The 1153433-nt window shown below is 41.0% G+C and overlaps 3 protein-coding genes, 1 long non-coding RNA gene and 2 pseudogenes across 14 annotated transcripts; 4 read left to right on the top strand and 2 right to left on the bottom strand.

Moving 5' to 3' along the window:
- Window positions 1-449758: 449758 nt before the first annotated feature.
- On the bottom strand, window positions 449759-651883 carry LOC148114229 (uncharacterized). 4 transcript variants are annotated; one of them, XR_015733933.1, is made up of 7 exons: window positions 651511-651883; window positions 650979-651038; window positions 558645-558701; window positions 557778-557946; window positions 539232-539299; window positions 451112-451247; window positions 449759-450072 (listed from the first exon to the last, which is right to left on the bottom strand). XR_015733933.1 is itself a non-coding variant. In XM_087892503.1 (5 exons), exons 2-5 carry the CDS (start codon window positions 650981-650983, stop codon window positions 449979-449981), a joined length of 303 nt encoding a protein of 100 aa, XP_087748629.1. In that variant the 5' UTR covers window positions 650984-651038; window positions 651511-651883; the 3' UTR covers window positions 449759-449978. The 4 variants fall into 4 exon arrangements, 1 of the variants encoding a protein (XP_087748629.1); XR_015733932.1 differs by lacking the exon at window positions 558645-558701 and having other exon boundaries at window positions 451059-451247; XR_015733931.1 differs by lacking the exon at window positions 558645-558701.
- Window positions 499181-503493, top strand: LOC148114230 (uncharacterized; annotated as a pseudogene).
- LOC117663351 (uncharacterized) lies at window positions 512203-576196 on the top strand. Of its 2 annotated transcripts, none has more exons than XR_015733934.1 (8): window positions 512203-512361; window positions 544635-544700; window positions 549766-549968; window positions 550900-550967; window positions 560317-560362; window positions 568769-568836; window positions 575573-575624; window positions 575818-576196. It is a non-coding gene; the product is annotated as an uncharacterized LOC117663351 (long non-coding RNA). The 2 variants fall into 2 exon arrangements; XR_004590751.3 differs by having other exon boundaries at window positions 560317-560877.
- On the top strand, window positions 651859-1120840 carry ARPP21 (cAMP regulated phosphoprotein 21). Of its 7 annotated transcripts, XM_087892467.1 has the most exons (28): window positions 654193-654468; window positions 685927-686098; window positions 737578-737619; window positions 748122-748295; window positions 760459-762241; window positions 814415-814581; window positions 816018-816181; window positions 816534-816575; window positions 817228-817311; window positions 820646-820796; window positions 823632-823710; window positions 825991-826050; window positions 827084-827224; window positions 930729-930795; window positions 935208-935413; window positions 938812-938878; window positions 941386-941419; window positions 944118-944171; window positions 953097-953309; window positions 959605-959762; window positions 960301-960405; window positions 961395-961649; window positions 979328-979405; window positions 1001940-1002007; window positions 1006331-1006536; window positions 1007459-1007526; window positions 1082687-1082838; window positions 1120203-1120840. In XM_087892467.1, exons 7-20 carry the CDS (start codon window positions 816050-816052, stop codon window positions 959691-959693), a joined length of 1419 nt encoding a protein of 472 aa, XP_087748593.1. In that variant the 5' UTR covers window positions 654193-654468; window positions 685927-686098; window positions 737578-737619; window positions 748122-748295; window positions 760459-762241; window positions 814415-814581; window positions 816018-816049; the 3' UTR covers window positions 959694-959762; window positions 960301-960405; window positions 961395-961649; window positions 979328-979405; window positions 1001940-1002007; window positions 1006331-1006536; window positions 1007459-1007526; window positions 1082687-1082838; window positions 1120203-1120840. The 7 variants fall into 7 exon arrangements, with proteins under 7 accessions (XP_087748592.1, XP_087748594.1, XP_087748593.1 ...); XM_087892466.1 differs by lacking the exons at window positions 654193-654468; window positions 737578-737619; window positions 748122-748295 and adding an exon at window positions 651859-652740 and having other exon boundaries at window positions 760459-761368; XM_087892468.1 differs by lacking the exons at window positions 654193-654468; window positions 737578-737619; window positions 748122-748295; window positions 760459-762241 and adding an exon at window positions 652608-652740.
- On the top strand, window positions 675533-681720 carry LOC148114228 (lamina-associated polypeptide 2, isoforms alpha/zeta-like; annotated as a pseudogene).
- Window positions 1120841-1128311: 7471 nt separating the features above from the next.
- On the bottom strand, window positions 1128312-1146918 carry LOC148114227 (uncharacterized). The gene is made up of 3 exons (XM_087893674.1): window positions 1146174-1146918; window positions 1137980-1138589; window positions 1128312-1128390 (listed from the first exon to the last, which is right to left on the bottom strand). Exons 1-3 carry the CDS (start codon window positions 1146916-1146918, stop codon window positions 1128312-1128314), a joined length of 1434 nt encoding a protein of 477 aa, XP_087749800.1.
- Between the last annotated feature and the right edge of the window lie 6515 nt (window positions 1146919-1153433).

Here is a 1153433-nt window from a genome sequence, read left to right as displayed (position 1 = left end):
TTGTCTGTTTTTTGGGCTTTTCAGACTGTGGGGTACATGAATATGTGTTTCTTCTGCAAACCTGAGCTCTGTGTCAAAAGTTATGTTTTCTGGCTGAATTGAGCCCCACTGCCAATTCTGAGAGACACTTTGGTCTAACTCCTCAGGGATAGCTCAGATTTGAAAAAAATTGACTCTTTTTTGGGCTTTTCAGACTGTGGGGAACATGAATATGTGTTTCTTCTGCATATCTGAGCTCTGTGTCAAAAGTTTTGTTTTCTGGTTGAATGCAGTCCTACTGCCAATTCTGAGAGACACTTTGGTCTAACTCTTCAGTAATAGCTCTGATTTGAAAAAAATGACTCTTTTTAGGGCTTTTCAGACTGTGGGGTACATGAATATGTGTTTGTTTCGTATATCTAAGCTCTGTGTCAAAAGTTATGTCTTCTGGTTGAATGCAGTCCTACTGCCAATTCTGAGAGCCACTTTGGTCTAACTCCTCAGGGAAAGCTCAGATTTGAAAAAAATGACTCTTTTTAGGGCTTTTCAGACTGTGGGGTACATGAATATGTGTTTGTTTTGCATATCTAAGCTCTGTGTCAAAAGTCATGTTTTCTGGCTGAATTGAGCACTACTGCCAATTCTGAGAGACACTTTGGTCTAACTCTTCAGTGATAGCTCTGATTTGAAAAAAATGACTCTTTTTAGGGCTTTTCAGACTGTGGGGTACATGAATATGTGTTTGTTTTGTATATCTAAGCTCTGTGTCAAAAGTTATGTCTTCTGGTTGAATGCAGTCCTACTGCCAATTCTGAGTGCCACTTTTGTCTAACTGTTCAGGGAAAGCTCAGATTTGAAAATTGTGTCTTTTTGGTATTTTCATACCTTGCATAACATGAAGATGTGTTTCTATTGAAAATCTGAGCTTGTGTCCAAAGTTAAGTTTTCTGCTGAATTGAGCCCCACTGCCAATTCTGATGCCCTTTGTTCTAACTCCTCAGGCAAACCTCGTACTTGAAAATTGAATGTGTTTTTGCCCTTTTTCAGACTGTGGGGAACATGAATATGTGTTTCTTCTTCAAATCTGAGCTCTTTTTTTTTTTTTAGTTTGATTTATATGCCCCCTTTCTCCGGAGACTCAGGGCGGCTTACAATACGTTAAGCTCTCTGTCAAATGTTCCGTTTTCTGGCTGAATTGAGCCCTATTGCCAATTCTGAGAGACACTTTGGTCTATCTCCTCAGGGATAACTCAGATTTGAAAAATTTGTCTGTTTTTTGGGCTTTTCAGACTGTGGGGTACATGAATATGTGTTTCTTCTGCAAACCTGAGCTCTGTGTCAAAAGTTATGTTTTCTGGCTGAATTGAGCCCCACTGCCAATTCTGAGAGACACTTTGGTCTAACTCCTCAGGGATAGCTCAGATTTGAAAAAAATTACTGCTTTTTGGACTTTTCAAACTGTGGGGTACATGAATATGTATTTGTTTTCAATATCTAAGCTCTGTGTCAAGAGTTATGTTTTCTGGTTGAATGCAGTCCTACTGCCAATTCTGAGAGACAACTTTGGTCTAACAACCCAAGGAAACCTCGTACTTGAAAATTGCGTCTATTTTTGCCGTTTTTTTCACACCGTGGGGAACATGAATATGTGTTTCTTCTGCAAATCTGAACCTTTGTCCAAAGTTAATTTTTCTGGCTGAATTGAGCCCCACTGCCAATTCTGAGAGCCACTTTGGTCTAACTCCTCAGGGAAAGCTCAGATTTGAAAAAAATGACTCTTTTTAGGGCTTTTCAGACTGTGGGGTACATGAATATGTGTTTGTTTTGCATATCTAAGCTCTGTGTCAAAAGTCATGTTTTCTGGCTGAATTGAGCACTACTGCCAATTCTGAGATAAACTTTGGTCTAACTGCTCAAGGAAACCTCGTACTTGAAAATAGAATGCGTTTTTGCCCTTTTTCAGACCGTTGGGAACATGAATATGTATTTGTTTTGCATATCTAAGCTCTGTGTCAAGAGTTATGTTTTCTGGTTGAATGCAGTCCTACTGCCAATTCTGATGTCCTTTGGTCTAACTCCTCAGGCAAACCTCGTAGTTGAAAATTGAATGTGTTTTTGCCCTTTTTCAGACCGTGAGGAACATGAATATGTGTTTCTTCTGCAAATCTGAGCTCTGTGTCAAAAGTTCCGCTTTCTGGCTGAATTGAGCCCTACTGCCAATTCTGAGAGGCACTTTGGTTTAACTCCTCAAGGAAACCTCGTACTTGAAAATTGAACGTGTTTTTGTCCTTTTTCACACCGTGGGAAACATGAAGATGTGTTTCTTCTGCAAATCTGAGCTCGGTGTCAAAAGTTATGTTTTAAGGTTTAATTGCGCCCTACTGCCAATTCTGAGAGACACTTTGGTCTAACACCTCAGGGATAGCTCAGATTTGAAAAATTGACTGTTTTTTGGACTTTTCAAACTGTGGGGTAAATGAATATGTGTTTGTTTTGCATATCTAAGCTCTGTGTCAAAAGTTATGTCTTCTGATTGAATGCAGTCCTACTGCCAATTCTGAGAGCCACTTTGGTCTAACTCCTCAGGGAAAGCTCAGATTTGAAAAAAAAATGACTCTTTTTAGGGCTTTTCAGACTGTGGGGTACATGAATATGTGTTTGTTTTGCATATCTAAGCTCTGTGTCAAAAGTCATGTTTTCTGGGTGAATTGAGCACTACTGCCAATTCTGAGAGACACTTTGGTCTAACTCTTCAGTGATAGCTCTGATTTGAAAAAAATGACTCTTTTTAGGGCTTTTCAGACTGTGGGGTACATGAATATGTGTTTGTTTTGTATATCTAAGCTCTGTGTCAAAAGTTATGTCTTCTCGTTGAATGCAGTCCTACTGCCAATTCTGAGTGCCACTTTTGTCTAACTGTTCAGGGAAAGCTCAGATTTGAAAATTGTGTCTTTTTGGTATTTTCATACCTTGCATAACATGAAGATGTGTTTCTATTGAAAATCTGAGCTTGTGTCCAAAGTTAAGTTTTCTGCTGAATTGAGCCCCACTGCCAATTCTGATGCCCTTTGTTCTAACTCCTCAGGCAAACCTCGTACTTGAAAATTGAATGTGTTTTTGCCCTTTTTCAGACTGTGGGGAACATGAATATGTGTTTCTTCTTCAAATGTGAGCTCTTTTTTTTTTTTTAGTTTGATTTATATGCCCCCTTTCTCCGGAGACTCAGGGCGGCTTACAATACGTTAAGCTCTCTGTCAAATGTTCCGTTTTCTGGCTGAATTGAGCCCTATTGCCAATTCTGAGAGACACTTTGGTCTATCTCCTCAGGGATAACTCAGATTTGAAAAATTTGTCTGTTTTTTGGGCTTTTCAGACTGTGGGGTACATGAATATGTGTTTCTTCTGCAAACCTGAGCTCTGTGTCAAAAGTTATGTTTTCTGGCTGAATTGAGCCCCACTGCCAATTCTGAGAGACACTTTGGTCTAACTCCTCAGGGATAGCTCAGATTTGAAAAAAATTACTGGTTTTTGGGCTTTTCAAACTGTGGGGTACATGAATATGTATTTGTTTTCAATATCAAAGCTCTGTGTCAAGAGTTATGTTTTCTGGTTGAATGCAGTCCTACTGCCAATTCTGAGAGACAACTTTGGTCTAACAACCCAAGGAAACCTCGTACTTGAAAATTGCGTCTATTTTTGCCGTTTTTTTCACACCGTGGGGAACATGAATATGTGTTTCTTCTGCAAATCTGAACCTTTGTCCAAAGTTAATTTTTCTGGCTGAATTGAGCCCCACTGCCAATTCTGAGAGCCACTTTGGTCTAACTCCTCAGGGAAAGCTCAGATTTGAAAAAAATGACTCTTTTTAGGGCTTTTCAGACTGTGGGGTACATGAATATGTGTTTGTTTTGCATATCTAAGCTCTGTGTCAAAAGTCATGTTTTCTGGCTGAATTGAGCACTACTGCCAATTCTGAGAGACACTTTGGTCTAACTCTTCAGTGATAGCTCTGATTTGAAAAAAATGACTCTTTTTAGGGCTTTTCAGACTGTGGGGTACATGAATATGTGTTTGTTTTGTATATCTAAGCTCTGTGTCAAAAGTTATGTCTTCTGGTTGAATGCAGTCCTACTGCCAATTCTGAGTGCCACTTTTGTCTAACTGTTCAGGGAAACCTCAGATTTGAAAATTGTGTCTTTTTGGTATTTTCATACCTTGCATAACATGAAGATGTGTTTCTATTGAAAATCTGAGCTTGTGTCCAAAGTTAAGTTTTCTGCTGAATTGAGCCCCACTGCCAATTCTGATGCCCTTTGTTCTAACTCCTCAGGCAAACCTCGTACTTGAAAATTGAATGTGTTTTTGCCCTTTTTCAGACTGTGGGGAACATGAATATGTGTTTCTTCTTCAAATCTGAGCTCTTTTTTTTTTTTTAGTTTGATTTATATGCCCCCTTTCTCCGGAGACTCAGGGCGGCTTACAATATGTTAAGCTCTCTGTCAAATGTTCCGTTTTCTGGCTGAATTGAGCCCTATTGCCAATTCTGAGAGACACTTTGGTCTATCTCCTCAGGGATAACTCAGATTTGAAAAATTTGTCTGTTTTTTGGGCTTTTCAGACTGTGGGGTACATGAATATGTGTTTCTTCTGCAAACCTGAGCTCTGTGTCAAAAGTTATGTTTTCTGGTTGAATGCAGTCCTACTGCCAATTCTGAGAGACACTTTGGTCTAACTCTTCAGTAATAGCTCTGATTTGAAAAAAATGACTCTTTTTAGGGCTTTTCAGACTGTGGGGTACATGAATATGTGTTTGTTTCGTATATCTAAGCTCTGTGTCAAAAGTTATGTCTTCTGGTTGAATGCAGTCCTACTGCCAATTCTGAGAGCCACTTTGGTCTAACTCCTCAGGGAAAGCTCAGATTTGAAAAAAATGACTCTTTTTAGGGCTTTTCAGACTGTGGGGTACATGAATATGTGTTTGTTTTGCATATCTAAGCTCTGTGTCAAAAGTCATGTTTTCTGGCTGAATTGAGCACTACTGCCAATTCTGAGAGACACTTTGGTCTAACTCTTCAGTGATAGCTCTGATTTGAAAAAAATGACTCTTTTTAGGGCTTTTCAGACTGTGGGGTACATGAATATGTGTTTGTTTTGTATATCTAAGCTCTGTGTCAAAAGTTATGTCTTCTGGTTGAATGCAGTCCTACTGCCAATTCTGAGTGCCACTTTTGTCTAACTGTTCAGGGAAAGCTCAGATTTGAAAATTGTGTCTTTTTGGTATTTTCATACCTTGCATAACATGAATATGTGTTTCTATTGAAAATCTGAGCTTGTGTCCAAAGTTAAGTTTTCTGCTGAATTGAGCCCCACTGCCAATTCTGATGCCCTTTGTTCTAACTCCTCAGGCAAACCTCGTACTTGAAAATTGAATGTGTTTTTGCCCTTTTTCAGACTGTGGGGAACATGAATATGTGTTTCTTCTTCAAATCTGAGCTCTTTTTTTTTTTTTAGTTTGATTTATATGCCCCCTTTCTCCGGAGACTCAGGGCGGCTTACAATACGTTAAGCTCTCTGTCAAATGTTCCGTTTTCTGGCTGAATTGAGCCCTATTGCCAATTCTGAGAGACACTTTGGTCTATCTCCTCAGGGATAACTCAGATTTGAAAAATTTGTCTGTTTTTTGGGCTTTTCAGACTGTGGGGTACATGAATATGTGTTTCTTCTGCAAACCTGAGCTCTGTGTCAAAAGTTATGTTTTCTGGCTGAATTGAGCCCCACTGCCAATTCTGAGAGACACTTTGGTCTAACTCCTCAGGGATAGCTCAGATTTGAAAAAAATTACTGCTTTTTGGGCTTTTCAAACTGTGGGGTACATGAATATGTATTTGTTTTCAATATCTAAGCTCTGTGTCAAGAGTTATGTTTTCTGGTTGAATGCAGTCCTACTGCCAATTCTGAGAGACAACTTTGGTCTAACAACCCAAGGAAACCTCGTACTTGAAAATTGCGTCTATTTTTGCCGTTTTTTTCACACCGTGGGGAACATGAATATGTGTTTCTTCTGCAAATCTGAACCTTTGTCCAAAGTTAATTTTTCTGGCTGAATTGAGCCCCACTGCCAATTCTGAGAGCCACTTTGGTCTAACTCCTCAGGGAAAGCTCAGATTTGAAAAAAATGACTCTTTTTAGGGCTTTTCAGACTGTGGGGTACATGAATATGTGTTTGTTTTGCATATCTAAGCTCTGTGTCAAAAGTCATGTTTTCTGGCTGAATTGAGCACTACTGCCAATTCTGAGATAAACTTTGGTCTAACTGCTCAAGGAAACCTCGTACTTGAAAATTGAATGCGTTTTTGCCCTTTTTCAGACCGTTGGGAACATGAATATGTATTTGTTTTGCATATCTAAGCTCTGTGTCAAGAGTTATGTTTTCTGGTTGAATGCAGTCCTACTGCCAATTCTGATGTCCTTTGGTCTAACTCCTCAGGCAAACCTCGTAGTTGAAAATTGAATGTGTTTTTGCCCTTTTTCAGACCGTGAGGAACATGAATATGTGTTTCTTCTGCAAATCTGAGCTCTGTGTCAAAAGTTCCGCTTTCTGGCTGAATTGAGCCCTACTGCCAATTCTGAGAGGCACTTTGGTTTAACTCCTCAAGGAAACCTCGTACTTGAAAATTGAACGTGTTTTTGTCCTTTTTCACACCGTGGGAAACATGAAGATGTGTTTCTTCTGCAAATCTGAGCTCGGTGTCAAAAGTTATGTTTTAAGGTTTAATTGCGCCCTACTGCCAATTCTGAGAGACACTTTGGTCTAACACCTCAGGGACAGCTCAGATTTGAAAAATTGACTGTTTTTTGGACTTTTCAAACTGTGGGGTAAATGAATATGTGTTTGTTTTGCATATCTAAGCTCTGTGTCAAAAGTTATGTCTTCTGGTTGAATGCAGTCCTACTGCCAATTCTGAGAGCCACTTTGGTCTAACTCCTCAGGGAAAGCTCAGATTTGAAAAAAATGACTCTTTTTAGGGCTTTTCAGACTGTGGGGTACATGAATATGTGTTTGTTTTGCATATCTAAGCTCTGTGTCAAAAGTCATGTTTTCTGGCTGAATTGAGCACTACTGCCAATTCTGAGAGACACTTTGGTCTAACTCTTCAGTGATAGCTCTGATTTGAAAAAAATGACTCTTTTTAGGGCTTTTCAGACTGTGGGGTACATGAATATGTGTTTGTTTTGTATATCTAAGCTCTGTGTCAAAAGTTATGTCTTCTGGTTGAATGCAGTCCTACTGCCAATTCTGAGTGCCACTTTTGTCTAACTGTTCAGGGAAAGCTCAGATTTGAAAATTGTGTCTTTTTGGTATTTTCATACCTTGCATAACATGAATATGTGTTTCTATTGAAAATCTGAGCTTGTGTCCAAAGTTAAGTTTTCTGCTGAATTGAGCCCCACTGCCAATTCTGATGCCCTTTGTTCTAACTCCTCAGGCAAACCTCGTACTTGAAAATTGAATGTGTTTTTGCCCTTTTTCAGACTGTGGGGAACATGAATATGTGTTTCTTCTTCAAATCTGAGCTCTTTTTTTTTTTTTAGTTTGATTTATATGCCCCCTTTCTCCGGAGACTCAGGGCGGCTTACAATACGTTAAGCTCTCTGTCAAATGTTCCGTTTTCTGGCTGAATTGAGCCCTATTGCCAATTCTGAGAGACACTTTGGTCTATCTCCTCAGGGATAACTCAGATTTGAAAAATTTGTCTGTTTTTTGGGCTTTTCAGACTGTGGGGTACATGAATATGTGTTTCTTCTGCAAACCTGAGCTCTGTGTCAAAAGTTATGTTTTCTGGCTGAATTGAGCCCCACTGCCAATTCTGAGAGACACTTTGGTCTAACTCCTCAGGGATAGCTCAGATTTGAAAAAAATTACTGCTTTTTGGGCTTTTCAAACTGTGGGGTACATGAATATGTATTTGTTTTCAATATCTAAGCTCTGTGTCAAGAGTTATGTTTTCTGGTTGAATGCAGTCCTACTGCCAATTCTGAGAGACAACTTTGGTCTAACAACCCAAGGAAACCTCGTACTTGAAAATTGCGTCTATTTTTGCCGTTTTTTTCACACCGTGGGGAACATGAATATGTGTTTCTTCTGCAAATCTGAACCTTTGTCCAAAGTTAATTTTTCTGGCTGAATTGAGCCCCACTGCCAATTCTGAGAGCCACTTTGGTCTAACTCCTCAGGGAAAGCTCAGATTTGAAAAAAATGACTCTTTTTAGGGCTTTTCAGACTGTGGGGTACATGAATATGTGTTTGTTTTGCATATCTAAGCTCTGTGTCAAAAGTCATGTTTTCTGGCTGAATTGAGCACTACTGCCAATTCTGAGATAAACTTTGGTCTAACTGCTCAAGGAAACCTCGTACTTGAAAATTGAATGCGTTTTTGCCCTTTTTCAGACCGTTGGGAACATGAATATGTATTTGTTTTGCATATCTAAGCTCTGTGTCAAGAGTTATGTTTTCTGGTTGAATGCAGTCCTACTGCCAATTCTGATGTCCTTTGGTCTAACTCCTCAGGCAAACCTCGTAGTTGAAAATTGAATGTGTTTTTGCCCTTTTTCAGACCGTGAGGAACATGAATATGTGTTTCTTCTGCAAATCTGAGCTCTGTGTCAAAAGTTCCGCTTTCTGGCTGAATTGAGCCCTACTGCCAATTCTGAGAGGCACTTTGGTTTAACTCCTCAAGGAAACCTCGTACTTGAAAATTGAACGTGTTTTTGTCCTTTTTCACACCGTGGGAAACATGAAGATGTGTTTCTTCTGCAAATCTGAGCTCGGTGTCAAAAGTTATGTTTTAAGGTTTAATTGCGCCCTACTGCCAATTCTGAGAGACACTTTGGTCTAACACCTCAGGGACAGCTCAGATTTGAAAAATTGACTGTTTTTTGGACTTTTCAAACTGTGGGGTAAATGAATATGTGTTTGTTTTGCATATCTAAGCTCTGTGTCAAAAGTTATGTCTTCTGATTGAATGCAGTCCTACTGCCAATTCTGAGAGCCACTTTGGTCTAACTCCTCAGGGAAAGCTCAGATTTGAAAAAAAAATGACTCTTTTTAGGGCTTTTCAGACTGTGGGGTACATGAATATGTGTTTGTTTTGCATATCTAAGCTCTGTGTCAAAAGTCATGTTTTCTGGGTGAATTGAGCACTACTGCCAATTCTGAGAGACACTTTGGTCTAACTCTTCAGTGATAGCTCTGATTTGAAAAAAATGACTCTTTTTAGGGCTTTTCAGACTGTGGGGTACATGAATATGTGTTTGTTTTGTATATCTAAGCTCTGTGTCAAAAGTTATGTCTTCTCGTTGAATGCAGTCCTACTGCCAATTCTGAGTGCCACTTTTGTCTAACTGTTCAGGGAAAGCTCAGATTTGAAAATTGTGTCTTTTTGGTATTTTCATACCTTGCATAACATGAATATGTGTTTCTATTGAAAATCTGAGCTTGTGTCCAAAGTTAAGTTTTCTGCTGAATTGAGCCCCACTGCCAATTCTGATGCCCTTTGTTCTAACTCCTCAGGCAAACCTCGTACTTGAAAATTGAATGTGTTTTTGCCCTTTTTCAGACTGTGGGGAACATGAATATGTGTTTCTTCTTCAAATCTGAGCTCTTTCTTTTTTTTAGTTTGATTTATATGCCCCCTTTCTCCGGAGACTCAGGGCGGCTTACAATATGTTAAGCTCTCTGTCAAATGTTCCGTTTTCTGGCTGAATTGAGCCCTATTGCCAATTCTGAGAGACACTTTGGTCTATCTCCTCAGGGATAACTCAGATTTGAAAAATTTGTCTGTTTTTTGGGCTTTTCAGACTGTGGGGTACATGAATACGTGTTTCTTCTGCAAACCTGAGCTCTGTGTCAAAAGTTATGTTTTCTGGCTGAATTGAGCCCCACTGCCAATTCTGAGAGACACTTTGGTCTAACTCCTCAGGGATAGCTCAGATTTGAAAAAAATTACTGCTTTTTGGGCTTTTCAAACTGTGGGATACATGAATATGTATTTGTTTTGCATATCTAAGCTCTGTGTCAAGAGTTATGTTTTCTGGTTGAATGCAGTCCTACTGCCAGTTCTGAGAGACAACTTTGGTCTAACAACCCAAGGAAACCTCGTACTTGAAAATTGCGTCTATTTTTGCCGTTTTTTTCACACCGTGGGGAACATGAATATGTGTTTCTTCTGCAAATCTGAACCTTTGTCCAAAGTTAATTTTTCTGGCTGAATTGAGTCCCACTGCCAACTCTGAGATAAACTTTGGTCTAACTGCTCAAGGAAACCTCGTACTTGAAAATTGAATGCGTTTTTGCCCTTTTTCAGACCGTTGGGAACATGAATATGTATTTGTTTTGCATATCTAAGCTCTGTGTCAAGAGTTATGTTTTCTGGTTGAATGCAGTCCTACTGCCAATTCTGATGTCCTTTGGTCTAACTTTCAGGCAAACCTCGTAGTTGAAAATTGAATGTGTTTTTGCCCTTTTTCAGACCGTGGGGAACATGAATATGTGTTTCTTCTGCAAATCTGAGCTCTGTGTCAAAAGTTCCGCTTTCTGGCTGAATTGAGCCCTACTGCCAATTCTGAGAGGCACTTTGGTTTAACTCCTCAAGGAAACCTCGTACTTGAAAATTGAACGTGTTTTTCTCCTTTTTCACACCGTGGGAAACATGAAGATGTGTTTCTTCTGCAAATCTGAGCTCGGTGTCAAAAGTTATGTTTTAAGGTTTAATTGCGCCCTACTGCCAATTCTGAGAGACACTTTGGTCTAACACCTCAGGGATAGCTCAGATTTGAAAAATTGACTGTTTTTTGGGCTTTCCAAACTGTGGGGTAAATGAATATGTGTTTGTTTTGCATATCTAAGCTCTGTGTCAAAAGTTAGTTTTCTGGTTTAATTGAGTCCTACTGCCAATTCAGATGCCCTTTGGTCTAACTCCTCAGGCAAACCTCGTATTTGAAATTTGAATGTGTTTTTGCCCTTTTTCAGACCGTGGGAAACATGAATATGTGTTTCTTCTGCATATCTGAGCTCTGTGTCAAAAGTTATGTTTTCTGGTTGAATGCAGTCCTACTGCCAATTCTGAGAGACACTTTGGTCTAAGTCCTCAGGGATAGCTCAGATTTGAAAAAATTGACTCTTTTTTGGGCTTTTCAGACCGTGGGTTACATGAATATGTATTTGTTTTGCATATCTAAGCTCTGTGTCAAAAGTTATGTCTTCTGATTGAATGCAGTCCTACTGCCAATTCTGAGAGCCACTTTGGTCTAACTCCTCAGGGAAAGCTCAGATTTGAAAAAAATGACTCTTTTTAGGGCTTTTCAGACTGTGGGGTACATCAATATGTGTTTGTTTTGTATATCTAAGCTCTGTGTCAAAAGTTATGTCTTCTGGTTGAATGCAGTCCTACTGCCAATTCTGAGTGCCACTTTTGTCTAACTGTTCAGGGAAAGCTCAGATTTGAAAATTGTGTCTTTTTGGTATTTTCATACCTTGCATAACATGAATATGTGTTTCTATTGCAAATCTGAGCTTGTGTCCAAAGTTAAGTTTTCTGCTGAATTGAGCCCCACTGCCAATTCTGATGCCCTTTGTTCTAACTCCTCAGGCAAACCTCGTACTTGAAAATTGAATGTGTTTTTGCCCTTTTTCAGACTGTGGGGAACATGAATATGTGTTTCTTCTTCAAATCTGAGCTCTTTTTTTTTTTTTAGTTTGATTTATATGCCCCCTTTCTCCGGAGACTCAGGGCGGCTTACAATACGTTAAGCTCTCTGTCAAATGTTCCGTTTTCTGGCTGAATTGAGCCCTATTGCCAATTCTGAGAGACACTTTGGTCTATCTCCTCAGGGATAACTCAGATTTGAAAAATTTGTCTGTTTTTTGGGCTTTTCAGACTGTGGGGTACATGAATATGTGTTTCTTCTGCAAACCTGAGCTCTGTGTCAAAAGTTATGTTTTCTGGCTGAATTGAGCCCCACTGCCAATTCTGAGAGACACTTTGGTCTAACTCCTCAGGGATAGCTCAGATTTGAAAAAAATTACTGCTTTTTGGGCTTTTCAAACTGTGGGGTACATGAATATGTATTTGTTTTGCATATCTAAGCTCTGTGTCAAGAGTTATGTTTTCTGGTTGAATGCAGTCCTACTGCCAATTCTGAGAGACAACTTTGGTCTAACAACCCAAGGAAACCTCGTACTTGAAAATTGCGTCTATTTTTGCCGTTTTTTTCACACCGTGGGGAACATGAATATGTGTTTCTTCTGCAAATCTGAACCTTTGTCCAAAGTTAATTTTTCTGGCTGAATTGAGCCCCACTGCCAATTCTGAGATAAACTTTGGTCTAACTGCTCAAGGAAACCTCGTACTTGAAAATTGAATGCGTTTTTGCCCTTTTTCAGACCGTTGGGAACATGAATATGTATTTGTTTTGCATATCTAAGCTCTGTGTCAAGAGTTATGTTTTCTGGTTGAATGCAGTCCTACTGCCAATTCTGATGTCCTTTGGTCTAACTCCTCAGGCAAACCTCGTAGTTGAAAATTGAATGTGTTTTTGCCCTTTTTCAGACCGTGGGGAACATGAATATGTGTTTCTTCTGCATATCTGAGCTCTGTGTCAAAAGTTCCGCTTTCTGGCTGAATTGAGCCCTACTGCCAATTCTGAGAGGCACTTTGGTTTAACTCCTCAAGGAAACCTCGTACTTGAAAATTGAACGTGTTTTTGTCCTTTTTCACACCGTGGGAAACATGAAGATGTGTTTCTTCTGCAAATCTGAGCTCGGTGTCAAAAGTTATGTTTTAAGGTTTAATTGCGCCCTACTGCCAATTCTGAGAGACACTTTGGTCTAACACCTCAGGGATAGCTCAGATTTGAAAAATTGACTGTTTTTTGGGCTTTTCAAACTGTGGGGTAAATGAATATGTGTTTGTTTTGCATATCTAAGCTCTGTGTCAAAAGTTAGTTTTCTGGTTTAATTGAGTCCTACTGCCAATTCAGATACCCTTTGGTCTAACTCCTCAGGCAAACCTCGTATTTGAAATTTGAATGTGTTTTTCCCCTTTTTCAGACCGTGGGAAACATGAATATGTGTTTCTTCTGCATATCTGAGCTCTGTGTCAAAAGTTATGTTTTCTGGTTGAATGCAGTCCTACTGCCAATTCTGAGAGACACTTTGGTCTAAGTCCTCAGGGATAGCTCAGATTTGAAAAAATTGACTCTTTTTTGGGCTTTTCAGACCGTGGGTTACATGAATATGTATTTGTTTTGCATATCTAAGCTCTGTGTCAAAAGTTATATCTTCTGGTTGAATGCAGTCCTACTGCCAATTCTGAGAGCCACTTTGGTCTAACTCCTCAGGGAAAGCTCAGATTTGAAAAAAATGACTCTTTTTAGGGCTTTTCAGACTGTGGGGTACATGAATATGTGTTTGTTTTGCATATCTAAGCTCTGTGTCAAAAGTCATGTTTTCTGGCTGAATTGAGCACTACTGCCAATTCTGAGAGACACTTTGGTCTAACTCTTCAGTGATAGCTCTGATTTGAAAAAAATGACTCTTTTTAGGGCTTTTCAGACTGTGGGGTACATGAATATGTGTTTGTTTTGTATATCTAAGCTCTGTGTCAAAAGTTATGTCTTCTGGTTGAATGCAGTCCTACTGCCAATTCTGAGTGCCACTTTTGTCTAACTGTTCAGGGAAAGCTCAGATTTGAAAATTGTGTCTTTTTGGTATTTTCATACCTTGCATAACATGAATATGTGTTTCTATTGAAAATCTGAGCTTGTGTCCAAAGTTAAGTTTTCTGCTGAATTGAGCCCCACTGCCAATTCTGATGCCCTTTGTTCTAACTCCTCAGGCAAACCTCGTACTTGAAAATTGAATGTGTTTTTGCCCTTTTTCAGACTGTGGGGAACATGAATATGTGTTTCTTCTTCAAATCTGAGCTCTTTTTTTTTTTTTAGTTTGATTTATATGCCCCCTTTCTCCGGAGACTCAGGGCGGCTTACAATACGTTAAGCTCTCTGTCAAATGTTCCGTTTTCTGGCTGAATTGAGCCCTATTGCCAATTCTGAGAGACACTTTGGTCTATCTCCTCAGGGATAACTCAGATTTGAAAAATTTGTCTGTTTTTTGGGCTTTTCAGACTGTGGGGTACATGAATATGTGTTTCTTCTGCAAACCTGAGCTCTGTGTCAAAAGTTATGTTTTCTGGCTGAATTGAGCCCCACTGCCAATTCTGAGAGACACTTTGGTCTAACTCCTCAGGGATAGCTCAGATTTGAAAAAAATTACTGCTTTTTGGGCTTTTCAAACTGTGGGGTACATGAATATGTATTTGTTTTCAATATCTAAGCTCTGTGTCAAGAGTTATGTTTTCTGGTTGAATGCAGTCCTACTGCCAATTCTGAGAGACAACTTTGGTCTAACAACCCAAGGAAACCTCGTACTTGAAAATTGCGTCTATTTTTGCCGTTTTTTTCACACCGTGGGGAACATGAATATGTGTTTCTTCTGCAAATCTGAACCTTTGTCCAAAGTTAATTTTTCTGGCTGAATTGAGCCCCACTGCCAATTCTGAGAGCCACTTTGGTCTAACTCCTCAGGGAAAGCTCAGATTTGAAAAAAATGACTCTTTTTAGGGCTTTTCAGACTGTGGGGTACATGAATATGTGTTTGTTTTGCATATCTAAGCTCTGTGTCAAAAGTCATGTTTTCTGGCTGAATTGAGCACTACTGCCAATTCTGAGATAAACTTTGGTCTAACTGCTCAAGGAAACCTCGTACTTGAAAATTGAATGCGTTTTTGCCCTTTTTCAGACCGTTGGGAACATGAATATGTATTTGTTTTGCATATCTAAGCTCTGTGTCAAGAGTTATGTTTTCTGGTTGAATGCAGTCCTACTGCCAATTCTGATGTCCTTTGGTCTAACTCCTCAGGCAAACCTCGTAGTTGAAAATTGAATGTGTTTTTGCCCTTTTTCAGACCGTGAGGAACATGAATATGTGTTTCTTCTGCAAATCTGAGCTCTGTGTCAAAAGTTCCGCTTTCTGGCTGAATTGAGCCCTACTGCCAATTCTGAGAGGCACTTTGGTTTAACTCCTCAAGGAAACCTCGTACTTGAAAATTGAACGTGTTTTTGTCCTTTTTCACACCGTGGGAAACATGAAGATGTGTTTCTTCTGCAAATCTGAGCTCGGTGTCAAAAGTTATGTTTTAAGGTTTAATTGCGCCCTACTGCCAATTCTGAGAGACACTTTGGTCTAACACCTCAGGGATAGCTCAGATTTGAAAAATTGACTGTTTTTTGGACTTTTCAAACTGTGGGGTAAATGAATATGTGTTTGTTTTGCATATCTAAGCTCTGTGTCAAAAGTTATGTCTTCTGATTGAATGCAGTCCTACTGCCAATTCTGAGAGCCACTTTGGTCTAACTCCTCAGGGAAAGCTCAGATTTGAAAAAAAAATGACTCTTTTTAGGGCTTTTCAGACTGTGGGGTACATGAATATGTGTTTGTTTTGCATATCTAAGCTCTGTGTCAAAAGTCATGTTTTCTGGGTGAATTGAGCACTACTGCCAATTCTGAGAGACACTTTGGTCTAACTCTTCAGTGATAGCTCTGATTTGAAAAAAATGACTCTTTTTAGGGCTTTTCAGACTGTGGGGTACATGAATATGTGTTTGTTTTGTATATCTAAGCTCTGTGTCAAAAGTTATGTCTTCTCGTTGAATGCAGTCCTACTGCCAATTCTGAGTGCCACTTTTGTCTAACTGTTCAGGGAAAGCTCAGATTTGAAAATTGTGTCTTTTTGGTATTTTCATACCTTGCATAACATGAATATGTGTTTCTATTGAAAATCTGAGCTTGTGTCCAAAGTTAAGTTTTCTGCTGAATTGAGCCCCACTGCCAATTCTGATGCCCTTTGTTCTAACTCCTCAGGCAAACCTCGTACTTGAAAATTGAATGTGTTTTTGCCCTTTTTCAGACTGTGGGGAACATGAATATGTGTTTCTTCTTCAAATCTGAGCTCTTTCTTTTTTTTAGTTTGATTTATATGCCCCCTTTCTCCGGAGACTCAGGGCGGCTTACAATATGTTAAGCTCTCTGTCAAATGTTCCGTTTTCTGGCTGAATTGAGCCCTATTGCCAATTCTGAGAGACACTTTGGTCTATCTCCTCAGGGATAACTCAGATTTGAAAAATTTGTCTGTTTTTTGGGCTTTTCAGACTGTGGGGTACATGAATACGTGTTTCTTCTGCAAACCTGAGCTCTGTGTCAAAAGTTATGTTTTCTGGCTGAATTGAGCCCCACTGCCAATTCTGAGAGACACTTTGGTCTAACTCCTCAGGGATAGCTCAGATTTGAAAAAAATTACTGCTTTTTGGGCTTTTCAAACTGTGGGATACATGAATATGTATTTGTTTTGCATATCTAAGCTCTGTGTCAAGAGTTATGTTTTCTGGTTGAATGCAGTCCTACTGCCAGTTCTGAGAGACAACTTTGGTCTAACAACCCAAGGAAACCTCGTACTTGAAAATTGCGTCTATTTTTGCCGTTTTTTTCACACCGTGGGGAACATGAATATGTGTTTCTTCTGCAAATCTGAACCTTTGTCCAAAGTTAATTTTTCTGGCTGAATTGAGTCCCACTGCCAATTCTGAGATAAACTTTGGTCTAACTGCTCAAGGAAACCTCGTACTTGAAAATTGAATGCGTTTTTGCCCTTTTTCAGACCGTTGGGAACATGAATATGTATTTGTTTTGCATATCTAAGCTCTGTGTCAAGAGTTATGTTTTCTGGTTGAATGCAGTCCTACTGCCAATTCTGATGTCCTTTGGTCTAACTTTCAGGCAAACCTCGTAGTTGAAAATTGAATGTGTTTTTGCCCTTTTTCAGACCGTGGGGAACATGAATATGTGTTTCTTCTGCAAATCTGAGCTCTGTGTCAAAAGTTCCGCTTTCTGGCTGAATTGAGCCCTACTGCCAATTCTGAGAGGCACTTTGGTTTAACTCCTCAAGGAAACCTCGTACTTGAAAATTGAACGTGTTTTTCTCCTTTTTCACACCGTGGGAAACATGAAGATGTGTTTCTTCTGCAAATCTGAGCTCGGTGTCAAAAGTTATGTTTTAAGGTTTAATTGCGCCCTACTGCCAATTCTGAGAGACACTTTGGTCTAACACCTCAGGGATAGCTCAGATTTGAAAAATTGACTGTTTTTTGGGCTTTCCAAACTGTGGGGTAAATGAATATGTGTTTGTTTTGCATATCTAAGCTCTGTGTCAAAAGTTAGTTTTCTGGTTTAATTGAGTCCTACTGCCAATTCAGATGCCCTTTGGTCTAACTCCTCAGGCAAACCTCGTATTTGAAATTTGAATGTGTTTTTGCCCTTTTTCAGACCGTGGGAAACATGAATATGTGTTTCTTCTGCATATCTGAGCTCTGTGTCAAAAGTTATGTTTTCTGGTTGAATGCAGTCCTACTGCCAATTCTGAGAGACACTTTGGTCTAAGTCCTCAGGGATAGCTCAGATTTGAAAAAATTGACTCTTTTTTGGGCTTTTCAGACCGTGGGTTACATGAATATGTATTTGTTTTGCATATCTAAGCTCTGTGTCAAAAGTTATGTCTTCTGATTGAATGCAGTCCTACTGCCAATTCTGAGAGCCACTTTGGTCTAACTCCTCAGGGAAAGCTCAGATTTGAAAAAAATGACTCTTTTTAGGGCTTTTCAGACTGTGGGGTACATCAATATGTGTTTGTTTTGTATATCTAAGCTCTGTGTCAAAAGTTATGTCTTCTGGTTGAATGCAGTCCTACTGCCAATTCTGAGTGCCACTTTTGTCTAACTGTTCAGGGAAAGCTCAGATTTGAAAATTGTGTCTTTTTGGTATTTTCATACCTTGCATAACATGAATATGTGTTTCTATTGCAAATCTGAGCTTGTGTCCAAAGTTAAGTTTTCTGCTGAATTGAGCCCCACTGCCAATTCTGATGCCCTTTGTTCTAACTCCTCAGGCAAACCTCGTACTTGAAAATTGAATGTGTTTTTGCCCTTTTTCAGACTGTGGGGAACATGAATATGTGTTTCTTCTTCAAATCTGAGCTCTTTTTTTTTTTTTAGTTTGATTTATATGCCCCCTTTCTCCGGAGACTCAGGGCGGCTTACAATACGTTAAGCTCTCTGTCAAATGTTCCGTTTTCTGGCTGAATTGAGCCCTATTGCCAATTCTGAGAGACACTTTGGTCTATCTCCTCAGGGATAACTCAGATTTGAAAAATTTGTCTGTTTTTTGGGCTTTTCAGACTGTGGGGTACATGAATATGTGTTTCTTCTGCAAACCTGAGCTCTGTGTCAAAAGTTATGTTTTCTGGCTGAATTGAGCCCCACTGCCAATTCTGAGAGACACTTTGGTCTAACTCCTCAGGGATAGCTCAGATTTGAAAAAAATTACTGCTTTTTGGGCTTTTCAAACTGTGGGGTACATGAATATGTATTTGTTTTGCATATCTAAGCTCTGTGTCAAGAGTTATGTTTTCTGGTTGAATGCAGTCCTACTGCCAATTCTGAGAGACAACTTTGGTCTAACAACCCAAGGAAACCTCGTACTTGAAAATTGCGTCTATTTTTGCCGTTTTTTTCACACCGTGGGGAACATGAATATGTGTTTCTTCTGCAAATCTGAACCTTTGTCCAAAGTTAATTTTTCTGGCTGAATTGAGCCCCACTGCCAATTCTGAGATAAACTTTGGTCTAACTGCTCAAGGAAACCTCGTACTTGAAAATTGAATGCGTTTTTGCCCTTTTTCAGACCGTTGGGAACATGAATATGTATTTGTTTTGCATATCTAAGCTCTGTGTCAAGAGTTATGTTTTCTGGTTGAATGCAGTCCTACTGCCAATTCTGATGTCCTTTGGTCTAACTCCTCAGGCAAACCTCGTAGTTGAAAATTGAATGTGTTTTTGCCCTTTTTCAGACCGTGGGGAACATGAATATGTGTTTCTTCTGCATATCTGAGCTCTGTGTCAAAAGTTCCGCTTTCTGGCTGAATTGAGCCCTACTGCCAATTCTGAGAGGCACTTTGGTTTAACTCCTCAAGGAAACCTCGTACTTGAAAATTGAACGTGTTTTTGTCCTTTTTCACACCGTGGGAAACATGAAGATGTGTTTCTTCTGCAAATCTGAGCTCGGTGTCAAAAGTTATGTTTTAAGGTTTAATTGCGCCCTACTGCCAATTCTGAGAGACACTTTGGTCTAACACCTCAGGGATAGCTCAGATTTGAAAAATTGACTGTTTTTTGGGCTTTTCAAACTGTGGGGTAAATGAATATGTGTTTGTTTTGCATATCTAAGCTCTGTGTCAAAAGTTAGTTTTCTGGTTTAATTGAGTCCTACTGCCAATTCAGATACCCTTTGGTCTAACTCCTCAGGCAAACCTCGTATTTGAAATTTGAATGTGTTTTTCCCCTTTTTCAGACCGTGGGAAACATGAATATGTGTTTCTTCTGCATATCTGAGCTCTGTGTCAAAAGTTATGTTTTCTGGTTGAATGCAGTCCTACTGCCAATTCTGAGAGACACTTTGGTCTAAGTCCTCAGGGATAGCTCAGATTTGAAAAAATTGACTCTTTTTTGGGCTTTTCAGACCGTGGGTTACATGAATATGTATTTGTTTTGCATATCTAAGCTCTGTGTCAAAAGTTATATCTTCTGGTTGAATGCAGTCCTACTGCCAATTCTGAGAGCCACTTTGGTCTAACTCCTCAGGGAAAGCTCAGATTTGAAAAAAATGACTCTTTTTAGGGCTTTTCAGACTGTGGGGTACATGAATATGTGTTTGTTTTGCATATCTAAGCTCTGTGTCAAAAGTCATGTTTTCTGGCTTAATTGAGCACTACTGCCAATTCTGAGAGACACTTTGGTCTAACTCTTCAGTGATAGCTCTGATTTGAAAAAAATGACTCTTTTTAGGGCTTTTCAGACTGTGGGGTACATGAATATGTGTTTGTTTTGTATATCTAAGCTCTGTGTCAAAAGTTATGTCTTCTGGTTGAATGCAGTCCTATTGCCAATTCTGAGTGCCACTTTTGTCTAACTGTTCAGGGAAAGCTCAGATTTGAAAATTGTGTCTTTTTGGTGTTTTCATACCTTGCATAACATGAATATGTGTTTCTATTGAAAATCTGAGCTTGTGTCCAAAGTTAAGTTTTCTGCTGAATTGAGCCCCACTGCCAATTCTGATGCCCTTTGTTCTAACTCCTCAGGCAAACCTCGTACTTGAAAATTGAATGTGTTTTTGCCCTTTTTCAGACTGTGGGGAACATGAATATGTGTTTCTTCTTCAAATCTGAGCTCTTTTTTTTTTTTTAGTTTGATTTATATGCCCCTTTTCTCCGGTGACTCAGGGCGGCTTACAATACGTTAAGCTCTCTGTCAAATGTTCCGTTTTCTGGCTGAATTGAGCCCTATTGCCAATTCTGAGAGACACTTTGGTCTATCTCCTCAGGGATAACTCAGATTTGAAAAATTTGTCTGTTTTTTGGGCTTTTCAGACTGTGGGGTACATGAATATGTGTTTCTTCTGCAAACCTGAGCTCTGTGTCAAAAGTTATGTTTTCTGGCTGAATTGAGCCCCACTGCCAATTCTGAGAGACACTTTGGTCTAACTCCTCAGGGATAGCTCAGATTTGAAAAAAATTACTGCTTTTTGGGCTTTTCAAACTGTGGGGTACATGAATATGTATTTGTTTTGCATATCTAAGCTCTGTGTCAAGAGTTATGTTTTCTGGTTGAATTCAGTCCTACTGCCAATTCTGAGAGACAACTTTGGTCTAACAACCCAAGGAAACCTCGTACTTGAAAATTGCGTCTATTTTTGCCGTTTTTTTCACACCGTGGGGAACATGAATATGTGTTTCTTCTGCAAATCTGAACCTTTGTCCAAAGTTAATTTTTCTGGCTGAATTGAGCCCCACTGCCAATTCTGAGATAAACTTTGGTCTAACTGCTCAAGGAAACCTCGTACTTGAAAATTGAATGCGTTTTTGCCCTTTTTCAGACCGTTGGGAACATGAATATGTATTTGTTTTGCATATCTAAGCTCTGTGTCAAGAGTTATGTTTTCTGTTTGAATGCAGTCCTACTGCCAATTCTGATGTCCTTTGGTCTAACTCCTCAGGCAAACCTCGTAGTTGAAAATTGAACGTGGTTTTGTCCTTTTTCACACCGTGGGAAACATGAAGATGTGTTTCTTCTGCAAATCTGAGCTCGGTGTCAAAAGTTATGTTTTAAGGTTTAATTGCGCCCTACTGCCAATTCTGAGAGACACTTTGGTCTAACACCTCAGGGATAGCTCAGATTTGAAAAATTGACTGTTTTTTGGGCTTTTCAAACTGTGGGGTAAATGAATATGTGTTTGTTTTGCATATCTAAGCTCTGTGTCAAAAGTTAGTTTTCTGGTTTAATTGAGTCCTACTGCCAATTGAGATGCCCTTTGGTCTAACTCCTCAGGCAAACCTCGTATTTGAAATTTGAATGTGTTTTTGCCCTTTTTCAGACCGTGGGAAACATGAATATGTGTTTCTTCTGCAAATCTGAGCTCTGTGTCAAAAGTTCCGTTTTCTGGCTGAATTGAGCCCCACTGCCAATTCTGAGAGACACTTTGGTCTAAGTCCTCAGGGATAGCTCAGATTTGAAAAAATTGACTCTTTTTTGGGCTTTTCAGACCGTGGGTTACATGAATATGTATTTGTTTTGCATATCTAAGCTCTGTGTCAAAAGTTATGTCTTCTGATTGAATGCAGTCCTACTGCCAATTCTGAGAGCCACTTTGGTCTAACTCCTCAGGGAAAGCTCAGATTTGAAAAAAATGACTCTTTTTAGGGCTTTTCAGACTGTGGGGTACATGAATATGTGTTTGTTTTGTATATCTAAGCTCTGTGTCAAAAGTTATGTCTTCTGGTTGAATGCAGTCCTACTGCCAATTCTGAGTGCCACTTTTGTCTAACTGTTCAGGGAAAGCTCAGATTTGAAAATTGTGTCTTTTTGGTATTTTCATACCTTGCATAACATGAATATGTGTTTCTATTGCAAATCTGAGCTTGTGTCCAAAGTTAAGTTTTCTGCTGAATTGAGCCCCACTGCCAATTCTGATGCCCTTTGTTCTAACTCCTCAGGCAAACCTCGTACTTGAAAATTGAATGTGTTTTTGCCCTTTTTCAGACTGTGGGGAACATGAATATGTGTTTCTTCTTCAAATCTGAGCTCTTTTTTTTTTTTTAGTTTGATTTATATGCCCCCTTTCTCCGGAGACTCAGGGCGGCTTACAATACGTTAAGCTCTCTGTCAAATGTTCCGTTTTCTGGCTGAATTGAGCCCTATTGCCAATTCTGAGAGACACTTTGGTCTATCTCCTCAGGGATAACTCAGATTTGAAAAATTTGTCTGTTTTTTGGGCTTTTCAGACTGTGGGGTACATGAATATGTGTTTCTTCTGCAAACCTGAGCTCTGTGTCAAAAGTTATGTTTTCTGGCTGAATTGAGCCCCACTGCCAATTCTGAGAGACACTTTGGTCTAACTCCTCAGGGATAGCTCAGATTTGAAAAAAATTACTGCTTTTTGGGCTTTTCAAACTGTGGGGTACATGAATATGTATTTGTTTTGCATATCTAAGCTCTGTGTCAAGAGTTATGTTTTCTGGTTGAATGCAGTCCTACTGCCAATTCTGAGAGACAACTTTGGTCTAACAACCCAAGGAAACCTCGTACTTGAAAATTGCGTCTATTTTTGCCGTTTTTTTCACACCGTGGGGAACATGAATATGTGTTTCTTCTGCAAATCTGAACCTTTGTCCAAAGTTAATTTTTCTGGCTGAATTGAGCCCCACTGCCAATTCTGAGATAAACTTTGGTCTAACTGCTCAAGGAAACCTCGTACTTGAAAATTGAATGCGTTTTTGCCCTTTTTCAGACCGTTGGGAACATGAATATGTATTTGTTTTGCATATCTAAGCTCTGTGTCAAGAGTTATGTTTTCTGGTTGAATGCAGTCCTACTGCCAATTCTGATGTCCTTTGGTCTAACTCCTCAGGCAAACCTCGTAGTTGAAAATTGAATGTGTTTTTGCCCTTTTTCAGACCGTGGGGAACATGAATATGTGTTTCTTCTGCATATCTGAGCTCTGTGTCAAAAGTTCCGCTTTCTGGCTGAATTGAGCCCTACTGCCAATTCTGAGAGGCACTTTGGTTTAACTCCTCAAGGAAACCTCGTACTTGAAAATTGAACGTGTTTTTGTCCTTTTTCACACCGTGGGAAACATGAAGATGTGTTTCTTCTGCAAATCTGAGCTCGGTGTCAAAAGTTATGTTTTAAGGTTTAATTGCGCCCTACTGCCAATTCTGAGAGACACTTTGGTCTAACACCTCAGGGATAGCTCAGATTTGAAAAATTGACTGTTTTTTGGGCTTTTCAAACTGTGGGGTAAATGAATATGTGTTTGTTTTGCGTATCTAAGCTCTGTGTCAAAAGTTAGTTTTCTGGTTTAATTGAGTCCTACTGCCAATTCAGATACCCTTTGGTCTAACTCCTCAGGCAAACCTCGTATTTGAAATTTGAATGTGTTTTTCCCCTTTTTCAGACCGTGGGAAACATGAATATGTGTTTCTTCTGCATATCTGAGCTCTGTGTCAAAAGTTATGTTTTCTGGTTGAATGCAGTCCTACTGCCAATTCTGAGAGACACTTTGGTCTAAGTCCTCAGGGATAGCTCAGATTTGAAAAAATTGACTCTTTTTTGGGCTTTTCAGACCGTGGGTTACATGAATATGTATTTGTTTTGCATATCTAAGCTCTGTGTCAAAAGTTATATCTTCTGGTTGAATGCAGTCCTACTGCCAATTCTGAGAGCCACTTTGGTCTAACTCCTCAGGGAAAGCTCAGATTTGAAAAAAATGACTCTTTTTAGGGCTTTTCAGACTGTGGGGTACATGAATATGTGTTTGTTTTGCATATCTAAGCTCTGTGTCAAAAGTCATGTTTTCTGGCTTAATTGAGCACTACTGCCAATTCTGAGAGACACTTTGGTCTAACTCTTCAGTGATAGCTCTGATTTGAAAAAAATGACTCTTTTTAGGGCTTTTCAGACTGTGGGGTACATGAATATGTGTTTGTTTTGTATATCTAAGCTCTGTGTCAAAAGTTATGTCTTCTGGTTGAATGCAGTCCTACTGCCAATTCTGAGTGCCACTTTTGTCTAACTGTTCAGGGAAAGCTCAGATTTGAAAATTGTGTCTTTTTGGTGTTTTCATACCTTGCATAACATGAATATGTGTTTCTATTGAAAATCTGAGCTTGTGTCCAAAGTTAAGTTTTCTGCTGAATTGAGCCCCACTGCCAATTCTGATGCCCTTTGTTCTAACTCCTCAGGCAAACCTCGTACTTGAAAATTGAATGTGTTTTTGCCCTTTTTCAGACTGTGGGGAACATGAATATGTGTTTCTTCTTCAAATCTGAGCTCTTTTTTTTTTTTTAGTTTGATTTATATGCCCCTTTTCTCCGGTGACTCAGGGCGGCTTACAATACGTTAAGCTCTCTGTCAAATGTTCCGTTTTCTGGCTGAATTGAGCCCTATTGCCAATTCTGAGAGACACTTTGGTCTATCTCCTCAGGGATAACTCAGATTTGAAAAATTTGTCTGTTTTTTGGGCTTTTCAGACTGTGGGGTACATGAATATGTGTTTCTTCTGCAAACCTGAGCTCTGTGTCAAAAGTTATGTTTTCTGGCTGAATTGAGCCCCACTGCCAATTCTGAGAGACACTTTGGTCTAACTCCTCAGGGATAGCTCAGATTTGAAAAAAATTACTGCTTTTTGGGCTTTTCAAACTGTGGGGTACATGAATATGTATTTGTTTTGCATATCTAAGCTCTGTGTCAAGAGTTATGTTTTCTGGTTGAATTCAGTCCTACTGCCAATTCTGAGAGACAACTTTGGTCTAACAACCCAAGGAAACCTCGTACTTGAAAATTGCGTCTATTTTTGCCGTTTTTTTCACACCGTGGGGAACATGAATATGTGTTTCTTCTGCAAATCTGAACCTTTGTCCAAAGTTAATTTTTCTGGCTGAATTGAGCCCCACTGCCAATTCTGAGATAAACTTTGGTCTAACTGCTCAAGGAAACCTCGTACTTGAAAATTGAATGCGTTTTTGCCCTTTTTCAGACCGTTGGGAACATGAATATGTATTTGTTTTGCATATCTAAGCTCTGTGTCAAGAGTTATGTTTTCTGTTTGAATGCAGTCCTACTGCCAATTCTGATGTCCTTTGGTCTAACTCCTCAGGCAAACCTCGTAGTTGAAAATTGAATGTGTTTTTGCCCTTTTTCAGACCGTGGGGAACATGAATATGTGTTTCTTCTGCAAATCTGAGCTCTGTGTCAAAAGTTCCGCTTTCTAGCTGAATTGAGCCCTACTGCCAATTCTGAGAGGCACTTTGGTTTAACTCCTCAAGGAAACCTCGTACTTGAAAATTGAACGTGGTTTTGTCCTTTTTCACACCGTGGGAAACATGAAGATGTGTTTCTTCTGCAAATCTGAGCTCGGTGTCAAAAGTTATGTTTTAAGGTTTAATTGCGCCCTACTGCCAATTCTGAGAGACACTTTGGTCTAACACGTCAGGGATAGCTCAGATTTGAAAAATTGACTGTTTTTTGGGCTTTTCAAACTGTGGGGTAAGTGAATATGTGTTTGTTTTGCATATCTAAGCTCTGTGTCAAAAGTTAGTTTTCTGGTTTAATTGAGTCCTACTGCCAATTCAGATGCCCTTTGGTCTAACTCCTCAGGCAAACCTCGTATTTGAAATTTGAATGTGTTTTTGCCCTTTTTCAGACCGTGGGAAACATGAATATGTGTTTCTTCTGCAAATCTGAGCTCTGTGTCAAAAGTTCCGTTTTCTGGCTGAATTGAGCCCCACTGCCAATTCTGAGAGACACTTTGGTCTAACTCCTCAGGGATAGCTCAGATTTGAAAAAAATTACTGCTTTTTGGGCTTTTCAAACTGTGGGGTACATGAATATGTATTTGTTTTGCATGTCTAAGCTCTGTGTCAAGAGTTATGTTTTCTGGTTGAATGCAGTCCTACTGCCAATTCTAAGAGACAACTTTGGTCTAACAACCCAAGGAAACCTCGTACTTGAAAATTGCGTCTATTTTTGCCGTTTTTTTCACACCGTGGGGAACATGAATATGTGTTTCTTCTGCAAATCTGAACCTTTGTCCAAAGTTAATTTTTCTGGCTGAATTGAGCCCCACTGCCAATTCTGAGATAAACTTTGGTCTAACTGCTCAAGGAAACCTCGTACTTGAAAATTGAATGCGTTTTTGCCCTTTTTCAGACCGTTGGGAACATGAATATGTATTTGTTTTGCATATCTAAGCTCTGTGTCAAGAGTTATGTTTTCTGGTTGAATGCAGTCCTACTGCCAATTCTGATGTCCTTTGGTCTAACTCCTCAGGCAAACCTCGTAGTTGAAAATTGAATGTGTTTTTGCCCTTTTTCAGACCGTGGGGAACATGAATATGTGTTTCTTCTGCAAATCTGAGCTCTGTGTCAAAAGTTCCGCTTTCTGGCTGAATTGAGCCCTACTGCCAATTCTGAGAGGCACTTTGGTTTAACTCCTCAAGGAAACCTCGTACTTGAAAATTGAATGTGTTTTTGTCCTTTTTCACACCGTGGGAAACATGAAGATGTGTTTCTTCTGCAAATCTGAGCTCGGTGTCAAAAGTTATGTTTTAAGGTTTAATTGCGCCCTACTGCCAATTCTGAGAGACACTTTGGTCTAACACCTCAGGGATAGCTCAGATTTGAAAAATTGACTGTTTTTTGGGCTTTTCAAACTGTGGGGTAAATGAATATGTGTTTGTTTTGCATATCTAAGCTCTGTGTCAAAAGTTAGTTTTCTGGTTTAATTGAGTCCTACTGCCAATTCAGATGCCCTTTGGTCTAACTCCTCAGGCAAACCTCGTATTTGAAATTTGAATGTGTTTTTGCCCTTTTTCAGACCGTGGGAAACATGAATATGTGTTTCTTCTGCAAATCTGAGCTCTGTGTCAAAAGTTCCGTTTTCTGGCTGAATTGAGCCCTACTGCCAATTCTGAGAGACACTTTGGTCTATCTCCTCAGGGAAAGCTCAAATTTGAAAAAAATTGTCTCTTTTTTGGGCTTTTCAGATTGTGGGGTACATGAATATGTGTTTGTTTTGCATATCTAAGCTTGTGCAAAAATGATGTTTTCTGGCTGAATTGAGCCCCACTGCCAATTCTGAGATAAACTTTGGTCTAACACCTCAGGGATAGCTCAGATTTGAAAAAAATTACTGCTTTTGGGGCTTTTCAAACTGTGGGGTACATGAATATGTATTTGTTTTGCATATCTAAGCTCTGTGTCAAGAGTTATGTTTTCTGGTTGAATGCAGTCCTACTGCCAATTCTGAGAGACAACTTTGGTCTAACAACCCAAGGAAACCTCGTACTTGAAAATTGCGTCTATTTTTGCCATTTTTTTCACACCGTGGGGAACATGAATATGTGTTTCTTCTGCAAATCTGAACCTTTGTCCAAAGTTAATTTTTCTGGCTGAATTGAGCCCCACTGCCAATTCTGAGATAAACTTTGGTCTAACTGCTCAAGGAAACCTCGTACTTGAAAATTGAATGCGTTTTTGCCCTTTTTCAGACCGTTGGGAACATGAATATGTATTTGTTTTGCATATCTAAGCTCTGTGTCAAGAGTTATGTTTTCTGGTTGAATGCAGTCCTACTGCCAATTCTGATGTCCTTTGGTCTAACTCCTCAGGCAAACCTCGTAGTTGAAAATTGAATGTGTTTTTGCCCTTTTTCAGACCGTGGGGAACATGAATATGTGTTTCTTCTGCAAATCTGAGCTCTGTGTCAAAAGTTCCGCTTTCTGGCTGAATTGAGCCCTACTGCCAATTCTGAGAGGCACTTTCGTTTAACTCCTCAAGGAAACCTCGTACTTGAAAATTGAACGTGTTTTTGTCCTTTTTCACACCGTGGGAAACATTAAGATGTGTTTCTTCTGCAAATCTGAGCTCGGTGTCAAAAGTTATGTTTTAAGGTTTAATTGCGCCCTACTGCCAATTCTGAGAGACACTTTGGTCTAACACCTCAGGGATAGCTCAGATTTGAAAAATTGACTGTTTTTTGGGCTTTTCAAACTGTGGGGTAAATGAATATGTGTTTGTTTTGCATATCTAAGCTCTGTGTCAAAAGTTAGTTTTCTGGTTTAATTGAGTCCTACTGCCAATTCAGATGCCCTTTGGTCTAACTCCTCAGGCAAACCTCGTATTTGAAATTTGAATGTGTTTTTGCCCTTTTTCAGACCGTGGGAAACATGAATATGTGTTTCTTCTGCAAATCTGAGCTCTGTGTCAAAAGTTCCGTTTTGTGGCTGAATTGCGCCCTACTGCCAATTCTGAGAGACACTTTGGTCTATCTCCTCAGGGAAAGCTCAAATTTGAAAAAAATTGTCTCTTTTTTGGGCTTTTCAGATTGTGGGGTACATGAATATGTGTTTGTTTTGCATATCTAAGCTTGTGCAAAAATGATGTTTTCTGGCTGAATTGAGCCCCACTGCCAATTCTGAGATAAACTTTGGTCTAACACCTCAGGGATAGCTCAGATTTGAAAAAAATTACTGCTTTTTGGGCTTTTCAAACTGTGGGGTACATGAATATGTATTTGTTTTGCATATCTAAGCTCTGTGTCAAGAGTTATGTTTTCTGGTTGAATGCAGTCCTACTGCCAATTCTGAGAGACAACTTTGGTCTAACAACCCAAGGAAACATCGTACTTGAAAATTGCGTCTATTTTTGCCGTTTTTTTCACACCGTGGGGAACATGAATATGTGTTTCTTCTGCAAATCTGAACCTTTGTCCAAAGTTAATTTTTCTGGCTGAATTGAGCCCCACTGCCAATTCTGAGATAAACTTTGGTCTAACTGCTCAAGGAAACCTCGTACTTGAAAATTGAATGCGTTTTTGCCCTTTTTCAGACCGTTGGGAACATGAATATGTATTTGTTTTGCATATCTAAGCTCTGTGTCAAGAGTTATGTTTTCTGGTTGAATGCAGTCCTACTGCCAATTCTGATGTCCTTTGGTCTAACTCCTCAGGCAAACCTCGTAGTTGAAAATTGAATGTGTTTTTGCCCTTTTTTAGACCGTGGGGAACATGAATATGTGTTTCTTCTGCAAATCTGAACCTTTGTCCAAAGTTAATTTTTCTGGCTGAATTGAGCCCCACTGCCAATTCTGATGTCCTTTGGTCTAACTCCTCAGGCAAACCTCGTAGTTGAAAATTGAATGTGTTTTTGCCCTTTTTCACACCTTGGGGAACATGAATATGTGTTTCTTCTGCAAATCTGAGCTCTGTGTCAAAAGTTCCGCTTTCTGGCTGAATTGAGCCCTACTGCCAATTCTGAGAGGCACTTTGGTTTAACTCCTCAAGGAAACCTCGTACTTGAAAATTGAACGTGTTTTTGTCCTTTTTCACACCGTGGGAAACATGAAGATGTGTTTCTTCTGCAAATCTGAGCTCGGTGTCAAAAGTTATGTTTTAAGGTTTAATTGCGCCCTATTGCCAATTCTGAGAGACACTTTGGTCTAACACCTCAGGGATAGCTCAGATTTGAAAAATTGACTGTTTTTTGGGCTTTTCAAACTGTGGGGTAAATGAATATGTGTTTGTTTTGCATATCTAAGCTCTGTGTCAAAAGTTAGTTTTCTGGTTTAATTGAGTCCTACTGCCAATTCAGATGCCCTTTGGTCTAACTCCTCAGGCAAACCTCGTATTTGAAATTTGAATGTGTTTTTGCCCTTTTTCAGACCGTGGGAAACATGAATATGTGTTTCTTCTGCAAATCTGAGCTCTGTGTCAAAAGTTCCGTTTTCTGGCTGAATTGAGCCCTATTGCCAATTCTGAGAGACACTTTGGTCTATCTCCTCAGGGAAAGCTCAAATTTGAAAAAAATTGTCTCTTTTTTGGGCTTTTCAGATTGTGGGGTACATGAATATGTGTTTGTTTTGCATATCTAAGCTCTGCGTCAAGAGTTATGTTTTCTGGTTGAATGCAGTCCTACTGCCAATTCTGAGAGACAACTTTGGTCTAACAACCCAAGGAAACCTCGTACTTGAAAATTGCGTCTATTTTTGCCGTTTTTTTCACACCGTGGGGAACATGAATATGTGTTTCTTCTGCAAATCTGAACCTTTGTCCAAAGTTAATTTTTCTGGCTGAATTGAGCCCCACTGCCAATTCTGAGATAAACTTTGGTCTAACTGCTCAAGGAAACCTCGTACTTGAAAATTGAATGCGTTTTTGCCCTTTTTCAGACCGTTGGGAACATGAATATGTATTTGTTTTGCATATCTAAGCTCTGTGTCAAGAGTTATGTTTTCTGGTTGAATGCAGTCCTACTGCCAATTCTGATGTCCTTTGGTCTAACTCCTCAGGCAAACCTCGTAGTTGAAAATTGAATGTGTTTTTGCCCTTTTTCAGACCGTGGGGAACATGAATATGTGTTTCTTCTGCAAATCTGAGCTCTGTGTCAAAAGTTCCGCTTTCTGGCTGAATTGAGCCTTACTGCCAATTCTGAGAGGCACTTTGGTTTAACTCCTCAAGGAAACCTCGTACTTGAAAATTGAATGCGTTTTTGCCCTTTTTCAGACCGTTGGGAACATGAATATGTATTTGTTTTGCATATCTAAGCTCTGTGTCAAGAGTTATGTTTTCTGGTTGAATGCAGTCCTACTGCCAATTCTGATGTCCTTTGGTCTAACTCCTCAGGCAAACCTCGTAGTTGAAAATTGAATGTGTTTTTGCCCTTTTTCAGACCGTGGGGAACATGAATATGTGTTTCTTCTGCAAATCTGAGCTCTGTGTCAAAAGTTCCGCTTTCTGGCTGAATTGAGCCCCACTGCCAATTCTGAGATAAACTTTGGTCTAACACCTCAGGGATAGCTCAGATTTGAAAAAAATTACTGCTTTTTGGGCTTTTCAAACTGTGGGGTACATGAATATGTATTTGTTTTGCATATCTAAGCTCTGTGTCAAGAGTTATGTTTTCTGGTTGAATGCAGTCCTACTGCCAATTCTGAGAGACAACTTTGGTCTAACAACCCAAGGAAACATCGTACTTGAAAATTGCGTCTATTTTTCCCGTTTTTTTCACACCGTGGGGAACATGAATATGTGTTTCTTCTGCAAATCTGAACCTTTGTCCAAAGTTAATTTTTCTGGCTGAATTGAGCCCCACTGCCAATTCTGAGATAAACTTTGGTCTAACTGCTCAAGGAAACCTCGTACTTGAAATTTGAATGTGTTTTTGCCCTTTTTCAGACCGTGGGAAACATGAATATGTGTTTCTTCTGCAAATCTGAGCTCTGTGTCAAAAGTTCCGTTTTCTGGCTGAATTGAGCCCTACAGCCAATTCTGAGAGACACTTTGGTCTAACTCCTCAGGGAAAGCTCAGATTTGAAAAAATTGACTGTTTTTTGGGCTTTTCAGATTGTGGGGTACATGAATATGTGTTTGTTTTGCATATCTAAGCTTGTGCAAAGATGATGTTTTCTGGCTGAATTGAGCCCCACTGCCAATTCTGAGATAAACTTTGGTCTAACACCTCAAGGAAACCTTGTACTTGAAAATTGAATGTGTTTTTCCCCTTTTTCAAACTGTGGGTAACATGAATATGTGTTTCTTCTGCATATCTGAGCTCTGTATCAAAAGTTATGTTTTCTGCCTGAATTGAGCCCTACTGCCAATTCTGAGAGACACTTTGGTCTAACTCCTCAGGGAAAGCTCAGATTTGAAAAAATTGACTGTTTTTTGGGCTTTTCAAACTGTGGGGAACATGAATATGTTTTTGTTTTTCATATCTAAGCTCTGTGTCAAGAGTTATATTTTCTGGTTGAATGCAGTCCTACTGCTAATTCTGATGCGCTTTGGTCTAACTCCTCAGGCAAACCTCGTACTTCAAAATTGAATGTGTTTTTGCCCTTTTTCACACCGTGGGAAACATGAATATGTGTTTCTCTCGTATATCTGAGCTCTGTGTCAAGAGTTATATTTTCTGGTTGAATGCAGTCCTAGTGCCAATTCTGAGAGGCACTTTGGTCTAACTCCTCAGGCAAACCTCGTACTTGAAATTTGAATGTGTTTTTGCCCTTTTTCAGACCGTGGGAAACATGAATATGTGTTTCTTCTGCAAAATTGGGGTTTGTGTCAAAAGTTATGTTTTCTGGTTGAATGCAGTCCTACTGCCAATTCTGAGAGACACTTTGGTCTATCTCCTCAGGGAAAGCTCAGATTTGAAAAAAATGTCTCTTTTTTGGGTTTTTCAGATTGTGGGGTACATGAATATGTGTTTGTTTTGCATATGTAAGCTTGTGGAAAAATGATGTTTTCTGGTTTAATTGAGTCCTACTGCCAATTCTGATACCCTTTGGTCTAACTCCTCAGGCAAATCTCGTATTTGAAATTTGAATGTGTTTTTGCCCTTTTTCAGTCCATGGGGAACATGAATATGTGTTTCTTCTGCATATCTGAGCTCTGTGTCAAAAGTTATGCTTTCTGGCTGAACTGAGCCCTACTGCCAATTCTGAGAGTCACTTTGGTCAAACTCCTCAGGGATAGCTCAGATTTGAAAAAATTGACTCTTTTTTGGGCTTTTCAGACCGTGGGTTACATGAATATGTATTTGTTTTGTATATCTAAGCTCTGTGTCAAAAGTTATGTCTTCTGGTTGAATGCAGTCCTACTGCCAATTCTGAGTGCCACTTTTGTCTAACTGTTCAGGGAAATCTCAGATTTGAAAATTGTGTCTTTTTGGTATTTTCATACCTTGCATAACATGAATATGTGTTTCTTTTGAAAATCTGAGTTTGCGTCCAAAGTTAAGTTTTCTGGCTGAATTGAGACCCACTGCCAATTCTGAAATAAACTTTGGTCTAACTCCTCAAGGAAACCTCGTACTTGAAAATTGCATGTGTTTTTGCCCTTTTTCAGTCCATGGGGAACATGAATATGTGTTTCTTCTGCATATCTGAGCTCTGTGTCAAAAGTTATGCTTTCTGGTTTAATTGAGCCCTACTGCCAATTCTGAGAGTCACTTTGGTCTAACTCCTCAGGGATAGCTCAGATTTGAAAAAATTGACTCTTTTTTGGGCTTTTCAGACTGTGGGGAACATGAATATGTGTTTCTTCTGCATATCTGAGCTCTGTGTCAAAAGTTATGTTTTCTGGTTGAATGCAGTCCTACTGCCAATTCTGAGAGACACTTTGGTCTAAGTCCTCAGGGATAGCTCAGATTTGAAAAAATTGACTCTTTTTTGGGCTTTTCAGACTGTGGGTTACATGAATATGTATTTGTTTTGCATATCTAAGCTCTGTGTCAAAAGTTATATTTTCTGGTTGAATGCAGTCCTACTGCCAATTCTGAGAGCCACTTTGGTCTAACTCCTCAGGGAAAGCTCAGATTTGAAAAAAATGACTCTTTTTAGGGCTTTTCAGACTGTGGGGTACATGAATATGTGTTTGTTTTGTATATCTAAGCTCTGTGTCAAAAGTTATGTCTTCTGGTTTAATGCAGTCCTACTGCCAATTCTGAGTGCCACTTTTGTCTAACTGTTCAGGGAAAGCTCAGATTTGAAAATTGTGTCTTTTTGGTATTTTCATACCTTGCATAACATGAATATGTGTTTCTATTGAAAATCTGAGCTTGTGTCCAAAGTTAAGTTTTCTGCTGAATTGAGCCCCACTGCCAATTCTGATGCCCTTTGTTCTAACTCCTCAGGCAAACCTCGTACTTGAAAATTGAATGTGTTTTTGCCCTTTTTCAGACTGTGGGGAACATGAATATGTGTTTCTTCTTCAAATCTGAGCTCTGTGTCAAAAGTTCCGCTTTCTGGCTGAATTGAGCCTTACTGCCAATTCTGAGAGGCACTTTGGTTTAACTCCTCAAGGAAACCTCGTACTTGAAAATTGAATGCGTTTTTGCCCTTTTTCAGACCGTTGGGAACATGAATATGTATTTGTTTTGCATATCTAAGCTCTGTGTCAAGAGTTATGTTTTCTGGTTGAATGCAGTCCTACTGCCAATTCTGAGAGACAACTTTGGTCTAACAACCCAAGGAAACCTCGTACTTGAAAATTGCGTCTATTTTTGCCGTTTTTTTCACACCGTGGGGAACATGAATATGTGTTTCTTCTGCAAATCTGAACCTTTGTCCAAAGTTAATTTTTCTGGCTGAATTGAGCCCCACTGCCAATTCTGAGATAAACTTTGGTCTAACTGCTCAAGGAAACCTCGTACTTGAAAATTGAATGCGTTTTTGCCCTTTTTCAGACCGTTGGGAACATGAATATGTATTTGTTTTGCATATCTAAGCTCTGTGTCAAGAGTTATGTTTTCTGTTTGAATGCAGTCCTACTGCCAATTCTGATGTCCTTTGGTCTAACTCCTCAGGCAAACCTCGTAGTTGAAAATTGAATGTGTTTTTGCCCTTTTTCAGACCGTGGGGAACATGAATATGTGTTTCTTCTGCAAATCTGAGCTCTGTGTCAAAAGTTCCGCTTTCTAGCTGAATTGAGCCCTACTGCCAATTCTGAGAGGCACTTTGGTTTAACTCCTCAAGGAAACCTCGTACTTGAAAATTGAACGTGGTTTTGTCCTTTTTCACACCGTGGGAAACATGAAGATGTGTTTCTTCTGCAAATCTGAGCTCGGTGTCAAAAGTTATGTTTTAAGGTTTAATTGCGCCCTACTGCCAATTCTGAGAGACACTTTGGTCTAACACGTCAGGGATAGCTCAGATTTGAAAAATTGACTGTTTTTTGGGCTTTTCAAACTGTGGGGTAAGTGAATATGTGTTTGTTTTGCATATCTAAGCTCTGTGTCAAAAGTTAGTTTTCTGGTTTAATTGAGTCCTACTGCCAATTCAGATGCCCTTTGGTCTAACTCCTCAGGCAAACCTCGTATTTGAAATTTGAATGTGTTTTTGCCCTTTTTCAGACCGTGGGAAACATGAATATGTGTTTCTTCTGCAAATCTGAGCTCTGTGTCAAAAGTTCCGTTTTCTGGCTGAATTGAGCCCCACTGCCAATTCTGAGAGACACTTTGGTCTAACTCCTCAGGGATAGCTCAGATTTGAAAAAAATTACTGCTTTTTGGGCTTTTCAAACTGTGGGGTACATGAATATGTATTTGTTTTGCATGTCTAAGCTCTGTGTCAAGAGTTATGTTTTCTGGTTGAATGCAGTCCTACTGCCAATTCTAAGAGACAACTTTGGTCTAACAACCCAAGGAAACCTCGTACTTGAAAATTGCGTCTATTTTTGCCGTTTTTTTCACACCGTGGGGAACATGAATATGTGTTTCTTCTGCAAATCTGAACCTTTGTCCAAAGTTAATTTTTCTGGCTGAATTGAGCCCCACTGCCAATTCTGAGATAAACTTTGGTCTAACTGCTCAAGGAAACCTCGTACTTGAAAATTGAATGCGTTTTTGCCCTTTTTCAGACCGTTGGGAACATGAATATGTATTTGTTTTGCATATCTAAGCTCTGTGTCAAGAGTTATGTTTTCTGGTTGAATGCAGTCCTACTGCCAATTCTGATGTCCTTTGGTCTAACTCCTCAGGCAAACCTCGTAGTTGAAAATTGAATGTGTTTTTGCCCTTTTTCAGACCGTGGGGAACATGAATATGTGTTTCTTCTGCAAATCTGAGCTCTGTGTCAAAAGTTCCGCTTTCTGGCTGAATTGAGCCCTACTGCCAATTCTGAGAGGCACTTTGGTTTAACTCCTCAAGGAAACCTCGTACTTGAAAATTGAATGTGTTTTTGTCCTTTTTCACACCGTGGGAAACATGAAGATGTGTTTCTTCTGCAAATCTGAGCTCGGTGTCAAAAGTTATGTTTTAAGGTTTAATTGCGCCCTACTGCCAATTCTGAGAGACACTTTGGTCTAACACCTCAGGGATAGCTCAGATTTGAAAAATTGACTGTTTTTTGGGCTTTTCAAACTGTGGGGTAAATGAATATGTGTTTGTTTTGCATATCTAAGCTCTGTGTCAAAAGTTAGTTTTCTGGTTTAATTGAGTCCTACTGCCAATTCAGATGCCCTTTGGTCTAACTCCTCAGGCAAACCTCGTATTTGAAATTTGAATGTGTTTTTGCCCTTTTTCAGACCGTGGGAAACATGAATATGTGTTTCTTCTGCAAATCTGAGCTCTGTGTCAAAAGTTCCGTTTTCTGGCTGAATTGAGCCCTACTGCCAATTCTGAGAGACACTTTGGTCTATCTCCTCAGGGAAAGCTCAAATTTGAAAAAAATTGTCTCTTTTTTGGGCTTTTCAGATTGTGGGGTACATGAATATGTGTTTGTTTTGCATATCTAAGCTTGTGCAAAAATGATGTTTTCTGGCTGAATTGAGCCCCACTGCCAATTCTGAGATAAACTTTGGTCTAACACCTCAGGGATAGCTCAGATTTGAAAAAAATTACTGCTTTTGGGGCTTTTCAAACTGTGGGGTACATGAATATGTATTTGTTTTGCATATCTAAGCTCTGTGTCAAGAGTTATGTTTTCTGGTTGAATGCAGTCCTACTGCCAATTCTGAGAGACAACTTTGGTCTAACAACCCAAGGAAACCTCGTACTTGAAAATTGCGTCTATTTTTGCCATTTTTTTCACACCGTGGGGAACATGAATATGTGTTTCTTCTGCAAATCTGAACCTTTGTCCAAAGTTAATTTTTCTGGCTGAATTGAGCCCCACTGCCAATTCTGAGATAAACTTTGGTCTAACTGCTCAAGGAAACCTCGTACTTGAAAATTGAATGCGTTTTTGCCCTTTTTCAGACCGTTGGGAACATGAATATGTATTTGTTTTGCATATCTAAGCTCTGTGTCAAGAGTTATGTTTTCTGGTTGAATGCAGTCCTACTGCCAATTCTGATGTCCTTTGGTCTAACTCCTCAGGCAAACCTCGTAGTTGAAAATTGAATGTGTTTTTGCCCTTTTTCAGACCGTGGGGAACATGAATATGTGTTTCTTCTGCAAATCTGAGCTCTGTGTCAAAAGTTCCGCTTTCTGGCTGAATTGAGCCCTACTGCCAATTCTGAGAGGCACTTTGGTTTAACTCCTCAAGGAAACCTCGTACTTGAAAATTGAACGTGTTTTTGTCCTTTTTCACACCGTGGGAAACATTAAGATGTGTTTCTTCTGCAAATCTGAGCTCGGTGTCAAAAGTTATGTTTTAAGGTTTAATTGCGCCCTACTGCCAATTCTGAGAGACACTTTGGTCTAACACCTCAGGGATAGCTCAGATTTGAAAAATTGACTGTTTTTTGGGCTTTTCAAACTGTGGGGTAAATGAATATGTGTTTGTTTTGCATATCTAAGCTCTGTGTCAAAAGTTAGTTTTCTGGTTTAATTGAGTCCTACTGCCAATTCAGATGCCCTTTGGTCTAACTCCTCAGGCAAACCTCGTATTTGAAATTTGAATGTGTTTTTGCCCTTTTTCAGACCGTGGGAAACATGAATATGTGTTTCTTCTGCAAATCTGAGCTCTGTGTCAAAAGTTCCGTTTTGTGGCTGAATTGCGCCCTACTGCCAATTCTGAGAGACACTTTGGTCTATCTCCTCAGGGAAAGCTCAAATTTGAAAAAAATTGTCTCTTTTTTGGGCTTTTCAGATTGTGGGGTACATGAATATGTGTTTGTTTTGCATATCTAAGCTTGTGCAAAAATGATGTTTTCTGGCTGAATTGAGCCCCACTGCCAATTCTGAGATAAACTTTGGTCTAACACCTCAGGGATAGCTCAGATTTGAAAAAAATTACTGCTTTTTGGGCTTTTCAAACTGTGGGGTACATGAATATGTATTTGTTTTGCATATCTAAGCTCTGTGTCAAGAGTTATGTTTTCTGGTTGAATGCAGTCCTACTGCCAATTCTGAGAGACAACTTTGGTCTAACAACCCAAGGAAACATCGTACTTGAAAATTGCGTCTATTTTTGCCGTTTTTTTCACACCGTGGGGAACATGAATATGTGTTTCTTCTGCAAATCTGAACCTTTGTCCAAAGTTAATTTTTCTGGCTGAATTGAGCCCCACTGCCAATTCTGAGATAAACTTTGGTCTAACTGCTCAAGGAAACCTCGTACTTGAAAATTGAATGCGTTTTTGCCCTTTTTCAGACCGTTGGGAACATGAATATGTATTTGTTTTGCATATCTAAGCTCTGTGTCAAGAGTTATGTTTTCTGGTTGAATGCAGTCCTACTGCCAATTCTGATGTCCTTTGGTCTAACTCCTCAGGCAAACCTCGTAGTTGAAAATTGAATGTGTTTTTGCCCTTTTTTAGACCGTGGGGAACATGAATATGTGTTTCTTCTGCAAATCTGAACCTTTGTCCAAAGTTAATTTTTCTGGCTGAATTGAGCCCCACTGCCAATTCTGATGTCCTTTGGTCTAACTCCTCAGGCAAACCTCGTAGTTGAAAATTGAATGTGTTTTTGCCCTTTTTCACACCTTGGGGAACATGAATATGTGTTTCTTCTGCAAATCTGAGCTCTGTGTCAAAAGTTCCGCTTTCTGGCTGAATTGAGCCCTACTGCCAATTCTGAGAGGCACTTTGGTTTAACTCCTCAAGGAAACCTCGTACGTGAAAATTGAACGTGTTTTTGTCCTTTTTCACACCGTGGGAAACATGAAGATGTGTTTCTTCTGCAAATCTGAGCTCGGTGTCAAAAGTTATGTTTTAAGGTTTAATTGCGCCCTATTGCCAATTCTGAGAGACACTTTGGTCTAACACCTCAGGGATAGCTCAGATTTGAAAAATTGACTGTTTTTTGGGCTTTTCAAACTGTGGGGTAAATGAATATGTGTTTGTTTTGCATATCTAAGCTCTGTGTCAAAAGTTAGTTTTCTGGTTTAATTGAGTCCTACTGCCAATTCAGATGCCCTTTGGTCTAACTCCTCAGGCAAACCTCGTATTTGAAATTTGAATGTGTTTTTGCCCTTTTTCAGACCGTGGGAAACATGAATATGTGTTTCTTCTGCAAATCTGAGCTCTGTGTCAAAAGTTCCGTTTTCTGGCTGAATTGAGCCCTATTGCCAATTCTGAGAGACACTTTGGTCTATCTCCTCAGGGAAAGCTCAAATTTGAAAAAAATTGTCTCTTTTTTGGGCTTTTCAGATTGTGGGGTACATGAATATGTGTTTGTTTTGCATATCTAAGCTCTGCGTCAAGAGTTATGTTTTCTGGTTGAATGCAGTCCTACTGCCAATTCTGAGAGACAACTTTGGTCTAACAACCCAAGGAAACCTCGTACTTGAAAATTGCGTCTATTTTTGCCGTTTTTTTCACACCGTGGGGAACATGAATATGTGTTTCTTCTGCAAATCTGAACCTTTGTCCAAAGTTAATTTTTCTGGCTGAATTGAGCCCCACTGCCAATTCTGAGATAAACTTTGGTCTAACTGCTCAAGGAAACCTCGTACTTGAAAATTGAATGCGTTTTTGCCCTTTTTCAGACCGTTGGGAACATGAATATGTATTTGTTTTGCATATCTAAGCTCTGTGTCAAGAGTTATGTTTTCTGGTTGAATGCAGTCCTACTGCCAATTCTGATGTCCTTTGGTCTAACTCCTCAGGCAAACCTCGTAGTTGAAAATTGAATGTGTTTTTGCCCTTTTTCAGACCGTGGGGAACATGAATATGTGTTTCTTCTGCAAATCTGAGCTCTGTGTCAAAAGTTCCGCTTTCTGGCTGAATTGAGCCTTACTGCCAATTCTGAGAGGCACTTTGGTTTAACTCCTCAAGGAAACCTCGTACTTGAAAATTGAATGCGTTTTTGCCCTTTTTCAGACCGTTGGGAACATGAATATGTATTTGTTTTGCATATCTAAGCTCTGTGTCAAGAGTTATGTTTTCTGGTTGAATGCAGTCCTACTGCCAATTCTGATGTCCTTTGGTCTAACTCCTCAGGCAAACCTCGTAGTTGAAAATTGAATGTGTTTTTGCCCTTTTTCAGACCGTGGGGAACATGAATATGTGTTTCTTCTGCAAATCTGAGCTCTGTGTCAAAAGTTCCGCTTTCTGGCTGAATTGAGCCCCACTGCCAATTCTGAGATAAACTTTGGTCTAACACCTCAGGGATAGCTCAGATTTGAAAAAAATTACTGCTTTTTGGGCTTTTCAAACTGTGGGGTACATGAATATGTATTTGTTTTGCATATCTAAGCTCTGTGTCAAGAGTTATGTTTTCTGGTTGAATGCAGTCCTACTGCCAATTCTGAGAGACAACTTTGGTCTAACAACCCAAGGAAACATCGTACTTGAAAATTGCGTCTATTTTTCCCGTTTTTTTCACACCGTGGGGAACATGAATATGTGTTTCTTCTGCAAATCTGAACCTTTGTCCAAAGTTAATTTTTCTGGCTGAATTGAGCCCCACTGCCAATTCTGAGATAAACTTTGGTCTAACTGCTCAAGGAAACCTCGTACTTGAAATTTGAATGTGTTTTTGCCCTTTTTCAGACCGTGGGAAACATGAATATGTGTTTCTTCTGCAAATCTGAGCTCTGTGTCAAAAGTTCCGTTTTCTGGCTGAATTGAGCCCTACAGCCAATTCTGAGAGACACTTTGGTCTAACTCCTCAGGGAAAGCTCAGATTTGAAAAAATTGACTGTTTTTTGGGCTTTTCAGATTGTGGGGTACATGAATATGTGTTTGTTTTGCATATCTAAGCTTGTGCAAAGATGATGTTTTCTGGCTGAATTGAGCCCCACTGCCAATTCTGAGATAAACTTTGGTCTAACACCTCAAGGAAACCTTGTACTTGAAAATTGAATGTGTTTTTCCCCTTTTTCAAACTGTGGGTAACATGAATATGTGTTTCTTCTGCATATCTGAGCTCTGTATCAAAAGTTATGTTTTCTGCCTGAATTGAGCCCTACTGCCAATTCTGAGAGACACTTTGGTCTAACTCCTCAGGGAAAGCTCAGATTTGAAAAAATTGACTGTTTTTTGGGCTTTTCAAACTGTGGGGAACATGAATATGTTTTTGTTTTTCATATCTAAGCTCTGTGTCAAGAGTTATATTTTCTGGTTGAATGCAGTCCTACTGCTAATTCTGATGCGCTTTGGTCTAACTCCTCAGGCAAACCTCGTACTTCAAAATTGAATGTGTTTTTGCCCTTTTTCACACCGTGGGAAACATGAATATGTGTTTCTCTCGTATATCTGAGCTCTGTGTCAAGAGTTATATTTTCTGGTTGAATGCAGTCCTAGTGCCAATTCTGAGAGGCACTTTGGTCTAACTCCTCAGGCAAACCTCGTACTTGAAATTTGAATGTGTTTTTGCCCTTTTTCAGACCGTGGGAAACATGAATATGTGTTTCTTCTGCAAAATTGGGGTTTGTGTCAAAAGTTATGTTTTCTGGTTGAATGCAGTCCTACTGCCAATTCTGAGAGACACTTTGGTCTATCTCCTCAGGGAAAGCTCAGATTTGAAAAAAATGTCTCTTTTTTGGGTTTTTCAGATTGTGGGGTACATGAATATGTGTTTGTTTTGCATATGTAAGCTTGTGGAAAAATGATGTTTTCTGGTTTAATTGAGTCCTACTGCCAATTCTGATACCCTTTGGTCTAACTCCTCAGGCAAATCTCGTATTTGAAATTTGAATGTGTTTTTGCCCTTTTTCAGTCCATGGGGAACATGAATATGTGTTTCTTCTGCATATCTGAGCTCTGTGTCAAAAGTTATGCTTTCTGGCTGAACTGAGCCCTACTGCCAATTCTGAGAGTCACTTTGGTCAAACTCCTCAGGGATAGCTCAGATTTGAAAAAATTGACTCTTTTTTGGGCTTTTCAGACCGTGGGTTACATGAATATGTATTTGTTTTGTATATCTAAGCTCTGTGTCAAAAGTTATGTCTTCTGGTTGAATGCAGTCCTACTGCCAATTCTGAGTGCCACTTTTGTCTAACTGTTCAGGGAAATCTCAGATTTGAAAATTGTGTCTTTTTGGTATTTTCATACCTTGCATAACATGAATATGTGTTTCTTTTGAAAATCTGAGTTTGCGTCCAAAGTTAAGTTTTCTGGCTGAATTGAGACCCACTGCCAATTCTGAAATAAACTTTGGTCTAACTCCTCAAGGAAACCTCGTACTTGAAAATTGCATGTGTTTTTGCCCTTTTTCAGTCCATGGGGAACATGAATATGTGTTTCTTCTGCATATCTGAGCTCTGTGTCAAAAGTTATGCTTTCTGGTTTAATTGAGCCCTACTGCCAATTCTGAGAGTCACTTTGGTCTAACTCCTCAGGGATAGCTCAGATTTGAAAAAATTGACTCTTTTTTGTCCTTTTTCACACCGTGGGAAACATGAAGATGTGTTTCTTCTGCAAATCTGAGCTCAGTGTCAAAAGTTATGTTTTAAGGTTTAATTGCGCCCTATTGCCAATTCTGAGAGACACTTTGGTCTAACACCTCAGGGATAGCTCAGATTTGAAAAATTGACTGTTTTTTGGGCTTTTCAAACTGTGGGGTAAATGAATATGTGTTTGTTTTGCATATCTAAGCTCTGTGTCAAAAGTTAGTTTTCTGGTTTAATTGAGTCCTACTGCCAATTCAGATGCCCTTTGGTCTAACTCCTCAGGCAAACCTCGTATTTGAAATTTGAATGTGTTTTTGCCCTTTTTCAGACCGTGGGAAACATGAATATGTGTTTCTTCTGCAAATCTGAGCTCTGTGTCAAAAGTTCCGTTTTCTGGCTGAATTGAGCCCTATTGCCAATTCTGAGAGACACTTTGGTCTATCTCCTCAGGGAAAGCTCAAATTTGAAAAAAATTGTCTCTTTTTTGGGCTTTTCAGATTGTGGGGTACATGAATATGTGTTTGTTTTGCATATCTAAGCTCTGCGTCAAGAGTTATGTTTTCTGGTTGAATGCAGTCCTACTGCCAATTCTGAGAGACAACTTTGGTCTAACAACCCAAGGAAACCTCGTACTTGAAAATTGCGTCTATTTTTGCCGTTTTTTTCACACCGTGGGGAACATGAATATGTGTTTCTTCTGCAAATCTGAACCTTTGTCCAAAGTTAATTTTTCTGGCTGAATTGAGCCCCACTGCCAATTCTGAGATAAACTTTGGTCTAACTGCTCAAGGAAACCTCGTACTTGAAAATTGAATGCGTTTTTGCCCTTTTTCAGACCGTTGGGAACATGAATATGTATTTGTTTTGCATATCTAAGCTCTGTGTCAAGAGTTATGTTTTCTGGTTGAATGCAGTCCTACTGCCAATTCTGATGTCCTTTGGTCTAACTCCTCAGGCAAACCTCGTAGTTGAAAATTGAATGTGTTTTTGCCCTTTTTCAGACCGTGGGGAACATGAATATGTGTTTCTTCTGCAAATCTGAGCTCTGTGTCAAAAGTTCCGCTTTCTGGCTGAATTGAGCCTTACTGCCAATTCTGAGAGGCACTTTGGTTTAACTCCTCAAGGAAACCTCGTACTTGAAAATTGAATGCGTTTTTGCCCTTTTTCAGACCGTTGGGAACATGAATATGTATTTGTTTTGCATATCTAAGCTCTGTGTCAAGAGTTATGTTTTCTGGTTGAATGCAGTCCTACTGCCAATTCTGATGTCCTTTGGTCTAACTCCTCAGGCAAACCTCGTAGTTGAAAATTGAATGTGTTTTTGCCCTTTTTCAGACCGTGGGGAACATGAATATGTGTTTCTTCTGCAAATCTGAGCTCTGTGTCAAAAGTTCCGCTTTCTGGCTGAATTGAGCCCCACTGCCAATTCTGAGATAAACTTTGGTCTAACACCTCAGGGATAGCTCAGATTTGAAAAAAATTACTGCTTTTTGGGCTTTTCAAACTGTGGGGTACATGAATATGTATTTGTTTTGCATATCTAAGCTCTGTGTCAAGAGTTATGTTTTCTGGTTGAATGCAGTCCTACTGCCAATTCTGAGAGACAACTTTGGTCTAACAACCCAAGGAAACATCGTACTTGAAAATTGCGTCTATTTTTCCCGTTTTTTTCACACCGTGGGGAACATGAATATGTGTTTCTTCTGCAAATCTGAACCTTTGTCCAAAGTTAATTTTTCTGGCTGAATTGAGCCCCACTGCCAATTCTGAGATAAACTTTGGTCTAACTGCTCAAGGAAACCTCGTACTTGAAATTTGAATGTGTTTTTGCCCTTTTTCAGACCGTGGGAAACATGAATATGTGTTTCTTCTGCAAATCTGAGCTCTGTGTCAAAAGTTCCGTTTTCTGGCTGAATTGAGCCCTACAGCCAATTCTGAGAGACACTTTGGTCTAACTCCTCAGGGAAAGCTCAGATTTGAAAAAATTGACTGTTTTTTGGGCTTTTCAGATTGTGGGGTACATGAATATGTGTTTGTTTTGCATATCTAAGCTTGTGCAAAGATGATGTTTTCTGGCTGAATTGAGCCCCACTGCCAATTCTGAGATAAACTTTGGTCTAACACCTCAAGGAAACCTTGTACTTGAAAATTGAATGTGTTTTTCCCCTTTTTCAAACTGTGGGTAACATGAATATGTGTTTCTTCTGCATATCTGAGCTCTGTATCAAAAGTTATGTTTTCTGCCTGAATTGAGCCCTACTGCCAATTCTGAGAGACACTTTGGTCTAACTCCTCAGGGAAAGCTCAGATTTGAAAAAATTGACTGTTTTTTGGGCTTTTCAAACTGTGGGGAACATGAATATGTTTTTGTTTTTCATATCTAAGCTCTGTGTCAAGAGTTATATTTTCTGGTTGAATGCAGTCCTACTGCTAATTCTGATGCGCTTTGGTCTAACTCCTCAGGCAAACCTCGTACTTCAAAATTGAATGTGTTTTTGCCCTTTTTCACACCGTGGGAAACATGAATATGTGTTTCTCTCGTATATCTGAGCTCTGTGTCAAGAGTTATATTTTCTGGTTGAATGCAGTCCTAGTGCCAATTCTGAGAGGCACTTTGGTCTAACTCCTCAGGCAAACCTCGTACTTGAAATTTGAATGTGTTTTTGCCCTTTTTCAGACCGTGGGAAACATGAATATGTGTTTCTTCTGCAAAATTGGGGTTTGTGTCAAAAGTTATGTTTTCTGGTTGAATGCAGTCCTACTGCCAATTCTGAGAGACACTTTGGTCTATCTCCTCAGGGAAAGCTCAGATTTGAAAAAAATGTCTCTTTTTTGGGTTTTTCAGATTGTGGGGTACATGAATATGTGTTTGTTTTGCATATGTAAGCTTGTGGAAAAATGATGTTTTCTGGTTTAATTGAGTCCTACTGCCAATTCTGATACCCTTTGGTCTAACTCCTCAGGCAAATCTCGTATTTGAAATTTGAATGTGTTTTTGCCCTTTTTCAGTCCATGGGGAACATGAATATGTGTTTCTTCTGCATATCTGAGCTCTGTGTCAAAAGTTATGCTTTCTGGCTGAACTGAGCCCTACTGCCAATTCTGAGAGTCACTTTGGTCAAACTCCTCAGGGATAGCTCAGATTTGAAAAAATTGACTCTTTTTTGGGCTTTTCAGACCGTGGGTTACATGAATATGTATTTGTTTTGTATATCTAAGCTCTGTGTCAAAAGTTATGTCTTCTGGTTGAATGCAGTCCTACTGCCAATTCTGAGTGCCACTTTTGTCTAACTGTTCAGGGAAATCTCAGATTTGAAAATTGTGTCTTTTTGGTATTTTCATACCTTGCATAACATGAATATGTGTTTCTTTTGAAAATCTGAGTTTGCGTCCAAAGTTAAGTTTTCTGGCTGAATTGAGACCCACTGCCAATTCTGAAATAAACTTTGGTCTAACTCCTCAAGGAAACCTCGTACTTGAAAATTGCATGTGTTTTTGCCCTTTTTCAGTCCATGGGGAACATGAATATGTGTTTCTTCTGCATATCTGAGCTCTGTGTCAAAAGTTATGCTTTCTGGTTTAATTGAGCCCTACTGCCAATTCTGAGAGTCACTTTGGTCTAACTACTCAGGGATAGCTCAGATTTGAAAAAATTGACTCTTTTTTGGGCTTTTCAGACTGTGGGGAACATGAATATGTGTTTCTTCTGCATATCTGAGCTCTGTGTCAAAAGTTATGTTTTCTGGTTGAATGCAGTCCTACTGCCAATTCTGAGAGACACTTTGGTCTAAGTCCTCAGGGATAGCTCAGATTTGAAAAAATTGACTCTTTTTTGGGCTTTTCAGACTGTGGGTTACATGAATATGTATTTGTTTTGCATATCTAAGCTCTGTGTCAAAAGTTATATTTTCTGGTTGAATGCAGTCCTACTGCCAATTCTGAGAGCCACTTTGGTCTAACTCCTCAGGGAAAGCTCAGATTTGAAAAAAATGACTCTTTTTAGGGCTTTTCAGACTGTGGGGTACATGAATATGTGTTTGTTTTGTATATCTAAGCTCTGTGTCAAAAGTTATGTCTTCTGGTTTAATGCAGTCCTACTGCCAATTCTGAGTGCCACTTTTGTCTAACTGTTCAGGGAAAGCTCAGATTTGAAAATTGTGTCTTTTTGGTATTTTCATACCTTGCATAACATGAATATGTGTTTCTATTGAAAATCTGAGCTTGTGTCCAAAGTTAAGTTTTCTGCTGAATTGAGCCCCACTGCCAATTCTGATGCCCTTTGTTCTAACTCCTCAGGCAAACCTCGTACTTGAAAATTGAATGTGTTTTTGCCCTTTTTCAGACTGTGGGGAACATGAATATGTGTTTCTTCTTCAAATCTGAGCTCTTTTTTTTTTTTTAGTTTGATTTATATGCCCCCTTTCTCCGGAGACTCAGGGCGGCTTACAATACGTTAAGCTCTCTGTCAAATGTTCCGTTTTCTGGCTGAATTGAGCCCTATTGCCAATTCTGAGAGACACTTTGGTCTATCTCCTCAGGGATAACTCAGATTTGAAAAATTTGTCTGTTTTTTGGGCTTTTCAGACTGTGGGGTACATGAATATGTGTTTCTTCTGCAAACCTGAGCTCTGTGTCAAAAGTTATGTTTTCTGGCTGAATTGAGCCCCACTGCCAATTCTGAGAGACACTTTGGTCTAACTCCTCAGGGATAGCTCAGATTTGAAAAAAATTACTGCTTTTTGGGCTTTTCAAACTGTGGGGTACATGAATATGTATTTGTTTTGCATATCTAAGCTCTGTGTCAAGAGTTATGTTTTCTGGTTGAATGCAGTCCTACTGCCAATTCTGAGAGACAACTTTGGTCTAACAACCCAAGGAAACCTCGTACTTGAAAATTGCGTCTATTTTTGCCGTTTTTTTCACACCGTGGGGAACATGAATATGTGTTTCTTCTGCAAATCTGAACCTTTGTCCAAAGTTAATTTTTCTGGCTGAATTGAGCCCCACTGCCAATTCTGAGATAAACTTTGGTCTAACTGCTCAAGGAAACCTCGTACTTGAAAATTGAATGCGTTTTTGCCCTTTTTCAGACCGTTGGGAACATGAATATGTATTTGTTTTGCATATCTAAGCTCTGTGTCAAGAGTTATGTTTTCTGGTTGAATGCAGTCCTACTGCCAATTCTGATGTCCTTTGGTCTAACTCCTCAGGCAAACCTCGTAGTTGAAAATTGAATGTGTTTTTGCCCTTTTTCAGACCGTGGGGAACATGAATATGTGTTTTTTCTGCAAATCTGAGCTCTGTGTCAAAAGTTCCGCTTTCTGGCTGAATTGAGCCCTACTGCCAATTCTGAGAGGCACTTTGGTTTAACTCCTCAAGGAAACCTCGTACTTGAAAATTGAACGTGTTTTTGTCCTTTTTCACACCGTGGGAAACATGAAGATATGTTTCTTCTGCAAATCTGAGCTCGGTGTCAAAAGTTATGTTTTAAGGTTTAATTGCGCCCTACTGCCAATTCTGAGAGACACTTTGGTCTAACACCTCAGGGATAGCTCAGATTTGAAAAATTGACTGTTTTTTGGGCTTTTCAAACTGTGGGGTAAATGAATATGTGTTTGTTTTGCATATCTAAGCTCTGTGTCAAAAGTTAGTTTTCTGTTTAATTGAGTCCTACTGCCAATTCAGATGCCCTTTGGTCTAACTCCTCAGGCAAACCTCGTATTTGAAATTTGAATGTGTTTTTGCCCTTTTTCAGACCGTGGGAAACATGAATATGTGTTTCTTCTGCAAATCTGAGCTCTGTGTCAAAAGTTCCGTTTTCTGCCTGAATTGAGCCCTACTGCCAATTCTGAGAGACACTTTGGTCTAACTCCTCAGGGAAAGCTCAGATTTGAAAAAATTGACTGTTTTTTGGGCTTTTCAAACTGTGGGGAACATGAATATGTTTTTGTTTTGCATATCTAAGCTCTGTGTCAAGAGTTATATTTTCTGGTTGAATGCAGTCCTACTGCCAATTCTGATGCGCTTTGGTCTAACTCCTCAGGCAAACCTCGTACTTCAAAATTGAATGTGTTTTTGCCCTTTTTCACACCGTGGGAAACATGAATATGTGTTTCTTTCGTATATCTGAGCTCTGTGTCAAGAGTTATATTTTCTGGTTGAATGCAGTCCTAGTGCCAATTCTGAGAGGCACTTTGGTCTAACTCCTCAGGCAAACCTCGTACTTGAAATTTGAATGTGTTTTTGCCCTTTTTCAGACCGTGGGAAACATGAATATGTGTTTCTTCTGCAAAATTGGGGTTTGTGTCAAAAGTTATGTTTTCTGGTTGAATGCAGTCCTACTGCCAATTCTGAGAGACACTTTGGTCTATCTCCTCAGGGAAAGCTCAGATTTGAAAAAAATGTCTCTTTTTTGGGTTTTTCAGATTGTGGGGTACATGAATATGTGTTTGTTTTGCATATGTAAGCTTGTGGAAAAATGATGTTTTCTGGTTTAATTGAGTCCTACTGCCAATTCTGATACCCTTTGGTCTAACTCCTCAGGCAAATCTCGTATTTGAAATTTGAATGTGTTTTTGCCCTTTTTCAGTCCATGGGGAACATGAATATGTGTTTCTTCTGCATATCTGAGCTCTGTGTCAAAAGTTATGCTTTCTGGCTGAACTGAGCCCTACTGCCAATTCTGAGAGTCACTTTGGTCAAACTCCTCAGGGATAGCTCAGATTTGAAAAAATTGACTCTTTTTTGGGCTTTTCAGACTGTGGGGAACATGAATATGTGTTTCTTCTGCATATCTGAGCTCTGTGTCAAAAGTTATGTTTTCTGGTTGAATGCAGTCCTACTGCCAATTCTGAGAGACACTTTGGTCTAAGTCCTCAGGGATAGCTCAGATTTGAAAAAATTGACTCTTTTTTGCGCTTTTCAGACTGTGGGTTACATGAATATGTACTTGTTTTGCATATCTAAGCTCTGTGTCAAAAGTTATATTTTCTGGTTGAATGCAGTCCTACTGCCAATTCTGAGAGCCACTTTGGTCTAACTCCTCAGGGAAAGCTCAGATTTGAAAAAAATGACTCTTTTTAGGGCTTTTCAGACTGTGGGGTACATGAATATGTGTTTGTTTTGTATATCTAAGCTCTGTGTCAAAAGTTATGTCTTCTGGTTGAATGCAGTCCTACTGCCAATTCTGAGTGCCACTTTTGTCTAACTGTTCAGGGAAAGCTCAGATTTGAAAATTGTGTCTTTTTGGTATTTTCATACCTTGCATAACATGAATATGTGTTTCTGTTGAAAATCTGAGCTTGTGTCCAAAGTTAAGTTTTCTGCTGAATTGAGCCCCACTGCCAATTCTGATGCCATTTGTTCTAACTCCTCAAGGAAACCTCGTACTTGAAATTTGAATGTGTTTTTGCCCTTTTTCAGACCGTGGGAAACATGAATATGTGTTTCTTCTGCAAATCTGAGCTCTGTGTCAAAAGTTCCGTTTTCTGGCTGAATTGAGCCCTACTGCCAATTCTGAGAGACACTTTGGTCTAACTCCTCAGGGAAAGCTCAGATTTGAAAAAATTGACTGTTTTTTGGGCTTTTCAGATTGTGGGGTACATGAATATGTGTTTGTTTTGCATATCTAAGCTTGTGCAGAGATGATGTTTTCTGGCTGAATTGAGCCCCACTGCCAATTCTGAGATAAACTTTGGTCTAACACCTCAAGGAAACCTTGTACTTGAAAATTGAATGTGTTTTTCCCCTTTTTCAAACTGTGGGGAACATGAATATGTGTTTCTTCTGCATATCTGAGCTCTGTATCAAAAGTTATGTTTTCTGCCTGAATTGAGCCCTACTGCCAATTCTGAGAGACACTTTGGTCTAACTCCTCAGGGAAAGCTCAGATTTGAAAAAATTGACTGTTTTTTGGGCTTTTCAAACTGTGGGGAACATGAATATGTTTTTGTTTTGCATATCTAAGCTCTGTGTCAAGAGTTATATTTTCTGGTTGAATGCAGTCCTACTGCCAATTCTGATGCGCTTTGGTCTAACTCCTCAGGCAAACCTCGTACTTCAAAATTGAATGTGTTTTTGCCCTTTTTCAGACTGTGGGGAACATGAATATGTGTTTCTTCTTCAAATCTGAGCTCTTTTTTTTTTTAGTTTGATTTATATGCCCCCTTTCTCCGGTGACTCAGGGCGGCTTACAATACGTTAAGCTCTCTGTCAAATGTTCCGTTTTCTGGCTGAATTGAGCCCTATTGCCAATTCTGAGAGACACTTTGGTCTATCTCCTCAGGGATAACTCAGATTTGAAAAATTTGTCTGTTTTTTGGGCTTTTCAGACTGTGGGGTACATGAATATGTGTTTCTTCTGCAAACCTGAGCTCTGTGTCAAAAGTTATGTTTTCTGGCTGAATTGAGCCCCACTGCCAATTCTGAGAGACAACTTTGGTCTAACAACCCAAGGAAACCTCGTACTTGAAAATTGCGTCTATTTTTGCCGTTTTTTTCACACCGTGGGGAACATGAATATGTGTTTCTTCTGCAAATCTGAACCTTTGTCCAAAGTTAATTTTTCTGGCTGAATTGAGCCCCACTGCCAATTCTGAGATAAACTTTGGTCTAACTGCTCAAGGAAACCTCGTACTTGAAAATTGAATGCGTTTTTGCCCTTTTTCAGACCGTTGGGAACATGAATATGTATTTGTTTTGCATATCTAAGCTCTGTGTCAAGAGTTATGTTTTCTGGTTGAATGCAGTCCTACTGCCAATTCTGATGTCCTTTGGTCTAACTCCTCAGGCAAACCTCGTAGTTGAAAATTGAATGTGTTTTTGCCCTTTTTCAGACCGTGGGGAACATGAATATGTGTTTCTTCTGCATATCTGAGCTCTGTGTCAAAAGTTATGTTTTCTGGTTGAATGCAGTCCTACTGCCAATTCTGAGAGACACTTTGGTCTAAGTCCTCAGGGATAGCTCAGATTTGAAAAAATTGACTCTTTTTTGCGCTTTTCAGACTGTGGGTTACATGAATATGTACTTGTTTTGCATATCTAAGCTCTGTGTCAAAAGTTATATTTTCTGGTTGAATGCAGTCCTACTGCCAATTCTGAGAGCCACTTTGGTCTAACTCCTCAGGGAAAGCTCAGATTTGAAAAAAATGACTCTTTTTAGGGCTTTTCAGACTGTGGGGTACATGAATATGTGTTTGTTTTGTATATCTAAGCTCTGTGTCAAAAGTTATGTCTTCTGGTTGAATGCAGTCCTACTGCCAATTCTGAGTGCCACTTTTGTCTAACTGTTCAGGGAAAGCTCAGATTTGAAAATTGTGTCTTTTTGGTATTTTCATACCTTGCATAACATGAATATGTGTTTCTGTTGAAAATCTGAGCTTGTGTCCAAAGTTAAGTTTTCTGCTGAATTGAGCCCCACTGCCAATTCTGATGCCATTTGTTCTAACTCCTCAAGGAAACCTCGTACTTGAAATTTGAATGTGTTTTTGCCCTTTTTCAGACCGTGGGAAACATGAATATGTGTTTCTTCTGCAAATCTGAGCTCTGTGTCAAAAGTTCCGTTTTCTGGCTGAATTGAGCCCTACTGCCAATTCTGAGAGACACTTTGGTCTAACTCCTCAGGGAAAGCTCAGATTTGAAAAAATTGACTGTTTTTTGGGCTTTTCAGATTGTGGGGTACATGAATATGTGTTTGTTTTGCATATCTAAGCTTGTGCAGAGATGATGTTTTCTGGCTGAATTGAGCCCCACTGCCAATTCTGAGATAAACTTTGGTCTAACACCTCAAGGAAACCTTGTACTTGAAAATTGAATGTGTTTTTCCCCTTTTTCAAACTGTGGGGAACATGAATATGTGTTTCTTCTGCATATCTGAGCTCTGTATCAAAAGTTATGTTTTCTGCCTGAATTGAGCCCTACTGCCAATTCTGAGAGACACTTTGGTCTAACTCCTCAGGGAAAGCTCAGATTTGAAAAAATTGACTGTTTTTTGGGCTTTTCAAACTGTGGGGAACATGAATATGTTTTTGTTTTGCATATCTAAGCTCTGTGTCAAGAGTTATATTTTCTGGTTGAATGCAGTCCTACTGCCAATTCTGATGCGCTTTGGTCTAACTCCTCAGGCAAACCTCGTACTTCAAAATTGAATGTGTTTTTGCCCTTTTTCAGACTGTGGGGAACATGAATATGTGTTTCTTCTTCAAATCTGAGCTCTTTTTTTTTTTAGTTTGATTTATATGCCCCCTTTCTCCGGTGACTCAGGGCGGCTTACAATACGTTAAGCTCTCTGTCAAATGTTCCGTTTTCTGGCTGAATTGAGCCCTATTGCCAATTCTGAGAGACACTTTGGTCTATCTCCTCAGGGATAACTCAGATTTGAAAAATTTGTCTGTTTTTTGGGCTTTTCAGACTGTGGGGTACATGAATATGTGTTTCTTCTGCAAACCTGAGCTCTGTGTCAAAAGTTATGTTTTCTGGCTGAATTGAGCCCCACTGCCAATTCTGAGAGACACCTTTGGTCTAACAACCCAAGGAAACCTCGTACTTGAAAATTGCGTCTATTTTTGCCGTTTTTTTCACACCGTGGGGAACATGAATATGTGTTTCTTCTGCATATCTGAGCTCTGTGTCAAAAGTTATGTTTTCTGGTTGAATGCAGTCCTACTGCCAATTCTGAGAGACACTTTGGTCTAAGTCCTCAGGGATAGCTCAGATTTGAAAAAATTGACTCTTTTTTGCGCTTTTCAGACTGTGGGTTACATGAATATGTACTTGTTTTGCATATCTAAGCTCTGTGTCAAAAGTTATATTTTCTGGTTGAATGCAGTCCTACTGCCAATTCTGAGAGCCACTTTGGTCTAACTCCTCAGGGAAAGCTCAGATTTGAAAAAAATGACTCTTTTTAGGGCTTTTCAGACTGTGGGGTACATGAATATGTGTTTGTTTTGTATATCTAAGCTCTGTGTCAAAAGTTATGTCTTCTGGTTGAATGCAGTCCTACTGCCAATTCTGAGTGCCACTTTTGTCTAACTGTTCAGGGAAAGCTCAGATTTGAAAATTGTGTCTTTTTGGTATTTTCATACCTTGCATAACATGAATATGTGTTTCTGTTGAAAATCTGAGCTTGTGTCCAAAGTTAAGTTTTCTGCTGAATTGAGCCCCACTGCCAATTCTGATGCCATTTGTTCTAACTCCTCAAGGAAACCTCGTACTTGAAATTTGAATGTGTTTTTGCCCTTTTTCAGACCGTGGGAAACATGAATATGTGTTTCTTCTGCAAATCTGAGCTCTGTGTCAAAAGTTCCGTTTTCTGGCTGAATTGAGCCCTACTGCCAATTCTGAGAGACACTTTGGTCTAACTCCTCAGGGAAAGCTCAGATTTGAAAAAATTGACTGTTTTTTGGGCTTTTCAGATTGTGGGGTACATGAATATGTGTTTGTTTTGCATATCTAAGCTTGTGCAGAGATGATGTTTTCTGGCTGAATTGAGCCCCACTGCCAATTCTGAGATAAACTTTGGTCTAACACCTCAAGGAAACCTTGTACTTGAAAATTGAATGTGTTTTTCCCCTTTTTCAAACTGTGGGGAACATGAATATGTGTTTCTTCTGCATATCTGAGCTCTGTATCAAAAGTTATGTTTTCTGCCTGAATTGAGCCCTACTGCCAATTCTGAGAGACACTTTGGTCTAACTCCTCAGGGAAAGCTCAGATTTGAAAAAATTGACTGTTTTTTGGGCTTTTCAAACTGTGGGGAACATGAATATGTTTTTGTTTTGCATATCTAAGCTCTGTGTCAAGAGTTATATTTTCTGGTTGAATGCAGTCCTACTGCCAATTCTGATGCGCTTTGGTCTAACTCCTCAGGCAAACCTCGTACTTCAAAATTGAATGTGTTTTTGCCCTTTTTCAGACTGTGGGGAACATGAATATGTGTTTCTTCTTCAAATCTGAGCTCTTTTTTTTTTTAGTTTGATTTATATGCCCCCTTTCTCCGGTGACTCAGGGCGGCTTACAATACGTTAAGCTCTCTGTCAAATGTTCCGTTTTCTGGCTGAATTGAGCCCTATTGCCAATTCTGAGAGACACTTTGGTCTATCTCCTCAGGGATAACTCAGATTTGAAAAATTTGTCTGTTTTTTGGGCTTTTCAGACTGTGGGGTACATGAATATGTGTTTCTTCTGCAAACCTGAGCTCTGTGTCAAAAGTTATGTTTTCTGGCTGAATTGAGCCCCACTGCCAATTCTGAGAGACAACTTTGGTCTAACAACCCAAGGAAACCTCGTACTTGAAAATTGCGTCTATTTTTGCCGTTTTTTTCACACCGTGGGGAACATGAATATGTGTTTCTTCTGCAAATCTGAACCTTTGTCCAAAGTTAATTTTTCTGGCTGAATTGAGCCCCACTGCCAATTCTGAGATAAACTTTGGTCTAACTGCTCAAGGAAACCTCGTACTTGAAAATTGAATGCGTTTTTGCCCTTTTTCAGACCGTTGGGAACATGAATATGTATTTGTTTTGCATATCTAAGCTCTGTGTCAAGAGTTATGTTTTCTGGTTGAATGCAGTCCTACTGCCAATTCTGATGTCCTTTGGTCTAACTCCTCAGGCAAACCTCGTAGTTGAAAATTGAATGTGTTTTTGCCCTTTTTCAGACCGTGGGGAACATGAATATGTGTTTCTTTTGTAAATCTGAGCTCTGTGTCAAAAGTTCCGCTTTCTAGCTGAATGGAGCCCTACTGCCAATTCTGAGAGGCACTTTGGTTTAACTCCTCAAGGAAACCTCGTACTTGAAAATTGAACGTGTTTTTGTCCTTTTTCACACCGTGGGAAACATGAAGATGTGTTTCTTCTGCAAATCTGAGCTCGGTGTCAAAAGTTATGTTTTAAGGTTTAATTGCGCCCTACTGCCAATTCTGAGAGACACTTTGGTCTAACTCTTCAGTGATAGCTCTGATTTGAAAAAAATGACTCTTTTTAGGGCTTTTCAGACTGTGGGGTACATGAATATGTGTTTGTTTTGTATATCTAAGCTCTGTGTCAAAAGTCATGTTTTCTGGTTGAATGCAGTCCTACTGCCAATTCTGAGTGCCACTTTTGTCTAACTGTTCAGGGAAAGCTCAGATTTGAAAATTGTGTCTTTTTGGTATTTTCATACCTTGCATAACATGAATATGTGTTTCTGTTGAAAATCTGAGCTTGTGTCCAAAGTTAAGTTTTCTGCTGAATTGAGCCCCACTGCCAATTCTGATGCCCTTTGTTCTAACTCCTCAAGGAAACCTCGTACTTGAAATTTGAATGTGTTTTTGCCCTTTTTCAGACCGTGGGAAACATGAATATGTGTTTCTTCTGCAAATCTGAGCTCTGTGTCAAAAGTTCCGTTTTCTGGCTGAATTGAGCCCTACTGCCAATTCTGAGAGACACTTTGGTCTAACTCCTCAGGGAAAGCTCAGATTTGATAAAATTGACTGTTTTTTGGGCTTTTCAGATTGTGGGGTACATGAATATGTGTTTGTTTTGCATATCTAAGCTTGTGCAAAGATGATGTTTTCTGGCTGAATTGAGCCCCACTGCCAATTCTGAGATAAACTTTGGTCTAACACCTCAAGGAAACCTTGTACTTGAAAATTGAATGTGTTTTTCCCCTTTTTCAAACTGTGGGGAACATGAATATGTGTTTCTTCTGCATATCTGAGCTCTGTATCAAAAGTTATGTTTTCTGCCTGAATTGAGCCCTACTGCCAATTCTGAGAGACACTTTGGTCTAACTCCTCAGGGAAAGCTCAGATTTGAAAAAATTGACTGTTTTTTGGGCTTTTCAAACTGTGGGGAACATGAATATGTTTTTGTTTTGCATATCTAAGCTCTGTGTCAAGAGTTATATTTTCTGGTTGAATGCAGTCCTACTGCCAATTCTGATGCGCTTTGGTCTAACTCCTCAGGCAAACCTCGTACTTCAAAATTGAATGTGTTTTTGCCCTTTTTCACACCGTGGGAAACATGAATATGTGTTTCTTTCGTATATCTGAGCTCTGTGTCAAGAGTTATATTTTCTGGTTGAATGCAGTCCTAGTGCCAATTCTGAGAGGCACTTTGGTCTAACTCCTCAGGCAAACCTCGTACTTGAAATTTGAATGTGTTTTTGCCCTTTTTCAGACCGTGGGAAACATGAATATGTGTTTCTTCTGCAAAATTGGGGTTTGTGTCAAAAGTTATGTTTTCTGGTTGAATGCAGTCCTACTGCCAATTCTGAGAGACAGTTTGGTCTATCTCCTCAGGGAAAGCTCAGATTTGAAAAAAATGTCTCTTTTTTGGGTTTTTCAGATTGTGGGGTACATGAATATGTGTTTGTTTTGCATATGTAAGCTTGTGGAAAAATGATGTTTTCTGGTTTAATTGAGTCCTACTGCCAATTCTGATACCCTTTGGTCTAACTCCTCAGGCAAATCTCGTATTTGAAATTTGAATGTGTTTTTGCCCTTTTTCAGTCCATGGGGAACATGAATATGTGTTTCTTCTGCATATCTGAGCTCTGTGTCAAAAGTTATGCTTTCTGGCTGAACTGAGCCCTACTGCCAATTCTGAGAGTCACTTTGGTCAAACTCCTCAGGGATAGCTCAGATTTGAAAAAATTGACTCTTTTTTGGGCTTTTCAGACTGTGGGTTACATGAATATGTGTTTGTTTTGTATATCTAAGCTCTGTGTCAAAAGTTATGTCTTCTGGTTGAATGCAGTCCTACTGCCAATTCTGAGTGCCACTTTTGTCTAACTGTTCAGGGAAATCTCAGATTTGAAAATTGTGTCTTTTTGGTATTTTCATACCTTGCATAACATGAATATGTGTTTCTTTTGAAAATCTGAGTTTGCGTCCAAAGTTAAGTTTTCTGGCTGAATTGAGACCCACTGCCAATTCTGAAATAAACTTTGGTCTAACTCCTCAAGGAAACCTCGTACTTGAACATTTCATGTGTTTTTGCCCTTTTTCAGTCCATGGGGAACATGAATATGTGTTTCTTCTGCATATCTGAGCTCTGTGTCAAAAGTAATGCTTTCTGGTTTAATTGAGCCCTACTGCCAATTCTGAGAGTCACTTTGGTCTAACTCCTCAGGGATAGCTCAGATTTGAAAAAATTGACTCTTTTTTGGGCTTTTCAGACTGTGGGGAATATGAATATGTGTTTCTTCTGCATATCTGAGCTCTGTGTCAAAAGTTATGTTTTCTGGTTGAATGCAGTCCTACTGCCAATTCTGAGAGACACTTTGGTCTAAGTCCTCAGGGATAGCTCAGATTTGAAAAAATTGACTCTTTTTTGGGCTTTTCAGACTGTGGGTTACATGAATATGTACTTGTTTTGCATATCTAAGCTCTGTGTCAAAAGTTATATTTTCTGGTTGAATGCAGTCCTACTGCCAATTCTGAGAGCCACTTTGGTCTAACTCCTCAGGGAAAGCTCAGATTTGAAAAAAATGACTCTTTTTAGGGCTTTTCAGACTGTGGGGTACATGAATATGTGTTTGTTTTGTATATCTAAGCTCTGTGTCAAAAGTTATGTCTTCTGGTTGAATGCAGTCCTACTGCCAATTCTGAGTGCCACTTTTGTCTAACTGTTCAGGGAAAGCTCAGATTTGAAAATTGTGTCTTTTTGGTGTTTTCATACCTTGCATAACATGAATATGTGTTTCTATTGAAAATCTGAGCTTGTGTCCAAAGTTAAGTTTTCTGCTGAATTGAGCCCCACTGCCAATTCTGATGCCCTTTGTTCTAACTCCTCAGGCAAACCTCGTACTTGAAAATTGAATGTGTTTTTGCCCTTTTTCAGACTGTGGGGAACATGAATATGTGTTTCTTCTGCAAATCTGAGCTCTTTTTTTTTTTTAGTTTGATTTATATGCCCCCTTTCTCCGGAGACTCAGGGCGGCTTACAATACGTTAAGCTCTCTGTCAAATGTTCCGTTTTCTGGCTGAATTGAGCCCTATTGCCAATTCTGAGAGACACTTTGGTCTATCTCCTCAGGGATAACTCAGATTTGAAAAATTTGTCTGTTTTTTGGGCTTTTCAGACTGTGGGGTACATGAATATGTGTTTCTTCTGCAAACCTGAGCTCTGTGTCAAAAGTTATGTTTTCTGGCTGAATTGAGCCCCACTGCCAATTCTGAGAGACACTTTGGTCTAACTCCTCAGGGATAGCTCAGATTTGAAAAAAATTACTGCTTTTTGGGCTTTTCAAACTGTGGGGTACATGAATATGTATTTGTTTTGCATATCTAAGCTCTGTGTCAAGAGTTATGTTTTCTGGTTGAATGCAGTCCTACTGCCAATTCTGAGAGACAACTTTGGTCTAACAACCCAAGGAAACCTCGTACTTGAAAATTGCGTCTATTTTTGCCGTTTTTTTCACACCGTGGGGAACATGAATATGTGTTTCTTCTGCAAATCTGAACCTTTGTCCAAAGTTAATTATTCTGGCTGAATTGAGCCCCACTGCCAATTCTGAGATAAACTTTGGTCTAACTGCTCAAGGAAACCTCGTACTTGAAAATTGAATGCGTTTTTGCCCTTTTTCAGACCGTTGGGAACATGAATATGTATTTGTTTTGCATATCTAAGCTCTGTGTCAAGAGTTATATTTTCTGGTTGAATGCAGTCCTAGTGCTAATTCTGAGAGGCACTTTGGTCTAACTCCTCAGGCAAACCTCGTACTTGAAATTTGAATGTGTTTTTGCCCTTTTTCAGACCGTGGGAAACATGAATATGTGTTTCTTCTGCAAAATTGGGGTTTGTGTCAAAAGTTATGTTTTCTGGTTGAATGCAGTCCTACTGCCAATTCTGAGAGACACTTTGGTCTATCTCCTCAGGGAAAGCTCAGATTTGAAAAAAATGTCTCTTTTTTGGGTTTTTCAGATTGTGGGGTACATGAATATGTGTTTGTTTTGCATATGTAAGCTTGTGGAAAAATGATGTTTTCTGGTTCAATTGAGTCCTACTGCCAATTCTGATACCCTTTGGTCTAACTCCTCAGGCAAATCTCGTATTTGAAATTTGAATGTGTTTTTGCCCTTTTTCAGTCCATGGGGAACATGAATATGTGTTTCTTCTGCATATCTGAGCTCTGTGTCAAAAGTTATGCTTTCTGGCTGAACTGAGCCCTACTGCCAATTCTGAGAGTCACTTTGGTCAAACTCCTCAGGGATAGCTCAGATTTGAAAAAATTGACTCTTTTTTGGGCTTTTCAGACTGTGGGTTACATGAATATGTGTTTGTTTTGTATATCTAAGCTCTGTGTCAAAAGTTATGTCTTCTGGTTGAATGCAGTCCTACTGCCAATTCTGAGTGCCACTTTTGTCTAACTGTTCAGGGAAATCTCAGATTTGAAAATTGTGTCTTTTTGGTATTTTCATACCTTGCATAACATGAATATGTGTTTCTTTTGAAAATCTGAGTTTGCGTCCAAAGTTAAGTTTTCTGGCTGAATTGAGACCCACTGCCAATTCTGAAATAAACTTTGGTCTAACTCCTCAAGGAAACCTCGTACTTGAAAATTTCATGTGTTTTTGCCCTTTTTTCAGTCCATGGGGAACATGAATATGTGTTTCTTCTGCATATCTGAGCTCTGTGTCAAAAGTAATGCTTTCTGGTTTCATTGAGCCCTACTGCCAATTCTGAGAGTCACTTTGGTCTAACTCCTCAGGGATAGCTCAGATTTGAAAAAATTGACTCTTTTTTGGGCTTTTCAGACTGTGGGGAATATGAATATGTGTTTCTTCTGCATATCTGAGCTCTGTGTCAAAAGTTATGTTTTCTGGTTGAATGCAGTCCTACTGCCAATTCTGAGAGACACTTTGGTCTAAGTCCTCAGGGATAGCTCAGATTTGAAAAAATTGACTCTTTTTAGGGCTTTTCAGACTGTGGGGTACATGAATATGTGTTTGTTTTGTATATCTAAGCTCTGTGTCAAAAGTTATGTCTTCTGGTTGAATGCAGTCCTACTGCCAATTCTGAGTGCCACTTTTGTCTAACTGTTCAGGGAAAGCTCAGATTTGAAAATTGTGTCTTTTTGGTATTTTCATACCTTGCATAACATGAATATGTGTTTCTGTTGAAAATCTGAGCTTGTGTCCAAAGTTAAGTTTTCTGCTGAATTGAGCCCCACTGCCAATTCTGATGCCCTTTGTTCTAACTCCTCAAGGAAACCTCGTACTTGAAATTTGAATGTGTTTTTGCCCTTTTTCAGACCGTGGGAAACATGAATATGTGTTTCTTCTGCAAATCTGAGCTCTGTGTCAAAAGTTCCGTTTTCTGGCTGAATTGAGCCCTACTGCCAATTCTGAGAGACACTTTGGTCTAACTCCTCAGGGAAAGCTCAGATTTGAAAAAATTGACTGTTTTTTGGGCTTTTCAGATTGTGGGGTACATGAATATGTGTTTGTTTTGCATATCTAAGCTTGTGCAAAGATGATGTTTTCTGGCTGAATTGAGCCCCACTGCCAATTCTGAGATAAACTTTGGTCTAACACCTCAAGGAAACCTTGTACTTGAAAATTGAATGTGTTTTTCCCCTTTTTCAAACTGTGGGGAACATGAATATGTGTTTCTTCTGCATATCTGAGCTCTGTATCAAAAGTTATGTTTTCTGCCTGAATTGAGCCCTACTGCCAATTCTGAGAGACACTTTGGTCTAACTCCTCAGGGAAAGCTCAGATTTGAAAAAATTGACTGTTTTTTGGGCTTTTCAAACTGTGGGGAACATGAATATGTTTTTGTTTTGCATATCTAAGCTCTGTGTCAAGAGTTATATTTTCTGGTTGAATGCAGTCCTACTGCCAATTCTGATGCGCTTTGGTCTAACTCCTCAGGCAAACCTCGTACTTCAAAATTGAATGTGTTTTTGCCCTTTTTCACACCGTGGGAAACATGAATATGTGTTTCTTTCGTATATCTGAGCTCTGTGTCAAGAGTTATATTTTCTGGTTGAATGCAGTCCTAGTGCCAATTCTGAGAGGCACTTTGGTCTAACTCCTCAGGCAAACCTCGTACTTGAAATTTGAATGTGTTTTTGCCCTTTTTCAGACCGTGGGAAACATGAATATGTGTTTCTTCTGCAAAATTGGGGTTTGTGTCAAAAGTTATGTTTTCTGGTTGAATGCAGTCCTACTGCCAATTCTGAGAGACACTTTGGTCTATCTCCTCAGGGAAAGCTCAGATTTGAAAAAAATGTCTCTTTTTTGGGTTTTTCAGATTGTGGGGTACATGAATATGTGTTTGTTTTGCATATGTAAGCTTGTGGAAAAATGATGTTTTCTGGTTTAATTGAGTCCTACTGCCAATTCTGATACCCTTTGGTCTAACTCCTCAGGCAAATCTCGTATTTGAAATTTGAATGTGTTTTTGCCCTTTTTCAGTCCATGGGGAACATGAATATGTGTTTCTTCTGCATATCTGAGCTCTGTGTCAAAAGTTATGCTTTCTGGCTGAACTGAGCCCTACTGCCAATTCTGAGAGTCACTTTGGTCAAACTCCTCAGGGATAGCTCAGATTTGAAAAAATTGACTCTTTTTTGGGCTTTTCAGACTGTGGGTTACATGAATATGTGTTTGTTTTGTATATCTAAGCTCTGTGTCAAAAGTTATGTCTTCTGGTTGAATGCAGTCCTACTGCCAATTCTGAGTGCCACTTTTGTCTAACTGTTCAGGGAAATCTCAGATTTGAAAATTGTGTCTTTTTGGTATTTTCATACCTTGCATAACATGAATATGTGTTTCTTTTGAAAATCTGAGTTTGCGTCCAAAGTTAAGTTTTCTGGCTGAATTGAGACCCACTGCCAATTCTGAAATAAACTTTGGTCTAACTCCTCAAGGAAACCTCGTACTTGAAAATTTCATGTGTTTTTGCCCTTTTTCAGTCCATGGGGAACATGAATATGTGTTTCTTCTGCATATCTGAGCTCTGTGTCAAAAGTAATGCTTCCTGGTTTAATTGAGCCCTACTGCCAATTCTGAGAGTCACTTTGGTCTAACTCCTCAGGGATAGCTCAGATTTGAAAAAATTGACTCTTTTTTGGGCTTTTCAGACTGTGGGGAATATGAATATGTGTTTCTTCTGCATATCTGAGCTCTGTGTCAAAAGTTATGTTTTCTGGTTGAATGCAGTCCTACTGCCAATTCTGAGAGACACTTTGGTCTAAGTCCTCAGGGATAGCTCAGATTTGAAAAAATTGACTCTTTTTTGGGCTTTTCAGACTGTGGGTTACATGAATATGTACTTGTTTTGCATATCTAAGCTCTGTGTCAAAAGTTATATTTTCTGGTTGAATGCAGTCCTACTGCCAATTCTGAGAGCCACTTTGGTCTAACTCCTCAGGGAAAGCTCAGATTTGAAAAAAATGACTCTTTTTAGGGCTTTTCAGACTGTGGGGTACATGAATATGTGTTTGTTTTGTATATCTAAGCTCTGTGTCAAAAGTTATGTCTTCTGGTTGAATGCAGTCCTACTGCCAATTCTGAGTGCCACTTTTGTCTAACTGTTCAGGGAAAGCTCAGATTTGAAAATTGTGTCTTTTTGGTATTTTCATACCTTGCATAACATGAATATGTGTTTCTGTTGAAAATCTGAGCTTGTGTCCAAAGTTAAGTTTTCTGCTGAATTGAGCCCCACTGCCAATTCTGATGCCATTTGTTCTAACTCCTCAAGGAAACCTCGTACTTGAAATTTGAATGTGTTTTTGCCCTTTTTCAGACCGTGGGAAACATGAATATGTGTTTCTTCTGCAAATCTGAGCTCTGTGTCAAAAGTTCCGTTTTCTGGCTGAATTGAGCCCTACTGCCAATTCTGAGAGACACTTTGGTCTAACTCCTCAGGGAAAGCTCAGATTTGAAAAAATTGACTGTTTTTTGGGCTTTTCAGATTGTGGGGTACATGAATATGTGTTTGTTTTGCATATCTAAGCTTGTGCAAAGATGATGTTTTCTGGCTGAATTGAGCCCCACTGCCAATTCTGAGATAAACTTTGGTCTAACACCTCAAGGAAACCTTGTACTTGAAAATTGAATGTGTTTTTCCCCTTTTTCAAACTGTGGGGAACATGAATATGTGTTTCTTCTGCATATCTGAGCTCTGTATCAAAAGTTATGTTTTCTGCCTGAATTGAGCCCTACTGCCAATTCTGAGAGACACTTTGGTCTAACTCCTCAGGGAAAGCTCAGATTTGAAAAAATTGACTGTTTTTTGGGCTTTTCAAACTGTGGGGAACATGAATATGTTTTTGTTTTGCATATCTAAGCTCTGTGTCAAGAGTTATATTTTCTGGTTGAATGCAGTCCTACTGCCAATTCTGATGCGCTTTGGTCTAACTCCTCAGGCAAACCTCGTACTTGACAATTGAATGTGTTTTTGCCCTTTTTCAGACTGTGGGGAACATGAATATGTGTTTCTTCTTCAAATCTGAGCTCTTTTTTTTTTTTAGTTTGATTTATATGCCCCCTTTCTCCGGTGACTCAGGGCGGCTTACAATACGTTAAGCTCTCTGTCAAATGTTCCGTTTTCTGGCTGAATTGAGCCCTATTGCCAATTCTGAGAGACACTTTGGTCTATCTCCTCAGGGATAACTCAGATTTGAAAAATTTGTCTGTTTTTTGGGCTTTTCAGACTGTGGGGTACATGAATATGTGTTTCTTCTGCAAACCTGAGCTCTGTGTCAAAAGTTATGTCTTCTGGTTGAATGCAGTCCTACTGCCAATTCTGAGTGCCACTTTTGTCTAACTGTTCAGGGAAAGCTCACATTTTAAAATTGTGTCTTTTTGGTATTTTCATACCTTGCATAACATGAAGATGTGTTTCTATTGAAAATCTGAGCTTGTGTCCAAAGTTAAGTTTTCTGCTGAATTGAGCCCCACTGCCAATTCTGATGCCCTTTGTTCTAACTCCTCAGGCAAACCTCGTACTTGACAATTGAATGTGTTTTTGCCCTTTTTCAGACTGTGGGGAACATGAATATGTGTTTCTTCTTCAAATCTGAGCTCTTTTTTTTTTTTAGTTTGATTTATATGCCCCCTTTCTCCGGTGACTCAGGGCGGCTTACAATACGTTAAGCTCTCTGTCAAATGTTCCGTTTTCTGGCTGAATTGAGCCCTATTGCCAATTCTGAGAGACACTTTGGTCTATCTCCTCAGGGATAACTCAGATTTGAAAAATTTGTCTGTTTTTTGGGCTTTTCAGACTGTGGGGTACATGAATATGTGTTTCTTCTGCAAACCTGAGCTCTGTGTCAAAAGTTATGTTTTCTGGCTGAATTGAGCCCCACTGCCAATTCTGAGAGACAACTTTGGTCTAACAACCCAAGGAAACCTCGTACTTGAAAATTGCGTCTATTTTTGCCGTTTTTTTCACACCGTGGGGAACATGAATATGTGTTTCTTCTGCAAATCTGAACCTTTGTCCAAAGTTAATTTTTCTGGCTGAATTGAGCCCCACTGCCAATTCTGAGATAAACTTTGGTCTAACTGCTCAAGGAAACCTCGTACTTGAAAATTGAATGCGTTTTTGCCCTTTTTCAGACCGTTGGGAACATGAATATGTATTTGTTTTGCATATCTAAGCTCTGTGTCAAGAGTTATGTTTTCTGGTTGAATGCAGTCCTACTGCCAATTCTGATGTCCTTTGGTCTAACTCCTCAGGCAAACCTCGTAGTTGAAAATTGAATGTGTTTTTGCCCTTTTTCAGACCGTGGGGAACATGAATATGTGTTTCTTTTGTAAATCTGAGCTCTGTGTCAAAAGTTCCGCTTTCTAGCTGAATTGAGCCCTACTGCCAATTCTGAGAGGCACTTTGGTTTAACTCCTCAAGGAAACCTCCTACTTGAAAATTGAACGTGTTTTTGTCCTTTTTCACACCGTGGGAAACATGAAGATGTGTTTCTTCTGCAAATCTGAGCTCGGTGTCAAAAGTTATGTTTTAAGGTTTAATTGCGCCCTACTGCCAATTCTGAGAGACACTTTGGTCTAACGCTTCAGTGATAGCTCTGATTTGAAAAAAATGACTCTTTTTAGGGCTTTTCAGACTGTGGGGTACATGAATATGTGTTTGTTTTGTATATCTAAGCTCTGTGTCAAAAGTTATGTCTTCTGGTTGAATGCAGTCCTACTGCCAATTCTGAGTGCCACTTTTGTCTAACTGTTCAGGGAAAGCTCAGATTTGAAAATTGTGTCTTTTTGGTGTTTTCATACCTTGCATAACATGAATATGTGTTTCTATTGAAAATCTGAGCTTGTGTCCAAAGTTAAGTTTTCTGCTGAATTGAGCCCCACTGCCAATTCTGATGCCCTTTGTTCTAACTCCTCAGGCAAACCTCGTACTTGAAAATTGAATGTGTTTTTGCCCTTTTTCAGACTGTGGGGAACATGAATATGTGTTTCTTCTTCAAATCGGAGCTCTTTTTTTTTTTTAGTTTGATTTATATGCCCCCTTTCTCCGGTGACTCAGGGCGGCTTACAATACGTTAAGCTCTCTGTCAAATGTTCCGTTTTCTGGCTGAATTGAGCCCTATTGCCAATTCTGAGAGACACTTTGGTCTATCTCCTCAGGGATAACTCAGATTTGAAAAATTTGTCTGTTTTTTGGGCTTTTCAGACTGTGGGGTACATGAATATGTGTTTCTTCTGCAAACCTGAGCTCTGTGTCAAAAGTTATGTTTTCTGGCTGAATTGAGCCCCACTGCCAATTCTGAGAGACACTTTGGTCTAACTCCTCAGGGATAGCTCAGATTTGAAAAAAATTACTGCTTTTTGGGCTTTTCAAACTGTGGGGTACATGAATATGTATTTGTTTTGCATATCTAAGCTCTGTGTCAAGAGTTATGTTTTCTGGACTTCCTGTTTGCTGCTGGCCGCCGCCAGACGTTCCTTTGGGATCGTCAGCTTCCACTGCCTGTCAGAGCCGCCTTCACAACGGAACGGCGGCTCGAAAAAACTCCGTTCCCATGAGGAAACGGAGATAGAGCCGGCAGGGGTGGGTAGAACTCTCTGCAGAGTCCCAAAAGTTTTTCTTTTACTTTTGGGATGGAGCGGATGAGATGCCCCATATCCCCAGCCGTTGCTCCGGGCTTTGGGAGACCTCTGCTAATGCAGAGCCAGGCGTCAAAAGCAAGCTTGCGAATTTGACAGATTACTCAAAGAAAATGTGAGCTGGACCTGTAATACTGAAGCGCAAGTATTTTACTTATCTTTTAAAAATTACTTAAGAGAATAGAGGAAGAGAAAGAGGAAAAAAGTTTCTTTTTAAAATGGCGTCTGCCGCGGCTGGAGAAGAGTTTGAGAGGGAAAGTTCTTACGTTTTTTATTATTACAATGTAGCGGAATAAATACCACTGGCTACATTTGTAGACAAAACTCCGCTCCTGTTTTTGTTTTTCTCTTTTTTCCCTGGAGGCTTGAGTGTTGCTGGCTGGAAGTCTTTTGTCTTGTTTTTTTTTTTTCTTCTTCTAACAAAGCCTGCTTAGGCGGAAACATGGCACTGAGGCTTGTGAAGTCAGACAAACAAATAGGTGGGGGGGATTCCCCCACTAAGAATTTAAAGCAACATGTTTTAACTCTTCAGTCCCAGAAACCTGATTTTAATATAATAGAATTTCTCTTAGAGGAGATTGAAAGAAGGGATGAGATTGTGAATCAGCAACTTGAAAAATTTAAGCAGGAAACTAAGGAATTGGTGAAATCCAAGTTTGACTTTTTGCAGCAAAAAATTTTAAAATTGCCAGAATTCATGATTCGGTTGGATACAAATATTAATTTACTAGAGTCAAAAATGGATGAAATTCAAGATAAATTGGACAATAGAATTCAAAAAATTGAAAATGATTTGTTAAATATTCAGGATTATAGTTCAGAAGAAAAATTTAAAATGGATGCTGACAAAAAGTCTGGTAATGTAGAATATCTGGAACAGAGGATTCAAAAAGAGGTTCTAAAGATACAATATAATTTCACAGAATATGCAATAAGACTTAGAGGTTTGCAGGAAAATAACAGAGATGACTTAAGGAAAATATCTTCTGAATTTCTAGCTGGGATTTTAAAGATTCAACCTGAGGAAGTGTTTTGTAGGATTGACAGAGCTTATCGAATAAACTCTTGGACTGCCAAGCAAAGGCAATTGCCTAGAGATGTGGTAATCTATTTTTCAGATAAAGAAATTAGGAATAAAATTGTGCAAAATTCCTTCAATTCTAATTTGCAATTGTATGGAAGAAAGATTTGGATTTACAAGGAACTCCCACCTAAGATATTAATGGAAAGGAAGAAATTTGGCTTTCTGGTGTCTGAGTTAAAAAGGAGAAATATTCAATTCCGGTGGGACGTCCCAGTTGGTATTATATTGAGATATCAAGGAGAAAGATACCAGTTAAATACTGTTGAAAGGGCGGAAGAATTTTATCAAAATAGGTTGAAAATGAATTTAACGTCTTCAGATATAATACAGGATAAGCAGAAGGAGCTGGAACTAAAGACAGAGACTGTACCAGATAAATTGCCTTTGGATTTATCGGATACCCCAGCTGGATTATCTACAAATTTGAGAGAAGTGCCATCTGATTTTAATGTGATGACTTATCAAGGCAAGGACAAGCATGGAAACCAATTAGAGGATATACAAGGGATAAAAAAGAAATGCGAGACACAAAAAATTAGGATGGAGGTCAAACCCACAAAAAGAAAACAAAAAAAGAAATAGGTTGTACAAAAATAGAAATTTCTAACCCAAGCAACAGTGAAGCCAGTGATTTTAAAATATGAATGATTATGTGAAAACATAGAGGAGGCGACATATTGGTCAATATCATCCTGAGGATAGTGGCAGATCTCTGCATTGCCGTAATTTTGGGACATGGAAAGAGCCTCAAATTGATGGTTTTGAATTATCTACTTTGAAACTTCTTTTTGTGTTGATAAATATATTATAATTATCTTGAATTATAAGGCAAGAGAATCACATTGGGACATGCAGAAGATCGGGTTGTTACCCAATACGATGATGGAAATTAATAATCCTGATGAAACCCACAATTATCATTATATGGAATACAATTATAATGTCACTCGGGTGGTTGTTTTTACTTTTATATATATAAGAAGATGTTTACTACTGATGGGGGCAGATATGATTGGAGATCTTGAATAAACTGTTGCATCCGCAAGCTATGTCACCCTATTATGGATGTTGGTTTTAACAATCCAGTGGAAAGACTTCAAGAAGATATTATATGGACTATAAATTTAAAGTTATTGTCTTTTCTTTTTTTATTTAGATACAATGGAATATATATATATATATATTTTTAAGTAGTGTGGGCAGTGAATTAAAGATATCAAGAATTGTTGTGTATGGTAAATTTGTAAGACAGTGGGTGAATAAGCTAGCTACAGACTGATTAGTTTAAGAAAAGGGATTTTTAAGTGATACATTTAGGGGAGTGGAGGAAATGGATAGAGTGGAATAAATGTTAAATTAGATTTTATGGGGAGCCCGCTTTGAAATGTTATTAAAGTAGGACTTATTGTATAGTTTTAAAGTGGAAGGTGGTTTTGAATTGTTGCAATAATGCATAGATATAAAACACTATTATGCTAAATTAGAGTTATTTTATAATAGTTATAGTATAATGTGTTTGGTTTTTTTTGTTTTTTTTTTTTTTCTCTTCTTCTTTTCTGAAATGTATGGATAAAGGGGGATTTATAATACTTTTAGTAAGTAAAGGTCAGTATTTTGAGGAGGGAGTAAGTAATCTGTTATGAATTAGGGTTTTTTTTTTGTTACGAAGAAGTCACAGGGGGGGAAGGGTGGGGAGGGGGGGTTAGGGAGGGGGGGGAGGGGGGGGAAAAAGGGGGAAAAATTTGTATTTGAAAACCTTTTCAATAAGAGTTATGTTTTCTGGTTGAATGCAGTCCTACTGCCAATTCTGAGAGACAACTTTGGTCTAACAACCCAAGGAAACCTCGTACTTGAAAATTGCGTCTATTTTTGCCGTTTTTTTCACACCGTGGGGAACATGAAGATGTGTTTCTTCTGCAAATCTGAGCTCGGTGTCAAAAGTTATGTTTTAAGGTTTAATTGCGCCTTACTGCCAATTCTGAGAGACACTTTGGTCTAACGCTTCAGTGATAGCTCTGATTTGAAAAAAATGACTCTTTTTAGGGCTTTTCAGACTGTGGGGTACATGAATATGTGTTTGTTTTGTATATCTAAGCTCTGTGTCAAAAGTTATGTCTTCTGGTTGAATGCAGTCCTACTGCCAATTCTGAGTGCCACTTTTGTCTAACTGTTCAGGGAAAGCTCAGATTTGAAAATTGTGTCTTTTTGGTGTTTTCATACCTTGCATAACATGAATATGTGTTTCTATTGAAAATCTGAGCTTGTGTCCAAAGTTAAGTTTTCTGCTGAATTGAGCCCCACTGCCAATTCTGATGCCCTTTGTTCTAACTCCTCAGGCAAACCTCGTACTTGAAAATTGAATGTGTTTTTGCCCTTTTTCAGACTGTGGGGAACATGAATATGTGTTTCTTCTTCAAATCTGAGCTCTTTTTTTTTTTTAGTTTGATTTATATGCCCCCTTTCTCCGGTGACTCAGGGCGGCTTACAATACGTTAAGCTCTCTGTCAAATGTTCCGTTTTCTGGCTGAATTGAGCCCTATTGCCAATTCTGAGAGACACTTTGGTCTATCTCCTCAGGGATAACTCAGATTTGAAAAATTTGTCTGTTTTTTGGGCTTTTCAGACTGTGGGGTACATGAATATGTGTTTCTTCTGCAAACCTGAGCTCTGTGTCAAAAGTTATGTTTTCTGGCTGAATTGAGCCCCACTGCCAATTCTGAGAGACACTTTGGTCTAACTCCTCAGGGATAGCTCAGATTTGAAAAAAATTACTGCTTTTTGGGCTTTTCAAACTGTGGGGTACATGAATATGTATTTGTTTTGCATATCTAAGCTCTGTGTCAAGAGTTATGTTTTCTGGTTGAATGCAGTCCTACTGCCAATTCTGAGAGACAACTTTGGTCTAACAACCCAAGGAAACCTCGTACTTGAAAATTGCGTCTATTTTTGCCGTTTTTTTCACACCGTGGGGAACATGAATATGTGTTTCTTCTGCAAATCTGAACCTTTGTCCAAAGTTAATTATTCTGGCTGAATTGAGCCCCACTGCCAATTCTGAGATAAACTTTGGTCTAACTGCTCAAGGAAACCTCGTACTTGAAAATTGAATGCGTTTTTGCCCTTTTTCAGACCGTTGGGAACATGAATATGTATTTGTTTTGCATATCTAAGCTCTGTGTCAAGAGTTATGTTTTCTGGTTGAATGCAGTCCTACTGCCAATTCTGATGTCCTTTGGTCTAACTCCTCAGGCAAACCTCGTAGTTGAAAATTGAATGTGTTTTTGCCCTTTTTCAGACCGTGGGGAACATGAATATGTGTTTCTTTTGCAAATCTGAGCTCTGTGTCAAAAGTTCCGCTTTCTAGCTGAATTGAGCCCTACTGCCAATTCTGAGAGGCACTTTGGTTTAACTCCTCAAGGAAACCTCGTACTTGAAAATTGAACGTGTTTTTGTCCTTTTTCACACCGTGGGAAACATGAAGATGTGTTTCTTCTGCAAATCTGAGCTCGGTGTCAAAAGTTATGTTTTAAGGTTTAATTGCGCCCTACTGCCAATTCTGAGAGACACTTTGGTCTAACACCTCAGGGATAGCTCAGATTTGAAAAATTGACTGTTTTTTGGGCTTTTCAAACAGTGGGGTAAATGAATATGTGTTTGTTTTGCATATCTAAGCTCTGTGTCAAAAGTTAGTTTTCTGGTTTAATTGAGTCCTACTGCCAATTCAGATGCCCTTTGGTCTAACTCCTCAGGCAAACCTCGTATTTGAAATTTGAATGTGTTTTTGCCCTTTTTCAGACCGTGGGAAACATGAATATGTGTTTCTTCTGCAAATCTGAGCTCTGTGTCAAAAGTTCTGTTTTCTGGCTGAATTGAGCCCTACTGCCAATTCTGAGAGACACTTTGGTCTATCTCCTCAGGGAAAGCTCAAATTTGAAAAAAATTGTCTCTTTTTTGGGCTTTTCAGATTGTGGGGTACATGAATATGTGTTTGTTTTGCATATCTAAGCTTGTGCAAAAATGATGTTTTCTGGCTGAATTGAGCCCCACTGTCAATTCTGAGATAAACTTTGGTCTAACACCTCAAGGAAACCTTGTACTTGAAAATTGAATGTGTTTTTCCCCTTTTTCAAACTGTGGGGAACATGAATATGTGTTTCTTCTGCATATCTGAGCTCTGTGTCAAAAGTTATGTTTTCTGGCTGAATTGAGCCCCACTGCCAATTCTGAGAGACACTTTGGTCTAACTCCTCAGGGATAGCTCAGATTTGAAAAAAATTACTGCTTTTTGGGCTTTTCAAACTGTGGGGTACATGAATATGTATTTGTTTTGCATATCTAAGCTCTGTGTCAAGAGTTATGTTTTCTGGTTGAATGCAGTCCTACTGCCAATTCTGAGAGACAACTTTGGTCTAACAACCCAAGGAAACCTCGTACTTGAAAATTGCGTCTATTTTTGCCGTTTTTTTCACACCGTGGGGAACATGAATATGTGTTTCTTCTGCAAATCTGAACCTTTGTCCAAAGTTAATTATTCTGGCTGAATTGAGCCCCACTGCCAATTCTGAGATAAACTTTGGTCTAACTGCTCAAGGAAACCTCGTACTTGAAAATTGAATGCGTTTTTGCCCTTTTTCAGACCGTTGGGAACATGAATATGTATTTGTTTTGCATATCTAAGCTCTGTGTCAAGAGTTATGTTTTCTGGTTGAATGCAGTCCTACTGCCAATTCTGATGTCCTTTGGTCTAACTCCTCAGGCAAACCTCGTAGTTGAAAATTGAATGTGTTTTTGCCCTTTTTCAGACCGTGGGGAACATGAATATGTGTTTCTTTTGCAAATCTGAGCTCTGTGTCAAAAGTTCCACTTTCTAGCTGAATTGAGCCCTACTGCCAATTCTGAGAGGCACTTTGGTTTAACTCCTCAAGGAAACCTCGTACTTGAAAATTGAACGTGTTTTTGTCCTTTTTCACACCGTGGGAAACATGAAGATGTGTTTCTTCTGCAAATCTGAGCTCGGTGTCAAAAGTTATGTTTTAAGGTTTAATTGCGCCCTACTGCCAATTCTGAGAGACACTTTGGTCTAACACCTCAGGGATAGCTCAGATTTGAAAAATTGACTGTTTTTTGGGCTTTTCAAACAGTGGGGTAAATGAATATGTGTTTGTTTTGCATATCTAAGCTCTGTGTCAAAAGTTAGTTTTCTGGTTTAATTGAGTCCTACTGCCAATTCAGATGCCCTTTGGTCTAACTCCTCAGGCAAACCTCGTATTTGAAATTTGAATGTGTTTTTGCCCTTTTTCAGACCGTGGGAAACATGAATATGTGTTTCTTCTGCAAATCTGAACCTTTGTCCAAAGTTAATTTTTCTGGCTGAATTGAGCCCCACTGCCAATTCTGAGATAAACTTTGGTCTAACTGCTCAAGGAAACCTCGTACTTGAAAATTGAATGCGTTTTTGCCCTTTTTCAGACCGTTGGGAACATGAATATGTATTTGTTTTGCATATCTAAGCTCTGTGTCAAGAGTTATGTTTTCTGGTTGAATGCAGTCCTACTGCCAATTCTGATGTCCTTTGGTCTAACTCCTCAGGCAAACCTCGTAGTTGAAAATTGAATGTGTTTTTGCCCTTTTTCAGACCGTGGGGAACATGAATATGTGTTTCTTTTGTAAATCTGAGCTCTGTGTCAAAAGTTCCGCTTTCTAGCTGAATTGAGCCCTACTGCCAATTCTGAGAGGCACTTTGGTTTAACTCCTCAAGGAAACCTCCTACTTGAAAATTGAACGTGTTTTTGTCCTTTTTCACACCGTGGGAAACATGAAGATGTGTTTCTTCTGCAAATCTGAGCTCGGTGTCAAAAGTTATGTTTTAAGGTTTAATTGCGCCCTACTGCCAATTCTGAGAGACACTTTGGTCTAACGCTTCAGTGATAGCTCTGATTTGAAAAAAATGACTCTTTTTAGGGCTTTTCAGACTGTGGGGTACATGAATATGTATTTGTTTTGTATATCTAAGCTCTGTGTCAAAAGTTATGTCTTCTGGTTGAATGCAGTCCTACTGCCAATTCTGAGTGCCACTTTTGTCTAACTGTTCAGGGAAAGCTCAGATTTGAAAATTGTGTCTTTTTGGTGTTTTCATACCTTGCATAACATGAATATGTGTTTCTATTGAAAATCTGAGCTTGTGTCCAAAGTTAAGTTTTCTGCTGAATTGAGCCCCACTGCCAATTCTGATGCCCTTTGTTCTAACTCCTCAGGCAAACCTCGTACTTGAAAATTGAATGTGTTTTTGCCCTTTTTCAGACTGTGGGGAACATGAATATGTGTTTCTTCTTCAAATCTGAGCTCTTTTTTTTTTTTAGTTTGATTTATATGCCCCCTTTCTCCGGTGACTCAGGGCGGCTTACAATACGTTAAGCTCTCTGTCAAATGTTCCGTTTTCTGGCTGAATTGAGCCCTATTGCCAATTCTGAGAGACACTTTGGTCTATCTCCTCAGGGATAACTCAGATTTGAAAAATTTGTCTGTTTTTTGGGCTTTTCAGACTGTGGGGTACATGAATATGTGTTTCTTCTGCAAACCTGAGCTCTGTGTCAAAAGTTATGTTTTCTGGCTGAATTGAGCCCCACTGCCAATTCTGAGAGACACTTTGGTCTAACTCCTCAGGGATAGCTCAGATTTGAAAAAAATTACTGCTTTTTGGGCTTTTCAAACTGTGGGGTACATGAATATGTATTTGTTTTGCATATCTAAGCTCTGTGTCAAGAGTTATGTTTTCTGGTTGAATGCAGTCCTACTGCCAATTCTGAGAGACAACTTTGGTCTAACAACCCAAGGAAACCTCGTACTTGAAAATTGCGTCTATTTTTGCCGTTTTTTTCACACCGTGGGGAACATGAATATGTGTTTCTTCTGCAAATCTGAACCTTTGTCCAAAGTTAATTTTTCTGGCTGAATTGAGCCCCACTGCCAATTCTGAGATAAACTTTGGTCTAACTGCTCAAGGAAACCTCGTACTTGAAAATTGAATGCGTTTTTGCCCTTTTTCAGACCGTTGGGAACATGAATATGTATTTGTTTTGCATATCTAAGCTCTGTGTCAAGAGTTATGTTTTCTGGTTGAATGCAGTCCTACTGCCAATTCTGATGTCCTTTGGTCTAACTCCTCAGGCAAACCTCGTAGTTGAAAATTGAATGTGTTTTTGCCCTTTTTCAGACCGTGGGGAACATGAATATGTGTTTCTTCTGCAAATCTGAGCTCTGTGTCAAAAGTTCCGCTTTCTAGCTGAATTGAGCCCTACTGCCAATTCTGAGAGGCACTTTGGTTTAACTCCTCAAGGAAACCTCGTACTTGAAAATTGAACGTGTTTTTGTCCTTTTTCAGACCGTGGGAAACATGAATATGTGTTTCTTCTGCAAATCTGAACCTTTGTCCAAAGTTAATTTTTCTGGCTGAATTGAGCCCCACTGCCAATTCTGAGATAAACTTTGGTCTAACTGCTCAAGGAAACCTCGTACTTGAAAATTGAATGCGTTTTTGCCCTTTTTCAGACCGTTGGGAACATGAATATGTATTTGTTTTGCATATCTAAGCTCTGTGTCAAGAGTTATGTTTTCTGGTTGAATGCAGTCCTACTGCCAATTCTGATGTCCTTTGGTCTAACTCCTCAGGCAAACCTCGTAGTTGAAAATTGAATGTGTTTTTGCCCTTTTTCAGACCGTGGGGAACATGAATATGTGTTTCTTTTGTAAATCTGAGCTCTGTGTCAAAAGTTCCGCTTTCTAGCTGAATTGAGCCCTACTGCCAATTCTGAGAGGCACTTTGGTTTAACTCCTCAAGGAAACCTCCTACTTGAAAATTGAACGTGTTTTTGTCCTTTTTCACACCGTGGGAAACATGAAGATGTGTTTCTTCTGCAAATCTGAGCTCGGTGTCAAAAGTTATGTTTTAAGGTTTAATTGCGCCCTACTGCCAATTCTGAGAGACACTTTGGTCTAACGCTTCAGTGATAGCTCTGATTTGAAAAAAATGACTCTTTTTAGGGCTTTTCAGACTGTGGGGTACATGAATATGTATTTGTTTTGTATATCTAAGCTCTGTGTCAAAAGTTATGTCTTCTGGTTGAATGCAGTCCTACTGCCAATTCTGAGTGCCACTTTTGTCTAACTGTTCAGGGAAAGCTCAGATTTGAAAATTGTGTCTTTTTGGTGTTTTCATACCTTGCATAACATGAATATGTGTTTCTATTGAAAATCTGAGCTTGTGTCCAAAGTTAAGTTTTCTGCTGAATTGAGCCCCACTGCCAATTCTGATGCCCTTTGTTCTAACTCCTCAGGCAAACCTCGTACTTGAAAATTGAATGTGTTTTTGCCCTTTTTCAGACTGTGGGGAACATGAATATGTGTTTCTTCTTCAAATCTGAGCTCTTTTTTTTTTTTAGTTTGATTTATATGCCCCCTTTCTCCGGTGACTCAGGGCGGCTTACAATACGTTAAGCTCTCTGTCAAATGTTCCGTTTTCTGGCTGAATTGAGCCCTATTGCCAATTCTGAGAGACACTTTGGTCTATCTCCTCAGGGATAACTCAGATTTGAAAAATTTGTCTGTTTTTTGGGCTTTTCAGACTGTGGGGTACATGAATATGTGTTTCTTCTGCAAACCTGAGCTCTGTGTCAAAAGTTATGTTTTCTGGCTGAATTGAGCCCCACTGCCAATTCTGAGAGACACTTTGGTCTAACTCCTCAGGGATAGCTCAGATTTGAAAAAAATTACTGCTTTTTGGGCTTTTCAAACTGTGGGGTACATGAATATGTATTTGTTTTGCATATCTAAGCTCTGTGTCAAGAGTTATGTTTTCTGGTTGAATGCAGTCCTACTGCCAATTCTGAGAGACAACTTTGGTCTAACAACCCAAGGAAACCTCGTACTTGAAAATTGCGTCTATTTTTGCCGTTTTTTTCACACCGTGGGGAACATGAATATGTGTTTCTTCTGCAAATCTGAACCTTTGTCCAAAGTTAATTATTCTGGCTGAATTGAGCCCCACTGCCAATTCTGAGATAAACTTTGGTCTAACTATTCAAGGAAACCTCGTACTTGAAAATTGAATGCGTTTTTGCCCTTTTTCAGACCGTTGGGAACATGAATATGTATTTGTTTTGCATATCTAAGCTCTGTGTCAAGAGTTATGTTTTCTGGTTGAATGCAGTCCTACTGCCAATTCTGATGTCCTTTGGTCTAACTCCTCAGGCAAACCTCGTAGTTGAAAATTGAATGTGTTTTTGCCCTTTTTCAGACCGTGGGGAACATGAATATGTGTTTCTTTTGCAAATCTGAGCTCTGTGTCAAAAGTTCCGCTTTCTAGCTGAATTGAGCCCTACTGCCAATTCTGAGAGGCACTTTGGTTTAACTCCTCAAGGAAACCTCGTACTTGAAAATTGAACGTGTTTTTGTCCTTTTTCACACCGTGGGAAACATGAAGATGTGTTTCTTCTGTAAATCTGAGCTCGGTGTCAAAAGTTATGTTTTAAGGTTTAATTGCGCCCTACTGCCAATTCTGAGAGACACTTTGGTCTAACACCTCAGGGATAGCTCAGATTTGAAAAATTGACTGTTTTTTGGGCTTTTCAAACAGTGGGGTAAATGAATATGTGTTTGTTTTGCATATCTAAGCTCTGTGTCAAAAGTTAGTTTTCTGGTTTAATTGAGTCCTACTGCCAATTCAGATGCCCTTTGGTCTAACTCCTCAGGCAAACCTCGTATTTGAAATTTGAATGTGTTTTTGCCCTTTTTCAGACCGTGGGAAACATGAATATGTGTTTCTTCTGCAAATCTGAGCTCTGTGTCAAAAGTTCTGTTTTCTGGCTGAATTGAGCCCTACTGCCAATTCTGAGAGACACTTTGGTCTATCTCCTCAGGGAAAGCTCAAATTTGAAAAAAATTGTCTCTTTTTTGGGCTTTTCAGATTGTGGGGTACATGAATATATGTTTGTTTTGCATATCTAAGCTTGTGCAAAAATGATGTTTTCTGGCTGAATTGAGCCCCACTGTCAATTCTGAGATAAACTTTGGTCTAACACCTCAAGGAAACCTTGTACTTGAAAATTGAATGTGTTTTTCCCCTTTTTCAAACTGTGGGGAACATGAATATGTGTTTCTTCTGCATATCTGAGCTCTGTGTCAAAAGTTATGTTTTCTGGCTGAATTGAGCCCCACTGCCAATTCTGAGAGACACTTTGGTCTAACTCCTCAGGGATAGCTCAGATTTGAAAAAAATTACTGCTTTTTGGGCTTTTCAAACTGTGGGGTACATGAATATGTATTTGTTTTGCATATCTAAGCTCTGTGTCAAGAGTTATGTTTTCTGGTTGAATGCAGTCCTACTGCCAATTCTGAGAGACAACTTTGGTCTAACAACCCAAGGAAACCTCGTACTTGAAAATTGCGTCTATTTTTGCCGTTTTTTTCACACTGTGGGGAACATGAATATGTGTTTCTTCTGCAAATCTGAACCTTTGTCCAAAGTTAATTATTCTGGCTGAATTGAGCCCCACTGCCAATTCTGAGATAAACTTTGGTCTAACTGCTCAAGGAAACCTCGTACTTGAAAATTGAATGCGTTTTTGCCCTTTTTCAGACCGTTGGGAACATGAATATGTATTTGTTTTGCATATCTAAGCTCTGTGTCAAGAGTTATGTTTTCTGGTTGAATGCAGTCCTACTGCCAATTCTGATGTCCTTTGGTCTAACTCCTCAGGCAAACCTCGTAGTTGAAAATTGAATGTGTTTTTGCCCTTTTTCAGACCGTGGGGAACATGAATATGTGTTTCTTTTGCAAATCTGAGCTCTGTGTCAAAAGTTCCGCTTTCTAGCTGAATTGAGCCCTACTGCCAATTCTGAGAGGCACTTTGGTTTAACTCCTCAAGGAAACCTCGTACTTGAAAATTGAACGTGTTTTTGTCCTTTTTCACACCGTGGGAAACATGAAGATGTCTTTCTTCTGCAAATCTGAGCTCGGTGTCAAAAGTTATGTTTTAAGGTTTAATTGCGCCCTACTGCCAATTCTGAGAGACACTTTGGTCTAACTCTTCAGTGATAGCTCTGATTTGAAAAAAATGACTCTTTTTAGGGCTTTTCAGACTGTGGGGTACATGAATATGTGTTTGTTTTGTATATCTAAGCTCTGTGTCAAAAGTTATGTCTTCTGGTTGAATGCAGTCCTACTGCCAATTCTGAGTGCCACTTTTGTCTAACTGTTCAGGGAAAGCTCAGATTTGAAAATTGTGTCTTTTTGGTGTTTTCATACCTTGCATAACATGAATATGTGTTTCTATTGAAAATCTGAGCTTGTGTCCAAAGTTAAGTTTTCTGCTGAATTGAGCCCCACTGCCAATTCTGATGCCCTTTGTTCTAACTCCTCAGGCAAACCTCGTACTTGAAAATTGAATGTGTTTTTGCCCTTTTTCAGACTGTGGGGAACATGAATATGTGTTTCTTCTTCAAATCTGAGCTCTTTTTTTTTTTTAGTTTGATTTATATGCCCCCTTTCTCCAGTGACTCATGGCGGCTTACAATACGTTAAGCTCTCTGTCAAATGTTCCGTTTTCTGGCTGAATTGAGCCCTATTGCCAATTCTGAGAGACACTTTGGTCTATCTCCTCAGGGATAACTCAGATTTGAAAAATTTGTCTGTTTTTTGGGCTTTTCAGACTGTGGGGTACATGAATATGTGTTTCTTCTGCAAACCTGAGCTCTGTGTCAAAAGTTATGTTTTCTGGCTGAATTGAGCCCCACTGCCAATTCTGAGAGACACTTTGGTCTAACTCCTCAGGGATAGCTCAGATTTGAAAAAAATTACTGCTTTTTGGGCTTTTCAAACTGTGGGGTACATGAATATGTATTTGTTTTGCATATCTAAGCTCTGTGTCAAGAGTTATGTTTTCTGGTTGAATGCAGTCCTACTGCCAATTCTGAGAGACAACTTTGGTCTAACAACCCAAGGAAACCTCGTACTTGAAAATTGCGTCTATTTTTGCCGTTTTTTTCACACCGTGGGGAACATGAATATGTGTTTCTTCTGCAAATCTGAACCTTTGTCCAAAGTTAATTATTCTGGCTGAATTGAGCCCCACTGCCAATTCTGAGATAAACTTTGGTCTAACTGCTCAAGGAAACCTCGTACTTGAAAATTGAATGCGTTTTTGCCCTTTTTCAGACCGTTGGGAACATGAATATGTATTTGTTTTGCATATCTAAGCTCTGTGTCAAGAGTTATGTTTTCTGGTTGAATGCAGTCCTACTGCCAATTCTGATGTCCTTTGGTCTAACTCCTCAGGCAAACCTCGTAGTTGAAAATTGAATGTGTTTTTGCCCTTTTTCAGACCGTGGGGAACATGAATATGTGTTTCTTTTGCAAATCTGAGCTCTGTGTCAAAAGTTCCGCTTTCTAGCTGAATTGAGCCCTACTGCCAATTCTGAGAGGCACTTTGGTTTAACTCCTCAAGGAAACCTCGTACTTGAAAATTGAACGTGTTTTTGTCCTTTTTCACACCGTGGGAAACATGAAGATGTGTTTCTTCTGTAAATCTGAGCTCGGTGTCAAAAGTTATGTTTTAAGGTTTAATTGCGCCCTACTGCCAATTCTGAGAGACACTTTGGTCTAACACCTCAGGGATAGCTCAGATTTGAAAAATTGACTGTTTTTTGGGCTTTTCAAACAGTGGGGTAAATGAATATGTGTTTGTTTTGCATATCTAAGCTCTGTGTCAAAAGTTAGTTTTCTGGTTTAATTGAGTCCTACTGCCAATTCAGATGCCCTTTGGTCTAACTCCTCAGGCAAACCTCGTATTTGAAATTTGAATGTGTTTTTGCCCTTTTTCAGACCGTGGGAAACATGAATATGTGTTTCTTCTGCAAATCTGAGCTCTGTGTCAAAAGTTCTGTTTTCTGGCTGAATTGAGCCCTACTGCCAATTCTGAGAGACACTTTGGTCTATCTCCTCAGGGAAAGCTCAAATTTGAAAAAAATTGTCTCTTTTTTGGGCTTTTCAGATTGTGGGGTACATGAATATATGTTTGTTTTGCATATCTAAGCTTGTGCAAAAATGATGTTTTCTGGCTGAATTGAGCCCCACTGTCAATTCTGAGATAAACTTTGGTCTAACACCTCAAGGAAACCTTGTACTTGAAAATTGAATGTGTTTTTCCCCTTTTTCAAACTGTGGGGAACATGAATATGTGTTTCTTCTGCATATCTGAGCTCTGTGTCAAAAGTTATGTTTTCTGGCTGAATTGAGCCCCACTGCCAATTCTGAGAGACACTTTGGTCTAACTCCTCAGGGATAGCTCAGATTTGAAAAAAATTACTGCTTTTTGGGCTTTTCAAACTGTGGGGTACATGAATATGTATTTGTTTTGCATATCTAAGCTCTGTGTCAAGAGTTATGTTTTCTGGTTGAATGCAGTCCTACTGCCAATTCTGAGAGACAACTTTGGTCTAACAACCCAAGGAAACCTCGTACTTGAAAATTGCGTCTATTTTTGCCGTTTTTTTCACACTGTGGGGAACATGAATATGTGTTTCTTCTGCAAATCTGAACCTTTGTCCAAAGTTAATTATTCTGGCTGAATTGAGCCCCACTGCCAATTCTGAGATAAACTTTGGTCTAACTGCTCAAGGAAACCTCGTACTTGAAAATTGAATGCGTTTTTGCCCTTTTTCAGACCGTTGGGAACATGAATATGTATTTGTTTTGCATATCTAAGCTCTGTGTCAAGAGTTATGTTTTCTGGTTGAATGCAGTCCTACTGCCAATTCTGATGTCCTTTGGTCTAACTCCTCAGGCAAACCTCGTAGTTGAAAATTGAATGTGTTTTTGCCCTTTTTCAGACCGTGGGGAACATGAATATGTGTTTCTTTTGCAAATCTGAGCTCTGTGTCAAAAGTTCCGCTTTCTAGCTGAATTGAGCCCTACTGCCAATTCTGAGAGGCACTTTGGTTTAACTCCTCAAGGAAACCTCGTACTTGAAAATTGAACGTGTTTTTGTCCTTTTTCACACCGTGGGAAACATGAAGATGTCTTTCTTCTGCAAATCTGAGCTCGGTGTCAAAAGTTATGTTTTAAGGTTTAATTGCGCCCTACTGCCAATTCTGAGAGACACTTTGGTCTAACTCTTCAGTGATAGCTCTGATTTGAAAAAAATGACTCTTTTTAGGGCTTTTCAGACTGTGGGGTACATGAATATGTGTTTGTTTTGTATATCTAAGCTCTGTGTCAAAAGTTATGTCTTCTGGTTGAATGCAGTCCTACTGCCAATTCTGAGTGCCACTTTTGTCTAACTGTTCAGGGAAAGCTCAGATTTGAAAATTGTGTCTTTTTGGTGTTTTCATACCTTGCATAACATGAATATGTGTTTCTATTGAAAATCTGAGCTTGTGTCCAAAGTTAAGTTTTCTGCTGAATTGAGCCCCACTGCCAATTCTGATGCCCTTTGTTCTAACTCCTCAGGCAAACCTCGTACTTGAAAATTGAATGTGTTTTTGCCCTTTTTCAGACTGTGGGGAACATGAATATGTGTTTCTTCTTCAAATCTGAGCTCTTTTTTTTTTTTAGTTTGATTTATATGCCCCCTTTCTCCAGTGACTCATGGCGGCTTACAATACGTTAAGCTCTCTGTCAAATGTTCCGTTTTCTGGCTGAATTGAGCCCTATTGCCAATTCTGAGAGACACTTTGGTCTATCTCCTCAGGGATAACTCAGATTTGAAAAATTTGTCTGTTTTTTGGGCTTTTCAGACTGTGGGGTACATGAATATGTGTTTCTTCTGCAAACCTGAGCTCTGTGTCAAAAGTTATGTTTTCTGGCTGAATTGAGCCCCACTGCCAATTCTGAGAGACACTTTGGTCTAACTCCTCAGGGATAGCTCAGATTTGAAAAAAATTACTGCTTTTTGGGCTTTTCAAACTGTGGGGTACATGAATATGTATTTGTTTTGCATATCTAAGCTCTGTGTCAAGAGTTATGTTTTCTGGTTGAATGCAGTCCTACTGCCAATTCTGAGAGACAACTTTGGTCTAACAACCCAAGGAAACCTCGTACTTGAAAATTGCGTCTATTTTTGCCGTTTTTTTCACACCGTGGGGAACATGAATATGTGTTTCTTCTGCAAATCTGAACCTTTGTCCAAAGTTAATTATTCTGGCTGAATTGAGCCCCACTGCCAATTCTGAGATAAACTTTGGTCTAACTGCTCAAGGAAACCTCGTACTTGAAAATTGAATGCGTTTTTGCCCTTTTTCAGACCGTTGGGAACATGAATATGTATTTGTTTTGCATATCTAAGCTCTGTGTCAAGAGTTATGTTTTCTGGTTGAATGCAGTCCTACTGCCAATTCTGATGTCCTTTGGTCTAACTCCTCAGGCAAACCTCGTAGTTGAAAATTGAATGTGTTTTTGCCCTTTTTCAGACCATGGGGAACATGAATATGTGTTTCTTTTGCAAATCTGAGCTCTGTGTCAAAAGTTCCGCTTTCTAGCTGAATTGAGCCCTACTGCCAATTCTGAGAGGCACTTTGGTTTAACTCCTCAAGGAAACCTCGTACTTGAAAATTGAACGTGTTTTTGTCCTTTTTCACACCGTGGGAAACATGAAGATGTGTTTCTTCTGCAAATCTGAGCTCGGTGTCAAAAGTTGTGTTTTAAGGTTTAATTGCGCCCTACTGCCAATTCTGAGAGACACTTTGGTCTAACACCTCAGGGATAGCTCAGATTTGAAAAATTGACTGTTTTTTGGGCTTTTCAAACTGTGGGGGAAATGAATATGTGTTTGTTTTGCATATCTAAGCTCTGTGTCAAAAGTTAGTTTTCTGGTTTAATTGAGTCCTACTGCCAATTCAGATGCCCTTTGGTCTAACTCCTCAGGCAAACCTCGTATTTGAAATTTGAATGTGTTTTTGCCCTTTTTCAGACCGTGGGAAACATGAATATGTGTTTCTTCTGCAAATCTGAGCTCTGTGTCAAAAGTTCTGTTTTCTGGCTGAATTGAGCCCTACTGCCAATTCTGAGAGACACTTTGGTCTATCTCCTCAGGGAAAGCTCAAATTTGAAAAAAATTGTCTCTTTTTTGGGCTTTTCAGATTGTGGGGTACATGAATATGTGTTTGTTTTGCATATCTAAGCTTGTGCAAAAATGATGTTTTCTGGCTGAATTGAGCCCCACTGTCAATTCTGAGATAAACTTTGGTCTAACACCTCAAGGAAACCTTGTACTTGAAAATTGAATGTGTTTTTCCCCTTTTTCAAACTGTGGGGAACATGAATATGTGTTTCTTCTGCATATCTGAGCTCTGTGTCAAAAGTTATGTTTTCTGGCTGAATTGAGCCCCACTGCCAATTCTGAGAGACACTTTGGTCTAACTCCTCAGGGATAGCTCAGATTTGAAAAAAATTACTGCTTTTTGGGCTTTTCAAACTGTGGGGTACATGAATATGTATTTGTTTTGCATATCTAAGCTCTGTGTCAAGAGTTATGTTTTCTGGTTGAATGCAGTCCTACTGCCAATTCTGAGAGACAACTTTGGTCTAACAACCCAAGGAAACCTCGTACTTGAAAATTGCGTCTATTTTTGCCGTTTTTTTCACACCGTGGGGAACATGAATATGTGTTTCTTCTGCAAATCTGAACCTTTGTCCAAAGTTAATTATTCTGGCTGAATTGAGCCCCACTGCCAATTCTGAGATAAACTTTGGTCTAACTGCTCACGGAAACCTCGTACTTGAAAATTGAATGCGTTTTTGCCCTTTTTCAGACCGTTGGGAACATGAATATGTATTTGTTTTGCATATCTAAGCTCTGTGTCAAGAGTTATGTTTTCTGGTTGAATGCAGTCCTACTGCCAATTCTGATGTCCTTTGGTCTAACTCGTCAGGCAAACCTCGTAGTTGAAAATTGAATGTGTTTTTGCCCTTTTTCAGACCATGGGGAACATGAATATGTGTTTCTTCTGCAAATCTGAGCTCTGTGTCAAAAGTTCCGCTTTCTAGCTGAATTGAGCCCTACTGCCAATTCTGAGAGGCACTTTGGTTTAACTCCTCAAGGAAACCTCGTACTTGAAAATTGAACGTGTTTTTGTCCTTTTTCACACCGTGGGAAACATGAAGATGTGTTTCTTCTGCAAATCTGAGCTCGGTGTCAAAAGTTATGTTTTAAGGTTTAATTGCGCCCTACTGCCAATTCTGAGAGACACTTTGGTCTAACACCTCAGGGATAGCTCAGATTTGAAAAATTGACTGTTTTTTGGGCTTTTCAAACTGTGGGGTAAATGAATATGTGTTTGTTTTGCATATCTAAGCTCTGTGTCAAAAGTTAGTTTTCTGGTTTAATTGAGTCCTACTGCCAATTCAGATGCCCTTTGGTCTAACTCCTCAGGCAAACCTCGTATTTGAAATTTGAATGTGTTTTTGCCCTTTTTCAGACCGTGGGAAACATGAATATGTGTTTCTTCTGCATATCTGAGCTCTGTGTCAAAAGTTATGTTTTCTGGTTGAATGCAGTCCTACTGCCAATTCTGAGAGACACTTTGGTCTAAGTCCTCAGGGATAGCTCAGATTTGAAAAAATTGACTCTTTTTTGGGCTTTTCAGACCGTGGGTTACATGAATATGTATTTGTTTTGCATATCTAAGCTCTGTGTCAAAAGTCATGTTTTCTGGCTGAATTGAGCACTACTGCCAATTCTGAGAGACACTTTGGTCTAACTCTTCAGTGATAGCTCTGATTTGAAAAAAATGACTCTTTTTAGGGCTTTTCAGACTGTGGGGTACATGAATATGTGTTTGTTTTGTATATCTAAGCTCTGTGTCAAAAGTTATGTCTTCTGGTTGAATGCAGTCCTACTGCCAATTCTGAGTGCCACTTTTGTCTAACTGTTCAGGGAAAGCTCAGATTTGAAAATTGTGTCTTTTTGGTATTTTCATACCTTGCATAACATGAATATGTGTTTCTATTGAAAATCTGAGCTTGTGTCCAAAGTTAAGTTTTCTGCTGAATTGAGCCCCACTGCCAATTCTGATGCCCTTTGTTCTAACTCCTCAGGCAAACCTCGTACTTGAAAATTGAATGTGTTTTTGCCCTTTTTCAGACTGTGGGGAACATGAATATGTGTTTCTTCTTCAAATCTGAGCTCTTTTTTTTTTTTTAGTTTGATTTATATGCCCCCTTTCTCCGGAGACTCAGGGCGGCTTACAATACGTTAAGCTCTCTGTCAAATGTTCCGTTTTCTGGCTGAATTGAGCCCTATTGCCAATTCTGAGAGACACTTTGGTCTATCTCCTCAGGGATAACCCAGATTTGAAAAATTTGTCTGTTTTTTGGGCTTTTCAGACTGTGGGGTACATGAATACGTGTTTCTTCTGCAAACCTGAGCTCTGTGTCAAAAGTTATGTTTTCTGGCTGAATTGAGCCCCACTGCCAATTCTGAGAGACACTTTGGTCTAACTCCTCAGGGATAGCTCAGATTTGAAAAAAATTACTGCTTTTTGGGCTTTTCAAACTGTGGGGTACATGAATATGTATTTGTTTTGCATATCTAAGCTCTGTGTCAAGAGTTATGTTTTCTGGTTGAATGCAGTCCTACTGCCAATTCTGAGAGACAACTTTGGTCTAACAACCCAAGGAAACCTCGTACTTGAAAATTGCGTCTATTTTTGCCGTTTTTTTCACACCGTGGGGAACATGAATATGTGTTTCTTCTGCAAATCTGAACCTTTGTCCAAAGTTAATTATTCTGGCTGAATTGAGCCCCACTGCCAATTCTGAGATAAACTTTGGTCTAACTGCTCAAGGAAACCTCGTACTTGAAAATTGAATGCGTTTTTGCCCTTTTTCAGACCGTTGGGAACATGAATATGTATTTGTTTTGCATATCTAAGCTCTGTGTCAAGAGTTATGTTTTCTGGTTGAATGCAGTCCTACTGCCAATTCTGATGTCCTTTGGTCTAACTCCTCAGGCAAACCTCGTAGTTGAAAATTGAATGTGTTTTTGCCCTTTTTCAGACCGTGGGGAACATGAATATGTGTTTCTTTTGCAAATCTGAGCTCTGTGTCAAAAGTTCCGCTTTCTAGCTGAATTGAGCCCTACTGCCAATTCTGAGAGGCACTTTGGTTTAACTCCTCAAGGAAACCTCGTACTTGAAAATTGAACGTGTTTTTGTCCTTTTTCACACCGTGGGAAACATGAAGATGTGTTTCTTCTGCAAATCTGAGCTCGGTGTCAAAAGTTATGTTTTAAGGTTTAATTGCGCCCTACTGCCAATTCTGAGAGACACTTTGGTCTAACACCTCAGGGATAGCTCAGATTTGAAAAATTGACTGTTTTTTGGGCTTTTCAAACAGTGGGGTAAATGAATATGTGTTTGTTTTGCATATCTAAGCTCTGTGTCAAAAGTTAGTTTTCTGGTTTAATTGAGTCCTACTGCCAATTCAGATGCCCTTTGGTCTAACTCCTCAGGCAAACCTCGTATTTGAAATTTGAATGTGTTTTTGCCCTTTTTCAGACCGTGGGAAACATGAATATGTGTTTCTTCTGCAAATCTGAACCTTTGTCCAAAGTTAATTTTTCTGGCTGAATTGAGCCCCACTGCCAATTCTGAGATAAACTTTGGTCTAACTGCTCAAGGAAACCTCGTACTTGAAAATTGAATGCGTTTTTGCCCTTTTTCAGACCGTTGGGAACATGAATATGTATTTGTTTTGCATATCTAAGCTCTGTGTCAAGAGTTATGTTTTCTGGTTGAATGCAGTCCTACTGCCAATTCTGATGTCCTTTGGTCTAACTCCTCAGGCAAACCTCGTAGTTGAAAATTGAATGTGTTTTTGCCCTTTTTCAGACCGTGGGGAACATGAATATGTGTTTCTTTTGTAAATCTGAGCTCTGTGTCAAAAGTTCCGCTTTCTAGCTGAATTGAGCCCTACTGCCAATTCTGAGAGGCACTTTGGTTTAACTCCTCAAGGAAACCTCCTACTTGAAAATTGAACGTGTTTTTGTCCTTTTTCACACCGTGGGAAACATGAAGATGTGTTTCTTCTGCAAATCTGAGCTCGGTGTCAAAAGTTATGTTTTAAGGTTTAATTGCGCCCTACTGCCAATTCTGAGAGACACTTTGGTCTAACGCTTCAGTGATAGCTCTGATTTGAAAAAAATGACTCTTTTTAGGGCTTTTCAGACTGTGGGGTACATGAATATGTATTTGTTTTGTATATCTAAGCTCTGTGTCAAAAGTTATGTCTTCTGGTTGAATGCAGTCCTACTGCCAATTCTGAGTGCCACTTTTGTCTAACTGTTCAGGGAAAGCTCAGATTTGAAAATTGTGTCTTTTTGGTGTTTTCATACCTTGCATAACATGAATATGTGTTTCTATTGAAAATCTGAGCTTGTGTCCAAAGTTAAGTTTTCTGCTGAATTGAGCCCCACTGCCAATTCTGATGCCCTTTGTTCTAACTCCTCAGGCAAACCTCGTACTTGAAAATTGAATGTGTTTTTGCCCTTTTTCAGACTGTGGGGAACATGAATATGTGTTTCTTCTTCAAATCTGAGCTCTTTTTTTTTTTTAGTTTGATTTATATGCCCCCTTTCTCCGGTGACTCAGGGCGGCTTACAATACGTTAAGCTCTCTGTCAAATGTTCCGTTTTCTGGCTGAATTGAGCCCTATTGCCAATTCTGAGAGACACTTTGGTCTATCTCCTCAGGGATAACTCAGATTTGAAAAATTTGTCTGTTTTTTGGGCTTTTCAGACTGTGGGGTACATGAATATGTGTTTCTTCTGCAAACCTGAGCTCTGTGTCAAAAGTTATGTTTTCTGGCTGAATTGAGCCCCACTGCCAATTCTGAGAGACACTTTGGTCTAACTCCTCAGGGATAGCTCAGATTTGAAAAAAATTACTGCTTTTTGGGCTTTTCAAACTGTGGGGTACATGAATATGTATTTGTTTTGCATATCTAAGCTCTGTGTCAAGAGTTATGTTTTCTGGTTGAATGCAGTCCTACTGCCAATTCTGAGAGACAACTTTGGTCTAACAACCCAAGGAAACCTCGTACTTGAAAATTGCGTCTATTTTTGCCGTTTTTTTCACACCGTGGGGAACATGAATATGTGTTTCTTCTGCAAATCTGAACCTTTGTCCAAAGTTAATTATTCTGGCTGAATTGAGCCCCACTGCCAATTCTGAGATAAACTTTGGTCTAACTATTCAAGGAAACCTCGTACTTGAAAATTGAATGCGTTTTTGCCCTTTTTCAGACCGTTGGGAACATGAATATGTATTTGTTTTGCATATCTAAGCTCTGTGTCAAGAGTTATGTTTTCTGGTTGAATGCAGTCCTACTGCCAATTCTGATGTCCTTTGGTCTAACTCCTCAGGCAAACCTCGTAGTTGAAAATTGAATGTGTTTTTGCCCTTTTTCAGACCGTGGGGAACATGAATATGTGTTTCTTTTGCAAATCTGAGCTCTGTGTCAAAAGTTCCGCTTTCTAGCTGAATTGAGCCCTACTGCCAATTCTGAGAGGCACTTTGGTTTAACTCCTCAAGGAAACCTCGTACTTGAAAATTGAACGTGTTTTTGTCCTTTTTCACACCGTGGGAAACATGAAGATGTGTTTCTTCTGCAAATCTGAGCTCGGTGTCAAAAGTTATGTTTTAAGGTTTAATTGCGCCCTACTGCCAATTCTGAGAGACACTTTGGTCTAACACCTCAGGGATAGCTCAGATTTGAAAAATTGACTGTTTTTTGGGCTTTTCAAACAGTGGGGTAAATGAATATGTGTTTGTTTTGCATATCTAAGCTCTGTGTCAAAAGTTAGTTTTCTGGTTTAATTGAGTCCTACTGCCAATTCAGATGCCCTTTGGTCTAACTCCTCAGGCAAACCTCGTATTTGAAATTTGAATGTGTTTTTGCCCTTTTTCAGACCGTGGGAAACATGAATATGTGTTTCTTCTGCAAATCTGAGCTCTGTGTCAAAAGTTCTGTTTTCTGGCTGAATTGAGCCCTACTGCCAATTCTGAGAGACACTTTGGTCTATCTCCTCAGGGAAAGCTCAAATTTGAAAAAAATTGTCTCTTTTTTGGGCTTTTCAGATTGTGGGGTACATGAATATATGTTTGTTTTGCATATCTAAGCTTGTGCAAAAATGATGTTTTCTGGCTGAATTGAGCCCCACTGTCAATTCTGAGATAAACTTTGGTCTAACACCTCAAGGAAACCTTGTACTTGAAAATTGAATGTGTTTTTCCCCTTTTTCAAACTGTGGGGAACATGAATATGTGTTTCTTCTGCATATCTGAGCTCTGTGTCAAAAGTTATGTTTTCTGGCTGAATTGAGCCCCACTGCCAATTCTGAGAGACACTTTGGTCTAACTCCTCAGGGATAGCTCAGATTTGAAAAAAATTACTGCTTTTTGGGCTTTTCAAACTGTGGGGTACATGAATATGTATTTGTTTTGCATATCTAAGCTCTGTGTCAAGAGTTATGTTTTCTGGTTGAATGCAGTCCTACTGCCAATTCTGAGAGACAACTTTGGTCTAACAACCCAAGGAAACCTCGTACTTGAAAATTGCGTCTATTTTTGCCGTTTTTTTCACACTGTGGGGAACATGAATATGTGTTTCTTCTGCAAATCTGAACCTTTGTCCAAAGTTAATTATTCTGGCTGAATTGAGCCCCACTGCCAATTCTGAGATAAACTTTGGTCTAACTGCTCAAGGAAACCTCGTACTTGAAAATTGAATGCGTTTTTGCCCTTTTTCAGACCGTTGGGAACATGAATATGTATTTGTTTTGCATATCTAAGCTCTGTGTCAAGAGTTATGTTTTCTGGTTGAATGCAGTCCTACTGCCAATTCTGATGTCCTTTGGTCTAACTCCTCAGGCAAACCTCGTAGTTGAAAATTGAATGTGTTTTTGCCCTTTTTCAGACCGTGGGGAACATGAATATGTGTTTCTTTTGCAAATCTGAGCTCTGTGTCAAAAGTTCCGCTTTCTAGCTGAATTGAGCCCTACTGCCAATTCTGAGAGGCACTTTGGTTTAACTCCTCAAGGAAACCTCGTACTTGAAAATTGAACGTGTTTTTGTCCTTTTTCACACCGTGGGAAACATGAAGATGTCTTTCTTCTGCAAATCTGAGCTCGGTGTCAAAAGTTATGTTTTAAGGTTTAATTGCGCCCTACTGCCAATTCTGAGAGACACTTTGGTCTAACTCTTCAGTGATAGCTCTGATTTGAAAAAAATGACTCTTTTTAGGGCTTTTCAGACTGTGGGGTACATGAATATGTGTTTGTTTTGTATATCTAAGCTCTGTGTCAAAAGTTATGTCTTCTGGTTGAATGCAGTCCTACTGCCAATTCTGAGTGCCACTTTTGTCTAACTGTTCAGGGAAAGCTCAGATTTGAAAATTGTGTCTTTTTGGTGTTTTCATACCTTGCATAACATGAATATGTGTTTCTATTGAAAATCTGAGCTTGTGTCCAAAGTTAAGTTTTCTGCTGAATTGAGCCCCACTGCCAATTCTGATGCCCTTTGTTCTAACTCCTCAGGCAAACCTCGTACTTGAAAATTGAATGTGTTTTTGCCCTTTTTCAGACTGTGGGGAACATGAATATGTGTTTCTTCTTCAAATCTGAGCTCTTTTTTTTTTTTAGTTTGATTTATATGCCCCCTTTCTCCAGTGACTCATGGCGGCTTACAATACGTTAAGCTCTCTGTCAAATGTTCCGTTTTCTGGCTGAATTGAGCCCTATTGCCAATTCTGAGAGACACTTTGGTCTATCTCCTCAGGGATAACTCAGATTTGAAAAATTTGTCTGTTTTTTGGGCTTTTCAGACTGTGGGGTACATGAATATGTGTTTCTTCTGCAAACCTGAGCTCTGTGTCAAAAGTTATGTTTTCTGGCTGAATTGAGCCCCACTGCCAATTCTGAGAGACACTTTGGTCTAACTCCTCAGGGATAGCTCAGATTTGAAAAAAATTACTGCTTTTTGGGCTTTTCAAACTGTGGGGTACATGAATATGTATTTGTTTTGCATATCTAAGCTCTGTGTCAAGAGTTATGTTTTCTGGTTGAATGCAGTCCTACTGCCAATTCTGAGAGACAACTTTGGTCTAACAACCCAAGGAAACCTCGTACTTGAAAATTGCGTCTATTTTTGCCGTTTTTTTCACACCGTGGGGAACATGAATATGTGTTTCTTCTGCAAATCTGAACCTTTGTCCAAAGTTAATTATTCTGGCTGAATTGAGCCCCACTGCCAATTCTGAGATAAACTTTGGTCTAACTGCTCAAGGAAACCTCGTACTTGAAAATTGAATGCGTTTTTGCCCTTTTTCAGACCGTTGGGAACATGAATATGTATTTGTTTTGCATATCTAAGCTCTGTGTCAAGAGTTATGTTTTCTGGTTGAATGCAGTCCTACTGCCAATTCTGATGTCCTTTGGTCTAACTCCTCAGGCAAACCTCGTAGTTGAAAATTGAATGTGTTTTTGCCCTTTTTCAGACCATGGGGAACATGAATATGTGTTTCTTTTGCAAATCTGAGCTCTGTGTCAAAAGTTCCGCTTTCTAGCTGAATTGAGCCCTACTGCCAATTCTGAGAGGCACTTTGGTTTAACTCCTCAAGGAAACCTCGTACTTGAAAATTGAACGTGTTTTTGTCCTTTTTCACACCGTGGGAAACATGAAGATGTGTTTCTTCTGCAAATCTGAGCTCGGTGTCAAAAGTTGTGTTTTAAGGTTTAATTGCGCCCTACTGCCAATTCTGAGAGACACTTTGGTCTAACACCTCAGGGATAGCTCAGATTTGAAAAATTGACTGTTTTTTGGGCTTTTCAAACTGTGGGGTAAATGAATATGTGTTTGTTTTGCATATCTAAGCTCTGTGTCAAAAGTTAGTTTTCTGGTTTAATTGAGTCCTACTGCCAATTCAGATGCCCTTTGGTCTAACTCCTCAGGCAAACCTCGTATTTGAAATTTGAATGTGTTTTTGCCCTTTTTCAGACCGTGGGAAACATGAATATGTGTTTCTTCTGCAAATCTGAGCTCTGTGTCAAAAGTTCTGTTTTCTGGCTGAATTGAGCCCTACTGCCAATTCTGAGAGACACTTTGGTCTATCTCCTCAGGGAAAGCTCAAATTTGAAAAAAATTGTCTCTTTTTTGGGCTTTTCAGATTGTGGGGTACATGAATATGTGTTTGTTTTGCATATCTAAGCTTGTGCAAAAATGATGTTTTCTGGCTGAATTGAGCCCCACTGTCAATTCTGAGATAAACTTTGGTCTAACACCTCAAGGAAACCTTGTACTTGAAAATTGAATGTGTTTTTCCCCTTTTTCAAACTGTGGGGAACATGAATATGTGTTTCTTCTGCATATCTGAGCTCTGTGTCAAAAGTTATGTTTTCTGGCTGAATTGAGCCCCACTGCCAATTCTGAGAGACACTTTGGTCTAACTCCTCAGGGATAGCTCAGATTTGAAAAAAATTACTGCTTTTTGGGCTTTTCAAACTGTGGGGTACATGAATATGTATTTGTTTTGCATATCTAAGCTCTGTGTCAAGAGTTATGTTTTCTGGTTGAATGCAGTCCTACTGCCAATTCTGAGAGACAACTTTGGTCTAACAACCCAAGGAAACCTCGTACTTGAAAATTGCGTCTATTTTTGCCGTTTTTTTCACACCGTGGGGAACATGAATATGTGTTTCTTCTGCAAATCTGAACCTTTGTCCAAAGTTAATTATTCTGGCTGAATTGAGCCCCACTGCCAATTCTGAGATAAACTTTGGTCTAACTGCTCAAGGAAACCTCGTACTTGAAAATTGAATGCGTTTTTGCCCTTTTTCAGACCGTTGGGAACATGAATATGTATTTGTTTTGCATATCTAAGCTCTGTGTCAAGAGTTATGTTTTCTGGTTGAATGCAGTCCTACTGCCAATTCTGATGTCCTTTGGTCTAACTCGTCAGGCAAACCTCGTAGTTGAAAATTGAATGTGTTTTTGCCCTTTTTCAGACCATGGGGAACATGAATATGTGTTTCTTCTGCAAATCTGAGCTCTGTGTCAAAAGTTCCGCTTTCTAGCTGAATTGAGCCCTACTGCCAATTCTGAGAGGCACTTTGGTTTAACTCCTCAAGGAAACCTCGTACTTGAAAATTGAACGTGTTTTTGTCCTTTTTCACACCGTGGGAAACATGAAGATGTGTTTCTTCTGCAAATCTGAGCTCGGTGTCAAAAGTTATGTTTTAAGGTTTAATTGCGCCCTACTGCCAATTCTGAGAGACACTTTGGTCTAACACCTCAGGGATAGCTCAGATTTGAAAAATTGACTGTTTTTTGGGCTTTTCAAACTGTGGGGTAAATGAATATGTGTTTGTTTTGCATATCTAAGCTCTGTGTCAAAAGTTAGTTTTCTGGTTTAATTGAGTCCTACTGCCAATTCAGATGCCCTTTGGTCTAACTCCTCAGGCAAACCTCGTATTTGAAATTTGAATGTGTTTTTGCCCTTTTTCAGACCGTGGGAAACATGAATATGTGTTTCTTCTGCATATCTGAGCTCTGTGTCAAAAGTTATGTTTTCTGGTTGAATGCAGTCCTACTGCCAATTCTGAGAGACACTTTGGTCTAAGTCCTCAGGGATAGCTCAGATTTGAAAAAATTGACTCTTTTTTGGGCTTTTCAGACCGTGGGTTACATGAATATGTATTTGTTTTGCATATCTAAGCTCTGTGTCAAAAGTCATGTTTTCTGGCTGAATTGAGCACTACTGCCAATTCTGAGAGACACTTTGGTCTAACTCTTCAGTGATAGCTCTGATTTGAAAAAAATGACTCTTTTTAGGGCTTTTCAGACTGTGGGGTACATGAATATGTGTTTGTTTTGTATATCTAAGCTCTGTGTCAAAAGTTATGTCTTCTGGTTGAATGCAGTCCTACTGCCAATTCTGAGTGCCACTTTTGTCTAACTGTTCAGGGAAAGCTCAGATTTGAAAATTGTGTCTTTTTGGTATTTTCATACCTTGCATAACATGAATATGTGTTTCTATTGAAAATCTGAGCTTGTGTCCAAAGTTAAGTTTTCTGCTGAATTGAGCCCCACTGCCAATTCTGATGCCCTTTGTTCTAACTCCTCAGGCAAACCTCGTACTTGAAAATTGAATGTGTTTTTGCCCTTTTTCAGACTGTGGGGAACATGAATATGTGTTTCTTCTTCAAATCTGAGCTCTTTTTTTTTTTTTAGTTTGATTTATATGCCCCCTTTCTCCGGAGACTCAGGGCGGCTTACAATACGTTAAGCTCTCTGTCAAATGTTCCGTTTTCTGGCTGAATTGAGCCCTATTGCCAATTCTGAGAGACACTTTGGTCTATCTCCTCAGGGATAACCCAGATTTGAAAAATTTGTCTGTTTTTTGGGCTTTTCAGACTGTGGGGTACATGAATACGTGTTTCTTCTGCAAACCTGAGCTCTGTGTCAAAAGTTATGTTTTCTGGCTGAATTGAGCCCCACTGCCAATTCTGAGAGACACTTTGGTCTAACTCCTCAGGGATAGCTCAGATTTGAAAAAAATTACTGCTTTTTGGGCTTTTCAAACTGTGGGGTACATGAATATGTATTTGTTTTGCATATCTAAGCTCTGTGTCAAGAGTTATGTTTTCTGGTTGAATGCAGTCCTACTGCCAATTCTGAGAGACAACTTTGGTCTAACAACCCAAGGAAACCTCGTACTTGAAAATTGCGTCTATTTTTGCCGTTTTTTTCACACCGTGGGGAACATGAATATGTGTTTCTTCTGCAAATCTGAACCTTTGTCCAAAGTTAATTTTTCTGGCTGAATTGAGCCCCACTGCCAATTCTGAGATAAACTTTGGCCTAACTGCTCAAGGAAACCTCGTACTTGAAAATTGAATGCGTTTTTGCCCTTTTTCAGACCGTTGGGAACATGAATATGTATTTGTTTTGCATATCTAAGCTCTGTGTCAAGAGTTATGTTTTCTGGTTGAATGCAGTCCTACTGCCAATTCTGATGTCCTTTGGTCTAACTCCTCAGGCAAACCTCGTAGTTGAAAATTGAATGTGTTTTTGCCCTTTTTCAGACCGTGGGGAACATGAATATGTGTTTCTTCTGCAAATCTGAGCTCTGTGTCAAAAGTTCCGCTTTCTGGCTGAATTGAGCCCTACTGCCAATTCTGAGAGGCACTTTGGTTTAACTCCTCAAGGAAACCTCGTACTTGAAAATTGAACGTGTTTTTGTCCTTTTTCACACCGTGGGAAACATGAAGATGTCTTTCTTCTGCAAATCTGAGCTCGGTGTCAAAAGTTATGTTTTAAGGTTTAATTGCGCCCTACTGCCAATTCTGAGAGACACTTTGGTCTAACACCTCAGGGATAGCTAAGATTTGAAAAATTGACTGTTTTTTGGGCTTTTCAAACTGTGGGGTAAATGAATATGTGTTTGTTTTGCATATCTAAGCTCTGTGTCAAAAGTTAGTTTTCTGGTTTAATTGAGTCCTACTGCCAATTCAGATGCCCTTTGGTCTAACTCCTCAGGCAAACCTCGTATTTGAAATTTGAATGTGTTTTTGCCCTTTTTCAGACCGTGGGAAACATGAATATGTGTTTCTTCTGCATATCTGAGCTCTGTGTCAAAAGTTATGTTTTTTGGTTTAATGCAGTCCTACTGCCAATTCTGAGAGCCACTTTGGTCTAACTCCTCAGGGAAAGCTCAGATTTGAAAAAAATGACTCTTTTTAGGGCTTTTCAGACTGTGGGGTACATGAATATGTGTTTGTTTTGCATATCTAAGCTCTGTGTCAAAAGTCATGTTTTCTGGTTGAATGCAGTCCTACTGCCAATTCTGAGTGCCACTTTTGTCTAACTGTTCAGGGAAAGCTCAGATTTGAAAATTGTGTCTTTTTGGTATTTTCATACCTTGCATAACATGAATATGTGTTTCTATTGAAAATCTGAGCTTGTGTCCAAAGTTAAGTTTTCTGCTGAATTGAGCCCCACTGCCAATTCTGATGCCCTTTGTTCTAACTCCTCAGGCAAACCTCGTACTTGAAAATTGAATGTGTTTTTGCCCTTTTTCAGACTGTGGGGTACATGAATATGTGTTTCTTCTGCAAACCTGAGCTCTGTGTCAAAAGTTATGTTTTCTGGCTGAATTGAGCCCCACTGCCAATTCTGAGAGACACTTTGGTCTAACTCCTCAGGGATAGCTCAGATTTGAAAAAAATTACTGCTTTTTGGGCTTTTCAAACTGTGGGGTACATGAATATGTATTTGTTTTGCATATCTAAGCTCTGTGTCAAGAGTTATGTTTTCTGGTTGAATGCAGTCCTACTGCCAATTCTGAGAGACAACTTTGGTCTAACAACCCAAGGAAACCTCGTACTTGAAAATTGCGTCTATTTTTGCCGTTTTTTTCACACCGTGGGGAACATAAATATGTGTTTCTTCTGCAAATCTGAACCTTTGTCCAAAGTTAATTTTTCTGGCTGAATTAAGCCCCACTGCCAATTCTGAGATAAACTTTGGTCTAACTGCTCAAGGAAACCTCGTACTTGAAAATTGAATGCGTTTTTGCCCTTTTTCAGACTGTTGGGAACATGAATATGTATTTGTTTTGCATATCTAAGCTCTGTGTCAAGAGTTATGTTTTCTGGTTGAATGCAGTCCTACTGCCAATTCTGAGAGGCACTTTGGTCTAACTCCTCAGGCAAACCTCGTACTTGAAATTTGAATGTGTTTTTGCCCTTTTTCAGACCGTGGGAAACATGAATATGTGTTTCTTCTGCAAAATTGGGGTTTGTGTCAAAAGTTATGTTTTCTGGTTGAATGCAGTCCTACTGCCAATTCCTAGAGACAGTTTGGTCTATCTCCTCAGGGAAAGCTCAGATTTGAAAAAAATGTCTCTTTTTTGGGTTTTTCAGATTGTGGGGTACATGAATATGTGTTTGTTTTGCATATGTAAGCTTGTGGAAAAATGATGTTTTCTGGTTTAATTGAGTCCTACTGCCAATTCTGATACCCTTTGGTCTAACTCCTCAGGCAAATCTCGTATTTGAAATTTGAATGTGTTTTTGCCCTTTTTCAGACCGTGGGGAACATGAATATGTGTTTCTTCTGCAAATCTGAGCTCTGTGTCAAAAGTTCCGCTTTCTGGCTAAATTGAGCCCTACTGCCAATTCTGAGAGGCACTTTGGTTTAACTCCTCAAGGAAACCTCGTACTTGAAAATTGAACGTGTTTTTGTCCTTTTTCACACCGTGGGAAACATGAAGATGTGTTTCTTCTGCAAATCTGAGCTCGGTGTCAAAAGTTATGTTTTAAGGTTTAATTGCGCCCTACTGCCAATTCTGAGAGACACTTTGGTCTAACACCTCAGGGATAGCTCAGATTTGAAAAATTGACTGTTTTTTGGGGTTTTCAAACTGTGGGGTAAATGAATATGTGTTTGTTTTGCATATCTAAGCTCTGTGTCAAAAGTTAGTTTTCTGGTTTAATTGAGTCCTACTGCCAATTCAGATGCCCTTTGGTCTAACTCCTCAGGCAAACCTCGTATTTGAAATTTGAATGTGTTTTTGCCCTTTTTCAGACCGTGGGAAACATGAATATGTGTTTCTTCTGCATATCTGAGCTCTGTGTCAAAAGTTATGTTTTCTGGTTGAATGCAGTCCTACTGCCAATTCTGAGAGACACTTTGGTCTAAGTCCTCAGGGATAGCTCAGATTTGAAAAAATTGACTCTTTTTTGGGCTTTTCAGACCGTGGGTTACATGAATATGTATTTCTTTTGCATATCTAAGCTCTTTGTCAAAAGTCATGTTTTCTGGCTGAATTGAGCACTACTGCCAATTCTGAGAGACACTTTGGTCTAACTCTTCAGTGATAGCTCTGATTTGAAAAAAATGACTCTTTTTAGGGCTTTTCAGACTGTGGGGTACATGAATATGTGTTTGTTTTGTATATCTAAGCTCTGTGTCAAAAGTTATGTCTTCTGGTTGAATGCAGTCCTACTGCCAATTCTGAGTGCCACTTTTGTCTAACTGTTCAGGGAAAGCTCAGATTTGAAAATTGTGTCTTTTTGGTATTTTCATACCTTGCATAACATGAATATGTGTTTCTATTGAAAATCTGAGCTTGTGTCCAAAGTTAAGTTTTCTGCTGAATTGAGCCCCACTGCCAATTCTGATGCCCTTTGTTCTAACTCCTCAGGCAAACCTCGTACTTGAAAATTGAATGTGTTTTTGCCCTTTTTCAGACTGTGGGGAACATGAATATGTGTTTCTTCTTCAAATCTGAGCTCTTTTTTTTTTTTAGTTTGATTTATATGCCCCCTTTCTCCGGAGACTCAGGGCGGCTTACAATACGTTAAGCTCTCTGTCAAATGTTCCGTTTTCTGGCTGAATTGAGCCCTATTGCCAATTCTGAGAGACACTTTGGTCTATCTCATCAGGGATAACCCAGATTTGAAAAATTTGTCTGTTTTTTGGGCTTTTCAGACTGTGGGGTACATGAATACGTGTTTCTTCTGCAAACCTGAGCTCTGTGTCAAAAGTTATGTTTTCTGGCTGAATTGAGCCCCACTGCCAATTCTGAGAGACACTTTGGTCTAACTCCTCAGGGATAGCTCAGATTTGAAAAAAATTACTGCTTTTTGGGCTTTTCAAACTGTGGGGTACATGAATATGTATTTGTTTTGCATATCTAAGCTCTGTGTCAAGAGTTATGTTTTCTGGTTGAATGCAGTCCTACTGCCAATTCTGAGAGACAACTTTGGTCTAACAACCCAAGGAAACCTCGTACTTGAAAATTGCGTCTATTTTTGCCGTTTTTTTCACACCGTGGGGAACATGAATATGTGTTTCTTCTGCAAATCTGAACCTTTGTCCAAAGTTAATTTTTCTGGCTGAATTAAGCCCCACTGCCAATTCTGAGATAAACTTTGGTCTAACTGCTCAAGGAAACCTCGTACTTGAAAATTGAATGCGTTTTTGCCCTTTTTCAGACCGTTGGGAACATGAATATGTATTTGTTTTGCATATCTAAGCTCTGTGTCAAGAGTTATGTTTTCTGGTTGAATGCAGTCCTACTGCCAATTCTGATGTCCTTTGGTCTAACTCCTCAGGCAAACCTCGTAGTTGAAAATTGAATGTGTTTTTGCCCTTTTTCAGACCGTGGGGAACATGAATATGTGTTTCTTCTGCAAATCTGAGCTCTGTGTCAAAAGTTCCGCTTTCTGGCTGAATTGAGCCCTACTGCCAATTCTGAGAGGCACTTTGGTTTAACTCCTCAAGGAAACCTCGTACTTGAAAATTGAACGTGTTTTTGTCCTTTTTCACACCGTGGGAAACATGAAGATGTGTTTCTTCTGCAAATCTGAGCTCGGTGTCAAAAGTTATGTTTTAAGGTTTAATTGCGCCCTACTGCCAATTCTGAGAGACACTTTGGTCTAACACCTCAGGGATAGCTCAGATTTGAAAAATTGACTGTTTTTTGGGCTTTTCAAACTGTGGGGTAAATGAATATGTGTTTGTTTTGCAAATCTAAGCTCTGTGTCAAAAGTTAGTTTTCTGGTTTAATTGAGTCCTACTGCCAATTCAGATGCCCTTTGGTCTAACTCCTCAGGCAAACCTCGTATTTGAAATTTGAATGTGTTTTTGCCCTTTTTCAGACCGTGGGAAACATGAATATGTGTTTCTTCTGCATATCTGAGCTCTGTGTCAAAAGTTATGTTTTTTGGTTTAATGCAGTCCTACTGCCAATTCTGAGAGACACTTTGGTCTAAGTTCTCAGGGATAGCTCAGATTTGAAAAAATTGACTCTTTTTTGGGCTTTTCAGACCGTGGGTTACATGAATATGTATTTGTTTTGCATATCTAAGCTCTTTGTCAAAAGTCATGTTTTCTGGCTGAATTGAGCACTACTGCCAATTCTGAGAGACACTTTGGTCTAACTCTTCAGTGATAGCTCTGATTTGAAAAAAATGACTCTTTTTAGGGCTTTTCAGACTGTGGGGTACATGAATATGTGTTTGTTTTGTATATCTAAGCTCTGTGTCAAAAGTTATGTCTTCTGGTTGAATGCAGTCCTACTGCCAATTCTGAGTGCCACTTTTGTCTAACTGTTCAGGGAAAGCTCAGATTTGAAAATTGTGTCTTTTTGGTATTTTCATACCTTGCATAACATGAATATGTGTTTCTATTGAAAATCTGAGCTTGTGTCCAAAGTTAAGTTTTCTGCTGAATTGAGCCCCACTGCCAATTCTGATGCCCTTTGTTCTAACTCCTCAGGCAAACCTCGTACTTGAAAATTGAATGTGTTTTTGCCCTTTTTCAGACTGTGGGGAACATGAATATGTGTTTCTTCTTCAAATCTGAGCTCTTTTTTTTTTTAGTTTGATTTATATGCCCCCTTTCTCCGGAGACTCAGGGCGGCTTACAATACGTTAAGCTCTCTGTCAAATGTTCCGTTTTCTGGCTGAATTGAGCCCTATTGCCAATTCTGAGAGACACTTTGGTCTATCTCCTCAGGGATAACCCAGATTTGAAAAATTTGTCTGTTTTTTGGGCTTTTCAGACTGTGGGGTACATGAATACGTGTTTCTTCTGCAAACCTGAGCTCTGTGTCAAAAGTTATGTTTTCTGGCTGAATTGAGCCCCACTGCCAATTCTGAGAGACACTTTGGTCTAACTCCTCAGGGATAGCTCAGATTTGAAAAAAATTACTGCTTTTTGGGCTTTTCAAACTGTGGGGTACATGAATATGTATTTGTTTTGCATATCTAAGCTCTGTGTCAAGAGTTATGTTTTCTGGTTGAATGCAGTCCTACTGCCAATTCTGAGAGACAACTTTGGTCTAACAACCCAAGGAAACCTCGTACTTGAAAATTGCGTCTATTTTTGCCGTTTTTTTCACACCGTGGGGAACATGAATATGTGTTTCTTCTGCAAATCTGAACCTTTGTCCAAAGTTAATTTTTCTGGCTGAATTGAGCCCCACTGCCAATTCTGAGATAAACTTTGGTCTAACTGCTCAAGGAAACCTCGTACTTGAAAATTGAATGCGTTTTTGCCCTTTTTCAGACCGTTGGGAACATGAATATGTATTTGTTTTGCATATCTAAGCTCTGTGTCAAGAGTTATGTTTTCTGGTTGAATGCAGTCCTACTGCCAATTCTGATGTCCTTTGGTCTAACTCCTCAGGCAAACCTCGTAGTTGAAAATTGAATGTGTTTTTGCCCTTTTTCAGACCGTGGGGAACATGAATATGTGTTTCTTCTGCAAATCTGAGCTCTGTGTCAAAAGTTCCGCTTTCTGGCTGAATTGAGCCCTACTGCCAATTCTGAGAGGCACTTTGGTTTAACTCCTCAAGGAAACCTCGTACTTGAAAATTGAACGTGTTTTTGTCCTTTTTCACACCGTGGGAAACATGAAGATGTGTTTCTTCTGCAAATCTGAGCTCGGTGTCAAAAGTTATGTTTTAAGGTTTAATTGCGCCCTACTGCCAATTCTGAGAGACACTTTGGTCTAACACCTCAGGGATAGCTCAGATTTGAAAAATTGACTGTTTTTTGGGCTTTTCAAACTGTGGGGTAAATGAATATGTGTTTGTTCTGCAAATCTAAGCTCTGTGTCAAAAGTTAGTTTTCTGGTTTAATTGAGTCCTACTGCCAATTCAGATGCCCTTTGGTCTAACTCCTCAGGCAAACCTCGTATTTGAAATTTGAATGTGTTTTTGCCCTTTTTCAGACCGTGGGAAACATGAATATGTGTTTCTTCTGCATATCTGAGCTCTGTGTCAAAAGTTATGTTTTTTGGTTTAATGCAGTCCTACTGCCAATTCTGAGAGACACTTTGGTCTAAGTCCTCAGGGATAGCTCAGATTTGAAAAAATTGACTCTTTTTTGGGCTTTTCAGACCGTGGGTTACATGAATATGTATTTGTTTTGCATATCTAAGCTCTGTGTCAAAAGTTATGTCTTCTTATTGAATGCAGTCCTACTGCCAATTCTGAGAGCCACTTTGGTCTAACTCCTCAGGGAAAGCTCAGATTTGAAAAAAATGACTCTTTTTAGGGCTTTTCAGACTGTGGGGTACATGAATATGTGTTTGTTTTGCATATCTAAGCTCTGTGTCAAAAGTCATGTTTTCTGGTTGAATGCAGTCCTACTGCCAATTCTGAGTGCCACTTTTGTCTAACTGTTCAGGGAAAGCTCAGATTTGAAAATTGTGTCTTTTTGGTATTTTCATACCTTGCATAACATGAAGATGTGTTTCTATTGAAAATCTGAGCTTGTGTCCAAAGTTAAGTTTTCTGCTGAATTGAGCCCCACTGCCAATTCTGATGCCCTTTGTTCTAACTCCTCAGGCAAACCTCGTACTTGAAAATTGAATGTGTTTTTGCCCTTTTTCAGACTGTGGGGTACATGAATATGTGTTTCTTCTGCAAACCTGAGCTCTGTGTCAAAAGTTATGTTTTCTGGCTGAATTGAGCCCCACTGCCAATTCTGAGAGACACTTTGGTCTAACTCCTCAGGGATAGCTCAGATTTGAAAAAAATTACTGCTTTTTGGGCTTTTCAAACTGTGGGGTACATGTATATGTATTTGTTTTGCATATCTAAGCTCTGTGTCAAGAGTTATGTTTTCTGGTTGAATGCAGTCCTACTGCCAATTCTGATGTCCTTTGGTCTAACTCCTCAGGCAAACCTCGTAGTTGAAAATTGAATGTGTTTTTGCCCTTTTTCAGACCGTGGGGAACATGAATATGTGTTTCTTCTGCAAATCTGAACCTTTGTCCAAAGTTAATTTTTCTGGCTGAATTAAGCCCCACTGCCAATTCTGAGATAAACTTTGGTCTAACTGCTCAAGGAAACCTCGTACTTGAAAATTGAATGCGTTTTTGCCCTTTTTCAGACTGTTGGGAACATGAATATGTATTTGTTTTGCATATCTAAGCTCTGTGTCAAGAGTTATGTTTTCTGGTTGAATGCAGTCCTACTGCCAATTCTGATGTCCTTTGGTCTAACTCCTCAGGCAAACCTCGTAGTTGAAAATTGAATGTGTTTTTGCCCTTTTTCAGACCGTGGGGATCATGAATATGTGTTTCTTCTGCAAATCTGAGCTCTGTGTCAAAAGTTCCGCTTTCTGGCTAAATTGAGCCCTACTGCCAATTCTGAGAGGCACTTTGGTTTAACTCCTCAAGGAAACCTCGTACTTGAAAATTGAACGTGTTTTTGTCCTTTTTCACACCGTGGGAAACATGAAGATGTGTTTCTTCTGCAAATCTGAGCTCGGTGTCAAAAGTTATGTTTTAAGGTTTAATTGCGCCCTACTGCCAATTCTGAGAGACACTTTGGTCTAACACCTCAGGGATAGCTCAGATTTGAAAAATTGACTGTTTTTTGGGCTTTTCAAACTGTGGGGTAAATGAATATGTGTTTGTTTTGCATATCTAAGCTCTGTGTCAAAAGTTAGTTTTCTGGTTTAATTGAGTCCTACTGCCAATTCAGATGCCCTTTGGTCTAACTCCTCAGGTAAACCTCGTATTTGAAATTTGAATGTGTTTTTGCCCTTTTTCAGACCGTGGGAAACATGAATATGTGTTTCTTCTGCAAATCTGAGCTCTGTGTCAAAAGTTCTGTTTTCTGGCTGAATTGAGCCCTACTGCCAATTCTGAGAGACACTTTGGTCTATCTCCTCAGGGAAAGCTCAAATTTGAAAAAAATTGTCTCTTTTTTGGGCTTTTCAGATTGTGGGGTACATGAATATGTGTTTGTTTTGCATATCTAAGGTTGTGCAAAAATGATGTTTTCTGGCTGAATTGAGCCCCACTGTCAATTCTGAGATAAACTTTGGTCTAACACCTCAAGGAAACCTTGTACTTGAAAATTGAATGTGTTTTTCCCCTTTTTCAAACTGTGGGGTACATGAATATGTGTCTCTTCTGCATATCTGAGCTCTGTGTCAAAAGTTATGTTTTCTGGCTGAATTGAGCCCCACTGCCAATTCTGAGAGACACTTTGGTCTAACTCCTCAGGGATAGCTCAGATTTGAAAAAAATTACTGCTTTTTGGGCTTTTCAAACTGTGGGGTACATGAATATGTATTTGTTTTGCATATCTAAGCTCTGTGTCAAGAGTTATGTTTTCTGGTTGAATGCAGTCCTACTGCCAATTCTGAGAGACAACTTTGGTCTAACAGCCCAAGGAAACCTCGTACTTGAAAATTGCGTCTATTTTTGCCGTTTTTTTCACACCGTGGGGAACATGAATATGTGTTTCTTCTGCAAATCTGAACCTTTGTCCAAAGTTAATTATTCTGGCTGAATTGAGCCCCACTGCCAATTCTGAGATAAACTTTGGTCTAACTGCTCAAGGAAACCTCGTACTTGAAAATTGAATGCGTTTTTGCCCTTTTTCAGACCGTTGGGAACATGAATATGTATTTGTTTTGCATATCTAAGCTCTGTGTCAAGAGTTATGTTTTCTGGTTGAATGCAGTCCTACTGCCAATTCTGATGTCCTTTGGTCTAACTCCTCAGGCAAACCTCGTAGTTGAAAATTGAATGTGTTTTTGCCCTTTTTCAGACCGTGGGGAACATGAATATGTGTTTCTTTTGCAAATCTGAGCTCTGTGTCAAAAGTTCCGCTTTCTAGCTGAATTGAGCCCTACTGCCAATTCTGAGAGGCAATTTGGTTTAACTCCTCAAGGAAACCTCGTACTTGAAAATTGAACGTGTTTTTGTCCTTTTTCACACCGTGGGAAACATGAAGATGTGTTTCTTCTGCAAATCTGAGCTCGGTGTCAAAAGTTATGTTTTAAGGTTTAATTGCGCCCTACTGCCAATTCTGAGAGACACTTTGGTCTAACTCTTCAGTGATAGCCCTGATTTGAAAAAAATGACTCTTTTTAGGGCTTTTCAGACTGTGGGGTACATGAATATGTGTTTGTTTTGTATATCTAAGCTCTGTGTCAATAGTTATGTCTTCTGGTTGAATGCAGTCCTACTGCCAATTCTGAGTGCCACTTTTTTCTAACTGTTCAGGGAAAGCTCAGATTTGAAAATTGTGTCTTTTTGGTGTTTTCATACCTTGCATAACATGAATATGTGTTTCTATTGAAAATCTGAGCTTGTGTCCAAAGTTAAGTTTTCTGCTGAATTGAGCCCCACTGCCAATTCTGATGCCCTTTGTTCTAACTCCTCAGGCAAACCTCGTACTTGAAAATTGAATGTGTTTTTGCCTTTTTTCAGACTGTGGGGAACATGAATATGTGTTTCTTCTTCAAATCTGAGCTCTTTTTTTTTTTTAGTTTGATTTATATGCCCCCTTTCTCCGGTGACTCAGGGCGGCTTACAATACGTTAAGCTCTCTGTCAAATGTTCCGTTTTCTGGCTGAATTGAGCCCTATTGCCAATTCTGAGAGACACTTTGGTCTATCTCCTCAGGGATAACTCAGATTTGAAAAATTTGTCTGTTTTTTGGGCTTTTCAGACTGTGGGGTACATGAATATGTGTTTCTTCTGCAAACCTGAGCTCTGTGTCAAAAGTTATGTTTTCTGGCTGAATTGAGCCCCACTGCCAATTCTGAGAGACACTTTGGTCTAACTCCTCAGGGATAGCTCAGATTTGAAAAAAATTACTGCTTTTTGGGCTTTTCAAACTGTGGGGTACATGAATATGTATTTGTTTTGCATATCTAAGCTCTGTGTCAAGAGTTATGTTTTCTGGTTGAATGCAGTCCTACTGCCAATTCTGAGAGACAACTTTGGTCTAACAACCCAAGGAAACCTCGTACTTGAAAATTGCGTCTATTTTTGCCGTTTTTTTCACACCGTGGGGAACATGAATATGTGTTTCTTCTGCAAATCTGAACCTTTGTCCAAAGTTAATTATTCTGGCTGAATTGAGCCCCACTGCCAATTCTGAGATAAACTTTGGTCTAACTGCTCAAGGAAACCTCGTACTTGAAAATTGAATGCGTTTTTGCCCTTTTTCAGACCGTTGGGAACATGAATATGTATTTGTTTTGCATATCTAAGCTCTGTGTCAAGAGTTATGTTTTCTGGTTGAATGCAGTCCTACTGCCAATTCTGATGTCCTTTGGTCTAACTCCTCAGGCAAACCTCGTAGTTGAAAATTGAATGTGTTTTTGCCCTTTTTCAGACCGTGGGGAACATGAATATGTGTTTCTTCTGCAAATCTGAACCTTTGTCCAAAGTTAATTTTTCTGGCTGAATTAAGCCCCACTGCCAATTCTGAGATAAACTTTGGTCTAACTGCTCAAGGAAACCTCGTACTTGAAAATTGAATGCGTTTTTGCCCTTTTTCACACCGTGGGAAACATGAAGATGTGTTTCTTCTGCAAATCTGAGCTCGGTGTCAAAAGTTATGTTTTAAGGTTTAATTGCGCCCTACTGCCAATTCTGAGAGACACTTTGGTCTAACACCTCAGGGATAGCTCAGATTTGAAAAATTGACTGTTTTTTGGGCTTTTCAAACTGTGGGGTAAACGAATATGTGTTTGTTTTGCATATCTAAGCTCTGTGTCAAAAGTTAGTTTTCTGGTTTAATTGAGTCCTACTGCCAATTCAGATGCCCTTTGGTCTAACTCCTCAGGCAAACCTCCTATTTGAAATTTGAATGTGTTTTTGCCCTTTTTCAGACCGTGGGAAACATGAATATGTGTTTCTTCTGCAAATCTGAGCTCTGTGTCAAAAGTTCCGTTTTCTGGCTGAATTGAGCCCTACTGCCAATTCTGAGAGACACTTTGGTCTATCTCCTCAGGGAAAGCTCAAATTTGAAAAAAATTGTCTCTTTTTTGGGCTTTTCAGATTGTGGGGTACATGAATATGTGTCTGTTTTGCATATCTAAGCTTGTGCAAAAATTATGTTTTCTGGCTGAATTGAGCCCCACTGCCAATTCTGAGATAAACTTTGGTCTAACACCTCAAGGAAACCTTGTACTTGAAAATTGAATGTGTTTTTCCCCTTTTTCAAACTGTGGGGAACATGAATATGTGTTTCTTCTGCATATCTGAGCTCTGTGTCAAAAGTTATGTTTTCTGGCTGAATTGAGCCCCACTGCCAATTCTGAGAGACACTTTGGTCTAACTCCTCAGGGATAGCTCAGATTTGAAAAAAATTACTGCTTTTTGGGCTTTTCAAACTGTGGGGTACATGAATATGTATTTGTTTTGCATATCTAAGCTCTGTGTCAAGAGTTATGTTTTCTGGTTGAATGCAGTCCTACTGCCAATTCTGAGAGTCACTTTGGTCTAAGTCCTCAGGGATAGCTCAGATTTGAAAAAATTGACTCTTTTTTGGGCTTTTCAAACTGTGGGGTACATGAATATGTATTTGTTTTGCATATCTAAGCTCTGTGTCAAGAGTTATGTTTTCTGGTTGAATGCAGTCCTACTGCCAATTCTGAGAGACAACTTTGGTCTAACAACCCAAGGAAACCTCGTACTTGAAAATTGAATGTGTTTTTGCCCTTTTTCAGACTGTGGGGTACATGAATATGTGTTTCTTCTGCAAACCTGAGCTCTGTGTCAAAAGTTATGTTTTCTGGCTGAATTGAGCCCCACTGCCAATTCTGAGAGACACTTTGGTCTAACTCCTCAGGGATAGCTCAGATTTGAAAAAAATTACTGCTTTTTGGGCTTTTCAAACTGTGGGGTACATGAATATATATTTGTTTTGCATATCTAAGCTCTGTGTCAAGAGTTATGTTTTCTGGTTGAATGCAGTCCTACTGCCAATTCTGATGTCCTTTGGTCTAACTCCTCAGGCAAACCTCGTAGTTGAAAATTGAATGTGTTTTTGCCCTTTTTCAGACCGTGGGGAACATGAATATGTGTTTCTTCTGCAAATCTGAACCTTTGTCCAAAGTTAATTTTTCTGGCTGAATTAAGCCCCACTGCCAATTCTGAGATAAACTTTGGTCTAACTGCTAAAGGAAACCTCGTACTTGAAAATTGAATGCGTTTTTGCCCTTTTTCACACCGTGGGAAACATGATGATGTGTTTCTTCTGCAAATCTGAGCTCGGTGTCAAAAGTTATGTTTTAAGGTTTAATTGCGCCCTACTGCCAATTCTGAGAGACACTTTGGTCTAACACCTCAGGGATAGCTCAGATTTGAAAAATTGACTGTTTTTTGGGCTTTTCAAACTGTGGGGTAAACGAATATGTGTTTGTTTTGCATATCTAAGCTCTGTGTCAAAAGTTAGTTTTCTGGTTTAATTGAGTCCTACTGCCAATTCAGATGCCCTTTGGTCTAACTCCTCAGGCAAACCTCCTATTTGAAATTTGAATGTGTTTTTGCCCTTTTTCAGACCGTGGGAAACATGAATATGTGTTTCTTCTGCAAATCTGAGCTCTGTGTCAAAAGTTCCGTTTTCTGGCTGAATTGAGCCCTACTGCCAATTCTGAGAGACACTTTGGTCTATCTCCTCAGGGAAAGCTCAAATTTGAAAAAAATTGTCTCTTTTTTGGGCTTTTCAGATTGTGGGGTACATGAATATGTGTCTGTTTTGCATATCTAAGCTTGTGCAAAAATTATGTTTTCTGGCTGAATTGAGCCCCACTGCCAATTCTGAGATAAACTTTGGTCTAACACCTCAAGGAAACCTTGTACTTGAAAATTGAATGTGTTTTTCCCCTTTTTCAAACTGTGGGGAACATGAATATGTGTTTCTTCTGCATATCTGAGCTCTGTGTCAAAAGTTATGTTTTCTGGCTGAATTGAGCCCCACTGCCAATTCTGAGAGACACTTTGGTCTAACTCCTCAGGGATAGCTCAGATTTGAGAAAATTGACTCTTTTTTGGGCTTTTCAAACTGTGGGGTACATGAATATGTATTTGTTTTGCATATCTAAGCTCTGTGTCAAGAGTTATGTTTTCTGGTTGAATGCAGTCCTACTGCCAATTCTGAGAGACAACTTTGGTCTAACAACCCAAGGAAACCTCGTACTTGAAAATTGCGTCTATTTTTGCCGTTTTTTTCACACCGTGGGGAACATGAATATGTGTTTCTTCTGCAAATCTGAACCTTTGTCCAAAGTTAATTTTTCTGGCTGAATTGACCCCACTGCCAATTCTGAGATAAACTTTGGTCTAACTGCTCAAGGAAACCTCGTACTTGAAAATTGAATGCGTTTTTGCCCTTTTTCAGACCGTTGGGAACATGAATATGTATTTGTTTTGCATATCTAAGCTCTGTGTCAAGAGTTATGTTTTCTGGTTGAATGCAGTCCTACTGCCAATTCTGATGTCCTTTGGTCTAACTCCTCAGGCAAACCTCCTATTTGAAATTTGAATGTGTTTTTGCCCTTTTTCAGACCGTGGGAAACATGAATATGTGTTTCTTCTGCAAATCTGAGCTCTGTGTCAAAAGTTCCGTTTTCTGGCTGAATTGAGCCCTACTGCCAATTCTGAGAGACACTTTGGTCTATCTCCTCAGGGAAAGCTCAAATTTGAAAAAAATTGTCTCTTTTTTGGGCTTTTCAGATTGTGGGGTACATGAATATGTGTCTGTTTTGCATATCTAAGCTTGTGCAAAAATTATGTTTTCTGGCTGAATTGAGCCCCACTGCCAATTCTGAGATAAACTTTGGTCTAACACCTCAAGGAAACCTTGTACTTGAAAATTGAATGTGTTTTTCCCCTTTTTCAAACTGTGGGGAACATGAATATGTGTTTCTTCTGCATATCTGAGCTCTGTGTCAAAAGTTATGTTTTCTGGCTGAATTGAGCCCCACTGCCAATTCTGAGAGACACTTTGGTCTAACTCCTCAGGGATAGCTCAGATTTGAAAAAAATTACTGCTTTTTGGGCTTTTCAAACTGTGGGGTACATGAATATGTATTTGTTTTGCATATCTAAGCTCTGTGTCAAGAGTTATGTTTTCTGGTTGAATGCAGTCCTACTGCCAATTCTGAGAGTCACTTTGGTCTAAGTCCTCAGGGATAGCTCAGATTTGAAAAAATTGACTCTTTTTTGGGCTTTTCAAACTGTGGGGTACATGAATATGTATTTGTTTTGCATATCTAAGCTCTGTGTCAAGAGTTATGTTTTCTGGTTGAATGCAGTCCTACTGCCAATTCTGAGAGACAACTTTGGTCTAACAACCCAAGGAAACCTCGTACTTGAAAATTGAATGTGTTTTTGCCCTTTTTCAGACTGTGGGGTACATGAATATGTGTTTCTTCTGCAAACCTGAGCTCTGTGTCAAAAGTTATGTTTTCTGGCTGAATTGAGCCCCACTGCCAATTCTGAGAGACACTTTGGTCTAACTCCTCAGGGATAGCTCAGATTTGAAAAAAATTACTGCTTTTTGGGCTTTTCAAACTGTGGGGTACATGAATATATATTTGTTTTGCATATCTAAGCTCTGTGTCAAGAGTTATGTTTTCTGGTTGAATGCAGTCCTACTGCCAATTCTGATGTCCTTTGGTCTAACTCCTCAGGCAAACCTCGTAGTTGAAAATTGAATGTGTTTTTGCCCTTTTTCAGACCGTGGGGAACATGAATATGTGTTTCTTCTGCAAATCTGAACCTTTGTCCAAAGTTAATTTTTCTGGCTGAATTAAGCCCCACTGCCAATTCTGAGATAAACTTTGGTCTAACTGCTCAAGGAAACCTCGTACTTGAAAATTGAATGCGTTTTTGCCCTTTTTCACACCGTGGGAAACATGATGATGTGTTTCTTCTGCAAATCTGAGCTCGGTGTCAAAAGTTATGTTTTAAGGTTTAATTGCGCCCTACTGCCAATTCTGAGAGACACTTTGGTCTAACACCTCAGGGATAGCTCAGATTTGAAAAATTGACTGTTTTTTGGGCTTTTCAAACTGTGGGGTAAACGAATATGTGTTTGTTTTGCATATCTAAGCTCTGTGTCAAAAGTTAGTTTTCTGGTTTAATTGAGTCCTACTGCCAATTCAGATGCCCTTTGGTCTAACTCCTCAGGCAAACCTCCTATTTGAAATTTGAATGTGTTTTTGCCCTTTTTCAGACCGTGGGAAACATGAATATGTGTTTCTTCTGCAAATCTGAGCTCTGTGTCAAAAGTTCCGTTTTCTGGCTGAATTGAGCCCTACTGCCAATTCTGAGAGACACTTTGGTCTATCTCCTCAGGGAAAGCTCAAATTTGAAAAAAATTGTCTCTTTTTTGGGCTTTTCAGATTGTGGGGTACATGAATATGTGTCTGTTTTGCATATCTAAGCTTGTGCAAAAATTATGTTTTCTGGCTGAATTGAGCCCCACTGCCAATTCTGAGATAAACTTTGGTCTAACACCTCAAGGAAACCTTGTACTTGAAAATTGAATGTGTTTTTCCCCTTTTTCAAACTGTGGGGAACATGAATATGTGTTTCTTCTGCATATCTGAGCTCTGTGTCAAAAGTTATGTTTTCTGGCTGAATTGAGCCCCACTGCCAATTCTGAGAGACACTTTGGTCTAACTCCTCAGGGATAGCTCAGATTTGAGAAAATTGACTCTTTTTTGGGCTTTTCAAACTGTGGGGTACATGAATATGTATTTGTTTTGCATATCTAAGCTCTGTGTCAAGAGTTATGTTTTCTGGTTGAATGCAGTCCTACTGCCAATTCTGAGAGACAACTTTGGTCTAACAACCCAAGGAAACCTCGTACTTGAAAATTGCGTCTATTTTTGCCGTTTTTTTCACACCGTGGGGAACATGAATATGTGTTTCTTCTGCAAATCTGAACCTTTGTCCAAAGTTAATTTTTCTGGCTGAATTGACCCCACTGCCAATTCTGAGATAAACTTTGGTCTAACTGCTCAAGGAAACCTCGTACTTGAAAATTGAATGCGTTTTTGCCCTTTTTCAGACCGTTGGGAACATGAATATGTATTTGTTTTGCATATCTAAGCTCTGTGTCAAGAGTTATGTTTTCTGGTTGAATGCAGTCCTACTGCCAATTCTGATGTCCTTTGGTCTAACTCCTCAGGCAAACCTCGTAGTTGAAAATTGAATGTGTTTTTGCCCTTTTTCAGACCGTGGGGAACATGAATATGTGTTTCTTCTGCAAATCTGAGCTCTGTGTCAAAAGTTCCGCTTTCTGGCTGAATTGAGCCCTACTGCCAATTCTGAGAGGCACTTTGGTTTAACTCCTCAAGGAAACCTCGTACTTGAAAATTGAACGTGTTTTTGTCCTTTTTCACACCGTGGGAAACATGAAGATGTGTTTCTTCTGCAAATCTGAGCTCGGTGTCAAAAGTTATGTTTTAAGGTTTAATTGCGCCCTACTGCCAATTCTGAGAGACACTTTGGTCTAACACCTCAGGGATAGCTCAGATTTGAAAAATTGACTGTTTTTTGGGCTTTTCAAACTGTGGGGTAAATGAATATGTGTTTGTTTTGCAAATCTAAGCTCTGTGTCAAAAGTTAGTTTTCTGGTTTAATTGAGTCCTACTGCCAATTCAGATGCCCTTTGGTCTAACTCCTCAGGCAAACCTCGTATTTGAAATTTGAATGTGTTTTTGCCCTTTTTCAGACCGTGGGAAACATGAATATGTGTTTCTTCTGCATATCTGAGCTCTGTGTCAAAAGTTATGTTTTTTGGTTTAATGCAGTCCTACTGCCAATTCTGAGAGACACTTTGGTCTAAGTCCTCAGGGATAGCTCAGATTTGAAAAAATTGACTCTTTTTTGGGCTTTTCAGACCGTGGGTTACATGAATATGTATTTGTTTTGCATATCTAAGCTCTGTGTCAAAAGTTATGTCTTCTTATTGAATGCAGTCCTACTGCCAATTCTGAGAGCCACTTTGGTCTAACTCCTCAGGGAAAGCTCAGATTTGAAAAAAATGACTCTTTTTAGGGCTTTTCAGACTGTGGGGTACATGAATATGTGTTTGTTTTGCATATCTAAGCTCTGTGTCAAAAGTCATGTTTTCTGGTTGAATGCAGTCCTACTGCCAATTCTGAGTGCCACTTTTGTCTAACTGTTCAGGGAAAGCTCAGATTTGAAAATTGTGTCTTTTTGGTATTTTCATACCTTGCATAACATGAATATGTGTTTCTATTGAAAATCTGAGCTTGTGTCCAAAGTTAAGTTTTCTGCTGAATTGAGCCCCACTGCCAATTCTGATGCCCTTTGTTCTAACTCCTCAGGCAAACCTCGTACTTGAAAATTGAATGTGTTTTTGCCCTTTTTCAGACTGTGGGGTACATGAATATGTGTTTCTTCTGCAAACCTGAGCTCTGTGTCAAAAGTTATGTTTTCTGGCTGAATTGAGCCCCACTGCCAATTCTGAGAGACACTTTGGTCTAACTCCTCAGGGATAGCTCAGATTTGAAAAAAATTACTGCTTTTTGGGCTTTTCAAACTGTGGGGTACATGAATATGTATTTGTTTTGCATATCTAAGCTCTGTGTCAAGAGTTATGTTTTCTGGTTGAATGCAGTCCTACTGCCAATTCTGATGTCCTTTGGTCTAACTCCTCAGGCAAACCTCGTAGTTGAAAATTGAATGTGTTTTTGCCCTTTTTCAGACCGTGGGGAACATGAATATGTGTTTCTTCTGCAAATCTGAACCTTTGTCCAAAGTTAATTTTTCTGGCTGAATTAAGCCCCACTGCCAATTCTGAGATAAACTTTGGTCTAACTGCTCAAGGAAACCTCGTACTTGAAAATTGAATGCGTTTTTGCCCTTTTTCAGACTGTTGGGAACATGAATATGTATTTGTTTTGCATATCTAAGCTCTGTGTCAAGAGTTATGTTTTCTGGTTGAATGCAGTCCTACTGCCAATTCTGATGTCCTTTGGTCTAACTCCTCAGGCAAACCTCGTAGTTGAAAATTGAATGTGTTTTTGCCCTTTTTCAGACCGTGGGGAACATGAATATGTGTTTCTTCTGCAAATCTGAGCTCTGTGTCAAAAGTTCCGCTTTCTGGCTAAATTGAGCCCTACTGCCAATTCTGAGAGGCACTTTGGTTTAACTCCTCAAGGAAACCTCGTACTTGAAAATTGAACGTGTTTTTGTCCTTTTTCACACCGTGGGAAACATGAAGATGTGTTTCTTCTGCAAATCTGAGCTCGGTGTCAAAAGTTATGTTTTAAGGTTTAATTGCGCCCTACTGCCAATTCTGAGAGACACTTTGGTCTAACACCTCAGGGATAGCTCAGATTTGAAAAATTGACTGTTTTTTGGGCTTTTCAAACTGTGGGGTAAATGAATATGTGTTTGTTTTGCATATCTAAGCTCTGTGTCAAAAGTTAGTTTTCTGGTTTAATTGAGTCCTACTGCCAATTCAGATGCCCTTTGGTCTAACTCCTCAGGCAAACCTCGTATTTGAAATTTGAATGTGTTTTTGCCCTTTTTCAGACTGTGGGAAACATGAATATGTGTTTCTTCTGCAAATCTGAGCTCTGTGTCAAAAGTTCTGTTTTCTGGCTGTATTGAGCCCTACTGCCAATTCTGAGAGACACTTTGGTCTATCTCCTCAGGGAAAGCTCAAATTTGAAAAAAATTGTCTCTTTTTTGGGCTTTTCAGATTGTGGGGTACATGAATATGTGTTTGTTTTGCATATCTAAGGTTGTGCAAAAATGATGTTTTCTGGCTGAATTGAGCCCCACTGTCAATTCTGAGATAAACTTTGGTCTAACACCTCAAGGAAACCTTGTACTTGAAAATTGAATGTGTTTTTCCCCTTTTTCAAACTGTGGGGAACATGAATATGTGTTTCTTCTGCATATCTGAGCTCTGTGTCAAAAGTTATGTTTTCTGGCTGAATTGAGCCCCACTGCCAATTCTGAGAGACACTTTGGTCTAACTCCTCAGGGATAGCTCAGATTTGAAAAAAATTACTGCTTTTTGGGCTTTTCAAACTGTGGGGTACATGAATATGTATTTGTTTTGCATATCTAAGCTCTGTGTCAAGAGTTATGTTTTCTGGTTGAATGCAGTCCTACTGCCAATTCTGAGAGACAACTTTGGTCTAACAACCCAAGGAAACCTCGTACTTGAAAATTGCGTCTATTTTTGCCGTTTTTTTCACACCGTGGGGAACATGAATATGTGTTTCTTCTGCAAATCTGAACCTTTGTCCAAAGTTAATTATTCTGGCTGAATTGAGCCCCACTGCCAATTCTGAGATAAACTTTGGTCTAACTGCTCAAGGAAACCTCGTACTTGAAAATTGAATGCGTTTTTGCCCTTTTTCAGACCGTTGGGAACATGAATATGTATTTGTTTTGCATATCTAAGCTCTGTGTCAAGAGTTATGTTTTCTGGTTGAATGCAGTCCTACTGCCAATTCTGATGTCCTTTGGTCTAACTCCTCAGGCAAACCTCGTAGTTGAAAATTGAATGTGTTTTTGCCCTTTTTCAGACCGTGGGGAACATGAATATGTGTTTCTTTTGCAAATCTGAGCTCTGTGTCAAAAGTTCCGCTTTCTAGCTGAATTGAGCCCTACTGCCAATTCTGAGAGGCAATTTGGTTTAACTCCTCAAGGAAACCTCGTACTTGAAAATTGAACGTGTTTTTGTCCTTTTTCACACCGTGGGAAACATGAAGATGTGTTTCTTCTGCAAATCTGAGCTCGGTGTCAAAAGTTATGTTTTAAGGTTTAATTGCGCCCTACTGCCAATTCTGAGAGACACTTTGGTCTAACTCTTCAGTGATAGCTCTGATTTGAAAAAAATGACTCTTTTTAGGGCTTTTCAGACTGTGGGGTACATGAATATGTGTTTGTTTTGTATATCTAAGCTCTGTGTCAAAAGTTATGTCTTCTGGTTGAATGCAGTCCTACTGCCAATTCTGAGTGCCACTTTTTTCTAACTGTTCAGGGAAAGCTCAGATTTGAAAATTGTGTCTTTTTGGTGTTTTCATACCTTGCATAACATGAATATGTGTTTCTATTGAAAATCTGAGCTTGTGTCCAAAGTTAAGTTTTCTGCTGAATTGAGCCCCACTGCCAATTCTGATGCCCTTTGTTCTAACTCCTCAGGCAAACCTCGTACTTGAAAATTGAATGTGTTTTTGCCCTTTTTCAGACTGTGGGGAACATGAATATGTGTTTCTTCTTCAAATCTGAGCTCTTTTTTTTTTTTAGTTTGATTTATATGCCCCCTTTCTCCGGTGACTCAGGGCGGCTTACAATACGTTAAGCTCTCTGTCAAATGTTCCGTTTTCTGGCTGAATTGAGCCCCACTGCCAATTCTGAGAGACACTTTGGTCTAACTCCTCAGGGATAGCTCAGATTTGAAAAATTTGTCTGTTTTTTGGGCTTTTCAGACTGTGGGGTACATGAATATGTGTTTCTTCTGCAAACCTGAGCTCTGTGTCAAAAGTTATGTTTTCTGGCTGAATTGAGCCCCACTGCCAATTCTGAGAGACACTTTGGTCTAACTCCTCAGGGATAGCTCAGATTTGAAAAAAATTACTGCTTTTTGGGCTTTTCAAACTGTGGGGTACATGAATATGTATTTGTTTTGCATATCTAAGCTCTGTGTCAAGAGTTATGTTTTCTTATTGAATGCAGTCCTACTGCCAATTCTGAGAGCCACTTTGGTCTAACTCCTCAGGGAAAGCTCAGATTTGAAAAAAATGACTCTTTTTAGGGCTTTTCAGACTGTGGGGTACATGAATATGTGTTTGTTTTGCATATCTAAGCTCTGTGTCAAAAGTTATGTCTTCTTATTGAATGCAGTCCTACTGCCAATTCTGAGAGCCACTTTGGTCTAACTCCTCAGGGAAAGCTCAGATTTGAAAAAAATGACTCTTTTTAGGGCTTTTCAGACTGTGGGGTACATGAATATGTGTTTGTTTTGCATATCTAAGCTCTGTGTCAAAAGTCATGTTTTCTGGTTGAATGCAGTCCTACTGCCAATTCTGAGTGCCACTTTTGTCTAACTGTTCAGGGAAAGCTCAGATTTGAAAATTGTGTCTTTTTGGTATTTTCATACCTTGCATAACATGAATATGTGTTTCTATTGAAAATCTGAGCTTGTGTCCAAAGTTAAGTTTTCTGCTGAATTGAGCCCCACTGCCAATTCTGATGCCCTTTGTTCTAACTCCTCAGGCAAACCTCGTACTTGAAAATTGAATGTGTTTTTGCCCTTTTTCAGACTGTGGGGTACATGAATATGTGTTTCTTCTGCAAACCTGAGCTCTGTGTCAAAAGTTATGTTTTCTGGCTGAATTGAGCCCCACTGCCAATTCTGAGAGACACTTTGGTCTAACTCCTCAGGGATAGCTCAGATTTGAAAAAAATTACTGCTTTTTGGGCTTTTCAAACTGTGGGGTACATGAATATGTATTTGTTTTGCATATCTAAGCTCTGTGTCAAGAGTTATGTTTTCTGGTTGAATGCAGTCCTACTGCCAATTCTGATGTCCTTTGGTCTAACTCCTCAGGCAAACCTCGTAGTTGAAAATTGAATGTGTTTTTGCCCTTTTTCAGACCGTGGGGAACATGAATATGTGTTTCTTCTGCAAATCTGAACCTTTGTCCAAAGTTAATTTTTCTGGCTGAATTAAGCCCCACTGCCAATTCTGAGATAAACTTTGGTCTAACTGCTCAAGGAAACCGCGTACTTGAAAATTGAATGCGTTTTTGCCCTTTTTCAGACTGTTGGGAACATGAATATGTATTTGTTTTGCATATCTAAGCTCTGTGTCAAGAGTTATGTTTTCTGGTTGAATGCAGTCCTACTGCCAATTCTGATGTCCTTTGGTCTAACTCCTCAGGCAAACCTCGTAGTTGAAAATTGAATGTGTTTTTGCCCTTTTTCAGACCGTGGGGAACATGAATATGTGTTTCTTCTGCATATCTGAGCTCTGTGTCAAAAGTTCCGCTTTCTGGCTGAATTGAGCCCTACTGCCAATTCTGAGAGACACTTTGGTCTAACACCTCAGGGATAGCTCAGATTTGAAAAATTGACTGTTTTTTGGGCTTTTCAAACTGTGGGGTAAACGAATATGTGTTTGTTTTGCATATCTAAGCTCTGTGTCAAAAGTTAGTTTTCTGGTTTAATTGAGTCCTACTGCCAATTCAGATGCCCTTTGGTCTAACTCCTCAGGCAAACCTCCTATTTGAAATTTGAATGTGTTTTTGCCCTTTTTCAGACCGTGGGAAACATGAATATGTGTTTCTTCTGCAAATCTGAGCTCTGTGTCAAAAGTTCCGTTTTCTGGCTGAATTGAGCCCTACTGCCAATTCTGAGAGACACTTTGGTCTATCTCCTCAGGGAAAGCTCAAATTTGAAAAAAATTGTCTCTTTTTTGGGCTTTTCAGATTGTGGGGTACATGAATATGTGTCTGTTTTGCATATCTAAGCTTGTGCAAAAATTATGTTTTCTGGCTGAATTGAGCCCCACTGCCAATTCTGAGATAAACTTTGGTCTAACACCTCAAGGAAACCTTGTACTTGAAAATTGAATGTGTTTTTCCCCTTTTTCAAACTGTGGGGAACATGAATATGTGTTTCTTCTGCATATCTGAGCTCTGTGTCAAAAGTTATGTTTTCTGGCTGAATTGAGCCCCACTGCCAATTCTGAGAGACACTTTGGTCTAACTCCTCAGGGATAGCTCAGATTTGAGAAAATTGACTCTTTTTTGGGCTTTTCAAACTGTGGGGTACATGAATATGTATTTGTTTTGCATATCTAAGCTCTGTGTCAAGAGTTATGTTTTCTGGTTGAATGCAGTCCTACTGCCAATTCTGAGAGACAACTTTGGTCTAACAACCCAAGGAAACCTCGTACTTGAAAATTGCGTCTATTTTTGCCGTTTTTTTCACACCGTGGGGAACATGAATATGTGTTTCTTCTGCAAATCTGAACCTTTGTCCAAAGTTAATTTTTCTGGCTGAATTGACCCCACTGCCAATTCTGAGATAAACTTTGGTCTAACTGCTCAAGGAAACCTCGTACTTGAAAATTGAATGCGTTTTTGCCCTTTTTCAGACCGTTGGGAACATGAATATGTATTTGTTTTGCATATCTAAGCTCTGTGTCAAGAGTTATGTTTTCTGGTTGAATGCAGTCCTACTGCCAATTCTGATGTCCTTTGGTCTAACTCCTCAGGCAAATCTCGTAGTTGAAAATTGAATGTGTTTTTGCCCTTTTTCAGACCGTGGGGAACATGAATATGTGTTTCTTCTGCAAATCTGAGCTCTGTGTCAAAAGTTCCGCTTTCTGGCTGAATTGAGCCCTACTGCCAATTCTGAGAGGCACTTTGGTTTAACTCCTCAAGGAAACCTCGTACTTGAAAATTGAACGTGTTTTTGTCCTTTTTCACACCGTGGGAAACATGAAGATGTGTTTCTTCTGCAAATCTGAGCTCGGTGTCAAAAGTTATGTTTTAAGGTTTAATTGCGCCCTACTGCCAATTCTGAGAGACACTTTGGTCTAACACCTCAGGGATAGCTCAGATTTGAAAAATTGACTGTTTTTTGGGCTTTTCAAACTGTGGGGTAAATGAATATGTGTTTGTTTTGCAAATCTAAGCTCTGTGTCAAAAGTTAGTTTTCTGGTTTAATTGAGTCCTACTGCCAATTCAGATGCCCTTTGGTCTAACTCCTCAGGCAAACCTCGTATTTGAAATTTGAATGTGTTTTTGCCCTTTTTCAGACCGTGGGAAACATGAATATGTGTTTCTTCTGCATATCTGAGCTCTGTGTCAAAAGTTATGTTTTTTGGTTTAATGCAGTCCTACTGCCAATTCTGAGAGACACTTTGGTCTAAGTCCTCAGGGATAGCTCAGATTTGAAAAAATTGACTCTTTTTTGGGCTTTTCAGACCGTGGGTTACATGAATATGTATTTGTTTTGCATATCTAAGCTCTGTGTCAAAAGTTATGTCTTCTTATTGAATGCAGTCCTACTGCCAATTCTGAGAGCCACTTTGGTCTAACTCCTCAGGGAAAGCTCAGATTTGAAAAAAATGACTCTTTTTAGGGCTTTTCAGACTGTGGGGTACATGAATATGTGTTTGTTTTGCATATCTAAGCTCTGTGTCAAAAGTCATGTTTTCTGGTTGAATGCAGTCCTACTGCCAATTCTGAGTGCCACTTTTGTCTAACTGTTCAGGGAAAGCTCAGATTTGAAAATTGTGTCTTTTTGGTATTTTCATACCTTGCATAACATGAATATGTGTTTCTATTGAAAATCTGAGCTTGTGTCCAAAGTTAAGTTTTCTGCTGAATTGAGCCCCACTGCCAATTCTGATGCCCTTTGTTCTAACTCCTCAGGCAAACCTCGTACTTGAAAATTGAATGTGTTTTTGCCCTTTTTCAGACTGTGGGGTACATGAATATGTGTTTCTTCTGCAAACCTGAGCTCTGTGTCAAAAGTTATGTTTTCTGGCTGAATTGAGCCCCACTGCCAATTCTGAGAGACACTTTGATCTAACTCCTCAGGGATAGCTCAGATTTGAAAAAAATTACTGCTTTTTGGGCTTTTCAAACTGTGGGGTACATGAATATGTATTTGTTTTGCATATCTAAGCTCTGTGTCAAGAGTTATGTTTTCTGGTTGAATGCAGTCCTACTGCCAATTCTGATGTCCTTTGGTCTAACTCCTCAGGCAAACCTCGTAGTTGAAAATTGAATGTGTTTTTGCCCTTTTTCAGACCGTGGGGAACATGAATATGTGTTTCTTCTGCAAATCTGAACCTTTGTCCAAAGTTAATTTTTCTGGCTGAATTAAGCCCCACTGCCAATTCTGAGATAAACTTTGGTCTAACTGCTCAAGGAAACCTCGTACTTGAAAATTGAATGCGTTTTTGCCCTTTTTCAGACTGTTGGGAACATGAATATGTATTTGTTTTGCATATCTAAGCTCTGTGTCAAGAGTTATGTTTTCTGGTTGAATGCAGTCCTACTGCCAATTCTGATGTCCTTTGGTCTAACTCCTCAGGCAAACCTCGTAGTTGAAAATTGAATGTGTTTTTGCCCTTTTTCAGACCGTGGGGAACATGAATATGTGTTTCTTCTGCAAATCTGAGCTCTGTGTCAAAAGTTCCGCTTTCTGGCTAAATTGAGCCCTACTGCCAATTCTGAGAGGCACTTTGGTTTAACTCCTCAAGGAAACCTCGTACTTGAAAATTGAACGTGTTTTTGTCCTTTTTCACACCGTGGGAAACATGAAGATGTGTTTCTTCTGCAAATCTGAGCTCGGTGTCAAAAGTTATGTTTTAAGGTTTAATTGCGCCCTACTGCCAATTCTGAGAGACACTTTGGTCTAACACCTCAGGGATAGCTCAGATTTGAAAAATTGACTGTTTTTTGGGCTTTTCAAACTGTGGGGTAAATGAATATGTGTTTGTTTTGCATATCTAAGCTCTGTGTCAAAAGTTAGTTTTCTGGTTTAATTGAGTCCTACTGCCAATTCAGATGCCCTTTGGTCTAACTCCTCAGGCAAACCTCGTATTTGAAATTTGAATGTGTTTTTGCCCTTTTTCAGACTGTGGGAAACATGAATATGTGTTTCTTCTGCAAATCTGAGCTCTGTGTCAAAAGTTCTGTTTTCTGGCTGAATTGAGCCCTACTGCCAATTCTGAGAGACACTTTGGTCTATCTCCTCAGGGAAAGCTCAAATTTGAAAAAAATTGTCTCTTTTTTGGGCTTTTCAGATTGTGGGGTACATGAATATGTGTTTGTTTTGCATATCTAAGGTTGTGCAAAAATGATGTTTTCTGGCTGAATTGAGCCCCACTGTCAATTCTGAGATAAACTTTGGTCTAACACCTCAAGGAAACCTTGTACTTGAAAATTGAATGTGTTTTTCCCCTTTTTCAAACTGTGGGGAACATGAATATGTGTTTCTTCTGCATATCTGAGCTCTGTGTCAAAAGTTATGTTTTCTGGCTGAATTGAGCCCCACTGCCAATTCTGAGAGACACTTTGGTCTAACTCCTCAGGGATAGCTCAGATTTGAAAAAAATTACTGCTTTTTGGGCTTTTCAAACTGTGGGGTACATGAATATGTATTTGTTTTGCATATCTAAGCTCTGTGTCAAGAGTTATGTTTTCTGGTTGAATGCAGTCCTACTGCCAATTCTGAGAGACAACTTTGGTCTAACAACCCAAGGAAACCTCGTACTTGAAAATTGCGTCTATTTTTGCCGTTTTTTTCACACCGTGGGGAACATGAATATGTGTTTCTTCTGCAAATCTGAACCTTTGTCCAAAGTTAATTATTCTGGCTGAATTGAGCCCCACTGCCAATTCTGAGATAAACTTTGGTCTAACTGCTCAAGGAAACCTCGTACTTGAAAATTGAATGCGTTTTTGCCCTTTTTCAGACCGTTGGGAACATGAATATGTATTTGTTTTGCATATCTAAGCTCTGTGTCAAGAGTTATGTTTTCTGGTTGAATGCAGTCCTACTGCCAATTCTGATGTCCTTTGGTCTAACTCCTCAGGCAAACCTCGTAGTTGAAAATTGAATGTGTTTTTGCCCTTTTTCAGACCGTGGGGAACATGAATATGTGTTTCTTTTGCAAATCTGAGCTCTGTGTCAAAAGTTCCGCTTTCTAGCTGAATTGAGCCCTACTGCCAATTCTGAGAGGCAATTTGGTTTAACTCCTCAAGGAAACCTCGTACTTGAAAATTGAACGTGTTTTTGTCCTTTTTCACACCGTGGGAAACATGAAGATGTGTTTCTTCTGCAAATCTGAGCTCGGTGTCAAAAGTTATGTTTTAAGGTTTAATTGCGCCCTACTGCCAATTCTGAGAGACACTTTGGTCTAACTCTTCAGTGATAGCTCTGATTTGAAAAAAATGACTCTTTTTAGGGCTTTTCAGACTGTGGGGTACATGAATATGTGTTTGTTTTGTATATCTAAGCTCTGTGTCAAAAGTTATGTCTTCTGGTTGAATGCAGTCCTACTGCCAATTCTGAGTGCCACTTTTTTCTAACTGTTCAGGGAAAGCTCAGATTTGAAAATTGTGTCTTTTTGGTGTTTTCATACCTTGCATAACATGAATATGTGTTTCTATTGAAAATCTGAGCTTGTGTCCAAAGTTAAGTTTTCTGCTGAATTGAGCCCCACTGCCAATTCTGATGCCCTTTGTTCTAACTCCTCAGGCAAACCTCGTACTTGAAAATTGAATGTGTTTTTGCCCTTTTTCAGACTGTGGGGAACATGAATATGTGTTTCTTCTTCAAATCTGAGCTCTTTTTTTTTTTTAGTTTGATTTATATGCCCCCTTTCTCCGGTGACTCAGGGCGGCTTACAATACGTTAAGCTCTCTGTCAAATGTTCCGTTTTCTGGCTGAATTGAGCCCCACTGCCAATTCTGAGAGACACTTTGGTCTAACTCCTCAGGGATAGCTCAGATTTGAAAAATTTGTCTGTTTTTTGGGCTTTTCAGACTGTGGGGTACATGAATATGTGTTTCTTCTGCAAACCTGAGCTCTGTGTCAAAAGTTATGTTTTCTGGCTGAATTGAGCCCCACTGCCAATTCTGAGAGACACTTTGGTCTAACTCCTCAGGGATAGCTCAGATTTGAAAAAAATTACTGCTTTTTGGGCTTTTCAAACTGTGGGGTACATGAATATGTATTTGTTTTGCATATCTAAGCTCTGTGTCAAGAGTTATGTTTTCTTATTGAATGCAGTCCTACTGCCAATTCTGAGAGCCACTTTGGTCTAACTCCTCAGGGAAAGCTCAGATTTGAAAAAAATGACTCTTTTTAGGGCTTTTCAGACTGTGGGGTACATGAATATGTGTTTGTTTTGCATATCTAAGCTCTGTGTCAAAAGTTATGTCTTCTTATTGAATGCAGTCCTACTGCCAATTCTGAGAGCCACTTTGGTCTAACTCCTCAGGGAAAGCTCAGATTTGAAAAAAATGACTCTTTTTAGGGCTTTTCAGACTGTGGGGTACATGAATATGTGTTTGTTTTGCATATCTAAGCTCTGTGTCAAAAGTCATGTTTTCTGGTTGAATGCAGTCCTACTGCCAATTCTGAGTGCCACTTTTGTCTAACTGTTCAGGGAAAGCTCAGATTTGAAAATTGTGTCTTTTTGGTATTTTCATACCTTGCATAACATGAATATGTGTTTCTATTGAAAATCTGAGCTTGTGTCCAAAGTTAAGTTTTCTGCTGAATTGAGCCCCACTGCCAATTCTGATGCCCTTTGTTCTAACTCCTCAGGCAAACCTCGTACTTGAAAATTGAATGTGTTTTTGCCCTTTTTCAGACTGTGGGGTACATGAATATGTGTTTCTTCTGCAAACCTGAGCTCTGTGTCAAAAGTTATGTTTTCTGGCTGAATTGAGCCCCACTGCCAATTCTGAGAGACACTTTGGTCTAACTCCTCAGGGATAGCTCAGATTTGAAAAAAATTACTGCTTTTTGGGCTTTTCAAACTGTGGGGTACATGAATATGTATTTGTTTTGCATATCTAAGCTCTGTGTCAAGAGTTATGTTTTCTGGTTGAATGCAGTCCTACTGCCAATTCTGATGTCCTTTGGTCTAACTCCTCAGGCAAACCTCGTAGTTGAAAATTGAATGTGTTTTTGCCCTTTTTCAGACCGTGGGGAACATGAATATGTGTTTCTTCTGCAAATCTGAACCTTTGTCCAAAGTTAATTTTTCTGGCTGAATTAAGCCCCACTGCCAATTCTGAGATAAACTTTGGTCTAACTGCTCAAGGAAACCGCGTACTTGAAAATTGAATGCGTTTTTGCCCTTTTTCAGACTGTTGGGAACATGAATATGTATTTGTTTTGCATATCTAAGCTCTGTGTCAAGAGTTATGTTTTCTGGTTGAATGCAGTCCTACTGCCAATTCTGATGTCCTTTGGTCTAACTCCTCAGGCAAACCTCGTAGTTGAAAATTGAATGTGTTTTTGCCCTTTTTCAGACCGTGGGGAACATGAATATGTGTTTCTTCTGCAAATCTGAGCTCTGTGTCAAAAGTTCCGCTTTCTGGCTAAATTGAGCCCTACTGCCAATTCTGAGAGGCACTTTGGTTTAACTCCTCAAGGAAACCTCGTACTTGAAAATTGAACGTGTTTTTGTCCTTTTTCACACCGTGGGAAACATGAAGATGTGTTTCTTCTGCAAATCTGAGCTCGGTGTCAAAAGTTATGTTTTAAGGTTTAATTGCGCCCTACTGCCAATTCTGAGAGACACTTTGGTCTAACACCTCAGGGATAGCTCAGATTTGAAAAATTGACTGTTTTTTGGGCTTTTCAAACTGTGGGGTAAATGAATATGTGTTTGTTTTGCATATCTAAGCTCTGTGTCAAAAGTTAGTTTTCTGGTTTAATTGAGTCCTACTGCCAATTCAGATGCCCTTTGGTCTAACTCCTCAGCCAAACCTCGTATTTGAAATTTGAATGTGTTTTTGCCCTTTTTCAGACCGTGGGAAACATGAATATGTGTTTCTTCTGCAAATCTGAGCTCTGTGTCAAAAGTTCTGTTTTCTGGCTGAATTGAGCCCTACTGCCAATTCTGAGAGACACTTTGGTCTATCTCCTCAGGGAAAGCTCAAATTTGAAAAAAATTGTCTCTTTTTTGGGCTTTTCAGATTGTGGGGTACATGAATATGTGTTTGTTTTGCATATCTAAGGTTGTGCAAAAATGATGTTTTCTGGCTGAATTGAGCCCCACTGTCAATTCTGAGATAAACTTTGGTCTAACACCTCAAGGAAACCTTGTACTTGAAAATTGAATGTGTTTTTCCCCTTTTTCAAACTGTGGGGAACATGAATATGTGTTTCTTCTGCATATCTGAGCTCTGTGTCAAAAGTTATGTTTTCTGGCTGAATTGAGCCCCACTGCCAATTCTGAGAGACACTTTGGTCTAACTCCTCAGGGATAGCTCAGATTTGAAAAAAATTACTGCTTTTTGGGCTTTTCAAACTGTGGGGTACATGAATATGTATTTGTTTTGCATATCTAAGCTCTGTGTCAAGAGTTATGTTTTCTGGTTGAATGCAGTCCTACTGCCAATTCTGAGAGACAACTTTGGTCTAACAACCCAAGGAAACCTCGTACTTGAAAATTGCGTCTATTTTTGCCGTTTTTTTCACACCGTGGGGAACATGAATATGTGTTTCTTCTGCAAATCTGAACCTTTGTCCAAAGTTAATTATTCTGGCTGAATTGAGCCCCACTGCCAATTCTGAGATAAACTTTGGTCTAACTGCTCAAGGAAACCTCGTACTTGAAAATTGAATGCGTTTTTGCCCTTTTTCAGACCGTTGGGAACATGAATATGTATTTGTTTTGCATATCTAAGCTCTGTGTCAAGAGTTATGTTTTCTGGTTGAATGCAGTCCTACTGCCAATTCTGATGTCCTTTGGTCTAACTCCTCAGGCAAACCTCGTAGTTGAAAATTGAATGTGTTTTTGCCCTTTTTCAGACCGTGGGGAACATGAATATGTGTTTCTTTTGCAAATCTGAGCTCTGTGTCAAAAGTTCCGCTTTCTAGCTGAATTGAGCCCTACTGCCAATTCTGAGAGGCAATTTGGTTTAACTCCTCAAGGAAACCTCGTACTTGAAAATTGAACGTGTTTTTGTCCTTTTTCACACCGTGGGAAACATGAAGATGTGTTTCTTCTGCAAATCTGAGCTCGGTGTCAAAAGTTATGTTTTAAGGTTTAATTGCGCCCTACTGCCAATTCTGAGAGACACTTTGGTCTAACTCTTCAGTGATAGCTCTGATTTGAAAAAAATGACTCTTTTTAGGGCTTTTCAGACTGTGGGGTACATGAATATGTGTTTGTTTTGTATATCTAAGCTCTGTGTCAAAAGTTATGTCTTCTGGTTGAATGCAGTCCTACTGCCAATTCTGAGTGCCACTTTTTTCTAACTGTTCAGGGAAAGCTCAGATTTGAAAATTGTGTCTTTTTGGTGTTTTCATACCTTGCATAACATGAATATGTGTTTCTATTGAAAATCTGAGCTTGTGTCCAAAGTTAAGTTTTCTGCTGAATTGAGCCCCACTGCCAATTCTGATGCCCTTTGTTCTAACTCCTCAGGCAAACCTCGTACTTGAAAATTGAATGTGTTTTTGCCCTTTTTCAGACTGTGGGGAACATGAATATGTGTTTCTTCTTCAAATCTGAGCTCTTTTTTTTTTTTAGTTTGATTTATATGCCCCCTTTCTCCGGTGACTCAGGGCGGCTTACAATACGTTAAGCTCTCTGTCAAATGTTCCGTTTTCTGGCTGAATTGAGCCCCACTGCCAATTCTGAGAGACACTTTGGTCTAACTCCTCAGGGATAGCTCAGATTTGAAAAATTTGTCTGTTTTTTGGGCTTTTCAGACTGTGGGGTACATGAATATGTGTTTCTTCTGCAAACCTGAGCTCTGTGTCAAAAGTTATGTTTTCTGGCTGAATTGAGCCCCACTGCCAATTCTGAGAGACACTTTGGTCTAACTCCTCAGGGATAGCTCAGATTTGAAAAAAATTACTGCTTTTTGGGCTTTTCAAACTGTGGGGTACATGAATATGTATTTGTTTTGCATATCTAAGCTCTGTGTCAAGAGTTATGTTTTCTTATTGAATGCAGTCCTACTGCCAATTCTGAGAGCCACTTTGGTCTAACTCCTCAGGGAAAGCTCAGATTTGAAAAAAATGACTCTTTTTAGGGCTTTTCAGACTGTGGGGTACATGAATATGTGTTTGTTTTGCATATCTAAGCTCTGTGTCAAAAGTCATGTTTTCTGGTTGAATGCAGTCCTACTGCCAATTCTGAGTGCCACTTTTGTCTAACTGTTCAGGGAAAGCTCAGATTTGAAAATTGTGTCTTTTTGGTATTTTCATACCTTGCATAACATGAATATGTGTTTCTATTGAAAATCTGAGCTTGTGTCCAAAGTTAAGTTTTCTGCTGAATTGAGCCCCACTGCCAATTCTGATGCCCTTTGTTCTAACTCCTCAGGCAAACCTCGTACTTGAAAATTGAATGTGTTTTTGCCCTTTTTCAGACTGTGGGGTACATGAATATGTGTTTCTTCTGCAAACCTGAGCTCTGTGTCAAAAGTTATGTTTTCTGGCTGAATTGAGCCCCACTGCCAATTCTGAGAGACACTTTGGTCTAACTCCTCAGGGATAGCTCAGATTTGAAAAAAATTACTGCTTTTTGGGCTTTTCAAACTGTGGGGTACATGAATATATATTTGTTTTGCATATCTAAGCTCTGTGTCAAGAGTTATGTTTTCTGGTTGAATGCAGTCCTACTGCCAATTCTGATGTCCTTTGGTCTAACTCCTCAGGCAAACCTCGTAGTTGAAAATTGAATGTGTTTTTGCCCTTTTTCAGACCGTGGGGAACATGAATATGTGTTTCTTCTGCAAATCTGAACCTTTGTCCAAAGTTAATTTTTCTGGCTGAATTAAGCCCCACTGCCAATTCTGAGATAAACTTTGGTCTAACTGCTCAAGGAAACCTCGTACTTGAAAATTGAATGCGTTTTTGCCCTTTTTCACACCGTGGGAAACATGAAGATGTGTTTCTTCTGCAAATCTGAGCTCGGTGTCAAAAGTTATGTTTTAAGGTTTAATTGCGCCCTACTGCCAATTCTGAGAGACACTTTGGTCTAACACCTCAGGGATAGCTCAGATTTGAAAAATTGACTGTTTTTTGGGCTTTTCAAACTGTGGGGTAAACGAATATGTGTTTGTTTTGCATATCTAAGCTCTGTGTCAAAAGTTAGTTTTCTGGTTTAATTGAGTCCTACTGCCAATTCAGATGCCCTTTGGTCTAACTCCTCAGGCAAACCTCGTATTTGAAATTTGAATGTGTTTTTGCCCTTTTTCAGACCGTGGGAAACATGAATATGTGTTTCTTCTGCAAATCTGAGCTCTGTGTCAAAAGTTCTGTTTTCTGGCTGAATTGAGCCCTACTGCCAATTCTGAGAGACACTTTGGTCTATCTCCTCAGGGAAAGCTCAAATTTGAAAAAAATTGTCTCTTTTTTGGGCTTTTCAGATTGTGGGGTACATGAATATGTGTTTGTTTTGCATATCTAAGCTTGTGCAAAAATGATGTTTTCTGGCTGAATTGAGCCCCACTGTCAATTCTGAGATAAACTTTGGTCTAACACCTCAAGGAAACCTTGTACTTGAAAATTGAATGTGTTTTTCCCCTTTTTCAAACTGTGGGGAACATGAATATGTGTTTCTTCTGCATATCTGAGCTCTGTGTCAAAAGTTATGTTTTCTGGCTGAATTGAGCCCCACTGCCAATTCTGAGAGACACTTTGGTCTAACTCCTCAGGGATAGCTCAGATTTGAAAAAAATTACTGCTTTTTGAGCTTTTCAAACTGTGGGGTACATGAATATGTATTTGTTTTGCATATCTAAGCTCTGTGTCAAGAGTTATGTTTTCTGGTTGAATGCAGTCCTACTGCCAATTCTGAGAGACAACTTTGGTCTAACAACCCAAGGAAACCTCGTACTTGAAAATTGCGTCTATTTTTGCCGTTTTTTTCACACCGTGGGGAACATGAATATGTGTTTCTTCTGCAAATCTGAACCTTTGTCCAAGTTAATTATTCTGGCTGAATTGAGCCCCACTGCCAATTCTGAGATAAACTTTGGTCTAACTGCTCAAGGAAACCTCGTACTTGAAAATTGAATGCGTTTTTGCCCTTTTTCAGACCGTTGGGAACATGAATATGTATTTGTTTTGCATATCTAAGCTCTGTGTCAAGAGTTATGTTTTCTGGTTGAATGCAGTCCTACTGCCAATTCTGATGTCCTTTGGTCTAACTCCTCAGGCAAACCTCGTAGTTGAAAATTGAATGTGTTTTTGCCCTTTTTCAGACCGTGGGGAACATGAATATGTGTTTCTTTTGCAAATCTGAGCTCTGTGTCAAAAGTTCCGCTTTCTAGCTGAATTGAGCCCTACTGCCAATTCTGAGAGGCAATTTGGTTTAACTCCTCAAGGAAACCTCGTACTTGAAAATTGAACGTGTTTTTGTCCTTTTTCACACCGTGGGAAACATGAAGATGTGTTTCTTCTGCAAATCTGAGCTCGGTGTCAAAAGTTATGTTTTAAGGTTTAATTGCGCCCTACTGCCAATTCTGAGAGACACTTTGGTCTAACTCTTCAGTGATAGCTCTGATTTGAAAAAAATGACTCTTTTTAGGGCTTTTCAGACTGTGGGGTACATGAATATGTGTTTGTTTTGTATATCTAAGCTCTGTGTCAAAAGTTATGTCTTCTGGTTGAATGCAGTCCTACTGCCAATTCTGAGTGCCACTTTTGTCTAACTGTTCAGGGAAAGCTCAGATTTGAAAATTGTGTCTTTTTGGTGTTTTCATACCTTGCATAACATGAATATGTGTTTCTATTGAAAATCTGAGCTTGTGTCCAAAGTTAAGTTTTCTGCTGAATTGAGCCCCACTGCCAATTCTGATGCCCTTTGTTCTAACTCCTCAGGCAAACCTCGTACTTGAAAATTGAATGTGTTTTTGCCCTTTTTCAGACTGTGGGGAACATGAATATGTGTTTCTTCTTCAAATCTGAGCTCTTTTTTTTTTTTAGTTTGATTTATATGCCCCCTTTCTCCGGTGACTCAGGGCGGCTTACAATACGTTAAGCTCTCTGTCAAATGTTCCGTTTTCTGGCTGAATTGAGCCCTATTGCCAATTCTGAGAGACACTTTGGTCTATCTCCTCAGGGATAACTCAGATTTGAAAAATTTGTCTGTTTTTTGGGCTTTTCAGACTGTGGGGTACATGAATATGTGTTTCTTCTGCAAACCTGAGCTCTGTGTCAAAAGTTATGTTTTCTGGCTGAATTGAGCCCCACTGCCAATTCTGAGAGACACTTTGGTCTAACTCCTCAGGGATAGCTCAGATTTGAAAAAAATTACTGCTTTTTGGGCTTTTCAAACTGTGGGGTACATGAATATGTATTTGTTTTGCATATCTAAGCTCTGTGTCAAGAGTTATGTTTTCTGGTTGAATGCAGTCCTACTGCCAATTCTGAGAGACAACTTTGGTCTAACAACCCAAGGAAACCTCGTACTTGAAAATTGCGTCTATTTTTGCCGTTTTTTTCACACCGTGGGGAACATGAATATGTGTTTCTTCTGCAAATCTGAACCTTTGTCCAAAGTTAATTATTCTGGCTGAATTGAGCCCCACTGCCAATTCTGAGATAAACTTTGGTCTAACTGCTCAAGGAAACCTCGTACTTGAAAATTGAATGCGTTTTTGCCCTTTTTCAGACCGTTGGGAACATGAATATGTATTTGTTTTGCATATCTAAGCTCTGTGTCAAGAGTTATGTTTTCTGGTTGAATGCAGTCCTACTGCCAATTCTGATGTCCTTTGGTCTAACTCCTCAGGCAAACCTCGTAGTTGAAAATTGAATGTGTTTTTGCCCTTTTTCAGACCGTGGGGAACATGAATATGTGTTTCTTTTGCAAATCTGAGCTCTGTGTCAAAAGTTCCGCTTTCTAGCTGAATTGAGCCCTACTGCCAATTCTGAGAGGCACTTTGGTTTAACTCCTCAAGGAAACCTCGTACTTGAAAATTGAACGTGTTTTTGTCCTTTTTCACACCGTGGGAAACATGAAGATGTGTTTCTTCTGCAAATCTGAGCTCGGTGTCAAAAGTTATGTTTTAAGGTTTAATTGCGCCCTACTGCCAATTCTGAGAGACACTTTGGTCTAACACCTCAGGGATAGCTCAGATTTGAAAAATTGACTGTTTTTTGGGCTTTTCAAACTGTGGGGTAAATGAATATGTGTTTGTTTTGCATATCTAAGCTCTGTGTCAAAAGTTAGTTTTCTGGTTTAATTGAGTCCTACTGCCAATTCAGATGCCCTTTGGTCTAACTCCTCAGGCAAACCTCGTATTTGAAATTTGAATGTGTTTTTGCCCTTTTTCAGACCGTGGGAAACATGAATATGTGTTTCTTCTGCATATCTGAGCTCTGTGTCAAAAGTTATGTTTTTTGGTTTAATGCAGTCCTACTGCCAATTCTGAGAGACACTTTGGTCTAAGTCCTCAGGGATAGCTCAGATTTGAAAAAATTGACTCTTTTTTGGGCTTTTCAGACCGTGGGTTACATGAATATGTATTTGTTTTGCATATCTAAGCTCTGTGTCAAAAGTTATGTCTTCTTATTGAATGCAGTCCTACTGCCAATTCTGAGAGCCACTTTGGTCTAACTCCTCAGGGAAAGCTCAGATTTGAAAAAAATGACTCTTTTTAGGGCTTTTCAGACTGTGGGGTACATGAATATGTGTTTGTTTTGCATATCTAAGCTCTGTGTCAAAAGTCATGTTTTCTGGTTGAATGCAGTCCTACTGCCAATTCTGAGTGCCACTTTTGTCTAACTGTTCAGGGAAAGCTCAGATTTGAAAATTGTGTCTTTTTGGTATTTTCATACCTTGCATAACATGAATATGTGTTTCTATTGAAAATCTGAGCTTGTGTCCAAAGTTAAGTTTTCTGCTGAATTGAGCCCCACTGCCAATTCTGATGCCCTTTGTTCTAACTCCTCAGGCAAACCTCGTACTTGAAAATTGAATGTGTTTTTGCCCTTTTTCAGACTGTGGGGTACATGAATATGTGTTTCTTCTGCAAACCTGAGCTCTGTGTCAAAAGTTATGTTTTCTGGCTGAATTGAGCCCCCTGCCAATTCTGAGAGACACTTTGGTCTAACTCCTCAGGGATAGCTCAGATTTGAAAAAAATTACTGCTTTTTGGGCTTTTCAAACTGTGGGGTACATGAATATATATTTGTTTTGCATATCTAAGCTCTGTGTCAAGAGTTATGTTTTCTGGTTGAATGCAGTCCTACTGCCAATTCTGATGTCCTTTGGTCTAACTCCTCAGGCAAACCTCGTAGTTGAAAATTGAATGTGTTTTTGCCCTTTTTCAGACCGTGGGGAACATGAATATGTGTTTCTTCTGCAAATCTGAACCTTTGTCCAAAGTTAATTTTTCTGGCTGAATTAAGCCCCACTGCCAATTCTGAGATAAACTTTGGTCTAACTGCTCAAGGAAACCTCGTACTTGAAAATTGAATGCGTTTTTGCCCTTTTTCACACCGTGGGAAACATGAAGATTTGTTTCTTCTGCAAATCTGAGCTCGGTGTCAAAAGTTATGTTTTAAGGTTTAATTGCGCCCTACTGCCAATTCTGAGAGACACTTTGGTCTAACACCTCAGGGATAGCTCAGATTTGAAAAATTGACTGTTTTTTGGGCTTTTCAAACTGTGGGGTAAACGAATATGTGTTTGTTTTGCATATCTAAGCTCTGTGTCAAAAGTTAGTTTTCTGGTTTAATTGAGTCCTACTGCCAATTCAGATGCCCTTTGGTCTAACTCCTCAGGCAAACCTCGTATTTGAAATTTGAATGTGTTTTTGCCCTTTTTCAGACCGTGGGAAACATGAATATGTGTTTCTTCTGCAAATCTGAGCTCTGTGTCAAAAGTTCTGTTTTCTGGCTGAATTGAGCCCTACTGCCAATTCTGAGAGACACTTTGGTCTATCTCCTCAGGGAAAGCTCAAATTTGAAAAAAATTGTCTCTTTTTTGGGCTTTTCAGATTGTGGGGTACATGAATATGTGTTTGTTTTGCATATCTAAGCTTGTGCAAAAATGATGTTTTCTGGCTGAATTGAGCCCCACTGTCAATTCTGAGATAAACTTTGGTCTAACACCTCAAGGAAACCTTGTACTTGAAAATTGAATGTGCTTTTCCCCTTTTTCAAACTGTGGGGAACATGAATATGTGTTTCTTCTGCATATCTGAGCTCTGTGTCAAAAGTTATGTTTTCTGGCTGAATTGAGCCCCACTGCCAATTCTGAGAGACACTTTGGTCTAACTCCTCAGGGATAGCTCAGATTTCAAAAAAATTACTGCTTTTTGAGCTTTTCAAACTGTGGGGTACATGAATATGTATTTGTTTTGCATATCTAAGCTCTGTGTCAAGAGTTATGTTTTCTGGTTGAATGCAGTCCTACTGCCAATTCTGAGAGACAACTTTGGTCTAACAACCCAAGGAAACCTCGTACTTGAAAATTGCGTCTATTTTTGCCGTTTTTTTCACACCGTGGGGAACATGAATATGTGTTTCTTCTGCAAATCTGAACCTTTGTCCAAAGTTAATTATTCTGGCTGAATTGAGCCCCACTGCCAATTCTGAGATAAACTTTGGTCTAACTGCTCAAGGAAACCTCGTACTTGAAAATTGAATGCGTTTTTGCCCTTTTTCAGACCGTTGGGAACATGAATATGTATTTGTTTTGCATATCTAAGCTCTGTGTCAAGAGTTATGTTTTCTGGTTGAATGCAGTCCTACTGCCAATTCTGATGTCCTTTGGTCTAACTCCTCAGGCAAACCTCGTAGTTGAAAATTGAATGTGTTTTTGCCCTTTTTCAGACCGTGGGGAACATGAATATGTGTTTCTTTTGCAAATCTGAGCTCTGTGTCAAAAGTTCCGCTTTCTAGCTGAATTGAGCCCTACTGCCAATTCTGAGAGGCAATTTGGTTTAACTCCTCAAGGAAACCTCGTACTTGAAAATTGAACGTGTTTTTGTCCTTTTTCACACCGTGGGAAACATGAAGATGTGTTTCTTCTGCAAATCTGAGCTCGGTGTCAAAAGTTATGTTTTAAGGTTTAATTGCGCCCTACTGCCAATTCTGAGAGACACTTTGGTCTAACTCTTCAGTGATAGCTCTGATTTGAAAAAAATGACTCTTTTTAGGGCTTTTCAGACTGTGGGGTACATGAATATGTGTTTGTTTTGTATATCTAAGCTCTGTGTCAAAAGTTATGTCTTCTGGTTGAATGCAGTCCTACTGCCAATTCTGAGTGCCACTTTTTTCTAACTGTTCAGGGAAAGCTCAGATTTGAAAATTGTGTCTTTTTGGTGTTTTCATACCTTGCATAACATGAATATGTGTTTCTATTGAAAATCTGAGCTTGTGTCCAAAGTTAAGTTTTCTGCTGAATTGAGCCCCACTGCCAATTCTGATGCCCTTTGTTCTAACTCCTCAGGCAAACCTCGTACTTGAAAATTGAATGTGTTTTTGCCCTTTTTCAGACTGTGGGGAACATGAATATGTGTTTCTTCTTCAAATCTGAGCTCTTTTTTTTTTTTAGTTTGATTTATATGCCCCCTTTCTCCGGTGACTCAGGGCGGCTTACAATACGTTAAGCTCTCTGTCAAATGTTCCGTTTTCTGGCTGAATTGAGCCCTATTGCCAATTCTGAGAGACACTTTGGTCTATCTCCTCAGGGATAACTCAGATTTGAAAAATTTGTCTGTTTTTTGGGCTTTTCAGACTGTGGGGTACATGAATATGTGTTTCTTCTGCAAACCTGAGCTCTGTGTCAAAAGTTATGTTTTCTGGCTGAATTGAGCCCCACTGCCAATTCTGAGAGACACTTTGGTCTAACTCCTCAGGGATAGCTCAGATTTGAAAAAAATTACTGCTTTTTGGGCTTTTCAAACTGTGGGGTACATGAATATGTATTTGTTTTGCATATCTAAGCTCTGTGTCAAGAGTTATGTTTTCTGGTTGAATGCAGTCCTACTGCCAATTCTGAGAGACAACTTTGGTCTAACAACCCAAGGAAACCTCGTACTTGAAAATTGCGTCTATTTTTGCCGTTTTTTTCACACCGTGGGGAACATGAATATGTGTTTCTTCTGCAAATCTGAACCTTTGTCCAAAGTTAATTATTCTGGCTGAATTGAGCCCCACTGCCAATTCTGAGATAAACTTTGGTCTAACTGCTCAAGGAAACCTCGTACTTGAAAATTGAATGCGTTTTTGCCCTTTTTCAGACCGTTGGGAACATGAATATGTATTTGTTTTGCATATCTAAGCTCTGTGTCAAGAGTTATGTTTTGTGGTTGAATGCAGTCCTACTGCCAATTCTGATGTCCTTTGGTCTAACTCCTCAGGCAAACCTCGTAGTTGAAAATTGAATGTGTTTTTGCCCTTTTTCAGACCGTGGGGAACATGAATATGTGTTTCTTTTGCAAATCTGAGCTCTGTGTCAAAAGTTCCGCTTTCTAGCTGAATTGAGCCCTACTGCCAATTCTGAGAGGCACTTTGGTTTAACTCCTCAAGGAAACCTCGTACTTGAAAATTGAACGTGTTTTTGTCCTTTTTCACACCGTGGGAAACATGAAGATGTGTTTCTTCTGCAAATCTGAGCTCGGTGTCAAAAGTTATGTTTTAAGGTTTAATTGCGCCCTACTGCCAATTCTGAGAGACACTTTGGTCTAACACCTCAGGGATAGCTCAGATTTGAAAAATTGACTGTTTTTTGGGCTTTTCAAACTGTGGGGTAAATGAATATGTGTTTGTTTTGCATATCTAAGCTCTGTGTCAAAAGTTAGTTTTCTGGTTTAATTGAGTCCTACTGCCAATTCAGATGCCCTTTGGTCTAACTCCTCAGGCAAACCTCGTATTTGAAATTTGAATGTGTTTTTGCCCTTTTTCAGACCGTGGGAAACATGAATATGTGTTTCTTCTGCATATCTGAGCTCTGTGTCAAAAGTTATGTTTTTTGGTTTAATGCAGTCCTACTGCCAATTCTGAGAGACACTTTGGTCTAAGTCCTCAGGGATAGCTCAGATTTGAAAAAATTGACTCTTTTTTGGGCTTTTCAGACCGTGGGTTACATGAATATGTATTTGTTTTGCATATCTAAGCTCTGTGTCAAAAGTTATGTCTTCTTATTGAATGCAGTCCTACTGCCAATTCTGAGAGCCACTTTGGTCTAACTCCTCAGGGAAAGCTCAGATTTGAAAAAAATGACTCTTTTTAGGGCTTTTCAGACTGTGGGGTACATGAATATGTGTTTGTTTTGCATATCTAAGCTCTGTGTCAAAAGTCATGTTTTCTGGTTGAATGCAGTCCTACTGCCAATTCTGAGTGCCACTTTTGTCTAACTGTTCAGGGAAAGCTCAGATTTGAAAATTGTGTCTTTTTGGTATTTTCATACCTTGCATAACATGAATATGTGTTTCTATTGAAAATCTGAGCTTGTGTCCAAAGTTAAGTTTTCTGCTGAATTGAGCCCCACTGCCAATTCTGATGCCCTTTGTTCTAACTCCTCAGGCAAACCTCGTACTTGAAAATTGAATGTGTTTTTGCCCTTTTTCAGACTGTGGGGTACATGAATATGTGTTTCTTCTGCAAACCTGAGCTCTGTGTCAAAAGTTATGTTTTCTGGCTGAATTGAGCCCCACTGCCAATTCTGAGAGACACTTTGGTCTAACTCCTCAGGGATAGCTCAGATTTGAAAAAAATTACTGCTTTTTGGGCTTTTCAAACTGTGGGGTACATGAATATATATTTGTTTTGCATATCTAAGCTCTGTGTCAAGAGTTATGTTTTCTGGTTGAATGCAGTCCTACTGCCAATTCTGATGTCCTTTGGTCTAACTCCTCAGGCAAACCTCGTAGTTGAAAATTGAATGTGTTTTTGCCCTTTTTCAGACCGTGGGGAACATGAATATGTGTTTCTTCTGCAAATCTGAACCTTTGTCCAAAGTTAATTTTTCTGGCTGAATTAAGCCCCACTGCCAATTCTGAGATAAACTTTGGTCTAACTGCTCAAGGAAACCTCGTACTTGAAAATTGAATGCGTTTTTGCCCTTTTTCACACCGTGGGAAACATGAAGATGTGTTTCTTCTGCAAATCTGAGCTCGGTGTCAAAAGTTATGTTTTAAGGTTTAATTGCGCCCTACTGCCAATTCTGAGAGACACTTTGGTCTAACACCTCAGGGATAGCTCAGATTTGAAAAATTGACTGTTTTTTGGGCTTTTCAAACTGTGGGGTAAACGAATATGTGTTTGTTTTGCATATCTAAGCTCTGTGTCAAAAGTTAGTTTTCTGGTTTAATTGAGTCCTACTGCCAATTCAGATGCCCTTTGGTCTAACTCCTCAGGCAAACCTCCTATTTGAAATTTGAATGTGTTTTTGCCCTTTTTCAGACCGTGGGAAACATGAATATGTGTTTCTTCTGCAAATCTGAGCTCTGTGTCAAAAGTTCCGTTTTCTGGCTGAATTGAGCCCTACTGCCAATTCTGAGAGACACTTTGGTCTATCTCCTCAGGGAAAGCTCAAATTTGAAAAAAATTGTCTCTTTTTTGGGCTTTTCAGATTGTGGGGTACATGAATATGTGTTTGTTTTGCATATCTAAGCTTGTGCAAAAATTATGTTTTCTGGCTGAATTGAGCCCCACTGCCAATTCTGAGATAAACTTTGGTCTAACACCTCAAGGAAACCTTGTACTTGAAAATTGAATGTGTTTTTCCCCTTTTTCAAACTGTGGGGAACATGAATATGTGTTTCTTCTGCATATCTGAGCTCTGTGTCAAAAGTTATGTTTTCTGGCTGAATTGAGCCCCACTGCCAATTCTGAGAGACACTTTGGTCTAACTCCTCAGGGATAGCTCAGATTTGAAAAAAATTACTGCTTTTTGGGCTTTTCAAACTGTGGGGTACATGAATATGTATTTGTTTTGCATATCTAAGCTCTGTGTCAAGAGTTATGTTTTCTGGTTGAATGCAGTCCTACTGCCAATTCTGAGAGTCACTTTGGTCTAAGTCCTCAGGGATAGCTCAGATTTGAAAAAATTGACTCTTTTTTGGGCTTTTCAGACCGTGGGTTACATGAATATGTATTTGTTTTGCATATCTAAGCTCTGTGTCAAAAGTCATGTTTTCTGGCTGAATTGAGCACTACTGCCAATTCTGAGAGACACTTTGGTCTAACTCCTCAGGGATAGCTCAGATTTGAAAAAAATTACTGCTTTTTGGGCTTTTCAAACTGTGGGGTACATGAATATATATTTGTTTTGCATATCTAAGCTCTGTGTCAAGAGTTATGTTTTCTGGTTGAATGCAGTCCTACTGCCAATTCTGATGTCCTTTGGTCTAACTCCTCAGGCAAACCTCGTAGTTGAAAATTGAATGTGTTTTTGCCCTTTTTCAGACCGTGGGGAACATGAATATGTGTTTCTTCTGCAAATCTGAACCTTTGTCCAAAGTTAATTTTTCTGGCTGAATTAAGCCCCACTGCCAATTCTGAGATAAACTTTGGTCTAACTGCTCAAGGAAACCTCGTACTTGAAAATTGAATGCGTTTTTGCCCTTTTTCAGACTGTTGGGAACATGAATATGTATTTGTTTTGCATATCTAAGCTCTGTGTCAAGAGTTATGTTTTCTGGTTGAATGCAGTCCTACTGCCAATTCTGATGTCCTTTGGTCTAACTCCTCAGGCAAACCTCGTAGTTGAAAATTGAATGTGTTTTTGCCCTTTTTCAGACCGTGGGGAACATGAATATGTGTTTCTTCTGCAAATCTGAGCTCTGTGTCAAGAGTTATGTTTTCTGGTTGAATGCAGTCCTACTGCCAATTCTGATGTCCTTTGGTCTAACTCCTCAGGCAAACCTCGTAGTTGAAAATTGAATGTGTTTTTGCCCTTTTTCAGACCGTGGGGAACATGAATATGTGTTTCTTCTGCAAATCTGAGCTCTGTGTCAAAAGTTCCGCTTTCTGGCTAAATTGAGCCCTACTGCCAATTCTGAGAGGCACTTTGGTTTAACTCCTCAAGGAAACCTCGTACTTGAAAATTGAACGTGTTTTTGTCCTTTTTCACACCGTGGGAAACATGAAGATGTGTTTCTTCTGCAAATCTGAGCTCGGTGTCAAAAGTTATGTTTTAAGGTTTAATTGCGCCCTACTGCCAATTCTGAGAGACACTTTGGTCTAACACCTCAGGGATAGCTCAGATTTGAAAAATTGACTGTTTTTTGGGCTTTTCAAACTGTGGGGTAAATGAATATGTGTTTGTTTTGCATATCTAAGCTCTGTGTCAAAAGTTAGTTTTCTGGTTTAATTGAGTCCTACTGCCAATTCAGATGCCCTTTGGTCTAACTCCTCAGGCAAACCTCGTATTTGAAATTTGAATGTGTTTTTGCCCTTTTTCAGACCGTGGGAAACATGAATATGTGTTTCTTCTGCAAATCTGAGCTCTGTGTCAAAAGTTCTGTTTTCTGGCTGAATTGAGCCCTACTGCCAATTCTGAGAGACACTTTGGTCTATCTCCTCAGGGAAAGCTCAAATTTGAAAAAAATTGTCTCTTTTTTGGGCTTTTCAGATTGTGGGGTACATGAATATGTGTTTGTTTTGCATATCTAAGGTTGTGCAAAAATGATGTTTTCTGGCTGAATTGAGCCCCACTGTCAATTCTGAGATAAACTTTGGTCTAACACCTCAAGGAAACCTTGTACTTGAAAATTGAATGTGTTTTTCCCTTTTTTCAAACTGTGGGGAACATGAATATGTGTTTCTTCTGCATATCTGAGCTCTGTGTCAAAAGTTAATTATTCTGGCTGAATTGAGCCCCACTGCCAATTCTGAGATAAACTTTGGTCTAACTGCTCAAGGAAACCTCGTACTTGAAAATTGAATGCGTTTTTGCCCTTTTTCAGACCGTTGGGAACATGAATATGTATTTGTTTTGCATATCTAAGCTCTGTGTCAAGAGTTATGTTTTCTGGTTGAATGCAGTCCTACTGCCAATTCTGATGTCCTTTGGTCTAACTCCTCAGGCAAACCTCGTAGTTGAAAATTGAATGTGTTTTTGCCCTTTTTCAGACCGTGGGGAACATGAATATGTGTTTCTTTTGCAAATCTGAGCTCTGTGTCAAAAGTTCCGCTTTCTAGCTGAATTGAGCCCTACTGCCAATTCTGAGAGGCAATTTGGTTTAACTCCTCAAGGAAACCTCGTACTTGAAAATTGAACGTGTTTTTGTCCTTTTTCACACCGTGGGAAACATGAAGATGTGTTTCTTCTGCAAATCTGAGCTCGGTGTCAAAAGTTATGTTTTAAGGTTTAATTGCGCCCTACTGCCAATTCTGAGAGACACTTTGGTCTAACACCTCAGGGATAGCTCAGATTTGAAAAATTGACTGTTTTTTGGGCTTTTCAAACTGTGGGGTAAATGAATATGTGTTTGTTTTGCATATCTAAGCTCTGTGTCAAAAGTTAGTTTTCTGGTTTAATTGAGTCCTACTGCCAATTCAGATGCACTTTGGTCTAACTCCTCAGGCAAACCTCGTATTTGAAATTTGAATGTGTTTTTGCCCTTTTTCAGACCGTGGGAAACATGAATATGTGTTTCTTCTGCAAATCTGAGCTCTGTGTCAAAAGTTCTGTTTTCTGGCTGAATTGAGCCCTACTGCCAATTCTGAGAGACACTTTGGTCTATCTCCTCAGGGAAAGCTCAAATTTGAAAAAAATTGTCTCTTTTTGGGCTTTTCAGATTGTGGGGTACATGAATATGTGTTTGTTTTGCATATCTGAGCTCTGTGTCAAAAGTTAATTATTCTGGCTGAATTGAGCCCCACTGCCAATTCTGAGATAAACTTTGGTCTAACTGCTCAAGGAAACCTCGTACTTGAAAATTGAATGCGTTTTTGCCCTTTTTCAGACCGTTGGGAACATGAATATGTATTTGTTTTGCATATCTAAGCTCTGTGTCAAGAGTTATGTTTTCTGGTTGAATGCAGTCCTACTGCCAATTCTGATGTCCTTTGGTCTAACTCCTCAGGCAAACCTCGTAGTTGAAAATTGAATGTGTTTTTGCTCTTTTTCAGACCGTGGGGAACATGAATATGTGTTTCTTTTGCAAATCTGAGCTCTGTGTCAAAAGTTCCGCTTTCTAGCTGAATTGAGCCCTACTGCCAATTCTGAGAGGCAATTTGGTTTAACTCCTCAAGGAAACCTCGTACTTGAAAATTGAACGTGTTTTTGTCCTTTTTCACACCGTGGGAAACATGAAGATGTGTTTCTTCTGCAAATCTGAGCTCGGTGTCAAAAGTTATGTTTTAAGGTTTAATTGCGCCCTACTGCCAATTCTGAGAGACACTTTGGTCTAACTCTTCAGTGATAGCTCTGATTTGAAAAAAATGACTCTTTTTAGGGCTTTTCAGACTGTGGGGTACATGAATATGTGTTTGTTTTGTATATCTAAGCTCTGTGTCAAAAGTTATGTCTTCTGGTTGAATGCAGTCCTACTGCCAATTCTGAGTGCCACTTTTGTCTAACTGTTCAGGGAAAGCTCAGATTTGAAAATTGTGTCTTTTTGGTGTTTTCATACCTTGCATAACATGAATATGTGTTTCTATTGAAAATCTGAGCTTGTGTCCAAAGTTAAGTTTTCTGCTGAATTGAGCCCCACTGCCAATTCTGATGCCCTTTGTTCTAACTCCTCAGGCAAACCTCGTACTTGAAAATTGAATGTGTTTTTGCCCTTTTTCAGACTGTGGGGAACATGAATATGTGTTTCTTCTTCAAATCTGAGCTTCCTTTTTTTTTTTAGTTTGATTTATATGCCCCCTTTCTCCGGTGACTCAGGGCGGCTTACAATACGTTAAGCTCTCTGTCAAATGTTCCGTTTTCTGGCTGAATTGAGCCCTATTGCCAATTCTGAGAGACACTTTGGTCTATCTCCTCAGGGATAACTCAGATTTGAAAAATTTGTCTGTTTTTTGGGCTTTTCAGACTGTGGGGTACATGAATATGTGTTTCTTCTGCAAACCTGAGCTCTGTGTCAAAAGTTATGTTTTCTGGCTGAATTGAGCCCCACTGCCAATTCTGAGAGACACTTTGGTCTAACTCCTCAGGGATAGCTCAGATTTGAAAAAAATTACTGCTTTTTGGGCTTTTCAAACTGTGGGGTACATGAATATGTATTTGTTTTGCATATCTAAGCTCTGTGTCAAGAGTTATGTTTTCTGGTTGAATGCAGTCCTACTGCCAATTCTGAGAGACAACTTTGGTCTAACAACCCAAGGAAACCTCGTACTTGAAAATTGCGTCTATTTTTGCCGTTTTTTTCACACCGTGGGGAACATGAATATGTGTTTCTTCTGCAAATCTGAACCTTTGTCCAAAGTTAATTATTCTGGCTGAATTGAGCCCCACTGCCAATTCTGAGATAAACTTTGGTCTAACTGCTCAAGGAAACCTCGTACTTGAAAATTGAATGCGTTTTTGCCCTTTTTCAGACCGTTGGGAACATGAATATGTATTTGTTTTGCATATCTAAGCTCTGTGTCAAGAGTTATGTTTTCTGGTTGAATGCAGTCCTACTGCCAATTCTGATGTCCTTTGGTCTAACTCCTCAGGCAAACCTCGTAGTTGAAAATTGAATGTGTTTTTGCCCTTTTTCAGACCGTGGGGAACATGAATATGTGTTTCTTTTGCAAATCTGAGCTCTGTGTCAAAAGTTCCGCTTTCTAGCTGAATTGAGCCCTACTGCCAATTCTGAGAGGCACTTTGGTTTAACTCCTCAAGGAAACCTCGTACTTGAAAATTGAACGTGTTTTTGTCCTTTTTCACACCGTGGGAAACATGAAGATGTGTTTCTTCTGCAAATCTGAGCTCGGTGTCAAAAGTTATGTTTTAAGGTTTAATTGCGCCCTACTGCCAATTCTGAGAGACACTTTGGTCTAACACCTCAGGGATAGCTCAGATTTGAAAAATTGACTGTTTTTTGGGCTTTTCAAACTGTGGGGTAAATGAATATGTGTTTGTTTTGCATATCTAAGCTCTGTGTCAAAAGTTAGTTTTCTGGTTTAATTGAGTCCTACTGCCAATTCAGATGCCCTTTGGTCTAACTCCTCAGGCAAACCTCGTATTTGAAATTTGAATGTGTTTTTGCCGTTTTTCAGACCGTGGGAAACATGAATATGTCTTTCTTCTGCAAATCTGAGCTCTGTGTCAAAAGTTCTGTTTTCTGGCTGAATTGAGCCCTACTGCCAATTCTGAGAGACACTTTGGTCTATCTCCTCAGGGAAAGCTCAAATTTGAAAAAAATTGTCTCTTTTTTGGGCTTTTCAGATTGTGGGGTACATGAATATGTGTTTGTTTTGCATATCTAAGCTTGTGCAAAAATGATGTTTTCTGGCTGAATTGAGCCCACTGTCAATTCTGAGATAAACTTTGGTCTAACACCTCAAGGAAACCTTGTACTTGAAAATTGAATGTGTTTTTCCCCTTTTTCAAACTGTGGGGAACATGAATATGTGTTTCTTCTGCATATCTGAGCTCTGTGTCAAAAGTTATGTTTTCTGGCTGAATTGAGCCCCACTGCCAATTCTGAGAGACACTTTGGTCTAACTCCTCAGGGATAGCTCAGATTTGAAAAAAATTACTGCTTTTTGAGCTTTTCAAACTGTGGGGTACATGAATATGTATTTGTTTTGCATATCTAAGCTCTGTGTCAAGAGTTATGTTTTCTGGTTGAATGCAGTCCTACTGCCAATTCTGAGAGACAACTTTGGTCTAACAACCCAAGGAAACCTCGTACTTGAAAATTGCGTCTATTTTTGCCGTTTTTTTCACACCGTGGGGAACATGAATATGTGTTTCTTCTGCAAATCTGAACCTTTGTCCAAAGTTAATTATTCTGGCTGAATTGAGCCCCACTGCCAATTCTGAGATAAACTTTGGTCTAACTGCTCAAGGAAACCTCGTACTTGAAAATTGAATGCGTTTTTGCCCTTTTTCAGACCGTTGGGAACATGAATATGTATTTGTTTTGCATATCTAAGCTCTGTGTCAAGAGTTATGTTTTCTGGTTGAATGCAGTCCTACTGCCAATTCTGATGTCCTTTGGTCTAACTCCTCAGGCAAACCTCGTAGTTGAAAATTGAATGTGTTTTTGCCCTTTTTCAGACCGTGGGGAACATGAATATGTGTTTCTTTTGCAAATCTGAGCTCTGTGTCAAAAGTTCCGCTTTCTAGCTGAATTGAGCCCTACTGCCAATTCTGAGAGGCACTTTGGTTTAACTCCTCAAGGAAACCTCGTACTTCAAAATTGAACGTGTTTTTGTCCTTTTTCACACCGTGGGAAACATGAAGATGTGTTTCTTCTGCAAATCTGAGCTCGGTGTCAAAAGTTATGTTTTAAGGTTTAATTGCGCCCTACTGCCAATTCTGAGAGACACTTTGGTCTAACTCTTCAGTGATAGCTCTGATTTGAAAAAAATGACTCTTTTTAGGGCTTTTCAGACTGTGGGGTACATGAATATGTGTTTGTTTTGTATATCTAAGCTCTGTGTCAAAAGTTATGTCTTCTGGTTGAATGCAGTCCTACTGCCAATTCTGAGTGCCACTTTTGTCTAACTGTTCAGGGAAAGCTCAGATTTGAAATTTGAATGTGTTTTTGCCCTTTTTCAGACCGTGGGAAACATGAATATGTGTTTCTTCTGCATATCTGAGCTCTGTGTCAAAAGTTATGTTTTTTGGTTTAATGCAGTCCTACTGCCAATTCTGAGAGACACTTTGGTCTAAGTCCTCAGGGATAGCTCAGATTTGAAAAAATTGACTCTTTTTTGGGCTTTTCAGACCGTGGGTTACATGAATATGTATTTGTTTTGCATATCTAAGCTCTGTGTCAAAAGTTATGTCTTCTTATTGAATGCAGTCCTACTGCCAATTCTGAGAGCCACTTTGGTCTAACTCCTCAGGGAAAGCTCAGATTTGAAAAAAATGACTCTTTTTAGGGCTTTTCAGACTGTGGGGTACATGAATATGTGTTTGTTTTGCATATCTAAGCTCTGTGTCAAAAGTCATGTTTTCTGGTTGAATGCAGTCCTACTGCCAATTCTGAGTGCCACTTTTGTCTAACTGTTCAGGGAAAGCTCAGATTTGAAAATTGTGTCTTTTTGGTATTTTCATACCTTGCATAACATGAATATGTGTTTCTATTGAAAATCTGAGCTTGTGTCCAAAGTTAAGTTTTCTGCTGAATTGAGCCCCACTGCCAATTCTGATGCCCTTTGTTCTAACTCCTCAGGCAAACCTCGTACTTGAAAATTGAATGTGTTTTTGCCCTTTTTCAGACTGTGGGGTACATGAATATGTGTTTCTTCTGCAAACCTGAGCTCTGTGTCAAAAGTTATGTTTTCTGGCTGAATTGAGCCCCACTGCCAATTCTGAGAGACACTTTGGTCTAACTCCTCAGGGATAGCGCAGATTTGAAAAAAATTACTGCTTTTTGGGCTTTTCAAACTGTGGGGTACATGAATATATATTTGTTTTGCATATCTAAGCTCTGTGTCAAGAGTTATGTTTTCTGGTTGAATGCAGTCCTACTGCCAATTCTGATGTCCTTTGGTCTAACTCCTCAGGCAAGCCTCGTAGTTGAAAATTGAATGTGTTTTTGCCCTTTTTCAGACCGTGGGGAACATGAATATGTGTTTCTTCTGCAAATCTGAACCTTTGTCCAAAGTTAATTTTTCTGGCTGAATTAAGCCCCACTGCCAATTCTGAGATAAACTTTGGTCTAACTGCTCAAGGAAACCTCGTACTTGAAAATTGAATGCGTTTTTGCCCTTTTTCACACCGTGGGAAACATGAAGATGTGTTTCTTCTGCAAATCTGAGCTCGGTGTCAAAAGTTATGTTTTAAGGTTTAATTGCGCCCTACTGCCAATTCTGAGAGACACTTTGGTCTAACACCTCAGGGATAGCTCAGATTTGAAAAATTGACTGTTTTTTGGGCTTTTCAAACTGTGGGGTAAACGAATATGTGTTTGTTTTGCATATCTAAGCTCTGTGTCAAAAGTTAGTTTTCTGGTTTAATTGAGTCCTACTGCCAATTCAGATGCCCTTTGGTCTAACTCCTCAGGCAAACCTCCTATTTGAAATTTGAATGTGTTTTTGCCCTTTTTCAGACCGTGGGAAACATGAATATGTGTTTCTTCTGCAAATCTGAGCTCTGTGTCAAAAGTTCCGTTTTCTGGCTGAATTGAGCCCTACTGCCAATTCTGAGAGACACTTTGGTCTATCTCCTCAGGGAAAGCTCAAATTTGAAAAAAATTGTCTCTTTTTTGGGCTTTTCAGATTGTGGGGTACATGAATATGTGTTTGTTTTGCATATCTAAGCTTGTGCAAAAATTATGTTTTCTGGCTGAATTGAGCCCCACTGCCAATTCTGAGATAAACTTTGGTCTAACACCTCAAGGAAACCTTGTACTTGAAAATTGAATGTGTTTTTCCCCTTTTTCAAACTGTGGGGAACATGAATATGTGTTTCTTCTGCATATCTGAGCTCTGTGTCAAAAGTTATGTTTTCTGGCTGAATTGAGCCCCACTGCCAATTCTGAGAGACACTTTGGTCTAACTCCTCAGGGATAGCTCAGATTTGAAAAAAATTACTGCTTTTTGGGCTTTTCAGACCGTGGGTTACATGAATATGTATTTGTTTTGCATATCTAAGCTCTGTGTCAAAAGTCATGTTTTCTGGCTGAATTGAGCACTACTGCCAATTCTGAGAGACACTTTGGTCTAACTCTTCAGTGATAGCTCTTATTTGAAAAAAATGACTCTTTTTAGGGCTTTTCAGACTGTAGGGTACATGAATATGTGTTTGTTTTGTATATCTAAGCTCTGTGTCAAAAGTTATGTCTTCTGGTTGAATGCAGTCCTACTGCCAATTCTGAGTGCCACTTTTGTCTAACTGTTCAGGGAAAGCTCAGATTTGAAAATTGTGTCTTTTTGGTATTTTCATACCTTGCATAACATGAATATGTGTTTCTATTGAAAATCTGAGCTTGTGTCCAAAGTTAAGTTTTCTGCTGAATTGAGCCCCACTGCCAATTCTGATGCCCTTTGTTCTAACTCCTCAGGCAAACCTCGTACTTGAAAATTGAATGTGTTTTTGCCCTTTTTCAGACTGTGGGGAACATGAATATGTGTTTCTTCTTCAAATCTGAGCTCTTTTTTTTTTTTAGTTTGATTTATATGCCCCCTTTCTCCGGAGACTCAGGGCGGCTTACAATACGTTAAGCTCTCTGTCAAATGTTCCGTTTTCTGGCTGAATTGAGCCCTATTGCCAATTCTGAGAGACACGTTGGTCTATCTCCTCAGGGATAACTCAGATTTGAAAAATTTGTCTGTTTTTTGGGCTTTTCAGACTGTGGGGTACATGAATATGTGTTTCTTCTGCAAACCTGAGCTCTGTGTCAAAAGTTATGTTTTCTGGCTGAATTGAGCCCCACTGCCAATTCTGAGAGACACTTTGGTCTAACTCCTCAGGGATAGCTCAGATTTGAAAAAAATTACTGCTTTTTGGGCTTTTCAAACTGTGGGGTACATGAATATGTATTTGTTTTGCATATCTAAGCTCTGTGTCAAGAGTTATGTTTTCTGGTTGAATGCAGTCCTACTGCCAATTCTGAGAGACAACTTTGGTCTAACAACCCAAGGAAACCTCGTACTTGAAAATTGCGTCTATTTTTGCCGTTTTTTTCACACCGTGGGGAACATGAATATGTGTTTCTTTCGTATATCTGAGCTCTGTGTCAAAAGTTAGTTTTCTGGTTTAATTGAGTCCTACTGCCAATTCAGATGCCCTTTGGTCTAACTCCTCAGGCAAACCTCGTATTTGAAATTTGAATGTGATTTTGCCCTTTTTCAGACCGTGGGAAACATGAATATGTGTTTCTTCTGCAAAATTGGGGTTTGTGTCAAAACTTATGTTTTCTGGTTGAATGCAGTCCTACTGCCAATTCTGATGCCCTTTGGTCTAACTCCTCAGGCAAACCTCGTACTTCAAAATTGAATGTGTTTTTGCCCTTTTTCACACCGTGGGAAACATGAATATGTGTTTCGTTCGTATATCTGAGCTCTGTGTCAAAAGTTAGTTTTCTGGTTTAATTGAGTCCTACTGCCAATTCAGATGCCCTTTGGTCTAACTCCTCAGGCAAACCTCGTATTTGAAATTTGAATGTGTTTTTGCCCTTTTTCAGACCGTGGGAAACATGAATATGTGTTTCTTCTGCAAAATTGGGGTTTGTGTCAAAAGTTATGTTTTCTGGTTGAATGCAGTCCTACTGCCAAATGTGAGAGACACATTGGTCTATCTCCTCAGGGAAAGCTCAGATTTGAAAAATTTTTTCTGTTTTTTGGGTTTTTCAGATTGTGGGGTACATGAATATGTGTTTGTTTTGCATATCTAAGCTCTGTGTCAAAAGTTATATTTTCTGGTTGAATGCAGTCCTACTGCCAATTCTGAGAGACACTTTGGTCTAACTCCTCAGGCAAACGTCGTAGTTGAATATTGAATGTGTTTTTGCCCTTTTTCAGACCGTGGGGAACATGAATATGTGTTTCTTCTGCAAATCTGAGCTCTGTGTCAAAAGTTATGTTTTCTGGTTGAATGCAGTCCTACTGCCTATTCTGAGATACAGCTTTGGTCTAACTCCTCAGGGAAAGCTCAGATTTGAAAATTGTGTGTTTTTTGTATTTTCATACCTTTCATAACATGAATATGTGTTTCTTTTGAAAATCTGAGTTTGCGTCCAAAGTTAAGTTTTCTGGCTGAATTGAGACCCACTGCCAATTCTGAAATAAACTTTGGTCTAACTCCTCAAGGAAACCTCGTACTTGAAAATTGCATGTGTTTTTGCCCTTTTTCAGTCCATGGGGAACATGAATATGTGTTTCTTCTGCGTATCTGAGCTCTGTGTCAAAAGTTATGCTTTCTGGTTTAATTGAGCCCTACTGCCAATTCTGAGAGTCACTTTGGTCTAACTCCTCAGGGATAGCTCAGATTTGAAAAAATTGACTCTTTTTTGGGCTTTTCAGACTGTGGGGAACATGAATATGTGTTTCTTCTGCATATCTGAGCTCTGTGTCAAAAGTTTTGTTTTCTGGTTGAATGCAGTCCTACTGCCAATTCTGAGAGACACTTTGGTCTAAGTCCTCAGGGATAGCTCAGATTTGAAAAAATTGACTCTTTTTTGGGCTTTTCAGACCGTGGGTTACATGAATATGTATTTGTTTTGCATATCTAAGCTCTGTGTCAAAAGTTATGTCTTCTGGTTGAATGCAGTCCTACTGCCAATTCTGAGAGCCACTTTGGTCTAACTCCTCAGGGAAAGCTCAGATTTGAAAAAAATGACTCTTTTTACGGCTTTTCAGACTGTGGGGTACATGAATATGTGTTTGTTTTGCATATCTAAGCTCTGTGTCAAAAGTCATGTTTTCTGGCTGAATTGAGCTCTACTGCCAATTCTGAGAGACACTTTGGTCTAACTCTTCAGTGATAGCTCTGATTTGAAAAAAATGACTCTTTTTAGGGCTTTTCAGACTGTGGGGTACATGAATATGTGTTTGTTTTGTATATCTAAGCTCTGTGTCAAAAGTTATGTCTTCTGGTTGAATGCAGTCCTACTGCCAATTCTGAGTGCCACTTTTGTCTAACTGTTCAGGGAAAGCTCAGATTTGAAAATTGTGTCTTTTTGGTATTTTCATACCTTGCATAACATGAATATGTGTTTCTATTGAAAATCTGAGCTTGTGTCCAAAGTTAAGTTTTCTGCTGAATTGAGCCCCACTGCCAATTCTGATGCCCTTTGTTCTAACTCCTCAGGCAAACCTCGTACTTGAAAATTGAATGTGTTTTTGCCCTTTTTCAGACTGTGGGGAACATGAATATGTGTTTCTTCTTCAAATCTGAGCTCTTTTTTTTTTTTTAGTTTGATTTATATGCCCCCTTTCTCCGGAGACTCAGGGCGGCTTACAATACGTTAAGCTCTCTGTCAAATGTTCCGTTTTCTGGCTGAATTGAGCCCTATTGCATATTCTGAGAGACACTTTGGTCTATCTCCTCAGGGATAACTCAGATTTGAAAAATTTGTCTGTTTTTTGGGCTTTTCAGACTGTGGGGTACATGAATATGTGTTTCTTCTGCAAACCTGAGCTCTGTGTCAAAAGTTATGTTTTCTGGCTGAATTGAGCCCCACTGCCAATTCTGAGAGACACTTTGGTCTAACTCCTCAGGGATAGCTCAGATTTGAAAAAAATTACTGCTTTTTGGGCTTTTCAAACTGTGGGGTACATGAATATGTATTTGTTTTGCATATCTAAGCTCTGTGTCAAGAGTTATGTTTTCTGGTTGAATGCAGTCCTACTGCCAATTCTGAGAGACAACTTTGGTCTATCAACCCAAGGAAACCTCGTACTTGAAAATTGCGTCTATTTTTGCCGTTTTTTTCACACCGTGGGGAACATGAATATGTGTTTCTTTCGTATATCTGAGCTCTGTGTCAAAAGTTAGTTTTCTGGTTTAATTGAGTCCTACTGCCAATTCAGATGCCCTTTGGTCTAACTCCTCAGGCAAACCTCGTATTTGAAATTTGAATGTGTTTTTGCCCTTTTTCAGACCGTGGGAAACATGAATATGTGTTTCTTCTGCAAAATTGGGGTTTGTGTCAAAAGTTATGTTTTCTGGTTGAATGCAGTCCTACTGCCAATTCTGATGCCCTTTGGTCTAACTCCTCAGGCAAACCTCGTACTTGAAAATTGAATGTGTTTTTGCCCTTTTTCAGACTGTGGGGAACATGAATATGTGTTTCTTCTGCAAATCTGAGCTCTGTGTCAAAAGTTATGTTTTCTGGTTGAATGCAGTCCTACTGCCAATTCTGAGAGACACTTTGGTCTAACTCCTCAGGCAAACGTCGTAGTTGAATATTGAATGTGTTTTTGCCCTTTTTCAGACCGTGGGGAACATGAATATGTGTTTCTTCTGCAAATCTGAGCTCTGTGTCAAAAGTTATGTTTTCTGGTTGAATGCAGTCCTACTGCCTATTCTGAGATACAGCTTTGGTCTAACTCCTCAGGGAAAGCTCAGATTTGAAAATTGTGTGTTTTTTGTATTTTCATACCTTTCATAACATGAATATGTGTTTCTTTTGAAAATCTGAGTTTGCGTCCAAAGTTAAGTTTTCTGGCTGAATTGAGACCCACTGCCAATTCTGAAATAAACTTTGGTCTAACTCCTCAAGGAAACCTCGTACTTGAAAATTGCATGTGTTTTTGCCCTTTTTCAGTCCATGGGGAACATGAATATGTGTTTCTTCTGCGTATCTGAGCTCTGTGTCAAAAGTTATGCTTTCTGGTTTAATTGAGCCCTACTGCCAATTCTGAGAGTCACTTTGGTCTAACTCCTCAGGGATAGCTCAGATTTGAAAAAATTGACTCTTTTTTGGGCTTTTCAGACTGTGGGGAACATGAATATGTGTTTCTTCTGCATATCTGAGCTCTGTGTCAAAAGTTTTGTTTTCTGGTTGAATGCAGTCCTACTGCCAATTCTGAGAGACACTTTGGTCTAAGTCCTCAGGGATAGCTCAGATTTGAAAAAATTGACTCTTTTTTGGGCTTTTCAGACCGTGGGTTACATGAATATGTATTTGTTTTGCATATCTAAGCTCTGTGTCAAAAGTTATGTCTTCTGGTTGAATGCAGTCCTACTGCCAATTCTGAGAGCCACTTTGGTCTAACTCCTCAGGGAAAGCTCAGATTTGAAAAAAATGACTCTTTTTACGGCTTTTCAGACTGTGGGGTACATGAATATGTGTTTGTTTTGCATATCTAAGCTCTGTGTCAAAAGTCATGTTTTCTGGCTGAATTGAGCTCTACTGCCAATTCTGAGAGACACTTTGGTCTAACTCTTCAGTGATAGCTCTGATTTGAAAAAAATGACTCTTTTTAGGGCTTTTCAGACTGTGGGGTACATGAATATGTGTTTGTTTTGTATATCTAAGCTCTGTGTCAAAAGTTATGTCTTCTGGTTTAATGCAGTCCTACTGCCAATTCTGAGTGCCACTTTTGTCTAACTGTTCAGGGAAAGCTCAGATTTGAAAATTGTGTCTTTTTGGTATTTTCATACCTTGCATAACATGAATATGTGTTTCTATTGAAAATCTGAGCTTGTGTCCAAAGTTAAGTTTTCTGCTGAATTGAGCCCCACTGCCAATTCTGATGCCCTTTGTTCTAACTCCTCAGGCAAACCTCGTACTTGAAAATTGAATGTGTTTTTGCCCTTTTTCAGACTGTGGGGAACATGAATATGTGTTTCTTCTTCAAATCTGAGCTCTTTTTTTTTTTTAGTTTGATTTATATGCCCCCTTTCTCCGGAGACTCAGGGCGGCTTACAATACGTTAAGCTCTCTGTCAAATGTTCCGTTTTCTGGCTGAATTGAGCCCTATTGCCAATTCTGAGAGACACGTTGGTCTATCTCCTCAGGGATAACTCAGATTTGAAAAATTTGTCTGTTTTTTGGGCTTTTCAGACTGTGGGGTACATGAATATGTGTTTCTTCTGCAAACCTGAGCTCTGTGTCAAAAGTTATGTTTTCTGGCTGAATTGAGCCCCACTGCCAATTCTGAGAGACACTTTGGTCTAACTCCTCAGGGATAGCTCAGATTTGAAAAAAATTACTGCTTTTTGGGCTTTTCAAACTGTGGGGTACATGAATATGTATTTGTTTTGCATATCTAAGCTCTGTGTCAAGAGTTATGTTTTCTGGTTGAATGCAGTCCTACTGCCAATTCTGAGAGACAACTTTGGTCTAACAACCCAAGGAAACCTCGTACTTGAAAATTGCGTCTATTTTTGCCGTTTTTTTCACACCGTGGGGAACATGAATATGTGTTTCTTTCGTATATCTGAGCTCTGTGTCAAAAGTTAGTTTTCTGGTTTAATTGAGTCCTACTGCCAATTCAGATGCCCTTTGGTCTAACTCCTCAGGCAAACCTCGTATTTGAAATTTGAATGTGATTTTGCCCTTTTTCAGACCGTGGGAAACATGAATATGTGTTTCTTCTGCAAAATTGGGGTTTGTGTCAAAACTTATGTTTTCTGGTTGAATGCAGTCCTACTGCCAATTCTGATGCCCTTTGGTCTAACTCCTCAGGCAAACCTCGTACTTCAAAATTGAATGTGTTTTTGCCCTTTTTCACACCGTGGGAAACATGAATATGTGTTTCGTTCGTATATCTGAGCTCTGTGTCAAAAGTTAGTTTTCTGGTTTAATTGAGTCCTACTGCCAATTCAGATGCCCTTTGGTCTAACTCCTCAGGCAAACCTCGTATTTGAAATTTGAATGTGTTTTTGCCCTTTTTCAGACCGTGGGAAACATGAATATGTGTTTCTTCTGCAAAATTGGGGTTTGTGTCAAAAGTTATGTTTTCTGGTTGAATGCAGTCCTACTGCCAAATGTGAGAGACACTTTGGTCTATCTCCTCAGGGAAAGCTCAGATTTGAAAAATTTTTTCTGTTTTTTGGGTTTTTCAGATTGTGGGGTACATGAATATGTGTTTGTTTTGCATATCTAAGCTCTGTGTCAAAAGTTATATTTTCTGGTTGAATGCAGTCCTACTGCCAATTCTGAGAGACACTTTGGTCTAACTCCTCAGGCAAACGTCGTAGTTGAATATTGAATGTGTTTTTGCCCTTTTTCAGACCGTGGGGAACATGAATATGTGTTTCTTCTGCAAATCTGAGCTCTGTGTCAAAAGTTATGTTTTCTGGTTGAATGCAGTCCTACTGCCTATTCTGAGATACAGCTTTGGTCTAACTCCTCAGGGAAAGCTCAGATTTGAAAATTGTGTGTTTTTTGTATTTTCATACCTTTCATAACATGAATATGTGTTTCTTTTGAAAATCTGAGTTTGCGTCCAAAGTTAAGTTTTCTGGCTGAATTGAGACCCACTGCCAATTCTGAAATAAACTTTGGTCTAACTCCTCAAGGAAACCTCGTACTTGAAAATTGCATGTGTTTTTGCCCTTTTTCAGTCCATGGGGAACATGAATATGTGTTTCTTCTGCGTATCTGAGCTCTGTGTCAAAAGTTATGCTTTCTGGTTTAATTGAGCCCTACTGCCAATTCTGAGAGTCACTTTGGTCTAACTCCTCAGGGATAGCTCAGATTTGAAAAAATTGACTCTTTTTTGGGCTTTTCAGACTGTGGGGAACATGAATATGTGTTTCTTCTGCATATCTGAGCTCTGTGTCAAAAGTTTTGTTTTCTGGTTGAATGCAGTCCTACTGCCAATTCTGAGAGACACTTTGGTCTAAGTCCTCAGGGATAGCTCAGATTTGAAAAAATTGACTCTTTTTTGGGCTTTTCAGACCGTGGGTTACATGAATATGTATTTGTTTTGCATATCTAAGCTCTGTGTCAAAAGTTATGTCTTCTGGTTGAATGCAGTCCTACTGCCAATTCTGAGAGCCACTTTGGTCTAACTCCTCAGGGAAAGCTCAGATTTGAAAAAAATGACTCTTTTTACGGCTTTTCAGACTGTGGGGTACATGAATATGTGTTTGTTTTGCATATCTAAGCTCTGTGTCAAAAGTCATGTTTTCTGGCTGAATTGAGCTCTACTGCCAATTCTGAGAGACACTTTGGTCTAACTCTTCAGTGATAGCTCTGATTTGAAAAAAATGACTCTTTTTAGGGCTTTTCAGACTGTGGGGTACATGAATATGTGTTTGTTTTGTATATCTAAGCTCTGTGTCAAAAGTTATGTCTTCTGGTTGAATGCAGTCCTACTGCCAATTCTGAGTGCCACTTTTGTCTAACTGTTCAGGGAAAGCTCAGATTTGAAAATTGTGTCTTTTTGGTATTTTCATACCTTGCATAACATGAATATGTGTTTCTATTGAAAATCTGAGCTTGTGTCCAAAGTTAAGTTTTCTGCTGAATTGAGCCCCACTGCCAATTCTGATGCCCTTTGTTCTAACTCCTCAGGCAAACCTCGTACTTGAAAATTGAATGTGTTTTTGCCCTTTTTCAGACTGTGGGGAACATGAATATGTGTTTCTTCTTCAAATCTGAGCTCTTTTTTTTTTTTTAGTTTGATTTATATGCCCCCTTTCTCCGGAGACTCAGGGCGGCTTACAATACGTTAAGCTCTCTGTCAAATGTTCCGTTTTCTGGCTGAATTGAGCCCTATTGCATATTCTGAGAGACACTTTGGTCTATCTCCTCAGGGATAACTCAGATTTGAAAAATTTGTCTGTTTTTTGGGCTTTTCAGACTGTGGGGTACATGAATATGTGTTTCTTCTGCAAACCTGAGCTCTGTGTCAAAAGTTATGTTTTCTGGCTGAATTGAGCCCCACTGCCAATTCTGAGAGACACTTTGGTCTAACTCCTCAGGGATAGCTCAGATTTGAAAAAAATTACTGCTTTTTGGGCTTTTCAAACTGTGGGGTACATGAATATGTATTTGTTTTGCATATCTAAGCTCTGTGTCAAGAGTTATGTTTTCTGGTTGAATGCAGTCCTACTGCCAATTCTGAGAGACAACTTTGGTCTATCAACCCAAGGAAACCTCGTACTTGAAAATTGCGTCTATTTTTGCCGTTTTTTTCACACCGTGGGGAACATGAATATGTGTTTCTTTCGTATATCTGAGCTCTGTGTCAAAAGTTAGTTTTCTGGTTTAATTGAGTCCTACTGCCAATTCAGATGCCCTTTGGTCTAACTCCTCAGGCAAACCTCGTATTTGAAATTTGAATGTGTTTTTGCCCTTTTTCAGACCGTGGGAAACATGAATATGTGTTTCTTCTGCAAAATTGGGGTTTGTGTCAAAAGTTATGTTTTCTGGTTGAATGCAGTCCTACTGCCAATTCTGATGCCCTTTGGTCTAACTCCTCAGGCAAACCTCGTACTTGAAAATTGAATGTGTTTTTGCCCTTTTTCAGACTGTGGGGAACATGAATATGTGTTTCTTCTGCAAATCTGAGCTCTGTGTCAAAAGTTATGTTTTCTGGTTGAATGCAGTCCTACTGCCAATTCTGAGAGACACTTTGGTCTAACTCCTCAGGCAAACGTCGTAGTTGAATATTGAATGTGTTTTTGCCCTTTTTCAGACCGTGGGGAACATGAATATGTGTTTCTTCTGCAAATCTGAGCTCTGTGTCAAAAGTTATGTTTTCTGGTTGAATGCAGTCCTACTGCCTATTCTGAGATACAGCTTTGGTCTAACTCCTCAGGGAAAGCTCAGATTTGAAAATTGTGTGTTTTTTGTATTTTCATACCTTTCATAACATGAATATGTGTTTCTTTTGAAAATCTGAGTTTGCGTCCAAAGTTAAGTTTTCTGGCTGAATTGAGACCCACTGCCAATTCTGAAATAAACTTTGGTCTAACTCCTCAAGGAAACCTCGTACTTGAAAATTGCATGTGTTTTTGCCCTTTTTCAGTCCATGGGGAACATGAATATGTGTTTCTTCTGCGTATCTGAGCTCTGTGTCAAAAGTTATGCTTTCTGGTTTAATTGAGCCCTACTGCCAATTCTGAGAGTCACTTTGGTCTAACTCCTCAGGGATAGCTCAGATTTGAAAAAATTGACTCTTTTTTGGGCTTTTCAGACTGTGGGGAACATGAATATGTGTTTCTTCTGCATATCTGAGCTCTGTGTCAAAAGTTTTGTTTTCTGGTTGAATGCAGTCCTACTGCCAATTCTGAGAGACACTTTGGTCTAAGTCCTCAGGGATAGCTCAGATTTGAAAAAATTGACTCTTTTTTGGGCTTTTCAGACCGTGGGTTACATGAATATGTATTTGTTTTGCATATCTAAGCTCTGTGTCAAAAGTTATGTCTTCTGGTTGAATGCAGTCCTACTGCCAATTCTGAGAGCCACTTTGGTCTAACTCCTCAGGGAAAGCTCAGATTTGAAAAAAATGACTCTTTTTACGGCTTTTCAGACTGTGGGGTACATGAATATGTGTTTGTTTTGCATATCTAAGCTCTGTGTCAAAAGTCATGTTTTCTGGCTGAATTGAGCTCTACTGCCAATTCTGAGAGACACTTTGGTCTAACTCTTCAGTGATAGCTCTGATTTGAAAAAAATGACTCTTTTTAGGGCTTTTCAGACTGTGGGGTACATGAATATGTGTTTGTTTTGTATATCTAAGCTCTGTGTCAAAAGTTATGTCTTCTGGTTTAATGCAGTCCTACTGCCAATTCTGAGTGCCACTTTTGTCTAACTGTTCAGGGAAAGCTCAGATTTGAAAATTGTGTCTTTTTGGTATTTTCATACCTTGCATAACATGAATATGTGTTTCTATTGAAAATCTGAGCTTGTGTCCAAAGTTAAGTTTTCTGCTGAATTGAGCCCCACTGCCAATTCTGATGCCCTTTGTTCTAACTCCTCAGGCAAACCTCGTACTTGAAAATTGAATGTGTTTTTGCCCTTTTTCAGACTGTGGGGAACATGAATATGTGTTTCTTCTTCAAATCTGAGCTCTTTTTTTTTTTTTAGTTTGATTTATATGCCCCCTTTCTCCGGAGACTCAGGGCGGCTTACAATACGTTAAGCTCTCTGTCAAATGTTCCGTTTTCTGGCTGAATTGAGCCCTATTGCCAATTCTGAGAGACACTTTGGTCTATCTCCTCAGGGATAACTCAGATTTGAAAAATTTGTCTGTTTTTTGGGCTTTTCAGACTGTGGGGTACATGAATATGTGTTTCTTCTGCAAACCTGAGCTCTGTGTCAAAAGTTATGTTTTCTGGCTGAATTGAGCCCCACTGCCAATTCTGAGAGACACTTTGGTCTAACTCCTCAGGGATAGCTCAGATTTGAAAAAAATTACTGCTTTTTGGGCTTTTCAAACTGTGGGGTACATGAATATGTATTTGTTTTGCATATCTAAGCTCTGTGTCAAGAGTTATGTTTTCTGGTTGAATGCAGTCCTACTGCCAATTCTGAGAGACAACTTTGGTCTATCAACCCAAGGAAACCTCGTACTTGAAAATTGCGTCTATTTTTGCCGTTTTTTTCACACCGTGGGGAACATGAATATGTGTTTCTTTCGTATATCTGAGCTCTGTGTCAAAAGTTAGTTTTCTGGTTTAATTGAGTCCTACTGCCAATTCAGATGCCCTTTGGTCTCACTCCTCAGGCAAACCTCGTATTTGAAATTTGAATGTGTTTTTGCCCTTTTTCAGACCGTGGGAAACATGAATATGTGTTTCTTCTGCAAAATTGGGGTTTGTGTCAAAAGTTATGTTTTCTGGTTGAATGCAGTCCTACTGCCAATTCTGATGCCCTTTGGTCTAACTCCTCAGGCAAACCTCGTACTTGAAAATTGAATGTGTTTTTGCCCTTTTTCAGACTGTGGGGAACATGAATATGTGTTTCTTCTTCAAATGTGAGCTCTTTTTTTTTTTTTTAGTTTGATTTATATGCCCCCTTTCTCCGGAGACTCAGGGCGGCTTACAATACGTTAAGCTCTCTGTCAAATGTTTCGTTTTCTGGCTGAATTGAGCCCTATTGCCAATTCTGAGAGACACTTTGGTCTATCTCCTCAGGGATAACTCAGATTTGAAAAAAAAATTTTTTTTTTAGGCTTTTCAGACTGTGGGGTACATGAATATGTGTTTCTTCTGCAAACCTGAGCTCTGTGTCAAAAGTTATGTTTTCTGGCTGAATTGAGCCCCACTGCCAATTCTGAGAGACACTTTGGTCTAACTCCTCAGGGATAGCTCAGATTTGAAAAAAATTACTGCTTTTTGGGCTTTTCAAACTGTGGGATACATGAATATGTATTTGTTTTGCATATCTAAGCTCTGTGTCAAGAGTTATGTTTTCTGGTTGAATGCAGTCCTACTGCCAATTCTGAGAGAAAACTTTGGTCTAACAACCCAAGGAAACCTCGTACTTGAAAATTGCGTCTATTTTTGCCGTTTTTTTCACACCGTGGGGAACATGAATATGTGTTTCTTCTGCAAATCTGAACCTTTGTCCAAAGTTAATTTTTCTGGCTGAATTGAGTCCCACTGCCAATTCTGAGATAAACTTTGGTCTAACTGCTCAAGGAAACCTCGTCCTTGAAAATTGAATGCGTTTTTGCCCTTTTTCAGACCGTTGGGAACATGAATATGTGTTTGTTTTGCATATCTAAGCTCTGTGTCAAGAGTTATGTTTTCTGGTTGAATGCAGTCCTACTGCCAATTCTGATGTCCTTTGGTCTAACTCCTCAGGCAAACCTCGTAGTTGAAAATTGAATGTGTTTTTGCCCTTTTTCACACCGTGGGGAACATGAATATGTGTTTCTTCTGCAAATCTGAGCTCTGTGTCAAAAGTTCCGTTTTCTGGCTGAATTGAGCCCTACTGCCAATTCTGAGAGGCACTTTGGTTTAACTCCTCAAGGAAACCTCGTACTTGAAAATTGAACGTGTTTTTGTCCTTTTTCACACCGTGGGAAACATGAAGATGTGTTTATTCTGCAAATCTGAGCTCGGTGTCAAAAGTTATGTTTTAAGGTTTAATTGCGCCCTACTGCCAATTCTGAGAGACACTTTGGTCTAACACCTCAGGGATAGCTCAGATTTGAAAAATTGACTGTTTTTTGGGCTTTTCAAACTGTGGGGTAAATGAATATGTGTTTGTTTTGCATATCTAAGCTCTGTGTCAAAAGTTAGTTTTCTGGTTTAATTGAGTCCTACTGCCAATTCAGATGCCCTTTGGTCTAACTCCTCAGGCAAACCTCGTATTTGAAATTTGAATGTGTTTTTGCCCTTTTTCAGACCGTGGGAAACATGAATATGTGTTTCTTCTGCAAATCTGAGCTCTGTGTCAAAAGTTCCGTTTTCTGGCTGAATTGAGCCCTACTGCCAATTCTGAGAGACACTTTGGTCTATCTCCTCAGGGAAAGCTCAAATTTGAAAAAAATTGTGTGTTTTTTGGGCTTTTCAGACTGTGGGGTACATGAATATGTGTTTCTTCTGCAAATCTGAACCTTTGTCCAAAGTTAATTTTTCTGGCTGAATTGAGCCCCACTGCCAATTCTGAGATAAACTTTGGTCTAACTGCTCAAGGAAACCTCGTACTTGAAAATTGAATGCTATTTTGCCCTTTTTCAGACCGTTGGGAACATGAATATGTATTTGTTTTGCATATCTAAGCTCTGTGTCAAGAGTTATGTTTTCTGGTTGAATGCAGTCCTACTGCCAATTCTGATGTCCTTTGGTCTAACTCCTCAGGCAAACCTCGTAGTTGAAAATTGAATGTGTTTTTGCCCTTTTTCAGACCGTGGGGAACATGAATATGTGTTTCTTTTGCAAATCTGAGCTCTGTGTCAAAAGTTCCGCTTTCTGGCTGAATTGAGCCCTACTGCCAATTCTGAGAGGCACTTTGGTTTAACTCCTCAAGGAAACCTCGTACTTGAAAATTGAACGTGTTTTTGTCCTTTTTCACACCGTGGGAAACATGAAGATGTGTTTCTTCTGCAAATCTGAGCTCGGTGTCAAAAGTTATGTTTTAAGGTTTAATTGCGCCCTACTGCCAATTCTGAGAGACACTTTGGTCTAACACCTCAGGGATAGCTAAGATTTGAAAAATTGACTGTTTTTTGGGCTTTTCAAACTGTGGGGTAAATGAATATGTGTTTGTTTTGCATATCTAAGCTCTGTGTCAAAAGTTAGTTTTCTGGTTTAATTGAGTCCTACTGCCAATTCAGATGCCCTTTGGTCTAACTCCTCAGGCAAACCTCGTATTTGAAATTTGAATGTGTTTTTGCCCTTTTTCAGACCGTGGGAAACATGAATATGTGTTTCTTCTGCATATCTGAGCTCTGTGTCAAAAGTTATGTTTTTTGGTTTAATGCAGTCCTACTGCCAATTCTGAGAGACACTTTGGTCTAAGTCCTCAGGGATAGCTCAGATTTGAAAAAATTGACTCTTTTTTGGGCTTTTCAGACCGTGGGTTACATGAATATGTATTTGTTTTGCATATCTAAGCTCTGTGTCAAAAGTTATGTCTTCTTATTGAATGCAGTCCTACTGCCAATTCTGAGAGCCACTTTGGTCTAACTCCTCAGGGAAAGCTCAGATTTGAAAAAAATGACTCTTTTTAGGGCTTTTCAGACTGTGGGGTACATGAATATGTGTTTGTTTTGCATATCTAAGCTCTGTGTCAAAAGTCATGTTTTCTGGTTGAATGCAGTCCTACTGCCAATTCTGAGTGCCACTTTTGTCTAACTGTTCAGGGAAAGCTCAGATTTGAAAATTGTGTCTTTTTGGTATTTTCATACCTTGCATAACATGAATATGTGTTTCTATTGAAAATCTGAGCTTGTGTCCAAAGTTAAGTTTTCTGCTGAATTGAGCCCCACTGCCAATTCTGATGCCCTTTGTTCTAACTCCTCAGGCAAACCTCGTACTTGAAAATTGAATGTGTTTTTGCCCTTTTTCAGACTGTGGGGTACATGAATATGTGTTTCTTCTGCAAACCTGAGCTCTGTGTCAAAAGTTATGTTTTCTGGCTGAATTGAGCCCCACTGCCAATTCTGAGAGACACTTTGGTCTAACTCCTCAGGGATAGCTCAGATTTGAAAAAAATTACTGCTTTTTGGGCTTTTCAAACTGTGGGGTACATGAATATGTATTTGTTTTGCATATCTAAGCTCTGTGTCAAGAGTTATGTTTTCTGGTTGAATGCAGTCCTACTGCCAATTCTGAGAGACAACTTTGGTCTAACAACCCAAGGAAACCTCGTACTTGAAAATTGCGTCTTTTTTTGCCGTTTTTTTCACACCGTGGGGAACATGAATATGTGTTTCTTCTGCAAATCTGAACCTTTGTCCAAAGTTAATTTTTCTGGCTGAATTAAGCCCCATTGCCAATTCTGAGATAAACTTTGGTCTAACTGCTCAAGGAAACCTCGTACTTGAAAATTGAATGCGTTTTTGCCCTTTTTCAGACTGTTGGGAACATGAATATGTATTTGTTTTGCATATCTAAGCTCTGTGTCAAGAGTTATGTTTTCTGGTTGAATGCAGTCCTACTGCCAATTCTGATGTCCTTTGGTCTAACTCCTCAGGCAAACCTCGTAGTTGAAAATTGAATGTGTTTTTGCCCTTTTTCAGACCGTGGGGAACATGAATATGTGTTTCTTCTGCAAATCTGAGCTCTGTGTCAAAAGTTCCGCTTTCTGGCTAAATTGAGCCTTACTGCCAATTCTGAGAGGCACTTTGGTTTAACTCCTCAAGGAAACCTCGTACTTTAAAATTGAACGTGTTTTTGTCCTTTTTCACACCGTGGGAAACATGAAGATGTGTTTCTTCTGCAAATCTGAGCTCGGTGTCAAAAGTTTTGTTTTAAGGTTTAATTGCGCCCTACTGCCAATTCTGAGAGACACTTTGGTCTAACACCTCAGGGATAGCTCAGATTTGAAAAATTGACTGTTTTTTGGGCTTTTCAAACTGTGGGGTAAATGAATATGTGTTTGTTTTGCATATCTAAGCTCTGTGTCAAAAGTTAGTTTTCTGGTTTAATTGAGTCCTACTGCCAATTCAGATGCCCTTTGGTCTAACTCCTCAGGCAAACCTCCTATTTGAAATTTGAATGTGTTTTTGCCCTTTTTCAGACCGTGGGGAACATGAATATGTGTTTCTTCTTCAAATCTGAGCTCTTTTTTTTTTTTAGTTTGATTTATATGCCCCCTTTCTCCGGAGACTCAGGGCGGCTTACAATACGTTAAGCTCTCTGTCAAATGTTCCGTTTTCTGGCTGAATTGAGCCCTATTGCCAATTCTGAGAGACACTTTGGTCTATCTCCTCAGGGATAACCCAGATTTGAAAAATTTGTCTGTTTTTTGGGCTTTTCAGACTGTGGGGTACATGAATACGTGTTTCTTGTGCAAACCTGAGCTCTGTGTCAAAAGTTATGTTTTCTGGCTGAATTGAGCCCCACTGCCAATTCTGAGAGACACTTTGGTCTAACTCCTCAGGGATAGCTCAGATTTGAAAAAAATTACTGCTTTTTGGGCTTTTCAAACTGTGGGGTACATGAATATGTATTTGTTTTGCATATCTAAGCTCTGTGTCTTTGGTCTAACACCTCAGGGATAGCTAAGATTTGAAAAATTGACTGTTTTTTGGGCTTTTCAAACTGTGGGGTAAATGAATATGTGTTTGTTTTGCATATCTAAGCTCTGTGTCAAAAGTTAGTTTTCTGGTTTAATTGAGTCCTACTGCCAATTCAGATGCCCTTTGGTCTAACTCCTCAGGCAAACCTCCTATTTGAAATTTGAATGTGTTTTTGCCCTTTTTCAGACCGTGGGGAACATGAATATGTGTTTCTTCTTCAAATCTGAGCTCTTTTTTTTTTTTAGTTTGATTTATATGCCCCCTTTCTCCGGAGACTCAGGGCGGCTTACAATACGTTAAGCTCTCTGTCAAATGTTCCGTTTTCTGGCTGAATTGAGCCCTATTGCCAATTCTGAGAGACACTTTGGTCTATCTCCTCAGGGATAACCCAGATTTGAAAAATTTGTCTGTTTTTTGGGCTTTTCAGACTGTGGGGTACATGAATACGTGTTTCTTGTGCAAACCTGAGCTCTGTGTCAAAAGTTATGTTTTCTGGCTGAATTGAGCCCCACTGCCAATTCTGAGAGACACTTTGGTCTAACTCCTCAGGGATAGCTCAGATTTGAAAAAAATTACTGCTTTTTGGGCTTTTCAAACTGTGGGGTACATGAATATGTATTTGTTTTGCATATCTAAGCTCTGTGTCAAGAGTTATGTTTTCTGGTTGAATGCAGTCCTACTGCCAATTCTGAGAGACAACTTTGGTCTAACAACCCAAGGAAACCTCGTACTTGAAAATTGCGTCTATTTTTGCCGTTTTTTTCACACCGTGGGGAACATGAATATGTGTTTCTTCTGCAAATCTGAACCTTTGTCCAAAGTTAATTTTTCTGGCTGAATTGAGCCCCACTGCCAATTCTGAGATAAACTTTGGTCTAACTGCTCAAGGAAACCTCGTACTTGAAAATTGAATGCGTTTTTGCCCTTTTTCAGACCGTTGGGAACATGAATATGTATTTGTTTTGCATATCTAAGCTCTGTGTCAAGAGTTATGTTTTCTGGTTGAATGCAGTCCTACTGCCAATTCTGATGTCCTTTGGTCTAACTCCTCAGGCAAACCTCGTAGTTGAAAATTGAATGTGTTTTTGCCCTTTTTCAGACCGTGGGGAACATGAATATGTGTTTCTTCTGCAAATCTGAGCTCTGTGTCAAAAGTTCCGCTTTCTGGCTGAATTGAGCCCTACTGCCAATTCTGAGAGGCACTTTGGTTTAACTCCTCAAGGAAACCTCGTACTTGAAAATTGAACGTGTTTTTGTCCTTTTTCACACCGTGGGAAACATGAAGATGTGTTTCTTCTGCAAATCTGAGCTCGGTGTCAAAAGTTATGTTTTAAGGTTTAATTGCGCCCTACTGCCAATTCTGAGAGACACTTTGGTCTAACACCTCAGGGATAGCTAAGATTTGAAAAATTGACTGTTTTTTGGGCTTTTCAAACTGTGGGGTAAATGAATATGTGTTTGTTTTGCATATCTAAGCTCTGTGTCAAAAGTTAGTTTTCTGGTTTAATTGAGTCCTACTGCCAATTCAGATGCCCTTTGGTCTAACTCCTCAGGCAAACCTCGTATTTGAAATTTGAATGTGTTTTTGCCCTTTTTCAGACCGTGGGAAACATGAATATGTGTTTCTTCTGCATATCTGAGCTCTGTGTCAAAAGTTATGTTTTTTGGTTTAATGCAGTCCTACTGCCAATTCTGAGAGACACTTTGGTCTAAGTCCTCAGGGATAGCTCAGATTTGAAAAAATTGACTCTTTTTTGGGCTTTTCAGACCGTGGGTTACATGAATATGTATTTGTTTTGCATATCTAAGCTCTGTGTCAAAAGTCATGTTTTCTGGCTGAATGCAGTTCTACTGCCAATTCTGAGAGCCACTTTGGTCTAACTCCTCAGGGAAAGCTCAGATTTGAAAAAAATGACTCTTTTTAGGGCTTTTCAGACTGTGGGGTACATGAATATGTGTTTGTTTTGCATATCTAAGCTCTGTGTCAAAAGTCATGTTTTCTGGTTGAATGCAGTCCTACTGCCAATTCTGAGTGCCACTTTTGTCTACCTGTTCAGGGAAAGCTCAGATTTGAAAATTGTGTCTTTTTGGTATTTTCATACCTTGCATAACATGAATATGTGTTTCTATTGAAAATCTGAGCTTGTGTCCAAAGTTAAGTTTTCTGCTGAATTGAGCCCCACTGCCAATTCTGATGCCCTTTGTTCTAACTCCTCAGGCAAACCTCGTACTTGAAAATTGAATGTGTTTTTGCCCTTTTTCAGACTGTGGGGTACATGAATATGTGTTTCTTCTGCAAACCTGAGCTCTGTGTCAAAAGTTATGTTTTCTGGCTGAATTGAGCCCCACTGCCAATTCTGAGAGACACTTTGGTCTAACTCCTCAGGGATAGCTCAGATTTGAAAAAAATTACTGCTTTTTGGGCTTTTCAAACTGTGGGGTACATGAATATGTATTTGTTTTGCATATCTAAGCTCTGTGTCAAGAGTTATGTTTTCTGGTTTAATTGAGTCCTACTGCCAATTCAGATGCCCTTTGGTCTAACTCCTCAGGCAAACTTCCTATTTGAAATTTGAATGTGTTTTTGCCCTTTTTCAGACCGTGGGAAACATGAATATGTGTTTCTTCTTCAAATCTGAGCTCTTTTTTTTTTTTTAGTTTGATTTATATGCCCCCTTTCTCCGGAGACTCAGGGCGGCTTACAATACGTTAAGCTCTCTGTCAAATGTTCCGTTTTATGGCTGAATTGAGCCCTATTGCCAATTCTGAGAGACACTTTGGTCTATCTCCTCAGGGATAACTTAGATTTGAAAAATTTGTCTGTTTTTTGGGCTTTTCAGACTGTGGGGTACATGAATATGTGTTTCTTCTGCAAACCTGAGCTCTGTGTCAAAAGTTATGTTTTCTGGCTGAATTGAGCCCCACTGCCAATTCTGAGAGACACTTTGGTCTAACTCCTCAGGGATAGCTCAGATTTGAAAAAAATTACTGCTTTTTGGGCTTTTCAAACAGTGGGGTACATGAATATGTATTTGTTTTGCATATCTGAGCTCTGTGACAAAAGTTAGTTTTCTGGTTTAATTGAGTCCTACTGCCAATTCAGATGCCCTTTGGTCTAACTCCTCAGGCAAACCTCGTATTTGAAATTTGAATGTGTTTTTGCCCTTTTTCAGACCGTGGGAAACATGAATATGTGTTTCTTCTGCAAAATTGGGGTTTGTGTCAAAAGTTATGTTTTCTGGTTGAATGCAGTCCTACTGCCAAATGTGAGAGACACTTTGGTCTATCTCCTCAGGGAAAGCTCAGATTTGAAAAAAATTACTGCTTTTTGGGCTTTTCAGATTGTGGGGTACATGAATATGTGTTTGTTTTGCATATCTAAGCTCTGTGTCAAGAGTTATGTTTTCTGGTTGAATGCAGTCCTACTGCCAATTCTGAGAGACAACTTTGGTCTAACAACCCAAGGAAACCTCGTACTTGAAAATTGCGTCTATTTTTGCCGTTTTTTCCAGACCGTGGGGAACATGAATATGTGTTTCTTCTGCAAATCTGAACCTTTGTCCAAAGTTAATTTTTCTGGCTGAATTAAGCCCCACTGCCAATTCTGAGATAAACTTTGGTCTAACTGCTCAAGAAAACCTCGTACTTGAAAATTGAATGCGTTTTTGCCCTTTTTCAGACTGTTGGGAACATGAATATGTATTTGTTTTGCATATCTAAGCTCTGTGTCAAGAGTTATGTTTTCTGGTTGAATGCAGTCCTACTGCCAATTCTGATGTCCTTTGGTCTAACTCCTCAGGCAAACCTCGTAGTTGAAAATTGAATGTGTTTTTGCCCTTTTTCAGACCGTGGGGAACATGAATATGTGTTTCTTCTGCAAATCTGAGCTCTGTGTCAAAAGTTCCGCTTTCTGGCTAAATTGAGCCCTACTGCCAATTCTGAGAGGCACTTTGGTTTAACTCCTCAAGGAAACCTCGTACTTTAAAATTGAACGTGTTTTTGTCCTTTTTCACACCGTGGGAAACATGAAGATGTGTTTCTTCTGCAAATCTGAGCTCGGTGTCAAAAGTTTTGTTTTAAGGTTTAATTGCGCCCTACTGCCAATTCTGAGAGACACTTTGGTCTAACACCTCAGGGATAGCTCAGATTTGAAAAATTGACTGTTTTTTGGGCTTTTCAAACTGTGGGGTAAATGAATATGTGTTTGTTTTGCATATCTAAGCTCTGTGTCAAAAGTTAGTTTTCTGGTTTAATTGAGTCCTACTGCCAATTCAGATGCCCTTTGGTCTAACTCCTCAGGCAAACCTCCTATTTGAAATTTGAATGTGTTTTTGCCCTTTTTCAGACCGTGGGGAACATGAATATGTGTTTCTTCTTCAAATCTGAGCTCTTTTTTTTTTTTAGTTTGATTTATATGCCCCCTTTCTCCGGAGACTCAGGGCGGCTTACAATACGTTAAGCTCTCTGTCAAATGTTCCGTTTTCTGGCTGAATTGAGCCCTATTGCCAATTCTGAGAGACACTTTGGTCTATCTCCTCAGGGATAACCCAGATTTGAAAAATTTGTCTGTTTTTTGGGCTTTTCAGACTGTGGGGTACATGAATACGTGTTTCTTGTGCAAACCTGAGCTCTGTGTCAAAAGTTATGTTTTCTGGCTGAATTGAGCCCCACTGCCAATTCTGAGAGACACTTTGGTCTAACTCCTCAGGGATAGCTCAGATTTGAAAAAAATTACTGCTTTTTGGGCTTTTCAAACTGTGGGGTACATGAATATGTATTTGTTTTGCATATCTAAGCTCTGTGTCTTTGGTCTAACACCTCAGGGATAGCTAAGATTTGAAAAATTGACTGTTTTTTGGGCTTTTCAAACTGTGGGGTAAATGAATATGTGTTTGTTTTGCATATCTAAGCTCTGTGTCAAAAGTTAGTTTTCTGGTTTAATTGAGTCCTACTGCCAATTCAGATGCCCTTTGGTCTAACTCCTCAGGCAAACCTCCTATTTGAAATTTGAATGTGTTTTTGCCCTTTTTCAGACCGTGGGGAACATGAATATGTGTTTCTTCTTCAAATCTGAGCTCTTTTTTTTTTTTAGTTTGATTTATATGCCCCCTTTCTCCGGAGACTCAGGGCGGCTTACAATACGTTAAGCTCTCTGTCAAATGTTCCGTTTTCTGGCTGAATTGAGCCCTATTGCCAATTCTGAGAGACACTTTGGTCTATCTCCTCAGGGATAACCCAGATTTGAAAAATTTGTCTGTTTTTTGGGCTTTTCAGACTGTGGGGTACATGAATACGTGTTTCTTGTGCAAACCTGAGCTCTGTGTCAAAAGTTATGTTTTCTGGCTGAATTGAGCCCCACTGCCAATTCTGAGAGACACTTTGGTCTAACTCCTCAGGGATAGCTCAGATTTGAAAAAAATTACTGCTTTTTGGGCTTTTCAAACTGTGGGGTACATGAATATGTATTTGTTTTGCATATCTAAGCTCTGTGTCAAGAGTTATGTTTTCTGGTTGAATGCAGTCCTACTGCCAATTCTGAGAGACAACTTTGGTCTAACAACCCAAGGAAACCTCGTACTTGAAAATTGCGTCTATTTTTGCCGTTTTTTTCACACCGTGGGGAACATGAATATGTGTTTCTTCTGCAAATCTGAACCTTTGTCCAAAGTTAATTTTTCTGGCTGAATTGAGCCCCACTGCCAATTCTGAGATAAACTTTGGTCTAACTGCTCAAGGAAACCTCGTACTTGAAAATTGAATGCGTTTTTGCCCTTTTTCAGACCGTTGGGAACATGAATATGTATTTGTTTTGCATATCTAAGCTCTGTGTCAAGAGTTATGTTTTCTGGTTGAATGCAGTCCTACTGCCAATTCTGATGTCCTTTGGTCTAACTCCTCAGGCAAACCTCGTAGTTGAAAATTGAATGTGTTTTTGCCCTTTTTCAGACCGTGGGGAACATGAATATGTGTTTCTTCTGCAAATCTGAGCTCTGTGTCAAAAGTTCCGCTTTCTGGCTGAATTGAGCCCTACTGCCAATTCTGAGAGGCACTTTGGTTTAACTCCTCAAGGAAACCTCGTACTTGAAAATTGAACGTGTTTTTGTCCTTTTTCACACCGTGGGAAACATGAAGATGTGTTTCTTCTGCAAATCTGAGCTCGGTGTCAAAAGTTATGTTTTAAGGTTTAATTGCGCCCTACTGCCAATTCTGAGAGACACTTTGGTCTAACACCTCAGGGATAGCTAAGATTTGAAAAATTGACTGTTTTTTGGGCTTTTCAAACTGTGGGGTAAATGAATATGTGTTTGTTTTGCATATCTAAGCTCTGTGTCAAAAGTTAGTTTTCTGGTTTAATTGAGTCCTACTGCCAATTCAGATGCCCTTTGGTCTAACTCCTCAGGCAAACCTCGTATTTGAAATTTGAATGTGTTTTTGCCCTTTTTCAGACCGTGGGAAACATGAATATGTGTTTCTTCTGCATATCTGAGCTCTGTGTCAAAAGTTATGTTTTTTGGTTTAATGCAGTCCTACTGCCAATTCTGAGAGACACTTTGGTCTAAGTCCTCAGGGATAGCTCAGATTTGAAAAAATTGACTCTTTTTTGGGCTTTTCAGACCGTGGGTTACATGAATATGTATTTGTTTTGCATATCTAAGCTCTGTGTCAAAAGTCATGTTTTCTGGCTGAATGCAGTTCTACTGCCAATTCTGAGAGCCACTTTGGTCTAACTCCTCAGGGAAAGCTCAGATTTGAAAAAAATGACTCTTTTTAGGGCTTTTCAGACTGTGGGGTACATGAATATGTGTTTGTTTTGCATATCTAAGCTCTGTGTCAAAAGTCATGTTTTCTGGTTGAATGCAGTCCTACTGCCAATTCTGAGTGCCACTTTTGTCTACCTGTTCAGGGAAAGCTCAGATTTGAAAATTGTGTCTTTTTGGTATTTTCATACCTTGCATAACATGAATATGTGTTTCTATTGAAAATCTGAGCTTGTGTCCAAAGTTAAGTTTTCTGCTGAATTGAGCCCCACTGCCAATTCTGATGCCCTTTGTTCTAACTCCTCAGGCAAACCTCGTACTTGAAAATTGAATGTGTTTTTGCCCTTTTTCAGACTGTGGGGTACATGAATATGTGTTTCTTCTGCAAACCTGAGCTCTGTGTCAAAAGTTATGTTTTCTGGCTGAATTGAGCCCCACTGCCAATTCTGAGAGACACTTTGGTCTAACTCCTCAGGGATAGCTCAGATTTGAAAAAAATTACTGCTTTTTGGGCTTTTCAAACTGTGGGGTACATGAATATGTATTTGTTTTGCATATCTAAGCTCTGTGTCAAGAGTTATGTTTTCTGGTTTAATTGAGTCCTACTGCCAATTCAGATGCCCTTTGGTCTAACTCCTCAGGCAAACTTCCTATTTGAAATTTGAATGTGTTTTTGCCCTTTTTCAGACCGTGGGAAACATGAATATGTGTTTCTTCTTCAAATCTGAGCTCTTTTTTTTTTTTTAGTTTGATTTATATGCCCCCTTTCTCCGGAGACTCAGGGCGGCTTACAATACGTTAAGCTCTCTGTCAAATGTTCCGTTTTATGGCTGAATTGAGCCCTATTGCCAATTCTGAGAGACACTTTGGTCTATCTCCTCAGGGATAACTTAGATTTGAAAAATTTGTCTGTTTTTTGGGCTTTTCAGACTGTGGGGTACATGAATATGTGTTTCTTCTGCAAACCTGAGCTCTGTGTCAAAAGTTATGTTTTCTGGCTGAATTGAGCCCCACTGCCAATTCTGAGAGACACTTTGGTCTAACTCCTCAGGGATAGCTCAGATTTGAAAAAAATTACTGCTTTTTGGGCTTTTCAAACAGTGGGGTACATGAATATGTATTTGTTTTGCATATCTGAGCTCTGTGACAAAAGTTAGTTTTCTGGTTTAATTGAGTCCTACTGCCAATTCAGATGCCCTTTGGTCTAACTCCTCAGGCAAACCTCGTATTTGAAATTTGAATGTGTTTTTGCCCTTTTTCAGACCGTGGGAAACATGAATATGTGTTTCTTCTGCAAAATTGGGGTTTGTGTCAAAAGTTATGTTTTCTGGTTGAATGCAGTCCTACTGCCAAATGTGAGAGACACTTTGGTCTATCTCCTCAGGGAAAGCTCAGATTTGAAAAAAATTACTGCTTTTTGGGCTTTTCAGATTGTGGGGTACATGAATATGTGTTTGTTTTGCATATCTAAGCTCTGTGTCAAGAGTTATGTTTTCTGGTTGAATGCAGTCCTACTGCCAATTCTGAGAGACAACTTTGGTCTAACAACCCAAGGAAACCTCGTACTTGAAAATTGCGTCTATTTTTGCCGTTTTTTTCAGACCGTGGGGAACATGAATATGTGTTTCTTCTGCAAATCTGAACCTTTGTCCAAAGTTAATTTTTCTGGCTGAATTAAGCCCCACTGCCAATTCTGAGATAAACTTTGGTCTAACTGCTCAAGAAAACCTCGTACTTGAAAATTGAATGCGTTTTTGCCCTTTTTCAGACTGTTGGGAACATGAATATGTATTTGTTTTGCATATCTAAGCTCTGTGTCAAGAGTTATGTTTTCTGGTTGAATGCAGTCCTACTGCCAATTCTGATGTCCTTTGGTCTAACTCCTCAGGCAAACCTCGTAGTTGAAAATTGAATGTGTTTTTGCCCTTTTTCAGACCGTGGGGAACATGAATATGTGTTTCTTCTGCAAATCTGAGCTCTGTGTCAAAAGTTCCGCTTTCTGGCTAAATTGAGCCCTACTGCCAATTCTGAGAGGCACTTTGGTTTAACTCCTCAAGGAAACCTCGTACTTTAAAATTGAACGTGTTTTTGTCCTTTTTCACACCGTGGGAAACATGAAGATGTGTTTCTTCTGCAAATCTGAGCTCGGTGTCAAAAGTTATGTTTTAAGGTTTAATTGCGCCCTACTGCCAATTCTGAGAGACACTTTGGTCTAACACCTCAGGGATAGCTCAGATTTGAAAAATTGACTGTTTTTTGGGCTTTTCAAACTGTCCGGTAAATGAATATGTGTTTGTTTTGCATATCTAAGCTCTGTGTCAAAAGTTAGTTTTCTGGTTTAATTGAGTCCTACTGCCAATTCAGATGCCCTTTGGTCTAACTCCTCAGGCAAACCTCCTATTTGAAATTTGAATGTGTTTTTGCCCTTTTTCAGACCGTGGGAAACATGAATATGTGTTTCTTCTGCAAATCTGAGCTCTGTGTCAAAAGTTCCGTTTTCTGGCTGAATTGAGCCCTACTGCCAATTCTGAGAGACACTTTGGTCTATCTCCTCAGGGAAAGCTCAAATTTGAAAAAAATTGTCTCTTTTTTGGGCTTTTCAGATTGTGGGGTACATGAATATGTGTTTGTTTTGCATATCTAAGCTTGTGCAAAAATTATGTTTTCTGGCTGAATTGAGCCCCACTGCCAATTCTGAGATAAACTTTGGTCTAACACCTCAAGGAAACCTTGTACTTGAAAATTGAATGTGTTTTTCCCCTTTTTCAAACTGTGGGGAACATGAATATGTGTTTCTTCTGCATATCTGAGCTCTGTGTCAAAAGTTATGTTTTCTGGCTGAATTGAGCCCCACTGCCAATTCTGAGAGACACTTTGGTCTAACTCCTCAGGGATAGCTCAGATTTGAAAAAAATTACTGCTTTTTGGGCTTTTCAAACTGTGGGGTACATGAATATGTATTTGTTTTGCATATCTAAGCTCTGTGTCAAGAGTTATGTTTTCTGGTTGAATGCAGTCCTACTGCCAATTCTGAGAGTCACTTTGGTCTAAGTCCTCAGGGATAGCTCAGATTTGAAAAAATTGACTCTTTGTTGGGCTTTTCAGACCGTGGGTTACATGAATATGTATTTGTTTTGCATATCTAAGCTCTGTGTCAAAAGTCATGTTTTCTGGCTGAATTGAGCACTACTGCCAATTCTGAGAGACACTTTGGTCTAACTCTTCAGTGATAGCTCTTATTTGAAAAAAATGACTCTTTTTAGGGCTTTTCAGACTGTGGGGTACATGAATATGTGTTTGTTTTGTATATCTAAGCTCTGTGTCAAAAGTTATGTCTTCTGGTTGAATGCAGTCCTACTGCCAATTCTGAGTGCCACTTTTGTCTAACTGTTCAGGGAAAGCTCAGATTTGAAAATTGTGTCTTTTTGGTATTTTCATACCTTGCATAACATGAATATGTGTTTCTATTGAAAATCTGAGCTTGTGTCCAAAGTTAAGTTTTCTGCTGAATTGAGCCCCACTGCCAATTCTGATGCCCTTTGTTCTAACTCCTCAGGCAAACCTCGTACTTGAAAATTGAATGTGTTTTTGCCCTTTTTCAGACTGTGGGGAACATGAATATGTGTTTCTTCTTCAAATCTGAGCTCTTTTTTTTTTTTAGTTTGATTTATATGCCCCCTTTCTCCGGAGACTCAGGGCGGCTTACAATACGTTAAGCTCTCTGTCAAATGTTCCGTTTTCTGGCTGAATTGAGCCCTATTGCCAATTCTGAGAGACACTTTGGTCTATCTCCTCAGGGATAACTCAGATTTGAAAAATTTGTCTGTTTTTGGGGCTTTTCAGACTGTGGGGTACATGAATATGTGTTTCTTCTGCAAACCTGAGCTCTGTGTCAAAAGTTATGTTTTCTGGCTGAATTGAGCCCCACTGCCAATTCTGAGAGACACTTTGGTCTAACTCCTCAGGGATAGCTCAGATTTGAAAAAAATTACTGCTTTTTGGGCTTTTCAAACTGTGGGGTACATGAATATGTATTTGTTTTGCATATCTAAGCTCTGTGTCAAGAGTTATGTTTTCTGGTTGAATGCAGTCCTACTGCCAATTCTGAGAGACAACTTTGGTCTAACAACCCAAGGAAACCTCGTACTTGAAAATTGCGTCTATTTTTGCCGTTTTTTTCACACCGTGGGGAACATGAATATGTGTTTCTTTCGTATATCTGAGCTCTGTGTCAAAAGTTAGTTTTCTGGTTTAATTGAGTCCTACTGCCAATTCAGATGCCCTTTGGTCTAACTCCTCAGGCAAACCTCGTATTTGAAATTTGAATGTGTTTTTGCCCTTTTTCAGACCGTGGGAAACATGAATATGTGTTTCTTCTGCAAAATTGGGGTTTGTGTCAAAAGTTATGTTTTCTGGTTGAATGCAGTCCTACTGCCAATTCTGATGCCCTTTGGTCTAACTCCTCAGGCAAACCTCGTACTTCAAAATTGAATGTGTTTTTGCCCTTTTTCACACCGTGGGAAACATGAATATGTGTTTCGTTCGTATATCTGAGCTCTGTGTCAAAAGTTAGTTTTCTGGTTTAATTGAGTCCTACTGCCAATTCAGATGCCCTTTGGTCTAACTCCTCAGGCAAACCTCGTATTTGAAATTTGAATGTGTTTTTGCCCTTTTTCAGACCGTGGGAAACATGAATATGTGTTTCTTCTGCAAAATTGGGGTTTGTGTCAAAAGTTATGTTTTCTGGTTGAATGCAGTCCTACTGCCAAATGTGAGAGACACTTTGGTCTATCTCCTCAGGGAAAGCTCAGATTTGAAAAAAATTTTCTGTTTTTTGGGTTTTTCAGATTGTGGGGTACATGAATATGTGTTTGTTTTGCATATCTAAGCTCTGTGTCAAAAGTTATATTTTCTGGTTGAATGCAGTCCTACTGCCAATTCTGAGAGACACTTTGGTCTAACTCCTCAGGCAAACGTCGTAGTTGAAAATTGAATGTGTTTTTGCCCTTTTTCAGACCGTGGGGAACATGAATATGTGTTTCTTCTGCAAATCTGAGCTCTGTGTCAAAAGTTATGTTTTCTGGTTGAATGCAGTCCTACTGCCTATTCTGAGATACAGCTTTGGTCTAACTCCTCAGGGAAAGCTCAGATTTGAAAATTGTGTGTTTTTTGTATTTTCATACCTTTCATAACATGAATATGTGTTTCTTTTGAAAATCTGAGTTTGCGTCCAAAGTTAAGTTTTCTGGCTGAATTGAGACCCACTGCCAATTCTGAAATAAACTTTGGTCTAACTCCTCAAGGAAACCTCGTACTTGAAAATTGCATGTGTTTTTGCCCTTTTTCAGTCCATGGGGAACATGAATATGTGTTTCTTCTGCGTATCTGAGCTCTGTGTCAAAAGTTATGCTTTCTGGTTTAATTGAGCCCTACTGCCAATTCTGAGAGTCACTTTGGTCTAACTCCTCAGGGATAGCTCAGATTTGAAAAAATTGACTCTTTTTTGGGCTTTTCAGACTGTGGGGAACATGAATATGTGTTTCTTCTGCATATCTGAGCTCTGTGTCAAAAGTTTTGTTTTCTGGTTGAATGCAGTCCTACTGCCAATTCTGAGAGACACTTTGGTCTAAGTCCTCAGGGATAGCTCAGATTTGAAAAAATTGACTCTTTTTTGGGCTTTTCAGACCGTGGGTTACATGAATATGTATTTGTTTTGCATATCTAAGCTCTCTGTCAAAAGTTATGTCTTCTGGTTGAATGCAGTCCTACTGCCAATTCTGAGAGCCACTTTGGTCTAACTCCTCAGGGAAAGCTCAGATTTGAAAAAAATGACTCTTTTTACGGCTTTTCAGACTGTGGGGTACATGAATATGTGTTTGTTTTGCATATCTAAGCTCTGTGTCAAAAGTCATGTTTTCTGGCTGAATTGAGAACTACTGCCAATTCTGAGAGACACTTTGGTCTAACTCTTCAGTGATAGCTCTGATTTGAAAAAAATGACTCTTTTTAGGGCTTTTCAGACTGTGGGGTACATGAATATGTGTTTGTTTTGTATATCTAAGCTCTGTGTCAAAAGTTATGTCTTCTGGTTGAATGCAGTCCTACTGCCAATTCTGAGTGCCACTTTTGTCTAACTGTTCAGGGAAAGCTCAGATTTGAAAATTGTGTCTTTTTGGTATTTTCATACCTTGCATAACATGAATATGTGTTTCTATTGAAAATCTGAGCTTGTGTCCAAAGTTAAGTTTTCTGCTGAATTGAGCCCCACTGCCAATTCTGATGCCCTTTGTTCTAACTCCTCAGGCAAACGTCATAGTTGAAAATTGAATGTGTTTTTGCCCTTTTTCAGACCGTGGGGAACATGAATATGTGTTTCTTCTGCAAATCTGAGCTCTGTGTCAAAAGTTATGTTTTCTGGTTGAATGCAGTCCTACTGCCTATTCTGAGATACAGCTTTGGTCTAACTCCTCAGGGAAAGCTCAGATTTGAAAATTGTGTGTTTTTTGTATTTTCATACCTTTCATAACATGAATATGTGTTTCTTTTGAAAATCTGAGTTTGCGTCCAAAGTTAATTTTTCTGGCTGAATTGAGACCCACTGCCAATTCTGAAATAAACTTTGGTCTAACTCCTCAAGGAAACCTCATACTTGAAAATTGCATGTGTTTTTGCCCTTTTTCAGTCCATGGGGAACATGAATATGTGTTTCTTCTGCGTATCTGAGCTCTGTGTCAAAAGTTATGCTTTCTGGTTTAATTGAGCCCTACTGCCAATTCTGAGAGTCACTTTGGTCTAACTCCTCAGGGATAGCTCAGATTTGAAAAAATTGACTCTTTTTTGGGCTTTTCAGACTGTGGGGAACATGAATATGTGTTTCTTCTGCATATCTGAGCTCTGTGTCAAAAGTTTTGTTTTCTGGTTGAATGCAGTCCTACTGCCAATTCTGAGAGACACTTTGGTCTAAGTCCTCAGGGATAGCTCAGATTTGAAAAAATTGACTCTTTTTTGGGCTTTTCAGACAGTGGGTTACATGAATATGTATTTGTTTTGCATATCTAAGCTCTGTGTCAAAAGTTATGTCTTCTGGTTGAATGCAGTCCTACTGCCAATTCTGAGAGCCACTTTGGTCTAACTCCTCAGGGAAAGCTCAGATTTGAAAAAAATGACTCTTTTTACGGCTTTTCAGACTGTGGGGTACATGAATATGTGTTTGTTTTGCATATCTAAGCTCTGTGTCAAAAGTCATGTTTTCTGGCTGAATTGAGCACTACTGCCAATTCTGAGAGACACTTTGGTCTAACTCTTCAGTGATAGCTCTGATTTGAAAAAAATGACTCTTTTTAGGGCTTTTCAGACTGTGGGGTACATGAATATGTGTTTGTTTTGTATATCTAAGCTCTGTGTCAAAAGTTATGTCTTCTGGTTGAATGCAGTCCTACTGCCAATTCTGAGTGCCACTTTTGTCTAACTGTTCAGGGAAAGCTCAGATTTGAAAATTGTGTCTTTTTGGTATTTTCATACCTTGCATAACATGAATATGTGTTTCTATTGAAAATCTGAGCTTGTGTCCAAAGTTAAGTTTTCTGCTGAATTGAGCCCCACTGCCAATTCTGATGCCCTTTGGTCTAACTCCTCAGGCAAACCTCGTACTTGAAAATTGAATGTGTTTTTGCCCTTTTTCAGACTGTGGGGAACATGAATATGTGTTTCTTCTTCAAATCTGAGCTCTTTTTTTTTTTTAGTTTGATTTATATGCCCCCTTTCTCCGGAGACTCAGGGCGGCTTACAATACGTTAAGCTCTCTGTCAAATGTTCCGTTTTCTGGCTGAATTGAGCCCTATTGCCAATTCTGAGAGACACTTTGGTCTATCTCCTCAGGGATAACTCAGATTTGAAAAATTTGTCTGTTTTTTGGGCTTTTCAGACTGTGGGGTACATGAATATGTGTTTCTTCTGCAAACCTGAGCTCTGTGTCAAAAGTTATGTTTTCTGGCTGAATTGAGCCCCACTGCCAATTCTGAGAGACACTTTGGTCTAACTCCTCAGGGATAGCTCAGATTTGAAAAAAATTACTGCTTTTTGGGCTTTTCAAACTGTGGGGTACATGAATATGTATTTGTTTTGCATATCTAAGCTCTGTGTCAAGAGTTATGTTTTCTGGTTGAATGCAGTCCTACTGCCAATTCTGAGAGACAACTTTGGTCTATCAACCCAAGGAAACCTCGTACTTGAAAATTGCGTCTATTTTTGCCGTTTTTTTCACACCGTGGGGAACATGAATATGTGTTTCTTTCGTATATCTGAGCTCTGTGTCAAAAGTTAGTTTTCTGGTTTAATTGAGTCCTACTGCCAATTCAGATGCCCTTTGGTCTAACTCCTCAGGCAAACCTCGTATTTGAAATTTGAATGTGTTTTTGCCCTTTTTCAGACCGTGGGAAACATGAATATGTGTTTCTTCTGCAAAATTGGGGTTTGTGTCAAAAGTTATGTTTTCTGGTTGAATGCAGTCCTACTGCCAATTCTGATGCCCTTTGGTCTAACTCCTCAGGCAAACCTCGTACTTCAAAATTGAATGTGTTTTTGCCCTTTTTCACACCGTGGGAAACATGAATATGTGTTTCTTTCGTATATCTGAGCTCTGTGTCAAAAGTTAGTTTTCTGGTTTAATTGAGTCCTACTGCCAATTCAGATGCCCTTTGGTCTAACTCCTCAGGCAAACCTCGTATTTGAAATTTGAATGTGTTTTTGCCCTTTTTCAGACCGTGGGAAACATGAATATGTGTTTCTTCTGCAAAATTGGGGTTTGTGTCAAAAGTTATGTTTTCTGGTTGAATGCAGGCCTACTGCCAAATGTGAGAGACACTTTGGTCTATCTCCTCAGGGAAAGCTCAGATTTGAAAAAATTTTTCTGTTTTTTGGGTTTTTCAGATTGTGGGGTACATGAATATGTGTTTGTTTTGTATATCTAAGCTCTGTGTCAAAAGTTATATTTTCTGGTTGAATGCAGTCCTACTGCCAATTCTGAGAGACACTTTGGTCTAACTCCTCAGGCAAACGTCGTAGTTGAAAATTGAATGTGTTTTTGCCCTTTTTCAGACCGTGGGGAACATGAATATGTGTTTCTTCTGCAAATCTGAGCTCTGTGTCAAAAGTTATGTTTTCTGGTTGAATGCAGTCCTACTGCCTATTCTGAGATACAGCTTTGGTCTAACTCCTCAGGGAAAGCTCAGATTTGAAAATTGTGTGTTTTTTGTATTTTCATACCTTTCATAACATGAATATGTGTTTCTTTTGAAAATCTGAGTTTGCGTCCAAAGTTAAGTTTTCTGGCTGAATTGAGACCGACTGCCAATTCTGAAATAAACTTTGGTCTAACTCCTCAAGGAAACCTCCTACTTGAAAATTGCATGTGTTTTTGCCCTTTTTCAGTCCATGGGGAACATGAATATGTGTTTCTTCTGCATATCTGAGCTCTGTGTCAAAAGTTATGCTTTCTGGTTTAATTGAGCCCTACTGCCAATTCTGAGAGTCACTTTGGTCTAACTCCTCAGGGATAGCTCAGATTTGAAAAAATTGACTCTTTTTTGGGCTTTTCAGACTGTGGGGAACATGAATATGTGTTTCTTCTGCATATCTGAGCTCTGTGTCAAAAGTTTTGTTTTCTGGTTGAATGCAGTCCTACTGCCAATTCTGAGAGACACTTTGGTCTAACTCTTCAGTAATAGCTCTGATTTGAAAAAAAATGACTCTTTTTAGGGCTTTTCAGACTGTGGGGTAAATGAATATGTGTTTGTTTTGCATATCTAAGCTCTGTGTCAAAAGTTAGTTTTCTGGTTTAATTGAGTCCTACTGCCAATTCAGATGCCCTTTGGTCTAACTCCTCAGGCAAACCTCGTATTTGAAATTTGAATGTGTTTTTGCCATTTTTCAGACCGTGGGAAACATGAATATGTGTTTCTTCTTCAAATCTGAGCTCTTTTTTTTTTTTTAGTTTGATTTATATGCCCCCTTTCTCCGGAGACTCAGGGCGGCTTACAATACGTTAAGCTCTCTGTCAAATGTTCCGTTTTCTGGCTGAATTGAGCCCTATTGCCAATTCTGAGAGACACTTTGGTCTATCTCCTCAGGGATAACTCAGATTTGAAAAATTTGTCTGTTTTTTGGGCTTTTCAGACTGTGGGGTACATGAATATGTGTTTCTTCTGCAAACCTGAGCTCTGTGTCAAAAGTTATGTTTTCTGGCTGAATTGAGCCCCACTGCCAATTCTGAGAGACACTTTGGTCTAACTCCTCAGGGATAGCTCAGATTTGAAAAAAATTACTGCTTTTTGGGCTTTTCAAACTGTGGGGTACATGAATATGTATTTGTTTTGCATATCTAAGCTCTGTGTCAAGAGTTACGTTTTCTGGTTGAATTCAGTCCTACTGCCAATTCTGAGAGAAAACTTTGGTCTAACAACCCAAGGAAACCTCGTACTTGAAAATTGCGTCTATTTTTGCCGTTTTTTTCACACCGTGGGGAACATGAATATGTGTTTCTTCTGCAAATCTGAACCTTTGTCCAAAGTTAATTTTTCTGGCTGAATTGAGCCCCACTGCCAATTCTGAGATAAACTTTGGTCTAACTGCTCAAGGAAACCTCGTACTTGAAAATTGAATGCGTTTTTGCCCTTTTTCAGACCGTTGGGAACATGAATATGTATTTGTTTTGCATATCTAAGCTCTGTGTCAAGAGTTATGTTTTCTGTTTGAATGCAGTCCTACTGCCAATTCTGATGTCCTTTGGTCTAACTCCTCAGGCAAACCTCGTAGTTGAAAATTGAATGTGTTTTTCCCTTTTTCAGACCGTGGGGAACATGAATATGTGTTTCTTCTGCAAATCTGAGCTCTGTGTCAAAAGTTCCGCTTTCTGGCTGAATTGAGCCCTACTGCCAATTCTGAGAGGCACTTTGGTTTAACTCCTCAAGGAAACCTCGTACTTGAAAATTGAACGTGTTTTTGTCCTTTTTCACACCGTGGGAAACATGAAGATGTGTTTCTTCTGCAAATCTGAGCTCGGTGTCAAAAGTTATGTTTTAAGGTTTAATTGCGCCCTACTGCCAATTCTGAGAGACACTTTGGTCTAACACCTCAGGGATAGCTCAGATTTGAAAAATTGACTGTTTTTTGGGCTTTTCAAACTGTGGGGTAAATGAATATGTGTTTGTTTTGCATATCTAAGCTCTGTGTCAAAAGTTAGTTTTCTGGTTTAATTGAGTCCTACTGCCAATTCAGATGCCCTTTGGTCTAACTCCTCAGGCAAACCTCGTATTTGAAATTTGAATGTGTTTTTGCCCTTTTTCAGACCGTGGGAAACATGAATATGTGTTTCTTCTGCAAATCTGAGCTCTGTGTCAAAAGTTCCGTTTTCTGGCTGAATTGAGCCCCACTGCCAATTCTGAGAGACACTTTGGTCTAACTCCTCAGGGATAGCTCAGATTTGAAAAAAATTACTGCTTTTTGGGCTTTTCAAACTGTGGGGTACATGAATATGTATTTGTTTTGCATATCTAAGCTCTGTGTCAAGAGTTATGTTTTCTGGTTGAATGCACTCCTACTGCCAATTCTAAGAGACAACTTTGGTCTAACAACCCAAGGAAACCTCGTACTTGAAAATTGTGTCTATTTTTGCCGTTTTTTTCACACCGTGGGGAACATGAATATGTGTTTCTTCTGCAAATCTGAACCTTTGTCCAAAGTTAATTTTTCTGGCTGAATTGAGCCCCACTGCCAATTCTGAGATAAACTTTGGTCTAACTGCTCAAGGAAACCTCGTACTTGAAAATTGAATGCGTTTTTGCCCTTTTTCAGACCGTTGGGAACATGAATATGTATTTGTTTTGCATATCTAAGCTCTGTGTCAAGAGTTATGTTTTCTGGTTGAATGCAGTCCTACTGCCAATTCTGATGTCCTTTGGTCTAACTCCTCAGGCAAACCTCGTAGTTGAAAATTGAATGTGTTTTTGCCCTTTTTCAGACCGTTGGGAACATGAATATGTATTTGTTTTGCATATCTAAGCTCTGTGTCAAGAGTTATGTTTTCTGTTTGAATGCAGTCCTACTGCCAATTCTGATGTCCTTTGGTCTAACTCCTCAGGCAAACCTCGTAGTTGAAAATTGAATGTGTTTTTCCCTTTTTCAGACCGTGGGGAACATGAATATGTGTTTCTTCTGCAAATCTGAGCTCTGTGTCAAAAGTTCCGCTTTCTGGCTGAATTGAGCCCTACTGCCAATTCTGAGAGGCACTTTGGTTTAACTCCTCAAGGAAACCTCGTACTTGAAAATTGAACGTGTTTTTGTCCTTTTTCACACCGTGGGAAACATGAAGATGTGTTTCTTCTGCAAATCTGAGCTCGGTGTCAAAAGTTATGTTTTAAGGTTTAATTGCGCCCTACTGCCAATTCTGAGAGACACTTTGGTCTAACACCTCAGGGATAGCTCAGATTTGAAAAATTGACTGTTTTTTGGGCTTTTCGAACTGTGGGGTAAATGAATATGTGTTTGTTTTGCATATCTAAGCTCTGTGTCAAAAGTTAGTTTTCTGGTTTAATTGAGTCCTACTGCCAATTCAGATGCCCTTTGGTCTAACTCCTCAGGCAAACCTCGTATTTGAAATTTGAATGTGTTTTTGCCCTTTTTCAGACCGTGGGAAACATGAATATGTGTTTCTTCTGCAAATCTGAGCTCTGTGTCAAAAGTTCCGTTTTCTGGCTGAATTGAGCCCCACTGCCAATTCTGAGAGACACTTTGGTCTAACTCCTCAGGGATAGCTCAGATTTGAAAAAAATTACTGCTTTTTGGGCTTTTCAAACTGTGGGGTACATGAATATGTATTTGTTTTGCATATCTAAGCTCTGTGTCAAGAGTTATGTTTTCTGGTTGAATGCAGTCCTACTGCCAATTCTAAGAGACAACTTTGGTCTAACAACCCAAGGAAACCTCGTACTTGAAAATTGTGTCTATTTTTGCCGTTTTTTTCACACCGTGGGGAACATGAATATGTGTTTCTTCTGCAAATCTGAACCTTTGTCCAAAGTTAATTTTTCTGGCTGAATTGAGCCCCACTGCCAATTCTGAGATAAACTTTGGTCTAACTGCTCAAGGAAACCTCGTACTTGAAAATTGAATGCGTTTTTGCCCTTTTTCAGACCGTTGGGAACATGAATATGTATTTGTTTTGCATATCTAAGCTCTGTGTCAAGAGTTATGTTTTAAGGTTTAATTGCGCCCTACTGCCAATTCTGAGAGACACTTTGGTCTAACACCTCAGGGATAGCTCAGATTTGAAAAATTGACTGTTTTTTGGGCTTTTCAAACTGTGGGGTAAATGAATATGTGTTTGTTTTGCATATCTAAGCTCTGTGTCAAAAGTTAGTTTTCTGGTTTAATTGAGTCCTACTGCCAATTCAGATGCCCTTTGGTCTAACTCCTCAGGCAAACCTCGTATTTGAAATTTCAATGTGTTTTTGCCCTTTTTCAGACCGTGGGAAACATGAATATGTGTTTCTTCTGCAAATCTGAGCTCTGTGTCAAAAGTTCCGTTTTCTGGCTGAATTGAGCCCCACTGCCAATTCTGAGAGACACTTTGGTCTAACTCCTCAGGGATAGCTCAGATTTGAAAAAAATTACTGCTTTTTGGGCTTTTCAAACTGTGGGGTACATGAATATGTATTTGTTTTGCATATCTAAGCTCTGTGTCAAGAGTTATGTTTTCTGGTTGAATGCACTCCTACTGCCAATTCTAAGAGACAACTTTGGTCTAACAACCCAAGGAAACCTCGTACTTGAAAATTGTGTCTATTTTTGCCGTTTTTTTCACACCGTGGGGAACATGAATATGTGTTTCTTCTGCAAATCTGAACCTTTGTCTAAAGTTAATTTTTCTGGCTGAATTGAGCCCCACTGCCAATTCTGAGATAAACTTTGGTCTAACTGCTCAAGGAAACCTCGTACTTGAAAATTGAATGCGTTTTTGCCCTTTTTCAGACCGTTGGGAACATGAATATGTATTTGTTTTGCATATCTAAGCTCTGTGTCAAGAGTTATGTTTTAAGGTTTAATTGCGCCCTACTGCCAATTCTGAGAGACACTTTGGTCTAACACCTCAGGGATAGCTCAGATTTGAAAAATTGACTGTTTTTTGGGCTTTTCAAACTGTGGGGTAAATGAATATGTGTTTGTTTTGCATATCTAAGCTCTGTGTCAAAAGTTAGTTTTCTGGTTTAATTGAGTCCTACTGCCAATTCAGATGCCCTTTGGTCTAACTCCTCAGGCAAACCTCGTATTTGAAATTTGAATGTGTTTTTGCCCTTTTTCAGACCGTGGGAAACATGAATATGTGTTTCTTCTGCAAATCTGAGCTCTGTGTCAAAAGTTCCGTTTTCTGGCTGAATTGAGCCCCACTGCCAATTCTGAGAGACACTTTGGTCTAACTCCTCAGGGATAGCTCAGATTTGAAAAAAATTACTGCTTTTTGGGCTTTTCAAACTGTGGGGTACATGAATATGTATTTGTTTTGCATATCTAAGCTCTGTGTCAAGAGTTATGTTTTCTGGTTGAATGCACTCCTACTGCCAATTCTAAGAGACAACTTTGGTCTAACAACCCAAGGAAACCTCGTACTTGAAAATTGTGTCTATTTTTGCCGTTTTTTTCACACCGTGGGGAACATGAATATGTGTTTCTTCTGCAAATCTGAACCTTTGTCCAAAGTTAATTTTTCTGGCTGAATTGAGCCCCACTGCCAATTCTGAGATAAACTTTGGTCTAACTGCTCAAGGAAACCTCGTACTTGAAAATTGAATGCGTTTTTGCCCTTTTTCAGACCGTTGGGAACATGAATATGTATTTGTTTTGCATATCTAAGCTCTGTGTCAAGAGTTATGTTTTCTGGTTGAATGCAGTCCTACTGCCAATTCTGATGTCCTTTGGTCTAACTCCTCAGGCAAACCTCGTAGTTGAAAATTGAATGTGTTTTTGCCCTTTTTCAGACCGTTGGGAACATGAATATGTATTTGTTTTGCATATCTAAGCTCTGTGTCAAGAGTTATGTTTTCTGTTTGAATGCAGTCCTACTGCCAATTCTGATGTCCTTTGGTCTAACTCCTCAGGCAAACCTCGTAGTTGAAAATTGAATGTGTTTTTCCCTTTTTCAGACCGTGGGGAACATGAATATGTGTTTCTTCTGCAAATCTGAGCTCTGTGTCAAAAGTTCCGCTTTCTGGCTGAATTGAGCCCTACTGCCAATTCTGAGAGGCACTTTGGTTTAACTCCTCAAGGAAACCTCGTACTTGAAAATTGAACGTGTTTTTGTCCTTTTTCACACCGTGGGAAACATGAAGATGTGTTTCTTCTGCAAATCTGAGCTCGGTGTCAAAAGTTATGTTTTAAGGTTTAATTGCGCCCTACTGCCAATTCTGAGAGACACTTTGGTCTAACACCTCAGGGATAGCTCAGATTTGAAAAATTGACTGTTTTTTGGGCTTTTCGAACTGTGGGGTAAATGAATATGTGTTTGTTTTGCATATCTAAGCTCTGTGTCAAAAGTTAGTTTTCTGGTTTAATTGAGTCCTACTGCCAATTCAGATGCCCTTTGGTCTAACTCCTCAGGCAAACCTCGTATTTGAAATTTGAATGTGTTTTTGCCCTTTTTCAGACCGTGGGAAACATGAATATGTGTTTCTTCTGCAAATCTGAGCTCTGTGTCAAAAGTTCCGTTTTCTGGCTGAATTGAGCCCCACTGCCAATTCTGAGAGACACTTTGGTCTAACTCCTCAGGGATAGCTCAGATTTGAAAAAAATTACTGCTTTTTGGGCTTTTCAAACTGTGGGGTACATGAATATGTATTTGTTTTGCATATCTAAGCTCTGTGTCAAGAGTTATGTTTTCTGGTTGAATGCAGTCCTACTGCCAATTCTAAGAGACAACTTTGGTCTAACAACCCAAGGAAACCTCGTACTTGAAAATTGTGTCTATTTTTGCCGTTTTTTTCACACCGTGGGGAACATGAATATGTGTTTCTTCTGCAAATCTGAACCTTTGTCCAAAGTTAATTTTTCTGGCTGAATTGAGCCCCACTGCCAATTCTGAGATAAACTTTGGTCTAACTGCTCAAGGAAACCTCGTACTTGAAAATTGAATGCGTTTTTGCCCTTTTTCAGACCGTTGGGAACATGAATATGTATTTGTTTTGCATATCTAAGCTCTGTGTCAAGAGTTATGTTTTCTGGTTGAATGCAGTCCTACTGCCAATTCTGATGTCCTTTGGTCTAACTCCTCAGGCAAACCTCGTAGTTGAAAATTGAATGTGTTTTTGCCCTTTTTCAGACCGTGGGGAACATGAATATGTGTTTCTTCTGCAAATCTGAGCTCTGTGTCAAAAGTTCCGCTTTCTGGCTGAATTGAGCCCTACTGCCAATTCTGAGAGGCACTTTGGTTTAACTCCTCAGGGATAGCTCAGATTTGAAAAAAATTACTGCTTTTTGGGCTTTTCAAACTGTGGGGTACATGAATATGTATTTGTTTTGCATATCTAAGCTCTGTGTCAAGAGTTATGTTTTCTGGTTGAATGCACTCCTACTGCCAATTCTAAGAGACAACTTTGGTCTAACAACCCAAGGAAACCTCGTACTTGAAAATTGTGTCTATTTTTGCCGTTTTTTTCACACCGTGGGGAACATGAATATGTGTTTCTTCTGCAAATCTGAACCTTTGTCCAAAGTTAATTTTTCTGGCTGAATTGAGCCCCACTGCCAATTCTGAGATAAACTTTGGTCTAACTGCTCAAGGAAACCTCGTACTTGAAAATTGAATGCGTTTTTGCCCTTTTTCAGACCGTTGGGAACATGAATATGTATTTGTTTTGCATATCTAAGCTCTGTGTCAAGAGTTATGTTTTCTGGTTGAATGCAGTCCTACTGCCAATTCTGATGTCCTTTGGTCTAACTCCTCAGGCAAACCTCGTAGTTGAAAATTGAATGTGTTTTTGCCCTTTTTCAGACCGTTGGGAACATGAATATGTATTTGTTTTGCATATCTAAGCTCTGTGTCAAGAGTTATGTTTTCTGTTTGAATGCAGTCCTACTGCCAATTCTGATGTCCTTTGGTCTAACTCCTCAGGCAAACCTCGTAGTTGAAAATTGAATGTGTTTTTCCCTTTTTCAGACCGTGGGGAACATGAATATGTGTTTCTTCTGCAAATCTGAGCTCTGTGTCAAAAGTTCCGCTTTCTGGCTGAATTGAGCCCTACTGCCAATTCTGAGAGGCACTTTGGTTTAACTCCTCAAGGAAACCTCGTACTTGAAAATTGAACGTGTTTTTGTCCTTTTTCACACCGTGGGAAACATGAAGATGTGTTTCTTCTGCAAATCTGAGCTCGGTGTCAAAAGTTATGTTTTAAGGTTTAATTGCGCCCTACTGCCAATTCTGAGAGACACTTTGGTCTAACACCTCAGGGATAGCTCAGATTTGAAAAATTGACTGTTTTTTGGGCTTTTCGAACTGTGGGGTAAATGAATATGTGTTTGTTTTGCATATCTAAGCTCTGTGTCAAAAGTTAGTTTTCTGGTTTAATTGAGTCCTACTGCCAATTCAGATGCCCTTTGGTCTAACTCCTCAGGCAAACCTCGTATTTGAAATTTGAATGTGTTTTTGCCCTTTTTCAGACCGTGGGAAACATGAATATGTGTTTCTTCTGCAAATCTGAGCTCTGTGTCAAAAGTTCCGTTTTCTGGCTGAATTGAGCCCCACTGCCAATTCTGAGAGACACTTTGGTCTAACTCCTCAGGGATAGCTCAGATTTGAAAAAAATTACTGCTTTTTGGGCTTTTCAAACTGTGGGGTACATGAATATGTATTTGTTTTGCATATCTAAGCTCTGTGTCAAGAGTTATGTTTTCTGGTTGAATGCAGTCCTACTGCCAATTCTAAGAGACAACTTTGGTCTAACAACCCAAGGAAACCTCGTACTTGAAAATTGTGTCTATTTTTGCCGTTTTTTTCACACCGTGGGGAACATGAATATGTGTTTCTTCTGCAAATCTGAACCTTTGTCCAAAGTTAATTTTTCTGGCTGAATTGAGCCCCACTGCCAATTCTGAGATAAACTTTGGTCTAACTGCTCAAGGAAACCTCGTACTTGAAAATTGAATGCGTTTTTGCCCTTTTTCAGACCGTTGGGAACATGAATATGTATTTGTTTTGCATATCTAAGCTCTGTGTCAAGAGTTATGTTTTCTGGTTGAATGCAGTCCTACTGCCAATTCTGATGTCCTTTGGTCTAACTCCTCAGGCAAACCTCGTAGTTGAAAATTGAATGTGTTTTTGCCCTTTTTCAGACCGTGGGGAACATGAATATGTGTTTCTTCTGCAAATCTGAGCTCTGTGTCAAAAGTTCCGCTTTCTGGCTGAATTGAGCCCTACTGCCAATTCTGAGAGGCACTTTGGTTTAACTCCTCAAGGAAACCTCGTACTTGAAAATTGAACGTGTTTTTGTCCTTTTTCACACCGTGGGAAACATGAAGATGTGTTTCTTCTGCAAATCTGAGCTCGGTGTCAAAAGTTATGTTTTAAGGTTTAATTGCGCCCTACTGCCAATTCTGAGAGACACTTTGGTCTAACACCTCAGGGATAGCTCAGATTTGAAAAATTGACTGTTTTTTGGGCTTTTCAAACTGTGGGGTAAATGAATATGTGTTTGTTTTGCATATCTAAGCTCTGTGTCAAAACTTAGTTTTCTGGTTTAATTGAGTCCTACTGCCAATTCAGATGCCCTTTGGTCTAACTCCTCAGGCAAACCTCGTATTTGAAATTTGAATGTGTTTTTGCCCTTTTTCAGACCGTGGGAAACATGAATATGTGTTTCTTCTGCAAATCTGAGCTCTGTGTCAAAAGTTCCGTTTTCTGGCTGAATTGAGCCCTACTGCCAAATTCTGAGAGACACTTTGGTCTATCTCCTCAGGGAAAGCTCAAATTTGAAAAAAATTGTCTCTTTTTTGGGCTTTTCAGATTGTGGGGTACATGAATATGTGTTTGTTTTGCATATCTAAGCTTGTGCAAAAATGATGTTTTCTGGCTGAATTGAGCCCCACTGCCAATTCTGAGATAAACTTTGGTCTAACACCTCAGGGATAGCTCAGATTTGAAAAAAATTACTGCTTTTTGGGCTTTTCAAACTGTGGGGTACATGAATATGTATTTGTTTTGCATATCTAAGCTCTGTGTCAAGAGTTATGTTTTCTGGTTGAATGCAGTCCTAATGCCAATTCTGAGAGACAACTTTGGTCTAACTCCTCAGGGAAAGCTCAGATTTGAAAAAAATGACTCTTTTTAGGGCTTTTCAGACTGTGGGGTACATGAATATGTGTTTGTTTTGCATATCTAAGCTCTGTGTCAAAAGTCATGTTTTCTGGCTGAATTGAGCACTACTGCCAATTCTGAGAGACACTTTGGTCTAACTCTTCAGTGATAGCTCTGATTTGAAAAAAATGACTCTTTTTAGGGCTTTTCAGACTGTGGGGTACATGAATATGTGTTTGTTTTGCATATCTAAGCTCTGTGTCAAGAGTTATGTTTTCTGGTTGAATGCAGTCCTACTGCCAATTCTGAGAGCCACTTTGGTCTAACTCCTCAGGGAAAGCTCAGATTTGAAAAAAATGACTCTTTTTAGGGCTTTTCAGACTGTGGGGTACATGAATATGTGTTTGTTTTGCATATCTAAGCTCTGTGTCAAGAGTTATGTTTTCTGGTTGAATGCAGTCCTACTGCCAATTCTGAGAGCCACTTTGGTCTAACTCCTCAGGGAAAGCTCAGATTTGAAAAAAATGACTCTTTTTAGGGCTTTTCAGACTGTGGGGTACATGAATATGTGTTTGTTTTGCATATCTAAGCTCTGTGTCAAAAGTCATGTTTTCTGGCTGAATTGAGCACTACTGCCAATTCTGAGAGATACTTTGGTCTAACTCTTCAGTGATAGCTCTGATTTGAAAAAAATGACTCTTTTTAGGGCTTTTCAGACTGTGGGGTACATGAATATTTGTTTGTTTTGTATATCTAAGCTCTGTGTCAAAAGTTATGTCTTCTGGTTGAATGCAGTCCTACTGCCAATTCTGAGTGCCACTTTTGTCTAACTGTTCAGGGAAAGCTCAGATTTGAAAATTGTGTCTTTTTGGTGTTTTCATACCTTGCATAACATGAATATGTGTTTCTATTGAAAATCTGAGCTTGTGTCCAAAGTTAAGTTTTCTGCTGAATTGAGCCCCACTGCCAATTCTGATGCCCTTTGTTCTAACTCCTCAGGCAAACCTTGTACTTGAAAATTGAATGTGTTTTTGCCCTTTTTCAGACTGTGGGGAACATGAATATGTGTTTCTTCTTCAAATCTGAGCTTTTTTTTTTTAGTTTGATTTATATGCCCCTTTTCTCCGGTGACTCAGGGCGGCTTACAATACGTTAAGCTCTCTGTCAAATGTTCCGTTTTCTGGCTGAATTGAGCCCTATTGCCAATTCTGAGAGACACTTTGGTCTATCTCCTCAGGGATAACTCAGATTTGAAAAATTTGTCTGTTTTTTTGGCTTTTCAGACTGTGGGGTACATGAATATGTGTTTCTTCTGCAAACCTGAGCTCTGTGTCAAAAGTTATGTTTTCTGGCTGAATTGAGCCCCACTGCCAATTCTGAGAGACACTTTGGTCTAACTCCTCAGGGATAGCTCAGATTTGAAAAAAATTACTGCTTTTTGGGCTTTTCAAACTGTGGGGTACATGAATATGTATTTGTTTTGCATATCTAAGCTCTGTGTCAAGAGTTATGTTTTCTGGTTGAATTCAGTCCTACTGCCAATTCTGAGAGACAACTTTGGTCTAACAACCCAAGGAAACCTCGTACTTGAAAATTGCGTCTATTTTTGCCGTTTTTTTCACACCGTGGGGAACATGAATATGTGTTTCTTCTGCAAATCTGAACCTTTGTCCAAAGTTAATTTTTCTGGCTGAATTGAGCCCCACTGCCAATTCTGAGATAAACTTTGGTCTAACTGCTCAAGGAAACCTCGTACTTGAAAATTGAATGCGTTTTTGCCCTTTTTCAGACCGTTGGGAACATGAATATGTATTTGTTTTGCATATCTAAGCTCTGTGTCAAGAGTTATGTTTTCCGGTTGAATGCAGTCCTACTGCCTATTCTGAGATACAGCTTTGGTCTAACTCCTCAGGGAAAGCCAAGATTTGAAAATAGTGTGTTTTTTTTATTTTCATACCTTGCATAACATGAATATGTGTTTCTTTTGAAAATCTGAGCTTGCGTCCAAAGTTAAGTTTTCTGGCTGAATTGAGACCCACTGCCAATTCTGAAATAAACTTTGGTCTAACTCCTCAAGGAAACCTCGTACTTGAAAATTGCATGTGTTTTTCCCCTTTTTCAAACTGTGGGGAACATGAATATGTGTTTCTTCTGCATATCTGAGCTCTGTATCAAAAGTTATGTTTTCTGCCTGAATTGAGCCCTACTGCCAATTCTGAGAGTCACTTTGGTCTAACTCCTCAGGGAAAGCTCAGATTTGAAAAAATTGACTGTTTTTTGGGCTTTTCAAACTGTGGGGAACATGAATATATTTTTGTTTTGCATATCTAAGCTCTGTGTCAAGAGTTATATTTTCTGGTTGAATGCAGTCCTACTGCCAATTCTGATGCGCTTTGGTCTAACTCCTCAGGCAAACCTCGTACTTCAAAATTGAATGTGTTTTTGCCCTTTTTCACACCGTGGGAAACATGAATATGTGTTTCTTTCGTATATCTGAGCTCTGTGTCAAGAGTTATATTTTCTGGCTGAATTGAGCCCCACTGCCCATTCTGAGAGACACTTTGGTCTAACTCCTCAGGGATAGCTCAGATTTGAAAAAAATTACTGCTTTTTGGGCTTTTCAAACTGTGGGGTACATGAATATGTATTTGTTTTGCATATCTAAGCTCTGTGTCAAGAGTTATGTTTTCTGGTTGAATTCAGTCCTACTGCCAATTCTGAGAGACAACTTTGGTCTAACAACCCAAGGAAACCTCGTACTTGAAAATTGCGTCTATTTTTGCCGTTTTTTTCACACCGTGGGGAACATGAATATGTGTTTCTTCTGCAAATCTGAAACTTTGTCCAAAGTTAATTTTTCTGGCTGAATTGAGCCCCACTGCCAATTCTGAGATAAACTTTGGTCTAACTGCTCAAGGAAACCTCGTACTTGAAAATTGAATGCGTTTTTGCCCTTTTTCAGACCGTTGGGAACATGAATATGTATTTGTTTTGCATATCTAAGCTCTGTGTCAAGAGTTATGTTTTCTGGTTGAATGCAGTCCTACTGCCAATTCTGATGTCCTTTGGTCTAACTCCTCAGGCAAACCTCGTAGTTGAAAATTGAATGTGTTTTTGCCCTTTTTCAGACCGTGGGGAACATGAATATGTGTTTCTTCTGCAAATCTGAGCTCGGTGTCAAAAGTTATGTTTTAAGGTTTAATTGCGCCCTAGTGCCAATTCTGAGAGACACTTTGGTCTAACACCTCAGGGATAGCTCAGATTTGAAAAATTGACTGTTTTTTGGGCTTTTCAAACAGTGGGGTAAATGAATATGTGTTTGTTTTGCATATCTAAGCTCTGTGTCAAAAGTTAGTTTTCTGGTTTAATTGAGTCCTACTGCCAATTCAGATGCCCTTTGGTCTAACTCCTCAGGCAAACCTCATATTTGAAATTTGAATGTGTTTTTGCCCTTTTTCAGACCGTGGGAAACATGAATATGTGTTTCTTCTGCAAATCTGAGCTCTGTGTCAAAAGTTCCGTTTTCTGGCTGAATTGAGCCCTACTGCCAATTCTGAGAGACACTTTGGTCTATCTCCTCAGGGAAAGCTCAAATTTGAAAAAAATTGTCTGTTTTTTGGGCTTTTCAGATTGTGGGGTACATGAATATGTGTTTGTTTTGCATATCTAAGCTTGTGCAAAGATTGATGTTTTCTGGCTGAATTGAGCCCCATTGCCAATTCTGAGATAATCTTTGGTCTAACAACCCAAGGAAACCTCGTACTTGAAAATTGCGTCTATTTTTGCCGTTTTTTTCACACCGTGGGGAACATGAATATGTGTTTCTTCTGCAAATCTGAACCTTTGTCCAAAGTTAATTTTTCTGGCTGAATTGAGCCCTACTGCCAATTCTGAGAGACACTTTGGTCTATCTCCTCAGGGAAAGCTCAAATTTGAAAAAAATTGTCTGTTTTTTGGGCTTTTCAGATTGTGGGGTACATGAATATGTGTTTGTTTTGCATATCTAAGCTCTGTGTAAAGAGTTATGTTTTCTGGTTGAATTCAGTCCTACTGCCAATTCTGAGAGACAACTTTGGTCTAACAACCCAAGGAAACCTCGTACTTGAAAATTGCGTCTATTTTTGCCGTTTTTTTCACACCGTGGGGAACATGAATATGTGTTTCTTCTGCAAATCTGAACCTTTGTCCAAAGTTAATTTTTCTGGCTGAATTGAGCCCCACTGCCAATTCTGAGATAAACTTTGGTCTAACTGCTCAAGGAAACCTCGTACTTGAAAATTGAATGCGTTTTTGCCCTTTTTCAGACCGTTGGGAACATGAATATGTATTTGTTTTGCATATCTAAGCTCTGTGTCAAGAGTTATGTTTTCTGTTTGAATGCAGTCCTACTGCCAATTCTGATGTCCTTTGGTCTAACTCCTCAGGCAAACCTCGTAGTTGAAAATTGAATGTGTTTTTCCCTTTTTCAGACCGTGGGGAACATGAATATGTGTTTCTTCTGCAAATCTGAGCTCTGTGTCAAAAGTTCCGCTTTCTGGCTGAATTGAGCCCTACTGCCAATTCTGAGAGGCACTTTGGTTTAACTCCTCAAGGAAACCTCGTACTTGAAAATTGAACGTGTTTTTGTCCTTTTTCACACCGTGGGAAACATGAAGATGTGTTTCTTCTGCAAATCTGAGCTCGGTGTCAAAAGTTATGTTTTAAGGTTTAATTGCGCCCTACTGCCAATTCTGAGAGACACTTTGGTCTAACACCTCAGGGATAGCTCAGATTTGAAAAATTGACTGTTTTTTGGGCTTTTCAAACTGTGGGGTAAATGAATATGTGTTTGTTTTGCATATCTAAGCTCTGTGTCAAAAGTTAGTTTTCTGGTTTAATTGAGTCCTACTGCCAATTCAGATGCCCTTTGTTCTAACTCCTCAGGCAAACCTCGTATTTGAAATTTGAATGTGTTTTTGCCCTTTTTCAGACCGTGGGAAACATGAATATGTGTTTCTTCTGCAAATCTGAGCTCTGTGTCAAAAGTTCCGTTTTCTGGCTGAATTGAGCCCCACTGCCAATTCTGAGAGACACTTTGGTCTAACTCCTCAGGGATAGCTCAGATTTGAAAAAAATTACTGCTTTTTGGGCTTTTCAAACTGTGGGGTACATGAATATGTATTTGTTTTGCATATCTAAGCTCTGTGTCAAGAGTTATGTTTTCTGGTTGAATGCAGTCCTACTGCCAATTCTAAGAGATAACTTTGGTCTAACAACCCAAGGAAACCTCGTACTTGAAAATTGTGTCTATTTTTGCCGTTTTTTTCACACCGTGGGGAACATGAATATGTGTTTCTTCTGCAAATCTGAACCTTTGTCCAAAGTTAATTTTTCTGGCTGAATTGAGCCCCACTGCCAATTCTGAGATAAACTTTGGTCTAACTGCTCAAGGAAACCTCGTACTTGAAAATTGAATGCGTTTTTGCCCTTTTTCAGACCGTTGGGAACATGAATATGTATTTGTTTTGCATATCTAAGCTCTGTGTCAAGAGTTATGTTTTCTGGTTGAATGCAGTCCTACTGCCAATTCTGATGTCCTTTGGTCTAACTCCTCAGGCAAACCTCGTAGTTGAAAATTGAATGTGTTTTTGCCCTTTTTCAGACCGTTGGGAACATGAATATGTATTTGTTTTGCATATCTAAGCTCTGTGTCAAGATTTATGTTTTCTGTTTGAATGCAGTCCTACTGCCAATTCTGATGTCCTTTGGTCTAACTCCTCAGGCAAACCTCGTAGTTGAAAATTGAATGTGTTTTTCCCTTTTTCAGACCGTGGGGAACATGAATATGTGTTTCTTCTGCAAATCTGAGCTCTGTGTCAAAAGTTCCGCTTTCTGGCTGAATTGCGCCCTACTGCCAATTCTGAGAGGCACTTTGGTTTAACTCCTCAAGGAAACCTCGTACTTGAAAATTGAACGTGTTTTTGTCCTTTTTCACACCGTGGGAAACATGAAGATGTGTTTCTTCTGCAAATCTGAGCTCGGTGTCAAAAGTTATGTTTTAAGGTTTAATTGCGCCCTACTGCCAATTCTGAGAGACACTTTGGTCTAACACCTCAGGGATAGCTCAGATTTGAAAAATTGACTGTTTTTTGGGCTTTTCAAACTGTGGGGTAAATGAATATGTGTTTGTTTTGCATATCTAAGCTCTGTGTCAAAAGTTAGTTTTCTGGTTTAATTGAGTCTTACTGCCAATTCAGATGCCCTTTGGTCTAACTCCTCAGGCAAACCTCGTATTTGAAATTTGAATGTGTTTTTGCCCTTTTTCAGACCGTGGGAAACATGAATATGTGTTTCTTCTGCAAATCTGAGCTCTGTGTCAAAAGTTCCGTTTTCTGGCTGAATTGAGCCCCACTGCCAATTCTGAGAGACACTTTGGTCTAACTCCTCAGGGATAGCTCAGATTTGAAAAAAATTACTGCTTTTTGGGCTTTTCAAACTGTGGGGTACATGAATATGTATTTGTTTTGCATATCTAAGCTCTGTGTCAAGAGTTATGTTTTCTGGTTGAATGCAGTCCTACTGCCAATTCTAAGAGACAACTTTGGTCTAACAACCCAAGGAAACCTCGTACTTGAAAATTGTGTCTATTTTTGCCGTTTTTTTCACACCGTGGGGAACATGAATATGTGTTTCTTCTGCAAATCTGAACCTTTGTCCAAAGTTAATTTTTCTGGCTGAATTGAGCCCCACTGCCAATTCTGAGATAAACTTTGGTCTAACTGCTCAAGGAAACCTCGTACTTGAAAATTGAATGCGTTTTTGCCCTTTTTCAGACCGTTGGGAACATGAATATGTATTTGTTTTGCATATCTAAGCTCTGTGTCAAGAGTTATGTTTTCTGGTTGAATGCAGTCCTACTGCCAATTCTGATGTCCTTTGGTCTAACTCCTCAGGCAAACCTCGTAGTTGAAAATTGAATGTGTTTTTGCCCTTTTTCAGACCGTGGGGAACATGAATATGTGTTTCTTCTGCAAATCTGAGCTCTGTGTCAAAAGTTCCGCTTTCTGGCTGAATTGAGCCCTACTGCCAATTCTGAGAGGCACTTTGGTTTAACTCCTCAAGGAAACCTCGTACTTGAAAATTGAACGTGTTTTTGTCCTTTTTCACACCGTGGGAAACATGAATATGTGTTTCTTCTGCAAATCTGAGCTCTGTGTCAAAAGTTCCGTTTTCTGGCTGAATTGAGCCCTACTGCCAATTCTGAGAGACACTTTGGTCTATCTCCTCAGGGAAAGCTCAGATTTGAAAAAAATGACTCTTTTTAGGGCTTTTCAGACTGTGGGGTACATGAATATGTGTTTGTTTTGCATATCTAAGCTTGTGCAAAAATGATGTTTTCTGGCTGAATTGAGCCCCACTGCCAATTCTGAGATAAACTTTGGTCTAACACCTCAGGGATAGCTCAGATTTGAAAAAAATTACTGCTTTTTGGGCTTTTCAAACTGTGGGGTACATGAATATGTGTTTGTTTTGCATATCTAAGCTCTGTGTCAAAAGTCATGTTTTCTGGCTGAATTGAGCACTACTGCCAATTCTGAGAGACACTTTGGTCTAACTCTTCAGTGATAGCTCTGATTTGAAAAAAATGACTCTTTTTAGGGCTTTTCAGACTGTGGGGTACATGAATATGTGTTTGTTTTGCATATCTAAGCTCTGTGTCAAGAGTTATGTTTTCTGGTTGAATGCAGTCCTACTGCCAATTCTGAGAGCCACTTTGGTCTAACTCCTCAGGGAAAGCTCAGATTTGAAAAAAATGACTCTTTTTAGGGCTTTTCAGACTGTGGGGTACATGAATATGTGTTTGTTTTTCATATCTAAGCTCTGTGTCAAAAGTCATGTTTTCTGGCTGAATTGAGCACTACTGCCAATTCTGAGAGACACTTTGGTCTAACTCTTCAGTGATAGCTCTGATTTGAAAAAAATGACTCTTTTTAGGGCTTTTCAGACTGTGGGGTACATGAATATTTGTTTGTTTTGTATATCTAAGCTCTGTGTCAAAAGTTATGTCTTCTGGTTGAATGCAGTCCTACTGCCAATTCTGAGTGCCACTTTTGTCTAACTGTTCAGGGAAAGCTCAGATTTGAAAAAAATTACTGCTTTTTGGGCTTTTCAGACTGTGGGGAACATGAATATGTGTTTCTTCTTCAAATCTGAGCCCTTTTTTTTTTTTTAGTTTGATTTATATGCCCCTTTTCTCCGGTGACACAGGGCGGCTTACAATACGTTAAGCTCTCTGTCAAATGTTCCGTTTTCTGGATGAATTGAGCCCTATTGCCAATTCTGAGAGACACTTTGGTCTATCTCCTCAGGGATAACTCAGATTTGAAAAATTTGTCTGTTTTTTGGGCTTTTCAGACTGTGGGGTACATGAATATGTGTTTCTTCTGCAAACCTGAGCTCTGTGTCAAAAGTTTTGTTTTCTGGCTGAATTGAGCCCCACTGCCAATTCTGAGAGACACTTTGGTCTAACTCCTCAGGGATAGCTCAGATTTGAAAAAAATTACTGCTTTTGGGGCTTTTCAAACTGTGGGGTACATGAATATGTATTTGTTTTGCATATCTAAGCTCTGTGTCAAGAGTTATGTTTTCTGGTTGAATTCAGTCCTACTGCCAATTCTCAGAGACAACTTTGGTCTAACAACCCAAGGAAACCTCGTACTTGAAAATTGCGTCTATTTTTGCCGTTTTTTTCACACCGTGGGGAACATGAATATGTGTTTCTTCTGCAAATCTGAACCTTTGTCCAAAGTTAATTTTTCTGGCTGAATTGAGCCCCACTACCAATTCTGAGATAAACTTTGGTCTAACTGCTCAAGGAAACCTCGTACTTGAAAATTGAATGCGTTTTTGCCCTTTTTCAGACCGTTGGGAACATGAATATGTATTTGTTTTGCATATCTAAGCTCTGTGTCAAGAGTTATGTTTTCCGGTTGAATGCAGTCCTACTGCCTATTCTGAGATACAGCTTTGGTCTAACTCCTCAGGGAAAGCCAAGATTTGAAAATAGTGTGTTTTTTTTATTTTCATACCTTGCATAACATGAATATGTGTTTCTTTTGAAAATCTGAGCTTGCGTCCAAAGTTAAGTTTTCTGGCTGAATTGAGACCCACTGCCAATTCTGAAATAAACTTCGGTCTAACTCCTCAAGGAAACCTCGTACTTGAAAATTGCATGTGTTTTTCCCCTTTTTCAAACTGTGGGGAACATGAATATGTGTTTCTTCTGCATATCTGAGCTCTGTATCAAAAGTTATGTTTTCTGCCTGAATTGAGCCCTACTGCCAATTCTGAGAGACACTTTGGTCTAACTCCTCAGGGAAAGCTCAGATTTGAAAAAATTGACTGTTTTTTGGGCTTTTCAAACTGTGGGGAACATGAATATGTTTTTGTTTTGCATATCTAAGCTCTGTGTCAAGAGTTATATTTTCTGGTTGAATGCAGTCCTAATGCCAATTCTGAGAGACAACTTTGGTCTAACTCCTCAGGGAAAGCTCAGATTTGAAAAAAATGACTCTTTTTAGGGCTTTTCAGACTGTGGGGTACATGAATATGTGTTTGTTTTGCATATCTAAGCTCTGTGTCAAAAGTCATGTTTTCTGGCTGAATTGAGCACTACTGCCAATTCTGAGAGACACTTTGGTCTAACTCTTCAGTGATAGCTCTGATTTGAAAAAAATGACTCTTTTTAGGGCTTTTCAGACTGTGGGGTACATGAATATGTGTTTGTTTTGCATATCTAAGCTCTGTGTCAAGAGTTATGTTTTCTGGTTGAATGCAGTCCTACTGCCAATTCTGAGAGCCACTTTGGTCTAATTCCTCAGGGAAAGCTCAGATTTGAAAAAAATGACTCTTTTTAGGGCTTTTCAGACTGTGGGGTACATGAATATGTGTTTGTTTTGCATATCTAAGCTCTGTGTCAAAAGTCATGTTTTCTGGCTGAATTGAGCACTACTGCCAATTCTGAGAGACACTTTGGTCTAACTCTTCAGTGATAGCTCTGATTTGAAAAAAATGACTCTTTTTAGGGTTTTCAGACTGTGGGGTACATGAATATTTGTTTGTTTTGTATATCTAAGCTCTGTGTCAAAAGTTATGTCTTCTGGTTGAATGCAGTCCTACTGCCAATTCTGAGTGCCACTTTTGTCTAACTGTTCAGGGAAAGCTCAGATTTGAAAAAAATTACTGCTCTTTGGGCTTTTCAGACTGTGGGGAACATGAATATGTGTTTCTTCTTCAAATCTGAGCTCTTTTTTTTTTTTTAGTTTGATTTATATGCCCCTTTTCTCCGGTGACTCACGGCGGCTTACAATACGTTAAGCTCTCTGTCAAATGTTCCGTTTTCTGGCTGAATTGAGCCCTATTGCCAATTCTGAGAGACACTTTGGTCTATCTCCTCAGGGATAACTCAGATTTGAAAAATTTGTCTGTTTTTTGGGCTTTTCAGACTGTGGGGTACATGAATATGTGTTTCTTCTGCAAACCTGAGCTCTGTGTCAAAAGTTATGTTTTCTGGCTGAATTGAGCCCCACTGCCAATTCTGAGAGACACTTTGGTCTAACTCCTCAGGGATAGCTCAGATTTGAAAAAAATTACTGCTTTTTGGGCTTTTCAAACTGTGGGGTACATGAATATGTATTTGTTTTGCATATCTAAGCTCTGTGTCAAGAGTTATGTTTTCTGGTTGAATTCAGTCCTACTGCCAATTCTGAGAGACAACTTTGGTCTAACAACCCAAGGAAACCTCGTACTTGAAAATTGCGTCTATTTTTGCCGTTTTTTTCACACCGTGGGGAACATGAATATGTGTTTCTTCTGCAAATCTGAACCTTTGTCCAAAGTTAATTTTTCTGGCTGAATTGAGCCCCACTACCAATTCTGAGATAAACTTTGGTCTAACTGCTCAAGGAAACCTCGTACTTGAAAATTGAATGCGTTTTTGCCCTTTTTCAGACCGTTGGGAACATGAATATGTATCTGTTTTGCATATCTAAGCTCTGTGTCAAGAGTTATGTTTTCCGGTTGAATGCAGTCCTACTGCCTATTCTGAGATACAGCTTTGGTCTAACTCCTCAGGGAAAGCCAAGATTTGAAAATAGTGTGTTTTTTTTATTTTCATACCTTGCATAACATGAATATGTGTTTCTTTTGAAAATCTGAGCTTGCGTCCAAAGTTAAGTTTTCTGGCTGAATTGAGACCCACTGCCAATTCTGAAATAAACTTTGGTCTAACTCCTCAAGGAAACCTCGTACTTGAAAATTGCATGTGTTTTTCCCCTTTTTCAAACTGTGGGGAACATGAATATGTGTTTCTTCTGCATATCTGAGCTCTGTATCAAAAGTTATGTTTTCTGCCTGAATTGAGCCCTACTGCCAATTCTGAGAGACACTTTGGTCTAACTCCTCAGGGAAAGCTCAGATTTGAAAAAATTGACTGTTTTTTGGGCTTTTCAAACTGTGGGGAACATGAATATGTTTTTGTTTTGCATATCTAAGCTCTGTGTCAAGAGTTATATTTTCTGGTTGAATGCAGTCCTACTGCCAATTCTGATGCGCTTTGGTCTAACTCCTCAGGCAAACCTCGTACTTCAAAATTGAATGTGTTTTTGCCCTTTTTCACACCGTGGGAAACATGAATATGTGTTTCTTTCGTATATCTGAGCTCTGTGTCAAGAGTTATATTTTCTGGCTGAATTGAGCCCCACTGCCCATTCTGAGAGACACTTTGGTCTAACTCCTCAGGGATAGCTCAGATTTGAAAAAAATTACTGCTTTTTGGGCTTTTCAAACTGTGGGGTACATGAATATGTATTTGTTTTGCATATCTAAGCTCTGTGTCAAGAGTTATGTTTTCTGGTTGAATTCAGTCCTACTGCCAATTCTGAGAGACAACTTTGGTCTAACAACCCAAGGAAACCTCGTACTTGAAAATTGCGTCTATTTTTGCCGTTTTTTTCACACCGTGGGGAACATGAATATGTGTTTCTTCTGCAAATCTGAAACTTTGTCCAAAGTTAATTTTTCTGGCTGAGTTGAGCCCCACTGCCAATTCTGAGATAAACTTTGGTCTAACTGCTCAAGGAAACCTCGTACTTGAAAATTGAATGCGTTTTTGCCCTTTTTCAGACCGTTGGGAACATGAATATGTATTTGTTTTGCATATCTAAGCTCTGTGTCAAGAGTTATGTTTTCTGGTTGAATGCAGTCCTACTGCCAATTCTGATGTCCTTTGGTCTAACTCCTCAGGCAAACCTCGTAGTTGAAAATTGAATGTGTTTTTGCCCTTTTTCAGACCGTGGGGAACATGAATATGTGTTTCTTCTGCAAATCTGAGCTCGGTGTCAAAAGTTATGTTTTAAGGTTTAATTGCGCCCTACTGCCAATTCTGAGAGACACTTTGGTCTAACACCTCAGGGATAGCTCAGATTTGAAAAATTGACTGTTTTTTGGGCTTTTCAAACAGTGGGGTAAATGAATATGTGTTTGTTTTGCATATCTAAGCTCTGTGTCAAAAGTTAGTTTTCTGTTTAATTGAGTCCTACTGCCAATTCAGATGCCCTTTGGTCTAACTCCTCAGGCAAACCTCATATTTGAAATTTGAATGTGTTTTTGCCCTTTTTCAGACCGTGGGAAACATGAATATGTGTTTCTTCTGCAAATCTGAGCTCTGTGTCAAAAGTTCCGTTTTCTGGCTGAATTGAGCCCTACTGCCAATTCTGAGAGACACTTTGGTCTATCTCCTCAGGGAAAGCTCAAATTTGAAAAAAATTGTCTGTTTTTTGGGCTTTTCAGATTGTGGGGTACATGAATATGTGTTTGTTTTGCATATCTAAGCTTGTGCAAAGATGATGTTTTCTGGCTGAATTGAGCCCCATTGCCAATTCTGAGATAATCTTTGGTCTAACAACCCAAGGAAACCTCGTACTTGAAAATTGCGTCTATTTTTGCCGTTTTTTTCACACCGTGGGGAACATGAATATGTGTTTCTTCTGCAAATCTGAACCTTTGTCCAAAGTTAATTTTTCTGGCTGAATTGAGCCCTACTGCCAATTCTGAGAGACGCTTTGGTCTATCTCCTCAGGGAAAGCTCAAATTTGAAAAAAATTGTCTGTTTTTTGGGCTTTTCAGATTGTGGGGTACATGAATATGTGTTTGTTTTGCATATCTAAGCTTGTGCATAGATGATGTTTTCTGGCTGAATTGAGCCCCATTGCCAATTCTGAGATAATCTTTGGTCTAACAACCCAAGGAAACCTCGTACTTGAAAATTGCGTCTATTTTTGCCGTTTTTTTCACACCGTGGGGAACATGAATATGTGTTTCTTCTGCAAATCTGAACCTTTGTCCAAAGTTAATTTTTCTGGCTGAATTGAGCCCCACTGCCAATTCTGAGATAAACTTTGGTCTAACTGCTCAAGGAAACCTCGTAGTTGAAAATTGAATGTGTTTTTGCCCTTTTTCAGACCGTGGGGAACATGAATATGTGTTTCTTCTGCAAATCTGAGCTCTGTGTCAAAAGTTCCGCTTTCTCGCTGAATTGAGCCCTACTGCCAATTCTGAGAGGCCCTTTGGTTTAACTCCTCAAGGAAACCTCGTACTTGAAAATTGAACGTGTTTTTGTCCTTTTTCACACCGTGGGAAACATGAAGATGTGTTTCTTCTGCAAATCTGAGCTCGGTTTCAAAAGTTATGTTTTAAGGTTTAATTGCGCCCTACTGCCAATTCTGAGAGGCACTTTGGTCTAACACCTCAGGGATAGCTCAGATTTGAAAAATTGACTGTTTTTTGGGCTTTTCAAACTGTGGGGTAAATGAATATGTGTTTGTTTTGCATATGTAAGCTTGTGGAAAAATGATGTTTTCTGGTTTAATTGAGTCCTACTGCCAATTCTGATACCCTTTGGTCTAACTCCTCAGGCAAATCTCGTATTTGAAATTTGAATGTGTTTTTGCCCTTTTTCAGTCCATGGGGAACATGAATATGTGTTTCTTCTGCATATCTGAGCTCTGTGTCAAAAGTTATGCTTTCTGGCTGAACTGAGCCCTACTGCCAATTCTGAGAGTCACTTTGGTCAAACTCCTCAGGGATAGCTCAGATTTGAAAAAATTGACTCTTTTTTGGGCTTTTCAGACTGTGGGTTACATGAATATGTGTTTGTTTTGTATATCTAAGCTCTGTGTCAAAAGTTATGTCTTCTGGTTGAATGCAGTCCTACTGCCAATTCTGAGTGCCACTTTTGTCTAACTGTTTAGGGAAATCTCAGATTTGAAAATTGTGTCTTTTTGGTATTTTCATACCTTGCATAACATGAATATGTGTTTCTTTTGAAAATCTGAGTTTGCGTCCAAAGTTAAGTTTTCTGGCTGAATTGAGACCCACTGCCAATTCTGAAATAAACTTTGGTCTAACAACCCAAGGAAACCTCGTACTTGAAAATTGCGTCTATTTTTGCCGTTTTTTTCACACCGTGGGGAACATGAATATGTGTTTCTTCTGCAAATCTGAACCTTTGTCCAAAGTTAATTTTTCTGGCTGAATTGAGCCCCACTGCCAATTCTGAGATAAACTTTGGTCTAACTGCTCAAGGAAACCTCGTAGTTGAAAATTGAATGTGTTTTTGCCCTTTTTCAGACCGTGGGGAACATGAATATGTGTTTCTTCTGCAAATCTGAACCTTTGTCCAAAGTTAATTTTTCTGGCTGAATTGAGCCCTACTGCCAATTCTGAGAGACACTTTGGTCTATCTCCTCAGGGAAAGCTCAAATTTGAAAAAAATTGTCTGTTTTTTGGGCTTTTCAGATTGTGGGGTACATGAATATGTGTTTGTTTTGCATATCTAAGCTTGTGCAAAGATGATGTTTTCTGGCTGAATTGAGCCCCATTGCCAATTCTGAGATAATCTTTGGTCTAACAACCCAAGGAAACCTCGTACTTGAAAATTGCGTCTATTTTTGCCGTTTTTTTCACACCGTGGGGAACATGAATATGTGTTTCTTCTGCAAATCTGAACCTTTGTCCAAAGTTAATTTTTCTGGCTGAATTGAGCCCCACTGCCAATTCTGAGATAAACTTTGGTCTAACTGCTCAAGGAAACCTCGTACTTGAAAATTGCATGTGTTTTTGCCCTTTTTCAGTCCATGGGGAACATGAATATGTGTTTCTTCTGCATATCTGAGCTCTGTGTCAAAAGTTATTCTTTCTGGTTTAATTGAGCCCTACTGCCAATTCTGAGAGTCACTTTGGTCTAACTCCTCAGGGATAGGTCAGATTTGAAAAAATTGACTCTTTTTTGGGCTTTTCAGACTGTGGGGAACATGAATATGTGTTTCTTCTGCAAATCTGAGCTCTGTGTCAAAAGTTCCGCTTTCTCGCTGAATTGAGCCCTACTGCCAATTCTGAGAGGCACTTTGGTTTAACTCCTCAAGGAAACCTCGTACTTGAAAATTGAACGTGTTTTTGTCCTTTTTCACACCGTGGGAAACATGAAGATGTGTTTCTTCTGCAAATCTGAGCTCGGTGTCAAAAGTTATGTTTTAAGGTTTAATTGCGCCCTACTGCCAATTCTGAGAGGCACTTTGGTCTAACACCTCAGGGATAGCTCAGATTTGAAAAATTGACTGTTTTTTGGGCTTTTCAAACTGTGGGGTAAATGAATATGTGTTTGTTTTGCATATCTAAGCTCTGTGTCAAAAGTTAGTTTTCTGGTTTAATTGAGTCCTACTGCCAATTCAGATGCCCTTTGGTCTAACTCCTCAGGCAAACCTCGTATTTGAAATTTGAATGTGTTTTTGCCCTTTTTCAGACCGTGGGAAACATGAATATGTGTTTCTTCTGCAAATCTGAGCTCTGTGTCAAAAGTTCCGTTTTCTGGCTGAATTGAGCCCTACTGCCAATTCTGAGAGACACTTTGGTCTATCTCCTCAGGGAAAGCTCAAATTTGAAAAAAATTGTCTCTTTTTTGGGCTTTTCAGATTGTGGGGTACATGAATATGTGTTTGTTTTGCATATCTAAGCTTGTGCAAAGATGATGTTTTCTGGCTGAATTGAGCCCCACTGCCAATTCTGAGATAATCTTTGGTCTAACACCTCAAGGAAACCTTGTACTTGAAAATTGAATGTGGTTTTCCCCTTTTTCAAACTGTGGGGAACATGAATATGTGTTTCTTCTGCATATCTGAGCTCTGTATCAAAAGTTATGTTTTCTGCCTGAATTGAGCCCTACTGCCAATTCTGAGAGACACTTTGGTCTATCTCCTCAGGGAAAGCTCAGATTTGAAAAAAATGTCTCTTTTTTGGGTTTTTCAGATTGTGGGGTACATGAATATGTGTTTGTTTTGCATATGTAAGCTTGTGGAAAAATGATGTTTTCTGGTTTAATTGAGCCCTACTGCCAATTCTGAGAGTCACTTTGGTCTAACTCCTCAGGGATAGCTCAGATTTGAAAAAATTGACTCTTTTTTGGGCTTTTCAGACTGTGGGGAACATGAATATGTGTTTCTTCTGCATATCTGAGCTCTGTGTCAAAAGTTATGTTTTCTGGTTGAATGCAGTCCTACTGCCAATTCTGAGAGACACTTTGGTCTAAGTCCTCAGGGATAGCTCAGATTTGAAAAAATTGACTCTTTTTTGGGCCTTTCAGACTGTGGGTTACATGAATATGTACTTGTTTTGCATATCTAAGCTCTGTGTCAAAAGTTATATTTTCTGGTTGAATGCAGTCCTACTGCCAATTCTGAGAGCCACTTTGGTCTAACTCCTCAGGGAAAGCTCAGATTTGAAAAAAATGACTCTTTTTAGGGCTTTTCAGACTGTGGGGTACATGAATATGTGTTTGTTTTGTATATCTAAGCTCTGTGTCAAAAGTTAAGTCTTCTGGTTGAATGCAGTCCTACTGCCAATTCTGAGTGCCACTTTTGTCTAACTGTTCAGGGAAAGCTCAGATTTGAAAATTGTGTCTTTTTGGTATTTTCATACCTTGCATAACATGAATATGTGTTTCTATTGAAAATCTGAGCTTGTGTCCAAAGTTAAGTTTTCTGCTGAATTGAGCCCCACTGCCAATTCTGATGGCCTTTGTTCTATCTCCTCAAGGAAACCTCGTACTTGAAATTTGAATGTGTTTTTGCCCTTTTTCAGACCGTGGGAAACATGAATATGTGTTTCTTCTGCAAATCTGAGTTCTGTGTCAAAAGTTCCGTTTTCTGGCTGAATTGAGCCCTACTGCCAATTCTGAGAGACACTTTGGTCTAACTCCTTAGGGAAAGCTCAGATTTGAAAAAATTGACTGTTTTTTGGGCTTTTCAGATTGTGGGGTACATGAATATGTGTTTGTTTTGCATATCTAAGCTTGTGCAAAGATGATGTTTTCTGGCTGAATTGAGCCCCACTGCCAATTCTGAGATAAACTTTGGTCTAACACCTCAAGGAAACCTTGTACTTGAAAATTGAATGTGTTTTTCCCCTTTTTCAAACTGTGGGGAACATGAATATGTGTTTCTTCTGCATATCTGAGCTCTGTATCAAAAGTTATGTTTTCTGCCTGAATTGAGCCCTACTGCCAATCTGAGAGACACTTTGGTCTAACTCCTCAGGGAAAGCTCAGATTTGAAAAAATTGACTGTTTTTTGGGCTTTTCAAACTGTGGGGAACATGAATATGTTTTTGTTTTGCATATCTAAGCTCTCTGTCAAGAGTTATATTTTCTGGTTGAATGCAGTCCTACTGCCAATTCTGATGCGCTTTGGTCTAACTCCTCAGGCAAACCTCGTACTTCAAAATTGAATGTGTTTTTGCCCTTTTTCACACCGTGGGAAACATGAATATGTGTTTCTTTCGTATATCTGAGCTCTTTGTCAAGAGTTATATTTTCTGGTTGAATGCAGTCCTAGTGCCAATTCTGAGAGGCACTTTGGTCTAACTCCTCAGGCAAACCTCGTACTTGAAATTTGAATGTGTTTTTGCCCTTTTTCAGACCGTGGGAAACATGAATATGTGTTTCTTCTGCAAAATTGGGGTTTGTGTCAAAAGTTATGTTTTCTGGTTGAATGCAGTCCTACTGCCAATTCTGAGAGACACTTTGGTCTATCTCCTCAGGGAAAGCTCAGATTTGAAAAAAATGTCTCTTTTTTGGGTTTTTCAGATTGTGGGGTACATGAATATGTGTTTGTTTTGCATATGTAAGCTTGTGGAAAAATGATGTTTTCTGGTTTAATTGAGTCCTACTGCCAATTCTGATACCCTTTGGTCTAACTCCTCAGGCAAATCTCGTATTTGAAATTTGAATGTGTTTTTGCCCTTTTTCAGTCCATGGGGAACATGAATATGTGTTTCTTCTGCATATCTGAGCTCTGTGTCAAAAGTTATGCTTTCTGGCTGAACTGAGCCCTACTGCCAATTCTGACAGTCACTTTGGTCAAACTCCTCAGGGATAGCTCAGATTTGAAAAAATTGACTCTTTTTTGGGCTTTTCAGACTGTGGGTTACATGAATATGTGTTTGTTTTGTATATCTAAGCTCTGTGTCAAAAGTTATGTCTTCTGGTTGAATGCAGTCCTACTGCCAATTCTGAGTGCCACTTTTGTCTAACTGTTCAGGGAAATCTCAGATTTGAAAATTGTGTCTTTTTGGTATTTTCATACCTTGCATAACATGAATATGTGTTTCTTTTGAAAATCTGAGTTTGCGTCCAAAGTTAAGTTTTCTGGCTGAATTGAGACCCACTGCCAATTCTGAAATAAACTTTGGTCTAACTCCTCAAGGAAACCTCGTAATTTGAAAATTGCATGTGTTTTTGCCCTTTTTCAGTCCATGGGGAACATGAATATGTGTTTCTTCTGCATATCTGAGCTCTGTGTCAAAAGTAATGCTTTCTGGTTTAATTGAGCCCTACTGCCAATTCTGAGAGTCACTTTGGTCTAACTCCTCAGGGATAGCTCAGATTTGAAAAAATTGACTCTTTTTTGGGCTTTTCAGACTGTGGGGAACATGAATATGTGTTTCTTCTGCATATCTGAGCTCTGTGTCAAAAGTTATGTTTTCTGGTTGAATGCAGTCCTACTGCCAATTCTGAGAGACACTTTGGTCTAAGTCCTCAGGGATAGCTCAGATTTGAAAAAATTGACTCTTTTTTGGGCCTTTCAGACTGTGGGTTACATGAATATGTACTTGTTTTGCATATCTAAGCTCTGTGTCAAAAGTTATATTTTCTGGTTGAATGCAGTCCTACTGCCAATTCTGAGAGCCACTTTGGTCTAACTCCTCAGGGAAAGCTCAGATTTGAAAAAAATGACTCTTTTTAGGGCTTTTCAGACTGTGGGGTACATGAATATGTGTTTGTTTTGTATATCTAAGCTCTGTGTCAAAAGTTAAGTCTTCTGGTTGAATGCAGTCCTACTGCCAATTCTGAGTGCCACTTTTGTCTAACTGTTCAGGGAAAGCTCAGATTTGAAAATTGTGTCTTTTTGGTATTTTCATACCTTGCATAACATGAATATGTGTTTCTATTGAAAATCTGAGCTTGTGTCCAAAGTTAAGTTTTCTGCTGAATTGAGCCCCACTGCCAATTCTGATGGCCTTTGTTCTATCTCCTCAAGGAAACCTCGTACTTGAAATTTGAATGTGTTTTTGCCCTTTTTCAGACCGTGGGAAACATGAATATGTGTTTCTTCTGCAAATCTGAGTTCTGTGTCAAAAGTTCCGTTTTCTGGCTGAATTGAGCCCTACTGCCAATTCTGAGAGACACTTTGGTCTAACTCCTTAGGGAAAGCTCAGATTTGAAAAAATTGACTGTTTTTTGGGCTTTTCAGATTGTGGGGTACATGAATATGTGTTTGTTTTGCATATCTAAGCTTGTGCAAAGATGATGTTTTCTGGCTGAATTGAGCCCCACTGCCAATTCTGAGATAAACTTTGGTCTAACACCTCAAGGAAACCTTGTACTTGAAAATTGAATGTGTTTTTCCCCTTTTTCAAACTGTGGGGAACATGAATATGTGTTTCTTCTGCATATCTGAGCTCTGTATCAAAAGTTATGTTTTCTGCCTGAATTGAGCCCTACTGCCAATCTGAGAGACACTTTGGTCTAACTCCTCAGGGAAAGCTCAGATTTGAAAAAATTGACTGTTTTTTGGGCTTTTCAAACTGTGGGGAACATGAATATGTTTTTGTTTTGCATATCTAAGCTCTCTGTCAAGAGTTATATTTTCTGGTTGAATGCAGTCCTACTGCCAATTCTGATGCGCTTTGGTCTAACTCCTCAGGCAAACCTCGTACTTCAAAATTGAATGTGTTTTTGCCCTTTTTCACACCGTGGGGAACATGAATATGTGTTTCTTTCGTATATCTGAGCTCTTTGTCAAGAGTTATATTTTCTGGTTGAATGCAGTCCTAGTGCCAATTCTGAGAGGCACTTTGGTCTAACTCCTCAGGCAAACCTCGTACTTGAAATTTGAATGTGTTTTTGCCCTTTTTCAGACCGTGGGAAACATGAATATGTGTTTCTTCTGCAAAATTGGGGTTTGTGTCAAAAGTTATGTTTTCTGGTTGAATGCAGTCCTACTGCCAATTCTGAGAGACACTTTGGTCTATCTCCTCAGGGAAAGCTCAGATTTGAAAAAAATGTCTCTTTTTTGGGTTTTTCAGATTGTGGGGTACATGAATATGTGTTTGTTTTGCATATGTAAGCTTGTGGAAAAATGATGTTTTCTGGTTTAATTGAGTCCTACTGCCAATTCTGATACCCTTTGGTCTAACTCCTCAGGCAAATCTCGTATTTGAAATTTGAATGTGTTTTTGCCCTTTTTCAGTCCATGGGGAACATGAATATGTGTTTCTTCTGCATATCTGAGCTCTGTGTCAAAAGTTATGCTTTCTGGCTGAACTGAGCCCTACTGCCAATTCTGACAGTCACTTTGGTCAAACTCCTCAGGGATAGCTCAGATTTGAAAAAATTGACTCTTTTTTGGGCTTTTCAGACTGTGGGTTACATGAATATGTGTTTGTTTTGTATATCTAAGCTCTGTGTCAAAAGTTATGTCTTCTGGTTGAATGCAGTCCTACTGCCAATTCTGAGTGCCACTTTTGTCTAACTGTTCAGGGAAATCTCAGATTTGAAAATTGTGTCTTTTTGGTATTTTCATACCTTGCATAACATGAATATGTGTTTCTTTTGAAAATCTGAGTTTGCGTCCAAAGTTAAGTTTTCTGGCTGAATTGAGACCCACTGCCAATTCTGAAATAAACTTTGGTCTAACTCCTCAAGGAAACCTCGTAATTTGAAAATTGCATGTGTTTTTGCCCTTTTTCAGTCCATGGGGAACATGAATATGTGTTTCTTCTGCATATCTGAGCTCTGTGTCAAAAGTAATGCTTTCTGGTTTAATTGAGCCCTACTGCCAATTCTGAGAGTCACTTTGGTCTAACTCCTCAGGGATAGCTCAGATTTGAAAAAATTGACTCTTTTTTGGGCTTTTCAGACTGTGGGGAACATGAATATGTGTTTCTTCTGCATATCTGAGCTCTGTGTCAAAAGTTATGTTTTCTGGTTGAATGCAGTCCTACTGCCAATTCTGAGAGACACTTTGGTCTAAGTCCTCAGGGATAGCTCAGATTTGAAAAAATTGACTCTTTTTTGGGCTTTTCAGACTGTGGGTTACATGAATATGTACTTGTTTTGCATATCTAAGCTCTGTGTCAAAAGTTATATTTTCTGGTTGAATGCAGTCCTACTGCCAATTCTGAGAGCCACTTTGGTCTAACTCCTCAGGGAAAGCTCAGATTTGAAAATTGTGTCTTTTTGGTATTTTCATACCTTGCATAACATGAATATGTGTTTCTATTGAAAATCTGAGCTTGTGTCCAAAGTTAAGTTTTCTGCTGAATTGAGCCCCACTGCCAATTCTGATGCCCTTTGTTCTAACTCCTCAGGCAAACCTCGTACTTGAAAATTGAATGTGTTTTTGCCCTTTTTCAGACTGTGGGGAACATGAATATGTGTTTCTTCTTCAAATCTGAGCTCTTTTTTTTTTTTTAGTTTGATTTATATGCCCCCTTTCTCCGGAGACTCAGGGCGGCTTACAATACGTTAAGCTCTCTGTCAAATGTTCCGTTTTCTGGCTGAATTGAGCCCTATTGCCAATTCTGAGAGACACTTTGGTCTATCTCCTCAGGGATAACTCAGATTTGAAAAATTTGTCTGTTTTTTGGGCTTTTCAGACTGTGGGGTACATGAATATGTGTTTCTTCTGCAAACCTGAGCTCTGTGTCAAAAGTTATGTTTTCTGGCTGAATTGAGCCCCACTGCCAATTCTGAGATAAACTTTGGTCTAACTGCTCAAGGAAACCTCGTAGTTGAAAATTGAATGTGTTTTTGCCCTTTTTCAGACCGTGGGGAACATGAATATGTGTTTCTTCTGCAAATCTGAACCTTTGTCCAAAGTTAATTTTTCTGGCTGAATTGAGCCCTACTGCCAATTCTGAGAGACACTTTGGTCTATCTCCTCAGGGAAAGCTCAAATTTGAAAAAAATTGTCTGTTTTTTGGGCTTTTCAGATTGTGGGGTACATGAATATGTGTTTGTTTTGCATATCTAAGCTTGTGCAAAGATGATGTTTTCTGGCTGAATTGAGCCCCATTGCCAATTCTGAGATAATCTTTGGTCTAACAACCCAAGGAAACCTCGTACTTGAAAATTGCGTCTATTTTTGCCGTTTTTTTCACACCGTGGGGAACATGAATATGTGTTTCTTCTGCAAATCTGAACCTTTGTCCAAAGTTAATTTTTCTGGCTGAATTGAGCCCCACTGCCAATTCTGAGATAAACTTTGGTCTAACTGCTCAAGGAAACCTCGTAGTTGAAAATTGAATGTGTTTTTGCCCTTTTTCAGACCGTGGGGAACATGAATATGTGTTTCTTCTGCAAATCTGAGCTCTGTGTCAAAAGTTCCGCTTTCTCGCTGAATTGAGCCCTACTGCCAATTCTGAGAGGCCCTTTGGTTTAACTCCTCAAGGAAACCTCGTACTTGAAAATTGAACGTGTTTTTGTCCTTTTTCACACCGTGGGAAACATGAAGATGTGTTTCTTCTGCAAATCTGAGCTCGGTTTCAAAAGTTATGTTTTAAGGTTTAATTGCGCCCTACTGCCAATTCTGAGAGGCACTTTGGTCTAACACCTCAGGGATAGCTCAGATTTGAAAAATTGACTGTTTTTTGGGCTTTTCAAACTGTGGGGTAAATGAATATGTGTTTGTTTTGCATATGTAAGCTTGTGGAAAAATGATGTTTTCTGGTTTAATTGAGTCCTACTGCCAATTCTGATACCCTTTGGTCTAACTCCTCAGGCAAATCTCGTATTTGAAATTTGAATGTGTTTTTGCCATTTTTCAGTCCATGGGGAACATGAATATGTGTTTCTTCTGCATATCTGAGCTCTGTGTCAAAAGTTATGCTTTCTGGCTGAACTGAGCCCTACTGCCAATTCTGAGAGTCACTTTGGTCAAACTCCTCAGGGATAGCTCAGATTTGAAAAAATTGACTCTTTTTTGGGCTTTTCAGACTGTGGGTTACATGAATATGTGTTTGTTTTGTATATCTAAGCTCTGTGTCAAAAGTTATGTCTTCTGGTTGAATGCAGTCCTACTGCCAATTCTGAGTGCCACTTTTGTCTAACTGTTTAGGGAAATCTCAGATTTGAAAATTGTGTCTTTTTGGTATTTTCATACCTTGCATAACATGAATATGTGTTTCTTTTGAAAATCTGAGTTTGCGTCCAAAGTTAAGTTTTCTGGCTGAATTGAGACCCACTGCCAATTCTGAAATAAACTTTGGTCTAACTCCTCAAGGAAACCTCGTACTTGAAAATTGCATGTGTTTTTGCCCTTTTTCAGTCCATGGGGAACATGAATATGTGTTTCTTCTGCATATCTGAGCTCTGTGTCAAAAGTTATGCTTTCTGGTTTAATTGAGCCCTACTGCCAATTCTGAGAGTCACTTTGGTCTAACTCCTCAGGGATAGGTCAGATTTGAAAAAATTGACTCTTTTTTGGGCTTTTCAGACTGTGGGGAACATGAATATGTGTTTCTTCTGCAAATCTGAGCTCTGTGTCAAAAGTTCCGCTTTCTCGCTGAATTGAGCCCTACTGCCAATTCTGAGAGGCACTTTGGTTTAACTCCTCAAGGAAACCTCGTACTTGAAAATTGAACGTGTTTTTGTCCTTTTTCACACCGTGGGAAACATGAAGATGTGTTTCTTCTGCAAATCTGAGCTCGGTGTCAAAAGTTATGTTTTAAGGTTTAATTGCGCCCTACTGCCAATTCTGAGAGGCACTTTGGTCTAACACCTCAGGGATAGCTCAGATTTGAAAAATTGACTGTTTTTTGGGCTTTTCAAACTGTGGGGTAAATGAATATGTGTTTGTTTTGCATATCTAAGCTCTGTGTCAAAAGTTAGTTTTCTGGTTTAATTGAGTCCTACTGCCAATTCAGATGCCCTTTGGTCTAACTCCTCAGGCAAACCTCGTATTTGAAATTTGAATGTGTTTTTGCCCTTTTTCAGACCGTGGGAAACATGAATATGTGTTTCTTCTGCAAATCTGAGCTCTGTGTCAAAAGTTCCGTTTTCTGGCTGAATTGAGCCCTACTGCCAATTCTGAGAGACACTTTGGTCTATCTCCTCAGGGAAAGCTCAAATTTGAAAAAAATTGTCTCTTTTTTGGGCTTTTCAGATTGTGGGGTACATGAATATGTGTTTGTTTTGCATATCTAAGCTTGTGCAAAGATGATGTTTTCTGGCTGAATTGAGCCCCACTGCCAATTCTGAGATAATCTTTGGTCTAACACCTCAAGGAAACCTTGTACTTGAAAATTGAATGTGGTTTTCCCCTTTTTCAAACTGTGGGGAACATGAATATGTGTTTCTTCTGCATATCTGAGCTCTGTATCAAAAGTTATGTTTTCTGCCTGAATTGAGCCCTACTGCCAATTCTGAGAGACACTTTGGTCTATCTCCTCAGGGAAAGCTCAGATTTGAAAAAAATGTCTCTTTTTTGGGTTTTTCAGATTGTGGGGTACATGAATATGTGTTTGTTTTGCATATGTAAGCTTGTGGAAAAATGATGTTTTCTGGTTTAATTGAGCCCTACTGCCAATTCTGAGAGTCACTTTGGTCTAACTCCTCAGGGATAGCTCAGATTTGAAAAAATTGACTCTTTTTTGGGCTTTTCAGACTGTGGGGAACATGAATATGTGTTTCTTCTGCATATCTGAGCTCTGTGTCAAAAGTTATGTTTTCTGGTTGAATGCAGTCCTACTGCCAATTCTGAGAGACACTTTGGTCTAAGTCCTCAGGGATAGCTCAGATTTGAAAAAATTGACTCTTTTTTGGGCTTTTCAGACTGTGGGTTACATGAATATGTACTTGTTTTGCATATCTAAGCTCTGTGTCAAAAGTTATATTTTCTGGTTGAATGCAGTCCTACTGCCAATTCTGAGAGCCACTTTGGTCTAACTCCTCAGGGAAAGCTCAGATTTGAAAAAAATGACTCTTTTTAGGGCTTTTCAGACTGTGGGGTACATGAATATGTGTTTGTTTTGTATATCTAAGCTCTGTGTCAAAAGTTAAGTCTTCTGGTTGAATGCAGTCCTACTGCCAATTCTGAGTGCCACTTTTGTCTAACTGTTCAGGGAAAGCTCAGATTTGAAAATTGTGTCTTTTTGGTATTTTCATACCTTGCATAACATGAATATGTGTTTCTATTGAAAATCTGAGCTTGTGTCCAAAGTTAAGTTTTCTGCTGAATTGAGCCCCACTGCCAATTCTGATGCCCTTTGTTCTAACTCCTCAGGCAAACCTCGTACTTGAAAATTGAATGTGTTTTTGCCCTTTTTCAGACTGTGGGGTACATGAATATGTGTTTCTTCTGCAAAATTGGGGTTTGTGTCAAAAGTTATGTTTTCTGGTTGAATGCAGTCCTACTGCCAATTCTGAGAGACACTTTGGTCTATCTCCTCAGGGAAAGCTCAGATTTGAAAAAAATGTTTCTTTTTTGGGTTTTTCAGATTGTGGGGTACATGAATATGTGTTTGTTTTGCATATGTAAGCTTGTGGAAAAATGATGTTTTCTGGTTTAATTGAGTCCTACTGCCAATTCTGATACCCTTTGGTCTAACTCCTCAGGCAAATCTCGTATTTGAAATTTGAATGTGTTTTTGCCCTTTTTCAGTCCATGGGGAACATGAATATGTGTTTCTTCTGCATATCTGAGCTCTGTGTCAAAAGTAATGCTTTCTGGTTTAATTGAGCCCTACTGCCAATTCTGAGAGTCACTTTGGTCTAACTCCTCAGGGATAGCTCAGATTTGAAAAAATTGACTCTTTTTTGGGCTTTTCAGACTGTGGGGAACATGAATATGTGTTTCTTCTGCATATCTGAGCTCTGTGTCAAAAGTTATGTCTTCTGGTTGAATGCAGTCCTACTGCCAATTCTGAGTGCCACTTTTGTCTAACTGTTCAGGAAAAGCTCAGATTTGAAAATTGTGTCTTTTTGGTATTTTCATACCTTGCATAACATGAATATGTGTTTCTTTTGAAAATCTGAGTTTGCGTCCAAAGTTAAGTTTTCTGGCTGAATTGAGACCCACTGCCAATTCTGAAATAAACTTTGGTCTAACTCCTCAAGGAAACCTCGTACTTGAAAATTGCATGTGTTTTTGCCCTTTTTCAGTCCATGGGGAACATGAATATGTGTTTCTTCTGCATATCTGAGCTCTGTGTCAAAAGTAATGCTTTCTGGTTTAATTGAGCCCTACTGCCAATTCTGAGAGTCACTTTGGTCTAACTCCTCAGGGATAGCTCAGATTTGAAAAAATTGACTCTTTTTTGGGCTTTTCAGACTGTGGGGTACATGAATATGTGTTTCTTCTGCAAACCTGAGCTCTGTGTCCAAAGTTAATTTTTCTGGCTGAATTGAGCCCCACTACCAATTCTGAGATAAACTTTGGTCTAACTGCTCAAGGAAACCTCGTACTTGAAAATTGAATGCGTTTTTGCCCTTTTTCAGACCGTTGGGAACATGAATATGTATCTGTTTTGCATATCTAAGCTCTGTGTCAAGAGTTATATTTTCTGGTTGAATGCAGTCCTACTGCCAATTCTGATGCGCTTTGGTCTAACTCCTCAGGCAAACCTCGTACTTCAAAATTGAATGTGTTTTTGCCCTTTTTCACACCGTGGGAAACATGAATATGTGTTTCTTTCGTATATCTGAGCTCTGTGTCAAGAGTTATATTTTCTGGCTGAATTGAGCCCCACTGCCCATTCTGAGAGACACTTTGGTCTAACTCCTCAGGGATAGCTCAGATTTGAAAAAAATTACTGCTTTTTGGGCTTTTCAAACTGTGGGGTACATGAATATGTATTTGTTTTGCATATCTAAGCTCTGTGTCAAGAGTTATGTTTTCTGGTTGAATTCAGTCCTACTGCCAATTCTGAGAGACAACTTTGGTCTAACAACCCAAGGAAACCTCGTACTTGAAAATTGCGTCTATTTTTGCCGTTTTTTTCACACCGTGGGGAACATGAATATGTGTTTCTTCAGCAAATCTGAAACTTTGTCCAAAGTTAATTTTTCTGGCTGAGTTGAGCCCCACTGCCAATTCTGAGATAAACTTTGGTCTAACTGCTCAAGGAAACCTCGTACTTGAAAATTGAATGCGTTTTTGCCCTTTTTCAGACCGTTGGGAACATAAATATGTATTTGTTTTGCATATCTAAGCTCTGTGTCAAGAGTTATGTTTTCTGGTTGAATGCAGTCCTACTGCCAATTCTGATGTCCTTTGGTCTAACTCCTCAGGCAAACCTCGTAGTTGAAAATTGAATGTGTTTTTGCCCTTTTTCAGACCGTGGGGAACATGAATATGTGTTTCTTCTGCAAATCTGAGCTCGGTGTCAAAAGTTATGTTTTAAGGTTTAATTGCGCCCTACTGCCAATTCTGAGAGACACTTTGGTCTAACACCTCAGGGATAGCTCAGATTTGAAAAATTGACTGTTTTTTGGGCTTTTCAAACAGTGGGGTAAATGAATATGTGTTTGTTTTGCATATCTAAGCTCTGTGTCAAAAGTTAGTTTTCTGGTTTAATTGAGTCCTACTGCCAATTCAGATGCCCTTTGGTGTAACTCCTCAGGCAAACCTCATATTTGAAATTTGAATGTGTTTTTGCCCTTTTTCAGACCGTGGGAAACATGAATATGTGTTTCTTCTGCAAATCTGAGCTCTGTGTCAAAAGTTCCGTTTTCTGGCTGAATTGAGCCCTACTGCCAATTCTGAGAGACACTTTGGTCTATCTCCTCAGGGAAAGCTCAAATTTGAAAAAAATTGTCTGTTTTTTGGGCTTTTCAGATTGTGGGGTACATGAATATGTGTTTGTTTTGCATATCTAAGCTTGTGCAAAGATGATGTTTTCTGGCTGAATTGAGCCCCATTGCCAATTCTGAGATAATCTTTGGTCTAACAACCCAAGGAAACCTCGTACTTGAAAATTGCGTCTATTTTTGCCGTTTTTTTCACACCGTGGGGAACATGAATATGTGTTTCTTCTGCAAATCTGAACCTTTGTCCAAAGTTAATTTTTCTGGCTGAATTGAGCCCTACTGCCAATTCTGAGAGACACTTTGGTCTATCTCCTCAGGGAAAGCTCAAATTTGAAAAAAATTGTCTGTTTTTTGGGCTTTTCAGATTGTGGGGTACATGAATATGTGTTTGTTTTGCATATCTAAGCTTGTGCAAAGATGATGTTTTCTGGCTGAATTGAGCCCCATTGCCAATTCTGAGATAATCTTTGGTCTAACAACCCAAGGAAACCTCGTACTTGAAAATTGCGTCTATTTTTGCCGTTTTTTTCACACCGTGGGGAACATGAATATGTGTTTCTTCTGCAAATCTGAACCTTTGTCCAAAGTTAATTTTTCTGGCTGAATTGAGCCCCACTGCCAATTCTGAGATAAACTTTGGTCTAACTGCTCAAGGAAACCTCGTAGTTGAAAATTGAATGTGTTTTTGCCCTTTTTCAGACCGTGGGGAACATGAATATGTGTTTCTTCTGCAAATCTGAGCTCTGTGTCAAAAGTTCCGCTTTCTCGCTGAATTGAGCCCTACTGCCAATTCTGAGAGGCCCTTTGGTTTAACTCCTCAAGGAAACCTCGTACTTGAAAATTGAACGTGTTTTTGTCCTTTTTCACACCGTGGGAAACATGAAGATGTGTTTCTTCTGCAAATCTGAGCTCGGTTTCAAAAGTTATGTTTTAAGGTTTAATTGCGCCCTACTGCCAATTCTGAGAGGCACTTTGGTCTAACACCTCAGGGATAGCTCAGATTTGAAAAATTGACTGTTTTTTGGGCTTTTCAAACTGTGGGGTAAATGAATATGTGTTTGTTTTGCATATGTAAGCTTGTGGAAAAATGATGTTTTCTGGTTTAATTGAGTCCTACTGCCAATTCTGATACCCTTTGGTCTAACTCCTCAGGCAAATCTCGTATTTGAAATTTGAATGTGTTTTTGCCCTTTTTCAGTCCATGGGGAACATGAATATGTGTTTCTTCTGCATATCTGAGCTCTGTGTCAAAAGTTATGCTTTCTGGCTGAACTGAGCCCTACTGCCAATTCTGACAGTCACTTTGGTCAAACTCCTCAGGGATAGCTCAGATTTGAAAAAATTGACTCTTTTTTGGGCTTTTCAGACTGTGGGTTACATGAATATGTGTTTGTTTTGTATATCTAAGCTCTGTGTCAAAAGTTATGTCTTCTGGTTGAATGCAGTCCTACTGCCAATTCTGAGTGCCACTTTTGTCTAACTGTTCAGGGAAATCTCAGATTTGAAAATTGTGTCTTTTTGGTATTTTCATACCTTGCATAACATGAATATGTGTTTCTTTTGAAAATCTGAGTTTGCGTCCAAAGTTAAGTTTTCTGGCTGAATTGAGACCCACTGCCAATTCTGAAATAAACTTTGGTCTAACAACCCAAGGAAACCTCGTACTTGAAAATTGCGTCTATTTTTGCCGTTTTTTTCACACCGTGGGGAACATGAATATGTGTTTCTTCTGCAAATCTGAACCTTTGTCCAAAGTTAATTTTTCTGGCTGAATTGAGCCCCACTGCCAATTCTGAGATAAACTTTGGTCTAACTGCTCAAGGAAACCTCGTAGTTGAAAATTGAATGTGTTTTTGCCCTTTTTCAGACCGTGGGGAACATGAATATGTGTTTCTTCTGCAAATCTGAACCTTTGTCCAAAGTTAATTTTTCTGGCTGAATTGAGCCCTACTGCCAATTCTGAGAGACACTTTGGTCTATCTCCTCAGGGAAAGCTCAAATTTGAAAAAAATTGTCTGTTTTTTGGGCTTTTCAGATTGTGGGGTACATGAATATGTGTTTGTTTTGCATATCTAAGCTTGTGCAAAGATGATGTTTTCTGGCTGAATTGAGCCCCATTGCCAATTCTGAGATAATCTTTGGTCTAACAACCCAAGGAAACCTCGTACTTGAAAATTGCGTCTATTTTTGCCGTTTTTTTCACACCGTGGGGAACATGAATATGTGTTTCTTCTGCAAATCTGAACCTTTGTCCAAAGTTAATTTTTCTGGCTGAATTGAGCCCCACTGCCAATTCTGAGATAAACTTTGGTCTAACTGCTCAAGGAAACCTCGTAGTTGAAAATTGAATGTGTTTTTGCCCTTTTTCAGACCGTGGGGAACATGAATATGTGTTTCTTCTGCAAATCTGAGCTCTGTGTCAAAAGTTCCGCTTTCTCGCTGAATTGAGCCCTACTGCCAATTCTGAGAGGCCCTTTGGTTTAACTCCTCAAGGAAACCTCGTACTTGAAAATTGAACGTGTTTTTGTCCTTTTTCACACCGTGGGAAACATGAAGATGTGTTTCTTCTGCAAATCTGAGCTCGGTTTCAAAAGTTATGTTTTAAGGTTTAATTGCGCCCTACTGCCAATTCTGAGAGGCACTTTGGTCTAACACCTCAGGGATAGCTCAGATTTGAAAAATTGACTGTTTTTTGGGCTTTTCAAACTGTGGGGTAAATGAATATGTGTTTGTTTTGCATATGTAAGCTTGTGGAAAAATGATGTTTTCTGGTTTAATTGAGTCCTACTGCCAATTCTGATACCCTTTGGTCTAACTCCTCAGGCAAATCTCGTATTTGAAATTTGAATGTGTTTTTGCCATTTTTCAGTCCATGGGGAACATGAATATGTGTTTCTTCTGCATATCTGAGCTCTGTGTCAAAAGTTATGCTTTCTGGCTGAACTGAGCCCTACTGCCAATTCTGAGAGTCACTTTGGTCAAACTCCTCAGGGATAGCTCAGATTTGAAAAAATTGACTCTTTTTTGGGCTTTTCAGACTGTGGGTTACATGAATATGTGTTTGTTTTGTATATCTAAGCTCTGTGTCAAAAGTTATGTCTTCTGGTTGAATGCAGTCCTACTGCCAATTCTGAGTGCCACTTTTGTCTAACTGTTTAGGGAAATCTCAGATTTGAAAATTGTGTCTTTTTGGTATTTTCATACCTTGCATAACATGAATATGTGTTTCTTTTGAAAATCTGAGTTTGCGTCCAAAGTTAAGTTTTCTGGCTGAATTGAGACCCACTGCCAATTCTGAAATAAACTTTGGTCTAACTCCTCAAGGAAACCTCGTACTTGAAAATTGCATGTGTTTTTGCCCTTTTTCAGTCCATGGGGAACATGAATATGTGTTTCTTCTGCATATCTGAGCTCTGTGTCAAAAGTTATGCTTTCTGGTTTAATTGAGCCCTACTGCCAATTCTGAGAGTCACTTTGGTCTAACTCCTCAGGGATAGGTCAGATTTGAAAAAATTGACTCTTTTTTGGGCTTTTCAGACTGTGGGGAACATGAATATGTGTTTCTTCTGCAAATCTGAGCTCTGTGTCAAAAGTTCCGCTTTCTCGCTGAATTGAGCCCTACTGCCAATTCTGAGAGGCACTTTGGTCTATCTCCTCAGGGAAAGCTCAAATTTGAAAAAAATTGTCTCTTTTTTGGGCTTTTCAGATTGTGGGGTACATGAATATGTGTTTGTTTTGCATATCTAAGCTTGTGCAAAGATGATGTTTTCTGGCTGAATTGAGCCCCACTGCCAATTCTGAGATAATCTTTGGTCTAACACCTCAAGGAAACCTTGTACTTGAAAATTGAATGTGGTTTTCCCCTTTTTCAAACTGTGGGGAACATGAATATGTGTTTCTTCTGCATATCTGAGCTCTGTATCAAAAGTTATGTTTTCTGCCTGAATTGAGCCCTACTGCCAATTCTGAGAGACACTTTGGTCTATCTCCTCAGGGAAAGCTCAGATTTGAAAAAAATGTCTCTTTTTTGGGTTTTTCAGATTGTGGGGTACATGAATATGTGTTTGTTTTGCATATGTAAGCTTGTGGAAAAATGATGTTTTCTGGTTTAATTGAGCCCTACTGCCAATTCTGAGAGTCACTTTGGTCTAACTCCTCAGGGATAGCTCAGATTTGAAAAAATTGACTCTTTTTTGGGCTTTTCAGACTGTGGGGAACATGAATATGTGTTTCTTCTGCATATCTGAGCTCTGTGTCAAAAGTTATGTTTTCTGGTTGAATGCAGTCCTACTGCCAATTCTGAGAGACACTTTGGTCTAAGTCCTCAGGGATAGCTCAGATTTGAAAAAATTGACTCTTTTTTGGGCTTTTCAGACTGTGGGTTACATGAATATGTACTTGTTTTGCATATCTAAGCTCTGTGTCAAAAGTTATATTTTCTGGTTGAATGCAGTCCTACTGCCAATTCTGAGAGCCACTTTGGTCTAACTCCTCAGGGAAAGCTCAGATTTGAAAAAAATGACTCTTTTTAGGGCTTTTCAGACTGTGGGGTACATGAATATGTGTTTGTTTTGTATATCTAAGCTCTGTGTCAAAAGTTAAGTCTTCTGGTTGAATGCAGTCCTACTGCCAATTCTGAGTGCCACTTTTGTCTAACTGTTCAGGGAAAGCTCAGATTTGAAAATTGTGTCTTTTTGGTATTTTCATACCTTGCATAACATGAATATGTGTTTCTATTGAAAATCTGAGCTTGTGTCCAAAGTTAAGTTTTCTGCTGAATTGAGCCCCACTGCCAATTCTGATGGCCTTTGTTCTATCTCCTCAAGGAAACCTCGTACTTGAAATTTGAATGTGTTTTTGCCCTTTTTCAGACCGTGGGAAACATGAATATGTGTTTCTTCTGCAAATCTGAGTTCTGTGTCAAAAGTTCCGTTTTCTGGCTGAATTGAGCCCTACTGCCAATTCTGAGAGACACTTTGGTCTAACTCCTTAGGGAAAGCTCAGATTTGAAAAAATTGACTGTTTTTTGGGCTTTTCAGATTGTGGGGTACATGAATATGTGTTTGTTTTGCATATCTAAGCTTGTGCAAAGATGATGTTTTCTGGCTGAATTGAGCCCCACTGCCAATTCTGAGATAAACTTTGGTCTAACACCTCAAGGAAACCTTGTACTTGAAAATTGAATGTGTTTTTCCCCTTTTTCAAACTGTGGGGAACATGAATATGTGTTTCTTCTGCATATCTGAGCTCTGTATCAAAAGTTATGTTTTCTGCCTGAATTGAGCCCTACTGCCAATCTGAGAGACACTTTGGTCTAACTCCTCAGGGAAAGCTCAGATTTGAAAAAATTGACTGTTTTTTGGGCTTTTCAAACTGTGGGGAACATGAATATGTTTTTGTTTTGCATATCTAAGCTCTCTGTCAAGAGTTATATTTTCTGGTTGAATGCAGTCCTACTGCCAATTCTGATGCGCTTTGGTCTAACTCCTCAGGCAAACCTCGTACTTCAAAATTGAATGTGTTTTTGCCCTTTTTCACACCGTGGGAAACATGAATATGTGTTTCTTTCGTATATCTGAGCTCTTTGTCAAGAGTTATATTTTCTGGTTGAATGCAGTCCTAGTGCCAATTCTGAGAGGCACTTTGGTCTAACTCCTCAGGCAAACCTCGTACTTGAAATTTGAATGTGTTTTTGCCCTTTTTCAGACCGTGGGAAACATGAATATGTGTTTCTTCTGCAAAATTGGGGTTTGTGTCAAAAGTTATGTTTTCTGGTTGAATGCAGTCCTACTGCCAATTCTGAGAGACACTTTGGTCTATCTCCTCAGGGAAAGCTCAGATTTGAAAAAAATGTCTCTTTTTTGGGTTTTTCAGATTGTGGGGTACATGAATATGTGTTTGTTTTGCATATGTAAGCTTGTGGAAAAATAATGTTTTCTGGTTTAATTGAGTCCTACTGCCAATTCTGATACCCTTTGGTCTAACTCCTCAGGCAAATCTCGTATTTGAAATTTGAATGTGTTTTTGCCCTTTTTCAGTCCATGGGGAACATGAATATGTGTTTCTTCTGCATATCTGAGCTCTGTGTCAAAAGTTATGCTTTCTGGCTGAACTGAGCCCTACTGCCAATTCTGAGAGTCACTTTGGTCAAACTCCTCAGGGATAGCTCAGATTTGAAAAAATTGACTCTTTTTTGGGCTTTTCAGACTGTGGGTTACATGAATATGTGTTTGTTTTGTATATCTAAGCTCTGTGTCAAAAGTTATGTCTTCTGGTTGAATGCAGTCCTACTGCCAATTCTGAGTGCCACTTTTGTCTAACTGTTCAGGGAAATCTCAGATTTGAAAATTGTGTCTTTTTGGTATTTTCATACCTTGCATAACATGAATATGTGTTTCTTTTGAAAATCTGAGTTTGCGTCCAAAGTTAAGTTTTCTGGCTGAATTGAGACCCACTGCCAATTCTGAAATAAACTTTGGTCTAACTCCTCAAGGAAACCTCGTAATTTGAAAATTGCATGTGTTTTTGCCCTTTTTCAGTCCATGGGGAACATGAATATGTGTTTCTTCTGCATATCTGAGCTCTGTGTCAAAAGTAATGCTTTCTGGTTTAATTGAGCCCTACTGCCAATTCTGAGAGTCACTTTGGTCTAACTCCTCAGGGATAGCTCAGATTTGAAAAAATTGACTCTTTTTTGGGCTTTTCAGACTGTGGGGAACATGAATATGTGTTTCTTCTGCATATCTGAGCTCTGTGTCAAAAGTTATGTTTTCTGGTTGAATGCAGTCCTACTGCCAATTCTGAGAGACACTTTGGTCTAAGTCCTCAGGGATAGCTCAGATTTGAAAAAATTGACTCTTTTTTGGGCTTTTCAGACTGTGGGTTACATGAATATGTACTTGTTTTGCATATCTAAGCTCTGTGTCAAAAGTTATATTTTCTGGTTGAATGCAGTCCTACTGCCAATTCTGAGAGCCACTTTGGTCTAACTCCTCAGGGAAAGCTCAGATTTGAAAAAAATGACTCTTTTTAGGGCTTTTCAGACTGTGGGGTACATGAATATGTGTTTGTTTTGTATATCTAAGCTCTGTGTCAAAAGTTATGTCTTCTGGTTGAATGCAGTCCTACTGCCAATTCTGAGTGCCACTTTTGTCTAACTGTTCAGGGAAAGCTCAGATTTGAAAATTGTGTCTTTTTGGTATTTTCATACCTTGCATAACATGAATATGTGTTTCTATTGAAAATCTGAGCTTGTGTCCAAAGTTAAGTTTTCTGCTGAATTGAGCCCCACTGCCAATTCTGATGCCCTTTGTTCTAACTCCTCAGGCAAACCTCGTACTTGAAAATTGAATGTGTTTTTGCCCTTTTTCAGACTGTGGGGAACATGAATATGTGTTTCTTCTTCAAATCTGAGCTCTTTTTTTTTTTTTAGTTTGATTTATATGCCCCCTTTCTCCGGAGACTCAGGGCGGCTTACAATACGTTAAGCTCTCTGTCAAATGTTCCGTTTTCTGGCTGAATTGAGCCCTATTGCCAATTCTGAGAGACACTTTGGTCTATCTCCTCAGGGATAACTCAGATTTGAAAAATTTGTCTGTTTTTTGGGCTTTTCAGACTGTGGGGTACATGAATATGTGTTTCTTCTGCAAACCTGAGTTCTGTGTCAAAAGTTCCGTTTTCTGGCTGAATTGAGCCCTACTGCCAATTCTGAGAGACACTTTGGTCTATCTCCTCAGGGAAAGCTCAAATTTGAAAAAAATTGTCTGTTTTTTGGGCTTTTCAGATTGTGGGGTACATGAATATGTGTTTGTTTTGCATATCTAAGCTTGTGGAAAGATGATGTTTTCTGGCTGAATTGAGCCCCACTGCCAATTCTGAGATAAACTTTGGTCTAACACCTCAAGGAAACCTTGTACTTGAAAATTGAATGTGTTTTTCCCCTTTTTCAAACTGTGGGGAACATGAATATGTGTTTCTTCTGCATATCTGAGCTCTGTATCAAAAGTTATGTTTTCTGCCTGAATTGAGCCCTACTGCGAATTCTGAGAGACACTTTGGTCTAACTCCTCAGGGAAAGCTCAGATTTGAAAAAATTGACTGTTTTTTGGGCTTTTCAAACTGTGGGGAACATGAATATGTTTTTGTTTTGCATATCTGAGCTCTGTGTCAAGAGTTATATTTTCTGGTTGAATGCAGTCCTAGTGCCAATTCTGAGAGGCACTTTGGTCTAACTCCTCAGGCAAACCTCGTACTTGAAATTTGAATGTGTTTTTGCCCTTTTTCAGACCGTGGGAAACATGAATATGTGTTTCTTCTGCAAAATTGGGGTTTGTGTCAAAAGTTATGTTTTCTGGTTGAATGCAGTCCTACTGCCAATTCTGAGAGACACTTTGGTCTATCTCCTCAGGGAAAGCTCAGATTTGAAAAAAATGTCTCTTTTTTGGGTTTTTCAGATTGTGGGGTACATGAATATGTGTTTGTTTTGCATATGTAAGCTTGTGGAAAAATGATGTTTTCTGGTTTAATTGAGTCCTACTGCCAATTCTGATACCCTTTGGTCTAACTCCTCAGGCAAATCTCGTATTTGAAATTTGAATGTGTTTTTGCCCTTTTTCAGTCCATGGGGAACATGAATATGTGTTTCTTCTGCATATCTGAGCTCTGTGTCAAAAGTAATGCTTTCTGGTTTAATTGAGCCCTACTGCCAATTCTGAGAGTCACTTTGGTCTAACTCCTCAGGGATAGCTCAGATTTGAAAAAATTGACTCTTTTTTGGGCTTTTCAGACTGTGGGGAACATGAATATGTGTTTCTTCTGCATATCTGAGCTCTGTGTCAAAAGTTATGTCTTCTGGTTGAATGCAGTCCTACTGCCAATTCTGAGTGCCACTTTTGTCTAACTGTTCAGGAAAAGCTCAGATTTGAAAATTGTGTCTTTTTGGTATTTTCATACCTTGCATAACATGAATATGTGTTTCTTTTGAAAATCTGAGTTTGCGTCCAAAGTTAAGTTTTCTGGCTGAATTGAGACCCACTGCCAATTCTGAAATAAACTTTGGTCTAACTCCTCAAGGAAACCTCGTACTTGAAAATTGCATGTGTTTTTGCCCTTTTTCAGTCCATGGGGAACATGAATATGTGTTTCTTCTGCATATCTGAGCTCTGTGTCAAAAGTAATGCTTTCTGGTTTAATTGAGCCCTACTGCCAATTCTGAGAGTCACTTTGGTCTAACTCCTCAGGGATAGCTCAGATTTGAAAAAATTGACTCTTTTTTGGGCTTTTCAGACTGTGGGGTACATGAATATGTGTTTCTTCTGCAAACCTGAGCTCTGTGTCCAAAGTTAATTTTTCTGGCTGAATTGAGCCCTACTGCCAATTCTGAGAGGCACTTTGGTTTAACTCCTCAAGGAAACCTCGTACTTGAAAATTGAACGTGTTTTTGTCCTTTTTCACACCGTGGGAAACATGAAGATGTGTTTCTTCTGCAAATCTGAGCTCGGTGTCAAAAGTTATGTTTTAAGGTTTAATTGCGCCCTACTGCCAATTCTGAGAGACACTTTGGTCTAACACCTCAGGGATAGCTCAGATTTGAAAAATTGACTGTTTTTTGGGCTTTTCAAACTGTGGGGTAAATGAATATGTGTTTCTTCTGCATATCTGAGCTCTGTATCAAAAGTTATGTTTTCTGCCTGAATTGAGCCCTACTGCCAATTCTGAGAGACACTTTGGTCTAACTCCTCAGGGAAAGCTCAGATTTGAAAAAATTGACTGTTTTTTGGGCTTTTCAAACTGTGGGGAACATGAATATGTTTTTGTTTTGCATATCTGAGCTCTGTGTCAAGAGTTATATTTTCTGGTTGAATGCAGTCCTAGTGCCAATTCTGAGAGGCACTTTGGTCTAACTCCTCAGGCAAACCTCGTACTTGAAATTTGAATGTGTTTTTGCCCTTTTTCAGACCGTGGGAAACATGAATATGTGTTTCTTCTGCAAAATTGGGGTTTGTGTCAAAAGTTATGTTTTCTGGTTGAATGCAGTCCTACTGCCAATTCTGAGAGACACTTTGGTCTATCTCCTCAGGGAAAGCTCAGATTTGAAAAAAATGTCTCTTTTTTGGGTTTTTCAGATTGTGGGGTACATGAATATGTGTTTGTTTTGCATATGTAAGCTTGTGGAAAAATGATGTTTTCTGGTTTAATTGAGTCCTACTGCCAATTCTGATACCCTTTGGTCTAACTCCTCAGGCAAATCTCGTATTTGAAATTTGAATGTGTTTTTGCCCTTTTTCAGTCCATGGGGAACATGAATATGTGTTTCTTCTGCATATCTGAGCTCTTTGTCAAAAGTTATGCTTTCTGGCTGAACTGAGCCCTACTGCCAATTCTGAGAGTCACTTTGGTCAAACTCCTCAGGGATAGCTCAGATTTGAAAAAAATTGACTCTTTTTTGGGCTTTTCAGACTGTGGGTTACATGAATATGTGTTTGTTTTGTATATCTAAGCTCTGTGTCAAAAGTTATGTCTTCTGGTTGAATGCAGTCCTACTGCCAATTCTGAGTGCCACTTTTGTCTAACTGTTCAGGGAAATCTCAGATTTGAAAATTGTGTCTTTTTGGTATTTTCATACCTTGCATAACATGAATATGTGTTTCTTTTGAAAATCTGAGTTTGCGTCCAAAGTTAAGTTTTCTGGCTGAATTGAGACCCACTGCCAATTCTGAAATAAACTTTGGTCTAACTCCTCAAGGAAACCTCGTACTTGAAAATTTCATGTGTTTTTGCCCTTTTTCAGTCCATGGGGAACATGAATATGTGTTTCTTCTGCATATCTGAGCTCTGTGTCAAAAGTAATGCTTTCTGGTTTAATTGAGCCCTACTGCCAATTCTGAGAGTCACTTTGGTCTAACTCCTCAGGGATAGCTCAGATTTGAAAAAATTGACTCTTTTTTGGGCTTTTCAGACTGTGGGGAACATGAATATGTGTTTCTTCTGCATATCTGAGCTCTGTGTCAAAAGTTATGTTTTCTGGTTGAATGCAGTCCTACTGCCAATTCTGAGAGACACTTTGGTCTAAGTCCTCAGGGATAGCTCAGATTTGAAAAAATTGACTCTTTTTTGGGCTTTTCAGACTGTGGGTTACATGAATATGTACTTGTTTTGCATATCTAAGCTCTGTGTCAAAAGTTATATTTTCTGGTTGAATGCAGTCCTACTGCCAATTCTGAGAGCCACTTTGGTCTAACTCCTCAGGGAAAGCTCAGATTTGAAAAAAATGACTCTTTTTAGGGCTTTTCAGACTGTGGGGTACATGAATATGTGTTTGTTTTGTATATCTAAGCTCTGTGTCAAAAGTTAAGTCTTCTGGTTGAATGCAGTCCTACTGCCAATTCTGAGTGCCACTTTTGTCTAACTGTTCAGGGAAAGCTCAGATTTGAAAATTGTGTCTTTTTGGTATTTTCATACCTTGCATAACATGAATATGTGTTTCTATTGAAAATCTGAGCTTGTGTCCAAAGTTAAGTTTTCTGCTGAATTGAGCCCCACTGCCAATTCTGATGGCCTTTGTTCTATCTCCTCAAGGAAACCTCGTACTTGAAATTTGAATGTGTTTTTGCCCTTTTTCAGACCGTGGGAAACATGAATATGTGTTTCTTCTGCAAATCTGAGCTCTGTGTCAAAAGTTCCGTTTTCTGGCTGAATTGAGCCCTACTGCCAATTCTGAGAGACACTTTGGTCTAACTCCTTAGGGAAAGCTCAGATTTGAAAAAATTGACTGTTTTTTGGGCTTTTCAGATTGTGGGGTACATGAATATGTGTTTGTTTTGCATATCTAAGCTTGTGCAAAGATGATGTTTTCTGGCTGAATTGAGCCCCACTGCCAATTCTGAGATAAACTTTGGTCTAACACCTCAAGGAAACCTTGTACTTGAAAATTGAATGTGTTTTTCCCCTTTTTCAAACTGTGGGGAACATGAATATGTGTTTCTTCTGCATATCTGAGCTCTGTATCAAAAGTTATGTTTTCTGCCTGAATTGAGCCCTACTGCCAATTCTGAGAGACACTTTGGTCTAACTCCTCAGGGAAAGCTCAGATTTGAAAAAATTGACTGTTTTTTGGGCTTTTCAAACTGTGGGGAACATGAATATGTTTTTGTTTTGCATATCTAAGCTCTCTGTCAAGAGTTATATTTTCTGGTTGAATGCAGTCCTACTGCCAATTCTGATGCGCTTTGGTCTAACTCCTCAGGCAAACCTCGTACTTCAAAATTGAATGTGTTTTTGCCCTTTTTCACACCGTGGGAAACATGAATATGTGTTTCTTTCGTATATCTGAGCTCTTTGTCAAGAGTTATATTTTCTGGTTGAATGCAGTCCTAGTGCCAATTCTGAGAGGCACTTTGGTCTAACTCCTCAGGCAAACCTCGTACTTGAAATTTGAATGTGTTTTTGCCCTTTTTCAGACCGTGGGAAACATGAATATGTGTTTCTTCTGCAAAATTGGGGTTTGTGTCAAAAGTTATGTTTTCTGGTTGAATGCAGTCCTACTGCCAATTCTGAGAGACACTTTGGTCTATCTCCTCAGGGAAAGCTCAGATTTGAAAAAATTGACTCTTTTTTGGGCTTTTCAGACTGTGGGGAACATGAATATGTGTTTCTTCTGCATATCTGAGCTCTGTGTCAAAAGTTATGTTTTCTGGTTGAATGCAGTCCTACTGCCAATTCTGAGAGACACTTTGGTCTAAGTCCTCAGGGATAGCTCAGATTTGAAAAAATTGACTCTTTTTTGGGCTTTTCAGACTGTGGGTTACATGAATATGTACTTGTTTTGCATATCTAAGCTCTGTGTCAAAAGTTATATTTTCTGGTTGAATGCAGTCCTACTGCCAATTCTGAGAGCCACTTTGGTCTAACTCCTCAGGGAAAGCTCAGATTTGAAAAAAATGACTCTTTTTAGGGCTTTTCAGACTGTGGGGTACATGAATATGTGTTTGTTTTGTATATCTAAGCTCTGTGTCAAAAGTTAAGTCTTCTGGTTGAATGCAGTCCTACTGCCAATTCTGAGTGCCACTTTTGTCTAACTGTTCAGGGAAAGCTCAGATTTGAAAATTGTGTCTTTTTGGTATTTTCATACCTTGCATAACATGAATATGTGTTTCTATTGAAAATCTGAGCTTGTGTCCAAAGTTAAGTTTTCTGCTGAATTGAGCCCCACTGCCAATTCTGATGGCCTTTGTTCTATCTCCTCAAGGAAACCTCGTACTTGAAATTTGAATGTGTTTTTGCCCTTTTTCAGACCGTGGGAAACATGAATATGTGTTTCTTCTGCAAATCTGAGCTCTGTGTCAAAAGTTCCGTTTTCTGGCTGAATTGAGCCCTACTGCCAATTCTGAGAGACACTTTGGTCTAACTCCTTAGGGAAAGCTCAGATTTGAAAAAATTGACTGTTTTTTGGGCTTTTCAGATTGTGGGGTACATGAATATGTGTTTGTTTTGCATATCTAAGCTTGTGCAAAGATGATGTTTTCTGGCTGAATTGAGCCCCACTGCCAATTCTGAGATAAACTTTGGTCTAACACCTCAAGGAAACCTTGTACTTGAAAATTGAATGTGTTTTTCCCCTTTTTCAAACTGTGGGGAACATGAATATGTGTTTCTTCTGCATATCTGAGCTCTGTATCAAAAGTTATGTTTTCTGCCTGAATTGAGCCCTACTGCCAATTCTGAGAGACACTTTGGTCTAACTCCTCAGGGAAAGCTCAGATTTGAAAAAATTGACTGTTTTTTGGGCTTTTCAAACTGTGGGGAACATGAATATGTTTTTGTTTTGCATATCTAAGCTCTCTGTCAAGAGTTATATTTTCTGGTTGAATGCAGTCCTACTGCCAATTCTGATGCGCTTTGGTCTAACTCCTCAGGCAAACCTCGTACTTCAAAATTGAATGTGTTTTTGCCCTTTTTCACACCGTGGGAAACATGAATATGTGTTTCTTTCGTATATCTGAGCTCTTTGTCAAGAGTTATATTTTCTGGTTGAATGCAGTCCTAGTGCCAATTCTGAGAGGCACTTTGGTCTAACTCCTCAGGCAAACCTCGTACTTGAAATTTGAATGTGTTTTTGCCCTTTTTCAGACCGTGGGAAACATGAATATGTGTTTCTTCTGCAAAATTGGGGTTTGTGTCAAAAGTTATGTTTTCTGGTTGAATGCAGTCCTACTGCCAATTCTGAGAGACACTTTGGTCTATCTCCTCAGGGAAAGCTCAGATTTGAAAAAAATGTCTCTTTTTTGGGTTTTTCAGATTGTGGGGTACATGAATATGTGTTTGTTTTGCATATGTAAGCTTGTGGAAAAATGATGTTTTCTGGTTTAATTGAGTCCTACTGCCAATTCTGATACCCTTTGGTCTAACTCCTCAGGCAAATCTCGTATTTGAAATTTGAATGTGTTTTTGCCCTTTTTCAGTCCATGGGGAACATGAATATGTGTTTCTTCTGCATATCTGAGCTCTGTGTCAAAAGTTATGCTTTCTGGCTGAACTGAGCCCTACTGCCAATTCTGAGAGTCACTTTGGTCAAACTCCTCAGGGATAGCTCAGATTTGAAAAAATTGACTCTTTTTTGGGCTTTTCAGACTGTGGGTTACATGAATATGTGTTTGTTTTGTATATCTAAGCTCTGTGTCAAAAGTTATGTCTTCTGGTTGAATGCAGTCCTACTGCCAATTCTGAGTGCCACTTTTGTCTAACTGTTCAGGGAAATCTCAGATTTGAAAATTGTGTCTTTTTGGTATTTTCATACCTTGCATAACATGAATATGTGTTTCTTTTGAAAATCTGAGCTTGCGTCCAAAGTTAAGTTTTCTGGCTGAATTGAGACCCACTGCCAATTCTGAAATAAACTTTGGTCTAACTCCTCAAGGAAACCTCGTACTTGAAAATTGCATGTGTTTTTGCCCTTTTTCAGTCCATGGGGAACATGAATATGTGTTTCTTCTGCATATCTGAGCTCTGTGTCAAAAGTAATGCTTTCTGGTTTAATTGAGCCCTACTGCCAATTCTGAGAGTCACTTTGGTCTAACTCCTCAGGGATAGGTCAGATTTGAAAAAATTGACTCTTTTTTGGGCTTTTCAGACTGTGGGGAACATGAATATGTGTTTCTTCTGCATATCTGAGCTCTGTGTCAAAAGTTATGTTTTCTGGTTGAATGCAGTCCTACTGCCAATTCTGAGAGACACTTTGGTCTAAGTCCTCAGGGATAGCACAGATTTGAAAAAATTGACTCTTTTTTGGGCTTTTCAGACTGTGGGTTACATGAATATGTACTTGTTTTGCATATCTAAGCTCTGTGTCAAAAGTTATATTTTCTGGTTGAATGCAGTCCTACTGCCAATTCTGAGAGCCACTTTGGTCTAACTCCTCAGGGAAAGCTCAGATTTGAAAAAAATGACTCTTTTTAGGGCTTTTCAGACTGTGGGGTACATGAATATGTGTTTGTTTTGTATATCTAAGCTCTGTGTCAAAAGTTATGTCTTCTGGTTGAATGCAGTCCTACTGCCAATTCTGAGTGCCACTTTTGTCTAACTGTTCAGGGAAAGCTCAGATTTGAAAATTGTGTCTTTTTGGTATTTTCATACCTTGCATAACATGAATATGTGTTTCTATTGAAAATCTGAGCTTGTGTCCAAAGTTAAGTTTTCTGCTGAATTGAGCCCCACTGCCAATTCTGATGCCCTTTGTTCTAACTCCTCAGGCAAACCTCGTACTTGAAAATTGAATGTGTTTTTGCCCTTTTTCAGACTGTGGGGAACATGAATATGTGTTTCTTCTTCAAATCTGAGCTCTTTTTTTTTTTTTAGTTTGATTTATATGCCCCCTTTCTCCGGAGACTCAGGGCGGCTTACAATACGTTAAGCTCTCTGTCAAATGTTCCGTTTTCTGGCTGAATTGAGCCCTATTGCCAATTCTGAGAGACACTTTGGTCTATCTCCTCAGGGATAACTCAGATTTGAAAAATTTGTCTGTTTTTTGGGCTTTTCAGACTGTGGGGTACATGAATATGTGTTTCTTCTGCAAACCTGAGTTCTGTGTCAAAAGTTCCGTTTTCTGGCTGAATTGAGCCCTACTGCCAATTCTGAGAGACACTTTGGTCTATCTCCTCAGGGAAAGCTCAAATTTGAAAAAAATTGACTGTTTTTTGGGCTTTTCAGATTGTGGGGTACATGAATATGTGTTTGTTTTGCATATCTAAGCTTGTGGAAAGATGATGTTTTCTGGCTGAATTGAGCCCCACTGCCAATTCTGAGATAAACTTTGGTCTAACACCTCAAGGAAACCTTGTACTTGAAAATTGAATGTGTTTTTCCCCTTTTTCAATCTGTGGGGAACATGAATATGTGTTTCTTCTGCATATCTGAGCTCTGTATCAAAAGTTATGTTTTCTGCCTGAATTGAGCCCTACTGCGAATTCTGAGAGACACTTTGGTCTAACTCCTCAGGGAAAGCTCAGATTTGAAAAAATTGACTGTTTTTTGGGCTTTTCAAACTGTGGGGAACATGAATATGTTTTTGTTTTGCATATCTGAGCTCTGTGTCAAGAGTTATATTTTCTGGTTGAATGCAGTCCTAGTGCCAATTCTGAGAGGCACTTTGGTCTAACTCCTCAGGCAAACCTCGTACTTGAAATTTGAATGTGTTTTTGCCCTTTTTCAGACCGTGGGAAACATGAATATGTGTTTCTTCTGCAAAATTGGGGTTTGTGTCAAAAGTTATGTTTTCTGGTTGAATGCAGTCCTACTGCCAATTCTGAGAGACACTTTGGTCTATCTCCTCAGGGAAAGCTCAGATTTGAAAAAAATGTCTCTTTTTTGGGTTTTTCAGATTGTGGGGTACATGAATATGTGTTTGTTTTGCATATGTAAGCTTGTGGAAAAATGATGTTTTCTGGTTTAATTGAGTCCTACTGCCAATTCTGATACCCTTTGGTCTAACTCCTCAGGCAAATCTCGTATTTGAAATTTGAATGTGTTTTTGCCCTTTTTCAGTCCATGGGGAACATGAATATGTGTTTCTTCTGCATATCTGAGCTCTGTGTCAAAAGTAATGCTTTCTGGTTTAATTGAGCCCTACTGCCAATTCTGAGAGTCACTTTGGTCTAACTCCTCAGGGATAGCTCAGATTTGAAAAAATTGACTCTTTTTTGGGCTTTTCAGACTGTGGGGAACATGAATATGTGTTTCTTCTGCATATCTGAGCTCTGTGTCAAAAGTTATGTCTTCTGGTTGAATGCAGTCCTACTGCCAATTCTGAGTGCCACTTTTGTCTAACTGTTCAGGAAAAGCTCAGATTTGAAAATTGTGTCTTTTTGGTATTTTCATACCTTGCATAACATGAATATGTGTTTCTTTTGAAAATCTGAGTTTGCGTCCAAAGTTAAGTTTTCTGGCTGAATTGAGACCCACTGCCAATTCTGAAATAAACTTTGGTCTAACTCCTCAAGGAAACCTCGTACTTGAAAATTGCATGTGTTTTTGCCCTTTTTCAGTCCATGGGGAACATGAATATGTGTTTCTTCTGCATATCTGAGCTCTGTGTCAAAAGTAATGCTTTCTGGTTTAATTGAGCCCTACTGCCAATTCTGAGAGTCACTTTGGTCTAACTCCTCAGGGATAGCTCAGATTTGAAAAAATTGACTCTTTTTTGGGCTTTTCAGACTGTGGGGTACATGAATATGTGTTTCTTCTGCAAACCTGAGCTCTGTGTCCAAAGTTAATTTTTCTGGCTGAATTGAGCCCTACTGCCAATTCTGAGAGGCACTTTGGTTTAACTCCTCAAGGAAACCTCGTACTTGAAAATTGAACGTGTTTTTGTCCTTTTTCACACCGTGGGAAACATGAAGATGTGTTTCTTCTGCAAATCTGAGCTCGGTGTCAAAAGTTATGTTTTAAGGTTTAATTGCGCCCTACTGCCAATTCTGAGAGACACTTTGGTCTAACACCTCAGGGATAGCTCAGATTTGAAAAATTGACTGTTTTTTGGGCTTTTCAAACTGTGGGGTAAATGAATATGTGTTTGTTTTGCATATCTAAGCTCTGTGTCAAAAGTTAGTTTTCTGGTTTAATTGAGTCCTACTGCCAATTCAGATGCCCTTTGGTCTAACTCCTCAGGCAAACCTCGTATTTGAAATTTGAATGTGTTTTTGCCCTTTTTCAGACCGTGGGAAACATGAATATGTGTTTCTTCTGCAAATCTGAGCTCTGTGTCAAAAGTTCCGTTTTCTGGCTGAATTGAGCCCTACTGCCAATTCTGAGAGACACTTTGGTCTATCTCCTCAGGGAAAGCTCAAATTTGAAAAAAATTGTCTGTTTTTTGGGCTTTTCAGATTGTGGGGTACATGAATATGTGTTTGTTTTGCATATCTAAGCTTGTGGAAAGATGATGTTTTCTGGCTGAATTGAGCCCCACTGCCAATTCTGAGATAAACTTTGGTCTAACACCTCAAGGAAACCTTGTACTTGAAAATTGAATGTGTTTTTCCCCTTTTTCAAACTTTGGGGAACATGAATATGTGTTTCTTCTGCATATCTGAGCTCTGTATCAAAAGTTATGTTTTCTGCCTGAATTGAGCCCTACTGCCAATTCTGAGAGACACTTTGGTCTAACTCCTCAGGGAAAGCTCAGATTTGAAAAAATTGACTGTTTTTTGGGCTTTTCAAACTGTGGGGAACATGAATATGTTTTTGTTTTGCATATCTGAGCTCTGTGTCAAGAGTTATATTTTCTGGTTGAATGCAGTCCTAGTGCCAATTCTGAGAGTCACTTTGGTCAAACTCCTCAGGGATAGCTCAGATTTGAAAAAATTGACTCTTTTTTGGGCTTTTCAGACTGTGGGTTACATGAATATGTGTTTGTTTTGTATATCTAAGCTCTGTGTCAAAAGTTATGTCTTCTGGTTGAATGCAGTCCTACTGCCAATTCTGAGTGCCACTTTTGTCTAACTGTTCAGGGAAATCTCAGATTTGAAAATTGTGTCTTTTTGGTATTTTCATACCTTGCATAACATGAATATGTGTTTCTTTTGAAAATCTGAGTTTGCGTCCAAAGTTAAGTTTTCTGGCTGAATTGAGACCCACTGCCAATTCTGAAATAAACTTTGGTCTAACTCCTCAAGGAAACCTCGTACTTGAAAATTTCATGTGTTTTTGCCCTTTTTCAGTCCATGGGGAACATGAATATGTGTTTCTTCTGCATATCTGAGCTCTGTGTCAAAAGTTATGCTTTCTGGTTTAATTGAGCCCTACTGCCAATTCTGAGAGTCACTTTGGTCTAACTCCTCAGGGATAGCTCAGATTTGAAAAAATTGACTCTTTTTTGGGCTTTTCAGACTGTGGGGAACATGAATATGTGTTTCTTCTGCATATCTGAGCTCTGTGTCAAAAGTTATGTTTTCTGGTTGAATGCAGTCCTACTGCCAATTCTGAGAGACACTTTGGTCTAAGTCCTCAGGGATAGCTCAGATTTGAAAAAATTGACTCTTTTTTGGGCTTTTCAGACTGTGGGTTACATGAATATGTACTTGTTTTGCATATCTAAGCTCTGTGTCAAAAGTTATATTTTCTGGTTGAATGCAGTCCTACTGCCAATTCTGAGAGCCACTTTGGTCTAACTCCTCAGGGAAAGCTCAGATTTGAAAAAAATGACTCTTTTTAGGGCTTTTCAGACTGTGGGGTACATGAATATGTGTTTGTTTTGTATATCTAAGCTCTGTGTCAAAAGTTAAGTCTTCTGGTTGAATGCAGTCCTACTGCCAATTCTGAGTGCCACTTTTGTCTAACTGTTCAGGGAAAGCTCAGATTTGAAAATTGTGTCTTTTTGGTATTTTCATACCTTGCATAACATGAATATGTGTTTCTATTGAAAATCTGAGCTTGTGTCCAAAGTTAAGTTTTCTGCTGAATTGAGCCCCACTGCCAATTCTGATGGCCTTTGTTCTATCTCCTCAAGGAAACCTCGTACTTGAAATTTGAATGTGTTTTTGCCCTTTTTCAGACCGTGGGAAACATGAATATGTGTTTCTTCTGCAAATCTGAGCTCTGTGTCAAAAGTTCCGTTTTCTGGCTGAATTGAGCCCTACTGCCAATTCTGAGAGACACTTTGGTCTAACTCCTTAGGGAAAGCTCAGATTTGAAAAAATTGACTGTTTTTTGGGCTTTTCAGATTGTGGGGTACATGAATATGTGTTTGTTTTGCATATCTAAGCTTGTGCAAAGATGATGTTTTCTGGCTGAATTGAGCCCCACTGCCAATTCTGAGATAAACTTTGGTCTAACACCTCAAGGAAACCTTGTACTTGAAAATTGAATGTGTTTTTCCCCTTTTTCAAACTGTGGGGAACATGAATATGTGTTTCTTCTGCATATCTGAGCTCTGTATCAAAAGTTATGTTTTCTGCCTGAATTGAGCCCTACTGCCAATTCTGAGAGACACTTTGGTCTAACTCCTCAGGGAAAGCTCAGATTTGAAAAAATTGACTGTTTTTTGGGCTTTTCAAACTGTGGGGAACATGAATATGTTTTTGTTTTGCATATCTAAGCTCTGTGTCAAGAGTTATATTTTCTGGTTGAATGCAGTCCTACTGCCAATTCTGATGCGCTTTGGTCTAACTCCTCAGGCAAACCTCGTACTTCAAAATTGAATGTGTTTTTGCCCTTTTTCACACCGTGGGAAACATGAATATGTGTTTCTTTCGTATATCTGAGCTCTTTGTCAAGAGTTATATTTTCTGGTTGAATGCAGTCCTAGTGCCAATTCTGAGAGGCACTTTGGTCTAACTCCTCAGGCAAACCTCGTACTTGAAATTTGAATGTGTTTTTGCCCTTTTTCAGACCGTGGGAAACATGAATATGTGTTTCTTCTGCAAAATTGGGGTTTGTGTCAAAAGTTATGTTTTCTGGTTGAATGCAGTCCTACTGCCAATTCTGAGAGACACTTTGGTCTATCTCCTCAGGGAAAGCTCAGATTTGAAAAAAATGTCTCTTTTTTGGGTTTTTCAGATTGTGGGGTACATGAATATGTGTTAGTTTTGCATATGTAAGCTTGTGGAAAAATGATGTTTTCTGGTTTAATTGAGTCCTACTGCCAATTCTGATACCCTTTGGTCTAACTCCTCAGGCAAATCTCGTATTTGAAATTTGAATGTGTTTTTGCCCTTTTTCAGTCCATGGGGAACATGAATATGTGTTTCTTCTGCATATCTGAGCTCTGTGTCAAAAGTTATGCTTTCTGGCTGAACTGAGCCCTACTGCCAATTCTGAGAGTCACTTTGGTCAAACTCCTCAGGGATAGCTCAGATTTGAAAAAATTGACTCTCTTTTGGGCTTTTCAGACTGTGGGGAACATGAATATGTGTTTCTTCTGCATATCTGAGCTCTGTGTCAAAAGTTATGTTTTCTGGTTGAATGCAGTCCTACTGCCAATTCTGAGAGACACTTTGGTCTAAGTCCTCAGGGATAGCTCAGATTTGAAAAAATTGACTCTTTTTTGGGCTTTTCAGACTGTGGGTTACATGAATATGTACTTGTTTTGCATATCTAAGCTCTGTGTCAAAAGTTATATTTTCTGGTTGAATGCAGTCCTACTGCCAATTCTGAGAGCCACTTTGGTCTAACTCCTCAGGGAAAGCTCAGATTTGAAAAAAATGACTCTTTTTAGGGCTTTTCAGACTGTGGGGTACATGAATATGTGTTTGTTTTGTATATCTAAGCTCTGTGTCAAAAGTTAAGTCTTCTGGTTGAATGCAGTCCTACTGCCAATTCTGAGTGCCACTTTTGTCTAACTGTTCAGGGAAAGCTCAGATTTGAAAATTGTGTCTTTTTGGTATTTTCATACCTTGCATAACATGAATATGTGTTTCTATTGAAAATCTGAGCTTGTGTCCAAAGTTAAGTTTTCTGCTGAATTGAGCCCCACTGCCAATTCTGATGGCCTTTGTTCTATCTCCTCAAGGAAACCTCGTACTTGAAATTTGAATGTGTTTTTGCCCTTTTTCAGACCGTGGGAAACATGAATATGTGTTTCTTCTGCAAATCTGAGCTCTGTGTCAAAAGTTCCGTTTTCTGGCTGAATTGAGCCCTACTGCCAATTCTGAGAGACACTTTGGTCTAACTCCTTAGGGAAAGCTCAGATTTGAAAAAATTGACTGTTTTTTGGGCTTTTCAGATTGTGGGGTACATGAATATGTGTTTGTTTTGCATATCTAAGCTTGTGCAAAGATGATGTTTTCTGGCTGAATTGAGCCCCACTGCCAATTCTGAGATAAACTTTGGTCTAACACCTCAAGGAAACCTCGTACTTGAAATTTGAATGTGTTTTTGCCCTTTTTCAGACCGTGGGAAACATGAATATGTGTTTCTTCTGCAAATCTGAGCTCTGTGTCAAAAGTTCCGTTTTCTGGCTGAATTGAGCCCTACTGCCAATTCTGAGAGACACTTTGGTCTAACTCCTTAGGGAAAGCTCAGATTTGAAAAAATTGACTGTTTTTTGGGCTTTTCAGATTGTGGGGTACATGAATATGTGTTTGTTTTGCATATCTAAGCTTGTGCAAAGATGATGTTTTCTGGCTGAATTGAGCCCCACTGCCAATTCTGAGATAAACTTTGGTCTAACACCTCAAGGAAACCTTGTACTTGAAAATTGAATGTGTTTTTCCCCTTTTTCAAACTGTGGGGAACATGAATATGTGTTTCTTCTGCATATCTGAGCTCTGTATCAAAAGTTATGTTTTCTGCCTGAATTGAGCCCTACTGCCAATTCTGAGAGACACTTTGGTCTAACTCCTCAGGGAAAGCTCAGATTTGAAAAAATTGACTGTTTTTTGGGCTTTTCAAACTGTGGGGAACATGAATATGTTTTTGTTTTGCATATCTAAGCTCTCTGTCAAGAGTTTTATTTTCTGGTTGAATGCAGTCCTACTGCCAATTCTGATGCGCTTTGGTCTAACTCCTCAGGCAAACCTCGTACTTCAAAATTGAATGTGTTTTTGCCCTTTTTCACACCGTGGGAAACATGAATATGTGTTTCTTTCGTATATCTGAGCTCTTTGTCAAGAGTTATATTTTCTGGTTGAATGCAGTCCTAGTGCCAATTCTGAGAGGCACTTTGGTCTAACTCCTCAGGCAAACCTCGTACTTGAAATTTGAATGTGTTTTTGCCCTTTTTCAGACCGTGGGAAACATGAATATGTGTTTCTTCTGCAAAATTGGGGTTTGTGTCAAAAGTTATGTTTTCTGGTTGAATGCAGTCCTACTGCCAATTCTGAGAGACACTTTGGTCTATCTCCTCAGGGAAAGCTCAGATTTGAAAAAAATGTCTCTTTTTTGGGTTTTTCAGATTGTGGGGTACATGAATATGTGTTTGTTTTGCATATGTAAGCTTGTGGGAAAATGATGTTTTCTGGTTTAATTGAGTCCTACTGCCAATTCTGATACCCTTTGGTCTAACTCCTCAGGCAAATCTCGTATTTGAAATTTGAATGTGTTTTTGCCCTTTTTCAGTCCATGGGGAACATGAATATGTGTTTCTTCTGCATATCTGAGCTCTGTGTCAAAAGTTATGCTTTCTGGCTGAACTGAGCCCTACTGCCAATTCTGAGAGTCACTTTGGTCAAACTCCTCAGGGATAGCTCAGATTTGAAAAAATTGACTCTTTTTTGGGCTTTTCAGACTGTGGGTTACATGAATATGTGTTTGTTTTGTATATCTAAGCTCTGTGTCAAAAGTTATGTCTTCTGGTTGAATGCAGTCCTACTGCCAATTCTGAGTGCCACTTTTGTCTAACTGTTCAGGGAAATCTCAGATTTGAAAATTGTGTCTTTTTGGTATTTTCATACCTTGCATAACATGAATATGTGTTTCTTTTGAAAATCTGAGCTTGCGTCCAAAGTTAAGTTTTCTGGCTGAATTGAGACCCACTGCCAATTCTGAAATAAACTTTGGTCTAACTCCTCAAGGAAACCTCGTACTTGAAAATTGCATGTGTTTTTGCCCTTTTTCAGTCCATGGGGAACATGAATATGTGTTTCTTCTGCATATCTGAGCTCTGTGTCAAAAGTAATGCTTTCTGGTTTAATTGAGCCCTACTGCCAATTCTGAGAGTCACTTTGGTCTAACTCCTCAGGGATAGCTCAGATTTGAAAAAATTGACTCTTTTTTGGGCTTTTCAGACTGTGGGGAACATGAATATGTGTTTCTTCTGCATATCTGAGCTCTGTGTCAAAAGTTATGTTTTCTGGTTGAATGCAGTCCTACTGCCAATTCTGAGAGACACTTTGGTCTAAGTCCTCAGGGATAGCTCAGATTTGAAAAAATTGACTCTTTTTTGGGCTTTTCAGACTGTGGGTTACATGAATATGTACTTGTTTTGCATATCTAAGCTCTGTGTCAAAAGTTATATTTTCTGGTTGAATGCAGTCCTACTGCCAATTCTGAGAGCCACTTTGGTCTAACTCCTCAGGGAAAGCTCAGATTTGAAAAAAATGACTCTTTTTAGGGCTTTTCAGACTGTGGGGTACATGAATATGTGTTTGTTTTGTATATCTAAGCTCTGTGTCAAAAGTTATGTCTTCTGGTTGAATGCAGTCCTACAGCCAATTCTGAGTGCCACTTTTGTCTAACTGTTCAGGGAAAGCTCAGATTTGAAAATTGTGTCTTTTTGGTATTTTCATACCTTGCATAACATGAATATGTGTTTCTATTGAAAATCTGAGCTTGTGTCCAAAGTTAAGTTTTCTGCTGAATTGAGCCCCACTGCCAATTCTGATGCCCTTTGTTCTAACTCCTCAGGCAAACCTCGTACTTGAAAATTGAATGTGTTTTTGCCCTTTTTCAGACTGTGGGGAACATGAATATGTGTTTCTTCTTCAAATCTGAGCTCTTTTTTTTTTTTTAGTTTGATTTATATGCCCCCTTTCTCCGGAGACTCAGGGCGGCTTACAATACGTTAAGCTCTCTGTCAAATGTTCCGTTTTCTGGCTGAATTGAGCCCTATTGCCAATTCTGAGAGACACTTTGGTCTATCTCCTCAGGGATAACTCAGATTTGAAAAATTTGTCTGTTTTTTGGGCTTTTCAGACTGTGGGGTACATGAATATGTGTTTCTTCTGCAAACCTGAGCTCTGTGTCAAAAGTTATGTTTTCTGGCTGAATTGAGCCCCACTGCCAATTCTGAGAGACACTTTGGTCTAACTCCTCAGGGATAGCTCAGATTTGAAAAAAATTACTGCTTTTTGGGCTTTTCAAACTGTGGGGTACCTGAATATGTATTTGTTTTGCATATCTAAGCTCTGTGTCAAGAGTTATGTTTTCTGGTTGAATTCAGTCCTACTGCCAATTCTGAGAGGCAACTTTGGTCTAACAACCCAAGGAAACCTCGTACTTGAAAATTGCGTCTATTTTTGCCGTTTTTTTCACTCCGTGGGGAACATGAATATGTGTTTCTTCTGCAAATCTGAACCTTTGTCCAAAGTTAATTTTTCTGGCTGAATTGAGCCCCACTGCCAATTCTGAGATAAACTTTGGTCTAACTGCTCAAGGAAACCTCGTACTTGAAAATTGAATGCGTTTTTGCCCTTTTTCAGACCGTTGGGAACATGAATATGTATTTGTTTTGCATATCTAAGCTCTGTGTCAAGAGTTATGTTTTCTGGTTGAATGCAGTCCTACTGCCAATTCTGATGTCCTTTGGTCTAACTCCTCAGGCAAACCTCGTAGTTGAAAATTGAATGTGTTTTTGCCCTTTTTCAGACCGTGGGGAACATGAATATGTGTTTCTTCTGCAAATCTGAGCTCTGTGTCAAAAGTTCCGCTTTCTCGCTGAATTGAGCCCTACTGCCAATTCTGATGCCCTTTGTTCTAACTCCTCAGGCAAACCTCGTACTTGAAAATTGAATGTGTTTTTGCCCTTTTTCAGACTGTGGGGAACATGAATATGTGTTTCTTCTTCAAATCTGAGCTCTTTTTTTTTTTTTAGTTTGATTTATATGCCCCCTTTCTCCGGAGACTCAGGGCGGCTTACAATACGTTAAGCTCTCTGTCAAATGTTCCATTTTCTGGCTGAATTGAGCCCTATTGCCAATTCTGAGAGACACTTTTGTCTATCTCCTCAGGGATAACTCAGATTTGAAAAATTTGTCTGTTTTTTGGGCTTTTCAGACTGTGGGGTACATGAATATGTGTTTCTTCTGCAAACCTGAGCTCTGTGTCAAAAGTTATGTTTTCTGGCTGAATTGAGCCCCACTGCCAATTCTGAGAGACACTTTGGTCTAACTCCTCAGGGATAGCTCAGATTTGAAAAAAATTACTGCTTTTTGGGCTTTTCAAACTGTGGGGTACATGAATATGTATTTGTTTTGCATATCTAAGCTCTGTGTCAAGAGTTATGTTTTCTGGTTGAATTCAGTCCTACTGCCAATTCTGAGAGACAACTTTGGTCTAACAACCCAAGGAAACCTCGTACTTGAAAATTGCGTCTATTTTTGCCGTTTTTTTCACACCGTGGGGAACATGAATATGTGTTTCTTCTGCAAATCTGAACCTTTGTCCAAAGTTAATTTTTCTGGCTGAATTGAGCCCCACTGCCAATTCTGAGATAAACTTTGGTCTAACTGCTCAAGGAAACCTCGTACTTGAAAATTGAATGCGTTTTTGCCCTTTTTCAGACCGTTGGGAACATGAATATGTATTTGTTTTGCATATCTAAGCTCTGTGTCAAGAGTTATGTTTTCTGGTTGAATGCAGTCCTACTGCCAATTCTGATGTCCTTTGGTCTAACTCCTCAGGCAAACCTCGTAGTTGAAAATTGAATGTGTTTTTGCCCTTTTTCAGACCGTGGGGAACATGAATATGTGTTTCTTCTGCAAATCTGAGCTCTGTGTCAAAAGTTCCGCTTTCTCGCTGAATTGAGCCCTACTGCCAATTCTGAGAGGCACTTTGGATTAACTCCTCAAGGAAACCTCGTACTTGAAAATTGAACTTGTTTTTGTCCTTTTTCACACCGTGGGAAACATGAAGATGTGTTTCTTCTGCAAATCTGAGCTCAGTGTCAAAAGTTATGTTTTAAGGTTTAATTGCGCCCTACTGCCAATTCTGAGAGGCACTTTGGTCTAACACCTCAGGGATAGCTCAGATTTGAAAAATTGACTGTTTTTTGGGCTTTTAAAATTGTGGGGTAAATGAATATGTGTTTGTTTTGCATATCTAAGCTCTGTGTCAAAAGTTAGTTTTCTGTTTAATTGAGTCCTACTGCCAATTCAGATGCCCTTTGGTCTAACTCCTCAGGCAAACCTCGTATTTGAAATTTGAATGTGTTTTTGCCCTTTTTCAGACCGTGGGAAACATGAATATGTGTTTCTTCTGCAAATCTGAGCTCTGTGTCAAAAGTTCCGTTTTCTGCCTGAATTGAGCCCTACTGCCAATTCTGAGAGACACTTTGGTCTAACTCCTCAGGGAAAGCTCAGATTTGAAAAAATTGACTGTTTTTTGGGCTTTTCAGATTGTGCGGTACATGAATATGTTTTTGTTTTGCATATCTAAGCTTGTGCAAAGATGATGTTTTCTGGCTGAATTGAGCCCCACTGCCAATTCTGAGATAAACTTTGGTCTAACACCTCAAGGAAACCTTGTACTTGAAAATTGAATGTGTTTTTGCCCTTTTTCAGACCGTGGGGAACATGAATATGTGTTTCTTCTGCAAATCTGAGCTCTGTGTCAAAAGTTCCGCTTTCTCGCTGAATTGAGCCCTACTGCCAATTCTGAGAGGCACTTTGGATTAACTCCTCAAGGAAACCTCGTACTTGAAAATTGAACTTGTTTTTGTCCTTTTTCACACCGTGGGAAACATGAAGATGTGTTTCTTCTGCAAATCTGAGCTCAGTGTCAAAAGTTATGTTTTAAGGTTTAATTGCGCCCTACTGCCAATTCTGAGAGGCACTTTGGTCTAACACCTCAGGGATAGCTCAGATTTGAAAAATTGACTGTTTTTTGGGCTTTTAAAATTGTGGGGTAAATGAATATGTGTTTGTTTTGCATATCTAAGCTCTGTGTCAAAAGTTAGTTTTCTGTTTAATTGAGTCCTACTGCCAATTCAGATGCCCTTTGGTCTAACTCCTCAGGCAAACCTCGTATTTGAAATTTGAATGTGTTTTTGCCCTTTTTCAGACCGTGGGAAACATGAATATGTGTTTCTTCTGCAAATCTGAGCTCTGTGTCAAAAGTTCCGTTTTCTGCCTGAATTGAGCCCTACTGCCAATTCTGAGAGACACTTTGGTCTAACTCCTCAGGGAAAGCTCAGATTTGAAAAAATTGACTGTTTTTTGGGCTTTTCAGATTGTGCGGTACATGAATATGTTTTTGTTTTGCATATCTAAGCTTGTGCAAAGATGATGTTTTCTGGCTGAATTGAGCCCCACTGCCAATTCTGAGATAAACTTTGGTCTAACACCTCAAGGAAACCTTGTACTTGAAAATTGAATGTGTTTTTCCCCTTTTTCAAACTGTGGGGAACATGAATATGTGTTTCTTCTGCATATCTGAGCTCTGTATCAAAAGTTATGTTTTCTGCCTGAATTGAGCCCTACTGCCAATTCTGAGAGACACTTTGGTCTAACTCCTCAGGGAAAGCTCAGATTTGAAAAAATTGACTGTTTTTTGGGCTTTTCAAACTGTGGGGAACATGAATATGTTTTTGTTTTGCATATCTGAGCTCTGTGTCAAGAGTTATATTTTCTGGTTGAATGCAGTCCTAGTGCCAATTCTGAGAGGCACTTTGGTCTAACTCCTCAGGCAAACCTCGTACTTGAAATTTGAATGTGTTTTTGCCCTTTTTCAGACCGTGGGAAACATGAATATGTGTTTCTTCTGCAAAATTGGGGTTTGTGTCAAAAGTTATGTTTTCTGGTTGAATGCAGTCCTACTGCCAATTCTGAGAGACACTTTGGTCTATCTCCTCAGGGAAAGCTCAGATTTGAAAAAAATGTCTCTTTTTTGGGTTTTTCAGATTGTGGGGTACATGAATATGTGTTTGTTTTGCATATGTAAGCTTGTGGAAAAATGATGTTTTCTGGTTTAATTGAGTCCTACTGCCAATTCTGATACCCTTTGGTCTAACTCCTCAGGCAAATCTCGTATTTGAAATTTGAATGTGTTTTTGCCCTTTTTCAGTCCATGGGGAACATGAATATGTGTTTCTTCTGCATATCTGAGCTCTGTGTCAAAAGTTATGCTTTCTGGCTGAACTGAGCCCTACTGCCAATTCTGAGAGTCACTTTGGTCAAACTCCTCAGGGATAGCTCAGATTTGAAAAAATTGACTCTTTTTTGGGCTTTTCAGACTGTGGGTTACATGAATATGTGTTTGTTTTGTATATCTAAGCTCTGTGTCAAAAGTTATGTCTTCTGGTTGAATGCAGTCCTACTGCCAATTCTGAGTGCCACTTTTGTCTAACTGTTCAGGGAAATCTCAGATTTGAAAATTGTGTCTTTTTGGTATTTTCATACCTTGCATAACATGAATATGTGTTTCTTTTGAAAATCTGAGTTTGCGTCCAAAGTTAAGTTTTCTGGCTGAATTGAGACCCACTGCCAATTCTGAAATAAACTTTGGTCTAACTCCTCAAGGAAACCTCGTACTTGAAAATTGCATGTGTTTTTGCCCTTTTTCAGTCCATGGGGAACATGAATATGTGTTTCTTCTGCATATCTGAGCTCTGTGTCAAAAGTAATGCTTTCTGGTTTAATTGAGCCCTACTGCCAATTCTGAGAGTCACTTTGGTCTAACTCCTCAGGGATAGCTCAGATTTGAAAAAATTGACTCTTTTTTGGGCTTTTCAGACTGTGGGGAACATGAATATGTGTTTCTTCTGCATATCTGAGCTCTGTGTCAAAAGTTATGTTTTCTGGTTGAATGCAGTCCTACTGCCAATTCTGAGAGACACTTTGGTCTAAGTCCTCAGGGATAGCTCAGATTTGAAAAAATTGACTCTTTTTTGGGCTTTTCAGACTGTGGGTTACATGAATATGTACTTGTTTTGCATATCTAAGCTCTGTGTCAAAAGTTATATTTTCTGGTTGAATGCAGTCCTACTGCCAATTCTGAGAGCCACTTTGGTCTAACTCCTCAGGGAAAGCTCAGATTTGAAAAAAATGAGTCTTTTTAGGGCTTTTCAGACTGTGGGGTACATGAATATGTGTTTGTTTTGTATATCTAAGCTCTGTGTCAAAAGTTAAGTCTTCTGGTTGAATGCAGTCCTACTGCCAATTCTGAGTGCCACTTTTGTCGAACTGTTCAGGGAAAGCTCAGATTTGAAAATTGTGTCTTTTTGGTATTTTCATACCTTGCATAACATGAATATGTGTTTCTATTGAAAATCTGAGCTTGTGTCCAAAGTTAAGTTTTCTGCTGAATGGAGCCCCACTGCCAATTCTGATGGCCTTTGTTCTATCTCCTCAAGGAAACCTCGTACTTGAAATTTGAATGTGTTTTTGCCCTTTTTCAGACCGTGGGAAACATGAATATGTGTTTCTTCTGCAAATCTGAGCTCTGTGTCAAAAGTTCCGTTTTCTGGCTGAATTGAGCCCTACTGCCAATTCTGAGAGACACTTTGGTCTAACTCCTTAGGGAAAGCTCAGATTTGAAAAAATTGACTGTTTTTTGGGCTTTTCAGATTGTGGGGTACATGAATATGTGTTTGTTTTGCATATCTAAGCTTGTGCAAAGATGATGTTTTCTGGCTGAATTGAGCCCCACTGCCAATTCTGAGATAAACTTTGGTCTAACACCTCAAGGAAACCTTGTACTTGAAAATTGAATGTGTTTTTCCCCTTTTTCAAACTGTGGGGAACATGAATATGTGTTTCTTCTGCATATCTGAGCTCTGTATCAAAAGTTATGTTTTCTGCCTGAATTGAGCCCTACTGCCAATTCTGAGAGACACTTTGGTCTAACTCCTCAGGGAAAGCTCAGATTTGAAAAAATTGACTGTTTTTTGGGCTTTTCAAACTGTGGGGAACATGAATATGTTTTTGTTTTGCATATCTAAGCTCTGTGTCAAGAGTTATATTTTCTGGTTGAATGCAGTCCTACTGCCAATTCTGATGCGCTTTGGTCTAACTCCTCAGGCAAACCTCGTACTTCAAAATTGAATGTGTTTTTGCCCTTTTTCACACCGTGGGAAACATGAATATGTGTTTCTTTCGTATATCTGAGCTCTGTGTCAAGAGTTATATTTTCTGGTTGAATGCAGTCCTAGTGCCAATTCTGAGAGGCACTTTGGTCTAACTCCTCAGGCAAACCTCGTACTTGAAATTTGAATGTGTTTTTGCCCTTTTTCAGACCGTGGGAAACATGAATATGTGTTTCTTCTGCAAAATTGGGGTTTGTGTCAAAAGTTATGTTTTCTGGTTGAATGCAGTCCTACTGCCAATTCTGAGAGACACTTTGGTCTATCTCCTCAGGGAAAGCTCAGATTTGAAAAAAATGTCTCTTTTTTGGGTTTTTCAGATTGTGGGGTACATGAATATGTGTTTGTTTTGCATATGTAAGCTTGTGGAAAAATGATGTTTTCTGGTTTAATTGAGTCCTACTGCCAATTCTGATACCCTTTGGTTTAACTCCTCAGGCAAATCTCGTATTTGAAATTTGAATGTGTTTTTGCCCTTTTTCAGTCCATGGGGAACATGAATATGTGTTTCTTCTGCATATCTGAGCTCTGTGTCAAAAGTTATGCTTTCTGGCTGAACTGAGCCCTACTGCCAATTCTGAGAGTCACTTTGGTCAAACTCCTCAGGTATAGCTCAGATTTGAAAAAATTGACTCTTTTTTGGGCTTTTCAGACTGTGGGTTACATGAATATGTGTTTGTTTTGTATATCTAAGCTCTGTGTCAAAAGTCATGTCTTCTGGTTGAATGCAGTCCTACTGCCAATTCTGAGTGCCACTTTTGTCTAACTGTTCAGGGAAATCTCAGATTTGAAAATTGTGTCTTTTTGGTATTTTCATACCTTGCATAACATGAATATGTGTTTCTTTTGAAAATCTGAGTTTGCGTCCAAAGTTAAGTTTTCTGGCTGAATTGAGACCCACTGCCAATTCTGAAATAAACTTTGGTCTAACTCCTCAAGGAAACCTCGTACTTGAAAATTGCATGTGTTTTTGCCCTTTTTCAGTCCATGGGGAACATGAATATGTGTTTCTTCTGCATATCTGAGCTCTGTGTCAAAAGTAATGCTTTCTGGTTTAATTGAGCCCTACTGCCAATTCTGAGAGTCACTTTGGTCTAACTCCTCAGGGATAGCTCAGATTTGAAAAAATTGACTCTTTTTTGGGCTTTTCAGACTGTGGGGAACATGAATATGTGTTTCTTCTGCATATCTGAGCTCTGTGTCAAAAGTTATGTTTTCTGGTTGAATGCAGTCCTACTGCCAATTCTGAGAGACACTTTGGTCTAAGTCCTCAGGGATAGCTCAGATTTGAAAAAATTGACTCTTTTTTGCGCTTTTCATACTGTGGGTTACATGAATATGTACTTGTTTTGCATATCTAAGCTCTGTGTCAAAAGTTATATTTTCTGGTTGAATGCAGTCCTACTGCCAATTCTGAGAGCCACTTTGGTCTAACTCCTCAGGGAAAGCTCAGATTTGAAAAAAATGACTCTTTTTAGGGCTTTTCAGACTGTGGGGTACATGAATATGTGTTTGTTTTGTATATCTAAGCTCTGTGTCAAAAGTTATGTCTTCTGGTTGAATGCAGTCCTACTGCCAATTCTGAGTGCCACTTTTGTCTAACTGTTCAGGGAAAGCTCAGATTTGAAAGTTGTGTCTTTTTGGTATTTTCATACCTTGCATAACATGAATATGTGTTTCTATTGAAAATCTGAGCTTGTGTCCAAAGTTAAGTTTTCTGCTGAATTGAGCCCCACTGCCAATTCTGATGCCCTTTGTTCTAACTCCTCAGGCAAACCTCGTACTTGAAAATTGAATGTGTTTTTGCCCTTTTTCAGACTGTGGGGAACATGAATATGTGTTTCTTCTTCAAATCTGAGCTCTTTTTTTTTTTTTAGTTTGATTTATATGCCCCCTTTCTCCGGAGACTCAGGGCGGCTTACAATACGTTAAGCTCTCTGTCAAAAGTTATGTTTTCTGGCTGAATTGAGCCCCACTGCCAATTCTGAGAGACACTTTGGTCTAACTCCTCAGGGATAGCTCAGATTTGAAAAAAATTACTGCTTTTTGGGCTTTTCAAACTGTGGGGTACATGAATATGTATTTGTTTTGCATATCTAAGCTCTGTGTCAAGTGTTATGTTTTCTGGTTGAATTCAGTCCTACTGCCAATTCTGAGAGACAACTTTGGTCTAACAACCCAAGGAAACCTCGTACTTGAAAATTGCGTCTATTTTTGCCGTTTTTTTCACACCGTGGGGAACATGAATATGTGTTTCTTCTGCAAATCTGAACCTTTGTCCAAAGTTAATTTTTCTGGCTGAATTGAGCCCCACTGCCAATTCTGAGATAAACTTTGGTCTAACTGCTCAAAGAAACCTCGTACTTGAAAATTGAATGCATTTTTGCCCTTTTTCATACCGTTGGGAACATGAATATGTATTTGTTTTGCATATCTAAGCTCTGTGTCAAGAGTTATGTTTTCTGTTTGAATGCAGTCCTACTGCCAATTCTGATGTCCTTTGGTCTAACTCCTCAGGCAAACCTCGTAGTTGAAAATTGAATGTGTTTTTGCCCTTTTTCAGACCGTGGGGAACATGAATATGTGTTTCTTCTGCAAATCTGAGCTCTGTGTCAAAAGTTCCGCATTCTGGCTGAATTGAGCCCTACTGCCAATTCTGAGAGGCACTTTGGTTTAACTCCTCAAGGAAACCTCGTACTTGAAAATTGAACGTGTTTTTGTCCTTTTTCACACCGTGGGAAACATGAAGATGTGTTTCTTCTGCAAATCTGAGCTCGGTGTCAAAAGTTATGTTTTAAGGTTTAATTGCGCCCTACTGCCAATTCTGAGAGACACTTTGGTCTAACACTTCAGGGATAGCTCAGATTTGAAAAATTGACTGTTTTTTGGGCTTTTCAAACTGTGGGGTAAATGAATATGTGTTTGTTTTGCATATCTAAGCTCTGTGTCAAAAGTTAGTTTTCTGTTTAATTGAGTCCTACTGCCAATTCAGATGCCCTTTGGTCTAACTCCTCAGGCAAACCTCGTATTTGAAATTTGAATGTGTTTTTGCCCTTTTTCAGACCGTGGGAAACATGAATATGTGTTTCTTCTGCAAATCTGAGCTCTGTGTCAAAAGTTCCGTTTTCTGCCTGAATTGAGCCCTACTGCCAATTCTGAGAGACACTTCGGTCTAACTCCTCAGGGAAAGCTCAGATTTGAAAAAATTGACTGTTTTTTGGGCTTTTCAAACTGTGGGGAACATGAATATGTTTTTGTTTTGCATATCTAAGCTCTGTGTCAAGAGTTATATTTTCTGGTTGAATGCAGTCCTACTGCCAATTCTGATGCGCTTTGGTCTAACTCCTCAGGCAAACCTCGTACTTGAAATTTGAATGTGTTTTTGCCCTTTTTCACACCGTGGGAAACATGAATATGTGTTTCTTTCGTATATCTGAGCTCTGTGTCAAGAGTTATATTTTCTGGTTGAATGCAGTCCTAGTGCCAATTCTGAGAGGCACTTTGGTCTAACTCCTCAGGCAAACCTCGTACTTGAAATTTGAATGTGTTTTTGCCCTTTTTCAGACCGTGGGAAACATGAATATGTGTTTCATACCTTGCATAACATGAAGATGTGTTTCTATTGAAAATCTGAGCTTGTGTCCAAAGTTAAGTTTTCTGCTGAATTGAGCCCCACTGCCAATTCTGATGCCCTTTGTTCTAACTCCTCAGGCAAACCTCGTACTTGAAAATTGAATGTGTTTTTGCCCTTTTTCAGACTGTGGGGAACATGAATATGTGTTTCTTCTTCAAATCTGAGCTCTTTTTTTTTTTTTAGTTTGATTTATATGCCCCCTTTCTCCGGAGACTCAGGGCGGCTTACAATACGTTAAGCTCTCTGTCAAATGTTCCGTTTTCTGGCTGAATTGAGCCCTATTGCCAATTCTGAGAGACACTTTGGTCTATCTCCTCAGGGATAACTCAGATTTGAAAAATTTGTCTGTTTTTTGGGCTTTTCAGACTGTGGGGTACATGAATATGTGTTTCTTCTGCAAACCTGAGCTCTGTGTCAAAAGTTATGTTTTCTGGCTGAATTGAGCCCCACTGCCAATTCTGAGAGACACTTTGGTCTAACTCCTCAGGGATAGCTCAGATTTGAAAAAAATTACTGCTTTTTGGGCTTTTCAAACTGTGGGGTACATGAATATGTATTTGTTTTGCATATCTAAGCTCTGTGTCAAGAGTTATGTTTTCTGGTTGAATTCAGTCCTACTGCCAATTCTGAGCGACAACTTTGGTCTAACAACCCAAGGAAACCTCGTACTTGAAAATTGCGTCTATTTTTGCCGTTTTTTTCACACCGTGGGGAACATGAATATGTGTTTCTTCTGCAAATCTGAACCTTTGTCCAAAGTTAATTTTTCTGGCTGAATTGAGCCCCACTGCCAATTCTGAGATAAACTTTGGTCTAACTGCTCAAGGAAACCTCGTACTTGAAAATTGAATGCATTTTTGCCCTTTTTCAGACCGTTGGGAACATGAATATGTGTTTCTTCTGCATATCTGAGCTCTGTGTCAAGAGTTATGTTTTCTGGTTGAATGCAGTCCTACTGCCAATTCTGATGTCCTTTGGTCTAACTCCTCAGGCAAACCTCGTAGTTGAAAATTGAATGTGTTTTTGCCCTTTTTCAGACCGTGGGGAACATGAATATGTGTTTCTTCTGCAAATCTGAGCTCTGTGTCAAAAGTTCCGCTTTCTGGCTGAATTGAGCCCTACTGCCAATTCTGAGAGGCACTTTGGTTTAACTCCTCAAGGAAACCTCGTACTTGAAAATTGAATGTGTTTTTGTCCTTTTTCACACCGTGGGAAACATGAAGATGTGTTTCTTCTGCAAATCTGAGCTCGGTGTCAAAAGTTATGTTTTAAGGTTTAATTGCGCCCTACTGCCAATTCTGAGAGACACTTTGGTCTAACACCTCAGGGATAGCTCAGATTTGAAAAATTGACTGTTTTTTGGGCTTTTCAAACTGTGGGGTAAATGAATATGTGTTTGTTTTGCATATCTAAGCTCTGTGTCAAAAGTTAGTTTTCTGTTTAATTGAGTCCTACTGCCAATTCAGATGCCCTTTGGTCTAACTCCTCAGGCAAACCTCGTATTTGAAATTTGAATGTGTTTTTGCCCTTTTTCAGACCGTGGGAAACATGAATATGTGTTTCTTCTGCAAATCTGAGCTCTGTGTCAAAAGTTCCGTTTTCTGCCTGAATTGAGCCCTACTGCCAATTCTGAGAGACACTTTGGTCTAACTCCTCAGGGAAAGCTCAGATTTGAAAAAATTGACTGTTTTTTGGGCTTTTCAAACTGTGGGGAACATGAATATCTTTTTGTTTTGCATATCTAAGCTCTGTGTCAAGAGTTATATTTTCTGGTTGAATGCAGTCCTACTGCCAATTCTGATGCGCTTTGGTCTAACTCCTCAGGCAAACCTCGTACTTCAAAATTGAATGTGTTTTTGTCCTTTTTCACACCGTGGGAAACATGAATATGTGTTTCTTTCGTATATCTGAGCTCTGTGTCAAGAGTTATATTTTCTGGTTGAATGCAGTCCTAGTGCCAATTCTGAGAGGCACTTTGGTCTAACTCCTCAGGCAAACCTCGTACTTGAAATTTGAATGTGTTTTTGCCCTTTTTCAGACCGTGGGAAACATGAATATGTGTTTCTTCTGCAAAATTGGGGTTTGTGTCAAAAGTTATGTTTTCTGGTTGAATGCAGTCCTACTGCCAATTCTGAGAGACACTTTGGTCTATCTCCTCAGGGAAAGCTCAGATTTGAAAAAAATGTCTCTTTTTTGGGTTTTTCAGATTGTGGGGTACATGAATATGTGTTTGTTTTGCATATGTAAGCTTGTGGAAAAATGATGTTTTCTGGTTTAATTGAGTCCTACTGCCAATTCTGATACCCTTTGGTCTAACTCCTCAGGCAAATCTCGTATTTGAAATTTGAATGTGTTTTTGCCCTTTTTCAGTCCATGGGGAACATGAATATGTGTTTCTTCTGCATATCTGAGCTCTGTGTCAAAAGTTATGCTTTCTGGCTGAACTGAGCCCTACTGCCAATTCTGAGAGTCACTTTGGTCAAACTCCTCAGGGATAGCTCAGATTTGAAAAAAATGACTCTTTTTTGGGCTTTTCGGACTGTGGGGAACATGAATATGTGTTTCTTCTGCATATCTGAGCTCTGTGTCAAAAGTTATGTTTTCTGGTTGAATGCAGTCCTACTGCCAATTCTGAGAGACACTTTGGTCTAAGTCCTCAGGGATAGCTCAGATTTGAAAAAATTGACTCTTTTTTGCGCATTTCAGACTGTGGGTTACATGAATATGTATTTGTTTTGCATATCTAAGCTCTGTGTCAAAAGTTATATTTTCTGGTTGAATGCAGTCCTACTGCCAATTCTGAGAGCCACTTTGGTCTAACTCCTCAGGGAAAGCTCAGATTTGAAAAAAATGACTCTTTTTAGGGCTTTTCAGACTGTGGGGTACATGAATATGTGTTTGTTTTGTATATCTAAGCTCTGTGTCAAAAGTTATGTTTTAAGGTTTAATTGCGCCCTACTGCCAATTCTGAGAGACACTTTGGTCTAACACCTCAGGGATAGCTCAGATTTGAAAAATTGACTGTTTTTTGGGCTTTTCAAACTGTGGGGTAAATGAATATGTGTTTGTTTTGCATATCTAAGCTCTGTGTCAAAAGTTAGTTTTCTGTTTAATTGAGTCCTACTGCCAATTCAGATGCCCTTTGGTCTAACTCCTCAGGCAAACCTCGTATTTGAAATTTGAATGTGTTTTTGCCCTTTTTCAGACCGTGGGAAACATGAATATGTGTTTCTTCTGCAAATCTGAGCTCTGTTTCAAAAGTTCCGTTTTCTGCCTGAATTGAGCCCTACTGCCAATTCTGAGAGACACTTTGGTCTAACTCCTCAGGGAAAGCTCAGATTTGAAAAAATTGACTGTTTTTTGGGCTTTTCAAACTGTGGGGAACATGAATATCTTTTTGTTTTGCATATCTAAGCTCTGTGTCAAGAGTTATATTTTCTGGTTGAATGCAGTCCTACTGCCAATTCTGATGCGCTTTGGTCTAACTCCTCAGGCAAACCTCGTACTTCAAAATTGAATGTGTTTTTGTCCTTTTTCACACCGTGGGAAACATGAATATGTGTTTCTTTCGTATATCTGAGCTCTGTGTCAAGAGTTATATTTTCTGGTTGAATGCAGTCCTAGTGCCAATTCTGAGAGGCACTTTGGTCTAACTCCTCAGGCAAACCTCGTACTTGAAATTTGAATGTGTTTTTGCCCTTTTTCAGACCGTGGGAAACATGAATATGTGTTTCTTCTGCAAAATTGGGGTTTGTGTCAAAAGTTATGTTTTCTGGTTGAATGCAGTCCTACTGCCAATTCTGAGAGACACTTTGGTCTATCTCCTCAGGGAAAGCTCAGATTTGAAAAAAATGTCTCTTTTTTGGGTTTTTCAGATTGTGGGGTACATGAATATGTGTTTGTTTTGCATATGTAAGCTTGTGGAAAAATGATGTTTTCTGGTTTAATTGAGTCCTACTGCCAATTCTGATACCCTTTGGTCTAACTCCTCAGGCAAATCTCGTATTTGAAATTTGAATGTGTTTTTGCCCTTTTTCAGTCCATGGGGAACATGAATATGTGTTTCTTCTGCATATCTGAGCTCTGTGTCAAAAGTTATGCTTTCTGGCTGAACTGAGCCCTACTGCCAATTCTGAGAGTCACTTTGGTCAAACTCCTCAGGGATAGCTCAGATTTGAAAAAATTGACTCTTTTTTGGGCTTTTCGGACTGTGGGGAACATGAATATGTGTTTCTTCTGCATATCTGAGCTCTGTGTCAAAAGTTATGTTTTCTGGTTGAATGCAGTCCTACTGCCAATTCTGAGAGACACTTTGGTCTAAGTCCTCAGGGATAGCTCAGATTTGAAAAAATTGACTCTTTTTTGCGCTTTTCAGACTGTGGGTTACATGAATATGTATTTGTTTTGCATATCTAAGCTCTGTGTCAAAAGTTATATTTTCTGGTTGAATGCAGTCCTACTGCCAATTCTGAGAGCCACTTTGGTCTAACTCCTCAGGGAAAGCTCAGATTTGAAAAAAATGACTCTTTTTAGGGCTTTTCAGACTGTGGGGTACATGAATATGTGTTTGTTTTGTATATCTAAGCTCTGTGTCAAAAGTTATGTCTTCTGGTTGAATGCAGTCCTACTGCCAATTCTGAGTGCCACTTTTGTCTAACTGTTCAGGGAAAGCTCAGATTTGAAAGTTGTGTCTTTTTGGTATTTTCATACCTTGCATAACATGAAGATGTGTTTCTATTGAAAATCTGAGCTTGTGTCCAAAGTTAAGTTTTCTGCTGAATTGAGCCCCACTGCCAATTCTGATGCCCTTTGTTCTAACTCCTCAGGCAAACCTCGAACTTGAAAATTGAATGTGTTTTTGCCCTTTTTCAGACTGTGGGGAACATGAATATGTGTTTCTTCTTCAAATCTGAGCTCTTTTTTTTTTTTTAGTTTGATTTATATGCCCCCTTTCTCCGGAGACTCAGGGCGGCTTACAATACGTTAAGCTCTCTGTCAAATGTTCCGTTTTCTGGCTGAATTGAGCCCTATTGCCAATTCTGAGAGACACTTTGGTCTATCTCCTCAGGGATAACTCAGATTTGAAAAATTTGTCTGTTTTTTGGGCTTTTCAGACTGTGGGGTACATGAATATGTGTTTCTTCTGCAAACCTGAGCTCTGTGTCAAAAGTTATGTTTTCTGGCTGAATTGAGCCCCACTGCCAATTCTGAGACACATTGGTCTAACTCCTCAGGGATAGCTCAGATTTGAAAAAAATTACTGCTTTTTGGGCTTTTCAAACTGTGGGGTACATGAATATGTATTTGTTTTGCATATCTAAGCTCTGTGTCAAGAGTTATGTTTTCTGGTTGAATTCAGTCCTACTGCCAATTCTGAGAGACAACTTTGGTCTAACAACCCAAGGAAACCTCGTACTTGAAAATTGCGTCTATTTTTGCCGTTTTTTTCACACCGTGGGGAACATGAATATGTGTTTCTTCTGCAAATCTGAACCTTTGTCCAAAGTTAATTTTTCTGGCTGAATTGAGCCCCACTGCCAATTCTGAGATAAACTTTGGTCTAACTGCTCAAAGAAACCTCGTACTTGAAAATTGAATGCATTTTTGCCCTTTTTCATACCGTTGGGAACATGAATATGTATTTGTTTTGCATATCTAAGCTCTGTGTCAAGAGTTATGTTTTCTGGTTGAATGCAGTCCTACTGCCAATTCTGATGTCCTTTGGTCTAACTCCTCAGGCAAACCTCGTAGTTGAAAATTGAATGTGTTTTTGCCCTTTTTCAGACCGTGGGGAACATGAATATGTGTTTCTTCTGCAAATCTGAGCTCTGTGTCAAAAGTTCCGCATTCTGGCTGAATTGAGCCCTACTGCCAATTCTGAGAGACACTTTGGTCTAACTCCTCAGGGAAAGCTCAGATTTGAAAAAATTGACTGTTTTTTGGGCTTTTCAAACTGTGGGGAACATGAATATGTTTTTGTTTTGCATATCTAAGCTCTGTGTCAAGAGTTATATTTTCTGGTTGAATGCAGTCCTACTGCCAATTCTGATGCGCTTTGGTCTAACTCCTCAGGCAAACCTCGTACTTCAAAATTGAATGTGTTTTTGCCCTTTTTCACACCGTGGGAAACATGAATATGTGTTTCTTTCGTATATCTGAGCTCTGTGTCAAGAGTTATATTTTCTGGTTGAATGCAGTCCTAGTGCCAATTCTGAGAGGCACTTTGGTCTAACTCCTCAGGCAAACCTCGTACTTGAAATTTGAATGTGTTTTTGCCCTTTTTCAGACCGTGGGAAACATGAATATGTGTTTCTTCTGCAAAATTGGGGTATGTGTCAAAAGTTATGTTTTCTGGTTGAATGCAGTCCTACTGCCAATTCTGAGAGACACTTTGGTCTATCTCCTCAGGGAAAGCTCAGATTTGAAAAAAATGTCTCTTTTTTGGGTTTTTCAGATTGGGGGGTACATGAATATGTGTTTGTTTTGCATATGTAAGCTTGTGGAAAAATGATGTTTTCTGGTTTAATTGAGTCCTACTGCCAATTCTGATACCCTTTGGTCTAACTCCTCAGGCAAATCTCGTATTTGAAATTTGAATGTGTTTTTGCCCTTTTTCAGTCCATGGGGAACATGAATATGTGTTTCTTCTGCATATCTGAGCTCTGTGTCAAAAGTTATGTTTTCTGGCTGAACTGAGCCCTACTGCCAATTCTGAGAGTCACTTTGGTCAAACTCCTCAGGGATAGCTCAGATTTGAAAAAATTGACTCTTTTTTGGGCTTTTCAGACTGTGGGGAACATGAATATGTGTTTCTTCTGCATATCTGAGCTCTGTGTCAAAAGTTATGTTTTCTGGTTGAATGCAGTCCTACTGCCAATTCTGAGAGACACTTTGGTCTAAGTCCTCAGGGAAAGCTCAGATTTGAAAATTGTGTCTTTTTGGTATTTTCATACCTTGCATAACATGAATATGTGTTTCTATTGAAAATCTGAGCTTGTGTCCAAAGTTAAGTTTTCTGCTGAATTGAGCCCCACTGCCAATTCTGATGCCCTTTGTTCTAACTCCTCAGGCAAACCTCGTACTTGAAAATTGAATGTGTTTTTGCCCTTTTTCAGACTGTGGGGAACATGAATATGTGTTTCTTCTTCAAATCTGAGCTCTTTTTTTTTTTTTAGTTTGATTTATATGCCCCCTTTCTCCGGAGACTCAGGGCGGCTTACATTACGTTAAGCTCTCTGTCAAATGTTCCGTTTTCTGGCTGAATTGAGCCCTATTGCCAATTCTGAGAGACACTTTGGTCTATCTCCTCACGGATAACTCAGATTTGAAAAATTTGTCTGTTTTTTGGGCTTTTCAGACTGTGGGGTACATGAATATGTGTTTCTTCTGCAAACCTGAGCTCTGTGTCCAAAGTTAATTTTTCTGGCTGAATTGAGCCCCACTGCCAATTCTGAGATAAACTTTGGTCTAACTGCTCAAGGAAACCTCGTACTTGAAAATTGAATGCGTTTTTGCCCTTTTTCAGACCGTTGGGAACATGAATATGTATTTGTTTTGCATATCTAAGCTCTGTGTCAAGAGTTATGTTTTCTGGTTGAATGCAGTCCTACTGCCAATTCTGATGTCCTTTGGTCTAACTCCTCAGGCAAACCTCGTAGTTGAAAATTGAATGTGTTTTTGCCCTTTTTCAGACCGTGGGTAACATGAATATGTGTTTCTTCTGCAAATCTGAGCTCTGTGTCAAAAGTTCCGCTTTCTCGCTGAATTGAGCCCTACTGCCAATTCTGAGAGGCACTTTGGTTTAACTCCTCAAGGAAACCTCGTACTTGAAAATTGAACGTGTTTTTGTCCTTTTTCACACCGTGGGAAACATGAAGATGTTTCTTCTGCAAATCTGAGCTCGGTGTCAAAAGTTATGTTTTAAGGTTTAATTGCGCCCTACTGCCAATTCTGAGAGACACTTTGGTCTAACACCTCAGGGATAGCTCAGATTTGAAAAATTGACTGTTTTTTGGGCTTTTCAAACTGTGGGGTAAATGAATATGTGTTTGTTTTGCATATCTAAGCTCTGTGTCAAAAGTTAGTTTTCTGGTTTAATTGAGTCCTACTGCCAATTCAGATGCCCTTTGGTCTAACTCCTCAGGCAAACCTCGTATTTGAAATTTGAATGTGTTTTTGCCCTTTTTCAGACCGTGGGAAACATGAATATGTGTTTCTTCTGCAAATCTGAGCTCTGTGTCAAAAGTTCCGTTTTCTGGCTGAATTGAGCCCTACTGCCAATTCTGAGAGGCACTTTGGTCTAACTCCTCAGGGAAAGCTTAAATTTGAAAAAAATTCTCTGTTTTTTGGGCTTTTCAGATTGTGGGGTACATGAATATGTGTTTGTTTTGCATATCTAAGCTTGTGCAAAGATGATGTTTTCTGGCTGAATTGAGCCCCACTGCCAATTCTGAGATAAACTTTGGTCTAACACCTCAAGGAAACCTTGTACTTGAAAATTGAATGTGTTTTTCCCCTTTTTCAAACTGTGGGGAACATGAATATGTGTTTCTTCTGCATATCTGAGCTCTGTATCAAAAGTTATGTTTTCTGCCTGAATTGAGCCCTACTGCCAATTCTGAGAGACACTTTGGTCTAACTCCTCAGGGAAAGCTCAGATTTGAAAAAATTGACTGTTTTCTGGGCTTTTCAAACTGTGGGGAACATGAATATGTTTTTGTTTTGCATATCTAAGCTCTGTGTCAAGAGTTATATTTTCTGGTTGAATGCAGTCCTACTGCCAATTCTGATGCGCTTTGGTCTAACTCCTCAGGCAAACCTCGTACTTCAAAATTGAATGTGTTTTTGCCCTTTTTCACACCGTGGGAAACATGAATATGTATTTGTTTTGCATATCTAAGCTCTGTGTCAAGAGTTATGTTTTCTGGTTGAATTCAGTCCTACTGCCAATTCTGAGAGACAACTTTGGTCTAACAACCCAAGGAAACCTCGTACCTGAAAATTGCGTCTATTTTTGCCGTTTTTTTCACACCGTGGGGAACATGAATATGTGTTTCTTCTGCAAATCTGAACCTTTGTCCAAAGTTAATTTTTCTGGCTGAATTGAGCCCCACTGCCAATTCTGAGATAAACTTTGGTCTAACTGCTCAAGGAAACCTCGTACTTGAAAATTGAATGCGTTTTTGCCCTTTTTCAGACCGTTGGGAACATGAATATGTATTTGTTTTGCATATCTAAGCTCTGTGTCAAGAGTTATGTTTTCTGGTTGAATGCAGTCCTACTGCCAATTCTGATGTCCTTTGGTCTAACTCCTCAGGCAAACCTCGTAGTTGAAAATTGAATGTGTTTTTGCCCTTTTTCAGACCGTGGGGAACATGAATATGTGTTTCTTCTGCAAATCTGAGCTCTGTGTCAAAAGTTCCGCTTTCTGGCTGAATTGAGCCCTACTGCCAATTCTGAGAGGCACTTTGGTTTAACTCCTCAAGGAAACCTCGTACTTGAAAATTGAACGTGTTTTTGTCCTTTTTCACACCGTGGGAAACATGAAGATGTTTCTTCTGCAAATCTGAGCTCGGTGTCAAAAGTTATGTTTTAAGGTTTAATTGCGCCCTACTGCCAATTCTGAGAGACACTTTGGTCTAACACCTCAGGGATAGCTCAGATTTGAAAAATTGACTGTTTTTTGGGCTTTTCAAACTGTGGGGTAAATGAATATGTGTTTGTTTTGCATATCTAAGCTCTGTGTCAAAAGTTAGTTTTCTGGTTTAATTGAGTCCTACTGCCAATTCAGATGCCCTTTGGTCTAACTCCTCAGGCAAACCTCGTATTTGAAATTTGAATGTGTTTTTGCCCTTTTTCAGACCGTGGGAAACATGAATATGTGTTTCTTCTGCAAATCTGAGCTCTGTGTCAAAAGTTCCGTTTTCTGGCTGAATTGAGCCCTACTGCCAATTCTGAGAGGCACTTTGGTCTAACTCCTCAGGGAAAGCTTAAATTTGAAAAAAATTCTCTGTTTTTTGGGCTTTTCAGATTGTGGGGTACATGAATATGTGTTTGTTTTGCATATCTAAGCTTGTGCAAAGATGATGTTTTCTGGCTGAATTGAGCCCCACTGCCAATTCTGAGATAAACTTTGGTCTAACACCTCAAGGAAACCTTGTACTTGAAAATTGAATGTGTTTTTCCCCTTTTTCAAACTGTGGGGAACATGAATATGTGTTTCTTCTGCATATCTGAGCTCTGTATCAAAAGTTATGTTTTCTGCCTGAATTGAGCCCTACTGCCAATTCTGAGAGACACTTTGGTCTAACTCCTCAGGGAAAGCTCAGATTTGAAAAAATTGACTGTTTTCTGGGCTTTTCAAACTGTGGGGAACATGAATATGTTTTTGTTTTGCATATCTAAGCTCTGTGTCAAGAGTTATATTTTCTGGTTGAATGCAGTCCTACTGCCAATTCTGATGCGCTTTGGTCTAACTCCTCAGGCAAACCTCGTACTTCAAAATTGAATGTGTTTTTGCCCTTTTTCACACCGTGGGAAACATGAATATGTATTTGTTTTGCATATCTAAGCTCTGTGTCAAGAGTTATGTTTTCTGGTTGAATTCAGTCCTACTGCCAATTCTGAGAGACAACTTTGGTCTAACAACCCAAGGAAACCTCGTACCTGAAAATTGCGTCTATTTTTGCCGTTTTTTTCACACCGTGGGGAACATGAATATGTGTTTCTTCTGCAAATCTGAACCTTTGTCCAAAGTTAATTTTTCTGGCTGAATTGAGCCCCACTGCCAATTCTGAGATAAACTTTGGTCTAACTGCTCAAGGAAACCTCGTACTTGAAAATTGAATGCGTTTTTGCCCTTTTTCAGACCGTTGGGAACATGAATATGTATTTGTTTTGCATATCTAAGCTCTGTGTCAAGAGTTATGTTTTCTGGTTGAATGCAGTCCTACTGCCAATTCTGATGTCCTTTGGTCTAACTCCTCAGGCAAACCTCGTAGTTGAAAATTGAATGTGTTTTTGCCCTTTTTCAGACCGTGGGGAACATGAATATGTGTTTCTTCTGCAAATCTGAGCTCTGTGTCAAAAGTTCCGCTTTCTGGCTGAATTGAGCCCTACTGCCAATTCTGAGAGGCACTTTGGTTTAACTCCTCAAGGAAACCTCGTACTTGAAAATTGAACGTGTTTTTGTCCTTTTTCACACCGTGGGAAACATGAAGATGTTTCTTCTGCAAATCTGAGCTCGGTGTCAAAAGTTATGTTTTAAGGTTTAATTGCGCCCTACTGCCAATTCTGAGAGACACTTTGGTCTAACACTTCAGGGATAGCTCAGATTTGAAAAATTGACTGTTTTTTGGGCTTTTCAAACTGTGGGGTAAATGAATATGTGTTTGTTTTGCATATCTAAGCTCTGTGTCAAAAGTTAGTTTTCTGTTTAATTGAGTCCTACTGCCAATTCAGATGCCCTTTGGTCTAACTCCTCAGGCAAACCTCGTATTTGAAATTTGAATGTGTTTTTGCCCTTTTTCAGACCGTGGGAAACATGAATATGTGTTTCTTCTGCAAATCTGAGCTCTGTGTCAAAAGTTCCGTTTTCTGCCTGAATTGAGCCCTACTGCCAATTCTGAGAGACACTTTGGTCTAACTCCTCAGGGAAAGCTCAGATTTGAAAAAATTGACTGTTTTTTGGGCTTTTCAAACTGTGGGGAACATGAATATGTTTTTGTTTTGCATATCTAAGCTCTGTGTCAAGAGTTATATTTTCTGGTTGAATGCAGTCCTACTGCCAATTCTGATGCGCTTTGGTCTAACTCCTCAGGCAAACCTCGTACTTCAAAATTGAATGTGTTTTTGCCCTTTTTCACACCGTGGGAAACATGAATATGTGTTTCTTTCGTATATCTGAGCTCTGTGTCAAGAGTTATATTTTCTGGTTGAATGCAGTCCTAGTGCCAATTCTGAGAGGCACTTTGGTCTAACTCCTCAGGCAAACCTCGTACTTGAAATTTGAATGTGTTTTTGCCCTTTTTCAGACCGTGGGAAACATGAATATGTGTTTCTTCTGCAAAATTGGGGTATGTGTCAAAAGTTATGTTTTCTGGTTGAATGCAGTCCTACTGCCAATTCTGAGAGACACTTTGGTCTATCTCCTCAGGGAAAGCTCAGATTTGAAAAAAATGTCTCTTTTTTGGGTTTTTCAGATTGGGGGGTACATGAATATGTGTTTGTTTTGCATATGTAAGCTTGTGGAAAAATGATGTTTTCTGGTTTAATTGAGTCCTACTGCCAATTCTGATACCCTTTGGTCTAACTCCTCAGGCAAATCTCGTATTTGAAATTTGAATGTGTTTTTGCCCTTTTTCAGTCCATGGGGAACATGAATATGTGTTTCTTCTGCATATCTGAGCTCTGTGTCAAAAGTTATGTTTTCTGGCTGAACTGAGCCCTACTGCCAATTCTGAGAGTCACTTTGGTCAAACTCCTCAGGGATAGCTCAGATTTGAAAAAATTGACTCTTTTTTGGGCTTTTCAGACTGTGGGGAACATGAATATGTGTTTCTTCTGCATATCTGAGCTCTGTGTCAAAAGTTATGTTTTCTGGTTGAATGCAGTCCTACTGCCAATTCTGAGAGACACTTTGGTCTAAGTCCTCAGGGAAAGCTCAGATTTGAAAATTGTGTCTTTTTGGTATTTTCATACCTTGCATAACATGAATATGTGTTTCTATTGAAAATCTGAGCTTGTGTCCAAAGTTAAGTTTTCTGCTGAATTGAGCCCCACTGCCAATTCTGATGCCCTTTGTTCTAACTCCTCAGGCAAACCTCGTACTTGAAAATTGAATGTGTTTTTGCCCTTTTTCAGACTGTGGGGAACATGAATATGTGTTTCTTCTTCAAATCTGAGCTCTTTTTTTTTTTTTAGTTTGATTTATATGCCCCCTTTCTCCGGAGACTCAGGGCGGCTTACATTACGTTAAGCTCTCTGTCAAATGTTCCGTTTTCTGGCTGAATTGAGCCCTATTGCCAATTCTGAGAGACACTTTGGTCTATCTCCTCACGGATAACTCAGATTTGAAAAATTTGTCTGTTTTTTGGGCTTTTCAGACTGTGGGGTACATGAATATGTGTTTCTTCTGCAAACCTGAGCTCTGTGTCCAAAGTTAATTTTTCTGGCTGAATTGAGCCCCACTGCCAATTCTGAGATAAACTTTGGTCTAACTGCTCAAGGAAACCTCGTACTTGAAAATTGAATGCGTTTTTGCCCTTTTTCAGACCGTTGGGAACATGAATATGTATTTGTTTTGCATATCTAAGCTCTGTGTCAAGAGTTATGTTTTCTGGTTGAATGCAGTCCTACTGCCAATTCTGATGTCCTTTGGTCTAACTCCTCAGGCAAACCTCGTAGTTGAAAATTGAATGTGTTTTTGCCCTTTTTCAGACCGTGGGTAACATGAATATGTGTTTCTTCTGCAAATCTGAGCTCTGTGTCAAAAGTTCCGCTTTCTCGCTGAATTGAGCCCTACTGCCAATTCTGAGAGGCACTTTGGTTTAACTCCTCAAGGAAACCTCGTACTTGAAAATTGAACGTGTTTTTGTCCTTTTTCACACCGTGGGAAACATGAAGATGTTTCTTCTGCAAATCTGAGCTCGGTGTCAAAAGTTATGTTTTAAGGTTTAATTGCGCCCTACTGCCAATTCTGAGAGACACTTTGGTCTAACACCTCAGGGATAGCTCAGATTTGAAAAATTGACTGTTTTTTGGGCTTTTCAAACTGTGGGGTAAATGAATATGTGTTTGTTTTGCATATCTAAGCTCTGTGTCAAAAGTTAGTTTTCTGGTTTAATTGAGTCCTACTGCCAATTCAGATGCCCTTTGGTCTAACTCCTCAGGCAAACCTCGTATTTGAAATTTGAATGTGTTTTTGCCCTTTTTCAGACCGTGGGAAACATGAATATGTGTTTCTTCTGCAAATCTGAGCTCTGTGTCAAAAGTTCCGTTTTCTGGCTGAATTGAGCCCTACTGCCAATTCTGAGAGGCACTTTGGTCTAACTCCTCAGGGAAAGCTTAAATTTGAAAAAAATTCTCTGTTTTTTGGGCTTTTCAGATTGTGGGGTACATGAATATGTGTTTGTTTTGCATATCTAAGCTTGTGCAAAGATGATGTTTTCTGGCTGAATTGAGCCCCACTGCCAATTCTGAGATAAACTTTGGTCTAACACCTCAAGGAAACCTTGTACTTGAAAATTGAATGTGTTTTTCCCCTTTTTCAAACTGTGGGGAACATGAATATGTGTTTCTTCTGCATATCTGAGCTCTGTATCAAAAGTTATGTTTTCTGCCTGAATTGAGCCCTACTGCCAATTCTGAGAGACACTTTGGTCTAACTCCTCAGGGAAAGCTCAGATTTGAAAAAATTGACTGTTTTCTGGGCTTTTCAAACTGTGGGGAACATGAATATGTTTTTGTTTTGCATATCTAAGCTCTGTGTCAAGAGTTATATTTTCTGGTTGAATGCAGTCCTACTGCCAATTCTGATGCGCTTTGGTCTAACTCCTCAGGCAAACCTCGTACTTCAAAATTGAATGTGTTTTTGCCCTTTTTCACACCGTGGGAAACATGAATATGTATTTGTTTTGCATATCTAAGCTCTGTGTCAAGAGTTATGTTTTCTGGTTGAATTCAGTCCTACTGCCAATTCTGAGAGACAACTTTGGTCTAACAACCCAAGGAAACCTCGTACCTGAAAATTGCGTCTATTTTTGCCGTTTTTTTCACACCGTGGGGAACATGAATATGTGTTTCTTCTGCAAATCTGAACCTTTGTCCAAAGTTAATTTTTCTGGCTGAATTGAGCCCCACTGCCAATTCTGAGATAAACTTTGGTCTAACTGCTCAAGGAAACCTCGTACTTGAAAATTGAATGCGTTTTTGCCCTTTTTCAGACCGTTGGGAACATGAATATGTGTTTGTTTTGCATATCTAAGCTCTGTGTCAAAAGTTAGTTTTCTGGTTTAATTGAGTCCTACTGCCAATTCAGATGCCCTTTGGTCTAACTCCTCAGGCAAACCTCGTATTTGAAATTTGAATGTGTTTTTGCCCTTTTTCAGACCGTGGGAAACATGAATATGTGTTTCTTCTGCAAATCTGAGCTCTGTGTCAAAAGTTCCGTTTTCTGGCTGAATTGAGCCCTACTGCCAATTCTGAGAGGCACTTTGGTCTAACTCCTCAGGGAAAGCTTAAATTTGAAAAAAATTCTCTGTTTTTTGGGCTTTTCAGATTGTGGGGTACATGAATATGTGTTTGTTTTGCATATCTAAGCTTGTGCAAAGATGATGTTTTCTGGCTGAATTGAGCCCCACTGCCAATTCTGAGATAAACTTTGGTCTAACACCTCAAGGAAACCTTGTACTTGAAAATTGAATGTGTTTTTCCCCTTTTTCAAACTGTGGGGAACATGAATATGTGTTTCTTCTGCATATCTGAGCTCTGTATCAAAAGTTATGTTTTCTGCCTGAATTGAGCCCTACTGCCAATTCTGAGAGACACTTTGGTCTAACTCCTCAGGGAAAGCTCAGATTTGAAAAAATTGACTGTTTTCTGGGCTTTTCAAACTGTGGGGAACATGAATATGTTTTTGTTTTGCATATCTAAGCTCTGTGTCAAGAGTTATATTTTCTGGTTGAATGCAGTCCTACTGCCAATTCTGATGCGCTTTGGTCTAACTCCTCAGGCAAACCTCGTACTTCAAAATTGAATGTGTTTTTGCCCTTTTTCACACCGTGGGAAACATGAATATGTATTTGTTTTGCATATCTAAGCTCTGTGTCAAGAGTTATGTTTTCTGGTTGAATTCAGTCCTACTGCCAATTCTGAGAGACAACTTTGGTCTAACAACCCAAGGAAACCTCGTACCTGAAAATTGCGTCTATTTTTGCCGTTTTTTTCACACCGTGGGGAACATGAATATGTGTTTCTTCTGCAAATCTGAACCTTTGTCCAAAGTTAATTTTTCTGGCTGAATTGAGCCCCACTGCCAATTCTGAGATAAACTTTGGTCTAACTGCTCAAGGAAACCTCGTACTTGAAAATTGAATGCGTTTTTGCCCTTTTTCAGACCGTTGGGAACATGAATATGTATTTGTTTTGCATATCTAAGCTCTGTGTCAAGAGTTATGTTTTCTGGTTGAATGCAGTCCTACTGCCAATTCTGATGTCCTTTGGTCTAACTCCTCAGGCAAACCTCGTATTTGAAATTTGAATGTGTTTTTGCCCTTTTTCAGACCGTGGGAAACATGAATATGTGTTTCTTCTGCAAATCTGAGCTCTGTGTCAAAAGTTCCGTTTTCTGCCTGAATTGAGCCCTACTGCCAATTCTGAGAGACACTTTGGTCTAACTCCTCAGGGAAAGCTCAGATTTGAAAAAATTGACTGTTTTTTGGGCTTTTCAAACTGTGGGGAACATGAATATGTTTTTGTTTTGCATATCTAAGCTCTGTGTCAAGAGTTATATTTTCTGGTTGAATGCAGTCCTACTGCCAATTCTGATGCGCTTTGGTCTAACTCCTCAGGCAAACCTCGTACTTCAAAATTGAATGTGTTTTTGCCCTTTTTCACACCGTGGGAAACATGAATATGTGTTTCTTTCGTATATCTGAGCTCTGTGTCAAGAGTTATATTTTCTGGTTGAATGCAGTCCTAGTGCCAATTCTGAGAGGCACTTTGGTCTAACTCCTCAGGCAAACCTCGTACTTGAAATTTGAATGTGTTTTTGCCCTTTTTCAGACCGTGGGAAACATGAATATGTGTTTCTTCTGCAAAATTGGGGTATGTGTCAAAAGTTATGTTTTCTGGTTGAATGCAGTCCTACTGCCAATTCTGAGAGACACTTTGGTCTATCTCCTCAGGGAAAGCTCAGATTTGAAAAAAATGTCTCTTTTTTGGGTTTTTCAGATTGGGGGGTACATGAATATGTGTTTGTTTTGCATATGTAAGCTTGTGGAAAAATGATGTTTTCTGGTTTAATTGAGTCCTACTGCCAATTCTGATACCCTTTGGTCTAACTCCTCAGGCAAATCTCGTATTTGAAATTTGAATGTGTTTTTGCCCTTTTTCAGTCCATGGGGAACATGAATATGTGTTTCTTCTGCATATCTGAGCTCTGTGTCAAAAGTTATGTTTTCTGGCTGAACTGAGCCCTACTGCCAATTCTGAGAGTCACTTTGGTCAAACTCCTCAGGGATAGCTCAGATTTGAAAAAATTGACTCTTTTTTGGGCTTTTCAGACTGTGGGGAACATGAATATGTGTTTCTTCTGCATATCTGAGCTCTGTGTCAAAAGTTATGTTTTCTGGTTGAATGCAGTCCTACTGCCAATTCTGAGAGACACTTTGGTCTAAGTCCTCAGGGAAAGCTCAGATTTGAAAATTGTGTCTTTTTGGTATTTTCATACCTTGCATAACATGAATATGTGTTTCTATTGAAAATCTGAGCTTGTGTCCAAAGTTAAGTTTTCTGCTGAATTGAGCCCCACTGCCAATTCTGATGCCCTTTGTTCTAACTCCTCAGGCAAACCTCGTACTTGAAAATTGAATGTGTTTTTGCCCTTTTTCAGACTGTGGGGAACATGAATATGTGTTTCTTCTTCAAATCTGAGCTCTTTTTTTTTTTTTAGTTTGATTTATATGCCCCCTTTCTCCGGAGACTCAGGGCGGCTTACATTACGTTAAGCTCTCTGTCAAATGTTCCGTTTTCTGGCTGAATTGAGCCCTATTGCCAATTCTGAGAGACACTTTGGTCTATCTCCTCACGGATAACTCAGATTTGAAAAATTTGTCTGTTTTTTGGGCTTTTCAGACTGTGGGGTACATGAATATGTGTTTCTTCTGCAAACCTGAGCTCTGTGTCCAAAGTTAATTTTTCTGGCTGAATTGAGCCCCACTGCCAATTCTGAGATAAACTTTGGTCTAACTGCTCAAGGAAACCTCGTACTTGAAAATTGAATGCGTTTTTGCCCTTTTTCAGACCGTTGGGAACATGAATATGTATTTGTTTTGCATATCTAAGCTCTGTGTCAAGAGTTATGTTTTCTGGTTGAATGCAGTCCTACTGCCAATTCTGATGTCCTTTGGTCTAACTCCTCAGGCAAACCTCGTAGTTGAAAATTGAATGTGTTTTTGCCCTTTTTCAGACCGTGGGTAACATGAATATGTGTTTCTTCTGCAAATCTGAGCTCTGTGTCAAAAGTTCCGCTTTCTCGCTGAATTGAGCCCTACTGCCAATTCTGAGAGGCACTTTGGTTTAACTCCTCAAGGAAACCTCGTACTTGAAAATTGAACGTGTTTTTGTCCTTTTTCACACCGTGGGAAACATGAAGATGTTTCTTCTGCAAATCTGAGCTCGGTGTCAAAAGTTATGTTTTAAGGTTTAATTGCGCCCTACTGCCAATTCTGAGAGACACTTTGGTCTAACACCTCAGGGATAGCTCAGATTTGAAAAATTGACTGTTTTTTGGGCTTTTCAAACTGTGGGGTAAATGAATATGTGTTTGTTTTGCATATCTAAGCTCTGTGTCAAAAGTTAGTTTTCTGGTTTAATTGAGTCCTACTGCCAATTCAGATGCCCTTTGGTCTAACTCCTCAGGCAAACCTCGTATTTGAAATTTGAATGTGTTTTTGCCCTTTTTCAGACCGTGGGAAACATGAATATGTGTTTCTTCTGCAAATCTGAGCTCTGTGTCAAAAGTTCCGTTTTCTGGCTGAATTGAGCCCTACTGCCAATTCTGAGAGGCACTTTGGTCTAACTCCTCAGGGAAAGCTTAAATTTGAAAAAAATTCTCTGTTTTTTGGGCTTTTCAGATTGTGGGGTACATGAATATGTGTTTGTTTTGCATATCTAAGCTTGTGCAAAGATGATGTTTTCTGGCTGAATTGAGCCCCACTGCCAATTCTGAGATAAACTTTGGTCTAACACCTCAAGGAAACCTTGTACTTGAAAATTGAATGTGTTTTTCCCCTTTTTCAAACTGTGGGGAACATGAATATGTGTTTCTTCTGCATATCTGAGCTCTGTATCAAAAGTTATGTTTTCTGCCTGAATTGAGCCCTACTGCCAATTCTGAGAGACACTTTGGTCTAACTCCTCAGGGAAAGCTCAGATTTGAAAAAATTGACTGTTTTCTGGGCTTTTCAAACTGTGGGGAACATGAATATGTTTTTGTTTTGCATATCTAAGCTCTGTGTCAAGAGTTATATTTTCTGGTTGAATGCAGTCCTACTGCCAATTCTGATGCGCTTTGGTCTAACTCCTCAGGCAAACCTCGTACTTCAAAATTGAATGTGTTTTTGCCCTTTTTCACACCGTGGGAAACATGAATATGTATTTGTTTTGCATATCTAAGCTCTGTGTCAAGAGTTATGTTTTCTGGTTGAATTCAGTCCTACTGCCAATTCTGAGAGACAACTTTGGTCTAACAACCCAAGGAAACCTCGTACCTGAAAATTGCGTCTATTTTTGCCGTTTTTTTCACACCGTGGGGAACATGAATATGTGTTTCTTCTGCAAATCTGAACCTTTGTCCAAAGTTAATTTTTCTGGCTGAATTGAGCCCCACTGCCAATTCTGAGATAAACTTTGGTCTAACTGCTCAAGGAAACCTCGTACTTGAAAATTGAATGCGTTTTTGCCCTTTTTCAGACCGTTGGGAACATGAATATGTATTTGTTTTGCATATCTAAGCTCTGTGTCAAGAGTTATGTTTTCTGGTTGAATGCAGTCCTACTGCCAATTCTGATGTCCTTTGGTCTAACTCCTCAGGCAAACCTCGTAGTTGAAAATTGAATGTGTTTTTGCCCTTTTTCAGACCGTGGGGAACATGAATATGTGTTTCTTCTGCAAATCTGAGCTCTGTGTCAAAAGTTCCGCTTTCTGGCTGAATTGAGCCCTACTGCCAATTCTGAGAGGCACTTTGGTTTAACTCCTCAAGGAAACCTCGTACTTGAAAATTGAACTTGTTTTTGTCCTTTTTCACACCGTGGGAAACATGAAGATGTGTTTCTTCTGCAAATCTGAGCTCGGTGTCAAAAGTTATGTTTTAAGGTTTAATTGCGCCCTACTGCCAATTCTGAGAGACACTTTGGTCTAACACCTCAGGGATAGCTCAGATTTGATAAATTGACTGTTTTTTGGGCTTTTCAAACTGTGGGGTAAATGAATATGTGTTTGTTTTGCATATCTAAGCTCTGTGTCAAAAGTTAGTTTTCTGGTTTAATTGAGTCCTACTGCCAATTCAGATGCCCTTTGGTCTAACTCCTCAGGCAAACCTCGTATTTGAAATTTGAATGTGTTTTTGCCCTTTTTCAGACCGTGGGAAACATGAATATGTGTTTCTTCTGCAAATCTGAGCTCTGTGTCAAAAGTTCCGTTTTCTGGCTGAATTGAGCCCTACTGCCAATTCTGAGAGACACTTTGGTCTAACTCCTCAGGGAAAGCTCAGATTTGAAAAAATTAACTGTTTTTTGGGCTTTTCAGATTGTGGGGTACATGAATATGTGTTTGTTTTGCATATCTAAGCATGTGCAAAAATGATGTTTTCTGGCTGAATTGAGCCCCACTGCCAATTCTGAAATAAACTTTGGTCTAACTCCTCAAGGAAACCTCGTACTTGAAAATTGCATGTGTTTTTCCCCTTTTTCAAACTGTGGGGAACATGAATATGTGTTTCTTCTGCATATCTGAGCTCTGTATCAAAAGTTATGTTTTCTGCCTGAATTGAGCCCTACTGCCAATTCTGAGAGACACTTTGGTCTAACTCCTCAGGGAAAGCTCAGATTTGAAAAAATTGACTGTTTTTTGGGCTTTTCAAACTGTGGGGAACATGAATATGTTTTTGTTTTGCATATCTAAGCTCTTTGTCAAGAGTTATATTTTCTGGTTGAATGCAGTCCTACTGCCAATTCTGATGCGCTTTGGTCTAACTCCTCAGGCAAACCTCGTACTTCAAAATTGAATGTGTTTTTGCCCTTTTTCACACCGTGGGAAACATGAATATGTGTTTCTTTCGTATATCTGAGGTCTGTGTCAAGAGTTATATTTTCTGGTTGAATGCAGTCCTAGTGCCAATTCTGAGAGGCACTTTGGTCTAACTCCTCAGGCAAACCTCGTACTTGAAATTTGAATGTGTTTTTGCCCTTTTTCAGACCGTGGGAAACATGAATATGTGTTTCTTCTGCAAAATTGGGGTTTGTGTCAAAAGTTATGTTTTCTGGTTGAATGCAGTCCTACTGCCAATTCTGAGAGACACTTTGGTCTAAGTCCTCAGGGATAGCTCAGATTTGAAAAAATTGACTCTTTTTTGGGCTTTTCAGACCGTGGGTTACATGAATATGTATTTGTTTTGCATTTCTAAGCTCTGTGTCAAAAGTTATGTCTTCTGATTGAATGCAGTCCTACTGCCAATTCTGAGAGCCACTTTGGTCTAACTCCTCAGGGAAAGCTCAGATTTGAAAAAAATGACTCTTTTTTGGGTTTTTCAGATTGCGGGGTACATGAATATGTGTTTGTTTTGCATATGTAAGCTTGTGGAAAAATGATGTTTTCTGGTTTAATTGAGTCCTACTGCCAATTCTGATACCCTTTGGTCTAACTCCTCAGGCAAATCTCGTATTTGAATATTGAATGTGTTTTTGCCCTTTTTCAGACTGTGGGGAACATGAATATGTGTTTCTTCTTCAAATCTGAGCTCTTTTTTTTTTTTAGTTTGATTTATATGCCCCCTTTCTCCGGAGACTCAGGGCGGCTTACAATACGTTAAGCTCTCTGTCAAATGTTCCGTTTTCTGGCTGAATTGAGCCCTATTGCCAATTCTGAGAGACACTTTGGTCTATCTCCTCAGGGATAACTCAGATTTGAAAAATTTGTCTGTTTTTTGGGCTTTTCAGACTGTGGGGTACATGAATATGTGTTTCTTCTGCAAACCTGAGCTCTGTGTCAAAAGTTATGTTTTCTGGCTGAATTGAGCCCCACTGCCAATTCTGAGAGACACTTTGGTCTAACTCCTCAGGGATAGCTGAGATTTGAAAAAAATTACTGCTTTTTGGGCTTTTCAAACTGTGGGGTACATGAATATGTATTTGTTTTGCATATCTAAGCTCTGTGTCAAGAGTTATGTTTTCTGGTGAATTCAGTCCTACTGCCAATTCTGAGAGACAACTTTGGTCTAACAACCCAAGGAAACCTCGTATCTGAAAATTGCGTCTATTTTTGCCGTTTTTTTCACACCGTGGGGAACATGAATATGTGTTTCTTCTGCAAATCTGAACCTTTGTCCAAAGTTAATTTTTCTGGCTGAATTGAGCCCCACTGCCAATTCTGAGATAAACTTTGGTCTAACTGCTCAAGGAAACCTCGTACTTGAAAATTGAATGCGTTTTTGCCCTTTTTCAGACCGTTGGGAACATGAATATGTATTTGTTTTGCATATCTAAGCTCTGTGTCAAGAGTTATGTTTTCTGGTTGAATGCAGTCCTACTGCCAATTCTGATGTCCTTTGGTCTAACTCCTCAGGCAAACCTCGTAGTTGAAAATTGAATGTGTTTTTGCCCTTTTTCAGACCGTGGGGAACATGAATATGTGTTTCTTCTGCAAATCTGAGCTCTGTGTCAAAAGTTCCGCTTTCTGGCTGAATTGAGCCCTACTGCCAATTCTGAGAGGCACTTTGGTTTAACTCCTCAAGGAAACCTCGTACTTGAAAATTGAACGTGTTTTTGTCCTTTTTCACACCGTGGGAAACATGAAGATGTGTTTCTTCTGCAAATCTGAGCTCGGTGTCAAAAGTTATGTTTTAAGGTTTAATTGCGCCCTACTGCCAATTCTGAGAGACACTTTGGTCTAACACCTCAGGGATAGCTCAGATTTGAAAAATTGACTGTTTTTTGGGCTTTTCAAACTGTGGGGTAAATGAATATGTGTTTGTTTTGCATATCTAAGCTCTGTGTCAAAAGTTAGTTTTCTGGTTTAATTGAGTCCTACTGCCAATTCAGATGCCCTTTGGTCTAACTCCTCAGGCAAACCTCGTATTTGAAATTTGAATGTGTTTTTGCCCTTTTTCAGACCGTGGGAAACATGAATATGTGTTTCTTCTGCAAATCTGAGCTCTGTGTCAAAAGTTCCGTTTTCTGGCTGAATTGAGCCTTACTGCCAATTCTGAGAGACACTTTGGTCTATCTCCTCAGGGAAAGCTCAAATTTGAAAAAAATTGTCTGTTTTTTGGGCTTTTCAGATTGTGGGGTACATGAATATGTGTTTGTTTTGCATATCTAAGCTTGTGCAAAGATGATGTTTTCTGGCTGAATTGAGCCCCACTGCCAATTCTGAGATAAACTTTGGTCTAACACCTCAAGGAAACCTTGTACTTGAAAATTGAATGTGTTTTTCCTCTTTTTCAAACTGTGGGGAACATGAATATGTGTTTCTTCTGCATATCTGAGCTCTGTATCAAAAGTTATGTTTTCTGCCTGAATTGAGCCCTACTGCCAATTCTGAGAGACACTTTGGTCTAACTCCTCAGGGAAAGCTCAGATTTGAAAAAATTGACTGTTTTTTGGGCTTTTCAAACTGTGGGGAACATGAATATGTTTTTTTTTTGCATATCTAAGCTCTGTGTCAAGAGTTATATTTTCTGGTTGAATGCAGTCCTACTGCCAATTCTGATGCCCTTTGGTCTAACTCCTCAGGCAAACCTCGTACTTCAAAATTGAATGTGTTTTTGCCCTTTTTCACACCGTGGGAAACATGAATATGTATTTGTTTTGCATATCTAAGCTCTGTGTCAAGAGTTATGTTTTCTGGTTGAATTCAGTCCTACTGCCAATTCTGAGAGACAACTTTGGTCTAACAACCCAAGGAAACCTCGTACCTGAAAATTGCGTCTATTTTTGCCGTTTTTTTCACACCGTGGGGAACATGAATATGTGTTTCTTCTGCAAATCTGAACCTTTGTCCAAAGTTAATTTTTCTGGCTGAATTGAGCCCCACTGCCAATTCTGAGATAAACTTTGGTCTAACTGCTCAAGGAAACCTCGTACTTGAAAATTGAATGCGTTTTTGCCCTTTTTCAGACCGTTGGGAACATGAATATGTATTTGTTTTGCATATCTAAGCTCTGTGTCAAGAGTTATGTTTTCTGGTTGAATGCAGTCCTACTGCCAATTCTGATGTCCTTTGGTCTAACTCCTCAGGCAAACCTCGTAGTTGAAAATTGAATGTGTTTTTGCCCTTTTTCAGACCGTGGGGAACATGAATATGTGTTTCTTCTGCAAATCTGAGCTCTGTGTCAAAAGTTCCGCTTTCTGGCTGAATTGAGCCCTACTGCCAATTCTGAGAGGCACTTTGGTTTAACTCCTCAAGGAAACCTCGTACTTGAAAATTGAACGTGTTTTTGTCCTTTTTCACACCGTGGGAAACATGAAGATGTTTCTTCTGCAAATCTGAGCTCGGTGTCAAAAGTTATGTTTTAAGGTTTAATTGCGCCCTACTGCCAATTCTGAGAGACACTTTGGTCTAACACTTCAGGGATAGCTCAGATTTGAAAAATTGACTGTTTTTTGGGCTTTTCAAACTGTGGGGTAAATGAATATGTGTTTGTTTTGCATATCTAAGCTCTGTGTCAAAAGTTAGTTTTCTGTTTAATTGAGTCCTACTGCCAATTCAGATGCCCTTTGGTCTAACTCCTCAGGCAAACCTCGTATTTGAAATTTGAATGTGTTTTTGCCCTTTTTCAGACCGTGGGAAACATGAATATGTGTTTCTTCTGCAAATCTGAGCTCTGTGTCAAAAGTTCCGTTTTCTGCCTGAATTGAGCCCTACTGCCAATTCTGAGAGACACTTTGGTCTAACTCCTCAGGGAAAGCTCAGATTTGAAAAAATTGACTGTTTTTTGGGCTTTTCAAACTGTGGGGAACATGAATATGTTTTTGTTTTGCATATCTAAGCTCTGTGTCAAGAGTTATATTTTCTGGTTGAATGCAGTCCTACTGCCAATTCTGATGCGCTTTGGTCTAACTCCTCAGGCAAACCTCGTACTTCAAAATTGAATGTGTTTTTGCCCTTTTTCACACCGTGGGAAACATGAATATGTGTTTCTTTCGTATATCTGAGCTCTGTGTCAAGAGTTATATTTTCTGGTTGAATGCAGTCCTAGTGCCAATTCTGAGAGGCACTTTGGTCTAACTCCTCAGGCAAACCTCGTACTTGAAATTTGAATGTGTTTTTGCCCTTTTTCAGACCGTGGGAAACATGAATATGTGTTTCTTCTGCAAAATTGGGGTATGTGTCAAAAGTTATGTTTTCTGGTTGAATGCAGTCCTACTGCCAATTCTGAGAGACACTTTGGTCTATCTCCTCAGGGAAAGCTCAGATTTGAAAAAAATGTCTCTTTTTTGGGTTTTTCAGATTGGGGGGTACATGAATATGTGTTTGTTTTGCATATGTAAGCTTGTGGAAAAATGATGTTTTCTGGTTTAATTGAGTCCTACTGCCAATTCTGATACCCTTTGGTCTAACTCCTCAGGCAAATCTCGTATTTGAAATTTGAATGTGTTTTTGCCCTTTTTCAGTCCATGGGGAACATGAATATGTGTTTCTTCTGCATATCTGAGCTCTGTGTCAAAAGTTATGTTTTCTGGCTGAACTGAGCCCTACTGCCAATTCTGAGAGTCACTTTGGTCAAACTCCTCAGGGATAGCTCAGATTTGAAAAAATTGACTCTTTTTTGGGCTTTTCAGACTGTGGGGAACATGAATATGTGTTTCTTCTGCATATCTGAGCTCTGTGTCAAAAGTTATGTTTTCTGGTTGAATGCAGTCCTACTGCCAATTCTGAGAGACACTTTGGTCTAAGTCCTCAGGGAAAGCTCAGATTTGAAAATTGTGTCTTTTTGGTATTTTCATACCTTGCATAACATGAATATGTGTTTCTATTGAAAATCTGAGCTTGTGTCCAAAGTTAAGTTTTCTGCTGAATTGAGCCCCACTGCCAATTCTGATGCCCTTTGTTCTAACTCCTCAGGCAAACCTCGTACTTGAAAATTGAATGTGTTTTTGCCCTTTTTCAGACTGTGGGGAACATGAATATGTGTTTCTTCTTCAAATCTGAGCTCTTTTTTTTTTTTTAGTTTGATTTATATGCCCCCTTTCTCCGGAGACTCAGGGCGGCTTACATTACGTTAAGCTCTCTGTCAAATGTTCCGTTTTCTGGCTGAATTGAGCCCTATTGCCAATTCTGAGAGACACTTTGGTCTATCTCCTCACGGATAACTCAGATTTGAAAAATTTGTCTGTTTTTTGGGCTTTTCAGACTGTGGGGTACATGAATATGTGTTTCTTCTGCAAACCTGAGCTCTGTGTCCAAAGTTAATTTTTCTGGCTGAATTGAGCCCCACTGCCAATTCTGAGATAAACTTTGGTCTAACTGCTCAAGGAAACCTCGTACTTGAAAATTGAATGCGTTTTTGCCCTTTTTCAGACCGTTGGGAACATGAATATGTATTTGTTTTGCATATCTAAGCTCTGTGTCAAGAGTTATGTTTTCTGGTTGAATGCAGTCCTACTGCCAATTCTGATGTCCTTTGGTCTAACTCCTCAGGCAAACCTCGTAGTTGAAAATTGAATGTGTTTTTGCCCTTTTTCAGACCGTGGGGAACATGAATATGTGTTTCTTCTGCAAATCTGAGCTCTGTGTCAAAAGTTCCGCTTTCTCGCTGAATTGAGCCCTACTGCCAATTCTGAGAGGCACTTTGGTTTAACTCCTCAAGGAAACCTCGTACTTGAAAATTGAACGTGTTTTTGTCCTTTTTCACACCGTGGGAAACATGAAGATGTTTCTTCTGCAAATCTGAGCTCGGTGTCAAAAGTTATGTTTTAAGGTTTAATTGCGCCCTACTGCCAATTCTGAGAGACACTTTGGTCTAACACCTCAGGGATAGCTCAGATTTGAAAAATTGACTGTTTTTTGGGCTTTTCAAACTGTGGGGTAAATGAATATGTGTTTGTTTTGCATATCTAAGCTCTGTGTCAAAAGTTAGTTTTCTGGTTTAATTGAGTCCTACTGCCAATTCAGATGCCCTTTGGTCTAACTCCTCAGGCAAACCTCGTATTTGAAATTTGAATGTGTTTTTGCCCTTTTTCAGACCGTGGGAAACATGAATATGTGTTTCTTCTGCAAATCTGAGCTCTGTGTCAAAAGTTCCGTTTTCTGGCTGAATTGAGCCCTACTGCCAATTCTGAGAGGCACTTTGGTCTAACTCCTCAGGGAAAGCTTAAATTTGAAAAAAATTCTCTGTTTTTTGGGCTTTTCAGATTGTGGGGTACATGAATATGTGTTTGTTTTGCATATCTAAGCTTGTGCAAAGATGATGTTTTCTGGCTGAATTGAGCCCCACTGCCAATTCTGAGATAAACTTTGGTCTAACACCTCAAGGAAACCTTGTACTTGAAAATTGAATGTGTTTTTCCCCTTTTTCAAACTGTGGGGAACATGAATATGTGTTTCTTCTGCATATCTGAGCTCTGTATCAAAAGTTATGTTTTCTGCCTGAATTGAGCCCTACTGCCAATTCTGAGAGACACTTTGGTCTAACTCCTCAGGGAAAGCTCAGATTTGAAAAAATTGACTGTTTTCTGGGCTTTTCAAACTGTGGGGAACATGAATATGTTTTTGTTTTGCATATCTAAGCTCTGTGTCAAGAGTTATATTTTCTGGTTGAATGCAGTCCTACTGCCAATTCTGATGCGCTTTGGTCTAACTCCTCAGGCAAACCTCGTACTTCAAAATTGAATGTGTTTTTGCCCTTTTTCACACCGTGGGAAACATGAATATGTATTTGTTTTGCATATCTAAGCTCTGTGTCAAGAGTTATGTTTTCTGGTTGAATTCAGTCCTACTGCCAATTCTGAGAGACAACTTTGGTCTAACAACCCAAGGAAACCTCGTACCTGAAAATTGCGTCTATTTTTGCCGTTTTTTTCACACCGTGGGGAACATGAATATGTGTTTCTTCTGCAAATCTGAACCTTTGTCCAAAGTTAATTTTTCTGGCTGAATTGAGCCCCACTGCCAATTCTGAGATAAACTTTGGTCTAACTGCTCAAGGAAACCTCGTACTTGAAAATTGAATGCGTTTTTGCCCTTTTTCAGACCGTTGGGAACATGAATATGTATTTGTTTTGCATATCTAAGCTCTGTGTCAAGAGTTATGTTTTCTGGTTGAATGCAGTCCTACTGCCAATTCTGATGTCCTTTGGTCTAACTCCTCAGGCAAACCTCGTATTTGAAATTTGAATGTGTTTTTGCCCTTTTTCAGACCGTGGGAAACATGAATATGTGTTTCTTCTGCAAATCTGAGCTCTGTGTCAAAAGTTCCGTTTTCTGCCTGAATTGAGCCCTACTGCCAATTCTGAGAGACACTTTGGTCTAACTCCTCAGGGAAAGCTCAGATTTGAAAAAATTGACTGTTTTTTGGGCTTTTCAAACTGTGGGGAACATGAATATGTTTTTGTTTTGCATATCTAAGCTCTGTGTCAAGAGTTATATTTTCTGGTTGAATGCAGTCCTACTGCCAATTCTGATGCGCTTTGGTCTAACTCCTCAGGCAAACCTCGTACTTGAAATTTGAATGTGTTTTTGCCCTTTTTCAGACCGTGGGAAACATGAATATGTGTTTCTTCTGCAAAATTGGGGTATGTGTCAAAAGTTATGTTTTCTGGTTGAATGCAGTCCTACTGCCAATTCTGAGAGACACTTTGGTCTATCTCCTCAGGGAAAGCTCAGATTTGAAAAAAATGTCTCTTTTTTGGGTTTTTCAGATTGGGGGGTACATGAATATGTGTTTGTTTTGCATATGTAAGCTTGTGGAAAAATGATGTTTTCTGGTTTAATTGAGTCCTACTGCCAATTCTGATACCCTTTGGTCTAACTCCTCAGGCAAATCTCGTATTTGAAATTTGAATGTGTTTTTGCCCTTTTTCAGTCCATGGGGAACATGAATATGTGTTTCTTCTGCATATCTGAGCTCTGTGTCAAAAGTTATGTTTTCTGGCTGAACTGAGCCCTACTGCCAATTCTGAGAGTCACTTTGGTCAAACTCCTCAGGGATAGCTCAGATTTGAAAAAATTGACTCTTTTTTGGGCTTTTCAGACTGTGGGGAACATGAATATGTGTTTCTTCTGCATATCTGAGCTCTGTGTCAAAAGTTATGTTTTCTGGTTGAATGCAGTCCTACTGCCAATTCTGAGAGACACTTTGGTCTAAGTCCTCAGGGAAAGCTCAGATTTGAAAATTGTGTCTTTTTGGTATTTTCATACCTTGCATAACATGAATATGTGTTTCTATTGAAAATCTGAGCTTGTGTCCAAAGTTAAGTTTTCTGCTGAATTGAGCCCCACTGCCAATTCTGATGCCCTTTGTTCTAACTCCTCAGGCAAACCTCGTACTTGAAAATTGAATGTGTTTTTGCCCTTTTTCAGACTGTGGGGAACATGAATATGTGTTTCTTCTTCAAATCTGAGCTCTTTTTTTTTTTTTAGTTTGATTTATATGCCCCCTTTCTCCGGAGACTCAGGGCGGCTTACATTACGTTAAGCTCTCTGTCAAATGTTCCGTTTTCTGGCTGAATTGAGCCCTATTGCCAATTCTGAGAGACACTTTGGTCTATCTCCTCACGGATAACTCAGATTTGAAAAATTTGTCTGTTTTTTGGGCTTTTCAGACTGTGGGGTACATGAATATGTGTTTCTTCTGCAAACCTGAGCTCTGTGTCCAAAGTTAATTTTTCTGGCTGAATTGAGCCCCACTGCCAATTCTGAGATAAACTTTGGTCTAACTGCTCAAGGAAACCTCGTACTTGAAAATTGAATGCGTTTTTGCCCTTTTTCAGACCGTTGGGAACATGAATATGTATTTGTTTTGCATATCTAAGCTCTGTGTCAAGAGTTATGTTTTCTGGTTGAATGCAGTCCTACTGCCAATTCTGATGTCCTTTGGTCTAACTCCTCAGGCAAACCTCGTAGTTGAAAATTGAATGTGTTTTTGCCCTTTTTCAGACCGTGGGTAACATGAATATGTGTTTCTTCTGCAAATCTGAGCTCTGTGTCAAAAGTTCCGCTTTCTCGCTGAATTGAGCCCTACTGCCAATTCTGAGAGGCACTTTGGTTTAACTCCTCAAGGAAACCTCGTACTTGAAAATTGAACGTGTTTTTGTCCTTTTTCACACCGTGGGAAACATGAAGATGTTTCTTCTGCAAATCTGAGCTCGGTGTCAAAAGTTATGTTTTAAGGTTTAATTGCGCCCTACTGCCAATTCTGAGAGACACTTTGGTCTAACACCTCAGGGATAGCTCAGATTTGAAAAATTGACTGTTTTTTGGGCTTTTCAAACTGTGGGGTAAATGAATATGTGTTTGTTTTGCATATCTAAGCTCTGTGTCAAAAGTTAGTTTTCTGGTTTAATTGAGTCCTACTGCCAATTCAGATGCCCTTTGGTCTAACTCCTCAGGCAAACCTCGTATTTGAAATTTGAATGTGTTTTTGCCCTTTTTCAGACCGTGGGAAACATGAATATGTGTTTCTTCTGCAAATCTGAGCTCTGTGTCAAAAGTTCCGTTTTCTGGCTGAATTGAGCCCTACTGCCAATTCTGAGAGGCACTTTGGTCTAACTCCTCAGGGAAAGCTTAAATTTGAAAAAAATTCTCTGTTTTTTGGGCTTTTCAGATTGTGGGGTACATGAATATGTGTTTGTTTTGCATATCTAAGCTTGTGCAAAGATGATGTTTTCTGGCTGAATTGAGCCCCACTGCCAATTCTGAGATAAACTTTGGTCTAACACCTCAAGGAAACCTTGTACTTGAAAATTGAATGTGTTTTTCCCCTTTTTCAAACTGTGGGGAACATGAATATGTGTTTCTTCTGCATATCTGAGCTCTGTATCAAAAGTTATGTTTTCTGCCTGAATTGAGCCCTACTGCCAATTCTGAGAGACACTTTGGTCTAACTCCTCAGGGAAAGCTCAGATTTGAAAAAATTGACTGTTTTCTGGGCTTTTCAAACTGTGGGGAACATGAATATGTTTTTGTTTTGCATATCTAAGCTCTGTGTCAAGAGTTATATTTTCTGGTTGAATGCAGTCCTACTGCCAATTCTGATGCGCTTTGGTCTAACTCCTCAGGCAAACCTCGTACTTCAAAATTGAATGTGTTTTTGCCCTTTTTCACACCGTGGGAAACATGAATATGTATTTGTTTTGCATATCTAAGCTCTGTGTCAAGAGTTATGTTTTCTGGTTGAATTCAGTCCTACTGCCAATTCTGAGAGACAACTTTGGTCTAACAACCCAAGGAAACCTCGTACCTGAAAATTGCGTCTATTTTTGCCGTTTTTTTCACACCGTGGGGAACATGAATATGTGTTTCTTCTGCAAATCTGAACCTTTGTCCAAAGTTAATTTTTCTGGCTGAATTGAGCCCCACTGCCAATTCTGAGATAAACTTTGGTCTAACTGCTCAAGGAAACCTCGTACTTGAAAATTGAATGCGTTTTTGCCCTTTTTCAGACCGTTGGGAACATGAATATGTATTTGTTTTGCATATCTAAGCTCTGTGTCAAGAGTTATGTTTTCTGGTTGAATGCAGTCCTACTGCCAATTCTGATGTCCTTTGGTCTAACTCCTCAGGCAAACCTCGTAGTTGAAAATTGAATGTGTTTTTGCCCTTTTTCAGACCGTGGGGAACATGAATATGTGTTTCTTCTGCAAATCTGAGCTCTGTGTCAAAAGTTCCGCTTTCTGGCTGAATTGAGCCCTACTGCCAATTCTGAGAGGCACTTTGGTTTAACTCCTCAAGGAAACCTCGTACTTGAAAATTGAACTTGTTTTTGTCCTTTTTCACACCGTGGGAAACATGAAGATGTGTTTCTTCTGCAAATCTGAGCTCGGTGTCAAAAGTTATGTTTTAAGGTTTAATTGCGCCCTACTGCCAATTCTGAGAGACACTTTGGTCTAACACCTCAGGGATAGCTCAGATTTGAAAAATTGACTGTTTTTTGGGCTTTTCAAACTGTGGGGTAAATGAATATGTGTTTGTTTTGCATATCTAAGCTCTGTGTCAAAAGTTAGTTTTCTGGTTTAATTGAGTCCTACTGCCAATTCAGATGCCCTTTGGTCTAACTCCTCAGGCAAACCTCGTATTTGAAATTTGAATGTGTTTTTGCCCTTTTTCAGACCGTGGGAAACATGAATATGTGTTTCTTCTGCAAATCTGAGCTCTGTGTCAAAAGTTCCGTTTTCTGGCTGAATTGAGCCTTACTGCCAATTCTGAGAGACACTTTGGTCTATCTCCTCAGGGAAAGCTCAAATTTGAAAAAAATTGTCTGTTTTTTGGGCTTTTCAGATTGTGGGGTACATGAATATGTGTTTGTTTTGCATATCTAAGCTTGTGCAAAGATGATGTTTTCTGGCTGAATTGAGCCCCACTGCCAATTCTGAGATAAACTTTGGTCTAACACCTCAAGGAAACCTTGTACTTGAAAATTGAATGTGTTTTTCCCCTTTTTCAAACTGTGGGGAACATGAATATGTGTTTCTTCTGCATATCTGAGCTCTGTATCAAAAGTTATGTTTTCTGCCTGAATTGAGCCCTACTGCCAATTCTGAGAGACACTTTGGTCTAACTCCTCAGGGAAAGCTCAGATTTGAAAAAATTGACTGTTTTTTGGGCTTTTCAAACTGTGGGGAACATGAATATGTTTTTTTTTTGCATATCTAAGCTCTGTGTCAAGAGTTATATTTTCTGGTTGAATGCAGTCCTACTGCCAATTCTGATGCGCTTTGGTCTAACTCCTCAGGCAAACCTCGTACTTCAAAATTGAATGTGTTTTTGCCCTTTTTCACACCGTGGGAAACATGAATATGTGTTTCTTTCGTATATCTGAGCTCTGTGTCAAGAGTTATATTTTCTGGTTGAATGCAGTCCTAGTGCCAATTCTGAGAGGCACTTTGGTCTAACTCCTCAGGCAAACCTCGTACTTGAAATTTGAATGTGTTTTTGCCCTTTTTCAGACCGTGGGAAACATGAATATGTGTTTCTTCTGCAAAATTGGGGTATGTGTCAAAAGTTATGTTTTCTGGTTGAATGCAGTCCTACTGCCAATTCTGAGAGACACTTTGGTCTATCTCCTCAGGGAAAGCTCAGATTTGAAAAAAATGTCTCTTTTTTGGGTTTTTCAGATTGGGGGGTACATGAATATGTGTTTGTTTTGCATATGTAAGCTTGTGGAAAAATGATGTTTTCTGGTTTAATTGAGTCCTACTGCCAATTCTGATACCCTTTGGTCTAACTCCTCAGGCAAATCTCGTATTTGAAATTTGAATGTGTTTTTGCCCTTTTTCAGTCCATGGGGAACATGAATATGTGTTTCTTCTGCATATCTGAGCTCTGTGTCAAAAGTTATGTTTTCTGGCTGAACTGAGCCCTACTGCCAATTCTGAGAGTCACTTTGGTCAAACTCCTCAGGGATAGCTCAGATTTGAAAAAATTGACTCTTTTTTGGGCTTTTCAGACTGTGGGGAACATGAATATGTGTTTCTTCTGCATATCTGAGCTCTGTGTCAAAAGTTATGTTTTCTGGTTGAATGCAGTCCTACTGCCAATTCTGAGAGACACTTTGGTCTAAGTCCTCAGGGAAAGCTCAGATTTGAAAATTGTGTCTTTTTGGTATTTTCATACCTTGCATAACATGAATATGTGTTTCTATTGAAAATCTGAGCTTGTGTCCAAAGTTAAGTTTTCTGCTGAATTGAGCCCCACTGCCAATTCTGATGCCCTTTGTTCTAACTCCTCAGGCAAACCTCGTACTTGAAAATTGAATGTGTTTTTGCCCTTTTTCAGACTGTGGGGAACATGAATATGTGTTTCTTCTTCAAATCTGAGCTCTTTTTTTTTTTTTAGTTTGATTTATATGCCCCCTTTCTCCGGAGACTCAGGGCGGCTTACATTACGTTAAGCTCTCTGTCAAATGTTCCGTTTTCTGGCTGAATTGAGCCCTATTGCCAATTCTGAGAGACACTTTGGTCTATTTCCTCACGGATAACTCAGATTTGAAAAATTTGTCTGTTTTTTGGGCTTTTCAGACTGTGGGGTACATGAATATGTGTTTCTTCTGCAAACCTGAGCTCTGTGTCCAAAGTTAATTTTTCTGGCTGAATTGAGCCCCACTGCCAATTCTGAGATAAACTTTGGTCTAACTGCTCAAGGAAACCTCGTACTTGAAAATTGAATGCGTTTTTGCCCTTTTTCAGACCGTTGGGAACATGAATATGTATTTGTTTTGCATATCTAAGCTCTGTGTCAAGAGTTATGTTTTCTGGTTGAATGCAGTCCTACTGCCAATTCTGATGTCCTTTGGTCTAACTCCTCAGGCAAACCTCGTAGTTGAAAATTGAATGTGTTTTTGCCCTTTTTCAGACCGTGGGTAACATGAATATGTGTTTCTTCTGCAAATCTGAGCTCTGTGTCAAAAGTTCCGCTTTCTCGCTGAATTGAGCCCTACTGCCAATTCTGAGAGGCACTTTGGTTTAACTCCTCAAGGAAACCTCGTACTTGAAAATTGAACGTGTTTTTGTCCTTTTTCACACCGTGGGAAACATGAAGATGTTTCTTCTGCAAATCTGAGCTCGGTGTCAAAAGTTATGTTTTAAGGTTTAATTGCGCCCTACTGCCAATTCTGAGAGACACTTTGGTCTAACACCTCAGGGATAGCTCAGATTTGAAAAATTGACTGTTTTTTGGGCTTTTCAAACTGTGGGGTAAATGAATATGTGTTTGTTTTGCATATCTAAGCTCTGTGTCAAAAGTTAGTTTTCTGGTTTAATTGAGTCCTACTGCCAATTCAGATGCCCTTTGGTCTAACTCCTCAGGCAAACCTCGTATTTGAAATTTGAATGTGTTTTTGCCCTTTTTCAGACCGTGGGAAACATGAATATGTGTTTCTTCTGCAAATCTGAGCTCTGTGTCAAAAGTTCCGTTTTCTGGCTGAATTGAGCCCTACTGCCAATTCTGAGAGGCACTTTGGTCTAACTCCTCAGGGAAAGCTTAAATTTGAAAAAAATTCTCTGTTTTTTGGGCTTTTCAGATTGTGGGGTACATGAATATGTGTTTGTTTTGCATATCTAAGCTTGTGCAAAGATGATGTTTTCTGGCTGAATTGAGCCCCACTGCCAATTCTGAGATAAACTTTGGTCTAACACCTCAAGGAAACCTTGTACTTGAAAATTGAATGTGTTTTTCCCCTTTTTCAAACTGTGGGGAACATGAATATGTGTTTCTTCTGCATATCTGAGCTCTGTATCAAAAGTTATGTTTTCTGCCTGAATTGAGCCCTACTGCCAATTCTGAGAGACACTTTGGTCTAACTCCTCAGGGAAAGCTCAGATTTGAAAAAATTGACTGTTTTCTGGGCTTTTCAAACTGTGGGGAACATGAATATGTTTTTGTTTTGCATATCTAAGCTCTGTGTCAAGAGTTATATTTTCTGGTTGAATGCAGTCCTACTGCCAATTCTGATGCGCTTTGGTCTAACTCCTCAGGCAAACCTCGTACTTCAAAATTGAATGTGTTTTTGCCCTTTTTCACACCGTGGGAAACATGAATATGTATTTGTTTTGCATATCTAAGCTCTGTGTCAAGAGTTATGTTTTCTGGTTGAATTCAGTCCTACTGCCAATTCTGAGAGACAACTTTGGTCTAACAACCCAAGGAAACCTCGTACCTGAAAATTGCGTCTATTTTTGCCGTTTTTTTCACACCGTGGGGAACATGAATATGTGTTTCTTCTGCAAATCTGAACCTTTGTCCAAAGTTAATTTTTCTGGCTGAATTGAGCCCCACTGCCAATTCTGAGATAAACTTTGGTCTAACTGCTCAAGGAAACCTCGTACTTGAAAATTGAATGCGTTTTTGCCCTTTTTCAGACCGTTGGGAACATGAATATGTATTTGTTTTGCATATCTAAGCTCTGTGTCAAGAGTTATGTTTTCTGGTTGAATGCAGTCCTACTGCCAATTCTGATGTCCTTTGGTCTAACTCCTCAGGCAAACCTCGTATTTGAAATTTGAATGTGTTTTTGCCCTTTTTCAGACCGTGGGAAACATGAATATGTGTTTCTTCTGCAAATCTGAGCTCTGTGTCAAAAGTTCCGTTTTCTGCCTGAATTGAGCCCTACTGCCAATTCTGAGAGACACTTTGGTCTAACTCCTCAGGGAAAGCTCAGATTTGAAAAAATTGACTGTTTTTTGGGCTTTTCAAACTGTGGGGAACATGAATATGTTTTTGTTTTGCATATCTAAGCTCTGTGTCAAGAGTTATATTTTCTGGTTGAATGCAGTCCTACTGCCAATTCTGATGCGCTTTGGTCTAACTCCTCAGGCAAACCTCGTACTTGAAATTTGAATGTGTTTTTGCCCTTTTTCAGACCGTGGGAAACATGAATATGTGTTTCTTCTGCAAAATTGGGGTATGTGTCAAAAGTTATGTTTTCTGGTTGAATGCAGTCCTACTGCCAATTCTGAGAGATACTTTGGTCTATCTCCTCAGGGAAAGCTCAGATTTGAAAAAAATGTCTCTTTTTTGGGTTTTTCAGATTGGGGGTACATGAATATGTGTTTGTTTTGCATATGTAAGCTTGTGGAAAAATGATGTTTTCTGGTTTAATTGAGTCCTACTGCCAATTCTGATACCCTTTGGTCTAACTCCTCAGGCAAATCTCGTATTGGAAATTTGAATGTGTTTTTGCCCTTTTTCAGTCCATGGGGAACATGAATATGTGTTTCTTCTGCATATCTGAGCTCTGTGTCAAAAGTTATGTTTTCTGGCTGAACTGAGCCCTACTGCCAATTCTGAGAGTCACTTTGGTCAAACTCCTCAGGGATAGCTCAGATTTGAAAAAATTGACTCTTTTTTGGGCTTTTCAGACTGTGGGGAACATGAATATGTGTTTCTTCTGCATATCTGAGCTCTGTGTCAAAAGTTATGTTTTCTGGTTGAATGCAGTCCTACTGCCAATTCTGAGAGACACTTTGGTCTAAGTCCTCAGGGAAAGCTCAGATTTGAAAATTGTGTCTTTTTGGTATTTTCATACCTTGCATAACATGAATATGTGTTTCTATTGAAAATCTGAGCTTGTGTCCAAAGTTAAGTTTTCTGCTGAATTGAGCCCCACTGCCAATTCTGATGCCCTTTGTTCTAACTCCTCAGGCAAACCTCGTACTTGAAAATTGAATGTGTTTTTGCCCTTTTTCAGACTGTGGGGAACATGAATATGTGTTTCTTCTTCAAATCTGAGCTCTTTTTTTTTTTTTAGTTTGATTTATATGCCCCCTTTCTCCGGAGACTCAGGGCGGCTTACATTACGTTAAGCTCTCTGTCAAATGTTCCGTTTTCTGGCTGAATTGAGCCCTATTGCCAATTCTGAGAGACACTTTGGTCTATCTCCTCACGGATAACTCAGATTTGAAAAATTTGTCTGTTTTTTGGGCTTTTCAGACTGTGGGGTACATGAATATGTGTTTCTTCTGCAAACCTGAGCTCTGTGTCCAAAGTTAATTTTTCTGGCTGAATTGAGCCCCACTGCCAATTCTGAGATAAACTTTGGTCTAACTGCTCAAGGAAACCTCGTACTTGAAAATTGAATGCGTTTTTGCCCTTTTTCAGACCGTTGGGAACATGAATATGTATTTGTTTTGCATATCTAAGCTCTGTGTCAAGAGTTATGTTTTCTGGTTGAATGCAGTCCTACTGCCAATTCTGATGTCCTTTGGTCTAACTCCTCAGGCAAACCTCGTAGTTGAAAATTGAATGTGTTTTTGCCCTTTTTCAGACCGTGGGTAACATGAATATGTGTTTCTTCTGCAAATCTGAGCTCTGTGTCAAAAGTTCCGCTTTCTCGCTGAATTGAGCCCTACTGCCAATTCTGAGAGGCACTTTGGTTTAACTCCTCAAGGAAACCTCGTACTTGAAAATTGAACGTGTTTTTGTCCTTTTTCACACCGTGGGAAACATGAAGATGTTTCTTCTGCAAATCTGAGCTCGGTGTCAAAAGTTATGTTTTAAGGTTTAATTGCGCCCTACTGCCAATTCTGAGAGACACTTTGGTCTAACACCTCAGGGATAGCTCAGATTTGAAAAATTGACTGTTTTTTGGGCTTTTCAAACTGTGGGGTAAATGAATATGTGTTTGTTTTGCATATCTAAGCTCTGTGTCAAAAGTTAGTTTTCTGGTTTAATTGAGTCCTACTGCCAATTCAGATGCCCTTTGGTCTAACTCCTCAGGCAAACCTCGTATTTGAAATTTGAATGTGTTTTTGCCCTTTTTCAGACCGTGGGAAACATGAATATGTGTTTCTTCTGCAAATCTGAGCTCTGTGTCAAAAGTTCCGTTTTCTGGCTGAATTGAGCCCTACTGCCAATTCTGAGAGGCACTTTGGTCTAACTCCTCAGGGAAAGCTTAAATTTGAAAAAAATTCTCTGTTTTTTGGGCTTTTCAGATTGTGGGGTACATGAATATGTGTTTGTTTTGCATATCTAAGCTTGTGCAAAGATGATGTTTTCTGGCTGAATTGAGCCCCACTGCCAATTCTGAGATAAACTTTGGTCTAACACCTCAAGGAAACCTTGTACTTGAAAATTGAATGTGTTTTTCCCCTTTTTCAAACTGTGGGGAACATGAATATGTGTTTCTTCTGCATATCTGAGCTCTGTATCAAAAGTTATGTTTTCTGCCTGAATTGAGCCCTACTGCCAATTCTGAGAGACACTTTGGTCTAACTCCTCAGGGAAAGCTCAGATTTGAAAAAATTGACTGTTTTCTGGGCTTTTCAAACTGTGGGGAACATGAATATGTTTTTGTTTTGCATATCTAAGCTCTGTGTCAAGAGTTATATTTTCTGGTTGAATGCAGTCCTACTGCCAATTCTGATGCGCTTTGGTCTAACTCCTCAGGCAAACCTCGTACTTCAAAATTGAATGTGTTTTTGCCCTTTTTCACACCGTGGGAAACATGAATATGTATTTGTTTTGCATATCTAAGCTCTGTGTCAAGAGTTATGTTTTCTGGTTGAATTCAGTCCTACTGCCAATTCTGAGAGACAACTTTGGTCTAACAACCCAAGGAAACCTCGTACCTGAAAATTGCGTCTATTTTTGCCGTTTTTTTCACACCGTGGGGAACATGAATATGTGTTTCTTCTGCAAATCTGAACCTTTGTCCAAAGTTAATTTTTCTGGCTGAATTGAGCCCCACTGCCAATTCTGAGATAAACTTTGGTCTAACTGCTCAAGGAAACCTCGTACTTGAAAATTGAATGCGTTTTTGCCCTTTTTCAGACCGTTGGGAACATGAATATGTATTTGTTTTGCATATCTAAGCTCTGTGTCAAGAGTTATGTTTTCTGGTTGAATGCAGTCCTACTGCCAATTCTGATGTCCTTTGGTCTAACTCCTCAGGCAAACCTCGTAGTTGAAAATTGAATGTGTTTTTGCCCTTTTTCAGACCGTGGGGAACATGAATATGTGTTTCTTCTGCAAATCTGAGCTCTGTGTCAAAAGTTCCGCTTTCTGGCTGAATTGAGCCCTACTGCCAATTCTGAGAGGCACTTTGGTTTAACTCCTCAAGGAAACCTCGTACTTGAAAATTGAACTTGTTTTTGTCCTTTTTCACACCGTGGGAAACATGAAGATGTGTTTCTTCTGCAAATCTGAGCTCGGTGTCAAAAGTTATGTTTTAAGGTTTAATTGCGCCCTACTGCCAATTCTGAGAGACACTTTGGTCTAACACCTCAGGGATAGCTCAGATTTGATAAATTGACTGTTTTTTGGGCTTTTCAAACTGTGGGGTAAATGAATATGTGTTTGTTTTGCATATCTAAGCTCTGTGTCAAAAGTTAGTTTTCTGGTTTAATTGAGTTCTACTGCCAATTCAGATGCCCTTTGGTCTAACTCCTCAGGCAAACCTCGTATTTGAAATTTGAATGTGTTTTTGCCCTTTTTCAGACCGTGGGAAACATGAATATGTGTTTCTTCTGCAAATCTGAGCTCTGTGTCAAAAGTTCCGTTTTCTGGCTGAATTGAGCCCTACTGCCAATTCTGAGAGACACTTTGGTCTAACTCCTCAGGGAAAGCTCAGATTTGAAAAAATTAACTGTTTTTTGGGCTTTTCAGATTGTGGGGTACATGAATATGTGTTTGTTTTGCATATCTAAGCATGTGCAAAAATGATGTTTTCTGGCTGAATTGAGCCCCACTGCCAATTCTGAAATAAACTTTGGTCTAACTCCTCAAGGAAACCTCGTACTTGAAAATTGCATGTGTTTTTCCCCTTTTTCAAACTGTGGGGAACATGAATATGTGTTTCTTCTGCATATCTGAGCTCTGTATCAAAAGTTATGTTTTCTGCCTGAATTGAGCCCTACTGCCAATTCTGAGAGACACTTTGGTCTAACTCCTCAGGGAAAGCTCAGATTTGAAAAAATTGACTGTTTTTTGGGCTTTTCAAACTGTGGGGAACATGAATATGTTTTTGTTTTGCATATCTAAGCTCTTTGTCAAGAGTTATATTTTCTGGTTGAATGCAGTCCTACTGCCAATTCTGATGCGCTTTGGTCTAACTCCTCAGGCAAACCTCGTACTTCAAAATTGAATGTGTTTTTGCCCTTTTTCACACCGTGGGAAACATGAATATGTGTTTCTTTCGTATATCTGAGGTCTGTGTCAAGAGTTATATTTTCTGGTTGAATGCAGTCCTAGTGCCAATTCTGAGAGGCACTTTGGTCTAACTCCTCAGGCAAACCTCGTACTTGAAATTTGAATGTGTTTTTGCCCTTTTTCAGACCGTGGGAAACATGAATATGTGTTTCTTCTGCAAAATTGGGGTTTGTGTCAAAAGTTATGTTTTCTGGTTGAATGCAGTCCTACTGCCAATTCTGAGAGACACTTTGGTCTAAGTCCTCAGGGATAGCTCAGATTTGAAAAAATTGACTCTTTTTTGGGCTTTTCAGACCGTGGGTTACATGAATATGTATTTGTTTTGCATTTCTAAGCTCTGTGTCAAAAGTTATGTCTTCTGATTGAATGCAGTCCTACTGCCAATTCTGAGAGCCACTTTGGTCTAACTCCTCAGGGAAAGCTCAGATTTGAAAAAAATGACTCTTTTTTGGGTTTTTCAGATTGTGGGGTACATGAATATGTGTTTGTTTTGCATATGTAAGCTTGTGGAAAAATGATGTTTTCTGGTTTAATTGAGTCCTACTGCCAATTCTGATACCCTTTGGTCTAACTCCTCAGGCAAATCTCGTATTTGAATATTGAATGTGTTTTTGCCCTTTTTCAGACTGTGGGGAACATGAATATGTGTTTCTTCTTCAAATCTGAGCTCTTTTTTTTTTTTTAGTTTGATTTATATGCCCCCTTTCTCCGGAGACTCAGGGCGGCTTACAATACGTTAAGCTCTCTGTCATATGTTCCGTTTTCTGGCTGAATTGAGCCCTATTGCCAATTCTGAGAGACACTTTGGTCTATCTCCTCAGGGATAACTCAGATTTTAAAAATTTGTCTGTTTTTTGGGCTTTTCAGACTGTGGGGTACATGAATATGTGTTTCTTCTGCAAACCTGAGCTCTGTGTCAAAAGTTATGTTTTCTGGCTGAATTGAGCCCCACTGCCAATTCTGAGAGACACTTTGGTCTAACTCCTCAGGGATAGCTGAGATTTGAAAAAAATTACTGCTTTTTGGGCTTTTCAAACTGTGGGGTACATGAATATGTATTTGTTTTGCATATCTAAGCTCTGTGTCAAGAGTTATGTTTTCTGGTGAATTCAGTCCTACTGCCAATTCTGAGAGACAACTTTGGTCTAACAACCCAAGGAAACCTCGTATCTGAAAATTGCGTCTATTTTTGCCGTTTTTTTCACACCGTGGGGAACATGAATATGTGTTTCTTCTGCAAATCTGAACCTTTGTCCAAAGTTAATTTTTCTGGCTGAATTGAGCCCCACTGCCAATTCTGAGATAAACTTTGGTCTAACTGCTCAAGGAAACCTCGTACTTGAAAATTGAATGCGTTTTTGCCCTTTTTCAGACCGTTGGGAACATGAATATGTATTTGTTTTGCATATCTAAGCTCTGTGTCAAGAGTTATGTTTTCTGGTTGAATGCAGTCCTACTGCCAATTCTGATGTCCTTTGGTCTAACTCCTCAGGCAAACCTCGTAGTTGAAAATTGAATGTGTTTTTGCCCTTTTTCAGACCGTGGGGAACATGAATATGTGTTTCTTCTGCAAATCTGAGCTCTGTGTCAAAAGTTCCGCTTTCTGGCTGAATTGAGCCCTACTGCCAATTTTGAGAGGCACTTTGGTTTAACTCCTCAAGGAAACCTCGTACTTGAAAATTGAACGTGTTTTTGTCCTTTTTCACACCGTGGGAAACATGAAGATGTGTTTCTTCTGCAAATCTGAGCTCGGTGTCAAAAGTTATGTTTTAAGGTTTAATTGCGCCCTACTGCCAATTCTGAGAGACACTTTGGTCTAACACCTCAGGGATAGCTCAGATTTGAAAAATTGACTGTTTTTTGGGCTTTTCAAACTGTGGGGTAAATGAATATGTGTTTGTTTTGCATATCTAAGCTCTGTGTCAAAAGTTAGTTTTCTGGTTTAATTGAGTCCTACTGCCAATTCAGATGCCCTTTGGTCTAACTCCTCAGGCAAACCTCGTATTTGAAATTTGAATGTGTTTTTGCCCTTTTTCAGACCGTGGGAAACATGAATATGTGTTTCTTCTGCAAATCTGAGCTCTGTGTCAAAAGTTCCGTTTTCTGGCTGAATTGAGCCTTACTGCCAATTCTGAGAGACACTTTGGTCTATCTCATCAGGGAAAGCTCAAATTTGAAAAAAATTGTCTGTTTTTTGGGCTTTTCAGATTGTGGGGTACATGAATATGTGTTTGTTTTGCATATCTAAGCTTGTGCAAAGATGATGTTTTCTGGCTGAATTGAGCCCCACTGCCAATTCTGAGATAAACTTTGGTCTAACACCTCAAGGAAACCTTGTACTTGAAAATTGAATGTGTTTTTCCCCTTTTTCAAACTGTGGGGAACATGAATATGTGTTTCTTCTGCATATCTGAGCTCTGTATCAAAAGTTATGTTTTCTGCCTGAATTGAGCCCTACTGCCAATTCTGAGAGACACTTTGGTCTAACTCCTCAGGGAAAGCTCAGATTTGAAAAAATTGACTGTTTTTTGGGCTTTTCAAACTGTGGGGAACATGAATATGTTTTTTTTTTGCATATCTAAGCTCTGTGTCAAGAGTTATATTTTCTGGTTGAATGCAGTCCTACTGCCATTCTGATGCCCTTTGGTCTAACTCCTCAGGCAAACCTCGTACTTCAAAATTGAATGTGTTTTTGCCCTTTTTCACACCGTGGGAAACATGAATGTGTTTCTTTCGTATATCTGAGCTCTGTGTCAAGAGTTATATTTTCTGGTGGAATGCAGTCCTAGTGCCAATTCTGAGAGACACTTTGGTCTAACTCCTCAGGCAAACCTCGTACTTGAAATTTGAATGTGTTTTTGCCCTTTTTCAGACCGTGGGAAACATGAATATGTGTTTCTTCTGCAAATCTGAGCTCTGTGTCAAAAGTTCCGTTTTCTGGCTGAATTGAGCCCTACTGCCAATTCTGAGACACACTTTGGTCTATCTCCTCAGGGAAAGCTCAGATTTGAAAAAAATGTCTCTTTTTTGGGTTTTTCAGATTGTGGGGTACATGAATATGTGTTTGTTTTGCATATCTAAGCTTGTGCAAAAATGATGTTTTCTGGTTGAATGCAGTCCTACTGCCTATTCTGAGATACAGCTTTGGTCTAACTCCTCAGGGAAAGCCAAGATTTGAAAATTGTGTCTTTTTGGTATTTTCATACCTTGCATAACATGAATATGTGTTTCTATTGAAAATCTGAGCTTGTGTCCAAAGTTAAGTTTTCTGCTGAATTGAGCCCCACTGCCAATTCTGAGAGACACTTTGGTCTATCTCCTCAGGGATAACTCAGATTTGAAAAATTTGTCTGTTTTTTGGGCTTTTCAGACTGTGGGGTACATGAATATGTGTTTCTTCTGCAAACCTGAGCTCTGTGTCAAAAGTTATGTTTTCTGGCTGAATTGAGCCCCACTGCCAATTCTGAGAGACACTTTGGTCTAACTCCTCAGGGATAGCTCAGATTTGAAAAAAATTACTGCTTTTTGGGGTTTTCAAACTGTGGGGTACATGAATATGTATTTGTTTTGCATATCTAAGCTCTGTGTCAAGAGTTATGTTTTCTGGTGAATTCAGTCCTACTGCCAATTCTGAGAGACAACTTTGGTCTAACAACCCAAGGAAACCTCGTACTTGAAAATTGCCTCTATTTTTGCCGTTTTTTTCACACCGTGGGGAACATGAATATGTGTTTCTTCTGCAAATCTGAACCTTTGTCCAAAGTTAATTTTTCTGGCTGAATTGAGCCCCACTGCCAATTCTGAGATAAACTTTGGTCTAACTGCTCAAGGAAACCTCGTACTTGAAAATTGAATGCGTTTTTGCCCTTTTTCAGACCGTTGGGAACATGAATATGTATTTGTTTTGCATATCTAAGCTCTGTGTCAAGAGTTATGTTTTCTGGTTGAATGCAGTCCTACTGCCAATTCTGATGTCCTTTGGTCTAACTCCTCAGGCAAACCTCGTAGTTGAAAATTGAATGTGTTTTTGCCCTTTTTCAGACCGTGGGGAACATGAATATGTGTTTCTTCTGCAAATCTGAGCTCTGTGTCAAAAGTTCCGCTTTCTGGCTGAATTGAGCCCTACTGCCAATTTTGAGAGGCACTTTGGTTTAACTCCTCAAGGAAACCTCGTACTTGAAAATTGAACGTGTTTTTGTCCTTTTTCACACCGTGGGAAACATGAAGATGTGTTTCTTCTGCAAATCTGAGCTCGGTGTCAAAAGTTATGTTTTAAGGTTTAATTGCGCCCTACTGCCAATTCTGAGAGACACTTTGGTCTAACACCTCAGGGATAGCTCAGATTTGAAAAATTGACTGTTTTTTGGGCTTTTCAAACTGTGGGGTAAATGAATATGTGTTTGTTTTGCATATCTAAGCTCTGTGTCAAAAGTTAGTTTTCTGGTTTAATTGAGTCCTACTGCCAATTCAGATGCCCTTTGGTCTAACTCCTCAGGCAAACCTCGTATTTGAAATTTGAATGTGTTTTTGCCCTTTTTCAGACCGTGGGAAACATGAATATGTGTTTCTTCTGCAAATCTGAGCTCTGTGTCAAAAGTTCCGTTTTCTGGCTGAATTGAGCCTTACTGCCAATTCTGAGAGACACTTTGGTCTATCTCCTCAGGGAAAGCTCAAATTTGAAAAAAATTGTCTGTTTTTTGGGCTTTTCAGATTGTGGGGTACATGAATATGTGTTTGTTTTGCATATCTAAGCTTGTGCAAAGATGATGTTTTCTGGCTGAATTGAGCCCCACTGCCAATTCTGAGATAAACTTTGGTCTAACACCTCAAGGAAACCTTGTACTTGAAAATTGAATGTGTTTTTCCCCTTTTTCAAACTGTGGGGAACATGAATATGTGTTTCTTCTGCATATCTGAGCTCTGTATCAAAAGTTATGTTTTCTGCCTGAATTGAGCCCTACTGCCAATTCTGAGAGACACTTTGGTCTAACTCCTCAGGGAAAGCTCAGATTTGAAAAAATTGACTGTTTTTTGGGCTTTTCAAACTGTGGGGAACATGAATATGTTTTTTTTTTTGCATATCTAAGCTCTGTGTCAAGAGTTATATTTTCTGGTTGAATGCAGTCCTACTGCCAATTCTGATGCCCTTTGGTCTAACTCCTCAGGCAAACCTCGTACTTCAAAATTGAATGTGTTTTTGCCCTTTTTCACACCGTGGGAAACATGAATGTGTTTCTTTCGTATATCTGAGCTCTGTGTCAAGAGTTATATTTTCTGGTGGAATGCAGTCCTAGTGCCAATTCTGAGAGACACTTTGGTCTAACTCCTCAGGCAAACGTCGTACTTGAAATTTGAATGTGTTTTTGCCCTTTTTCAGACCGTGGGAAACATGAATATGTGTTTCTTCTGCAAATCTGAGCTCTGTGTCAAAAGTTCGGTTTTCTGGCTGAATTGAGCCCTACTGCCAATTCTGAGACACACTTTGGTCTATCTCCTCAGGGAAAGCTCAGATTTGAAAAAAATGTCTCTTTTTTGGGTTTTTCAGATTGTGGGGTACATGAATATGTGTTTGTTTTGCATATCTAAGCTTGTGCAAAAATGATGTTTTCTGGTTGAATGCAGTCCTACTGCCTATTCTGAGATACAGCTTTGGTCTAACTCCTCAGGGAAAGCCAAGATTTGAAAATTGTGTCTTTTTGGTATTTTCATACCTTGCATAACATGAATATGTGTTTCTATTGAAAATCTGAGCTTGTGTCCAAAGTTAAGTTTTCTGCTGAATTGAGCCCCACTGCCAATTCTGAGAGACACTTTGGTCTATCTCCTCAGGGATAACTCAGATTTGAAAAATTTGTCTGTTTTTTGGGCTTTTCAGACTGTGGGGTACATGAATATGTGTTTCTTCTGAAAACCTGAGCTCTGTGTCAAAAGTTATGTTTTCTGGCTGAATTGAGCCCCACTGCCAATTCTGAGAGACACTTTGGTCTAACTCCTCAGGGATAGCTCAGATTTGAAAAAAATTACTGCTTTTTGGGGTTTTCAAACTGTGGGGTACATGAATATGTATTTGTTTTGCATATCTAAGCTCTGTGTCAAGAGTTATGTTTTCTGGTGAATTCAGTCCTACTGCCAATTCTGAGAGACAACTTTGGTCTAACAACCCAAGGAAACCTCGTACTTGAAAATTGCCTCTATTTTTGCCGTTTTTTTCACACCGTGGGGAACATGAATATGTGTTTCTTCTGCAAATCTGAACCTTTGTCCAAAGTTAATTTTTCTGGCTGAATTGAGCCCCACTGCCAATTCTGAGATAAACTTTGGTCTAACTGCTCAAGGAAACCTCGTACTTGAAAATTGAATGCGTTTTTGCCCTTTTTCAGACCGTTGGGAACATGAATATGTATTTGTTTTGCATATCTAAGCTCTGTGTCAAGAGTTATGTTTTCTGGTTGAATGCAGTCCTACTGCCAATTCTGATGTCCTTTGGTCTAACTCCTCAGGCAAACCTCGTAGTTGAAAATTGAATGTGTTTTTGCCCTTTTTCAGACCGTGGGGAACATGAATATGTGTTTCTTCTGCAAATCTGAGCTCTGTGTCAAAAGTTCCGCTTTCTGGCTGAATTGAGCCCTACTGCCAATTTTGAGAGGCACTTTGGTTTAACTCCTCAAGGAAACCTCGTACTTGAAAATTGAACGTGTTTTTGTCCTTTTTCACACCGTGGGAAACATGAAGATGTGTTTCTTCTGCAAATCTGAGCTCGGTGTCAAAAGTTATGTTTTAAGGTTTAATTGCGCCCTACTGCCAATTCTGAGAGACACTTTGGTCTAACACCTCAGGGATAGCTCAGATTTGAAAAATTGACTGTTTTTTGGGCTTTTCAAACTGTGGGGTAAATGAATATGTGTTTGTTTTGCATATCTAAGCTCTGTGTCAAAAGTTAGTTTTCTGGTTTAATTGAGTCCTACTGCCAATTCAGATGCCCTTTGGTCTAACTCCTCAGGCAAACCTCGTATTTGAAATTTGAATGTGTTTTTGCCCTTTTTCAGACCGTGGGAAACATGAATATGTGTTTCTTCTGCAAATCTGAGCTCTGTGTCAAAAGTTCCGTTTTCTGGCTGAATTGAGCCTTACTGCCAATTCTGAGAGACACTTTGGTCTATCTCCTCAGGGAAAGCTCAAATTTGAAAAAAATTGTCTGTTTTTTGGGCTTTTCAGATTGTGGGGTACATGAATATGTGTTTGTTTTGCATATCTAAGCTTGTGCAAAGATGATGTTTTCTGGCTGAATTGAGCCCCACTGCCAATTCTGAGATAAACTTTGGTCTAACACCTCAAGGAAACCTTGTACTTGAAAATTGAATGTGTTTTTCCCCTTTTTCAAACTGTGGGGAACATGAATATGTGTTTCTTCTGCATATCTGAGCTCTGTATCAAAAGTTATGTTTTCTGCCTGAATTGAGCCCTACTGCCAATTCTGAGAGACACTTTGGTCTAACTCCTCAGGGAAAGCTCAGATTTGAAAAAATTGACTGTTTTTTGGGCTTTTCAAACTGTGGGGAACATGAATATGTTTTTTTTTTTGCATATCTAAGCTCTGTGTCAAGAGTTATATTTTCTGGTTGAATGCAGTCCTACTGCCAATTCTGATGCCCTTTGGTCTAACTCCTCAGGCAAACCTCGTACTTCAAAATTGAATGTGTTTTTGCCCTTTTTCACACCGTGGGAAACATGAATGTGTTTCTTTCGTATATCTGAGCTCTGTGTCAAGAGTTATATTTTCTGGTGGAATGCAGTCCTAGTGCCAATTCTGAGAGACACTTTGGTCTAACTCCTCAGGCAAACGTCGTACTTGAAATTTGAATGTGTTTTTGCCCTTTTTCAGACCGTGGGAAACATGAATATGTGTTTCTTCTGCAAATCTGAGCTCTGTGTCAAAAGTTCGGTTTTCTGGCTGAATTGAGCCCTACTGCCAATTCTGAGACACACTTTGGTCTATCTCCTCAGGGAAAGCTCAGATTTGAAAAAAATGTCTCTTTTTTGGGTTTTTCAGATTGTGGGGTACATGAATATGTGTTTGTTTTGCATATCTAAGCTTGTGCAAAAATGATGTTTTCTGGTTGAATGCAGTCCTACTGCCTATTCTGAGATACAGCTTTGGTCTAACTCCTCAGGGAAAGCCAAGATTTGAAAATTGTGTCTTTTTGGTATTTTCATACCTTGCATAACATGAATATGTGTTTCTATTGAAAATCTGAGCTTGTGTCCAAAGTTAAGTTTTCTGCTGAATTGAGCCCCACTGCCAATTCTGAGAGACACTTTGGTCTATCTCCTCAGGGATAACTCAGATTTGAAAAATTTGTCTGTTTTTTGGGCTTTTCAGACTGTGGGGTACATGAATATGTGTTTCTTCTGAAAACCTGAGCTCTGTGTCAAAAGTTATGTTTTCTGGCTGAATTGAGCCCCACTGCCAATTCTGAGAGACACTTTGGTCTAACTCCTCAGGGATAGCTCAGATTTGAAAAAAATTACTGCTTTTTGGGCTTTTCAAACTGTGGGGTACATGAATATGTATTTGTTTTGCATATCTAAGCTCTGTGTCAAGAGTTATGTTTTCTGGTTGAATTCAGTCCTACTGCCAATTCTGAGAGAAAACTTTGGTCTAACAACCCAAGGAAACCTCGTACTTGAAAATTGCGTCTATTTTTGCCGTTTTTTTCACACCGTGGGGAACATGAATATGTGTTTCTTCTGCAAATCTGAACCTTTGTCCAAAGTTAATTTTTCTGGCTGAATTGAGCCCCACTGCCAATTCTGAGATAAACTTTGGTCTAACTGCTCAAGGAAACCTCGTACTTGAAAATTGAATGCGTTTTTGCCCTTTTTCAGACCGTTGGGAACATGAATATGTATTTGTTTTGCATATCTAAGCTCTGTGTCAAGAGTTATGTTTTCTGGTTGAATGCAGTCCTACTGCCAATTCTGATGTCCTTTGGTCTAACTCCTCAGGCAAACCTCGTAGTTGAAAATTGAATGTGTTTTTGCCCTTTTTCACACCGTGGGAAACATGAAGATGTGTTTCTTCTGCAAATCTGAGCTCTGTATCAAAAGTTATGTTTTCTGGCTGAATTGAGCCCTACTGCCAATTCTGAGAGACACTTTGGTCTAACTCCTCAGGGAAAACTCAGATTTGAAAATTGTGTCTTTTTGGTATTTTCATACCTTGCATAACATGAATATGTGTTTCTATTGAAAATCTGAGCTTGTGTCCAAAGTTAAGTTTTCTGCTGAATTGAGCCCCACTGCCAATTCTGATGCCCTTTGTTCTAACTCCTCAGGCAAACCTCGTACTTGAAAATTGAATGTGTTTTTGCCCTTTTTCAGACTGTGGGGAACATGAATATGTGTTTCTTCTTCAAATCTGAGCTCTTTTTTTTTTTTTAGTTTGATTTATATGCCCCCTTTCTCCGGAGACTCAGGGCGGCTTACAATACGTTAAGCTCTCTGTCAAATGTTCCGTTTTCTGGCTGAATTGAGCCCTATTGCCAATTCTGAGAGACACTTTGGTCTATCTCCTCAGGGATAACTCAGATTTGAAAAATTTGTCTGTTTTTTGGACTTTTCAGACTGTGGGGTACATGAATATGTGTTTCTTCTGCAAACCTGAGCTCTGTGTCAAAAGTTATGTTTTCTGGCTGAATTGAGCCCCACTGCCAATTCTGAAATAAACTTTCGTCTAACTCCTCAAGGAAACCTCGTACTTGAAAATTGCATGTGTTTTTCCCCTTTTTCAAACTGTGGGGAACATGAATATGTGTTTCTTCTGCATATCTGAGCTCTGTATCAAAAGTTATGTTTTCTGCCTGAATTGAGCCCTACTGCCAATTCTGAGAGACACTTTGGTCTAACTCCTCAGGGAAAGCTCAGATTTGAAAAAATTGACTGTTTTTTGGGCTTTTCAAACTGTGGGGAACATGAATATGTTTTTGTTTTGCATATCTAAGCTCTTTGTCAAGAGTTATATTTTCTGGTTGAATGCAGTCCTACTGCCAATTCTGATGCGCTTTGGTCTAACTCCTCAGGCAAACCTCGTACTTCAAAATTGAATGTGTTTTTGCCCTTTTTCACACCGTGGGAAACATGAATATGTGTTTCTTTCGTATATCTGAGGTCTGTGTCAAGAGTTATATTTTCTGGTTGAATGCAGTCCTAGTGCCAATTCTGAGAGGCACTTTGGTCTAACTCCTCAGGCAAACCTCGTACTTGAAATTTGAATGTGTTTTTGCCCTTTTTCAGACCGTGGGAAACATGAATATGTGTTTCTTCTGCAAAATTGGGGTTTGTGTCAAAAGTTATGTTTTCTGGCTGAATGCAGTCCTACTGCCAATTCTGAGAGACACTTTGGTCTAAGTCCTCAGGGATAGCTCAGATTTGAAAAAATTGACTGTTTTCTGGGCTTTTCAAACTGTGGGGAACATGAATATGTTTTTGTTTTGCATATCTAAGCTCTGTGTCAAGAGTTATATTTTCTGGTTGAATGCAGTCCTACTGCCAATTCTGATGCGCTTTGGTCTAACTCCTCAGGCAAACCTCGTACTTCAAAATTGAATGTGTTTTTGCCCTTTTTCACACCGTGGGAAACATGAATATGTGTTTCTTTCGTATATCTGAGGTCTGTGTCAAGAGTTATATTTTCTGGTTGAATGCAGTCCTAGTGCCAATTCTGAGAGGCACTTTGGTCTAACTCCTCAGGCAAACCTCGTACTTCAAAATTGAATGTGTTTTTGCCCTTTTTCACACCGTGGGAAACATGAATATGTATTTGTTTTGCATATCTAAGCTCTGTGTCAAGAGTTATGTTTTCTGGTTGAATTCAGTCCTACTGCCAATTCTGAGAGACAACTTTGGTCTAACAACCCAAGGAAACCTCGTACCTGAAAATTGCGTCTATTTTTGCCGTTTTTTTCACACCGTGGGGAACATGAATATGTGTTTCTTCTGCAAATCTGAACCTTTGTCCAAAGTTAATTTTTCTGGCTGAATTGAGCCCCACTGCCAATTCTGAGATAAACTTTGGTCTAACTGCTCAAGGAAACCTCGTACTTGAAAATTGAATGCGTTTTTGCCCTTTTTCAGACCGTTGGGAACATGAATATGTATTTGTTTTGCATATCTAAGCTCTGTGTCAAGAGTTATGTTTTCTGGTTGAATGCAGTCCTACTGCCAATTCTGATGTCCTTTGGTCTAACTCCTCAGGCAAACCTCGTAGTTGAAAATTGAATGTGTTTTTGCCCTTTTTCAGACCGTGGGGAACATGAATATGTGTTTCTTCTGCAAATCTGAGCTCTGTGTCAAAAGTTCCGCTTTCTGGCTGAATTGAGCCCTACTGCCAATTTTGAGAGGCACTTTGGTTTAACTCCTCAAGGAAACCTCGTACTTGAAAATTGAACGTGTTTTTGTCCTTTTTCACACCGTGGGAAACATGAAGATGTGTTTCTTCTGCAAATCTGAGCTCGGTGTCAAAAGTTATGTTTTAAGGTTTAATTGCGCCCTACTGCCAATTCTGAGAGACACTTTGGTCTAACACCTCAGGGATAGCTCAGATTTGAAAAATTGACTGTTTTTTGGGCTTTTCAAACTGTGGGGTAAATGAATATGTGTTTGTTTTGCATATCTAAGCTCTGTGTCAAAAGTTAGTTTTCTGGTTTAATTGAGTCCTACTGCCAATTCAGATGCCCTTTGGTCTAACTCCTCAGGCAAACCTCGTATTTGAAATTTGAATGTGTTTTTGCCCTTTTTCAGACCGTGGGAAACATGAATATGTGTTTCTTCTGCAAATCTGAGCTCTGTGTCAAAAGTTCCGTTTTCTGGCTGAATTGAGCCCTACTGCCAATTCTGAGAGACACTTTGGTCTAACTCCTCAGGGAAAGCTCAGATTTGAAAAAATTAACTGTTTTTTGGGCTTTTCAGATTGTGGGGTACATGAATATGTGTTTGTTTTGCATATCTAAGCATGTGCAAAAATGATGTTTTCTGGCTGAATTGAGCCCCACTGCCAATTCTGAAATAAACTTTCGTCTAACTCCTCAAGGAAACCTCGTACTTGAAAATTGCATGTGTTTTTCACCTTTTTCAAACTGTGGGGAACATGAATATGTGTTTCTTCTGCATATCTGAGCTCTGTATCAAAAGTTATGTTTTCTGCCTGAATTGAGCCCTACTGCCAATTCTGAGAGACACTTTGGTCTAACTCCTCAGGGAAAGCTCAGATTTGAAAAAATTGACTGTTTTTTGGGCTTTTCAAACTGTGGGGAACATGAATATGTTTTTGTTTTGCATATCTAAGCTCTTTGTCAAGAGTTATATTTTCTGGTTGAATGCAGTCCTACTGCCAATTCTGATGCGCTTTGGTCTAACTCCTCAGGCAAACCTCGTACTTCAAAATTGAATGTGTTTTTGCCCTTTTTCACACCGTGGGAAACATGAATATGTGTTTCTTTCGTATATCTGAGGTCTGTGTCAAGAGTTATATTTTCTGGTTGAATGCAGTCCTAGTGCCAATTCTGAGAGGCACTTTGGTCTAACTCCTCAGGCAAACCTCGTACTTGAAATTTGAATGTGTTTTTGCCCTTTTTCAGACCGTGGGAAACATGAATATGTGTTTCTTCTGCAAAATTGGGGTTTGTGTCAAAAGTTATGTTTTCTGGTTGAATGCAGTCCTACTGCCAATTCTGAGAGACACTTTGGTCTAAGTCCTCAGGGATAGCTCAGATTTGAAAAAATTGACTCTTTTTTGGGCTTTTCAGACCGTGGGTTACATGAATATGTATTTGTTTTGCATTTCTAAGCTCTGTGTCAAAAGTTATGTCTTCTGATTGAATGCAGTCCTACTGCCAATTCTGAGAGCCACTTTGGTCTAACTCCTCAGGGATAGCTCAGATTTGAAAAAAATGACTCTTTTTTTGGTTTTTCAGATTGTGGGGTACATGAATATGTGTTTGTTTTGCATATGTAAGCTTGTGGAAAAATGATGTTTTCTGGTTTAATTGAGTCCTACTGCCAATTCTGATACCCTTTGGTCTAACTCCTCAGGCAAATCTCGTATTTGAATATTGAATGTGTTTTTGCCCTTTTTCAGACTGTGGGGAACATGAATATGTGTTTCTTCTTCAAATCTGAGCTCTTTTTTTTTTTTAGTTTGATTTATATGCCCCCTTTCTCCGGAGACTCAGGGCGGCTTACAATACGTTAAGCTCTCTGTCAAATGTTCCGTTTTCTGGCTGAATTGAGCCCTATTGCCAATTCTGAGAGACACTTTGGTCTATCTCCTCAGGGATAACTCAGATTTGAAAAATTTGTCTGTTTTTTGGGCTTTTCAGACTGTGGGGTACATGAATATGTGTTTCTTCTGCAAACCTGAGCTCTGTGTCAAAAGTTATGTTTTCTGGCTGAATTGAGCCCCACTGCCAATTCTGAGAGACACTTTGGTCTAACTCCTCAGGGATAGCTCAGATTTGAAAAAAATTACTGCTTTTTGGGCTTTTCAAACTGTGGGGTACATGAATATGTATTTGTTTTGCATATCTAAGCTCTGTGTCAAGAGTTATGTTTTCTGGTTGAATTCAGTCCTACTGCCAATTCTGAGAGACAACTTTGGTCTAACAACCCAAGGAAACCTCGTACCTGAAAATTGCGTCTATTTTTGCCGTTTTTTTCACACCGTGGGGAACATGAATATGTGTTTCTTCTGCAAATCTGAACCTTTGTCCAAAGTTAATTTTTCTGGCTGAATTGAGCCCCACTGCCAATTCTGAGATAAACTTTGGTCTAACTGCTCAAGGAAACCTCGTACTTGAAAATTGAATGCGTTTTTGCCCTTTTTCAGACCGTTGGGAACATGAATATGTATTTGTTTTGCATATCTAAGCTCTGTGTCAAGAGTTATGTTTTCTGGTTGAATGCAGTCCTACTGCCAATTCTGATGTCCTTTGGTCTAACTCCTCAGGCAAACCTCGTAGTTGAAAATTGAATGTGTTTTTGCCCTTTTTCACACCGTGGGAAACATGAAGATGTGTTTCTTCTGCAAATCTGAGCTCGGTGTCAAAAGTTATGTTTTAAGGTTTAATTGCGCCCTACTGCCAATTCTGAGAGACACTTTGGTCTAACACCTCAGGGATAGCTCAGATTTGAAAAATTGACTGTTTTTTGGGCTTTTCAAACTGTGGGGTAAATGAATATGTGTTTGTTTTGCATATCTAAGCTCTGTGTCAAAAGTTAGTTTTCTGGTTTAATTGAGTCCTACTGCCAATTCAGATGCCCTTTGGTCTAACTCCTCAGGCAAACCTCGTATTTGAAATTTGAATGTGTTTTTGCCCTTTTTCAGACCGTGGGAAACATGAATATGTGTTTCTTCTGCAAATCTGAGCTCTGTGTCAAAAGTTCCGTTTTCTGGCTGAATTGAGCCTTACTGCCAATTCTGAGAGACACTTTGGTCTATCTCCTCAGGGAAAGCTCAAATTTGAAAAAAATTGTCTGTTTTTTGGGCTTTTCAGATTGTGGGGTACATGAATATGTGTTTGTTTTGCATATCTAAGCTTGTGCAAAGATGATGTTTTCTGGCTGAATTGAGCCCCACTGCCAATTCTGAGATAAACTTTGGTCTAACACCTCAAGGAAACCTTGTACTTGAAAATTGAATGTGTTTTTCCCCTTTTTCAAACTGTGGGGAACATGAATATGTGTTTCTTCTGCATATCTGAGCTCTGTATCAAAAGTTATGTTTTCTGCCTGAATTGAGCCCTACTGCCAATTCTGAGAGACACTTTGGTCTAACTCCTCAGGGAAAGCTCAGATTTGAAAAAATTGACTGTTTTTTGGGCTTTTCAAACTGTGGGGAACATGAATATGTTTTTGTTTTGCATATCTAAGCTCTTTGTCAAGAGTTATATTTTCTGGTTGAATGCAGTCCTACTGCCAATTCTGATGCGCTTTGGTCTAACTCCTCAGGCAAACCTCGTACTTCAAAATTGAATGTGTTTTTGCCCTTTTTCACACCGTGGGAAACATGAATATGTGTTTCTTTCGTATATCTGAGGTCTGTGTCAAGAGTTATATTTTCTGGTTGAATGCAGTCCTAGTGCCAATTCTGAGAGGCACTTTGGTCTAACTCCTCAGGCAAACCTCGTACTTGAAATTTGAATGTGTTTTTGCCCTTTTTCAGACCGTGGGAAACATGAATATGTGTTTCTTCTGCAAAATTGGGGTTTGTGTCAAAAGTTATGTTTTCTGGTTGAATGCAGTCCTACTGCCAATTCTGAGAGACACTTTGGTCTAAGTCCTCAGGGATAGCTCAGATTTGAAAAAATTGACTCTTTTTTGGGCTTTTCAGACCGTGGGTTACATGAATATGTATTTGTTTTGCATTTCTAAGCTCTGTGTCAAAAGTTATGTCTTCTGATTGAATGCAGTCCTACTGCCAATTCTGAGAGCCACTTTGGTCTAACTCCTCAGGGATAGCTCAGATTTGAAAAAAATGACTCTTTTTTGGGTTTTTCAGATTGTGGGGTACATGAATATGTGTTTGTTTTGCATATGTAAGCTTGTGGAAAAATGATGTTTTCTGGTTTAATTGAGTCCTACTGCCAATTCTGATACCCTTTGGTCTAACTCCTCAGGCAAATCTCGTATTTGAATATTGAATGTGTTTTTGCCCATTTTCAGACTGTGGGGAACATGAATATGTGTTTCTTCTTCAAATCTGAGCTCTTTTTTTTTTTTAGTTTGATTTATATGCCCCCTTTCTCCGGAGACTCAGGGCGGCTTACAATACGTTAAGCTCTCTGTCAAATGTTCCGTTTTCTGGCTGAATTGAGCCCTATTGCCAATTCTGAGAGACACTTTGGTCTATCTCCTCAGGGATAACTCAGATTTGAAAAATTTGTCTGTTTTTTGGGCTTTTCAGACTGTGGGGTACATGAATATGTGTTTCTTCTGCAAACCTGAGCTCTGTGTCAAAAGTTATGTTTTCTGGCTGAATTGAGCCCCACTGCCAATTCTGAGAGACACTTTGGTCTAACTCCTCAGGGATAGCTCAGATTTGAAAAAAATTACTGCTTTTTGGGCTTTTCAAACTGTGGGGTACATGAATATGTATTTGTTTTGCATATCTAAGCTCTGTGTCAAGAGTTATGTTTTCTGGTTGAATTCAGTCCTACTGCCAATTCTGAGAGACAACTTTGGTCTAACAACCCAAGGAAACCTCGTACCTGAAAATTGCGTCTATTTTTGCCGTTTTTTTCACACCGTGGGGAACATGAATATGTGTTTCTTCTGCAAATCTGAACCTTTGTCCAAAGTTAATTTTTCTGGCTGAATTGAGCCCCACTGCCAATTCTGAGATAAACTTTGGTCTAACTGCTCAAGGAAACCTCGTACTTGAAAATTGAATGCGTTTTTGCCCTTTTTCAGACCATTGGGAACATGAATATGTATTTGTTTTGCATATCTAAGCTCTGTGTCAAGAGTTATGTTTTCTGGTTGAATGCAGTCCTACTGCCAATTCTGATGTCCTTTGGTCTAACTCCTCAGGCAAACCTCGTAGTTGAAAATTGAATGTGTTTTTGCCCTTTTTCAGACCGTGGGGAACATGAATATGTGTTTCTTCTGCAAATCTGAGCTCTGTGTCAAAAGTTCCGCTTTCTGGCTGAATTGAGCCCTACTGCCAATTTTGAGAGGCACTTTGGTTTAACTCCTCAAGGAAACCTCGTACTTGAAAATTGAACGTGTTTTTGTCCTTTTTCACACCGTGGGAAACATGAAGATGTGTTTCTTCTGCAAATCTGAGCTCGGTGTCAAAAGTTATGTTTTAAGGTTTAATTGCGCCCTACTGCCAATTCTGAGAGACACTTTGGTCTAACACCTCAGGGATAGCTCAGATTTGAAAAATTGACTGTTTTTTGGGCTTTTCAAACTGTGGGGTAAATGAATATGTGTTTGTTTTGCATATCTAAGCTCTGTGTCAAAAGTTAGTTTTCTGGTTTAATTGAGTCCTACTGCCAATTCAGATGCCCTTTGGTCTAACTCCTCAGGCAAACCTCGTATTTGAAATTTGAATGTGTTTTTGCCCTTTTTCAGACCGTGGGAAACATGAATATGTGTTTCTTCTGCAAATCTGAGCTCTGTGTCAAAAGTTCCGTTTTCTGGCTGAATTGAGCCTTACTGCCAATTCTGAGAGACACTTTGGTCTATCTCCTCAGGGAAAGCTCAAATTTGAAAAAAATTGTCTGTTTTTTGGGCTTTTCAGATTGTGGGGTACATGAATATGTGTTTGTTTTGCATATCTAAGCTTGTGCAAAGATGATGTTTTCTGGCTGAATTGAGCCCCACTGCCAATTCTGAGATAAACTTTGGTCTAACACCTCAAGGAAACCTTGTACTTGAAAATTGAATGTGTTTTTCCCCTTTTTCAAACTGTGGGGAACATGAATATGTGTTTCTTCTGCATATCTGAGCTCTGTATCAAAAGTTATGTTTTCTGCCTGAATTGAGCCCTACTGCCAATTCTGAGAGACACTTTGGTCTAACTCCTCAGGGAAAGCTCAGATTTGAAAAAATTGACTGTTTTTTGGGCTTTTCAAACTGTGGGGAACATGAATATGTTTTTGTTTTGCATATCTAAGCTCTTTGTCAAGAGTTATATTTTCTGGTTGAATGCAGTCCTACTGCCAATTCTGATGCGCTTTGGTCTAACTCCTCAGGCAAACCTCGTACTTCAAAATTGAATGTGTTTTTGCCCTTTTTCACACCGTGGGAAACATGAATATGTGTTTCTTTCGTATATCTGAGGTCTGTGTCAAGAGTTATATTTTCTGGTTGAATGCAGTCCTAGTGCCAATTCTGAGAGGCACTTTGGTCTAACTCCTCAGGCAAACCTCGTACTTGAAATTTGAATGTGTTTTTGCCCTTTTTCAGACCGTGGGAAACATGAATATGTGTTTCTTCTGCAAAATTGGGGTTTGTGTCAAAAGTTATGTTTTCTGGTTGAATGCAGTCCTACTGCCAATTCTGAGAGACACTTTGGTCTAAGTCCTCAGGGATAGCTCAGATTTGAAAAAATTGACTCTTTTTTGGGCTTTTCAGACCGTGGGTTACATGAATATGTATTTGTTTTGCATTTCTAAGCTCTGTGTCAAAAGTTATGTCTTCTGATTGAATGCAGTCCTACTGCCAATTCTGAGAGCCACTTTGGTCTAACTCCTCAGGGATAGCTCAGATTTGAAAAAAATGACTCTTTTTTTGGTTTTTCAGATTGTGGGGTACATGAATATGTGTTTGTTTTGCATATGTAAGCTTGTGGAAAAATGATGTTTTCTGGTTTAATTGAGTCCTACTGCCAATTCTGATACCCTTTGGTCTAACTCCTCAGGCAAATCTCGTCTTTGAATATTGAATGTGTTTTTGCCCTTTTTCAGACTGTGGGGAACATGAATATGTGTTTCTTCTTCAAATCTGAGCTCTTTTTTTTTTTTTAGTTTGATTTATATGCCCCCTTTCTCCGGAGACTCAGGGCGGCTTACAATACGTTAAGCTCTCTGTCAAATGTTCCGTTTTCTGGCTGAATTGAGCCCTATTGCCAATTCTGAGAGACACTTTGGTCTATCTCCTCAGGGATAACTCAGATTTGAAAAATTTGTCTGTTTTTTGGGCTTTTCAGACTGTGGGGTACATGAATATGTGTTTCTTCTGCAAACCTGAGCTCTGTGTCAAAAGTTATGTTTTCTGGCTGAATTGAGCCCCACTGCCAATTCTGAGAGACACTTTGGTCTAACTCCTCAGGGATAGCTCAGATTTGAAAAAAATTACTGCTTTTTGGGCTTTTCAAACTGTGGGGTACATGAATATGTATTTGTTTTGCATATCTAAGCTCTGTGTCAAGAGTTATGTTTTCTGGTTGAATTCAGTCCTACTGCCAATTCTGAGAGACAACTTTGGTCTAACAACCCAAGGAAACCTCGTACCTGAAAATTGCGTCTATTTTTGCCGTTTTTTTCACACCGTGGGGAACATGAATATGTGTTTCTTCTGCAAATCTGAACCTTTGTCCAAAGTTAATTTTTCTGGCTGAATTGAGCCCCACTGCCAATTCTGAGATAAACTTTGGTCTAACTGCTCAAGGAAACCTCGTACTTGAAAATTGAATGCGTTTTTGCCCTTTTTCAGACCGTTGGGAACATGAATATGTATTTGTTTTGCATATCTAAGCTCTGTGTCAAGAGTTATGTTTTCTGGTTGAATGCAGTCCTACTGCCAATTCTGATGTCCTTTGGTCTAACTCCTCAGGCAAACCTCGTAGTTGAAAATTGAATGTGTTTTTGCCCTTTTTCAGACCGTGGGGAACATGAATATGTGTTTCTTCTGCAAATCTGAGCTCTGTGTCAAAAGTTCCGCTTTCTGGCTGAATTGAGCCCTACTGCCAATTTTGAGAGGCACTTTGGTTTAACTCCTCAAGGAAACCTCGTACTTGAAAATTGAACGTGTTTTTGTCCTTTTTCACACCGTGGGAAACATGAAGATGTGTTTCTTCTGCAAATCTGAGCTCGGTGTCAAAAGTTATGTTTTAAGGTTTAATTGCGCCCTACTGCCAATTCTGAGAGACACTTTGGTCTAACACCTCAGGGATAGCTCAGATTTGAAAAATTGACTGTTTTTTGGGCTTTTCAAACTGTGGGGTAAATGAATATGTGTTTGTTTTGCATATCTAAGCTCTGTGTCAAAAGTTAGTTTTCTGGTTTAATTGAGTCCTACTGCCAATTCAGATGCCCTTTGGTCTAACTCCTCAGGCAAACCTCGTATTTGAAATTTGAATGTGTTTTTGCCCTTTTTCAGACCGTGGGAAACATGAATATGTGTTTCTTCTGCAAATCTGAGCTCTGTGTCAAAAGTTCCGTTTTCTGGCTGAATTGAGCCTTACTGCCAATTCTGAGAGACACTTTGGTCTATCTCCTCAGGGAAAGCTCAAATTTGAAAAAAATTGTCTGTTTTTTGGGCTTTTCAGATTGTGGGGTACATGAATATGTTTTTGTTTTGCATATCTAAGCTTGTGCAAAGTTAATTTTTCTGGCTGAATTGAGCCCCACTGCCAATTCTGAGATAAACTTTGGTCTAACTGCTCAAGGAAACCTCGTACTTGAAAATTGAATGCGTTTTTGCCCTTTTTCAGACCATTGGGAACATGAATATGTATTTGTTTTGCATATCTAAGCTCTGTGTCAAGAGTTATGTTTTCTGGTTGAATGCAGTCCTACTGCCAATTCTGATGTCCTTTGGTCTAACTCCTCAGGCAAACCTCGTAGTTGAAAATTGAATGTGTTTTTGCCCTTTTTCAGACCGTGGGGAACATGAATATGTGTTTCTTCTGCAAATCTGAGCTCTGTGTCAAAAGTTCCGCTTTCTGGCTGAATTGAGCCCTACTGCCAATTTTGAGAGGCACTTTGGTTTAACTCCTCAAGGAAACCTCGTACTTGAAAATTGAACGTGTTTTTGTCCTTTTTCACACCGTGGGAAACATGAAGATGTGTTTCTTCTGCAAATCTGAGCTCGGTGTCAAAAGTTATGTTTTAAGGTTTAATTGCGCCCTACTGCCAATTCTGAGAGACACTTTGGTCTAACACCTCAGGGATAGCTCAGATTTGAAAAATTGACTGTTTTTTGGGCTTTTCAAACTGTGGGGTAAATGAATATGTGTTTGTTTTGCATATCTAAGCTCTGTGTCAAAAGTTAGTTTTCTGGTTTAATTGAGTCCTACTGCCAATTCAGATGCCCTTTGGTCTAACTCCTCAGGCAAACCTCGTATTTGAAATTTGAATGTGTTTTTGCCCTTTTTCAGACCGTGGGAAACATGAATATGTGTTTCTTCTGCAAATCTGAGCTCTGTGTCAAAAGTTCCGTTTTCTGGCTGAATTGAGCCTTACTGCCAATTCTGAGAGACACTTTGGTCTATCTCCTCAGGGAAAGCTCAAATTTGAAAAAAATTGTCTGTTTTTTGGGCTTTTCAGATTGTGGGGTACATGAATATGTGTTTGTTTTGCATATCTAAGCTTGTGCAAAGATGATGTTTTCTGGCTGAATTGAGCCCCACTGCCAATTCTGAGATAAACTTTGGTCTAACACCTCAAGGAAACCTTGTACTTGAAAATTGAATGTGTTTTTCCCCTTTTTCAAACTGTGGGGAACATGAATATGTGTTTCTTCTGCATATCTGAGCTCTGTATCAAAAGTTATGTTTTCTGCCTGAATTGAGCCCTACTGCCAATTCTGAGAGACACTTTGGTCTAACTCCTCAGGGAAAGCTCAGATTTGAAAAAATTGACTGTTTTTTGGGCTTTTCAAACTGTGGGGAACATGAATATGTTTTTGTTTTGCATATCTAAGCTCTTTGTCAAGAGTTATATTTTCTGGTTGAATGCAGTCCTACTGCCAATTCTGATGCGCTTTGGTCTAACTCCTCAGGCAAACCTCGTACTTCAAAATTGAATGTGTTTTTGCCCTTTTTCACACCGTGGGAAACATGAATATGTGTTTCTTTCGTATATCTGAGGTCTGTGTCAAGAGTTATATTTTCTGGTTGAATGCAGTCCTAGTGCCAATTCTGAGAGGCACTTTGGTCTAACTCCTCAGGCAAACCTCGTACTTGAAATTTGAATGTGTTTTTGCCCTTTTTCAGACCGTGGGAAACATGAATATGTGTTTCTTCTGCAAAATTGGGGTTTGTGTCAAAAGTTATGTTTTCTGGTTGAATGCAGTCCTACTGCCAATTCTGAGAGACACTTTGGTCTAAGTCCTCAGGGATAGCTCAGATTTGAAAAAATTGACTCTTTTTTGGGCTTTTCAGACCGTGGGTTACATGAATATGTATTTGTTTTGCATTTCTAAGCTCTGTGTCAAAAGTTATGTCTTCTGATTGAATGCAGTCCTACTGCCAATTCTGAGAGCCACTTTGGTCTAACTCCTCAGGGATAGCTCAGATTTGAAAAAAATGACTCTTTTTTTGGTTTTTCAGATTGTGGGGTACATGAATATGTGTTTGTTTTGCATATGTAAGCTTGTGGAAAAATGATGTTTTCTGGTTTAATTGAGTCCTACTGCCAATTCTGATACCCTTTGGTCTAACTCCTCAGGCAAATCTCGTCTTTGAATATTGAATGTGTTTTTGCCCTTTTTCAGACTGTGGGGAACATGAATATGTGTTTCTTCTTCAAATCTGAGCTCTTTTTTTTTTTTTAGTTTGATTTATATGCCCCCTTTCTCCGGAGACTCAGGGCGGCTTACAATACGTTAAGCTCTCTGTCAAATGTTCCGTTTTCTGGCTGAATTGAGCCCTATTGCCAATTCTGAGAGACACTTTGGTCTATCTCCTCAGGGATAACTCAGATTTGAAAAATTTGTCTGTTTTTTGGGCTTTTCAGACTGTGGGGTACATGAATATGTGTTTCTTCTGCAAACCTGAGCTCTGTGTCAAAAGTTATGTTTTCTGGCTGAATTGAGCCCCACTGCCAATTCTGAGAGACACTTTGGTCTAACTCCTCAGGGATAGCTCAGATTTGAAAAAAATTACTGCTTTTTGGGCTTTTCAAACTGTGGGGTACATGAATATGTATTTGTTTTGCATATCTAAGCTCTGTGTCAAGAGTTATGTTTTCTGGTTGAATTCAGTCCTACTGCCAATTCTGAGAGACAACTTTGGTCTAACAACCCAAGGAAACCTCGTACCTGAAAATTGCGTCTATTTTTGCCGTTTTTTTCACACCGTGGGGAACATGAATATGTGTTTCTTCTGCAAATCTGAACCTTTGTCCAAAGTTAATTTTTCTGGCTGAATTGAGCCCCACTGCCAATTCTGAGATAAACTTTGGTCTAACTGCTCAAGGAAACCTCGTACTTGAAAATTGAATGCGTTTTTGCCCTTTTTCAGACCGTTGGGAACATGAATATGTATTTGTTTTGCATATCTAAGCTCTGTGTCAAGAGTTATGTTTTCTGGTTGAATGCAGTCCTACTGCCAATTCTGATGTCCTTTGGTCTAACTCCTCAGGCAAACCTCGTAGTTGAAAATTGAATGTGTTTTTGCCCTTTTTCAGACCGTGGGGAACATGAATATGTGTTTCTTCTGCAAATCTGAGCTCTGTGTCAAAAGTTCCGCTTTCTGGCTGAATTGAGCCCTACTGCCAATTTTGAGAGGCACTTTGGTTTAACTCCTCAAGGAAACCTCGTACTTGAAAATTGAACGTGTTTTTGTCCTTTTTCACACCGTGGGAAACATGAAGATGTGTTTCTTCTGCAAATCTGAGCTCGGTGTCAAAAGTTATGTTTTAAGGTTTAATTGCGCCCTACTGCCAATTCTGAGAGACACTTTGGTCGAACACCTCAGGGATAGCTCAGATTTGAAAAATTGACTGTTTTTTGGGCTTTTCAAACTGTGGGGTAAATGAATATGTGTTTGTTTTGCATATCTAAGCTCTGTGTCAAAAGTTAGTTTTCTGGTTTAATTGAGTCCTACTGCCAATTCAGATGCCCTTTGGTCTAACTCCTCAGGCAAACCTCGTATTTGAAATTTGAATGTGTTTTTGCCCTTTTTCAGACCGTGGGAAACATGAATATGTGTTTCTTCTGCAAATCTGAGCTCTGTGTCAAAAGTTCCGTTTTCTGGCTGAATTGAGCCTTACTGCCAATTCTGAGAGACACTTTGGTCTATCTCCTCAGGGAAAGCTCAAATTTGAAAAAAATTGTCTGTTTTTTGGGCTTTTCAGATTGTGGGGTACATGAATATGTTTTTGTTTTGCATATCTAAGCTTGTGCAAAGATGATGTTTTCTGGCTGAATTGAGCCCCACTGCCAATTCTGAGATAAACTTTGGTCTAACACCTCAAGGAAACCTTGTACTTGAAAATTGAATGTGTTTTTCCCCTTTTTCAAACTGTGGGGAACATGAATATGTGTTTCTTCTGCATATCTGAGCTCTGTATCAAAAGTTATGTTTTCTGGCTGAATTGAGCCCTACTGCCAATTCTGAGAGACACTTTGGTCTAACTCCTCAGGGAAAGCTCAGATTTGAAAAAATTGACTGTTTTTTGGGCTTTTCAAACTGTGGGGAACATGAATATGTTTTTTTTTGCATATCTAAGCTCTGTGTCAAAAGTTATATTTTCTGGTTGAATGCAGTCCTACTGCCAATTCTGATGCCCTTTGGTCTAACTCCTCAGGAAAACCTCGTACTTCAAAATTGAATGTGTTTTTGCCCTTTTTCACACCGTGGGAAACATGAATGTGTTTCTTTCGTATATCTGAGCTCTGTGTCAAGAGTTATATTTTCTGGTGGAATGCAGTCCTAGTGCCAATTCTGAGAGACACTTTGGTCTAACTCCTCAGGCAAACCTCGTACTTGAAATTTGAATGTGTTTTTGCCCTTTTTCAGACCGTGGGAAACATGAATATGTGTTTCTTCTGCAAATCTGAGCTCTGTGTCAAAAGTTCCGTTTTCTGGCTGAATTGAGCCCTACTGCCAATTCTGAGACACACTTTGGTCTATCTCCTCAGGGAAAGCTCAGATTTGAAAAAAATGTCTCTTTTTTGGGTTTTTCAGATTGTGGGGTACATGAATATGTCTTTGTTTTGCATATCTAAGCTTGTGCAAAAATGATGTTTTCTGGTTGAATGCAGTCCTACTGCCTATTCTGAGATACAGCTTTGGTCTAACTCCTCAGGGAAAGCCAAGATTTGAAAATTGTGTCTTTTTGGTATTTTCATACCTTGCATAACATGAATATGTGTTTCTATTGAAAATCTGAGCTTGTGTCCAAAGTTAAGTTTTCTGCTGAATTGAGCCCCACTGCCAATTCTGATGCCCTTTGTTCTAACTCCTCAGGCAAACCTCGTACTTGAAAATTGAATGTGTTTTTGCCCTTTTTCAGACTGTGGGGAACATGAATATGTGTTTCTTCTTCAAATCTGAGCTCTTTTTTTTTTTTTAGTTTGATTTATATGCCCCCTTTCTCCGGAGACTCAGGGCGGCTTACAATATGTTAAGCTCTCTGTCAAATGTTCCGTTTTCTGGCTGAATTGAGCCCTATTGCCAATTCTGAGAGACACTTTGGTCTATCTCCTCAGGGATAACTCAGATTTGAAAAATTTGTCTGTTTTTTGGGCTTTTCAGACTGTGGGGTACATGAATATGTGTTTCTTCTGCAAACCTGAGCTCTGTGTCAAAAGTTATGTTTTCTGGCTGAATTGAGCCCCACTGCCAATTCTGAGAGACACTTTGGTCTAACTCCTCAGGGATAGCTCAGATTTGAAAAAAATTACTGCTTTTTGGGCTTTTCAAACTGTGGGGTACATGAATATGTATTTGTTTTGCATATCTAAGCTCTGTGTCAAGAGTTATGTTTTCTGGTTGAATTCAGTCCTACTGCCAATTCTGAGAGACAACTTTGGTCTAACAACCCAAGGAAACCTCGTACTTGAAAATTGCGTCTATTTTTGCCGTTTTTTTCACACCGTGGGGAACATGAATATGTGTTTCTTCTGCAAATCTGAACCTTTGTCCAAAGTTAATTTTTCTGGCTGAATTGAGCCCCACTGCCAATTCTGAGATAAACTTTGGTCTAACTGCTCAAGGAAACCTCGTACTTGAAAATTGAATGCGTTTTGGCCTTTTTCAGACCGTTGGGAACATGAATATGTATTTGTTTTGCATATCTAAGCTCTGTGTCAAGAGTTATGTTTTCTGATTGAATGCAGTCCTACTGCCAATTCTGATGTCCTTTGGTCTAACTCCTCAGGCAAACCTCGTAGTTGAAAATTGAATGTGTTTTTGCCCTTTTTCAGACCGTGGGGAACATGAATATGTGTTTCTTCTGCAAATCTGAGCTCTGTGTCAAAAGTTCCGCTTTCTGGCTGAATTGAGCCCTACTGCCAATTCTGAGAGGCACTTTGGTTTAACTCCTCAAGGAAACCTCGTACTTGAAAATTGAACTTGTTTTTGTCCTTTTTCACACCGTGGGAAACATGAAGATGTGTTTCTTCTGCAAATCTGAGCTCGGTGTCAAAAGTTATGTTTTAAGGTTTAATTGCGCCCTACTGCCAATTCTGAGAGACACTTTGGTCGAACACCTCAGGGATAGCTCAGATTTGAAAAATTGACTGTTTTTTGAGCTTTTCAAACTGTGGGGTAAATGAATATGTGTTTGTTTTACATATCTAAGCTCTGTGTCAAAAGTTAGTTTTCTGATTTAATTGAGTCCTACTGCCAATTCAGATGCCCTTTGGTCTAACTCCTCAGGCAAACCTCGTATTTGAAATTTGAATGTGTTTTTGCCATTTTTCAGACCGTGGGAAACATGAATATGTGTTTCTTCTGCAAATCTGAGCTCTGTGTCAAAAGTTCCGTTTTCTGGCTGAATTGAGCCCTACTGCCAATTCTGAGAGACACTTTGGTCTATCTCCTCAGGGAAAGCTCAAATTTGAAAAAAATTGTCTGTTTTTTGGGCTTTTCAGATTGTGGGGTACATGAATATGTGTTTGTTTTGCATATCTAAGCTTGTGCAAAAATGATGTTTTCTGGCTGAATTGAGCCCCACTGCCAATTCTGAAATAAACTTTCGTCTAACTCCTCAAGGAAACCTCGTACTTGAAAATTGCATGTGTTTTTCCCCTTTTTCAAACTGTGGGGAACATGAATATGTGTTCCTTCTGCCTATCTGAGCTCTGTATCAAAAGTTATGTTTTCTGGCTGAATTGAGCCCTACTGCCAATTCTGAGAGACACTTTGGTCTAACTCCTCAGGGAAAGCTCAGATTTGAAAATTGTGTCTTTTTGGTATTTTCATACCTTGCATAACATGAATATGTGTTTCTATTGAAAATCTGAGCTTGTGTCCAAAGTTAAGTTTTCTGCTGAATTGAGCCCCACTGCCAATTCTGATGCCCTTTGTTCTAACTCCTCAGGCAAACCTCGTACTTGAAAATTGAATGTGTTTTTGCCCTTTTTCAGACTGTGGGGAACATGAATATGTGTTTCTTCTTCAAATCTGAGCTCTTTTTTTTTTTTTAGTTTGATTTATATGCCCCCTTTCTCCGGAGACTCAGGGCGGCTTACAATACGTTAAGCTCTCTGTCAAATGTTCCGTTTTCTGGCTGAATTGAGCCCTATTGCCAATTCTGAGAGACACTTTGGTCTATCTCCTCAGGGATAACTCAGATTTGAAAAATTTGTCTGTTTTTTGGGCTTTTCAGACTGTGGGGTACATGAATATGTGTTTCTTCTGCAAACCTGAGCTCTGTGTCAAAAGTTATGTTTTCTGGCTGAATTGAGCCCCACTGCCAATTCTGAGAGACACTTTGGTCTAACTCCTCAGGGATAGCTCAGATTTGAAAAAAATTACTGCTTTTTGGGCTTTTCAAACTGTGGGGTACATGAATATGTATTTGTTTTGCATATCTAAGCTCTGTGTCAAGAGTTATGTTTTCTGGTTGAATGCAGTCCTACTGCCAATTCTGAGAGACAACTTTGGTCTAACAACCCAAGGAAACCTCGTACTTGAAAATTGCGTCTATTTTTGCCGTTTTTTTCACACCGTGGGGAACATGAATATGTGTTTCTTCTGCAAATCTGAACCTTTGTCCAAAGTTAATTTTTCTGGCTGAATTGAGCCCCACTGCCAATTCTGAGATAAACTTTGGTCTAACTGCTCAAGGAAACCTCGTACTTGAAAATTGAATGCGTTTTTGCCCTTTTTCAGACCGTTGGGAACATGAATATGTATTTGTTTTGCATATCTAAGCTCTGTGTCAAGATTTATATTTTCTGGTTGAATGCAGTCCTACTGCCAATTCTGATGTCCTTTGGTCTAACTCCTCAGGCAAACCTCGTAGTTGAAAATTGAATGTGTTTTTGCCCTTTTTCAGACCGTGGGGAACATGAATATGTGTTTCTTCTGCAAATCTGAACCTTTGTCCAAAGTTAATTTTTCTGGCTGAATTGAGCCCCACTGCCAATTCTGAGAGCCACTTTGGTCTAACTCCTCAGGGAAAGCTCAGATTTGAAAAAAATGACTCTTTTTAGGGCTTTTCAGACTGTGGGGTACATGAATATGTGTTTGTTTTGCATATCTAACCTCTGTGTCAAAAGTTATGTTTTCTGGCTGAATTGAGCCCTACTGCCAATTCTGAGATACACTTTGGTCTATCTCCTCAGGGAAAGCTCAGATTTGAAAAAAATGTCTCTTTTTTGGGTTTTTCAGATTGTGGGGTACATGAATATGTGTTTGTTTTGCATATCTAAGCTTGTGCAAAAATGATGTTTTCTGGTTGAATGCAGTCCTACTGCCTATTCTGAGATACAGCTTTGGTCTAACTCCTCAGGGAAAGCCAAGATTTGAAAATTGTTTGTTTTTTGTATTTTCATACCTTGCATAACATGAATATGTGTTTCTTTTCAAAATCTGAGCTTCCGTCCAAAGTTAAGTTTTCTGGCTGAATTGAGACCCACTGCCAATTCTGAAATAAACTTTGGTCTAACTCCTCAAGGAAACCTCGTACTTGAAAATTGCATGTGTTTTTCCCCTTTTTCAAACTGTGGGGAACATGAATATGTGTTCCTTCTGCATATCTGAGCTCTGTATCAAAAGTTATGTTTTCTGGCTGAATTGAGCCCTACTGCCAATTCTGAGAGACACTTTGGTCTAACTCCTCAGGGAAAGCTCAGATTTGAAAATTGTGTCTTTTTGGTATTTTCATACCTTGCATAACATGAATATGTGTTTCTATTGAAAATCTGAGCTTGTGTCCAAAGTTAAGTTTTCTGCTGAATTGAGCCCCACTGCCAATTCTGATGCCCTTTGTTCTAACTCCTCAGGCAAACCTCGTACTTGAAAATTGAATGTGTTTTTGCCCTTTTTCAGACTGTGGGGAACATGAATATGTGTTTCTTCTTCAAATCTGAGCTCTTTTTTTTTTTTTAGTTTGATTTATATGCCCCCTTTCTCCGGAGACTCAGGGCGGCTTACAATACGTTAAGCTCTCTGTCAAATGTTCCGTTTTCTGGCTGAATTGAGCCCTATTGCCAATTCTGAGAGACACTTTGGTCTATCTCCTCAGGGATAACTCAGATTTGAAAAATTTGTCTGTTTTTTGGGCTTTTCAGACTGTGGGGTACATGAATATGTGTTTCTTCTGCAAACCTGAGCTCTGTGTCAAAAGTTATGTTTTCTGGCTGAATTGAGCCCCACTGCCAATTCTGAGAGACACTTTGGTCTAACTCCTCAGGGATAGCTCAGATTTGAAAAAAATTACTGCTTTTTGGGCTTTTCAAACTGTGGGGTACATGAATATGTATTTGTTTTGCATATCTAAGCTCTGTGTCAAGAGTTATGTTTTCTGGTTGAATTCAGTCCTACTGCCAATTCTGAGAGACAACTTTGGTCTAACAACCCAAGGAAACCTCGTACTTGAAAATTGCGTCTATTTTTGCCGTTTTTTTCACACCGTGGGGAACATGAATATGTGTTTCTTCTGCAAATCTGAACCTTTGTCCAAAGTTAATTTTTCTGGCTGAATTGAGCCCCACTGCCAATTCTGAGATAAACTTTGGTCTAACTGCTCAAGGAAACCTCGTACTTGAAAATTGAATGCGTTTTTGCCCTTTTTCAGACCGTTGGGAACATGAATATGTATTTGTTTTGCATATCTAAGCTCTGTGTCAAGATTTATATTTTCTGGTTGAATGCAGTCCTACTGCCAATTCTGATGTCCTTTGGTCTAACTCCTCAGGCAAACCTCGTAGTTGAAAATTGAATGTGTTTTTGCCCTTTTTCAGACCGTGGGGAACATGAATATGTGTTTCTTCTGCAAATCTGAACCTTTGTCCAAAGTTAATTTTTCTGGCTGAATTGAGCCCCACTGCCAATTCTGAGAGCCACTTTGGTCTAACTCCTCAGGGAAAGCTCAGATTTGAAAAAAATGACTCTTTTTAGGGCTTTTCAGACTGTGGGGTACATGAATATGTGTTTGTTTTGCATATCTAACCTCTGTGTCAAAAGTTATGTTTTCTGGCTGAATTGAGCCCTACTGCCAATTCTGAGATACACTTTGGTCTATCTCCTCAGGGAAAGCTCAGATTTGAAAAAAATGTCTCTTTTTTGGGTTTTTCAGATTGTGGGGTACATGAATATGTGTTTGTTTTGCATATCTAAGCTTGTGCAAAAATGATGTTTTCTGGTTGAATGCAGTCCTACTGCCTATTCTGAGATACAGCTTTGGTCTAACTCCTCAGGGAAAGCCAAGATTTGAAAATTGTTTGTTTTTTGTATTTTCATACCTTGCATAACATGAATATGTGTTTCTTTTCAAAATCTGAGCTTCCGTCCAAAGTTAAGTTTTCTGGCTGAATTGAGACCCACTGCCAATTCTGAAATAAACTTTGGTCTAACTCCTCAAGGAAACCTCGTACTTGAAAATTGCATGCTGTTTTTCCCCTTTTTCAAACTGTGGGGAACATGAATATGTGTTCCTTCTGCATATCTGAGCTCTGTATCAAAAGTTATGTTTTCTGGCTGAATTGAGCCCTACTGCCAATTCTGAGAGACACTTTGGTCTAACTCCTCAGGGAAAGCTCAGATTTGAAAATTGTGTCTTTTTGGTATTTTCATACCTTGCATAACATGAATATGTGTTTCTATTGAAAATCTGAGCTTGTGTCCAAAGTTAAGTTTTCTGCTGAATTGAGCCCCACTGCCAATTCTGATGCCCTTTGTTCTAACTCCTCAGGCAAACCTCGTACTTGAAAATTGAATGTGTTTTTGCCCTTTTTCAGACTGTGGGGAACATGAATATGTGTTTCTTCTTCAAATCTGAGCTCTTTTTTTTTTTTTAGTTTCATTTATATGCCCCCTTTCTCCGGAGACTCAGGGCGGCTTACAATACGTTAAGCTCTCTGTCAAATGTTCCGTTTTCTGGCTGAATTGAGCTCTATTGCCAATTCTGAGAGACACTTTGGTCTATCTCCTCAGGGATAACTCAGATTTGAAAAATTTGTCTGTTTTTTGGGCTTTTCAGACTGTGGGGTACATGAATATGTGTTTCTTCTGCAAACCTGAGCTCTGTGTCAAAAGTTATGTTTTCTGGCTGAATTGAGCCCCACTGCCAATTCTGAGAGACACTTTGGTCTAACTCCTCAGGGATAGCTCAGATTTGAAAAAAATTACTGCTTTTTGGGCTTTTCAAACTGTGGGGTACATGAATATATATTTGTTTTGCATATCTAAGCTCTGTGTCAAGAGTTATGTTTTCTGGTTGAATTCAGTCCTACTGCCAATTCTGAGAGACAACTTTGGTCTAACAACCCAAGGAAACCTCGTACTTGAAAATTGCGTCTATTTTTGCCGTTTTTTTCACACCGTGGGGAACATGAATATGTGTTTCTTCTGCAAATCTGAACCTTTGTCCAAAGTTAATTTTTCTGGCTGAATTGAGCCCCACTGCCAATTCTGAGATAAACTTTGGTCTAACTGCTCAAGGAAACCTCGTACTTGAAAATTGAATGCGTTTTTGCCCTTTTTCAGACCGTTGGGAACATGAATATGTATTTGTTTTGCATATCTAAGCTCTGTGTCAAGAGTTATGTTTTCTGGTTGAATGCAGTCCTACTGCCAATTCTGATGTCCTTTGGTCTAACTCCTCAGGCAAACCTCGTAGTTGAAAATTGAATGTGTTTTTGCCCTTTTTCAGACCGTGGGGAACATGAATATGTGTTTCTTCTGCAAATCTGAGCTCTGTGTCAAAAGTTCCGCTTTCTGGCTGAATTGAGCCCTACTGCCAATTCTGAGAGGCACTTTGGTTTAACTCCTCAAGGAAACCTCGTACTTGAAAATTGAACTTGTTTTTGTCCTTTTTCACACCGTGGGAAACATGAAGATGTGTTTCTTCTGCAAATCTGAGCTCGGTGTCAAAAGTTATGTTTTAAGGTTTAATTGCGCCCTACTGCCAATTCTGAGAGACACTTTGGTCGAACACCTCAGGGATAGCTCAGATTTGAAAAATTGACTGTTTTTTGGGCTTTTCAAACTGTGGGGTAAATGAATATGTGTTTGTTTTGCATATCTAAGCTCTGTGTCAAAAGTTAGTTTTCTGGTTTAATTGAGTCCTACTGCCAATTCAGATGCCCTTTGGTCTAACTCCTCAGGCAAACCTCGTATTTGAAATTTGAATGTGTTTTTGCCCTTTTTCAGACCGTGGGAAACATGAATATGTGTTTCTTCTGCAAATCTGAGCTCTGTGTCAAAAGTTCCGTTTTCTGGCTGAATTGAGCCCTACTGCCAATTCTGAGAGACACTTTGGTCTATCTCCTCAGGGAAAGCTCAAATTTGAAAAAAATTGTGTGTTTTTTGGGCTTTTCAGACTGTGGGGTACATGAATATGTGTTTCTTCTGCAAACCTGAGCTCTGTGTCAAAAGTTCCGTTTTCTGGCTGAATTGAGCCCCACTGCCAATTCTGAGAGACACTTTGGTCTATCTCCTCAGGGAAAGCTCAAATTTGAAAAAAATTGTCTGTTTTTTGGGCTTTTCAGATTGTGGGGTACATGAATATGTGTTTGTTTTGCATATCTAAGCTTGTGCAAAAATGATGTTTTCTGGCTGAATTGAGCCCCACTGCCAATTCTGAAATAAACTTTCGTCTAACTCCTCAAGGAAACCTCGTACTTGAAAATTGCATGTGTTTTTCCCCTTTTTCAAACTGTGGGGAACATGAATATGTGTTCCTTCTGCATATCTGAGCTCTGTATCAAAAGTTATGTTTTCTGGCTGAATTGAGCCCTACTGCCAATTCTGAGAGGCACTTTGGTCTAACTCCTCAGGGAAAGCTCAGATTTGAAAATTGTGTCTTTTTGGTATTTTCATACCTTGCATAACATGAATATGTGTTTCTATTGAAAATCTGAGCTTGTGTCCAAAGTTAAGTTTTCTGCTGAATTGAGCCCCACTGCCAATTCTGATGCCCTTTGTTCTAACTCCTCAGGCAAACCTCGTACTTGAAAATTGAATGTGTTTTTGCCCTTTTTCAGACTGTGGGGAACATGAATATGTGTTTCTTCTTCAAATCTGAGCTCTTTTTTTTTTTTAGTTTCATTTATATGCCCCCTTTCTCCGGAGACTCAGGGCGGCTTACAATACGTTAAGCTCTCTGTCAAATGTTCCGTTTTCTGGCTGAATTGAGCTCTATTGCCAATTCTGAGAGACACTTTGGTCTATCTCCTCAGGGATAACTCAGATTTGAAAAATTTGTCTGTTTTTTGGGCTTTTCAGACTGTGGGGTACATGAATATGTGTTTCTTCTGCAAACCTGAGCTCTGTGTCAAAAGTTATGTTTTCTGGCTGAATTGAGCCCCACTGCCAATTCTGAGAGACACTTTGGTCTAACTCCTCAGGGATAGCTCAGATTTGAAAAAAATTACTGCTTTTTGGGCTTTTCAAACTGTGGGGTACATGAATATGTATTTGTTTTGCATATCTAAGCTCTGTGTCAAGAGTTATGTTTTCTGGTTGAATTCAGTCCTACTGCCAATTCTGAGAGACAACTTTGGTCTAACAACCCAAGGAAACCTCGTACTTGAAAATTGCGTCTATTTTTGCCGTTTTTTTCACACCGTGGGGAACATGAATATGTGTTTCTTCTGCAAATCTGAACCTTTGTCCAAAGTTAATTTTTCTGGCTGAATTGAGCCCCACTGCCAATTCTGAGATAAACTTTGGTCTAACTGCTCAAGGAAACCTCGTACTTGAAAATTGAATGCGTTTTTGCCCTTTTTCAGACCGTTGGGAACATGAATATGTATTTGTTTTGCATATCTAAGCTCTGTGTCAAGAGTTATGTTTTCTGGTTGAATGCAGTCCTACTGCCAATTCTGATGTCCTTTGGTCTAACTCCTCAGGCAAACCTCGTAGTTGAAAATTGAATGTGTTTTTGCCCTTTTTCAGACCGTGGGGAACATGAATATGTGTTTCTTCTGCAAATCTGAGCTCTGTGTCAAAAGTTCCGCTTTCTGGCTGAATTGAGCCCTACTGCCAATTCTGAGAGGCACTTTGGTTTAACTCCTCAAGGAAACCTCGTACTTGAAAATTGAACTTGTTTTTGTCCTTTTTCACACCGTGGGAAACATGAAGATGTGTTTCTTCTGCAAATCTGAGCTCGGTGTCAAAAGTTATGTTTTAAGGTTTAATTGCGCCCTACTGCCAATTCTGAGAGACACTTTGGTCGAACACCTCAGGGATAGCTCAGATTTGAAAAATTGACTGTTTTTTGGGCTTTTCAAACTGTGGGGTAAATGAATATGTGTTTGTTTTGCATATCTAAGCTCTGTGTCAAAAGTTAGTTTTCTGGTTTAATTGAGTCCTACTGCCAATTCAGATGCCCTTTGGTCTAACTCCTCAGGCAAACCTCGTATTTGAAATTTGAATGTGTTTTTGCCCTTTTTCAGACCGTGGGAAACATGAATATGTGTTTCTTCTGCAAATCTGAGCTCTGTGTCAAAAGTTCCGTTTTCTGGCTGAATTGAGCCCTACTGCCAATTCTGAGAGACACTTTGGTCTATCTCCTCAGGGAAAGCTCAAATTTGAAAAAAATTGTGTGTTTTTTGGGCTTTTCAGACTGTGGGGTACATGAATATGTGTTTCTTCTGCAAACCTGAGCTCTGTGTCAAAAGTTCCGTTTTCTGGCTGAATTGAGCCCCACTGCCAATTCTGAGAGACACTTTGGTCTATCTCCTCAGGGAAAGCTCAAATTTGAAAAAAATTGTCTGTTTTTTGGGCTTTTCAGATTGTGGGGTACATGAATATGTGTTTGTTTTGCATATCTAAGCTTGTGCAAAAATGATGTTTTCTGGCTGAATTGAGCCCCACTGCCAATTCTGAAATAAACTTTCGTCTAACTCCTCAAGGAAACCTCGTACTTGAAAATTGCATGTGTTTTTCCCCTTTTTCAAACTGTGGGGAACATGAATATGTGTTCCTTCTGCATATCTGAGCTCTGTATCAAAAGTTATGTTTTCTGGCTGAATTGAGCCCTACTGCCAATTCTGAGAGGCACTTTGGTCTAACTCCTCAGGGAAAGCTCAGATTTGAAAATTGTGTCTTTTTGGTATTTTCATACCTTGCATAACATGAATATGTGTTTCTATTGAAAATCTGAGCTTGTGTCCAAAGTTAAGTTTTCTGCTGAATTGAGCCCCACTGCTAATTCTGATGCCCTTTGTTCTAACTCCTCAGGCAAACCTCGTACTTGAAAATTGAATGTGTTTTTGCCCTTTTTCAGACTGTGGGGAACATGAATATGTGTTTCTTCTTCAAATCTGAGCTCTTTTTTTTTTTTTAGTTTCATTTATATGCCCCCTTTCTCCGGAGACTCAGGGCGGCTTACAATACGTTAAGCTCTCTGTCAAATGTTCCGTTTTCTGGCTGAATTGAGCTCTATTGCCAATTCTGAGAGACACTTTGGTCTATCTCCTCAGGGATAACTCAGATTTGAAAAATTTGTCTGTTTTTTGGGCTTTTCAGACTGTGGGGTACATGAATATGTGTTTCTTCTGCAAACCTGAGCTCTGTGTCAAAAGTTATGTTTTCTGGCTGAATTGAGCCCCACTGCCAATTCTGAGAGACACTTTGGTCTAACTCCTCAGGGATAGCTCAGATTTGAAAAAAATTACTGCTTTTTGGGCTTTTCAAACTGTGGGGTACATGAATATGTATTTGTTTTGCATATCTAAGCTCTGTGTCAAGAGTTATGTTTTCTGGTTGAATTCAGTCCTACTGCCAATTCTGAGAGACAACTTTGGTCTAACAACCCAAGGAAACCTCGTACTTGAAAATTGCGTCTATTTTTGCCGTTTTTTTCACACCGTGGGGAACATGAATATGTGTTTCTTCTGCAAATCTGAACCTTTGTCCAAAGTTAATTTTTCTGGCTGAATTGAGCCCCACTGCCAATTCTGAGATAAACTTTGGTCTAACTGCTCAAGGAAACCTCGTACTTGAAAATTGAATGCGTTTTTGCCCTTTTTCAGACCGTTGGGAACATGAATATGTATTTGTTTTGCATATCTAAGCTCTGTGTCAAGAGTTATGTTTTCTGGTTGAATGCAGTCCTACTGCCAATTCTGATGTCCTTTGGTCTAACTCCTCAGGCAAACCTCGTAGTTGAAAATTGAATGTGTTTTTGCCCTTTTTCAGACCGTGGGGAACATGAATATGTGTTTCTTCTGCAAATCTGAGCTCTGTGTCAAAAGTTCCGCTTTCTGGCTGAATTGAGCCCTACTGCCAATTCTGAGAGGCACTTTGGTTTAACTCCTCAAGGAAACCTCGTACTTGAAAATTGAACTTGTTTTTGTCCTTTTTCACACCGTGGGAAACATGAAGATGTGTTTCTTCTGCAAATCTGAGCTCGGTGTCAAAAGTTATGTTTTAAGGTTTAATTGCGCCCTACTGCCAATTCTGAGAGACACTTTGGTCGAACACCTCAGGGATAGCTCAGATTTGAAAAATTGACTGTTTTTTGGGCTTTTCAAACTGTGGGGTAAATGAATATGTGTTTGTTTTGCATATCTAAGCTCTGTGTCAAAAGTTAGTTTTCTGGTTTAATTGAGTCCTACTGCCAATTCAGATGCCCTTTGGTCTAACTCCTCAGGCAAACCTCGTATTTGAAATTTGAATGTGTTTTTGCCCTTTTTCAGACCGTGGGAAACATGAATATGTGTTTCTTCTGCAAATCTGAGCTCTGTGTCAAAAGTTCCGTTTTCTGGCTGAATTGAGCCCTACTGCCAATTCTGAGAGACACTTTGGTCTATCTCCTCAGGGAAAGCTCAAATTTGAAAAAAATTGTGTGTTTTTTGGGCTTTTCAGACTGTGGGGTACATGAATATGTGTTTCTTCTGCAAACCTGAGCTCTGTGTCAAAAGTTCCGTTTTCTGGCTGAATTGAGCCCCACTGCCAATTCTGAGAGACACTTTGGTCTATCTCCTCAGGGAAAGCTCAAATTTGAAAAAAATTGTCTGTTTTTTGGGCTTTTCAGATTGTGGGGTACATGAATATGTGTTTGTTTTGCATATCTAAGCTTGTGCAAAAATGATGTTTTCTGGCTGAATTGAGCCCCACTGCCAATTCTGAAATAAACTTTCGTCTAACTCCTCAAGGAAACCTCGTACTTGAAAATTGCATGTGTTTTTCCCCTTTTTCAAACTGTGGGGAACATGAATATGTGTTCCTTCTGCATATCTGAGCTCTGTATCAAAAGTTATGTTTTCTGGCTGAATTGAGCCCTACTGCCAATTCTGAGAGGCACTTTGGTCTAACTCCTCAGGGAAAGCTCAGATTTGAAAATTGTGTCTTTTTGGTATTTTCATACCTTGCATAACATGAATATGTGTTTCTATTGAAAATCTGAGCTTGTGTCCAAAGTTAAGTTTTCTGCTGAATTGAGCCCCACTGCTAATTCTGATGCCCTTTGTTCTAACTCCTCAGGCAAACCTCGTACTTGAAAATTGAATGTGTTTTTGCCCTTTTTCAGACTGTGGGGAACATGAATATGTGTTTCTTCTTCAAATCTGAGCTCTTTTTTTTTTTTTAGTTTCATTTATATGCCCCCTTTCTCCGGAGACTCAGGGCGGCTTACAATACGTTAAGCTCTCTGTCAAATGTTCCGTTTTCTGGCTGAATTGAGCTCTATTGCCAATTCTGAGAGACACTTTGGTCTATCTCCTCAGGGATAACTCAGATTTGAAAAATTTGTCTGTTTTTTGGGCTTTTCAGACTGTGGGGTACATGAATATGTGTTTCTTCTGCAAACCTGAGCTCTGTGTCAAAAGTTATGTTTTCTGGCTGAATTGAGCCCCACTGCCAATTCTGAGAGACACTTTGGTCTAACTCCTCAGGGATAGCTCAGATTTGAAAAAAATTACTGCTTTTTGGGCTTTTCAAACTGTGGGGTACATGAATATGTATTTGTTTTGCATATCTAAGCTCTGTGTCAAGAGTTATGTTTTCTGGTTGAATTCAGTCCTACTGCCAATTCTGAGAGACAACTTTGGTCTAACAACCCAAGGAAACCTCGTACTTGAAAATTGCGTCTATTTTTGCCGTTTTTTTCACACCGTGGGGAACATGAATATGTGTTTCTTCTGCAAATCTGAACCTTTGTCCAAAGTTAATTTTTCTGGCTGAATTGAGCCCCACTGCCAATTCTGAGATAAACTTTGGTCTAACTGCTCAAGGAAACCTCGTACTTGAAAATTGAATGCGTTTTTGCCCTTTTTCAGACCGTTGGGAACATGAATATGTATTTGTTTTGCATATCTAAGCTCTGTGTCAAGAGTTATGTTTTCTGGTTGAATGCAGTCCTACTGCCAATTCTGATGTCCTTTGGTCTAACTCCTCAGGCAAACCTCGTAGTTGAAAATTGAATGTGTTTTTGCCCTTTTTCAGACCGTGGGGAACATGAATATGTGTTTCTTCTGCAAATCTGAGCTCTGTGTCAAAAGTTCCGCTTTCTGGCTGAATTGAGCCCTACTGCCAATTCTGAGAGGCACTTTGGTTTAACTCCTCAAGGAAACCTCGTACTTGAAAATTGAACTTGTTTTTGTCCTTTTTCACACCGTGGGAAACATGAAGATGTGTTTCTTCTGCAAATCTGAGCTCGGTGTCAAAAATTATGTTTTAAGGTTTAATTGCGCCCTAGCCAATTCTGAGAGACACTTTGGTCGAACACCTCAGGGATAGCTCAGATTTGAAAAATTGACTGTTTTTTGGGCTTTTCAAACTGTGGGGTAAATGAATATGTGTTTGTTTTGCATATCTAAGCTCTGTGTCAAAAGTTAGTTTTCTGGTTTAATTGAGTCCTACTGCCAATTCAGATGCCCTTTGGTCTAACTCCTCAGGCAAACCTCGTATTTGAAATTTGAATGTGTTTTTGCCCTTTTTCAGACCGTGGGAAACATGAATATGTGTTTCTTCTGCAAATCTGAGCTCTGTGTCAAAAGTTCCGTTTTCTGGCTGAATTGAGCCCTACTGCCAATTCTGAGAGACACTTTGGTCTATCTCCTCAGGGAAAGCTCAAATTTGAAAAAAATTGTGTGTTTTTTGGGCTTTTCAGACTGTGGGGTACATGAATATGTGTTTCTTCTGCAAACCTGAGCTCTGTGTCAAAAGTTATGTTTTCTGGCTGAATTGAGCCCCACTGCCAATTCTGAGAGACACTTTGGTCTAACTCCTCAGGGATAGCTCAGATTTGAAAAAAATTACTGCTTTTTGGGCTTTTCAAACTGTGGGGTACATGAATATGTATTTGTTTTGCATATCTAAGCTCTGTGTCAAGAGTTATGTTTTCTGGTTGAATTCAGTCCTACTGCCAATTCTGATGTCCTTTGGTCTAACTCCTCAGGCAAACCTCGTAGTTGAAAATTGAAGGTGTTTTTGCCCTTTTTCAGACCGTGGGGAACATGAATATGTGTTTCTTCTGCAAATCTGAGCTCTGTGTCAAAAGTTCCGCTTTCTGGCTGAATTGAGCCCTACTGCCAATTCTGAGAGGCACTTTGGTTTAACTCCTCAAGGAAACCTCGTACTTGAAAATTGCGTCTATTTTTGCCGTTTTTTTCACACCGTGGGGAACATGAATATGTGTTTCTTCTGCAAATCTGAACCTTTGTCCAAAGTTAATTTTTCTGGCTGAATTGAGCCCCACTGCCAATACTGAGATAAACTTTGGTCTAACTGCTCAAGGAAACCTCGTACTTGAAAATTGAATGCGTTTTTGCCCTTTTTCAGACCGTTGGGAACATGAATATGTATTTGTTTCGCATATCTAAGCTCTGTGTCAAGAGTTATGTTTTCTGGTTGAATGCAGTCCTACTGCCAATTCTGATGTCCTTTGGTCTAACTCCTCAGGCAAACCTCGTAGTTGAAAATTGAATGTGTTTTTGCCCTTTTTCAGACCGTGGGGAACATGAATATGTGTTTCTTCTGCAAATCTGAGCTCTGTATCGAAAGTTATGTTTTCTGGTTGAATGCAGTCCTACTGCCAATTCTGAGAGACACTTTGGTCTATCTCCTCAGGGAAAGCTCAAATTTGAAAAAAATTGTCTGTTTTTTGGGCTTTTCAGATTGTGGGGTACATGAATATGTGTTTGTTTTGCATATCTAAGCTTTTGCAAAAATGATGTTTTCTGGCTGAATTGAGCCCCACTGCCAATTCTGAAATAAACTTTGGTCTAACTCCTCAAGGAAACCTCATACTTGAAAATTGCATGTGTTTTTCCCCTTTTTCAAACTGTGGGGAACATGAATATGTGTTCCTTCTGCATATCTGAGCTCTGTATCAAAAGTTATGTTTTCTGGCTGAATTGAGCCCTACTGCCAATTCTGAGAGACACTTTGGTCTAACTCCTCAGGGAAAGCTCAGATTTGAAAATTGTGTCTTTTTGGTATTTTCATACCTTGCATAACATGAATATGTGTTTCTATTGAAAATCTGAGCTTGTGTCCAAAGTTAAGTTTTCTGCTGAATTGAGCCCCACTGCCAATTCTGATGCCCTTTGTTCTAACTCCTCAGGCAAACCTCGTACTTGAAAATTGAATGTGTTTTTGCCTTTTTTCAGACTGTGGGGAACATGAATATGTGTTTCTTCTTCAAATCTGAGCTCTTTTTTTTTTTTTAGTTTGATTTATATGCCCCCTTTCTCCGGAGACTCAGGGCGGCTTACAATACGTTAAACTCTCTGTCAAATGTTCCGTTTTCTGGCTGAATTGAGCCCTATTTCCAATTCTGAGAGACACTTTGGTCTATCTCCTCAGGGATAACTCAGATTTGAAAAATTTGTCTGTTTTTTGGGCTTTTCAGACTGTGGGGTACATGAATATGTGTTTCTTCTGCAAACCTGAGCTCTGTGTCAAAAGTTATGTTTTCTGGCTGAATTGAGCCCCACTGCCAATTCTGAGAGACACTTTGGTCTAACTCCTCAGGGATAGCTCAGATTTGAAAAAAATTACTGCTTTTTGGGCTTTTCAAACTGTGGGGTACATGAATATGTATTTGTTTTGCATATCTAAGCTCTGTGTCAAGAGTTATGTTTTCTGGTTGAATTCAGTCCTACTGCCAATTCTGAGAGACAACTTTGGTCTAACAACCCAAGGAAACCTCGTACTTGAAAATTGCTTCTATTTTTGCCGTTTTTTTCACACCGTGGGGAACATGAATATGTGTTTCTTCTGCAAATCTGAACCTTTGTCCAAAGTTAATTTTTCTGGCTGAATTGAGCCCCACTGCCAATTCTGAGATAAACTTTGGTCTAACTGCTCAAGGAAACCTCGTACTTGAAAATTGAATGCGTTTTTGCCCTTTTTCAGACCGTTGGGAACATGAATATGTATTTGTTTTGCATATCTAAGCTCTGTGTCAAGAGTTATGTTTTCTGGTTGAATGCAGTCCTACTGCCAATTCTGATGTCCTTTGGTCTAACTCCTCAGGCAAACCTCGTAGTTGAAAATTGAATGTGTTTTTGCCCTTTTTCAGACCGTGGGGAACATGAATATGTGTTTCTTCTGCAAATCTGAGCTCTGTGTCAAAAGTTCCGCTTTTTGGCTGAATTGAGCCCTACTGCCAATTCTGAGAGGCACTTTGGTTTAACTCCTCAAGGAAACCTCGTACTTGAAAATTGAACTTGTTTTTGTCCTTTTTCACACCGTGGGAAACATGAAGATGTGTTTCTTCTGCAAATCTGAGCTCGGTGTCAAAAGTTATGTTTTAAGGTTTAATTGCGCCCTACTGCCAATTCTGAGAGACACTTTGGTCGAACACCTCAGGGATAGCTCAGATTTGAAAAATTGACTGTTTTTTGGGCTTTTCAAACTGTGGGGTAAATGAATATGTGTTTGTTTTGCATATCTAAGCTCTGTGTCAAAAGTTAGTTTTCTGGTTTAATTGAGTCCTACTGCCAATTCAGATGCCCTTTGGTCTAACTCCTCAGGCAAACCTCGTATTTGAAATTTGAATGTGTTTTTGCCGTTTTTCAGACCGTGGGAAACATGAATATGTGTTTCTTCTGCAAATCTGAGCTCTGTGTCAAAAGTTCCGTTTTCTGGCTGAATTGAGCCCTACTGCCAATTCTGAGAGACACTTTGGTCTATCTCCTCAGGGAAAGCTCAAATTTGAAAAAAATTGTGTGTTTTTTGGGCTTTTCAGACTGTGGGGTACATGAATCTGTGTTTCTTCTGCAAACCTGAGCTCTGTGTCAAAAGTTATGTTTTCTGGCTGAATTGAGCCCCACTGCCAATTCTGAGAGTCACTTTGGTCTAACTCCTCAGGGATAGCTCAGATTTGAAAAAAATTACTGCTTTTTGGGCTTTTCAAACTGTGGGGTACATGAATATGTATTTGTTTTGCATATCTAAGCTCTGTGTCAAGAGTTATGTTTTCTGGTTGAATTCAGTCCTACTGCCAATTCTGATGTCCTTTGGTCTAACTCCTCAGGCAAACCTCGTAGTTGAAAATTGAATGTGTTTTTGCCCTTTTTCAGACCGTGGGGAACATGAATATGTGTTTCTTCTGCAAATCTGAGCTCTGTGTCAAAAGTTCCGCTTTCTGGCTGAATTGAGCCCTACTGCCAATTCTGAGAGGCACTTTGGTTTAACTCCTCAAGGAAACCTCGTACTTGAAAATTGAACTTGTTTTTGTCCTTTTTCACACCGTGGGAAACATGAAGATGTGTTTCTTCTGCAAATCTGAGCTCGGTGTCAAAAGTTATGTTTTAAGGTTTAATTGTGCCCTACTGCCAATTCTGAGAGACACTTTGGTCTAACACCTCAGGGATAGCTCAGATTTGAAAAATTGACTGTTTTTTGGGCTTTTCAAACTGTGGGGTAAATGAATATGTGTTTGTTTTGCATATCTAAGCTCTGTGTCAAAAGTTAGTTTTCTGGTTTAATTGAGTCCTACTGCCAATTCAGATGCCCTTTGGTCTAACTCCTCAGGCCAACCTCGTATTTGAAATTTGAATGTGTTTTTGCCCTTTTTCAGACCGTGGGAAACATGAATATGTGTTTCTTCTGCAAATCTGAGCTCTGTGTCAAAAGTTCCGTTTTCTGGCTGAATTGAGCCCTACTGCCAATTCTGAGAGACACTTTGGTCTATCTCCTCAGGGAAAGCTCAAATTTGAAAAAAATTGTGTGTTTTTTGGGCTTTTCAGACTGTGGGGTACATGAATATGTGTTTCTTCTGCAAACCTGAGCTCTGTGTCAAAAGTTATGTTTTCTGGCTGAATTGAGCCCCACTGCCAATTCTGAGAGACACTTTGGTCTAACTCCTCAGGGATAGCTCAGATTTGAAAAAAATTACTGCTTTTTGGGCTTTTCAAACTGTGGGGTACATGAATATGTATTTGTTTTGCATATCTAAGCTCTGTGTCAAGAGTTATGTTTTCTGGTTGAATTCAGTCCTACTGCCAATTCTGATGTCCTTTGGTCTAACTCCTCAGGCAAACCTCGTAGTTGAAAATTGAATGTGTTTTTGCCCTTTTTCAGACCGTGGGGAACATGAATATGTGTTTCTTCTGCAAATCTGAGCTCTGTGTCAAAAGTTCCGCTTTCTGGCTGAATTGAGCCCTACTGCCAATTCTGAGAGGCACTTTGGTTTAACTCCTCAAGGAAACCTCGTACTTGAAAATTGAACTTGTTTTTGTCCTTTTTCACACCGTGGGAAACATGAAGATGTGTTTCTTCTGCAAATCTGAGCTCGGTGTCAAAAGTTATGTTTTAAGGTTTAATTGTGCCCTACTGCCAATTCTGAGAGACACTTTGGTCTAACACCTCAGGGATAGCTCAGATTTGAAAAATTGACTGTTTTTTGGGCTTTTCAAACTGTGGGGTAAATGAATATGTGTTTGTTTTGCATATCTAAGCTCTGTGTCAAAAGTTAGTTTTCTGGTTTAATTGAGTCCTACTGCCAATTCAGATGCCCTTTGGTCTAACTCCTCAGGCCAACCTCGTATTTGAAATTTGAATGTGTTTTTGCCCTTTTTCAGACCGTGGGAAACATGAATATGTGTTTCTTCTGCAAATCTGAGCTCTGTGTCAAAAGTTCCGTTTTCTGGCTGAATTGAGCCCTACTGCCAATTCTGAGAGACACTTTGGTCTATCTCCTCAGGGAAAGCTCAAATTTGAAAAAAATTGTGTGTTTTTTGGGCTTTTCAGACTGTGGGGTACATGAATATGTGTTTCTTCTGCAAACCTGAGCTCTGTGTCAAAAGTTATGTTTTCTGGCTGAATTGAGCCCCACTGCCAATTCTGAGAGACACTTTGGTCTAACTCCTCAGGGATAGCTCAGATTTGAAAAAAATTACTGCTTTTTGGGCTTTTCAAACTGTGGGGTACATGAATATGTATTTGTTTTGCATATCTAAGCTCTGTGTCAAGAGTTATGTTTTCTGGTTGAATTCAGTCCTACTGCCAATTCTGATGTCCTTTGGTCTAACTCCTCAGGCAAACCTCGTAGTTGAAAATTGAATGTGTTTTTGCCCTTTTTCAGACCGTGGGGAACATGAATATGTGTTTCTTCTGCAAATCTGAGCTCTGTGTCAAAAGTTCCGCTTTCTGGCTGAATTGAGCCCTACTGCCAATTCTGAGAGGCACTTTGGTTTAACTCCTCAAGGAAACCTTGTACTTGAAAATTGCGTCTATTTTTGCCGTTTTTTTCACACCGTGGGGAACATGAATATGTGTTTCTTCTGCAAATCTGAACCTTTGTCCAAAGTTAATTTTTCTGGCTGAATTGAGCCCCACTGCCAATTCTGAGATAAACTTTGGTCTAACTGCTCAAGGAAACCTCGTACTTGAAAATTGAATGCGTTTTTGCCCTTTTTCAGACCGTTGGGAACATGAATATGTATTTGTTTTGCATATCTAAGCTCTGTGTCAAGAGTTATGTTTTCTGGTTGAATGCAGTCCTACTGCCAATTCTGATGTCCTTTGGTCTAACTCCTCAGGCAAACCTCGTAGTTGAAAATTGAATGTGTTTTTGCCCTTTTTCAGACTGTGGGGAACATGAATATGTGTTTCTTCTGCAAATCTGAGCTCTGTGTCAAAAGTTCCGCTTTTTGGCTGAATTGAGCCCTACTGCCAATTCTGAGAGGCACTTTGGTTTAACTCCTCAAGGAAACCTCGTACTTGAAAATTGAACTTGTTTTTGTCCTTTTTCACACCGTGGGAAACATGAAGATGTGTTTCTTCTGCAAATCTGAGCTCGGTGTCAAAAGTTATGTTTTAAGGTTTAATTGCGCCCTACTGCCAATTCTGAGAGACACTTTGGTCGAACACCTCAGGGATAGCTCAGATTTGAAAAATTGACTGTTTTTTGGGCTTTTCAAACTGTGGGGTAAATGAATATGTGTTTGTTTTGCATATCTAAGCTCTGTGTCAAAAGTTAGTTTTCTGGTTTAATTGAGTCCTACTGCCAATTCAGATGCCCTTTGGTCTAACTCCTCAGGCAAACCTCGTATTTGAAATTTGAATGTGTTTTTGCCGTTTTTCAGACCGTGGGAAACATGAATATGTGTTTCTTCTGCAAATCTGAGCTCTGTGTCAAAAGTTCCGTTTTCTGGCTGAATTGAGCCCTACTGCCAATTCTGAGAGACACTTTGGTCTATCTCCTCAGGGAAAGCTCAAATTTGAAAAAAATTGTGTGTTTTTTGGGCTTTTCAGACTGTGGGGTACATGAATCTGTGTTTCTTCTGCAAACCTGAGCTCTGTGTCAAAAGTTATGTTTTCTGGCTGAATTGAGCCCCACTGCCAATTCTGAGAGTCACTTTGGTCTAACTCCTCAGGGATAGCTCAGATTTGAAAAAAATTACTGCTTTTTGGGCTTTTCAAACTGTGGGGTACATGAATATGTATTTGTTTTGCATATCTAAGCTCTGTGTCAAGAGTTATGTTTTCTGGTTGAATTCAGTCCTACTGCCAATTCTGATGTCCTTTGGTCTAACTCCTCAGGCAAACCTCGTAGTTGAAAATTGAATGTGTTTTTGCCCTTTTTCAGACCGTGGGGAACATGAATATGTGTTTCTTCTGCAAATCTGAGCTCTGTGTCAAAAGTTCCGATTTCTGGCTGAATTGAGCCCTACTGCCAATTCTGAGAGGCACTTTGGTTTAACTCCTCAAGGAAACCTTGTACTTGAAAATTGCGTCTATTTTTGCCGTTTTTTTCACACCGTGGGGAACATGAATATGTGTTTCTTCTGCAAATCTGAACCTTTGTCCAAAGTTAATTTTTCTGGCTGAATTGAGCCCCACTGCCAATTCTGAGATAAACTTTGGTCTAACTGCTCAAGGAAACCTCGTACTTGAAAATTGAATGCGTTTTTGCCCTTTTTCAGACCGTTGGGAACATGAATATGTATTTGTTTTGCATATCTAAGCTCTGTGTCAAGAGTTATGTTTTCTGGTTGAATGCAGTCCTACTGCCAATTCTGATGTCCTTTGGTCTAACTCCTCAGGCAAACCTCGTAGTTGAAAATTGAATGTGTTTTTGCCCTTTTTCAGACCGTGGGGAACATGAATATGTGTTTCTTCTGCAAATCTGAGCTCTGTGTCAAAAGTTCCGCTTTCTGGCTGAATTGAGCCCTACTGCCAATTCTGAGAGGCACTTTGGTTTAACTCCTCTAGGAAACCTCGTACTTGAAAATTGAACTTGTTTTTGTCCTTTTTCACACCGTGGGAAACATGAAGATGTGTTTCTTCTGCAAATCTGAGCTCGGTGTCAAAAGTTATGTTTTAAGGTTTAATTGCGCCCTACTGCCAATTCTGAGAGACACTTTGGTCGAACACCTCAGGGATAGCTCAGATTTGAAAAATTGACTGTTTTTTGGGCTTTTCAAACTGTGGGGTAAATGAATATGTGTTTGTTTTGCATATCTAAGCTCTGTGTCAAAAGTTAGTTTTCTGGTTTAATTGAGACCTACTGCCAATTCAGATGCCCTTTGGTCTAACTCCTCAGGCAAACCTCGTATTTGAAATTTGAATGTGTTTTTGCCCTTTTTCAGACCGTGGGAAACATGAATATGTGTTTCTTCTGCAAATCTGAGCTCTGTGTCAAAAGTTCCGTTTTCTGGCTGAATTGAGCCCTACTGCCAATTCTGAGAGACACTTTGGTCTATCTCCTCAGGGAAAGCTCAAATTTGAAAAAAATTGTCTGTTTTTTGGGCTTTTCAGATTGTGGGGTACATGAATATGTGTTTGTTTTGCATATCTAAGCTTCTGCAAAAATGATGTTTTGTGGCTGAATTGAGCCCCACTGCCAATTCTGAAATAAACTTTCGTCTAACTCCTCAAGGAAACCTCGTACTTGAAAATTGCATGTGTTTTTCCCCTTTTTCAAACTGTGGGGAACATGAATATGTGTTCCTTCTGCATATCTGAGCTCTGTATCAAAAGTTATGTTTTCTGGCTGAATTGAGCCCTACTGCCAATTCTGAGAGACACTTTGGTCTAACTCCTCAGGGAAAGCTCAGATTTGAAAATTGTGTCTTTTTGGTATTTTCATACCTTGCATAACATGAATATGTGTTTCTATTGAAAATCTGAGCTTGTGTCCAAAGTTAAGTTTTCTGCTGAATTGAGCCCCACTGCCAATTCTGATGCCCTTTGTTCTAACTCCTCAGGCAAACCTCGTACTTGAAAATTGAATGTGTTTTTGCCCTTTTTCAGACTGTGGGGAACATGAATATGTGTTTCTTCTTCAAATCTGAGCTCTTTTTTTTTTTTAGTTTGATTTATATGCCCCCTTTCTCCGGAGACTCAGGGCGGCTTACAATACGTTAAGCTCTCTGTCAAATGTTCCGTTTTCTGGCTGAATTGAGCCCTATTGCCAATTCTGAGAGACACTTTGGTCTATCTCCTCAGGGATAACTCAGATTTGAAAAATTTGTCTGTTTTTTGGGCTTTTCAGACTGTGGGGTACATGAATATGTGTTTCTTCTGCAAACCTGAGCTCTGTGTCAAAAGTTATGTTTTCTGGCTGAATTGAGCCCCACTGCCAATTCTGAGAGACACTTTGGTCTAACTCCTCAGGGATAGCTCAGATTTGAAAAAAATTACTGCTTTTTGGGCTTTTCAAACTGTGGGGTACATGAATATGTATTTGTTTTGCATATCTAAGCCCTGTGTCAAGAGTTATGTTTTCTGGTTGAATTCAGTCCTACTGCCAATTCTGAGAGACAACTTTGGTCTAACAACCCAAGGAAACCTCGTACTTGAAAATTGCGTCTATTTTTGCCGTTTTTTTCACACCGTGGGGAACATGAATATGTGTTTCTTCTGCAAATCTGAACCTTTGTCCAAAGTTAATTTTTCTGGCTGAATTGAGCCCCACTGCCAATTCTGAGATAAACTTTGGTCTAACTGCTCAAGGAAACCTCGTACTTGAAAATTGAATGCGTTTTTGCCCTTTTTCAGACCGTTGGGAACATGAATATGTATTTGTTTTGCATATCTAAGCTCTGTGTCAAGAGTTATGTTTTCTGGTTGAATGCAGTCCTACTGCCAATTCTGATGTCCTTTGGTCTAACTCCTCAGGCAAACCTCGTAGTTGAAAATTGAATGTGTTTTTGCCCTTTTTCAGACCGTGGGGAACATGAATATGTGTTTCTTCTGCAAATCTGAGCTCTGTGTCAAAAGTTCCGCTTTCTGGCTGAATTGAGCCCTACTGCCAATTCTGAGAGGCACTTTGGTTTAACTCCTCTAGGAAACCTCGTACTTGAAAATTGAACTTGTTTTTGTCCTTTTTCACACCGTGGGAAACATGAAGATGTGTTTCTTCTGCAAATCTGAGCTCGGTGTCAAAAGTTATGTTTTAAGGTTTAATTGCGCCCTACTGCCAATTCTGAGAGACACTTTGGTCGAACACCTCAGGGATAGCTCAGATTTGAAAAATTGACTGTTTTTTGGGCTTTTCAAACTGTGGGGTAAATGAATATGTGTTTGTTTTGCATATCTAAGCTCTGTGTCAAAAGTTAGTTTTCTGGTTTAATTGAGACCTACTGCCAATTCAGATGCCCTTTGGTCTAACTCCTCAGGCAAACCTCGTATTTGAAATTTGAATGTGTTTTTGCCCTTTTTCAGACCGTGGGAAACATGAATATGTGTTTCTTCTGCAAATCTGAGCTCTGTGTCAAAAGTTCCGTTTTCTGGCTGAATTGAGCCCTACTGCCAATTCTGAGAGACACTTTGGTCTATCTCCTCAGGGAAAGCTCAAATTTGAAAAAAATTGTCTGTTTTTTGGGCTTTTCAGATTGTGGGGTACATGAATATGTGTTTGTTTTGCATATCTAAGCTTGTGCAAAAATGATGTTTTCTGGCTGAATTGAGCCCCACTGCCAATTCTGAAATAAACTTTCGTCTAACTCCTCAAGGAAACCTCGTACTTGAAAATTGCATGTGTTTTTCCCCTTTTTCAAACTGTGGGGAACATGAATATGTGTTCCTTCTGCATATCTGAGCTCTGCATCAAAAGTTATGTTTTCTGGCTGAATTGAGCCCTACTGCCAATTCTGAGAGACACTTTGGTCTAACTCCTCAGGGAAAGCTCAGATTTGAAAATTGTGTCTTTTTGGTATTTTCATACCTTGCATAACATGAATATGTGTTTCTATTGAAAATCTGAGCTTGTGTCCAAAGTTAAGTTTTCTGCTGAATTGAGCCCCACTGCCAATTCTGATGCCCTTTGTTCTAACTCCTCAGGCAAACCTCGTACTTGAAAATTGAATGTGTTTTTGCCCTTTTTCAGACTGTGGGGAACATGAATATGTGTTTCTTCTTCAAATCTGAGCTCTTTTTTTTTTTTTAGTTTGATTTATATGCCCCCTTTCTCCGGAGACTCAGGGCGGCTTACAATACGTTAAGCTCTCTGTCAAATGTTCCGTTTTCTGGCTGAATTGAGCCCTATTGCCAATTCTGAGAGACACTTTGGTCTATCTCCTCAGGGATAACTCAGATTTGAAAAATTTGTCTGTTTTTTGGGCTTTTCAGACTGTGGGGTACATGAATATGTGTTTCTTCTGCAAACCTGAGCTCTGTGTCAAAAGTTATGTTTTCTGGCTGAATTGAGCCCCACTGCCAATTCTGAGAGACACTTTGGTCTAACTCCTCAGGGATAGCTCAGATTTGAAAAAAATTACTGCTTTTTGGGCTTTTCAAACTGTGGGGTACATGAATATGTATTTGTTTTGCATATCTAAGCCCTGTGTCAAGAGTTATGTTTTCTGGTTGAATTCAGTCCTACTGCCAATTCTGAGAGACAACTTTGGTCTAACAACCCAAGGAAACCTCGTACTTGAAAATTGCGTCTATTTTTGCCGTTTTTTTCACACCGTGGGGAACATGAATATGTGTTTCTTCTGCAAATCTGAACCTTTGTCCAAAGTTAATTTTTCTGGCTGAATTGAGCCCCACTGCCAATTCTGAGATAAACTTTGGTCTAACTGCTCAAGGAAACCTCGTACTTGAAAATTGAATGCGTTTTTGCCCTTTTTCAGACCGTTGGGAACATGAATATGTATTTGTTTTGCATATCTAAGCTCTGTGTCAAGAGTTATGTTTTCTGGTTGAATGCAGTCCTACTGCCAATTCTGATGTCCTTTGGTCTAACTCCTCAGGCAAACCTCGTAGTTGAAAATTGAATGTGTTTTTGCCCTTTTTCAGACTGTGGGGAACATGAATATGTGTTTCTTCTGCAAATCTGAGCTCTGTGTCAAAAGTTCCGCTTTCTGGCTGAATTGAGCCCTACTGCCAATTCTGAGAGGCACTTTGGTTTAACTCCTCAAGGAAACCTCGTACTTGAAAATTGAACTTGTTTTTGTCCTTTTTCACACCGTGGGAAACATGAAGATGTGTTTCTTCTGCAAATCTGAGCTCGGTGTCAAAAGTTATGTTTTAAGGTTTAATTGCGCCCTACTGCCAATTCTGAGAGACACTTTGGTCTAACACCTCAGGGATAGCTCAGATTTGAAAAATTGACTGTTTTTTGGGCTTTTCAAACTGTGGGGTAAATGAATATGTGTTTGTTTTGCATATCTAAGCTCTGTGTCAAAAGTTAGTTTTCTGGTTTAATTGAGTCCTACTGCCAATTCAGATGCCCTTTGGTCTAACTCCTCAGGCAAACCTCGTATTTGAAATTTGAATGTGTTTTTGCCCTTTTTCAGACCGTGGGAAACATGAATATGTGTTTCTTCTGCAAATCTGAGCTCTGTGTCAAAAGTTCCGTTTTCTGGCTGAATTGAGCCCTACTGCCAATTCTGAGAGACACTTTGGTCTATCTCCTCAGGGAAAGCTCAAATTTGAAAAAAATTGTCTGTTTTTTGGGCTTTTCAGATTGTGGGGTACATGAATATGTGTTTGTTTTGCATATCTAAGCTTGTGCAAAAATGATGTTTTCTGGCTGAATTGAGCCCCACTGCCAATTCTGAAATAAACTTTCGTGTAACTCCTCAAGGAAACCTCGTACTTGAAAATTGCATGTGTTTTTCCCCTTTTTCAAACTGTGGGGAACATGAATATGTGTTCCTTCTGCATATCTGAGCTCTGTATCAAAAGTTATGTTTTCTGGCTGAATTGAGCCCTACTGCCAATTCTGAGAGACACTTTGGTCTAACTCCTCAGGGAAAGCTCAGATTTGAAAATTGTGTCTTTTTGGTATTTTCATACCTTGCATAACATGAATATGTGTTTCTATTGAAAATCTGAGCTTGTGTCCAAAGTTAAGTTTTCTGCTGAATTGAGCCCCACTGCCAATTCTGATGCCCTTTGTTCTAACTCCTCAGGCAAACCTCGTACTTGAAAATTGAATGTGTTTTTGCCCTTTTTCAGACTGTGGGGAACATGAATATGTGTTTCTTCTTCAAATCTGAGCTCTTTTTTTTTTTTTAGTTTGATTTATATGCCCCCTTTCTCCGGAGACTCAGGGCGGCTTACAATATGTTAAGCTCTCTGTCAAATGTTCCGTTTTCTGGCTGAATTGAGCCCTATTGCCAATTCTGAGAGACACTTTGGTCTATCTCCTCAGGGATAACTCAGATTTGAAAAATTTGTCTGTTTTTTGGGCTTTTCAGACTGTGGGGTACATGAATATGTGTTTCTTCTGCAAACCTGAGCTCTGTGTCAAAAGTTATGTTTTCTGGCTGAATTGAGCCCCACTGCCAATTCTGAGAGACACTTTGGTCTAACTCCTCAGGGATAGCTCAGATTTGAAAAAAATTACTGCTTTTTGGGCTTTTCAAACTGTGGGGTACATGAATATGTATTTGTTTTGCATATCTAAGCTCTGTGTCAAGAGTTATGTTTTCTGGTTGAATTCAGTCCTACTGCCAATTCTGAGAGACAACTTTGGTCTAACAACCCAAGGAAACCTCGTACTTGAAAATTGCGTCTATTTTTGCCGTTTTTTTCACACCGTGGGGAACATGAATATTTGTTTCTTCTGCAAATCTGAACCTTTGTCCAAAGTTAATTTTTCTGGCTGAATTGAGCCCCACTGCCAATTCTGAGATAAACTTTGGTCTAACTGCTCAAGGAAACCTCGTACTTGAAAATTGAATGCGTTTTTGCCCTTTTTCAGACCGTTGGGAACATGAATATGTATTTGTTTTGCATATCTAAGCTCTGTGTCAAGAGTTATGTTTTCTGGTTGAATGCAGTCCTACTGCCAATTCTGAGATACACTTTGATCTATCTCCTCAGGGAAAGCTCAGATTTGAAAAAAATGTCTCTTTTTTGGGTTTTTCAGATTGTGGGGTACATGAATATGTGTTTGTTTTGCATATCTAAGCTTGTGCAAAAATGATGTTTTCTGGTTGAATGCAGTCCTACTGCCTATTCTGAGATACAGCTTTGGTCTAACTCCTCAGGGAAAGCCAAGATTTGAAAATTGTGTGTTTTTTGTATTTTCATACCTTGCATAACATGAATATGTGTTTCTTTTGAAAATCTGAGCTTGCGTCCAAAGTTAAGTTTTCTGGCTGAATTGAGCCCCACTGCCAATTCTGAAATAAACTTTGGTCTAACTCCTCAAGGAAACCTCGTACTTGAAAATTGCATGTGTTTTTCCCCTTTTTCAAACTGTGGGGAACATGAATATGTGTTCCTTCTGCATATCTGAGCTCTGTATCAAAAGTTATGTTTTCTGGCTGAATTGAGCCCTACTGCCAATTCTGAGAGACACTTTGGTCTAACTCCTCAGGGAAAGCTCAGATTTGAAAATTGTGTCTTTTTGGTATTTTCATACCTTGCATAACATGAATATGTGTTTCTATTGAAAATCTGAGCTTGTGTCCAAAGTTAAGTTTTCTGCTGAATTGAGCCCCACTGCCAATTCTGATGCCCTTTGTTCTAACTCCTCAGGCAAACCTCGTACTTGAAAATTGAATGTGTTTTTGCCCTTTTTCAGACTGTGGGGAACATGAATATGTGTTTCTTCTTCAAATCTGAGCTCTTTTTTTTTTTTTAGTTTGATTTATATGCCCCCTTTCTCCGGAGACTCAGGGCGGCTTACAATACGTTAAACTCTCTGTCAAATGTTCCGTTTTCTGGCTGAATTGAGCTCTATTGCCAATTCTGAGAGACACTTTGGTCTATCTCCTCAGGGATAACTCAGATTTGAAAAATTTGTCTGTTTTTTGGGCTTTTCAGACTGTGGGGTACATGAATATGTGTTTCTTCTGCAAACCTGAGCTCTGTGTCAAAAGTTATGTTTTCTGGCTGAATTGAGCCCCACTGCCAATTCTGAGAGACACTTTGGTCTAACTCCTCAGGGATAGCTCAGATTTGAAAAAAATTACTGCTTTTTGGGCTTTTCAAACTGTGGGGTACATGAATATGTATTTGTTTTGCATATCTAAGCTCTGTGTCAAGAGTTATGTTTTCTGGTTGAATTCAGTCCTACTGCCAATTCTGAGAGACAACTTTGGTCTAACAACCCAAGGAAACCTCGTACTTGAAAATTGCGTCTATTTTTGCCGTTTTTTTCACACCGTGGGGAACATGAATATGTGTTTCTTCTGCAAATCTGAACCTTTGTCCAAAGTTAATTTTTCTGGCTGAATTGAGCCCCACTGCCAATTCTGAGATAAACTTTGGTCTAACTGCTCAAGGAAACCTCGTACTTGAAAATTGAATGCGTTTTTGCCCTTTTTCAGACCGTTGGGAACATGAATATGTATTTGTTTTGCATATCTAAGCTCTGTGTCAAGAGTTATGTTTTCTGGTTGAATGCAGTCCTACTGCCAATTCTGATGTCGTTTGGTCTAACTCCTCAGGCAAACCTCGTAGTTGAAAATTGAATGTGTTTTTGCCCTTTTTCAGACCGTGGGGAACATGAATATGTGTTTCTTCTGCAAATCTGAGCTCTGTGTCAAAAGTTCCGCTTTCTGGCTGAATTGAGCCCTACTGCCAATTCTGAGAGGCACTTTGGTTTAACTCCTCAAGGAAACCTCGTACTTGAAAATTGAACTTGTTTTTGTCCTTTTTCACACCGTGGGAAACATGAAGATGTGTTTCTTCTGCAAATCTGAGCTCGGTGTCAAAAGTTATGTTTTAAGGTTTAATTGCGCCCTACTGCCAATTCTGAGAGACACTTTGGTCGAACACCTCAGGGATAGCTCAGATTTGAAAAATTGACTGTTTTTTGGGCTTTTCAAACTGTGGGGTAAATGAATATGTGTTTGTTTTGCATATCTAAGCTCTGTGTCAAAAGTTAGTTTTCTGGTTTAATTGAGTCCTACTGCCAATTCAGATGCCCTTTGGTCTAACTCCTCAGGCAAACCTCGTATTTGAAATTTGAATGTGTTTTTGCCCTTTTTCAGACCGTGGGAAACATGAATATGTGTTTCTTCTTCAAATCTGAGCTCTTTTTTTTTTTTAGTTTGATTTATATGCCCCCTTTCTCCGGAGACTCAGGGCGGCTTACAATACGTTAAACTCTCTGTCAAATGTTCCGTTTTCTGGCTGAATTGAGCCCTATTGCCAATTCTGAGAGACACTTTGGTCTATCTCCTCAGGGATAACTCAGATTTGAAAAATTTGTCTGTTTTTTGGGCTTTTCAGACTGTGGGGTACATGAATATGTGTTTCTTCTGCAAACCTGAGCTCTGTGTCAAAAGTTATGTTTTCTGGCTGAATTGAGCCCCACTGCCAATTCTGAGAGACACTTTGGTCTAACTCCTCAGGGATAGCTCAGATTTGAAAAAAATTACTGCTTTTTGGGCTTTTCAAACTGTGGGGTACATGAATATGTATTTGTTTTGCATATCTAAGCTCTGTGTCAAGAGTTATGTTTTCTGGTTGAATTCAGTCCTACTGCCAATTCTGAGAGACAACTTTGGTCTAACAACCCAAGGAAACCTCGTACTTGAAAATTGCGTCTATTTTTGCCGTTTTTTTCACACCGTGGGGAACATGAATATGTGTTTCTTCTGCAAATCTGAACCTTTGTCCAAAGTTAATTTTTCTGGCTGAATTGAGCCCCACTGCCAATTCGGAGATAAACTTTGGTCTAACTGCTCAAGGAAACCTCGTACTTGAAAATTGAATGCGTTTTTGCCCTTTTTCAGACCGTTGGGAACATGAATATGTATTTGTTTTGCATATCTAAGCTCTGTGTCAAGAGTTATGTTTTCTGGTTGAATGCAGTCCTACTGCCAATTCTGATGTCCTTTGGTCTAACTCCTCAGGCAAACCTCGTAGTTGAAAATTGAATGTGTTTTTGCCCTTTTTCAGACCGTGGGGAACATGAATATGTGTTTCTTCTGCAAATCTGAGCTCTGTGTCAAAAGTTCCGCTTTCTGGCTGAATTGAGCCCTACTGCCAATTCTGAGAGGCACTTTGGTTTAACTCCTCAAGGAAACCTCGTACTTGAAAATTGAACTTGTTTTTGTCCTTTTTCACACCGTGGGAAACATGAAGATGTGTTTCTTCTGCAAATCTGAGCTCGGTGTCAAAAGTTATGTTTTAAGGTTTAATTGCGCCCTACTGCCAATTCTGAGAGACACTTTGGTCGAACACCTCAGGGATAGCTCAGATTTGAAAAATTGACTGTTTTTTGGGCTTTTCAAACTGTGGGGTAAATGAATATGTGTTTGTTTTGCATATCTAAGCTCTGTGTCAAAAGTTAGTTTTCTGGTTTAATTGAGTCCTACTGCCAATTCAGATGCCCTTTGGTCTAACTCCTCAGGCAAACCTCGTATTTGAAATTTGAATGTGTTTTTGCCCTTTTTCAGACCGTGGGAAACATGAATATGTGTTTCTTCTGCAAATCTGAGCTCTGTGTCAAAAGTTCCGTTTTCTGGCTGAATTGAGCCCTACTGCCAATTCTGAGAGGCACTTTGGTTTAACTCCTCAAGGAAACCTCGTACTTGAAAATTGAACTTGTTTTTGTCCTTTTTCACACCGTGGGAAACATGAAGATGTGTTTCTTCTGCAAATCTGAGCTCGGTGTCAAAAGTTATGTTTTAAGGTTTAATTGCGCCCTACTGCCAATTCTGAGAGACACTTTGGTCGAACACCTCAGGGATAGCTCAGATTTGAAAAATTGACTGTTTTTTGGGCTTTTCAAACTGTGGGGTAAATGAATATGTGTTTGTTTTGCATATCTAAGCTCTGTGTCAAAAGTTAGTTTTCTGGTTTAATTGAGTCCTACTGCCAATTCAGATGCCCTTTGGTCTAACTCCTCAGGCAAACCTCGTATTTGAAATTTGAATGTGTTTTTGACCTTTTTCAGACCGTGGGAAACATGAATATGTGTTTCTTCTGCAAATCTGAGCTCTGTGTCAAAAGTTCCGTTTTCTGGCTGAATTGAGCCCTACTGCCAATTCTGAGAGACACTTTGGTCTATCTCCTCAGGGAAAGCTCAAATTTGAAAAAAATTGTCTGTTTTTTGGGCTTTTCAGATTGTGGGGTACATGAATATGTGTTTGTTTTGCATATCTAAGCTTGTGCAAAAATGATGTTTTCTGGCTGAATTGAGCCCCACTGCCAATTCTGAAATAAACTTTCGTCTAACTCCTCAAGGAAACCTCGTACTTGAAAATTGCATGTGTTTTTCCCCTTTTTCAAACTGTGGGGAACATGAATATGTGTTCCTTCTGCATATCTGAGCTCTGTATCAAAAGTTATGTTTTCTGGCTGAATTGAGCCCTACTGCCAATTCTGAGAGACACTTTGGTCTATCTCCTCAGGGATAACTCAGATTTGAAAAATTTGTCTGTTTTTTGGGCTTTTCAGACTGTGGGGTACATGAATATGTGTTTCTTCTGCAAACCTGAGCTCTGTGTCAAAAGTTATGTTTTCTGGCTGAATTGAGCCCCACTGCCAATTCTGAGAGACACTTTGGTCTAACTCCTCAGGGATAGCTCAGATTTGAAAAAAATTACTGCTTTTTGGGCTTTTCCAACTGTGGGGTACATGAATATGTATTTGTTTTGCATATCTAAGCTCTGTGTCAAGAGTTATGTTTTCTGGTTGAATTCAGTCCTACTGCCAATTCTGAGAGACAACTTTGGTCTAACAACCCAAGGAAACCTCGTACTTGAAAATTGCGTCTATTTTTGCCGTTTTTTTCACACCGTGGGGAACATGAATATGTGTTTCTTCTGCAAATCTGAACCTTTGTCCAAAGTTAATTTTTCTGGCTGAATTGAGCCCCACTGCCAATTCTGAGATAAACTTTGGTCTAACTGCTCAAGGAAACCTCGTACTTGAAAATTGAATGCGTTTTTGCCCTTTTTCAGACCGTTGGGAACATGAATATGTATTTGTTTTGCATATCTAAGCTCTGTGTCAAGAGTTATGTTTTCTGGTTGAATGCAGTCCTACTGCCAATTCTGATGTCCTTTGGTCTAACTCCTCAGGCAAACCTCGTAGTTGAAAATTGAATGTGTTTTTGCCCTTTTTCAGACCGTGGGGAACATGAATATGTGTTTCTTCTGCAAATCTGAGCTCTGTGTCAAAAGTTCCGCTTTCTGGCTGAATTGAGCCCTACTGCCAATTCTGAGAGGCACTTTGGTTTAACTCCTCAAGGAAACCTCGTACTTGAAAATTGAACTTGTTTTTGTCCTTTTTCACACCGTGGGAAACATGAAGATGTGTTTCTTCTGCAAATCTGAGCTCGGTGTCAAAAGTTATGTTTTAAGGTTTAATTGCGCCCTACTGCCAATTCTGAGAGACACTTTGGTCGAACACCTCAGGGATAGCTCAGATTTGAAAAATTGACTGTTTTTGGGGCTTTTCAAACTGTGGGGTAAATGAATATGTGTTTGTTTTGCATATCTAAGCTCTGTGTCAAAAGTTAGTTTTCTGGTTTAATTGAGTCCTACTGCCAATTCAGATGCCCTTTGGTCTAACTCCTCAGGCAAACCTCGTATTTGAAATTTGAATGTGTTTTTCCCCTTTTTCAAACTGTGGGGAACATGAATATGTGTTCCTTCTGCATATCTGAGCTCTGTATCAAAAGTTATGTTTTCTGGCTGAATTGAGCCCTACTGCCAATTCTGAGAGACACTTTGGTCTAACTCCTCAGGGAAAGCTCAGATTTGAAAATTGTGTCTTTTTGGTATTTTCATACCTTGCATAACATGAATATGTGTTTCTATTGAAAATCTGAGCTTGTGTCCAAAGTTAAGTTTTCTGCTGAATTGAGCCCCACTGCCAATTCTGATGCCCTTTGTTCTAACTCCTCAGGCAAACCTCGTACTTGAAAATTGAATGTGTTTTTGCCCTTTTTCAGACTGTGGGGAACATGAATATGTGTTTCTTCTTCAAATCTGAGCTCTTTTTTTTTTTTAGTTTGATTTATATGCCCCCTTTCTCCGGAGACTCAGGGCGGCTTACAATACGTTAAACTCTCTGTCAAATGTTCCGTTTTCTGGCTGAATTGAGCCCTATTGCCAATTCTGAGAGACACTTTGGTCTATCTCCTCAGGGATAACTCAGATTTGAAAAATTTGTCTGTTTTTTGGGCTTTTCAGACTGTGGGGTACATGAATATGTGTTTCTTCTGCAAACCTGAGCTCTGTGTCAAAAGTTATGTTTTCTGGCTGAATTGAGCCCCACTGCCAATTCTGAGAGACACTTTGGTCTAACTCCTCAGGGATAGCTCAGATTTGAAAAAAATTACTGCTTTTTGGGCTTTTCAAACTGTGGGGTACATGAATATGTATTTGTTTTGCATATCTAAGCTCTGTGTCAAGAGTTATGTTTTCTGGTTGAATTCAGTCCTACTGCCAATTCTGAGAGACAACTTTGGTCTAACAACCCAAGGAAACCTCGTACTTGAAAATTGCGTCTATTTTTGCCGTTTTTTTCACACCGTGGGGAACATGAATATGTGTTTCTTCTGCAAATCTGAACCTTTGTCCAAAGTTAATTTTTCTGGCTGAATTGAGCCCCACTGCCAATTCTGAGATAAACTTTGGTCTAACTGCTCAAGGAAACCTCGTACTTGAAAATTGAATGCATTTTTGCCCTTTTTCAGACCGTTGGGAACATGAATATGTATTTGTTTTGCATATCTAAGCTCTGTGTCAAGAGTTATGTTTTCTGGTTGAATGCAGTCCTACTGCCAATTCTGATGTCCTTTGGTCTAACTCCTCAGGCAAACCTCGTAGTTGAAAATTGAATGTGTTTTTGCCCTTTTTCAGACCGTGGGGAACATGAATATGTGTTTCTTCTGCAAATCTGAGCTCTGTGTCAAAAGTTCCGCTTTCTGGCTGAATTGAGCCCTACTGCCAATTCTGAGAGGCACTTTGGTTTAACTCCTCAAGGAAACCTCGTACTTGAAAATTGAACTTGTTTTTGTCCTTTTTCACACCGTGGGAAACATGAAGATGTGTTTCTTCTGCAAATCTGAGCTCGGTGTCAAAAGTTATGTTTTAAGGTTTAATTGCGCCCTACTGCCAATTCTGAGAGACACTTTGGTCGAACACCTCAGGGATAGCTCAGATTTGAAAAATTGACTGTTTTTTGGGCTTTTCAAACTGTGGGGTAAATGAATATGTGTTTGTTTTGCATATCTAAGCTCTGTGTCAAAAGTTAGTTTTCTGGTTTAATTGAGTCCTACTGCCAATTCAGATGCCCTTTGGTCTAACTCCTCAGGCAAACCTCGTATTTGAAATTTGAATGTGTTTTTGCCCTTTTTCAGACCGTGGGAAACATGAATATGTGTTTCTTCTGCAAATCTGAGCTCTGTGTCAAAAGTTCCGTTTTCTGGCTGAATTGAGCCCTACTGCCAATTCTGAGAGGCACTTTGGTTTAACTCCTCAAGGAAACCTCGTACTTGAAAATTGAACTTGTTTTTGTCCTTTTTCACACCGTGGGAAACATGAAGATGTGTTTCTTCTGCAAATCTGAGCTCGGTGTCAAAAGTTATGTTTTAAGGTTTAATTGCGCCCTACTGCCAATTCTGAGAGACACTTTGGTCGAACACCTCAGGGATAGCTCAGATTTGAAAAATTGACTGTTTTTTGGGCTTTTCAAACTGTGGGGTAAATGAATATGTGTTTGTTTTGCATATCTAAGCTCTGTGTCAAAAGTTAGTTTTCTGGTTTAATTGAGTCCTACTGCCAATTCAGATGCCCTTTGGTCTAACTCCTCAGGCAAACCTCGTATTTGAAATTTGAATGTGTTTTTGACCTTTTTCAGACCGTGGGAAACATGAATATGTGTTTCTTCTGCAAATCTGAGCTCTGTGTCAAAAGTTCCGTTTTCTGGCTGAATTGAGCCCTACTGCCAATTCTGAGAGACACTTTGGTCTATCTCCTCAGGGAAAGCTCAAATTTGAAAAAAATTGTCTGTTTTTTGGGCTTTTCAGATTGTGGGGTACATGAATATGTGTTTGTTTTGCATATCTAAGCTTGTGCAAAAATGATGTTTTCTGGCTGAATTGAGCCCCACTGCCAATTCTGAAATAAACTTTCGTCTAACTCCTCAAGGAAACCTCGTACTTGAAAATTGCATGTGTTTTTCCCCTTTTTCAAACTGTGGGGAACATGAATATGTGTTCCTTCTGCATATCTGAGCTCTGTATCAAAAGTTATGTTTTCTGGCTGAATTGAGCCCTACTGCCAATTCTGAGAGACACTTTGGTCTATCTCCTCAGGGATAACTCAGATTTGAAAAATTTGTCTGTTTTTTGGGCTTTTCAGACTGTGGGGTACATGAATATGTGTTTCTTCTGCAAACCTGAGCTCTGTGTCAAAAGTTATGTTTTCTGGCTGAATTGAGCCCCACTGCCAATTCTGAGAGACACTTTGGTCTAACTCCTCAGGGATAGCTCAGATTTGAAAAAAATTACTGCTTTTTGGGCTTTTCCAACTGTGGGGTACATGAATATGTATTTGTTTTGCATATCTAAGCTCTGTGTCAAGAGTTATGTTTTCTGGTTGAATTCAGTCCTACTGCCAATTCTGAGAGACAACTTTGGTCTAACAACCCAAGGAAACCTCGTACTTGAAAATTGCGTCTATTTTTGCCGTTTTTTTCACACCGTGGGGAACATGAATATGTGTTTCTTCTGCAAATCTGAACCTTTGTCCAAAGTTAATTTTTCTGGCTGAATTGAGCCCCACTGCCAATTCTGAGATAAACTTTGGTCTAACTGCTCAAGGAAACCTCGTACTTGAAAATTGAATGCGTTTTTGCCCTTTTTCAGACCGTTGGGAACATGAATATGTATTTGTTTTGCATATCTAAGCTCTGTGTCAAGAGTTATGTTTTCTGGTTGAATGCAGTCCTACTGCCAATTCTGATGTCCTTTGGTCTAACTCCTCAGGCAAACCTCGTAGTTGAAAATTGAATGTGTTTTTGCCCTTTTTCAGACCGTGGGGAACATGAATATGTGTTTCTTCTGCAAATCTGAGCTCTGTGTCAAAAGTTCCGCTTTCTGGCTGAATTGAGCCCTACTGCCAATTCTGAGAGGCACTTTGGTTTAACTCCTCAAGGAAACCTCGTACTTGAAAATTGAACTTGTTTTTGTCCTTTTTCACACCGTGGGAAACATGAAGATGTGTTTCTTCTGCAAATCTGAGCTCGGTGTCAAAAGTTATGTTTTAAGGTTTAATTGCGCCCTACTGCCAATTCTGAGAGACACTTTGGTCGAACACCTCAGGGATAGCTCAGATTTGAAAAATTGACTGTTTTTGGGGCTTTTCAAACTGTGGGGTAAATGAATATGTGTTTGTTTTGCATATCTAAGCTCTGTGTCAAAAGTTAGTTTTCTGGTTTAATTGAGTCCTACTGCCAATTCAGATGCCCTTTGGTCTAACTCCTCAGGCAAACCTCGTATTTGAAATTTGAATGTGTTTTTCCCCTTTTTCAAACTGTGGGGAACATGAATATGTGTTCCTTCTGCATATCTGAGCTCTGTATCAAAAGTTATGTTTTCTGGCTGAATTGAGCCCTACTGCCAATTCTGAGAGACACTTTGGTCTAACTCCTCAGGGAAAGCTCAGATTTGAAAATTGTGTCTTTTTGGTATTTTCATACCTTGCATAACATGAATATGTGTTTCTATTGAAAATCTGAGCTTGTGTCCAAAGTTAAGTTTTCTGCTGAATTGAGCCCCACTGCCAATTCTGATGCCCTTTGTTCTAACTCCTCAGGCAAACCTCGTACTTGAAAATTGAATGTGTTTTTGCCCTTTTTCAGACTGTGGGGAACATGAATATGTGTTTCTTCTTCAAATCTGAGCTCTTTTTTTTTTTTAGTTTGATTTATATGCCCCCTTTCTCCGGAGACTCAGGGCGGCTTACAATACGTTAAACTCTCTGTCAAATGTTCCGTTTTCTGGCTGAATTGAGCCCTATTGCCAATTCTGAGAGACACTTTGGTCTATCTCCTCAGGGATAACTCAGATTTGAAAAATTTGTCTGTTTTTTGGGCTTTTCAGACTGTGGGGTACATGAATATGTGTTTCTTCTGCAAACCTGAGCTCTGTGTCAAGAGTTATGTTTTCTGGTTGAATTCAGTCCTACTGCCAATTCTGAGAGACAACTTTGGTCTAACAACCCAAGGAAACCTCGTACTTGAAAATTGCGTCTATTTTTGCCGTTTTTTTCACACCGTGGGGAACATGAATATGTGTTTCTTCTGCAAATCTGAACCTTTGTCCAAAGTTAATTTTTCTGGCTGAATTGAGCCCCACTGCCAATTCTGAGATAAACTTTGGTCTAACTGCTCAAGGAAACCTCGTACTTGAAAATTGAATGCATTTTTGCCCTTTTTCAGACCGTTGGGAACATGAATATGTATTTGTTTTGCATATCTAAGCTCTGTGTCAAGAGTTATGTTTTCTGGTTGAATGCAGTCCTACTGCCAATTCTGATGTCCTTTGGTCTAACTCCTCAGGCAAACCTCGTAGTTGAAAATTGAATGTGTTTTTGCCCTTTTTCAGACCGTGGGGAACATGAATATGTGTTTCTTCTGCAAATCTGAGCTCTGTGTCAAAAGTTCCGCTTTCTGGCTGAATTGAGCCCTACTGCCAATTCTGAGAGGCACTTTGGTTTAACTCCTCAAGGAAACCTCGTACTTGAAAATTGAACTTGTTTTTGTCCTTTTTCACACCGTGGGAAACATGAAGATGTGTTTCTTCTGCAAATCTGAGCTCGGTGTCAAAAGTTATGTTTTAAGGTTTAATTGCGCCCTACTGCCAATTCTGAGAGACACTTTGGTCGAACACCTCAGGGATAGCTCAGATTTGAAAAATTGACTGTTTTTTGGGCTTTTCAAACTGTGGGGTAAATGAATATGTGTTTGTTTTGCATATCTAAGCTCTGTGTCAAAAGTTAGTTTTCTGGTTTAATTGAGTCCTACTGCCAATTCAGATGCCCTTTGGTCTAACTCCTCAGGCAAACCTCGTATTTGAAATTTGAATGTGTTTTTGCCCTTTTTCAGACCGTGGGAAACATGAATATGTGTTTCTTCTGCAAATCTGAGCTCTGTGTCAAAAGTTCCGTTTTCTGGCTGAATTGAGCCCTACTGCCAATTCTGAGAGACACTTTGGTCTATCTCCTCAGGGAAAGCTCAAATTTGAAAAAAATTGTCTGTTTTTTGGGCTTTTCAGATTGTGGGGTACATGAATATGTGTTTGTTTTGCATATCTAAGCTTGTGCAAAAATGATGTTTTCTGGCTGAATTGAGCCCCACTGCCAATTCTGAAATAAACTTTCGTCTAACTCCTCAAGGAAACCTCGTACTTGAAAATTGCATGTGTTTTTCCCCTTTTTCAAACTGTGGGGAACATGAATATGTGTTCCTTCTGCATATCTGAGCTCTGTATCAAAAGTTATGTTTTCTGGCTGAATTGAGCCCTACTGCCAATTCTGAGAGACACTTTGGTCTAACTCCTCAGGGAAAGCTCAGATTTGAAAATTGTTTCTTTTTGGTATTTTCATACCTTGCATAACATGAATATGTGTTTCTATTGAAAATCTGAGCTTGTGTCCAAAGTTAAGTTTTCTGCTGAATTGAGCCCCACTGCCAATTCTGATGCCCTTTGTTCTAACTCCTCAGGCAAACCTCGTACTTGAAAATTGAATGTGTTTTTGCCCTTTTTCAGACTGTGGGGAACATGAATATGTGTTTCTTCTTCAAATCTGAGCTCTTTTTTTTTTTTTTTAGTTTGATTTATATGCCCCCTTTCTCCGGAGACTCAGGGCGGCTTACAATACGTTAAGCTCTCTGTCAAATGTTCCGTTTTCTGGCTGAATTGAGCCCTATTGCCAATTCTGAGAGACACTTTGGTCTATCTCCTCAGGGATAACTCAGATTTGAAAAATTTGTCTGTTTTTTGGGCTTTTCAGACTGTGGGGTACATGAATATGTGTTTCTTCTGCAAACCTGAGCTCTGTGTCAAAAGTTATGTTTTCTGGCTGAATTGAGCCCCACTGCCAATTCTGAGAGACACTTTGGTCTAACTCCTCAGGGATAGCTCAGATTTGAAAAAAATTACTGCTTTTTGGGCTTTTCAAACTGTGGGGTACATGAATATGTATTTGTTTTGCATATCTAAGCTCTGTGTCAAGAGTTATGTTTTCTGGTTGAATTCAGTCCTACTGCCAATTCTGAGAGACAACTTTGGTCTAACAACCCAAGGAAACCTCGTACTTGAAAATTGCGTCTATTTTTGCCGTTTTTTTCACACCGTGGGGAACATGAATATGTGTTTCTTCTGCAAATCTGAACCTTTGTCCAAAGTTAATTTTTCTGGCTGAATTGAGCCCCACTGCCAATTCTGAGATAAACTTTGGTCTAACTGCTCAAGGAAACCTCGTACTTGAAAATTGAATGCGTTTTTGCCCTTTTTCAGACCGTTGGGAACCTGAATATGTATTTGTTTTGCATATCTAAGCTCTGTGTCAAGAGTTATGTTTTCTGGTTGAATGCAGTCCTACTGCCAATTCTGATGTCCTTTGGTCTAACTCCTCAGGCAAACCTCGTAGTTGAAAATTGAATGTGTTTTTGCCCTTTTTCAGACCGTGGGGAACATGAATATGTGTTTCTTCTGCAAATCTGAGCTCTGTGTCAAAAGTTCCGCTTTCTGGCTGAATTGAGCCCTACTGCCAATTCTGAGAGGCACTTTGGTTTAACTCCTCAAGGAAACCTCGTACTTGAAAATTGAACTTGTTTTTGTCCTTTTTCACACCGTGGGAAACATGAAGATGTGTTTCTTCTGCAAATCTGAGCTCGGTGTCAAAAGTTATGTTTTAAGGTTTAATTGCGCCCTACTGCCAATTCTGAGAGACACTTTGGTCGAACACCTCAGGGATAGCTCAGATTTGAAAAATTGACTGTTTTTTGGGCTTTTCAAACTGTGGGGTAAATGAATATGTGTTTGTTTTGCATATCTAAGCTCTGTGTCAAAAGTTAGTTTTCTGGTTTAATTGAGTCCTACTGCCAATTCAGATGCCCTTTGGTCTAACTCCTCAGGCAAACCTCGTATTTGAAATTTGAATGTGTTTTTGCCCTTTTTCAGACTGTGGGGAACATGAATATGTGTTTCTTCTTCAAATCTGAGCTCTTTTTTTTTTTTAGTTTGATTTATATGCCCCCTTTCTCCGGAGACTCAGGGCGGCTTACAATACGTTAAGCTCTCTGTCAAATGTTCCGTTTTCTGGCTGAATTGAGCCCTATTGCCAATTCTGAGAGACACTTTGGTCTATCTCCTCAGGGATAACTCAGATTTGAAAAATTTGTCTGTTTTTTGGGCTTTTCAGACTGTGGGGTACATGAATATGTGTTTCTTCTGCAAACCTGAGCTCTGTGTCAAAAGTTATGTTTTCTGGCTGAATTGAGCCCCACTGCCAATTCTGAGAGACACTTTGGTCTAACTCCTCAGGGATAGCTCAGATTTGAAAAAAATTACTGCTTTTTGGGCTTTTCAAACTGTGGGGTACATGAATATGTATTTGTTTTGCATATCTAAGCTCTGTGTCAAGAGTTATGTTTTCTGGTTGAATTCAGTCCTACTGCCAATTCTGAGAGACAACTTTGGTCTAACAACCCAAGGAAACCTCGTACTTGAAAATTGCGTCTATTTTTGCCGTTTTTTTCACACCGTGGGGAACATGAATATGTGTTTCTTCTGCAAATCTGAACCTTTGTCCAAAGTTAATTTTTCTGGCTGAATTGAGCCCCACTGCCAATTCTGAGATAAACTTTGGTCTAACTGCTCAAGGAAACCTCGTACTTGAAAATTGAATGCGTTTTTGCCCTTTTTCAGACCGTTGGGAACCTGAATATGTATTTGTTTTGCATATCTAAGCTCTGTGTCAAGAGTTATGTTTTCTGGTTGAATGCAGTCCTACTGCCAATTCTGATGTCCTTTGGTCTAACTCCTCAGGCAAACCTCGTAGTTGAAAATTGAATGTGTTTTTGCCCTTTTTCAGACCGTGGGGAACATGAATATGTGTTTCTTCTGCAAATCTGAGCTCTGTGTCAAAAGTTCCGCTTTCTGGCTGAATTGAGCCCTACTGCCAATTCTGAGAGGCACTTTGGTTTAACTCCTCAAGGAAACCTCGTACTTGAAAATTGAACTTGTTTTTGTCCTTTTTCACACCGTGGGAAACATGAAGATGTGTTTCTTCTGCAAATCTGAGCTCGGTGTCAAAAGTTATGTTTTAAGGTTTAATTGCGCCCTACTGCCAATTCTGAGAGACACTTTGGTCGAACACCTCAGGGATAGCTCAGATTTGAAAAATTGACTGTTTTTGGGGCTTTTCAAACTGTGGGGTAAATGAATATGTGTTTGTTTTGCATATCTAAGCTCTGTGTCAAAAGTTAGTTTTCTGGTTTAATTGAGTCCTACTGCCAATTCAGATGCCCTTTGGTCTAACTCCTCAGGCAAACCTCGTATTTGAAATTTGAATGTGTTTTTCCCCTTTTTCAAACTGTGGGGAACATGAATATGTGTTCCTTCTGCATATCTGAGCTCTGTATCAAAAGTTATGTTTTCTGGCTGAATTGAGCCCTACTGCCAATTCTGAGAGACACTTTGGTCTAACTCCTCAGGGAAAGCTCAGATTTGAAAATTGTGTCTTTTTGGTATTTTCATACCTTGCATAACATGAATATGTGTTTCTATTGAAAATCTGAGCTTGTGTCCAAAGTTAAGTTTTCTGCTGAATTGAGCCCCACTGCCAATTCTGATGCCCTTTGTTCTAACTCCTCAGGCAAACCTCGTACTTGAAAATTGAATGTGTTTTTGCCCTTTTTCAGACTGTGGGGAACATGAATATGTGTTTCTTCTTCAAATCTGAGCTCTTTTTTTTTTTTAGTTTGATTTATATGCCCCCTTTCTCCGGAGACTCAGGGCGGCTTACAATACGTTAAACTCTCTGTCAAATGTTCCGTTTTCTGGCTGAATTGAGCCCTATTGCCAATTCTGAGAGACACTTTGGTCTATCTCCTCAGGGATAACTCAGATTTGAAAAATTTGTCTGTTTTTTGGGCTTTTCAGACTGTGGGGTACATGAATATGTGTTTCTTCTGCAAACCTGAGCTCTGTGTCAAAAGTTATGTTTTCTGGCTGAATTGAGCCCCACTGCCAATTCTGAGAGACACTTTGGTCTAACTCCTCAGGGATAGCTCAGATTTGAAAAAAATTACTGCTTTTTGGGCTTTTCAAACTGTGGGGTACATGAATATGTATTTGTTTTGCATATCTAAGCTCTGTGTCAAGAGTTATGTTTTCTGGTTGAATTCAGTCCTACTGCCAATTCTGAGAGACAACTTTGGTCTAACAACCCAAGGAAACCTCGTACTTGAAAATTGCGTCTATTTTTGCCGTTTTTTTCACACCGTGGGGAACATGAATATGTGTTTCTTCTGCAAATCTGAACCTTTGTCCAAAGTTAATTTTTCTGGCTGAATTGAGCCCCACTGCCAATTCTGAGATAAACTTTGGTCTAACTGCTCAAGGAAACCTCGTACTTGAAAATTGAATGCATTTTTGCCCTTTTTCAGACCGTTGGGAACATGAATATGTATTTGTTTTGCATATCTAAGCTCTGTGTCAAGAGTTATGTTTTCTGGTTGAATGCAGTCCTACTGCCAATTCTGATGTCCTTTGGTCTAACTCCTCAGGCAAACCTCGTAGTTGAAAATTGAATGTGTTTTTGCCCTTTTTCAGACCGTGGGGAACATGAATATGTGTTTCTTCTGCAAATCTGAGCTCTGTGTCAAAAGTTCCGCTTTCTGGCTGAATTGAGCCCTACTGCCAATTCTGAGAGGCACTTTGGTTTAACTCCTCAAGGAAACCTCGTACTTGAAAATTGAACTTGTTTTTGTCCTTTTTCACACCGTGGGAAACATGAAGATGTGTTTCTTCTGCAAATCTGAGCTCGGTGTCAAAAGTTATGTTTTAAGGTTTAATTGCGCCCTACTGCCAATTCTGAGAGACACTTTGGTCGAACACCTCAGGGATAGCTCAGATTTGAAAAATTGACTGTTTTTTGGGCTTTTCAAACTGTGGGGTAAATGAATATGTGTTTGTTTTGCATATCTAAGCTCTGTGTCAAAAGTTAGTTTTCTGGTTTAATTGAGTCCTACTGCCAATTCAGATGCCCTTTGGTCTAACTCCTCAGGCAAACCTCGTATTTGAAATTTGAATGTGTTTTTGCCCTTTTTCAGACCGTGGGAAACATGAATATGTGTTTCTTCTGCAAATCTGAGCTCTGTGTCAAAAGTTCCGTTTTCTGGCTGAATTGAGCCCTACTGCCAATTCTGAGAGACACTTTGGTCTATCTCCTCAGGGAAAGCTCAAATTTGAAAAAAATTGTCTGTTTTTTGGGCTTTTCAGATTGTGGGGTACATGAATATGTGTTTGTTTTGCATATCTAAGCTTGTGCAAAAATGATGTTTTCTGGCTGAATTGAGCCCCACTGCCAATTCTGAAATAAACTTTCGTCTAACTCCTCAAGGAAACCTCGTACTTGAAAATTGCATGTGTTTTTCCCCTTTTTCAAACTGTGGGGAACATGAATATGTGTTCCTTCTGCATATCTGAGCTCTGTATCAAAAGTTATGTTTTCTGGCTGAATTGAGCCCTACTGCCAATTCTGAGAGACACTTTGGTCTAACTCCTCAGGGAAAGCTCAGATTTGAAAATTGTTTCTTTTTGGTATTTTCATACCTTGCATAACATGAATATGTGTTTCTATTGAAAATCTGAGCTTGTGTCCAAAGTTAAGTTTTCTGCTGAATTGAGCCCCACTGCCAATTCTGATGCCCTTTGTTCTAACTCCTCAGGCAAACCTCGTACTTGAAAATTGAATGTGTTTTTGCCCTTTTTCAGACTGTGGGGAACATGAATATGTGTTTCTTCTTCAAATCTGAGCTCTTTTTTTTTTTTTTTAGTTTGATTTATATGCCCCCTTTCTCCGGAGACTCAGGGCGGCTTACAATACGTTAAGCTCTCTGTCAAATGTTCCGTTTTCTGGCTGAATTGAGCCCTATTGCCAATTCTGAGAGACACTTTGGTCTATCTCCTCAGGGATAACTCAGATTTGAAAAATTTGTCTGTTTTTTGGGCTTTTCAGACTGTGGGGTACATGAATATGTGTTTCTTCTGCAAACCTGAGCTCTGTGTCAAAAGTTATGTTTTCTGGCTGAATTGAGCCCCACTGCCAATTCTGAGAGACACTTTGGTCTAACTCCTCAGGGATAGCTCAGATTTGAAAAAAATTACTGCTTTTTGGGCTTTTCAAACTGTGGGGTACATGAATATGTATTTGTTTTGCATATCTAAGCTCTGTGTCAAGAGTTATGTTTTCTGGTTGAATTCAGTCCTACTGCCAATTCTGAGAGACAACTTTGGTCTAACAACCCAAGGAAACCTCGTACTTGAAAATTGCGTCTATTTTTGCCGTTTTTTTCACACCGTGGGGAACATGAATATGTGTTTCTTCTGCAAATCTGAACCTTTGTCCAAAGTTAATTTTTCTGGCTGAATTGAGCCCCACTGCCAATTCTGAGATAAACTTTGGTCTAACTGCTCAAGGAAACCTCGTACTTGAAAATTGAATGCGTTTTTGCCCTTTTTCAGACCGTTGGGAACCTGAATATGTATTTGTTTTGCATATCTAAGCTCTGTGTCAAGAGTTATGTTTTCTGGTTGAATGCAGTCCTACTGCCAATTCTGATGTCCTTTGGTCTAACTCCTCAGGCAAACCTCGTAGTTGAAAATTGAATGTGTTTTTGCCCTTTTTCAGACCGTGGGGAACATGAATATGTGTTTCTTCTGCAAATCTGAGCTCTGTGTCAAAAGTTCCGCTTTCTGGCTGAATTGAGCCCTACTGCCAATTCTGAGAGGCACTTTGGTTTAACTCCTCAAGGAAACCTCGTACTTGAAAATTGAACTTGTTTTTGTCCTTTTTCACACCGTGGGAAACATGAAGATGTGTTTCTTCTGCAAATCTGAGCTCGGTGTCAAAAGTTATGTTTTAAGGTTTAATTGCGCCCTACTGCCAATTCTGAGAGACACTTTGGTCGAACACCTCAGGGATAGCTCAGATTTGAAAAATTGACTGTTTTTTGGGCTTTTCAAACTGTGGGGTAAATGAATATGTGTTTGTTTTGCATATCTAAGCTCTGTGTCAAAAGTTAGTTTTCTGGTTTAATTGAGTCCTACTGCCAATTCAGATGCCCTTTGGTCTAACTCCTCAGGCAAACCTCGTATTTGAAATTTGAATGTGTTTTTGCCCTTTTTCAGACTGTGGGGAACATGAATATGTGTTTCTTCTTCAAATCTGAGCTCTTTTTTTTTTTTTAGTTTGATTTATATGCCCCCTTTCTCCGGAGACTCAGGGCGGCTTACAATACGTTAAGCTCTCTGTCAAATGTTCCGTTTTCTGGCTGAATTGAGCCCTATTGCCAATTCTGAGAGACACTTTGGTCTATCTCCTCAGGGATAACTCAGATTTGAAAAATTTGTCTGTTTTTTGGGCTTTTCAGACTGTGGGGTACATGAATATGTGTTTCTTCTGCAAACCTGAGCTCTGTGTCAAAAGTTATGTTTTCTGGCTGAATTGAGCCCCACTGCCAATTCTGAGAGACACTTTGGTCTAACTCCTCAGGGATAGCTCAGATTTGAAAAAAATTACTGCTTTTTGGGCTTTTCAAACTGTGGGGTACATGAATATGTATTTGTTTTGCATATCTAAGCTCTGTGTCAAGAGTTATGTTTTCTGGTTGAATTCAGTCCTACTGCCAATTCTGAGAGACAACTTTGGTCTAACAACCCAAGGAAACCTCGTACTTGAAAATTGCGTCTATTTTTGCCGTTTTTTTCACACCGTGGGGAACATGAATATGTGTTTCTTCTGCAAATCTGAACCTTTGTCCAAAGTTAATTTTTCTGGCTGAATTGAGCCCCACTGCCAATTCTGAGATAAACTTTGGTCTAACTGCTCAAGGAAACCTCGTACTTGAAAATTGAATGCGTTTTTGCCCTTTTTCAGACCGTTGGGAACCTGAATATGTATTTGTTTTGCATATCTAAGCTCTGTGTCAAGAGTTATGTTTTCTGGTTGAATGCAGTCCTACTGCCAATTCTGATGTCCTTTGGTCTAACTCCTCAGGCAAACCTCGTAGTTGAAAATTGAATGTGTTTTTGCCCTTTTTCAGACCGTGGGGAACATGAATATGTGTTTCTTCTGCAAATCTGAGCTCTGTGTCAAAAGTTCCGCTTTCTGGCTGAATTGAGCCCTACTGCCAATTCTGAGAGGCACTTTGGTTTAACTCCTCAAGGAAACCTCGTACTTGAAAATTGAACTTGTTTTTGTCCTTTTTCACACCGTGGGAAACATGAAGATGTGTTTCTTCTGCAAATCTGAGCTCGGTGTCAAAAGTTATGTTTTAAGGTTTAATTGCGCCCTACTGCCAATTCTGAGAGACACTTTGGTCGAACACCTCAGGGATAGCTCAGATTTGAAAAATTGACTGTTTTTTGGGCTTTTCAAACTGTGGGGTAAATGAATATGTGTTTGTTTTGCATATCTAAGCTCTGTGTCAAAAGTTAGTTTTCTGGTTTAATTGAGTCCTACTGCCAATTCAGATGCCCTTTGGTCTAACTCCTCAGGCAAACCTCGTATTTGAAATTTGAATGTGTTTTTGCCCTTTTTCAGACCGTGGGAAACATGAATATGTGTTTCTTCTGCAAATCTGAGCTCTGTGTCAAAAGTTCCGTTTTCTGGCTGAATTGAGCCCTACTGCCAATTCTGAGAGACACTTTGGTCTATCTCCTCAGGGAAAGCTCAAATTTGAAAAAAATTGTCTGTTTTTTGGGCTTTTCAGATTGTGGGGTACATGAATATGTGTTTGTTTTGCATATCTAAGCTTGTGCAAAAATGATGTTTTCTGGCTGAATTGAGCCCCACTGCCAATTCTGAAATAAACTTTCGTCTAACTCCTCAAGGAAACCTCGTACTTGAAAATTGCATGTGTTTTTCCCCTTTTTCAAACTGTGGGGAACATGAATATGTGTTCCTTCTGCATATCTGAGCTCTGTATCAAAAGTTATGTTTTCTGGCTGAATTGAGCCCTACTGCCAATTCTGAGAGACACTTTGGTCTAACTCCTCAGGGAAAGCTCAGATTTAAAAATTGTGTCTTTTTGGTATTTTCATACCTTGCATAACATGAATATGTGTTTCTATTGAAAATCTGAGCTTGTGTCCAAAGTTAAGTTTTCTGCTGAATTGAGCCCCACTGCCAATTCTGATGCCCTTTGTTCTAACTCCTCAGGCAAACCTCGTACTTGAAAATTGAATGTGTTTTTGCCCTTTTTCAGACTGTGGGGAACATGAATATGTGTTTCTTCTTCAAATCTGAGCTCTTTTTTTTTTTTTAGTTTGATTTATATGCCCCCTTTCTCCGGAGACTCAGGGCGGCTTACAATACGTTAAGCTCTCTGTCAAATGTTCCGTTTTCTGGCTGAATTGAGCCCTATTGCCAATTCTGAGAGACACTTTGGTCTATCTCCTCAGGGATAACTCAGATTTGAAAAATTTGTCTGTTTTTTGGGCTTTTCAGACTGTGGGGTACATGAATATGTGTTTCTTCTGCAAACCTGAGCTCTGTGTCAAAAGTTATGTTTTCTGGCTGAATTGAGCCCCACTGCCAATTCTGAGAGACACTTTGGTCTAACTCCTCAGGGATAGCTCAGATTTGAAAAAAATTACTGCTTTTTGGGCTTTTCAAACTGTGGGGTACATGAATATGTATTTGTTTTGCATATCTAAGCTCTGTGTCAAGAGTTATGTTTTCTGGTTGAATTCAGTCCTACTGCCAATTCTGAGAGACAACTTTGGTCTAACAACCCAAGGAAACCTCGTACTTGAAAATTGCGTCTATTTTTGCCGTTTTTTTCACACCGTGGGGAACATGAATATGTGTTTCTTCTGCAAATCTGAACCTTTGTCCAAAGTTAATTTTTCTGGCTGAATTGAGCCCCACTGCCAATTCTGAGATAAACTTTGGTCTAACTGCTCAAGGAAACCTCGTACTTGAAAATTGAATGCGTTTTTGCCCTTTTTCAGACCGTTGGGAACCTGAATATGTATTTGTTTTGCATATCTAAGCTCTGTGTCAAGAGTTATGTTTTCTGGTTGAATGCAGTCCTACTGCCAATTCTGATGTCCTTTGGTCTAACTCCTCAGGCAAACCTCGTAGTTGAAAATTGAATGTGTTTTTGCCCTTTTTCAGACCGTGGGGAACATGAATATGTGTTTCTTCTGCAAATCTGAGCTCTGTGTCAAAAGTTCCGCTTTCTGGCTGAATTGAGCCCTACTGCCAATTCTGAGAGGCACTTTGGTTTAACTCCTCAAGGAAACCTCGTACTTGAAAATTGAACTTGTTTTTGTCCTTTTTCACACCGTGGGAAACATGAAGATGTGTTTCTTCTGCAAATCTGAGCTCGGTGTCAAAAGTTATGTTTTAAGGTTTAATTGCGCCCTACTGCCAATTCTGAGAGACACTTTGGTCGAACACCTCAGGGATAGCTCAGATTTGAAAAATTGACTGTTTTTTGGGCTTTTCAAACTGTGGGGTAAATGAATATGTGTTTGTTTTGCATATCTAAGCTCTGTGTCAAAAGTTAGTTTTCTGGTTTAATTGAGTCCTACTGCCAATTCAGATGCCCTTTGGTCTAACTCCTCAGGCAAACCTCGTATTTGAAATTTGAATGTGTTTTTGCCCTTTTTCAGACCGTGGGAAACATGAATATGTGTTTCTTCTGCAAATCTGAGCTCTGTGTCAAAAGTTCCGTTTTCTGGCTGAATTGAGCCCTACTGCCAATTCTGAGAGACACTTTGGTCTATCTCCTCAGGGAAAGCTCAAATTTGAAAAAAATTGTCTGTTTTTTGGGCTTTTCAGATTGTGGGGTACATGAATATGTGTTTGTTTTGCATATCTAAGCTTGTGCAAAAATGATGTTTTCTGGCTGAATTGAGCCCCACTGCCAATTCTGAAATAAACTTTCGTCTAACTCCTCAAGGAAACCTCGTACTTGAAAATTGCATGTGTTTTTCCCCTTTTTCAAACTGTGGGGAACATGAATATGTGTTCCTTCTGCATATCTGAGCTCTGTATCAAAAGTTATGTTTTCTGGCTGAATTGAGCCCTACTGCCAATTCTGAGAGACACTTTGGTCTAACTCCTCAGGGAAAGCTCAGATTTAAAAATTGTGTCTTTTTGGTATTTTCATACCTTGCATAACATGAATATGTGTTTCTATTGAAAATCTGAGCTTGTGTCCAAAGTTAAGTTTTCTGCTGAATTGAGCCCCACTGCCAATTCTGATGCCCTTTGTTCTAACTCCTCAGGCAAACCTCGTACTTGAAAATTGAATGTGTTTTTGCCCTTTTTCAGACTGTGGGGAACATGAATATGTGTTTCTTCTTCAAATCTGAGCTCTTTTTTTTTTTTTAGTTTGATTTATATGCCCCCTTTCTCCGGAGACTCAGGGCGGCTTACAATACGTTAAGCTCTCTGTCAAATGTTCCGTTTTCTGGCTGAATTGAGCCCTATTGCCAATTCTGAGAGACACTTTGGTCTATCTCCTCAGGGATAACTCAGATTTGAAAAATTTGTCTGTTTTTTGGGCTTTTCAGACTGTGGGGTACATGAATATGTGTTTCTTCTGCAAACCTGAGCTCTGTGTCAAAAGTTATGTTTTCTGGCTGAATTGAGCCCCACTGCCAATTCTGAGAGACACTTTGGTCTAACTCCTCAGGGATAGCTCAGATTTGAAAAAAATTACTGCTTTTTGGGCTTTTCAAACTGTGGGGTACATGAATATGTATTTGTTTTGCATATCTAAGCTCTGTGTCAAGAGTTATGTTTTCTGGTTGAATTCAGTCCTACTGCCAATTCTGAGAGACAACTTTGGTCTAACAATCCAAGGAAACCTCGTACTTGAAAATTGCGTCTATTTTTGCCGTTTTTTTCACACCGTGGGGAACATGAATATGTGTTTCTTCTGCAAATCTGAACCTTTGTCCAAAGTTAATTTTTCTGGCTGAATTGAGCCCCACTGCCAATTCTGAGATAAACTTTGGTCTAACTGCTCAAGGAAACCTCGTACTTGAAAATTGAATGCGTTTTTGCCCTTTTTCAGACCGTTGGGAACATGAATATGTATTTGTTTTGCATATCTAAGCTCTGTGTCAAGAGTTATGTTTTCTGGTTGAATGCAGTCCTACTGCCAATTCTGATGTCCTTTGGTCTAACTCCTCAGGCAAACCTCGTAGTTGAAAATTGAATGTGTTTTTGCCCTTTTTCAGACCGTGGGGAACATGAATATGTGTTTCTTCTGCAAATCTGAGCTCTGTGTCAAAAGTTCCGCTTTCTGGCTGAATTGAGCCCTACTGCCAATTCTGAGAGGCACTTTGGTTTAACTCCTCAAGGAAACCTCGTACTTGAAAATTGAACTTGTTTTTGTCCTTTTTCACACCGTGGGAAACATGAAGATGTGTTTCTTCTGCAAATCTGAGCTCGGTGTCAAAAGTTATGTTTTAAGGTTTAATTGCGCCCTACTGCCAATTCTGAGAGACACTTTGGTCGAACACCTCAGGGATAGCTCAGATTTGAAAAATTGACTGTTTTTTGGGCTTTTCAAACTGTGGGGTAAATGAATATGTGTTTGTTTTGCATATCTAAGCTCTGTGTCAAAAGTTAGTTTTCTGGTTTAATTGAGTCCTACTGCCAATTCAGATGCCCTTTGGTCTAACTCCTCAGGCAAACCTCGTATTTGAAATTTGAATGTGTTTTTGCCCTTTTTCAGACCGTGGGAAACATGAATATGTGTTTCTTCTGCAAATCTGAGCTCTGTGTCAAAAGTTCCGTTTTCTGGCTGAATTGAGCCCTACTGCCAATTCTGAGAGACACTTTGGTCTATCTCCTCAGGGAAAGCTCAAATTTGAAAAAAATTGTCTGTTTTTTGGGCTTTTCAGATTGTGGGGTACATGAATATGTGTTTGTTTTGCATATCTAAGCTTGTGCAAAAATGATGTTTTCTGGCTGAATTGAGCCCCACTGCCAATTCTGAAATAAACTTTCGTCTAACTCCTCAAGGAAACCTCGTACTTGAAAATTGCATGTGTTTTTCCCCTTTTTCAAACTGTGGGGAACATGAATATGTGTTCCTTCTGCATATCTGAGCTCTGTATCAAAAGTTATGTTTTCTGGCTGAATTGAGCCCTACTGCCAATTCTGAGAGACACTTTGGTCTAACTCCTCAGGGAAAGCTCAGATTTGAAAATTGTGTCTTTTTGGTATTTTCATACCTTGCATAACATGAATATGTGTTTCTATTGAAAATCTGAGCTTGTGTCCAAAGTTAAGTTTTCTGCTGAATTGAGCCCCACTGCCAATTCTGATGCCCTTTGTTCTAACTCCTCAGGCAAACCTCGTACTTGAAAATTGAATGTGTTTTTGCCCTTTTTCAGACTGTGGGGAACATGAATATGTGTTTCTTCTTCAAATCTGAGCTCTTTTTTTTTTTTTTTAGTTTGATTTATATGCCCCCTTTCTCCGGAGACTCAGGGCGGCTTACAATACGTTAAGCTCTCTGTCAAATGTTCCGTTTTCTGGCTGAATTGAGCCCTATTGCCAATTCTGAGAGACACTTTGGTCTATCTCCTCAGGGATAACTCAGATTTGAAAAATTTGTCTGTTTTTTGGGCTTTTCAGACTGTGGGGTACATGAATATGTGTTTCTTCTGCAAACCTGAGCTCTGTGTCAAAAGTTATGTTTTCTGGCTGAATTGAGCCCCACTGCCAATTCTGAGAGACACTTTGGTCTAACTCCTCAGGGATAGCTCAGATTTGAAAAAAATTACTGCTTTTTGGGCTTTTCAAACTGTGGGGTACATGAATATGTATTTGTTTTGCATATCTAAGCTCTGTGTCAAGAGTTATGTTTTCTGGTTGAATTCAGTCCTACTGCCAATTCTGAGAGACAACTTTGGTCTAACAACCCAAGGAAACCTCGTACTTGAAAATTGCGTCTATTTTTGCCGTTTTTTTCACACCGTGGAGAACATGAATATGTGTTTCTTCTGCAAATCTGAACCTTTGTCCAAAGTTAATTTTTTTGGCTGAATTGAGCCCCACTGCCAATTCTGAGATAAACTTTGGTCTAACTGCTCAAGGAAACCTCGTACTTGAAAATTGAATGCGTTTTTGCCCTTTTTCAGACCGTTGGGAACATGAATATGTATTTGTTTTGCATATCTAAGCTCTGTGTCAAGAGTTATGTTTTCTGGTTGAATGCAGTCCTACTGCCAATTCTGATGTCCTTTGGTCTAACTCCTCAGGCAAACCTCGTAGTTGAAAATTGAATGTGTTTTTGCCCTTTTTCAGACCGTGGGGAACATGAATATGTGTTTCTTCTGCAAATCTGAGCTCTGTGTCAAAAGTTCCGCTTTCTGGCTGAATTGAGCCCTACTGCCAATTCTGAGAGGCACTTTGGTTTAACTCCTCAAGGAAACCTCGTACTTGAAAATTGAACTTGTTTTTGTCCTTTTTCACACCGTAGGAAACATGAAGATGTGTTTCTTCTGCAAATCTGAGCTCGGTGTCAAAAGTTATGTTTTAAGGTTTAATTGCGCCCTACTGCCAATTCTGAGAGACACTTTGGTCTAACACCTCAGGGATAGCTCAGATTTGAAAAATTGACTGTTTTTTGGGCTTTTCAAACTGTGGGGTAAATGAATATGTGTTTGTTTTGCATATCTAAGCTCTGTGTCAAAAGTTAGTTTTCTGGTTTAATTGAGTCCTACTGCCAATTCAGATGCCCTTTGGTCTAACTCCTCAGGCAAACCTCGTATTTGAAATTTGAATGTGTTTTTGCCCTTTTTCAGACCGTGGGAAACATGAATATGTGTTTCTTCTGCAAATCTGAGCTCTGTGTCAAAAGTTCCGTTTTCTGGCTGAATTGAGCCCTACTGCCAATTCTGAGAGACACTTTGGTCTATCTCCTTAGGGAAAGCTCAAATTTGAAAAAAATTGTCTGTTTTTTGGGCTTTTCAGATTGTGGGGTACATGAATATGTGTTTGTTTTGCATATCTAAGCTTGTGCAAAAATGATGTTTTCTGGCTGAATTGAGCCCCACTGCCAATTCTGAAATAAACTTTCGTCTAACTCCTCAAGGAAACCTCGTACTTGAAAATTGCATGTGTTTTTCCCCTTTTTCAAACTGTGGGGAACATGAATATGTGTTCCTTCTGCATATCTGAGCTCTGTATCAAAAGTTATGTTTTCTGGCTGAATTGAGCCCTACTGCCAATTCTGAGAGACACTTTGGTCTAACTCCTCAGGGAAAGCTCAGATTTGAAAATTGTGTCTTTTTGGTATTTTCATACCTTGCATAACATGAATATGTGTTTCTATTGAAAATCTGAGCTTGTGTCCAAAGTTAAGTTTTCTGCTGAATTGAGCCCCACTGCCAATTCTGATGCCCTTTGTTCTAACTCCTCAGGCAAACCTCGTACTTGAAAATTGAATGTGTTTTTGCCCTTTTTCAGACTGTGGGGAGCATGAATATGTGTTTCTTCTTCAAATCTGAGCTCTTTTTTTTTTTTAGTTTGATTTATATGCCCCCTTTCTCCGGAGACTCAGGGCGGCTTACAATACGTTAAGCTCTCTGTCAAATGTTCCGTTTTCTGGCTGAATTGAGCCCTATTGCCAATTCTGAGAGACACTTTGGTCTATCTCCTCAGGGATAACTCAGATTTGAAAAATTTGTCTGTTTTTTGGGGTTTTCAGACTGTGGGGTACATGAATATGTGTTTCTTCTGCAAACCTGAGCTCTGTGTCAAAAGTTATGTTTTCTGGCTGAATTGAGCCCCACTGCCAATTCTGAGAGACACTTTGGTCTAACTCCTCAGGGATAGCTCAGATTTGAAAAAAATTACTGCTTTTTGGGCTTTTCAAACTGTGGGGTACATGAATATGTATTTGTTTTGCATATCTAAGCTTGTGCAAAAATGATGTTTTCTGGCTGAATTGAGCCCCACTGCCAATTCTGAAATAAACTTTCGTCTAACTCCTCAAGGAAACCTCGTACTTGAAAATTGCATCTGTTTTTCCCCTTTTTCAAACTGTGGGGAACATGAATATGTGTTTCTTCTGCAAATCTGAGCTCGGTGTCAAAAGTTATGTTTTAAGGTTTAATTGCGCCCTACTGCCAATTCTGAGAGACACTTTGGTCGAACACCTCAGGGATAGCTCAGATTTGAAAAATTGACTGTTTTTTGGGCTTTTCAAACTGTGGGGTAAATGAATATGTGTTTGTTTTGCATATCTAAGCTCTGTGTCAAAAGTTATGTTTTCTGGTTGAATTCAGTCCTACTGCCAATTCTGATGTCCTTTGGTCTAACTCCTCAGGCAAACCTCGTATTTGAAATTTGAATGTGTTTTTGCCCTTTTTCAGACCGTGGGAAACATGAATATGTGTTTCTTCTGCAAATCTGAGCTCTGTGTCAAAAGTTCCGTTTTCTGGCTGAAATGAGCCCTACTGCCAATTCTGAGAGACACTTTGGTCTATCTCCTCAGGGAAAGCTCAAATTTGAAAAAAATTGTGTGTTTTTTGGGCTTTTCAGATTGTGGGGTACATGAATATGTGTTTGTTTTGCATATCTAAGCTTGTGCAAAAATGATGTTTTCTGGCTGAATTGAGCCCCACTGCCAATTCTGAGATAAACTTTGGTCTAACACCTCAAGGAAACCTTGTACTTGAAAATTGAATGTGTTTTTGCCCTTTTTCAGACTGTGGGGAACATGAATATGTGTTTCTTCTTCAAATCTGAGCTCTTTCTTTTTTTTTAGTTTGATTTATATGCCCCCTTTCTCCGGAGACTCAGGGCGGCTTACAATACGTTAAGCTCTCTGTCAAATGTTCCGTTTTCTGGCTGAATTGAGCCCTATTGCCAATTCTGAGAGACACTTTGGTATATCTCCTCAGGGATAACTCAGATTTCAAAAATTTGTCTGTTTTTTGGGCTTTTCAGACTGTGGGGTACATGAATATGTGTTTCTTCTGCAAACCTGAGCTCTGTGTCAAAAGTTATGTTTTCTGGCTGAATTGAGCCCCACTGCCAATTCTGAGAGACACTTTGGTCTAACTCCTCAGGGATAGCTCAGATTTGAAAAAAATTACTGCTTTTTGGGCTTTTCAAACTGTGGGGTACATGAATATGTATTTGTTTTGCATATCTAAGCTCTGTGTCAAGAGTTATGTTTTCTGGTTGAATGCAGTCCTACTGCCAATTCTGAGAGACAACTTTGGTCTAACAACCCAAGGAAACCTCGTACTTGAAAATTGCGTCTATTTTTGCCGTTTTTTTCACACGGTGGGGAACATGAATATGTGTTTCTTCTGCAAATCTGAACCTTTGTCCAAAGTTAATTTTTCTGGCTGAATTGAGCCCCACTGCCAATTCTGAGATAAACTTTGGTCTAACTGCTCAAGGAAACCTCGTACTTGAAAATTGAATGCGTTTTTGCCCTTTTTCAGACCGTTGGGAACATGAATATGTATTTGTTTTGCATATCTAAGCTCTGTGTCAAGAGTTATGTTTTCTGGTTGAATGCAGTCCTACTGCCAATTCTGATGTCCTTTGGTCTAACTCCTCAGGCAAACCTCGTAGTTGAAAATTGAATGTGTTTTTGCCCTTTTTCAGACCGTGGGGAACATGAATATGTGTTTCTTCTGCAAATCTGAGCTCGGTGTCAAAAGTTATGTTTTAAGGTTTAATTGCGCCCTACTGCCAATTCTGAGAGACACTTTGGTCGAACACCTCAGGGATAGCTCAGATTTGAAAAATTGACTGTTTTTTGGGCATTTCAAACTGTGGGGTAAATGAATATGTGTTTGTTTTGCATATCTAAGCTCTGTGTCAAAAGTTAGTTTTCTGGTTTAATTGAGTCCTACTGCCAATTCAGATGCCCTTTGGTCTAACTCCTCAGGCAAACCTCGTATTTGAAATTTGAATGTGTTTTTGCCCTTTTTCAGACCGTGGGAAACATGAATATGTGTTTCTTCTGCAAATCTGAGCTCTGTGTCAAAAGTTCCATTTTCTGGCTGAATTGAGCCCTACTGCCAATTCTGAGAGACACTTTGGTCTATCTCCTCAGGGAAAGCTCAAATTTGAAAAAAAATGTCTGTTTTTTGGGCTTTTCAGATTGTGGGGTACATGAATATGTGTTTGTTTTGCATATCTAAGCTTGTGCAAAAATGATGTTTTCTGGCTGAATTGAGCCCCACTGCCAATTCTGAGATAAACTTTGGTCTAACACCTCAAGGAAACCTTGTACTTGAAAATTGAATGTGTTTTTCCCCTTTTTCAAACTGTGGGGAACATGAATATGTGTTTCTTCTGGATATCTGAGCTCTGTATCAAAAGTTATGTTTTCTGGCTGAATTGAGCCCTACTGCCAATTCTGAGAGACACTTTGGTCTAACTCCTCAGGGAAAGCTCAGATTTGAAAAAATTGACTGTTTTTTGGGCTTTTCAAACTGTGGGGAACATGAATATGTTTTTGTTTTGCATATCTAAGCTCTGTGTCAAGAGTTATATTTTCTGGTTGAATGCAGTCCTACTGCCAATTCTGATGCCCTTTGGTCTAACTCCTCAGGCAAACCTCGTACTTCAAAATTGAATGTGTTTTTGCCCTTTTTCACACCGTGGGAAAGATGAATATGTGTTTCTTTCGTATATCTGAGCTCTGTGTAAAGAGTTATATTTTCTGGTTGAATGCAGTCCTAGTGCCAATTCTGAGAGACACTTTGGTCTAACTCCTCAGGCAAACCTCGTACTTGAAATTTGAATGTGTTTTTGCCCTTTTTCAGACCGTGGGAAACATGAATATGTGTTTCTTCTGCAAATCTGAGCTCTGTGTCAAAAGTTCCGTTTTCTGGCTGAATTGAGCCCTACTGCCAATTCTGAGATACACTTTGGTCTATCTCCTCAGGGAAAGCTCAAATTTGAAAAAAATTGTCTGTTTTTTGGGCTTTTCAGATTGTGGTGTACATGAATATGTGTTTGTTTTGCATATCTAAGCTTGTGCAAAAATGATGTTTTCTGGTTGAATGCAGTCCTACTGCCTATTCTGAGATACAGCTTTGGTCTAACTCCTCAGGGAAAGCCAAGATTTGAAAATTGTGTGTTTTTTGTATTTTCATACCTTGCATAACATGAATATGTGTTTCTTTTGAAAATCTGAGCTTGCGTCCAAAGTTAAGTTTTCTGGCTGAATTGAGACCCACTGCCAATTCTGAAATAAACTTTGGTCTAACTCCTCAAGGAAACCTCGTACTTGAAAATTGCATGTGTTTTTCCCCTTTTTCAAACTGTGGGGAACATGAATATGTGTTTCTTCTGCATATCTGAGCTCTGTATCAAAAGTTATGTTTTCTGGCTGAATTGAGCCCTACTGCCAATTCTGAGAGACACTTTGGTCTAACTCCTCAGGGAAAGCTCAGATTTGAAAAAATTGACTGTTTTTTGGGTTTTCAAACTGTGGGGAACATGAATATGTTTTTGTTTTGCATATCTAAGCTCTGTGTCAAGAGTTATATTTTCTGGTTGAATGCAGTCCTACTGCCAATTCTGATGCCCTTTGGTCTAACTCCTCAAGGAAACCTCGTACTTGAAAATTGCATGTCTTTTTCCCCTTTTTCAAACTGTGGGGAACATGAATATGTGTTTCTTCTGAATATATGAGCTCTGTATCAAAAGTTATGTTTTCTGGCTGAATTGAGCCCTACTGCCAATTCTGAGAGACACTTTGGTCTAACTCCTCAGGGAAAGCTCAGATTTGAAAAAATTGACTGTTTTTTGGGTTTTCAAACTGTGGGGTACATGAATATGTATTTGTTTTGCATATCTAAGCTCTGTGTCAAGAGTTATGTTTTCTGGTTGAATGCAGTCCTACTGCCAATTCTGAGAGAAAACTTTGGTCTAACAACCCAAGGAAACCTCGTACTTGAAAATTGCGTCTATTTTTGCCGTTTTTTTCACACCGTGGGGAACATGAATATGTGTTTCTTCTGCAAATCTGAACCTTTGTCCAAAGTTAATTTTTCTGGCTGAATTGAGCCCCACTGCCAATTCTGAGAGCCACTTTGGTCTAACTCCTCAGGGAAAGCTCAGATTTGAAAAAAATGACTCTTTTTAGTGCTTTTCAGACTGTGGGGTACATGAATATGTTTTTGTTTTGCATATCTAAGCTCTGTGTCAAAAGTCATGTTTTCTGGCTGAATTGAGCACTACTGCCAATTCTGAGAGACACTTTGGTCTAACTCTTCAGTGATAGCTCTGATTTGAAAAAAATGACTCTTTTTAGGGCTTTTCAGACTGTGGGGTACATGAATATGTATTTGTTTTGCATATCTAAGCTCTGTGTCAAAAGTTATGTCTTCTGATTGAATGCAGTCCTACTGCCAATTCTGAGAGCCACTTTGGTCTAACTCCTCAGGGAAAGCTCAGATTTGAAAAAATGACTCTTTCTAGGGCTTTTCAGACTGTGTGGTACATGAATATGTGTTTCTTCTTCAAATCTGAGCTCTTTTTTTTTTTTTAGTTTGATTTATATGCCCCCTTTCTCCGGAGACTCAGGGCGGCTTACAATACGTTAAGCTCTCTGTCAAATGTTCCGTTTTCTGGCTGAATTGAGCCCTATTGCCAATTCTGAGAGACACTTTGGTCTATCTCCTCAGGGATAACTCAGATTTGAAAAATTTGTCTGTTTTTTGGGCTTTTCAGACTGTGGGGTACATGAATATGTGTTTCTTCTGCAAACCTGACCTCTGTGTCAAAAGTTATGTTTTCTGGCTGAATGCAGTCCTACTGCCAATTCTGAGAGCCACTTTGGTCTAACTCCTCAGGGAAAGCTCAGATTTGAAAATTGTGTGTTTTTGGTATTTTCATACCTTGCATAACATGAATATGTATTTCTATTGAAAATCTGAGCTTGTGTCCAAAGTTAAGTTTTCTGGCTGAATTGAGCCCCACTGCCAATTCTGATGCCCTATTTGGTCTCACTCCTCAGGCAAACCTCGTAGTTGAAAATTGAATGTGTTTTTGCCCTTTTTCAGACTGTGGGGAACCGGAATATGTGTTTCCTCTGCAAATCTGGGCTCGATGTCAAAAGTTATGTTTTCAGGTTTAATTGAGCCCTACTGCCAATTCTGAGAGACACTTTGGTCTAACACGTCAGGAATAGCTCAGATTTGAAAAAATTGACTGTTTTTTGGCCTTTTCAAACTGTGGGGTACATGAATATGTGTTTGTTTTGTATATCTAATCTCTGTGTCAAAAGTTCGTTTTCTGGTTTAATTGAGTCCTACTGCCAATTCTGATGCCCTTTGGTCTAACTCCTCAGGCAAACCTCGTACTTGACATTTGAATGTGTTTTTGCCCTTTTTCAGACTGTGGGAAACATGAATATGTGTTTCTTCTGCAAATCTGAGCTCGGTGTCAAAAGTTCCGTTTTCTGGCTGAATTGAGCCCTACTGCCAATTCTGAGACACACTTTGGTCTATCTCCTCAGGGAAAGCTCAGATTTGAAAAAAAATGACTCTTTTTAGGGCTTTTCAGACTGTGGGGTACATGAATATGTGTGTTTTGCATATCTAAGCTCTGTGTCAAAAGTCATGTTTTCTGGCTGAATTGAGCACTACTGCCAATTCTGAGAGACACTTTGGTCTAACTCTTCAGGGATAGCTCAGATTTGAAAAAAATGACTCTTTTTAGGGCTTTTCAGACTGTGGGGTACATGAATATGTGTTTGTTTTGTATATCTAAGCTCTGTGTCAAAAGTTAGTTTTCTGGTTTAATTGAGTCCTACTGCCAATTCTGATGCCCTTTGGTCTAACTCCTCAGACAAACCTCGTATTTGAAATTTGAATGTGTTTTTGCCCTTTTTCAGACCGTGGGAAACATGAATATGTGTTTCTTCTGCAAAAATGGGGTTTGTGTCAAAAGTTATTTTTTCTGGTTGAATGCAGTCCTACTGCCAATTCTGAGAGACACTTTGGTCTATCTCCTCAGGGAAAGCTCAGATTTGAAAAAAATTGTCTCTTTTTTGGGTTTTTCAGATTGTGGGGTACATGAATATGTGTTTCTTTTGCATATCTAAGCTTGTGCAAAAATGATGTTTTCTGGCTGAATTGAGCACTACTGCCAATTCTGAGAGACACTTTGGTCTAACTCTTCAGTGATAGCTCTGATTTGAAAAGAATGACTCTTTTTAGGGCTTTTCAGACTGTGGGGTACATGAATATGTGTTTGTTTTGTATATCTAAGCTCTGTGTCAAAAGTTATGTTTTCTGGCTGAATTGAGCACTACTGCCAATTCTGAGAGACACTTTGGTCTAACTCCTCAGGGATAGCTCATATTTGAAAAAATTGACTCTTTTTTGGGCGTTTCAGACTGTGGGGTACATGAATATGTTTTTTTTTTTTTTGCATATCTAAGCTCTGTGTCAAAAGTTAGTTTTCTGGTTTAATTGAGTCCTACTGCCAATTCTGATGCCCTTTGGTCTAACTCCTCAGGCAAACCTCGTACTTGAAATTTGAATGTGTTTTTGCCCTTTTTCAGACCGTGGGGAACATGAATATGTGTTTCCTCTGCAAATCTGAGCTCGTTGCCAAAAGTTATGTTTTCTGGCTGAATTGAGCCCTATTGCCAATTCTGAGAGACACTTTGGTCTATCTCCTCAGGGATAACTCAGATTTGAAAAATTTGTCTGTTTTTTGGGCTTTTCAGACTGTGGGGTACATGAATATGTGTTTGTTTTGCATATCTAAGCTCTGTGTCAAGAGTTATGTTTTCTGGTTGAATGCAGTCCTACTGCCAATTCCGAGAGTCACTTTGGTCTACTCCTAAGGGAAAGCTCATATTTGAAAATTGTGTCTTTTTGGTATTTTCATACCTTGCATAACATGAATATGTGTTTCTATTCAAAATCTGAGCTTGTGTCCAAAGTTAATTTTCTGGCTGAAATGAGCCCCACTGCCAATTCTGATGCTCTTTTTGGTCTAGCTCCTCAGGCAAACCTCGTACTTGAAAATTGAATGTGTTTTTGCCCTTTTTCAGACCATGGGGAACCTGAATATGTGTTTCCTCTGCAAATCTGGGCTCGATGTCAAAAGTTATGTTTTCAGGTTTAATTGAGCCCTACTGCCAATTATGAGAGACACTTTGGTCTAACACGTCAGGAATAGCTCAGATTTGAAAAAATTGACTGTTTTTTGGCCTTTTCAAACTGTGGGGTACACGAATATGTGTTTGTTTTGTATATCTAATCTCTGTGTCAAAAGTTCGTTTTCTGGTTTAATTGAGTCCTACTGCCAATTCTGATGCCCTTTGGTCTAACTCCTCAGGCAAACCTCGTACTTGACATTTGAATGTGTTTTTGCCCTTTTTCAGACTGTGGGAAACATGAATATGTGTTTCTTCTGAAAATCTGAGCTCTGTGTCAAAAGTTCCGTTTTCTGGCTGAATTGAGCCCTACTGCCAATTCTGAGACACACTTATTTTATTTATTTATTTATTTTATTTTATTTATTTATTAAATTTATATTCCGCCCTATTCCTAAGGGACTCAGGGCGGTGAACAGCGAATGATAAAAATACATGTAATACAAATGTTAATAATAAAAAACCAATTAAAATATACTAAACATTCTGGTCCTAGATAATTCAAGACATCCCAGTTTAAAATAAAATCAAAAAGCAATATAAAGGGAAAGTTAGGCCAGGCCGGCCTGCTGAAACAGGAATGTTTTGAGGGCACGGCGGAAAGTGCGCAGATCCGGAATCTTCTGTATCTCTGGGGGGAGCTCGTTCCAGATGGTGGGTGCCCCCACAGAAAAGGCTCTCCCCCTGGGGGCCGCCAGTCGACATTGTTTGGCTGACGGCACCCTGAGAAGCCCCTCTCTATGGGAGCGTACTGGGCGGTGGGAGGCTATTGGTGGCAGAAGGCGGTCTCGTAAGTACCCCGGTCCTAAGCCATGGAGCGCTCTAAAGGTGGTAACTAAGACCTTGAAGCGCACCCGGAAGACCACAGGGAGCCAGTGCAGCTCGTGCAGGAGGGGAGCCACATGGGAGCGCCATGCTGCTCCCATAACTACCCGCGCGGCCGCATTCTGGACCAGCTGGAGCCTCCGGGTGCTCTTCAAGGGGAGCCCCATGTAGAGAGCATTACAGTAGTCCAGGCGTGAAGTGACGAGGGCACGAGTGACCGTTTTTAACGAGTCCCGATCCAGAAAGGGACGCAACTGGCGAATCAGGCGAACCTGATAAAAAGACCTCCCGGCCACAGCTGTCAAGTGTTCTTCTAAAGACAGCCGTGAGTCCAAGAGGACGCCTAAGTTGCGAACCCTCTCCGTGGGGGGCAATGACTCATCCCCAATAGTCAGTGATGGCACCAATTGACTATATCGGGACGTCGGAAACCACAGCCACTCGGTCTTGGATGGGTTGAGCCTGAGTCTGTTCCTCCCCATCCAGATCCGTACAGCCTCCAGGCACTGGGACATCACTTTAAGGGCATCATTGGGGTGGTCCGGGGTGGAGATGTATAGCTGAGTATCATCAGCATACTGATGATACTTCACCCCAAAACCACGGATGATCTCACCCAGCGGCTTCACATAAATGTTGAACAGAAGGGGTGAGAGAACCGACCCCTGTGGCACCCCACATATAAGGGGCCTCGGGGTCGACCTCTGCCCCCCTGTCAACACAGACTGCGACCGATCAGATAGAAAGGAGGAGAACCACTGCAACACGGTGCCTCCCACCCCTAACTCCTCCAACCGGTGCAGCATGATACCATGGTCGATGGTATCAAAAGCTGCTGAGAGGTCTAATAGGACCAGGATAGAGGAGCAACCCCTGTCTCGGGCCCTCCAGAGATCATCTACCAATGCGACCAATGCCGTTTCCGTGCTGAATCCAGGCCTGAAGCCCGACTGGAACGGATCTAGATAAGCCGATTCATCCAAGTACTGAGGAAGCTGTCGCGCTACCACACTCTCAACAACCTTCGCAATGAAGCGAAGGTTGGAGACTGGACGGTAATTAGCCAACACTGCTGGGTCCAGAGAAGGCTTCTTGAGGAGAGGCCTCACCACCGCCTCCTTCAAGGCAGCAGGGAAGACACCCTCTCTCAAGGAAGCATTTATAATCCCCTGGAGCCAGCCTCGTGTAACCTCCCGAGAGGCCAGCACCAGCCAGGAGGGACACGGGTCCAATAAACATGTGGCCGCGCTTAGTCTGCCCAGTATCTTGTCCACGTTTTCCAGAGTCACAGAATCAAACTCTTCCCAGATAATATTCTCAAGACTTGCCTCCATCCTCCCTCCCGAATCTACCCAGTCAGAGTCCAAATTTTCCCGAATCTGAGCGATTTTGTCATACAAATATTGTACAAAGTCCTCGGCTCTACCCTCCAAGGGGTCCTTCCGCGCTTCCTGGTGGAGCAGGGAGCGGGTCACCCTAAACAGGGTGGCCGGGCGATTATCTGATGACGCAATAAGAGCGGAAAAATAGTTACATTTTGCCGCTTTTATTGCCACCAGGTAGGTCTTAATATGAGACCTTACCAGTGTTCGGTCAGATTCAGAACGGCTGGCCCTCCAACTGCTCTCCAGGCGTCTTTTCCGGCGTTTCATCTCCCTCAGCTCCTCGGTGAACCAGGGAGCCAGGTGAGATCGACGCCGGGTCAGAGGCCGCAAAGGCACGACCCGGTCCAAAGCTCCAGCGGCCACCCTATCCCAGATAGCCACTAGGTCTTCAGTCGAGCCGTGTGCCAGAGCCTCAGGAAATGGCCCAAGCTCCGTCTGGAACCTATCCGGGTCCATCAGGCGCCTGGGGCGGAACCACCTCATCGGTTCCGCCTCCCTGCAGCGGGGTGTGGCGGTTCGAAGGTCAAAGCGAAGGAGGGAGTGATCTGACCATGACAAGGGCTCGATCGCTATATCCCCTATCTCGAGACCACTCAGCCACTGACCAGAGACAAAAACCAGGTCCAGCGTGTTTCCCCCCGTGTGAGTAGGGCCATGAACTAACTGGGTCAGGTCCATGGCCGTCATGGAAGCCATGAACTCCTGAGCCACCTCAGACGCCTCACCGACGGATGGCAGGTTGAAGTCCCCCATGACCATAAGTCTAGGGGTATCAATCGCCACCGCGGCTATAACGTTGAGTAGTTCAGGCAAGGCCGCTGCCACATGGCAGGGAGCCAGGTACGTAACCAGCAGGCCCATCTGCACCCCATGACCCCACTTCACAAGGAGGGATTCACATCCGGCCGTCTGAGGAACAGTGGCCTCCCTCGGACTAAGACCCTCTTTAATGATAACTGCCACCCCCCCGCCCCTTCCCTGTGACCTTGGCTGATGAAATGCCCGGAAACCGGGTGGGCACATCTCTATGAGAGGGACTCCCCCCTCCTGGCCCAACCAGGTCTCCGTAATACCCACCAGGTCCGCTCCCCCCTCCTGAACAAGATCACAAATGAGGGGGGCTTTATTTACCACGGACCTGGCATTGCATAGCATCAGCCGAAGGCCCAGGGCCTGAGGGTCTGTGCCACCTGGGGAACGAGAAGAGCATTGGGGGCCGGAGCATGCCACCGCTTGAAGACAGCGAGCGCGCACTCCCGCAACTTGATGTGGCCCCCTACTCCCACCATATCTGCCCCTCCCACCTACAGTACTGATGTAATGTCTATCAACAGCACAAGTTCTAACCCTCTCCTTGGCCCCAGATTCTGCATCTCCTCCGCCGTGCTCTTCAGATGGACTAGACCCCATCCCTCGCGGGTTAATCCCTGAACCCATACAACCCACCCCCCTCCCGGGAGGCTCCCCAGCCTCATTATTTACATTGGAAACCACCCTCCTCCCAGATCCCCTTAAAATAGAATTTGAAAAACTATCTAAAAAACCCCAAAGCTTCCGGTTCTTAGCATACCACCTCTCGGGGTTCCAAAACCCGTCCTTGAGGGCGGCCCTAGATAACTGGGAGGGCCAAACTTGCGAGAGGGGGGAATCTCGCAGTGCTAGGAGTTCTGTTATTGAATACATCGGAGGTGAGATAGAATTGGAGGCGATGAAAGGCCATTTTCTTCTTAAGGTGTTAAAGATGGTTTAAAACAGATGGTTAAGACAAAAAGGGTAAAGTAGATAATTGTACAAGGAAGCTAATATAATAGAACATCGGAATACCATCTCCCTCTTACAATGATGGGAAAGTCTTGTGATTAAAATAAGTTAGTCATAAAAAGGGGGATGAGAGTTACAATGACCGCCCTCTCACGGCGACCAGTCCAGAGTTACAGAAACAAAGGAGAAGATGGTCCGTCCCATCCACTTGTATAAATATTACAAATAAATTGTACAAGACTCTCGATGTCTATGCTTCCTCCCTTTCTGATACCAGCAAAAATCCGAAGATAAGGTCGAAAAAAGCAAAAGTGGAGCATCCAGGTGGAAGAGATGAAATCAAATAATCAGGATAATTAGGATAGTCAAGGAGGAAAAGATATTTTAAAAAGGCTATAAGTTGATCGAAACAGCTGCAAGTTTGTTTGTTTGTTTGTTTGGTCTATCTCCTCAGGGAAAGCTCAGATTTGAAAAAAAATGACTCTTTTTAGGGCTTTTCAGACTGTGGGGTACATGAATATGTGTTTGTTTTGCATATCTAAGCTCTGTGTCAAAAGTCATGTTTTCCTTTTTTTGTTTCAAATGATTCCGGTGCTTAAAAGTGATAAACAATTGAAAGTTTGGCAATCTGGAGTGAATAAGTTTGCCTGGAACGAGAAGAAGCCGAGAGTGAAATTGAAAATTATGCAAGATGTTCCAGAAAGAGGAGGTCTTAAACTACCAAACCTACAGCTATATTATGATGCAGCAGCTTTAACTTTAACAAGTGATTGGTTTGGAAGGAAAAAGACTGGAATATTGAATGCAGAAAGTTTTGATCTTGAATTTGGATGGCATGCTTACTTATTTTACGACGACAAAGTAGATAAAGTATTTAAAAGTCATATACTTAGAGATTCTTTGATGAGAGTTTGGAAGAAGCACCGACTCAAATGGGATTATAAAATACCGCTATGGCTGGATCTTGGTCATACTTTGTGGAATACAAATATAATGTCACTCGGGGGGTTTTTATATAAAGGGGTTCTTTTTACAGATGCAGGCAGATGGCAGCTGAAGACATTGCAGACACTGTTGGATGAAGGGATTAATTTAACTTGGTTACAATATAATCAATTACAACTGAGATGGAAAGAGGACCAAAAAATTGGTATTATGTTGCATGAGGAAGAATTGGTTAGACATATAAGAGAGAAAGGTCCAATGCATATCAAAAGGCTTTATAATGTTTTGCTAGAAAGAGATTCAGAAACTGAATTAGTTAAAGACTGTATGATTAAGTGGGCACAGAACTTTGAAGAACCAGTGATGCTGGAAACATGGGGAAAAATTTGGGTTCAGAATGTTAAATTTACACAGTCGCAGAACCTGAGGGAAAATTTTTACAAAATGTTTTATAGATGGCATTTAGATCCCCAAAAGTTGTCATGTATGTACCCTAATGTTCAGCCAAAATGTTGGAGATGTGAATGTTTGGATGCTACGTATTATCATGTTTGGTGGACCTGTAGGAAAGTTAAGGCTTTTTGGATAAAAATTTGGTGGGTCATGCAGAATGTTTTGAAGAAAAAAATTCAATTTTCTCCACAACTGTTTTATTGGGCATAGTTAAGGGTTTTACATTGGGTGAAACAAAATTGATATTGTATATGATAACAGCAGCAAGATTGTTGATAGGTAAATATTGGAAGAATGAAGCTTTGCCCACTATTGAGGAATGGACTTTGAAGATGGCCAGTTTTGCAGAGATGGCGAAGATTTCAGCATATTTAAAAGACTGTTCACAAGAGACTTATGAGTGGGAATGGAAAAGGTGGATAGAATATGTTCAGAACAAATATCAAACTAGAAAGTATCAAATAGCTTTTACTTGAAAATAATGTACTAGAAATTTTTTAAAGTAATGAGATAAAGAGAAAAATTATACAGGGGAGGGAGGGGTTCAAGTTTATATATAAGTGTTATATTAGGGTTCTTCATGATTATGAGTATATTATAGGGAAGTGGGGGGAAGGGAGGGTTAGGGAGGGGTAGGGAGGTTGGGAAGTTTGGGGGGGAGGTGGGGGAGAAAAAGGGGTGAAAATGTAATTGTAAAACTTTTGCAATAAAAAAAAAGTCATGTTTTCTGGCTGAATTGAGCACTACTGCCAATTCTGAGAGACACTTTGGTCTAACTCTTCAGGGATAGCTCAGATTTGAAAAAAATGACTCTTTTTAGGGCTTTTCAGACTGTGGGGTACATGAATATGTGTTTGTTTTGCATATCTAAGCTCTGTGTCAAAAGTTATATTTTCTGGTTGAATGCAGTCCTACTGCCAATTCTGAGAGCCACTTTGGTCTAACTCCTCAGGGAAAGCTCAGATTTGAAAAAAATGACTCTTTTTAGGGCTTTTCAGACTGTGGGGTACATGAATATGTGTTTGTTTTGCATATCTAAGCTCTGTGTCAAAAGTCATGTTTTCTGGCTGAATTGAGCACTACTGCCAATTCTGAGAGACACTTTGGTCTAACTCTTCAGTGATAGATCTGATTTGAAAAAAATGACTCTTTTTAGGGCTTTTCAGACTGTGGGGTACATGAATATGTGTTTGTTTTGTATATCTAAGCTCTGTGTCAAAAGTTATGTTTTCTGGCTGAATTGAGCACTACTGCCAATTCTGAGAGACACTTTGGTCTAACTCCTCAGGGATAGCTCAGATTTGAAAAAATTGTCTGTTTTTTGGGCTTTTCAGACTGTGGGGTACATGAATATGTGTTTCTTCTGCAAACCTGAGCTCTGTGTCAAAAGTTATGTTTTCTGGCTGAATGCAGTCCTACTGCCAATTCTGAGAGCCACTTTGGTCTAACTCCTCAGGCAAACCTCGTAGTTGAAAATTGAATGTGTTTTTGCCCTTTTTCAGACCGTGGGGAACATGAATATGTGTTTCTTCTGCATATCTGAGCTCTGTGTCAAAAGTTATGCTTTCTGGTTTAATTGAGCCCTACTGCCAATTCTGAGAGTCACTTTGGTCTAACTCCTCAGGGATAGCTAAGATTTGAAAAAATTGACTCTTTTTTGGGCTTTTCAGACTGTGGGGTACATGAATATGTGTTTGTTTTGCATATTTAAGCTCTGTGTTAAAAGTTATATTTTCTGGTTGAATGCAGTCCTACTGCCAATTCTGAGAGACACTTTGGTCTAACTCCTCAGGCAAACCTCGTAGTTGAAAATTGAATGTGTTTTTGCCCTTTTTCAGACCGTGGGGAACATGAATATGTGTTTCTTCTGCAAATCTGAGCTCTGTATCGAAAGTTATGTTTTCTGGTTGAATGCAGTCCTACTGCCTATTCTGAGATACAGCTTTGGTCTAACTCGTCAGGGAAAGCTCAGATTTGAAAATTGTGTGGTTTTTGTATTTTCATACCTTGCATAACATGAATATGTGTTTCTTTTGAAAATCTGAGTTTGCGTCCAAAGTTAAGTTTTCTGGCTGAATTGAGACCCACTGCCAATTCTGAAATAAACTTTGGTCTAACTCCTCAGGCAAACCTCGTACTTGAAAATTGAATGTGTTTTTGCCCTTTTTCAGACCGTGGGGAACATGAATATGTGTTTCCTCTTTAAATCTGAGCTCGTTGTCAAAAGTTATGTTTTCAGGTTTAATTGAGCCCTACTGCCAATTATGAGAGACACTTTGGTCTAACACGTCAGGAATAGCTCAGATTTGAAAAAATTGACTGTTTTTTGGCCTTTTCAAACTGTGGGGTACATGAATATGTGTTTGTTTTGCATATCTAAGCTCTGTGTCAAAAGTTATATTTTCTGGTTGAATGCAGTCCTACTGCCAATTCTGAGAGCCACTTTGGTCTAACTCCTCAGGGAAAGCTCAGATTTGAAAATTGTGTGTTTTTGGTATTTTCATACCTTGCATAACATGAATATGTATTTCTATTGAAAATCTGAGCTTGTGTCCAAAGTTAAGTTTTCTGGCTGAATTGAGCCCCACTGCCAATTCTGATGCCCTATTTGGTCTCACTCCTCAGGCAAACCTCGTAGTTGAAAATTGAATGTGTTTTTGCCCTTTTTCAGACCGTGGGGAACATGAATATGTGTTTCTTCTGCATATCTGAGCTCTGTGTCAAAAGTTATGCTTTCTGGTTTAATTGAGCCCTACTGCCAATTCTGAGAGTCACTTTGGTCTAACTCCTCAGGGATAGCTCAGATTTGAAAAAATTGACTCTTTTTTGGGCTTTTCAGACTGTGGGGTACATGAATATGTGTTTGTTTTGCATATCTAAGCTCTGTGTCAAAAGTTATATTTTCTGGTTGAATGCAGTCCTACTGCCAATTCTGAGAGACACTTTGGTCTAACTCCTCAGGCAAACCTCGTAGTTGAAAATTGAATGTGTTTTTGCCCTTTTTCAGACCGTGGGGAACATGAATATGTGTTTCTTCTGCAAATCTGAGCTCGGTGTCAAAAGTTATGTTTTCTGGTTGAATGCAGTCCTACTGCCTATTCTGAGATACAGCTTTGGTCTAATTCGTCAGGGAAAGCTCAGATTTGAAAATTGTGTGTTTTTTGTATTTTCATACCTTGCATAACATGAATATGTGTTTCTTTTGAAAATCTGAGTTTGCGTCCAAAGTTAAGTTTTCTGGCTGAATTGAGACCCACTGCCAATTCTGAAATAAACTTTGGTCTAACTCCTCAGGCAAACCTCGTACTTGAAAATTGAATGTGTTTTTGCCCTTTTTCAGACCGTGGGGAACATGAATATGTGTTTCCTCTTTAAATCTGAGCTCGTTGTCAAAAGTTATGCTTTCTGGTTTAATTGAGCCCTACTGCCAATTCTGAGAGTCACTTTGGTCTAACTCCTCAGGGATAGCTCAAATTTGAAAAAATTGACTCTTTTTTGGGCTTTTCAGACTGTGGGGAACATGAATATGTGTTTCTTCTGCATATCTGAGCTCTGTGTCAAAAGTTATGTTTTCTGGCTGAATTGAGCCCTACTGCCAATTCTGAGAGACACTTTGGTCTAAGTCCTCAGGGATAGCTCAGATTTGAAAAAATTGACTGTTTTTTGGGCTTTTCAGACTGTGGGTTACATGAATATGTATTTGTTTTGCATATCTAAGCTCTGTGTCAAAAGTTATGTCTTCTGGTTGAATGCAGTCCTACTGCCAATTCTGAGAGCCACTTTGGTCTAACTGTTCAGGGAAAGCTCAGATTTGAAAATTGTGTCTTTTTGGTATTTTCATACCTTGCATAACATGAATATGTGTTTCTATTTTAAATCTGAGCTTGTGTCCAAAGTTAAGTTTTCTGCTGAACTGAGCCCCACTGCCAATTCTGATGCCCTTTGTTCTAACTCCTCAGGCAAACCTCGTACTTGAAAATTGAATGTGTTTTTGCCCTTTTTCAGACTGTGGGGAACATGAATATGTGTTTCTTCTTCAAATCTGAGCTCTTTTTTTTTTTTTAGTTTGATTTATATGCCCCCTTTCTCCGGAGACTCAGGGCGGCTTAAAATACGTTAAGCTCTCTGTCAAATGTTCCGTTTTCTGGCTGAATTGAGCCCTATTGCCAATTCTGAGAGACACTTTGGTCTATCTCCTCAGGGATAACTCAGATTTGAAAAATTTGTCTGTTTTTTGGGCTTTTCAGACTGTGGGGTACATGAATATGTGTTTCTTCTGCAAACCTGAGCTCTGTGTCAAAAGTTATGTTTTCTGGCTGAATGCAGTCCTACTGCCAATTCTGAGAGCCACTTTGGTCTAACTCCTCAGGGAAAGCTCAGATTTGAAAATTGTGTGGTTTTTGTATTTTCATACCTTGCATAACATGAATATGTGTTTCTTTTGAAAATCTGAGTTTGCGTCCAAAGTTAAGTTTTCTGGCTGAATTGAGACCCACTGCCAATTCTGAAATAAACTTTGGTCTAACTCCTCAGGCAAACCTCGTACTTGAAAATTGAATGTGTTTTTGCCCTTTTTCAGACCGTGGGGAACATGAATATGTGTTTCCTCTTTAAATCTGAGCTCGTTGTCAAAAGTTATGTTTTCAGGTTTAATTGAGCCCTACTGCCAATTATGAGAGACACTTTGGTCTAACACGTCAGGAATAGCTCAGATTTGAAAAAATTGACTGTTTTTTGGCCTTTTCAAACTGTGGGGTACATGAATATGTGTTTGTTTTGCATATCTAAGCTCTGTGTCAAAAGTTATATTTTCTGGTTGAATGCAGTCCTACTGCCAATTCTGAGAGCCACTTTGGTCTAACTCCTCAGGGAAAGCTCAGATTTGAAAATTGTGTGTTTTTGGTATTTTCATACCTTGCATAACATGAATATGTATTTCTATTGAAAATCTGAGCTTGTGTCCAAAGTTAAGTTTTCTGGCTGAATTGAGCCCCACTGCCAATTCTGATGCCCTATTTGGTCTCACTCCTCAGGCAAACCTCGTAGTTGAAAATTGAATGTGTTTTTGCCCTTTTTCAGACCGTGGGGAACATGAATATGTGTTTCTTCTGCATATCTGAGCTCTGTGTCAAAAGTTATGCTTTCTGGTTTAATTGAGCCCTACTGCCAATTCTGAGAGTCACTTTGGTCTAACTCCTCAGGGATAGCTCAGATTTGAAAAAATTAACTCTTTTTTGGGCTTTTCAGACTGTGGGGTACATGAATATGTGTTTGTTTTGCATATCTAAGCTCTGTGTCAAAAGTTATATTTTCTGGTTGAATGCAGTCCTACTGCCAATTCTGAGAGACACTTTGGTCTAACTCCTCAGGCAAACCTCGTAGTTGAAAATTGAATGTGTTTTTGCCCTTTTTCAGACCGTGGGGAACATGAATATGTGTTTCTTCTGCAAATCTGAGCTCGGTGTCAAAAGTTATGTTTTCTGGTTGAATGCAGTCCTACTGCCTATTCTGAGATACAGCTTTGGTCTAACTCGTCAGGGAAAGCTCAGATTTGAAAATTGTGTGTTTTTTGTATTTTCATACCTTGCATAACATGAATATGTGTTTCTTTTGAAAATCTGAGTTTGCGTCCAAAGTTAAGTTTTCTGGCTGAATTGAGACCCACTGCCAATTCTGAAATAAACTTTGGTCTAACTCCTCAGGCAAACCTCGTACTTGAAAATTGAATGTGTTTTTGCCCTTTTTCAGACCGTGGGGAACATGAATATGTGTTTCCTCTTTAAATCTGAGCTCGTTGTCAAAAGTTATGCTTTCTGGTTTAATTGAGCCCTACTGCCAATTCTGAGAGTCACTTTGGTCTAACTCCTCAGGGATAGCTCAAATTTGAAAAAATTGACTCTTTTTTGGGCTTTTCAGACTGTGGGGAACATGAATATGTGTTTCTTCTGCATATCTGAGCTCTGTGTCAAAAGTTATGTTTTCTGGCTGAATTGAGCCCTACTGCCAATTCTGAGAGACACTTTGGTCTAAATCCTCAGGGATAGCTCAGATTTGAAAAAATTGACTGTTTTTTGGGCTTTTCAGACTGTGGGTTACATGAATATGTATTTGTTTTGCATATCTAAGCTCTGTGTCAAAAGTTATGTCTTCTGGTTGAATGCAGTCCTACTGCCAATTCTGAGAGCCACTTTGGTCTAACTGTTCAGGGAAAGCTCAGATTTGAAAATTGTGTCTTTTTGGTATTTTCATACCTTGCATAACATGAATATGTGTTTCTATTTTAAATCTGAGCTTGTGTCCAAAGTTAAGTTTTCTGCTGAACTGAGCCCCACTGCCAATTCTGATGCCCTTTGTTCTAACTCCTCAGGCAAACCTCGTACTTGAAAATTGAATGTGTTTTTGCCCTTTTTCAGACTGTGGGGAACATGAATATGTGTTTCTTCTTCAAATCTGAGCTCTTTTTTTTTTTTTAGTTTGATTTATATGCCCCCTTTCTCCGGAGACTCAGGGCGGCTTAAAATACGTTAAGCTCTCTGTCAAATGTTCCGTTTTCTGGCTGAATTGAGCCCTATTGCCAATTCTGAGAGACACTTTGGTCTATCTCCTCAGGGATAACTCAGATTTGAAAAATTTGTCTGTTTTTTGGGCTTTTCAGACTGTGGGGTACATGAATATGTGTTTCTTCTGCAAACCTGAGCTCTGTGTCAAAAGTTATGTTTTCTGGCTGAATGCAGTCCTACTGCCAATTCTGAGAGCCACTTTGGTCTAACTCCTCAGGGAAAGCTCAGATTTGAAAATTGTGTGGTTTTTGTATTTTCATACCTTGCATAACATGAATATGTGTTTCTTTTGAAAATCTGAGTTTGCGTCCAAAGTTAAGTTTTCTGGCTGAATTGAGACCCACTGCCAATTCTGAAATAAACTTTGGTCTAACTCCTCAGGCAAACCTCGTACTTGAAAATTGAATGTGTTTTTGCCCTTTTTCAGACCGTGGGGAACATGAATATGTGTTTCCTCTTTAAATCTGAGCTCGTTGTCAAAAGTTATGTTTTCAGGTTTAATTGAGCCCTACTGCCAATTATGAGAGACACTTTGGTCTAACACGTCAGGAATAGCTCAGATTTGAAAAAATTGACTGTTTTTTGGCCTTTTCAAACTGTGGGGTACATGAATATGTGTTTGTTTTGCATATCTAAGCTCTGTGTCAAAAGTTATATTTTCTGGTTGAATGCAGTCCTACTGCCAATTCTGAGAGCCACTTTGGTCTAACTCCTCAGGGAAAGCTCAGATTTGAAAATTGTGTGTTTTTGGTATTTTCATACCTTGCATAACATGAATATGTATTTCTATTGAAAATCTGAGCTTGTGTCCAAAGTTAAGTTTTCTGGCTGAATTGAGCCCCACTGCCAATTCTGATGCCCTATTTGGTCTCACTCCTCAGGCAAACCTCGTAGTTGAAAATTGAATGTGTTTTTGCCCTTTTTCAGACCGTGGGGAACATGAATATGTGTTTCTTCTGCATATCTGAGCTCTGTGTCAAAAGTTATGCTTTCTGGTTTAATTGAGCCCTACTGCCAATTCTGAGAGTCACTTTGGTCTAACTCCTCAGGGATAGCTCAGATTTGAAAAAATTAACTCTTTTTTGGGCTTTTCAGACCGTGGGGAACATGAATATGTGTTTCTTCTGCAAATCTGAGCTCGGTGTCAAAAGTTATGTTTTCTGGTTGAATGCAGTCCTACTGCCTATTCTGAGATACAGCTTTGGTCTAACTCGTCAGGGAAAGCTCAGATTTGAAAATTGTGTGTTTTTTGTATTTTCATACCTTGCATAACATGAATATGTGTTTCTTTTGAAAATCTGAGTTTGCGTCCAAAGTTAAGTTTTCTGGCTGAATTGAGACCCACTGCCAATTCTGAAATAAACTTTGGTCTAACTCCTCAGGCAAACCTCGTACTTGAAAATTGAATGTGTTTTTGCCCTTTTTCAGACCGTGGGGAACATGAATATGTGTTTCCTCTTTAAATCTGAGCTCGTTGTCAAAAGTTATGCTTTCTGGTTTAATTGAGCCCTACTGCCAATTCTGAGAGTCACTTTGGTCTAACTCCTCAGGGATAGCTCAAATTTGAAAAAATTGACTCTTTTTTGGGCTTTTCAGACTGTGGGGAACATGAATATGTGTTTCTTCTGCATATCTGAGCTCTGTGTCAAAAGTTATGTTTTCTGGCTGAATTGAGCCCTACTGCCAATTCTGAGAGACACTTTGGTCTAAGTCCTCAGGGATAGCTCAGATTTGAAAAAATTGACTGTTTTTTGGGCTTTTCAGACTGTGGGTTACATGAATATGTATTTGTTTTGCATATCTAAGCTCTGTGTCAAAAGTTATGTCTTCTGGTTGAATGCAGTCCTACTGCCAATTCTGAGAGCCACTTTGGTCTAACTGTTCAGGGAAAGCTCAGATTTGAAAATTGTGTCTTTTTTGTATTTTCATACCTTGCATAACATGAATATGTGTTTCAATTTTAAATCTGAGCTTGTGTCCAAAGTTAAGTTTTCTGCTGAACTGAGCCCCACTGCCAATTCTGATGCCCTTTGTTCTAACTCCTCAGGCAAACCTCGTACTTGAAAATTGAATGTGTTTTTGCCCTTTTTCAGACTGTGGGGAACATGAATATGTGTTTCTTCTTCAAATCTGAGCTCTTTTTTTTTTTTTAGTTTGATTTATATGCCCCCTTTCTCCGGAGACTCAGGGCGGCTTACAATACGTTAAGCTCTCTGTCAAATGTTCCGTTTTCTGGCTGAATTGAGCCCTATTGCCAATTCTGAGAGACACTTTGGTCTATCTCCTCAGGGATAACTCAGATTTGAAAAATTTGTCTGTTTTTTGGGCTTTTCAGACTGTGGGGTACATGAATATGTGTTTCTTCTGCAAACCTGAGCTCTGTGTCAAAAGTTATGTTTTCTGGCTGAATGCAGTCCTACTGCCAATTCTGAGAGCCACTTTGGTCTAACTCCTCAGGGAAAGCTCAGATTTGAAAATTGTGTGTTTTTGGTATTTTCATACCTTGCATAACATGAATATGTATTTCTATTGAAAATCTGAGCTTGTGTCCAAAGTTAAGTTTTCTGGCTGAATTGAGCCCCACTGCCAATTCTGATGCCCTATTTGGTCTCACTCCTCAGGCAAACCTCGTAGTTGAAAATTGAATGTGTTTTTGCCCTTTTTCAGACCGTGGGGAACCTGAATATGTGTTTCCTCTGCAAATCTGGGCTCGATGTCAAAAGTTATGTTTTCAGGTTTAATTGAGCCCTACTGCCAATTCTGAGACACACTTTGGTCTATCTCCTCAGGGAAAGCTCAGATTTGAAAAAAAATGACTCTTTTTAGGGCTTTTCAGACTGTGGGGTACATGAATATGTGTTTGTTTTGCATATCTAAGCTCTGTGTCAAAAGTCATTTTTTCTGGCTGAATTGAGCACTACTGCCAATTCTGAGAGACACTTTGGTCTAACTCTTCAGGGATAGCTTAGATTTGAAAAAAATGACTCTTTTTAGGGCTTTTCAGACTGTGGGGTACATGAATATGTGTTTGTTTTGTATATCTAAGCTCTGTGTCAAAAGTTAGTTTTCTGGTTTAATTGAGTCCTACTGCCAGTTCTGATGCCCTTTGGTCTAACTCCTCAGGCAAACCTCGTATTTGAAATTTGAATGTGTTTTTGCCCTTTTTCAGACCGTGGGAAACATGAATATGTGTTTCTTCTGCAAAATTGGGGTTTGTGTCAAAAGTTATTTTTTCTGGTTGAATGCAGTCCTACTGCCAATTCTGAGAGCCACTTTGGTCTAACTCCTCAGGGAAAGCTCAGATTTGAAAAAAATGACTCTTTTTAGTGCTTTTCAGACTGTGGGGTACATGAATATGTGTTTGTTTTGCATATCTAAGCTCTGTGTCAAAAGTCATGTTTTCTGGCTGAATTGAGCACTACTGCCAATTCTGAGAGACACTTTGGTCTAACTCTTCAGTGATAGCTCTGATTTGAAAAAAATGACTCTTTTTACGGCTTTTCAGACTGTGGGGTACATGAATATGTGTTTGTTTTGTATATCTAAGCTCTGTGTCAAAAGTTATGTTTTCTGGCTGAATTGAGCACTACTGCCAATTCTGAGAGACACTTTGGTCTAACTCCTCAGGGATAGCTCAGATTTGAAAAAATTGTCTGTTTTTTGGGCTTTTCAGACTGTGGGGTACATGAATATGTGTTTCTTCTGCAAACCTGAGCTCTGTGTCAAAAGTTATGTTTTCTGGCTGAATGCAGTCCTACTGCCAATTCTGAGAGCCACTTTGGTCTAACTCCTCAGGCAAACCTCGTAGTTGAAAATTGAATGTGTTTTTGCCCTTTTTCAGACCGTGGGGAACATGAATATGTGTTTCTTCTGCATATCTGAGCTCTGTGTCAAAAGTTATGCTTTCTGGTTTAATTGAGCCCTACTGCCAATTCTGAGAGTCACTTTGGTCTAACTCCTCAGGGATAGCTAAGATTTGAAAAAATTGACTCTTTTTTGGGCTTTTCAGACTGTGGGGTACATGAATATGTGTTTGTTTTGCATATCTAAGCTCTGTGTTAAAAGTTATATTTTCTGGTTGAATGCAGTCCTACTGCCAATTCTGAGAGACACTTTGGTCTAACTCCTCAGGCAAACCTCGTAGTTGAAAATTGAATGTGTTTTTGCCCTTTTTCAGACCGTGGGGAACATGAATATGTGTTTCTTCTGCAAATCTGAGCTCTGTATCGAAAGTTATGTTTTCTGGTTGAATGCAGTCCTACTGCCTATTCTGAGATACAGCTTTGGTCTAACTCGTCAGGGAAAGCTCAGATTTGAAAATTGTGTGGTTTTTGTATTTTCATACCTTGCATAACATGAATATGTGTTTCTTTTGAAAATCTGAGTTTGCGTCCAAAGTTAAGTTTTCTGGCTGAATTGAGACCCACTGCCAATTCTGAAATAAACTTTGGTCTAACTCCTCAGGCAAACCTCGTACTTGAAAATTGAATGTGTTTTTGCCCTTTTTCAGACCGTGGGGAACATGAATATGTGTTTCCTCTTTAAATCTGAGCTCGTTGTCAAAAGTTATGTTTTCAGGTTTAATTGAGCCCTACTGCCAATTATGAGAGACACTTTGGTCTAACACGTCAGGAATAGCTCAGATTTGAAAAAATTGACTGTTTTTTGGCCTTTTCAAACTGTGGGGTACATAAATATGTGTTTGTTTTGCATATCTAACCTCTGTGTCAAAAGTTATATTTTCTGGTTGAATGCAGTCCTACTGCCAATTCTGAGAGCCACTTTGGTCTAACTCCTCAGGGAAAGCTCAGATTTGAAAATTGTGTGTTTTTGGTATTTTCATACCTTGCATAACATGAATATGTATTTCTATTGAAAATCTGAGCTTGTGTCCAAAGTTAAGTTTTCTGGCTGAATTGAGCCCCACTGCCAATTCTGATGCCCTATTTGGTCTCACTCCTCAGGCAAACCTCGTAGTTGAAAATTGAATGTGTTTTTGCCCTTTTTCAGACCGTGGGGAACATGAATATGTGTTTCTTCTGCATATCTGAGCTCTGTGTCAAAAGTTATGCTTTCTGGTTTAATTGAGCCCTTCTGCCAATTCTGAGAGTCACTTTGGTCTAACTCCTCAGGGATAGCTCAGATTTGAAAAAATTGACTCTTTTTTGGGCTTTTCAGACTGTGGGGTACATGAATATGTGTTTGTTTTGCATATCTAAGCTCTGTGTCAAAAGTTATATTTTCTGGTTGAATGCAGTCCTACTGCCAATTCTGAGAGACACTTTGGTCTAACTCCTCAGGCAAACCTCGTAGTTGAAAATTGAATGTGTTTTTGCCCTTTTTCAGACCGTGGGGAACATGAATATGTGTTTCTTCTGCAAATCTGAGCTCGGTGTCAAAAGTTATGTTTTCTGGTTGAATGCAGTCCTACTGCCTATTCTGAGATACAGCTTTGGTCTAATTCGTCAGGGAAAGCTCAGATTTAAAAATTGTGTGTTTTTTGTATTTTCATACCTTGCATAACATGAATATGTGTTTCTTTTGAAAATCTGAGTTTGCGTCCAAAGTTAAGTTTTCTGGCTGAATTGAGACCCACTGCCAATTCTGAAATAAACTTTGGTCTAACTCCTCAGGCAAACCTCGTACTTGAAAATTGAATGTGTTTTTGCCCTTTTTCAGACCGTGGGGAACATGAATATGTGTTTCCTCTTTAAATCTGAGCTCGTTGTCAAAAGTTATGTTTTCAGGTTTAATTGAGCCCTCCTGCCAATTATGAGAGACACTTTGGTCTAACACGTCAGGAATAGCTCAGATTTGAAAAAATTGACTGTTTTTTGGCCTTTTCAAACTGTGGGGTACATGAATATGTGTTTGTTTTGCATATCTAAGCTCTGTGTCAAAAGTTATATTTTCTGGTTGAATGCAGTCCTACTGCCAATTCTGAGAGCCACTTTGGTCTAACTCCTCAGGGAAAGCTCAGATTTGAAAATTGTGTGTTTTTGGTATTTTCATACCTTGCATAACATGAATATGTATTTCTATTGAAAATCTGAGCTTGTGTCCAAAGTTAAGTTTTCTGGCTGAATTGAGCCCCACTGCCAATTCTGATGCCCTATTTGGTCTCACTCCTCAGGCAAACCTCGTAGTTGAAAATTGAATGTGTTTTTGCCCTTTTTCAGACCGTGGGGAACATGAATATGTGTTTCTTCTGCATATCTGAGCTCTGTGTCAAAAGTTATGCTTTCTGGTTTAATTGAGCCCTACTGCCAATTCTGAGAGTCACTTTGGTCTAACTCCTCAGGGATAGCTCAGATTTGAAAAAATTAACTCTTTTTTGGGCTTTTCAGACTGTGGGGTACATGAATATGTGTTTGTTTTGCATATCTAAGCTCTGTGTCAAAAGTTATATTTTCTGGTTGAATGCAGTCCTACTGCCAATTCTGAGAGACACTTTGGTCTAACTCCTCAGGCAAACCTCGTAGTTGAAAATTGAATGTGTTTTTGCCCTTTTTCAGACCGTGGGGAACATGAATATGTGTTTCTTCTGCAAATCTGAGCTCGGTGTCAAAAGTTATGTTTTCTGGTTGAATGCAGTCCTACTGCCTATTCTGAGATACAGCTTTGGTCTAATTCGTCAGGGAAAGCTCAGATTTGAAAATTGTGTGTTTTTTGTATTTTCATACCTTGCATAACATGAATATGTGTTTCTTTTGAAAATCTGAGTTTGCGTCCAAAGTTAAGTTTTCTGGCTGAATTGAGACCCACTGCCAATTCTGAAATAAACTTTGGTCTAACTCCTCAGGCAAACCTCGTACTTGAAAATTGAATGTGTTTTTGCCCTTTTTCAGACCGTGGGGAACATGAATATGTGTTTCCTCTTTAAATCTGAGCTCGTTGTCAAAAGTTATGCTTTCTGGTTTAATTGAGCCCTACTGCCAATTCTGAGAGTCACTTTGGTCTACTCCTAAGGGAAAGCTCAGATTTGAAAATTGTGTCTTTTTTGTATTTTCATACCTTGCATAACATGAATATGTGTTTCAATTTTTAATCTGAGCTTGTGTCCAAAGTTAAGTTTTCTGCTGAACTGAGCCCCACTGCCAATTCTGATGCCCTTTGTTCTAACTCCTCAGGCAAACCTCGTACTTGAAAATTGAATGTGTTTTTGCCCTTTTTCAGACTGTGGGGAACATGAATATGTGTTTCTTCTTCAAATCTGAGCTCTTTTTTTTTTTTTAGTTTGATTTATATGCCCCCTTTCTCCGGAGACTCAGGGCGGCTTACAATACGTTAAGCTCTCTGTCAAATGTTCCGTTTTCTGGCTGAATTGAGCCCTATTGCCAATTCTGAGAGACACTTTGGTCTATCTCCTCAGGGATAACTCAGATTTGAAAAATTTGTCTGTTTTTTGGGCTTTTCAGACTGTGGGGTACATGAATATGTGTTTCTTCTGCAAACCTGAGCTCTGTGTCAAAAGTTATGTTTTCTGGCTGAATGCAGTCCTACTGCCAATTCTGAGAGCCACTTTGGTCTAACTCCTCAGGGAAAGCTCAGATTTGAAAATTGTGTGTTTTTGGTATTTTCATACCTTGCATAACATGAATATGTATTTCTATTGAAAATCTGAGCTTGTGTCCAAAGTTAAGTTTTCTGGCTGAATTGAGCCCCACTGCCAATTCTGATGCCCTATTTGGTCTCACTCCTCAGGCAAACCTCGTAGTTGAAAATTGAATGTGTTTTTGCCCTTTTTCAGACCGTGGGGAACCTGAATATGTGTTTCCTCTGCAAATCTGGGCTCGATGTCAAAAGTTATGTTTTCAGGTTTAATTGAGCCCTACTGCCAATTCTGAGACACACTTTGGTCTATCTCCTCAGGGAAAGCTCAGATTTGAAAAAAAATGACTCTTTTTAGGGCTTTTCAGACTGTGGGGTACATGAATATGTGTTTGTTTTGCATATCTAAGCTCTGTGTCAAAAGTCATTTTTTCTGGCTGAATTGAGCACTACTGCCAATTCTGAGAGACACTTTGGTCTAACTCTTCAGGGATAGCTTAGATTTGAAAAAAATGACTCTTTTTAGGGCTTTTCAGACTGTGGGGTACATGAATATGTGTTTGTTTTGTATATCTAAGCTCTGTGTCAAAAGTTAGTTTTCTGGTTTAATTGAGTCCTACTGCCAGTTCTGATGCCCTTTGGTCTAACTCCTCAGGCAAACCTCGTATTTGAAATTTGAATGTGTTTTTGCCCTTTTTCAGACCGTGGGAAACATGAATATGTGTTTCTTCTGCAAAATTGGGGTTTGTGTCAAAAGTTATTTTTTCTGGTTGAATGCAGTCCTACTGCCAATTCTGAGAGCCACTTTGGTCTAACTCCTCAGGGAAAGCTCAGATTTGAAAAAAATGACTCTTTTTAGTGCTTTTCAGACTGTGGGGTACATGAATATGTGTTTGTTTTGCATATCTAAGCTCTGTGTCAAAAGTCATGTTTTCTGGCTGAATTGAGCACTACTGCCAATTCTGAGAGACACTTTGGTCTAACTCTTCAGTGATAGCTCTGATTTGAAAAAAATGACTCTTTTTACGGCTTTTCAGACTGTGGGGTACATGAATATGTGTTTGTTTTGTATATCTAAGCTCTGTGTCAAAAGTTATGTTTTCTGGCTGAATTGAGCACTACTGCCAATTCTGAGAGACACTTTGGTCTAACTCCTCAGGGATAGCTCAGATTTGAAAAAATTGTCTGTTTTTTGGGCTTTTCAGACTGTGGGGTACATGAATATGTGTTTCTTCTGCAAACCTGAGCTCTGTGTCAAAAGTTATGTTTTCTGGCTGAATGCAGTCCTACTGCCAATTCTGAGAGCCACTTTGGTCTAACTCCTCAGGCAAACCTCGTAGTTGAAAATTGAATGTGTTTTTGCCCTTTTTCAGACCGTGGGGAACATGAATATGTGTTTCTTCTGCATATCTGAGCTCTGTGTCAAAAGTTATGCTTTCTGGTTTAATTGAGCCCTACTGCCAATTCTGAGAGTCACTTTGGTCTAACTCCTCAGGGATAGCTAAGATTTGAAAAAATTGACTCTTTTTTGGGCTTTTCAGACTGTGGGGTACATGAATATGTGTTTGTTTTGCATATCTAAGCTCTGTGTTAAAAGTTATATTTTCTGGTTGAATGCAGTCCTACTGCCAATTCTGAGAGACACTTTGGTCTAACTCCTCAGGCAAACCTCGTAGTTGAAAATTGAATGTGTTTTTGCCCTTTTTCAGACCGTGGGGAACATGAATATGTGTTTCTTCTGCAAATCTGAGCTCTGTATCGAAAGTTATGTTTTCTGGTTGAATGCAGTCCTACTGCCTATTCTGAGATACAGCTTTGGTCTAACTCGTCAGGGAAAGCTCAGATTTGAAAATTGTGTGGTTTTTGTATTTTCATACCTTGCATAACATGAATATGTGTTTCTTTTGAAAATCTGAGTTTGCGTCCAAAGTTAAGTTTTCTGGCTGAATTGAGACCCACTGCCAATTCTGAAATAAACTTTGGTCTAACTCCTCAGGCAAACCTCGTACTTGAAAATTGAATGTGTTTTTGCCCTTTTTCAGACCGTGGGGAACATGAATATGTGTTTCCTCTTTAAATCTGAGCTCGTTGTCAAAAGTTATGTTTTCAGGTTTAATTGAGCCCTACTGCCAATTATGAGAGACACTTTGGTCTAACACGTCAGGAATAGCTCAGATTTGAAAAAATTGACTGTTTTTTGGCCTTTTCAAACTGTGGGGTACATAAATATGTGTTTGTTTTGCATATCTAACCTCTGTGTCAAAAGTTATATTTTCTGGTTGAATGCAGTCCTACTGCCAATTCTGAGAGCCACTTTGGTCTAACTCCTCAGGGAAAGCTCAGATTTGAAAATTGTGTGTTTTTGGTATTTTCATACCTTGCATAACATGAATATGTATTTCTATTGAAAATCTGAGCTTGTGTCCAAAGTTAAGTTTTCTGGCTGAATTGAGCCCCACTGCCAATTCTGATGCCCTATTTGGTCTCACTCCTCAGGCAAACCTCGTAGTTGAAAATTGAATGTGTTTTTGCCCTTTTTCAGACCGTGGGGAACATGAATATGTGTTTCTTCTGCATATCTGAGCTCTGTGTCAAAAGTTATGCTTTCTGGTTTAATTGAGCCCTACTGCCAATTCTGAGAGTCACTTTGGTCTAACTCCTCAGGGATAGCTCAGATTTGAAAAAATTGACTCTTTTTTGGGCTTTTCAGACTGTGGGGTACATGAATATGTGTTTGTTTTGCATATCTAAGCTCTGTGTCAAAAGTTATATTTTCTGGTTGAATGCAGTCCTACTGCCAATTCTGAGAGACACTTTGGTCTAACTCCTCAGGCAAACCTCGTAGTTGAAAATTGAATGTGTTTTTGCCCTTTTTCAGACCGTGGGGAACATGAATATGTGTTTCTTCTGCAAATCTGAGCTCGGTGTCAAAAGTTATGTTTTCTGGTTGAATGCAGTCCTACTGCCTATTCTGAGATACAGCTTTGGTCTAATTCGTCAGGGAAAGCTCAGATTTGAAAATTGTGTGTTTTTTGTATTTTCATACCTTGCATAACATGAATATGTGTTTCTTTTGAAAATCTGAGTTTGCGTCCAAAGTTAAGTTTTCTGGCTGAATTGAGACCCACTGCCAATTCTGAAATAAACTTTGGTCTAACTCCTCAGGCAAACCTCGTACTTGAAAATTGAATGTGTTTTTGCCCTTTTTCAGACCGTGGGGAACATGAATATGTGTTTCCTCTTTAAATCTGAGCTCGTTGTCAAAAGTTATGCTTTCTGGTTTAATTGAGCCCTACTGCCAATTCTGAGAGTCACTTTGGTCTAACTCCTCAGGGATAGCTCAAATTTGAAAAAATTGACTCTTTTTTGGGCTTTTCAGACTGTGGGGAACATGAATATGTGTTTCTTCTGCATATCTGAGCTCTGTGTCAAAAGTTATGTTTTCTGGCTGAATTGAGCCCTACTGCCAATTCTGAGAGACACTTTGGTCTAAGTCCTCAGGGATAGCTCAGATTTGAAAAAATTGACTCTTTTTTGGGCTTTTCAGACTGTGGGTTACATGAATATGTATTTGTTTTGCATATCTAAGCTCTGTGTCAAAAGTTATGTCTTCTGGTTGAATGCAGTCCTACTGCCAATTCTGAGAGCCACTTTGGTCTAACTGTTCAGGGAAAGCTCAGATTTGAAAATTGTGTCTTTTTGGTATTTTCATACCTTGCATAACATGAATATGTGTTTCTATTTTAAATCTGAACTTGTGTCCAAAGTTAAGTTTTCTGCTGAACTGAGCCCCACTGCCAATTCTGATGCCCTTTGTTCTAACTCCTCAGGCAAACCTCGTACTTGAAAATTGAATGTGTTTTTGCCCTTTTTCAGACTGTGGGGAACATGAATATGTGTTTCTTCTTCAAATCTGAGCTCTTTTTTTTTTTTTAGTTTGATTTATATGCCCCCTTTCTCCGGAGACTCAGGGCGGCTTAAAATACGTTAAGCTCTCTGTCAAATGTTCCGTTTTCTGGCTGAATTGAGCCCTATTGCCAATTCTGAGAGACACTTTGGTCTATCTCCTCAGGGATAACTCAGATTTGAAAAATTTGTCTGTTTTTTGGGCTTTTCAGACTGTGGGGTACATGAATATGTGTTTCTTCTGCAAACCTGAGCTCTGTGTCAAAAGTTATGTTTTCTGGCTGAATGCAGTCCTACTGCCAATTCTGAGAGCCACTTTGGTCTAACTCCTCAGGGAAAGCTCAGATTTGAAAATTGTGTGGTTTTTGTATTTTCATACCTTGCATAACATGAATATGTGTTTCTTTTGAAAATCTGAGTTTGCGTCCAAAGTTAAGTTTTCTGGCTGAATTGAGACCCACTGCCAATTCTGAAATAAACTTTGGTCTAACTCCTCAGGCAAACCTCGTACTTGAAAATTGAATGTGTTTTTGCCCTTTTTCAGACCGTGGGGAACATGAATATGTGTTTCTTCTGCAAATCTGAGCTCGGTGTCAAAAGTTATGTTTTCTGGTTGAATGCAGTCCTACTGCCTATTCTGAGATACAGCTTTGGTCTAACTCGTCAGGGAAAGCTCAGATTTGAAAATTGTGTGTTTTTTGTATTTTCATACCTTGCATAACATGAATATGTGTTTCTTTTGAAAATCTGAGTTTGCGTCCAAAGTTAAGTTTTCTGGCTGAATTGAGACCCACTGCCAATTCTGAAATAAACTTTGGTCTAACTCCTCAGGCAAACCTCGTACTTGAAAATTGAATGTGTTTTTGCCCTTTTTCAGACCGTGGGGAACATGAATATGTGTTTCCTCTTTAAATCTGAGCTCGTTGTCAAAAGTTATGCTTTCTGGTTTAATTGAGCCCTACTGCCAATTCTGAGAGTCACTTTGGTCTAACTCCTCAGGGATAGCTCAAATTTGAAAAAATTGACTCTTTTTTGGGCTTTTCAGACTGTGGGGAACATGAATATGTGTTTCTTCTGCATATCTGAGCTCTGTGTCAAAAGTTATGTTTTCTGGCTGAATTGAGCCCTACTGCCAATTCTGAGAGACACTTTGGTCTAAGTCCTCAGGGATAGCTCAGATTTGAAAATTGTGTCTTTTTGGTATTTTCATACCTTGCATAACATGAATATGTGTTTCAATTTTAAATCTGAGCTTGTGTCCAAAGTTAAGTTTTCTGCTGAACTGAGCCCCACTGCCAATTCTGATGCCCTTTGTTCTAACTCCTCAGGCAAACCTCGTACTTGAAAATTGAATGTGTTTTTGCCCTTTTTCAGACTGTGGGGAACATGAATATGTGTTTCTTCTTCAAATCTGAGCTCTTTTTTTTTTTTTTAGTTTGATTTATATGCCCCCTTTCTCCGGAGACTCAGGGCGGCTTACAATACGTTAAGCTCTCTGTCAAATGTTCCGTTTTCTGGCTGAATTGAGCCCTATTGCCAATTCTGAGAGACACTTTGGTCTATCTCCTCAGGGATAACTCAGATTTGAAAAATTTGTCTGTTTTTTGGGCTTTTCAGACTGTGGGGTACATGAATATGTGTTTCTTCTGCAAACCTGAGCTCTGTGTCAAAAGTTATGTTTTCTGGCTGAATGCAGTCCTACTGCCAATTCTGAGAGCCACTTTGGTCTAACTCCTCAGGGAAAGCTCAGATTTGAAAATTGTGTGTTTTTGGTATTTTCATACCTTGCATAACATGAATATGTATTTCTATTGAAAATCTGAGCTTGTGTCCAAAGTTAAGTTTTCTGGCTGAATTGAGCCCCACTGCCAATTCTGATGCCCTATTTGGTCTCACTCCTCAGGCAAACCTCGTAGTTGAAAATTGAATGTGTTTTTGCCCTTTTTCAGACCGTGGGGAACCTGAATATGTGTTTCCTCTGCAAATCTGGGCTCGATGTCAAAAGTTATGTTTTCAGGTTTAATTGAGCCCTACTGCCAATTCTGAGACACACTTTGGTCTATCTCCTCAGGGAAAGCTCAGATTTGAAAAAAAATGACTCTTTTTAGGGCTTTTCAGACTGTGGGGTACATGAATATGTGTTTGTTTTGCATATCTAAGCTCTGTGTCAAAAGTCATTTTTTCTGGCTGAATTGAGCACTACTGCCAATTCTGAGAGACACTTTGGTCTAACTCTTCAGGGATAGCTCAGATTTGAAAAAAATGACTCTTTTTAGGGCTTTTCAGACTGTGGGGTACATGAATATGTGTTTGTTTTGTATATCTAAGCTCTGTGTCAAAAGTTAGTTTTCTGGTTTAATTGAGTCCTACTGCCAGTTCTGATGCCCTTTGGTCTAACTCCTCAGGCAAACCTCGTATTTGAAATTTGAATGTGTTTTTGCCCTTTTTCAGACCGTGGGAAACATGAATATGTGTTTCTTCTGCAAAATTGGGGTTTGTGTCAAAAGTTATTTTTTCTGGTTGAATGCAGTCCTACTGCCAATTCTGAGACACTTTGGTCTATCTCCTCAGTGATACCTCTGATTTGAAAAGAATGACTCTTTTTAGGGCTTTTCAGACTGTGGGGTACATGAATATGTGTTTGTTTTGTATATCTAAGCTCTGTGTCAAAAGTTATGTTTTCTGGCTGAATTGAGCTCTACTGCCAATTCTGAGAGACACTTTGGTCTAACTCCTCAGGGATAGCTCATATTTGAAAAAATTGACTCTTTTTTGGGCGTTTCAGACTGTGGGGTACATGAATATGTTTTTTTTTTTTTTTTTGCATATCTAAGCTCTGTGTCAAAAGTTAGTTTTCTGGTTTAATTGAGTCCTACTGCCAATTCTGATGCCCTTTGGTCTAACTCCTCAGGCAAACCTCGTACTTGAAATTTGAATGTGTTTTTGCCCTTTTTCAGACCGTGGGAAACATGAATATGTGTTTCCTCTGCAAATCTGAGCTCGTTGCCAAAAGTCATGTTTTCTGGCTGAATTGAGCCCTATTGCCAATTCTGAGAGACACTTTGGTCTATCTCCTCAGGGATAACTCAGATTTGAAAAATTTGTCTGTTTTTTGGGCTTTTCAGACTGTGGGGTACATGAATATGTGTTTGTTTTGCATATCTAAGCTCTGTGTCAAGAGTTATGTTTTCTGGTTGAATGCAGTCCTACTGCCAATTCCGAGAGTCACTTTGGTCTACTCCTAAGGGAAAGCTCATATTTGAAAATTGTGTCTTTTTGGTATTTTCATACCTTGCATAACATGAATATGTGTTTCTATTCAAAATCTGAGCTTGTGTCCAAAGTTAAGTTTTCTGGCTGAAATGAGCCCCACTGCCAATTCTGATGCCCTATTTGGTCTCACTCCTCAGGCAAACCTCGTAGTTGAAAATTGAATGTGTTTTTGCCCTTTTTCAGACCGTGGGGAACATGAATATGTGTTTCTTCTGCATATCTGAGCTCTGTGTCAAAACTTATGCTTTCTGGTTTAATTGAGCCCTACTGCCAATTCTGAGACACACTTTGGTCTATCTCCTCAGGGAAGGCTCAGATTTGAAAAAAAATGACGCTTTTTAGGGCTTTTCAGACTGTGGGGTACATGAATATGTGTTTGTTTTGCATATCTAAGCTCTGTGTCAAAAGTCATGTTTTCCTTTTTTTGTTTCAAATGATTCCGGTGCTTAAATGTGATAAACAATTGAAAGTTTGGCAATCTGGAGTGAATAAGTTTGTCTGGAACGAGAAGAAGCCGAGAGTGAAATTGAAAATTATGCAAGATGTTCCAGAAAGAGGAGGTCTTAAACTACCAAACCTACAGCTATATTATGATGCGGCAGCTTTAACTTTAACAAGTGATTGGTTTGGAAGGAAAAAGACTGGAATATTGAATGCAGAAAGTTTTGATCTTGAATTTGGATGGCATGCTTACTTATTTTACGACGACAAAGTAGATAAAGTATTTAAAAGTCATATACTTAGAGATTCTTTGATGAGAGTTTGGAAGAAGCACCGACTCAAATGGGATTATAAAATACCGCTATGGCTGGATCTTGGTCATACTTTGTGGAATACAAATATAATGTCACTCGGGGGGGTTTTATATAAAGAGGTTCTTTTTACAGATGCGGGCAGATGGCAGCTGAAGACATTACAGACACTGTTGGATGAAGGGATTAATTTAACTTGGTTACAATATAATCAATTACAACTGAGATGGAAAGAGGACCAAAAAATTGGTATTATGTTGCATGAGGAAGAATTGGTTAGACATATAAGAGAGAAAGGTCCAATGCATATCAAAAGGCTTTATAATGTTTTGCTAGAAAGAGATTCAGAAACTGAATTAGTTAAAGACTGTATGATTAAGTGGGCACAGAACTTTGAAGAACCAGTGATGCTGGAAACATGGGAAAAAATTTGGGTTCAGAATGTTAAATTTACACAGTCGCAGAACCTGAGGGAAAATTTTTACAAAATGTTTTATAGATGGCATTTAGATCCCCAAAAGTTGTCATGTATGTACCCTAATGTTCAGCCAAAATGTTGGAGATGTGAATGTTTGGATGCTACGTATTATCATGTTTGGTGGACCTGTAGGAAAGTTAAGGCTTTTTGGATAAAAATTTGGTGGGTCATGCAGAATGTTTTGAAGAAAAAAATTCAATTTTCTCCACAACTGTTTTTATTGGGCATAGTTAAGGGTTTTACATTGGGTGAAACAAAATTGATATTGTATATGATAACAGCAGCAAGATTGTTGATAGGTAAATATTGGAAGAATGAAGCTTTGCCCACTATTGAGGAATGGACTTTGAAGATGGCCAGTTTTGCAGAGATGGCGAAGATTTCAGCATATTTAAAAGACTGTTCACAAGAGACTTATGAGTGGGAATGGAAAAGGTGGATAGAATATGTTCAGAACAAATATCAAACTAGAAAGTATCAAATAGCTTTTACTTGAAAATAATGTACTAGAAATTTTTTAAAGTAATGAGATAAAGAGAAAAATTATACAGGGGAGGGAGGGGCTCAAGTTTATATATAAGTGTTATATTAGGGTTCTTCATGATTATGAGTATATTATAGGGAAGTCTGGGGGGAGGGGAGGGTTAGGGAGGCGTAGGGAGGTTGGGAAGTTTGGGGGGGAGGTGGGGGGGAAAAAGGGGTGAAAATGTAATTGTAAAACTTTTGCAATAAAAAAAAAGTCATGTTTTGTGGCTGCATTGAGCACTACTGCCAATTCTGAGAGACACTTTGGTCTAACTCTTCAGGGATAGCTCAGATTTGAAAAAAATGACTCTTTTTAGGGCTTTTCAGACTGTGGGGTACATGAATATGTGTTTGTTTTGCATATCTAAGCTCTGTGTCAAAAGTTATATTTTCTGGTTGAATGCAGTCCTACTGCCAATTCTGAGAGACACTTTGGTCTAACTCCTCAGGCAAACGTCGTAGTTGAAAATTGAATGTGTTTTTGCCCTTTTTCAGACCGTGGGGAACATGAATATGTGTTTCTTCTGCAAATCTGAGCTCTGTGTCAAAAGTTATGTTTTCTGGTTGAATGCAGTCCTACTGCCAATTCTGAGAGACACTTTGGTCTAACTCCTCAGGCAAATCTCGTATTTGAAATTTGAATGTGTTTTTGCCCTTTTTCAGTCCATGGGGAACATGAATATGTGTTTCTTCTGCATATCTGAGCTCTGTGTCAAAAGTTATGCTTTCTGGCTGAACTGAGCCCTACTGCCAATTCTGAGAGACACTTTGGTCTAACTCCTCAGGGAAAGCTCAGATTTGAAAAAATTGACTCTTTTTTGGGCTTTTCAGACTGTGGGGAACATGAATATGTGTTTCTTCTGCATATCTGAGCTCTGTGTCAAAAGTTATGTTTTCTGGTTGAATGCAGTCCTACTGCCAATTCTGAGAGACACTTTGGTCTAAGTCCTCAGGGATAGCTCAGATTTGAAAAAATTGACTCTTTTTTGGGCTTTTCAGACTGTGGGTTACATGAATATGTATTTGTTTTGCATATCTAAGCTCTGTGTCAAAAGTTATGTCTTCTGGTTGAATGCAGTCCTACTGCCAATTCTGAGAGCCACTTTGGTCTAACTCCTCAGGGAAAGCTCAGATTTGAAAAAAATGACTCTTTTTAGGGCTTTTCAGACTGTGGGGTACATGAATATGTGTTTGTTTTGCATATCTAAGCTCTGTGTCAAAAGTCATGTTTTCTGGCTGAATTGAGCACTACTGCCAATTCTGAGAGACACTTTGGTCTAACTCTTCAGTGATAGCTCTGATTTGAAAAAAATGACTCTTTTTAGGGCTTTTCAGACTGTGGGGTACATGAATATGTGTTTGTTTTGTATATCTAAGCTCTGTGTCAAAAGTTATGTTTTCTGGCTGAATTGAGCACTACTGCCAATTCTGAGAGACACTTTGGTCTAACTCCTCAGGGATAGCTCAGATTTGATAATTGTGTGTTTTTGGTATTTTCATACCTTGCATAACATGAATATGTATTTCTGTTGAAAATCTGAGCTTGTGTCCACAGTTAAGTTTTCTGGCTGAATTGAGCCCCACTGCCAATTCTGATGCCCTTTTTGGTCTAACTCCTCAGGCAAACCTCGTAGTTGAAAATTGAATGTGTTTTTGCCCTTTTTCAGACCGTGGGGAACATGAATATGTGTTTCTTCTGCATATCTGAGCTCTGTGTCAAAAGTTATGCTTTCTGGTTTAATTGAGCCCTACTGCCAATTCTGAGAGTCACTTTGGTCTAACTCCTCAGGGATAGCTCAGATTTGAAAAAAATGACTCTTTTTAGGGCTTTTCAGACTGTGGGGTACATGAATATGTGTTTGTTTTGCATATCTAATCTCTGTGTCAAAAGTTATATTTTCTGGTTGAATGCAGTCCTACTGCCAATTCTGAGAGACACTTTGGTCTAACTCCTCAGGCAAATGTCGTAGTTGAAAATTGAATGTGTTTTTGCCCTTTTTCAGACCGTGGGGAACATGAATATGTGTTTCTTCTGCAAATCTGAGCTCTGTGTCAAAAGTTATGTTTTCTGGTTGAATGCAGTCCTACTGCCAATTCTGAGAGACACTTTGGTCTAACTCCTCAGGCAAATCTCGTATTTGAAATTTGAATGTGTTTTTGCCCTTTTTCAGTCCATGGGGAACATGAATATGTGTTTCTTCTGCATATCTGAGCTCTGTGTCAAAAGTTATGTTTTCTGGTTGAATGCAGTCCTACTGCCAATTCTGAGAGACACTTTGGTCTAAGTCCTCAGGGATAGCTCAGATTTGAAAAAATTGACTCTTTTTTGGGCTTTTCAGACTGTGGGTTACATGAATATGTATTTGTTTTGCATATCTAAGCTCTGTGTCAAAAGTTATGTCTTCTGGTTGAATGCAGTCCTACTGCCAATTCTGAGAGCCACTTTGGTCTAACTCCTCAGGGAAAGCTCAGATTTGAAAAAAATGACTCTTTTTAGGGCTTTTCAGACTGTGGGGTACATGAATATGTGTTTGTTTTGCATATCTAAGCTCTGTGTCAAAAGTCATCTTTTCTGGCTGAATTGAGCACTACTGCCAATTCTGAGAGACACTTTGGTCTAACTCTTCAGTGATAGCTCTGATTTGAAAAAAATGACTCTTTTTAGGGCTTTTCAGACTGTGGGGTACATGAATATGTGTTTGTTTTGTATATCTAAGCTCTGTGTCAAAAGTTATGTTTTCTGGCTGAATTGAGCACTACTGCCAATTCTGAGAGACACTTTGGTCTAACTCCTCAGGGATAGCTCAGATTTGATAATTGTGTGTTTTTGGTATTTTCATACCTTGCATAACATGAATATGTATTTCTGTTGAAAATCTGAGCTTGTGTCCACAGTTAAGTTTTCTGGCTGAATTGAGCCCCACTGCCAATTCTGATGCCCTTTTTGGTCTAACTCCTCAGGCAAACCTCGTAGTTGAAAATTGAATGTGTTTTTGCCCTTTTTCAGACCGTGGGGAACATGAATATGTGTTTCTTCTGCATATCTGAGCTCTGTGTCAAAAGTTATGCTTTCTGGTTTAATTGAGCCCTACTGCCAATTCTGAGAGTCACTTTGGTCTAACTCCTCAGGGATAGCTCAGATTTGAAAAAAATGACTCTTTTTAGGGCTTTTCAGACTGTGGGGTACATGAATATGTGTTTGTTTTGCATATCTAATCTCTGTGTCAAAAGTTATATTTTCTGGTTGAATGCAGTCCTACTGCCAATTCTGAGAGACACTTTGGTCTAACTCCTCAGGCAAATGTCGTAGTTGAAAATTGAATGTGTTTTTGCCCTTTTTCAGACCGTGGGGAACATGAATATGTGTTTCTTCTGCAAATCTGAGCTCTGTGTCAAAAGTTATGTTTTCTGGTTGAATGCAGTCCTACTGCCAATTCTGAGAGACACTTTGGTCTAACTCCTCAGGCAAATCTCGTATTTGAAATTTGAATGTGTTTTTGCCCTTTTTCAGTCCATGGGGAACATGAATATGTGTTTCTTCTGCATATCTGAGCTCTGTGTCAAAAGTTATGCTTTCTGGCTGAAATGAGCCCTACTGCCAATTCTGAGAGACACTTTGGTCTAACTCCTCAGGGAAAGCTCAGATTTGAAAAAATTGACTCTTTTTTGGGCTTTTCAGACTGTGGGGAACATGAATATGTGTTTCTTCTGCATATCTAAGCTCTGTGTCAAAAGTTATGTCTTCTGGTTGAATGCAGTCCTACTGCCAATTCTGAGAGCCACTTTGGTCTAACTGTTCAGGGAAAGCTCAGATTTGAAAATTGTGTCTTTTTGGTATTTTCATACCTTGCATAACATGAATATGTGTTTCTTTTGAAAATCTGAGTTTGCGTCCAAAGTTAAGTTTTCTGGCTGAATTGAGACCCACTGCCAATTCTGAAATAAACTTTGGTCTAACTCCTCAGGCAAACCTCGTACTTGAAAATTGAATGTGTTTTTGCCCTTTTTCAGACCGTGGGGAACATGCATATGTGTTTCCTCTTTAAATCTGAGCTCGTTGTCAAAAGTTATGCTTTCTGGTTTAATTGAGCCCTACTGCCAATTCTGAGAGTCACTTTGGTCTAACTCCTCAGGGATAGCTCAAATTTGAAAAAACTGACTCTTTTTTGGGCTTTTCAGACTGTGGGGAACATGAATATGTGTTTCTTCTGCATATCTGAGCTCTGTGTCAAAAGTTATGTTTTCTGGCTGAATTGAGCCCTACAGCCAATTCTGAGAGACACTTTGGTCTAAGTCCTCAGGGATAGCTCAGATTTGAAAAAATTGACTCTTTTTTGCGCTTTTCAGACTGTGGGTTACATGACTATGTATTTGTTTTGCATATCTAAGCTCTGTGTCAAAAGTTATGTCTTCTGGTTGAATGCAGTCCTACTGCCAATTCTGAGAGCCACTTTGGTCTAACTGTTCAGGGAAAGCTCAGATTTGAAAATTGTGTCTTTTTGGTATTTTCATACCTTGCATAACATGAATATGTGTTTCTATTTTAAATCTGAGCTTGTGTCCAAAGTTAAGTTTTCTGCTGAATTGAGCCCCACTGCCAATTCTGATGCCCTTTGTTCTAACTCCTCAGGCAAACCTCGTACTTGAAAATTGAATGTGTTTTTGCCCTTTTTCAGACTGTGGGGAACATGAATATGTGTTTCTTCTTCAAATCTGAGCTCTTTTTTTTTTTTTAGTTTGATTTATATGCCCCCTTTCTCCGGAGACTCAGGGCGGCTTACAATACGTTAAGCTCTCTGTCAAATGTTCCGTTTTCTGGCTGAATTGAGCCCTATTGCCAATTCTGAGAGACACTTTGGTCTATCTCCTCAGGGATAACTCAGATTTGAAAAATTTGTCTGTTTTTTGGGCTTTTCAGACTGTGGGGTACATGAATATGTGTTTCTTCTGCAAACCTGAGCTCTGTGTCAAAAGTTATGTTTTCTGGCTGAATGCAGTCCTACTGCCAATTCTGAGAGCCACTTTGGTCTAACTCCTCAGGGAAAGCTCAGATTTGAAAAAATTGACTCTTTTTTGGGCTTTTCAGACTGTGGGGAACATGAATATGTGTTTCTTCTGCATATCTGAGCTCTGTGTCAAAAGTTATGTTTTCTGGTTGAATGCAGTCCTACTGCCAATTCTGAGAGACACTTTGGTCTTACTCCTCAGGCAAACGTCGTAGTTGAAAATTGAATGTGTTTTTGACCTTTTTCAGACCGTGGGGAACATGAATATGTGTTTCTTCTGCAAATCTGAGCTCTGTGTCAAAAGTTATGTTTTCTGGTTGAATGCAGTCCTACTGCCAATTCTGAGAGACACTTTGGTCTAACTCCTCAGGCAAATCTCGTATTTGAAATTTGAATGTGTTTTTGCCCTTTTTCAGTCCATGGGGAACATGAATATGTGTTTCTTCTGCATATCTGAGCTCTGTGTCAAAAGTTATGCTTTCTGGCTGAACTGAGCCCTACTGCCAATTCTGAGAGACACTTTGGTCTAACTCCTCAGGGAAAGCTCAGATTTGAAAAAATTGACTCTTTTTTGGGCTTTTCAGACTGTGGGGAACATGAATATGTGTTTCTTCTGCATATCTGAGCTCTGTGTCAAAAGTTATGTTTTCTGGTTGAATGCAGTCCTACTGCCAATTCTGAGAGACACTTTGGTCTAAGTCCTCAGGGATAGCTCAGATTTGAAAAAATTGACTCTTTTTAGGGCTTTTCAGACTGTGGGGTACATGAATATGTGTTTGTTTTGCATATCTAAGCTCTGTGTCAAAAGTCATGTTTTCTGGCTGAATTGAGCACTACTGCCAATTCTGAGAGACACTTTGGTCTAACTCCTCAGGGATAGCTCAGATTTGAAAAATTTGTCTGTTTTTTGGGCTTTTCAGACTGTGGGGTACATGAATATGTGTTTCTTCTGCAAACCTGAGCTCTGTGTCAAAAGTTATGTTTTCTGGCTGAATGCAGTCCTACTGCCAATTCTGAGAGCCACTTTGGTCTAACTCCTCAGGGAAAGCTCAGATTTGATAATTGTGTGTTTTTGGTATTTTCATACCTTGCATAACATGAATATGTATTTCTGTTGAAAATCTGAGCTTGTGTCCACAGTTAAGTTTTCTGGCTGAATTGAGCCCCACTGCCAATTCTGATGCCCTTTTTGGTCTAACTCCTCAGGCAAACCTCGTAGTTGAAAATTGAATGTGTTTTTGCCCTTTTTCAGACCGTGGGTAACATGAATATGTGTTTCTTCTGCATATCTGAGCTCTGTGTCAAAAGTTATGCTTTCTGGTTTAATTGAGCCCTACTGCCAATTCTGAGAGTCACTTTGGTCTAACTCCTCAGGGATAGCTCAGATTTGAAAAAATTGACTCTTTTTAGGGCTTTTCAGACTGTGGGGTACATGAATATGTGTTTGTTTTGCATATCTAAGCTCTGTGTCAAAAGTTATATTTTCTGGTTGAATGCAGTCCTACTGCCAATTCTGAGAGACACTTTGGTCTAACTCCTCAGGCAAACCTCGTAGTTGAAAATTGAATGTGTTTTTGCCCTTTTTCAGACCGTGGGGAACATGAATATGTGTTTCTTCTGCAAATCTGAGCTCTGTATCGAAAGTTATGTTTTCTGGTTGAATGCAGTCCTACTGCCTATTCTGAGATACAGCTTTGGTCTAACTCGTCAGGGAAAGCTCAGATTTGAAAATTGTGTGGTTTTTGTATTTTCATACCTTGCATAACATGAATATGTGTTTCTTTTGAAAATCTGAGTTTGCGTCCAAAGTTAAGTTTTCTGGCTGAATTGAGACCCACTGCCAATTCTGAAATAAACTTTGGTCTAACTCCTCAGGCAAACCTCGTACTTGAAAATTGAATGTGTTTTTGCCCTTTTTCAGACCGTGGGGAACATCAATATGTGTTTCCTCTTTAAATCTGAGCTCGTTGTCAAAAGTTATGCATTCTGGTTTAATTGAGCCCTACTGCCAATTCTGAGAGACACTTTGGTCTAACTCCTCAGGGAAAGCTCAGATTTGAAAAAATTGACTCTTTTTTGGGCTTTTCAGACTGTGGGGAACATGAATATGTGTTTCTTCTGCATATCTGAGCTCTGTGTCAAAAGTTATGTTTTCTGGTTGAATGCAGTCCTACTGCCAATTCTGAGAGACACTTTGGTCTAAGTCCTCAGGGATAGCTCAGATTTGAAAAAAATGACTCTTTTTTGGGCTTTTCAGACTGTGGGTTACATGAATATGTATTTGTTTTGCATATCTAAGCTCTGTGTCAAAAGTTATGTCTTCTGGTTGAATGCAGTCCTACTGCCAATTCTGAGAGCCACTTTGGTCTAACTCCTCAGGGAAAGCTCAGATTTGAAAAAAATGACTCTTTTTAGGGCTTTTCAGACTGTGGGGTACATGAATATGTGTTTGTTTTGCATATCTAAGCTCTGTGTCAAAAGTCATGTTTTCTGGCTGAATTGAGCACTACTGCCAATTCTGAGAGACACTTTGGTCTAACTCTTCAGGGATAGCTCTGATTTGAAAAAAATGACTCTTTTTAGGGCTTTTCAGACTGTGGGGAACATGAATATGTGTTTCTTCTGCATATCTGAGCTCTGTGTCAAAAGTTATGTTTTCTGGTTGAATGCAGTCCTACTGCCAATTCTGAGAGACACTTTGGTCTAACTCCTCAGGGATAGCTCAGATTTGAAAAAATTGACTCTTTTTTGGGCTTTTCAGACTGTGGGTTACATGAATATGTATTTGTTTTGCATATCTAAGCTCTGTGTCAAAAGTTATGTCTTCTGGTTGAATGCAGTCCTACTGCCAATTCTGAGAGCCACTTTGGTCTAACTCCTCAGGGAAAGCTCAGATTTGAAAAAAATGACTCTTTTTAGGGCTTTTCAGACTGTGGGGTACATGAATATGTGTTTGTTTTGCATATCTAAGCTCTGTGTCAAAAGTCATGTTTTCTGGCTGAATTGAGCACTACTGCCAATTCTGAGAGACACTTTGGTCTAACTCTTCAGGGATAGCTCTGATTTGAAAAAAATGACTCTTTTTAGGGCTTTTCAGACTGTGGGGTACATGAATATGTGTTTGTTTTGTATATCTAAGCTCTGTGTCAAAAGTTATGTTTTCTGGCTGAATTGAGCACTACTGCCAATTCTGAGAGACACTTTGGTCTAACTCCTCAGGGATAGCTCAGATTTGAAAAATTTGTCTGTTTTTTGGGCTTTTCAGACTGTGGGGTACATGAATATGTGTTTCTTCTGCAAACCTGAGCTCTGTGTCAAAAGTTATGTTTTCTGGCTGAATGCAGTCCTACTGCCAATTCTGAGAGCCACTTTGGTCTAACTCCTCAGGGAAAGCTCAGATTTGATAATTGTGTGTTTTTGGTATTTTCATACCTTGCATAACATGAATATGTATTTCTGTTGAAAATCTGAGCTTGTGTCCACAGTTAAGTTTTCTGGCTGAATTGAGCCCCACTGCCAATTCTGATGCCCTTTTTGGTCTAACTCCTCAGGCAAACCTCGTAGTTGAAAATTGAATGTGTTTTTGCCCTTTTTCAGACCGTGGGGAACATGAATATGTGTTTCTTCTGCATATCTGAGCTCTGTGTCAAAAGTTATGCTTTCTGGTTTAATTGAGCCCTACTGCCAATTCTGAGAGTCACTTTGGTCTAACTCCTCAGGGATAGCTCAGATTTGAAAAAATTGACTCTTTTTAGGGCTTTTCAGACTGTAGGGTACATGAATATGTGTTTGTTTTGCATATCTAAGCTCTATGTCAAAAGTTATATTTTCTGGTTGAATGCAGTCCTACTGCCAATTCTGAGAGACACTTTGGTCTAACTCCTCAGGCAAACCTCATAGTTGAAAATTGAATGTGTTTTTGCCCTTTTTCAGACCGTGGGGAATATGAATATGTGTTTCTTCTGCAAATCTGAGCTCTGTATCGAAAGTTATGTTTTCTGGTTGAATGCAGTCCTACTGCCTATTCTGAGATACAGCTTTGGTCTAACTCGTCAGGGAAAGCTCAGATTTGAAAATTGTGTGTTTTTTGTATTTTCATACCTTGCATAACATGAATATGTGTTTCTTTTGAAAATCTGAGTTTGCGTCCAAAGTTAAGTTTTCTGGCTGAATTGAGACCCACTGCCAATTCTGAAATAAACTTTGGTCTAACTCCTCAGGCAAACCTCGTACTTGAAAATTGAATGTGTTTTTGCCCTTTTTCAGACCGTGGGGAACATCAATATGTGTTTCCTCTTTAAATCTGAGCTCGTTGTCAAAAGTTATGCATTCTGGTTTAATTGAGCCCTACTGCCAATTCTGAGAGTCACTTTGGTCTAACTCCTCAGGGATAGCTCAAATTTGAAAAAATTGACTCTTTTTTGGGCTTTTCAGACTGTGGGGAACATGATTATGTGTTTCTTCTGCATATCTGAGCTCTGTGTCAAAAGTTATGTTTTCTGGCTGAATTGAGCCCTACTGCCAATTCTGAGAGACACCTTGGTCTAAGTCCTCAGGGATAGCTCAAATTTGAAAAAATTGACTGTTTTTTGGGCTTTTCAGACTGTGGGTTACATGAATATGTATTTGTTTTGCATATCTAAGCTCTGTGTCAAAAGTTATGTCTTCTGGTTGAATGCAGTCCTACTGCCAATTCTGAGAGCCACTTTGGTTTAACTCCTCAGGGAAAGCTCAGATTTGAAAATTGTGTCTTTTTGGTATTTTCATACCTTGCATAACATGAATATGTATTTCTATTGAAAATCTGAGCTTGTGTCCAAAGTTAAGTTTTCTGGCTGAATTGAGCCCCACTGCCAATTCTGATGCCCTATTTGGTCTCACTCCTCAGGCAAACCTCGAAGTTGAAAATTGAATGTGTTTTTGCCCTTTTTCAGACCGTGGGGAACATGAATATGTGTTTCTTCTGCATATCTGAGCTCTGTGTCAAAAGTTATGCTTTCTGGTTTAATTGAGCCCTACTGCCAATTCTGAGAGTCACTTTGGTCTAACTCCTCAGGGATAGCTCAGATTTGAAAAAATTGACTCTTTTTTGGGCTTTTCAGACTGTGGGGTACATGAATATGTGTTTGTTTTGCATATCTAAGCTCTGTGTCAAAAGTTATATTTTCTGGTTGAATGCAGTCCTACTGCCAATTCTGAGAGACACTTTGGTCTAACTCCTCAGGCAAACCTCGTAGTTGAAAATTGAATGTGTTTTTGCCCTTTTTCAGACCGTGGGGAACATGAATATGTGTTTCTTCTGCAAATCTGAGCTCGGTGTCAAAAGTTATGTTTTCTGGTTGAATGCAGTCCTACTGCCTATTCTGAGATACAGCTTTGGTCTAACTCCTCAGGGAAAGCTCAGATTTGAAAATTGTGTGTTTTTTGTATTTTCATACCTTGCATAACATGAATATGTGTTTCTTTTGAAAATCTGAGTTTGCGTCCAAAGTTAAGTTTTCTGGCTGAATTGAGACCCACTGCCAATTCTGAAATAAACTTTGGTCTAACTCCTCAGGCAAACCTCGTACTTGAAAATTGAATGTGTTTTTGCCCTTTTTCAGACCGTGGGGAACATGCATATGTGTTTCCTCTTTAAATCTGAGCTCGTTGTCAAAAGTTATGCTTTCTGGTTTAATTGAGCCCTACTGCCAATTCTGAGAGTCACTTTGGTCTAACTCCTCAGGGATAGCTCAAATTTGAAAAAATTGACTCTTTTTTGGGCTTTTCAGACTGTGGGGAACATGAATATGTGTTTCTTCTGCATATCTGAGCTCTGTGTCAAAAGTTATGTTTTCTGGCTGAATTGAGCCCTACTGCCAATTCTGAGAGACACTTTGGTCTAAGTCCTCAGGGATAGCTCAGATTTGAAAAAATTGACTCTTTTTTGGGCTTTTCAGACTGTGGGTTACATGACTATGTATTTGTTTTGCATATCTAAGCTCTGTGTCAAAAGTTATGTCTTCTCGTTGAATGCAGTCCTACTGCCAATTCTGAGAGCCACTTTGGTCTCACTGTTCAGGGAAAGCTCAGATTTGAAAATTGTGTCTTTTTGGTATTTTCATACCTTGCATAACATGAATATGTTTTTCTATTTTAAATCTGAGCTTGTGTCAAAAGTTAAGTTTTCTGCTGAATTGAGCCCCACTGCCAATTCTGATGCCCTTTGTTCTAACTCCTCAGGCAAACCTCGTACTTGAAAATTGAATGTGTTTTTGCCCTTTTTCAGACTGTGGGGAACATGAATATGTGTTTCTTCTTCAAATCTGAGCTCTTTTTTTTTTTTAGTTTGATTTATATGCCCCCTTTCTCCGGAGACTCAGGGCGGCTTACAATACGTTAAGCTCTCTGTCAAATGTTCCGTTTTCTGGCTGAATTGAGCCCTATTGCCAATTCTGAGAGACACTTTGGTCTATCTCCTCAGGGATAACTCAGATTTGAAAAATTTGTCTGTTTTTTGGGCTTTTCAGACTGTGGGGTACATGAATATGTGTTTCTTCTGCAAACCTGAGCTCTGTGTCAAAAGTTATGTTTTCTGGCTGAATGCAGTCCTACTGCCAATTCTGAGAGCCACTTTGGTCTAACTCCTCAGGGAAAGCTCAGATTTGAAAATTGTGTGTTTTTGGTATTTTCATACCTTGCATAACATGAATATGTATTTCTATTGAAAATCTGAGCTTGTGTCCAAAGTTAAGTTTTCTGGCTGAATTGAGCCCCACTGCCAATTCTGATGCCCTATTTGGTCTCACTCCTCAGGCAAACCTCGTAGTTGAAAATTGAATGTGTTTTTGCCCTTTTTCAGACCGTGGGGAACATGAATATGTGTTTCTTCTGCATATCTGAGCTCTGTGTCAAAAGTTATGCTTTCTGGTTTAATTGAGCCCTACTGCCAATTCTGAGACACACTTTGGTCTATCTCCTCAGGGAAGGCTCAGATTTGAAAAAAAATGACGCTTTTTAGGGCTTTTCAGACTGTGGGGTACATGAATATGTGTTTGTTTTGCATATCTAAGCTCTGTGTCAAAAGTTATGTCTTCTGGTTGAATGCAGTCCTACTGCCAATTCTGAGAGCCACTTTGGTCTAACTGTTCAGGGAAAGCTCAGATTTGAAAATTGTGTCTTTTTGGTATTTTCATACCTTGCATAACATGAATATGTTTTTCTATTTTAAATCTGAGCTTGTGTCAAAAGTTAAGTTTTCTGCTGAATTGAGCCCCACTGCCAATTCTGATGCCCTTTGTTCTAACTCCTCAGGCAAACCTCGTACTTGAAAATTGAATGTGTTTTTGCCCTTTTTCAGACTGTGGGGAACATGAATATGTGTTTCTTCTTCAAATCTGAGCTCTTTTTTTTTTTTAGTTTGATTTATATGCCCCCTTTCTCCGGAGACTCAGGGCGGCTTACAATACGTTAAGCTCTCTGTCAAATGTTCCGTTTTCTGGCTGAATTGAGCCCTATTGCCAATTCTGAGAGACACTTTGGTCTATCTCCTCAGGGATAACTCAGATTTGAAAAATTTGTCTGTTTTTTGGGCTTTTCAGACTGTGGGGTACATGAATATGTGTTTCTTCTGCAAACCTGAGCTCTGTGTCAAAAGTTATGTTTTCTGGCTGAATGCAGTCCTACTGCCAATTCTGAGAGCCACTTTGGTCTAACTCCTCAGGGAAAGCTCAGATTTGAAAATTGTGTGTTTTTGGTATTTTCATACCTTGCATAACATGAATATGTATTTCTATTGAAAATCTGAGCTTGTGTCCAAAGTTAAGTTTTCTGGCTGAATTGAGCCCCACTGCCAATTCTGATGCCCTATTTGGTCTCACTCCTCAGGCAAACCTCGTAGTTGAAAATTGAATGTGTTTTTGCCCTTTTTCAGACCGTGGGGAACATGAATATGTGTTTCTTCTGCATATCTGAGCTCTGTGTCAAAAGTTATGCTTTCTGGTTTAATTGAGCCCTACTGCCAATTCTGAGACACACTTTGGTCTATCTCCTCAGGGAAGGCTGATTTGAAAAAAAATGACGCTTTTTAGGGCTTTTCAGACTGTGGGGTACATGAATATGTGTTTGTTTTGCATATCTAAGCTCTGTGTCAAAAGTTATGTCTTCTGGTTGAATGCAGTCCTACTGCCAATTCTGAGAGCCACTTTGGTCTAACTGTTCAGGGAAAGCTCAGATTTGAAAATTGTGTCTTTTTGGTATTTTCATACCTTGCATAACATGAATATGTTTTTCTATTTTAAATCTGAGCTTGTGTCAAAAGTTAAGTTTTCTGCTGAATTGAGCCCCACTGCCAATTCTGATGCCCTTTGTTCTAACTCCTCAGGCAAACCTCGTACTTGAAAATTGAATGTGTTTTTGCCCTTTTTCAGACTGTGGGGAACATGAATATGTGTTTCTTCTTCAAATCTGAGCTCTTTTTTTTTTTTAGTTTGATTTATATGCCCCCTTTCTCCGGAGACTCAGGGCGGCTTACAATACGTTAAGCTCTCTGTCAAATGTTCCGTTTTCTGGCTGAATTGAGCCCTATTGCCAATTCTGAGAGACACTTTGGTCTATCTCCTCAGGGATAACTCAGATTTGAAAAATTTGTCTGTTTTTTGGGCTTTTCAGACTGTGGGGTACATGAATATGTGTTTCTTCTGCAAACCTGAGCTCTGTGTCAAAAGTTATGTTTTCTGGCTGAATGCAGTCCTACTGCCAATTCTGAGAGCCACTTTGGTCTAACTCCTCAGGGAAAGCTCAGATTTGAAAATTGTGTGTTTTTGGTATTTTCATACCTTGCATAACATGAATATGTATTTCTATTGAAAATCTGAGCTTGTGTCCAAAGTTAAGTTTTCTGGCTGAATTGAGCCCCACTGCCAATTCTGATGCCCTATTTGGTCTCACTCCTCAGGCAAACCTCGTAGTTGAAAATTGAATGTGTTTTTGCCCTTTTTCAGACCGTGGGGAACATGAATATGTGTTTCTTCTGCATATCTGAGCTCTGTGTCAAAAGTTATGCTTTCTGGTTTAATTGAGCCCTACTGCCAATTCTGAGACACACTTTGGTCTATCTCCTCAGGGAAGGCTCAGATTTGAAAAAAAATGACGCTTTTTAGGGCTTTTCAGACTGTGGGGTACATGAATATGTGTTTGTTTTGCATATCTAAGCTCTGTGTCAAAAGTCATGTTTTCCTTTTTTTGTTTCAAATGATTCCGGTGCTTAAATGTGATAAACAATTGAAAGTTTGGCAATCTGGAGTGAATAAGTTTGTCTGGAACGAGAAGAAGCCGAGAGTGAAATTGAAAATTATGCAAGATGTTCCAGAAAGAGGAGGTCTTAAACTACCAAACCTACAGCTATATTATGATGCGGCAGCTTTAACTTTAACAAGTGATTGGTTTGGAAGGAAAAAGACTGGAATATTGAATGCAGAAAGTTTTGATCTTGAATTTGGATGGCATGCTTACTTATTTTACGACGACAAAGTAGATAAAGTATTTAAAAGTCATATACTTAGAGATTCTTTGATGAGAGTTTGGAAGAAGCACCGACTCAAATGGGATTATAAAATACCGCTATGGCTGGATCTTGGTCATACTTTGTGGAATACAAATATAATGTCACTCGGGGGGGTTTTATATAAAGAGGTTCTTTTTACAGATGCGGGCAGATGGCAGCTGAAGACATTACAGACACTGTTGGATGAAGGGATTAATTTAACTTGGTTACAATATAATCAATTACAACTGAGATGGAAAGAGGACCAAAAAATTGGTATTATGTTGCATGAGGAAGAATTGGTTAGACATATAAGAGAGAAAGGTCCAATGCATATCAAAAGGCTTTATAATGTTTTGCTAGAAAGAGATTCAGAAACTGAATTAGTTAAAGACTGTATGATTAAGTGGGCACAGAACTTTGAAGAACCAGTGATGCTGGAAACATGGGAAAAAATTTGGGTTCAGAATGTTAAATTTACACAGTCGCAGAACCTGAGGGAAAATTTTTACAAAATGTTTTATAGATGGCATTTAGATCCCCAAAAGTTGTCATGTATGTACCCTAATGTTCAGCCAAAATGTTGGAGATGTGAATGTTTGGATGCTACGTATTATCATGTTTGGTGGACCTGTAGGAAAGTTAAGGCTTTTTGGATAAAAATTTGGTGGGTCATGCAGAATGTTTTGAAGAAAAAAATTCAATTTTCTCCACAACTGTTTTTATTGGGCATAGTTAAGGGTTTTACATTGGGTGAAACAAAATTGATATTGTATATGATAACAGCAGCAAGATTGTTGATAGGTAAATATTGGAAGAATGAAGCTTTGCCCACTATTGAGGAATGGACTTTGAAGATGGCCAGTTTTGCAGAGATGGCGAAGATTTCAGCATATTTAAAAGACTGTTCACAAGAGACTTATGAGTGGGAATGGAAAAGGTGGATAGAATATGTTCAGAACAAATATCAAACTAGAAAGTATCAAATAGCTTTTACTTGAAAATAATGTACTAGAAATTTTTTAAAGTAATGAGATAAAGAGAAAAATTATACAGGGGAGGGAGGGGCTCAAGTTTATATATAAGTGTTATATTAGGGTTCTTCATGATTATGAGTATATTATAGGGAAGTCTGGGGGGAGGGGAGGGTTAGGGAGGCGTAGGGACGTTGGGAAGTTTGGGGGGGAGGTGTGGGGGAAAAAGGGGTGAAAATGTAATTGTAAAACTTTTGCAATAAAAAAAAAAGTCATGTTTTCTGGCTGAATTGAGCACTACTGCCAATTCTGAGAGACACTTGGTCTAACTCTTCAGGGATAGCTCAGATTTGAAAAAAATGACTCTTTTTAGGGCTTTTCAGACTGTGGGGTACATGAATATGTGTTTGTTTTGCATATCTAATCTCTGTGTCAAAAGTTATATTTTCTGGTTGAATGCAGTCCTACTGCCAATTCTGAGAGACACTTTGGTCTAACTCCTCAGGCAAACGTCGTAGTTGAAAATTGAATGTGTTTTTGCCCTTTTTCAGACCGTGGGGAACATGAATATGTGTTTCTTCTGCAAATCTGAGCTCTGTGTCAAAAGTTATGTTTTCTGGTTGAATGCAGTCCTACTGCCAATTCTGAGAGACACTTTGGTCTAACTCCTCAGGCAAATCTCGTATTTGAAATTTGAATGTGTTTTTGCCCTTTTTCAGTCCATGGGGAACATGAATATGTGTTTCTTCTGCATATCTGAGCTCTGTGTCAAAAGTTATGCTTTCTGGCTGAAATGAGCCCTACTGCCAATTCTGAGAGACACTTTGGTCTAACTGTTCAGGGAAAGCTCAGATTTGAAAATTGTGTCTTTTTGGTATTTTCATACCTTGCATAACATGAATATGTGTTTCTTTTGAAAATCTGAGTTTGCGTCCAAAGTTAAGTTTTCTGGCTGAATTGAGACCCACTGCCAATTCTGAAATAAACTTTGGTCTAACTCCTCAGGCAAACCTCGTACTTGAAAATTGAATGTGTTTTTGCCCTTTTTCAGACCGTGGGGAACATCAATATGTGTTTCCTCTTTAAATCTGAGCTCGTTGTCAAAAGTTATGCATTCTGGTTTAATTGAGCCCTACTGCCAATTCTGAGAGTCACTTTGGTCTAACTCCTCAGGGATAGCTCAAATTTGAAAAAATTGACTCTTTTTTGGGCTTTTCAGACTGTGGGGAACATGATTATGTGTTTCTTCTGCATATCTGAGCTCTGTGTCAAAAGTTATGTTTTCTGGCTGAATTGAGCCCTACTGCCAATTCTGAGAGACACCTTGGTCTAAGTCCTCAGGGATAGCTCAGATTTGAAAAAATTGACTCTTTTTTGGGCTTTTCAGACTGTGGGTTACATGAATATGTATTTGTTTTGCATATCTAAGCTCTGTGTCAAAAGTTATGTCTTCTGGTTGAATGCAGTCCTACTGCCAATTCTGAGAGCCACTTTGGTCTAACTCCTCAGGGAAAGCTCAGATTTGAAAATTGTGTGTTTTTGGTATTTTCATACCTTGCATAACATGAATATGTATTTCTATTGAAAATCTGAGCTTGTGTCCAAAGTTAAGTTTTCTGGCTGAATTGAGCCCCACTGCCAATTCTGATGCCCTATTTGGTCTCACTCCTCAGGCAAACCTCGTACTTGAAAATTGAATGTGTTTTTGCCCTTTTTCAGACCGTGGGGAACATGCATATGTGTTTCCTCTTTAAATCTGAGCTCGTTGTCAAAAGTTATGCTTTCTGGTTTAATTGAGCCCTACTGCCAATTCTGAGAGTCACTTTGGTCTAACTCCTCAGGGATAGCTCAAATTTGAAAAAATTGACTCTTTTTTGGGCTTTTCAGACTGTGGGGAACATGAATATGTGTTTCTTCTGCATATCTGAGCTCTGTGTCAAAAGTTATGTTTTCTGGCTGAATTGAGCCCTACTGCCAATTCTGAGAGACACTTTGGTCTAAGTCCTCAGGGATAGCTCAGATTTGAAAAAATTGACTCTTTTTTGGGCTTTTCAGACTGTGGGTTACATGACTATGTATTTGTTTTGCATATCTAAGCTCTGTGTCAAAAGTTATGTCTTCTGGTTGAATGCAGTCCTACTGCCAATTCTGAGAGCCACTTTGGTCTAACTGTTCAGGGAAAGCTCAGATTTGAAAATTGTGTCTTTTTGGTATTTTCATACCTTGCATAACATGAATATGTGTTTCTATTTTAAATCTGAGCTTGTGTCCAAAGTTAAGTTTTCTGCTGAATTGAGCCCCACTGCCAATTCTGATGCCCTTTGTTCTAACTCCTCAGGCAAACCTCGTACTTGAAAATTGAATGTGTTTTTGCCCTTTTTCAGACTGTGGGGAACATGAATATGTGTTTCTTCTTCAAATCTGAGCTCTTTTTTTTTTTTAGTTTGATTTATATGCCCCCTTTCTCCGGAGACTCAGGGCGGCTTACAATACGTTAAGCTCTCTGTCAAATGTTCCATTTTCTGGCTGAATTGAGCCCTATTGCCAATTCTGAGAGACACTTTGGTCTATCTCCTCAGGGATAACTCAGATTTGAAAAATTTGTCTGTTTTTTGGACTTTTCAGACTGTGGGGTACATGAATATGTGTTTCTTCTGCAAACCTGAGCTCTGTGTCAAAAGTTATGTTTTCTGGCTGAATGCAGTCCTACTGCCAATTCTGAGAGCCACTTTGGTCTAACTCCTCAGGGAAAGCTCAGATTTGAAAAAATGACTCTTTTTAGGGCTTTTCAGACTGTGGGTTACATGAATATGTATTTGTTTTGCATATCTAAGCTCTGTGTCAAAAGTTATGTCTTCTGGTTGAATGCAGTCCTACTGCCAATTCTGAGAGCCACTTTGGTCTAACTCCTCAGGGAAAGCTCAGATTTGAAAAAAATGACTCTTTTTAGGGCTTTTCAGACTGTGGGGTACATGAATATGTGTTTGTTTTGCATATCTAAGCTCTGTGTCAAAAGTCATGTTTTCTGGCTGAATTGAGCACTACTGCCAATTCTGAGAGACACTTTGGTCTAACTCTTCAGTGATAGCTCTGATTTGAAAAAAATGACTCTTTTTAGGGCTTTTCAGACTGTGGGGTACATGAATATGTGTTTGTTTTGTATATCTAAGCTCTGTGTCAAAAGTTATGTTTTCTGGCTGAATTGAGCACTACTGCCAATTCTGAGAGACACTTTGGTCTAACTCCTCAGGGATAGCTCAGATTTGAAAAGTTTGTCTGTTTTTTGGGCTTTTCAGACTGTGGGGTACATGAATATGTGTTTCTTCTGCAAACCTGAGCTCTGTGTCAAAAGTTATGTTTTCTGGCTGAATGCAGTCCTACTGCCAATTCTGAGAGCCACTTTGGTCTAACTCCTCAGGGAAAGCTCAGATTTGATAATTGTGTGTTTTTGGTATTTTCATACCTTGCATAACATGAATATGTATTTCTGTTGAAAATCTGAGCTTGTGTCCACAGTTAAGTTTTCTGGCTGAATTGAGCCCCACTGCCAATTCTGATGCCCTTTTTGGTCTAACTCCTCAGGTAAACCTCGTAGTTGAAAATTGAATGTGTTTTTGCCCTTTTTCAGACCGTGGGGAACATGAATATGTGTTTCTTCTGCAAATCTGAGCTCTGTATCGAAAGTTATGTTTTCTGGTTGAATGCAGTCCTACTGCCTATTCTGAGATACAGCTTTGGTCTAACTCGTCAGGGATAGCTAAGATTTGAAAAAATTGACTCTTTTTTGGGCTTTTCAGACTGTGGGGTACATGAATATGTGTTTGTTTTGCATATCTAAGCTCTGTGTCAAAAGTTATATTTTCTGGTTGAATGCAGTCCTTCTGCCAATTCTGAGACACACTTTGGTCTAACTCCTCAGGCAAACCTCGTAGTTGAAAATTGAATGTGTTTTTGCCCTTTTTCAGACCGTGGGGAACATGAATATGTGTTTCTTCTGCAAATCTGAGCTCTGTATCGAATGTTATGTTTTCTGGTTGAATGCAGTCCTACTGCCTATTCTGAGATACAGCTTTGGTCTAACTCGTCAGGGAAAGCTCAGATTTGAAAATTGTGTGTTTTTTGTATTTTCATACCTTGCATAACATGAATATGTGTTTCTTTTGAAAATCTGAGTTTGCGTCCAAAGTTAAGTTTTCTGGCTGAATTGAGACCCACTGCCAATTCTGAGAGACACTTTGGTCTAACTCCTCAGGCAAACCTCGTAGTTGAAAATTGAATGTGTTTTTGCCCTTTTTCAGACCGTGGAGAACATGAATATGTGTTTCCTCTTTAAATCTGAGCTCGTTGTCAAAAGTTATGCATTCTGGTTTAATTGAGCCCTACTGCCAATTCTGAGAGTCACTTTGGTCTAACTCCTCAGGGATAGCTCAAATTTGAAAAAATTGACTCTTTTTTGGGCTTTTCAGACTGTGGGGAACATGATTATGTGTTTCTTCTGCATATCTGAGCTCTGTGTCAAAAGTTATGTTTTCTGGCTGAATTGAGCCCTACTGCCAATTCTGAGAGACACCTTGGTCTAAGTCCTCAGGGATAGCTCAGATTTGAAAAAATTAACTCTTTTTTGGGCTTTTCAGACTGTGGGTTACATGAATATGTATTTGTTTTGCATATCTAAGCTCTGTGTCAAAAGTTATGTCTTCTGGTTGAATGCAGTCCTACTGCCAATTCTGAGAGCCACTTTGGTCTAACTCCTCAGGGAAAGCTCAGATTTGAAAATTGTGTGTTTTTGGTATTTTCATACCTTGCATAACATGAATATGTATTTCTATTGAAAATCTGAGCTTGTGTCCAAAGTTAAGTTTTCTGGCTGAATTGAGCCCCACTGCCAATTCTGATGCCCTATTTGGTCTCACTCCTCAGGCAAACCTCGTAGTTGAAAATTGAATGTGTTTTTGCCCTTTTTCAGACCGTGGGGAACATGAATATGTGTTTCTTCTGCATATCTGAGCTCTGTGTCAAAAGTTATGCTTTCTGGTTTAATTGAGCCCTACTGCCAATTCTGAGAGTCACTTTGGTCTAACTCCTCAGGGATAGCTCAGATTTGAAAAAAATGACTCTTTTTAGGGCTTTTCACACTGTGGGGTACATGAATATGTGTTTGTTTTGCATATCTAAGCTCTGTGTCAAAAGTTATATTTTCTGGTTGAATGCAGTCCTACTGCCAATTCTGAGAGACACTTTGGTCTAACTCCTCAGGCAAACCTCGTAGTTGAAAATTGAATGTGTTTTTGCCCTTTTTCAGACCGTGGGGAACATGAATATGTGTTTCTTCTGCAAATCTGAGCTCGGTGTCAAAAGTTATGTTTTCTGGTTGAATGCAGTCCTACTGCCTATTCTGAGATACAGCTTTGGTCTAACTCGTCAGGGAAAGCTCAGATTTGAAAATTGTGTGTTTTTTGTATTTTCATACCTTGCATAACATGAATATGTGTTTCTTTTGAAAATCTGAGTTTGCGTCCAAAGTTAAGTTTTCTGGCTGAATTGAGACCCACTGCCAATTCTGAAATAAACTTTGGTCTAACTCCTCAGGCAAACCTCGTACTTGAAAATTGAATGTGTTTTTGCCCTTTTTCAGACCGTGGGGAACATGAATATGTGTTTCCTCTTTAAATCTGAGCTCGTTGTCAAAAGTTATGCTTTCTGGTTTAATTGAGCCCTACTGCCAATTCTGAGAGTCACTTTGGTCTAACTCCTCAGGGATAGCTCAAATTTGAAAAAATTGACTCTTTTTTGGGCTTTTCAGACTGTGGGGAACATGAATATGTGTTTCTTCTGCATATCTGAGCTCTGTGTCAAAAGTTATGTTTTCTGGCTGAATTGAGCCCTACTGCCAATTCTGAGAGACACTTTGGTCTAAGTCCTCAGGGATAGCTCAGATTTGAAAAAATTGACTGTTTTTTGGGCTTTTCAGACTGTGGGTTACATGAATATGTATTTGTTTTGCATATCTAAGCTCTGTGTCAAAAGTTATGTCTTCTGGTTGAATGCAGTCCTACTGCCAATTCTGAGAGACACTTTGGTCTAACTGTTCAGGGAAAGCTCAGATTTGAAAATTGTGTCTTTTTGGTATTTTCATACCTTGCATAACATGAATATGTGTTTCAATTTTAAATCTGAGCTTGTGTCCAAAGTTAAGTTTTCTGCTGAACTGAGCCCCACTGCCAATTCTGATGCCCTTTGTTCTAACTCCTCAGGCAAACCTCGTACTTGAAAATTGAATGTGTTTTTGCCCTTTTTCAGACCGTGGGGAACATGAATATGTGTTTCCTCTTTAAATCTGAGCTCGTTGTCAAAAGTTATGCTTTCTGGTTTAATTGAGCCCTACTGCCAATTCTGAGAGTCACTTTGGTCTAACTCCTCAGGGATAGCTCAAATTTGAAAAAATTGACTCTTTTTTGGGCTTTTCAGACTGTGGGGAACATGAATATGTGTTTCTTCTGCATATCTGAGCTCTGTGTCAAAAGTTATGTTTTCTGGCTGAATTGAGCCCTACTGCCAATTCTGAGAGACACTTTGGTCTAAGTCCTCAGGGATAGCTCAGATTTGAAAATTGTGTCTTTTTGGTATTTTCATACCTTGCATAACATGAATATGTGTTTCAATTTTAAATCTGAGCTTGTGTCCAAAGTTAAGTTTTCTGCTGAACTGAGCCCCACTGCCAATTCTGATGCCCTTTGTTCTAACTCCTCAGGCAAACCTCGTACTTGAAAATTGAATGTGTTTTTGCCCTTTTTCAGACTGTGGGGAACATGAATATGTGTTTCTTCTTCAAATCTGAGCTCTTTTTTTTTTTTTAGTTTGATTTATATGCCCCCTTTCTCCGGAGACTCAGGGCGGCTTACAATACGTTAAGCTCTCTGTCAAATGTTCCGTTTTCTGGCTGAATTGAGCCCTATTGCCAATTCTGAGAGACACTTTGGTCTATCTCCTCAGGGATAACTCAGATTTGAAAAATTTGTCTGTTTTTTGGGCTTTTCAGACTGTGGGGTACATGAATATGTGTTTCTTCTGCAAACCTGAGCTCTGTGTCAAAAGTTATGTTTTCTGGCTGAATGCAGTCCTACTGCCAATTCTGAGAGCCACTTTGGTCTAACTCCTCAGGGAAAGCTCAGATTTGAAAATTGTGTGTTTTTGGTATTTTCATACCTTGCATAACATGAATATGTATTTCTATTGAAAATCTGAGCTTGTGTCCAAAGTTAAGTTTTCTGGCTGAATTGAGCCCCACTGCCAATTCTGATGCCCTATTTGGTCTCACTCCTCAGGCAAACCTCGTAGTTGAAAATTGAATGTGTTTTTGCCCTTTTTCAGACCGTGGGGAACCTGAATATGTGTTTCCTCTGCAAATCTGGGCTCGATGTCAAAAGTTATGTTTTCAGGTTTAATTGAGCCCTACTGCCAATTCTGAGACACACTTTGGTCTATCTCCTCAGGAAAGCTCAGATTTGAAAAAAAATGACTCTTTTTAGGGCTTTTCAGACTGTGGGGTACATGAATATGTGTTTGTTTTGCATATCTAAGCTCTGTGTCAAAAGTCATTTTTTCTGGCTGAATTGAGCACTACTGCCAATTCTGAGAGACACTTTGGTCTAACTCTTCAGGGATAGCTCAGATTTGAAAAAAATGACTCTTTTTAGGGCTTTTCAGACTGTGGGGTACATGAATATGTGTTTGTTTTGTATATCTAAGCTCTGTGTCAAAAGTTAGTTTTCTGGTTTAATTGAGTCCTACTGCCAGTTCTGATGCCCTTTGGTCTAACTCCTCAGGCAAACCTCGTATTTGAAATTTGAATGTGTTTTTGCCCTTTTTCAGACCGTGGGAAACATGAATATGTGTTTCTTCTGCAAAATTGGGGTTTGTGTCAAAAGTTATTTTTTCTGGTTGAATGCAGTCCTACTGCCAATTCTGAGAGACACTTTGGTCTATCTCCTCAGTGATACCTCTGATTTGAAAAGAATGACTCTTTTTAGGGCTTTTCAGACTGTGGGGTACATGAATATGTGTTTGTTTTGTATATCTAAGCTCTGTGTCAAAAGTTATGTTTTCTGGCTGAATTGAGCTCTACTGCCAATTCTGAGAGACACTTTGGTCTAACTCCTCAGGGATAGCTCATATTTGAAAAAATTGACTCTTTTTTGGGCGTTTCAGACTGTGGGGTACATGAATATGTTTTTTTTTTTTTTTTGCATATCTAAGCTCTGTGTCAAAAGTTAGTTTTCTGGTTTAATTGAGTCCTACTGCCAATTCTGATGCCCTTTGGTCTAACTCCTCAGGCAAACCTCGTACTTGAAATTTGAATGTGTTTTTGCCCTTTTTCAGACCGTGGGAAACATGAATATGTGTTTCCTCTGCAAATCTGAGCTCGTTGCCAAAAGTCATGTTTTCTGGCTGAATTGAGCCCTATTGCCAATTCTGAGAGACACTTTGGTCTATCTCCTCAGGGATAACTCAGATTTGAAAAATTTGTCTGTTTTTTGGGCTTTTCAGACTGTGGGGTACATGAATATGTGTTTGTTTTGCATATCTAAGCTCTGTGTCAAGAGTTATGTTTTCTGGTTGAATGCAGTCCTACTGCCAATTCCGAGAGTCACTTTGGTCTACTCCTAAGGGAAAGCTCATATTTGAAAATTGTGTCTTTTTGGTATTTTCATACCTTGCATAACATGAATATGTGTTTCTATTCAAAATCTGAGCTTGTGTCCAAAGTTAAGTTTTCTGGCTGAAATGAGCCCCACTGCCAATTCTGATGCCCTATTTGGTCTCACTCCTCAGGCAAACCTCGTAGTTGAAAATTGAATGTGTTTTTGCCCTTTTTCAGACCGTGGGGAACATGAATATGTGTTTCTTCTGCATATCTGAGCTCTGTGTCAAAACTTATGCTTTCTGGTTTAATTGAGCCCTGCTGCCAATTCTGAGACACACTTTGGTCTATCTCCTCAGGGAAGGCTCAGATTTGAAAAAAAATGACGCTTTTTAGGGCTTTTCAGACTGTGGGGTACATGAATATGTGTTTGTTTTGCATATCTAAGCTCTGTGTCAAAAGTCATGTTTTCCTTTTTTTGTTTCAAATGATTCCGGTGCTTAAATGTGATAAACAATTGAAAGTTTGGCAATCTGGAGTGAATAAGTTTGTCTGGAACGAGAAGAAGCCGAGAGTGAAATTGAAAATTATGCAAGATGTTCCAGAAAGAGGAGGTCTTAAACTACCAAACCTACAGCTATATTATGATGCGGCAGCTTTAACTTTAACAAGTGATTGGTTTGGAAGGAAAAAGACTGGAATATTGAATGCAGAAAGTTTTGATCTTGAATTTGGATGGCATGCTTACTTATTTTACGACGACAAAGTAGATAAAGTATTTAAAAGTCATATACTTAGAGATTCTTTGATGAGAGTTTGGAAGAAGCACCGACTCAAATGGGATTATAAAATACCGCTATGGCTGGATCTTGGTCATACTTTGTGGAATACAAATATAATGTCACTCGGGGGGGTTTTATATAAAGAGGTTCTTTTTACAGATGCGGGCAGATGGCAGCTGAAGACATTACAGACACTGTTGGATGAAGGGATTAATTTAACTTGGTTACAATATAATCAATTACAACTGAGATGGAAAGAGGACCAAAAAATTGGTATTATGTTGCATGAGGAAGAATTGGTTAGACATATAAGAGAGAAAGGTCCAATGCATATCAAAAGGCTTTATAATGTTTTGCTAGAAAGAGATTCAGAAACTGAATTAGTTAAAGACTGTATGATTAAGTGGGCACAGAACTTTGAAGAACCAGTGATGCTGGAAACATGGGAAAAAATTTGGGTTCAGAATGTTAAATTTACACAGTCGCAGAACCTGAGGGAAAATTTTTACAAAATGTTTTATAGATGGCATTTAGATCCCCAAAAGTTGTCATGTATGTACCCTAATGTTCAGCCAAAATGTTGGAGATGTGAATGTTTGGATGCTACGTATTATCATGTTTGGTGGACCTGTAGGAAAGTTAAGGCTTTTTGGATAAAAATTTGGTGGGTCATGCAGAATGTTTTGAAGAAAAAAATTCAATTTTCTCCACAACTGTTTTTATTGGGCATAGTTAAGGGTTTTACATTGGGTGAAACAAAATTGATATTGTATATGATAACAGCAGCAAGATTGTTGATAGGTAAATATTGGAAGAATGAAGCTTTGCCCACTATTGAGGAATGGACTTTGAAGATGGCCAGTTTTGCAGAGATGGCGAAGATTTCAGCATATTTAAAAGACTGTTCACAAGAGACTTATGAGTGGGAATGGAAAAGGTGGATAGAATATGTTCAGAACAAATATCAAACTAGAAAGTATCAAATAGCTTTTACTTGAAAATAATGTACTAGAAATTTTTTAAAGTAATGAGATAAAGAGAAAAATTATACAGGGGAGGGAGGGGCTCAAGTTTATATATAAGTGTTATATTAGGGTTCTTCATGATTATGAGTATATTATAGGGAAGTCTGGGGGGAGGGGAGGGTTAGGGAGGCGTAGGGAGGTTGGGAAGCTTGGGGGGGAGGTGGGGGGGAAAAAGGGGTGAAAATGTAATTGTAAAACTTTTGCAATAAAAAAAAAGTCATGTTTTGTGGCTGCATTGAGCACTACTGCCAATTCTGAGAGACACTTTGGTCTAACTCTTCAGGGATAGCTCAGATTTGAAAAAAATGACTCTTTTTAGGGCTTTTCAGACTGTGGGGTACATGAATATGTGTTTGTTTTGCATATCTAAGCTCTGTGTCAAAAGTTATATTTTCTGGTTGAATGCAGTCCTACTGCCAATTCTGAGAGACACTTTGGTCTAACTCCTCAGGCAAACGTCGTAGTTGAAAATTGAATGTGTTTTTGCCCTTTTTCAGACCGTGGGGAACATGAATATGTGTTTCTTCTGCATATCTGAGCTCTGTGTCAAAAGTTATGCTTTCTGGCTGAACTGAGACCTACTGCCAATTCTGAGAGACACTTTGGTCTAACTCCTCAGGGATAGCTCAGATTTGAAAAAATTGACTCTTTTTTGGGCTTTTCAGACTGTGGGTTACATGAATATGTATTTGTTTTGCATATCTAAGCTCTGTGTCAAAAGTTATGCTTTCTGGCTGAACTGAGCCCTACTGCCAATTCTGAGAGACACTTTGGTCTAACTCCTCAGGGAAAGCTCAGATTTGAAAAAATTGACTCTTTTTTGGGCTTTTCAGACTGTGGGTTACATGAATATGTATTTGTTTTGCATATCTAAGCTCTGTGTCAAAAGTTATGTCTTCTGGTTGAATGCAGTCCTACTGCCAATTCTGAGAGCCACTTTGGTCTAACTGTTCAGGGAAAGCTCAGATTTGAAAATTGTGTCTTTTTGGTATTTTCATACCTTGCATAACATGAATATGTGTTTCTATTTTAAATCTGAGCTTGTGTCCAAAGTTAAGTTTTCTGCTGAACTGAGCACCACTGCCAATTCTGATGCCCTTTGTTCTAACTCCTCAGGCAAACCTCGTACTTGAAAATTGAATGTGTTTTTGCCCTTTTTCAGACTGTGGGGAACATGAATATGTGTTTCTTCTTCAAATCTGAGCTCTTTTTTTGTTTGTTTGATTTATATGCCCCCTTTCTCCGGAGACTCAGGGCGGCTTACAATACGTTAAGCTCTCTGTGAAATGTTCCGTTTTCTGGCTGAATTGAGCCCTATTGCCAATTCTGAGAGACACTTTGGTCTATCTCCTCAGGGATAACTCAGATTTGAAAAATTTGTCTGTTTTTTGGGCTTTTCAGACTGTGGGGTACATGAATATGTGTTTCTTCTGCAAACCTGAGCTCTGTGTCAAAAGTTATGTTTTCTGGCTGAATTGAGCCCCACTGCCAATTTTGAGAGACACGTTGGTCTAACTCCTCAGTCATAGCTCAGATTTGAAAAAAATTACTGCTTTTTGGGCTTTTCAAACTGTGGGGTACATGAATATGTATTTGTTTTGCATATCTAAGCTCTGTGTCAAGAGTTATGTCTTCTGGTTGAATGCAGTCCTACTGCCAATTCTGAGAGCCACTTTGGTTTAACTGTTCAGGGAAAGCTCAGATTTGAAAATTGTGTCTTTTTGGTATTTTCATACCTTGCATAACATGAATATGTGTTTCTTCTGCAAACCTGAGCTCTGTGTCAAAAGTTATGTTTTCTGGCTGAATTGAGCCCCACTGCCAATTCTGAGAGACACTTTGGTCTAACTCCTCAGGGAAAGCTCAGATTTGAAAATTGTGTGTTTTTTGTATTTTCATACCTTGCATAACATGAATATGTGTTTCTTTTGAAAATCTGAGTTTGCGTCCAAAGTTAAGTTTTCTGGCTGAATTGAGACCCACTGCCAATTTTGAAATAAACTTTGGTCTAACTCCTCAGGCAAACCTCGTACTTGAAAATTGAATGTGTTTTTGCCCTTTTTCAGACCGTGGGGAACATGAATATGTGTTTCTTCTGCATATCTAAGCTCTGTGTCAAAAGTTATGTCTTCTGGTTGAATGAAGTCCTACTGCCTATTCTGAGATACAGCATTGGTCTAACTCCTCAGGGAAAGCTCAGATTTGAAAATTGTGTGTTTTTTGTATTTTCATACCTTGCATAACATGAATATGTGTTTCTTTTGAAAATCTGAGTTTGCGTCCAAAGTTAAGTTTTCTGGCTGAATTGAGACCCACTGCCAATTTTGAAATAAACTTTGGTCTAACTCCTCAGGCAAACCTGGTACTTGAAAATTGAATGTGTTTTTGCCCTTTTTCAGACCGTGGGGAACATGAATATGTGTTTCTTCTGCATATCTAAGCTCTGTGTCAAAAGTTATGTCTTCTGGTTGAATGAAGTCCTACTGCCTATTCTGAGATACAGCATTGGTCTAACTCCTCAGGGAAAGCTCAGATTTGAAAATTGTGTGTTTTTTGTATTTTCATACCTTGCATAACATGAATATGTGTTTCTTTTGAAAATCTGAGTTTGCGTCCAAAGTTAAGTTTTCTGGCTGAATTGAGACCCACTGCCAATTTTGAAATAAACTTTGGTCTAACTCCTCAGGCAAACCTCGTAGTTGAAAATTGAATGTGTTTTTGCCCTTTTTCAGACCGTGGGGAACATGAATATGTGTTTCCTCTTTAAATCTGAGCTCGTTGTCAAAAGTTATGCTTTCTGGTTTAATTGAGCCCTACTGCCAATTCTGAGAGTCACTTTGGTCTAACTCCTCAGGGATAGCTCAGATTTGAAAAAATTGACTCTTTTTTGGGCTTTTCAGAGTGTGGGGAACATGAATATGTGTTTCTTCTGCATATCTGAGCTCTGTGTCAAAAGTTATGTTTTCTGGCTGAATTGAGCCCTACTGTCAATTCTGAGAGACACTTTGGTCTAAGTCCTCAGGGATAGCTCAGATTTGAAAAAATTGACTGTTTTTTGGGCTTTTCAGACTGTGGGTTACATGAATATGTATTTGTTTTGCATATCTAAGCTCTGTGTCAAAAGTTATGTCTTCTGGTTGAATGCAGTCCTACTGCCAATTCTGAGAGCCACTTTGGTCTAACTGTTCAGGGAAAGCTCAGATTTGAAAATTGTGTCTTTTTGGTGTTTTCATACCTTGCATAACATGAATATGTGTTTCTATTGAAAATCTGAGCTTGTGTCCAAAGTTAAATTTTCTGCTGAATTGAGCCCCACTGCCAATTCTGATGCCCTTTGTTCTAACTCCTCAGGCAAACCTCGTACTTGAAAATTGAATGTGTTTTTGCCCTTTTTCAGACTGTGGGGAACATGAATATGTGTTTCTTCTTCAAATCTGAGCTCTTTTTTTTTTTTTAGTTTGATTTATATGCCCCCTTTCTCCGGAGACTCAGGGCGGCTTACAATACGTTAAGCTCTCTGTCAAATGTTCCGTTTTCTGGCTGAATTGAGCCCTATTGCCAATTCTGAGAGACACTTTGGTCTATCTCCTCAGGGATAACTCAGATTTGAAAAATTTGTCTGTTTTTTGGGCTTTTCAGACTGTGGGGTACATGAATATGTGTTTCTTCTGCAAACCTGAGCTCTGTGTCAAAAGTTATGTTTTCTGGCTGAATTGAGCCCCACTGCCAATTTTGAGAGACACTTTGGTCTAACTCCTCAGTCATAGCTCAGATTTGAAAAAAATTACTGCTGTTTGGGCTTTTCAAACTGTGGGGTACATGAATATGTATTTGTTTTGCATATCTAAGCTCTGTGTCAAGAGTTATGTCTTCTGGTTGAATGCAGTCCTACTGCCAATTCTGAGAGCCACTTTGGTTTAACTGTTCAGGGAAAGCTCAGATTTGAAAATTGTGTCTTTTTGGTATTTTCATACCTTGCATAACATGAATATGTGTTTCTTCTGCAAACCTGAGCTCTGTGTCAAAAGTTATGTTTTCTGGCTGAATTGAGCCCCACTGCCAATTCTGAGAGACACTTTGGTCTAACTCCTCAAGGAAACCTCGTACTTGAAAATTGAACGTGTTTTTGCCCTTTTTCAGACCGTGGGGAACATGAATATGTGTTTCTTCTGCATATCTAAGCTCTGTGTCAAAAGTTATGTCTTCTGGTTGAATGCAGTCCTACTGCCTATTCTGAGATACAGCTTTGGTCTAACTCCTCAGGGAAAGCTCAGATTTGAAAATTGTGTGTTTTTTGTATTTTCATACCTTGCATAACATGAATATGTGTTTCTTTTGAAAATCTGAGTTTGCGTCCAAAGTTAAGTTTTCTGGCTGAATTGAGACCCACTGCCAATTTTGAAATAAACTTTGGTCTAACTCCTCAGGCAAACCTCGTACTTGAAAATTGAATGTGTTTTTGCCCTTTTTCAGACCGTGGGGAACATGAATATGTGTTTCCTCTTTAAATCTGAGCTCGTTGTCAAAAGTTATGCATTCTGGTTTAATTGAGCCCTACTGCCAATTCTGAGAGTCACTTTGGTCTAACTCCTCAGGGATAGCTCAAATTAGAAATAATTGACTCTTTTTTGGGCTTTTCAGACTGTGGGGAACATGATTATGTGTTTCTTCTGCATATCTGAGCTCTGTGTCAAAAGTTATGTTTTCTGGCTGAATTGAGCCCTACTGCCAATTCTGAGAGACACCTTGGTCTAAGTCCTCAGGGATAGCTCAGATTTGAAAAAATTGATTCTTTTTTGGGCTTTTCAGACTGTGGGTTACATGAATATGTATTTGTTTTGCATATCTAAGCTCTGTGTCAAAAGTTATGTCTTCTGGTTGAATGCAGTCCTACTGCCAATTCTGAGAGCCACTTTGGTCTAACTCCTCAGGGAAAGCTCAGATTTGAAAATTGTGTGTTTTTGGTATTTTCATACCTTGCATAACATGAATATGTATTTCTATTGAAAATCTGAGCTTGTGTCCAAAGTTAAGTTTTCTGGCTGAATTGAGCCCCACTGCCAATTCTGATGCCCTATTTGGTCTCACTCCTCAGGCAAACCTCGTAGTTGAAAATTGAATGTGTTTTTGCCCTTTTTCAGACCGTGGGGAACATGAATATGTGTTTCTTCTGCATATCTGAGCTCTGTGTCAAAAGTTATGCTTTCTGGTTTAATTGAGCCCTACTGCCAATTCTGAGAGTCACTTTGGTCTAACTCCTCAGGGATAGCTCAGATTTGAAAAAATTGACTCTTTTTTGGGCTTTTCAGACTGTGGGGTACATGAATATGTGTTTGTTTTGCATATCTAAGCTCTGTGTCAAAAGTTATATTTTCTGGTTGAATGCAGTCCTACTGCCAATTCTGAGACACACTTTGGTCTAACTCCTCAGGCAAACGTCGTAGTTGAAAATTGAATGTGTTTTTGCCCTTTTTCAGTCCATGGGGAACATGAATATGTGTTTCTTCTGCATATCTGAGCTCTGTGTCAAAAGTTATGTTTTCTGGCTGAATTGAGCCCTACTGTCAATTCTGAGAGACACTTTGGTCTAAGTCCTCAGGGATAGCTCAGATTTGAAAAAATTGACTCTTTTTTGGGCTTTTCAGACTGTGGGTTACATGACTATGTATTTGTTTTGCATATCTAAGCTCTGTGTCAAAAGTTATGTCTTCTGGTTGAATGCAGTCCTACTGCCAATTCTGAGAGCCACTTTGGTCTAACTGTTCAGGGAAAGCTCAGATTTGAAAATTGTGTCTTTTTGGTGTTTTCATACCTTGCATAACATGAATATGTGTTTCTATTGAAAATCTGAGCTTGTGTCCAAAGTTAAGTTTTCTGCTGAATTGAGCCCCACTGCCAATTCTGATGCCCTTTGTTCTAACTCCTCAGGCAAACCTCGTACTTGAAAATTGAATGTGTTTTTGCCCTTTTTCAGACTGTGGGGAACATGAATATGTGTTTGTTCTTCAAATCTGGGCTCTTTTTTTTTTTTTTAGTTTGATTTATATGCCCCCTTTCTCCGGAGACTCAGGGCGGCTTACAATACGTTAAGCTCTCTGTCAAATGTTCCGTTTTCTGACTGAATTGAGCCCTATTGCCAATTCTGAGAGACACTTTGGTCTATCTCCTCAGGGATAACTCAGATTTGAAAAATTTGTCTGTTTTTTGGGCTTTTCAGACTGTGGGGTACATGAATATGTGTTTCTTCTGCAAACCTGAGCTCTGTGTCAAAAGTTATGTTTTCTGGCTGAATTGAGCCCCACTGCCAATTCTGAGAGACACTTTGGTCTAACTCCTCAGTCATAGCTCAGATTTGAAAAAAATTACTGCTTTTTGGGCTTTTCAAACTGTGGGGTACATGAATATGTATTTGTTTTGCATATCTAAGCTCTGTGTCAAGAGTTATGTCTTCTGGTTGAATGCAGTCCTACTGCCAATTCTGAGAGCCACTTTGGTTTAACTGTTCAGGGAAAGCTCAGATTTGAAAATTGTGTCTTTTTGGTATTTTCATACCTTGCATAACATGAATATGTGTTTCTTCTGCAAATCTGAGCTCTGTGTCAAAAGTTCCGCTTTCTGGCTGAATTGAGCCCTACTGCCAATTCTGAGAGACACTTTGGTTTAACTCCTCAAGGAAACCTCGTACTTGAAAATTGAATGTGTTTTTGCCCTTTTTCAGACCGTGGGAAACATGAAGATGTGTTTCCTCTGCAAATCTGAGCTCGGTGTCAAAAGTTATGTTTTCAGGTTTAATTGCGCCCTACTGCCAATTCTGAGAGACACTTTGGTCTAACACCTCAGGGATAGCTCAGATTTGAAAAATTGACTGTTTTTTGGGCTTTTCAAACTGTGGGGTAAATTAATATGTGTTTGTTTTGCATATCTAAGCTCTGTGTCAAAAGTTAGTTTTCTGGTTTAATTGAGTCCTACTGCCAATTCTGATGCCCTTTGGTCTAACTCCTCAGGCAAACCTCGTATTTGAAATTTGAATGTGTTTTTGCCCTTTTTCAGACCGTGGGAAACATGAATATGTATTTATTCTGCAAATCTGAGCTCTGTGTCAAAAGTTCCGTTTTCTGGCTGAATTGAGCCCTACTGCCAATTCTGAGAGACACTTTGGTCTATCTCCTCAGGGAAAGCTCAAATTTGAAAAAAATTGTCTGTTTTTTGGGCTTTTCAGATTGTGGGGTACATGAATATGTGTTTGTTTTGCATATCTAAGCTTGTGCAAAAATGATGTTTTCTGGCTGAATTGAGCCCCACTGCCAATTCTGAGATAAACTTTGGTCTAACACCTCAAGGAAACCTTGTACTTGAAAATTGAATGTGTTTTTCCCCTTTTTCAAACTGTGGGGAACATGAATATGTGTTTCTATTGAAAATCTGAGCTTGTGTCCAAAGTAAACTTTTCTGGCTGAATTAAGCCCACTGCCAATTCTGATGCCCTTTGTTCTAACTCCTCAGGCAAACCTCGTAGTTGAAAATTGAATGTGTTTTTGCCCTTTTTAACACCGTGGGAAACATGAATATGTGTTTCTTCCGTATATCTGAGCTCTGTGTCAAAAGTTATGTTTTCTGGTTTAACTGAGCCCTACTGCCAATTCTGAGAGACACTTTGGTCTAACTCCTCAGGGATAGCTCAGATTTGAAAAAATTGACTGTTTTTTGGGCTTTTCAAACTGTGGGGAACATGAATATGTTTTTGTTTTGCATATCTAAGCTCTGTGTCAAGAGTTATATTTTCTGGTTGAATGCAGTCCTACTGCCAATTCTGATGCCCTTTGGTCTAACTCCTCAGGCAAACCTCGTACTTCAAAATTGAATGTGTTTTTGCCCTTTTTCACACCGTGGGAAACATGAATATGTGTTTTTTTCGTATATCTGAGCTCTGTGTCAAGAGTTATATTTTCTGGTTGAATGCAGTCCTAGTGCCAATTCTGAGAGACACTTTGGTCTAACTCCTCAGGCAAACCTCGTACTTGAAATTTGAATGTGTTTTTGCCCTTTTTCACACCGTGGGAAACATGAATATGTGTTTTTTTCGTATATCTGAGCTCTGTGTCAAGAGTTATATTTTCTGGTTGAATGCAGTCCTAGTGCCAATTCTGAGAGACACTTTGGTCTAACTCCTCAGGCAAACCTCGTACTTGAAATTTGAATGTGTTTTTGCCCTTTTTCAGACCGTGGGAAACATGAATATGTGTTTCTTCTGCAAAATTGGGGTTTGTGTCAAAAGTTATGTTTTCTGGTTGAACGTAGTCCTACTGCCAATTCTGAGAGACACTTTGATCTATCTCCTCAGGGAAAGCTCAGATTTGAAAAAAATTGTCTGTTTTTTGAGTTTTTCAGATTGTGGGGTACATGAATATGTGTTTGTTTTGCATATGTAAGCTTGTGCAAAAATGATGTTTTCTGGCTGAATTGAGCCCCACTTCCAATTCTGAGATAAACTTTGGTCTAACTCCTCAAGGAAACTTTGTACTTTAAAATTGAATGTGTTTTTGCCCTTTTTCAAACCGTGGGGAACATGAATATGTGTTTCTTCTGCATATCTGAGCTCTGTGTCAAAAGTTATACTTTCTGGTTTAATTGAGCCCTACTGCCAATTCTGAGAGTCACTTTGGTCTAACTCCTCAGGGATAGCTCAGATTTGAAAAAATTGACTCTTTTTTGGGCTTTTCAGACTGTGGGGTACATGAATATGTGTTTCTTCTGCATATCTGAGCTCTGTGTCAAAAGTTATGCTTTCTGGCTGAACTGAGCCCTACTGCCAATTCTGAGAGACACTTTGGTCTAACTCCTCAGGCAAACCTCGTACTTGAAATTTGAATGTGTTTTTGCCCTTTTTCAGACCGTGGGAAACATGAATATGTGTTTCTTCTGCGAAATTGGGGTTTGTGTCAAAAGTTATGTTTTCTGGTTGAATGCAGTCCTACTGCCAATTCTGAGAGACACTTTGGTCTATCTCCTCAGGGAAAGCTCAGATTTGAAAAAAATTGTCTCTTTTTTGGGTTTTTCAGATTGTGGGGTACATGAATATGTGTTTGTTTTGCATATCTAAGCTTGTGCAAAAATGATGTTTTCTGGTTGAATGCAGTCCTACTGCCTATTCTGAGATACAGCTTTGGTCTAACTCCTCAGGGAAAGCTCAGATTTGAAAATTGTGTGTTTTTTGTATTTTCATACCTTGCATAACATGAATATGTGTTTCTTTTGAAAATCTGAGCTTGCGTCCAAAGTTAAGTTTTCTGGCTGAATTGAGACCCACTGCCAATTCTGAAATAAACTTTGGTCTAACTCCTCAAGGAAACCTCGTACTTGAAAATTGCATGTGTTTTTGCCGTGGGGAACATGAATATGTGTTTCTTCCGTATATCTGAGCTCTGTGTCAAAAGTTTTGTTTTCTGGTTTAATTGAGCCCTACTGCCAATTCTGAGAGACACTTTGGTCTAACTTCTCAGGGATAGCTCAGATTTGAAAAAAATGTTGTTTGGGCTTTTCAGACTGTGGGGTACATGAATATGTGTTTGTTTTGCATATCTAAGCTCTGTGTCAAAAGTTATGTTTTCTGGCTGAATTGAGCACTACTGCCAATTCTGAGAGGCACTTTGGTCTGTCTCCTCAGGGAAAGCTCATATTTGAACAAATTGTCTATTTTTGGTCTTTTCAGACTGTGGGATACATGAATGAGTTTGTCAAATCTGAGCTCTTTTTTTTTTTTATTTGATTTATATGCCGCCTTTCTCCGGAGACTTAGGGCAGCTTACAATACGTTAAGCTCTGTGTCAAAAGTCATGTTTTCTGGCTGAATTGAGCCCTACTGCCAATTCTGAGAGACACTTTGGTCTAACTCCTCAGGGATAGCTCAGATTCGAAAAAAATGTTGTTTGGGCTTTTCAGACTGTGGGGTACCTGAATATGTGTTTGTTTTGCATATCTAAGCTCTGTGTCAAAAGTTAAAGTTTTCTGGCTGAATTGAGCCCTACTGCCAATTCTGAGAGGCACTTTGGTCTATCTCCTCAGGGAAAGCTCAGATTTGAACAAATTGTCTGTTTTTGGGCTTTTCAGACTGTGGGATACATGAATGAGTTTGTTTTGCATATCTAAGTTCTGTGTCAAAAGTTATGTTTTCTAGCTGAATTGAGGCCCACTGCCAATTCTGAGATACACTTTGGTCTATCTCCTCAGGGAAAGCTCAGATTTGAACAAATTGTCTGTTTTTGGGCTTTTCAGACTGTGGGATACATGAATGAGTTTGTTTTGCATATTTAAGCTCTGTGTCAAAAGTTATGTTTTCTAGCTGAATTGAGCCCCACTGCCAGTTCTGAGATACACTTTGGTCTAACTCCTCAAGGAAACCTCGTACTTGAAAATTGAGTGTGTTTTTGCCCTTTTTCACACCGTGGGAAACATGAATATGTGTTTCTTCCGTATATCTGAGCTCTGTGTCAAAAGTTATGTTTTCTGGTTTAATTGAGCCCTACTGCCAATTTTGAGAGACACTTTGGTCTAACTCCTCAGGCAAACCTTGTAGTTGAAAATTGAATGTGTTTTTGCCCTTTTTCAGACCGTGGGGAACATGAATATGTGTTTCTTCTTCAAATCTGAGCTCTGTGTCAAAAGTTCCGTTTTCTGGCTGAATTGAGCCCTACTGCCAATTATGAGAGACACTTTGGTCTAACTCCTCAGGGATAGCTCAGATTTGAAAAAATTGTTGTTTGGGCTTTTCAGACTGTGGGGTACATGAATATGTGTTTGTTTTGCATATCTAAGCTCTGTGTCAAAAGTTAAGTTTTCTGGCTGAATTGAGCCCTACTGCCAATTCTGAGAGGCACATTGGTCTATCTCCTCAGGGAAAGCTCAGATTTGAACAAATTGTCTGTTTTTGGGCTTTTCAGACTGTGGGATACATGAATGAGTTTGTTTTGCATATCTAAGCTCTGTGTCAAAAGTTATGTTTTCTAGCTGAATTGAGCCCCACTGCCAGTTCTGAGATACACTTTGGTCTAACTCCTCAAGGAAACCTCGTACTTGAAAATTGAACATGTTTTTGCCCTTTTTCACACCGTGGGAAACATGAATATGTGTTTCTTCCGTATATCTGAGCTCTGTGTCAAAAGTTATGTTTTCTGGTTTAATTGAGCCCTACTGCCAATTCTGATGCCCTTTGGTCTAACATCTCAAGGAAACCTCGTACTTGAAAATTGAATGTGTTTTTGCCCTTTTTCACACCGTGGGGAACATGCAAATGTTCTTCTTCTGCAAATGTGAGCTCGGTGTCAAAAGTTATGTTTTCTGGCCAATTTACTGCCAATTCTGAGAGACACTTTGGTCTAACTCCTCAGGGATAGCTCAGATATGAAAAAATTGACTCTTTTTTGGGCTTTTCAAACTGTGGGGTACATGAATGTGTGTTTGTTTTGAATATCTAAGCTCTGTGTCAAAAGTTAGTTTTCTGGTTTAATTGAGCCCTACTGCCAATTCTGATGCCCTTTGGTCTAACATCTCAAGGAAACCTCGTACTTGAAAATTGAATGTGTTTTTGCCCTTTTTCACACCGTGGGGAACATGAATATGTGTTTGTTTTGCATATTTAAGCTTGATCAAAAATGATGTTTTCTGGCTGAATTGAGCCCCATTGCCAATTCTGATGCCCTTTGGTCTAACTCCTCAGGCAAACCTCGTACTTGAAATTTGAATGTGTTTTTGCCATTTTTCACTCCGTGGGGAACATTCTTCTGCATATCTGAGCTCTGTGTCAAAAGTTATGTTTTCTGTCTGAATTGACCCCTACTGCCAATTCTGAGAGGCACTTTGGTCTAACTCCTCAGGGAAAGCTCAGATTTGAAAAAAATGACTGTTTTTTGGGCTTTTCAGACTGTGGGGTACATGAATATGTGTTTGTTTTGCATATCTAAGCTCTGTGTCAAAAGTTATGTTTTCTGGTTGAATGCAGTCCTACTGCCAATTCTGAGAGACAGCTTTGGTCTAACTCCTCAGGGAAAGCTCAGATTTGATAATTGTGTGTTTTTGGTGTTTTCATACCTTGCATAACATGAATTAAGGCTTTTTGGATGAAAATATGGTGGATTATGCAAAATATTTTAAAGAAAAAGATTAAATTTACACCAGTTTTTTTTTTGTTGGGAATAGTTACGGATTGTACTGTAATAGAAACTAAGTTGGTTTTGAATTTAATAACAGCTGCAAAAAATTGTTGTAATGATTGTTAAAACTTTTTAAATAATAAAAAAAGAGAATGAGACCCCTTGACATTGGAGGACACGCCTACACCAGAAATAGCCTGAGAATTACTGAGACAGTAATACAAAATGGCCACCTCAGATTAAAAGGCACTCAGAGCAGTTAGTGTTGTATAATAACTGGAGGAAAAACCCCCCTTAAACTAGAAAGGCATCTGAATAAGGAGATCCTGTCCAGGCACAATGCTTGCTGCCAAGCGCAATGCGCTATCAAAAGTGCACACAATGCGCAATAGAGTCGAGTAGTAGACCAGGGAATACAAGGCTCCTGAAGGTCTCAAAATGGCGCCCAATGGTCAGGCCACAGAGCTGAACAATCAAAATGGTGGCCAACAGATTATCAATGGAGTGCGAAGCTCCTGACCAGCAGAAAACAGCTCCCAGGTTCAGCCTATGAAGTGCGAAGCTTCCAGCAAAACAACAGCTCCAAACAGCACCGAATGGCAAGGCAATGGAGTCCGAAGCTCCTGGCGCTGAAATGGGATCTCAAAGGCTCCACTCGTCGAAAGGCGGCGGCAAGCAGCTTGGCAATGGAGCGCGAAGCTCCTGATCCCAAAGCGGTGTTTCTGCAGCCAGGCGATGGAGTGCGAACCTCCTGTCAGCCGAATCCTCCTCCCAGCCAGTAAAGGGAGCGCGAAGCTCCTGTAAATCCAAATGCCGCAGAGAACAGGCAAATGGAGTGCAAAGCTCCTGAGGCAATCGGTAACAAATTGCCTTAGAAATGCTGCCTTGAGCTGGGATAGCCGCGGGGGTCTGGCCAGTTGATCGTCGCAACGGACGGCGTAGCCCCCAATGGAGCACGAAGCTCCTCACCAGGTCCCTGGTTGAACAAATGTCAACACCAATCTCTCAGGAGAAATGCCTCACAGTCAAAGAGAGAATGGATCCACCCAGGCAGGCAAGCCTGCAGGGGAAAAGGAAGAAGCCACACAAGGCCAAGTTCCCTGTAACTCACAGTTCAAAGAAATAGAAATCCAAATAACCAAATACAGAAGGAAAACAGCAACCAGGAAAGTAGAAGAAAGCTGGAAAGCCCGAGACGTCTGTCCAGTCTGAAGGACTGAGACAAAAGCTGGGGATGCCCAGCAACAAGGGTGGAGCTTCAATTTGATACAGACTCAGTCCTTCAATCTGAACAGGTGAGAACACCCATTCCTGGCTGCTGTCTCCACCCACAATGGAGAATGGATATCTAACAGGACGACAGATAAAAAACAATATGAGGATCATAATGAACACTCTGGAATTCTACGAAGTATATCCTGAAAAGCAAGTTACACTGGTTTTCCTTGATGCCCAAAAAGCATTCGATAATTTAAATTGGAAATTTATTACAATGCAATTGAAACTTATAGAATTTGGGACAAAATTTTGGGAGTAGAATTTGAGAGGAGTTGATGTCGCGACAGAATGGTTGGAGGATTCCTGGGCTCCAGGATCATTGGCGAAACCCTCGCTGCTGGACAGTCCTTTTTGGACCTCACAGTCTTGTTTTGACTGTGATAGTGGAGGGTACATCCTGATGATCAGCAACACTGCAAAGTCCCTGGCTGATCCGGGAGAAGCCCTTTTTCCAGCAGCACGGTGGCAGCCATAGTAGCTGCTGAAGTTGGGACAGCTCTGGAAGAAGAATAGAAGGACAGTGAGTCGATGCGGTGAGAGATTTTCAATTTAAATTAATATAAAGAACATCCTGAGATTGAAGTGGTAATTAAATCAGAGATAAAAGGAAATTAAGCGGCAAAATTAAGTTGGAGTTATTTTTTTATTCTGAAAACATTTACACTGGTGGAGTTTTAAACTTTTGTTTTGTTTTTGACCGGGACTGGATTGAAAAGGACTGACAGAACTGAGAGTCATTTTTAAGCCTTTGTGCCATTTATTTAAAACATTTTCCTTTTGGGATTTAATTTTTTCTTTTCCTTTTCTGAAGATAGTTCTAATTTTTCATTTGTTATTTTACTGACAAAGAACTTTTGGATTATATTAATGGGGAAGATAGAAGAGTGTGTAATACTACCATCTACTGGATAAGAAATTTTGTTATTCTTTTCTATTTAAGTAGCAAATTGAAACAATTGTTTTACATTGTTGCTACAACTCAAGGACTCTGAACTTTCTTGCTGATAAGATTGTTGGAAGCACATCTGAGGAAGTTGGAACTATCTATATTGTTTACTCAAGTGCTCTTCGGGGAACTATCAGAAGTAGGAGTCTGAGGCAGAATGAGAGAGATCTGTTAATGTTTGAGCAGAAGTACTGCAGAAGAACCTGAAACTTTTTTCTATTCTCTATTACTTTTTTTTTGTTCCTGTTAAGTGACAACTTTCTGTACACTTCCCCTGCTTAAATAATATCTCTGATGGACTTTTCTTTCTTTGTCCATATATAACCGAATTGGATTAAGGTGTAAAAGTGCCTGAAGATTTATTTTTGATTTTTATTTTTCTCTTTTGTTGGCTATTTGGCTTTTCTTTTCTTTCTTTTCTTTCCCTTTTTTAATTTGACCTTCCTTTATCTTATTTTTATTGACATTGGGATTAATTCAATTTTTTTCTTCAAAGTGGATTAGGGTTTTGAAGAGCCTGAAGAATTGTTTATTTTACTTTTTTCCCTCTTTTTTTTCTCTTTCTTTCCTTTTCTTCCCCATATCCTTTACTTTTTTGGCTTTTTCTTTTTGTTCTGGTCTTTGGTGACTACTGGACAGAATGAGTAGAAAAGTAGCGGCAGTTGAATCTTCCTCAACCACACTCTCCTCGTCGCCATCTGTAGGACCAGGATCAATTCAGACGATGCTTCAGCAGGAGAAGGATAGAGAAAAAGAGAAAGAGAAAGATACGGCATTACAGATGATTTTTCAAACAGTCCAGAGAATGGAACAATAACAACTTAAGACAGACAAAAAAGTTGCGAGTATACAGCAAATGATGTTGAAATATGAAGAGAGACTTCAAAAGCTTGAGAAAAATGAGGAGCAAAAGGAGGAAAAAAATTAAAGATATAGATAATAGATTGGGAGAAGTTGAACGTGACAGGAGTGGATTAATTGGATGGGAGATGGACAGATTAGAATTTTATCTCAGATTTCAAAATGTAAAAGAAGAGAAAGGAGAGAATTTGGCAGAAATAATGATAGGAATTTTGGCTGAAGCACTAGAAATTACCAAGTTCGGTCAGATTCAGAAAAGCTGGCCCTCCAACCACTTTCCGCTTTCAGTGCTTCATCTCCCTCAGATCCTTGGTAAACCAAGGAGCCAAGTGAGATCGGCGCCGAGTCAGAAGCCGCAAAGGCACGACCCGGTCCAAAGCTCCAGCAGCCGCCCTATCCCAGGCGGCCGCCAGATCTTCGGTCAAGTCATGAGCCAGAGCCTCAGGGAATGGCCCAAGCTCCATCTGGAACCTATCCGGATCGATCAGGCGCCTGGGGCGGAACCACCTCATCGGTTCCGCCTCCCTGCAGTGGGGTGTAGAGGTTCGAAGGTCGAAGTGAAGGAGAGAATGATCTGATTATGACAAGGACTCAATCACTATATCCCTTATATTAAGTTCACTCAGACACTGATCAGAGACAAAAACCAAGTCCAGAGTGTTTCCGCCCATGTGAGTAGGGCCATGAACTAACTGGGTCAGGTCCATAGCCATCATGGAAGCCATGAACTCCCGAGCTGTCTCAGACGCTTCACCGACGGATGGCAGGTTAAAATCCCCCATGACCATAAGCCTAGGGGTATCAACCGCCACCCCGGCTATAACATTGAGCAGTTTGGGCAGGGCCGCTCTCTTGTGGCAGGGAGCCAGGCACGTAATCAGCAAGCCCATCTGTACCCCATGACCCCTCTTCACAAGGAGGGACTCACATCCAGCAATCTGAGGAACACTGCTCAAAGACAGTGAGCGTGCACTCCCGCAACCAGGTATGGCCCCCTGCTCCCACTGTATCTGCCCCTCCCACCCACAGTACTGATGTAATGGCCCTCATGGGTACAAACTCTAACCCCCTCCTTGACCCCGAGCCCCGCACCTCCCATGCCGTGATCTTCCAGTCAGACCAGGCCCCACCCTCAGTGGGTTATCCCCCAAACCCACAACTCTAGTTCCAATCCAACCCTTCCCCCCCGGAACCCCTTAAAAATTGAGTTAAAAATTTGGATAAAAAAATCCTCAACCTCCTCTTCACCGCATGCCACCTCTCGGTGTTCCAAAACCCGTCATCAAGGTAGGCCCTCGATACTGTGGAGGGCCAGGCCTGCGAGAGGGGGGAGTCTCACAGCACAAGAAGCTCGGCTGCTGAATACATCCAGGTAGCCAGGGGTAAAGATGGTATGTGGCCAGGGATTCAGCAATGATAGTCAGAAAAAAAAGGTCCCGGAGAAAGAATACAAAGCCATTAGGTGCAGGTCACCTGGACTCCATTGTCCTCTCATGACAATGGAGAGGAGTCTCAAGCCATTTGAAGTAACTGGAGAGTGAGATAAACCGAAAGCACCCTCTCACGGTGGCTGGCATTAAAGCAGATGGACTGTCATATTCGGTAGTAGAACAGCAGTAGGGAACCGGCTCCCTCAGTACCCGCAGCCCAGAGGCTAAGAACTCTCCTTACGGCAAAAGGCATAGAATGGAATACAGAGCCGAGACAAGGAATCAGACTGATGGCAATATCAAAGAGAGAATAAGATGGATCCAGAGGAGGGTATTTCGGAGCGGGCGGAATCAGTCCGGATGGCAGGTGACCATAATAATGCCTGAAACTAGGCCACAGGGGAAGGAGAGACAGTACAAGGGTGACCAACCAGCCACTCCTCCACAGCCATCCAGCCCTTCCGGTCTCCCTCAGGTCTTCCAACGGTCACACAGTTCACATAGTTCACACAGTTCATACTCCCAGGTTTCACACAGTTCATACTCCCAGGTTACTCTACAGGGATCTCCAACTGGAGCAATTCCACGATGATAGACCGCCAATGAATACCTTCCACTCCCAACAGCTGATGATTCAACCAGGCCGTCGCTGCTCCTCTTGGTGCTGTCCCAGCGGCCGCCATCACAGCCGCTGCACTGCCGCTGCCGCCACCAGCAACCACATCATTCCCCAGGCCCTCCACGAGCTCCCGGGGATCTGACGAAGGCTGCTGCGTTGCCGCTGCGTCGATGCAAAATTTTTGGGACACAATGAAGGCCTATGCTAGAGGTTTGATAATGGACTATACAAGGAAGAGAAATGTTAAGAAAAGACAAACACATAAAATATTGGAAAATAATTACAAGAGATTTGAAAAAGAGCTTCAGAAATGTCCACAAAAAAATGATATTAAAATGAAAATGGATATAATAAAACACAACTGGAGAAAGAAGAATTTGCTCAAAAAATTAGAAGCACTAAAAAGAACTACTTTGAGAATGCCAATAAACCAGGAAGATGGTTAGCATACAAATTGAAAAAAGAGAGAGAATCAAGAAAAATAATACAATTAATCGATGACCAAGGGCAAAGTAAATTTAGAAATAAAGAGAAGAAAAAAATTATACAGGATTACTATAGACAACTGTATGAGAAAGAAAAGATAGAGGAGGAAAATGTGACAAGGTATCTTCAAAATGCAAATTTACCGCAGATTCCTAAAGATATTGAGGAGATGCTAGAGGGAAACATAATGATGATGGAATTAACTTAAGCAATTAAGAAACCAAAGAATGGAAAAGCACCAGGGCCAGATGGTTTGCCAGCCTATATCCCTGCTAAATTCAGATTATAAAATCTTTGCTTCAATATTGGCAGAAAGATTTAAAAGATACTTAAATAATTTTATACACTCAGATCAAAATGGGCTTCTGCCAAAAAGACAAATTAGAGATAATATGAGAATAATTCTGGACATTTTGGAATACTATGAAGCCCGTCCTTGTCACTGCGTTTTTTATTTACCAGCTGAGCTCATTATTTCTGGACTGTCAGACTTTCCGTAGCTTGCCAAGAATCCTTATCAGTAAGCTAAACTGCGCATGTGTCATCTATCCAAATTCCTTCACACTTTTTCCTTTGTTCTCTTGCCCAGAAGTCCGACTGCTGAGAAGCAGCCGGCATGAACTTTTATTCAAAATGTAACAATTAATTTTCTTAGTTAGTGAGGTGTTTTATTTTCTTTATAACAAATAAATGAGTTTTTTTAGAAAATATCTTCGGGTTTTGTTTTCTTAAAGTATACTTGCAAGGAAATGTCTCGCTCCTCCCCTCGTAATCAGGTGCGATTATCCCAAAAGCAGAATGGGATTAATCAATGCCCTGACAATCCTGAGAAGCAAATGGCTCTGATATTTTTAGATGTACAGAAAGCTTTTGACAACGTAAACTGGCGATTTATGTTACTTCAAATAGAACAGATGGGCTTTGGCAGAAAATTTATTGAAGCAATAGAAGCTATATCATAAACAAACGGCAAATGTAATGATAAATGGAGAATTGACAGATTCTATTGAGATAAAAAAAGGCACCAGACAAGGATGTCTATTGTCCCCTCTGCTGTTCATATTAACATTAGAAGTCTAAACAGAAATATTAGAGAAGAAAAAGCCATAAAGGGAATGAAAATTCAAAAAGAAGAATACAAATGGCAAGCATTTGCAGATGACCTGGTCTTTATTCTTGAAGAACCATTAACATCAATAACTATATTGATAGATAAAATTGGAGAGTTTGGGAAAGTAGCTGGTTTGAAAATTAATAAAGACAAAACGAAGATACAAGACTTGTATCCTATTGGGTGACTGGAATGGTGTTTTGGATGTAAAAAAGGATAAGAAAGGACCTAAGCAAAATGTTTTAACAAAAGCAAGATTGCCCAAGTCGTTTTTGGAGGTGATGGACGATTTGGCGTGAAAGAAACCCAGAAGAAAAAGATTTTACTTTTTTTTCGGATAGACACCAATCCTTTTCAAGGATTGATTTTATACTAATTACTAATGATCTTTTTTCTAGGGTGAAGAATATGAAGATTTGTTCAAGAACATTGACAGACCATAGTCCAGTTTGGTTGGAACTGGAGTATGGAAAAGGGCCTAGGAGGTCCTGGAGGTTAAATGATAATTTGTTTAGATATGAAGAAAATGTAAAAGAGTGTAAAAAATTTATGAAGGAATTTTTTGTTATGAATATGCAAAAGGGTACATCTATGGAAATGGTATGGGATACAAGTAAAGCACATATGAGAGGCATTTTGATATATTTGAATAATAAATATTAGAAAAAAACAGGGGGAAAAAAGAAAAGAATTAGAAGAAGAGATTAGAAAACAGGAACGAGCTTTGATAGCTAATCCAATGGATAAGAAAATTAAAGAGGCAATTAATTTACTGAAAGGTCAATTTAATATGTTAATAGCAGATCAAGTGGCAACTAACTTACAATATGCTAAACATAATACTTTCTGTAGCGCTAATAAACCAGGTAGGTGGTTAGCATATATGTTAAGGAAAAAGCAGAAATCAAGGACTATAGAGAAAATAAAACACAAGGGTAAAGAGCAACAATTGATTAAAAAAAATTTTTTTTAGAGTTTTATTCAAGGCTGTATGGCGGTGAGAAAATTCAAGATATAGATATAGATAGATATTTGCAGATAGAAAACATTTACATAACTTCAAAAGAGCAGAGGGATAGTTTAAATCAATTGATAACTTCCGAGGAAATTTTGTTTGCAATTAAGCAGTTGAAATTAAGCAGTTGAAAGTGGGTAAAGCCCCTGGGACAGATGGTTTGACAGCTGTTTACTATAAAAGCTTACAGGAGGAAATGGTGGAACCACTGAAGGAATTATTCAATAATATACAACAAGGAGGAGAGGTACCTCCAACTTGGAAGACCCCAGAGGGTCAGGATCATACAGATCCAAAAAACTATAGGCCGATTTCACTTTTAAATACAGATTATAAGATTTTTGCTAAAATATTAGCAAATAGATTAATGACAGTTATGCAGCAAATGATTCATCATGATCAAACTGGTTTTATAAATGGTAGACAAATGAAAAGTAAAAGGCAAGTTGTTAATTTACTAGAGTATTTGGGAAGGAACAACCAGGTTCCCGCAGTGCTAGTATTTTTGGATGCTGAGAAAGCCTTTGATAGATTGAATTGACATTTTTTATTAAAATTAATAGAAAGGATGCAACTTGGAGAACATTTTATACAATCTATTAAGGCAATATATCAAAAACAAACAGCGCAAATAATAATCAATGGTGGTTTAACAGATATTTTTAATATAGAAAAAGGAACAAGGCAAGGTTGTCCCCCGTCTCCATTATTGTTTATTTTGATGCTGGAAATCTTACTGAGTAAAATATGTGGGACGGATACAATAAAGGGAATTAAAATTAGACAGCATGAGTATAAGCTACGGCATTTGTGGATGACCTGGTTGTTACATTAGCCCAACCAGTACAATCGATTACAGCCTTGATGGATATAATTAACTTATATGGACAAGTATCTGGTTTTAAAATAAATACAGCTAAAACAAAGATAATAGCTAAAAATATGACTAGAAGCCAAAAAGAAGAGATAGAAAAGGTAACAGGATTTGAGATAGCTAAGAAGGTTAAATATTTAGGGGTTTATATTATGACTACAAATACGAAATAATATCAGCACAACTATGAACCGTTATGGCAAAAAATACAGAAAGAGATGGAAAATTGGAAAAAACTACAACTGTCTTTGCTGGGAAGGATAGCTGCAGTAAAATGAATGTTTTACCAAGGTTTTTATTTTTTTTTCAAATGATACCTATACTTAGAAAAGATGAAAATTTGAAGGAATGGCAGAAGGGCATAAATAAATTTGTTTGGGCAGGGAAAAAAACGCGAATAAATCAAAAGATAATACAAGATACACGAGAAAGAGGAGGTCTTAAATTGCCCAATTTAAGATTGTACTACGAAGCCGCTGCCCTCTCAGCAATTACTGATTGGATAAATTTAACGGAGGAAAGGATATTAAATATTGAAGGATATGGTCTGGTCTACGGCTGGCATGCTTATTTATTGTATGACAAGAAAGTAGATAAGACTTTTAAAAGTCATATATTAAGAAATGCTCTATTACGTGTCTGGAAAAAGTATCAATATAAATTAAATGATAAGTTACCAATATGGACAGTACCCAGACATGCGATAGAGAATATAAATTTGGAGCAAAAGCAAGATAAGACTACATACAAAGAACTCCTTTATAAAGAAGGAGTTAGACTACAATTAAAACCTATGGAGCAATTAAGAGAAGAAGGAATAGTTAGAACTTAGTTTCAATATGGGCAGCTGCAGGCCAGATGGAGAAAAGATCAAAAAATTGGTATTTCGCAACAGGATGAGAATTTGATAAAACAAATAAGAGACAAAAGTCAAATGCATATTAAAAGGTTGTATAATGTGTTTGTGGAAATAGATTCAGAAACAGAGCTAGTCAAGGACTGTATGATAAAATGGGCACAAAACATAGGAGAACCAATAATGATGGAAAAATGGGAAAAGATATGGGTTAGAAATGTAAGATTTACACAAACCCAAAACTTAAGAGAGAACTTTTATAAAATGATTTATAGATGGCATTTAGATCCAAAAAAACTAGCCTGTATGTATCCAAACTTACAACCTAAGTGTTGGCGATGTGAATGTGAAGATGCTACGTATTTTCATATATGGTGGACATGTAAAAAAATTAAGGCTTTTTGGATAAAAATATGGTGAATTATGCAAAATATTTTAAAGAAAAAGATTAAATTTACACCACAGTTTTTTTTGTTGGGAATAGTTACGGATTGTACTGTAATAGAAACTAAGTTGGTTTTGAATTTAATAACAGCTGCCAGGTTACTGGTGGCACAGTATTGGAAGAAGGAAGATTCACCTACTATTGAGGAATGGACATTAAAAGTTGTGCATTTGGCAGAAATGGCAAAAATTTCATCATACCTTAAAGACTATTCAAACGAAAGATACATAACAGAATGGAGAAGATGGATTGACTATATTCAAAACAAGTATCAGACTAAGAAGATTCATATAGCTTATGAGTGAAACATTTTTAACTTTTAGCTTATGTTTATAGTGTTTTGAGTTATAAGGAGTTAAAGACCTAGAAAGAATCTGAAGTCAACAATTTGTTAGCATATTTTAGTTTTATGTTTGTGGATGCTATACCCTGTGCTTGTTCTGGGAAGTCAAGGGAGGGGGGTGGGGGGAAGGGTGAGGGGGGGATGGGTGGGAGGGTAAGGGGGGAGGGATGGAGTGAGGGGGGAAGGGTGGGGGGGAGAACATGTTTGTATTTCCTATAAAACTTTTCAATTAAAAAAAAAAGACAAAACGAAGATTTTGACTAAAAATATGTTGGTAAAGCAAAAAGAAGAATTGGCGGATGTATCAAAGATGCAGGTCACAAATAAAGTCAAATATTTGGGGATACACTTTACAGCAAGATGTAGCATGCTTAAAGAAAATAATTATAATAAACTTAAACAACAGATAGGGACAGATTTGGCGAAATGGGAAAATTTACAGCTTTCTTTGATTGGAAGGATATCAACTATTAAGATGAATATTTTGCCTAGAATTTTATATTTGTTCCAGACAATTCCAATTAGGTTGGGGAAAGACTTTTTTGAAGAATTGAATAAAATAGTGTTAAAATACATTTGGCAGGGAAAGAAGGCGAGGATAAAACTAAAGCTATTACAAGATGCTAAAATGAGAGAGGGTTTTAGGTTACCTAACTTTATTACCAAGCGACGAGTTTGATGTGGATTAAACAATGGATAATGTTAAGAAATACTAGATTATTGAATTTAGAAGGTCATGATTTGTTGATGGAGTGACATGCATTTTTATGGTATAAAGGAAAAAAAATACAGGGGTATTTTAGAAGACATCATATACGTGAGGCTTTGTTATTAAATTGGGAGAAGATTAAAAAACAACACTATTTGAAAATTCCAGTCTGGGTATCAACGACTGAAGCATTTTCATATTCAGTAGTATTTAGAAGGGAACAAATTGTTAGATATAGTGAATTAATGGATGAAAAGGGTGAACTTAAATTGAAGCAAGAACTGAAGGAACAAGGTTTTAAGATGGATTAGTTTTCTTATTTGCAAATACGTTCTAGATATGAAGAAGATCTTAAACAAGAAGGTTTTTATAATGTTTTGACCAACTTGGATAAGATTTTGATGGGTTCTGATGACTATGTAATCAAAAAATTATATGGTTACTTATTAGAGGTAAAATTGGGAGAAGAACAAGTTAAAGAAACAATGATAGCATGGGGGGAAAATTTTGGCTATGGGATCGATTTAGACAAATGGCATAAATTGTGGTTGCAAAATTATAAAATGACAATGTCTACAGCATATAAGGAGAATTTGTATAAGATGTTTTACAGGTGGCATTTACCCCTGACGAGAATAGCCAGAATGTTCAAGAACAAATCGGAGAAATGTTGGAAATGTCATCAGACTCCTGGATCATATTACCATATGTGGTGGACATGTGCAAAAGCTAAAAGATATTGGACTAAAATCCACACATGGTTGGAAAAAATGACAAAAAAACACACTGACTTTAAACCAGAGATATTTTTATTAGGCATTTTACCAGAAATGAATATTAGAGAACTGAGATACTTGATTGTGAACGTTTTGACAGCGGCTAGAATTGTATTTGCTAAAAATTGGAAAGGAGAGAAGATACCTACTGATGATGAAGTTATTAAGAAAATTATGGAATGTGCTGAAATGAGTAAATTGACATTTGAAATTAGAGAACAGGAAGATAAACAATATTATTTGATATGGGATTTGTTTTACCAATGGCTAGATAATAAAACATGGAGATGAAGTTTGAAATATAAAATTAAGGTAATAACAAAATATATGAAATGTTTTCTTATGGGAATTAAGCCTTTGTTAAATAATTGTTTGATGAGAATAATAATATAAAGGGTTATATAAAGTTGTTAAATAAGAGAAATTAAATAATTTGTAATTTTGGATATGGGATTATACACAAAAGAATTTTAACCAATCGACACACTCTCTGTGATTGTATTGAATGATAGTGTTTTTATGTTTAAAAATAAAAAAAATTAAAAAAAAAAGAATTTGGGACAAAATTTGAAAGAATGGTGGAGAAAATTTATACTAAACAAATAGCTAGGGTAATTATGAATGATGATATTACTGAAAAATTTGATATAATTAAAGGAGTAAGACAAGGGTGCCCACTCTCTCCTCTTCTATTTATTCCAACATTAGAAACACTTTTGATAAAAATTAGAGAAGATCAAGAAATAAAGGGTTTAAAAATTAAAGAAGAAGAATATAAGGTCCAAGCATTCGCTGATGATTTGGTATTTATATTGGAAGACCCATTGGAAACTGGACCCAAATTGATTCAAAAAGTAGAAGAATTTGGTGAGGTAGCGGGACTCAAGATAAATAAAAATAAATCTAAATTAATAATCAAAAATCTCATGAAGAGACAAGAAATTGAATTGGAAGGGAAAATAAAAATGCAAATAACCAAGAAAATAAAATATTTAGGAATTTGGCTCACAGCTAAGTGTTCCTCAATCAAGGAGGATAATTATGATAAAATATTATAGCAAATAAAAAAGATCTAAAAAATTGGAAAAATTTACTGATTTCATTTTTAGGTAGGAATGCTACGATCAAAATGAGTGTATTGCGAAAAATATTATTTTTGTTCCAAGTCACTTCAATAAAATTAGGGAAAATATTTTTTGAAACTTTAAACAAATTAATTACCAAATTTATATGGCAGGGAAAAAACCCCAGGATTAAATTAAAACTTTTACAAGATACGAAAGACAAAGGGGGATTGGCACTTCCAGAGTGGGAAATATATTATCATGCATCTATCTTAACTTGGTTAAAAGACTGGATGGAATTAAGAAACAAAAGAGTTTTAACTATAGAGGGACTTATCTGTCAGTAGGATGGCATGCATTCCTATGGGATTAGAAACATAAAACGCATATCTATTTCCAAAGGCATAAATTAAGGAATGCACTATTACAGTTTTGGCAAAAAATAAAGAAACAATACTATACATAAATTCCAACGTGGCTATCCACAATGGAAGCATTGAAAGATCCAAATTTAATTAATATAGATAAGGTAATTAGATATAAGGATTTGCTAAAAGACAGGGGAATTTGAAAACAAAACAAGAATCAGAACAAGACTTAGGCAGGGAGATTGATTGGTGGACATATACACAAATTCAGTCTAAATATAAAGAGGACATAAAACTATATGAAATACAAATGGATCAGCAAGAACTGGATAAAATTATACAGGGAACAGAGGAAAAATTAATTAGTAAAATATATAAATACCTATTAAGATATACGATTGAAGATGAAGTTGTTAAGGAAACAATGATTAAATGGGCAAAAAATTTCAGATATAATATAGAACTGGAGAGATGGGAAAAAATGTGGCAAACAAATATAAAATTGACTATGTCTGCGGCATTCAAGGAAAACCAGTTTGATATTTTACAGATGGCACCTTCCTCCAGCAAGGCTTGCTAAGATGTTTTCAAACAATTCACTAACATGCTGGAAGTGTAAACAGGCTTACGGAATGTATTACCATCTATGGTAGACATGCCCTTTTGCAAAAAAGTCAAAATCAGAAAATGGTTGGAAGAAATAACTAATCAACCCATAGATTGGAAACTGGAGACATTTCTGTTGGGAATATTTACTAGGAAATATGTTAAAGAAATACATTATCTAATTTTACACATAATAACGGCTGCAAGGATATCATATGCACAGAACTAGAAAAATGATAAGACACCGAGGAAGAACGGATAAGGAAAATTCTGGACTGTGCTGAGATGTACAAATTAACAAAGGAAATAAAAGAAAAAGAAGACACAGATTATTATGTAGTATGGAACAAATAGTACAACTGGCTGGAGATTAGAAATAGCAAATAAAAATGAACGAGGACAGGTCACAAATGGATAAATGTTTGTAATTTATAGCTATTGTATTATATGTGAAGGAATATATTTAGAAATATGGGATAATGGGACAATAAGGAAAATATATTTAAAGAAGGGGAAAATGTAAATAAGATTACCGCTACGAAACTGTTGTAAAAAGGGAATATATGTATGTGTTTGTGTATGTCATGTCCTGTAATTTAAAAATAAATAAATAATAAAATGTTCCCTGATCTTCATCTGAGTTTCACAAATACAAAAAAAGTTTTTGTTTTAAATGATATTTTGCTATTTTATAAACATAAAAAGTAGGCACTGTGTCTTCAAGTACAGCTATTTTTTTACTTCTTCCTTCTACATCTCAGTTGATGACAGAATTATTATCTAACTCAGTTCTAACCAAAAAATGTAGGAATGGCATAGTTATTGGCTGAATTTGTTTTCAGCTCCAGAACCTAAAGGGGTTGACAGGTGTTTAGAGAATTTTTTGCCTCTCAACCAGTGCTTCATCTGTTCAGAATAATTCAAAATACAAATACCAGGCTTGCATAAGTGATGTATTATTGGAACTGAGATGTCAAATGAGAAATATATTTAGAAAGACAAGTGTTAAAGACAAGTTTACATGCATCTGAGAAAGAAGCTATTTCTAACTGAAGTGTTAAGTATAAAGTTTGTAAATCTCAATAAAATAGAGAAGATGAAAAGATGAAAATAGTGCTGTATAAATCACCCATGATGGTCAAACAGTGGTAAATTGCTTTGACAAATAGAAAGGAACTTCTAAGTCTGCATTTTCTTTGCCCATCGTGAATGAAGTTATTTCATTATAATCAAGGCTATAAAATGTGAAGAGCATCTCACAGAGGCCAGAGATAACAATTCTTAAATCAAATAGAGCACAGTCTAGTGTGTTCACCTTCAAGAGCCTTGTAGTTCATAGGCTAATACCCTAATGCAAGCCTCATGTCCTCATGAAGACAAGAAAGAATGCTAGGAGTGACAACTTAAAGGCTTCTATTTTCCAAGAAGGAATACAAATAGTTTTGACGGTTAAACACTGTCTTCCATTCGTCTCCCTCTCTGATTCTGACACGGTAACACACTTCCCTCAAATCTAATTTGGTAAATATCTTCCCCTTGGCTAGGTGAGCCAGCATGTCCTTTATTAGGGGGAGGGGGTACATGTTTTCCATGCATACTCCATTGATCGCCCTAAAGTCTATGCATAATCTCATCATTCCATCTTTTCTTTAAACAGGACTGGGGCTGCCACATGAGATTTAGTCAGCTGGATGAAACCCCTGGCTAGGTTCTTGTTGATGTACTCCTGCAGCTTCTGCAGCTCCTTAAAGGTCATGGAGTACATCTTGGGCTTGGGTAGGTTTGCCCTTGGCAGGATTTCAATTGCGCACTCCGTGTGTTGGTGACGGGACAGCATGTCACACTCCTCCCCAAACACCTCCACCCGGTCCTGGTATTTCTCTCTCATACTTTAAGAGACTATATATTTGACTCATCCCCTCTCCCCATCCCCACACTGGTCCACCAAGCCAGAAAGGTTGGGGACCATTGCAATAGAACAAAATAGCTAAGGCTTTTAGGAAGTCTCATGCCTAAACTGGATGCAAAGGGATATATGTATGCTTGTGCAACCCTGAAATAGGTTTAGACTTTGTTTTCCTTCAACCACCGTTCCAGTTCAATATTGCAAACAATTTTCAGAAAGTAGAAGTTTCAAAAACAGTTTATTATCTGGACAAAAACTGAGAGATGGACAAATTTGCCCATTTAATTTTTGTTACATTTTCATTTTTCAAGCTTCCTTTGGTTTTTTTCCATATCCATTTATACATGCATACATACTGTACATATAGTGATGTGTGGGTGGGTGTATGTGTAGACACATACCGTGTTCCTTTATCATTTTTTCTAGCCAGGTGTGGCCAGTATTTTTTTTGCTTTTGGACATCTCCACCACATGTGGTAATATGAGCCCAGGGTGTGGTTGCACTTCCAACACATGGCAGACCAGGGGTGGGTTCTAAATTTTTTACTACTGGTTCTGTGGGCATGGCTTATTTGGTGGGCGTAGCTGGGTGGTCACGTGACTGTGTGGGTGTGGCTTGGTGGTCATGTGACTGGGTGAGCGTAGCTGGGTGGTCATGTGACTGCGTAGTGGCCAGCTTGATGTCACTCATGTCAAGGGTTATGGTTAGGGTGCCTGGCCTCTCCTCACCTCAAAGGCCTCAACGCGGTACAGTTTCCCTGTCTATTTATTTACTACTACTGAACATCCAAAATATACTATTTAATCCTATGTATATATGCCATATATGTACATACATATTACATATGTATGGTGTATAGGCACACAAAAAGATACATTATTTACTATATATACTGTATGTGTATGTACACATACACACACACACACACACACCTCTTCTAAAACTATACATATTCAACCTCACTTACTACATTTGGAAAAACACACCCAGAGTCCACTTTCTGCTATACATTTAACTATAACTTCTATACATTTAGAACATTACACACATCTTCAGATGTTCTTCCCTAACTTGCACATGACTGTTAGAGCCAGGAGAGATCATGGATTGAGTAAAATGTGGTGAAACTCACTTAACAACGCTCTTGTTTAGCAACCAAAATTTTGGGCTCAATTCTGGTCATAAATCAAGGACTATCTCTGCCTTCCTCTGCATAGCAGCCTTGTCCTAGTAAACTCCTTCTCCTTTCTGACAATTTTCCTCTCTGATAGAGGCATCAAAATAATCCAGGCCATGTAAGATTTCCTGCTGGAGCAGGAAGGGGGGGTGGACTAGATGGCCTCTAAGGTCCCTTCCAGCCCTAGATTGCTGTTCTGTTTCAAAACGTCTTCTGAAGCCACGTCTAGGGCCAGGGTTTGTGTTCCTTCCTTCCTCTTCTTTCTTTCTCTCTCTCCCTCTCTCTCCCTTCCTCTTCCTTCCTTCTTTCTTGTCTCTTCCTTCCTCTCTTTCTTTCTTTCTCTTTTTCTTTTTCTTTCTTTTTTTCTTTCTTTTTTTCTCTCTCCCTTCCTTCCTTTCTCTTCCTTTGTTTTTTCTTTGTCTTTTTCTTTCATTCTTTCTTTTCTCTCTCTCCCTTTCCTTCTTTCCTTCTTTGTCTCTTTTTTTTCTTGTCTCTCCTTTCTTCTTTCTTTTTTTCTCTTTCTCTCATTTTCTTTGTCTTTCTCTCTCTCTCTCTCTCTCTTTCATTCTCTCTCTCCCGCCCTCCTTCAAAGTCTAGGAGAGTGAGACTGGGAGGCCCAAGAGAAAATGCCTGGCCGCACACTCGGTGGATGTGAGAGCGCTGCTGCAGCGAGCCGGGGCCCTCTTTTCCTCAGGAGACAGGAGAGAGCAAGGAGCAGGCAGGTGACCTGCTTTTGCGGGAAGTGGCGCTTCTCAGCTTCGGAGGGGGAAGGGAAGCCACAGGGATGGATGTCCGCTTAAACCTTGGGCTGCTCTTGCTGCTGCTGATCGGGCCATGCGGCGGCGCCATGGACGAGTGCGCGGATGAGCAGAGCGGGTGGCTCCAATACTGCATGCCCAAGTTCGTCAACACTGCATTTAATGCCACCGTGGTGACCACGAACATGTGCGGCAGCCCGGCAGAGGAATACTGCGTGCAGACCAGCGTCACCGGGGTTACCAAGTCTTGCCACCTGTGTGACACCTCCCAGCACCCAAAACAGGAGCTTCAGGCTGTGGCAGGCAGAGGCAGGGAAGGGGTCGAAACGGAAGTTTCAGTGCCCTGAAACTTTTCATGTATGGCTTTTGCCGCTGCAGGTATCGGCCGCAGCGGCGGCAGGGAGACCTGGAACTTCCCAGGACTTTTTCTGCATGGCCATTGTGGTGGCTGCCTTCCTTCACATGTGGTGCACATGTGCAGCAGCCCTGGGAAATCCGCTTACCCTGCCGCTGCCTCCGCCCCTCTCAGCTGCATCGCAACAGCTCCATCTCCCTGAAAGGCCGCCAACCCACCCACTGGCCGGGCTGGGCTGGAAGTGGCATGTCTCCCATCACAGGCCGCATGTGTGTCCCGACCTTGGAAGGCAAAGGGTGTGGGGGACCGCTGGGAAGGCCACATGGAAGGCAGGCAAGCATGCCAGGCTGCAGGGAAGGGAGTAGGCTGCTAGCTCCCTTCCCTACTGCCGGGCGGCCCTGACATGCTTGCCTGCCTTCCATGCGCCCTTCCCAGCAATCCCATGGCCAGGCCTGCTTGCCTACTTCCTCCCCCACCACCACCTCTTTGTTTGGCTACCTTCCGTGGCGGCTGGTCCAGAGTGGCCCCCAGCCAACCGCTGCTGCTGGGAAGCTTTCTCTGAAGGAAAGCTGCTGCCATCGCTGCCTTGTTCTTCACGTATGCACATCCCATTGGAGTTGCAAGGCAATGGGATGCGCATGCGTGAAGAACATGATGGCGATGAACATGGCGGCCGGGGCAACCGAGAGGCAAATGGGCAACTGGTTTGGGGGCATGGCCAGCCTGCCATTGCTACCGGTTCTGCGAGCGACTAAATATTTTTACTATCGGTTCTCCTGAACTGGTGCGAACCGGTAGCAACCCACCACTGTGGCAGACATATTCTTAAACATTCTAGCTAATCTTGCTGGGGGGAAGTGCCATCTATAAAACATTTTGTATAAGTTTTCTTTATATGCAGTGGACGTTGTCAATTTATAGTTTCTGTCCCACAACTTTTGCCATTTGTCCAAATCTATAGAATATCCAAAAACCTTTAGCCCATGCTATTATGGTTTCTTTTACTTGCTCCTCTTCCATTCTAATAATCAATAAATAATTGTAAAATTTTAAAATCAGTTTCTCCTCTGGTCCTATTAAGATTTGATCCAATTCTATTAGTTATTTATAAAAACCATATGTTTTAACATCTTTATAATATCTAGATTGTATGCAGCTACCATGCTAAAGTTATCCGTTGGCTATTCAATTCTGGTTTGTTTTTCAATTCCCCCTTCCCACTAAAAATATCTTTGTATCTTACAATTTTCCCCATACCCATCGCATTTAGGTATGTTAGTGACTCCATCATGGAGAGCCGGACTGGTATTTTCAAATAGTGTTTTTCCTTGATTTTTTGCTCATACTGAGCAATTTCTAATGTAATGTCCCTGAAAGTATTTATGTGTTTTGTATTTCTCATACCATAGAAATGCATGCCACCCTAGTTGTATATCATGTCCCTCCAGAACAAGTAATAGTCTATGTCTCAGAGTTATCCATTCCTTTAGCCAAGTAAGGACAGTTACTTGATAATATAATTCCCAATTTGGTAACTCAAAACTTACTCTATTGGTAGAGTCTTGCATTAATTTCACCAAATTCTTCCCATATATAATTGGTTACCATTCTATTTAGTTCCTCAAAATATTTCCTTTCTAGCTTTATTGGGATTGTTTGGAACAGGTATAACAGTCTCAGTAAGATATTCATTTTAATAGTGGCTATTCTTCTTAACAGTGATAATTACAAATTTTTCCACTTTTCCAGATCTAGTTTGATTCTAGTTTGAATTTTAAGTAATTGCCTTCTTTTCCATTACACATCTTGCTGACAGGTGGATACCCAAATATTTTACTTTTTTAATTATCTGAATGTCTATCTTTTCCATTAAATCTTTTTTCTGTTCCTTTGTAAGATTCTTAACTAAAATTTTCTCTTTGTTTATTTTCAAACCTGCAAAGTCACCATAGTCTTCTATTTTCTTTATTATTTTGGGTCCAGTTTCTTGCATTTCCTCTATAATGAAAACCAAATCATCTGCAAAAGTTTGTAGTTCGTATTTTTCTTTTTATCTCCATGCCTTTTATTTCTATATCTTGACGGATGCTTCTATTTAACACTTCAAAGTCAAAATAAATAATAGGGGGGGACAATGGCCGGCGCCGATCTCACCTAGCTCCTTGGTTCACTGAGGAGCTGAGGGAGATGAAGCGCTGGAAAAGACGCCTAGAGAGTAGTTGGAGGGCCAGTCTTTCTGAATCTGACCAGACACTGGTAAGATCTCATATTAAGAATTTCCGGCGGTGACGTCATCACGAATGGGTGAGGAAATGGAGGCTCTGTCTCTGAAACCCAAATTTCCTCATTAATTGCTCTTTAAGGGCATTCCCGAACTTGGAGGGATCGGGAAACGAAAGAGGAATTCGCGAAGCCCCCTGGTGTTGCGCTGTCATCAGGGAGGTCGAGCGATCAACCTCTTAAATTGGTGGAGAAGAAGTCGGCCTTATCGGCGGACAGGAGTGATGGCGCCCGCCTAGATCGAAGCAAAAAGTGGAAGCAAATCCGAGTGACTGTCAGATAGATCACCTACAATAGAGGCGGCAAACGGGACGCGTGATCGAATCAGAAGAAGCCAAGTGAGTTACAACAGCGGCGATACAAGAGGAGAAGGAAAAAAGGGGAAACAACTACAGCGTGGAAGAGAGAATCCCATAGAATGACTAAGCAAATATAAGAAAAGGCGAAATAGCGCTCGAAGCGGTGTGAGTGCGGACTTTTACAGCTGAGCAAAGGGAGCAGCCTGTGGACTCTGTGGATATAGACAAGCCGTTTGAACCTGGGAATTATAACTGATTCAAAACCCAAACATCGAAAACTGAGGGCAGAGACTGAAATACAGGACTAAGTAGTGAATTTCACAGATACAGAAGACCTGTCTGGATTTTGAACTTTGGATTTACAAATAACTTTGGACAATAAGAATTTAAGTTTAAAAAAAAAAGATTTGAAAACTGAATGCAGAGATCCGATTACTGGGAGAAGAATTAAAAAAAAACTGACTGAGATGGACACAGATCATGTTTTTCTTTGACTGTGAAAGAACAGATTGAGAGAGGTAAAGCAAGAAGACAATAAGGACTAAAGAAAATAAAAATTAAGTGAATTATTAATTTTGAACTGTTTAATTAATTAATAAGTTTAATATTTGAAAGAAATATATAAGTTGACATTATTTTTATAGCTATAAATTGTATTGTGAAATTGTAGTTAGACAAGGAATTATTGTTAAAGTGAAAGACTGATTTTTATACAAAATAACAGATGAGTTGACTGTATCTCTGAGATAGACTGATTGATAAAGAGGGTAATTGGAAAGATTGCTAATTAGAAAATTAAGAAAATTAAATTAAAATCTTGATTGATAAGTAAATAGATTTATACTGTGAATAAGAATTAATTGCTCAATTGGGATAACTGGCAATATAATATAATATAACTATATATAAGTTGTGCGGTGTATAAGTAGTATTTGGAGGGGAAAAGAGATATTAAGGAATAATTTAATAATTGATGTTAAGGTTGGAAAGCTTTACACGAATATTAAAAATGTCTACAACATACACCATAACAAAGACAGGGAAAAAACCTACAACCAATACGTTAGTAATGACGCCTTCCTCCTCACAACAAAAAACAATAGATAGCATGATGGGGAAAGAAAAAGAAAAAGAAAAACTGGAAATGGCACCTAATGTAATACAAGATATGTTTCAAAAGATCCAGGAAACACTGCTCCAAACACAAGAAAAAATAGCTGAAAATCAGGAAGAAATGAGAACGTTCCATGCAGAGATTAGAAATGAATTAGGAGAAGTCAAGGAAGATATCAAGACCATGAAGGATAAAATTGGGGGCATTCAAAATTCTATAGCAGAAAATGAACAGAGAATTAGGAAAACGGAAACAAAAATAGATCACGTGGAATTAAAAGTAGAAGCAATGGAACAAAAAACCCTACAACTAAACAAAGAAATGTCAGACTCCTTGGCCATGCTTGAAATGGAAAAGGCCTCATACTTCTTGCGTTTTCAAAATGTTCCAGAAGAAAAAAATGAGGATTTAGAAGGAAAAATGGTGGAGATTATTGCAGGAATGATACAAAAAGAGCCAGAAGAAATAAAAGGACAATTGGAAGAAACTTATCGTGTACAAACAAATTATATAAGAAGACACAGATTGGCGAGAGAAGTCCATGTTAAATTTTTTAAAAAATCAATCCGAGATGAAGCCTATAAGAAATCCAGAGAAGAAACGGTGATCTATAATGAAAAAGAAATTATAATTTTAAAACAGATAGCCCGAAGAGTAAGAAATCTACGACAACAATATCAGTTTTTAACACAACTATTGATCAAATATAAGATAATGTATAGATGGCTGCCAATAGAGGGGATCTTAATTACGTGGGAAGACAAAAAATATAAAATAGATACTCTAGAAAAGGCAAGAGAATTTCATAACACACATTTTAGACTAGAAGTAGAACAGGAAAGCAAGGAGGAAACAGATAGTAAAAGTCAAGAAGAAGAACCAGTAGAAACAAATGAAGAAAAAGAAATAAGACAGAGGCAAGAAAAAGAGAGAGAACAGAGAGAAGGTGCAAAACCTAGGGAACGGATGGAAACAAGAAACACAAAAAAACAGATACAATAGGCAATGGATGAACAGATCAAACTCTTTTCGGTAAACATTAATGGCTTAAATGCCCCAAAGAAAAGGAATCAAATTTTCACAAAATTACGAAAATTAGAAGCAGATGTGATATGTCTGCAAGAAGTACACATTCAAAAAGATTATCAAAAAATCCTAGAAAACTCCAAATTAGGAAAACTATATTTATCTCTGGCCCAAAAAAAGAAAAAAGGAGTAGTGATTTACGTAAAAGAAAAAATACAATCTAAACTAGTCTATACCGATGAGCAAGGTAGAGTGGTGATGGTTGAATTAGAAATAGGAAAGAGGAAAATGTTAATTGTAGGGATTTATGCACCTAACCAAAAACTACAGGTTTTTTTTAAAGACCTACATATAAAATTAGCAGAATTAGAATATGACGATATTTGTGTAATAGGGGATTATAATGCAATAGTAAATGCAAAGAAAGACTACAAAACTGGGGAAAAAAAACAAAAGAAAAAAGAAATACTTCCAAAAGAATTCTTTACTATGGCTGAAGAACTAAACTTGGCAGACGTATGGAGGGAAACACATGAAGAAGAGGCCCAATACACCTTTTACTCCCATCCGCATAACTCCTGGTCAAGACTGGACATGGCATGGATGACCCCAAATATCAAAATAGAAGTAGAAAAAATTGAGATAGGCACAAACCAATGGGCAGACCACAATCCACTATTTATAAATTGGAAAGGGGAAAGAAGACGTAAGAGATGAACAATGAACCAAAGATTATGTAAAGAAAAAGAATTTAATTTGATGTTAGAAAAGGAAGTAAAAATATTCTTCCAGATAAATAAAATAGAGGAAACCTCTTTACAAAACACATGGGATACTTTAAAAGCATATATAAGGGGCCTAGTAATAGCATATACGAGGAAAAAAAATAAAGAGAAAAAAAAACAATTAGATAATTTAGAGAAAGACCTAAAACAAATAGAACAAAAACTCCAGGAAAAGCCCCAGAACAAAACAATAAGAGAAGAATGGGAAATGATTAAGCATAAATTGAATTTGATAAACCAAATAGAACTAGCCCAAAAAATAAAAATGGCAAAACAAAACTATTTCGAATACGCAAATAAAACGGGCAGATGGCTAGCCTATAAACTGAAAAAAGAACAGAAAAAAAGAATGATATACCAATTGAAAGATGATAAAGGAGAAATTCAACATAGTAAAGAGGCCAAAAAAGATATTATTAAGAAATTTTATGCGAACCTATATAATCAGGGGAAAATAGAGGAAGACAAAATAAAACAGTACATAGGGAAATCAGGAATGCCAAAAATCACAGAAGAACAAAGAATCACTCTCAATAGGCCAATAACCAAACTAGAACTAGATGAAGTACTGAAAAAGCAAAAAAACAATAAAACACCGGGACCCGACGGGCTACCGGTAGAAATATATAAAACAATGCAAGAAGTATTGGGAGAGAATATGTTGCGATTATATAATGAAGCTATGGAAAAAGCCAAAATACCAAATTCATGGACAGAAGCCATAATAACAATCATTCCAAAAGAAGACACAGATCTCCAGTTAATATAAAACTATAGACCTATTTCATTATTGAATGCCGACTACAAAATATTTGCAGCAATCTTGGCAGAAAGGATTAAATTAGTATTAAATACATATATACACCCAGACCAAAATGGATTTTTGCCGGGACGCCAAATAAAGAACAACATGAGAATAATACTTAATGCTTTAGAATATTATGAATCACACCCGGAGAAGCAGGCAGCGTTGGTTTTTCTTGACGCCCAAAAGGCCTTCGATAACCAAAATTGGAAATTTATGATTGAACAACTACAAAATATGCAAATTGGGGAAAAAATTGGGAAAATTATAGCAGAAATCTATACCAAGCAATCAGCAAGGATTATTATGAATGATGACATAACAGACAAATTTAACAAAAGGAGTCAGACAAGGCTGTCCACTTTCCCCCTTACTATATATTCTATCGTTGGAAATCCTGTTGAAAAAAATTAGAGAAGACCAAGGAATTGAAGGTTTAAGGATCAATAGAGAAGAATATAAAGTTCAAGCCTTTGCTGATGACTTAGTGTTTTTGACAGAAAATCCTATGGAATCTATATCTAATTTATTCCAAAAAATAGAAGAATTTGGAGAAGTGGCTGGACTAAAAATCAATAAAAGTAAATCAAAGCTAATTGTTAAAAACCTTACGGAAATCCAAACAAAAGATTTGACAGATAATATACAAATTCAAACAACAAAAAAAATAAAATATCTAGAAATCTGCTTATCTACAAGAACATCAGCAATTAAAGAAAACAATTATGATAAATTACTAGAACAAACAAAGAAAGACTTAGAAAAATGGGAAAATTTACACATTTCATTCCTAGGAAGAATTTCGGCCATCAAAATGACTATATTACCTAAATTTTTATATTTGTTTCAGGTCACCCCAATTAAAATAGATAAACCATTTTTTGAAAAGCTGAATAAAATAACATCTAAATTTATATGGCAAGGGAAAAGGCCACGAATAAAATTTAAACTGCTTCAGGATACAAAAGATAGAGGAGGAGCTGCACTCCCTGACTGGGAGATATACTCCCAAGCAGCAGTACTATCGTGGGTCAAAGATTGGATAGAATTAAAGGACTCTAGAATTTTAACAATTGAGGGACACGAACTTCAAATTGGCTGGCACTCCTTTATGTGGGATGAGAAATACAAAACACATTCATATTTTAAAACACATACAATAAGGAACTCACTATTACAAATTTGGCTTAAAATTAAAAAACAACATTATATGAAGATACCAAATTGGCTAGCACCGGCTGAATCAATTAGGCACCCAAACTTAACAGATAAGACAAAAATAATTAGATATAAAGATATAATTGACTATCAAGGCAAACTAAAGACAAAACAACAATTGGAGATAGATTTACACAGAGGAATAGACTGGTGGACTTACACTCAAATACAATCCAAATATAGAGAACACATAAAAACATATGAAATTTATAATCAAAAACAAGAAATAGATAAAATTATATTAGATTCAGAAAATAAATTAATTAGTAGAATTTATAAATTTCTCCTACGCTATAAATTGGAAGAAGAGACAGTCAAAGAAACGATGATCAAGTGGGCTCAAAATATCAAACACACAATACCTTTGGAAAAATGGGAAAAGTTCTGGCAGGTAAATCTAAAGTTAACGAAAGCAACGGCGTACAAGGAAAACCAACTGAAAATGTTTTATCGGTGGCATATGTCTCCAACCAGATTGGCAAAAATACAACCTAAAAATAGCCCAATTTGTTGGAAGTGCAAAAAGGCACAAGGGACTTTCTATCATTTATGGTGGACGTGCCCGGCAGCAAAGAAATTTTGGTCTAACATCAAAAAATGGTTGGAACAAATAACAAAAACACAGATTGAAAAAGAACCAGAAACATTTTTATTAGGAATATTTAACAAATCATACCCTAAGGATATCAAATATCTTACAATCCATATATTAACTGCTGCAAGAATAACCTACGCAAGAAATTGGAAACAAGAAAAAATACCAAGTGAAACAGAAGTAATAGGAAAAATTTTAGAATGCGCTGAAATGGATAGGTTAACCAAAGAATTACAAGAAAAAGAAGAATCAGACTATTATAAAATATGGAATAATTGGTATAATTGGTTAAAAAATAGAAATATACAAAAAATATAGGGGATATATTACCGATTGATACATATATATGTAATAAAAATATTATTAGATTAAAGAGAGGTGAAGGAATATATTATAAGTAGAATTGTAGAACGTCACTCTGAAAAAATGCTTAAGAAGAAATTACACTCTTTTTGTGTATATGTTGTATAAATGTTTGTTGTGTATATGTTATGTATGTCTTTTTTAATATTTATATTCAATAAAAACTATTAAAAAAAAAAGAATTACCTAGTGGCAATAAAAGCAGCAAAATGTACATATTTTGCTGCTCTTATTGCGTCATCAGATAATCGCCCGGCTGCTCTGTTTAGGGTGACCCGCTCCCTGCTCCACCATGAAGCGCGGGATGATTCCTTGGAGGGTAGAGCCAAGGATTTTGTTCAATATCTGTATGACAAAATCACTCAGATTCGGGAAGATCTGGACTCCGACTGGGTAGTTCCAGGGTGGTTGACTGAGGCAGGTCTTGAGAATGTTGTCTGGGATGAGTTTGATCCTGTGACCCCATCAGTACGCTGATGACACCCAGCTGTACATCTCCACCCTGGACCACCCCAATGATGCCCTTGAAGTGATGTCCCGGTGTCTGGAGGCCGTGCGGATCTGGATGGGGAGGAACAGGCTCAGGCTCAACCCATCCAAGACCGAGTGGCTGTGGTTTCCGACGTCCCGATATAGTCAGTTGATGCCATCGCTGACTATTGGGGGCGAATCGCTGGCCCCCACGGAGAGGGCTCACAACTTGGGTGTCCTCCTGGATTTACGGCTGTCTTAGAAGAGCACTTGACAGCCGTGACCGGGAGGATTTTTCATCAGGTTCACCTGATTCGCCAGTTTCACCCTTTCTGGATCGGGACTCCCTACACACAGTCACTCATGCCCTCGTCACTTCCTGCCTGGACTACTGCAACGCTCTCTACATGGGGCTCCCCTTGAGTGCAGCCGCGTGGGTGGTTATGGGAGCAACATGGCGCTCCCGTGTGACACCTCTCCTGCGCGAGCTGCACTGGCTCCCGATGGTCTTCCGGGTGCGCTTCAAGGTTCTGGTTACCACCTTTAGAACGCTCCATGGCTTAGGACCTGGTTATTTACGGGACTGCCTACTACCAAAAGCAGCCTCCCACCGGCTGGTACGCTTTCATGGAGAGGGGCTCCTCCGGGTGCCGTCAGCTAAACAATGTCGACTGGCAGCCCCAGGGGGAGGGTCTTCTCTGTGGGGGCACCCACTATCTGGAACGAGCTCCCCCCAGAGATACGGAGGATCCCGGATCTACGCACTTTCCTCCATGCTCTTAAGATTCTTTTATTCCAGCAAGCCGGCCTGGCCTAATTTTCTCCCCTGTTTTAAAATTCTTTTACATCGAAATTTTAATTGGTTTTAAATTATTGGGATTTTTTAATTGTCTTGGGCTAAATTATTTAATCTGGTTTTAATTATATCTTTTAATTTTTGTATTTATGTATGTATTATTTTGTGCCTGTTCACCGCCCTGAGTCCTTCGGGAGTAGGGCGGTATATAAATCTAATAAAAGAAAGAAAAGAAAGAAAGAATGGGCAGTATCATGAATTGCCAGTTTACATTGTCAAATGCTTTCTGCACATCTAGAAACATCAGCGCAGTTTGTTTTTCCGGATGTGCTTCATAATATTCCAATGCGTTCAAAATTATTCTCATTTTGTTTTTAATTCGTCTATTCAGCAGGAAACCATTCTGGTCTAAATGTATAAAGTCATTTAGTAATCTTTTCAATATTTCAGCTATTATTGATGTATAGATTTTATAATCCACATTTAGAAATAAATGAGTCTATAGTTTTTAATCTTCATCTTCTTTTGGTATGTGTAGAGATGAGGGGCCATAGGGAGGTTGTGAGCAGCACACTGCCACGCCTCAGATGCCTATGTGCCTCACATGTCTGCATTATCTCACTCTGACCTACATTATTTTGTCTTGTCTTCACCACCAGGATGTTGCAGAACACTGCCCCTGGTTGGTGCCCCTGGTTGGTATGTTCTTAAGGGGGGTGAGGGCATTTTACCAATAAAAACACTGTTGCTTCTTTGCCTTTTGCTGCTTGGAAAAACTGTATAAAAAAGCAATAAAGATTGCGCAGTCAGTCAGACATCTTTGCACCCTGCAAATGACGGGACATTGATTCCTTCATCTGGCACCCAAGAATAGGGACATCCCCCCATGGGAAGCAACAGCCAACATATTTATCATTATCTGGAATAGACCCCTGGTGCACCTTTCATCCTCCGGCATCCCTCAGTGGTAAGTATGAGTTGCAATCTATCTCAACACCAGCAAACACATGTGCAGAAACTCCTATTCCTGTTGCACAAGTTTGGCATGACGGCGCCTGAGGCTGACATAAGGAAGCTGGTGGAAGAGGTAGGAAAACATTGTCCTTAGTATCCAGAACGGGGGACGCTCCGTTTACGAGATTGGACAAAGATAGGGCATACTTTATATCTTGAACCCTGGGCTCCAGTACAAATACTACATCGATGGTATCAATGCTGTCAAGCAGTGGAAAAATTTGGCTCCAATGCTTCAGCAGGGCAACAATTGATTACAAGCCCCCCGCCTGATTATAACCAAGTGAAAATTGTCACTCCGAAACCATCTCCAATTGAATCATCAGCTCCTCCTAAAGGGGCTAGTTCTATTGCCTCTCCAAGGCCACTGTACACCCCCATAAGGCAGGTTTTAGAGGAACAATTAGACGGGGAGGTGGGGGCGAAATATAGAAAAAATTGCTGATATGCTTTCTGTTTGTCCAGTACACGTTACGGGACAAGTAGATCAGAATGGGGCTCAAGTAGTGGAACATCGCCCTCTGTCGTATTAACAGAACTTAGAAAAGGAATTAGAGATATGTAGTTGGGAAGTACCTATATGCAGGGCATGTTGGAAGCCACTATGAGAAATCATATCCTAGTACCTGAAGATTGGAAAACTATCTTTCGCATGTTGCTTATTCCAGCGCAATATGTAGTTTGGGATAGTGAATTTAAACACCAATGTGCCATGTGTGCCCTCCACTCAGGGGAGGGGGCATTCATTTCTGATCAATTGTATGGGTCTGGCCCCTTTGCCCCAGTAGATGCTGATTGTTTTACCAGCTGCCACTTTACAAGTTTCTTCTGAATGCGCTTATCGAGCCTTTGGAAAAGTGCCCGTTTCTGGCAAGCCTCAACAAACCTTCTCTAATATCAGGCAGAAGGCTACTGAGCCGTTTCCTAATTTTATTAACAGATTGCAGGATGCTTTACAGCAACAGACAGACAATCCCGAAGCTCAACATGAGCTGCTGATGAGGCTGGCAAAGGACAACACCACTTCTGAGTGCCAAAGGGCAATTGCTGGTCTGGGAAAAAATCCTGATTTGGCAGATATGATTAAAGCATGTCAAGATATAGGAACATCCTCTTACCAAACTAATTTGTTAGCGGCAGCTTTATCACAAGGCAGCAAGCCTCAAGGAAAGCGTTACAATTGTGACAAACCTGGTCATTTTAAAAGGGAATGTCGAAATCCGGGGGGGGGGTTGTCTGCAACATCTCGCCCGTCCCTTCCATCAGGGATGCAAAACAAAAACAAAATGCCCAAAGTGTCAGAAGAGTTATCATTGGGCGAGTGTGTGTTGGTTGGGAAACAATTGACTGGGCCGGTCTCTGGCCCCAGTCCAAACAGAGACAACAAATCAACAATAGAAAATATCCTGCAGCTAAAAAAGTGGTGTCGGTATTGATTTGATACTGCAAGAGGAAGTGAATTTTAAATTTCCTGGGGAGGTTCAGGTGATTCTATCCCAATTATCAGGCCCCTTACCAAAAAATTATGTAGGGCTTGTCCTTCCATGGTCAAGCATGGGTAAAAACGGTATTTTGTCATTCCTGGAGTGACAGATTCAAATTACACCGGGATTATTTACATTCAATTGTGGACCAATTTGCCCCAAATTTTGCCCATTTATACTAGCCCTGCTCAACTCCTGCTTTTGCCTTATTTTGTCCTGGCAGGGGGAGAGCAAAAGGAGAGAGGGGAAAGAGGCTTTAGTTCTATTAATCTGGTCACTTCCATCATAGCTGCCATCACTACCCTGAACAAATTCCAACGGCCCCATCAGATCATTGTGTTGATGGGACCATTTGAGAGGATTTTGACATTGGAGCGGATGTTTCAGTGATCTCTGCCAAGCAGTGGCCTGCTGCCTGGCCAACTGAGCGCTGCCCAAGTGTGTGGGGTGTGGGGAGGGTCGTCAAAGTGCATGTCAAAGTGCATGATTTCTTTCAGCTTACTTGCCTAATTCAGATTTGATCATTCAGGTCTACCCCTTTATATTAGATATTCATGTCAGCCTTTGGGGGCGCGACTTGCTCAGTAAATTGGGGGCCACCCTCACTTTGGAGGACTGAGACTACTGCCCTCCCGTTGACTTGGATGGTTAAAGAGCCGGTGTGGATTGATTTGTCACATGACAAATTGACGGCTCTCCACCAGTTGGTAAAAGATCAGCTGCTTGCTGGTCATGTTGTGCCGTCCACTAGTCCATGGAATACCCCTGTGCTTGTGATAAAAAAAAAGTGGCAAGTGGCGTTTTTTGCATGATCTCTGAGCCGTTCATGCCTGTATTCAATCTATGGGCCCCTTGCAGTGCGGGATGCCCAATCCTAATTTGATTCCACAAGATCATGAAGTGATGGTAATTGACTTAAAGGATTGTTTCTTTTCTATTCCTTTATGCCCCTCTGATCAGGAAAAGTTTGCATTTATGATGCCTGCAGTGAACCATTTAGAACCTAATAAGCATTATCACTGGATGGTTTTACCACAGGGAATGTTGAATAGTCCCACATTATGTCAACTGTATGTTGCTGCGGCATTAGCCCCTTTTCGCAAACGTAATCCATTGGCTTTGGTATTTCCGGTGCTTGGGAAACGGCTGCCGTTGTTTGCTGAGCCTCTGCTGGGATTGGGTCGGCTCAGGCAAAATATGGAGATTGAAGGGTCTTTTGGCTTTGACCCCCGGCATGGCTGATTAGGAGGTACCTGGGGCTTGGGCAGTTCCGGCAGATCCTCAGAAGCCCCTTCCATGGGACCCCGACGAGCTCCGATGGGCTCCAGGGAGCGACAAGGGATGAGTGGCAGTCCGGCGGTCGGCAGGGCCTTTGGGTGGCGGCTTTCGCCGTGAATCTGCCGGGCAAGCTGGCAAACGGCTGGGAGGCTGCCAGCAATGCAGCAGAAGTTCTCCCATGGGACCGCCCGGTGAGTGGAGTGGAGTGGAGTCTAGAAGTCTATGATGATCAGTGGGGGCCATTTGGGTGGTGGTTTTTTGCCGCGAGTTAGCTGTGCGAGTTGAGGAGGGGATGGCAGATGGACGGCGGGCCGCCGACGGCGCGGCAATGGGACGCTCTCCCCTGATGGGGCTTGGTGGGAGAGATGCTGAGAGATACTGAGCTGGGAGAGCTAGGAGGAGCTGTGCGCCAGGGTCCTGCCTTGTTGCCTTTTTGTCATTGTTGTGGCCGTGGAACTGTGGACTCGGCCCCCTGGACTCGCTGTGGGGGGGGGAGGTGAGCCAGAATTTTTGGGCCTTGGGCTCTTTGCAGCTGGCTTGACCCTGTTACCATAGCTTCTGTTGGTGTGCTAGAGGCCGGCTTTACCGGCTGAGGGGTCTGGGGGATTTGGGCATTGAGGGCTATGCCTGGACTTGTCATCACTATCGCCCTTTTGCTCCTGGACCTTATGCTGCAGCCACCCGGGACATCGAATGCCCTGGACTTTCTCTTTTTCAGCCTTGAAATGGTCAGTTCCTGAGGTGCTGATGCCCACCGCCGTGAAAAGGTGGCTGTGGACTTCTTTTTTCCAGGACTGAGCCATACTGTAGTGAGAGGGCAGTAAGGACTGGCGGCTCCCACCTCAAGGGATTGCCCAGCGGATATAGGGACCTTGATGCGGTGAGAAGGCGGCGAGGATTATCTTTGGTCATTCCCGGTTGCCATGAGAGGGCGCCTGGGGATGAAGGTTTCTACTGCTGGGGTGGATTTGGTCATGCCTCCACTCGCCATGGGCGTACCCATTTCTATGACTAAGGATGGTTTTGACATATGCGAGCGCGGATTTGGTTGCCCTGGGGAATGCCCCCCATTCCTGGGAGTGGCCTGCTGGACTGTCAATGATCTACCTTAATGACAGGTCTTGGGATCCCAAGAGGTGGCATAGGGGTTCTAGGGGTTTTAATAAGGGGGCTTTGTATAGTTTTTTATCTAAGTTTTTAAGGGGATTGGGGAGGGGAGAGGGTTATGATATCCGGCAGGCTGCTGGGGGGGCTCCTCCGGACAATGGCAATCCAGGCCATGGATGGGTAGCAGTGGGGTTGGAGTGGGGCTGGGGTCCCCGGGTGCCCTGGGGGAAAGGGTCGGAGCTCTGATCCCGGTTGCAATGGGGAATGGAGGCAGATGGATGAACCGAGGGCCGTATCAAAATCTGGGAGCTTGCCCTCACTATCTTTGAGTGGTGACATGCTCCAACCCTCTTGGTTCCATCCAACTTCCTGGGGGTTTGAGAGAGGGGATCACTGGGCTCAGACTGGCATTTTAATGCCAGGTCTGTGGTCCCCTCATTCCTGAGTTGATTGAGGAGGAAAACACAGACCTGGCTTGCATTACGGAAACCTGGTTGGGCTCAGAGGGAGGTGTCCCTCTGATAGAACTCTGCCCACCAGGTTTCCGGGTGCTACACTAGCCGAGGGCCCAGGGTAGGGGAGGAGGGGTGGCGGTTGTTATTTGGGAAGACTTTAGTCTGCGGGAGGTCACTGTTCCCCAGATAGACAGGTGTGAGGCCCTCCTCGTGAGATGGGGCCCGCAAGGGGAGTTGGGCCTGTTGATTGCGTACCTGTCTCCCAGCTGCGTAACAACAGCCCTGCCTGGGCTACTCGATGCCCTGTTGGGGCTGATGGTGGAGTTTTCCAGACTTATTGTACTATATCTAGTACAATATCTAGATATTGTACTAGATATATAGTATCTAGAATCTACCAATAAAAACGCTGTTGCTTCTTTGCCTTTTGCTGCTTGGAAAGACTGTATAAAAAAGCAATAAAGACTGAGCAGTCAGTCAGACATCTTTGCACCCTGCAAATGACTGGACATTGATTCCTTCAGGTATGAGAGTGATATTTGCTTCCATCCAGGATTTTGTTATTTTAGCTTCTAACAAGACTTCATTGTAAACTTCCAGCAGTAATAGTCCCAAGGAATCTTGTAGTTGTTTAAAGAATTCTGCCAGTAGGCCATCTGTCCTGGTGATTTATTATTCTTCTGCCTCTTAATTGCCTCTGTCAAACATTGTTATCCTTTTCATTTAATGTAGATCTTATTTCTTCAGGGATGTTAGGTAATCTAGCCTTTCGAAGTATCGTTTTATTTTATTCTTCGATAGTACCTACAGATTTTCATAATAGTTCTAAATTATTATTTTTTCCTGTCATTTTGATGTTGTAATGTACCTTTCTTATCTATCAAGCTTTTTATCTGTTTTTTTTTCTTTTCTTTTCTTTAGTTTATATGCCAGCCATCTTCCTGGTTTATTAGCATTTTGAAGAAGTTTTCTTTTATACTCTTAATTTTACATGTTAGTTCTTTTTTGAGTAGGCTCAGTTTGTGTTTTATTATTTCCATTTGATTTTTGAGCTTCTTTTCTTGTGGCTTTTTCTGCAATTCCAGTTCTAATCTATTGTACTCTCCCTCCAGTGTTTTTTGGTGTTGCTTCTTTTTTTTATTTTTCCTTCCTATATAAGAAATAGCTAGTCCTCAAAGGTATTCCTTCACTGTGTCTCATACATTTTCTAATGAGGTCCCTTCCTTTCTATTTTCTTTGAAGAAGAATGTCATTTCTTTTTCTATTGTTCGTCATCCATCTCACTTTTTTCTTATATCCTTTTCATTTAATCCTGACTGAGTTGTGATCTGCCCATATATTTGGTTCTATTTCTATTTCCTGAATATTAGTACTTAGTTATGGTGTCATCCATGCCATGTCTATCCTTGACCAGGATTGATGGCTATTTCAGTAATATGAGTATTGAGTAGTATATTGGTTTTTCTCCGGATTTCTTTTTCTTCATATACTGAATCTTGAATGTTCATTTTCTCCACCAGTTTAAAGAAAGACTTTGGTAGGGTTTTCCTTGCCTTTTTATTATTTTACTGCTTCTGTAATCTATCTTTACATTTGTGATTGCATTAAAGTCTCCTATTAGACAAATGCTCTCATAGTCCAGTTCTGCAATTTTCTCCTGGAGTTTCTCATAAAAATCTTCTTGCTTGTTGTTTGGTGCATATATGACTCTCAAGAGTACCTGATTGAAGTTTATTGTTACTTCCACCATTAATATTCTCCCTTCTTCATCTGCGTATATAGGTTTGGCTTTTATAGTTTCTCTGATGTATAAGACCACCACCCCCTTTCTTTTGTTGTGCCAGCAAGAAATATAGTTTCCCAATTTTGGAGTACTCTGAGAGTTTATTATACTGTCTTTTGATGTGTACTTCTTGTAGGCAAATTATGTTTAAGTCCATTTTTTGCAGTTTTGTAAAGAGTCTTCTCCTCTTCATGGGAGAATTTAATCCATTTATGTTAATTGATAGTAGGTTTGTTTCTTCTTTCATTATGTCACTTATAAGTGGGTTTTGCTGTTCTAGTTGTTCTTCTTTCTCTCTGCTCCTTTGTTTTTACTCCTTCTCATTCTGCTTGTTTGTTTTGTTCAACAGAGGAGCCTGAGTGGCGCAGCAGACTAATGCTACTAATGCTACTGTTAAGGGTAGTATTTAGTTTCCAGCTGCCTGCAATTACTGCGAGTTCAATTCTCACCAGGCTCAAGGTTGACTCAGCCTTCCATCCTTTCTAAGGTAGGTAAAATGAGGAACCGGTTTGTGGGGGCAATAAACTGACTTTGTATAAAATATACAAAAGTATGAAGGCTATTGCTAACGCCTTGTAAGCCGCCCTGAATCTCTGGAGAAGGGCGGTATATAAATCAAAATAAAAATAAAAAAATAAACAAAACAAAAAAAAACTACTTCCTTCTTGTTGCTTAGTCATAGTTTCATGTATCATTAATTCCTCTTGTCTTCTATTTTCTCCTTCCTCTCTTCTTGTTTGTTGCTCCTGTGGCTTAAAGTAATAATTGTAGAATTCATTTGCACTATCTGGAGAGTCCAGTCTGTGTCTTCTATCATTCCAGGTAACCAAAATTCCCTCTGGTATCAGCCATTTAAAGTTTACTTGGTGTTTGATCAACTGTCCTGTCAGAAATTGATATTGCTTCCGCAGGTCTCTAACTCTTCTGGGTACTTGCTTTAGAACCACAATCTCTCTTCCTTTATATTTTAGGGTTTCCTCTTTTATTTTTTTAAAGAATTTCTGCTCTTATTGGTTTTTTTCCCATGAATCTTACATGTACCCAGTGGTGGGATTCAATTTTTTTAACAACCGGTTCTGTGGGCGTGGCTTAGTTGGGGGTGTGGCTTGATGGTCATGTGATTGGGTGGGCGTGGCTAGCTGGCCATGTGACTGGGTGGGCATGGCTAGCTGGCCATGTGACCTGTGGGCGTGGCTATCTGCATAGGGACTACAGAGGGCTGAAAAAAGTCATTTCTGACTGGTCCTTGCACTTTTGACCGGTCCTCGCACTTATGACTGGTCATCATTTATGCCCATTGTAGCATTCTTAACAACCGTGTCACTCATTTCACAACTGCTTCTCTTCACCATGGTGACAAGATAGGGCAAAAACGTAAAATGTGAGGACAGTCGTAAGTTCGAGGACTGGTCAAAAGTGCGAGGACCAGTCAGAAATAACTTTTTCAGCCCTCTGAGTAGTCCATATGCATAAAAGAATACAGCAATAGAGAGGATGAAGGAAGGGAAGGGAAATTAGAGTAGGAATGATGGTAAGAGAGGGAGGAAGAGAGGAGGAGAAGGAAAAAGGAAGAGGAAGTAGGGAGGAGAAGAAGAGGGGGAGGAAGAGAAAGTAAGAAGGAAAGAAAAGAGAGGGCTGGTAGGTTTGAGGAGAAAGATTGCTGTACAATAAAAAAGATGAAAGGGAAGAATGCCAACCCCAAACAAATATAAAGATATTAAGATAAAGAATGAATTGTTAAACTTTAAAGAATAAAAGAGAACAAATAATAACAATAATTAGAAACACACATACAAACATACAATGTATTTTCTTTGAACAGAGTATTTGGCTGGTTCACAAATTTAAACAGTGTTTAGTCATTTCAATTAAATTTACAATTTCTATATTTCCTTTTTGCCATATTTATTCCTATTCCTATTTTTGTAAAAAACCAATATTGCCCTTCATCCTCATCTCTAATCTTAATCAAATTCAATTTTTCCCTTCTATTCTATATTATACCCCTTCCCATTGTCATCTATTTTTATATCCATCCTCACATTGGTTAATTATGTAATATTACAGTTATTTAATATAAATTCAACATTTTAATATAAATCAATTAGTTATATAACTACCTTTTTTGTATATTAAACAATATGAACATGAATATTCCAATTATTTCCATGCAATCCAATTTCTTACAAATCAATTAATTATATTTACCAATAATAATAAACCAAATAATTTCCCCCATATATTCCGCCAAACCACAACTTAACCATTTCTGCTTTCAACACAATATACAATTAATAGTATCTCAATTATTACAATTCCCTAGTTAAATAGAGCTTTTTTTCTTTTGTGTTTTAAAATCTTGAACTCTCCTCTTTTGCCCTAAATTTCCCATTGTTTGTACCTACCTTTTTTGGTGAGGAAAAAGAAAAGAAATCTGCCTGCCTAATTTTCCAACGTTGCAGCAACAGCAAAGCCAACAGCCTGCTTTACTTTCAGTTTCATTTTTCAGCATAGCTAGGGGAAAAAAATCTGCTCCAGCAAGCAGCAGAGCCCTGAGCAAAACAGCTGAGAGCAACCCCCTAGAACCGGCAGAATCCCACCACTGCATGTACCTCCCTTGGGAATTTCTTCTTTTTAGCATAGCTAGTGTGAATTCTGAACACTTCATCTATCTCTGCCCTCATCTTGGGCATTGTTATCTATAATGTTTGAGCCAATAGATATCAACTCAGCTATGTTTTCTTCTTTCCCTTCCTCAATATTCTGAAACCCCAAGAAGTGTTCAGCCTTTTCCATTTGTAACTGGATTACAGTTCCTTCGAGTTCTTTTTTGGCCTGTGTTAGTCTCTGATTCATTTCCTTTGGGGTTTTTTTCTACTTGTTTTGACTTTTCTTCAATTATTTTAATCTTTTTTTCATTTTTGGTTAGCATCTGTTGAAAAGTCCCCAGTTTTTCACCCATAATTTCCCTTGATCTCTTTTTTTTTTATTGAAAAAGTTTTCAAATACAAATTTTTCCCCCTTTTTTCTTCCCCCCTCCTCCCTAACCCCCCCTCGCCACCCATCCCCCCCTGTGACTTCTTCACAACAAAAACCTGATTCATAACAGATTACATAATATTTTACCATCTCCTTACTCCTCCTCTATATACTGACTCTTACTTACTAAAAATATTATTATTATTGATATTGTTACTTTCCCCTTTTACCATACGTTTCAAAAAAAAAGCTGTCTACTATAACATTGTATGATAACTTCTAATTTAGCATAATATTATTATAACTCCCAATTTAGCAATAATATGCCCTTTTTCTCCTCCCCCAAACTTATATCTATGTATTATTACAACATTTCAAAACAACCTTCCACTTTAAGACTATATAATAAATCCTACTTTAACATTTATTCTTTGTTTATATTAATATAACATTTCAAAGCAGCCTTCCCCATAAATCCTAATTTAACATTTATTCAACTCTATCCATTTCCTCCACTCCCCTAAATATATCACTTAAACATCTCTTTTCTTAAACTAATCAATCAGTAAACTAACATGTTTCCACCCACTTTCCTACAAAATTGCCATGCACAACAATTCTTAATATCTTTAATCCACTACCCACTCTACTAAATATATATATATATATATATATATATATATATATATATATATATATATATATATATGTAAATATTCCGTTATTAAAAAAAAAAAAGACAATGACTTTAAGTTTATAATCCATATAATATCTTCTTTGATGTCTTTCCACTAGATTGTTGAGTCCCTCATCCATAATTGGGTAACATAACATCCTGGTGCAACAGTTTGTTCAAAGTCTTCAGTCATCATCTACCCCCATCAGTAATGAATATCCTCATATATGTATAAAAGTAAAAACAACCACCCGAGTGACATTATAATTATATTCCATATAGTTGTAATTGTGGCTTTCATCAGGATTATAAATTCCCATCATCCTAATGGGTAACAACCAGATCTTCTGCATGCCCCAGCGTAGCTCTCTTGCCTTGTAGCTCAAGATAGTTATAATATATTTATCAATACAAGAAAGAAGTCCAAAGTAGATAATTCAAATCCAACAGTTTAAGGCTCTTTTCACATCCCAAAATTACGGCATTGCAGAAGTCTGTCACTGTCCTCAGGATGATATTAACCAATACTTCGCCTCCACTCCACTATCTTTTCACATATTCATTCATTTTTTTTAAAATCACTGGCTTCACTGTTGCTTAATTTAGAAATTTCTGTTTTTGTGAGACCTATTTCTTTTTTTCTTTTCTTTTTGTGGGTTTAATTTCCATCCTGTTTTCCTTTCCACAAGTTGTATATCAACTGATCGGTTTTCATTCTGCTTTATAAGTTGATCTTGTTGATTTTGTTTTTGTATCTCATATTTCTTTTTTGCCAATTGTATGTCAGCTAATTGATTTCCATACTTGTCTTTGACTTGGTGAATCATCACGTTGAGGTCGGATGCCGCTTCTCTCATATTTGTATATAATCCAGCTGGGGTATCCAAAGAATCCAAAGGCAATTTGTCTACCGCAACTTCTGTAATTCGATGTTTTCCCTTTATTTCCAACTCCTTCTGCTTATCCTGTATTGTGCCTAAAGATGTTAAGTTCATTTTCAAAATTTTTTGATAAAATTCTTCCGCTTTTTCAACAGTATCTAGTTGGTATCTTTCTCCTTGATATCTCAATATTATACCAACTGGAGCATCCCACCTAAATAAGATATTTCTGTTTTTTAACTCAGTCACCAGAAAACCAAATTTCTTCCTTTCCGTTAACATCTTGGGGGGGAGCTCTTTGTAGATCCATATCTTTCTTCCATACAATTGCAAAGTAGAATTGAAGGAATTTTGCACAATATTATTCCTAATTTCTTTATCTGTAAAATAAATCACCACATCTCTAGGCAATTGCCTTTGCTTTGCAATCCAGGAGTTTATTCTGTAAACTCTGTCAATCCTACAAAACACTTCCTCAGGTTGAACCTTTAAAATCCCAGCCAGAATATCAGAAGATATTTTCCTTAAATCATCTCTGTTATTTTCCTGCAAACCTCTCAGTCTGATCGCATATTCTGTAAAATTGTATTGCATCATTAGAACCTCTCTTTCAATCCGTTGTTGTAAATTTTCTGCATTACAAGTCTTTTGTTCAACCTCCATTTTAGATTTTTCTTCTGAGCTATTGTCTTGAATGTTTGTCAAATCATTTTCAATTTTTTGTATTTTATTGTCCAAATTATCCTCAATTTCTTCCACTTTAGACTCTAATAAGTTAGTATTTTCATCCAACTTAATCATAAATTCTGCAAAGCCATTAGCCATTTTTATAATCTTTCGATCCAGAATATCAAGCTTTAATTGCACTAATTCTTTAATTTCCTGCTTAAATTTTTCAAAGTTCTGATTCACAATCTCATTCCTTCTTACAATCTCCTCCAAAAGAAATTCAACTATATTAAAATCAGTTTTCTGAGACTGGAGCTTTAAAACTTGTTCACGTAATTTATTAAGGGGGGAATCCCCCCCCCATTGCTTGTTTGTCCGGCTTTAATGCCATATTTCAACACAGACAAACTATTTTTAAAAAAAGAGAAAAGAGAGGCAACAGAGAAAAAAAAATCTTCTTTCCAACCAAGATCAATATCAGATCTCCAGGAAGAGAAAAACACAAAAGTAGAGCTTTATTTTCAAGTGTAGCCAAAAGTATTTATTCCGCTACTTTGTATCTCAATAGGGAATGGAAGGACTCTCCCTATCCACCCCTTCTCAAGCCTCGGCAATCGCCCTTTTTAAAGATTCTTTTTTCCTTTTCCTTTACCTTCTTCAATAATTGTTATAAAATAAGTGAGATACTTGCGATTCAGGGTTACAGGTCCAGCTCATATCCCTTCAAATGTAGCCAGGAGCATTTATTCTGCTACTTTGTAACTTAATAAGAAACGGAAGGACTTTCTCTTTTCAGCTTCCCTGCTCCAGTTTCGGCAATCGCCATTTTAAAAGGTCTTTTTTACTTTGTTGAATATCCTTTGCGAAATAAGTATTAATACTTGCAATTTAGGGTCACAGGTCCAGATCCTGATCTCATCATCTTTAGTTAATCTGTTAAATATCTTAAAAAGCTTGTCTTCGTAGCCTTGCTCTGCAAAAAGGCAGAGGTCTCCCAACGCCCGGAGCGAACGGCGAGTGCTATAGGGAGCTTCCTCCGCTCTCCCCCAAGAGAAAAAAAAAACTCTGGGGGCTATGGAGAGCTCTACCTACACTCACCTGCTCTATCCCACATTTCCTCCTGGAAATGGGGTTTTTCGAGCCACCTTTGCACTGTACAGGCGGCTCTTTACAGGCGAAGGGGCTGGCGGTCCTGAGGGACCGTCTGGTGGCTACGAAAAGCAAACCGGAAGCCAATTTCCCTTGATCTCTTGATTCTCTTGATTCTTTATTTCATTATGGTTCTTGGTTATGGCCTCTTATAGCAATTGGAACAATGTTTGCATATCTTTTTGAATTGTATTCATTTTTTCCTGCTGGATGAAACTTTCTATTGACCCTTGGATTGAACGACTTGACATTGCTGATGATGAGGCAGATGATGGTGCTGATCCAGTTCCCCCCCCTAATTTAGATACGTTTGAATTTGACATTTTGACCCTTATCAATTTATCAGCAATTTTAGATAACCAGTAAATCCGAATTTGACCAAACACTTTTGAGAGCCTTTGTTAGGTCTTACTTAGTGGCAATACAGGTGGCAAAATGTTCACATTTTCCCGCACTTATTGCATCCATGGATTCTTGCCCAGCCGCCCTATTTAGGGTAACTTGCTCCCTCCTTAAGGTTGGGGGAACGGAGGACCCTTGCAGGGTAGAGCTGAGGAATTTGTGCAGTTTCTGTCAGATAAAATCACTCAGATTCAGATGGGCCTGGACTCTGATTGGGCAATACCGACCGAGATGACGGGGGCGGGTCTTATTCTTATTGTCTGGGAGGAGTTTGAGCCAGTGACTTCTGAGGAAGTGGACAAGGCTGTAGGGGCGATGAGCTCCTCCACTTATTTGTTGGACCCATGCCCCTACTGGCTGGTTTCGGCCAGCAAGGAGATGACCCGAGGCTGGCTCCAGGCTTTAGTTAACGTGTACTTGAGGGAGGGGTCCTTCCCGCAACCATTAAAGGAAGCAGTTGTAAGGCCCCTCCTCAAGAAGCCTTCCCTGGACCCAGCAGAATTAAAAAACTTTCATCCAGTCTCCAACCTACCTTTTGTGGGAAAGGTTGTAGAGAAAGTGGTGGCACTTCAGCTCCTGCGGTCATTGGATGAAACAAATTATCTGGACCCTTTTCAGTCCGGCTTCAGACCTGGCTACAGCACAGAAACTGCCTTGGTCATGCTGATGGATGATTTCTGGTGAGCCCGAGACAGGGGTCATTCCTCCATCTTGGTGCTACTTGACCTCTCAGCGGCTTTTGATACCATTGACCATGGTATCTTCTGGGGCGACTAAGAGAGCTGGCAGTGGGAGGCACCGTGTTGCGGTGGTTCACCTCCTATCTCTCTGGTCATCACAGTCGGTGCTGGTAGGAGGACAGAGGTCGTCCCCTAGGCCCCTTGTCTGCGGGGTGCCTCAGGGCTCGGTCCTCTCTCCCCTCCTATTTAACATCTACATGAAACCACTGGGTGAAATCATCTGATGACATGGGGTGGAATATCAGTAATATGCTGATGATACCCAGCTGTATATCTCCACCCCTCGTCAATTCAGTGAGGCGGTAGATGTGATGTACCAGTGCCTGGAGGCTGTGAGGATCTGGATGGGAGTCAACAGGCTCAGACTTACCCAGACAAGACCGAATGGCTCTGGGTATTGCCCCCTAAAGACTATGTCAATTGTCCATCCTTGGTTCTGGGGGGAGAGAAAGTGCCTCCCTCAGAACAGGCTTGCAATTTGGGTGTCCTTCTAGACTCACAGCTGAGATTGGAACAACATCTGACAGCTGTAGCTAGGGGGACCTTTGCACAGGTTCGTCTGGTGCACCAATTGTGACTCTACTTGGATCAGGAGGCTCTCCTCACAGTCACTCATGCCCTTGTCACCTCACGGTTGGACTATTGCAACGTGCTCTACATGGGGCTACCCTTGAAAAGTGTTTGGAGACTACAGTTGGTCCAGAATGCAGCTCCGTGAGTTATAGTGGGTGCACCTAGATACACCCACATTACACCAATTCTCCGCAAGCTGCACTGGCTCCCTATCGGTCTCCGGGCGCAATTCAAGGTGTTGGTTATTACCTTTAAAACCCTACATGGCTCAGGACCAGGCTATCTTCGAGACCGCCTTCTACCACATAGCTCCCAGCGACTGATAAGATCCCACAGAGTCGGTCTCCTCCAGGTCCTGTCAGCTAAACAATGTTGGCTGGTGGGCTTGCGGGGGAGGTCCTTCTTTGTGGCTGCCCCGGCTCTCTGGAACCAATTACCTCCTGAAGTCCAGACCACCCCCACCCTATTGGCCTTCCGGAAAGCGGTGAAGACCTGGCTTTTCCGGCAGGCCTGGGGCCGTTGATCTCATTATAGTGAACTTGCGAGACCCGGCCACAAATTGGAGTGTATGTGTTTTAACGCATTTAATGTTTGAATGTCTTCTTTTAACTTTTGTATGGGATATTGTTGCATTGTTTTATTCTCTGTTGTAAGCCACCCAGAATCCCTCAGGTGGCATAGAAATGTGACAAAATAAATAAATAAATAAATAAAGTGCCCAATCACCCTTCAAATTTCTCCCAAATTATCCACATCCTCTTTGTGCCCTTTTTAATATTAACCAGTAATGTTCTTTCCCCAACAATTTTCCCCTCCCTTTCAGTTGTCAAATAATTTCACTATCTTTTAACTTTAATTTTAACTCTAAATTCCACAGAGATTGTATCTAGAATGTCCAAGTAGCCTCTTCAATATCCCTCTTAATTCACTTATTTTCTTATAAGAAATGACATTTGTAATCCGCCAAGAAGCCCAATAGTTGCACATCACCTCTATTCAGCAGTTAAAAAAATTTCCACTTAGCTTCAAGTTAAATCCAAATTTCATGCTGTCCAATGTATTTGTAATCCACAAAGAGTCAAATGATCTCAAGGACAATTTTCTATGTCTTCCCCATCTGTTTCTAAGTATCCAGTGTAAGCAGTTTGCAAGTGTTAATTCCACAGGACAGCACCCAATTAAGTGTATCAGCTCAATTCAGTTCTAAGGAACCCAAGCCTTTTGTACTGCATCAGACTGTTCAAGGTCTTCTCCCTTTACTTGACAGGTTCCACCAGCAGGTGGCATCCTTACTCTATTTCTCCACTTTCACCTGAATCCACTTTAAAACTTTCACTTCTACAAAGTTTGTTTTTCAGGATTACAATGTACATTATATATCTAAAAGTATCTTAAGTATCCATAAAACTGGTGAAATATCCACAAGCAAGCCTCCTAAAACTGAAACCCATTAAAGATATATTTTTACCAAGTGCTTTCTTTTCCTTTGCTTGGGTCTGTCAGCAGTTCATGTGTTTAGTCACCGCCATTCCAGAGGGGTGAATAAAGATCACCTCCTCTCTTTTAGAGTCTCGTTTTCAGAAAGAAGTTGATTTCTGGGGTAAATTCCTCAACAGGAGTTGGAAATTAAGAATAGCTCACCCAGATCACACACACTGTTTTCTGCTCATCTCCTTTATTGCTCTTTCATTGGAGCTGTCACAGCCTCCGTCCGGCCAGCTTAATGGCCATCTTTTCCCCCTGCCAAGATGAGGAGTTTTCTGGGATCAAACAGTGAGTTTGCAGGCTCCCTGTGATTGACGAAACTTCTCCCTCTGCCTCCACCACCTCTCCAAGGTGGCTTGGGTCCAACTGAGTCCAATTGTACCTCCTGTCAGGTAGAACATGGCAGTTTAACACAGAGCCCTGTGAAAGCTTGCTATTCTTGCTGCGATGTCAGCTCTGTCCCCAGTCATGTCCTGTCTTATTTTTTTCTATTTATGGGAGGCCCACTACTTCTGTTTGCTCATGAGGCAGGGGGGATGGAGTTGCCTCCATCCAACTTACACTGACTGCACTGACTTACCTCAGGGCCTCCGCAGCCAGGCCAGCTACTCCCCGACATCTGCCTCGCCTCATGGCCAGCACCAGCAATCCAAACATAATACAAATAATTAAATCACAAACTGTTTAAATCCTTTTTAACTAAAACACAAGGGAAGAAAAAAAACCCTGTCTGGCTCATTGCCAGAGCTTACAGCAGCTGCCCTTGTTAAATCAATTACCAGAACAAATAGACACAGGAACTATGATGCCACTTACCCTGAGGGTGCTTTGTTGTGACTGGGGATTTTAATCAAGCCTGTCTAAAATCTGTTCTCCCTACATCCCACAAGTGGTATGCAGAGCCATATCTGTGAGCACGGGAGCATTGCCCTAGCTCAGCTCCAGTGTGCATGCATGCACTGGCCACCTGATTTTCGGGCATTCCGGGCCCACTGGAAGTCGGGAAAGGGCTGTTTCTGGCCTCTGGAGGGGAGAGCCTCTGGGGGGTGGGGAAGGCCATTTTCGCCCTCCTCAGACTCCTAGAAAGCCTCTGGAGCCTGGGAAGAGTGCAAAATGGGCCTACCGTGCCCACCGTGCCATCACGTACCAAAAGCAGGGGGGCACACACACAGGCATGTGGAGAGGTGGTGTACTGAATTATGGGTGTGGGCACATGTGCACTTGACCCCCCGCGCTCCCACTTTTGGCATGCGACGGCAAAAAGGTTAGTCATCACTGCTCTAGACCATATGTTCTCAAATTTAAGACAGGCATATAGAGCAATCCCCCTCTCCCATCTGGGTACATCTTACCACATCTCTCTGCTACTGTGTCCAAAGTATATCCCCCTTAGGAAAAGGTTACGGCCAGTCAGAAAAATTGTCAAAATCTGGCTGGAGGGAGCACTCTGCCAGTTGCAGGACTGCTTTGAGACTACTAAGTGGACTATATTTGAACATTTGGAGCTGCAAGAATTCACTGATACTGTACTCTCTTACATTAAAACATGCACAGACAATGTAACAGTGAATAAGCGCATCAGAGTTTACAGTAATCATGAACCTTGGATGTTAGCAGAGGTACAATCACTTCTGAGAGCCCGAAACTTCACCTTCAAGGCAGGAAATGAAGACGAATACAATAAGGCCAGGGCAAACTTGAGGAGAGGCATAAAGGTGGCTAAACAGAAATACAAACAAAAGATAGAGAAGCATCTGGAAGATAATAACTCAAGACAGGTGTGTCAGAGGCTACAACACCTAACCAATTATAAGGGCAATACAAAAAAAATAGCAAATGATGCCCTGTTGGTGGAGGAGCTAAATAGCTTCTTCACCCAGTTTGAGGTCAAAAGACCTATCTCTGTGGCTCTAGCCTAAAGGCCCTCTAACCTCCAGCCACTCACCCTCTCACTCATATGAAGTGAGAGCTGTGCTGAAGGCTGTAAATTCCAACAAAGCTGCAGGTCCAGATTAGGTGCTAGGGAAAGTGGTAAAAACCTGTGCTGACCAATTAACAGGGGTCCTGACAAGGATTTTTAATGTCTCCCTGCAACAGGCTAGAGTCCCATCATGCTCAAAAGCAGCCACAATTATCCCAGTTCTGAAGAAAGCAGCCATAAACAGCCTGAATGACTATAGACCTATTGCACTGACATCTATAGTGATGAAGTGCTTTGAGAGACTGGTCCTACAACACCTCAGGTCCTGTCTTCCACCAAATTTTGATCAACACCAGTTTGCTTATAGAAGCAACAGGTCAACAGGGGATGCCATTGCCATTGCTCTACATATTGCACTAAGCCACCTTGAGAAATCTGGGAATTATGTTAGAATGCTTTTTATAGACCTTTAATACCATCTTATCAGGCATTCTCATCGAAAAGCTGACTGACCTGAATTTCCCTCCCCTCACTTGTGACTGAGCTCTCCTCAATGATTTCCTGATGGATCGTCTACAGTATGGGTTGATTCCTTTACATCTTCTACCCTGAAGCTCAGAAAGGCAGTAAAAAAAATCAGACCAAGCGCCAAGCTTGCATCCTGACTCTTGGAAGTACACATCCCAAAGGTACACCACAAGCAGTGTAAAAAGCTTTTTTAAAAAGTCAAGCCCCTGTCAAACAAAACAAAAAACCTCCAGAGAAGTGGCTCCGGGTAGTCTAGGCATACTGCCAAGAATTATTAGCTGCTACAAAGTAGGAGAGGCAGTTTCTGAAAACACTTAAGCAGGGCAATAAAGATAAGGATTAGGCTAGAAGCAACACAGAGGCACACCAGAATGTTTCCTTCCTGCCTTCCTGACAAGATTAGCCCTGTAAAGTGGGAAAAACAAGACTGTTGGAAGGAAATTTCTTCCAACAACTGGTTTGCTGAACTGCTCAGAAAGTTAACAAATGATTCTCCTGAACTGGTATGAACTGGCTGAATCCCACCACTGCATACATACATTTAAATATTATCTAAGTCTCATTTTGTGGGTATTTTTTCCTATTATAACAACTTGAATAAATACTTTCCTCTAACACATACCTTTCTGTTTGAAATCTTCCTTAAGGCTCATATTGGTGTACATACAGGTGCCTGGAGAACACCACCTCACAATGTTTACAGAATGGCAAAATCCCAAAGGTAAGTGTATACTGTATTGACTTCTGCATTACTTGACAAGTATGAGTTAAATTCATTCTTATTAAAATGGGGGAAAAAAACCAATATGTTATCTTCTTTTCTGTTCTAAATATCCTTGTATTAACTGATATGGTTCAAAGGATTCCAAATGAACCTTAAATGTTCTTCCAGTGTCTTCATTTTGTTGTTGTTGTTGTTAGTTGTGAAGTCATGTCTGACCCATCATGATCCCATGGACAACTTTTCTCCAGGCCTTCCTGTCCTTTACCATTCCCCAGAGACCATTTAAGCACATGCCGACTGCTTCAGTGACTCCATCCAACCACCTCATTCTCTGTCGTCCCCTTCTTTTTTTGCCCTCAATCATTTCCAGCATTAGGCTCTTCTCCAGTGAGTCCTTCCCAGTGGTGGGATTCAAGTAATTTAACAACCGGTTCTCTGCCCTAATGATTTCTTCCAACAACCAGTTTGCCAAACTGCTCAGAAAGTTAACAACTAGTTCTCCCAAAGTGGTGCGAACTGACTGAATCCCACCACTGGTCCTTCCTTCTCATTAAGTGGCCAAAGTATTTGAGTTTCATCTTCAGGATCTGGCCTTCTAAAGAACAGTCAGGGTTGATCTCTTCTAGGACTGTCTGGTATGATCGCCTTGCAGTCCAAGGGACTCACAGGAATCTTCTCCAGCACCATAGTTCAAAGGCCTGAATTCTTTGATGCTAAACCTTCCTTATGGTCTAACTTTCATATCCATACATTGCAAATGAGAAAACCATAGCCTTGACTATGGTACTATATGGTGCACTGTCTTAATTTTATACTCCTCCAAATGAATTACGAAGCCCATTAACCCTAATTGAAGTGTACCAAATTGGGAAAAGGATATTCTAGATTCCTATAAATGATTTTAATATTCTCATTTCAGTTGATGGATGATAGCAAGGATATCAATATATTTATTTTAGCCAAAAACCTAAACTGGATCTTGAATCTCAATTAGTCAATAGTTCTGGAGTTGTCTGTCAATTCTTTTCTAGTGGAAAAAATATTAAACAGAAAATAAGCATCTACTAGTAATATAGAGTTAAGCTGGAGAAAAATCCTCCTGAGCTGGCAATTGCAGAACAACCTCAAAATACTTTAATGACTTTTTAATTAAGAGGAAAGAATATAAGAAAGGCAAATCTTTAGTTAATGCATTTTACTTTTTCTGCTGGAGCTTCACTTAGGCCTTGCTATGATCTCATCTGATTGATTACTACCAGACATAGATATGTATTCTGCGTGCCGGAATGCAATTTTTCTTGATCAGATAAAAAATATTGTCCACATAGTGTCTCAGCTACAGCTTACTCAGCCAAAAGAATGGAAGACATAATTTTAAAATTTCTGTCATAGAACAGAAAATAATTAATAACAATGCTACTAAAATAAAAATTTAACTATGCAGAGGAGAGCTCTCCTCTGAATCTGAATCTGAATCACTGGACTGGTGAAATGCTATACTTTATTTTACTCGTAGAATACTCGTAGAATATGAACAGCTAGATTTTATTTTATTTTTTTACATGAACAGATGGACTTTTTTTTAAAAAAATGAAGTAATAATAATAGCGCATAATAGCTCCATAGATAAGAAAAAGAGAGAGAGAGAGAATATCCACTGTAATCTGAAGCATATTAAAGCATCTAAAGAACTGCAGATAAATAAACTGCTTTCAGCAAAAGAACAAGAGTAACTCCTGACTCATATGGTAATTTGTATTCTCTTTTCTCCTCTCTGAATCAAGAATATTTTGAGGACCATGACTTGTAGTGCAACAACACCTGTCTTCCTGGCTCTGTGTTCTTGTAGGAGCAGACTGTAGAGCTGGATGAAATACCCTAAAAGAGACAATGACCTACTGTTTAATGACATTGTTGCTAGACAGTCTATTGACTGCTGAAACAGTGATAGCAATATCGGAGCAGTTAATAATAATCAACAGGTAAGTGGATAAGTTGAAAATATCTTAATAGATAAACCCACAGTGAAGTTTTGATTACTCTCCCAAAAGATAAAAATCCCAAACAATGATAAACAATTCCTGAACCCTAAAACTAAAAGAAAAGTTGAATGCTAGCCAGAATCGTTCACTGGAGCTTGGAGTGATAGAGATGGGGCTCTTCCACTTCATCCTTGACCTTATTGGAGCAGTGCCCAGCAGATTGTGTTCAAATGTACCCAAGCAAAAAAGGGATTTGAACACAATCTGCTTATTACTTTTGTTCTAGATGCTACAAGAGGAACAAATAGATATCTTAGCAAACATTGAAGAACTCAAGCAAGCTATGTGCATAATGCAAGAGTACTAAATCTTTGTATGTCACACAACAATAAATAGAAGTTAACCCATAGGCTACTACCAACAAATTAGAGCTATGTTATATTTAAAGAATGTTTTAATCATAGCAAGTAGAAAAAGCGAGATTATTTGCAATTCCCTTAATCTGAAACATCAAAAAGAATAAGGAACCAGAATGTGATAAAGAAAGGAAATCATAGAGCATTCAGAAGAAAGAGATATGGTATTAGGCTACAGCAAGGTTCCCAATAACTATATTACAGCTATATTTCAGAGTTGCATAAAAACTTCATTCTCTTTGGAGATTATATCTGTGCCATACACAATTTAGGGCACAAGAAAATGAACTTGAACTTGAGCCCAGACAACCTCCAAGAAAATAATTATTTTGGATAAGAGAATGTCTGTCAGATCCCTGATTTGATACTGCCATTCATATGGAGGGAGGGGGGAGCATGGGGATAAGCTGTATTTTATAACCTTTTTCCTAAGTGCCCTGCAATATTTTCACCTTTTGGAAATGAAATAAGGAGGAAGGACCATGTGGATTGTGTCAGTTGGTTGAAAGCAGAAGACCATGGGAACAGATCCTTATGTGGCTCTGGTAAATTACAATAAACATCTTATCTGGTAAATTACAATAAACATCTTCACACCTGTGGATTGCCTGAAATCCACATTCAAACTGGAGGGATGGATTCTAGAGCCCTATTTCTAATTGTGCAGTTTGGGAGAGAATTTAGAGTCTGCTTCACCTGTTCTGCTATCACTTCTTCTCAATAAAAGGTTCCCTTTAAAATACCACGTTTCAAGAGTCTATACTTTCTTGGGAAAGGAGGAGCGGCAAATCCTTACAGAAAGCAGACTCTGCAAACTAGATCAATCTAGTTTGAAGAGTCAACCTGGGTTGCACAGAGTCAACCTGGGTTGCACAGAGCCTCAGGCCCTGGATCCGCGGCTGATGTTATGTAATGCCAGGTCTGTTGTTAACAAAGCCCCCCTCATTTGTGATCTTATTTTGGAGGGGGTGCAGACCTGGCAGGTATTACGGAGACCTGGTTGGACCATGAGGAGGGGGGGGGTTCCCCTCGTTGAGATGTGCCCACCAGGTTTCTGTGCATTTCACCAGCCAAGGGCCCAGGGGAGGGGTGGGGGAGTGGCGGCGATTATTAGGGAAAGTCTTAGTCCGAGGAAGACCACTGTTCCTCAGATAGCCGGATGTGAGTCCCTCCTCGTGTAGTGGGGCCGTGGGAGGCAGATGGGTTTGCTGACTATGTACCTGGCTCCCTGCCACGTGGCGGCGACCCTGCCCGAGCTGCTCAACGTTATTGCCGGGGTGGCGGTTGATACCCCCAGTCTTATTGTCATGGGGGATCTCAACCTGCCATCTGCAGGTGAGGCATCAGAGGTGGCTCGGGAGTTCATGGCTTCCATGGCGGCCATGGACCTGATCCAATTAGTTCAGGGCCCCACTCACACAGGGGGACACACTCTGGACTTGATTTTCGTCTCTGGTCAGTGGTTGAATGATCTTGGTAGAGGGGATTTAGACATTAAACCCTTGTCATGGACAGATCATTCTCTTCTTCGCTTGGACTTTCCTGCCATTTCCCCCCACCGCAGGGAAACAGAACCGATTAAATGGTTCCGTCTCAGGTGCCTGTTGGATCCCGAAAGGTTCCTGATGGAGCTTGGGCCATTTCCTGAGACCCTGGCACACGACTTGACTGAAGACCTGGTGGCCACCTGGGAGAGGGCGGCTGCCGGGGCTTTGGACCGCGTCGTGCCTTTGTGGCCTCTGACCCGATGCCGACCTCAATTGGCTCCTTGGTTCTCCAAGGAACTGAGAGAGATGAAGCGTCAGAAAAGACTCCTAGAGAACATTTGGAGGACTAGTCAATCCGATTCCGACCGGGCACTGGTGAGGTCTTATATCAAGACCTACCTAGTGGCGATAAAAGCGGCAAAATCTAACTATTTTTCTGCTCTTATCGCATCTGCAGAGAACCGCCCAGCCGCCTTTTTTAGGGTGACCCACTCCCTTCTTCAGGGGGGAGTGCGGGAAGATCCCTTGCAGGGTCGAGCTGAGGATTTTGTGCAATTCCTGCATGATAAAGTCGCTTGGATTCGGGAAGGCTTGGACTCCGACTGGGTGAGTCCAGGAGAGGAGACGAGGGCAGGTCTTGAGAATATTATCTGGGAGGAGTTTGATCCTGTGGCTCCCGAGGATGTGGACAGGGTTCTGGGTAGGACTAGTGCCGCCACATGTTTATTGGACCCGTGTCCCTCCTGGTTGGTACTGGCCTCCCGGGAGGTTACACGAGGCTGGCTCCAGGGGATTATAAGTGCTTCTCTGAGTGAGGGTGCCTTTCCCGCTGCCTTGAAAGAGGCGGTGGTGAGGCCCCTCCTCAAGAAGCCTTCCCTGAACCCGGCTGAATTAGCCAACTACCGTCCAGTCTCCAACCTTTATTTTGTGGCGAAGGTTGTTGAGAGTGTGGTGGTACGACAACTGCCTGGGCATCTGGATGAAGCTATCTATCTGGACCCGTACCAGTCGGGCTTCAGGCAGGGGTACAGCACAGAAACGGCATTGGTCGCGTTGGTGGATGATCTCTGGAGGGCTCGGGACAGGGGTTGCTCCTCTGTCCTGGTCCTGTTAGATCTCTCAGCGGCTTTTGATACCATTGACCATGGTATCATGCTGCAGCGGTTGAGGGGGTTAGAATAGGGGGAACCGTTTTGCGGTGGTTCTCCTCCTTCCTCTCCGACCGCTCGCAGTTTGTGTTGACAGGGGGGCAGAGGTCGACTTCGAGGCGCCTTGCATGGGGAGTGCCACAGGGGTCGGTCCTCTCGCCCCTTCTGTTCAACATTTATGTGAAGCCGCTGGGTGAGATCATCCGTGGTTTTGGGGTGAGAGTCCATCTGTACGCTGATGATACTCAGCTGTACATCTCCACCCCAGACCACCCCAACGATGCCCTTGATATGATGTCTCGCTGCCTGGAGGCCGTGCGGGTCTGGATGGGGAGAAATAGGCTCAGACTCAACCCCTCCAAGACCGAGTGGCTGTGGATCCCAGTGTCGCGATATAGACAGCTGGTGCCATCGCTGACTATTGGGGGTGAGTCTTTACCCCCCACAGAGAGGGCCCGCAATCTGGGCGTCCTCCTGGACACACGGCTGTCTTTAGAAGAACATATGACGGCCGTGGCCAGAGGGGCTTTTTATCAGGTTCGTCTGATCTGCCAGTTGCGCCCCTTTCTGGACCACGACGCCTTGCGCACAGTCACTCATGCCCTTGTCACCTCCCGACTGGACTACTGCAATGCTCTCTTCATGGGGCTCCCCTTGAAAAGCACTGGCTCCCAGTGGTCTTCTGGGTGCGATTCAAGGTGTTGGTTACCACCTTTAAAGCGCTCCATGGCATTGGACCTGGATACCTTTGAGACTGTCTTCTGCCACCAGTAGCCTCCCACCGGCCAGTTCGCTCCCACAGAGAGGGTCTCCTCAGGGTGCCATCGGCCAAATTATGTCGACTGGCGACACCCAGGGGGAGGGACTTCTCTGTGGGAGCCCCTGCCCTTTGGAATGATCTGCCCCCAGAAATTCGTAAAATCTCTGATCTCCGTGTGTTTCGCTGTGCCCTCAAAACCATGTTGTTCCGCCAGGCTGGGCTATCAATGTAAAGATTTTTAACTGGTTTTAAATGGGATTTTAAATTTGGGGTTTTACAAATTGGGCCTATTATTTAATAATTTTAATTATTTTTAAATTTTGTCTGTCTTTGTGTTTTTAATTAGGCTGTACACCGCCCTGAGTCCTTCGGGAGAAGGGCGGTATAGAAATAAAATTAATAAATAAATAATAAATAATAATCTGGAGAAGCACATTTTGCTCTACTATGGGGACCTTGCAATGATGTCCGAACAAAGCAGCGAACAAGGAGAAATTGAATGCTACGCAGGTATCTCCACCATCACTCAACCCAAAGCATACTCCTCGGACTTCTGACAGTGATACAAGGATTGTGAAAAGCAGAGCGTGGAGAAGTGGAGATTGGAGAATACGAGGATAGCCAGTAGGAGATTGACTATTATTACAACTTTAAAGGAATTATATTTTTGAAACATTATAACTGTGAAAATCGGACTATTGGAGATATAAAAGCAAATAAGGAAAGAAAAGGTGATATCGTGTGGAAGTGAAGACTTGATTAAAGAACTGAGTAAAACTGATGCAACATTGCCTCATATAGATTTACACAGAGACTGGATGACAGGAAGAAACAATTTTGAGAAGGAAATAAGAAACAAGAATAATTATAACTGTTGGAGTGATAAAAGCAATCAATTGATATATTTGAACACTGATAATAATTATAAACAATAAGAAAGAATAGAAAAAGTAAATTGTAATAGACTAATGAATTATAGATTCATTATAGATTATAGATTTATAGATTATAGATTTAAAGTGAATAATTTAAAATTATTTATAAATGTATATAAATATAGATATTGATTGAGATTTAAAGCGATGATAAAATATTGAGAGATAAGAACTGTATATTGATAGTAACTGTGGACAGATAAAATAATTTAAGAATATTATCAACCATATTAGATATCATATAACTTTAGAGTAAGCTAGCATATATAATTTATAGATTGATATAGTGTTGTATAATTAGATATATATAGAATAAACCTTTCTAGAAAATACTGATAGAGTAAATAACCAGTATATAAGAATGTGTGTATAAAAGTATTTTGCTGTTATTTGGTTATTAATCCATCACAGGTGCCTTTTTCAGCTGTAGATCAGAGGCAGCATGATAAAGCAATGGCTTATATCATCTTGAATTTAGAAGATGATCAGTTTATCAATGTAGCTGATTTAAAGACTGCAAAGGAGGTCTGGCTGAAATTAAGAAATGTGCATGTGAGTGTGTCAAAAAAATTATACAGAGCCAGTTTGCAACCAGTAGAATCTGTGGAACAGCATTTTGTACAAATGCAAACTTTATTTGTGAAATTGGAACAGTGGGGCATGCAGTTTCCTGAGTCTCAGAAGGTGCTGCTAGTGTTAAACAGTCTTGCTGAAACTTGGAACATTGTTTCTACAGTGTTTGAGTACAAACCAGAGCAGGAGTTGCATTTGGAGGCTTTAAAGGCTTGTTTGATTGCTGAGGAGAACAAGCGCCATTATAAAAAGAGCCACAAGGAGGAATTCCTGAGGTGGGGAGCAGAGAGAGAAGAACAGAAAATTCCATAGACTGGCTGTCTCCAGGGAGCCAGCAACAGACAAGATGTCTGCAAAGAGATAAGTAGCAGTAGAAGATATCAGATTACAGCCCAGCAAAGACTTTGCAAGCAGAAAGCCCAGCAACAGAGGTGGTGCTTCATTTGTGGTGAAAAAACTCATTTAAAGTTTGCAAAGGAAAAATTATTTGCAAGACAGGAACTGTTTGCAAGGAAAATTGCAAGATGGACAAGTTGCTGTTGCAAAAGTTAACTATTACAATAGCTAAATTTTACAGCATATATTGATTTTTTAATGAATGAGGAAAAATGTATATATTTGTACTGCATTCATTCTCCCTTTAAGCTCACTGAAGCTTTCATATTCCAAGGACTCAAAAATTATCTAAAATCATGTAAAATATAAGAAAAGGGGAAATAAGGGGAATGAAAAGAGTGCCTGATGTCATGTCTATACATGGTTATTGTCAGATCTGTGTATCCATGTATCTGCCATTCTTCAGGGGAAGTGGGGGGTTAATTACTTCTTTCCTTATTACTTCCTTCTTATATTATCCTGTATCCTGCAATATATTGATTTATAACTTCTAGCCTTCTAACTTTCAGCCTGGTGCCTAAGCGTCCTGACATTTTTGCACCTTTTGGGAAATGCAAAGGGAGGGAGTGAATTTCATTACTCGAAAGCCGGTGGAAGATTTAATATTTAATTTAATTTAATATTTAAATTTATATACCGCCCTTTTCCCAAAGGACTCAGGGCAGTGAACAGCCATAGATAAAAAACATAGAATACAAAATTTAAAAACAATTTAGAAATATATTAAACAATTTGGCCTGACAGTTAAAATCCCCCATTTAAAATTCAAATTAAAATTACACCATTGGAGAGTTAGGCCAGCCCGGTTTGATGAAATAAAAAAGTTTTGAGGGCCCGATGGAAAGTACATAGATCCGGAATCGTCCCTATCTCTGGGGGGAGCTCGTTCCAGAGGGCAGGTGCTCCCACAGAGAAAGCTCTCCCCCTGGGGGCTGCCAGTCGACATTGTTTGGCCAACGGCACCCGGAGGAGCCCCTCTCTGTGGGAGCGTACTGGCCGGTGGGAGGCTCTCGGTGGCAGAAGGCGGTCTCGTAAGTATCCAGGTCCTAAGCCATGGAGCGCTCTAAAGGTGGTCACCAACACCTTGAATCGCACCTGGAGGACCACCCAAGATGACCCTGGGAAGATGACCCATGTGAAGTTTCAGCATTATTGGACTCAGGTTGCACCTGATGCCTAATTAGCCCAGCCCTGGTGGGGAAATTGGGGATCCACCTAAAGAAACTGAAAATCCCCATCACCTTCTGCCAGCTAGATGGGACAGTAGCAGAGGGGAACCAGCCATTTTTGCTATTGAACCTTTGCAAATAAACATGGGAAGCTATGACAAAATGCTGATGTTTATCATAGTGCCTGTAATGGAACCTCATATGGTTGAGGAAATGGAACCGCAAAGTAAATTGGAAGAAGGGGTCTGTAAGATTCCAGGGACACATGACATTTGCAGATGAAATAGAGAAAACCCCCAGAAAGGGGGGAGCAATAAAACAGCAATGCCCGGCTGGTCCATGCCAACCCAGGGTATCCCAAAAGAATACAGGGACCTAGCCGAGGTTTTTAGCAAAGAAAGCTCTGACAAATTCCCCCCCCCCATTGGGTCATCGATTATGCCATCTAAATATTACCAGGGGATAAACTTCCAAAACCAAAAATGTACAGCATGTCCCCCCGAAAATGTGGTGAACTAAGAGCTTTCATTGACAAAAACCTAGAAAGGGGTTCATCAAACCTATCCAGCCAAAAAACGCAGCCCCAGTACAGTTCCACAAAAAAAAGATGGCACTTTACATGGACTACCATAATTTAAACACGGTGAGCATAGAAAATATGTACCCCCTCCCCCTCATGAAGGACACCTGTCAAAGGGGAAAATTTTCTCTAAGCTGGATTTACGAGAGACCTATTATTGCATCATAATAAGGAAAGGGGATGAATGGAAAACTGCATTCAATACCCCACTGGGTTTCTACCATGTTAAAGTACTCCCGTTTAGATTACAGGTTCCCCAGACATTTTTATGCAATTGATAAACGAGGTGCTTCACGAACATTTATACAAAGGAGTTTTGGTTTACCTTTATGACATTTTAATATACACAGAAACAAAGGCAGAGCACGTAAAATTAGTCTGTGCAGTCCTGAATAAACTCAGGGCAGCCAAACTCTATACAAAACTCTCCAAATGTGAGTTCCACCAGGAAAAAATAGACTACCTAGGGTATCAAATTTTCCATGAGGGGATAGAGATGGACCCACAAAAAATGCAAGCAGTAATCGATTGGGAGCCCCCCCCCACACACGCGGAAACAGTTACAAAGTTTTTTGGGGTTTGCCAACTTCTACCACCAATTCATTCCAGCATTTGCAAAAATCACCCTCCCCATAACAAACCTGCTAAAAACAAAAGGGGAAGCCAAACCAAAGCCAAGGCAACCACTAAATTGGACAATGGAATGCTAAGCTCAGTTTGAGAAATTTAAACAGCTGTTTTCTGCCGAACCCATTTTGAAACACACAGACCCAGAAAAATTGTTTGTCATACAAGCAGACGCCAGCAATGTAGCAGTCGGAGCTGTTTTACTCCAAAAGAATAAACACAACCAACTGCTACCATGTGCCTACACCTCCCAAAAATTAACCGAAACAGAACAGAGATGGGCCATCTGGGAGAAGGAGGTTTATGCCATACATTGGGCTTTCCTAACTTGAAGACATTTCCTAGAAGGTAACAAAATCCCTTTCGAGGTCTGGACTGATCACAAAAACCTAGAAGCCCTTAAAACCCCATGAAAACTTTCCCCCAAACAGGTGCATTGGGCATAATACTTTAAACGGTTTGATTTCACACTAAAATACTTCCCAGGGGAAAAAAACTTTCTGGCAGACACCCTCTCCAGAAAACCCCAATACAATAGCACAAAGACCTAAGTAATCAAATCTCTACTCAAAGCCCCCAGCTGGCAGCTAAAGTAATCACCAGAGCACAGGGAAAACAAGGGCCCCCTACCGACAATGCTACCACTCAGGCATTTAAGGCAGCCCTACTTAAGGATGACTAGTTCCTAGCCCACAAAAAAATTGCTTGGTTAAAGATGACTTAGCGTGGGTGGGAGGAAAAGTATATGTCCCTGCAACCCAGAGACTGGATCTTATGAAGCGATGACACAACTCCAGATTAGCAGGACATTTTGGATTTGTAAAAACCTTGCACCTAATCAAAAGACAATTTTGGTAGCCATCACTCAAAAAGGACATCGAAAGTCCCATGGCCAGCTGCCCTGTCTGCACTGCATCAAAGAGATGGTAGAGAAAATCCCCTGGACTTTTACAAACAGTAACCAAGCCTTCAGCACCCTGGAGAGAGATTTCCATGGATTTTATTGTAGAACTACCAGAGAGTGCAGGAAATACTGTTATCTGGGTGGTAACTGACCTTTTTCCCAAACAGGACCATTTCATCCCTTGCACCAAAATCCCAACAGCAAAGCACTGGCAAAACTGTTCTTAGTTCACATTTATCGCCTTCATGGAGCCCCCAAAGAATAATTTCTGATCAGGGGGTTCCAATTCACTTCAAAATTTTGGAAGGCATTCCTAAACCTGTTAGGCACCACCCAAGGCTTAAGCTCCTCCCATCCACCCCCCAAATGAATGGGGCTATCGAACAAGTAATGGGGTGTTAGAGCAATATTTAAGATGTTTTATTAACTACCAACAGGACAACTGGACTGACTTGTTACCTTTCGCTGAGGTAGCATATAATTCAGTACACACCAGCACAGGTTTTACTCCATTCCAAGTAGCCACTAGACAAGAATTCACCCCCATGCCAGAATTACCAACAGAAGAATCAAACATCCCCTCCCTTAAGGAGTGGATGCACAATTTACAAACAACATGGCCAGTCGTAAGGCTGGCCCTCTAGGAAACCAGGGCCACCTTCAAAGCTCAGGCAGACAAAAAGAGAACCGAACCAAACCATTCAAAGTGGGAGATAGAGTCTATCTATCTACAAAATTCTTGCAATCACTACAGCCCTCTAAGAAACTAGGTCCAAAATTCATAAGTCCTTTCCCAATCACTAGGGTCATAAATCCTGTCACAATTGAATTACTTCTCTCCAAGACACTTAGATAAGTACATCCAGTGTTCTATTGTAGCCTACTCAAACCAGAGATTACCTCTCATATCAAGCCATCTATGCCCACACCTCTGATCCCCCTTATGATAGAAGGAGAACAACACTTTGAGATTAAGGAAATCCTGAACTCATGCATGCAACATGGCTCCACGCAATACTTAGTCTCATGGAAACATCTGCCACCATCTCAAAATGAGTAGATGGCCAAGAAACCCATAAAAGCCCCACACTCTTTAGGAAATTCCACCTAAAATATCCAACTAAACCACATTTGTTTTTCTTGTTTCTTTCCAGGTGGATTATCCTTTTTTCTAAGCAGGGCAGTATATCAGATCTGTGTATCCGTGTATCTGCAGGGTTAGGGTTTTTTAAATTACTTCTTTCCTTATTACTTCTTTCTTATATATATATATTCTGTTTCCTGCAATATTTTTTTTATTTATTTTATTTTATTTATCAAGAACATATTAAGTAATATATATAAGTATAAGCATGAATTAATACATAAAATAAATATGAATAGAGAAAACATTAGGACAGGGACGGTAGGCACGCTGGTGCTCTTACGCACGCCCCTTACAGACCTCTTAGGAATGGGGTGAGGTCAACAGTAGACAGTCTTAGGTTAAAATTTTGGGGGTTTTGGGATGAAACCACAGAGTCAGGTAGTGTATTCCAGGCATTGACCACTCTGTTGCTGAAATCGTATTTTTTGCAATCGAGTTTGGAGCGGTTCACTTTAAGTTTGTATCTGTTGTGTGCACGTGTATTGTTGTGGTTGAAGCTGAAGTAGTCATTGACAGGTAGGACATTGTAGCAGATAATTTTATGAGCTATGATTAGGTCATATCGAAGGCAGCGTGGTTCTAAGTTTTCCAAGCCTAGAATTTCAAGTCTGATAGCATAAGGCATTTTGTTGTGAGCAGAGGAGTGGAGGACTCTTCTTGTGAAATATTTCTGGACACATTCAATTGTATTAATGTCCAATATGTAGTGCAGGTTCCAGACAGATGAGCTGTATTCGAGAATTGGTCTAGCAAATGTATTGTATGCTCTGGTTAGTAGTGTGGTATTACCGGAGAAGAAGCTACACAAGATTGGGTTTACAACTCTTAATGCCTTTTTGGCAATGTTGTTACAGTGGGCTTTGGCATTTAGATCATTAGATATGAGTACTCCAAGGTCCTTGACATTCAAGGGTCATCTACAAGGTGGTGTCCACTCAGCATGTATTTTATGTTCTGATTTTTTTTTGCCAATGTGTAAGACAGAGCATTTGTTGGTTGAGATTTGGAGTTGCCAATTGTTTGACCATTCTGATACAAAGTCAAGGTCTTTTTGAAGGGTAGCAGCATTGTCTGTGGTGTTAAATATTTTTACATTATCGACGAAGCAAACACAGTTGCTTATAATATGATTGCAAAGGTCATTTACGTATAGTATGAAGAGTGTTGGTCCTAGAATGCTGCCTTGGGGGACACTGCTATTAACAGGTGCAGGATTTGATAGGGTGCTCCCTATTTTGACCACTTGTTGTCTGTTTGACAAGAACGCTGCTATCCTACGGTGCCATAGGATTTTAATTTTAGAAGTAGTTTGTCATGTACCACTGAATCAAAGGCTTTACAGAAATTTATGTAAATTGCGTCTATTGCTTTGCCCTGATCGAGATTTGTAATCCATATGTTTTTGCAGTGTAGATGTAGATTAGAGGATAATTTTTTTTCTGAAACCAAATTGTTTATTAGAGAGTAGGCTGTTTGTTTCTAGGTGGAGGGTAATGGATCGGTTAATGATTGATTCCATGACTTTTGCAATGACAGGTGAGAGGGGTGATCCCATGGGTGCTCCTTCTATTTGTTTGTATTTTTGTCCGTTATAGATGAAGTATGTGTTGGATAGGCAGTGGTTGGTCAGATCTAGGATGTGCTTGGGGGGGTTATATTTGTTTTGGATAGCTGTCAAGGCTTCTTTGATTGGCACTCACCCCTCTCACCTGTCATTGCTAACCTCTACATGGAACACTTTGAAACCCAAGCTCTAGAAAAATCTGATCACAAACCCAAACTCTGGTTCAGATACGTAGACGACACCTTCATAATCTGGCCACACGGGAAAGAAAAACTGGATGATTTCTTCACACAACTCAACAGCCTACATCCCAAAATACAATTCACCATGGAAACAGAAGCTAACAACCAACTTCCCTTCCTGGATGTCTTAGTCTACAGGAAATCCAATAGCTCCCTAGGACACACCATCTACCAGAAGAAAACACACACAAACCTCTATCTGCATGCACTCTCACACCACCACCCAGCACAGATCAATTCCATAGCCAAGACACTCATCTCCAGAACAAAACGCTTAGCTGACGAACAACACCTAAAAACCGAACTACACACTCTCACTAACATACTAACATCCAATGGATTCCAAAGAAATAAGATTACCAACCTAATCCAAAAAGAAACCCTCACTAAAATCCAAGACAGAGAACAAGAAAATGGGAAAGCCCTCCTCCCATACATAAAAGGCACCACAGACAGAATCAGCAAGATCCTCCACAAACACAACATCAAGACAGCATTCTGCACAAACCAAAAAATATCCACCATCCTAAGAAACCCCAAAGACAAAATTGAGTTAGAAAATCAAGGAGTATATGAAATCCCATGCACCGCCTGCCCCACCACACACATCAGACAAACCAACAGAAGAATAAGTGCACGCATTGAAGAACACAAGAACTCGGTCAAAAAAGAGGAACCAACTTCTTCCCTGGTCCAACACCTTAAAGCCACAGGACATGAAATTGACTTTAAAAAGACCAGAACTATCGCCAAAACTGAACACTTTAACAACAGAATAATCAGAGAAGCCATCGAGATAGAAAAATGCCCACACAGCATGAATAAACGAGATGATACCTCCCACCTACCAGCCATTTGGAAACCTGCCCTTATTGACAAACAAGTCCCTAACACGAGGAATGACACCAGACCCACACTCACGAGGACCACACAGGATATCACCACCACACATCCACGCGGAAAGCAGACTCAAACCCGCATCGATGATGAGGCACGACCACGGACTAGAAGCCAGACCACAGCTGCATCATTAGCCACTTTAAACCCCTCCAATCCATACATGAAGCAGACTGACACCCACCATGAAGATGTGGCACGACCACAAACGCAAAGCCAAACAACAGCAACGCAGCTCACCAGCTCAAATCCCCCTGCAACTCAGACTAACCCGAGCACAACCAAGCCCCCACCCAAACAGAACACATCCCCAGCCAATCAGAGCACAGTCAACCCCTCATCCAATCAGAGCATAGCCAACCCCCAACTAATCAGAACACACCTCTACCCAATCAGAACACAGCCAAGCTCCCACCCAATCAGTTCACACCCCCACTAGCAGTTAAAAGGAAGAAACAGCTGCAATCACACATTGCTCCTAGAAGCACGAAGCCGAAAACACCAGCCTGAAGATGATGAATGAGACTTCGTCGAAATATCGTCAAGACACTTCCAATTTTACACGGGAGAAAACCCGAATAACCAAAGGCCTACATACAAACACCCGTGAAAACATCAGAAAATATATATATATATATATATTGATTTATAACTTCTAGCCTGGTGCCTAAGCACCCTGGCATTTTTACACTTTTCGGGGAATGCAAAGGGAGGGAGGGCCATATGGATTTCATCGCTCGAGAGCCGGTGGAAGATGACCCTGGGTACATTCCCTTATCACTTTCTCAGAGTGGCCAGTACAATAACTTCTTCATACCTGTGGATTGGCTGAATCCACATTGGACATTTGGGAGGAGTTTCTAATTCCTCAGAGCCTGCTTTCTTTTTGCCCTGCTATCACCTCTATTCAATAAAAGGTTCCTTTTGAAATGCCAAGTTTCAAGAGTCTTTACTTTCTTGAATAAGGGGGAGAGGCCAGGCCAGGCCAGTCTTAGATAGGTTCAAGTATATTTTCATATATGCAAATTAAATTTTCTTATATGCATATATGCAACATTCTTATTATGTTGCACCTGGGATTTTAATAAAAACTTGGCATGATTTAATTTTCCTGATGAAAAGAACTACCAACAATGCTTGTTTACTTCCTATTTGGGAAAATATAAGTTTTAACTCTTAAAATCCAAGCTGTATCCATGCTTTATCAGATACATAGATCTTTCAGTAAATAAAAAACAAAAAAGTAGGAAGTCTTTATATTAATAAAGCTGCAGGCTATTTATATTGTTGTGCTTGGTGGAGTAGAATAGCCCACATATATACATAATGCATACTCATATGGATATTTCATTGGGTAATATGAACTGAACAGCTGATTGTCAAAATGTTACAACTGACAACAGGTGCTAGATTAACACAGTGCCTAGAATCTGGCAGTCTGGTCCTGTTTCCCTGGTTGGGCCTTCCCTATTATATCAAGAAGGCAATTCTGACTTCACTGCAATGCTCTACCTCTTACATTTCTGCCCAGATTGCTGAAAAAAACATTGCCATTCATGCTACTTGTTAGGAGGCATTTGGGAGGGAAATGAGGAACTGTTTCAAGGAAGCCAGGAAGAATTTGTCAGTGGGAGCATTGCTGTTTTCAAGGAAGGTAAATGGATATGATCATTGACAGAGAACTAGTTATTGATACCAGGCAAAGTTAATTTCTGAAAAGATTGAAGAGAAAATGTAATGTCAGGATGTCAGTATGGATTGTTTAATAGTTTGTTGAATTTGATCTGTTGCTTTTTATGGCTTTGATCCCTGCCTATTGCACATTCAATGGATTGTCTCCTTTTATGGTACAACATTTTCCCCATTACAATTATGATTTTATTAGAGCTTTAAGAAATGTAAACTTTATTAAAAATTCAGATTGGCTGACTGATCTATATGGAGGAGGATTTCTTCTGTATTTAAGCCTGTTAAACCTGTTCTTAAAAATAGTTTCTTAAAGTTGTCAATTCGTTGCAATAGGCTCTTGAAAATTCAAAATATAGGAAAAAATAAAATTAATAGATGTATCTATCTAATTCTAAATGGTAAATTTTGAATATTGGTCTTTTAAAACTGGTTTGAATCCCTATTAATTCAATCAAGACTGGAATTGAATTGAATCTCTCTCTCTCTCCCGCTCTCCCTCCTTCCCTCTCCCTCTCCCACCCTCTCCCTCTCTCCCTATGCCTCTGGGAATTCAATTAGTATGTATATTCTGAATTAGGTGGTACACAGGGGTTAAGTTCTGGATTCCATCTGAGTATGAATGGGGTGGTAGAATGCATGAATGCAATGATTGGGCAATATTTGAGATGCTATGTAAATTACCAACAGTCAAATTGACCAGAATTGTTACTGTTCGCTGAGGTAGCAGTGCAGAGTAGCATGGGTTTGACTCCATTTAAAATTAACACTGGAATGGAATTTGTTCCTATGCCAGAGTTACCCAGAGAACCCCTCTCATCCATGTCAATAAATGAATGGATGGACTTTTTGAAAGATTTGTGGGAAAACACTAAGCGGGCTTTAGCGGAAGCTACAAAAATCTATAAAGCTCAAGCTGACAAACACCGCTCCCAGCATCCACAGTTCAGAGTGGAGGATAGAGTTGACCTGTATATTTGAAATTGCAATGGCCTTCAAGGAAGTTAGGACCAAAGTTTTTATGTCCTTTTGAAAATTTTAAGGTAATTAACCCAGTCACAGTGAAACTTAAGCTCCCTCGTCTGTTAGGGAAAGTGCATCTGGTTTTTCACAGGAGCTTGTTAAAAGGCTTCAGGCTCACCACTCCCTAGATGTTGAGATGGGGTTTATAGAGATAAAGAGGGAATGTTATGTCTAGCTGACATTCTTTTCCGTGGGAACAGAGAAGATGCCTGCAGCTGGAGGAAGGTAGAGTTTGGAGTGACTGGACTGATGGACTGAGAATTGATTGAAGATTGTGACTCAGGGAGGATGTTTCATACTTTTGCTTTTTATTGGGTGTAATTCCAGATCATGGCCAGAGTCGGAATTACACTAAGTCCTTGCCAATTTGATATGTTCTTAATAAACAGACTTGAATGGATAATAGATGCTTTGGATTTTATTTCAGGGGACATATTATTTGGAAGGTTAACAGTTCCCTTGAGAATTGAATCTCCTATCACCAACACTTGCCTTTTTTTCCCTAGGAAGGTTTGGGATATTTTTCTATCTATCACAGAAGCATTTGATGGTGCTATTTTTTTAGGGACATTTGATGATGCTTCTTTTCTATTCTATAAGAGCCTTGGTAGTACAGGGGTTTAAGGCACCCTGTTATTAAGCTGGTTATTAAGACCAGCTGCCTGCAATTACTGCAGGGTTCGAATCTCGCCAAGGCTCAAGGTTGACTCAGCCTTCCATCCTTTCTAAGATAGGTGAAATGAAGACCCAGTTTGTGGGGGCAATAAGCTGACTTTGTATAAATATACAAAAGGATGAAGGCTATTGCTGAGCACATTGTAAGCCGCCCTGAGTCTTCGGAGAAGGGCGGCATATAAATCAAATTAAAAAAAAAAATATGTCTGCATGTTTTATTCCAGGGAGAGTCATTTAAAACGACTGCTTAACACCAGTGGGGCTGCATCAGAGTGGGTTGGGTTGGACAGGGGTTTTGTACTAGGTTTGTGGTTTTTTTTATGAGTGACATGTTTCCATCTGTCTTCTTCTTCCTCTAAGGGGTCAATTCTTTTAGAAGTTTGGTCAATATTATAACCAAAAGCCCTACTAAACAGGTATATACAAAAGTATGAAGGCTATTGCTTAATGCATTGTAAGCCGCCCTGAGTCTCCGGAGAAGGGCTGCATATAAATTGAACGAATAAATAAATAAATATTATGTTCAGTTTGGGCATATTCTTCTTGCAAGGTTTGGGGTTTCTCATTTTGTAGGTTGAGTTTCAGAGTGGTTAGAGTTTCCTTCAGACCCTTTATTTTTTCATCTAGTAACTTGATTAATTTACATTTGGTATATATATAGTTTGGGTATTCTATGGGTATAAGTGTATACAAGGAACATGTTTTGCAGATCACAATAGTATCAGTTTCTTTTTCCCTGAGTGGATTTAAATTTTACACGTGTGTGTATGTATTATTTAAATCAAAATATACACACAGTGTGTGTGTGTGTGTGTGTGTGTGTGTGTGTGTGTGTGTGTATATGTCTTCTCAAGTTTTCGCAGGTGTGTGTATGTAAAAAGTTAAAATCTCGGGTGTTTTCCCGTGTGATTAAAAGTCTGTTAGTTGAAATACTTAAACTCTTGGCTAAAATCCCAGCTTAAAATCCTCCAAAATCCCAACAAAACACTTTGTAAGGTCTTTTGAAACTCTGGCTAAAATCCTAACCAACACTTTAAAAGTTTTCTTTTTGGAAGTCAAAAAGAAAATGAGCGTTGGCTCTTACCTGATACGCCCCTTCTCTGACAGGCAGGCAGGGCAGGCAGGATGGGAGGTGACCCGGATGTGAGTTAATTAGGACCGAGTCTGCAGAACAAGCGAAGCCCTGCCTCCTTGCCATAGCTGTCAGTTTTGAGACGAGGACGTATCTGCAGACAGACGTGTCTAGAATGAAATAAGCATACAACATTAAAAGTATCCCCCCCTCCCAAGCCCATCGAACGGGGACGGCCCAGAAGGGAGGGGCTGACTGCCGTGCCCACCTGTCAGAGAAAGGGCGTATCAGGTAAGAACCAACGCCCATTCTCCTAAAGAGAATGAAAACATACTTATTCCATCTAGCTGGGCTGGCTTGATCCCATCCTCTCAGTTTTAATTGAATTCAGTTTTAATTGGGTTGTTTTAAATCTTGGGCCAAAATTATTTAATTGTTTTTTAAACTGTTTTTAAATTTTATATGCAATGTTTTATCTCGGCTCTACACCGCCCTGAGTCCTGCAGGAGAAGGATGGTATAGAAATAAAATAAAATAAATAAATAAAATAAATAAAAATAAAGGCAGGAACAGCAGTCAGGATGGGACATACCAAAGTCCTGTGTCCTGTCGGGAAGGAGAGGGCCGGCCCCAAAGTTAGGAGACCCGATGGATGCCCTGAAGAACCCTCCTGCCGAAGGCTGCATCCGCAGAGGCGTAAGTATCCAGACGATAGTGCCGGATGAAGGCGGTAGGAGAGGCCCATGTGGCCGCCCAGCAGATTTCCTCCACGGATGCCCGAGTGGATCAGGCAGCTGATGTAGCAGCGCTCCTGGTGGAGTGTGCTGTGATGCTGCGAGGAATCGGAAGAGAATTACAAAATTAACCTTCGGAATGAAGGACGGGTCCAAACGAAGGACGACCCTGTCTGGATAAATGATGCAGAGTTCCTTGCGAATTGACAATGAGGCCATCTCCGAAATACGGCGGGCAGAGGTGACCGCCACTAGGAAGGCCACTTTCAACGATAGGTACCGAAGGGAGACTTCTCTCAAGAGCTCAAAGGGTGCTTTAGTGAGGGCCGAAAGGACTTTAGGAAGATCCCACGACGGAAACCGATGTATGGTTGGAGGACAGAGATTGGTAGCCCCCCGTAAGTATTGGCGAATCAGGGGATGGCTGGAAATTGGGTCCTTCGAACAACAGGAGAGAACTGAAGATAGAGCTGCTACCTGGTGCCGGAGCGTATTAGGAGAGAGGCTGGATATAAACCCTTCTTGAAGGAACTCCAAGACTTGAACCACCGATGCTAAGGTAGATAACAGGTGACGCTTCCGACACCACGTAGAGAAGGACCGCCAGGTAGCCTCATAAATTCGTGTAGTTGAGTCTCTCCTGGAGGCCTGAATGATGGTAATAACCCCTGCGGAGAGAGGAATCACCGTCATGTGGAGCCGCTCAGCCTCCAAGCAGTTAAGCGGAACCATTGTGGATCTGGATGAGTCAGAGGTCCCTGCAGGAGAACGATCCGGTCATCCGGAATCCGCCAAGGTTGCTGTACTGAGAGGGATCGCAGGTCCGCAAACCAGGAGCGGCCACTCCAAAAGGGGGCCAGAAGGATGAGTTCTGCCCGTTCCTGTAGAAGCTTCCTGATGATATAAGGAATTAGGGGAATTGGCGGAAAGACCGGGGAGGAGGAGGAGAAGAAGGAGGCTGGGAGGCCACGTGCTGCACAGAGTGTCCACCGCCTCTGCCCCCAGGGAGGGTAATCTGGTAAAGAACCGTGGCAGCTGGTGATTTGATGCCGAGGCAAACAGGTCCATTGCTGGCAAACCGAAGCGGCCCGTCAACTCCTGGAACAGACCCGGGTGAAGGCTCCACTTGGCCGGGTCGATCGGGGACCTGCTGAGAGAATCTGCTGCCTGATTCTCCGTCCCCGAGATGTGTGCAGCCTTGATTGAGGCCAGATTGACTTCTGCCCAGGCATCGAGGTTGTGGGCTTCGTGCATTAGACTCCGTGATCAGGTGCCTCTGAGCCTGTTTACGTGGGCCTTGGCCAAGACATTGTCCATCAGGATGAGAATGTCCCAGCCGCGGACCTGTGGCTGAAAACGTTGCAGGGCGAGAAAGATGGCTCAAAGTTCCAGAACGTTGATGTTCATGTTTGCCTCGCAAAGCGACCACTGACCCTGTGCCAGAAGGGGTCCGAGATGAGCGCCCCAACCCGACAGGCTGGCATCTGTTGTTAAGATCAATCGCTGAGGCTCTACTGCCTCTGCAACACGTCAGAGAACAACTTGGGCGCTGGAATTGTTTCAGTCAGGACAGAAGGCTCTTCAAACAATGCGGCAGTGGGATCAGAATTAACAGAAGTGTCCTTAGGTTTGGGAGCAGGGCTCTCTAAGCGGGTGGTGGTCTGTGCCTTAAACAGTAGGGACCTAAACACCTGAGGGCGGAACAGACCCACCAAGGAGGGCTGATCAGGCTCTAGATCCTCGTCCTCAGACAAATCCTGGTCAATTATAGCTTCTTCCTCCCCTGAAACAGATCCGTGGCTGTCCCGGGAAGGAGAAACTGCTCGTTCCTGGAGATGGGATGCCTCCTCCAAGGGTTGAGACCTGATTGACAGGGCCTGATCATTGAGATATTCTGAAACACGAGAGGAAACCCTCTCCTGTAGGCCCTGGGCAATGCCCTGTCGGATAGAGTCCGCAATTAATTGGGCTAAAGCTGGAGAAAGTGCCTGATCTGGAGCAGAGGTTGCTGGGGTCAGAGGAATTACTGGAACCTGAGATTGAGGTACTGCCCTTTGAGGAGGCTGGTCAGCCGGTGGGGCACTAGAAGTCTCTCTCTGTGAGGAGGGAAACACTGAGATAGCATCGGAGACTAAGTCATTATCTTCCTGAAGTGAAATGTCAGGAGAAAGTGGAGGTAAATTAGAGGATTGAGAGGAAACAGTAGGCAAGGGCAAAATCGGGGTAGGTAAGGCCGTAGCAGCAGGCACTGCAGAAGAAAGCCTGTTATCTCCCCCGGGATTAGAAGCGGCCTTGTTGAAGGCTCGCTCCATTGCCTTATGATGTCTCTCTTCGTCCTTAGTATATTTTGATGAAGAAGAGGACCGTTTCCCTGATGGTTTAGAGGAGCTCTGAATCCTAGACCTCTTGCTACCCTGGGACCCTGAGGGTCCCTCTCCAGGATCGTGCTCCTGGGTCCTCTTTCCCTTACTACTGTTAGAGCAGGAAGCCTTCTTTGAAATGGCATCCGTCATTTTGCGCTATCCCTAAAATGGCCACCGAGTACTGAGAAATACGTCAAAGAAGCCGCCACTCACTTCACCCGTAATGTACAGGCGGCTTCGATCCCACTTAGTCGAGCCGAGGGCGAAAGAAAGATCGCTAGCCAAATGGCGTTGACGCGATCGTAAATGGCATGGAATGAACCTCACGCCTCCCAGCTGTAGGGCATACCCCGAGTCGCAACCGATGCCAGGAGAAGGTGGAAGAGTCTCCAGCGGGCGCAGCAAAGCAGGCTCATGCGCGCCAAAGGGTCTGCCGGCCAGCAGCCCAACAGTCTAGCGGTCTTCAGTGGAGTCAGGCAAAAAAAAAAAAAGCCGTTCACGCTGGAATCGCTGTTGTCCGTTGGAAATAGAAGCCAAAAACTACGAAGCAATAGAGAAGGCTCTAGACATGTTTGTCCTACTCAACCGAGTTGAAAAAACTGACAGCTATGGCAAGGAGGCGGGGCTTCGCTTGTTCTGCAGACTCGGTCCTAATTAACTCACATCTGGGTCACCTCCCATCCTGACTGTCGTTCCCGCCTTTAGGAGAACTTTTAAAGTATTGGTTAAGCTGGGATTTTAGCCAATACTTTAAAAGTTCTCCTAAAGGCGGGAACGACAGTCAGGATGGGAGGTGACCCAGATGTGAGTTAATTAGGACCGATAACAGACTTTTAATGGCATGGAAAAACACCTGAGATTTTAACCTTTTCCAATATATATATATTTCTCCTCAGCCTGGTATTTTCCTATGTAAACCAAGATTTTCAAAATGCTGCCTGTTGTGACTCCGACCCCCGACCCGTCTTATCGGAGGGAGAAGACTCCGAAAGTGAAGGAAAGGAGTTGGCAAGGCCTCCCTCTCCAGGACCCTCCTCTCTGGCAATGTCTCAGGTGTCTCCCGAAGGAGAAGAGATAGGCCAGGAGCCAGGCATCTCCGAGCAGCCGCAGTTAGACAGCGATGGAGATAAGTCTTGGCTGGATCCCTGCCAGCATCAGAAAGACAAGCGCACGCAGCAGAGAAGGAGGCGTGCCAGAGATTAAGCTGAATCACTGGACCACACCCCACAGGGGATAAAAGGGGGTGTGGTGGCCATTCAGGCTTTGTGACGGACAAAACTGAACAGCTAGCAAGTCATACTGTGTCTCTGGAACTTCGTTATCTGCCTTCCTTGAATTTATTATGGACTGGACTTGACAATTCTTCGGCTTTGTGAATTTATTTTGGTTTATCTGATGGAGGAGGAACACCTCCCTCTGTGAGTAAAGTTTTTGGCAGGCAGCTACTGGGTTGCTGCCAATTCTGTTATTGAAGGAAATTATTGTCTGCAAGTTTATTTTAACTCCTGGCTGACTGTTTGTGTGCGTGTGTGAGACGGGGACAGAACACTGCCATAGCTCAGTGAAATGACAATTCACTAGTTCTAGGCTTTTCCAGACAGCAAGTAAGCAGTTTGCCTACGATAAGAGAAGAAAACATATACTTGAACAATTACTAACCTAATCCAAGGGAAGACACCCCCCAAGAACCGAGACACAGATCAGGACAACGGCATCGCCCTCCTTCCTTACATCAAAGGCACCACAGATAAAATGATTTTCTAACTCAATTTTGTCTCAATTTTGTCTCCAAAGACAAAATTGAGTTAGAAAATCAAGGAGTATATGAAATCCCATGCACTGCCTGCCCCACCACATACATCGGACAAACCAACAGAAGAATAAATGCATGCATTGAAGAACACAAGAACTCAGTCAGAAAGGAGGAACCAACTTCTTCCCTGGCCCAACACCTTAAAGCCACAGGACATGAAATTGACTTTAAAAAGACCAGAACTGTCACCAAAACTGAACACTTTAACAACAGAATAATCAGAGAAGCCATCGAGATAGAAAAATGCCCACACAGCATGAATAAACGAGATGATACCTCCTGCCTACCAGCCATTTGGAAACCCGCCCTTATTGACAAACGAGTCCCTAACACAAAGAATGACACCAGACCCACACTCACGAAAACCACACAGGATGTCACCACCACACATCCACGCAAAAAGCAAACCCAAATCCAAACCGATTGATGAGGCACAGCCACAAACTAGAAGCCAGACCACAGCTGCATCATTAGCCAACTTCAAACTCCTCCAATCCATACATGAAGCAAACTGACACCCACCATGAAGATGTGGCATGACCACGAACGCAAAGCCAAACAACAGCAACGCAGCTCACCAGCTCAAATCCCCCTGCAACTCAGACTAACCCGAGCACAACCAAGCCCCCACCCAAACAGAACACAACCCCAACCAATCAGAGCACAGCCAACCCCCCATTCAATCAGAGCACAGCCAACCCCCCAACCAATCAGAACACACCTCCACCCAATCAGAACACAGCCAAGCTCCCACCCAATCAGTTCACACCCCCACTGGCAGTTAAAAGGAAGAAACAGCTGCGATCACACATTGCTCCTAGAAGCACGAAGCCAAAAACACCAGCCTGAAGATGACAAATGAGACTTCATCGAAACGTCGCCAAGACACTTCCAATTTTACACGGGAGAAAACCCGAATAACCCAAATATACTTAAAGATAAGCAATACTATTCACCCCATATTATGGGACAAAACAAAACAACTTGCCATCTGGAGATCTGAAATAGAAACCATTCATAAAACTTACAGACATTTAAAGAAATTTAAGAAATTAAAACATAAAAAACCTCTAACCACAGCACAGCATCATTTAAAACAAGTAGTATACAATGTTTCCAATAGAGAGCTAACAACAGCAGAAAAATGTCTTAGCAAAAGGCTTTAACTTTGCAGTGGCACCTAATAAAATCCCAATAGAAACCATCATATGCGAAGTTGAAACCAGCTTAAAGAAACTCAGTGCTGATGATGCTGATAAAGTTAGACATGATGTCACCAACATTCTACACACTAGTAAACCACCTAAAAGCAATTTATCAAAAGAAGAACAAAAAGCACTGCAAGTTTTAAAAAACAATAATAGCATAATGATGTTACCAGCAGATAAAGGCAATGCAACGGTAGTAATGAACACAGTGGACTATGAAAAGAAACTATCTGACTTACTTCAAGATGCCACATATAAACCCATAAACACAGACCCAACAACATATCTAGAAAAAACCACGAGGATAAAGATAAAATCAAGTACTATTAAGTAAAGAAATCCAATTATTCCCAGAGAAAAATCATCAAAATGTCCAAAACTGTATGGCCTCCCAAAAATACACAAAGATGGAATACCTCTTAGACCCATAGTAAGTTCCATAGGCTCACCGTTACATAATCTAGCCAAATATCTAGCAAAACATCTACAACCTTATACAGAATCTGCTGCTTCATATGTACAGAACTCATACCATTTCATACAAATAATGAAAAAGCAACACATAAAAGAAAATGACTTACTTGTAAGCTTCGATGTTGTATCACTATTCACACAAATACCTGTCAAAGAAACCCTGTCATCAATTAAAAACAAATATCAACTACCGAAACATATCGCAGATTTAACAAAACATTGTTTATCCAACACATATTTCATACACAGAGGACAGAGATATAAACAAATAGAAGGTGCACCAATGGGATCACCATTATCACCAGTCATCGCTAATCTTTTCATGGAAGATTTCGAAACCAATGCTTTAGAAAAAACTGTTAATAAGCCAAAATTGCGGCTTAGATATGTTGATGACACTTTTGTAATCTGGCCGCATGGAAGAGATAAACTGGAAAACTTCTTAGTATATTTGAACAGCCTCCATCTCAAAATAAAGTTCACCATGGAGATAGAATCAGAAAATCAGTTACCTTTCTTCGATGTATTAATTTATAAAAAAATCTGATGGCACCTTAGGACATACCATCTATCAAAAGAAGACACATACAAACTGCTATCTCAACGCTAAATCACATCACCATCCAGCAAAAATAAACTCTGTTGCCAAAACATTAACCACAAGAACTAAACGTCTGGCTGATGAAGCACATTTACAAACAGAATTATATACATTAACTAACGTACTGACATCAAATGGGTTCTGTAGAAATAAAATCATCAGTATGATCCAGCATGCAACACCCAGACAGAAGAGAAATCAACAAGAGGAACAAAACAATGGGAAACCCATCTTGCCCTATATAAAAGGAACAACGGATAAAATTAGCAAAGTACTGCATAGACACAACATCAAAACCATATTTTGCACAGATAGAAAGATATCGTCTATTCTGAGAAACCCTAAAGCCAAAATAGAATTAGAAGATCAAGGCATATATGAAATCCTGTGTGCTTCCTGCCCCTCAACATATATTGGACAGACCAACAGAAGAATGAGTGTACGCATCGAGGAACATAAAAACTCAGTAAAAAAGAAAGAACACACATCATCATTAGTACAACACATAAATGCCACAGGACATAATATTAACTTTAATAACACAAAAACAGTTGCAAAAATAGAACATCTCAATGGCAGAATAATCAGAGAGGCCATTGAAATAGAGAAAAGACCATATTGTATGAATAAACGTGATGACACTTCCCGTCTGCCTACTATTTGGAAACCTGCTCTCATAGATAGATGAATCTTAACACAAAATATAAACCATAGATCAAAGGTTCATCAAAAGGCCTATGTTGCCACCAGTTCCAGCATAACTTATCCATCGACCCACAACCTAGCAACAGCGCTTCCACCCAATCAAAATACAGGTACATCATCAGCCAATCAGAATACAACAACACTGTCGACCAATCAGAATACACCTTTGCCTCTTTTCATAGAAAAACGTCAGTTACGATCACACAGTTTGCCCATAAGCACCAAACCGAGAACATCAGCCAGAAGATGACGAATGCAATTTCGTCGAAACATCGCTACTACCCTTCTAAGGATATGTTTACAATTACAGGGAAGAAACCAGAAATATTAACTGTACACACACACACACACACACACACACACACACATATACATATATGTCTTTTTTTTCGTAGGCTTTTATGTGCATATTCTTTCTAGTAGGTGGAACCTGGCTAGAAAGAATATGCATATATCTATATCTATATCTATATCTATATCTATATCTATATCTATATCTATATCTATATCTATATCTATCTATCTATCTATCTATCTATCTATCTATCTATCTATCTATCTATGAGACAGGGTCTGGTGACTGTCAAAACCATTGTTCTGGACAAGTCAAGAGCATCCAGGAGGATGCCTGAGGCAGCAGCAGATGTGTGAGAAAGACCAAGCAGAGGAAGTACATGGCAAGAAAAGACCATGCATGGAATAAATCGTCGACAGATAAATGAAATGGCAGACATTGAGAAGTCTTACCAATGTGTGGAAAGGCTGGACTAAAAGACAGCACTGAGGTGCTGATCATAGCAGCATATTGGCAGTAAGCACCAGATGCATAGAAGCCAGGGCCTGCTACCCTAGACAGGATCCAAGGAGAAGACTGCAGAAAGGCCTGAAAAACATCACTGCAGGATGTAAGAGAGGCAGGCAGGAAAAGCATACACTAAACAGAATAATGAAGTAGCTGACAGTATGTACAGAATATGGGTTAGCCCTCTTAAGTCCAGACAGGAGATTCTACAGACAGTCATGCAGAAAAAGAAATCTAAGATTCTGTGATTCTTCCACTTCCAGATCCAGACAGTTAGGTAATGATGAATCAACCAGACATCATAGCAGAAAACAAAGACCAGAAGACAGCAATGGTGATAGATATAGCAGTGTCATGTGACATCAGGAAGAAAAAGTATGAGAAACTGAAGAAGTGCCAGGCCCTGAAGGAGGGAGTGGAGATAATGTGGTAACTAAGGGCCACAGTTTTCCAGAGGTGATAAGAGCACTTGGGCCTCTGCTCCTAAGCTGGCTTCAATAGATTCCAGGAACGGAGTCCGGAAGAGTGCGGTGCTAGGAACTGCTGAAATATTGCACAAAATCCTTAAAGACATTGGAGGCATCATTTTAACATGACTATAAAGATACATAATGCAAAGGCTTAATTTCATTTAAACTGACTAAATTAAAATCACATTTAAATCTACATAAAATACAGTATATTCCAAACTCTTGGAATATAAATATATACTCTCATATATTTAAGAGTTTATATATGAAATAAAATACAATAAAAAGGGCCATGAGAAAGAAATAGAAAGCATTATTCAAGTTCTTAGAGCTTCCTTCTATCTCCAGCTCCTCGTGTATGTGATCTTAGAATTGAGATGGGTTGTATCAAAGTGGATTTTAGAATCAATTATATTCTTATATTTACTTATATCTGGGATATGTTTTTGCAAGTGTCATTTTATATTTCCAAGCTTATTATATTCTTTGTCTTTGATAGTCCAATGCATATACTGTATGATCACATAATTGCTATAGTCAGGCTAATTCCAATATCGTGTGCAATTAAGGTAACCTACAGTGTAACATTATTTCCTCGTGTGGAACATAAAAATGTGTTGGCATAGCAATAGAGGGATGACTAAAATAAAATGATTCATAAATCATCTTATCAGAATATATATTGTTCAACATATAAAATATTATGCACAGGGAAAATAAAAATATATACATACTTATCAATAAAGGCCCACACTCACATTGAATTGTGAATTTAGGTGGCTCTTGTAAGAGAGCAATATTGTTCAATAATTCCATTAATATACAATTGTTTCTGATTGATGGATATAGTTTTGCCAGTATTATCTGTACATTACTGCATCTTTGACTTCTTATAAGCTCATGCCTGTATTAACAGAGGCAGCATCTTTCCCACCTTTTTAAATAGCCTTTGATTTTTCCAAGCATATGGGTCATTTCCAATAATTCTTGCCTTCACTTTCCTAAATTATGTAAGAGGTCCAACAGATTGGTTAACAAATTTCACCAGCACTACAAATCAAAAGTATCAATATTTCTTTATAGAATTTTGCTGACAATCCAACTTTCACTAAACGTTACCACTACAAAAATCATATAATTGCTAGAAGAGCTAACTCCATTCTGAGCTCCGCACTGGTGAGATCAAATCTTGTTTTTGATTATGGGCATCAAATTTCCAAGTTTGAATATTAACAGGTTAGAACGGATGCAACAAAGATGGTATAGGAAATTTGGATGATAGAGGAAGTTGAGATGTTCCATCTGGATAAATGATTGAGGGGAGCCATAATATTACTGTTCAGAAATGTAAAGGGACATCATTGTCACAGAAATTACGAACAAAAACAATCTATAATTTGCAATGACTTAGATTTCATTAAATATAAAGAAAATCTTGCTGATGTAAGATCTGTACAACGTATTATATTAATATTCTACATATGGAAATTGTGAGTTATCCATTTTTGAAAGTTCTCAGAAAGAATCTTGGCAGCCATCTCTCAAGAATACCATATTTCCCGGCATATAAGACAACTTTTTAACACATTTTAACACTTTTGAGAAAATCTTCTCAAAAGTCGGGGGTCGTCTTATACGCCGGGTGTCGTTCTCCTGTAACCAGGCAGACCAGCCCAAAAGGCTCTGACAAGCCTTAAATGGCTCTGACGATCCAAGCCCTGACGATCTGCTAATCAGGCAACTCAGTTGGGATCGCCAGAGCCATGCAGAAGGAAAAAACTTTTCTCCTTTCACATGGCTCTGACGATCCAAGCTCTGACGATCTGCTAATCAGGCAACTCAGTTGGGATCGCCAGAGCCATGGAGAAGGAAAAAAGTTTTCTCCTTTCACATGGCTCTGACGATCCAAGCCCTGACGATCTGCTAATCAGGCAATTCAGTTGGGATCGCCAGAGCCATGGAGAAGGAAAAAACTTTTCTCCTTTCACATGGCTCTGACGATCCAAGCCCTGACGATCTGCTAATCAGGCAACTCAGCTGGGATCGCCAGAGCCATGGAGAAGGAAAAAAGTTTTCCCCCTCCAGCTTGCTTAGCTTAGCTGCTTGCCTTGCTTCTCTTGCCTTGCTTCGCTTGCCTGAATCCATTCCATCAGCAAGCAACTCCCTGCCTGCAATCAAGCAGGCAGGGAGTTGTGGACTTCAACTCCCAGAATTCCTCAGCCAGCAAAACAAAGCTGGCTGAGGAATTCTGGGAATTGAAGTCTACAAGTCTTAAAGTTGCCAAGGTTGGAGACCCCTGTTCTATTGGGTAAGTTTTTTTCCCCTTTGGGATCTTTAAAAAAAATAGTTAATTGGGTTTTTTTTTAGTTGTTCTTTTTTAGACCTAGCCATTTATAGTTTAGGAAGTTTTAAATTTAGCTTTCATATAAAAATAAAAATAAAATAAAATAATATTTGTGCAGCTTTCTGAGATTTGGTATGTTTTTGTAGTGTTTCACTCTAACTACCCAAACACACAAAATCTCACAAAGCTGTATGTGGAATTTTGTGTGTGTAAAGTGTGAAAGTTGGGTTTTGGGGCTTTTTGTGGCTGTGTGAGGTTCCTGCTTGTTTCAGGGGCCATTTTGGGTCTAGCACAGTTGCTTTTACATTGTGGGTGAGCCAGTTGTGTTGTGTTGTGTTGTGTGTGTGTAAAGCGTGAAAGTTGTTTTTTTGGGCTTTTTGTGGCTGTGTGAGGTTCCTGCTTGTTTCAGGGGCCATTTTGGGTCTAGCACAGCTGCTTTTACATTGTGGGTGAGCCAGTTGTGTTGTGTTGTGTTGTGTGTGTGTAAAGCGTGAAAGTTGTTTTTTTGGGCTTTTTGTGGCTGTGTGAGGTTCCTGCTTCTTTCAGGGGCCATTTTGGGTCTAGCACAGCTGCTTTTACATTGTGAGTGAGCCAGTTGTGTTGGTTTGTGTTGTGTGTGTGTAAAGTGTGAAAGTTGTTTTTTGGGGCTTTTTGTGGCTGTGTGAGGTTCCTGCTTGTTGCAGGGGCCATTTTGGGTCTAGCACAGCTGCTTTTACATTGTGGGTGAGCCAGTTGTGTTGGTTTGTGTTGTGTGTGTGTAAAGTGTGAAAGTTGTTTTTTTGGGCTTTTTGTGGCTGTGTGAGGTTCCTGCTTGTTGCAGGGGCCATTTTGGGTCTAGCACAGCTGCTTTTACATTGTGGGTGAGCCAGTTGATGTTTTTTAATTTTTATTTGGTGTGTGTTGGAAGAGGGGTAGTCTTATACGGCGAGTATAGCCCAAATCCTATATTTTAACAGGAAAATTCGGGGGTCGTCTCATATGCCCAGTCGTCTTATATGCCGGAAAATACGGTAACTTAATTGCATTTCCTTTATATTGCAGAGGGTTGAACGAGAGCAGTTTTACTCAACCTTATCAATTTTAAAATGTGAAGACTGTAGTGTTTGGGAAATTCTGAAAGTTGAAGTGTATACAATTTAAAGCTGCTGAGGTTGAGAAACTGAGCTAAAATTGTGGTGATTCCTTCCTACTTCATTGTTCTGTGATTCTATATCATTCTTTTTAAAGGATGGTTTACTTCAATTTTTAAGATTTACTATTTCTATTGAAGTAATAAAATGACTCAAGTAATAGTATAATTATGATATTTTAGGGTTGTTAAGCATATTTCTTTCATCTTTGTCATAAAGCAAAGAATAATCATGAAATGTGTATCACCACTGGCTATTATACACACTCATTAATATTACCTAAGTGAAATAGAAACAATATAAAGATAAAATTAAAGTAGAAGGAGATCTAACTGAGCCCACACCTTCTACTCTTTCTACATGACATAGCAATAGCACTGCCCTCTCTAAGCGGTTTACAGATTCAGCATAACTGGGTCCTCATTTTACCTATCTTGGAAGGATGGAAAGGTAAGTAAACCTTGAGCCGGTAGGATCAAACTCCTGGAGTGACCAGTGAGTTAGCCTGCAGTACTGCATTCTAACCACTGCGCTACATTGATATAGAAGCAAATATATGGGCAGATCACAATCCAATAATGATGATTTGGAAAGGACAAAGAAAAAGAATGAGATGGACATCTCATCAAAGCTTATTAAATGAGAAAGACTTTATACAATATACGGAAAAAGAATTGACTTTTTTCTTTAAAGAAAACAAAAAAGAAGATACATCATTACAAAATGCATGGGATACTAGTAAAGCATATATAAGGGGCTTGATAATGATTTATACGGGGAAAAATAAACAGAATAGACAACCTCAAAAGAAATTGGAAGAGGAGTATAAGAAATTAGAGAAAGAATTGCAAAAAAACCCACAAAACAAAAAAATTAAAAATTTAATGGACTTGGAAAACCAAACTGAACTTAATTGAGAGTGAAGACTTGGCAAGGAAAATAAAATCAACAAAGCATTTTTTTTTTGAAAATGCAAATAAACCAGGAAGATGGCTGGCATATAAAATGAAAAAGGAAAAAGAAAGGAAACTGATAACTCAATTCTTAGATCAAGATGGGAAGATATGTCATCGAAATGAGGAAAAGAAAAAAATAATTGAGGAATATTATAAGAAATTATATCAACAAGAACAGATATCAGAAGAGAAAATAGAACAATATTTGGAAAAAGCAATGACTCCAAAATACCAGAAAAATTTAAAAAAGCAGTAGAAGAAAGAATATCAATGATGGAATTAGTGGAGGGAATTAAAAGGCAGAAAAATGGGGAAAAAAACCGGGACCAGATGAACTACCAGCAGAGCTATATAAAAAAATTGCAAGATGTACTAAGTGATACAATATTACAAGTATTTAATGACTTATTAATAGAAGCCAAGGTGCCAAACTCATGGATGGAGGCATATATAACTCAAATACCAAAAGAAGATTTACAACAAATAAAGAGTTATAGACCAATTTCACTATTAAATGCAGACTACAACATATTTGCATCAATTATGGCAGAAAGATTGAAAAGGTTACTAAATGAACTCATACATTCAGACCAAAATGGTTTTTTGCCTAAAAGGCAAATTAGAAACAATATATGAATTATATTGGATACATTGGAATATTATGAGGTACATTCAGAGAAACAAATGGCATTGTTATTTTTACATGTGCAGAAAGCATTTGACAATGTGAATTGGCATTTACGACTATACAATTACAAAAGATGGACTTTGATGATAGATTCATTAATATGGTTAAGACTATATATAAAGACCAATCGGCAAAGGTAATAATAAATGATGAAATGACAGAGAAAGTAGATATCAGAAAAGGAACTAGACAAGGATGTCTGTTATCTCCATTGTTATTTATCTTGACACTAGAAATTTTAAACAGAAAAATAAGGCAAGATAAAGAAATAAAAGGAATGAAAATTAAAAGAGAAGAATACAAGCATTTGCGGATGATTTAGTATTTATTATGGAGGAACCTATAGAAAAGGGTCTAAAGTTAATGAAGCAAATAGAGGAGTATGGAGAAGTAGCTGGATTGAAAATAAATAAAAATAAAACAAAAATTATAGTTAAAAATATGAGAGAAAAAAAAACAATTAATGGAGAAATTAGATATTCAAATAGTGAAGAAAGTGAAATACTTGGACATCCAATTAACCTCAAGATGTATCACAGTGAAGGAAGATAACTACTATAAACTGAAAAATCAAATTGAAACAGACTTGGAAAAATGGAAAAATCTACAACTATCATTAATGGGAAGAATAGCACCAATCAAAATGAATGTACTACCAACAATTTTGTTCTTTTTTCAAACAATTCCGATAATGCTGGAGAAAAATATTTTGAAAGTTTGAATAAAATTATATATGGCAAGGAAAGAAAGCAAGAATTAATATTAAACTGCTTCAAGATGGTAGGACTAGAGGAGGTTTTGGTCTACCAAACTGGGAACTTTATTATCAAGCGGCGATGTTAACTTGGGTTAAAGAATGGATTCTATTGAGAAATACAAGACAATTGACTTTGAAAGGACATGATTTGCAACTAGGTGGGCATGCTTTCTTATGGTATGGAAAAAAATAGGATACATGGATACTTCCAGAGACACTGTGTAAGAAATGGCTTGTTAACAGTATGGGAGACAGTGAAAGAAAAACATTATATGGAAATACCAATGTGGCTTTCAACAATAGAAGTGTTGACACATTCAAATATGATAAACATGGACAATACTATTAGATATAAGGACATTTTAACAGAGAAGGGAGAACTAAAAGAGAAACAAGATTTAAAAAAACAAGGGATTGAGATTGATTGGTATGCACGAGTGCAGATACAATCAAGATATAATAAAGATTTGAAACAATATGGTTTTAATTTGGGGGAATCAGAGTTGGATCATATAATGACTGGAAAGGATGAAAAATGATTAAAAGGTATAATTATCTACTGAAGATTAGATTAGAAGATGAAGTAAAAGAGACAAAGATAACATGGGGGAAAAACTTTGGTTATGCAATAGAATTAGAGAAATGGCAACAACTATGGAAAGGAATTATAAATTGACTATGGCAACTGCATATAAAGAAAATCTATATAAAATGTTTTATAGATGGCATATGTCACCAGAAAGACTAGCAAAAATGTTTAAAGATAAATCAGCTAAATGCTGGAAATGTTTGCATTTGCCGGGATCATATTATCATATGTGATAGTCATGTATGGAAGGAAAAAATTATAACTTTTTTAGCCCTCTGAGTAGTCCATATGCACAAAAGGACTACCCAGAGGGCTGAAAAAAGTGATTTCTGACACCGAACCCTTTGTTAAATTGCTGGCTCCCCCGCCCCCCCCGCCCCCAGAATCCCACCACTGTGTAGGCCCCTCTTGATCTTGAGGCCCTAGGCTGAAGCCTAGTTAGCCTATAGGAAAATCCGGCCCTGCCAGGGATGCACTTCAGTACATCATTAAGAGGGCCTGCACAAAAGTATCGTATTTTTCGGTGTATAAGTTGCACTCCTCCCCGCCCCCCCAAAAAAGTGGGTGGAATGTCTGTGTGTCTTATAGAGTGAATGTTGCTGAAGCCCTGCCCACCTGCCGGCCCCCACCCTTCAGCCTCTGCAAACAGCAAACAGCCTGGTCAGCTTCAGCACAGCCTGATGTAGCATAAGTAGTCGATTGGCAGTTGGATCTGCCTCCCAGAATACTGCCTATCAGCTGTTCCAGGCTGCAGGGATCGCCACTGCCTATTGCTGCCTCTGCTTGTTTGATTTTCATCAAACAAAGTATACCTTTTATCCAAACTGGGCCTGTTAATCTCTCTCAGCTCACCTCACGGGATTGTTATCATGGAGAAATTGAAGGAGGTGTCAGTTGTCTAGATACGTTTGCCACCTTGAGTTATTTGTAAAAATAATAAAGATAGGAATTAGAGATGGGGAGGGGGAAGCAGAAAAAGATTTGAAAGTTAGAAAGACTTCTTTCTAGATGATCTGGTATTGTTCAAATGACTTGAATCTCCTGACAGACTTTCACTGACAGCTTTTAGAATCTCTTTAATAATTCAGATCTAGTAATTGTGTTGAACAGGGTTCAAAGAACAGGCAGGGAAAATAGCAGCTCAAAGAATTAGTGCAGCAGGGTAATAATTTAAATCAACATGCATTATACTGCATCCCTCTTTTTGAAAGGTGAAGTGCTGTTGCTGCTGGGTATCTGGAGATATTGGAAGGTGTGGAAATGGGCATACCTATGTATTGTGGTACAAAGAAAAATCAACAAATGGAAAGGTTAAATAAGATTGTTATTTAAATGGTAATTTGTTGGTATCCTTTATTGTGGCCTTGGTTGAGGAAGACATTTTTCAACATTTCATAAATTTTCTTTTAAAAGGCATTGATCTCAGAATGCTTCTTGACATTTTCTTCAATTTAAGAAACTATTTAAACTATTTGATTCAGATGCTATTGCTCCTTCTGAAGTTATATACTGACTGGAGATTATATGGAAGAATTTTCCTGTGGTCCCAAAACAGTAGTTCTTCTTTTATAAGAAGTTAATTAAATTGATTTACATGATCTCTTGATGATAAGCTTGTCCTCATAAAAGTGAATATAAATAGCATGAATTTAGTTTCCTGTGATCTTAAAATAATAATATGATTACAATAACTTTTTAGAATCTTTTTGGATTCTAAAGATTCTAAGGAATAATACCTTAAGAATATGTTTAATGAGAGTTGATTGAAATCACCTTGCTGTGGAAGATGCAGCTCAGGTGATAATTTCCTCATGGGGTTTTGTCTTGCATTTGCACATATTGTGCTGAAAGCAAAACTAATATTACCTTGAATCTATTGCTGTGTGTTAAAGATGTGTATATTCTTTTTGAATATTATTATATTTGGAACCAATAAAGAGGACAAAAATTGTAGGTTTGATCTGGTTAAAAGAATTGCATAGTATCAGAAGGAAAAATCTACACCTGATTTGTAGCAATGGATTGTGCATATATATATATATATATATATATACGCATATATATATATACATACATACATACATATGTACAAACATATATACATACCTTTATTACCAAACAAGGAATCAAGAATGCCAGAATTACAACTGGATGTCAACCAACACATGTGTGATGACCTGGGGCTGGGCACGGAAGCAACACAACCAGAACGAAGGCTTAACTCCCCTTTATTGTTCCAACTTTTCCTCAAAAGTCCTATCATTCACTGCAACTCCAGGAGCACCTGGACACCTAAACACCTAAACACGCACCTCCAATAGTTCCTTGCTGCTATTAGTCCCTTCTCCATTGTCCGTGCTCTGGGATTGGGGGGGGGGAGATAATTGCTCATCACCAGAGCTCCTCTGCTCCACTGCCTGTCCTGTCCTCCCCATTCCCCTGGTCCAACTGTGCTCACTCTCCCTCACTGGTGACCCTTCCCAGGCCTGAGGGATCTAGAACTGCCTCATCCTGTTTCTCCAGTCATTCTTCCATCAGCCCTAGCTCTGTCTCATCCTCCTCCTCAGACTCAGGCTCCGACAGGGCTATGACAACATGAAACTGGAACATTACTGTCACCACACCAAAAATGTTGATATGAGGCATGGATAAACTACTTAAGCCAACCCTCAAGACTGCTTATCAAGACTCAGTGGAGAAGTATGATAAGATAGTATGGTAGAAGATGCCAATAGATCCCACATGATAATTCCTACTATTCCTATAACTCAAACCAATGAACCAGTCTACACTACAGCCACTGTATTATTGGAAACAGTTGGTTATATGATCAAGAAGCCAACAGTACATACACTCACATCTAAACATAACTGTAAAAGATATAAAAATAACTGTAAAACACAGACTAGAAATAAAAGTTAAAATAAACAAAAAAAATAGTAAGAGACCTGTCTGTCTTGATGAATATAAATCACTGGGGCCTGACGGATTACATCCCAGAGTTCTAAAGGAGCTGGTAAATGTCATCTCAGAACCGCTGTACCATATCTTTCAAAAATCTTGGAGCACCAGGAAACAGACCCAGAAAACTACAGACCAATCAGCCTAACATCAATACCTGGGATTGGTATTGGTACTGGAAAAGATAATCAAAAAACAGATTTGCAAACATTGAGAAATGAGTAAAGTAATAACTAGAAGTCAGCACAGGTTTATTAAAAACAGATCATGCCAAACCAATCTTATTTCATTCTTTGACATAGTGACTAAATTAGTAGACCAGCGAAATGCTGTGGACATAGTATACTTAGACTTCAGCAAGGCATTTCACAAGGTTGACACAACCTACTTCTTGGTAAGCTAGAAAAAAGTGGGATAGATAGTATGACCATCAGATGGATTTGTAGCTGGCTGACAAACCATACTCAATGAGTAGTCCTTAATGATACTATGACTACATGGAGGGAAGTAAGCAGTGGGGTACCACAAGGTTCCATCTTAGGTCCAATGCTCTTCAATATCTTCATAAATGATTTAGATGAGGGAATAGAAGGGGAACTTATCAAATATTACAGATCATACTACACTGGCAGAAATAAACAACATCCTAGATCAGTGATGGCTAATCTTTTTCTCTTTGTGTGCCAAAAGCGCGTGTGCGCACAACAGCGTGCGTGCCCGCCGGCACCCATAATGCAATACATGCCCACCCATGCATGCACGCCTGACTCCCCAACCCCCATGCATGTGCGTACAACTCCCGCGCATGCGCACGAGGGGTAGGATTCAAAAATTTTAGCAACCTACACCACAACAGGGGTGCATTTTTGCCCTCCCCAGGCCACGGAGGCTTTCCTTGAGCCTCTGGGAGGAGGAAAATGGCCTCCCTCGGGCTCTGGAGGCCAGAACTGGGCCCGATTCCGGACTTCCAGTAGGCCCGTTTCTCACCCTCCCCAGGCTCTGGAGCAGGGGTGAAATCTAAAATTTTTCCCTATCGGTTCTGTGGGCATGGCTTGGTGGTGGGGTGTCCTGTGACTGAGTGGGCGTGGCCAACTCGATGTCACTCACAGCCATGCCCACTCAGTCACAAGACCCCCATCCACCAAGCCACGCCCACAGAACCCAGTAGGAAAACTTTTTAAATTTCTATTCTGCCACCCATTCGCCACCCGCTCTCTCTCCGCTTTGGGTCGGGGGCCAGGGCCCAGGGATGCACCATTCCCTGGGGCCCTGGAGCTGCTGTCTGCTCGCCACCTGCCTCAACCAGGTTGGGGAATGCACCATTCCCCGATACCAGCCTTGCCCCGGAGCTGCTGACCGCTCTCTCATCGCCAAGCGGCGTGTCCTTACCTTTCTCCCGTGGTTGGCTGTCAGGGAAGGCAAGGGCCCGAAAGTTACCAGAGTCGCTCACTCTTCTTCTTGAATGAGCTGCCACCATCGCCGCCCTGGTCCACATGCCGGTTGCGCAAGTGCACACCCAACCTGCCGCTGATGAGTGAATTAAATAAATGGTGTGCTGCTGACCACTCTCTCATCGCCAAGCGGCGTGTCCTTACCTTTCTCCCGTGGTTGGCGGTCAGGGAAAGCAAGCGCCCGAAAGTTACCAGAGTCAATCACTCTCCTTCTTGAATGAGCTGCCACCATCGCCGCCCTGGTCCACATGCCGGCTGCGCAAGCGCGCACCCAACCTGCCACTGATGAGTAAATTAAATAAATGGTGTGCGCTTGCGCAGCCGGCGCATGGACCAGAGCGGCGATGGTGGCGGCTCATTCAAGAAGGAGAGTGAGCGACTCCGGTAACTTTTGGGCGCTTGCCTTCCGTGACAGACAGCCGTGGGAGAAAGGTGAGTAGTACAATACACCACGTGGCAAAGGGCGAATAGGCAGCAGCTCTGCGACAAGGCCGGAGTCAGGGAATGGTGCATTCCCAGACTCCGCAGAATGGGGCGGGTAGGCAGGTGGGCGGAGCCTCCAGTTACCATTGTTACCGGTTCTCCGAACTACCGGCCATCATTGCTACTGGATCAGCCGATCCAGTCCGATCCTGTAGCATTTCACCCCTGCTCTGGAGGCTTTCTTTGAGCCTCTGGGAAGGTGAAAACAGCCTCCCCCAGGCTCTAGAGGACCTCCAAAGGCTGGAAAAGGGCCCGTTTCCACACTTCCGGAATGCATGTGCTGCTCCCCCCCACCTGCGCCTGCAACCCCCACACATACCACTGTCTCCTGCATGCGCCCCACCCTTTCACATCCCGAAAATCAGGAGGCTGATGGGAGGCTCGCACACGCATGTGCCGTGGAGCTGAACTGGCCAACGGCTCACATGCCCGCAAAGAGAGCTCTGCGTGCTAGCTGTGGTACGCATGCCATAGGTTCGCCATCACAGCCCTAGATGATAGGCTCAAGATCCAGGTGGATCATGACAGACTTGAACTTGTAGAGAAAAATAAAGTCTTACACTTAGACAAGAAAAACCAAAAGTATACATGTATACTGGGTGAAACCAGGCCTAATAGCAGTAACTCTGTGAGGGATCTTGGAGTCTTAATGGACAGCCAATTAAACATGAGCCAATCATGTGCAGTGGCATCGAAAAAAAAGCCACAGAGGGCTACAATCAAGATCAAGGGAGATGCTAATACCAGTCTATAAAGCCTTAGGAAGATCACACCTAGAATATTACATCCAGTCTTGGTCACCACACTATAAAAAAGATGTTGAGTCCAGGGTTGGGCTGCTGCCGGTTGTAACAACCGGTTAGCTCAAACCCAAAAATGTGAGATAAGAAAAATTTTGTAGAGAAAGGGGCAGTGGAATCTTTGATTATGTGACACAAAACCCTTAAAGGTAATTAAAGTAATAAACAGTAATAAAAATATTTTAAAAAGGAATTTTTCAGCTACAGTCTGTGAAGTGGATAGAAGATAAATTGATGAATAAATTATAAATGAATTAATAAATAAATTTCTCCAGTAAAACAAGGATTTCTATATAGGGATACCATTCTCTAGTGACGTAAACATGCTATAACAAGTCTAGACTATTTATCTCATAGTTTGTGTTTAAGAACAAGATAGAATAAAATATTTTTCTAAATACATTTAACTGGGTTTTATGCACAAACTACTTTTACACTCAACAAACAATTACAAAGAGCCCTCAGTTTGAATATATTTGGATTAGGCTGCAATCCATTTCCTGCCAAAAAATGCTTGTACATCATACGAAATGATGTACAAAAGGAAACCCTACCTGGCCCATTTGCATGTATTCAGCGTCGCCACCAATGTCCACCTACCCAAGCAATTAAGACGAAAAGGGGACAAGGTCTCCAAGAGACTAAGGTTCATGGGATACGAATCAGGGACAAAGGGTCTTAGGTTCATAGACAACAATAATAGATTCATAGTATCACGATCAGCAGACTGTCACGAGCACTCAAATTGGTCGAAAATACACTCAAACGATATTTTCTTTAGACGAGACCAGTCCAAATACATACAGGAAGAGAGGGACCAGGACATAGACAAAGCAAGAGAACACAAAACACGTAGAGCAACACATCACGAAATCAAGATCAAGGAGTGGAAGGAAGGGCACCCAACATTAAGACTCGACAAGCTCACAGATAAGGAAGCAAAATGCCTACATGAGGCAGACACACCACCATACAGGCCAGTCAGAGCAAATAGGAACAAAACACCCAAAAGATTTGAAGACTATATTATTTCCATACAGACAGACAACATCACTCCTAACTCATATGAGAAAGTACTCAAACTACCCCAGGAGGAAAAGAAAAAAATGGGAACAAGCCATGACAAGGGAGATGAGTAGCCTCAGGGACTTACAGGTATATACACCAGCCAGAGCACCAAAGTACAAAACACCAATTGGGACAAAGTGGGTTTACAAAATTAAACTTTTAGAAGACAACAAGGTGCTATACAAGGCGAGATTAGTAGCCCAAGGTTTTGCCCAGAAATACCCAGATGATTACACCGACACCTATTCTCCCACGGTCAGGGCCGAGAGCGTTAAGAGTGCCCTAGTGATAGCTTCCATCTTAGGACTTGGGGTATACCGATTTGATGTCCAAACAGCATACCTACACGCTAAATTAGATAAAAGTATTTATGTTAAGGCCCCATCAGGAATTGAGGATAGGGACAGCAAAACATGGCTCCTAAACAAGAGCCTGTACAGCCTTAGACAGTGGTATGACTGCTTAGCTGGGACCCTTAAGTCAATGGGTTTTATGGCTACCTCAGCAGATAAATGTTTTTTTGTAAAGAGGGAATACGGTTCAATTGAAAGTGTTCTTGTTTATGTGGACAACATATTGTATATTGGAAAACAGAAATCCAAATGTGACGATTTTGCTGCTGAACTAAAGAAACACTTCTCACTCAAGTCCCTGGGGACAGTTGACAAATATTTGGGAGTCCATATCACCAAGACAGACAAAGGCTTCCGACTCACCCAAAAGGAAAAGATCATAGAACTGCTACATAGATGCAACATGTCGGAAACCAAGCCTAGCGAGATCCCCATGCAGCCGGATTTCCTAAAAAACATATACAATGAGGTGGAACCGTTCACGGACAACAAACTGTACAGATCCACTATAGGTTCACTGTTATACATAGCAAACTGGACAAGGCCTGATATTGCACTACCAGTCAACCTTTCATCCAGACATGTCAGCCAACCCACCACTTACCATTGGGATGCCATTAAGAAACTACTCAAATACTTAAAATACAGCTCTGATACGTAATTATGTCTCGAACCTGATGCCTCTAAAGAACCGAAATTATCATGCTACGCAGACGCTGACTGGGCAGGAGACATCAAAAGCAGAAAGAGCATGTCTGGATATGTTTTCTTCCTCAACAATAGCCCCATACATTGGTATATGGGCAAACAAAAGCTAGTGGCCACTTCCACCACTGAGGTGGAGTTTGTGTGCATGTGCAAAGCCGCTAACAACCTAACCTGGTTCGACAACCTACTCTATGATGTCTGGGCAGAACTGTCATATCCCATTGTCATCCATGAAGATAACAAAGCCGCCATCGAAATATCCAAGGCCGACGCTGTTGGCCAAAGGTCACGCCATATAGACATTAAGTACAAACACGTCAGGCAACTTTCAGAAATTGGTTTCATCAAGGCCATCCATTGTGAAACCGAGGAACAAACAACGGACATTCTCACCAAACCACTACAATACAAACAACATACCTACCTAATGTCAAAATTATATAGGTACATGTGAAACATATATATGTATATATAGATGCTCAAGGCCTACCATCAGACATTTAGAGGGTTTTTTGTCAAATAAAATGTCTAACCCTTGTACAGATCCCTACACCATGGTTCAGCATGGGTTAACTCACTCAAACCCATCATCCCCACAACCCCACCTTACCTTTCACTCCTCCCTCTGGGTATAAGAGTCCATCCACAAGGGCACCTCCCCCAGATCCAGTCGAATATCTGTAAGGCATAGATGTAAGGTCAGATACATATATGCTTGGGCCTATATCATACCTTCACTTACGAATAAATAAGCTATACCAGCTATTGTGTTGTACTGAGAGTTATTGGACTAGATCCTTCGATCTAACAAAGAGAATGCAATTTTATGGAGCCTTAACAAAGCAATCCGACACAGGCATGATTGTCTTCTGAAAGTTGCTGCTGATTTCAAGATGTAGATAAAAGTGCACAAAAACAGAAGTTTCATCAAATAAATAAACTCAACATCCAAAAAAAAAATCTTAGACCACATGCTACATGCATACTCACTATTTTGAAAAGCCTCAAATGAAAATGACAGTTTCAAGACTGAAAATTAAGACTGAATTTTTAAAATGCATTTCTTGTCTTTCTTTTTCTGTCATGTTCTCATAATTGCTTGCTTTTTGCAACATGCTAATTTTTCCCCCCTTTTCAAAATGTTCCTCTTCATAAGCAATTTCTCTAAAATTATGAAATTCTCCTCTTTCTTTTGGCAGCTTTGTTTTTTTCTAGTTCTTTGTAGTTGTCTGTTGTAGTGTCAATGTATATTCTGCTCTGTTTGCATTAAAAGCAGCTGAACAATATAAATATGAATGATTTTTCCTTGCTTGCTTTCTTAAGAAAAGAAAAATCACATTTGCAATGAACTAAAAAAAAAAACCAGATGTCCAGAATACAACAAGTTTATTACTATCAATGCATATCTTTTAATATAGGATACAAAAGAACAAGGCAGAGATTCCACATCTAAATAATGCACGGAACATGAAGAACAAAATGTTATATCTGTTAATAATTAAACCTTTAATTTTATATGCATTTCAATATTTATGAGGAAGGAGCATATTGTTACTGCTTTATAGCCTGTCTCCCTTCTGCTTCCTATTAGGAAACAATTAATTATGTTATGTTATAATAATGTAAACATAATTATGTTATGGCCATATTTAGAAAACTGAGATAAAATTTGCCAAATGTTGGATCATAGTCCTATAATCCCTGGAACTGAGGGACATTCTAATTCATAACATTTGAGTAGCTACATATTTCACATTTCCTTTTTTATTTTTTTATTTTTTTAATTTCCAATTTAGATTATCAAATGCTTTTTGGGCATCAAGGAAAACCAGTGTTTTTCCGGGTGTGATTCGTAAAACTCTAATGTATTTATTATTATTCTCATGTTATTTTTGATTTGTTGGCCCAGCAGAAATCCATTTTGGTCCAAGTGTATATGATTATTTAATACTTTTTAAATTCTTTCAACTATAATTACTGCAAATATCTTGTAATCTGTATTTAGCAAGGAGATTGGTTTGTAATTTTGTATTAACTGATAGTCCATATCTTCTTTGGGTATGATAGTAATTATTGCCTCTGTCCAGGGTGTCGGAATTTTTGCCTTTTCCAAAGCCTCATTATATATTCTAATATGGTTTCTCCCAGTATTTCCTGTAGGTTTTTATATAATTCCGCTGGTAGCCCATCTGGCCCCGGTGTTTTGTTGTTTTGTTGTTTTTTCAGTGCCAATTCAAATTCAAGTTTAGTTATCAGTCTGTTTAATATTTCTCTTTGTTCTTCTGTAATTGTTGCTATTTCTGATCTTTCTATATACTGTTTTACTTTTTCCTCCTCTCCTCTTCTTGTTTGTATAAGTTTGAAAAGAATGTCAGGATAATTTCCTTTTTAGCTTCTGTTCTGTATTGAATTTCTCCTTTTTCGTCTCTGAGTTGGTATATCATTTTTTTAGCTTTTTCTTTTTTCAATTTATATGCCAACCATTTGCCTGTTTTGTTCGCAAATTCGAAATAGTTTTGTTTTGCCATCTTTATTTTCTGGGCTATTTCTTTTTGATTTATCAAATTTATTTTATGTTTTTTATTATTATTATTGAAAAGTTTTACAAAAAAGAAAGAATTTCCCCCCCCCTGTTCCCCCCACCCTTTGCCCCCCTTCATCCCCCCTCCCCCCCGACTTCCCAGAGCAAAATACAAGGTTCTGTCAAGTTTCGGGGCTATCTTAAATAAACTTCATTCTCAAGCGCAAAGTCTCTAATGAATCACTTTTATTTTTAAGAATAGCAGAATCCGACATTCCTGATTCAAGTTGCAGCCAAACTGGCCCCTCCTTCCAACCCCCTCCTCTTCCGCTCTCCAACCCCAATGTCCCATTGGCCATCATGCAGATCCATCTCTACATCCCGGCACGTTCTTTTCACAGGAATGTGGCCCCCACCCTCGTCACCCAGGAAACACTATCTGTAACATTCAAAAAACTAGGTAAAAGTTCATCTCAGCAATAAATCAAGCTTCTGCTCTATGCTTCATCTTGTTCATGTCAGCGCTGGAAGAGAGCCTAATTTGGAACGCTGATATCCGGCCCCTCTCCCTTCACTTCTGCGACATCACCTATCCCATTGGGAAAAACACAACAAGATTAGTCTCATCAGCCCCTCCTTGGCTGTGCACCCCCCCTCCTGGCTTTCCCAGGTGGTCTGCATGGAATTTTGCTATAAGGCGTTCAGCTTGAATGTTTGCGCTCTTCACCCAGGAAGCCTCTGACAATGGGTAACCCTTCCATTTAATTAAGTACTGAAGGCGCCCCCTGTGCCATCTTGAATCAAGAATCCGCTGCACTTCGTAGTGCATTTGGCCCCCAACAACCAGGGGCCCAGGGGGTTCACGTGGCTCAATAAATCCCCTTTGTAAGTTTTTGTCTATGTAGTCCTGCATTTCCTGCATTTCTCGGGGCATCATGGCATACATTTTAGGTTTGGGTAGTTTTGCTCCTGGGATAATCTCGATGGCACAATCGGTCTCGCGGTGGGGGGGCAGAATGTCACACTCGGCCTCGCTGAATACCCCTGCAAGGTCTTGGTACTCCCTTGGGATCTAGTTTGCATTACAAGCGGTGGTGGATGCGGTTGCCAATTGCTTTGCTGCACCTTCTGGGAGGGACCCTTGTGTTGGTGGTGTTTTCTTCTGTAGTGGAGGGCTGCTTTGGGGTTTCAGGGTGGGAGGGAATTCTTCTGGTTGGGGCGGCAGGGGTTGGGGCCCCTTTGCTATTCTCAGCCTGCGGGTTCCCTCTTGCCACCAAATGATCGGGCCCCATTTGTTGAGCCATGAGAGTCCCAATATGACTGGTTCTGTCATCTTGGGGGCTATTATGAAGCGGATCGTCTCCCAGTGATCTGCGAGTTCTAGTCTCACGGGTTCAGTCAAGTGTGTGGCGTACGCTCCTCCCACTAGGGACCCATCAACTTGCTTGAAGCGAATTGGTTGTTTGAGCTGTTTAGCTCGGATTCCCAATTTTAGAACTGTGGGTAGGTTGATTAGGCACCGTGTGCTACCCGAGTCTATTAGGGCTTGGAAAGTCTCTTGGGCCCCTGTTTTGGGGGCTGTTAGGCGTATGGGGAAAAGAAAAGGATGGACAGGTCCACTCACCATCGGGTCATCCTCGCCTTCGTCCTCCGTGTCATAGGGTTCGGGAGACTGATCTCCTTCTTCTGGGATTCCTCTGGTTTCAGTCAGATGAGCGAAAAACTCCGGGATTTGGGGAGCTTCCCGCGGTACGTGGGTGACGCGCTTGGGCCCTCGTTCCGGTCGTGCTTTGGGCGGTGGAGCTGGTCCCGGTCTAGGCGTTCCACATCTTGCTGCTATGTGGCCGCTTCCTCCACATCTGTAGCATTTCAGTGGGCTCCGTGGGGCAGTTGGTCTGTAGGAGGGCTATGATGTTGGGGTTTCTCGTCTGTTGAGTGGCCCCTGGTCTGATCAACCTCTCTCCTTTCCCTCTGGTGGTTTCGGCGTGTCGCTCGCCCGCAACCCTCTGTCGACTTTTATCGCTACCCGGAACCATTCAGAGAGTCGGTTTGGGATGTCACGATAAGCAGTCACTTGGGAAATTCTCTTATCTAGGCTTGTTCTAAAAAAATACACCAGCAATCGCTCTGGCAGGGTAGGCAGGGTCCCAATGACTCTCCTGAATTCACGGATATGCTCTTTGATGGGCTTCCCCTTCTGCATTAGGTTTCTGAGCTTGTCTTCCACATAGGGGTCATCCTCCTCCTCCTCATAACGGGCTCTCAATAGTTGCAAGAACCCATCCGTATCTTGCAGCTGGGGGCCCCTGTTTTTATAGAGGGATGCTGACCATCTCTTTGCTTCTCCCTCCAGCCCTTCCGAAATGGCATTCACTAGGGCTCTGGGGAAAGGGTAAAGGTGTCCAAAACGCTCTATGTATATCTCAGCTGAATCGAGGAATTGGACGAGGTTGTCTGGGTCACCGTCGAACTTCCCTCTGAACTGGGGTGGCTCCTCCCTCTCTGCCCTCTCCTCTCTGTGCTGAGCTCTGGAGGGCCGGCCTTGGTGTTGATAGTCCTCTGCCTCGTCTCTCATCCTGGGATAGGGAGGTGCTGCCTTGTCTGGGCTTTGCTGCCATTCCCATCCCCAGCTCGCCCTTCCCAATTCACTTAGGGGTTTTTCTTTATCTTTTACATTTCCAAAAGGAAATTCCGCCTCTAAGGCTTTTGGCACAGTCCCCGGGTACTTATCTGGCTCACGTTTCTTTGCTTGAAGTTCTGTGGGGAGGGAAGGCGGAGAAAGTTGAACCTTTGTATTTTCCAAGTTGGCTGGGATCACGACCGCTTCTGCTCCTCCCGTTTCTTGAAGCAGGCTTTCCTCCGAGAGCTTGGCTTCAGCCATAGTCCGTCCGACCAGATGTATGGGAGGGAACGGGATGATTTAAACTCAGCCAGCCTGGATTTGGAGGAGAGTTTGGCTGTCTGTCAAGTTTCGGGACTATCTTAAATAAACTTCATTCTCAAGTGCAAAGTCTCTAATGAATCACTTTTATTTTTAAGAATAGCAGAATCCGACATTCCTGATTCAAGTTGCAGCCAAACTGGCCGCTCCTTCCAACCCCCTCCTCTTCCGCTCTCCAACCCCAATGTCCCATTGGCCATCATGCAGATCCATCTCTACATCCCGGCACGTTTTTTTCACAGGAATGTGGCCCCCACCCTCGTCACCCAGGAAACACTATCTGTAACATTCAAAAAACTAGGTAAAAGTTCATCTCAGCAATAAATCAAGCTTCTGCTCTATGCTTCATCTTGTTCATGTCAGCGCTGGAAGAGAGCCTAATTTGGAACGCTGACAGGTATTTCATTTAGTCAAACATAAACTAGATTAATCTACTTGTCCTCAAAGTACTACCTCTGTCACTAATTTTGAAGATATGGCTCATTTAATAGACATAGGCTCGTTATAATTAAATAAATTCATTTATTAATATATGTTCCTTACTTTCACAGAATATTCAGAAAGATCAGTTATGACAGTTGGAGGTGGTCTTATATACAGGATGGGCGGGGCTAACGGTAAGTATTGACCTATCATTGATTTAGAGGAAGGAGAATGTATATTAACCCTTGCTTATCTTATGATATAGCTTTAGTTTATATAAAGCAAGGCATTTACACTTGACAAATCCCCCTCTAAATGCCGAGCATTATTATTATCAATAAAATATTTAGGAATAGAATACATCTTAACACATAACTTTTCTACTAAAAATACATGTTGTTTAACCTGTAAAGGTTTTGTTAATATGTCAGCTATTTGGTCTTTCGTATAACAATGTATTGTTTTAACGAAGCCATCTTTAGAAAGCTGTCTTACGTGTTTATTCTTTATATCTATATGTCTAGATCTTTGTCCAATGGCATCTGATCTTGATATCTCAATTACTGCCTTGTTATCCTCATGTATAATTATTGGTAATGACGGGTTCATCCAGATATTGATTATTAAGTAATTGATCCAAACAAGGTTATTTGAAGCCTTGGAAAGGCAAATATATTCAGCTTCGGTTGTTGAAGTTGCTACTAAGTCTTGTTTACCTGTATACCAACAAATTGGACAGTTATTGAGAAAGAATATGTATCCAGATGTACTCTTTCTAGTTTTTGTGTCTCCTGCCCAATCAGCATCCACATAGCAATTGAGTGTGGGTATTTTGAAAGAGTCTGGTTCTAAATATAGACAAAAATCCACGCTGTTTTTTAGATTTCTGAGTACTTTCTTTATTGCTTCCCAATGGAAGGTCGTAGGTTTGCTTACTTGTCTTGATAATAAGTTGAGAGGCAATGCAATATCTGGTCTGGTCCAATTCACGATGTATAGAAGAGAACCAATGATTGACCTGTACAATGTGTTATCTTTAAAATCAGAAAATGGATCGTTCATACTTTTTAGAAAGTCAGTTTGCATAGGAGTTTCACAGCCTTTAGCATTAATCATATTACATTTATGTAAAAGTTCAACAATTTTTTCTTTTTGTGATAGACAGAAGCCCTTTTCTGTTTTATATACTTGTACCCCTAAATATTTATTTATTTTACCCAGAGACTTTAGTGAGAAATGTTTCTCTATTGCAATAGCAAATGCATTTCGTTTATCTATGTCCTTGCCAATATACAGAATATCATCTACGTAAATTAATACATATTCTAGTGATTCATCCTCCTTTCTAATAAAGAAACAGCTATCTGCTGATGTTGCTGTAAATCCTATATCTTTGAGTACTTTGACTAAGCATTCATACCATCGTTTTCCCGATTGTTTTAAACTTTTATTGAGCAACCATGTGTCATTTTTGTTAGTATCTTTACTGTGTGGTGCCCTTACATAAATTTCCTTGTCTAAATTTGTGTGTAAGTATGTGGTTTGTACATCATATTGATAAACCTCTAGTTTTAGTATTGAAGCTATCATTAATGCTATTTTTACGCTTTCTATTCTTACAGTAGGAGAAATTTATTTATTTATTTATTTATTTATTTTTATTTTTATACCGCCCTTCTCCCGCAGGACTCAGGGCGGTGCACAGCCAAAATAATACATAGTATACAAAATTTAAAAACAAATTAAAAACAATTAAATAATTTTGGCCCAAATAATTTAAAACAACCCAATTAAAACCGAATCAATTAAAACTGAGAGGATGGGATCAAGCCAGCCCGGCTAGATGGAATAAGTGTGTTTTCAGGGCCCGACGAAAAGTCTGGAGGTCTGATATCGTGCGTATCTCAGGGGGTAGGTCATTCCAGAGGGCTGGTGCCGCCACAGAGAAGGCTCTCCCCCTGGGGGTCGCCAGCCGGCACTGTCTGGCCAACGGCACCCTGAGGAGGTCCTCTCTGTGTGAGCGAACCGGCCAGTGGGAGGCTATTGGCGGCAGAAGGCGGTCTCGCAAATACCCCGGCCCTAAGCCATGGAGCACTTTAAAGGTGGTCACCAACACCTTGAAGCGCACCCGGAAGACCACAGGAAGCCAGTGCAGCTTGCGCAGGAGAGGTGTCACGTGGGAGCGCCCGTCGCTCCCATAATCCCCCGTGCGGCCGCATTCTGGACCAACTGCAGCCTCCGGGTGCACCCCAAGGGGAGCCCCATGTAGAGAGCATTGCAGTAGTCCAGGCGGGAAGTGACGAGTGCTTGAGTGACCGTGCGTAGGGAGTCCCTATCCAGAATAAGTATCGGTATAATCCTCAGGGTACTTCTGGGAGAATCCCTGGGCTACCAGTCTTGCTTTGTATAAGTTCTTTCCTCCTTCTAGTGTTTTGATTTTAAAAATCCACCTAGTACCTATGGGTGTTTTATTGTTTGGTACGTCAGCAGGTGTAAACACATTTAATTCTTTTAGACTGTTCATTTCTTTGGACATAGCTAATTCCCATTTAATTCTTTCTTCGTGTGGTAGTTTCAATACGTCATCATAGTTATTTGGTGTAATTGTGTTGGATTGTACATGCATTACATAATCTTTAAATTTATTTGGCAATTGTTTTCTATTATTTCTAATTGGTCTATCTGGAATGCTGTTAATATCATGTAAGTGTTTTACTTCTCTCTGAGTGAGTGAATCTATCTTGATTTTATTATAATCTTTTTTACATTTCCTTTTGTTATATCTTTATATCTTTGATGTATGTATGAATTTTTTCCATTTTCTGATATATCGAGTTTATTGTGTTTTGTTTCTATATTTTTTCTTATCTCGTTAAGATGTATTTTGGACCAGTTTGCCTGTTCATGAAATACCGCAGTTCTGGATACTATGAAGTTGTTATTACTATCTATGAATTTGTATCCTTTAGTACCTGGTTCATAACCCATGAACCTTAGTCTTCTAGATATTTTGTCTCCTTTACGTCTTAATTGTTTTGGAATATGTACATCAGCAGTGACTCCAAACACATGCAGATGTGCTATCTGTGGCTTCTTATTATACATTATTTCATATGGAGTCTTGTTTATGACACTAGACCAAAGCCGGTTAATTGTGTAATTAGAGTATACAAGTGCTTCTGTCCAGAAATGTCTACCTATCCCTGCATCCTCCAAAAAACATCTAATCATGGTTTGTAGAGTAGAATTTCGTCGTTCTATAACCCCATTTTGAAAGGCTGAGAACGGACTTGATTTGAAGTGTAACATTCCCTTTGACCTAAGCCAATGTGTGAATTCTTTTGACATGAATTCTGAACCTCTGTCTGTCATAATTTGTTTTATCTGTATGTTATGTTGTGTCTCTACCATTTTATGGAATTCTTTGAATTTTTGAAATGTTTCACTTTTGTGCCTTAGGGTATATACAAAGTCGTAACGACTGTAGTCGTCTACGATAGTAAGGAAGAATCGTTTTTTGTATTTTATTGATGGTGTTAATGGCCCTACTAAATCCATATGTACCAAATTGAAAATATGACTGGTAGTTCTAGATGCCTTTTTTGGTCTTGATTTTGTTTTTAGTTTTGAGCATTTACACACTGAACATTCCAAATAATTTTCACAATCATTTATTTTAACACCTTCTGCATGTTCAGTCATTTTTTGGACAACAGGAAAACTGGCATGCCCCAATTTTCTGTGTAGCATATGGGCATAATCATCATGTATAGGCTTTCCTATTAAGGGTTTCCTGGATGTGATATCATGTATTGACTTGTCTTTATTAATGTGTCTTGAGTTGATTTTGTCTTCCTTTATTACTATATCTGTGTCTTGCTCTATGTTTCTGTTTACACTGTGAGACTCATTATCATCTGTGCATAAGTAAGGTAAACCCCTTTTGATTACAATTCTGCCTATGATTTCTTTGTCTTTTTCTAATATAATTTTCCCTCCTTTGAATGTTATTTTTATGTCTGATTCCTTACTGAGTTTGATAGCGCTGAGTATGTTGTGAGGCATCATTGGTATTAATAGTACCCCCTCTATTCTCCCTATCCCTGGTAGATTTATATTCCCTTTTCCTGTTACTTGTACTTCATTTTGGTTGGCTACTTTTATTAAAAAAAATTCTTCAGTGAAGGATGATAGAAGTTCCTTATTATTGGTTGTATGATTGGTGGCTCCAGAATCAATGAGCCACATGTAGTCTGTCATGTTCTGATTCATTGTTTTTGTTTGTTTTTCTATCCCATATAATGATCTATGTTTGTTATCCCTGGAGTCATCTTTACGTCTATTCATGTCTTTTGGACTTGGGGAACTCCTACGCCTGTACCTATCCCCTAAGTATTGTCTATCATCATATCTATTTCTGGGGTCGTATTTATAATTCTCTCTTTGAATTTTAGGGCAATCCCTCTTACAGTGTCCCCTGGATCCACAATTATAACACTCCATGGTGTTTTGTCTTTTGTCTTGAAATACCACTCTATTTATAGGCCTTTGTTCTCTACTACGACTTTTTCTCAAGTTATCTTCTGCAATTAATCTATTGGATAGATTTTCAATAGATAAATATCCTAAATTTACTGTGTCTAAATGTGATATGAAATTGTCCCATGATGGATCTAAAGAATTAATAATAACACTGTTCATAGTTTGGTCTGACACAATTTCCCCCCTCATATGTAGCTCAGCTCTAGTTGCATTCAATGACAATAGATGTTCACTTATGGTGATACCAGGCTTAACTCTAGCAGAAAAGAAATTTTTGGATATTCTTGTAGTTGTTGCTACACTTTCACTATGGAATAGTTTAAACATACTTTGTACAAGTTCAGATACAGTCAAATTATGTTTTACACTATGATATATAGTTGGTGAGATACTAGAAATTAATAGATAAAATGCTCTGTGGTGTAAATTGTCAATTTCTAGTGTCCATGGTTTTTTAGGTGGATTAGTAATAAAGAACAGTAAATTTTCTTTTAGAAAGACAACTTGAAGCTGTTGGATCCATTCCAATAAATTAATTCCATCCATCCTTAGCTTTGGAAAATCATTTGGCAAATTTTCTGTGTTGTTAGCTATGTTACTTACAACAGGCGTCTGTCCGTGGTGCTGAAGATGCTGGTAACAGCAAAAAGGCACAGGGATACTAGCAATTAGCTTGGGAGGTTCACTCTGTATCCACTTGCTTCTATATTCATCTAGTGACGTTTGCGCATGCGCGAAGCTCATTTTGTTCCTGAAGGCTTCGGAGAAGGACCTTGTTGTTGCAGCTCCCTCGTAGTGGTCTCCGTCGGATGGGCAGGCCTCAATTTCGCTCCCAAGGGTCCACCATTGCGCTGAAGACACTCCTTCTGCCTCGATGCCCGAATGCAGATTTCTGTCTCTCAGGAACGTTTGTGGTGTAGGTGAGTATTTACAGTTACCTCTGGGTTCTGGTATGCGCAGTTCTGGTAGTTGATAGGGGGTGGATTCTGAGATGTATTGAGGTGTTTTTATTTTTTTCTTTAGGTTCTCTTTCTTGCGATTGGTTTGTTATTTGTTCCTTTTTCTTTTCTTTAGATGATTTTTAAGACCCCTTAGATATGATTAGTTCAGGTCCGAAAGCGTCGAAGAGGGTTTTCATAGCCTCTTCAATTTGCAATTCAGTGGGAAGGGTTTCTGATTCGGAATCAGATCCTTCAGACCAATTTTGTTCATTTTGAAATTTTTTATTGTAATAAATTTTCCGTGTCATCCATTTTGGATTTTTGTTTCTCGATAGTGATTGGTCGTCCATTTTGTCGGGCTGATTTTTTGAAGATGGCCGCCATTCAAGTTTTTTTACAGGACCGTTAGTTTCAGTTAGAATGTCAGTTTGGAGTAGATCTTTTTCTGCTTCGTAGTTTGCTGTATTTTGTGTATTGTTATAATTTCTTCCCGCTGCTCCGTTATTTTTTATTATTTCTTGGAGGTCCATGGTGAGGTCTTCATCATCACTTTTTGATTTTATTAAATTCAGTATTTTCAGCCTTAGGCTATTATTTTTACTCCTATTCATTTTTTGTTTGTTTAGGCTATGAGTTGTTTCTTCATCTTCCATCATGTACTTTATATTTTTTCTTGTCGTTTTTCAGTTTGAGGCTTTTTGAACAGAGATGGCTTTATCTCTGCTTCTTTTTCTTCTTTTTCTTCATTTGAAGAATTTAGTTTTTATATGTCTATTTTCTTATTGAGCCATTTAACCATCCTCTTGTTACCAATTTGTCACTAATTTTGAAGATATGGCTCATTTAATAGACATAGGCTCATTATTATTAAATAAATTCATTTATTAATATATGTTCCTTACTTTCACAGAATACATTCAGAAAGATCAGTTATGACAGTTGGAGGTGGTCTTATATACAGGATGGGCGGGGCTAATGGTAAGTATTGACCTATCATTGATAGGAGGAGAATGGGAGGAGAATGTATATTAACCCTTGCTTATCTTATGATATAGCTTTAGTTTATATAAAGCGAGGCATTTACACTTGACAACCTCCCCCACTGAAACCTTAACTCTACTACCAATAACCAAATACTTCTAATACTAACAGTCATTCATAAGCTATTTGATATTTTCTTGTCTGATACTTATTTTGAATATAATCAATCCATCTTCTCTATTCCGATACGTATCTTTCTTGCGTGTGGTCCTTCAAGTACGCCGAGATTTTCGCCATTTCTGCTAGGTTTGTTACTTTCAATGTCCACTCTTCAATAGTAGGCAAAGAGTCTTTCTTCCAATATTGAGCTACCAGCAGCCTAGCTGCTGATATTAAGTTCAAAATCAATTTAGTCTCTGAAACTGTACAGTCTGTAGTTATATCCAATAGAAACAATTGAGGAGTAAATTTCAACCTTCTTTTCAAAATGTTCTGCATCACCCACCAAATTTTTATTCAAAATGCCTTGATTTTCTTACAGGTCCACCATATATGATAATAGGTTGCATCATTACATTCACATCTCCAATATTTAGCTTGCAAATTCGAGTACATACATGATAATTTCTTAGGATCTAAGTGCCATCTATAAAACATTTTATAAAAATTCTCTCTCAAATTTTGTGCTTGCGTAAATTTAACATTTCTGACCCAAATCTTTTCCCACGTTTCCATCATCACTGGTTCCTGAAAATTTTGTGCCCATTTAATCATACAATCTTTAACCAATTCAGTTTCTGAGTCTATTTCCAGTAATGCATTATACAACCTTTTAATATGCATCTGACTTTGATCTCTAATCTGTTTCACCAAATTTTCCTCATTTTGCATAACCCCAATTTTTTGATCCTCCCTCCATCTAGCTTGGAGCTGACCATACTGAAACCAAGTAAAAATTATCCCTTCTTCTTTTAATTCCTCTAGAGATTTCAATTGCAACTTACCCCTTTCCAAAAGAAGAAGCTCTTTATAAGTAATCACTTCTATTCTTTGCTCTGCACTTATATTTTCTATTACATGTCTGGGGTTTGCCCATATAGGTATCTTGTAATTCAGCTTATATTGGTACTTTTTCCACACCCTCAACAATGCATTTCTAAGTATATGACCCTTAAACACTTTATCCACTTTTTTTTCATACAACAAGTAAGCATGCCATCCATATAACAAATCATAACCTTCTATATTTAACATTCTTTCTTCAGTTAAGTTAAACCAGTCACTAATTTGTGATAAAGCTGCAGCTTCATAATACAATCTTAAATTAGGCATTTTAAGGCCTCCTCTCTCACGTATATCCTGTATAATTTTCAGTTTTACTCTTGGTTTCTTCCCAGCCCAAATAAAAGTATTAACCCCTTTCTGCCATTCCATCAGATTTCCATCTTTTTAAAGCACTGGTATCATTTGAAACAAAAATAAAAACCTAGGTAATACATTCATTTTTATTGCTGCTGTCCTTCCCAGTAGTGATAGTTGTAACTTTTTCCATTTTTCCATTTCTTTCTTTCTTTTTGCCAGAGAATTTCATAATTGTTTTTATACAATTTCGTATTTGAGGCTGCAATATATATGCCTAGATACTTAACCTTTTTAACTACTTCAAACCCCGTTATCCTCCCTAACTCTTCTCTTTGAGTTATAGATAAATTCTTAGTTATCATCTTTGTCTTGTGTAAATTTACTTTGAATCCAGATACTTTACCATATTCAGCTACCATATCCAACATATAGGGAGCCACTTCTATAGGTTGAGATAAAGTAAGAACCAGGTCGTCTGCAAACGCTCTTAATCTATAATCCTGCTGTCTAATTACAATTCCTTTTATTTTATCAGAATCACGTATCTTATTCAGCAAGACTTCTAAAGTTAAAATAAACAACAACAGCGACAATGGACAACCCTGCCTCGTACCTTTCTCAATTTTAAACTTATCTGTTAAACCTCCATTGATTATTATTTGTGCTGTTTGTTCCTGATATATTGCTCTAATTGAGTGTATGAAATACTCCCCAAAGTGCATTTTTTCTACTATTTTAAACAAAAATTGCCAGTTCAATCGATCAAATGCTTTCTCTGCATCCACAAATATAAACGCTGCAGGGACCTGATTATTTTTCTTCAAATATTCCAATAAGTTTATAATTTGCCTAACATTATATTTCATCTGTCTCCCTTTTATAAAACCTGATTGGTCATTGTGAATAATTTGTTGCATAACTGGCATTAGTCTATTTGGTAGTATCTTAGCAAAAATTTTGTAATCTGTGTTCAAAAGTGAAATTGGCCTAAAATTTTCAGGTTTGGTACAGTTTTGATCTTCCTTCAGAATCAATGAAACAAAAGCTGTTCTCCAAGAGGGTGGGACTCCTCCCCCTGATTGAATTTTACAAAATAGAGTTTTAAGCGGCTCTACCATTTCAAGCTGTAAATTCTTATAATAAACAGCTGTTAGTCCATCTGTTCCTGGAGCTTTCCCTATTTTTAACTGCTTAATTGCTGCAACAATCTCCTCTGAAGTTATTGGTTGATTCAATCCTTCCCTCTGTTCCAACGTTAGTTCCAACATATTCCCTTCCTTTAGATATCTATCTATATCTATACCTTATATTGAGTCACTAGCATATAGCTTTGTATAAAATTCCAAAAAAGCCTTTTTAATCAAATTCTGTTGGTAAACTTCCTTACCTCTATATTCTATCTTACTAATGACTCGTGCTTTCTGTTTTTTCCTCAACATGTAAGGCAACCACCTACCTGGTTTATTGGAATTACAAAATGTATTATGTTTAGCATATTGTAAACTAGTTGCCACCTGATCAGCCATTAACATATTGAATTGCCCTCGTAGTATGTTTATTGTTTCTTTTACTTTCTTATCTCCTGGATTAGATATAAGTAATTGTTCTTTCTTTTTTATTTCTTCCTCTATCTCTTTACGCTTCTTCTGTTGTTTTGATCTATATTTATTATTCATATGTATTAAGATACCCCTCATATAAGCCTTACTAGCATCCCAAACCATTTCCATAGGAGTACCCTTATTCATGTTAATAACAAAAAATTTTCTCATCTGTTTTTTAAGCTCCTTTACATTTTCTTCATATCTGAATAAGTTTTCATTCAACCTCCAAGACCTCCTTTCTCCCCTCTCCTGTTCAAATTCAATCCAGACTGGACTATGATCAGTTAAAGTTCTTGGAAATATCTTTGTCTTCTTCACCCTGGAAATAAAATCATTTCTGATTAGTATAAAATCAATCCTGGAAAAGGATTGATGTCTATCAGAAAAAAAGGTAAAATCTTTTTCCTCCAGGTTACGTTCTCTCCAGATATCTCTCAATTCTATATCTTCCATCATATCAAAAAAAGATGTAAGTAGTTTTGCACATGCTGAAGTCTTTGATAAGCTTTTTTTATCTTTCTGCGTATCAATTACTCCATTCCAGTCACCCATTAGTATAAAAGATTTATAATCCCACTGTATTATTTTAGTATGTAAAAATTTATAAAACTTGTCTTGTTGCTGGTTACGGGCATATATTCCGATAAGAAGCATTTTTCCAGACTGTGTCAATAACTCAATTGCAATATATCTTCCTTGATCATCTGCCTCAATTAAATTAACTGATAGTCCTTTCCTTACATATATGACTAATCCATTTTTCTTCTCTGGCGCTGATGCCAGAAAGTTTGTACCTAATCTTGAGTTTATCAAATATTTTTGGTCTGATAATCTAATATGTGTTTCTTGTAAGCAAATAACATCGTTGTTGAATTGTTTCAAGTAGTGAAATACTTTCTTTCTTTTTTGTGGAGAGTTTAGGCCATTAACATTCCAAGATAGGAATTTAGTTGCCATCTTTAGCCTTTCGAAGCCTTGTAAGCATCAGCTGAAGCTCCTCCTCCACCTTACTCTTCGGCCTAGCTCCCCCCACTGCTTCTGCTTTTTATACTACTTGAGATGAATCTTGAGATTGTTGCCCTTTTGGTTGTTGTTGTTGCAATTTATAGGTTGCTCGCGTCAGTCGTTGTGTTTTCGGCTCTCCATTCTTAGGTGGTTCCAAAGTTGGGGGTAAACCCCCAAGATCCAAATCTTCTTCCATAATAATTCCTCCAGCTGCAGCTTCAGCATAGGTTTGTATCTGTTTTCCATCTTTTCCTTGTTGTATCATCTCCATTTTCTTCTCCCCCCCCCAGTGAGGGTGGGTATCCAGCCTGTAACACGTTTACATAAAAATCTTTTGCCTTCCAAACTGTGTTTAATCGATATCTTTCTCCTTTATAAGTCACTATTAGACCAGTTGGAACATCCCATCTATATGCCACCTGTGGATTTCTCAGCTCATTTACCAAAAAGCCAAAGTCTTTCCTGTTCCTCAACATCTTTAGAGGAATCTCTTTCAAAACCACCACCTCCTGCCCACCCACCTGAACTTTATTATTGTAAGAAGCTTGTAAAATTTCATTTCTGATCCTCCTAGATGTGAAATAAATCACCACATCTCGTGGCAGCTGTCTTTGTTTTGCCAACCAGGAATTAACCCTGTAAATTTTGTCAATTTGGATTGCCACATCTTCTGGTTTTTCTTTAATTATCTCAGCCATAGCCTCAGCATAAATGTCTTTTAAATTTTCTTTGCTATTTTCCTTCAGGCCTTTCAGTCTCAGAGCAAACTCCATAGATCTGTATTGTAACATTACCAATTCATCATCCACTTTCTCTGTTCTAGTCATGACATCACCCATTTTGCTCTCCAGATTTAAATTGGCTTCATTAATTTCTTCAACTTTCCCATCAAACTGAATAACAAGATTTGAGTCCTGATACAGCAAAAACGATATCATCTCTTATTTTATCATGCTCCTTTGCAACTGCTCCCTTGATCGAACCTATATCTTCCTCTATTTTCTTAAATTTCCCTTCAACAAGTAAAGTTAAATTGTTCATTGCTTCTCTCATTGCTATTGCTTGATTATTCATGGCTTCTTTCATAGCTTCCTTAAAATCATTAAGTGCTGCTTCTTGACTCTGGGTCTGGCTCTGTGAATCAGCCGGAAGTTGTGCTTTCTGTGTCACCACTGACACAACTGGGGAGCCTCCCCCTCCTTTAGCAACTCCTAGTTTCACTTGCCATTTTTTTTCTTTTTTTCCTTCCCCCCCTCTTTTCTTTGAAAACGACAAAGTCTTTAATGATGTTAATTTAAAGTCTCTGAGTTGCCAAAGTAGTTTTTTCCCCCTTGTTCTCTTCCCTCCGCACTCTCCGTTCCCAGCAGTTAATAGGCAGCCAATCCACTCTCCCAGCGCAATGTTCTCAAGCACTTTCATTTCAGGCTTTCACTGTCAAAGCCCTGACAAAAACGCCATCTTCCGCCTTCAGCTCAAGATTCAGATCGAAACAAAGTAACTTTGAAATTTATTTTATGTTTTGTTATGTTCCATTCCTCTCTTATTTTTTTATTTTGGGGATCTTTTTGTTATTTGTATTCTGTGTTTTTTAATTCTTCATATAGTTTGTTTTGCTGTTGTCTCCTTTCTTTATTTTTCTTCCCTAAGTATGCCATCGTCAGTCCTCTTATGTATGCTTTTGTTGTATCACAAAAGTTTTGTAGGGAAGTATCCTCTCTTTTGTTTAACTTAAAAAACGAATCTAATTCCTTTTCCAGCATTTGTTTAAACCCTTTTTCTTTGCATATATTTTGATTCATTGTCCATCTCCTGAATCTTTTTCCCCGCTTCCAATTTATGTGTATTGGGTTGTGGTCTGCCCATTCATTTACTCCAATCTCTATTGTTTCTACAACTGTCCTAATATCCGCAGTCATCGAAGCCATATCGATTCTAGATCAGGATTGGTGTGGATGAGAGTAAAATGTATATTGATTCTCGTCTTCATGAGTCTCCCTCCAAACATCTCTCAGGTTTATTTCCGTGGCCATATTGAAAAATTCTTTTGGTAATGTTTCTTTCTTTTTTTTAATTTTTCTTACCACTTTTATAATCTTTTTTGGCATCTACTATTGCATTATAATCTCCAATTAGACAGATATTTTCATATTCTAATTCTAATATTTTTTAATGTATTCCTCTAAAAAATTCCTGTTGATTTTAGTTAGGGGCATATATTACTACTAAAAGTGATTTTTCCTTTCTATTTCTAACTCGACCATCACCGTTCTTCCTTCCTCGTCTGCATATATTAGTTTCAATTGTATCCTTTCTTTTACATAGACTGCTACTCTGCTACACACCTTTATTTTTATCTTATATACGTTTCAACTTATTCTGAATTTATCTATTTATGCAAGTATACACTATAATATAACAGTATGACACTATAACAATATCACAATATAATCAGTTATTATCTTGCAACTTATCAATTATTATCAATTAGTTCTTTACAATATTTTCAGTCAGTGTAGTTGTATTTAATTTAGTTTTCTTTTGCTTTTATATTCTGTAATTATAAAATTAATAAATATAAATTCACAATGCAATAATTAATTATAGCTGTAATACAATCCTTTTTTCTTCCCCCTTCCTTTAGTGTTTGTATATATATTTTTGTATATATGTTTTATTTTTCTTTTTGTTGTTCTCTGACTCTTCTTCCCTTCTCCAATCTTGCTTCTGGTTGTTATGGTAATTATAGTTTAAAGTGTTAGTCTCTCTCCTTAAGTCCGTCACCAATCATCAATTAAGTCCCACAATTTTTTCAAAAATTTCTTAAATTCTTCTTTACCTCTTAGTTTCTCCAGTTTTTCGCCTTCTCCAGTTCTCTCCATCTTGTCTTGGAGTCTTAACTCTGTCGCTGTTCCTCCTCCGGTTCTGCTGACTCACTCCCTGGGATTCTCCTTCCCTCGTGCTGATCTCTTTTTCTCTCCCTGTTGCACTTCCCTTTTAGTCCACCGCTTAAAGTTAATTAAAGTAATAAACAGTAATAAAAATATTTTAAAAAGGAATTTTTCAGCTACAGTCTGTGAAGTGGGTGGAAGATAAATTGATGAAAAAATTATAAATGAATTAATAAATTTCTCCAGTAAAACAAGGATTTCTATATAGGGATACCATTCTCTAATGACGTAAAAGTGCTATAACAAGTCTAGACTATTTATCTCATAGTTTGTGTTTAAAAACAAGATAGAATAAAATATTTTTCTAAATACATTTAACTGGGTTTTATGCACAAACTGCTTTTACACTCAACAAACAATTACAAAGAGCCCTCAGTTTGAATATATTTGGATTAGGCTGCAATCCATTTCCTGCCAAAAAATGCTTGTGCTTTTTGTCCCCGAAGGAAAAAAACACTTTCTACCACAGAAAAAAATATTGTCAGGAAGATGGCATAAGCCCTTAATATTGAGCTGAAACCAATGTCAGATTGTTAAACTGTTTCAAAATGATTGTTTGTTGAAATTGTTGGTTTCACTTAAGGACCTGGTGTCACATTCCCAGTCCAAGGAATACGGTAAGAATTAAGAACTTTCTGGTGTGCTGCTCTGCCTAATGATTAGAGTTACACAACTGTAATATCAAATTCGAATGATTTTATATTGGCTACTTTACAGCATTGGTAAGGTCCAGCCAACCTGCTTCACAGACATACTTTACTGTTGGAAGTTTTCCAATTCATCATCCAGGATATAATCCAGGAAACATATTCCTAGTTATAGAGAATGAAATGACGTAATTAAAATTCCATACTCCTATTAATGTGTGCATATGTGTGTGTACACATATACACAGAAAGAGACAGAGAGAGATAGAAAGAGGAAGGAAGGAAGGAAGGAAGGAAGGAAGGAAGGAAGGAAGGAAGGAAGGAAGGAAGGAAATAAAGAGTCAGAGTCAGATAGAGATTATAATGTACCTAACTTAAACATGAGGGAAAGTTAGACCCCTGAACCTTAGCAAATTTTGTAGACATTGATGCAAAAGAATTTTAGTCAGTTAATCTCATTTAATTTAACCATTTTCCCATTACCTGAATGGATAACCAATCTGATGTTCAATATGAAACCATTTTCCCAAAGCACTGTACAATTGCAAAGCTAGTAGCTCAGGAAATGGAAACAAATATAGTTTTTTACATAATGCCTGCTATAAACTTCTAACTCCGTTGAATTGTATTAAGTCAGAACTCCTAATTATTGTGCCATCTGGGAGCTTTGCAAATGACAGGCCTGTTGAAGACATACTGAAAGGCCTATATTTAGCAAAACCCTGTCTTCAGTGTATGTAATTGGTGGTTCCCACACTTTTTTTTTCACTCCAAGGACTGCCAGACTCTGTTCCTAAATTACAAGTCTTCTATCTTTTAAGAGAACTCCAAGGCACTTTTCATCTTGGTTTGGTTCTTCTTCATTAAAAAAGAAAACTTTTCATCTCATTGGAGGCTTTTATTACTATTTATTGGAAAGTTTTGTTTCCTCTTATAATTTTTTTTCCTATGGTGGGTGGGTAGAATGGAATCCTCTGTTTCATGCATATTAAACATTCCCACTGTTTCCACTTCTTGGCCAAAAGAAATGTGATGCTCATGATAACTGCCATTATTCAAAGCAATCCCAGTGATTGAAAGTAAAATTGAAATCTGAGTATGCCATTCAATCCTTTTATGTTTATGGGGAAAAAACCTAGAGAACCTAAAATGATCCAGCTACTCCTTCCAGACTTGATTGAATAGCTGTAGGTAGTAGTTGAGTAGTGCTTATAGATGACCTAAAAGAATCAATGTACATTAGCTCTGGTTTTTCATCTTTTAGATAGCTTAGAGAGGGGGCAGGTGGGGGACACAGAGAAATGTCATAGTAAAAGAGTATGATAAAATGGGGCTAAGATTTTTTTTCCCCTTTCCCCTTTTATTTTAAAATAGGATAGAAAATCATGGTGATTGCTGGAAAATACAGCACATATAATTTCTGCAGTCAAGCTAAATTGGATAAGGGAGTTTGTGCACTGTGGGCTGCACAATCCTGATGTAGCAGAAAAGTCTATGTATCTATTTCTCCCATATTTTGCCCCCCCCAAATTAATTATATCCCGTATACCCATTTTATGAAGTAAGTTTTAATAGTAATAATAAAAGAAACATGGAGATATAAGTGCACTTTGCCACTTATGATAGTCAATATAGTTTGACTTTGATATAATGAGGAAAGTCATCCAGGAACATTACTATATTAAGGGTACCATTTTGGACTGCAGAATGCCAGATGATTACTAGATGGCAGCGAAGTGTGAATAGCTCTTTTCCTTTCTTTTCTATATCCCCTGCTTAGGAAATGTGAAATATGGACTTCCGGCAGTGACGTCATCGTGGAGAGGGTGAGGAAATGGGGCACCATTTTTGGAGCCCAAAAAACTCTGTAGCAGAAGCTCTTTTAGGACTTTCTTACTCAATCCCGTAGAGCTTGGAAATAAAAGGGGAAGTTCTGAAGCCCCTGGGTGATACGCTATCGACTGGGAGGAAAAAGGACAAATCCTTTAAAATCTGGTGGAGAGGAAATCGACTTCTAAGGCAGATAGGAGCGATGGTGGCTGAATAGAGCGAAGCAAAGAGTGAACTAAGCAGTTTCGAGTGGCAGACTGAAATAGACCCAGAAGAAGGAAATCGGAATACACGGAGAAGCGCGAAGTGAGGAGGGTGCAAAAGAGATGGAGAAACAAGTGGCGGCGGACTAAAAGGGAAGTGCAACAGGGAGAGAAAAAGAGATCAGCACGAGGGAAGGAGAATCCGAGGGAGTGAGTCAGGAGAACCGGAGGAGGAACAGCGACAGAGTTAAGACTCCGAGACAAGACTGAGAGAACTGGAGAAGGTGAAAAACTGGAGAAACTAAGAGGTAAAGAAGAATTTAAGAATTTTTTGAAAAATTTGTGGGACTTAATTGATGATTGGTGACGGACTTAAGGAGAGAGACTAACACTTTAAAGAGGACTGATGTGATAGCATGATAGAAAATAACTATAATTACCATAACAACCAGAAGCAAGATTGGAGAAAGAAGAAGAGTCAGAGAACAACAAAAAGAAAAATAAAACATATATTCTAAATACAAATATATATATACAAACACTAAAGGAAGGGGGAAGAAAAAAAAGGATTGTATTACAGCTATAATTAATTATTGCATTGTGAATTTATATTTATTAATTTTATAATTACAGAATATAAAAGCAAAAGAAAACTAAATTAAATACAACTACACTAACTGAAAATATTGTAAAGAAATAATTGATAATAATTGATAAATTGCAAGATAATAACTGATTATATTGTGATATTGTTATAGTGTCATACTGTTGTATTATAGTGTATATTTGCATAAATAGATAAATTCAGAATAAGTTGAAACGTATATAAGATAAAGATAAAGGCGTGTGTATCTAAGGCTGTTTTTGTATAAATAAAGGGTAGAGAAAAAAAGTATAAGTATATCCCCCCCCAAAAAAAAGAAAGAAAGAAAACAGGGAGAGAGAGAAAATAAGGATCAAAGATTAATATTTATATGTTAGTATGGGAAAACTTCACACAAGCTTTAAAAATGTCAACTAAAACCACCATAGCAAAAATAGGAAAAAAACCAACTACAAATCCTACAATAAAAGTGTCATCACCACTACAGCAAAGAACAATAGACAAGATGATAGGAGAAGAAAAAGAAAAGCCGGAAATGACATTAAATGCTATGCAAAACATGTTTCAGATGATTCAAGAAACACTATTAATAACACAAGAAAAAATTGCGGATAATCATGAAGAAATGAAAATGTTTCATGCAGAAATCAAAAATGAAATAGGAGAAGTAAAAGAGGATATTAAAAATATAAATGATAAATTTGGAGCTATCCAACAATCAATAATAGAAAATGAAGAAAGAATTTAAAAAGTGGAAAGAAAAATAGACCAAGTAGAGACAAAAGTGGAGACAATGGAGCAAAAATCTTTTCAACTAAATAAGGAATTGTCTGACACAATAGCGATGCTGGAGATGGAGAAAACTTCATATTTCTTGCGCTTTCAAAATATAATAGAAGAAAAAGATGAAGACCTGGGAGAAAAAATGACGGAGATAGAATTAGAAATAATACAGAAAGACAAGTCAGAAATAAAAGGACAGTTGGATAAAATATACAGGGTACACACTAATTACATAAGAAGACATCAATTGGCGAGGGACGTGCATGTTAGATTCTCAAAATGAACAATTAGAGATGAAGTATATAGAAAATCAAGAGAAGAAACTTTGACATATAAGAGCAAAGAAATTATAATCTTAAAACAAATACCTTGAAGAATCAGAAACCAACACCAACAATTTTCAGTTCTTAACAAACCAATTGATTAGATATAAAATAATGTATAAATGGCTGACACCGGATGGGATTTTAATCACATGGCAAGACAAAAAGTACAAACTAGACACAGTAGAGAAAGCAAGAGAATTTTATAGCTTATATTTTACACAGGAAGAGGAACAGGAAAGTAAGGAAGAAACAGAGAGTAGAAGCCAGGAGGAAGAGCAAATAGAAGAAGTGGAGGAAGAAAAAGAAGTAAGAAAGAGTCAAGAAAAAGCACAAGAGGAAAGAGAAGGTGCGAGAGCAAAAAGGCGGATGGAGACAAGACACACCAAAAAACAGTTACACTAGGCAATGGAAGAGGCAATCAAACTTCTCTTGGTAAATATAAATGGATTAAACACACTGAAGAAAAGAACACAAACATTCACAAAACTATGAATATCAGAAGCAGATGTGATATGCCTCCAAGAAGTGAGTATCCTCAAAAAAGGATACCAAAAACTATTAGAAAACCCCAAATTAGGAAAACTATATACATCTCTGATTCAAAGAGAGAGAGAGAGAAAGAGAGAGAGAGAGAGAGAGAGAGAGAGAGAGAGAGAGAGAGAGAGAGAGAGAGAGAGAGAGAGAGAGAGAAGAGTAGCGGTCTATGTAAAAGAAAGGATACAATTGAAACTAATATATGCAGACGAGGAAGGAAGAACAATGATGGTCGAGTTAGAAATAGAGAGGAAAAATCACTTTTAGTAGTAATATATGCCCCTAACTAAAATCAACAGGAATTTGGTGACTTCCTGTTTGCTGCTGGCCGCCGCCAGACGTTCCTTTGGGATCGTCAGCTTCCACTGCCTGTCAGAGCCGCCTTCACAACGGAACGGCGGCTCGAAAAAACTCCGTTCCCATGAGGAAACGGAGATAGAGCCGGCAGGGGTGGGTAGAACTCTCTGCAGAGTCCCAAAAGTTTTTCTTTTACTTTTGGGATGGAGCGGATGAGATGCCCCATATCCCCAGCCGCTGCTCCGGGCTTTGGGAGACCTCTGCTAATGCAGAGCCAGGCGTCAAAAGCAAGCCTGCGAATTTGACAGATTACTCAAAGAAAATGTGAGCTGGACCTGTAATACTGAAGCGCAAGTATTTTACTTATCTTTTAAAAATTACTTAAGAGAATAGAGGAAGAGAAAGAGGAAAAAAGTTTCTTTTTAAAATGGCGTCTGCCGCGGCTGGAGAAGAGTTTGAGAGGGAAAGTTCTTCCGTTTTTTATTATTACAATGTAGCGGAATAAATACCACTGGCTACATTTGTAGACAAAACTCCGCTCCTGTTTTTGTTTTTCTCTTTTTTCCCTGGAGGCTTGAGTGTTGCTGGCTGGAAGTCTTTTGTCTTGTTTTTTTTTTTTTTCTTCTTCTAACAAAGCCTGCTTAGGCGGAAACATGGCACTGAGGCTTGTGAAGTCAGACAAACAAATAGGTGGGGGGGATTCCCCCACTAAGAATTTAAAGCAACAAGTTTTAACTCTTCAGTCCCAGAAACCTGATTTTAATATAATAGAATTTCTCTTAGAGGAGATTGAAAGAAGGGATGAGATTGTGAATCAGCAACTTGAAAAATTTAAGCAGGAAACTAAGGAATTGGTGAAATCCAAGTTTGACTTTTTGCAGCAAAAAATTTTAAAATTGTCAGAATTCATGATTCGGTTGGATACAAATACTAATTTACTAGAGTCAAAAATGGATGAAATTCAAGATAAATTGGACAATAGAATTCAAAAAATTGAAAATGATTTGTTAAATATTCAGGATTATAGTTCAGAAGAAAAATTTAAAATGGATGCTGACCAAAAGTCTGGTAATGTAGAATATCTGGAACAGAGGATTCAAAAAGAGGTTCTAAAGATACAATATAATTTCACAGAATATGCAATAAGACTTAGAGGTTTGCAGGAAAATAACAGAGATGACTTAAGGAAAATATCTTCTGAATTTCTAGCTGGGATTTTAAAGATTCAACCTGAGGAAGTGTTTTGTAGGATTGATAGAGCTTATCGAATAAACTCCTGGACTGCCAAGCAAAGGCAATTGCCTAGAGATGTGGTAATCTATTTTTCAGATAAAGAAATTAGGAATAAAATTGTGCAAAATTCCTTCAATTCTAATTTGCAATTGTATGGAAGAAAGATTTGGATTTACAAGGAACTCCCACCTAAGATACTAATGGAAAGGAAGAAATTTGGCTTTCTGGTGTCTGAGTTAAAAAGGAGAAATATTCAATTCCGGTGGGACGTCCCAGTTGGTATTATATTGAGATATCAAGGAGAAAGATACCAGTTAAATACTGTTGAAAGGGCGGAAGAATTTTATCAAAATAGGTTGAAAATGAATTTAACGTCTTCAGATATAATACAGGATAAGCAGAAGGAGCTGGAACTAAAGACAGAGACTGTACCAGATAAATTGCCTTTGGATTTATCGGATACCCCAGCTGGATTATCTACAAATTTGAGAGAAGTGCCATCTGATTTTAATGTGATGACTTATCAAGGCAAGGACAAGCATGGAAACCAATTAGAGGATATACAAGGGATAAAAAAGAAATGCGAGACACAAAAAATTAGGATGGAGGTCAAACCCACAAAAAGAAAACAAAAAAAGAAATAGGTTGTACAAAAATAGAAATTTCTAACCCAAGCAACAGTGAAGCCAGTGATTTTAAAATATGAATGATTATGTGAAAACATAGAGGAGGCGACATATTGGTCAATATCATCCTGAGGATAGTGGCAGATCTCTGCATTGCCGTAATTTTGGGACATGGAAAGAGCCTCAAATTGATGGTTTTGAATTATCTACTTTGAAACTTCTTTTTGTGTTGATAAATATATTATAATTATCTTGAATTATAAGGCAAGAGAATCACATTGGGACATGCAGAAGATCGGGTTGTTACCCAATACGATGATGGAAATTAATAATCCTGATGAAACCCACAATTATTATTATATGGAATACAATTATAATGTCACTCGGGTGGTTGTTTTTACTTTTATATATATAAGAAGATGTTTACTACTGATGGGGGCAGATATGATTGGAGATCTTGAATAAACTGTTGCATCCGCAAGCTATGTCACCCTATTATGGATGTTGGTTTTAACAATCCAGTGGAAAGACTTCAAGAAGATATTATATGGACTATAAATTTAAAGTTATTGTCTTTTCTTTTTTTATTTAGATATAATGGAATATATATATATATATATTTTTAAGTAGTGTGGGCAGTGAATTAAAGATATCAAGAATTGTTGTGTATGGTAAATTTGTAAGACAGTGGGTGAATAAGCTAGCTACAGATTGATTAGTTTAAGAAAAGGGATTTTTAAGTGATACATTTAGGGGAGTGGAGGAAATGGATAGAGTGGAATAAATGTTAAATTAGATTTTATGGGGAGCCCGCTTTGAAATGTTATTAAAGTAGGACTTATTGTATAGTTTTAAAGTGGAAGGTGGTTTTGAATTGTTGCAATAATGCATAGATATAAAACACTATTATGCTAAATTAGAGTTATTTTATAATAGTTATAGTATAATGTGTTTGTTTTTTTTTTTGTTTTTTTTTTTTCTCTTCTTCTTTTCTGAAATGTATGGATAAAGGGGGATTTATAATACTCTTAGTAAGTAAAGGTCAGTATTTTGAGGAGGGAGTAAGTAATCTGTTATGAATTAGGGTTTTTTTTTGTTACGAAGAAGTCACAGGGGGGGAAGGGTGGGGAGGGGGGGTTAGGGAGGGGGGGAGGGGGGGGGAAAAGGGGGAAAAATTTGTATTTGAAAACCTTTTCAATAAAAAAAAAAAAATAAAATCAACAGGAATTTTTTAGAGGAATACATAAAAAAATATTAGAATTAGAATATGAAAATATCTGTCTAATTGGAGATTATAATGCAATAGTAGATGCCAAAAAAGATTATAAAAGTGGTAAGAAAAATTAAAAAAAAGAAAGAAACATTACCAAAAGAATTTTTCAATATGGCCACGGAAATAAACCTGAGAGATGTTTGGAGGGAGACTCATGAAGACGAGAATCAATATACATTTTACTCTCATCCACACCAATCTTGGTCTAGAATCGATATGGCTTCGATGACTGCGGATATTAGGACAGTTGTAGAAACAATAGAGATTGGAGTAAATGAATGGGCAGACCACAACCCAACACTCATAAATTGGAAGCGGGAAAAAAGATTCAGGAGATGGACAATGAATCAAAATATATGCAAAAAAAAAGGGTTTAAACAAATGCTGGAAAAGGAATTAGATTCGTTTTTTAAGTTAAACAAAAGAGAGGATACTTCCCTACAAAACTTTTGTGATAAAACAAAAGCATACATAAGAGGACTGACGATGGCATACTTAGGGAAGAAAAATAAAGAAAGGAGACAACAGCAAAACAAACTATATGAAGAATTAAAAAACACAGAATACAAATAACAAAAAGATCCCCAAAATAAAAAAATAAGAGAGGAATGGAACATAACAAAACATAAAATAAATTTGATAAATCAAAAAGAGATAGCCCAGAAAATAAAGATGGCAAAACAAAAGTATTTCGAATTTGCAAACAAAACAGGCAGATGGTTGACATATAAATTGAAAAAAGGAAAAGCTAAAAAAATGATATACCAACTCAGAGACGAAAAAGGAGAAATTCAATACAGAAGAAAAGCTAAAAAGGAAATTATCCAGACATTCTTTTCAAATTTATACAAACAAGAAGAGAGGAGGAAAAAGTAAAACAGTATATAGAAAGATCAGAAATAGCAACAATTACAGAAGAACAAAGAGAAATATTAAACAGACTGATAACTAAACTTGAATTTGAATTGGCACTGAAAAAACAACAAAACAACAAAACACCGGGGCCAGATGGGCTACCAGCGGAATTATATAAAAACCTACAGGAAATACTGGGAGAAACCATATTAGAATATATAATGAGGCTTTGGAAAAGGCAAAAATTCCGACAACCTGGACAGAGGCAATAATTACTATCATACCCAAAGAAGATATGAACCATCAGTTAATACAAAATTAAAGACCAATCTCCTTGCTAAATACAGATTACAAGATATTTGCAGTAATTATAGTTGAAAGAATTAAAAAAGTATTAAATAATCATATACACTTGGACCAAAATGGATTTCTGCCGGGCCAACAAATCAAAAATAACATGAGAATAATAATAATAAATACATTAGAGTTTTACGAATCACACCCGGAAAAACACTGGTTTTCCTTGATGCCCAAAAAGCATTTGTTAATCTAAATTGGAAATTTAAAAAAAATAAAAAAAATAAAAAAGGAAATGTGAAATAAGTAGCTACCCAAATGTTATGAATTAGAATGTCCCTCAGTTCCAGGGATGAGAGGACTATAATCCAACATTTGGCAAATTTTATCTCAGTTTTCTAAATATGGTATTAACATAATTATGTTTACATTATTATAACATAACATAATTAATTGTTTCCTAATAGGAAGCAGAAGGGAGACAGGCTATAAAGCAGTAACAATATGCTCCTTCCTCATAAATATTGAAATGCATATAAAATTAAAGGTTTAATTATTAACAGATATAACATTTTGTTCTTCATGTTCTGTGCATTATTTAGATGTGGAATCTCTGCCTTGTTCTTTTGTATCCTATATTAAAAGATATGCATTGATAGTAATAAACTTGTTGTATTCTGGACATCTGGTTTTTTTTTTAGTTCATTGCAAATGTGATTTTTCTTTTCTTAAGAAAGCAAGCAAGGAAAAATCATTCATATTTATATTGTTCAGCTGCTTTTAATGCAAACAGAGCAGAATATACATTGACACTACAACAGACAACTACAAAGAACTAGAAAAAAACAAAGCTGCCAAAAGAAAGAGGAGAATTTCATAATTTTAGAGAAATTGCTTATGAAGAGGAACATTTTGAAAAGGGGAAAAAAATTAGCATGTTGCAAAAAGCAAGCAATTATGAGAACATGACAGAAAAAGAAAGACAAGAAATGCATTTTAAAAATTCAGTCTTAATTTTCAGTCTTGAAACTGTCATTTTCATTTGAGGCTTTTCAAAATAGTGAGTATGCATGTAGCATGTGGTCTAAGATTTTTTTTTGGATGTTGAGTTTATTTATTTGATGAAACTTCTGTTTTTGTGCACTTTTATCTACATCTTGAAATCAGCAGCAACTTTCAGAAGACAATCATGCCTGTGTCGGATTGCTTTGTTAAGGCTCCATAAAATTGCATTCTCTTTGTTAGATCGAAGGATCTAGTCCAATAACTCTCAGTACAACACAATAGCTGGTATAGCTTATTTATTCGTAAGTGAAGGTATGATATAGGCCCAAGCATATATGTATCTGACCTTACATCTATGCCTTACAGATATTCGACTGGATCTGGGGGAGGTGCCCTTGTGGATGGACTCTTATACCCAGAGGGAGGAGTGAAAGGTAAGGTGGGGTTGTGGGGATGATGGGTTTGAGTGAGTTAACCCATGCTGAACCATGGTGTAGGGATCTGTACAAGGGTTAGACATTTTATTTGACAAAACCCCCTCTAAATGTCTGATGGTAGGCCTTGAGCATCTATATATACATATATATGTTTCACATGTACCTATATAATTTTGACATTAGGTAGGTATGTTGTTTGTATTGTAGTGGTTTGGTGAGAATGTCCGTTGTTTGTTCCTCGGTTTCACAATGGATGGCCTTGATGAAACCAATTTCTGAAAGTTGCCTGACGTGTTTGTACTTAATGTCTATATGGCGTGACCTTTGGCCAATAGCGTCGGCCTTGGATATTTCGATGGCGGCTTTGTTATCTTCATGGATGACAATGGGATATGATAGTTCTACCCAGACATCATAGAGTAGGTCGTCGAACCAGGTTAGGTTGTTAGCGGCTTTGCACATGCACACAAACTTCACCTCGGTGGTGGAAGTGGCCACTAGCTTTTGTTTGCCCGTATAACAGTGTATGGGGCTATTGTTGAGGAAGAAAACATATCCAGACGTGCTCTTTCTGCTTTTGATGTCTCCTGCCCAGTCAGCATTTCATATGGTGTCTTAATTATGCTGGACCATAGTCTGTTTAGCGTGTAGTTGGAGTAAAGGAGAGCTTCTGACCAAAACCTGACCCATCCATACATCTTCTAAAATGCATCTCACCGTAGTTTGGAGGACTCCACTTTTGCGTTCTACCACCCCGTTCTGGAAAGGGAAGTGGTGAAGCACAACACGCCACGTTCCTTTAACCATTTTGAGAAATCCCTGGACATGAACTCAGAGCCGCGGTCTGTCATTATTTGCCTGACCCTGGTGTTGTGTTGAACCTCTACCCTCTTGTAAAACTCTCTGAATTTCTGGAACGCCTTGTTTTTCTGCTTAATGGTCTACAGAAAACCGTAACGGCTAAAATCATCTACAATGGTTAAAAAGAACCTTTCTTTGTATCTGATAGAGGGCTTCAGTGGGCCTACCAGGTCCATATGTATTAGCTGGAAAATGGAGTCAGTGGTGTGTCCTGACTTCCTTGGTCTTGGCTTAATCTTAAGTTTCAAACACTTACAAACAGAGCATTCGAGGTAATTTTCACAGCTTTTTACTTTTAAACCTTCTGTACAATCAACCATTTTTTTGACAACTGGGAAACCAATGTGACCCAACCTTCTGTGGAGGAGGTGGGCGCAATTGTCGTGAATAGGTTTCCCAATGGAAAACTTATCATCCCTAGGTAATTTACAACCATTATCAACATACTTAGCAGTTGTCTGATTGACCCCCTCTGTTTCACCATTCTCCCTTCTCTCATCCTCGGGGGCTGCTGTGTTCCCTTCATTAGTTAGGTTTGCATTTATACATTGTTGGTCGCCCTTGTTTGGTATAAAATATGGCAGGCCACCGCTCACTATGACTTCTCCGATGCTTTCTCCATTATTGGACATAAACACTTTGCCATCTCTAAACATAACCTCAACTTTGGTGTCCCGGCTTAGCTTTATGGTGGCCAGTACATTGTAGGGTATTTCAGGTATGAACAGTACCCCCTCTATTTCACCTATCCTTGGTATGAATATGTTCCCTTTGCCTACTACCCTGGTGTTGTTCAGGTTTGCTACCTTTATCATGAAATCCATTTCAGTAAAGGAAGTGAATAGTTTAGTATTAATGGCTGTATGATTGGTAGCACCTGAATCTATGAGCCAGATGTTTTCTTTCTCCTCCTGGCTGAAAATAAACTCCCCGTTTCTAAAGCTGTATACGGAATCCATGTTGCTATCTCGGGAGTTGTCCCTGTGTTCTCTTTTCCGTCTGGGGCTAGGGGACCCTCTACGTCCTCGTCCGCCTGTGGGTCTACGGTCTGGTGAATGTCTCCCTTGGTACCTTTGTCTGGAATCAGATCTTTCCCTGCGTTGGTTGCACCCTCTATCTCTGGTCCCTTCTGAAGTGGTTTCTAGAGCCACATAAGAAGCATTCGGGTATGCTGTTTACTCTATCCTGAAATTCCACTCTCTTGGCTGGCCTGTGGTCTTTGCGGGACAGGCTGCAATCCCTTCTTAGGTTGTCCTCAGCGATCAATTGATTGGTGAGGCTATCTAGTGAGATCTTCTCTATGCTCAGGCTATCTAGTTGGGTGATAAAATTGTCCTAGCTGGAGTCTAGTGAGTTGATGATGATCCTCATCATACTCTCTTCTGTAATGGTCTCATCCCTCTGTAACAGTTCAGCTCTAGTGGCATTTAGTTTTAGGAGATGTTCACTCATGGATATCCCAGGCCTAAGTCTGGCGGAGTGAAAATCCCTTGAGATCCTGGTGGTGGTTGCCCTGCTCTTACTGTAAAACAAACCATAAAGTTTTTGCATTATTTCAGATACAGTCATGTGATTGCCAATACTAGGGTTCATAGCAGGTGCGATACTTGCCAATAACAGACAGTAGGTTTTGTGATGTATGCAGTCAGTTTCAAAAGACCATGGTTTCTTTGGAGATCTTGAGATCAGGAACAGTACATTCTCCCTCATGAATATGATCTGAAGTTGTTGGTTCCACTCCAGAAGGTTCCTCCCATCCAGTTGTAGCTTGGGAAAACCATTTGGTAAAGTCCCAGAATTATGAGAGCTGCTACTCACAAATGGCAGCTGTCCGTGGTCCTGAATGTGGGGAAATTCACAGTAAGGGACTGGTATGTTAGCAGTCAGGTTAAAAAAACAAGCTGCTATTTTTTTTTCTTAATTGGAAGGTACTGCGCATGCACGCTCATTCTTCATTTGAAGCCATCGAGTGAGGAGCTCACAGCCGCGGCTCCTGAAGCTAGGCCCAGCCCTGCTAGGGGAACGTTGGACTCACCCCTGGGGTCTCGGAACTGGACGGTGGAGGTCTGGATTTGGGCCTGAGTCACTGGATTCTCGTTGTACATCGGCAGGAGGCTCGGCTGTCAAGTTTCGAGGTCATCTCAAATAAATTGCATTTCAAACAAGGTCTTTGAAGAAAAACTCCTATTTATTAAGCACAACATTCTAATCTGACTCCAAACGAAGCCAACACTGATTTCCAGCCCCAAAACCCTCCCTTTCTGTTCCCCACTCCCCTACACTCATTGGCTATCTTCCAAGTCATTCTACCCCTAATCTACTCCAGCTCAAAGGAATTCTCCCCTTCCCATCTCATCTCCTAGGGGATATTATCTCCAGGGAAAATAAGTAGGTGAAAAGTCAAATGTCCCTTTCCAGATGCCTTCGCTTCTCCTTCTTATGTCAGCACTAGAGTAAATGCAGGTTGAAGTGCTGACATCCGGCCCCTCCCCCTTCATTTTTCCAGGGTTGGCCTGTGTAAGACAAACAACAAGTTAAGTACCATTACCCCGCCCTCTCCCGCCTTGCCCGGGTGATCTGCATGGAACTTGGCTATAAGGCGGTCAGCTTGGACGTTTCTGCTTTTCACCCAGGAAGCTTCTGACAACGGGTAACCCTTCCACTTGATTAAGTATTGGAGGTGACCCCTGTGCCACCTCGAATCAGGCTCTTGGTAGTTGTAAGAACCCATCTGCGTCTTGCAGTTGGGGGCCCTCTTCTTGTAGAGGGCTGCTGACCACCTCCTTGCTTCTCCCTCCAACCCTTCTGAAATGGCACTCACTAGGGCTCTGGGAAATGGGTAGAGGTGTCCATAGCACTCGATGTAGATCTCAGCTGTGTCGAGGAATTGCGCTAGCTGGTCTGGATCACCATCGAACTTCCCTCTGAAACGGGGTGGGTCCTCCCTTGCTGCCTTCTCCTCCCACTGCGGGACTCTGTAAGCCTGCCCTCAGTGCCGCTGGTCCTCTTCCTCATCTCTCATTTTAGGGTAGGGAGGTGATGTCCTATCCAGGCTGCTCTGCTTGCTGTGTAAGGGAGGAACCCATGGATGCATCTTTGGGCTCCTTCTCCTTCTACTGGGGGGGGGGGGAGGAAGGGCTGTGCTTCAGTCTACAGCCTCTCGGTTCAGCAGCCCAAACTGGCTCCCTCTTCTCCTTTGGCCTGCATGATGGCCCCTCCTTCCGAAGGATGGCACGGTCAAATTTCTCCTTCAATTCATCTATGGGGCTCTCCAGTGGCTTCCCTGAAGCTTTTTGGTGCCTGGCCTGCTGCTAGTCCCATAGCCAGTCTGCCCTCCCCAATTCACTTAGGGATTTCCCATTTCCCTGAACGTTCGGGAAGGGAAACCCAGCCTCTGCGGATTTTGGCAAAACCCCCGAATACTCATCTTTTCTCTTCTTAGGTTGTAGCACGATCATCTTGGCTGCCTTGCAGCTTCGATGGAGGAGGGAAGGATTGAGGTCCTGTAGCATCCAAGCTGGCTGGGATCAAGACTGGCTCTTTTCCAGATGCCTGAATTAAGCTCTCCTCGGAAAGTTTACTTTCTGCCATGACATCCGGGCTGCGTCTCCATTCACTCCATACATCTGGAAGGGAGCTGGAGGTTTGGAGGTCAGCCAGCTTGGCTTGGAAAGGAGTGTTGGCTTTCTGTCAAGTTTCGAGGTCATCTCAAATAAATTGCATTTCAAACAAGGTCTTTGAAAAAAAACTCCTATTTATTACGCACGACATTCTAACCTGACTCCAAACGAAGCCAACACTGACTTCCAGCCCCAAAACCCTCCCTTTCCATTCCCCACTCCCCTGCACTCATTGGCCATCTTCCAAGTCATTCTACCCCTAATCTACTCCAGCTCAAAGGAATACCCCCCACACCTATCTCATCTCATAGGGGATATTATCTCCAGGGAAAATAAGTAGGTGAAAAGTCAAACGTCCCTTTCCAGACGCCTTCGCTTCTCCTTCTTTTTTTCTTTTTTTTTTATTGAAAAGTTTTACAAAAAACAAAAATTTTCTTCCCCCCATATTCCCCCCACCCTTTCCCTCCCCTCGTCCCACCCTCCCCCCCAGACTTCCCAGAGCAAAATAGAAGGTGTTTCATTTAACAATCATAAACTAGATTAACCTACTTATCCTTAGGTTAATTACCCTAACTCCCCTGCTGAAACCTTAACTCCACTATAGATAACAAAATACTTCTAATTCTTAACGTTCATTCATAAGTTATTTGATATTTTCTTGTCTGATACTTATTTTGAATATAGTCAATCCATCTTCTCCATTCCGATACATATCTTTCTTGTGTATAGTCCTTTAAGTACGCTGAGATTTTCGCCATTTCTGCTAGGTTCGTTACTTTCAGTATCCACTCTTCAATAGTAGGCAAAGAGTCCTTCTTCCAATATTGTGCTACCAACAGCCTAGCTGCTGATATTAGATTCAAAATCAATTTAGTCTCTAATACTGTACAGTCCATAGTTATACCCAACAGGAACAATTGAGGAGTAAATTTCAACCTTCTTTTCAGAATATTCTGCATCACCCACCAAATTTTTATCCAAAATGCCTTGATTTTCTTACAGGTCCACCATATATGATAATAGGTTGCATTATTACATTCACATCTCCAACATTTAGCTTACAAATTAGAGTACATTCGCTTCTCCTTCTTATGTCAGCACTAGAGTAAATGCAGGTTGAAGTGCTGACACCGGGAAGCTCACGGTCACTGAATGAGGCTCCCAGAAGGCTGGCTGGGCGATCGGCATGATGGTCGGTTCTGGATCAGAGGCGTCAGTTGTGGAGCGGGTCGGGAAGCCCAGTGGAGGCTGTGGCGCCGGTAAGGAGCCTGCTTGGCTTCTGGGTCTTGGGGCTTACGGCGGTAGCGAGGTAGGTGGGAGGTTCAAAGAGCATCGCGGGACTGGTGTCGGGGCTGCAGTTGGCGCTTCAGTGGTGGTAGGTGTTTGGACATTTTCTCAGTCCTTGAATGTCTTTTGTACGTTCGGGAGGGATGCTGGCGGCTTGAAAGCGGAGCCGAACGCTGCTGTGAGAGTCTCTATGGCTCTCTCGATTTCGAGCTCAGTAGCTCTTGGTATCTTGGTTTTGTTTTTCATTATTATTTTCGGGGAATCACTTGTCTGTTTTTAGGTTAGGGCTAGTTTGCGCCGAGGAATCTGAATCTAGGTCTCTCATTGGTTGTTGGTCGGCCATTTTTGTGGCTGGTCATTTAAAGATGGCCAACGGGAAAAGGGCGCGAAATTGGATTCTGCTACCTCTGGTGTATTAGGGTAAGATGGCGTCTCCCTTGCCGGTCTGGTGTCCACATGGATTGGTCCTTGCCCTTCGGTCGCTGCTCCATGGCTTTTGAGTAGGCTCTGGAGGTCCGCGATGAGGTCCTTGCTGGTGGCAGGCAATCCTAGTATTTTTAATATGGCTAGCCTGAGGTCATCGTTTCCTTGTGCTGTGGCTTTGGAGTTGTTCTTTTCTTCTTCCCGTTGTTCCTCACATTTGGGTGGGGTGCATGGATCGGGTGTCCGCTTGCTTCCAGCCGGAATGGTTTTTGGAATGGCTCTGGTGGGTGATAGCTGCGCTGCCATCTGTCTTGCAAAGACTCTAGTATTTATTCTGGTTTTTTCTGCTGAGTGCTCAGTTGACTCAGACATGATTTGGAGTTATGGGCAACCACCCTCTGCTACCAATTTGTTAGATCGAAGGATCTAGCCCAATAACTCTCAGTACAACACAATAGTTGGTATAGCTTATTTATTCGTAAGTGAAGGTATGATATAGGCCTAAGCATATATGTATCTGACCTTACATCTATGCCTTACAGATATTCGACTGGATTGTGGATGGACTCTTATACCTTGAGGGAGGAGTCAAAGGTAAGGTGGGGTTGTGGGGATGATGGGTTTGAGTGAGTTAACCCATGCTGAACCATGGTGTGGGGATCTGTACAAGGGTGTTGTGGCTCTGACCCCTGAGGCCGACTTATTGGAGGCAGAAGGCTCCAAACATGAAGGAGAGGAGTTGGCCAGGCCTCCCTCTCCAGGAGTCTCCTCTCTGGCAATGCCTCAGGTGTCTCCCGTAGGAGAAGAGATTGGCCAGGAGCCAGATATCTCCTCACAGTCGGACAGTGAAGGAGATAAGTCTTGGCTGGATCCATGCCAGCGTCGGAGAGACAAGCGCATGCAACAGAAAAGGAGGCGTGCCAGAGATTAAGTTGAGTCACTGGACCACACCCCACAGGGGATATAAGGGGGTGAGGTGGCCATTCAGACTCTGTGATGGACAAAAATAACTACTATCAAGTCACATTGCATCTTTGGAAACAACATTATCTGCCTTGGATTTAATTACGGACTGGACTTGACAATTCTTGAACTGTGTGTATCTTGTTTATGAGTAAAGTTCTTGGCAAGCAGCTGCTGGGTTGCTGCCAATCCTCTTATCGAAAGAATTGGTTGTCTGCCAGTTTATTTAACCCCCGGCTGTCTGTTTGTGTGCGTGTGTGAGACGGGGACAGAACAAAGGGTTAGACATTTTATTTGACACTCTTGGAGTAGCACACTGGACAATAGTGGAGATAGTCCAAAAATTGCCCACCATGGTGGCTGGTGCTGCTGAGAGTGGTGATTCAATAATATTTGGAAAATTGCAGGGTTTTTTTTAGTGCCAGCAGAACTCAGAGACATTCTTAAGTCTTGGAAGTATAGAACCCATGCAATCACTAAGCTTATCTGGCAAAGCTTTGGGAAGACAGAAAGCACCACAACTTGGGTAGAATAGATATAGATGCTCTAAACCAAGAATATGCCTGTTCTTCGTATGCAATGTTTTTTTTAAATGCTTTGGAATGGATATAGATACATATCCATCACCATCTTTTCCAATCTCACATGGAATCTTGTAATCCCAGGAAACTATGTGTTTAAATTATTAAGTTAAGTATTGGCACTGGCTATACTGGTTTACTTATTTGTTTTAGATATCTGTATTGTGTAATGAAGATTTAAACCAGAATGTTGGAAGTTTTGAATATAATTAAGACATTGATACCAATGTGAGGAAGGTAAGTGGGGTTTCTGCCAGCCTATGTAAATTTAACTTGCCTGAAATTCAAATAATTCCATTCTGGTATCTTCACTATTTTTTAATCAGGCATTATGGAATGGCTTGACTCCAGAAATTGTGGTACTCCATCACTGGAGGTTTCCAAGAAAAGATTGGACAACCATTTGTTTGGAATGGTATAAGGTTTCTTGCTCAAAAGGAGGGTTGGACTAGAAGATGTCCAAGTTCCTTCCAATCTTATTATTCTATGTGCTATGTGCCTATGGAAACTTTAGAGAAAGAGAAAGCACTATACCACTCAGGGTCACCCTGAACTGCAAGATGGGTGGCATATAAATTTAATAAATGTATAAAGCTGAGGAGCTTTGATCTTCTCAGTTAAAAGCACAATCTAAACCTAATAAATAAATAAATACTTTACCTTTATATACATTGAGATGCGGCAAATTGTTTGCAGCCTTAATACATATATTTCCAGATTTTAGCAACCTTCTGTATGAGAACAAGGAGAACAAGGAGGAGAGCCGGTGAGCAAGTGGGGCCCAGCTTTGAAGCAGGGAGGAAAATCATCTGTGGGGCAGAGAGGCGAGCTGACTGAGGACAAAGCAATGACCGTCAGAGAGGCAAGCCAGTGAGAGAGAGGAGCAGGGAGGAGGAGGAGAACTGGCTGTAGAGAGGAGATAAGAAACGAGCTCACTGTAGGCCTTCAAGGCAGTCCTGTTTGCTGCAAGAAGTAGTGCAAACTGGAGCCACATGGCCAAGGAGCCAAGAGCAGAGGCAAAGCAACCGAAAGGAGAGCCAGCAGCAAGAAACAGCACAACAAAGCAGATCCTGAGAGCAATGCAGGAAGGAGCATGGAAAGCAACAGGAGAGCATTGGTGGAACCGGAGGCTGTCAGTGGAGCATTTCAGCAAAGGGGATCAGTGAACTGGTGACTGAGAATGGCAACAAAGCAGCCCAGCAGACCAACAGATGTGGGGGGGGGGGCTCCATGAACTGAGAAAAGCAGGGAGAACTGAATACCCAGGAGTGGCAGGAGAAAAGCAAGTAGGAAGAGAGGATAAAAAGATAACATAGGACACAAGGCAAAAAAAAAAAATCAAAGGCAAATAGACAATTGCAAGTACAGCAGAGAAGAAAGAGGTAAATTAAGCCCACCCGATTAATTAAGGCAGAGAGGGAAAGGATCATAAAAGAGAAGGGAGGAAAGGGATAATTATAGTATAGAACATTCCAAGGATATGTTAAGAATGAACATTGCACTTAAGCCCACTCAACACTGAAAATTTTAAAATTGGATAATTTAAATGATCTGCTAAAACTTTAAAATTTAAACTAGACAATTTTGAACTATATAACTTTAAATCCTTAAACTATACATTTTTAAACTCTTAGAACTTTACATTTTTAGCTAGACTTTTCCCCACAAATTTTAAATGATCTGTTAGACTATCAAAATTCTAAACTGGACATTTTTCCCTATTAAATATCTATGGTAAAACCTTCTACGCTTTCATTTTCAATTTTTTAAAAATTCACTCATGGAAAAAGAAACTGATACTATTGTGATCTGCAGAACATGTTCCACATATACACTTATGCCCATAGAATACCCAAACTATATATGTACCAAATGTAAACTAATCAAGCTGCTAGATGAAAAAGTAAAGGGTCTAGAGCAGGGGTGCCAAACTCAATTTCATTGAAGGCTGCATCAGGGTTGTGTTTGACCTCAGGGCGGGACTGGGGGGGTGCATGGCCAGGATGGATGTGGCCAACTTGATGTCACTCATTCAGGCTCCGTTTTCAGCCAAGACGGCCCTCCCGGGTTCCGTTTTGGGCCATGATGGTCTCCTGTAGCCCTCTACCAGCAAAAATGGAGCTGGTCCTTTGCTCTATTTTCACTGTCAGAAGTACCGTGGGCTGGTCCTTTGCTTTTTCCAGGGCAGGTCCATGGGCCATATCTAACCACCCTGCAGGCTGGATCTGGCCTCCAGGCCTTGAGCTTGACACCCCTGGACTAGAAGAAACTCTAACCACTCTGAAACTCAATCTACAAAATCAGAAACTCCAAAGCCTGCAAGAAAAATATGCCCAAATTGAACATAACAATGATCAAACAACTTCTAAAAGAATTGACCCCTTAGAGGAAGAAAAAGACAGATGTAAACATGTCACTCACAGAAAAAAAACACAAAGCTAGTGTGAGTCCTGGAGGCCATCTTTTTCTTTGGATCTTCAAGGCTGCCACGCTTAGTGCTGTGGGAAACTGGGAGGGGGGATTGCATGGAGTTGTAGAGATATCTAGCCATAATAACATTATTTTCTCTGGGACTCAAGGACATTCTGCCTGCACCTGGAGTGGCGTGACTGGGAGGCATCTCCAGTTGGGACGGTGTATTGATTGGACCATGTGATAGACATGTGGGTGCAGGGGAAGGGACTTGGATTTTCTTTTGGGTGGGGAAAACCTGGAAGCTTTCAGATTCGGGTTTTCCCAGATGTGCCAATATGACATCTTTAATAAAATGGAACTTTGAGGAACTTCTAGCCTCGGAGTCTTCTTTCGTTGGGAGTGTTACTTGGAACCCTGACACTTAGTACAAAACCCCTGCCCAACCCAACCCATTCTGATGCAGCCCAACTATTGCTAAGCAATCGATTTCATGGACTCTCCCTGGAAGAAAACATGCAGTCACGTAGAAAAAAAGTATCAGTAAATGTCCCTAAAAATGTAACACCATCAAATGCTTCTGTGATATATAGAAAAATACCCCAAAACTCCCTAGGAAAGAAAGGCAAGTGTTGGTGATAGGAGATTCAATTCTCAAGGAAACAGAATCAGCCATCTATAGACCAGACAGTCAATCCAGAGAAGTATGTTGTCTCCCTGGAGCAAAATAAGGGGGTTAGACTGGATGACCTACAAAGTCCCTTCCCATTCTGTTAATCTGTAAGAACAATCAACAGGTAAGAATCTTAAAAATCAGAGACATTCTTAAGTCTTGGAAGCATAGAATTTAATGAAATAATTGTTTTTAATTAATTTGCAACAAATGCAGAACAAAATATGATCAAGGAATAATTCATGCAAGTTGTAAACACCTGGACAAAGATTTTAAGTCTCAAGAAATATACAGATCCTATCTAAAGAGACTTCTAATGAAACCAATGATGAGCTTCTAACTTAATAAGAAAGAATTATAAGTAGATAAAAATCCTGATATCATTACGTAATATAATTTAATATGTGCTTATGACTTAATGACTGAAATCAGGTGTTACAAGCTTTTTTAAAAAATGATTATGTAAGACAATATCTATTTAATGAGCATCAGATGTTCCTTTGCACCCCAGATGGTTTAGAATGGTTTTATGTGAAAACCTAAAAGTTAGTGATGGGGAATTATTGCAAAGTAACCAAAATAATGCATTCAACAGTCAGAACAAGCAACGTATCTTGCGGTATTTGACTAATCTCAGAAAGCAAACTCAAAGTAGAATATTATGTGAATGAAGGTGTTATCAAAAAGTCCCAAGGATACAGGGATAAAGAATACAATCCCAGAACAACTGGGCTTGGAATCATGATAATTGAACAAAACAATTGTTAAGCAACATATCATGTGATCATCATGACTGCAATCCTTGTTTTTCTAGTTGCAGTCATTAAATGGACCACTGGGAAGAGCATCTGCCTTCTCCCAGGCAAGGTATGGTGGGAGACTCACGCCTCCCACCATATCTTGGAGACCCAGGCACACTCCCTGCTCCACCAGGAAGAATAATCACAAGAGTGCTAGTATTTGGTAACATTTTTCTTAGATTTGAGGTCTGTTCCTTCAGCGTGGTAAGCGATTTCCATTTCTCAGCCTTCTGAAGGGGAGGAGTAAATGCTAGTGAATGCCAGCATGCTGAGTCTTTCATAATGCTGGCATTTACTAGCATTTCCCCTTTGGGGAGTAAGGGAAAGTGCTAGCAAATGCTACTGTTCTGAAAGGCACAGAATGCTGGTTTTCACCATCATTATCTTCAAATTTGAGGTCTTTTTCTTCATCACTTGGGAGGATTTTACTTCCTTGCAAGGAGAGGAAGGATAACCCCTTCGGCACACAGGGGGAACAGATCTCAAATCCAAAGTCCCCTCCATCTGCAATCCTTAAGTGGAAAACAACTCAAGAAGCTTGGGAAACCCTGAAAACTATTATCATAAAAGTCCAGACCAGCAAGAAATCCAAGAAGAAACCAGCATAACTGCATGAAGATCTCTCTGACAAATTGAAAGACAAAAAGGACAAGTACAAAAAATGGAAAGAACACATAACTAAGGCAGGATATCAGCAAAAAGCCAGAATCTGCAAAGATGAAGCCAGGAAAGCAAAGGCTCAGAATGAACAAAGACTTGCAACGAAAATCAAAGATAATAAAAAATTCTTCCAACATATAAATAACAAGAAAAAAAATCAAGGAAACAGCCAGTCCACTAAAAAGAGAAGACAGCATGGAAGTAACAGGCAGCAGAGAGAAGGCAGAGCTGCTTAACCCATTCTTTGCATTGGTCTTCACACAAAAAGAAACTATAGGCCAACCTACCAAAATATAATTATAAAAGACAGACTAGAAATAAAAGTTAAAATAAGTAAAAATATGGTAAGAGAACATATGTCTGATCTTAATGAATACAAATCACCAGGACCTGATGGATTACATCCCAGAGTTCTAAAGAAGGTGGTAGATGTCATCTCAGGACCACTGTACCACATCTTCCAAAAACCCTGGAGCACCAGGGAACTAGCACAGGACTGGAAAAGAACTGATGCTTCCCATTTTCAAAAAAGGAAAAGAAAAAAAAAAAAAAAACCAGACCCAGGAAACTACAGACCAATCAGCCTAACATCAATACCCGGGAAAATACTGAAAAAGATAATTAAAAAAACAGATCTGCCAAAATCTGGAAACAAGTAAAGTAATAACTAGAAGTCAACATGGGTTTGTTAAAAATAAATCAAGCCAAACCAATATTATTTCCTTCTTCAACATAGTGACTAAATTAGTAGATCAGCGAAATACTGTGGGCATAATATACTTAGACTTCAGCAAGGCATTCAACAAAGTAGACCACAACCAACATCTTGGTAAGATAGAAAAAAGTGGGATAGATAACATCACCATCAGATGGATTTGTAACTGGCTGATAAACCATACTCAATGAGAAGTCCTTGATGGTACTACATCTACATGCAGGGAAGTAAGCAGTGGGGTACACAAGGTTCTGTCCTAGGCCGAGTGCTCTTCAATATCTTCATAAATGATTTAGATGAGGGAATAGAAGGGGATCTTACCAAATTTGTGCATGATGCTAAACTGGCAGGAATTGCCAACACCCTACAAGATAGGCTCAAGATCCAGATGGATCTTGACAGACTTGAACACTGGACCCTATCTAACAAAATGAAATTCAGTGTAGAGAAAAATAAAGTCTTACAACCAAAGAAAAACTTTGGTTTTTTTTAGGCAAGAAAAACCAAAAGTACACATATAAACTGGGTGAAACCATGCTTAATAGCAGTAGCAGACCAGCCAAATTGGCTCTGTTGAGTCCAGGGAGATCCTGCTGAGAAGCCCAGGAACATGGTTTGTGGTGAGAGCATGTGCAGTTTAGAAACTTCATTCGCTCTCCATTCTACCCTCATGGTTGTTTCAAATCGCTTTAGGAAAGGTGGTGGCAATTTTAACCACGAGATGCCTTTTAACTTTCAATTAATCCTGCAGTTACTATGTCCCGTTTCTTCCCTCCCTCGCCTCCTTTGTTTTGAAAAGTTGCTTTTCAAAGCTCGGTCTGAGCATTCCGGCCCAGATAGAGGTAGCAGCGAAGGACTAGCCTTTTGCCTCCCTTTCCTTGCCAGTCCTCTACTCACCATTCTCCCCCCTTCCCACCCCCCAAAAGTGACTGCCCTACCTGCCAGGCTGTTGTACAGTCAATTTCGATGCTGTCTCTGCTCGTCCAAGAGTTTGCCAGGCTGGTAGCTCATGCGGAGGAGGCAGTCAAGGTGGCGTCCTCAGAGTCTTCCTGGACCAACAACAGCCCATTCAGCTCCAGCAATGGCCTGTGATACTTGCCGATAGTTTCCTGGAACTTCTCCTTGTAGCACTGAGCTCCTTGGCTTTTATTTTGAAATCCAGCATTCTTGGATTTCAAGAGTGCTCAGGTTCGGCAGCCAGAGAAGAGGTGCTGGATTTCAAAAGTGCTACAAGGAGAAGCCTTGGAAGCCAAATTGCTACAAGAAGAAGCCTTGGAAGGCAAAAGTGCTACAAGGAGAAGCTGGGAAGCCATTGGCAAGAGGTCTGGGAGGAGAGCATTCAACCAGGAAACAGGAAATAGTGGGAAACAGTGGGGGCCAGTGGCCTGCCTCCCAGTCAGTGCAGCCATGTGGCTTCCCAGTCAGTGCAGCCATGCAGCTTCCTGGTCATGTGGGCAAGTGGCCTCCCAGCCAGGATGCTGGGAGCAAAGTGGTTTGGAGGGAGGATGATGGCAATGAAGTGATGGGGGGAGCCCAATACCTGAGGCAGTGTTGGTGCTTAGAGCGCTGTCTTGGACAGCCAGAGAGGCTCCAGAGGACGTGTGAAGCCCTGCTGGAGCTGCTTGGGAATCCCAAAACTGCTGTAGCCACCTCCAATTCGCAAGTGAGCCCCGCTATCCAGGGCCAATGGGGCACACCACCTCCTTGGACTTGACCAGCAGTGGGAGCCCAGTCAAAGCCATTGTCGGACATACCAGCCTCATCCGAGACAAGTGGCTAGAAGGGGCAAGGGGCGTGGCTGGGAGGGGCAAGGGGCATGGCCAGGTGTCCAGCGCTACCAGTTCAGGCGAACTGGACCGGATTGGCTGAATCCCACTACTGCAGTAATCCCTTTCCCCCTATGCTACTTAGTTAGTTCCTACATAATTGCTGGCCTTTCTTCTAGGGCAAATTTTATGCCACAAAATGACTCTGTTTTTGAAGCTACATATGCACCATGTTCAGGTGTTTTTAAGATCTTATAAAAGGTCAACAAGGTCTGGACCAATCTAACCTCTGGGAAATGATATTCCAAAAAGCGAGTGCCACATTTTAATGGGGGAAAAAAATCAACCATGTTTGGAATAATGACATAGCATTTCCACCTCTGCTTTCCTCCCTTTGGAGGCTTCTTATCTTTAATAGCTATTGGTACAATCAACTTACTCCTTTCTATGATGGGACTATCTTTTCATATTAAATTGGTTTATGCAAATGAGTAGATTTGTCCACTTTATATATAGTTTTTTTTGAAGCTCCCATAATTCAATACAGATCCAAATTCTACCTAAAATTATTACTGTAATTTACTATCCAATCTTACATTGTTTGCTGTAATATGATCTGTAAGGAATCGCTCTTTTCCTGGCTCCCTAAAACAGTGTAGTTATAATGTTAATGTTGTATTTCTGCAAGGAAGCTCTGCACTGTAGAGTGATCCCTCTATATATATTTGTGAGAGTCTGGCTGACATGATGTCCAAAGGGAACAGTGAATGCAAAGATTACTGTCAATTTATGTTATCTCCCTATCTAAATATCTAACAGTCTTTCCTAAGAAAATTGCCAGGACAAAATTGCCATATGTGCTACAAGTAAAAAGAAATTTCTAGTTTGAAAGATATTTCATTTATGTTTGTCACACATTTCAAGAAAAAGGCACCTAGTTTTATTTCTCCCGTTCCTTAATTTTCAAGTATGTTTGGAACTCAGTCTACTTGTGCATTATAAAGAGGAATTTATCTGGGCTAATTCATCATGAGCTTTTACATAACAGAAAATACATTTGTCTTGTATTTTAACCAATTCTGAGTGAAGGAAAGGGGTGGGAGTACCTGTTTCCAGTGAAATGCAGATCCTTATAATTAAGGTAGCATGTAAATAATGCTGGAAGTCACTAGTGTTATTTAATTTGAAAGAATGTTACAAATGAAAATGTACCATTAAAATGAAAATCTATTATGACAAAATGCTTGAGGTACAGAAGATTGAAGAGCAGAGCATTCCATCAGCCGAGGGCCCAGAGGAGGGGCGGGGGGGTGGCGGTTATTATTAACGAGGATCTGGGTCCTAGGGAGACCACTGTGCCTCGGATAGCCGGATGTGAGTCCCTCCTTGTGAGGTGGGGTCGTGGGGTTCAGATGGGCTTGTTGCTTACGTACCTGGCTCCCTGCCGCGTGGCAACAGCCCTACCTGAGCTACTCGACGTGATAGCCACTGTGGCAGTAGATACACCCAGGCTTTTAGTCATGGGTGATTTCAACTTGCCATCCATTGGTGAAACGTCTGAGGTGGCTCGGGAGTTCATGGCTTCCATGACGGCCATGGACCTGACCCAGCTAGTTCATGGCCCTACTCACAGGGGAGGTCACACTCTGGATCTGATTTTTGTCTCTGGCCAGTGGTTGAGTGGTCTTGTTATTGGGGATATAGACGTGGAACCCTTGTCATGGACAGACCACTCACTCCTTCGCCTGGATTTTCGAACTGCTGCCCCCCGCCGCAGGGAGGCGGATCCAATTAGATGGATCCGCCCCAGGCGCCTGATGGATCCTGAGAGGTTCCAGACGGAGCTTGGGCCATTTCCTGAGGTTCTAGCATATGACTCGGCCGAGGAGCTGGTAGCCGCCTGGGACCGGGTGGCTGGTGGGGCCTTGGACCGAGTCGTGCCTTTGCGGCCTCTGACCCGGTGCCGATCCCGCGCGGCTCCTTGGTTCACTGAGGAGCTGAGGGAAATGAAGCGCCGGAAAAGATGCCTGGAGAGCGGTTGGAGGGCCAGTCTCGCTGAATCTGATCGAACACGGGTAAGGTCGCATATTAAGGCCTACCTAGTGGCGATAAAGATGGCAAAGTTTAATTACTTTTCCGCCTCTATTGCGTTATCAGGGAATTGTCCGGCCGCCCTCTTCAGGGTAACCCGCTCCCTGCTCCATCTGGGAGTGCGGGAGGATCCCTTGGAAGGCAGGGCGGAGGATTTCGGACAATACCTGTATGACAAAATCGCTCAGATCCGGGGGGATTTGGACTCTGACTGGGTAGATCAGGGCAGGGTGACGAGGAATAGTCTTGAGAATGTTATCTGGGAGGAGTTTGATGCTGTGACTCCCGATGATGTGGACAGGATTTTGGGGACTTAGTGCGGCCACATGTTTACTGGACCTGTGTCCCTCCTGGTTGGTACTGGCTTCCCGGGAGGTTACACGAGGCTGGCTCCAGGGTGTTATCAATGCTTCATTGAGTGAGGGTTACTTCCCCACCGCCTTGAAAGAGGTGGTGGTGAGGCCTCTCCTCAAGAAGCCGTCCCTGGATCCGGCAATATTGGCCAACTATCGTCCTGTCTCCAACCTTCGCTTTATGGCGAATGTTGTTGAGAGTGTGGTCGCACGACAGTTTCCGCAATTCCTGGAGGAAACATCTTATCTAGATCCGTTCCAGTCGGGTTTCAGGTCTGGGCACAGCACGGAAACGGCATTGGTCGCGTTGTTTGATGATCTCTGGAGGGCTCGGGACAGGGGTTGCTCCTCTGTTCTGGTCCTGTTAGACCTCTCAGCGGCTTTTGATACCATCGACCATGGTATCATGCTGCACCGGCTGGAAGAGTTGGGGGTGGGAGGCACCGTGTTATGGTGGTTCTCCTCCTTTCTCTCCGACCGGTCGCAGTTTGTATTGGCAGGGGGGCAGAGGTCGACCTCGAGGCCTCTCATTTGTGGAGTGCTGCAGGGATCGGTCCTCTCGCCCCTTCTGTTCAACATTTATGTGAAGCCGCTGGGTGAGATCATCCGTGGCTTTGGGGTGAGATACCACCAGTACGCTGATGACACCCAGCTGTACATCTCCACCCCAGGCCACCCCAACGATGCCCTTGAAGTGATGTCCCAGTGCCTGGAGGCTGTGCGGGTCTGGATGGGGAGGAACAGGCTCAAGCTCAACCCTTCCAAGACTGAGTGGCTGTGGCTCCCGGCATCCCGATATAGTCAGTTGACTCCATCACTGACTATTGGGGGCGAGTCATTAGCCCCCACAGAGAGGGCTCGCAATCTGGGAGTCCTCCTGGATATGCAGCTGTCCTTGGAGGAACATCTGACGGCTGTAACCAGGAGGACCTTTTGTCAGGTTCGCCTGATTTGCCAGTTGCGGCCCTTTCTTGATCGGGATTCCCTGTGCACAGTCACTCACGCCCTCGTCACCTCTCGCCTTGACTACTGCAACGCTCTCTACATGGGGCTCCCCTTGAGGAGCACCCGGAGGCTCCAGCTGGTCCAGAACGCAGCAGCGTGGGTAGTGACGGGAGCAGCATGGCGCTCCCATGTAACACCACTCCTGCGCGAGCTGCACTGGCTCCCGGTGGTCTTCCGGGTGCGTTTCAAGGTGTTGGTTATCACCTTCAAAGCGCTCCATGGCATAGGGCCTAGCTATCTTCGAGACCGCCTGCTGCTACCGACGACCTCCCATTGACCCGTGCACTCCCACAGAGAGGGCCTCCTCAGGGTGCCATCAGCCAGACAGTGTAGGCTGGTGACCCTCAGGGGGAGGGCCTTCTCTGTGGGGGCACCTACCCTCTGGAATCAGCTCCCCCCAGAGATAAGGAGAATCCAGGACCTCAGTGCCTTCCGTCGTGCCCTTAAAACCCATTTTTTCAAGCAAGCCGGGCTGGCTTAAGATGAAATTTTTAATTGTTTTTAAATGTTTTAAACGTTTTAATTGGTAATGAGTTTTAATTGGGCCAAATTTATATATCTTAATTGTTGTTTAATATTTGTCCTGCATGTTTTTTAATTTTGGCTGTACACCGCCCTGAGTCCTCAGGGAGAAGGGCGGTATAGAAATTCAATAATAAATAAAAAATTACTTGCAGTTTGAGAGAACTGTCAATTTCTACCCAAAGATTTCTACCCCAATCCCAAAAGATACCATTAGTAAATTTTTTAAAAAATGTCAAATGGTTTCATATTTCTATTTTTTTTTGATAATTTTATTGAAGTACATGAAATAGTTTTTGCACATATGAATTTACAATGATATGTAACTCTAGTGAATTTAATATTTACCAAATAAGAAAAATAGATGGAAAAGTTTGTATATATAACAAGGATTATTTTATGGTTCTGTAATTCTGTGTCATAATGAAAAAGTAGGCAAGTTCATCTTTATCAAATATCCTGTGTCTTTCAGTTCTGATTCTTCTAATCTTCCTTCATTACTATTTCTGTTTTTTTTTTCTCTATTTGTCTTTTCCTATTAAACAGGATGGGACGAAGAGGAAGAAAATGATTTAGCAATTACAGGGGAAATTATATGATGCTAAAAATGCACAGTATTCTCCTATTTGAATGGAAGGACTTGCGCCTTGAAAGGGCTGTAATTTCAGGGTGTGAAAAAATGTGGATTACAAAATAAAAGGAAATTTTAAATATGTCAAATAGCAAAGACAACGTTGGATGAAAAAGGCGACAGCTGGAGGAAATTTTGAGGCAATTAAAGATAAAAGAAATGTGTTATTGTGAGGGCACTGAGAGATAGATAAGGTTGCTTGGAAATAAAGTTAGAATGCTCAATAACAGCAGAAGCTAAATATTACTTCTGTGTTTGAAGTACAGTATTGTGCTTTTATTCCACTGTCATTTTATCTTGAACAGATCCAATTCTGAGATTAGGAATGGTTCATCGCAAGAACTCTACAATAGGCAAACATCAACATGAGTCTTGTGGCAACTTATGTAAGGCAAACAGTATGAACAGCTGAAAATATTCCAATCAAATCTCTTTTGTTGAATTCTATAGAACCTGATGATATGGGATTCAAGAGCCTTAGAGGCATAGTAGTTAGAATGCAGTAGTGCAGGATAATTCTGCTGACTTCAGCAGTTCAATTCTCATTGGCTTAAGGTTGACTCAGACTTCCATCCTTCTGAAGCCAGTAAAATGAGGACCCAGATTGTTGGGGCAGTATGCTGACTCTGTAAACTGCTTAGAGAGTGCTGTAAGGCACTGTGAAGCGATATATGTCCAAGTCCTATTGCTATCTGGCACACTGAATTTCTTGAGTGGCTACCTAAAGAATAGGATAATAGAATTAAAAATGAATTCTGTCTATCTATCAATGGTTAGTTATGGTTACACCTTTTTTTCCTTCTCTTTATGTGCTGTTTGAGCATATTTGACATCTTAACAGTCAACCACAGGAATGACCCATTGTTGAAAATATTGTGCACATGAATACACATGAATATTTTGAGATGAAATAATACCATTAATATAAGATAGTCCGTTCATACATTCATAATGTTATCAGTATATGATGTTATGATTATTAAAGAGTGATGAATATAGAGAATAAATGAACATTTTCATTATGTTTCATAGCAAACAGGAAAGCATTTAGTTCAACATTCTTGTTATGTTCATTTTTTTTTTTTTTGCTATTTATTTCAGGATTTCTTTTATACCTAAAAAGATGCAACCAAAATATCCTTTGGGGAAATATGCTTGTTAGAGAAAAGCAAGAGTGATTTCTCTACTCCCTTTCACAGAAGAGTGGCACTCAGGCAATCCTTTATATGTTTTTCTTTTATTTCAGTTAGATGATTTCTGAAAAAAGGACTAAAAGTTGAAGATTCTGTAACCCCAAATCCTGTTTATTACCATCTTTATTAGAACAATAATGTAGGAAATTATGTGTAAACATTTTTCTCTCACATTGTATGATTTCTCATACATGTCTGAATCAGGGGTGGGTTCTACTTACCTTTATTACCGGTTTGCAATGGGAGCATGCACGCACATGTGCAAATCATTGATGATGACATCTGGACGGATGGGCAGAGTCTCCCACCGCTTTTACTACTGGTTCACAAGAACCGGACTGAACCAGGAGCAACCCACCACTGGTCTGAATCCCCTAGTACTGTGTTTCCCTGAAAATAAGACCCTGTCTTATATTTTTTGAACCCTGAAATAAGGGCTTGGCCTTATTATCGGGAGGGTCTTATTATTTTGGGGGTGTTGGAGGCGGTGAGAGTGGCTACCTCATGGCTGCAGCTGTGTTGTGCTGCTGTGGCAGTACAACACAGCTGCTCGTCAGCTGTTTGTTGGGGCAACCAAAGGTGGGAATCTCCCCAGTATTCTTGGTACTAGCCCATCTCCCTTCCATCTATCCCCCTTGCCTGCAAACTCCTGCCCCGTTCCCGCCTCTCTGCCAGTCGACCCTGGCAGCCCCAAACGCCCAAAGCCTTGCCTCCCAGCTCCCTTTTCCACAGCACCCGAGGGGGGTGGCATGTGGGGCAGGGGAGAAGCAAGATGTGTGGAGCAAGATGGGGCTTGCTCCTCTTGCTGTCTCTTCTCCCCCCTCAATAAAGGGGCTGGGGAGATGCGCGTCTTACTTGTCTTGCAGCTCTGTCACATGTCTCGCCTTTGTCTTCAGGAAAACACATTGTAGGGTAAAACCAAACTTCTCGCAAATTCAAGAGGTTTGATTGAACTCGTGAGGTTTTTTTTTACCCTACATGTTTGCCTACAGACAATGGCAAGACACGCGACAGAGCTGCAAGGCAGGTAAGATGGCTCCACACACACCAATGATACTGTAACAGCAGCCTAGCTGTTGCCCTTCCCCGCCATCTCTTTGTTGAGGGGGGTGAGAAGTGTGACACATCTTGCCGTCTCTTCTCCCCCTCTTGTTGGGCATGGCAGGGCTTCCTGCCCCTGCCCAAATTGGATGCAATTTTGGGGGTGGCAGGTGGGGAGGGGTGGGGCCAGGGAGATATGAGACTCACGTCTTACCTGCCTTGCAGCTATGTCGCATGTCTCGCCATTGCCTACAGGCAAACGCATTGTAGGGTAAAACCAAACTTCTCGCAAGTTCAAAAGTTTGATTGAACTCATTTTTTTTTACCCTACGTGTTTGCCTGCAGTCAACAGCAAGACACACGATGGAGCTACAAGGCAGGTAAGACACATTTCATGTCTACCCGGCCCCACCCCTCCACACTTGCCATCCCCAAATTTCATCCAATTTGGGCAGGGGCAGGAAGCCCTGCCATGCCTGGTGAGAAGGGGAGAAGAGACAGCAAGAGGAGTGAGCTCTGTCTTGCTCCATACGTCTTGCTTCTCCTCCATCCCACCTGCCATTGCCCTCAATAAAGAGCTGGGCACTGTGGAAAAGGGAGCCGGGCAGGCACAGGCTTTGGGCATCGGGATTGCTGAAAGTCGCCCAACAGAGAGGTGGGAGAGGGGTGGGAGTTTGCAAGTGATCGCTTCCCTTTTGCTTTCTCTCCCAAAAGCGCTCCTCGGGCGCAGCCACTTCTGCAGCAGGAGACTCACGCCTTGCACCGGCCTTCCGAAGGGTAGCAGCAACTATCCACAATTTTTTAACCCTTATTTTGTCCTGACCCACATGGCCCGGTGCGGGTGGGATGAAATAAGGGTAAAAAAATTGTGGATTGCTGTTGCTACAGTATCCTTCGGAAGACCGGCGCTAGCACATGGGGCACATCACTTGACCTCCTGTTGCAGAAGTGGCCGCAATCGATGGCAAAAGTGGCCGTATTTGCTGGAGGCGTCGGCCGGAGCGGCACCTGCGAATCAGCTTTGAATGGCGGCCTGAGCAGCTCAGCTGATCGGATTAAGGGGCCGAGAAGCCCTGAGGTGACTGGAGAAGGGAAGGGCTGCCTCCTGTGCTGACCACGCCCACTCCGTCACTAGGGCTTTGATCTGTCCCTGTCTCCACACACACACAAACACAGCCAGCCGAGGGTTAAGGAAGCACTTGGCACGCACACAGGTCGTTATCTCAAACTTGGCAACAATACAAGCACAGTCTGCCAAGAGCTTTACTTCAACAGATAACATAACATTACATACGCATTGTAAATAGTCCAGCAAAACAATATCCCTTCGGCAGCTTCAGGCGTTGTTCAAGTGACTAGCCAGAGTTAGTTTTTGTTCGTCACAGAGTTTTACCAGCCACCACCCTCTCTTATATAGTCTCTGGGGTGTGGTCCAGTGACTCAGTTATAATCCCTAGCACGCCTCCTTAACTGCTGCAACCGTTTATCACGCCTTCGTTGGCGTACATCCAGGAACGACGGCTCTCCTTCCTCGCTCTCATCAGAGACACCTGGCTCCTGGCTAATCTCCTCTTCCTCGGCCGGCACCTGAGGCAGTGCCAGAGGGGAGGGGTCTGGAGAGGGAGGCCTGGCTGACTTCTCTCCCTCATGTTCGGAGCCTTCTTCCTCCGATGAGATAGACTCAGAGGGCGGGGCCACAACAGGCTTATTTTTGGGGAAGGGAAACATGGTATCTTATAAAGTGATAGTTTTAGAAAACCTAAGTATACATTTTATACCAAGATATTACAGTTGTTTGGAGAGTACTCAATGCTATTTTAGCAGTAATAGTTTATAATACCTTAATGAGTAAACAGTGTTGTTTCAGTAGTACATTACAGGTAGTCATCGACTTACAACAGTTCATTTAGTGAAGTTAAAAACCACTGAAAAAAGTGACCTATTATCATTTTTCATATTTACAAGCATTGCAGCATCCCCATGGCCATATGATCAGAATTCTGGCTCTTGGCAATTTGCATGTATTTATGAAGGTTGCACTGTTCCGAGGACAACCAGATTCATTTAATAGCCATGTTACTAATTTAACAACTGCATTGATTCACTTAATAATTGTGGCAAGAAAGGTTGTAAAATGAGGCAAAATTCATTTAACAACTGTCTCACTTAACAACATTTTGGGCTCCATAGTGATTGTAAATAGAGGACACCCATAGTACATTTGGGGGGAAAATACATTCATTTCTTTCCTCTCTGCCTTCAGTGAATAGAATATTGACTTCTTTGAGAAGGAACGTTGGTCTTACCTGATACGATCCTTCTCGTTGAGGGGTGGCAGCATCCAGAAATGGGTTGTCATCGTCTCTTAGCTAATAGGATTGAGACTGTCAAAGTTGCGAGGACCCGCCTACACCAACAGTCCCCAGCTTTTGGTGAAGGAATCGCGACAGCCTCGACGTGTGATGACCAGGAAAAACAAAACACAAGAAGTCAAACAAGCAAACCGCCCTCCCCGAAAGGACCTAGGCCAGATCCTGACCAGGGTGGGGCTGGATGCTGCCACCACTCAACGAGAAGGATCGTATTAGGTAAGACCAACGTTCCTTCTCCATCGTAGTGGTGGCAGCATCCAGAAATGGGACATACCAAAGCGTGCTGTCCTTACAGGTGGGCTGCAGCCTGGTCCTAGGTCCCCTCACTGGCATGCACTTGTTGGAGGACCCACCCCTCGAAGGCCGTCTCAGCTGAGGCATAGATATCTAACTTATAGGGTCTGATAAATGGGGAAGGTGAAGACCAGGTAGCCACATGGCAAACCTCCTCTAGGGAGGCTTGAGTAGCCCATGCTGCACTTGTGGCCGCACTCCTTGTGGAGCGTGCCGTAATACTCTTGGGCGGTGGAAGAGCCTGCATCTCATAAGATTTGGCGATACATGCCTGAATCTAACGGCCCAGGGTCGAAGAGGAGATCTTGGCCCCCAAGGAGGCCGGTTGAAATGAAACAAAGAGAGACTCCGTCCTCCTGAAGGAAGAGGTCCGCTTTAAATATATCTGGAGTGCTCTCCGCACGTCTAACGTGTGCCACTTACGTTCCAGCGCATGCACTGGGGTGGGACAAAAATTGGGGAGCACCAGCTCCTGCACCCTGTGAAACCATGAATTAACTTTAGGTAGGAAAGAAGGATCCAAACGTAACACCATCCTGTTGTCATGAAATACACACAGGTCCGGGCGAACCGAAAGAGCCGCCAATTCAGAAATCCTCCTGGCCGAGGTTATGGCGACCAGGAAGACTACTTTGAGTGACAGGAAGCACAAGGATGCTTCATGTAGGGGCTCAAAGGGACCCACCATCAGGGCCTGCAGCATCTTGGAGAGGTCCCATGTCGGAAACCGATGAATCACCGGAGGCCTAATATTTGCAGCATCCCTGAGGAATCTGCGAATGTTCGGATGGCAGGACAGGGAATCCAGACCCCCACAACGGAGGAGAGAGACGCCACCTAGCGACGTAGAGTGTTGGGGGAAAGCCCCCTGTGCAGACCCACGTGCAGAAACTGGAGAATGTGTGGCACTGTCACTAAGGTTGGGTCCAGACCCGACTTACTACACCAGGAACAAAATGCCCTCCAAGGGGCATCATAAATCCGGTTGGTTGAGGCCCTCCTAGAGGCCTGAATGATGGCAATAACCTCGGCGGAATAGTTGCTCTGGCTCCGAGTCTGCCACTTAAATGCCAGGTGGTCAACTGGAGCCACTGAGGGTCCAGGTGGACCAGTGCACCCTGGGTGAGAGAGAGTCTGTCCAGCGGCATCCTCCAGGGTCTGGCCATGGAAAGAGCCACCAAGTCGGCAAACCAAGGGCGCCATGGCCAGTGCGGAGCAATCAGGATCACCTCCACCCATTCTCCAAGTATCTTCCGTACCACCCTCGGGATGAAGGGAAGCGGTGGAAAGGCATAGAGCAGCACTGCCAGCCAAGGGTTGCGAAGTGCATCGACATTCTTCACTCCCAGAACCGCAAACCTTGTGAAGAATCTGTCCAGGTGAGCATTGTCCGGGGTGGTGAAGAGGTCCACCATCGGCTATCCGAAGCGCTCCACCAGCTCCTGAAATAAATCTGGATGCAGGCGCCACTCTGCGTGGTCAATTGTGGCCCTGCTGAGCCAATCTGCCTGAACGTTGGTGGTCCCTGCAATGTGCTCCACCCTCAATGAAATCTGGAGGCTCTCCGTCCAAAGACAAAGCCGTTCTGCCTCATCCATAAGGGCCCTAGACTGGGTTCCCCTTTGCCTGTTAATGTGAGCCTTAGCGGCGACATTGTCAATCAGAATGAGTAAAGGCCTGCCAGACACTAGGTCTTGGAACTCCCTAAGAGCCAAATGGACTGCCCTGAGCTCCAGCCAATTAATGTTGTGGGCTAAGTCTCCCAGAGACCACCTGTCCTGAGCCACCCTATCCTGTAGGTGAGCCCTCCAACCATAGAGACTGGCATCAGTCGTTACTGTCAAGCAATCAGGTTCCTTAAAGACACAACCATCAGTCAGCGCCGGGGAAACCCACCACTCCAGGGAATGCAATGTCACAGGAGGTAACCTAACCTTGTGCAGAGAAGTGCTGGTACCTGCTCTCTGATAGGGGAGAAGGAACCACTGAATTGACCTGTCATGCAAGCATGCCCATGGCACAATTAAAATGCAGGACACCATCTTGCCCAGAAGCCACGAAAGCGTCACCAGGGGCACCGAGTGAGACCCTTTGACGTGATTAATGAGCTCAACCAGGCTTGCCTGGCGTTCCTGGGAAAGGAATACCCTGCATGCAATGATGTCAATCTCCGCTCCCAAATGCAGCAGCCATGCGTTGGTGTCAAATTGACTCTTCTGCCGATTCAAAGAAAAACCGTGCTCCTGAAGCACCCGCATGGTGACATCGGTGTCCACACACACTTGTTCCCTGGACGCGCACGGGATGAGCCCGAAGGTGAGCAGCTATAACCGCCAACACTTTCATAAACACCTAGGCACTGAGGAGAGGCCAAAGGACAAGGCTCGATATTGAAAATGCCGGCTGGCATAACAGAAGCGGAGATACTTCCTATGACCCTGACAAATGGGGATATCCAAATAAGCCTCAGTTAAATCTATAAATGTGAGGAAGTCGCCCTCCCTGACACCATCCAGAATGGACTTAAGAGAATGCATCTTGAACCGTCTGTAAATAATACAGCGGTTCAAACGTTTGAGGTCTAGAATTGCCCTATACCCCCCTGAGGCTTTTGGAATCACAAAGAGGATGGAGTAGCCCCCGTTCGGCCTCTGGAACTGGTTGAATAGCATGTATATCCGAAAGGTGTTGGATAGCAGTTTCCATGAGGCATCGTTTGATCGAATTGCCCGAAACAGGGCAAGAGATGAAAAACCTCCGGGGAGCAAAGAGGAACTCTAGAGATAGGCCTGAATGGACCGTATCTAAAACCCATGCATCCGTAGTAATGCCCTTCCATTGCCTGGCAAAGGACGCCAGGTGTCCCCCAATGGGAGGGTCAGTGAGGTAATTATCGCTGGCATTGGAAGGGACAGCTCCCTCCCCCTCGAAAGGGCTCTGGAAGGGAGCTGTTTAAATTTTCCTGCCCTATCCTGATGCTGATCCTGCCTGGGTTGGAAGGGGCACTGAGCCCTGACTGAACCAAACCCCTCTTCCTGTCCCCTGAAAGACTGGTGTTTGTAATAAGGGGAAGGGTGTGGATCCGTCCGCCTGGAAAGAGATGGGAGGACCTTACATTTCTCCTTCGTTTCCATGAGCAGCGGCTCCAGTGACTCTCCAAACAAATGTTTCTTGGAGAACGGGGCAGCAGCAAGTTGCCACTTTTGCTTGGCATCCACCTGCTATTGGAGGAGCCAAAGAAGGCGCCTGGACGCCACAGATGAAGCAATGGCCTTGGAGGCGAATTGCACTGCTCTCAGTGTCGCATCAATTGAGAAATCCAGAGCCGCAGATAATTTATTCAGGTCCTGGTGAACTCTAATGTCAAACACAGGGATTTTGTCCTGCAATTGTCTTAGCCACATCAAGGCGGCCTGGTTAAAAAAGGACGCAGCCGTTGAAGCCTTTATGGCCCATGCTGCCGACTGGTGAGCCTTCTTCAGGGATTGCTCATTATGTCTATCCTCTGGCCGAAGGGCCTCTTCCGGGGCATCCGTCAGAACAGATGAGGTGACTAAGGAGACCACTGGCCCATCTACCGCTGGTACCTGAAGTGTCAGAGACAACTCTGGGGCCATGTTGAAGAATCATTTGTCCAGGGAGCTAGGATTTATTTCTGCCCCTGGAGTGGCTCACGGTCTGCTTACCACATCTACAAACAACTGCGGGGAGGGGACCACTTCGACCTCAGCTTTGGGTTCAGAGAAGAAGATTCCCCTGCTGGTGACTCAGCAGGTGGGGCTGGCACAGGCAGATAACCTGCCAAGCGCGCCGTGGTCGTGGCCTTGTATAACAAGGACTTAAAGAGGTGATGACGAAACAGTCCAAAAAGTTGTACCATCTGTGCCACGATGAAAACCTCACCAGGAAGACCTCCTGGGCTGCTGCAGCCAGTAGCTGAACCATTAAGACCATGGGAGGAGATTGCTATGGATTTCATAGTAGAGCTGCCAAGGAGCGGTGGAAACACAGTGATCTGGACTGTAATAGACTTATTCTCCAAACAGGCACATTTCGTACCCTGCAGCGGACTACCCTCAGCCCGCCAATTGGCCAAACTGTTCCTGAAACACATCTACTGCCTGCACAGAGTACCCAGAAGAATCATCTCCAATCGAGGTGTCCAGTTTACAGAGAAATTCTGGAGGGAATTCCTCCGATCCATAGGATCATCCCAAGGCCTCAGCTCAGCATTTCACCCAAGCACCAATTGGGGGGGGGGGCGGAGAGATTGAATGCCATGATAGAGCGGTACCTGAGGTGCTACGTTGACTACCAACAATCAAACTGGGCGGACCTCCTATCCTTTGCGGACGTCGCATATAACAATGCTGTCCACAGTAGCACAGGACTAACCCCATTTAAGATAGTGAGCGGTATGGATTTCGTCCCCATGCCAGAGTACCCAAGGGAACCCCCTTCCTCAGTTAGCTTGACCTATTGGATGGCAATGCTGAGAGAAACCTGGGAGAATGTCAAGAAGGCATTAGACAAGGCGGCACAGTCCTATAAGAAACAAGCAGTTTCATATATTCTTGTCAAACTGAGTCCAAAAGATAATGATTTTATTATTGAGGCAATTATTAATCATCCTAAAAATGTCTACATTTTCATTGGTTTTCAAAGGGCCTAAGTAAGAACTGAGAATAACTTTTCAAAAATCTTAGGATTATCCAACAACCATCCAGAACTTCATGGGAAGAGTTGCAAAATCAATTTCAGGCATCTATATTTGTGAGATATGAAATACAATAGAAAAAATATCTAAACAAGCCTATCCAAATCCATTTGTTGAAAATATGAAATATATTAAATAATGTTTTGTAGTGAGAAATAATTACTGACTCACAAACAAAATAAGAATCAAGAAATCCATTTTGTGTAGCAATGACTATGTCTTCCAAAAAGAGACAATATTAGCGGAAGTCAAATCTTTTCCCTTTTTAAAAATCTGACCTTATTTTAATGGATTCGTGATTTTTCTGAGTTTCTAAATATTTTTTTAAAAACCTATATTCTGATTTCTTTATATCAGAGCATGAAGAAAAATAATTACTATTTACACACTGCAAAAAAACAGGATAACTATTAGGAGACGGAGAAGTATTTAAGATATGCATAATAATCTAGCATTGTTAAATTTATTTGAGATGGAGAGAAATATTCTATGACCAGCTTGCAGAGCACCCTAAAACATTGCTCACATTCCAAATATGAGACCTTTCTCTATAAGTGGATGGCTGACACATAATCTAATAGTGATTGGATGGCTGTTGAGAGTTATATTTTTATATTGGGTTGAATGCATTGCCACTTGTAGGAAAGTAAACAAATAAACACTGGAAAGCTGCTTCTAGTCAATAAATACATTATTGAACTAGATGAATTGGTTCACCATAGTTTTGTTCTAAAGCATGGGTTGTTTCCTTGACAACTCATATGAAGTCCTCATATTTAAGAAAATGGTATTTTCTTGCCAGGATAATCTAAGTACATTCTAAAGTTCACCAGAGTGCATTTCCATCATATAATAAGATACAGTTGAGTCCATACTCGCTATGTGTGCAAATTATAATTGATTCCCATTCAGTGGGCTTGACATTTTCCCTACAGTCATCTATCATTTATTAGCTACAATATATAAATCCAGTACCAACATTTCTTATTATTTTTAATATTTTTGTATCCAAAATATTAAGGCAAGGATAGGCCAATATCATGTTCTTTACATTTCCCTAATTGTCAGCGTTCCAGAAAAAAACCAACTCCAAGTAAATACGCAGAAGCAAGCATTTTCCAAAGTCCTCTTTACTAGAATAGGCAAACTGGCACATCTGGGGAAATCCCGAATCTGAAAAGCCCGGGTTTTCCCTCAGTAAGTCTAAGCTCCCAAAACCATTCCCTTTTCCACCCAGGCTGTCACATGCTCCAATCAACATCCGTTCCATCCCGATCCAGCCCCCTGACCACTCCTTCTCCAGATGCGGGATCGCCCTGACCTTGACCGACAGGAAGAATGCTATTATGTCTACTAACCCCCTCTCCTACTTTCCCACACATGAGAAGGTGGCAGCATTGGAGCTTCCGGCCTAATATGGCTTCCAAAACTGACAGGCGTCCCCCCCTGCAAAAAGAAACATCTCCTCCAGACAAAACACAAAAAAAGGGGTTAACGCCTAGCACCAATCCCTTTAACCCCCTCTCCCCCCCAGGAGGATCTTTCGGTTTTTTCAAATACAATTTCCCCTCCCTTTTTTTCCCCCCTCTCCCTCCCCCTCCCTAACCCCCCCTCCCCACCCATCCCCCCCTGTGACTTCTTCATAACAAAAAAAAACCTAATTCATAACAGATTACTTACTCCCTCCTCTAGATATTGACCTTTACTTACTAAAAATATTATTAATATTATAACATCCCCCTTTATCCATACATTTCAGAAAAGAGAAAAGAAAGGAAAAAAAAAGACATTATACTATAACATTATAGAATAACTTCTCCACTTTAAAACTATACGATAAGTCCTATTTTAACATTTAATCTTCTATATATGTTACTATAACATTTCAAAGCGGCCTTCCCCATAAAATCTAGTTTAACATTTATTCCAGTCTATCCATTTCCTCCACTCCCCTAAATATATCACTTAAAAATCCCTTTTCTTAGACTAATCAATCTACTAACTAGCTTATTCACCCACTATCATGCAAAATTACCATACACAACATTTCTTAATATCTTTGATTCACTGCCCACACTACTTAAAAATATATGTCTATATTTTCCATTATATCTAAATAAAAAAAAAGAAAAGACAATGACTTTAAATTTATAATCCATATAGTATCTTCTTTGAGGTCTTTCCACTGGATTGGTAGAACCAACATCCATAATCGGGTAACATAGCTTGCTGGTGCAACAGTTTATTCAGGATCTTCAATCATATCTGCCCCCATCAGTAGTAAATATCTTCTTATATATATAAAAGTAAAAACAACCACCCGAGTGACATTATAATTATATTCCATATAGTAATAATTGTGGGTTTCATCAGGATTATTAATTCCCATCAACGTAGTGGGTAACAACCCGATCTTCTGCATGCCCCAACATCATTCTCTTGCCTTGTGATTCAAGATAATATAATATGTTTATCAACACAAAGAGAAATTCCAAAATGGATAATTCAAATCCATCAGTTTAAGGCTCATTTCACGTCCCCAAATTACGGCCATGCAGAGATCTGCCACAATCCTCAGGATGATATTAACCAATACGTCGTCTCTTCTGTGTTTACACATAATCATTCATATTTTAAAGTCACTGGCTTCACTGTTGCCTAATTTAAAGATTTCTATTTTTATGCCACCTATTTCTCTTTTTCTTTTCTTTTCTGACAAGCGGTGGAAGCTGACGATCCCAAAGGAATGTCTGGCAGCAACAAACAGCAAACCGGAAGTCCGAGGATCTTTCGGTTTGTCAGGAAATTTGTCATGAAACTGTTTCACGAGCGTATCAGCATTTACATCCCAACTCTTAACCCAAGTAGCTTCAACCAAAGGGTAGCCTTTCCAATGCACCAAATATTGTAAACGACCTCTGTAGAGTCTAGAGTCCATGATTTTCTTTACCTCATAATGAGTCTCCCCTTGCACCAGCAAAGGAGGGGGTGGAGCAGCTGGCAAGAGTCTTAGGGTAGGTTTTCTGACCGGTCTCAATAAGCTACTGTGGAAAACGGGGTGTACTTTCCCTAAAATGCGAGGGAGTCTAAGCTGGACAGTCACTGTGTTAATAACTTTCACTATAGGGAAGGGACCTATGAATTTGGGTCCAAAATTCTTGCTGGGGTACCCTCAATCTTAGGTACTTGGTTGACAAATACACCTTATCGCCTATTCGGAACGGTGGTTGGAGGGACCGGCGTTTGTCGGCCTGGGCCTTATATTGTTCCACTGACTCCACTAAAGCTTTTTATTGTATTCTCCCAAGCTTTTCTCAACAAGGTCATCACTCCGTTAGGGTCATAGAAATAGGCGGCTCTCTAGGCAACTCAGGCATCAGCACAAAATCCATGCCTGTAGTTATCTGAAAAGGAGTCAACCCAGTACTGGTGTGCACTGCATTATTATAAGCCACTTCTGCGAATGGTAGCAAGTCCGCCCAGTTCTCCTGTTGATAATTAACGTAACACCTAATGTGTTGCTCCACCATTGAGTTCAATTTTTCAGCCAATCCGTTAGTTGACGGGTGAAAAGCTGAGCTAAGTCCCTGGGACGACCCAATAGATCGCAGAAACTCCTTCCAGAACATAGTGGTAAACTGGACCCCACGGTCCGATATTATTCTTTTAGGGACTCCATGTAGCCTGTAGATGTGTTTCACAAACAGCTTCGCTAGTTTCTTGGCCAATGGTAGTCCGCTGCAGGCAGTGAAGTGTGCTTGCTTGGAGAATAAATCAATGACAGTCCAAATAACCCGGTTACCCCCACTGTCAAGGAGCTCAACTATGAAGTCCATCGCAATCTCCTCCCAGGGCTTGGTGGTTTCGGCCACAGCCTGGAGAAGTCCAGGGGGCTTCCCTGGTCGGGATTTCATGGTGGAGCAGGTGGTGCAACTCCTCACATAGTCTTCCCCATTCACTTTCATCTTTGGCCACCAGAATTGTCTCCTAGTCAAATGAGGGTTTTTTAAAAACCCAAAGGGCCCCCTAGTCGAGAATCATGACTTCTCTTTAGCACCAGGAGCTGCAGGCTGCGGGGCACATAAAGTTTACTCTCCTTCCATGCCAACCCATCCCTTAGGGTTAGGTCCGCCTGGTTTTCTTTGAACCAGGAATCAGTGGAGAGCGCCGCTTTTAGCTCCGCTGTCAACTTGTCTTCAGGGAGATTGGAACCCTGGCGTGTTTGCGCTCTGGTGCGGACTTGGACAGCTGGCTGAGTCTCTGAGATCATGGCATGAACTATCTCTTCCTGTCGGCTGTGAAACTGGGGCTTACGGGAGAGAGCATCAGCCAGAAGGTTTTTACCCCCTGGGATGTATTTCAGGTTAAAGTTAAAGCGTTTGAAATATTGAGCGCAACGAATCTGCTTGGGAGAAAGTTTCCTCGGCGTCTTCAGTGCCTCAAGATTCTTGTGGTCAGTCCAAACCTCAAAAGGCTCATCCACCCCCTCCAGGAAATGTCTTCAGGACAGGAGAGCCCATCGCACTGCAAACGCCTCTTTCTCCCATACCGCCCATCTGCGCTCAGTGTCCGTTAACTTCCTTGATACATAAGCACACGGCATTAGATTGTTTCGGGAGTCCCTTTGCAGTAGAACAGCAGCCACCGCCATGTCACTTGTGTCCGCCTGAACCACGAAGGGCTTATTTGGGTCAGGATGCTGTAGGATTGGCTCCACCCCAAAAAGGCATTTTAACCGTTCAAAGGATTTTTGGCAGTCCATTATCCAAGCTAAGGGCTGGCTAGGTTTTGGCTTGGTGGGAGACGGGCCGGTTTTTAGCAATTCTGTCAAAGGGAATGCAACCTCAGCGAAGGAAGGGATGAATTGTCTGTAAAAGTTTGCAAACCCTAGGAAGCTCTGGAGTTGCTTACGGGTGCATGGGGGCTGCCAGTCCAGCACTGCCCTCACCTTCCCTGGGTCCATTTCAATCCCCTGACTCGACACCAGGTAGTCCAAGGCCTCCTTATGGAACTCACATTTGGACAACTTTGCATAAAGTTTGGCTGCTAGGAGCTTTTTCAGCACTCATCTGACCAATTTGACATGGTCTTCCATATTTTCTCTGAATATAAGAATGTCATCGAGATAAACCAAAACCCCTGATATAAATGCTCATGCAAAATTTCATTGATCAGTTGCATGAAGACCGCGGGAGCCCCCTGGAGTCCAAAAGGCATGACCCAGAATTGGAAGCTGCCCAAGGGGCAGTTAAAAGCAGTCTTCCATTCGTCTCCCTCCTTTATGTGAACTCAGTAGTAGGCTTCTCTTAGATCTAGCTTGGTGAAAATTTTTCCATTCGATAGGTGGTTCAGCAAGTCCTTCATCAGTGGGAGGGGGTAGGTATTTTGTATGCAAATGGTGTTCACGGACCTAAAATCAACGCATAATCTTAAGGTACCACCTTTTTTTTCTTTAAACAGTACTGGGTTGGCCATACTGGATTTCGCAGGCTTGATGAACCCTCTGGCTAGGTTGATGTCAACTCACTCATCTCAGCAGGTATCATGGAGTACATTCTAGGTTTTGGCAATTTGGCCCCTAATTGTAATTCGATGGCGCAGTCTATGGGCCAATGAGGGGGGAGGAGGTTACATTCTTCCTCACTGAAAACTTCGGCTAAGTCTGCATACACTTTAGGGATCTGGTGTTCGCCTGGAGGCCTGTCTGAACAAGCTGCTGCTGTCTCTGGCCGCTGGCCGTTATGGGTAGGTTGCTGTTTGGGAGCAGGGGTAGGGGGTGATGGGCCAACCACTATTATGAATTTTCGGTATCCATCGTCCCATGTGATGGTGGGGCGCCATTTGTCCAGCCAAGCCAGGCCCAGAATGATAGACTCTGACATTTTTGGGGTTACTATAAATCATGTAAGTTCATTATGTTTCCCCATCTCTAATTTAATCAGTTCAGTAATATGGGTGGCAAGGACTCCCCCAATTAACGTTCCATCCACCTGGTGAAATTTAATTGGGTGCTTTAAGGGTGTTGTCTTGATCCCCAATTGTTCCACCACTTTAAGCCCGATTAAACAGCTGGTGCAGCCAGTATCTATTATTGCTGGCAGTTCTGCTTGTTTCCCTGTATCTGGCAGCACCAGTTTTACTTTAACTGAGAAGGGGGGATGCACTCACCATTGGGTCTTCATCCCCATTGGCCACGCTGGGAGGGGCTTCTTTAAACAGAAGGTCATCCCTCTTTTCAGTGGGGAGGGGAATTTCCACGGCTTGTCTGGCAAATTGGCTGGTGTCTGGGGCTTTCCTTGGAGGCCTCCTGCCTCTTGCAGCTGTGGTGGGGCCTTGTTGTGGAACTGGGGCAGGGGCCAGGCACTGATGTCCTGTTTGTCCACACTGATAGCAATTAATTGCCCCCCCCCCTGATTGATGGGGGGTGAAATTTGTAGCCTTTGAAATGGGCCTTCTTGATAACCCTCTCCGAGGCGGCTGCTCTGCTGGGGTTTGGCCGTGGGGGTGGACTTCTCTGTCTAGAGCAGTGGACATGGTATACCAGTCATGGAGACGCTCAGGCACCCCCTGGATCCCACAGGCTTTTCTGACTTCTGGGTCAATAGCTTCTTTATAGTAGTGTAGGAGTATGCAATCAGGCCAATGGCCTAGATTTCCTGCGACTCATCTAAAGTCCCATACAAAGTCTTTTATAGGTCGATTACCTTGCTTCATGACTTAGTGTGGCTTCACTTTCATTTACGTGGTCAGGGTCCTCAAATCCGGACCAGAGCAGTGTGATAAAACTATTGGCATCATCAGTTCTGCAGCGCCCTCATTGTGCAGCTGGGCTATCCATTCAGAAGCCTTCCCTTCCTTCATCCCATCTGAGATTGCCAACACTAAGTCCCGTTCTGATTTGTATTGGTCCCCATACTGATCCACGTGAGCCCAGACCCTGCTGAGGAAATAAACTAACTTGCCTAGCGTCCCGTCAAAGGTTGCTCTGAAACGGGGGGGCATTAGCCTCGCGGGTGGAGGGGCTGCGGCTGTGGCTGGCTGGATAGAGGGGGAGGCAATGTCGTTGGCTGCTGGGGGAGGGGCCCTGGCTGCTGAGCTGTTTGCTGCATTGGAGGGGGGGTGGGGCAGTCTACCTGGCTGCTGGATTAGTCCCCCCTGCGGTGCCAGGATCATAGGAGGGGGGCCATACGAGAGGGGCCAGGGGGATCCCTGGAAGCTTGGAACAGATGGTGCAGGATACCACTGGCACTGGATCCATCCCTGGCCGGGACAGAAACCCCATCTGGGCTGTATATTCTCAGCAGAAGGTAGCACGAAGACAGGCTGGCGAGGGTCCCCGAAAGGGGGTTTTTGCATTCCGTATGCCAGCTGAGCCTGATGCCTCACTGCTGCAGGATTGGAATGCTGTGCTAACCCTCTTGTTTGGCCTCTGGGTGAATAAGGGAGGGTCTGTGTCTTACTAATCCCCCCTCCATGTCCTGGATCAGGGAGGGTGAATGTTGGTTTCGCTAGCCTCCGGCTCACCTCCAGGGGTTGGGAAGGGGGGGCGAATCTCCCCACTTCCATCCGCTCAAAACTCTCAGGGAGCCCAGTTAAGGACTGGCTCTGCATCGGGTGCAGCCGGTCCCAGTCCCGGGAGTTCCTGGATTCCACAGCAGCCCCCATCCTCCAGTCTGGTTCATGGGGCGACTTCATTTCCCCTCCTGGAGCTGGGTCGGACTGGCAAGTCTTCCAGGAACCTGACGCCTCGGGCCGAGCCCCAAGCCAAAGGGCTTCCCCTGCAGCCTCCATGGCTCGTCCCATTTCTTCAGAAAGAGAAAGCAAGGGATTGGCAATTCCTTGAGCATCCGGGGCCCTGGTGGGCCTCCCTCTGATTTCTCCTTTCTTCTCCATCTTCACTGAGTCTTCGCATCATCCGGGATTTAGGTAGATGCTGGGGTTCAATACCCCTGACAGCCCCCTTAGGAGTGCTGTTAGGTTTTAGAGAGATTCGGGTTAATGTCAGCGTTCCAGAAAAACCCTCACTCCAAGTAAAGACGTGGAAGCAAGCATTTTCCAAAGTCCTCTTTACTAGAATAGGCAAACTGGCACATCTGGGGAAATCCCGAATCTGAAAAGCCCGGGTTTTCCCTCAGTAAGTCAAAGCTCCCCAAACCATCCCCTTTTCCACCCAGTCTGTCACATGCTCCAATCAATGTCTGTTCCATCCCGATCCAGCCCCCTGACCACTCCTTCTCCAGATGTGGGATTGCCCTGACCTTGACCAACAGGAAGAATGCTATTATGTCTACTAACCCCCTCTCCTACTTTCTCACACATGAGAAGGTGGCAGCATTGGAGCTTCCGGCCTAATATGGCTTCCAAAGCTGACAAATGTGGCATGTTAACTGCTTTTTTCTTCCACCATATATCATTACATTGCTTCTATCTCATCTCCAGCCCACAGTTGAGGCAATGTAAAGTAATTGAGGGCTATTCCAGATAATTTTAATATTTTCCTTTATTTACCAACAGAGTTTTGACTTTGGAGCCAAACTGATGTGTTTTACCAACAGTGTAATTGCTGTCATAATCACAGATTAGGACATGCCTATTTCTTACTGGGCATTTGGCTGCTATGGACTTTCACTTATTGGAACTCCTCCATATCTATTTTGCTTTGACTGAAAGAGATACTGAATACTTGGCTTCCAAAATCTGCTAACATAATGCTTGAACAACATTGTCCATATTGCTTTTCCAGTGCTTTGTCTGTACTTTATAATGATAATTTAGTGTTATGTTTCTTCATTCAAGTTTTTAAACAAAAGTTTGATATTCTTATGCAATACCTGGGCTATTTTTGAACATGAATTTACTGCTTACAGAACAATACTAAATGTATATTCAAAAATACCCAAAATGATATGTCCCAGGCTCACGGGAAAAAATGTGCATTGAGCATGGTCTCTTTTGCTTTATCCCTCCACAACTGCAACTTGTTAGTTAGGCATCCTGATTGGTAATCAACCCCTTTTCTAACATTTGCCTATATCTGCCCAATTTCACTTCACCCCATGTTACAAAATATTATTTTTTGTTGTTGTTTTCCTACCAAAACATGGAAGAGAAAGGTAGCCAAGAAATCTACAAACACTTTATTAATCTGTCTGTACTATATGCATAAGGCCAGCATTGCTTACCAGCCCTATTACTGCTGCATTTTAAAAACAGGCAAAAGAGACAATGCAATTTGTTCTGTCACTTTTTTTCTGGTGGATAGCACTTTCCTGTAATATCTATAAGAGCCTTATATGTGCCTATCTAAAGATATACATAGAGATTTAATATCTAAACTTCCTTAGCTGCAAATAGGCTAGAGCTTGTTATTTTATTACATTCTGTTCTGAGTAGTTTATTGTTGGCTGTTACAATATTTGTTAGCTATTGTGCAGACTATTAGGATAGAAAGGGATGGATAAAGATAGTTTTAGAAATCAGTAAATGTTTATTTTATTTGTTTATCAAATTTCTATACTTTCTATGACAAAATGGGGTTGAGGGGTACCCCGGACCGTGAACCAGCTCATGAGTAAACACACTGAGACTGAAATGATTCTGACAGAGGCGTCTTGTGTAAAAATATAATTTACTTTAAAACATTTAAAAAGCACTATGTCTTTAAGAAAACACATTAAAAACAAAGTCTTATCTGGGTATGTGAAGCAAGGCTATCTCCCTAGATCCCTCTCCACAATACCGAAACAGTTCACAAAAGAATAAAGCTAGCATGAAGGTAAGCAGCTTTGCCATCGATACATCATCAAGGCAATCATTATGGGAGCAGCACGAGCTTCACAGCTGAAAGTCACCTGAAGTAAAAACAGTTCAAACAGCAAACATTGCTTGAAGCTTGTGGGAGGAAGAAGGTCCAGCAACAGCAGTCCCGATGATAGCTTGCGTGCTACAAAACAGCAAAAGGCAAGCATCCGTGGGAGTCTCTCTGCAGCGGCGTCTGGAGTCCTTATCTGCATTCTTCTCCCATCTGCGGCGTTGCACCAAGCTTCCTGCAGGAGCTGTGCATTTAGGCCTAGAAGACTAGGCCCAAGTAGCAAGCAAAAGGTCCTTGCTTATATAGGGAGTTAACCTGCAATTAACTAGGGCGGGGAAGGCTTGCAGGTAATTGGCAACAGTAGATGGCTTGATTGAAACCATACTGTTTGTGAGTAGGCAGATAGCCACAGCAATCCTGGAAACACTCGTGACACTTTCCATCTCACCTGAGTGACTCTGGGTGGTTTACAAATAAAAATATTAAGAAATATATTGTGATATACTTTTATCAGCAGCAGTTTACTTCATCAGATATCAAAGTGATTTTTAAATAATTGCAAAATTCATCTGACAATTTTTTGGGTCTCCGTGTGTTTTCCAGTAGGCAGTGACATCTTTTCTATCTTTTAAAGAAGCAGCCTTGTCAATTTATATTGTAATTTTTAAAAAAATATTCAGTTTGGTTTATTGGCATGTTGGATATTTGGTTGGCTCAAGATTTTAAACTATATTAAATTTCCAAAATGGTTTAGGTCAGAAAGGTCAATATAATAAAATAGATTGTTTTATTTAACAGATACAATAGTTAGTACAATACAAGTAATAACAGAGTTAACCCCAAATTTACAATTTTTAATATAAAAATATATAAAAGTAGCACATAAACTCTGATTACAGGTTTTAGGACCACAACTATAATGGAAGAATATTGAGACTCTTCTAGGTGAAGCTAAAAGGGTTTTATAGATTTTTATGTCAATATTTGAATTCAGATTAAATATTAGTGATAATTGCTGATGGCAGTACAAGACTATAGGTATTCCACTGATCTTCTGATACATATTATGATTTGTAATTATTTAAAATTTAAAACTATAAATATAGTACTGTAATCTTAAAAAAATTTCTTGTATTTATTTTGCAATTTTGAGATAAAATAATAGGGATTATAGATATGAATTTTATTATATTACCAGAAATTAATAACTTGCTTCTTGGATATTTTCAGTTTTGTCTAATTATTAACTTTTCGTGATTCTACTAATAGTGAATTTCTGCTAATGAAACTTTATGAGTTTTATATAACTATATTTTCCGCTTAAAGATCTGAGCTTGAGCTTCTTGAACATGAGCCAGCAGTGTGCAGCAGCAGCCAAAAAAGCTAATACCATCCTGGGTTGTATAAGCAGGCATAGAATCAAGATCACATGAAGTATTAGAACCACTTTATAAAACCTTAATAAGATCACATGTGGAATACTGCAACCAGTTTTGGACACCATACTACAAAAAAGATGTTGAGAATTTGGAAAAAGTTCAGAGAAGAGCAACTAAGGTGATCAAATGCCTGGAGACAAAAACATACGAAGGATCGCTGCAGGATTTGGGTTTGGCTAGTTTAAAGAAAAGAAGAATTAGGGATGACATGATAGCAGTATTCCAGTATTTTAAAGGGCTGCCACAAAGAAGAGGGGGTCAAATTATTCTCTAAAGCACCAGAGGGCAAGACAAGAAATAATGGTTGGAAACTAATCAAAGAAAGAAGCAACATGGAATTAAGGAGAAACTTCCTAACAGTAAGGACAATTAACCAGTGGAACAGCTTGCCTCCAGAAATCATGGGCCCTCCATCACTGGATGTTTTAAAGAAGAGACTGGATAGTCACTTGTCTGAAATGGTATAGGATCTCCTGCTTGAGCAGGGGGCTGGACTAGAAGACCTCCAAGATCCCTTCCAGCTCATTCTATTCTAATACTCTTCTTCATCTGAAAGAAAAAATCTTGCTAACCAGTAGGTGGCAAATCTTTTTCCTGGACTTGTTTTTATTTCTTGAAGAAGGAAAATATAGACATTAATAGTAACTTGTAATTAGATTATGAAAAATTGTGCATGTGTTTGTGTCTGTGTACAGGCAGTCTTCAAATTACAACCACGCAACTGAAAATTTTGTAAGTAAGTTAACAAATGGTAGAAATACGTTTTAAAATAATATTCTGTAATAAAAATAAAAGAGTACTATTTCATCTAATAAAATTCATTTTCCCCAGAATTACAACCCGGAAGAATTCAATATAAGCAAGTCTTATTTATGATTGCTTCTTTGTTGCCAAACGCAAGCCCTGTCAGTAGGTACATTAATGCTGGCAGCTTTTGGTATTATTGGCTGAATGCCTCCAATAACTAGAAGTATACCAAGTATCTGCTTATGGGGATCACACGTTAAAAAAAAAATTGCCTAAAATGCAGGTGTTGATTTCTAAGGATCCTCTAGGGATATTGTAGTTTTGTTTTGTTTTGTAAAAGTCTTTATGAAATAGTTGACTATCTCAGCTTTGGGAGACTGATCCTCTAGCCATAAATCACACACAAACAATTTAACAAGCTCCAATGTTTTATCAAAGTAAACTTTTTTTTACATAATAATCTCAGCAAAAGGAAAGAAAACTGTGTTAGTATTTTATGCTTGCTTTCTATTTATCATTCATGATTAAATCACTGAATGTGAATAACCATAATTATTAATTCTATCTCCTTTTAGATTGCTGTAGTGGGATGTGACAGGACATTCACTACAATATGTGTTTTTCCAGCAACTGGTTTGCTGGGTTTTCTGTATTGATCCTTAGCAATTAGATATAGTTGTCTAGATATGGCTATTATAGCATAGCTATTATTTTGCTACATATTATCTGCTAGCAAAAGGAGGTGAAAGCCTTCCTTTGACTGGTTACAAAATGAGCATACTGAAAGTATTCAGTTGACTAAATAGATGAAATATCTGTGTGTTGCAAAAATGATAGATCAATTATTTTTTTTCTAAATTGATGGTTTGGTAAAGTTAGTGCCCATTACAACATTTTTTTGCACGAACTCAAAAGAATCATTAAACTTTACATACCATTAATACCCCACAAAACCAGAAAAGTTGTTATCCTAATCTTGCGTAGCTTCTTCTCTGGTAATGTTGTACTACTAACTAGAGCAGTGGTAGTCAACCTGGTCTCTACTGCCCACTAGTGGCCGTTCCAGCTTTCATGGTGGGTGGTAGGGGTTTTGTCCGATACTGAAGCACTTTCCTTTTTTTAAAAATTTAATTGACTTTTTAAAAAATTTTCATAGCATTATTTAAAAACATTTTCATTAGGTTTTCATAAAATTCCCCGTGACAATTTAAATTTCTGAAAATATACTATTTGTATCACCCACGCATAAGTTTAGTTCACGTTATGTAAATGAAACTAAATGGCGCTATAGTGCGACCGCAAACAAAAGAGCCTCGTCACAGAATAGCTCGCACATCTCCCCCCACACCACCCAACTGCAACAGACAAGAAGAGCTGGTAGCCGGCACCCCCCCACAACCCAATCTACGATGCGCGAGAGACATGCACAGACGATGATACACGGCGCAGGCTCTTTTGTTTGCGGTCGCACTGGTCAGTACGCAGTTAGATTTGTGAGAGTGAGCACATGCCTACAGCTTCAAACAAAATATTGTGAAATATTGTGAGCCCATGTCTCAAAAAAAGAAATACGCTCGTGGCTATTTGCCAGAGTACCTGAAGATGGGTTTCATAGAATCTGTTGTAAATAAACAACATCCAATGTGTTTATTGTGTCATAAAACACTATCCAATGAGGGAATGAAGCCAAGTCGATTGCGAGAACATCTTTCTACAAAGCAGCCAAATGATAAGGACAAGCCCATTGGATATTTTCAGGAAATATATAAAAAAATTCAAAATCGTTCAACAATCGTTGCATCATTTAAGAAACAACATGCTGCGAATGAAGATGGATTAATTGCTGTTTATCGCATTTCACAATTAATTGCAAAAAGTGGCAAAAGCTATAATATTGGAGAAACTGTAATAATACCCTCTATAAAAGAATTTATCTCAACAGTAATGCATCAGGATATACCTGAAATTTTAAAAACATTGCCCCTAAGCGATAGCACAGTAAAGCGACGAATTGAGGAAATGGCACTTAATGTTGAAAAAAAACTTATGACTATTCTCCAAAACTCTTCATTTTCCATGCAATTGGACGAGTCTACCATTGCAGGTAATAATACTTTATTTATTTATTTATTAAATTTATATCCTGCCCTTCTTCCCGAAGGGACTCAGGGCGGTGAACAGCCAAGAATTAAAATAACATACAATATAACAGTTAAAATTAAAATTAAAAATAAATTAAATTAAATGGCCGCCCCAATTTAAAACCCCTAGCTATACAATTAAAAAACTAATCCATAAAACCTATTCAGGCCAGGCTGGCTTGCTGAAATAAAAACGTCTTCAGGGCCTTATGGAAAGTGCGGAGATCCGGAATCAGCCGTATTCCGGGAGGTAGCTCATTCCAGAGGGCGGGTGCTCCCACAGATAAGGCTCTTCCCCTGGGGGTCGCCAGCCGACATTGCTTGACCGACGGCACCCTGAGGAGGCCCTCTCTGTGAGAGTGTATTGGCCGGTGGGAGGTTATCGGTAGCAGAAGGTGGTCTCGTAAATACCGTGGCCCTAAGCCATGGAGCGCTTTAAAGGTGAGAACCAACACCGCCATGTCGCTCCCGTAATCACCCGCGCGGCATATGGCATATGTATGTTATTTTGATGAAAACAATATATTACAAGAAGAAATGCTATTCGCAGTAAATCTCATTACAGATACAAGAGGATTATCTATATTTAATACTGTGAAATCATACTTTACAAAAAATAATATTCCTTTGAATAATATTGTTGCATGTGCTACTGATGGAGCACCATCAATGGTAGGTCGTTATCAAGGATTTGTTGCTTATTTGAAGGAAGAAGTACCAAATGTTTTATGTATTCATTGTGTGGTGTACAGACAACATCTTGTAGGAAAACATCTAAGTACAAGTCTCCATTCATCATTAACTATAATAATTCGAGCCATAAACAAGATCAAATCCAATAGATTTGATAGAGTGTTTTGACAGCTTTGCCAGGACAATAATGAAGATTTTATTACGTTACTTTTGCACACAGAAGTTCGGTGGCTGTCAAAGGGTACATCTTTGGCTCGTTTTGTAGCATTATATGATAGTGTCATACAATTTTTTTGAAAGTAATAATGAGACCAATCTGTATCAACAGTTAAAAACAGTAAAGAATGATGCCTTTTATTTGGCAGATATTTTCAAGAGATGTCAATTTGCAGCTTCAAGGAGCTAATAAAACTCTTATAGGTTGCCAAAGTATTTTGTCATTATTTATTGACAAACTTGAACTACTTCGTTATAATCTATTGAAGAGAGAATTTCAACAGTTTCCTGAATTATCATCTATAAAAGATGATGTAACTCCAGAAGATATTGACAGATTCAGTAGCCACCTCAACGAACTTAAATTGGACATGGAAAAATGATTTGACCATATTTTGAAATTGAAGGTGCATGACTGGATGAAAAATCCTTTTACCGCAAATATTGAAGAGGCTGATTCAACTTGCCAAGAAGAACTGTTAGAAATTAGATACAATGAAGAAAGTAAACATAAATTCGATAGTGGAGGATATGAAAACCTATGGCAAAATAAAAAAATGCCGGTCTTATATCCAAATGTGTGGGAAATGATATTCAGTTTCTTGATAGCTTTCCCTACCTCATATCTTGTGGAATCAGACTTTAGTGCTGTTAATCATATTATGACCAAAGAAAGAAACCGCCTGAATATTTCCGAAAGAGGAGACCTTTGTTTGTTCCTTACAAAAATTGAGCCAGATATCCAGTATTTAGTTTCGCAGCCTCAGCCTCAGAGATCTCATTAATAATTTAATTAATTAAATGTAATTTCATCAGACTTCATGCTTCTATGTATGCAAAGTATAAATAAAAAGATAGATTTAACTACAGTAAGTTGTTTTATAAAGATTTATTCTGCCAAATTTAGCAAAAGTCCGACATAAAGTATTTGGTAAGTAATTATTATTATATGCTTTAACTTGCTATAACTCTGCTTTATAAATTTTATAAAGTAAAGTTACTTCCCTACTTTATAAATCACCATTACTGTGGAACCGGTAGGCGGTTAAAATTTTTTACTACTAACAGAGATACAAAAGTGAGCGGTAGGTATAAAAAAGTTGACTACCCCTGAGTTAGACACTATTCTATGGAAGTGTCCTTTTATATCTGGGGCAGATTGGTCAACAAATGCAGAGGCTTATATCCTCTAATCCTTCTGGCAACCCAAATCTAGGTGAGCATGGGTGGACGCTGCCTCTGAGAGTCGGACCCAGACGGCATCTGGATTTTCGTGGTCTCTCTGGGTTACTCTTTGGAATTCAGATGAATTTAATGGTTTCCTTCCAATTTCCTCCAGAGCCTCCATCAGATTTTTTTCGGCCGTAGTGTATGTGACCTACTGGGCATTATCATTATAATCCCAGTCAGGGAGGTGTAATGGCCGTGCTGGGGCTGCTTGGCTCAGGGGTGCGATAACTGGCTGCTTGGCGACCTGATCGGATTTCTCAAACAATTTTAATAGCTCATCTTTGGTTAAGAAGACATGTAACAATTGTGTCACGTCTTCCCATGATGGATTGTGGCTATCTATGATTGCTTTTAGCGTTTGGATCACTGTTTTTGGATCAGCCCTGAAGGCTGGGGCATCCTTTTTCCAAATGACTAAATTTGAGGCCGAAAAGGGGTTGTGTGCTAAGACATAGTCATATTGACCTCTTTGTTGTCCTGGCACAGGTCTGCATATTAGGGGGGGGGCATGATTTTTATCTCAACCATCTCCTCAGGGTTGGCTGGTGAGTTATTACTTGCCTGGTTTTTTCTTTTTGATAGTTCAGCCTAACAATACCAAAAGGGTATGTGGCTGGGCTTTATTTTTTCTCTAAGTGCTTTTAGTGTTTTAATCTCGAAAGTACCGCTTTCAGGCCAAATTTGTTTCCCGGTTTCATCTCTAAGCAAAACCCATTTTTGACACAATTTTCCTGCTCGCTTCTTATTCATGCCACTCAAAATGGGCATTCGCCTGGCATCTCAGTCCTCGAGCAATTCTCCCAAGGGGGTTCCTGCCACCCGCGAACTACCGCTACCCATGACCCTTTTGGTAGAAGGATCACTTTGATTTAGCCGGGTGGCCCGCCGTCAGTTTTCAGAGAAAAGGCTCTGGGAAGGACTTCGATTTCCTTACCAAGTATGGGGCCCTTCCTTAGGGAAGTCGCCGTAGGTTTTCGGATCCAAAAAGGGGATACGAGAGGACCTGCTTCCCCCAGCAGTGAATACTGGCACCTCCTCACACTATCTCCACGTCTGGGCTAGCCACACCAGGATTCCCTTCTACTGTTTTATTACCTCCTTCACGCGTTTCAGTCCGCTCAGCTTTCGTTGCCTTTAGGCAGAAAGTCCAACGTTTGGCGATCCCCCCTTGCTTTCTCTATCCTACCAGTCACGGCTCGTGACTGGTATATACATTTTTATACTTTATTTTACAATGAAAGTTCTTCGTTTTCTTTTGTTCTTTTGTGTGTGTCCCTTTTGTGTGTGTCCCTTTTGTGTGTGTGCTTGCTGATCGTCTTGTGTTTTCTTATTCTAGTTTCCTTGATTTAGTTAATGCTGGGTGAGGCTTCAGTTCAAATGTTATCTGGGCATGTGTTCCTGTCCTTCCTATTGCTCTGTCTTTCACTCTAAACTAATGTTGTTATCAAATGCCTTTATGCCCGGCTTAACTTTTATCAGATCGCTGGGCTATTGCTTAAATCCTCTTTCCTTGCCCGGAGCTAATCATCCCTTTATTTGCTCTCCTAGTTTCTGCTGTTTCAATAGTTTCTTCCTTAGCATATTCTGGGTCTTTGTGTTATTTTGTGAGTCCTCTTTTGTTCTATAATAGCCCTGATATTCCTGTGTTCCAATCTTGGGAAGGTCGTTTTTCTAAACATGTGTATGGTTTTATTCTTTTGAGCTGATCTTACATTCTAATTACTGTGGAGTTTATACGTTTATACTGATCTGGCACTGCCTTGGTGGTGTTTCCATCCTACAAGTATATTGCAGTCATAATCATAATCATAAGTTTATTTGTCAAGCATATATAAGATAACAGGTAAAAGTATAAACATTATTTGAATACATGAAAAGAATAAATAAAAAGGAATATTAGAACAGGGACAGCAGGCACACTGGTGCACTTATGCACGTCCCTTACTTATGCACACTTCTTAGGAATGGGGTGAGGTCAACAGTAGACAGATTAAGGTTAAAGTTTTGGGGGTTTAGGGAAAAAACCACAGAGTCAAGTAGAGCATTCCAGGCATCGACCACTCTGTTACTGAAGTCATATTTTCTGCAATCGAGTTTGAAGTGGTTTACCTTGAGTTTGTATCTATTATTTGTTCGTGTATTGTTGTGATTGAAGCTGAAGTAATCATTGACAGGAAGGACATTGTGGCAGATAATTTTATGTACTATGCTTAGGTCAGACTGAAATCAGGGTAGTTCTAAGTTGTCTAAGCCCGAAATTTGAAGTCTGTCTGCGGTTAGAGGAATGGAGGACTCTTCTCGTAAAATATCTTTGGACTCTCTCGATAGTATTTATGTCCGATATGCAGAGCGGGTTCCAGACAGATGAGTTGTATTAAAGAATTGGCCTAACAAATGTTTTGTATGCTCTAGTTCAGGGGTAGTCAATCTTTTTATACCTACCACCCACTTTTGTATCTCTGTTAGCAGTAAAATTTTCTAACTGCCCACCGGTTCCACAGTAATGGTGATTTATAAAGTAGGGAAGTAACTTTACTTTATAAAATTTATAAAGCAGAGTTATAGCAAGTTAAAGCATATAATGATTACTTACCAAATACTTTATGTTGAAATTTTGCTAAGTTTGGCAGAATAAATCTTTATAAAACAACTTACTGTAGTTAAATCTATCTTTTTATTTATACTTTGCATACTTAGAAGCATGAAGTCTGATGAAATTACATTTAATTAATTAAATTATTAATGAGATCCCTAAGGCTGATGCTGCGAAACTAAATACTGAATATCTGGTTCAATTTTTGTAAGGAACAAACGAAGGTCTCCTCTTTCGGGAAATATTCAGACGGTTTCTTTCTTTGGTCATAATATGATTAACAGCACTAAAGCCTGATTCCACAAGATATGAGGTAAGGAAAGCTATCAATAAACTGAATATCATTTCCCACACATTTGGATATAAGACAGGCATTTTTTTATTTTGCCATAGGTTTTCATATCCACCACTATCAAATTTATGTTTACTTTCTTCATCGTATCTAATTTCTAACAGTTCTTCTTGGCAAGTTATATCAGTCTCTTCAATATTTGTGGTAAAAGGATTTTTCATCAAGTCATGCACCTTCAATTTCAAAATATCGTCAAATCATTTTTCCATGTCCAATTTAAGTTCGTTGAGGTGGCTACTGAATTTGTCAATATCCTCTGGAGCAGGGGTGGGTTCTAAAATGTTTTACTACCGGTTCTGTGGGCGGGGCTTATTTTGTGGGCAGGGCTTAGAGGTCATGTGACTGGGTGGGCATGACTAGCTGGTCATGTGACCGGGTGGCCATGGCTATGCGTATAGGGACTACTCAGAGGGCTGGAAAAAAGTCATTTCTGACAGGTCCTTGCACTTTTGATTGCTCCTCATACTTATGACCATCCTCACATTTATGTCCATGCAGCATTCTTTTTTTTTTTAATTGCAAAAGTTTTACAATTACATTTTCACCCCTTTCCCCCCCGCCTCCCCCCAAACTTCCCAAGCTCCCTAACCCTCCCTAACCCTCCCCTCCCCCCAGACTTCCCTATAATATATTCATACTCATAAAAAACCCTTAATATAACACTTATATGTAAACTTGAACCCCTCCCTCCCCTGTGTAATTTTTCTCTTTACCTCATTACATTAAAATATTTCCACTACATTACATTATTTTCAAATAAAAGCTATTTGATACTTTCTAGTTTGATATTTGTTCTGAACATATTCTATCCACCTTTTCCATTCCCACTCATAAGTCTCTTGTGAACAGTCTTTTAAATATGCTGAAATCTTCGCCATCTCTGCAAAACTGGCCATCTTCAAAGTCCATTCCTCAATAGTGGGCAAAGCTTCATTCTTCCAATATTTACCTATCAACAATCTTGCTGCTGTTATCATATACAATATCAATTTTGTTTCACCCAATGTAAAACCCTTAACTATACCCAATAAAAACAGTTGTGGAGAAAATTGAATTTTTTTCTTCAAAACATTCTGCATGACCCACCAAATTTTTATCCAAAAAGCTTTAACTTTCCTACAGGTCCACCAAACATGATAATACGTAGCATCCAAACATTCACATCTCCAACATTTTGGCTGAACATTAGGGTACATACATGACAACTTTTTGGGATCTAAATGCCATCTATAAAACATTTTATAGAAATTTTCCCTCAGATTCTGCGACTGTGTAAATTTAACATTCTGAACCCAAATTTTTTCCCATGTTTCCAGCATCACTGGTTCTTCAAAATTCTGTGCCCACTTAATCATACAGTCTTTAACTAATTCAGTTTCTGAATCTCTTTCTAGCAAAACATTATAAAGCCTTTTGATATGCATTGGACCTTTCTCTCTTATATGTCTAACCAATTCTTCCTCATGCAACATAATACCAGTTTTTTGGTCCTCTTTCCATCTCAATTGTAATTGATTATACTGTAACCAAGTTAAATTAATCCCTTCGTCCAACAGTGTCTGCAATGTCTTCAGCTGCCATCTGCCCGCATCTGTAAAAAGAACCTCTTTATATAAACCCCCCCCGAGTGACATTATATTTGTATTCCACAAAGTATGACCAAGATCCAGCCATAGCGGTATTTTATAATCCCATTTGAGTCGGTGCTTCTTCCAAACTCTCATCAAAGAATCTCTAAGTATATGACTTTTAAATACTTTATCTACTTTGTCGTCGTAAAATAAGTAAGCATGCCATCCAAATTCAAGATCAAAACTTTCTGCGTTCAATATTCCAGTCTTTTTCCTTCCAAACCAATCACTTGTTAAGGTTAAAGCTGCTGCATCATAATATAGCTGTAGGTTTGGAAGTTTAAGACCTCCTCTTTCTGGAACATCTTGCATAATTTTCAATTTCACTCTCGGCTTCTTCTCGTTCCAGACAAACTTATTCACTCCAGATTGCCAAACTTTCAATTGTTTATCACTTTTAAGCACCGGAATCATTTGAAACAAAAAAAGAAATCTTTGCAAAATATTCATCTTAACTGCTGCTATTCTTCCAAGTAGAGACAGCTGCAGTTTTTTCCAAGTCTCCATATCTTTCTGCACCTCTCGCCACAACACCTCATAGTTATTTTGAAACAATTTCATATTTGATTCTGCAATCTGAACTCCTAGATATTTTACCTTAGGTACAGTCTCAAAACCTGCCCTCCTTTCAAGCTCATGTTTACGATCTTGTGTCATATTTTTAGCTATCATTTTAGTCTTTTTTGGATTCAATCTAAAACCTGAAACTTTACCATAGTCTTGTATAATGTCCTTCATCAAGATTATTGATTCCATTGGTTGTGATAGGGTAACAACCAGATCATCTGCAAATGCCTTTATTCTGTAATTCTCTTGCCTAATCTTTATACCTCTCAAGATATTAGAGTCCCGTATTGTATTTAGCAAGACTTCTAGTGTTAAAATAAATAAAAGTGGGGACAACGGACATCCCTGTCTTGTTCCTTTTTCAATTTTAAACTCTGTTGTCAGACTTCCATTAATAATGATCTGTGCCTTTTGCTCTTGATAAATTGCCGAAATCGCCTGTATAAATTGATCCCCAAAGTCCATCTTTTTCAAAGTCTTTAATAGAAAATTCCAATCCACTCTGTCAAAGGCCTTCTCTGCATCCAAGAAGACCAGCACTGCAGGGATCTGTTTATTCTTCTCAAGATATTCCAATAAATCTATTACTTGCCTTACATTGTCCTTCATATATCTGCCCTCGATAAATCCCGCTTGATCATCATGAATCACCTTCTGAATTACTGGCATCAACCTGTTGGCTAGTACTTTCGCAAAAAATTTATAATCTGTGTTCAAAAGAGATATTGGTCTATAGTTCTCTGGTTTTTTAGGACCAATTTGTTCTTTTGGTATCAAAGATATGTAAGCTGTTGTCCATGATGGGGGTATTTTACCCCCTTGCTGAATATTGCAAAATAAATCTCTAAGTTGTTCCACCATTTCAGCTTGCAAAGTTTTGTAATACACTGCAGTCAAGCCATCCGTGCCAGGAGCTTTGGCTGTTTTTAACTGTTTAATTGCTACTATTATCTCCTCCTCTGTTATGGGATAATTCATTCTTTCCTTTTGTTGATCCGTAATTTTTGTAACTCTTTTATCGTTTAAATATTTTTCTATAAGTCCATTCTGCACCTCCTCTTTAGCATATAATTTAATATAATAGTCCACAAAAGCTTCTTTAATTAATTTTTGTTGAAAAATTTCTTTCCCTCCAATATCAATACTATCAATAGTCCGTATACTTTGTTTTTTCCTCAATGTGTAAGCCAACCATCTGCCCGGTTTATTAGCGTTACAAAATGTATTATGCTTCGCATATTGTAAGTTTGTTGCAACTTGTTCCGCCATAAGCATTTGAAATTGGTCTTTCAAAAGTTTTATAGCACTACGTATTCTTTCATCTGTTGGATTTTTAATAAGTAACTGTTCTTTTTTCTTTATTTCTATTTCCAATTCAGATCTTTTCTTTTGTCGGAACAGTCTATGTTTAGAGTTCATGTAGATAAGTACCCCTCTCATATAAGCTTTACTTGCATCCCACACAATTTCAATTGGGGTACCTTTATTCAAATTTATTTCAAAAAATTCTTTCAAATGCTTTTTAAGTTCTGTTGTATTTTTTTCATATCTAAACAAATTCTCATTTAATCTCCAAGAACGTCTCTCAACCTTGTCCATCTCAATTTCTATCCATACTGGGCTATGGTCAGTCAAAGTTCTTGGAAAAATCTTTGTTCTTTTTGTCTTAACAAGTAAATCATCTGTCAACAAAATAAAGTCAATCCTAGAGAAGGATCTGTGTCTGTCAGAATAAAAAGTATAGTCCAATTCTTTTGAATTATGTATTCTCCAAACATCTTTTAGTTCCATATCTTCTTTCATGTCAAAAAAGGTCTGTGGTAATCTGATTCTAGACTTTGCCAAACTCTTTTTATCTAATTTAGAATCAATTACTCCATTCCAGTCTCCCATAATTAAAATAGATCTGTAATCCCATTGCAATATTTTAGTATGTAACATCTTATAGAAATAGTCCTGTTGTTGATTGGGAGCATAAATCCCAATCAGAAGAATTTGGCCATTTGCGGTAGACAATTCAATTGCTACAAACCTACCATCTTCATCTGTTTCTATAACTTTAGCTGTTAACTTTTTATTTACATAAATTACCACTCCATTCTTTTTTTGCGAAGTTGAAGATATAAAATGTGTTCCTAGTTTGGAGTTTATCAAATATTTTTGATCTTGAGTTGTGATATGCATTTCTTGTAAACAAATTATATCATTATTAAATTGTTTCAAATATGTAAATAATTTCTTCCTTTTCTGTGCTGAATTCAACCCATTAACATTCCAGGATAAACACCTAAACGTCATCAGCCTCTTTCTGGAGCAAAGAGCAAAATAATTGAAGATCATCCGAAATCTTCGATCTCGCTCCTCCCATAACTCCAATCTCTTGTGCAGTACTCTTATCTGCCTCCTTGTCTTGTCTTTCCTGTTGTTGTTGTTGCTTTTGTTTAAGTAACTTAGCTTGAGCTCGAGTTATACGTTGATCCTTAACTTCAATCATCCGAACCGGGTCCAAGATTGGAGAAGATTCCAGCAAGGGCTCATCCAGAAAACCTCCTTCTGCACCTTGCACTTCTTCTAATTCCTGCTTAGACTGTTCTTGCAGTTCTCGTTGAGGTTGCTTCTCTTCACTCTCTTTAATCTCCAAAACTGTAGATGTACGTGGAGATGGTGTTCTTTCCTTAAGAATAGTAGTGCAGAAGTGCTGTGCCTTCTCCACGGTATTCAAACGATATCTTTCTCCCTTGTATCTGAAAATTATGCCAACTGGTGCGTCCCACCGGAAAGATATCTGTAAATTTTGCAATTCCTTAACAAGAAAGCCAAATTCTTTTCTAGCTTTCAGCATTTTAGGAGGTAATTCTTTATAAATTCCAATTCGTGAACCCCCCACTTGTACAGAAGTGTAAAAGGATTTTTGCAGGATATCGTTTCTTATTTCTCTATCTGTAAAATATATGACTACGTCTCTAGGTAATTGTCTTTGTCTGGCCACCCAAGAGTTCACTCTGTAAATTTTGTCTATTTTGTGAAAAACCACATCTGGATTAACTTGTAAAATCTTAGCCAGGGCCTCAGAGCAAACTTGTCTCAAATCCTGTCTTTCCTCCTCTCGAATTCCTCGAAGCCGTATAGCAAACTCCATTGCCCTGAATTGTATCATGACAATCTCGTCTTCAACTCTCTGCATTTTATTGTCAACATCAGCAATTTTATAATCATTGTCTTTCATCTTAACATTAACTTCTGATTTAAATTCTTCAACTTTAAAATCAACTTTCCCAATAAATTCTGCCAGGCCAGATGCCACTTCTGATATTTTTTTGGTCACCTTGTTTTGATTCTGTTTCACCATATCTTTAACTTCATTAATTTCCTGCATAAATTCCTGGTGTGATTTTTGAAGTTTATCATCTATCCCCTGATGTGATTTTTGAAATTTATCATCCAAAGTTTTAGAAATAAATTCTTTTAAATCTCCCACATCAAATTCTTTTTTCTGAGTCTGTAACTGTTGAGCAGGGGCAAGCTGCGTTTCATGTTTGTGTGTGGGGGATCCCCCCCCTGTTGCCTTCCCTTCCTGCTTCTTTGAAGTCATTCTGCCACGTAGGCTAGTTTTTCTGAAGAGGGAAGTTCCTTTTCCTTTCCCTCCTGGACAAAGACTTCTAAAAAAGTCCCCCAGATTTAATCAAATAAAACTGAAGTAAAACAAAGTCAAATTTTTAGAAAAAGAAATTTTTCCTTTAGATAAAGCAACCTTGTAGCAGCTCTGTAACTTTATAGCAAAGCAGGAAGGCTTCACAAATCCACTTTCACTAGCTCGTTAACTCAAATGCTGGGCGCCATATTTTTTCAAATCACTTTCACTCACTCACTTTCTCTTTTGATTTAAAAAGTCAACAAAGCACTAATACTTGCAATTTTCAAGTTTCTGGATTCAAGTTGGTATTTCCGCTGTTTGTTAGGGTTAATTCCTTTCACTTTAAAAGTTTGCTGCTGCCGGCTTGTTCTGCTGAAGGCAGAATCGTCCCACGCCGCCCGGAGTCTCCGCAGGTTGGGAGGGAGCCGCGCCTGTTTTCTCCCCCAGAAGCAATTCCCTGGGGGGGTTACAGGGGCTCAACCTGTGCCCTGCTGTCTCTGCTCCTACAATCTTCGAGATTTCAGAGTTTTCGAGCCGCTCCTCGTTCGCGGGGCGGCTCTACAGGCGGCGGGGCTGGCGGTCTTTAAAAAATCACCGCCGTCGCCGAAGCTTGCAAACCGGAAGTCCTCCATGCAGCATTCTTAACAACCATGTCACTCATTTCACAACTGCTTCTCTTCACCATGGTGACAAGATAGGGCTAAAAACATAAAATGTGAGGACAGTCGTAAGTTCGAGGACTGGTCAAAAGTGCGAAGACCAGTCAAAAATAATTTTTTGAGCCCTCTGAGTAGTCCATATGCACAAAAGGACTACCCAGAGGGCTGAAAAAAGTGATTTCTGACAGGTCTTCGCACTTTTGACCGGTCCTTGCACCTATGACTGGTCATCATTTATGCCCATTGTAGCATTCTTAACAACTGTGTCACTCATTTCACAACTGCTTCTCTTCCCCATGGTGACAAGATAGGGCGAAAAACGTAAAATGTGAGGACAGTCGTAAGTTCGAGGACTGGTCAAAAGTGCAAGGACCAGTCAAAAATAACTTTTTCAGCCCTCTGAGTAATCCATATCACAAAAGGATACAGCAAAAGAGAGGGATGAAGGAAGGAGAAGAGAGGGAAGGAAGAGAAAGAAGGAAGGAAGGGAAGGGAAATTGGAGTAGGAGTGAGGGTAAGAGAGGGAGGAAGAGAGGAGGAGAAGGAGAAAGGAAGTAGGGAGGAGAAGAAGAGGGGGGGAAGAGAAAGTAAGAAGGAAAGAAAAGAGAGAGGTGGTAGGTTTGAGGAGAAAGATTGCTGTACAATAAAAAAGATGAAAGGGAAGAAAGGCAACCCCAAACAAATATAAAGACATTAAGATAAAGAATGAATTGTTAAACTTTAAAGAATAAAAGAGAACAAATATGAATAAATAGCAGTAATTAGAAACACACATGCAAACATACAATGTATTCGGCCGGTTCACAAATTTAAATAGTGTTTAGTCATTTCAATTAAATTTACAATTTCTATATTTCCTTTTTGCCATATTTATTCCTATTCCTATTTTTGTAAAAAACCAATATTACCCTTCATCCTCATCTCTAATCTTAATCAAATTCAATTTTTCCCTTCTATTCTATATTATACCCCTTCCCATTGTCATCTATTTTTATATCCATCCTCACATTGGTTAATTATGTAATATTACAGTTGTTTAATAAAAATTCAACATTTTAATATAAATCAATTAGTTATATAACTACCTTTTTTGTATATTAAGCAATATGAACATGAATATTCCAATTATTTCCATGCAATCCAATTTCTTACAAATCAATTAATTATATTTACCAATAATAATAAATCAAATAATTTCCCCCATATATTCCGCCAAACCACAACTTAACCATTTCTACTTTCAACACAATATACAATTAATAGTATCTCAATTATTACAATTCCCTAGTTAAATAGAGCTTTTTTGTGTGTTTTAAAATCTTGAACTCTCCTCTTTTGCCCTAAATTTCCCATTGTTTGCACCTACCGTTTTTGGTGAGCAAAAAGAAAAAGAAATATCTCCCTTCCTCATTTTGTCACGTTGCAGCAGAGCCTGCTTTACTTTCAGTTTCATTTTTTCCCTAGCATAGCTACTCATTTGTATTCTTTTAACACTGATCAACTGTAGAGCAGCCCTTTGAATCCTCGCGGCAACAGTTTAAACAGTTTTTCTCCCTCTAGCCATCAGCTGGGACTCAGGAGGCAGCAATAGATTGGGAGTGGGACCAAATAAAGGGTAAGAATAATGAGGGGGGGTGGAGGCGCGGGGGGGAGAACCGGTTCGGTGACATCATATCGTCACCGCTACTGGCTCACGGGAATCAGTGCGAACCAGGAGCAACTCACCACTGCTCTGGAGTTACATCATTCTTTATAGATAATAATTCAGGAAACTGTTGAAATTCTCTCTTCAATAGATTATAATGAAGTAGTTCAAGTTTGTCAATAAATAATGACACAATATTTTGGCAACCTATAAGAGTTTTATAGGTGCAAATTGATATCATTAAATCTCTTGAAAATATCTGCCAAATAAAAGGCATCATTCTTTACTGTTCTTATCTGTTGACACAGATTGGACTCATTATTACTTTCATAAAGTTGTATGACCCTATCATATAATGCTACAAAACGAGCCAAACATTTATCCTTTGACAGCCACCAAACTTCTGTGTGCAAAAGTAACGTAATAAAATCTTCATTATTGTCGGAGACTTCCGCTGGCACTGCCGGCGCTGCTGCAGCTCCTTTGCGAGCTGCTACTCCCAGGATCTGTAAAACCGCCAAAACAGCGTAAATCAGCTGTTTTGGTGGCTGGAACTTCCCCCTTGGGCAAAGGGGGGGGTGAGTGCTCAGGTGTATAGGGTAGAGCCTCCCAGAACCTCCAGGATTAACCCTGGAGGCGCAGAGGGTGAGGGCTCCCCAAATGCCTGGAAAGCAGCTCCAGACTCGGGATTCTGTCTTTGACAGATTAAGGCGTCGCGGCCATCCCTGTGAAACAAGCGATTTCAAGGATTGATTTTCACGCAGGCAGAACAAAACAGGAGAGCTTCTCGCAAGTATTTTTCTTTCTTTAACTCTGATGAATAATGAGTCCTTTCAGATACGAATGAAAACTTTAAAGTGATCCAAAATGTCTCTGATTGAGGACGGAAGCTTAAGAAGAAAGTGATTGCTAAAGCTTGTTTGCGCTTGTTAAGGTCGTTATAGCTGTCAGTACTTTGAAGCTTTGCTGAATGAAGTTTGCAGCATAAGAAAAGATGGCAGAAGTAAAGATTTTTGAAGAGAATGGTGGTTTCTCAGCAGATAATTCAACAAGTGTACAAATACTGACAGTGGATTTTGTGGATGCATGGCAAAAATCATTTATGGAAAGACTGGATGAGATCCTTGAGAAGTTTATTACTCAAATTGCTAACAAAGTTGCAATGTTGAAAGAGGAGGAAGAACAAAAAGCGCTTGAGGAACATGGAAAGGATGTTTTTCAAACTATGAATAAACTGACGGGCTTGAAGGAGGTTAATCCGGAGATATGGAGAAAGATCTATCCAGAGGTTTTGACGCAGATCAGAGGAAAAGTGCTGGGAGAAGCTTGGATTTTCAAGATATCAAGAAGGATTAGAAATGGAACATTACAATTTCTTTACAAAAATGGACTTTTAATCCTATTTAAAGAGGTGTGTTGCTTAAAAGGAATTACTTTGCGAGCTGCACAGGATTGGAAGATAAAATTACAGTTGAATACACAAAAGCTTGTAAAAATAAAAGATGGTGGAATAAAGCAGAAGAAGAAGGCTCGGAAAAAAACCAGGGGGAAATGGAAGTGGAAGAATTGTATTACTCTTTGTTAGGCAGGATAACATGGTGAATGATTGTATTGGTATTTAAGATTTTTATTAAGGATATGATTTGTTTGGTTTAAAAAAAAAATTTCTTTACTTATGACTGGGTGTTTCAACTGTTATAAAAACGGATTTTTAAAAAAGAAACTTTCTGTTGGATGTTAAATGACTGGATGTTTCAACTGTTATATAAACGTGAACAAGGATATGATCTCTTTGGTTATGATTGGATGGATTATATCTAAAAATTATTTTAAGTAATGGATTAAATGAGAATCTTTTTTTTGGATGTTAAATTCAAGGCTATAGATTTTTCAATATATTTTCAAGGGCTTTAAATTGTTTGTTTATTGATGAATTAATTGGGATTAACTACCTTTAAGCAAGAAAAGTTATATTTTGTTTTGAACAAGGAGAGTTAAAGTAGAAGTGATAGATAAATCTATAGTTAGTTAGTTTGTGGGGTTTTTCATTAAGGTTTGTTAAATGTTTTTACCCTGTACTTGTTCTGGGAAGTCCGGGGAGGGGGTGGGGGTTGGGATGGGAGGGGGGAAGGGAGGTGGGAAGTAAATATATATATATGTATGTATGTATATATATGATTGATTTTTTGTTTAAAATGTATGTTGACTATGAAATAAAAGTTTTAAAAAAAATCTTCATTATTGTCCTGGCAAAGCTGTCAAAACACTTTATCATTTTTTGAATTGGATTTGATCTTGTTTATGGCTCGAATTATTATAGTTAATGATGAATGGAGACTTGTACTTAGATGTTTTCCTACAAGATGTTGTCTGTACACCACACGATGAATACATAAAACATTTGGCACTTCTTCCTTCAAATAAGCAACAAATCCCCGATAACGACCTACCATTGATGGTGCTCCATCAGTAGCACATGCAATAATATTATTCAAAGGAATATTATTTTTTGTAAAGTATGATTTCACAGTATTAAATATAGATAATTCTCTTGTATCTGTAATGAGATTTACTGCGAATAGCATTTCTTCTCGTAATATATTGTTTTCATCAAAATAACGTACATATGCCATCAATAAAGCATTATTATCTGCAATGGTAGACTCGTCCAATTGCATGGAAAATGAAGAGTTTTGGAGAATACTTATAAGTTTTTTTTCAACATTAAGTGCCATTTCCTCAATTCGTCGCTTTACTGTGCTATCGCTTAGGGGCAATCTTTTTAAAATTTCAGGTATATCCTGATGCATTACTGTTGAGATAAATTCTTTTATAGAGGGTATTATTACAGTTTCTCCAATATTATAGCTTTTGCCACTTTTTGCAATTAATTGTGAAATGCGATAAACAGCAATTAATCCATCTTCATTCGCAGCATGTTGTTTCTTAAATGATGCAACGATTGTTGAACGATTTTGAATTTTTTTATATATTTCCTGAAAATATCCAATGGGCTTGTCCTTATCATTTGGCTGCTTTGTAGAAAGATGTTCTCGCAATCGACTTGGCTTCATTCCCTCATTGGATAGTGTTTTATGACACAATAAACACATTGGATGTTGTTTATTTACAACAGATTCTATGAAACCCATCTTCAGGTACTCTGGCAAATAGCCACGAGCGTATTTCTTTTTTTGAGACATGGGCTCACAATATTTCACAATATTTTGTTTGAAGCTGTAGGCATGTGCTCACTCTCACAAATCTAACTGCGTACTGACCAGTGCGACCGCATACAAAAGAGCCTGCGCCGTGTATCATCATCTGCGCATGTCTCTCGCGCATCGTAGATTGGGTTGGGGGGGTGCCGGCTACCAGCTCTGCTTGTCTGTTACAGCTGGGTCGTGTGGGGGGAGATGTGCGAGCTATTCTGGGACAATGTCAAATATGCTTCCTTTAAAGTCCAGGAAAGAATGACCCAAACTCCATTGTTTATAGAGAAAGGTACTTTTACTAGAAAATGAAGTGATCGCAACCAAGGAAAAACAGAATCTAAGGCAAAAAGCGCGAAAATTGCATATAGAAAGCATCCCCTCCCACTGTCCACCATAAATCATCCAATCCAAAGGTCTCCCAGGGTCAGATGGAAGCACACGTCTGGCAGCGACATCAATCAGGAATGCCACCACCGTTGAGCCGATAGCAGCTTCAAAGATGCAGTCCGGCAGCTTAACTATCGCTTTTGATTCCTCCAGCATGCTTCCCCCCCCATGCTACCTAGCTCTCCCCCCTCCCATTACCATGGCAGCCAAAGCAGTAAAGGCGGAGTCTGACATTCGGCCCCTCTGCAGAAGAGATGTTAGTCCTAAACAGGACAAGAAAACAGGACAACATAAACGTTAAGGTTTATCAGGATATTTGGTGTGAAACAACTGTACTTTCTTTGGCGCCCGGACATCATGTTTATTCACCCATTCAGCTTGAGATAATGAGAAATGCTTCCAGGCCCCCAGATACTGCACTTTACCATGATGCTTCCTAGAGTCCAAGATCTCCTTAACTTCAAAATGTTGCTCCCCTTCTATCAGTATGGAGACCAGAGGAGAGTCCTGGTTTGGACGCAAAGGGGACGAATGTTCCGGTTTCAGCAAGCTAACGTGAAAGACAAGGTGGATATGTCTCAAATTTTTTGGCAATTCCAATTCAACTGTGACTGGGTTGATGAGTCTAGTAATTGGGAAAGGGCCCACATACTTGGGCCCAAACTTTTTTGATTTCTGGGGAGTCTGTAAATATTTGGTGGAAAGATAAACCATATCACCCACTTTGTAAGTGTGTGCCGGGCACCTCCTTTTGTCAGCTTGGGCTTTATGTGCTCGGTGCGCGTCATCTAGAGCTTTTCGAGTTACTGCCCATGAACCTCGTAGCTGTTCGATCCACTCAATCAAAGAGGGGTTCTGTGGGTTATCCTGTGGTAGCTCTGGGATTGGCACAAACTCTTGACCAGAAGCCACCTTAAACGGAGTGAAACCGGTGCTGCTATGTATGGAGTTATTATACGCCACCTCCGCAAATGTCAATAAGTCAACCCAGTTGTCTTGCTGGTAATTTATGTAACATCTCAGGTACTGTTCTAACATGGAATTGGTTCTTTCACAAGCCCCATTTGTCTGGAGGTGGTGGGTGGAACTTAACCCCTAGGTGGAGCCTATTAACATTAAAAACTCCTTCCAAAAGTTGGAGGTAAATTGCACACCCCTGTCCGAGATTATACGCTTTGGAGCCCCATGTAATCGATAGACATGTTGAATAAACAATTTTGCAAGGGTTTTAGCTGAAGGGATTTTAGAACAAGGGATGAAGTGCACTTGTTTGGAAAATAAATAAGTTACTGCTCAAATTTATTTATTTATTTTATTAAACTTCTATACCGCCCTTCTCCCGAAGGACTCAGGGTGGTGTACAGCCAGAAATAAAACCATGACAATAGAAAAATTAAAAACAAGTTAAAACAATTAAATCAATTAAATCAATTGTCCAAAAATTCTAATAAAACCCATTAAAATAGTAAAAATATTATTATTATTTAGGCCAGCCCTGTTTGTTGGAATAGTAATGTTTTTAGGGCATGGTGAAAGGCCAGTAATCCTACGAATCTCCGCGGGCAGCTCATTCCAGAGGGTAGGGCCCCCCACAGAGAATGCTGTCCCCATGGGGGTCGTCAGCCGGCATTGTCTAGCTGACGGCACACGGAGGAGCCCCTCTCTGTGGGAGCATACCGGTCGATGGGAGGCTATCGGTGGCAGAAGGCGGTCTCGTAGATACCCAGGGCCCATGCCATGGAGCGCTTTAAAGGTGGCAACCAACACCTTGAATCGCACCTGGAAGACCACTAGGAGCCAGTGCAGCTTGCACAAGAGCGGTGTTACATGGGAGTGTCGGGTCACTCCCATAATTACCTGCGCAGCCGCATTCTGGACCAGTTGGTGCCTCCGGGTGCTCTTCAAGGGGAGCCCCACGTAGAGAGCGTTACAATAGTCCAGACGGGAAGTGACCAGGGCGAGAGTGACTGTGCATAAGGAGTCCCGATCCAGAAAGGGACACAACTGGTAAATCAGGTGAACCTGATAAAAAGCCCCCCTGGCCACAGCCGTCAGATGGTCTTCCAGGGACAGCTGCGAGTCCAGGAGGACACCCAAGTTGCGAGCCCTCTCTGAGGGGGTCAAGACCTCACCCCCACTAGTCGGTGATGGAGTCAACTGACTATGATGGGACACCGGAAACCACAGCCACTCGGTCTTGGAAGGGTTAAGTCTGAGCTTGTTCCTCCCCATCCAGATCCATACAGCTTCCAGGCACCAGAACATCACTTCAAGGACATCATTGGGGTGGCCCGGGGTGGAAATGTACAGCTGAGTGTCATCAACATACTGATGGAAATCCACCCCGAAGCCACAGATGATCTCGCCCAGCGGCTTCACATAAATGTTGAACAGGAGGGGTGAGAGGACTGACCCCTTTGGCACCCCACAGACTAGGCGCCTTGGGGTCGACCTCTCCCCCCGCCAACACAGACTGCGTACGGCCGGAGAGGAAGGAGGTGAACCACCGCATAACGGTGCCCCCCACTCCTAACCCCTCCAGCCGGCGCAGCATGATACCATGGTCAATGGTATCAAAAGCCACTGAGAGATCTAACAGGACCAGAACAGAGGAACAGCCTCTGTCCCGAGCCCTCCAGAGATCATCGACCAATGCGACCAATGCCGTTTCCGTGCTATACCCAGGCCTGAAACCCGACTGGAACAGATCCAGATAATCCGCTTCATCCAGGTGCTGAGGAAGCTGTCGTGCCACCACACTCTCAACAACCTTCACCACAAAACAAAGATTGGAGACAGGACGATAATTTGATAAAACAGCCGGGTCCAGGGAAGGCTTCTTGAAGAGGGGCCTCACCATCGCCTCTTTCAAAGCGGCGGGAAAGAAACCCTCACTCAAAGAAGCATTAATCATCCCCTGGAGCCAGTCTCGTGTAACCTCCCGGGAAGCCAGCACCAACCAGGAGGGACACGAGTCCAGCAAACATGTCGTTGCATTCAGCCTACCCAAGACCCTGTCCATGTCCTCCTGAGTCACAAGGTCAAACTCCTCCCAGATAACATTCTCAAGACCTGCCTCCGTCATCCCATCTGAACCCATCCAGTCAGAGTCCAAGCCCTCTCAAATCTGAGCGATTTTGTCGTGCAAATATTGCACGAAGTCCTCAGCCCTATCCTGCAAGGAATCTTCCCACGCTCCCGTATGGAGAAGGGAGCAGGTCACCCTAAACAGGGTGGCTGAGCGGTTATACACAGATCCAATCAGAGCAGAAAAATAATTAAATTTTGCCACTTTGATCGCCACTAGGTAGGTCTTAATATGAGACCTCACCAGTGTTCGGTCAGATTCGGAATGGCTGGCCTTCCAACCGCTCTCCAGGCGTCTTTTCCAGCGCTTCAACTCTCTCAGTTCCTCGGAGAACCAAGGAGCCAATTGAGATCAGTGCCGAGTCAGAGGCCGCAAAGGCATGATGCAGTCCAAAGCCAGGCAGCCACTAGTTCTTCAGTCGAGTCATGGGCCAGAGCCTCAGGAAGTGGCCCAAGCTCCGTCCGGAACCTCTCCGGGTCCACAGTCCATCAAATGATTGTGCACCCCCCACTCTCCGGTAAATCTACAATAAAATCCATGGATATCTCTTTTCAAGGGGCATTTGGAAGTAAACCTGGTGGCTTCCCCGGAAGTCTCTTAGCTGAGGCACACACTGGACAGCTAGCTACATATGCCTCTATGTCCTTTTTGAGTGCGGGCCACCAAAATTGTCTTTTAACGAGATGTAGAGTTTTATCAAATCTAAAGTACCCCGCCGCCTTGGCATCATGAGCATGCTGCAACACTGTTACTCTTAAACTGGCAGGAATATACAATCTGGCCCCAATCCAAGTTAGTCCATCATGGAGTGTACATTCATTCGAGTGGGTTCGAAACCACTTGTCAGTTTTTAGAGTTTCTTGTAGTTTTTGAAGCAAATCGCCTGAGAGGGCTGGATCGGCCCTCGCCTGCTCTCTGGTGCAGTCACTGGTACCGCAAGTTGTGTCAAAGGGATGATAGGCCGAACCACTTCTTCCTTGGTACTGTTGTATTGAGGCAATCTGGAAAGTGCATCCGCCATGAAGTTCTTTCCACCAGGAATGTAGCGTAGAGTGAAATTGAAGCGGTTGAAGTGCTGGGCCCAACGAGCTTGCTTTGGTGACAGTTTACGCGGTGTTTTCAACGCCTCCAGATTTTTATGATCAGTCCAAACTTCAAAAGGATGCTTAGCTCCTTCAAGAAATTGTCTCCACGTTAACAATGCCCATCACACTGCAAAAGCTTCCTTCTCCCATATGGCCCATCTCCTTTTGGTCTCTGACAATTTGTGAGATGTATAGGCACAGGGTTGTAATGTCCCTTCTTCATTCTTTTGCAGAAGTACTGCTCCTACTGCCACGTCGCTCGCATCAGCCTGTACTACAAAAGGCTCTTCCATGTCCGGATGTTTGAGGACTGGTTCAGCAGCAAACAACCGTTTCAACTTTTCAAATGCCGCCTGACAGTCCATAGTCCATTCAAGGGCCTGTGATGGCTTTGGTTTTACTTCACCTTTTGTTTTCAGAAGATTTGTTATTGGCAGCGCGATTTTGGTGAACGAGGGGATGAACTGTCTATAGAAGTTAGCAAATCCTAGGAAGCTCTGTAGTTGTTTGCGGGTGTGTGGCACAGCCCATTCCAATACAGCCTGAACTTTTCCAGGGTCCATCTCTATTCCCTCATGCAATATGCGATATCCAAGATAGTCAATTTTGCTTTGGTGGAACTCGCACTTAGAGAGCTTGGCATATAGTTCAGCAGCCCTGAGCTTTTTCAGGACAGTTCGCCCCAATTTCACATTGGTCGTCCATGTTCTCAGAGTAGATAAGAATGTCATTCAAATAGACCAGCACCCCCTTATACAGGTGCTCATGCAGTACTTCGTTAATCAATTGCATGAACACAGCAGGGGCTCCTTGTAGTCCAAAAGGGAGCACTGGAAACTGGAAACATCCCAGTGGGCACTTAAACGCCATTTTCCATTCATCCCCCTCCTTAATTCTCATCCTGTAGTATGCCTCTCGTAAGTCAAGTTTGGTGAAGATTTTCCCCTTCCCTAAGTGTGCTAGCATGTCCTTCATGAGCGGCAGGGGGTAGACGTTTTCCATGCAAATGGCGTTGAGGTTCCTATAATCAACTATCAAATGAAAGGAGCCATCTTTCTTTTCCTGGAACAGTACCGGGGCCGCCACTCTTGGTCTGGCTGGTTAGATAAAACCCCATTCTAGGTTTTTATCAATGAAGTTTCACAATTGCCCTAGTTTTCGAGGGATCATGGGGTAGATCTTTGGCTTAGGGAGTTTCACCCCGGGGAGTATTTCAATGGTACAGTCCATAGCTCTGTGGGGGGACAGCACATCCAAGGCCCTTTCATTAAAAACTTCTCAGAGATCCCAATACTCCTTTGGAATCTTCTCCTCCCCTTCAATGTGGTCTATTGCCACTTCCGCCCTTTCCTGTTCTACTCCGTCCTCTGGGGGGGTTCTTCCCTCTCTAGTCTCGGGTTTCCGGTGCGAATGCACAAAATCCCCATCTTCCAGTTAACACGTGGGTTCCAGCTACGGAGCCAGGGCAGTCCAAGTATGAGGAGTCGTTCCATGCCAGGGGCCACAATAAACCTGAGGGTCTCTACGTGATTCCCCAATTGCATTTCAATGGGTTCGGTCACAAAGCTGGCTGGGCCCCCTCCTGCAATCGATCCGTCCAACTGACAGAACGCAATGGGCCTTTTTAACGCTTTTAGCCTCAGGCCCATTTTCTCCACTATTTTCGGGCTGATTATGTACCTGGTGCACCCAGAGTCTAATAAGGCTAACATCTGTGCATATGCCCCTGTGGACGGCACCCTTATTTCTATGGGGATGAGCATGGGGCCCTCAGTGTGACTCACCAGATCATCGGAATCGGAGTCCGTCCCACTGCCGTCCGCGGTGGTCGGAGTTCCCAACTCACCCTGGTTTCAGGGAGCGAACTCAACGACTTCTCCTTTCAGGGCGGTTTCACGAGGTTTTGCGGATGCTTTGTCAGCCTTCTTTGGTCCCGAGCCAGTAGATTTTGGCACTGGCTTGGAGAAACATTCGGCGGCCCGATGGCCTTCCTTTCCACATTTGAAGCATGTGAAGGGCTTCGATTTGGGTTTGAATTCCGCTCTCCCCATGCCCGTCTTTGGCGCTCCTTTGCGGTAGAAGGAGGATGACGGGTCCCCTGCACGGCCTCCTCGGAGTCAGCTTCGGGCCAGCTCAATCTCCACATCCTCAGCTACTACGTACCAAGTCCTCAGCTCCGTCTGTCATCCAGACCGTGACCACCAAGAAATCATCAGAAGCAGCGTCCTTTAACAATCTTTTATTCAAGATAAGCAGCAGCACAGCAAGAAGAACAAAACGGGCCGGAACACACAGTTTAAGTCAATGCTACACGCAGCCACCGTGCAGCGCTATTTATATTTTCCCCCGCTCCCAAACCACCATCCAGCAAACTAATTCAAAATTCCCCCGTCCCACACCAGCTGTTGAGTTCTGTGCCGCCCAGCGTCGCAGCTCTGACGTCATAGGACAGCGCTGGTAGGTTTCGGCTGCATCACCCGATTCTCCAGCTGCTGCAACACCCAATTCTCTAGCTGCTACACAGAGCCGATGCTGCTGTGCCAGGAGGTCAGGTGAGCGCCCCGTCTGGTCCCAAACACCCCAGCATCCCGGAGATGGCGAGCACTGGCCAGGGCTCGACAGGCGGCTCCCCTCTACCAGGGGTCCACCTGCGGGAGGAAGAGGAGGGGTACTAATTACTGTAGATATAGTCCCTGCAGGCTGTGGCTTGTTAGGATACCTGCAGTGGAACCTCCGTACCAGGCGTGTAGCATGCACGTCAGATTTTGCTACCCAGGAGGCTTGTGTTAAGGGATATCCTTTCCACCTTACTAAATACTGGAGTCTGCCCCGACGATATCTAGAATCTAATATCTATTTCGTATTGGTTCGTATGTATAGGGCCTGGTGGGTTGGACGCATCAGTGGGTCTCTCTACTACCGGTTTCAACAGACTACTGTGAAACACAGGATGTATTCTACCCAAAAGCGAGGGTAATTTGAGGACTACTGTTACAGGGTTGATTACTCGGGTAATCGGGAAAGGCCCCAAGTATTTTGGACCCAGCTTCCTACTCGGCAACCTAAGCTTTAGATATTTGGTTGACAGGTATACTTTATCTCCTACTTGAAATGGTGTCGAGTCCTACCGGAGCTCGCCATCGATGGGGGGTATGGGAGACGAAGGAGCGGAGATAAGCAGCCGCAGCGAACACACAATCAGTTCCTGGATAGCGGCGTTCATGGCGATGATTGATGACGTTGCCGGGCTCTCCGATTCTGCTGTCCCCGCTGCTCTGGCACTCGCAGCTGTTACTGTTAAGGGAGTGGGGGGTGCTTGATTGATAATCACCACAGCTGTTACTGTTAAGGGAGTGGGGGGTGCTTGATTGATAATCACCGGATGTATGTTTAAGGGGCTGAGTTTTGTTAAATAGCGCTGTCGTGTGGTTACACCCAGCGCTGACTTTGAACTAAAACACCGACTTATACTTTACTTTTCACTGCGAGCTTACCATTGCCAAAGTAAACCCTGATTCTCTGTGCGTTACTGGTGATTATTTACTATCGCGGTTCTGAACGAACAACAAGCCGAGAGAAAGTCAGCGCTTGGTTCCTTTTCGCAAGAGGTGAGGATTCCCTGTGGCTTTGCAGCAAAGGGGGATATGGCAGAAGGGACAGCCTTGGAAGAGCAGGAGTGCGGTGGAGATGTGGAGGGGGAGGAACTGTGATAGAGGAGGCGAAGGAGAGTGTGTAACAGTTGGCAGTGAAACCAAAAGTCAAGTAACCCAAGAGCGCCCCGCCCTGAACGGAGGAGGAGAGTCTTCCAGGACAATGGGGTTAGACGGGGGATTGGTGGCACAGCTCTGTTCTCTTTGGGCCGCGGATGCCAACGCCCCTTCGCTTGGGAGCGTCTTTCCAGGGCTGGAGGGAAAGATGATGGACTGATGAGGATGAAGGGGGTTGGGGGTATCCTGCCTCATCCGGTCCCAGTACTATGGATATGCTGCATGAGCATTTTGGGGAATCTGGATTTCGTGACGCCCCATCCTGGCAGCCCTGGGTTGCAGGGCTGGAGCCTCCAGGTTCTTCTTGGCAGGATACAGGGGTGATCACTTCGGAGACCCAATTCCGGCTCATAAGTCCTAAATTGAGGATGGAGCGGACCTCTATACGATCCATGGACCAACCCCCTCCAGAACAAGACCAAGGTGCCTCGCCGGGAGACCTTGGAGCCGGTCCTGAGCCCCAACCAACGCAAATGGCAGGGAGCTTACCTGTTGGGGGTCGCGGGGCGGTGAGGGACCGACCTAGGCAGGACAGGAGAGCGACTGGCACAGCGAGGACCCCAGGCCCCATGCCTTGGCCTCCGGGGCCCCCACCGGGGTTGTGGGTCCCTCAGGCCGTTTGGGGACCGCCTGCCCTGCAGACTTCCTTTGACGGAAGCCCTGAACGAGTGGCTCTTTTCTTAAGCCAGGTGATAAGCCATATGGACCAATATGGACAATGGTATCCCTCCCAGTGGGCTATGGTGGTTGCTGTTACAGGGGTCCTGATGGGAGAAGCGGCTGAGTGGGTGGCAGGCCTCCATGCTAAACATGCAAGAGAACTGGTGGACATGGGACGATTTCTGGAGGCTCTTCGTGCCAGATTTGAAGACGAAACAAGCACCCAGGTTGCAGAGGGGGATTTGTTTGTGCTTAAGCCAAGGGGCGTACCAGCAAGGAATATGTACAGGAGTTCCGAAAGATTGCGGCTCGGTTGGTGGGGTGGCCAGAACGTCTTCTGGTGCACCAATTCCATAAAGGACTAGACCGTGATTTACGGCAAGCCTGCGTGTACTGGGGCTTGCCCCCCAAGTTGAGTGTGTGGTACAAGGCAGCCATCGAATTGGACGTCGGTCTCCAAGAATTCCGTATACGGGGTGAAGGGGTTGCCAGTCAAGGAAAACGACCAGCAGAACGCACACAAACACCCAAGGAGACTAAACCGAATGCTGGTTCTGGCTTGGGAGAAAGGATCCAGCGGCCTGCGTTTCGTTGCTTCAGATGTAATCGCCTTGGTCATCGAGCAGCCGACTGTCCTCATCCCATGCCCCGCAGCTCGGACCAGAACCCGCCTCCTAGAGCTGCGTTGAGAGGCAGAGGCCGACCATCATCCGAACGGTCCCAAATGACTCGAACATCCTGTACGGAGAGGGATCCCCTAGCTACAGATACTAAGAAAATGGTGGCGGAAAAATTCCCGATTGTGGCTGGGGATAATGATGACGATGATGAGGACCCACACGACCCGATGGTGAGCGACCCCATCTGACCTTTCGTGGTACCAGTCGTACTCCAAAACCCACGGGCAACCACTGGACGCCGATATGAGGCATTGATTGATTCAGGGTGTACTTGTTGTTTAATTCGTAGGGCAATAGTTGACGAACTTGGGCTGCGGGTTGTGCAGTTGAGAACCCCTATTACCTTTGAACAAATGGATGGTTCATTGCTGGGAGGGGTACCAGTGACTCATATAACAGAAAAGGTGCACCTCGATATTGGGGAGCACACCGAAACTATTCGGTTTATTATAGTGGAGAAAATGTTCCTACCAGCAGACGAATTGGTCAGGACTCCTGCCTTTCGCCGAAGTCGCATATAACAACATACCACACCGCAGTACTGGGTTCTCCCCTTTCCAAGTAATATACGGCCGAGAGTTTTCAGCCATTCCAGAGTTAGATCCCCCTATGACAGACGGTGACACGCCACGCGGTTGGGCCGATAAAATTAGTCATGTATGGCCAAGTGTAAAAACAGCATTACAAAAGGCAGCAGATGAGTATAAAAAATATGCAGACAAGAAAAGGGCTGATCCAAAACCATTCCGGATAGGAGACAAAGTATACTTGTCTACAAATACCTTAAACTCCGACTACCCAGTAGAAAATTAGGACCTAAATATATAGGACCATTTCCTATAACACAAGTCATCAATCCCGTAACCGTAACTCTTAAACTTCTCCCTCTGTTCAGTAGGATACATCCCCTATTCCATAGCAGTTTGGTGAAACCGGTGACGATAGAAAGGCCAGGTACCTCGACTACTCCACCGGGTCCCGTGCATACCAACCAATATGAGATAGACCGAATATTGGATTTCAGGGTTCGTAGGGGGATGTTGCAATATCTTGTGCGGTGGAAAGGATACCCTGTAACACAGGCCTCGTGGGTGGCAGCACCCGACGTTCACGCTGCCCGATTGATACAACGGTTCCATCGGAAATACCCAGACAAACCAATGCAGGATCGTAACAGTAACTAACCTTTGTATGCTTTCTATTTATAGGTGAGCTCCTGGTAGGGGGGGCCGCCTGTCGAGTCCTACCAGAGCTCGCCATCGATGGGGGGTATGGGAGACGAAGGAGCGGAGATAAGCAGCCGCAGTGAACACACAATCAGTTCCTGGATAGCGGCGTTCATGGCGATGATTGATGACGTTGCCGGGCTCTCCGATTCTGCTGTCCCCGCTGCTCTGGCGCTCACAGCTGTTACTGTTAAGGGAGTGGGGGGTGCTTGATTGATAATCACCACAGCTGTTACTGTTAAGGGAGTGGGGGGTGCTTGATTGATAATCACCGGATGTATGTTTAAGGGGCTGAGTTTTGTTAAATAGCGCTGTCGTGTGGTTACACCCAGCGCTGACTTTGAACCAAAACACCGACTTGTACTTTACTTTTGACTGCGAGCTTACCATTGCCAAAGTAAACCCTGATTCTCTGTGCGTTACTGGTGATTATTTACTATCGCGGTTCTGAACGAACGACAAGCCGAGAAATGGCTTCAAAATTCCCCCCTCCCACACCAGCTGTTGAGTTCTGTGCAGCCCAGCGTCGCAGCTCTGACGTCATAGGACAGTGCCGGTAGGTTTCGGCTGCATCGCCCGATTCTCCAGCTGCTGCAACGCCCGATTCTCTAGCTGCTGCACAAAGCCGATGCCGCTGTGCCGGGAGTTTAGGTGAGCGCCCCGTCTGGTCCCAAACACCCCAGCTTCCCGGAGATGGCGAGCCCTGGCCAGGACTCGACACAAGTCTGCAAATCTTCGGGGAACCCCCGTGCTCTACAGTCTTTGTATATGTCTTCATTCAGTCCATCCTTGAAACTCTCCAGTAGGGCCACTTCTGACCATCCTGTCATGTAGGGTGCCAGTTCGCGAAATTCTTGGGTGTATTCTGCCACCGATCTCCGGCCCTGCTGGATACCCTTCATTCGGAGTCTCGCTTTCCACTCAGCTAGATAGTCTTCAAACAGCCTCCTAAGAGCCCCCATGAACAGGTTGTAGTTCCTCAGCAAGGGGGAGTTATTATTGTGGAGGAGCATCATCCATTCAACTGCCACTCCCTCTAAGGCATTCGTGCCGCATCTCACTCATGTTGCATCTGATAAGTAGTCCTCCCCCCAGTCCTGCATGTGGTTCCACACTTGGGTCAAGAAAAGCCCCAAGGTCTTCGGATTCCCTTCATATTTTCCGGTTAGGGGGGGAATTTTTGGTTTTTTGTGTCTGCGGGGTGGGGCCTGCCAGGCTGGAGGTCCCTGGGCTGCTGCATCCCTCGCTTGAGCTCCAGAAGCCTAAGATGTTTCTTCCCCAGCTTCCTCTTCCTCTCCCCCACAGGCTGTCTCTTCTGGATCCACCCTTCCCCACAGGGAATACATAAAACTCACGACTTTTCCGGCTTTCCTCAGCATCGCGGAGGAGTTGCATCGCTTGAGCAATCATGAGGCTCTCCTTTTGCTCTTGCAGCCACACTGCCTCTCACTTACGGGGTCTGGAGCTGGTTATTCCTTGGGGGGTTCTCCCCAGGTCCGGCAACCTTCCTACTCTCCTTGACCATCTGGCTTCCTCTGGCTCCTCTCTTAGCTGAATTTTTTCCATCCGCTCCGCAGTTTCCTTCTCCGCTTGAAGTGAAGTTATCGTAGAGCCAGAAGCTACCATCTGGTTTCCTTCATTCTCTTGATCAGACATTATTTTGGATTCAGCCCCCTCGGTGTTTATCCAGGATGGCTGGAGTGAGATTCTGCTTAATGTCAGATATGCTTCCTTCAAAGTCCAGGAAAGAATGACCCAAACTCCGTTGTTTATAGAGAAAGGTACTTTTACTAGAAAATGAAGTGATCACAACCAAGGAAAAGCAGAATCTAAGGTAAAAAGCGCGAAAATTGCATATAGAAAGCATCCCCTCCCACTGTCCACCATAAATCATCCAATCCAAAGGTCTCCCAGGGGTCAGGTGGAAGCACATCTGGCAGCATCATCAATCAGGAATGCCACGACCGTTGACCCAATAGCAGCTTCAAAGATGCAGTCTGGCAGCTTAACTATCGCTTTCAATTCCTCCAGCACGCTTTCCCTCCCCCATGCTACCTAGCTCTCCCCCCTCCCATTACCATGGCAGCCAAAGCAGTAAAGGCGGAGGCTGACAGATGAGGCTCTTTTGTTTGCGGTCGCACTATAGCACCATTTAGTTTCACTTACGTAACGTGAACTAAACTTATGCACGGGCAATTCAAATAGTATATTTTCAGAAATTTAAATTGTCACGGGGAATTTTATGAAAACCTAATGAAAATGATTTTAAATAATGCTATGATTTTTTTAAAAAAGTCAATTAAATTTAAAAAAAGGAAAGTGCTTCAGTATCGGATAAAACCCCTACCGCCCACCATGAAAGCTGGAACGCCCACTAGTGGGTGGTAGGGACCAGGTTGACTACCACTGGTCTAACTGGTCCACTTTAGATATTTCAAAATTGCACAGAATTGCCAATTTCATTTATGACCAGAGAGACAAACTCAAGGAAGAAGGAAAGGAAGGAAATAGAGAGAGAAAGGAGAAGAAGGACAGAGAGACACGAGGAAATGCAGGTATTCGCTGCCATGCACAACAGGCGAACCCAAAGGTGGTTTTCCGAAAACTGGCAGCGATGTGTAAGGTGTGAGAAAACAGGATGCCCACCGTACAAACGCCGCCACTGTTTTAGATGTGGGGAATTAGGACATTCAAGTCGGGACTGTAATCAACCCTCCTCCCACCACCGACACCCGGGACCACCCAGGGACTTTAGACAAAGGGATAATCCATTTAATCAAGAGGAACAGAGAAACAACTACCACAGGGAACCGCCAACAGCGCCCATACCAAGAAATAACCCATTTTATTGCAATGAACAAACTAATCTGAACAATACTCACTGGGAGATGGAAAGGGAAAGCAACCCACAAGCTTTATGACTAGGGACAGACGAGGGAGAATTCTCTGCTACCTTCCAAGGACTAGCCATTCCCCTAAGGAACGGTCCAGAAGGACAGCCCATGATTTCCCTTCTCATAGGGGGAAAAGAATATGACTGCTTGGTGGACACCGGGGCTACCGCCTCTTTAATTGTCAAACCACCACACAGAGACTCAATAAAACCTGGGACTCACGATAACATAATGGGAGTAGGAGGAAAAGTTATTCACAGTAGAATTAGGTCCCGTAGAATTCACAAATGACATAGCAGTTGAATTAGGTCCCTTCTCATTAAAATACTCTTTCATCATACACCCCCAATCTCCAGTCTCTCTCCTTGGAAGAGACCTCCTATGTAAATTAGGAGCAAACATCAGGTGTGGAAAAGGGGGTCTTGCCCTAGACATCCCAGGAAAGAAAACTTTCTTACTAGCTATCAATGCACATCATTACATGTGGATTTGGCAGCCTTACCTTCCTCTTTATGGGAATGGGACGCGGCAGAGGTAGGACTCCTAAAAGGAGCCACTCCAGTCATAATACAAGTAAAACCTGGAGCTCCCCCATGCATTCCCCAGTACAAGATTCAAGCTGAAGCCATCCAGCCAATACGCAAATTAATAGAAGCCTACCTAGAACAGGGAGTTTTGTGTAAATGCACCTCCCCATGCAATACCCCAATTTTTCCCGTAAAGAAATCCACAGTGGTCAAAGATGGAAACCCAATCTTTAGATTTGTTCATGATTTGAGAGTTATTAATTCACATGTAATTCCCCAGGTGCCAATAGTGCCCAACCCGGCCACGATAATTACGGAAGTGCCGGCTTCGGCCACCCATTTTATTGTCACAGACCTATGCTCTGCTTTTTTTAGCATTTTGGTGGACATAAACTCACAGTACCTTTTCGCTTTCACCTGGGAAGAACAACAATATACATGGACCTGCTTACCTCAGGGTTACATCGAATCCCCCATCTTATTCTCACATATTTTAAAGGCAGACTTATCCTCCATCTCATTGCCCTCTGGGTCAGCCCTGATTCAATATGTAGATGATCTCCTGCTCGCCTCAAAGAACGAGCAGGCATGCAAAAGGGATACACTGCACCTATTGCAATCCCTGGCTGAGGGGACATAAAGCCTCCCCATCAAAATTGCAGTACCTCAAACAGGAAGTAACCTACCTAGGTTATACTATAGCACCAGGGATAAGGAAACTAGCTCCAAGCAGTGTTGAAATCATATTAGCAATGAAAAATCCCCGCACAAAGAGACAGGTGAGAGCCCTCCTGGGGGTACTGGGATTCTGTCGCCTCTGGATTCCATCATTTGGTGAACTGGCAAAACCTTTAATACAACTAACCACTAAGGACATGCCAGACCCCATAGAATGGTCTAAATCCCTAGACCAACATATAAAGAAAATAAAATAAACCCTAGCATCCTGCATTAGGTCTCCTCAACTACAAAAAGCCATTCACCTTGTTTATTCACAAGAAATTAGGAATAGCATCAGGGGTCCTGACACAGACTTTTGGCCCAACTCAACGACCAGTGGCTTACTACTCAGTAAAATTGGATCTAGTAGCACAGGGTACATTCCCTTGCTTAAGAGCAGTAGCAGCCACTGTTGAACTAGTAAAATGGACAAAACATCTGGTCCTTGGACAGTCACTGACCCTAAAGTTGCCCCATGAAGTATTCACCATCCTTTTAAAATCACAAACACAAGCCTTTACACAACAATGGCTGGCACAATATGAAGCAGAATTATTTACTTCCAATCACATCACTTTTGAACGGTGTAGCACCCTAAATCCTACTACCCTTTTGCCTATAGACCAATCAGATGATAACCTCCATGAATACAGGATGCGGAATTACCACGCCCTGATTTAATGGACATTCCACTAGACAATCCAGACTTTTGGCCCAACTCCAGACCTCGAGCTTTTTACAGATGGCTCCTCATATATTCATGAGGACAAAAGAGTTGCAGGGGCTGCAGTAGTTTCCCTCCATGAGATTGTTTGGGCAGAACCATTAGCCTCCTCACATAGTGCACAAGCAGCAGAACTTATTGCGCTAACAAAAGCTTGTGAAACAGCTACGGGTCTATCTGCTAATATTTATACCGACTCCAAATATGCATTTGGAGTCTGCCATGCCACTGGAGCCTTGTGGAAGCAAAGGAGTTCCTAACATCAGCAGGAAAACAAATTCTACCTGCCACCCAAGTCCCCAAACTATTGCAAGCTATCCAACTGCCTAAGGCGATTGCAGTCATCCATTGTAGAGCCCATCAAACAGATGACTCTCTGATCACTAAAGGAAACCAATATGCTGATACAACAGCCAAGTGGGTAGCTACAGAACCCCTCCCCTATAATATTACTGCCACAACAATAAGAGTTTACCCGGAAATATAGTATAGGGACTTCCTGGAGGAAGGAGAAACACAGATGTGGGAGAATAAATTAGGGGCAACATTTTCAGAAGGCTTTTGGAGAGTCCCAGATGGTAGACCTATTGCCCCACGTCGCCTCATACGCTTATTTTGTCAGAGGCTACATACAAAAGGTCAATGTGGGACTCAAGCAATAGTTGATGCCGCCAGGAGAGTATGGCATGCACCAGGTATATACACAGAAGCAACCAGAGTAACTAGCAGCTACCAAACATACCAAGCCAACAATAGCTCCACAAAAAAGAGCATTCATGAAGGGGGCAGGCCATGGGCACAAACACCCTTTGAAAGAGTACAGATGGATTATATCCAATTACCTAAAGCAAACAGATACCAATATGCCCTTGTATGTAGAGACCAACTGACACGCTGAGTGGAAGCCTTTCCATGTCATCACGCCACAGCCCTGGAAACTGCCAGACACCTCATTAAAGAAATAGTGCCCAGATTCGGAGTACCAAAAGTCCTAGATATGGACAGAGGAAAACATTTCATAGCACAGGTCCTCACATATATATTCCAAGCTTTAGGCATAACCCAAAACCTCCATTGCCCTTACTTGCCAACTTCTTCTGGCGGCATTGAAAGGGTTAACAGGGAGATAAAAACACTACTGGGCAAGCTCTGTCAGGAGGCACACCTCTCTTGGCCACAAGTCTTGCCCATTGCCTTATTCTATATAAGAACAAGACCAAGAAGGGATATGGGAATCTCCCCTTTTGAGATTCTTTTTGGGCGCCCACCTGACATACTACAAGGCCTCGACCCACAGTCCCTCAGCCTGGAAAGGGAGGATATGGTTCTCTCTTCATACCTTTCAGCCCTGCATAGGAGACTACAGGACCTGTGGACACAGAGTACCTTAACACAGGCGCTACCTCTGGAAGAAAACCTGCACCCATTCGAGCCAGGTGATTGGGTGTGGATAAAATCCTTCACAAGGAATTCACCACTGCAACCCAAGTGGACAGGACCTTACCAAGTTCTACTAGCAACCCAGACAGCCATCAGAATAGCAGAGAAGGACAGCTGGATACTCTGGACACACACCAAACCAGCAGTGGTGGACAACAGCCCAGCAATCCCTCCAATCAAACTGAAGAGAAACCCAGATACAGATCAATGGACATTGCAAGCATTTTTTGAACACAATGAACTTGAATAGTAATAACTGTTTTGTTAGCACCTTTCTGATTATCTTTATATATATTTACATTTTTTTCTTTGTTTTTTTTAAAATATTAGTTATTAATCAAAAAGGGGGGAGGGATCAAGTTGCACAATGGAAAAGGGGAAATCTGTTATACGCATGTTATATAACCTATATTGTATATTACTGATTGTAACCCAAGCAAGAGCGTTCCTAGAACCAAATCTCATCCCAGAAAAGGGAAACATCTGGGAATACTTAGCAAGGAAAATACTTAACACCACAGAGTTCTGTCTAGCAGGAGGAAGATCGGTGAAAGACATCCTAAAGACATGTTTAATGGGAGTAGCAATGGGACCCCGAGCAATACTCAACGACACTAGGCTTAGACACCTTCATATTACACCATCATATTCAACCATTTAGGAGTGAGGCAACATTTCCAGAGAAAAAGAGCAGGACATGTATACCCTCCATGTGGCTGCCATTTCCACCTCATCTTGGTGTTTTAAAATCCAGGGATGTAGCAAGCTGGGAGACGGAAATTGCATTAATTTAAACAATACAGAACTAAAATGCAATAATACAGAGCAGATTCCCTTCTCTTATAGTTACCAAAGGCTGCCTCATGGTTGGTTCATCTTGTGTGGCCTACAAGCCTACTCATACCTACTGGCTAACTTGACAGGAGGCCCCTGCGCCCTAGGGAAACTAACCATGCTAATGCCATCACTACAGAGATGACACAGGAAGGCTTTTCATTCCCTAGAGGCAGACTGTGACTCTCAGGTGAGCCTACTCACCAAAGCAGAATATGACTCATTGGCTATATCACTAGTGGGAGTGCCAGGACTAGCAGTTCGGAATTCTAGAAACCTGAATAGCTTGGCATGCACCCTAGCAAAAGGTCTAAATTCGACTTCCCATGCATTGGATGCCCTAAACAGAGAATTGAGACAAGTCAGGGAGGCCACCCTTGAGAATCGAGCAGCAATTGATTACTTACTATTAAAAAACAACCATGGCTGCGAAGAATTTAAAGGGTTGTGCTGTTTTGACTTGGAACAAAGCTCAAAAATTGTAGACACAGAAGTCAAGCACCTGGAAGAACTGGCACAGAACATTGGCCATAGCCAGTCATCTCTAGACTTCTCTTGGCTCTTTTCGTGGTTACCAGACTTTTCTTGGCTCAAAATTGTCCTAACCAGTAGAGTCACTATCTGTGTACTGGAAGGCCTCATGTGTTGTCTCTGTCACTGCATCCCTCTCTGCCTCAGCTGCATAAGGACTTGTAAGCTGAACTGTTCCCAGCAAAAGGCAGGAAATAATCAAACAGCCCTCATGATGGTCCAGATTGACCATGAGTATCAAATTTACTTAGATCAAGATCCAGCTAAAGAAGAGGAAGATAGAGAAACACCTATGTAACACCAAAAAATAAAAAATAAAAAAAAATTATGGATTGTAGGATGGGAACACCACCAAGGCAGTGCCAGATCAGTATAAATATATAAACTCCACAGTAATTAGAATGCAGGATCAGCTCAAAAGAATAAAACCATACATATGTTTAGAAAAACGACCTTCCCAAGATTGGAACACAGGAACATCAGGGCTATTATAGAACAAAAGAGGACTCACAAAATAACACAAAGACCCAGCATATGCTAAGGAAGAAACTATTGAAACAGCAGAAACTAGGAGAGCAAACAAAGGGATGATTAGCTCAGGGCAAGGAAAGAGGATTTAAGCAATAGCCCAGTGATCTGATAAAAAAGTTAAGCCGGGACTTCCGGTTTGCTGTTTGTTGCTGCCAGACGTTCCTTTGGGATCGTCAGCTTCCACTGCCTGTCAGAGCCGCCTTCACAACGGAACGGCAGCTCGAAAAAACTCCGTTTCCATGAGGAAACGGAGATAGAGCCGGCAGGGGTGGGTAGAACTCTCTGCGGAGTCCCAAAAGTTTTTTTTTTAACTTTTGGGACGGAGCGGATGAGATGCCCCGTATCCCCAGCCGCCGCTCCGGGCTTTGGGAGACCTCTGCTGATGCAGAGCCAGGTGTCAAAAGCAAGCCTGCAAATTTAACAGACTACTCAAAGAAAATGTGAGCTGGACCTGTAATATTGAACCGCAAGTATTTTACTGATTTTTTAAAAAAGAAATTACTTAAGAGAGAGGAGGAGAGGAAGGAGGAAAAAAAAAAGCCTTTTAAAATGGCGTTGGCTGGAGGAGAGGCTTCCGTTTTCTATTACTACAATGTAGCGGAATAAATACCACTGGCTACATTTGTAGACAAAACTTCGCTCCTGTGTCTTTCTCTCTTTTTTTTTTTTCCCTTGGAGACCTGATATTGTTGTTGATTGGAAAGAAGTCCTTTTTTTTTTTTCTTGCTTTTTTTTAACAAAGCCTGCCTGGGCGGAAACATGGCACTGAGACTCATAAAGTCAGATAAACAAGAAGGGGGGGGGATCCCCCCACCAACAACTTAAAGGAACAAGTCTTAATTCTTCAGTCTCAGAAACCTGATTTTAATATAATAGAATTTTTTATAGAGGAGATTGAAAGAAGGGAGGAGATTGTGAATCAGCAATTTGAAAAATTTAAGCAGGAAATTAAAGAATTGGTGAAATCTAAGTTTGATTTTTTGGAGAAAAAATTCTCAAAAGTGGTTAATGGTTTTACAGGATTTATGATGCAGTTGGACACAAATACTAATGTACTAGAGTCTAAAATGGAAGAAATTCAAGATAAATTGGACAATAGAATTCAAAAAATTGAAAATGATTTGACAAACACTCAGGATAATAGCTTAGAAGAAAAATCTAAAATGGATGCTGATCAAAAGTATGGTAATGTAGAAAATCTGCAACAGAAGATTGAAAAAGAGATTTTAATGGTACAATATAATTTCACAGAATATGCGATAAGATTAAGAGGTTTGCAGGAAAATAATAGAGATGATTTAAGGAAAATATCTTCTGAATTTCTAGCTGGGATTCTAAAGGTTCAACCTGACGAAGTGTTTTGTAGGATCGACAGAGCTTATCGAATCAACTCCTGGATTGCTAAGCAAAGGCAATTGCCTAGAGATGTGGTGATTTATTTTACAGATAAGGAAATTAGGAATAATAGCGTTCAAAATTCCTTTTATTCTAATTTGCAATTGTATGGAAGAAAGATTTGGATTTATAAGGAACTCCCACCTAAGATATTGATGGAAAGGAAGAAATTTGGTTTTCTGGTGAATGAGTTAAAAAAGAGAAATATCTCCTACAGGTGGGACGCCCCAGTTGGTATTATATTTAGATACCAAGGAGAAAGATATCAGCTAAATACTGTTGAAAGAGCGGAAGAATTTTATCAAAATAGGTTGAAAATGAATTTAACATCTCCAGGTATAATACAGGATAAGCAGAAGGAGCCGGAAATAAAGGTAAAATTTCGAATTACAGAGATTGTACCAGATGAATTGCCTTTGGATTTATTGGATACCCCAGCTGGACTATCTACAAATTTGAGAGAAGAGGCATCTAATCTTAATGTGATGACTTATCAAGGCAAGGATAAACATGGAAACCAATTAGGGGATATACAAGGGATAAAAAAGAAATATGAGATACAAAAGCAAAACCAACAAGACCAATCTACAAAGCAGAATAAAAACCGACCAGATGATACATATTTTGTAGAAAGGGAACCAGGATGGAAACCAAACCCACAAAAAGAAAAGAAAAAAAGAAATAGGTGGCATAGAAATAGAAATTTCTAAATCAGGCAACAGTGAAGCCAGTGATTTTAAAATATGAACGATTATGTGTAAATACAGAAGAGGCGACGTATTGGTTAATATCATCCTGAGGTTTGTGGCAGATCTCTGCATGGCCGTAATCTGGGGACGTGAAACGAGCCTTAAACTGATGGATTTGAATTATCCATTTTGGAATTTCTTTTTGTGTTGATAAACATATTATATTATCTTGAATCATAAGGCAAGAGAATTATGCTGGGGCATGCAGAAGATCGGGTTGTTACCCACTACGATGATGGGAATTAATAATCCTGATGAAACCCACAATTATTACTATATGGAATATAATTATAATGTCACTCGGGTGGTTGTTTTTACTTTTATACATATAAGAAGATATTTACTACTGATGGGGGCAGATATGATTGAAGATCCTGAATAAACTGTTGCACCAGTGAGCTATGTTACCCGATTATGGATGTTGGTTCTACCAATCCAGTGGAAAGACCTCAAAGAAGATACTATATGGATTATAAATTTAAAGTCATTGTCTTTTCTTTTTTTTTATTTAGATATAATGGAAAATATAGACATATATTTTTAAGTAGTGTGGGCAGTGAATCAAAGATGTTAAGAAATGTTGTGTATGGCAATTTTGCATGATAGTGGGTGAATAAGCTAGTTAGTAGATTGACTAGTCTAAGAAAAGGGATTTTTAAGTGTTATACTTGGGGGAGTGGAGGAAATGGATAGAGTGGAATAAATGTTAAACTAGATTTTATGGGGAAGGCCGCTTTGAAATGTTATAGTAATATATATAGAAGATTAAATGTTAAAGTAGGACTTATCGTATAGTTTTAAAGTGGAGAAGTTATTCTACAATGTCATAGTATAATGTCTTTTTTTTCCCCTTTCTTTTCTCTTTTTTGATATGTATGGATAAAGGGGGATGTTATAATATTAATAATATTTTTAGTAAGTAAAGGTCAATATCTAGAGGAGGGAGTAAGTAATCTGTTATGAATTAGGTTTTTTTTTTGTTATGAAGAAGTCACAGGGGGGATGGGTGGGGAGGGGGGGTTAGGGAGGGGGAGGGAGAGGGGAAAAAAGGGGGAAAAATTTGTATTTGAAAACTTTTTCAATAAAAAAAAAAAAAGTTAAGCCGGGTGTAAGGGAATTTGATAACAACATTAGTTTAGAGTGAAAGACAGAGCAATAGGAAGGACAGGAACACATGCCCAGATAACACTTGAACTGAAGCCTCACCCAGCATTAAGTAAATCAAGGAAATTAGAATAAGAAAACACAAGAAGATCAGCAAGCACACACACAAAAGGGACACACACAAAAGAACAAAAGAAAACAAAGAACTTTCATTGTAAAATAAAGTATAAAAATGTATACTTACCTCATATTATTGTCGGCCCACCCAGGAACACTGATCCTCGCCACGGCTAGACTGGGCTTCCTGAAAAATAAAGAAACCTCGCTTGCACGCAGCTCGCTTTGATTGCAAATTCTTTCCTCACACCAGCGAGGCCCTAGCAGCCGGGAAATTCGAATTCTCGGGGGAAACCTCCCCACAATTCAATATACTTAAACAGCAGTAATACAACTTTCTTCTAGGTTAGCTCATTAAAAGATTGAATAGATCAATTGCAAGACCAAGTTTAAGAACTAAACTCATTATAGAACTGCACTGCTCCTGAACATCAAATATTCTACATAGATTATTTGATGTTTATTTATCATTTAAAAAACATTACACCAAGCAACTTGTATCTCTCAGATTCAGTACAAACAATGCCATGGAACTCAAGTGTTTCAATATGTAGGTGCTATCTTTTAAAACAAAATTATGAATTTAAAATAGCTATTATTAGAAAATATAATCTCTGTTCCAATGAAAACAGATGGTGACTGTCCCCCACTACACTTACCGGTATATAAAATTCGGGCAAATCAAACGAAATACAATGTTATTTTATTTGGGGGTGGGAGGAAAAACAAGTAGAAGAAGAAATAATAGATTTAAAATAAAAATTCTATTTTAATATTCTGGTAGAAGAAGGGTTTATAGATTTGTGGGATGGGAGAAGAGAACACGAAGATATAACCGAGCGGGAGGAACTGCAAAGATTAATGGATTTCCTGATTAGTGTTGTTCGTATGCTTTGTGTCTCAGCTTTAGGTTGAGGATGGGCGGGCGCGTGTACAGCTGGAGAACGAGAGGGGGACGGATGGATGCCGCTAAATGCGCGCGCGTGCGCGGGCACACACACACACACACACACACATGCGCGCAAGGCGGACAGGCAAGCAGGAGCTAGCTTTGCCATGTGGTCCTCCGATTGTGGAGTTAACAAAAAGGGAGGTTATCCCTCGGTCTGTTCATCCATCCCAATAGCGGCGGAGTCACTCTTCGTTGTTGCCGCTGCTCTGGCAGAATGAAGGGACGCGCAAGAGAGCAAAGGGCCGACAAAGGGCCGAGCCGACAAAGTGGGAGAGCGACCAGCATGTTGTCTCTGGTCCGCTGTGTGGGCGGGAAGAAGCGAGGCTGAGGAAGAGGTGGAAGAAGAGACAAGAGTTGGGACTCGCAAGCAGATAGTAGTGAAGTGAGACAAAGCATTAGAAGGGACGCGAGACTCAGCCAGCCACACACTGCCAAAGGATTGGGCTAGAGGGTGGGAAGCGGACAGAACAGACAAAAGAAGAGGGGTGAGGAAAGCGGGTGGACAGAGAGAAGCAAAGGGGAGACTTTGCGACGTTCGAAGAAGCCAAAGCAGAGGGTTAAGAAAGGCTCTGAGAGGGGACAGATGAACCTGCCGGCTCGGCGGGATCTAGGAAGAGACAATAAATGCTACCTCTAGAGAAATCTGAGGAAAGCACAGGGAGAGATTATTGTAGTCTTCATAATAATCAGAATCATAGCCTGCAGCCGAAGAAGTGAGCAGTACACACTGGTACAAAGAGGCGCACAGTAAGACACCAGCCCCGGAGAAAGAGCGCCAAGAAATCAGGAGTAACACCTCTCCAACCCAGGAAGAAAGAGGAGGCGGGAGTAGACCATGCTTTACAGGAAAACAAGAGTATTGTAAGAGAATTCTTGACTGCAGCTAAAATCCAATTTCATCAAGACGCTGGAGCCATATCCAGTGTGTTCACTCAAGGTAAAACCAAGACACTTCCCGCCCCCAACAACCTATATCTACGTGCCTGCCGCATGTTATTTTTTCTGTACCATTTGTAACAGCCTATGCTTTCTTGTCCTGTCTTTGCTATGTCTGCTTGTTTCGATTTGGTCAGGTCGTCTGACACACGAGCAGGGAAAAGAGACTTGTGAACTGAATCTAAGTCTGTCTGACGCACTGTTTTAGCATGTCATATATAACCTAAGGGTTTTGAAATAGCAGTACATTACTGTTCCTTGAATGTTCAGAATACTTCGGTGGTTCGTTTTGAAAGATATGCCTACCATTAAGATGACTTTGAATTCAAATATGTGCGTTTCAAAACTGATTTTTTTTAAAAAAAGAACGAAGAAACATTGATAAAAAGTTTACCAGCTGAGCAAAAGATTCTGCACCACATATCTCCAGGCTCATTGCTACCAGATTTTTATCTTGCATGTAAGGCACTTTTTGCATCTATGGTCATTCTATCGTAAATAATAGAAGATAGATAATTTAGGAACAACATTCAAAGTATCTGATAAACAGGCAAATGTTATGGAAATAAGTGACTTTCAGCCTGATTTGCTTGCAGTTAAGATTCAATATATATCAGTGTTGTGTTATTCTTTAACATTTGAAGTTAAATTTGCTGCCTCTTTTTTATTATAACTTCTGAAATTACATGTAGGCAAATTTCAAATAATTCCTTTAACATTAAAATAGTTACAAATATTTCCTAACATGATTATTGTTGTGATTATTATTACATTTTTTCCTCACTGCTTCTAAATGTAGCTTAAAATGCCAAAAAAGTCAGTGAAACATTCACTTAAGGTAGACAGAAGTCTAATAAAACAACACACATTGTTTGTCAGATAACTGTATTACTAAACAGCTGTGTTTTGATATGGTAAGAAGTAGCATATTTGGGTTAGCATCCTTATGATGTCATGGAAGTGAAGCTTTCTGCATCTCATTTAAGTATTTGAAATTGGCAGGCTGTCTGCAGTGTTCATTGCTTGCAATTCCTTCATTGCTGTCATGCTATACATTTGTTCTGAGAGTCTAAATTGTGTCAGATGCTTTGTTTATATACATATAAATAAAAAGCATGGGTTCATTTTGTCACCTCCCATATATCTAAGTTCATGCTGAGAGCTTATCCAACTAAGCTATGCCAATTGATATAAGTTAAGCAATATTTCCTTAAAGTGTGCTTTTATCTTTTCATTTGATGTAAATCTATCAGTGTTACTTCTGTCCAGTTTTTAAAAAGTTGGAGAGCAAATATGTTATTTTTATGTCCATTTAGAACAGATTATCTACTGCTAATCCATTGCTTAAAAATACAACACTCATAAACTCTAAGAATGATATTGGTGTTTTATATTTTTAGTAATTTGTTTGATTCAAACTACTTTCTAACTCTGTCATTCAAAAAAAAAACAAACAACAACTACATGCTGTTTTTAAGGTAAAGTAGTGTGCCAAATTAGGTTTGCAAATTACTAATTTTTCAATGACTTCACTCTGTTTCCAACTGAGCCCTGTTAACTTGAGAACTGTAGCATTAGCACTGTCAGAGCATGCTCTACTTCTGAGTTCAGGTGTGTTCTCTTTGTAATGCATCTCAGTCTGCCATAAAGCATCTCAGTCTGCCATAAAGAAGCATAATGGAAGAGGAAAGTGATGATTGGCTATGACTACTAAAAAAAACGCCCAAAGGTAAAAGCTGTCTGTGGAACATAGTGAATCATTATTTAAATTCTGCTACTACAGTATATGATTTATAGTGTTAAAATAATGGCTGGGTATTTTATATGTCTTTTAAGTAAACCTTTGCTGGGAGCAAGGAAGGTGCATAAGAACTAAATGAAAGAAGTTTAGTTCTTGGAGAAAACATAAAATACAGAAAAAAAAGTTTGAGTCTTCTAAAAGATATATATTAATTTTATATTATAAAACAATTTAAGTTGTAAAATGTATTATTTCTTGAGTCTGAACTAATAAAATGTTATAAAATGGCTCCATTAAATAATAAAATAAACATATTTGTGAAAGACTGTTGTTTTAAGTGTGAAAGAAATGCCTGATATTTAAATAAATGATGTAGTCACATATTATACCTATGTAGTATTACACGTTACTTATTTCATATAATTCATCATTATTTTGATATTTGCAGAAAATAGTCAACAACTCCTAGTGATATTAATTGATAAAATAACATCCTTATAAATTTATTAAAATGCATTATGTATGAATATAAAATGCATTATGTATGAAAATAAAATGTATGGATTTGATTATAGAAGTTGCATTTCGCAAAATGCTTAACATTTTAATAGTTTGAAATAGTATCTTGAATTATGCATGCTTGTTTAATTAATGTAAGCAATCCAAACAAGATTTCATTGCTCAAGCAAATTTCTTAGGTTCCATTCATATATCTGAAAGTAAAGTCTTTCACGTAGAAGTATGGCACTATATGTATTACGAAGTTGTTCTGAACTCTGAATATATTCAGAAATATAGACAATCTGGTGAAACTGATCAAAGATATATTATTTGAAACAGACAGTAGAATTTATTCTTCCCAATTTATCTTTTCAAATGATTATTTTCCAGAAAAAGAAGCCATAATGAATATATCATTAAAAGAATTTGCCATTTTGAATTATATAAGGAATTACATAAGGAGTTGGTTATTTTTGTATGTAAGTCCTATATTCATGGAAAAAAATATAATCCTGTAAAGTTCAAGAAAGATCTTGGTATTAACTGAAATAAAGTTATATTTATATAATGGAGAACAAACTGTCAGATATGAAAAATAAAATGTGGACATTCTGAGTTTGGAACTTAAATGGCATCAAAGTCTAAATTCAAACATCCAAGAAAATGAGTATGTCATATTTCCTAGAATATATCAAGTGGTTAATTGACTATTGAAATATATGTCTACTTGCTGTTTATATTGTCTATATATGAAAACACTAAACAAATTTGAGTGGGAAATTCAGTCATCAAATGGAATTTACAGCAGTTTTTCTTACCGATTATAGAACATGATTTACTCTAACCTAGCCTAAAGTATCAAATTGTATATTTTCCATTGATCATCAGCTATCTTGGTCAAAAGTTTAGTTTAATTTTTTAAATATATGCATATAAAGAACAGTCTTAGAAATATTTTGCACAGAAAGAGTATTCTATTTTTTTAACATGCAATCATACAATACTTACATGCCAAAGAAGTAAGTGTCCTAAAAAAAAGGTCTACATAATATAGGTGAACTATTGTTGACTCAGATACATAACACTCCAATTGAATTTTTTGGAGAAATGCTAGCAAGTTTTTTTTCTATAAATATACAGCCTACGAAACTATTTAGAAACCATAAGTGCAAATAATTGTAAAATCCTATAAATCATTAGTCCTTGTAAATTATTTTACTCAGTAAGGCACATTACTTACACTAGGATAGTTTTTTTTGTGTATATACAATTTTAATATTTTTATTAAAAAAATAAATATGAAATTATAATTATTTAAAATGAGGAATTCATGCATCTGGAAACTAAGATTCTGTCTGTAGCAACAGATCTCGTTCACTTTTTAAAATGGTTTTTACCATTTTTCATTGGGCCCAGTTAAAATGCTTTGAATGTTTGCAGCACAAGAAATAAGGATGTGAAAACTAAGTACCTAAGAGAGATAAGTCAGTGTTTTTGACAGTGGGAACTTTTATTACAAAATGCACTTTTTAAATATTATTTACTTCTGAAAATATCTTAAGCTGTTGGAAAGAACTGGATTGCAAGAAATTATTAACGTTTATGAAACATTGGTTTAATTTAATTTAAACCTTTTTGTAAAAATATGAAAAGTATTATGAACTCGAAAAAACTCTGATCTTATTAATTGGTTGAAGATTTTTATATAAAATTCTATAAGTATACTTTTTAAAATATAGCAACTTGGGGAATATGTGTATACTAAATGATAAGTTCTATAGAAAGCATACACTTGGAGATCACTGGCAGATACACAAAATAATATAGTAAGGAACCAAACTGACTATTTTACAATAAACAAAAGATTTAGAAACTCAGTAAAATCACCAGAGACATACCCAGGCGCAGATGTACCATCCGGTCATAATTTACTACTTGCCAAGGTCCAGCTTAAATTAAAAAAAGATGAAAAACCCGAATCCTCCTAAACCAAGAATTGACAATGTCTTCATCATTAAACATGGAGATAAGATAAAAGAAGAACTAGAAATTCATTTAAGAGAAACCAACAACCTAAATAATGAAGATGTAGAAGTGAAATTGGAATAAATTTAAAATGCAATAGTAGAGGTAACAAACTCAAAAGAAAGAGAGAGATACCACAAGAAATAACAGTGGATAATGGATGAAATTCTTCATCTCATGGATGAAAGACGCTCTTATAAAAATAAAAACAAAGAAAAATACAATGAATTGCAGAAAACAATTAGAAGAAAAATTCGACTGGCAAAAGTAAAGTGGTTTGCAAAGAGATGCAAAGAAATAGAGACAGCGTATTCATGATAATTTCAACTTATACAAAAAAGTGAAAGAAGCAGCAGGTGTCTACAAAAAGAAAACCAACAACTTAGCTGACAAGAAGGGGAAATCATCTTGGATGAGGATGAAAAACTAAAAAGATGGAAGGAACATATTGGAGAACTTTTTGAGGACACTAGGGATGATATTGATATGGGAAGTATAACAACTGGACCAAACATCACTATGGAGGAGGTTGAACACACAATAAAAATAGCAAAAATAAGAAAATCCACCAGACCTGATGATATCCCAGTAGAAATTTTAAAATTGCTGGAAGACAATGGGAAGAAATTTTTACTGCAGCTCTTCAATCGAATATATGAAACAGGAAAGATACCAAATGATTGGCTAAAGTCAACCTTTGTGACAATCCCCCAAAAAATAAATGCAAAGAAATGTACCATGTACAGAACAATAAGCTTAATGAGTCATGCCCTGAAAATATTCCTGAGGATAATTCACACAAGAATATATAACAAAATTGAGACGTGTCTAAGTAACACACAATTTGGTTTCAGAAACAATCTTGGTACACAAGATGCCTTATTCAGCATTCAGTTTTTGTACAGCACTGTAGAGATGTCAATCACAGTGTTTACATGGGCTTCATCGATTTTGAAAAAGCACTTGATACAATAAGACATAGCAAACTATTACAAATCCTGAAACAAGTGGGATTAGATGACAAAGATATCTGAATCATAAAGAATCTATATTGGCATCAGGTAGCAAATGTGAGACTAGGCCAAAAATACTCAGATGATGCAGAAATACGAAGAGCGGTCAGACAGGGCTATATTCTGTCTCCACTGTTATTTAATATCTATTCAGAGTCAATTTTCAAGGAAGCATTGGAAAACATTGATGCTGGCCTCAAAGTAAATGGTGTTCAGATCAACAATTTAAGATATGCTGATGATACAGTTCTGCTTTCCAGTAAGCATGAAGACCTTCAGCTCCTTATCAACAGAGTCTCAGAAATATCTGAAAAATATGGTTTGAAGCTTAACACCTCAAAAACCCAAAATGGTATATTTAGCCATGCTCTTTTTTTCCTGATTTGCAAGCGAATAAAGAGCTACACAGCAGATTCATTTGAATGTTCATCTTTTTCATAACATATGCAAAATACTCCTCTGCTGGAAGATTAGTCTAAAGGAATAGTACAGTTGTTTTTGCAATAAGACAGCTTAAAATCAAACCTTAGAAAATACTACCACCTTTCAGAAAGTTTTCTAATAATATAGGATCTAATTCATGCCAAATCAGACTTTTGGTATATTTGGTTATAGAGTTTCAATTTAGTCTTTTTTCTAACTAGAGAGGTAATGGATTGAAAATGCTACTGTTAAACAAGCAAAAAACTGTTTTTTTGTTTCTGTATTTCCAGGATTGCTTACTGATTTTTTTTTCATTTTTAATAATTATTCTGTCATAATTTAAATAACTAGTATTTTGGAATTGAGACAAAGAAGACTTGAAGACCAATTTTATCACAACCCGTATTGAAGTGATTCAGTCTGAAGAACTGGAACTCCCTATTAATGTTTAGGGCTGTTTTCAAAACAGGGCTCCTGATTTTCTGGTTTGTCTTTTGAAAATGGATTGTTCTGCCTGAACTCTTGCTGAATTATTACAGGATTCAGATTTCTACTCCTTAATATTGTATCTTGTATATGGCATTCCACCAATTACAGATAGTTTTTAGGTTCGGTGCCAAGACATGACTGGAAGGTTAGAAGATGATTCAGCCAGTTTCACTTCATGCTGTGGTATCCATGCCAATAAAGCACATCATGTTAAGAAGGTACTGAACCTTCCATAGCAGACATAGGCAAGTTACAATAGAAATGTGGCAAAACTTGCCATCCTTCTGTTGAAAGAGATTCCTTAAACTAAAAGACAACATTCACTGGAAAGCTTAATGTAATAAAAGAATTATCACTCAGCCATAAGAAATGTTCAGATTTAAAAACTGAGGATGCTAGTTATCTAAATGAGTTTTCTCAGTATGTTTAAAAAGAGTACTTGGAGATGAAACTACCTTACTTTTTGGAGTATAAGATGTACTTCCCCCTCCCCTAAAAGAGGCTACAAATTTGGGTGTGTCTTAAACTCTGAAGGTAGCCCTGCCCACCCGCTGGCCCCCATCCTTGGGCCTCTGCGTGTCCTCTTCCTGGCTGCAGAGATTGCCACAGACAATGGCTTGTGTTTTTGGGCTCCGCACTTGTGTTTTCAGCCTCCAAACAGCTTTGAAAGCTGTTCAAGGCTGCAGGGATCGCCAAAGCACATTGCCGCGTCCACACATTGTGTTTTCAGCTTCTGCGCATCACGTTCTCCAGCGCGCTGCTTGGAGAATCCAAATGTTGGGTTATTCCTCATCTTGATTGCTAGACTGGGTGAATGTTTCTTTAAGAAACGTCCTTGGCCACTCCTCCTTCGCTCAGCTGAGCTCCAGTTTATTCACTCAGTCGAGCAAGAGACTGGTTTTTTTCCCTTGGCTCTAGCAATCAGGCTGAAGAATTTAACCTTTATTTGGATTTTCCAAGCAATTTTTGGCGTATTTCTTCGGGCGGTGTGGATTGTTTTTCAAAGTTGACTCAGCTGTTCGTCAGACATCTGATTATCTCAGCTGCTGGCAGTGGGTGAGTTGCCCCTGGGCCGCCAGGCGGGCTCCCCCCCCGTCATTTCCTCATTGCAGCGTCCTCGGAGCTATACCTTTTGAGGCATCTCCAAGTGATTGTTCTTGTTGCTGACGGGTGCGTTGATTTCTGGCTTGTCGGGAGAACCACCTCTGCCATCCACACCGCTCCTACGATCTTCAAGGCGGCCAGGAGTCCCTGCCTATTAGTAAAGCGGCAAACTCCTTCATTGAAGGCTTCGCTGCGCTGAGTGAGCTTGTTACTGCCTCGCGCGCCTTTCCTTTTTGGCTCCCTCTGCGGAGGCGCTGAGCAGCAAAATACGAGCCGCGCGCCATTTTGTCTTCAATCATTCCCGCCCGCAATTTTCTTTCTAAAAGTTACTCGCGGCAGTAGGGAGCGCATTTTGAAATCACCCTTTTTGTTCTGCTACCCTTCCTTGGATTGACTTGCCTGGTGAGGAGCCTTTGCGAAGCGGCTTTCAGAGGTGCTCTGACACCTGCTTGGCCAATATATCCTGCATCGCTTGTTGTGACCTGTGGTTGCCTTGACTGGCCTTCAACGACTCATCTGACTGCCATCTCCTGTCGGCAATCTGCATTTTTTATTCGTGGCTGTTTCCTGATTTTAAAAAAAAATTAATTATTACTATTCGATTTCTTTCAACCTACTCCATCAATTTACCTTCTGGATTAACTCGTATTGATGGCGGAGTCTGATCTGTCATCCGACCTCGAACACTCCTATAGCCCGCCCAAGGCCAAGAAACGTTCCAAGGCTCCTGCCAAGAGCTCCAAACATCGAGCTACTAGGGCACGTTCTGCCAGTCCTCATCCCACCAAGCGCTCGGCGGCAGCTGACAAGGCTGAGGAGAGAAGGCACAAAGCATTTGAGAAACAATACCTTCTTGCTCAGCAGAGGGCTCAGTCCTCTAACCGTCAGATGTCTCCTGACAAGCCTTCCCAAGTGTCACAGGAACCTCCTGTTGCCACCCATAGTTCAACTGAAATTGAGGTCCTCCGGGAGTCCGCCTTTCCACCTGCTTCCTCGGGACCCAGCTACTCATCATCAGGGTCGTCCCATTCTGGAGGCTACTTTCACCCCGACCGCTGCTGGCCTCCGTCCTGCTGAAGGCCTACAACCGGTGCTCTCTCGAGATATCCAGGACCTAGTGTCTCAGACAATCTCTAGGATCTTGACAACAGCTCCTCACCAAGGTCTCCATGATCTTCCCATGCCAGCTATGCATTCACCATTATCTCAGACATATGGCGATCCGCATCATGGCTATTCATATCAGGCGGAATCTCTTCTCACTGACGACTCCATGTGGGATGAGGAGGACCCTGAAGAGATTGAGTTGTCTGAGGATGAGGACCTTGCTCCCGATAGGCCTTCCTTCATGGGCCTCTTCCGCCCTTCCATGTTCAAGTCCTTGCTTCACAAGGCCAAACTTACCACAAATATGGGAGTTTCGAGCACACAGTCATTGCAACAGGTGGACCCTCATCCCCATGACGACTTGTTTCAGCTGCCCAAGTCTGAACAAGACTTTATTCCATGCCCTGAACTGTTCACGGAGGTGGCCCAAAAATCATGGACCCAACCGGCTTACATCTCAGCTCCAAATGGCTTGGATAAAAGTTGTATTGTTCGGATCCTACTTTACAAAATCTGATCCAACTGCCTACAGTGGATGCCCCTGTGGCTCAATTAACGTCTTCTTCCGTCATCTCCAATTATGTGCTTGATGGTTTCAGAACGGAGGACAGGAAGGCTGAACTGTCTTTCTGTAAGATGCATCAGGCGGCAGCCTGGGCCATCAGGGCGGCAACATCTACATCCTTCTTTGCTCACGCATCTCTTATTTGGTTGCACCAACTGCAAGAGCGATTACCACCTGACGACAGCAGGCTCCACCAGGACATAAATAAAATAGTGGCAGCCACTGAATATTCGGCAGACGCATCCTTGAATGCAGCCAAGTTTGCTTCTAGAGCTCTTGTTTCTACCGTCACCTCTCGGCGCCTCCTTTGGCTTCAACATTGGAGGGCCGATCTCAAATCAAGTGGAAGCGACATCTGCTCCCTACAAGGGTTCCTTTCTCTTTGGAGATGCTTTGGACCCGATACTAGTAGAGGATAAGGATAAACGTAAAATTATGCCATCCTCCTTCAGACGACAGGATAGGAGATATGCTCCTTATTCCCAGAGATAGTCTTTTCGGACTGAGTCTGGACCCAGAGGGTCCTATTTTCCTAGGCAATACTCCCAGGGCATCGATCGGTCTGCTGACAGACCTGTCTACTGGGATCGGGGCAGAGGTCAGCATAATGCCAGGTGACAGTTCCGTGGACCCGGCAGCCGATCATTCAGAAGGGGCAAGTGACTACCACGCAAATCTACCCATTGGCGGTTGTCTCATCCACTTCTTACCCCAGTGGGAATCCTCCATGACCGATGCTTGGGTCCTCCAAACGGTGAGGTTCGGCCTCACGTTGAACTTCCTCTCCAGCCCTCTGAACCGCTTCATTCCCTGCCTGGTATCGGGCAATCCAGAGAAGAGGCGACTGATGGACAGAGAGGTTCAACATCTGCTCGACATCTGCGCAATCGAACCTGTGCCAGTAGAACAACGGGGCTTCGGTTCTATTTGCTCCTCTTTCTCATGCCAAAGTCTTCTGGGGGCTGGAGGGGGATCTTGGACTTAAAGGCCTTAAACAAATTCGTCAGGTATCATCACTTCAAAATGCAGTCCCTCAAGTCGATCCTGCAGGGCATCCGACGGGGGGACTTTATGACATCAATCAACCTCGAGGCTTATCTGCATGTCCTGATTTGTCCCTCTCGTCAATGATTCCTGCGGTTTGCCTACTCAAACCAACACTTCCAATATCGGGCCATGCCGTTTGTCCTGTCGTCTGCCCCTTGGACCTTCACGAAGCTGTTAGCGATGGTGGCTGCCTCCCTACGGCAGATCCCCATCAGAGTAATGTGCTACCTGGATGACATCAGCATTCTGTCTTCCACACGGGATCTGGCTGTGGTCGAGCTACGGACCGTGTCTTGTCCCTTGCAACAGCACAGTTTTTCCCTGAACCTAGACAAGAGTCAGCTCCTGCCCACCACCTGCATTCTCCACCTTGGAGCTGTCATAGACCCAGTCAGCGGCCATGTATTCCTATCTCCCGACAGGATTCGCAGCATAAGATCATTAGTGACTCAGGTGTTGTCGCTCAGATCCATTCCCCTGATCACATTGTCCCAATTGCTCGGCAAACTAGTATGCATCGCAATCATCCCGTGGGTCTGTCTCCACAGTCGACCACTTCAGTGGTACCTTCTGCCTTATCAGAGGTCTCACCAGGCCAGTTCGAACGCCAAGGTAGTCCTCCCGGTGGCGGTCTGCTTGTCCCTGAGGTAGTGGCTCTCACCAGCCATACGGAAGGGCTGTTATTTTCAGGAACCCATCTGGATTACCATCACAACGGATGCGAGCATGTTCAGCTGGGGCGCTCACCTGCAGTCGTCAGTCGCTCAGGGTCGCTGGTCCACATGGGAGTTACAACATGACATAAACTGGTTGGAGCTGCGGGCAGTCCACCTCGCCCTGCGCCATTTCCAATCCTCTGTGATGGTGCTGGTCCTTACGGACAATACAACAATGAAAGCACACGTGAACAGGGAAGGCGGAACTTGTTCCAGACTCCTAATGGACGAGGCGATGAGGATGCTGAATTGGGCGTAGTAGCATGTTCTGTCTCTGACGGTGGAACACATATCCGGTGCAGACAACATCCAGGTGGATTGGCTCAGCCAGACCCAAATAGATCAGGTGGAGTGGTGCCTCCATCCATTGTTGTTCCAGGACCTTTCAAGAAGATTCGGTCTCCCAACTGTTGACCTCTTTGCTCACCTGCTGAATGCACAACTGCCCTGCTTCTTCTCCCGGTTCCCCTGTCCCGGAGCAGAGGGTTGCGAAGCACTTCGAAGTGTGTGGCCCCAGGGGCTCCTCTACGCCCATCCTCTGCCACTCATCCCATGAGTGATTCGCAAGCTGTTGGCGGAGAAGGCAGATCTCATCCTGGTCACTCCCAATTGGCCGCGTCGACCCTGGTACGCGGATCTCTTGAACTTGTTGATAGAGCGCCCCTGGCACATCCCCAACGACAAGATATCAGTCGGGATCATACTGCACCCAGACCCACAATGGTTGCAGTTGACCGTCTGGCGTTTGAGAGGATCCGTCTAAGAAAAGACAACATCCCAGTGTGTGTGATTCACACTATGCAATCCGCCAGACGCCCTTCTACAAATCGTATCTACGATGCCACCTGGAGCTCGTTCTGTTCCTGGTGCTCCCGGACTCATCGAGACCCTGCGACAGCGTCTGTCTCTGATGTTCTTGTGTTTTTGGCAGGACAGTTTAGACAGGGGACTCGCCCCTGACACTCTGCAGCGACAAATGGCAGCCTTAAACACTCTCTTGTCTGTGGACAATGATCGGCCCTTGATTCAACACCCCCCGAATACGGACCTTCTTGAGAGGGGCATCCAATCTCCGGCCTGCCACAATCCACCAATATCCAACGTGGGACCTTTCATTGGTCTTTAACGCTCTGATGTCTCCTCTGTTTGAACCTCTGGCGTCGATTTCCCTTCGGTTCCTGACACTCAAGGTTGCCTTCCTTGTGGCGATTACCTCGGCAAGAAGGGTCTCTGAACTTGCAGCGTTGTCAGTGCGGGTTGATCTTTGCATCTTCCACAACAAGGTGGATACTTCGAACGGATCCCTCCTTTCTGCCCAAGATAAATTCTCTGTATCACCGAGCCCAGGAGTTGGTTCTACCTGACTTTTGTCTGGACCCTAGACACCATCTCGAACAGCAATGGCATACCTTGGAAGTTAGGAGGGCCCTGCGTTGGTACATCAAGCGGACAGCATCCTTCCGTAAGTCTGAAGCCTTTTCCTGTCTTTCAATCCATCTACGTTGGGCAAGAAGGTTTCGTCGTCCACGATTGGTCGTTGGATTAAGGCCTGCATCGCGACAGCATATTGCACCCAGAAGAAACCACTGCCGGGGAGAATCTTACCTCATTCCACCAGAAGTGCGGCTACATCAGCTGCTTGGGTTACCCAGGCATCCATCACAAACATTTGTAGAGCTGTGACGTGGACTTCTTTGACACCATTTATTAGACACTACAAGATAGACTCCTTTGCCTCGGCTGAGGCATCCTTTGGTCAGCATGTGCTGCAGTCGGTTCTTACTTATTCCACCCAGGATCACGCAGCCGCCCTCCCGTCATCTGACTAGCTTGGGTATATCCCAACTCTTGGATTCTCCAAGCAGTGCGCTGGAGAACAGACGTTGACTTACCTGAACGTCCCTTCTTGGTGCGCTGCTGGAGAATCCAACCTACCCCTTCGCCTGCGTTCTGTGGGACCGGGTGGTTTTTTACCTTCTTTGTTTGTTTGGCAGCACCGTCCTCTCTTTGTCTTCGTGAATAAACTGGAGCTCAGCCAAGCGAAGGAGGAGTGGCCAAGGACGTTTCTTAAAGAAACATTCACCCAGTCTAGCAATCAAGATGAGGAATAACCCAACATTTGGATTCTCCAGCAGCGCGCTGAGAAGGGATGTTCAGGTAAGTCAACGTCTGTTTTAGGCCTCCACACACCCAATTTTTGGCCTCTGCGCGTTGCATGTTTGGGCGGCGATTTGGCCATCTCCATAGCCTTGAATTCCTCTCAAACAGAGCATCTGGAGGCTGAAAACGCAAGGCATGGAGCCCAAAATGGCAAGCCGGAACAGCTGCTGCCTTGTCTTACTGCTTCGCGCTTTGCCTGCTTTACTCACTGGAGCTCCCTCTGATGATCAGCTGTGCTTTTGAAGTTGCTCATCAGCCCCAATGCGCACAGTCACAACCAGCAAACTAATGTGCTGAAGCTGACCAGGCTAAGGACCCTAGCCAGATGAATACCTGGTAGGCAGAGGCAGAATTTTTCCCCCTCTATTTTCTACCCCAGAAACTAAGGAGTGTCTTTTTTTATATAAAAGTTTTTTATTTTTTTTTCAAACATACATACAAACAAACAATGCATTTTTTCTGAAGAGTATTGGCTGAGTCACAATTTGTACCACTTTTAGTTTCTCAAACCCCATTTTATATATTTCACTTTTCGCTATAAAATTCTTTCTCTCTAATTTTTTATTTTATTTTCCTTCTATTTCTTCTAATATATAAATAATATTACCATTTGCTGTAATCTATAATCTTAATCAATTTTTCTTTTTCCACCTCTCTTTATTTTTTCAAATTGAAATCCTTTAAATTGAAATCAATCATTTTTCTAAAATCTAAAACCTAACTCTAAATTATCTTATTCAAATATTCTCCCATTACTTCCTTTTCACAATACAATATAATTTCAAATATTTTCCCTATATTCCATCATTCCAGTCATAGATATTTAGTATTTAGCAGCTTTACAATTATCCCTCTTTTCCATTTCTTTTTTATCAGTTTTCACATATTTTCCCTAGATTCCATTATTCCAATTATAAATCTTAATTTTCATACACTTGCATAAATAACCCATTTCCTTCCCTCTTTTCTATTTCTTTTTTTCCAACTTAACCAAATAATTTATATATACAGTATATATTTTTTCGTAGACAAACATATATTTCTTTTCGTAGATTTTCACGGGTACAGGTATGTAAGTCTTGGTGTATTCGGGTCTTTTCCCGTGTAAGATTGAGAGTATCTTGGCAATGTTTCAGCAGAATCTCATCTGCCATCATCAGGCTTATGCAAGGGTTCTTCAACAGTAATGGCATTTGCTAAATGATAATTTATGCTAAATGCTAAATGATGATAAAATCAGATATTTTACAACCTATATCCTGGTGCCAAGGAAGCCTGAGATTCCCTTTACCTGCAGGAATTTTTATGATAGCCATGTGTGTTGTCTCACTTTAAAGGGTAGAGGTGGGAATGCATGTTAGTTCGGGTTCTCAAAGGAAATAGTAAAGAAAACATCTTCACACTTGTGTATTGGCTGAAATCTGCATTCTGACTTAAAGGGAGGGGTCTCTACCACTTTAATCCTACTGCTTTGCCTAAGGGCATTCAGATTGTGCTTTAGCTGGATGGTTTTCACTTCTGCTTAATAAAAGAATCCTTTTGAACAACTACGTTTCAAGAATTCGTACTTTCTTAAGTTGGAAGGACATGTAGTTCTTTTGTAAGCCTGTCCATTTCTGCACATTCTGTAATTTTAGCAATTATTTTATCTTCTGTCGGTAGCTGCTCAGATTTCCAATTTTGGGCAAATAGTATGTGTGCTGCTGTGAGGATATGGATAATCAGATATTTTATTTCTTTGGTGTATTGTGCTGTAATTATTCCCAGTAGAAAGGTTTCTGGCCTCATTTCTAGCTTTTGTTTTATAATTTCTTCAATCATTGTCTTAATTTCTTGCCAATATTGTTTTGCCTTTCGGCATGATCACCAGAGATGATAATATGTCCCTTTCTGCAATTTAAATTTCCAACACATTGGAGATGTATTTGGGAACATCTTGGCCAGACGCGCCAGAGGGAGGTGCCATCGGTAGAACATTTTGTAAAGGTTTTCCTTATAGGGTATAGACATTGTCAGCTTATAATTTATCTTCCACAGTTTTCCCCAATTATCCAATTGAATGTTATATCCTATGTTTTTGGCCCAAATGGAACGTTGGTCTTACCTGATATGATCCTTCTCATTGAGTGGTGGCAGCATCCAGGAAAGGGTTGTCCTTGTACGCTAGCGAATGGGACTGAGACTGTCAAGTTGCGAGGACACCCCTCTACCAACAGTCCCCAGCTTTGTCGAAGGAATAGCGACGGTCTCGGTGTGTGTTGACTCGGAAACAAGTAAGAAACAGTTAAAAAACAAACAAACAACAGAGCCAACCACCAACCAGCGGACCAGGGCCGGCTCCGAAACAGGATGGGGCTGGATGCTGCCACCACTCAATGAGAAGGATCGTATCAGGTAAGACCAACGTTCCTTCTCCATTGTAGTGGTGGCAGCATCCAGGAAAGGGACATACCAAAGCGGTGCTGTCCTTACGGGTGGGCAGAAACCTGACCCTAGGTCCCCCCATTAGTGTGCATCCGCTGGAGGACCCGCCTCCCAAAGTCCGCCTCCGCAGAGGCATAGGCATCAACTTTATAGTGCCTGATAAAGGGGGACGGGGAGGACCAGGTAGCAGTATGGCAAACTTCCTCCAGAGAGGCCTGAGTGGCCCATGCTGCACTTGTTGCCGCACTCCGAGTGGAGTGTGCTGTAATGCTCTTGGGCAGTGGAAGGGCCTGCATCTCATAAGATTTGGCGATACACGCCCGAATCCAACAGCCCAGGGTCGAAGGAGTGACCTTGGCCCCCAAGGAGGCCGGTTGAAATGAAACAAAAAGAGACTCCATCTTCCGGAATGAAGAAGTCCACTTTATATAAATCACATCTAATATGTGCCACTTATGTTCCAGCGCATTCACCGGATTGGGACAAAAGTTAGGGAGCACCAGCTCTTGGGCCCTGTGAAACCATGAATTAACCTTTGGAAGAAATGAAGAGTCCAAACGTAACACCACCCAGTTGGTATGAAATTATACACAAATCTGGTCGGACAGATAGAGATGCCAGTTCTGAGATCCTTCTGGCGGAAGTTATGGCGACCAGAAATAACACTTTGAATGACAGATTTCTCAAAGGGGTGTCTCGCAGGGGCTCAAAGGGGTCCTCCATCAGAGCCTGTAGCACCTTGGTAAGGTCCCAGGTCGGGAATCGGTGCACCACCGGAGGCCGGAGATTCACTGCGCCCTTAAGAAACCTCTGAATGTTCTCGTGACGAGCCAAAGAATCCAGCCTCCTACAGGAGAAGACAGAAGACAGCGCCACCACCTGGCGCTGGAGTGTGTTAGGCAAGAGCCCCTGGTTCAGGCTCACTTGCAAAAAGTGAAGAATCTGGGGCACAGTCATCTGAGTTGGGTCAATACCCGACTTTCTGCACCAAGAGCAGAAGGCACGCCAAGTGGCATCATAAATTCTGTTGGTTGAAGCCCTCCGGGAGGCCTGGATGGTGTCAATGACCTTGGAAGGATAGTTTTTCCGGCTCAGAGCCTGCCACTTAAACGCCAGGCGGTCAATTGGAGCCACTGAGGATCCGGGTGGACCAATGACCCCTGGATGAGGGAAACTCTGTCCGGCGGTATCCTCCAAGGTCTGGCCACTGAAAGTGCCACCAAGTCGGCAAACCAAGGCCGCTGAGGCCAGTGTGGAGCGACCAGGATCACCTCCGCCCGCTCTGCAAGAATCTTCCTTACCACCCTCTGTAGGAGGGGCAGCGGTGGGAAGGCGTAGAGCAGCTCTGCCGGCCAAGAGCTGCGAAGCGCGTCGATACTCTCCACTTCCGGAACCGCAAACCTTGCAAAGAATCTGTCCAGGTGAGCGTTGTCCGGGGAGGCGAAGAGGTCCACCTTCGGTCGACCAAAGTGCTCCGTCAGCTCCTGAAACAAATCCGAATGCAGGCGCCACTCTGCGTGGTCAATGGTGGCCCTGCTAAGCCAATCTGCCTGAACATTGGCCGTTCCTGCAATGTGCTCTGCTCGTAAGGAGATCTGGAGCTGCTCTGCCCACAGACAGAGCCGCTCAGCCTCGTCCATAAGGACCCTGGACTGAGTGCCACCTTGCCTATTAATGTGGGCTTTGGTGGCCACATTGTCCATGAGCACTAGAATAGGCCTACCAACCACCAGATCCTGGAACTCCTGAAGGGCCAGGTGGACCGCCCTAATTTCTAACCAATTAATATTATGGGCCAAGTCTGACTGGGACCACCTGCCCTGGGCCACCCTCTCCCGTAGATGGGCTCCCCAGCCATAAAGACTGGCATCGGTTGTCACCGTCAGCCTCTCCAAGTCTCGAAACGTGCAATTCTTGGTAATCGCCTGGGAGACCCACCATTCTAGGGAACATAACACCTTAGGGGGCACACTAACTTTGTAGAGGGATGAACCAGTGCCTGCCCTCTGATAAGGGAGGAGAAACCATTGAAGGGGCCTAGCGTTTAACGGTGCCCATGGTACAATTGAAATGCAGGACACCATCTTGCCCAGAAGCTTCGACAGCATAGCCAAGGGCACAACGTGTGCCCTAGAAACGAGGAGGACCAGGTCCACCAAGCTTGCTTGACGCTCCTGGGACAGATACACCCTGCACTCAATGGTATCGATCTCTGCCCCCAGATGAAGAAGTCGAGTGGTAGGAATTAAATGACTCTTTTTTTGATTAACAGAAAACCCATGCTCCTGAAGCACTCACATGGTGACCTTAAAATCGATACATGTTTTCTCGTGAGAAAAGGATTGTATAAGAATGTCATCCAGATAGCACTGGAGACGCATGGGATGAGCTCGCAGATGGGCAGCTAAAGCTGCCAACACCTTTGTGAAAACCTTTGGCGTTGACGACAGCCCAAAGGGCAAGGCCCTATACTCATAATGTCGGCCTGAGTAACAGAACCGGAGATACTTCCTGTGACATGGCAAAATGGAGATGTGCAAGTAAGCCTTGGTCAGATCGATTGAAGAGAGGAAGTCGCCCTCCCTGACGCTGTCTAAGATGGACTTAAGGGAATGCATCTTGAACCGCTTGTAGGTGATGTAGCGATTCAGTCTTTTGAGGTCCAGAATAGCTCTATACCTCCCCCCCGAGGCTTTCAGAATCACAAAGAGGATGGAATAAAATCCCATCCTGTGCTCAGACTCAGGAACTGGCTGAACAGCAAGGATGTCCAATAGATGCTGAATAGCAGTTTCCATGAGATTCAGTTTAACTGGATTACCTGAAACCGGGCAAGAGATGAAAAACCTCGGGGGGAGTGGAGAGGAACTCCAAGGAGAGGCCCAAGCGGACCGTCTCCAAGACCCATGCATGTGATACCCTCCCAACACCCGGCAAATAAGGCCAGGCGTCCCCCAATGGGAAGGTTCGTGAGGCAACTAACGGCGTTGGTAAAGACGGCTCCCTCCCCCCCTAGATGGGAACTGCCTGAAAGGTCCTGGTGGCTCAGCAGACTGATAGCATTGTGATTAACACCAGCTGTCTGCAATTACTGTAAGTTCAAATCTCACCAGGCTCAAGGTTGACTCAGCCTTCCATCCTTTCTAAGGTAGGTAAATTGAGGACCCAGTTTGTGGGGGCAATAAGCTGACTTTGTATAAATATACAAAAGTAGGAAGGCTATTGCTTAATGCATTGTAAGCCGCCCTGAGTCTCCGGAGAAGGTTGGCATATAAATCAAATTTTTAAAAAACCAAAAAACTTCCCAGCCCTATCCTGGGGTTGACCTTGCCTAGGGTGGAACTGGCGCTGTGCCCTAAAGGAACCACCACCACCCTCGGGCCCCCGAAAGGACTGGCTCCAGGGGTATGGAGCTGGTCGGGAATCTGTCCATTGTGCTAGGGAAGGAAACACCTTATGTTTTTCTTTGGTCTCGATGAGCAGTGGCTCCAGTGAGTCACCAAACAGCTGCTTTCCCAAGAAAGGGGCAGATGCCAGCTGCCACTTCTGCTTGGCATCCGTCTGCCAGTGACGGAGCCAGAGGAGTCTCCTGGAGGCCACAGAGGAAGCGATGGCCTTTGAAGCAAACCTTGCCGCTGCCAGGGTGGCATCAGCTGAAAACTCTAAGGCGGCCGACAATTTATTGAGATCCTGATGGGCTTGCAATTCGGTCAGCGGAATCCTGTCCTGAAGCTGCCTCAGCCACAGCAACGAGGCTCAATTAAAGAAAGACGCTGTTGTTGAGGCCTTCATGGCCCACGCTGCCGACTGATGTACCTTTTTGATGGACTGCTCCGCCCGTCTGTCCTCCGACCGAAGGGCCTCCTCTGGGGTATCTGACAGGACCGCTGAAGACACCAGTGCTGCAATAGGTCCATCCACAGCCGGCACCTATAGAGCCTGAGATAATTCGGGGGCCATGTTTAAAAAGCGCCTATCCAAGGAACTGGGGTTGGCACCAGTCCCGAGTGAGACCCACTGTCTATTCACAGTGTCAGTAAACAATGGAGGTGCAGGAACCACCACCTCCTCAGCCTTGGGTTCAGAAAATAAGGCCCCACTGGACTGGCCTGAGTCTGCCGGAGGATTCACGGAGGGCAAATGACCTGCCAGATGAGCTGTATTGGAGGCCTTATATAGTAGTGACTTAAACAAATGAGGGTGAAAGAGCCCAACAACTGAGGGTTGATCAGGGGATAGTCCCTCATCCTCTGAGAGCTCAGGCTCTTCCTCCATGTCCTCCTGCACATCAGAAGCCTCTGAAGAAGTAGGGGAATAAGCACCCCAAGAGTAGGTCAGGTCACCTGATAGCTGCTCTTTAAGGGGCACTTCTACAGGCTGAGAAACTTCAGAGCGAGGGGAAGCCTCTGCGGCTGTGGCTGTGTCTACCCTGCAGCCCCGCAGTTATGACCCTCTCTATTGTTTCAGAAATAATGGTTTCCATATTATGTGGAAATAGACCTTGCTGATTATCCCCAGAAGGAATCTGCACAGAAGGCTGGGCCACTGGAATCCCAGCAGGCAATGGCTTGCGTTTAGGAGGCTGTTGCCATGCCACAGGGGCAGAAAAGAGATCAGGGAGGGAACTAGATGGAGCTCTGTTGCTGGGCAGATTGCTGTTTAAAGACTGCTCAGCAGCACCATCTGGTGACAAGGGCTGTATAAATCTGCTGTCAAAGTTCTCAGTAACCAACTGCCGCTCCTGATAATGGCGGGAAGAACTTGCTGTCAACCCCTGAGGGACCTCTCTCCCAGAGTCAGAAACCCTGGCAATCTCCTTTTCCAAAGCCCTCTGACACCCGGCTGCATCTTTTTCTGCAGCCTTTGAGGGCTTCTCTGTCCGCCGCGATCTCTTGGAGATCTTTGCAGCTGCCATTCTGCTGGCAGACCTCGAGCCTGAGGTCTCTGTCAAAAAATACCCTGATTTTTTAATTCTTCTTTGTAATCTCCTTCATTGTCCAATAATTCTTTATAACTTCTCATTTTCTCTATGTCCATGGCATTGGGGTAGATTAGTGCTTCCATAGTTGATAACAATCGTGGAATTTTAGTGTAATGCTTTCTAATCTCTTGCCACGTTTTGTACCGTGATCCCCTAATAATATGCTGTTGAAAGTATTGGTGTTGCTTGTCCTTTCCCTCCCACAGGAAGGCGTGCCAGCCACGTTGTAATTCAAATCCCTCTAGGAGTAGCGTTCTTTTATTTTTGAGGTTTATCCAGTCCCTTATCCAATTTAAAGATGCTGCTTTGTAGCATAACTCCCAGTCCGGTAGGCCTAATCCTCCCTTTTCTCAAGTATCTTGCAAACACTTTATTTTAATTCTGGCCTTTTTCCCGTTCCAAATGAATTTTGTTATTATTTTATGAAAGTCTTTAAAGAAATCCTTTCCTGGCCAAATTGGAGTTACTTGAAAAAAGTAGAGTAAACTAGGTAGTATGTTGTGTTATTACAGCACAAACTGTAATAATTTTAAATATGGCTTTTAAGGGGTTTTTAACTTACTTTGTTATTTTGTGATTTGTATTATTGATTGTTGTTGTAAGCCACCCTGAGTCCTTTGGGAGAATGGCGGCATATAAATCACAATAAATAAATAAATAAATAAATAAATAAATTTATGGATGCGATTTTCCCTAGAAATGACAGTTGTAATTTGTTCCATGTTTCCAAGTCTGTTCTAATTTGTTTCATTAATTTGTTATAGTTGTCTTCTCTAATTGTTATTGCTTTAGCGGTGAGCCAAATTCCTAGATACTTTACTTTCTTTACAATTTGTATTCCTAGTTTGTCTTCTAATTTTGTCTCCTGTACCTTTGTCAAATTCTTTGTCAGTGCTTTAGTTTTTTGTTTGTTGATTTTGAGCCCCGCCACTCTTCCATATTCCTCTCTCTTTGCTAAGAGTTTGATTCCTCTTGTTTCCGGTTGCTCCAATATAAATACCACGTTGTCAGAGAAGGCTTGTAATTTATACTCTTTTTTTCGTGTTCTCAGACCTTTTATTTTGTCATCCTTCCTAACTTCATTTAATAGTATTTCCAATGAGATTATGAGCAGTAGTGGAGATAAAGGACAACCCTGCCTTACATCTTTTTTATGTCCAAATTATCAGTCATGTCCCCATTAATCATAATTTTGGCCGTTTGGAAAGAGTATACTTTTCTAATCATATGCAGAAATTTGTCGCCGAAATCCATGGCCTCTAGTTGTAATATGAGGAAGTTCTAATTTAAATTATCGAATGCCTTCTGTGCGTCTAAAAAAATTAAGGCTACCTGTTTATCAACTTTTTTCTCGTAATATTCCAGGACATTGATAATTGTTCTCATGTTATTTTTAATCTGTCTTCTTGGGACAAAGACGTTTTGATCTGCATGTATGCATTTATGAATAATTATTTTCAGTCTTTGTGTTATGACCAACATGAACAATTTGTAGTTCACATTGAGCAATGAAATCGGTCTATAATTTTTAACTTGTGTGGGGTCCGTATCTTCTTTGGGGATGAGTGTGATAATGGTTCGGTACAGGATTTGGGGATTTCTGCTTCTAATAGTGCATCTTTGAGGACTTGAAGTAGTAGCTCATCTATTGCATGCTGACATTTTTTATAAAATTCCATTGGTATTCTGTCCGGAGCTGGAACCTTGTTATTCTTCTGCTTTTTCCTTGCTTCTACCAGCTCGGTCATCATAATTGGTCTATTTAATGCTTCTCTGTGGATCTCCTCTGATTTTGTAATGTTTGTTTTATGTAAATATTCCTTAATATCTTCGTCCTGAATCTCTTCTTGTTTGTAGGGATTTTGAAAAAAATCTTTAACTATGCATTTTTTATCTAGATTCGTATGGTGTATTTGTCTGTTTCATCCTGTAACTGAAATATTGTTCTCCTTTCTTTTTCTTTTTTAGTTTGTATGCTAGCCAGCACCCTGTTTTGTTTGCATACTCAAAATGTTTCTGTTTTGCTAGTTTGATTTTCTGTGCAATTTCCGTTTGCGTAATTAGATTAATTTTATGTTTAGCGAGGATTAATTTTTCTTTTATTGTTTTATTATGGGGTTGTTTCTGCAGTTCTAATTCGTATATTCTAAGTTCTTCTAGTAGATTATTCCTTGTCTGTTGTTTCTCTTTGTTTTTTTGGCCATATACGCAATAGTGAGACCTCTTATATAGGCTTTAATTGTGTCCCATAGATTCTGGAGCGATGTCTGTTCTTTAGTATTTATTTGAAGAAACATTTTAGTTTCTTTCTCAATCATCTGTATATATTCCTTATCTTTTATTGTTCCCGTATCCAACATCCACCTCTTTTGCTTTTGATATCCTTTCCATACTATTTTAATGGGGTTATGGTCTGCCCAAGTATTCGATATTATTTCGATGTCCTTTATCTCCTCTCTGAGGTCTGAAGTCATCCAGGCCATGTCGATCCTGGACCATGACTGATGTGGGTTCGAATAATATGTATACTGTTTGTTTGTTTGCCTCTCTCCATACATCGTGCAAGCATAATTCATTGATCATGTCTTTAAAGGAATCCGGTAGTATTTTCTTTCTGGTTTTATTTTTTTTATTGCTCCGATAATCTTTTTCTATGTCCATAATTGCATTGAAATCTCCTACCATGCAGATAGTTTTGTATTCCAGGTCTTTAGTTATATTATGTAATTACTTTAAAAAGTCACTTTGGTTTCCATTGGGTGCATATATAGATATTAATAATTTAGATTCTGTTTGTATTTCTATTATTAAAATGCGTCCTTCTGTATCTGTATATATTTGTTTTGTTTTTAAGTGTTTCTTTACATATATTGTGACTCCTCTCTTTTTTTGGTCTCCTAAAGATGCGTATAATATTCCTAATCTTTGATTTTCTTATAGTTTTTGATGCTGTCTTTTAATGTGTACTTCTTGAAGAGTAATGATATCCATTTCCAGCTTTTGAAATTTTGTAAATGTCTGTTTTCTTTTGGCTGGCGAATTAAGTCCATTTATATTAATTGAAATAATTTTAGCTCTCTTTCCATCTCTATTTGTTTACCTGTTTGTTGTTTTCAATCTTTTTGTGTTCCTAGTGATTCTTGCGTCTTTTCCCTCGCTCCTTCTCTCTCCATTCTTTCTCTCTCCGCTCTTTTCTCCTCTTCCTGGTCTCTTTCTTCTTTTTCTGTCCATCGTTCCTCTTGCCTCTTGAGTTCTTGTTCTTCTCTGCTCTCCTGCTCCTCTTCCAATACAAAGTGCTGGTCGAAAAAATCCTGTGCTTTTTCTAAATTATCAATTCTATATTTTCTGTCTTCCCAGGAGATTAGTAGGCCCTCCGGCATTAGCCAGCGAAATTTTATCTTAAATTTATTCAACTGTGCGGTTAGACAGTTGTACTTCCTTCTTTGGTCCCTTATCCTTTTTGGTATCTCTTTGAGGGTTAAAATTTCTTTTCCCCTATACATAGTTGTCTCTCATCTTCCTATAGATGTCTTCTTTTATAGATTTTTTGGTGAATCTGATGTGTATTTCTTTGGGTAACTTGTTTCTCAGTGCGTAATTCGTGTGAACTCTATAGATTTCATCTATTCTACTTCGTATCTCTTCCTTGTCCCTCTGGGTCACTTCTGAAAGTATCTCAGTCATGATTTCTCCTAAGTCTTCATCCTTTTACTCTTTTACATTTTGAAATCTTAAATAGAAGGATGCCTTCTCCATCTCGAGATATGATAACAAGTCCTCCAGTTCCTTATTTGTTGTCACTTGGTTATATTCCATCCTTTCCATTCTCTTTTCTGTATGTTCTATTCTCTCCTCCACCTTATGGATCCTCTGCTCATTTTCCTCTATGTTTCTGTTGTATCTTTCCTATCTTCTCATCCATGTTCTTGATATTATCTTTTTTTTATTGAAAAGCTTTAAAATGTTTTACAAATTTCCCCCCCTCCTTCCCCCACCCATTCCCTTCTCCCTCCCCTCCCCCCGACTTCCCAGAGCAAAATACAGGGTATCACATTTAACAAACATAATCTAACATAAACAAACTGACTATAAACTCTTAACTTCCCCTTACTCTTGAACTCCCCCATAGGTACCAAAATGTCAGGATAAAAAGAAAAATCATCTAAATATTTCATTCATAAACTATTCACAACTTTTTAGTCCCATATTTGTTTTGTATATAGTCAATCCATCTTCTCCATTCCAGTATGTATCTTTCATTTGAATGATCTTTCAAATATGCAGAAATTTTAGCCATCTCCGCCAAATTAGCTACTTTTAATGTCCATTCTTCAATAGTAGGTAATTCTTCCTTCTTCCAATATTGCGCCACCAAAGTTTGGCTGCAGTTATTAAATTCAAAATCAGATTAGTCTCTATAACTGTACAATCTACAGTTATGCCCAATAAAAACAACTGTGGAGTAAATTTTATCTTCCTTTTAAGAATATTTTGTATAATCCACCATATCTTAATCCAAAATGCCTTAATTTTCTTACATGTCCACCATATATGAAAATACGTTGCATCATCACATTTACATCTCCAACACGTAGATTGTAAACTCAGGTACATACAAGCTAACTTTTTGGGATCTAAATGCCATCTATAAAACATTTTGTAAAAATTTTCTCTCAGGTTTTGGGCTTGAGTAAATTTTACATTTCTAACCCATATTTTCTCCCATACATCCTTAGTTATTGATTCCCCAAAGTTTTGTGCCCATTTTATCATACAATCCTTCACCAACTCTGTTTCTCAATCTATTTCTATCAATGCATTATACAACCTTTTAATATGAATTGGACTTTGATCCCTGATTTGTTTTATTAAATTTTCTTCCTTTTGCAAAATACCAGTTTTCTGATCTTTCCATCTAGTATACAATTGTCCATACTGAAACCAAGTTTGAATCTTCCTTTCTTCCTTTAATACCTCTAGAGACTTTAATTGCAATGTACCTCTTTCCAAGATAAAAAGCTCTTTATAAGTAATCATATCTTGTTTCTGTTCCACACTTATATTCTTTATCATATGTCTAGGTATTGTCCATATAGGTAATTTATTATTTAATTTATATTGATACTTTTTGCATACACGTAATAATGCATTTCTTAATATATGACTTTTAAAATTCTTATCCACCTTTTTATCATATAATAAACATGCATGCCATCCATATAACAAATCATACCCTTCAATATTCAATATTCTCTTTTCTGTTTCTAATTACTGAAAGCACAGTTGCCTTGTAATACAGTCTTAAATTAGGCATTTTGAGACCTCCTCTTTCATGTGTATCTTGCATTATTTTTTGTTTTATTCTTGGTCTCTTTCCTACCCACACAAAATTAGTAATATCCTTCTGCCGTTCGTTCAAATTCCCATCTTTTTTCAATATTGGTATCATTTGGAAAAGAAATAAAAACTTTGGTAAAATATTCATCTTCACTGCTGCTATCCTTCCCAGCAGTGATAATTGCAATTTTTTCCAATTTTCCATTTCTTTCTGTATTTTTTGCCACAACAGTTCATAGTTATATAGTTTCACATTTGATGTTGTAATATACACCCCTAAGTACTTAACCTTCTTGACTGATTCAAATCCTGTTATTCTTTCTATTTCTTCTTTTTGACTCGTAACCATATTTTTAATTATTATCTTCGTTTTCCCTGCATTAATTTTAAATCCAGATACTTGTCCATATTGGTTAATTATATCCCGTAAACCTGTAACCAATTTTATTGGTTGGGTCAAAGTCACAACCAGGTCATCTGCAAATGCTCGTACCCTATAATCCTCATGCCTAATTTTGATTCCCCGTATTTTATCTGAACCACGTATTTTATTCAACAAAACTTCCAGAGTCAAAATAAACAATAATGGAGATAAAGGACATCCTTGTCTTGTTCCCTTTTCTATATTAAAAGTTTCCATTAAACTACCATTAATTATTACTTGTGCCGTTTGTTGCTGGTATATTGCCTTAATAGATTGTATAAAACACTCTCCAAATTGCATCTTTTCAATTATTTTCAATAAAAAATTCCAATTCAATCGATCAAACGCTTTCTCCGCATCTAAGAATATAAGCACCGCAGGGATCTGGTTGTTTTTACCCAGATATTCCAATATATTAACTATTTGTCTTACATTACTCTTCATATATCGCCTATTAATAAAACCGGTTTGGTCATTGTGAATCATTTGTTGCATAACTAGCATCAACCTATTTACCAATATTTTAGTAAAAATCTTATAATCTGTATTTAACAGTGATATAGGCCTATAGTTTTTTTGGTTGAGTGTGATCTTGATCCTCCTTTGGGATCAGGGAAATAAATGCTGTTCTCCAGGAAGGAGACACTTGTCTTCCGGTTTGTATTTTATTAAATAATTCTTTAAGTGGTTCAACCATTTCTGCCTGTAAATTTTTATAATAAGCCGCTGTCAGTCCATCCGTCCCAGGGGCTTTTCCCTCCTTCAGTTGCTTAATTGCTAAAATGATTTCTTCAACAGTTATCCATTGATTCAAACCTTCCCTTTGCTCTTTTGAAATTATAGAAATATTCTCCCTCTGTAAATATTTATCTATATCTGTACCTTGAATCTTATTACTAGTATATAACTTCGTATAGAATTCTGAAAATGCTTTTTTAATCATATTTTGCTGATACACCTCTTTACCCTTATATTATAAGCGAGGGAGAGGCCAGTGGTTATACGTGGGTAATACCACTGCGATCCAATCAGATCGAGTCTGTCAGTTGAAAAGTCCTCCTCCTTTTGCTGACTCCCAGCTTTCAGACTCGATCTGAATCAGGTCTGACGCTCCACTGAGTCTCTCAATTTATTATAACTCAATCTTGCTAGCTTTGCCTCCTTCTGCTCTTTAAAATCTTAAGCAGATTACTCAGCCTTTAGGGCTTCGCGCCCTGCGCTTTGGAGGCCGCTCAGTTTATCAGGGGATTGAGCCAATTTCTGCAGGCTCTCCCCTTCATCAGCGTGAAAGGCTCACGTTTAGTAGCGCTGCGAAGCCTCCCAGCCTTGCTGGTAGCAGGCTTCACCAAACTGAGCTAGCCGCCCGATTTCTTGCTGGCTGCCTCTCTCCTTCGGCGCAATACACATTCTGCGCCTCCCAGCTGACGGCCTCAGCGATCTCCGGAGGGTTGAGCTTCAGCCGCCCTTTCCTTCCCAGACGGAGCAGCAGCGTTTGCGCTTCAGCGCAGCGCTAATTTGGCGTCCCTGGGGCTTTCTTCCCCACACGCTTCTGCCTTCCTGCCTCCTGCTGCTGCATAGAGCTTCGAGGGACAGAATTTCAAACGGCATTCAGGCAAGGCAGAGCAATCGTGATCCCCGGTGGCGGGGGGAGAAGGAGAGAGGAAATTCTTGTCCTTCTTGGCCTGGTGGTGAAGCTGACTAAAGCAGGGTTAAACAAACCATCCAGAAGGGGATTCAACTGGAGCTCCAGAGGCGTACTGCCTCATGGGTGGATGCCTCAGCCTCCTCCCTTGTGGATATCGAGGGTTCTCAATATGAGGAGCCAGCTAATCCTACTGGGGTTGCGGCCCCTTCGGCTGCCTCAGAACCCCATTCGCTACTGGATCTGGAGACTAGGGAACAGGACCTATCGGAGGATGAGGACCTGGCCCCTGATCAGCCTTCATTTGTGGGCTTATTCAAACCACAACTATTTAGATCTCTCCTCCACAAAGCAAAGCTCACCACTGGATTGGGCATTGTAAAAGCCCACTCCCCCTGCAGGGGAACCATCTGAGACACCAGTTCCTCTTTTTGAGGAGCCTATTTCGGAGGTAGAAGAGATTCCAGGGCCCAAACTTTTCAAAGACGTTCTTCAACGTCAATGGTCCAACCCAGTCTCGGGGCCTAACCCCAATTCTCTGGACAGGCGCTTGTACAACTTGGCGCCTGACATTGCTTCCTTACTGCAAATTCCAACAGTAGACCCACCCGTGGTAGCCCTCTCGAGCCATTCCAACATGGCCGCCCCCCCTGAGGAGGCCCTTCGTCCCGAGGAAAAACGCCTTGACAATTCTCTTGTCAAGGCACACATGGCCTCCGCCTGGGCGGCCAAAGCTGCCATGGCGTCTTCTTTTTTTAATAGAGCCTCCATCTCGTGGCTCCGCCAATTGAAGGATCGCCTTCCCTTATCAGACGCCCGGTCCCATCAGGACCTGAATAAAGTCCTAGCGGCCCTAGAATTCTCCGCGGACGCGACTTTGAACTCGTCGCGTTTCGCTGCCAAGTCAATAGGGGCCTCAGTGACCTCCCGCCGCCTGCTTTGGCTCTGCCAATGGCAGGCCGACGCCAAGTCTAAATGGCGCCTCGCTTCATCCCCCTTCGCGGGCCCTTCCCTTTTTGGGGCTCCCCTCGAGCCCCTCCTAATCGAAACCAGGGACAAGAGACGTATCTTGCCCAACGTCTCACGGCGGTCGGAGCCCCGTCCGACTGCCCCCTTTCGTCCCTTTCGTAACACTGAATCAGGTTTCTCGGGCCCGAGATACCAAAGATTCTTTCCAACACGTTCACGTCCACCAGACCGTCAAGGTCCCCAATTCCAGAGGGGCCAATATAGGCGCTCCTTCAGAGGGGGCCGGGGGCGCCCTTCCCATAGGTCCCGCTGACTGCAGGTCTTCTTCTCCCATTGGAGGCCGCCTGGCTCTCTTTGCCAGCCAATGGGAGGCCACAACATCAGACTCTTGGGTCAGGGAGACGGTCAGGTGGGGCCTCTCCCTGGAATTCCTCTTCACCCCCCCCAGACAGATTTCTCCGATGCCCTCTCTCGAGGGATCGGTCGAAGCGGTTTCTGGTGGTATCGGCCATCCATCATTTATTAGAAATTCAGGCCATCGAACCGGTACCCCAGGAGCAGCTCGGACAAGGCTACTATTCATGTCTGTTCATCGTCCAGAAATCGTCTGGGGGCTGGAGGGCAATTCTGGACCTCAAGACTTTGAACCGCTGGGTCCTCTACCGGCGGTTCAAAATGCAGTCCTTACTATCCATCCTGGATGGTATTCGGGTTGGGGACCTCCTCTCGTCTATAGATCTGACAGAGGCTTACTTACACGTTCCCATCCATCCGGCATATTCCACGTTTCTGAGGTTTTGTTATGCGGGCCAACATTACCAGTATCGCGCACTCCCTTTCGGCCTGTCCTCGGCTCCCCGAGTGTTCACAAAACTGATGGCCGCCCTTGCGGCACACCTCCGGGCTCTTCCGGTCAGGATCCAATGTTACCTGGACGATCTCCTGATCCAGTCGAGTTCGGAGGCCTCGGCGCAACGGGACCTGAACTCCACCCTTCAGGTCCTGACGGCTCACGGCTTCTCCATCAACCTAGACAAGAGCCACCTGGTACCCTCGACCCGCATACAACATCTGGGAGCTGTCATCGATACGGTCGAGTGCAGGGTCTTCCTTTCCCAGGAGCGCCTGACCAGTTTGCAGTCTCTGGTCAGGTCAGTCGCCCGGAGTCACTCCGTCTCCCTGGCGACTCTCTCCCAACTTCTGGGAAAGATGGTTTCCTGTATAGGAATCATTCCTTGGACCCGTCTCCACTGCAGGGACCTGCAGTGGTTTCTCCTCCCGTATCAGAAGTGCCGCCTATCGGCCTCCTGCCGGATGGTCGCCCTTCCCTCCAAAGTCCGATTAGCCCTGAGGTGGTGGCTATCACCTGCTCTTCTCAAGGGGAGGGAGTTTCGGGAACCCAACCCCCTCGTGGTTACTACGGATGCCAGCCTCCGCGGCTGGGGGGCTCATCTCCACTCCACCATGGCCCAAGGTCTCTGGACCCAGGAGGACCTGGGCCACAACATCAATTGGCTGGAGCTCCAAGCCATCCATCTGGCTCTCCGCGTCTTTCAGAACCAGGTCCAGGATCGCCATGTCGTCATCCGGATGGACAACGTGGCCACCAAGGCCCATGTGAACCGCCTAGGGGGGACCCGCTCTCGCGTCCTCATGGAGGAAGCCGGGAGATTGGGAGCCTGGGCGGAGACTCACCTGAGGTCTCTTCGAGCATCTCACATATCGGGACAATCCAACACACAAGCCGACTGGCTCAGCCGGTCCGTTGTCGATCAGGGCGAGTGGCAGCTCGACCCAGCCCTGTTCCTGCGGATCACAGATCACTTCGGTCATCCGACAGTGGATCTGTTTGCGACTCACGCCAATCGGCAGACCATTCGATTTGTCTCCAGGTTTCACGATCCAAGACCGGAGGCGACGGACGCACTGCACTGCAGGTGGCCCTCGGGTCTCCTCTACGCTTTCCCTCCCCTCCCTCTTCTTCCCAAGGTACTCAGGAAGCTCTTGGAGGAGGAAGCCGAACTGATCCTGATCGCGCCCCACTGGCCTCGCCGCCCGTGGTTCGCCGACCTCCAGATGCTGTCCACCCGTCCACCGTGGCGTCTCCCTCCGGAGCAGGTCATCCTTCGTCAGGGTCCTCTTCTACACCCGGACGCTCACTGGCTTCACTTGACCGCCTGGAGGTTGAGCAGCGCCTCCTGAGGGCATCGCACTTGCCAGACCAACTCATCACTACCATTCTAGCCGCACGCCGGCCGGCAACGAGGCGCATCTATGGAGCCACTTGGCGGACATTCGCACTCTGGTACTCGAGGAGGAACCAGGATCCAGGTTTGGTGTCTACAAAACAGGTATTGCTTTTTCTTCAGGAGGGGTTGGATGCTGGGTTGGCCCCTAATACTCTGAGGAGACAGGTGGCTGCCCTTTCTTCCATTTTATGCTTTGGTGCTCGGAACTCATTGGTGGACCGCCCCCTTATCTGCTTATTCCTCCGGGGCGCTACCAACCTCCGCCCGCCTCCCATTCATCGATATCCGTCCTGGGATCTGCCCAAGGTCCTATCAGCCCTCACACAAGGTCCATTCGAGCCCCTTAGGACAGTGCCCTTACGCTTCCTCTCGTACAAGGTGTCCTTTTTAGTTGCCATCACCTCCGCCAGGCGGATTTCGGAGTTGGCCGCTCTATCGGCCCGGGCTGATCTCTGTATATTCCACTCCGACCGGGTGGTACTCCGCCTGGACCCCACATTTCTGCCTAAAGTAAACACCCTCTTCCATCGGACTCAGGAACTAATCCTGCCCGATTTTTGCCCTAACCCTTCCCACCCTCGGGAACGTTCCTGGCATTCCCTGGATGTCCGTAGGGCCCTTCGTATTTACCTCCGACGAACTTCTTCTTTCCATCAGTCAGAGGGGCTCTTGGTTTCCTTCCAACCGGCTACCCTGGGGCTTAAGGTTTCTTCACAAACGGTGGGTCGTTGGATAAGGGCTACAATTACTACGGCTTATGGGGCTCAAGCCTTGCCAGTTCCTCGCCGCCTGACGGCCCACTCTACCAGGAGTGCGGCTACCTCGGCGGCCTGGGCCACCCAGGCCCCTCTTCTAGAGGTCTGTCGGGCCGCCACTTGGACGTCTCCGACTCCTTTCATCCGCCATTATAAAATCGACAGCTTCACTTCGGCAGAGGCGGCATTCGGTCGTCGAGTTTTCCAACAAGTATGTGCGGGGGATGTCTCCACGTCCCGGGCGGGTCCCTCCCTATAAGTGGTGGACTTTGGCATGTCCCACGTATAACCACTGGCCTCTCCCTCGCTTAGAAGGGGCGTTGTCTTACCTGAACGCCCTTTCTGAGAGTGGAGAGGCCAGTGGTTATCCCCACCCTTTCCGCCGGGCCCTTTTGCTGGGAGTTATCCTTCCTTTCTTTCATTTCAGTTCAGTGACAGCGTCTTCCGTCTGTCCACATCTCGTCCGAAAGCTGGGAGTCAGCAAAAGGAGGAGGACTTTTCAACTGACAGACTCGATCTGATTGGATCGCAGTGGTATTACCCACGTATAACCACTGGCCTCTCCACTCTCAGAAAGGGCGTTCAGGTAAGACAACGCCCCTTCTATTTTCTCTATAGTATGTAGCTTTTGTTTTTTCCTAAGCAAATATGCCAACCATCTGCCTGGTTTATTCGCATTACAAAAAGAATTATGTTTGGCATATTGCAAATTAGTTGCCACCTGATCTGCCATCAACATATTAAATTGCCCTCGCAATAGATTAATTGCTTCTTTTATTTTCCTATCAGTTGGGTTTAAGATTAATAGTTGCTCTTTATTTTTTATTTCTTCTTCTAGCTCCTTCCGTTTCCTTTCCTGTTTACGTCTATATTTGTTATTCATGTATATTAAAATACCTCTCATATATGCTTTACTTGCATCCCATACCGTCTCCATAGGTGTACCTTTATGCATATTCATAACAAAAAATTCTTTAATAAATTGTTTACATTCTTTCACATTTCCCTCATATCTAAACAAATTTTTGTTCAGCCTCCAGGACTTCCTGGGTCCCTTCTCATATTCCAGTTCCATCCAAACCGGACTATGATCTGTTAATGTTCTTGGACATATTTTCGTTTTCTTCACCCTAGAAAGAAAATCATTAGAAATTAGTATAAAGTCAAACCTAGAAAATGACTGATGTCTATCAGAAAAAAAGGTAAAATCTTTCTCTTCTCCATTCCTCTCACGCCAAATATCTCTCAGCTCCATATCCTCCATCATATTAAAAAAGGATTTAAGCAATCTGGCACATTTTGGATATTTTGCAGAGATCTCTTTTTGTCCTTTTTAATATCCATAACTCCATTCCAATCTCCCATCATTATATGTGTTTTGTAATCCCAATGTGTTAATTTAGCATGTAAAGTCTTATAGAAACTTTCTTGTTGCTGATTTGGTGCATATATTTCAATTAATAATTATATAATAATTTAATAATAATAAAGATATTATCTTTTATCTCTCCTTAGTTCCTCGTGGTTTTTCCTTGTGTCTTCATGATTATGGACCATGGTCTCTTGCATTCTATTCACTCATTCCTGGATCATCGTTAGTACGGAGTGGATGTTTTACATACTAAGAGTGGTGGTTGCCTTATCCTTTTCCATGGTTTCAACTGATTTTTGCTGTGTTGGGGAGGCTGTAAGTATCATCTGGTTTGGAGGTATTTTCTTGCTTGACTTAGTAATTGTTGCTGAGCCCGTAGTTGCCATTAGTATTTCTTGTATTATCTTCTCCCAGAGTTTCATATACTGATTACTATTTGGGCTGTTATATTTCTATTGATATTTAAATTCAATTTATAGTTTTCAGTAGTCCCAAGATAATAAACAATTGAGATATATTTCCTTATCACACAATCACTATCTATGTATAAGTTTATATATAAATTCTATCTTTCACCATTCAATATTTTTCAAAATTCTTCAAATATTAATGACTATTTGTCCAAATTAATCTTTAAAAATAAGGAGGGGTATAGAGGGGAGGGAGTGAGGGAAAAGTCTAATGCTTCAGCAATTCATCAATTGATTGTCTTTATAATTAATTATTTAGTATCCTATTTAAATTATTATTAATTACTATTATAAATATCAATTACCCTTAATTACAATACTTAATTTACTTAATCTGTCTAATATAAATCTTCAAACTTAAACGTACAAAAACAGGATGATAATTAAATGCCAAAGTAATTCTCTGAGTAGATATAAGACTCAGTTAACAATTATATATGAGATTTCAAAAACAATATATTTATTACTTTTTAATCACTGATTCAATATCAAGTTTAATTGCAATTAATTTTACTTCACCATTGATTCTTCTTCCTCTAGGTCACTCTCTTCTTTTTCAAATTTGTGTCCTTCTGATTTATTTTCTCTGCTATTTACTTTCAATGTCTAGCGTCCACTGTCTTTTAAATTGAATATCCACCAAGTTTCAAAAACGTCCACCTCTCAAAAGATCCTGGTCCAAATATCTGAAAATCGCCCAAATCTCATCCAAAACTCCAAATGTCCAAAGGAAAAAGTTATGTTTAATTTGATTTAGTTCCAGAAATCGCTAGCTTCCACTTAAACAGAGTTTTTTCTGTCTCTCTCTCTTCTGGAATCTGCTGATTGTTAATTGCCTCGTCACTGTCTCCACAGAGGGCAAAGTCCGTCAAATTTCTCTCTTTCTCTCCTTGAATCCTGTCTCTCCTCTGCAGCAAATTATCCTAGATCTCAATTTTCTCCGGGTTCACTTTTTCGTACTGGGTTTCCTTTGGATTTCCTCCGATTTCGCCAGTTGTTAATTTGTGCGCTGTCACTGTCAAGATGACTTCCGTCTCCACTTAGTTTCCAGTCGCTGCTTGTTTAGCTATATTTCGCTTCTTGATTGGAGTTTACTTTCTCCCGCCTTTAATCCTCACGTTATAGATGGCTTTTGGGTTCTTTTTTCTTCCGATCTTTCCACCGGTGTCTTCTTTTATTTGATTTTCGCTTCCCTCTTAATCAGCTGTCAACGTTTCTGGCCAGCCGGAATGGCTGGTTTTTCCCCGATCAGGATTAAGGGGGTTTCCCTGAACGTTTGGAGGGATTGCTGTCCTCTCCGAGGTCCTCGGAGTTTCCCCTTTTTTCTATTGACTTCTCCGAGGTCAATAGTGCCTAAATCGGCTCCCGAATCAGGGGTATTAGGGACTTGCAGAGCGGAGGTCCGTTCCCTTTTTCCCTAACATGGTGACGTCGCCGTCGGAAGTCCTCCAATATTTGCCAATTTCAATCTTATTTTAATGTTCCCCAAGTTCCAATTTTAAAATTCAATCCAGTTTAAAAAAAAATCTCTATTGCAGCGCTTTAATTTTAAACTTTTCTTTGTTTTTCCTTCAATGTTCAAAAGTTTTAAAATTATTTCCAATCCTCTTCACCACTATTTTGAGTTTCTTCTTCTAATAATTTAGATATCTCCAGACAGATTGTAAACCAAAACTCAATTTCTGATTCGGGCTTTGACACTTTAAACTTCCGCTTTGTTCTTCTCCCTCCATTAACATTCCCCACCGCCCATTAGCTGCTGTTTCTTCTCTGGGGCTTCTTTTAACAATTTAAAAATATTTCTTTTTTTACCTGTGAGCTGGCCAATCATTCACCCTCTACCAGTACTCTGTCCAAATCACCACTCCTGCTCAATCCCCTACTCCGGAGTGTCTTATATTCCAAAAAATACAGTAACTCAATTGAAATTCCACATATGCTTGACTTTTTAGCTTCAGTTAAATATTATATGGAGATCTTAAATATATTTCAACTTCCTGTGTTCATAGAATTCTTAACAAAATTGCCTGAAAATCAGTAATTTTTTCAAGTACTTTTAGTTAAGTCATTCAAATTACATGCAAATTTATTGAATCTAAATATTCATTTTTTCTGATATATTAAGTAGTAAAATGTGATCTTGAATTCTGTTGGCTGAAGAATTTGGAAACTAAAAGAAGACGAATTATTAACATAAATCAGATGACGTAACTTGTACATTCACATAGAATATTTTTTTGCAAAAAGATTTATTTAAAAAAAATAAATAAATTTAGTAGGGAACTTTTTGGGAATTATAGGATGCCATTAATAAATAGTAGTAACCTAAACAATAAAAATAAATGGTTTACACCAGCTCAGTAATCTTTTGATGTTCATGACTAAATCATTATGTATAACTTGCATGTGTGACTGTACTATCAAATAAAATGAAACCCTATGGGTATACATATATTCACATACATACATATACAAATCGTTCCGTTTCCTCTTCATCAATGAAAGATATGCTGGCAATATATCAGTGGTGGGTTGCTCCCAGTTCGCCCCGGTTTGGGCGAACTGGTAGTGGTGGCGGCAGGAGGCTCTGCCCACCCACTCAGACGTCATCAAAAACCTTCTGCGTATGTGCAGAAGCGCTGTGCGCTCGCAAAGCGAGCACGTGCACCTGTATACTACCAATAGTGAACCAGTAGTGCCGGGATTTGAAACCCACTACTGCAATATATCATTAATTCAGTTAAAAATAAATATATAAACTATTAATAAAATATGTTCAAGAAACAAATCATTTTAATATTATCCTGGTGTGTGTGTGTGTGTGTGTGTGTGTGTGTGTGTGTGTGTGTGTGTGTGTATACCATATATATATCCTGTTTCCCCCAAAATAAGACATCCCCTGATAATAAGCCCAATCGGGCTTTTGAGCGCATGGCAATAAGGCCAAGAGCTTATTTCAGGGTTTGTGATTCGTGCTGGAGCCCATCCTCAGGGAACTTCTTTCTAACAGAATGTGTGTTAGAGATTGTTCGTGTCCTGTAGCATAGGAATACTGTCACATATAAATTATACCACAAAGAGAATGCAACAGGTTTATATGCACTTTGGAACAGCAACAGTTTCCCTCAGAGCTTCTAGGTTTCTGGAACTGGAACATTTTCTTCACAGAGCTGATTAAAGTGCCTGTCAGTCTGACTGGCTATTGGTCAGGCCTATCATATTGGCCATCAATTCAACTAATAATCTCTTTAAAAATAGGCTTTCTGTTTTATAATACAGAGAGGGAAGTTACTGTCAATATCTCCATTGAAATAAATGAGCAAACAAAAATAATACATGGTTGTGGCATATATAGTGAATTATCAAATTTTTACAAGATTTTAACATCACTAGTATGTTTTTGAGGGGCAGACATAAATCTATTAAAATCAACAGCCCTGTCAGGGCTGGAATCCTGAGAAATACACAGCAATTCTCCAGCTAGGGGGAAACGTCAGTCAGAGTGGGAAGAGACGGTCTGTCTAGCGATTGACTGAGTCTGCCATCTTAAAAGCTCCGCCCTCCCGGGCCGCCCCAGTTCTTCGACTCGGTCTTCGCGTGACCGAGCGTGTCTTCCATTGCTGACAGCTCTTTTTGATCTATTTCGCTCAATTTCCACTTCTCCGGACTGCGATTACTTCAATTCAAGCGGCTGTGTGATTCCTTTCGCGGCAGGCTTCTCAGCGCCTGTCAGCTGGAGCCCCCACCTTCGGAAACAATCACGCTGCACTTCAAAGGCCTTTGCCTAGCAGCACTTGTCGGCTGGAATGGCTGCTCGCCGATTCCTTAGTCGCACTAATAGCCGGATGGCTAGCGACCTTTCGGCGCCACATTCTTCAGCGGATTGGCGCTTTTTCTGCCTGGGGACTTAAGATAGGCGGTGAGGTAAGAGTGGTGGGCTCATCAATCTATTCGCCATTATCGGCTGCATCTAATTGACAGCGCAAAATGGCGGACACCACGAGGCGCAACGGGGGACATGCCAGCTCTCCCTCACATCGCAGCCGCCAGGAGAGTGATCCCTTAGAGGGACCTTCTACAACTTCCCAGGGCGCAGGATCCCCTCCTCCGGCGAAGAGATCTAGGAAGAAAGGGGCCGCTGTTTCCTCGGTCTCTGCCCCCTCTCGTGAGGAGCAGCGCCGGCATAACGCCATTGAGAAAGCCTTTCTTAAGGCTCAGTCTCAGGTCCATCAAGAGGCAGACCCTCCCAGCTCCAGGGCCAGATCTCCCTGCGTGGTTAGGGACCTCTCTCCTGATCCCCCTAGATCATCGCCTGGGATCGCCCCCTCAGATTCTCATAGACTTTTTGAATCTCTGCCTGAACCGGAGGCCTCACCTCAGTGTCCACCTTCTGATCCTCCTCCTCCTCCCCAGCCTCTGCCTCCAACTCCTCTGGTGGATTCCTTAGAGGCCCTTATCTCTCGAACTATTCATCAGAGCATGGCGGAATATCTTCTCCAGGCTCTGCTTTCTTCGGGCCCCTCTGCTACCTCCCAATCACAGACAAGGGTTAGAGAGGGATCTCATCTGGATCAAGATCGCTTGGCTTACCATGAATTAGCCGATCATACCTCAGTCTCAGAGGCAGATGACTATCAAGACCAGGCTTGGTCTGATGATGAAGGCCTAGGCCCTAATCAGCCCTCCTTCATTGGGCTCTTCAAACCGCAAGTCTTTCGTTCTCTCCTCTTCAAAGCGATTGCTACGACCCGTTTGGGTACACCATCTCCTTCGATCCCGACTGCTCCCTTGGATGATCCGTCTACTGCCATGTTCGCCGAACCCACCATCGATCCTGAGACAATACCGGCTCCCAAGTTGTTCACAGACGTGGTGCAGCGTCAATGGAACCTTCCTGGAGCTGGCCCCAGCCCAAATGGCTTGGACAAGCATCTCTACAACTCTGCTGCTCCCTTGGCGGACCTTTTGCAGGTTCCCAAAGTTGACCCGCCCATTTTGGCTTTGACTGATTCATCACAACTTACTGGTCCAGCGGAGGATTCCCTTCGGCCGGAAGATAAAAGAGCGGAGAAAACCCTTCTCCAAGGGCACCAAGCTACAGCATGGTCTATCTGGGCCTCCACCCCGGCCTCATTCTTCAACAGAGCTGCCCTACTTTGGCTCAAACAACTTCAGGCCAGGCTTCCTCTATCCGACTCTAGGTCTCACCAGGACCTGAATAAGATTACGGCTGCCCTCGAGTATTCGGCAGATGCCACGCTAAACTCTGCACGTTTCTCGGCCCGGGCCTTGGGATCCAACGTAACATCTCGTCGGTTGTTGTGGCTCCGGAGTTGGCAAGCCGACATGCGCAGCAAGTGGCAGCTGGCTTCCGCTCCTTACTCATCAGGAAACCTGTTTGGACCGGCCTTAGATCCTCTTTTAGTAGAAACCAGGGATCGTCGCAAGATTCTTCCTCCAGCCACTCGTCGAGGGGAGTCTCGTTTTTCTTCGTCTTCCAGATACCAGTCCTTTCGGCCCTCCGGCTTTGCTTCATTCCAACCTCGCACTCAACGCTCCTATGCTCCCAGATAGCAACAGGAACTCCAGGTCAGGCAGGGGTCTAGATTCCCTTCCTGTCATTTCCCTCGCGGAGGGAGGGGAGGGCATAACCCCTGTAGATCTAGATAGACCGGCTCCCTCGGCTCCTATTGGTGGCCGTCTCTCTCTATTCTTGGCTCAGTGGGAGGCTTCCACCGATGACCCTTGGGTTCTTAATACCATAGCCTTGGGTCTCTCCTTAGAATTCTCCTCCTCTCCCCCTTCTCGTTTTGTTCCCTGCCCTGTTTCCCGGGATGGCCTCAAATGGGACCTCGTTTCGGCCGCAATTGAACATCTCTTGGAGATTGCGGCCATCGAACGGGTTCCCCTTTCCCAACAAGGTCAAGGGTTTTATTCCCGTCTCTTCGTAGTCAAAAAGTCCTCCGGGGGCTGGAGGCCCATATTAGATTTAAAAGCCTTGAACCGGCATGTTAAATATCGCTGGTTCAAGATGCAGTCCCTTGCTTCTATTCTTGAGTCAATTCGGCCTTCTGATCTAATAGCATCCATTGATTTAACAGAAGCCTACCTCCATGTTCCCATCCTTCCCGCTCACCGCAAATTTCTTAGATTTGCCTTCCGAGGGTCCCATTTCCAGTACAGGGCCTTGCCCTTTGGGTTGTCTTCAGCCCCTCGGGTATTTACAAAAATTATGGCCACCCTGGTCGGCCACATTCGTACTCGCCCCATTCGGCTCCAATTTTATTTGGACGATATTTTAGTTATGTCCTCGTCCCGGGACGCGGCCCTGTCCGATCTAGCCTCTGTTCTTCACTCCCTCCAATCTTACGGTTTTTCTATAAATTGGTCCAAGAGCCATCTTTCCCCTTCCTCACGTATCCTTCACTTAGGGGCTATTATTGACACGGCCTCCTCTCAGGTATCTCTTTCCCCCGAGCAACAGGCGAGTCTGCGCTCATTGGCCTACAGATGCTTTTCTTCGGGTTCTGCATCCATTCTGACCTGTCCCGCCTATTGGGTAAGATGGTGTCTACCTTTGGCATCATCCCATGGTCTCGATTGCACAACAGGGACCTTCAATGGCTTCTGCTGCCCTTTCAAAGGACACTACAAGACACTTCTACCCATCGAATCCGGCTGCCGGATCAGGTCATCCACTCCCTTCATTGGTGGACCTCAGACGCCTTGTCCCGCGGGTCGTACTTCAGGGAGCCTCAACGTCTACAGCTGACCACAGATGCCATATAGCTCAGGGTCGGTGGTCAACCCAAGAGTCCCTCCTCAACATCAATCTGTTGGAACTACAAGCCATACGACTAGCTCTGCTTCATTTCCAAGATCACTTGGAAGGGATGGATGTCCTGGTCCTAACGGACAATACCACTGCCAAGGCCCATGTGAACAAGATGTGGGGAACTCGGTCTCGGGCCCTAATGGATGAGGCCCGCCTCCTGGGCCTCTGGGCCGAGACTCATCTGGCATCCATCAAGGCAGACCACATCTCCGGCGAGGCAAATGTCCAGGCGGATTCCCTCAGCAGGCAACTGGTAGACCAAGGGGAATGGTCGATCTCTCCCGACCTCTTTCTCGAGATCTCCTCCAGGTTCGGGATGCCAGTCCTCGACCTGTTCGCTTCCCGGACAAATCATCAACTGCCCCGTTATTTTTCGAAGTTCCTGGATCTGCAAGCGGAAGCCACGGATGCTCTTCACAGCAGGCCTCCTGTATGCGTTCCCCCCTCTACCGGTGATCCCCAGGGTCATCCGGAAACTTCTAGCGGAGGAAGCTCAATTAATATTGATCGCCCCGTATTGGCCCATGTGACTGTGGTTCGCGGACTTGATGTCCCTTTCGGTCTCGCCGCCTTGGCAAATCCCACCCTCCAAGATACATCTGTCCCAAGGGGCGCTCAGCCACCCGGACCCGGCCTGGCTTCGCTTGACCGCCTGGCGGTTGAGCGGCTCCTGACAGTGGCTAACGTTCCTCCGGAGGCCATTCCTACGATCCAAGCCGCTCGCCGCCCTTCCACAGTTTGTATCTATGAACACACGTGGCGTGCTTTTACCTCTTGGTGTGCCACAGTGCCAATTGCTCCGACTTCGGCCTCCATACTTCATGTGTTGGCATTTGTTGGCATTTCTCCAAAATGGCCTCGACAAAGGTCTGGCACCAAGTACCTTGCGGCGTCACGTAGCGGCCATCGCTTCAATTCTGACCTGCGGTTCAATGGACTCCATATCTCGCCATCCTATCATATAGACCTTCCTTCGTGGAGCGACAAATTTGCGGCCACCAACAATCCATCGTTATCCCTCCTGGAACCTTAATAAGGTACTTACCGCTCTCATGTCGCCTCCGTTTGAGCCGCTTCGATCAGTCTCCCTTCAGTTTCTTTCCTTGAAGGTTGCCTTTTTGGTGACGATTACATCTTCCCGCCGTATTTCTGAACTAGCAGCCCTTTCCATCAGGGCGGACCTATGTATTTTTCATAACGACAGGGTGGTTCTCCGGCTAGACCCGTCCTTTTTACCAAATGTTAACACCCCGTTTCACAGAGCGCAGGAGCTTGTTCTCCCAGACTTTTGCCCTCGACCTTCACATCATCTGGAACGTTCATGGCACACCCTGGACGTCCGCAGGGCTCTTAAGATCTACATTGCTCGGACGGAACCCCATCACAAGACGGAAGCCCTATTTGTGGCATTTCACCCTACCTCCATTGGTTCCCGGGTGTCAGGGACAACTTTGGGTCGCTGGATCAGGGCTACGATTTCATTGGCCTACCGCCACTCAGGCTCGGCACCCCTACGCCATATTACGGCACATTCGATTAGGAGCGCCTCGACATCCGCCGCCTGGTCTACGCAGGCATCGCTCGAAGAGGTCTGCAGAGCCGCCACATGGACGACCATAAGCCCTTTCGTCAGGCATTACAAGGTTGACGCCTTCGCGTCGCCGACGCAGCTTTTGGCAGACGAGTTCTCCAGTTGGTATACATTGCTTGAATGGCCTTCACCCTCTCTGGTGACATCAAGCTTTGGTATGTCCCCACTCTGACTGACGTTTCCCCCTAGCTAGAGAATGGACGTTGGTCTTACCTGATACGTCCCTTCTCAGCATAGGGTAAACGTCAGTCAGCCCCTCCCTCGTGAGCGGTCCGCTGCCAGCTGGGTGTGTGTGGATTTTTAACTCTCTCTCGTTTCAGGAAGACACGCTGAATGAGTCTGCAACTTCGCTCTCGCCGAAGAACTGGGGCGGCCCGGGAGGGCGGAGCTTTTAAGATGGCAGACTCGGTCAATCGCTAGACGGACTGTCTCTTCCCACTCTGACTGACGTTTATCCTATGCTGAGAAGGGACGTATCAGGTAAGACCAACGTCCATTTTGTAAAACTAGCATTTTTATTGTAATTTATGCTGACAGAGATTTCAGTAGTTAGGAAAGAAAAGTTCCAGAACAGGCATGGAATTTAATAGCAGCAAATTGAAAAACATGCTAAAAATTATTTTTTGATGCAGAATGATAGAGTTTTTACAGAAACAGATGAACGTACAGTTTAGTACCTCCCAAATTGAAGAAAAGCTAATTTAAAAGATAAGTAGTCAAGCATTGCAGCAGTTTAGTGTCATATTTATCCCCCTGCGTACAAAGCAAACATATATAGTCATCAGCAGATAACTCAGTGATAAAAAATAAAATATATCTTCTATCGCATTACAATGCAAATCCTACCACTGAATTTGGATGCAAGTATGTATACTTTACAATGTGACATTATTTGTACCATGTCCTCCACAGCACACTCCTATAGTTGACTGGAGGCACTATGAGTAAGCAATTCCAAGGTTCAGGAATTCCAAGGTGTTCTAGTTTGTATAAGGCTGCACAGGTACGTAAATTGGGGAGGTTACTCCAATTTGTCTCTAGAAGTGCAGATCTACTCTGTAGTAAGAAAATTTACATGTGGTCACTGACTGGTGAGCTATATCTGTATCTGAACCTAGTCAGCTCCACTTAGTGTGACTTATGACAGAATAGTGATGATTGCATAACTGCAATGTATAATATGTGAAATTATCTTTCAAGATAGCCTATAAAAGGCAGGTGAGTATACATAATCCTTGATTTATGACCAGTCACTTTATCATTCAAAGTTACAATGGATTCAAAAATTTACTTACAACCCATCGTTAAAATTACAGTTGCTGCATCAGCCCCACAGTTAGTTGACCACATTTTGCAACATTTTTTGCCCTTTTCAGGCAAAAAAATGCCCATTGGATAACCTGTACCCAGATTTACAGCCATGTAACTCACTTAACAATCATGCAATTTACTTAACAACCATGGTGACTCAGTTAATGACCATCATACAAGTTGTTGCAAAATTAAGTCCAATCATGTGGCAACTCAACTTACAACCACTATGTCTTGGGACCAAAATTCCAGACACAATTGTGATCATAAGTCAAGGACTACTTGTAAATTATTAAATAAACAAATATACAAAACTATGTAATATTGGTCCTAAAAATGCTACTTCGCTTAGCTGTGAGTTACTGGTCTAGTAGTATGTGCTGATTTTTTCTTCTATTCAATCTGGTCTGATTCTTGGATGCCCCCTGCGCTTTTCTTGGCAAGGTTTTTGAGAAATAATTTGCCATTACCTCCTTTCTAGAGCTGAGGGAAAATGACTATCCCAAGGCAGTTGAGCTGGCATTGTGTTTAATTTTACATGCTGATACTACTCTCCAAGGCTTAGAACTAAAGTTCTGATGGCTTAGAGCTCTGTTATTTAAAATATTACCTGCCAGTGCCACCCAACCCACATATTAAGATGGGTTCTTGTTCTCATGATATAGTCTGTAGGTTCAGTTCATGGTAATATGGCAAGGATTAGAGATTTCTTACAATTATGGCTCTTAGCCAGTGAAAATGAAGCTGACATCTTCATGTCTTTTTTAAAACAACTAAAAGACATTTCTGCTTCTCCAGAATTGTAAACAATTGCTTGGACCTTGAACAATTTCTTTTTGAAAATGAAATTTCTTCAAAACAGTGTTATTATTTATAGAATTTGGATGGCTTTTTTATTAATTTATATTTTTGTTCTGGGATCCTTTCTTCTGGTCCTCTTGGGAAGGAAGAACAGTAAGAACAATACATAAGAAATGATTTAGCGATAGAAGGATAAACGCAAAACGCTAGAATCATAAACAGGCATAATAGTATTATACATTTAAGTATTATTTCTACATCTAAATAAAGGCCACATCTATAGTCTTTTGCCGTACTTCTAGAACTCATCATGAAGGCTAATGGACTTTTTAAAATTTCTGACATAAACTGGCATATAATAATATTTTCTACCCTATATTTCTTGCCACATCATATTCATTTAATTATACTGTAAATATTTTCAAGTTTGAAATATCTTCCTGCTTTTCTGCATTATTATGCATTAATATTATCCGTATTATCCATACGGAATCTAAATTATCGTTAGCTATTGATTCAGTACTTATACAAAAGTAGTATAGAGAAATTTATTTTGTGAAATTCCATCATCTAATTAACTTTGGAATTTCACGGAATTGAATGTTATAGGATTTCAGAAACAAGTCATCAAATAAATTTATTTTTTTTTCTATCCAAATCTAGTTTATTCCAATGCTTTAATGTTGGACTTTAATCATCTTTAGATAATGTTGGAGATGTGACTGCTTAGATGCTACATATTATCATATATGGTGGACCTGCAAAAAAGCAAAGGCTTTCTGGATAAAGATTTGGTGGGTTATGCAAAATGTTTTAAAGAAAAAAATTCAATATTCTCCTCAATTGTTTTTATTGGGCATAGTTAAGGGCTTTTCAGTGGGTGAAACAAAATTGATATTGTATATGGTGACAGCAGCTAGGTTATTGATTGGTCAATATTGGAAAAGGGATGTTATGCCTACAATTCAAGAATGGACTTTGAAGATGGCCAGTTTTGCAGAAATGGCGAAGATATCAGCATACTTAAAAGACCGGACTCAAGAGACTTATGTATGGGAGTGGAAGAAATGGATAGATTATGTGCAGAATAAATATCAAACTAGGAAGTACCAGATAGCTTTTAGCTGAATGTTGTGTAGAAATGTATAGTATATAGGGGGTAAAATAGCTTATTGTTATGTAGAAATGTATAGTACACGGGGGAGAATAGAAGGGTGGTAAAGTATGATATAATATAATTTGGACGGATTTCACCTTGGGGAAGTCATGGGAGGAGGGGATTTGTAGGGAGGGTTAGGGAGGGAAGTGGGGAGAATGGGAAAATTTGTATTTGCAAAACTTTTTCAATAAAAAAGAAATGCAAGTAGAAAAATAGGGACCATCTTTGGTGGAAAGGTAACAATGTTCCGTGCGTCTATGGTGTTTAGTCATGCCGGCCACATGACCACGGAGATGTCTTGGGACAGCGCTGGCTCTTTGGCTTTGAAACGGAGATGAGCACTGCCCCTAGAGTCGGAAACAACTAGCACATATGTAGAGGGGAATCTTTATCTTTACTCCAGGAAGAAGCTAATGATGCATCCAAACACGTGTGTAATTTGGTAGAAAAGGCAGAGCATAAATTAATTTTGAGAGAAAAGGTTGGCAAATATGCTACTTAATAAGCCAAAATCAATTTGAAGCAGATTTTTTTTTAAAAAAAATTAACTCATACAGTCAGTAGACATGAAAGAAAGAGACTGATCACATAATTGATATTATGGTGTTAACAAGTATCCACTGCTGCATTCCTTGTCAATTTACTGAATCTGTTAGTTTCTGCTAAGGCTTACGTACTTTTGTGCCTTACAAACCATTTGTTTGCTCTTAAATAAAATATGATAGCTCTCTGCATGAACCTGCATTATTTATGAAGCTGTTTCCTGTCTTCTTGTATGATTTAGAATATTCTAGGTGTGGCAGTTTGCAGCCACAATTTATATTTGGGGATGTTCAAAGCTTTTTGCTTGAGTTTGTTGGAGAAATAATGATGATCTTAATTTTTTTTTCTTAAAGGAAGATGGGCCATATATTAAAGAAAAAATATATAGTATTTCCGAAGAGGTTAGCTCTGAATTTTTGGAAGAAGAAAGATAGCTTTCTCATTATCTTGTAGCTCCTTAATGTCTTTAAAGAACATGTCTTTCTCTAAGAGTTGGGAATGCGGAGATCTGATTTAAGGGTCGGTCTAGATATCCTGTTATAGAGTTCAAAAGAAAAGGGAAAAGGAAAAAATAACTCAAATTAAGAGAAATCTGAACAACACATATCTTTCTTAGAAAAGAAAGATACACATATTGAATCATTTCTAAAATTCATACTGCTTCTGAAAATAGCTGAAAATTCTGTTACAGCTAAATTATTTGGCAGCAACATTTTATCTTTAATGCATACCGAGGCAAACGTGAATTTAGCACTCCACTAACTAAAGCACTCCAATTGCAGAACAATTGAATTACGGATATCATTTTTGATAAGCCTGGTTGAGCCCGGAGGGAGGGGTCCCTCTGGTAGAAATGTGGCCACCAGGCTTCCAGGCATTCCGTCAGCCGAGGTCCCGGGAGGGGTGGGGGAGTAGCAGTTATTATTAGAGAAGGCCTTAGGCCGAGGGAGGCCACTGTTCCTCAGACGGCCGGTTATGAGACCCTCCTTGTGAAGTGGGGTCATGGGGTTCAGAGGGGTTTGCTGATCACGTACCTGGCTCCCTGCCATGTGGCAGCAGCCCTGCCCGAGCTACTCAACGTTATCGCCGCGGTGGCGGTTGATACCCCCAAACTTATGGTCATGGAGGATTTCAACCTGCCGTCCGTGGGTGAGACATCTGAGGTGGCTCGGGAGTTCATGGCTTCCATGACAGCTATGGATCTGACCCAGCTAATTCATGGCCCTACGCACATGGGGGGGAAACACACTGGACTTGATTTTTGTCTCTGGACAGTGGCTGAGTGATCTCAAGATAGGGGACATAGTCATCGAGCCCTTGTCATGGTCGAATCACTCTCTCCTTCGCCTTGACCTTCGAACCGCTGCACCCCGCCGCAGGGAGGCGGAACCGATAAGATGGTACCGCCCCAGGCGCCTGATGGAACCTGATAGTTTCCAGATGGAGCTTGGGCCAATCCCCGAGGTTCTGGCTCACACCTCGACTGGAGACCTAGTGGCCGCCTGGGATAGGGCGGCCGCTGGAGCTCTGGATCGAGTCGTGCCTTTGCGGCCTCTGACCCGGCGCCGATCTCACCTGGCTCCTTGGTTTACTGAGGAGCTGAGGGAGATGAAGCACTGGAAAAGACGCCTAGAGAGTAGTTGGAGGGCCAGTCATACTGAATCTGACCGGACACTGGTAAGATCTCATATTAAGAATTACCTAGTGGCGGTAAAAGCAGCGAAATGCACTTATCTTGCTGCTCTTATTGCGTCATCAGATAACCGCCCGGCCGTCCTGTTTAGGGTGACCCGCTCCCTGCTCCACCAGGAAGCGAGGGAGGACCCCTTGGAGGGAAGAGCCGAGGATTTCGTTCAGTATCTGTATGACAAAATCACTCAGATTCGGGAAGATCTGGACTCCGACTGGGTAGATCCAGAGGGGATGATGGAGGCAGGTCCTGAGAATGTTATCTGGGATGAGTTTGATTCTGTGACCCCTGAGGACGTGGACAGGATTCTGGGTAGACTGAACGCGACCACATGTTTGTTGGACCCGTGCCCCTCCTGGTTAGTGCTGGCTTCCCGGGAGGTGACACGAGGCTGGCTCCAGGGGATTATAAATGCTTCATTGGGCGAGGGTGTCTTTCCCACCGCCTTGAAAGAGGCGGTGGTGAGACCTCTCCTCAAGAAGCCTTCCCTGGACCCGGCAATACTGGCTAACTATTGTCCAGTCTCCAACCTTCGCTTTGTGGCGAAGGTTGTTGAGAGTGTGGTTGCACGACAGTTTCCCCAGTACCTGGATGAAACGACGTATCTAGATCCATTCCAGTTGGGTTTCAGGCCTGGGTACAGCACCGAAACGTCATTGGTCGCGTTGGTGGATGATCTCTGGAGGGCTCGGGACAGAGGTTGTTCCTCTGTCCTGGTCCTATTAGATCTCTCAGCGGCTTTTGATACCATCGACCATGGTATCATGCTGCACCGGTTGGAAGAGTTGGGGGTGGGAGGCACCGTACTACAGTGGTTCTCCTCCTTTCTCTCCGACCAGTCGCAGTTTGTGTTGACAGGGGGGCAGAGGTCGACCCCGAGGCCCCTTATATGTGGGGTGCCACAAGGATCGGTCCTCTCGCCCCTTTTGTTCAATATTTATGTGAAGCCGCTGGGCAAGATCATCCGTGGTCTCGGGGTGGAGTACCATCAGTACACTGACGACACCCAGCTGTACATCTCCACCCCAGACCACCCCAACGATGCTCTTGAAGTGATGTCCCGGTGCCTGGAGGCCGTATGGATCTGGATGGGGAGAAACAGGCTCAGGCTCAACCCATCCAAGACCGAGTGGCTGTGGTTTCCAACCTCCCGATATAGTCAGCTGGTGCCATCGCTGACTATTGGGGGCGAAGCATTGGCCCCCACGGAGAGGGCTCGCAACTTGAATGTCCTCCTGGATTTACGGCTGTCTTTAGAAGAGCACTTGACGTCCGTGACCAGGAGGATTTTTCATCAGGTTCGCCTGATCCGCCAGTTGCGTCCCTTTCTGGATCGGGACTCGTTACGCACGGTCACTCATGCTCTCGTCACCTCCCATCTGGACTATTGTAACGCTCTCTACATGGGGCTCCCCTTGAGGAGCACTCGGAGGCTCCAACGGGCGCAGAGTGCGACCGCGCGGGTGGTGATGGGAGCGACGTGGCGCTCCCATGTAACACCTCTCCTGCGCGAGCTGCACTGGCTCCAGGTGGTCTTCCGAGTGTGCTTCAAGGTTTTGGTTATCACCTTCAGAGCGCTCCATGGCTTAGGACCTGGCTATTTGCGGGACCGCCTGCTACCACCAATAGCCTCCCACCGACCAGTACGCTCCCATAGAGAGGGGCTCCTCCGGGTGCCGTCAGCCAAACAATGTCGACTGGCGGCCCCCAGGGGGAGAACCTTCTCTGTGGGGGCACCTACTATCTGGAACGAGCTCCCCCGGAGTTACGGAGGATTCCGGATCTGCGTACCTTCCATCGCGTGCTTAAGACGTTCCTATTTCATCAAGCTGGCCTGACCTAAACTTTTCCTCTTTTAAATGGGAATTTTAAATTTGTTTTTAAATTATTGGGGTTTTAAAATGGTTCAGCCAAATTTATTTAATTTGTTTTATCTCTATTTTAAATTTTGTATCTATATGTTTTATTTTATGGCTGTTCACCGCCCTGAGTCCTTCGGGAGTAGGGCGGCATACAAATTTAATAAAATGAAATGAAAATGAAATGAAAACAGAAATGTTTCTCTAATGCAAACATTTTTGTAACAGAAGACAAACTCAGATATACAAATGATAATTTCCCTGGATTTTGGCTTATTACATTGTAGAAAAGACGTAAACTACACAAAACATTTCTGAGGGGACAACTTTTATTCAAGAAATCCAAAATAGTAACAAAGTTTTGATAATGGCACACTTCCATTTTGGAACAAAGGTAAGAAGTTACATATTTGTTCCATAAGCATAGCATGCTTAGCTGTGCTATAAAACAAAATACCATAAATATGATAAAATAAAATTATTTCACCATGACTGTGGTATATTATTATCAATAATGTTTTCTTGATAAATTATTGTAACAAATACATATAGTTTTTTAAATTAGTAATTGTGGAACGTTAGTGGTATGCCAATGTGTAGATTATCTGTTTATGTAGCAATACTGTTTTTTTCCTCCTCTTTGTCTTAAAAATGGGTATTTAAAATTATTAATATTTGAGAAAAGTTGTTTGCTTGAATTTTTAATAATCAGAACATCAGACTATATACCTTTTATAATTTTGAACTGTAGTGAGGTACAATTTTGGGAAATAAATTCCCACTAAGGTAATGGAATTTGTTTAGTAAATGTACACTGAGACTGGAGCAATATTATGCTTTTGTGATTTGTATAAATCTGGAACTCTTCGAATATATCTTGTAATATGACAATTGGATTCTGCAGAATAAGCCAGGTTTTAAGGGGAAAAAATAGACAGCATGCATGACTGCTTCAAAAAGAAATTGCCTCATCTTTTCTAATCTCTCTGAGATTAGAATACCTACCATAAATAAATTTGTGAAGGAAAATATTTCCCTGATTCTTCAGAGCAGCTAATGAAATTGAACAATTGCATTTTTATTGGTAGATGTTACAGGGAAAACAAATGCTTTTTTTTTCATGGTACACTGCTGTACAATTTAAAACAGGTTGGTTGGTTGCAATTATAAACAAAGTTATATTCAGATTAAATTTCAATCTCTCTGATCTATTAAAAGTTCTACATTTTTAAAAATTATTTTGTTATTGTGCTTTTACTATTTTAATCTTTTTTCTATAACAAGCCAGCATATGCCTGTTAAACGCTAGATCAGTTTAGTCTAATGGTTAAGGCATCAGCCTAGAAAGCAGAAGACCGTGAATTCAAGTTCCACCTTAACCATAAAAGCCAGCTGGATGACTTTGGACCAGTCATTCTATTTCAGCCCAACTCACCTCACAGGGTTGCTATTGTACAGATAATAAGAGGAGGAAGGTATGTTGCATATGTTCACTACCTTAAGTTATTTGTAAAAATAAAGACAGGATACAAACAAATAAATAAAATCCCACTGAAGTAGCATATAAACCTACCATAGACAAAAAGATCTCCTTTGGTTTAAATTTAAAATACGGTCATAATATTTAGTGCTATTTTCTCTTTACTGGGTTTTTCATATTTCCTGGGTTTTATAATATAAAAAAGCAAATCAAAATGTTGCTTAAAAATGATGAGTGGCAGAAGTACATTGAATATTTTTCCACCTCGCTGCTCAGACACTCCTCAGAATGGGTAATGGTCATTCCTATTTGCGTGGCTGAGTGTCAATCATATCCCTCTGGAGCTGGTACCGCCCTCCTTCCTGCTCCTACGCCAGTCTTTTCACTCAGCCATTTGCGAGAGTTCTTGAGTGTCTCTTTCTCAGTTAGTTTTTCTATTATACAGTTTTATTTTCGTTATTTTTTGGATTAGACCTTTCAGATTGGTTTGCGGAGGCTGCGCTTTGCCTAGCTTAACTTGGGTGAAGCTAGTATGTGCGGAACGGCGGTTCGGGGCTCCGGCCGCCGTTTGCGGCTTGGCTTTGCTGGTGGTACTTTGAAATTCGTTTTGCCGCCATTTGATTGCTGCTGGGGCTGCTTGACTGACAGCAACCTCGTTCGCCCGCGCAGCCTCGTCAACAATCCTTGCGGCTTGAGTCCCTGCCAGCTGGCATACTCATTAGCCGAAGAGTGCCTTAATTCAGCAATTTCGTTGTGTTAATAGTCCTGCCATAGGCGCTTTGTTTCGCCTGGCTTCGGACTCTCTGAGGATCTCCTAACGGGCCACCATTTTGTCTCTAACGGCCCGCCATTTTGTGCTGTCCAGTTTTTGCCGCGGCCTGGGCTTTGGTTTCCAGGGTCGCTGTCCAGAACTTATCTGCGCTTGGCACCTGTCTGGAGCATCTTGTCTGACAACATTCAGGGAAGTAATCACCTTTTCATTGTCTTTTAATAGATATATATATTATATCAAAATTATTAATATTAATAATAATAAATGAATCACTGGATGAGGACTTGTGCCATCATTCTGATTGTGATCCAGTGGTCTCCCATGATGTCGACCAGGATGGTGAGCCTCATGCAGACAATCCATCTGCTTCTAAAAGGTTGTCATTGGCCTCTGCCAACCCGGCCTGTGTCAGGGCTACGTCATGCTCTTCCAGCGCTGCCAGCCACAATTCTCAGGCTTCTAGGCCTGCTCCTGAGGCTACCTTTACACCTACTGCGGCCGGCCTCCGCCCTGAAGTGGGACCTGCCCTTGGTCAGCCTGTGGATTCTCCTCCCTGGTTGGGAACGGCAGGCAGCGCGGGTAAACTCAGTCAGTAGACCAATCAGGACCGGGTCTGCAATGACGTTTAGCCCCGCCCTTCCTGCTGCTCTCTTCAGTTTATCGACTCGGTCGACCTGGACGGTTTAGTCTCCTGCTGTTCTTCAAAAAAAAAAAAAAAGAGCAAAACAAACAAACAGCTCTTTTAAGAGCTATCTGGGCGATCGAGAGGCCTTTCGGCTTGGAATCTCCTCCTGTTCCCTGGACGGCTCCTAGCGTCAATCAGGTTGCCGGCTGGCTCCTTATCAGGCTGGGCCCACGAGTTCGCTCCGGAGCCCTGTCCTGCAACGCGCTCGCCCCCTCTCGCCCTTGCTGACGTTTTCGCTGCTATTTGTCAAGCCTTTGCTTAGCAGCTTTTGGCGAGCCTCCTGGCGCTTCGAATTTTCGCTGATTTGTCGTGTGTGGTGCGCAGTGAGTACTGGGGCCTTCCCTCCATTTTCTCCTTCGCGCCAAAACTTGATTTGCAAGATGGCGGACTCCCGTTCATCCAGAGCTGGCCGTGGGACTGTCCCTAGTAATTCAAGGAAGCGCCATAACAGCGATCCTGGGGAGGGCACTTCAGGGCTTCAGAAGAGCCATAAAAAGCCCCATAAATCATCTCAGCTTAAGAAGGATGAACAGCGTAGGCACAGGGCGTTGGAACGGGCCGTTCAGAAAGCGCAGCTGCAGGCCGCCAAGGAGATTGTTGTTCAACCCCCTCAGGCCTCTACTCTGGATGCTAATTCCCAGGCTGCCCTTATTCATGTTCAACCCCAGGCCACGCACAGATCTTCCCTTTCACCGGATCGCCTTGAAATGGGGGCTTCTCCCTCTTCCAGTGCAGCGGCCATTCTGTTTGCCACCCTACCCCAGGAGGGTCTCTCTCATGAATCCACCATTCAAGCTCCATTACCTGCTGTTTCTTCTGTCTGCCAGCCCCCCCTCCTCCCCCCCCTCCCCCCCCATCTTCTGTCCTTCCACCACCTCCCCTCCCTGCTACCTTGGAATCCTTGCCTTCTTCTATTTCTCCTGCCCTGGCTTCTCTTATATCATCAGCTATACGCCAGGGGATCTCTGAGGGCCTCAACCAGCGTGCGGAATCGGAGGTGGCAGACTACGCCAGTCAAGTCAGTGGTTTTTCCCACAAGGGAGCAGCTTCTCCCCACCTGGACAGACCTTGCTCTCCAGCTTCTGCTAGCCAGGCCTCTCTGTCCGCTGAGGACCTTGCCCTGGACCAAGAATGGTCTGATGATGAGGGTCTGGAGCCCGATCAACCAGCTTTCGTTGGCCTTTTCAAACCCCACCTATTCCGCTCCTTGCTCTTTAAGGCCCTATCTGTCACCAAAATGTTGCCTGCTCCCACTTCCCAGGGAGCGGCTTCCTCCTCTGATGACCCATCTGCTTCTCTCTTTTCAGAACAACCTAGCAGAGTGGATACCTTGCCTGCACCGAAATTATTCACGGATGTGGTAAAGAGACAATGGGCCTCTCCGGGCACTGGCCCCTTGCCCAATTCTCAGGACAAAAAGCTCTATGCTATTCCTACTGACTTTTCTGACTTGTTGCAGGTGCCGGTTGTGGATGCTCCTGTTGTGGCCTTAGCCTCCTCTTCCCATCTTGCTGGCCCTCCTGAGGAGTCATTGCGTCCTGAGGATAAACGTGCCGAGCGGACTCTGATCAAAAATCATCAAGCTTCTGCATGGGCGGTAAGAACCGCTTCGGCGGCATCATTCTTCAACAGGGCATCCATTTTGTGGTTGAAGCAGCTGCAGGACCGCCTCCCGGCCTCTGACACACGCTCCCACCAAGACATTAATAAAATTCTGGCCGCAATGGAATTTTCGGCTGACGCCACCCTCAACACGGCTCGCTTTTCAGCCAAGGCCATGGGGTCTTCCGTCTCCTCCAGGAGGCTCCTCTGGCTCCGCCATTGGCAGGCTGATGCCAGGAGTAAATGGCGTCTGGCAGCTTCTCCTTACGAGGGTAGGTCCCTCTTTGGCTCCGCCCTCGACCCTATTTTGGTGGAAACCAGGGATCACAAGAAAATTTTTCCAGTTGTTTCCCGTAGATCGGATTTTCGTCAACAGCCTTATTATCGGGCCCAGTCCTTTCGTCCATCTGACAGCGGCACCTCCTACAACCGCTCCTCTCGCAGCTTCCCCTCCAGAGGGATGCAGAACCAGGACTTTCAGGTCAGATCCCATCCCAGATTCCCCCCGAGACGGTTTCCCCGCGGCGGCAGAGGCCGCCCCTTCCGCAAATCTCGTTAAAGGAATTCCAGACTACTTGGTAGGGGGCCGTCTTTCCTTTTTTTCCAGTTCCTGGGACGCCACTACCTCTGATCTTTGGGTTTGTTCTACTGTTCGGGAGGGTCTTCGTTTGGAGTTTAGTTCACCTCCTCCTCGGGTTTTCGTCCCCTGTTCTCTCTCTCGCGATCCTCCTTCCCGTGCCCGTATGGAGGCTGCTGTTGCTCACCTTCTTAAAATTAAAGCCATCGAGTCCGTTCCTCCATCAGAACGCAGGTCCGGTTTTTACTCTCGCCTCTTTCTTGTCCCCAAATCCTCGGGGGGCTGGCGGGCCATACTGGACCTGAAATCTTTGAACCGGTTCATAAAATACCGCCGGTTCAAAATGCACTCCCTTCACACCATCTTGGAGTGCATTCGTGAAGGTGATTTCCTTGCCTCGGTCGACCTGACCGAGGCCTATTTGCATGTCCCCATTTTTCCACCCCACCGTAAATTTCTCCGTTTTTACTTTAGGGGCTCTCACTATCAATATAGGGCTCTCCCTTTCGGCCTTTCCTCTGCGCCCAGAGTCTTCACTAAATTGATGGCGGCCCTTGTCGCTCATATTCGGTCCCTTCCCATTCGTATTTTATTTTACTTGGATGACATTCTCATCCTTTCCTCCTCCCTTCCCGGGGCTCAGCAGGATGTCTCTACTTCTATCCGTTTATTTCAAGCTCATGGTTTCCTAATCAATTGGGCCAAGAGTTCTCTAACGCCTTCGACCCGTCTCCAGCATTTGGGGGCTGTCATCGACACGGTGTCATCCATGGTGTTTCTTTCCCCGTCGCGTCAGGTCAGCTTATCTGACCTGGCTTCTCAATGTCTGGACGGCCGGCCCATGTCTGTTCTTGCTCTCTCCCGTCTTCTGGGGAAAATGGTGTCCTCCTTCGACATCGTCCCCTGGTCCCGCTTACATAGCAGGCGCCTCCAATGGTTCCTTCTTCCCTTTCAGCGTTCTCTATCTGTTTCCTCGTTGCGCAAAGTCTCCCTTCCTTCGAAGGTTTTGGACTCTCTAAAATGGTGGTCTTCTTCGGCTATTGCCAATGGCACCCTGTTTCGAGAACCTCATCGGTCTGTTCTTACGACTGATGCGAGCCTTTCCGGCTGGGGGGCGCACTTAGATTCCCATATGGTTCAGGGCCTTTGGACCGCAGCGGAGAAGGACTCCTCTATTAATTTTCTGGAATTACGGGCGATTTTTCTCGCCTTACGTCATTTCCTTCCCCTTCTTCAGGGCAAGCACGTTCTTGTGTTAACCGATAATGTTTCCGCCAAGGCCCACGTTAACAGGCAGGGTGGCACCCGCTCTAGATCCCTCTTTCACGAATCCTTACAACTCGGCCTCTGGGCCGAGACTCACTTGGCCTCTCTGACGGCTTCTCACATTTCTGGCAAATCTAACGTTCAGGCTGATTCTCTTAGCCGCAATTGGGTGGACCATTCTGAATGGCAGCTTCACCCTGACCTCTTTCTGGACCTTTCTCACCGCTTTGGCCTTCCCGAGGTTGACTTGTTCGCTTCCCACTCCAACCATCAGGTCCCTCGTTTCCTTTCCAGATTCCCGTCACCAGGAGCAGAGGCGGTGGATGCCCTTCGCTCTCCCTGGCCCCGGGGGGTGCTTCTTTATGCCTTCCCCCCCCTGCTTCTCATCGCACGGGTCCTCAGGAAACTCCTACAGGAGAAGTCGGAGCTGATCCTCATAGCTCCTCATTGGCCTCGCCGGCCCTGGTTTTTGGACCTGGTCTCCCTGTCCACGGCCAGTCCATGGCGAATACCGGACGAGCGAATTTGCCTTCTGCAGGGGGCTCTGGTCCACCCAGAGCCCCAATGGCTACAGTTAACCGCCTGGAGACTGAGCGGGGATTCTTGACGAGGGCCAACATCCCCCCTGCCGCCATCAAAACCATCCAGGCGGCGCGGCGCCCCTCCACAGCTCGTATCTACGAGTCTACCTGGCGCTCCTTTTCATCATGGTGCTCGGCCCGCCAGGTTTGTCCGACTTCGCCCTCGGTTGAGCACGTCATCGGTTTTCTCCAGGAAGGCTTCGACTCTGGCCTTGCCCCTTCTACCCTGAGGCGGCAGGTAGCGGCCTTGGCTTCCATCTCCGCATGTGCTTCTCTGACAACTGTTACCAAGGATCCTCTGATCCGCCAATTTCTGCGGGGCGCTTCCAACTTGAGCCCCCCGGTCATTCACCGTTTCCCTACCTGGGATCTCTCAAAGGTCTTGTCCTCTCTCACTCAATCGCCCTTCGAACCTCTCCGGACGACTTCCCTGAAATTTCTCTCCTTTAAAGTTTCGTTTTTGGTGGCGATTACATCCGCTCGTCGCATTTCCGAACTGGCCGCCTTGTCGATCCGACAAGACTTATGTGTTTTCCATCACGACAAGGTGGTCCTCCGTTTGGACCCCACGTTCCTTCCCAAAGTGAATTCTGTATACCATCGATCACAGGAGGTCGCCTTGCCCAATTTTTGCCCTCGCCCGTCTCACCGGCTCGAGGAACAGTGGCACAAGCTCGACGTCCGTAGGGCTTTGCGGATATACCTTTCTCGTTCTGCCTCCTTTCGCAAAACCGAGGCTTTATTCGTCTCGTTCCAACCTACCACGATGGGGATCAAGGTGTCTGCTCCGACCTTGGGCCGATGGATCCGGGCCACAATTGCCTTCTCTTATGAGTCACAGTCGCTTGCGGTCCCCAACAGGGTGACTGCACATTCCACCAGGAGTGCAGCCACCTCCGCGGCTTGGGCTACTCAAGCGTCCTTGGAAGAAGTCTGCAAAGCGGCGACTTGGTCTACCCCGACACCTTTTATTAGACACTACCGTCTGGATGCCTACGCGTCGGCTGATGCGGCGTTCGGCAGACGGGTCCTACAACGGGTCCATGTTTCCTGATCTGCGGCTCGCCCGAGTACTGCCCTCCCGTTGGACATCAAGCTTTGGTATGTCCCGCGCTGCCTGCCGTTCCCAACCAGGGAGGAGAAAGGGCGTTGGTCCTACCTGATACGCCCGTTCTCTCCCGCGGGAGGGAACGGCAGGCAGCCCCCTCCCTATTGGGGCTGCGCCTTCGGGTGTCGGGGTGGGGTGGGTCGTACTCACCTTTCCTTTCTATCAGCAGGAGACACGCAACAGTCTGCAGTGATTACCTCGCCGATAAACTGAAGAGAGCAGCAGGAAGGGCGGGGCTAAACGTCATTGCAGACCCGGTCCTGATTGGTCTACTGACTGAGTTTACCCGCGCTGCCTGCCGTTCCCTCCCGCGGGAGAGAACGGGCGTATCAGGTAGGACCAACGCCCTTTTTAATTCGCTCTTTACTCAGGCAATGTCCCACATTTTTCAGGTTGGGTTACAGCAAGCCACTGGTATGTTACATAATCCTGGGTGTGCCGCTGCGGCCTCAGGTCATATGCAGTCTGTCTGTGGACAGCAACCTCCTGCTTCTTATGCTCAGGTGCCTGAAACAGTCAGGGAGGATGATTTCCTGGAGGACTTTGAGATGTCGGATGACGAGGAGACTGTCCAGGAGAAGCCTGCTTTCCCGGGGTTGTTCAAGCCTTCCTTGTTTCGTTCCCTTTTACACAAAGCGAAGGTTGCCACTAATATGGACACCGAGTTGGCTCAGGGTTCTACTTCAAACCCACCGGGTCCCAACAGTAACTTGTTTAATTTACCAAAACCTGACTATGACTTTGTGCCGTATCCTGACCTTTTCTGCCAGGTCATTCAGAAGCCATGGGACCACCCCGCCTCGCTTTCCGGTCCAAATGCCTTTGATCGAAAACTGTACGCTTCAGCTCCAGCGCTGGATGCCCTCTTGCAGTTGCCTATGGTAGATGATCCGGTGGCCAGTCTTACGTCTTCATCTATCTTGGTAGGAGAAGCTGGTGATGGACTCAAGTTTGAGGATAAAAGGGCGGAGATGGCCTTTCGTAAAACACACCAGGCGGCTGCATGGGCCATCCATGCTCCTACTTCATCTTCATTTTTCAACCGGGCATCACTTGTGTGGTTACGTCAATTGAGGGACAGACTTCCACCTGAAGATGCACGTTTGCAGCAGGATCTGGCTAAGTTAGTCGCTGCTGCTGAATATTCAGCCGATGGGTCCTTGGACGCAGCTAAATTTGCCTCGCGAGCCCTGGCTTCGACAGTTTCCTCCAGATGTCTTCTGTGGCTCCGTAATTGGAGAGCTGACGCAAAATCCAAGTGGCGCCTGACAGCTGCTCCATACAGAGGTCCTGCTTTGTTTGGCACGTCCCTAGATTCGGTCCTGGTCGAGAACAGGGATAAGAAGAAAGTATTGCCCACGACATTCAGACGCCAGGATAGGCGTTCTTCATCTTATCTTCGGCAGCCCTTTTGTCAGGAGCAAGGCGCTGGCAGCGCCTCTTATCACAGATCGTCTCAGTTTTCCTACCAACCAGCTTCGGACCGGGCGTCCTTTCGAGACCGTGGACGCCGCCAATCTAACTTCAGGCGTCCCTTCCAGTCCTCTGCTTCCCGTTACTCCAGACGTGGTAAGTGACTCACCGTCCCTGGTACCAATTGGCGGCAAACTCCAGGCCTTTTCTCACCTGTGGCCAATTACCACCTCGGATGCCTGGATTGTCCAAACTGTCACCAACGGTCTGTTTTTGAAGTTCACTTCCATTCCACAGGACTCTTATGTTCCATGCCCTTGGCCTACTCAGCCGGCGAAGCGACTTCTTATTTCCCTCGAACTTCAACACTTGCTGCAGATAAAGGCCATAGAACAAGTTCCATTGGACCAACTGGGAACTGGCTTCTATTCAACGCTCTTCCTTGTCCCGAAAAGCTCCGGCGATTAGAGAAGCACATCTCCGGCGCCATGAATCGGGAAGCGGATTGGCTCAGCAGGGACCACCTAGATCAATCTGAATGGCAGTTGGACCCTTGCCTGTTCCAGGACCTATCGCGACGGTTCGGCCCTCCGGTAGTAGACCTGTTTGCCACAATCCACAACGCTCAGCTGCCGAGATTCTTTTCTCGCTACCCATCTCCGAGGGCGGAAGGCCTGGATGCTCTTCGGAGTCCTTGGCCCCGGGGACTCCTTTACGCCTTCCCGCCCCTTCCAATCATTTCCAAGGTGATTCGGAAGGTAATCCAGGAATGGGTGGAATTGCTGCTTGTGGCGCCGCATTGGCCTCGTCGAGAATGGTTTGCCGATCTCAAGAATCTGTTCATTGAACCACCTTGGTGGATTCCACCAGACAAGATTGTCCTGCTTCAGGGAGCCGTGCGCCACTCAGAACCAGAATGGCTCCGATTAGCCGTGTAGCATTTGAGAGGATAAAGCTGATCAAAGGCCAATTTGTCTGATGATGTCATCTCAATTATTCAGGCGGCTCGACGCCCTTCTACTGTCCGTATCTACAACGCATCCTGGAACGCCTTTTCTCGGTGGTGCGGCGCCCATCATGTCGACCCGACGACTGCGGCTGTTCCGGAAATTCTGCAATTCCTGCATTCTGGGTTTTCCAAAGGGCTCACACCTGCAACACTTCGTCGTCAGGTGGCTGCATTGGCTACTGTTCTGCATGGAGATAATCAGATACCATTGTCTCAAGACCCTAGAATCCGTTCATTCCTCCAAGGGGTAACCAATCTGCGGTCACCTCCGATTCATCGTTACCCGACATGGGACCTTACTTTAGTATTACAAGCATTGACTTCTCCACCATTTGAACCTCTTGCTTCCGTCAGCCTGCGATACCTTTCCTTGAAGATGGCCTTTTTGTTAGCAATCACATTGGCTCGCCGGGTCTCCGAAATAGCAGCCCTGTCTATGCGAAGTGATCTCTGTATTTTCTATCCCGACCGAGTGGTCTTACGTTTGGACCCAGCATTTGTCCCAAAAGTCAACACACGCTTTCATCGGGCCCAAGAAATTATCTTGCCAAATTTCTGCCCGGACCCACGCCATCCTACTGAGAGACGCTGGCATACCTTAGATGTGCGCAGGGCATTGAAATGCTATCTCAAACGGACAGCCTCCTTCCGCAGGACTGAGGCGTTGTTAGTTTCCTTCCTCCCCTCTTCCTTGGGTCAGAAGGTGTCTTCGGCAACTGTGGGCAGATGGCTTAAAGCCTGTATTTCTAGAGCATATGAATTGCGAGGGGCTCCTGTCCTGGGAGGTATATTGCCCCATTCTACCCGCAGTGCCGCTACTTCGGCTGCTTGGGCTACCCAGGCCTCTATTGATGATATTTGCCGGGCGGCCACTTGGTCCTCCCTTTCTTCCTTTGTTCGTCATTATCTATTAGATGTTTTTGCCTCCACTGATGCTGCCTTTGGCAGACGAGTTTTGCAATCTGTAATTTCTCCCCAAGGCCGGGTCCCGGCTACGTTCCCTCCCTCTACTTAAACTTGGGTATGTCCCATTCTGAGGAGTGCTGAGCAGCGAGGTGGAAAATGGATGTTGCTTACCTGAACGTCCCTTTTATCCTTGCTGCGAAGACACTCTGTCCCTCCCTTCTCTATGCCTGGCCTGGCCTTGGTGGGGGTGTTTTCTTGTTTCCCTCTGTAGCTGTTGTGTTCCTGCATTCATATCCGGTGCTGTATCTTCGTCGATTCCGGGGTTGTCTTCGTGAAAAGACTGACGTAGGAGCAGGAAGGAGGGCGGTACCAGCTCCAGAGGGATATGATTGACACTCAGCCACGCAAATAGGAGTGACCATTACCCATTCTGAGGAGTATCTTCGCAGCGAGGATAAAAGGGATGTTCAGGTAAGCAACGTCCATTTTAGACAGAAAACAAGAATAATCAACTGTACTTGGTTGATTCAAGGTATTGAGTAAATATTCTATACTCCAACTAGCATCTATATTATATATATAAAATTAGATTTAACTAGATAAAAGATGTCAAACTTTTTGTTTTCAAGACTATATTTTTTATAAATAGAAGATAATCTTGCTGGATCCGGCCAAAGGTATTGCACCGTAGGCATCAAGTTGAACAGTATGTAGGAACCTCAAGCAGGATGGAAGGAGAATACTTATTTTCCACTTTTACTCATCTCTGGTAATAAGACACATCATTTTAAATTCAGAAAATAGCCATTAATCCCTATCAGATATTAATTTCACTGATCTGTAGCCATTTATGATCTAAACAGTATATCCATTTAAGATATCCATAACATGCTTTTGCTATTAAATTTTGCAAAGGAATGGTTAGCTAATGGATTACTTATATAAATAGATAAGTGATACAAGATTTAACTATCCTTAGAGATCTCAGATTAAATTTTACATAAACAAAGCTAAAATGACTAAATCATAATTCTTAATTTCAGACACATTTGTCTGATATTTACAACTTGTATGAAAGATGTGGTTATATCAGCTCAAATGAATCCAATAGCTAAAACTATATCAAATGTAGATTCAGACTGAAGAGTAGGAGATAAATGTGATTTCTAAACAGAGGAGTTTAGCTTGACAAATGAGAATTGGCACCAGAGCAAACGAGATTATATTTGGCTGGGATCACAAACAACCATCTTGGAGGTTAAGTGAAACCCAGTTTAAATATACATACTTCAAATGTAATAAAATGCAAGGAATTGGTGCCGAAGATTAAGATCAATTTCCAAATTTTAAACAGAGATTATTAGAGTTCTATGATTCTGGAATTACATTACCATTGCGTAGAAAGAAAGAGAAAAATGTCTTTGTCCTGGACAGTTAAAAGAAAGCATAGAGATTTGCTATTCCTAGATTGCCCTTAAACCTTTTTAATGACAACAAACAGAAGTAAGTGCCATTATAGACAATAATATTGCATAAATACTATTCTAACCTTCTTTCATAGTGGGAAAGTAAAATTAAGGAATTAGTTGTCTTCTACACTTGTTTGAGTAGGTGTAGCCTACAGCCCTGTTTTAGAAGCAGTTGAGAGCAAAGCATTGGAGAGCAGTGGTTCAACTGTGGGTGGAGTTGAAACTATTTCAAAAGATTAAAAAAGAAAAAAAAGGCGATGACTCTTTTTTCCCTTTGGAATCATCTTCTGTTTCAGCCCTCTTCCTGGGTATTGAACTCCTGGGCCTACGTACTCTGAGCAGATTGATTGATTTTTTTATGTAGTACCAGGCTACTAGCAGTATTTTTTCCCCTCCTCTTAATATCAGATGGATTTTATTGCTGCAGGAACTACAAGAGCTTGACAACATTGAAAGTTGTCAGAAGAAATAAATAATGGATCAACTCTGTTTCTAAGATCCAGAAGAATGATGTAGAAATACACTTAATTATTGTAAAAGATTCAGGATAAATAGGATTTTTTTTAAAAAAAATTGTTGGATTGATGAAAGCTTCTGGGTATTAACTAAGACATTTCAGTCCACTTGGATATCTAGCTGTGTTGTATTTTTCAGGTCAACTCCTTCAGTAAATTTTCCAGGGTAATGTAATAGCTAGAAGCTTTATTATTTTCGTATTCTCTCCCCCCATCACTCTTTCACATACACAGAAATGCTATTATAAGGATCGCCTCTCCTAACTTAAGAAAGTAAAAACTTTTGAAGCATAGTATTTCAAAAGGAACCTTTTATTAAGCAGAAGTGACAGCAATGGATTCAAAGCAACACCTGAATACCCTTAGGCAAGAAAAGTAGGATTAAGGCAGTAGAGACCCCTCCCTTTAGCCAGAATGCAGATTTTAGCCAATACACAAGTGTGAAGATGTTTTCTTTACCAATTGCCCTGAGAACCGGATAAGCATGTATTCCGATCATTATCCTCCGTTATCTTTTAAAGTGAAACAGCCCACATGGCCGTCATAAACATTCTCCATTGTGGGTGGAGACAGCAGCCAGGAATGGGTGTTCTTGCCTGTTCAGCTTGAAGGACTGAGACTGTTGCGAAATTAAGCTCCTCCCTTGTTGCTAGGGATCTTCAACTTTTTTCTCAGTCCTTCAGCCTGGACAGTCGTCTCGGGCTGTGTCTCTTCCCTTACCCTTCCTGATTGTTATTTTTGCTCTTATTGGAATTTACTCTTTTTGCTCTTATTGGACTTTAACTAGTTTCTATGAACAGTGAGTTGTTGAGGACTTTGTCCTTCCCTGAATTGTTCCCCTTTTCCTGCAGCCTTGAGTGCTTGGGAGGGGACATTCCCCCCACCCCCATTTTACCAACTAATTGCTCCATTGAACTTGCAGGCGTTCCAGAGTGGCTTGGATCGCTTTGCCATTCCAAGGGGGTTGCGCTTTGGCGCTGAGTGGAGCTTCACGCTCCCAGTGTGCGGCTTGGCGGTGAGAAGCCTGGGGCTTCGTTATTGACTGTTGGGTGGCTTGTTGGTAACATCTATCTTGTAAATAGGACTGCTGGTGGAGCTTCGTGCTCCAGTTTCTCCCGCCTGCAATTTCACAAAGGGCGTTTGCCGCCATCAACTGGCATTCAGGAGCCGCTATATCTGCCGCGTCAGGAGCTTCGCTCTCCACTGTTTGCGGACAGCTGACTTTGGCTTCCAGGAGCTCCGCGCTTCATTACCGGTGATTGGTGCTGAATTGATTGCAGGAGCTTTGCGCTCCATTGACTGGCCAGATGACCATTTGGAGCCTCAGGAGCTTCACGCTCCATTGTCCGTGATTGATAGCTGCAGGGTTGTGAGGAGCTTCGTGCTCCGTTACAAGCCGTTGGCCGCCATTTTGAGCACCTTTGGTGCTTCACGCTCTATTCCCTGCATGATCGGCACCATTTTAGATTTATGGAGATTGGTGCTCCCTGGCCTATTTCGAGCTGACCTGGCAGCTAGTCCATGAACTGACCCAACAGACCTCTATTAGTGCACCTATCTAGCTTGGAGGTTTTCCCTCTATTGACTGCGAACAGATCCTACCCTGAGTTTTGTCTTCAGGCTGAGGCGGCCATTTGCCTTTTGCTGACTGTTGGGCGGCCATTTTGAAGTGACACTTGAAGTGCTGTTTGAAGTGCCAAATTGACATTACCTTGTCAGACCTTATCTTGACAGAGCTTAGTCTCTCTATTGGCTTTAAGGATGCCTAAGGCACTTTCTAAATCTAAACATGGCTGGAAGGCCGGGTCTACTGACCAGTCTGATAAAGAGGGCATGCTCTCCAAGAGCAAGAGCTCTCATTCTCATCAGACCCCTCGCAGCCTTACCTCAGCTACATCCAGGGATGAGAGGCGCAGGGACCAGGCCTTGCAGAGGATCTGTAATTAGGCCAGCGGGAATAAGGCCCCTACCTTACAGGAGCCTTCTCAAATGCCTTATTCTGTGATAGCACCTGACCAGGTCTCTCTGCGGGACTGCCCCATTTCAGTTTCCACTACTGCATTGTGGGGGCCTTCTGTCCCTTCTGCACCTAACCCTCCTCCTCCTCCCCCTCTTGAAGGGACTACGGTAGCCTCCCCAGGTCAAGCTCCTGGGCTTTCTGAAACCCCTCTAACACATAGTAGAGAAGGATTGCTCCCTGATCATCTCCAACAGATTTTTTCCAGGGCTCTACAGATGTCATTAGAAGCTGACTACCTACGGCCGGGTGATGATCCTTATGTGAGATCTGCGGATTCTGCATCTCCTGCACATGATATCCAGGATGATCAGCTTTCCTGCCCAGAATCGGTGCTGTCACCTCTCTCGCACACATCTCGCTCGTCAAACCTTGATGAGTTTGACCACCCGGATCTATCTGAGGAGTCTCGAGCCGGAGGGTCTCGAGCCGGAACAACCGACCTTTACTGGTATTTTCCCACCGGCTGTGTTTAAGTCCTTATTCTTTAAAGCGTCTCAAGCGGCGCAACTAGGCCCACCTGCTGCTGGAGAGATCGCTCCAATGCCCCAAAAGTCATTTAATCCTCTTTTCTCTGAGCCAATTAAACTTGTTGATTCTGTTCCAGCTCCTCCACTTTTCCTGGACATTATTCAGCACCAGTGGACGTCACCTGGATATGCTCCGGTTCCTTCTTCCCTGGACAGGCGTTTCTTTAATGTGGCTCCCGACATGGCCTCTTTGCTCCAAATCCTCGTGATTGATGCCCCTATTGCAGCATTACTACCTCAAGCTGCTATCCCGGGCGACCCTGATGAAGGTCTTCACCGTGAGGAACGCCACTCCGATCAAACTCTCCAGCGGGCTCAACTTAGGCGCTGCTTGGGCAATTAAATCTGCCACCACAGCCGCCTTCTTTAACAGGGTGACATTACTCTGGTTGAGTCAGCTCCAAAACAAATTGTTCCCTGAGGATTCCAGACTGCAGCAAGATCTAAATAAAATCATCGCAGCAATCCAGTTTTCTGCAAATGCCACCCTCAACTCTGCCCGCTTCACTTCGAAGTCGCTGGCATCCATGGTGGTGGCATGCCGACTTGTTTGGCTTCTACATTGGCAGGCGGACACCAATCATAAGTAGTGCCTGGCATCTTCCCCCTTTATGGGGGGCAATTTATTTGGCTCTTCCTTGGACCCATTCCACATAGAGTTGAAAGACAAATGCAAGATATTGCCTTCTTCGCTACGCAAATCTAATTCTCGATTGTCTCCCTTTTTCCATAGACCTCCTGTGAGGGGATCCAACTGGGGCCCTGGAACTTCCCGTTCTCAGGGGTCCTTCCTACTTAGACAGCGGGGGACTCAAGACAGGCCATAAGAGGTAGAACTCCCCCTGGCAAGCGGCCCTTTTGATGGGGAGGAAGCTGTCCTTTCCGCCGCCAACGATAGCTGCATGTCTGACAGCCCCATCATAGCTCTATTTGCTAACCGATGGGACATTATCACGTCAGACTCTTGGGTCAGGGATATGGTAAGATCTGATCTATCCCTTGAATTTCTCTCCACCCCTCCGAGTTTCTTTATTCGCTGCCCCATCTCTAAAGACAGGCACAAAAAGGCCCTCATGGATTTGGCCATGAAATACCTACTGGACATCCATGCTGTCCAGCGGGTGCCGGAGGACCAGGTGGGCCAAGGATTTTACTCCTTTTTCTGGTTCCCAAATCCCCGGGTGGATGGAGACCTATTCTGGACCTTAAAAGACTAAACCATTACGTGGTTTATAAATGGTTTAAAATACATTCTCCTAAAGGCGGGAACAGCAGTCAGGATGGGAGGTGACCCGGGTGCGAGTTGTTTAGGACCGAGTCTGCAGAAAGAATGAAGCCCCGCCTCCTTGTTATAGCTGTCAGTTTTTTCGACTTGGTCAAGTAGGACGAACGTGTCTAGTGACTTCTCTGTTCTTCAAGGTTTTTTGGCTTGCTTCTATCACGGTTACCAACCATTCCAGTGTGAACGACTTTTGCCTGGATCTGCTGAAGACCGCTAGATGGTTTGGGCTGCAGGATGGCAGACCCTTGGGTGCGCCCGCCGGAGACTCCTTCCATCGTCTCCTGGCTTCTGCTGCGACTTGGGCTTTGCCCTGCAGCTGGGAGGCGCAAATTTCATTCCACACCATTTTTTCGATTGCTTTCATGCCGCTTGGCTAGCGATCTGCGGCTCGCCCTCGACTAATTGAAGCGCAACGAGTGTTGATTCCACCTCAGCAGCGGGCGCAGTGAATGGCGGCTCATTTGAGCCTATATTGGAGGCAATTACTACTTAGCGGCCATTTCAGGGCGAAGACAAGATGGCGGACTCATTTCAAAAAAGGCTTCCCGCTCACACAAGAGCAAAGGGAAGAGAGCCCAGGAGCCTGATCCTGAAGAGGGAACCTGGGGCACTCAACCCAGTAAAAAGGCTAAGACTCAGAGCTCCTCTAGGCCATCAGGGAATCGGCCCTCTTCATCCTCTAAATATACTAAGGACGAAGAGCGGCGACATAAAGAAATGGAGCGAGCCTTTCATAAGGCTTCCTCTAATTATGCGCCTAACACCAAGCCTTCTTCTACAGTGCCTTCGTCTTCGACTAGCTTGCCACCTCCAACGGTGCCATTGGCTGATGTTTCACCTCAGACCCCTAACTTGCCTCCACTATCCCCTGACAGGGCTCTTCAGGAGGATATTGTCCCAGTTACCGACGCTGCCTCAGTGTTCTCCGCAGTACAAGAAGAGACTGTTAGTGTCCCAGATCCAAAGCAGCCTCTCCAAGGGGCAGCTCCTCAATCTCTGGTTCAGGTAGATAGCCTGACCCCAACAGCTTCTGCTTCAGATCAGGCAATTTCTCCGGCTTTGGCTGCATTAATTACAGACTCTATTAGACAAGGCATTGTCCAGTGAGGAAGGGCTTCCTCTCGTGTCTCGGACTACCTTAATGATCAGGCACTGTCAATAAGATCTCAACCCTTAGACTTCCAGCGGCTCCGTAGGACGTTGAGGATGCTCCCTGGGTGAGCGCTAGCCCCACGACTTTGTTAGCCGCTAGAACAGCAAAAAATCAGCTGTCTAGCGGCGAAGAACCTTCCCCCCCGGGAGAAGAGGGGGAAGTGAGCAGCCAGGTGCAGGGTAGAGCTCCATAAGAGCCCTAGAATTAATTCTGGGGCTCGAAAAGTGCGAGCTCCCCAAGAACCTGGGAAAAGCTCCAAAGCCGGGACGCCTCTGCCAGAAGGCAGAGCAAAATGCCACGTCCGCTCCTGCTTTTAATTGATACAAAGAGAAAATTGAAGCAGGCAGAACAAAAACAGGAGACTACATAATTGCAAGTACTTACACTTTAATTCCTTTGAACATCGTTTCTTTTCGAGCCTATATGAGCGGAGCTGGAGTGGAAAGGGAGGGGAAGATGGCGCTGGCTCGTTAAGACAAAGAGACGAAAGTGAAACTTAAGAAGAAAGTTGTTACAGGCTTGTTAACTCATTAATGCCTACCAGTTAACAACTCCGCTTAAAAAATTTTTGGATTAAATCTTATATCCTGGACTTTGGGAATTAAAATTTAAAGATCTTAAAGATTTTCTGATTTTTTCTCGCTGGCTATAAGAACTGTTCCTGAGACTGTGTAATTTTAAAATGGCTTCAAAGCAGACAAAATTGGTGTTGCCTAAAGCAGCGAGTGCGGGAAGTTCCCCAGCTCAAACTAGTAGGTTGCAAACCTTCTTGCCTCCGGCAGATACACAAGCTCAATTACAACCACAGTTACAACCACAAGCACAAATGTTAACACTTGAGATGTTTCAGGAAGCCATGAAAGAAATCAAAGAAGGTTTTAAAGAGGACATTGCATTTGCATTTAAAGGAGTCTCAGATCAAATGGAAGAAATGAAGGACATAATTAAGACAAGAAATCAACATATAAGGGAAGATATAGTCTTTGCACTCCAGGGACTGGCAAAACATGTTAGTTATGTAGAAGATAGAATTGATGAGGTTGCTCAAGCTAATGAGATTTTAGATGGTAAAGTTGAGGAATCACAAACTAAGATTGACAAAGCAGAAGCTGAAATGTTGTTGACACAATATAAGATGATGGAATTTGCCGTGAGAATAAGAGGTTTGAAAGAAAATCCGAAGGAAAATCTGAAAGAGATCTTTGAAGATGCTCTGGCACAATTTATAGGAGTGTCCAGAGGTGAACTCGAATGGCAAATGGATCGGATCTATCGTGTTAATTCATGGGTAGCTAGACAAAGGAAATTACCAAGAGATGTTGTGATTTATTTTGTTACCAGAAGGATTAGAAATGAGATTTTACAAGCTGCCTACAAAAATAAGTTGCAAGTGGCAGGACAAGAAGTTGCAGTATTTAAAGAAATACCACCCAAAATGCTGAAATCCAAGAAAGAGTATGCTTTTCTGGCAGATGAGCTGAGGAACTGACAGGTACAATACAGATGGGAAGTCCCCGTCGGATTATCAGTGGATTATGCAGGAGAGCGATATCGCCTTAATACAATTTACAAAGCAAGAGATTTTTATAGTAATATATTAAAGGCTGGACAACCACCAGTGCCAGGAGGCAAAAAAGCAAGAGAGGCGACAGAGGGAAGAAAAGAGGATCTGCAGAAGCAATCGGAAGGCGGAGCTATGAGTATGCAGGAGGAAGTACTGCAACTTTCAAGTGCTGTCCAAGCATGGGATATAGTTGAAAAACAAGAAGAAGGCAAAGATCAAAGACAAACCAGAGCAGCTACTAAACGTAAAGTTGAAGAGTTAAAAAAGTTACAAGAGCAGGCTTTATCACAAGAAGTGAATACTGGTGTAGAAGCTGTGGGAGGGGCGAGACCTAAAAGAAAATTCCAAGAGGATGATCAAGCGGTTCTCGCCAAGCTTCGAGATTCTGAGGATGGCTTCTAGGTTCTTAACCTGGAATGTTAATGGTTTAAACTCACCACAAAAAAAAGGAAGAAAATATTTCACCATTTGAGACAATTTAAAAATGAAATAATATGCCTGCAGGAAACACATATAAGGACAACTGACCAAAAATATTTAATAAATACAAAATTGGGAACACATTTTGCTGCATCAGCCCCGGAAAAAAAGAATGGAATAGTGATTTACTTGAAAAGAGATTTGACGGCTAAATTAGTTGAGGCAGATCAACAAGGAAGATTTCTGGCAATTGAGATAATGATAGAAGGAAAGAAAACACTCTTATTGGGGATATATGCTGCCAATCAACAGCAAGAGAAATTTTATAAGTTGATACATACAAAATTATTACATTGGGATTATAATTCATGTATACTGATGGGAGATTGGAACGGAGTGTTAGACCCTAGTATTGATAAGAAAAGAATAGTACAATCTACCAAATTGCGATCTAGACTGCCTAAGACTTTTTTTGATATGATGGAGGAAGGGTAACGGGATGTGAAATAGTTAAAAAAGTCAAGTATTTAGGAGTTTATATTGCATCTTCTAATGGTAAATTGTATAAGTATAATTATGAATTGATATGGCATAAAATACAAGTTGAAATGGATAATTGGAAAAAACTACAATTGTCCTTGTTGGGTAGAATAGTAGTTATAAAAATGAATGTGTTGCCTAGGTTTTTGTTCCTCTTTCAAATGATACCAATACTAAAAAAGGATGCCAACCTGGAAGAGTGGCAGAAAGGTATTAATAAGTTCGTATGGCAAGGTAAGAAACCAAGGATAAAATTGAAAATAATGCAGGACATACGAGAAAGAGGAGGACTGAAAATGCCAAATTTAAAATTGTACTATGAAGCAGCTGTTTTATCAGCAATTAGTGATTGGATTAATTTAACAAATGGAAGGATATTGAATATTGAAGGGTATGATCTGGTCTATGGTTGGCATGCTTATATAGTGTATGAAAAAAGGGTGGACAGAGCATTTAAGAGTCATATACTGAGAAATGCTTTATTGCGTGTCTGGAAGAAATATCAATATAAGTTAAATGAAAAAATACCTATATGGACAGCACCCAGGCACGCAATAGAGAATACGAGTATAGAATGTAGACAGGATGTAATTACGTATAAAGATATTCTCATTATGGAGGGAGGTATATTAAAATTAAAATCTGTGAATGTGTTGAAAGAGGAGAAAATAATTCAAACATGGTTTCAATATGTACAATTACAAGCCAGATGGAGAAAAGACCAGAAAACTGGTGTTATACAAAGTGATGAAAATTTAATTAAACAAATTAGAGATCAAAGCCCAATGCATATAAAAAGATTGTATAATATACTGATAGAGATGGACTCGGAAACAGAGCTAGTTAAGGACTGTATGATAAAATGGGCGCAGAATTTTGAACAGCCAATAATGATGGAAACGTGGGAGAAAATATGGGTAACAAATGTGAAATTTACCAAAGTGCAAAATTTAAGGGAGAACTTTTATAAAATGTTTTATAGATGGCATCTAGATCCAAAAAAGTTATCTCGTATGTATCCGAATGTACAACCAAAATGTTGGAGATGTAATTGTGAGGATGCTACTTATTTTCACATTTGGTGGACATGTAAAAAGGTTAAAGCGTTTTGGATTAAAATCTGGTGGATTTTACAAAATATTCTTAAAAAGAGGTTGAAATTTACACCACAGCTGTTTCTTTTGGGTATAGTTACGGATTGTACAGTTATAGAGACTAAATTGATTTTGAATTTAATAACTGCAGCAAGACTGTTGGTGGCACAATATTGGAAGAAGCAAGATTTACCTACAATCCAAGAGTGGACAATGAAAGTTATAAATCTAGCGGAAATGGCAAAAATCTCGGCGTACCTGAAGGATCATTCAAATGAAAGATATTTAAGAGACTGGAGAAGGTGGATAGATTATATTCAAAATAAATATCGGAATAAGAAATTGCAGATAGGTTATGAATGATTATATAGATATTTAGTGTGTCTTTAAGTAATAAAGCTAGGCGGGTAATTAGGGAATTGAAGAAACAAGAGATGTGAAATGTCATAATTGTTTAGATTAGGATTGATTATGATTGTTGAAGTTTATACCCTGTAATTTGTTCTGGGAAGGGGAGGGGGGAGGTTGAGGTAGGGAAGAGGGGGGGAAATATGTAAACTTTTTGTAAAACTTTTCAATAAAATAAAAAAAAAAAAGATCTCAACCCTTAGAGGAGGCTTCTCATATTCAGGAATGGGCAGTGTCTCCCTCCCGGGACAGCCACGGGTCTATTTCTGTGGAAGAGGAGGCTATTATTGACCAGGATTTATCAGAGGATGAGGGCCTAGAGCCCGATCAGTCCTCTTTTATTGGTCTGTTTCGTCCTCAGATGTTTAGGTCTCTATTGTTTAAGGCGCAGACTACCACCCGCTTGGGAAGCCCCGCTGTTAAGCCTAAGGACGCTTCCATTGGTTCTGATCACACTACTGTGTTGTTTGAGGAAACTTCAGTTCTGACTGAAACAATTCCAGCGCCCAAGTTGTTCTCGGACGTGTTACAGAGACAGTGGAAGTTCCCAAGTCTGGTCCGGTACCAAATTCACTCGATAGAAGGTTCTATAATCTGGCTACAGAATATTCCAGCCTATTACAGATTCTGTCAGTAGATGCTCCAATAGTGGCCCTCGCTTCACCATCTCCATTGTCTGGTCCTTCAGAGGAGTCCCTGCGCCCGGAGGATAGAAAGGCTGAGAGGTCTCTTATTAAGGGCCATCAGGCTTCGGCCTGGTCAGTGCAGGCAGCATCTGCGGCATTCTTTAACAGAGCTTCCATCCTTTGGTTGAAGCAGTTGCACAGCCGCATCCCGGCTTCAGATGTCCGGTCACACCAGGACATAAATAAGATCCTGGCGGCAGGCAAGTTTTCAGCGGATACCACTCTAAATGCTGCTCGTTTCTCAGCAAAAGCCATTGGGTCAGCTGTTACCTCCCAGCGGTTGCTTTGGTTAAAGAACTGGCAGGCCGACATCCGCAATAAGTGGCATCTCGTATCCTCTCCGTATGCAGGAGACAAGCTGTTTGGAGCTCCCCTGGAGCCACTTCTAATCGAGACCCGAGATCACCGTAAGGTGTTACCATCACTTTCTCGATGTTCTGATTTCAGACACATGAGTTCCTTTCGGCCTTCGGCCTTTCGGACCTCAGACACTGTCCCTTACCAACAACGGTACCAGCGCTCCTATCAGCCCAGGGGACCTACCCATCAGGATAACCAGGTTAGACAGGGTCCCCGTTATCTCCCCAGGAGAACCCCTCGTGGAGGATGTGGCCGTCCCTTCGGGAGGTCTCGTTAGTTTTCCCCCTTCTGTAATTGGGGAGCATTTGGCCCTTTTTGCCTCTAAGTGGGATTCCACTATTTCGGATAATTGGGTTAAAAATGTTGTTAGATTTGGGCTTTCCCTTGAATTTAAGTCTAACCCTCCACAGTTGTTTTTGCGTTGCCCTGTTTCCCTTAATAGGATCAAGAGGGCCCGAGTTGAAACGGCCATTAGGCACCTTTTGACCTCCAGGGCCATTCAGCCAGTGCCTAGACCGGAGTTCGGGAAGGGGTTTTATTCCCACCTATTTTTAGTTCAGAAACCATCAGGGGATTGGCGCCCTATCCTGGATCTTAAAGCCTTGAACTGGCATTTAATTTATCGCCGGTTCAAGATGCATTCCCTTCAGACTATTTTGCTTTCCATCAGGGAAGGAGACCTTTTATCATCAATTGATTTGACAGAGGCTTACCTTCACGTTCCTATCCTTCCCGAACATCGTCAATTCCTTCGTTTTTGTTATAATGGGAATCACTATCAATACCGGGCTCTCCCCTTTGGGTTGTCCTCAGCCCCTAGGGTTTTTACAAAGATTATGGCAGCCCTCATGGCATATCTCAGCGATCTCCCTATTAGGGTTTTATTTTACCTTGACGATATTCTAATTTTGTCCCGATCTTTGGGTCAGGCCCAACAGGGTTTTAAGTTTAACCCTGCAGGTTTTGCAGGAGCATGGGTTTTCCATTAATTGGAGAAAAAGCCACTTATCCCCCTCAACTCGACTCCAACACCTGGGGGCTGTAATTGATACGATAAGCTCAGAGATCTTTCTCTCCCCGGAGCGCATATCAAGTATAATAGCATTAGCTTTCCAGGTACGACAACGCTCGTGTCTACGTTCGGGATCGTCCCTTGGTCACAGCTACACAGCAGGGACCTTCAATGGTTCCTCCTCCCCTTTCAACAGTCCTGCAGAGGCTCATCTGCTGTACGGGTGATTCTACCTCCTCTCGTGCTCCAGTCTCTGACCTGGTGGACATCTGAGGCGATATACAGGGGCAGCAGGTTCCGCGATCCGCACCGCCTGATCTTAATGACAGAAGCCAGCCTTTTGGATTGGGGCACTCATCTGGGGTTCCATCTGGCACAGGGTCAATGGTCCTCTCGCAGAGCGGCCATGAACATCAACATATTGGAGCTTCGGGGCATCTTTCTCGCCCTTCAGAGTTTTCGGCAACTGGTCCAGGGCCGAGATATCCTTGTCCTGACAGACAATGTTTCGGCCAAGACCCATGTAAACAGGCTTGGGGGCACCCGCTCGCGGACTCTAATGCATGAATCTCACAAGTTGGGAGCCTGGGCAGAAGTCAATCTGGCCTCAATCAGGTGGCACACATCTCGGGGATGGAGAATCTGACAGCGGACTCTCTCAGCAGGTGTCCGATCGATCCAGGCGAATGGAGCCTTCACCCGGATCTGTTCCAGGAGTTGGCAGTCCGCTTCGGTCATCCTGCAGTGGACCTGTTTGCCTCCGGCTCCAATCACCAGCTGCCATGGTTCTTTGCAAGGTTTCCCACTCCAGGGGCAGAGGCGGTGGACGCTCTACACAGCACATGGCCACCCGGACTCCTCCTGTACGCCTTTCTGCCAATTCCTCTAATTCCAAAGGTCATCGGGAAACTTCTAAAGGAACAGGCGGAGGTCATACTTCTGGCACCCTTTTGGAGTCGTCACCCATGGTTTGCGGACCTGCGATCCCTCTCGATACAACAGCCTTGGCAGATACCAGATGACAGGATCGTACTTCTGCAGGGTCATCTGACTCATCCAGACCCGCAATGGCTTCGCTTAACCGCTTGGAGGCTGAGTGGCTCCACATGACGAGCATTCCTCTCTCCGCGGGTGTCATTGCCATCATTCAGGCATCTAGGAGCTCTACTACACGAATTTACAATGCTACCTGGCGGGCCTTTTCTACCTGGTGCCGGAAGCATTTTACCTACCTTATCATCGGTGGAACATGTTCTGGACTTCCTTCAAGAGAGGTTTGTTGCAGGCCTTTCCCCTAATACGCTCTGACGCCAGGTAGTGGCTCTCGCTTCAGTCCTTTCCTGTAGTTCGAAGGATTCTATTTCCAGGCATCTCCTGATTCGTCAATACTTACGGGGGGCTACCAACCTCCGTCCACCGACGATACATCAGTTTCCGTCGTGGGACCTTCCTAAGGTCCTTGGGGCCCTTCTTAAGCCACCCTTTGAGCCCTTGAGAGAGGTCTCCCTTCGGTTTCTATCATTGAAAGTGGCCTTCCTAGTGGCGGTCACCTCCGCACATCGTATTTCGGAGATGGCTTCATTGTCAATTTGCAAGGAACTCTGTATCATTCACCCGGACAGGGTTGTCCTTCAATTGGACCCTTCGTATATTCCGAAAGTTAACACTGTATTCCACAGATCCCAGGAATTAGATCTCCCAAATTTCTGTCCGAGGCCGCACCATCGCCGAGAAAAGCTCTGGCACACGTTGGATGTACGACGGGCCATTAAGATTTACATTGCTCGTACTTCCTCGCTCAGACACACTGAGGCTTTATTCGTTTCCTTTCTTCCGTCATCCTTGGGCTCCAGAATTTCAGCCTCCACCTTGGGCCAATGGATCCGGGCCTGCATTTCGGCAGCCTACAACTCTCAGTCTCTTCCGATCCCTCGCGGCATCACGGCGCATTCCACCAGAAGCACCACGACATCAGCCGCCTGGTCTACTCGGGCATCCATGGAAGAAATCTGCCGAGCGGCCAAGTGGGCCTCTCCTACCGCCTTCATCAGGCATTATCGTCTGGATACTTACGCCTCTGCGGACGCAGCCTTCGGCTGGAGGGTCCTCCAGGGCATCCATCAGGTCTCCTAGCTATGGGGCCGGCCATCTCCCTCCCTACAGGACTCAGGACTTTGGTATGTCCCATCCTGACTGCCGTTCCCGCCTTTAGGAGAATGGGCGTTGGTACTTACCTGATACGCTCCTTCTCTGACAGGCTGGCACAGCAGTCAGCCCCACCCTTCTGGGCCATCCCCATGTGATGGGGCTTGGGGGGGAGGTTCCTTTCATGGTATTTCTTTATCTTATTCTAGACACGTCAGTCTGCCGGTATGTCCTTGTCTCAAAACTGACAGCTATAACAAGGAGGCGGGGCTTCGTTCTTCCTGCAGACTCGGTCCTAAACAACTCGTACCCAGGTCACCTCCCATCCTGACTGCCATGCCCGCCTGTCAGAGAAGGGGCGTATCAGGTAAGTACCAATGCCCAGTCTCTTCAATCTATCTTGGCTGGCATCAGAGGGGCGATTTCCTCACTTCTGTTGACCTCACTGAGGCTTATTTACATATCCCCATCTTTTCCCCACATTGCAAATATCTGTGGTTTTACTATGCTGGTGCGCATTATCAATACCATGCTTTACCATTTGGATTGTCTTCTGCCCCCCGTGCCTTTACTAAGGTACTAGCTGCCTTGGCGGCTCATCTTCGGGCCATCCCGGTCCGAGTTCAGTGTTACTTGGATGACATTTTAATTCAGTCCTCTTCTGAACAGCGTTCCTTAGAGGATCTCCAAGTAACTATACCAGTGATGACTAACCTTTTTGCCATCGTGTGCCAAAAGCGTGGGGAGCATGGGGGGGTCACACGCACGTGTGCCCACATCCATAATTCTATGCACCCTGCCCACCCATGTCCCCCCTGCTTTTGGCACGCGATGGCACGGTGGGCCCAGTAGGCCTATTTTTCGCTCTCCTCAGGCTCCAGAGCCTTTCTAGGAGCCTGGGGAAGACAAAAACAGCCTTCCCCACCCCCCCAGAGGCCCTCTGGAGGCTGGAAACAGCATGTTTCCTGACTTCTTGTGGGTCCAGAAGGCCTGAAAATCAACTGGCCTGCGCACGCATGCATGCCAGAGCTGAGCTCGCGTGCCCACCAATATGGCTCCACGTGCCACCTGTGGCACCCGTGCCATAGGTTCACCATCACGGAACTATACATTGTCTTCAACAGCACGGCTTTTCTATTATTATAGCAAAAAGTCAAATGGTTCCGTGGACACCTATTCTGCACTTGGGGGCAGTAATAGATTCCCTAAAAGGTAGAGTCTATCTTTCATAGGAGCGACAGGTCAGCCTTAAAGAAGTTGTGATCAAAGTTCAGAAGGAGTTTAAGGTTCCCCTGGCCTTGCTGTCTACCTTACTGGGTAAGATGGTTTCGGCCATCCACATTACCCCATGGGTTCGCCTTCATACGAGGGACCTTCAATGGTTTCTCTTGCCTTTTCAGAAGACGGGCAAAGGCAATTCCCAAGCCAGGGTCCGGGTTCCCCCCAGCATCAGACAGTCCCTAACCTGGTGGAGGTCTCCAATCATTTCCAAAGGGTGGCTCTTCTACGAGCCTCACTCTCTTGTATTGACGATGGATGCCAGTCTTTCCGGTTGGGGGGCCCATCTTCAGATGCAGGTCGCTCAGGGATTGTGGTCAGCCCACGACCAGCGCAGGAGCATCAATTGGTTAGAACTGCATGCGGTCTATTTGGCCCTCAGACACTTCAGCCAACTGGTGATGGACCAACATGTGTTGGTGCTCACCAACAATGTGGCCACAAAAGTCCACATAAACCGCCAAGGGGGCACCAGATCCATGGGCCTGATGTTGGAGGCTTCCAGATTGGGTCTATGGGTGGAGCGACACCTGCAATCTTTGATGGCGGAACACATCTCAGGGACAGCCAATGTACAAGCGGACTGGCTCAGCCGCCAGACTATCGACCATGCAGAGTGGCGATTTCACCTGTGGATCTTCCAGGACCTGTCGGTCCTCTTTGGTTCTCCAGAGGTGGATCTCTTCGCTACACCGGAGAATGCTCAGCTCCCCCACTTCTATACTCGCTTTCCAGTTCCTCAGGCAGAGGGAGTGGATTCTCTTCGTGGTCATTGGCCGAAGGGGCTTCTTTACGCCTTTCCCCCATTGCCACTCATTCCACAAGTGGTACAGAAGATTCTGGAGGAGTGGGTGGAGGTCATTCTTCTAGCACCACATTGGCCCCGGCCAACCTCAAATCATTGTCGGTGGCCCCTCCCTGGAGAGTCCCTCAGCCTGTGGACTTGCTTAGCCAGGGGGCGTTGTTCCACCCGGACCTTCAGTGGGTGCAAATGACCGCCTGGCGCTTGAGCGGTGCGCTTTGAGTAAGGACAACATTCCCTCCAGGGTTATCCGGATCATCCAAGCATCCCGGAGGCTGTCCACGGACCACATTTATTCGGCCACTTGGAGGGCTTTTTGTGCTTGGTGTGACCGTATGGGGGTTTCCGTCCTTCAGGCCTCAATTGTTCACATCCTGATTTTTCTCCAGGATGGGCTCGAGAGGAGACTTTCACCCAATACTCTACGGAGCCAGGTGGCGGCTATCTCTACAGTCCTCACTTGTGGGTCCCTTTTTTCCTTGTCCCAGCACCCTCTCATACATAGGTTCCTGTGGGCAGCCTCTAACTTATGTCCCCCAGTGGTACACAGATATCCCACTTGGGATCTAACCATTGTTTTGAACTCCCTTACGGGAGCCCCATACGCTTTCATGCAAAGTCGCCTTTTGGTGGCAATTACCTCCGCCAGGCCAATTTCAGAAGTTGCCACCCTTTCTGTACGTAGTGACCTTTGCATTTTTCATTCTGACCGCATGGTCCTTCGTATGGACCCCACCTTCATCCCAAAGGTCAATATGACTTTCCATCGCACGCAGGACCTGGTCCTTCCAAATTTTTGTCTGCATCCAGCTCACCCTTTAGAACGATGCTGGCACACGTTGGATGTACGGAGGGCCCTTCGTATTTATCCCAAGAGGACTGCTGACATCCGCAGAACAGAGTCCTTGTTTGTTTCTTTTATTCCAGTGTCTTTAGGTGCCAAGGTCTCTTCCTCCACCTCTTGGCAGATGGATTTGGCAGACGATTGCCAAGGTGTATGAACTGCATTCCTTGCCACGACCATCACGTCTGATGGCGCATTCCATGTGCAGTGCGGCTACTTCTGCGGCCTGGGCCACACAGACGTCCTTGAACAAGATCTGCAGGGCAGCAACTTGGACGTCTTCTTTGACCTTTGTGAGGCACTATAAACTGGACCAGTTTGCATCGATGGAGACGGCATTTGGCCACAGGGTTCTGCAGCGGGTTCATTCTGATGCAGAGACATAAAACCAGACTGGGGCCCACCCGTAGTTGGGACATGAAGCTTTGGTATCTCCAATTCCTGGCTGCTGTCTCCACCCACAATGGAGAAGAGGCGTTGGTCCTACCTGATATGCACCTTCTCGTTGGGTGGAGACAACAGCCAGCCCCACCCTTGGACTGTCTGGTCTTCTTTACTAACCTTTCTTTCCTTTCCCAAGACATCGAGGCTGTTATTCGTCTTTGTAAAAAGCTGGAGATCCCTAGCAACAAGGGAGGAGCTTAATTTTGCAACAGTCTCAATCCTTCAATCTGAACAGGTGAGAACACCCATTCCTGGCTGCTGTCTCCACCCAACGAGGAGGTGCGTATCAGGTAGGACCAACGCCCCTTCCCCAAAGTTAAGGAGATCTCAGGACGCTTTGGCGCCAAGATATAGGTTGTAAAATATCTGTTGACACAGGCAATGCTAATAAATCGAATCCAAGCCCCCCCCCCTCCCAATTGAATGGCAGTATCACTTTTAGAGATCTGACAGCTGTTTTCCTTTCCTTACATCTTTTTAATATATACTCTTAGGCTTAGTGGCTATTTTGAAAGGGATTTGGCACTTCTTTTATGCCTAATCTCCTCAAAAGCAATGTATTTATAATTCATATTTGGCTTTACAGATAAAATGTTAATGGAAGAGAAATTTCAATTTAATTGTTTTGTTATTGCCAAATTAAAGTTCTAGAAATTCTTGCACTTTAGAATTAGAGGAAATACCGATAACGGGTGATTAAATTTCATCATGAAATAATTATTTGTAAAGAGACTGAAGAATAGAAAAGAGTCTTTGTATTCTATCATACAACATCAATATAATTACATGAATTAACACTTTCTTTTCCTATTACACTTTGGTTTCTTCTTAACCCCAAAATGTTTTTTTCTGAAATATATTTGTCTTTTATATCATGACCTTGGATAGAGAGTTTAGATACAAATCTGTCAGCTATAAATGATATTTGGCCAATGATCCTCTTGTAGCACAAAATATCTACAGGGCTATTAGACAATATAGAAGTGTAAAGCTAAGGCTTTCTCGAGTTTCCAGAAAAAAGATAAGTACAAATCTAACAAGTAAATACAAATAAATAGTAGAAAAACTGGATGGATGGACAGACAGAATGTATCTTATGTAAGATTTTAGTCTGTTTTATTTAACTTATAAATTCTTTTCCAACTTTCTAAAGTAGATAACTCAGAACTCTTTATAGAAAAGAACAAAGAAAGCAGAAAATTGACAGAAAACAAGGACTCTGAACATAACCAAATGTATTTATTAATTTAATTAATTCAGTTTCAAAACCATTGAATTCCTTAATTACTCTTTTTGGTTTATAATTAAATTTAGAAGAATTTAGGAAAAATAAACTAGGTACATTAGATAGAAGCTAAAGCAGTGATAGAAAGGAATGGTTTTGATTATTATAAAAGTGATAAAAAGTGAATTTATTTATTTTATTTATTTATTATATTTCTATGCCATCCATCTCCTTTACAAGTTGACTTTGGGCAGCTTTATCAGACTGATTTTATTGAGATGAGTTGGAATTTTATATTTTAACTCATAATACCTTCATTGAATCACCAGTAAATCTGCCTAGTGACTAATATGCAAATTGAAAACTTTTCATTGGACAGCCCTTTCTTTTAAATCATAAGAGACTACCAAGAGAAACATCCATTTGAGCTCACCTGGAATTATTCTGATGACCTTTTCAGTGTCAAGAATCAGGAAGAATTATTAATTTTCCCTAGTTTTAAAAGCCTTTTCACTTACATTACTGTTTTACTAATGCTTTATTATTGGATTTCAATTATTATACTATTTGATTTAGATTTGAACCACTTAGAGATGGGCTGAAGCTGGTATTTTAAAAATGCCTACTTCACCTGGTGTAGCTGTATATATATGTATTTTGTGCATTCAGGGAGTGTTTGATTATGACAAAATAGTATTTTTTATTATGGTCACAGACCAGCATTACAAATAAGAAGCATTCAAAACAAAACAAAATAAAATAAAAGGCAAGATTTTTTAAACAATTGATGTGGACTGTCACTGCAATCAAATTTTGCAGGCAGTGTAACAAAATTTAGCTATATTCAAAGGCACTACATCAAAAGGCACTACATCTAATAACAGCAATTGTACATGAAAATATTGGTGTTTCCCTGTATTTTATCAGGTGAGTTGTTATGAGAAGGGTCCCATTTTTTGGCATTTTTACAAAAACTCTCAACTTTACACTCAATTTGTGAACTATTGGAAAGCAGTCGGAGAATAAAATTTTATATTTGACAACCTTGTGTTGCTAAGCTATTACCCACAAAGTTTCACGTTTCTCATACCTTTCCTTCCAGAGATATAAGAAGCCGAACTTTTTTCGCATTGCAGTTATTTTCGGCCAACTTTGCTCCCAATTATCTAGATGAAGATCGCTCTTGAGAATGGTTTTATTATTTTGTTTAATAGAACACAACAAGTTGTACAAGATGGCCAAGTTTTGTTACTCTCAACAAAATATTGCCGGAGATATGACTCAAAGTTGCTGAAATCTCACAGTCATACTGTCGAATGCTGTGGTATGGGGTCATACAAATGACTATATCTCTGCAAGTATTGCATCGGCAAACATAACACTTTACCAATGTTCATTGGGGACGTGTTTGTGTGTTCACACCAAATTTCATCAAAATCTGTGATAGTCGACTTGAGAGCCCCAGATCACTTGACATGAAATGACCAATACTGTTTTTGGTTCAAAAGAGCTCCGGGGTGTGCAGAGCTATTTTAGACCTCAAACATCTGAACAAATTTCTGGAGAACAAATGCTTCAAAATGCAGTCACTCCTATCAATTCTGGAAGATATACGACAGGGCGACTTCCTCATCTCCATAGACCTCACAGAGGTATATCTCCATATACCCATCAGACCTGCTCACAGACAGTTCCTCCACTTCGCCTATGCTGAAAGGCACTCTCAATACAAGGCCATGCCATTCGGCCTGTCCTCAGCGCCAAGTGCCTTTACAAAGATCTTGGCAGCTCTGGCAGCCCACCTTCGATCCATATAAATCAGGGTCCAATGTTACATGGACGACATCCTGATTCAGTCCTCGTCAGCAGTTCAGGCAAAGGCAGACCTCAGGATTACAATCCAAGTCTTACAAAAACATGGCTTTCCAATAAACAACGGGAAAAGTCAATTTTCTCTGGCCACCAGATTGCTCCATCTGGGAGCCATAATAGATACATCCATATGCATGGTCTCTCTCTCCCCAGAGAGACCGAACAGCCTGCAACAGTTAGCATGGGTCATCATGGACATGGGCACAGTACCACTCGCACTCCTGTCGGAGCTCTTGACAGTTCGTTACGGGAGGCCGGTTATAGATCTGTTTGCCTCTCCAGAAAACACCTGCTGAGTTTTTTCAGCAGGTTCAGATCATGGGGGGCGGAAGGGATTGATGCCCTACACTGTCAATGGCCTCTTGGCCTTTTATACGCATTTCCCCCCTTTGCCTTGATTCCGGCAGTCATCAGGAAGGTACTCACATTTGTCCTCTGTTTGACCCTTCTTTAATTCCTAAAGTCAATTCATGGTTTCATAGGGCCCAGGAATTGTTCTTGCGTAACTTCTACCCTGGGCCGAGACATGCCCAAGAGCAGAGATGGATATGTTAGAAGGGCCCTATGTATCTACATTAAATGCACGTCTTCCTTCAGGAAGACGGAATCCTTGTTTATCTCATTCCAACCATCTACACTAGGACACAGAGTCACTCCTTCTACGGTGGGTCATTGGATTAGAGCTTGTATTGCCAAGGCATACAAGATTCAGAACCTACCAACACCTAGGCACATAACAGCGCATTCCACCAGGAGCGCGGCCATGACTGCAGCATGGGCGACACAGGCCTCTATTGAGGAAGTGTGTTGAGTGGCTACCTGGTCCTCCACATCTCCATTTATTAGGCACTATAAGTTGGAGTCCTTTGCCTTGGCAGAGGCGGCATTTGTGAGGCGAGTCCAGTGGGTTTGTAGTGTTGAGGTCTTAGGACCAGATTGTTCCTGCCCAAAGGGGACAAGCCGGCTTTGGTATGTCCCATTCCTGGATGCTCCTATATGAATGCCATTTCTAGTAGAGCTGGTAGAGAGCATCCAGCCCCACCCTTACATCTGGTCCACAGTCCAGGAGGGGCTACTATTTTACAGGTTACAACTCTATTCATCGCTATGCCTTCGCTGAACTGGGGAATGACCACATATGCAAATAAAGATCACATGCTCAGTCTACATGCAGAAGATATAGAGCTACTATCCATTCCTGGATGCTCTCTACCAGGTCTACTAGAAATGGCGTTCAGGTAGGACCAACGCCCATTCTCATTTTTGACAATATATTGTTGTTGTTGTTGTTGTTGTTGTTATTTAATCTTTAGTGAGATTCACAGCCTTTGAGGCTGATTAATAGCTCAGCAGCTCGAGTCCTAACCAAGGACCTAGGAACTGTTAAGGTATCGTTGGAGGATGTAAACTGTTCCGAGTAAGGTAGTTTTTATAGAGTCAAAATGTTCAAGTCCGGTAAATTTAGAATTTCTAAATAGCGGGGTAGGCCTTTTATTATTATTATTGGTTAATCTTTAGTGAGATTCAGAGCCTTTGTGGCTGGTTAATAGTTCAGCAGCTCAAGTCCTAACCAAGGACCTAGGAACTGTTAAGGTATCGTTGGAGGATGTAAGCTGTTCCAAGTAAGGTGGTTTTTTGTAGAGTCAAAATGTTTAGATCCGGTAAATTTAGAATTTCTAAATAGCGGGGTAGCCCTTTGGGTATTGCTCCAAGGGCTCCAATTACAATCGGGACAGCACACGATTTCTTTTTCCACAGTCGCTCAACTTCAATTTGCAAGTCCCGGTACTTTGTGATTTTTTCTTGCTGCTTATCTTCAATCTGTGCATCACCAGGTATTGCAATGTCAATGAACCATACTTTTTTCTTTTCAACTATTGTTATGTCAGGTGTGTTGTAGACCAAGTGCCTGTCAGTCTGAATCCTGAATTCCCACAAGATCTTGAGTTTCTCATTCTCTAAAACTTTCTCAACCTGATGTTCCCACTGGTTTTTGCTGTACTAAAATCCAAACTTCTGGCACAATTTCCAGTGAATATCTTAGCAACGCAGTCATGGCATTTTAGGTAGTCAGTTTGTGAAATTTTGTTGCATCATGTGGTCGACTCATCTTTCTCATTACAGAGGCGGCATTTGCTGTTGGTGGTAACATGTTGAATTTTTGCCTTCATGCAGTTTGTGGCTAGGGCTTGTTCTCGAGCTGCCAAAATAAAGCTTTCTGTTTCTTTTTTCAGTACTCCTGATCTTAACCAGTTCCAAGTTAGTTTCTGGTCAGCTTTGCCTTCAATATTTTTCAAGTATTGGCCATGCAGAGCTTTGCTTTTCCAATTTTCAGTTCGCTGCTCAATTACTTCTTTCTTATATTCTGCTTTTGTTTTAGTTGTCTTTAGAAGGCCTCCTTTATTTATTTCCTTAATCATTGATTCTTCACTTTTCTGGATGTAATCATTTAATATGCGTTTTTCTTCTTCCACAGTCTGCTTTACTTGTAGGAGTCCTCGACCACCCTCTGCTCTTGGTAAATATAATCGGTCAACATCACTTTTAGGGTGCAAGGCATGATTCATTGTCATAAGCTTCCTTGTTTTTCTGTCCAAATTGTCTAACTCCAATTGTCTATTATTATTATTATTATTATTATTATTATTATTATTATTATTATCATCATTATCATTAATTTGTGAAATGTCTTTTTGTGTGTCAATTTTGGTATAATTATTACTTTAGCAACAGTGCTTGGAACAACTCTGGTATAGAATACCTGCATTGTTTCAGATATAGATAAATCTTGTTCCTTTCGCAAATGTGATAAATAACTCTACTTTAGTAAATTGTTGGTTTTCATAGCACCTTTGATAAGAATGATACATATTTAAACTTAATCATGATGAAAAATCTATTAGCATTCTAGAAATCTGTTTAATAGCTTTTTATAGTTTAACCCCATCTCCTTTTTTGGTATTCTGCTTATGCTGTATTTTTAAAACTACTTTAGAAATGTTATCAGTTACAACATTGTTTAAAATATTTTGGACATAAATATTATTTGATTTTTTTTTACAATTTATAGAGATATTGTGTTCAGATACTATTTAATGGGTATGCAAAACATCTCCATAATTTTTAAGACATTCCTTAAACCTACAAGGATTTATGTAAATATCCTTATAGCATGTAAATTAATATACACATAATCTATTTCAGTAGAATGGAGAATTAATAGTAGGGAATGCCAGGTTAGTAAATTGACTTCATATAAAGAAGAAAGTGAATTGGAAGAAGGATATTTGGAATCATGGGCTGTTTCTCACTATGAATGATAAACATTTTTCCAGCACGCTGCTCCTCCAATCCATTGGCTGGGTTCTTCTCCATGTTGCTGGGAAAACTGAGTGCAGATTTTTCTCTCTCCTCTGGCTGACCACGCCCACTCTGTCACTCCCACGCCAGTCTTTCTCACTCAGTGACTGAGGAAACTTGTCAATTCTACTTCTCTCTCGTTAGAGTTCTCTGGCTGACATTATTTTAGCTAATTTTTGTTATTTTCGTTAATTTCTTTAAACTCTTAGTTCTACCTTTTTTTTTACTGTATAAGGAGCTGCTCTGTGGGATTATTGTAGCTGTGAAGGGGCGGTAACGCATCTGGGGCTCCAGGCCATTCTCCAGCACGCTGCTTGGAGAATCCAAAGCATGGGTAATGTTCACGGTGAATTTGTCAGAGACTGAGTGTGTATCACTTTAAATTTCTTGCCTCGGTTCTGCCTCCTCTGCTCGACTGATGTCAGTTTAGTTCACTCAGTCAAGTGGAAGAGACTGAACTTCGGCTTGCTCTGGCAATTCTCATCGATCTGTTTTTTCACCCTCGCTTTGGATTTTCTCTACCTTCTTCGTTATTCATTTCCCCTTTACTTCTGGACTGTTTGCCTGGCTTGACATTGGACTGCTTCACATTTACGAGGGGTGGTGAGTCCTCCCGGGGCCTTGGCCCGGCTTGGGGTTTGACTCCCAGTCAGCAAAACATCTGTCGATCCCCAATTACTTACGGCTCTGACTAACTAGATTGGCGGCCTCTGAGTCCCTGCTACCGGCTGGAGCACACTCAGCAACTAAAATTTGGGACCGCTTAGCTTGAAGCCCTGATGCCTTGCTAGCGCGTCCTGGGGCTTTTTCCTCCCGATTCGAGCCTCCGGAGCAGAATCGCCTGCACAACCGCTGGCTTGCACCCCTGTTTCAAGGTCTCGGCGGCTGATCGACCCACAGCGGCATCGCCCCGATTGCCTTCCCTGACAGTTGTTGCCGTTATTACTGCCGTGAAGCTGAGGTGGGCTTTTGCCTTTTCCCGCCCGCCGCCATTTTGGACTCTCGCTTCCTGTCAGCGGCATTTGATCGCCACCTTTTTCTTCCTGACCGCGCCGCTTTTAAACGGCAGATTGATTCCCGCCTAGTTTGTCCGTCGCTGGAACTGCACCTGCTGAGGATCCCCCTTATACAACGGAGGCGAAGGCTTTGCGGTTCGCCGCTTCCTGCAGCTGTGTCTGATTCATCATTGGCGCAGGTGCAAGAGCCTCTCGATCTGCCTCGCGCCATTTTTAAGTTGCCGGATTGTTAGTTTCGGGCCTGCGGTCTGTCAGCCCTGGACAGCTAAGCCTTACCAGGACTCTGAGGGCGGAGTGGTTGCCTTTCTCTTGGATCCGGAGAACATCCGTTGGCAACCTATTATTGCCTTATACTGCCATTAGTGGCTCCAACTATTAACTGTTTGTTGCCCTAAAAAAAAAAAAACACCTTACTTAGTGACCGCTATATCCTTACCATGGCGGATCCAGACCTGTCATCCGACCTTGACCTTTCTGACAGGCAGTCGGTCATGGATCCTGTCCCAGCCGCAAAACCTGCTAAGTCGCGGTCCCGTGCCTCGCGGGCCGCCTCCGCCCCACTGGCTTCCGCCACTCAGGCTACCTCCAGTGGACCTTCTAAGAGCAAGGATGAGCAATGGAGGCATCGCGCCCTGGAGCGCCAATTTCATCTGGCCCAGCAAAAGTCTTTGGCTGCTGATCCCAAGCCGTTGCCCGCAGTCTTTGGCCCTGCGCCCGCCGCTCAGCCCCCATTGGAATCAGGTCCTCAACTCTCTTCGGACAGGACCGTTTCACCTTCTGAGTCGGCCAGGATTTCCCCTGATGCCGCTTAACCTGTGGCAGGTCCAGTACCTCAACGATCCTCGGGACGCGTCGCCCCTTCGACAACCTATACTCCCACAGCTGCTGGACTCTGAGAAGGAGAGGCTGTCCGTCCTGATCTACCTTTGGAGGTCCAATCCATTGTGGCGGCCACCATTTCTAATCTAATGGCTTCAGGTGCCTGGTCTCCGGCCACCGCTCCGAATCCTCAACCACCTCCTCAGCTTCCAACACCTCTGGCCGCTACCTTGACTAAGAGTACTACCAGGATTCTACCCATAGTGAGGACTCTAACTGGGAGGAGGAGGACCATAGGGAGTCAGATTTTTCAGAGGACGAAGGCCTCCTGCCGGACAGACCTCGACTCACCCAGCTTTTCCGTCCTGCCTTGTTTAAATCTCTGCTACACAAGGCCAAAGTTTCCACTAATTTGGCGGATCCCTCCGACCAACAAGCCGTACCCACGTCCTCCCTCCCTATCGATGGCCTCTTCAATGTTCAGGCTGCGGCTCAGGACTTTATCCCCTGCCCCCAGCTTTTCGCGGAGGTGATTCAACGGCCTTGGGGCCTACCCACTTCCTTCCCAGCCCCCAGTGGCCTGGATAGGAAGTTGTACTGTTCTGCACCTAATCTCCAGGAGATGCTACAGCTACCATCTGTTGACACTCCCGTGGCCCAGCTGACAGCATCCTCGGTTCTGACTAGTGATGTCGCGGATGGGTTGTGTACTGAGGACAAAAGAGCGGAAGCTCTTATGCGCAAAAACCATCAAGTGGCTGCCTGGGCAATTAGGGCAGGAACATCAGCGTCCTTTTTCAGCCGCGCCTCTCTTATCTGGCTCCGCCAGTTACAGGACCGCCTTCCTCATGACAACAAACATTTACACCAGGACATCAACAAACTGGTAGCGGCTGCGGAATACTCCGCCGACGCATCCCTTGATGCGGCTAAGTTCGCCTCCCGCTCCCTCGCCACTACAGTCGCTTCCCACCGTCTCCTGTGTCTTCGACAGTGGCGGGCAGACAATAAGTCTAAATGGCAGCTGGCCTCCGTCCCTTTCAAGGGGGCAAATCTGTTTTGTGAAACACTCGACCCCATCCTGGTCGAGGATAAAGACAAGAGAAAACTAATGCCGACGTCTTATAGACAGGGGGAACGTCGTTACTCGCCATACCCGCAGCGGCCGTCCTTTCGGGCGGATCCCGGACCCAGCGGGTCCTATCAGTACCGTCCTCAAAATCAAGGTTTTTACAGAACACCCGATAGATCCAGCTTTTGGGACAGGGGCCGTCACCAGTCATCCTTCAAGAGACCTCCCCGGGGCTCAGCCAACCGCCCCTTCTGGAGGGGGAAATGACTCCCTCCAATCGGCTCCCATTGGAGGACGGTTACATCTTTTCAGGACCCAATGGGAGCAAACCACTACGGATGCGTGGGTCCGGCAGACTATATTTCTCGGACTTACGCTGGAATTCAGTTCACTCCCTCTTCCCAAATTCACACGATGCCCCATTCCATCCAACCCAGTGAAGCGGTCCTTAATGGAGACGGAGATACAACAGCTCTTGGACATCTGGGCCATAGAACCGGTCCCTCTACAACACCAAGGGACCGGCTTCTACTCCGTCTTTTTCCTGGTGCCCAAAAGTTCGGGGGGATGGAGAGGAATTTTGGATTTGAAGGCGCTCAACAAATTCATCAATTCAAAATGCAAACGCTGTGGTCGATATTGGACTGTGTTCGTCCGGGAGACCTGATGACTTCCATGAAGGAAGCCTACCTGCACATTCCCATCCATGCAGCGCATCGCTGCTTCCTCCGGTTCACCTACGACAATCGGCATTTTCAGTACCGGGCCATGCCGTTTGGTCTCTCGTTGGCACCCCGGGTCTTCACAAAAATGTTGGCAGCCGTGGCCGCTTCTCTCCGGCTGCTCCCTGTCTGACTCTACTGCTACCTGGACGACATCCTAATCCTGTCGTCGTCACCCGGCCAAGCGATAATGGATCTCGAGGCGGTGACATCGTCTCTACGATCGCACGGGTTCACGCTGAACACAGAAAAGAGTCATCTCCATCCGACAACCCGGATTCTTCACCTAGGGGCGATCCTGGACTCTCAGCTGGGCATGGTTTTTCTGTCGGAAGACCATCGTCTCAGTATTCGAACCTTGGTTTCCCAGATCTTGTCACCCCCATGGGTTCCGTTGCTGCTTCATTCGACTCTATTGGGGAAGATGATATTTTGTATATCCATTGTTCCTTGGGCCAGGTTCCACTCCAGGCCTCTACAATGGTACCTCTTACCATTTCAGAAGACACGATGCAGCAACTCCAGATTCCGAGTCCAGTTGCCTCCAGGAGTACGCGATTCCCTACTCTGATGGACCGTGCTGTCTGTGCTCTCTGGGAGTTTGTTCCACGTCCCACCCCGAGTGATGGTCACCACGGACACGAACCTGCTGGGCTGGGGTGCCCACCTCCGATCCCACGTCACGCAAGGCCACTGGTCTCCGGTAGAAGCAGTCAACGACATACATTGGTTGGAGCTTCGAGCGATCAGACTCGCCCTGCTGCACTTCGTGGAGGGCCAACACATCGGGATCCTCACGGACAATATGACTGCGAAGGCACACGTAAACCGCGAGGGGGGACTCACTCTGCGCCTTTGATGGCCGAGGCGACTAGACTTCTCGCTTGGGCAGAGCTGCACACTCTGTCCTTGACGGTGGACCATATCTCCGGGACCGACAACCGTCAAGCAGATTGGCTCAGCCGACAGCAGATCGACCACGCGGAGTGGCGCCTCCATCCGTTCCTTTTCCGCGAGCTGTCCACCAGGTTCGGCCGTCCTATCCTCGATCTGTTCGCGCATCCAAGCAACACTCAACTGCCAAGGTTCTTTTCGAGGTTCCAGTGCCCTACGGCAGAAGGCATCGACGGCCTCCTCTGTCTCTGGCCCCGGGGCCTGCTCTATGCCTTCCCCCCTCCCGCTCCTGCCGAGGGTGATCCAGAAGATTCTCCTGGAACAAGCGGACGTCCTCCTAGTCGCCCCTCACTGGGCGCGCAGATCATGGTTCGCCGATCTGATGAGCCTCTCAGTGGCTCCTCCATGGCGGATTCCGGACCACAAGATTTCTCTCAGCCAGGGGATCATACTGCATCCAGAGCCCCAATGGTTGCAGTTGACTGCGGCGCCACAAGGTGCTTGAAAAACAATTTGAGAAGGTCAAGAAAGCCAAAGGCCCATTAACCTGTCCTGAGAAAGTCGCAGGGCCTCCCTCTCCATCTAAAACTATAGCCAAGGACAGTGTCTCTCTGTTTTAATCGGAAACCTCTGATTGTTGTGGCCATCGGGCTCCTACTGTCTCAAATCTACAATCTCCAAGGGGGGTCTCAATGTCCCTACCTAATGTCTCATTGGCGCCCCAAACTGACCAGCCTGTGCGACCTAGGTGTGCTCCTGAAGCGACTTTTACTCCAACGGCAGTGGGGCTCCGGAGGAACCCACTGCTCAGCTGGATTTGCAGTCCATGCTATCGGATGCCTTGGAAAGATGTTGGCAGCCGGACTTTAACAGGGCTCCAACACTGCACAACCTTCAACTTCTAACCTTCATGCTCAGGTTCGCACCACTCACCCTACTAAAACACTGCTTTAACTCATGCAGACTATACATCTTCTGAGGAGTCTGACTAAGCTATTGAAGGTCCTGAGGACCTAGAATTCTCAGAGGATGAAGGCCTACCACCTGATAAGCCTGTGTTCACTGGCCTTTTTCGACCATCTGTTTTTAAATCTCTTTTGCACAAGGCAAAAGTCACTACTCAATGTGGTTTGATAACTTCCCCATCTCACAGCACTAAACATTCTGTAGCTCCACATGACGCCTTGTTTCAGGTGTCCAAGCAGAAAAGGATGTTATACCTTGTCCGCTGCTTTTTACGGACGGTGTTCAAACTGCATTTGGACAGCCTGGGTCCTTGACAGCCTTGAGTGGGTTGGACAAGCAGCTTTATTGTGCAGCTTCGGAGTTGGAGGATATATTGGCGCTACCATCTGTGGATACGCCAGTTGCCAGCCTCTCTTCACCTTCAGTTATCTCTGCAGACGTCTTGGACGGCTTAAAGTCTGAGGAACGAAAGGCCAAATTGGGTTTTAGAAAGGTGCATCAGGCGGCCGCTTGGGCGATCAAGGCGGCTACGGCGACCTTGTTCTTTAATAGAGCATCATTGATCTGGCTCCATCAGCTGCAAGAGTGTCTCCCTCCCAACAAGACATGCATTCATCAAGATATCAATAAAATATTTGTGGCTACAGAGTATTCAGCGGATACCTCTCTAAATGCCACTAAATTTGCCTCCTGCGCCTTGGCGTCCTCTGTCACCAACCGGCGTCTGTTCTGGCTCCGAAACTGGAAAGCTGACTCAAAGGCAAAGTGGAAATTGGCCTCTTCAGCTTTCAAGGCTCCTTCCTTGTTTGGGCATCGCTGGAGCCTTTCTTGGTGGAAGATAAAGAGAAGCAAAAGATCCTTCCGTCTTCCTAACACAGGCCGGAGTGCAGATATGTACCTTTCAGCCAGTGCCAGCCCTTTCAGGCCATCTCGGGACCCAGTGGGTCCTATGCTCAGCAACCGTTTGCCCAAGGTGCAGACCGTGGTTCCGACAGGCACATATTTCGAGATCGTACGCGCAATCAGACATTCTCCAAACGACCTTTACGAGGCGGCGGTTTCCGTTCCACCAAAAGAGCAAATGACTCTCAACTATCAGATCCCATTGGTGGTCGCCTCCAGCAGTTTCACCATCAATGGGCTCTCTCAATACCAGAGGAGTGGATCCGGCGCACAGTGCGTCATGGACTATGTCTGGAATTTCTCGGGGTCCCTCCCAGTCGTTTCCATTGTTGCCCGGTTCCCCACCTCCTTCAACAATGTCAATTGATGGAAGCAGAGATCTCTCATCTGCTGACCATCAGAGCAATAGAACCGGTACCCAAAGGTCAAGAGATGACCGGATTCTACTCCTCCCTGTTCCTGGTGGCCAAGGCTTCGGGGGGGGGCACAGAGGCATCTTGAACCTGAAACAGCTAAACAAATTCATCTTGTATCGAAGGTTACAAAGGTCTCTCGGATCGATCCTGACTTGCATCAGATGCAACGACCTTCTGCAGTCCGTGGACCTTCGGGAGGCTTATTTACATGTCCCGATCCACCCGGCGCATCACAAGTACCTGAGATTCGAGTACGACAACCATCACTTCCAGTACTGTGCGATGCCCTTTGAGCTTTCCTCTGCCCCCAGAACTTTCACCAAACTGGTGGCAGTCATAGCGGTGTCACTACAGTCCCGGCCAATACGTCTTCTCTGTTATTTAGATGATATCCTTGTCCTGTCCTCTTCTCCGTCTCAGGCCATGACAGATACGGGAGCAGTGATCTGGGGGTTCCAAAGTCATGGCTTCACAATCAACTACAAAAAGAGCCATCTCATACCGACTATGCGTCTTCTACATTTGGGGGCAGTGATCGATACGTCCAAAGGACAGGTGTTCCTATTGCCAGACAGAGTCCACAATATCAAGACCTTGGTGACTCAGATAAAGACCCAGCGGAAGGTACCTCTTCTTCAACTGTCCCAACTGTTGGGGAAGATGGTATCCTGTATCGCTATCGTTCCCTGGGCACACAGACACACGAAACCCCTGCAGTGGCTTCTGCTACCATTTCAGAAGTCAGGACGCAGCACATCCCGCTCACAGATTCTATTGCCTCCCCAAGTGCGATTGTCTCTAACTTAGTGGATGTCTCCAGCGATCCAGGAGGGGTGTGTGTTCCTAGAGGTCAATCGACTCGTCCTTACATCAGACGCAAGCCTCGGCTGGGGTGGCCACCTCTTAGATCAGGTGGTCCAAGGTCGTTGGTCACCATCGGAGAGGGTGAACAGCATCAACTGGCTGGAGTTGAGGGCTGTGCGCCTCGCTCTGCGGCACTTCCATCCCATCTTGGAGGGCCAGCATGTGTGGATCCGGACAGACAACATGACGACCAAAGCCCACATAAATCGCGAAGGGGGCACTCGTTCCAAGAATCTGATGATCGAGGCTGAATGTCTTCTAGCCTGGGCAGAGCGCCACACAGCGTCACTGAAAGCGGATCACATTTCCTGCGTGTCAAACACACAAGCAGATTGGCTGAGCAGGGAACGCATCGACCCGGCCGAATGGAGGCTCCATCCCAACATTTTCGTAGAAATTGTTCGCCGATTCGGACGCCCTCTGGTGGACTTATTTGCCACCCCTCAAAATGCACAGTTGCCTCATTTCTTCACACGCTACCAGTGCATGGGTGCATGTCCGTGGCCTCCCAGGCTGCTATATGCCTTCCTGCCCCTTCCCCTGATACCACGAGTGGTTCGGAAGTTGTTGGCGGAGCAAGCGGAGATTCTATTGGTGGCTCCTCTCTGGCCATGCAGACCCTGGTACGCGGACTTGGTCAACCTGTCGGTCTCTCCACCGTGGACAATTTCTCAGCATGTGATCTCTCTCAGCCAGGAGGTCATCGCCCATCTGGAGCCTCAGTGGCTCCAGTTGACCGTCTGGCACTTGAGAGGATCCTGCTGAGGAAGGACAGGCTCTCCGACAAGGTGATAGAGGTCATTCAGTCGTCCAGGCGCCCCTCCATGACTCGTATTTATCAAGCGTTGTGGAGGGCATTTTCAATTTGGTGTTCAGCACACCATGTGGACCCCACATCTGCCGACATTCCTGATTTCTTGATGGACGGGTTGTCCAAAGGCCTAGCCCCGGCTACCTTGAGACAACAAGTCACGGCTCTCGCCACGGTTCTTACTTGTGAGCCACACCGAAGGCTGTCACAAAATCCTCATATCAAGGGGTTTTTACACAGAGCCACCAACATATCTCCTCCGATAGTCCATCGATATCCATCTTGGGACTTGCCACTGGTGCTACAAGCACTTACCTCTGCTCCCTTCAAACCGCTGGGCTCCATCCCGCTTAAATTTCTCACATTCAAACTTACCTTCCTACTCACCATCACATCTGCGAGGCGAATTTCCGAGCTTACGGCCTTGTCGGTCCATAAAGACCTTTGCATATTCTACTTGGACAGGGTGGTGATGAGGTTAGACCCTTCCTTCACACCTAAAATGAACTCCTGGTTTCACGGGGCCCAGGAGCTCATCATTCCGAATTTTTGTCCCGATTCACGGAATTCTCGAGAAAAGAGTTGGCACACACTGGACGTGAGGAGGGCCCTACGTCGATACATTAGACGATCGGCGTCCTTTCGACTTACGGAGGCTTTGCTAGTGTCCTTTCACCCTTCCTCAATGGGGAAGAAGGTGTTATCGGCTACAGTTGGTCGCTGGATTAAAGCCTGCATTTCGACTGCGTATGACGTCAAGGCCAGGCCAATCCCGGGCAGAATTTATGCACATTCGACCCGTAGTGCGGCAACAACGGCGGCCTGGACTACACAAGCTTCTGTACTTGACATCTGCCGAGCAGCCATATGGGCATCGGTTTCTTCTTTCATACGACATTATAAGATTGATTCTTTTGCCTTGGCGGAGGCTTCATTTGGCCATAGAGTTTTACAGCAAGTGGCCACCTTCCACAACTCAGGAAGCAGTCAGCCTCCCGCCCAGGATGTTGAGCTTGGGTAGATCCCAGCCAATGGATTGGAGGAGCAGCGTGCTGGAAAATGGATGTTGACATACTTGAACGTCCCTTTTCAGAATGCTGCGACTCCAACCCATGTCCACCCTGTTAGGGCTTCCTGTTCCTGAAGTCCTGTTGATCTGTTGTTGTTATTGTTACAGTTTCCTAGACTTATGGTTTCCTGCGCCTTCGTGAAGAAAGACTGGCGTGGGAGTGACAGAGTGGGCGTGGTCAGCCAGAGGAGAAAGAAAAATCTGCACTCAGTTTTCCCAGCAACATGGAGAAGAACCCAGCCAATGGATTGGAGTCGCAGCGTTCTGAAAAGGGACGTTCAGGTATGTCAACGTCCGTTCTGCAACATAGCTACATGTATTTCAGTCTGTTTTCTCATTACATTGGGGAAATTTGCTTAGAAAAATAAACATGTTAGAAAAAATACATAAAAATATATGAGGACAATGCATACAAAAGATCTATACATTTTGTGTGAAAGTTTTAGCATGCAGACTGATGTGCAGATAGGTTCATGTTCTCCATTGTATTGTAGGCAGCATCCAGGAATGGGTTGTCCTCGTCTGTCAGCCAACAAGACTGCTGTAAGACAGTCCCTCTGCCAATGGTCTCCAGCTTTTGACTCGGTCTTGGTCTAAGACAGACGTGGTTTTGGCTATCTGACCCATTCTTGGATAGCTATTTTTTCTGCCTTTTTATCCCTTTTTGATTTCCTTTTTCAGTTTATTAGGTTTATTGCTGGTTCAAGTGAAAGTGTTTATTGCACTTTGCCTGCTCCCAGCTTTGGCTTGTAGAGCCAGCTTTGCCGGCGTGAAGGGCTTCTGCTCGACCCCGCCGAGGACCATGACTTGTCACTGGCGAGCCAGAGGTTTGATTCCTGGCTGGGGAGCGTGCATGGCTCTTCCGATTGCCGCTAGCCCCATTTTAGCTAACTACCGTCCAGTCTCCAACCTTCGCTTTGTGGCGAAGGTTGTTGAGAGTGTTGTGGCACGACAGCTTCCGCAGTACCTTGATGAAGCTATCTATCTAGATCCGCTCCAGTCCGGCTTCAGGCCTGGGCACAGCACGGAAACGGCATTGGTCGCATTGGTGGATGATCTCTGGAGAGCTCGGGATAGAGGTTGTTCCTCTATCCTAGTCCTGTTAGATCTCTCAGCAGCTTTTGATACCATCGACCATGGTATCTTGCTGCACCGGTTGGAGGGGTTGGGGATGGGGGGCACTGTTTTACGGTGGTTCTCCTATATCTCTGACCGGTCGCAGTTGGTGTTGGCAGGGGAGCAGAGGTCGACCCCGAGGCACCTTGTTTATGGGGTGCCGCAGTGGTCGGTCCTCTCACCCCTCCTGTTCAACATTTATGTGAAGCCGCTAGGCGAGAACATCCGTGGTTTTGGAGTGGAGTTCCATCAGTACGCTGATGATACTCAGCTGTACATCTCCACCCCAGGCCATCCCAATGATGCCCTTGAAGTGATGTCCCGGTGCCTAGAGGCCGTGCGGGTCTGGATGGGGAGAAACAGGCTCCAACTCAACCCTTCCAAGACCGAGTGGCTGTGGCTTCCGGCGTCCCAATTTAGCCAGCTGGTGCCATCGCTGGCTATTGGCGGGTTACTGGCCCCCACGGAGAGGGCTCGCAACTTGGGCGTCCTCCTGGACGCACAGCTGTCTTTAGAAGAGCATATGATGGCTGTGGCCAGGGAGACTTTTTATCAGGTTCGCCTGATTCACCAGTTGCGTCCCTTTCTGGATCGGGACTCCTTACGCACAGTCACTGAGGCACTTGTCACTTCCCGCCTGGACTACTGTAATACTCTCTACATGGGGCTCCCCTTGAGGAGCACCCGGAGGCTCCAACTGGTGCAGAATGCGGCCACGCCGGGGATTATGGGAGCTATGGGGCGCTCCCATGTGGCACCCCTCCTGTGCGAGCTGCATTGGCTTCCGGTAGTCTTCCGGGTGCGCTTCAAGATGTTGGTTATCACCTTTAAAGCGCTCCATGGCTTTAGGGCCTGGGTACTTACGGGACCGCCTTCTGCCACCGATAGCCTCCCACTGGCCAGTACGCTCCCACAGAGAGGGACTCCTCAGGGTGCCGTCGGCCAGACAATGTTGGCTGGCGACCCCCAGAGGAGAGGGCCTTCTCTGTGGCAGCACCTGCCCTCTGGAACGACCTGCCCCGGAGATACGTAGGATACCAGATCTCTGTGCTTTTTGCCGTGCCCTTAAAACTTTTTTATTTCATCAAGCTGGCCTGGTGTAATTCCCCCTTAGATGTTTTTATAAGATAATATTGAATTGAATTGATAAATAATACATAATATATATACACAATATAGAAAATTGAGAATATATATTAGTAGGAGTGAAATAAGGGAGAAAGCAGATCAAGTGTGTAAACTTAAATATTATATAGTATTATATAGTATTTAACAATAAGAATAATATAGAATATTACTTGTGTATGATAATTTGAAAAAGTTTCCTCTGTCTAGCCAATATGTCCACGACAGTGACCTCTACTAAGGTGATGAAAAAACACACAGACTCTATGGTGGCATCCTCACCGATAACAACACCTCCAGGTTTAAGAAAGTCAGCAGAAAATCTACCAACATCAGAGAAACCAATCACAATGCAAGGAATGCAGATGATGTTCCAAAATATCCAAGAATTAATGGAAAAGAATCAAGAAGCTACATCCAAAAACTTTGATGACCTGAAAACTGAGAGGACTGAGTTAAGAGGAGAGATGAAACAAATTAAAGAGACATTGGGAGAGATGAGAACAACTCTGACCATACACGAGGAGAGACTGACTATCATTGAAAAAATCACTGAAAGAGTAGAAACTCAGATGGATAAATGCAAAAGGAGATGTGAGCAAGCGATTGGGAAACTCGAAGAGGAAGTAGTATTCTTAGAGATGGAGAAGTTTGCCTTTTTCCTACGTCTACAAAATGTGGCGGAAGATAGAGAAGAACAGTTGGAGGAAATTGTGAGAAAAGTGATTGCAGAAGTAGTTGGGAGAAAGAAGGAGGAAGTATATGGCGAGATAGACGAGGCCTATCGGGTTTACACCAATTATGCGAGACGGCACAACCTGCCTAGGGAGATACATATAAGATTTACCAAAAAGGCCCTCAGAGATGAAACCCTTCATAAGGCCAGGGATCAGAATATCACATATAAAGGACGGCAGATTACATTTTTAAAACAGATCCCCAGAAGGGTTCGAGAACAGAGGCAGAGTTACCAGTTTATAACCTCGCAACTAAGGAAGCAAAATGTGCCTTACCGATGGTTATTGCCTGAAGGACTTTTGGTGACGTGGCAGGACCATAAGATTAAAATTGAAAATATACAGGATGCACAAGAATTTTGTGAAAACTTATTTGGACCTACTGAAAGCGAAAGAGATAAAGAAAGAGTTAAAGAGATTCAGAAAGACCAGAAAGAAGAGCGGAGGAATGAGAGAGGAATACAAATGTATCAGGGAAAGGGGAAACGAGAAGGGAGGAAGGGGGAGGAAGGAGAACTGGAGGAATACGGAATTGAAACTCGTCTAGCAGCCAAAATTAAAGGGACCAATAGATAGGGATGGATCAAGGAGTGAGACTCTTGACAGTAAATGTCAGTGGTCTTAACGCACCAGCAAAGAGAAGACGGTTACTAACCAAAATTGTGAAAACTAATGCGGATATAATTTGTATGCAGGAAACGCACATTAAATTGTCACATGCTAAACTATTGAAATGCCCTAAAGCAGGGAAACTGTTGCGGCCTCAGAGGAGAGAAAGAGAGGGGTAGCAATGTATGTAAAGGAATATCTCTCCCCGAAACAACTTTTTGCAGATGAAGAGGGAAGAATGTTAATATTAGAGGTGGAATTACTTCAGAGTAAAGCCTTACTGATAGGAATTTATGCCCCAAATACTAAACATAAATTGTTCTTCTGGAAATTACAAAGAGAAATCCGAGACTTGGACTATGAGCAGGTATGCCTGTTGGGCGACTTTAACGCAGTTGCGAATAGGACACAGGACTACAAAACAGGGGAAAGTCAAAAAAGAAATGGAGGATATGATAGGAAAACTTTACCAGCCATTTGGGATGAAATGAGAGAGGAACTAGGACTGAAAGATACATGGCGCGAGTACAACCTGACCAAAGAACAATTTACTTATTATTCAGCTAGACATAAATTGTGGTCCAGGTTGGACATGATTTGGATGACACAAGAACTTAACTCCTTAGTGGCAGAGTCTAGAATTATGCCAAATGATTGGGCGGACCACAATCCAGTATTAGTCACACTAAAGAAAGAGGGGAAAAATAGAAGGAGGTGGATGATGAGATCAGAGATTCTAAAAGAGACTGAATTTACACAAATACTCAAGACAGAAATACCCCTTTTCTTTCAAGAGAATAAAACACCGGGGATGTCACTACAAATAGTCTGGGATCCCGCCAAAGCTTTTATAAGAGGTCTCTGCATTAAATACATGGCCATTAAACATAAGAAAGAAGAACAAGAAAGGGGCGAGTTAATAAGCAAATTAATAAAAGCCGAGGAACAATTACAAGATAATCCACTCTCGGTAAGAGCAAAAGAACAGATATTAATTTTAAGACATCAGCTTAATCTCCTGGAATTGGATAAATTGAAAGATAAGATAAAGTTAGCAAAACAAAAACACTTTGAATCAGCAAATAAATTAGGAAAATGGCTTACATTTAGATTAAAAAAAGAAAAACAGATTAGACGAATTGATCAATTAGAAGACAAGAAAGGGAACCTAATAAAAGATAAAAAAGGGAAAGAAAAAATTGCAGTGGATTTTTATAAAGATTTATATAAAAGAGAGGAAATTCCAATAGATGTGATAAAAAACTATATAGAGAATTCGGATTTACCTAAGTTATCGAATCTAACGAAAGAAATATTAGACGAAGAAATCACTTTAGAAGAGATTGAAAAAGCAGTAAAGAAACAGGAATCTAAAAACACCGGGCACAGATGGGCTTCCAGCGGAATTATACAAAACAATGTTTGAGACTATGGGAGAGCACATGAAGGACCTATTTAATGAGGTAGCGGGGAAAGCGGAAATCCCCTATTCATGGAGAGAGGCTAACATCAGTTTGATTCCTAAAGAAGACCCCCTCTCATCAGACATAAAAAACTATTTTTATGACCTATTTCCCTTCTGAACTCAGACTACAAAATCTTTACCACAATTCTAGCAAATAGACTAAAAGGATTCTTGAATGAATTCATACATTCCGACCAAAACGGATTCTTACCAGCACGGCAATTAAGAGACAATATGAGAGTTATGTTAAATGTACTGGAAGAACACCCTGGCAAACAGGTTGCTTTAGTCTTTATAGATGCCCAGAAGGCATTTGACAGAGTTAGCTGGAACTACATAATATTACAACTAGAATATATGGGCTTTGGGCAGAGGTTTACAAATGCGATCAAAGCTATCTATACTAAACAAAGGGCCAGATTATTGATAAATGGGGACTTGACAGAAGAATTTTCTATTGATAAAGGAACAAGACAAGGATGTCCTCTGTCCCCCTTACTTTTTATTCTATCATTAGAAACACTACTACGTAAAATAAGGAATGACGAAAAAATTAAAGGCCTTGCAATTGGACAACAGATATATAAAACCCAAGTTTTTGCTGATGATATGGTTTTTATTTTGGAAGAGCCCGTAGAATTTTGTTTAAATTTATTAGAGACAATTGAAAAATTCGGAGCTGTAGCAGGGCTATCAATAAATAAAAAGAAAACAAATATAATAACCAAGAACATTGTAGAAGAATCAAAAAGAGATCTACAGAAGATAACTGGATTAAATGTAGTGAATAAAGTTAAATATCTGGGAGTGTGGCTTACCAATAGGTGTTCAAGCTTACAGGAGGACAATTATAACAAACTACTAGCCCAAACTAAAAGAGACTTAGAAAAATGGGGCAAAATACAACTCTCATTACTAGGACGAGTAACAACAGTAAAATCTTACCTTTTACCGAAGTTCAATTTTTTATTCCAAACTGCCCCAGTGAACCTATCTAAAAAAAAATTTATGGAGCTAAACCAATTAACAACCAAATATGTTTGGCAGAGGAAGAAACCACGGATCAAAAGAAAGATGATGCAAGAATTAAGAGAAAGAGGAGGTTTAGGATTACCTAGTTGGGAGAACTATTATTCGGCTGCATTATTAACTTGGGTAAAAGAATGGATTACCTTAGGTAATAGTCGTCTCCTTAAATTAGAAGGGTTTGACCTTCAACAAGGGTGGCATAAGGCACTTTGGCGTGAGAATACCCCACAAAGTAAATGGTTTACCCGACACTACTTAAGAAATATCTTAATTCGAAACTGGGGAAAAGTTAGTAGAAAATATTATACTAAAACACCTTCCTGATTAGCACCTCTAGAAGCAGTGACATATCCCAACCTTTATAATGTGGCCAAAAAATTTACATATAAGGAGTTGATGAACATATAAGGGAGATTAAAATCTAGACAGGAATTAAACTCCCAAGGGGTGCAAATAGATTGGTGGAGTTACTTGCAGATCCAATCTAAATTTAAAAAGGATAGAGATGGGAAAGGCATTAATGGGGACGCACAAGAGCTAGATAAAATTCTGATGGGCCAGGAAAAAGGCATGACCTCAAAAACTTATAAATTGCTTATGAAAATGGAGATAGGTGAGGAAACAGTTAAAGACACCATGATCGCTTGGGGAAAAATTTTAGATACCCAATATATTTAGACAAATGGCAAGAAATTTGGTGGGATAATATGAAATTAGTAGTATCCACGGCGTATAAGGAAAACATCTATAAGATGATATATAGATGGCACCTACCCCCCGATAGATTAGCAACATACGGCAGAATGTTGGAAATGTGAGTGGGAACATGGCACTTATTATCATCAGTGGTGGACGTGTCCAAAAGCAACGGAATTTTGGGGGAAAATAAAAAAATGGCTCAATGAGATTTTAATAGTAAAAATAGACTGGAGACCAGAGACATGCCTATTCGGGTCCAAGCCAGAAAATATAAAAAAGGATTTGTGGTATTTGGCTTTACATATCATCACAGCGACGAGATTGACTTACGCCCAACTCTGGAGAAACCAGAATATCCCAACAGAAGAGGCTATTATTAAAAAAATCTTAGAATGTGCAGAAGCTGATACATTAACCAAAAAATTAAAGGAGAGAGAGCAAACACAGGGAGCTTTAGTTTGGGATAAATTTTATAAATGGCTAGAAAAGAGGAACGTAAATCCCACTTTAGAAGAGGAATGATATTTATTGAGAAACCTATCCAATATAAGATAAATGAGGTCGGATAGACCTAATTGATATAATAAGGCATGTAAGTTGTTTTGTCTTCCTCGGTTTATAATGTAGAGATATAGTACCGAATATTTGTATAGTAAGGTACTGTAAAGAAGCAAGGAAGTATGTATGTTTATTGTTGTTTTGTTTTCTGTGCGTTATCTTTTTATGATGTGTTGTTTCTATGTTTTTTAACAAAAAATGTAAATAAAGATTTTTTTTAATTTTTTTTTAAAAATCCCCCTTAGATATTTTTAGATATTTTAAACTGTAAATTGATTTTAGTTGGGGTGTTCTAAATTTATTGGGCCAAAATTTGTTTAATTCTTTTAAAAATTTTAAATTTTGTATGTGATGTTTTTATTTTTGGCTGTTCACCGTGCTGAATCCAGCAGGAGAAGGGCGGTATAAAAATTTAATAAAATAAATAAATAAATAAATAAATAAATTGGGCTGCACTGGTCTCCTGCTCGGTGCGCCTTGGGTATTTTCCGGCTTTGACAGATCTGACAGCCGAAGGAGTGACCGGAGCGTGGTTATTGTGAGTCCATCGCTGGGCAGCTGCCCAAATAACCCTGCCTTCGCCTTTACTGAGGAGGGGAAGGCTTAAGAGTCCCTGTTTGATTTCAAGCATACTTCCCTTGACAGTGCAAGGCTGCTTAATTTGCCGCGCTGATTGCAGCAGAGCGATTTTTGGCCGGGTTGCAATTTAAAATGGCCGAAGAAGCCGCGCTTGCTGTCAGTCACTCAGAGAGCATTGCGGCTGTCATAGCTCCGGCTCCCTTGGCCCCTGAGGAGACCAGATCAGCTGGGGCATTGGGACAGAGGCCGCCAGGCAGGAAAGCCCTGGCAAAGACTGATAAATGCCAGAGCAGCTCCAGAAAGCCCTCCAAGGCTTTGGAATTATAGGTGGTAAGAACAGCTAAGGCGATTGAGAGATCGCCAAAGCCTTAAAGAGAGCTGATTCCCTCCACTAGGTCCCTCAGCAACCTCTGGAGAGGGAAACTATTCCCGCCTTTTTTCCTCACAGTCTGTGGACCTGCAAGAGGAATTTGAAAGCCAGCTTGTATTACATTGGTCACCAGCGAGCAAATAGAGACAGATTTACCTACAATAGTGAAGCTCCTCTGTCCTCAGCTCAAGCTAATTCTGTCTGGCAACAGCCTGTCAGGCTTAGACTGGCTAATACAGAGAATCCCAGTAGACAAATGATCCCTGATATGCGGGTAAAACAGTTTCCTCCCAACATGGAGGACATTATTTCTGCAGCTGTTACCAGAGCCTTAGCTGCTAGCAGGCAGCAAGTAACCACAGCCTATTTATTTACACTCTGCTGGCAAATGTCAGTGTACTGCACACATGGATTCCTTTGAGGCGGGGGGGGCTCTGTTTTATTGCAGGACTATGGCTCTCCTTATAGGTCTCGTCATTCTTCTGTTTCTGGTGAGGAGGCGGGCAGAGACTTGGATTTCTCTGAGGATGAGGAACAGCTGCTTGAACAGCCAGCGTTCTCTGGTCTTTTTAAGCTTGCTCTGCTTAAATCAAGACGAAGAAGGCCACTAACATGCCCTTTGTTCCAGCTTCTAGGGAACCTGTTCGAGGACCTTCTACAGCCTCCGGCTCCTTGTTTTCTGAGCCAGTTAATGTCACAGAGGTGGTGCCATCCCCTCTCTTATTTCTGGATGTTGTTAAACGCCAGTGGCCCGCTCCTGCCATTGGGCCTAACCCGGGTTCACTGGATAAGCGGCTGTATAATGTTGAGAATTACTTATCTCATACTCTCTCATTACCATCAATAGATGCTCCTGTGGCAGCTTTGACTTCACACACAGTCATTCCTGAGGCCCCTGAGGAAGGTCTCAGGCCCGAGGATAGGAAATCGGAGCAGGCAATCAAGAGGACGCACCAGTCAGCTGCCTAGGCATTAAGGCGGCCACATCTGCTTCTTATTTTAATAGGGCATCCCTCATATGGCTGAAACAGCTGCAGAACCGGATCCCGTTGGGAGACACCAGGGCCCACCAGGACTTGAACAAGTTGCAAGCAGCCCTGGAGTATTCAGTCTCAGCGCCCTTTCCTTTCAGACGCCAACGCTAATTCCTTTTCTGGCTCTCCCATTGGGGGATGCCTGGCATTGTTTGCCGGGCAATGGGAGAGCATAACCACGGATACATGGGTCCTGGAGACGGTCCGGTCGGGCCTCTTTTTAGAGTTCCTCTTCACACCCCCGGGGTTTTTCATTAACTGCCCTGCCTTGGAACAGCATTAAGCAGGACCTCATGGACACGGCTATCCAACACCTATTGGATATCCAGGTGATTGAGCCAGTGCCAGAGGCCCAGTGTGGTTTCGGATTTTATTCCATTCTTTTGTGATTCCCAGAGCATGGGGGGGTAGGTATTGGGCTATCTTGGACCTTAAGAGACTTAATCGCTGTATTGTGTACAAGCGCTTTAAGATGCATTTGCTTCAGTCCATTTTGGACAGTGTCAGGGCGACTTCCTCACTTCTATTGACCTCACTGAGGCTTATCTTCACGTCCCCATCTATCCAGATCATAGACAATATTTGCGTTTCTGTTATAGATCCCATCATTATCAGTATAGGGCCCTGCCCTTTGGCCTGTCTTCCGCACCTCGGGCTTTTACCAAATTACTTGCTGCATTGGCAGCGCACATCCGGGCTATCCCTATGCGCCTCCAATGCTACCTGGACAATATTTTGATTCAATCAACCTCAGAGTCCCAGGCTCATAGGGACCTAGAAGTAACTATGCAAATGCTCCAGGATCATGGGTTTTCGATTAATGTCAACAAGAGTCATTTTAAACCGACTAATTGGTTGTTGCATTTGGGAGTGGAGATAGACACCTTGGAGTGCAGGGTATATCTTTCTCAGGAGAGGCAAGCAAGCATTAGGGACCTGATAAGTGGGGTCCGGAGTAGTCAGTTCGCTTCTCTTTCCAGTCTTTTGCAGCTTCTGGGAAAGATGGTATCTTGCATCTCCATCGTGCCTTGGGCACGTTTCCATTCTAGGGCCCTCCAATGGTTCCTTTTCCTGTATCAGAGATCAGGCAGGAGTACCTTACCTCTTACGGTCAGACTCTCCCGAGAAGTTCTTCATTCCTACTGCATTGGGTGTCTTGCTATCCGCCATGAAAGAGGCGGTGGTGAGGCCCCTCCTCAAGAACCTGCTCTGGATCTGGCTGTTTTGGCTAACTACCGTCCGGTCTCCAACCTTCCCTTCTTGGCGAATGTTGTTGAGAGTATGGTGGTGCGACAGCTTCCTGGGTACTTGGATGAAGCTGTCTATCTGGATCCGCTCCAGTCTGGCTTCAGGCCTAGGCACAGCACGGAAACGGCATTGGTCGCGTTGGTGGATGATCTCTGGAGGGCTCGGGATAGGGGTTGCTCCTCTATCCTGGTTCTGTTAGATCTCTCAGCGGCTTTTGATACCATCGACGATGGTATCTTGCTGCGCTGGTTGGAGGGGCTGGGGATGGGGGGCACCATTTTGCGGTGGTTCTCCTATCTCTCCGACCGGTCGCAGTCGGTGTTGGCAGGGGGGCAGAGGTCGACCCCAAGGCGCCTTGTTTGTGGGATGCCTCAGGGGTCGGTCCTGTCACCCCATCTGTTCAACATTTATGTGAAGGCGCTGGGTGAGATCATCCGTGGCTTTGGGGTGGAGTTCCATCAGTACGCTGATGATACTCAGCTGTACATCTCTACCCCAGGCCATCCCAACGATGCCCTTGAAGTGATGTCCCGGTGCCTGGAGGCCGTGCGGATCTGGATGGGGAGTAACAGGCTTTGACTCAACCCTTCCAAGACCGAGTGGCTGTGGCTTCCGGTGTCTCGATATAGCCAGCTGGTGCCATCACTGGCTATTGGGGGCGAGTTATTGGCCCCCACGGACAGGGCTCTCAACTTGGGCATTCTCCTGGATGCACGGCTGTCTTTAGAAGAGCATATGATGGCCGTGGCCAGGGGGGCTTTTTATCACGTTCGCCTGATTCACCAGTTGCGTACCTTTCTGGATCGGGACTCCTTACACACAGTCACTCAGGCACTCGTCACTTCCCGCCTGGACTACTGCAATGCTCTCTACATGGGGCTCCCCTTGAGGGGCACCCGGAGGCTCCAACTGGTGCAGAATGCTGCCGCGCGGGGGATTATGGGAGCGAGGGGGCGCTCCCATGTGACACCTCTCCTGCGTGAGCTGCATTGGCTTCCAGTGGTCTTCCGGGTGCGCTTCAAGGTGTTGGTCACCATCTTTAAAGCGCTCCATGACATAGGACCTGGATATTTGCGGGACCGCCTTCTGCCGCCAATAGCCTCCCACCGACCAGTACGCTCCCACAGAGAGGGACTCCTCAGGGTGCCGTAAGCCAGGCAATGTCGGCTGGCAACCCCCAGGGGGAGGGCCTTCTCTGTGGCAGCTCCTGCCCGCTGGAACGATTTGCCCCGGAGATACGAAGGATATCAGATCTCCAGGTCTTTCGCCGCACCCTAAAAACTTTTCTTTTCCATCAAGCAGGGCTTGCATGAACCCCCCCCCCCTTTTTAGTCTTTTTTAGTTTTTTAGCTTTTTAAATTGTCAATGGGTTTTAGTTTGAATTGTTTTAAATGTGGGTCAAAGTCATGTAATTCTTTTAATAATTTTAAATTTTGTATTGGTATATGTTTTAGTTTTCGCTGTTCACTGCCCTGAGTCCACTGAGTCCAATTTATTCACAAATTGAATAAAATAAATAAATACTGTGGTGGGAGTTGGATGCACTTTCCAGAGGTTGCCTTTTTAAGGAACCAGAGTCAGTGATAGTTAGTTACAACAGATGCCAGCCTAGGTAGCGTCACACAGGGCCAGTGGTCTCAGGATGATTTGACACATAATATAAATTGGCTGGAGCTTAGGGCAATTCATCTGGCTCTCCAGCGCTTTCAGGACACCCTGATGAGAGAAGTGGAAAGACTTTGTGGTTGGGCAGAGCAGCTGCACATCTCCCTGAGGGCGGAGCATATCACAGAGTCTGATAATGTACAGGCAAGATTGGCTCAGCAGGGCCACAATTGACCATGCAGAGTGGTGACTGCATCCGAATTTGTTTCAGGCACTGGTGGAGTGATTCGGCCGCCCGACCGTGGACCTGTTCGTGACTCCGGACAACGCCCAGCTGCCGAGATATTTCACCAGGTTTGCAGTTCCGGGGGAGGAATGTGTCGATGCGCTCCGGAGCACCTGGCCACCAGAGTTCCTGTATGCATTTCCTCCACTGCCCCTCATTCCCAGGGTGGTACGGAAAATTCTAGCGGAATGAGCAGAAGTCCTACTTTTGGCCCCGCACTGGCCTCGCCGCCCTTGGTTTGCCGACCTGGTGGCCCTATCGGTGGACAACCTTGGAGGATTCCATTGAGCAGAATCTCCCTCAGCCAGGGGGCACTGGTCCACCTGGACCCTCAGTGGCTCCAGTTGACCGCCTGGTGCTTGAGTGGAGCGCTCTGATCCAGGACAACTACTCCTCCGAGGTAATTGCCATCATGCAGGCTGCCAGGCGGCCGTCCACAAACAGGATTTATGATGCCACCTGGAAGGCCTTCTGTTCCTGGTGTTCTCAATCTGGCCTGATTCCAACTGAGGTGACTGTGCCCCAGATACTGAATTTTTTACAGGTGAGGCTTAACATGGATATTTCGCCCAATTCCATCAGGCGACAGATGGCCGCATTGTCTTCAGTGCTGACTTGCGGTAGGTTGGAGTCTCTAGCTCAACACCCTTCTGTCCGCAAGTTCATCAGGGGCGCAATGAACCTGCGACCGCCAGTGGTTCATTGTTTCAACTTGGGACCTCAACACCGTTCTGCAGGTGCTGACCGGAGGTCTGTTCGAACCACTGTGGGAGGCGAATCTGTGCTTCTTGACCTGCAAGGTGGCATTCCTGGTGGCCATCACCTCAGCCAGGCGGATCTCCGAGATGGCGGCGCTTTCCATCAGACGGACCTCTGTGTGTTTCACCCTAACCAGGTGGTGTTACATTTGGACCCTACCTTTGTCCCGAAAGTGAATACGTGGTTTCACAGGGCCCAAGAGCTAATCCTTCCAGATTTCTGCCCCAGGCCAGGGCATCCCCTGGAGAGAAAGTGGCATACACTAAATGTTAGACGAGCTCTCCGAATATACATTAAGCGGACCTCCTCATTCAGGAGGACGGAGTCGCTCTTCGTTTCCTTCCAACCGGCTACCTTAGGGGCTAAGGTCACTCCCTCGACCCTGGGCCGATGGATCCGGGCGTGTATCGCCAAGGCATACCACGTGCAGGCCCTTCCATTGCCCAAAAATATTACGGCACACTCCACCTGGAGTGCGGCCACAAGTGTTGCATGGGCCACTCATGCATCTCTGGAGGAGGTCTGCAGGGCTGCCACCTGGTCCTTTCCGTCGCCCTTTATTAGGAACTATAAGTTGGACACTTATGCCTCTGCTAAGGCAGCCTTTTGTAGGAGGGTGCTACAGAGAGTACATCAGGTGAGGGGACCTCGGGCCAAGCCTGAGCCCACCCTTAAGGACACGACCGCTTTGGTATGTCCCATTCATGGATGCTGCCTACAATACGATGGAGAAGGAGCGTTGGTCCTACCTGATACGATCCTTATCGTTGATTGTAGGCAGCATCCAGTCCCACCCTAGTGTAGGGCTGGCCCTAGATCCGCATGTCTTTGTATATATTTGTATGTTTTTTTGACCACGTTGAGTCTGTCCCTTAACCTTCACTAAAAGCTGGAGACTGTTGGCAGAGGGAGTGTCTTACAGCTTTGACAGACTCGGTCTTATTGGCTGACAGACGAGGACAACCCATTCCTGGATGCTGCCTACAATCAATGAGAAGGATCGTATCAGGTCGGACCAACACTCCTTTTGTTATGACAATTAGGGTTCTCTAATTAATACTAATATTATTTAAAATACTATGATTGTGATACGAACAACATATCTCCCAATCTAGCGAGGATTGGGATTGCAAGGATCTGATACACAATTTCTGTCCCAATAAGATGAATGCAGCCTGCTTGCCCTATCAGGGTTTGGTAGCTCTTGTGCTTTTGAAATTTTAGGAAACAGGCAGGAAAAAAAAGAAGCGGCTGGTGTACTATATGATCTTGATCTTTGTCTCAGACTTTTGGAGCCTATGCCAACTATTCACATTGTGATTTATTGTATCTATTATCCTGCATGAATTAATTTCAAAAAGCTTAATTTGCATAAAAATGTAATCTATGATGGTAGCTTAAAATGTTATCTGTGAAAACCCCAAGTGTTGGAAATGCGGTCATTGGCAAGATACCTTCTACCATATGTGGTGGATGTGTCCTGAAGCGAGGAAATTCTGGAAAGTGATACAAAAATGGATCCAAGAAATAATAGAGGAGGATATTAACTTCCTACCAGAAATTTATCTCCTGGGAGTACTAAAACGAGCATATGGGAAGAAGAAGAAATATTTAATTATCCACATCGTTACAGCTGCGAGACTTTCCTATGCACAACATTGGAAGGAGAAAAGTTGTCCAACTGAGGAACACATAGTCAATAAAATATTGGAATGTGCAGAAATGTGCAGATTAACATATGTATTAAATGAGAAGGAGGATTCAGAGTTTTATACGGTATGGGATTTGTGGTATAGGTGGTTGGAAAGTAAATGCAAAAGTTAACTACTAAGGGGGACAACGCTTAACTACCAACTTAACTTATGTATCATTATATTATAATTTATAATGTATTAATTTCACAAATATCCTATGTTTTAATTGTAAATCATTTATATAATCTACTAGTTACCACATTTATAAGCATATAGTATGACTACACGTTGCCAAACCGAAAAGATTGAATTGTAATATATTGTCTACTCAATAAATTTTTTTAAAAAAATAAATAAAATGTTACCTGTGAAAATATCAGTATAATTAATAATAAAATAACTATACAGACCGCACTTAAAATAAATCAGTCTCTTGGACTTCCGCTGGCTCCGCGAGCCTCGAAAGACGTTCTTTTGAGAGCGTCTGCTCCCTGGCTCCGTTAAAGCCCCAGAACAGCCGACAAACGCTGTCTGGAGGCTTGAAATTCTCTCCCCGGGCAAAGGGGAGAGAGAAGAGCAGGCAGGTGGAGGTAGAACCCCCCCGAACGCCCTAGGAAAAATCCTGGGGCGCGAAGGGCGCACGCTCCCTAAAAGCCTGTCAAGCCGCTCCAGACCAGAGGCCACAAGGGAGCGATTCGATCCAGTGCCCCGGTGGCAGCCCGTTCCTAGGCATCCACCAGGGCCTCTGGCAAATCGTGGGATAGGTCAATGGGAAATGTCCCAAGCTCCGTCAGGAACCTATCAGGGTCCATCAGGCGCCTGGGGTGGAACCAATGAGTCAGTTTCGCCTCACAGCGGTGGGGTGGGTTGAGTCTATTTTAAATCTTTGCAATTGCATGTAAACACCAGGCCTTCTGGTATCAGCCATCTATAGTTCACACCTTTCTGGAGCAATATTTTCATCAGGAATTGATATTCTCTTCTCATCTCCCTCACTCTCTCTTTTTTTTTTATTGAAAAAGTTTTACAATTACATTTTCTCCCCAGTTTCCCCCCCCCAACCCTCCCTAACCCCCCCTAGCCCACCCCTCCCCCCGGACTTCCACAGAATATAATCCAAATCTAAATCCCCTTTTTATAAAACTTGAACCCCTCCACCCCCTGTATATTTTTCACATCTTCACAAAATTCAAATATTCTATCTTTATATAGTACTTTCAATTAAAAGCTATCTGATATTTCCTAGTTTGATATTTATTCTGCACATAATCTATCCACTTTTTCCACTCCCATTCATAAGTCTCTTGTGAGCGATCTTTTAGATATGCTGAAATCTTCACCATCTCTGCAAAGCTGGCCATCTTCAAAGTCCATTCCTCAATAGTAGACATAGCTTCATTTTTCCAATATTGACCTATCAGTAATCTCGCTGCTGTCACCATATACAATATCAACTTTGTTTCACCCAATGTAAAACCCTTGACTATACCCAATAAAAACAATTGTGGAGAAAACTTAATTTTTTTCTTTAAAACATTCTGCATAACCCACCATATTTTTATCCAAAAAGCCTTCACTTTCTTACAAGTCCACCACACATGATAATATGTAGCATCTAAGCATTCACATCTCCAGCATTTTGGTTGAACATTAGGGTACATGCACGACAATTTCTTAGGATCTAAGTGCCATCTATAAAACATTTTATAAAAATTTTCCCTCAAATTCTGTGACTGTGTAAATTTAACATTCTGAACCCATATTTTTTCCCATGTTTCCAACATCACTGGTTCTGCAAAATTTTGTGCCCACTTAATCATGCAATCTTTAACCAATTCAGTTTCTGAATCCCTTTCTAACAAAACATTATAAAGCCTTTTAATATGCATTGGACCTTTCTCTTTTATATGTCTAACCAAGTCCTCCTCATGCATCATTATACCAGTTTTTTGGTCCTCTTTCCACCTCAGTTGAAGTTGATTATACTGTAACCAAGTTAAATTAATCCCTTCTTCCAACAGCATTTCTAAGGTCTTCAGTTGCCATCTGCCCGCATCTGTAAAAAGAACTTCTTTATATAACCCCCCCCCGAGTGACATTATATTTGTATTCCACATGATATGACCAAGATCCAGCCATAACGGTATTTTATAATCCCATTTGAGTTGGTGCTTCTTCAAAACTCTCATCAAAGAGTCTCTAAGTATGTGGCTTTTAAATACTTTATCCACTTTGTTCTCATAAAATAAGTAAGCATGCCAACCAAATTCAAGATCAAAACTTTCTATATTCAATATTCCAGTCTTTTTCCTTCCAAACCAATCACTTGCTTGGGTCAAAGCTGCTGCTTCATAATATAATTGTGGGTTTGGAAGTTTAAGACCTCCCCTTTCTGGAACATCTTGCATAATTTTCAATTTCACTCTCGGTTTTTTCTCGTTCCAGACAAACTTATTCAGTCCACTTTGCCATTCTTTCAATTGTTTATCACTTTTAAGCACCGGAATCATTTGAAACAAAAAAAGAAATCTTGGCAAAATGTTCATCTTAACTGCTGCTATTCTTCCAAGTAAAGACAGCTGCAGTTTTTTCCAAGTCTCCATATCTTTCTGTACATCTCGCCACAACACCTCATAATTATTTTGAAACAGTTTTGATCATCAGAATCATATTTGATTCTGCAACCTGAACTCCTAGATATTTCATCTACCTCACTCTTCTCGGTATTTGTTTCAGAACCACAATTTCCTTGCCCTTGTATTTCAGTATTTTCTCTTTTGTAATCTGCAATATTTGCATTTTAATTGATTTCTTGGTGAATCTTATATTAACTTCTCTTGGTAGCTTATTTCTCATTGCATATCTTGTATATACTCGAAATATCTCATCTATGCCATCCATCATCTTTTCTTTAGTAATTTCTAATGCTTCTGCTAAAATTTCTATCATTTTTTCTGCCAAGTTTTCTCCCTTTTCTTCTTCTATGTTTTGAAATCTTAAGTAGAATTCTGATTTGTCCATCTCCCATCCTAGTCCACTCTTATTGCATTCAACCTCATCCAATCTGCTATCCATATATCAAATTTTTATGTCTCTTTGTTCTTCCTTTTCTTCGATTTTTTGAAGTCTGTCCTCATATTTCTTCATCATTTGTTGTATGTTCTCCACTTTTTCTTCAGTTTTTCCTGTTCTTTATTCAATTTTTTCTGTTCTTTGTTCAATCTTTTGAACTGTGTTCAATAATCACTATTTTTGATTGTATGTTTTGTATTCCTTGCAAAATCATTTGCATCGTCGCATCCTTTTCCTTCCCACGTTCCCTCTCCTTTTCCTGTTGTAACATCATCTGTATTGATCATTGTCCTCCCAATGGTGAAGAAGAGGGAGTCGATGTAGAGGAACTAATAGCTGCTGCCTTTTTACTAAGTTCTAGGAAATGGTTACAAAATATTCAAACAATCAAAAAATCTTCAGGTTCTTCTATATCTTAATCTGTTTTTACGGAGGACAGATATTATCCCAAATAACAATTTAAAAAAGGAAGATCCAAAGAAAGCAAAATCTTCAGGCTCTTGTATGCCCTAATCCAGAGGTGGGCAATTGTGGCTTTTTTACAACCTGTGGACTTCAACTGTCTCAGGAATTCTGGGATTTGAAGTCCACAGGTTGTAAAAGAGCCACAATTGCCCATCCCTGCCCTAATCCGATTGAATAAAAGGATATAAACCAAATTAACAATCTCCAATCAAAGAGAAGAAGAAAGAAAAAAAGGGAAGAAAAAAGAATAAAAAAATAATTTCTTCAGGTTCTTGTATGCCCTATTCCAATTAAATGAAGGGATATTGGACACATTAATAATCTTCCATCAAAAAGGGGGAGAAAGAAAAAAGAGAAAAAAAGAAAGAAAAAGAAAAATATATACCAAAAATTTAAAAATTTAAAAGAGGGAGAAGTGGAGCAATAGAAAAATAATACCCCAAAAAAGGAAAATAAAAAAAAAGAACTTTCTATCTAAAAGAAAAGTCCACAACTGTGTAATAGTTCTTTTACAGGTCTCACCAAGTATTTACAGCTCTCTTTCCAGAGTCACTGCAATCTTCTTTCGAATTTTAGCCCCCTGTCAATAATAGTTTCCCAGAAGAGCACCTGAGTAAACAGTCCTGCAGACAGTTTTTGATGCTTTTCTAACTACCTTATCTATGAGAAGGCTCAGAGTCCTTGAAATGTAACACAGTTGCTACTTTCTTTTGCCAATAAAAAAAAAGAATACAATGTTCCAATCCACTAGATGGCAGTGTTACTTATTTCCTCCACTTTCCCTCTATATCCTATAGATGATAAAACAAAAATAATAAAAAAAAATGGAGAAAAGAAAAAAATTAGCAAAACTAAGCCAAAATAGTATTAAACTAAAAAGGCACTAAAAATTTAGCAGTTAAACAAATAAAAAGGAAATCTCCCATCCAGTCCAGTCCAGTCCAATTTAAAAGATATTAGAATCCTCCGTAAACATTCTCAAATAAAAATAAATTGCAAAATAGGAAAAACTACCTTAGACTCAGGCTCAATTCCACTTAACTTCTTCTGTCATCAATTTTAATTATCTTTTCACCTCAGGGTGTTCTTTCAATTAACCTAATTAAAAGCTCTCTCACCAAGCCGACACACTTTCTTTCATTCTCTTCTCTTCCGGAGCTGTCCTAACTTCAGCAACTTAATGGCTGCCTCTTCACTGCCGGGAAAAAGGGCTTCTCCCAGATCAACCAGGGACTTTGCGGTGTCCCTGGGATCAGCAGGATGTGCCCTCCACTATCACTGTCCCTACATGATGGTGAGGTCCAAACTGGACTGTCCAGCAGCGGAGATATCGACGGTGATCTCGGAGCGCCCAGATCATCCATCGTATCATTGTGAGATCAGCTCAATCCTCCTGGGTTTTTCAAATTTTTATAGAAAATTCATCCCTCCCTTTTCAGAAGTTACGCCCCTGTTAACTGAGCTTTTAAAAACCAGTCCATCTCCAACCAAGCCAAAACCTAGCCAACCCCTCACTTGGACTGTCAGAAATCCTTTGAACATTTAAAAAGTCTATTCATGGTGGAGCCGATCCTCCAGCACCCTGACCCAAATAAACCCTTTATAGTCCAAGCCGACACTAGTGATGTAGCGGTAGCGGCTGTTCTATTACAAAAGAATGCTCAAAATGAATTAATCCCTTGTGCTTATGTATCAAAAAAGTTAACAGAAACTGAACACAGATGGGCGGTATGGGAGAAAGAGGTTTTTGCTGTCTGATGGGCTCTCTTATCCTGGAGACACTTCCTAGACGGGGTAAAGGAGCCGTTCGAAGTGTGGACTGACCATAAAAACCTCAAGGCACTGAAGACCACTCGGAAGCTTTCCCCCAAACAAGTTCGCTGGGGTCAGTATTTTAAATGCTTTAATTTCAACCTAAAATACATCCGGGGGGGGGACTTATTGGTGGATGCTTTGTCCAGAAAGCCTCAGTTTGACAGCCAGCAAGAAGAGATAGATCTCTGAAACCCAACCAGCAGCCCAAGTACGCACTAGAGCACAAACACGGCGCAGTTCCAACTTCCGTGAAGACAAGCTCACAGCAGAGCTAAAAGCGGCGCTCTCAAATAATACATGGTTTAAAGAAAACCAGATGGACTTAACTTTGAGGGAGGGATTGGCTTGGAAGGAGAGTAAATGTCAGTGTTCCAGAAAACCCCCGACTCCCAGTAAAGACACGGAAGCAGGCATTTTCCAAAGTTCTCTTTACTAGAAATAGGTATACTGGCACATCTGGGAAATCCCGAATCTGAAAAGCCCGGGCTTTTCTTCAGTAATTCAAAGCTCCCAAAACCACCCCCTTTCTCCTCAATCGATCACATGCTCCAATCAACGTCCGTTCCACCTCGACCCAGCCTCTGACCACTCCTCCTCCAGATGCTGGATCACCCTGACCTTGACCGATAGGAAAAATGCTATTATGTCTACTAATTTCCCTAAATCCCCCCTCCTACTTTCCCACACATGAGGAGGTGGCAGCATTGAAGCTTCTAGCCTAATATGGCTTCCAAGTTACAGTAAGATTTATGTGCCCAGTTGCATGAGACTACTGGTGCTAAAGCGTAGTCATGATTCTTGACTAGGGGGCCAATTTGTATTTTTTAAAAACTCTCCATTTAGCTAGAAGACAATTATGGTGGTCAAGGATGAAAGCCAATGTAGAGGACTACATAAAAAGCTGTGCAATCTGTGCACCATGAAATCCAGACCAAGGAAACCCCCTGGGTTTCTCCAGCCCATGGCCGAACCCACAAAACCCTGGGAAGAGATTGCAATGGACTTTGTTGTCAAACTCCTGGACAGTAGGGGAAATATGGTGATTTGGACTGTCGTGGATTTATTCTCCAAGCAAGCACACTTTACTGCCTGCAACGGATTGCCTTCTGCCAAAAAGCTGGCAAAACTTTTCGTGAAACATATCTACAGGCTTCATGGTGTCCTGTGGCAAATAATATCAGATCGTGGGGTCCAATTTACTGCTAAGTTCTGGAAAGAGTTCCTGAGGTCCATTGGGTCATCCCAGGGACTTCCATCTGGCTACCAATGGATCCGCGGAACGATCCAGTGCCATGGTGGAACAATATATCATATGTTATGTAAACTATCAACAAGAGAACTGGGCGGAATTGTTACTGTTCACCGAGGTAGCTTATAATAATGCAGTACATAGTAGTACTGGGTTGACCCCTTTTCAAATAACTATTGGCATGTATTTTGTGCCGATGCCTGAGTTGCTTAGAGAGCCCACCCACTTCCATGTCCCTAACAGAATGGATAGCCTCATTAAAAAAGGGTTGGGAAAATATTAAGAAAGCTTTAGCTGAATCAGCAGAAAAATATAAGGCCCATGCTGAGTAATACCGGTGTCTCCAACCACCTTTCCGAATAGGAGATAAGGTGTATTTGTCAACCAAATACCTAAGATTGAGGTTACTTAGCAAGAAATTTGGACCCAAATTCATAGGCCCCTTCCCTATAGTGAAAGTGATTAACCCAGTGACTGTCCAACTTAACCTCCCTCGCGTATTAGGGAAAGTGCACCCAGTATTTCACAGTAGCTTATTGAAACCTGCAATAGGATCTAATTTAAGACAATTACCAGCTGCTCCTCCTCCACCTTTGATAGTACAAAGGTAGACTTATTATGAAGTTAAGAAGATCCTTGACTCTAGATTACACAACGTTGATTCAGTGGTGAAATCTAAAATTTGTTACTACTGGTTTGTGGGCATGGCTTCATGGGGGGCTAATGTGACTGGGTGGGTATGGCCAATATTTTTCCCTTTTAAAACCATTTTTTCTACAACCTCTTCTGTGAAGAGGTTGTAAAAAAAATGCTTTCAAAAGACTCTGACGATCCCAGCAGAGTTTCCTGATCGGCAAAGGCTTTTTTTCTTTTAAAAGCCTCTGCCGATCAGGTAACTCAGCTTGGATTGTCAGAGGCATTTAAAAGAAAAAAAGCCTCTGCTGATTAGGCAACTCAGCTTGGATCGTCAGGGGCATTTAAAAGAAAAAAAACCCTCTGCTGATCAGCAATTCAGCTTGGATCGTCAGAGGCATTTGAAAGAAAAAAAGCCTCTACCGATCAGGCAACTGAGCTGAGATCGTCAGCTGATGATCCCTTTGACGATCCCAGCTGAGCCGCGATCATCAGAGGCTTTTTTTTTTTTTTTACTTTTAAAAGCATTTTTTCGGCCAAAGAGGTTGTAGAAAAAATGCTTTTAAAAATTAAAAGAAAAAGCCTCTGATGATTGTGCGGCTCAGCTGGGCATGGGGGACGGGGGCAGAGGCCGGGATTTTTGCTACCAGTTCTCTGAACCACCTGCCTCCATCGCTACTGGATCAGGCGATCCAGTCCCAACCAGGAGCATTTCACCCCTGGGTTGGTTACAGTAGTTGGTACACTGGAAAGGGTCTGAAGCTACTTGGGTGAAAAGTTGGGCTGTGAAAGCTGATAGACTAGTAAAACAATTTCATGATAAATTTACTGAGAAGCCAAAGAGTTCTCCTGGAGTGGGGAGAGGGGGTTAAACGGTTTGATGTACAATGCGTTAACCCTTTCTTTTGTGTTTTGTCTGTTTTATTTTCCAGGATGTGGCTTTTTCTTCTGGGGGGGATGCCTGTCAGCTTTGGAAGCCATATTGGTACCAGAAACTTCCATGCTGCCACCTTCTTGTGTGTGGGAAAGTAGGAGGGGGGATTTAGTAGAGGGAATGTAGTTAGACAAAATAGCATTCTTCTTTTCAGTCAAGGTCAGGACAATCCTGCATCTGGAGAAGGAGTGGTTGGAGTGATGTCTCAAGATGGGCCGGATGGTGATTGGACCATGTGATGGACTGATGAGTGAGGGGATGGTTTGGGGTGTTTTGATTTACTGAGGGAACACCCAGAACTCTCAGATTTGGGTTTTTCCAGATGTGTCAGATGTGAAACTTTGAGAAAATGCTTGTCTTGGAGTTTTTAATTGGAGTTGGGTTTTTCTGGAACTCTGACACTTTGTTACTTTGTAACAGCTAATGGTTATTGGCAGTATGCCCAGACTTTCTGTAGCCTGAACTTCCTCCAGAATTTTTTTCTTTGCTGGTACTTTTCTTTATTAGGGGCTTGACTTTCTTAAAGGGGAATGGTTGTTTTAAGCTTTTCACACGGCTTTACTGGTTCCTGGCTGGTTTTGGGGTGTACTTCCAAGAAGCAGGATGCAAGCTTGGCACTTGGTCTGATTTTTTTACTGTCTTTCTGGGGGCATGTGATCTTTCCTTAAATCTGGATGATTTCCTTAGGATATCGTGTGAGGTGAATGAGACCAGCTGATATCTTTAAGTGGTGCAAATGGATCTAAGGATTGCTTCTCCTGGGTGGGAAAGGGTGCTTTGGCAGTTCATTGAGCACAGGAGTTTCTTGTCTATGGGGATTCTTCAGTCATCCAGGTCATGGTTGTCCCAAAGGTACTTTTTCAAGAGCCAGCTGGATTTTCTTGGTTTCTAGAAAGTCCAGTTACCTCTTGAAACAGCACCTTTGGGACAGGAGTCTCTTTCATTGCTTCGGAGTGGCCAAGGCACATGATTGCTCACTGATAGTAAGATTTTTTTTAAAAAGGAGATAGTGTGGATCCTTCAATTCATTTTAGTTTTCTCTTATGATAATAAGGTTTAGTAATATGGCACCAGGCTTTAAGTTTATTTAGATATCTATGGCATGTACTAATTTTATTGTGATATTGACAAGCTTGTGTGGGCAGTGACTTGAACCTTGGTCCCCTATATACTTTGTTAATTTGTCTCTTTAGCTTGGCATTTTGTAGCCCAAGTGTGCCCACCCACTTTCTGGAGAGCTTAAATGACATCTCTGCTAAAGGGTTTCACTTTATGAGCAAGAATTGGCCCTACACCTCCCATAATGCATAAAACGAAGCATTCAACTGCTCAAAGTGCTAAAACAGCTTCTAAAAGTAAAGTGGGTAAGGATAAGGCCAAGCCTTCTAGTAAAATCAAAGGTGGTGATAAGGATGCAGAAAGGTGCCACAGGGCGTTGGAGTGCCAATTTAATAAAGTAAGGAGGCAAACTGATAAATTACCGGTGTCAGATCCCTAAAAGTGATACTGCCATTCAAGTGAAGGAAGGGGGGACGTGGATTCGATTTACTAGAATGGCCTGTGTCATCAGATATTTTACAACCTATATCCTGGTGCCAAGCAAGCCTGAGATTCCTTTTACCTGCAGGAATTTATATGATAGCCATGTGGGTTGTCTCACTTTAAAGGGAAGTGGTGGGAATGCATGTTTGTTCGGGTTCTCAAAGGAAATGGTAAAGAAAACATCTTCACACTTGTGTATTGGCTGAAATCTGCATTCTGACCTAAAGGGAGGGGTCTCTACCACTTTAATCCTACTGCTTTGCCTAAGGGCATTCAGATTGTGCTTTAGCTGGATGGTTTTCACTTCTGCTTAATAAAAGAATCCTTTTGAACAACTACGTTTCAAGAGTTCGTACTTTCTTAAGTTGGAAGGAGAGGTGATCCTTACAGAAAGCACAATCTGCAAAATGGTCAACCCAGAGAAGCAATCTTTGCTCTACTGAGGGGACCTTGCAAACCATGTCTGAACAAAGCAGAGAGCTGGGAGAAACCGATTGCTGGGGAGAGACAGTAACCACCACCCAGTCGGATGCCTGTCTTGTGCAACCCATCGGAGAGGATGAGGTAACCCTGGAGAATCCTGAAAAGCCCCGCTGGTCGATTGGCATCGGGAAGAAAGATGGCTGGGATGAGAGAACCAGAGGAGTCACCCTCAACCGTGGCAACCGAAAACCGGGGTGGAAACTGGAACTAGAAGCCCTTACTGACCAGGGGGGGTTGACCGAAGCACCCCTGAGGGAGGACTATCTGAAGAGGCATATAACCCAATTGGTGATGGAGACTTTGGAAAATCTTAACATCCGCACCCCCCTCCTGGAGGCCGCCTAGCGAGCAGATGGTGCAGCAGCTATGGGAGAAGACCCAGCAAACCCTCCCCCCCAAGCAGCACGCACACCGGCGCCCATTCCCAATCAACCCCGGGCTCCTCAGCTGGAAAGAGAAACTCCCCCTCTTGGGGTGAAGTTTGATGGGAATCTGCAACAATTAGGATTCTTTGTGGCACATGTGCTCACCTACATGCAAGAGTATGGGCGTGATTTCCAAACCCAAGGCTCCCAAGTGCGAGTTGTGACCCTAGCCCTAGAGGGTGCCGCAGCCAGATGGATGGTGACCCTATATAATGCCAACGCACCAGAACTGCGGAATTTCGACCATTTCATGATGGCCCTGCGACGTCGGTTCGAGGACCCACTGGCAGATCGCAAAGCACGTGACCGCATTAAGGTGGTGAGGCAGGGGCGATGGCCAGTAGCAGAGTATACTGAAGAATTCCAGGACCTCGCGTATCGTGTGCACTGGCTGGAAGATATTTTGGTGAGCTGTTTCAAGGATGGACTGAGTGATGATCTATACAATGCCTGCGTGGCCCGAGGGGCACCGAATGACCTACATGAATGGTATGTCACCGCCGAAGAAGCTGAGATCGATATGGCCAGAAACCAGTATTGAGCGGGGCGAGCATGGAAGAAATCCTCACCCCAATGGAAGCAAGAGCCCCACAAACCACAAACCGCATTCTCCCCGAGATCTTCAGCCTGTTTCAAGTGTGGAAAAGAAGGGCACCGAGCTGCAGAGTGTCGTCCGCAAACACCCACCCAGAACCACCCACCGGGGGAGGGTCCTGGAAAACTGGGTCGGCATGGGAAGGAGACTGCCCTGAGGAGCAGGGAGGCCGTAGAAGTCCCATCCCCTCCCCTCTTTGGGGAAGAAACCCTGGCACCTGAACAGGAAGAATCACACTCGTTTGGAAGCGATCCAGATGATGAGCCACTGGTAAGCAAACCAATTAAACCGCTTACCCTCCCCTTAAGACTATTTATCCCAAACCAGAACAGGGAGATAAGTATCCCCACCCTAGTGGATTCAGGGTGCACCCGTTGTTTGATCAGCCCAACCTTAGTAGGGAAGTTAGGGATTAACGTAAGAAAGCTGAAAACCCCCATTGCTTTCTACCAACTAGATGGGTCAATAGCAGGAGGGGAGCCAGCTTCTCTGGCCACCGTGCCTCTACATATAGGCATTGGAAGCCACGAGGAAAGGCTTACCTTTATAGTGGCACCTGGCGTGGAATGGCCGTTGGTTCTGGGCCTTGCGTGGCTAAAAAGATGGAACCCACAAATCAATTGGAAACAAGGCATCATAAAATTTCAGCGGAAGGTGACTGTCGCTGAGTATCCACATAAAGGACTTGAGGGGGCAGAGAATCGAGAAACGGCCATGCCTGGTCACGCCACACCAACTGAGGGCATACCCATAGAATACAAGGATTTAGCTGAGGTTTTTAGCGAAAAAGCCTCAGATGAGCTCCCCCCCCACCGCGCCACTGACTGTACAATAGAAATCTTACCCGGCGCGAAACTCCCTAAACTCCCAAGATGTACAGCATGTCACTGAGGGAGTTGGAAGAGCTGAGAACATTCATTGAGAAAAACCTAGCAAGGGGTTTCATCGAGCCAGCCCGACCAAAAATTGCAGCCCCAGTGTTGTTTAGAGAGAAAAAAGATGGTTCAAAACGCTTATGCGTTGACTACCGGAACATTAATACTATCAGTGTGCAGAACGTGTATCCTCTCCCCCTTATGAAAGATATGTTAGCACACCTCGCTAAAGGGAAAAATTTTTCAAAGCTGGACTTAAGGGAGGCTTACTACCGTGTCAGAATTAAGGAAGGGGATGAGTGGAAAACGGCATTTAACACCCTCCTCGGCTGCTACCAATTCAAGGTGCTCCCCTTTGGGTTACAAGGAGCTCCTGCAGTGTTTATGCAGTTAATAAATGAAGTGCTGCATCAGCATTTATATAAGGGGGTTCTGGTCTATTTGGACGACATTTTAATCTATACCGAGACCAAAGCAGAACATGTAAAACTAGTCAGGGCAGTTTTAAACAAACTCCGTGCTGCCAAACTTTATGCCAAACTTTCCAAATGTGAATTCCATCAAGAGAAGATTGACTATTTGGGATACCGCATTTCACACCAGGGGGTTGAGATGGATCCTCTAAAAGTGCAGGCTGTACTTGATTGGGACCCTCCACGCACACGTAAACAGTTACAGAGCTTCCTTGCCAACTTTTACCGCCAGTTTATCCCTGCATTCGCTCAGATTGCCCTCCCCATCACCAAGCTCTTTAAAACAAAGGGGGAGGACAACCCTAAACCAAAGCAACCATTGAACTGGACTATGGAATGCTAGGCAGCATTTGAAAAACTTAAACGGCTGTTCTCAGCAGAACTAATTCTACAACACCCGGACACGGAGAAACCATTTGTCATACAAGCAGATGCCAGCGATGTGGCAATAGGAGCGGTCCTGCTTCAGAAGAATGAGCAAGACCAACTACAGCCCTGCGCTTACACATCCAAAAAGTTGAATGAGACTGAGCAAAGGTGGGCTATTTGGGAGAAAGAGGCGTATGCAGTTCGTTGGGCATTGTTAACCTGGCGGCACTTCCTAGAAGGCAGTAAGACCCCTTTTGAAGTCTGGACTGATCATAAAAATCTAGAAGCCCTAAAGACCCCAAGGAAACTCTCCCCAAAACAAGTACGATGGGCTCAGTACTTTAAACGGTTTGATTTTACTCTAAAATACCTCCTGGGCGGGAAAAACTTCCTGGCGGATGCGCTATCCAGAAAACGCAATACATTCATGCAAGGTCAGACGTAATCAAACCTATAGTACAAAACAGTCAACTAGCCGCTACAGTAGTCACCAGATCCCAGGAAAAACAAGAAACAGTGACAGACAATGACATCACCCAAAATTTTAAACAAGCATTGGCCACTGATGAATGGTTTTTGAACAACAAATCCAGCTGTCTGATGAAAGAAGACTTGGCTTGGGTGGGGGGGAAGTTGTATGTCCCTGCAAGCCAAAGACTATGCTTAATGGTACGGTGCCATGACTCCAAATTAGCTGGACATTTTGGGTTTGTGAAAACTTTACACCTGATTAAAAGACAATTTTGGTGGCCATCACTAAAAAAGGACATAGAAAGCTATGTAGCTAGCTGCCCCATTTGTGCAGCAGCAAAAAGACGCCAGGGGAAATCCCCAGGTCTATTGCAGAAGGTAGCTGAACCTTCAGCGCCTTGGAGAGAGATTGCTATGGATTTCATTGTGGAATTGCCAAACAGTGAGGGAAATACTGTTATTTGGGTTGTGACAGACCTATTTTCAAAACAGGCACATTTTATACCCTGCCAAAAGATCCCAACTGCTAAAAGTTTAGCCAAATTATTCCTAATACACATTTATCGACTTCATGGTGCTCCACAAAGGATCATCTCCGACAGAGGGGCTCAATTCACCTCCAACTTTTGGAGGGCGTTTTTGGGCTTACTTGGTACTGGCCAGGGGTTGAGCACATCTTTTCATCCGTGTACTAATGGCAATTCTGAAATTTTGAACTCGGTACTAGAACAATATTTAAGATGTTTCATTAATTTACATTATATAATTTCCTTACAACTGGTACATTCTGAAGTGGCCGCCTTGACTCCTACAGAAGGGGTTTCAAATCAGCAACTGTTTGGAGGCTCAACCTTTGATGTTCCCTCCACATCTTCCTTTCCACAGGGTTTGGACGCCCCCAGTTCTTCTGGGGTAGTTCGCCAGTTACCGGAAGCCAACTTCACACCTACCTTTGCAGGTCTTCGTGCAGGTGAAGGTCAGCAACCTAACCAAAATTTGGATGTTCAATCAGTCATTTCAGACGCCATTTCAAAAATTTTGGCCGTTACTGTTCAGCAGGGCACCAGGTTGCCGTCCACTGAACATCCTTCTACATATCAAAGGCCAATACAGGACTATAATGCTACTGCATATCCTTCTGAACATGATTTTGCTTGTGTAGAGGGCTCTACTCTGGATGAAGAGTTTATGACCATTTGCAGTTATCCATTTGATAACTGCAAATGGATAATGATGTATCAGCTTTTGTTGGGTTATTTCGCCCTTTAATATTTAAATCGCTTCTGCACAAAGCTAAGTTAGCTACTAATATGGGTGTGGAGGAATCTTCCTCTTCCCATGATTCTGACCCATCTAATATCCATGGGCAACTATTTAGATTACCCAAGGCTGACCAAGAATTTATACCTTGTCCACCTTTGTTTTCTGACATAATTCAGAAACCATGGACCCAACCTGGATCCCTTGCTGGTCCTAACACACATGATAAAAGGATGTATTGTGCTGCCCCTTCTCTGGACAATCTACTACAATTAGCGGCAGTAGATGCTCCGGTTGCTAGTCTTACCTCCTCTGCTATTTTGTCTAACGACATCGTGGAGGGTCTTAGGATGGAGGATTGGAAGTCAGAGTTGTCTCTCAGAAAAGCCCACCAGGCGGCTGCTTGGGCCATTCGGGCAGCCTCTTCTGCCTCGTTTTTTAATAGAGCATCACTTATTTGGCTCAGACAATTGCAGAGCTGCATACCGCCGGAGGCAGCACATTTACATCAAGATATTAATAAGGTGGTGGCTGCCACTGAATATTCGGCAGACGCATCGTTGGATGCAATGAAGTTTGCTTCCAGGGCTTTAACTTCAGCTCTAACCATGCATAGACTTTTGTGGCTTCGTCACTGGAAAGCTGATAACAAGTCAAAATGGAAACTTGCGTCTGCTCCGTATAAGGGGTCACACCTTTTCGGAGAAGCTTTAGATCCAGCTTTAGTGGAAGGATGTGATAAACGAAAAGTACTTTCTTCCTCTCAATGGAGACCAGACCTCAGGTCAGCACCCTACTCTTACCGTCAGCCCTTTCATTATGATTCCGGACCCGCTGGGTCCTATTACCAAAGATCTTATCCCCAGGGATTTTACCAACACTCTGACCGTGAAACATTCAGGGATCGGGGCAGACGCCAGGCCCAGTCCAAGAGATTCTTTCGTGGTACCGGACAAAGGTCATTCCGTTGTGGAAAATGACTCCCAGCCACAACCCCCAATTGGCGGCCATCTACAACACTTCTACTGCCAAAGGGACTCCGAATCAGCGGATGCTTGGATTCAACGAACAGTACAGTTCGGACTAACTCTGGAATTCCTCTCCGAGCCCCCAAGCAGATATATTCAATGCCCAGTTCCTCGTCTCCAAGTAAAGAAACGACTCATGGAGTACGAGATTCGGCATCTTTTACACATCAAAGCTATCGAGCCGGTGCCAAGGACCGAGGAGGGGAGGGGGGTTTACTCCATCCTCTTTCTGGTTCCGAAAAGCTCGGGGGATTGGAGAGGGATAGTAAATCTCAAACCATTAAATCAATTTATATTGTACAGGCGATTCAGGATGCAATCGCTCAAATCAATTCTGGCATCAGTTCGACAGGGCAATCTGCTACAGTCGGTGGATTTAAAGGAGGCGTATTTACATGTCCCAATTCACCCAGGACATTGAAAGTTTCTGCGCTTTGTGCACGCAAACCAATACAGGGCCATACCGTTCGGTCTATCGTCGGCACCAAGGACGTTCACGAAATTGATTGCAGCAGTTGCAGTATCTGTCCACCTTATCCCAATCCGACCTCTTTGCTATCTGGACGACATTTTGATTCTGTTGTCCAGTCCATCGCAGGCAGTGAAGGACAGCAACATGGTGATTCATACCTTCCAACAACATAGTTTCACAATCAATCTAAAGAAGAGCCACCTGCAACCAACCACTTGAATAGTCCACCTTGGAGCGGTGATAGATTCGGTCAGGGGCCAAGTGTTTCTTTTGTCAGAGCAACAACACGGTATAAAGGAGATGGTGTCATCGATCTTATCACAAAGATTAGTCTCCCTACTGCTCCTCTTCCAGTTGTTGGGGAAGATGATCTCCATTCTATTGATTGTGCCATGGGCCCGTCACCATTCTCGCCCCTTACAATGATTCCTGTTACCATTCCAGAGATGGGGAACCAGCACTTCCCTCTCAAAGGTGCAGATATCATCTCAAGTCCGTCGGTCTGTCCGATGGTGGACGTCATCGGCCTTACTAAAGGGTTGTTTCTTTCAAGAACTCGACTGCATCATGCTAATGACCGATGCGAGTCTTCATGGATGGGGCACACATCTCCTTTCACAGGTAAACAAGGACAGTGGTCTCAGGCGGAACGTCGCCAAAGCATCAATTGATTGGAACTACTGGCAGTGAGACTCGCCCTTTGTCACTTCCAAGCCCAGGTCTCGGGTTGCCATGTCTTGATATTAACAGACAACATGGCTACGAAGGCCCGTATAAACTGACAGGGGGGCACCCAGTCAAAACAAGTTATGCAGGAAGCAAAATACTTAATAAACTGGGCAGAGCGAAACACTCTTTCTCTGATAGCTCAACACATTTCGGGATCATCGAATCTTCAGGCAGATTGGCTGAGCAGGAGCCTTCTCTACCCTTCCGAGTGGAGACTTCACCCTCAGCTGTTTCTAGAATTGACTCTGATATTCGGAAAACCAATTATCGACCTGTTTGCTCGCCCAGAAAATGCACAACTACCAAGATTCCTGTCAAGGTTTCCATATCCAGAGGCAGAAGGATGCGACGCCGTTCGTTGCACTTGGCCGCGAGGCCTTCTGTATGCGTATCCGCCAATTCCTCTCTTACCACAGGTTCTTCGAAAAATGTGCTCCGAGAAGGCAGAACTTCTTCTAGTGGTGCCTTACTGGCCGAGGCAACCATGGTTTGCTGATCTAGTCAATCTATCAGTGTCACGCCCTTGGAAGATCCCTTCGGAGAAGGTCTCTGTCAGCCAAGGGGTCGTCTGTCATCCAGATCCCGACTGGTTCCAGTTGACCGTGTGGCATTTGAGAGGGTCCTTCTAAGGAGGGATAATGTTTCAGGGAAAGTCATTGATACCATGCAGGCCTCCAGGAGACCTTCCACAACCCAAATTTACAACGCTACTTGGCGTAAGTTTTGCCAATGGTGCTCCAGTTCTCATATTGATCCAATATCAACATCAGTCACAGATGTGCTCAACTTCCTACAATCTGGACTAGACAAGGGCTTAGCACCCTCCACACTCAGTTGTCAGATGGCGGCACTATCTACTGTAATTGCCTGAGAGACCTATGGATTGTTGTCACATCATCCGTGGATTGGATCCTTCCTCCGAGGTGCTTCTAATCGTAGGCCATCCATTGTACATCGTTATCTAACGTGGGATCTCATGTTGTTGCTCCAGGCCTTAACTACAACTCCATTCGAACCTATCGGATCCATCAGTCTTAAATTCCTATCATTGAAGCTTGTTTTTCTACTGGCAGTGACATCTGCGTGCCGAGTGTCTGAGCTTTCTGCTCTCTCTATTCGAAGTGACCTTTGCATCTTTTACGATACTCATGTAGTCCTGCATTTGGATCCGGCATTTATGCCTAAAATCAACTCTTACTTTCATCATGCTCAAGAGCTCGTCTGGGTGTGATGTGAAGAGGACAACCCCTGGGCCGAGCCTAACAGGTTTTAAAAAGCCCGCCAAAATTTGGAAGTGAACTGAACACCCCTGTCTGAGATAATCCCTTGGGGAGCTCCATGGAAGCGGTAAAATGTGCACTAGAAACATTTTTTGCTAATGCCTTGGCTGTTGGGATCTTCTGGCAGGGTATAAAATGGACCTGTTTTGAAAAAAAAGGTCTGTTACAACACAACTAACTGTTTCCCGTGCTTTCAGATAGCTCCACTATAAAATCTATAGAAATCTCTCTCCAGGGTGCTGAAGGGTCTGCTATAGTTTGTAAAAATCCTGAGGATTTTCATTGTCATTGTTTTGCAGCTGCGCAGGTGGGGCAGCTAGCAACGTAGCTCGCAATGTCTTTTTTAAGGGATGGCCACCAGAATTGTCTTTTGATGTGATGTAGGGTTTTTACAAATTCAAAATGTCCAGCTATCTTGGGAGTCATGGCATTATTTCATGAGGTCCAGTCTTCAGCTTCCCGGTATGTAAAGTTTGTTCTCAACCCAGCCTAAGCTGTCTTTAATTAAGCAAATATTTCTGTGAGCTTGGAACCAGTCATCCTTAATTAGTGCCTCATTAAAATTGGCAGCTGATTCGTTGTCAGCAAGTGGTTCTTTTTTGGCTTGGGCTCGGGTGATTACTTTGGCAGCTAGCTGGGGTGCTTGGAGCATAGGTTTAACAATTTCATTCTTTTTGCTGTTGTATTGGGGTTGTCTGGATAGGGCATCAGCTAGGAAGTTTTTGCCCCCTGGGAGATACTTGAGAGTAAAATTAAAACATTTAAAATATTGCGCCCAGCGTACTTGTTTAGAGGAGAGTTTTAGTGGGGTCTTAAGGCCTCTAGATTTTTATGATCAGTCCAGACTTTGAAAGGGATTTTGTTCCCTTCTAAGAAATGTCTCCATGTGAAGAGGGCCCATTGTACGGCATATAGCCCACCTTTGCTTGGTTTCTGTCGATTTCTTGGAAGTGTATGCACATGGTTGCAATTGTTCATGTTTATTCTTTTGGAGTAGGACTGTTACTGCCACGTCCCTGGCATCTGCTTGGATGACAAATGGTTGTTCTGGGTCTGGTGTTTTAGAACTGGTTCAGCTGAGAATAGCTGTTTAAGTTTTTTGAATGATGCTTGGCATTCCATAGTCCAGTTAAGGGGTTGCCTTGGTTTAGGTTCCCCCCCTTTTGTTTTTAACAAGATAGTAATGGGGAGGGTGATTTTCGCAAAAGCTGGAATGAACTGACGGTAGAAGTTTGCGAAACCCAGGAAGCTTTGTAGTTGTTTGAGGTTTTGGGGCGGCTATCTATGAGTGCTTTTACCTTTTGTGGATCTATTCCTACTCCCTTGTGGGATATTCTATAGCCCAGGTAGTCAATTTTTTGTTGGTGGAACTCACATTTAGAGAGCTTTGCATAGAGTTTGGTGGCTTAGAGTTTCATGAGGACTGCTCAGACTAGTTTTATGTGATCTGCTTTTGTTTCAGTGTAAATTAAAATGTCATCAAGGTAAACTAGGATCCCTTTGTATAAGTGTTCATGGAGCACTTCATTAATTAGTTGCATAAACACGGCAGGGGCTCCCTGTAATCCGAAAGAGAGTACTTAAAATTTGTAGCACCCCAGCAGGGTGTTAAAAGCAGTCTTCCACTCATCCCCTTTCCTAATTCTATGCGGTAGTATGCCTCTCATAAATCTAGTTTTGAAAAGATTTTTCCTTTTGAGAGGTGTGCCAGCATGTCCTTCATAAGGGGGATGGGTACATATTTTCCACACTGACCATGTTCAGGTTCCGGTAGTCCACTCACAGGCAAAAGGTGCCATCTTTCTTTTTATGGAATAACACTGGGGCTGCTATTTTGGGTTGGGTGGGTTCAATGAAACCCTTTTTTAGGTTTTTGTCGATAAACACTTTGAGTTGGTCTAATTCTCTGGGGGACACGCAGTACATTTTCAATTTTGGAAGTTTAGCCCCTGGTAGGATCTCAGTGGCACATTTTCCTTAGGTAAATTCCCAATCTCCCTACCAGAGTTGGGCTGATTAGGCATTGGGTGCACCCTGAGTCCAGCAATGCTGCTACTTCCTCCCCTTTCCCTCAGCTGGGGATAAAAAGTCTTAGGGGAGGGTAAGCAATTCAATTGGGTCACTTACCAGCAGGTTCTCTTCCAGATTGCTTTCAGACTAGCTTAGGTCCTCTCGGGGCGCCGGAGTTCCTTCCTCTGATTTTGGAGGGAAATAGAACTCCATGGCCTTTCGACTTCTCAGTGCGGTTTCTTTTCCTCGGGGGGTGGTTTTTGCAGGCTTCTTCCCTGATGGATGGTCAAGCTTTCTGACAAGGATTTTTGAATGGCAGTCTGCTGCACAGTGCCCCTCTTTCCCACAGTTAAAGCAACCTGATGGCCATGGTGCCATGGCGGTTTGGGGTTTTAATGACTCTCACTTTCCCTGGGCAGGTGATCTGCACCCTGCCGGTGCAGTACTGGTTTCGGGTCATGTCGATCTCTGCCTCCTCTGCCACCAGGTACCATTCATGCAGGCAGTTAGGGGCACTGCGCGCCAGACAGGCAGTGTACTGGTCATGGTTGAGTCCACCTTTGAATCAGCGGACTAGGATATCTTCTGGCCAGTCGACTCGGCTGACCAGGTCACGGAATTCCTCAGTGTATTCAGCTACAGGATGGCGGCCTTGCTTTATGACTCTAATGTTGTGGGCTTTGCGATTGGCGAGGTGGTGCAGGGCTGTCATGAATTGATCAAAGTTTCATAGTTCTGGAGTGTTGGCATTCTGGAGGCTCATGACCCACCTGGCAGCTGCCCCCCTGCAAGATTGCCCGTTGACCATCCAGACTTCTGACTTGTGGGGTACTGCTCCCATTCTGGGGTTGACGGGTGCTACAGAGGCATTTGCTCCCGCATACACTGGGGAGCCAGCGCCCTCTTCATCTTCTGCTCCAGTTTGGGCTTCTGTGGAAGCCAGACCAGCCCGTGACCAAGTGCAGACTGGTTTACGGCTTGAAGATATCCAGCAAATGATTGTTGCAGCTGTACAACAATCCCTGTCAGCACATCTCTTTCCTAATAACAGGAACGCTTCGGCCTGATCTGTCCAATTGGACCCATCTGTGTCTCCTGACAGGGATGACAATGAGGACACCTTGTTGATTGCTGGGTCTGATTTCCCAGCCCCTTCCTATATCAGCCGGCCTTGGGCCTTTGGGGATGTGGAACCACAAGAAGTTGAAGTTGGCTGAGGATGAGCGTCTCCCTCCGGACCAACTGGCGTTCACAGGCCTCTTTCCTCAGGCCCTGTTTAAATCTCTTCTGTTTAAGGCAGTGAATACGGCACAGCTCGGGACCAGTGCGCATCCCGATCTTCCAGCTGTTCCTGGATCGCTAAATCTTTTATTTGCTGAACCGTCTAAACCAGTGACTGCCATTCCCACACCACCACTCTTCCTGGATGTCATACAAAAACAGTGGTCTTCGCCTGGGTCTGCTCCAGTCCCTTCACCCACGGACCGTAAGAATTTCACTGTATTGCCGGACTTGACTTCTCTGCTTCAAGTGCCCACTATCAATGCTCCTATTGCTGCATTACTGCCTAATGCATCTGTTCCTGGAGATCCGGAGGAGGGTCTTTGTCCGGAGGAGCGTTGGTTGGAGCAGGTCCTTCAGAAGGCACATCAGGGAGCGGCCTGGGCCATTAGATCGGCTACCACCGCCTCATTTTTCAACCTTTCGACTCTGCTGTGGTTACGACAACTCCAGGACAAACTCTCCCCCAAGGACACAAGATTGAAGCAGGACATAAATAAAATCATAGCAGCGGTGCAATTCTCGGCAGATGCTACCTTGAACGCTGTTCGTTTTGCTTCTAAATCCCTGGCCTCTTTAGCGGCCCATCACCTAGTTTGGCTTCACCATTGGCAAGCCGATGCTAGACATAAGTGGCGTCTGGCCTCTGTTCCCTTTATGGGAAACAAATTGTTTGGGGACCCGTTAGAATCCTTCCTGGTGGAAACCAAGGACAAACGGAAAATCTTACCTACAGTCTTCTGTAGAGGAGAGTCCCATTATTCACCATATACTCCTCGGTCCCAGTTTTGAGCATTGGACGGGGGATCTGGTTCGTTTCGTAACACGGGTAGTTTTGTCCCCAGGCAGAAGGGGTTTCAGGATAGGTCAGCAAGGGGCAGACCTTACATGACTACATGGCCCTTTTGAGGGGGAGGAGGTTGTTCAATCCATCGCCGTCGCTAATACTACTGCAGATCCTCCCACTGGTGGCAGATTGGGCCTCTTCGCCAATGTTTGGGAGCGTACGACTTCTGATCATTGGGTCCAGGCCACCATAAAATCAGGGTTGGCTATAGAATTCCTTTCCACCCCCACCCACCCACCCCCGTTGTCCTTTCTGTGCTGTCCGCTTTCTCATGACACTGAACGTCGATCCCTTATGGATTCGGCTATCAGGCATCTTCTCACCATTAGGGCTACCATTGGAGATCAAGCAGGACAGGGGTTCTATTCACATGTGTTTCTCGTCCCCAAGTCATCGGGTGGGTGGAGACCTATTCTGGACCTTAAGAACCACTATGTACTATACCACAGGTTCAAAATACTATGTTTTTGTTATGCAGGGGCCCATTATCAGTACAGGGCTTTGCCCTTTGGGCTTTCCTCTGCTCCCCGTAGTTTTACCAAAGTTTTAGCGGCCTTGGCCGCTTCCCTCAGAGTTCGTTCAGTTCGTCTCCAGTGTTACCTGGATGACATTCTGATTTTGTCTAGTTCTCCTCAACCGGCACGTTGGGACTTCCAGTTGACCTTTCAGACCGTCGCCTCCCACGGCTTCTCCATTAATACGGAGAAAAGCCATCTAACTCCCTCGACCCGCATTCTCCACTTGGGGGCAATTATTGACTCTGTTGAAGATAGGGTTTATTTATCCTGGGAACGCCAGGATAAGTTGAAATCCCTTGTGGCTAAGGTACAGAAGGACAGGAAAGCATCTTCCTTACTTCTGTCCCAACTATTGGGCAAAATGGTTTCAGCCATTTCTATAGGCCCCTGGGCTCGGTTACACTTGAGGGACCTCCAATGGTTTCTTTTGCCATTTCAGAAGACAGGCAGGGGCACGTCGTCTGCCAGGATTCCCGTTCCCAGGGAGGTGATCGCATCCCTTCGATTTTGGCGATTTCCAGCCATTTCCAGCTGGTTTATTTGCATTTTCAAAAAAAAAAATGTTTTGATCTTTTAATTTGTTGTGCCAAACCTTCCTTTTCCATTAGATTTAATTTATTTTTTATTGTTTCCATTTGTAATTTTTTCCCCCTGCAGTTCTCTTTGTAGATCAGTTTTAAGTCTTTTATACTCTTGTTCAAGTATCTGTTATTTGTTCTCGCTATGTAGTTTATAGCTAACCTCTAGCACAGTTATGGTGAACCTTTTAGTGACCGAGTGCCCAAACTGCAACCCAAAACCCACTTATTTATCACAAAGTGCCAACATGGCAATTTAACCTGAATAATAAGGATTTACTACCAGTGGTGGGAGTCAAATAATTTAACAACTGGTTCATCCTAATGACCGAGTGGGTGTGGCTGGGGAGGTGTTATGTGACTGAGTGGGTGTGGCCAACTCTACATCTCTCAAGTGGGTGGTCCCTGTATGAGACAGGCAGGGTTGGGGAGGGAATCCAGGGGTCTCTGGTGGGAGGGGGTAGGAGGAAAGAAAGGAAGATACAACCTGTTTTGTGTGTGTGTGTGTGTGTGCGTGCGTGTGTGTGTGTGTGTGAGAGAGAGAGAGAGAGGAGAGAGAGAGAGAGAGAGAGAGAGAGAGGGAGCACACTGCTGCCAGCCCTGATAATTCCAATTTTTGTAAGCATGTAAAAAATGTTTTCCTTTTCATAGGAGAGTTCAATCCATTTATATATGGGTCTTGCTCTCTTAGTTGTTCTTATTTCTCTGGTCTTTTGCTCTCACTCCCTCTTGTTCTGCTCGCTTTATTTTCTCAGCCTCACTTTCTTCTTCTTGTGTGTTTATTTCTTCTCTTGTTTGTTCCTCTTGTTTCTTGTATTCTATTTCTTCTCTTGTTTCCTGTCCCTCATTTGCACTAAAATGGTAGTCATAAAATTCTAACACTTTGTCTAACATATCCAGTCAGTATCTTTTTTCATTCCAATTCACTAATATCCCCTCAGGCACCAATTATCTAAAATTTATATTATACTTGATTAATTTCCCAGTCAAAAATTGGTATTGTTTCCTTAAACCTCAAACTCATCTTGGAATCTGTTTCAGAACAATGATTTCTTTTCCTTTGTATTGCAATAGTTCATCTCTTGCCTTTTTAAGTACTTCTCTTGTTGATTTTTTAACAAATCTCACATGGACCTCTCTTGGAAGTTTATGTCTTTCCACATAGCTCGAAATATTCCAAATATTTCATCCACCTCATTATCCGCCTCCTGCTTATTTAAATTTAAAGCCTCGGCTAGTATTTCTATCATCATACTTAAGGTCTTCTCCTTTTTCTTCTTCAGTATTTTGGAATCATTAATAATAAGCCGCCTTCCCCATTTCAAGCATCATTACTAAATCTGTAAACTCTTTATTTTCTTGTGTCAGACTTTGATTTATTTCATCTACCTTTTTTTCTTCTTGTTCTGATTTCTCTATTCTCCAGCACGCTACTTGGAGAATCCAAAGTGTGGGTTATTCAATGTCTATTAGCCAGAGATTGAATGTGTATTTCTTTAAATTTCTTCAGCAATGCCTCCTCTGCTCGGCTGAGGCTCAGTTTTATTCACTCAGTCGAGCTAAAGAGACTGGCTATTTGTTGCTCTGGACTTTATTAGACATTTCCTTATCCACGCTTTGGATTTTCTTCAACTTTTCTGTCTGTTGGAGTTGCAATGCATTTTGTGTATTGAGGTTTTCAACACTTTCTACTGAGCGCGATCCTTCCCTCCTTCGCTGCCCACAGTGGTGAGTCGGTCCTGGGGCCCCAGGCTGACCGCCGCCACTCAGGAGTACTTCTGCAGCGTCGCAGAACTCTGTGCCTCCTTGGACATCTCCATGTGATTGTGCCTGCCGCCGGTGTGTGTGCTGATTCCCCAGCTTGCCGGCACAACCGCCACTGCCATCCCAGCTCCATGAACATTTACAGGTGACTTTGGAGTCCCTGCCCGGTGCGCCACAGCATACTTTGCTGATTTAAATTGTGTCGCTGCGCTTGGAGCATTCTTTAGTGCTTGCGTGCTTGGGCTCGCTGCTAAGGACTGAGGAGGCGCTGAAGAGTGGTTTTCCGCTTTTGCGCCATTTTCTCACTAACTGACAGCCGCGGTGGCGCTGAGGGACAGTTTTAAAACTCGCACCTATTTCTTTGCCTGAATTTCGAGCCGCAAGAGCACGGCAGAACGGGATTGTTCTTGTGTGCACTTTGGGGGCTACTTGCGAAGCAGCACTTGAGGAGTGAGTCATTTGCTCCTGCGCCTTGCAAATGGTGATGGTTTAAGTGCCTTTGCTTCGGAATTTGCCTTTCTGCTCCAGTTTTCTGGGTGCTCTGTGGACCCTTTGCTGCTTGTGCGCCACAGTTTGTGCCAAGGTCTGGGTTGGGGCACACGGGGGCTGCGCTGCTAGGATAATCCTACCTTCTGACTCGCACCCCTCCCACCCCCAGTAAATAAATAAATAAATAAAAGGACATTTACTTCATTGTTTATCTTTGTGCTGGTTACCACTGATTCATTCCTCTGCTGGTTCTGAAAGGCGAGACATTGTTATGGCTGATTCTGACCTGTCTTCGGATCTTGAACAGGCCTATAGCCCCCCTCCCTGGCCCAAACTCATGCAAAGTCTGCATGCAAAAGGGCTAAGAAGTGCACTGGGCATGCTTCAGGCATGGTCATCCTCCCAAGGCTCCAAACGATCGTCTGCAAATGACAAGGAAGCTAGTAGAAGGCATAAGGCCTTAGAACGTCAGTTTGCCTTGGTGCAACAGAAGGTCAGTCCTCTGGACATCAGCAGTCATCTGCATTTGAACCTCCTTTTCCTGAGCCTAATATTGGTCTTCTGCTTGTGTCTACAGGGCTCCAGAGTATGCCCCTTGCTGTTGCTCCCCTCCAATGACCTGACAGTGAGGGTTCTCATGGGGATCCGGCCTCCTTGTCTGCGCGCCCTGGGGTTGCGTCTCATGTCCAACCTTCAGCACGACATTCTGCACCTGAGGTGACATTTACCCCCACAGCCACAGGGCTCCATGCTGGGGAGGGACAGCAACCGGGTCTGTCTTGTGACATTCAGACTCTTATTTCTGAGACTATCTCCAGAATGCTAGCGGCTGGAGTTCACCAGGGAGTTCAATTGCCTTCCATGACAACTGCTCCTCATCCTCACACCCGGCCATATGGGAATATTGATCCGGATTATTACTCTCAGCAGGATTCCGCCCATAGTGAGGATTCCTTGCTAGAAGATGAGGACCACAGAGAGCTGGAATTTTCCAACGACGACGGAATGTTGCCAGATAGACCAGCATTTGCGGGTCTTTTTCGGCCCTCTCTCTTTAAATCCTTACTGCATAAAGCCATCGTAACAACTCAGTTGGTTGCATCAGAAGATCAACCTGACCAACGGGGCCTCTCATCCATACAACGTGCTATTCACAGTTCCCAAGACAGAGCAAGAATATATTCCTTGTCCACAACTTTTCACTGAGATGGTTCAACACCATGGAACCAACCCAGTTCCCTAGCGGCACCTAATGGCCTTGATAAAAAACTTTACTGTTCAGCTCCTTGTCTTCAGGACAAGCTTCCTTGAACGCTGCAAAGTTCGCGTCTCGTGCCCTAGTTTCCACTGTGACATCTCACTGCCTCCTTTGGTTACGGCATTGGAGGGCGGATATGAAATCTAAGTGGAAACTTGTGTCGGTGCTGTACAAGGGGTCCCGCCTTTTTGGGGAGACTTTGGACCCAATATTGATTGAGGATAAGGATAAACGCAAGATCATGCCTTCCTCCTACAGGTGGGCTGTAGGAGGAATTATTCACCATACACTCAACGGCAGCCCTTTCTTACTGAGACCAGACCCAGTGGATCCTACCCTCACAGGCCTTACTCCCAAGGATTTTCCAATCTTCAGACAGGTCCACCTTTAGGGATCATAGTAGACACCAACCTCCGGCCAAGCGGCTGTTTAGAGGAACAGACAATCGACCCTTCAGGCGAGGCAAGTGATTATCAACCTACCTTTCCCATCGGCGGCCATCTTCACCACATTCAACGCCAATGGGAACTGTCCATGACAGACACCTGTGTTCTCCAAACAGTGTGGCTGGGCCTCACCTTAGAATTCTGCTCCAGACCTCCCAACTGTTTCATCCCGTGTCCAATTTCGGCCAACCCAGACAAAAGATGATTGATGGATGCAGAGATACAGCATCTCCTAGAAATCTATGCCATAGAGTCCGTTCCCACAGAACACCTTGGGACCGGTTTCTATTCAATCTTTTTCCTAGTTCCCAAAGGTTCCAGAGTCTGGAGAGGGATCTTGGACCTCAAGGAACACCAATTCAAGATGCAATCCCTCAAATCAATCTTGGGTTGCATATGGGAGGCGGATTATTTGACTTCAGTAGACCTCAAGGAGGCCTACCTTCACATCCCAATTCAGACATCCCATCGAAGGTTCCTGTGTTTTATGTATGCCAATCAGCATTTTCAATATCGGGCCATGCCATTTGGCCTCTCATTGGCTCCCAGGACCTTCACAAAACTCCTAGCGATGGTGGCCGCCTCTCTCCAACAGCTTCCTGCCAGGGTTCTTTGCTACCTGGACGACATACTAATTCTGTCGTCCTCACAGACAGAAGCTACACGAGATCTGGCGACAGTATGTCAAACCCTTCAACAATACGGGTTTTCCCTGAACCTGGAGAAAAGCCATCTGCAACCCACCACTCACATTCTCCATCTGGGAGCTGTGCTGGACTCCGGGAAAGGTCAGGTTTTCCTGTCTCCGAAGCAGTGTCTCAGCATTCAGACCTTGGTTTCTCAGATTCTCTCCCTCAGGGCTGTCCCTCTGTACCTCCTGTCTCGGTTGCTCGGGAAAATGATCTTGTGCATTTCAGTAGTACCATGGGCCCGATTCCATGCCCGACCATTGCAATGGTACCTGCTCCCGTACCAGAAGTCATGTCGCAGCAACTCCAGGGCCCAGGTACAGCTTCCAGCGGCAGTCCACCAGTCATTCCAATGTGGAACTTGGCAGCCATTCAGAAGGGTTGCATTTTCCGTGAACCACAATGCATCACTGTTACAACAGATGCGAGCTTGTTGGGTTGGGGCGCTCATCTTCTCTCCCGATTTGCTCAAGGTCGTTGGTCTCCGGAGGATCTCCAGAACAATGTGACCACAAAAGCACATGTGAACTGCAAAGGGGGCACTTGATCCAAACCATTCATGGACAAATCAGCAAAGATGCTAGCCTGGGCGGAAAGTCACCTCATCTCTCTCATGGCAGAGCACATCTCCGGATCAACCAATATTCAGGCAAATTGGTTGAGCAGAACCCAAATAGATCAATTGGAATGGCGTCTCCATCCTGCTCTCTTCCGCAAACTGTCTTGCCAGTTTGGACATCCGATTCTTGACTTCTTTCCACACACAAACAACACACAGCTGCCTCGTTTCATTTCCCAGTTTCTATGCCTGGCAGCAGAGAGGATCAGTGTCCTCTGCTGCTCCTGGCCTCCGTGCCTGCTATATGCCTTTCTGCCTCTTCCGCTCATCCCGAGACTGATTCGCAAGATTTTAGCAGAGAGAGCAGATGTCCTTCTGGTGGCCCCCCCATACCGCCAACCCTGGTATGCGGATCTGTTGAGCCTGTCTGTCGCCTGTCCCTGGAGGATTCCATGGGACAGGATCTCTCTCAGCCAGGGGGTCATATTGCATCCAGAGCCTCAGTGGCTCCAGTTGACCGTCTGGCACTTGAAAGGATTTTTCTAAGGAAGGACAATCTCTAGGGGTGGGTGATTAACATTATACAGGCTTCCAGATGCGCATCTACGAACCGGATCTACAACACTACCTGGAGGTCATTCTGTTTGTGGTGTTCTGGAGCACACATCAACCCAACTTCAGTATCAGTGTCTGAGGTCCTTGATTTTTTACAGGCCGGCTTGGACAAGGGTCTTGCTCCAAATATGTTTCGACGGCAAGTTGCTGCCCTGAACACTGTTATGTCCGGCATTGATAATCGCCCCCTTACCCAAAATTCAAGGATTCGTAGCTTTCTTAAAGGGGCAGCCAACCTCGGTCCACCTGTTTCCATCGCTATCCAACATGGGACCTTTCCTTGGTGCTTCAGGCACTCATTTTTCCCCCTTCGAACCGTTGGGCGCCATCAGCCTTCGGCTTTTGACTCTTAAAGTTGCCTTTCTGGTGGCGATAACCTCTGCACAACATGTTTCTGAGATTGCTGCCCTGTCGGTGAGAGACAATCTCTGTATCTTCCATTTGAACGGAGTAGTCCTGCGGATGGATCCCTCTTTTCTGCCCAAGGTTTACACCTTCTATCACCGTGCCCAGGAACTGGTGCTCCCGGATTTCTGCCCGAACCCGAGGCATCACTTGGAAGAACAATGGCATATCTTGGACGTTCGGAGGACTCTCCACTGGTACATTAAATGGACTGTGCCTTTCAGTAAGTTGGAGGCCTTGTTTGTTTCTTTTCTCTTGGCATCAGTGGGTAGAAAGATCTCTTCTTCTACCATCGGACACTGGCTGAAGGCGTGCATTTCCAAGGCGTATGCACTCCAAGAACAAATCGATACCGGGACGGATTTTGGCCCACTCAACGAGGAACGCTTCTACCATGGCGGCATGAGCCACCCAAGCTTTTGTTAATAACATCTGCAGGGCGGCAGATGTTCTTTCATCCAAATTACGCATTTTTCTTTCATCTCTCCCATACGACTTTTCATTTCTCCCAACTCATTTTTCATCTCTCCCATCTCATTTTTCATCTCAGTATGATTTTTTGTCATAACTTCTTGTACTGACTGGAGCATCACTTGTAATTGAGAGGTATTCATTTTCTCTTGTTGTAGAATGGTGTCTAATAGATCTTTGACTTGATGGGCTGGAGGAAGCCAATGATGGTGTTGATGATGCTTTCCCCCCTATTCTGATTAGATTTGAAATACTAGTCATATCAGTACCTAATATTAAAAAAAGGCAGTCTAGTTAAATCATTTAGAGAGGGGAGAAAAACACAAAGAACAACAGACAGAACAAAGTATCTCAAACCATCCACAGTCACCACAGTGTCCCACAGTATCCCACGTATCCAATATGCTTGGAATTCAAACCAGTGTCTATTTCTCTCAGTCACCAATCGTTTCTTACAGTTGTTTGAATTTGCAGTCCTCAGAGTCAGTGCTCAAAGTCAATCCATTGTATAGCTATAGGTTTATATAGTTATCTCTTTATTTTTTCTCAGTTATGTTTATAATCCAGAAGACCAAATCCCTCAAAAAATTCAATAGTTCAATATTCCAAATGTCTGATGTCAGAAAATTACTTCACTTGGTTTTAAAACAAAACCAAGCTAATCCACTAAGTCAGGTTCTCAAGGTTGTTTGTAATCCACGTTTCCAGAAGTTCTGTACCTTCAAACTCCACACAAAAACAGTTTTTCAACAGCTGTTGTTTTGGTTCTTAAGATAGCTTCTGTGTCTCTGTCATCTCTAACCTGTGACCTTGAGAGTGTTCTGCTTTCCTTAATTCTTTTCACACATGTAATGTCCTTTCCAACCAGTAGGTGTCACCCTGACTCTTCCATCTTTATAGCCAACTTTAAGAGTTAACAAAGTCCCAAAATTTATTTCTTCTTTTTCCAGAATTTGTTATTTAAAACTACAAAAAGAACAAGGCACAAAGGAAGGGATTTCAAAGCAGCTTTTAACATTACAAAAATAACCAGTCCAGTCTTTTCCCTTTGTTTTTAGAAGTTTCTCCTCCGTCTCCTCTTTTGGGGGGGGGATCTGTCAACTGCTCCCAATATTACTCCCTGCTATTCTTTCAGAGTTGGGCAAATATTCCCTTCCTCCTGCTTTACAGAGACCCATTTTTAAAAAGTACTTCTTGGGGGATTTAATGCCCCTGCAGAAAGTCTCACCAGAACAAATACAGTGCTTTGAATCCGCACTTCCTACTTCTTCATCTTTGGTTGCCCCAGCTTCATTCCAACAGTAATGGTTGTTCTTCTTCATTGGTCAGTTGGGTGTCTCAGATCAAGCAAAAGAGCCACCGCTCTTCTGTGATCGATGAGGGGTCCCTCCTTTCTTCGTCACCCCTTCAGGGTGACTTTAGCCCCTTAGGGATTCCTAACAAAGACCGTCCCGCCGCGACACCAAACCGGAAGTCACAAATCACTTCTGAAAGCATTGCCAATGCTTTCAGTATCTATACAACTGTAGAGGTGCAAATCTTTCAGCCACAGCTTTCTTCCACAGTTTTCTATTTAAATTATACTATTTTCTACTTTTATGTCTTTATAGATATTAATTTTTATACTGTTTTCTTTCAGAAGATAACTTTTTAATACAATTTTTAAAAATTATTACTGATACATGTTGGATCTAATTTCCACCATCAGAACACAGTTCCCTACCTTGCAAAAACAAGCAAGACAGGGATTCTTTATAGTTCGGGATGAGATGTCTTTAATGTGGAATTTTCATATCTATAGATCAGTCTAATTTGTAAATAAATTGGGGACTTTATATTAATCTATGGCTTTTGTTTTTTGTTTTATTTTTGAAAAAAGTTTATTATTATTTTTTAAAAAACATAACATAAAACACATCTTTTCCAAAAGGAAGCATTGATCCGGTCACAAATTAATACAAAGCACTAACAAATCTTAATTTTCAATTAACACAACTTAATCAGCCTGTACTACAAAAGGCTCTTCCATGTCCGGATGTTTGAGGACTGGTTCAGCAGCAAACAACCGTTTCAACTTTTCGAATGCCGCCTGACAGTCCATAGTCCATTCAAGGGCTCGTGAGGGCTTTGCTCTTACTTCACCTTTTGTTTTCAGAAGATTTGTTATTGGCAGCGTGATTTTGGCGAACGAGGGGATAAACTGTCTATAGAAGTTAGTAAATCCAAGGAAACTTTGTAGTTGTTTGCGGGTGTGCGGCGCAGCCCATTCCAATACTGCCCGAACTTTTCCAGGGTCCATCTCTATTCCCTCATGCGATATGCGATATCCAAGATAGTCAATTTTGCTTTGGTGGAACTCGCATTTAGAGAGTTTGGCATCTAGTTCAGCAGCCCTGAATTTCTTCAGAACAGTTCGCACCAATTTCACATGGTCGTCCATGTTCTCAGAGTAGATAAGAATGTCATCCAAGTAAACCAGCACCCCCTTATACAGGTGCTCATGCAGTACTTCGTTAATCAATTGCATGAACACAGCAGGGGGTCCTTGTTGTCCAAAAGGGAGCCCTCGAAACTGGAACCATCCCAGTGGACAGTTAAACACTTCCATTCATCCCCCTCCTTAATTCTCACTCTGTAGTATGCCTCTCGTAAGTCCAGTTTGATGAAAATTTTCCCCTTTCCTAAGTGTGCTAGCTTGTCCTTCATGAGTGGCAGGGGGTAAACGTTTTCCACGCAAATAGGGTTGAGATTCCTATAATCAACTACCAAATGAAAGGGGCCATCTTTCTTTTCTTGGAACATTACAGGCGCTGCCATCCTTGGTCTGGCTGGTTGGATAAAACCCCATTCTAGGTTTTTATCAATGAATTTTCGCAATTCCCCTAGTTCTCGAGGGGTCATGGGGTAGATCTTTGGCTTAGGGAGCTTCACCCCGGGGAGTATTTCAATGGTACAGTCCGTAGCTCTGTGGGGGGGCAGCACATCCGAGGCCCTTTCACTAAAAACTTCTCGGTGATCCCAATACTTCTTTGGAAACTTTTCCTCCCCTTTGATGTGGCCTATTGCCACTTCCACCCTTTCGTGTTCTACTCCCTCCTCCAGGGGAGTTCTTTCCTCTCTAGTCTCAGTTTTCCAGTGCGAATGCGCAAAACCCCCGTCTTCCAGTTAACATGTGGGTTCCATCTACAGAGCCAGGGCAGTCCAAGTATGAGGGGTCGTTCCATGCCAGGGGCCACAATAAAACTGAGGGTCTCTATGTGATCCCCCAATTGCATTTCAATGGGTTCGGTCACAAAGTTGGCTGGGCCCCCTCCTGCAATCGATCCGTCCAACTGACAGAACGCAATGGGCTTTTTTAACGTTTTTAGCCTCAGGCCCATTTTCTCCACCACTTCCAGGCTGATTATGCACCTGGTGCACCCAGAGTCTAATAGGGCTAATATCTGCACACGTGCCCCTGTGGACGGCACCCTTATTTCTATGGGGATGAGCATGAGGCCCTCAGTGTGATTCACCAGATCGTCGGAGTCGGAGTCCGTCCCGCTGTCGTCTGTGGTGGTCGGAGTTCCCAACTCACCCTGGTTTCGGGGAGCGAACTCAACGACTTCTCCTTTCAGGGCAGTTTCGCGAGCTTTTGCGGGTGCTTTGTCAGCCTTCTTTGGTCCCGAGCTGGTAGATTTTGGCACTGGCTCGGAGAAACATTTGACGGCCTTCCTTTCCACATTTGAAGCATGTGAAGGGCTTCGATTTGGGTTTGAATTCCGCTCTCCCCGTGCCAGTCTTTGGTGCTCTTTTGCGGTAGAAGGAGGATGACAGGTCCCCTGCACAGCCCCCTCGGAGTCGGCTTCGGGCCAGCTCAATCTCCACATCCTCAGCTACTACGTACCAACTCTGCAAGTCTTCAGGGACCCCCCGTGCTCTACAGTCTTTGTATATGTCTTCATTTAGTCCGTCCTTGAAACTCTCCAGTAGGGCCGCTTCTGACCACCCTGTCATGTAGGGTGCCAGTTCGCAAAATTCTTGGATGTATTCTGCCACCGATCTCCGGTCCTACTGGATACCCTTCATTCTGAGTCTCGCTTTCCACTCAGCTAGGTGGTCTTCAAACCGCCTCCTAAGAGCCCCCATGAACAGGTTGTAATTCCTCAGTAGGGGGAGGACCACTATCCATTCAGCTGCTACTCCCTCTAAGACATTCGTGACACATCTCACTCGTGCCGCATCTGATAAGTAATCCTCCCCCCAGTCTTACATGTGGTTCCACACTTGGGTCAAGAAAAGCCCCAAGGTCTTCGGATTCCCATCATATTTTCCGGTTAGGGGGGGAATTTTTGGCTTTTTGTGTCTGCGGTGTGGGGCCTGCAAGGCTGGGGGTCCCTGGGCTGCTGCATCCCTCGCTTGAGCTCCAGAAGCCTGAGATGTTTCTTCCCCAGCTTCCTCTTCCTCTCCCCCACAGGCTGTCTCTTCTGGATCCACCCTTCCCCACAGGGAATACATAAGACTCACGGCTTTTCCGGCTTTCCTCAGCATCACGGAGGAGTTGCATCGCTTGAGCAATCATGAGACTCTCCTTTTGCTCTTGCAGCCACACTGCCTCTCCCTTATGGGGTCTGGAGCTTATTACTCCTTGGGGGATCCTCCCCAGGTCCGGCAACCTTCCTACTCCCCTCGACCATCTAGCTTCCTCTGGCTCCTCTCTCAGCTGAATTTTTTCCATCCATTCTGCAGCTTCCTTCTCCGCTTGAAGTGAAATTATAGTAGAGCCAGAAGCTCCCATCTGGTCTCCTTCACTCTCTTGGTCAGACATATTTTGGGTTCAGCCCCCTCGGTGTTTATCCGGGATGGCTGGAGAAGAGATTCTGCTTAATGTGAGGTGTGCTTCCTTCAAAGTCCAAGAAAGAATGACCCAAACTCCATTGTTTATAGAGAAAGGTACTTTTAATAGAAAATGAAGTGAACGCAACCAAAGGAAAGCAGAATCTAAGGCAATAAGCACAAAAATTGCGTATAGAAAGCATCCCCTCCCACTGTCCACAGTAAATCATCCAATCCAAAGGTCTCCCAGGGGTCAGGTGGAAGCACACATCTGGCAGCGTCATCAAACAGGAATGCCACGACCGTTGACCCGACAGCAGCTTCAAAGATACAGTCCGGTGGCTTAACTATCGCTTTCGATTTCTCCAGATTCCTCCAGCATGCTTCCCCCCCCCAATACTACCTAGCTTTCCCCTCTCCCATTACTATGGCAGCCAAAGCAGTAAAGGGGGGAGGCTGACATTTTTACTCAGTTATTTCCCTCAATTCCTTCTATTTAACTATGCCATTATCCCAAAAACCCGTTACTTAAATCTTAAAACCTAACCAAATATCATTCCATTTTTCTCTTTCTTTTTGCTTAGATGGATATATTTTAAAAATATAAATCATTACAGTTATTATAAGCATTCAAAAATATTTAATTCCAACATAATCATTTTATTTTTACTATTAAACTCAACATTATCATCTTTGTTTCTGTTATTAAACCCAATTTATTCATTTCATTTTTACTGTTAATCTCAACATACTCCTCCTTATTTTGGCTGTCTAACCTCATTTTATTTTTACTGTTAAATCCAGCAATGTTATCATTATCTTTGTTGTTAAACCCAGCATAATCATTTCATTTTTACTATTACTCCCCGCAAAATCTTTATTATTTTGCTGTCCTACCCATCATAATCATTTTTGTTTTTTGGCTGTTAAACACAGCATAGTCGTTTTTGTTTTTGGCTGTTAAGCACAGCATAATCGTTTTTATTTTGGGGCTGTTACACAGCATAACCATTTTTGTTTTTTGGCTGTTAAATACAGCATAATCATAGTTAGTTTAACTATTAATCCCTACATAATCCTTTCTTTGTTCTTTCCATCCATCTATACATTGCTTATTTCCAGTTAATCGTATTTATCTTTATCCTATTTCATGACAATTTAACATTGAGACATGGTTCTTACTTAAAACATACCTTTGTATATATTTATGAATCTCTTTTAATATGCTTAAGTTCCTTATATTTCTATAAAAACCTCCTTTTTATTATTACTATCCATTTACACATTATTTTATTTTTAATCACATTGTTTTAATCTTCTTTTTTCTTTTTCCAGCTGTGTATTCGTTATTTCTTCATTTCCTCACCTGCTGGCATATATTTCCTTTCATTTTCAAAATCTTTGAATTTGTCCTCCATATGTCATATTAAATCTTTTTCTTATTTTTATTCTGGATAAAATACATCAAGTTCCCTTCTCTTGAGCATGCATTAGATCCTTCTTTTATTCCTGCACCAGTTATTTAAATTATTGTTATTTCAGTTATAGGAATTCCATTATAATTTCCTTTTTTCCCCACCAAAGTCAAGGTGCCTGCAGACAAGAAGAAAAACCTCCTCCACAAAATCCCTGGGCTGTTATCTGTAAAGCTCAAAATTTTCCATAACAAAGATGAGTTACAATGTTCCCTTTTAAACCAAAAGGTGTCCCTCCACAATCCACATTTTCCATTAGTCATGGAAGTATCCATTTTGCTGCAGTTATGTAACAGTCCAATTTATTTTCTCTTCTTTTAATTTTAAAAATATCAAGTCTTTTTTTTTTAAAGATCCAATTCAAATTTTAAAGTATCCAGTCTTTTCACCATGTCTCAGTATTTGATTCCATTAGTTCTATTCAAGAGTTAATTGTTTATTGGGTCTTTGTCTCTTTAAATTTGCATTTTAAACTTTCCATAGCTCCTTTGTTGTTCAGCCGCTGTCTAATGGCTAGGGGTCTTATAGTTAGTAATATTGCTCTAGGCGTTGTTACAAGCCTGGGTTGGTTGTCACTCACCTGGCTTCAAAGAGCTCCATTTCAATCCACTTTCCTCCAGCACATCTCTTAGCCCGGTTGTCCTAGCTTCGTGGCAGCCGCCATGGTTGCCTCCCCCCGCCGCCGACTCACAGAGGATTCCCTCTGACCTCCGAGGAACCTGCCTGTTCCTCTTGGTCATCTGAGGTGTCCCTCCTTTTTCCCCGTCCCTGCAGGACGGTTCCGGTCCAAAGACCCATCAGCAGCGGTTTGGCAGCCGGGGTTTTCACGGCGCTCATCAGAGCCCGCTATTTCCCCGACTGTCTCGCTGCGACACCAAACCGGAAGTCTCTGGCTTTTGTTTTTTGTATGCTTAATATTTGTTTCGCTTTGTTATTTCTATTATTGATGAATAAAAATATCAAAATTAAAAAGGAAAAGAAATTAAATACATTTAGCTGAATATTTTAAGTGAGTACTTAAGATTCACATACAAATGCTATTACATATGCACACTCTGTTATGATTTTAGAAGTACCAGGATTTGGTTCATATGAAGTAACATGGTATGACATGGGAAGGATCTGTTACTTCATCAATTACTATGAAATATATTTTCCCTCTCCCACGAAACATTACAATTATAGACATTGATACCAATAGATGCAACGGTATCCAGCCTGTAGTCATTAGAAACTGGATTGGGGAAGGCTGATCTAATTTAATGAGTCGGGATTTGAGTTTAAATATATTGCATATTGGAAATTAAAGAATGGACTCTCAACCTAGATTTGCTAAAGGATGGACACTTTCACAGAAACAGTCCATGCAGACAATAATTTTTACATTACATCATCTTGATGTCTCCCCTTCAGCTCTTCTGGAAGGGAGATTCTACATCATATTGTAAAAAAATCATTTATTCCCAAGTACTTTAAAAAAAGTTGAAAAACAGAACATTTCTTTTTGTTGCCCTCTTTTATTTAAATTGGGTATAAAGTTTAATTACACCTCTTAGCAATTAGGCACAGCAAAATAAATGCTGATCTTGTTTAGCAGGCATTTCAGATTTGATCTCCAAGAGATTAGCTAATTTTTTTCAGTTGTCATTGCTATTCAATAAAAAATTACTTAGTTTTCCCTGTTTAGAATATTATGGAACTTCAGGAAATATTTTTAAACCTGTGATTTTTATTATTTTGCAATGTAAACTAACAATCATAATAGTTCTGTATTGTAGTGCTCTAATTTTTAATATTGGTAATTTTTAATAGTTCTAGTAATTTAGTAAATTTAGTAAATTTATGTCTTAATATATATTTAAATACTTTATTATTTTAGTTTTATATTGCTTCATTGTATTTTATTATAATTGTCTTAAAATTATAATCAGCTTTGATTGCTGAGTATTATAATATTATAATAGTATTATAATAAATTTAACTAATTACTTGTTTCTAATTTTGTGTCCATGTTGCAATGTTGACTGAAGTTATTTTCCACACCTGTAATGTCATTTTGAGAAATGACATCCTATAGCAAAATCCATCTCAGTAAAAAAATAAACTTCATAATTTAATTAACAGGCATGTATCCCAAAACTCTTCAGGTCTTATTTGCATGTGAAATGGTGTAGTAATATTTTAAGTCTCATCTGTTGTGCTCTCTTTGAAATTTGTACTGGATGATTGTTCAGTAGCTAGGCCATTGCACTCCAATCTGTCCTGCTGCTGTTCAATATCTACATGAAAATGGAGATCAGATAGAGCAGTGATGGCTAATCTTTTCCAGGCCGAGTGCTCAAAGTGCACGCGTGAGCGTATGAATGCATGCATACACACCTGACTCTCCCAAATGCAACACCTGCGTGGCCCCCGTGCATGCGTCCTGCCCTGCGTATGTGTATACCCCTGCCGCAGGTACACTGCCCCATGCATGCACGTGTGCCCCTGCATGTGCCCCACCCCCGCACATGTGTGCACAGCCCCCACATGCCCCCCACTCCCATTCATGTGCAGCAGAGATGCGAAGACCTGGCTGGCATGAGGCACACGCACATACATGGCGGAGCTGAATCGGGGTGACGGCTCGCGTGCCCGCAGAGAGGGCGCTGCGTGCCACCTATGGCATGTGTGCCATAGTTTCGCCATTATGGACATAGAGCCTTGAGTGAAGAACCATCAGAAAGCTACTATTGCAGTTTTTTTTCTCCTTACAATTTAATTCTAGAGAAACTGCTAATTCCCAGATAATGAGTTAGAAAAAATAATGAACAAGCTGAAACTATATACACATAAGATGGACAACAACAATAGGAAACCAGGCTGTGTGATTGAGGTTCAATCTGTTTTGAACAGGTTTGTGCTTCTCTGAAAAGGCAGACCTGTGGGCTACTTGAGTCCAGCTATCTGTACATGCTCAGGTAGAAAAGGTTTATTTTCCCATTTGCCTAGTTTGTTAAAGATAACCATTTCTAGAACTGGTTGGATTAGGTGATGAAGTTTCATATGTCGATTATTTCCCAATTTGACTAATGCATTTTGGGAATTGGTCTTTGAGAATTCTCCAGAATCTTCAGATCATGAAAAATATATTGGCTATGATTTATGTGATTGCCATTATGTTATGTCAATTTTGAAAGATGTGCATTACTTGTTTTCATAATATCAGGGTCACACGCATGCGCAGCCCTATTGCAAACCGGTAGTAAAGGTAAGTAGAACCCACTCCTGCTCCAGTCATCTGTGTTCCTGTTCTCTGTACTTTTTCTAGAGTCTCAACATCTTTTTTACAGAGTTTTAATAGAGTTCTATTAAGGCTAAATATGATCTTGATTCTATCCCTCTGTTAATCCAGCCTAGGACTGTGTTGGCTTTTTTGGTTGCTACAGCTCACTGCTGGCTCATATTTAAGTGATTGTCCACTAGACCTCCAAGATCCATCTCACAATTACTACTGTTGAGCCAGTTACCACCTATACCGGTGATGGAGAACCTTTTCAGCACTTAGTGCTGAAAAGGGAGCACGCGTGTGCTCATTTGGACCACAACCCGGAAGAGGAGCTGCCCAGGGCACATGCGTGCGGCCAAAAATGAACTTCCAGTTTCTGGTGCCCACATGCACACTGGTTAGCTACTCTTCCAGGTTTCTGGTGCACATGCACGCACGACGATCAACTGGCTAGCGCTCATGCTCACACAGGAAAACAGAAGACCAACTCTTCCAGTTTCTGGCACTGCCACACACAAAAAGGCCAGCTAATCGTCACACGCACATGTGCGCCAGAAACTTGGAAGAGGAATGGGCGATGCAGCGCATGCCAGGCAACATGGCTCTGCATGCTATTTTGGGCATGCATCGATAGGTTCACCATCACGGACCTATACTATAACTGTGCGTTTGGTTTTTCTTGCCTAAATGTAGAACCTTACTTTTTTCACCACTGAATTTCATTTTGTTAAATAGGGCCCAATATTCAAGTATATCAAGATCCTTCTCTATTTTAAGTGTGCTGTTTCAGATAGTGAATTATAGTGAATTAGTTACCTTAAGAATTAAGAACTGTCTCCTTAAGAGATTGCATTGTGGAAAATGTAGTCCATGACATGTGACCACGTTTATGTGTCTGATTGGCCACTGAGGCTCTCTGCCTGTGTTGTAGAACAAAGCCCGGCCATTATGAATTGCCACGGAGGAGAGAAGCATGCTTTCTGAACAGGGGGACAGATCTTGTCACTGCGTTATTTTATTTACCAGCTGAGCTAATTATTTCTGGACTATCTGACTTTCCGTACCTTGCCAAGAATTGTTATCAAAAGTTACTACGCATGTCTGCATTCCTTCACTTGCTTCACACACTCTTTCCTTTGTTCTCATGCCACGGGGGTGTCGACTGCTGAAAAGCAGCCGGCCCGAAGTATTTCAAAATGTAACCATTATCTTTCTTAGTTAGTGAGGTGTTTTATTTTCTTTATAACAAATAAATGAGTTTTATTAGAGAACTTTTCTTCGGGATTTCTTTTCAGAATATTGCAACAAGGAGGAAGCCTCGATCCATCCTCTAATTAAACCAGGGTGATTGGTCCCAGAGCCAAACATGGGATTAATCAATGCCCGGACAGATCTACTGTCATTTTATAGTACGAAATGGGACAGATTATGAAATAAGGATGAATCTCACCTGGACTAACCATGACTCACCATGATTGTAAGTCTATGTTTTGAGGATACCCAAATAAATGATCTGTATGAAAACCTGTTTGCTAGAATTTAACTGCTGTTCCCAGTGGAGCCAGAAGCCAGATGTTCTGGGAACAGAAGAGTAAAATGACGTAGACTGCCTGACCCCTCCTTTTCTTTCTCTTGGAGCAATGATGGATTTCTGTTTGAGTGAAGAAGAAGAAAAAAGTGCATCTCTTCTCTATGCACAACTTATAAAAAAGACTTTGTTTGCATCTAATTGAGACCTTTCCTTAGCTATGAAAGTGATAAAATCTGCTTTCCTTCTCTTTGCATCCCAAACTCCGTTTGGATTTAACTGAGTAAAGTATTCTGCCTGGCAGTAAAAGGACAGAGAATGGATAGTCACCCCCTCTTTTCTTGGAACAAAGAGGAAAGACTATTCTTGTGTTAACTAAGAAGTTTGCCCTGCTATAAAGGGACCCAGGGCTGCATGTTTGAATCACCTTTGCAAAGTTTGTGTGTATGTTGCTTTAGCAGTTTACCTCGGCAGTAAAAAGAAAAAAAAGTCTTAGCACAAAGCAAGCCAAGCCACATGGCCTCCATGGAGGTAGAATTTGCATGATACAAGCTGCTTCTCCCAGCCTAGCCAGCTCAGTCTGCATTTGAAGAGCAAGTCATTTTGTAAGGGAAAGATCTGATGCAGAGAAACAATCCAGCTACAGTGCATTTTGTTACTTTGAATCTTGCTTGAAGAAAATACTGGAAGGCTAAATCCCCCTTTTATAGGGCAAGCAATTAAAGTCCAAAGGAACCCAAGTTCGAGAAAAGCCTCTTAGGGTCCCCAAATCGGACAATTGCTTTGCAAATTGCAACAACGTCTCCTAAAGTTTGCAATGCACCCCAGTGGTCAGAAGGAGAACTGCAACAACATCTCCTAAAGTTTGCAATGCACCCCAGTACTCAGAAAGCGAACTGCAATGTTGTCTCCTAAAGTTTGCAATGCACCCCAGTGGTCAAAAGGCAAACTACAACGATGTATCCTAAAGTTTGCAATGCAGCCTAGTCAAAAGGGAACTGCATCGACACCTCCGAAAGTTTACAACGCACCCTAGTGGTCCTAAAGTATCCAGGAAATCCCCTGAGTTTTCCCAGTCATGGCTGAGGCCTCTAATATGTGGAAGATTGGTCCTTCCAACCAATCTTGCCAAGTATGAAGTATTGGACATCGAGGAGTCTTGTCTTATAATGGCAGAAGCAACTGACTCATCAGGAATGATGATCCTCCCCTTACTTAACCTCGATACAAACCCAGAATTGGATCTCCAAAATTTGAAAGAGGCTGAAGCACATCAGGGAACCTATGACCTCAGGCAACATAGGAAGCTCACTGATGTTATGCAGTCAAGGCTGAAGGAAGATTGAGACAAGCATTATCATCACAACAAAGGGTATTGGGAGAAGTTGCAACAGATCTGCAACACGTCTCTGGATGAGCTTTCACACAAGTGCATCTGCTCGTTGGTAAGTAAAATGGATGAATTTTATACACAATGGAAGGGTTCTGAAAGCCATCTCATCAACATCCAGCAGCAGCTAGAAGACCCAGAGCTCGTGGGACATGCAACACTTAGAGATGTTGAGTGCAGAACGTGGGAAGATATTTCAAGGTTGTAAGGACCCCTTCCACACCACACTCCAGGTGAAAAGCACATCAAGGGAGGAAGCCTCCTCACCCCAATGCTCACATGCGTCTGCTGCTCATTCTTCCAAGAAAGCTGCGAGCGAGAAGGCCAAATCCAAAGCAGCCCATCGCTCACATGCGTCATCTCATCGGTCACAAGTGGTTTCCCTTACAAGTCATCCCGGTCTCGGTCGGGTAGCAGCGTCTCACAACAGTCTTCTGCCTCAGGCTCCTTCCATTCTTCCAAAGCATCTTCTCGTCACAATCAGTCATCCCATGTCTCCACAGCAAGGAGTCTCACTGCCCGGGCCGCCGAGGCATGAGCCGAAGCTGCGGCAGCCAAGCCAACCTTGAGTGTGGCAAAGGAAGAGAAATTGTAGAAAGAAGAAATGGCCAGAGTTCAGGCCAGACAAAAGGAGGAAATGGCCAAAGTTCAGGCCAGACTTGACTATTTGAAGTATGAAAGGGAGACCCAGGGTAAAGTAGCACTGGCTGAAGCTTTACAGGCGGAGGCTAACCACTCTTCACTCAACTTCAATCCTGGACAGTTAGAGAAAGAGAACTTGAATGAGCATGTCAAGGCCTATGTTGAGGACCAGAACCCCCCGCAGCAGGGACAAGGTGAAGAACCTCAACCACCGGTTCTACGAACTACTCAGACAGCTGATATCGTAAGACCACTGGAACTGGTTGACGCATGGATCAACTTGGCTGATAATTACAAGCAAAGAACCTTGGCAGAAACCCACCCTTCAAGAATTTGTTGCTCAGTTGAGATATGTGATAAGTGTTATGGAAAAAATAGAATATATAAAATTCTGTTAAACATGAACAAAAAGTTGAACAAATTTATGACCGGATCAATGCTCTGTTCCGAAAAGATGTATTGTATGTTTATTTGTGTGTTTTAAAAAATTTTTTAAAAAATTGCAAAAAAAAAAAAAGCATTTGTTGCCCACATATCGAAGCAGTACAGTGAGCCACGAAATAAAAACCTTAGAATGCAAGGGACCTCTACCAGCAGAAGAACCAATCAATCGGGCGGCTGGTGGGGCCTTGGACCGAGTTGTGCCTTTGCGGCCTCTGACCCGATGCCGATCCCGTGCGGCTCCTTGGTTTACTGAGGAGCTGAGGGAAATGAAGCGCCGGAAAAGACGCCTGGAGAGCGGTTGGAGGGCCAGTCTCGCTGAATCTGATCGAACACTGGTAAGGTCGCATATTAAGGCCTACCTAGTGGCGATAGAGACGGCAAAGTCTAACTACTTTTCCGCCTCTATTGCGTCATCAGGGAATCGTCCGGCTGCCCTGTTTAGGGTGACCCGCGCCCTGCTCCATCCAGGAGTGCGGGAGGATCCCTTAGAAGGCAGGGCGGAGGATTTCGGACAATACCTGTATGACAAAATCGCCCAGATCCGGGGGGATTTGGACTCTGACTGGGTAGATCAGGGCAGGGTGACGAGGAATAGTCTTGAGAATGTTATCTGGGAGGAGTTTGATGCTGTGACTCCTGATGATGTGGACAGGATTTTGGGGAGACTTAGTGCGGCCACATGTTTACTGGACCCGTGTCCCTCCTGGTTGGTACTGGCTTCCCGGGAGGTTACACGAGGCTGGCTCCAGGGTGTTATCAACGCTTCGTTGAGTGAGGGTTACTTCCCCACCGCCTTGAAAGAGGCGGTGGTGAGGCCTCTCCTCAAGAAGCCGTCCCTGGATCCGGCAATATTGGCCAACTATCGTCCTGTCTCCAACCTTCGCTTTATGGCGAAGGTTGTTGAGAGTGTGGTCGCACGACAGTTTCCGCAATTCCTGGAGGAAACATCTTATCTAGATCCGTTCCAGTCGGGTTTCAGGTCTGGGCACAGCACAGAAACGGCATTGGTCGCGTTGGTTGATGATCTCTGGAGGGCTCGGGACAGGGGTTGTTCCTCTGTTCTGGTCCTGTTAGACCTCTCAGCGGCTTTTGATACCATCGACCATGGTATCATGCTGCACCGGCTGGAAGAGTTGGGGGTGGGAGGCACCGTGTTGCGGTGGTTCTCCTCCTTTCTCTCCGACCGGTCGCAGTTTGTGTTGGCAGGGGGGCAGAGGTCGACCTCGAGGCCTCTCATTTGTGGAGTGCCGCAGGGATCGGTCCTCTCGCCCCTTCTGTTCAACATTTATGTGAAGCCGCTGGGTGAGATCATCCGTGGCTTTGGGGTGAGATACCACCAGTACGCTGATGACACCCAGCTGTACATCTCCACCCCAGGCCACCCCAACGATGCCCTTGAAGTGATGTCCCAGTGCCTGGAGGCTGTACGGGTCTGGATGGGGAGGAACAGGCTCAAGCTCAACCCTTCCAAGACTGAGTGGCTGTGGCTCCCGGCATCCCGATATAGTCAGTTGACTCCATCACTGACTATTGGGGGCGAGTCATTGGCCCCCACAGAGAGGGCTCGCAATCTGGGAGTCCTCCTGGATATGCAGCTGTCCTTGGAGGAACATCTGACGGCTGTAACCAGGGGGACCTTTTGTCAGGTTCGCCTGATTCGCCAGTTGCGGCCCTTTCTTGATCGGGATTCCCTGTGCACAGTCACTCACGCCCTCGTCACCTCTCGCCTTGACTATTGCAACGCTCTCTACATGGGGCTCCCCTTGAGGAGCACCCGGAGGCTCCAGCTGGTCCAGAACGCAGCAGCGCGGGTAGTGACGGGAGCAGCATGGCGCTCCCATGTAACACCGCTCCTGCGCGAGCTGCACTGGCTCCCAGTTGTCTTCCGGGTGCGCTTCAAGGTGTTGGTTATCACCTTTAAAGCGCTCCATGGCATAGGGCCTAGCTATCTTCGAGACCGCCTGCTGCTACCAACGACCTCCCATCGACCCGTGCGCTCCCACAGAGAGGGCCTCCTCGGGGTGCCATCAGCCAGACAATGTAGGCTGGTGACCCCCAGGGGGAGAGCCTTCTCTGTGGGGGCTCCCACCCTCTGGAATCAGCTCCCCCCAGAGATAAGGAGAATCCAAGACCTCAGTGCCTTCCGTCGCGCCCTTAAAACCCATTTATTTAAACAAGCCGGGCTGGCTTAAGATGAAATTTTTAACTGTTTTTAAATGTTTTAAACGTTTTTAATTGGTAAATGAGTTTTAATTGGGCCAAATTTATATATCTTTTAATTGTTTTTAATATTTGTTCTGCATGTTTTTTTAATCTGGCTGTACACCGCCCTGAGTCCTTAGGGAGAAGGGCGGTATAGAAATCCAATATAAAATAAAATAAAATAAAATAAAAAACCTTGATTGAGCCTTGGTAGTACAGGGGCTTAAGGCACCCTGTTATTAAGCTTGTTAAGACCAGCTGCCTGCAATTACTGCAGGGTTCGAATCTCGCCAAGGCTCAAGGTTGACTCAGCCTTCCATCCTTTCTAAGGTAGGTGAAATGAGGACCCAGTTTGTGGGGGCAATAAGCTGACTTTGTATAAATATACAAAAGGATGAAGGCTATTGCTGAGCACATTGTAAGCCGCCCTGAGTCTTCGGAGAAGGGCGGCATATAAATCAAATTTAAAAAAAAAAAAAAAAAAAAAACCTTGGTTCTATCAAGAGCTCAGCGCAGGCCGCGAGGGAAAAAACCTCTGTGTCAGTGCATAACACGGAGGTTGTCACCTTGCCCACAAGGAACTCAGATGAGGAACCTTCAAAGAGAGTTCAACATAAATCTCTGATAACAAATGGAAATCTATTATGTCCACTGCACAAGACCTCGCACACCTTGAACAGGTGCAGAGAATTTCGCCTGAAACCCCTGAACGAAAGAAAGGATTTGATCAAAGAGTACAGAGTTTGCTTCAAGTGCTGTGAATCTAAGGATCACATAGCCAAAACCTGCACGGCAAAGATGAGTTGTTACCTGTGTCAAAGCAACCAGCACCCAACTGCCCTGCATCTAGACCATGAGATGACACCATGACCAACTCCTGCTCCACAGTCGGCCGACCATCCCCTTGCTCATGCCACCAGATCTACCTAGCTAAAGTCTGGACACCTAGAAGAAGTTGTGAAAATGTATGTGATAGTGGACATGCAGAGCAATCAATCGTTAGCCAAATCAGCTTTCTTTGACCGCTTTGACATTCAAAATGAAGAAACGCAATTCACAATTTCAACATGTACTGGGTTACAGCGCATGGTGGGGAGGAAAGCCACCAGATTCTGCATAGAATCGATAGATGGGAGTGCTAAATTCACATTGCCACCATGCTAGAATGAGACTCTTTACCAGATAATCACAGCCAGATTGTGATGCCAGAGGTAGCAAGCAATATACCTCACTTGAGACACATTGCTAATCACTTTCCTGTCCTAGATCTCGAAGCCGAAATCCTGCTCCTGTTGGGAGTGGACGTCCCCGAAGCCTTCCCTCACCAGGCAGTGGTCAAAGGCTCAGCATGTGCCCTCAAGACAGGACTTGGATGGGCCATCATAGGACCGGTTTGTATCGACCGGCTAGGGGACCCCCCCTGACTTCTACCAAGCAGCTGTACACCAGGCCAGTCACCGACCTGGAACTGTTGTGAAGGAAGAACTTGAAGAACTTCAAGATCGAACCTCAAGCTTTGCATGCCTTGTATCTACCTCACTGCTTCCATTGTTTGATTATATAATTTGCTTATTTTAGTCAATTAGATAGTTAAGTTTGCATTGTTTGATGCTATAACCTTATTTACTTTAGTCAATTAGATAGTTACATTTCATTGTTTTCTGCTGTGCCTTTGTTTATCTCAGTTAAATAGTTAGTAGTGGAATTTTATAATTCCAGGCAGGGAGTGTGCTGTTTCAGATAATGAATTATAGTGAATTAGTTACCTTAAGAATTAAGAGCTGTCTCCTTAAGAGATTGCATTGTGGGAGATGTAGATTGCATTATGGAAAATGTAGTCCATGACATGTGACCATGTCTGTGTGTCTGATTGGCCACTGAGGAGCTCTGCATGGGTTGTAGAACAAAGCCCGGCCATTATGAATTGCCACGGAGGAGAGAAGCATGCTTTCTGAACAGGGGGGCAGATCTACCATCATTTTACACTAGGAAATGGTACAGATTATGAAATAAGGATGAATCTCACCATGACTCACCATGATTGTAAGTCTATGTTTATAGACTTACATTTACATTTAAATGATCTGTATGAAAACCTGTTTGCTAGAGTTTAACTGCTGTTCCCAGCGGAGCCAGAAGCCAGATGCTCTGGGAACAGAACATTAAGCCTATCTTACAGACCAGGGGTGTAAAACTTGATTTCATTGAGGGCCGCATCAGGGTTGTGTTTGACCTCGGGGACCAGGGTGGGCATGGCCAGCTTGATGTCACTCGTGTCGGGGACGCTCGTGGTGGCATTTGTTGCATTTATTTCCTTTTTAATTTTGTTTTAAATTTTTGCTGGTCAAATAAATATTATTGATTAATTAATTGACCCTTATATTAGTAGTGTGGGAAAGAAAAACAATCAGGAATGCTGTAAAATCTAGGCTTTACATATAATTTAATGTCTTTTCTGTGACATGTTGAATAGACTTTTTAAAAAATCTTATGGTAAGATTCATAAAACCATATCTCCACAAAATATACTATTATTGATTTGAGTTAAGTTTTTGTTATCATGTATGGGTAATTTTGGAGTTTACTAATTGAGTATAAAAGTATGACTTACCATTTCTGCTCTTAAGTTATTGCAACACTAGTCTGGTTTTATGAATTAATCAAGAGAGTTAATTTAATTCACACATATTTAATTCAATTTGACTATATAATTGGAAACTCAATCAGAAACTTGTCTAGGCTCTTCAAATATTCAATTATTTTCACTCTTCTACTTTAGTGAGAAATTTGAACTAATTTCTTGATATGTGTGTTTGTATGAAAATGTCATCAATTTGATTTTAACTCTTGGCAAAAAAAGTTATACCAGCTTTTGTATAATAGCAAGTGTTTCAAATTGAAATATGTTATGCCTCACCAGATCTAAAAAAGGGGAAAATCAGAATATATTATATATTGAATATGCCTGAGGCATTTTACAGTGGATGCTGCAATTCACAATATAAGTTGCAACTAAGAGCCAGTTTGCTATAGCAGTTAAGGCATCAGCATGGAAGATTGTGAGTTCTGGTCCTGTCTTGGGCACGAAGCCAACTGGGTAACCTTGGCCTAGTCACTTTCTCTCAGTCCTTGGAAGGAGGCAATGTGGCAAACCACTTCTGAAAAAAACTTTGCCATGGTAGTTTCTGAGAGTCAGAAATGATTGATTTTTTTTTTAAAATAGATCTTTATTAATTATTTACAGATAAAAAAACATATAGTGTAATTTTTGAACAAATATATATGGGTATTCAACACAACACATAAAGACAACCACAGAGAAGGACTAACCAGGGGTCGTATCGAACCCCCAAATACTTATTCATAGTTACATCCCGGTAAATCCTTTTGTTCAATTAGCGTTGATTATTTTAAATACTAAACGTTATCTCATTATAATTAAGTATATATTTAATACTATGTTATTTATTCTATATTTGTCCTCTTCCTTAACCATAAATACCAGGGTTCCCAATTGCTGTAATAGATGGATTCTTTTTTGTCTCTTAGGATATACATTAATTTGTCCAGTTCGGCACAATTCAATATCTTGTTTATTATAAATTGATCTGATGGTGTATTTACATTTTTCCAAGGTTGGGCAAGTGCCATTCTCGCAGCTGTTGTAATATGGATGAATAAATGCCAGGCTTGTTTGCCCACGTCTTTTAGTTTGATTCCAAGTAAGTAAGAATCTGGAGTTAGGGGGAAACTTGCATCTATTATCTCGTTCAACCATTTTTGAATCTTTTCCCAAAATTTCCTGATCTGAGGGCAGGTCCACCACTGGTGAAAGAAAGTACCCCTGGCCAAATTGCACTTCCAACATTTATCCGAGGATCCAGGGAACATTTTAGCTATCCTATCTGGTAGGAGGCTATAGATCATTTTATAAAAGTTCTCCTTAAATGCCGCTGATAATGTCAATTTCATTGATCTGCTCCATATTCCCTGCCATTCTTCAAGTTGCATCGGTCTTCCTAAGTTTCTTCCCCAGGCAATCATCGTATCTTTTACTATTTTCTCAGCTGTATAACTTGATAACAAAAGATTATAGGTCTTAGATATAAATTTTGTTTCAACACCCAGAAGGAGTCTTAACGGTTGTGTCGTTTGGTAAATACCATACTCTTGTTTGTTTTTTCTGAATTTAGCTTGAATTTGGGCATATGACCACCAATCTATATCTATTCCTTTTACTTGGAGTTCCTTTCTTGATATTAAGTTCCCTCCTCCATCCATCAGGATGTTGTAGGTCCAATTTCTTTTTATATTATAAACCGTTGGGTAGGTTACCATCTCCAGTGGGACCACCCATTTAGGAACTTGGGTATAAGTTTATTTCTTCACCTTTTCCCATATTTTTATTAAAATTCTTCTAATATAGTGGTTAGTAAAATATTTAGATTGTTTTCCTTGTTGTGCCCACAAAGAAATGATTGAATTGAAGAAAAAAAAGTTACAATTAGTGGCATAGTAGCATTATATAAATATACACCATGTATTTTTTTCAAAACTAGAATGGCAATTTTAGTTGTTAATAGGAGTATCTCTTATTCAGTATAACAAACATTGGTGTAAATGTCTATGGAGATTCTCATCCAGGTCATAGTTGTCCCAAAGATGCTTTTCCCAAAGGCAAGTAGACTTTGTTTTTTTCTTTGACTATGTTTTGCTTCTCATCCAAGAGAAGGTTTTGGAAAAGCACCTTTGGGACATTGTTTGGAGTACAAGCAGAAGTGAATATGTCTGCAATTCCTTAAAGCAGCTGTTCTTTTCCTGAGATTATGCTGCTGCAAATTCCTGGGAAAAGATACATTTGGTTTAAGGAGTTACAAATGCTATATTTATGTTCTCATATTTGCCAGAAGACTTGCCCATCTCTGGGTTAATAGTCAACTGCCAAATCAAATTCTCTAAAATCTAATCATGATATTGTGACACTTTATTAATGTTTTTAATTTCCTTTAAATCCCTCACATACTTTAGCCAAGCAAATACCTAGGATATTTCTGTCTTTTCTGCAGTAATCTTTTTTTTTTCTTTACATCCTTATAAATTCTTTCTAATTTCCATTTTATAACTATAATTGCTTTGAACTATTTCAGTGTTTTGAGCTTATTAAATCAGCCATTTGTATTATTGTTATTCTTTAAAAACAATTTGAGTTTGTAGCTCCATTTACAGGGCAGACAACATCCTTCTTTTCTTTAAGGACAATATTGATTTCCATTGAAGCAAACATAAAATATTTTTTTTCATATAAAGTGTTAGAATTTACTAAAAAGGTTAAAATTGAAATGAGTAATCTTTGGCACATAATCCACAATTGTTAATTTTAGCTCCATGCGTAGGAGCTGTTATGAGTTGAACAGCCTGCTCTAGCCTTCATTAGAGAAGAAGCACGCAGTTTTTGAGACAGGTGGAACTGGATCAAGCTGTGAAAGTGATTTGCTTGAAGCTGGTCATTAGGGTTAGAAATCTGGTCTCTTTATTTTATTATTTTATTTTATTTCTTTTAATTTTAACTATGATTATAATTCTTATTATTGGTTTTATTCTGTCCTTTTTTCCTTTCTTGCCAGGTTGATGACAGTGCTCTCTCAATTTCTATAAAGGAACAGCATGGAAACTGGCATCCTGAATTGTTAATGGGGTCATGGCATTCATATTATCATCGATCACTTGTGTGGATTTAACCAATGAGGAGCAACAGTACCTGAACGGAAGGTATCAAGAGTTATTATTGAAGGTAATTCACATCTTTGTTATCTACCTAATGGCAGTAGATTTTGTCTATATGTGTACCTGTATTAATATACATGTGGATTTTGCATGAATGTACATTCCAGATCATGCAATTTGTAGAATTCATGCTAATTATATTTAAATTTATATTTAAAATTATTTAAAATTATAAGAAAGAAACTAGATATTAATTTCCAGATATAAATGCTTATTAGTTATAAAGAGAGGTTATTATTCCACACACACCCCAATGTGCTAATAAAGATGACTTGTTGATTGTTATAAATTTACATTTTCATTCATTGCTAATTTGTCTCACTTTTCATACAAAGAGAACTGCAAACCTTGAAAGGAAGAGTGTTCTTAGTCTTCTTACTCCTTAGTTCATTTACAAAACCATGCTCAGTTTTCTGAATTTCTGACCACATTGTATTCTATATATTTTCTTTTAAAATAAACCAAAACAAAGATTAGAGGCATCTCTTCAATATGAATTACTGTTTACAAAAGAAACACAACAAAATTTATATCTATCAAATAACCATCATTATATAGAGAGTAGGACAAATAGTAAAATTTGTCAAGAATTTATTGTCTTTCTCTAGTATATTTTTTCTTATGATTTTTTTCTTTAAAATAGTGGGTGGGAAGAACAAAAAATACTAAATTATTCATTAGATATATTTGACAACCAATCAGTATGGAAGTGTAAGAGTAGTATTTCATGAATATTTTTAATTTTAAAAACTACAGAGATTCTGTACAAATGACTGTTGTGAAATGAGAGCAAAGCCTTTCTTTTTAAGATCTTCATGAGAGCCATCTGCCAAGAGTTTCTGGGAGAATTTTAACAGTATGGGAGAATGAGATGGGGTTTGAAAACGGATTTTTAATTTTATAGCGGAGCTGTCAGTTTGATGCCTATCAGTGAAGACTATGAGATTTTTAATGTCAAATGGAGAATTAATGTTTTTATTGAATCATTTCTTCAAGGCTTTTTCTTTCTTTCATATGTGTGCACTTATGAATGATTGAATGGTAGGTATGTGCTGATTCCTTTTCTTTTTAAAAAGAGATTGTCTAATAGAAAAATGTATATTTCTTGCCCTGCCACACCTAAGAGCATAGGTTACTATTACTTTATGGTAACATCTTCCTAGTAAAACTGTTCTTCTACATGTGTAAGTTTTGTAACTGCAGAATGAAAGATGAGGAAAGAGAAATAGCAACATCTTTATTTTTCTGTTCTTTATTGTTATTACTTCAGTTAATCTAAGCTATTTGTTAATTTTTAAATTTTTTAGCCTTCACCTAGAATTCTTCAGTCCTTTACTGTGTGAATTGTATTGAATTCTGTTGGGCTGTATTATGCAACAAAATGGGAATAAAGTGATATAAATTTCTGCCTGTCTATTGTTTGTTTATGACTTGACATTTTAGGTCATCAAAACTTTTTCTTTAAATCTCTGAGAATGTCTGAGCAAGATAAACTAGAAGCTGGAAATGAGCTAGATTCATCTCTCTCTCAACCAGAGAATTGCATTCTTAATAAAACAGAAAGTTCAGAAGTAGATGAAAAAGAAGAATATGGCAAATCAGACCAGGTAATAAGAATTGGCATTTTAATTTTATTAGATGTTATAATTTTAGATACCCTTTGTTCATTTTCAAATTTTAGTATGTGAATGCTTCTGAAAGATTTGCTAATATTCACTAACGTATTACCATACATAACAAGAAAGAAATAGGATGAAAATTAGATGCAGAAGCTTTTCTTTAATCTGGACCCTTATAAAGAAATTTATAAACATAGAAACAAACACCTTTATGCCTTAATAGTATTAATGACGGAGATAAGGGCAAATTATTTGATAGCTACCATATGAAATGCCATTATTTCTATTATGCATATTTTCTACTAATATATTTGAATGTATTGTCACTTGCTTTTTACAGTTACGAAGTGCTAACCAGAACCAGCAGAAAAAGAGATCCAAGGTAGAGTTTTTGTCTGGTTGCTCAGAATTGTGATAGGTGCTTGGATGAAAATTTACATCACACAGCTGGTGATGAAAGTTTATAACTTTCATTTAATTTATGGTTGCAAATGCTATTTTTTAAATTTTTGCCTCAGTTCAGTTTTTTGGTCTTTTAATGAATTGATTTGTGTGTTTCTGCTATTTAAGGGAAAAATTACATTTATTTTTTCTTCTTTTGCCAAACTTCATGCTTTCATACTTATAGATGCTTTCATGTTTACAGATATCTAGTTTTCAAAGATGAAAAGAAACAAACTATATTGTCTTATTTTAAAGACTGGGATATTTCATTTTAGCCACATAAATATATCAATTAATTTGTTGCAGATAAGTATTATGGTTTTGAAGATCCAAAATTTTGATGAAAGTTTGTATTGCAATTTAATCAAGTTTTTCAAAAATACTGATTTATTTTTCAGATATCCTAATTTCAATTATTCATCCATTATTCTTAGAGCAACTGAGCAGTTTATTTTTGCACACCAGCTTATTCTTTTTTAGTTTTTACTGCTAAAGTCTCATTTATCAGCTATACATGCATGTACAAATACAAATATACATACATACTATTATATTATTTGTTTAGAAATTATTTAACTTCTCTATTTCAGTCAGGAGGAAAGGGGAAACTGGTACGAAGCCTTGCTGTTTGTGAAGAATCATCTCCTCATCTTGAACCGGACACTGGCAATCAGGTATCTAAAACAGTTTTCTAAGCTGCATGAATAATTTTTCTTTTCCTGTGCATGATAACAGTGTATATTTTTAAAAGAAATTCTTAATTTGGGGAAATCAAAGTGGCTTTTCACATGAGCATACTTTATTTTTAATGTTTTTAGTGTATTTCTTTGATATACATGAGTAGATCAACAGTATATCACAGGGTGTTATTTGCTCTTTTTTTCCAGAGCCCCTGAAAATTTCAACAAATGGAAAGGAATTCAAAAGAATTCAGATTAATTATTTTAAAAAAAACACCTCAAAAAGTTACAATTGTTATTTTCTCTAAGGCTATCTCTTTTAAGGATACACCAGATATAAGATTGAATCATTCTGGCTTCTAAGTCATACAAAATCTTCATATTGCTTCCCATGTCTTAGTTTATAGTTACAGCTCAATTTTTGACCCTACAAATAATAGTAATCTATAAAAAAAGTGCATTGTATTCCAGATGGTTTATTTTTCTGATTCCTGGAGCCAATCTTCCAATATTGCAAAATATGTATTTTATGAGTTTGTAGTAGTATTGTATGAATTATATATATATATATATATATATATATATATATATATATATATATATATTTCAGAATCTTGTCCATTTTTCTTTTAGCACTTATTGCAAAATGCTTATATTTCTATTTGCTTAAAAACATAAATTTAACAAACACAGAAACCAAAAGAAATTATTTCTTACTTGAAAGAAAGTTATTTTTCTCAACATTTTTTACTTGAAGATTCAGATATTAATTGAAGAATGAGATCAGCCCTAGGGAGGGAGAGGAAAGGGGAAATGAATGTTAAACTTCTGTTAGCACAAAAATCAAATCACAGTTAAGTGTACTTTTTAAAAAGTTTCCTTTATTAACTTGAAATGACTTAAATTTACTTCTCCTCTGGACTTTTCTCTGGAGAGGTTTTTTTTTCTCTGTATGTTTGTTTGTTTTTTGAATGACCAAAATTCACTGTCCCAAATCTTAATGAGCTGTGAGGATTTTATACATTCTCTTGCTGCTCTAAAATTATATTTATGCATAATAATGTATAATAATCAATGGGTTCTTTTATCAATTGTGGGTAGTTACTTTGAAAACAATTCTAATATTTAGCTCAGCTTGCATTATTATAAATGTATGGCTTTTGTTCTGCATTTTATTTGTATTTTCTATCATTTCAAATGGAATCTGAAAGGAGAAATATATAAATATATTAGATTTTACTAAACGTTGCATGACAGTTTCTGCTGTTTTCTCTACAAATGAAAAAAAGAATGTTATATTCTATAGAAACTAGCAAGTTTAGAAGCAAGCATCTTTTCTATATTGGCCCAAAGCTGTTTCTTGTGGTCCTTACTACTGTTTGACTCACCATGACATGCCACCCAAAAAGTTAAGGATGCAAGGATTAAGTATATTCTACTACCAAAGCCTGGATATTGAGGATAATTGGCTTCATATAATAAGTTAACAAATATACTACTTGGTTTAAAAACTGATGAATTTTGCATAGGAAAGCTAAATCAGTAGTCTATTCATTTCATTGACTGAAGGAATCTGGAAGAGTTATATCAATGGAAATGGATTGTTTTTAAAGTTAAGTTGGATTTTTCCTTATTAGTTTACCTAGCTAGTTTACAAAGCACAGAGTCTAAGTCATCAAAGAATGTATGGTACATTGCCAGAACTATAGAGTTTGGATTGTACTACAAACCTGATGTTTGTATTATATTTGAAAATTTGCCTTGGTTTTCCTATGGTATAGAAATCTAATAAACTTGAAATATGTAGGAAAAATCTTGTTTACCTGTATTACTTCATCATAAAAGTTTACCTGATCTCACAATCTGTCCTTATTTTAAAAGGAATGTTGCCTCTAATGTTATATTGGTTTATTAGTGTACTACTGCAATTCAACATTTTGTGTTCGCTACGCCTAACTTGTATGAATGTACTTATCAACATTGTAATTTTGGAATTGAAAAAAAATCAATAAAAAACAAATATAAGAAACAAACACCAGATTTTTCCACGACTCTGCAGCTTTCCTGTGTGTTTTTTTCTAATGCAAAGACTATATAGCGATGTTATGTTATATGTATGACATAGAATATATACAATGTAGTATCCTTATATGTTTGTATTAAACTATTTGTAAAGTCTGTCTTTTCCCCTATTTTTTTGTAAAACAGCAAGTGCACTTAGGAATCACTTTGACTTCAGCATAAACAACTGAAGATGTCAAAGTCAATTAAAACTTTTTCCATTAAGTTCCATCAATCTCTTTTCAATTAATCTTAGCCTACAGTCATGTATTGGATTGTCTTCATAGGCAGCAAAACCATTTAGTTCTTCCTTTCCCCACCACGTCATAATATAAAAAATATTTTCAAAAGAAAAAACATTGAGCATAGATTAAATTTGTAAATATTTGTAAATGATTATACCATCTCATAAACTAATTTACTTAGCAAAAAGCACATTTGGGTTCAAATTAGTACAACTTCAAGTACATCTTCAAGCATTGCTAATACAAATAAAATTAGCACAGAGCTTCTGTGACACCGCTCCAAAGTACATGTAAATGGAAGCATGCTAAATATTTGAAAAAACTTTAGGATCACTGCATACAATCATGTTATATTTTAATTTTTTAATTAATAAAGTTAGGCATAATTTGGATTTTTTTTTCATTTATCAACATTAGTTTAAGGTATAAAATAGGCCTTTTTCAAGAAACAGCACATTAATAATTCCTAGTATAAAATAAAATTAACCATACATATGAATATTGTCAAGTTCTGATTATTACATTCCTAATTTTAAGTACACTTCATTTAAAATGTCCCACTGTATTTTTAAATAAACTTAATAATGTCTTATGTTTCCATTAAATTTTTCAATCAATGTTCACTGAGATGAATTCTGCTGATTTCAGTGTAATTTTAATATAAATAATTTCATAGTTAACATCCTAGGAATAATGTCTTTATGCTTTTATTTGGCATTTTATTTAAAATGATTCTTATTGAATCTATTGGGATGTACTGCAAACAAATGAAGAGCTATACATTATTTTTCTTTAACTAAATTCTGATATTCAATAATATGGACTAAATTATGATACTCAGTGATACTATACTACCCAACCAACCAAAAAGTATCCCTAAGAATATGTTATATTTTCTTAAGATTAAGTGTATCAAATACTGTTTGGCTCCAGCTTTTCTAAGCTTGCACTTTCCTATGCATTTGGGAAGCCATGCCAGTTTTCCTGAATCTGGCCCTAAATTATTATATTTTTTTCAACAGGAATCAATACAGCTACAGCTTTCAAGTTTCCCCAACCTACGAGAAGAGGATAAATCTAGTAAAGATGATTCTGAGAAAGAAAAAGAGAAGGATAAAAACAAAGAAAAAGATAGAAACAGTGAAAAAACCAAGATAAGAATGTTATCAAAAGGTGAACAAAAGTATTATTTAGTCATTTACACATGGAGACATTTTGAATGTTTGTATTTGCTTTTGTCTGTATTTGAATTAGTTTGTATTTTTTATATTCTGTACTTGTTTGTGGGATTGTGGTATATGTATAGTTTATATATTAACTGTAGAATACATATATGATTGGTATATAACAAATTCTCTTTACAACTCTCTTTACATCTAAAATATGTGCTGAAAGGATATCTTAAACTTTCAGAGTAATAATAATTCTGACAATATACATCCATATACAGAGACTTAAATAATTACATAAAGAGGAAGAATTTGTTCTGTTCTAAGGAATACATTCATCTTTCCCAAAAGTTTTTTAGATCAGCTTCCTTCTCTTTCCCACCATACAGAGATGCCGCTGTATTGCAGCATCAAAACTGAAAACATATGTTTTTCATAAAAATGATATGCAAATCGTTCAGCTGCATTAGCGATAGTATAATAGAAAGTATTATTTGTTAGTCAATGCATTATATATTCTATCTACATATTTTCAACCTGATACTAAAATCCATAAGTAGAGTTTATATTAAGAAGAGAAGTGGAAGCAGGACAGGGACAGTGTGGAACGAAGGAAAAATACACATTAACAGTTGCTGTTTAGAGGAACCTATACCCTGTGCTTGTAGACTTTTCTATCCATTATTGAAAGTGCTCCAGCGTAGGAACATTATGATGCAACAATAGTTTGCTGTGCACGTATTGTCGCTTATTTAACAGAAGCATTGCCACTTCGTTCTTGACAATTTATTTCTCGTTTTTAGAATTTTTCATACATATTACACAACACAATTGTGTCACATATGTAAAATATAAAAAAATATGTAGAGGTGATTATCTTAAAAATGTTCTAATTGCAGTGAGTTTATCCTCTGATTGAGGTGCACAGTAGTGACTTCTTTTTATGATCCAAGAAAAAAAAAACTTAAATCCCAGTTTTTGGAATGTCCTTCATTCAGAACTTGCTATCTTTTCAGCTAAGTGTATTGGGTGGTGATAGCTACAATTAAAAAGAAATGTGTTAAAACCCAGCCCCTTTATTTGCCTTGTCCGTAATATTTTATTTTACCTTCATTTTTAAAAAAGTTTATGATTATATTTTCATTTTGAATGTTATTGATGGCTTAAATTCATGTTCTATTACTATGATAACTTTCAGCATAAAAATGCCATAGAAATAAATAGTACAAAAAATTATGTACTTGAAATATCCAGTCCTGACAAATGATGGTATCATTCATAGGCTAACTGAATGAAATGTTTATTTCAATCTAGCACTAATGTGCTGACAGTCCAATTTAAATAAATACACTGAATCTCTACAGTAGCAGTAATGTATGCCACTAATATCACTATATCACTAATTAGAATCTATACACATTTTTGTCATTTACTGCACATTTGGTCACCTCATTGTCTTCTAGGATATTATTATGATATGCAAACATTTTTTTTCATGACAACTAACTAGATCTGGAATACAAAATATTTAACTGTTTCAAACATAATGCTTATGTTCTAAATTCTGGATTTTTTTATGGATTTACTCAAAGGATACACATTTCATAGATAATTCCAGGAAAATGAAATCAATTTATTTGATTGACAGAATCAAAGTACTCTATTTTGTGTGTGTGTGTGTACGTACAACCAACTTACCTTAAACTATAAATTAAGTGTTCTTAAGAGGCGTTGTGACTCTGGTTAGAATGCAGTATTGCAGACTAATTCTGCTCACTGCCGGCTACCAGCAGTTCGGCACTTCGATTCTCAGCAGCTCAAGGTTGACTCAGATTTCCATCTTCCTGAGATCGATTAAATGAGGACCCAGATTGTTGGGGAAAATATGCTGACTCTGTAAACCACCTAGAGAGGACTGTAAAGCACTGTGAAGCAGTATATAAATTTAAGAGCTATTGCTGTTTTATTTTAATATACTGTATATTCGTGATTCACTGTGTTTTTCTAAGTAGAAACTACTGATTTCTCTAGATATTCTACTTTTGTAGAAATTCTTTAGCTATTCTAATATATCTTAGATCCAACCAGATAAACACAGCCAAATGTGCATGCATATAACACACACAGAGCATTGGTCCTGAAAAAAAGCTAGGCTTGTAGTTTAGCAGTAAGTGAGTTATATGCTATTGCCCATGACTGTCATTTATGTTTGGTTCCACTTACAATACAGAATTTTTTTCCATGATTTGTTTGTTGAAGTAGTCAAATCATCAGCTTTGTTTTCTTTTTCTAACAATATGGAGATAGAATCATGCTATATAGCTAGCTTCTTAATTTCTGCTTTCATGGTTGTGGTGGGGAAAGGTGAATGGGGATATGACTGTCCAGTGAACAAATTAGGGAAAGAGCTTCCATGTTTTGTTTCTCCATCCCCTAGTCAATAATAATCCAATAGTGAATACCAGCAGTTTTGGAATAGTATAATATGCAAACAAATCCAAAGCTACTTTTGTTTGTTATTCTATCTTCTATTTTGGCTTGATTTACCCATTCCTTTTACATTTGCTCAAGCAAATGCAGATATCTCCAGAATGCAATCATTTTCAGTTTGTAATTTATTTATTTTTAAAAGCATAATACTGTATATTAAATATTCAGTTGTGCTTGGTGCTTATAATTAAGAACCTGTTCTATTAAAATGTTATTAATGTAAGATACAAATTTCATAAATCAGGCACCCCAGAGGACAGATGGAGAGAAAGAAGCTTTATTCCACACGATGGCTAGATTATTTTCATTTTTTTAAAAATGAAACTATTAGTAATGTATGTTTTTTCAGACTGCAGCCAAGAATATACAGATTCAACAGGCATAGATTTGCATGAATTTCTAGTTAACACATTAAAGAATAACCCCTGGTAAGTCCCAGTTTCTCTCTCCCTTTTTTGCATAGCTTGGTTCTTAGCAATTTATAGGTATAGAACATTTATTTTAGCAAAACCTGCATCATAAGTATGTACTATAAAGCGCGTAACCTACTTTTATCAAAATTTGGCCATTCTTGGTCAAAATTTGGCTATTTACATGCATATTTACACATAAGGGCAGATACAAACACAGACTTCTATAGCATTCCCAAACAGCCTTGCTAAACAAAAGTAGCTCAAAAATATGCAATGCTTGTCAAATATAGCTAGCTGTGAGAGTTGTTTCAGAAAAAAATAGCTCTTATCAAAATCTGAATACTGAAAATTGTCTGCTGGACATAAAAGAGATGCCATCCTATACCTTAGATAGAAAGAACAGGAGAAAATGAACACGAATTTTACTGTGTTAGTAGCAGTTATGTGTCTCTTGTCAAACAAAACTGTGTATTAGAATTCTTGTGTTGTAACATTTACCTTCCTTCTCATCAGGGCTCTTTTGTTCTTTGAATTATATTTTTGTAACACAGTGCTTGGAGGAAGATCTGAAGCCAGCTTGCAATACACAGTGTATGCAATATTTGATAGTTTCCAGTTTTTTCATGAGAAACTCTCATGTTTTTCCATGTTATGTGAATATCCTGAAAATAAAAGTAATCATGAAGAGTTCAGTGCAAATAACAGTGCAAAATAAATAAATAAATTTCCATGGAAAAGTTAGAGTAAAATTTATAGTAATGTAATGTACATTAATTCAGGAATTATGTTACAATATGAATAATAACATAGAGGAAATATCTAGGGTTAACCTATAACTTCTGGTGGAAAATAAATCTTTGAGGGAACTCATGATAAATTTTATAGGAATAGAAATAATGTCTCCAGATTTGGAATCATTTCTCTATTTTAAGATTTTTTTACTACATAAGAAACATTTTTCTAAATGGAATAGGTCTTTTGTTCATGGAAGAGTACTCATGGAATCGTATACTATTTTTCATTGAATGCCAAATCCAAAAACTCATAGTGGCATCCATATTCAAAGCATTATTTAAAAAATAAATATAAAATGAAATAGAGATATAGCACATAAAGGAAAAGATTACAGATAAATTCCACTATCTATCATCCACCTGATAGGGTTACAAATCATCCTGACATTTGTCTGTTTGAAAAGCTAGTTTTTAAAAATCTTTTCTGAAGAAAGGCATGCTTAGAGCCAAGTAAATCTTCATAAGAAGAATATTAATGTCATTAAACAGATCAAGGGTAACTAGTTGAGTAGGAACTTTCCTTTTGCATCTCTAATCTCAACTGTTGCCCAAATTCCCATAAAAGCATTTCATATAATTATTCTTATCTTTGCATGACATTTGACATTAAACCAAGCTGCCAAAATATTTTTGAGCCTAGTTTCTTCAGTGAACAATGTCAGTTGGCTGGAATGATTAAGTCAATTGGAAATAGTCTTTGTTGTTAACCTCCCAAAACCCAGATTTTGTGCATTGTGATTGTATGTTGACACTTGAACATAATGACAGTAGACTTAATTGTGGAGAACAGTCTTAAAACAAGCAATAATCCTCTTCTCTGAACAGTACAGCCTAAGGGATATGTCATACTTTTAGCTATACTGAAATCAGAGGGTTGATAGAAATTATAATTATTAAGAAAGAGCTTTGATAGTACAGTGGTTTAGTGCACCCTGTTATTAACACAGCTGCCTGCAATTTCTGCTGGTTCGAATCTCTCCAAGGCTCAAGGTTGACTCAGCCTTCCATCCTTTCTAAGGTAGGTGAAATGAGGACCCAGTTTGTGGGGGCAATAAGCTGACTTTGTATAAAATATACAAAAGAATGAAGGCTATTGCTTAACGCATTGTAAGCTGCCCTGAGTCTCCAGAGAAGGGCGGCATATAAATCAAATAAAAAAAAAAAAAGATGATTAGTGTCTTATTAGACACTCTTATTTTTTACAAGGATAATAGAATATGTACTACTATCTATGTAAAATACCTCACTCAGGAACAAAAAAAATCTACATCCTTTTTTCCAATGTATCCTAAGAACACTAGGCCTGCATTCCTTTCTTTGGATAGGAAACTTAATGAATCCTTTCATTAGGAAAGAAACTTGAACATATTTGCACTACTTATAAATAGAATTCAGACTTTGAATTTCTTTGGTGTAGTATCAGAAATATTTCAGACATTGCTGCCTATTTTTCTTTTCTTCAGATTCAATTCTTAAACATTTATTTTTCTTTTATTAACAGGGATAGAATGGTATTATTAAAAATGGAGCAGGAAATCATTGATTTTATTAGTGATGAGAGGTAAGTTTTTTTCAGTACTCATTTCTTGTTTTGTGACATCTTTTGCTTGAAATATATCAGAAATATATTCTCAAAGCAATTCTATCAGTGTACAGTAAAGAAAATGTTATATATTCCTTAATCAGTATATGTTGACTTTATTACAGCTAGTCCTCAGCTTTATAATTATAATTGAGCCTGCCCATTACAGTCATAGGTTGTGACAGTTGTAAAGTGGTTCATCATCTGACCAGTCTCATTTTACAATCTTTTATACAGCAGTTGTTAAGCCAACGGATGATCAACAATCAATTGCTGCAGTATTAAGTGAACTCATTGTTTAATATTTGCTGAAAACTGGAAATAAATTATGGTTTTCAGCAAAAATATCATAAATCAGATTCACATGGCCACAAAATGCTGTAAATGGCTCTAAATGCAGACCAGTTGTTGGGTACCCCAGTCATGTAACTATGGGAAGGTGATGACCATTGGAACTTTGGAACCAAGATGTTTTGGGTTCTCTGGCGCAAGTTCAAAGGATTAGTCAAAAGAATCCTTCAAATATCTGTACTGTTACTAGATTTGGATTTGAATTTACAGTGTAATTACTAAAGAATCCAGGGCCAGTGCCCTGCCTATCTAACTGGCTATCTACTTACCAAGTGTAATTGTAGTAGGACAACAACTTTTATACTTCCTTAAGTGCTTTGGCATAATAAATTATATCAAAAACAAATTTTTCATTTGTTTGTGATTACCATTAATTTCAAAAGTCAAATTTTCAGATACGTTCAAATATAATCAAAACTTCTGTTATTCATTCGCTTGGCTTCTTATTACTAAATTTACAATTATCCCTATTTTCCCAAACTACCCAAAATTGACATAAAATGTTGACTGTTGGAATGAATGGAAAATGAGTTGAAATAAATGAATAGCAGAGAATTCAGAATAAAGTCCGTATGATTTTACAAATGTTTAAAAAATGGTCTGCTATTATTCCATCATGTCAGGGCGGCATCATATTGAACCTTTTGACGTTTTGTTCCAGTAATCATTATAAAAAGTTCCCCCAGATGTCATCATATCAGCAAATGCTGGTGCACAGAGGGGCGGCTTACTTTGGCATGGATCACACTGTGGATCAGACTGGGAAATCTGTAATTATCAACAAGACCAGCAACATGCGAATGTAAGTGCTACCCCTCTTTGCTTTCTGATTCTCCTTTCCTAAAAATCCTATATGCATTTTATTCATTATATCCAAGAGTTTCTTTGTTCTTTTATTTTATTTCTTATATATTGAGTGATTATTTTTTTTCACATTCATTCTCACTTGGATAATCCCAATCTTATTCTGAAGACCACCAAAATCAGGAAATGTCCTGAAGCAAATCACTCAGTGGACAAGAAAATTATTCTGAATTGTGACTCTTCAATGAAAAGTTATTTTCCCGCTTTCTTATTATCACTTGATAATAAGTATTTTGGGAAGAACAGATATGATTTATACCCAGAATAGTCCAGCCTATGATGGGGTAATGGTACATTTAATGACTATGTTTTAAAACAATATGGCATTTCCAAACAACTCGCTCCCCTCCCTTTTATATAGGCCTTTTCAAGATTGGATGCTTTACTAGTATAAACTCTTTTTTTTCAATATGGGTTACCATTCCTTCTCAACTTTTAACTGTGTCTGAATTAATTCACTTTGCATAGCAAATAAATTTAAGGCATCTGATTATTTGGAAAACAGATATCTCATAAGAGTTTTATGTCATAGAAAGGAAAGCCTGAATAATGTATTCCTTGCTTTTTATATCTTAAAACACTGAAGACACATAAATAAAAATACCTAGGCAAATATTAAATGATCTAATATTTTATGGCTTGTAGAGAACACTGGGAAATTTCTTTGCACAGTTTTAAATCCAAGATCTGCCCCGTTTCTGAGGAGCAGCATTTATGTCATTGTGCCAATGAGCCTTTTAATAAGGTTCCTATTGGAGGAAACAGAATGTTTTAAAATCCTAATGGCAGTGTGGAGTGATGTATCTTAGTATGAGGGGAAATGTGCGAGTGGATGCAAATAAGGTATGTGAACCTTACCTTAAAGAGTAGATCTTTTAAGCATGCTCACAGGGAAATAGCTATCTATTTCTATCATGCAGCTGTTGATCTATTTGGCTCAAGCTAATTTGTACCTTAGGGAGATATAATTTGCGCATCTTTACAGAAATGCTTGATTTCTAATTATGCAGTGTCAGATTATGTGCTACTCTACAAGTTTAATGTTTTTTCAGACACTTTTTTGGACCTAGGAAACTTTTCTAGATACAGATTGTCCTGTTTTGTTATTGAAGGCAACAGATCTATGCAGATTAATTTTTGTTTAATTATTGAATGATTAAAATGTAAACCAGTCCATGAATTTTCTGTATGAATGTTTCAGTGTACTTGGCTTACAGTGTACCTGTAAGAAGATTGATGGATGAAAGCAAATAATGGAAAACACTCCTTATATATAGCCATTTTGAAGATAATTAGTTACATGAGTCATATCAATCAAAAGAGTTAATCCCTTTTTTCTACCTTTCTTATTAGCCTTTTTTTCTTTTTGTACTTGTTACTTTTTCTTCTTTCTCCCACTCTAATTTAAAAATAGTCCTTTTGGCTCAAACAATCAATTACATTTTTCTCCTCTTAAAATGTAAAAATATCCTGCGAAATCAACAAAGCAATTTTGCATGTATGGCAATACATGCCATAAAATACATGTCCCTTTGTGCATGATTTTAAGAAAAAACTCAAAGTTTTTCTTTTAATAGGAATCTCTAGTCTGGAATGTTTAAATCCATAAATATTAGAATTATTAGCTAAGAGTGAATACATTTTGCGAATATATTATAACCCCAGAATTTTATTTTACCACTCTAGATGCTAAAATCCATAGTGTAATCAGTTTCTTAATTAACGTGATAGAGATTTCAATTGTATGACTATAGGGGAATCACTACTCAAAATTTAGCTGACAATAAGCATGGTAATAAGTAACCTAACATACTGAACTCCTAGTAGTTTGTGCCATGTGGATTTCTGTTATAACACAAATACACAGATGGTGCAAAATTCATATTTTGTGGATATATTATGTAACAAGTAATATTGATCCAATAGCCGAATGGTAGTTGTTGTTCTGACCTAGGCTCCCTCAAAAAGCAGGAAGCAGGAATTGATCCTGGCAAAATCTCTTTTATTAAGGTTGCCAGGTGTCCACTATTTGAGCGGACAGTCCACTTTTTTCACATTATGTTCACTATTTTTTTTCACAAAATAGTGGACATTTTTTTTATTCAAAAGCTTTATGATGAAATGGTACTTAATCTAAAGCTGTATAGTCTAAGAGAATAAGGATAGGAGAATCGCGTTTTGTCTTTTTTTTCATAAGTTAGAATGAGACAAAGATCGAATGCTCATTGCAATAATCATATTTTACACAACAGTGCAAAAAATGCATTAAAGCAGTTATCTTTTGATATCGAAAATGTAGTGCTGAAGGTTTTTGCCGAATTTTCGAATTCTGCGAAGAAACGAGAAGAGTTGAAATCATTTTTTGAGTTTTGCGAGTCAGAATTCCATGAAGTTTTGCGCCATGTTCCAACACGTTGGTTAAGTTTGTTTAAAGCAGTCGAAAGATTTCTTTTAAACTGGATACCTCTAAAATCGTATTTTATTTTTCTTGGATCTGATGAGTGCCATAAGGTTATCTGGAACCTTATTTTGGATCAGGAAAATGAACTCGCAAAGGATGATGAACCAACAATTTCAGAATTGTATTTATATTTCACGCACTTCTTCATGTCAATAATGCAAGACACCCTACTGAAACTGGAAAGCAAGAAAATTCTTGCATGTGATCTTCACATTATCATGTGTAAGTTGCGTGATTCTTTGCAAAAAAATACGATGAGCAGTTTTTTGGAATGAAAGTTTTATTTGCCTTACGTAAAAAACATTTGCCTGAGAATGCCGTGCAAAAGTTCAAGAAAGAAGCCATCAACGTGTATCAAAGAGCCATTGCCTACCTAGAAAAGTGGTATAATTTCACCGATTCAGTATATGAGATGCTAAGTTGTTTCAATCTAATTGATCGCAATAATCCCCCAGCTTTAGAAGAAATGACGAACATCTGGTTATTATCACCATGGCGAGAAGAACTTCCACCCAACACTCTCTTCGATGAAATTTCTGCCTTAGAAGAAGCTTATGTTCATCTGCAGGGCGATTCATCCTTTGATAAGTGGACGTACTTTTTCAAGAAAGAGCCAGCTCCGAGTTTACTGAAACTGTTCCAGTATTGTGCATCAATTCCAATATCAAATGCAAACGTTGAACGAATTTTCAGTGCCATGGGAAATTTGTGGACTGACGAACGTAACCGACAGCTTGTATCAGTTCGAAGTGAACTTTGTATATTTTTTAATATTTCTCAACGTTGTACTGAAATTAAAGAATTATTCCTTAAACACAAAGAATTGATCAAAGTTGCACAGTCAAATAAAAAATACACATGGCAGCAAAGTAAAATGTAATTTAATATTTTACATATTATTATAATATATTTGATGTTTTGAATTTTAAGTAAAGTTTTTGAAGTGATTATTTTAATACGTGTTAAAATGTTTGTAAGAAAATATATAATTTAATTGTAATTTTTTTTTATTTTTTTACTACTTAAACCCCCCTCCCCCCCGCTTGTCCGCTATTTTTTGGAAGCAGACCTGGCAACCCTATCTTTTATTTACATGGCTGTGAATTACTTTCATTCACAGTCAGCAGGGTTTGTCCAAACAATTTTTCAAAGGAATATTTCTCAACACACCTTATCTCGCTTGGCAAGCTGCCACGTAACTTGTCTCCAAACACAGAGTCAAGGCAAAACTTGGCACAGAATCTCTTAGAGTCACAAACAGAACTTTTTACTCTTGAAACTACCAAATGAATGAATTGTTTCCTGCAAAAGCCCTCTCCCGGTTCGCTCCTCTTTTGTTTCCTATGGGAGGGGCCAATCATCTCCAAGGTGTTGCTTTACTCCCAAATCAACCCTGCCTTCTGAATTGTTCTTGTCTTCTGGCAGCTCTGCGCAGGTGCACGCTGGGAACGGGCTCCAGCTGTTCGTCTGCTTCACTGCTGTCTATCTCCCTCTCCAATGCAGAGCCCCCATCTGAGCTTTCCCCAGCCCCCAGGACTGGCCCATGTTCCTCCCCAACATCCTCACTGTCTGACTCTGCTGCCAACTTTGCTGGCCGCCGGCAGGCTAGAACAGTTGTAATGGTAAAGATGTTTATAAAGATTATCTTCTTTTCCAAAATGATATTGCATGTATTCTAAGCAGAATTAAAAAACAATAATTGTTGATGAATATTTTGGCAGAAAGAAAAAGAGCCCACTATTTTATTATTTATGAATGCAACAGTGAAACTTTTCTTGTTTCTTAATTACATAAATGGTTTTCTGTTCTTCATTCATACCTTAGCCTCTATAAAAATATCACATAAAATCCAATAAGCTAAGGTTTTCCATGAAATGTTTATATAATACTTTCTCATTCCCCTAAATCCTCCTCATTCACCTGAGCACAAAATATAGGCAAAGTGAATCATGTATAATGACTCTATCATTATTTTTTTTTACTGTAATATAATCTCTAAACTAATTAGCTTGAAATTAAACTGGTAATGGATTCTAGAACTGAAGCATTGTAATGGCCTATTATAAAGTGTTAATTAAAATCATTAGTTTTTTTTAATTCACTATAGCCTCAAAACTCAAATTATAATCTTGCCATAAATAAAATTAAAACTATCTCCATTTCTGTCTTTGTAGTGGAACATTACAAAAGGAAACATTAGTATGGAAAATTTATTCAACTTAATTAACTATGCCAAATGTAACATATCTTTGGATTTCCAAACCAATGTGTTTTCTATCTAATTCTCACAAAATCAGTATTTATTTCTTTGATTTTAAGCATCTGTTTTGTCTCAAAATCTTATTCACTTTGTTATAAAGCTCTACGGTTCTATGGATTTAGAACCGAAGTTTAAGTATCTGAAGGAGAAACTTTTACTGCAGGGCATTCCAGTAAACCTTTTTTTTAAAATCTGCATTTAAGTGACTGTATATGCAAGCCTATAATTGGCTTCCTTGTCAATATTTAATTTTCTGTGTGCAGTTGTTTATTTTATATAAAGAACAAATTCACCACATCTGCAATCTTTTTTTAAAAAAATTAAATAATCTTTATTCAGCTTTTTTAGTTTTAAAATAACGCTGTAAAAATGGAAATGTGATTTTAAAACACATCTGCAATCTTAATTGGTATAGTTTCTTAATGAGAATCAGACATTATGCTCTTTGACTCTGATAATACTCTCCTCAGCTGTAAAAAATTATGAATTAAGGTCCCATTCTGTATTTTGGTTTAGGACTTTTCGTCTCCTACCCTTGGCCACGCCTACTTCTCAGCCAGACTTCCGCCTTGGAGGATTTTCATCTAGCTTTTCTCCTTGGCTGACATGCCCCTGTCCATTTGCCATGGCCAGTCGGCCACGGTCCCTCTGTCCCACATGCTTTTTCATGGCCCATTCGACACCACACTGTTGGTCCCGGAAGTAACAGGGAGGGAGAGAAAAAGGAGAGGAAGGAAGGACCACAAACCCTGGCACTGGACGAGGCTTCAGTGGATGCTTTGACACAGTGCAGCAATCCAGGGTTGGAAGGGATCTCTGAGGTCATCCAGTCCAAACCCCTGCTCCAGCAGGAGGCCTTATATCATTTTAATATAATTAGATGTGCCTCTAACATAGAAGAGAAATTCCCAGAAAAGGGAAGGAGTTTACTAGGCAAGGCTGCCATGTAGAGGAAGGCATAGGTATAGTTCTCGATTTACGACAACAATTGAGCCCAAAAGTTTGGTTGCTAAGCAAGAGCATTGTTTTGTTTTGTTTTTTTAGTAAAATAGCATTTAATCTTGATCAAGCTTAAATGGTTAGCTGTTCCAAACATATACAAGATACATGCAGGTAACAACTACAAACAAGAAAGGAGATGTGAATCCCTTTTATATTGTTCAGAGACGTCATAAACCTCCAATTCTGGCATCTTTGATTTGTGTATCCCTGGAATTTGGTTTGTATATCCCCTGGAACAGGGTAGAGCCTCTTCATGAGCATTGTTACTTCTTTCCTTTGTTCTCACAATTGACTACTTGACCCCTTGGTGTGAAGGGAACGGAACTCAACACAGGTTGAATGTTAGCATCTCCAATCTGATACATTCTGGGCAGGGAGCATTGTTAAAGTGAGTTTCGACTCATCTTACTCAATCCATCCCACCAACAATGGATGTCAATCACTGTGGGCCAGATTCAGAATTTTAAAGCAAAGGCCTGCCGGATTACTGGTAAGGGAAAGGTAAAAGTACCCCTCGACTTACTGTATGTCCACCATTGAGCCTCAAATCTCCGTTGCTAAGGGACATAGCTGTTCAGTGAACTTTCTCCCACTTTACGGCCCATCTTGCCACTGTTGTTAAATGCGTGGTTGCAGCTTGTGAATCACACAATCGCTAAGTGAATCTGGCTTCCCCATGGACTTCGTTGGTCAGGTTGCAAAAGGGGATCGCGTGACTCTGGGACACTGAGACCATCATAAGTAAGAGTCAGTTGCCAAGCATCCGAATTTGGATTACCTGGCCATGATGTAATGGTCATTAAGTATGAAAAACAGTCATAAGTCCCTTTTTCCAGTGCCGTTGTAACTTGAACGGTTGCTAAGTCAGTCACACAGTCGCTAAGTGAATCTGGCTTCTCCAAATCTATGTTGCTAAGGGAGACAGCTGTTCAGTGAGCTTTCTCCCACTTTAAGACCTGTCTTGCCATTGTTGTTAAGTGGATCATTGTTTAAGTCAGTCAGACGATAGTTAAACAAAGCTGGCTCCCCCAGTGACTTTGCTTTTCAGATGGTTGCAAAAGGGATATCACGTCACATGACCCCAGGACGCTGTGACCGTCATAAATGCGAGTCAGTTACTATGCATCCAACTGTAAAACATGTGACCATTGGGATCCTGCAATGGTCATGAGCATGAAAAATGGACAACAGTGGCATTGCAACTTTGAACAGTCACTATATGATACGGTCGTAAATTGAGGACTACCTGTACTGTTTTCCAATTTGCCGGCAATCCTTGACTTATGACCGTCATGGCCAGCCATTACCAATATCGTATGTCCGTACCTAAGATGGCGGGCGGTGGGGGGCAACAGCAGCCCAACTGCAGGATCAGGTATGGGGTGGGGAGAGAGCAGAATCTTAAGTATGGACATACGATATCGGTGACAGCTTGCCATGACAGTTATAAATCAAGGATGGTTTGAGTAAGATGTGTCAAAACTCACTTTAACAATGCTCTTGCTTAGCAACCAAAATTTTTGGCTCAATTGTTGTTGTAACTTGAGGACTATCTCTGCCTTCCTCTGCATGGCCCGATGTTCGAGTCTGTCAAGATCTTTCTGTATCTTAAGCCTATCTTCTGGAGTGTTGGGTATTCCTGCCAATTTGGTGTCATCTGCAAATTTGATGAGTTCCCCATCTATCCCTTGTCCAAATCATTGATGAAGATGTTGAAGAGCACTGGGCCTAAAACAGAGCATTGGGGTACTCCACTGAATACTTCCCTCCATGTTGAGTGCGGTTGGTTAGCCAGTTATGAATCCATCTGGTGGTGATGTTGTCTAACCTACATTTTTCTACTTTATCTAGTAGTAGGTTGTGGTCTACTTTATCAAATGCCTTACTGAAGTCCAAGTAAATTATATCGACAGTATTCCTCTGGTCTACTAATTTTGTCACTTTGTCAAAGAATGCAATAATATTAGTCTGGCATGATCTGTTTTTGACAAACCCATGTTGGCTTTTGATTATTACTTCGTTTGCTTCTAGGTGTTCGCTGATTCGTTGCTTGATTATCTTTTCCAGAATCTTCCCTGGTACTGAGGTCAGGCTGATAGGTCTGTAGTTTCCTGGATCTATTTTTTTTTCCTTTTTTGAAGATGGGAACTACATCAGCTCTTTTCCAGTCCTCTGGTAGTTCCCCGGTGCTCCAGTTATCATCATTAAATTTGTTTTATTTTATCATAATCTGGGATATTACTGGATAACTAGCTTCATCTAGTCCCTTATACTTGCAATATCTAATGAAACCATCGCAGAGTCACCTAGAGGTTTTGAACTGGTTATCATTAATATGCAGATGACATCTATTTTTGTTACTCCATAGGTAAGGAAGGAAATTAATAAATACTTTTACATTTGTTTTACATTCATTTCCTTACCTGATAAAATTTCTACATATACAAAATTAAAGTTATGCAACTTTATTTATTCATTTAAGGTAAGGAAATGAATGTAAAGTCTTTGTATTATTTTAGCAAAGCAGATTCTGGCTGGAAGTACTGGTATATTAGATAGTTTTTCTTAAATCTAAAATGAGAAATATGTAATACAGCAACAGGATCTGACATAATTTACTCTTTCTCTTTCAGTGCAAATGTTTTTGTCTCATAAAAATCTTTTGGGGTATTTTCCTTACCCTTTTCCCCAAATCAGAAACTTCCATGTCAGCAGTACATAATCTAAATGTTTTGCCCCTGTAGGTTGCCATATATGATTAGTAAATTTTACAAATTATAGGAAATTCTAAATCTTTTAGTCATTACAAACCAATAAAATTTTAGTGTTGAATTACATAAAGAGCTCAGGGTTCTCAATCCATCAATAGAATTACTGTTAGGCCCAAAGAATCAGAATCATAACTTAAATTGCAGTCAAGAAGATTTATTGCTCAAGCCAATACACAAAAATGTAATCAAATTTCATTGCTAAATTGGCAGTAGATAAGGGTGAACAGAATTCCAGAGGGGTTGGACTTAGACTGTTTGTGGGAATGTAACAATTCTATGTAATGACTTACTTACCTGCGCTCCCTGGCTTTATCTGTTCTTTTATAATTACTCCGCTAAAACACAATGGAATGGAATGACATTTGGTGCAGAGAAAAATTCTACAGAAAGTTTATTTAGTTTTAAAATGTGCTAGATCCAACTGAACATAGAAAAGCAAAAGCAAAAATTACCCACAGTTGATCTTCATGGGAGAGGCAGAAAATGACTCAGAAAGTTGCAGATTGTTCCCTTCTAATTCTTCTTTTTCCCAATCATATCACCTACAACATTATTTAACTACTTTATTAGATTTATTTCCCTTTCATTTTATTTTAGGGAATTTGAAAGAATCCCAAAAGCATGTTTTGTATGTTTTCTGTAATTTATTTTAAGAGAATGGGTATGATTAAATGGATGTCTAATTACCCAAATGCCCTTTAAGAAACAAAAGATGAGATGATTTTCCATATTTCTTGTTCTATGTATTTCCTTTCCTTAAATTTCAAGTAGCAAATTTCTAAAATTAATTGTAAAATTGGACAGTCTATACCAATTTTTCTTTCATTTGCTTTGCATAATTATTTTTTATCTTATTTAACTTCTTAAAAATCCTTAATACTATATCATATCTATCAAAATATTTGTATTTTTAATGCATATATCCTCATTGCATTAACAAATACAGAAATACAGAAAGTTCTGCATCAATTACATCAAATTAGCACACTGGCAGATAGAAAATCAAAAATATATGTGCAACTGACAGTTGTAGAAAGTATGTAGAATGTATATGACTTTTACTAGCTCCATTTTTTTCAAGTCACAACTTCAGCTTGCATAATTATCTTTCTCAGATCTTGTTAATAATTCTGCTTTTAAGTACTCTGCTATCTTATAATATCTGATTGTGTTTTTTTACTTCATTCTATTTTTGAAATGTTGCCTTTTTATTATAGATTACTCTTTCATGTAACTGAAAATTTTACAGTTTATCTCATAAGGTACTTTAATAAAGAAAAAGACATCTTAAAGAGTCCAGGAATGGTACTTTATTGATGTAATCTTGAAAGCCTATCCATGTTTCTCTCCATCCATAAACAAAATAAATCTAGAATAAATTTGAGCTGATTTCTCATGCTTACCTCAATCTCTGAGTAAATATTTTTTCTGAGGTCTTTCTTAATATCTTGTTTCCTCCTTCCCCCTTTAATGGCTCTTTCATACTTTCCCCAAGGCTACCTCTAAATTCCTTTACAAAATACAGGAGCCTGGATAGCTCAGCAGACTAATGCATTGTAATTTAACTCCAGCTGTCTGCAATTAGTAAGTTCGAATCTTGCCAGGCTCAAGGTTGACTCAGCCTTCCATCCTTTCTAAGGTAGGTAAATTGAGGACCCAGTTTGTGGGGGCAATAAGCTGACTTTGTAAAAATATACAAAAGTATGAAGGCTGTTGCTTAACGCATTGTAAGCCACCCTGAGTCTCCGGAGAAGGGTGGCATATAAATCAAATTAAAAAAAAAAATCCTTTACTAAATTCCTTTACAATATACTAGAGCACAGCTTTTAGACTCAATGGGATATAAGCTACAATAACTACAGAAAACCTTAGAATAGTAATAGAGTGGTGACAGGGGTAGCAAATAACAATATCATAAATAATATTTCTGCATTACATTAGGTTTTTTTTCTCTGTTTCTAATATAGCTTCCACATCACCATTTTAAGGAGGTTTTTTTTGTAAACAAGTTTTATTAAAATTTTTCTTTCATCATATATATTTTATGAACAGAGTGTTGACCAGGTCACATCTTATACATTATATATATTAATTTTCATAATCTATTCCAATCTTCCCACTTTTTCCAAATTCATCCCTTTTATATAATTCTTTATCATAAATTCATCATTTTTCACCATATCTTGTTATTTCATCTCTCTTCTTCCCTTCCCCCCCCCCCAACCCTCAAGTACATTTTACATATTTCCAATTTTGGCCATAAGAGTCTTTTTCCATATTTCTTTATCTTAATCTCTTCTTAATACATAATACATAAACAGTATCACTATCCGCCCTTTAATTCCTAATTTCTTACAATAACATCAATTAATTATCTTATTTCTTCATTTGCAAAATATATTTATCAAAATCCCCATCCCACTTTTTAACTATACACAGTATATATCATCATATTCAATTCTTACATTGCAACCCTTTAATTTAATTAATCAGCCACATTTTATCTTAATTTCTTCTTAATACATAATACATAAACAGTATCACCATCTGCCCTTAATTCCTAATTTCTTACAATAACATCAATTAATTGTCTTATTTCTTCATTTACAGTATATATTTTTCAAAATCCCTTATTATTATCTTATTTCCCTTCCTCCTTTCCACTATTCTTCCCCTCTTTAACCATTTTCTCTTGGTCTCTCCAAAATTCCACTTCTTAATAATTTCCTTTTTTTATTCCATTCTTTTAACTTCTTCTTCTTTTTTTATTTTTGTTTTATTATATCCTTAATGAATCCTGAATCCTTTTTCTCACTTTTAGATATATTACTCAAGTAATTCTCCCCAAGCTTTCTCCTAATTTCTTTCCACTCTTTTCTTCTTTTCCTTTTGATTGATTCTTTTTTGGGGGATATTCCCCACATCCACTCTTTTTTTGCCACTGTTAATCCCAGTGAAATCATCTAACTGCTTTGTGCATTCAATTCCTTTTCCTTCAATATTATTTTCTTGCTCCACATTTATGCTCTTTTTCCTGTTCTGTGTGTTCCAGCAAAATTTCTGACTTTTTATTACACTTTCACACATGTTTTTAAACATCTCAATTAATTCCTCACACATCCAAGACTCCATATTGTCAATTTTAAAAAGTTGTTAAAACTTTTGATTTATATTTAATTAAAATTTTAAAGTCCGTATAGTTTCTTTATTTCCAAATAGTATCCAATTCGAATATTTATCCAATCCACTCAAAGTTAAAGCTTTATTATCTTCCATGACCATTGAAAGTTGAAACCAAGCAGTTCAGAAAAACTCCTTAAAAGTTCTCAGTTTCTGTATCTTTTATTAGTCAAAGTCACAGCTGTTATTTTCTCTTCTATCTTCCAACCAAGATTGCAGTTTTCTCTTTCCACCAGCAGATGTCTCTCTCAAATCCACAATATTCTCAGAGCAACTAAGTATCAAAACTATCAAAAATATTTTTAATCCACATAAAAAGTACTTTCCCTCCGGTTTCTTTTTCTTTTATTATTTTTCCAAATCCAATTTTAAATCCAGTTGTAAAATTTTCTTTCTTGGGCTTTGGTATTTTAACCTCCTCTTTGTTCTTCTCCCTCCATTAACTTTCCCAAGTGCCAATTAGCCGCTCATTTCTGCTCCGGGACATCTTTTAAAGTTATTAAAAATTGTCTTTTTTACCTGTGAGTTGGCTAATCACTCAACTGGTACCAGCACTCCGTTCAGACACCGCTCCTGCAGAAAAAAATTAATCTGGTTGCCCCAGCTTCAGAGTGGTCATTTTTCAATGGCCACCACCCCCGCCACCGGTTCGAAGAGCAGCCTCTGACCTTTCGAGGAACTTGCCTGTTCCTCTTGGTCATCCGAGGCACCTCTCCTTCTTCATCATCCCTACAGGACCCCCCGACATTTGTCTGGTTGGATTTTCATGGAGCTTGTCGGAGCCCGCTATTTTTCCAGCCGGTCTCGCCATGATGTTTCTGGTTTCTCCTACCCTTTTAAGTTTATTGCCAGGAGTTTAGCAGTTAAGCCCATTTTCTTTTTACTGTGTATGTACTCGGGCTGATTGTACATTTAAAATATTGTACACAATGAGGATGAGAAGATAGATAGTGCTGAAAGAGAGTGACTGGTTATCCAATTGGTTTCATGCCTAAAATGGGACTAGAACTCATGATATTTAGATTTCTAAACTGATGCCTCAATCAAACTTGTTCTCCTGTAGTTACAGGTAGTTACAGGTAATCCTCAATTTATGATCATGTGTTTAAAAATTGTTCAAAGTTAATGATGGCATTGAAAAAGTAACTTGGTAGAAGATAACCAGTCCTTGCACTTATAACTATTGCAGTGTCCTTGCAGGTGATCAAAATTCACTTAACTCACTTAGCCATATTGTTAATTCCTGTTCCAACTGTGGCCATATGTCGAGAACTACATTATGTGTTAAACAAAATAATTAGCATTGTTTTTCTTCTTAAAAAGGAACAAGAAGATTCAAAAAGTAAAATGGACAAATAGCAATAGCACTTAGACTTATATACCGCTTCATAGTGCTTTTACAGCCTTCTCTAAGCAGTTTACAGAGTCAGCATATTGTCCCCAACAATCTGGGTCCTCATTTCAGACTTCGGAAGGATGGAAGGCTGAGTCAACCTTGAGCCGGTGAGATTTGAACTGCCGAATATTAGTCAGGTTTTACCAAGATTGAAATAAATCCATTTAGTGAGACAACTTTAATAAATCTGGTTTATTAAAGGATAAATGTGCTATTCCTTTCCTCTATTAGTCTTTTAATCCTATAATCCCTACAAGAAAGGCAACAAACATTCAATTTCTTTTCCCACAAATGGATGTGCATTTTATTGTATGTCACCAACTCTGCAGTATGCAATAGTAATAATTGTTCCATCCCAATATTTTGCTTGAACCAGAAAGCTGGAAAAGGTATACTTAGCCTATGATTTATATCCAGAATAGTCAAGCCTATGATGGGTTAGAACCATATTTTCTTCTTATGTTTGCTTAATTATTTATTTTATTTATTTGTTTGTTTTAATTTGTATACCACCCTTCTCCAGCAGGACTCAGGGCGGTGAACAGCCAGAATAAAACAGAACATACAAAATTTAAAAAGTTTAAGAAGTTTAAAAATTTAAAAAGTTTAAAAAGTTTAAGAATAATTAAATATTTTGGCCGCAATTTAAAACAACCCAATTAAAATCAATTAAATTTAACCAAAAACAGTGGGATCAAGCCACTGATTCAGTAATTGTTGAGAAGCAATAGCTTGACCCACTACAATTGTTTGGGGATATGCAAGTTTCTTTAATGCATAGGAAGTCTTCATTTTTATTTTATTTTAGTACATTTAAAAGCATAATATAAAAAAGAGAGGAAAGAAACAAGAAAGTTATGCAAAATTATTCAAAGAAACCTTAGGTTAGTACTACATAAAAGGTGACCTTATATCTATTGTAACTATTATTAAAAGAGCAGATCAGTAAATTAACTGAAGCAATCAGTATAATAAAAATAATCAGGACAAAACAATAGCAGTTTTTATCTAATTTAAGAAAGTCTGTCTTTGTTATAACAATATTATAATTCACTATAATGAATTAACAGTAACAGAATTAGAAGGGACCTTGGAGGTCATCTAGTCCAACCCCCTGCTCACACAGAAGACCTGTACTAGGGATTTGAACCGTCGACCTTTCTGATTGACAAGCTCAGAGTCTTAGCCACTGAGCCACCTAGAGAGCCTAGGACAAGTATGTTAAAGCTTTATTGTAAAAGAAATCCAAACTTCAGACACAGTACAAGATCATGTGGAAAATTATAATCCATAAATGATTTTGTAAGGATTGCCTCTCCTTCCAACTTAAGAAAGTAAAAACTCTTGAAACATGGTAGTTCAAAAGAATCCTTTTATTAAGCAGAAGTAATAGCAACCAAGTTAAAGCAAGATCTGAATACCCTCAGGCAAGACAAGTAGGATTAAAGCAGTAGAGACACCTCCCTTTAAGTCAGAATGCAGATTTTAGCCAATACACGTGTGAAGATATTTTCTTTACTAGTTTCCCTGAGAACCTGAACAAACATGTATTCACACCGTTATCCTTTAAAGTGAAACAACCCACATGGCTATCATAAACATTCCTCCATGTTAAGAGGATCTCAGGGCTCTTTGGTACCAGGATATAGGTTGTAAAATATCTGTCGAACAAAGGCAATGCTAGTAAATCGAATCCAAGTCTCCCCCTTCTCCCAATTGATTGGCAGTATCACTCTTAGGGATCTGACAGATTTTCAGATTCAATTAAATTCTGTATCCTACTTTAAAAAAAAACAGACCTATTTTTATATTGACTCATCCAGCTTTATATTTCTCTCATTGCAACATTATTCTAAAAAAAGAAATTATATGTTATTTTCAGAAGCATGAGGTATCATGGCAGGTATTTATAGCAAACTCAATTTGTAGGAATATAGTGCTTAATAACATTTACCAGAAATGTGGGGGGGGGATATTTAAAATTAGTTTTATTCTATAGTGAATCACCTTGAGAACTATTGGGGGTTATGATACTGACACAGAGTGTAAAAAAAAGTGATGCATTTGAGCGTAATTGATTATTACATTTCCAGTAGCAATTAAAGTGGAGTGATTTACGAATGAAGAAACATCCTGTGCCTGTTTTCTGTAATATTCAATTTGACATTTATCTTCTGTGGATATTTACATTGTTTCTTATCAGTTGACTTGTTTAAATTCTACAAATATTTAAGCATACATTCTTTTTTTTCCCATTCTATTCTAAATGTATAAATAATATCCATCAAATGTTTGGAATTTTATGTAATAAAATAAGACATATTTTAAGTTTTCCAAGAAGAGAATTTGAAAATATTTCATCTTTGTTCTATTAAATTTTGCAATACATAAATCACTCATCTTCATAAGCTTTCTGGGATTCATGTTAAATTAGTTTGATAATATAGTTTGAGATTGGCACAGTTAATCTATAATTTTTCAGTCTTCCAAAATTCTAAATTTAATACTCTTTTAAAAAAATGAAATTAATTACTTGGCTACTCATGTAATTTTCCTCATTTCATGAAGGATTGAATTAACCTGTGGGACACTTTTTTGCTTTCTTAGGTACATTTTGTGAACTTCTTTTATTCAAACTTCACCAAAACACAGACTGCTGTAACTTTGTTTTAAAGTAGTTCATGTAGGTAAACTTACAGTATTCCTTGAGGACTAAAAATGCATTATATATTTATTATTATTATAGCTTAAAGTATAAACTGTATAAAACATCTTCATAGAAAGGCAAGTAGGAATGTCTTAAGATGAATAAAATAAGTTGACAACTTGCACATCTGAAACTGCAGAAAATCATTGGGAAATATGCTATATTTCATTATATACATTATATATAATGTTTCCCTGTAGGATGAAAATTTTTCTTCCATTCTACCTTCAGTGTTTCTAATAGTATGATTGTATTGGTAAACTGTTCTACCAGGTGAAATATATGGATACATTGTTATACTTGGGTGCTCATATATCTTTTTTGCTTCAATTTTGGAAAATTGTGGCATTTTTAAAATTGTGTTTATTACATAAATTACATTATTTTTTATTTTTTATTTTTTCAAATTTCTATACCGCCCTACTCCGAAGGACTCAGGGCGGTGAACAGCCAAGATAAAATACAGATAATACAAATATTAAAAATCCCTTAAAATTATTAAATATTTTGGCCGAAACACAAATTAAAACACCCAATTTATAAAATCACAAATTAAAAAATTAAAAAAATAATTTAAAAGAGGGGAGTTAGGCAGAATTCCTATTAAAACCTGAGCTTTTAAAATTGGTGCAGTAGGAGCTTTCGGGTGAACTTCTAGCAAGATCTGTGACTTCTGCGGGTCCGTTCCAAGCTCTTTCTGCCAGGGGCTTCACTAGAAGCCATAGCCACCTTGGAGGGGTGGTGAAGCAAAGGGGGACCACCTTGCAGGTCGAAGGGAGCCGCATCTGCCCTCCCTGACTCGGAAAACCCCCTCATCTGAAGACTAGGAGCAGTGGCAGTCAAAATGGCTGTCATGAAGCTGAGGAACAGCCAGAACCATAAGTTTGTGCACGAGTAGAGAAATGCTGAATGGTGTGTCGTCTGGGTAAGAAAAGATTTACAGCTGAAGTTGGACTGCACAAAAAATTTAAGGGGAATACCTTAGAACAATTTGCTACAGCGGCATGCAACTATTGTGGGAAAAAAACATTGGAAATTTAAAGAAGTAACTATCTGTTTAAAAAGAAAATTAAGTGGGAATGGAACCCACAAAATAAAAGGCATGATATTAAGAAGGCATATTAAGATGCTGGAACTATAAACCTACCTTTTCTTCAAATAACGGAGCTATAAGATAAACTAAGCAAGATAAATAAACTGGGTGTGTCAAAATAAAAGTAGAGCAGTAACAGAGTTACAATAAAAGCAGAGAGGAAACGCAGAGAGGTAAAGTAAAGAGCGCCATCTGCTGATGATAGTAAATTTTTGTGACTCAGGAGCAAATATTGAAATGGAGGGAAATAACTGTTGAACGATGTATATTTACTTTCTAACCATTGGAGACTGGAATATTAAAAAAAGAATTGGTGCTGGATCCCTAAATACTATTGAATGTACAAAAATGACTTGAGGAGTGGATGATCCCTGAAGTAACTAACTGATTTGATTGGACATGTCAGCCTCTGCTCTTTCATTGCTTACTTGCTCAGCTGCCATAAAATGGGGGGAGGAGGAACTCTTGGGATTCTTGGGAGGGGGAAGCGAGCTGGAGGAAATAGAAAGTGAATCTTTGCTGCAGCGTTTTCTTTGAAGCTGATAATGTCTCAAGGTCAATGGTCATGGCATAGCAAGAGGATGACACTGCCAGATGTTTGCTCCCACATGATCCCTGGAGAACCTGTGGATTGGATGATTTACCCTGGACAGTTGGGTTTGCTTTCTATATGTGATTTTCATGCCTTTGCTTCAGACCTTGCTTTTCTTTGACTGCATTCAGTTCTTATCCAGTAAAAGTTACCTTTCTCTATGAAAATAGAGTCGGGGTTTTTCTTTCTTGGATAATGAAAGGAGGCCATCCCGACATTAAGCAAGGTCTGTTTTTAACAGCCATCCCGGAAAACTACTGAGGGGGCTGAACAACAATGTCTGATCAAGACAGCGACCAGGACCAGATGGGAGCTGCCGGCTCAACAGCTTCGTCCTTTCACCTGGGGGGGAGGGAGAGCCTCGGACTGGATGGCAAATTTACAGCTGGAAGAAGAACCAGAGCCAGCCAGATGGTCGGTGGGAGCTGGGGGAACTACGAGACTTTATTGACAAAAACTTAAAATGGGGTTTTATCCAACTGGCTAGGCCGAGGGTGGCAGCGCCAATACTTTTCTGGGAGAAGAAGGATGGGTCCTTTCGCTTGGACTACAAAAACGTTAACGCCATTTGCGTAGATGTCTACCCCTGCCACTCATGAAGGATATGCTAGCCCACCTAGGCAAGGGGAAAATTTTCACCAAATTGGATTTACGGGAGGCCTATTATAGGGTTCGGATTAAGGAAGGGGATGAATGGAAAACAGTTTTTAACTGCCCGCTGGGATGCTTCCAGTTTTGGGTGCTCCTTTTCGGGCTGTGTTCATGAAATTAATCAATGAAGTACTTCATGAACACCTGTACAAGGGGGTGCTGATCTACTTGGATGACATTCTTATCTACACCAAGAACATGGACGACCATGTAAAGTTGGTGAGCACCGTCCTGAAAAAACTTAGAGCTGCTGAACTGTGTGCCAAGCTATCCAAGTGCGAATTCCACCAAAACAAAATTGACTATCTGGGATACCGCATCTCGCATGAGGGAATAGAGATGGATCCGGAAAAGGTCCGGACAGTTTTGAAATGGGCCCCACCACGCACCCGCAAACAACTACAGAGTTTCCTGGGATTTGCTAACTTCTATAGACAGTTCATCCCCTTGTTTGCCAAAATCGCATTGCCAATTACAAATCTTCTGAAGACAAAAGGAGAAATGAAATCAAAACCCTCTGGTCCCTTGAATGGACTACGGACTATCAGGTGGTGTTTGAGAAACTAAAACGGCTGTTTTCTGCTGAACCGGTCCTTAAACATCCTGACATGGATGCCCCTTTTGTTGTCCAGGCTGATGCCAGGGGCATTCACTTGTAACAACAAGCGAATGCAGAAGGAAAACTGCAATCTTGTGCCTATACCTCTCGTAAGCTAACGGAGACCGAGAAGAGATGGGCCATTTGGGAGAAGGAGACTTTTGCGGTTTGTTGGGCACTGTTAACGTGGAGACAATTCCTTGAAGGAGCTAAGCACCCGTTTGAGGTGTGGACTGACCACAAAAACTTAGAAGCTTTGAAAACGCCATGTAAACTGTCCCCAAAAGTCCGCTGGGCTCAACACTTCAAACAATTTAATTTCTCCCTGCGCTACCTTCCGGGAGGGAAGAACTTCATGGCAGATGCCCTCTCTAGACTGCCGCAATACAATAGTGTTAGAGAGGAGGTGATTCGGCCAATTATCCCCTCAATACAACTAGCTGCACCAGTAGTCACTAGAGCCCAGGCGAAAGCAGATCCAACTTTGTTGGACAACTTGACTAAGCAACTACAGGAGGCCCTAAAGACTGACAAGTGGTTTCTGGCCCATTCAAATGAGTGTACACTTCGGGAAGGACTTGCTTGGGTGGGAGCCAAGCTGTATGTTCCCGCCAGTCTGAGAGCAACAATTTTACAGCACGCTCATGATGCCAAAGTTGCTGGGCATTTTGGGTTTGTGAAAACATTACATCTAGTTAAGCGGCAATTCTGGTGGCCCACACTCAAGAAGGACATAGAGACATATGTGGCCAGTTGTCCCGTGTGTGCTTCAGCCAAAAGGCCTCCTGGAAAGCCACCCGGACTGCTTCAAAGTGTTGCCAGACCAGGTGCCCCATGGAAGGAAATCTCCATGGATTTTATTGTGGAATTGGCCGAAAGTGGGGGGAACACAGTTATTTGGGTGGTTTCTGATTTGTTTTCCAAACAAGTGCATTTCATCCCATGTCCCAAGATCCCTTCTGCAAAAACACTTGCAAAAATGTTTGTCCAACATGTATACAGGTTACACGGAGCTCCAGAACATATAATTTTGGATCGAGGAATTCAATTTACCTCCCATTTTTGGAAGGAGTTCCTAGGGTTGATAGGCTCCACCCAAGGGTTAAGCTCCACCCACCACCCCCAAACTAATGGGGCTTGTGAGAGAACCAATTCCGTATTAGAACAATATCTGAGATGTTACATAAATTATCAGCAAGATAACTGGGCAGATTTACTGCCGTTTGCAGAGGTGGCCTATAACATACATAGCAGCACAGGGTTTACCCCTTTCAAGATGGCTTCTGGCCAAGATTTTGTGCTCATTCCAGAATTGCCTCAGGAAAATCCACAAAGCCCCTCCTTGGTTGATTGGATCGAACAGTTACATGCAACTTGGTCAGTAACTCGCAAGGCACTGGATGAAGCACATCGGGCTCATAAAGCCCAAGCCAATAAGAAGAGGGTTCAAGCATGGACTTATAAAGTTGGTGATATGGTTTACCTCTCCACCAAATACTTGCAAACTACCCAAAAGTCAAAAAAGCTTGGACCCAAGTATGTGGGTCCTTTTTTGGTAGTTCGGATCATTAACCCAGTCACAGTACAATTGTAGTTACCAAAAAATTTGAGGCGAATTCATCCGGTGTTTCATGTAAGTTTGCTAAAACCGGAGCATTCGTCCCCTTTATGTCCAGACCAACAATCTCCTCCTATCCCCATACTAATCGAAGGGGAACAGCATTTTGAGGTCAAAGAGTTATTAGACTCTAGAAAGCATCGGAGTAAGGTGTAGTATTTGGTGGCCTGGAAACATTTCCCATTATCTAAGGCTGAATGGGTAAATAAGCAGGATGTTCGTGCTCCAAAAAAAGTGCAATTGTTTCACTCCAAATATCCTGATAAACCTTAATCTGTTTTATCTCTTGCTCTATTTGTGTGGTCATCTGTTTTTATGTCATTATTTTTCTTGTAGGAATAATGTCTCTTCTGCAGGGGGGCTGAATGTCAGCCTCTGCTCTTTCATTGCTTACTTGCTCGGCTGCCATGAAACAGGGAGGGAGGAATTCTTGGCATTCTTGGGAGGGGGAAGCGAGTTGGAGGAAATAGAAAGTGAATCTTTGCTGCAGCGTTTTCTTTGAAGCTGATAACGTCTCAAGGTCAATGGTCGTGGCATAGCAAGAGAATGACACTGCCAGATGTTTGCTCCCACATGACCCCTGGAGAACCTGTGGATTGGATGATTTACCCTGGACAGTTGGGGGAGGATGCTTTCTATATGTGATTTTTGTGCCTTTGCTTCAGACCTTGCTTTTCTTTGACTGCATTCAGTTCTTATCCAGTAAAAGTTACCTTTCTCTATGAAAATGGAGTTGGGGTTTTTCTTTCTTGGATAATGAAAGGAGGCAGTCCCGACAGGACATTGATGAGACATTTAAATTTGATTAGGAGGTCTGGTTTCTGAATGGAAGATTGAGGAGACCTAAACAAAATGGAGTTAAGAACTCAAAATAACAAAGACATTAAGGACCTTATCCTGGAACTGCACAGAGATATGGTGGAAATATTGGATTGTATAGATAGAAGACTGGAAAATTGTATACAAGAGATGAAGAGCAAAGATCAGGACAAGAAGGAAAAAATGGAATTATCAACTGGAATAGAAGGAGAATTAGAACTGAGAAACCAGCAAACAGAAGATAATAAGGAGGTGACACTATTAAAATTAATAAGAATTGAGGAATAAAAACGGGGGAAACACTTTAAAAGATTTAAAAAACAAATGGGAGGAACAAGAAGAGGCTTGGCGGGGGGAATGATAGGATTTAGAACAGAAAGCTCTCAAATTAAACAGTGAGGAAAGACAGGGCAAGGAGGAAAAATTAAATTATGGATTCAGAATATAAACCTTGAAGTAGATGGAATGAAAGGCTTAAGAGGAAAACAGGGGAGACAAATTAAAAAAAAGATAGGATTAAAGGAAGGGATGTGGATAAGAGATAATGGTTAAGGGGAGAAAAAGATATCATTATATGGTAATTGTATTAATATTAGAATGATATGGTTGAATATGGTATTATTAAAAGTGTATAAAGTATGATTCATGTAGGTAAAGTGAAAGTAGATATATTTATGTGTATAAAATAAATTTTAAAATATATAGAAAGGAAGAGTTAGAGAATGGGAATATGAATGATAAAACAGAGTATCATCTCTGAATATAATAATATGGAGGGGGGAAAAGAAAGAAAAATATTAGTGGAAGTTTAGAATGGAAAGATGTAAAGCAATGTATCACAAAATTAAATAAGTTAGGAAAAGAAATATGAAAAATAGACACAAAAAATGAAAATAGTGGTAAGCTTGAAATGTGAGGATGTAAGAAACTAATAATTAGATGGTATGCTGTTTGATTAATAAAGTGATGTTAGTATTAAGAGTAATATTACAGTTGCATATATATGTGACTAGTATGATGACATGTATAAAATTATTAACATGATTAATTAATATTGTGATGATAGTATAATGATGATTATTAACAATATATGTGTAAATGATTTAGTCTGTTTCTATGATTTTTGAATGCAATTTAAAGAAGCTGTATGGTTTTAGTTGAAAGAGATATTAATTGGAAAATATACCATATTCTATAGGTATTGGGAATATTATGCAACAACGAAAAGAAAGAGGGAAATGGAGTGGAGTGGAAGGGAGTAGGAGAGGAGGGAAGAAAGAGTAAGGGTAGCGAGGGGAAAAGAGAGAGGGGACAGGAGGAGAAGAATAGAAAGGAACGGAGATAGAAGTGGAGAAGAAGAGAGAGGGGAAATAGAGCGGGTACAGGAGAAGGAGAGAAGGAGAGAGGGAAGGAGAGGAGAAAGAAGGAGGGAAGTAGAGAGAAGGAGAGGGGAGAAGAGAGGGAGGAGAAAAAGAGGAAAGGAGAGGGATGTTGTAAAAATGAGTGAAATATGGTATACAGGAGAAAAGAAAACAGACGGACAATTTCTTTCTTTCTTTTTTTTTTTTTGAGGGTTATACTATTGAAACTATAACGGAAGATAAAACAGATGCTGAAGCACATCGGTTTAGATGTTATTGCATACTAGTTAATATTTATATGAAAATTAAAATTTTGTGTAAAAGGAGTAAATAATATGAAATAAGGAAAATGGAATGTAATAATTGGGAATATGTTTATATGTATTGAAATGTATGATACTCAAACATCGCGTCATTCACACGATATGTATAAATTTAAAAAAAAATAAAAACTTGATTTTAAAAAATTGGTGCAGTATAATACAATTTGCATTTATAATACTTGTATATATTTATATATATTTCATGTAATGTTAGAACTGATTTTAAGAATTCAAATGTAAATTATATACACAATAATGTTGAGTATTTTGACATAATTATAAATGGAGTATTGCAATATTGATTTCAAACTGCTGATTTTTTGGTGTGATTTTATGCTTCTATAGATTAATAGAGGAATAGCATTATACTTTTCTCTGTGCATATTTGCAATATAATTCCGAATTGATTACAGTTTATCCAGATATTTGTCTCTTCCAGGTAACATATTTTAATTAAATGTTGCTTGGTCAACTAATTATTCATGTCATATGAAATCTATCTAGCTTGTTGTTTCAAATGCACATGAAATAAAACTTCTGCTTCATTTGGGTTTTTTTCCTGTACTCATTCCTGTATTCTCTCCATTAAACTAAGAATTAAGTACTATAAGCATATGAATAAATGCTTCCTTGATTTTTTTAGAGAATGAAACATATAGCTACCATTAAAGTACTGGAGACAATGTATTTGCAATTAGCTATCTCTATTGGAATAAAAATGCAGTTAACTATCAACAAAATAGTTAAGAACTAAAAAAAGTATAAATTAAGTGAAAAACAAATGCCAAAAATTCAGCCATTTTTTTGTTACATCAAGTATGATGTAATTGTTAATAGCAATAATTGGATAGACTGATCAGATTTGGTTGTGGCATTATCAAATTGTTTAATTAACTACAGGTATTAAAAACAATCACCAGCTGATTTGCAAACTTAATTTATTCTTATTTTTTTCTATTTCTAAATGCAATGTTAAAAATATAAAAAGTTGTGTGGTATTATTAATATAGTGTGCCTAATATAAAGAGCCTTGATAGTACAGGGGTTTAGTGCACCCTGTAATTAACACAGCTGCCTGCAATTTCTGCTGGTTCGAATCTCTCCAAGGCTGAAGGTTGACTCAGCCTTCCATCCTTTCTAAGGTAGGTGAAATGAGGACCCAGTTTGTGGGGGCAATAAGCTGACTTTGTATAAAACATACAAAAGAATGAAGGCTATTGCTTAACGCATTGTAAGCCGCCCTGAGTCTCCGGAAAAGGGCGGCATATAAATCAAATTAAAATTATTATTATTATTTTTTTTTGAATTTGTATACCGCCCTTCTCCCTGAGGACTCAGGGCGGTGAACAGCCAAATAAAAACATCAAATACAAATATTAAAATACAGTTAAAAAAATATATATAAATTTGGCCCCATTAATTAAAACAATAAACCAAACAATTAAAAACACTTAAAAAGAATTAGGCCAGCCCGGCTTGTTGGAAAAGGAAGGTTTTAAGGGCACGGCGGAAGGCACTGAGGTCATGGATTCTCCTTATCTCAGGGGGCAACTGATTCCAGAGGGTGGGAGCCCCCACAGAGAAGGCCCTCCCCCTGGGGGTCACCAGCCTGCATTGTTTGGCTGATGGCACCCCGAGGAGGCCCTCTCTGTGGGAGCGCACGGGTCGATGGGAGGTCGTCGGTGGCAGCAGGCGGTCTCGGAGATAGCTAGGCCCTATGCCATGGAGCGCTTTAAAGGTGATAACCAACACCTTGAAGCGCACCCGGAAGACCACTGGGAGCCAGTGCAGCTCGCGCAGGAGCGGTGTTACATGGGAGCGCCATGCTGCTCCCGTCACTACCCGCGCTGCTGCGTTCTGGACCAGTTGGAGCCTCCGGGTGCTCTTCAAGGGGAGCCCCATGTAGAGAGCGTTACAGTAATCAAGGCGAGAGGTCACGAGGGCATGAGTGACTGTGCACAGGGAATCCCGATCAAGAAATATATATATATATTACTAAATTTCACCAACAAGTTTATATTCTGAAATAGTAGAAAATAATAGAACTGAGATAAAAAATAAGGAAGCAATAAAAAAAACTACTATATCAAGTGCTGTTTTGAAACTAAGTTTGATTTGTATGTATGTAAAAGAGAAGAGTTTTCCTTAAAATCTGTGAACATTTTAGTTTTCATATTTTGATCCCTCCCCACCAAGATTTGGGTTGAGTTTTTTTGCTTTTTTTAAAAAAAAATCATGCTGCTCATGTTGGCAGGAGATTTCCACACAGATTGGAATGCATTACAGTGTTCCATGTGATCTTCAGATATTTAGTTCCCTTGACAATCCTGTCTCTTGTGAATGCTTGTGGAAGTGATACATATGCAAAGTAGAGAAGGGGGCCTTATGTGCACAATTTTCCTTTAATGTTCCTGAATTAATAAAGTGCAAATTATGTGAGAATGTATTTCATACTTTGTAAAAGAACCTGTTGCTTAACGAAGTTTTGGTTAAAAGAGCAAAATTTGGGATATTAATAAACTGCGCAGGGAGAATAAAGAGTGTCTTGAAGAAAAAAGAAAGTCTTCTCTTTTCACATTCTTTGTGAACAAGGTTGTCAAAAAATACAGAACAATTCATTTCAGCCTCAACTCATAATATCTGACCATTTAATTGCCATCTGGCTGGAATATAAATCAATTGTTGAATCAATACAATGTGACAATTTTGGTTTTTCCTCACAGTATTTCAACAGCTGGATAATTATTTCTTTAAAGAAAATAACAGTCAACCCATCTCCTCTAGTTACCAGCTGAATGTAATAAATTTTGCATTATATAAAACATTGCCATCAATTTTATTGTTGCTTATCAATCTAGATAAAGTTCACTGAACTATCACATTTGAAGGTCTTTTTTTTTATTAAAAAGTTTTATAAGAAATACAAACATTTTCTCCCCCCCCCACCCCCCTCCCTAGACTTCCCAGAACAGGCACAGGGTATAGCATTCACAAACATAAAGCTAAAATATGCTAACAAATTATTGCATTCATATTCTCCCTAAATCTTTAACTCCTTATAACTCAAAAACTATAAACATAGACTACTTAAAAATAAAATATTAAAAAATATTTCATTCATAAGCTATATGAATCTTCTTGTTCGGATACTTTTTTTTGTATATAGTCAATCCATCTTCTCCATTCTGATATGTATCTTTCATTTGAATGATCTTTAAGATATGATGAAATTTTTGCCATCTCTGCCAAATGCACAACTTTTAATGTCCATTCCTCAATGGTAGGTGGATCTTCCTTCTTCCAGTACTGTGCCACCAGTAACCTGGCAGCTGTTATTAAATTCAAAACCAACTTAATCTCTATTACAGTACAATCCGTAACTATTCCCAACAAGAAAAACTGTGGTGTAAATTTAATTTTTTTCCTTAAAATATTTTGAATAATCCACCATATTTTTATCCAAAAAGCCTTAATTTTTTTACAAGTCCACTATATATGAAAATATGTAGCATCTTCACACTCATATCGCCAACACTTGGGTTGTAACTTTGGATACATACAGGGTAGTTTTTTTGAGTCTAAATGCCATCTATAAAACATTTTGTAAAAGTTCTCTCTTAAGTTTTGAGCTTGTGTGAATCTTACATTTCTAACCCATATCTTTTCCCATGTATCCAGCATTATTGGTTCACCTATGTTTTGTGCCCATTTTATCAAATAATTCTTGACTAGCTCTGTTTCTGAATCTATTTCCACTAATACATTATACAACCTTTTAATATGCATTTGACTTTTATCTCTTATTTGCTTTATCAAATTCTCATCCTGCTGCAAAATACCAGTTTTTTGATCCTCTCTCCATCTGGCCTGCAGCTGATCATACTGAAACCAAGTCTTAATAATTCCTTCTTCTCTTAATTGCTCCATAGATTTTAATTGTAATCTAACTCCTTCCTTATAAAGGAGTTCCTTATATGTAAACTTATCTTGCTTTTGCTCTAAATTTATATTCTCTATCGCGTGTCTGGGTACTGTCCATATTGGTAACTTACCCTTTAGTTTATATTTATACTTTTTCCAGACACGCAGTAGAGCATTTCTTAAGATGTGACTTTTAAAAGTCTTATCTACTTTCTTATCATACAATAGATAAGCATGCCAGCCGTAGACCAGACCATACCCTTCAATATTCAGTATCTTCTCCTTCGTTAAATTTATCCAATCTGTAATTGCTGAGAGGGTAGCGGCTTCATAATACAGTCTTAAGTTGGGCATTTTAAGACCACCTCTTTCTCGGGTATCTTGCATTATCTTTTGATTAACTCGTGGTTTCTTCCCTGCCCACACAAACTTGTTTATGCCCTTCTGCCATTCCTTCAGATTTTCATCTTTTTTGAGTATAGGTATCATTTGAAAAAGAAATAAAAATCTTGGTAAGATATTCATTTTTACAGCGGCTATCCTACCCAGTAAAGACATTTGCAATTTCTTCCAATTTTCCATCTCTTTCTGTATTTTTTGCCATAACGGTTCATAATTATGTTGATATAATTTTGTATTTGCAGTCATAATATAAACCCCTAAATATTTAACCTTCTTAACTATTTCAAATACTGCTAACCTTTCTATCTCTTCTTTCTGGCTTCTGTCCATATTTTTAGCTATTATCTTTGTTTTAGCTGTATTTATTTTAAAACCAGATAATTGTCCATATGAGCAGATTGTATCCATCAAGGTTGTAATCGATTGTACCGGTTGGGCTAAGGTAACCACCAGGTCATCCGCAAATGCTCGTAGCTTATATTCATGCTGTCTAATTCTAATTCCCTTTATTATATCAGTCCCCCGTATTTTATTTAATAGAATTTCCAGCGTCAAAATAAACAATAGTGGAGACAAGGGACAACCTTGCCTTGTTCCTTTTTCTATATTAAAATTATCTGTTAAGCCACCATTGATTATTATTTGCGCTGTTTGTTTTTGATATATTGCCTTAATAGATTGTGTAAAATATTCTCCAAATTGCATCCTTTCTATTAGTTTTAATAAAAATTGCCAATTCAATCTATCAAAAGCTTTTTCAGCATCCAAAAAAACTAGCACTGCGGGGACCTGGTTATTCCTTCCCAAATACTCTAATAAATTAACAATTTGCCTTACATTACTTTTCATTTGTCTCCCATTTATAAAACCAGTTTGATCATGATGAATCATTTGCTGCATAACTGTCATTAATCTATTTGCTGAAATTTTGGCAAAAATCTTATAGTCTGTATTTAAAAGTGAAATCGGCCTATAGTTTTTAGGATCTGTATAGTCTTGCCCATCTTTTGGGATCAGCGAAATAAATGCTGTCTTCCAAGTTGGAGGTACCTCTCCTCCCTGTTGTATATTATTGAATAATTCCTTCAATGGTTCCACCATTTCCTCCTGTAAACTTTTATAATAAATAGCTATCAAACCATCCGTTCCAGGAGCTTTACCAGCTTTCAACTGCTTAATTGCAAATATAATTTCCTCGGAAGTTATCAATTGATTTAAGCTATAACTCTGCTCTTTTGAAGTTATATAAATATTCTCTTTCTGCAGATATCAATCTATATCTATATCTTGAATTTTATCACCAGTATACAGCCTTGAATAGAACTCTGAAAAAGCTTTTTTAATCAATTCTTGCTCATAAACCTCCTTACCCTTGTATTTTATTTTCTCTATTGTCCTTGCTTTCTGCTTTTTCCTTAACAAATATGCCAACCACCTGCCTGGTTTATTAGCGTTACAAAAAGTATTATGTTTTGCATATTGTAAATTGATTGCCACTTGATCAGCTATTAACATATTAAACTGACCCTTCAATAAATTGATTGCCTCTTTAATTTTCTTATCTGTTGGGTTGGCTATTAAAGCCCGTTCCTGTTTATTAATCTCCTCTTCTAATTCTTTTCTTTTTGCCCCCTGTTTCTTTCTATATTTATTATTCAGATATATCAAAATTCCCCGCATATATGTTTTACTTGCATCCCATACCATTTCCATAGATGTATCCTTTTGCATATTCATAGCAAAAAACTCTTTCATAAATTTTTTACACTCTTTTACATTTTCTTCGTATCTAAACAAATTATCATTTAATCTCCAGGACCTCCTAGGCCCTTTTCCATACTCCAGTTCCATCCAGACTGGACTATGGTCTGTCAGTGTTCTTGAACAAATCTTCGTGTTCTTCACCCTAGATAATAAATCATTAATTTATCATTAATTTATCATTTAATGATTAATCATTAAATCATTAATATAAAATCAATCCCTGAAAAAGATTGATGTCTATCCGAGAAAAAAGTAAAATCTTTTTCTTCTGGGTTTCTTTCACGCCAAATATCCCTCAACTGCCAGTCATCCATCATCTCCCAGAACGGTTTGGGCAATTTTGCTCTTGTTAAAACATTTTGTTTAGGTCCCTTCTTATCTTTTTTTACATCCAAAACACCATTCCAATCCCCCAATAGGATACAAGTTTTATATCTCCATTGTGTCAACTTTGAGTGTAGTAAGTTATAAAATTTTTCTTGTTGTTGGTTCGGGGCATATACTCCAATTACAAGTGTTTTTTCTCCTTTTATTAAAAGTTCAATCGCTAAAAATCTTCCTTGATCATCCGCTTCAACTAATTTTGCAATTAAGTCTCTTTTCACATATATAACTATACCATTTTTCTTCTCTGATGCTGCTGCAACATAATGTGTACCTAATCTTGCATTTGTCAAATATTTTTGATCTTGTATCCTAATATGAGTCTGTTGTAAACAAATTACTTCATTCTTAAATTGTTTAAGATAGTGAAATATTTTCCTTCTCTTCTGTGGAGAATTCAAACCATTGACATTCCAGGTCAAAAATCTAATTCCCATCTCTGGGCCTCTGAAGCGTCTGGAGCAATTTCTGATGATCTTGCCTCATTTGACCTTTAGGTCTTGCTCCTCCCACAGCTTCTGATTTGGTAGTTTCTTGGGTTGCTATCTGCAGTTGTTGTTGTTGTTGTTGTTGTTGTTGTTGTTGTTGCTGCTGCTGTTGCTGTCTTAATTCTTCCTTATGCTTAGCTGTTGCTGCTCTGGTCTGTCTTTGATCCTTCAGTTCTTCAAATATATCAATTAACTCCACATCTTGAACAGCCATCTGAATTTGTAGTGGTTCTTCTTGACCAGTCAAGAAGAGTAGCTCTTCTCCTGCCCGGCTGTCACGGCAGTCAGGCTTGGGAGATAGACAGGGAGCTGGCCAATAGGACCGAGTCTACTGGAAGCTCAAGCTCCGCCTCTTCCTGCTTGGCTCCAGTTTTTTGACTCGGTCTGCCTTTGACAGCCGTGTCTATAGTTTTCTCCAGCTCTCTCTGTGATTTAAAGGTTATTAGACACCGGAACGTATTTGGATTTCGATTTCAGCCTAATCCTTCTAACAGCAGCCATTTTCCCTTGTCCGCTCGCCGCGATCGGGCAGCTTCGCTGGCGCGCGCACGGGTTTGCCCTGCCGCGTCCCCCGGCTTTCTCGCCTTCTCGGCGGACGTTTTCCTACCAGCCCGGCGACGTGAGTGATTGGGGCTGTGTCCGGGCCATACTGCCTCTCCATCAGCGGTTAAAGCTGCACTTCTAAGCCTTGCCTTAGCAGCTCTGTCTGGCGCCTCGCAAAGCGGCAGTTCAAATCGCAAGTATTGCCTCACCTTCTCTCTGGCGGCCATTTTATTACTCCTGGTTAATTCCCGCCACATTTAAAATGGCGGATGTCCCTGTTTCGCGCCATTCCCACCAGGCTCATTCTAAAGGGAAACGGGCCCGCGGGGACGATCCCGAAGAGGGCACCTCCAGGGGCAGACCTCCTAAAACAAAGAAAGGGTCTGCTCCTTCCGCTCCTCCTCCTTCCTCTGCTTGCAAGCCTTCCAGGGAGGAGGAGAGAAGACATAAGGCCATGGAGAAGGCCTTTCTAAGGGCTCAGGCTTCTTCAAATTTAGGCCCTGATTCCAACCCTCCAGAAAATAGGGCCTCTATAACGTCCTCCTCTGGAGAAGCTCCACTTCGGCCCACCCCGGCCTTCTCCCCTGATAGATCAACTCATGAGGATTTTGCCCTCAATACAGAAGTGGAATCAGTTTTTCCTGTGGTCCACGAGGCTTCTCCTCCTCTCCCCACGGTTCAACCAGCTAATCTGGGCCCCTCCATTCCTCAGCCTGATCCAACCTTCCAGGCCTACTCAGCTATTCCTCCCGCCTTAGCTGGACTGATATCTGAGGCCATTCACCAGGGCATTGCCCAGGGCCTGCAACAGAAGGCCCCCTCTGAGTTTTCAGCCCAAGCTGACAATATCCCGGCCTATAGAAATCCTTCCCATCAGGAAGCAGAGGAGGCAGTATCAGATTCTGGGGAAATTGTAGAGACTGCTAGCCATGATTCTCTCTCCGAGGGAGAACTTATTGTAGACCATGACCTCTCTGAGGATGAGGGATTAGAACCGGACCAACCAGCTTTCATAGGCCTTTTTCGGCCTCATATGTTTCGCTCCCTGCTCTTCAAGGCCCAAAATATCACTGGCCTAGGGACTACCTCTTCCTTGGCGGATAAATCATCGGCCTCAGCGGGCCCTTCCTCTGCTCTGTTCCAGGAACCCTCAGTTCCTAAAGAAGTGGTTCCTGCCCCAAAATTATTTTTGGATGTCATCCTTCGCCAATGGTCTTCCCCAAGCTCAGGCCCCCTCCCCAATAATTTGGACAAAAAATTTTATAATATGGCTACTGAATTTTCGCAGCTCCTCCAGATTCCATCCGTGGATTCGCCCGTGCTGGCTCTCTCTTCTCCATCTCCTATTGCAGGCCCACCAGAAGAGTGCTTACATCCTGAGGAAAAGAAAGCAGAATGTACCTTGATCAAAGGACATCAGGCCTCGGCCTGGTCGGTGCAAGCATCCTCTGCGGCCTCCTTTTTTAATCGAGCCACCATTCTCTGGTTGCGGCAATTACAGGCCCGCTTGCCTCCTTCTGATCAACGCTCACATCAAGATCTCAACAAGATCATGGCTGCGGTGGAGTTCTCGGCAGATGCCACCCTGAATGCAGCTCGCTTCTCCGCTAAGGCGATCGGTACCTCCATCACCTCCCGTCGCCTCCTGTGGCTTCGCAATTGGCAAGCTGATATCAGAAGTAAGTGGCGACTGGCTTCCTCCCCCTTTTCTGGGGACAAGCTGTTTGGTGCTCAACTGGACCCACTTTTAGTGGAAACAAAAGATCACCACAAAATATTGCCCGCTCTCAACCATCACCCTGACTACAGGCCTTCCTCTGCCTTTCGTTCTTCCTCCTACCGAAGCACAGAATCATACTTACCGCAACGCTCTCAATGACCCTTCTCTTCCAGAGGTCCGGCTCCTTCGGATCAACAGGTCAGGTCCAATCCCCGGGTGGGGTTTAGGCGGCCCTTTCGAGGGGGTAGGGGCCGACCCTTTAGGAGGTCCCATTAATCCTGCTCCTCCCCCACCTATAGGCGGGCGTTTGTCCCTCTTTGTTTCCCAATGGGACTGCTTGGTATCAGATTCCTGGGTCAGATCCACCATTCGTTTTGGCCTCTCTCTCAAGTTCCACTCCATTCCTCCGAAGCTTTTCCTTCCCTGCCCTCCTTCCTTGGACCCTGTCAAGAATGCTAGAATGGATTCCGCCATCCAACACCTCTTGGATATTGGCGCTATCCAGCCCGTTCCCATCTCCCAGAAGGGACGGGGCTTCTATTCCCGGCTTTTCCTTGTACCCAAGGCTTCGGGGGGCTGGAGGGCTATCCTTGATTTAAAATCCTTAAACCAGCACATCGTGTATCGCCGGTTTAAGATGCACTCCCTACAAACGATCCTTCTGGGTATTCGCCAGGGGGACTATATGACGTCAATTGATTTGACTGAGGCCTACCTCCACGTTCCAATTCGGCCTGGGCACCGCAAATTCCTTCGTTTTTGTTATAATGGACGCCACTTTCAGTACAGTGCCCTCCCCTTTGGTTTATCTTCGGCCCCCAGAGTCTTTACCAAGATAATGGCAGCCCTTATGGCCCATATCTGCTCCACCCCTATTAGAGCCATGTTCTACTTGGATGATATTCTCATCCTTTCACGGTCCTCGGACCACGCCCTGAGGGACTTGAACCACACTCTCCACACTTTGCAACAGCATGGATTTTCTATAAATTGGGCCAAGAGCCATTTAGTCCCGACAACACGGATCCAACATCTTGGGGCTCTTATCGATACCATTTCAGTGGAGGTTTTCTTATCTTGGGACCGAGTTCAGAGTCTCTCTTCTCTGGCCCGCCGCCTCCGGCATGACCGCGCTGCTTCTCTCTCTGACCTTTCCACCTTGCTCGGCAAAATGGTGTCAGCTTACGGGATAGTTCCATGGTCTCAGCTTCATAGCAGAAATCTTCAATGGCTCCTTCTCCCCTTTCAAAAGTCGGCTTCTTCCACCTCCTCCAGGAAAATTCGGATTCCCGCAGGGGTGCTCGAGTCCCTTCGATGGTGGTCTTCTCCGGCGGTGTCCCGGGGGACCAAGTTTCTGGAACCGCAGCAGTCCATCATCACAACCGACGCGTGTCTCCTAGGTTGGGGAGCCCACCTCAACTCCATCTCAGCCCAGGGACGCTGGTCCCCACAGGAACAAGCTCTCGGCATCAACGTTCTCGAGTTACGGGCTGTCTATCTGGCCCTCCTCCACTTCGAGCCTCTCATCTCCGGGCGGGATGTCTTGGTCTTAACGGACAACATCTCGACCAAGGCTCACATCAACTGCATGGGAGGAATGCACTCCAAGCTTCTCATGGGAGAGACTCGTCGCCTGGGTCTCTGGGCCAAGTCCCACCTCCTCTCCCTCCGGGCCGACTACATAGCGGGGAAGGACAACATTCGAGCAGATGCCCTCAGTCGCGCTCCTCTGGATCCCACAGAATGGAGTCTGCCGCCCAATCTCTTCCAATTGCTGACGGAACGCTTCGACCTACCACAGGTGGACCTATTTGCCTCCAGCGACAATCACCAGCTACCTCGCTTTTTCTCCAGGTTTCCGACTCCGGGAGCGGAGGCGGTGGACGCACTCTGCAGCCCCTGGCCTCAGGGGATCCTCCTTTATGCCTTCCCTCCCCTTCCGCTCATTGCCAAGGTTATATGCAAACTCCTGCTGGAAAGAGCGGAACTTCTTCTCCTGGCACCCTACTGGCCCCGCAGGCCTTGGTTTGCAGACTTGGTGGAGCTGTCTGTAACTCCCCCTTGGAGGATTCCAGACAGCCTGATCACTCTACAACAGGGCAGCTTCCTCCACCCAGACCCGCTATCTTTTCACTTGACCGCCTGGAGGTTGAGCGGCTCCGTCTGATAAAATCCAGGGTTCCACCTGCAGCCATCCCCATCATCATGGCAGCTCGTCGCCCCTCTACAGTCCGTATTTATGATTCAACCTGGAAAGCTTTCCTCCGCTGGTGCTCCAGACATCACCTGGATCCTTCTTCAACCTCAGTGGTCCACCTTTTGGGGTTTCTTCAACATGGCTTCGCCTCCGGCCTCGCCCCCAATACCCTGCGACGTCAGGTTGCTGCTTTATCCTCGGTCCTTCAATTCAGATCCGATTCTCCAGTCTCCAAGGACCCCCTTATCCGGAGTTTTTTGAGGGGTGCCACCAATTTGCGTCCTCCAGTGGTCCACAGATTCCCCACTTGGGACCTCAACAAGGTTCTCACTGCCCTCACCTCTCCTCCCTTTGAGCCTCTCCGTGATGTCAACTTAAAATTCCTGTCTTTCAAGGTTTCATTTTTAGTTGCAATTACTTCTGCTCGTCGCATATCCGAACTCGCTGCTCTTTCAGTTCGATCTGACCTCTGCATTTTCCACAAGGACAGAGTTGTGCTCCGTTTGGACCCTGCCTTCATACCCAAAATCAATTCCACCTTCCATAGATCTCAGGAGCTTGCGCTCCCAAATTTTTGTCCCACAACATCAACTGGAACGCCGTTGGCACACCCTCGATGTCCGCAGGGCCCTGAAGGTTTATTTCTCTCGTACTTTGCCTTTCCGGAGATCAGAAGCTCTCTTCGTTTCATTTCAACCGTCTTCCATGGGATCTAAGGTATCTTCCACCACGGTTGGTCGGTGGCTTCGGGCCACCATTTCTACAGCTTATGATGCTCATTCCTTACCGGCTCCACGCCGAATCACGGCACATTCTACCAGGAGTGCTGCTACGTCTGCAGCTTGGGCCACTCAAGCTCCATGGGAAGAAATCTGCAAAGCGGCCACTTGGTCCTCGGTGACTCCGTTTATCCGGCATTATCGCCTTGACACCTTCGCTTCCGCTGATGCTGCCTTCGGGAGACGAGTCCTGCAACGGGTCCGACCAGATCCCTCCCTATAGGACATGAAGCTTTGGTATGTCCCAAGCCTGACTGCCGTGACAGCTGGGCAGGAGAATGGGCGTTGTACTTACCTGATACGCCCCTTCTCTGCATGCTGTCACGGCAGTCAGCCCCACCCTGGTCTATATCCAGGAATGATGCGGGGAGGGGGTTCTTCTCACCTCTCTTCTGTTTTATCTATAGACACGTCAGTCTGCTGGAGCCCTTCGCCTCAAAACTGGAGCCAAGCAGGAAGAGGCGGAGCTTGAGCTTCCAGTAGACTCGGTCCTATTGGCCAGCTCCCTGTCTATCTCCCAAGCCTGACTGCCGTGACAGCATGCAGAGAAGGGGCGTATCAGGTAAGTACAACGCCCATTCTCTCTCTCCTTCCATTACTTCCTTCTTTCTTTTTCCTTCTGGTGATTTGGGTGTCCCAGCCTTTAATACATTAATGTAAAAATCTCTTGCTTTCCCTATTGTATTAAGGCGATATCTCTCTCCAGAATCTCTCTCCACTAAACCGGCTGGCACCTCCCATGTGTACTGTAATTGGCATTTTTTCAACTCATCCACCAGAAAAGCATACTCTCTTCTAGCTCTCAACATCTTGGGGGGGATTTCTTTCATTGTCATCACCTCCTGGCCTTCAACCTGAAGCTTATTTTTAAAAGTAGCCTGTAAAATTTCATTGCGTACTCTCCTTGTAGTAAAATATATTACAATGTCTCTTGGTTTCTGTCTGGCCACCCAAGAGTTGACACGATATGCCTTGTCAATCTGCCAGCCCAGCTCTGTTTTCGTCTCCCCCAGCAACTGTGCCAATGCCTCTGACATTATTTCTTTCAAATTCTCTTGTTTATTCTCCTTCACCCCTCTGAATCTTAAAGCAAATTCCATATCTCTGTATTGTAACATCGTTACATCAACTTCAGCTCTCTCAAGCCTGCTGTGAGTCTCTCCCAATTTATTATCCAAAATTTCCGTAGATTGCTTAATTTCTTCAACTTTATCATCCACCATTTCAATATCACCTGCCAAACATTTAAATACCAATAATATATCTTCTCTGATTTGCTGATTCCGAATTAAAATCTCATCTGAAACAGCCTGTATTTTTTCATTAGTTCCTTTAATTTTTTCATTAATCACAGTAGCAATTTTGTTTTGTATGGCTTGTAGGGCTTCTTGTATCATCTCAAACGTTAAAGTCTGTGGGTCTGTTGTAGGGGCAGAGGCTTGCAATCTAGGAGTATGAGCTGGGGAGCTTCCAGCGTTCTCAGTTCCTTTAATAGGTACAGTCTTTACAGATTTTGAGGCCATTTTCAGTTTAAATTGATAGTTATATTTTAATCAGAAACCAAAAAGAAAAGTTCATCAAAGTCAAAGAATTTTCCCAATCATAAATTAACGTTTAAAATCCTCCTTTTCTCAACACAACAGTTCTTTCCAGGCAAGAGGCTACTAGCGAAATGAAACTTTCTGTAACTTTCACTTTCTCCGCCCTTCCCTTTCAAGCTTCAATCGCCATTTTGTTGCAAATTGCTAATTTGTTACTTCCGAAGGAGGCTAGAAACAGTGGAGTTAAGTGTAAATACTTGCAGTCTGACTTCTCCTGGCTTGTTCTGCCCGCAGCGATTAAAGATGTTAAGAATCCCCTCACTTGTTATCGGCAGAGATGGTCGCAGCTTCTAGCTCCGCTAAATAGTGGAGTCTTCCCAGGTCCGGAGCAGATTGACAGACTTCTAGGGAGCCCTCGCCCTTCGTGCCCCCAGATTTCTCCTAGGGCGCTTGGGGGGCTCTACCTCTGCCTGTCGGCTCTTCTCTCTCCCCTTTGCCTGGGGAGAGGGTTTCCAAGTCCCAGACAGCTGTTTTTCATCTGTTCTGGGGCTTTTACGGTACCGGGGATCGGGCGCCCACGGAGGAGCGTCAGCGAAGTCAGCGGAGCCAACCGGAAGTCTGCATTTGAAGGTCTTGTTGACTGGAGATACAGATTGACATCGCTTGGTTTTTTGTTTTTGTTTTTGTACTTCAGTCATTGCCAACCAAGACTAAACACTTCCATAAAAATCAGTTTGCCACCTAAATAACAACAAAAAACATTATTATAATAGAGCAGGTACTGAACATTGGTACTGAACATCAGCAAACACAATTATGGTCTAAATGCCTTCATTTTTTTTTTTTAATTTGATTTATATGCCGCCCTTCTCCGGAGACTCAGGGCAGCTTACAATGCGTTAAGCAATAGCCTTCATACTTTTGTATATTTATACAAAGTCAGCTTATTGCCCCCACAAACTGGGTCCTCAATTTACCTACCTTAGAAAGGATGGAAGGCTGAGTCAACCTTGAGCCTGGTGAGATTCGATCTTACTTTAATTTAATTTAAAAAAATAGTTCTGAAAAATTCAAAGCAAAACAAATTGAGTTTTTATTGATATGTTTTACTTTGCTGTCAGACCAGAGCAAAGGTTTTCTGAACATTTAAAGGATGAAAAAGGTGAAGAATCCCAGAAGCAATTTATCTTGAAGTGAGATAACAGTAGTATTGATAAAGAAGACAATCAGGCTGGTTCTCAGTTCAAGAGTTGTTCTTTTTTTTAAATGCTACTTTGGAAATGGGCTGACTGATGTTTTTGATATTGCCTGTGTATTTCCTTCTCCTTCTATAGTTTTCTTTTGGCATCCAGTGGAATAATACCAAGCCATAAATGTGTTTGTTTTAGCAATGGCAATTTGCATGGGCAGTTTTGCTTGACCAAGAAATACTGCATATTGGGGGGCGATTTGGAATGTTCAAAAGGCCCCCAAATGAATGGAATAACTAGTCGGTTACCTTTTGGCATCTGCTTCTATGACTGTAGGCAGATAGGCCAAATTCTACATAAAGCAACTTTTGAAAGTAATATGGATAAATAACAGCATAAGGAAGATGGGTTAGTAATTCAATGAGATTAAATTGATCTTGCAATTACCTAATCTTGCAGTCATTTAAACATATTTCATTGGATAAAAGTTAATGTTTCAGATTTCCCTAGCATCATGTTTTACTGCAAATGAAGTTTACTTGCTTGCTTTTGTATGCATCTGGCAGAAACCTGTCCCCTGCGTGCTGCTTATTGTATAATTCTGTATTAAAAGATATTAGTATTTTAAATATTGTTATATAAATGTTTCTAGAATTGGGTATTTTAAAGAGTTTTTTATTAATAGAAAATAAACTGAAAAATGTTTTACTCTAAAAAATACTTTAAATACAATAAAAACACAATCAATTCAAAACAAAGAATTCCAAAAGGATTTTATTTTGGAGCTTTCATAAACTTATTTAAAAAGATAAGGTAAAGTGTATGTTCTCTTTCAATCTTTAGCACTTTGAAGTCACTCAACATCAGATACTATTTTTTACTATTATTTTGTTTTTTAATACAAAATATGTCAAAGTTTGCAACAGCAATCAAATCCAGAAAGCACACAAAGGTAACTTCAGCAGGATTCATTAACTTCTCTTTATTTCCATAATAACACATGAAATAAATATACAGTACCAAAAGCAGTTTTTGCAAAGTGGTAGTAGTTACAGGCAGAGGAGAGAACAGTTTCAGTTTCAGTTCAGCAAACTAGTTTCAGTTTCAGTTCTCAGCACAGCACTCAGAGCGAAGCACAACTAAGCCACACCCAGGCTCCTTGCTCTCTCAGCTACCATTGGCTAACTTTGTTACTATGTCTCTGCCAGTCATGAATACACTGACACTCCTCCCTTCATGCCTGGAATAGACATAAATCCAAATAACTTAATATTCCTCCCATGGTGCACTCCTCCCAGTGGCTTGATCATTATGTCTGCCAAATTGTCCTCTGAAGAACAGTGAAGCAAGCTAATCAATTTATATTTGATGGCTTCTCTTACATTACAATATTCAATGTCCACATGCTTGCTTCTTTTTTTTTTACTCTGTTACCTGTTGCCATTTTAATGCAGGCAGCATTATCCTCATAGATTGTTACAGCTTCATTTACCTTTACATTTAAATCCTGTAACAGCTGTATGTATCTAGTTACCTCTGAACAAAGATCAGACAAAGCAACAAATTCTACCTCTGCAGTAGAAATGGCTACAGTTGTTTGCTTCCTGGACTTCCAACCAATTAAAGCCCCTCCAAATGATACTACAATCCCAGAATTGGACTTTCTGATTTTTACATCATTTGCATAATCACTATCAACATAGCATTTCAATTTTAATTCTTCAAAGTCCTGTATTTGAAGACCCAAATTCACAGTTCCCTTCAAATACCTGAGAATCCTTTCTACACCCATCCAATGCAATTGCGTTGGTGCAGCAGTAAAGCGACTCAAAATGCTCAAACTGCACAAGCTATGTCTGGTCTGGACCACTGTGACAGATATAACAAGCTCCCTATTGCTGACTGATATATCTCTTCATCACAGGCTTCACTTTTGTCCTCACCCAAACTGTTATGAAAATCTGTACTCATAGGTGTTGGAGCAGAATTATAATCCTTCATGTTGTATCTCTCCAACAGCTGTTCATTTTTTCTTCTTTGACTGAGAACAAAACCACCTTTCTCAGTTTTTTTATCTCCACACCAAGATAATTTTGTATTTCTCCCAAGTTCTTTAATTCAAATTTCTTCTCTGTCAGAGGCAATTAGCCCCGTTACCTTACTGGGGTAATTGCTTGGATCGTGGCACTTTCCTTGTGTATACTCTTGAAAAATAAAACCGGAATACATCTTCTAATTAAACTCATATTTATTGTAAAAAAGAAAATAAAACATCTTACTAGTCTAAATAATTAAATTGTTACATTTTAATAAAGTTCCTACCGGCTACATCTCTGTAGCTGGACTTCTCTTGGCAAGAGAACAAAGAAAAGTGAAGAAGCAAGTGAAAGAATGTGGATATACATAGTTAGCTTATTGATAACAAAAATTGGCAAGCTACGGAAAGTCTGACAATCCAGAAATAATGAGCTCTGCTGGTAAATACAAAAACGCAGTGACAACCTCTTCTTTTGCCAGTTGAGCGAATATCAAGTACATCATCAAATAAGGCACATCTTCTTACGCAGATACTTGTGTTGAGCTGCTGGAAGCGGTTTGTTGAGCATGTCTGCAATCTGATCATGTGTAGATACATACTGCATTTTAACAAAACCTTTTTTCACTAATTGTTTTATATTTTGATAACGGATGTCAGTGTGCCTGGACCTAGAACCTGTGAAATGTGATTCAGAAATATAAACCACCGATTCATTGTCTTCCATCACTGTGATTGGTCGGATCGGGTGTGTCAAGATATCTGTGACCAAAGCATCAAACCAAGTTAGAGAATTACATGCATCTGAAACACAAGCATATTCAGCTTCGGTAGATGAACAAGAAATAAAATTCTGTTCACGTACATTCTGTTCACATCCATTTAAGAACATCATATAACCTGAAGTACTTTTACGTGATTTCTTATCACTTGCCCAATCAGAATCTGCATAACAGTATAATTCTGCATAATCAGTATCAGTATATTGGTTCTAACAATAATTTCATATGTTGAGTGTATTTTAGGTATCTCAATAATTTCTTAATACATGACCAATGAAACTGTTTTGCCTTACCTATGTGTCGAGACAAGAGATTAACAAAAAGTACAATGTCGGGTCTGGTCCAACTACTAATATACAACAGTGACCCAATAACTGAACGATAAAGTGTTTGATCCTCGAACTCAGGACTTGCTTCATGTGTCAAGTTGTGAAAATCTGTTTGCATGGGTGTCTTTGTTGTGTTAGCATCCTTCATGTTGCAATGATGCAAAATTTGTTCAATTTTATCCTCTTGTGAAAGACAAAACCCCTTCTGTGTTTTGTCAATCTGAACACCTAAATAAGTGCTAATATGACCTAATGATTTCAATGTGAAGTATCTCTGCAAAGCTTTGGCAAAAATTTCACTCATTTGCTTATTTGGACCAATATAAACAATATCATCAACATAAACAAGAACTATCTCATATGCATTGTTAGATCTTTTTGTGAACATGCACTCATCAATTTCGGACTTAATAAAGCCCATTGAATTTAGTTTGTCAGTAAGACATAAGTACCACATTAAACCAGACTGTTTCAGACCATAAAGACTTTTGTTTAGAAACCAGGTATCCCCTTCTTGCTGTCGGAATCCTGGAGGACTTCTTACGTAGATCTCTTCATCTAGATCTGCATGTAGATAAGCTGTGTCACCATCAAACTGGAAAACTTCTAAACTAAGAATAGTTGCAGTTGCTAAAGCAATTTTTACACTCTCAGTTCGAACTGTCGGTGAATAGGTATTTGTGTAGTCCTCAGGTTAACATTGAGCGAAATCCTGAGCTACAAGTCTGGCCTTGTACAATAACTCACCATTTGGCTTCTTTTTGATTCTGTAGACCCATTGAGTGCCAATGACCTTGTGATACACAGGAAATGCCTGTACCCAGAAAATAATTGACAGAGAGTTGAGAGATAAGACAAGAACACAGTTTATTAATTAATTATTTCTTTGCAAAGGTCCCCCTCAAAGTGAGAGAGCAAATTACCATCCTTTCTCGCCGTCTTTTATACAATTTTCAGGTTACATCTTACAGGATACAAGCATGTCCCTTGAGTACAATTTCAGACTTTATATAATAGATGAACACATGATATTCCCATTATGGAAAGTCCCCATAATTCCAGTATATAAAAATACCGTACTTAAAAATATTGCTTACACATGTAATATCAGCATAACAAGTAATATCAGCATAAACGCACTTCCCTTTCTTAACGAGGTCAAGCCGACCTGGACATCTCAAGAACACAACTTCCTCTAAAACACAGGAACCACACATCCTGTTCTCATGCTCCTTAAACTGTCAGCTAAATTATATACTCAGGTTATACAGAGTAAAATAAGGCCTTAACATGATTTTAAAATGGCGTAACTTAGGCTATATTGTTTTACAGGAATAACCCTAATTTCTTTATTTCTCACAATCCCTCCTTCTCCTCTTTATCAGTTTTTATTCCTGTAAACTATGTATATCTTGCAACATTATAGAAACCTCTCTTCTCCCCAAGCCACCATGCGAATCTTCAACTAATTTCTTTTGCTTCTTTATTCGGCAGCAACACTTCCAAACATTACAGCAAAGAGGTATACATTTAATACAAAGACAGGAAATAAGACATATAACTACAATCAATAATATGCCTACAAACAATTCCCTTTACCATGTAAAGCTAGGTAACCATGAAGTTAATATACCCCAAACTTCTTTGAAAGCTGTATTCTCAGTTACATATGTTAAATGTGTAGTAATATTGTGTAATGTTTTTATCTTAGATTCTATAAATTGAGACCTATCGGATACATTGAAACAACAAAGGCCGTGGAACTCCTCGCACCCATGACCCATTCTTAATAGCATATAATCTATAGCCACTCTATTTTGTAATAAGGATTGTCTTATTTCTCCCATCTCATCAGCTAATGCAGCAATAGCAGAAGATGTCTCATTTATACTCTTAGCTAAAGCACAAGCCAGGTGTCCAAGTTGATTCTGACTATATTGTGTAGACATCCATGGAAACATTCCCAAAAGTCCAGCCTGAACCTTATTCAGTACTACCACTTCATCATTACAATTAGCATCAAATTCCAATTGTGTAGCATCTCTTTTACCTCTATAAATCCCCTTATATGTTCCTTCTCCAACATGGTCATATGTTTCTATCGGAGTAATATGCCATTTAGTAGGATTCTTAGGAGCATATATAATCAAATGAGGTTCCCCTTCAGGCCTAGGAATTTCTCCATCTCCATGTCCCTCTACACTTTCAACACCTCCATGCGTAGTTACTTTAGTCATTACTTTCTTCTGAACACGGTCAGTATGATACAGACTTGCATTCATCATCTCATAATAAAACTCTGTTTTATAATTTATATCTTTAAAATGTGCAACAGCCATAACAGTAGTTAAACGGCCAATAGTACAAGGACCACCTACTGCATGTGCTGGAATATATGCATAAGCATATAACCCACAAAAGAGAAACCAACCTTTAGGCAAATATAGAACCTGATTTATAGCTTCCACTTCCTCCGTCTCTGAGCAGTGAAAAACCTTTTTATTAGGCACAGGAACATATATTACCTTCTCCGGTCGCTTCTCAGGATGTTTATATATTACACAATCATATGCTGGCAATATTGTCTTAACTTCAATCACCAGTTTCTTCTGATTTGTCCACTTAGTTGGCTTTTGTGGACTCCCAAATAATGTTATAATATGTGACAAATTAAGATTATTTGGCTCTATTACAATATTTGCTTCCTCAAACAGAAACTTTCCCGGTACTGGTACCCCCACAAAGCATGTAGCCATTATATCAGAGACAGTTGTCTCACCTCTGACACAAAAGGAAGTACTGTTTAAAGCTACCTTCATTAAATCCAGAAATATATTGCCTTCTCTCATCCTCCGTTCAGCAATACTTCTGGCATGTCGTAAAGGTGCTTTAAGATAACCAACAGCACATCTTCCCTTCCAAAAATAAGGCAATTTAGGCAAAGCCAAATTTCCACATAAAAACATTAACTTCGAAGGGGCCTTTATTTCAAAATATGGAAAATGTAATCCGTCCTCCAAAATACGGAACTTCTTATATGAAGGAGTATGATTACCATAAAGATCAGTACATTGATTATATAAAAACTCCATTCTTTCTGACAAATCAGTGTATTTAGGGGTAATGTCATATGTATTATTACAATTAGCATATCTGCCCAAGGGTATCCCATCTACAAAAGATGATCTTATACATATAGCAGCTTCTTCAGCACCCTCTATCAAGGTCAGTGTCTCTATTAAAGAATATCGGTGCTCGAGTTCAGTATGGAAACATAACTGCTGCCATGTTATTGGATAATCTTGTAACACATCCAACATCTCTTTTTCCATCCCTATCTGCACCTTCAATAGAATAAACAGAAACACCATATACCCCATCTTCCTAGTGGACTAATTCCCCTCTCCAATATAGCTTCCAGAAAGATAAAATATTATTATCTTACCACCAAAGTATCAAACTGTCGAGGTGAACTTACATCCACTGGATACCAAAGCATAGATTTACACCAATCAATAATATCTTTTCTTAATACAATCAAAAATATAACAAAAATCAATATCACTCCTAACCAAATACAAAATTCTTCATAAAACTTTTCTTCCATCCGTTGGTCATCAATCATCTAAAGGTTGTCTACAAAAGGTCAATTTCAGCGGATCTGTAGATTTTGCATCCACCGTCCATCCATATGGCGAAGACACCGGTCCCTTCACTCTGGAATAATGCACCCAACCTCGTTCCTTTGTCCTCACAGCCGATTCAGTAGTCAGCAAAACTTGGAACGGTCCTTCCCACACCGATTGCAACTTTTTCTCCTTAAGTGCTTTAATCAGGACCCAGTCTCCACTCTTATATTCATGGATTTGGAAATCAAGCGGTGGAGTTTGCGCCAATAATCCTTTAGACCTTAAAAGAGAAAAACACTGGGACAGTCCTTGTATATATTTTCTTAGAAAAACATTCTTCAATTCTATTCTGGGCATTCCAACTTTTCCTGTATACGGCAATCCAAACATCATCTCATATGGAGATATTCCTATATCCTTTCTCGGACTTGTTCTTATTCTCAATAGAGCTAAAGGCAAACATTTCGTCCAAGGTAGTTTCAATTCTAGCATTAATTTTTTTAATGCAGATTTTATAGTCTGATTAGCTCTTTCCACCCGTCCAGAGGAACTAGCTAAATGACTCAAATGAAGCTGCCAATCAATTCCCAATTGATTCATTACTTGCTTTACCACCTGGGCCGTAAAATGTGTACCTCTATCACTATCTATTGATTCAATTAACCCATAACGTGGTATCAATTGTTCCAATATGATTTTAACAGTCATCTGAGCATTTGCCCTAGCACAAGGAAAAGCTTCAACCCATCCTGTCAAATGATCCACTATAACCAACAAGTATTTAAGAGTTCCAACCGCTGGCATTTCAGTATAATCCACTTGGATTCTTTGAAAAGGCCAGACAGCCAACTCTCTACCTCCCATAAGTTGTTTCCTCATAATCTTTTTATTAACTCTTACACAATGTATACACTTTCGTAATATTTGCATAGCTATAGTATACATCCCCCTACACACATAGGTACGTTTAACAAAATCTATAAGAGCTTGTGTTCCCCAATGAGTTCCCTCATGCACACGTTCAAGCACATTCCTCATCATTGCTTTATTCAAAACTTGCACCCCATCCTTAGTTATCCATTTTCCATTCACCTGACGCACACCCTCATTTATCATTTGTTGTTCTTCATCATTAGTAAATACAGGAGTCACATCATCAGTCAAAGCTGGAATTAAAATCATAATAACTTCTTCCCCTAAAGCTGCTTCCTTAGCTGCTTCATCTGCCATCCTATTTCCCACTATCAATTTTGAAGTTCCTTTCTTATGAGCTTCAACATGTATAACCGCAAGCTTAGTAGGACCTTCAGCTGCCTTTAAAACAGCAGTTATAAGATCAACTTGTTTAAGTTCCTTTCCCTTAGTGGAAATCAATCCCCTCTCCATCCAGATTTTTCCAAAAGTATTCAAAATACCATAAGCGTATTTTGAATCTGTATATATATTTCCCACTTCATTAGCCAACAAATGCAGAGCTTGCAATAAAGCAAAAACCTCACACGTTTGCACCGACCATTCAGACGGTAACTTCCCCACTTCTAGAATCTCTGAAGTATCCCCATTTACAACAGCATATCCATTTACTCTCCTTCCGCCCTTAACTCGAGAAGAACCATCAATAAATAAGTTAATACCGCCCTCTAATGGACTATCCTCTAAATCTTCCCTAACCTTGGTTTGCAAATCAATTACTTCCACACAATTATGCTCTATAGAATCCCACTCCTGTCTCTCTCCTGACAAGAATTCTGCCGGATTCAAATTTCTATCTGTAGAAAGAACTAAATTCTCTTGAGACAATAAAATAACTTCATACTTCAAAAGTCTTGCATTTGTTAACCACCTATGCGCCTTCTGCATCAAGATAGTTCTAGCCTGATGTGGACTACTCACAACTAATGCACCCCCAAATGTCAATTTTCTACTCTCCTCTACCAATAAGGCAGTTGCTGCCACTGCCTGCACACACAATGGCCATCCTCGTACTACAGGATCCATCAACTTTGACAAAAAAGCTATAGGTTTCTTCTTTCCCGCCCAAGTTTGAGCAAGCACCCCTTTTGCAATTCCATCTTCTACTGCCACAAACAGATGAAACGGTTTCTTCAAATCTGGTAAACTCAAAACCGGAGCCTGCATTAAGGATCTTTTCAATTCCTTTAATTTAGACTCATCACCTTCTTTCCATATAACTGTCCAAGGTTCCTCCTCTATTAACTTATCATACAAAAACCGCACCTTATCCATATAATCATCAATCCACAATCTACAATAGCCCACTAAACCAAGCAATTTCCTAACTTCCTTCTTAGTTTTCGGCAAAGGCTGTGTTATTATTCCTTCTACTCTCTCAGGATTTATCCGTTTACTTCCCTGGCTTATCAAGTGACCTAAGTATTTAACTTCTAACTCCACATACTGAAGTTTCCTTTTGGACACCTGCAAGCCACTTCTCCCCAAAAAATTCAACAATGCATTTGTTCCCTTCTCTACCTCAACCTTTTTCTCTCCAGATAACAACAAATCATCTACATATTGTAACACCTGTAGTCCAGAAGGAATACAAAATCCTTCCAACACTTGTTCCAACATCTGTCCAAACAAATTCGGACTTTCAGAAAATCCCTGTGGCAAAACACACCATCTATATTGCTGGTTCCTATGAGTATCTGGATCAGCCCATTCAAAAGCAAAAATATCTCTTGATTCCTCATCCAAAGGACATGTCCAAAACGCATCCTTTAAATCTATCACACTAAAATATTTATGGCTATGTGGTATTCTCCCCAACAACGTATAAGGATTTCCTACTATCGAATGTCTATTGGCAACCAATAAATTTATTTGGCGAAGATCCAAAACTATCCTGATAGATCCATCAGGCTTCCTAACAGGTAATATAGGTGAATTATATTGGGACATAGTAGGTTCAATCAATCCATCTGCTAACAACTTCTCAATCACTGGCTTTAACTCTCTCCTCAAATCTATAGGAATATTATACTGCTTCACCTTCACAGGAACTGTCCCTTCCTTCAAGGTCACTTTCAATGGGGGAATATCTAAAACTCCCCTATTACCTTCCTGTTCCCACACAATAGGGTCAATATTCCTCTCCTGTTCTTCCGTCAACACATTAACTATAGAATCATTACAAGAGAATTTTAACTCACAACCAAGAAGTGATAATGCATCTCTTCCAAGCAAATTAATGCCAGCTTCTGGTACAAATATAACATCTAAATAGATCTTTTGCTTTCCACAACCCAAAGTCATATTATTCAACAATGGCACTTCAAAAGGTATTCCTTGAACACCCCTTATCTTAATGGTTGCACCTGTTTGATGCACTCCATTAGGTATTTTACAAATAGAAGTTCTAGTTGCTCCCGTGTCTATCAAAAACACATATTCCTCTTCTTCTGGTCCCACTAACAATTTTATCAAGGGCTCTTGGTGGGATCCCTCTATCAAAAGCCCCTGACTCCACTAATCATCCTCTTCTCCCATAAGGGTATAGAGGCGCGGTTCCATCCTCTGGGACCTCCTCTTCTCTGGACAATTTCTAGCAAAATGCCCCTCCTTGCCACACGCAAAACATTTCCTACTTTCCTGGCCACTAATTCCAGGCCTCCTCAACTGTGGAAATCCTCTTCCTATCCCTGGACGCTGTTTCAATACAGTGGACGGATTCTTTCCAAAATTTCTTCCTCTCCCCATCACTTCCTTCCTATCTGCTGGCTTATTTGCAGCCTTCATTACTGCCACCATCATCTGACTCTTTTGCCTAGTCTTTGTTTCATCTCTATTCACATACACTTTTTGAGCCTCCTTCAACAGGGCGGTAATATCAGACCCAGCCCAGTCATCAATTTTTTGTATTTTCTTCTTGATGTCTGGCCATGCCTTTGTCACAAACTGCATTTTCATTAAGGACTCATAAGCTGGCGTTTCAGGAGAAAGACCAGAATACTTATTTAAATTGTCCTTAATACGTTCCAGAAACACTGAGGGTGTTTCATCTCGCAGCTGTTCCACCTCAAAAGCTTTAGTCAAATTCTTTCCTTGAGGTACAGCTGTCTTAACTCCCTGAAGTATAATCCTCTTCAGGTCCTCCATTTGCCCCCGGTCAGCTGCATTGTTATTATTCCAACCAGGGTCTGCTAATGGAAACTTTGTCTCTGCAGCCACGGGTTGAGCGGCCCCGACCTGGGTCTTATCCCAATAGGCCATAGCCGCCTTCCGTATTTGTGACCTCTCTTCAGGGGAGAACAGGTAACCCAATATATGCTGTAACTCAGCATACGTATACAAATTGGGCCCCAAGAACAGATCCAATGATTCTGACAACTTAATTGGATCCGCTTGTAGAGACGGCATATTACTCTTGTAATTTCTCAAATCTGAAGATGTTAAAGGCACATTTACAAACGTTGTCACTGGGAGGCCTGCACCAGTTAAACCATTTGGCATCTCCCTCAAAGGCAACATTTTCTTAGTTTGTAGACGTGTCCTACGAGGGGAAGGAGGTCTTACCGGTGTTGGCAATTCCTCCGACTCCCTCTTTATCTGTTGATATCGCCGAGCTGTTGAAGGTACTCCCCCACTGCTCCCAGCAGCAGCTGCCTCAGCTAAGCCACCCACTGCCCCAGCAGCATTCGGGTTATATGGAGGAGGTAAAGGTGGGCATGTAGCATAAGCCAAAGGATCCCACCTTTTCTCTTCCTCCTCTTCCCCATACAACACTCTAGAATCCCTGGGTGGAAAGGGATCAAACCACTGAACATGAAACCACGGTTCAACATATGGCAACTGAGAAATTAGTTTCTTGCCTTCCAATACCTTCTTCAAGGCATTGATCCAATACGGGTCAGACTCCCCAAACTTACTCCACCTGTAATTAGGCTTTATCAAGATAAATTTCGGCCACACTCTTTTTTTTATTGCAAAAGTTTTACAATTACATTTTCACCCCTTTTTTCACCCCCCCACCTCCCTCCCCAAACTTCCCATCCTCCCTAACCCTCCCTAACCCTCCCCCCCAGACTTCCCTATTATGTACTCATAACTAATAATACTGATATATATACCTGAACCCATCCCTCCCCCTATATAATTTTCCCTCTTTATCTCTTTACATTAAAATATTTCTAATACATTGTTTTCAAATAAAAGCTATTTGGTACTTTCTAGTTTGGTATTTGTTCTGAACATATTCTATCCACCTTTTCCATTCCCATTCATAAGTCTCTTGTGAACAATCTTTTAAATATGCTGAAATCTTCGCCATCTCTGCAAAACTGGCCATCTTCAAAGTCCATTCCTCGATAGTAGGCAAAGCTTCATTCTTCCAATATTTACCTATCAACAATCTTGCTGCTGTTATCATATACAATATTAATTTTATTTCACCCCGTGTAAAACCCTTAACTATACCCAATAAAAACAATTGTGGAGAAAATTGAATTTTTTTCTTCAAAACATTCTGCATGACCCACCATATTTTTATCCAAAAAGCCTTAACTTTCCTACAGGTCCACCAGACATGATAATACGTAGCATCCAAACATTCGCATCTCCAACATTTTGGCTGAACATTAGGGTACATACATGACAACTTTTTAGGATCTAAATGCCATCTATAAAACATTTTATAAAAGTTTTCCCTCAAATTCTGCGACTGTGTAAATTTAACATTCTGAACCCAAATTTTTTCCCATGTTTCCAACATCACTGGTTCTTCAAAATTTTGTGCCCACTTAATCATACAATCTTTAACTAATTCCGTTTCTGAATCCCTTTCTAGCAAAACATTATAAAGCCTTTTAATATGCATTGGACCTTTCTCTCTTATATGTCTAACCAATTCTTCCTCATGCAACATAATACCAGTTTTTTGGTCCTCTTTCCATCTCAATTGTAATTGATTATATTGTAACCAGGTTAAATTAATCCCTTCGTCCAACAGTGTCTGCAATGTCTTCAGCTGCCATCTGCCCGCATCTGTAAAAAGAACCTCTTTGTATAAAAACCCCCCGAGTGACATTATATTTGTATTCCACAAGGTATGACCAAGATCCAGCCATAGCGGTATTTTATAATCCCATTTGAGTCGGTGCTTCTTCCAAACTCTCATCAAAGAGTCTCTAAGTATATGACTTTTAAATACTTTATCAACTTTGTCATCATAAAATAGGTAAGGATGCCATCCAAATTCAAGATCAAAACTTTCTGCATTCAATATTCCAGCCTTTTTACTTCCAAACCAATCACTTGTTAAAGTTAAAGCTGCTGCATCATAATATAACTGTAGGTTTGGAAGTTTAAGGCCTCCTCTTTCTGGAACATCTTGCATAATTTTCAATTTCACTCTCGGCTTTTTCTCGTTCCAGACAAACTTATTAAGTCCAGTTTGCCAAACTTTCAGTTGTTTATCACTTTTAAGCACCGGAATCATCTGAAACAAAAACAGAAATCTTGGCAAAATGTTCATCTTAACTGCTGCTATTCTTCCAAGTAAAGACAGTTGCAGCTTTTTCCAAGTCTCCATGTCTTTCTGAACCTCTCGCCACAACACCTCATAGTTATTTTGAAACAATTTCATGTTTGATTCTGCAACCTGAACTCCAAGATATTTTACCTTAGGTACAATTTCAAAACCTGCCCTCCTTTCAAGCTCATGTTTACGATCTTGTGTCATATTTTTGACTATCATTTTAGTCTTTTTTGAATTCACTCTAAAACCTGAAACTCTACCATAGTCTTGTATAATGTCGTTCATCAGGATTGTTGATTCCATTGGTTGTGATAGGGTAACCACCAGATCATCTGCAAATGCCTTTATTCTATAATCCTCTTGCCTTATCATTATGCCTTTCAAAATTTTTGAGTCCCGTATTGTATTTAGCAAGACTTCCAATGTTAAAATAAATAAAAGTGGGGACAACGGACATCCCTGTCTTGTTCCTTTTTCAATTTTAAACTCTGTCGTCAAACTTCCATTAATAATAATCTGTGCTTTTTGCTCTTGATAAATTGCTGAGATAGCCTGTATAAATTGGTCCCCAAAGCCCATCTTTTTTAAAGTCTTTAGTAGAAAATTCCAATCCACTCTATCAAAGGCCTTCTCCGCATCCAAAAAAACCAGCACTGCAGAAATCTGTTTATTCTTGTCAAGATATTCCAATAAGTCTATTACTTGCCTTACATTGTCCTTCATATATCTGCCCTCAATAAATCCCGCTTGGTCCGCATGAATCACCTTTTGGATTACTGGCATCAACCTGTTGGCTAATACCTTCGCATAAATTTTATAGTCTGTGTTCAAAAGAGATATTGGTCTGTAGTTCTCTGGTTTTTTAGGACCAACTTGTTCTTTTGGTATCAAAGATATATAAGCAGTTGTCCAAGATGGGGGTATTTTACCCCCTTGTTGAATATTGCAAAATAAATCTCTAAGTTGTCCCACCATTTCAGCTTGTAAAGTTTTGTAATACACTGCGGTCAAACCATCCGTGCCAGGAGCTTTGGCTGTTTTTAGCTGTTTAATTGCTGCTGTTATCTCCTCCTCTGTTATAGGATAATTCATTCTTTCCTTTTGTTGATCAGTAATTTTTGTAACTCTCTTATCCTTTAAATATTTTTCTATAAGTCCATTCTGCACCTCTTCTTTGGCATATAGTTTAGTATAATAATCCACAAAAGCTTCTTTAATTAGTTTTTGTTGAAAGATTTCTTTCCCTCCAATATCAATACTATCAATAGTCCGTATACTTTGTTTTTTCCTCAATGTGTAAGCCAACCATCTGCCCGGTTTGTTAGCGTTGCAAAATGTATTATGCTTCGCGTATTGTAAACTTGTTGCAACTTGTTCCGCCATAAGCATTTGAAATTGGTCTTTCAAAAGTTTTATAGCACTTCGTATTCTTTCATCTGTTGGGTTTTTAATAAGTAACTGCTCTTTATTCTTTATTTCCGTTTCCAACTCTAATCTTTTCTTTTGTTGGAACAGTCTATGTTTAGAATTCATGTAGATGAGTACCCCTCTCATATAAGCTTTACTTGCATCCCAAACAATTTCAATTGGGGTACCTTTATTCAAATTTATTTCAAAAAATTCTTTCAAGTGCTTTTTAAGTTCTATTGTATTTTTTTCATATCTAAACAAGTTCTCATTTAATCTCCAAGAACGTCTCTCAACCTTATCCATCTCAATTTCTATCCATACAGGGCTATGGTCAGTCAGAGTTCTTGGAAAAATCTTTGTTCTTTTTGTCTTAACAAGTAGGTCATTTGACAACAGGATAAAATCAATCCTAGAAAAAGATCTATGTCTATCCGAAAAAAAAGTGTAGTCCAATTCATTTGGATTATGTATTCTCCAAACATCTTTTAATTCCATATCTTCTTTCATATCAAAAAAAGTCTGTGGTAGTCTAATTCTAGACTTTGCCAAGCTCTTTTTATCTAGTTTAGAATCAATTACTCCATTCCAGTCTCCCATAATTAAAATAGATCTATAGTCCCATTGCAATATTTTAGTATGTAACATCTTATAAAAATAATCCTGTTGTTGGTTGGGAGCATAAATTCCAATCAAAAGAATTTGACCATTTGCTGTGAACAATTCAATTGCTACAAACCTACCATCTTGATCTGCTTCTATAACTTTCGCTGTTAATTTTTTATTTACATAAATAACCACACCATTCTTTTTCTGCGAAGTTGAAGATATATAATGTGCTCCTAGTTTTGAATTTATCAAATATTTTTGATCTTGAGTTGTAATATGCGTTTCTTGTAAACATATTATATCATTATTAAATTGTTTCAAATATGTAAATAATTTCTTCCTTTTCTGTGCTGAATTCAACCCATTGACATTCCAAGATAGACACTTAAAGGTCATCAGCCTCTTTCTGGAGCACAGAGCAAAATATTTGAAGTTCATCCGAGAGCTTCGATCTTGCTCCTCCCATAGCTCCACTCTCTTGTACGGTACTCTTAACTGCCTTCTTGTCTTGTCTTTCCTGTTGTTGTTGTTGCTTTTGTTTAAGTAGCTTGGATTGGGCTCTAGTTATACGTTGATCTTTAACTTCTGTCAACTGAATCAAATCCAAAATTGGAGAAGAATCCAACAAGGGCTCACTCAGAAAACCTCCTTCTGCACCTTGCACTACTTCTAATTCCTGCTTAGACTGTTCTTGCAATTGCCTCTCTTCACTCTCTTTAATCTCCAAAACTGTGGATGTACGTGGAGATGGTGTTCTTTCCTTAAGAATAGTAGTGTAAAAGTGTTGTGCCTTCTCCACGGTATTCAACCGATACCCTTCTCCCTTGTATCTAAAAATTATCCCAGCTGGTGCGTCCCACCGGAAGGGTATCTGTAAATTTCTCAGTTCCTTAACAAGAAAACCAAATTCTTTTCTGGCTTTCAGCATTTTAGGAGGTAATTCTTTAAAGATTTCAAGTCGTGAACCCCCCACTTGTACAGAAGTATGAAAAGATTTTTGCAGGATATCATTTCTAATTCCTCTATCTGTAAAGTATATGACCACATCTCTAGGCAGTTGTCTTTGCCTGGCCACCCAAGAGTTCACTCTATAGATTTTATCTATTTTGTGAAATACCACATCAGGATTAGCTTGTAGAATCTTGGCCAAGGCTTCAGAACAAACTTGTCTCAAATCCTGTCTCTCCTCCTCTCGAATTCCCCGAAGCCGTATGGCGAATTCCATCGCCCGGAATTGTATCATAACAATCTCATCATCAATTCTCTGCATTTTATTATCAACTTCATCAATTTTATAATCATTGTCTTTCATCTTGACATTAACTTCTGATTTGAATTCTTCAATTTTATAATCAACTTTCCCAATAAATTCTGCCAGGCCAGACGCCACTTCTGATATTTTTTTGGTCACCTTATTTTGGTTCTGTTTCACCATGTCTTTAACTTCATTAATTTCCTGCATAAATTCCTGATGTGATTTTTGAAGTTTATCATCTATCTCCTGTTGACATTTTTGAAATTTGTCATCCAGAGTTTTAGAAATAAATTCTTTTAAATCTCCCACATCAAATTCTTTTTTCTGAGTTTGTAGCTGTTGAGCAGGGGGAAGTTGCGTTTGATGTTTGTGTGTGGGGGATCCCCCCCCTAATGCCTTCCCTTCCTGCTTCTTTGAAGCCATCCTGGCTCGTGATCTAGTTTTTCTAAAGAGGGAAGTTCCTTTTCCTTTCCCTCCTGCACAAAGACTTCTAAAAAAGTCCCCCAGATTTGATCAAACAAGGGTTAAAATAAAGCAAAGTCCAATATTGAAAAGGGAAAAAATTTCGCAGTTATTTCTCTTATAACAAGCAAGGCAGCTTAGTAGCAACTTGGAAACTTTGTAGCAAAACAAAATAACTTCACCAATCCACACTCGCTGGCTCGTTAACTCTGAAGCTAGGCGCCATGTTTTTTCAAAGCACTTTCACTCATTCGCATTGTCTCAGATTGAAAAGTCAACAAAGTGCTAATACTTGCGTTTCCAAATTTCAGGATTCAGGTAGTTTCGCTGTTTATTAAAGCTGGTTCTTTCGCTTTAAGTTTCCTGCAGCCGGCTTGTTCTGCAGAAGCAGAATCGTCCCACGCCGCCCGGAGTCTCAGCAGGTTGGAAGGGAGCCGCGCCTGTTCTCTCCCCAGAAACTTCCCTGGGGGGTTACAGGGGCTCAACCTGTGCCCTGCGATCTCTCCTTCTTCAATCCTGTGGATTTAGAAGTTTTCGAGCCGCTTCTTCGTCTCGAAGCGGCTCTACAGGCGGCGGGGCTGGCGGAGCTTCAAAGAGCGCCGCCGTCGCCGAAGACAAGGAAACCGGAAGTCAATTTCGGCCACACTCTTGTACAGTAATTAATCATAGCCACCTTATCCAACTGTTTAGTATAAACCTTCAACCAATCCTCTGTCCACTGAGTTAACAACTCCCCTAAAGGTGATATTGGAGGAATAGAGGGTATTTCATTGTTAGTATTTTCACTACGTTTACTCCAAGAAAGCCCCATACTGTCACACTCACACACACACTAAGCACACCTAATAAAAACCCCAGAGAGAAAAAGTATACTCACTCCCAGTGCAGTCCCCCGGAACGTTCCTCCTGTCTCCTGTCCCGATCTCCAAGTCTCCGTCCCAGGGTTAATTAGAGAAGCTGCTCCCATCCGGCAAGAAAACAAACCTTAACACCAAAACAGTGTTTAGCGCGCTTTTTAGATTTATTTGCTTACCCGACGAAAGGTCCTCAAGTCCCTGTTCAGCGCCAATTGTGATACACAGGAAATGCCTGTACCCAGAAAATAATTGACAGAGAGTTGAGAGATAAGACAAGAACACAGTTTATTAATTAATTATTTCTTTGCAAAGGTCCCCCTCAAAGTGAGAGAGCAAATTACCATCCTTTCTCGCCGTCTTTTATACAATTTTCAGGTTACATCTTACAGGATACAAGCATGTCCCTTGAGTACAATTTCAGACTTTATATAATAGATGAACACATGATATTCCCATTATGGAAAGTCCCCATAATTCCAGTATATAAAAATACCCTACTTAAAAATATTGCTTACACATGTAATATCAGCATAACAAGTAATATCAGCATATACGCACTTCCCTTTCTTAACGAGGTCAAGCCGACCTGGACATCTCAAGAACACAACTTCCTCTAAAAACACAGGAACCACACATCCTGTTCTCATGCTCCTTAAACTGTCAGCTAAATTATATACTCAGGTTATACAGAGTAAAATAAGGCCTTAACATGATTTTGAAATGGCGTAACTTAGGCTATATTGTTTTACAGGAATAACCCTAATTTCTTTATTTCTCACAGACCTTTTTGTTTGCTGGAGGTTTTGCAGGCGTAAACACTTTAAGTTTCTTTAGACTGTCCATTTCAACCTGCATTGCTTCATACCATTTGTCTTGCTCTGAATCAGGAAGATGTTTGATTTGTGTGAAATTATCAGGTGGAAGTGTAACATTGCAAATCAAAGGCAAGGGTGCTTTTATCAGTTGCCAAGAATATCGTTGTGGAGGGATTCCTTTTGTGGCCCTCTTGGAACGTCTCGGAACAACAGTCCAGTCTTCTTCTGCTTCGTCCTCATCCTCACATTCGTCGCTAGCGTCACCATCTGCGGCTTGCGAAGACGGAACATCAGGTTGAGAAGAACTGGTGGATGGAACATCCGCCTGTGAATCTTGGTCATCAGGCTGCGTGGCATCAGCAGTATCATCTCTAGGAAAATAAACTCCAGGATCATTGGAATGAATCCTGGACCAGTCAATATCTTCCTCAAAATTGACGGATTGGGAAGTCACTATTACATGTTTAGAGTCAATAAATTTACTCCATTTTGAGTTGTCATCAATACCCATAAATCTTAGTCTCTTTGCTGCTGGACCTCCTTTCCTTCTTTGAGCTAAGGGAATGTTCACCATAGCGTATGAACCAAAAATATGGATGTTTTTGAGATCGGGCTTGTAGCCATACAACATGAAGAAAGGAATCTGATTTATTACACTGCTCCAAGTACGGTTGACAATGTAATTTGCATATTTAATAGCTTCACCCCAGTAAGGGTTACTAAGGTTGGCGTCTTCTAGAATACAACACATCATGGTTTGCAGAACTCCTTGTCTTCTCTCTACGACTCCGTTATGAGTCGGTGTGTACGGGGCTGAAGTCTGATGAAGAATTCCATTCTTACGCATCCAGTCCTGGAAACGCTGAGACATGAACTCGGCACCATGGTCACTCTGGATTCTGGCGATGTGAACTTGGTGTTGGGTAGAAACAAGAGCAGCAAAGTCTTTAAAGATCTGAAAGGTCTCAGATTTTTCTTTCATAGGATATACATATCCATATCTAGAATAATTATCAACAATTGTTAGAAAATATTTTCTACCACCAAGTGTTGGCGGAAATGGACCAACTATGTCAGTATGTACCAAATCAAAAATGCATGCTGACAGGCGTGTAGCGTGTTTTGGAATGGCTGCTACTTTGGATTTGGCTTTCTTGCAGACAGCACAATCCAGAAACACCTTACACCCCTTTAGATCCAAACCTTTTGCGAACTCCGGCATCTTCCTAAGAACACGGAAACTGGCATGCCCCAATCTTCTATGCCACTTATGGATATACTTGGAATGCAAAGGTTTACCAGTTAGTGAATTTTCAACATTAACAGTTTTATGAGGAACCTCAGGCTTGCTCTGAGCAACCTGTTTCCCAATTTTCTTTTTGTTGGCTTTAGGAGCCTTTGGAGTAGCAAAAGGATCTCTCTCTGGAGCATCTCTCTCTGGGCCTGTGCTCTCCCTTTTTGGAGTTTGTATACTTGCCTGTGTTTGCGGTTTAGGCTTTGGCTTTAAGTAATAAACACCACCAATTAACATGGTTTCAGCAACAATATCTCCATCTTTAACTATGTAACTTGCTTTTTTAAGGTGGTGAACCTGGAACTTTAATGCTCTAGACAAGTGACTCTGACTAAGCAAATTACTAGTTGCTGTTGGTATATAATAAACATCAGGAATGAATGCATCGAGCTCTTCAACATAAACGGTTCCTTTTCCTTTGACCTGACAAGGATGATTTGAAAAAGAATAAAGTTCACGTAGTTCAGGTTCAGGCTCGTGCATCTCTGTGAAAAGTTCTTTTCTATAAGTAACATGCAAAGCTGCACCACTGTCCAAAGTCCACAGGAGTCGTCTGTCATACTCTGGTTGAGGTTGTGGATCATTGGTTAAAGCCAATGTGGCAAGTGGAGCTTGTGGATCACGTCGGGGACCACGACGACCTTGTCTTCCGCCTCTGCCTCTGCCTCTGGAGTCTGTTCCTCTGGGCTGGTACGTGACGGGAGCTGGAACTCGTTGGGGACAATCCCGGGTGGCATGTCCCACACAATTACAGATGTAGCATCTTGGCATCCTTGGAGCGTAGGTCCTTCCTTAGAAGGGGCGCCTAGTTGGAGCTCTTGATGTGGGTGGTCCTCTCAAATGTGGCGTGGCTAACATGAGTGCTTCTTCTTCAATTAAAAGTCTGCATACATTGTCCACTGTGCATTGAGCAATAGGCACTTGGTTAATCTTTGTAATGGCATCTTTCCATTCATAGTTCAAAGAATTAATGATAATGCTGATCATTTGAATATCTTCAAGAGGATAGCCTCTTTCTCTTAATTCTTTTCTCAGTCCTTTCAGTTTGGTCAAATGTCCTCCAATTTGTTCACCAGGTTTCAATCTCGAACCATGGAATTCAGACATGAGCAAACATGAAGACTCAATTGAAACAGGCCTGTAGCAATTTTCCAATTGGACCCAAATTTGTTGGGCCGTTGCATCAGGCAGAAATGTAACCTGCAGTTCAGTATCCATGGACATCAATAATGTTGTGCAGGCTTTAGTTTCTAAGTCTCTTATTTCAGGTGTCCATGGTTGGGCAGGAGGGTTAAACACCATACAGTGTGTAAGGATCGCCTCTCCTTCCAACTTAAGAAAGTACGAACTCTTGAAACGTAGTTGTTCAAAAGGATTCTTTTATTAAGCAGAAGTGAAAACCATCCAGCTAAAGCATAATCTGAATGCCCTTAGGCAAAGCAGTAGGATTAAAGTGGTAGAGACCCCTCCCTTTAGGTCAGAATGCAGATTTCAGCCAATACACAAGTGTGAAGATGTTTTCTTTACTATTTCCTTTGAGAACCCAAACAAACATGCATTCCCACCACTTCCCTTTAAAGTGAGACAACCCACATGGCTATCATATAAATTCCTGCAGGTAAAGGGAATCTCAGGCTTCCTTGGCGCCAGGATATAGGTTGTAAAATATCTGATAACACAGGCCATGCTAGTAAATCGAATCCAAGTCCCCCCTTCCTTCACTTGAATGGCAGTATCACTTTTAGGGATCTGACATGCTACCCTCCTTAGAAAACAAAAGGGTCCACCTGTAAAAAAAAACAAACAAATATACACAAGATTTCAAGATTTCATGATAGTAGATCAACAAGGTTTGTTAGGGTATTGGGTGTGAAATTTTCTCAGTAAGATTGGAGCCCTAACGTGGTGTTTAGCGACCCATTCATTGTGTGCTGATGGTAAATGTTTCCAAGCAACTAAGTATTGGACTTTCTCTCTGTGGATCCTAGAATCAAGGATTTCCTTGATTTCAAAATGTTGTTCACCTTCAATCATGATGGCAACAGGTGGTGTAGATGCAGGTGGTCTGAGGGATGAGATTACTTCTTGTTTGAGTAAACTGATATGGAATACTGGGTGGATCTGTCTGAATGAACTTTGGCCCTAGTTTCTTTGATGGTTGTAATGATTTCAAGAATTTTGTAGATAAGTATACTCTGTCTCCAATATGAAAAGGTTTGGGTTCCATCCTTTTCTTGTCCGCTTGAATCTTAAAAGCTTCTCTAGCTTCCTGTAAGGCTAATCTAACCACTGGCCATGTGTTTTGCAAATTATCCATCCACTCCTTAAATGAGGGGATGGTGGGTTCTTCTGTGGGTAGTTCAGGCATGGGCTGAAATCTTGGCCTGTTGCTACTTTAAAAGGGGTAAAACCAGTGCTTGAATGTACAGCATTATTAAACGCAACTTCAGCAAAAGGCAAAAGTTCGGTCCAGTTATCCTGTTGAAAATTAATGAAACATCTTAAATATTGTTCTAGTACCGAGTTCAAAATTTCAGAATTACCATTAGTACACGGATGAAAAGATGTGCTCAACCCCTGGCCAGTACCAAGTAAGCCCAAAAACGCCCTCCAAAAGTTGGAGGTGAATTGAACCCTTCTGTTGGAGATGATCCTTTGTGGAGCACCATGAAGTCGATAAATGTGTATTAGGAATAATTTGGCTAAACTTTTAGCAGTTGGGATCTTTTGGCAGGGTATAAAATGTGCCTGTTTTGAAAATAGGTCTGTCACAACCCAAATAACAGTATTTCCCTCACTGTTTGGCAATTCCATGATGAAATCCATAGCGATCTCTCTCCAAGGCGCTGCAGGTTCAGCTACCTTCTGCAATAGACCTGGGGATTTCCCATGGCGTCTTTTAGCTGCTGCACAAATGGGGCAGCTAGCTACATAGCTTTCTATGTCCTTTTTTAGTGATGGCCACCAAAATTGTCTTTTAATCAGGTGTAAAGTTTTCACAAACCCAAAATGTCCAGCTAATTTGGAGTCATGGCACCGTACCATTAAGCATAGTCTTTGGCTTGCAGGGACATACAACTTCCCCCCCACCCAAGCCAAGTCTTCTTTCATCAGACAACTGGATTTGTTGTTCAAAAAACATTCATCAGTGGCCAATGCTTGTTTAAAATTTTGGGTGATGTCATTGTCTGTCACTGTTTCTTGTTTTTCCTGGGATCTGGTGACTACTTTAGCGGCTAGTTGACTGTTTTGTACTATAGGTTTGATTACGTCTGACCTTGCACGAATGTATTGCGGTTTTCTGGATAGCGCATCCGCCAGAAAGTTTTTCCCCCCCGGGAGGTATTTTAGAGTAAAATCAAACCGTTTAAAGTACTGAGCCCATCGTACTTGTTTTGGGGAGAGTTTCCTTGGGGTCTTTAGGGCTTCTAGATTTTTATGATCAGTCCAGACTTCAAAAGGGGTCTTACTGCCTTCTAGGAAGTGCTGCCAGGTTAACAATGCCCAACGAACTGCATACGCCTCTTTCTCCCAAATAGCCCACCTTTGCTCAGTCTCATTCAACTTTTTGGATGTGTAAGCGCAGAGTTGTAGTTGGTCTTGCTCATTCTTCTGAAGCAGGACCGCTCCTATTGCCACATCGCTGGCATCTGCTTGTATGACAAATGGTTTCTCCGTGTCCGGGTGTTGTAGAATTGGTTCTGCTGAGAACAGCCATTTTAAGTTTTTCAAATGCTGCCTGGCATTCCATAGTCCAGTTCAATGGTTGCTTTGGTTTAGGGTTGTCCTCCCCCTTTGTTTTTAAGAGCTTGGTGATGGGGAGGGCAATCTGAGCGAACGCAGGGATAAACTGGAGGTAAAAGTTGGCAAACCCCAGGAAGCTCTGTAACTGTTTGCGTGTGCGTGGAGGATCCCAATCAAGTACAGCCTGCACTTTTAGAGGATCCACCTCAACCCCCTGGTGTGAAATGCGGTATCCCAAATAGTCAATCTTCTCTTATTTTTATTTATTTTTATTTTATTTTTGAATTTGTATACCGCCCTTCTCCCTGAGGACTCAGGGCGGTGAACAGCCAAGTAAAAACATCAAATACAAATATTAAAATACAGTTAAAATATACATATATAAATTTGGCCCCATTAATTAAAAACAATAAACAAAACACTTACAAACACTTAAAAAATTAGGCCAGCCCGGCTTGCTGGAAAAGGAAGGTTTTAAGGGCCCGGCGGAAGGCACCGAGGTCTCGGATTCTCCTTATCTCTGGAGGCAATTGATTCCAGAGGGTAGGTGCCCCCACAGAGAAGGCCCTCCCCCTGGGGGTCACCAGCCTGCACTGTTTGGCTGATGGCACCCCGAGGAGGCCCTCTCTGTGGGAGCGCACGGGTCGATGGGAGATCGTCGGTGGCAGCAGGCAGTCTCGAAGATAGCTAGGCCCTATGCCATGGAGCGCTTTAAAGGTGATAACCAACACCTTGAAGCGCACCCGGAAGACCACTGGGAGCCAGTGCAGCTCGCGCAGGAGCGGTGTTACATGGGAGCGCCAGGCTGCTCCCGTCACTACACGCGCTGCTGCATTCTGGACCAGTTGGAGCCCCCGGGTGCTCCTCAAGGGGAGCCCCATGTAGAGAGCGTTGCAGTAGTCAAGGCGAGAGGTGACGAGGGCATGAGTGACTGTGCACAGGGAATCCCGATCAAGAAAGGGCCACAACTGGCGAATCAGGCGAACCTGACAAAAGGTCCCCCTGGTTACAGCTGTCAGATGTTCCTCCAAGGACAGCTGCCTATCCAGGAGGACTCCCAGATTGCGAGCCCTCTCTGTGGGGGCCAACGACTCGCCCCCAATAGTCAGTGATGGAGTCAACTGACTATATCGGGATGCCGGGAGCCACAGCCACTCAGTCTTGGAAGGGTTGAGCCTGAGCCTGTTCCTCCCCATCCAGATCCGCACAGCCTCCAGGCACTGGGACATCACTTCAAGGGCATCGTTGGGGTGGCCTGGGGTGGAGATGTACAGCTGGGTGTCATCAGCGTACTGGTGGTATCTCACCCCAAAGCCACGGATGATCTCGCCCAGCGGCTTCACATAAATGTTGAACAGGAGGGGCGAGAGGACCGACCCCTGAGGCACTCCACATATAAGAGGCCTTGAGGTCGACCTCTGCCCCCCTGCCAACACAAACTGCGACCGGTCGGACAGAAAGGAGGAGAACCACCGTAATACGGTGCCCCCCATCCCCAACTCTTCCAACCGGTGCAGCATGATACCATGGTCGATGGTATCAAAAGCCGCTGAGAGGTCTAACAGGACCAGAACAGAGGAACAACCCCTGTCCCGAGCCCTCCAGAGATCATCAACCAACGCGACCAATGCCGTTTCTGTGCTGTGTCCAGGTCTGAAACCCGACTGGAACGGATCTAGATAGGATGTTTCCTCCAAGAATTGTGGAAACTGTCACGCGACCACACTCTCAACAACCTTCGCCAGGAAGCGAAGGTTGGAGACAGGACGATAGTTGGCCAATATTGCCGGATCCAGGGACGGCTTCTTGAGGAGAGGCCTCACCACCGCTTCTTTCAAGGCGGCGGGGAAGTGACCCTCACTCAACGAAGCGTTGATAACACCCTGGAGCCAGCCTCGTGTAACCTCCCGGGAGGCCAGTACCAACCAGGAGGGACACGGGTCCAGTAAACATGTGGCCGCACTAAGTCTCCCCAAAATCCTGTCCACATCATCCGGAGTCACAGAATCAAACTCCTCCCAGGTAACATTCTCAAGACTATTCCTCGTCACCCTGCCCTGATCTACCCAGTCAGAGTCCAAATCCCCCCGGATCTGAGCGATTTTGTCATACAGGTATTGTCTGAAATCCTCCGCTCTGCCTTCCAAGGGATCCTCCCGCGCTCCCCGATGGAGCAGGGAGTGGGTTACCCTGAACAGGTTGGCCGGACGATTCCCTGATGACGCAATAGAGGCGGAAAAGTAGTTAAACTTTGCCGTCTTTATCGCCACTAGGTAGGTCTTAATATGCGACCTTACCAGTGTTCGGTCAGATTCAGCGAGACTGGCCCTCCAACCGCTCTCTAGGCGTCTTTTCCGGCGTTTCATCTCCCTCAGCTCCTCGGTGAACCAAGGAGCCGCAAGGGATCGACACCGCTTCAGAGGCCGCAAAGGCACGACTTGATGGAATTCACATTTGGAAAGTTTGGCATAAAGTTTGGCAGCGCGGAGTTTGTTTAAAACTGCCCTGACTAGTTTTACATGTTCTGCTTTGGTCTCGGTATACATTAAAATGTCGTCCAAATAGATCAGAACCCCCTTATATAAATGCTGATGCAGCACTTCATTTATTAACTGCATAAACACTGCAGGGGCTCCTTGTAACCCAAAGGGGAGCACCTTGAATTGGTAGCAGCCGAGGGGGGTGTTAAATGCCGTTTTCCACTCATCCCCTTCCTTAATTCTGACACGGTAGTAAGCCTCCCTTAAGTCCAGCTTTGAAAAAATTTTCCCTTTAGCGAGGTGTGCTAACATATCTTTCATAAGGGGGAGAGGATACACGTTCTGCACACTGATAGTATTAAGGTTTCGATAGTCAACACATAAGCGTTTTGAACCATCTTTTCTCTCTCTAAACAACACTGGGGCTGCAATTTTTGGTCGGGCTGGCTCGATGAAACCCCTTGCTAGGTTTTTCTCAATGAATGTTCTCAGCTCTTCCAACTCCCTCGGTGACATGCTGTACATCTTGGGTTTAGGGAGTTTCGCGCCGGGTAAGATTTCTATTGCACAATCAGTGGCACGGTGGGGGGAGGGAGCTCATCTGAGGCTTTTTCACTAAAAACCTCAGCTAAATCCTTGTATTCTATGGGTATGCCCTCAGTTGGTGTGGCATGACCAGGCATGGCTGTTTCTCGATTCTCTGCCCCCTCAAGTCCTTTATGTGGATACTCAGCAAAAGTCTCCTTCCTCTGAAATTTTATGATGCCTTGTTTCCAATTGATTTGTGGGTTCCATCTTTTTAGCCACGCTAGGCCCAGAACCAATGGCCATTCCATGCCAGGTGCCACTATAAAGGTAAGCCTTTCCTCGTGGCTTCCAATGCCTATATGTAGAGGCACGGTGGCCAGAGAAGCTGGCTCCCCTCCTGCTATTGACCCATCTAGTTGGCAGAAAGCAATGGGGGTTTTCAGCTTTCTTATGTTAATCCCTAACTTCCCTACTAAGGTTGGGCTGATCAAACAACGGGTGCATCCCGAATCCACTAGGGTGGGGATACTTATCTCCCTGTCCTGGTTTGGGATAAATAGTCTTAAGGGGAGGGTAAGCGGTTTAATTGGTTTGCTTACCAGTGGCTCATCATCTGGATTGCTTCCGAACGAGTGTGATTCCTCCTGTTCAGATGCCAGGGTTTCTTCCCCAAAGAGGGAAGGGGATGGGACTTCTACGGTCTCCCTGCTCCTCAGGGCAGTCTCCTTCCCACGCCGACCCGGTTTTCCAGGACCCTCCCCCGGTGGGTGGTTCCGGGCAGGTGTTTACGAACGACACTCTGCAGCTCGGTGCCCTTCTTTTCCACACTTGAAAGAGGCTGAAGATCTCGGGGAGAATGCGGTTTGTGGTTTGTGGGGCTCTTGCTTCCATTGGGGTGAGGATTTCTTCCATGCTCGCCCCGCTCGATACTGGTTTCTGGCCATATCGATCTCAGCTTCTTCGGCGGTGACATACCATTCATGTAGGTCATTCGGTGCCCCTTGGGCCACGCAGGCATTGTATAGATCATCACTCAGTCCATCCTTGAAACAGCTCACCAAAATATCTTCCGGCCAGTGCACACGATACGCGAGGTCCTGGAATTCTTCAGTATACTCTGCTACTGGCCGTCACCCCTGCCTCACCACCTTAATGTGGTCATGTGCTTTGCGATCTGCCAGTGGATCCTCGAACCGACGTCACAGGGCCATCATGAAATGGTCGAAATTCCGCAGTTCTGGTGCGTTGGCATTATGTAGGGTCACCATCCATCTGGCTGCGGCACCCTCTAGGGCTAGGGTCACAACTCGCACTCGGGAGCCTTGGGTTTGGAAATCACGCCCATACTCTTGCATGTAGGTGAGCACATGTGCCACAAAGAATCCTAATTGTTGCGGATTCCCATCAAACTTCACCCCAAGAGGGGGAGTTTCTCTTTCCAGCTGAGGAGCCCGGGGTTGGTTGGGAATGGGCGCCGGTGTGCGTGCTGCCTGGGGGGAGGGTTTGCTGGGTCTTCTCCCGCAGCTGCTGCACCATCTGCTCGATAGGCGGCCTCCAGGAGGGGGGGTGCCTCCCCCTGGCATCATCCATGACTGCTACCCTTTCAGTGCTCTTTGGTTGTTGTCCTGGCTCCCTTCGGATGTTAAGATTTTCCAAAGTCTCCATCACCAATTGGGTTATATGCCTCTTCAGATAGTCCTCCCTCAGGGGTGCTTTGGTCAGCCCCCCCGGTCAGTAAGGGCTTCTAGTTCCAGTTTCCATCCCGGTTTTCGGTTGCCACGGTTGAGGGTGACTCCTCTGGTTCTCTCATCCCAGCCATCTTTCTTCCCAATGCCAATTGACCAGCGGGGCTTTTCAGGATTCTCCAGGGTTACCTCATCCTCTCCGATGGGTTGCACGAGACAGGCATCCGACTGGGTGGTGGTTACTGTCTCTCCCCAGCAATCGGTTTCTCCCAGCTCTCTGCTTTGTTCAGACATGGTTTGCAAGGTCCCCTCAGTAGAGCAAAGATTGCTTCTCTGGGTTGACCATTTTGCAGATTGTGCTTTCTGTAAGGATCACCTCTCCTTCCAACTTAAGAAAGTACGAACTCTTGAAACGTAGTTGTTCAAAAGGATTCTTTTATTAAGCAGAAGTGAAAACCATCCAGCTAAAGCACAATCTGAATGCCCTTAGGCAAAGCAGTAGGATTAAAGTGGTAGAGACCCCTCCCTTTAGGTCAGAATGCAGATTTCAGCCAATACACAAGTGTGAAGATGTTTTCTTTACCATTTCCTTTGAGAACCCGAACAAACATGCATTCCCACCACTTCCCTTTAAAGTGAGACAACCCACATGGCTATCATATAAATTCCTGCAGGTAAAGGGAATCTCAGGCTTCCTTGGCGCCAGGATATAGGTTGTAAAATATCTGATGACACAGGCCATGCTAGTAAATCGAATCCAAGTCCCCCCTTCCTTCACTTGAATGGCAGTATCACTTTTAGGGATCTGACACAGTGGGTACCTTCTCTACCTAGCAAAAGTCCAACCTCACTGACCCAAGCCTTGTAATTCTGCCCTGACATCTTTAATTTTGACTCACCAGCCAGTGGAGCAACAGAAGGTGCCTGTTGAGGAATGCGCATTTGATGTGCTGGCTGTGGAAGTAAAGGCACTTGTTGCGCTGGAGGTGGACCAGGAATTGGCCCTGGTTGTATAGCTGGAGGCACCTGTGCATGCATTTGTGGTTGAGTTGCAATATTAACATGGCCTGCTGGAGACGCAGTCATTTGCCTTTGCTGCATTAAGCATTGTTGTGTTCCATCTAAAAGGACACCAGCACCACCAGGGGGTGCTGGAGATTGAACCTGTGGAGACACTTGTGGCATTGCAGCCTGAATCTCTGAGTGAGTTAAAGACATCTCTAATAGAGTCTTCTGCAATAATTGTAATTGCTCTCTCAAATTGCAATGCATTTCAGCTTTCTCTAGTAAATTACTTTCGCCAGCAGATGGTGCTGCAACTTTAGTTTCGGGCAGCTCAGCTCTTTCTGCATACGTGGCATTTGTAATTTGAGAATAGGAATGATCATGTGACATGTGCACAGCTCTCTGTTCTGATTGGCCTGACACAAAATCCACCAGGGTGTGTGTCTTTGGCTCCGAAGAAATAGGCAAAATGGCGCTTTTAGAGATTTTGAAAGCACTAGACTCTCTCTTATCTTGCTAAAACATAGATAAAGCCATTTTTCCCTGGGATAGCTCCTGTTCAAAAAACTTTATATGGTTATGATAGGCTTTTATAGTTTGCTCATCCAGGGCAAGCTGAGAGCTTCGAAGAGAATAATGAATTGTTTCTGTCTCTGCGTGGGGGTGAAAATGCTCGGCAGTTTGTAGAAACTTTGGCTTTGCACCAAGCATTTCAAAATCGGGATCTGGGAGGACAGTTTGAGAGCATGCATAATTGGAAGGGGGCATTACTGACCTCAGTCGTAGTGCTTCGCCTTTATCTTCCTTCTGAACCATTTGTAAGAGCATTTCATCCATTTCTTCTCCTCCCATGGCTCCCTCTAGCCGGGTGGCTGAGGCAAGCAGCTGGAAACTTGAAAACCTCCTTTCTGCCTCCTCTTCGTTGGAAAAATCAATCAAATCATTTATGAAGAGTGGTCTTAATTTCATTTTTCCTTTTTTCTTCTTTTTTGGCATCTTAGCAGACAATTAATCAGCGTTTCGCAGTTGCAAAAATAATCGTCTGGCTAAACTAGCCTAGAGGTCTAATTATCAAAGTAACAAGCAAGGAAAAGCCATAAATCAACCATCCTCTGCTACCATTGTCAGCGGCAATTAGCTCCGTTACCTTCCCGGGGTAATTGCTTGGATCGTGGCACTTTCCTTGTGTATACTCTTGAAAAATAAAACCGGAATACATCTTCTAATTAAACTCATATTTATTGTAAAGAAGAAAATAAAACATCTTACTAGTCTAAATAATTAAATTGTTACATTTTAATAAAGTTCCTACCGGCTACATCTCTGTAGCCGGACTTCTCTTGGCAAGAGAACAAAGAAAAGTGAAGAAGCAAGTGAAAGAATGCGGATATACATAGTTAGCTTACTGATAACAAAAATTGGCAAGCTACGGAAAGTCTGACAGTCCAGAAATAATGAGCTCTGCTGGTAAATACAAAAACGCAGTGACATTCTCTAACTTATTAGCAAATTTGTTTACCTGGGATACATCTTTTGCAATGAAACAAAGATCATCCACAAATGTTAATAGTTGGCAATTCCCACCTTTTAATTTTCAAGTGTATATGCAACTATCAGCCTTGCAACTCTTGAACCCAAGACCTTTCAATGCAGTATCTAAACATATATTCCAATTCTTGGCTGACTGCTTCAGCCCAAAAATGGTCTTGTTTAATTTATACACCATGTTATGCTTTTTACTTTCATACCCTGGTGCTTGAACCATGTAAATTTGTTCCTCTAATTCTGCATTGAGGAATGCAGTGGTTATGTCAAAATGCCAAATTTTATGGCCACCTGCCAAAGCTAGTGTCAGCCTTATGTTTCACTCTTTACTGTATGCGCGAATATCCCATCATAGTACACATTTTTCATTTATGAAAAACTTCGTGCCACTAACCTTGCTTTATTATTATACCTCATTATTGGGCAGTACTTTCTTCTTTTTATTAATTTTATTTTCCTTCATTTGATTGATAGCTTCATCTCCAATAGTGACACTCAATAAGTGTAGGGGAATTTTAACTATTTTATTTATTTAGAATTATGCAGGTGAGATGAGCAATGTAGAAATTAGACTAAATCAATCAATACATTTCAAATAATTATTCAGCCCATATCAATGAAATTAAAGATATAATATGTAAAAATAGTAAAACAGTTGAATAATCTTTCAAGATTCAAAACATAATCTCATAAAAATCACTAAGGCTCTCAGCTCTGTCTTAGGCCCGGTACTCTTCAATATATTCATAAAAATGGCGCTTTTAGATGAGGGAATTGAAGGGTAACTCATCAAATTTGCAGATGACACTAAACTGGTAGAAATAATCAACATCCCAGAAGACAAGCTCAGGATCCAAAAAGATCTTGACAAACTTGAACAACGGGCCCTATCCAACAAAATAAATTTCAATGTGGAGAAAAGCAAAGTTTTACATTTAGGCAGGTATAAAATCAAAGCTATAACTTCAGATTAGGCGAGATGTGGCTCAAAAACAGTAACTGAGAGGAACCTTGGAGTTCTAGTGGATGATCACTTGAATATGAGCCGGCAGTGTGCAGTCGCCATCAAAAAGGCTAATTTATTTATTTATTTATTTATTTTTATTTTTATATGCCGCCCTTCTCCGGAGACTCAGGGCGGCTTACAATGTGTTAAGCAATAGCCTTCATACTTTTGTATATTTTATACAAAGTCAACTTATTGCCCCCACAAACCGGGTCCTCATTTTACCCACTTTAGAAAGGATGGAAGGCTGAGTCGACCTTGAGCCTGGTGAGAATTGAACTCGCAGTAATTGCAGGCAGCTGGATGTTAAATGCTGCCTTAGTAGGAGGCATTAGCCTCCTACGCCACTCAGGCTCAATCCTGTGCTGTATAAACAGAGGCATAGAATCAAGATCACATAAAGTACTAGTACCACTTTATAAAACCCTAGTAAGACCACATCTGGAATACTGCAAACAATTTTGGTCACCCTACTACAAAAAAGGTGTTGAGACTTTGGAAAAAGTTCAGAGAAGAGAAATTAAGATGATCAAAGGCCTGGAGACTAAAACATACAAAGAATGACTGCAGTATTTGGGTTTGGCTATCTAAAGAAACGAAGAATTAGGGGTGACATGATAGCAATATTCCAGTATTTGAGGGGCTGCCAAGAAGAGGGAGTCAAATTATTCTCCAAAGCACCAGAGGGTAAGACAAGAAATAATGGTTGGAAATTGATCAAAGAGAGAAGCAACCTGAAATTAAGGAGAAACTTCTCAACATTGAGGACAACCAGTGGAACAGCTTCCTGCAGAAATCATGGGCACTCCATCACTGGATGTCTACACAGTCACTTATCTAAAATCATGTAGATTCTCCTGCTTGAGCAGGGGGCTGAGCTAGAAGACCTCTAAGGTCCCTTCCAGTTCATTCTATTCTAAGAAGATCTTAAGATTCACAATCAAGCTTTTGATGAAAGATTTTCATAGCCTCTGTTGGAGACATTCTATGATTAGAATACAGTGATCAGGAATTTTTCACCTGGCATAACAAAACATACATTCTCTGGCAGTCCGGCTGGGGATAGACTCCTCTATGCAGCATGGGACCGAGTCTGCTAAATTTGAATAGTTCCGCCCTCCTGGCCCGTGTTTCGACTTGGTCTATGCTGGATAGACATGTCTTCCAGCCTAGCCATCTCGCTATCGCTTTTTTTGGAGAATTTTTCTTTGATTCCACTGCCAGGCGTTGGGGCATTTTGCCTATACTGCCGCTAGCCGGAGGAGGCTAGCGATTGTTCAGGACTCGCCTTCTGGGGCCGGCAGATTGGACAACTTTACTGTGAGTTTTTGCATTCCGGCCAGCTCGCTTTAGGCGCCGTGTTCTCGCAGTGGCCATTTTAAGTCAGCATCGGCCTCTTTCAAAATGGCAGATGCCATGAGGCGCAAGGGCCCAGCTACGACTTCCACCTCAGGGCATCGCCGCCACTCTAGTGAACCCATGGAGGCTCCTTCGGGACAGCCCCCGCAGGCCAAAAAACCAGGGGCAAAAAGACCACCGCTCTCACAGCCATGCCTTCTTCTTCCAAGGAAGAGCAGTGCTGGCACAGGGCGTTTGAGAAGGCCTTTTCCAAGGCCCAGTTGCAGACCAGACCCGAGACCCCTCGGCCTGGGTTGTGTGTTCCCTCTGACACAAAGTCCCCTGTCCCCGCGGAAGATGATCACCTCTCCAGGGAACTGTCCCCAGACCAGCCAGCTCCTGAGGGACTGCCTCCCCCATCTGGAGCCCCATAAAGGAGCCTTTATTTCAAACGGTGTCTTGAGCCTCAGGCTCCCCAAGGCAACTCACCTGCTCCAGCCACCCAAGCGATCCCTACCCAGGAGGCATCTCTTCAGCTGCCAGAGGCCTTAGAGGTCATTCTAGCCAGGGCCATTAGGCAAAGCCTAGCCCAATGCCTGCAACAAGGGGGCTTGCCTGCGGAGACATCTGCCCTCCCGCAGCCTCTCCAACATACCAGGGACATGGAGGATTCCATGTCAGAGCATGAGCAGGCTGGTTCACCCACTTCAGTTGACCAGGGTTCCATATCAGAGACAGATGAGGCCCGGGAATCGGCCCTATCCGATGATGAGAGTTTGATTCCTGACCAATCTCCTTTCATAGGCCTTTTTCGGCCTCAGATTTTCCATTCTTTGCTTTTCAAGGCAATAGCAACCACAAGATTGGGGGAGGTCCTGTCAGCCTCGACAGCACACAGCTCCCTTGACCCAGCCTCAGCTTTATTTGCTGAGCCCACGATTGATCTGGAAACCATTCCGGCGCCTAAGCTTTTCATTGATGTTCTTCATTACCAATGGTCTCTTTCTGGGGCTGGGCCAACGGCATGGACAAATGTCTTTACAACTCAGCGGCCAACCTGTCAGATCTCCTGCAACCTCCAACCATTGATTCCCCCATAGTGGCTCTTTCCAATCCTGTTCACCCTACTGGACCCCCGGAGGACTCTCTCTGTCCGGAGGACAAGCGTGCCGAAAAGACACTAATCAAGGGTCATCAGGCAGTGGCCTGGTCAATCAGGGCCTCCACATCGGCTTCTTTTTTCAATCGAGCTGCTCTTCTTTGGCTCAAGCAGCTCTAGGATCGTATCCCCCACTCTGACACTAGGGCCCATCAAGACTTCAACAAGATCTCGGCAGCCCTAGAATACTCGGCCGACGCAATGCTAAACGCGACCAGATTTGCAGTCAAGGCGCTCGGCTCCTCTGTAACCTCGCGCCGTCTCCTGTGGCTCAGGAGTTGGCAAGCAGACATGAGCAAATGACAGCTGGCGTTGGCGCCATACTCCGCTGGTAGCCTGTTTGGTCCTCCCTTGGAACTCCTCCTTGTAGAAACGAGGGACAAGCACAAGATTCTTCCTTCGACCCACAGACGGGCGGACGCACGCTACTCCGCCTTCCCTTGGTACCAGTCCTTTCGGGCCTCCGACTCCAGCTCATACCAGTTTCGCTACCAGCATTCTGTCCCGCCCAGGTCCCAGCAACTTGGTTCTCATGTCAGATCAGGGGGCAAGTTTCCGCCCCGGCGGCCCTTTCGGGGCGGGAGGGGATGTTTCTCCAGGAGGGGTAGGTAGGCCCTCTTGGACCTTCCTATTGGTGGCTGTTTGTCTTTCTTTCATGACCAATGGCAGGCCTCGTCATCTCAGCCTGGGTTCTGTCCACTATCAAATTTGGCCTTTATTTGGAATTCCACTCCCTCCCCCAACTGTTTTCCTCACGTGCCCTGTTTCTCAGGATATGGCCAAGCAGGCTCTGGTCTCCTCGGCCATTGAGCATCTCCTCACGATCAGAGCCATTCAAAGGGTTCCCCCGGAGCAACGGGGTCGGGGTTTTTACTCCCGCCTGTTTATCATCAGGAAATCCTCAGGGGGGTGGAGGGCCATCCTAGACCCCAAGGCCTTGAACCGGTACATAATCTATCACCGGTTCAAGATGCACACTTTCTTTTCTATCTTGGAGTGTGTTAGGCCGGGGGATTTTATCTCTTCCATTGATTTGACGGCCAATTCCTCCACTTTCACTACAAGGGGGAACATTTCCAATACAGGGCCCTTTGGCCTTTCCTCAGCCCCTAGGGTATTTACAACGTTTATGGCCACCCTGATAGGGCATATTCGTTCGATCCCCATCCGACTTCAATTTTATTTAGATGATAGATCCTCTCATCTTCCCTCCCGGCTGCCCATCGGGACCTGTCTACGGTTCTTTCTCTCATTCAAAGTCACGGGTTCTCTATTAATTGGTCTAAAAGTCACCTCTCCCCGTCCACCCACATCCTGCATTTGGGGGCGGACATTGACACAGGGTGCTCCTTGGTGTCTCTCTCTCCTGATTGTCAAGACAGTCTTCGGGCCCTAGCGAACCAATGTAAATTGGAAGGTTTGGCCTCAATCCTGAAACTGTCTCACTTGTTAGGCAAAATGGTGTCCACATTCGGCATTGTCCCCTGGTCTTGCTTACACAGCAGGGAGCTGCAGTGGTTCCTCCTACCACACCAATGGACCGGACAAAGCACGTCGATGACTCGCCTGAGATTGCCTCAGTCTGTCATCTCATCTCTCTGGTGGTGGACATCGGACGCCATATCGAAGGGCAGCTGTTACAGAGAACCTCTTCGCCTCTCACTCACGACAGATGCCAGCCTCTCCGGTTGGGGTGCCCACCTGCAACATCACATGGCTCAAGGTCAGCGGTCCGCTCAGGAACGACATTGGCCCAGACAGTCTTGGTATGCAGACTTGATCTCCCTATTGGTCACCAACCATTGGCGCATCCTGGACTCCAAGATGGTCCTCACCCAGGGGGATCTACCCCCTTGGATCCCACTTGGCTCCAGCTAACCACTTGGAGGTTGAGTGGCACCTCTTAGCGGCGGCCTGCATCCCCTCCCGGGTTATTTCCACCATCCAGGCCGCGCACTGGTCATCAACGAACCGCATTTACGAGGCCACGTGGAATTCCTTCTCATCCTGGTGCAGGCATTCCAATGTTGATCCTATGTCCGCCTCGGTCATTCATGTCCTGTCCTTCCTTCAATACGGTTTTGAGGCAGGTTTGGCCCTGAACACTCTCCGCCGCCAACTAGCAGCTCTCACTTCGGTCCTGTCCTGCGGCTCGCTGGATTCTCTCTCTCTTCACCCATTCATTCGTAATTTCCTATGAGGGGCCACTAACCTGCGCCCACCTATCATCCATCAATTCCCTACCTGGAATCTTAACAAGGTTCTCAATGCGCTGACTTCGTCACCATTCAAGCCCCTCCGCTAGGTGTCTTTGCACTTCCTGTCGTTCAAAGTATCCTTCCTCCTTGCGATCACTTCAGCTTGTCGCATTTCAGAATTGGCAGCTCTCTCAATCCGCCGGGACCTGTATATCTTCCATAATGACAGGGTTCTCCTTCACTTTGATCCGGCTTTCCTCCCTAAGGTCAATTCCCTCTTCCACCGAGCGTAGGAGCTGGTTCTCCCAGATTTTTGCCCACAACCAGTACATAGACTGGAGCATTCTTGGCACTCCCTCGATGTTCGCAGGGCCTTGAAAATTTACATCTCCAGGATGGCTCCTGTCTGCAAAACAGAAGCACACTTCATTTCTTTCCAACCGGAATCAGTCGTTGCCCGCATCAAAGGTCCTATCCTGGGCCGCTGGCTCAGGGCTACCATAGCAACGGCCTACCAACAACTGAAGCTCCCGGTGCCCCACCACATCACGGCTCACTTGACCAGGAGTGCGGCCACATCGGCAGCGTGGGCGACTCAGGCTCCCCTGGAAGAAGTCTGCCAGGCGGCCACATGGATTATGATCTCGTCATTCATCCTGCACTATCGAGTGGACACGTTTGCATCGGCGGACGCGGCCTTTGGCCATCGGGTCCTGCAGGCAGTGCATCGCTCTTAACAGCTTTCCGGGCTGGAGCTATCCCTCCCTGGAGGACATGCAGCTTTGATATGACCCGAGTCTGACTGCCATTTCCCTCCTTTCCGGAGAATGGACGTTGATCTTACCTGATACGTCCTTTCTTGATCAGGAGGAAATGGCAGTCAGCCCCACCCTTCTGGGTCTGGCCCGGGGGGTTTGGCGGGGTGGGTGGATATTAATTCTTGTTACAGGAAGACATGTCAGTCTGCGTCAGCGCCCTCGCCGAAACACTGGGCCAGGAGGGTGGAGCTATTCAAATTTAGCAGACTCGGTCACATGCTGCATAGAGGAATCTATCCCCAGCCTGACTGCCGTTTCCTCCTGATCGAGAAAGGACGTATCAGGTAAGACCAACGTCCATTTTCCACTAGAAGTTAACAGTAATTATTTGATAGACTTAGTATATTCAGGTAAAATCACTCCCACACACACCAATATTGAACAAATCCTAAAATCATCTGGGCAGCATATAAATTTAATAAATTATCATAATCATTATTGTCATCAGTTCTGCTTCGTTAAGAGGACCTTGGATGTAAAAAAGAAAGTTCTTCCTTAGATCACCAAATTCTCAAAGACTAGTTGAGAAAGTTGCTAATGCTTCTATAATGTTTAGTTCACAGCGTGGAAATGGCGATTGATTGACAGAAAAACACACGATTCAACTAATAGAAATTCCACATAACATAGCCACTTAAGAACAGTTCATTATTATATTAAAAATTATACAAATTAATGCAAAGTTAAAATGGAAGCAATTACTAAAAATATTTTGGAGCTGCTGCCAATTAAAATAGGCACTACCAAACTAGATGAGCCAAAGACACATCGGGGAATAAGGTAACTTCACTGATTCACAAAGAACTCTCTCTCTCCCTTCCCAAATAAATATAATTTTGTGTGACAGCTGATATGTTACATAGCCTAATTTAGTAATTCACAGGAAATTTTAGGAGTGAGGCAATACTCATTCTCATGCATTGCTAGTTTAGCTGAACATTTATTTTTTCCAGCTGACAGTTACTTAAATGCAGTTTTTAGCTACTCAATTTATATTTCCCCCTGGATTTTTTCTATGCTCAGCTAAATAGAATCAATCCATTTAGAGATGACAGACGAAGTAAATCAATTGAAGAAACAGAATAAGAATATCAGAGGTGAGGAGAAAATACTTGCACAAGATGTGAATAGTTGTTTTAATTGCCTCTTCAGAGCTATAGTTTATCAGAGTCAGCCAGAATCATTCCTCTCTGACTCTGGTAAAGATTGCACTTTGTGGCAGCAGGCTGTGGAGGAAGATGATTTGAACCAAAAGATATCCATCTTGATTTTGTTTGCAGTGTGTGCTGTTGTTTGTATTTAGAATGGGCATTTTTAATTTTTAAATAAAAATGGGGAGCCAGTTTGGATTATTGGTTAAGGCATCAGTCTAGAAACCAAGAGACTGTAACTCTAATCCCACTTTAGCCATGAAAACCAGCTGGATGACCCTGATTCAGCTCAATCCAGGTGGATTGAAATTAATCCACAAGGTTGTGGGGAAAACAGAAAGGGGAAGCTGTGTTGGGTATATTTGCTGCCTTGAGTTATTTGTAAAAATAATAAAGGCATGATAAAAATAAAACAATGTTTACAGGAAATATGAGGTAAAATTATGTTTCCTTTAATTGTCAATTTTGGTTGGTTTGATAAGTCATTGCTGATGTATGGCATAGGTATAAAAACTATCATGCAGTGAATATGGCTGGTGATACAATATCCCAAAGATGTTTGATATAATTTTTTCTTAGATTTGACCAAAAAACAGGAAAATGCATCTTGTTTTAAATAGATTTAAAAGACAAAAACATTTAGAGGACAAAACAGAAGTCTTTGTTTTATTTTTTATATTTTTTAAAAAAAATATTTTATTTATTTTATTTTTTATTTTATTTCCACCTTTATTATTTTTACAAGTTAACACAAAATGGTGAATATACCTAATACTCCTTCCTTCTCCTATTTTCCCCACAATAACAACCCTTTGAGATGCGTTGGGTTGAGAGAGAATGGCTGGCCTAAGGTCACCCAGTGGATTTTCACACCTGAGGCAGGCCTAAAACTGTGGGGTGATTCTGCCATCAAATTTAAGTGCTATGCTCATGAATGTTTAGGGACCACCAAAATGGAGTTGAAAACTGTAATCTTCAAACTGACACCTCTGATTTAAAAGGAAGCTTGTTTATTTTTTTATTTAGATTTATTTGTATATAAGTAGAGTTTATCAGACTCAACAGCAGGCATATTAGCTCTGATTGCCTGTGTGAGTACAATAGTAAGGTGACCAGACGTCCCGCTTTGGCGGGACAGTCCCGATTTTTAGCAATTTGTCCTGCGTCCCGCGGCGTTTCAAAAAAGTCCCGATTTTTCATTCTGCCTCCTGAGTCCCGCTGCCTCTTGAGCCCCAGCTGATGGCTAGAAGAAAAAAAAACTGTTTAAACTCTTGCCTGGGGCTTCAAAGGGCCGCCCTACAGGCAATCAGTGTAAAGAGTTCCTGAAGCAGTTTTTTTTTCCCCTAGCTAAGCTGCAGAAACGAAAACGAAACCAGGATCTTTGGTGCAACGTGACAAAATGAGGCAGAGAGAGATTTATTTTTATTTTTATTTTTCCTCCCCAAAAAAGGTAGGTGAAAAACTGCAAACAATGGGAAATTTAGGAGGAGAGTTCAAGATTTTAAAACACAAAAGAAAAAAAAGCGGTATTTAACTAGGGAATTGTAATAATTGAGATACTATTAATTGTATATTGTGTTGAAAGCAGAAATGGTTAGGTTGTGGTTCAGAGGAATATATGGGGAAAATTATTTGGTTTATTATTATTGGTAAATATAATTAATTGATTTGTAAGAAATTGGATTGCATGGAAATAATTGGAATATTCATGTTCATATTGATTAATATACAAAAAAGATAGTTTTATAACTAATTGATTTATATTAAAATGTTGAATTTGTATTAAACAACTGTATTACATAATTACATAATTAAACAATGTGAGGATGGATATAAAAATAGATGACAATGGAAAGGGGTATAATATAGAATAGAAGGGAAAAATTGAATTTGATTAAGATTAGAGATGAGGATGAAGGGTAATATTGGTTTTTTTAAAACAATAGATGAGGAATAAATATGGCAAAAAGGAAATATAGAAATTGTAAATTTAATTGAAGTGACTAAACACTGTTTAAATTTGTGAACCGGCCAAATTCTCTGTTCAAAGAAAATAAATTGTATGTTTGTATGTGTGTTTCTAATTACTGCTATTTATTCATATTTGTTCTCTCTCCCTCTCTATTGCTGTATCCTTTTATCCATATGGACTACTCAGAGGGCTGAAAAAGTTATTTCTGTCTGGTCCTCGCACTTTTGACCAGTCCTCGAACTTACGACTGTCCTCACATTTTACGTTTTTGCCCTATCTTGTCACCATGGTGAAGAGAAGCAGTTGTGAAATGAGTGACATGGTTGTTAAGAATACTGCATGGGCATAAATGTGAGGATGGTCATAAGTGTGAGGACCAGTCAAAAGTGTGAGGACCTGTCAGAAATGACTTTTCAGCCCTCTGAGTAGTCCCTATACACATAGCCATGGCCACCCGGTCACATGACCAGCTAGCCATGCCCACCCAGTCACATGGCCTCCAAGCCACGCCCACACAATAAGTCACGCCCACAATGGTGTCCTTCTTACCAATGTTAAAATCTGTTCACCTTACCCTATACACATAGCCATGGCCACCCGGTCACATGACCAGCTAGCCATGCCCACCCAGTCACATGACCAGCTAGCCACGCCCACCCAGTCACATGACCAGCTAGCCACGCCCACAAAATAAGCCACGCCCACAATGTCCCTCTTTACCAATGTTAAAATCTGGTCACCTTATACAATAGGGATTTTTAAAGGATGTGGGTTTTTTTTAAAAAACTAAACATGCTTATTCTCATTTTTCCAACAACAGAGTGAGAAAAAAAATAGCAAATTTTTGCAGATTTTTAAAATATAGTAATTAATTAATAGGATATTAATAAAACAAAATTTTTCCAGCAAGACTAGAATATTCACCAGTAAAGAGAAAGGATAGTTCTATAATTACCCTCACTATGCTGTAAGATAAGTCTCATCCTTTTTATTCCTGTGATCTAGAAAACAGGAGCCATGCCTGCCATCTACATTGTTTGGCTGATAACTATGAGCCTTCTGTTTTGAAACCATCTTCAACTATAAAATATTTGTTGGCTAAATTAAGATGAATTTATATGCGGGAGGTTTAGCCACATAAAAGTGGTACAGACTTTTTAAAAAAAATTAGGAAACATCTTCAACTCATTTTACCCATGATGAATATGAGTCAGTCAGTACTACTATGTACTACATAGTAGTCAGCCCTACTATGGAAGAAGCCTTGCCATTCTAGTTAAAAAATCCTTGATTTTAAGTTGCACTGCTTAGCTTTATCTGTATGCATTGCAGCATTCTACAGTGTCAGGTGGGCTGAAGTTCCATAAATCTCAGCAAATGGCCATACAGGCTGTGAAATATAGGATTGGTAGTCTAATACACCTGCAGGATATCAAGTAAGAAAAGTTGGATATTGGGAGTAATTATTACCTAATCCTTTCACAAAATAATGCATATATATTTTCCCCTAAGATGTACATTTTGTTAGGAAATGCCTATTGCCTAACTGGTTGGGTTGGCAATATATAAAAGCCATCAATGTATGTTTGCAGTCAAAATGTAATGTAATGCTGTATTGCATCATACTGTGTTCTGATTGGCTAGCTACAGAGTGTCCTTAAGAGGAAGCTTGAATCATGGCTTATTGTCCTTATTACATTATTATTACTACCTCTGCTCCTCTCTGCCTGTTCTCTCTGCATGATCACTGCTTGATCATTGCAACTTGTTGTTTTCTACTGTTTTACTGATTGTTTTACTGATGTACTTGTTCCTGTTTGCAACTCCAAAAAGAACTGTTTTATTGCATATGACTACAACAACTGGTAAGAAGACTTTGTTCTTGGAATATCCCTGGATTGACAAATTAACTATCTTTATCTGTGTATGACCTGGATTGTTGATCGGACTTTGCTTTGCTTTTTCCTAAAAGTAAATAAATATCACAACTCAGTGTGTCTGTATTGACAGTGCTTATTCATAATCACTCTCAGCCGTTTCTCATGTGCACAACCTTGCTACTCAAGGGTTACTCTGTGCATATTCCTTAACACATTTTCTGCTCACAATCTTAATAGTGGAACAAAGGAGAAGACAGAGGAACAATACTGGAGCAGAGGCTTCCTTTTCAACCCCCTAAAGTGGTCCCTAGGTCTTGTCTGAGTAGCAAGAGATAAAAATTAAACCTACAACCAGTGGTGGGTTGCCCCCGGTTCGCACCGGTTCTATAGAACCAGTAGTAAAACCGGTGGGAGGCTCTATCCTGTCGTCATCAAAATGCTTCTGCGCATGCGCAGAAACTTCTGCGCTTGCACAGAAGAGCGCATGTGCACACGAGCAAAGTGAATGCGTGTGCATAGCCCCATTACAAACCGGGAGTAAAGGTAAGTAGAACCCACCCCTGCCTACAACCCTTCCTCATCTGGCAGATGAAAAGGGCCATTTAATGAGATTTTATCCTACTATACATACTTCAAGAAGGGTGACTCATATCACCATCATTTTTGTATAACTTTACATTTGCATATTAAAATTTAGAGTTAAAACTCTGAACTGCTTCTCAGATGATCTATTCTTTTCAGTGATGTACATCCAAATATAATACAAGTGTCCCAGATGACATTTCATTTTAATAGATATATAGAAGAAATTTTATAGAACAATCATTTGATTATTTTTAGTAGAAGCCTTTAACGAATGCTTAAATCAATATCTTTTTTATTGAATAATTAACTAAAATTTTAAAGAATAGTGATTCAATTCTCAGTACAGCAGCTATGTTAGAGAAATCTAAAAATCTTCAAAATGATTTTAATGAAAAGTAGCTATAAAAATGCCTACTAAGAGATGTTGCTGATTAACAATTTCCCTTGTCTTGTATCTCTTCCTCACATTCTGATGTTACTAACTATGTAGCACTGGATATAATTTCTTAGACTTTCTGATGTTATTGTTCAGTAACCTGTTTTACTTTCTATAGTTAAAGAATGTTTGCAATTGTAGCAATTAAGAAGGTAACTAAAGAGCCTTGTTATATTGCTAAAATAAGAGACTATTTACCATAAAGAAGTTGGAAGAAAACAAAAAAAGCACAACTGTACTTGATCATTGCAGTGGTGTTCACTTTTGAGTTTTGACAGATAAAATTGCTGGTACAAGTTTCTTCTGAGATACTTCTGAATTATTTATTCATTCCAGCTGAACTGCTGTATTGGTGATGCAATCCTTTACATATCTATTTAAAAACATACATTCTACTTAATGCAATAGGCTTACTCTCAAGTAAGGAGAAAATAACTGCATTTTTTATTTACTTTTCATTTTTAAGAAGAAAAAGATTGTCTATTGGATTGAAAAGAGAAAAAAGGATGTGGCTGACTTTATTCATTAAAATTAACAGGCTGACTCTTAAAGCAGACTTACTTCAAAAGGTTTTCATAGAAATCTGAAAAGGGCAGACTGCTTTTATTATTATTGTTGTTGTTGTTGTTGTTGTTGTTGTTGTTGTTATTAATTTTGTATACCGCCCTTCTCCCAAAGGACTCGGGGCGGTGAACAGCCAGCAGATAAAATACAGAAAATACAAAAATTAAAACAATATTAAAAACCAATTAAATTAATTTGGCCCACAGTTAAAACACCCCATATTAAAAAACCCATAATTTAGCAATTTAAAATTTAAACAATTTTAAAAATATGGTCAGGTCAGCCCAGCTTGATGAAACAAAAACGTCTTTAAGGCAGGGCGGAAAGTGCGCAGATCCGGGATCTGCCGTATCTCCGGGGGCAACTCATTCCAGAGGGTCTCTGGACAAGGCTCTCCCCCTGGGGCCGCCAGCCAACATTGTTTGGCCGACAGAACCCTGAGGAGCCCCTCTCTGTGGGAGCGTACTGGTCGGTGGGAGGCTACTGGCAACAGAAGGCGGTCTCGTAAATACCTGGGCCCTAAGCCATGGAGCACTCTAAAGGTGGTAACCAATACCTTGAAGCGCACCCGGAAGACCACTGGCAACCAGTGCAGCTCGCGCAGGAGAGGTGTTACATGGGAGCGTCGAGTCGCCCCCATCACCACCTGCGCGGCCGCATTCTGGACCAGTTGGAGCCTCTGGGTGTTCCTCAAGGGGAGCCCCATGTAGAGAGCATTACAGTAGTCCAAGCGGGACGTAATGAGGGCATGAGTGACCATGCCTAAGGCATCCCAATCCAGAAAGGGACACAGCTGGTGGATCAGGCGAACCTGATAAAAAGCCCCCCTGACCACGGCTGTCATATGCTCTTCCAAAGACAGCCGTGTATCCAGGAGGACACCCAAGTTGCGAGCCCTCTCTGTGGGGGCCAACGACTCGCCCCCAATAGCCAGCGATGGCACCAGCTGGCTATATCGGGATGCCGGAAGCCACAGCCACTCAGTCTTGGATGGGTTGAGCCTGAGCCTGTTTCTCCCCATCCAGATCTGCATGGCCTCCAGGCACCGGACATCACATCAAGGGCATCGTTGGGGTGGTCCGGGGGTGGAAATGTACAGCTGAGTATCATCAGCGTACAGATGACACTTCACCCCGAAACCACGAATGATCTCACTCAGCGGCTTCACATAAATGTTGAACAGAAGGGGTGAGAGAACCGACCCTTGTGGCACCCCACACACAAGGTGCCTCAAGGTCCATCTCTGCCCCCCTGTCAACACAAACTGCAACTGGTCAGAGAGGAAGGAGGAAAACCACCGCAACCCCTATCCCCAACCCCTCCAGTCAGCGCAGCATGATACTATGGTCGATGGTATCAAAAGCCACCGAGAGATCTAATAGGACCAGGACAGATGAACAACCCCTGTCTCAAGCCCTCCAGAGATCATCCACCAATGCGACCATTGCCGTTTCCATGCTGTGCCCAGGCCTGAAACCCGACTGGAACGGATCTAGATAAACCGTTTCCTCCAGAAACCGGGGAAACTGTCGCGCCACCACACTCTCAACAACCTTCACCACAAAGCGAAGATTGGAGACAGGATGATAATTTGCTAATACAGCCGAGTCCAGGGAGGGCTTCTTGAGGAGGGGCCTCACCACCGCCTCCTTCAAGGCGGCGGGGAAGTTACCCTCACTCAGAGAAGCATTGATAATCCTCTGGAGCCAGCCTCGTGTAACCTCCCGGGAGGCCAGTACCAACCAGGAGGGACACGGGTCCAGTAAACATGTGGCCATGCTAAGCCTGCCCAGAATCCTGTCCATGTCCTCGGGAGCCACAGGGTCAAACTCCTCCCAAATGATGGCCTGCCTCCGTCACCCCGCCTGAAACTACCCAGTCAGAATCCAATCCTTCCTGAATCTGAGCGATTTTGTCATACAGATATTGCACAAAGTCCTCAGCTCTTCCGTGTAAGGGATTGTCCCTCGCTCCCTGATGGAGTAGGGAGCGGGTCACTCTAAACAGGGTGGCTGATTATCTGATGATGCGATAAGAGCGGAGAAATACTCAGATTTTGCCGCTTTTATCGCCACTAGGTAGGTCTTAATATGAGACCTCACCAGTGTCCGGTCGGATTCGGATCGGCTGGCCCTCCAACTGCTCTCTAGGTGTCTTTTCCAGCACTTCATTTCCCTGAGCTCCTTGGAAGAACCAGGGAGCCACACGGGATTGGCATCGGGTCAGAGGCCACAAAGGCACGACGTGATCCAAGGCTCCAGCGGCCGCCCTATCCCAGGTTCTCGGTTGAATCGTGAGCTAGAACCTCAGGAAATGGCCCAAGCTCCCTCTGTAATCCATCCGGATCCATCAGGCGCCTGGGGCGGAACCACCTGACCGGTTCCACCTCCCTGTGGCAAGAGGCAGCAGTACAGAAATCAGGTCGGAGGAGCGAATGATCAGACCATGACAAGGGTTCGATGACTACATCCCCTATATCTAGATCATTCAGCCACTGATCTGAGACAAAAATCAGGTCCAGAGTGTGTCCCCCTGTGTGTGTCGGGCCATGAACTACCTGGGTCAGGTCCATAGCCATCATGGAAGCCATGAACTCCCGAGCCGCTTCTGACGTCTTGCCGATGGACGGCAGGTTAAAATCCCCCATAACCATAAGTCTGGGGGTATCTACCGCCACCCCGGCTATCACATCGAGCAGCTCGGGCAGGGCCGCTGCTATGTGGCAAGGAGCCAGGTACGCAGTCAGCAGGCCCATCTGAACCCCACGAACCCACTCCACTAAGGAGGGACTCACATCCGGCTATCTGAAGAACAGTGGCCTCCCTTGGACTGCTTTAATAATTAACAGATAATACTGTCCTCCTATGTGGTTTGAAAAGCTCTTTTTAAATCATTTTTGAACTATACTGAAATATTTTTCAAAATTGGCATTGAAGATACTTCTTTCTGATATATACTTTGCTCCTCCTTTTGTTTATGTGAAGTGAAAAACATAAACAATCCCAATTTAGAAATACATCCATAACTGAACTAACTGCAAGGTTCTTTACATTTTGTTCTTGGGACATCTCTACTTTGTGAGCTGCAGTGGCTGACACTAAACTACCAAGGGCTGATTTTGTTATCCAAAAATCCTGTGTGGCATTGGGCCCAGTAGTTTGAATGACATTTTTTATGGTTTCTGCCCAGCTGGTGTAAGCTAGCAAGTCTGGTATACTCTTTATCTCTTTTATTAAACATGTATCTACTGTATTGGGACCCAAGAAGTACATTCTGGAAGGCCTTTAAAGCCCTGATTGTTGTCCTAAACCTTGATTTAGAAGAAATAGAACCCTCTCATTGGATATGTTTTGTACATCTTTCTGCATGGTTTAACCAGATTCCCCATCTTGTTTGTTTATTTTGAACTGTGTTTCTATCTTATTTTGTTACTTATTAAGCTGCCCAAAGTCATTCTGGAGTTGGGTGGTACCTAAATAACTAGATAATAGTATAATTTATCAATTATTGCAATAAAGATACTACTGAATCCAACATGCATACATGTTCACATCAGGGGTGAAATCTGAACTGATTTGCTACCGGTTTGCTAGGCGCGCTGCGTGTCAAGTACATGCTGGGCGCATGCATGCACACCAAAAGAACTCTGCATGTGTATGCCCAGTGCGCACCAAATGTGCACTGCACGTTTAAAAAGCTACCCGTTCAGGCGAACCAGTAGTTAGCTACTGGTTCAGGCGAACCGTTAGTTTAAAAAAACTATGATCTGACGATCACTTGTGCCACACGATTTAGCAGGAAATCCTGCTTTCTAGCAAAGCTAAACCAGGCGGCACAGGTGATTGTCAGATCATAAGTTTTTTTAACTACTGGTTCGACTGAACCATTAGCTAACTATCGATTTGACTGAATCAGTAGCTTTTTTTTTACTACTGGTTCACCCCTGGTTCACATATGACTTAATAATCAACAGATTCAACTAAATGACATCACTCAATTACAACAAATGCTAAGTTTCATAATATTCTCTTTAGTTTTATGTCCTACTAATTGGCAACTAAGTCTTTATGTTTATAATGAGGCAAGTAAAAAGACAGAATGTATGTTTATTGTATATGTGCACATACTGGATAATATGCAATGAAAGGTATTAACAGATTTAATAGATTTAACAGAGTTGGGTCATCTAGTCCAACCCACCGCTCAAGCAGGAGACCCTATACCATTTCTAACAAATGGCAGTCCAATCTTTTCTTGAAAGTCTCAAATGATGAAGCTCCCACAACTTCCGAAGGCAAGCTGTTCCATTGGTTCTTGTTATGTCCCTGGAAGGGACTTACAGACTGAGGCGAGATGTTATGGCAAAGGCTTCGTGTTGCGCCTCTTGCCTCATCTCCCGGATCAGTTGCGATAGGCCCATCTGTAATTAAACTTTTATCTGGATGGCGTGGTCTGTTATCTGCTGTGTGCAATTGTTCCCTTTGGGCTCCATTGACCCCTTAATTGGTCTATGTGGCACCGCCACATTCATCCATCCTCCAGCACTAAATTGTAAGATCTGGGGCCTGTAAATTCCATGATTGTCCCTGCTAGCCAGAGAGGTTGGCCTGAATAATTTCTGGCATATACTTGGTTGGAAGGTTTGAATTTTGGATGTAGAGTCCCTGGGCAGATCTGGAGAATAGGTAGGATGTAGTTTGTCCAGTTTTGTTTTTATTCTCCTCCCCATCAATAGTTCAGAAGGACTCTGATTTGTTTCTGGGCATGGTGTGGCATGCTGCATTAAAAGATATTTTGAAATGTTAGTGTTCCAGTCTCCTGGGCCTAATTTTGCCAGAGCCTCCTTAACAGAGTGTACAGCTCTTTCAGCCTGGCCATTCATTGCTGGATGAAATGGGGTTGTGAGGATGTGCCTGATGCCCAGTCCTGCCAGGTATAACTCAAAGGGGCCTGAGGTTAGCTGGGGTCCATTATCAGAGATCAGAGTGTCTGGTATGCCATGAGTGGCAAACAAGTTTTGGAGGGCTCTTATTACTGCTTCTGATGTAGTGGAGGACATCAGCTTGACCTCCACCTATTTAGAATAGGTGTCCACACCAATTATAAACATTTGTCCCTGAACAGGGCCTGCAAAGTCTATGTGGAGGCAAGACCAAGGGGCTCTTGGTTTGTCCCACTCTGTGGAGGAAGCCTTTGGTGGATTTGCCCTTGATTCCTGGCATCACTGATACCCAGAGACCCAGTCACCAATTTCTTGAACTAAGTTTGGCCACCATATGTAGCTCCCGGCCAGAGTTTTCATACATATGATTCCTGGGTGGCTGTCATGCAAAGTTGTCAGGATGTGTTTTTGTAATTTTCTAGGGATGATTACCCTATGTCCCCAGAGTAAACAGCCTTTCATAGTTGATAATTCATTTTGCCTTGCTTTGTATTGTTTAAATTCTGGTCCCAAGGAAACTGAGAGCCAGCCTCTTCTAACCCAGGCCAAAACCCTGGATATGTCTTTATCTTTGGCAGAGTGTTTGGCCATGTCTGCCGCTGTCAAGGGGCTTGACATATCCTCTATTAGTAACACAATGTTAACAGGTGCAGGATTTTCTACTGTCATAGGTAGCGGGCATCTGCTTAGGGCATCTGCATGTGCAAGGTGCCACCCTGGCCGATGTTCTAAGGTGTAATTATATGCAGCCAGAAATACCGTCCACCTTGTCATTCGTGGGGAGAGTATTTGTGGTATTTGTCTGTCTCCAGCAAGGATGTCTAACAAAGGTTTGTGGTCAGTTACCAGCATGAAATGGCGACCATACAAGTATTTGTGGAACCTTTTAACCTCCGTAACTAGAGCTAATGCTTCCTTATTGACTTGCCCATAGTTTCTTTCGGCTTGGAACATGGTACGTGAGAAATAGGCTATAGGTGCCTCTAATCCTGTTGGTAATTTATGGCTTAGGACCGCCTCTATGCCATAAGGGGAGGCATCGCATGTTAGTATTAGAGGCATTTGGTCATTGTACTGTAGGAAGAGGCTGTCTGATGTGAGCAGTTGTTTAACTGCTTTGAAGGCAGCAGCTTCATGAGATCCCCACAGTCAAGGTCTCTTAGAATCCAGAAGCCGCTTTAAGAGCTCTGCCACTGATGCCTTGTGGGGCAAAAATACACAATAAAAGTTGATGTGGCCTAAAAAGGCCTGCAGCTCCATTTTGTTTTTTGGAGCTGGAGCCTCCTGAATGGCCTTAACTTTAGCAGTGGTTGGCTGCAGACCTGAGGCATCAACCCTATAGCCCAAGAATTCCACTTCCTTAACAGCAAGTTTACATTTATCTTGTTTTAGAGTGAGCCCTGCCTTTTTAAATTTCTGTAAGATGACTCATAAATGTTCAATTAATTGTGAGAGATTTTCAGCAGACATTAGGATGTCATCAAAGTAGAGTACAACCCCTGGGATACCCTGGAGTAACTGCTCCATTAAGCATTGGAATATCCCAGGGGCTATAGTGACTCCAAATTGGAGTCTATGGCATATAAAGGCCCATCTGTGGGTAACTATTGTTTGCAACTCAGCTGTGGCAGCGTCTACGGGGATTTGCTGATAGGCCTGGGTATGGTCTAACTTGGCAAAAATTTTGCCCTGTCCTAGGGAGTGAAGTAAATGCTGCACTACCAGTACAGGATAAGCATAGTTTTGGAGGGCTTTATTCACGTGCATTTGTAGTCAGCACAGATCCTCATGGATCCGTCTGGCTTAACAGGGCTGACTATTGGCGTTTCCCACTTGGAGTGGTCAACCGCCTTGAGGATGCCCTGTGCTAGTAATTTATCTAAAGCGGCATCTACCTTTGTTCTAAGGGCAAAAGGAACTTGCCTGGGCTTAATTTGAATTGGTGCCACCTGGGGATCTATGTTAAAGGAAAGAGATTTTCCTGTGCATTTACCCAGGCCTGAGGCGAAGACAGTGTTGAACTCTTTGACGAGATCAGACAGGAGGGGTTCTTGAATATGGGGGATTCCTGAGATGGAGAGACCCAGTGAATGGAACCATTCGAGGCCTAAAAGGCTAGGACGTGGGTCTTCCACTACAATGAGTGGAAGATGTCCTGAGAAGTTTCCATACTGAATATGGAATGGGCAGGTTCCCAGAGTGGGGATGAGCCTGCCTTGGTAATCTTTTAATTTAAGGGCTGGTTGAATTTTGCTCTTTGAAATTAGAGGGACCAATTTCTTTATGGTCTGCAAGGACATCAGGGACATGGAGGGCACTGTGTCCAGCTCCATTTTACATGGAGAACCTTCTAAATTGATAGTAACAAAAAAAAATTCTTCCTATCACTAATTGCATTGCCAATTATTGTTTCGAGGGGGGGGTAGCTATCATTGTTAATCGTAAAGCAGTCCTCTCCCCCATTTGAAATCTTGAAGAGTTTTTTTTTTTTTAAATGTTGTTTTAACTTGTTGTGGTCTGCCAGCAGCCTGCAGAGCTGGCAGAGGAGTCAGACTGCAATGAGATTGAGGAAGAAAAGCCTTTGGCAGTTTGCCTAATTATCCCAAGGTCAGTGATAAACTGAGGAATGGTGTTTTGAAGAATTTACTTTAATTTAGTTTTGACTACGCTGAAAATGAGTTAATTCTCAGCTGTTCTAATAAAGTCTGTTTTTGAACTGTTTTTATTTAGTACTAACTACTTGGGCCTGGGTCACAACAGTTTGCTTTCCGGCCCAACGAGGATAATTATTAAAAAATCTCTATCATAATGGAGCAGCTCCGTGCCGAGAATGTGCAGCTTCAGCAACAAGTAGCTTTGTTAGCTGCCCAGATGGCTCAACTCCATGCTCCAGCTTCTCCCTCTCCCCGTAGAAAATGTCATGTTGCCGTGCCAGACAAGTTTGATGGCACTCAAGCCATGTTTCCTGCTTTTATGGGACAATGCCAGCTTTTTATTAGCCTGAGAATGGAGGACTTCCCCACTGACCGGGATAAAGTGGGGTTTGTACTCAGCCTGCTTTCCGGCTCTGCAGCTCGCTGGGCCACGCCCCTGCTTGTCCAGGCTAGTCCTCTGTTGGACGATTTCAGGGGGTTTTGTGAGCATCTCAGACTTATGTACGAGGACCCCATCAAAATGCAGACTGCCACAGCAGGGGGGGGATCCCCCACACACAAGCCTGAAGAGCAGTCTTCTTCTGCTCAGCAGAGTCAGAAAAAAGATTTTGATTTTGAAAGTTTAAAAAAAATTATTACTCAGGCTCTGGATGATAATTTCCAAAAATCTCAACAGGAAATGGATGATAAATTCCAAAAATCTCAACAGGAAATCAAGCAAGAAATTATTGAAATGAAAAAGTTGGTGAAAGAGAATTATGGCAAGGTGACTGATAAACTATCAAATGTGGTCTCTGGCTTGTCAGAAATTATTATTAAAGTGGACTCTAAATTGGAAGAATTTAAATCAGAAGTGAATGTCAAAATAAAGGATACTGATTTTAAAATTTCTGATGTGGATAATAAAATGCAGAGAGTTGAAAACGAAATTACGATGATGCAATTCCGGTCTATGGAATTTGCTATAAGACTTAGAGGTATTAAGGAGAATGACCAACAAGATTTGGACAGGTTTGTGCTGAGGCCTTGGCTGTGTTGTTAAAAATCAATTCTGATGAGATTTTTTACAAAATAGACAAAATTTACAGAGTGAACTCGTGGGTGGCCAGACAAAGACAACTGCCTAGAGATGTGGTGATATACTTCACAGATAGAAGAATGAGAAATGATATTTTGCAAAAATCTTTTCTTTCTTCTGTGCAAGTGGAGAGAACTCAAATTGGAATTTACAAAGAACTTCCACCAAAGATGTTGAAAGATAGAAAAGATTTTGGTTTTTTAGTAAATGAATTAAAAAAATTAGAGATTCCATTTCGGTGGGATGCTCCAACTGGTATAATCCTGAAGTACAATGGAGAAAGACATCGATTGAATACTGTTGAAAAGGCGGAACATTTCTACTATACTGTTTTTAAGGAGAGATCACCATCCCCACGTACATCTACTGTGTTGGACATAAAGGAGAGTGATAAGGAGAAGCAATCTCAGCAAGAGTTGGAAGAGCAGCCTTAGCAGATTGAATCAGAGCCAATGGAAGTGCAGGGTGCTGTAGGAGGTTATCTGGAGGAGCCCCTGTTAGAATCTTCTCCAATTTTGACTACAAGAGATGTGGCCTTGGACCTAGCTCGTATGGCCAAAGCCAAAGACCAACGAATAACTCGTGCAGTTTCTAAACAACTCAAAGAAAAACAATTACAAGAAAGAGCTAAGGCGCAACAATATAAAAAAGGAGTCAAGAGTACTACACAACAAAGTGAAGCCATGGGGGGAGCAAAGCCGAAGGTCTCGGAAGATATCCAGCAATTCTGCTCGTCGCTTCAAAAAGGTATACATGACGGTTAAGTTTTTATCTTGGAATGTGAATGGACTGAACTCACCACAGAAAAGGAAGAAGATATTTACATATTTGAAACAATTTAATAATGATATAATTTGTTTACAAGAAACTCATGTCAGAACACAAGATCAAAAATATTTGATAAATTCAAAATTAGGAACACATTTTATAGCTTCAAACTTGGAAAAAAAGAATGGTGTGGTTATTTACATAAATAAAAGATTATCAGCTAAAATTATAGAAGCAGATGAAGGTGGTAGGTTTGTAGCAATTGAACTGTACACTGTATATGGCCAAATTCTTGTGATTGGAATTTATGCTCCTAACCAACAACAGGATCACTTTTATAAAATTTGGCATACTAAAATATTGCAATGGGACTATAGATCTATTTTGATTATGGGAGATTGGAATGGAGTGATTGATTCTAAATTAGATAAAAAAAGTCTGGCGAAGTCAAGGATCAGACTACCACAAACTTTTTTTGATTTGAAAGAAGATTTGGAATTAAAAGATGTGTGGAGAATATATAATTCAAAAGACTTGGACTATACTTTTTTCTCTGATAGACATAGATCTTTTTCAAGGATTGATTTTATTTTATTATCAAATGATTTACTTGTTAAAACAAAAAGAACTAAGATCTTTCCAAGAACTCTATCTGATCATAGTCCAATATGGATAGAAATTGAGACTGGAAAGACTGAGAGAAGATCATGGAGATTAAATGAAAATTTGTTCAGATATGAAAAAAAATAATAGAACTTAAAAAGCAGATGAAAGAATTTTTTGAAATTAATTTGAACAAGGGTACCCCTATCGAAATTGTGTGGGATGCGAGTAAAGCGTATGAGAGGGGTACTCATTCACATGAATTCTAAACACAAATTGAACAGACAAAAGAAAAGATCTGAAATCGAAGTAGAAATAAAGAAAAAAGAACAGTTACTTATTAAAAATCCAACAGATGAAAGAATACGTGGTGCTATAAAACTTTTGAAAGATCAATTCCAAATGCTTATGGCGGAACAAGCTGCAACAAATTTACAATATGCAAAGCATAATACATTTTGTAATGCCAATAAACCGGGCAGATGGCTGGCCTATACATTAAGGAAGAAGCAGAGTATGCGGATTATTGATTGTATTGATATTGGAGGGAAAGAAATTTCTCAACAAAAATTAATTAAAGAAGTTTTTGTAGATTATTATACTAAATTATACGCTAAAGATGATATACAGAATGGACTTATAGAAAAATATTTAGAAAATAAAAGAGTTACAAAAGTTACTAACCAACAAAAGGAAAGAATGAATTATCCTATAACAGTTGAGGAGATAATTGCAGCAATTAAATAACTGAAAACAGCTAAAGCTCCTGGAACGGATGGCTTGACAGCAGTGTATTATAAAACTTTGCAAGCAGAAATGGTGGAACAACTCAAAGACTTATTTTGTAATATACAACAAGGGGGTAAAATACCCCCATCATGGAAAACAGCTTATATTTCTTTGATACCAAAAGAGCAAGCAGGTCCTAAAAAACCGGAGAACTATAGACCAATATCTCTTCTGAATAATGACTATAAAATTTATGCAAAAGTATTAGCCAACAGGCTGATGCCAGTAATTCAAGAGGTGATTCATGATGATCAAGCGGGATTTATAGAGGGCAGATACATGAAGGACAATGTAAGGCAAGTTATAGATTTATTGGAATATCTTGAGAAGAATAAACAGATCCCTGCAGTGCTGGTTTTCTTGGATGCGGAGAAGGCCTTTGATAGAGTGGACTGGAATTTTCTATTAAAGACTTTAAAAAAGATGGATTTTGGGGATCAATTTATACAGGCGGTTTCAGCAATTTACCAAGAGCAAAAGGCACAGATTATTATTAATGGAAGTTTAACAACAGATTTTAATATTGAAAAAGGAACAAGACAAGGATGTCCGTTATCCCCATTGTTATTTATTTTAATACTAGAAGTCTTGTTGAATATAATACGGGATTCGAATATCTTGAAAGGTATAGTGATAAGGCAAGAGGATTACAGAATAAGGGCATTTGCAGATGATCTGGTTGTTACCCTAACACAGCCGATGGAATCAATAATCCAGATGAAAGACATTATAAAAGACTATGGTACAGTATCAGGATTTAGATTGAACCAGAAAAAAACTAAGATGATAGTGAAAAATATGACACAAGATCGAAAATACGAACTTGAAAGGAGGGCAGGTTTTGAGATTGTATCAAAGGTTAAATATCTAGGAGTTCAGGTTGCAGAATCAAATATGAAATTGTTTCAAAATAATTATGAGGTGTTGTGGCGAGATGTACAAAAAAATATGGAGACTTGGAAAAAACTGCAGCTTTCTCTATTTGGAAGAATAGCAGCAGTTAAGATGAACATTTTGCCAAGATTTCTTTTTTTGTTTCAAATGATTCCGGTGCTTAAAAGTGATAAACAATTGAAAGAATGGCAATCTAACTTGGTTACAGTATAATCAACTTCAATTGAGATGGAAAGAGGACCAAAAAACTGGTATAATGGTACATGAGGAAGAATTGGTTAGACATATAAAATAGAAAGGTCCAATGCATATTAAAAGGTTATATAATGTTTTGTTAGAAAGGGATTCAGAAACTGAATTGGTTAAAGATTGCATGATTAAGTGGGCACAGAATTTTGCAGAACCAGTGATGTTGGAAACATGGGAAAAAATATGGGTTCAGAATGTTAAATTTACACAATCGCAGAATTTGAGGGAAAATTTTTATAAAATGTTTTACAGATGGCATTTAGACCCCAAGAAATTATCCTGTATGTATCCTAATGTTCAGCCAAAATGTTGGAGATGTGATTGTTTAGAGGCTACATATTACCATGTCTGGTGGAACTGTAAGAAAGTTAAGGCTTTTTGGATAAAAATATGGTGGGTTATGCAGAATGTTTTGAAGAAAAAAATTCAATTTTCTCCACAATTGTTTTTATTGGGTATAGTGAAGGGTTTTACATTGGATGAAACTAAGTTGATATTGTACATGATAACAGCAGCGAGATTATTGATAGGTAAATATTGGAAAAATGAAGCTTTGCCCACTATTGAAGAATGGACTTTGAAGATGGCCAGTTTTGCGGAGATGGCGAAGATTTCAGCATATTTAAAAGATCGCTCACAAGAGACTTATGAATGGGAATGGAAAAAATGGATAGATTATGTGCAGAACAAATATCAAACTAGGAAGTATCAAATAGCTTTTTATTGAAAGTATTATATAAAAATAGAAGTGTATGAATTTTGAGAAGATGAAAAATTATAAGGCGGTTTGAGGGGTTCAGGTTTTATAAAAAGGGGATTTTGATGGGATTATATTCTGTGGAAGTCGGGGGGAGGGTCAGGGGGGGTTCGGTGGGTTGGGGGGGAGTATGGGGTGGGTTGGGGGGGGAAATGGGGTGAAAATGTAATCGTAAAACTTTTGCAATAAAAAAAAATGCAGACTGCCACCAGATGACTGAAGACCCTGAAGCAGGACCAGAAACCGCTGCAGGAATATATCAGTGAGTTTCGGCTGCTTAGTCAGGATTTGGCCTGGAATGAGGCGCCCCTCATGGATGCGTTCCAGGATGGCTTATTGGAGGAGTTGCAGGATGAGCTGGTCCGGGTTGATATCCCTCCGACCCTCAACACACTAGTACATCTGTGCCTTAGGATCGACGCCCGGTTATAGATTTGGACCAGTCACAGTGCCTGCTAGGAGACCCGCGTGGTTCCGGTCCGGCGTGAGATCCTGGCTCCATGGGAGGAGCCCATGGAAATAGGCATAGCTAGATCCCGTCTGTCAGTGGCCGAGAAAAATAGACAACGATCAGGGTTGTGTTTGTATTGCAGGGAACCCAGGCACATGGCCACCTCTTGCCCAAAGAAGCAATGAGGGGAGTTGGCTCCTGGGCCTGCCCCAAAGCCACAGAAAACCCTGTTGGGAAACGCCCTGAGCCCGATCTACAGGAGACCCTGGGTTGGGCATGTACGAATACCAAGGCATGCCCAGCAGACGTGGAGCCAGACCCCCCCCCAACAGCATTTGATTTTGGCGGCAAAAGTCTTCCTGTCCAATAGTCCGCAGGGGATTCCGGCTCATGCCTTGGTGGATTCTGGAGCTACAACTAATTTCATGGACATGGCGTTTGTAGCCAGATATGCAGTCCCTCAGTGTCCATTGGATCCTCCCATGCTTGTTGAGACCATTGATGGCTGGGTGCTTCTGTCTGGGCCTATTACGGCCATCACGCAACCCTTGCGTCTGACCATCGGGTCTCATGAGGAGGCCACTCAGTTTTATATTATCTCTGGCCTGCATTTTCCCGTGGTTTTGGGCTTGGCTTGGCTCCAGACACATGACCCGCAAATCTATTGGTCCCAGAACTTCATCTCTTTTCCAAGCCTGCAATGTGTGGACCACACCCACCAAGTCTGTGCAGGCCAGCTGCTGGGTCCAACTGGGGTGTCCTTTCCTTCCAACCTCAAGGATTTTGCAGATGTTTTTAGCGAACAGGAGGCAGACCAATTGCCCCCACATCGGCCATATGACTGCCCCATTTATTAGATTCCAGATGTGCCACTCCCTGTGGAGCGTTTGTATTCAATGTCGGACCCTGAGTTGGCCACGTTACAGGACTTTGTGTTCAAAAACCTGGCTCGGGGTTTTATCCGGCCCTCGTCGTTGCCATTGTCCGCCCCGGTCCTGTTCGTGAAAAAGAAGACTGGAGACTTGCGGCTTTGTTGCAACTACCGCAACTTAAACACCATCATGCTGCTCAACCGGTATCCTTTGCCCCTTACACCTGAACTTTTGGAATGGCTTTGGGAGGCTACCGTGTTCACTAAATTGGACTTGTAAGGGGCTTATAATCTTGTTTGGATCCGTCCCAGGGATGAATGGAAGATGGCGTTCGGCACCTGTTATGGATATTTTGAGTATACAGTCATGCCATTTGGGCTAGCCAATGCTCCTGCTGTCTTCCAACATTTCATGAATGACATTTTTAGGGACCTCTTGGACAAGTTTGTCAGCATTTACTTCTACGACATTCTGATCTACTCTCCTTCCCTGGAGAGCCACCAACAGCACCTCCGCCTGGTCCTGTAACGTCTTCAGGAGCATCATCTGTATGCTAAACTGGAGAAATGCCAGTTTTTCCAGTCCACCATCAAGTTCCTGGGACATCACATCTCTCCCGAGGGCATTGCCATGGAGCTGAGCAAAGTACCCTCTTCCCTTGTGACTATTATTCGCGGAAGCTCAACCCTTCCGAGCACAATTACACCATCTGGGAGAAGGAGTTACTGGTCATTAAGACAGCCTTTGAGGCCTGGAGACATCTTCTGGAGGGGGCCTGGCATCAAATTGAAGTCCGGACAGACCATAAAAACTTGGAGTTCCTACAGACTGCCCGGAAACTGAACCAATGGCAGATTCGGTGGTCCCTCTTCTTTGCCCGGTTCAATTTCCACATAATGTACATCCCCAGTGGTCACAACCAAAGGACAGATGCACTCTCGCGGAAACTGAAGTATTCCCAGATCGAAGACCACTTCCACTCCGAACAGTGTTGCCTGTAGAGTCTTTCTCTGTGGTTCAGGAACAAGTGGATTTATGGGCTCAGCGCAACAGCATGATGCTTATGTGGAGAAACGGAAGGAAGAGGTGGGGCCCGCATCTCCATGGATGTTTCATGAGGAACTTTTGCAATACCGAGACAGGTTCTACGTGCTGGTGAGGCCGCTCCAGGGACTTATCTTGTCTCAGTGCTATGATAATCCTGCAACGGGGCACTTCGGCCTCTTTAAGACATTATATCCAGTTTTCTGCACTTTTTGGTGGCCCCGATTGCGACATGATGTCCAGGCTTATGTCACGTCCTGTGTTTGCTACTGTCAGGCCAAGTCAGCAATGGGAGCCCCTCCAGGGCTGTTTCAGCCATTGCCAACACCAGAAAGACCCTGGAGTGCCATTTCCATGGACTTCTTGATGGATTTGCCTCTGTCGTCTGGATTCACAACCGTGTTTATGGTGGTGGACATGCTGATGAAGATGGTGCATTTCATCCCATGTCGGGGGTTACCGATGGCTCGCGCCACTCCCTGCATGTTTATGCAACACATCTTCTGGCTGCACGGTCTACCTGATAGGGTCGTTTTGGACAGAGGGTCTCAATGTACAGCCCAGTTTTGGAAAGGGCTGATGATGGCCTTGGATGTAAAAATCTGCCTGTCATCGGCACATCATCCGGAAACCGATGGTGGGACTGAGAAAGTTATCAGCATTCTGGAGCAATACCTGCACTGCTTCGTGAACCAGCAACTAGAGAATTGGTCCGATTATTTGGCAGTAGCAGAGTTCGTGTTCAACAAATCGCAGCACACCTCCACGCAAATGATCCCTTTCCTGGCTAATATGGGATACCATCTTCCATCCTTGGATACCATCCAAGAGATGATTGGCCCCTCCCATAAGGCTTAAAAGAGGAGCAAAGGCTCTTGGCCTCTTTGCCGGAAAACAACATTGAGAGAATTGCTTCTTGTTTCACTGTATTCATTTCTTGTCGGCATCTTCTGCTTCTGAACTTTTGCCAAGAAAAGCCTTTGACAGTTTGCCTTATTATCCCAAGGTCAGTGATAAACTGAGGAATGGTATTTTGAAGAATTTGCTTTAGTTTAGTTTAATTTAATTTGAACTACACTGAGAATGAGTTAATTCTCAGCTGTTCTAATAAAGTCTGTTTGTTTTCTAACTGTTTCTATTTAATACTAACTACTTGGGACTTGGTCAAAACATAACTATGGACCTTGAATTTGGCTGTGGAGCTCTGCACACTCTTGCCAGATGGCCCTTCCATCCACATCTTAAGCAGTCTGTATTTCAGAACTTGCAGGAAGCTCTCAGGTGTTGTCCCCCACAGCTTAGGCATGCAGTCTGGGTTGTCTGCTTCTCTTTATTGTCTCTCCTATTGTTTGAGGCGGTGGACCTCTTCTTTGTCTTCTTCAGCTGTATTCCCCTCTATGTTTGCTGTTTCTGAATGGACAGCCTCCATTTTGGGGGGAAAGTTTGAGGTATTGGTTAGTTGTATTTCTGAGGCAGACTTGTTTGATAGTTCAGTTGTCAGCATTCTGATGCTGCCATAAAAAGATGAGGCTTGACTTTTCACCTAATTATTTCTCTGTAGATAATATCCCCTAGGAGATGGGATGGTGGGGGGAACATTCCTGTGGGGTGAGGTCAGAAGCTGGGGAGACTGACTTGGAAGATGGCCAATGAGAAGATGAGAATTGGGGAATGGAAAGGGAAGGGTTTGGGGGTCAGAGGGTTAGTATCGGCTACGACGAAGTCGGGGCCAGATCTGTCGTACTCAATAAATGGAATATTTCAGCAAAGATTAATTGTTTGGGAGTGCAATTTATTTGAGATGACATCGAAACCTGATAGATAGCCGATACTCCTTTCCAAGCCAAGCTAGCTGACCTCCAATCCTCCAGTTCCCTCCCAGACGTACGAAGTGAATGGAGATATTCAACTGACGCCATGGCTGAAGAAAGTTTTATTCAGGCAACTGGAAAAGAGCCAGCCTTGATTCCAGCCAGCTTGGAAGTCACGAAATCTCAACCCTGCCCGTCTCCCCTGACAAAGTTGCAAGATAGCCAAGGTCAGGCGATCGTGCTGCAAGCCAAGAAGAAGGCAGATAAGTACTCGGGGATTTTGCCAAAAGCCACAGAGGTTGAGTTTCCTTTCCCAAACATGCAAGAGAAGGGGAAACCCCAAAGTGAATTGGGGAGGGCAGACTGGCTATGGGACTGGCAGCAGGCCAGGCACCAAGAAATTTCAAGGAAGCCACTCGATAGCCCCATAGAATAATTGAAGGAGAAATTTGACCGTGCCATCCTTTGGGAGGAGGGGACATCATGCAACCAAAGGAAAAGAGAGAACCAGTTTGGGCTGCTGAACCGAGAGGCCGTAGGCTGAAGCGCAGCCCTTCCCCCCTCCTTAGCAGAAGGAGAAGGAGCCCAAAAATGCATCCATGGGTTCCCCCCTGACCCAGCAAGCAGAGCAGTCTAGATGGGACAGCACCTCCCTACCCTAGAATGAGAGATGAGGAAGAGGACCATCAGCGAGGCCAGATTTACAGAGCCCCGCACTGGGAGGAGAGGGCAGCGAGGGAGGAGCCATCCCGGTTCAGAGGGAAGTTTGATGGTGACCCAGACCACCTAGCCCAATTCCTCGATACCGCTGAGATCTACATAGAGCATTATGGACACCTCTACCCATTCCCCAGAGTCCTAGTGAGTGCCATTTCAGAAGGGTTGGAGGGAGAAGCAAGGAGGTGGTCAGCAGCCCTCTACAAGAACAGGGCCCCCCAACTGCAAGATGCAGACGGGTTTGTTCAACTACTACGAGCTCGATTCGAGGTGGCATAGGGGGCGCCTCCAATACTTAATTAAGTGGAAGGGTTATCCCTTGTCAGAGGCTTCCTGGGTGAAGAGCACAAATATCCAAGCTGATCGCTTTATAGCCAAATTCCATGCAGATCACCCAGGCAAGATGGGAGGGGGTGGGACACACCCTCGGATGGGGTAACGGAATGGGGTACTTAATTTGTTTTTTTTCCCCTGAAACAGGCCTCCCTGGAAAAATGAAGGGAGAGGGGCCGGAAGTCAGCATTCTGATGCTGCCATAAAAAGACGAGGCTTGACTTTTCACCTACTTATTTCTCTGTAGATAATATCCCCTAGGAGATGGGATGGTGGGGGGGAACATTCCTGTGGGGTGAGGTAGAAGCTGGGGAGACTGACTTGAAAGATGGCCAATGAGAAGATGAGAATTGGGGAATGGAAAGGGAAGGGTTTGGGGGTCAGAGGGTTAGTATCGGCTACGATGAAGTCGGGGCTAAATCTGTCGTACTCAATAAATGGAATATTTCAGCAAAGATTAATTGTTTGGGAGTGCAATTTATTTGAGATGACATCGAAACCTGACATCAGTTGCTTTAGCCTCATCTAAAACCAATTGCAAGGGAAGTACAGTTTTAGTCAGTAGGTGTTGTTGTAACCTTAAGTCTCTGTTGCCACATTCAAGCCAGTCTCTTAAAGCATTGTTGAGGTGTTTGAATTCACAATAAAGAGGTGCTGCACTGAGGGAAGAAATATATTGGTTTATAGTTTTCCCCTCTTTTTGATCTCTGTGGTAGAAGGCATGCCTTCTGGCTATCACAGAGGAAATGGGGGAGTACTTGTTCCTCAAGCTCTCAGAAATTACATCCCAAGATATGGTATGCAATTTCTGAGGGGCTAGTAAATTCTTTGCTGTTTCGAATACCTCATTCCCGCAGTAGGATAGAAAATAAGCTCTTTTCCTATCATTCGAAATGCCAGTATAGTTATTTGCCAATAGAAAGCATTCAAATTTTTCTAGGTAGGTATCCCAGGATTCTTCTGCAGGATTAAAAGCGGCAAAAACAGGCAAGGCTGTCATTCTCCACAGGGAACTCAGTTGTTTGTTAAGGCAGCATCAGATGACCTTTCATCGCTGTTTGTGGCTTCAGCTCTTGTGGTGACAGTTCAGCTTAGTGACTTGTTCGCGTCAGCTCTCATGTCTTCACCTCAGGTGGGGATGATGATCTCACCTTCGTCGCCAGCTGTTATGTCCCTAGAAGGGACTTACAGACTGAGGCGAGACGTTATGGCAAAGGCTAACAGGTTTTATTATTTAACAGTAAAATGCTAATATGTTCACTAGTTTGACAGCTAGCACAGCTGCTTGGCTGCTCAGCTAATGGGAACAACAATAAGAGCCGAGGTGGCACAGTGGTTAGACTGCAGTACTGCAGCTACTTCAGCTGATTGCTAGTTCAGCAGGTCAGCAGATCAAATCTCACCGGCTCAAGGTTGACTCAGCCTTTCATCCTTCCAAGGTGGGTAAAATGAGGACCCAGATTGTTGGGGGCAATATGCTAATGCTAATGCAATATGCTAATATGCAATATGCTATATGCTAACTTTGTAAACTTTGTAAACCGCTTAGAGAGGGCTATAAAGCACTATGAAGCGGTATAGAAGTCTAAACAACAACAACAACAACAACAACAACAACAACAACGGCTGTCAGCATGTTTGACAGCTTTTTATATATTCACACCGGCTTCGTGTCAGCCAATCAGGGCTCAGCGGCGTCTGTGTTGGGTGCGGACCAGAGTGTAGCCTGGATGCAGCAGTTCTCACTGTCAGAAAGTTCCTCCTCATTTCTAGGTTGAATCTCTCTTTGGTCAGTTTCCATCCATTATTCCTTGTCTGGCCTTCAGGTGCTTTGGAAAACAGCTTGACCCCTTCCTCTCTGTGGCAGCCCCTCAAGTATTGGAACACTGCTATCATGTCTCCCCTGGTCCTTCTCTTCACTAGACTAGCCATGCCCAGTTCATGTAACTGTTCTTCATATGTTTTAGTCTTCAGTCCCCTAATCATCCTGGTTGCTCTCCTCTGCACTTTTTCTAGAGTCTAAACACCTTTTTTATAGTGTGGTGACCAAAACTGGATGCAGTACTCTAGGTGTGGTCTTACTAGGGCTTTATAGAGTGGTATTAGTACCTCACTTGATCTTGATTGAATTAGATAAGATTAATGATATTATTATTGCTACTTTGTCTCTATGTGCATATGAGGCAGTTTGGAAAGGAATGTCTGAAAGTTTTATTAGTAGTCATTAACTACCTATTCCTTACAGTAATGTGCATTTTTGACATAAATAAGTTTATTAAATCAATAGATTTCTCAAATTATCTACAGAAAAAGTCGATTATTTTACTGATACACTGTTTTAGTAATAGCTAAGAATGAATTGGCAAATGACAATCATGGCAGGAACTGCCATAATTGCAGGCTACAATAGAAAGTCAAAAATCTCCAGACTTCAGTGTTACTGGCAAGAATACATTGTAATGTGTACATGGAGTCAGCAGAAGTCACGCCTAGTTCAACAATCATTCATGGTTAATTGTTAAAATCAATACTTACTGATAGATTTGAAAATAATATATAAAATTAATGAGTGTGCGGAATCAGATAGATTAACTAGATTGATCAATGGTAAAAAAAATTCAGAATTTTATAACAGTTAGAAAGTATGGTACGATTGGGTCCAGAAAAGGTGGGATAGAATAGATATATGATGATGTATATATATGATGGCAAATATATATGTATAAAGGAATGACTTTATACTTATGGACAATGTAATCACATTATACCATGGTGGCAGGATTGTATATTTTATTTGTGTATTGGTGTATAGAATATATTAATAAAAATTATATTAAAAAAAAAAAGAAGTCACGCCTAGTTCAACAATCGTTCATGGTTAATTGTTGGAGCACTTTTATAGTAAATTCACAATATCTATTTTTTTTATCTTGTAAGAATCCTATATATATATATATATATGCTTCAAGTCTATATTTAGTCTGTATGTGCTTCAAGTCTATTTTAACTGAAGCATTTTGTTTCATAATTAGTCATACATTGTTGCAGCATGCTAATGATTACATGTTTAGTAAATAGACAATTCATGGTACAATGTACAGTATATATACAATATCCCAAGTCCAAATATTGTCAGATTGAGAGATAACTAGTACACTCCAGAGATGCATTGCCAGTCAGCACAGACAATACTGAATTAATTGAGCAAATTGACTAATCAGAAAGCGTACGTTGTATATTCCTTTGTCTGTATATATTTGTCTGCCCCAAGTTACCCATAATGATTTTTAACACAATACTTTGGTATTACCACTGAACTGATTACATTGTTTGGCAGATGATCAACTCTGAAGAGAAGACTTGCTTTTGTCCAATAGTAAAAAAGAAGCTTGTACAAAAATCAAAGCTATTTGTTGAGGTGGGGGGGAGGGAATTGGTCAACCGAAGCTGACGTAAAACTACTTTATCTATTTGCAATTCAAAATCAGTTTTATTATCAGAATTTGTCTGCAGCTGGAGCAGGTAGGTAAACTTTAGTGTAATGGGATTTATTCAGAATTGTTGCTAATCTTGAGGATCAGACACAGTAACAGACATAGACTCATTAGTATTTAATCATATAGCCGTTTATTTAACAATAGTCTTCTCATTACAGCAATCATCAGCAAGAACATCAGGAGCAGCGTGGGACAACCTTAAGTACCTGGGGGGCGGAGACTGAGGTAAGGAGTGGTCTAGAGGGGAGGTGGATGTATGGATTGTGTGAGTTAACCCTTGCAGCCCTGGGGTATGTGTACCTGCTTGTGTGGGTGAGGCATTTACACGTGACAAATCCCCCTCTAAATGCCTAACCTGTGCATGTGCTTTGCTCTTGGGGAAGAGTACAGAGGAGAATGCATAGTTTGGACACTTGGCATGTTGCTTGCCCTGCAGAGGTTTCATTAATATATCCGCAGTTTGTTCTTCGGTGTCACAATGCGTGGCCTTGATGAACCCTATTTTTGATAATTGTCTCACGTGTTTGTGCTTTATATCTATGTGCCTGAATCTTTGGCCTATGGCATCTGCCCCAGATATTTCAATAGCTGCCTTATTATCCTCGTGGATGGTTATAGGGTAGGCGGGTTCGGCCCAGATGCTGGCGAGTAAGTCATTGAACCACGTCAGGTTATTGGCTGCCTTGGATAGGCATATGTACTCTGCCTCGGTGGTCGACGTGGCTACTAGATTTTGCTTGCCTGTGTACCAATGTACAGGGCTGTTGTTGAGGAAGAACACGTAACCTGAAGTGCTCTTCCTGCTCTTTACATCTCCTGCCCAATTGGCATCCGCATAGCAGGTGAGAACTGGTCCATCGAGTGCATCCGGCTCTAGGCATAGGCATGCGTCTGAACTGTACTTCAGGTATCTGAGTACCCTCTTGACTGCTTTCCAGTGGTACACGGTGGGTTTGCCCACATGTCTGGACAGTAAGTTGACAGATAGGGCGATGTCGGGCCTGGTCCAATTGGCAATGTACAAGAGCGACCCTATAGTTGACCTGTAGAGTGTATTGTCCTTGAATTTGGGTGCTTCGCCGTACATGTTTTTGACAAAGTCTGGCTGCATGGGGGTTTCACTTTGTTTGGCATCTGCCATGTTACACTTGTGGAGGAGTTCAATGATCTTTTCTTTTTGAGACAAGCAAAACCCCTTGGGTGTTTTGTTGATTTGTACACCCAGATATTTGTTTATTTTCCCTAGGGACTTTAGTGAGAAATGTTCACCTAGCTTGCTAGCGAAGGAGTCACACTTTTCTTTTATTTGCCAATGTACAGTGTATCATTCACATAGATGAGTATTCTAGGGAACCACCATCTTTCCTGACGAAGAAGCAGTTGTCTGCTGGAGTTGCAGTGAAGCCCTTTGTTTCGAGCACCTGGACCAGGCACTCGTACCACCATTTCCCAGACTGCTTCAAACCGTACAAGCTCTTATTGAGTAGCCATGTGTCACCGTTGCGTGTGTCCCTGCTGTGTGGTGCCTTGACGTAGATCTCCTTGTCCAGTTTGGCATGTAGGTATGCAGTCTGCACATCGAACTGATGTACTTCCAGACCTAGGATGGATGCGATTACTAAGGCACTTTTAATGCTCTCTGCTCTCACGGTGGGTGAGTAGGTTTCGGTATAGTCTTCTGGGTATTTTTGGACAAACCCTTGAGCCACCAGTCGGCCTTGTACAGTGTCTTGCCACCTTCTAGCGTTTTGATCTTAAAGATCCACCTGGTTCCTATTGGGGACTTATCTTTGGGAACTTTGGCAGGTGTGAACACATCTAACTCTTTGAGACTGTTCATTTCTTTTTCCATGGCTGACACCCATTTTAATTTTTCTTCCTGGGGGAGTTTGAGCACCTCCTCGTACGAGTTTGGAGTGATTGAGTTGGTGTGTATGTGGAGTACATAGTCCTCAAGCCTTTTGGGCAACTGGTTCCTGCTTGCCCTAACCGGTCTGTTTGGGGTCAATTCGGTGTCATGCAAGTATCTTGCCTCCTTCTGTGTGAATGTATCTATCTTTATTTTGGGGTGGTCTCCCTTCCATTCGCTGATTTTTACTTCCTGGTGAATGGGTTTGGGTCTCCTTTCTCTCTCGCTATCTATTGTGTTTTGTTTAGCCTGGTCCTGCATATTATGATCTATCTCCTGTCTGGGGAGTATTTCGTTGAAGTGTATTTTGGACCAGTTCGCTTGTTCATGGAACACAGCTGTCCTGGACACAATGAACCTATTGTTGCTATCTACAAACCTGAGCCCCTTGGTGCCTGGTTCGTAACCCATAAACCTAAGCCTTCTGGATACCTTGTCCCCCTTATGGCGTAGTTGTTTTGGTATGTGTACATCAGCCGTTACTCCAAATACATGTAGGTGTCCTATTTGTGGCTTCCTATTGTACATCAACTCGTATGGGGTTTTGTCAATCACGCTAGACCATAGTCTGTTGAGCGTGTAGTTGGAATACACTAAGGCCTCTGACCAAAAATGTTGGCCAATTCCCGCATCTTCTAACGTGCACCTAACCATGGTTTGTAGGGTGGAATTCCTTCGTTCTACCACCCCATTTTGGAAGGCTGAAAACGGTGATGACGTGTAGTGTAGTATCCCCTTAGACTTGAGCCAATGTGTGAAATCCCTCGAGAGGAACTCTGATCCTCTGTCGGTCATTATTTGCTTTATCAGAGTGTTATGTTGAACTTCTACCCTCTTGTAGAACTCTTTAAATTTCTGATACACCTCGCTTTTGTGGTTTAATGTGTACACGAAACCGTAGCAACTGTAGTCATCCACAATGGTGAGGAAGTACCTTTTTCTGTATTTTATGGATGGCCTTAGGGGCCCCACTAAGTCCATGTGTACTAGGTTAAAAATGTGACTGGTGGTGCATGTTGCCTTCTTGGGCCTAGGCTTGGTTTTTAGCTTTGAGCATTTACAGACCGAACACTCAAGATAATTTTTACAGTCCTTTACTTTGATACCTTCAGTACATTTGGTCATTTTTTGGATAATAGGGAAGCTAGCATGCCCCAACTTTCGGTGTAACAGGTGGGCACAATCATCGTGGATGGGCTTGCCTATATTGGGTTTCCTCTGACTGTGTGGGTTGTGTTCGTGTACGCTGGCAACCCTATTTCCCTGGCCCCCTTCATCTACGCTATTGGTTTTGTCTTCTTCTGGTTCTGTGTTTGTCTCATCTATCTCTGTCTCTATGTTGGCGTTTATACTATGTACGTTGTTGCTATCGGTATGTAGGTATGGTAGCCCTCCTTTAACTACTACCTCTCCTATGTCCTTCCCGTTCCTACTCATAAGGGCTCTTCCTCCCTTGAAGGTTACCTCTATCCCTGATTCTTTGCTTAGTTTGAGGGCAGCTAGAATGTTGTGAGGTATCTCTAGGACCAGCAATACCCCCTCTACTTTTCCTATCCCTGGCAGGTAAGCGTTTCCCTTCCCAGTTACCCGGATATCACTCTGATTGGCTACCTTGACTAGGAAGTCCTCTTCTGTGAACGAAGAGAGTATCTGCATGTTATATGTAGAGTGATTGGTGGCTCCTGAATCTATAAGCCACATGGAGTCCTCTCTATCTTGGTGTGTCACTAGGGTGTGTTTCCCTACCCCATATAGCGACCCAGTTCGTCTGTCTCTGGAACTGTCCCTGTTTCCCCGTCTATCCCTTGGATTGGGAGAGTCCCTACATCTATATTTATTGTCTGTTGATTGTCTCTTCAGATGTCTGGCCCTGTGCTAATGTCTGTCCCTTTCCCTGAAGTTTCTGGGGCAGTCCCTTCTGTAGTGGCTTCTGGACCCACAATTGTAGCATTCTGCTGTGTCCTGTTGCCTGTCCTGAAAGTCTACTTTCTTTATGGGCCTGTGCTCTCTGCATGATGTGGGGCGGCTCTTCCTCAGATTATCTTCTGCTATCAACCTGTTGGTTAGGCTGTCAATGGATCGGTGTCCCAGGTTTAGTGAATCTAAGTGTGTGATAAAGTTATCCCAGGTGGGGTCTAGGGAATTAACTATCACGCTCTTCATGGTTTGGTCTGACACAATTTCCCCTCTCAGGTGTAACTCAGCCCTGGTAGCGTTTAACCCTAGCAGGTGTTCACTCATAGAAGCCCCTGGCCTAATTCTGGCAGAATAGAATTCTTTAGAAATTCTGGTTGTGGTTGCCATGCTCTCACTATAGAAAAGCCCAAACATTTTCTGCATTAATTCTGATACCGTTTGACACTGGGGTATATGGTGGGAGAAATACTGGAGAAATACTTACTACTGGATTAGTAAGTAAAAAGCCTTGTGGTGCAGGCAGTCCAGTTCAAAAGTCCATGGCCTTTCTGGGGGGTTAGTAATAAAGAACAATAAATTTTCCCTCAAAAAAACAACCTGGAGCTGTTGGCTCCACTCCAGGAGGTTAGACCCATCCATCCTTAACTTTGGGAAATCATTTGGTAAATTCCCTGTATTATTAGTTAAATTACTTACAGCAGGCGGCTGTCCATGGTTCTGAATGTGTCTATAGCCGCAATATGGCATGGGGATACTCGCTGGAAGTTTAAAAAGTCCTCTCTGCACTTTTTTTTTCTCTTTCTTCCTCTAGGCGAAACTGTGCATGTGCGAAGTCCATTTCAGCTCTGCAGTCGTCGTCGGAGGTTCTCGTTGCTGTAGCTCCCGCACAGAGGTCTCTCTCAGTCGGATAGGCCTCGGCTTTGACTTTGTGAGTCCAGCGGTGAGTCGAGGGTGGTCGGGTCATTGCGATGTCATCCGGAAGGAGATCCAGTCAGCTCGGGTGGTCTTGCATCAGCGGTGAGTATCTGGTCCGGCCTCTGCGCTCCAGCGACCGCGGCCTCTGCGATGGGTGTTGTCGCGTTCTCGTGGGGTACAGTGATGTTGATGGGCTGGCATCGGCGTCCGCATCCCTCATGTGGGTGGCTCGGCGCTTCTCCCCTTCGCCCCTGGTACCCTTTTGCGCTTTTGGCTTGTTTGGGGGGATTTTTAGTTCTGAGCCGAAGGCAGTGGTGAGGGTCCTTATGGCCTGTTCAATCTGCTGCTCGGTTGGGGGTGTCTCAAGGCCCGGGTCAGACTCCTCATCCCCATTGGGCTCGTCTTCCTCGCTGGTTTGGGGGGTGCATGTTTTTCGCACCGGCCATTTTGAATCTTGGCCTTCGATTGGTCAGTGGTCGGCCATCTTGGCAGGCTGCTCGTACAAAGATGGCCGCCATTCAAAATTTGGCACGAGATCGGGTTCTTCATTGTCGGTCGGGGCTTCGGCTGGGGGTGAGTTTCTTACCGAGCCGTGGTCATCAGTTTCTGGGCTTTGGTCGTGGTCTCCTCTCGCTGCTCCATGGTCTTGGAGGTCCTCATCAGCCATAGGTGATTTCAGCAGTTTCAGTATGTCGAGTCGGAGTTTGTTGCTCTCTTGTGCATCGGTTTCTTGGCTGATCTGATCTCCGGTCCCTTTTCCGTTGTCCATCGTTGCGGTTTTGGGGCTGGCCTTGGCCTTTGGGTCTCTCTGGCGTTCCCACCGGGAAGTTGCCATGAGGGGACAGCTGTGCCGCCATTCTTTTGGTTCGTGCTCGGGTGTTTGGGTTCTTCTTTTCTTCGGTTGCGATTTGTTCTTTTTGCATATCTTCTCGTTATTGGGTCATTAAACCATCCTCTGCTACCATCTTGTTATAGGGGATATAGACATGGAACCCTTGTCATGGACTGACCACTCACTCCTTCGCCTAGATCTTCGAACCGCGACCCCTCGCCGCAGGGAGGCGGACCCAACTAGATGGATCCGCCCCAGGCGCCTGATGGATCCTGATAGGTTCCAGACGGAGCTTGGGCCATTTCCTGAGGATCTAGCACATGACTCGGCCGAGGACCTGGTAGCCGCCTGGGATCGGGCGGCTGGTGGGGCCTTGGACCGAGTTGTGCCTTTGCGGCCTCTGACCCGATGCCGATCCCGGGTGGCTCCTTGGTTTACTGAGGAGCTGAGGGAAATGAAGCGCCGGAAAAGACGCCTGGAGAGCGGTTGGAGGGCCAGTCTCGCTGAATCTGATCGAACACTGGTAAGGTCGCATATTAAGACCTACCTAGTGGCGATAAAGACGGCAAAGTCTAACTACTTTTCCGCCTCTATTGCGTCATCAGGGAATCGTCCGGCCGCCCTGTTTAGGGTGACCCGCGCCCTGCTCCATCTGGGAGTGCGGGAGGATCCCTTAGAAGGCAGGGCGGAGGATTTCGGACAATACCTGTATGACAAAATCGCTCAGATCCGGGGGGATTTGGACTCTGACTGGGTAGATCAGGGCAGGGTGACGAGGAACAGTCTTGAGAATGTTATCTGGGAGGAGTTTGATGCTGTGACTCCCGATGATGTGGACAGGATTTTGGGGAGACTTAGTGCGGCCACATGTTTACTGGACCCGTGTCCCTCCTGGTTGGTACTGGCTTCCCGGGAGGTTACACGAGGCTGGCTCCAGGGCGTCATTAATGCTTCGTTGAGTGAGGGTCACTTCCCCGCTGCCCTGAAAGAGGCGGTGGTGAGGCCTCTCCTCAAGAAGCCGTCCCTGGACCCAGCAATATTGGCTAACTATCGTCCTGTCTCCAACCTTCGCTTCATTGCGAAGGTTGTTGAGAGTGTGGTCGCGCAACAGTTTCCACAATTCCTGGAGGAAACATCCTATCTAGATCCGTTCCAGTCGGGTTTCAGGTCTGGGCACAGCACGGAAACGGCATTGGTCGCGTTGGCGGATGATCTCTGGAGGGCTCGGGACAGGGGTTATTCCTCTGTTCTGGTCCTATTAGATCTCTCAGCGGCTTTTGATACCATCGACCATGGTATCATGCTGCACCGGCTGGAAGAGTTGGGGGTGGGAGGCACCGTGTTGCGGTGGTTCTCCTCCTTTCTCTCCGACCGGTCACAGTTTGTGTTGGCAGGGGGGCAGAGGTCGACCTCGAGGCCTCTCATTTGTGGAGTGCCGCAGGGATCGGTCCTCTCGCCCCTTCTGTTCAACATTTATGTGAAGCCGCTGGGCGAGATCATCCGTGGCTTTGGGGTGAGATACCACCAGTACGCTGATGACACCCAGCTGTACATTTCCACCCCAGGCCACCCCAACGATGCCCTTGAAGTGATGTCCCAGTGCCTGGAGGCTGTGCGGATCTGGATGGGGAGGAACAGGCTCAGGCTCAACCCTTCCAAGACTGAGTGGCTGTGGCTTCCGGCGTCCCGATATAGTCAGTTGACTCCATCACTGACTATTGGGGGCGAGTCTTTGGCCCCCACAGAGAGGGCTCGCAATCTGGGAGTCCTCCTGGATACACAGCTGTCCTTGGAGGAACATCTGACGGCTGTAACCAGGGGGACCTTTTATCAGGTTCGCCTGATTCGCCAGTTGCGGCCCTTTCTTGATCGGGATTCCCTGTGCACAGTCACTCACGCCCTCGTCACCTCTCGCCTTGACTACTGCAACGCTCTCTACATGGGGCTCCCCTTGAAGAGCACCCGGAGGCTCCAGCTGGTCCAGAATGCAGCAGCGCGGGTAGTGATGGGAGCAACATGGCGCTCCCATGTAACACCGCTCCTGCGCGAGCTGCACTGGCTCCCGGTGGTCTTCCGGGTGCGCTTCAAGGTGTTGGTTATCACCTTTAAAGCGCTCCATGGCATAGGGCCTAGCTATCTCCGAGACCGCCTGCTGCTACCGACGACCTCCCATCGACCCGTGCGCTCCCACAGAGAGGGCCTCCTCAGGGTGCCATCAGCCAAACAATGTAGGCTGGTGGCCCCCAGGGGGAGGGCCTTCTCTGTGGGGGCTCCCACCCTCTGGAATCAGTTGCCCCCGGAGATAAGAAGAATCCAGGACCTCAATGCCTTCCGTCGTTCCCTGAAAACCCATCTTTTTCAACAAGCCGGGTTGGCCTAAGAAGAAATTTTTAAAATTTTTAAATTCTTTTAATTAGTCTGTGATTCTTAACTTTCGGGCCAAAATTTATATATATTTTTAAATGTTTTAATATTTGTATCCAATGTTTTTTATCTTGGCTGTACACCGCCCTGAGTCCTCAGGGAGAAGGGCGGTATATAAATTGGAAATTAAATTAAATTAAATTAAATCTTGTTGCTAATCTTGAGGATGGGACCCAGTAACAGACATAGACTCATTAGTATTTAATCATATAGCCGTTTATTAACAATGGTCTTCTCATTACAGCAATCATCAGCAAGAACATCAGGAGCAGTGTGGGACAACCTTAAGTACCTGGGGGGCGGAGACTGAGGTAAGGAGTGGTCTAGGGGGGAAGTGGATGTATGGATTGTGTGAATTAACCCTTGCAGCCCTGGGCTATATGTACCTGCACGTGTGGGTGAGGCATTTACACGTGACAAGAATAAATTAGACTTCATTTCCAAGATGTTTTATAATCTGTCTGAATGGAAGTAGGAAATAGGTATTCTGGCAGTCCCCAAGTCTATATAAAAATCCTTTTACTTCATGGTGGAATGGAATAAGCCTGGAATAATGATGTTTCAAAGCAAAGATAGAAGTAAAGAATTATATAAATATACACACACACACATACACACAGAGAGTATATACATTCATTCATCTGATAACAATCTAAGGAAGTTCCACTTAGCATTCACTGAAATTAGTGAGAGTTTCATGTATAAGTAATCCTGCTGATATGTGTGGGTCCTAAAACAACTCTGTCTTAATACAAGTTAGACCTTTTATGCTATTTCTTGAATGTTGATTGTTTTCTTTTTTGATTTTACAGTAAATAAACTGTCAAGTTCATGCCTGAATACAAAGTGAACATATTATTTTCAAATCATTACATTCTCCTTATGTTCTTCTGAAATAATTATTTTCCGTATTCTTTTTAATTACTTTCTTTATAAGTTCCATGTTCCATTTAGGTTCATTTAAACTACTTACCTGTTTTATACAGGATCTATTTTGATTTTAAGAAATATCAAATGAAATTACATACATAAAAGCCAATATCTATGGATATAAAAATATGGGAAGGAAAATCATGTTTGAAGAATACATTTTTAGTGGGGGAAATTGCTTTAGAAATTTAAGAAATACATTTATAAACATATTCAACTTTCTATGCTATATTTCCCTATATTTGTGACTGGCGAGCAAGAAATGTAACAGTACTGTTAGTTAATACTTGCTATACTATACTAACATTTAGCAGGAAGCAAATGGATATGCTGCATATAAAAAAGCAAAGTGAATTTCAATATGATAATAATTAATTTGCTTCCTCTTTTTTGGCCGTTCCTTTTCCTTTCACTGACAGTGAAAAAGAAAAGCATGTCTTCTTGAAAATTATTACCATTAGGGTAGAGAATTACTTTTTACTTTTAGTTAGAGGAATTATGTTTTGTCTTACAAGAGAAATAAAAATTAATTCCACAGAATCAGCTATTCTAAACAAATTAACTGAGATAATTATTCATAGGAACAAGGAGTGAATATATTTTTCTGTTCATGTTCTAAACTACTTAAATGTAGACACTGCTTTTAGTTTCCTGAACTAAAACTATTATTAGTTCTGCTGCTGTAGTTTATCCCCTATGGGAAATCTGATATAGAATTTGTACCATTAGTAGAAATAACAATGGAATATTTGAACAGGGAAGTTACACTCTGTCTGTGGAACATCATACATACTATTACATTGTGAAATGAAATCATTGTAATGGTTTATTACAAATTAATGATCTGCTAGAATGAAGTGACATAGGTTCCTTCCTCAATATTATTTGAATTTATTTGAATGTCTAAACCATATGTTTTTTCACAAGACAGAACTAGAAATAAATATGAATGTTTTCTGTGATTTATCATTATTCTTTCATGAATAATTTTTCTATTTATCCTGTCAAAAAATGGAAATTTACAAAATGAATGGATTTTTATAGCAGTAGAATTTGATATGTCCCGCTAATGCCATTCAGCTAATTCTCTTACACACACACTCTCTTCTTTTGTTCAGATTTACTGCAATTCCAAAAATAATCTACCGCAGGCTTCGTGTATGTGAAACTAAAAGTCAAAAGGGAGTGAGAAATGGTCATATAACAATGAGTATAGACTTATTTTTCTATATAGACATTGCTACAGTAAAATATTCTTGCCAATGAGATGATTTTTTTAATCAAATGATTCTTAAGGAAAACAAAAAGACCTTTTTTATTCTATATAAAAATGTAGATATATAAATATAATTGTTATATAGTTATAGATTTAATTTCTCTCACAGTTTTACTATTCCGCATACAGCATTTATTCTGTTTCTTTTTTTCCTCATCCAGTGTTTGACTTTAATCCAGAGACAGTTGAATCATAAATTTCTTTAAAAGTCATGTTAGTTGCAACTTATTTATGGTATTGATTTGAACTGGGTAAAATGCATGACTAATTATTGTAATTTGCAGCCTTATATGAGCACTATATCAGAAAAGTAGCTCTGTGTCATGGCTTCTAAATAAATGTATAAGTACCTTATATTCATATGATCTTTTCTGAAATAAAATAATTCTAATATAGACTAATTCACAAAAATTGTTCTAATCAGGTCTTTTCTAAAGCAAATTTCTGGTATTGCTTGTCTGTCATGCATGGGCTGCAAGTTCATAGCACTTAAAATGGAAAGTAAATCTGCATTTCAGAGTTGTGGTGTGTGTGTGTGTGTGTGTGTGTGTGTGTGTACTGTAAGTAGTAACTCAATAATTAAATCCAAATTGTTTTCCTTCTGTTTTTCAGTTTGCTCTCATGAAAATCTTTTTATGGATAACAGGTAAATATATACATATTTTATATTAAATTTAGCATATATGTTTATTTCTAATAATAGGGAAATATCTTTTACCTAATATATAAGCATCACCCAAGCATTTTATTGCAAATGATTTCTAAATCTGTCTAAATGATTTCTCATTTAGAGAAATCTCTATTTCTCATGCAGAGAAATACCATTAAAATGAATAGGAGTTTACAAATTTCCATAATTCTAATCTCAATTCTTTTGTAATTATTTAACCTGGTAGCTATTTTACTTTATTCCTTGTGAAGATAATCTGTATGAGATATTGAATTTCAGAAGAAAGGCTAGATAAAGTTCACCGTTAGACCAAAATAAATATGCCACATTTTCTCAGATACAAAGAAATTTCTTTAATTATGAAAAAAAATACTCTTTATTATTTTTATTATTAAAAGTAATAAATGTCCTAATACTATAAAAATGTATTCTTGTGTCACTTTGATGCATTTTCTTATCGAGTCTTTGTAGTTAACAAATCTAATAAAAAGGAGCTTATTGAAAAGTAAGAAAGTAACAAAAGGTGTTTATGGTCACATTTACAAGTAGCAAAACAATAGTGATAAAATGTGGCTATGGTATTAGAAGTATCATGTATGTATCCATTGTTAATTTTAAAAAAGCAATTATTTTCTTTTCATTTTCATTTAACAAAATGAAATTCAATGTAGAGAAAAGTAGGTTTTAGACTTAGGCAAAAAAAAAAAAAAACCCAAATTTTCTTGGTACAGATTAGGTGAAACTGGCTCAATAGCAGTTACTGTGAAAGAGATATTGGAGTCCTAGTGGATGGTCACTTAAATACAAGTTAGCAGTATGTGGCGGCAGCCAGAAAAGCCAACACAATCCTAGGTTGCATTAAAAGAGAGAGAAAATCAAGAAGTATTAGTACCACTTTATAATGCGTTGGTTAGACCACACTTGGAATAGTGCATGCAGTTTTGGTCACCATATTATAAAAAAGATTTAGAGACTCAGGAAAGAGTGCAGAGAAGAATGACAAAGAAGATTGAGGGGCTGGAGGTTAAAACATATGAAGAACGGTTGCAGGTTTGTTTATCTAGTGAAAAGAAGGTGTGACATTATAGTAGTGTTCCAATATAGAGGGGCTGCCACAAAGAATAGAATAGAATAGAATTCTTTATTAGCCAAGTGTGATTGGACACACAAGGAATTTGTCTTTCGTGCATATGCTCTCGGTGTAGATAAAAAAAAAAATACATTCATCAAGAATTATCAGATACAATACTGAGGGATAGTCATAGATTACTAATAAGTAATCAAATCATATTAGGAAGCAAATAAAACAATATAAATTGTAAAGATACAGCATGTGTAAATTGTAAAGAAGCAACATGGTTATAGTCATAAGTGGGAGGAGATAGGTACTAGGAAGGATGAGAAGAATAATAGTAATACAGTCTTAGTCCAAAAAATTGTACTTGTGTTTAGTTGTTCTGGTGTGCAATGCCCTATAGTGTCATTTTGAGAATAGAAGTTGAAACAATTTATGTCCAGGATATGAGGGGGTCTGTAGATATTTTCACAGCCCTCGTTTTGACTGGTGTAAGTATATAGGTCCTCAATGGAAGGCAGTTGGTAGCAACTGTTTTTTCTGCAGTTCTAATTATCCGTTGAAGTCTGTGTCTGTCTTGTTTGGCTGCAGAGATGCAGATAACAGACTCAATAATTCTTCTATAGAACTGAATCAGCAGCTCTTTGGGCAGTTTGAGCTTTCTGAGTTGGTGCAGAAAGAACATTCTTTGTTGTGCTTTTTTGATGACGTTTTTGATGTTAGGTGTCCATTTTAAATTTTGAGATGTGATAAAACCTAGAAATGTGAAGGTCTCTACTGTTGATACTGTGTTGTCTAGTATTGTAAGAGGTGGTAGTATAGGAGGGTTTCTCCTAAAATCTACCACCATTTCTACGGTTTTGAGTTCAAGATTGTTCTGGTTTGCTCAAAATTGTTCTGATTGTTCAGAAGAGGGAGTCAACATATTTTCCACAGCACTAAAAGGCAAGTTGTGGATGCTCCATCACTGGAGGTTTTTAAGAAGAGACTGGACAACCACTTATCTCGAATAGTAGAGGGCCGTGATGGCGAACATGTGGCACGTGTGCCTGAAGTGACACGCAGAGCCATCTTTCTGGGCACGCGAGCTGTCGCCCAATTCACCTGCAGGTGTGCATGCACGCACGCCCCAGCTGTTGTTTGGGCCTCCAGTGCGCTTAGCTGGTCTTCGAACCTCTCCTGTGCATGCGTGCGCATTTGTGCATGCGCATGTGAGTACCTGTGCGCAGCTCACACATGCACAGATGGCATTCATGTGCATGCATTGTGCAAGCAAAAGCCATGCACATGCACAGATGGTGTAATTGCACATGCAGCGCACAGGGAGCTTCGTGAAAGCTGCATGCATGCACAGATAGTGTGGTTGCACGCGCAGCATACAGGAGGCATGCACAAAAGCCATGCACATGTGCAGATGGTGTAGTTGTGCGCAGAGTGCACAGGGGAGGAGCAGCACGCAAGCGAAGTGTGTACCTGTTTGGCACTCGGTGAGTAAAAGGTTCGCCACTGGTATAGGGTCTCCTGCTTGAGCAGGGGATTGGACTAGAAGATCTCCAAAGTCCCTTCCAACTCTGTTATTCTTTTATTCATTTTTATCAGGATCTTGGATAATAGCATGTACAATGAAACTGTCAAAAGAAGACAGCTCTTCAGGTATGCAGTTTGAATTTAAATACATATTTACAGTTTTATGTTATGAAATCTTGTATTTTGTATTCGTTTAAAGAGACCAAATTCATACTGAAAATAAAGAATGAAAAACAAAACAAACATACAAACATGAAATTTTAAAGTGAAATACAAAACTATTTAACTTTTAAACTATGTTAAACTTTTATAGAGTGGGCTATGACTAGGTGTGGATAAGTTTTATTCTTGCAAAATTCAAACGTCTTTGATTCCAAGTACTTTTAACACTATTTGCATTTAATTAAAAATACATAATAATATTTGCATATTTTTATTTATAACTCTCTATAGTAGTGTTTTCCAATTTGAGCATTTTCTAAATCTGCTGACCTTAATTCCTGGAATTTCTTTACATATATTATTCTCTAATATAAGTACTTCTGAGCATAAATTTCATAGTTCTGATCTTTTTTGCTTATTTTTTGTCTCAGCCAAACTAGCAAATAGCAAACGTAGCTGTATTTTTTATGATTCTTAAAAAACAACAATGCAATTGTAATACTAAGATTGGTATTAAGAAACTGAACACAGCACAAGTAAAAGTTGTGCTGTCCCTCTGACTAGCCACAAATGGCTTGCTAAATATCCTGATTTTATTGTTACATTGTCTGAACTAAGTAACTCACTTCCATCCCCTGTCATATACATACCAGCTTCAATTGATCTTGTTGAGATTTTCCTTAGCTCTAAGATAAGGAAGAATGAAGTTGATCTAAGTATTTGGTTCTGAATTGTCTTTGTATTCCTTGATGTCATAGGGATAATAGAAATAGTACAGGGAAGACATCTGGTAGTCGGCAAAGCAGTACAGATAATGAATTGAAATGGACTGATTACCAGAGGCCATGGAGCAGTACAGTCTTAGACAGTTCCAGTTGCAATTTGAAGCCAGCTGTAATGAAGACAGCAAGTTTTGGTGAATAACTGTTCTGAAAAGAGGAGATAGATCATCAAGTAACAGGAGTAATGGCAAGCCTCCCTGATAACGAACAGGAAGCGAAGAGCGGGGGGAGGCGGTAAGTACGCCAGCTTCATCCAAAGGGAGGGGGGAAAGAGAGAGAGAGAGAGAAAGAAGACAAGAAAGAAAAAGAAAGAAAGAAAAAGTGGGAAGGGAGAAAGAAAGAAAGAGAAAGAAAGTAAAGGAGGGAGGGAAGGGAAGGGAAGGGAAGGGAAGGGAAGGGAAAGTGAATGAGATATATATGGATGGATGGATGGACGGATGAGTAGAAGAAGGAAGGGAGGGAGAGAAGGAGAGAAAAAGGAGAGGAAGGAAGGATCACAAACCCTGACACTAGACCCAGCTTCAGAGGATGCTTTGAAATAGCACAGCAATCCAGGGCTGGAAGGGACCTCGGTGGTCATCTAGTCCAACCCCCTGTTCCAGAAGGAGACCTTATATCATCTTGGTTATTTTGGTGCCTCTAACACAGAAAAATTCCCAGAAAAGGAAAGGAGTTTACTAGGCAAGGCTGCCATGCAGAGGAAGGCAGATATAGTCCTCGATTTACAACAACAATTGAGCCCAAAATTTTGGTAAGGGTACCCCTCAACTTACTGTATGTCCACCATTGAGCCTTGAATCACTGTTGCAAAGGGAGACAGCTGTTCAGTGAGCTTTATGACTTTATGACTTTTTTTACCACTGCTGTTAAGTGGATTATTGTTTAAGTCATTAAGATGATGGTTAAGCAAAGCTGGCTCTCCCAGTGACTTTGCTTGTCAGACGGTCACAAAAGGGAAATCACATCATGTGACCCCCCCCCAGGACGCTGCAACCGTCAAAAATGCGAGTCAGTTGCTACGTATCCAACTGTAAATCATGTGACCATTGGGTTACTGCAATGGTCATAAGTATGAAAAATGGTCAACAGCAGCAATGCAACTTTGAATGGTCACTATACGATACGGTCATAAATTGAGGACGACCTGTACTGTTTAACAATTTGATGGCAATCCTTGACTTATGACCGTCATGGCCAGCCTTCACTGATGTCGTATGTCCGTACCTAAGATGGCGGGGGGAGGAGAGCAGCAGCCCAACTGCAGGATCAGGTGTGGGGTGGGGAGAGAGCAGAATATTAGTTTATTTGATTATTTTCTTCATCTGAAAAGGGGGACTGTTTTATCTCCCCACCCTCAAAGTTCCCATATTAACCAACAGATTGCCCAGATTGCCGGTGAATATGGCAACCGAAATACTATTGATTACTTGTGTTTGACACAATTATGAAATAGACTAATAAAAGCTTGTTTTAAGTCACCCTGTTTCTTTTTCTCATCTATTACTTCTTCGATGGTGTGTGCTTCTAGATGCGATGATGTGTATTCAAGGTAGCGTGAATATCTAAGGCAGTGGTTCAATGAGAGGGGAAGTCTGTAGCCCCCATTGCTTCTCCAGTTTGGGGGAGAAGGATTCCGTGTTCATTAGCTGAATATTTACCATCATGCAAGTCACTTGCTGCCTCTCTGCCAGAATCTCAGGCAGTGATTCTCTGGGAGGGAAAGTCCCAAAAGCTTCTACCGTAAAGACCACAACTGCTGGAATTATCCCCTGCAAATGTACCCTTACACCTCTGGCGTCTTAAGTTCTCCTGAAGTGCTATTCTAGATGCAGTGTTTGTTTATTCAGGAAACAGGTTGTTAAGCGTAAAGGGGAGGCAAATCAAAGCCAGAGCAATGTAAACGCCCCAGGCAAAACAAAACAAAAAATGTGCTACAAAGGAATTTCCTTTTGGTCCTCAAACCTCCCTCTTGCATGTAGCTCAAAGTCTTTCATAGGAACTTCAATGTGCATATCTTGATATCAAGAGCGATGGTAAGAAAGGTCATAAAGTGGGTGAAAGCTCATTGAATAGCTGTCTCTCTTAGCAACGGAAATTCAAGGAAGCCAGATTCACAGAAAGGGCATCACCGGACCAATCCAGTGATGCCCTTTCCATGATGTCTAAGTGTCTGGAGGTGATGGGGGTTTGGATGGGTAGGAACAGGCTCAAACTCAACCCCTCCAAGATGGAGTGGCTGTGGATACCGGCATCCCAAGACCTAGTGGCCCCATCATTTTTGATGGGAGGAGAGATGCTTACTCCCTCTGAAAGGGTTCGCAACTTCGGCGTCCTCCTGGATTCGCGGCTGTCTTTAGTACACCATCTGACAGCTGTGTTCAAGGGGGGCTTTTGCACAGGTTCACCTGATGCGTCAGTTGCGACCCTACCTAGACAGGGATGCCCTTCACACAGTCACTCAGGCTCTCGTTATCTCTTGTCTGGACTACTGCAATGCCCTCTACATGGGGCTGCCCTTGGGGTGCACCTGGAGACTCCAACTGGTCCAGAATGCAGCTGCATGGGTTATCACGGGAGCTTCCCGATACTCCCGGGTTACATCTCTCCTGCGCAAGCTGCACTGGTTGCCGGTGGTCCTTCGGATCCGCTTCAAGGTTTTGGTTTTGACCTATAAAGCCCTTCATGGCATGGGCCCGGGATATTTGCAGGACCACCTCTTACTGGCCTCCCACCGCCTAGTGCACTCACATAGAGCTGCCCTCCTTTGGGTGCCGTTGGCCAGACAATGTCGGCTGATGGTGCCCAGGATGAGGGCGTTCTCTGTGGCTGCACCGACCCTCTGGAACTAGTTACCCACCGAGCTCCGGACGACCCCTAATCTCCGTTCCTTCCACAAGGACCTGAAGACATGGCTCTTTAAGCAAACTGGCTGAGTCTGTTCTGGGAATTTTAATTTAATTGTGGGTTTTAAACTGAGTTTTAATTGTTAATTTTAATCGTATTTATTATTGTTGTTTTTATTGTGATTTTATTGCTGTGAGCTGCCTTGAGTCCCTCAGGAGAAGGGCGGCATATAAATTTTAATAAACTTAAACTTAAACTTAAACTTAGAGACTGTGTGACTGACTTAGTGACTGTTCAAGCTACAATGGTACTGGAAAAAGGGACTTATGACTGTTTTTCACATTTAATGACCATTGCAATATCCCCATGGTCAGGTGATCCAAATTCGGATCCTTGGCAACTGACTCTTACTTATGATGGTCTCAATGTCCCAGAGTCACACAATCCCCTTTTGTGACTTGGCCAACTAAGTCTATGGGAAAGCCGGATTCACTTAATGACCATGTGATTTAGTTAAGAGCTGCAGCAACGGTGACAAGAAAAGTTGTAAAGTGGGTGAAAGCTCACTGAACAGCTCTCTCTCTTTGCAATAGAGATTCGAGGCTCAATGGTGGACATACAGTAAGTCAAAGAGTATCCTTACTCTTCCCTTACAAGTGTGTCAATCACCGGTAATCTGGCAGGTCTTTGTTCTCAAATTCTCAATCTGGCCCACAGTGATTGACATCCACTGTTGGGATGGATTGAGTAAGATGTGTCAAAACTCACTTTAACAATGCTCTTGCTTAGCAACCAAATTTTGGGCTCAATTGTTGTCGTAAGTCGAGGACTATCTCTGTCTTTCTCTGCATGGCAGCCTTGCCTAGTAAACTCCTTTCCTTTTCTGGGAATTTCTCCTCTGTGTTAGAGGCACCAAAATAACCAAGATGATATAAGGTCTCCTGCTGGAACAGGGGGTTGGACTAGATGACCACTGAGGTCCCTTCCAGCCCTGGATTGCTGTGCTGTTTCAAAGCATCCTCTGAAGCTGTGTCTAGTGCCAGGGTTTGTGGTCCTTCCTTCCTCTACTTTTTCTCTCCTTCCCTCCCTCCCTCCCTCTATCTATCTGTCCATCCATCCATCCATCTATTCATCCATCCACCTATTCATCCATCCATCCATCCATCCATCCATCCATCCACCCATCCATCCATATCTCATTCATTTTCCCTTCCCTTCCCTCTTTTTCCCTTCCCACCCTCTTCTTTCTTTCTTTCTTTCTTTCTTTCTTTCTTTCTTTCTTTCTTTCTTTCTTTCTTTCTTCCTTCCTTTCTTTCTTTTTTTCTTTCTTGTCTCCCTTCTCTCTCTCTCTTTCTCACTCTCTTGCTCTCCCCCCCCCTTCCCTTTGGATGAAGCTGGTGTACTTATGCCCTGCTCCTGCTTTTCCCTTCCCATTTGTTATCAGGGAGGCATGATCAGATACAGGGAAACTTCCACTCCTTCCCCTTCCTTCTCCTAACAAGCGCCTAAGGCCATTTCCCTTCCTCCTTCCCTCTCTTCTTCTAAGGCTAGGATACCCATCTGAAACAAAAACTCCTTTGGATGAAGCCGGCGTACTTACCTCACCCCCATCCTTCCTTCTCCTAACAAGTGCCTGAGAACGTTTGACCGCAGCACTCCCCCAACCCCCAACCCCACCCCTGTGATTGATCACACCGTGGCTTCTGGCTGCCAGCATTGGCAGCTAGCCTATTGGCTGGCAGCTAACTGACCTGAGCGGCCAAAAGCCCGGGACAAACAGTGTGGCATCAAATGGGCCGCGCCAAAGCGCGTGTGATGGAGAGCCCATTGGCCAGGATAAATGGATGGGGCCATGTCAGCCAAGGAAAAAAGCTAGTGGTGAATGCCCAGAGGCAGAAACCTGGCAGAGAAGCAGGCACAGCCAGGGGTAGGAGCCAAAAAATCCCATTCTAGGAAGCAGCAGTATGATGAGTGAAACTTTTTAAAAGAACATTTAAGAAGGGAATAAGGAACATGAGAGTAATGGTTTTAAGTTGCAAGAGGAAAAGCAAGGGAAAAAAGTAATAAGCACGAAGAAAGAAATATACTGATAATTTAAGTTATAATTGAGACTTGGAATTAACCCAAGAAAAAGTGGAGAGGTATTGAAAATAGCATTAGCAGGAACTGTAGCAACTACAAGTCTTTATGTTTTCCCTCAAATCCATCTTTTTTCTTAATCTGTAAATGCACTTCTATATTCACTTCATAGCAGGACTTCACATGTTCAAATGCTGTAATTATTCTGCATGGAAGGGATTTTCATATAAAATAGCATCTTCCTTTATATACAATTTACCCCAATCTAAATGGAATATTCTTGATGTACCATTGTGAAACTTTTGATTAATACATCAATAAATTTGTGCATGGGGGAGGAAACAAATGAAGGCAGGAATACATGAATAGGTCTGAGGCTTATGCATACAGCATTAAATCTTGTTTTTATTCAGCCTATAAATTATTGCATAGTAATAAGACAAACAGCAAAAGAATACAAACAGATCTGGCTACATTTTTCTTCTGAATCTTCATTAGTTCAGAACAGTTTACATATAGTTTGGGTTTCATTCTGTTTGAGTGCAGGAACGAAGCCTTCAATTAAGTGAAGAGGCACTGTGGGGTTAAGCCCCTCATACCCATGTCCAGCCCATCGGAGGAAGAATGAGACTCCATTCTCCCGCGGACCCCACTTGCATGTAAATGGTACATCTGTGTGCGAATAGAACACTTGGAAATGGAACTATCTTTGAGGGCAATCCCACCGCTGCACCTCCACTTTCTTCAGCTCGGATGGAGCCAGGGCATCCAAGCTGCTGGGGGCTGCGGGATCCACCTGAGCAGCCATGATCCCCCCTCCCCAGCCAACCAGCCCCACCTGACCTACTCCTTGCCTGACTGGCCGGCCAGCACAAACCCTCGCCGCTCTTCTCATCCTCCCCACTCAAGCACCGGCAGGCTCTGCGGGACAATGGGGTCTCTGATTTCTCCCCTGGTGCAGTGAGCTTTGGCAGCCTGGATACGGGTCTGAGGGGCCTCGCCCCACAATGCCTCCATGCTCAGTTGAAGGCTTCATTCCTGCCTTCAAACAGTAAGACTGGTGCATGCAATCCAGCTCACCCAGGCCACGGACGGCATTGGTCCCTGCACCTAGCCAATTCCAATTCCACAGCAGCCTTACTGTTTGAAGACAGGAATGAAACCTTCAACTGAGCGAGGAGACACTGTGGGGCAAGGCCCTCACATCCGTGTCCAGCCTGCTGGAGCTAACCACAGCGGGGGACAAAATAAGAGACCCTGTTGTCCCACAGAGCCCGCCGCTGCTTGAGCATGGAGGACCAGGAGGCAAGGCTTTCTGCCAGCCAGCCAGCCAGGAGGAGTAGGTCAGGCAGTGCTGGTTGGCTGGGGGGGTGTCATGGCTGCTCGGGTGGATCCCACTGTCACAGCCAGCAGTTTGGTGGCCCGGCTCTAATCAGACTGAAGAAAGCGGAGGCACAGCAGCTGGATTGCCTCAGATAGCTCTACTTCCAAGCATCCCATTCATACACAGATGCACCATTTGCATGTAGGTTGGGTCCATGGGATAATTGGGTCTCATTCCTCCTCCAGCGGGTTGGATGTGGTGTGAAGGTCTTGGCCCTATGGTGCTTCCTCGCTCAGTTGAAGGCTTTGTTCCTGCACTCAAATAATAAGGCCTGCGCACACAAGTGAGCAGTGCACCTGGGCCACAGACGGCATTGGTTCCTGCACCCTGCCTTAGATCTGACCCATGAAGCCAGTAATGGAGCACCCAGCTGCCTCAACCCCACCCAGAACACAGTCAGCCTGCAGGAGAAAGTCGGTCCCCAGAGACGCCAGGCCCCTTGGGTGCTCGCTGCCTCCTGTCTGCATGTCCTGGGGGACAGGGCAGCAGTGGCCTTGGGGATCTAAGGCTGACTGTTTTCTGGCCTGGATGGTTGCCACCAGGTTGTAGATCAGGCCCAGTCGGCTTGGCCAGGCCGAGGCACTGCAGGCCTTACTTTTGCTGTTTCCAGGTGGCTCCGCAGGCCAGATCAAACCACATTGTGGGCCAGATGTGATCTGTGGGCCTTGAATTTGACATTCTGGACTAGAAACTCCATCAGTAAGCACCATGGTCACTTAGCAGAAAATCACATGACCATGATGGGCTTCACTTCCGCACTGGTCATTAAATGTAACATCATGTGGCTGCAACTTGCAATTTTATTTCTATCAACTCTATTAATTCTGCTTATTGCAAGCAAAGCACATCAATGGCAATCAAATGGCCACACAATGCTGAGATAGTCATAAATGCAAGGATTGATCACAAAGCTATTTACATTATTTTAACTTTGAAAGATCATTAACCAAGGTTGACTCAGCCTTCCATCCTTCCGAGGTGGGTAAAATGAGGACCCAGATTGTTAGGGGGCAATATGCTATTTAATATGCTGTCTTTGGTGTAAGCCGCCCAGAGTCCTCGGAGAGTGGGCGGCATAGAAATATGACTAATAAATAAATAAATAAATCAGGAAATGAATACTGATATTAAATGAAGTTGGAAATCTTATGAAGTGAAAAAACTTGATACTTTTTCTTAGAAAAAAAAACTATCTCAATATTTCTTTTTTGTATTGTGACTTAAAAAACATTAACAAATTGGTTATAAAAGAAGATTTCAAACAAACTAGTAAATGTTTGTTTCAATGTATTATTCACTAAAAGTTTAGTTTAGTTGATTGACCTCCAATACCAGCTAATATAGATTTCAATCCAGGGTATATTTCTACTTCCAAAGAAAATCATTGGACAAGTTAAATGGAATGTATTCAAGCATGTACTAATTAAATAAAATGTAACATTATTCTGCCAAGACACTGATTTAAAGTTGGCTGTGATTTATATCTTTTTATTGAATTGTTCACCTTCTGTAGGTGGATTGTCGTTGTTCTACCTTTTCTTTTTACTCCAGCTGGATAAAGTATAGGCACTACTGACTTCTCCATCAACTTCTCCAAATTATACTAATAAATATTAAATCCTAAAATGCTTGTATTCATATAAGCCTATGATTAGCATTCATAAAATTTGAGGATGAGGGAACAATGGAATACAGTTCATGTATTGTATCGATCATACAGAAGTTGTAGGGGTGGGTTTTTTTCCCAAAAGTGCCCTGGAAATGAATTCTTGTAACATTTATTGATCATTTGCTTTATAGGTTCAGAGTCTTCCAGCAGTGCTGGGTCCTCAGGATCTCTGTCCCGAACACATCAGCCAGTCCCTGGAGTTACAGCTATATCTTCAAACAGTATATCCTATGCAGAGAATGGAATAGGTGGCCAGGGAGTACCAAGCAACACCAGCTATATCATCCTTCCACTTGAAGCTGTAGGCATTCCACCAGGAAGTATTCTACTCAATCCACATACAGGTCAACCTGATTGTCTTTCTCATTTTTTTTGTTACTGTAATAAAGTAATTTTTGCTGCTGACAATTAATACAGTATTTAAGTGATGGATACATTGTTAAAATACTTTCAGAAATTTCCGAAGGGCACACATCAAAGTTATCAGTGCTGCGAACCTGTAAAATGAATATATCTTTAATTGTTACTTTTTTAAAAAGGTACTAAAAAGAAGTAGCAAATAAAATAATGTAGCTATCCTGATAAAACGAAACTTATATCAGTCAAATGTCTGACAAAACGTAATCAAATATAATAATTGATGGACCAATGATATAGAAAAATCTTCCAATTTGTCCACTAACCATCTTGATAGAATTTTTTAAAACAATGTATCTTGCTCAAATATATACTATTTAGTATTTTAAAGAAAGTGAAAATTTCTTATGGAAAGAAGTGGTTGTAGACTTCAATAGTAGGAATCTGTTTATAAAAACTCTACCGAACCATTTGAAAACCCAAACCTTTTAGAGAAAGGTGGATAGCAATAACTAAGTAGCCCTAATCTACACATAAGGAATACTGGGAGCCATAGTTCAGGAATATCTGGAGAGTAAAAGATGTCTCATCAGAAAAAACTAATATAATTTGATTGTCTGAGTTATATAAAATATTGCAAAAACATTCATCAAGATTATTTAAATAATTTGTGTGTGTTTATACTTACTTGTACTGCTAGTCTTGTGTTAACTTGCACCCACATTTTCATATGTGTATGCCACTGTCTTACCCTCTGACCACTACCACCATCAATTTATATGTTAGAAGGAAGATTTGCCGGCTGAATATAGGCAGCTTTTTTCATAATTCTGAAAATGATAAAAATAATGAGAATAGATACAGCCCGTGGACCTGTAGATTGGTGGTTTGTCATCAATGCCCCCAATTGTAAGAGGGAGATATTCGGATTTCAAGTCTTTCATGGTGCTGGTTGATGACTGTGGTTTCTGGCCCTTCCCAGCTTTCGTGAGAGGGCAGCTGGTGTTAACATCTGGCCTCGAAGCGGCTTAAGACTCCATCCACTGCTGTGAGAGAGCAGTGGAGTTTACTGACTTGGAATTGATTGAATATCCCTTTCCAAACTTTGAACTATCTTGATTACCCCCAGGCCATCGATTTCCCCCTGATTGATTGATTAATTAATTAATTGATTGATTAGATGTATTCGCTAACAGAGCTTCTTGTTCTGCGAGACTCCCCCCTCTCGCAGGTGTGGCCCTCTACTTTATCAAGGGCCTACCTTTATGACGGGTGTTGGAACCCTGAGAGGTGGCATGTTGCAAAAAGGGGATTGAGGGTTTTTTTAGGGAAACTTTTTGATAGATTTTTAAGGGATTTTAAGGGGCGGGAGGGTTGCGTGGGTTTGGGGGTTAACCCGCGGGGGGAGAGGTCCGGCCCAGCTGTCAATGGGGCCATGGAGGGTGCAGATTCCGGGGGTAAGGGGGACATTAGAGTCCATTCTGTTGAGGGCTTTTCCATTAACGTGTTGAGTGGGAGGGGCAGATATGGCGGGAGCAGGGGGCCGTATCATGTGGTGGGGGTGCGCACTCGCTATCTTCGAGCGGTGGTGCACCCCGATCCCCATAGCCCTTCTCGCACCCCAGGCTGTTCAGTCCCTCAGGGCCTGAGCCTTCGGCTGCTGTTGTGCAATGCCAGGTCCGTGGTAAATAAAGCCCCCCCATTTGTGATCTTATTCAAGAGGGGGGAACAGACCTGGCAGGTATTACGGAGACCTGGTTGGGCCAGGAGGGGGGAGTCCCCCTCGTAGATATGTGCCCATCAAGCTTCCGTGCATTCCATCAGCCGAGAGCCCAGGACGGGGGCGGGGGCGTGGCAGTTATTATAAAGGAAGGTCTTGATCCGAGGGAGACCACAGATAGCCAGATGTGAGTCCCTTTTTGTGAAGTGGGGCCGTGGAGTACAGATGGGCTTGTTGATCGTGTACCTGGCTCCCTGCCACATGGCAACGGCCCTGCCCGAGCTGCTCAACGTCATAGCCGAGGTGGCGGTTGGTACCCCCAGACTTTTAGTCATGGGGGATTTCAACCTGCCATCTATCGATGAAACGTCTGAGGTGGCTTGAGAGTTCATGGCTTCCATGATGGCCATGGACCTTACTCAGTTAATTCATGACCCTACTCACATAGGTGGACACACTCTGGACTTGATTTTTGTCTCTGGTCAGTGGTCGAGTGGCCTCGATACAGGGGATATAGTCATCGAACCCTTGTCATGGTCTGACCATTTGCTCCTTCGACTGGACTTTCTAACCGCTGCACCTCGCTGCAGGGAGGCGGGACCAACCAGGTGGTTTCGCCCCAGGCGCCTGATGGATCCTGATAGGTTCCAGATGGAGCTTGTGCCATTTCCTGAGACTCTGGCTCATGACTCGGCTGAAGATCTGGTGGCCGCCTGGGATAGTGTGGCCGCTGGGGCTTTGGACCGCGTCGTGCCTTTGCGGCCTCTGACCCGGCACCGAATTCACCTAGCTCCTTGGTTCTCCGAGGAGCTGAGGGAGACGAAGCGCCGGAAAAGACACCTGGAGAGTAGTTGGAGGACCAGCTGCTCCGAATCCGACCGAACACTGGTGAGGTCTCATATTAAGACCTACCTAGTGGCGATAAAAGCGGCGAAATCTAGCTATTTTGCCGCTCTTATCGCGTCATCAGATAATCATCCAGCCGCCCTGTTTAGGGTGACCCGCTCCCTCCTCCATCTGGAAGCGCGGGATGATCCCTTGCAGGGTCGAGCTGAGAACTTTGTGCAGTATCTGTATGACAAGCTCGCTCAGATTCGGGAAGGCCTGTCCTCTGACTGGGTAAGTCCGGACGGGATGACTGAGGCAAGTCTTGAGAGTGTTATCTGGGAGGAGTTTGATCCTGTTGTTCCCGAGGACATGGACAGGATCCTGGGACGGCTGAACACGACCACATGTTTATTGGACCCATGCCCCTCCTGGTTAGTACTGGCTTCCCGGAAGGTTACATGAGGCTGGCTCCAGGGGATTGTTAACGCTTCTCTGAGTGAGGGGGTCCTGCCGGCCGCTTTGAAAGAAGCAGTGGTGAGGGCCCTCCTCAAGAAGCCCTCCCTGGATCCGGCTATTTTGGCTAACTTTCGTCCAGTCTCCAACCTTCGCTTCGTTACGAAGGTTGTTGAGAGTGTGGTGGCGCGACAGCTTCCCCAGTACCTGGATGAAGCTGTCTATCTGGACCCACTCCAGTCCGGTTTCCGGCCTGGGCACAGCACAGAAACGGCATTGGTCGTGTTGGTGGATGATCTCTGGAGGGCTCAGGATAGGGGTTGCTCCTCTATCCTGGTCCTGTTAGATCTCTCAGCGGCTTTTGATACCATCGACCATGGTATCATGTTGCACCGGTTGAAGGGGCTGGGGGTGGGGGGCACCGTTCTGCGGTGGTTCTCTTCCTACCTCTCTGACTGGTCGCAATCCGTGTTGACGGGGGCAGCGGTCGACCCCGAGGTGCCTTGTTTGTGGGGTGCCACAAGGGTCAGTCCTCTCGCCCCTTCTGTTCAACATTTATGTGAAGCCGCTGGGCGAGATCATCCGTGGCTTTGGGGTAGAGTTCCATCAGTACGCTGACGACACTCAACTGTACATCTCCACCCCAGGCCACCCCAACGATGCCCTTGAAGTGATGTCCCAGTGCCTGGAGGCCGTGCGGGCCTGGATGGGGAGAAACAGGCTCCGACTCAACCCTTTCAAGACCGAGTGGCTGTGGATTCCGGCGTCCCGATATAGCCAGCTGGTGCCATCGCTGGCTATTGGGGGAGAATCACTGGCCCCCACGGAGAGGGCTCGCAACTTAGGCGTCCTCTTGGACGCACGGCTGTCTTTAGAAGAGCATATGACGGCCGTGGCTTTTTATCAGGTTCACCTGATACACCAGTTGCGTCCCTTTCTGGATCGGGACTCCCTACGCACGGTCACTCAAACACTCGTCACTTTCAGCCTGGACTACTGCAATGCTGTCTACATGGGGCTCCCCTTGGGGTGCACCCGGAGGCTGCAGTTGGTCCAGAATGCGGCCGTGTGGGGGATTATGGGAGTGACGGGGCGCTCACATATAACACCTCTCCTGCGCTAGCTGCACTGGCTTCCTGTGGTCTTCCGGGTACGCTTCAAGGTGTTGGTAACCACCTTTAAAGCACTCCATGGCTTAGGGCCGGGGTATTTGCGAGACCACCTTCTGCTGCCAATAGCCTCCCGGTTTGCTCGCACAGAGAAGGCCTCCTCAGGGTGCTGTCGGCCAGGCAGTGCCAGCTGGTGACCCCCAGGGGGAGAGCCTTCTCTGTGACAGCACCTGCCCTCTGGAATGACCTGCCCCCTGAGATACGCACGATATCAGACCTCCGGACTTTTCGTCAGGCCCTGAAGACACACTTGTTCCATCTAGCTGGACTGGCTTGATCCCATCCTCTCAGTTTTTTAATCGAATTTCGGTTTTAATTGGGTTGTTTTAAATTCGGGCCAAAATTATTTAATTGTTTTTTAAAATGTTTTTAAATTTTATATGCTATGTATTTTATATGCTATGTATTTTATACGCTATCCTGGCTGTACACTGCCCTGAGTCCCGCAGGAGAAGGGCGGTATAGAAATATAATAAAATAAATAAATAAATAAATAAATTTTCCCCACAACTAGCAAATGTCAGAGGAAGGAGATTGACCATATGTAGTAATATTTTTATTAATTGGAAAGGAACAACTAAGTATTTATTTTTCAAACTGAATGTTATAATTTAGCCTTCCATTACTTTGTATTATTTGAAGTACAACTCTCAGAATTCTGTTGGTCCAGATTTCATCTAATTCAGAGGTGTCAAACTCGCATATCATGACTTTTTTCCCCTTCACTAAACCAGGGGTGGGCATAGCCAGAGCATGATGCATCCAGCCCATGGGCTGCCGGTTTGAGTTAATTAATTAAAGAACATATCTCTAATTATCATCACATCCTAAAAAGAATTACACTGCCATGCATTAAGAATATCTCAGAAACCACCAACAGACAACTACAACCACATGGAATCAGCATATCACACAAGCTAACTAAAGCCCTTCAGCACATTCTAAGCAGACCAAAAGATCCAAGAACCCCAGAAAAAAAACCAGGAGTCATCTACAACATAAAATGTAAGGATTTCAACAACCATTATGTAGGACAAACAGGCAGAAGAGTAACAGAATGCATCAATGAGCACCAACTAGCAGTCAGAAGACATGATGAAAATTCTTTAATTTCACAACATATAGACAGATTTAACCATAGTTTCAATTGGGAAAATGTGATCATCCTAGACCAGTGATGGCACGCGTGCACATGGCACCGAGTGCTGAAAAGGGAGCGTGTGCTCGTCTGGGCTGCGACCAGGAAGAGTTGCCCAGGGAGCATGCACACACCCAAAAATTTACTTTCGGTTTCCAGTGTGCGTAAGCGCACTGACTGGCAAGTCTTCCGGTTACTGCTGTGCATGCACATGCGCCAATCAGCTGGCCAGCACACATGTTCACAGAACAGTTCTTCTGGTTTCCAGCACTGCTGTATGCACAAAGGCCAGCTAATCATCGTGTGCGCATGCCTGCCAGAAACCCAGAAGAGGAATGGTCGATGCCACACGTGCCAGGCAACATGGCTCCATGTGCCACTTTGGGCATGTGTGCTGTAGGTTCACCATCACAGTCCTAGACCAAGCCAAGTCCAAAAATACCAGGGAATTTCTAGTCTGGCACTCTGACAAATCAGCCATGAATAGACATGTGTTAATAGACATTAACAACATCTATAGATTATGTAAAAGAGACTATCACTAAGCCCAAAAAGGAACAAAAAGATCCATCAGCAATCAGCATCCAGATCAACATAAATTAACTCCAAGGTTAAAATCAGACCAACAACCAAGTAAACAATACCCTAATCAAGAAACTGCCAAAGAAGCAACAGCAAACAGCCCAATCAAGGAACTTCTAAGATCACTCCACCAACACTGACAGGCAAGCCACTAGTATATAAACAGACAGCAAACAGCACTCCTTGCTAGCACTGATGATGTTACCTAGTTTGGACAATGAAACGTCTGCAAGAAAACAAGCAAGCTCAGAGAGCACCAAGGACCCCACGTACTCTTGTGTCTGTTAATGCATGAGGGAATAAAATCTGCTATTCAGCGATGTCATTTAGGAATTACTGAGTTTTATGAAGTTGCATTTAAAAATATATTAAACAATGTTTTTTCCCCCCAGGTCAGCCATTTGTAAATCCTGATGGGTCATCTGCAATATATCACCCTCCAACTCATCAGCAGGGTGCTAGAAGCCAGATAGTTGGATAGTCTCAACAACCACCATCTCAACAACTTGCCCAGCAACCATAGCAACAAATGACAAGTCTTATCACACAAGTATGAATGATCAAATGGAAGAAGCTTTTGACTTACATAATTCACTAGGACCAGCATAGACACTGTTTGCCTCCAACAAAAAATCTGAACAATGCCTGAGTTAGAAGAATTTTATAGAATAATATTGAAATTACACAATAGAAAATGTACATTACTAGTATTTTGCCAACAATGTAAAGTTACAAGTTGTAAACTAAACGTGAAAGAGCTGTCAGTGGAAAAATTAAGTTGTACAACTACTTATAGTAGTATCTTATTAGTAGATTATAAAACATTAAAATCTACCTAGTTATGTTCTCCAAAGATATTATTATTATTATTTATTTTGGTTATAACATAGCCAACATTGTATTAATTGGATCTTAGTTTATAATGATTTCAGCAATTCTGTTTAATCTTTACTTTATTAAAATTTAGTTTTAGCCTGAATCCAGAGAAATCCCTTTAGATCCCTTAGATTATTATTTTGAGGATGATACAGATTAAAAAAAGCATCTTATTTTAATTGTAATAACTGAATTTATCTTCATTTTCTAAGCCTATTTCAGCTCTGCAGCCATCTTCTCAATCAGTGCCATATCCAGCCATTTCCTATCTTCCACAACATCTTCTAACAGTTTCTCCAACACAGCGGTTTTCTATGGTATTATAGATTTCTATGGATTTTTTTACATAGTTATATGTATTGCATTATCTGCCTAACCTTCTCTTTGGATTTCATTGTTATCTAGAGAATAGAATATATTTCTTGATTCATCAACCTTTGAAAAGCAATTAAACCAATATAGTCTGCCCAAAATGTATTTTTGAAAATAGCAAATAATTTCAAGCAATATGTGATTTATTCTATCCCTGCTTAATCACAGGGTAAATTCTCTAATTTTTGCCAATTAATCTCAACAATTCAATTTGCTTGACTCCTATGTATAGAATACACATAAAGCTTTAAAAAGGCCTGGTTTGTTGTAATCGAACTAGAAAGCATGAGATTGTGAGTTCTAGTTCTCCGTTAGGCACAAAGTGATCTGGATAACTTTGGGCTAGTCATTTATTTGACCTCTAGAAAAGAAGCAGGGGATCTTCAACTTTCAAAAAATACTCCCAAGAAAACTGGGAGCAGTTGGCAGGAGTAAAACATGGCTTGAAGGAACAATTTTTATTTTGAAAAAAGCACTAAAGATGTATTACATAAAGATGTATTAAAGAAGTATTGTCAAATATCTTTGTCAATTATAATTGTTTTTAATGTTGACCTCTGTTACAATTCTTTGTGTCTTTTGAATACATAATGATAGTTTGAAAACTTGTTTTCACTGTTTCAATAAGAGTTCCTTAACAATGAGGCATCATAGCGTAAACATTATTTTGAGGGCTCCCATTTATAACAAAACCAAAAATTATGTTACCAAAGCTAATGTAGAATTCAATATTTAAGTTTCTTGAAGTTTAGATTTCTTAATTTAAAATTTGGCTTATTTTTTGTTTTATTCATTGAATTGTTTTTGTAAGTATGGATGCTTAAATTCCTGCTTCTTATAGGTGCTTTTTAAAATCTTTTATTTTTGATTTGTTTTCCAAATATTATCTGCAGTGATCTCTTTTGATCATTCCCTTCTGACTTTATCCTTACAGTGAGATGACATCACAACACAGTTTAGCCAGATGAATTTCAGTCATCAGTCATCAGGAGACAACTCTGATTCACTTTCTTGTCCTGTCTTTCCTTCACCTATTATACAACAGACTTCCGCACAGACTGGTTATGTCATTGCATCCCCAAGCCAGCAACTTTCTTCTGGAGGTTTTACAGGCTCAGGTCCACCAGTATCCCCTCAAGTACAATCAACACCACTGCAAGGTTATGGACTACCACCACCATCTCCTCAGGTGAGCATCTGTTTATAATTATTTTTATCTCATTATCTCTTTCGGTATCAATTTGGCAACACAAGCATGAATAAAAGAGTGAAACAATGATTTTAGAAATGCAATAGCACTAATGCATGAATATATCAGCAATGAAATTTTCATGAGGTCAACTAATGGGATAGTGGAGGTTTCTATGTGAAAAACTGCAATTATCAGTAAACATTATTATGATTTAACTGACCTGTTTGTTCTCTTTGGGTTTGTATATTTGTCATATTACTAACAGGTGCATTGTTTGATGTCAGGTTGCTCTTATAATTTCTCTTTTATTCCAGCAACTATTTTCATAACTTTGGATATACTGTAGATATTTTCTTTTATCATCTTCTACACACATATAGATTTGTGTGCACGCATTGATAATTGATTAACCATCTTCTTCCTTAATGCCAGAATCCACATATTCAACTGCTAAATAGAGCAATAGATCAAATAATGTACATGCATATTTCATCAATTAAAATTAGTTCATGAAATATATCTCTGTGCTTCAGGATACATCTGCAAATGATTATTATTATTTCAGGGGAAAGTTAATTATACATCTGGAGTTACTTTTTTCTAATGTGTGGAGACCAATTTGATATGTTGCCTTTGGTGGTATTAACAGTCATGAATCATATTTAATTGAAATACACAGGGTATGGCCAATCTCTAATGCATACTGTCTTCCTGAAAACTGATTAGGCTTTATTGTCTGCCAGCAAATATCTCAGGCTGCCTCTTGAACATTGCAACAGAATAAGAACCTTGATTGTAGACCACAAGCAAAAGTTTCTAGATAAATTTTATCGAAACATTTTTATTAAAAAGCTAAAGCTCAAAATGTAACATTCTTATAAGGTAGTTTGAAATTCTGCATAGTTTACTACTTGCTTTATCTTCCACGTTCATTTTTGCCTGCTTATGGGTTTAAAATAAATCTTGATTATATTTGTGTCAACTATTTTTATGAATAGGTGCACAACAATTTTCAGGGATGTTGTGGTATTATTCCTAAGACTCTTCAAATAAATTGAAGAACTATGCTTATGTTGCTCAGAAATTGAGCACTTAGCTATCCTTAGGTGATTGTGAGTGAAGTTCATCAGGATCAGATGTAATAAAAAAATTGAAGAGACAGCAATAGGAAATTCCAGAACTATAGTCTAATCTGGGATATTGGAATACATCATAAAATAAGACACTGCTAAAGACATTTGATATTATTGCTGAGAGATACTACATAGACATATCCAACAACAGTTTAAATATTTAGCAACTTAAAGTACTACTTTAAGCATATAGTTTGTCACAGAAGTGAGTACACTCCCTCACATTTTGTAAATATTTAAGCATATCTTTTCATGTAACAACCCTGAAGAAATGATACTTGGCTACAATGTAAAGTAGTGAGTATACAGCTTGTATAACAGTGTAAATGTGCTGTCCCCTCAAAATAAGGAAACAAACAGCCATTAATGTCTAAACTGCTAGCAAAAAAAGCGAATACACCCCTAAGTGATAATGTCTAAATGGGGCCCAAAATGTCAATATTTTGTGTGGCCACCATTATTTTCCAGCACTGCCTTAGAATAGAATTCACCAGAGCTTCACAGGTTGCCACTGGATTCCTCTTCCATTCCTCCATGACAACATCACAGAGCTGGTGGATGTTAGAGACTTTGCGCACCTCCACCTTCCATTTCAGGATGCCCCACAGATGCTCAATAGGGTTTAGGTCTGGAGACATGCTTGGTAAATCCATCACCTTTACCCTCAGATTTTTTAGTAAGGCAATTGTCGTTTTCGAGGTGTGTTGGGGTCATTATCATGTTGGAATACTGCCCTGCAGCCCAGTCACCCAAGGGAGAGGATCATGCTCTGCTTCAGTATGTCACAGTACATGTTGGCATACATGGTTCCCTCAATGAACTGAAGCCTCCCCAGTGCCAGCAGCACTCATACAGCCCCAGACCATGACATTCCCACCACCATGCTTGACTGTAGGCAAGACACACTTGTCTTTCTACTCCTCACCTGGTTGCTGCCACACATGCTTGACACCATCTGAACCAAATAAGTTTATCTTGGACTTGGACTTCCAGTTGGCGATTCGTGGCGACAGGGTGACAGGAAAGTGATCTCTGCTCCTCTGTCCTGTTTTTCACCATGTTTTGGGAGACCCTGAGGGGCGCAAAGCCTGGAGAGCTTTGCAAACAAGAGAGGGAGTCAGGCGAGAGGGAAATTGTGGAGCAAGCACTTCTCACTAGACCGGACGCCTCTGTTGATCCTAACACAGGTACATCTGTCATTTAATGGCAGACCCGAGGCCACGATAAACCAGCAAAGAGACGGGAAGCAAAGAAGAAGATCGGAGGAGATAGTGTGAGATGAGGGATTTTTAACTGCCCCAACCACCGTAGAGATTGTAGAGACTCAGATTGGCAAGAGAACGAGGTCAATCGCGTCGGATGAAAGGACTTGCAGAAAGGAACCGAGTGGCAACTGGAAGGAAGGAGACAGATTGAAAAAGCGGAGAGCTGACAGGTCGGCTTGGGAGAATAAGAAGAACACTTTATAGGTGTTACGGCGCAAAGAGAAAGACCGATGGGACACTGTAAGTAGCAATAAAGTGGGAAGGGGAAAAAACGTTGTTGTCAAGAAGATACTCAATGGAATGTCAGACAGAATCTTTAGGCAGTGATTGAAGAGGAAGGAAGCAGGGAGTGCGGCCATTGCAAGGAACTGACGAAGAAAGAAATAGAAGAGAGACTAATGGATTAATGAATTAAAAGAACTGAGATCTGAGAAATACATCTGGAAAGAACGCTTTATGTGGACTTCTAACTAACTTGGATAAAGCTGAGAAATTGACTTTTTAGAGTGGAGAAGAAGATTGAGGTTAAGAGGACTTTGAAAGTTTAAATAACGGTGACTTTTACTAACAAAGCACAGTAAAAGAACGTTGGATCTAGCCTTTAAAGACAAAGCATTTCATTTCTACTTGGATATCCCTTGGTGACCTCTATTCCCCCTCCTTTCCCTTTTCTCTTTCCCTTTTTCTGGCTGATATAGTAATATTTAATTATTATCCAGTAAATAAGTAGAAGTTTACAGAGTGCAGACCAATTACGCTAGAAGGAACAAGCTGCCAAGGGAGGTCCACATCAGGTTTGCTAGGAAGAAAGTCAGAGACATTCTGTATAATGTTATGAGGGAGGAACCGATGATATATAAGGGGAAGGAAGTAACATCGTTGAAACAAGTTCCCAGAAGGGTTAGGGTTAGGGAACTAAGAAGGGACTATCGATTTCTAGCCATGCAATTAACCATGAGAAATATTTTATTTAGATGGATTCTGCCGAAAGGCATGATAATTACATGGCTAGGGAAGAACCTTGGTAGTACAGTGGTCTAAGGCACCCTGTTATTAAGCTGGTTATTAAGACCAGCTGCCTGCAATTACTGCAGGTTCGAATCTCGCCAAGGCTCAAGGTTGACTCAGCCTTCCATCCTTTCTAAAGTAGATAAATTGAGAACCCAGTTGTGGGGGCAATAAGCTGACTTTGTATAAATATACAAAAGAATGAAGGCTATTGCTTAGCGCATTGTAAGCCACCCTGAGTCTCCGGAGAAGGGCGGCATATAAATCAAATTAAAAAAAAAGAAAAGAAAATCAAGATTGACAGTTTAGTAACCGCGCAAGACTTTCTTGATCAGCTAGTGGGGATGGAGGAAGAGCAGAGCAGTAAAGAAGACACCGAAGCAGTAGCTCAAGAAGAGGAAATATATTCCCAACGGGAACCCAAGGAAGGATCTCTGGGAAAGAAAGAATTAGAAGAAAAAGAAAGCAAAGACACAAAAGAAAAGAAACCAAGAACCCAAAGAGTTACAAGAGCAAATAAATACTAAAGTCGCCCAGGAGAATAGTATATGGAAGATTGAAATTAATATCAATTAATGTTAACAGATTAGAACAGAGAGTAGAAAAAGAAAACAAATATTTACAAAACTAGCCAAACAAAATGCCGATATTATATGCCTTCAAGAAGTCCACATACGTAAGCAGGATGAAAGATACTTAGAATATAATAAATTAGGGAAGGCCTTCACTTCACTAGCGGGAAAAAAAAGAGGGGGTTAGTAATATACGTTAAGGGAGGGATAATTATGGGAAAAAAAATATGCCGATTCAAAAGGGAGGACGTTAGTGATTGAGATAAAAAGAGGCAATTTATCAATATTATTGGTAGCTATATATGCCCCAAATAAAAATCAGGGAAATTATTATAAAAAATTTCATGAACAAATAAGTAAAATAGAACATAGAAAATTTGTATTGTGGGTGATTTTAATGGGATTGTAGACCATGACAAAGACTATAGGAGCGGCAAAGGGAAAAATAAAAAAAGAGATGCCCTACCCAAACCGTTTTTTGACTTAGTGGAGGAAATGAACTTAATAGATATTTGGCGGACCCTACACCCAAATGAGAGACAATTTACCTTTTACTTGAACCCGCAAATGTCCTGGTCCAGAATAGACATGATGTGGGTCACCAAACAATTGGGATTAGAAATCGATACTGCAGAAATCACACCTAATATATGGGCAGACCACAACCCCCTAGAAATTAGATGGAGGGTCTCACAGAGGAAAAAAAGGAGGAGTTGGAGATTAAGTACACAACTCCTGAGAGATAAAGATTTCATAGATAAAATTAGGGGAGAATTAAAATTATTCTTCAAAGAAAATGAAAATCAAGAAACATCCCAAGTTAATGTATGGGACACAATGAAGGCATATTTAAGAGGAATAACGATATCATATAACGCAGTGGTTCTCAACCTTCCTAATGCCGCGACCCTTTAATACAGTTTCTCATGTTGTAGTGACCCCCAACTAGGGGTGGGTTCTAAATTTTTTTACTACCGGTTCTGTGGGCAAGGCTTATTTTGTGGGCGTGGCTTGGAGGTCATGTGACTGGGTGGGCATGGCTAGCTGGTCATATGACCGGATGGCCATGGCTATGTGTATAGGGACTACTCAGAGGGCTGAAAAAAGTCATTTCTGACAGGTCCTCGCACTTTTGACTGGTCCTCACACTTATGACCATCCTCACATTTATGCCTGTGCAGCATTCTTAACAACCATGTCACTCATTTCACAACTGCTTCTCTTCACCATGGTGGCAAGATAGGGCAAAAACATAAAATGTGAGGACAGTCGTAAGTTCGAGGACTGGTCAAAAGTGCGAGGATTCAGAAACTGAATTAGTTAAAGACTGTATGATTAAGTGGGCACAAAATTTTGAAGAACCAGTGATGTTGGAAACATGGGAAAAAATTTGGGTTCAGAATGTTAAATTTACACAGTCGCAGAATTTGAGGGAAAATTTTTACAAAATGTTTTATAGATGGCATTTAGACCCTAAGAAATTGTCGTGTATGTACCCTAATGTTCAGCCAAAATTTTGGAGGTGTGATTGTACAGATGCTACATATTATCATATTTGGTGGACCTGTAAGAAAGTTAAGGCTTTTTGGATAAAAATTTGGTGGGTCATGCAGAATGTTTTGAAGAAAAAAATTCAATTTTCTCCACAATTGTTTCTATTGGGTATAACTAAGGGTTTTACAGTGGATGAAACAAAGTTGATTTTGTATATGATTACAGCAGCAAGATTGTTGATAGGTAAATATTGGAAAAATGAAGCTTTGCCCACTGTTCAAAAATGGATTTTGAAGATGGCCAGTTTCGCTGAGATGGCGAAGATTTCAGCATATTTAAAAGACCGCTCACAAGAGACTTATGAATGTGAATGGAAAAAGTGGATAGATTATGTGCAGAATAAATATCAAACTAGGAAGTATCAAATAGCTTTTCATTGATAGTATTATATTATATTAAGATAGAAATATTTGAACTATGTGAAGATGAAAAATGATATGGGGGTTGGGGGGGTTCAAGGTTTTTTATATAAAGGGGATAATGATGGGGTACATTCTATGGAAGTCCGGGGGGGAGGGGAGGGTTATGGGGGGTTAGGGAGGGTGGGTTGGGGAGTTTGGGGTGGGTTAGGGGGGCGAAAATGGGGTGAAAATGTAATTGTAAAACTTTTACAATAAAAAAAAAAAGTGCGAGGACCAGTCAAAAATAACTTTTTCAGTCCTCTGAGTAGTCCTTATGCACAAAAGAACTACCCAGAGGGCTGAAAAAAGTGATTTCTGACAGGTCCTCACACTTTTGACCAGTCTTCGCACTTATGACTGGTCATCATTTATGCCCATTGTAGCATTCTTAACAACCATGTCACTCATTTCACAATTGCTTCTCTTCACCATGGGACAAGATAGGGCAAAAACGTAAAATGTGAGGACAGTCGTAAGTTCGAGGACTGGTCAAAAGTGCGAGGACCAGTCAGAAATAACTTTTTCAGCCCTCTGAGTAGTCCATATGGATAAAAGGATACAGCAATAGAGAGGGAGAGGGAGAGAGAACAAATATGAATAAATAACAATAATTAGAAACACACATACAAACATACAATGTATTTTCTTTGAACAGAGTATTTGGCCGGTTCACATATTTAAACAGTGTTTAGTCATTTCAATTAAATTTACAATTTCTATATTTCCTTTTTGCCATATTTATTCCTCATCTATTTTTGTAAAAAACCAATATTACCCTTCATCCTCATCTCTAATCTTAATCAAATTCAATTTTTCCCTTCTATTCTATATTATACCCCTTCCCATTGTCATATATTTTTATATCCATCCTCACATTGGTTAATTATGTAATATTAGTTGTTTAATATAAATTCAACATTTTAATATAAATCAACTAGTTATATAATTACCTTTTTTGTATATTAATCAATATGAACATGAATATTCCAATTAATCTTTGATTAAGATTAGAGATGAGGATGAAGGGTAATATTGTTTTTTTTAAAAAAATAGATGAGGAATAAATATGGTAAAAAGGAAATATAGAAATTGTAAATTTAATTGAAATGACTAAATACTGTGTTGGAAGAAATATCCTTCTGGGTTCTGCTCCAAGTGGGGAAAAAGACACTGGAAACATGGAGACTGCTTGGAAAGATGGTTTAATGGTGGACAGGATCACATGGCTTGATGGGGTCCATTGTGTTAGTTTCTGTTGCTATTGTGTTGCAAATGTCCTTTGACAAAGGATTGACTTTCTGCCTCTGGCCCATTAACAAAGGGTGGGGGGCAGGAAGGTGGGAGCTGCTTTGTCTGTAAAATATGCTTCTCCATTTCTCATCCACGTAGGGAAATATAATATTTTGCCTTTTTAATATTTCCCAAAATATTTCATTCTTCTAGGAAAGGGGTGGGTGCTAACCTCCTACAACTGTTTAAATTTGTGAACCGGCCAAACTCTGTTCAAAGAAAATACGTTGTATGTTTGTATGTGTGTTTCTAATTTATTGCTATTTATTCATATTTGTTCTCTTTTATTCTTTAAAGTTTAACAATTCATTCTTTATTTTAATATCTTAATATATGGTTTGGGGTTGGCTTTCTTCCCTTTCATCTTTTTTATTGTACAGCAATCTTTCTCCTCAAACCTACCACCTCTGTCTTTTCTTTCTTACTTACTTTCTCTTTCCCCCCTCTTCTTCTTCTCCCTACTTCCTCTTTCTTTCTCTTTCTCCTCCTCTCTTCCTCCCTCTCTTACCCTCACTCCTACTCTAATTTCCCTTCCCTTCCTTCATCCCTCTCTATTGCTGTATCCTTTTATGCATATGGACTACTCAGAGGGCTGAAAAAGTTATTTTTGACTGGTCCTCGCACTTTTGACCAGTCCTCGAACTTACGACTGTCCTCACAATTTACGTTTTTGCCCTATCTTGTCACCATGGTGAAGAGAAGCAGTTGTGAAATGAGTGACACGGTTGTTAAGAATGGTACAATGGGCATAAATGATGACCAGTCATAACTGCGAAGACCGGTCAAAAGTGCAAGGACCTGTCAGAAATCACATTTTTCAGCCCTCTGGGTAGTTCTTTTGTGCACAGGGACTACTCAGAGGGCTGAAAAAGTTATTTTTGACTGGTCCTCGCACTTTTGACCAGTCCTCGAATTTACGACTGTCCTCACATTTTACGTTTTTTGCCCTATCTTATACCATGTTGAAGAGAAGCAGTTGTGAAATGAGTGACATGGTTGTTAAGAATGCTGCACAGGCATAAATGTGAGGATGGTCATAAGTGTGAGGACCAGTCAAAAGTGCGAGGACCTGTCAGAAATGACTTTTTTCAGCCCTCTGAGTAGTCCCTATACATATAGCCATGGCCACCCGGTCACATGACCAGCTAGCCACGCCCACCCAGTCACATGACCTCCAAGCCACACCCACAAAATAAGCCATGCCCACAGAACAGGTAGTAAAAAATTTAGAACCCACCCTTGGTTGGGGGTCACCACAACATGAGGAACTGTATTAAAGGTCGCGGCATTAGAAAGGTTGAGAACCACTGCTCTAGAATACTACGAGGCTCACCCCGAAAAGCAAATGGCCCTAGTCTTTATAGATGCCCAAAAAGCATTCGATAATTTAAATTGGGATTTTATGATTGAACAAATTAAAATAATGAAATTTGGAATGAATTTTGAGAAAATGATGAAAACCATCTATAATAAACAAAGGGCTAATATAATATTAAATGGAGATATGACTAAACCATTCCAGATAAAGAAGGGGGTAAGACAAGGATGCCCCCTATCACCATTATTATTTATTATGGCCTTAGAAGTATTGTTAAATAGGATTAGAAAAAACAACGAAATAAAAGGGCTGAAGATTAGGAACGAGGAATATAAAATGCAGGCATTCGCCGATGACGTAGTGTTGATTGTGGAAGAGCCATTGAAATCTGGCAAAAAAATATTGGATGAATTAGGCAGGTATGGGGAGATGTCTGGATTTATTTATTTATTTATTTATTTTATTTTATTGAATTTCTATACCGCCCTACTCCCGAAGGACTCAGGGCGGTGCACAGCCATGAAATAAAACACATAGATATACAAAATTTAAAATCGAATAAAATGAATTAAATAAATTTGGCTGAATTAATCCCATAATTTAAAATACCCATATTTTAAAATACAGTAAAAATTTAAAATTTACACTTAAAAGGGAGAAGATTTAGGCGAGGCCAGCTTGATGAAATAGCAGCGTCTTCAGCTCGCGGCGGAAGGTGCGCAGGTCCGGAATCCTCCGTATCTCTGGGGGGAGCTCATTCCAGATCGTCGGTGCCCCCACAGAGAAGGCTCTCCCCCTAGGGGCCGACAGCCGACATTGTTTGGCCGACAGCACCTGGAGGAGCCCCTCTCTGTGGGAGCGTACTGGTCGGTGGGAGGCTATTGATGGTAGTAGGCGGTCCCGTAAGTAACCAGGTCCTAAGCCATGGAGCGCTTTAAAGGTGGTAACCAGAACCTTGAAGCGCACCCGGAAGACCACCGGGAGCCAGTGCAGCTCGCGCAGGAGAGGTGTTACATGGGAGCTCCACGTTGCTCCCATAACCACCCGCGCGGCCGCACTCTGCGCCAGTTGGAGCCTCCGGGTGCACCTCAAGGGGAGCCCCATGTAGAGAGCGTTACAATAGTCCAGACGAGAGGTGACGAGGGCATGAGTGACTGTGCGTAACGAGTCCCGATCTAGAAAGAATCAGGCGGACCTGATGAAAAATCCTCCCGGTCACGGCCGTCAAGTGCTCTTCTAAAGACAGCCGTGAATCCAGGAGGACGCCCAAGTTACGAACCCTTTCCGTGGGGGCCAATGATTTGCCCCCAATAGCCAGCGATGGCGCCAGCTGACTATATCGGGACGTCGGAAACCACAGCCATTCAGTCTTGGATGGGTTGAGCCTGAGCCCGTTTCTCCCCATCCAGATCCGTACGGCCTCCAGGCACTGGGACATCACTTCAAGGGCATCGTTGGGGTGGTCCGGGGTGGAGATGTACAGCTGAGTATCGTCAGCGTACACATGGTACTTCACCCCGAAACCACGGATGATCTCGCCCTTTACATAAATGTTGAACAAAAGGGGCGAGAGAACCGATCCCTGTGGCACCCCGCATATAAGGGGCCTCGGGGTCGATCTCTAAGTTGAACAAAGAAAAAACAAAGATGTTGGTAAAGAATTTGACAGAGAGACAAAAGGAAGAAATAGAGAAGATAATGGACTTACAAATTATCAAAAAAATCAAATACTTAGGAATATGGATAATGTCAAGATGGTCAGCCTGAAAGAGGATAATTATATACCCCTGATTAGGAAAACCAAACAAGACTTAGAAAGATGGGGAAACCTACAATTATCACTCCTAGGCCGGATAGCCTCATAAAGATGAACATCCTGCCTAAATTATTATACCTATTCCAAACTACTCCAATAAATTTAGATAAAAAAATTCTTTGCAGAATTGAACAAAATTACTAGGAAATTTGTTTGGGGAGGGAAAAAACCCAGAATTTCGCCAAAATCATTACAGGACAATAGAAGCAGGGGAGGCTTTGGACTCTCATCATGGGAAATCTACCTTAAAGCAACCAATTTAGTTTGGATAAAGGAATGGATCATTTTAGATAACAAAAGAATTTTGACTGTAGAAGGGCACGATCTACAGAGAGGCTGGCACGCGTATTTGTGGGACAAGGAAAAGGGGGGAAAAAATCATACTTCCACAGACACAGGCTACGGGATACACTATTACAAACGTGGAAGGAAATTGGGCTAAAACAACACATGAAGATTCCAAACTGGCTTTCAGTAATGGAAGCCATGATATATAGATAAAATGTACAGGTACAAGGATATTTTAGATAGTTGCAGAAATCTCAAAACAAATGAATCACTCAAAGAACAGGGCATCTACATTGACTGGTGGCCATATTTACAGATTAAATCTAGATATCAAAAAGATAAGGAGGAATTTATTTATTTATTTATTTATTTATTTATTTATTTATTTATTTATTTATTTATTGGAGTAGTTTGGAACAGGATTGAACAGATTTGACAAATTATTGACAGGCACAGAAAATAAAATACTATCCAAATTATATAATTACTTATTAGAATATGACAGAGCCAAGGTGGTGGTAAAGGAACAAATGACTGTATGGGCAAAAAACATAGGGCATAATATAAATTTGGCTGATTGGGAAATAATTTGGAATAGGAACTATAAATTGACAAGAGCGGTAACATTTAAACAAAATCAGTATAAAACGCTGTACAGATGGCACTTAGCTCCCTCAAGATTAGCCAAAATTTATCCAAATTTGAGACCAAATTGCTGGAAATGTGACCACCAACAGGGTACCTTTTTCCATATGTGGTGGACATGCCCTGAAGCAATCAAATATTGGGAAAAGATTCAAATTTGGATCCAGGAAGTGATTGAAAAAATATAGATTTGGCACCTGAAACCTTTCTCCTGGGAGTTCTAAAGAGGACATATGAGAAGAGAAAGAGATACTTAATTATACACATTATCACGGCAGCCAGAATAACATATGCACAGTATTGGAAAGAAAAAGGAATACCACCGGAAGAGCATTTAATTTGGAAAATTTTAGAATGCGCTGAGATGTGTAAATTAACATATGAGATTGATGAGAAAGAGGAATCAGAATATTATACGGGGTGTGGACTATGGTACAAATGGTTGGAAGATAGAATAAAGAAAGGAAAAGGAACAATTTAGATACCTAAATAAGGGAGTAAAATATGAGATATAATAAGTTAAGAATGTATTCAATCTGTATTTATATTAACACTGTCTAACTGATAGTTCATGTATTGTATTACTATGCAACTTAATAAAAAAATTTTTTAAAAGTTTATCTTGGACTCATCGGACCACAGGACATAGTTCCAGGAATTCATGTCCTAAGTCTGCTTGTCTGTAGCAAACTGTTTGCGGGATTTTTTGTGCATCATCTTTAGAAGAGGCTTCCTTCTGGGATGACAGCCCTGCAGACCAATTTGATGCAGTGTGTGGCATATGATCTGAGCACTGACAGAATGACCACCCGCCCCTTCAACCTCTGCAGCAATGCTGGCAGCACTCATACATCTATTTCCCAAAGCCAACTTCTGGATATGACACTGAGCATGGGCACTCAACTTCTTTGGTCAACCATGACGAGGCCTGTTCTGAGTGGAACCTGTCCTGTTAAACCACTGTATGGTCTTGGCCACCATCCTGCAGCTCAGTTTCAGGGTCTTGGCAATCTTCTTATAGCCTAGGCCGAGTGTCGGCTACCCAGGCTCTGGAGCCACATCTGCCTCTTTGGATCCTCTGCTGTGGCTCCCTATCCCATCACTGGCTGGCCCCGCCCTTCACCCTCCCCTCCCAGTCACTTCTCACCTGGCCTGAGAAGGTAAGGGTGACAGCAGGGGATGGAGAAGCAGCCAAGGCTGATTCACCGGTGCCTCATTTTTGCTGGAGCTTCTTCTGGCCATGTTGGTGCTGGGCATGCCTCGGTCACTTGGGGAGATGTGCAACCTGCTCTCCACCCCGAGACACTGGCCCAACCCAGCCACGACCGACTAACATGAGGGCTGGTGGGATGGGAATGGGATCAGGGAGGATGGGATGACGGAAAGGGGGATGGGCTCACAACGCCCAGCTGCAGCTTTAAGAAGCTCAGGGCAGCGGGAAAAAGGGCTGGCCCCACCGAACCTTGCATGCCCACCCCGAGGACCAGGCTTGGAGAAAGCCAGAGGGCCCTACACCAAAAGACAGTAACTCGTCAGCTGGTCTCCCTCTCTCTGTGTGTGTCTCTCTGTGTCTGTGTGTATGTGTGTGTCTGTATCTTGCGCTTTGTGAAGAAGGGGTTTGGGGTTTGAATGGACCGTGGCACCACAAACGCACTAAAAGCATGCAAGTTGAGAGAAGAGTCTTAAAAAGATAACTAGTTTAATAATACAAAACACATAAAAGCAAACCTACAAAAAGGCATCAACAGCCTAAAAGATTCTCCTCTTAGCAAAGTCCATTTGCTCTAGTCTTCATCCCAAAACGTGGGAGGTTCTCTGTATTGTTTGTCAGTCCTCTCCTGCAAGTCTTCTCAGGAGCAAGGCAGTGACTCAGCTCTTTGCAGTGACTTCAGCTCTGGAGGCTCTCGGCTGTACTCAACTGTCTCAGCTCACAGCTGTTCTCTCTCTCTCTGTCTCTCAGCGTCTCTCTGAGAGTCTGCGTGAGAGTCTCTCTCTGAGGATCTGAAGTGGCTGTAATTCTGCTGCTACTTATATACTGACCAAGTAGCCGCTGGAAAGCACAGGAAACTCAGAGCCAGGAAGCTGTGCTCTATTGGTTCATTCAAACCATGCAAACTAAACAATCAATTAGTTGCAGCAAAATACTAAGAGGTTTTTCCTCTGACACGCTTGCTCCCTATCTCTGTGCCTCTTCTCTCTCTCTCTTTCTCTCTCGGAAAGCTGGTGAGCTCTCCTTGGGGCTCTTCACTACTCCTTTTCTTTCTTCTTTTTGGAAATCCGGGCTGGCTGAGAAACAAGCACAAGCCACGGTAGAGGCTTCCCTGTTCCTCCTCCTCCCCCTCCTCCTCTCACAACCCCCTGGCCAGCTGTGGCGGGGCCGGAAGCATGCACACAAGCAGGGAGACATTCCTCAAGTGAGCATCCGGGCTTGGCCAAAGTGCAGCAAAGGCACATGCAGGGCAGCTAGGTGCTCACTTGAGAAGAGTCTCCCCGCTCATGTGCATGCTCCCAGCCCCACCACAGTTGGTCATGGGGTCATGAGAGTAGAAAGAGGTGGAGGAGGAGGAGGAGGGAAACCTCCACCAGCAGTGTGCAGTGGCAGCTAAAAAAGCCAACTGAATCCTAAATTGCATTAACAGAGGGATACAATCAAGATCAAGTGAGGTACTAATGCCACTCTATAAAGCCCTAAAGACCACATCAGTGGTGGGTTTCAAAAATTTTTACTACCGGTTCTCTAGGTGTGGCTTGATGGGTGTGGCATGGCATGATGGGCGTGGCTTGGTGGGCGTGGCAGGGGAAGGATACTGTAAAATCTTCATTCCCACCCCACTTCAGGGGAAGGATACTGTAAAATCTCAATTCCCTCCCCAATCCAGGGGAAGGTTATTGCAAAATCCCATTTCCTCCCAATCAGCTGGGACTTGGGAGGCAGAGAATAGATGGGGGCGGGGCCAGTCAGAATTTTTACTATCAGTTCTCCAAATTACTCCAAATTTTCACTATTGGTTCTCTAGAACTGGTCAGAACCTGCTAAAACCCACCTCTGGACCACACCTAGAGTACTGCATCCAGTTTTACCACACTATAAAAAAGATGTTGAGACTCTAGAAAAAGTGCAGAGGAGAGCAACCAGGATGATTAGGGGACTGGAGACTAAAACATATGAAGAATGGTTACATAAACTGGGCATGGCTAATCAAGTGAAGAGAAGGACCAGGGGAGACATAATAACAGTCTTCCAATACTTGAGGGGCTGCCACAGAGACGAGGGGGTCAAGTTGTTTTCTAAAGCACCTGAAGGCCAGTTAAGGAATAATGGATGGAAACTGACCAAGGAGAAATTCAACCTAGAAATGAGGAGGAACTTTCTGACCATGAGAACAATCAACCAATGGAATAGCTTGCATTCGGAAGTTGTGGGAGCTTCATCACTTGAGACTTTCAAGAAAAGATTGGACTGCATTTGTCAGAAATGGTGTAGGGTCTCCTGCTTGAGCGGGGGGGTTGGACTAGATGACCTTTCCAACTCTGTTGGATTTTTAAACAAATCAAGAGAAAATTATTTTGAGGAAATCAAGAAGCAAAAGTTCTAATTCATATTGATTTGAATATTGAATCATATTGATTCTAATTATAATAACCACTCCTTTCACTCCAAAAGAAGACAGATATTGAGAATGCAATTTTCATGCTCAGAACATGAGACATAGCTAAGAAGCAAATTCCAAATGGGATATTGTATCAAAATTCAATAAACATATATGCAAATTAATTTCAAAGTTTATTCTTAATTACGAATGAGGAAAAATATACATTTCTATATATATTTATATAGAATATATGTTGATCCTTATTAATATATATTAACATTATTTACATTAATATTAATATACATTTTATTCTTATTAATTATTGAAATTAACAGCCAAACAAATTTGATATAAAGATTAAGAAGGAAAATCATTTCCAGACTAACCAAATGAACATAGACATATCCAGCAATTTTTTTGTTCTACCTACAGTTTATGAAAGTAACATTTTCAAAATGAAAGTAACAATTTGAAACACTTCAGAGATGAAATGAATATGAAATGAAAATAACCAGGGGATTCATTTAGCAATAAATATTTATCATTCCAAATAATTAAATAGAAAAGAAAGGGTTTTTTTCCTCAAATAAATATCCATGAATTAGGTGAAATGCTCTTGCATCAACTGAGATTAAGTTAAAGCTAGCATTGGCAAAAAAAAAAAAAATATGAACAGGTAAAAAACAAATACTAATAGTCCTGAGAGGAAGAGAAACTTCTCCTGTGCTTCCAACAGAATTAGAATCTATAACATATTACTCTTATTTGCATAGGCTGAGTATGAATATTTCCAACTGAAAGATTCTCCTTCCATGGAATCTCCTCATGCTAATGAGGATTATAGAAAATCAGGCTTCTTAATCATTAACACTTCCATGTATTGAGAAGTTCCCCATAACAAGCACTCTGTACATATGAAAACAATATATTGAGAAGGAAGTCAGACAAACATGCTGACTGAAAAGGATTAGAAATTCTAAGCATTTTCACTAGGAAATAAGAGCCATTGGAGGAACTTGTATTGTTTCCTCATATTTACATTATTACCACTATGTCTTCTAAATTGATTCATCCTCAGTACAACAATTGGTTGAGCATACATCCCTAGGAGTAAGACAATTGACTCCTGCAGAATTTATTTCAGAATGCTCCTATATCAGTGTGCATTTATTTGAATATATAAGTACAAAAGAAAAGTTCGTGAGACAAAATGATTTTATGTTTAAATACCAAGGGAGAATCAATAATATTATAAATTGAATTCCTTATAGTATAGAGAATTCATATTGTCAATAGTTACTAACTGAATTATTAATATTGAGTATTTGTTCTCTTTCCCTGGAGTGGAACTTTTGTCTTTTGTTGGCTGGGATGTGTGTGCATGTGTCTGTTCTCTCTGTGTAAAATTTTACACAAGGCAGAAAAAAAAAAAACAATCAGCATCTAGATCAGCATAGATTAACTCCAAGGTTAACATCAGACCAACAATCAAGCAAACAATACCCCAATGTAGAAATTTCCAAAGAAGCCAACAGCAAATAGCTCAATCAAAGACTCTCTAAGACCAATACTGACAGGCCAGCCACTAGAATATAAACTGACAGCAAACAGAATTCTATACTAGCACTGATGATGTTACCTGATTTGGGTAATAAAACATCTGCAAGAAAACAAGCAAGCTCAGAGAGCACCAAGAACCCCTCAGAAAAAAAAAACCTGCAATAGATTCTAATATTTACCCCCAGGGATACAAATGATCCCAGATCTTCGTACTTTCCGTCGTGCACTTAAGACCTTTCTATTTCACAAAGCCGGGCTGGCATAAATCTCTTCTAATTGTTCTAAATCTTTATGCTGAAGATTCTTAACCGATGAACCAAATTGGCTTAATCATTTTATATTCACATTTTATATGTATGTTATTTTAACTGTTCACCACCCTGAGTCCTTCGGGAGAAGGGCAGTATAAAAATTAATTAATTAAATAATTAATTAAATAAATAAATAATAAGTGATAACAAGTAGGGAAACTGGGCAGTTTGTGAGATATTGTTAAAGAATTCGCAGAATAACCCTTTGAGTAGCAAGGGTGTGCACATGAAAGCAATTGAGAGCAGTTGCGAATAAACACAGCCAACACACAGATACGCTGAGTTGTGTTTACTTTCAGGAAATAATAATAAGGCACAATCCAATAAACAGTCCAGGTCATACACAGATAAAGCAGTAGATAGTAAAACAATAGTCCAGGGATAATCCCATAACAAAGTCTTCTTACCAGTCGTTGTAGTCATACACAATAAACAGTTGCAAACAGTAGCAAACACAGCAAAGGGCAGTAAAGAGCAGTAACGATCAGCAAAAAGAAACAAACTGTCTTTCAAGTTCCCTCTTAAGGACATTGGCTACAGAGCAAACCAATCAGGACACAGTATGATGCAATACAGCAATACAGTCTTAAAGCTATATTGAGGGTTTATATATTGCCAACCCAACAAGTTAGGTAATTATCATTTCCTAACAGATATATTTAGAGCTATTTAGTCTATTTAGCTATTTAGTCTGCTTTTTGTTGGGGAAATATCTTAAATTCAGGATCACTTTCCTTTGGATAAAAGCATTATGCTGTTCTTTTTTTAATAGAATTTATTAATGTCCAGACATTTACGATAATCATGGCACAGGTACTCTTAATGCGGCAGTTTGTCAAGAATGATCATCAGTTGTTGGAGATTGAGCATTTTCATTTAGATGTGATAAAGTGGTAAAATGACAATTTTTACTTTAAACAGGAAGAAAATTGAAAGTTGCAGAATATCAGAGGTTGAGCTTAAATCTTCCAGATCCATCTTTTGAAAATGGTTTTGCAGGTATGAGGTAAACCATTACAAAGTTGTTCTAACTATGTTTAATGTATTCTTTTCAGAAGGATACAGAAGTCAATTATATCCTTGGTGAAGGCCCTTCCCATCCCTAATCTCAGCTCAGGGTAGCTTCATTGCTAAAAGATCCAAATGTCTCTAACTTGATCAACCAACTCAAGCATCTTACTCAGGTAGTGGTGTTGATCACAAACATAACTAATAATTTCTATTTTTTCATTCCTGCTTCTAACAACATATTTTTTTTACCCTCTGGAGACAGTTTAACTGTCTTTTTCTACTAAATATAATAAACCCTGAGGAACATGGTGTTGAGCTAACAGATGATTGGCAAAACTTTACCAAATAACTTGTCCTTACCCTCAGTTTTATGCATATAAGTGCAAGTACAAAAGAATTAGATCGAACAGTATCCTAGATGCTTCTAAATAATATAATTCTAATATGTCAAGAGTCTGAACTAAAGAGAAGTGTAATCATGATTCTCTGGTCTTTAAAATATAATAAAAATGTGAAATTCTTTATATGTTTCCTTTGATTTCATTCATATATAGCAAATTGCAAAATGGGTAATACATCATTTGTTTGTTAACTTGTTCATTTATGCTTTGGGGCCTTTTGATTAGAAATAAAATTGAAATGAATTTATGCAGTTTATATTCAGACTGCTCATCTGGATCAATAGCAGACTGTATATACAGTATACATACAATATAATGTATACACAGAAATACATTTAAGATGGTTTGAGCACATAATTTAATAAACTACACCAGGGGTGTGTTCTAAATTTTTTTACTACCGGTTCTGTGGGTGTGGCTTATTTTGTGGGCATAGTTTGATGGTCATGTGACAATTCTTTAGGATTTAGCAGAGGTACTGGTCTACCAGGCTTTTAACTGCTTGCAGAACCGTACCCATCTGTTTTTGGAGCATACCGGTCTACCCATTTGTTTTTGGAGCACACTGATCTACCCATTTATTTTTGGAGTGCACTGGTCTACCATCATACTGCCTTTTACTGCTGATCAGCCGTAGGGCGGCCCTTTGAAGCGCTGCTGCAGGAGTTTAAATAGTTTTTTGCCGCTCTACCACCACAAAGAGCATCGGAAACCACTTTCAGGCAGCTTGTCCTCAATTGCCAATCTATCACCACTGAGCGGTTTACAAGGAGCGGATCGGTTCTAGCTGATCAGTTGGGAGGCTTCTTGGCTTCTCAATTTAAAGCTAAGGTGTCTTGTTTTTTTTTTTCCTCTTGTTTGTCAAGTGAGCCCTGATTTTTTCCTTCTAGCCGATCAGCTGGGACTCGGGAGGCAGCAAATAGATTGGGGTTGGGGCGGGGCCAGGCAGAGGTGGTATTTACCGGTTCTCCGAACTAATCAAAATTTCCACTACCAGTTCGCAAGAACCGGGGAGAACCGGTAGCAACCCACCACTGAACTACACCCATTATGGTGTCCAAAACTACAGCCCTCCAAAGAACTAGGAAACAAAACTTTGCAACAATTGAAGTTAGAATCTCATCTTGACTATCCGTATTAAATACATGTTCAGTTTCTGATAGATCCATGAGAAACTGAACATGAATGTCCATTTGGCAGGATTTACAAAACCACAGTTAATTATCGAATCTGTAAAACGTAATAGAATCGCTATTGCTAAGATTCCATTCCATTGTTGATCACTTTGCTTTAAACCATTTAATTATTTTAAATGTCATTTCTTGAGAAAGTTATGAATGTTTGGTCACTATTAGAAGTTAACTATTAATCCTTTGAGATTATAGGATTTTTACTCACTAAGTACTTTATCCAGCAATAGAATCCTTAAAAATGATCAATGGCTGGACAGATAAATCACTAAATAAATATAAAACAAATGCATTCTTTTCCAGTCAATTTCAAAAATAATTTCCCTGTGGATAATAGTATTTAAATTGATTTCAGTTTATATTTTTCTTTATGAAATATAAATTGCTTTGTGTAGGCTACCAATTTATAATTTTCTAAGAATACATATTGTAATAATGAATTATATCTGAGTTTTTTTCTTTCAGATAATTTGTACATAGTATGATGAAAGCAGAAACATCTAATATTCTTTTCTTTTTTTGGTCTCTGATTTTGAATGTACTTTTCAAATATAAAAAAATATAGAAAAGTTCAGTTCACCTAACTATGAAAATATGTAATTAAGGCATTAATTATTATGATGATCCCTGACTTCGTGCCATTACATTCTAAATACAGGTTAATTTGAATTTCAGGCACCTTTCTAACTTTAATTATAACTTTGTCATATATTAAGTATGTGGCTGATATGACATAGAGTCACAAACAATATGTATGTAAGGAGAAGCATCTGGCAGATAATAACCCAAGACAGGTGTGGCAGGGGTTGCAACATGTAACCAATTATAAGGGAAATATGATGAAAACAGCTTCTTTGCCTGCTTTGAGGTTAAAATACCTGTCTCTGTGGCTGTAGCTCAAAGGCCCTCTAATCTCCAGCCACTAACCATGCATGAACATCAAGTCAGAACTGTGCTGAAGGCCGTAAATCCCAACAAAGCTGTAGGTCCAGACAGAGTGCTAGGGAAAGTGTTAAAACCCTGCACTGACCAATTAACAGGGGTCCTGACAAGGATTTTTAACATCTCCCTGCAATTGGCTAGAGTTCCATCTTGCTTGAAAGCAGCCACAATCATTCCAGTTCTGAAGAAAGCAGCCATAAACAGGCTGAATGACTATAGACCCATTGCACTGATGTCTATAGTGATGAAGTGCTTTGAGAGACTGTTTCTACAACACTTCAGGTCCTGTCTTCCACTAAATTTTGATCAACACCAGTTTGCTTATAGAAGCAACAGGTCAACAGAAGACGCCATCATCACTGCTTTACATACTGCATTGAGACACCTCAAGAAATTTGGGAACTATGTCGAAATGTTTTTTACAGACTACAGTTCGGGCTTTAATACCATCTTACCAAACATTCTCACTGAAAAGCTGACTGACCTGAATTTCCCTCCCCTTGTTTGTGACTGGACCAAAGACTTCCTGATGGACTGTCCACAAACAATAAGAGTTGGGTCTCTGACATCTTCCATCCTGAAGATCAAAACAGGCTCCCGTCAGGGCTGCATGCTCAGCCCGTTCTTGTACTCGCTGTATACATAAGTCTCATATTCTCGAATCTATTTAACACCATAATAAAGTTTGCAGATGACACAATGGTGTTGGGGATTATAACTGGAGGGGGCGAATCAGCATATAAGGAAGAAATCTAGAAGGTATCCATATGGTGTTCAAAAAACAACTTAAATTAAATACTAGCAAACCAAAGGAAATGGTGCTAGATTTCCAGAAGCACAGAGAGGAACCTGCCCCACTCTATATCTAGGGGGGCTGTGTGGAGAGGGTTTCCTCTTTTAAATTCTTGGGAGTGCTTCAGGGGTGAAATGCTCCCGGTTCGGACCGGATCGCCCGATCTGGTAGCGATGGAGGCGGGTGGTTCAGAGAACTGGTAGCAAAAATCCCTGCCCCCTCTCATTGCCCAGCTGAGCCGTGCAATCATCAGAGGCTTTTTTTAAAAAAAAAATTAAAAGCATTTTTTCTACAACCTCTTTGGCCAAAAAAATGCTTTTAAAAGTAAAAAAAAAAAGTCTCTGATGATCGCGCGGCTCAGCTGGGATCATCAGAGGCTTTTAAAAGCATTTTTTCTACAACCTCTTTGGCTGAAGAGGTTATAGAAAAAATGTTTTTAAAAGGAAAAAAAGCCTCTGCCGATCAGGCAAGTCAGCTGGGATCGTCAGAGACTTTAAAAAAAAAGAAAGCCTCTGCCGATCAGGCAAGTCAGCTGGGATCATCAGAGGCTTTAAAAGCATTTTTTTTACAACCTCTTCAGCCGAAGAGGTTGTAGAAAAAATGGTTTTAAAAGTTTAAAAAAAAAAAGTTGACCACGCCCACTCAGTCATATTCTCCCCCCAAGCCACGCCCACAGAACCGGTAGTAACAAATTTTACATTTCACCACTGGAATGCTCATTAGTCAAGATCTCACCTGGAAAAACAACACATCCCTGGTGGTTAGTAAGGCTCAACAGAGACCATTACCTTAGAATCCTGCAGAAAAATCAGGTGGAACAATGGCTAATGACTTCTCTCTATTGGTCTACGATAGAAAGTGTCCTCAGATACTGTATAACAGTATGGTATGCTGGTCTAACAGCTGCAGACAGGAAGGCACTACAGAGAGTGATCAATTTGGCATAAGAAACCATCGGTTGCCATCTAACACCACTAGATGATATCACCAAGTCTCGCTGTTTCAGCAGAGTAAGGAAGATACTTAGGAATGATTCACACCCTGGCAGTGGTGGGTTTCAACCGGTGTTACAACCGGTTCGCTTCGCACACGTGCTTTGCATGCACTTTGCTCACCTGAACCGGAAGAAATCCACCATTGCACCTTGGCCAGTGTCTCTTTTTGCTTCTACCATCGGGCAGAAGACATCAAAGCATAGCCAGCCGGACAAACAGGTTTAAAAACAGCTTCTACCCATAGGCTGTCAGACTTTTAAACACAATCACAATCACTGCACGCACATACAGAAACGTATGACTAGTCTTTTTTCCCCAATTACTTGTATAGGGATTATTCTCTATACTATTTATGTTGTTTTGTATTTTTTTTTGTTATGGATTGCCCCAGAGAGGCTAAACCAATTTTGTTGTATATATGATGTACAATAACAATAAAGACTACCCTACACTAATGACACACTTTTGGTGAGGTAGGTGTCATAAGAATTTGATAAACAAATAGTGCATAAATTAGAATTTACCAATTCTAATTTCTTTATCAAGAAAATTCCACCTGGAAGTGATAAAAATTGTTTTAAAAACTGGATAGCATTTTATCCAGAACTTTTATTATGACCCCATCTCTCCTTCCATTGCTGTCTTATACGACTTTGTTCTGAGATCATTCTTTCCAAACAATGTTTTGTTATTTTTTAAAAAAAAAAATTTCAAGAGATTCATTTCTCCTTCTTACTATTTTTTATTTGAGTTCTCCCATTGATGATCAACCCAACAGCATACTTTGTGGGTGGGTTGGCTTTTTGGAGAGCTTATAAAAATGTGGTACTTATTTCACAGATGCCTGTATATTCTTCTTCTTCTGGTCAATGTCTTACCTCAACAACCCAGCAATATCGACCTATGGCCTCAGTTCAGTACAGTGCACAACCAAGTCCCCAGACATTGCAGACTGCACAGCAAGCAGATATATGCTTACACAATTTGATTCTTCAGTTAGGGACCTGGATGAATTTTACATGTGCCCATGCAATTCTATGTGTTAATTAATCACCCCATAATTACTGCCAACTCCATTTATGTTTCTTAGCTGATCAAATCTCTGAAATAAATTTGATCCTAAAATACTATAACAGAATCTTTATTAATATATATGTAAATATGTGTATACATGGTTAGGAAGAATGGGGATTGTATTAAAAATCTTAGACAAATAAGCTTTATAATTTCTTCAATTTATACTAGTATTAAATCAAAGCTACTTTATTTATAGCATATAAGTCAATATCAAAATGACATTAAAATGATACTTACATCTTTTTATATCAGTACAAATTGTTAGTGTTGAAGACAGAATCTAAACATTGTTAATATTTCATTGAGAAGCACTTAGTTCTGTAAAACTTGTTAATTAAAAAAACCCATAGATTTCAATCATGTACAGACCTGAAATACCAAGAAAACTAGAATGTGATAGATGCCTTGATAATGCTATTCTATTTTTCTATATCTGTTTCTGAATTAAGTTCGTCTCAATGTATATCCCTGCAGTGATGTTCAGTTGGAAGGGGGGCCGTTACACTGTAAGAGAGTGAGTAGCAGGTCTCACAGTGAACCGGTCTCTTTTCTTACTGTGTCACATTTCTCCCATAACTATGATTGACATAGGGAGCAAGCTACTAATGTATGTTAATTGTATTATTTTGTTAGATGGTCATTGTATTTTATTATTACTACACTTGGGAACACAACAATAATAATTAGTTGTATAGTTTTCAGATTTCCATAATTCCCAAATATTTCACTCACTAGAACAAACAACAGTTTCAGTTATCTAACTAGCTACTATAGTATAATTCTAAACTTCTAATTTTTCAGTGAACTAATATTGTATCTATAAGAAGCTTTGATAAGTAGGAATATTGTTGTGGCTCCGTTACCTGAGGCAGGAGAGGACTCCGAGAGTGAAGGAGAGGAGTTGGCAAGGCCTCCCTCTCCAGGACCCTCCTCTCTGGCAATGCCTTCGGTGTCCACTGAAGGTTAAGAGATAGGCCCGGGGCCAACCACGTCCACACAGCCACAGGTGGACAGTAATGAGGGAGATGAGTCTTGGCTGGATCCTCGGCAGCATCGCAGAGATAAGCGCGCACAACAGAAGAAGAGGCGTGCCAGAGATTAAGCTGAGTCACTGGACCACACCCCACAGAGTATAAAAGGGGGTGAGGTGGCCATTCAGACTCTGTGACGGACAAAACTAACTACTATCGAGTCACATTGCATCTTTGGAAACAACATTATCTGCCTTGGATTTAATTACAGACTGGACTTGACAATTCTTGAACTGTGTGTATCTTGTTTATGAGTAAAGTCTTGGCAAGCAGCTACTGGGTTGCTGCCAATCCTCTTATCAAAAGAATTTGTTGTCTGCCAGTTTATTTAACCCCCGGCTGTCTGTTTGTGTGCGTGTGTGAGACGGGGACAGAACAAATATATGTTATAAGCCTACAAGAACTGAAAATGTTATCTGATCGGCCTTCATGTACATATTATATAATTGCTATGTTAAACTAGCCAAATGTATGTATCATATGTATGATAATAATTTATCATGATCCTCACATTTCTCTTTATTTCCATACTGCTTTGAGTGACCATTATTAGTAGCATAAGTAACATACCATTTTCCCTCACTGTTTATATTCTAAAAACTGCAAATGAATATTTTGCTCAAAAACAAAATCTCATTTTTCTTTCCTTTTTTTTAAAAAGCATTATTCTAATTTCTCTCTCACATTAGATCCTTCAACCTCAGCATGGAATAAAAATGTTATTAAAAACTTATTTTACTATGTTATTTTTAATCCATACATAAAAATTAAATTGTGCATCAATCATGGAAATTTTACAGAAGTACATACAGTTCATTCTTTACAATTATAATTTCAAAAGGTCATGCAGTCATTATGAATAAAAATCCTGCCTGTTTCTATATTTACATTTCATTTACTATGATATATTGTAACCTAGATGAAGTATAATACATCAGTCAGTTACGTATTTGAGGACCATCTTCTGTCAATTTTCTGCCCATTTCTAAGACAATTTTCAGATTAGTATATAAAACTCCTGAATCTTGGAAAATGTCTACTAGTATAGAGTGATATTTCTCAATCTTGCCAAGTTTAAGATATATGGACTCCAGCTGCCAGAATAAACTTGGCTTGTGGAATTCTGGGAGTTGAAATCACATATCTTAAAGTTACCAAGATTGAGAAACATTTGCACTATATAGAAGGAATTTCCCATTACCTACCTCCAGATTATTTTAAAAAAATACAAATTGGTGTAACTTAACCACCTTCATTACATCCTGACCATGTTTAACTTCTCAGCCCAGAGAAAACCAGCCTCTACTGCCATGCAGTTTTATTTATTATTTTGTCACTCAGTTAACTATTTTTTCCTTTGAAACTATTTGCTTTTCATAATGTCTGAACTTTTGCAGAAGAAATAAGATGACTTCTTTTCTTAAAACTACCTTTTGGAAATGCTTTTTATTACTTTTAACATATATTGTGTGTTAAGATTCCAAGTAATATGTCCCCTGAAATAAATTCTGAGGCATCCATTGTCCATTAAAGTCTGTGTAAGGTCTACTCCCCAAATCAAGAAAGTACGGACTCTTGAAACAGCAGCATTTCAAAAGAAACCTTTTAGTGAAAGGAAATGATTGCAAGACAAAAGCAAAGCAGACTCTGTTAGGATTTAGGAATTAGAAACCCCTCCCCTCAGTCTGATGTTGAATGAGTCAATCCAAGGTGTGAAGATGTTGTCAAGATGATCATCCTGAGAAGGATAAGGGACTATTCCCAGGCACTTCTCTCTGGAGGCTTCAGAACTGAGAAAAACCAGATGACCCTCCCCCTTTACACATTCCCCAAAGGTAAATCAAAGCACAGGGTAGATAGATGTGAGAGCTAGAATTATAAACTAAGGGGTTGCAGGATATGTAGGAAAACAGGAAAGGGTAATAATGGGGATTTAGTAGGGCTTGTTTGAATGCCTGCATTGTCTGCTAGGGGGACTTTTTTAGCTTGCATCCTGTTTATCATCTTGGCTGCCGGTTGGGAGCAGGAGTTTGATCACTTCGGGCTTATCGCTATTATACTGTGGTTTTCTAGACAACGCATCTGCTAGAAAATTTCTTCCCCCAGGAAAATATTTGAGGCTGAAGTCGAAACATTTAAAATATTGAACACAACGCGCTTGTTTTGGAGAGAATTTTCGCAAGGTCTTAAGAGCCTCCAGATTCTTATGATCAGTCCACACTTCAAAGGGGATTTTGTTCCCCTCTAGGAAATGTCTCCAGGTAAGGAGATCCTATCGCATTGCATATGCCTCTTTCTCCCAGATGGCCCATCTCTGTTCAGTATCTGTTTTTTAAAGGTGTACGTGCAGGGCCCTGTTTGTTTTCTTGGAGTAGGATTACCCCGACAGCCACATCGCTGGCATCTGCCTGTATGTTGAAAGGTTTTTCTGTGTCTGGGTGCTTCAAAATTGGCTCAACTGAGAATAACTGTTTCAATTTCTTGAATGCCGCCTGGTATTCCATAGTTCAGTTTAAGGGTTGCCTCGGCTTTGGCTTGCCCCCCCCCTTATGTTTTCAAAAGATTAGTGATGGGGAGTGCAATTTGTGCAAAAGCCAGGATAAATTGTCAATAGAAGTTTGCAAACCCCAGGAAACTCTGCAGTTGCTTGCATGTGTGGGAAGGAGTCCAGTCAATCACCGTGTATACTTTCCCTGAGTCCATTGCCACGCCCTTGTGGGATATCCGGTATCCCAGATAGTCTATTTTATCCTTGTGGAACTCACATTTAGACAGTTTTGCATAAAACTTAGCGGCACAGAGCTTATTTAAGACTGCCTGGACAAGTTTTACATGCTCAGTTTTTGTTTCAATGTATATTAAAATGCCATCTAAATACACCAGAACCCCTTTGTATAGGTGCTCAAGGAGCACCTCGTTTATGAGTTGCATGAACACAGCGGGAGCCCCTTGCAGTCCAAACAGAAGCTCTTTGAATTGGTAACAAGGGGGTGTTAAAAACTGTTTTCCGTTCATCCCCTTTCCTAATCCTGATTTGGTAGTAAGCCTCTCTTAGGTCCAGTTTTGAAAAGATTTTACCCTTGGCTAACATGTCCTTCATGAGGGGAAGGAGGTACACATTCTCTACACTTATAGTGTTCAAGTTTCTAAAGTCCACACATAAGCACAAAGACCCATCTTTATTTTCTCAGACTAACACTGGGGCTGCACTTTTTGGTCATGTGGTTCGATGAATCCCCTAGCCATCTCTGAAGATCCACAATTCCTCGAGTTCTCTGGGGGACATGCTATACATCTTGGGCTTTGGTAGTTTAGCGCCTGGGAGGATCTCAATGGCTTAGTCTGTGGGACAGTGGTGGTGGGGAGCTTCGGAGCCCTCTTCATTGAACACTTCAGCTAAATCCTTATATTCCCTGGAAATGTCCTGCATTAGCGCAGCTCTCCCAGCCACAGCTGTTTCTTTGTTTGGATTTCCTCCCATTTCTTCCCTTCAGCCATGTGGTCCGGTCACTCCTCATTGGAACCTTAGGGTTCCCAGTTAACTCTGGGGTTCCATTTCCTTAGCCAGGTGAGTCCCAGGACTAGTGGCCATTCCATTCCAGGTGCCACAATGAAAATGAGTCTCTCATCACGAGTCCCCATTACTATGTCCAGGGGTTCTGTGGCAAAAATGGCCAGTTCCCCCCTGCGACGGAACCGTCTAACTGGCAGAATGCGATGGAGTTTTTTAGCTTTCACAAGTGTATGCCCAATTGTCTCACCAGGGTTGGACTAATCAAACACTAGGTGCACCCTGAGTTCAAGAGAGCTGAGATTTTCACTCTTTCTCCCCCCGCCCAGGACGAATAGCCTTAGGGGCAGGGTGAGTGGCTTAATTGATTTGTTTACCAGTGGGTCATCTTCAGGGTTGCTCTTGGACGTGCCAGGTTCCTTCCCAGGAGATGCCGGAGTTCCTTCCCCCAATTTTGCAAGGAGGCGAAACTCTGTGGCCTCTCCACTTCTCAGTGCATTGTCTTTTCCTTGGGGGGGTTGTTTTCACAGGCTTTTCTCTGGACAGGCATTCTGGCTTTCGAGCAGGAGTTTTTGAACGACACTTAGCTGCATGATGCCCCTCCTTCCCGCATTTGAAGCAGGCAGACCTTGATAACAGGGGGGGTTGTGGCTTGAATGGTTCTCACTTCCCCTGGGGTGGGGATCTCTTCCAGGCTCATTCCCCTCGGTACTGGTTTTTGGCCATGTCGATCTCCGCTTCTTCAGCCAGGAAGTACCAGTCGTGCAGGCAGTCTGGGGTCCCTTGAGCCATGCAGACATGGTAGAAGTCGTCATTCAGGCCGTCTTTCAACCAGCTCACTAGGATGTTTTCTGGCCAGTCCACTCTGCAGGCAAGGTCTCAAAACTCTTCAGTGTATTCAGCTACCGGCTTTCACCCCTTTTTTACCATTCTGATGCGAATGCGAGCTTTGTGGTCTACCAAGTGTTCTTCAAATTGGCGGCAGAGAGCCATCATGAATTGATCGAAGTTCCTCAGTTCAGGGGCATCTAATTTGGGGGGTCACCATCCAATGGGCAGATGCCCCTTCCAGGGCCAAGATAATGGCTCGGACCCAAGCACCTGGGTCTGGAAACCCCTCCCATACACTTGCATGTACGTGAGGACATGTGCCAGGAAAAAACCCAGTTGCTGCGGGTTGCCATCTTACTTCATTCCCGGGGGTGGGGGGTTCCTTCCAGTTGTGGTGCTCTGGGATGGCCAGGGACAATTGCAAGGATTGGTGCTGTATGGGGTAGATTCACCTGGATGGCTGCTGCTCCCCCTGCCATGTCTGCTTGGCCTGCTGCTGCTGGATCTGGAGCAGGGGTCCCGTCTCATTGGCTGCTGTTGCTGCATCACCCCTCTCTGGTGTCGAACTAATTCCCCCCTAGTTCTGAGGTTTTCAAGAGCCTCCATCAAGAACTGCATAATGTTTCTCTTGAGGCAGTCATCTCAACCTGTTTTTTTGATCAGCTCTTCCTGGTCGGACAGGGCTTCCAGCTCACATTTCCAGCCAGATTGTCGACTGCCTCTGGTGAGGGTGATTCCTCGGGTTCCTCCATTCCAGTTGTTCTTCTTCCCCACTCCGATCGACGATCTGGGCTTCATGGAGGTTTCCAAGTTGGCTTCGTTATCTTCAATGGGGCAGAAGGAGCTGGTTTCTGGCTGGGTGCTGGTGGAGGTTTCACCCCAGCATTCTCCCTCTCCTTTGGTAGAGCAAGTTTGCTTCTCCAGGTTGACCACTTTTGCAGAGCCTGCTTTATATAAGGTCTTGCCTCTACTCCCCAAATCAAGAAAGTATGGACTCTTGAAACAGCAGCATTTCAAAAGAAACCTTTTATTGAAAAGAAGTGATTGCAAGACAAAAACAAAGCAGGCTCTAAGGTCACCTTAGGCAATTTTGTTAGGATAAAGGAGTTAGAAACCCCTCCTCTCAGTCCAATGTTGAATGAGCCAATCCACAGGTGTGATGATGTTGTCAAGACGGTCATCCTGGGAAGGAGATAAGGGACTGTTCCCAGGCACTTCTCTCCAGAAGCTTCAGAACCGAGAAAAACCAGATGACCCTCCCCCTTTACACATTCCCCAAAGGTAAATCAAAACACAGGGCAGATAGGTGTCAGAGTTATAAACTAAAGGGTTGCAGGAAAACAGAAAGAGGGTAATAAGTGAGTAAATGATCTAAGCCCTCCTCCCTACAGGAATTGCAGTATCACGATAGGGATCTGACAGTCTGTTTATTGACTCAAGGTTGACTTAGACTTCCATCCTTTCAAGGTGGGTAAAATGAGGACCCAGATTGTTGAGGTCAATATGCTGATTTTGTAAACTGCTTAGAGAGGGCTGTAAAGCACTATGAAGTGGTATATAAGTCTAAGTGCTATTGCTATTATTATTAGGAACATATCAAATTGGCAGGGACTCAGTGTAATTCCAACTCTGGCCAGGATCCGGAATTACACCCAATAAAAAGTAAAAGTTTGAAATAATCCCCCCTGAGTCACAATCTCCAATCAATTCTCAGTCCATCAGTCCAGTGACTTCAAACTCCACCTTCCTCCAGCTGCAAGCATCTTCTCTGTTCCCATGGGAAGGAATGTCACCTAGACATAACATTCCCCCTTTATCTCTATAATCCCCCTTTCAACAGCTAGAAAGTGGCGAGCCTGAAGTACCATTAAAGTCCTTTACTAGGAAACCTAAAAATCTAAGAAAATAATAGACAAAGGCTACAAAAAAATATGGCTACACATATGTCATCTTCAGGGTCGACATTGTGGTGAGTGGGATCACACACATGCAGAAAGAAACATAGTTTGCTTAGAACTTACTTGATAACTCTGGATATCACTGTATCCTCTGTCATGCAATAGTTTCTGTATTCAGAATGATAAACCAGTCTTAAAACTACTGTGCTTTTTATCAGTACTGTATATAAAATTCCAAGAACCCATTACAGAAAAGCATTTCTAATTGTCTAAGCAAGACTTCAAGCCACCATGTCTCATAGCAACTGAACAAATCACTGAAACTGAAACCCGCAACTACAACCTTTGTGTGCAAGATGTTTCATAAACTATTGAATTAAATGTTTATTTGATTAAATGTGTACAGAAATCAGATTTAAATCTTTGGAATATAAGAATATTACCTGCCAAGGAGAAAAAGAGCTACAAGCAAAATGGAAACAAAGCAGAATATTAAATAAACACATTGTAATTAGTTTAAAAACTACTAGCAAGGGAGTTACAAAATTGTGTAGATTTAGTTTCTTAGAACCTTCTTTGAAGATTTAATAACATTTGATATTACAAATATTATATTGGGATGTATGTGTTGGCGGTAATACTAGAGCAAAAATCATGGGAATAGAAGCAGTAAAATAGCAAATGAGTAAACTAAAAAAAATTGATTGTTGGCAGCTGAACATATAGAAAAATAGTTTGTCTAGCCATAGATGCCTCCAAAAATTAAAATTAAGTTTAAAAGCTTGTAAGAATATGTTGTTTACCCAGACCAGAGCAAGTTCTGGTACAGGTCATTTTTGTTGTTGTTGTTTTGCATAGGAAATGTGATTTTGAATGGAGCAGTATTAATGACTTCTACAGCAATTGGTTGAAGAAAAATGTATGTACAGCATCCCTAATGTGTTTGAAAGTGTGTTTTCCCATGGAGAGCAATAGGAAGTTGAGATGGCTGCAAGGCTCAGAGCATATGAGCTCACCTGAAATTAAATTATCTTTCTTTCTACTCACTATTTTTTCTCTATTTTATATATTTCTAACATGTATATGCCAAGCCTTTACTTTTGACTGGTTCTTATACAGCAGTTTTCAGACATACTGAAGAAACTTTTTTTGTTAAGTTGTGAACAATCATGGTATAGAACTTTCACCTAAAAGATACTCCCTGCTCTTTTTTACATTGATTCCTTCTGCCATATTTTGGGTTTTACTGCTTGCATTTTTAAGTTGCTCTTTAATCAATCACATTTTTCATAAATTTTTAATTTTTAAAATTTTGTAAATTTTGACTCTTTCAGTGTTTAAAAATTGTTGTGCAAATTCATACACAAATCATTTGAGGCTCAAAAACAATTGGAGAAGCTTTTGCATAATATTAGAATTACCATGAGACAACATCAAATCCAAATGATATGAAAGTCTTTATTTCCTTGATTTAATTAACTAGATTTACATTATGGTACATTATGGCCTTGCGGATTCAGGGTGCACAATACAAAGTTGTACAAAGGCCAACTTTGAGCAGGAGTCATGAGGACTCCCAAGTGGTGCACAGGATCTGTATGGGGTAGGATCCCCAAGTGGTGCATTGGATCTGTCTGGGATATTGCAATCTATCCAGAGCTAAAGATGATAAACAACTGGATCCAGAGGTCCTTTGTACGCTTCCACAGCCACTTTGTCTTGTTGGCTTCAGTTGAACCTGTTGTCCTCCATCCAGACCCATACAGCCTCCAGACACTGAGAGAGGACAGACACAGCATTGCTTGGATCACCAAGGATGGAGATGTGTGCATCATAAGCCTGCTGATATCTCATCCTATGGTGTCGGATGATCTCACTGAGTAGTTTCATGGACATTTTAAAAAGGAGCAGGGAAAATCTTTACTGATTTTCAGATCTAGTCTTCTAATTGCATCATGTAATCTGTCTAACATGTACTGCAAATCATTTGGCTTCCCAGCCAATAACATCTGCATTGAAAAGCACAAATATAGTCAGGTCCCTAATCACTTAGTTCCTAAAAGCATCACAGATATTTTTATACATTTAACTATAAAAGCATGAAACAATCATCATATATTCTTTCTTTCCTTCCTGCTCATTGTTGAACAATTCACTAGGAATGTCATTTATTCTCTTGCATGCATCCCTTTACTTCTATTATTTAAATAGAAGTTTAAATTTGTACAAGACATTCTGTAATATGCACTTTATCGTGCATTATTTCTCTGTCTGCAATTATGCAACCAACTTTGTCTCTTGCATTCATTCATTTGTCAATAACTTCCTGAAACAACTATTTGGTCCCTTCCCAGCATAAAACTGAACTTCACTATATGAAGTTGGTTTTTTGTACATCTCATACACTTTCAAAATTCTATTAACCTTCTTCCCTTAAAATAAACAAATATAGTTTTTGTGTTCAGGCGTGCTACTTTTCCCTTTGGATAGAAACAAGAACAGCATTCTTCCATTTGCCAGTCATTTATCTTGACTCACACATTAAACAAGTCACACAGTGATTACGTAAGCAAACCACATATTTTAAGATGCCCCAGTTACACTATCTGTAACTGCATCCCTGCTAGTTTTTAACATTTTCACTATGTTTATGATGTTTAAAAATTATTTTAAATTACTCCAGTTAAAAAAAAATCATTGATAAACTGGAGCAAATACTGAGAAAGGCCATCAAGATGCTGTAAGGACCCATGTCCTATGAGGAACTGATAAACTGATAAACTACTTTTAGTTTACAGAAGAAAATGTTGAGAGAAAGCATAATATCTATCTTCAAATACATAACAGCTACCTCACGATCAGAGGTGGGTTGCTCCCGGTTAGCACCGGTTTGCAAGAACCAGTAGTAAAAAATTTTAGTAGTTCGGACAACCGGTAATAAGATTGGCTGGCCACGCCCCCAAGCTGGTTCCGGCCCGGTCGCTGCTCGCTTACCCCGCCCACCGTCATTGCCCGCATGCAGCCCCGGGACTCCGCCCTTTGCCAGCCAGGAGCACTGCTGCCAGTCGCTTCCATGCACCTTTCTGCCTGCCTGATCGCCGCCACCATGAGGAAAGGCCCCGAAGTTGCGCTGCCTGGGATCCACACCGCAGGGAGAAGCCAGGTATGGCTGGGGGGATGCTGCCCGGACCTGAGCTCGAGGCTGGCAGGAGGAGGAACATTGCCTCTTAGCCGCCTCAAACTGTCTGCTGCCAAAGCCTGCCGCCATCCCCTCTCCCCTGCCAGCTGCTCCTGTGCGAGAACCGCTGCCGCCGAGGGCGAGGGGACGGTGGTGGCAAGGATGGGCAATCCGGGGCTTCCTTGTCTCCCCACCCGAGCAGTCTTCTGGAATAGCCCCAGGCCTCTGGAGGGAGGGAAGCCCTGGCCTGCTGCTCCTGCCACCGCCACTCCCTTGCCCCCAGCAAGAGCAGTTCTCGTGCTGCCACTTCTCCAGCAGCAACAGGAGCAACTGCCGGGGCAGAGAGGGCGGGGCAGGCTGTGGTGGCAGGCCGTTCTTGCCAGGTATAAGAGACAGGCTGCTCCTGGAGCAGCCAAGAGAAGGAGAAGCTGCCAGCAGGGAGGCGAGCTGCCCCAGGAGGACCGGAGGAGAGCACAGCTTCTCACTCATGAAGATCTACTGATGGGGAAGTAGGCATGGTAAGAAATGCATGAGCCAGGAAGCGGTTATGCTCCCTGACCAGAGAAAGTTGCACAAACCTTTGCTGGAGTGAACGTGCAACCCTCTCCGGCTAGGGAGCATAACCGCTTCCTGGCTCACACATTTCTTACCATGCCTACTTCCCCATCAGTAGATCTCTATGAGTGAGAAGCTGTGCTCTCCTCCGGTCCTCCTGGGGCAGCTCGCCTCCCTGGTGGCAGCTTCTCCTTCTCCTGGCTGCTCCAGGAGCAGCCTGTCTGTTACCCGGCAAGAACGGCCTGCCACCACAGCCTGCCCCGCCCTCTCTGCCCCGGCAGTTGCTCCTGTTGCTGCTGGAGAAGTGGCAGCACAAGAACCGCTCTTGCTGGGGGCAAGGGGGTGGTGGCGGCAAGATCAGCAGGCCAAGGCTTCCCTCCCTCCCTCCCTCCCTCCCTCCAGAGGCCTGGGCCTATCTTTAGCTTCGCTCAGCCGGCATGGGAAGCACGGGGCCCAGCGGATCCCTGGGTGAGGGATGGAAGGAAGGAGGCCTGATTGGCTGACAAAAGTGTCCACGGAGGAGCGGAGGACGCACCTATCCCTGACCCTGATCCTAAACCAGGGACCATTCCACTCTCGCAAGGCACAGGGACTTCCCATTTCACTCTCTCCGTCGGGACTGAGGAACGCGCCAAGCTTCTCTTCAAGGGGTTGTTAAGGGGGGGAGAAGGGCGGCTGATAGAGCACTTGGGGGGCATAGGATGTGGGGGTTTGCCTCGGTCCCTCAACATCCCTCGGCTTCAGTGGGCGCCGCCAGCGGCCCCAGACAAGCGCCTCTGTCTTTGCGGCTGCGGAGCTTGGGAGGGAAGGCTGGCTGGGGTTTCCATTCGACGCTCGCCAGGGGCTGAGTGAGCCTCCTTTCAGTGCACAAACTCGGGGCACCAGATAAAAGCTGGGCTGGCAGCTCCAGTGCTGCTTTGATGGAGCCGGGTAAACCGAGGGGAGGAAGGAGAAGGAACTGATGGGCAGGCTAGAGTAGCTCGCTTTCCCCTCAGCGGGGCTTCCCTGTCAGAGCAGCAGCAGGAGGAGGAGGAGGAAGTGGCAGGAAGGCTTTGCTGGCTGCCCGGCCGGGACCCAGAGGCGGCTGTAATAGGGCGCTGGGTATGCAGAGGGGGGAGAAAGAAGGGCGGGCGATTAAATGTATTCTGAGTGTATCTATGGATGTTTTTTTGCATTTTTTTCTGCAACCTCTTAAGGTTGTAGAAAAAAATGCTTTTAAAAGTAAAAAAAAAAGTTGGCCACACCCACCCAGTTACATTACCTCCCACAAGCCATGCCCACAAAATAAGCCACACCCACAGAACTGGTAGTAAAAAAATTTAGAACCCACCGTGTTCACGATAGAAGGTTTGCACTTATTTCACTTATTCCAGAGGACTTGACCAAAACAAATGGTCTAAAATTTCAGCTGTAGATGTGTTGGAAATGAATTCAACCAACAAGCATGGGTCGATGAAAACAGAGACTTTATTAAAAGAAAATAATAAAAACAGTTTTGCAAAATAGGGTAGTATCCCAGCAGATCTCAACAAGGAGTTTGAGCCAGGAAGCCACACCTAAAGTTTCAAAAGCATTACATTTTATAGTTCCCTATCGCAACGCCCCCCCCACCACCCATGCCCCTCCTACATCGCATCCAGTGACCGATCACGGCTAATCCAAAGCGCCTTTTAGAGAGAACATCATCTCTTTCTCTAATTACATGTTCATCAACATGTATAACTATAACTACCCATAACAATATTTTGCAAGCATGGCTCTTTCTTATCTCTATTGGCTTGGCACTAAAGAGTGGGCCTCTTTTTAACTGGCCTCAAACAAAAGAAGATCTATTCTAACACAACATTGTTACATATTGATATGCTTTCAGCATGTTCTCCAACTATCTTAAAGCAGAATAATGTCTAACAAATTTAACAGAGTAGCAGAGCTGGAAGGGAACCTGCAGGTCATCCAGTCCAACCCTCTGCCTGATCAAAATTGAATCTGCACTTATATGCATTTCTAACCTATATACCTACACACTCTTTTATTTTTGAATTTTCTCATATCCTACAGATGTATATTAGACCCTGGAAAGAACCTCTTGACAGAGTAGTCAATCAGTGAAATAACTTGCCTAGGGAGTCAGTTTTTCCCATACACCAGAGGTTTTTAGACTGGATAGTTTTATTTCGGGGATGGTAGAGTGAATCCTGCAATGTGCAAAGAGTTGTACTTCATGATCTTTTATGTCCCTTCCAAATCTATGATTCTATTATTTTTCCCCTTGAATTCTACCATATATTGCATATATTTCAATTCCAGCATTCCTTTATTTCAAGGAAGTGGTTTCTGAAGAAAGAGGCTGCAAGCCTCTCCTCTTTTGTACATGTTTTCTGACATTGCACGTATGTACAAAAGAGATAGGACAGCAGCACAATGTGGACTAGTCATTTTGGCAAAAATAGCAAGCAATATGTCTTTAAGTTTTATTCCAGACAATCAATTGTATTCCATTTTCTCTGCTGGATGCTTTTTGTTCAATTAGTCCTCTTCATCTGCTTCCAAAATAGTTCTTTATTTTAATTAAAATCATTCTGTATTTTCTTTGCCTCTTTTAATCTTATTTTTTTCTTCTCATTTTGACAACATACAATTAACTTTAGTTTAAATACACATTATGTGATAATTTTCATCCTTATTTTCTGAGCCACCATTTCTTGCATTGTTTATCCATGATGCATTTTCACACCTTTGCTATATTTACCATTGGCATAACTTCAACTGTATGATATTTCCAATATAATTCTTTTATTTGTTTAACTTGTATTATTTATTTATTTGTTTAACTTGTATGCCGCCTTTCTCCGAAGACTCAAGGCGGCTTACAATGCATTTAAAATGCATTTTTGTTCTATCCAAGCAGTTTCCATACTATCATTTAATATATAAATTTTCCAATTCATTATTTTGGAGATTAACCTGTTATCTCACACATACTCTCTCTCTCTCTCTTTCTCTCTCTCTCTCTCTTTTTGGAAAAGTTTGTCAGTTTTATTTCTTATACACATAACATAAAATGTACATTTTCTTATACATAATTAATCATACATATGCATGTTTTCCTTAAAGAAAGCATTAAAATAAGACATTTTAATTACATTTGGAGTTGCTTTTCTACCGTTTCTTCCCTCATTTCGCAACAACCCTTCTTCTTCTTCTCCTCTTTCCCTTCCCTCCCTCCACTCCTCTCCTACTTTCTCTTCCCTCCTCTCCTACCTCATCCTACTTCCCTTTCCTTTCCCCCACTCCTTTCTTTTCCCCCTACTCACCTTTTCTCCTACTCCTATCCCCTACCCTTCCTTCCTTTCCTTTTCCCTTTCTTCCATTCCTCCCCCTCCCTCTCCTCTTCCTACCCTCTTCTCTCTCATTTCTATCTTCTTTGCTATGGAATATTCTCCTTGTTTGGTATCCGAACAACTCCTGTATTCTAATAGTATATACTTTCTTACAATTTCTTTTCAGATTTATTCTATCAGTATTGTTATCATAATTGTACACTTATTTTTATTATCTTCTTTCTTTTCCCCCCTCCCATCCCCCTTTTTCATTTACTCTGGTGTCATCTGGGTTTCTATTTCTTTTTTATCCTGTCTCTTGTTTAACTTTCTATTATCCAAATCATTTATCTATCCTCTTATCTTCATATTTCTTTTCTAACCATATATAAAATCTTCTCCATGTCTTGAAATACACTGTTTTCCAGTCTTGCTGCTCCGACAATCCATGCATGGGTATTCACTTCTTGCTTTGCTAGACACTGAGTGTAAGCATTTTTTTCCTGAGTGAAACAGTCTTTTCACTCAGTCTAGCTGAAGAGATTTGAGTTAGATTTCTCTGACGTCAGTTTTTTCTTAAGGTTTATTTCTGTTGGTTTTTTTGTGCATTTCTACTTTTATTATTTTTCTTATTATGATCAATTGGAATTAGTTGTTTGGACTCCTCTTATCTTCATATTTCTTTTCTAACCATATATAAAATCTTCCCCATGTCTTGAAATACACTGATTCCTCTTTATCTCTTATTCTTGGAGTTAATCTATTCATTTCCACACAGTCTAAGATCTTTTTTATTACTTCACCTTCTGACGGAATTTTTTCTGTCTTCCAATTTTGTGCAAACACAATTCTTGCTGCTGTTATTATATGTATAGTTAAATACACATCTTCTTTACTATATCTCTCTGGGAGAATACCCAACAAAAAAAACTCTGGTTTTAATTCTATAGATTTATGTAATATTTCCTCCAACCATTTCTGTATGCTAGACCAATAATTTTTTGCTTCTAAACATGACCACCACATATGATAGTATGATCCCGGCAAATGCAAACATTTCCAACATTTGGCTGATTTATCCTTAAACATCTTTGCTAATCTTTCTGGTGGCATATGCCACCTATAAACATTTTATATAGATGTTCTTTATATGCAGTTGCCATTGTCAATTTATAATTCCTTTCTCATAGTTGTTGCATATCTATTCTATTCTAATTCTGTTGCATATCCAAAATTTTTCGCCCATGTTATCATTGTCTCTTTTACCTCTTCATCTTCCAATCTAATTTGCAACAAATAATTATACAGTCTTTTAATCATTTTTTCATCCTTTCCAATCATTATCTGATCCAACTCTGATTCCCCCAAATTAAAACCATATTGTTTCAAGTCTTTATCATATTTTGATTGTATTTGCAGCTGTGTATACCAGTCAGTCTCAATCCCTTGTTTTTCTAAGTCTTGTTTCTGTTTTAATTCTCCCTTCTCTGTTAAAATGTCTTTATATCTTACAATCTTGTCCATGTTAATCATATTTGGATGTGTCAACGCTTCTATTGTTGAAAGCCACATTGGTACTTCCATATAATGTTTTTCTTTCACTCTTTCCCATACTACCAACAAGCCATTCCTTACACAATGTCTCTGGAAATATCCGTGAATCCAATTTTTTCCATACCATAAGAAAGCATGCCATCCTAGTTGTAGGTCATGTGCTTCCAAAATCAATAGTCTTGTATTTCTCAATAAGATCCATTCTTTAATCCAAGTTAACATCGCTGCTTGATGATACAATTCCCAATTTGGTAGACCAAATCCTCCTCTAAACCTGGAGTCTTGAAGCAATTTAAGGTTAATTCTCACTTTTTTCCCTTGCCATATGTATTTCCAGATCATTTTATTCAAACTTTCAAAGTATTTTTCCTCCAACTTTATCGGAATTGTTTGAAAAAGAAACAACAATCTTGACAATACATTCATTTTGATTAAATGAATTCCCCCATTAAAGATAATTGTAATTTTTTCCATTTTTCCAAAACTATTTCAATTTGATTTCTTAATTTATAATAGTTATCTTTCTTCACTGTAATACATCTTGAAGTTCATTGGAAACCCAAATATTTCACTTTTTTCACTATTTGAATATCTAACTTCTCCATTAATTGTTTCTTTTGTTTTCTCTCATATTTTTAACTATAATCTTTGTTTTATCTTTATTTATTTTCAATCCAGCTACTTTTCCATATTCCTCTATTTGCTCAATTAACTTTGGATCCATTTCTGTTAGTTCTTCCATAATGAATACTAAATCATCCACAAATGCTTGTTCCTTATACTCTTCTTTTTTAATTCTCATCCCTTTTATTTCTTTGTCTTGTCTTATTTTCCTGTTTAAAATTTCTAAGGTCAGAATAAATAATAGTGGAGATAATGGACATCCTTGTCTGGCTCCTTTTCTTATATCTACTTTCTCTGTCATTTCACCATTTATTATTACTTTAGCCGATTGGTCTTTATATATAGTCTTAACCATATTGATAAATCTGTCCCCAAAGTCCATCTTTTGTAATTGTAAAATCATAAATTGCCAATTCACATTGTCAAATGCTTTCTGAACATCTAAAAATAACAATGCCATTTGTTTCTCTGAATATGCCTCATAATATTCCAATGGATTATCTCACACATTCTCATACAGGAGTTCTTGTCACTAATTTTGAAGATATGGTTCATTTAATAGACATAGGCTCATTATAATTAAATAAATTCATTTATTAATATATGTTACTTACTTTCACAGAATACATTCAGAAAGAGCAGTTATGACAGTTGGAGGTGGTCTTATATACAGGATGGGCGGGGCTAACGGTAAGTATTGACCTATCATTGATTTAGAGGGAGGAGAATGTATATTAACCCTTGCTTATCTTATGATATAGCTTTAGTTTATATAAAGCGAGGCATTTACACTTGACAAATCCCCCTCTAAATGCCGAGCATTATTATTATCAATAAAATATTTAGGAATAGAATACATCTTAACACATAACTTTTCTACTAAAAATGCATGTTGTTTAACCTGTAAAGGTTTTGTTAATATGTCAGCTATTTGGTCTTTCGTATCACAATGTATTGTTTTAATGAAGCCATCTTTAGAAAGCTGTCTTACATGTTTATTCTTTATATCTATAAGTTAGATCTTTGTCCAATGGCATCTGATCTTGATATCTCAATTACTGCCTTGTTATCCTCATGTATAATTATTGGTAAAGACGGGTTCATCCAGATATTGGTTATTAAGTCATTGATCCAAACAAGGTTATTTGAAGCCTTGGAAAGGCAAATATATTCAGCTTCGGTTGTTGAAGTTGCTACTAAGTCTTGTTTACCTGTATACCAACAAATTGGACAGTTATTGAGAAAGAATATGTATCCAGATGTACTCTTTCTAGTTTTTGTGTCTCCTGCCCAATCAGCATCCGTATAGCAATTGAGTGTGGGTATTTTGAAAGAGTCTGGTTCTAAATATAGACAAAAATCCACGCTGTTTTTTAGATATCTGAGTACTTTCTTTACTGCTTCCTAATGGAAGGTCGTAGGTTTGCTTACTTGTCTTGATAATAAGTTGAGAGGCAATGCAATATCTGGTCTGGTCCAATTCACGATGTATAGAACCAATGATTGACCTGTACAATGTGTTATCTTTAAAATCAGGAAATGGATCGTTCATACTTTTTAGAAAGTCAGTTTGCATAGGAGTTTCACAGCCTTTAGCATTAATCATATTACATTTATGTAAAAGTTCAACAATTTTTTCTTTTTGTGATAGACAGAAGCCCTTTTCTGTTTTATATACTTGAACCCCTAAATATTTATTTATTTTACCCAGAGACTTTAGTGAGAAATGTTTCTCTATTGCAATAGCAAATGCATTTCGTTTATCTATGTCCTTGCCAATATACAGAATATCATCTACATAAATTAATACGTATTCTAGTGATTCATTCTCCTTTCTAATAAAGAAACAGCTATCTGCTGATGTTGCTGTAAATCCTTTGAGTACTTCGACTAAGCATTCATACCATCGTTTTCCCGATTGTTTTAAACTGTATAAACTTTTATTGAGCAACCATGTGTCATTTTTGTTAGTATCTTTACTGTGTGGTGCCCTTACATAAATTTCCTTGTCTAAATTTGCTGTAAGTATGCGGTTTGTACGTCATATTGATAAACCTCTAGTTTTAGTATTGAAGCTGTCACTAATGCTATTTTTACGCTTTCTATTCTTACAGTAGAAGAATAAGTATCGGTATAATCCTCAGGGTACTTCTGGGAGAATCCCTGGGCTACCAGTCTTGCTTTGTATAAGTTCTTTCCTCCTTCTAGTGTTTTGATTTTAAAAATCCACCTAGTACCTATGGGTGTTTTATTTTTTGGCACGTCAGCAGGTGTAAACACATTTAATTCTTTTAGATTGTTCATTTCTTTGGACATAGCTAATTCCCATTTAATTCTTTCTTCTTGTGGTAGTTTCAATACGTCATCATAGTTGTTTGGTGTAATTGTGTTGGATTGTACATGCATTACATAATCTTTAAATTTATTTGGCAATTGTTTTCTATTATTTCTAATTGGTCTATCTGGAATGCTGTTAATATCATGTAAGTGTTTTGCTTCTCTCTGAGTGAGTGAATCTATCTTGATTTTATTATAATCTTTTTTACATTTCCTTTTGTTATTTCTATGATGTATGTATGAATCTTTTCCATTTTCTGATATATCTAGTTTATTGTGTTTTGTCTCTATATTTTTTCTTATCTCGTTAAGATGTATTTTGGACCAGTTTGCCTGTTCATGAAATACCGCAGTTCTGGATACTATGAAGTTGTTATTACTATCTATGAATTTGTATCCTTTAGTACCTGGTTCATAACCCATGAACCTTAGTCTTCTAGATATTTTGTCTCCTTTACGTCTTAATTGTTTTGGAATATGTACATCAGCAGTGACTCCAAACACATGCAGATGTGCTATCTGTGGCTTCTTATTATAAATTATTTCATATGGAGTCTTGTCTAGATCAAAGCCGGTTAATTGTGTAATTAGAGTTTACAAGCGCTTCTGTCCAGAAATGTCTACCTATCCCTGCATCCTCCAAAAAACATCTAATCATGGTTTGTAGAGTAGAATTTTGTCGTTCTGTAACACCATTTTGAAAGGCTGAGAACGGACTTGATTTGAAGTGTAACATTCCCTTTGACCTAAGCCAATGTGTGAATTCTTTTGACATGAATTCTGAACCTCTGTCTGTCATAATTTGTTTTATCTGTATGTTATGTTGTGTCTCTACCATTTTATGGAATTCTTTGAAGTTTTGAAATGTTTCACTTTTGTGCCTTAGGGTATATACAAAGTCGTAACGACTGTAGTCGTCTACGATAGTAAGGAAGAATCGTTTTTTGTATTTTATTGATGGTGTTAATGGCCCTACTAAATCCATATGTACCAAATTGAAAATATGACTGGTAGTTCTAGATGCCTTTTTTGGTCTTGATTTTGTTTTTAGTTTTGAGCATTTACACACTGAACATTCCAAATAATTTTCACAATCATTTATTTTAACACCTTCTGCATGTTCAGTCATTTTTTGGACAACAGGAAAACTGGCATGCCCCAATTTTCTGTGTAGCATATGGGCATAATCATCATGTATAGGCTTTCCTATTAAGGGTTTCCTGGATGTGATATCATGTATTGACTTGTCTTTATTAATGTGTCTTGAGTTGATTTTGTCTTCCTTTATTACTATATCTGTGTCTTGCTCTATGTTTCTGTTTACACTGTGAGACTCATTATCATCTGTGCATAAGTAAGGTAAACCCCTTTTGATTACAATTCTGCCTATGATTTCTTTGTCTTTTTCTAATATAATTTTCCCTCCTTTGAATGTTATTTTTATGTCTGATTCCTTACTGAGTTTGATAGCGCTGAGTATGTTGTGAGGCATCATTGGTATTAATAGTACCCCCTCTATTCTCCCTATCCCTGGTAGATTTATATTCCCTTTTCCTGTTACTTGTACTTCATTTTGGTTGGCTACTTTTATTAAAAAAAATTCTTCAGTGAAGGATGATAGAAGTTCCTTATTATTGGTTGTATGATTGGTGGCTCCAGAATCAATGAGCCACATGTAGTCTGTCATGTTCTGATTCATTGTTTTTGTTTGTTTTTCTATCCCATATAATGATCTATGTTTGTTATCCCTGGAGTCATCTCTACGTCTATTCATGTCTTTTGGACTTGGGGAACTCCTACGCCTGTACCTATCCCCTAAGTATTGTCTATCATCATATCTATTTCTGGGGTCGTATTTATAATTCTCTCTTTGAATTTTAGGGCAATCCCTCTTATAGTGTCCCGTGGATCCACAATTATAACACTCCATGGTGTTTTGTCTTTTGTCTTGAAATACCACTCTATTTATAGGCCTTTGTTCTCTACTACGACTTTTTCTCAAGTTATCTTCTGCAATTAATCTATTGGATAGATTTTCAATAGATAAATATCCTAAGTTTAGTGTGTCTAAGTGTGATATGAAATTGTCCCATGATGGATCTAAAGAATTAATAATAACACTTTTCATAGTTTGGTCTGACACAATTTCCTCCCTCGTATGTAGCTCAGCTCTAGTTGCATTCAATGACAATAGATGTTCACTTATGGTGATACCAGGCTTAACTCTAGCAGAAAAGAATTTTTTGGATATTTTTGTAGTTGTTGCTACACTTTCACTATGGAATAGTTTAAACATACTTTGTACAAGTTCAGATACAGTCAAATTATGTTTTACACTATGATATATAGTTGGTGAGATACTAGAAATTAATAGATAGAATGCTCTGTGGTGTAAATTGTCAATTTCTAGTGTCCATGGTTTTTTAGGTGGATCAGTAATAAAAAACAGTAAATTTTCTTTTAGAAAGACAACTTGAAGCTGTTGGATCCATTCCAATAAATTAATTCCATCCATCCTTAGCTTTGGAAAATCATTTGGCAAATTTCCTGTGTTGTTAGCTATGTTACTTACAGCAGACGTTTGTCCGTGGTGCTGAAGATGCTGGTAACAGCAAAAAGGCACAGGGATACTCACAATTAGCTTGGGAGGTTCACTCTGTATTCACTTGCTTCTAGTGACGTTTGCGCATGCGCGAAGCTCATTTTGTTCCTGAAGGCTTCGGAGAAGGACCTCGTTGTTGCAGCTCCCTCGTAGTGGTCTCCGTTGGATGGGCCGGCCTCAATTTCGCTCCCGAGGGTCCACCATCATGCTGAAGACACTCCTTCTGCCTCGATGTCGTCTGGATGCAGATTTCGGTCTCTCAGGAACGTTTGTGGTGTAGGTGAGTATTTACAGTTACCTCTGGGTTCTGGTATGCGCGGTTCTGGTAGTTGATAGGGGGTGGATTCTGAGATGTATTGAGGTGTTTTTATTTTTTCTTTAGGTTCTCTTTCTTTTGATTGGTTTGTTGTTTGTTCCTTTTTCTTTTCTTTAGATGATTTTTTAGACCCCTTAGATATGCTTAGTTCAGGTCCGAAAGCGTCGAAGAGGGTTTTTATAGCCTCTTCAATTTGCAATTCAATGGGAAGGTTTTCTGATTCAGAATCTGATCCTTCAGACCAATTTTGTTCATTTTGAAATTTTTTATTGTAATAAATTTCCTGCGTCGTCCATTTTGGAATTTTGTTTCTCGATGGTGATAGGTCATCCATTTTGTCGGGCTGATTTTTTGAAGATGGCTGCCATTCAAGTTTTTTTTACAGGACTGTTAGTTTCAGTTAGAATGTCAGTTTGGAGTAGATCTTTTTCTGTTTCATAGTTTGCTGTATTTTGTGTATTGTTATAATCTCCTCCCACTGCTCCATTATTTTTTATTATTTCTTGGAGGTCCACAGTGAGGTCTTCATCATCATTTTTTGATTTTATTAAATTCAGTATTTTCAGCCTTAGGCTATTATTTTTACTCCTATTCATTTTTTGTTTGTTTAGGCTATGAATTGTTTCTTCATCTTCCATCATGTACTTTATATTTTTTCTTGTCGTTTTTCAGTTTGAGGCTTTTTGAACAGAGATGGCTTTATCTCTGCTTCTTTTTCTTCATTTGAAGAATTTATCTTTTATATGTCTATTTTCTTATTGAGCCATTTAACCATCCTCTTGCTACCAATTTGTCACTAATATTGAAGATATGGCTCATTTAATAGACATAGGCTCATTATAATTAAATAAATACATTTATTAATATATGTTACTTACTTTCACAGAATACATTCAGAAAGAGCAGTTATGACAGTTGGAGGTGTTCTTATATACAGGATGGGCGGGGCTAACGGTAAGTATTGACCTATCATTGATTTAGAGAGAGGAGAATGTATATTAACCCTTGCTTATCTTATGATATAGCTTTAGTCTATATAAAGCGAGGCATTTACACTTGACATGCTGGCTGTAGAGTTTATCCAATTACTAGATAAGGCTTTGGGAAGAAGTCATCTCCAACATCTTTACTGAGATGTCTCGTCCCACAATCAAGTATGATCTTTGTCCTCACATGTAGTGTTTGGATTGTGCTTTGGGGGGAAAAATCTGCTGAAGGAAGAACAATGTAACAATATTGTACTCAGTTGTTTTAACTGCTTAGATCAGGGGTGTCAAACTTGATTTCATTGAGGGCCACATCAGGGTTGTGTTTGACTGTGAGAGGGGGCATGGCCAGGGGCGTGGCAAGCTCGACGTCACTTCTGTTGGGAGCCTGTGGTGGCCAGAGTGCTTTGCCAGCGAAAACAGGCTCCTGAGCTCTGTTTTTGGTTGCCACAGCCTCCTGCAACCCTCTGCCAGTGAAAAGGGAACTCCCAAGCTCTGTTTTCACTGGCAGAGGATTGCAGGAGGCTGTGGCAGCCAAAAATGGAGCTTGGGAGCCCATTTTCTCTGGCAGAAGCACAGTGGGCTGGTCCTTTGCTGTTTCCAGGGTGGCCCCATGGGCCAGATCTAAGTACCCTGTGGGCCGGATCTGGTCCCCGGGCCTTGGGTTTGACACCCCTGACCTAGATATTTCAACCTAGAATATTTAAAATGTTCAAAAAAGTGAACTGGGGATTCATAGAAATCATTCTATGACTTTCTGTGCAGTAATTGTACCATAATGGAATAAATGCCTTGGATTTTATGAATTTATGAACAAATAATATCAGTATTAACATTCACTGTTCATAAAATTTAAAGTACCATATTTTTCAGACTGTAAGACGCACCGGACTATAAGACGCACCTTAATTTTTGGGGAGGAAAACAAGAAAAAAAGAATTCTACCTCTGCCTACTAGCATCAGGATCAGCAGTGTCCTTACTTCCATTCAGATTTTGGTAATGAGTAGCACAGATCTTTTTATCCATTTAAAACAAACCCTATAACTCTACACGCATTTAACTGGAGGGGGTGGGGTGGGTGATGATTTTCATGGGGGCAGAAGAGGGACTTGTCACCAAAGGCTCCACTCCCAAGATGCCCCTGTCTTCCTACCTATAGCTGTAGGCGTTGAAAGCCTGGCTTTCTCGCAGCAAGGCCCAATAGAGACGCAGCACTTCAGTCTTCCTGGACACTGCCATCTCGTAAACATGGTGCTGGGCTTCCCAGCAAGCCCCTGCACCTTTGCTGCCTCAGTCGGAGCCTGATTCTGCAAGTGGCCCAGGAAGTGCATTGAAAGCCTGGCTTTCTTGCAGCAAGGCCTGATAGAGATTCAGCATTTCAGTCCTCCTGGACTCTGCCATCTCGTAAACACGGTGCTGGGCTTCCTGGCAAGTCTCTGTGCCTTTGCTGCCTCAGTCAGAGCCTGATTCTGCAAGCGGCCTGGGAAACGCAAATGTCAGGACTCATTTGACAAAGGGGTGCTTCTGCATGAGAAGTTTCCCGCTGGGAAACGCGATGCATGGAGGCGATGCTCTTTTTCCTCCCCAATTCCCCGATGCAATTAGCAGAGCTGCACGCCCTCCTCCTCCTTCTCCACAGACTCACCTTCTCTTTCCTCCTGGTCAGATCTGTCTCCCAGGCCAGGAGCAGAAGCCGACCGCCCTCCGCCTGAATCATCTGGAGAAGGGGCAGGCCGGGCAGTGTGCCACCCTGGCTTATGCCTCTCACGCAGAAGCACCCGCTTCACCAAACGAGTTCCAACCTTCGTGCTTCCCAGGCTGTTTGCAGAATCAGGCTCCGATCGAGGCAGCAAAGGCACAGGGGCTTGCTATAGGTAGGAAGATGGGGTGTCTCGGGAGTGGAGCCTTTGGTGCCAAATCCCTCTTCTGTCCCCATGAAAATCATCCCTGATCACCCCCCCTACCTAGAACCACCCGAAAACGTGATGCACGGGGGCCAAAAACATCTGAAGGGCGGGGGCTGGTGGATGGGCGGGGCTACATTCGGTGTATAAGACACATCCAGATTTTCACCCTCTTTGGGGGAAAAAAGTTGCGTCTTATACTCTGAAAAATATGGTAGGTTATACATATTCAGATATACTTGTGTTATCCAAACACTTTATCTGTCTTCTTTTAAAATCATCTCTGCTTTTTTCCTGAGAGCAATTGATTACACCCAATAGCTCCTGTATAACTAGATTGCAATTATCTAAAGCAAACACATATTTTAAACATATTTGCAGATATCCATCAAATAGCAAACACTTTTGTCAAATTAAGGACACTGTATCTTTGAGCATGTAAGGTTAGGATTCAGAACCATACTCCATAGAAAAGATGTTTGACTATTTTTCCAATGTTCCTTAATAAAATTGGAAAATGTGCTTAATTATAGTGATTTAAGCAAATGACAACATCTTTGTTTTAAATGTTTACTTATCAGTTTAAAAGTGCAGTGCAATTTTTATTTCTACTCTTTGAAACTGTGTTATAAAATTCCAGCTGCAGAGATTTGCTTTGATTCTTATATGACAAAAAATAGAAATATCAAATATGTCCCTAAAGCATTCACACTAATCTAGATATGTGAAAAAGGAGGCCTGACAGGAGGAACAGTGATAAAAATATAAGATAAATTAATCAGAGATTCTGTCAGAAACAAAATGGTGCAATATACCAAAATAGATTTCATCACAGGACAGATGGCAGTAGTGAAGAGAATCTGTTTGCATATTTAATTCTATTCTTAAAAATTTGTCCAACCAAGAGAATATTTGGAAATGTTGCACTAAATAAAATGTATTACAATCACAAGTCTTTTACAAAGAATATACTATAATATTATAATTATATAATATATATTAAATTACATGCAGCAAATGTGTATGAAATTTATAGAAATAAAAATCATTATGTTGTTGTTGTTAGTTGCGAAGTCATATCCAACCCATCGCGACCCCATGGACAATGTTCCTCCAGGCCTTCCTGTCCTCTACCATCCTCTGGAGTCCATTTAAGCCAGTGGTTCTCAACCTGTGGGTCGGGACACCTTTGGGGGTCGAACAATCCTTTCACAAGGGTCGCCTAAGACCATTGGAAAACACATATTTTCAATGGTTTTAGGAATAATTTTATGGTTGGGGGTCACCACAACATGAGGAACTGTATTAAAGGGACACGGCATTAGGATGGTTGAGACCCACTGATTTAAACTCATGCCTATTGCTTCTGTGACTCCATCCAGCTACCTCGTTCTCTGTCGTCCCATTCTTCTTTTGCCTTCAATCTTTCCCAGCATTAGGTTCTTCTCCAGTGAGTCCTTCCTTCTCAGTAGGTGGCCAAAGTATTTGAGTTTCATCTTCAGGATCTGGCCTTCTAAAGAGCAGTCAGGGTTGATCTCCTCTAGAACTGACCGGTTTGATCGCCTTGCAGTCCAAGGGACTCGCAGGAGTCTTCTCCAGCACCATAGTTCAAAGGCCTCAATTCTTTGGCACTCAGCCTTTCTTGTTTGTTGTTTGTTTGTTTGTTTGTTTGTTTGTTTGTTTGTTTGTTTGTTTGTTTGATTGATATGCCGCCCTTCTCCAGAGACTCAGGGCGGCTTACAATGCATTGTAAGCCGCCCTTATGGTCCAACTTTCACAGTCATACATTGCAACTGGGAAAACCATAGCCTTGACTATATGCACTTTTGTTGGCAGGGTAATGTCTCTGCTTTTTAGTAAGCTATCTAGATTTGCCATAGCTTTCCTCCTCAGGAGCAAGCGTCTTTTAATTTCTTAGCTGTAGTCCCCATCTGTGGTGATCTTGGAGCCCAGGAAAATAAAATCTGTCATTACCTCCATTTCTTCCCCATCTATTTGCCAGGAATTGAGAGGGCTGGATGCCATGATCTTAGTTTTCTTAATGTTGAGCTTCAAGCCAACTTTTGCACTCTCCTTCTTCATGCACATCAAGAGGCTCTTTAGTTCCTCTTCACTTTCTGCCCTTAGAGTGGTATCATCTGCATATCTGAGGTTGTTGATATTTCTCCCGGCAAACTTAATTCCAACTTTTGATTCATGTAGCTCCACCTTTCTCATGATGTGCTCTGCATATAAGTTAAATAGGCAAGGCGACAGCATTTGCCGGACTCCTTTCCCAATTTTGAACTGATCAGTGGTCCCATGTCCAGTTCTCACTGTTGCATCTTGACCCACTTATAGATTTCTCAAGAGACAAATAAGATGGTCTGATACTCCTATCTCTTTAAGAACTTGCCACAATTTGTTGTGATCCACACAATCAAAGGCTTTAGCATAGTCAATGAAGCAGAAGTAGATGTTTTTCTGGAACTCCCTAGCTTTCTCCATGATCCAGCGTATGTTGGCAATTTGATCATAGTTCCTCTGCCTCTTCGAAATCCTGCCTGTACTTCTGGTAGTTCTCGATCCACGTACTGCTGGAGCCTAGCTTGTAGGATTTTGAGCATAACTTTATTAGTATGTCATATGAGTGCAGTGGTGCGATAGTTTGAACATTCTTTGGCATTGCCTTTCAGATTGAGTGTAGCACTTTTACTACATCGTCTTTTAAGATTTTGAATAGCTCAGCTGGAATACTGTCACCTCCACTAGCTTTGTTGTTGCTCAGATTTCCTAAGGCCCATTTCCCTTCACATTCTAGGATGTCTGGCTCGAGCTCAGTGATCACCCCATCTTGGTTATCAGGGATGTTAATGTTATGTCCCTGTTAGGGATGAACAGACTGAGGCAAGATAGGTTGAGCTAAAAGTTTACAGGTTTATTTTGCTAACATGATTTAAACAGGTTCGCTAGCATTGCGGCTAATGTGGCTGCTCGGCTAACAGGAGCAGCAGCTGTCAGCACTTTGACAGCTCCTTATATACTTGCACCTGAATGGAAACAGCCAATCAGAGCGCTGCAGCATCTGCAGACCAGAGTGAAGCCCGGACACAGCATTCCTCCGTCACTAGAAGGCGCACACAGAGTCCTCGAGGTAGGCAGGCTTTCTCCTGATGTGTCCGGACCTCCGAAGGCCTTCTGGTTCGTGTGGATTAGGTGGAAGCACCGAAGAAATCCTGAAATGGTGTCAGTTTGTTGGCTTGTGGAGGTGTCATCGCTGGAACAAAGTCCTCAAGTCCCAATAAGTTGTCCTCTCGTTGAGTTGTGTCGCGGTCCTAGACTTCCAACTACGGCTCGCTGGGCTCATCTGTAAGAAACCTTTTATCTGGCTGTTGTGCTTTATTATTTGAATTATCTAATTCAATGTGTCGTCCCCTTAATTGGCCACATTCTTCCATCCCCCAGGGTTATTACATACAACCTTGGGCCTGTAATTTGTGTTACAATCCCAGGGAGCCATAGTGAAGGGCCTGAGTAATTCCTTGACTAGGCAGAGTCCCCTGATTTGAAACTTCTGAGGCCAGGATGGATTCCCCTGGTTGTGTCTGGTGCGTATGTTGGGTGTAGTTTGTCCAGTTTTGTCTTTATGAGTCTTCCCATTAGGAGTTTAGCTGGGCTTAGATTAGTGTCTGGGCAAGGGATGTTGCATTAAGCATATTGCATTAAGATGTATTTAGAAATTTTAGAGTTCCAGTCTCCTGGACCCATCCTGGCCAGGGCCTCCTTTACAGAGCGCCCAGCTCTTTCAGCTCAGCCATTTGTAGCTGGAAAAAAAGGGGCTGTGAGTGAATGTTTGGTGCCCAGCCCTGCAAGGAAAAGTTCGAAAGGTGCAGATACTAGTTGGGGACCGTTATCTGAGACCAGGCAATCTGGTATGCCATGTGTTGCAAAGAGGTTCTCCGTTGCTTTAATTAATGACTCAGAAGTTGTTGAGGACATTAATTTAACTTCCATCCACTTGGAAAACGAATCATCCATAATTAAAAACATATGTCCTTGTACTGGGCCAGCAAAGTCTATGCGGACTCGTGACTAAGGGGCTCATGGTTTGTCCCATTCCATTGGGGGAGCTCTTGGAGGGTTTGGTCATGACTCCTGGCAGTCTGTACACCCCAAGACCCACTCACAGATATGTTGATCCAATTTTGGCCACCACAGGTAACTTCTGGCCAAGGATTTATTCGGACTATGCCTGGGTGGCTGTCATGTAATGAGGTTAGCACTTGCCTCCGTAGTGTGACAGGAATGACAACCCTATGTCCCCATAACAAATAGCCCTCCATTGTAGACAGTTCAAATTGCCTTTCCTTGTAAGGTTTATATTCTGGTCCTACAGGTCCTAATGGCCACCCTCTCTTAGTCCAGTCCAAAACCTTTGATATTATGTTATCTTTGGCAGAATATCTAGCCACTTCTCTAGCTATCAGAGGTGTAGGCATTTCTTCAATTAGTAACACATTGCAAACAGGGACAGGGTCTTCTACAGCTGTGGGAAGTGGGCATCTACTCAGGGCATCAGCGTGTGCTAGGTGTTTTCTGGGACGATGTTCTAAGGTATAATCTTAAGCAGCTAAGAAGACTGTCCACCTTGTCATTCTTGGGGATGGTATTTGGGGTGTTTGTTTGTTTCCTGCAATGATTCCCAGAAACGGTTTATGATCAGTTACCAAAGTGAAATGTCTCCCATACAAGCATGCATGGAAGCATTTGATACCGGTGATTAAGGCCAAAGCTTCCTTTTCAATTTGTCCATAATTCCTTTCTGTTGGGGACATGGTTCTTGAAAAATATGCTATAGGGGCTTCTAGGTTGTTAGGCAGCTTGTGACTTAGAACAGCCCCTACCCCATAAGGGGAGGCATCACATGTTAAAATCAATGGAAGCTGTTTGTCATATTGTATTAGTAGGCTCTCTGAGGTGAGAAGATGATTGACGGCTTTAAAGGAGGCCATCTCTCGAGATCCCCACAACCAAGGTCTTTTTGAATCTAGGAGCCTCTGCTACTGAAGCCTTGTGAGGCAGAAAAAGACTATAAAAATTTAGGAGGCCCCAAAAGGCTTGTAACTCTGTTCTATTGTTTGGAATAGGGACCCCGTGAATAGCTCTGACCTTAGCCTCAGTCGGATACAATCTGGAGGCATCTATTCTGTATCCCAGGAATACTTGACATTTCTCTTGCATTAAGGTGAGCCCGGCACCCTGAAACTTTGTTAGGTCAGCTCTCAGGCGATTTCTTAACTGATCTATATCTTTGGCGGTTATCAGGATATCGTCAAAATAAGGGACAACCCCTGGGGTACCTTGGAGCAGTCTTTTCATTAGGCATTGGAAAATCCCAGGGGCCACAGTGACACCAAACTGGAGCCTATTACATTTGAACGCACCCCTGTGCGTGAATATGGTTTGTGCCTCTGCTGTTATTTTGTCTACTGGAATTTGCTGATAAGCCTGTGTCAGGTCTAATGTAGCAAAGATTTTGCCTCGACCTAATGAGTGAAGCAAATGTTGTACAACAGGCACTGGGTAGGCAGAATTTTGAAGGGGTTTATTTAACATGCACTTATAGTTAGCACAAATTCTAACTGAGCTGTCTGGTTTTATTGGGGTGACGATGGGTGTCTCCCATTTGGAATAGTCTATAGGCTCAAGGACCCCTTGAGAAATCAATTTGTCCAGGGTGGTATCTACCTTTTGTCTTAAAGCAAAAGGAACTCTCCTAGGCTTAAGTCTTATAGGAACTCTTTGGGGATCTAAATTAAAAGAAAGGGGTTTGCCCTTGTACTTACCAAGGCCTTCAGTGAAGACATCGCTGAACTCATGTATGAGATTGGTAAGAAAGGGCCAGGGGTGAAATGCTCCCGGTTTGGACCAGATCACCCGATCCGGTAGCAATGGAGGCAGCTGGTTCAGAGAACCAGTAGCAAAAATCCCTGCCCCCTCCCCATGTCCAGCTGAGCCGCACAATCATCAGAGGCTTTTTGTTTTTACTTTTAAAAGCATTTTTTCTACAACCTATTCGACCGAAAAAATGCTTTTAAAAGTAAAAAAAAATTGCGCGACTGATGATCGCGCGGCTCAGCTGGGATTGTCAAAGGCTTTTAAAAGCATTTTTTCTACTGAGAAATTTATTTATTTACTTTGCCTGATCAGCAGAGCTTTTTTTTCTTTTAAATGCCTCTGACGATCCAAGCTGAGTTGCCTGATCGGCATAGGCATTTTTTCTTTTAAAAGCCTCTGACGATCCAAGCTGAGTTGCCTGTTCGTCAGAGGCATTTAAAAGAAAAAAAGCCTCTGCCAATCAGGCAACTAAGCTGGGATCGTCAGAGCCTTTTGGAAGCATTTTTTTACAACCTCTTCACCAAAGAGGTTGTAGAAAAAATGATTTTAAAAATAAAAAGAAAAATTGGCCATGCCCACCCAGTCACATTACCCCACACACACCAAGCCACGCCCACAGAACCGGTAGTAACAAATTTTAGATTTCACCATTGGAAGGGGCTCTTGTATTTGGTGAATGTCTGAAATTGAAAGGCCCAGGGAATGAAACCACTCCATGCCTAAGAAACTGGGGTGTTCTTCTTCCACGATAATGGTGGGAAGGAACCCTTGGTCAATAGCAATGTACTGATTAATGGTTTCCCCCTCTTTTTGGTCCCTATGATAGAATGTTTGCCTCCTTGCTATAGAGGAAGGTATTGGAGAATAGTGATTCCTCAAGTTTTCTAGGATGACATCCCAAGGTATTGTGTGTAATTTCTGAGGTGCCAAAAGATTTTTTTGCAGTTCATCTCCACATTGGATAAAAAATATGCTTTTTTTCTATCATTTGAGATGCCGCCATAGTCATTAGACAGTAAGAAGCACTCAAATTTCTCCAAGTATGTATCCCAGGATTGTTTCTCTGGGTTAAAGGTGGCGAAAACAGGCCAGGCTGTCATTTTCTACAGTCAGGGGACTCAGTGCTCGATCAGGAACCATCGGGCGACCTTTTGTCGCGTTTTGTGCTTCAGCTCTTTATTAGTGATTTCAGCGTAGTGACTTTCCTTCGCTCTTGTCTGTACCTCAGGTCGGTCGGGATAAATATTCCACCTTCGTCGCCAGCTGTTATGTCCCTGTTAGGGACAAACAGACTGAGGCAAGACAGGTTGAGGTAAAAGCTTACAGGTTTATTTCACTAACATGCTTTAAACAGGTTCGCTAGCATTGCGGCTAACGCAGCTGCTCGGCTAACAGGAGCAGCGGCCATCAGCACTTTGACAGCTCCTTATATACTCGCGCCTGAATGGAAACAGCCAATCAGAGTGCAACAGCGTCTGCGGAACGGAGTGGAGCCCAGACGCAGCACTTAAGTTCGTTCTTGTATAGTTCTTCTGTGTAATTTTGCCACCTCTTCTTAATCTCTTCTGCCTCTGTTAGGTCCCTGCCATTTTGGTCCTTTATCATGCCCATCTTTGCATGAAATGTTTCCTCCAATTTTCTTGAAGAGATCTCTGGTCCTCCCTATTCTATTGTTTCTTTGCACTGTTCATTTAAGAAGGCATTCTTATTTCTTCTAGCTATTCTCTGGAATTCTGCATTCAATTGGGTGTATCTTTCTCTTTCTCTCTTGCCTTTTGCTTCCCTTTTTTCCTCAGCTATTTTCAAAGCTTCCTCAGACAGCCATTTTGCTTTCTTGTGTTTCTTTTTCTTTGGGATGGTTAGGGTTAGGGTTAGAGTTTATATTAGTTTGCATATGTTTGTTATTTGTTTATATCAGGGGTGTCAAACTTGCAGCCCACGGGCCAGATGCATCATGCGCTGGCCACCCCCACCCCCGGTTTAGCAAAAAGGAAAAAATTGTGATACATCACAACCTGACATCACAAGTTTAATACCCCTGGTGTATATTGATTTATATTATGTTTGGTAATATATGTTTAGTAATTTGGTAAAATTCTACCAAATATCATGTTAGGAAAAGTTGCAAATGACTTCTTTTTTTTAATGGCTAAAATAGAAAAAGACAAAACAAAACAATAGAATAATATTTAAAATGTTGGATTTTTACCTGCAGGACTCTGACTCAAGTTATGAACATAGAATAATAGATCTGGAAGTGATCTTGGAGGTGTTCTAGTTCAACCCTGCCCATGGCAGGAGATCCAATAGCATTCTGGACAAATGGCTTTCTGATCTCTTCTTGAAAACTTCCAGAGTTAGAGCACCCATAATTTCTGGAGGCAAGCCATTCCATTGATTAATTGTTCTCAGTATCATGAAGTTTCTAGGTTGAATCTCTTTTTAATGATCTTCCACCCATTACTTTTAGTCCTCAGGTGCTTTGGAGAATAAATTGACCCCCTTCTCTGTGACAGCTCCTCATGTACTGGAAGACTGCTATCATATCATTCTAGTCCTTCTCTTTGTTAGACTGGACATACTTAGTTCCCTCAATTGTTTATCACAGACATGTCAAACTCCAGCCCACTAAGTGTTTAAATCTGGCCCTTGGGGCTGCCCTGGAAACTGCGAGGGGCTGGGGCCTGCTACCTCAGCCCACCCAAGCCAGCAACCAAAGGAAAAATATGAATCCAGCATGCCAGAAGGCAGCCCAACCACTGCACCCCTCCTGTTCAATTGCTGCTCCTTGTTATAGCTGGGGGCTGGACTTGCAATTATATCCCCTCACTTGGTCCTGTAAAGCAGGGCTCACCCAACGCCCTCACACACTGCCATGCCGCTGAGGCTACATCATGTAGATGAAGTTCATTGGATGACACTCTCCCCTCCCCCAGTGAGTCTGGCTTACTTACCTCTTGTTATAGATTTTGTCAGGGGCACTCAAAGGCTGCCCCAACTTTATTCTGGAATTTTGGGGTTGGAAAGCAGAGGGGCAGCGCTACTTTAGTAGGCCACACCTGCTGGAAAGCCTCCTGTCCCCCCCCCCCCCACCAGCCCACAGCTACTTCTTTTGGAGCCTTCCTGTGCCATTCTTCATAGGCCAGCAGAGCAAAATTTAGAAGAGTTGGTTTAATCTCATGGCTCCGACTAATGAACCCAAGCGAATCAGAACTCTGAGGCTACGGTCTTCCTCAGAGAACCTCTTCATTGGATATATCATATCCGGACAATCAAATGCAAAAACAACTCTAAATGTTTCCCGTGGTTTCAGTATAATTAAAATAGGAAATAGCTCCCTTCCCAAAAGTCACAGGTCACATTGGCCAATTGTGTTAATTGGCAGCCTCTCCAGGCACTCCTTCCCGACTCTATCCACCATCTTTAGAGATGGCCTGGGTAACCTTGAGAAAGGTCTGTATTTTGTCTAGCCACACAATTCATCCTCCTTTCCCGTCCCCCTTCTGTGTGGCAACACAGAAAAATGGCTTCTGTGAGGTTTGATTGAAAGTTTACAGTCAGATAGTTGGACCTGGAAAATATCAAATATAGATAGTTTAAATTCCTATTACCCCACCTCCTTTGGCTTCTGGGGATATTTTTCATGGAATTTCCTGATTAACTTCTCAGCTCTAACATCCCTATTCTTCACCCAGGTACTTCTGACGGGATAACCCTTCCACTCCAGTAAGTAATGCATGGGGATCCAGCTTTCCTCACTCATGATGGCCATCTTTTGCCTGCTGGGCCTGGACCTGCTCTACCACCTCTTCTCAGCCTTTCTAGCTCGCCACTTCATCTCCTTCGGGCTGGGCAGATCTGGTGCCAGGGGCCTAATTTGATATGTGCGAGCTGCTTTGCCTCCTTTGGGCTGGGTCCCCACTGCAGGCTGCCACTGCTCAACAGAGCCGCTTTGCCTCCTTTGGGCTGGGCAGGTCTGTCAAGCAGTGGCAGTCTGCAGCGGGGCCAAAGTGCATCGGATGTGTGAGGGGAACACGCTCCATATGCAGGCCAAAGGCAAAACCCAAGAGGAGGCCGAGGAGAAGATGACTAGCGGCAGCCTGCTCTCCAACCACAAGCCAAAACAGAGATTGGGATGGAGTAAGCACATCCAGTGGTCCGCATCACGTGCCTTCCCCCTGCCTCCACCTGCTGCTTGGACAGACAACCTGGTGGTAGCAGTGGGCTCCTTAGCTGCAATATGCTCTGGAAACCATCACCCCACTGTGTACAAAGGGCGGCAAGCACGTGGCATCCAACGGTTTCCGGTTGCAGCCATCCTGCCTCCTGCTTCGTCTCTCTTCATACTGCGAGATGAGCCCACCACCCCACCCATTGGAGACCCCTGGATTCCCTCCCCAACCCTGCCCGGTTCTCACAGGCACCACCCACATGAGTGATGTCAAGCTGTCCATGCCTCCAGGCCACGCCCAGTCAGCTGCAACCACCCTGGCCATGCCCCTCCCCCCAGGTCCCTGGAGGACAACCACAATGCTAATCTGGCCCTCAATGAAATGAAGTTTGACACTGCACTATAAAGTCCATTGCTGTCTCCTCCCAGGGTCAGGATGGTTTGGCTACTTGTTGTAACAGTCCAGGAGGTTTCCCAGGCCTTTTCTTAATTGCAGCACATATAGTGCAACTTTTTACATAGCTCTCAATGTCCTTTCTCATTCCTGCCCACCAAAACAGCCTCCTTGCCAGGTGCCATGCTTTTAAGAACCCGAAGTGACCGGCTTGATTGCCATCGTGACTTCTCTGCAGAACCTGGACCCAGAAGGTGCTAAGGATGTACAATTTGGGACCCTTCCATGCTAACCCTTCCCTGAGAGGTTAGGAGCTGTTTGTTATCCCTCAACCAGGGGTCCACCTGTAACTCAGCTCTGAGCTTTTGAGTCAATTCTCCATTGGGCTAGGTCAACCTCCCTCAGGCTTGATACCTCGTAGTGATGCCTTGTTATATTGTCTTTTGGGGAAAAGGAATGATGGAGTTGAGCACTTCTTCACGATTGCTTTTGTAGTGTGGTATTTGGGACAAGGCATCTGTTAGGAAGTTTTTCTCCCCTGGGATATACTTTAAAGTGAAATCAAACCAGTTAAACCGGTTATTGTGCCCATCGGACATGTTTGAGTGAGAGCTTCAGAAGGGTCCTAAGTGCCTTCAGATTCTTATGATTGGTTCATACTTCGAACGGCACTTTGCTTTCCTCCAGGAAGTGGTGCCAGATTAACAATGGCCACCGGATGGTAAGATCCTCCTTGAAATAGTACACCAGTAGTTGCTCCAGCCACTGCCTCAGCCCTACAGAATTCCCAAACATATTCTTTTAGCAATCGTCCCCTCTGCCTCAGATCCCGAATCCCTGCCTCAGCTTGCAGAGCTTGGGACTCATCCTCAAATCTGGCTCTCAACTCCTCCTGGAAGACATTGATGTTCCCTACCTCTGGCATGTCCTAGTTGAGTTTTGTCACCAACTCTGTGGCTTCCCCCTGAAGGTTGACAGTCATGGTGTTCACCATTAAAGCCTCCAATGGGTAGGCTGGAGCATAGTGATCCAGTGAGCCCTCACCGGGTTGAGGAAAAAATGTGGCTCCACATCAAACATGCCCTTCATCAGTGGAGGTGGTGGAGGAGGAGGTGCCCACAGACTGGGGAACCAACCAGGACCTGGGTAGTAAGGCCATGGTTGGTGGCCAGGCCATTCAAAGTGGAACTGAGGTTGTTACAATTGAAAATACCTAACTTGCTCTCTGTAAATATGTGTACTTGTATATATGTCATTATGTGATGTCATTGTGTCCCTTGCCATTGGTTACTACTTACCATTTGCTCCGCCTCCTCTGTATATAAGCCTTTACTCCTGTCAGACTTCTAGCAGTCCAAAAGTGTTCCTGAGGAATATGAGAAATAAACATTATTGACACAAGGAAGTCTACAGTCTCTTATATTGGGCCTAACCAGAATAATCAAACTAGCAACAAATTGGTAGCAAGAGGATGGTTTGGTAGGCCCAACCAAACATAAAGATGCAAGACTCACAAAAAGACAAAAGAAGACCTGCCACCAGATACATAACAAAAAGAATGGCAGCTCAGCTGACTCCTGACAAATATACACCAATTGAAAACATGAAGAAACAAACGCAATTACAAGAAAATGAACTGCTAACACAAAACAAACAACCACTAGCTGGAGCAGAAGAACTTTTCTCAACCCAAACAAAGAAGATGAAGTAAAAAGAAAAATACTAGAATTAATAGAAACAACTACAGTTGAATCAAATCTGCTTGTGAAAATCCGCAGCATGATAAACGACCATGGAACAGCAGCAGATAACGAAAATAACAAACAAGAAAAATACAAGGTAAGAAACTCAACCCCTGACTTTAAAAACGACACCGAAGATGGTGACAGCTTCCCGCCTTTTTCATGGCAGCCATCTTACCCACCTAATACTCCCAAAATGGCCGACCAATTACTAAAAGAATCCCAAACCTCAAACTACAAAGTAGGCAACAAAACCTACCAAGAAGATGACTACCCGAGTTCAGAAACAAATAAAAAGCAACTATTTAAACAAAACAAAACTCAACTTACTGAACTAGAAATAGATAACGCTATACAGGTGCTGACTGCAGCACTCGGGACTAAACTAAAAATACCAAACGAACAACCAGAAAATGAAAAAGAAAATTCTAAACTACCACCTACCAAAAGTCAAAAAGAAATAAACTGTCTAAAGAAAGACCTAGCCACCCGAAAAAAGACGCACTGGCAATCATACTTACCTACCGAAGAACGACTTGCTGAGCAACCCGGCTTCATCAACAATGGCGGCCCGCCTCGAACTCCACTTCCTGACTGCTTCGAAGAAAATGGCTGACAAGCCTCCGGTGGCTTCTTCCTCGATCGTCGCGACTTCGGAGACTCCCTGACGAGCAGGGCAGCATCCCAGGCATTCTTCAGTCACCAGAGGCCCTCCGGAAACAAAGCCGAAGAACAGAAGGCCGACTGGGACTTCACCCCGGGAGCTGCAAACACAGGATCCTCCCTCATCGACTGCTGGAGAAGAATGAGGACTGAGCATGAGCAGAACGAACCTGCAAAGAAAAAAGAAGAAGACATAGATACGCATCAGCGCAGATCCAGCCAGAACATAGAGATAAGTAAATACAGACATGCATCTACCATACCCAGGCCTTATTGCGAGTATGCTAAGGTCTTAAACCATGGACAGCTCCTAAACATAAATAACACTTCACAACACTCAGGGACACTATCTTCAGACTTTATAAAATTAAAATTAGATGGGAGCAACTTAATGGAATGGAACCAGTGTTTACAAATTACATATTTGAAAGAGAATGTTTTATTTTTTATTGATAATCCACCAGACAAACCTTGGACTTATGAAATAGACTGCCTCCATCACAAAGCATATTATATATTAATTGCCTCTATTTCCCCAAGTATACTTCCCAGTATTGAACATAATCTAACCATATTTGAAACATACCAAAAATTATTCAATTTGTTCTATAGCAAAAGTGTAGCCACCACCACAAAAATTTCTAGAGAATTCTATTCTGCCAAACTAAAACATGATACCTCTATGAGTGAACATATCTTGAATCTGAATGCAATCAGGGCAGATCTTATCCAAAGGGGGGAAACTATTTCTGATAACACTATGAAAAGCATTATAATCAATTCATTAGACCACAGCTGGGATAACTATATTACCTTAATCGATAACTTAAGTATAGAACAAATTACCTTAGAAAACCTTACCAATAAACTTATTACTGAAGATAGACTTAGAAAGGAGCGATATGCACAACAAAGGAAGGTAGAAATCAAAAAAGGACAGATTTTAGAGTCAGAGACAGATACCCACATGAATGTTCAATATGTGGATCTGAAAGACATCAAAAAAGAGACTGCCCCAAAAACACAGGATACAGTGACACATATCAACACAAAGATAGGAGAATACATTTCTTAGACAGAACTTCCCCTGACTACAGATATAAATGCAGGGAATCACCACATTCTAGAGAAAGACAAATGTACAGAAATAACCCTAGGGAAAATAAGAAAGGATCACTATATGGAATAAGAAACAGTGACACTTTAACATCTGATTCACTCAACACTTGGCTCATCGATTCTGGGGCCACATGTCATACAACTCACAATAGAAAAATATTAAGTAGCTTCACTGAAAAGAAATATTACATTAAAGTAGCAAACCAAAATGAAGTCCTAGTAAGAGGAATGGGAGACACGCATATAAAGGGTATAGGAAAAATAGAGGGGGTGCTATTTGTACCCGAAATTCCAAGTAATATATTGGCAACTCTAAAATTAAGTATAGAAAATGAAGTAGAGACCACGTTCAAAGGTGGAAAGGTATTTATGACTAAAAACAACAGAAACATAGGTAAACTATTCACAAATGACGGACTAACATATCTACTACCACAAAGTAACGAATTAATCTACGCAAACTATCAATTAAAAAACAAAGAGGCAAAGTCAGATAGTCATAATGAGGGTAATAATAATAATGCATCAACTACTGATACTAATATGTCTGAAAATTTACACAATGGAAAACCTATACACGATAATTGTAGCCACTTATTCCACAGAAAGCTAGGACACGCAAGTTTTCCTGTCATACGAAAGATGTTAGAATGTTCCGAAGATTTAAAAATAAAGAACTGTAAAAATTATTTGGAATGCTCCGTGTGCAATTCATCCAAACTTAAAAATAAACCTAAACCCAAAAAGCCACTTGCACCATACACTCAATTTTTCAATTAGTCCATATGGATGTAGTAGGCCCAATGAAACCTTCAATTAAATATAGAAAAAGATACTTTCTAACCATAGTCGATGACTACAGTAGATTCGGTTTTGTATACACCCTTAACCACAAAAGTGAAGTTTTCAAAAAATTTAAGGAGTTCTTTAAAATGGTAGAAACACAACACAATATTAAAATTAAACAAATAATGACCAACAGGGGGTCGGAATTCCTATCCAACGAATTTTCAAATTGGCTAAAATCACAAGGAATATTGCACTTTAAATCTTGTCCCTTCTCCCCTTTTCAAAATGGAGTATCTGAAAGGAAAAATGGTTTGCTACAAACCATGGTTAAATGTGTGTTAGACGATGCTGGCTTGAGCCAATCATTCTGGGCTGAGGCCCTTACTTATTCCAATTACACTATAAACCGCTTATGGTCAAGTACAATCAACAAAACTCCATACGAACTCATGTATGGAAGGAAACCAAAAATTGGACATTTACACGTATTTGGTGTAACTGCTGATGTATATGTCCCCACACAATTAAGGCACAAAGGAGAGAAAGTATCCAAAAGACTAATATTTATGGGGTACGAATCAGGAACCAAGGGATATCGCTTCATTGATAAAAATAACCATTTCATTGTATCCAGATCTGCCGTGTTTCATGAGCACATGAACTGGTCAAAAATACATCTCAACGAAATATATCCAGAATCAAAAAACACTACACACATACGCACAGAACATTATACATCAGATACCAACCCCAAAAGTATAACAACGAGCAAAATCAAATACCCAAAAATAATTAATGATGAATGGAAGAAAGGACATCCCACTCTGAAGGTAGACCAATTAACAGAAAAAGAAACTAAATATATGCATAGCGATGAACATCCCCAGAATAGGCCCATTAGATCCAATAGAGGCACAATCCCTAAAAGATTAGATGATTATGTACTGTCTATCCAAGCTAAACACCTGACTCCCAATACATATGATGACATACTAAAGTTACCTCTAGAAGAAAAAAGTAAGTGGGAGGAAGCAATGAAAAAAGAGATGGACAGTTTGAAAGAACTAAATGTATACTCACCAACAGATCTACCCACAGAGAAGTCCCCCATTGGCACTAAATGGATCTATAAAATCAAGGAGCTAGAGGATGGCAAATTCCTATATAAAGCCAGGTTAGTGGCTCAAGGCTTTGCCCAAAGATTTCCAGATGACTATGAGGACACATACTCTCCAACCGTTAGATCAGAAAGTGTGAAAACAGCATTGGTATTAGCTTCCATCTTAAATCTAGAAGTATATCAATTTGATGTACAGACAGCTTATCTACATGCTGATCTTGATAAAGAAATTTATGTAAAAGCCCCCCCAGGAAAGGATACAAAAAAGGCTATTGAATAAGAGTCTTTATGGACTAAAACAGTCTGGCAAGCGGTGGTATGAATGTTTATCAAAGATACTTAATGGTATGGGTTTTATAGCTACTTCATCTGATTTTTGTTTTTTCACAAAAAGAAATAATGATTCTATTGAATATGTTTTGATTTATGTTGATGACATATTATATTTTGGACGTGATAAAATGTGATGATTTTGCTAAACAATTGGGCAAACATTTCAATTTAAAAATATTAGGAAAGGTAAACAAGTATTTAGGAGTCCAAACTGATAAAACGGATAAGGGTTTCAAATTGTCTCAGAAAGATAAAATTATAGAACTCATACAAAAGTGCAATATGGTTAACTCAAACATTTGTGAAACTCCCATGTCAACTGATTTTTATAGAAATGTGCACAATGAACACGAGCCATTCAAAGATAACACTTTATATCGATCAATTATTGGGTCCTTATTATACATATCTAATTGGACTAGGCCTGATATCACCCTTGCCGTTAATTTGTTGTCAAGACATGTAACCAATCCTAACTTATACCATTGGGAAGGAATTAAGAGAATTTTGAGATATCTGAAATCTAGCATTAATGTATGTCTATACTTAGAACCATTCATTTCTGAAAAACCAACATTGACCTGCTACGCCGATGCAGACTGGGCTGCTGATTCAAAAAGCAGAAAAAGCACCTCTGGATATGTTTTTCTTATAAATGGTTGTACGGTGCACTGGTACACTGGCAAACAAAACTTAATTGCCACTTCTACAGCAGAAACTGAGTATGTTTGTCTATCCAAAGCGGTCAATAATCTAACCTGGTTCGATGATTTGTTATCTAATGTATGGGATGAACCTATTTATCCAATTATTATCAATGAAGATAATAAAGCAGCAATAGATATATCAGCTTCCGAAGCAATAGGCCAACGATCTCGACATATCGATATCAAATTTAAACATGTAAGGCAATTGTCAAGTATAGGGTTCATTAAGGCTGTTCATTGCGATACTAATGAACAAATTGCTGACATCCTCACTAAGCCATTAGCAACCAAACAACATGTATATTTGACCTCTAAACTTAATGTACATATATAATGTTAATAACCCACCATTGGTTAGGTATTTTAGAGGGGGATTTGTTACAATTGAAAATACCTAACTTGCTCTCTGTAAATTTGTGTACTTGTATATATGTCATTATGTGATGTCATTGTGTCCCTTGCCATTGGTTACTACTTACCATTTGCTCCGCCTCCTCTGTATATAAGCCTTTACTCCTGTCAAACTTCTAGCAGTCCAAAAGTGTTCCTGAGGAAGATGAGAAATAAACATTATTGACACAAGAAAGTCTACAGTCTCTTATATTGGGCCTAACCAGTAAAACATCTTATACAAATTTTCCTTATATGCTGTAGACATTGTCATTTTATAATTTTGCAGCCACAATTTTTGCCATTTCTCTAAATCAATTCCATAACCAAAAATTTTCCCCCATGCAATCATTGCTTCTTTAACTTGTTCTTCTTCCAACTTTACCTCTAATAAATAACGATACAATTTTTTAATTACATAGTCATCAGAACCTATTAAAATTTTATCTAAATTAGTTAAATTATTATAAAGACCCTCTGTCTTACTGTCTTTATCATATCTAGAATGTATTTGCATATAAGAAAACCAATTCATCTTTAAACCTTGTTCCCCCCATTCAATGCTTTGATTTGAGTTCACTCTTTTCATTCAATAGTTCACTATATCTAACAATTTGTTCCCTTCTGAATATTATCAAGTACGAAAATGCTTCAATCATCGATAACCAGACTGGAATTTTTAAATAGTGTTGTTTTTAATCTTCTCCCAGTTTAGTAACAAAGCCTCTCGTATATAATGTCTTCTAAAGTACCCCTGTGTTTTTGTTCCCTTGGACCATAAAAAAGCATGTCATCACAACAACAAGTCATGTTCTTCTAAAGTCAATAATCTAATGTTTCACTTGGCTTGTAGGTGCTCACTAAGAAAGGATTTTTCGAAATGACCATCAGAGCATTAGTATTTCCTATATTAAGATTAACATGCTCTGATGCTAAGTTCTACTCCCCCTCCAAATGCATAGGAGTTTCACTTTCAGTTTTCCTTTCACAATAGGAAGCAGCTTTAATACAGAACACTTGAGCTAAGCCATGGCCAGGCTCCTTCCTGTCTCCTTGCTCACACAGCAAATACTGTTTCACTTTCCAAACAGCCCTCTGACACTAAGGAGCTCTACTCCCCCTCCCCATCTGAAAAGAAATCTATTCAAAATGCAAAACACAAGCAGAGGACAGGAGTTTCACTTTCAGTGATCAGGGATACGATAGGGAGGCTTCTGTGGGGCAAGCCTGAGGGAGAGAAGGGGATAGGATAGGGGAGGCTTCTGTAGGGCAAGGCTGAGGGAGAGAAGAGGGTAGGATAGGGGAAGCTTCTGTGGGGCAAGGCTGAAGGAGAGAAGGGGATACGATAGGGGAGGCTTCTGTGGGGCAAGGCTGAGGGAGAGGAGGGGATAGGATAGGAGGCTTCTGTGCAAAATGCAAAACACAAGCAGAGGACAGGAGTTTCACTTTCAGTGATCAGGGATATGATAGGGAGGCTTCTGTGGGGCCAGCCTGAGGGAGAGGAGAGGGTAGGACAGGGGAGGCTTCTGTGGGGCAAGCCTGAGGGAGGGAAGGGGGTAGGATAGGGGAGGCTTCTGTGGGGCAAGGCTGGGGGAGAGAAGGGGGTAGAATAGGGGAGGCTTCTGTGAGGCAAGGCTGAGGGAGAGAAGGGGGATAGGATAGGATAGGGTACTGTGGGGCAAGGCTGAGAAAGAGTAGGGGACAGGAGAGGCCGATCGTAACTAGTCATTAATTTTAAAATTGTAAGTGTCGATTTGTCAACCCCAATCACATAGTTTCGTAGCGAAGCACGGGTATCCAGCTAGTGTGCGTGTGTATCCAGTTTGGGCCAGTTCACTTGAACCGATAGTAAAAAAATGCTTTAGAAAAGTAAAAGAAAAGTTCTGACGATGGCACGGCACAGCTGATTGTCGCACAGCTGTCGCTGGAACTTTTTTTTTCTTTTTAAGCATTTCTTTTACTACCCGTTCTCCAGAACCAGTAGTAAAAAAATGCTTTAAAAAGTTTTTAAGAAGTTCCAACGATCACACAGCACAGCTGATCGTCGCACAGCTGATCGTCAGAACTTTAAAAAAAACTTTTTAAGCATTTTTTACTACCGGTAGTAAAAAAAAAAATGCTTAGAATTTAAAAAAAGTTCCGACGATCAGCTGTGCCATGTGATTTATATTCGCTAGAAAGCAGAAAATCCTGCTTTCTAGCAAATATAAATCATGCAGCACAGCTGTTCCCCCCTCTCACTGTTCTACTTACCTTTGCAGACTCAGAAAAGGCTTCTTAGCACCTGCGGTGCACAAGCCCGCAAAGCGTGCATTTGGCATAACTATGTGCAAAGCGAACCGATAGGAGACTTCAGAGCATTTCGCCCCTGATATATATATATATGTGTGTGTGTGTGGGGGGGTGTTTTCTGAGGTTTTCGCGGGTGTTTGTATGTAGATCTTTGGTTATTCGGGTTTTCTCCCGCGTAGAATTGGAGTTTTCTTGGCCAAGAAACCTCCAATTTTACGCGGGAGAAAACCCTAATAACCAAAGATATATATATATATATATTTTCTGGGCCTTTTTTCTGCTGACAAACTGCAACTCTGTGTTGCTCTCTGGGAGACTCAGATAGCTATTTCTGCCTCTTAAGGCGTCTTCGGTGAGCCACACCCACTTATCCTTCCTGTAAAGGTACAATGTATCTTTTTTCTTTTTCGTAGGCTTTTATGTGCATATTCTTTCTAGCCAGGTTTTACCTACGTAAACTTAGTTGTTCTACAGCCCTAGGGTGTAGAAGACGCCTTAAGAGGCAGAAATAGCTATCTGATATATTCTGAGGTTCTCGCGGGTGTTTGTATGTAGGTCTTTGGTTATTCGGGTTTTCTCCTGCATAAAATTGGAGGTGTCTTGGCAACATTTTGACAAAGTCTCATTCGTCATCTTCAGGCTGGTGTTCTCAGCTTCGTGCTTCTAGGAGCAATGTGTGTGATCACAGCTGTTTCTTCCTTTTAACTACCAGTGGGGGTGTGAACTGATTGGGTGGGAGCTTGGCTGTGTTCTGATTGGGTGGAGGTGTGTTCTGATTGCTTGGGGGTTTGGCTGTGCTCTGATTGGATGGGGGGTTGGCTGTGCTCTGATTGGATGGGTGTGTGTTCTGTTTAGGTGGGGGCTTGGTTGTGCTCGGGTTAGTCTGAGTAGCAAGGGGATTTGAGCTGGTGAGCTGTGTTGCTGTTGTTTGGCTTCATGTTCGTGGCCGTGCCATCTCTTCATGTTGGGTGTCAGTCTGCTTCATGTATGGGTTGGAGGGGTTTAAAGTGGCTAATGATGCAGCTGTGGTCTGGCTTCTGGTCAGTGGTTGTGCCTGATCATCAGTGTGGGTTTGAGTCTGCTTTCTGCATGGATGTGTGGTGGTTACATCCTGTGTGGCTCTCATGAGTGTGGGTCTGGAGTCATTCTTTGTGTTAGGGACTCGTTTGTCAATAAGGGCGGGTTTCCAAATGGCTGGCAGGCGGGAGGTATCATCTCGTTTATTCATGCTGTGTGGACGTTTTTCTATCTCGATGGCTTCTCTGATTATTCTGTTGTTAAAGTGTTCAGTTTTGGCGATAGTTCTGGTCTTTTTAAAGTCAATATCATGTCCTGTGGCTTTGAGGTGTTGGACCAGGGAAGAAGTTGGTTCCTCTTTTCTAACTGAGTTCTTGTGTTCTTCAATGCGTGCACTTATTCTTCTGTTGGTTTGTCCAATGTATGTGGTGGGACAGGCGGTGCAAGGGATTTCATATATTCCTTGATTTTCTAACTCAATCAAGACAGCATTCTGCACAAACCGAAAAATATCCACCATCCTAAGAAACCCCAAAGACAAAATTGAGTTAGAAATCAGAGCACAGCCAAACCCCCAAGCAATCAGAATACACCTCCACCCAATCAGAACACAGCCAAGCTCCCACCCAATCAGTTCACACCCCCACTGGCAGTTAAAACGAAGAAACAGCTGCGATCACACACATTGCTCCTAGAAGAACGAAGCCGAGAACACCAGCCTGAAGATGACGAATGAGACTTCATCAAAACGTTGCCAAGACACTTCCAATTTTACGCGGGAGAAAACCTGAATAACCAAAGACAGACAGACAGACAGACAGACAGATAGACACACACACACACACACACACACACACACACACACACATATATATATATATAATACATGCATACGTATATAACAGCTAGTGTAAACATAACTTTGTGTTAAAAAAACTATTGTTAGCTAGATGTTTAGACTGGATTTGGCATTTTTGCCCATCTATCCAGTCCTTCTCAAAGACATGGTGTAGGCAGATGTCGTTTAATAATACTAAAGTACTGTCAAGGGATGTAAACTACTCTAACTAAAACTGTCTTTTGCAATTTTTTGATGGTAATTTTGTCAATGCTGATGGTGTTCAAGTAGTACTCCAGATATTTTGGGATTACACCATGGTTCCTATTACTATTTCCTTTCTTTTTCCACAATCATTTTACTTATATTTTCAGGTCTCCGTATTTTATAATTTTCTCTAGTTCTTTCTCTTCTATGCTGATTTCTCCAGGTAATGCCACATCGACTGCAGCCTTTTTTGATTTTCTCATAGATAGTTATTAAGTCTGAAGTGCTATGTGGCACGTGCTTCAATTCAAAAGTCTCAAGAGCACTTTAATGTTTTCATTTTCTATTACTTTGTCTATTTTGTGGTATCACCTATTCTTGCTTGCAGGCAAATAATATTTCTTGCATATATTCAAATGCACCATTGTTGCTATTTTGTCATGTTATTGTTTGTAGTTAATCTGGGTCATTTTGCAGCAGCTAAGTAGGTGGTCCACTGTTTGTTCTGCTTCCTTTCAGTAATGGCATTTTTTGCTATCTTTTGCTGTCTTCTCAATTCTGGCTTTCTATGCATTTCTTCTTACAGCTTGATCTTGTGCAGTCAGAATTATTCCCTCTATGTCTTCAACCTTTTTGTGCTTATCCATTGCCAGGCTTTGCTGTTATTTACTTTGCTTGCTATTTGTTTGTATGTACTGTCCACGTAATACTTAATCTTGCCATGTCTCTTTTCTTCCTTTGATCTTTCTTGTAGTCCACGATATTCAGTAAACTTTCCTGGTGTACTAGCTTCAGTGCATCTTCACTGTTCTTTAGATATTCTTCCAATGCCGACTTCTGGTTGAGGTGTGGGTCGAGGCGACACGGAGAAGGAGTGCTCCATATTCCGTGTCGATTTTCCAGTGTTTCAGGGCCTGTTACGGGAAAGATCGGACCTGGGGTAGACTGACAAAAAGAGGGATACTTCAGAGGAAGCGGTGCGGAGAGGTGCGGTCTCCCGCCGCTCCAAGAAGAACCTTTATTCCAGACGCAGGAAGAAGAAGTCTGATTTGGCCGAACCAGAGACTCAATGTCTTAAGTATAAAGGCAGGAAGCGAAAGAGTGAGTATGGGGTGAAGATTGGTGAGCAGGAGAACAAAAAGTTGAAATAATTTCATTGATGATTACTGCGAGGAGGGGATTAATCTTAGAGTCCAGAGGAGCAGCGGAAAGACAGAGAGACTCGGAAAGGTGCAGGTGGCAAATAAGGAGGGGAGCTAAGTGACTCAGCGAAACCTGTCATATCAGTTCTATACAGTGAAGAGAAATTTGGAAGAGAGTGTAATCAGAGGAAAGTAACGATAGGAAGCAGGACACTGGCTTTTTGTTAGATAAAGCTGCACTGACGGAGAAGGACAATATAGGTAACAACTGATCTGATACAAAGAGAAGTTGGAAAGTTGAGATCGCCATTTTGGACAGTAATAGTGAAAGACTGTGTACTTTGCTTCCTGTCTTTAAGAAGATTAGATCTCTCTTGGACTAATATTGGTGGATCCTGGAGAGCTGCAAAAGTGTGATTAGAGAAAAGAACAGTAGAACTTCATAGTGATTAACTCTTAAAAGAAAAATCCATATATATTCTACAAATATCTTAAATATACTAACTACCAATATTAACAATATACTGAACTATTAAGTCTTATTGTTTAATTATTATATTTTACTCTTAATTATTTATTAGATCAATTTAACTTAAACAGTACTAATATATATATACATATACTAAGTACTGTCTATATATTGTAGTATTTTGGTTTTTATACTATTACTTATTACAACGCTTGCTAGATAACTAATTAATTAATCATTTTAGAGATAGAATGTTATAATATTTAGTATAAATCTGTACTATCAATATATTTTTATAGGATATATAGTAATTATAGTATCATATAGAATAATTAATTGAATTGAAAATTAATTGAAATCATAGTGATATAAAGTAAATTAGTAAGGTGATATAGATTGAGATTTTATATTTGAGTATAAGAGGATATTTATTATAGGAATAATAGAAATAGAGGATATTTAAACTTATTTAAGAACTTTAGTATCTAACAGTACATAAAATTGATTGAGAAGCGGATGCTAATTTGGGAAAGAATAGACAGAATTTTAGAAAAACAATACAAAGTCCTGAAAGAAATTACATCTACTATAGTAACCACAGTAAAATCAGGAAAGAAGGCTACTTCAACACCAATTGGACTAATGGCCTCTCCAGCGATGCAAAAAACCATAGAAGGGATCTTCTCGACTGAAAAACAAACCCCCACCATGAGTATGCAGACTGTCCAGACCACGTTAGCGACAATACAAGAGACTATGCTAAAAATGCAAGAGTGTATGTCCAGAAATCATGAGGAAACCAGGAGAGACCTGGATGAAATTAAAAACTCTGTTAAAGAAGATATACAAAAACTAGATGGAAAAATGGACTCCATTCAGGAGATAATTACAAAAAACGACCAAAGAATTACGGCCATAGGAAAAAAAAAACAGAACGAACAGAAGGGAAATTGGAACCATTAGATGAGAAAATGAGAGGTCTCAATAAAGAGCTTGAAAACACGGTGGCACAATTAGAAATGGAAAGAGCAGCATTCTATCTAAGATTTAAAAATGTAAGAGAAGAAAGAGATGAGGACCTGACATTAGTAATGGCCGAAATAATAGCCGAAATTTTGCAACGAGATAAAGATGAGATTATCAACGAAATAGATGAAGTATTCAGAGTAAACACTAACTACGCAAGACAGCATAGACTCCCAAGAGAGGTCCACATACGATTTGTGAGAAAAAAGGTCAGAGACATTGTTTTCAAAATAGCCAAAGAAGAATCAATATATTATAAACAAAAAGAGATAATAACATTAAAACAAATACCAAAAAGAATTAGAGAGTGGAGGAAAGACTATTCCTCACTGCACTACTAAACAGAAAACAAATATTATTTCGATGGTTAATGCCGGAAGGAGTATTAGTCACGTGGAAGGGGAAAAAGATAAAAGTTGGCACTATAGAAAAGGCACAAAATTTATACAACCAGGTGATAGCACTAGAAGGAACGGATGGCAGAGGAGAAGAGTCAGGAAGGAGAGTTAAATCAACATTAAGACGAGAAGACCAAGCAATTTCACGTGAAGACAACAGCAAAGAGAAAGAAAAAGAGGAAGAGGGGGAAATCCAAGAAGAAGAAGGAGTAACGACAAGGGCACAAAATCAAGCTAAGAAAAGGGACAGGAAGTAAAGGAAAAAAAGGAACAAGATTAACTTTTAAAAATGGACCGAAATCTGAAAATTATGTCACTAAATATAAACGGACTTAACTCTCCTGTCAAAAGAAACCAAACATTCCGGAAATTAATTAAACAAAAAGCAGATATTATGTGCCTTCAAGAAATCCATATAAGAAAACAGGAAGAAAAGTACCTGCAATGTAAAATACTAGGGAAACTATATGTATCATTAACAGATGAAAAGAAAAAAGGTATAGCAGTTTATGTTAAAGAAGAGATAGAAAGTAAATTGAAATAGGTAGAATAGGAAGAACTTTGATGATTGAAGTTAATTTTAAAGGCAAAAATGTGTTGTTAGTGGTAGTATATGCACCAAATAGTGAGCAAAAAGAATTTTACCAAAAACTACACGAAAAAATAATAGAACAAAATATAGAAAATGTATGTCTATTAGGTGATATTAATGCTATTGTGGACCCCAAAAAAGATTAAAGAAGTAATCAGAATAAAAAAAATAAGAAGAGGGACCTCCGGTTTGCGAGCTTCGGCGACGGCGGTGATTTTTTAAAGACCGCCAGCCCCGAACGAGGAGCGGCTCGAAAACTCCGAAATCTCGAAGATTGTAGGAGCAGAGACAGCAGGGTACAGGTTGAGCCCCTGTAACACCCCCAGGGAATTGCTTCTGGGGGAGAAAACAGGCGTGGCTCCCTCCCAACCTGCGGAGACTCCGGGCGGCATGGGACGATTCTGCCTTCAGCAGAACAAGCCGGCAGCAGCAAACTTTTAAAGTGAAAGGAACCAACCCTAACAAACAGCGGAAATACCAACTTGAATCCAGAAACTTGAAAATTGCAAGTATTAGTGCTTTGTTGACTTTTTAAACCAAAAGAGAAAGTGAGTGAGTGAAAGTGATTTGAAAAAATATGGCGCCCAGCATTTGAGTTAACGAGCTAGTGAAAGTGGATTTGTGAAGCCTTCCTGCCTTGCTATAAAGTTACAGAGCTGCTACAAAGTTGCTTTATCTAAAGGAAAAATTCTTTTTTTAAAAAAATTTGACTTTGTTTTACTTCAGATTTATTTGATTAAATCTGGGGGACTTTTTTAGAAGTCTTTGTCCAGGAGGGAAAGGAAAAGGAACTTCCCTCTTCAGAAAAACTAGCCTACGTGGCAGAATGACTTCAAAGAAGCAGGAAGGGAAGGCAACGGGGGGGGATCCCCCACACACAAACATGAAACGCAGTTTCCCCCTGCTCAACAGTTACAGACTCAGAAAAAAGAATTTGATGTGGGAGATTTAAAAGAATTTATTTCTAAAACTTTGGATGATAAATTTCAAAAATCTCAACAGGAGATAGATGATAAACTTCAAAAATCACATCAGGGGATAGATGATAAACTTCAAAAATCACACCAGGAATTTATGCAGGAAATTAATGAAGTTAAAGATATGGTGAAACAGAATCAAAACAAGGTGACCAAAAAAATATCAGAAGTGGCATCTGGCCTGGCAGAATTTATTGGGAAAGTTGATTTTAAAGTTGAAGAATTTAAATCAGAAGTTAATGTTAAGATGAAAGACAATGATTATAAAATTGCTGATGTTGACAATAAAATGCAGAGAGTTGAGGACGAGATTGTCATGATACAATTCAGGGCAATGGAGTTTGCTATACGGCTTCGAGGAATTCGAGAGGAGGAAAGACAGGATTTGAGACAAGTTTGTTCTGAGGCCCTGGCTAAGATTTTACAAGTTAATCCAGATGTGGTTTTTCACAAAATAGACAAAATTTACAGAGTGAACTCTTGGGTGGCCAGACAAAGACAATTACCTAGAGATGTAGTCATATATTTTACAGATAGAGAAATAAGAAACGATATCCTGCAAAAATCCTTTTACACTTCTGTACAAGTGTGGGGTTCACGAATTGGAATTTATAAAGAATTACCTCCTAAAATGCTGAAAGCTAGAAAAGAATTTGGCTTTCTTGTTAAGGAATTGCAAAATTTACAGATATCTTTCCGGTGGGATGCACCAGTTGGCATAATTTTCAGATACAAGGGAGAAAGATATCGTTTGAATACCGTGGAGAAGGCACAGCATTTCTACACTACTATTCTTAAGGAAAGAACACCATCTCCACGTACATCTACAGTTTTGGAGATTAAAGAGAGTGAAGAGAAGCAACCTCAACGAGAACTGCAAGAACAGTCTAAGCAGGAATTAGAAGAAGTACAAGGTGCAGAAGGAGGTTTTCTGGATGAGCCCTTGCTGGAATCTTCTCCAATCTTGGACCCGGTTCGGATGATTGAGGTTAAGGATCAACGTATAACTCGAGCTCAAGCTAAGTTACTTAAACAAAAGCAACAACAACAACAGGAAAGACAAGACAAGGAGGCAGATAAGAGTACTGCACAAGAGATTGGAGTTATGGGAGGAGCGAGATCGAAGATTTCGGATGATCTTCAATTATTTTGCTCTTTGCTCCAGAAAAAGGCTGATGACCTTTAGGTGTTTATCCTGGAATGTTAATGGGTTGAATTCAGCACAGAAAAGGAAGAAATTATTTACATATTTGAAACAATTTAATAATGATATAATTTGTTTACAAGAAACGCATATCACAACTCAAGATCAAAAATATTTGATAAACTCCAAACTAGGAACACATTTTATATCTTCAACTTCGCAAAAAAAGAATGGAGTGGTAATTTATGTAAATAAAAAGTTAACAGCTAAAGTTATAGAAACAGATGAAGATGGTAGGTTTGTAGCAATTGAATTGTCTATCGCAAATGGCCAAATTCTTCTGATTGGGATTTATGCTCCCAATCAACAACAGGACTATTTCTATAAGATGTTACATACTAAAATATTGCAATGGGATTACAGATCTATTTTAATTATGGGAGACTGGAATGGAGTAATCGATTCTAAATTAGATAAAAAGAGTTTGGCAAAGTCTAGAATCAGATTACCACAGACCTTTTTTGACATGAAAGAAGATATGGAACTAAAAGATGTTTGGAGAATACATAATTCAAAAGAATTGGACTATACTTTTTATTCTGACAGACACAGATCCTTCTCTAGGATTGACTTTATTTTGTTGACAGATGATTTACTTGTTAAGACAAAAAGAACAAAGATTTTTCCAAGAACTTTGACTGACCATAGCCCAGTATGGATAGAAATTGAGATGAACAAGGTTGAGAGACGTTCTTGGAGATTAAATGAGAATTTGTTTAGATATGAAAAAAATACAACAGAACTTAAAAAGCATTTGAAAGAATTTTTTGAAATAAATTTGAATAAAGGTACCCCAATTGAAATTGTGTGGGATGCAAGTAAAGCTTATATGAGAGGGGTACTTATCTATATGAACTCTAAACATAGACTGTTCCGACAAAAGAAAAGATCTGAATTGGAAATAGAAATAAAGAAAAAAGAACAGTTACTTATTAAAAATCCAACAGATGAAAGAATACGTAGTGCTATAAAACTTTTGAAAGACCAATTTCAAATGCTTATGGCGGAACAAGTTGCAACAAACTTACAATATGCAAAGCATAATACATTTTGTAACGCTAATAAACCGGGCAGATGGTTGGCTTACACATTGAGGAAAAAACAAAGTATACGGACTATTGATAGTATTGATATTGGAGGGAAAGAAATTTTTCAACAAAAATTAATTAAAGAAGCTTTTGTGGACTATTATACCAAACTATATGCCAAAGAGGAGGTGCAGAATGGACTTATAGAAAAATATTTAAACGATAAAAGAGTTACAAAAATTACTGATCAACAAAAGGAAAGAATGAATTATCCCATAACAGAGGAGGAGATAATAGTAGCAATTAAACAGTTAAAAACAGCCAAAGCTCCTGGCACGGATGGCTTGACTGCAGTGTATTACAAAACTTTGCAAGCTGAAATGGTGGAACAACTTAGAGATTTATTTTGCAATATTCAGCAAGGGGGTAAAATACCCCCATCATGGACAACAGCTTACATATCTTTGATACCAAAAGAACAAATCGGTCCTAAAAAACCAGAGAACTATAGACCAATATCTCTTTTGAATACAGATTATAAAATTTTTGCGAAAGTACTAGCCAACAGGTTGATGCCAGTAATTCAGAAGGTGATTCATGATGATCAAGCAGGATTTATCGAGGGCAGATATATGAAGGACAATGTAAGCCAAGTAATAGATTTATTGGAATATCTTGAGAAGAATAAACAGATCCCTGCAGTGCTGGTCTTCTTGGATGCAGAGAAGGCCTTTGACAGAGTGGATTGGAATTTTCTATTAAAGACTTTGAAAAAGATGGACTTTGGGGATCAATTTATACAGGCGATTTCGGCAATTTATCAAGAGCAAAAGGCACAGATCATTATTAATGGAAGTCTGACAACAGAGTTTAAAATTGAAAAAGGAACAAGACAGGGATGTCCGCTGTCCCCACTTTTATTTATTTTAACACTAGAAGTCTTGCTAAATACAATACGGGATTCTAATATCTTGAGAGGTATAAAGATTAGGCAAGAGGATTACAGAATAAAGGCATTTGCAGATGATCTGGTTGTTACCCTATCACAACCAATGGAATCAATAATCTTGATGAAGGACATTATACAAGACTATGGTAAAGTTTCAGGTTTTAGATTGAATCCAAAAAAGACTAAAATGATAGCTAAAAATATGACACAAGATCGTAAACATGAGCTTGAAAGGAGGGCAGGTTTTGAGACTGTACCTAAGGTAAAATATCTAGGAGTTCAGATTGCAGAATCAAATATGAAATTGTTTCAAAATAACTATGAGGTGTTGTGGCGAGAGGTGCAGAAAGATATGGAGACTTGGAAAAAACTGCAGCTGTCTCTACTTGGAAGAATAGCAGCAGTTAAGATGAATATTTTGCCAAGATTTCTTTTTTTGTTTCAAATGATTCCGGTGCTTAAAAGTGATAAACAATTGAAAGTTTGGCAATCTGGAGTGAATAAGTTTGTCTGGAACGAGAAGAAGCCGAGAGTGAAATTGAAAATTATGCAAGATGTTCCAGAAAGAGGAGGTCTTAAACTACCAAACCTACAGCTATATTATGATGCAGCAGCTTTAACCTTAACAAGTGATTGGTTTGGAAGGAAAAAGACTGGAATATTGAACGCAGAAAGTTTTGATCTTGAATTTGGATGGCATGCTTACTTATTTTACGACGACAAAGTAGATAAAGTATTTAAAAGTCATATACTTAGAGATTCTTTGATGAGAGTTTGGAAGAAGCACCGACTCAAATGGGATTATAAAATACCGCTATGGCTGGATCTTGGTCATACTTTGTGGAATACAAATATAATGTCACTCGGGGGGTTTTTATATAAAGAGGTTCTTTTTACAGATGTGGGCAGATGGCAGTTGAAGACATTGCAGACACTGTTGGACGAAGGGATTAATTTAACTTGGTTACAGTATAATCAATTACAATTGAGATGGAAAGAGGACCAAAAAACTGGTATTATGTTGCATGAGGAAGAATTGGTTAGACATATAAGAGAGAAAGGTCCAATGCATATCAAAAGGCTTTATAATGTTTTGCTAGAAAGAGATTCAGAAACTGAATTAGTTAAAGACTGTATGATTAAGTGGGCACAGAATTTTGAAGAACCAGTGATGCTGGAAACATGGGAAAAAATTTGGGTTCAGAATGTTAAATTTACACAGTCGCAGAATCTGAGGGAAAATTTCTACAAAATGTTTTATAGATGGCATTTAGATCCCAAAAAGTTGTCATGTATGTACCCTAATGTTCAGCCAAAATGTTGGAGATGTGAATGTTTGGATGCTACGTATTATCATGTTTGGTGGACCTGTAGGAAAGTTAAAGCTTTTTGGATAAAAATTTGGTGGGTCATGCAGAATGTTTTGAAGAAAAAAATTCAATTTTCTCCACAACTGTTTTTATTGGGTATAGTTAAGGGTTTTACATTGGGTGAAACAAAATTGATATTGTATATGATAACAGCAGCAAGATTGTTGATAGGTAAATATTGGAAGAATGAAGCTTTGCCCACTATTGAGGAATGGACTTTGAAGATGGCCAGTTTTGCAGAGATGGCGAAGATTTCAGCATATTTAAAAGACTGTTCACAAGAGACTTATGAGTGGGAATGGAAAAGGTGGATAGAATATGTTCAGAACAAATATCAAACTAGAAAGTATCAAATAGCTTTTATTTGAAAATAATGTAATGTAGTGGAAATATTTTAATGTAATGAGGTAAAGAGAAAAATTACACAGGCGAGGGAGGGGTTCAAGTTTACATATAAGTGTTATATTAAGGGTTTTTTATGAGTATGAATATAATATAGGGAAGTCTGGGGGGAGGGGAGGGCTAGGGAGGGTTAGGGAGGTTGGGAAGTTTGGGGGGGGAGGTGGGGGGGGAAAGGGGTGAAAATGTAATTGTAAAACTTTTGCAATAAAAAAAAAAATAAGAAGAATTTGCTGCCGAAAATATTTTTATCTCTTATAGAAGAACTAAATTTAGTAGATATCTGGAGACTATACAACCCAAAAGAGCAAAAGTATACATATTATTCCAACCCTCATAAATCCTGGTTGAGGATAGATATGGTATGGGCTACGAAGATCTTAACACAGGAGATTGAATCAGTAGAGATAGGGACTAATGACTGGGCTGATCATAACCCATTAATAATAGAATGGAGAGGATGGAGAAAGGGAAAAAGTAGATGAATACACAGGTAATGAAAGAAAAAGAATATACTGAAAGAATAGAAGAACTGAAATGGTTCTTCAAGGATAATAATAAAAACCAGACATCCCTACAAAATTTGTGGGACACAACTAAAGCTTACATTAGAGGCCTAACATTAGCCTATAAGAGTAAAAGGAAAAAGGAGATGGAAAAAGAATATAATAGAATTTATGAAGAGATTAAAAATTGGGAAGAGAAATTACAGGAAAGACCAGGAGATGAACAAGTAAGAGTTAGTTGGATGACAGCCAAACACAAATTGAATATATTTGAACAAGAAAAATATGCCAATAGATTGAAATTCATAAGACAAAATCAATTTGAGCAGGCAAATAAACCAGGGAGGTGGATGACTTATAAATTAAGAAAAGAAAGAGAAAAACGAATGATTCATCAATTACAGGATAATGAAGGCAAGCTACAACAGAGCCTGGAAAAGAAGAAAGAGATAGCAATCAAATTTTTTCAAGATTTATATACACAGGATAAGGTGGAAGTAGAAGAAATAGACCAATATTTAAAAGAGGAGGAAATGCCTGTAATAACGGAAGAAGAAAAAAAGATGTTAAATAGGGAGATTACTATGGAGGAACTACAGGAAACAATCAGGAAACAAAAAAATAATAAAACCTCAGGAACAGATGGGTTACCAATAGAATTATATAAAGGACTAGGAGAATCACTAAATTGGATATTATTGGAGGTCTATAATGAGGCATTAAAAGAGGCAAAGATACCAGAATCTTGGAAGGAAGCACACATTTCGTTAATTCCAAAAGAAGGGGCAGATACAACACAAATTAGAAATTACAGTCTGATCTCTTTACTAAATACCGATTATAAGATTTTTATGAACTTAATGACAAATAGATTAAAAATAATATTAAATAGGAGAAAACACTCAGACCAGAATGGATTCTTGCTGACAAGACAAATTAAAAATAATCTAAGGATGGTGATTAATATAATAGAATACTATGAGGTGCATCCAGAGAAACAGGCAGCGCTGATTTTTCTGGATGCACAAAAAGCATTTGATCGGGTCAATTGGAGATTCATGACACAACAAATAAAAAATATGAAATTTGGGGAGAAATTTGAAAAGATAATAGCTACAATATACAGAAAACAGAAGGCAGGAATACTAGTGAATGGGGAATTAACAGATTTTTTTGAAATAAGTAGAGGAGTACGACAAGGGTGCCCACTCTCACTTTTGCTCTTCATTTTAACCCTGGAGAATTTGCTTAGAAGAATTAGACTAAATAAAAATATAAAAGGACTTAAAATAAAAGAGGAAGAATACAAGGTCCAAGCTTTTGCTGATGACCTTGTATTCTTCATAGAGGATCCATTAGAAACACAATTAAAATTAATGGAGGAGATAGAGAAATTTGGCAGGGTGGCAGCGTTAAAAATTAATAAAGACAAGACCAAAATATTAACTAAAAATTTAACAATAAAACAAATAGAAGAGCTGGAGCAACAATCAGGACTGCAAGCAGCTAAGAAGATAAAATACCTAGGTATAAACTTGACAACTAGAAATGTAGCTATTAAAGATAATAATTATGGAGAGCTGGTACAACAAATCAAAAAAGACCTAGAGAGATGGGGGAAACTTAAATTATCACTGCTAGGAAGAATTGCGGCAATAAAGATGAATATACTCCCAAGGCTCCTCTACTTGTTTCAAACTATTCCGGTTAAATTAGAGAAAAACTTCTTTACGAATCTGAATAAAATAACTTCAAAATTTATATGGGATGAGAAAAAACTGAGGATAAATTTAAAAATATTACAGGATGATAGAACTAGAGGAGGCTTTGGCTTACCAGCCTGGGAAAAATACTATAAAGTGGCGAGTTTGATATGGATTAAGGATTGGGTCAATTTGGATAATCAAAGAATATTGAAATTGGAAGGCCACGATTTATTAAAAGGGTGGCATGCCTATCTGTGGAATATTGGAAATAAAACATAAACATTTCAAAAATCGTATAATAAGAAACTCACTAATCGGCACTTGGTTGGAAATTAAAAATAAACATTACATGAAAGTCCCAGGCTGGATATCCACATTAGAGGCAGCAATGCATCCCAATACATCAGCCACCCAAAAAACAATACGATATAAAGAAGTTCTGGATGTACATGGATGACTAAAAACATGGCAGGAGCTCAGAGAGCAGGGTATAGAAATGGACTGGTGGCCTTACCTATTAATACAAACCAGATACAAAAAAGACAATGAAGAAGGAGGAGTTGAAATAAAACCTAACCAGTTAGATAAATTATTAGAAACCAAAGAGGGAAAATTAATCTCAAAGATTTACAAATACTTATTGGAATTCGATCTGGCAGAAAACATAGTTAAAGGTCAAATGATAGCTTGGGCTAGGAATATTGGAAGAAACATACAATTGGAAGAGTGGGAAATGATATGGGAAAATAATTATAGAATAACAAAAGCAACAACATACAAAAAGAACCATTATAAGATGTGGTACAGATGGTACCTAGCCCCGGCGAGATTGACAAAGATGTATGCAAATTTCAACCCGATATGCTGGAAATGTAAACAAATACAGGGAACCTTTTATCATCTCTGGTGGCTTTGCCCAAAAATTAAGAAATTTTGGATAAAAATTAGAACCTGGATAATAGAAATAACGGAAGAAGTATTGATTTAAAACCTGAAATTTTTTTGTTAGGTATACTCAAAAAAAGTAGTAGAAAGGAAATAAAGTACATTACGCTACATATAATCACGGCGGCTAGATTAACCCTAGCTCAATCCTGGAAATCAGAACAGTTGCCAACAGAGCAGTGAATAATTCAAAAGATATTCATATGCGCAGAAATGGATAGATTAACTTTAAAACTAAATGATAAGGAAGACTCACAGTACTTCAAAATATGGGACAGATGGTATGAATGGATTAATCAATGGAAAAAAAGGTAATGTCAATTATAGTAAGAAATCAAAGGTAATAAATATATACCGTCATTAAGATAAAAGAAGCAAAGGTTAATGTATATATTTGTATACTTATATATTATAGACAGGTAATCCTGTTTGTTAGTTTTGCTGGTGAGTAGTTTTGAATGTATTTTTAGAGTTAAGAACTTTTTGTACAATTTTTATCTTTTTATATTGAATAAAGTTTGTTTTAAAATTAAAAAAAAAAGATATTCTTCCAATGCCAATTCCAATATTCTTCTTTTCCTTCTTCAGCCACTTGATGGACTAGCAACATTCCATGCCCACTTATTTTTCTTAGTAAGTACCATGTTTCCCTGAAAATAAGACCCTGTCTTATATATTTTTGAACCCTGAAATAAGCGCTGGCCTTATTGCCATGCGCTCAAAAGCCTGATTGGACTTATTATCAGGGGATGTCTTATTTTGGGGGAAACAGGGTAGGGCCTATCAACATCGCTGCATGTATGAAGGGAATGATTCATTATCATTATTTTATTGTCTTTCTTATCCAGGTTTTTCATTTTGTTTGAGTCCCGTCCATTTAAGGTATTCCTTGAGTTATGACAGTTCACTTGTCATAATAAGTGACTTGTCAGACTTCGATGCTATCTCAAAATAAATGAATTTCCAAACTGCCAATCTTTAAGGAAATCTTTTCTTTATTTGAGCACAGCAACCAGATCATGACTTGATGCGGAGAAGACTGACCTTTTGCCCCCCAATCCCTCCCTTTCTGATCCCCAATTCTCTGCTTCTCATTGGCTATCTTCCAAGTCACTCTCCTGACTTCTTGTCTCATCATTTCACAGGAATGTCTCCCCCCTCCTCATTTCCATGACGACCGGGCTTCAAAGGGATTTAGCAGGCAAAAGCTTATCTCTCCTCTCTATGCCAGCGCTGAGGCGCTGACATCTGGCCCCTCTCCCTTCACTCTCCCAGGGAGGCCTGTGTGAGATAAACAACAAGATAAACCTCACCCTCTCCGAGGGGGTACCCCACCCCCTCCTGGCTTGTCCAGGTGATTTGCATAGAATTTAGCTATGAGGCGGTCAGCTTGGATGTTTGTGCTCTTCACCCAGGAAGCTTCTGGCAAGGGGTAGCCCTTCCATTTAATTAAGTACTGGAGGCGCCCTCTGTGCCACCTCGAATCGAGAACTCGCTGTACTTCATAGTGGGTCTGGCCTCCAACAATCAAGGGCCCTGGGGAATCATGTGGCACTGGCCTTAAAGTTGACCCTACTACAGGCTTCAGGAGGCTATTGTGAAAAACGGGGTGTATCCTCCCTAGTAACCGGGGCAACTGCAATTGTACTGTGACTGGGTTGATTATTTTTACTATTGGAAATGGTCCTATGAATTTCGGCCCCAGTTTTCTGGTCGGGAGTCTGAGTCTCAAGTACTTGGTGGAGAGGTAGACTTTTTCCCCTACTTGGAACGGCCTCTGGTGGGCTCGGTACTTATCTGCTTGTTTCTTATAAGACTGTGCTGCCTTGTCTAATGCCCTCTTGACGTTCTCCCAGGTTTCTCTTAGCATTGCCATCCATTCGGTCAAGATAACTGAGGAAGGAGGCTCCCTTGGGTACTCTGGCATGGGGACAAAATGGATGCCGCTCACTATCTTAAATGGGGTTAGTACTACTGTACTACTGTGGACAGCATTGTTATATGCGACCTCAGCAAACGATAAGAGGTCCGCCCAGTTCGATTGTTGGTAGTCAAAGTAGCACCTCAGGTACTGCTCAACCATGGCATTCAACCTCTCCACCCCCCCATTGGTGCTCGGGTGAAACGCTGAGCTAAGGCCTTGGGATGATCCAATGGATCGAAGGAATTCCTTCCAGAACTTCGCTGTAAACTGGACACCTCGATCAGAGATGATTCTTCTGGGTATTCCGTGCAGGCGGTAGATGTGTTTTACAAACAGTTTGGCCAATTTGGTGGGCTGAGGGTAGTCCGCTGCAGGGTATGAAATGTGCCTGTTTGGAGAACAAGTCTATTACAGTCCAGATCACTGTGCTTCCGCTGCTCCTCGGCAGTTCAACTATGAAATCCATAGCAATCTCCTCCCATGGCCTTGATGGTTCAGCTACTGGCTGCAGCAGCCCCGGGGGCCTTCCTGGTTGGGTTTTCATTGTGGCACAGATTGTACAACTTTTTACATAGCTGTCTACGTCTTTTCTCATGTGGGGCCACCAAAACTGTCTCCGTGCTAAGTGCAGAGTCTTTAGGAAGCCAAAATGTCCCGCTGGTTTGACATCGTGGCTTCTCTTGAGGATTAAGGTGTGCAAAGTGTCTGGGACATAAAGTTTCGTCCCTCTCCGTGCTAGGCCATCTCTCTTTGTCAAGAGATGTTGATTGTCTCAGAACCAGGGGTCTGCCAACATTTCTGTCTTGAGCCTCATCGTTAGGTCACTCGCGGGTTGGCCCTGCTGGTCTCGATGCTGCCGTCTGGTGGTTACTTGGCCCACTCCTTGGGCAGAAGGGATGATGGGATTCACTATCTGCTCACGTTCACTGTTGTATTGAGGCATTCGGGAGAGGGCATTGGCCAGAAAGTTCTTCCCCCCTGGGATGTGCTTCAGCTCGAAGTTGAAACGATTGAAGTATTGGACCCACCGGACTTGCCTGGGCGATAACTTTCGTGGGGTCTTGAGGGCCTTTAGGTTTTTGTGGTCAGTGCAAACCTCAAACGGTGTCTGGCCTTCTTCTAGCAGGTGTCGCCAGGTTAACAGCGCCCATCTCACCGCGAACGCTTCCTTTTCCCACGCCGCCCATCGTCTTTCTGTGTCGGTGAATTTGCGGGATGTGTAGGCACAAGGTTGCAGGTCCCCCTGGCTGTTCTTTTGGAGTAGGACTGCCCCTACTGCCACATCGCTGGCATCTGCTTGGATGACGAAGGGTTGTTCGGGGTCAGGATGCTTCAAGACTGGTTCTTTTGCAAACATTTGTTTTAGTGTCTCGAATGCCTGTTGGCAGGCCGAGTCCCACTGTAGAGGCTGTCCCGGGCGGGGTTTTGTTGTCGGACTTCCTGTCTTTAGGAGGTCCGTCAGAGGTTTGGCAATTCTTGCAAAAGAGGGGATGAATTACCTGTAGAAATTCGCGAATCCCAGGAAGCTTGGGTGGGTGCGAGGGGGTCGCCAGTCTAGGACTGATTGTACTTTAGCTGGGTCCATCTCTATCCCATCGTTTGACACTCGGTAACCTAAATAGTCCAGACGCTATCGGTGGAACTCGCATTTTGACAGTTTGACATAGAGGTTCGCTTTCAGCAGTTTTTCCAGCACTTTGCGTATGAGGGGTATGTGTTCGTCTATGGTCTCCGTGTAAATGAGAATGTCATCTAGGTAGACGAGGACCCCTTTGTACAGGTGGTCATGTAGAACTTAGTTTATCAATTGCATGAACACGGCTGGGGCTCCCTGTAGCCCAAATGGCATCACCTTGAATTGGTAACTTCCCAGGGGGCAATTGAACGCTGTCTTCCACTCGTCTCCTTCCCTGATGCGCACTCGGTAGTAGGCTTCATGGAGGTCTAGTTTGGTGAAAATCTTCCCCTTGGCCAGATGGGCTAGCATGTCCTTCATGAGGGGGAGGGGGTATAAGTTGTGTACGCAGACTGCATTGATGTCCCGAAAGTCAACTACCAGACGCATAGAGCCGTCTTTCTTTTCTTTGAAGAGGACCGGTGCCGCGACCCGCAGTTTGACTGGCTCAATGAAACCCCTTCGTAGGTTTTTGTCTATGTACTTTCGCATTTCTTGCATTTCACGGGGCGTCATGGCATACAATTTAGGTTTAGGTAGTTTCGCTCCAGGGATGATTTCGATAGCGCAGTCGGCATCGCGGTGGGGAGATAGGACGTCACACTCGGTCTCGCTAAATACCTCTTCTAGGTCTTGGTAGTCTTTTGGGATCTGCTCTGTTTCATGGGTGTTGTTGGATGTGGGCCCCAGCTGCTTCGCGGTGCCCTTCGGGAGGGGCCCTTGCGTCGGTGCCATCTTCTTTTGGGGCTCGAGTGTGGGGGATGTTTGTTCTGGTTGGAACAGCAGAGGTTGGGGCCCTTTGGCTATCCTCAATCTGTGGGTCCCCTCTTGCCACCAGATAATTGGACCCCACTTGTCTAGGTAGGAAAGTTCCAGTATGACTGGATCGGCCATCTTGGGGGCTATTGTGAATCGTATCGTCTCCCAGTGATCCTCTAGTTCTAGCTTCACTGGTTCGGTCAGGTGTATGGCACAAGCTCCGCCTACTAGGGTCCCATCAACTTGCTCAAATCGAATTGGGTGGTTGAGCTTCTTAGCTCGGATCCCCAAGTTTAGGACTGTGAGTAGATTAATCAGGCACCTAGTGCAGCCCAAATCTGTCAGGGCTTGGAAAGTCTCTTGGGTACCTGTATTTGGGGCTGTTAGACATATGGGGAAAAGGAAAGGGTGGATGGTCCACTCACCATTGGGTCGTCTTCACCCTTGTCCTCGCTGTCATACGAGTCGGGGGATTGGTCTCCATCATCTGGGACTCCCCTTGTCTCAGTCAGGTGGGCGAAGACCTCTGTGCCGGGGGGGCAGACTTTGTGGCGCATCGGTGGCTCGCTTGGGGCCCCGTTCTCGTCGTGCCTTTGGCTGAGGGTTTGGCCTCGGGCCCAGGGTTCCACAGGCTGCTGCTAGATGGCCCATTCCTCCACATCTGTAGCATCTCATTGGGCTCTGCGGAATGAAAGGCCTTTGGGTAGGCCGTGGCACCATGGTTCCTTGTCTGGTCTGTGGCCTCGGGTCTGATTGGTATCTCTCCCTGGCCTCTGGTTGCTTTAGCATGTCATTGGCGTGTAGTCCCCTTTCAAGTTGCATCACCACGTGAAACCATTCGGAGAGTCGGTTCGGGATGTGCTGATAAGCGGTCACTTGAGCGATCCGCTTATCTAGGCTTGTTCTGAAAAAAATACACTAGCAGTCGCTCAGGTAGGGGAGGCAAGGTGCCCACGACTCTTTGGAACTCACGAATGTGCTCCTTGATGGGCTTCCCTCTCTGCATTAGGCTTCTGAGTTCGTCTTCCACATATGGGTCCTCCCCTACTTCCTCGAACCTCCCCCGCAGTAATTGCAAGAAATCATCTGTGTCTTGCAGTTGGGGGGCTCTATTCTTGTAGAGGGCTAATGATCAAGTCTTTGCTTCTCCCTCCAGCTCTTCTGAAATGGCATTGACCAGGCTCTGGGGAATGGGTAAAGGTGCCCATAGCACTCGATATAGACCTCAGCTGCGTCGAGCAACTGCACCACCTGGTTTGGATCCCCATCAAACTTCCCTCTGAACCGGGGTGGCTCTGCCCTCGGTGGCCCCTCCTCCCATAGTGGGGCTCTGTGTGCCTGTCTAGGGTATTGTTGGGTTTCTTCCTCATCTCTCATTCGGGGGCGGGGGGGTGATGCCTTGCGTAGGCTGGTATGCTTGCTGGGCAGAGGAGAAACCCATGGATGCAAACTGGGACTTTCTTTCCTTCTGGTGTGGGAGGGGGAAGGGCTGGGCCCCTTTCTATGGTGACTTAGTTCAACAGGGTCAGCTGGCCTCCTTCTATCTTTGGGCCTGCAGGATGGACCGTCTTCCAGGCTGACGGCACGTTCAAAATCTTGCTTTAACTCCTCCATGGGGCTTTCGAGTGGCAGGGTTGAAGTTTTTTCCTGTCTGGCCTGCTGCCAATCCCATAACCAATCCGCCCTTCCCAATTCACTCAGGGGCTTCCCCTTACCTTTAGCATCTGGAAAGGGGAATTCAGCTTCTGCAGATTTTGGCAAAGTCCACCAAGGTTCATCATTTTTTCTTCTCTTGGGCTGGAGTACGATCGTCTGTCCTTGGTAATTCTGTGGCAGTGGGGGGGGAAGGGGGGGTGGCAGCTTTGCTGGAGGAGGGGGTGGCCCCATTGCATCCAAGCTGGCTGGAGTAGGGAGGGGTGGCTGGTTCACAACCGTTTGGAGTAGACTTTCAGTAGAGAGCTGGCTTGCTGCCATGGCTTCAGAACCTTGCCTCCAATCCGTCCAAACATTTGGCAGGGAGCTGGAGGGCTGAAGGTTTGCCAGTTTGGCTTGGAAAGTTGTGAGTCTTGTCCGTCTGTCAGACTTCGATGCTATCTCAAAATAAATGAATTTCCAAACTGCCAATCTTTAAGGAAATCTTTTCTTTATTCGAGCACAGCAACCGGATCATGACTCGATGCGGACAAGACTGACCTTTTGCCCCCCAATCCCTCCCTTTCCGATCCCCAATTCTCTGCTTCTCATTGGCTATCTTCCAAGTCACTCTCCTGACTTCTTGTCTTGTCATTTCACAGGAATGTCTCCCTCCTCCTCATTTCCATGATGACCGGGCTTCAAAGGGATTTAGCAGGCAAAAGTTCAGAGCTTATCTCTTCTCTCTATGCCAGCGCTGAGGCGCTGACCTGACTAATACGAGACAGTTCACATATTCCTTGAGTTATGACAGTTATGACAGTGACTGTTTGAAGTTATGACATAGCCCTCACTCCAAGTACTTATGACCCAGTCACGAAGTCACGAATGTTGCAGCACCACGGCCGTTCACACTTATGAATGACCGCAGAGGCATTGCAACATTCACCCTGCTTATTTCCCCTATCATATCCCCTTCTCTCCCTCAAGCTTGCCCCACAGAAGCCTCCCCTATCCAATAACTTCTCTCCCTTAAGCTTGCTCCACAGAAGCCTCCCCTATCCTATCCCCTTCTCTCCCTCAGGCTTGCCCCACAGAAGCCTCCCTATCCTATCCCTGGTCACTGAAAGTGAAACTCCTGTCCTCTGCTTGTGTTTTGCATTTGGAACAGATTTCTTTTCAGGTGGGGAGGGGGAGTAGAACTCCTTAGCGTCAGAGGGCTGTTTGGAAAGTGAAACAGTATTTGCTGTGTGAGCAAGAAGGAGACAGGAAGGAGCCTGGCCGTGGTTTAGTTCAAGAGTTCTGTATTAAAGCTGCTTCCTGCTGTGAAAGGAAAACTGAAAGTGAAACTCCTCTGCTTGTGTTTTGCATTTGGAGGGGGAGTAGAACTTAGCATCAGAGCATGTTAATCAAAATATAGGAAATACTAATGCTCTGATGGTTATTTTGAAAAATCCTTTCTTATATATATAATGTACTACAGATAGATTATAGACACACATACACACTGTATGATATAAATTAAAGAAGAATTATATAATGAAGAGGAAAATAGATCACTTGCACATAAATTGAGCAGTAAAAATCAATTACATTGTTCTGCATGGCCATGCCTAACAATTTTAGTTTTACCTGTTATTTCAATATATTTTGCTCTTCATGATCCCACAGATTTCTGCATTTTCTCAGTTGAGATCCTTAAGGAGCTTTTTAGTAGCAAGGAAAATCAGTACCATATAATCAAAGTGTAAAACATTTCATATTAACTATTAACATTTGTTTGTTTTGAACGAACAGTCTTTCATAAAAACTCATTTCAATCAGGTACTAGTACCATATACTGGATTTTGCTTGGTATTCAATAAAAATCCAAACTATAATGTTTGGATCATCTATTTTCAACAATTACATAGCATGGTGTAATTTAGGTTTGTTTGTATTGTAATCCAAAACAGAGTTCTGAAAATCACAGCTGACTCATTGAAAACATCCATGTGTTTTCTTAAGCTCCTTACAAAGCCTTGAAAAACTTTTTTTTTTAAAAAAGGACTATACTCCCAATAATTGTAAAGCATTTCTTCATGCTTTTTATAGCTTTACTTGATAGGTAATACATTTCACAATGTGAGAGAAACAGGAGATTAAAACTAGTGAACAAATGCAAACAAGGATAATGTAAAATTGTCAATTTAATGGGACAAAAATAGTGTATTAAGAGCTGAATTTATTTTTTTTTAAATCTACTGCAATTTCACAGAGGTTGTGTCAATTTAAAAGATATAAGTTTAAAGATAGAATACGTTTGTCAGTCATGTGTGTCATTTCAAATCATTATAGAAGGACAGCGCATGAAAATGCAAAACTCAGAAAGCATTGGGGATAGGGAGTTAGAAAATTCTTGATAACTCACAATTAACATTAGACAGATAATCATTATTTAATGTTCACTTGTTCAGAATGAAGGTTGCTTGCAATAGGTCCTCACAGCAGTGTCCCTGCAGTTACATGATCACCCTTTATTGCCACAGTTGTTAAGTGAATCACTGAGATTGTTAAGTTAGTAACACAGTTGTAAAGTGAAACTGGCTTCCCCATTATCTTTGCTTGTCAGAAGGTCACAAAAGCTGTTCATATGACCCAGGATACTGCACCCATCATAAATATGAACCAGTTGCCCAGTGTCTGAACATTTATCATGTGACCATGGAGTCACTTTTTTCAGTGCTGCTGTAGCTTCAAACGGCCACTAAACAGAAATGGTTGTAAGTTGAAGACTTATTTGTACTGCCAAATCTGCTTCATCTCCATTTTTCTATAGCTTTCCAGGGGAACCCCTTGAGATTCCTTTTCTTTATTAAATTTGTATATTATAGCAGTGGATTGTTGAAAGAACAAATGGAGAAACTAGTCTTTCAGTGTGAATCTGGAAAATGTTAATAAAAATTCATTTCCTCATGAGAGAACTCATTTAGCCAACTTAAAATCACTTCACTTCCCAAACTGACTTTATTAAATTTATTGTGCTGTGACAAATTTAGATTTAGATTTAGATTTATTAAATTTGTATATCGCCCTTCTCCCGAAGGACTCAGGGCGGTGAACAGCCAAGATTAAAATGCATACAATATAAAAATTAAAATAAATTAAAACAGAATTAGATCAGTTTGGCTTCCCCAAATTTTAAAACCCTTTACCCATAAAATAACCCATTAAAATTTTAAGCCAGCCCGGCTTGCTGAAATAAGAAGGTCTTCAAAGCTCGGCGGAAAGTACGGAGGTCCGGGATCAGTCGTATTCCTGGGGGTAGCTCGTTCCAGAGGGCGGGTGCCCCCCCTGGGGGTCGTCAGTTGACGTTGCTTGACCGACGGCACCCTGAGGAGCGGATTGGCCGGTGGGAGGTTATCGGTGGCAGAAGGTGGTCTCGTAAATACCTGGGCCCTAAGCCATGGAGCGCTTTAAAGATGAGAACCAATACCTTGAAGCGCACTCGGAAGACCACTGGGAGCCAGTGCAGCTCGCACAGGAGAGGTGTTACATGGGAGCGCCATGTCGCCCCCATAATTACCCGTGCGGCTGCATTCTGGACCAGCTAGAGCCTCCGGTTGCTCCCCAAGGGGAGCCCCATGTAGAGAGCATTGCAGTAGTCAATGTACGCAACTGGCATATCAGGCGAACCTGATAAAAAGCCCCCCTGGCCACAGCCATCATATGCTCTTCTAAAGACAGCCGTGCATCCAGGAGGACGCCCAAGTTACGAGCCCTCTCCATGGGGGCGAATGACTTGCCCCCAATAGCCAGCGATGGCACCAGCTGGCTATATCGGGACGCCGGCAGCCACAGCCACTCGGTCTTGGAGGGGTTGAGTTGGAGCCTGTTCCTCCCCATCCAGATCCGCACGGCCTCCAGGCACCAGGACATCACTTCAAGGGCATCGTTGGGGTGGTCTGGAGTGGAGATGTACAGCTGAGTGTCATCAGCATACAGATGGCACCGCACCCCAAATCCACAGATGATCTCACCCAGCGGCTTCACATAAATGTTGAACAGGAGAGGCGAGAGGACCGACCCTTGTGGCACCCCACAAACAAGGTGCCTCAAGGTCGACCTCTGCCTCCCAGCCAACACGGACTGCGACCGGTTGGAGAGATAGGAGGAGAACCACCATAGCACGTTGCCTCCCACTCCCAAACCCTCCAGCCGGCGCAGCATGATACCATGGTCGATGGTATCAAAAGCCACTGAGAGATCTAATAGGACCAGAACAGAGGAACATCCCCTGTCCCGAGCCCTCCAGAGATCATCAACCAAAGCGACCAATGCCGTTTCCGTGCTGTACCCAGGCCTGAAGCCGGACTGGAACGGATCCAGATAGACAGTTTCATCCAGGTACTGTGGGAGCTGTCATGCAACCACACTCTCAACAACCTTGCCAAACGAAGGTTGGAGACAGGACGGTAATTTGCCAAAACAGCCGGATCCAGAGAAGGCTTCTTGAGGAGGGGCCTCACCACCGCCTCTTTCAAGGTGGGAGGTAAGAAACCCTCACTCAAAGAAGCACTTATAATCCTCTGGAGCCAGCCTCGTGTAACCTCCTGGGTAGCCAGCACCAGCCAGGAGGGACACGGGTCCAATAAACATGTGGTTGCATTCAACGTCCCCAGCATCCTGTCCATGTCCTCGGGAATCACAGGATCAAACTCCCAGATAACATTCTCAAGACCCGCAAATACACATATTTACATCAATGCTCCATGCCATCTGTTTCAAGAAGCTACTTTAGGTGTATAATAACATTTTAATTTAAAAAAAAAACAGAGACAGGTCTCTAGATTGTATCACAAACTGTGTTTGAAAATAGCCTCTGCTACAGTTTATCATATGAAATGTGGGAGCATCTGTAATAACACTTGCTGTTTGAAAAACTCAGCCTCACCCCCCTCCTGCCCTTATTCTCTTAGACTTGCAGAATAGAATTCTATAGTAATAGACATGTGATTTAGATGTGACTGATTCTCAAATTAAGTTGAGCGAATTCTGACATGGCAAATGTCCAAATCAAAATCAGATTAATTAATAAAAATTCAATGATTTCTGAAGCTTAACTAATGCTTCAAATATTTGTTATTTAAAGAAAAAAATGCCAGCAAAGAATGGGTTAATTACTCCCCACCTAAGTGAAATTTCAGAATGAGGAAAAAGTGGAAATGTTCCAGGTTATAATCCAGGTTGAATTAATTTTATTTAGATCAAGAGTGAATTATTTTTTATTTAGTCTCTTTAGTTACAGGGCTTTGCAGAAGGAATATTAAAATTATATATCATTGAATTATTGCAGCTCAATGTTTATTATCAGTTTGATTCTTTTTGTGGTAGAGTGGCTCAATTGGCCTTAAAATAATCAGTCTGGCCCACTCTTGAAAAAACAACTTCCTAGAACTTAGAATTTATGCCAATCATCAAAATTATTCTAAGGAATCCTGATACTTTTGAGCACCTGAAACACAGAATGTTGATTCTATAATTCTTTATAGAAGTGGTTTCACTACAAGGGTGTCAGACTCAAGGCCTGTGAGTTAGATCCGGCCCATGGAGTGCTTAAATCTGGCCCGTGGGGCTGGCCTGGAATAATCAAAGGACCAGCCTGCGGTGCCTCTGCCAGTTAAAATGGGCCATGTGCCAACACGAGTGACATCAAGCTAGTCACGCCCACCCTGGCCACGGCCCCTTAAGGTCAAACACAATCCTTAGGCAGCCCTCAGTGACATCAAGTTTGACACCCCTGTATTAGGAGGATCTGTAAGTGAATTGGCAAGTAGACTGTTCTCCAGATCAGCTTATTATGTCTAAATTGAATATTGCCAATATATACACTTCTTTTCTTATTTATTAAACTATCTTTGAATAATAGTTATGGAGAAACATCAATATATGTTATTATTGATAACAATGATAAGTGATGCCTGTCACTTTTCCAGAGTATGAATATAACTTTTAAAACAAATAGTTACCGGTATTCTAGTGTTACTTTTGTATTGATAAAGGATGCTCATTGTGGGCTGCAGTTAATATTATTTTAAGGAATATATCTGTTGAGATAATAAGCATACATATACATTCCATGGTAATCTCAGTCTTAATATAGAGAGTGGAAACAACAGTAAATACATTGTTGATGATGATGTTATTTTGGTTGTGAAATATTACTTAATTTGTTATTTATGCTGTGATATTTTTGTGTATGCCTTCTTTGAGTCCCTGCAATTTTCTTAGCAATATTTTAGGGAGTGATTTTCCATTGCCTTCTTTCTGGGGTTGAGAAGGAGTGAGTGGCCTAACATTATCTACCGAGCTTTAACTCACAGTCTCCTGGCTTCTAGCCTGGAGCTTTTAACCATATTTCCAAACTGGCTCTAGTAACTTTAATACATAGCAGCTAAATTATCAAAAAATAAATTACTATGAATGGAAAGACAGCTTGTTTTAATATCCAGATTTTATGAGACTTATCTGCAACATGAATTTTGTCTTTCCATTATACTTGTAACTCACAGAAGTAAAATAAAATTCAACTTAATGTAACTGATCCAGTATTTCATCTTATTGAAATTTTAGATATGGGTAATAGAAACTACTGTGTAACTAATATGGGAAAAGAATTGTCATGCACACCTGAGAATATCCCATAGAATCTGGTATGCCTCTATTTGACTAATTAGATATTATGTCAATCCTGAGATATAATGTGCAGGTCCTCAAGACTTTTGCCAGGGAATGAGAACTAGGAATTTGTTCAGGAGCACAGTTCTGCTATTAAGAAAACTGGAATTAATATATTTGAAAGTTAATTGAATCCATCAGAATATTTTGGTATGCAGTGACAATCAGATTATTTTTACAGGCAAAACGCCTCACAGTAAAGAATGAAATCTGGGACAAAACAATACTTTGGTACATAGAGCATTTCTGAAATTCATCGTGTGATGAGAGTCAGATAAGTCATAACTGATTGCATTTTTCCCTTAAGCTCAATTATGTTTACTAATTTATGCTTTGAACATCCGCATTTAAATATTTTTTTATTGAATTCCTATCTATCTGTACAAGGATGTTGGAATTTGGCTGCTGAATCTTCTTAATCTTAAAACAGAGCAGGATGCAGACTCATATATGCCTTTCTAAATCTAGCACATAAAATCTTCAAAATAGACTTGTCATTTTAAACAAATTTGAGATTGCTATGGTACCAAGCCCACTTTAATTACACTCCTGGGTTGCACTACTTCCAGAGGTGTACAACTACTGCACTTTGTCTTTTAAGCACCATAGGTCCATTAAAAATTAAATCACTAATGGGAACGTCATAAAATAACTCTCCTTCTGGGAAATTTAAATTGCCTGACTTGTCTGAATACGGATCATAAAAGTTCAGAGAATTACTTCAGTAAGATGATAGCCTCATCCATTTATACTGGATAGCTAACGTTCCTGTTTTTTTCTCCTTTGAAGCGCATACTGATATTTGGTGCACAGCTTTTTCCTCTGGACATTTAATAATGTGTCTGATGTTTACACTTGACTTGAAAAAAATGGTTTTATAACAAATATAACACTAAAGGTGATGTAACTGCAGTAAAAAAAAAGTTCTGGTGCTTGTAATAATAGGATAGTTCATGTGATACACCCTGCTATTAAACAATAAGCCATATATGATTGTTCTCTGAGACAATAAAAGGGCTTTCAGGGAAATATTCTGTAGTCTGAAAGTTAATGAGCAAGAGAACAAGCATGAAGAGAAAGCTGTTTTTAATTCCTTTCCCTTTGGTATACATGTAGAATTCTATTAGATATTTTTCATGCTTTCAGGAGAGTAGCAATAGAGTAAATCCAGATTGCTTGGAAATAATAAGTCCCAAAGGCATTGAAGGCTGAACATTCAAAAGAAATAATGTTCTTGTAATTGTACTTGAATATTTGTTTTACATTGATGTATACCACACTTTTGTTGGAGTTAGGAAGCCATATAATTTCTTAAATAAATGCATAAATAAACTTCAAAATGATCTGAGTTTCACCATTTACAGCAACAATATTGTACTGACATATGAAGGATATTGATACTGTTCTAATAAATTATAAAAATGCTAAATTCCATAATAAATCTCTTTCCTGCATCCATTAATAGATTAACAGATTAACAGAGTTGGAAGGGACCTTGTAGGTCATTGTCCAACCCTCCGCCCAAGCAGGAGACCCTACACCATTTCTGACAGTCTCTTCTTGAAAGCTTCGAGTGATGAAGCTCCCACAATTTCTGAAGGCAAGCTGTTCCATTGGTTGATTGCTCCCATTGTCAGAAAATTGTCAGAAAATTGTCAGAAAATTGTCAGAAAATTTCTCCTTATTTCCAGGTTGAATCTCTCCTTGATCAGTTTCCATCCATTATTCCTTGTCTGGCCTTCAGGTGCTTTGGAAAATACCTTGACCCCCTCCTCTCTGTGGCAGCCTCTCAAATATTGGAACACTGTTATTGTGTCTCCCCTGGTCCTCCTCTTCACTACACTAGCCATGCCCAATTCCTTCAACTGTTCGTCATATGTTTTAGCCTCAAGTCCCCTAATTATCTTGGTTGCTCTTCTCTGCACTCTTTCTAGAGTCTCGACTCAACTTTTTATAATGTGGTGACCAAAACTAGATGCAATATTCTAGGTGTGGTCTTACTTTATAGAATGGTATTAGTACCTCACTTGATCTTGATTGTATCCCTCTATTAATGCAATTTAGGATTGCATTGGCTTTATGGTTGCCGCCACACACTGTTGGCTCATATTTAATTGGTTGTCCACCAAGATTCCAAGATCCCTATCATAATTACTGCTATTGTAATGCTCTCTACATGGAGCTCCCCTTGGGGTACACCCGGAGGCTCCAACAGGTGCAGAATGCAGCCACGCGGGGGATTATGGGAACGACGGGGCGCTCCCATGTGACTCCTCTCCTGCGCGAGCTGCATTGGCTTCCGGTGGACTTCCGGGTGCGCTTCAAGGTGTTGGTGATCACCTTTAAAGCGCTCCATGGCTTAGGGCCAGGGTACTTAGGGGGCCGCCTTCTGCCACCAATAGCTTCCCACCGGCCAGTTCGCTCCCACAGAGAGGGCCTCCTCAGGGTGCCGTCGGCCAGACAATGTCAGCTGGCGACCCCCAGGAGAAGAGCCTTCTCTGTGGTGGCACCTACCCTTTGGAACAATCTACCCCCAGAGATACGAGTGATCTCCGACCTCCGGACTTTTCGTCAGGCCCTAAAAACTTATTTTTTTCAGTTAGCCGGTCTGTCTTGATTTTATGGTTGGTTTTAAAATTTGATACAGATTTTAAATTGATAAATTTTTAAACTATGGGCCAAATTTATCTAATTATTTTAAATCTATTTTTAATTGTACTTTATGTATAAATGTTTTTTATTTTGGCTGTTCACCGCCCTGAGTCCGAAAGGAGAAGGGCGGTATAGAAGTTCGAATAATAATAATAAATAATAATATTAAGCCTGGTTTCACCCAGTTTCTACTTCACTCATTTCTAGATGTTGGCAGATCTGGTTTTTTATTATCTTTTCCAGTATCTTCCCAGGTATTAGTTTAGTTTAGTTTAGTTTAGTTTAGTTTAGTTTAGTTTAGTTTAGTTTAGTTTAGTTTAGTTTAGTTTAGTTTAGTTTAGTTTAGTTGTATACTGCCCTTCTCCCGAGGGACTCAGGGCGGTGAACAGCCATGGTAAAAACAATGTACCATAAAAATTAAAAGCTTATTAAAATAATTCAATCATTCGGCCAAATTTAAAACATCCAACTAAGATCATTTTAAAATCCCTATCAAAACCCAATTTAAAAAACCTTTATCCTGTCAGTCCAGCTTGCTGGAATAATAGGATCTTCAGAGCTCAATGGAAGGCATGGAGGTCGGGGATCCTTCATATGTCCGGGGGCAGTTCATTCCATAGGGCTGGGGCCTCCACAGAAAAGGCTCTCCCCCTGGGGGTCGCCAGCCTACACTGTTTGGCTGACAGCACCCTGAGGAGGCTCCCTCTGTATTGGTCGGTGGGAGGCAAACGGTGGCAGAATGCGGTCCTGTAGATAACCAGGTCCTAAGCCATGGAGTGCTTTAAAGGTGGTAACCAACACTTTGAAGCACACCCGGAAGACCACTGGGAGCCAGTGCAGCTCGCGCAAGATAGGTGTTACATGGGAGCGATGAGTCGCCCCCATTATTACTCGCGCAGCTGCATTCTGGACCAGCTGGAGCCTCCGGGTGCTCCTCAAGGGGAGCCCCATTTAGAGAGCATTACAATAATCCAGCCGGGAACCTATTGATGTTAGGTTGATTGGTCTGTAGTTTCTTAGGGTTTTCCCCCCCCCTTTTTTGATGATGGAACCACATCAGCTCTTTTCCAGTTCCCTGGTGTACCAGGATTTTTGAAAGATGTGGTATAGTGATCCTGAGATGACATCTGCCAGCTCCTTTAGAACTCTGGGATGTAATCCATCAGATGATTTGTATTTATCAAGATCAGACAGGTGTTCTCATACCATTTTTTGGTTATTTTAACTTTTATTTCTAGTCTGCTTTTACAGTTATGTTTTTGGTAGGTTGGCCTGTAGTTTCTTTTTGCATGAAGACCAATGCAAAGAATGAGTTAAGCAGCTCTGCTTTCTCTCTGCTGCCTGTTACTTCCTTGCTGTCTTCTCTTTTTACTGGACCGGCTGTTTCCTTTATTTTTTTCTTGTTATTTATCTGTTGGAAGAAACTTTTTAAAATTATCCTTGACTTTTGTTGGAAGTCTTTGTTCATTCTTTGCTTTCCATGAAGGATGTGAGGCAACCGGACTATTCTTAATTTTAAGATATTTTATATTTTTTATGATAGCATAACTGCCGTAGTACCATTTCAGTATTCTAAGATAGATCTGTATGAAAATTGTAGGTTTAAAAGAGAAAAATCCCAGATGCCATTCAATTTCCCAAAACAGAAAAAACAAAAAATTCTGACAGTATTATGTTCCCTCAGTGAGGACATAATTATTTTATATCAGCATAGACAGTATTATTTCCCCCATTGTGATCCTTACTCTTCTTGAAGACATTTTAGGAAGGAACCCATTTTTTACTGTGGGGTGGCAAAAAAAATCAAAGAGAATCTGGTAACAATTTTACCATTAACAAATGGTTGCATATGTCAAGCTATGAAACATTTGCCCAATGTTGAAAAGTACAGAATTATGAATAGAAACTTGGTGCTGAACTTGAAAGTCAAATTAATTGAAATGTCAAATAATAATTTAGATAAAGACAATGATTTAAGGACTGTTTGGAACATAAGCCTTTATAAGAGGTTATTTCATTCAGTATAATCATGATTTGAAAAAGAAGTCCAAGAAAACTGCAGGCGATTGTAGATAAAAATTTAAAGAGGAAAATGATTTACGAAAAAACCCCAACAGATTCAGCTATTTCATCCAAATCAAACTTTTACAGCAACAATTTATATATTAATTGTGAAAGTGAGACTAAATTGATTTATGAGAAACAGAAGAATTTTGAGTTTGCAAGGAAACCTTGAAAATGGATGGCTTATAAATTAAGAAAGGAAAATGAGAAAAATTATATTGAAAATTCAGGAAGCTGATAATATATTAAAGGATAGTTTGCAGAAAACTTTCCATGATTTTTGTACTAACAGAATAAAACTAAAGACATTTCCTTGAAAAAAAATTGAGGACTACCTTAAAAATAGAATTTACAAAAAAAAAAAAAAACCCCCTCACAATCTTAGTAACAAATTGTGAACAATTGTGAATAATTGTAAGGATTGCCACTCCTTCCAACTTAAGAAAGTAAAGACTCTTGAAACATGGTAGTTCAAAAGGATTATTTTATTAAGCAGAAGTGATAGCAACCAAGTTAAAGCAAGATCTGAATACCCTTAGGCAAGACAAGTAGGATTAAAGCAGTAGAGACCCCTCCCTTTAAGTCAGAATGCAGATTTTAGCCAATACACAAGTGTGGAGAGGTTTTCTTTACTAATTTCCCTGAGAACTCGAACAAACATTATTATTATTATTATTATTGGTTAATCTTTAGTCAGATTCACAGCCTTTGAGGCTGGTTAATATCTCAGCAGCTTGAGTCCTAACCGAGGACCTAGGAACTGTTAAGGTATCGTCGGAGGATGTAAGCTGTTCCAAGTAAGGTAGTTTTTTGTAGAGTCAAAATGTTCAAGTCCGGCAAATTTAGAATTTCTAAATAGCGGGGTAGCCCTTTGGGTATTGCTCCAAGGGCTCCAATTACAATCGGGACAACACACGATTTCTTTTTCCACAGTCGCTCAATTTCAATTTGCAAGTCCCAGTACCTTGTGAATTTTTCTTGCTGCTTATCTTCAATCCGTGCATCACCAGGTACTGCAATGTCAATGAACCATACTTTTTTCTTTTCAACTATTGTTATGTCAGGTGTGTTGTTGACCAAGTGCCTGTCAGTCTGAATCCTAAAGTCCCACAAGATCTTGAGTTTCTCATTCTCTAAAACTTTCTCAACCTGATGTTCCCAGTGGTTTTTGCTGTACTCAAATCCAAACTTCTTGCACAATTTCCAGTGAATGATCTTAGCAACATGGTCATGGCGTTGTAGGTAGTCAGTTTGTGAAATTTTGCTGCACCCACTGATCAGGTGGTTGACTGTCTCATCTTTCTCATTGCAGAGGCGGTATTTGCTGTTGGTGGTAACATGTTGAATTTTTGCCTTCATGCAGTTTGTGGCTAGGGCTTGTTCTTGAGCTGCCAAAATAAAGCTTTCTGTTTCTTTTTTCAGTATTCCTGATCTTAACCAGTTTCAAGTTAGTTTCTGGTCAGCTTTGCTTTCAATACTTTTCAAGTATTGGCCATGCAGAGCTTTGTGTTTCCAATTTTCAGCTCGCTGCTCAGTTACTTCTTTCTTATATTCTGCTTTTGTTTTAGTTGTCTTTAAAAGGCCTCCTTTATTTACTTCCTTAATCATTGGTTCTTCACTTTTCTGGATGTAATCATTCAAGCTGCGTTTTTCTTCTTCCACAGTCTGCTTTACTTGTAGGAGTCCTCGACCACCCTCTGCTCTTGGTAAATATAATCGGTCTGTTACAGGAAAAATGACGGACTAGAACAAGCTCTTCAGTGCAGGAAAGAGTTTATTTGCGCAAGGTTCAAACAGTCCAAAGACAGCGAAAAGTCTGAACAGTGATGGCTGATTTCAACCAGATATTTATACAGTATAAAGACAAAGTTATTACGAAGAGTGCAACATTTCACACGTAGAAGTTACCCTTTAATCTATCTCTAGGAAAGACATAACAGCTTGGTTCCCACAGGCTCAGGTTCTCAGCTCCGGAGCTCAAGACATAATAAAAGAGGAGATAAGGGGCTCAAAGGCGCCTCAAGAGCAGTAAAGAGGACAGTAAGGGAAGCAGTATTTCTTCTCTAGAATCTACATGACATTTGGGGTGTAATAAACATTAAACAACAGGATATATCTGTTTAGGGTCAGTTTGCCCTTTTACAATGCTGTACCTACGTCAAATACCGTTTGTTAATTCAGCACCTTGGCATGGAAGAGGCACTTCTGCCTTGACCAAAGATTTGGATTTCTAATATTTGAGTTTTATCCCAATATCGATCTTAGCCTGGCTCAGGTCAACATCACTTTTAGGGTGCAATTATTATTATTATTATTATTATTGTCGTTGTTGTTGTTGTTATTATTATTTAGACTTCTATACCGCTTTTTAGTGCTTTATAGCCCTCTCTAAGCGGTTTACAAAGTTAGCATATAGCATATTGCATTAGCATTAGCATATTGCCCCCAACAATCTGGGTCCTCATTTTATCCACCTCGGAAGGATGGAAGGCTGAGTCAACCTTGAGCCGGTGAGATTTGATCTGATGACCTGCTGAACTAGCAATCAGCTGAAGTAGCTGCAGTACTGCACTCTAACCACTGCGCCACCGTTATCCTTTAAAGTGAAACAGCCCACATGGCTATCATAAACATTCCTCCACGTTAAGAGGATCTCAGGGCTCTTTGGTGCCAGAATATAGGTTGTAAAATGTCTGTTGATACAGGCAATGCTAGTAAATCGAATCCAAGTCTCCCCCTTCTCCAAATTAATTGCCAGTATCACTTTTAGGGATCTGACATGCTACCCTCCTTAGAAAACGAAAGGGTAAAAAAAAAAACAAATATAAACAAAATTCCATGATAGAATATTAACACGGTTTGTTAGGGTATTGGGTATGAAATTTTCTCAGTAAGATTGGAGCCCTAATATGGTGTTTAGTGACCCATTCGTTGTGTGTTGATGGTAAATGTTTCCAAACGACTAAGTATTGGATTTTTCCTCTGTGGAAAAATCAAGGATTTCCTTGATTTCAAAATGTTGTTCACCTTCAATCATGATGGGAACAGGTGGTGTAGATGAGGGATAAGATTACTTCTTGCTTGAGTAAACTAATATGGAATACTGGGTGGACTTGCCTGAGTGTCTTTGGAAGGAGTAGTTCAACTGCTACTGGATTGATGACTCTAGTGATGGGGAAAAGTCCAATGAACTTTGGCCCTAGTTTCTTTGATAGCTGTAATGATTTCAGGAATTTTGTAGATAAGTATACTCTGTCTCCAATCTGAAAAGGTTTGGGTTCCATCCTTTTCTTGTCAGCTTGAATTTTAAAAGCCTCTCTAGCTTCCTTTAAGGCTAATCTAACCACTGGCCATGTGTTTTGCAAGTTATCCATCCACTCCTTAAGTGAGGGGATGGTGGATTCTTCTGTGGGTAATTCAGGCATGGGACTGAAATCCTGGCCTGTCGCTACTCTGAAAGGGGTAAAACCAGTGCTTGAATGTACAGCATTATTAAATGCAACTTCAGCAAAAGGCAAAAGTTCGGTCCAGTTATCCTGTTTAAAATTAATAAAACATCTTAAATATTGTTCTAGCACCGAGTTCAAAATTTCAGAATTTCCATTAGTAGATGGGTGGTGTGAGGAGCTCAACTCCTGGCCAGTACCAAGTAAGTCCAAAAATTCCCTCCAAAATTTGGAGGTGAATTGAACCCCTTTGTCGGAGGTGATCCTTTGTGGAGCTCCATGAAGTCGATAAATGGGGCAATAAATGGGGTATTAGGAATAATTTGGCTAAACTTTTAGCAGTTGGGATCTTTTGGCAAGGTATAAAATGTACCTGTTTTGAAAACAGATCTGTCACGACCCAAATAACAGTATTTCCCTCACTGTTTGGCAATTCTACAATGAAATCCATAGCAATCTCTCTCCAAGGCACTGAAGGCTCAGCTACTTTCTACAATAGACCTGAGGTTTTCCCCTGATGTCTTTTTGCTGCTGCACAAATGGGGCAGCTAGCTACATAACTTTCTATGTCCTTTTTTAGTGATGGCCACCAAAATTGTCTTTTAATTAGGTGTAAATTTTCACAAAGCCAAAATGTCCAGCTAATTTGGAGTCATGGCACTTTACCATTAAGCATAGTCTTTGGCTGGCTGAAACATACAACTTCCCTCCCACCCAAGCCAAGTCTTCTTTCATCAGACAGCTGAATTTATTGTTCAAAAACCATTCAACAAGCCAATGCTTGTTTAAAAGTTTGGGTGGTGTCATTGTCCATCAATGTTTCTTGTTTTGCCTGGGATCTGGTGATTACTTTAGCGGCTAGCTGATTGTTTTGTACTATGGGTTTGATTACGGCTGACTTCACACCATTGTATTGTGGTTTTCTGGATAGCGCATCTGCCAGAAAGTTTTTTCCCCCCAGGAGGTATTTTAGAGTAAATTCAAATCGTTTAAAGTACTGAGCCCATCATACTTGTTTTGGGGAGAGTTTCTTTGGAGTCTTTAGGGCTTCTAGATTTTTATGATCAAAAGGGGCCTTCTAGGAAGTGTCTCCAGGTTAACAGTGCCCAATGAACTGCATAAGCCTCTTTCTCCCAAATGGCCCACCTTTGCTCAGTCTCAAACTTTTTGGATGTGTAAGCGCATGGTTGTAGTTGGTCTTGCTCATTTTTCTGAAGCAGGACCACTCCTATTGCCACATCACAGGCATCTGCTTGTATGACAAATGGTTTCTCTGTGTCCGGGTGTTTTAGAATTGGTTCTGCCGAGAACAGCTATATAAGTTTTTCAGATGTTGCCTGGCATTCCATAGTCCAGTTCAACGGCTGCTTCGGTTTAGGGTTGCTGTCCCCCTTCATTTTTAAGAGCTTGGTGATGGGGAGGGCAATCTGAGCAAAAGCGGGGATAAACTGGCGGTAAAAGTTGGCAGAACCCAGGAAGCTTTGTAACTGTTTATGCGTGCGTGGAGATTCTCAATCATGTACAGGCTGCACTTTTAGAGGGTCCATTTCTACGCTCTGGTGTGAAATACGGTACTCTAAATAGTCAATCTTCTCTTGGTGGAATTCACATTTAGAAAGTTTAGCATAAAGTTTGGCAGAGTGGAGTTTGTTTAAAACTGCCCTGACTAGTTTTACATGTTCTGCTTTGGTCTCGGTATATATTAAAATGTTGTCCAAGTAGACCAGGACCCCCTTATACAAATGCTGATGTAACACTTCATTTATTAACTGCATAAACACTGCAGGGGCTCCTTGTAACCCAAAGGGGAGCACCTTGAATTGGTAGCACCCGAGAGGGGTGTTAAATGCCATTTTCCACTCATCCCCCTCCTTAATTCTGATATGGTAGTATGCCTCCCTTAAGTCCAGCTTTGAAAAAAATTCCCTTTAGCGAGGTGTGCTAGCATATCTTTCATAAGGGGGAGGGGATACATGTTCTACACACTGATCGTATTCAGATTTCAAAAATCAACACAGAGACATTTTGAGTGATCTTTTTTTTTCTCTAAATAACACGAGCTGCGATTTTTGTTTGGGCTGGCTCGATGAAACCCCTTGCTAGGTTTTTCTGAATAAATGTTCTCAGCTCTTCCAACTCCCTTGGTGACATGCTGTACATCTTGGGTTTAGAAAGTTTAGCGCTGGGTAAGATTTTTATCGCACAGTCGGTGGCTCTGTGGGGAGGGAGTTCATCTGAGGCTTTTTCGCTAAAAACTTCAGCCAAATTCTTGTATTCTATGAGTATACCCTCAGTTGGCATGGCATGACCAGGCATGGTTGTTTCTCGGTTCTCTGCCCCCTCAGTTCCTTTATGTGGATTCTCAGCAAAAGTCATGTGCATCTGAAATTTTATGATGCCTTGTTTCCAATTGATTTTGGGATTCCATTTTTTCAGCCATGCAAGGCCCAAAATTAATGGCCATTCCATGCCAGGTGCTACTATTAATGTAAGCATTTCCTCGTGGCTTCCGATGCCTATATGTAGAGACTCGGTAGCAAAAGAAACTGGCTCCCCTCCTGCTATTGACCCATCTAGTTGGCAGAAAGCGATGGGGTTTTTCAGCTTTCTTACGTTAACCCCCAACTTCTCTACTAGGGTTGTGCTGATAAAACAAGGGGTGCACCCTAAGTCCACTAGAGTGGAGATATTTATCTCTCTGTCCTGGTTTGGGATAAATAGTCTTAAGGGGAGGGTAAGAGGTTAATTGGTTTGCTTACCAGTGGCTCATCATCTGGATCACTTCCGAATTTGTGTGATTCCTCCTGCTGAGATGCCAGGGTTTGCTCCCCAAAGAGAGGGGGGAATGGAAATTCTATGGTCTCCCTGCTCCTCAGGGCAGTCTCCTTTCCACACCAGCCAGGTTTTGCAGGGTTCCACCCCAGTGGGTGGTTCTGGGCGGGTGTTTGCAAACGACACTCTGCAGCTCGATGCCCCTCTTTTCCACATTTGAAACAGGCTGAGGATTTAGGAGAATGCGGTTTGTGGTTTGAGGGGCTCTTGCTTCCATTGGGGTGGAGATTTCCATGCTCACCCGCTCAGTACTGGTTTCTGGCCATTTCAATCTCAGCTTCTTCAGTGATGATGAACCACTCATGAGGTGATTCGGTGCACCTCAGGCCACGCAGGCATTGTATAGATCATCACTCAGCCCATTCTTGAAACAACTCACGAAAATATCTTCCGGCCAGTTCACCCGACATACGAGGACCCGGAATTTTTCAGTATACTCTGCTACCGGCTATCGCCCCTGCCTCACTACCTTAATGCAGTCGTGTGCTTTGCAGTCTGCTAGTGGGTCATCAACCATCATCACAGGGCCATCATGAAACAGTTGAAATTCCGCAGTTCTGGTGCATCGGCGTTATGCAGGGTCACCATCCATGTGGCAGCGGCACCCTCTAGGGCTAGGGTCACAACTCGCATTCAGGATTCTTGGGTTTGGAAATGATGCCCGTACTCTTGCATGTGTCAAGTTTCGAGGTTGTCTCGAATAAAATGCATTTCAAACAAAATCTTTGAAGAAAAAACTCCTATTTATTGAGCACGACATCCTAACCTGACTCCAAATGAAGCCAACACTGACTTCCAGCCCCAAACCCCTCCCTTTCCGTTACCCACTCCCCTGCACTCATTGGCCATCTTACACGTCATTCTACCCCTAATCTACTCCAGCTCAAAGGAATTCCCCCCTCCCATCTCATCTCCTCGGAAACATTATCTCCAGGGAAAATAAGTAGGTGAAAAGTCAGTCGTCCCTTTCCAGAAGCCTTCGCTTCTCCTTCTTATGTCAGCACTAGAGTAAATGCAGGTTGAAGTGCTGACAGCGTGTTGGTGAGCACGTATACCCCAAAGAATCCTAATTGCTGTGGATTCCCATCAAACTTCACACCAAGGGAGGGAGTTTCTCTTTCCAGTTGCAGGACTCGGGGCTGGTTGGGAATGGGTGCCAGTGTGCGTGCTGCCTGGGGAGGAGGGTTTGCTGGGTCTTCTCCCACTGCTGCTGCGCCATCTGCTCGATAAACAGGCTCCAGAAGGGGGGTGCCTCCCGTGGCATCATCCGCAACTGCTGCCCTTTCTGTGCTCTTTGGTTGTTGTCCTGGCTTCCCTCAGATGTTGAGATTTTCCAAAGTTTCCATCACCAATTGGGTTATATGCCTCTTCAGACAATCCTCCCTCAGTGGTGCTTCGGTTAGTGCCCCCTAGTCAGCAAGGGCTTCTAGTTCCAGTTTCCACCCCGGTTTTCGGTTGCCACGGCTGACGGTGACTCTTCTGGTTCTCTCATCCCAGCTATCTTTCTTCCTGATGCCAATTGACCAGCAGGGCTTTTCAGGATTCTCCAGGGTTACCTCATCCTCTCCGATGGGGTGTATGAAACAGGCATCCGACTGGATGGCAATTGATGTCTCCGCCCAGCATTCGGCTTCTCCCAGTTCTCTGCTTCGTTCAGACATGGTTTGCAAGATCCCTTCAGTAGAGCAAAGATTGCTTCTCTGGGTTGACTGTGTTATGTCCTTATAAGGACATCCGCCCTGATTGGCTGCCAGCCATCGGGCGGGAAGTTTGAATCCCTGTCAAGGGGCGGTGCGTCTGCCGGGAGCGAATATAAGGAGAGCTCCGGCAGCGCGCCAGCAGTCTTGACTCGTTACTTTGTACCTAATAAAGTTATTAATGTATCGAGCTGGTCCAGTCTTCTTTTCCTGTGCCTGATCTAACACTGGCGACGAAGGACTTGAGAGAAGAACCCGAACAAGACTCTTGGCACGATCGCCCACCTAGCTGAAGTCACTACACCACAGCGACTTCCAGAATGGCTACCCCGCAAGCCCCGATGACCACGCTGAACCCATTCAACCCAGCCCGGGAGAAGTGGAGGTCATACATGGTCCGATTCCGGCAGTTCCTGCGAGGCAATGGATACCAGAACCTCGACGATGAGCGGAAAAGAGCCCTTTTCCTGGCTCATTGCGGATCGGACGTCCTAGAGATGGCGATTGACCTCGTGGCACCCAGGGACATTGAGGAGATGTCCTGGAACGACCTGCAGGAAGTCCTACAGGAGCATTACGCACCTACAGGCACCCCCATCGCGAACAGGTTCACCTTCCAGCAAAGAAACCAGCGGGAAGGTGAATCCATCAAGGAATTCGTGGCAGCACTTCGCCAACTCGCTGCCAACTGCGAGTTCGATAACGTGGACAATGCCATCCGAGACCGCGTTGTTTTTGGCATGAGAGATGTGGGGCTGCAGAAAAAGTTCCTCAGCCGGAAGAGGATCCCGCTCAAAGACGTCCTCGACGAAGCAACAGCGGCTGAAACATTGGAGCAAGCAGCCGCCGCAATGGTAAAAGCAAGAGGGATCCATAAGATCCACAAGTCGGGCCTGACCTCATCGGATGAGGCAACCACGCAATCCGAGTCGGATGAGGAAAGGGCCGTCCACAAGGTTTCCCACCCCCCCAGGCGGGAAAACCCACAGCATGGTGACCGGGGAGAACGATGCGGCAGTTGCAGAGGCGACCACCCCAGGGCAAACTGCAGATGGAGGGACGCGACCTGCCGCCGATGCCTGAAGAGGGGGCACATCGCCGAGGCCTGCAGAGCCACAGATCCAGCCCCGGAACCGCCCAGACCACGATTCCGGGAAAATCGCAAAGATAACCAGAGGACATCCAAACGGTCCTCAAACCAGTCCTGGCGCGGGGAGGAGGAATATCCCCGAAACAGAACGGTGCACCAGACCACCACCATTGCTCACACAAGCGACGAGGGGACCACCAAGTTCCACGTGACGCTGCTAGCAGAGGGGTCTCCGTGCAAGATGGAGGTAGACTCCGGATCCGCCTACTCCATCATGGACTGGCAGCACCTACAACAGCTGAAACCGGCATACAAAAGGACCCAGCTGAAAACCCCGAAAGCGAGACTTGTGGATTTCAACGGAAACCCCATTGAAATCCTAGGCAGAGCCACCATCCGCGTGAAGTACAACGACTTCGACGGAAAGCTACCCATCACCATCGTGCAGCACAGCCGACCGAACCTGTTGGGTGTGGAGTGGTTCAAGCCGCTAGGACTTTCACTTCAGGGCATCCACGAGATCCGCAGGGACGAACTCGACTCCATCATCGAAGAGTTCAAACTGGGGAAATTTGTGGGGAGGCCAATCTCCTTTAATCTGGACAAGGGAATCACCCCAATCAGGCTCAAGCCCCGCCGAGTTCCATTTGCCCTGCGGCCTAAAGTAGATGAACAGCTGGATAAGCTGATCACCCAGGGCGTCCTGGAACCGATCGATCATGCCTCATGGGAGACCCCCATTGTGACCCCACTGAAGCATGATGGGTCTGTGCGCATCTGTGCTGACTACCGTTGTACCATCAACAAGGCGTTGGCACAGAGCGCATACCCAGTCCCAGTGGTGCAACATCTGCTGCATTCCCTGGGATCTGGATCAATTTTCGCGAAACTGGACCTGGCCCAGGCTTACCAGCAACTGCCAGTGGATGACAAAACGGCGGAGGCTCAAACAATTGTCACGCACAGAGGGGCATTTAAATGTAACCGCCTCCAATTTGGAGTCAGCGCTGCCCCTGGTATCTTCCAATCCATGATGGAACGCCTTCTCCAAGGCGTTCCAGGGGTGGTGCCTTACTTCGATGATGTGCTCATCTCCGGTGACTCAAGAGCCCAACTCCTTGAAAGGCTCAGGCTTGTCCTGCAGCGGTTCAAGGCCAAGGGTTTGAGGGTCAGGCGGGACAAGTGCATCATAGGAGTACAGGAAGTCGAGTTCCTGGGCTTCCTCATTGATAGCACAGGCATACACCCCACCAAATCAAAAGTGGAAGCAATCCATGAAGCTCCAAGCCCAAAAAACAAAACGGAGCTTCAGGCTTTCCTTGGGTTGCTCAACTTCTACGCCATTTTCTTAAAACAGAAAGCCACAGTTGCTGAGCCACTCCACCGCCTGCTGGGGAAATCGGCTTCCTGGAAGTGGGGCCAGGAAGAGGAAGCGGCATTCCGGGCCATCAAAGGACTATTGACGTCCAAAAGCGTCCTCATCCAATATAGCGAGACGCTCCCCATCAGACTGACCTGCGACGCGTCGCCTTACGGGGTGGGGGCAGTTCTCAGCCACGAACTGCCCAATGGCTCGGAAGCTCCAATCGCGTACTTCTCAAAGACCATGTCCGGCGCAGAACGGAACTATAGCCAGCTGGACAAAGAAGCCCTAGCCATCGTGGCTGGAGTGAAGCGCTTCCACGAATACCTCTACGGAAGACGCTTCACCATAGTCACAGACCACAAGCCTCTCCTGGGACTCCTCGCAGGCGACCAACCAACCCCGACTTTCATGTCCCCAAGAATGACGAGATGGGCCATCTTCCTAGCTGGCTACTCCTATAGGCTCGTGCACCAGCCAGGCACAGCCATAGGAAACGCTGACGCTCTCAGCAGATGCCCGTCGGAAAAGCCGGTCGAAGACCCAGCCCCCACGCTCCACCTACTCCACATTGATGACGACGCCAGCTGCCCGGTGTCATCCGCAGATGTGGCCGTCCATACCCAAAAGGACCCCACACTCCGCCAAGTGAAGTCCTGGATCCTCAGAGGGTGGCCAGCAGAAAAGCCAGAGGAAAGGTTCAGCCCGTTCACCAGGAAACAGAAGGAGCTGTCCACCATAAAAGGCTGTCTGCTATGGGGAGACAGGGTGCTGATCCCAAGCACTCTGCAACGGCGGACGTTGGAGACCCTGCACAAGGGGCATCCGGGCATCGTCCGCATGAAGGCCCTGGCACGGAGTTATGTCTGGTGGCCCTCCATGGACAGAGACATTGAACAGTGGGTCTCCAGATGTGACCCGTGCCAAGAAGTTCGCCCAGCGCCGCCACAATCCGAAGTCGCGAAGTGGGAGACCCCCAGCAACCCCTGGTCGAGGATCCACATTGACTTCGCGGGTCCGATGCAAGGGCGACACCTCCTCATTGTGGTAGATGCCTTCTCCAAATGGCTCGAGGTGGTGCCCATGGCATCTACCACAACAGACGCAACGATCCGAGCCCTGCGCCGCCTCTTTGCCACACATGGTCTACCGGATGTGCTGGTCTCAGACAACGGCCCCCAGCTCACATCCCTGGCAATGGAGTCCTTCCTGGCAGGACTGGGCATCCGCCACGCCCTGTCCGCCCCTTACAGGCCGGCCGGAAACGGACAAGCTGAACGCATGGTCCGACTGACCAAAGAGGCCCTCACCAAGATGGGCCCGGGGGACTGGCAAGAGCGCATAGACAATTTCCTCCTCACCCAGCACATCACGCCACACGCCACCACCCACAAGAGCCCGGCCGAACTGTTGATGGGCAGAAGGTTGAGGTCACCATTGGACCGGCTGCACCCCCAATACAGCCCGGAAGTGACCGCAACCGCCAGCCGCCCACTTCGCGCCTTCAGCAACGGAGATTCAATTTTCGCGCTGAATTTCAGCGGCTCTCCTAAATGGCTGAAGGGGAAAATTGCCAGCACAACCGGCCCCAAATCCTATATCGTCGAGTTGGAAGATGGACAGTTCACGAGACGCCACATCGACCAACTCCGAAAAAGGTGGGGGGGAGCACAGGAAAACCAGCCTGACGAGGGAGGCCTACAACACCCCGACGAGGTAGGCCTCCAACACCCCGGCGAGGTAGACCTACCACACCCGGACCAGGTTGGCCTACAACACCCCGACGAGGTAGGCCTACTACACCCCTGCGAGGCAGAGCAGCACCACCCCGACAAGGTCGGCCCAGCCCACTACCAGATGCTGTCACGTCGGCAGCCCAGCGAGGTAGACCGGGGCCAACCGCACAGGGGATGGCAACACCAACCCAGCCAGGTGGGCACCGGGCACGGCAAGGCCAGGGACCACCAACCTAGCCCGCAGGTAGACCGGGACCTGCCCAGAGGAGGAGCAGCGCACCCCACCAGTTACAGCAGCCTATGCCAGCCCAGCCAGGGAGACTGCAGTTCCAGGCGAGTAGACCGGGACCCAGCCAAGACGGGCACCCCACGACCCACGGGCGAGGGTGGCACACGACTCACCGACGTGGGGGACCCCCGCCCATCACAGAAGACAGCCAAGAAACGACACCCCGACCCGGATGGCCCCAGGCACCAACCAACGGTAGACCAGGGACTAGGGGGAAGGGGAAGCCGACAACAACCCGGCCAGGGAGACCTGCACCAACCCGGCAGGGGAGACCTCCGCCGCCCCGCAGAGGTAGTGCCGCAACAACACCCCGACCAGGTCGACCACCGCCGACCAGACGAGGTAGACCAACGCCAACCCAACCGAGGGGACCAACGCCACCCCTGCGAGGTTGGACGGCACAACGACAACAACGCAAGCCAACACCACCCGAACCGAGCGGAACCACCAACCGAGCGGCAGCAAGCCGGACCGAGACCGAACCACAGCGCCCGGGAGACCAGGGAGGAGCGAGAAATGGACTTACCGAGACTCAGACGCTCTTCCCGGGTCGGAACCGAGCAACCGAGACGAGGCGAGAGATCCACAGGCCAGGAGCAAGACCACCAAGACCAGCCATCCAAGGTCTGCGGTCCGGCCGGAGGCGCTGGGGGTGGCCCCGCTCACTCGACAGCTGAACCGAGCCCGGTTCCGGAGAGGGAACCAGGAGACGAAAGAGCCCCGTCCTTCCAGGTCGAAGACGGAGGAGAAGTGAGACTGCGCAGGTCAGCTAGGGTGCCGAGGCGTCCTACGTACCTGCGCGATTACGTGACGTTTGTGGACGAGATTGACAGTTCGGACTAAGGGGGGAGGAGTGTTATGTCCTTATAAGGACATCCGCCCTGATTGGCTGCCAGCCATCGGGCGGGAAGTTTGAATCCCTGTCAAGGGGCGGTGCGTCTGCCGGGAGCGAATATAAGGAGAGCTCCGGCAGCGCGCCAGCAGTCTTGACTCGTTACTTTGTACCTAATAAAGTTATTAATGTATCGAGCTGGTCCAGTCTTCTTTTCCTGCGCCTGATCTAACAGACTGTTTTGCAGATCTTTCTGTAAGGATTGCCTGTCCTTCCAATTTAAGAAAGTAAAGACTCTTGAAACATGATAGTTCAAAAGGATCCTTTTATTAAGTAGAAGTGATAGCAACCAAGTTAAAGCAAGATCTGAATACCCTTAGGCAAGACAAGTTGGATGTATTCACACTGTTATCCTTTAAAGTGAAACAGCCTACATGGCTATCATAAACATTCATCCACGTTAAGAGGATCTCAGGGCTTTTTGGTGCCAAAATATAGGTTGTAAAATATCTATTGACACAGGCAATTCTAGTAAATCAAATCCAAGTCTTCCCCTTCTCCCAACTGATTGGCAGTATCACTTTTAGGGATCTGACAATAATATTAGTTGGCAACACCACCCATCACATCAACAATTGACAGGACTTTGCTAGCAAAGTTTGGAAACTAAAATTGGACCTGGATGAGACCATGGTTTCCTATGATGTGACTTCTCTCTTCACCTGCATTCCAACTACCGACTCTGTCTCAGTAGTGAAAAAATGAGTGCTACAAGACAGGACATTAGGTGACAGACCCAACCTCAGCCTAGACCACATATGTGCCATGCTGGACCCCTGCTTGACCACTATCTATTTTAAATACAATGAAGGTTTCTACAGACAAAGACACAGCTGTGCCATGGGTTCAGCTGTGTCCCCCATTGTTGCGAGGTAGAAACTGAAGCCCTAGACTCTTTCATAGGAATCCCACCCACTCACTGATATAGGTATGTGGATGATATTTGGGTCAAGATCAAAACACAGAAATTAGAATTGGGGCTGAAAGGTGAAAGCTGAAGTAGTATGCTCCATCCCATATTTGGATAGACCAGGTTGCTCTGATAAAAAAAAAAACACAGGAATTGGAAGTGTTCACCAAACACCAATTCTGTGGACAGATACATCAAATTCACACAGGAAGATGTTAAGGAAAATAGTCTAGCTTTCCTGGACTGTGCAGTACACATTAAGGAAGACAGAAGTCTTAATATTGAAGTTTACAGAAAACCCACTCACACAGATCAATATTTACCTTTTGATTTCCACCACCCACTGGAGCACAAAATGGGAGCCGTCACCGAGCTGAAGGCCTGCTTACCAGCAAAGATGGGAAAGGAAAAGAACAAAAACACATCAAGGTAGCCCTTAGAATGTGTGGCTATCCCAAATGGGCCTTCATCAAATCTCAAAAAAAGAGCTCTAAAGGAGCTCCTCATAACAGACAACAAAGAGAACAATAAATAAAACAATGTTGTCATTTCATATATTGCAGGAATATCGGAAAAGTCCAGGAGGATCTTAAGCCAACATAACATACGTGCACACTTCAAACCCAAGAATACACTAAGTAGAAGCTTGTCCACCCCAAGGATAAAACTACCAGACACAAACTGAGCAATATGGTATATGCAATACAATGCAGTGAGCCATGTGCAGATCTTTACATTGGGGAAATAAAACAACCACTTTGTAAACACATGGCACAACATAAGAACAAACCCATCAGGACTAGATCCAACAGTCCGTCTGCATTTAAAAGACAAAGGCTAATCTTTTGAAGACAGCAAAGTCCACATTTTGATCAGAGAAGATTGCTGGTTTGAAAGAAGGGTCGAAGAGGCTATCTATGTCAAAATTGAACAGTCCTCTCTCAACAGAAAGGAAGGGATACGACATCATCTATCTCCAGTCTACAACACAGTACTTTCAACAGTTCCAAAATGGCTCCACACCCATTTGCACCACTCAGGTGACTCTGATGACAAGATAAACCTCCAGGTGACTTTAATGACTTGCTAAAAGAATGCAAATAACTAGCTGTCTGCAAGGAGTATAGAACCGTCCATTCCCCACCATCCATTCAGAGTTGAACAAGCTTCTTGGCTGAGAAGCAAAACGTCTTCAACAAAAAAACCAGAAAGTCAATTGCTTCTTGAAAAAGCACCTTTGGGACAACCATGACCTAGATGACTGAGAATCTCCATTGGCAAATTGTGAATAACTTTACAATTCTTATGGAGATAATTAGAAATACAAAATAATGAATAGAAGGATAAAATCTTTTCTGAATAGAAATGGCAAGTACATTTCTGAAATTTTTGGATGATTAAAGAATATGAGGCTGGTGGTAGGAAGGGAACAAAAAAAGCAAAATGTTATGTCTGTATCTATTTTGTGCGGGAAATTCAAATGCCCTGTGAATTGTGATTGGTTAACAGTTGCCCCTGAAAAGTATATAAAGAGGGCTGTTGCCTGTGTTCCTTTGCTGAAGTCTCACCCTGAATTAAAGAGCTGTTGTCACTAGCCTGCTTGTGCCTCTCGTTATTCCCGCGCTACAACATTGGCGACAAAGGTGGGATTGAGGCCACAAGAGGCAAACCAAAAAGAGCTCTGAGTTTCAGCCAGGGTGACGAGCGAACACGGAGACATGGCAATGTCTGCCTACATTCCGCCAAAACCCTTCCCCGAGAGAAGTGGGGATCGTATCTGACCAGGTTCGAGTGTTCCCTGGAAGCAAGCGAGATGCAAGGGCTCTCCGCGAACCGAAAAAGAGCCCTATTCTTAAGCCACTGCGGCCCAGACGTATTTGAGATGGCCAAGTCCCTCTGCGAGCCAACCCCAGTCCAGACGATTTCCTGAGACGTCCTCCAAGCAAACCTGAGAGCCCACTACGTTCCAGTTCCTTCGAAATTTGTACAGCACTACGAGCTCCGACAACGTGTACAAAGGGAAGGAGAACCGGTCAGCGCATATGTGGTGGCCCTTCGAAAAGCCGCAACAGATTATGACTACAGAGATTTAGACGATGCACTACTCGAGCAATTGATTTGTGGCATTAGAGACACTCGTTTACAGAGGCGCCTTCTGGCGAAGCCAGATTTAACATTAGCCGGCGTGCTCGACGAAGCCAGAGCACACGAAGTGTCCACGAAGGTTTCTGAAGTGCTACAATGGCCACTGCCAAGCAAAGACGGCCCTAAAACAGCCCCCGTCCACAGAGAGGAGGCGCGAACCAGCACGGAGGAAGAGTCAGACGAAGACGTCTTCCACACGGAAAAGAAAAAAAGCAAGCAAAGCCACCGCCATGAGAACTGTCCTAGCTGTGGCGGGGATCACGAGAGACAATCCTGCAAATACCGAGACGCCATTTGCAGGCGTTGTGAAAAGAAAGGCCACCTAGCACGAGTTTGTAGAGCTCAATTTCCGCGTAGTCGCAAGCCACGTGACTACCGCGACCAACCAGAACTGGCTCATTCAAAACAGCCAGATTGAAGCCAATCTTGCGTGAGAAAACGGCGCGAGATTCAAAAGTGGGAGACCTACAGCACGAGAATCGGCCAAGCTAGCACGACCGACGATGAGAAAGTCTACATAAAAGTAGAAATTGAAGGCAGACCATGCGAAATGGAAATCGACACCGGGTCTACCCTGTCTATCATGTCCTGGACTACTCTCAAAGCACTCCTGCCTAAGATCCAGAAAACCCAGCTGTTACGACAAAGAGTTCGCCTCCTCGAGTTCCTGTGGAAGGCGTGGGCACGTTCCGGGTCACCTACGGTGAGTTCCAGAAAGAACTGCCCCTGACCATTGTCAGCAAGCCGCTACCAAGTCTCCTGGGCATGGCATGGTTCCAAGTCCTCGGCATGGGCTTCACGGGAGTCCACAGCATCGGCGGGCCATCACTCAAAGAAAATCTCCTTCATGAGTTTCAGGACGTTTTTGAGAAGACTCTAGGCAAGTACGTGGGGACCCCTATCTCCTTTAATTTAGACTCCAACGTGGCCCAAATCAGACTAAAAGCGAGACAGGTTCCATTCGCTTTAAAGCCCAAAATTGACGCGGAGCTCGACAAACTAATCAGACCAAGAGTATTGGTTCCCGTAGATCACGCCAAGTGGGAAACCCCAATAGTCACGCCAGTTAAATCGGACGGATCAATCAAAATCTGCGCTGACTATAAATGTACGATCAATAAAGCGTTGCAGCAGAGCGCCTATCCCGTTCCGATCGTCCACCATCTACTACACTCCCTGGGGTCTGGCAAGCTATTTGCAAAATTAGACCTTGCACAGGCGTACCAGCAGCTGCCAGTAGATGACGCTACGGCAGAAGCGCAGCCCATAGTAACTCACAGACGTGCCTTTAAATGCACTAGACTACAGTTCGGGGTTAGCATCGCCCTAGGGCTCTTTCAGAGTACCATGGAGCGCCTTCTACAAGGCCTCCCTGGAGTCGTCCTGTATTTCGACGACGTCTTAATTAGTGGCCAGGACGAAACACAGCTTGGGAATAGGGTTAGACAAGTCCTAACCACATTCAGAGAAGCGGGGCTGAAACTTAAGAAGTCCAAATGCAAAATAGCGGTCCCCTCCATGGAATTTTTGGGTTACAGAATCGATGGCACAGGCATTCACCCAACGGAAAGCAAAGTCAGGGCCATTCAGAATGCGCCCACCCCCAAATTGAAGCCCGAATTGCAGGCTTTCTTGGGCCTACTTAACTTCTATACGATGTTTCTAAAAGACAAGGCCACCATTGCGGAGCCACTGCACAGGCTCCTTGGAAAAAACGTGCCCTGGGTATGGGGCAAATCAGAAGCGGCTGCATTTAGAGCAGTTAAAAAACTTCTATCCGAAGACAGTTTCCTCATCCAATACAACTCAGAACTACCTCTAGTACTTGTTTGTGACGCTTCCCCTTTTGGCGTGGGCGCTGTGCTGAGCCATAGACTGCCGAATGGGTTAGAGGCGCCCATTGCCTATTACTCTCACACTTTATCTAGTGCTGAAAGAAATTACAGCCAGCTGGACAGGGAGGCTTTAACGGCTGTTAAAATGGTCAAAAAATTTCACGAGTATTTGTTTGGTCGGACCTTTGAACTTGTTACGGACCATCAGCCTCTTTTGGGACTTTTGGCTGGCGACAAACCGACCCCGGCTGCCCTCTCCCCCCGGATGACCAGATGGTCCATCTTCCTGGCTGCCTATTCCTACAGACTGCTCCACCGACTGGGCCGAACCCTGGGCCATCCTGACGCTCTCAGCCGATGCCCCTTGCCCGAATTGTTAGAAAACCCGACTCCGGAGGCCCCTGTCTTGCTCATTGACGCTGTATCCCTGGGCCCCATTTCTTCGAGCGAAGTGGCGAAGGCCTCTGCCAGGGACTCTGTGTTGCGCAGCGTAATGGGTTGGGTGATGCGGCCCACTAAGGTGGACAGTGGGGACTTTCAATTGTATTTCAACAAAAAAATGAACTGTCAATGTTGGGGGGTTGTTTGTTGTGGGGAGACAGGGTGGTCATTCCTTCTCGGTTAAGGCATAGAGTTTTGGAACTACTGCACGAGGGATACCCTAGTATTGTTCGTATGAAAGGTTTAGTTCGAAGCTATGTGTGGTGGCCGCATCTCGACCAAGATGTCACTGAGTGGGTGGGGAACTGCAGGCCCTGCCAGGAGTCCCGCCCAGATCCCCCTATAGGTCCCGTTAGGGAATGGGAAAAACCGAAGGGACCGTGGGGGAGAATTCACATTGATTTCGCAGGCCCGTTCCACGGCCAGAATTTCCTTATTATTGTAAACGCTTTTTCTAAATGGCTAGAAATTGCTTTGATGCCCTCGACAACTTCTGAGGCCGTAATTAAAGTCCTCAGAAAACTCTTTGTAACTCACGACCGTAGATATAGGGTATGGTAAAATTTGGAGAAGACACATAGACCAATTACATAGACGCTTGCAACAAGAGAACTCCAACACAGAAAAGCCTAACTTCCAAAGTTTTCCTGACACAGCTACTCAAGCCCGAGTAAGCCGGAATACTTATCTGGCAAGCCAGAGTTCCAGCGCCGCCCCAGTGAGTCGACACTCCCAGCCGGGGATAACCACGCCTCCAGAGAAATCCAGGAGGTTCCATTGGCGGAGCCAGGAGAGACGGGAGGCCCCTCCGACCGGCTCGACGCCTCTCCAGCAACTGAACTGCGCAGGTCAACCAGAGTAAAGACACGCCCTGGTCACCTGTGTGATTTCGTATGTAAATATGTAAATAGATAAGATAAGTGCCTTCTGGGAGTGGAGGGGTGTTATGTATGTATCTATTTTGTGCGGGAAATTCAAATGCCCTGTGAAGTGTGATTGGTTAACGGTTGCCCCTGAAAAGTATATAAAGAGGGCTGTTGCCTGTGTTCCTTTGCTGAAGTCTCACCCTGAATTAAAAAGCTGTTGTCACTAGCCTGCTTGTGCCTCTCGTTATTCCCGCGCTACAACACAAAACATATTGGATCAGTTTTAGAACAAATTTTTACTTACCATATGCAAGTCAGTACTGTGGGTCTGAAAATCACAGTTGCTTAAGTTCTATAAATTAAGATTCTTCAGATATCATGTATATAGCAATTTTTCACAATCTAATTCTCTCCAAATGTTTTGGAGTATAATAATTTATGGCTATGGTGACTGGGAATTTTGGAAATTGTAATCCCAATACATTTTGAAGCCAAAAAACAAAGCAGTGCTATGATATTGTTTAATGTCAGAATACTTTCCAGGCAAGATAATCTCCTAACATTCCAGTTATCATATTCTGTAAGCCAAAACAAAAAATGCTGAAGGGCATTCATATTGGGCATGCTTCTTATTTACATTGCTTTCTTGGAACATGTATCACTTCTACTTAATGTTATATTTTTTAAAATTCAGGAGAGCAGAGATTCTTTGTGTAAAAGCTACAAGATGACTTATTTCAATGTGAAAATATAAGTGTCATCACTCCTTAATTTCTATTCATGAGTCGTTTATTATTTAACATACTTCATGATTCAGCGATTATTAGCTAGGTATCCTTTCAATTGTGCAAAGAAATAGAAAGCAAACACCATCATTGCAAATGTCATTCCACTGAGAACTAATAACTTTCTTCTGAAGACCGGGATTTATGCAGCACAGCATATCTGGCCCAGGAACTGCATGATTTATATTAAAAATGTATCTCTGATATTGTGCCATCATTGTCTCTCCACACAAATAGCCTTATCCTGATTGACAGTCAATCAAAAGATCTGCATAAAGAACAGAAATGTCACCACTTCAGCTTGTCTCCCCAATTTTGTTTTTCATTATTCATAAACACCTTTGCTGAAATAAGGAATAACATATTCTGTCTACAGAATAGGATAGAAATCAGCAATTATTGGGGGAGAGGTTGGATTTAGGCCAGTGATGGTTAACTTTTTCAGCACTGAGTGCTGAAACTGAAGCACACGCACACGCATGCACCGGAGCATTGGAACCCAGAAGAAAGCAGCTGGCTGGTGTGCATGTGCTCAGCAGCCAACTGCTGTTCCGGGTCCATCATGCACACGTGCGCCGGCCAGCTGGTCCGTCATGCATGCACATCAGCTAGCTGCTCTTTTCTGGGTTCCTGCACGTGCATGAACACCGGCCAGCTGGTCTTTGCAAGAAGACCAGCATGTGGCCGGAACCCAGAAGAGAGTAGCTGGTCGGTGTGCATGCGCGATGAACCAGCTGGCCGGCGCACATGCATGTGACAAAACTCAGAAGAGCAGCTGTGTGCCCATTGAGAGGGCTCTGCGTGCCATCTCTGGCATGCGTGCCATAAATTCGCCATCACAGATCTAGGTAGTGTTTTTGGGAAGTAACTATACCAAACAGGGCTTCATTGTATTGGTTTAGATAGCAATACTTAGGTTCTACCAGTTTATAATCTGCTAATTCCTTATATTTTTAATAACAGAGGGGAACTGTGAAGTACAATCAGCATTCTTTGACTAATTACATTACTTTCTAATCCTACAGCAATGGTAGAACTTGGGCTAGAGAGATGAAAGCATTTCTAAATTCATTTGGCTGAAAAGTTACCTTCTTTCTTTCAGGTTATCAGTCTGTCTTGACCAATCAACAGCAAGGATTCCATGGACTCGTAGGAATGCAACACTCTCCCCCAAACCAAAATCTAATAAATAACCAACAGGGAAATCAGATGCAAAGCATGATTGTCCAGTACCCAGTCATGTCGTCTTATCAGGTACCAAATATTAATATAGAATGTCTTATTTTATATGAGATATCTCTCTTGCCAATAATAACAACAATAAAACAAGTAGGATTGTAGTACATGGTAGGTTTTCAAATTTAAATTGAATTTGACAGCTGTAGCATCCCAAAAGGATTGTGGAAGTTTAATAAGAGGATAAGGAACTGTAACTTAAATGCTTCCTTACAGAGAACTCCACATATATTTCAGAGAAGTACATTGATGTTTTAAACCAGAGTTCCTCTTATTGGGCGTGTGGGGCTTCTAATCAATCTTGACTCCTGGAGACTGCTTAAACAAGTTCCTGTAGTTTTCTTGGCAAGATTTTGAAAGTAGTTTGCCATTGCCTCCAGTGGTGGGTTCCTCCCGGTTCTTCCCAGTTCCGCCGAGCCGGTAGCGGTGATGATATGACGTCACTGAACCAGTTCTGGCCCCCGCCCCCCCACCCACCATGTTATTCTTACCTTTTATTTGGCCCCACCCCCAATCTATTGCTGCCTCCTGAGTCCCAGCTGATGGCTAGAGGGAAAAAAAACTGTTTAAACTCTTGCCGCCGGGCTTCAAAGGGCCGCCCTACAGCTGATCAGTGTTAAAAGAAAACAAATGAGTAGACTGGTACCTGCAAAAATAAATGGGTAGATCAGTGCCTGCAAAAATAAATGCGTAGATTGGTACAGCTCTGCAAGCAGTTAAAAGTCTGGTAGACCAGTACCTCTGCTAAATCCTAAATAATTGTCACATGACCATCAAGCCACGCCCACAAAATAAGCCACTCCCACAGAACCGGTAGTAAAAAAAATTAGAACCCACCCCTGATTGTCTCCTTCTTAGGGCTAAGAGAGTGACTAGCCCAAGGTTATCGAGTTGGCATTGTGTTTAAGGTAGCAATTCTATACACCTATTTCAATTTATTTTTTCCTTACAAGAAGAATCTTTGGTTAGTCTCTAAGCATGGTTGTTTTCTTGCAGACATTTCATTACCAAACTAGATAGCATCACTAGCACTGATAATGTTACCTAGTTGGTAATGAAACATTTGCAAGAAAACAGAACATCAAGAACTATACAGTTCAACCTTGAGCTACAAATATTCTATTGATTCCTTACAAGTGTAGAAAAAAGTGAGAAAAGGCATAGTTTGCAAGAAACATTAGGTATTGCAGGCAACATTGTTTTTAATCAAATTTATTTCCTCAGCCAATTTTCTTTTATATTCAATATGAGTTTGAACATTGGCTGTGACAATTAGAATCTACTCTGAAGTCTGTTCATTCAGGTTTTTAGATCATTTATCGGAAGCTGAATATTTAAAAGTAAAAATGTGATGCTTCAGTTTTATAAAAACATTTTTAAGTAATAGCTTGGAATTTATTCAGTTTGTGATTTTTTTGCCAATAAAATTAATATGCATAAATACACACGCTATTAAAAATAATATATAATATGCCATTAGTAAAAGTCTGCCACTTAAAAGTAATAAATGTTTCTAAATAGCTTCTCAAGCCTTATAACCTTATTGAAAAAGAAAAAAGATGGATAAACTAATTGTTTTATTATTTTATGATTAATATTGATATGTTTATTAAGATTAAGTATGATTATGGTTATTGTTGTACCTTTACTTAAGATTAATTATGCTCAGACAACACGCTGTTCAGATAGACATGGAATTTTTTATGTTTTTAATGAAAAAAATGCACCAATAAAACATATATTCAAAAAAAGTGGAAGGGAGTATTCACTTCAACTAAATTGGAAATGTAATTTTGCTTTATCACTAATTAATGTTTCTTGAAAAGAATATGCAGCAAAATAAACACACTGTATCTCTTGATAAAAATTCTTATTCAGAGCTCGTGCGGCTTTTCTTTTTTAAACTATAGGACGTGACATACACAAACACAAAACATATATTCCTTTTTTACAACAATTTTTCAGCAGTAGTCTTCTCTTATTTTATTTTCCCCTTACTCTTCTTTAAATATATTTTCCTTATTGTCCCATTATCCCATATTTCTATATATATTCCTTCACATATAATACTATAACTATCAATTATTTTACAAGCATTTATCCGTTTGTGACCTTTCCTCATTCGTTCTTATTTATTATTTCTAATCTCCAGCCAATTATACCATTTGTTCCATACTGCAGTAATCTCTATCTTCTTTTTCTTTTATCTCCTTTGCTAATTTATCCATCTCAGCAGTCCAGAATTTTCCTTATCAGTTCTTCTTCAGTTGGTGTCTTATCATTTTTCCAGTTCTGTGTATATGATATTCTTGCAGCCGTTATGTAAGGATTGCCTCTCCTTCCAATTTAAGAAAGTAAAAACTCTTGAAACGTGGTTGTTCAAAAGATACCTTTTATTAAACAGAAGTAATAGCCACCAGGTTAAAGCAATATCTGAATACCCTTAGGCAAAACAAGTAGGATTAAAGCAGTAGAGACACCTCCCTTTAAGTCAGAATGCAGATTTTAGCCAATACACAAGTGTGAAGATGTTTTCTTTACTAGTTTCCCTGAGAACCCGAACAACCATGCATTCACAACTGTTATCCTTTAAAGTGAAACAACCCACATGGCTATCATAAAAATTCCTCCAGGTAAAGAGGATCTCAGGGCTCTTTGGCGCCATGATATAGGTTGTAAAATATCTGTTGACACAGGCAATGCTAGTAAATCGAATCCAAATCTCCCCCTTCCTCCAATTGAATGGCAATATTCCATTGTAAATGTAAATTGTAAATTCAAATGTAAAATTAGATATTGTATTTCTTTAATATATTTCCTTGTAAACATTCCCAACAGAAATGTCTCCGGTTTCCAGTCTATGGGTTGGTTAATTATTTCTTCCAACCATTTTCTGATTTTGGCCCAGTACTTTTTTGCAAAAGGGCATGTCCACCATAGATGGTAATACGTTCCATAAATCTTTTATACTTCCAACATGTTGGTGAACTATTTGGAAACATCTTGACAAGCCTTGCTGGAGGGAGATGCCATCTGTAAAACATCTTAAACTGTTTTCCTTGAATGCTGCAGACATAGTCAATTTTATATTTGTTTGCCACATTTTTTCCCATCTCTCCAATTCTATATTATATCTAAAAAATTTTGCCCATTTAATCACTGTTTCCTTGACAATTTCATCTTCCATCTTATATCTCAATAGGTATTTATATATTTTACTAATGAATTTTTCCTCTGTTTCCTGTATAATTTTGTCCAATTCTTGCTGATCCGTTTGTATTTCATATAGTTTTATATCCTCTATATTTAGACTGAATTTGTGCGCATGTCCACCAATCAATCTCTCTGCCTAAATCTTGTTCTAATTCTTGTTTTGTTTTCACATTTCCCTGTTCATTTAACAAATCATTATATCTAATTACCTTTTTTATATTGCTTAAATTTGGATGTTTCAATGCTTCCATTGTGGATAGCTACATTGGAATTTTTGTATAATGCTGTTTTTTTATTTTTTGCCAAATCTGTAAAAGTGCATTCCTTAATATATGCCTTTGAAAATAGCTATGTGTTTTATGTTTCTCATCCCAGAGAAATGCATGCCATCCTTCTGACAGGTCATGTCCCTCTATAGTTAAAACCCTTTTGTTCCTTAATTCCATCCAGTCTTTTAAGCAAGTTAAGATAGGTGCATGATAATATATTTCCCACTCAGGAAGTGCCAATCCCCCTTTCTCTTTCGTATCTTGTAAAAGTTTTAATTTAATCCTGAGTTTTTTTCCCCTGCCATATGAATTTGGTAATTAATTTGTTTAAGGCTTCGAAAAATGTTTTTCCTAATTTTATTGGAATAACTTGAAACAAAAATAATATTTTCGGCAATATATTCATTTTGATTGTGGCAATCTTCCCTAAGAATGAAATCTGTAAATTTTTCCAATTTTCTAGATCTTTTTTTATTTGCTGTAATATTTTATCATAATTATCCTCCTTAATTGAGGAGCACTTAGCTTTAAGCCAAATTCCTAAATATTTTATTTTCTTCATTATTTGTATTTTTATTTTCCCTTCCAGTTCAATTTCTTGTCTCTTTGTAAGGTTTTTGTTTATTAATTTAGATTTATTTTTATATATCTTAAGTCCCACTACCTCACCAAATTCTTCTACTTTTTGAATCAATTTGGGTCCAGTTTCTAATGGGTCTTCCAATATAAATACCAAATCATCAGCAAATGCTTGGACCTTATATTCTTCTTTTTTGATTTTTAAACCCTTTATTTCTTGATCTTCTCTAATTTTTATCAAAAGTGTTTCTAATGTTGGAATAAATAGAAGAGGAGAGAGTGGGTACCCTTGTCTTACTCCTTTAATTATAGCAAATTTTTCAGTAATATCATCATTCATAATTACCCTAGCTGTTTGTTTAATATAAATTTTCTCCACCATTCTTTCAAATTTTGTCCCAAGTTCCATAAGTTTCAATTGCGTTGTAATAAATTTCCAATTTAAATTATCAAATGCTTTTTGGGCATCAAGGAAAACCAGTGTAACTTGCTTTTCAGGATGTACTTCGTAGAATTTCAGAGTGTTCATTATGATCCTCATATTGTTTTTTATCTGTCGTCCTGTTAGATATCCGTTTTGATCTGAATGGATATATTTATTCAAAAAAAATTTAATTCTCTCTGCTACTATTGATGTGAATATTTTATAATCTGTATTTAATAATGAAATTGGTCTATAGTTTTGAATTTGCTGCTAATCTGTATCCTCTTTTGGAATAAGTGTAATGATTGTTTCTGTCCAAATTACTGGTATCTTCGCCTCCTCAAGGGCCTCATTAAATATCTCCAGCATTATCCCTTCCAATATCTCTTGTGCATTTTTATATAGCTCAACAGGGAGCCCATTTGGACCTGGTGATTTATTGTTGTTTTGTTTTCTCAATGCAACTTCAAATTCTGTTGTGGTTATTGGTATATTTAACATTTCCTTTTGCTCTTCAGTAATTTTACTCATATTTATTGTCTCTATATATTGTTTGACTTTGTCTTCTGCTATATCTTCTTGTGAATATAGCTTTGAGAAATTTTTTTGTGTTATTTTCTTTTTTGTCCTCCCTTCTATATTGTACTGTCCCACTATCGTCTTGTAGTTGGTGTATTATTCTTTTTGTTTTTTCCTGCTTTAATTTATATGCTAACCATCAACCAATTTTATTCACGTATTCAAAATAGTTTTGTTTCACCTGTCAGGTTCCAACCAGAAGGCAAAAGAAAGGACACAAACTCGGTCTGTTGCTGCTTTCTTTTATTAACTTCCTGGCATGTACTGACAATCTCTGTTGAATCTTTTGTTAGGGCTACATGCCCGTGCTCCCTGCCACCTTTTATATAATAAATACCACCCCTCCCATCACCCAATCACACGCATCTTTCCTCCCACAGTTCCCAGAGTAATTGCTCTCTGCATTAAGCCAGCATAATAGTTACACCCACAGTTTACCTGCTTGCCAAAACTGCCTATCCAATCCTCCCTCCTCCAGCCCCCACCCACTGCCTTTTAGGCCTCATTTGGCCCTCTCTGCCATCCTGAGTGATGTTATTGCCACACTACCGCCCCTCAGCTGTTTGGCGGCCACGTGGCATCCCGGCAGTTCGGCAGGGTCTCTCAGGCCGGTTGGATTCCAGTTGCTTCTGACACAGGTGGGGTTCAGCGTGGCCCCAGAGCTTACATCCCCGGATGTCATGGCAACATTTTGGCTGGGCTTGGTGGGATGGTGGCCGTGCTGGACACTGGATGCACAGCTTCCTCTGAATGGCAGCTCTGGGCCGGCTAGCCCAGCGGAGCTGACATGCGGCCCCCTCTACCACAGAGACAGTATCTGTAACAGAAAGATCGCAGTAAGACATGGGTTGTGGAGGTATTGTCCACTGTCCCCCTGGTTTCCTTGGATACTTTTTGTGGAACTTAGCGATCAGTTGGGGAGCATTTCTGTCTCTTTCGGGGACCCAGGAGGATTCAGATATGGGATATCCCTTCCACAGGAGAAGGTATTGTCCAGCACCTTTTTGACTTCATAGTGCTGGTCACCATCCACCATTATTGGAGGGGGTGGTGCGGGGTTTGTTTTCCGTAGGGTGGATGAATGTGCCGGGCAGAGTAGGCTACAGTGGAAGATGGGATGTGTTTTCCCCAACAGTCGAGGCAACTTGAGCTGCACCAATACCGGGTTGATTACCCGTACTACTGGGAAGGGCCCAATGTATTTTGGTCCTAGTTTCTTACTCGGGAGGTGTTGATTTAAATATTTTGTAGATAGAAAGACCCATTGGCCCACAGAAAACTGTTCTTGGGGTTGTCGGGTTTTATCGGCCTGCCACTTATATTTGTCTGCTGCCTGTTGTAGAGCTGTTGTAACAGACTTCCATACCTGTTGTGCTTGGGCCATCTATTCCTGCACATCTGTGTCCTCTGTAACAGTTGAGGGACTCTCAGGTATAGGCAGGTAGCTACTCTGAATGGAGTGAATCCGGTACTGTTGAGTATTGCGTTGTTATATGCTACTTCCACATAAGGGAGTAGTTCGGCCCAATTGTTTTGCTGGTGATTCACATAACAATGCAGATACTATTCAACTATGGCATTTGCTCTTTCTGCCGCCGCATTCATGGCGGGATGGAAGGCTGAACAGAGACCCAGTTTGCTACCCACTCGTTCTAGGAACTTCCGCCAAAACCTTTGGTAAACTGTACTCCCCTGTCCAATATAATCCTCTGTGGAATGTCATGGAGCCAATAAATATGTACAATAAATAACCTTGCTAGTGTCTTCGCTGAAGGTAAGCCGGAGCAGGCAACAAAATGTGCTTGCTTCGAGAATAAGTCAATGACTCCCGACTTCCGGCAGCTCCGTAGGACGTTGAAGATGCTCCCTGGGTAAGCGCTAGCCCCGCAACTTTGCTAGCCACTAGAACAGCAAAAAATCAGCTGTCTAGCGGCGAAGAACCTTCCCCCCCCCTGGGAGAAGAGGGGGAAGCGAGCAGCCAGGTGCAGGGTAGAGCTCCATAAGAGCCCTAGAATTAATTCTGGGGCTCGAAAGGTGTGAGCTCCCCAAGAACCTGGGAAAGCTCCAAAGCCGGGACGCCTCTGCCAGAAGGCAGAGCAAAATGCCACGTCCGCCCCTGCTACCAATTGATACAAAGTGAAAATTGAAGCAGGCAGAACAAAGACAGGAGATTACGTAATTGCAAGTACTTATACTTTAATTCCTTTGAACATCGTTTCTTTTCGAGTCTCTAAGAGCGGAGCTGGAGTGGAAAGGGAGGGGAAGATGGCGCTGGCTCATTAAAACAAAGAGACGAAAGTGAAAGTTAAGAAGAAAGTTGTTACAGACTTATTAACTCATTAATGCCTATCAGTTAACAACTCCGCTTAAAACTTTTTGGATTTAACCTTATATCTTGGACTTTGGGAATCAAAATTTAAAGATTTTAAAGATTTTCTGATTTTTCCTCGCTGGCCATAAGAACTTTAAGAACTGTTTCTGAGACTGTGTGATTTTAAAATGGCTTCAAAGCAGACAAAATTGGTGCTGCCTAAAGCAGGGAGTGCGGGAAGTTCCCCAGCTCAAACTAGCAGGTTGCAAACTTTATTGCCTCCGGCAGATACACAAGCTCAATTACAACCACAATTACAACCACAAGCACAAATGCTAACACTTGAGATGTTTCAGTAAGCCATGAAAGTGGCAAATGGACCGGATTTATCGTGTTAATTCATGGGTAGCTAGACAAAGGAAACTACCAAGAGATGTTGTGATTTACTTTGTCACCAGAAGGATTAGAAATGAGATTTTACAAGCTGTCTATAAAAATAAGTTGCAAGTGGCAGGACAAGAAGTTGCAGTATTTAAAGAAATACCACCCAAAATGCTGAAATCCAAGAAAGAGTATGCTTTTCTGGCAGATGAGCTGAGGAATCGACAGATACAATACAGATGGGAAGTCCCAGTTGGATTATCGGTGGACTATGCAGGAGAGCGATATTGTCTCAATACAATATGCAAAGCAAGAGATTTTTATAGTAACATACTAAAGGCTGGACAACCACCAGTGCCAGGAGTTAAAAAAGCAAGAGAGGCGACAGAGGGAAGGAAAGAGGATCTGCAGAAGCAATTGGAAGGCGGAGCTATGAGTATGCAGGAGAAGGTACTGCAACTTTCAAGTCCTGTCCAAGCATGGGATATAGCTGAAAAACAAGAAGAAGGCAAAGATCAAAGACAAACCAGAGCAGCTACTAAAAGTAAAGTTGAAGAGTTAAAAAGTTACAAGAGCAGGCTTTATCACAAGAAGTGAATACTGGTGCAGAAGCTGTGGGAGGGGCGAGACCCAAAAGAAAATTCCAAGAGGATTATCAAGCGGTTCTCGCCAAGCTTCGAGAGTCTGAGGATGGCTTCTAGGTTTTTAACCTGGAATGTTAATGGTTTAAACTCACCACAAAAAAGGAAGAAAATATTTCACCACTTGAGACAATTTAAAAATGAAATAATATGCCTGCAGGAAACACATATAAGGACAACTGATCAAAAATATTTAATAAATACAAAATTGGGAACACATTTTGTTGCATCAGCCCCAGAAAAAAAGAATGGAATAGTGATCTACTTGAAAAGAGATTTGACGGCTAAATTAGTTGAGGCAGATCAACAAGGAAGATTCCTGGCAATTGAGATAATGATAGAAGGAAAGAAAACACTCTTATTGGGGATATATGCTCCTAACCAACAACAAGAGAAATTTTATAAATTGATACATACAAAATTACTACATTGGGATTATAATTCATGTATATTGATGGGAGATTGGAACGGAATGATAGACCCTGGTATTGATAAGAAAAGAATAGTACAATCTACTAAATTGCGATCTAGACTGCCTAAGATTTTTTTTGCTATGATGGAGGATATGGAATTAAGAGACATTTGGCGTGAACGGAACTATAGAGAACAAGATTTTACATTTTTTTCAGATAGACATCAATTCTTTTCAAGAATTGATTTTATATTAATTACAAATGATTTTTTTTCCAGGGTAAAGAAGATAAAGATTTGTCCCAGTATTTTAACTGATCATAGTCCAGTTTGGATGGAACTGGAGTGTGGGGAAAGATCTAGGAGATCTTGGCGGTTAAATGAAAATCTTTTCAGATATGAGAAAAATGTAATAGAATGTAAAAAACTAATGAAGGAATTTTTGGTTTTTAATATGAATAAGGGAACATCTATGGATATGGTATGGGATGCTAGTAAAGTATACATGAGAGGAGTTTTGATAAATATGAATAATGCATATAGGCGTAGACAGGTGGAAAAAAAGGAGGGAATTAGAAGAAGTGATCAAGAAAAAAGAAAGGGTGTTAATTGATAACCCAGGGAATAAGAAAATCAAAGAAGAGATCAGTCTATTACGTGGGCAATTTAATATGATGCTTTCAGACCAAGTGGCAACCAATCTACAGTATGCTAAACATAATACTTTTTGTAATGCAAATAAACCAGGTAGATGGTGGCATACATGCTGAGGAAAAAACAAAAATCTCGTACCATAGAGAAAATAGAGTACAAAGGTAAAGAGGTGTATCACCAAAATATGATTAAAAAGGCATTTTTAGAATTTTATGCAAGACTGTATACTGCAGACAAAATACAAGGTGCAGAGATAGAGACATATCTGGATAGACAGAATATTCCTATAGTTACAGAGGAACAAAGATTAAATTAATTGGTTAAACCAATTAATAACAGAGGAGGAGATCCTCTCAGCAATTAAACAGTTAAAAACTGGTAAGGCTCCTGGCACGAATGGACTAACAGCTCTGTATTATAAATATTTACAACTGGAGATGGTTGTACCTCTTAAAGAATTATTTAATAGAATTCAGTTGGGTGAAGGGGTACCACCTTCATGGAAAACAGCTTTTATTTCGTTAATTCCAAAAGAAGATCAAGATTTGACACATCCCAAAAATTATAGACCCATATCATTATTGAATACAGATTATAAAATATTTGCTAAGATATTGGCAAATAGGTTAATGTTAGTAATGCAAAAAATGATTCATGCTGACCAAACTGGTTTCATACAAGGTAGACAAATGAAAAATAATGTAAGACAAATTGTTGACATATTGGAATATTTGGAAAGGAATAACCAAATCCCTGCGGTGCTTATATTTTTGGATGCGGAAAAAGCTTTTGATCAATTAGATTGGCAATTTTTATTGAGAGTGGTTAATAGGATGCAATTTGGAAATTGCTTTATGCAGTCCATAAAAGCAATATATCAGGAACAGACAGCTCAGATAATTATTAATGGTAGTTTGACAGAAACTTTTAAAATTGAAAAAGGTACGAGGCAGGGATGTCCCTTATCGCCATTATTATTTATATTAACTTTGGAATTGTTGCTAAACAAAATACGTAATATAGATGAGATAAAGGGAATCAAAGTTAGAGACTATGAATATAAGGTACAGGCATTTGCAGATGATTTGGTTATGACCTTAACTCATCCAGTGGAATCAGCAAAGGTTTTGATGGATATAATAAAACAGTATGGTCAAGTATCTGGGTTTAAGATAAACATTGGAAAAACAAAGATGATAGTTAAAAATATGACAACAAATCAAAAAGAGGAGTTACAAAGGGTAACGGGATGTGAAATAGTTAAAAAAGTTAAGTACTTAGGAGTTTATATTGCATCTTCTAATGGTAAATTGTATAAGCATAATTATGAACTGATATGGCATAAAATACAAGCTGAAATGGATAAATGGAAAAAATTACAACTGTCCTTGTTGGGTAGAATAGCAGTTATAAAAATGAATGTTTTACCTAGGTTTTTATTCCTCTTTCAAATGATACCAATACTGAAAAAGGATGCCAACCTGGAAGAATGGCAGAAAGGTATTAGTAAGTTCGTATGGCAAGGTAAGAAACCAAGGATAAAACTGAAAATAATGCAGGACATACGAGAAAGAGGAGGATTGAAAATGCCAAATTTAAAATTGTACTATGAAGCAGCTGTGTTATCAGCAATTAGTGATTGGATTAATCTAACCAATGGAAGGATATTGAATATTGAAGGGCATGACCTGGTCTATGGTTGGCATGCTTATTTAGTGTATGAAAAAAGGGTGGATAGAGCATTTAAGAGTCATATATTGAGAAATGCTTTATTGCGTGTCTGGAAGAAATATCAATATAAGTTAAATGAAAAGATGGACAGCACCCAGGCACGCAATAGAGAATACGAGTATAGAAAGTAGACAGGATGTAATTACATATAAAGATATTCTCATTATGGAGGGGGGTATATTAAAATTAAAACCTGTGAATGTGTTGAAAGAGGAGAAAATAACTCAAACTTGGTTTCAATATGTACAATTACAAGCCAGATGGAGAAAAGACCAGAAAACTGGTGTTATACAAAGTGATGAAAATTTAATTAAACAAATTAGAGACCAAAGCCCAATGCACATAAAAAGATTGTATAATATGTTGATAGAGATGGACTCGGAAACAGAGTTAGTTAAGGACTGTATGATAAAATGGGCGCAGAATTTTGAACAGCCAATAATGATGGAAACGTGGGAAAAAATATGGGTGACAAATGTGAAATTTACCAAAGCACAAAATTTAAGGGAGAACTTTTATAAAATGTTTTATAGATGGCATCTAGACCCAAAAAAGTTATCTCGTATGTATCCGAATGTACAACCAAAATGTTGGAGATGTAATTGTGAGGATGCCACTTATTTTCACATTTGGTGGACATGTAAAAAGGTTAAAGCATTTTGGATTAAAATTTGGTGGATTTTACAAAATATTCTTAAAAAGAGGTTGAAATTTACACCACAGCTGTTTCTGCTGGGTATAGTTATGGATTGTACAGTTATAGAGACTAAATTAATTTTGAACTTAATAACTGCAGCAAGACTGTTGGTGGCACAATATTGGAAGAAGCAAGATTTACCTACAATCCAAGAGTGGACAATGAAAGTTACAAACCTAGCGGAAATGGCAAAAATCTCGGCGTACTTGAAGGATCATTCAAATGAAAGATATTTAAGAGACTGGAGAAGATGGATAGATTATATTCAAAATAAATACCGGAATAAGAAATTGCAGATAGGTTATGAATGATTATATAGATATTTGGTGTGTCTTTAAGTAATAAAACTAGGTGGGTAATTAGGGAATTGAAGGAACAAGAGATGTGGAATGTTATAATTATTTAGACTAGGATTGATTATGATTGTTGAAGGTTATACCCTGTAATTTGTTCTGGGAAGAGGACGGGGGAGGGGGGAGGTTGAGGTAGGGAAGGGGGGGAAATATGTAAACTTTTTGTAAAACTTTTCAATAAAAAAAAGAGAGAGAATAAGTCAATGACTGTCCATATAACAGTGTTTCCCTGACTTGCTGGCAAATCGACTATAAAATCCATGGCTATTTGTTTTCTGTGGTTGAGTTGGATTGGCCGCTGTTGTAATAGCCCTGGAGGTTTCCTGGCCTGATTTTCATAGTACTACAGATAACATAACTCCGTATGTATTCTTCTATATCCTTTTGCATCTGAGGCCACCAAAACTGCCGGTTCACTAAATGTAATGTTTTTAGGAAGCCGAAATGTCCGGCTACCCGCACATTGTGACAGCGCTGTAAAACTGTTAATCGTACAGTTTTGGGGACATATAGTTTGGACCCCTTCCATGCAAACCCCTCCCTTTTCGTCAGCCACGCTTGGTTCTCCTTAAACCAAGGGTTGGTGGTGAGGGCTTCTTGAATAACATGGGATATGTCCTCGCCACTGCAACTCTGCAAAGCTGCTATAGTGGTTGGAATTGTGTTGGTTTGGATCGATTGTACTGGCAATATTGCCTGTACTACTACCTCCCTGGTACTATCGTATTGTGGTTTTTGGGATTAGGCATCCGCTAGGAAATTTCTCCCCCCTGGGATGTATTTCAGGTTGAAGTTAAATCTACGAAAATACAGTGCCCAGCGGACTTGTTTTGGGGATAGTTTCCGCGGGGATTGCAGGGCCTCCAAGTTCTTATGGTTCGTCCATACTTCAAAGGGGACACTCCCCCCCTGCAATAGATGGCACCACGTCATCAATGCCCACCGAACTGCAAAAGCCTCTTTCTCCCAAATGGGCCAATTGCGTTCAGTGTCGTTCAACTTCCGTGACGTGTACACACATGGTTGGAAAGTTCCCTCCACGTTGGCATGGAGAAGTACTGTCCCTACTGCCACATCGCTGGCATCTGCCTGTACCACGAATGGTTTGGAGGGTCTGGATGCCGTAAGATCAGTTACCTAGCAAACAGGTATTTCAAGTGTTCAACTGCCTCTTGGCAGGTGGTTGTCCATGTGAGAGGGTAACCTGGACATGGGGTTTTAGTCAGGTGTTTAGTCCGCAATAGATCCGTGAGTGGAAGTGCTACCTGGGCAAATGATGGTATAAATTGACAGTAGAAGTTAGCAACCCCCCCCAAAAATTTGTAGTTGTTTCCTGGTTTTAGGGGCTTGCCAATCTAAAACCGCCTTGACCTTATTGGGGTCCATCTCCACACCTTTTGGTGATATTCTGAAGCCAAGATAGTCCAGGGACATCTTGTGGAACTCACACTTGGAGAGTTTAACATATAAGTGAGCATTCAACAGTTTGCGTAGCACTTGCTGTACCAACTGGACATGTTCTTTCATAGACAGGATGTATATGAGGATGTCGTCCAAATAGACAAGCACCTTCTTATATAATTGTTCATGCAGCACCTCATTGATGAACTGCATGAACACTGCCGGTGTGCCTTGGAGTCCAAACGGCATCACCCTGTACTGATAACTCCCCAGGAGTCAGTTAAAAGCCTTTTTCCATTCATCCCTATCCTTAATCCTGACCCTGTAATAGGCTTCACGGAGATCTAACTTCATCAAGTAACAACCCTCTGACAATCGAGCCATCATGTCTTTTAGGAGGGGGAGGGGGTATTGATGTTCTCCGCAAACTACATTGATCCCCCTAAACTCCACACACACGTAACCCACCATCTTTTTTCTCCCTGAATAAGATGGGGGACGCTATCCGGGACCTGGCATGCTGGATGAAGCCTCTCTTGAGATTCTTCTCAATATAGGCCCTCATCTCAGCCAACTCCTGAGGAGTCATCAAATACATCTTTGGTTTTGGTAACGATGCCTCAGGAATGATCTAAATCCCACAGTCTGTGACCCAGTGAGGTGGCAAAATGTCACACTCCCTCTCACTAAATACTTCCCTCAGGTCATTGTATTCCTCGGGGAAAGCCAATTCCTCCCCTGATTTGGCCATATCCCCAATTTGGTTCTTATTCGATGGGCCCCCGGTCTGGGATTGGGCCTCATGTGGCCGTGGCTTGGGTCCTAACTCTATTCTCAGGTGTCTGCAACCACCGGCCCACCATATGGTATCCTGTAGCCTGTAGGCTCAAGCCAAGAGCCTTGATAGTACAGGGGTTTAGTGTACCCTGTAATTAACACAGCTGCCTGCAATTTCTGCTGGTTCGAATCTCTCCAAGGCTCAAGGTTGACTCAGCCTTCCATCCTTTCTAAGGTAGGTGAAATGAGGACCCAGTTTGTGGGGGCAATAAGCTGACTTTGTATAAAACATACAAAAGAATGAAGGCTATTGCTTAACGCATTGTAAGCCGCCCTGAGTCTCCGGAGAAGGGCGGCATATAAATCAAATTAAAAAAAATATATGGTAGGACCCCCTTATCCAACCAAGCTAGGCCAAGAACAAACTCCTCGGTTATTCGAGGGACTACTATAAACCGCAACTCTTCTCCATGCTGGCCTAGTTCCATAGCCACCTTACTTGTAATGTGCATTGCTGGTTGACCCCCCAACACTGACCAATTGCTCAAAACAAATTGGTTGCACCAATTTATGTAGGCAAACTCCAAGGTTGAATGCCACCCCTGTGCTCATGATGCACCTTGTGCATCCTGAATCAATGAGGGCTGAGCACTTCTGACATTTGCCAGCCTCCAAAACTACTGGCACAATAAAGGGCTTGATAGGCTTACAAACCATCCGGAGCTGACATCACCATCTTAATTTTTTGTGCCATTTCTTTTTGTATTGTCAAATTAATTTTATGTTTTATAATATACCATTTTTCTTTTATCTTTTTATTTTGAGGCTCTTTCTGTAGTTCATATTTGGAATGTGTGGGAGTAGGAATACAGAGAAGAAGCCAAACTTTAAACAGCCATGTTTATTGCAGACAATGACTCAGTAAAACCAGCATGCAATTTCCAGCTGATAGCCCCTTTTAAAGGAAAACTATCAGCCTTTAACCAATAATATTAAAATATGTCCCACACCTGCATGGCAGAAGAAAAGTCTCTGCTCACGCCTGTGCGGACATAACACCCCTCCCCCTTCATATACCACAAACATAATCATCCAGATACATTGGTCTATAGCGGCTTCGCATCGACTGGCGGCTCTCCTGTATTTCTGTCAGGCCCTCACACATTGACTGCATTCTCGACGATTCTTCAACTACATCAGATGGCTTACAAATACTCTCTACACCCCCCCCTCGAACATATCCCTCAGTTGGAGATGAGATGAAGAACGAGATGAGCTCCGTGACAATGGACCCTCAATAACAGGTGTTTCATTCTATACTGGCCTCAGCCTTTCAGATATCCTTTCACTGCATTGTTGTCCCTCTCACTCTTCTGGATTCCCACCCAGGTTTATTTCTTCCAGCTCCCTAATGACTGTCTTCCTCACTCGGCTCCGAAGCTGATCAATATGTCGGCACCACAGGCGCCCATCCTCGAGCTCCACCCAGTACAAACGGGGACCCGTAACATCTGTAATCTTGGCCGGCATCCATATGGGTTGACGCGTATAATTCCGGGTGTATACTAGATCACCGTGTTTAAAGGTTTTGACCAGTCTGTGAGGGTTTCTGTCGAATAATCGGGGTGTATTCTATCTAAAGTTGTTCTCCGGCAGCAACCCATAAGTAATTCGGCTGGGCTCTTTCCAGTGGCTACACAGGGAGTGATGTGTTGGTTGAACAAATACTTATCAAGTTTCTCCTGATAGTCCCCTGGACCCATTCGAGTCAAGGTCTCTTTCGTTGTTCGCACCATTCTCTCTGCCTGCCTGTTACTCATGGAGTGAAATGGCATGACCAGGGCGTGACGTATTCCTCAGTTTATTAGGAATACTTCGAATGCCATTGCCATAAATTGTGATCCATTGTCCGATACCAACACGTCTGGTAACCCATGTGTCGCAGACATTTTGTTTAATACTCTCAGAACAGCGTCCATCATGATTGACTTCATTATGGCCACCTCCTGTTGTGGCTCTGTTGCCTGAGTCTGGGCTATCGACAGATGCAGACTCTGAGAGTGAGGAAGAAGAGTTGGCAAGGCCTCCCTCTCCAGGATCCTCCTCTCTGGCAATGCCTCCAGAGGACACCGAAGGCCAAAAAATATGCTCAGAGCCAAGCACGTCCCCGCAGCCACAGGTGGACAGTGACAAAGGAGATAAGTGCTGGCTGGACCCTCGCCAGAGGCGCAGGGAGAAGCGTGCGCAGCAGAGGGGAAGGCGTGCCAGAGATTAGCTGAGTCACTGGGTCACACCCCACAGGGTATAAATGTGGGTGTGGTGGCCGGTTCAGTTTGTGACAAGCAAAAACTAGAAATAATCCATGATCTTTGCGTTACTGGACTTTGCCTGCTTTATCGGACTGCATTTGGATTAATCCTTGTATTGTTGAAAACTCTGCCTGTTTTATCAGAATGCTGCAGTCTAATCTTTGTTTTGTGTCAGTAAGGTCTGAATTGGCAGTTAGCCACTGGGTTGCTGCCAGCTTTATTTTCAAAGAACTCTGTCGTGTGGCTTATTAACTCCAGGCCGTCTGTGGGGGTGCGTGAGTGGAACGGGGACAGAACACCTCCAGCCATTGGGAATAGGCATCTACAACAATTAAGAAGGACAACCCCTTTATTGGCCCTGCAAAATCGAGATGTATTCTAGACCAGGACCCTTTCGGTGTTTCCCAGTCCCATGGTGGTGCTGCAGGAGGTGCCGGCCTCGATTCCTGGCATGCTTGGAATGATGCCACCCACTCCGCAATATCTCTATCTATATTTGGCCACCACAGATAACTACAGGCCAATGCCTTCATCCTTACAATTCTGGGGTGGCCTTCATGTAGAGTCTTTAATAATTATTTCCTTAGCCTTAAGGTATCACTACCTGATTCCCCCACAATAGGCAACCCTTCTGCACTGAAAGTTCGTATTGCCTTGCCTGGAATGGCATAAACTCTACACTCCCTGTCTCTTTAGGCCACCCCCTCCACACCCAGTTTAACACTTGCATGATTGTTCAATCTTTTCTCGACTGGGTTGTCACTTCTGTGGCCGTAACAAGAACAGACGGCATGGTCTCAATCAGCAGTACTGATGCTGCTGGAGATGGATCCTCCACTAGATTTGGTAGCGGACATCGGCTTAGGCTGTCAGCATGGCCCAGTTCTATGCCAGGTCGATGTATAAGTCGATAACTATATGCTGCTAAGAACTCTGTCCAACATGTCATTCTTGGGGACAGGATCTGTGGTGTTTGCCGATCCCCCGCGATTAGTCCCCAAAGTGGCTTATGATCTGTCACTAGATCAAATATCATTCCATAAACATACTCATGAAATTTCTTAATTGCAGCCACCGCAGCCAACACCTCTTTATTAAGTTGGTTGTAGTTTCTCTCGGCAGATGATAATGTCTTGGAAAAGAAAGTTATTGGAGCCTCACGATTGTCTGAAAGGCGATGACTCAAAACTCCCCCGACTCCAAACGGGGATGCATCACACGTCAGGACTAACGGCAGACATTCATTAAACTGAACTAAGACGCTATCCAAGGAAATTAATCTTTTTACCCCCACAAATGTAGCTACCCACGGCACCTTTTTCCCCAATAGTCGATGTAGTGGTTCAGCGACAGATGCCTTTTGTCGCAAAAACACACTGTAGAAATTGAGAAGCCCTAAAAAGGCCTGGAGTTCCATCTTATTCCTTGGTGTTGGCACAGCCTGTATTGCTTGTACTTTCTCCTTGGTGGGGTGCAATCCAGATGCATCGATCAGGTATCCTAGGAACTCGACTTGATTTATTGCTACTTTACACTTTTCTTTCTTTACTTTTAGTCCACCTCTTGAAATCTTCATAGCACTTGTCGTAGTCGTTCAAATAATTCTGTTTTATTGGTAGCAGAGATGAGCACGTCATCAAAATAGGGCACAACCCCAGGAATGCCATATAATAAACGTTCCATCAGGTTTTGAAACAACCCTGGGGCCACGCTCACCCCAAATTGTAGGCGGCGACAACGGAACGCCCCCTGATGTGTTATGATTGTTTGGGCTTCGGCAATGGCGTCATCTACAGGGAGCTGCTGATATGCTTGAGCAAGATCTAACTTTGCAAAGATCTTAACCGACCCCCCCCCAACGAATGTAACAAGTGCTGCACCACTGGTAATGGATAAGCATTATGTTGAAGAGCCCTATTCAATGTACACTTATAATCCGCACAAATTCGGATCGACCCGTCTGGTTTCACTGGAGTCATGATAGGGGTCTCCCACTTGGCATGGTCCACCGGTTCCAGTACACCTTTCTGAATCAATTTATCTAGTTGTTCGTCAACTTTGGGCTTTAGTGCAAATGGCACCCTCCTCGGTTTTATTCTTTTTTTTTTTAATTAACAAATTTTATTGAAAAAGTTTTTCAAATACAAATTCCCCCCCCTTTTCCCCCCTCCTCCCTAACCCCCCCTCCCCCTCCCCTCCCCCTGTGGCTTCTTCATAATAAAACTCAAATTCATAACAGATTATATAATACTTTACCATCCCCTTACTCCATCCCCATATGCTGACCCTTTCTTTCTAATAATATTATCATATCCCCCTTATACTATACATTTCAAAATGACATTCTACTATAACATTATATAATAGCTCCTAATTTAGCATAATAATATTATTATATCTCCCAGTTTAGCGATTTCTGCTCATAATCTACCCTTTTTCTACCCTCCCATACATATATCTCTTAATTCAAATCTTTTATGTATATTAATATAACATTTCAAAGCAACCTTCCACTATAAAACTATATAATAAATCCTAATTTAACATTTATTCAATTCATAGTCTACCCATTTCCTTCACCCCCATCGTTATATCTCTTAACTCAAATCTTTTACATATATTCATATCTCAACATAATATCCCTTTTCTTAAACTAAACAATCAATAAACTAACCTGTCTCCACCCACTTTCCTACAAGACTACCATACTTAATAATTCATAATATCTTTATTCTTCTGCCCACACCACTAAAAAATATTCCCTTATGTAAATAAAATCCTCTTAAAAAAGACTTTAAGCTTGTAATCCATATGATATCTTCTGTAATGTCTTTCAGCTGGATTGTAAACTCCATCACCCATGTTAGGGCAACATCACATCCTAATTCCAACAGTATGTTCGATATCTTCAATTACCATCTGCCCCCATCAATAGCAAATATCTTCATAAAAAACAACAACAACAACAACAACAACAACAACAACCACCCGAGTGACTTTATATTTGTATTCCATATAGTGTCTATAGAGGTGTCTTTTATCCAAATTATTAATTCCAACCACCGTAATAGGGTAACAGCCAGATCATCTGCGTGCCCCAATTCCATAACTCTCTCGCCTTGTAGCTCAGCATAAACGTAATATATTTATCAAAGAGTCCAAAAAAAAAAAAAAAAAGATAGTTCCAATCATTTCAGTTTAAGGCCCTTTTCACATCCCAAAAGTACAGCACTGCAGAAGTCTGTCACTCTCCTCAGGATAATATAAACCAATACTTCGCCTCAAATATCTTTTCGTATATTCAATCATCTCTTAAATAACTGGCATTACACTGTTGTTTGGTTTAAAAGTTTTTGTTTTTGTGTGACCTGCTTCTTCTTTTCTTGACTTTTTGTGGGTTAGATCTCCATCCTGATTTCCTTTCTATAAATTGTATATCAACTGTTTGGTTTTCATGCTGATCTATAATTTGATCTTGTTGGTTTTGCTTTTGTGGCTTAAATCTCCATTCTGGTTCTATGAGTCTATCAACTGATTGATTTCCATGCTGGTCTGTAACTTGATAAGTCATCACTTTAGAATCCAGAGCCGCCTCTCTTGTATTTATAAATAGTCCAGCTGAAACCTCTGAAGGAGAATCCAGAAGCGGCTCATCTACGGGGACCTCTGTAACTTGTTGTTTTTCCATTACTTCCACCTCCTTTTCCTTATCTTGAATTTCTATCTCTTGTTGATTTTACTTTTGGAGAACCTTGTAGTAAAATTCTTCCGCTTTTTCAACAGTATTTAGCTGATATCTTTCTCCTTGATATCTCAATATTATACCAACTGGAACATCCCACCTGAATGGGATATTTTGTTTCTTTAGCTCAGTCACCAAAAATCCAAATTTCTTTCTATCTTTTAGAATCTTAGGCGGCAACTCTTTATATATCCAGTTCTTTCTTCCATACAATTGTAGAGTAGAATTAAAAGATTTTTGCACAATATCATTTCTTATTTCTTTGTCTGTGAAGTAAATCACCACATCTCTAGGCAATTGCCTTTGCTTTGCAATCCAAGAATTTACTCTATAAGCCTTTTCAATCTTACAAGATATCTCCTCAGGATGAACCTTTAAAATCCCGGCCAGAACTTGAGCAGATATTTTTCTTAAATCATCTCTATTATTTTCCTGTAACCCTCTCATTCTAACCGCAAATTCCATGAGCCTGTATTTCATCATTGTAATTTCTTTTTCAATCCCTTGCTTTATATCTTCTGCATTGTAAGTCTCGTGAACAGCTTCCTTTTTAGACTTTACTTCTAAACTATTGTCTTGAATATTTGTCAAATCATTTTCAATTATTTGTCCAAATTATTAATCTTATCATCAACTTCCTCCATTTTAGACTCTAATAACTTGATATTTGTATCCATCTTTATAACAATTTCTGAAAAAGCATTAGTCACTGTTACAATCTTTCGTTGCAAATTATCATACTTTAGTTGTATCATTTCTTTAATTTCTTGCCTAAATTTTTCAAGTTTCTGGTTCACAATCTCGTGATATCTTGCCATTTCCTCCTGGACAAATTCTTTTAAATTAAAGCCATTCTGCTGAGTCTGTAAGCTCAGAACTTGTTCACATAATTGTAAATGGGGGAACACCCCCCCCCACTGCTTGTTTGTCAAGCTTTATTAGTTTTAACGCCATCCTGCCACACACACAAACTCTTTTTAAAGAAAGAAAACTTTTCCCCAAACAAGATCAAGTACAAATCTCCAAGAAAAAAGAAACTTAAAATAGATATTTTTTTTCCAGATTCTAGCCAGCACTGTTTATTCTGCTACTTTGTAGCTTGTTACTGAAGGACTTTCACTTTCGGCTTTCTTCTTCTTCTCAAGCCTCAGCAGTCGCCATTTTAAACTTTTTTTTCCTTCACTCTAAAACACTTGTAAAATCATTAAAAATACTTGCGATTTAGGGTCCCAAGTCCAAATCTCGTCCTTTTTAATTAGTCCATCTGTTAATTTTGTTGATTGGTCCGGTTCCAGCGCCCAGCTCTGCAAAAAGGCAGAGTTCTCCCTGTCACTGCGTTATTTTATTTGCCAGCTGAACTCATCATTTCTGGACTATCTGACTCTCCGTAGCTTTGCCAACTTCTTATCAGTAAGCTACGTGTTTCCGTATCCACCCACATTCCATTCCTTCACACTCTTTCCTTTGTTCTCTTTCCAGAAAGGTCCGGCTAAGAGATAGCCGGCCCGAATTACCTTCAAAAATGTAACAATTAACTTTTCTTAGTTAGTGAGGTGTTTTATTTTCTTTATAACAAATAAATGAGTTTTATTAGAAACCTTCTTCGCGTTTCTTTTCGGAATATTGCAACAAGGAATAAGCCTCGATTCATCTCCTCCTCTAAACCAGGGTAATTAGTCCCAGAGCCAAACATGGGATTAATAAATGCCCTGACATTCTGGTAGCTCGGACGGTTTGATTTATGGTTTTTTTCCTTGTTTCGTTATTTCTGATAAGAGCGCACAGGCAATTAGTTTTTAGCTACTGAGGTACGCTAATTATATTGCTGAGATGCCGAAACAGAAGTAAAACAAATACAAAATGTATTTTGCTGAGAAGGTGGCAGAAAGGGGGTTTCCAGATTTCCAGCCCCTTACTACAGCCACACGCCTGGAACAAGAAAAAAGCCGTGGGAATAGAAATGGAGACAGATAAGACAGAAGCTGTTTTTGAAGATGATGATTTACGACTGAGGTCAGTAACATTTTCTTCTGATCTTCCAAGCTCTGAAAAAGTCTTCCCAGAACCTTCTGAATTTGTAACGCTCGATGCAAGGCCAAAGCACACTGCTGAGCAAAATTCCTCCCACGCAGAGAGAGAAACAATTCATTATTCTCCTCGAAGCTCTAAGCTCACCCTGGATGAGCAGGCTATGAAAGCCTATCGGGACCGTATAAAACTCTATGAACAGCAGCTATCCCAGGCAAAAATGGCTATATCTATGCTTGAGCAAGATATGGGAGATAACTTAAATTTTTCAAAAAGCGCCATATTGTCTTCTTGCTCAGAGCCAAAGACACTCCCCCTGGTGGATTCTGTGTCAGGCCAATTAAGGCAAAGAGCACTGCATACGTCACATGAAAGTCTCCCTGATCAAGTTACACATGTCTTACATAACCACTCCTACTCTAAAGCATACAATGCCCCGTATGCAAAGCTGCCCGAAGCTAAAGGTGCAGCACCATCTGCTGGCAAAAGTAATTTACTACAGGAAGCTGAAATGCCACAAGTGTTTCCACAGGCCCAAACTCAAACACCCCCTGGCGGTGTTGGTGTCCTTTTAGATGGAACACAGCAAAGGCAAATGACTGCATCTCCAGCAGGTCATGCCAATATTGCAGCTCAAGCACAAATGGCAACTGGAATACAGCAGATTCCAGTGCATCAGCCACAGCAGCTACAAATCCTTGCATATGTGCCCCAGCCACAAGTGCAAAGAGGGCCACCTCCTGGCCCACCTCCAATGGCACAACCAAGACCATTTTTAGGTCCACAACAGGCACAGCAAATACCACAGGCATTTCTGCCAGCACAGCCAGCATACCAAGTGCAGGCTCCTTACCAGGCATTCTCTGTCTCTCCACTAACTGGTGAGTCAAAACTAAAAATGTCTAAACTCCACGGTTCGAGATTGAAACCTGGTGAACAAATTGGAGGACATTTGACCAAACTGAAAGGTCTGAGAACAGAATTGAGAGAAAGAGGCCATAACATTGAAGATATTCAAATGATCAGCATCATTATTAACTCTTTGAATTATGAATGGAAAGATGCTGTTACAAAAATTAACCAAGTCCCAATTGCTCAACGCACAGTGGACAATGTTTGTAGGCTTTTAATTGAAGAAGAGGCATTCATGTTGGCCACGCCACACTTGAGAGGACCACCCACATCAAGAGCTCCAGCTAAGCGCCCCTTCCAAGGAAGGACCAACGCTCCAAGGATGCCAAGGTACAACACCTGCAATCGTGTGGGACATGCCACCCGGGATTGTCCCCAACGAGTTCCAGCTCCTGTCACATACCAGCCCAGAGGAACAGATTCCAAAGGCAGAGGCAGAGGCAGAGGCGGAAGACAAGGTCGTCGTGGTCCCCGGCGTGATCCACAAACTCCACTCACCACATTGGCTTTAACCAATGATCCACAACCTCAACCAGAGTACGACAGACGACTCCTGTGGACTTTGGACAGTGGTGCAGCATTGCATGTTACCTACAGAAAGGAACTTTTCACAGAGATGCACGAGCCTGAACCAGAACTACGTGAACTTTATTCTTTTTCAAATCATCCTTGTCAGGTCAAAGGAAAAGGAACTGTTTATGTTGAAGAGCTCGATACATTCATTCCTGATGTTTATTACATACCAACAGCAACCAGTAATTTGCTTAGTCAGTGTCACTTGTCTAGAATGTTAAAGTTCCAAGTTCACCACCTTGAAAAAGCAAGTTACATAGTTAAAGATGGAGATATTGTTGCTGAAACCATATTAATTGGTGGTGTTTATTACTTAAAACCAAAGCCTAAACCACAAACACAGGCAAGTATGCAAACTCCAAAAAGGCAGAGCACAGGCCCAGAGAGAGATGCTCCAGTGAGAGATCCTGTTGCTATTCCTAAGGCTCCTAAAGCCAACAAAAATAGAATTGGTAAACAGGTTGCTCAGAGCAAGCCTGAGGTTCCGCATAAAAATGTTAATGTTGAGAATTCACTAACTGGTAAAACTTTGCATTCCAGGTGTATCCACAAATGGCATAGAAGATTGGGGCATGCCAGTTTCCGTGTTCTTAGGAAGATGCCGGAATTCGCAAAAGGTTTGGATCTAAAGGGGTGTAAGGTGTTTTTGGATTGTGCTGTATGCAAAAAGGCCAAATCCAAAGCAGCAGCCATTCCCAAACGCGCTACACGCCTGTCAACACGCATTTTTGATTTGGTTCACACTGACATAGTTGGTCCATTCCCGCCATCATTTGGTGGTAGAAAATATTTTCTAACAATTGTTGATAATTACTCTAGATATGGATATGTATATCCTATGAAAGAAAAATCAGAGACCTTTCAGATCTTTAAAGACTTTGCAACCCTTGTTTCTACCCAACACCAAGTTCGCATCACCAGAATCCAGAGTGATCGTGGTGCCGAGTTCATATCTCAGCGTTTCCAGGACTGGATGCGTAAGAATGGAATTATTCATCAGACTTCACCCCCTGACACACCGGCCCACAACGGAGAGGTACTGCAAACCATGATGCATTGTCTCTTAGAAGACGCCAATCTTGATATGATATACTGGGGTGAAGCTATCAAGTATGCAAATTACATTGTCAACCGTACTTGGAGCAGTGTAACAAATCAGACTCCTTTCTTCATGTTGTATGGCTACAAGCCCGATCTTAAAAACATTCATATTTTTGGTTCATATGCTATGGTGAACATTCCCTTAGCTCAAAGAAGAAAAGGAAGTCCAGCAGCAAAGAGACTGAGATTTATGGGTATTGATGATAATTCAAAGTGGAGCAAATTTATTGACTCTAAACATGTAATTGTGATTTCCCAATCTGCTAATTTTGAAGAAGATATTGACTGGTCCAGGATTCATTCCAATGATCCTGGAGTTTATTTTCCCAGAGATGATACTGCTGATGCTATGCAGATTGATGATCAAGATTCCACTGATTCTTCTCAACCCAATGTTCCGTCTTCGCAAGCCGCGGATGCTGATGCTAGCGACGAAAGTGTGGACGAGGACGAAGCAGAAGAAGATTGGACAGTTGTTCCGAGACGTTCCAAGAGGGTCACAAAAGGGATCCCTCCACAACGATATTCTTGGCAACTGACAAAAGCACCCTTGCCTTTGATTTGCAATGTCACACTTCCACCTGATAATTTCACACAAATCAAGCAGCTCCCTGATTCAGAGCAAGACAAATGGTATGATGCAATGCAGGTTGAAATGGACAGTCTAAAGAAACTTAAAGTATTTACACCTGCAAAAAAAAACCTCCAGCAAACAAAAAGGTCATTGGCATTCGATGGGTCTACAGAATCAAAAAGAAACCAAATGGTGAGTCACTGTACAAGGCCAGACTCGTAGCTCAGGGTTTCGCTCAACGTTATCCTGAGGACTACACAAATACTTACTCACCGACAGTCAGAACTGAGAGTGTAAAAATTGCTTTAGCAACTGCAACTATCCTTGGTTTAGAAGTTTTCCAGTTTGATGTTGACACGGCTTATCTACATGCAGACCTAGATGAAGAGATCTACGTGAGAAGTCCTCCAGGATTCCGACAGCAAGAAGGAGATACCTGGTTCCTAAACAAAAGTCTCTATGGTCTGAAACAATCTGGTTTAATGTGGTACTTATGTCTTACTGACAAACTAAATTCAATGGGCTTTATTAAGTCCGAAACTGATGAGTGCGTGTTCACAAAAAGATCTAACAATGCATATGAGATAGTTCTTGTTTATGTTGATGATATTGTTTATATTGGTCCAAATAAGCAAATGAGTGAAATTTTTGCCAAAGCTTTGCAGAGATACTTCACATTGAAATCATTAGGTCACATTAGCACTTATTTAGGTGTTCAGATTGAAAAAACACAGAAGGGGTTTAATCTTTCACAAGAAGATAAAATTGAACAAATTTTGCATCATTGCAACATGAAAGATGCTAACACAACAAAGACACCCATGCAAACAGATTTTCACAACTTGACACAAGAAGAAAGTCCTGAGTTCGAAGATCAAACACTTTATCGTTCAGTCATTGGGTCACTATTGTACATTAGTAGTTGGACCAGACCTGACATTGCACTTAGTGTTAATCTCTTATCACGACACGTAGGTAAGGCAAAACAGTTTCATTGGACATGTATTAAGAAATTATTGAGATACCTAAAATACACTAAACACATGAAGTTATTGTTAGAACCAACACATACTGATTATGCAGAATTATGTTGTTATGCAGATTCTGATTGGGCAAGTGATAAGAAATCACGCAAAAGTACTTCAGGTTATATGATGTTCTTAAATGGATGTCCTGTTTATTGGCAAGTACGTAAACAGAATTTTGTTTCTTGTTCATCTACTGAAGCTGAATATGCTTGTGTTTCAGATGCATGTAATTCCCTAACTTGGTTTGATGCTTTAGTCACAGATATCTGGACACACCCGATCCGACCGATCACAGTGATGGAAGACAATGAATCGGTGGTTTATATTTCTGAATCTCATTTTACAGGTTCTAGGTCCAGACACATTGACATCCGTTATCAAAACATAAAACATTTAGTGAAAAAAGGTTTTGTCAAAATGCAATATGTATCTACACATGATCAAATTGCTGATATGCTCAACAAACCACTTCCAGCAGCTCAACACGAGTATCTGCGTGAGACGATGTGCCTTATTTGATGATGAACTGATATTCGCTCAACTGGCAAAGAAGGGGAATGTCACTGCGTTATTTTATTTGCCAGCTGAACTCATCATTTCTGGACTATCTGACTCTCCGTAGCTTTGCCAACTTCTTATCAGTAAGCTACGTGTTTCCGTATCCACCCACATTCCATTCCTTCACACTCTTTCCTTTGTTCTCTTTCCAGAAAGGTCCGGCTAAGAGATAGCCGGCCCGAATTACCTTCAAAAATGTAACAATTAACTTTTCTTAGTTAGTGAGGTGTTTTATTTTCTTTATAACAAATAAATGAGTTTTATTAGAAACCTTCTTCGTGTTTCTTTTCGGAATATTGCAACAAGGAATAAGCCTCGATTCATCTCCTCCTCTAAACCAGGGTAATTAGTCCCAGAGCCAAACATGGGATTAATAAATGCCCTGACACTCCCGAAGCCCGGAGCAGCCACGATTTTATTCTTATTGGTGCCACCTTGGGGTCCAAACTGAAGGATATCGGGGTACCCCTATATTCTCCCAACTTTCCATCAAACACATCAGCGAACTCTTTATTGAACTCTCCAATGGTTTCTCCCTGGATTTTATAAACCCCGGTAATCTCTAACCCCAATGCTGCAAATCAATCCAGTCCCAGGAGGTTAGGCAGTGCACCCTCAACAACAACCAATTTAAGTGGCCCAGAGAAGTCTTTATATTCTATGTGGAACATTCTGCTACCCTTTACAGAGATGTTATTTCCTTGATAATCTCTCAAACAAATACGACTACGTATAAGCTTTCACTCGGCTCCGTGTGGCACCAATTTTTGTAGAGTCTGCCAGGATACAATTGTTGTTGCTGATCCTGTATCCACTTCCATCTGGCAGGGAGATCCCACAATAAGGACAGTAATGTAAATTTTACTACTTCCTGGAATCCCGGTTTGATTGCTCACCCTCGCTGAACAACAAGCGTCCATATTAATAGTAAAACCCTCGTCCTCTGGGGTTCTTAATCTCGGTGGGCCCTATTTCCCCCTCCCATTTTGAATTGAAGTCTGTCCAGTTGGGGGGGCAAGTAACACGGCACAGCAAACTTGTGCTAAGTGACCCTTCTTCCCACACCGTCTACAAATGGTGTTTTTATGGCGACACATAGCTCTTGGATGGTTTCCGCCGCACTCTATACACAAGGAGAACAACTTTTGATCCTCTGTCCATCTACGCTCCTTGCTAGCCGCTCTCAACCAATGGACATCAACATGATTATTTCCCTCATCTTCAGTGTCCTCCTGTAATTCCACCTCTCCCCAATGGACGGTTTCCCCCCTTCTAGCCGCCAGGGGACTGCCCAACTTCTGTATCTCTTCCGTCGATCTATTCAATGATTCAGCGGCTTGCGCCTCCTCTACTGCTGTCTGTAGCGTTAATGTTGGTTTTGCCAATAATTGCCTCTGTAACTGAACATCCCGAACCCCATAGACCAATCTGTCTCGAAGGGCTTCATCTAAGTTGCTAAATTCACAATAGACAGCTGCTTTCTTGAGTGCTGCCATATAACAACTGATAGACTCACCCTCCACCTGGTCCCTATGGTAAAAAGCATGTCTTGTAGCAATACAAGATGATTGAGGAGCATAATGTTCCCTCAATTTGCTTAATAATATGTCCCAAGGAACTGTCTGTAGGGGTTGGGGCGCAATGAGGGCCCTTGCTATCTCAAACACTTCTTTTCCACAAATGCTCGAAAAAAATGCTTGTTTACAATTGTCTGTGATATTTGTACAGTCATTAGCTTCCAATATACAATCAAAAAGGATTAGGTAAGAATCCCATGTCTGTGTTTCAGGATCAAACAGAACAAATTGTAGTGAGTTAGCCATTCTCTTTCCAAAACAAACAATTTCCACTCATGCGTGCCTCTTTTATCTCTATGTTGGCTCAGGGCCCAGCCATTCCTCCTTCGTCACCAATGGAATGTGTGGGAGTAGGAATACAGAGAAGAAGCCAAACTTCAAACAGCCGTGTTTATTGCGGACAATGACTCAGTAAAACCAGCATGCAATTTCTGGCTGATAGCTCCTTTTAAAGGAAAACTATCAGCCTTTAACCAATAATATTAAAATATGTCCCACACCTGCATGGCAGAAGAAAAGTCTCTGCTCACGCCTGTGCAGACATAACAATATTCTTCTTTTTAAAGTTCTTCTCGTAGTCTTTCTTGTTGATGTTTCCTTTCCTTATTTTTCCTGGCTTTATACGCTATTGTCAATCCACAAATGTAAGCTTTTGTAGTGTCCCATAAATTTTGTGTCGAAGTACCTTCTTTTTTATTTACCATAAAGAATAGTGTCAACTCTTTTTCTAGCATCTGTCTATGTTCTTTATCTTTACACAAACTTTGATTCATTGTCCATCTCTTTTTCTGTTGCTGTCCTTTCCATTTTATGATTATTGGGGGGGGCATGGCCAACGTCATGGGGCAAGACAGACTCTTTGGAGGCTCCCAAAGAGTCGTCGATATCCCTGCTGTCAGAGACTCCTTTGTGATCTAAGTCGTCCTACAGGGATGACCAACAAGAGGAGCATGTACCGATCAACCCAGGGAGATTGCCATCTCCTGGAAAGTCTGGAAGAAGTTCCTCAAATCGGATATCATGGGAAAGCGACTTAGAAGTCGCTGAAAAGCTGGGACAGCTGCAACAAAAGAGAAACCGAAAGACCAGCCTGTGACAGTGAGGTGCGATCAACTTAATTTTATTGATCAGAAAGTTTCTCTTTCATCTACCTGGATGACTGATAGGGTGGAGAAGAGTGGCTGAAAGCGAGGAGTGGGTGCGGGTGTGTGCTCGCATTCATATCTGGAAATTTGAGCGGCAAGGAATGCATGACTGGGAGCCTTTTTAAATTTTTACCAATTTTTTTAATTGCAGAAGAAAAGAAGACTTGGGGATTGTAAGACTGTAAGAATATTTGGATATCAGTGCCTTGAATGAATGAACAGAATATACATTTTTAAATAGTTTGTTGCAATGCTGAATCCTTACTGATACTTTTGTCTGGAGAAGTGAAAGTACTAAAAGTACTGAGTTGACCTGAAAGTTAGACTGCAGTGCCACCTAGCGGCAGAAGAAATAGCAAAAGAAGTACATTTTCTACTTTGAAGAAAACCTAATAGATAACTGACCTTGACATTTTGGCTAGAAGATAAATAGGCCAGCTGTGGAGAAGGGAGTGGAGACTAGACTTCAAAAGCATTTGAGAAACCTGTTCCCTTTTTTCTCTCTGAATTTGTGGACTGATTTTTATTTTTATTTTTTTTACTTTTTGTCTGATTAGCTTTGTTTTGAGAACAAAAAAAAGACTTCAAGTTATCCTTTTATTTTTCCTATTTTCTGGTTTGAAACTTTGCAAGAATTGAATGAAATTTATTTATTTATTTATTTATTTTATTAAACTTGTATGCCGCCCTTTCTCCCAAAGGACTCTCTTCCCCCCCTCTTTTCCTTTCCCTCCCCCCTTCTAGTTGAATTTTTTTTAATCATTATTAAATTTTGGAAGGAGTGGGAGGATCTGAGACTCTTGCTATTTTACTATATCCTGTTTTATTTTTATTATTACCAATTCAGTTATTGCTTGAATTAGGTATTTGAATTATAACCAAATTACAAATGGATTATAAGTATCTGGAGAAGTGAAAATGAAGAAATTTACACAACCAGCACCAAGTCCCTCAGCAGCAGAAACACACAAAACTTCAGAGATAACAAAATTGCGAAATTTGATGCAGTTACTCTTGGCTGATATAAAATAGGAATTAAAAGAAATGAAAGAAATAATGGAGAAGAATGAGGAGAGAATCCAGAAAGTAGAGGAAGAAGCAGAAAGACAGAAAAAAAGTTGAGGAGTTGGAAGAAAAATTGGTTTTAACAGACAAATTACAGGAGAGAACAATTATTCTGCTAGAAATGGAAAGATCTGAATCCTACCTAAGATTTCAGAATATAGAAAAAGAAAAAGGAGAAAACCTATCAGAGGTAATTGCAGAATTCTAGCTGAAGTTTTGGAACAACCCCAGGAAAAGATTTTAAATGAGATTGATAAAGCATTTAGAATATATACTAGATATGCAATAAGCAATAAATTGCCAAGAAAATACACGTAAGATTTACGAAGAGGGCAATGAAAACAGAGATAATACAAGCAGCAAGGACCTCAACACTAAAACACAAAGATAAAGAACTTGTTATTCTACAACAAATACCTAGAAGGGTCAGAGATTTGAGGAGAGAATATCAATTTTTAACAAAATTCCTAATACTCAAAGGAGTGAACTTTAGATGGCTGATACCAGAAGGGATTATGGTGACATGGCAAGAACAAAGATACTGTTGTGGCCTGCCAGTGGCCTGCACGGATTGTCACTGATCCCAACGAGGAGGCTGGTGTGGTGTCGCACCAGCAGCCTGCGCAGCCGGCACTTGCGTCGGACAGCGAGGAGGCCGAAGAGGATATGATGCCAGAGGCAGAGACTCAGCCAGGGCCTTCAGAACCTCCAGAGGCTCCTTTCAGTGTAGAGAGCGAAGTGGAAGAGCCTCTCCTCAATGCTCAGGCACGCAGGGCTGCCAAATGGCAGGAGTGACTACTCAGGAGGAGGAGGTCTACTCAAGAGTAGGGCTTGAGGATAATTGGCCACTCCCTTAGCCTATTTAAGTTGCATGCAGCTAGTGCTTTCTTGCTAGAAACAACATCTAATTACTACAGAGCATCTTGGAGAGCAAGCGACTTCTCATATCTGGTTTTCTGGGCTGGTTGCCAACCTTTGTCAGACTTTGTTCTTAATAACTTTGATAAGGACCCTTTGCACAGGAAGCCTGCATTCTTGAAAGGGGTTTGTTTGGAATTAAACAGTGTTTGAGAAGCTTGGTGTGTGTCACATTCTCTGGGAATTCGAAGCTGGGGCAGAACAGATACAGACTCAATTCGAGTGAGAAAGCGAAAATATTTTACCTACAATTTTGTGGACCATTGGATGAAGATTTAGGAGAGGTAGATGCTGCAAAAGAGAAAGATGAAATTAAGGACAAAGAAGAAAAAGCCAAAGAGGAAAGGGCCCTCAGAAAGAGCGAGTTTCAGCCTTCCAGAAAACCCCAACTCCCCAACTTTTAGCAATTCTGTCAAAGGGAGAGCAACCTCAGCGAAGAAAGGGATGAATTGTCTGTAAAAGTTTGCAAACCCCAGGAAGCTTTGAAGCTGCTTACAGGTTCGTGGGTGTTGCCAGTCCAACACTGCCTTCACCTTCCCTGGGTCCATTTCGATTCCTTGATTCGACACCCTGTATCCAGGTAGTCCAAGAACTCCTTATGGAGCTCGCATTTGGACAACTTCGCATAAAGCTTGGCTGCTAGGAGCTTTTTCAGCACTTGTCTGACCAGTTTGGCATGTTCTTCCATACTTTCACTGAATATAAGAATGTCATCAAGATAAACAAGGACCCCCTTATACAGGTGCTCGTGCAAAACTTCATTGATCAGTTGCATGAAGACTGCGGGGGCCCCTTGGAGTCCAAAAGGCATGACCCAGAATTGGAAGCTGCCCAGGGGGCAGTTAAAAGCAGTCTTCCATTCGTCTCCCTCTTTTATGCGAACTAGGTAGTAGGCTTCCCTTAGCTCTAGCTTGGTGAAATCTTGCCTTTTGACAAGTGGTTTAGCAAGTCTTTCATTAGTGGTAGGGGTTAGGTATTTTGTATGCAAATTCAGTTCACTCCCCTAAAATCAACACACAATCTCAGCGTACCATCTTTTTTTTCTTTAAACAAAACTAGAATGGCCACGCTAGATTTCGCAGGCTCGATGAATCCTCTGGCTAGGTTAGTGTCAATGTACTTCCTCAACTCAGTCATTTCAGCAGGTGTCATGGAGTACATCCTGGGTTTTGGCAATTTGGCTCCCAGTTCTAATTCGATGGCGCAATCCGTGGGCCGATGAGGGGGGAGGAGGTTACATTCCTCCTCACTGAAAGCTTCGGCTAAGTCTGTATATACCTTAGGAATCTGGTGTTCACCTGGAGGCTTGTCTGAATAAATTGCAGCTGGTTCAGGCAGCTGGCCTTTATGGGCAGGCTGCTCTTTGGGAGGAGGGCCAGGAGGTAATGGGCCAGCCCCTATTCTGATTTTTTGGTTTGATGGTGGGGGCCCATTTGTCCAGCCAAGCCAGGCCCAGTATGACAGATTCTGACATTTTTGGGGTTACTATAAATCGTGTTCATTATGCCTTCCAATTTCTAATTAAACCAGTTCTGTAATATGGGTGACAGAGAACCCCCACCCCCAATTAATATTCCATCCACCTGGTGAAATTTAATTGGGTGCTTTAAAGCTGCTGTTCTGATCCCCAATTGTTCAACAACTGGAAATCCAATTAGACATCTGGTGCAGCCGGTATCTATTATTGCTGGCAGTTCTGCTTGCCTCCCTGTCTCTGGCACCACCAGTTTTACTTTAATTGAAAAGGGGGGAATGGGTGCACTCACCATCGGGTATTCATCTTCGCTAGCCTTGCCGGAGGGGGGTGGGGCTTCTTTAGCTGGAGGATCCTCGCTTTTTTCAGTGGGGAGGGGAACCTCTACAGCTTGTCTGGCAAATTGGCTGGTGTCTGGGGCTTTTCTTGGAGCCCTTCTGCCTCGTGCAGCTGTGGCAGGACATTGTTGTGGAACTGGGGCAGGGGCCAGGCACTCAGAAACTCGATGTCCCTGTTGTCCACACTGATAGCATTTAATTGCCACTGCCGGTTGAAGGGGGGGTGATTTCAGTAGCCTTTGAAATGGGCTGTCTAGATAACACTCTCCAAGGCGTCTTCTCTGCTAGGGTTTTGCTGTAGGGGTGGATTTTTTTTTTTAATTTGATTTATATGCCGCCCTTCTCCGGAGACTCAGGGCGGCTTACAATGCATTAAGCAATAGCCTTCATACTTTTGTATATTTATACAAAGTCAGCTTATTGCCCCCACAAACTGGGTCCTCATTTAACCTACCTTAGAAAGGATGGAAGGCTGAGTCAACCTTGAGCCTGGTAAGATTCGAACCTGCAGAAATTGCAGGCAGCTGTGTTAATAACAGGATGCATTAAACTACTGTACTACCAAGGCTCTTTATCTTTATCTGTTTAGAGCTATGGACATGGTATACCAGTCGTGCAGACGCTCAGGCATCCCCTGGATACCACATGCTTTTCTGACTTCTTGGTCAATAGCTTCTTTAAAATAGTGTGGGAGTATGTGGTCTGGCCAATGCCCCAGGTTCCCTGCAATTCATCTAAAGATCCATACAAAGTCTTTTATGGGTTGATTACCTTGCTTCATCACCTTTAGTGTGGCTTCACTTTCATTTATTTGGTCATTTAAATCAGACATGGAGCAGCGCAATAAACCTGTCAGCATCATTCAGTTCTGCAGTGCCCTCATTGTGCAGCTGGGCTATCATTCAGAAGCCTCTCCCTCATTCATCCCAATGGAAATCGCCGACACCAAGTCCCGGTCTGACTCGTATTGGTCTCTGTACTGATCCACATGAGCCCAGACCCTGCTGAGGAAATAAGCCAGTTTGGCAGGCATACCATCAAAGGTTGCTCTGAAGCGGGGTGGAATTGGCCTCGCGGGTAGAGAGGCCCCAGCAGTGGCTGGGTGAGCTGGAACTTGTTGCGAAGCTGCTCCTGGTTGCTGTACTTCAGCCGGCTGCTGGGGGAGGGGGCCCATCTGCTGAGCTGCTTGCTGGGCTGGAGAGAGGGAGGGGTACTCCAGCCAGCTACTGGATTAGTCCCCCCTGTGGTGCCAGGATCTTTAGGATATATTGGGGCTATGGGGATCCCTGGAAGCTTGGAACAGACGGCACTGGATACCACTGGCACTGGACTCACCCCTGGCCAGGATAAAATCCACAGCCTGGCGGTATACTCTCAGCAGGAAGTAGCACAAACGCAGGCTGGCAAGGGGCCCCAAAAGGGAGGTTTTGCATTCCGTATGCTGGCTACGTTTGGTGTCTCACAGCTGCAGGATGTCCAGGCTGCACTGATTCACTTGTTTCACCCCTGGCCAGGTAGAGGGGCATCTCTGCCCTACTAATTCCCCTCCAGGTCCCGGATCAGGGAAGGTGGATGTAGATTGCGCTAATCTCTATCTCACCTCAAGAGGTTGGGAGGTGGGTGCGTAACTTTCCACTTCCATCTGTTCAAAACGCTCCGGGAGCCCAATTAAAGATTGACTTCGCATTGGGTGCAACAGGTCCCAATCCTGGGAGTCTCCGGATCCCACAGCTGCCCCATCCTCCACTCTGGCTCACGGGGCGACTTCATTTCCCCTCCTGGAGCTGGGTCCGACTGGCAACTCTTCCAGGAATCTGACACCTTGGGCGGAACCTCCAGCCTTCGGGCTTCCTCTGCAGCCTCAATGGCTTGCACCATTTCTTCAGAAGGAGAAAGTAAGGAGTTGGTAAATCCTTGAGCATCCATCCCCACGGCCCCCTTTACGATTTCTCCTTTCTCCTCCATCTTCACTGAGTCTTCGCACCACCCAAGGTTTAGGTAGATGCTAGAGCTCAGCACCCTCCAACAGCCCCCTTACGGGGTGCTGTTAGGCTTTAAGAGAGATTCGGGTTAATGTCAGCATTCCAGAAAACCCCAACTCCGAGTAAAGACGCAGAAGCAAGCATTTTCCAAAGTTCTCTTTACTAGAATAGGTAAACTGGCACATCTGGGAAAACCCGAATTTGAAAGGTCCGGGTTTTCCCTCAGTAAATCAAAACCCTCAAAACCATCCCCTCACTCCTCAGTCAATCACATGCTCCAATCAACGTCCGTCCCATCTCGACTCAGCACTCCGACCACTCCTTCTCCAGATGCCAGATCGCCCTGACCTTGACCAACAGGAAGAATGTTATTATGTCTACCAACAACCCCTCTATTAAATCTCCCCTCCTACTTTCCTACACATGAGAAGGTGATAGCATGGAAACTTCCGGTCTAATATGGCTTCCAAAGCTGACAGCGAGAGCTAAAGATCCACTGGAACAAAGAGAGACTAGGGCGATGAAATTAAAAACTAGCAACAAGTAAATATGGGGGAGGAAGTAAAAGCAATATCTTTAAATGTAAATGGACTGAATGCGGCAATAAAAAGAAATAGAATATTGACTAAATTAAACAATTTGAAGATGGATATTATATGTTTACAGGAAGTGCATATTAGAAAACAGCATTCAAAATTATTACAATATCCAAAACTAGGAGTACTATTTACATCATTGATACAACAAAGTAAAAGAGGAGTGGTACTGAATATTTAAGAAAGAGTAGACAAATTTTTGAAGATGAGGAAGGTAAGTTCTTGATGGTCAAAATTAAAATGAACTTCAAACAAATACAAATACTTTTTATAGCATTATATGCACCAAATGAAAAACAGGAAGAATTTTATCGGCGATTACATAGGAAAATTGTAGAACTGGACTATGAAAATGTATTTTTTCTTCTTCTCCTGAATAGTTCCTTATATGTCTTTTTCTCAAACTCAAACTGCCATTCAGTGATCAGGGTCACACCCTAAAAAATTATTTCCCTTTTTTATTAATTTGATGCACACAAATCAAAAATTACCCTTGGTTGCTAATTCAAAGCCAATATTCTAATTCAAAGCCAATATTCTAATTTCAAGCTATTATTATTTTCTTTTTTCATCTTCACTGTGGTTTTGAAACAAAAAAGTGAGATTAATTCACATTCTTTTCTGAAGTCTATGCATGTACGAGAAGTTTTTACAAGATTTTAGACACCCTTATTGAGAGTTGTATATCAATATCCTTCTAGTTTTCCTTTTCCTCTTCTAGCTCTTTGTTTGAACCTCAGATTAAAATATTTAATGGAAGCCAATTAATTCCTTAAATGTTACTGTTCCTGGTTTCTGTTATGGCTGAAAAAATATGTACTTGACTCTAAGGATGAAAGAGTAGAAAATTGAAAGTGACATCACATCCATGCTTTTCATTGTATTGGTATTTCTTTTCTAAATGCATGATTGGACCCAAAATGGAACAAAAATAAATACAGGATTGTTTTCAATACTCTGATTTGTGAATGAAATAAAACAAGAGAGAAGATTGACTATTTCAATTTGCACCTTAATTTGTTTCTTTCCCTTGTCTTCTAGGTGCCAATGACCCAGGGGTCTCAAGGACTGCCACAACAGTCATACCAACAGCCAATTGTGCTCCCTAATCAAACAGATCAAGGAACATTTACAGCCACTGGAATGCCCATTTATTGTAACGTCCTATCTCCTTCCCCACAAAACGCTATCCGGTTAATTGCACCACACTGTCCCACTAATAATGTTTCTGTTATCTCTGTCAGCTGCAGGACAAACTGTGCAAATATGAATCATACTGGATGGCAGGTCAAGTACTCTGAATCCTTAGTTTAAATACACAAAGGTAACTGCATTTCTTTTTTTAAAAAAAGGGAACAAACTCATGGCCTTCAAATGAAAAGAGGAATGCAACAAGAATAATCAGTTGGGAGGTATAAAAGCTATGCTGCTGGAAATATTTGTAAAACAAAACGAACAAAACATCAGTTGTTTGCTGTTTAATGGTGCATATCTTGGTCATGTCTGCTAGATTTGCTTTTACAGCCTAGTTAGTGACATGAACTCATTGGGGTAAGTGTTTTGCTACCACTGAATAGCACTGTGTAATATCCCTAATTCAGATTAGTTTTACATTTTGTGTTTAGTTTGTGAAGCAAAAGGTATTTAAAAGAAATATAATAAAATTACAATGTCTCAAAGTTGTAATGGACATTTTTTAAAAATGCTGAATAGAAGGAATACTTTATATACACTATAGAGAGTTTTTTATAGATATCTACTATATTCTGGTGTTATATCACAATAAAGCTATTTGAGCTCATGAAAAAAGATCAACTTTCTACTATCCATTTTGGTCTTTTTTTCCAACTCCAGATTTTTTTTTCATTTGCTTACAGTTACCATTGTTAAGTGCATGTTTTTAAGTGTGGATTTCATGTGACCATGACTTCCAAAAAAATCTATTGCCACTTTTCTCTGAGTGTGATATTTGCCAAAAAAAACCCTGCTGTTTAACTTGCATTGGTATTCCCATTGCCGCAATTCAGTTCTGAGAGAGCAAACTACCCAGGAAATTGCTGGTATCTGTGCTTCTTTCTTTCTTGCTCTCTTTAAGTCCTGCCCCCCTCCCCCCCATCAGCTCAGCGAAGCTTTACTAGCATCAGCCTATAAAAGCTTTGCTATGAAACAACCAAGAGTGAGAGAAAAAGAGGAAGATTAGGGTGCTGACGCTGGTAAAGCAACAGAAAGGAGCCAGAAAGATGTATTTTTCTAGGAATACTCATGAGTATACTCATCAGAAATAGCAGGAGGAGTGAGAAGAGTGGTGAGCAATGAGTAATAGTGTATGGAGATTCTGCTGTTTTGTGTCTTGAGCCCACCAAATTTGGTATAGTTTAAAAGAGTCTGTGACAATCAGTTGTCCTGTTAAAAATGCATTCATCTAATCATGCAATCTTTGATTTGTTTAGTTTAGTTTCTGACAACTAGAAGTAAACCCCAATTTGTTGACAATGTTTTCAATATGGCTAGTTCCTCTGTTCCATCTTGTTTGTCTAAATCTTGGTCTGTTTGAATGTTTGGGTGGTTTAGGAGTGGGGAATTGTGGTGGGTGGGAATGTGTTTGGGGATTGTTATGTGTGTTGGACCTGGTCTTTGGGTGTTAAGTGAATTTCATTGTACGGGTATACTGTGTATACACATACAATGACAATAAAGTTGTTGTTGTTATTATTATTATCTTTATTCATAAATATGAAACTCAGTCAACTGAACATTCAAAAATGCAATCACAAATATCATTGACTGGTGCTAATGGTTGATACGGGTTGCTGCCAGCGTCCTAGATATCAACCAAGTACCTTCTTAAAATGTATGATGTTCCAAGTAGCACAGTTTTTTGCAGTTCTGCTGGTGTTATTGCAGGAAGCTGCAATTTGCTAATGTATGTTATAAAATTCTTGGACATGGTACCAAGTGCCCTGATGACAATGGGTATCTCTGTTACATGTTTCATCCTGATTCTGCCACCCAACAGGCAGTTAGGCCTCTTCCCTACCCCCCCTTCCTGATTCTGCCATCCAACAGGCAGTTAAGCCTCATTCCTAAACCCCCCCTCATTCCTGATTCTGCCATCCAACAGGCAGTTAAGCCTTTCCTATCCCCCATTCCTGATTCTGCCACCCAACAGGCAGTTTGGCCTCACATGTTGAGTGTCAAAAGCCTCTCGACAATACATCACCTTGATGGATGGTATTGAAGACCATGAAAGGGGAGGAATATTGCCTGAGGATCCGGAGAATACTGACAGATTCCAGCAACAAAACATGGTGGAGGGAGGTATTAGAACACCATGTACACTAATAGTGGGTGATGGACGGAAGGCAAGAAGAGGGGGGGTGGAATGGGAATGTAAATCAGCTGCTGAAGAGACAATAGTGCAGAGGGGAATGACGTCGTATGCCTGCGATGAGCATGAATGGAACAAGCGGCAGCTTTGATTGTGACCGCTGTGAGAAATCATTGCCTGCCTAATGATAGTTAACTGTATCCACGCCCTATAAAACAGTACAGGTGGAGAGCTAGGGTGTCTCCGACTTTGTTTTGCTTAGCAGCTCAGTCTCTACTGTACGCTACTATGTTGCCTCCATTAAACCGGGTTTTGGAACAAATCCTCCTTTTTGTGTGTACATGTTTGTATGCGCCCGGTGAAGCACTGGCGACTCCAGAGGGGCTGAGAGAAAGTCGGAGACCAGCTTTCCATCTTCGAGAAATAGGTGCGAAGTGAGAGAGAGATGGCAGAAGGTACGGAAGAGGGGATTGCCATTTTGGATTTAGAAGTGCCTGAAGGGACGAAGGATGGAAAAGAAGAACAGGGGGAATGTGAACAGCTGGTGGTGTGTCCCAAACAGAGAGCGGTTCAACCAGAGGAAAAGCAGGGGAGTCAGGAGAGTACGGTTGCAGAAAATACCCAGCCGTCCTCAGGACATTGGTGGCATAGTTCGGCTTTGTGGGGGAAACTGGGGTTTTGGGCGCCAACACAACCCCCCTCAGGTCTGCAATATCAAGGTTGGAGAGAACGACAGTGGACTGACAAGGAAGAGGGAGAGTGGGTTTACTCTACTGGATCGGGAGTAACCATGATGGAATTGTTGAGAGAGAGGTTTGGGGAGGCCAGCTTTAGGGATGCTCCTTCCTGGCAGCCATGGGCTCCAGGGTTGGAATCATCGGCTACCTGGCAGGGAGGGAGTGGAGCATCGGTAGGACCATCTGAGAGCAGATTTAGACTGGCGAGTCCCAAATTGAGGATGGATAAAGAGCGGTATCAGGGGAGGGGGGAGGAACCCACCCACCCTGAGATGATACCAACGTTGGGGCTGCATGAAACAACCCAAACCCATGGGAGGGTCCAGCGAGAAACGGAAAGGGAACCAGCGGTTAGGCATCAACAGACAGAAGCATGGAGGAGCCATCAGGGAGGCGAAGGCTCTGCACGTGGTAGGGACCCAGGTCCTGTTTGGGTGCCTGGATTGTAGCCACAGCAAATCCCCTGGGGGCCTCCTCCATTGCAGGCTAGTTTTGACAGTAATCCGGATGTGGCTCTCTTTTTGAGCCAAGTAATTAGCTACAGGGATGCCTACGGACACTTCTATTCCTCTCCATGGGCGAGAGTGGTGGCTGTTACTATGACCTTAAGTGGTGATGTGGTTGACTGGGTAGCTGGATTACACAACATGCATGCCCAGGAGCTCGTGGATTTAGGTTGCTTTCTGGAAGCCCTGCAGTGTAGGTTCGAGGATGATGCAAGTACTCAAGCAATTGTCGAAGGTGATTTAGTCTCATTGAGGCAAAGGGGTCAAGCAGCTAAAGAATACGTACAAGACTTTCGGAAACTAGCAGGAGGGCTGCTAGTTTCCGAGCGTTTACTCGTACACCAGTTTCACATGGGTCTGGGTGCTACGCCAGGCTTGTGTTTATAGGGGGCTTGGTGCTTGTATTGTGGAGTGGTATAAAGCGGCCGTAGAACTGGATATTGGTTTAAAGGAGTTTCGTACACAAGGTGAAGTACTGGGCCAACCACGAAAACTATTGGAAAAACCGCAAATAGGCTGAGGAGTAGTAAGACTGAACATGCCTATAGGGGCCAGATCTACTGCTCCTCCAAGACGTCCTTTTCGATGCTACCGATGTGACCAGGAGGGGCATAGAGCGGTCAAATGTCTGCTTCCACCTCTCTGGGTATCGGCTTCACAATCATCGAGTCCTGGGGAAAGAACCAACCCACGGTCACAAGTGACGTCGGAACATTCTTGTATTGCAATGCAAGCAACGGAAAGTGGTCTTAGTAGATGTGAAGAAAGACATGGTCACTCGGGAACCGCTCGGGTACCAGAAGAGCCGGAGGTTACCGAAGATGAAACGGATCCCCGAGACCCTATGGTATATGCTCCTATACGTCCCTTTATAGTCCAGGTAACATTGAAACACCCAAAAACGGGTAAGGCAGAACACATAGGGGCTTTGGTTGACACTGGGTGTACGTGCTGTCTCTTGCGGAGGTCAGTGGCTGAAGGGTTGGGTCTTCGTATTATAACTCTGCAGACTCCCATTAAGTTCAAACAAATGGACGGCTCAACCCTAGGCGGACAGCCTGCTATACATGTGACAGAACTGGCGAGACTTGAAATTGGACAACATTGGGAGTTGGTGCGATTTGTGGTCGTGGAGACAATGATAGAACCTGTTATCCTGGGGCTATCATAGTTGGACAAGTGGAAGCCCACCATCCTTCTCCTCTTGTATCGCCGCTGTTATAACTCACTTGTCTTCCTCTGATTCGATCGCGCGTCCCGTTTGCCGTCTCTATTGTAGGTGATCTATCTGACAGTCACTCGGATTTGCTTCCACTTTTTGCTTCAATCTAGGCGGGCGCCATCAGGCTGTCCGCCGATAAGGCCGACTTCTTCTCCACCAATTTAAGAGGTTGATCGCTCGACCTCCCTGATGACAGCGCAACACCAGGGGGCTTCGCGAATTCCTCTTTCGTTTCCCGATCCCTCCAAGTTCGGGAATGCCCTTAAAGAGCAATTAATGAGGAAATTTGGGTTTCAGAGACGGAGCCTCCGTTTCCTCACCCGTTCGTGATGACGTCACCGCCGGAAGTCTCGAAATGTCTTTATATCTAACAATATTTCCCATGTTCACGATATTTGGGTATGTCACCGCTTCTATTGTAGAAAGTCATATTGGAATATTCAAATAATGTTTTTCTTTCACTCTCTCCCACACTGATAACAAACCATTTCTTACATAATGTCTTTGGAAATATCCATATATCCTTTTTTCCCCGCACCATAAAAAGGCATGCCAACCCAGTTGTAAATCATGACCCTCCAATATCAATAGTCTTGTATTCCTTAATAAAATCCATTCTTTAATCCATGTTAACGCTGCCGCTTGATAATACAATTCCCAATTCAGAAGGCCAAACCCACCTCTAATTCTTGTATCTTGTAGCATTTTTATGTTTATTTATTTGTTCAACTTGTATGCCATCTTTCTCCGAAGACTAAAGGTGGCTTACAATGCATTTAAAAACCATATATAAAACATTAAAAGTTAAAACCTTTTAACTTGATCCTTGCTCTCTTTCCTTGCCAAACATATTTCCATGTTATTTTCTTCAACTCTTCAGAATATTTTTTCTCCAGTTTTATTGGTATAATTTGAAATAAAAATAATATTTTTGGTAATACATTCATTTTTATTAATGCTATTCTTCCCATTAGTAATAATTGCAAGTGTCTCCAATTCTTCAGGTCTATTTCAATTTGTTTTTTCAGTTTCTGATAATTGTTGCACAAGATGCTGCACATCTTGATGTCAGATAAATGACCAAATATTTCACTTTCTTCACAATTTTCTCCATCATCTCCTTCTTTTGCTTTTCTCTCATATTTTTAACTAGTATTTTTGTCTTATCTTTATTGATTTTCAGATCTGCTAGTTTCCCATATTCTTCTATTTGTTCTAATAGTTTTGGCGCTGTCTCAATTGGGTCTTCCATGATAAACACCAAATCATCCGCAAATGCTTGTAGTTTATATTCTTTTTTGATTCTCATTCCTTTTATTCCTTTTCCTGTCTCACTTTTCTATTTGAAATCTCTAATGTCAACATAAATAATAATGGAGATAGAGGGCATCCTTGTTCCTTTTCTAATATCTATTTTCTCTGTCATTTCACCATTTACCATCACCTTTGTCACTTGGTCTCTATATATAGTTTGGATCATATTTATAAATCTGCCTCCAAAATCCATCATTTTCAACTATTTTATCATAAATTGCCAATTCACGTTGTCAAACGCCTTTTGTGCATCTAAAAAAAACGCTATTTGTTTCTCTGAGTGTAATTCATAATATTCTAATGTGTTTAATATAATTCGTATATTATCTCTAATTTGTCTTTTTGATAAAAAGCCATTTTGGTCCAAATGTATAAACTCATTTAATAATTTTTTAAATCTTTCAGCCATGATTGATGCAATAATCATATAATCTGCATTTAATAAAGATATCGGTCTATAATTCTTTATCTGTTGCAGATCTGCCTCTTCTTTTGGTATTAAAGTTATATATGCCTCCATCCATGAGTCCGGGATTTTAGCTTTAAGTAATAATTCATTGAATACTTGCAGCATTACATTGCTTAGTACATCTTGTAGGGTTTTATATACCTCTGCTGGTAATCCATCCGGGCCTGGTGTCTTCCCATTTTTCTGTCTTTTAATTCCCTCCATTAATTCCATCATAGATATTTTTTCTTCTAATAATTTTTTGAACTTTTCCGGGACTCTAGGCAGTTCCATTTTCTTCAAATAATGTTCTATCTCATCTTCTTCTATTATTTCTTGTTGATACAATCCATTGTAGTATTTTTCAATTATCCTCTTCTTTTCCTCACTTCTATTACATATCTTTCCATCTTGGTCTATTCACCACTAGATGGCACTTTATACCTTCACAACTTATTTTCACTGATCTAAAGTTTGTTCATTCTGACTTAAATCTTTCCAGTTTCTAATTTAAAGTCCAGAATTTATTTGTATTTCAATCTAAATTCACTTCTACCCAATCTGCTTTCCTTTATTTTCACAATCAGTTCATGTTCTTTAAGAAAATTAATTTTTATACTTGGCCAGCTCTTATATCGCCGCTAATCCGGAAATGGGGAGGTAGTCAGATATCCACTTTCGCTGTTGCTGTTCCTTTTCGTTCTAATTAGTTTTTTTACAGTTCAGGTTATCTCTTAAAAAATAGAAGTCTTATTTCCAAGACAGCAATTACTTTCTCACCCAGATATAATGCCTTGTTTCCTCTTTCTTTCTCTTCACTCGTGACTGCTCCAGCTTTGTGACAACTCTCAATGGCTGTCTTCCCAGCTGTAGAGTCAAAGGCTCTTCGCTGACATTACAGGGAGTTTGTGGATTCCCTGTCCACACCAGCCTGTTTCCCCTTTCTTCATCGATCCTATGGTTCAGCTATGGTCCCCTATGGACTCCCAAAACAGCTGAGATATCGGTGCTCACTCCAGCGCTCCAGAGTTTGCGTCATCCCACCAAGTTGCAAGCCCCTCCCCTCCCCCCTCATTCCTGATTTTGCCACCCAACAGGCAGGTACGTCTCTTTCTCTTTCTCCCCCCACCCCATTACTTATCCTGCCTTTTTGCCAGTAAGCAAGCAGTTAGGCTGCTGTGGCTGAGCCTGGACAGCTATTTGGTGCAGTTCCTATGGTTATGGGATTATTGTAATTGAATCAGTAGTGGCTTAGCCACTGTGAACCAATTTAGGCACCTACCATCACTAATGATGAGAAGGAATCAGCAAAATTCCACACCGGATCAGTCATCACCCAGGTCAATAAGGACCGTGTCAGATGCTATGGCTCCTGGACATCTGTTGAAAAAGGGGATACAGGACTCAGTTGTTACTGCTAGAGAACCAGGGCGTGCAACTGCAAAGCAACTAAAACAAAAGCGCAAAACTTGGATAACTGAAGAAAATCGAGAAATAATAATAATAATAACACAGAAAACGAGATGACCATTCTGGATTTCGTATCCCAAATCACTAGTCAAACACTTCCCAAGCGTTTAGGACTGCGTGATGTATCAGTAGATTATGCGAGCAGATCCCGGTAAGGTGGTTTTCTGCAGCTGATCAATGGTGATCTTGTCAGCGCCAATTACCATATTTTCCGGCGTATAAGACGACTTTTTAACACAGGAAAATCATCTCAAAAGTCGGGGGTCGTCTTATATGCCGGGTACCCGAATCTGAGTTGCTGGCGCTGACCGATGACGCTACGGGAGCGCCGACAACATTGAGGGGAAGCTGTGCCAATCTCGTCAAGGCTGCATGCCGCTGAATGCTGGACCCAGCTGGTTGCTACGCGGAGCTTCCCCCGCTGTCCCAGGCATCCCGCTGCAGGGAGGCGGGACCGACTAGGTGGTTCGGCCCCAGGTGCCTGATGGATCCTGATAGGTTCCAGATGGAGCTTGGGCCATTTCCTGAGACTCTGGCTCATGACTCGGCTGAAGACCTAGTGGCTGCCTGGGACAGTCCGGCCGCCGGGGCTTTGGACCGCGTCGTGCCTTTGCGGCTTCTGACCCGGCGCCGAACTCACCTAGCTTCCTGGTTCTCCGAGGAGCTGAGGGAGATGAAGCGCCGGAAAAGACGCCTGGAGAGTAGTTGGAGGACCAGCCACTCCGAATCTGACCGAACACTGGTGAGGTCTCATATTAAGACCTACCTAGTGGCGATAAAAGCAGCGAAAACTAGCTATTTTGCCGCTCTTATCGCGTCATCAGATAATTGCCCAGCCGCCCTGTTTAGGGTGACCTGCTCCCTCCTCCATCTGGAAGCGCGGGATGATCCCTTGCAGGGTCGAGCTGAGGACTTTGTGCAGTATCTGCATGACAAGATCACTCAGATTCGGGAAGGCTTGGCCTCTGACTGGGTAAGTCCAGACGGGATGACTGAGGCAGGTCTTGAGAATGTTATCTGGGAGGGGTTTGATCCTGTGGCTCCCGAGGACGTGGACAGGATCCTGGGACGGCTGAACGTGACCACATGTTTATTGGACCCGTGTCCCTCCTGGTTGGTACTGGCTTCCCGGGAGGTTACACGAGGCTGGCTCCAGAGGATTGTTAACGCCTCTCTGAGTGAGGGTGTCCTACCAGCCACTTTGAAAGAAGCGGTGGTAAGGCCCCTCCTCAAGAAGCCCTCTCTGGATCCGGCTGTTTTGACTAACTATTGTCCAGTCTCCAACCTTCACTTCATTGCGAAGGTTGTTGAGAGTGTGGTGGCGCAGCAGCTTCCCCAGTACCTGGATGAAGCTGTCTATCTGGACCCGCTCCAGTCCAGCTTCCAGCCTGGGCACAGCACGGAAACGGCATTGGTCGCGTTGGTGGATGATCTCTGGAGGGCTCGGGATAGGGGTTGTTCCTCTATCCTGGTCCTGTTAGATCTCTCAGCGGCTTTTGATACCATCAACCATGGTATCATGTTGCACCGGTTGAAGGGGCTGGGGGTGGGGGGCACCGTCCTGTGGTGGTTCTCCTCCTACCTCTCTGACCGGTCGCAATCTGTGTTGACAGGGGGGCAGCGGTCGACCCCGAGGCACCTTGCTGGTGGGGTGCCACAAGCATCAGTCCTCTTGCCCCTTCTGTTCAACATTTATGTGAAGCCACTGGGTGAGATCATCCCTGGCTTTGGGGTGGAGTTCCATCAGTACGCTGATGACACTCAGCTATACATCTCCACCCCAGGCCACCCCAACGATGCCCTTGAAGTGATGTCCCAATGCCTGGAGGCCGTGCGGGCCTGGATGGGGAGAAACAGGCTCCGACTCAACCCTTCCAAGACCAAGTGGCTGTGGCTTCTGGCATCCCGATATAGCCAGCTGGTGCCATCGCTGGCTATTGGGGGTGAATCATTGGCCCCCACGGAGAGGGCTCGCAACTTAGGCGTCCTCCTGGATGCACAGCTGTCTTTAGAAAAGCATATGACGGCCGTGGCCAGGGGGGCTTTCTATCAGGTTCGCCTGATACACCAGTTGCGTCCCTTTCTGGATCGGGACTCCCTACGCACAGTCACTCAAGCACTCATCACTTCCTGCCTGGACTACTGCAATGCTCTCTACATGGGGCTCCCCTTGGGGTGCACCCGGAGGCTGCAGTTGGTCCAGAATGCGGCCGCACGGGGGATTATGGGAGCAACGGGGCGCTCCCACGTGACACCTCTCCTGCGCGAGCTGCACTGGCTTCCTGTGGTCTTCTGGGTGCGCTTCAAGGTGTTGGTGACCACCTTTAGAGCGCTGCAGGGCTTAGGGCCAGGGTATTTGCGAGACCGCCTTCTGCCGCCAATAGCCTCCCACCGGCCGGTTCGCTCGCACAGAGAGGGCCTTCTCAGGGTGCCGTCGGCCAGGCAGTGCCGGCTGGCGACCCGCAGAGGGAGAGTCTTCTCTGTGGCGGCACCAGCCCTCTGGAATGACCTACCCCCTGAGATACGCACAATATCAGACCTCCGGATTTTTCGTCGGACCCTGAAAACACACCTATTCCATCTAACCGGGCTGGCTTGATTCCATCCTCTCAGTTTTAATTGATTCGGTTTTAATTCGGTTGTTTTAAATTATTTGGGCCAAAATTATTTAATTGTTTTTAAATTGTTTTTAAATTTTGTATACTATGTTTTATTTTGGCTGTGCACCGCCCTGAGTCCTGCGGGAGAAGGGTGGTATAAAAATATAAATAAATAAATAAATAAATATTACCGACGCTCCGACTTCCCCAGCTGACCCTCAGTGATGGTGAGCCCCACCTGTCTGGGGAAATCGGAGTGTTGGTAATATCCCCCTGGATGCCTGGGGGAAGCTCCGCTCAGCAATCAGCTGGGTCCAGCATTCAGCAGCATGCAGCCTTGACAAGATCGGCACAGCTTCCCGAATCTGAGTTGCTGGCGCTGACTGATGATGCTACGGGAGCGCCGACAACATTGACAGGAAGCTGTGCCGATCTCATCAAGCCTGCATGCAGCCTTGACGAGATTGGCACAGCTTCCCCTCAATGTTGTCGACGTTCCCGTAGCATCATCAGTCAGCGCCAGCAACTCAGATTCGGGAAGCTGTGCCGATCTCGTCAAGCCTGCATGCCACTCAATGCTGGAACCAGCTGGTTGCTACGCGGAGCTTCCCCCGCCGTCCCAGGCATCCAGGGGGATATTACCGATGCTCCAACTTCCCCAGACAGGTGGGGCTCGCCATCACTGGGGGTCAGCTGGGGAAGTCGAAGCATCGGTAATATCCCCCTGGATGCCTGGGATGGCAGGGGAAGCTCCGTTCAGCAACCAGCTGGGTCCAGCATTCAGTGGCATGCAGCCTTGATGAGATTGGCACAGCTTCCCCTCAATGTTGTCGGCGCTCCTGTAGCGTCATCAGTCAGCTCCAGCAACTCGGATTCGGGAAGCTGTGCCAATCTCATCAAGGCTGCATGCTGCTCAATGCTGGAACCAGCTGGTTTCTGCGTGGAATTTCACAGCAGAGAGAAGAAGCTGGATTTTGTTTTCCATTGCAGACACCAGATTGGCCCCCTGCAAGCTCTTGTCTCTGGAGGAGCCCGACCAAAGTTTCCAGTGCCACTTCAGGGAGCACTTCTCGAAAGATGAGATCTTGCAGGGGGCTGATCTGGCGTCCGCAATGGAGAGCAAAATCCAGCTGCTCCCTGGACCAGTCACCATTTACCGCTCTGAGTCCCAATCATCAGGAAACGAAGGCTGCCTTGCGCCGCAAATATATCAAGGCAGAATCCTGATGCTGCACTTTCAGCAGAGAGATGAGGACTGCCTTGGCCATCGGCTGGCGCAAATATACCAAGGCGAATGCTCATGCCGCACAAGTTCAAGTAGTGCTTCGCTCCCACACTTCTTCCGGCCCTCAGTCTCTCAGGGAGATGCTTGACTTCCTCTCAGCCCCAAGACACTGGCTGGCCATTGAGATGAGAGAGAGAGAGAATGAGAGAGAAAGAGAGAGAATCAGAATGAGACACAGAGAGAAAGAGACAAAGAATGAAAGAGAGAATGAGAGAGTGGGGGGAGAGAGAAAGGAGAGAGAAAGAGAGAAAGAAAGAGAGTGGGAGAAAGAGAGAGAAAGAGGGTGGAGAAAGAATGAGAGAAAGAGTGGGAGAGAGAGAGAGAGAATGAGAGAGTGGGGGAGAGAGAGGGAGGAGAGAGAAAGAGAATGAGAAAGAGTAGGAGAGAAAGAAAGAGAGAGAGAGAGAGAAAGCGAAAATGAGAGAGAAAGAGTGGGAGACACAGAGAGAGAGACAGAGAGGAGGGAGAGTGCCTGAAGGACCCCATCCTGTACTGGGAGTCCAGATGATTACATTAACAGTAACAATATTTAATCTTCCTGTATTTTTAAAGCTTTTATGTTTTCGTCCCCTATTGCAGTGCAGGCTCCAACATGTTGTACTTACTATAGCCTTCAGCACCCATACAAAAAAAATTCATATCCCTGGTTTATGGTTAAGATGCCCAATTTATGGTATTTCAGCCAGAAGTAATCTGCATTATACCGGATAATGCACTTAAGTTCAATTTAAACCTTAAACAGCTTGCCTCAAGTCTTTATGACTAAGCATGTTTGCTTTAACCAGGCTTTATGCCAATACTATGTAATTGGAAACTGTTTTAGTAAAACCTTAAAAGTGTTTTTTCCCCCTCTTTTTTAAGAAAATGGATGAGGAAGGATATAAGTACAGTGTGCTTTGTTGGCTGGGTAAAATCATTATTATTATTTTTTTTTATTTCAAAAGTTTTACAGTTACATCTTCGCCCCATTTTCCCCCCCCACCACCCACCCCAAACTTCCCAACCTCCCTAACCCTCCCTAACCCTCCCCTCCCCCCAGACTTCCACACAGTATACTCATATCAGGTAAAAAAAACCCCTTAGTATAAAACTTGTATAAAACTTGAACCCTCCCCCTTATAATTTTTCTTTTTATCTTCATTACATTAAAATATTTGTAATACATTATTTTCAAATAAAAGCTATTTGATACTTCCTAGTTTGATATTTGTTCTGGACATATTCTATCCACTTTTTCCATTCCCATTCGTAAGTCTCTTGTGAACAATCTTTTAAGTATGCTGAAATCTTCGCCATCTCTGCAAAACTGGCCATCTTCAAAGTCCATTCCTCAATAGAGGGCAAAGCTTCGTTTTTCCAATATTTACCTATCAACAATCTTGCTGCTGTTATCATATACAATATCAATTTTGTTTCACCCAATGTAAAACCCTTAACTATACCCAATAAGAACAGTTGTGGAGAAAATTGAATTTTTTTCTTCAAAACATTCTGCATGACCCACCAAATTTTTATCCAAAAACCCTTAACTTTCCTACAGGTCTACCAAACATGGTAATATGTAGCATCCAAGCATTCACATCTCCAACATTTTGGCTGAACATTAGGGTACATACATGATAACTTTTTGGGGTCTATGTGCCATCTATAAAACATTTTGTAGAAGTTTTCCCTCAAATTCTGCGACTGTGTAAATTTAACATTCTGAACCCAGATTTTTTCCCATATTTCCAACATCACTGGTTCTTCAAAATTTTGAGCCCACTTAATCATACAATCTTTAACTAATTCGGTTTCTGAATCCCTTTCTAACAAAACATTATAAAGCCTTTTAATATGCATTGGACCTTTCTCTTTTATATGTCTAACAAATTCTTCCTCATGCAACATAATACCAGTTTTTTGGTCCTCTTTCCATCTCAATTGCAATTGATTATATTGTAGCCAGGTTAAATTAATCCCTTCAGCCAACAGTGTCTGTAGTGTCTTCAGCTGCCATCTGCCCGCATCTGTAAAAAGAACCTCTTTATATAACCCCCCCCGAGTGACATTATATTTGTATTCCACAAAGTATGACCAAGATCCAGCCATAGCGGTATTTTATAATCCCATTTGAGTCGGTGCTTCTTCCAAACTCTCATCAAAGAGTCTCTAAGTATATGGCTTTTAAATACTTTGTCGACTTTATCATCATAAAATAAGTAAGCATGCCATCCAAATTCAAGATCAAAACTTTCTGCGTTCAATATTCCAGTCTTTTTCCTTCCAAACCAATCACTTGTTAAAGTCAAAGCTGCTGCATCATAATATAACTGTAGGTTTGGTAATTTAAGACCTCCCCTTTCTGGAACATCTTGCATAATTTTCAATTTCACTCTCGGCTTTTTCTTGTTCCAGACAAACTTGTTCACTCCAGCTTGCCACACTTTCACTTGTTTATCACTTTTAAGCACCGGAATCATTTGAAACAGAAAAAGAAATCTTGGCAAAATGTTCATCTTAACTGCTGCTATTCTTCCAAGTAGAGACAGTTGCAGTTTTTTCCAAGTCTCTAAATTTTTCTGCACCTCTCGCCACAACACCTCGTAGTTATTTTGAAACAATTTCGTATTTGATTCTGCAACCTGGACTCCTAGATATTTTACCTTAGGTACAACCTCAAAACCTGCCCTCCTTTCAAGCTCGTGTTTACGATCTTGTGTCATATTTTTAACTATCATCTTAGTCTTTTTATGATTCAGTCTAAAACCTGAGACTTTACCATAGTCTTGTATAATGTCCTTCATCAGGATTATTGATTCCATTGGCTGTGTTAGGGTAACAACTAGATCGTCTGCAAATGCCTTTATTCTGTAATCATCTTGCCTTATCATTATACCTTTCAAGATATTGGAGTCCCGTATTGTATTTAGCAAGACTTCTAGTGTTAAGATAAATAAGAGTGGGGACAGCGGACATCCCTGTCTTGTTCCTTTTTCAATTTTAAACTCTGTTGTCAAGGTTCCGTTAATAATAATCTGTGCCTTTTGCTCTTGATAAATTGCTGAAATCGCCTGTACAAATTGATCCCCAAAATTCATCTTTTTTAAAGTCTTTAGTAGAAAATTCCAATCCACTCTATCAAAGGCCTTCTCTGCATCCAAGAAAACCAGCACTGCAGGGATCTGTTTATTCTTCTCAAGATATTCCAATAGATCTATTACTTGCCTTACATTGTCCTTCATGTATCTACCCTCGATAAATCCCGCTTGATCATCATGAATCACCTTTTGAATTACTGGCATCAACCTGTTGGCTAGTACTTTCGCATAAATTTTATAATCAGAATTCAGAAGAGATATTGGTCTATAATTCTCCGGTTTTTTAGGACCGGCTTGCTCTTTTGGTATCAAAGATATGTAAGCTGTTGTCCATGATGGGGGTATTTTGCCCCCTTGTTGGATATTGCAAAATAAATCTCTAAGTTGTTCCACCATTTCAGCTTGCAAAGTTTTATAATAGACTGCAGTCAAGCCATCCGTACCAGGAGCTTTAGCTGTTTTTAATTGTTTAATTGCTACTATTATCTCCTCCTCTGTTATAGGATAATTCATTCTTTCCTTTTGTTGATCAGTAATTTTTATAACTTTTTTATCATCTAGGTATTCTTCTATAAGTCCATTTTGCACATTCTCTTTAGCATATAATTTAGTATAATAATCCACAAAAGCTTCTTTAATTAATTTTTGTTGAAAAATTTCTTTCCCTCCAATATCAATACTATCAATAGTCCGTATACTCTGTTTTTTCCTCAATGTATAGGCCAACCATCTGCCCGGTTTATTAGCGTTACAAAATGTATTATGCTTCGCATATTGTAAATTTGTTGCAACTTGTTCCGCCATAAGCATTTGAAATTGATCTTTCAAAAGTTTTATAGCACCACGCATTCTTTCATCTGTTGGATTTTTAATAAGTAACTGTTCTTTATTCTTTATTTCTGCTTCCAATTCAGATCTTTTCTTTTGTCGAATCAGTCTATGTTTAGAGTTCATATAGATAAGCACCCCTCTCATGTAAGCTTTGCTTGCGTCCCACACAATTTCTATTGGGGTGCCTTTATTCAAATTTAGTTGAAAAAATTCTTTCAGGTGCTTTTTAAGTTCTATTATATTTTTTTCATATCTGAACAAGTTCTCATTTAGTCTCCAAGAGCGTCTCTCAGTCTTGCCTATCTCAATTTCTATCCATACTGGGCTATGGTCAGTCAAAGTTCTTGGAAAAATCTTTGTTCTTTTTGTCTTAATGAGTAAATCATCTGACAACAAAATGAAATCGATCCTAGAGAAGGATCTATGTCTGTCTGAGAAGAAAGTATAGTCCAATTCTTTTGGGTTGTGTATTCTCCAAATATCTTTTAATTCCAAATCTTCTTTCATATCAAAAAAGGTCTGTGGTAACCTAATCCTAGACTTCGCCAAACTCTTTTTATCTAATTTGGAGTCAATTACTCCATTCCAGTCTCCCATGATTAAAATAGATCTATAATCCCATTGCAGTATTTTAGAATGTAGCATTTTGTAAAAGTGATCCTGTTGTTGATTGGGAGCATAAATTCCAATCAAAAGAATTTGGCCGTTTGTTGTAAATAGTTCAATTGCTACAAACCTACCATCTTCATCTGCTTCTATAACTTTAGCCGAAAATTTTTTATTTACATAAATAACCACACCATTCTTTTTTTGCAAAGTTGAAGATATAAAATGCGTTCCTAGTTTGGAGTTTATCAAATATTTTTGATCTTGAACTGTAATATGCGTTTCTTGTAAACAAATTATATCATTATTAAATCAGTTTTAAATTCCAGGCGTGTGGCTGAAGTCGGTAAAATCATTATTGTCTGAACCGCGAAATTTAAAATTATGAAGTTGGTGGTCCCTTAGGTCCAAAAGGTTGGGGACCCCTGGCCTAAGACCATCGGAAAACACATATTTTTGATGGTTTTAGGAATAACTATATCGTTGGGGGTCACCACAACATGAGGAACTGTATTAAAGGGTCGCGGCATTAGGAAGATTGAGAACCACTGTCTTAGCTGCTTGTCTTGCTTCGCTTGCCTTGCTTCGCTTGCCTGAATCCATTCCATCAGCAAGCAACTCCCTGCCTGCAATCAAGCAGGCAGGGAGTTGTGGACTTCAACTCCCAGAATTCCTCAGCCAGCAAAACAAAGCTGGCTGAGGAATTCTGGGAGTTGAAGTCTACAAGTCTTAAAGTTGCCAAGGTTGGAGACCCCTGTTCTATTGGGTAAGTTTTTTTCCCCTTTGGGATCTTTAAAAAAAATAGTTAATGGGGTTTTTTTTAGTTGTTCTTTTTTAGACCTAGCCATTTAAAGTTTAGGAAGTTTTAAATTTAGCTTTCATATAAAAATAAAAATAAAATAAAATAATATTTGTGCAGCTTTCTGAGATTTAGTGTGTTTTTGTAGTGTTTCACTCTAACTACCCAAACACACAAAATCTCACAAAGCTGTATGTGGAATTTTGTGTGTGTAAAGTGTGAAAGTTGGGTTTTTGTGGCTGTGTCAGGTTCCTGCTTGTTTCAGGGGCCATTTTGGGTCTAGCACAGCTGCTTTTACATTGTGGGTGAGCCAGTAGTGTTGTGTGTCTGTAAAGTGTGAAAGTTGTTTTTTGGGGGGGCTTTTTGTGGCTGTGTGAGGTTCCTGCTTGTTTCAGGGGCCATTCTGGATCTAGCACAGCTGCTTTTACATTGTGGGTGAGCCAGTTGATGTTTTTTTTTATTTTTATTTGGTGTGCGTTGGAAGAGGGGTAGTCTTATACGGTGAGTATAGCCCAAACCCTATATTTTAACAGGAAAATTCGGGAGTCGTCTTATACGCCCAGTCGTCTTATACGCCGGAAAATACAGTATTTTTAAGTACTTGCCTAGGTCTTTAGGCACAGCACCCAGTGTGCCCAGTACCACTGGAACCACCTGCACTGGTTTATGCCAGAGTCTCTGCAATTCAATTCTCCAGTCCTGATATCTGGTGACTTTTTCAAGTTGTTTCTCGTCAATTCTGCTGTCACCAAGTATGGCAATGTCGACGATCCACACTTTTTTCTTCTCCACAATCGTGATATCCGGGCTATTGTCAGTTTGTATTCGGAAGTCCCACAGTAGTTTTGCATGCTCATTTTCGACCACTTTTTCAGGCTTATGATCCCACCAGTTCTTTGCTACCAGCAGATGGTAGTTGTGACACAAGTTCCGGTGGACCATCTGAGCGACTGTGTTATTACGTTGTTTGTAGTCAGTCTGAGCTATTGTCTTGCAACCGCTCAGTATATGATCAATGGTTTCATCCACTTCTTTACAGTGTCTGCATTTGGGGTCATCAGCAGATTTTTCTATTCTGGCTTTGATTACATTCATTCTGGTGGCTTGTTCCTGGGCTGCAAGAATCAAGCCTTCTGTCTCTTTCTTCAGTGTTCCGTTGGTCAGCCATAACCAGGTCTTTTCCTTGTCTACTTTCCCTGGATCTTCTCAAGGAACTGTCCATGCAGTGCTTTGTTACACCAGCTGTCAGCCCAAGTTTGTATCGCTGTTTTCCTATATTGAGTCTTGGTTTGCTACACTTTGAGCAGCTTCCTCTTGTTGACCTCCAGCAGAGCTGGTTCAACACTGTCTTTCACATAATCTGCCAGAGCATGCTTCTTTTCTTCGACTGTCTGTTTCATTATCATCATCATCATCATTATTATTATTGGTTTATCTTTGGTGAGATTCACAGCCTTTGAGGCTGGTTAATAGCTCAGCAGCTCGAGTCCTAACCAAGGACTTAGGAACTGTTAAGGTATCTGTCAGGGCGTTGATTAATCCCATGTTTGGCTCTGGGACTAATTACCCTGGTTTAATTAGAGGAGATGAATCATGGCTCCTCCTTGTTTGCAATATTCCGAAAAAGAAACACGAAGAAAAGTTTCTAATAAAACTCATTTATTTGTTATAAAGAAAATAAAACACCTCACTAACTAAGAAAGTTAATTGCTACATTTTTGAAAGTAATTCGGGCCGGCTGCCTTCCAGCAGTCGACACCCCCGTGGCATGAGAACAAAGGAAAAAAGTGTGTGAAGCAAGTGAAGGAATGCGGACATGCGTAGTAAAATACTGATAAGGAACTTGGCAAACTACAGTAAGTCTATTAGTCCAAAAATAATGAAGCTCAGCTGGGAAATAAAAAACACAGTGACATTCCCCTTCTTTGCCAGTTGAGCGAATATCAGTACATCATCAAATAAGGCACATCTCCTTACGCAGATACTCATGTTGAGTTGCTGGAAGTGGTTTGTTGAGCATATCAGCAATTTGATCATGTGTAGATACATATTGCATTTTGACAAAACCTTTTTTCACTAAATGTTTTATGTTTTGGTAACGGATGTCAATGTGTCTGGACCTAGAACCTGTAAAATGAGATTCAGAAATATAAACCACCGATTCATTGTCTTCCATCACGGTGATCGGTCGGATCGGGTGTGTCCAGATATCTGTGACTAAAGCATCAAACCAAGTTAGGGAATTACATGCATCTGAAACACAAGCATATTCAGCTTCAGTAGATGAACAAGAAACAAAATTCTGTTTACGTACTTGCCAATAAACAGGACATCCATTTAAGAACATCATATAACCTGAAGTACTTTTACGTGATTTCTTATCACTTGCCCAATCAGAATCTGCATAACAACATAATTCTGCATAATCAGTATGTGTTGGTTCTAACAATAACTTCATGTGTTTAGTGTATTTTAGGTATCTCAATAATTTCTTAATACATGTCCAATGAAACTGTTTTGCCTTACCTACGTGTCGTGATAAGAGATTAACACTAAGTGCAATGTCGGGTCTGGTCCAACTACTAATGTACAATAGTGACCCAATGACTGAACGATAAAGTGTTTGATCTTCGAACTCAGGACTTTCTTCTTGTGTCAAGTTGTGAAAATCTGTTTGCATGGGTGTCTTTGTTGTGTTAGCATCTTTCATGTTGCAATGATGCAAAATTTGTTCAATTTTATCTTCTTGTGAAAGACTAAACCCCTTCTGTGTTTTTTCAATCTGAACACCTAAATAAGTGCTAATGTGATATAATGATTTCAGTGTGAAGTATCTCTGCAAAGCTTTGGCAAAAATCTCACTCATTTGCTTATTTGGACCACTATAAACAATATCATCAACATAAACAAGAACTATCTCATATGCATTGTTAGATCTTTTTGTAAACACGCACTCATCAGTTTCGGACTTAATGAAGCCCATTGAATTTAGTTTGTCAGTAAGACATAAGTACCACATTAAACCAGATTGTTTCAGACCATAAAGACTTTTGTTTAGGAACCAGGTATCCCCTTCTTGCTGTCGGAATCCTGGAGGACTTCTCACGTAGATCTCTTCGTCTAGGTCTGCATGTAGATAAGCCGTGTCAACATCAAACTGGAAAACTTCTAAACCAAGGATAGTTGCAGTTGCTAAAGCAATTTTTACACTCTCGTTCGAACTGTCGGTGAGTAAGTATTTGTGTAGTCCTCAGGATAACGTTGAGCGAAACCCTGAGCTACAAGTCTGGCCTTGTACAGTGACTCACCATTTGGTTTCTTTTTGATTCTGTAGACCCATCGAGTGCCAATGATCTTTTTGTTTGCTGGAGGTTTTGCAGGTGTAAACACTTTAAGTTTCTTTAGACTGTCCATTTCAACCTGCATTGCTTCATACCATTTGTCTTGCTCTGAATCAGGGAGCTGCTTGATTTGTGTGAAATTATCAGGTGGAAGTGTAACATTGCAAATCAAAGGCAAGGGTGCTTTTGTCAGTTGCCAAGAATATCATTGTGGAGGGATCCCTTTTGTGGCCCTCTTGGAACATCTCGGAACAACTGTCCAATCTTCTTCTGCTTCATCCTCGTCCACACTTTCGTCGCTAGCGTCAGCATCCGCGGCTTGCGAAGACGGAACATCGGGTTGAGAAGAATCAGTGGAATCTTGATCATCAATCTGCATAGCATCAGCAGTATCATCTCTAGGAAAATAAACTCCAGGATCATTGGAATGAATCCTGGACCAGTCAATTTCTTCCTCAAAATTTGCAGATTGGGAAATCACAATTGCATGTTTAGAGTCAATAAATCTGCTCCATTTTGAATTATCATCAATACCCATAAATCTCAGTCTCTTTGCTGTTGGACTTCCTTTTCTTCTTTGAGCTAAGGGAATGTCCACCATAGCATATGAACCAAAAATATGTATGTTTTTAAGATCGGGCTTGTAGCCATACAACATGAAGAAAGGAGTCTGATTTGTTACATTGCTCCAAGTATGGTTGACAATGTAATTTGCATATTTTATAGCTTCACCCCAGTATATCTTACCAAGGTTGGCGTCTTCTAGGAGACAACGCATCATGGTTTGCAGGACCCCTTGTCTTCGTTCTACGACTCCATTATGAGCTGGTGTGTAAGGGGCCGAAGTCTGATGAATAATTCCATTCTTACGCATCCAGTCCTGGAAACGCTGAGACATGAATTCGGCACCACGATCACTCTGGATTCTGGCGATGTGAACTTGGTGTTGGGTAGAAACAAGGGTTGCAAAGTCTTTAAAGATCTGAAAAGTCTCTGATTTTTCTTTCATAGGATATACATATCCATATCTAGAGTAATTATCAACAATTGTTAGAAAATATTTTCTACCACCAAATGATGGCGGGAAAGGACCAACTATGTCAATGTGAACCAAATCAAAAATGCGTGTTGACAGGCGTGTAGCGTGTTTGGGAATGGCTGCTGCTTTGGATTTGGCCTTCTTGCATACAGCACAATCCAAAAACACCTTACACCCCTTTAGATCCAAACCTTTTGCGAACTCCGGCATCTTCCTAAGAACACGGAAACTGGCATGCCCCAATCTTCTATGCCATTTGTGGATACACCTGGAATGCAAAGGTTTACCAGTTAGTGAATTCTCAACATTAACATTTTTATGCGGAACCTCAGGCTTGCTCTGAGCAACCTGTTTACCAATTCTATTTTTGTTGGCTTTAGGAGCCTTAGGAATAGCAACAGGATCTCTCTCTGGAGCATCTCTCTCTGGGCCTGTGCTCTGCCTTTTTGGAGTTTGCATACTTGCCTGTGTTTGCGTTTTAGGCTTTGGCTTTAAGTAATAAACACCACCAATTAATATGGTTTCAGCAACAATATCTCCATCTTTAACTATGTAACTTGCTTTTTCAAGGTGGTGAACTTGGAACTTTAACATTCTAGACAAGTGACACTGACTAAGCAAATTACTGGTTGCTGTTGGTACGTAATAAACATCAGGAATGAATGCATCGAGCTCTTCAACATAAACAGTTCCTTTTCCTTTGACCTGACAAGGATGATTGGAGAAAGAATAAAGTTCACGTAGTTCTGGTTCAGGCTCGTGCATTTTTGTGAAAAGTTCCTTTCTGTAGGTAACATGCAATGCTGCACCACTGTCCAAAGTCCACAGGAGTCGTCTGTCGTACTCTGGTTGAGGTTGTGGATCATTGGTTAAAGCCAATGTGGTGAGTGGAGTTTGTGGATCACGCCGGGGACCACGACAACCTTGTCTTCCACCTCTGCCTCTGCCTCTGGAGCTGGAACTCGTTGGGGACAATCCCGGGTGGCATGTCCCACACGATTGCAGGTATTGCATCTTGGCATCCTTGGAGCGTAGGCTCTTCCTCGGAAGGGGCGCCTAGCTGGAGCTTTTGATGCGGGTGGTCCTCTCAAATGTGGCGTGGCCAACATGAATGCCTCTTCTTCAATTAAAAGTCTACAGACATTGTCCACTGTGCGTTGAGCAATTGGGACTTGGTTAATTTTTGTAACAGCATCTTTCCATTCATAATTCAAAGAGTTAATAATGATGCTGATCATTTGAATATCTTCAATGTTATGGCCTCTTTCTCTCAATTCTGTTCTCAGACCTTTCAGTTTGGTCAAATGTCCTCCAATTTGTTCACCAGGTTTCAATCTCGAACTGTGGAGTTCAGACATTTTTAGTTTTGACTCACCAGTTAGTGGAGAGACAGAAAATGCCTGGTAAGGAGCCTGCACTTGGTATGCTGGCTGTGCTGGCAGAAATGCCTGTGGTATTTGCTGTGCCTGTTGTGGACCTAAAAATGGTCTTGGTTGTGCCATTGGAGGTGGGCCAGGAGGTGGCCCTATTTGCACTTGTGGCTGGGGCACATATGCAGGCATTTGCAGCTGCTGTGGCTGATGCACTGGAATCTGCTGTATTCCAGTTGCCATTTGTGCTTGATCTGCAATATTGGCATGACCTGCTGGAGATGCAATCATTTGCCTTTGCTGCATAAAGTGTGCCTGTGTTTCTTCTAAAAGGACACCAACACCACCAGGGGGTGTTTGAGTTTGGGCCTGTGGAAACACTTGTGGCATTTCAGCTTCTTGTAGTAAATTACTTTTGCCAGCAGATGGTGCTGCACCGTTAGCTTCGGGCAGCTTTGCAGTTACAAGAAATGATTGCGTGGCAGGTTTACGTGTAACTTGATCAGGGAGACTTTCATGTGACGTATGCAGTGCCCTCTGTCTTAATTGGCCTGACACAGGATCCACCAGGGGGAGTGTCTTTGGCTCCGAGGAAGAAGACAATATGGCACTTTTTGAAAATCTTAAGTTATCTGCCTTATCTTGCTCAAACATAGATATAGCCATTTTTGCCTGGGATAGCTGCTGTTCATAGAGTTTTATACGGTCACGATAGGCTTTCATAGCCAGCTCATCCAGGGTGAGCTTAGAGCTTCGAGGAGAATAATGAATTGTTTCTCTCTCTGCGTGGGAGGAATTTTGCTCAGCAGTTTGTTTTGGCATTGCATCGAGCATTACAAATTCAGAAGGTTCTGGGGAGACAGTTTGAGAGCTGGCATAATCAGAAGAAGACGTCACTGACCTCAGTTCCAGTACGTTATCTTCAAAAGCAGCTTCTGTCTTATCTCCCTCCATTTCTGTTCCCACGGCTTCTTCTCGTTCCAGGCGTGTGGCTGTAGTAAGGGGCTGGAAATCTGGAAACCTCCTTTCTGCCACCTTCTCAGCAAAATACATTTTGTATTTGTTTTTCTTCTGTTTCGGCATCTCAGCAATATAATTAGCGTACCTCAGTAGCTAAAAACTAATTGCCTATGCGCTCTTATCAGAAATAACAAAACAAGGAAAAAGCCATAAATCAACCGTCCGGGTGCTACCAGATGTCAGGGCATTGATTAATCCCATGTTTGGCTCTGGGACTAATTACCCTGGTTTAATTAGAGGAGATGAATCGTGGCTCCTCCTTGTTTGCAATATTCCGAAAAAGAAACGCGAAGAAAAGTTTCTAATAAAACTCATTTATTTGTTATAAAGAAAATAAAACACCTCACTAACTAAGAAAGTTAATTGCTACATTTTTGAAAGTAATTCAGGCCGGCTGCCTTCCAGCAGTCGACACCCATGTGGCATGAGAACAAAGGAAAAAAGTGTGTGAAGCAAGTGAAGGAATGCAGACATGCATAGTAAAATACTGATAAGGAACTTGGCAAACTACAGTAAGTCTATTAGTCCAAAAATAATGAAGCTCAGCTGGGAAATAAAAAACAGTGACAGTATCATTGGAGGATGTAAGCTGTTCCGAGTAAAGTGGTTTTTTGTAGAGTCAAAATGTTCCAGTCCGGTAAATTTAGAATTTCTAAATAGTGAGGTAGCCCTTTGGGTATTGCTCCAAGGGCTCCAATTACAATCAGGATAACACACAATTTCTTTTTCCACAGTTGCTCAACTTCAATTTGCAAGTCCCAGTACTTTGTGATTTTTTCTTGTTCCTTATCTTCAATCCGTGCATTGCATATTGCAATGTCAATGAACCATACTTTTTTCTTTTCAATTATTGTTATGTCAAGTGTGTTGTGGACCAAGTGCCTGTTAGTCTGAATCCTGAAGTCCCACAAGATCTTGAGTTTCTCATTCTCTAAAACTTTCTCAACCTGATGTTCCCAGTGGTTTTTGCTGTACTCAAATCCAAACTTCTGGCATAATTTCCAGTGAATGATCTTAGCAACGCGGTCATGGCATTATAGGTAGTTAGTTTGTGAAATTTTGCTGCATCCACTGATCAGGTGGTCGACTGTCTCATCTTTCTCATTACAGAGGCAGCATTTGCTGTTGGTGGTAACATGTTGAATTTTTGCCTTCATGCAGTTTGTAGCTAGGGCTTGTTCTTGAGCTGCCAAAATAAAGCTTTCTGTTTCTTTTTTCAGTACTCCTGATCTTAACCAGTTCCAAGTTAGTTTCTGGTCAGCTTTGCCTTCAATACTTTTCAAGTATTGGCCATGCAGAGCTTTGCTTTTCCAATTTTCAGCTCGCTGCTCAATTACTTCTTTCTTATATTCTGCTTTTGTTTTAGTTGTCTTTAAAAGGCCTCCTTTATTTACTTCCTTAATCATTGGTTCTTCACTTTTCTGGAAGTAATCATTCAAGCTGCGTTTTTCTTCTTCCACAGTCTGCTTTGCTTGTAGGAGTTCTTGACCACCCTCTGCTCTTGGTAAATATAATTGGTCAACATCACTTTTAGGGTGCAAGGCATGATTCATTGTCATAAGCTTCCTTGTTTTTCTGTCCAAATTGTCTAACTCCATCTGGGTCCATCAATTATTCCTGCAGAGTATCTAATCACAGGTATAGCCCAGGTATTTATGGCTTTTATGATGTTTCCTCCACTCAGTTTGGACATTACTATCTTACGAATTCGCTGAATGTACTTGGCTGAAGTTAATTCCTTGACTTTATTATGCATTAAGTCAAAGGCCTCTAAAATCCCCAAGTACTTGTAGCCTTCTTCTGATTTTACTGCCTTTATCATTTCTTCATTCTGTAGTTCTATTCCATCCTCTTCTATGATCTTGCCTGCTTTGGTTGCCATTGTTGCACATTTGTCAATTCCAAACTGCATACCAATGTCTTGGCTGAATTCTTTTGTGCTTTCAATTAATAAATTCAGTTCAGCTTTTGTTTTACCAAACAGCTTCAGATCATCCATGTACATCAAGTGCGAGATTTTCAGTCCTTTCTTTGCAAGTTCGTATCCACAGTTCATCTTCTTCAAAATGATTGTCAGTGGCAGCATTGAGAGTATAAAAAGTAGGGGTGAAAGGGAATCGCACTGGAAAATGCCTCGTTTAATTTTAACTTCACCCAGTTCTTCTTCATTAGCCATAAGTTTCGTTTTCCAGAGGTTCATTGAAGATTCCATGAATTTTTGTATGTTGCTGCTGATGCCAAAGATTTCCAGGCATTTCTTGATCCAGCTATGGGGAACTGAATCAAATGCTTTCTTATAGTCTATCCAAGCCATGAACAGGTTGGTTCGTCTTTTCTTTGAGTTCTTTAAGATTAGCTTGTCAATCAGCAATTGGTCCTTTGTTCCTCTTGAGTTTTTGCAGCATCCTTTCTGTTCTACAGGATGTAAGTTATTTCTTTCCAAGTATCCATAAATTTGGTTTGCAATGATACCAGTAAGAAGCTTGTATGTTGTTGGCAAACAGGTGATTGGCCTATAGTTTCCAGGGTCCTTTCCCTTTTCTTTATCTTTTTGGATCAAAAATGTCCTTCCAGTTGTCATCCTTTCATCATTTTCAGGTGTTTTTAGGATCTGGTTCATTTGGGTTGCCAATCTTTTGTGCACACTTTTAAGTACCTTTAACCAGAAGCCATGCAGCTCATCTGGTCCAGGTGCACTCCAGTTCTTCACTTTTCTTGACTGTCTTTGCACCATTTCTTTTGTTATTTTCACGTCTTCCATTTTATACACTTTAATAGAGTCCTCAACCTGTTTGATCCATTTTGCATTTCTGTTGTGCTTTTTGTTGTTTTCCCACAAATTCTTCCAGAATTTCAGAGCTTTCTCTTTATCAGGCTTTTCATTTGTTGTTACTCTGTCTCCATTTTCTAAGCTCTTATAAAACTGGGGCTGATTTGCTCTGAACTGTGCGTTTTCCTTGAGCTGAGTTACTTGGTTTTCATACCTTTTAATCTTTTCAGTGATGGCAACAATCCTCTGCTTCCGCTCTTCAATTACTACCGCAATCTCCTTATTCTTCAGATCGTATCTTGCTTCCAGGCTGCTTTTGACCTGCTTGTTCTTTAGCTGACCTTGCCTTAGATTCTTCTTCTTCATCATCATCATCATTATATTATTATTATTATTATTATTATTATTATTATTATTATTATTATTATTATTATTATTAAGGAGGGGTTCTGTGTTCTAATGGACCGTGACCCGATACGCACACAATTGCACTGAAGCATGGAAGTTAACAGAGGAGTCTAGAGAAACTATTTAGTTTAATAAAAACACACATAAAAATAAAACCTACAAGAAGGCACCAATGGCCTAAAAGATTCTCCTCTCAGCAAAGTCCATTAGCTCTAATCTTCTTCCCAAAACGTGTGAGGGTCTCTGGGTTCTTTGTCAGTCTTCTCAGGAGCAAGGCAAAGTCTCATCTGGTCTGATTCTTCATCCATTCCAGTACTATCTGATAAGTTGTTCTCCTCACCATCACCATTCTGTACCTTTAAAATGGGATGCCCTTCTTTCCATGCTGTCTCCATCTTCCACTTTAAAATTCCCTTCAAGGGTTTGGGGGGTGTACTGTCCTCCTCATCTCCAAAACCAGAGTGTCGCTATCAGTAGATAGGCCTTCAGGCACTTTTTCTGCATTTTTATTTTTACTACGAGGGGGATCTTGAGCCAGGATCTCATTTGCATGGATCCTGCTCCAATTAGTGCCTTCATAAAAAGTAGCTGACCTAGATATTACTATTCTCCCATTTGAGTCCACAAACCTAAAAGCCTTAGAACCTGTCTCATAGCCCATGAACCTCAATTTGGCTGAGACTTTATCCCCCTTCTTTCTAAGCTCTTTTGGGATGTGGACATCAGCCATCACTCCAAATACATGAAGATGAGCCAATTTCGGCTTATGGCCATACACTATCTCATATGGGGTCTTTTGTACCACACTGGACCATACCCAGTTGAGTGTATAATTTGCATACGAAACAGCTTCCGCCCAATATGAAAAACTTAGATCAGGGTCCTCAAGTGCGTACCTGACCATTGTCTGCAGTACGCCATTCCGTCTTTCTGAAATTCCGTTCTGAAATGCGGAGTAGGGAGAGGTTCACAAATAATATTATGCCTTTCCTTTTTAGCCAATCACAGAACTGTGCTGAATTAAATTCAGTTCTCTATTGGTCAAAATCTTCTGAATATTGACCTTATGCTGATTCTCCACTAGGCGGCAGAATTCCTTAAATTTAGACAATGTCTGATCCTTGGATTTGTTAGGATAAACAAATCCAAACCTACTATGCTCATCTACAACTGTCAGAAAGTAACGATTCCCACCAAAAGAGGCTTTCAGGGGACCCATCAGATCCATATGTACCAACTGGAATATGTGTTCAGAATATCTCTGGGATTTCTTGGGTGCAGGACTCACTTTTGACTTCGCAATCCTGCAAATAGAACAGTCCAGAAAAATGTTACAATCTTTAACCCTAGTTCCATTTGAACATTCAGATACCTTTTGTACTACTGGGAAGTTTACATGACCCAATCTGCGATGCATGAGATGAGCACATTCATCATTGGCTTGCCAATGGAGATTGTGTTGGCATTCTCAGGCTCACTCCTTCCCTGTTTTAAGTTAAAACTTACAGACTTCTTACTGTTTAAAACATTTTTACAATTACCTTTAAAATTCCCCTTCTCTTGTGTACCTCCAAAATCATCATCTGAATAAAATTGAGATTCATCGTCATCACTATCAAAAGTGGTAACCTGGTTAGTAACATCAGATTCCTCAGCCTTTGAAATAGGAGAGTAATAGGGTAAACCGCTGATTTTCAACACTTCCCCAACCACATGCTTATCATTAGTAACAACAGCAGTTCCCTCTGTGAACAATATCTCTATCTTAGAATTCTCACTTATCTTCACAGTGCTGACCAAATTATGATCAATGTCAGATACATATAAAACATCATTAACTTCCCCAAGCCCAGGAATAAAAACCTTACCAATGCCAGTAACTCTTACCCTTTTACCATTTGCAACCTTTACCATAGATTTATATCCCCTCAATTCAGTAAACAGCCTTTGGTTATTCACAATATGTTTGCTTGCCCCGCTATCCAACAACCACAGTTTTGCACGTTGTTTCCTTGAGAGATCTGATTCAGACGTCTCAACCACAGTGACAAGGTTATTAGCAAAACCAAATTTATCCTTCTTATCATCTTTCTTCGGCCATCTACCCCTTCTCTGACTGGAAGGGTTACCTTGTAACTTCCCATGTGGGGTGGGTGATCTTTTCTTATACCGACCACCAGAGGGTGCCCTTTGGCGCACTCTTGCATTACACGGGCAATTCCTTTTGTAATGACCCTTAGACCCACAATTAAAACATTCTCCAACAGTATAAATCTTATCGGGGCTTTTTGACCTTCTCATTTGCCTATCCTTCCCATGGAAAGTTGCCCTATCTTTTCTCAAATTGTCTTCAGCAATTAATTTACCAGACAGAACTTCCAGGAACATGTTTTCAGGACTAATGTTATCCAGTCGGGACACAAAATTATCCCAACTAGGATCTAGGGAGTTAATTATGATACTAATCAAACTCTGTTCGTCTATATGCTGACCCCTTAAAATTAATTCCTCCCGCATTTTATTAAGTTCACAAAGGTGTTTGTTCATGTCAATACCTGGTTTCAATTTCACAGAGTGAAATTCCCTGGAAATTCTGCTTGTTGCATTAGAATTCTTGCAACAAAACAGTTTAAACAATTTTTGCCAAACTTCACATATAGTTAAACCATGTGGAATACTGGGATACAAAGCAGGGTCAATGGCTGATAACAAAACACAAAATGCTTTGTGATGCAAAAGGTCAGTTTCCATAGTCCAGGGTTTGGGGGGAGGGTCAAGCAATAATGATAACATATCTTCCCTCATTAAAATCACCTGTACGTTCTTAGACCATTCCTCTAAATTCTTTCCACTAATGTGTAAAGTTTTAAAACCAGATGGCAAAACATTTGCATTTGTAGGCATAGGATTAGGGAGATGCTGCCTCCCATGATGTCACAAATTTTTAAACTGACAATAGGGCATAGGAATCACGGCTGTTGGCTTAAAAACTGCCTGTTGATCACTCAATGATGGCCCCCTTTCAATTGGGGGGGTCAAATTCTCAGTCTTTGTGTACTCAGAGATCATCCGTGCTTGTGATGCAGACTGCGAAGACCTCCTCGGCTGTCCCCCCACAGAAAACCTTGAGCATTCTCCTGGAACATCAACTTCGGTTGGTATAGTCCCAGAGGTAGCTCCAAAAACTGGGGGCACTGCTCGCCATCACTGTATTAATCGTCTGGGTAGTAGCCCGCCCAGGCAGCATTGGTGGCATTTCAGATGCAACCAGAACTAACAATGCTGCAGTCGAGGGGGTGGGGTAAAACTTCCAGCTGGCTGATTTAAAGCAGTTTGGGCAGTAAATGGCACCATAACATTTGGCAGGAAATTTAAAACAGGCAGTCCTTTGTTTCCTGCCTTGGGTTTACAGCCAGCAAGGGGGGTTACAGGAGAAGTTTGAAAATCCCTTATCAGCCTGGTGTTTTCAGTCCTGTCTCAAGCTGCTACTGGCGTAGTTATTGCTTGCATCAAGACGCTGAAATCAGCAGCTGGATTCTGACACGTTGTAGGGAGACCAAGGGTTCGAAGTATTATCGACCTCACTTCATCTTCTCCCACTGGTCTTATGCTCGATGCCATAAGGGACGCTGGTCCACCTACTGCTCCTCCAAGTGCGGGAAAATCACCTTCTGCAACATGCCTCTCGAGAGCTGGGGCATCTGCTTCGAAACTCACAGCTTCTTCGCTCTCCTGCACAACCGTTGCTTGAAGTCCTCCAGCTGAGGCCATCTTGGCTTGTTCTTCCATCAATCGGCCTTGGAGTTGCTTACTCTTAGTAAAGGCCTGGGTCTCAACTTTATCCTGTCACGTTGGTTTGATGGTGGGCATGTTAGTGCATTGTGCTACGAATCAGGCCCATTGAACCATCCTCTGCTACCAATTGTGAAGGAGGGGTTCTGTGTTCGAATGGACCGTGACCCGATACGCACACAAATGCACTGAAGCATGGAAGTTAACAGAGGAGTCTAGAGAAACTATTTAGTTTAATAAAAACACACATAAAAATAAAACCTACAAGAAGGCACCAACGGCCTAAAAGATTCTCCTCTCAGCAAAGTCCATTAGCTCTAATCTTCTTCCCAAAACGTGTGAGGGTCTCTGGGTTCTTTGTCAGTCTTCTCAGGAGCAAGGCAGTGACTCAGCTCTTTGTAGTGATCTCAGCATAATCTCACCAAAGTCTCATCTGGTCCCGGAGTGAGGAAAGGGAGGAGTGCTCTCGAGTAGAGCGCTGGAACAATCTGCTGCGTGTGGGGAGAGAGAGAGTCCTGCTGCTCATCAACTGACCATTGGAAAGTGTGGGAAACTCAGAGCTAGGAAGCTGTGCTTTGATTGGTTCATTCAAAGTGTGCAAACCAATCAATCAATTAGTTGCGGCAATATGCTGAGAGGTTTTTCCTCTCACAATTATTATTATTATTATTACTATTATTATTATTATCATCATCATCGTCATCATCATCATCATCATCATCATCATCATCATCATCATCAAACTACCCCATTTCCCCCAAAATAAGACATCCCCTGATAATAAGCCCAATCGGGCTTTTGAGTGCCTGGCAATAAGGCCAAGCGCTTATTTCAGGGTTCAAAAAAATATAAGACAGGGTCTTATTTTCAGGAAAACACTGTATATAATTTAAATTGTTTTAATATTGGTGCAAGGGGCTCCTGGATTTACTTTTCTTTTATATTTAGTTCATATTTATAATCAAGTACTACTTGACTATACTTCTACTTCTATTTATAGCTACTTCTACTTCTATCTAATAGCTACTTCTATTTATATTTGATCAAAGATATTTTTGGCAGTCTTCTGAATTCCTGCTCTTTCAGTAAAAGTAATCCAGACATATTGTGATGTAACCCAATCTCTAATTTAAGTCAAATATAATAATATAAAATGCGATATAGGCAATGCACATCATGCTTTCACATTTTCAAAATCCTTAATCTAATTCTCAGTCTTTTATTTCACCAAATGAAGCTAGTTTTCTTTGCCACTTATTCAGTATCTTTTCTTCAATTTCAATTGGAATAATTTGAAACAGAAAACTAATCCTTGGCACACTATTGCTTTTTATTACTGATACTTTTCCATAAATAAAGGTAAAGGTTCCCTTCGCACATACTGTATGTGCTAGTCGTTCCCGACTCGAGGGGGCGGTGCTCATCTCCGTTTCAAAGCCGAAGAGCCAGCGCTGTCCAAAGACATCTCTGTGGTCATGTGGCCGGAATGACTAAATGCCAAAGGCGCACAGAATGCTGTTACCTTCCCACCAAGGGTGGTCCCTATTTTTCTACTTGCATTTTTACCTGCTTTCAAACTGCTAGGTTGGCAGAAGCTGGGACAAGTAACGGGAGCTCACTCCATTAAGCGGCACTAGGGATTTTCTTTTCCATAGAACAATCTAAATTTTATTTATATTTAAAGAAGAATATAAGAATATATTCTTATATAAATAAAATGGATATAGAGAATATATTCTTTATTTTTCTTCTGTATGTATATTTTACATAAACATACATATGTATAATGTGTGTATTCATATCTGAATATTCTTGAAGAAATATTTATTAAATTTTGTTAAATAAATTTCAAAGTACTTAAATTAGTTCAGCAATGATATTAAACTCTCTTATTTGCTATAAACATTGCTTTTCACCTTCAGACAAGTTCTATGTCTGCATTAAGACTTATTAATCCAATATCTTAATATAAAACCATTTGGTCATTTGTGTGAGAAAATTTGAACCATTGTTCATCTTTTTTATAATTAAAATTATAAAATTAATTATTAATTAGAAAGTCCATACAGAGGACTTTCTAAGGACAGTAAGGACAGTAGAGAAGATTATACAAAGCTCACTTCCTATTATTCAGGATACTGCTTATAAGCCCTATGTGCTTAGACCTCAAAGCATTGTTACAGACCCCACACACCCACTTTATGGTCTGTTTCTGTTACTCCCCTCTGGGAGGAGGTTTCAAAGTATTTCTAGCAGGACTACCAGATTCTGTAACACCTTTGTTCCTATGCCATCCATCTGGTAAA

This window comes from Pantherophis guttatus, chromosome 4 (genome assembly GCF_059756535.1).
Source record: "Pantherophis guttatus breed Tessera chromosome 4, ASM5975653v1, whole genome shotgun sequence".
NCBI lineage: Eukaryota > Metazoa > Chordata > Lepidosauria > Squamata > Colubridae > Pantherophis > Pantherophis guttatus.
This window is presented reverse-complemented; position numbering and strand designations above follow the sequence as displayed.

What these genes read in the sequence shown, in the direction of transcription:
- ARPP21 (XM_087892465.1), top strand. Translation starts at nt 936,298, where the DNA reads ATGGAACCCTTGTCATGGACTGACCACTCACTCCTTCGCCTAGATCTT.
- LOC148114227 (XM_087893674.1), bottom strand. Translation starts at nt 1,146,918, where the DNA reads ATGGAAGACGTGAAAATAACAAAAGAAATGGTGCAAAGACAGTCAAGA. An exon ending in TGCAAAGAAAGGACTGAAAA is followed by an intron (nt 1,138,590 to 1,146,173) that starts TCTCGCACTTGA and finishes TTCCTTGAGAAG; the next exon opens with ATCCAGGGAAAGTAGACAAG. An exon ending in GACCTAGGCAAGTACTTAAA is followed by an intron (nt 1,128,391 to 1,137,979) that starts AATACTGTATTT and finishes GCCGGAAAATAT; the next exon opens with GGTAATTGGCGCTGACAAGA.
- LOC148114229 (XM_087892503.1), bottom strand. An exon ending in CCCAGAGGGAGGAGTGAAAG is followed by an intron (nt 451,248 to 539,231) that starts GTAAGGTGGGGT and finishes CTCCTGCTGAAG; the next exon opens with CATCGTCTGAATTGATCCTG. An exon ending in AAAAAGAAAAAGCCAAAAAA is followed by an intron (nt 450,073 to 451,111) that starts GTAAAGGATATG and finishes TTCTTCTTCCAG; the next exon opens with AGCTGTCCCAACTTCAGCAG.